Source organism: Hemitrygon akajei, chromosome 13 (genome assembly GCF_048418815.1).
Source record: "Hemitrygon akajei chromosome 13, sHemAka1.3, whole genome shotgun sequence".
NCBI lineage: Eukaryota > Metazoa > Chordata > Chondrichthyes > Myliobatiformes > Dasyatidae > Hemitrygon > Hemitrygon akajei.
Genome location: NC_133136.1, coordinates 105,790,499 through 106,943,931, shown reverse-complemented (window position 1 = coordinate 106,943,931; position 1,153,433 = coordinate 105,790,499). Strand labels below are relative to the sequence as shown.

Here is a 1,153,433-nt window from a genome sequence, read left to right as displayed (position 1 = left end):
TCCTAATTTTCTGAAGTCCACGCAGGAACATGTCGCTCACATCAGAGATATCCTAAAGAGGCTTTTTGATCATGGACTTTACGTCAAGCTGGAGAAGTTTGTGTAATTTGTGAATTCCACGTAACCACTATTCCTTTTTGGGCTTAATCTCTCATGGCAATCTCAAGATTGAGCCTAGTATAACACAGGCAGTCAGAGATTGGCCACCACTACCCAGCGTGAAGCAGATCCAACGATTATCAGAAACCTCAGGTCAGTGGCGGCTCTGCTGACAGCTCTAACCAAAAGATCCATGGGGCCTTTGGCTTGAACTACTGAGGTGGAGGCTGCTTTTGCAGAGCTCAAACAGCACTTCACAGTTGCTTCCATTTTGGATGCACCCAAATCGGGCCTTCCCTTCATTGTGGAAGTGGACACCTCAGGGATTGGAGTGAGTGCAGTGTCATCTGAACGGACAGCTTCGTAAAATAAACTGCACTTGTGTGTGTTCTTTTCCAGGTGACTATCCCAGCAGAGGTGAATTATGACATTGAGACAGAGAGCTGCTCGCGGTCAACTTGGCTCTGGAGGAATTGTGTCACTGGCTTGAGGGTGCCAAGAAATCTTTTATTGTATGGACGGACCACAAGGACCTGGCTTGTACTCATGAGGCCGAGAGGTCTTTTTTCTTTAACCGTTTTAAATTTTATCCTGGCCTGTCAACTGGGATCTAAGAACCAGAAGCCAGATGTCTTGTCCCATCAGTTTGACAAACTCGAATGAGAAAAGCAGCCTACCACCATTTTGCCCCAAGCCAAGATGATAGCACCTATTCATTGGGGGATAATCGCACTTGTTCACAAGGCCCAGTTGCAAGGGGAGATTCCTCAGAATGGCCCTCTAAGTCAGCTGCTCGCTCTTAATCCCATCTGGTCTCGGGTTCGTCAATGGGGACATGCATCGAGATTGATGTCTCACCCAGGGATTACCAGGGCCTAAGAGAAGGTATTGGTGGTTGGAAGGGTGAGGGAGCTCTGTCAATATATACTGGTATCAGGTGTGCAAAAAGAACAAGGAGCCATGCACCCAACCTCAAGAAGTTCTTCACCTTCTGCCTGTTCCGGAAAGACCAAGAACTCAGATCTCCATAGTATTCATCAGGGCCTTCCTCCTTCCAAGGGGAAGAGTGTTATTGAAATTGTGGATCGTTTTTCAAAGGCCTGCAAATTCATCACCTTGGACAGACTTCCACCTGCGATGGAGCTGCCTGAGATTGTTCTGCAGCAGGTCTTCAGGATCCACGGTTCTCCAGTGGACACTGTGTCGGATCGTGGTCCGCAATTCTCACCACGTTAATCAGGGGTGAGGGAGGTGTTTGCAAACTGAGACAACAGTGAGTCTTTCCTGAGTTTCACCAGCTGTCCAATCATCAGATGGAGTGGGTGAACCAAGATATAGAATGTATCCTCAGATGCCTGGCCTTTGAAAGTGGGGAGACCATTTGATGTAAGCAGCGGTCACTCAAACACCTTACGGCATTCAGCGTGCGGGATGTCTCGTTACAAATGCCAATTTGGGTTTTCTCCGCTCCTCTTCCCTGAGCAGGAGGCAGTGGATGGAGTTCTTGCAACTGAAGATCTCGTCTGCTGCTGCAAGGAAAGATGGACTAGGGCAAGGGAGATTTTGTAACTTCTACCCAGAAGGTTGAAGGCTAATCACAAGAGAAGACGGGGACCAGTTTTGCATCCTGGGTAACCAGTCCGACTGGCAACTCAGGGTTTGCCTCTGAGTGGAGTCCAGGAAATTGGTGCCCAAGTTCATTGGACCCTTCAGGATTCTCAGGAAAGTAAACCCGGTGGCCCACACCTTGCAGCTTCCCAAGACCCTCAAGATCAATCCCACTTTCCATGTTTAAAGCCTGTGAACACCAGCCCGCAGGGAAGCGGGTTTTCACTGTGAGGAGAATTTTGGACTCTTGTACTGTTCAAGGTGCTCGGCAATACCACACGGACTGGGAGGGATTCGGACTGAAGGAGAGGTGCTGGGTCCCTGAAAGAGACAACTTGGATCTGGCTCTCATCCATGACTACAAACATCGTTTCTCTGAGCAGCTAGGGCCATCAGGAGCCGGCCATGGGGGGGCGGGGAGGGGGTGTCCTGATACAACACACACCTATCGACGCCAGCTTCTGAGGTTTAGATGCTCAGGCTCTCCCGAGTACAGATAGTGGTGCTGCCTCTTTAAAGATTCCTGCTAATTGGGAATCAAGATTTAGGTGCCAAGAATTGAGTATTTAAGGAGCACTTGACCTGAGGCTCAGTCCTCAATCGTAAGTCTACTTGCAATTTTTGTCCAGTGTTTGTTTTGTACTCAGATTCTCAATCCAGTTTTATACCATGTCTTGATCCTTTCCTCGGATACTCCATCTTTTGGGTCCAAGCCATTCTCGTTGAGTACTCTCTATCAACCTCCACTTTAAATATACTCAATAACGTGACCTCCACAGACATCTGTGGTAATGAATTCCATAGATTCACTGTCCTCTGGCTAAAGAAATACCTCCTCATCTCTGTTCTAAAGGGATATCCCTCTATTCTGAGGTTGCCCTCTGATCCTAGACTCCCTCATTATAGGAAACATTCTCTGCACATCCACTCTATCTAGGCCTTTCAATATTCAATGTGTTTCAATTAGATTCCCCCCCCCCCACCCCAATTTTTTCTAAAGACTGGATAAAACTGGTAGATTTCTCCCCTTGAAGAACAGTAGGGCAAAAACTCCTGAGGTTCCGGCCATTTTGTGTTCCTTGGAAAGCTTCTTAACACAGATTATAAACACGAGAAAATCTGCAGGAGCTGGAAATCCAAAGACACACACAAAAATGCTGGAGGAACTCAGCTGGTCGTGCAGCAACTATAGAAGTGAATGGCTGTTTCAGGCCGATACCTTTCTTCTGAGGCAGAACGTTCTGTCCTCAGCAAGATCCTTTCCTTTGTCCCCCTTCGCCCACACTAGAGCGGGCGCTCAAGATGTGCGCGGCACAACTGGCAGGTGTGTTCTTAATCTCTCCCTCTCCCAGTGTAGAGTGCCCTGCTGCTTCAAAACATCTACCAATTGTTGCTGTACCCAAAAAGACCAAGGTAACGTGTCTGAATGCCTGGTGTCCTGTCCCACTCACCTCAATAATGAGCAAATGCTTTGAGAGGCTGGTCAAGGACTGCATCTGCAGCTTGCTGCCACCCACACTGGACCTGCTACAATTTGCCTACTGACGCAGCTGATCGACAGATGGCACAATAGCCACACCGTCCTTGCACATCTGGTGAAGGATGCTTGTGTGAGAATGCTGTTCTTGGACTGTAGTTCAGCATTCAACACCATAATTCCCCCCAGGCTCGACAAGAAGCTCAGAGACCTCGGCCTTGACCCTGCCTTGTGCAGCTGGATCCTAGACTTTGTCAGATTGCCGGCAGATGGTAAGAGTGGGCTCCCTCACCTATGTGCCTCTGACCTTCAACATAGGTGCCCCTCAGGGCTGTGTCCAAAGCCCCCTCCTTTACTCTCTGTATACCCATGACTGTGTCACCACCCACAACTCCAATCTGCTAATTAAATTTGCTGATGACACTAACTGATTGGCCTAATCTCAATTAATAATGAGGCAGCCTACAGAGAAGAAGTCATCACCCTGACACAGTGGTGTCAAGAAAACAACCTCTCCCTCAATGTCGCAAAAACAAAGGAGCTGGTTGTGGATTACAGGAGGAATGGAGACTGGCTAACCCCTATTGACATCAATGGAGCTGGGGCTGAGAGGGTGAACAGCTTTAAGTTCCTTGGCATACACATCACCGAGGATCTCACGTGATCTGTACATACCGCTGTGTGGTGAAAAAGGCACAACAATGCCTCTTTCACCTCAGGCAGTTGAAGAAGTTTGGTATGGGCTCCCAAATCCTTTCTATAGGGGTACGATTGAGCTCATCCTGATTGGCTGCATCACTGCCTGGTATGGGAACTGTACTTCCCTCAATCGCAGCACTCTGCAGAGAGTGGTGTGGACAGCCCAGCGCATCTGTAGATGTGAACTTCCCTCTATTCAGGACATTTACAGACAGGTGTGTAATAAGGGTCCAAAGGATCATTGGAGACTTGAGTCACCCCAGCCACAAAGTGTTCCAGCTGCTACCATCCGGGAAACAGTACAGCAGCATGGAACCCCGGGACCAACAGGCTCCAGGTCAGCTTCTTCCACCAGGCCATCAGACTGCTTAACTTGTGCTGACTCAACTGTATTTCTTTGTTATATTAACTATCCCGTTGTACATCCTACTTATTAAAAATTACACATTTAGAAGGAGATGTAACATAAAGACTTTTACTCCTCATGTATTTGAAGGATGAAAGTAATAAAGTCAATTCAATTCAATCCATGCCCACCATGGCCCAGCTCTTCTTCCATCTCCTCTGTCTCCAAGCCCACTTCTTTGGCAAGAATTCTGCACCCTGCACTGATGACTGCTTCTCCCGTCTCCAACCGTCCTCCCCTTCTTGGACACCCTGTTCTCGTTTCTGCCTGCTCTGGATCTTTTCGTCTTGATTTGCCAACAAGATATCAACCCTCTCAATTTCAGTACTCATCTCTGCTTCTGGAACCTGACCCCCTCTGAGCACACATCTCCTATCAGATTCCTTTTTCTCCAGTTCTTATCTTTCCAACCCACCTGGTATCCCCATCTCCTTCTAACAATGTTCCATCCCTATTCTCCCCCCCCCCATCTTTTTATTCTGACGTCTTCCCCCTTTTCTGTTCTGAAGAAGTGTGTTGGCCTGAAGTGTTGAATGTTTATTCATCTCCATTGATGCTGCCTGACTTGCTGAGTTCCTCCTGAATTTTGTGTGTTGCTTTCAAAACAGATTAGCTGGTTATTGCTACAGTGTTGATGGTGAGAGCTTTCAATGTGCAAATCTGGTAATTAATGTTCAGGAAATAATTCCTGAACGTTCCTAAATGTTCAGTCCTGACGAAGGGTCTCGGCCCAAAACGTCGACAGTGCCTCTCCTTATAGATGCTGCCTGGCCTGCTGTGTTCCACCAGCATTTTGTGTGTGTTGTTTGAATTTCCAGCATCTGCAGATTTCCTCGTGTTTGTTCAGGAAATAATTGTACACTGAAATGAAAGTCTGTAGACCTTTTCTCGATAGAATTAACCTCTCATTCAGCCAGATCTTGTAGAATGAGGTGCAGTTTTGCACAGGCTTCCCTTTCTCCGTTTAACATTATTTCACAAGAGCCTTCTACTCATTTGCAGAACAGAGAGAAACTGACAATGTGTTATTTACAGCAGCTCTGCGAGAGATGGTGCTGATTTCAGCAGTACTGATCTGATGTAGGTGACAGATTCACCTGTCAGAAGATGGGAATTGAAACACATGCTGCAGGTGTCACTCCAGCACAGTAGTAGGGATGTGTCATCTATTAGATAAGACAGCTTGTCTCTGGTGGCATAGACTCCAAACTCAGGTCCTGGAGATGTCACTAGATATGTGGCACCACCAGCTGCAGCTATCAAGTCATTCTGCATGATACTCATTTTCCTGGCTGAATTTTTCACATGCATTTATTCAAGGAGTTGGGTTGAGGCATAAAGGACATTAAAGAAAACCTTTAATATTCCATTGCCTGATTAAAAATAGATAGAACTCAACAGAGTCAAGGAAATCCATTATTTATCTACCCTTTCAACACTATTCATATGTGGGAAGAAAATGTATTGTCCTACTTTCTTGAAAGGAAAATAACTTAATGTAACCTTAAAGAGTATTATTGTATTTTTCTGAATCTTGCAGCAGACTTGGTGTTATTTCTTAGTCATGAGTCGAGTTTATTGTTATATACACCCGTACGTGTGTGCAATGAAAAACTTATTTTCAGCAACATCACAGGTACATAGCATCTGAGGCACAATATTACAACGCTTTAAATATAATTTCTTTTTGTAAAATTATACAAGTGAGAACAAATTTTGAGCAAGGAGAAAGTTATCATTTAGCTTGTAATAGTGAAATATATTTTTAAAAATTAATACGGATCAATGTTTCTTTTTGTTTGCCCATACTTCCATACTTTTCTTCTGAATGTTTACGTGAGATGTAGGCATCTCTGGCTCATTCTTAGTTGTGAACCACCACCTTGAACAATGGTTGTTCATCTGAGGCAAGTCTTTCTACATAAAAGCAGAGAGTTGAGATTGTTGATCCTATCAAAATGAAGGAACACTGAAAGATGTCAATGTCAGGAATGGGTTGGGGAGTTTTGTGTTCCCATTCAGAGCTAGCTTTGTCCTTCCAGATGATGAATTGGAAGATGCTGCAGTGTGTGAATTTTGATGGATATGTTCAGAGGTAGTAAACTAGTATTGGTGGACTTAAAACATGTCATCGACTTATAGCTCAGCATTTAATTCAGATTCAGATTCAGTTTATTGTCATTTAGAAACCACAAATACAATGCAGTTAAAAAATGAGACAACATTCTCCGGAATGATATCACAAAAAAAAAGCACACGACAAAACAGACCACACAAGAAAAACCACATAACGTTTGGTAATCCCCAGACCAGAGTCCAGAGAGGCTGCTACATATCAATATCGCGCTACCATCTTAGCACGTTCCCCAGAAAGGAACTCCAAATCCATCAGACAAAACAAGACTACCCAGACACACCAAGTCAAGAGACCAGCACTACCACCGAACAAACCAAAAACCTACACAAAACCACATATAGTTAACATTTAGTTGCAACAGTGCAGACAATACCATAATTGATAAAAGACTAACTAACAAAAACTGCATATTATAACATTTAGTTGCAACAGTACAGACAATACCATAATTGATAAAAGACTAACTGACAAAAACCGCATAATTTGACATATAGTTCCAACAGTGCAAAGCAATACCGTAACTTGATAAAGAGCAGACCATGACACGGTAAAAAAAAGTCTCAAAGTCCCGACAGCCCATCATCTCACGCAGACGATTCTGCCATGATCCTCCAGCGCCACAACCTTGCTGATACAGCCCCCTGGAAGCACCTGACCACAGCCAACTCTGAGCCCGTCTGAAAACTTCAAGCCTCTGACCAGCCCTCCGACACCGAGCACCGAGCTCCATCTCTGCCAAGCGCTTTGACCCCGGTCCTGGCCGCCAAGCAACAGACAAAGCTGAGGATTCGAGGCCTTCCTCCTGGAGATTTTTCGATCGCACAGTAGCAGTGGCAGCGAAACAGGCACGTCGGAAGTTTCACCAGATGTTCCTTTGTGCTTCACCCGTTCGTCTCCATCAAATCAGGATTGTACACGGCATCCTACTTGTCAGGTAACAGATATTCATCCTGAAGTGGCTGCTGCATGCTGCTGTGTCACGCCGCCATCTTATCTACTATTATTCCCACAAATCCTGATTGAGAAGTTGCAGAACCTGGGCCTCTGTACCTCCCTCTGCAATTGCATCCTCAACCTCCTAACCGGAAGACCACAGTCTGTGCAGATTGGTGATAACATCTCCTCCTTGCTGACAATCAACACTGGTGCACCTCAGGGGCATGTGCTTAGCCCACTGCTCTACTCTCTCTATACACATGTCTGTGTGGCTAGGCATAGCTCAAATATGATCTACAAATTTGCTGATGATACAACCATTGTTGATAGAATCTCAGGTGGTGACGAGAGGGCGTACAGGAGTGAGATATGCTAACTAGTGGAGTGGTGCTGCAGCAACAATCTGGCACTCAACATCAGTAAGACAAAAGAGCTGATTGTGGACTTCAGGAGGGAAGATGAAAGAATACATACCAATCCTCATAGAGGGATCAGAAATGGAGAGAGTGAGCAACTTCAAATTCCTGGGTGTCAAGATCTCTGAGGATCTAACCTGGTTCCAACATATTGATGTAATCATAAAGAAGGCAAGCCAATGGCTATACTTGATTAGGAGTTTGAAGAGATTTGCATGTCAACAAATACACTCAAAAACTTCTATATTTGTACCATGGAGAGCATTCTGAGAGACTGCATTACTGTCTGGTACGGAAGGACTACTGCACAGGACTGAAAGAAGCTGCAGAATGTTGTAAGCTCCATCTTGGGCACTGCCTACAAAGTACCCAGGACATCTTTAAGGAGTGGTGTCTCAGAAAGTCAGTGTCCATTATTAAGGACCTCCAGCACCCAGGGCATGCCCTTTTCTCACTGTTATCATCGGTCAGAGAGACAGAAGCCTGAAGGCACATACTCAATGATTCAGGAACAGCTTCTTCCCCTCTGCCATCCAATTCCTAAATGGACATTGAATGTTTGGACACTACCTCACTTTTTTTAATATATGGCATTTCTGTTTTTGCACATTAAAAAAAAATCTATTCAATATATGTAATTGATTTACTTGTTTATTTATTATTATGTTTTATTTATTATTATTATTATTCTTTTCTCTCCCTGCTAGATTATGTACTACATTGAACTGCTGCTGCTAAGTTTACAAATTTCACATGACATGCCGGTGATAATAAACCTGATTCTGATTCTGAAATAGTCTTGTAGTCATATCTTATGGTCTTGTAGTTGAAGGTTTGCATATCTTCATTAAACTTCTTGGCCATTGCTGACACTGTAGCTATCCAGATAATTGAATGCAGCAATTTTCTGAGGAATCAGTTGCGCAAAACAGCATGGCCTGCTCTAATAGCTTTGAACTTCACATTCTGATTTGCCACTTTCAAACCTATAATGAATGGATCTATTTCTTTTAGCGTAATGACTCCCTTTGGCACTAATGGACTGATAACTTACCCATGCACGATGATCTGTTGTTGACGCATGTGCATTAACCTGTTCTCTCTCTCTGTGTATCTCCCCGTGTCTCTCATGTGAATATACCAGTTAATGCCACCTCTGCATGTGTGCTTTTATTTAATTGATACATAGTTGTACAGACACAACAAAACCCTCAGCAAGTAAATCGATAAGTACTTTACTTAGTTTATCGTCACCAAACAATTGATACTAGAGCGTACAATCATCACAGTGATATTTGATTCTGCGCTTCGTGCTCCCTGAAGTACAAATTCTGGTAAATATAATTAAAAAATTAAATTATAAATCATAATTAGAAAATAGAAAAGGGAAAGTAAGGTAGTGCAAATCTGGTCCGGATATTTGGAAGGTTACGGCCCAGATCCGGGTCAGGATCTGTTCAGCAGTCTTATCACAGTTGGAAAGAAGCTGTTCCCAAATCTGGCCGTACAAATCTTCAAGCTCCTGAACCTTCTCCCGGAGGGAAGAGGGACAAAAAGTGTGTTGGCTGGGTGGGTTGTGTCCTTGATTATCCTGGCAGCACTGCTCCGACAGCGTGTGGTGTAAAGTGAGTCCAAGGATGGAAGTTTGGTTTGTGTGATGTGCTGGGCTATGTTCACGATCTTCTGCAGCTTCTTTCGGTCTTGGACAGGACAACTTCCATACCAGGTTGTGATGCACCCTAGAAGAATGCTTTCTATGGTGCATCTATACAAATTAGTGAGGGTTTTAGGGGACAGGCCAAATTTCTTCACCTTTCTCAGGAAGTAAAGGTGCTGGTGGGTCTTCTTGGCAGTGGACTCTGCTTGGTTAGACCAAATCAGGTCGTTTGTGATATTCACCCCGAGGAACTTAAAGCTTTTGACCTGTTCCACCTGCACACCACCGATGCACAAATGCAGGAAAACTGAAATAAAAACAGATATTGCTGGGAAGACCGGCAGCCTTGGTAACATATATGGCAAGAGAAACAGAGTGAACATTTTCAATTTCCTATTGAAGGGCATTCAAAAGTGACACCAGCATACCCCTCAGATTCCAGGTGGTCCCACTGCCAAACATTTAGCCTATGTTTGCCTCCATGGAGGCAAATGAGAGAGACTTTCTCCTATTCCTACTGACTTTGTTTGAGAGAGGATAGTGGACATGTGTTTCGAATATGGAAGGCTGAGCTATTTGAGCATGATGAAAAGGGTAGAAAAGGTTACGAGTAGGGAGTGGGTAACAGAGGATGTGTATAAATGGGTGCATACATGTGTGTATTTGTGTGCATATGTAAGTGGTTAAATGTGATTAAGTGAGAAAAATTTGAATAGTTATGGAGCTCATTTTTATATATTGTATGCAAGTGTGACTTGTTATTCTCCTTTGGCCAAGGTTTCTGATTGTGGTCACTCTGTACCACTTGTCAGCTTTTTCGTGCAAACAGAATTAATAGAAGCAGCAGTGGGCCACTTACGCCTGCTTCTTCTTAGCTCCCATTGAGGAGCTCCCATCTCCATCGTCAGAAATCAATGGTTGGGAGTTCAAAGTTTCTATAATCCATTGTATCCACTGTACAGGGAATTGACTTATGCAGCTTTACCAGAGCCCTGTTGGCCGGCTTTACCCATTTGCACCTCTCAAGATGGGGACGTAGAGTTGGACTTTGAGAGGCTCACAGCTGCTTCAGTATGCAATAAAGTAATGGTTGATCAATTATCCTGACGCTGCATTCCCGCACTAATTGAATGTCACTTAATCCTTCATTTTCAAGCATTTGTCGATGGAGGGTACCAACCTCAAGAGGACCATTCTCTGAACAATGTGATCACCCTCTACTCTCTCAATTTTTGTCTGAATGGAGATGGTGGGCATTGAATACCTCCCTCATTCTCCTTCCTTTGGAAGCTTGTGATGTGTATGAGAGGGTAGAATGTCAATGGTAGGTTCAAAATGGGTTGGGGGTGTATGAGAGAATGATTTCATAGGCCACAGCTGTACGTAACTATGTATTTTATGCACACCAATCTAAGATATTCTGGGGTTTCAATTATCCCATGCTTTCGGAGATCTCAGTTGAGTGAAAACGAAATGAATGCTGGCACGTTTTATTCACTGCTGTCCTTAAAAGTAAGTTACGTTGTCATGCTTTTCTTTACATATTTATTTTAGTACAGCAGCTCTCAGCAACAGTGATGGTTTGGAAGTAGCGTGGGGTACATGTTCGTGTAATCAAGTCTATTTAGAATGCAGAGACAATGTAAGAAGAGAGAGAAACCAAACATATCGCATATCCCATTAAATGCAAAGTAACTTCTCCAGAAAAGATTTTCGTGATTTATGTTTATAAGTGTATTCTAGTCACTGATGATCCCAAGGCTGAACTGACAGGGGATCCACTATCGTCTCCACTATAGTTAAGTATAATGTTTTTGCTTTATATAATTCCTCAGGCAGTGAACTAGTATCGGCACAGTAGTGTAGTGGTTAGCACAACTCTTCACAGTACAGGCAACCAGGTTTCAGTTCCTGTTGCTGTCTGGAAACAGCTTGTATGTTCTCCCTATGACTGTGTGGGTTTCCTCCCACAGACCAAAGACATACCAGTGGATAGGTTAATCGGTCATTGTAAATTGTCCTGTGATTAGGCTAGCATTAAATTGGGGGATTGCTGGATGGCTTAGCTTGAAAGGCCTATTCTGCTTTGTATCTCAATTAAATAAATAAAATGATAAAAGAGCTCTGCATGTTTCTTTAGCCGTTCTGTATCACAATTCCCTTTTAATTTTGCAATTTAAACAATGTTTCTGTTCTAAGATGAATCAATAAACATTACAACTACTTTTACTGTAATTATTGCAATTATAATAGGGTGGAAACAACAAAAGATGCAGAAACTATGTGACAACCTGAGCAGACAGCAAGGATTAAATATTGAATCCAAACATTTTAATAGTACAAATTTCTCTTGAGAGTGATAACTGGCTCTTAGGTTTTGAGATCTGTTTCACCAAGTGGCCATTGCTTTGGTATTGACGAAATGTTCACAATAATGGGTCAGATCACAGTGTGAGTGCACAGTATCATTGTAAATATTCTTAATTATTCACATTTCATTATTCCTGGCTTTTTGCACAACCTCTCTAAATATTTTTTGAAGCAATTGGCACTCATTAGCAGGTGAATGTTAGCACCAGCCAAGATTTTGCAGTGTGCTTACACCAAAGCTGCTGCTTAACCTTGCCGGGTCAGTGCTGACATCCATCAGCAGGTGTTTAGTTACCGACAGAATTAATTTGATTTAGTTCAGCGCCTGAGGAATTATCTTTGAGCAGCTGTGAAAGCACATAAAGGAACCTATACCTGCAATGAAAAGGCTAAACGTTAAAGAAAGTTAAGATGTGTGCTTCGGTTAGATCGCGACATGAACCTTCTCACACAGAAATGCTCAACAAACACACCCACACGTGAAGCGGCAGTCCATAAGGGACACGCCAGTTCTATTCAAGGACATCTGAGTCCAACATTCTAATATCCACGTCACTCAATAGTTCTGCACATTGGAATATGTTATTCAGGGATGCTTGTATATTAGTGCACAAGCTGTATGGTGAACTTGACATCTCCAAGTAGGAAAAGATCAAAGAAAAAGGGGTTCCTGGAATTTTCTTTTCATGATGGTAGCAGGCTGAGGTTTCCAGCTGGGCATTCCAAGTGTTACCCGCATCAAGAGGCAGAAACATTAGGGACTTTTGAGGTGGTAGAAGCAGAAACATTAAGGATTTTTAAGAGATGTTTAGATGGACGCAATAATATGAGGAAAATGGAAGATTATGGATATTGTGTAGGCAGAAGAGATTAGTTTAGTTAGCCAGTTGATTACTAATTTAATTGGCTTGGCACAACATTGTGGTCCAAAGGGTCTACTTCTGTGCTATTCTGTTCTATGCAAAGTGTCTTAGGAGTCTTTGTGCAGGATTGCCTAAAAGTTAAATTGTAGCGTAAGTTAGTGGTGAGGAAGGCAAATGCAATGTTAGCATTCATTTTGAGGTATAGAGTATAAAATCAAGGATGGAATGCTGAGGCTTTATAAGGCACTACTGAGGCCTTACTTGGAGTATTGAAAGCAGTTTATGAATAGATGTGCTGACATTGGAGAGGGTTCGGAGGTGGTGCACGGAAATGAGGGTCGGGACTGAGTGCAACAGCCTCTGGAATGTATCACAAATCCATTGTTTAAAAAGGAAACATAAGTGATATGACAAAAGCTAAGAGAATTATTGAACAGAAATGATGATACAATGAAGATAAAGAAATACAATTTCTGATTATAGGTACTAAATATGAATAAAGTATATTTTTCAGGGGAAAACAGACATTCTAGCGCTGATGATCTCAAGGCTGAACTGACAGGGGTTTCCCCAATCGTCTCCACTATAGTTAAGTATAATGTTTTTGCTTTATATAATTCCTCAGGCAGTGAACTAGTATCGGCACAGTAGTGTAGTGGTTAGCACAACTCTTTACAGTACAGGCAACCAGGTTTCAGTTCCTGTTGCTGTCTGGAAACAGCTTGTATGTTCTCCCTATGACTGTGTGGGTTTCCTGATATTCAGGCTGCTAGCTAACCTGAATATCAGACAGTTCAGATTCAGAGACAGTCCATGGAAAATTCTGTAGAATGAGACGCAGAGGGAAGAACATTTGGGGAAAAATTAACTGGAAGGACAAGAGAGAGAAATAGACAGGTGACTATTTTCGGGAGAAGTGCTGGGAAGGGAATGCACAGATGGTAAATCTGAGCAGAGAATGGGTGTGTTCAGCATTAATAAATATGGTTAACAGGTTTAATGTCTGGATCATTGGCTGCTAAATTGATGCAATTGTTGAGGATGAGGGATAGTCAGTGTGTACATAATGCAGTGCTTGGAAATTGTCCGTACATTTTTCATTTTATACCTTTGTCACAGGAGAGACCAATTCCATCTCTTTATGTTCTCATAGCACAGCAGCAGAGGTGGTAGAATGTCCGACTTTGTCTGTGGTCTCGTATTCCTTACACTGAATTTGATCTTTGCCATACTTACATGGCATGAAGAATCCAGAATCAACATTTGACATTTTGCTATGAACCCATTTGGGGAGCTGTCTGTATTTTGGGAATAATTATTCCAGATATCTTTCCTGAAATTGGAACCATAGCCTAATTTTACTGGTAACCTGTTACCCCTCACAAACTAGTGCACCAGACACTTCCAGGGCATTGAAGAGCAAGATTGGTTTAAGCACATGGGTCAAGTTTAACTAGCAGACATTGATGGCAAAGAAAACTCAAGGCTGTTCTGGTATAAACCGACTGCCTTAACTGCTGTGGCACTGCCCTACATTGTTCATGCCTCTTTTTAGACATTCTAGTAAGTTCTTTAAGTACAAAGTTGAATGAACTATTGGTTTGTGTATTCTCTGGATGCAATAAAGCTACTAAAACACCTGCGAGTAAAAGTTCAAAAGAGTTTAGGGTTTAGATCAGTTGTACAGGGTTATCTTTAGTTATCTGAGCCCTTGAAAACAGTCAAGACTTAGTGAGAAATAATTTATGAAGATGGAGTGTTCTGATGTGTACTGTGTACGGGTACTGTTATAGTAACCAAAGAATTATTTGTTTATCTTTTGAAATACTGGATGAATTGTGAAATATTCTGTAATCTCCTATAAATTTAGGCCTTGTGTTTATTACACAGTTGTAACTTCAAATGTTACAGATGGATTTACTTGCCATTTGTGTGCTCATGCAGCAGGTTACAAATCAACCATAGTCTGGTTCAGCGTTCTCACATGGCATATTCTTCACAAAAGTGATATCTACCTGAGTAACACTTCTTCAGAAACTTACTCTGTACTTTAAATAACTAAATCTCACTCAAAGATTCAATGAGTAAATAATTTGAAAATTTCCATAAAAGAAAATGAAAGAAACTGAGGTGGACAATTACTTTATTATTAAAAAAAGACGCTTTTCTAAAGCATATATTCTGCAATAAAGAGTTGGATGAAAAGAGGAAAGCCATGTGGAGCCTTTACATTCAAAGGGCCAGCCTGAAGATGTCTCTGAAAACTACCATCGACATGTCACCTGCAGAACCAGAGGAGCCAACATACTTGACTGCCACTGTCAAGAACAGTTACCATGCCATCCCATGCCTACACCTTGAAAAGTCAAATTACCTGCTGGCACTTCTAATCTCAGTGTATAGACAGAGACTAAATACCACAGCACCAGTATGAGCACCAAGAAGGTGTGGTCGAAGGAGGCAGAGGAGTGCTTACAGGACTGCTTTGAGTCAGTAGACTGGACAATATTCAGGTATTCATCTTCGTCTGAATGAATATGCTACAGATGTCACTGAATTAAAACTGTGTTTATGTGTGTGTGCCTTTGAGAATATACTGGACATACCCAAATCAAAAGCTATAGATGAACCAGGAGATTCATAGCCTGCTGAGGGCTAGATCTCTGGCATTCCAGAGCAGTGATTCAGAAAGATACAAGAAGTGAAGGTATGACATGTGGAAGGCTGTCTTAAGAGCGAAGGAACGATTCTGATTGAGTTTAGAGATGGAATCGAATGCACGTCAGCACTGGCAGGGGCTTGCAGGCCTTTGCTTTCTACAAAGGGAAACCTAATATCATGAATGGCAGTGATGCTTCACTCCCAGATGAACACAATGCTTTTTATGCACGCATTGAAAGGGAGAATATGACCATGTGAACCCCTGCAGCATCCAGTGACCCTGTGATCTATGTCTCTGAGGCCGATGTCAGAGCATTTTTCATGAGTGTGAACACTCATAAGGCACTGGGCACTGATGGTGTACCTAGTAGTGCTTTAAAACCTGTGCCAACCAATTGGTGGGAGAGTTTCAGGACATCTTCAATCTCTCACTGCTACAGTCAGAGGTTGTCACCTTCAAAAGGGCGACAATCGTACCAGTGCCCAAGAAGAAAAGAGTGAGTTGCCACAATGACTGTCGCCCAGTGACACTCATATCGACTGTGATGAAATGCTTTGAGAGGTTAGTCATGGCTAGAATCAGCTCCTGCCTAAGCAAAGACTTGGACCACTGCTGTTCACCTATTATCTCAGAAGGTCTGTAGTGGATGTAATTTCACTGGCTCTCCACTCAGTCTTGGATCACCTGGACAATAGTAATACTTGGCTACTGTTTATTGACTACAATCTTACCCTCAGTTTAACCAAATAGCTCCTAAACCTAGATTCCTGTATATCCCTCTGCAATTAGATCTTTGACTTCCTCAGTGGGAGGTCACAGTCTGAGCGAATCAGAAATAACATCTCCTCCTTGCTGACAATAAACACATTAATGATAAGTGCTTCACCCACTACTGTACTCTCTTTACACCCATAACTGTGTGGCTAGGCACAGCTCAAGCGCCATCTATAAACTTGCTAATGACACATCTATTGCTGTTGATGCAATTGCAAAGAAGGCACGACAGTGGCTATGTTGCATTAGGAGTTTGATGAGACTTGGCATTCCAAGAAAGACTCACACAAATATCTACAGATGTACAGAGCAGTGCATTCTAACTGGCTGTATCACGGTTTGGTGTGGAGGGGCCACTGCACAGGATCAGACAAAGCTGCAGAAAGTTATAAACTCAGCCAGCTCCATCATGGACACTAGCCTGCACAGCATCCAGGACACCTTCAAAAAAGCGATGCCTCAGGAACTGCATCCATCATTAAGGACCCCCATCAAGCAGGACATGCCCTCTTCTCATTGACTCCGTCAAAGAGGAGGTACAGGAGCCTGAAGACACACACGCGGCCTTTCAGGAACAGCTTCTTCCCCTCCATCATCTGAATGGACAATGAACCCATGAACACTTCCTCGATATCTTTATAGCTTTTATTACCGTGTATTGCAATGTACTGCTGCCACAAAGCAACAAATTTAACTTCATGACATATGCTGGAGATATTAAGCCTGCTTCTGATTCTAAATGAGATATCAAAGGGAAGGAGTTTAGTTGTTTTTAGGTTCATAGGGATGGTTTCTGGGACAGCTCAGGGACTGGGGGAGTTAGAGGTAAGGGGCAGCAAATGAAGAATCAAGGCAGGAGCCAGGGTTCTGGTTGGAGATGTACCTTGCTACACAGTCATGTGTAACGTGATTAGAGCAGAGGCTAAGTGTGCATCCCTGTGGTGCTCCTGTGCTGTGGAGAAGATGTTATTGCTTTTCCAAACTGACAGGACCCTGCAAAAGAGGAAGTCAATTGCACAAGGGGGTATTGAGGCCCAGGTCTTGGAGTTTACTGATTATTTCTGAGGGGGTGATGGCGTAATCAATAAAGAGCATCCTCATCTATGCATTTTGCTGCCCAGATGTTCCAGGTTTGCGAGAAGAGCCAACAAAATGGCATCTGCTATAGACCTGTTGCTTTGGTAGGCGAATAGGAGTGGATCCAAGGCACCACACAGAGAGGATCTGATCTGTTTCTACGCCAGCCTCTCAAAGCACTTCTTCACTGTGGATGTAAGTGCTGTTGGGCAATAGTCCTTTAGACAGGCTAGCTCACTCTTCTTGAGCACCAATATGATTGAAGCCTGCTTGAAGCAGGTGGTTCCCACACAATTCCAGACTGAGAGGTTACAGATATCCGTGAATACACCAGCCAAGTGTCTTCAGTACTCAGCCAGGTACTCCTTTCCTTGGATTCACTCTCTTGAAGGCAGCCTGCATAACATCTTCAGGTACTGAGACCAAAGAATCATCGAGAGACTTGGGGATGTGCACTGCCTCCTCCCTGTTCTGGTGGTCAAAGCCAGCACAGAAGGCATTGAGCTCAAATGGAAGTGAAAGGAATCTAATAGGGGAGGACAGCAGACTACAGGAGAAAGGGAAGGAGGACCCAGGGAGAGATGATCGGCAGGTGAGAAAAGGTAAGAGGCCAGAATGGAAATAGATGGGGGGGGGGGGGAGAGAATTTTATTTACTGGAAGGAGAAATCAATATTCATGTCATCAAGTTGGAGGCTACCCAGATGAAATTTAAGTTGTTGCTCCTCCACCCTTAGCACAAGAGGAGGCATTGGACCGACATGTCGGAATGAGAACGGGAATTAAAATGTTTGGCCATTGGGAAGTCCCACTTTTGGTGGATGGAGAGGAGGAGCTTAACAAACTGGTCCCCAATTTATGACGGGTTTCACCAATGTAGAGGAGGTTGCATCAGGAACACTGGACACAATAGACAACCTCAGCAGATTTGCAGGTGAAGTGTTTCCTTGTCTGGAAGGACTGTTCAGGGTCCTGAAAGGAGGAGAATGAGGAGGTGAATAAGGTGGAGGGGTGATAAGGAGGGAAGGTAAAGATATGTTAAGGTAAAGAGGAGGGTGGTAGGATCCCTTTAAAGATGGTGGAAGTTGTGGAGTATCACGTGTTGGATGTGGAGGCTCATTGGGTGGTAGGTAATGACAAGACAAACTCTATCACTGTTAAGGTAGCAGAGAGATGGGGTGAGCATGGATATTCAGGAAATGGATGTTCAGGCGTTGATGTGGATGAGGGCAGCATCAATGGTGGAAGAAACCCCATTCTTTGAAGAAGGAGGACATCTCTGATGTCTTGGAATGGAAAGCCCCATCCTGGGAAAAGATACAGTGGAGACAAAGGAACTGAGAAAAGGGCATACTGAATGCCAGAGGCATAATGATATCTTGTTCACATACTTTTACATGTAGCCTGTAATGAATTATTTAAACAAAAATGAATGCTTGATCAAACAATATATTTACAATATTGCCCAAATATTACTGAAATATCAAATACACAACACTCCTCCCTTCTTAGCTATGAACTCCAGCTCAATATAGAATGCAACTCAATGTAAACAGTATATATAGTAAATTATACTCGATATTACAATGACTATATAGACATCCACACCATAGTAAAATTAAATTCTGTAGTTGCTGTGGAGGATTTCTTACTCTTGTGGGATAATGTCTTTCCTGACAGAAGGGGTTGAGGTGTGGTCACTCTGTTTGGCAGCAGAGATCTGTGGCCGTGAAACAATCTCAGGGTCTGGGGCCTCCTCCATGGTGGTTGTAGGAGTTGACTCTGGGACTGCAGGAAGTGATTCTGTCAGCTCTGGACATCTTTCTTCTGGATGTGTTGGCATCTTTAACAGCACATGGCAAGCTGTTCGATCTCCTGATCTTTCTTAGGCCACCAGACAAAGCTTCAAGCCAACACTCTCATTTCAATCATGTCTAGATGACCAGCATGCAGATTCAACAATACTTTAGCTCTCAGCTTGGATGGCACAACATTTCTTAATCCCCACATAAGGTAACCCCCATAAAGGGCAAGTTCAAGGGCTGGTAAAAACAGGGGGACTAGGAATTCTGCGGCACGTTCCAGCCATTTTGGGTTGTCATGTAGTCCTGAGACAGTGTGGGTTCTTTTCTGGTTTTCCTTCAGAACATCCCTGCTGTAGTAAGGAGACCATCGATTTGCAGTTGCTTCATGAGAAGTGTCCTCTCATAAATTTTTCAGGTATTTCCTTTTCCAAATCGGACAATTGGGACAATCCATCAGCATTTCCATGATTAGTTGCCCTCTTAAATTCAATCTTGTAATTGTGTCCTTCAGGAAACAGAGCTCATCTCTGCATTTGTGCTTAGTGGAAAACCCTTCTGCAGATTAAAAATGCACACTAGTGATTGATGATCAGTAATGAGGGTAAACTCTCTCCCATACATGCCCTGGTTGAAACGTTTTACACCCTAAGCCTGATTCAAGGCTACTCTGTCAATCTGTGCGTAATTTTTCTCTGCAGTACTAAGGGAACATAATGCCATAATGCCATAATGCCATTCACCTCCATCACTCATAATATGTGACATGACTGCACCTATAACATAAGGAGAGGCATCACAGGCAAATTTCACTGGACAATGAGGATTATAACATGTAAATACAGTGTCTGACATTACCATTTCCATTGCCTTTTAGAAAGCCACCTCACACTGCTCTGTCCATTGCCATTTCTTCCCAATCTGTCGTAATGTCTGGATCTCCACACCTTAACCAGGTTTGGAAGGAACCTTGAAAAATCCTGAAAAGGACAGTAATTGTGACATGCCCTTAGACCTTGAGACATCCAACACTTTTTGAATTTTCTCAGCATTCTTGTGTAATGCTTATACATCAATGGTGTGAGTACAGTAGGTGATGCTTTATTTAAATAATTCACACTTGCGTCTTGCTCTGAGCCCATAATCTTCTAATCTGTATTGAAATTTTGCAGATGTTCCCTGTCATCCTCACTGGTAACAATGATGTCATCCAGGTAACACTGAGCGCCTGAGCTGCCTTGCAGCACCTGGCCCATGGCTTTCAGTTGCTACTCCAAAAATAAGCCTATTATAGTGATAAAGCCCTTTGTGAATGTTCATGTTGAGAAACAGTTTGAAGTCTTTTTCCATCTCCAACTGTAAATAGGCCTCAGCTGTCCACTGTGCTGCAGTGTTTTTCTCCCGAAGGGTTTGCAAAGTTATCCTCTCTCCTGGGCAGAGGGTTTTGATCTACTTTCTGTACTGGGTTGATGGTGACCTTACATCACCACAGATCCTGAAAGACCCATCCTTGGCCTCAGGATCTGTAATGTTGCCCAGGGGGTCCACTCAACATTGGAAAGAACTCCTTTAGCCTCTATGTGATCCAAGTCACTGGCTGCTTTGTCATGGATGGTATTAGGAACTGATAGGCTTGCAGAACTTGCCAGTGGCATTTTCATTTAACAGTATTTTATCCTTGATATGTTGGAGTTTTTCAATGCCATCATTGAACACAGCTGTGGCATCAACCAGTAGCTTTCTTAATTCACTTTCAGTTGGGTCTATTGCAGGGGATGCGGCATGTAAATGGTGGATGGATCTCCAATCAAGTTGTAGTTGTCTCAGCCAATCAAGGCTCCACAATGCAGGCCCTCCTGCTTTTACCACATACAAGCTCAATGTGGCTTGCTGGCTGTTGTATTTCACTGTTACAAATTTCATTCCCACAGGAGGGCCAGTACTAGTTCTTAGTTGTATATCTCCAGCCTTTTGTTCAGTATCTTTGAAATGCTGTTCAAACTCATTTTGTGGAATTGCAGTGTCCAATTCCATTTTAATTAGTTTGTTTTTCCACTTCTGATGAAAGGCATATTACTTGTCTGTTGTTAGTTTTCACATTGTAAAACTCAAGCCTATCCAGTCCTGTGTCACTCTTATCATTATCATAATTTTCATCAACAGCATGCAGATTAGTGCTCCTTTTGAAACTGTGACTTGACTTTTTATCTTTTTCTCTTCCCTGTGCAGTCCATTTATTTTTGTCTGTCTCACACACTCTTTGTATGTGTCTTTCTTTGTTGCACTTTCTGCAAGTTTCATCTTTAAACCTATATTAGTCTGGTGTATGTAAGCCCCTGCCAAAATGGTAAGACAATTTCTTCAGCCGGGCAGGATTCTGCTTAGACACTACAATTTTGTTCATGTTCACTTACATTCCTGACTGAAACTCAATTATGTCTCAGGCTGCAGCTTCCATTGATACAGTGATTTCAATTGCTTTTTTAAAATGTGAGTTGTGCTTTAGTTAGGAGCCTTTTTGAATGCTTTCTTGTAAGATAACACAAACTAAATGATCTCTTTGTCCATCATTAAGCTTATCACTGAACTGACAATGCTCAGACAATTTCTTCAAGTCAGCCACGAATGCAGAAATAGACTCTCCTTCCTTTTGATTCTGCTTATGAAACCGTAAGTGTTGAGCAATCAACAATAATTTTGTTTCTAAATGTTTCTGCATTGTGTTCATGATATCAGCAAAGCTCATTCTAGCTGGTTTGGTTGGACCATTTAAACTTCTAAGCAAACTGTATGCTTTAAGAGACTTATTCAAGCTGGAGGTCTGTAATTAAGGGTGTAGGGGTGTTCAGAAGGGATCTGTGTTAGGACCTTTGTTTGTGATATATATAAATGGCCTGGATGAAATGTAGATGGCCGGGTTAGTAAGTTTACAGTTGATACCAAGATTGGTGGGTAGAGTAGAAGACTGGCAAAGGATATAGCGTGATATAGATCAATTGCAGATATGGGCAGAGAAATGGCAGATGGAGTTTAACCCAGATAAATGTGAGTGTGTTGCATGGAGACAGTTGCTGAGCAGAGATATCTTGGGGTCTATGTTTATAGCTCCTTGTAAGTGGCTGCACAGGTCGATACGTTGCTTAAAAAGGCTTATGGAATGCTTGCTTTCATTAGTTGAGGCATTGAGCTCAAAAGTCAAGAAGTTATGTTGCAACTTTATAAACACTTTGGTCAGGCCACATCTGGAGTATTGCTTACAGTTCTGGTCACTGCACTATAGAAAGGATGTTGAGGATTTGGAAAGGTTTCAGAAGAGGCTTATCAGGATGCTGCCTGGTTTAGAGGGTATGAGAGGCTGGACAACTTGGGCTTTTTTTTTGAGTGGTGGAGGCTGAGGTTTATAAGATTATGAGAGGTATAAACAGAGTAGGCAGGGAGCATCTTTTTCCCAGAGTAAAAATGTTTAATACCAGAAGACATGAATTGAAGGTGAGAGGAGGTAGCTTCAAAAGGGATGTTTTGTGATCAGAGAATGGTGAATGCCTGAAATGGTGGTAGAGGCAAATACATTAGAGGCTTTTAAGAGATGTTTAGAAAGACACATGGATGTGAGGAGGATAGAAGGGTATGAACATTGTGTAGGTAGGAGGGAATAGTTTTTGGGGCTTTTGATTTACTTTTTAGCTAGTTTGGCACAACATTGTGGGCCGAAGGGCCTGTTGCAGAGCTGTACTGTTCTATGTTTTCTACCTATTGCACTCATTTCTCATAGACTATTCCATCTGCTTTAAGATACTGCTCAATTCTTTCATCACCAGTTATCTGCTGTTCTGTTGAACACCTTTATCTTTCCGCTGTAGCCAGCCACTTCCACTCTTTTTAAATTTATTTTTATCACCTGGTTCTCACTGTTTATGAACCCATGAACTTCATCCATCTTCTGTCGTTTTTTAAACTCAAATGTCTCTATCCCACTTCTGAAGAAAAAAACATGCAGAGCTTTTTATTAACTCGAACATCTCGCTACAATTAAACAACTTGGGTTTGTTTTAAAACTTCCTTATCACCAGTGTTATGGTTTGTAACTCCAAAGCAAAAAATTAATCATAAGAAAAACACTGGAGCCGGGGATATCTCATGTCCATTTAGTTTTTCTTTAGACAGGTGCGCACATATGACCTGGTGGTGTAATAACCTACACTTTAACATACACCTCTAATAATTATGTAAACAACAAAAATGCTTCACCAAACAATATATTTACAAGATTACTCAAATATTACTGAAATATTAAATACACAAATATTAAATATGAAGTATCAGCACCTGGGGAACTTATCTAATCCAATGCCCTTTAAGAAACCCAACGCTACCTCCACCTTTACTTAGAAATGCCCTAACATATCAATACACTCACCACTGATCTCCCTATCCTCCGTATCCTTCCCCTTGGTAAATATTGATGTAAAGTACTCATTAAGGGCTGTATCCACATCCTCTGCTTCCTGGTGAATGTTCCCCCCCCCCCCCCCGGTACCCTTGAGTAGTTCTACTCTCCAGCCAGCTATCCTTTTGCTCTTGATATATATACAGAATGTCTCTTTAATCCTTCTTGCCAAGGACTTTTCATGGCTCCTGCTGGATTTTCCAACTCCCTTCCTGAGTTGTTTTCTGGATTTTTTATAATCCTCAAGGTCTTTGTTTGTTTCTAGCTTCGTAAGTGTAAATTCTTTTTACACTTTTTCTTTTTCTTTTTGACTGCTTAAATTCATCACCTCTTTCGATACCCAAGATGTACAGCAGCAGTCCCTGTGGTCAATGACAAAGGCTGGTGATCTCCCAGGTTTGAAAATCCCACCAGGCTGGCAAGTCTGAAGATCAGAGGTCAGTGCAGGCAGGAGACACAAGGGTCAGTGAACCTGCAGGTCAGCAGGCCCCTGGGAGGAGCTCTAGGTGAGCCTGCAATTCAAATCCCCAAGATCAGTGAGTGCTGGGGTCAATAACGAAGGCTGAACATCAAAGGCTGAAGTTGGCAGGTCTGGAGGTCAAGGCCCAATGGTAAAAGTGCCTGGATCAGCATGTTTGAAAGTCGGAGGCATGACGTTTGCGAGTCTGCAAGTCTAAGCCAGGGACTGGAGGTTTTTGGCCCAGGGACAGCCTGGCCAGGTGACAGAGGCCTGTCTGTGGGGAGAAAAGGGAACTGTCTTGCTGTCGTTGATTTGTTTTGTTGCTGTTGTTGTGGCTCATGTTGTTCTGATGAACATTGTGGGCATGCTATGTTGCTCCAGAATGTGTGGCAACTCTTGCCGGCTGCCTCCAGCACACCCTTGGTTGTGATGGTTAACACAAACAACATATTTCATTGTTTGTTTTGAATATGTTACATCTGATAAAGAAATTAATCTGAATCTGATGGCTTCATGAAGCATGATCATGATCAGAATTCCCAAATGGGATTTCCGATTGGAATAGAACTAATTTTAGCTAGAAGAACATCTGAGATCATACAATGTGCCACGTAGTATTTCAGGCTAGTGTGGAGAAGTATCAGGCAATGCAACCTCAATGTATATTGATTAATGATTATTTTTGAGAATCCACACACACATGCCAACTATCAGAGCATCAATTCATTAAATAAGGATGGAATAGAATAGACTTGTTTACTCTATTGTGTAGAAGAATTAGAGATGAGCTCTCATTCATATGTATAATATTCTAGGAGTATTTCACAGGGAAAATGCTGAGAAGGTATTTTGCTTGGCTAGAAAATAACTAGAACTAATAGTCATAACGTCAGGAGAAGGGGTAAGGCACTTAGTACAAGGAAAGATAAAGCATCTACACTCTGAACTTTCCCTGGAGGGTGTAGTTATTAAATCACTGAGTACATTCAATGTTGTTCAGATACTAAAGAGAATCACTATTTGTGGGAAGCAAATGGGAAAATATAACTATGCAAAAATTCACCTATAGTCTCACTGACTCTTGGGGAGGATTGAATGATTTTTATGTTCCTTACTTGTCAAATATTGACATTTTTATAGGTGTTATGACTTTCATTTGTATTAAAATAATATGAAAATGCAAGCTTATTGTGAGGAGAGACCTAGGAGAGGATGGTTAGGACCCGAGTGTTGGAGTACATCGAGACCAAAACCAAGACAGGGTTTTAAACTTGATGTTAGACAAGAATCCAAATTAGAGCTAATGATTGTACACCAAACCTCAGTTCAGGTGTTCTTTAAATTCTGAAATCCTGGCACCAGAACATAGCCACTAATTAGCCTGAATATTTATAGCCAGGTCTCCATATTCTGGAGTGTTAAGGTGTCTATACCTCTAAGGGTGGCGTGGTTAGGTGTGTGTCATAACACCTCCATGGACCTTGAGAAGATTAGAATATCCTCCAAGTTGTTGAGGACATACTTATGGAGAACACATCATTTATGAAGGTCCGGAAAACTGCTGGAGCATTTGCGAGGCCAAAGGGCGTGACTATGTACTCATAGTGCCCTTGCTGAACACATCTTCCAAATCCTTGTAGAAGGGGTTTCAATCAGTTCGGGATTTGCACCTACCCCTGAACATCCCTATGAGGGTGGTTCCAAAGGCTTCCAGTGATTGCACCATGCAGTCATCCTCCCATCCTTCCTGTTCACAGATGGGTTATGCTGGGGCTGCCAAGGGTGCCTGAGGACCATGGGTATATGAGGAGACTCAATGATACAGAAATTAATGTCCTCCACATGATCCTCTGTCCTCATCTGCAGCACCAATATTTGCTGCCCGGAACCACACGGTCAGCCATCCAGGACAGTTGTGGGCATAGTCTGGCTCAACTCCTGCACTGGTATGTTCAGTTGTCGGGTGGCCCCCAAGTCCAGGAAATTACCAGTTGCCCCAGAATCCACAAAAGCATTCACCTCTCAGCAGATCTCTACCTTTAGCAGCACACCAGAATCCACTGGGTCGGGAGGAGTGGCTGTTACCATCACAACCTTCCCAACACCGGATGGTCTTAGCCGTCCTCCCGACGGCTGCAGCTGCAGACATTCCAGTAATAGCAGTGACTTCAACTCCGACACGGTGAAGCCAGTTTCCATGATGACAGGATCCTGAGCAGGAGATGGGCTGGTCATTGCCTGAGGTTGGGAAGTGGAACTGTGATGCCTTGAGGCTAGGATCGGGTTTGACCTCTTGAGGTAGTCTCTCTCTCTCTCTCTCTCTCCCTCCCCCCGGTGATTATTAAGGCAGATGGCCTGGTCGAGCAGAGCCTCCACGTCATCTATTGGGTCTCCCAAGGCAAGAGCATCCTTTTAGTTTGTCTTGGAGTCTGCGCCGGCACAGAGTGGCCAAGGCCTCCCTGCTCCAGTCATTCTCTTGGGCCAAAGTCTGACACTCAATAGCATAGTCAGCTGCTGACTGACTATCCTGACACATGATCTGAGGCTTGATTTGCTCCGTGGGATGATGGAAACCCTCCTCATAGCGACTATGAATTCCTCTGAATCTGAGCAAATCTCTGACCTTCACTCCCAATACGCGGTGGTCCGGGCCAGGGCTCTCCTAGTCAGGAGAGAGACCATGAAGGCCACCTTTCTGTGCTCAGTAAGGAACCGGGCTGACTGGAATTCGAACACCAATGAGCACTGAGTGAGGAATCTGCAGCAAGAGCCTGGGCCACTGCCAAATCTCTCTAGGGTCAGAAGATGGACTGGCTCCCCAGAGCAACTGACAGCCTCACTCGAGCAACTCTAGCTTCCTCCTTGTGATAGTTGGCGCACGGCAACCTGGAGGTCAAGTATCTCCAGGCTCGGTCGAGAAATTTTCTTCCTGTGGCTGGACACAGCTGACGAGAGCCTCTGATACTCCAATGGGTCCAGGTTAGGCTTGATTGTCTGACAAGAGGTCCAGGCGAGAATGATTAGGATCCAAGTGCTGGAGTATCTGAGGCTAGAATTGAGACTGAAATGAAGACAGGGTACTAGACCTGACACTAGACGAGAATCCAAAGTAGAGTTAATGACTGAGCACCTAACCTCAGTTCAGCTGCTCCTTAAATATTGAAATCCTGGTTCCAAAACATGGCCGCTAATTAGGGGGTCTGACTCTTTAAAGGGGCCATGCCGGCTCACCATATTCTGAAGAATTAGAGCGTCTGCACGCCAGAACCTGGTGTGGTTGGGTGCATGTCGTAACACATGTTATTAAGTAATTTTTAGTTTACACAGACATACCTGACGGAATCATTCTGTTTTCATGGGCCTTCACTCATTTCAAACCTCATGGTGAAAGCTGCATAGGTTCCATAAATGTTATCCTTAATCCGTTCTGTTTCCTAATTTCTACTTTAAAAAGCTGTTGAGTTATAGGAGCATTTCCATCCACTTATATAAAAAAATAAACAATAATGTTTCCTGTGATTTAATATTGTATTGCAAGTCAGATGATTCAAAGAAAAAGCCTGAATCCTTTCTGGATCAGCCCAGGAGACATTGTCACGTAACTGTCACATCGCTCAATCACCAGATTCCATTTGTCTGGGAGTTTGCACGCCAAAACAGAAACAATTTTAATCTATTTCTAAACATGCTGTTAAGAATCCAAAATGTCTTACACCTTTTATTTCTCTTTCATAGGAACAAATTAAAACGTGCTCATAGTATGTTTAAGCAGCTTCCACCTTTTCTCCTGTTCTTATTAGCTGAGTTAGCCGTATTCAATTTGCGAAATTGATTTACAGTAAGTACCTGTCAACAAAAATGCAAGAATGGATTTTGTATCCATCCATAGTGATGGACGGAAATCTGGAGACTTACTGCTTACAGTACCCTGGCCTGTGCCGCCCAAGAGTGCTTCTCCATACTTGCTTGCCCAATAAGCCTACCATTCAACAAAATCTATATTGATGCATTGCTTGTGTTTAAAGGACGGACATAGTTAGGAGGTTCGGCATCGGTAGCCTTCCAGTCTCCCTGAATAGATGCCAAGTCGTTAGCTCAGTTGAAAACTGACTTGTATTAGATTGTAGAAAATTAAACTCTGTCTTGGGAAATGTAACAAATGGAGCTCTACTGCGGCTTGTTCAGGGTCATCTGCTGTTTACACTATTCATTTATAACTAGTGGCTAGATGATCAGCGTAAAGACAATTTAAAGTATTGAAATAGGTATGAGCAAATTATGTACGAGAATTGCAAATTGCCTGTTAGACTTAAGTACAGGAAATGGAAATTAATGCATAAACAAGCAATACGAGGTATGAAATAAAAATTATGTGTCTGCTAATAGAAGTGAAATAAGGGGAAAAAAGATGTGATTACTGGAAGTATACAGTCAATGAGAGACTGTTTTCAAAAAGGAGAACTCAACCATCCACTGTGGGCAAAACATCACATGGAACAGTACCAAAATTAATTGGGTACTTTTCAGTATTTTAATGAATTCCTCACACACTTGTTTAAAGTATACTGCTGGGCAGGATAATCAAACTGTGGAATGAAATAAGGCCTCAAAATAACCTGATATCCTGTTGCCAGCTCAGCCAGCCCATCTGCATCTACCAGCATCATCAGAAAATCAACACCATCTCCATTGGGGTATCGAGGATAATTCAAGGACAAACGACCAGGACAACCTTATAGAGTTAACTCTCAGCTTTACACTCCCAGTGGTACTTCCAGTTGATGAGAATATATAGCAGAAACTTGGCAGTGCTACAATTAGTGTTGTTAAAATTAATAGTCAGAAAATTCTGTGCAGCAGCCAGCCAGATTTCCAGAACACACAGCTGGTTAACAAAGTCTCCCCACCAGTAATATCAAGCTGGAAAATTATTCTTAGAGCTTCTAACGCTAAGAAATTATTCTCTAGAATTTGATTTATTTTCAAAAAGGGAAACAAATTGGAGATAGATACAATATTTCTTATTTCTTGACTAAATGTGTTGAATAATACTGAGACATGGAAGCAATTTAAAAATCACCCTACTGTATCCTCATCACTTTGCTTGTCTCAGCACATATGCTGCTGAAAGTATGTCCGTGCTTTCGTTTCCCCCAGACTCCGCTAGTCCAAAGGCCTCCTAGCACCAATCCTATAAAATCTAACACAACCAGAATTTTGCAGCCTCTGTCCACCTCACACCAAATTCTTCACCAATAATCCCTGTGCAGGCAAACCGGCAGACTCGCCATTCAGCAAAGCCTCAAACTCTCATCAATTTGGATCTGATGCAAACATCATGTCTATAAGATAATATATAGGAACAGAATTAGGCCATTTCATCCATTGAGCCTGCTCCATGTTTCATCATGGCTGATACAATTTTCCTTTTAGCCCCAAACTTCTGTGTTCTCCTCATATCCTTTCACGTCCCAACTAATCAGACAGACATACTTTATTGATCCCGAGGGAAATTGGGTTTCGTTACATTGCACCAACCAAGGATAATGTAGAAATATAGCAATATAAAACCATAAATAATTAAGTAATAATAAGTAAATTATGTCAAGTCCAGGACCAGCCTATTGGCTCAGAGTTTCTGATACTCTGAGGGAGGAGTTGTAAAGTTTGATGGCCACGGGCAGGAATGACTTCCTATGACACTCAGTGTTGCATCTCGGTGGAATGAGTCTCTGGCTGAATGTACTCCTGTGCCTAACCAGTACATTATGGAGTGGATGGGAGACATTGTCCAAGATGGCATGTAACTTGGACAGCATCCTCTTTTCAGACACCACCGTCAGAGAGTCCAGTTCCACCCCCACAACATCACTGGCCTTACGAATGAGTTTGTTGATTCTGTTAGTGTCTGCTACCCTCAGCTTGCTGCCCCAGCACACAACAGCAAACATGATAGCACTGGCCACCACAGACTCATAGAACATCCTCAGCATCGTCCGGCAGATGTTAAAGAACCTTAGTCTCCTCAGGAAGTAGAGATGGTTCTGACCCTTCTTGTAGACAGCCTCAGTGTTCTTTGACCAGTCCAGTTTATTGTCCATTCATATCCCCAGGTATTTGTAATCCTCCACCATGTCCACACTGACCCCTTGGATGGAAACAGGGGTCACCTGTGCCTTAGCCCTCCTCAGGTCCACCACCAGGTCCTTAGTCTTTTTCACATTAAGCTGCAGATGATTCTGCTCACACCATGTGACAAAGTTTCCCAACGTAGCCCTGTACTCAGCCTCATCTCCCTTGCTGATGTATCCAACTATGGCAGAGTCATCAGAAAACTTCTGAAGATGGCAAGACTCTGTGCAGTAGTTGAAGTCCGAGGTATAGATGGTGATGAGAAAGGGAGACAAGACAGTACCCTGTGGAGCCTCAGTGCTGCTGACCACTCTGTCTGACACACAGTGTTGCAAGCGCACGTACTGTGGTCTGCCAGTCAGGTAATCAATAATCCATGACACCAGGGAAGCATCCACCTGCATCACTGTCAGCTTCTCACCCAGCAGAGCAGGACGGATGGTGTTGAACGCACTGGAGAAGTCAAAAAACATGACCCTCACAGTGCTCGCTGGCTTGTCCAGGTGGGCGTAGACACGGTTCAGCAGGTAGACGATGGCATCCTCAACTCCTAGTCGGGTCTGGTAGGCGAACTGGAGCGGGTCTAATTGTGGCCTAACCATAGGCCAGAGCTGGTCTAGAACAAGCCTCTCCAGCGTCTTCATGATGTGGGAGGTCATCAATGCTACCGGTCTGTAGTCATTGGAGCCACTGGGGCGCGGCGTCTTCAGTACAGGAACGAGGCAGGACCTCTTCCACAGCACAGGAACCCTCTGGAGACTCAGGCTCAGGTTGAAGACATGGTGAAGTACTCCACATAGCTGGGGGGCACAGGCTTTGAGCACCCTGGGGCTGACACCATCCGGGCCTGCAGCCTTGCTTGGGTGGAGACGTTTCAGCTGTCTTCTCACCTGTTCAGCTGTGAAGCCCAACGTGGTGGTTTCAGGTGAGGGAGGGGTTATTTATCAAGAATTTATCAGCCTCTGCCTTAAATATACATATAGACTTGGCCTCCGCAGTTGCCTGTGGCAAAGAATTCTGCAGATTCACCACTCTCTGGCTAAAGAAATTCTTTCTAATCTCCCTTCTAAAAGGCACTGTGGAAATTCCTCCTCAGCACCAACCTGATTTTCCCAATCTACCTGCATATTGAAGTCCCCCATGACTATTGTCCTGACGAAGGGTCTCGGCCCGAAAAGTCGACAGTGCTTCTCCTTATAGATGCTGCCTGGCCTGCTGTGTTCCACCAGCATTTTGTGTGTGTTGCTTGAATTTCCAGCATCTGCAGATTTCCTCATGATAACTATTGTAACATTGCCCTTTTACCGTGCATTTTCTACCCTGCATTTAAAATTAGTCGACCACATCCTTACTATTCTTCGGGGGTCTGTATACAACTCCCATCAGGGTCTTTTTACCTTTGCAATTTCTTAGATCTATCCACAATTTTTTAATACCTTCTGACACTGTGTCACTTCTTCCTAATGATTTGATTTTGATTTTTTACCAACGGACAATGCTGCCCCATCTGCCATCCTGCCAATCTTTTTGATACAATGTCTATCCTTTGACATTAAGCTCCCAGCTATAATCTTTCGGCCATGATTCTGTGATGCCTACAACATCATAACTGGCAATCTGCAACTGTGCTGCAAGTTCATCTATCTTATTCCATATACTGCAAACATTCAGGTAAAACATCTTCAGTCCTCTATTCACCCTTTCTGTTTTGATGCACCATGCTCAACCTTTTGATTCCTAACTTGGTCTGAGATCCTACCTGATGCACCATCAATAACTCTCTCTGAGACGTGAAGGCAAGATATCAGCTTTTATTGACTGGAAGAAAGAACAAGCAGTAGTTGACCACCATACTACATCCTGGAGACTGAGGGCCAGGCTCAGGCCTCAATCGCCTTTATACCGGGGTCTGTGGGAGGAGCCACAGGAGCAGTCAACAGGGGGTGTATCCAGACAGGTATATGTAGTTCACCACATTCACCCCCCCTTTGTTTTAAAAGAGAGTCCCCATGGGGCGAAGTTTCTTACAAGTATATTTACAGGTTAAGTCTATCAGGTGGTCGAATCTGTCGCTGTGATCTATGTAGCACCGGCTGTGATTGCACAGGTGCCTGTGGTTGTGCTGGTTCCGTCCTGACTGGAGGTGTCAGCCCACTAGGCGTCAGTGATCCCTCATGCGTGTACGAGACGCCCGGTGTAGGAGTGTCGTGAGGAGTCTGTGTAGGGCTCGGTGTGCGCGGTGTCACCTCGGGTACAGGGTTCATAGTTACGGTGGAGTGTTCGGGGTAGTGGTCTGCTGCTCCTGCGGGCGCCAGGTCGCAGATGGAGACCGTGTCCTCCCGCCCATCAGGTAAGACCACGTAAGCATACTGGGGGGTTCGCATGTAGAAGGTGAACTCTCTCGACCAGCGGGGAGTATTTATTGCTCCTCACATGTTTCCGGAGCAGCACTGACCCTGGGGATGTCAGCCAAGCTGGTAGGGTGGTCCCAGTGGCAGACTTCCTGGGAAAAGAGAATAGGCGTTCGTGAGGGGTGGCATTGGTGGACGTACATAACAGAGAGCGGATGAAGTGGAGTGCCTCGGGGAGGACCTCCTGCCAGCGAGAGACCGGCAATCCCTTTGACCTAAGGGCTAAGAGTGTGGCCTTCCACACTGTGGCATTCTCCCTCTCCACCTGTCCATTTCCCCGGGGATTATAGCTCGTGGTCCTACTAGTAGCAATGCCCCTAGCCAGCAGGTACTGGCGCAGCTCATCACTCATAAAGGAGGACCCTCTATCACTGTGGATATAGCAGGGATATCCGAACAGAGTGAAGAGCTGGCACAGGGCTTTTATGATGGATGTGGTAGTGGTGTCGGGGCAGGGGATGGCAAAGGGGAACCGCGAGTACTTGTCGATAATATTGAGAAAGTAGACATTGCGGTCGGTGGAGGGAAGGGGGCCCTTAAAGTCGACACTCAGTCGCTCAAAGGGGCGGGTGGCCTTGATAAGTTGCGCCTTTTCAGGACGGTAGAAGTGCGGTTTGCACTCAGCACAGACTTGGCAGTCCCTGGTCATCGTCCTGATGTCCTCCAGGGAGTACGGCAGGTTCTGGGCTGTAACGAAATGGTAAAATCGGGTGACCCCCGGATGGCAAAGATGTGCATGGAGGGCGTATAGCTGGTCGAGCTGCGCGCTGACACACGCTCCCTGGGTTAGGGCATCAGGGGGCTCATTGAGCCTTCCAGGCCGGTCGGTACAGGATATCATAGTTGTAGGTGGAGTGTTCTATTCTCCACCGCAAAATTTTATCATTTTTGATTTTGCCCTGCTGTTGGTTGCTAAACATGAATGCAACTGAGCGCTGGTTGGTCAGCAAGGTGAACCTTTTGCCGGCGAGATAGTGCCTCCAGTGCCTAATAGCTTCCATTATGGCCTGGGCTTCTTTCTCCACCGCGGAGTGCCGAATTTCAGAGCCTTGAAGGGTACGAGAGAAGAATGCTACTGGCCTGCCTGCCTGATTGAGGGTAGAAGCCAGCGCGAAATCGGAGGCGTCACTGTCTACTTGGAAGGGAATGGTCTCATCCACCACATGCATTGTTGCTTTGGCAATGTCCCCTTTAATGCAGCTGAAGACCGCACGGGCCTCAGCTGAGAGGGGAAATGCGGTGGACTTGACCAGGGGGCAGGCCTTGTCTGCGTAATGGGGGACCCATTGGGCGTAATAGGAAAAGAAGCCCAGGCACCGTCTGAGGGCTCTGAGGGTGGTGGGAAGAGGGAGCTCCAACAGGGGGTGCATACGGTCGGGGTCAGGGCCAATGACCCCGTTCTCCATGACATACCTAAGAATAGCAAGTTGGGTGGTTCCGAACACACACTTGTCCCTATTATAAGTAAGGTTCAGGGCTTTGGCCACTTGGAAAAATCATTGGAGGTTGGTGTTGTGATCCGGCCAGTCGTGACCGCAGATGGTGATATTATCCAGATAGGGAAATGTGGCCTTCAGTTGGTACTGGTCCACCATCCGGTCCATTTCTCTCCGGAAGACAGAGACACCATTTGTGACACCGAATGGGACGCGCAGGAAGTGATAGAGCCTGCCGCCCACCTCGAAGGCGGTGTAGGGGCGGTCCTCCGGGCGGATGGGGAGCTGATGGTAAGCGGATTTCAGATCTATGGTCGAGTACACCTTGTACTGAGCTATCTGGTTGACCATATCCGCCATGCGGGGTAGGGGGTATGCGTCAAGCTGCGTCAACCTATTGATGGTCTGGCTATAGTCCACGACCATCCTATTTTTCTGCCCGGTCCGAACAACAACCACCTGGGCCCTCCAAGGACTTGTGCTTGGCTCAATGATCCCTTCCCTGAGCAGCCGCTGCACCTCTGACTGAATGAAGGCCCTGTCCCCCGCGCTGTACCTCCTGATTTTAATTGCCACAGGTTTCCAGTTGGGGGTCAGGTTGGCGAACAGCGGTGGGGGAGGGATCTTGAAGATGGAGAGGCTGCAAGTGGTGTCAGTAGCGCAGCTGTCGGCATGGTGCTGGGTGGGATGTGTGGGTCGGTGTGTGTGTGTGGTCAGTAGCGGGGTACATGAGGAAGTCCCACAAAACTGAGGATTTCTGACAGTGAGTGGTGGGAGGGGCCCGTCATATGCCATAGTCACACTTTCGAGGTGGCTCTGGAAGTCCAGCCCCAATAGCACAGGTGCGCACAGTTGCGGCATGACCAGTAGCGCAAAGTCCCGATATTCTGTGCCCTGCACCACCAATGTCGCTACACAACCCACCCGGATGTCTGTGGAATGCGACCCAGAAGCCAAGGTGACCCTCTGGCTTACCGGCTGTGTCACAAGTCCACAGCGTTGCACTGTGTCCGGGTCAATAAAACTCTCAGTGCTGCCCGTGTCAAACAGGCAGCTAGTCCTGTGCCCCTCCACCAGGATGTCCATCATTGACCTTGCAAGCTGGTGTGGAGCGCTTTGGTCGAGGGTCACGGAGGCCAGAGTTGAACTGCCGTCTTGGTGCCCGGTAAGCACCGGTGGGTAGGGGGCGAGGCATGTTGGCGCCGACAAAGATGGCCGCCCCCATCCGGGCATGCAAGATGGCGGCCCCCATGCCTCGCACGAGGCGGGCAGGCAAGATGGCGGCCCCCATGCCTCACACGCAGCGCTGCCCGACCCCGCTCGTGGTTCAGACTTACAGACCTTGACGAAATGGCCCTTCTTCCCGCAGCTGGAGCAGGTCGCTTCTCGGGCCGGGCAGCGTTTTCGGGGGTGCTTTTTGAGTCCGCAGAAGTAACACTGCGCGGGCTTGCGACTGGCAGCAGCTGTGGTCGGGTTCGGGGAGTTCGTGGAATCGCGACTGGCAGCGGCGTTGGCAAATTCGCTCACGGGAACCGGCAGCGGCGGGGTCTGAGGTGTCCATGGAACTGGCGGGGGATCGCGCGGCTGGACAGCATCAGTGTTGTGCAGAGCAGCCTCCAGTGTGTCGGCCATCTCAATCGCCGAGCGTAAGGTAAGATCGGCATTTTCCAGCAGCCGCTGGCGCACATACACTGACCTGATTCCTGTAACAAAGGCGTCTCGTACGAGGAGCTCCGCATGCTGTTCCGCCGTGAGCGTTTTGCAGTCGCAAGTTCGCACGAGTGTCTGTAGGGCTTGGAGAAACTCGGCGCTCGACTCTCCAGGCCGCTGCCGCCGCGTAACTAAGCGATGTCTTGCATAGACGGTGTTCACCGGCCGCAGGTACTGTCTTTTGAGGGCGTCCAGTGCCCCTTGGTAGGTCGGCAGGCCTCTGATAAGTGAGTAAACTTTCGGGGTGACCCTCAAGAGGAGAATTCGGTGCATAACAGTGGGTTCAGTTGCACGAACCTCCTCCAAGTATGATTGGAAGCATGCAAGCCAGAGTTCAAAGGCAAGAGCTGCTTCAGGGGCTTGGGGGTCCAAATCCAATCTTTCCGGATGTAAAATGCTTTCCATGTTTTAAAACTTACAGTCAATAAAATTGATGCACCATCAATAACTCTCTCTGAGACGTGAAGGCGAGATATCGGCTTTTATTGACTGGAAGAAAGAACAAGCAGTAGTTGACCACCATACTACATCCTGGAGACTGAGGGCCGGGCTCAGGCCTCAATCGCCTTTATACCGGGGTCAGTGGGAGGAGCCACAGGAGCAGTCAGCAGGGGGCGTGTCCAGACAGGTATATGTAGTTCACCACATTACCAACATCTGCTTGCACAACCTCTCCACTAACTGCTCTGGTACTCTGGTTCCCATCCCCCTGGAACTCAGTTTAAACCCCACTGTGCAGCATTAACAAGCTTCCTGCTAGGAAATTACTCCCCCTCCAGTTCAGGTGCAAACTGTCCCTTCTGTTCAGGTCCCACCCTCCCTGGAGGAGAGCCCAGTGATGCAACAATCTTATGCCCTCCCTCCTACACCAACTCAGCCATGTATTAAACTGTGTAATCTTCCTATTTCTAGCCTCACTAGCTCTTGGTATGGGCAGCAATCCTGAGATCATAACCCTGGATGTCCTGCCCTTTAACTTAGCACCTAACTCCCTATACGGGACCTTGTCATTCGTCCTACTCATGTCATTGGTGCCTACATGAACCACGACTTCTGGCCTTTTACTCTTCCACTTGAGAATGCTGCAAACTCAGTCCAAGATATCCCAGACCCTGGCACCCAGGAGGCAACATACCATTCTCGCCCACAGAACCTCCCTAACTAATGAATCCCCTACCACCACAGCGTGCCTCTTCTTGATGTCATATTTATAGGAACATCTGGAGGGATGTGGGAAATTCTAAAACTTCCAGCATTAGCATAGCAACTTATAAGCATGACACATATTGCTATAAAGTGAGTGGCAGAAGGATAGATGATTGTTTAAAACATTTTCTTCATTATATCATAAGTTATGGTCATACTCACCAAGTCCTCACTGAACATCAAGCACCTACTTACACCAATTCCATGATGGCCCCATTTCATTCTCCCCACATCCCATCAACTCATCTCAGATTCCAGAAGCAATTTAGACTGCCAGATGACCTACTCAGCTGTACGCCTTTGGCATGCAGAGGAAACTGGAGCAGATGACCTACTCAGCTGTACGCATTTGACATGCAGAGGAAACTGGAGCAGATGACCTACTCAGCTGTACGCATTTGACATGCAGAGGAAACTGGAGCAGATGACCTACTCAGCTGTACGCCTTTGGCATGCAGAGGAAACTGGAGCAGATGGAATAAGTCCGCAAAGCACAGGGAGAACATGCAAGCACTGAACAGACTGCACTGGAGGACAGGATTGAAGCAGAGTAACTGTGAGGGAACAGCTCTGCTCCAATAGAGCAATATACTCCATGCATTGTTGATAGAGGAGCATTTTGTGGCTTACTGAATTCTAAAGCAGGGGTTCTCAATCTTTTTTATACCATGAACCAGTACCATTGAGCAAGTGGTCTGTGGACCCCAGGTTGGTCAAAAGGGACCCTTGCTTCTAACGTGAACTAGAGGCTAAGGTTCACAAAGATAATCATGATATGTATCTGTGCCGTTTTGTGGCTCGAGCAATAGGCTTACACATCTTCCTGCTTGCTCAGCCTCTCCACATTTTGTGGTCAAGGCTAATGTTGCTCTCAGTTTCCTGACCCAGGGATCGTTCCAGGTTCACAATAGCAGATACTGATGCAACAACTCACACAGCTCCACGCACCAACGTACCGAGGAGGCCACTCGAGGAGAAGCGAGCTCTTCTATTTTTCAGTAGGATAATGATTTTTACAAATCCAAAAGCTTGAAAAGCACATGAAAATTTTTGCCTAAGTTCTTCGTGGATCAGTGTTTGTATTTTTCACAGAAATGACTGTCAATAAGAGGAATTTATGTCAAGTAAAGTGACCATAAGGTACTGGGATGGTACGGTAGCATAGTGGTCAGCACAACACTTTACCGTACAGGCAACCTGGGTTCAATTCCTGGCACTGCCTCTAAGGAGTTCTCCCGGTGACCCTGTGGGTTTCCTCCCACACTCCAAAGGCATACCGATTGGTAGGTTAATTGGTCATTGCACGTTGTCTCATGATTAAGCATTGGGGGATTGCTGGGTGGCGTGGCTCTGAGGCTCTGCATAGTATCTCAATAAGTTAATAAATAACCAAATATAAATGATCTTTAAATGTAACTGCACAGCTGTCAGGGTATTATGTCTTAATAGGGCAACTGCAATAAGCAAATTGGCTCAAATGAGGGGTAAAGGGCACTAATTGGTCCTGTAAACATTTCTTTTCTTTTCTATGGAAGATCTAACATGTGGGTACATTTCACTTTCCTGCCCCTCTCTCCTGCATTCTGTTCTGAAGCCGGTCCACCTACGCACCAAAGATGTGAAGAAAATAACAGCTGCTGCAGCCTCAGCAGCCAAAGACAAACCCAGGAGGGATTTATGAGGCATAAAATTGTTTTTCAAAGCATCAGAGCTTTCCTTTGCTGTCGGAAGCATGGAAATATCCCATATAATTGCCTTTTGTGCCAAAGCTTTTTCTAGATACTAATTTTGCTTTGAAACGATTGCACTGCTTTTTCTTGTAATCAGCTTTAAGCTGTGATACATCTGATCAAAGATTAAATGTCACAACAGACCAAGCTACAGAGAACTTAAAAGGCTGGGAGGCTCCATTTTCAGAAGCATTGGAATTGCGTAAAATGTTCACTCAAAATTATTTATCTACCATTGCAGCACAATTGTAGCAAAGGAGCATTTATCAAACTGAAGCTCCATTGCAATGATTTTATATTCATCAGAAGCAATGGGAGAAATAGTTCCACATGATCCTGATGACTCAGGTCATTGCTTTCAAGCTATTATTTTTCTAAACTGTTCTTAAATTTATAGGAACGTACCTGATTGAATTGGTAAATTGAATTGAACAGGAGATCGACACTCATGAGACAAGTTTTATACAGTCTGGCCTTAATTGAGCAAATGTTTTTCGACTTGAAATCATATACTTAGCTGCATCTAGAAGAAAATGTTGCCAGCAAACTAGGTGACCAAGTTCAATGTCCTCCAGACAGCTCGTGAAACTAATCCTTTCACTTCTTTTATGCCTTCTTTCTCTTTCAAATGTGGTTCTGCTCCTGATGGAGCCTGTGATCTACATATCAATAGCATGTTTTTGGACTGATGTGATCTGGCGCTTTACTGTCTTTGAGTGGGTTCCGTGAGGCTTCGAGCAAAGTGTGTGGCCTCGAGACCAAGAGGCCTGGAGACGGGGCGCGAGCCCACAATCAACTCCATTTCTCACCGATCTCGCCGATTAAAATGTCGAGGAAGATTGAAAATCATCGAGGGCGAGAGCAGAAGGCGAGCGGGTGTTCAGCGCCATCCACCAGCCTCGCGTTTGCTGCTGCCAGAGGAAGGTGTATGTGTGTGACAGTCTCCCTCTCCCTCTCGCTCACTGCTCCTAGCCTCCCTCCTTCCTGGATGCTGTTGGAGATGGTGCCAGCGTTCTGGGTCTAATTGATTTGGTTTGTGGATTGAACTCTGTAGTTCATGTTATGATGTGGTTTCTGGTTTCTAGTCACTCCTTTTTTGTTGCTAGTTTGGGTGATTTAGAATTGGGGCGACCTGCAGATAATGAACACTAAGCTGAACTTGAATATGCCTGAACTCTTTTTCTCTTTCAATTTGTGTTTTATATCCTGTGTCTTTGCTCATTTATTTGTTGTTGTTTGCATGATTTGTTTTTCTTTGCATGTGGGGAGGGGGGTTGTCTGAGGTTTTTCTTTGAATGGGTTCTATGGTTTTCTTTGCTTTGTGGCTGTCTGTGGGAGGATGAACCTCAGAGTTGTATACTGCACCCATACTTGATAATAAATGGACTTTGAATCCTTGAATTGCCATACAATGTATTTATCGCTTCAGAAATAAATGGCCCTATACGTGGTTTCAAATGTTACCCATGAGATTTATCAAGAATTTTAACCAATTACTACACTGACAGTTTTTTCTGGGGATCCTGAATAACATCAGCAAACACAATTCAAAAGTAGTTAATTATCTATGAACTACTTAAGTATAAATGAGAGGGCAGAAATTCCATACGCCATGAATTTTGTGCCATTCAGAGCTCTTGTTCTTCAACTGCCTATTCTTTAATTGCCCAAAGGCTGTGCACATGAATTTAACATTAATGTCTGTGTTTCCATGAAGAAGAAGAAAACAGCCCACATTTTCCACAAAACCAGAGTGGTAGTAGGTCATCCTTGATTCTCAGTGACTGCCTCAGAAGAAGATGCAGAAAATAAGGTAAGAAAAAGGAGCAGGAGTAGGCGATCTGATAGTGAATTCGATGTGATCATGTGGATCATTCCACTCAGAATTACCTCCCTGCACTAAACACCATTTCTCTTCATTCTCTTAACACTAAACATCTATGAATTTCTACCCTGAATACATTCCACAGCTGAGATTATACAGTCCGCTTGAGCAGAACTTTACAAAGAAGCCTGAAGCCCCTAGCCACCAGGGTCAAGAACAGCTCTTGCTTTCAGCCGTTTGTTTCTTGAACGAAATGCGACATCCCTGATCACTATAATTTAGCGACATTATGACCACTATAATCACTTTACACTAAAATGGATGTTTTTTGTTCTAATTGTGTTCATTCACAGAAAAATTGTGTGTAATTTATGCTTATGTTTTTCTTGTGAATGGTACTTGCATGGTGCTATGTACCTGTGTTGCTGCTACAGGTAAGTTTCTCATTGGACCTGTACCTACACATACTTGAGCACATGACAATAAACTAGACTTTGATTTTGGGACAATCCGAGGATATGAAAGGTGCAATATAAATAGAAATCTCTAACAATTCTCATAGACAGAAAATAAACACATTTGGAAATACACAGCAAATCAGTCAAACTCTATCATTACTGTTTCAGATCAGAAATGGGAAAAGTTAAACATAATTTAGATTCAGAGAAAGAGGTGAGGTATGGACAGTTGAGGGTGAAAGGGCTATGAAAGAGTGCAGACCAGGACATTTTTAATGAGTACGTCTGGTGAAAGCTGACGATGGGAGAAGGAGAATGAAACTTAAAATATCATGTCCGTTCTGTTTAGATAGACTTTCATTTTGCCTTTTGGGTCTTTCATGGACTCAAGTGCACAATTCCCGTGACAATAGCATCAAAATTGCATACGTGATCCATCCTTTTGTCCCAGTGCATCAGGATGCTGAATTTCAAACATCCAAAGGGAATAGCACAATAAATGCATTATTAAGATTGCCCTGCAAAGGCAGTCATATACATATAGAGAACATGATGTACAACTGACAAGCAGTTAGTGATAATTTTACTGTAACACCAGCATAGAGAACAAAATTAATCTCTGAGTGGCTGCACTGATTCAGACTTCCATGGGAATATGGCCATTCCATGACAGCCCTAATGAACTATCCTCAAACCACAGCTGCAGTAAATGGAGCCGCAGTGTGGCTAAATCCAAAGAGCCATGAAGCAGGATAATGGAGAAGCTTGGCTCAGAGATTTTGGCTATTGTTAAAGTGAACAAAGCAGCTTGTAGATTTACGAATTGCTGAAGAACTGTAAGTGCTGGGTGTCACGTACACGGACCACTTACTGCAACTGATGATCACAATCACTGAAAAAAATCACTTGGAGTATGGAAGAGACTCATACGGACATGCCAGTATACTCACATAAACTGCTGGAAGAAAGGTGGGACTGATTTCTGTTGCTGGAGAACAGCTATTCAAAATGGATTGAGGTAACGCATATAGGACATGCACCACCACTAAACACTGGGGAAGAACAAAAATCACAAAACTGCAGATACTGGACATTGAAATAACGAACAGCTTATGCTGGAAACACTCAGCAAAACAGACAGCCTCTATGACAGGAAAAAGAATTAAATTTCAGGCAGTGGACTCTTCATTAGACTGTCATCGGTGCTGCCTTTGACTGGAAATTAATGTGATGGCTGACCTGCTGATTGGTTCCTGTACTTCTGTTTTTATCCATACTCTCTGTTTGGATAACTTGTGGGGTGGGGGTGGAGGGGGGGCAGGGGTTTGATATTCTTGTTGCCGTTTGCACAATTTGGTTTTTTTTTGCACATGGGGGGGTGTTGATGTTTTTCTTTGAACAGGTTCCATGGTTTTATTTCTTTCATGGCTGTCTCTGGAGAAGACAAATCTTAGGGTTGTATACTGCATACATACTTCGATAATAAATTTACTTTGAATGTTGAACTTTGAATGAAACAACTCCTTATCATTTAGCCTCAAGTTGAGGTGTGGATGGTGAAAGAGGCACGACGGTGGCAAGTTCAAAGATCAGGTCTCACTATAGAGCATTAACTCGACTATTCTCTTTTCCAGCTTGGTGGTTAACAGTGCACTCCATAGCAGGATGTGCAAAGATCAGCTGAATATGAAGGTGAAAAAAAACAGTTGAAACAAAACAAACCTCATTGTGTTTTTTCCATCTGCTCCTTGTTTATTGTCCTCCTAACCTGACTCCAACTTGTCCACCTGTTCCAACCCCTTCCCACATATCTTGTATGCTCTCCACCACTTCAACGACATTCCACTCCCTATTCCTGTCCATGGAGGTATATCCCTGTAAAATTCTGTCCCTCATCAGGAAGGCCTCAGGGTTCTTCATTTTGCTCTGGATAATAGAGATAACCAGTTCTCCATGCTCCTCCATCTGGTAGAACTTGCGGTTATCAACAAAAGCTTCTCTTTCCAGCCCTCCTGCTTAGTCGAAAGCAAAGATGCAGCCATGGGCACTCATGGGCATCCTAGTTATGCTTGCCTTTCCCCTCTCCACTTATTTACCTTAATTCCATTTTACATCATCCTCTCCTTTCAGATTACATCTGCATCAGCCCTTTGTCATTTCTACCTATCACCTCCCAGCTCCTCACATCATTCCCACTTAACCCCCTCCCTCATCTACTTATTAACTGCCCCCTTACCTGGATCAAATTATCACCCTCCAGCTCTTGCTCCCATCTTTTTTATACAGCCTGTCTCCCCTCTTTCTTTCCAGTCCTGATGACGGGTCTCAACCCAGAATGTCACAATCCATTCCCCCCTCCCCATAGAAGCTGCCTAACCCACTGACTTCCTCTAACACTTGTGTGTGTTACTCCAGATTTCCAGCACCTCCAGTCTCTGGTGTCTCAAAACATCATCACATGCAGAGCCACACACAAAATGCTGGAGGAACTCAGCAGATCAGGCAGCATCTATGGAAATGAATGGATAGTGGATTTTGGCCAAGTCCCTTCTTTGGGTTGAGAAGGACTGAGAAGGAAGGGGGGGCAGATGCCAGAATAAAAATGTGGGGAGAGGGAAAGGACGCCAGCTGGAAGTTGATAGATGAAGCCAGGTGGGTGAGAAAGGACAAGGGCTGGAGAGGAAGGAATCCTATTCATTTCCATAGATGCTGCCTGACTTGCTGAGTCCCTCCAGCATTTTGTGCGTGCTGCTTTGTATTCCAGCATCTGCAGACTTCCTTGTGTTGCTGCTTACATCCAGTCTGCCCTCGAGGATCAGGTTATGTGATGAACTTCATTTGCTGACTGTCTGATAGGTCAGAGATAAGAAACTGAGATATCAGAGCAATTGTGAAAATGTATGTTTCAAAAGATTAGCTCACAAATCACATAAGAGTAGATGAATGATTCAGAAAGGTTCACATAGATCATTTGAATTCAGTGCAAGGAGCTCAAGAAGAAAATTGAGTGTTTGAACATACTCCTGACATGAGTCTTAATAGAGCTGAAGAGTTGACACCAAACAGGAATGAAGAGAGTTATAAAGTGATTCCTGAACAGATGTTATCTCCACAATATTCTCTGAGTCTCCAAGGTCAACACAAGCAGCATTAGTGTTGCTCTGAAGATTAGGGGAAGGAGTTTTCCTTTGTTCTTTCCTTTTAGAGGGATGGAGTGGTGTAGTAAGTGAATAAGTGTAATGTCACTGTTTGACACATTTGTTCAAGTACAAACCGTGGTGCACATACGCACGATTTTTCCAAATGCCTGGCCTTAACATAACTTCGACGATTTTAATTATGATGGATATAATGTAACTGTAATTTTCTGTTTCATAGCTAGGGAATTTTGGAAAATCACAATCATCCCATTACCAATAGCACTAGCCATTTCATTTACACCTGTGGAGGACCCAGAGGTTGTTAGTTTGCAGTTTCTAAACTGTCTCCATACCTTGGCAATTATCAGCTTCTTGAGTTATCTCCTTTCCAATTCTCAGTTGACAGCTATATCTAAGATGGAACTTGGAATTTCTGTAGTGAAGTGTTTCATTCATTTGCCATCTTCTTATTGCAATTATCAATTCTCTAGACTCACTTCAATAGGACTAGCACATACCTGGTTAACTCTTTTTATATCTATATGAACTCTACTTGATTTTCTATTCCTAGCTTGCTTTGACTTTTACACCAATTTTACTACAGCCATCAGGACCTACGTTTGGGGCAAAGCTCTGTTCTTGTTTGGCTTGTATACAGCATTTTTAAGAATGTTTCTGAAAAACTCAAGTAACCTGCAGAAGGTATATTTTTAACCAAATTTTTGGTAGGCTTGTGTGGGCCATTATCCCTCACGTACAAGTGGGCAGTAGAGCAGTGTAGTGGTTAGCACAACGCTTTACAGTACAGGCAATCTGGGTTCAATTCCCACCACTGCCTGTAAGGAGTTTGTACTTTCTCCCCATGACTTGCTGAGTTTCTACTGGGTGCACCAATTCCCTCCCATATTCTAAAGACGTACCAGTTAGTAGGTTAATTGGTCATTGTAAATTGTCCTGTGATTAGGGGGATTGCTGGGCAGCCTGGTTCGAAGGGCCAGAAGGGCCTGTTGTGTGTTGTTTCTCAATAGATAAATAAAACACAGGCAGAGGCAGAACTAGTTGACTCTTTTATAGATCACCATGTTAGATACTTTGTTTGGGGAGGGTGGGTTGCCTTCAGACTTTGACAGAAACACTGTGAAACGTTCAAGCCTGTAAGTATGTTCCCCAGGGCTCAGGAAAGTGCAGTGAAATGGAAGGAGGAGCCACGGCTTCAGATGACGCTCACCTTCACCAGCATTTTCTGTGAGCCAAGAAGATCAGGGATGATTCCTTAATCCTACAAGGCAGTGATTGATCACACCTCTGCGGAATGCAGCATCTTTCTAAGCCTACAGATAATCAGATAGGCCATAGATCCTCTGGCCACTCCCTCTGTGAACACCCACACCACCTTGCTGATCTGTAACCTGGCTCAATGGCTCGGGACACTCCAGGCAGAAGGCCCATTTCTCCAATAGTACATTGGACTGTTTTTCTCAATGGTAATGAATGTAAAATGTCATCAGGTATTTGGGTGCTGAGGTTACTGAATCTCACAAGAATTTTTAGGAAAGAATGTTATCAGTAACAAATATTTATGTATTATTTATTCACTGAAGTCATGTTCAGTATTCAAAGTTTTTAATATATGGCTAGAAGCCATTACGGCACACAAATACACTGTGATCGGCAATAGGTAATGAAACAAGATCTCAGTTGCTAGATGAGGCCACCTTCAGGATGGAGGAGCAACACCTTATTTTCTATCTGGGTAGCCTCCAATATGATGGCATGAATATCGATTTCTCCTTCTGGTAAAAAAAATCCCTCCCCCACCCCTCTTATTCCATTCCCCGCTCTGGCCACTTGCCTCCCTCTTCTCACCTGCCTATCATCTTCTCCTGGGTTCCCTCCTCCTTCCGTTTCTCCTATGATCCACTCTCCTCTCTTATGAGATTCCTTCCTCTCCAGCCCTTTATCTTTCTCATCCATTTGGCTTCACCTATCACCTCCTAGCTATCCTCATTCCCCTCCCTTACCTTTCTATTCTGTCATCTTCCCCCATCCTTTCCAGTTCTGAAGAAAGGTCTTGGCGCGAAATGTCAATAGCTTATTCATTTCCATAGATGCTGCCTGACCTGCTGAGTTCCTCAAACATTCTGTGTGTGTTGCGAGAGGTACTGCTGTCAAGCTAACTTTCATTATGATGGTACAACAACGAATAATTTAACGTGCTCTGTTTTGGGTTTGATTTCTTGCACACTACTAGTTGTAGGAAAAAGAAGTCTCATTATATAATGCTTTCACTATAAAGGATCAAATTTCCATGAGCTACAGCAGGAAAAGTTTTAGCTGCAAAAGTTGATGCCTGTCGCAGCTTTCTCAAGCAAGCCAGTCAATCATTCTAATTTCCTTTCAAAGGGCACGTTATTATCACTCTAATAAGAGTACAGAGAACAACTTGTAACCTCTTGATATGAGCTGGAAGGAGCTAAATTCTGTCCTTGGCCCCAGACATGAAAAGATAGTATACTGATGGATATACAAGAGATTCTGCCAATGCTTGAAATCCAGAGCAACACATACAAAGTGCTAGAGGAATTCAGAATGTCAGGCAGCACCTATGGAAATGAATAAACAGTCATTGTTTGAGCTAAGACACAAAATCAAGAGAGGAAGGGAAGGGGAAAGATGCCCGAATAAAAAAGAAGGGGTAGAGGAAGGAGGACAAGTTAGAAGGTGATAGGTGGATGGGAAAGGTAAAGGGTTGGAAAGGAAGGAATCTGATAGGAGAGGAGAGTGGACCATAGGAGAAAGGGAAGGAGGAGGGGCATCGGGGGGAGATGATAGGTAGGTGAGGAGAAGAGGTAAGTGGCAAGAGAGAAGAATTGAAGAAGCGGGAATGGGGACAGGAAAAGAAAAAAAGAGGAAAAAAATACTGGAACTAGAAATTAATGTTCATGCTATCAGGTTGGAGCTGACCTAGATGGAATATGATGCATTGTTCCTCCAACCTGCGAATGGCCTCATCATGGCAGAAGAGGAGGCCACGAATGACATGTCGGAATGAAAATGGGGATAGGAATTAAAATGGTTGACCAGCAGAAAATTCTGCTTTTGGTGTTTGGAGCAGAGGTGCTCAACAAAGCGGTCACCAAATTTACATTGGGTCTCAGCAATGTAGAGGAGGTCACATCAGGAGCACTGGATACAATAGACAACTGCAACAGATTCACAGGTGAAGTGCTGCCTCACCTGGAAGGACTGGTTAGGGCCCTGAATGGAGGTGAGGGAGGGTACTTTATTTGAACATTACTAGCGGTTATTTAACAATAAAACCTATCATATTTATTTAGGTCCTGAAAACCGTTGTTCTAGTTTTTATGGAAGGTACTAAGGTTTTGATCAACCTACTTTTAAACTTAAACCATATATTGAGTTATTTGGAAATGTTGGTACCTTCCAGACCAATGAACATTAGAAATAGAAGCACAGGGATAGGTTGCATGGTTTTTCAATAGTGCTTAGCACTTAATAAAATCACAATTGATTTGATCTTTGTCCCTAAATCAACTTTCTTGTCTGATTCCTGCATCTTGATTCCATGTGGAGGATTTACTGGGATTATACCAGGGACGAGAGGCCTTAAAAGGAGCAGTTTAACAAACGGAATCTTTCTTTTAAAATAAAAAAAGGAGCCCATAGCAGATCCATGTTTAAATATAGAAGAAGATTTGGATTAATTTTAATAGAATGCAAAATGAAATGTTACTATTTTATAATTGGGGAGCATAAATCTGATGTCAGAAAAAGAATGCTGTTAGGAGATTGTAGACAAGAACTTTGATTATGTTGTCTCGCAGCAACACGAAGGTAGTGACTCATTTTGGTGTACAGTCTTTGGAAATTCTTGCTTGTAGCCAATTTTAAAAATTGTCATTTAGGACAATGACCATTACAGGCTGAGGATATCATTGCAATAGACTTTATTTGACATCTGATCTGTTTCTTTTGTGCTGTGGAAGCCAAAATAGTGGTTAATTTTTATTTTGTTCTTCCTGCCTATTAGAAGACTGGCAAACAATAGATCACACATTATATTACATTAAATGATAAGACAGTTGATAGGGAATGACAAATACCTAAAAAAATAAATACACATTCCTTAAGACAAGAAACTCACTATAAGATAGTGGTCCAACCATAAATTAAAGATTCCAAGATTCAAGTACACTTATTATCAAAGTATGTGTGCATTACACAACCCTGAGATTCATCTTCCCACGAAACAATGAAAACCATGGAACCCATTCAAAGAAAAACATCAACCCCCATCCCCCCATGTGCAAAAGAAACCAAAGCACACAAATGCCAACAAATAAAAGAAATGATCAAAAACATAGAATATAAAACACAGCATTGCAAGAATCCAGGCCTATTCATTCAGCTCGGTGCTCATTATCTGCAGGCTCCCACAATTCAAAGCTGCTCAAAATGCCAAAAGAAAAGGAACAACCAGAAGGCAGAAGCCCATCTTAACGTGAACTACGGAGTCCAATCCACGAGTATGTCCACTGAACCTTGCCCAAGGCCCAGAACTCCGGCACCATTTTCCGACAGGAGAGAGAACGAGAGAGAGAGAGAGCGCGTGCTTCCTTTGGGAGCAGTGGGCAAGGCTGGTTGATGGCGCTGAACACCTACCCACCCTCCGCACTTGCCTCGATGATTTCAGTCTTCCTCGAAATGGAGTCGATCATGAGTGATTAAGTGGTAAATCAAAGATAGCATTAAACCTAAAGAAACAATTTATAGAATTGCCAGAAAAAGCACTACACCTAGAGACTTCGAGTATTTTTGAATTTTTGAATTCAGCATTAGATAACCCAAAATTGATAAAGGAAAATAAGGGTGTGAATGGGAATTAATTTGAGCATTTATGATACGCAAAAATGCTTCACGGGGACACAGATAAGTTAAGGGAACAGATAATATGAGAAATAGAGTAGAATATGGAAAAAGCAGGAAAGTGTATTGTTTAAGCGGTGAGAGGTCATGAAGTCCTGATGTTCACAGGCAGCCAGTGTCTTCATAGAGGAATCATTTAGGAAAGCAAATGATATCCTGGCCTTTATTTGTAAAGGATTTAATACTAGAGTAAAGACGTGCTCCTATAATTATATAGGGCAAGACTAGGCATGAAGTCCTATGTACAATTTTGGCCTTCTTATATAAAAAGAACATACTTGGTGTTGAGAGAACACAGAAATACCAGATTGCAGTTCTTAAATACCAGGAGAGATCGAGTCAATTAGGCCTCTTCTCTCTGCTGTTTAGAAGAATAAGTTAGTTGAACACTTCTTTGAGTGTTTGACAGGGTGGATGCAGTGAAGACATTTCTGCTGCCTGGAGAGTCTGTAACTCAGAGCTGGAATCTCAAAGTGAGGGATAGGCCATTCAGGGATGAAATTAAGATACACTTCTTCACTTGGAGGTTGTTGAATCTTTGGAATTCTCTATTTTAGAGAGGTGTGGAGCCTCAATCAAGAAATCTATTCAATAGCATTCTTGAAATTAGGGGAATCAAGGGATGGGATAAGGCAGGTGAATAGTGCCGAGGTAGAAGACCAACGTTATTGAACGACAGAATACACTCCAGGTCAAGGAGCTTAGCCCTATTTGTATTTTTGTTGTCATTTGGTCACATTATTTTTGTGGTTTCTTTTGTATATTTCGGTAGTCATTTGATCACGTTACTACCCTGGTTCAGCTTGTATAGACTCTGCATGGCCTGATATTTATTGGTCTTTGATAACTGGTACCAGAGGAACATAAAAGGAGGGTGTATCATGGGGAAAAACAGGATCCTACAAAGACATCTTGACATCAGAAACTTATTTTTTAAGCTAACCCTAACTCTAAGCTTGTCATGGGGACATTTTATAATTTGATTGCTCATCTGAAGCCATACACATTTCTTGTTTCAGAATTATCCCACTCTCTCTATATACCTGATTAGTACAGTGTGTCAGGAGTTAATGTGATTTGCTATCCATTTTTTCTCGAGATTAGGCATTAACAAAGATGCAAAAAAATGTTGACCTTTTATTTCAATCCCTGTCAGCTGACCTTTAAAGTTGTGTAAGTTTTACTGACAAAAACATGTTTGCTAAGAGCAGCAGGAAAAATTCACATCTGATTTACTCCTTGGTTTATAAAGATAAGAACAGATGGCTTTCAGAACAGTAAGAATCCCAAATGATTGAAATGATAGTTATTATGCCAAATGTTGTGGTTGTCAAGAGATAAGGAAACGTTGAGTTTTTGGGACATATTTATTTCCCCATAGAATACCGATTATATCTACTAAGAAGAAAATAAGTGGAGATGAATGTGGCTATTTTATTGCCCGTGTTTAGTGAAAACCTCTTGTCTGATGATTTTTTGACAGGAAGAATCAAGTCGGAAATTATTGGTAGCATTAGCATTGACAAGAAGAACTAAAAATCTTGATCCCATCAACAGAAATGGGAATTTATTTTGGCAGAGTCACCATTTAATGTTTGCCTAATATATTAATAAACTATATAGAGTGCCCTCAAAGCAACCAAAATCACTTTCCAATCAGTATTGTATTTTTATTCTTTTTTATTGCGATAGATCGTGGAATAGGCCCTTCCGGCTCTTTGAGCCACGCCACCCAGCAAACCCCTGTTTTAATCCTAGCCTAATCATAGTGCAATTCACAATGATTAATTAACCTACCTACTGGTAGGTTTGGACTGTTGATGGAAACTGGAACACCTGGAGGAAATCCACGTGGTTACAGGGAGAATGTTCTAACTCCTTACAGGCAGCAATAGGAATCGAACCCAGGTCACCTGCATTGTAAAGCATTGTTCTAACCACGACATTACCATGTCACACACAGTCTAGTATAGTCCAGGCTAAATAGTAATATGGGAAATATGGCAGCTAATATATGCACAGCAAAATTTTACACGTAACATAAAGATGATGATCAAGTTTGGTGCTGTTGATCCAGGGCTATATATTGGCCAAAGCACCTTGGAGAAAATCAGAGCTCTTTTTTCAATAATGTAATGGGATCTTGCATGTCCATCTGAGAAGGATGTTAAACATTCTCAGCATATATCAGTTAGGCTTTGTGTATGAATGTGCGGCGTAGAGAATTGGTGATCAGATGACAATAATAAATATTGTCTAATCTACTGAGTGGAAGCTGTTGCTATACAGGAAATATGCACTACAGTAACACAAGAATGTATGCACTTGAGCAGGGGATCCCAAACTGTTTTATACCATGAACCAATATCACTAAGCAAAGTGTCCGTGGACACTGGGTTGGCAACTGCTATACCAAATGGCCCATTATCTAGGTCCTCCAAAAAGTCATGCATAGTCATAGACTCAACACCACCCATTGAATTTCCTTAAGTACAATTTTACATTCATGCTTCCTGACTCCTGAACATATCTCCATTCCAAAGGATGTACTGTTCAACGTTGGCTGACTGCCATCCACAGATGACATCTCATTGGCCCTGACAGCATAGTAATGTATATCATTTCTTTAGTCTATAATTATCACTAAAACATCCAATCTCACTTCCAAACAGGTATTTATCAAACATTATTTTCTGAAGAACTGTTGTTGCCAGGAATTTTTGTTACACATCAAGTGGTATTTAGGGGAAGAGGAAGATTCTTATTTCTAGTCTAGTTTTAATCTTGTTTATTTTAAACTCGTTTATCTTGTGTTGTGCACAAGTTTGAGTAAAGTGTTTTTTCTCTTTCTTAACCATTAGGTGGATAACAGTCAGGAGAGGGAAGGGCAGGAGGCTAGAGAGCACCCTGGTGGCTGTACCCCTTGACAATAAATATTCCTGCCTGAGTACTGTTGGGGGGGGACAGCCTACCTGGGGGAAGCGACAGTGGCCGTGCCTCTGGCACAGAGTCTGGCCCTGTGGCTCAGAAGGGTAGAGAAAGGAAGAGGAAGGCAGTGGTATTAGGGGACTCTATAGTTAGGGGATCAGACAGGCGATTCTGTGGATGCAGGAAAGAAGCACGGATGGTAGTTTGCCTCCCAGGTGCCAGGGTCCGGGATGTTTCTGATTGCATCCATGATATCCTGAAGAGGGAAAGAGAACAGCCAGAGGTCATGGTATAGGCAGGAAAAGGGAGGATGTCCTGAAAGCAGACTACAGGGAGTTAGGAAGGAAGTTGAGAAGCAGGACCACAAAGATAGTATTTTCAGGATTACTGCCTGTGCCACATGACAGTGAGAATAGGAATAGAATGAGATGGAGGATGAATGTGTGGCTGAGGGATTGGAGCAGGGGCAGGGATTCAGATTTCTGGATTATTGGGACCTCTTTTGGGGCAGGAGTGACCTGTACAAAAAGGACAAATTGCACTTGAATCCCAGGGGGACCAATATCCTGGCGGGGAGGTTTGCTAAGGCCATTGGGGAGAATTTGAACTAGGATTGCTGCGGGGTTGGGAACCAAATTGAAGAGACAGAGGAAGAGGTGGTTGGCTCACAAATAGAGAAAGCTAGGAGACAGTATGTGAGGGAGTATAGGTAGGTGATAGAGAAGGGATGCGCTCAGACCGATGGTTTGAGATGTGTCTATTTTAATGCAAGGAGTATTATGAACAAAGTGGATGAGTTTAGAGCGTGGATCAGTACTAGGAGCTATGATGTTGTGGCCATTACAGTGATTTGGATGGCTCAGGGGCAGGTTACTTCAAGTGCCAGTGTGGTAAACTATGTATACCTGTCTGGACACCCCCCACCCCTCTGCTGACTGCTCCTGTGGGTCCTCCCACAGACCCCTGGATAAAGGCGATTGGAGGCACTGCTCCTCCCTCAGTCTCGACATGGTTTTGGTCCCTTTTAGTCGCAATACCTCTAGCCAGCAGGTACTGGCGCAGCTCGTCACTCATAAAGGAGGACCCTCTATCACTGTGGATGTAGCAGGGATACCCGAACAGAGTGAAAAGCTGGTGCAGGGCCTTTATGATGGACGTGGCGGTGGTATCGGGGCAGGGGATGGCAAAGGGGAACCGCGAGTACTCGTCGATTATGTTGAGAAAGTAGACATTGCGGTCGGTGGAGGGAAGGGGGCCCTTAAAGTCGACACTCAGTTGCTCAAAGAGGTGGGTGGCCTTTAAAAGTTGCGCCTTTTCAGGACGGTAGAAGTGCGGTTTGCACTCTGCGCAGACTTGGCAGTCCCTGGTCATCGTCCTGATGTCCTCAAGGGAGTAAGGCAGGTTCCGGGCTTTCACGAAGTGGAAAAGCCGGGTGACCCCCGGGTGGCAAAGATCTGCATGGAGGGCGTATAGCCGGTCGACCTGCGCGCTGGCACATGTTCCCCGGGATAGGGCATCAGGGGGCTCATTGAGCCTTCCAGGCCGGAACAGGATGTCATAGTTGTAGGTGGAGAGTTCCATTCTCCACCGCAAAAGTTTATCATTTTTGATTTTGCCCCGCTGTTGGTTGCTAAACATGAACGCAACTGAGCGCTGGTCGGTCAGCAAGGTGAACCTTTTGCCGGCGAGATAGTGCCTCCAGTGCCTAATAGCTTCCACTATGGCCTGGGCTTCTTTCTCCACCGCGGAGTGCCGAATTTCAGGGCCTTGAAGGGTACGAGAAAAGAATGCTACTGGCCTGCCTGCCTGATTGAGGGTAGCAGCCAGCGTGAAGTCAGAGGCGTCACTCTCTACTTGGAAGGGAATGGTCTCGTCCACCGCATGCATTGCTGCTTTGGCAATGTCCCCTTTAATGCGGCTGAAGGCCGCGTGGGCCTCGGCTGAGAGGGGAAATGCGGTGGACTTGACCAGGGGGCGGGCCTTGTCTGCGTAATGGGGGACCCATTGGGCGTAATAGGAAAAGAAGCCCAGGCACCGTCTGAGGGTTCTGAGGATGGTGGAAAGAGGGAGCTCCAACAGGGGGCGCATACGGTCGGGATCAGGGCCAATGACCCCGTTCTCCACGACATGCCCAAGGATAGCAAGATGGATGGTTCCGAACACACGTTTGTCCCTGTTATAAGTAAGGTTCAGGGCTTTGGCTGCTTGGAAAAATTTTTGGAGGTTGTTGTCGTGATCCTGCCAGTCGTGACCGCAGATGGTGATGTTATCCAGATATGGGAACATGGCCTTCAGTTGGCACTGGTTTACCATCTGGTCCATTTCCCTCTGGAAGACAGAAACACCATTCGTGACACCGAATGGGATGCGCAGGAAGTGATAGAGCCTGCCGCCCGCCTCAAAGGCGGTGTAGGGGCGGTCCTCCAGGCGGATGGGGAGCTGATGGTAAGCGGATTTTAGGTCTATGGTCGAGTACACCTTGTACTGAGCTATCTGGTTGACCATATCCGCGATGCGGGGTAGGGGGTACGCGTCAAGCTGCGTGAACCTATTGATGGTCTGGCTATAGTCCACGACCATCCTATTTTTCTGCCCGGTCCGAACAACAACCACCTGGGCCCTCCAAGGACTTGTGCTTGGCTCACTGATCCCCTCCCTGAGCAGCCGCTGCACCTCCGACTTTATGAAGGCCCTGTCCCCCGCGCTGTACCTCCTGCTTTTAGTTGCCACAGGTTTACAGTCGGGGGTCAGGTTGGCGAACAGCGGTGGGGGAGGGATCTTGAAGATGGAGAGGCTGCAAGTGGTGTCAGTAGCGCAGCTGTCGGCATGGTACTGGGTGGGATGTGCGGATCGGTGTGTGTGTGTGGTCAGTAGCCAGGTATGTGACGAATTCCTACAAAACTGAGAATTTCTGACAGTGATTGGTGGGAGGAGCCCGTCATACTCCATTGTCACGCTTTTCAGATGGCTCTGGAAGTCCAGCCCCAATAGCACAGGGGCACACAGTTGAGGCATGACCAGTAATGTAAAGTCCTGATATTCTGTGTCCTGCACCACCAATGTCACTACACAACCCCCCCGGATGTCTGTTGTATGCAACCCAGAAGCATGGTGACCCTCTGGCTTACCAGCCGTGTCACGAGTCCGCAGCGTTGCACCGTGTCCGGGTGAATAAAACTCTCAGTGCTGCCCGTGTCAAACAGGCAGCTAGTCCTGTGCCCCTCCACCAGGATGTTTATCATTGACCTTGCGAGCTGGTGTGGAGTGCTTTGGTCGAGGGCCACGGAGGCCAGAGTTGCATCACCGTCTTGGTGCCCGGTAAGCACCGGTGGGTCGGAGGCGGGGCGAGGTGGCGCTGGCCAAGATGGCCGCCCCCATGCCTTGTACGCGGCGGGCAGGCAAGATGGCAGCGACCAAGATGGCGACCACGGTTTGGACGTACAGGCCTTGGCAAAGTGGCCCCTCTTTCCGCAGCTGGAGCAGGTCGCTTCTCGGGCCGGGCAGCGTTTTCATGGGTGCTTTTCAAGTCCGCAGAAGTAACACTGCGTGGACTTGCAACTGGCAGCAGCCGAGGTCGATTCGCCGGCGAGTTGTGGGGACTTCACGGACTCGCGACTGGCAGCAGCCGAGGTCGATTCGCCGGCGAGTTGAGGGGACTTCACGGACTCGTGACTGGCAGCAGCCAAGGTTGATTCGCCGGCGGGTGGCGGGGTCTGCAGCGTCCATGGGACCGGTGGGGGATCGCGTGACTGGACAGCGTCAGCATTGTGCAGAGCAGCCTCCAGTGTGTCGGCCAGCTCGATCGCCGACTGTAAGGTAAGATCGGCGTTTTCCAGCAGCCGCTGGCGCACATACACTGACCTGATCCCCGTAACAAAGGCGTCTCGTACCAGCAGCTCTGCATGCTGTTCGGCCGTCAGCACCCTGCAGTCGCAGGCCCGCACGAGTGTCTGTAGGGCTTGGACAAACTCAGCGCTCAACTCTCCGGCCCACTGCTGCCGCGTCACTAAGCGATGTCTTGCGTAGACGGTGTTCACCGGCCACAGGTACTGTCTTTTGAGGGCGTCCAGTGCCCCTTGGTAGGTCAGCAGGGAGTAGACCCGCGGACTGACCCTGGAGAGGAGAACTCCGTGCATCGTGGCAGCCTCGGTCACTTGAATCTCCTCCAGGTACGATTCGAAGCATACAAGCCAGAGTTCAAAAGCGATGCCGGCTTCCGGGGATTGAGGGTCAATATCCAATCTGTCGGGTCATAAAATTCGTTCCATGTTTTAAATTCGCTATTAATAAAATTGATGCACCATCAACAACTCTAGGAGACTGGAAGTGAACGATAGGCTTTTATTAACAGCGTAAAAGGGACCACGACCATGTCAAGACTGAGGGAGGAGCAGTGCCCCCAATCGCCTTTATCCAGGGGTCTGTGGGAGGAGCCACAGGAACAGTCATCAGAGGGGCGTGTCCAGACAGGTATACATAGTGTACCACAGCCAGGCATTAGATGTTCCAGAAAGGACAGGCAGGGAGGCAAAAGGGGTGGGGGTGTGGCACTGCCAATCAGAGATAGTGTCACGGCTGCAGAAAAGGAGGAAGACATGGAGGGATTGTTTACTGAGTCTCTGTGGGAGGAGCTTCTGGAAAGCATCAAGTTGGATACGTCACCAGGACCAGACGAGATGTACCCCAGGCTACTGTGGGAGGTGAGGGAGGAGATTGCTGAACCTATGGCAATGATCTTTGCATCATCAATGGGGATGGGATAGGTTCCAGAGGATTGGAGGGTTGCGGATGTTGTTCCTTTATTCAAGAAAGTGAGTAGAGATAGTCCAGGAAATTATAGACCAGTGAGTCTTACTTCAGTGGTTGGTAAGTTGATGGAGAAGATCCTGAGAGGCAGGATTTATGAACATTTATGAACATATGATTAGGAATAGTCGGCATGGCTTTGTCAAAGGCAAGTTGTGCCTTACGAGCCTGATTGAATTTTTTGAAGATGTGACTAAGCACATTGATGAAGACAGAGCAATAGATATAGTGTATTTGGATTTCAGGAAGGCATTTGACAAGGTATCCCATGCAAGGCTTATTGAGAAAGTGAGGAGACATGGAATCCAAGGGGACATTGCTTTGTGGATCCAGAACCGGCTTGCCCACAGAAGGCAAAGAGTGGTTGTAGACGGGTCATATTCTGCATGGAGGTTGGTGACCAGTGGTGTGCCTCAGGGATCTGTTGTGGGACCCCTACTCTTTGTGATTTTTATAAATGACCTGGATGAGGAAGTGGAGGGATGGGTTAGTAAATTTGCTGATGACACTAAGGTTGGAGGTGTTCTGAATAGTATGGAGGGCTGTCAGAGGTTACAGCGGGACATTAATAGGATGCAAAACTGGGCTGAGAAGTGTCAGATCCAGTTCAACCCAGAGAAGTGTGAGGTGATTCATTTGGTAGGTCAAATATGATGGCAGAATATAGTATTAATGGTAAGACTCTTGGCAGTGTGGAGGATCAGAGGGATCTTGGGGTTCGAGTCCATAGGACACTCATAGCTGCTGTGCAGGTTGACTCTGTGGTTAAGAAAGCATACGGCGCATTGGCTTTCATCAGTCGTGGGACTGAGCTTAGGAGCCGAGAGGTAATGTTGCAGCTAAATAGGACCCTGGTCAGACCCCACTTGGAGTACTGTGCTCAGCTTTGGTTGCCTCACTACAGGAGGGATGTGGAAACTATAGAAAGGGTGCAGAGGAGATTTACAAGGATGTGCCTGGATTGGGGACCATGCCTTATGAGAATAGGTTGAGTGAACTCGGCCTTTTTTTCTTGGAGCGATGGAGGATGAGAGGTGACCTGATAGAGGTGTATAAGATGATAAGAGGCATTGATCATGTGGATAGTCAGTGGCTTTTTCCGAGGGCTGAAATGGCTAACACAAAAGGGTACAATTTTAAGGTGCTTGGAAGTAGGTAGAGAGGAGATGTCAGAGTAAATTTTGTTACACAGAGAGTGGTGAGCTGACGGCGGTGGAGGCAGATACGATAGGGTCTTTTAAGAGACTCCTGGACAGATACATGGAGCTTAGAAAAATAGAGGGCTATGGGCAACCCTAGGTAATTTCTAAGGTAAGAACATGTTCGGCACAGCTTTGTGGGCTGAAGGGCCTGTATTGTGCTGTAGGTTTTCTATGTTCTATGTTTTTATTTAAGCCACATGATATTTTTAAAACTTGCTTTATCATTCCAAATAGAAATATTTTCCAATGGAAATGAATTCAGCTCGGCAAACTTCATTTCATGGAACTGGTTTTAATAATAATAATAATAATAATAATAATAATAATAATAATAAGCACTTTATTGATTCTGAGTGGGGAAGTCTTTCATTACAGCAGCAACATTTGAAATCACTCTGAGCAGTGTGGAGACTTAACTAATAATAAAGTACAGAATTATAATATACACAATAATAATTTACCCATTTGCAATAATAATGTACAAAATAATAAAAGAGAGACTATGTACTCTGATGCGTGTTCTCCTGTCACACAGAGATGACCTGCTGTATATGCTTATTGCATTTGGTAGAAAAGATTTTCTGTAACGATCCTTGTGACAGCAGTGTTGAATGATTCTGTTTGGAAGGGTCCTCCGCTGCTTATTCAGTAGATGATGGAGAGGATGTGCCAGATTGTCCATAATTGTTGTTAGAGATATTACTATGTTCTTTAACACCTGCAGCAAAAGAGCTTTGGAAGCTCTGGGTACAAGGTACCAGGGCTCTTACAACGCTTTGTTTCATAGTTATGATGGATTTGTGGTTAATTCATCTTCCATGCATCTGATCTGCATGTGAGGCTCATCCATAAGCATTCATCTTAACCCTCTGAAAAATAAAACCCCTTTAATTGTAGGATGTTTAACTGTATCTGGATGTAGTTCATAAGTGATGGATACCTCAAAATAAAAAGCTTGGACTACAGAGGTAAATACTTGTCTTCAACTTTCCCAGAATTGCTATTGCTGGAAAGTTGCCATTGGATGCATCAAGTTTGTAACAAAAAGAGCAATATTCCTAAAAAGGTCGTATCCTCATTGTCCAGCAAGTTCCTTCTTATCAGATATATATCTAGCTCTCTTTAAATGTTGTAAAATGAACCGTCCTTCATTATTATTGCATTCTGGACTCTATTGGTGATTGTCCATCATGACTGACAAAGACAGAAAACTTGTGCAGGAGAGCCTTTAAAGTAGAAAAATGATTGCAGTTCCACGCTCTCTTGACCTCGGAAGTCCAGAACCAGTGGTACGAATAAGAGTCGGAAACTAATGGCTTTCTTGGTTGCAGTGGATGTCCTCTGTGCCCTATCGGACCCTTTGCTTTCCATGAAGTGTTGCAAAACGGCGTTCCCGGCTGTTGGATCTCACCTTTGATCTCATCTGACTAATCCACTGGAGCTGAAGTTCACATGCTAGGACAGGCCTGAGGCCTGCTGTCTACCCTCATCTGGTTTAGTGCAGCAGGCAGTGAAGGTGAATGAGCAAGTGCAGCAGGCAGTGAAGAAGGCTAATGGAATGTTGGCCTTTATTACAAAGGGAATTGAGTACAAGAGCAAGGAAATCCTCTTGCATTTGTACAGAGCCCTGGTGAGACCACACCTGGAGTATTGTGTACAGTTTTGGTCTCCAGGGTTAAGGAAGGACATCCTGGCTGTAGAGGAAGTGCAGTGTAGATTCACGAGGTTAATTCCTAGGATGTCTGGACTGTCTTACGCAGAGAGGTTAGAGAGACTGGGCTTGTACACGCTGGAATTAAGGAGATTGAGAGGGGATCTGATTGAAACATATAAGATTATTAAGGGATTGGACAAGATAGAGGCAGGAAATATGTTCCAGATGCTGGGAGAGTCCAGTACCAGAGGGCATGGTTTGAGAATAAGGGGTAGGTCATTTAGGACAGAGTTAAGGAAAAACTTCTTCTCCCAGAGAGTTGTGGGGGTCTGGAATGCACTGTCTCAGAAGGCAGTGGAGGCCAATTCTCTGGATGCTTTCAAGAAGGAGCTAGATAGGTATCTTATGGATAGGGGAATCAAGGGATATGGGGACAAGGCAGGAACCGGGTATTGATAGTAGATGATCAGCCATGATCTCAGAATGGCGGTGCAGGCTCGAAGGGCCAAATGGTCTACTTCTGCACCCATTGTCTATTGTCTGTTGAAGCAGTGTACCGGAAAGTGGCCTGCTCTCACATGCAAACAGCTACTTGGAGCCACAGGTGAGAGCAGAGTGTCCAATAGGAACCAAAGGTGAGTGAGTTGCCATAGAATGGGCATGACAAGCCCCTTCACTAGAGGTGCTTCCCCTCCCTGAACACCCCATACACCCCCAACTATCCCTCATGTTAAAAGATGTTTTCATTACTGAGGAAACTGGTGTCACAGGAGTGCAAATTAGGGTTGCAGCCAATTTACAAGCCCACAGATTTAATGCTTTTATCTTTGGCATTGAGGAACAAAACCAACTGTTAGGATCCGATCCGGAGCCCGCCTTCTGGGTCTTGCTCCGGTCCGCGGACTCCGGACTCCGGGCCTTGCAGCTAGCCCTCCTGTCACCCAGAGCCATTGGATCATCTTGGCTTAAGGAGGTACACCTGTTGTCTATTAGGGGGCAGGTGTTTATAAGGGGCTCGGGGACTGAGCCTAGTTGGGGGTTGTCCTGTTCTGCCCAGGTTTGTTTTGGGTTCCTGCTTCTCCTGTCTGTGCTGTTCTGCTGTTGCACAGTCTGCTTGCTTCTCCCTATTTACTGGTGTATCACGGTTGTCCTGCTGCTCACCCTGGACCCAGCTCCCTTCTGTTCCCTTGCCTCTGTTGGGTAAGCCAGGTTGTTGCTGTTACCCTGTGGGTAGTTCTGTCCCTTCCTACCCCTCACCTCTGATGGGTTGTGTCCTGCACCTGCCCAGATGTCTGTGCCTTGCCCAGGCCTCTGTGTTTCCACCTGGGAGGTGGCCCTGCCTGGGATCCATGTGGCCTGCCCTGAGGACTCTGACCCTTCCCACCCCTTGCTCCCTATGGGTTGTGCCTACACCTGCCCAGGTGTTCTGTGTCTTGCCTGGGCCTCTGTTCCTGCCTGGGAGGTGGCCCTGCCTGAACTCTGGGATCCAGCCCCGCCTGCATTACCCCCTGCATGCCATGGCATCCCCATCCTGTCCTACCCCTAGTACTTCAGTGCCTGCGTCCTGTGTTTGGGTCCATTCCATGTCTGCTCCTGACACCAACTCCACGTTTATAATACATCCTGTCTAGGTCCAAAGGGAAACTATGAAGGAAAATTTATCCCGTAAGCCAACAGACTTGAAATTCTTTTGAGTAGTTAGTTATTGATGGCAGCTTTGTGTCACTTGGAAGCATTGAAAGGATAATCAATAATTAATCCTTTTGTATCTCAGCAAATGGAATTCCCTTCATTATGTTCACATGAGTCATGCTGAACTTTGAGTACCATGGAAATAAGATCCTGTATGGATGATACATTTTCAATAAATACCTTGAGAAAGTTTGGTAAATGTGTCATTTTATCTAGCCTTATGCTACCCCTAAAGAGTTCAAAGGTAGATTGTGTTCCCCTTTTCAGAACTGCTGTAGACTTTACTGATTCCTCATGTCAAGAAATAACTTCACAATGGGGTGAGACTTACAAAAAAAGAGATTCAAATTTTCTGTGCGGTTAAGACCTACAGTTCTGAGTTCACATTAGGCTCTTGCCCACTGTCAGCAGCTTCTACAACTGACTGAAGGAATCCTAATTCTGCCTTGGACTATATTTCCCTCATTTTGCACCAATGGCACTATGTTAACTTTTTGTTTATTTTGCTGTGTAAGTTGTGCATAATTTATGTTAATTTACGTTTATGCAATTTATATTTATAATGTTTGTAATATATTGTGCTGCTGCATAAAGCTAATTTTCATGGCCTCTACCATGGATATATATCCATGATAATAAACGACCTTGAATTTGATAGAGAAATCCAGCTTTTATTGGATAGGACAAATTTAGCATTGATCTTATAAAATCACTGCTCTCTTTTCCACAGGTTTTAATGAACTTGGTGGCCATTTCTTATCCATTCAAAATGCACAGTGATTTTAATGGTACCACACATTCTTGACTTGTTTGCAAGCTCCAACCCCCTCTCAACTCATTTTGGCAAGGACCTGACTTCAAAGGATGTAAAAACGGGAAAAGACACAGCAAGATGGCTGGGCAATAACTCCAGTTATATATCATTGCCCAATGTCAAAGGAACTCTACTACTTTAGAGAACTGTTTATCCTGGAATTGCATAAATTGGTCTAGTTATGGAGAACACATTTTATTTCTTGCAATATACTTTGTAAAAGATCAAATCAGTAAACTTTCCTTTTTCAGAAACTTTTGCTTTCACTGTATTTTATTTCTTGCTGAAAACACAATTTATATGTGCAATGATGACATCTTAGTAATTCAATGATGCTACTTTAAGGCAGAATATTCTACAGTATCAAAGTAATTCAATCAATTTTGATTAAGCAAATTTATTGAGAAATCAAAGAAACTCATTTTTATAATCACCATTTGATTAACTCAGATACCTGAGATCCAGTAATGTGCAGCTGTTGCCATTTTTAAGAATTAATGATTATCCTCAGCACTAGGGGTATATTGTACTGAAATAATTAATTTAAAAACTTACTATGATGGTTCAGGTGTGAATTTACTGCAGCATTTCAATGGTCAGCTTTTACTGGCAAGGTAATATATCTTTAAAACAGATCATGGGCAAGGAAGATATATTACATTTTGTCATTTGTATGCAGTCTAGATAGGATATTTACCCTTGACCTGTCCAGCAAAGGAAACGGGCTGACTTGCAGTTCTGCCGGAACTGAGGTTAGCCAGCTTCAGAAAAGGAATTTATCGATTATTAGTCAAGTGAATCATTAAACCAAACTCTACCTCATTCTTGTTTCAGATACCATATAACCTTAGACAATAAAATCCTTGTACTTTGAAGGTAACTTTATTAATTTTCAGTTATTATCTGCAAAAGAAAACTTGGCAGCATTTCCAAAATGAAGTTAGGTGTTCATAAGTATCAGTGCATTTTAGATGTTCATCACAAAACTATTGAAAGAGTCAAAAATAATTAAGACTGATTGAAATATGAATGTTACTTTATATATTTAATGAAAGCATCTAACAGTTCAACTATTGGGGCAATGTTTGGTAGCAGGTTGCTGGGATTCAGCATTTCCAATAAATAAAAAAAAATCAGGAATTTCATTTGTGATCTGAACACTACTGTAAGTAATTAGGAATACTGAAGTGGTTGATAGACATTCAGGATATATTCAAAATGTTTTAATTTTTCTTAATTATCAAACTATTAGAACCAGGAAAAAAAACTTTATTTGACTGAAGGTGGAATGTTTTGCAATGGATAATCTAGGGATAGGTTCATTCGTAGTTCAAATTTGGGATAGATTTTTATCTGTATCAGTTAGCATTGGATACGATTATTTAGATTAGTTCATAGATTGATTTATGCTGAAGAAACCTATATCTTAATAAACTCAATGATAAGACTTAAGTGCTCATTAGATGAAATTGTCCTTTAAGCTTTCATTGACCTGACTACGTGTTTGATGACAATCATTGCTGTACATTAGAGGCACATACAGTATTTGCTATCATCATTTCAAAGTTTAAAGTAAATTTTATTATCAAAGTAGATATATGATTCATTTTCTTGCGGACATACTCAAAAATCTATAGAATAATGTCCATAACAGAATCATTGAAAGACTAGGGCATTCAACCAGAACGCAGAAGACAACAAACTGTGCAAATACAAAAAGAAGAAACAGTGTTCAAGAGTCTGATGGTTGAGGGGTAGTAGCTGTTCCTGAACCTGGTAGTGTAAGTCCTGAGGGTCTTGAACCTTCCTGATAGCAGCAATGAGAAGAGAGCAGGTCCTGGGCGGTGCTGAACCCTGATGATGGATGTTGCTTTCCCATGACAGTGTTTCAAGTAGATGTGCTCAGTGGTTGGGAGGGCTTTACCCATGATGGGCTGGGCCATATTCATGACATTTTGTAGGCTCTTCCAGTTAAGGGTATTGGTGTTTCCATACCTGTCTGTGATGTAGCCAGCCAATGAACCCTCCACTACACATCCATAGATGTTAATCAAAGTTTTAGATGAGATGATGAATCTCAGAAAACTCCTAAGGTCTTTCTTTGTAATGGCACTTATGTACTGTGCCCAGGACAGGCCCTCTGAAATAATGACACATAGGAATTTAAAGTTGCTCACCCTCTCCACCTCTGATGAGGACTGACTCATTGGCCTCTGGTTTCCTTCTCCTGAAGTCTACAATTAGCTCTTTGGTTTTGCTGATATTGAGTAATAGGTTGTTGTTGACACCACTCAGACAGATTTTCACTCTCCCTCCTATATGCTGATTTATCAACGCCTTTGATTCGGTCTACGACAGCATTGGAGCTCCACAGTCATAAGTGTCAAGTGTGTAGAGCAGGGGGCTAAGAACACAAGCCTTTTGGTGTACCTGCGCAGATGGGGATGGTGGAGAAGATGTTGTTGCCAATCTGAACTGACTGGGATCTGCAAGTGACAAAATCAAAGATTCAATTGCGAAAGGAGGTATTGAGGCCAAGGTCTTGGAGCTTATTGATTAGTTTTGAGGGGATGTTGTTAATGAATGCTGAGCTGTAGTCAATGAACAGAATCCTGATGTATGTATCTTTGCAGTCCAGAAATTCCAGTGTTGAGTGAAGAGCCAATGAGATGGCATCTGCTGTGGACCTGCTACTCTGCTAGGTAAATTGGTGTGCATCTAAGTCACTTCTCAGGCAGGAGTTGATATTTTTCATCATCAACATCTCAAAACACTTCATCACTATGGATGTAAGTGCTACTGGGCGATAGTCATTAGGGCAGATCACCATGTTCTTCTTGGGTACCAGGATAATTGAAGCAGGTGGGTACCACACAGTGCCAAAGTGAGAGGTTACAGATCTCAGTGATCACACTGGCCAGTTGATCAACACAGGTCTTCTGTACTTGGCCAAGTATCCTACCTGGGCTGGATGCTTTCCATGGGTTCACCCTCCTGAAGGCTGCTTGCACATCGGCTTCAGAGACTAAAGTCACAGGATCACCGGGGGATGAGAGAGTTCTGAATATTCCTGTATGTTTTAATGGTCAAAGCAAGCACAGAAGGCATAGATCTCATCTGGAAGCAAGCCCTGCTGTCTCCTGCGTCGCTTTTATTTCAATTTATAAGAGGTGACAGTATTGTAACCCTGCCACAGCTGTCAATCATCCTTTGTTGATTCAAGTTTAGACCAGAACTGCCACTTTGCATGTGAGATGGCTTTCCAGAGATCGTACCTGGACCTCTTGGAGCTTTCTTGGTTCACCAGTCCTGAGTGTCTCGGACCTGGCTCTCTGCAGATTTCAGTTCTCATGGTTCTCCCAGGGCTTCTGGATGGGGAAGACTCTGAATGATTTTGTGGGGACACACGTATCTACAGCTGTTTCTATAAAGTCCATGACAACCATGGTATATTCATTCAGATCTACAGATGAGTCGCTGAACACCACCCAGTCCACTGACTTGAAGCAATCCTGTAGCCACTCCTCTGCCTCCCTCAGCCATTTCTTAGTTGTTGTAACCTTTGGAGCTTTGCTCTTTAGCTTCTTGCTGTATTCAGGTAGGAGAAGAACAGCCAAGTGATCAGGCTTCCCAAAATGTGGTCTGGACATAGAACGGTAGGCATTCTTTATCTTGGTATAACAGTGGTCTAGTGTGTTGGGACCTCTGGTGCTATATGTTACATGCCAATGGTTTCTTCAAACAAGCCTGCTTGAAGTCTACAACTATGGTTTGAAATGCATTGGGATGGATTGTTTCTTGTTTGGAGATAGCAACATGCAGTATCACGGGCACTGATTACAGTCGTCCGCTGGTGATATGTAAACTGCAGTCAGCATCACGGACGAGAAATTCCTAGGTAAATGGAACGGATGGCATTTTGACTGTTAGGTGTTTCAAGTTGAGGAAAGACTAATTCAACATAGCCACCATATCAGAGCAGCATCGAGACTTTATCATGAAACACACACCTCCTCCTTTTGCCCTCTCTGGATAAGCAGTTTAGTCCACTCTATATGGTGAAAAGCTTTTAGGTCTGATGCTGGGAGAAAGCCACGTCTTGGTCAAGCATAGAATAGAACAGGCTCTCATTTCTCTTTGATAGAGTAACCTCACCCTCAGGTCCTCAACACACACAAAATGCTGGAGCAACTCAGCAGACCAGGTAGTATCTGTGGAAAAGAGTAAACAGTCGACGTTTCTGACTGAGACCTCCATCAGGATTGGGAGAAAAAGGATGCAAGGTCAGAGGAAGAATATGGGAGGGGGGAAGAAATACAAGGTGGTAGGTATTAGATGGAGCTGGGATGGGGGGAGGGAGGGGTGTAGTAAGAGCTGGAAAGTTGATTGGTGAAAGAGATAAAGGCTGGAGAAGGGGGTATCTGATAGAAGAGGGTAGAAGACCATGGAAGAAAAGAAAAGGGGGAGAGAAGCAGAGGGAGGTGAAGGGTAGGTGAGGAGATCAGAGAGGGAAGCATGATTGAGGAATGGTGAGGGGGAGGCAATTACCGGAGCAATACTGATAAAGCCTCCTGGTATGGTATCCTGGATTTCAGTGAGAAGGAATATAGATTGGGAGACCACTTCATCAAGTACCTATGCTCTGCCACCAGAAAAAGCAGTGTCTCCCAGTGGCCACTGATTTCAATTCTGTTTCCCATTCCTATTCCAACATGTCAGTTCGTGGCCTCCTCTGTTGCCGCGATGAAGCCACACTCAGGTTGGAGGAGCGATACCTTATATTCCTTCTGTGTGCCTCCAACCTGATGGCATGAACATTGATTTATCAAACGCCCAGTAACTGGCTCCCCCTCACCATTCCCCCATTCCTGTTACCCTCTCCTCTTTTCTGTCCATCATCTCCCTCTGGTGTTCTTCCCGTTTCCCTTTCTTCCATGGTCTTCTACCCTTTCCTAACAGATTCCTCCTTCTCCAGCCCTTTATCTCTTTCCCCAATCAACTTTCCAGCTCTTAGTTCACCCGTCCCTCCCCCTCCTGAATTCATCTATTACCAACCACCTTATATTTCTTCCTCCCCCTCCTCTCTCCCCATCTTCTTGTTCTCATTTTTTATCTTCTTCCACTCCTAAAACATTGACTGTTTACTCTTTTCCATTGATGCTGCCTGACCTGCTGAGTTCCTCCAGCATTTTCTGTGCCTTGCTTGGATTTCCAGCGTCTGCAGATTTTCTCATGTTTCTGCCTCAAGGCCTCAACTTTGTTCTCTGGCGAGAGCACATTTGTCAGCAAGATGCTGAATAGAGGAGGCCTCATCACTTTGTGTTTCAGCCTGGCTTGTAAATTCCCCTCCTGCCTCATTTCAGGCCATGGCAATGAACCTTCGTCCTATTAAAGGTGTTGTACCTGCCTGCAGTTGTTAACGACTTCATTAAAACCTGCCTGGATGAGGGTGTGCCCATAAAGACTTACTGTTCATTCCCAAACCAAAAGCTGTGGATGAACCAAGAGGTATGTCATCTGTGGCATTCGAGTCTGGTGACCCAGGCCTGTACCAGAAAACCAGGTATGATTTGTGGAGGACTATTTCAAGGGTGAAGAGACAATTTCAAATAAGGTTGGAGGCAATATCAGATGCACAACAACTCTGGCAGGGTTTGCAGGACATTATCTTACAAAGTGAAACCCAATAGCATGAATGGCAGCGATGCTTCACTACCAGATGAACTCAATGCCTTCCATGCCCGCTTTGAAAGGGAAAACACAACTACAGCTGTGAAGATCCCTGCTACTCCTGATGATCCTGTGATCTCTGTCTCAGAGGCCGACGTTAGGCTGTCTTTAAAGAGAGCGAACTCTCGCAAGGAGGAAGGACCCAATGCAGTATCTGGTAAGGCTCTGAAAACCTGTGCCAACCAACTAGCTCGAGTATTCAAGGACATTTTCAACCTCTCACTGCTATGAGCGGAAGTTCCCACTTGCTTCAAAAAGGCAACAATTATACCAGTGCCGAAGAAGAATAATGTGGCCTGCCTTAATGACTATCGCCCAGTAGCACTCACATCGACAGTGATGAAATGCTTTGAGAGGTTGGTCATGACTAGACTGAACTCCTGCCTCAGCAAGGACCTGGACCCATTGCAATTTGCCTATTGCCACAATAGGTCAACGGCAGATGCAATCTCAATGGCTCTCCACGTGGCTTTAGAGCACCTGGACAACACAAACACCTACATCAGGATGCTGCTCATCGACTATAGCTCAGCATTCAATACCATCATTCCCACAATCCTGATTGAGAAGTTGAGAACCTGAGCCTCTGTACCTCCCTCTGTAATTGGATCCTCAACTTCCTAACCGGAAGACCACAATCTGTGCGGATTGGTGATAACATATCCTCCTTGCTGATGATCAACACTGGTGCACCTCTGGGGAGTGTGCTTAGCCCACTGCTCTACTCTCTGTATACACATGACTGTGTGGCTAGGCATAGCTCAAATACCACCTATAAATTTGCTGATGATACAACCATTCTTGGTAAAATCTCAGGTGGTGACGAGAGGGCATACAGGAGTGAGATATGCCAACTAGTGGAGAGATGACACAGCAACAACCTGGCAGTCAATGTCAGTAAGACAAAAGAGGTGATTGTAGACTTCAGGAAGGGTAAGACGAAGGAACACATACCTATCCTCATAGAGGGATCAGAAGTGGAGAGAGTGAGCAGCTTCAAGTTCTTGGGTGTCAAGATCTCTGAGGATCTAACCTGGTCCCAACATAGAGATGTAGTTATAAAGAAGGCAAGACGGAGGCAATACTTCATTAGGAGTTTGAAGAGATTTGGCATGTCAACAAATACACTCAAAAACTTCTATAGTTGTACCGTGGAGAGCATTCTGACAGGCTGCATCACTGTCTGGTATGGAGGGGCTACTGCACAGGACTGAAAGAAGCTACAGAAGGTTGTAAAACTAGTCAGATCCATCTTGGGTCCTAGCCCACAAAGTACTCAGGACATCTTCAGGGAGCAGTGTCTCAGAAAGGGAGCATCCATTAATAAGGACCTCCAGCACCCAGGGCATGCCCCTTTCTTTCTGTTACCATCAGGTAGGAGATACAGAAGCCTGAAGGCACACACTCAGTGATTCAGGAACAGCTTCTTCCCCTCTGCCATCCGATTCCTAAATTGACATTGAAACTTTGGACACTAACTCACTTTTTTTTAATGTACAGTATTTCTGTTTTGCACATTTTTAAAATCTATTCACTATATGTAATTGATTTACTTGTTTATTTGTTATTATTATATTTATTTTAATTATTTTTTTTCTGCTATATTATGTATTGCATTGAACTGTTGCTGCTAAGTTAACAAATTTCAGGTCACATGCAGGTGATAATAAACCTGATTCTGGTCCAGCTGAGTCCTTCAGACTATGGTGAGACCTGAAGAGCATTGAGTAGATTTAAAATTACATTGCTTAGAGGGAAGTTACATGCTGCAGACCACTCGAAAGAGGTCTATTTAAAAGAGTACTTGGAACTATTGTCTGCCGCCCACAGAGTGCCACCGGTAATCACTGGCGTCACTTTGATATCATTGATCTTCTATGCGCAATGGAGAGCAAAGGCAAAGAAACAGAGGAGCTTCCAAAATTTCCTGAAAAGCCAACTTATGGCCTTCCATAATTACTAAAAATGCAAGTACCTGACCCATAACACCAGCAGAGATCTTAAATCTGTATAAATGCGGTAATTAGTCTTTGCTTGACTCAGCATAGTCAGCACACTTAATATGCTTTTAGTGCTGCTTTTGTGACTAGGTTGAGGGTAATGAAAAATGGCTGGTGAAACATTTCATGTATATGCAGCTCTCCGGGGTAATCAAGGTGTGTGGAGATTGTCCTAAACCAATCTGGAACAGGTGCACAGTCACGTAGGGACCCATCTTTTTCTTCCTGTGACACTATCCTTATTCCAGAGCCAAAATTTGCAGACCAGAAAGTGGTTTTTTAGCCATGCTGTGCCTTTGCCAAAAAAAACTACAAAACAGATCCCACTCATGTATCTCTCCCAAAAAAGCTTTATTATTTTGTTTCAATATTTACCTACTCATCGTCAAAATTAGTCAGCGTTCTTCACCTAATTTATTTCCTTTGGCAAAATGTTCCTGGCTTCAGCAGCTGTGTATGAATTTTTCCCCCTAAAATTCTTTTTGTGCTTTCAATTCCTATTTCAAGTTAATTTTCCTTCGTTACAAACTGGTTATCCAGAAGAAAAGGGGTGGTAGGAAATTAGGTTTGAATATGTACTGAGTGGGTGACAGGTAAGTAAGTCCCCTGCATTCGACCACCACTGCCAATGACAACAAAGGTTTCAGCTTTGATGCCCTGGTTATTTTAAATCCAAGGCCTGATGTATATCCAGACAGAAGGCCCTCTTATCTTCCCAAAAACAATTTCTGCCAAGGAGAGAAGTTGAAATTCTCCCTGCAATTTTATCATATTCTTTAAAACATCTTCATGATTTTAAAATTTATTATAAAACATCAGAAACATTTCCAGTGCTCAATTTTCTCCTTGTAATAACTTTCCAATTGTGTTAAATGGTTATGTTTTCTTGGTCCTATGATGCACCATCAATAACTCTCGGAGACAGGAAGTGAACGATAGGCTTTTATTAGCAGCAAAAAGGGAGCACGACATCCTGGAGACTGAGGGCAGGACTCAGGCTCCAATCGCCTTTATACAGGGGTCTGTGGGAGGAGCCACAGGAGCAGTCAGCAGAGGGGTGTGTCCAGACAGGTATACATAGTTTACCACATCCTACTAAAACTAAAAGCTATGCTCTGATGTTATGCAAGCTTATCATTTTCTTTTTGTTCTCATACTGAATCATTACTTAAAGATAGTGTTGGTATTTTAGTGGCTTTGCATGGATTTGGAACACAAAAGGAACGTTAACCTCTCTGTTTCTCCATAGTTCTCAGCATCTTTTCTGAAATCTGAATATGAATTTCAACAACTCCATACTCATCTTTAGAAGTTAAAGATTTAATCTTTGCGCAAGTGGGATATGGCCATGGGACAGGACATGGGACAGGACATGGGATATGGCCATGGGACAGGACATGGGACTGGACATGGGACTGGACATGGGACTGAACATGGGACAGGACATGGGACTGGCCATGGGACTGGACATGGGACTGGACATGGGACAGGACATGGGACAGGACATGGGACTGGACATGGGACAGGACATGGGACTGGACATGGAATTGGCCATGGGACAGGACATGGGACTGGACATGGGACAGGACATGGGACAGGACATGGGACTGGACATGGGACAGGACATGGGACAGGACATGGGACAGGACATGGGACTGGACATGGGACTGGCCATGGGATTGGCCATGGGACAGGACATGGGACTGGACATCGGACTGGACATGGGACTGGACATGGGACTGGCCATGGGACAGGCAAAGGGACTGGACATGGGACAGGCCATGGGACTGGACATGGGACTGGACATGGGACAGGACATGGGACTGGCCATGGGACAGGACATGGGACTGGACATGGGACTGGCCATGGGACTGGCCATGGGACTGGGCATGGGTCTGGACATGGGACTGGCCATGGGACTGGACATGGGACTGGACATGGGACTGGCCATGGGACAGGACATGGGACTGGACATGGGACTGGCCATGGGACAGGACATGGGACTGGACATGGGACAGGACATGGGACTGGACATGGGACAGGACATGGGACTGGACATGGGACTGGACATGGGACTGGACATGGGACAGGACATGGGACTGGACATGGGACTGGACATGGGACAGGACATGGGACTGGACATGGGACTGGCCATGGGACAGGACATGGGACTGGACATGGGACAGGACATGGGACTGGCCATGGGACTGGCCATGGGACAGGACATGGGACTGGCCATGGGATTGGACATGGGACTGGACATGGGACTGGACATGGGACAGGACATGGGACTGGCCATGGGACTGGACATGGGACTGGCCATGGGACAGGACATGGGACTGGACATGGGACTGGACATGGAACAGGACATGGGACTGGACATGGGACTGGACGTGGGACAGGACGTGGGACTGGCCGTGGGACTGGACGTGGGACAGGACGTGGGACTGGACGTGGGACTGGACATGGGACTGGACATGGGACAGGACATGGGACTGGACATGGGACTGGACATGGGACTGGACATGAGACTGGCCATGGGACTGGACATGGGACAGGACATGGGACTGGACATGGGACAGGACATGGGACTGGACATGGGACTGGCCATGGGACAGGACATGGGACTGGACATGGGACTGGACATGGGACAGGACATGGGACTGGCCATGGGACAGGACATGGGACAGGACATGGGACTGGACATGGGACTGGACATGGGACAGGACATGGGACTGGACATGGGACTGGACATGGGATTGGCCATGGGACAGGACATGGGACTGGACATGGGACTGGCCATGGGACTGGACATGGGACTGGACATGGGACAGGACATGGGACTGGACATGGGACTGGACATGGGACAGGACATGGGACTGGCCATGGGACAGGACATGGGACAGGACATGGGACTGGACATGGGACTGGACATGGGACAGGACATGGGACTGGACATGGGACTGGACATGGGATTGGCCATGGGACAGGACATGGGACTGGACATGGGACTGGCCATGGGACTGGACATGGGACTGGACATGGGACAGGACATGGGACAGGACATGGGACTGGACATGGGACAGGACATGGGACAGGACATGGGACTGGACATGGGACTGGCCATGGGACAGGACATGGGACTGGCCATGGGACTGGACATGGGATTGGCCATGGGACAGGACATGGGACAGGACATGGGACTGGACATGGGACTGGACATGGGACAGGACATGGGACAGGACATGGGACTGGACATGGGACTGGACATGGGACAGGACATGGGACTGGACATGGGACTGGACATGGGACTGGACATGGGACTGGCCATGGGACTGGCCATGGGACAGGACATGGGACTGGCCATGGGACTGGACATGGGACAGGACGTGGGACTGGCCATGGGACTGGACGTGGGACAGGACATGGGACTGGACGTGGGACTGGACATGGGACTGGACGTGGGACTGGATATGGGACTGGACGTGGGACAGGATATGGGACCGGATGTGGGACAGGACATGGGACAGGACATGGGACAGGACATGGGACAGGACATGGGACTGGACATGGGACAGGACATGGAACAGGACATGGGACTGGACATGGGACAGGACATTGGACAGGACATGGGACTGGCCATGGGACAGGACATGGGACTGGACATGGGACTGGACATTGGACAGGACATGGGACTGGACATGGGACTGGACATGGGACTGGACATGGGACTGGACATGGGACTGGACATGGGACGGGACATGGGACTGGACATGGGACTGGACATGGGACAGGACATGGGACCGGACATGGGACAGGACATGGGACAGGACATGGGACTGGACATGGGACTGGCCATGGGACTGGACATGGGACTGGACATGGGACTGGCCATGGGATTGGAATGAATGTATATATTGGATGAGTGCTGCCTGATAGTTTGGATGTACAGGTGGCTTAGACTTGTTTTATTACATTTGGCATAGAGATTTATCACTTCATGGCTGCCATTGACTGCAAGAGCATATTTCACTGTTGTGTACATCAACTTTAATCTGTACAAGCATCAAAGGGATTATTCCCTCAGCCACCAGCTGCCCTGTAACCATTATGCATGAAGTAAATCATGCATGTCTGACTATATGACCATAAGATATCAGAGCAGAATTAGGCCATTTGGCCCATCGAGTCTGTTCTGCCATTTCATCATGGCCGATCCACATTCCCTCTCAGCCCAAATCTCCCTCCTTCTCCCCGTATCCCTTCATGTCCTGACTAATCAAGAATCTATCAACCTCTGACTTAAATATATCCAATGGCTCGGCCTCACAGTTGCCTGTGGCAAAGGATTCCACAGATTCACCACTCTCTGGCTAAACAAATTCCTGCTGATATCCATTCTAAAAGTGCACATCTCTATTCCGAATCTGTGTCCTCTGGCCTTAGACTCCCCCACCACAGGAAACAACCACTCCACATGCCCTCTATTGAGGCTTTCAAACATTCGATAGATTTCAGTGAGGTCATCCCACATTCTTCTGAATTCCAGTGAGTAGAGGCCCAGAGCTCCTCATATGACGAGACTTCACTGCTGTGTTTGACCATCCACTGCAAATCAAAGGGAGCTTATTTGAGAACCAAGTACTCAGCTGAGGTGTGGCTGCTGGCTCTGATCTGCGATCCAAGCTACAGTCCCATGATCAAATCTGTACTTCCACAAGAAATGAGGGAATGGTGATTGTTAACAGCTTAAGTGGAGAGAAATCGACTGTCAATATGGTAACTATGAAACATATCTTTATATAAAACACATCTGCTTAACTAATGCCTTACTAAGTATCTGGACTGTATGAGATTCCAGGCTTGCTTTTCCGAATTAGCAATATTGTTGATTCTTAAACTGTTCCTAGCAAGCTGTTTGTTTCATTAAAACTGCTACAGTATATTAAATAAAATGGCCTGCTTTCAAATGCAATGCTTTCACATGTCTGACAGCTACCTAAGCTGCCTAACTGACAGACAACAGCAAGGGCATTTACAGAGTGACAGGATGGAAGGATATATCTGGTTTTTTTGCAGGTGGATGACAACACATTTCTGCGGCACGGAGTGACTGCTGCTTCCCCAGGATGCTGATTCAGCAATCTCAATATTATTGTGCTCCACTGGGTTCTGAAACACTGGCTTTTGAATCTTGTTGATGTATTTGCCGATCACTTCTTGATTGAGAAAGATGGGATCCGTGTAAAACCAAGGAAAGACTGATGCCATCCTGCTTTCAAGTTCCACAACAAGCTATGGCAGGTTTCTCATTGGTGATTTTCTGTAGCCAGCGCCATTGATGTTCCTGCTGATTCCTCTATGACTGAACTTGAGCTACCTTCACCTCTCCTTTGCTGCAGGCCACTTCTACCTGGCATCACATCACATTCAGGTGCAGCTTCTGTTCCATCTTTTAACTGTGGCGTTGTCTGAAATGATAGCTGATTTCTTACTCCGCTTGCACTAACTGGAAAGTTTGTGCTTGTTGTGGACCCAAAATGAAAAAGCCACAGATGTAGAGCTGTGGTGTAGGGAAAGTATAAGTTGCTAACTTAGTAGATTGTGAATCGGTAGATTTCATAGCTGAGGAAGAAATGAACTGTAAGAAAACATATTGTTTGTTTGGGTATTGTTAGGTTTTACAGGGTCAGTACCAGCATTGGCCAGGGCCTCAATGGTATCTCAGGAATGGCCAGAACCATATCCTCTGTTGTGGTTAGAATATACAGGGCGGAGCCTTTCTCTGCTGGTTATATAGAAAAGCAGCATCATGGCCTGATGAACAGAAGGAACTGGACCTGACTGTCCTGAAACTTATTTGATGATGTGATTATCTTGGTTAAATGGTTGAGAGCGTATGCACGTGCACACCGTGAGAAACAGAGCCTGCGGCACACCTAACTGCGTATGCGCGTGCACACCGTGAGGAGCAGGGCCTGCGGCACACCTAACTGCGTATGCACGTGCACACTGTGAGGAGCAGGGCCTGCGGCACACCTAACTGCGTATGCACATGCACACCGTGAGAAACAGAGCCTGCGGCACACCTAACTGCGTATGCGCGTGCACACCGTGAGGAGCAGGGCCTGCGGCACACCTAACCACGTATGAGGGTAAAGGTAAAGATATGAATCCTGGTTGATGAAGACTTTTGTTGGGTGACTGATAACTGAGTACTGAACTGTAGTTCGTTGAGCAACTGGTGCAATTTCAGGATGTGTTCTTTCGGACTGGCCACTCCAGTTATGTAACTGAACTTCTGTGTACAACTTCATCCAGGTTCCTTGAGCTTGTTTCTTAGCAGTTAACCCCAGTGTTTTCCAACAGTGTCTCTGGAAGGGCTACTGTTCCCCTGTGGAATGCCACAGAATTCCTGTTTTCCCCATCTTTCAGGATCAGAATCTGAATCAGGTTTATTAACACTGACATATATCATGAAATTTGTTGTTTTACAGCAAGACATCAAAATTACTAGAAGTTACAATAAACAAACAAATAAATAGTACAAAATAGGAATAGTGAGGTAGTTCAAAGATTCAAATATTCTAAGCACATTTATTATCAAAGAATGTATAGATTATACACCTTAAACTTTGTCTGTTTACAGGCAGACACCAAGCAGGAAACCCAAATGACCCAGTTTTAGATAAGCCCAAAAGCCACTGCACAGAGAGAGAGAGAGAGAGAGAGAGAGAGAGAGAGAGAGAGAGAGAGAGAGAGAGAGAGAGAGAGAGAGTAACAGTAGAATACTGTACATCATGCAACCAATCGAGACAAGCCAACAGCATTCCGATCCGGACTGAGTCCCCACATCCGCTCCCGGAGCAGCCGGTGTAGGCCCAAGCCTCGGTCCCATTCCGTCACACCAGTGGGGCAAAAACGCACAGCAGCCAGATCAGTTCACAGTCTCAGGCCCACGGAGAAGGGAATGAACACTCGCAGGAGAGCAATCGAAATCAACCTGACCCTCGCCTCCGATTCCAACACTCCAGTCTGTCTGGGCTGACGCTTAAATTGTCCAAGCACCAAGTAGTGCCACGCTCTGGCACTGGGATCGCGGTGCCCTGATACACTTGGGCCGCCCAGCCCAAAACCGTTCTTGATGTCACTCAATCAGCTCGGCACTGGGAGTGGATGGGCATCAAATCTCTTCCATGCCGACTCCTCTCCAAAACGCTCACTCCATCTCTGGCAGCAATATGAGCTCCATCTGTGACCCCGGCTTGAACACGTTGCACCTCACAATGCCCCAGCATTGCTCATCTCCCGAACCTGCCTCCTCACTGTCTGCAGTGATAGTTCACCACTATCTACTTCAAAAAAGATGTTATAGATAATGTTTTTAGTCCAACCTCTTGCTTAAAGTCCACCAGTAAGCTGTCACACATCATTCGTAGCACCACCTTAAACGGAATAGTTCGCATGGGTTCATGGACCGATGGTGGAGGGGCAGAAGCATTTCCTAAAATTTTGAGTGTGGGTCTTCAGGCTCCTGTATCTCCTCCCCGATGGAAGTAATGAGAAGAGGACATATCCCAGATGGTGTGCTATCTCCAGTGTAGTATAATCAGATCATGTTGCTTGCAGTATTACAAGTTGTGTTTTTCTTCCACAGCCCAGGATTTCTTGGCAAATGTGGATGGCTCAGAGCTCGCTCAAAGTGTAAAACCCCTGAGCCAGCGAAATCTGGGCTAGTGCTCAACACCCATAGTATGCCTGCAGATAGTACTCTAGCCATTAGATACAAGCCCCATGAAAGGTGTAGCTTAGCTCCAAGCAGTGCAGGCTTACTTTAAATGAAGGTGGCCATTTGTAATGATTAATGATACATCCAACCAACCAAGTGCTGGTGAATGCTAACTATTAGCTGGAGGCTTCAAACAAAGAATAGATTTGTCAGGTTACGGCCCGAAACATTGACTACTGCTCATTTCAACGGATGCTGCCCGACCTGCTGAGTTCATCCAGCTTGTTTGTACGTGTTGATTTGACCCCAGCATCTGCAGTGTACTTTGTGTTTAAGAATAGATTTGTTTGCCAGTAGAATACAGCAGGCAGTGGTTGAAAGGGCTTATTCTAGCTGGAGATTAGTGGCGTTCCACAGGGATCTGTACTGGACCTCAGCTGTTTGTGATGTATATAACTGATCTGGATTAAAATGTAGATGGGTGGGTTAGTAAGTTTGCAGATGATATGAAGATTATGTCACGGTCCGGTCCATGGATTCCTCATTCTATTTCTTTCCTCTGCCCCATGTTCCGTTGGGCGCCTTGATTAAGACACCTGATCTTCATTTCGTACTGGGAACATAAAGGCTCCATGTTCCAGTGGAGATTTGCTGCACCGTCACCAGAAGCACATCACCAGAAACCAGTCCTCTCACCGTAGCTATTGCAGCTATGCTCATCCCAGGACCGCCGAGATTCGTGGACTCTAGTTGCCTCGGTGCCTGTGGCTGCTTAGCGAATTCAGTTGTTTTTGAGTCCAGATGAGTTGCTGGCTGTTTTGCCACTGTTCTGAGTAAGGTACGAATTCTGTCGTTTTCATGGCCGCCTGAGACTGGGTCGAGTCGAGAGCCTGTCGTCCGCTGTTCCTGGGTCGAGTCGAGAGCCTGTCGTCCGCTGTTCCTGGGTCAAGTCAAGTTCCGAGTCCGAGTCCAAGTCATAGTCCAGGTTTTACCGGTTTGTTGTCCAATGTATACGTCCATGTTGACATTTTGTCCTCGCTCCCTGGCCTTCCTAGTAACTCTCAATAAACTCAATTCTGTTTATACTACCTCTGTGTCTGTGTCCTGCACTTGTGTCCGCTCCCAATGCCCCTTGTAACAGATTAGTGGTGTTGATAGCATAGAAGACTGACATAGAAAAGCTTCAGATATGGGCCGAGAAATGGCAGATAGAGTTTAATCCGTCTAAATGTGAAGAGTTGCGCCTTGGTGGGGCAGGACCCTAAATAGTGCTGATGAGTGGTTCAGTAATTTTGATTATAGTGATTTATCCCCCTCTCTGATCTCAATCACTGGAGTCCTACACTCCTCTAAGGAAGCTCAATGCAAGTTCAAGGAATATTCTTCATCCTCTCATTAGTTTCATTACATTGTAGCTTTCCAGACTTAACACGCAGTTTAACTATTCTAGTTGTAGACATTTCTGGTTATTTTATTTCAGATTTCCAGCAATCCTCCGCATTCTTTGTATAGTTTCACAAAATCACTCTGCACTTACATTCCCCCTTGGCATTTGTTACGTCGAATATCACTCTTTTTACTATTTAATTTTCCCTGCATTCTACCCTGTTACAAAGCTGCTCTTAGTTTTTCTTCTCCTGACATTACTCAGCATCTTAAAACCTATTAATTTCCACTATCCTATCCTTATGAAAGGTTATCACTCTTTCTCCATGCATCCTGCCTGATCTGCTGGACATTTTCTTTTAGTATTTCATTATGATCTTGAGATGAAATCATAAAGAGCATCAGAGAGGTTTTATGTAGTGCACTGGGAGAGGTGATAATAAATCCTGAAGATGACAATTTTTCAAGAACTTTAATAACATAGAGGAAGTCGATGGCTAATTGGGAGATTTCACGTATAGACTATTTAAAGGCTTCTTGTGAAGGAAATGCCAGACTTGTAAGAGGGGTTTGGGAACCACTGTCATTGTAAATAAGCGGAAGGTCAGGCAGGGGTATAGGGTGACCAACAGTTGTGGAATATGGGTTAATAGGCCAAAAGATGAGTTTCTTGAAAGAAGGAATGGGAAAAAGGGGAAAACAAAGTGGTATTCAGAGATAGAATAGAGAGATCTTGGGTATAAATTGGGCCTGGTGGACAAGAGAAATAGTAGAGAATCTGTAGAGCTATCTGTACAGATGAACATTACCTTTATGACCAAGATGTCCTGAGCACCTTTGGATTGTTGGAGGTGAGGATTAAGGAGAGTTAATGGGTTTAAAGAGGTGAAGGGCAGTGGGGAAATGAACAAGTGGACTATCTCTGCTTTCCAGGATAAGGCACATGGTTCTCTAAAGGAGAGATTAATGCACTAAAGGCAAGCCTCACTCAGTGGGAACAGGCGTACTAAAATTTATGCTCGACAGATCAGGATAGGTGATATCACTATTATGTTGATTCCAATGTCTGATCAATATCCCTTGCAGCTTTGTTTTGACTGTGACTACCACTGTGGAATAAGCAAGTGAATTTCTGAGATATCATCATGGCAGTGAAGGCAGACACCATCTGTGGAAGTGAAATGTCCTCCTGATACTGTTTACTGGAGAAGCAGTTAGGGGCACAAGCAAACATAGGGTAACTTTCAGGGTTACTGGCTTCTCATTTTTGGTGTAAAGTATAATGTCACTTGTCACTGTGACCTGATATTTATTCATCAGTAAATTTAAATTTGTGAATGTCTCCTTGCCCAAATTCAAATTCCTCAGCAGATATAAAGGCATGCACTGAGAGGGCTGACTTCTTGACGACTGAACTATGTACAAAACAGCATTGATTTCCTCTGTGTGCTTCATTGGTTTCTATAGATCTTTATTTGCCTCAACTGGAAAGGTTAAAGATTGGGCACAACAATTTGCTTTTTGTTTTTGGTTTTCCAGCAACGAGATAGATGTAGACACTTGCCATTCAATTCTGTTATTATTATGCTATTATATTCCATACAATGTAATAGTATAAAGATATATAACAGATATTATAATGTACCACATATTGCAACTGTACAAGACATTGGTTAGATGTCACTTTGAGTCTTATGTATAGTTCCGGTCACTACACTAAGGAAGGATATGATAGCAACAGAGAGAGTGCAAAGTGATTTGCCGTGATGTTGCTTGGAATAGAGAACCGTTGCTATAAGCTGTAAAGTCAACTCTGTTAACATTGATGCTGCTTGGCCAGATCAGAATTTCACATATATTCTGTATATATTTCAGATTTCAATATCTGCAGTATTTTCACTTTGCCATACTTATTTCTCAAATCCCTGTCTTTCCAACACTGGCGAGTTATCATTGCTGTTCAGAATTTTTGGCTAGTAATGCACAGATAGAGAATTATTGTGTGTTTTATGTGGAGGATATGTATAGATGCCATTTGATGCGTACTTAGCTAAGTTATACCCTAAAAATGTATAATGTGCCTAAATTTATCATAGGTTTACTCTGACACTGTACCCTAATTTGTCTCCATTGTCACTTAGGATATTTGGTATTTATTAATCAATCTGTCAGATGTGCTCTTCCATTACCAAATATAAATGTTTTTGTGATTTTATTTCCCTCAAGTAATTATGCTGAATTGCTTGTGGGCATGATTCTGCCGGATTCCAACTGAATGTAGTCTGAGAGATTATTTGATCCTGAAGTGTAGAGTTAGTTCCATCATCTTTCTCCATTGCAATCTGACGTGGTCAAACCAAATGAACATTCTAATTGTCTTAACTAATTTCCCTTATTATATACACTGCCGCATAATCTGAAATAAAGTACCTTTCGAAGGGTTTATCTCTGGAATTATGGCTAGCCTCATTAGGCCTGCTATCCTTATAACATTTCTGAAGAAGACACAGGAATCACAATTCTCTACTCTAGCTGTGAGAGCAGCAAACTTCACTGCCCCACTGGGGTAATGATTATCATGATTATAATGAGAAATTTAATGGCTGTGTACCAAGCCTTGCCTTTCTAGTGATAGTATCATGCCCAATTTGCCTCCCTCCTTGCAGCAAGCTTCATAAGATTTATTTTTGCTTATAAATTATGTATCTGTTTAGATTTCTTCTAGTAGCATCAGCCTGAACAAACTTTGCCCTATGGCATCAGGAGCAGTTCTCTCTTGCCATTTGCATTCCAGTCGAGGCTGTCTGCAGCTAAAACAATGTAATATAAAATAGCTCCGAGGCAAACATACTGTAGATGACAAATTAGAAAATTAGCAAATTGGTGACAGCTTTCTAAAAACCAAAACATTGATAACTTAAGAATAGGCCTCTGATAACTACACAAAATATTATACATAGGTTTTGTGGTAACTATACTTATTTCTCACAAATGGGTGCAGCAAGTACAAATACTGGATGTGAAAAACTGCTGTGCTTCTGTAATAGCTGATGGGTGCATCACATGCTAGATCTTTCATTTGGCAGAAAGGAGAAACATAAGTAGTATTTGCATTTTCAACAGATCAACCAAAGCCACTGCCTCCCAAATTTACGTCATCTGTCACTTACCCTATATCCATTTAAAAAGGGCATCTGGAGGTCATCTTCTCCAGACTTAACGCAGAGAAACAAAGGTACTACTACACGATCTGTTCCTCAAATCCTTCATCTCTATCTCAAACAATCTGTTTGCTCATCAAAGCATTTTTATTATTTTTCCAATACAGATCATAAACTGAAGTTATTATATGGCATAAAACACCCAAGATGCTGGAGGAATTCAGCAGGTCAGGCAGCATCTATAGAAGAAATAAAGAGTTGCTGTTTTGGGCCAAGATCCTTCATGTTTGTGTTTATAATTGTACGGCACGGGATTCATTAGTTTTCAACTCAGCAAGCTGCACTCCCCTAGACATTCCCACAATCTCACTGAATATTTCCTCTTTTTAGTATGTATCAATTTTCCTTTTGAGAACTATAATTGAATAACTTCCTACCATTTTTTCAGGCATGCCTTGTCACAGAGTATCTAATATAATGACGAAGATGTCCTCATCACCCGTCTCATTCATTTGTCAATTATCCCTTAATCAGTGGCACCTGGTTACTGATCCTCCTATCCTCTCCCATCCCTCCATTATAAATAGGTTCTTCCGATCTGTGCTATCATTACTGATCTGAACAAAGCCTCCTCTGGGATCAATCCCACGTTCCAAGTTGCAATTTCTCCACCAGCATTTCAATACGAGTTGGCTTGCTTCATAGTTACTCCCTATGAGCTGATGCTTCCATTAATTTTTCCTCCTTAAGGTAAATTGCCACTTCAATATTTTGCTACTTTTCCTATCGTGTTCATCTTTTTGTTCCATCTGTTGCTTTCCCCTTAGTTTACTGATTCCCTGTTCATATTCATGATTCTTTGCTTCTACACATTCCCATATATTAAGCTTTCTTTAATCTTATCATACCATCAAGTTAAGCCTTTCACGCTGATGCACGTCCCGGGTGCTCTTCTTTGCATTGAAAAGAGCAAAGGTGACGTCAGCTAACAACAGGAATCCGTGTTACAGTTCCAGATTGCCTTGTTACTCATCTCATTTGTTTCCTGTGAAGAACTTTTGTATGAAATAATGACTACATTTTGTTTGTAAGAATATCGATTTATTTGCTCTTGCTGTTTTTTTTCTCATTTTCAGGAGACAATTTTCCTAGCACCCGCCATAATTGTTTTAATTAGGGATTCTTCTGCTCTAAATGAGGAGAGAAATCTGTGAAAATGTTCAGTCCCCATTTGCTTATAGCTGTATGTTTAATTCAGAAGATAAGTAAAAATATCTGAAGAATGAGTGACAGGTGAAAGCACATCTGACTTTACTGCCAGCTTTGAAATCTCTGAATATTTTGCCTTTGGCCCTCAAGTTACCTAGAAAACCTTGCTCTGATCTATGAAATGCTGACATAAATCAGTTATGAACTAAGTCCTTGTGAAGTGCGAGGCATTAAACCATGCCGAGAAGGTCAGTAATGTGGAAGGTCATCCCTCGACTTCTGTGACTTCACTGCGAGGGAGAGTTTGTTTCACACAGACCTTTGGACTTTTGTTGTGTTGTGGTGGAGGTGGATGTAATGTCTACGTTTCAATGAAATGACTAAAAACCCTGGAAAGGAATGCTTAGGTACTCACAATGAAAATTTCCTGAGGTAAAGCTATAGCTAATTCTCAGTAGAAGATGCCAGGGCTTCTTGAGTTTTGTGTTAAGCTGCTATGCTTTTCTGCATCTCTGTTTAAAGTTACATTTTTAAATTAAACATCCAAAACCCATTGGAAAGACTATTAGAAGCCATTTAAGTTCTTTTAAGGCCTTTAATAATCAGCAGTGATAATTAACCTAAAGGGAATTTTGGTACTTTTACCAAGCATAAATTAACACATACACTTTATTTTTACACTTGCTTTCCTTCAAACTTTTCTTCCATTTTCGACTCATTCCTTCAAAATGTTGTCCTCCACCTGACAGGTTAAAATAATCAGTTCGTCCCTTACGTCTGTAGCAGAATCCTGCAGAAAAGGTTTGAAATCCTATTCTGCTTCTTTGTGACAGAATAGCACTTTAAAATCCCATTTTTTCATTTCTTTTGTTGCCTTCACACAGAAACACTGAGCTCCCAGCTGTTTATTTGAAAAGAGAATTTTTAGTGGCATGAAATTATTTAGAGGTTTTGCTCCAAACAATAAAGTAATTGCTGGTAAAATCCAGGTATATCTGAACAAAAATGGTTCTGGTGCCAAATGCTTGCTCATATATTGAACTTTGAAGTTTGATGTGAAAAGTCACTGCCTAACTTTAAAGTGACTGTCTGTGTGCAGCTTTAAGTCTTAATGCTTATTCAAGTGTTGAGGAGAAGTGGCAGATGTCAGAGTAAATAGGAATCTGTCAATAGCTAAATTACTGGCTTTCACAGGATGATTTTCATGGTCTGTCAGGTGGGATTTGTACGCATGTCACGCAGATTGGCTAAAAAACGGGGATCAGCAAACTTAGTACAAAAACTGCAGGCTCACAGTAATGTTATTACTTGAGTTACAATTGGCTAAGTTTATTTGAGAAATGTTATTGTTGCTTTGCTTCAGACTTGTGTTAGGAAGACTGTCTGAGCAATAGCTGAAGGAAAATTGCACAGCCAATCAGTTAATATTGCTTTTACAAACACTACAAAGTGGCCTTTGAGGACGCAAATTACTTTACTAACAGCAGATCCAATGCTAGAGGCATTTAAACTGTAGAGATCACCATGGGGGTCACAATCATAAAATGCTTTCTCTTTTGTTTGTACTTTGCTCAAATTCAGTACAGCAATGTTAATGAATTTCTCCCACTCTTGCTTTAAGAGCAGCAAACTTTGGCTATCGATTTTTGTATCTATATTTTGATGGGTGTACAATATTATTGATTACTCAACTCTCTGCACACACCACAGGCCAGCCATTGAGTGAGCCCTGTGCATTAGCCATCAGAGGCGTAAAAGTGCTGAAAACATTATGCATTTAATTAACAACCATAAATCTCTATCAGTAACATTAGATTCAGCAATAAATAAACTGTGTGCGAAGTTCTTATTACATTATCCATGGAATTAATATTGTTCTCTTGGCCTTAGGTGAAACAAAAGGAAAAGTTTACACGTTTTCTGAAAATAAAACCCATTTTTTTCTTGTTTCCTTGCCCCAATGAACTTCACTCTGCTTGAAAGTCAGCTGCTTTAAGCGTTGTCATAGTCATTATGTTGCTTTCTGGCATTCTCACCCCTACTGAATTAATACAGAATTCCCACCACTCCTCTTTGTTGTGACTATATAACCTCCTATCCCAACCCCACACTTCTGTTTCGGAAACCTGCTTTCCCCATCCCAGCCAGAGCTTCACCCCATTATTTGTGGTCTGACTGCCCACAGACTGCTGCGCCCTCCCTCATCCTCTTCATCTTCATCAAACCTTCTCGATCAAAGACCTGACAGATCTTTTGCTAACAAGTCCACTCTTTAGCTATTAATTTATCCTACTCATTTTATATTTAAAACGCTTGTTTGATGCCGGGGTGTTCCTTCTTATTTGTGTGCTAATATTATTCCACCCGCACATAAAAAAACGGGTTTGCGCAGAGAAAATAGCAACCAATGAGGAACACTCCTTATCCTTGGAACTTACATTTTCCTCTTCTATTTTCCTCAAGCACAGGCAGCTAGAGCAGCCTGAAAGAGGAGTCGCAGCTGTATAAATGCAGTGACACCCGAGAGCCGACGAATGCCGGAGCAGTTGTGCTTCTGATTTGCACAAACGCTTACATACTTGAGGAGGCTGGCTTCTGATACTCCTGGGCTACTCGTTCCGTTCGAACGCCCGTTTGTCACTCAAGTGGGGAGCCCGGAGCGGCGCAAAAAAAAACTACAGAGGTCGCAGACTGCTGAGCTCCGTGAAGACGGGCTGGAGCGATTTGTGAAGCTGAAAGTGAAAGCTGCCGGTCTGAATTACGAGAAGACTCGAGCAAATGAAGGACTGTTTCGGAACTGGCTGTGCCTGCGAGAAATGAAACACTGGTCTTCTGCCTCATTTACTTGGGAGCCTTGAAATTTGGTTTCCGTAATATTCTTTATTAGTTGTAGCTGTGCACCTTCTGAAGGTATGTTTTCTCTTCCCGTGATTGAACCAAATAGGTTGCAACTTAACGTAGTCTCTGTTCAATTGATTTTTTCCTCTCTGTATTTCGTGTGTTGGTATGACTGCAGGCGGGATTTGCTTGGTTAAAATGATCACAAAGCTCTGTGTAGTGCGGGCTTACGGAGAGCAAGGCTAAGTGAGGCAAGGTAAAATTGATTGCAAGCTCCCCACCCCCCACCCCCCAAGCTTCTTGTTCAACGCTCGCATTATGGCAGATCGGGGGCAAGGGTATTGTTCAGCAACAGTTGCATCTTAACGCGCACTCCAGTGAAAGGATCAGCGCCTAGTTCAGACACATCTCGACCCTCACCACCACACACCCACTGCCCTCCTGGCCTCGTATTTTTTGCAGTTTTATCTTAGACCGACTCATATATGATGACATTAAGTTAGATTGTTTAATTGGAGTAGGTAGGAGGAGTTCGGAGCAAATAGCGCGAGGAAGAGAAGCGGAACCAGGGTGTACGTACAGCGGGGACTAAGATGTTAAATCTCCGCTAATTTAGATTATAAACAGGATACAACAAATAAGTATGGTTTATTATTTTGGGCACATTTTTTCCTCTCTCAGTTTTCTGTCAGTTTGGTTTAGCTGCTAGCACTTTTTGTGGATTCAGACCGATTCTGAATCTAGGCTATCACTCGAAATACTAAACTATTGCATTGTCACGGACGCTGCCCTTCCGAATCTGCATCGCATCGGAGCTGCGTGTATCTGCTGGGCATTAGAGAAGACACGGCTCTCTTTAAAATGAAGAGCTGCTATTTTTCCTGACATACAAGTAAATTACTTCTTACGCACGTGCAATCTAAAAAGGTTCTACTCATTCCTTTCTTCGACCTCATTGTAACATCGGACTGCACTTTCGAAGTATGTCATTGTCTATTTAACATTTTGCAATGTCTCTGACTGATGTGCTGGGACACAAATAGATAAGGGCATTAATTTTTTGAACAAAATGCAGCAAATGTGGAGACCAATATTTTAAGAGCTAATACGCTTATTGAATGGTTATTATAATGATAAAATATTGTGGTAGCAGTTCCCGCCACAAGAAACCAACAGGTAAAGCTTGTTAGTAATAACCTTTACAAACCTGCTAGGGCGGAACAATTGGAAGCAAGCAGGGATGAGTCCACAGCATATCCACAGTGAAACTGTAACATTTCCTATTGAGAGTAAGAACTTGATTTAATATTGAAACTTGAACGCCAGATACCTTGGGTGAAATAGGAAGCATGTGCGTTTTGACTTGCAGCTCAGGAAAGGTGGAAACCCATCAGGAGCGGTATTGTGTTCCAGAGAACCACCACTTGTATGGATTGCTGAAGTTTTCTGCCTAAAGTGATTGGCTTTCCTATTTATTTTCTGCTTACTAACATCACTTACTTCAGGCAGCAGTACCTTTTGTATCTTCAGATGTAAAGAATAAATTGCAGGAAGTCTCCATCCATTCATCTTTCCAGTTATGTTACCTATTTTAATATTCTCTTACATATCCTTAAATCAATATACAGTCATTTAAATTTGTGGTAATATGAACAACTTCATGTTTTAATACGGTGGTGTCTTGGGACATTTCCTTATGCCAAAGGCTTTAATCAAATACCAGCTGTTGTTACCAGTCTGTTTGAGTCCACAAATTAAGTGACATTTGATCTGAATGGTGATTTTCAAAAATGTTAATTTGAATTCTCAAGGCTAGTAGAAAGGGAAATGTTTATTGATACACTTTTAACACAGGTTTCTGGCACCATGCCAGAAGGTTAAAAACAAAAAAAAAATCTTCTTTATTCCAAGGAAAACTGATCCATCACAAACATTTAAAACTAATGAATTGCATAGGGAAATCCATCTGGCTGGCAAGATGTTACTTGATCTTTGGTTTGCCTCCATGGATTGTCTGTTTTTACATATTTACCATCATTTGTTTGAAGTGGTTAACTGTTATCTACCTTTTCTCATTTGAATATGGGCTTATGAGCCATAGTATTTGTATCTCCACCACCTTTATCAGCACGTTCCAGATAGCAACCATTCTACAATAATAACCTGCAGCTCAGATCCCGATTAAAACCTCTACCTCTCACTTTAAAACTACACCTCTTGTTTTCCTGATACCCCTACCATCAGAAACAGATTTGACTGTCTGCTGTATCTAAGCCACTTTTTATTTTATTAATGTCTGTAAGGGCACCCTTCCCTCTTCACTCTTGGGAAAACACACCCAGCCTGTTCACACTCTCCTCATAACTACTGTGCAGTTCTGGATATGTTTTCAGTGTTTGGTCTACCTCTTCCACTAAGCGTCTTACCTAATTGAATAGTATCTTCCCTGAACTCCTCAATAGACAAGACATGGTTCTTCAAAATCAAAACAAATGCAGGTACTGGAAATCTGAAATAAAAGAAGAGATGTTGGAAATTTCAAGCAGACCAGTTAGCATTTGCTGAAAGGTAGAGTTAACATTTCATTGACCTGTAACTTGGCTTTGCTCTCCACAGATGTTGCCTAACCTGATGAATATTTCAAATGCTTTCACTCTAACCCTAGGCTTTCTGTTCTTATAGTAGATGCTATGAGTTAGTTATATCAGTAACGTTGAACTTTTCTAAAATGGCATTCATGGTGGCTAGGATTATACACAGTATTCCAGATGTGTTTGAGCCGTGCATTATCGTTCAGGATTAAATATTCCTTTCCTGGTTCAAGCATTTTTATCAATCCTGCTGCAATTTATAAATATCAAGTTGATACTGTTTACTTACATACCTACTGGAGCTTAATTTGTGCAAAATGCTCTTTGCCTTATATTGACTCTCAAGATATCTCTGATTTTCACAATGGTTAGTGTGTCATTGCGAATGATCAGAATTTGTTATTTTCATAATTGATCAAGGTAGTGATATAGTTATTTTTTTTTGCTTTCTATGTTAAGTGATTTCTTAAACATTAGACCTGCGATATCATTGCTTTGTTGGGTGCCAAAACAAGGGTGTTTCTGATAACCTCCAAAATTGTCCCGCTTCTTTGACACAAAGCTGTTTAATTTCTAATAATAACATGGCAAAGGTCAAAGGTACATGAAACTATTATTAGAAATGAAAGGCATAAAAGTCCTGTCCAACATTTCATAGTTTAGCTGGATTAATATGCGTTTTTGTACCTTTGTCCTCCTGCCATAGCAAGCATGTACACCTGGAGGCAAGGGATGTTATCTTCCCCAGAGCAAATCGCATGGTCCATGTAAGGTAAAAACTATCAATTATACTGTTTTTGCAAAAAAAATGCTTAAGGTGCTGAAATCAATTGCTGGTCCCATAGCATTTCTTTGTCTTTTTGTTCTTGTAGAGATAAGTTTAGCTGCTGCTTTGCATTCCACCTCCCTGGTTGAAGCCATGAGTTCAATATCAAGGCAATTAAAGCTTTATCGTCAGTGCACTGCAGTATTCTCTACGAAAGACTTGGGTTAGAATTGTAGCATTGTAAGTTTTATTGCTTGTTCTAATATATGGGTTCCTATTTTATATGACAGGTAGGTTTGCATTGTGAATTGGACCGCAGCAATGGTTCAGAAGGTATAATCAGGCAACAGGATAACACTTGTCTGTTGTGAGTGAGTTGTTCATGAAAGGTATCCAGGCATTGTTTTGCTACATGGAAACTTCTCATTTCAAAATAATCAAATTGTAGAAAAAAACTACTTTTGAAGCAGTATTGACAGTCATTGTTTATTGGCTTTAATAACTCAGTTACTAATTCATGATTGAAATGATGTTGAGAAATACAGTCAGCCACACTTATGCAGACAGAATTTTAATTGTGGACAAATAGAGGTGACATGCATTGAATGTACTTCAAATTAACCATGAGATATATTCAGAAACATTAATGGGTATCACAGAAAATTTTAATTTTCAGTATCTTTATTTTTTGAATAAAAGATAATGCATAATAGTGTATCAAAAGTAATGGTGGAAGTTGTAATAGTGACGTTTGTGGTAAGTTGCATAAGTTCTCCCAATTTGGGGCATATCTCAGTGGATAGAATGGCAAATAAATAAAAAGATGTAGGCAAAAGTAGATAATTAAAGGCCAGTTAGCTTAACATTTGTAGTCAGCAAAAATGCTTGAAGCCATTGTTAAGGAAGAAATAGCAAGACATCTGGATAGAAAAAAATGTTTTTATCTGGCAGACTCAGCATGGATTTAGGAAGGTATTGTCCTGTTTGACAAACTTACTGGAGATCTTTGAGAATATAATAAGCACTCTGGATAGAAGCGAACATGTGAACTTGGATTACCAAAAGGTGTTTGATAAGGGGATATGTAAAGGACTTATCCATACGATAAGGATGCATGAAATTAGGAGTAATATATCAGCATGGATAGTGGATTGGTTAGCCAACAGAAGGCAGAGGGTTGGAGTAAATGGGTGTTTCTCTGATTGTCAGTCTGTGGTAAATGGGGAGCTGAAGAGGTCGGTGCTGGACTTGGAATTGTTCATGATGTACATTAACAATTTGGAAGAGGGGTCTGTGTGTAGTATCTCTAAGTTTGCTGATGATGCTAAATTGAGTGTAAAAACAGATTGTGGAGAATCTGCAAAGAGATATAGGTAGGTTAAATGAGCAGGCAAGGGCTGACAGATGGAATACAATGTAGATAAATGCAAGGTAATCATTTTTTGGAGGAATAATAGAGGTCAGGTTATTATTTATATGGCGAAAGAAGGCAAAGTGCTATAGTGCATGATTTGCAAAAATTTGGTGTATAGGTATAACAGTTCATCAAGAAGGCAAATGAAATGATGGCCTTCATTGCTAGAGTGATTGAAACTAAAAGCAGGGAGGTTCGGCTTCATTGTACCACCTACTGGTGTGGCCTCACCTGCAGTATTGCATTCAGTTCTGGTCTCCACACTTGAGAAAGGATGTACTGGCTTCAGAGGAATTGCAGAGGAGCTTCACCGTGCTGAATCCAGAGATGACAGAGGAGATGACAATGGGGGTGACAGAGGAGCTTCACCGTGCTGAATCCAGAGATGACAGAGGAGATGACAATGGGGTGACAGAGGAGTTTCACCGTGCTGAATCCAGAGATGACAGAGGAGATGACAATGGGGGTGACAGAGGAGTTTCACCGTGCTGAATCCAGAGATGACAGAGGAGATGACAATGGGGATGACAGAGGAGATGACAATGGGGGTGACAGAGGAGTTTCACCGTGCTGAATCCAGAGATGACAGAGGAGATGACAATGGGGGTGACAGAGGAGCTTCACCGTGCTGAATCCAGAGATGACAGAGGAGATGACAATGGGGGTGACAGAGGAGTTTCACCGTGCTGAATCCAGAGATGACAGAGGAGATGACAATGGGGATGACAGAGGAGATGACAATGGGGTGACAGAGGAGTTTCACCGTGCTGAATCCAGAGATGACAGAGGAGATGACAATGGGGGTGACAGAGGAGTTTCACCGTGCTGAATCCAGAGATGACAGAGGAGATGACAATGGGGGTGACAGAGGAGCTTCACCGTGCTGAATCCAGAGATGACAGAGGAGATGACAATGGGGGTGACAGAGGAGTTTCACCATGCTGAATCCAGAGATGACAGAGGAGATGACAATGGGGGTGACAGAGGAGCTTCACTGTGCTGAATCCAGAGATGACAATGGGGGTTAGACAATGAGTCGCCAGGGAGTGTACTCATCAGAAGAATGAGAGGGTATTTTATAGAAACATAACATTATGAAAGGCATAGATAAGATAGAGGCAGGAAAGTTATTTTGACTAGGAGATGAGATTAGAACTAAGGGACATAGCTTCAAGATTTGGGCGAGTAGATTTATGATGAGGTTGAGAAAGTATTGCTTTTTCCAGGATGTAGTGAATCTGGAATTCTCTGCCCAGGAAAAAGGAGAAGCTTCCTCATTAAATGCACTTAAGACACAATTAGAGGGGTGGGGGTTATGGAGAAAAGGCAAACACGAGAAAATCTGCAGATGCTGGAAATACAAGCAACACACAAGATGCTGGAGGAGCTCAGCAGGCCAGGCAGCATCGATGGAAAATAGAGTACAGTCGACATTTCCGTCCGAGACCCTTCAGGACTGGAGAAAAAAAGATGAGGAGTGAAAGTTAGAGAGTTAGAAAGTGGGAAGAGGGGAGGAAGAAACTCAAGGTGAGAGGTGAAACGGGGGGGGGGGGAGTGGTGGTGAAGTAAAGAGCTGGGAAGTTGATTGGTGAAAGAGATACAGGGCTGGAGAAGGAGGAATCTGATAGTGGAGGGCAAAAGACCATGGAAGAAAGAACAGCAGAGGGGCACCAGAGGGGCTCTGGAGAAAAGGCAAGTAGCTGGAGCTGTGAACATGGCCAGATCAGCCATGATCTCGATGTTAAAACAGGCTTGGTGGGCTAGATGACCTACTCCCACTGCTGTTTCATCCTTTCCTATATGGCACAATATTCAGCCATACTTCACACATTATGCTTTACAGTATATGCATTTACTTCACTTATTTCAGCTTTTCATAGTGACTGAAAATGAGTCTAAGTTGATTAACTTCTGATAATGGATTATAAGAGGCAAAGGTTCAGTTCACCTTTTTGTCTTACACAGTCTATAGTCATCTTCAATGCTGACGAACTGCTTCAGCAGCTTGCATTGTCCCCAGACAGAGTATCACAGAATGCTATTACAGGTACTTGTATGTGAGGGGGTAGGCTCACCATTAAAATTATATTGACCAAATGAATAACGGAGAATTACCAAGATTTTGCATAATGTGTTTAAAAGATGTGCATTAAGGTTTTTCACTCACTGCTGCTTCTGTTCATCCCAGATCCAGACGAGACTGACCCCAGATCCAGACGAGACTGACCCCGGATCCAGACGAGACTGACCCCGGATCCGGACGAGACTGACCCCGGATCTGGACGAGACTGACCCCGGATCTGGACGAGACTGACCCCAGATCTGGACGAGACTGACCCTGGATCCCAACGGGACTGACCCCGGATCCCGATGAGACTAACCCCATATCCAGACGAGTCTAACCCCTGCTGGTGGGTTCTGAGCTGTAAATGTGCTGTAGGTTCTTGCTTACAGCAAAATAAAAAATCCTTTTGTGGAAATGGAATAAATAAGTAACATTTTACAAAATGCTTTTGATTAAAGTGTTATATCCTGGCAAACAACTTGTAGACCTAATAATATTATTTAAAAGTAGCACAAATTTCCTTGTTTTCCAGAAAGACTGTTAATTAGTTCCACGTCATCACATACTACCTCAGAATAGATCCAACATAGTTACTTAAATCAGACTTGCCTTCTTTTTCCGATACTGGGATACAAATTGAAAGGAAACTAGAATATTTGGTAATTCTATTGTTAATTCATATGTTTATGAAATGAGACCATTAGTATAATTACTTTGAAGATTTCGTTATAGATATATATTCATTGAGAAGGTATTATGGAATCTAAACTTCATACAATAAACTACATTGCAAATAGTTCTGCAGCACAGAAACAGACTCTCAGCCCACTGTGTACGTGGCCTGTCTATGTCCATCTCATATTAGCTTGTTCAGTAGTCTTCTATGCCTTAATGTTTAATTGCATGGTGGCGTCAGCATGACTAGTGGTGATGTCCAGCAGACAGTTCACAAAACCACTTCTCCTTCTTTTAAATATACTTCTGCTGCTAACATGTATGTGACTGGAGCCTGTAACTTACATTTTGATGATGTGTTTTTGGGCCGACTGAGCGATCTGGCCCTCTTGCTGTCTCTGGGTGAACTCAGTGTGGTCGAGAACCGAGCTTGTAGCCCAATGGTGAAGTGTGAGTCCAGGATTGGCTCCAATTATTGATCAACTTGCCAATTAAACCATCGAGCAAAATTGAAATCATTGAGGATGGGAGTGGAAGGTGAGTGTGGGTGTTCACTGCTGTTTGCCTGCATTTGAATAGTGTCCCTCTCATCCTTCCTTGATGCTGCCGGAGGAAGGTGCAGGAACCTTGCGCAAGGTTGATTGGTGCAGTCCATGTGATGTTTCTGCTGTCTGGTTACTCCTCTTTTATTATTGCGCTTTTGATTAGGGCGGACTGGCTTTGCAGCCTGCAGTCGATGAACAATACCGTATGAATTGAACTGAACCAAACGGAGCATTCTTAGACTGTTATTTTCTTGGTTTTGCCCAGTTGCACGATTTGCTCTATTTTTGCGTGTTGTTTGAAGGGCTCCCTGGTACTTCTTTGTTTCATGGCTGTCTGCGGGAAGATGAATCCCAGAGTTGTATACTGCATGCATATGTCAATAATATGTACGCTTTGAACCTTTAGATGATTTCAATGTTATGAGAGTCTCCACTTCCACCACCTTCACAGGCGGTGTATTCTAGATTGCATTCACTCTCAGAGTATAAAAAGTCCTCAATTCCCCTCTAATGGTTATTCTTCACCATAACTGCTCTCTGGTTTGAAAGGTCTCTGCTATAGGAAGAAAAAGGTACTCAGTATTGAGCTTATTATGTCCATTTTAGCTTTAGATACTGTGCCTCTATCAGGTCCCTATCCACTCCAAGGAAAACAATACATTCCTCTTTATATCTGAGATGTTTTATTCCAGGTAACATCCTAATAAATGACTTCTGTACACTCTTCAGAGCAGTTCAGTGAGATTCTTTGCCATTATTCCAATTGTTCCACTGATCACCAGCTTTTCTCTTCCTGGGTTGGGTGTTGGCTGAGATTTTCTTTTTATTTGGTGTTCCTCTATGATTCTTATTGACCACGGGCTTTCTTTCAGCCGCTCCAGTTACTCAAGTATTTTGTTACTCAGGTATTTTGTAATTGGTATCTGAAGAAGCCGCCTTCTGCTATCAGTATACTTGTACTATTCCTCATTTGTCCTTCACTGTGCATTTTATGGAATCTTGTCCTCTGAGCTGACACATCCACTATCTAATTCTCCATGTTGACGACCACTTGCTTCTGGACTCTCCATCATTCAAAGTTCTTGCCTCTATCCTACTAAGCCTCTATCTGTTAAGTGAGCTGTTGGCTGAATGATGGGGCACCTGCATCAGTACAAGCTCTTTCTGTGCTGCCTACTCAAATATTGAGTCCATCTCTCGTGTCTCTTATGTCACCTTCTTTCCTCCATGACAGAACAGGCATAGAGTTCTCTGCTGGTTCTCGCCTTCTGTCCTATCAGCCTCTCAATTCAACAGATTATTCTCCGCAATTTCATCTTTACAGAAATTTCACCACCAAAAAATGTCTTCCCTTGACCTCTTGCAACATTTCACTGCGACATTTACCTTAATGGCTCCCTGATAAAGCTGAGAATGGTTTACAAACAGAGGCAGTTTACAGTGAGACTAATAGGAAGGAGAGGCGAATGTTTGGACAAAATTGCAGTCAATTTAAAAGGGGGACAAAATCAAAAAGGGTGACAATCAAAATGGGTGATGAATACAGGACTGAAGGTGTTATATTTGAAAGTATACAGTATATGGAGTAAGGTAGATGAACTTGTAGCACAGTTAGAGGTTGCAGATGTGATGTTGTGGGCATCACTGAATCATGGCTGAGAGATGATTATAGCTGGGAGCTTAATTAACATCCATAGATGCACATTGTATTGAAAGGGCTGCAGGTAGGCAGAGGGTATGCGGTGGCTTTGTTGGTAAAAAAAATGAAATCAGCTCCTTAGGAGGTGACAGGAATGGAAGGTGTAGAATCTGCAATGGTAAAAAGTCTCCGATGGGACTTGTATACAAGCCTCCCACATCTTTGTAGCCCAAAGATGTGGGCTACAAATTACAGAAGAAGATAGAAAGGGAATATCAAAAGTGTAATGTTATGACAGTTTTGGGGAATATTAATGTGCAGGTAGATTGGGAAAATCAGATTGGTACTGAATCCCATGATGGGTAATTTGTAGAATGCCTACAAGGTAGCATTTTAGTGCAGCTCATGTTTGAGCCTGGTAGGGGATCAGTTACTCAGGATTGGGTGTTGTGCAATGAGCTGGAATTGATTAGAGACCTTAAGCCCCCTTAAGCAGGGGGTAGTAACCATAATATTATAGAATTCATCCTGCACTTTGAGAGGGAGAAGCTGAAGTCAGATGTATCAATATTACAATAGAGTAAAGGGAATTTCAGAGGCATGAGAAAGGAATTGGCCTGAACTTATTGGAAAAGAACATTGGCAGGGATGACAGCAGAGCAGCAGTGCCCGAAATTTCTGGGAGCAATTCGGAAGGCGCAGGATGGATACATCCCAAAGAGGAAGAAGCATTCTAAAGGCAGGATGACACAACTGAGACTGATAAGGGAAGTCAAGCCCAACATAAAAGCCAAAGAGAAGACATAAAATAATAGCAAAATTTAGTGGGAAGTTAGAGGACTGGGAAGCTTTTAAAAACCATCAGAAGGCAACCAAAAGAGTTATAAAGAAGGAAAAGATAGAATACAAATGCAAACTAGCCAATAATATTAAAGAGGATACCAAAAGTTTCTTCATATTTATAAAGAGTAAGGTGAGAGTAGATATTGGACTGCTGGTAAATGATGCTGGAGAGGTGGTAATGGGGGACATGGAAATGACGGACAAACTGGATAAGTGCTTTGCATCAGTCTTCACTCTGGAGGACACAAGCAGAATGCTGGAAGTTCAGGTGTGTCAGGAGGCAGAAGTGAGTGAAGTTGCCATCACTAGGGAGAAGGGGGCTGGGAAACTGAAAGGTCTGAAGATAGATAAGTCACCTGGACCAGATGGTCTATACTCCAGGGTTCTGAAGGAGGCAACTGAAGAGACTATGGAGACATTAGTAATGATCTTTCAAGAATCAGTGGATTCTGGCATGGTTCCAGAGTACACAGCATCCACTGATTCTCCTTTGTCTAGCATGCTTGAATTCCAGTAGATTTGCCAGGCAACATTTTCCTAAAAGGAAACCATGCTGACTTTGATAAAAGAGGCTAAAGTCTGCCTGCCTTCCTATCCCTCTGATTCAACGTGTAACCTTGGACGTTCAGCTCCAACTGCAACCATCCTTCAGCCACGATTCAGTGATGGCCACAACATCATACCTGACATTCTGTGATAGCGCAACAAGATCATCCGCCTTATTTCTCATACTCTGTTCACTGAGATACAACACTTTGAGTGCTGGATTTGCTACCCTTTTTGACTCTGCATCCCTGATAACACTGATACTCATCCTGCTGGCTGCAGTTTTGTCCTATCATCTGCCTGCCCTTCCTGACAGTCTGGCTGCATGCTATCTTTGTCTTTTTACCATCCCATCATTCCGGTTCCCACTCTCACTGCTGAAGTAGTTTAAACTCTCCCCAACTGCTCTAACAAACCTGCCTGCAAAAAAATTGCAGGTGCATTGGAGGCTGCATACCAGGCTGTGATGCAACTCTGCTGTATAGAGCATCTGCAGTTACTGTAGAATTGTGGGTTGAGAAACATGAGGGTCCATCGCTGAACCATGAAGGAGGTCATTCTCCAATCCAGGGTTTGCTGATGACGAGGTCACCACAATCTTCTCAATGTGGCTTAGGTTTTGTAAGTGCTTTGACTGCACGGGTTAGTGACTGCAGGCTTGATTTAAGCTCCACCTTTCCTGAAGGAAAAGAAGGTTAACAATGAGTGCCAGTCAATGTATGTGGTGTAGTGTCTTTGGACAATGTGGTCTGCAAGCTGTGAATGTGATTCTGTGGTGGCGAACACATGCTGTGCCTTCATATATTCCACAGCTCGCTTATTTCTCTCCAATCCTTGCTGCCAGAACTTCAGCACAAAATAAAACGTATGTAAATTGTTTCTGTTATTTTAGTGGACTCACTGTTCATTCGGATGTAAATTTTATTGGCATTAAGAAAGGATTAACTAGGATTTCAAGAGACTGAAATGCACTCTCTTTTACTTCTCTATTATTCTTTCTCAGTAGGGATGTAATTTTCTGCTATTACCATTTACTTCCAAATCCCTGTGCTTTGTATTATCCTGAATACTACTATTGTATCACAGATTGCAAAATCTATCAATTTCACTCACCTGAAGAGTCCATCTGAAATCTTATAATTTATAAAAGCCTCCTTTAGAAGCCAGCTGCTGTTGGTGGTATTGATACAAATAGACTGATCGTCGTTACTGAAGCATTGTGTCTGAAGTGTTATTTGAAACACTAGTTTGTAAAGGTATATCTCTGAGGTAAAAATAAGCAGCATGTACACTGCTGTTGACATAGAGATGAGCTAAAAATTATTAATAAAAAGGAAGTAGTTGGGCTTGCAGCATGAATTGCGCCTTTTTTTTGGACAAAGTAACTCTGAGATTAGGCAGTATCTATGGAAGTGAATAAACAGTTGACATTTTGGGCTGAGACTCTTCTTCAGGACTGGAAAGGAAGGGGGAGGATGCCAGAATAAAAAGGTGGGGAGAGAGGAAGGAGGACTAGCTAGAAGATGATAGGTGAAGCCAGGGGATGCGAAAGGGAAAGGGTTGGAGAAGGAGTCTGATAGGAGACGAGAGTGGGCCATGGGAGAAAGGGAAGAAGGAGGGGCACCAAGGGAATGTGATAGGCAGGTGAGGAGAAGAGGTAAGAGGCCAGAGTGAGGAATAGAAGAGAGGAGGGGAAGGGTTAAAATAACAGAAGGAAAAATCAATGTTCATGCCATCGGGTTGAACATCATCGTGGCAAGGGAGGAGACCGTGGACCCACACGTTGGAATGGGGATAGAAGTTAAAATGGTTGGCCACCTGGAAATTCTGTTTTTAGTGGATGGAATGGAGGAGCTCAACAAAGTTTATGTCTGATCTCATCAATATAGAGGAGGCCACATCAGGAGCCCTGGATACAATAGATGACCCAATAGATGCACAGGGTAAGTATTGCCTCACTTGGAAGGAACAGTTTGGGGGCCCTGAGTGGAGGTGAGGGAGGAGGTGAATGGGCAGGTGTAGCATTTCAGGAATTTGAGTCAGGAGGGAGATTAGTGGGGAGGGGTGGATGAGGGAATCACAGAGGGAGCAATTCCTACGGAAAGCTGAGAATTAGGGGAGGTAAAGAGATGCTTGCTGTAAGGATCTGGCTGAAGATGGCAGAGGTTGCAGAGAATGATGTGTTCAATGTGGAGGCTCATGGGGTGGTAGGTGAGGAAAAGAAGAACTTGATTCCTATTAAGATGGTGGGAAGATGGGGTGAGTGTGGATGTCTGGGAAATGGAGGAGATGTGGGTCAGGGCAGCATCAATGGTGCAGGAAGGGAAGCCCTGTTTGAAGAAGGACATTTCTGATGTTCTGGCAAGGAAAGCTTCATCCTGGGAACAGCTGTGGCATAGATGAAGGAATAGCATTTTTACAGGAGTAAGTGTGGGAAGAGATAGCCATGGAAATCGGTAGGTTTATAAAAGATGTTGGTAGACATTTCTCTCCTATCAGATTCCTAGTTCTCCAGCCCTTTACCTTTCCCACCCAGCCTGCTTCACCTAGCTAGTCCTCCTTCCCCGTTCCACTTCTCAAGAAGTGTCTCAGCCCAAAATGTTGACTGTATTATTTCCATTGAAGCTGCCTGGCCTGGTGAGTTCCTCCAGCATTTTGTATGTGTTGCTCTGGATTTCCAGCATTTGTGGAATCTCTTGTGTTTATGATGCTTACAAAACATTTTTTGTTTTGATTCAGACATCAGTGCAAAATTCTCCTGAACCCCTACTGTTATGAAATGCTATAAAAGCTCTATTTACATTAGAATTATTTTTAACAGATTAATAAGAAGGAATGCTGAAGCGTAAACCATCAGATTAGTGACATGATTAGAAATATTTTTGGGTGACGTTAATTATTTATGGTAATTCTTTGATTTACAAAAGTGATGCTTTCCTAAAAAGTGAATAATTCAATGCAGAAATGCATTTTGGAGCTATGCTGCACTTCATTCATATGTGTAGTCATTTTGGTAAAAGCAAGAAACAGTTTTCTGAATTGCACATTATGAAGGGTATAGATAGGGTAAATGCAAACAGGCTTTTTCCACTGAGGTTGGGTGGGAATACATTTAGATGTCATGGGTTAAGGGTGATAGGTGTAAAGCTTAAGGGGAACATGAGGGGAAAGTTCACTCAGAGGTTGTGAGAGTGTGGAATGAGCTGCCAGTGGTGTATGGATACGTAAGTGGATGGTAGGGATATGGAGGGCTATGGTCCCAGTGCAGGTCATTGGGATTAGGCATCTTAAATGGTTCAGGTCAGTCTAGATGGGCTGAAGGGCCTGTTTCTGTGCTGTACTTTTCTGACTCTATGACTGTATCAATGACCAGATCAAGAAAATGAGTAAATTGAATACTCAAATCAATGAATGACTGAAAATGAAATGGAGTTGCCAAGATATTTCTCAGAGCTCCTTTCTCAAACACAAAGGAAGGGATGCATTTTGTTGGAATGAAATGAGCTGATTGCAGTTATCTTGGGAGTAGTGATCACAACATGGTACAGTATCTAAATCAAAAGAGGATAAACCTGCATGGCATGTTTGATTGGACGGAGTTCTGGGAAGTCCTTATAAGAAATGTGAATATCGTGATAATGAACATAGTTGAAGATGAATGTGAGAAAGTAAGACAAGAAAATAGAAGCAAAGGAAAAAAATGAAATTATGTAAGATGACATCAGGTGTGTTGAAGTCAATCCTAAGAGTGGGTTAAGAGCACAGAGGACTATTATCAAGATGATGATCAAAATAACAGGGGTATTTAATAATTTCTTCAGCTTGATGTTTGAGGAAAATATCAGAAAAGAGAAAAGAGATAGCAAGATGAATATTATTATTGATTGAAGAAGGATTTAGTTAGATACTGGGCCCTATATCATTATGCCCTATCCTGTTTGTGTTGATGGATGAATTTGCGGAGACTTATAGAAAGTGTATTTCAGGCATGTGTTCAGCATAGACGAGTCCCAAAGGGGAATCTAGATCCCATTTTTTAAAAATAAAGATGCCAAGCTCCACCTGTAATTTAAAATCCAGTTAGTTTAACTTTTATGATAGTGAAATAGCTTCACTTAAAGAGAACAAATTATTAGCTGGGTCTCACTGACTTTTTTGTACTTTTGAACTTTAATGCTGGTGGTTCAGAATAAAACTGCCAATGTTTTGTCATGTAAGTGGCAGTAATTCCTGGAGGCAGTACGTTGTCAAATATAGAAGTCCTGGATTCTCTGACAGATTGGGGATGCCAAAGCTGTCAAATTTGCTCCACACATGGTCTACTTATGCAGCTCACACCTTCTGCTTGACGCTGGGGACTCACCTCTCAAATCCTGTGCCAAGGAGGAGATAATTCCCTTGTTGTTTTTATTAGCCTGATGTGATAACTCTATATTTGCATATTTCTCAACATATTAACACTTACATTTTTTAAATATTTCTGATTGGCAAGCACAATTTTGATGATGACAGTTTTGGGTGGCGGAGGTTCAACCAGGACTTTGCCATGGTCGTTTAGTCTCTCTCGATCAAAATAAGCCTTTTCCAAGAAAGTTCTTATTCGTACATCTATGTAGAACAATGTGAAATTTTTATAATTACAATATTTAATTGGCTCCTAATCACTGACTAACTCCAGTAAATTTCAAGTATTAATCCTCTCTTGCTGGAAGCAGGACTTTCCAATAATGGTCTCAAGCTTGATCTTTACCACTGTAAACTTGTGACACAACTTGCGTCCTGAATAACTTGATTTATTTTCCAGGATTCGATTTGTCTACAGTGTTTTACATCTTCACAGGTTTTGTATGAACTGCTCTCCTTGGAGGGCTAAATCTGGAAATTCTCCTCTTTTTCCTTTCTCTTTATGAAGAAATATTTAGCTTTTTCTTCTCTGCTTCTTCCTAATATAGAAGAAATCAAAAACTTGTGGAGCTGGGGATTTTACCTGGATACTGTGTGACATCCATTGTTGTGACTGTTAAGTATGAAATTATAATGATACATTTAAACTAAAACCATGTTTATAAAATTAAGAGGATAGAAAAGAGTAATTAAGACGATTTTCAATTAATAGCTCATTTGACTTGCTTATTATTTTATTTACAAATAATTTAACAAGATGTCACTAAAAGTACCAAAAAAAGGTTCCCAGCATTCAGTTTGATGCACCATCAATAACTCTCTGAGACGGGAGACAAGATATTGGCTTTTATTGACTGGAAGAAAGAACAAGCAGTAATTGACCACCATGCTACTTCCTGGAGACTGAGGGCAGGGCTCAGTCCTCAATCACCTTTATACTGGGGTCTGTGGGAGGAGCCACTGTCAGTGGGAGGAGCCACAGGAGCAGTCAGTGGTGGAGGGGGGGGGCGTGTTCAGACAGGTATATGTAGTTCACCACACAGTTAAAACTTTTTCAATTGTACATTGTGTATTATAAACATGTCCGCAGCAACCCAATAACAACCAATAGCTTCTTCTTGCCACAGATTTTACTTGACCTGCTAAGTATTTCCAAAATTTTGTTTTTTTGATTTTTGTGTTAAAGCCAATGCATTATGTGATGTGTGGTGTTCAATAAAATTAATTTTATTTAAATATACTGTACTTCGTGCTGCAAGTCAACTCTCAGAAGATCATGAATTTACTAGCCTGACATTGGAGTGTTACACTACATGGCCAAAATGCTTGTAAGTAAACAGTAACAGAGAATATCGTGTGCTGGCCTTGGGGAACTGGTTGGGCCTTCATTAAGGGAGAAGTGACGGATTTAAGACTCTCTTGATGAAGATGTCTGTCTCTGGTGAAAATAAACCAGTTGGGATCAGGCAATTGGAAACTGTAAAAAATGACACTGCACACCAACTATTTTTTCTCTCCCTTAGTTATAACATAGTCCTGGACCTGAAATGTTAAGACTTATGGATTAGTAGATTAATTGGTCACATGGGTTTGATTGGACAGCACAGGCTCATTGGGCCAGTACGACCAGCTACTGTGCTGTATGTCTAAATAAATAAATATTTCTCTTTCCACAGATGTTACCTGACTTGCCAAGTGCTTTTAGCACTGTCTAAGTCCCAAGTAAATTTACTTATTTATAATTAGCTACAGTAGAGGTCACAGAGCTTTATTTAAAGAAGAACATGATTCATTGATAAGTATAGGGATGTAGTGTATAATTGATGGGATGTTGAGCAAGGGAATTAGCAAAGCAATGTGAGGGAATTTAGATGGATTTCACTCCACCTACGTGTTTGTAATACTGGCACAATATTTGTTAGAATTGAATAAATTTCAGTGCATTTGGGAAATTTCAACTGCTTCAAAACAATTTCACCCCCAAGAAGGGCAGTTGTCATTGTCATTGTCCTTCTGATGGTTCTGTGGCCACAAAGTGGATCTTCTGCTTTATATTTTATCCCCCAGTAACTGACCCAGTTGAGGGTTCACAATGAGCATGCAGAGCAATGTTATTATCAAGTCTTTTGTTGCCAACATCGAACCTATCGTTGCCCAGCCCTAGACACTGGGTGAGTCAGAGATGCAGCAAATAGGGAGACAGGAAGGATGTTGTTGGAAGAACCATTCATGACCAAGCCTAGCACACAGAATCTGGTAGTTAGCAACAGATTCTGCAACAATACTGAAAGGGAGTGATGATTAGACGGAGGAAGTTAAAGATGTTGCAAGGCAATACTTATCCTTGGATTGGTTTTGGTATCACTTTCACCTCACGCTGTGGATGCTAAAATCAGATGCAGTGGATTGGGAAGAAAAATTTGGACACAGGAAGTTACAGAAGTCTAGAATTCTAGTTGTAGTAAGTTGTAGTTTTATGTAATAATTTGAAATTTGTTGTTCTATGGTTATAAAGCCATGGCAGGGGGTGGAGTTAAGATACTGATCAGGCATAGATTTAGTAAATATTGGAGCAGGCTTGAGGAGTTAAGGAGCTTCCCCTCATTCTTAAGTTTCCAGGCCCGTGGACTTTGTTGCTAGAACAGAAAGTGGTAGTAACCAGCTAGACATGTCCGGGATGAGGCCGTCTCCTTCCAGTTCTCATGTGGTAGTGGACCAATGGAAAAATAAATCCTGATTGGAAAGGTGAGGTGATGCTAATGATCTGAAAATGTTGACCAGGCTTCAGAATGGTTTTAGCTGGACTATAGTTTCACTTATAAACAATTTACCATCTTGTTGAACTGATATATGGATCAGCTTCAGACACTTTCTTCTTAAATTACAGGAAACCATGCCACAAACACCAACATTTGCTGCCATGTTTAACAGCAGTGGTTACAGCCGACATCTGTACTCATCCCGAGAAGATAATTGTGGAGGGTTGTTCTACCAAGACAACAATCTTGTGTCAGGGTCTCTGGAGGCACTCATCCAGCACCTTGTGCCAACGGTAGACTACTATCCTGACGTATGTATAATTTAATTGTCTGCATTTGCCTCACAACAGATTTTTTGCATGAAGACAGCATGTTACTGTAAATCACAGAACAATTCATTTCGCTAAGCCTTCAACGGGACTCAATGACATGGAAAGAGTGTGGCCTCTGGCACTGATCAGAGTAGAGGATGTGCAGGTGCTAACTAACCATTAGTATTCTGATCTCTCTGAGAGCATTAAAAAAACCTGGCAATTCATAAAGGAGGGTTCTGTTTGCTGATTTAAAAGACAGGCCTTGGCACGTAACACTTCTACATATGTCAGTGTAAAATTAAGATAGATAAGCAAGAATGACATTCCTTACTCATGCCACATCACACTTTTTATTTTTAATAAAACAAAAGCAAGATGTATTGTGCTGGGAAATTGAGTTTTTCTTCAGGCAGGTATTGAAATTTTCTACCTGTTGGCTTGGTGTTTCTCTGGCATCTGATCAGAAACTTCATATAGAAACAAGTAGTTGTTTTGCTTTCAGAGCAGTCTAGTCAGTATGCTTTTTACCTGTTTTGGCTGCTGGGAGTTTTGGTGAGAAAGAAAAAATTAACAGGATTGTGTGGATGGGAAGGTGATTAAAATATCAGAGGGAAGCTGCTGAGAGCAAGGGGAAAACTGCATTCGTTCAAACTTCACCAGCACAGAATGAACACTGAGAGTTAGCAAGCTTGTTTTATTACAATATTAAGCACTGATGATTAATGCCAAAATTACACATGCACATTTCTAAGTTAGATTAGTATTCAGCTGTTGTTATGGTACTTTTTATCTGCATTTGTTAACAATTCATTATTTCTGAAATTGCACAATTTTATATGATGAATGACAACCTTAGGACGTATAGAATGAAAGGTCAGAAAAATACTGAAGAGTTATGGGGAATATTATATGTAACAGCATTATCATTTCTAATGTTTGTTCTTAGTTTGATTTACTGCTCTCCAAGTTTTATTAGTTTTGTGGTTTATGTTAACATTAAATAGGAGATTCTGGAGAAAATGCAACGATACAGAGGTAAAAGATGTAGCACAAATTTGTGAAGGCTCACGCTGTCTCTTACTGTAGACACTCAAGCCAATTCCTCTTAACATTCAGTGAGTGCATTGCAGTCTTCAAATGAGTCACAGTTCTGGGTGGATGATATGGGTTTTTGTGGAAGTTACAATTGACCAGAGACGATGCTAACACAGCATAAATTCTGTAACAACAAAAGCAAGATATAAGTTACTTTTCTGGGCCCCTTGAAGGCATTTTGCTACCTACAATTCAGGAGGAGGATGGATTACAGTGCAGTTACTTTAATGACTAAGCCCAAAATGCACTCAGTAAGCTCACTGTCTTCCAGGACCAAGGCAATTTTTTGATTGTCATCTCGTTTACCCCAGGGTGTTGTCTGTGGAGATTCACTCCCTCCTCCCCATGTGCATGTCTGCTTCTCACCAAGGTCACTGTAATAGCACCTCCCAACCCTGAGAGTACTGCCAAATAAAAAGGACCAAACGTAGCAGTCACATGAAAATACAGCCTCCTTAAAATTCAGTTTGAAGATGCACTTTCCTAGCTTGTGGAAATTTACCGCCATCATCTCTTCATCACTGGGCTAGTATCTTGGATGACACTGCCAACACTGTGGAAATATATTAATGCCATTATTTGCAGAGGTTAAAGAAGGCAGTACATGGACAAAATGACAAATGGAGACACCAACTTCACTAAAACAAAAGTTTGCTGCTTCAAAACTCCACAGAATGCAGAACGCTAAGCTTACATTGGAAATTCTACAAACAAAGAGTTACCAAGCCGATTGTTTGCAATCTATTTAATATTTCAGTAATATTTGAATAATACTGTAAATATATTGCTTGATTAAGCATTTTTCACGTTTACATGATCCATTGAGTTTTATGTAAAAAGTACATGAGTGGCATACGTCAATGTGCAACCATGTCGTGTGTGCTGCCTCACTGGAAAGAAACCATGTAGACAAGTTCATCCTGGTTCCTGTGTTTTTGTTTTGATCAGATTCTGCAGTTACAAAACATAACAATGATGATGAAATGGTTTTAAAATGAATCTGAGACGACTACCTATCTGCTGAAGTGCAGCGTGTTTTTTTAGGAGAGAGATAGACATTACATTTGGAAAAAAAAGCAGTAAACAGACAAAATTCATGGGTTCATAAACAGTGAGTGCTTGGTGATAACAATAATATATAAAAAGCTGGCTATATCGGAAAGGTCGATGTGTTTGATTGCACAATAGATAACTGGATGATGTACACTGAATGAATTGAGCAGTATTTTGAAGTAAATGAAATGGCCAAAGAAACGCGAGTGCCAGTGTTACTGAGTGCAATAGGTGGGAAGTCTTACAGTTTGTTTAGAAGTTTGACTGTTCCAGCCAAACCAGCCAGAATGAGGTATGCTGATAGCTTGAAAGTAATAGAGGAACAATTAGAACCCAAACCATTGTTGATTATAGAACACTTCAGGTTTCATAAGGGAAATCAAAAGGAAGGGAAGTCCATGTCAGCTTTCATGGCTGAATTGAAAGAATTGTCTGAGCATTGTCAGTTCAGTGATGGATTTAATGATACACTGTGAGGTCACTTCATTTGTGGAACCTTGCAAGAAAGCATTCAAAAACAGCTCCTAACTGAAGCACAACTCATATTTAAAACATCAGTTGAAATTGCTGTATCAATGGAAACAGCAGCTAGAGCCACAAAGGCAGGAACAAAAGTGAGCGTGAACAAAAATACCTGGCCAACATATTGTGTTACTGTTACGGCAGGAGCTCTCATACACCAGGCCAATACAGGTTTAAAGGTGTAACTTACAAAAATGGAACAAATTAGGATACATGCAAAGAGCATGTTGGGTAGAAAGAAATAGATGGACTGCACAGGGAAGAGAAAAGATAAAAAATCAAGTCGCACCTTCAAAAAGGACACTAATCTACATGTTGTTGATGAAAAATCTGATGATGATGAGAGGGACATAGAACTGAGTAACCTTGAGATTTACAATGTGAAAACTAACAATGGACAAGTAATATGGCTTATACCAGAGGTGAATGACAAATTAATTAAAATGGAATTGGACACTGGCTCAGTTGCTTCAGTCATTCCACAAGATGAGTTTGAATGGCATTTCAAAGATACTGAACTGCAGATACCCAACTAAGAACTTATACTGAAAAAAAAGTCTGGAAATAGCATTCATAACAGTGAAATAAAACAATCAACAGGTCACATTGGACATGTATGTGATAAAAATAGGAGGGTCACCTTTGTGGGGATGTGATTGACTGAGACAACTACAACTTGATTGGAGTTGCATCCACCTGTCACATCCCCTGCCATAGAGTCAACTGAGAGTGAATTAGGAACAGTTCAAAATGATGCCACAGCAGTGTTCAGGGATGACTTTGTAAAACAAAACATATTAAGAGTAAAATAGTGTTAAATGAAAATGGCACAACCAAGTTTTACAAAGTTCATCTGGTTCCTTATACTATCCGTGATAAAGTAGCCTATGAGCTAGATCGCATGCAGGCTGACAGAATTCATTCTAAGGTTGTGGAGCCCATGGGCAATGCCAGTGGTCCCTGTAGCCAAGAAACATGGGTCTGTCGGGATCTGTGGAGACGGTCAACACAGTACAGAAAGTAGATCAATGCCCTCTGCCCAGGAGACAGAGAATATCTTTCCATACTTTTCTGGAGGAAAATACTTCAGAAAAGTGGACTTAGCTGAGGCCTACCTACGGATGGAGATCGAAGTGTTTTCCACCATCATCTCTCTCAAAGTACTTTATTGCAATAATAGGCGTGTTTTTGGAGTAGCATCTGCACCTGCACCCTGGCAGAAAGCTATGAATCAGGTGCTGTAAGGCTGCCCAGGCCCTCAGTGTTATCTGGATGACATCATCATTACCGGTGAGGATGACAAGCAACATCTCCAAAATCACAAGAGAGTATTAAAAAGATTAGAAGATTATGGGTTCAGAACATGACATAACAAATGTAAATTCTTTAAATGAAGCATTACTTATTGTGGTCACACCATTGATGCACAAGAATTACACAGTGCGTTGAGAAAATTCAAGCATTGGTGGATGCCCTAAAGCCAGAGGATGTGTCACAGTTCTTTAGGATTTGTCGATTACTGGAACAGGCTCCTACTAAACCTGGACACTGTGCTCCACCCATTGAACTCATTACCACAGTTCGGGAAGAAATGGAAATGGACAGAGTGGTGTCAGGTGACTTTGCAAAGGGCAGAGAAAATGGCAATACCAGACATTACTCACACATGATAATCCACATTATCTAGTGAAGCATACCTGTGATGCAGTCATGTCACATGTTATGAGTGATGGAAGTGACTGCCCCATAACCTTTAAATCACATCCATTACTGCTACAGAGAAAAATATTGCACAGATTGACAGAGAGGCCATGAGTCTGGTTTGGGGTGTAAAACTTTTCAACCAGGACTAGAATGGGAGAATGTTTACCCTCACCACTGATCATCAACCACTAGTGTCTACTTCTGGTCCACAGACTGGTGTTCCACTAGCAGCAGCAGCACAAATGCAGAGATGGGCTCCATGCAGGATCGAAAGAGAAACCTGCGGAGGGGCAGACACAGTAGCATAGTGGCTAGCACAATGGTTTACAGTACAGGTCACCCGGTTTCAATTTCCGCTGCTGCCTCTATAGAGTTTGTATCTTCTCTCTGACCCCATGGGTTTCCTCCCACAGTCCAAGGGCATACCGGTCAGGAGGTTAACTTGTCTTTGTAAATTGTCCCCTGATTAGACTGGGGTTAGGATTACACTGGGGTTGCTGGGTGGTGGGCCTCGAATGCTCACAAAGGGCATTCTGTATCTTAATAAATAAATAAACATTAAAGAGGACAGCTGATCACGGAAATACTGTTGGATTGTCCCATCTGTTCTTCAGAAAGGAAATACCTGAAGAAGTTAAAACAGAGGACACTTCTCTTGATGCATTCTTCCTAAAGCAAATCAAAAGTATCTCCATTAGGGCAAAAATGACCTAGAGGGAAATCCAAAAAAAACCCATGCTGTCTCAGGTCTGCATAGCCACCCAAAATGTCTGGAATGTCCAGCAGAATTCCTTGTTCCCCCGTTTTTACCAGCACCGGTGTGAACTTGCCCCTGATAGGGGTTGCCTTATGTGGGGATTGAGAGTTGTTGTGATGTCCAAGCTGAGAGTTAGTGTTGGAGGAGCTACACTACATGCCAGTCAGCTATGTGTGGTCAAAGTGAAACTCTTTGTGTGAAACCATGCACTGTTTGGGTTGCCAACATGTCCAGAACATACCGAGAGCAGAGCCTCTCCTTCCCTGGGAATGGCTTGCATTGCTCTGGTAGAGGGTTCATGTGGATTTTGCCAGACACAAATCTTTTAGTCGTAGCGAATGTCGCTACAATGTGGCCTTCCCAATAGCCTCCTCTTCAGCCCTGCACCCTGCTGATGGGTTGAGCCGCCTCTTCTCAAGGACTGAAGTTCCACAGCACTTAGTGACCATAGACCACAGTCTGTTGCAGAACAGTTTCAGTCATTCCTGAAAATAAATGGAATAAGGCATATTACATCTGTACCGTACCACCCAGCTACGAACATTTTGGCAGTAAGGTTGGTCCAGAGTCTAAATAATTCACTGTGAGCATCATCAGCAGAACATTGAATCAGAAGCTTGCAAATTTCCCATACATATATATAATGAGTAAAGAGGAAAACATTAAATATTTGAGTTCTTTTGATTCTATATTACAAACGTAGTTGGAATTTATAGCTAAGCAGCATAAAGTGTAATATTTTTAATATTTCAGCAATATTTGAATAATACAGTAAATACATTGTTTGATTAATCATTCCTTGTTTGTTTTCATAATACATTATGGGTTTATGTAATAAGTACGTGAATGGCAGGTGTTATTACGTCACCACGTCATATACGTGTGCCTTACTAATAAGAAACCGAGTAGACAAATTCATCCTGGCTCTTTTGTTTTTCCTTTCACTACTTTCTGGAGTTACACATCATAACACTGTTGAATGGGACAGATTAATAGTAAAATGCTTCCCAATAAAATTCAATGGAAATACGGAAAGAGGCTTGGTATGTGGGAGTAGACATGCCCATCATTTCAGGTGAATATTGTAAAAAGACCAAAGAAGGAGATGGGAAGGAATGAAAATAAACAAAATTCCTTTAAAAATTGAGCATTTAGTTCTTCTGTTTTTTTTATCAGAATTTTTTATTCATATTATTTTTGTGAAAGAATATTTAGAGCAGCAAGCTCTGTGAATCAGAGTTTCTAAAAGAGACCAGTTATAGGTGCAAATATTTAAAAGTAATTTAGGTGACAATTTTTGTGAGGTCTTGTTTTTCTTTTACAGAGGACCTACATATTTACCTTTCTGCTAAGCTCCCGAATTTTCATTCGGCCTTATGAGCTTCTAGCAAAGGTTTGCCTTATATGCATTGAACAACAGAGATTGAACGAGACCATTTTAGATAAGGTAAGTTTGTTCTTGAGCCAAACGACTTTGCAGATATCAACAAAGGAACAATTTTTGAGGCGTTCATAATTAGAGCAACTGCAGCCTTGAGTTATGTAAAGCAACACACACGAAATGCTGGAAGAACTCAGCAGGTCAGGCAGCATCTATGGAAATGAATAGATAGTCGATGTTTCGGGCCGAAACCCTTCTTCAGGAAGGGGGAAGGCGCCTGAATAAAATGGTTGGGGGAGGGGAAGGAGGATAGCAAGAAGGTGATAGGTGGACTCAGGTGTGTGGGACAGGAGGAGGGCTGGAGACGAAGGAATCTGATAGGAAAGGAGAGGGGACCATAGAAGAAAGGGAAGGAGGAGGGGTCCCGGGGGAAGTAATAGGCAGGTGAGAAGAGGTAAAAGGTCAGGGTAGGGAAAAGGTGGGGGGAGGGGAGGAGAATTTGTTCACCAGAAGGAGAAATAGATATTCGTGTCATCAGGTTGGAGGCTACCCAAATGGAATATAATGTGTTGCTGCTCCGCGCTGAGGGTGGCCTCATTGTGGCACAAGGCGAATGCATGGACTGACGCATTGGAACAGCAGTGGGAATCAGAATTAAAATGTTTGGCCACTGGGAAGTCCTGTTTGTGACAGATGTTGCATTATTAACACAAACTGTTTTCTCTTGTGAATCTTAATTGGAAGAAGGACTGCTCAGATGTCTACATTCACATGGCCTCACATGTTGTACTTTAGGCTAAGTAGATGTTATATATTTTACTTCAGATCTATTACTACTGTAGTATTTGATAACTAATGCAATTTTCTGACTAATTGCAGGCCAAAATTGGGAAATTTGCAGCTAAAGTAGTACAGCTGTTGTCTGATTGGACTGAAACATTTCCCTATGATTTTCGAGATGAGCGGATGATGAGAAATTTAAATGATATGACCCACAAGATTGCGACAATGGATGAGGTCAGTTATTTTAAAACAGCAACTCTCTTAAGCTTATCTACTTAAAATTAATTAATATTGATTGAATAATACTTCTAGAGAGGGGTAAAAGAAAACTCATCCAAGGAATTAAAAAGAGACTTGAAATGGGAATTGAATCCAACTTGGATACAGTATTTTATCTCTTGTCCGATACAGAACATAGAATGGAACAGCACAGAAACAGGCCATTTGGCCCACAAAGTCTGTGCAGAACACAGAGTCAAATTAAACAAAATCTCTTTTGCCTGTAAGCAATGCATATCCCTCCAATCCCTGCATATTCATTGGCTTCTCTAAAGGCTCCTTAAGTGCCACAATTGTACACAATCTATTACAGATTCTGTAATTTGTTCACAAATGTAATTAGCTCCATTTGCAATTTTAATATGTGGCGTTAATTTGTATAAACATTAATGTATAACATAGAGAACAATTCCATTTTTTATTATTCAAAATTCTGAGAGTCACCATTTTGGGAAAAATATGTGTTGATATAATTTCTACAATGCAGATTTCAGATGTAACTTTTGTGCTTCCAACTTGATATGTTGACGGCATAGGTGCAGTCCATTGGCTCAGAGTTGTAGGTTGGAGGTGTTGAGGTGAGGATTATGGCATTATGATTGGAAAACTATAAAATCACTCAGAATTGAGGATATGATTCCACTTCATATAATTTGTGATGGAAATTATTATTACAAAGTTAATGTCTAATTACAAATATATGTATGCAAAGAAAAGCTTACTGTCAGCACCATCACAGGAGCAGAGCATCATATAAGCAGCAAGCACATGAAAAACCAATGCCATTCTCAAAAGAAAGAATACAATTACAATATTAAAAAAGTGCAAAATGGTCAAACTGGTCATAGTGTTACTTAATGATTAGGGTTTTGCCAGTTGGTTCAATGATTAAAGGGAAATAGCTGTTCTTGAACCTGGTAGTGTGAGCCTTCTGGTTTCTGTACCTCCTGCCTGATGGTAGCCGTGAGAAGATGGCTTGGCCCAGCTGGCAGGGTTCTTTGACGACACATATTGCCTTCTTGAGGCAGCACCAACTGTATATATTACAAGTGGTGGAAGAGACGTGTCCATGATATATTAAGACTGTAGGACATAGGAGCAGAATGAGGCCATCTGGCCCATTGAATCTGCCCTGCCATTCAATCATGGCTGATCATTTTTTCTATCTCCTCCTCAACCCCAGTTCCCCGTAACCTTTGATGCCATGTCTGCAGCTTTTAATGATTCTGCACATTTGAATTGCTGTACCAGGCAATGATGCAATCAGTCAGAATGCTTTCAACAGTACATCGGTAGATGTTTGTTCGAGTGTTCAGTGACAAACCGAACCTCCATAAACTCTAGAAGTAACAATTCTGATACCCTTTCCTTGTGATGTATCTATAGGATAGATCATCCAATGTCAATGCCCAGAAAATTAAAGGTGCTGACTCTCTCCACTGCTGATCTCCCAATGTAAACTGGCACATGTTTGCCCTAATGCCGCTTCCTGAAATCAACAAGCAGCTCTTTAGTTTTAATGATGTTGGGTGAGAGGTTGTTTTTGTGGCACTATACAATCATGTCTCTCCATCAACTTTGTCCAAACCCACTGTAGACTTGAATATTTTTATCAGATCTTTTTGGATCCTCCTCTGTGCCTGGAAGAACAAAAATAAACAACAATCTAATTCTTTAACCCTGACTGTGGCCACTTAAAATTACAGGATCCCACCTATCTTAAACAGAACAATGTTGTATCTTTCAGGGTTGAAGTTGGTTAGTCATTTGTGAGCAAGGTCAGATTTTTAAATATGTTTAAATCCCTCTCTCAAGGACCCCTACAACAAAATGCTGTAAGGTAAAGAGTAAGAGGTTAGAGGGGAACTGAGATAAAGAAGTGTTTTCACCCAGAGCGTAGTTGTAATCTAGAATGCACTGCCTGAGATGGTGTCAGAGGCAGGTACTTGCATAACATTTAACGAGTATCTAGATGAGCACTTGAATCAGTAGGGCATAGAGGGCTGTGGAACAAGTACTGCGAAGTGAGATTAGTATAAATGGCTACTTGATGTTATTGTAGACATGTTGTGCTAAAAAGGCCTGCTGTGTAGGATCCCATGACTCTAAAAATGGATTCTAATTATTAATACACTAAATTGGATCATTATAATAAATAATGACATATTCTGGTGATTAAAATCACCATTATTTTACAACTTGATGGGATAGGGCTTCTGCCTGCACTTGGCTTTTGGACATGACACCAGCTGATTCCATTGAGTTGTTGTCATTATAATTTTGGCTGATTTATAGGCACAGATTCTAGGTTAATTGCTTGGGCAGGGAAGAAGCAAGTGGTGAAACTTCAAAAAATGAATCTTTAAATCTTCTGCCTTACCTGGAGCAATTGGCTGTTCTTAGGCATGTTCCTGCAATATGAATTTTGCTATAATTTGTGCTGTATTGCAACCTGCCTGTTGACTTTTTGGCAGCCAAGAAATGTTGTCGAGTTCAAACAGAAACTAATGAAAGTGGAGCCCTGAAACGATGGAATAGTTTCATGAGCATTTTCTTTGACCCCCATCCTGCCCTGAAGTTTACAACTATTGTCCGTAATTCTCTGTCTGCTGATTTCTCTGGCACGACATGGGCTGATGAAAAGCAGACACACAGAGAAGAGACCTCAGGCTGGGTTGACTGCTCACATAATGCCTCAATTGTCCAGTTCAAAATGAACAAAAGGCAGGATCAGAATTAGAACAGATTTTTCCATCATAATTTCCAATAACTATTCTGTCTAAAGTAAATGGATTAAATAATTTGAGGCTGTGTTTCATAGAATTTTATTAATTTTGTTGGATATAAAATTTACAATGTATTCATTTTCGATGCATAAAGTTTCTTGGAGCACAAATTCCTAAACTGTATAACCAAACCGATGTGTTCAGAAATCAGACTATTAAAGATGTTCAAAAGAAAACTGGCTGTTCTTCAGTGACCTTGGCATCAACTGAAGTTTCATGCATCAATTGTTTTATTGAAAATACTCTTCTCACCTATTTTCCTCCTTATTTTCAAATTGCTGACACCAGTGAAAGTGTAGCCAGTAAATGAAGTGAAAGTGTAAACTGAAAACTGATGTAAGTTGCGATACAGAATGAAAGAGGTTGTAATGGATGATCCCTGGGTTCAACAGTAACGTTGGTATGTCATATCATTATTGTTCAGTTTTTTGTCCTTCTTAAAAAAAGCCATTTAGTGACTGAAACTCTCAATTATGCAGGGATGTAGAATGGATGAAATTAGATTGGCTTCCCATTGTATATCACATGCACCTACTCTCATCTGTTATGAACGTGTTAAGTCTTCCTGCAGTAGCTGAAAATTCTCCTGATTGTTTAGTCCAGTTTTTAAAAAAAATTCTGCTGCCACGAGAGGGGCAAAATTTGAATAGATTTAATTTTTTTTCTGGTCTTCACTTTGTGAATACCTCAACATCAAATTCAGATTAAATTAAGTTAAATTAGGCATTCTTTGAAGGATTTCTTCAACAATGCAAATTATGCTTCTACTTTTCTTCATGTAATTTGTTTTAATTTTATGCACTTGACATGCTATGAGTTCACTATTTCTCTAATAGTTCATACAAATGCCATGAGATCATCATGGTTAAGCATTCAGCAGTGGTGTACTGCTTCAAGAGTATTCCAACATTGGAGCAGCATTTTAATGGCACATCTTCGCCAACTCTCCCCACCTGTCACCCATGACACTTATAGCATCGGTTCTTGTTGGGTTATGGTGCAACGGAGCAAGACTTGAAATCCAAACGACTTGTGAGTCTGGACAATTGGTTGGTGGGACCAGTTCCTTTACAAAGACACTGTCCCATTCCAGCAGGGGTCACTAGATATTTATCAAAACGAAAGGAATCTGGCTTAGTCTCATAATATATTACTCCTTATGTCATTCTGAATAACCATAAGCAATACACTGCCTACTGAGTATCAGGTCTGAATTTTGATAAACTCTTATCACAGAGTTGTACCAAATAAATGGATGGATGATCACAGGGTTGACATCATTTAATTGTAAGGCTAACTGCCAATTAGATTATCCTGATTTTGAATCCAATCCAGAGAGCTGCTCCATGTTACTGATAGAATTGGGTTAATGTCAAGATTCCTTAATCAGTGAAATGTTCCAGCAAAGGAATTGGGCAATGCCAGTCGAACAGTGGGATTTGATCATCTCAGACTCTCTGTTAAATGTGTAATCCAGATTGAGATGGAAATTGGATCAAAAGTGAAGTCACAAGAAACTTATGTCACTTATTGATTATACATTGTATAAATAAAAAGCAGAACCTTAATACTTTGGAGAAAGCTGCACATGATGAATAATGGTACTACATTTTTAAAGCACAAATTACTTTATATTATTGTATGCACAGAATCCTTCAAAGTAATTAAAGTAACTCCATTGAACCAAATATTATTCCATTTGTTTTGAATATGGAATATTTCTTTACCCAAATGTTCATAAAATCCACCCTGAGGTAGCTGAAATGTAGTTTTATTTCATCTGAACTGGTTAGCCTCACCTTTTTCATCTTCCATACATTCTTACTCAGCTAAGGCTTTAAAATGCACACTTAAAACCAATAAATAAAATGGTCATAGTTAACTGTTAATGGTGAATTTATTTCTAAGGGAACAAGGAGTATTCACATCAATATTGCTCACATTAGAAGAACTGTTCAAATCTCTAGAAGAAACAAATGTAATTATTAACCACTGCTAAGAATTGGAATGAAGATATACTTTTCTTGTAGTGGAGGAGGCTGTGGAGGGACCTGAAAAAAATGCACAGAATTGTAGAAATGCACAGAGGTAGGAGCAGAATTAGGCCTTTCAACCCATTGTATCTGCTCTACCACTCCATCATGGTTGCTTTATTATCCTTGTCAACCCCATTTTCCTGCCTTCTCCCTGTAACCTTTGACACCTACTAATCAAGAACCCATCAACCCCCACTACAAATACACTCAGTGACTTGCCATCCTCAGCCATCTGTGGCAATAAATTCCACAGATTTTCTACCCTCTGGCTAAATAAATTCCTTCTATTCTCTGTTCTGTATGGATGGTCCTTCTGTTCTGAGGCAGTGCCCTCTGGTCCTAGACTCCCCCACTATGAGAATCATCCTCTCCACATCCACTCTATCTAGGCCTTTCAGTATTCAGTATTTTTCAATGAGATCCTTCCTCATTCTTCTAAGTTCCAGTGTGTACAGGCCCAGAGTTATCAAATTCTCCTTATATATTAACCCTTTCATTCCCAGAATCATTCTTGCAAACATCCTCCGGACCCTCTCCAATGCCAGCACATATTTTCTTAGATAAGGGGACCAAAACTGCTCACAATACTCCATGTGTGGCCTGTCTAATGCCTTATAAAGCCTCAGCATTACATCCTTGTCCCTATATTCTATTCCTCTTGAAACGAACACTAACATTACATTTGCCTTCCTGACCACCAACTTAACCTGCAAGTTAGCCTTTAGGGAATTCCATTCAAGGACTCCCAAGTCCCTTTCCACCTCTGTTTTTTTGAATTTTCTCCCTGTTTAGAAAATATTTTATGCCTTTATTCCTTCTACCAAAGTACATGACCATACACATCCCTACAATATTTTCCATCTTCCACTTTTTTACCCGTTCTCCCAAACTGTTTTCTAGAATCCCTCCTTCCTCAGCACTACCTGCCCACCCACCTATCTGAAAACTTGGCCACAAAGCTGTCAATTCCATAATGCAAATCGCTGACATATCACATGAAAAGAAGTGGAACCAACACAGAACCCTTTGGACTATCATTAGTCACTGGCAGCCAATGAGAAAAAACCCTTTATTCGGTGTCTTTGCCTCCTGCCAATCAGCCAATCTTCTATCTGTGCTAGCACCTTTCCTGCAATACCATGGGCTTTTATCTTGTTCAGTAGCCTGATGTGTGGCATCTTGTCAAAGGCCTTCTGAACATGCAAGTAAACAACATTCACTCTTTCTCCTTTGTCTATCCCGCCTCTTCTTTCTTTAAAGAATTCCAACAGATTTCTCAGACAAGGTTTACCTTTTGCAAAACCATGCTGACTTTAGCCTATTTTCTCCAAGTACCCCAAAGCCTCATCCTTAATAACAGGCTGCAGCATCTTCTCAACCACAGAGGTCAGGCTAACTTCAACTGCCTCCCCCCATTCTTAAGGCGTGGAGTGACTTTGCAGTTTTTCAGTCCTCTGGGACCATTCCAGAATCCAGTGATTCCTGAAAGATCATTACGAATGCCTCCACAATCTCTTCAGCTGCCTCTTTCAGAACCTTGGGGTGTAGTTCATCTAGTCCAGACTTATCAACCTTTGAACCTTTCAGCTTCCCAATTGTCTCCTCCCTAGTTACAGCAAGTACTCTCACTTCTGTCCCATGACACAATTTTCAACATTCTGCTAGTGTTCTCTACAGTGAAGACTGGCTCAAAATAAATATGTCTGTCATTTCTTTGTGCTCCATAACTTCCTCCCCAGTGCCAATTTCCAGCGCTTCAATTTCCACTCTCACCTTTCTCTTACTCTATATATCTGAAAAAATTTGGTATCCTCTTTTATATTATTGGCTAGCTAACCTCAATATTTCATCATTTCTTTCCTTATGGCTTTTTAGTTGCCATCTGTTGGTTTTGGAAAGCTTTCCAATTTTTTAACTGCCCACTAATTTGTGTTATAGTACTGTTTATGCCCTCTCTCCTCTTTTGATGCTGCCTTTAACTTCCCTTGTCAGCCATGGTTGCATCATCTTCTCTTTAGAACATTTCATCTTTAGGATGTATCTATCCTGCTTCTTCTGAATTGCCCTCAGAAACTCCAGCCATTGCTGTTTTGCCATCATGTCTGATGTATCCTGTTGGCCGACTCCTCTCTAATGCCTCTGTAATTCCCTTTACTCCACTGTAGAGTTGTAGAACGCTGCAGCACTGAAATAGGCCTTTCAGCCTATCCAGTCCATTTAAGCTGTCTATTTCCATTGACCTGCACCCGGACCATAGCCCTACCACCCATGTGCCTATCCCAACTTAAATGCTGAGATCAAAATCAGATCCACCACTTGTGCTGACAGTTTGCTTCTCACCCTCACCACTCTCTGAGTGAAGTTTTCCCTCGTGTTCACCTGTTGTTGCGTGACTGAAGTCACCGGAGAAAATTACTGATAGATCAAAGCAGCTTCGTTATTCAACAAAACCAGGTACAGCAGGCATCATACAGAGATGCTTTCGGTCGAACATCAAAGGACAATTCCATATTTACAATGTATCGACAATACTTTCTTTAAAACTATGTACAACCTTCATACCTCCTGATTTGCATCCATACCACAGACATCTAAATTAATTTTAATCAGCATTGTCTGGTCTGAAATTCACAGCTTTTAGGAACCCATTGTTCAGAGCTGCACTCCAAATTAAATGTACAATACATATTCAGATGTGAAGACTGGTAGCCAAAGTCATTTGCTAAATGTATATGTTCTAAACACAAAAATCACTCTAACTTCACCTTTTACACTTAACCCATAATCTCTGGTTGTAGTCTCGCCCAACCTTAGTGGGAAAAGCCTGCTTGCATTTACCCTATCTATACCCCTCATAATTTCATAGAACTGAATTTGTAATACAGAAACATCTGACTTTAGCTTCCCTCTCCCAAACTGCAGGGTGATTTCTATCATTTCTGCCTGTTTAAGGTGCATTTACCCTAAGCTCCCTGATCAAATCTAGTTCATTGAACAGCACCCAATTCAGAACTGCCTTTCTGCAAGTGGGTTCAAACACACACTCCTCAAAGTCCATCTCATAGGCATTCTACAAATTCCCTCTATTGGGATCAGGCACCAATCTACCTGCGTATTGAAATCCCACATGACTGACGTAACATTGCCCTTTTTACATGCCTTTTCCATCTCCCATTGTTTTCCACATCTTAGCTACTGTTCGGAGGCCTGATTGTAACTCCCATTAGGGTCTCTTACCCTTGCAGTTTCTTAACTACCCACTAAGATTCTACATCTTCTGATCTTACGTCTCTTTCTAAAGGATTTGATTTCACTTTTCACCAACATAGCTGCCCCAACTCCTCTGGCTACCCGCCTATTCTTTGGATACATTGTGTATCCTTGGATGTTAAGCTCCCAACAATGATCTTGCGACAACAATTCAGTGGTGCCCACAATATCATACCTGCAATCTCTAACTGCACTAAAATGTCATCTACCTTATTCCATAAACTGCATGCATTCTAATATAACACCTTCAGGCCTGTATTCATCACCCATTTCAATTTTGCCCTCACGTTACACTTCAACTCATCCCACTGACTACAATTTTACCCCATCATCTGCCTGTTTTTCCTCACAGTCTCTCTACACACTGCTTCTCCTTGTATATCAACTGCTCTGCCCTCAGCTGTGGTTCCCATCTCCCTGCCAAGTTAGCTTAAACTCTCCCCAATAGCTCTAGCAAACCTGCCTGCAGGGATATTGGCCCCCCTCAAGTTCAACCGTATCCCATTAATTTTGTATGGGTCATAACTTCCCCTGAAGAGATCCCAATGATCCAGAAATCTGAAACCCTGCCCCCTGCACCAATTCCTCAACCACATATTCATCTGCCTAATCATCATATTTTTATCTCAGAGGTGCGTGGCACAGGCAGCAGTCCAGAGATTACACACCTGGAGGTCCTGCATTTCAGCTTTCTACCTAACTTCCTATATTCTCTTTCCATGACGTCCTCCCTTTTCCTACCTATGTCATTGTGCCAATATGTTCCACAGCTTCTGGCTGCTCACTCTCCCCCTTGGAATGCCACGGACACGTTCTGAGACTTCCCTAATCCGGGCACCTTGGGAGACAAAATGCCATCCAGGTGCCTCTTCCATAGAATCTCCTGTCTGCTCCTCTGACTGTTGAATCCCCTGTCACTATTGGACACCTCTTCTCCACCCTTTCCTTCTGAGCCAGACTCAGTGTCACTGCGGCTTCTCCTGGTAGGTCGTTCCCCCTCCCCCCCCTCGATGGTATCTAACGTGGTATACTTATTACTGAGGGGAAACAACCATGGGGTACTCAGCATTGGCTACCTATTCCAAAGAGGGTTAGGGTTAGTGAGCTGATGGCATGCGATGTTGCTGTCAGAAGTGTGGTGACAGTTTTGCCCCCAGAACAATCTTTGCTGCTTTCATTTGACGCGAACAATACATTTTCACTGCAGGTTTCGATGTACTTCTGACAAACAAAGCTGATCTGTCATACTGGAGAACTATTCAATGGTCTCAGCAGGATAAAAACTATTCTTGAGCCTGTGAGACATCCATTCAAAGTTTTGTATCGTATTCCTGATGGGAGAGGGCTGTGGTTGGAAACTGAGGCTCTCTAGGGAAAAATCACGTGGTTACAGAATACACATAAACAGTCCACACAGAATTGAGGTCGGGCCACTGGAAGGGCTAAGTGTGCTACCCTTGAACTTTATACTGTATTGGCCGTATCTTGGGTAATGATGAGTCTGAGTACAGAGAGGAAATTAAGAACCTGGTGGTATGGTGCGAAGACAATAACCTATCCCTCAACATCAGCAAGATGAAGGAATTGGTTGTTGACTTCAGAAGGAGTAGCGGACCGCACAGCCCCATCTACACTGGTGGTGCGCAGGTGGAACAGGTCAAAAGTTTTAAGTTCCTCTGTGTGAATATCACAAATGACCTGACTTGGTCTAACCAAGCAGAGTCCACTGCCAAGAAGACCCACCAGCACCTTTACTTCCTGAGAAAGCTGAAGAAATTTGGCCTGTCACCTAAAACCCTCACTAATTTTTATTGGTGCACTGTAGAAAGCATTCTTCTAGGGTGCATCACAACCTGGTATGGAAGTTGTCCTGTCCAAGACCGAAAGAAGCTGCAGAAGATCGTGAACATAGCCCAGCACATCACACAAACCAATCTTCCATCCTTGGTCTCACTTTACACCACATGCTGTCGGAGCAGTGCTGCCAGGATAATCAAGGACACGACCCATCCAGCCAACATACTTTTTGTTCCTCTTCCCTCCGGGAGAAGGTTCAGGAACTTGAAGATTCATATGGCCAGATTTGGGAACAGCTTCTTTCCAACTGTGATAAGACTGCTGAACAGATCCTGACCCGGATCTGGGCCGTACCTTCCAAATATCCTGACCTGACTTGCACTACCTTACTTTCCCTTTTCTATTTTCTAATTATGATTTATAATTTAAATTTTTATTATATTTACTTTGATTTGTACTTCAGGGAGCATGAAGAGCAGAAACAAATATCACTGTGATGATTGTATGCTCTAGTATCAATTGTTTGGTGACAATAAAGTGAAGTACATGAGTATAAGTATAGTGTTGATGTTTGACTTGTATTATGATTTATCCATTTTGAATAAGTTTTGTTGCCTTATTCTCACCTCATCCTGCTTTGTAGACCTCTATTTCCTTTCGTACTGTGGGGTTTGACTGAATGATGACTGGCTCCTAACTCTTGTGCTTAGCAGTCAACTGAAGCAGCTGTTTCAGGTGCAGCACGCAGAAGTTAACAAAGCCCTTATCTCACAGGCAGTTTGATCACAGTGCAAAATTAGCCATGTGGTCCTTTTGGATACTGTTGATGAATTTGGAAAGCTATCCAGGAATAGAAATACTGATCTGTTTACTGTGTCAGCATTTCTGTGAGATTATCCTTATTATGAAAGCAATACATCTATAGCTTCAGTTCGCAATGAAACAAAAGTAAACAAGAGGCTCAGTTTTCTAAAGATACTGTTAGACTGTCAATGATTCTTTGTCTATAGGTACCACCATAGTTTGAGGTATTTTGAAAGACTTTAATGAGTAATAGCCTCACAAATGCTCCTGTACCTCGGAAGGGCATTAACTAATTGTACCGAGGGGCTTTGTCTGCTTTGTGCACAGCCCTGTCAGCAATATTTTGTTCTCCACATAGTCAAGACATTGTGAAGGAAGTAGCCTTGCTTTTACAAACACATACAAAGATCTTGTCTCAAAGTGATGTATTGGGTGGGAGAAGTTTGAAGACACACAAGTGCTGGATCTAATGATGGGGAGGGAATGGTAGTGATGTGCAGGGGGTGGCAAATTAAAGTGCGATCTAAGTGACAAGTGCAGCCAGGGTGATGTGTGAGTAAGATTTAGATAGGAGTGAACACAGTTTTAAAAAAGCTTGGAGCAAAACATAATTGACAGAAGATTCACTCCTTAGGCTCAGTGGTCTTCTCTGAGCAATGCAGAATCTGTCTTCTGCTCCTGTTTATATGTACGACCAGTGAATAACCAGAAAAATATTTAAGCAATCTTGGCAAGGCGACTGCAGTGTGGAAAAGGCAACTAGAAGCATTCGGTTATTCGTGTGCATCGACCAGAGGTATTCTGGGTAGCAATCTGCATTTGGTTTCTCCAGGGTGGAGAGGACCACATTGTGAGCACTGAATGCAGTACATTCCCCACCAGTGCATGTGAATCTGTGTCCCTCAAAGATGGGAAGATAAAAGCTAAACAGGCAGCTGCTGCATGTCCTGTGATTGCTTCCATTGTTGTCTATTCCACTCCCACTCTGACCTCTATGCCTTTGACATTTGCCCCCACAAAGCTCAATGCAAACTCAAGAAGCGTCATCACATAGTCTGACTAGGCATGTAACCACACAAGGGAATTCAACACTTTTAGGTGAGCAGGTTGTATCAGAGCAGTCTAGTTCTGTTGGCAGGCATCAGCTTTTAATGCTTTTAATGTGGTTTTCTCTCTCCCTCTATAAATGCTGCCTGGTCTGCCAAGTATTTCCAGAATTTTCTGTTTTATTTCTGATTTCTGGTATCAGTGTTTTGTGCTTCACATTTCCAGCACTGTATTCTCTTTCTTGTTCTGTTTTCAGTCAAATCATTTCTCTTCTATGTCTTCCAGAGATCAGCAATGATCAATAATCCTAATGACTGTCTCTCAGCTGGTACCACCAACACTAGTGTCTCTTGTCCCCCACTGTATTATGGATAGTTCCTTTGTTCTTCCCATCCCTTCCCCTTCTTTACAACTCAGAATGTGTATGGTTTTAACTTGTCGTAGTTCTCAGTTTTCATTAACCAGAAACATTAAGTCTGCCGCTTCCTTTGCATGTGTTTCCTGACCTGCTGAGTATCTTCAGCATTTTTTTGGTTTTGCGCCAGATTTCCAGTATTATAAGTTCCATTAATTTTCATGTAAACCAAACTTCAGCTATCTGTATAATGATTGGCCAATATGTTAATTGCTCCAAGTCAGAGTTGCCACTGCGTTGCTGACAGTGCAGATAGGATTCAACTTGTCTGTGGGCTTAACATCACAGTTTATGTGAATGACTATATATCTACATGCAGTCTGTACTTATTTACTTACTAGGGCCCTTGACTCCAGGTAGAGCATAGGCCGTTGATGACCTCCCACCTCCATTGCCCTCTGAAGTCCATGGTATGGTTGGAGTTCATCAATGCTTTTGCAATCCATTGCATCCACTGTACATGGGATTGGCTTATTCAATTCACTGGAGCCCTGTTAGATGGCTTTACCCGTTTCCACTCTCACGAAGGGCGGTAGGGTTGGACTTTGAGAGGCACGTGCAGCTTTTAAGTCTCTAAATTTGCTTCATTCTAATGTTTCATTCATCAAATTTTGTTAATTGCTCACTGTATGTACTGTAGTGATTAAATGCTGTAGTGAAAGCTCAATGCTTTATCTGAATGGTTATATGACAGTTACTAATTTTACAACATGTAGGATTATATAGTTGCAAGTTATTGTAAAACACCATCCAGTTTACAATACAGGTTGAAATATTAATCCCTGGCTCTTTTTGTGACCAATACATTGGCTTTTGTATTTGAAATCTTTCCTGAACAGCTCCTCAGAGATTTGTGCTAATAATTCGTCTTACTGTCTGCTGCATAGCAACGTGTGCTGTCATCTGGCTTTGGAGTTTACAGAACCTTCCATTCTCAGAAGTGGACAAATTGTAATTGACTGTTCACATATGGGCAGAAAACTCTTGAATTGAGTGGGCACATTTCCTGTAATTTAATTGACAGGAGTTCTGAAAGAGGTATTTGATACACATATCAGGATTTGTTCGGACATTATCTTTACATTTTCTTCCTCCTCTCTGACAGCTACATCAAAAACCCGTGCAGCAATTGACTCAGAAGTTGATCAGGAAGCTCGCTACTCTTAGCCAGTATGAAGAAGTTCTTACGAAATTAAATACATCAGTCAGCGACCGGTTGACTGTGCTAAGGACCAAACCACAATCCATCCAGAGGGACATAGTGACCATCTGCAATGACCCATATACTTTAGCTCAGCAACTAACACACATAGAACTGGTTAGTATCTTATATTTAGCATAACATTGATGGGTTATTTATAGCACTTCTGCTGCATTTTTTAATTTTATTATGGTGATGCTCTTTACAACTCACTCAATTTGCCAGGTACTCATTTCCCAAGTTTTAGAAGTTTATGTTTGGGAGTTCATGGTGCTGGTGTAACATTTATTGTTACCAGTTACATTGTATAAATCTCATGGCGTGGGAAAATGCTCATTATTGCTGAAACGCCATCCAGAGCAACTAGACTTGCAACCTCAGGAGTTAAGTTGGCTTTGGAGTGTGAGTGATAGAAGATAAGGAACTTTTGCAGATCACCACTGTGTTCAATCTAAAACAAATAATCCCGGATTCTCTCCACTTGATCAGCACCCAGGCGGTAGTCAATTTCCAACCTGTGGGATTGGCTGAAAGATGAATTTTGCCTGAATTTCAGGAGAAATCTTGACATTCAGCATTATGCATGGGATCATTTTTGGTATGTTAAATTAATTTCATCTGAATAGCAGCACCTCTGACAATTTCGCACTCTTTCATAATATTTGGAAGATCTGTTTAATTTACTTGCTCCAGACCAAAAATGTACTAGAAGAACGCAGTGTTTCTATGATACCTGTGAAACTTAGATGGACTGTTGAGATCTATCTAATCTGGTATTTTGCTCACAACAAAGGTGAATCAAGACAATCAGTATCCTGGTGCAGTGTCTGGTACATTTGCTAAGTTATCCTAAAGGCTTTCTGTACAAAGTTAACATTTGGTTTGTGAGAGCATGTGTATTGATTAGAAATATAATGTTATGTACAAAAAGAACATAAAGAATAGATTGGGCAATGCAGTGTTTTAACCCGGTGGCTGGTTCAGATGAAATTTGAACCAACCACTGCTTTCTTCAAAAGGTGCTGTCGAATAGATCAAATTCAAAATCAAATCAAATCGAATTCAAGTTCAATTATCATTCAATCATACATCAATACGTCCAAATGAACAGTTTTCCTCTGGGGTCAAGTTGCAAAACGTACACAACAGATTCAAAATATTGAGCAAAAAAACATAATCATGCAAATATTTCATATATATATCAAAAAAACATAGTCATGCAAATATTATATATAGCACAAGTCCCTGACTAACAAACTGATATGTCCTGCAAATTGCTGGTACAGTTCTCTGCAGTGCACAAACACGCACAATCCAGCCTGTCACTCCACCGATCGGACACTGGAGGGCAGCACCACTGGGAGAGGCCAGCCCCCAACCGAGCATGGACGCCACGCTACACCGCCTCTGGAATCTCTTGGCCTGGTTTGCAGCAGCAGGTCTAGTCCTCGCAAGAACCACATCCACACAGCTGTCTCACCACCTGTCGTGCCACCAAGCAAGCAACATTCCCACTCCTAATAACTTCTCAAATTAAATTTACAAAGGTCTCTCCAGTAAGCAATAGGGCTTGTAACTGATTTACTGAGTACTCTGTAATATTTTCTCTTCATTGAGATTACAGTTGAGTAGATACTTTTTGTAAGGTTTAGATTTTTTTCCTATCTAATGGCTGAGAAAACATTGAAAGTATGGTGGCTGGATTCACTCCAAGATACAATGGACAGGTACCAGGTATAAATTAAAAATGAATGATTATATTCACAAATTAGCAAACAATCATTTCACACAAAAAGTAATTATGAAAGCTGTTTTAGTGTTCTTCTACAAAGTTAGTACCTGAGGAGAGGTCCTTTAATAGTTTATTGGATGTTAGCATTACTAGCGTTGTCACATTTGCTATCTGTTCCTAATTACCCCTGTACATAAGAGTAATTCTTACGAGTTTTGTCAGCTGTGCTAACATTGCCTTGTTGTCATTTAAGATCTTCTCCAGTAGAAAGAGCAGATAATTCAAGGACACTTCAGTCCTTAAGAACTGCTGAACCATCAGGAATGTCGCTTTTCAGATAAGATTTGCCAACTCTGTTCATGTACATGCACATAATATTCAAAGCTATGATAGACTGAAGAGTAAATTACCTCCCTCAATGATAGTGCATTAAATATAAGTAGACTTATAAACTAAGTTTGACTTGTTCTTTTTTGTTTTCTGCAGGAACGGCTCAGTCATATTGGACCTGAAGAATTTGTTCAGACCTTTGTACACAAAGATCCTTTAGACAATAATAAGGTATGCTTTGTGCAAACATGAGGAAACTGCAGATGCTGGAAATTCAAACAACACACACAAAATGCTGGTGGAACACAGCAGGCCAGGCAGCATCTATAAGGAGAAGTACTGTCGACGTTTCGGGCCAAGACTAGTCCTGACGAAGGGTCTCAGCCCGAAATGTCAACAGTGCTTCTCCTTATAGATGCTGCCTGGCCTGCTGTGTTCCACCAGCATTTTGTGTGTGAGTTATGCTTTGTTTCCAGTTACACATTAATGTTGGTTTTAATATTTGTCACCTAAAATGCAGACTCTATTTTTAAAGTTTCTTTTGATTTTAACATTTCAACAATACTTCAATTCACACACATTAATAGACAAGGAAATCAGCCCTTGCCAGACAAACTTCAGCGCTTATTAACTTCAAAAGAGATGTGATAAAACAGAAATTTTGCATAAAATGCATCTACTGTTACCACAGTCTAATTGTCCTTGAGGTCAGGAATTTAAATCAACATTGTCACACAAGTGACAGACTTTGCTCAGAAAGGCAACTGCCTGAAGACAAGTTTTAAAATGTACTTGACCATCCTATTCCTTTTGTATAAACTATCACACTGAAATTCATCATTTTAACATAAAGTCTCAGGAGTCTATCCAACAATCAGAATCAGAATCAGGTTTAATATCACCAGAATTTTTGTGAAACTTGTTTTTGTGGCAGCAGTACATTGCAATGTATAATAATAAAAACTGAATTACAGTAACAATATGTGTGTGTGTGTGTGTGTGTGTGTGTGTGTGTAAAACAAGGAACAGAAGAAAGCAATAGTAATAGATTTGGCAAACCCCAGTGACAGTAACATCAGGAAGAAAGAATGTGAGAAGCTGGAGAAATACCAGGGCTTGAAAGAGCAGATAGAAAGAATGTGGAAGGTTAAAGCCAGACTAATCCTGGTGGTGATAGGAGCACTTGGAGCTGTGGTACCTGGACTGGGAGAGTGGCTCCAACAAATCCCAGGAGCAACATCGGTGAGTCCAGGAGAGTGCACTACTAGGAACATCAAGGATACTGCGGCAAACCCTCATGCTCCCAGGGCTCTGGTAGAAGATCCAAGATTGAGGGAAAAATACACACATATACCACCAATTGGGGGGGGGGGGGGAGAAAAGTATATATATAGATAGTGAAATTAGTGTGAAAAAAGTAGTGCAGTAATGTTCATGGGTTCAATGTCCATTTAGGAATTGGATGGCAGAGGGGAAGAAGTCGTTCCTGAGTCGTTGACATTTTGCCTCAAGGCTCTTGTACCTCCTTCCTGATAGTAGCAATGAGAAGAGGGCAACAAAAAAGGTGGTCAATTAAGAATTGCATTGTATTTCTTAAAAAGATAAAGACAGAGAAATTATGACAACAATTATAGTCAGTGTTCACCTTATTATAACCATATAACAATTACAGCATGGAAACAGGCCATCTCGGCCCTTCTAGTCCGTGCTGAAGCTCATTCCACACAGCTACCACTCTCTGAGTAAAGACGTTCCCCCTCATGTTACCCCTAAACTTTTGCCCCTTAACTCTCAACTCATGTCCTCTTGTTTGAATCTCCCCTACTCTCAATGGAAAAAGCCTATCCACGTCAACTCTATCTATCCCCTCATAATTTTAAATACCTCTATCAAGTCCCCCCTCAACCTTCTACGCTCCAAAGAATAAAGACCTAACTTGTTCAACCTTTCTCTGTAACTAAGATGCTGAAACCCAGGTAACATTCTAGCAAATCTCCTCTGTACTCTTTCTATTTTGTTGACATCTTTCCTATAATTTTTGTTATTGCTGGATGGTTTACATAATAAATGTTTTTGATATGGATGATGAAAAAAAACAAGCTGAAACTAAATGCAAAATCAAATATGTCAAATGTTCGATCCCTGTTGTTAATTGATCTTGGTACAAGGGATACTGTTTGTCCATAAGCTGGGGATGGAAAGAAATCAGCCTTGATTCTGACTCTAGCTTGTTATTCAGTAACATTTATTGACGATACATCTAGGTGGAGTATCGTGTGAAAGGATCTGAACTGCTGCAGGATACTTAATGGAAGCTCAAGTAATTGAAATGCCTTCTTTGGCAAGATGCCCGCCCACCTTTTATCATATTGGATGCTCTGGTTTTCATTGCCAGACATTTTGCCTTCATGGGAATATTCTTAAATTATATTCAAACCAGTCTCTCCTTATAGACTACCCATTGTTTAATTATAGCATTTTCTGCCAATTTTTGATTGCAATTTACTGTAGCCATATCCATTTTCAAAACACTGAAATTGATCCACTGCCAATTAAGCTTTTTTACTTTAAATTGTTCCTGTTTCTTTACCTTCATTAATATAAACCTTATGAGTACATGATCTCTGTTCCCTTAATGTTCTTGCACTGGTACCAACTCATCCAACACAACTGGATCCAGCAACGTTCCTCCCTCATTCCATGGACAGGAAGTGTAAGGGCCAAGACATTTCTTTGCATTAGAGATAGTTTCCTGTTTGCCCTTTGAAGTATTACTATGTACATTTTTATTTCATTAAGTTGTTATTGGAAAGTGGATATCATTTTAATTCTATCACTTGCTGTGTTGTCTCTCACAATGTCAGTGACCAGCAAACCCCACCCCACCCCATAAATTTCGCTACCACTTCAGTTCCTGCACACCCTGAGGTATCTATGTAGCTATGATTCTGATTGTACTTGACAGAGTACCCATGACCCTCACCCTTATCTGTGTTCAGAAAAGAATGTCAGGTTGGGTCTAAGATGCATTAGGGAAATTCCCACATCACCTTCTGGCTCTCCTTGTCACCCACCCTCTCTCCTACTGCATAGCATGGGACGATCTCTGCCCAAAATATAGGTTCTACTACTCCTTAACCTTCCAGAGCATGGGCCGTTGATATTTCCAGCAAATGAATGTCTTTGTCCAGGACACATGAGGATATGCATTTAACCTGACTGGGGTCTTATGCCTCGGTTTATCAAGCTTTCATCCAAAAATATCCTATTCTCTCGCATCTGAGTCCTCTTACCAATGTTAGGTGAATAGATGCACCTGAATGTAAACAAATAATCTTCACAACAACATGAGTGAATCTGCAGATGCTGGAAATAAATAAAAACACAAAATGCTAGCAGAACTCAGCAGGCCAGACATCATCTATGGGAGGAGGTAGTGACGACGTTTCGGGCCGAAACCCTTCATCAGGAGTGAAATAACATGGGATGGTCAAGGGGGGATAAGAGGTGGGGGGAGGGATGAAGTAGAGAGCTGGGAAGTGATAGGCTGGAGGGAAATGGGCTGGGGGAAGGTAGAGAATTATGAGAAATAAAAGAGAAAGAAAGGTAGGGCTGGGGGGAGATTATAGTGAGGGGGGAAAAAGAGAGAGAAAGAGAACCAGACTAAAATAATAGATAGGGATGGGGGTAAGGGGGGGGGGGGGGCAGAGGTATCAACGGAGGTCTGTGAGTTGGATGTTCATGCCGGCAGGTAGGAGGCTACCTAGGCAGGAGATAAGGTATTGCTCCATCGACCTGCGTGTGGCCTCATCTTGACGGTAGAGGAGGCCATGGACAGATATGTCAGAGTGGGAGTGGTCTGTGGAATTGAAGTGTGTGTCCACAGGGAGATCCCGCCACTACTGGAGGATTGAGCGCCGGTGTTCGGCGAAACGGTCTCCCAGTCTGCGGCGGGTCTCCCCAATGTATAAGTGGCCACATCGGGAGCACTGGATACAGTATATCACCCCAGTTGACTCGCAGGTGAAGTGGTGCCTCACCTGAAAGGACTGTCTGGGGCCTGGGATGGTGGTGAGGGAAGAAGTGTGGGGGCAGGTGTAGCACTTCTACCTGACGGCATGAACATTCAAGTCACAGACCTCCGTTGATACCCCTGCCCCCCCCTTACCCCCATCCCTATCTATAATTTTAGTCTAGTTCTCTTTCTCTCTCTGTTTTCCCCCTCACTATAATCTCCCCCCAGCCCTACCTTTCTTTCTCTTTTATTTCCCATAATTCTCCACCTATCCCCTAGCCCATTTCCCTCCAGCCTATCACTTCCCAGCTCTCTACTTTATCCCTCCCCCCACTTCTTACCCCCCTCGACCATCCCATGTTACTTCACTTCTGTTCGGAGTTGTATAGTGCGTGCAATAAACAGGTTGCTTTACTCTGGATGGCTTCCAGTTTCTCAGTTATTGTCAGAGTTGTACTTATCTGCTGACGAGAATGAGTTCTCCCCCCAGTATGAGATGTGAAAAGGCTGTGGAGGCTCCAGAAGTGGACCATTTGATAAAGATACTTTGTTTCCAATCTGTTCTTATAACAAACAATAGTATTTAAGTGGCTGGTCAGTGGTAACCAGTCCACCCCAGAATATCAATGGTGGGAGAGTCAATTATGTAACTCCAAGAAAAGGCAGCTAGATATTTTTATTAGTGATTGTCACTGCTTGGCATTTGTGACATGAATAATACCTAATTAACTATTGTTCAATTAAGTAACATATATCTGGTATTTGTGCATCTGTTTAAAGTGTCCTTCCAGTGTGGTCAGAGTTGAGTCATCAGCAAATATATACAGTTGGCCCTCCTTATCTGCAGGTTCCGCATGCGCGGAAGAAACCAACCGCGGATCGAGCAAACCCGGAAGTTCTCTCTCCGGTACTTGTTGTTCGAGCATGTACAGACTATTTTTTCTTGTCATTATTCCCTAAACAATACAGTATAACAACTATTTACATAGCATTTACATTGTATTAGGTATCATAAGTAATCTAGAGATGATTTAAAGTATACGGGAGGATGTGCATAGGTTACCGTGGATTGGGATCGAAAAAAAATGGAAGTTCTCTCTCCAGCACTCATTGAACAGGTACATCCGGTATTATTTAGTATCAGTTAGTCAAACGTTTGTCTTAGTATATAGTATATATTTCACTTTTCTATGCATATAGAACACTTAAGAAACATATGTATTTCAATAATTAAACCATTGTGTTGCTTAGTAATCATTGTAGCTTTCATCGGGGCAGGGCCTTTCACATGCTCCATTATTCTCACTTTATCATTTAAAATTGTTCCGATCATTGACCGACTGTAGCCTAACACTTTTCCAATGACTGATGGCATTTCACCTCTTTCTGAACGCTTTATTACTTCCACTTTATTTTCAGTCATGATCGTTTTCTGTCAATGGAACAGAAACACTGCAGGCAGTGGGTCCCAAGTTCCACCAGGTCCTAAAATTCTCCACACCGAGACAGGTTAAATAAGTTCCAGAGCTCCACCGGGTCCTAAAGTCCTCCACACCGAGACAGGTTAAATAAGGTCTGGAGCTCTGCTGGGTCCTAAAGTCCACCACACTGAGACAATTTAAATGGCTCCGGAGCTCCGCCAGGTCCTAAAGTCCACCACATTGTAACAGGTTAAATATCTTCGGAGCTCCACTGGGTCATAAAGTCCACCACACTGTGGCAGGTTAAATAAGGTCTGGAGCTCTGCCGGGTCCTAAAGTCCAGTACACGGAGACAATTTAAATGGCTTCAGAGCTCCGCCAGGTCCTAAAGTCCACCACATTGTGGCAGGTTAAATAGCTTCGGAGCTCCACTGGGTCATAAAGTCCACCACCCTGAGACAGGTTAAATAAGGGACTTGAGCATCCGCATTTTTTGGTATCCACGGGGGGGGGGGGGGGGGGTCCCAGAACCAATCCCTCACAGATAAGGAGGGTTAAATGTAGATGACATTACCGCTATGTCTAGCCACACAGTCATGGGTGTAGAGAGTAGAGCTGTGGGCTAAGCACACACCCTTGAGGTGCACCAGTGTTGACTGTAAGAGAGGTGGAGATGTTACTTCTGATCCACACTGACTATGGTCTCTCAGTGAGGAAGTCAAGGATCCAGTTGCAGAGGGAGGTACAGAGGCCCAGGTTTTGGAGCTTGTTGATTAATTGAGCATTTGGATCAGGTGACAGTGAAAGATCATTATACTTCCAAACCAGAAGGGTGCATGACTTCTAATGTGGTATCTAACGAGTCAAAAGCACTGAAGCTCTTTTACAGAGGGAATATGAGGGTAATTTATAGGACTGCTGAATATGGAACAGCACCCAGTATTGTTGTCAAGTCCCAAACAAAAGAAGGAAAGATAATGTACTCACTTGATGAAATTTGCAGTGTCATTTTCTGAAGCATTCTCTTCATTTTATGAAATATTTGAAGGTTTCAGTGCCATCCTGAGAGTTTCTCAAGGTCTTGCCCTATGAATGGGAGTTGCAGAAAATGTTCATACTCACATGCTGCTTCAGATTCCTGTACTTTCATTCTCTTCCTGTTAATTTTGAACTATAAGGGATCTTTCTCCATGCTTTTCACAGATGTGCCAGGATCAGTAGTCTGTTTAATTCATTTGTTTTTCAATTACTGTGACTGCTTCAGGGCCAGAGTTCTTTTCCTCAGGTGTGTCCTTATACTTTCTGGATTCTTGATTAGTTTTCTGGTCTTCTGACATTAGGTTGCCATGTTAATTTTCTTTGCAGAACAAAGCTCACCTGTTATGTAACATGAGATTACTTAATGATATGCAAACATTTGCTTTTTCAATAGAATGCTTAAGCCACTTAGTGCTTTTAACATGAAATTCGAAAGTGGTGTTTTCTTTAAAAAGTCTGCAACTGTTGAATAAATACGTCTCTGATCTACAGTTGTGCAATTTTTAGAACAGTTTTAGGAAAACTACCAAAGCAAATTTATAATTTTTATAGGTATTATAATGTAAAAATAATCAGAAAGCACTATAGATTTACTTTGGTGGTACAAGATAATGGCTAGCAAGCAGAGTTCACTAACTGTGTGGTGCTGGGTGGGGTTGCTGTATAAATGTAGTGCTGGCATTCAGTTTGATGACTCTCAAACAAAAAAGGAAATTGATGAAAAAAAGCAGTTGAAGAATCTTTAGGTTGATTTTTCTCAAACGACGTATTAAACCTTTACCTGTGGGGTCTTGATAGTGGCTACTTATTGCCACACCATTGCAGTGCTGAATGCTGGAAACAGTCAGACATTAGAGACCTTCATAGCAAACAGAATACACCAGTATCAATGATAATCATTTTGATGTGGAGGAATAGAGAGGTGGTTCAAAAGTTCAATAGCTCCATTTAATATCAGAGAATGTATACAATATACAGCCTAATGTTCTTACTCATCGCAGGCATCCTTGAAACAGAAGAAAAACCCCCAAAGAAAGTATGATAGAAAAAACCACAAGAACCCCAAAGCCCCCGCCCCCTACTCATGCGCAAGCAGCATAATTCCTCCCTCCTCCACCTCCCACAAATTATTTTAGCGTAGCGTAGCAGCATTCCCACCATGTGACCTCTTGTATGTCAGGCCACTCACATGTGATGGGCTGCCATGATTGCTGGCCCTGGCTGATACCATTCCCCTCTTTGAGTTGTGCTACAGGCCACTATGAGATAGGAGTACATTAAAGCCCCCATTTGACTATCTGAAGAGGCTGCTTCCCAGATATTTGTTGCACTTCAGCCCTGTGTTCCTGATTTATGGGCAGGCACTCAGTATGGAATGGGATTGGTTGCTCAGAGGATCTGTTGTCGAGCTAGTTCCTGAGCTGGGCCAGGATGGCTGTTCACGGGTCCAAGCGGCGGGCAGACAGCGGCTCTGCCTGGGCCAACTGCCTGCCCCGCTTTGGGGTATGCTTTTGTGCCCAGCTGTCCTTGTAGAGGGGGCATGCCATCACCACAGTGAGGGATTTCATGGAATGGTGGGCCCTCCCCAGGGAATTGACTGTTTTATAGACAGTAATAATATTTTATTTTGAATTTGTTTACTGTCTTGTAAATGTCGTTAGTATTTCGTGGATTTTTATGTGAATAAACTTCAGTAGTTTTGCAAAAAAAAAAAGAGCACATCAAAATGGGCCATTGATTGAAGCCTCTTTATTTTAGGTGCTTAATATGGAGGTTCGGTAGTCATTCCAAGTAATGTTTCTGGTTAACATTGGAGTAGAGAAAAATGAGTCTGTGCTTTGCTATGGGCAGAGCATTAATGTCCCAGTGGAAAACTTCCAGCTTTTGTCTCTTTGCCAACAGTGCAGAGTTTTAGAGTAGAGTCACAATAACCTGCAGATGCTGGAATTTGGAGCAACAAACAATATGCCAGATGGATTTAATGGATTGAGCAGAATATGGAAAGAAAAAGGAAATAAATTTTCAATGTTTCAAGTCAAAAACCTGCATCAGGACGAATGCGGGGTCTTGGTGCAAGGTTTCACTTTGAAAAGTTGACAATTCCTTCCCCCCCACAGATGCTGCATGAGTCGCTGAGATCTGCCAGGAGAGTTTTACCCAGGTAGTAGGTTATTATATCTGATGGCAAAGATGGAAATGATTGTGTGTCTTGTAACTCTTAAAACATAAAACTAATTGAAAGAAAAGCAAGGGAGTCTGGAATGCAAGTCTAATTTTCTTTTTACTTGAAGCAAGATGTGCCTTACTTTCACGATATTAGCAAAGCTTATTTGGGGTTTGGTGTTCTGTCGTGTTCTGTTAGTTTTTGTGCAGGGAAGGGCTTGTGTTTTTTTGGGGGGGTTGATGATCGGGGTGCTGTTCTTTTTGTACAGGGAGTGGTTTGATGTGGCTATCTGGAGAAGACAGATTTCGGAGTTGTATGGTTTGATAATGAACGAACCTTTGAAAGCTTTCACATTACAAATAGTTTCATACATATAACCATGATGAATTACATAAACAAACAAAAATGCTTTATCAAACAATATATTTACAATACTACTCAGATATTACTTTAATATTAAATACATAACAATGACCACCGTGCACTAGATGATGTTATTTGAAACACATGGGAAATATTTTATGAGGATTGAGCCCAGGCCACAATAAATCCACTTTCTAGACACACATGCTTTGCTTTCCTGCAGTTTAATTAAAAATAACCAACAGAGATTGCAGTGAAATATGGCATGGACAATCATATAATGTAAATGTCTCATTTTCTGTAAAGACCATAACCTAGCTTTGAATTGTCAGCCTTACGTTTTCAAACAAAACATCACATAATTGTGATGTTTTTATCTGTTATTTTTGGAATTCATTATTCTTGAAATGAGTTAGTATTTCATGGTGTATGTCCCATGTGAAAACCAGTTTGTTATTCCATTTTTCTTCTTTCAGACCTGCTTTAATGATATGAAGAAAACAAGCAACCTGGAAGCCTATGTAGAGTGGTTTAACAGGCTGAGCTATCTCGTAGCAACAGAGATCTGTATGGTGAGTCAGAACCTACCAGGTTCCGACACTGGAATCCTTTCATTATGTCTATCACAATAATTGTTTCTCATTATTATGCATTTCAACTGTCAGTTCCTTTTAGTGAAAGGCGCTGTTTCCACCTAAAGTCTAATTTTCTCACCTGTCATTCACAGCCAGTAAAGAAGAAACACAGAGCACGGGTAATAGAATATTTCATAGATGTTGCTCGTGAGTGCTTTAACATCGGCAACTTCAATTCCTTGATGGCAATTATTTGTGAGTATTGCTCATAAGACGAGATTTAATGAGATACAGGACAGATCAATCACTTTAGTAGCTTCTCATTAAATTCAAACAATATTGCTTGTAAAACATATCCATATTACCTTTAAATTTTATTCAGTCAGCAGCACTGGTCCCTGGACATGGCAATCCTATTTCCCAGTTGTAGATAAGCTATTGATTTAGGAGTTTAATATTCAGAAGATAAATGAAAAAAAACTTTGTGTAACCTTATTAGATTTAAGTTGTCACGTTGGTATTGCGAATGGTAAACAAAATGCCCCATTACCGTTTATGTCTTTTGAAAAATGTTAATATAATGTTATTAACAATGCTAACTATTTACTAGACTAACTCTCAAGGGCATTTGCGTATCAGTCAAAACAAATTATACTAAAATTTTAGAGATCATTGATTTAACCACAAATGAAACAACATTTGGAGATTGTTAGACCTTAACTTCAAAATGACATTGGTGCGTTGGAAACAGTCCAAAAAGTGAGTGGCAGGCATGATTGGGGCTTCAGGGGGTTCTGATATGAAGCCAGATTCAATGAACTGATTATTTTCATTGGAAAAATGATTTCATTGCAAAATAAAAAAATGCAGACTCAATCCAAGTTTCAAAACATTGAAATAAATGCCATTGTAGATATCTTGTTTTATTTATTTGTGGTTCAAGTTGCAAATTATAAAATGAACCATCTCAAAGGCAGTGAAATAAATTTTTCCCCGGCAGAAGAAATTTTGCATGAATTAGAAGACAAGTCTATACAAATTACTCTCTTGAATATCCATGAAAAGGCTGATAAAGTCATATCTGATTAGAACTGTGAATGAGGATTATAAATGTTATATTATTTAACATTATTGTTCTGGGACTGATAGGAGTACCTGTCCAACCAGGTCAGAGGTACAGTAAATAAAAATATTTCAGGATCACTATATCTGCCTTGTGCATAAACAGGAAAAAGCATTGAGAAGTTTTTTTAAGGCAATAAATAGAGATTAGGTTGATGTACGAATTGTAAAGAATCTGGAAAAGCAAGTGTTTTTGTCCTGTTTGGTGATTTCTTACTTAAAATGTTTCTGTAGTTTTGTCAAATGTCAAATGACAACGTGGAATTTTTATGATATATCACTTTTTAACTTGTCTTCTTACAATGCCTGGTTAAATATAAAGTAACCACACATCTTATTGCATGTTTTAAGTTGAAGCCTGTATGCCTGCATGAGCCCCTAAGCTTATTGTTAGCAATCAGGGTGCATTTAAATTCAAGCAACACACACAAAATGCTGGTGGAACACAGCAGGCCAGGCAGCATCTATAGGGAGAAGCACTGTCGACGTTTCAGGCTGAAACCCTTCGTCAGGACTAACTGAAAGAAAAGATAGTAAGAGATTTGAAAGTAGGAGGGGGGGAAATAAATAAATCAGGGATGGGGTAAGAAGGGGAAGAGGGGGATTAACGGAAGTTAGAGAAATCAATGTTCATGCTATCAGGTTGGAGGCTGCCCAGACGGAATATAAGGTGTTGTTCCTCCAACCTGAGTGTGGCTTCATCTTGACAGTAGAGGAGGCCATGGATAGACATATCAGAATGGGAATGGGACGTGGAATTAAAATGTGTGGCCCTGGGAGATCCTGCTTTCTCTGGCGGACACCCTCCCCTTTTTGTTCTCTCTCTGCCCTTCACTTTGCCTGTTCTCCACCTCTCTCTGGTGCTCCCCTCCCCCTTTCTTTCTCCCGAGGCCTCCTGTCCCATGATTCTTTCCCTTCTCCAGCTCTGTATCCCTTTTGCCAATCACCTTTCCAGCTCTTAGCTTCACCCCACTCCCTCTGGTCTTCTCCTATCATTTCACATTTCCCCCTCCCCCTCCTACTTTCAAATCTCTTACTATCTTTTCTTTTAGTTAGTCCTGACGAAGGGTCTCGGCCCGAAACATCGACAGCGCTTCTCCCTATAGATGCTGCCTGGCCTGCTGTGTTCCACCAGCATTTTGTGTGTGTTGCTTGAATTTCCAGCATCTGCAGATTTCCTCGTGTTTGCATTTAAATGATGTTTGATACAGACACAATCGCTGTTAGTAGACAAAAATCAAAGATGTGCTTATGGGCAATGCTATAAGAGATCTTGCAGTATGTGCACAACAGCAACATCTCTGGTTTCATATTCAATCTGCAAATGGTCAAAGAGAAATGTTCAGCAAACGTGCTGACAAATGGGTTTGCTGATGCAACCTAAATTCATTGAATCAAGCATAATTGTATTTATAACCATAAATCACTAGAGTAATATTGAGCAGCTTACAAGTTTGACTAAATTATCTTTTATTCTAAAAATAAATTTCTGAACAATAGTACATCATAACAGGTCTCTGTTCATGGCTCTATCCAACGTTGATAAATGTATCAATAATTTCTAATAGTCTAGTGTCATTTTGGATGTACAGCCACACACACAGTAACCCGTAGGATATACAGCATATGCCACAAGTGAAGCTGAAGCATTAGTTAGTCAAGGATCCCTGCAGCCAGGTTGCTTATTCTTATCAAAGGTCGTAGAAAAGCAGTAATGAGCATTTGTTTTAGATGTAAAAAGTATACAAAGAACCATGTACAATAATCTGTTTAAAAAATAAGCAGTTACAGTTTCTCTTCTCATATCCACACCATTACCTGAGAATCTGCCCTTCACAACTTCTTGCTACTTCTTGTCAGCATTGTTTGGCAAACCCTATTGACGGCTCGGCCAAGTTAATGGCCACCAGCTTGGCCAAGTTAATGGCCACCAGCTTGGCCAAGTTAATGGCCACCAGCTTGGCCAAGCCATTATTTCTTTTCCATGCCTGTGCGGTCTCTATGTTGATTGATTGCTTGTCTGATGCAATGTACTGGATAGGAAGAAATCCCCTCTAGACTGAATCTGTTGTCCTTTATCTCAGTCTCAATTTCCACTCCTTAATCATGACTCTTATTGGCAACAGACCAAGTATTTTATATTTAACCAGAAGTGAGCATCAGACTACATGTCTGCACCCTCAGTAAGACCATGTGTTCCCATATCTATAAATTCATGAGATTCTACTTTCTTCTCAGCTCATTTCATCCATGGCTCATCCATGAGTTCAAACAATACACTTGAACATCCCTGAAAATCCAAATCCTGTTCAATTACTGCCCTGGATTTTGCTTACCTGCATTGTCTTATGAATATATCATACCTTGCTTTAAAATTCCTGTTTTGTTTTCAAGTCCTTTCAAGGTCTTTCCTCAGCCTATCTCTAAACTCCTTCAAACTTATTAACCTCCAGATAACCGTCTCTGTTTATAATCTCTTCATCATTCCCAAATGTAATTGTTCTAACATTGATGGCTGTACATTTGGGTTTCCAAGGTCCTATGCTCTGAATTCTCTCCACCAATAGTTTTTGATTCACTTTTCTTCTGTAATAGATTTCTTAAAACTGACTTCATTGACTGAGATTGTGGTCTAATATGTAATTCATACTGATTTTTGTTTTGATAATTCTACATTGAATACTTTACTCTGTTGGAGGAACTGTATTCATATGGGTGTTGTTAAGCTTAGTAGTGTTGTCACTCATATTATTGTGCTAGCCTTTATCAGAAAAGTGTATCTCAATTATTTGTAGAACTACTTATTTATTCCTCCTTTCTCTTTCACAAGAGTCATGGGAAATATCACTGAAGAAGTTTGGTCTCTGCAGTAGAGCTCTACAGAGAATAATTTTGGTACAAACCAACCACCACAGTCTGACAATACTGAGACCCTTTGTTCCCATACCTGACTCAACCAGATCCAGAAGCATTTGTGGAAAATCTGTAGCAAAGAATTGCTATGCCAATCGTTCAAACAAGAGAATAATACCAAATAGAATTACTCTGATCTGGATAAAATACTGAGCTAGGTTGATCCAAACTGAACCTGAGTACTTATTCAAAACCCAGATCAACTTTGGCACTCATAGTTGGGGTTTCTAAGAGTTAGATTAGGTCACCATGCTTTACTCTGCAGTACATTACATAAACAGAGTCATCTCAATTTGTCTGTTTTTCAGCTGGCATGAACATGAGCCCGGTTTCCAGGCTAAAGAAAACCTGGGCCAAAATCAAAACAGCCAAATTTCATATCCTTGAGGTGAGTTCAACCAACACAAAATTTGTTATTGTGATTCAGCTACCTTGAGTCCTGATAATACTGAGTGTACTACAATGGGCAAGACCGTGGGGTATTCATTTTCGAAATAGAAATATCTTGTATTGGTTAATTATGCTTAAAAAGGAAATCTGATTATGGAGGAAGTAGACATGGTTGATCTGCTAGACTGAGGTACTTTGAGTTTTCACCAAGGACAGAGATGCTACTGGAGCCTAAGTAGAGAAAGATGTAATTGAGGACTTGGTTAGACTAGAGAAGGTCTAAAGAAGCTAGTTAGAGGCAATGAATCACTTGGTCTAGATGGAATGCATCCTAATTTGCTGAGGAAAGTAAATGAGGAAGTTGCTGAGATCATAGCTATGATTTCTCAGATAAATCTAGATATCTGATGATTGGAAATTGCAAATGTTGTTCACTTGTTTAAGTCAGTGTGTAAGGATAAATTGAGGAAGCCCAAATCAGGCAATTTAAATTAGGTAATGAGCGAAATTTTAAAAACAATCATCAGCACAGAAATGATAGTCTCTTAGAGAAATTAAATGTGGATTTATTAGGGGCAATTTCTGAGTGATTAACTCGATAGAGTTTTGTTTGTAAAGTAATGACGAGTTGATAAGGAAAAGTAGTCGACTTGGTGTACAAGAATTTCCATAGGGCATGAGGGTCAGTACTGCTTTACTTAACATTTATTAATACTTTAGACTTGGGTTAACAGAGATCCATTTCCAATTTTGCAAATAACCCAGAAGATGGAGGTGTTGTAATTGTAAGGAGATAATAGCCCTTAGGGAGGTATTGGCTGGTTTGTAGAATGGATAGATAGATATCAATAACACTTAATTTTGAGAAGAATGTAATGTGTTCCAATTTAGTTGGAATAGTGAGAAGAGATACTGTGGAGTACTGTGCTCAGTTCTGGTTGCCTCACAATAGGAAGGATGTGGGAACCATAGAAAGGGTGCAGAGGAGATTTACAAGGATTTTGCCTGGATTGGGGAGCATGTCTTCTGAGAATAGATTGAGTGAACTCGGCCTTTTTTCCTTGGAGCAACAGAGGATAAGAGGTGACCTGATAGAGGTGTATAAGATGATGAGAGGCATTGATAGAGTGGATAGTCAAAGGGTTTATCCCAGGGCGGAAATGGCTTGCATGAGAGGGCACAGTTTTAAGGTGCTTGGAAGTAGGTACAGAGGAGATATCATGGGTAAGTTTTTTACGCAGAGAGTGGTGAGTGCGTGGAATGGGCTGCCGGCAACGGTGGTGGAGGTGAATATGATAGACTCCTGGACAGGTACATGGAGCTTAGAAAAATAGAGGTCTATGGGTAACCCTAGGTAATTTCTAAGGTAAGGACATGTTCGGCACAGCTTTGTGGGCCGAAGGGCCTGTATTGTGCTGTAGGTTTTCTGTGTTTCAATGAGACAGTATAATTAGAGAACATAGTTCTAAAAGTGTTAATGGAACAGAGGGATCGTGTGCATACTATAATAAAAGTGACAGAGTAGGCTGAGAAAGTGATTAAAGCACACAGGATCCCGGACATTAGAGTGAAAGAGTCATGAAGTTGTGGTGAACCTTTATAAAAGATAGACTGGTTTGGTCACAACCAGAATAGGATCTCCAGTACTGGGGATGATACCATACATGCTGAGACATTATCTGGCATTAGTCAGACCAGATTTGGAGCATGGTGAGCAGTTTTAGACCCCATATCTAAGAAAGCATATGCTAGTATTAGAGAGGGTCCAGAGGAGGTTTATGAAAATTCTCCAGGGAATGAAAGGGTTAACATGAGGAGTGTTTTATTCAAGATTGTTTAATATCATTTCCAGTACACAAGTGTAAAGGAGAATGAATTGTTACTCCCCATCTGATACAGTACAAAAAATGCAAAATGAGATAACGAACACAATAATAAAACAACACAGTACATGTAAATATATGATAGCTTATAGACAGTATTGTTTATCTCTGGGCCTGTGCTCGTTGAATTTAGAAGGAAGCCTGAGACAGAGTGGACGTAGAGAGAATATTCCCATTAGTGGGAGAGTCCAGGACCAGAAGGCAGAGCATCAGAATATAAAGGGCTTCTCCTTAGAACAGAGGTGAAGGAGAATTCTTTAAGCCAGGGGTTCAGTAATCTGTGGAATTTATTACCTCAAGGAAGTCGTGGAGGCCAAGTCACTTTAAAGCAGAGATTGAGAAGTTCTGGATTAGTAAAGATATCAAAGATAACGAGAAGAGGTCAGGATAATAGGGTTGAGAGGGAAAATGAACCAACATAATGGGATGTCGGAGTAGACTGGATGGCCTGTTTGACCTAATTCTGTTCATATGTCTTGTGGTATTATAATCATACCTTAGGAAATACAATATATAAAAGTTTCAGAGAGGATGCGTAGAAGTTTTGCTGGAAGGGTTACAGGAAAAAAAGACCGTAGATATCTGAGAAGACTATAAGATGTGGTGCTATTCTCAATGGAACAAAGGCAATTCCTGACATGTCTGATATAGGTAAAGTCAGAAAGCACATTGAAATATGAGAGAGGGAGAGAGAGAAAACTTCCCATTTATGGTGCAGTCAGACAACAAGGGACATAGTATGACTGACAGAACAAAAATAATTTTACGAGGAAATATGGTCATATTTAAATGGAAGGATGCAGAGGGTCATAAAGAAAATATATGTTGTGAGTGGGAAGGGTCTGGGAGGTTGTGTCCAATGCTATAAATGTAAGTCTTACACTTTAGAAGGAAAAATTGAAGATAAAATTGTTACTTAAATGGCAGTAGGTGTTGTGCAGAGGAACTTGGGAGTGCTTGTGCTTGAATCATAGAAGTTTACAGGTGCAACAGGTTATCAAGAAGCAAATGGAATGCTGGCCTATTTCCAGAGGGATTGAATTTAGGAGCAAGGATGTTACTCTACCCAAGTAAGCAATAGATGCTACCTAAACATTAAAATATGTTTAAGCATAGTTAAATGAATCCTTGTATAATTGTGGAAAAGGCATTCAATTTCAGCAGCTTCTACAGGGTCAACCAGAGGTGTTATTGTCTTTTATAAACGTATGTGTTACGACTGCAAGACCCTGCAGGACATTAAGAACTTAAGGTACTGCAGGTCTACCCCATCAGCGAGTTGCTCGTTGACAGAGAAACTGAAGGAGTTGGGCTTGTTACAGATTGTGATGCTGCCTGCGTCAGAGAAGTGGCAGAGGAGTCAGTGTGCAGCTAACAGCGAGTGATGATCTTAGTCACTTTTCTTGTGATCGCAAGACCCTGTTGGACATTGTTAATGTGGAATGTTGGAAGTCTGATTCACTGATTTATTGACGGGATGTGGATCTAGCTGCATGGCATCGGTCGTAGTGAGGATCAGGCATCAAGCCGTGGCGATGCCTGTTTACAGTTGCCCAGAAGAGGGGCGTTGGAGTCGGTGTGTTCCACTGGAGTATCGAGGGCAGGGTGGCACGGCGTCCAAGCCAGAGTCAGTGCTGCCCCCCAGTGTTCGCTCGGCAGGAAGTCAAGCTGTATTATATTTGATTGCAGTCTGCTTAAACATTCATGGACTCAGGGCCTTGGACTACATACATTTTTGTGTGACTGTATTTTATTGGTATCTTGTATATGCTATCTTATACGTGCTTTGTGTCTGACTGTTGGTGTTATGTTTTGCACCTTGGCCCTGCAGTAATGCTGTTCCGTTTGGCTTTATTCATGGGTATTCATGTATGGTTGAACGATAATTATTCTTGAACTTAACCTTGAAGGCAGGTAGGGTGGAGCAGAGTTTTCAGCCGTGATCATATTGAATGGTGGAACACGTTCAACATGCCAGATGGTCTACTGTTCCTATTTTATGTTCTTATGAAGCTAAATACATACATGTCTGAAAGAGTAGTATTTACAGGACTCTAGGCAGTGGCCAAGGGAACGGACTATTTGGAAAGCTCTATCGCTGAGATGGTACAGCCTTGATGAGCCAAATAATTTAGAATAAATTATTGACATTATTATTTTTCAAATCTTTGCTCTTATATTTTGTAATGTGTAATATCAAATCATTTCATATTTTGATAGATTTGCTGGTACACAAAACACTTTATTTATTTCTGTTGATTGAACAGGTAAAATATCATATTGATTAATGACATTATTTTCAATTCTATTTCCTTGCTTGCCTTTGGCAGGATTCTCCTTCTTTGTTCGCTAGGGTATCATTTGGTAGCTTTGCTTTATGTTTCATGGTATATATTCAATCAACAAATCTAATTGAGATCAGGTTACTTTAAATCATAGTTAGGAAAAACAGAAAATCAATTCCACTGTGTTGTTAAATTAAGTATTAATAGAATTAAAATGTTCTTTGTTTTTCTATAAGATCTGAATTTTATTGAAATAAATATTATAGGAGTGTGATTAATAAGAGAAACTATTTTTTCAAGTTAGTCAATTAAATTCATATTGTAGAAAATAATTCTAACATGTACTTTTCAACTTTAAAATAATCATTGATTTTGCTTTCCTTTTAAGCACCAAATGGATCCTTCTAGTAATTTCTACAATTACAGGACGGCTTTGCGAGGAGCAGCCCAGAGATCAACAACAGCCCATAGCACCAGAGAAAAGGTAGGGTTTGATCATGCACAATAAAAGCATTTAAAAATCCTTGGTCATGTGACTTCTGATAAGTCTTAACATGAAAAAAAACTTAAATAAAATCGAGGCTTCTTCAGTTTGTTGTTTTGTATTTTGCTCTTACTGATGACTTATTAACAACTTCTCAAGGATTTGTTACATTCATCTCAGCTGAGGGTTCCCCGCAAAACCTTCCTTTCAAGCAAAATGAGATTTCTAGGCATCCACGAAGCAGGGAACAACACGATTGTGAGGCTCTTTGAGAAATTAGATTGAGACACGTAGATCCTATATCTACATGTTTCTCCTTTGTGGCATATTCAAAAGCAGCAATGGATGTGTTCATAGAATCACTGATGATACCCAGTTCTATCTCACCACCACCTTTCCCATTCTTTCAACCCAATACTTAGTATAACCTGTTATTTTTTTTCTCAATATAGAAAAATATACTGTATAACCAATTTCCAAAGTAGAACAATTGAGGTTAAAGGTTCAAAGTTCCAAGTAAATTTATTATTGGAGTACATATTTATCAACTTATACTACCCTGAGATTCATTTTCACAGGAGACCATAGAAATACAATATAATCAATGATAGATTGCACACGATTGACAAGAAACCAGTATGCAAAAGAAGATGCACTCTGCAATTACAACAATAATAATAAATCACACTGAGAATAGAATTTGTAGAGTCCTTGACAGTAAGTTCATAGGTTGTAATCAGTGATCAGTTCAGTGTTGTGCTGAGTGAAGTTATCCACACTGGTTCAGGAGCCTCCTGGATGAAAAGTAATAACTGTTCTTGAATCTGGTGATACGGGACCAAAGGCTCCTCGACCTCCTTACCGACAGTAACGGAGAAGGTGAGGATTCTTGATGATGGATGCTGCTTTCTTGTGGCAGCACACTTTGTGCTCAGTGGTGGGGAGGGCTTTTCCTGTGATGGACCGGGCTGTATACACCACGTTTTGTAGGTGGAACAGATTTTGAAAACAGCCATGACGGTCCATTTAGTAACCAGAACCAATTTTTATCTTTGAGCGACTTGTAAACATGCTGATTGGGTTTATTATTTATCCTGTCTTCATGTCCTAATTTAGAGATCCCTGATAGATAATGGCCCAGAATTTGTGATGACAATAATGAGAAGCCTTCCATTCCTGACAGCAACTTCCAGAGTGTACTCATACATAATCGCGTGTAGAAATCAAACCCGCCTTTCTTTCATATGATGTGCTGTCAAAGCCCTCATGAATAGAGTTGGCACTGAAATAACTACAAAGGCATGTTTAACCTCCTCGTTTCACATTACATATGGCTGAGGTGCATTCAGGAATGAGTGCTTAAGAAGCCGTGTGTTATGTTTTTAAATATGTTGCTGAGGAGCAGAAAATAGATAAAAACTCAGGGGAAAGTGAGTGTAAATCTTTGGGGAATGCCAGAGGTAATAATGAAGTGCATGGCTGTTGTAATTACCTGGTTGTAACTGGATTGACAAAAAACAAGTCAAATGAAAGCTGCCCAGCCTATTTGATAACAGAGGAAAGGCATCAGAGGAACGTCAACTCTCTTTAAGGCTAGGCAGATGATAAGTATTGTCATTGTCAAAATAATATTGACATTATTCAGATATAGTGCCTTGTCAAAGTATTCAGCCCACTACTGTTTGTTCACATAAATGAATATTACAAAGGGTTTTGATTAATTTCACTGAGAATTTTTATTTGTGAATTGCATGCTCCTGTTTTTTCACAGTAGAGCTCAAATAACTGGGAAAATTGTAAAGCATGAGAAACTAAAAGTTAAAAAACTGAGTTGGTGGTGATGAAGGCAAGTGTAATGCAAGCATTCATTTCGTGAGGGTTAGGATGTCAGCGTTCATTTCGTGAGGGTTAGGATGTTAGCATTCATTTTGTGAGGGTTAGGATGCTAGCGTTCATTTTGTGAGGGTTAGGATGTTAGCATTCATTTTGTGAGGGTTAGGATGTTAGCATTCATTTTGTGAGGGTTAGGATGCTAGCATTCATTTCGTGAGGGTTAGGATGTCAGCGTTCATTTCGTGAGGGTTAGGATGTCAGCGTTCATTTCGTGAGGGTTAGGATGTTAGTGTTCATTTCGTGAGGGTTAGGATGTCAGCGTTCATTTCGTGAGGGTTAGGATGTTAGCGTTCATTTCGTGAGGGTTAGGATGTTAGCGTTCATTTCGTGAGGGTTAGGATGTCAGCGTTCATTTCGTGAGGGTTAGGATGTTAGTGTTCATTTCGTGAGGGTTAGGATGTTAGCGTTCATTTTGTGAGGGTTAGGATGTCAGCGTTCATTTCGTGAGGGTTAGGATGTTAGCGTTCATTTCGTGAGGGTTAGGATGTTAGCGTTCATTTTGTGAGGGTTAGGATGTCAGCGTTCATTTCGTGAGGGTTAGGATGCTAGCGTTCATTTTGTGAGGGTTAGGATGTTAGCGTTCATTTTGTGAGGGTTAGGATGTTAAGGCTTTATAACACATTCACTTGGAGTATTGTGAACAGTTTTGAGCCCCATATCTTAGAAAGAATGTGCTGACACTGGAGTGGGTTCAAAGGAGGTTCAAGGAAATGATTCCGGGATTAGAAGGCTTGTCATATGAGGAGCGTTTGATGGTTTTGTGCCTGTACTCACTGGAATTCAGAAGAATGAAGGGGGGTCTCATTGAAACCTATCGAAAGTTGAAAGGCTCTGATAGGGTCGATTTGAAGAATATGTTTCCTGTGGTGGAGGAGTCTAAGGCAGAGGACACAACCCCAGAATAGAGGGATGCCCATTCAGAATGGAGATGAAGAGGAATTTCTTTAGCAAGGGAGTGGTGAATCTGTGGAATTCATTGCCACAGGCAGCTGTGGAGGACAAATCATTGGGTATATTTAAGGCAGAGGTTGATAGTTTCTTCATTAGTTAGGGCATGAAGGGATATGGGGAGAAGGCAGGAGACTGGGGCTGAGGGGGAAACAGATCAGCCATGATGAAATGGCGGAGCTGACTCAATGGGCCAAATGGCCTAATTCTGCTCCTATACCTTATAGTCTTTTGGAACGGAATATATTGCAGCTTCTACTAATTTAACTGAAATAACTTTGTCAGAAACTCTGTTCTATAATGATATGCTAAGCTCCATATTTTGTAAGATAATTATGAAATATGCAAGCTTGGTTGCTGATTTTTCTCAGGTATAAATATTTAGGGAAAATGCACGAGACTATAACTTTGAAATAATACTACATGAAGGTTAATGTCAAACCAGAGAAATTAAGACCATAAGACATAAGAACAGAATTAGACCATTCAGCCAATCAATTCTGTTCTGCTATTCCATCATGGCTGATCTCTGATCCCACTCAACCCCGTACACCTGCTTTCTCGCCATATCCTTTGATGCCCTGATAAATCAGGAATCTATCAACTTCTGCCTTAAGTATACCCACGGACTTGCCTCCACTGAGTCTGTGGCAGATCACTCCATAGATTCATCACTCTCTAGTGAAAAAAATTCTTCCTTACTTCTGTTCTAAAAGGTCACCCCTCAGTTTTGAGGCTGTTCCCTCTAGTTCTGGATACCCCCACTGGAGGGAACATCCTCTCCACATCCACCTTTTCTAGTCCTTTCAACGTTTGGTAGGTTTCAATGAGATTGCCCCACGTTCTTCTAAATTCCAGTGAGTACAGGCCCAAAGCTGCCAAACACTCGTCATATGTTTTAACTTTCCTAATATTCCTCTCCTTAGCGTAAGGGGTTTGGATGGAGTGGAGTTTGTTAGGTGTATTTAGGAAGGTTTGCTGAAGAAATATGTAGATAAGCCAACTAGAAGAGAGGCTGTACTTGATCTGGTACTGGGAAATGAACCTGGTCATGTGTCAGATCTCTTGGTGCGAGAGCATTTTGGCGGTAGTGACCACAAATCTATCTCCTTCAACATAGTGCTGGAGAGGGATAAGAGCAGACAATTTGGGAAAACATTTAATTGAGGTAGGGGGAAATATGATGCTATGAGGCAAGAGCTCAGGAGCAGATGCTCTCAGGGAAATGCATGGCAGAAATTTGGCAAATGTTCAGGGAACATTTGCATGGAGTTCTGCATAGGTATGTTCCATTGAGGCAGGGGAAGGATGGTAGAGTTAAAGAACCGTGGTGTACAAAGTATGTAGAAAATCTAGTTAAGAAGAAAAGAAAAGCTTACAAAAGGTTCAAGAAATGAGGTACTGGTAGAGCTCTAGAAAATTACAAGGTTGCTAGGAAGGAGCTTAAGAATGGAATTAGGAGAGCCAGAAGGAGCCATGAGAAGGCCTTAGTGAGCAGGATTAAAGAACACCCCAAGGTATTCTACAAGTATGTGAAGAGCGAGAGGATAGGATGTGAGAGAATAGGACCAATCAAGTGTGATGGTGGAAAAGTGTGTATGGAACCAGATGAGATAGTGGAAGTACTTAATGAATACTTTGCTTCAGTATTCACCAGGGAAAAAGACCTTGGCAATTGTGGGGATGACTTACAATGGACTGAAACACTTGTGACATTAAGACACAATGTCTTAATGACATTAAGACATTAAGGAAGAAGATGTGCTGGAGCTTTTGAAAAGCAGCAAGTTAGTTAAGTCTCCTGGACTGGATGAGATATACCCCCGCCTGCTGTGGGAGGTGAGGGAGTAGATTGCTGAACGTCTCACGATGAACTTTGCATCATCAATAGGGACAGGAGAGGTACCAGAGGATTGGGAGGTTGCAAATGTTGTTCGCTTGTTCAAGCAAGGGAGTAGAGATAACCCAGGAAATTATAGACCAGTGCGTCTGACTTCAGTGCCGGGCAAGTGTTGAAGAAGATCCGGAGAGGCAGGATTTATGAACATTTGGAGAGGCATAATATGATTAGGAATAGTCAGCATGGCTTTGTGAAAGGTAGGTCATGCCTTACGAGCCTGATTGAATTTTTTGAGGATGTGACTAAACACATTGATGAAGATAGAGCAGTAGATGTAGTGTATATGGATTTCAGCAAGGCTTTTGATAAGGTACCCCATGCAAGGCTTATTGTGAAAGTAAGGAGGCATGGGATCCAAGGGTACCTTGCTTTGTGGATCCAGAACTGGCTTGCCCACAGAAGGCAGAGTGGTTGTAGATGGGTCATATTCTGCATGGAGGTCAGACACCAGTGGTGTGCCTCAGGGATCTGTTTTGGGACCCCGCTCTTCGTGATTTTTATAAATGACCTGGATGAGGAAGTGGAGGGATGGGTTAGTTAATTTGCTGATGACACAAAGGTTGGGGTGTTGTGGATAGTGTGGAGGGTGGTCAGAGGTTACAGCAGGGCGTCAATAGGATGCAGATCTGGGCTGAGAAGTGGCAGATGGAGTTCATCCCAGATTGTGAAGTCGTTCATTTTGGTAGGTCCAATTTGAAGACAGAATATAATATAAATGGTAAGACTCTTGGCAGTGTGGAGGATCTGAGAGATCTTGGGATCTGCGTCAATAGGACACTCAAAGCTGCTGTGCAAGTTGACAGTGTTGCTAAGAAGACGTATGGTGTGTTGGCATTCATCAACCATGGGATTGAGTTCAAGAGCCATGAGGTAATGTTACAGCTATGTAAAACCTTGGTCAGATCCCACTTGGAGTATCTTGTTCATTTCTGGTCACCTCATTCATTACAGGAAGGATGTGGATACAATAGAGAGAGCACAGAGGAGATTTACAAGGATGTTGCCTGGATTGGAGGGCATACCTTATGAGAATAGGTTGTGTGTACTTTGCCTTTCCTCCTTGGAGTGATATAGGATGAGAGGTGACCTGATAGAGGTGTATAAAATGATGATGGCCATTGATTGTGTGGATAGCCAGGAGCTTTTTCCCAGGGCCGAAATGGCTAACACGAGGGGGGCATAGTGTTAAGGTGCTTGGAAATAGGTACTAAGGAGATGTCTTTTCACACAGAGAGTGGTAGGTGTGTGGAATGCACTGCTGGCAATAGGGGCTTTTAAGAGCCTCTTAAATAGCTACTTGGACCTTAGAAAAATAGAGAGCCATGCGCTAGGGAAATACCAAGCAGTTTCTAGAGTAGGCTACATGGTTGGCACAACATTGTGGGCCGAAGGACTTGCAATGTGCTATAAGTTTCTATGGTCTATGTATGTTAACCCCTTCATTCCCAGAATTATCCTTGTGGACCTCCTCTGGACTCTTAACAATGACAACATATCCTTTCTGAGATATGGGGCCCAAAACTGTTGACAATATTCCAAGTGCAGCCTGACAAGGGTCTTATAAAGCCTCAGCATTATCTCCTTGCTTTGATATTCTATTATTTATTCCCCTCAAAATAAATACCAGCATTGCATTTCCCTTCTTTACCACAGACTCAACCTGTAAATTAACCTTCTGGGAGTCTTGCATGAGGATTCCCAAATCCCTCTGCACCTTTGATGTTTGAACCTTCTCCCCATTTAGATAATATTCCACACTATTTTTCCTTTTACCAAAATACATTATCATACATTTCCCAACGCTGTATTCCATCTGACACTTCTTTGTGCATTCTTCCAATTTGACTAAGTTCTGCTGCAAACACATTGATTTCTCAGCACTACCTACCCCACACCTATCTTCGTATCATCCGCAAACTTTGCCACAAAACCATCGATTCCATTATCCCAATCACTGATAATGTGAAAAGTAGCAATCTCAATACCTGAGGAACACCACTAGTCACCGGCAGCCAACCAGAAAAGGCCCTCTTTATTCCCACTCACTGCTTCCTGCCTGTCAGCTATTCCTCTATGCATGCCAGTATATTTCCTGTAACACCATAGGGTTTTATACTGCTAAGCAGCCTCATGCATGGACCTAATCAAGTGTCTTCTGAAAATCCAAGTAAATGACATCCACTGACTCTCCTTTGTCCACCCTGCTTGTTACTTCCTCAAAGAATGCTAACAGATTTGTCAGGCAAGATTTCCCTAACAGAAAGCATGCTGACTTAGACTTAATTTATCATTAGTCTCCAAGTACCCTGAAATCACATTCTTAATAATAGATTCTAACACTTTCCCAACCAGTGAGGTTAGGCTAACTGGCCTATAATTTCCTTTTTTCACCTTCCTCCTTTTTTTAAACATGTCTAGCATCAAAGTCAAAGTATTCTGCTTAATATTATTGGCTAGTTTGCCCTTATATTTCATCTTTTCCCTTCTTATAGCTTTTCAGTTGCCTTTTGTTGGATTTTAAAAGCTTCCCAACCATCCAACTTCCCATTCACTTTTGCTACCTGATATGCCCTTTCCTTGGCTTTCCTGCAGTCCTTAACTTCCCTTGTCAGCCGTGGTTGCCTCACCCTGCCATTTGAGAACAACTTCTTTTGTAGGACATATCTATCCAGCGTCTTCCCAGAAACTTCAGCTATCTCTGCTTTGCTGTTCCTCTAATCCACCTGGACAAGCTCGTCTCTCATGCCTCTGTAATTCCCTCTATTCCATTGCGATACTGATACATGTGACTTACGCTTCTCCCTCTCATATTACAGTATGAATTCAGTCTTATTACGATAACTGCCTCCTAAGGGTTTCTTTACATTAAGCTCCCTAATGAAGCTCCTTATCAAAATTCCTCTACTAATGGAAGATGCAAACAGAATTTCACACAAGACATTAGAGTTGCTAATTAATAATTGCATGGTGTTAGAAGAAACCATTTTTTCTCAATTACATTGTAACCTGCTGCATCTTCAGTTAGACAAGGTTGTCCTTTAAGGCTTGTCAATATCTGTATTTAATACCATAATTAATTAAAAGAATTCTTTAGCTGAAGCTTACCATGTAAATTAAGTACTTAATTAACAGTATCCACTTACATTTTTGACAGATTGTGATTCCATTCTGCAGTTTATTGATCAAGGATATTTACTTTTTAAATGAGGGCTGTGCCAATCGTTTAATGAACGGTCACGTCAATTTTGAGGTAAGAAAATCTGATGCTCCCTTCCCATTTATAAAGCAGTCTTGCAAAAAAAAAAATCGAGGCAACTGCAAATAAAATATCGAAAGCAATCAAACATTTTGAAGAAAGGAATAGTTGCACATTAAGAGATTGCAATTAGTTGCCAGTTGATAACTACACCTATTCCTTTTAAGTAATCTATCCAATTTAACAAAAACACAAAACTTTCACTTTTGAAATACAAAATGATGTCAAAGAGAATGTAGCATTGTGTTAATGTTACTGGACAGAAGCCTGGACTAAAAATGTGGAAGTGGATTTGATGCATATTTTGTTGGTTGGACTCTGTAAATTCACTGAAATACGTAATTAAGCTTGAATTAAAAGGTTATTTTTAGTAATAGTGATGCATATCTGCCAGATCATTGTAAGAACCCACCTGGTCGATTAATCCCAAACACAAAAAAGTCTGCAGATGCTGGAAATCAAAGCAATAAACACAAAATGCTGGAGGAACTTAGCAGGTCAGGCAGCATCTATGGAAAAACGTAAACAGTCGACGTTTCAAGCAGAGGCACTTCATTGTGTGGTTGAGTAATGCCCTTCAGGGAAAGAAATCTGCTGCCCTTGCTCTGTTTGCCCTATAATACCACTCCCAAGTTCCTGACACCATAGTTGATATGGTTGATCCAGAACTGTCTTCCTGGTGGCCTCACAATCCACTCAGCTACATTAGACTATCATGTTACAATACAAAGGGGCACTAGGAAGGCAGTCCTGCTATCTCACAGCTTCCAGAACACAGGTTCAGTCTGTGGAGTTTGCACGTTCTACTTCTGCCTTTCACCAAATATTCAAATTTCCTTAAAAGGGGGAGTTGCTGGGCATGTGTAAAAGGATAGATTGCAGTGCTACAGGGAAATAAAGTGAGGGCTAAAGAGAGAAAAAAAAGAATTGAGCTGCTGAAATTTGCATTGTCAAGAGGGTCTGAAAGACCTTCTGAGCCGGAACAGATGTTCATCTAGCTTGTGTTGGCCATTCTAATCAGAAACATCAGGCACTAAATTCTATAAAATTTAGTCCAGGACTTACCAAGTAACAAATGGAATTTCATCCCTGGAGGATCACCTCTCAGGTCTTATGCCAAATAATTTTTATAATTATTTTAACTTTAGATATTTCTGTATGCATTAGCTATATTGTTTGTTACTTCAATGTCAGTATATTTTAAATGGCTCCAAATGTCAGAAGTATCTTAAGAAATGATAAAATCAGTGGTAACTTTGACGTGAGATGAAACCATAGCCCAACATTATCCTCCAGCAAATAATGTTAGGGGTATTCTGCAGGCAGCATCTCGGTGGTATACCATGTAATGCCCGGTCATTGCCATCTGACTTCACACAAGTGAAGGCCGTAAGTGTCAAGTAAAGGTAGTAGGCCATATACATGCCCATGATAAAGTCTCCAAACCATTAAAATTGGAATGACCACCACCATCTCAAAAGCAATTAGGGGTGGTTAATAAATGCCAATATCCTGAGAATTAATTATTTGTCTTGAAATTATCTCTGTGATATCATACATCCAATTTTCCCTCAGCTGATATCCTATTAAGGTCCTCTACCATTGTCTTCTACACCACTCTTACGTTTTCTGGTATTCAGGTTTTCTTTGATGTGTCTTTTTCAGTGGCTTTCTCCCGATATTTTAATTACATCTTGTCGTTCATTTTCGAATTACTACTTGAGTAGCTCCTCCTTCAGTCCATCCTTAGGCAGGGAAATCCTGTTCTCTTAATATCGATGTTTTTATCCTGTTGGGCAAGAGAATCGTGTGGTGTCCCTGCTTTACAACAATAAACATTCTTCAAGGCACGTTAAAAGCTCAACATAAATAATTAACCATGAGGTCTTGTAAATAAACCATCAGTACTTTTGAATAAACTTCATACGTCCTTCATTTAAATGCATTTTTGGTCATTACATTCTCCTTCCATTTCAGGTCATCAGTGACCTGTCACTCTCTGTCTGTCAGGTTTTCCCCAACAACAGCTCTTTATTTTATTATCAAAAGCTGGTGCATTTTCTTATTTGCTGAGCTTAGACATAGTCTGATCCACACATATTGAGACTTGATCAAAATGTTGCCCTATCACTGACAACAAGAGCTCCTAAATACATTTTATAAACACGAGAAAATCTGCAGAAATCGAAAGCAACACACACAAAATGCTGGAGGAAATCAGCAGGCCAGGCAGCATCTGTGGAAAAGAGTAAACAGTCAATGTTTCAGGCCAGGACCTTCATCAGGACTTGGATATATTTCATATCTTAGCATATTTTGGAAGGAAACTGTGGGTAAGATGCAGGAGTCACTTTAGAATGCAGATTAGAATCAGTAGTAGAAGATGAAGCAATAGGGGCATTGAGTGCCATCAGAGGTGAAGAAGTTGGAACAGGGCTCTGAAGGAACACAGCCTCAGCAGCTAAGATGAAAATGAAGCATTTCAATAAGAGTTTTGAAATATTAGTAAATGGTGATGCAGGATAGTTAAATTATGAAAATTTCAAATTTGAAAGCAATTTTATGGTAGGTCTGAAAATATGAGACAAATCAGAAAGTTCAAAAATTAAATATGGGAAAACCATCAGGAGAAATATTGAATAAAAGCAAAATGGAATTCAGTCTCATAACTACAAGTTATTTTACTAATTTTAGTAATTTAATAAAATTTGATAGGGAGTAAGTATAGTCTGACATTGCAGTATTTCAGTGGAGTAAGGGAAATGACAGCGGTATGAGAGAGGAGTTGGCCAAAGTAAATTGGAAGGAGATGCTGGCAGAGATGACAGCAGAGCAGCAATGGTGTGAGATTTTGGGAAAATGGGGAAGTGGCAGGATAGATATATTTCAAAAATGAAGAAATACTCAAATGGCAAAATAGTACAACCATGTGCCAGGTGTTGAAAGGTGTGAGGGAAGAGAAGTGAGTGCAATTACTATTACAAGGGAGAAGCTGCTCAAAAAGCTAAAAGGCGTAAGGGTACTTGCGTCAACCAGACCAGATGAACTGCAGCCTAGGGTTCTGAAAGAGTTTGTGGAAGCATTAGAAATAATCTTTCAAGAATCATTGGACTCTGTCATGGTGCTTAAGGACTTGAAATTTGCAAATGTCACTCCACTCTAATAAAGGAGGAAGGTAGCAGAAAGGAAATTATAGATCAGTTAAGCTGAAGATGTTGAAGTCAATTGTTAAGGATGAGGTTATGGAATACTTGGTGACAAAGGACAGGATAGGACAAAATCAGCACAGTTTCCTTAAGGGAAAATCTTGCCTGATGAACCTGTTGGAATTCTTTGAGGAGATTACAAGTAGACTAGATAGAGGGGATGCAGTGGATGTTGTATATTTGGACTTTCAGAAGGCCTTTGACAAGGTGCCACACATGAGGCTGCTTACTAAGTTAACTGCCCATGGTATTACAGGAAAGTTACTGACATGGTTAGAGCATTGGCTGACTGGTAGGAGGCAGTGAATGGGTCTAAAAGGATTATTTTCTATTTGGCTGCCAGTGACTAGTGGTGTTCCGCAGGGTCAGTTATGGAACCGCTTTTTATGCAGTATATCAATAACAGATGATGGAATAGTTGACTTTGTTGCCAAGTTTGCAGATGATACAAAGATTGGTGGAGATGCAGGGAGTGTTGAGGAAACAGGAAGGCTGAAGAAAGTCTTAGACAGATTAGGAGAATGGGCAAGAAGGTGGGAATTGAAATACAGTGTTGGAAAATGCATGGTCATGCACTTTGGTAGTAGAAATAAATGTGCAAACTATTTTTTAAATGGGGAGAAAATTCAAAAATCTGAGATGCAAAATTGGGGGTCCTTGTGCAGAACACCCTAAAGGTTACCTTTCAGGTTGAGTCAATGCTGAGGAAGGCAAATGTAATGTTAGCTTTCTTTTCAAGAGGTCTAGAATACAAGAGCAGGAATGTGATGCTGAGGCTATATAAACACTTGTCAGGTGCTCATCTAAGAAAAATTGTGCTGGCGTTGGAGAGGGTTCATAGGAGGTTCACAAGGGTGATTCCGTGAATGAAAGGGTTATCATGCGAAGAATGTTTGATGGCTCTGGGTCTGTACTCACTAGAATTTAGAAGGACGAGGGAAGCTCTCTTTGAAATCTTTTGAATGTTAAAAGACCTAGACAGAGTAGATGAGGAAAGGATGTTTCCCATGGTGTGGGCATCTAGGTCAAGATGGCACAGTCCCAGGATAGAGGGGCATTCATTTAAAACAGATGTGGAGAAATCTCTTCAGCCAGATCGTGGTGAATTTGTGGAATGTGTTACCACAAGCAGCTGCGGAGGCTTGTCCGTTGGGTGTATTTAAGGCAGAGCTTGATAGGTTCTTGATTGGACATGGCATCAAAGGTTACAGTGAGAAGGCTGGAGAGTGGGGCTGAGGAGGGGAGAAAAAGATGGGCCAAATGACCTATTTCTGCTCCTATGTCTTAGGGTCTTAATGAAGGACAGTGATTGGACTTTGGTGCATAATTTGGTGGAACCCTGGATCACTAGTAACATCAAAGGCCTCCTAAACCAGAAGAAGAGGGCCTTTAAAGATGGTGATCGGTTGGAGCTTAAAAGAGTACAGATAAGGGGGGCAAAGGAGCAGTATAGGAGGAAGCTAGAACAAAAGCTGCAGAAAAAAAGCATGAAGGAGGTGTGGGATGGGATGAAGATCATCACCGGATGCGGTGCAAAGCGGGGGGCGAACATAAGTGGAGATGTGGAGAAAGCGAACCAGCTGAACAACTTCTTCAACAGGTTTGACAGCACAATCTCATCCTCACCGCAGAAATCCACATCAGGCTTACTTCCCTCACAGGAAAATAGCCACTCACAGGAGACCTTGCCCACGCCCAGGATTACGGCTGCACAGGTGGAAGGTCAACTGAGGAAGATCTGTACCAGCAAGGCGGCTGGACCGGATGGAGTTTCCCCACGATTACTGAGGGCCTGTGCGACTGAGCTGGGAGAACCACTACAGCGCATCTTCACATGAGCCTAGAGCAGAGAAGAGTACCCAGACAGTGGAAAACATCCTGTATTGTCCCGGTACCGAAGAAACCACAACCAAAGGAGTTGAATGACTTCAGACCTGTTGCCTTGACGTCGCACGTGATGAAGACCATGGAGCGGCTGATAATACAGAATCTGAGGCCACAAACCAGGCACGCCCAGGATCCTCTTCAGTTTGCGTATAAGGAGAAGGTGGGAGTGGAGGATGCTATCACGTATCTGCTGCACAAATCACTCTCTCACCTAGATGGGGTCAGTTGTGCTGTGAGGATTGCATTCCTTGACTTCTCTAGTGCCTTTAACACCATCCAGCCCAAGATCTTAAGGCACAAACTAACGGAGATGGGAGTAGACTCTCACATGGTGGATTGGATAGTGGACTACTTGACAGATAGACCTCAGTATGTGCAGTTGGGAGACTGTAGGTCTGACACGGTGGTCAGCAGCACAGGAGCGCCGCAGGGAACCGTACTCTCTCCAGTCCTGTTCACCCTGTACACATCAGACTTCCAATATAACTCGGAGTCCTGCCATGTGCAGAAGTTCGCTGATGACACGGCCATAGTGGGGTGTGTCAGGAATGGACAGGAGGAGGAGTATAGGAAACTGATACAGGACTTTGTGATATGGTGCAACTCAAACTACCTGCATCTCAATATCACCAAGACCAAGGAGATGGTGGTGGACTTTAGGAGATCTAGGCCTCATATGGAGCCAGTGATCATTAATGGAGAATGTGTGGAGCAGGTTAAGACCTACAAGTATCTGGGAGTACAGTTAGACGAGAAGCTAGACTGGACTGCCAACACAGATGCCTTGTGCAGGAAGGCACAGAGTCGACTGTACTTCCTTAGAAGGTTGGCGTCATTCAATGTCTGTAGTGAGATGCTGAAGATGTTCTATAGGTCAGTTGTGGAGAGCGCCCTCTTCTTTGTGGTGGCGTGTTGGGGAGGAAGCATTAAGAAGAGGGACGCCTCACGTCTTAATAAGCTGGTAAGGAAGGCGGGCTCTGTCGAGGGCAAAGTACTGGAGAGTTTAACATCGGTAGCTGAGCGAAGGGCGCTGAGTAGGCTACGGTCAATTATGGATAACTCTGAACATCCTCTACATAGCACCATCCAGAGACAGAGAAGCAGTTTCAGTGACAGGTTACTATCGATGCAATGCTCCTCAGACAGGATGAAGAGGTCAATACTCCCCAATGCCATTAGGCTTTACAATTCAACCGCCAGGACTTAAGAACTTTTTAAAAGCTATTATTAATGCTTTTTGAGATAGTGATTTAGATGCATATCATATTTTTTACTGAGTTAAGTATTGTATGTAATTAGTTTTGCTACAACAAGTGTATGGGACATTGGAAAAAAAGTTGAATTTCCCCATGGGGATGAATAAAGTATCTATCTATCTATCTATCTATCTATCTATCTATCTATCTATCTATCTATCTATCTATCTATCTATCTATCTATCTAACATTGAAGACACAAACAAATTGATAGGAAGTGAGAATACTAAGCTGTAAAACCAAAAATTTAATTTATTAAACATTTATAGAAAATGCTAGAGTAAAAGGGCAAGGCTAAAATAAATACTTTAAAAGTGAAAATCAGGCCAATATGTGTAATTCCAAGAACGTGTGAACATGTCAGCTTTGAAAGTTCCACATCCAAGCAGAACAGGTGACATGAGAGATTTTTCTAAAATAGATGAGTTACGTGGCACATTTGATGAAAAAAGTACAAGATAAATAATGTGATGTTGTTTCCCTTGTAGAATAAGAAATTAAGACAGTAGTTAGATAAATGGAGATGCTTAGTATATCTATAGATAGCTCACAGAGCCAGATCTGTTATATTTGAGAGGTTGTTTGCATATTTTTCATGGTTCTCATTTGATGAGGATAAAAGGAATTAATATATGACAGAATTCATTTTGGGGTTGAGTTTTACTCTTTTAAAAAAGGTTACTTACTGGCATAAAAGATGCTGCTGGTGCTGCTTCACAAATAGCTTCTCAGGAAAGCTTCTGGCAAGACATTTGCTACCATTTGTGGGCTCATTTAACACATCTCCGGATTACTGGGTTTGTAAATGCCAATTCAGCAGATTCCACTCCTGTACAAGAGAGACTGAAAGTGTGTGAAGGAGTTACACCTTCTAGTAATAGGTCTGAATGAGCAGTTATTCGTAAATTTTATTTTGACTTTGAAGGAGGCCATTGGGCCCATCAATTTCATGCCTGTTTTCAGAACTATTTTACCAATCACATTCTCCCACTTGTTTTCTGGAACCTATTCTCTCTTACATGCCTATCAGCTCCACTCTGATGTCCTTAAGTCCACCTACCTTATGTCCATTAACATATCAACCACCATGTCATTTGGACTTCTTAAACTGAATCCCTTAAAGAAAGATTGTAAGATAGAAAATGCAATCAGTAATACCAAGATATGTGTATGCTCAGCTATAGGTAACTTACTCACACTGTTCTTTTGTTCGTGGTCCTGACCATTGGTATATTTTTGATCCAAATGCATCACTTTGGTGAATTATTTAATATTTATTGCCAACGAGCATGATTGATGTTCTTGAATCTCCTCCAAGATCATCGTCCCAACGTGGTTTAAAAGGTTTTGATTTAATGCTTCTGCTTCTTTTAGAAATTCTGGGAGCTGGCAAAGCAAGTCAGTGAGTTTATGACTTGGAAGCAGGTGGAATGTCCCTTTGAGCGTGATCGTAAAATCCTTCAGTATCTTCTCACAGCTCCTGTCTTCTCTGAAGATAGTAAGTCGTTAGATACATCTGAAAATGAATTGTGCTGCTAAGTTGATAAAATCCATACATTTTATTGAACACAATGAAAGAGAAAGAACTTCTGGCAAACAGAGATATATAATGAAAATAATTAATTTTCTGTAGGGTTTAGGCCAATCAAAAATATTTCTCTAATGATAATTTATCTACATATGTTATTATTACAACATGTAGATTTTGATGCTGCTTATAAATTTAATGTGTAAAATTCAAATAACATCATTATATAAGCAGCCTTACAATGATTGTAAGCTTATAGTTATATTCGTTCACACTTGAGCGGCTGGTTCTTTTTGCCCATTTCTGATTGTGCTCGAAGGTCAGCTGCCTTCTTGAGCCAGGAGAATGTAAAGGTGTCTTCTCATTATTGTTAGATGAGGAGCCTCAGTCTGATCCGGTGACTGAGAGGGAATGGAAATAATACAATCTGAGGTCATATGAGATAATGGAGGGGATGGATGGCCTGTATCCTTGCTCCCCTTGTCCTTTCAGCATTAAAGGTGCTGGACTTGGGAGGTGCTGTCAAAGGTGCATTTGTGAGTTGCTGAAAGATGACTTGGAATGTCTCACTGATAACCACTCTTGGAAAGGACGATCACAGTTTGATTGAGTTTCTCATGCAAATGGAGGGTACAATAGTTAGATCTAAAACCAGTGTACTATGCCTAAACAATGGACACTACAATGGGATGAGTGAGGATTTGGCTAGTGTAGACTGGGAAAACAGGCTATATGGTGGGATGGTTGAGGAACAGTGGAAGACTTTCAAAGAGATTTTTCATGGTGCTCAACAAAAGTATATTCCAGTTAAAAGCAATGACAGTAAGAGTGGGGAGAGCCCGCCTTGAATAGCTAAGCAAATAAAAGAAGGCATCAAACTAAAAGCTCGTGCATACAAAGTCGCCAAGAGTACTGGGAAACTGGAAGATTGGGAAAACTTTAAAAAGTAAGCAATGAAGAAAGGGAAGATAGATTATGAAAATAAACTAACACAAAATATTAAAAACAAATAGTAATTTTTTTTATAATTATATGAAGTGGAAAAGGGTGGCTAAAGTGAATCTAGGTCCCTGGAAGGATGAGAAGGGGAATTGATATTGGATAATGAGGAAATAGCAGACGCTTTGAATGACTATTTTGTGTCAGTCTTCATGGTGGAGGACATATCTAACATGATAAAGAGAAATGTTATGGACGCGGTGGGAGGTGAGGACCTTTAGCTATCACTAAAGAGGTAGAGTTGAGCAAATTTGTGGACTTGAAGATAGATAAGTCCCCTAGTCCTGATGGAATGCATCTCAGGGTACTGAAAGAAATGGCAGAAGTTATACTAGAGGTGTTTGTGATTACTTACTCTGGGCAAGTCCCAGCAGATTGGAAGACAACAATTGTCATGCCACTGTTTAAAAAATGATGTAGCCAAAAGGCAGATAACTATAGGCCAGTTATCTTAGCATCTCTAGTTGGGAAAATGGTTGAAGCTATCATTAAAGAAGAAATAGCGAGTCATCGATCGATCCATCAGGCAGATGCAGCATGAATTCAGCAAAGGCAGGTCCTGTTTGACAAACTTACTGAGAGTTCTTTGAGGATATAATGAGTGCAGTGGATAGAGGGGAACAGATGGCTATTATTAACTTGGAGTTCCAGAAGGCGTTTGATAAGGTGCCACATAAAAGACTTATCCATAAGATAAGGATGCATAGAGTTGGGAGTGATGTATTAGCATGGATAGAGGATTGGTTAACTAATAGAAAGCAGAGAGTTGGCACACATGGGTGTTACTCTGGTTGGCAATCAGTGGTGAGCAGTGTGCTGCAGGGGTTGGTCCTGGGCCCACAACTTCTCACAATATACATTAACTATCTGGAGGGGGGTACCGAGTGTAATGTATCTGAGTTTGCTGACGACACTAAATTGAGTGGAAAAGCAAATTGTGCAGAAGATACAGAGAGTCTGCAGAGAGATATAGATAGGTTAACTGAGTGGGCAAGGATCTGGCAGATGGAGTACAATGTTGGTAAATGTGAGGTCATCCACTTTGGAAGGAAAAATGGAAGATCAGGTTATTTAAATGGTTAAAAGTTGCAGCATGCTGCTGTGCAGAGGGACTTGGGAGTGCTTATGCATGAATCACTAAGGTTGGTTTTCAGGGGCAGCAGGCTGTCAATAAAGCAAAGGGAATGTTGGCCTTCATTGTGAGAGGAATTGAATTTAATAGCAGAGAGGTCATGCTGCAACTGTACAGGTACTGATGAGGCCGCACCTGGAGTACTACATGTAGTTCTGCTCTCCTTACGTGAGGAAGAAAATACTGGCTTTGGAAATGGTGCAGAGGAGGTTCACTAGGTTGATTCTAGAAATGAGCGGATTAGACTATGAGGAGAGATTGAGTCCCCTGGGATTGTACTCACTGGAATTCAGAAGAATGAGAGGAGATCTGATAGAAACATATAAAATTATGAAAGGGATAGATAAGATAGAGGCGGGAAAGTTGTTTCCACTGATAAGTGAAACTAGAACTAGAGGACATAGCCTCATATTCTGGGGGAGTAGATTTAGGATAGAGATGAGGAGGAATTTCTTTTCCCAGAGACTGGAGAATCTGTGGAATTCTTTGCCCAATGAAGCAGTGGAGGTTACCTAAGTAAATATATTTAAGATAAGGTTTGATAGATTTATGCATAGTAGGGTTAATTAAGGGTTATGGGGAAACGGCAGGTAGATGGAGATGAGTCCATGGTCAGATCAGCCATGATCTTATTGAATGGTGGAGCAGGCTCTACGGGCCAGGTGACCGACTCCTGCTCCTATTTCTTATGTCTGCTGTAACTACAGTGGGTGCTGTATGATACTGTGTTTGAATGTTGCTGTACCCATACTCCCATAAACAAATAGAGAACATTCAATCCATTAGACCATAAAACATAGGAGCAGAATTAGGCAGTTCAGCCCATTGAGTCTGCTGCACTATTCCATCATGGCTGATTTATCATCTCTCTCAACCCTATTCTCCTGCCTTCTCCCAGTAATATTTGACATCCTGACAAATCACGCACCTATTAGCCTCTGCTTTAAATATACCCAAATAACCTGGCCTCCACAGCTGTCTTTGTTAATGAATTCCACAGATTCACTACCCTCTGGCTGAAGAAATTCCTCCTCATCTCTGTTCTAAATGGACATCCTTCTATTCTCAGGCTGTGCCCTCTGGGCCTTGACTCAGCCACTGTAAGAAGCATCCTCTCCAGATCTGCTCCATCTAAGCCTTTATATGTTTGATAGATTTCAATAAGTTTCCTCCCTCATTCTTCTAAACTCCAGTGATTACAGGCCCAGAGCCATCAAGTGCTCTCACGTGTTAACCCTTCCATTCCTGGAATTCCTTAATTATTTATGCCTTTGAATGGTTGGAAGTTTAGTAACATATCATGTTACAGAGTACAAGACTACTTAAATGGTCTTGGATTTACTGTATCTATATGACTGCTGTCAGTAATTTTCCAGTCAGTGGTAATATCATCCCCCTGCATCCCTTCAAAAGCGTTAATAGTCATGAGTTAAATGACAGTAACTCCACTCAGTGCATTGGGGAAGATGGATTCTGTCTTGCTGAAGGTACGTTTTGCAGTTACATATTTCCCAAGCTTGAATATTGGCCCCAGATTTGCTTTGGATAAAACTGAAGAATGTGTGGTCCTCAACATTCTGTATTGAAGTGATGGAGAGAGGCCAGTTGATGAAGTTGCTGAGATGTTTGGATCTGGCACACTGCATTATGAAACTACGGTGATGTCCTGGTGCAGAGATTAACTTCCCACAATTGCAGCCAGTGGGAGCCTTTCCATCTATCCTTTACTCCATGTTACTTCAATTACTCAAGTGTTGCCTACGTGCCAGGGATTTTGCCTCTAGAAGTCAGAGTTTTTATCCATATTTGGGGCAAGTATTAAATACAATCTGGAGCTGAGTATCTCTGGTGGAATTGAAACTGAGATTTAATGAGTAGGAAGTTTGTGAGTTCATCACTTCCAATATTAGACTTCCATTTACTGTGTTGGGAATGGAGAATAGAGTTAGTTTATTATTGTCACATGTACCAAGATATAGTGAGAAGCTTGTCTTGCAAACTATTCAAACAGATCAATTCTTTACATAGTGCATTGAGGGGTCTTTGATTGTGTTGCCTGCTTTACTGAGGCAGTGAGAAATATAGACAGAGTCCATGGAGAGGACTTGCTGAGCTGTGTCACAAATCTGCAGTTTCTCGTGGTCACATCCAGAGCAGTTGCTATATCAAACCATTATAGACAATAGGTGCAGAAGTAGACCATTCGGCCCTTCGAGCCTGCACCGCCATTTTGAGATCATGGCTGATCAACTACTATCAATACCCAGTTCCTGCCTTGTCCCCATATCCCTTGATTCCCCTATCCATAAGATACCTATCTAGCTCCTTCTTGAAAGCATCCAGAGAATTGGCCTGCACTACCTTCCATGGCAGTGCATTCCAGACCCCCACAACTCTCTGGGAGAAGAAGTTTTTCCTTAACTCTGTCCTAAATGACCCACCCCTTATTCTCAAACCATGCCCTCTGGTACTGGACTCTCCCAGCATCTGGAACATATTTCCTGCCTCTATCTTGTCCAATCCCTTAATAATCTTATATGTTTCAATCAGATCCCCTCTCAATCTCCTTAATTCCAGCGTGTACAAGCCCAGTCTCTCTAACCTCTCTGCGTAAGACAGTCCAGACATCCCAGGAATTAACCTCTTGAATCTACGCTGCACTTACTCTACAGCCAAGATGTCCTTCCTTAACCCTGGAGACCAAAACTGTACACAATACTCCAGGTGTGGTCTCACCAGGGCTCTGTACAAATGCAAGAGGATTTCCTTGCTCTTGTACTCAATTCCCTTTGTAATAAAGGCAAACATTCCATTAGCCTTCTTCACTGCCTGCTGCACTTGCTCATTCACCTTCAGTGACTGATAAACAAGGACTCCTAAATCTCTTTGTGTTTCTCCCTTACCTAACTCTACACCGTTCAGATAATAATCTGCCTTCCTGTTCTTACTCCCAAAGTGGATAACCTCACACTTATTCACATTAAACGTCATCTGCCAAGTATCTGCCCACTCACCCAGCCTATCCAAGTCACCCTGAATTCTCCTAACATCATCATCACATGTCACACTGCCACCCAGCTTAGTATCATTAGCAAATTTGCTGATGTTATTTTCAATGCCTTCATCCAAATCGTTGACGTAAATTGTAAACAGCTGTGGTCCCAATACCGAGCCCTGTGGCACCCCACTAGTCACCACCTGCCATTCCGAGAAACACCCATTCACCACTACCCTTTGCTTTCTATCTGCCAACCAGTTTTTTATCCATGTCAATGTCTTCCCCCCGATGCCCTGAGCTTTGATTTTACCCACCAATCTCCTATGTGGGACCTTATCAAATGCCTTCTGAAAATCGAGGTACACTACATCCACTGGATCTCCCCCGTCTAACTTCCTGGTTACATCCTCGAAAAACTCCAACAGATTAGTCAAGCATGATTTACCCTTGGTAAATCCATGCTGGCTCGGCCCAATCCTATCACTGCTATCTAGATATGCCACTATTTCATCATTAATAATGGACTCTAGCATCTTCCCCACCACCGATGTCAGGCTGACAGGTCGATAGTTCTCTGTTTTCTCCCTCCCTCCTTTCTTAAAAAGTGGGATAACATTAGCCATTCTCCAATCCTCAGGAACTGATCCTGAATCTAAGGAACATTGGAAAATGATTACCAATGCATCCGCAATTTCCAGGGCCACCTCCTTTAGTACCCTAGGATGCAGACCATCTGGACCTGGGGATTTGTCAGCCTTCAGTCCCATCAGTCTTCTCATCACCATTTCCTTCCTAATGTCAATCTGTTTCATTTCCTCTGTTACCCTATGTCCTTGGCCCATCCATACATCTGGGAGATTGCTTGTGTCTTCCTTAGTGAAAACAGATCTAAAGTACTCATTAAATTCTTCTGCCATTTCTCTGTTTCCTATAACAATTTCACCCAATTCATTCTTCAAGGGCCCAACATTGTTCTTAACTATCTTCTTTCTCTTCACATACCTAAAAAAGCTTTTGCTATCTTCCTTTATATTCCTGGCTAGCTTGCGTTCGTACCTCATTTTTTCTCCCCGTATTGTCTTTTTAGTTAAGTTCTGTTGTTCCTTAAAAACTTCCCAATCATCTGTCCTCCCACTCACCTTAGCTCTGTCATACTTCCTTTCTTTTAATGCTATGCAATCTCTGACTTCCTTTGTCAACCACTGTGGCCCCTTTCCCCCCTTTGAATTCTTCCTTCTCTGAGGGATGAACTGATTTTGCACCTTGTGCATTATTCCCAAGAATACCTGCCATTGCTGTTCCACTGTCTTTTCTGCTAGGCTATCCGTCCAGTCAACTTTGGCCAGCCCCTCCCTCATGGCTCCATAGTTTCCCCTGTTCAACTGCAACACTGACACCTCCGAGCTGCCCTTATCCTTCTCAAGTTGCAGATAAAAACTTATCATATTATGATCACTACCTCCTAATGGCTCCCTTACTGCAAGATCGCTTATCAAATCCTGTTCATTACATAACACTAAATCCAGAATAGTCTTGTCCCTGGTCGGCTCTCGTACAAGCTGTTCCAAGAACGCATCCCGTAGGCACTCTACAAACTCCCTATCCTGTGGTCCAGCACCAACCTGATTCTCCCAGTTCACCTGCATGTTGAAATCCCCCATAACTACTGCGACATTACCTTTGCCACATGCCAATGTTAACTCCCTGATGCACCATCAATAACTCACTCTGAGACGTAAGAAGCGAGGTATCGGCTTTTATTGACTGGAAGAATGAACAACACTACGTCCTGGGGAATGAGGCTGGGCAACAGGCCTCAGTCGCCTTTATACAGGGGTCTGTGGGAGGAGCCACAGGAGCAGTCCAGACAGGTATATGTAGTTCACCACACTCCCTATTCAACTTGCACCCAATATCCATGCTACTGTTTGGTGGCCTGTAGACAACACCCATTTGCGTCCTTTTGCTCTTACTGTTCCTCAATTATGCATCCAGATAGGATGCTTTCTATGGTGCAATGATGAAAATTAAAAAATTGGAGATATGCCAAATTTCTTTAGCCTCCTAAAGAAGAGGAGGTGTTGTTGAGCGAGCTTTCTCGGCCTTGAGGTCTACATGCTTGGATCAGACAGGCTATTGATGTCCAAATGTTAACTTTCAACTTCACTAACTAAATAATTTTTGAACATATTTTATACGTGATTGCATTTTCAATAAAATTAAATCACATTGCCTTAGATTTCTTCATACCTTTTAACGCTACTCTGCCGCTCAGGTATTTTTATTATATGGCTGAGGGGTGGCACGGTAGCATAGTGGTTAGCAAAACACTTTGCACTACCAGCAACCCGGGTTCAATTCTCACCACCGTCAGAAAGCAGTTTGTGAGTTCTCCCTCTGCCTGTGTGGGTTTCCTCTGTATGCTCCAGTTTCCTCCCACAGACCAAAGGTGTACCAGTTGGTAGATAAATTGTCCTGTGAGTTGGCTAGGATTAAAGCAGGGGTTGTGGTTCGAAGGGCCAGAAGAGCCTATTCTGTGCTTTATATCAATAAATATATAAAAATTGTTCCCAGGCTTGGTAAGTAACTTCCTCTGATTAGTTTATGGCAATTTATTTTAGAAGTGTGTGGTATCCATCAATACTTCAATATGCCTATTAATAGTGTTTACTGGACTTGTCAAGGGACAGAGTTTAAAAAATGTAAGATTCTGCTATTCCATAGTGATGACTGAAATGGATAATGAGTTTATTCTAAGGATGGATATATTGTGAATTGTTCACACATTTATCTTTGAATTCCTTGAACAATGATAGACAGTTAATTTCTCACTGCAAGATACTTTAAAACACCAATATTGCATTTTGATTTCTTTTGGATTATATCATTGCACCTCTGCTCATGTTCAGCACTTTCGTTATATTTGAGGCGCAGATCATAAGCTGCACTGTGTGAGACATTACTCGCGGCAATGATGTAACTTGATTGAATTATAATTGCTCAGGAACAATAATTCTGACAAATTGCACTTAAATGTTTAGTTTCCTGAGGACCATCTATTAAGCATTCATTCTCGTCATGTTTTTGTTATGTTCTGTGCCTCCAGAAAATAATTGAAAGAAAAACAGAGGAGCCAGGATACTTGCCTGCTTAGTTTTTTCCCCTTTGTTAGGTGAAGCACTCGCAAATAAAGAATGTTTAATCAAACAGTTGAGATATACTATATTGCTCGAATTTTGCTGAAATAGTACACTCTTCCCTGCTTAGCTGTGAACTCCAATTCAAAATAGAATGCATCTCAACTCAAATATACGCATTGCTCTCCAGCCATCTTAGATATACAGTATACTACATATTATAATATACTACTATATAGACATCCAGAGCATAGTGCATTTCAAATCATCTGGGATAACATCTTTTCTGAAGGGGAGGTGGGGGTGGAGGTGGTCACTCTGCTTGCAGGTAAGACTTAGAAACATAGAAAACCTACAGCACTATACAGGCCCTTCAGCCCACAAAGCTGTGCTGAACATGTCCTTACCTTAGAAATTACCTAGGGTTGCCCATAGCCCTCTATTTTTCTAAGCTCCATGTACCTGTCCAGGAGTCTCTTAAAAGACCGTATGGTATCAGCCTCCACCGCCGTTGCCGGCAGCCCCTTCCACCACTCTGCGTAAAAAAACTTGCCCCTGACATCTCCTCTGTACCTACTTCCAAGCACCTTAAAACTGTGCCCTCTCATGCTAGCCATTTCAGCCCTGGGAAAAAGCCTCTGGCTATCCACACAATCAATGAATTCTGTATATGCACAGTCAGATGACAATAAACTTGAACTTCAAGTTGACCTAATCCAAGGTTTTTATCAGTTTCCTAAAACGAAAACACACAAACATACTAATATAATTGCTTTCCATAATTAAATATGATCATGTTACTCCCATTTTATAATAATGCTTTTGTCCCACTTGAACCAGTGGTATCAATAGCTTGCAATTAATTTGTGTTGTGCAGAAAACACAACTTGATAGTTAGGATTAATAAAATTAAAAATATATCTTTTATTTAGCATTTTTAGAAGTCATGAATATATTACACAAGGCAACACGAGTGAATCTGCAGATGCTGGAAATAAATAAAAACACAAAATGCTGGCAGAACTCAGCAGGCCAGACAGCATCTATGGGAGGTAGTGATCACTACCTCCTCCCATAGATGCTGTCTGGCCTGCTGAGTTCTGCCAGCATTTTGTGTGAATATATTACACAAATTGGAATAAGCTCCAGTTAGTTTAATTATCTGTTCATATCCTGAGCACAGAAATTAAGGCTGCCAATAGTGAGATTGTAACTTCTTAAATGCAATGATATGTTAAAATGAGAAAGCAATTCAGTGATATAGTACTAAGAATTTTCCCACTAAAAATATCAAGTAATAACTTCAAAAACAGAGGAATAATATTTAATTGGATTGGCTGGTAGTTGCTGGAAGTATCCTGATTTACATCTGTGAATGTCATAATGTTTAATCGTTTCCTAAATCAGATGATTTTTAAGCAATAAAACATGGTCCCTTTATTGGATTCTAAGAGGGAAGCTGAACCACAGCCGCAGCCTGAGTTGAGATATATCTCCTGCTGCCTTTGAATTTCAAATTGTAACAAAAGAGATTAAAAAGAGTAACTTTCTCAATTATACAAAACTGTCAGATTGAAACTGTATGTCTGCTGAACGTCTGTAACAAGGCTGGGCAAATAAGGCCATTGAGTGTTACCTGTTTTGTCTCCTTTTTATGATCAAAAATACCATGTTTCACGCAGCTGGATTCTCCCCTCCCCCGATTTGTCTTTGTTTTAACTGAGCAGTTACCTAGGAGTATATTGACCTAAGAGTTGTTGAGACGGAATCTTATCAAGATTAAGATTTCAAGCTCCAGATTTGGAAGCAATCTTCCAGGCTGACTTGAGTGTTTACTCAAGTGACTGACATAATATGACAAGTTATTGCTGGGATACAAGTCAAAAGGAGAAAGAACAGGCCCAAAGGAGAGACCGTTACGGAGGGGTAGGAAATGTTGAGGAAACAGGAAGGCTGCAGAAGGACTTAACAGATTAGGAGAATGGGCAAGAGAGTGGCAAGTGAAATACAATGTTGGAAAATGCATTGTCATGCACTTTGGCAGTAGAAATAAATGTGCAGACTATTTTCTAAATGGGGAGAAAATCCAAAAATCTGATGTGGCAAGGGGCTTGGGAGTCCTTGTGCAGAACACCCTAAAGGTTAACTTGCAGGTAGAGTCAGTGATAAGGACTCTAATGTTAGCATTCATTTCAAGAAGAGATTACAAGAGCAGGGATTTGATGCTGAGGCTTTATAAGGCACAAGTGAGGCCTCACCTTGAGTATTGTGAACAGTTTTGGGCTCCTCATCTAAGAAAAGATGTGCTGGCATTGAAGAGGGTTCAGGGGAGATTCACAAGGATGATTCCCGAAATGAAAGGTTATCATATGAGGAACGTTTGATGGCTCTGGGTCTGTACTTGCTGGAATTTAGAAGGATGAGGGGGGATCTCACTGAAACCCTTCAAATGTTGAAAGGCCTAGACAGAGTAGATGTGGGGGAGTCATGGACAAGAGGGCACAGCCTCAGGATAGAGGGACACCCATTTAAGACAGAGATGCGGAGAAATTTCTTTTACCAGAGGGTGGTGAATTTGTAGAATTTATTACCGCAGTTAGCTGTGGTGGCCGGGTCGTTGGCAGCGCTTGATAGGCTCTTGATTGGACATGGCATCAAAGGTTAAGAGGAGAAGGCCAGGGATTGGGGTTGAATAGCAAAAAAAAGGATCAGCCATGATTGAATGGCAGAGCAGACTCAATGGGCCAAATGGCCTAATTTTGCTAGTATGCCTTCTGGTCTTATTAATTGGCATTTAACAGTGAATCTATAACACTTTAAAATATAGGAACCGAGTAAGGCCATTCAGCCCATTCAGTCTATTTGCACAGCCATTCAATCATGGCTACCCATTTTACTGTCTTCTCTCGTAACCCTTAACCCCCTTACCATTTAAGAATCTATCAGTCTCTGTCTTGAATATGCCCAATGACTTGCCTCCACAGCACTCTGTGACAGCAAATCACAGATTTTCCACCTCCTCATCTCAGTTTTAAAGGAGTGTCCTATTTCGAGGCTGTGTGCTCATCCTAGACATTCCTACTAATAGAAACGTCCTCTCCACATCCATTCTAATGAGTCCTTTCAGTATCTGATAGGTTGCAATGAGATTCCCCTCATCCTTTTGGACTCCACTGAGTACAGACCCAGAGTTATCAAACACTACTCATACATCAAGCCTTTCTTTTCTCGGATCTATCTTGTGCCCTGCTCTAGACTATCCCAAGGGCCAGCACATCCTTCCTTAGATATGTGGCCCAATGTTGTCCACAGTGTTCCAAACACAGTCTGACCAACACCTAATGAAACCTCCGCAGTACATTTTTAAGTTCCAGTCCTCTTGACATTGCATTTCTCCTTCTGGTGAACAAATTTGCCCTCCCCACTTCCTGTATTCTGCACTCTGGCCTTTAACTTCTCACCTGCCTGTTACTTCCCCATGGGTCCCCTCACTCCTATAGTCCATTCTCCTCTCCTATCAGATTCTTTCTTCTCCAGCCCTGGAGTTTTCCTATGCTCCTGTCTTCACCTTCCAACTAGCTTCTTTCCCCTCCCCTCCCCACCTTTTTATTCTGGCATCTTCCCCTTTCTTTCTCAGACCTGAAGAAATGCCTTGGTGTGAAACATTGACTCTTCATTTCCATAGATGCTGCTGAGTTCCTCCAGCATCTTGTGTGTGTTGCTTTGGATTTCCAGCATCTGCAGAATTTCTCATGTCAGTGATTGACATTGCATTTGTCTTCTGTGCTGCTGTCTAAAATCCTCCCCGAATCGCACCTGGAATCAGTGCTTTGATGGGCTGTGAGCATCATCGCAAGTGTGGATCTGCACAGTAACAGCTGGCAGCTTGACAGCAAGTCTCCTTTCTTCAGACTGTGCTGTAGGGTGATGAAAGTCTATAAAATATTGTTCTTGTTTTCTAATCATCTCTTTCAATAGAGCTCACAGGGAGATCTATCCAGCCAAGAGCCCACAGAACCAGGTTTCTTAAATTAAAAGCTTGGAAGACCTTTCTGGAGATTTGTGATAGATTGATCTGTGGAAAGGTTGGATTAAATGAAATGGAAAAGAAGGGTTGCAGGTTGAAGAGTTGCACTGGCACAGATATCAGAGCCAAACGCACATCTTCTGCTGTTAGTCTGTTACAAGATACCCAGCATAGAGATGGTCCTTGTGCCCATCAGCTAAGCAGTATTTATTTACACCAATCCCAAAGTAATCCCATGTTGTTTTCCCGACATTCTTCAAAGCACAAAGTAAATTTTATTATCTACTTTATATGTCATCATATACAACCCTGAGATTTTTTTTTGTGGGCATACTCAACAAATCTATTGAATAGCAACTATAACAGGATCAATGAAAGATCAGAGTGCAAATGCAAATACAAATCGATAGCAATAAATAACAAGAGTATGAGATAAAGAGTCCTTGAAAGTGAGTCTGTAGGTTGAGGGAACATGTCAATGGTAGGGCAAATGAAATTGAGTGTAGTTATCCTCTGTTTGTTCAAGAGCCTGATGGTTGAGGGGTAGGAACTGTTCTTGAACCTGGTGGAATGAGCCCTGAGGCTCTTGTACAAAGTATTGGATTATGACAATCACAATAATATAATGCTGTGTCTTCTTCTTTTATTCCTTAGCACTTTACTTGGCATCCTATGAAAGTGAAAGCCCAGAGAATCATGTTGAAAAGGAGAGGTGGAAGACTCTGAGGTAAACATCAAAACTCTAATCCTCATGAGCAAGTTAATACACAGTAATCCATATACTTAAAACACTAAATAATTATATTTTTCATTTCATATGCTTTTGTTTGAGGATCAATGGGATAAGCATGGTTTGATCTATTAGTGACTGTAAGCTTTCATATTAATTCTCCATTGAACTTCTGCTAAACCATAACAGATGCTTGAGACTGGAAAAACAAAAGAAAGCAAAGGGAAATTCTGTAATTGCTTTAAAAATGGCATGAACCCACACTCATCCCTTTATAAAAAGTGGTGGGCAGTGGAACTTCTGTGAAGGATTCTTGCCCTGACCCATTTGAGGGCAGGTTCGCCTGCAAGACAGGTGGTGACAGGACTTCCTCAGGAGCACAGATATTAGGATTAATAATAGCACAAGTAGAGGTCTGATGATTGATTATTTAAATTAGCCTCATACCTATTCTGAAATTCACTGTGTGGTAAGTGTTTTAACATTAAAATAAATTTAGCTCGTACTTTGCAATTTCAAGATATGATATTTATCTAGCCTCTGAAGTGCATGACAACATAACTGACAAGCAATGGTGGGTTTTGAGGAGGATGGTGATTGAGAGTGGGGTGAAGGGAGGATAGCAGGGAAGCAGGTGCAGAATTTTGGAGGAAATATCATAGTATTGATCTTGGGAGGCAAAGGCTTAGCAAGCAAATTTGGAGCAAATACGTTATTAGATAGACAAGAGTCCAGAAATGGAGCAACGTCATTATACTGGATGAGATGGCAGATGGGGAGGAGCAAGATTCTGGATAAATATGGAAACCATGAGAACGGGAATTTAATTACCGGATAGTGCGAGAAGGACTGGGTAAAAGGGCATGAAATACAACTCAGAATTACGGATGATCTGAAGTTTGTGGGAAATGAGAGTTGAGAGACTGAGCAGGATTGCATGAATTGGCCAGCTTAATGCCTAGGAGGGCCATTGTAGTTTACATATGTTGGGCATTCAGTAATCAGTGGTTTGGAAGTAATTGAAGTAATAATTCAACCGAGAAAGGTCTTTGAATGATATGATTATTCTGCCATGATTTTTGTCATAAAACTTAAAATTGATAGTACTGGAAATAACTTGCAAAATGTGTAGCTTGGGTGGTTGATGGTTGGGTTGAGTTGCTTTCCAATCTTGGCAATTTACTCAGTCTGATTTTGATCCTTGATCATATTTGTAAGCCGATGCGATCAAAATTCTAGACAACAACACATGACGTTTGCCACACAGTCAATTGGCGATGAGATTTCCTTGCCGCATCACAACTGAGTTTAGAAATTATGTCGATTCAGCTGATTGAAAAGTATATAAAAGTCAAACATTTGGAGGACACACCACAATCAACAGCACATTGACAATGTCTCCTCGCTTGGTGATGAAACATTCGCAAGTAAATTGCCAAGAGCAGAGAACAACTTAAGCCAACCATAGTACTTTTTTCCATTTTCCTCTTTTACTAATTCGTTGCTTATGTATGCGCTTGAAGTAATGTATTTCTTTTCCTTTCAGATCAACACTTCTAACTAGGGTTTAGCCCAGACATAAAATACTTTATAATGGGCCACAAATGAACGATGCTTTGCAATAACTGACCTTCAAGAGCAAGAGACTTGGACATCAGTGGAGTAGAATTCATGCACTAAGAACAATGAATCTCAATGAGAGTAAAACATAAATAGACACCAGTTTCACTGGTCACTGAACTATATGTGAATGTGTGTTTTTGTTTTGGTCCTGCTTGATGCTGGCAAATTCATTGCCAGTTGAAGGTCATTTAACTTGTGTTGTGGATTGATCCTCGGCATTTGCAGCTGGTTATTCTCTGCTGTTTCAGATAGAACCTCAGAACTAGGTGCTGGTCTCCACCTGGCCTTATAAATATTGGGATTAAAATGAACTCTGAATGGCTGCTGGTCAGTATAATGGAAAAAATACTAATATAATAATGTTCATGACAATGTTCGCACATTTACGTTACTGGAATGCAATAGATTTGTATGATATGGCAAGCTAGTTAAATCCATGAGCAAATCATTTACATAGAACATAATGTAAATATTTTATGTTTAAGTGTGAGTTACTAGGTAGGTTTTAAGATACTCCAGAGATTTGAGGTAACATTGAGAATGGAAATGTTAGAATGTTATTTTCATATTTGTAAGAATTTTAAAAAAACATTTTAAGTCTTTTATAATATGTTTAGTAATCACCACATACTTAAATATTGACACAAAGACAACAACATTTTGTACAGGGATACTTGCAAATTCATTGATAAAACTGCAACCCATCACTTAACCTGCAGAATTCAACATTCTGTGAGTTGCATCAGCATTAGGATTGTAGAATATCCTACATTGGAAGACTATATCCTATATCCATGACTTGCTTGCAGTAACTGTAAGCATTTAGAAATATTTATTCTAGATCTATTACGAAAGACACATGAACTATTTAAAGGAAAACAGAAGAACATAGCTCCAAGAAGTTAAAGTGCCAGTGATTCACTAATGGAGCTGTCAATATAATATATTTGTTTCTATAAAGCATGTGAATGATGGCTGAATTTTGTAAGTTTCTTTTTCCTGCCATTAATTTTTTTTAAGAAGCAATCATAATATTGTGGTTAACTTATCTGTATATATCTTTTGTGTACATCATAATGTACTTTAAATGCTTAGAATGCTTAGAAGGGAATTTAAAAGAAATGTGGTGGAGATTTTGTAAATTATGGATCTTCTTTTACCATGCAAGATTAATTTCATACTAAGTTTTGGCATTGTTCAATCTTCAAATTACTGATGCATTAGAGATGAAATTCTAGTCATGCATTACCAGTTCAACAGTGTTATGCAGCAGATGTGTTATGTGTCAGCAAGTATTAGTGAATCTATCTATGCAAGTTCAATATTTCTGTGCATCACAATAGTGGAATCAAAGATCAAATGGCAGCATTACAACTATGTAGCAGGAATGATTACCATTCCACCCTTGGAAGTTTTCATGTTTTATTGTTTTACAACACTGAACCACAGTGGATTTAATTTGTTTCTTTCTGGACACTGATCAACAGAAAAAGTGAAAATAGATCTCCACAAAGTGACCTAAATTAATTACAAATATAAAACACAAAATAATTGATTGCTTAAGTATTCACCCCCTTCAAGTCAGTATTTAGTAGATGCATCTTTGGTAGCGATTACAGCCTTGAGTCTGTGCAGATAGGTTTCTATCAGCTTTGCACATCTGGACACTGCAATTTTTCCCCATTCTTCTTTACAAAACTGCTCAAGCTCTGGCAGATAGCATGAGGCTTGTGAGTGAACTTTCCTTTTCAAGGCCAGACACAAATTCTCAACCAGATTGAGGCCTGTACTCTGACTTGGCCACTCCAGGACATTATCTTTGTTGCTTTTAAGCCATTCCTCTGTAGCTCTATGCTTGGGGTCATTGTCTTGCTGGAAAACAAATCTTCTCCCAAGTTGCAGTTCTCTTGCAGACTGCATCAGGTTTTCCTTCAGGATTTCCCTGTATTTTGCTGCATTCATTTTACCGTCTACCTTCATAAGCCTTCCAGTGTTTGTTGCAGTGAAGCATCCCTACAGCGTGATGCATCCACCACCATACTTCATGGGTTTTTGATAATGCATGGTTTTTATGCCAAACATAGCATTTAGTCTGATGGCCAAAAAGCTCGATTTTGGTTTCATCAGACCATAGAACCTTCTTCCAGCTGATTTCAGAGTTCCCCTGTATGCCTTCGGGCAAACTCTAGCCTGGATTTCTTGTGGGTTTTTTCCAACAGTGACTTTCTCTTTGCCACTCTCCCATAAAGCTGTGACTGGTGAAGCACCTGGGAAATAGTTGTTGTTTGCAAAGTCTCTCCCATCTCAGCCACTGAAGCTTGTAACTCCTCCAGAGTTGTCATAGGTCGCTTGGTGGTCTCCCTCACTAGTCCCCTTCTTGTATGGTCACTCAGTTTTTGAGGATGCCCTGCTCTAGGCAAATTAATATTTCTTGATGATTGCCTTAACTGTACTCCAAGGGATTTTTGGTGACTTGGAAATGTTCTTGTATCCATCTCCTGACTTGTGCATTTCAATAACCCTTTTCCAGAGCTGTTTGAAGTGTTCCTTTGTCTTCATGGTGTAGTTTATGCCGGGGTGCTGATACACCAGCCATTGGACTTTACAGATACAGGTGTGTGTTTACTACAATCATCTGAAACACTTTGAATGCACACAGGTGATTTCCATTTAACTAATCATGTGATTTCTAAAACCAATTGGCTGCACCAGTGGCGATATAATGTGTTGTACTAAAGGAGGTGAATACTTGAGCAATCAATTATTTTGTGTTTTATATTCGTAATTAATTTAGATCACTTTGCACTTTTCACTTTGACATGAAAAAATCTTTTCTATTGATCAGTGTCAAAAAAAGCCAAATTAAATCCACTGTGATTCGATGTTGTAAAACAATAAAACATGAAAACTTATGCAGGGGTTGAATACTTTTTTTATAGATACTGTATAGGGATGAAACACTGCACCTTCAAACACACGAGATGGGAGAACCTCCACAGAGATTTGCTCAATGGTGTTGTTGATCTTTTGTGAGTAGTGCATAGAGAGAGATACTTACACTCTAATTACATTAGATAAATATGGTAAATATTTATAAATGTGTGGAAAATAATCTGAGTTTATGCTGAATTGATCACATATTATATTTACTGCAGGAGAAAACAGGTAATGCTGACACAAAATGCAAAACTGAATTAACTTGAACTGAAGTGATTTTGGGTTTAGCAGTGAATCCTCAAGTAAATTACGGTATACCATGTTCTGCGCTGAAATGTGTCAGTGTGAATCACAGTGCTTAGATGGAATTTTGCTTGTTTTTAAAAAAAATCATGATTCCTGAAGTGGAAAGAGCATATGAGGTAGCACGAGTTCAGTATCTACCCGCTATGATCCACTTAGTCTTGCTGGTTCAGAGTGTCTTGTTAGACTGGTAATAACAAAGAAGTGTGAATTTTGTTTACAGCTGGTATGTTTTTATTTGAAATGGTATTTACCCAAGCTTATACATTAGAGAATGGAGAACAAAGTAGCATATACAAGCTGGCCTGTGGTTGTTTGGTGAGATGGGATATATGCCTTTATGCCTGAATAATCCAAGGAAGAGGCTGAAAACCACCCATACAAAAAAAATTTGAATTATAAATTTATTCTTATTTCTCACCAAAGCCATCTGAGCCCTCCGTCAGTCAGAGTTGACCAGTCTAGATACACAAGCCTGGGCAGTACGATACGGAGAGCGTGCAGTTGTCCATATAGCAAACTCCCCCTCTTCAAGCCACTGATGAACCAAAGGGAACGGCAGAGGCCGATACAGTTTGGTACTAGCAGCGTGGCAGGAGTTGCCAGTCAGCATTGAACTCAGTGTAGGACTGCCTTAGGGACTCCAGCTCCCGTGGGGTTACTACGGAAGGGTTCCTCACGAGTGGGTATAGCCAAAAGGCAGCAGAGGTTTGAGATAAGTTTTTTCCTTCTCCTAGATGAGTTGCCAACCATGGCTGATGAGCCCCATCTGCCCGAAGCGACTGGTTTTAAGGCGCCTTTAACCCACCTTTACTCCTTCTCCTGTCAGTAGAAAAGGTTCCACTGGGCTTAGTAGCTAAGCCACATGTGAAGGCCAGGAGCTGGACTTGGTTGTCAAAGACTATTTGAGGTACACGCCACTGGGAGTATTTAATAGGTAGTGGGGGCTTGTCCCCATTACCACCCCCAGCTATAACAACCCTAAGGAACCACCAAAACTAGGGAAGCCACATTTAATTCTGAAGTGATTTTGGGAATGCAAATTTTGGATTTGCAGAAAGTAAAGATTGATGTGTTTGCGAGCATAATTTATGCACAGGTCAACCAGTGCTCCAAACTGGATTTTTTTTATTTCAAGAAGAGTTTTGAGATGCCCAGCTTTCAGAAATCAGTTTTAATAAAAGAAACTTACATGTTTGTTTTTGGGATCTATGGTTTGTTAGCACACTTTTCTTGACTATCACCAAATACCAACTCACTTCAAGAAGATTTTTCTATAAACTTAGCTACATATTAAAAATCCTGTAATGAATGTTCATTTGCTACTCATGCTGTTAATTGTCTAATTATGCAGAGATGTCTCACATGCAAGGATGCCCATGTTCTGCTTGGAGAGATGTTGAAAATAGAGGGAACAGCAGTATGTCTACAGGACATAGTTGTGAAAAAAATGAAATAAATAATTGATAGAATTTTACTCAGTTTTCATGGTCCTGCATGTTTTTTTGAAGCATAATACATCTGAACACAATGAGCTTGATGAACTGTTATTATTCAGCAGCTTCTGGCGGAGTCTTACTCCTTCACCAACTTTATGGAAACATTCCTTGTTGAGAGAATAGCTATAGAAGTGCGTGGAATAATGTATAATTCTTGTAGCCTCTTGATACACATCCACTAAATCTAGCAGAAAATATTATGGCTTATTCTGTCGATGGGAATTAAATATTTTTTGTTTTTGTTTAATTTATCTCTGAATCCATTCCTTACTTCCCACTTCAATTATTTCTGTACTTGATTTCCAATTGACTAGCTTATGCTAACTGAGCTTACCTGCTTTGCTTGCCTTATTAGGGTTAGTAGCAATGACAATGTATGATTGATCGAGATATATGGCTGCTTAGCCTGAGACAGCAGATAACAGGCTCTCCGTTGAGTCCACTTCGCCTATTGGCAGATTGGGACACCCAATGCCAAATCCCAAAGAGCAACTGCAAGCATATTGGACAGTTGTGCAATGAGAGAGAAAATCCAATTTGTTAATGGATTGAAAGCCCCAAATTTCCATCAAAAGCTAAAACTAGTATTAAGAAAATACTGCAGTACTATGGAAGACCAATTTTTTTTTCCGAAACCAAGAAATGAGGGGAAAGCCAGCCTTCATATTGTTGAGCATCACAAAGTTTAAGCAGGAGAGAAAGCAGGTGTAACAGGACTATAGGCAGAAACAAAAGAGGAGATGGGGTTGACTGGTCTTGAGAGTTTTAAAATTTATGAAGTAAAAAAGTGGCATGAAGAAAGTAATTATAGAGATGAAGCAGTAAGCATTTCTATTGAAATTAGAGCAGGAATTGATCAACGGATGTTAATAAATACCAGTGATAAAAATAAAGGATAGATAATTGTGAGGCAAGACTAATGCATAGGGTTAAATATTCAGATTCACTAGATGTGTTTAGACATCACTAGAGGAGGGAGCAAAGGAAAATTTGCTGTCTAGATTAAATACATGTTTCTACAAACTGATTTATATTAATTGAAAGTAACGGGAGAATTCTTGCCTATTCTCTAATGGATATCACGTTCTCTTCACAAGTTGTCCTACTTTATGCTTAATGAGTGCTTAGTACTAAAGACAATCACCCCAATGTCTATATCTAAGCAAGGAACACATTGCACACTGGTTGCTGGTCAACACTGTTGGGTGCAGTCATGTTGATTCGATTAGCGTTCTCAGATTTACTGAGTATGCCCAGAAGAAACGAAATCACAGGCTTGGATATGCTGGTACTTTGATAATAAATTTACTTTGAACTTTGCTTTTCATTACCACTCTTTAAAAAAGTGAGGAAGCTTGGAGTTAATATTCTGCTATGAGAAAGAACTGGAAGTAATTAATGTAGATAACATATTCTGAGAAGAACTGATACATCTAAAATAGAATCGTTTATAATAGATCATTCAGAATTGGTTAAGGAATAGATGAACTGAGTAGAAAAACAATAGATTAGGTAATAAATTCAACTCCTAGCAGTTAGGCCAAATTTAGGGAATACTTGGATGCTCAGACTTTCTAAATAATGATGTGCATTACAATAATAATAACTTACTTATACAGCACTTTTCGTATAAATTACGTAGTTTAAAGTGCTTTAAAATGACGTGCACACAAAAATAAAAAGCAAAAATGTAAGTTAAAAGCAAGGTTAAATGAATAGGTTTTGAGTTGGCATTTAAAAGTGCCTACTGAATCTGTACCCCTTGTAGTTTTAGATATTGAGTTCCACAGTGTAGGAGCATAGTTCAAAAAAAGCTGACATGCAATTTACCTTTTAAGGTAGGGGAGACTTCAAATTTAGGAAACTGGCAGAAGACCTGAGAGCTCAAGCAGAATTATAAAATAAATGAGCACTCCTGTCCCAGCCAATTGAGAACTTTAAAAACAAGTAATACCCTAAAATCAATTTTAAAAGATACAGGAAACCAATAAAGAATAGCTAGGACAGCAGTGAAGTGCTCCCTCATCCTGGTTTCAGTTAGGAGTCTAGCAACAACATTCTCAATGAGTTGAAGTTTGTCAATAGATTGCATTAGAAGATCAGTAAAAAGTGTATTGCAGTAATCTAGTCTCTGATATAAAGGCATAAATTAGCTTTTCAGCATCATGACAGAAACGGGCGTGCCTTTGCAATATTTCTTAAATGTAGAAATGCTTCTCTGGTCATTTTCTTTAAGTGGGATTTAAAATTCAAATCTGAATCAAAGGTAACACCCAGAATAGTTACGTACTTCTGATTGTACAAGGGGAGCCAAGTTTCCCAGTTTATCAAGAAGTTTATGTCTTTTGGCTTTCAGAGAAACCAATATATTTCAGTTTTATCTTTATTTAGTTTTAGGAAATTGTTGCTTATCCCTTTTTTAAGCTTAAGGTCACTGGCAATTTTGCTAAACTGAAATATCAGAGTCATAATCTCAGATGTGCTGTCAAATGCTGAGAACGAAAAAGTAAATTGTTTAAAGGGAAATCCAAGAGATGAAGTGAATGTAAACTAATACTGGAGAAAAAAATGCTTGCTTGTAAGTAAGAAGAAATAAAATAAATCAAAGAGCTACATCTTGAAAGTAATGAAAGAGGCTTCATCAGAACTAGCGGTTTTATTGGGTTGAAGAATGTGACTTTTGCCAGTCCTTGAAGATAATTTTAACTGTGCCATGTTCAATTATTTACTAATCTGAAGTCATGTTTTTTTCTATCCACAAAATTCTAAAACATCTCTCTTGATATGCATTAAACTTGGAGTTTCCCTGATCAACTTAAGGAGGTTGTAATTGTGTGCTTTGCCTTCAAATAAAGGCCATTAAACATTCTTATACTTTTGGGCTAGCTGTTAAGAATAAACATTTCTATTGAACATTTAAAGACACTCAGTGATAATACTACTAAAATTTCTTAGGAAACAATAAGTGAGAAACAAAAGAAGTTACTTCAATCTCATTGAGCTAAGATCTCCCACTCAAAGCTAACAACACTGTGAAGGGTGTTGGCACGTCCAGTGAACAGAGAGAAATTGCAAAGATGAAGACTAAAATGATGAAATGATTACTTAGACCCAGGTAAAATTTGGCAATTGTACATGCTGCAGAAGAGAAGGAGCAGCAATCGTTAACCATTTCCTTAAAGTTTCAAAGCATTGGATGTATTCTGACAAATAATTTCCAGTACGCACTCAAAGAAAATAATCAGTCCCATGTAAACATCTGAATGAAGACCCTTAAGGAGATGAAATCTTCCTGGGCAAGGACACTCCTTGCAGAAGATCCAAAACCTAGTTCCAGATTATGGTCAGCATTAATTTTTCTGTGATTAAATGTATTGGTGCGATAGATTTTTTTGCAGAGTGTTAATGTGATTGTTATATTGTGGAGAAATGTTTTATTGAACAGCAAAGGCAGTCAATACTGTCTTTTCCTTTTTACCAAACTAAATTCTTCACATGAATCAGAATCAGGTTTATTATCACCGGCGTGTGACGTGAAATTTGTTAACTTAGCAGCAGCAGTTCAATGCAATACATAATCCAGCAGAGAGAGAAAAAATAATAATAATAATATTTTTTAAAAAATGTACAAAAACAGAAATACTGTATATTAAAAAAGTGAGGCAGTGTCCAAAGTTTCAATGACCATTTAGGAATTGGATGGCAGGGAGAAGAAGCTGTTCCTGAATCGCTGAGTGTGTACCTTCAGGCTTCTGTATCTCCTACCTGATGGTAACAGTGAGAAAAGGGCATGCCCTGGGTGCTGGGGGGTCTTTAATAATAGATGCTGCCTTTCTCAGACACTGTGCCCTAAAGATGTCCTGGGTGCTTTGTAGGCTAATGCCCAAGATGGAGCTGACTAGATTTACAATCTTCTGCAGCTTCTTTTGGTCCTGTGCAGTAGCCCCTCCATACCAGACAATGATGCAGCCTGTTAGAATGCTCTCCATGGTACAACTACTGAAGTTTTTGAGTGTATTTGTTGACATGCAAACCTCTTCAAGCTCCAAATAAAGTATAGCCACTGTCTTGCCTTCTTTATAACTACATCAATATGTTGGGATCAGGTTAGATCCTCAGAGATCTTGACACCCAGGAACTTGAAGCTGCTCACTCTCTCCACTTCTGATTCTTCTACGAGGATTGGTATATGTTCCTTTGTCTTACCCTTCCCGAAGCCCACTATCATCTCTTTCATCTTACTGACATTGAGTGCCAGGTTGTTGCTGCGACACCATTCCACTGGTTGGCATATCTCACTCCTGTACGCCCTCTCGTCACCACCTGAGATTCTACCAAGAGTGGTTGTATCATTGGCAAATTTACAGATGGTATTTGAGCTATGCCTAGCCATGCAGTCATGTGTATATAGAGAGTAGAGCAGTGGGCTAAGCACACACCCCGTGAGGTGCACCAGTGTTGATTGTCAGTGAGGAGGAGATGTTATCACCAATCCACACAGACTGTGGTCTTCTGGTTAGGAAGCCGAGGATCCAATTGCAAAAGGAGGTACAGAGGCTCAGGTTCTGCAACTTCTAATCAGGATCTCACATTAGTATCCCGTTGCTGACTTTTTCCACTCACTTGACTTTTCAATGTCACTCTATATGCTTTTTGCATCCTTCTCATGGTTTATATTCCCACCTACTTCTTTGTCATCCATATATCTGAGTACAGTTCATTCACTTCCTTATTCTAAATAGTTAGTATGTATTAGAAACAACTGAAGTCTCAACACTAATCTTTGCATTGCAACTTAAAAATGTCTGCTAAATCCTTACTTGTTACTTTTTGGAAGCTAGCCAATCCTGAGTATATTTTAATATATTACATCCAATACCATAAACTCTTACCTTACAAAGCAACATTTCGTAGAGTTATAGAACACTACAACATAGAAAAAGACCCTTTATTTAGTCTGTGCCAAACTATTATCCTGTGTCCCATCGACCTGCACCTGGACTCTAGTCCTCCCTAACCCAACCATACATGTACTTACCTAAACTTCGCTTAAGTGTTGAAATCGAACCTGCATACACCACTCCTGCTGGCAGCTTGTCTCACACCCTCACCATCCTCTGAGTGAAGAAGTTCCCCCTCAAGTAACACACACAGAATATTGGAGGATCTCAGCAGGTCAGGCAACATCTGTGGAAAGGAATAAATAATTGATGTTTCAGGCTGAGAACCTTCCCCCTCATGTTCCCTTGAAACATTTCACCTTTCACACTTAACCCATGACCTCTAGTTCTGGTTTTACCCAATCTCAGCAGAAGAAGCCTGCTTTCATTTACCCTCAGAATTTTGTATACTTCTATCAAATGCCCCCTCATTTTCCTCTGCTCCAGAGAATGATCTCCTAACCAATTCACCGTTTCACTGTAATTCAGTTCCTCAAGTTTCAGCAACATCCTTGTAAACTTTCTCTATCATATTGCTATCTTTCCTGCAGATAGGTGATCAGAACTGCACACACTACTCCACATTAGATCTCACCAATGCCTTATACAAATTCAACATAGCATCTGTACTCAATACTATGATTTATGAAGGCCAATATGCCAAAAGCTCTCTTTATGACCCTATCTGCCTGTGACATACTTTGTCAAATATCTTTTGAAAACTCAAATGCACATCTACTGGTTTCCCTCCACCCACATTGCCTGATACTTTCTCAAAGAACTTTAATGAACTTGTGAGGCATAATTCCATCTACATTAAGTTCAATAGATTCAACTTGGTTTACAATTTCTGCTATTTACTCTTTAATAACTGATGGTAATATTTTCCTATTAGACATTCAGTTACCTGTGTGTCAGGTTCTATCGTTTTGAACAAGGTCATCACACTGACATTTTTTCAATCCTTTGGTAGCTCTCCAAGATCTAAGGTTTGATTTGGAAGTCTGCAACCAATGCATCTAAAATCTCTGCAGTCATTTCTTTGAAGATTGTAGGATGCAAATAGTTGGGTCCAGGCGATCTACTTTGCCAAGGCTTATGGTGCTTTCCCATATCAATTTCCAAGAATAATTCTTATTTTGTCCTTCCATTTGGGATTCAGTGAAATCTGTTATCACATTGCAGAGTTATACATATGGGAGGTGCATATAGGAGGGAGGTTGAAAATCTGGTTGAATGGTGAACAACAACCTCTCACTGAATGTCAGAAAAAACAGATAAGCTGATAATTGATTATAGGAGGGACAAACTGGCATCCCGTGAGCCAGTTCTCATAGGGAATTGAAGGTTCAGATGGTCAATAACTTCAGATTCCTTAGCTTTATCATTTAGAACCATTGAACCGTAGAACATTACAACACAGAAACAGGCCTTTTGGCCCTTCTTGGCTGTGCCGAACCATTTTTCTGCCTAGTCCCACTGACCTGCACCTGGGCCATATCCCTCCATACACCTCTCATCCATGTACCTGTCAAAGTCTTTATTAAATGTTAAAAGTGAGCCCGCATTTCAGAGTATCTTTCCCTGAAGTGCCATTACAAAAAAGGCACAGTAGTGCCTCCACTTACTTAGAAATTTGCGCTGATTTGGCATGCCATCTCAAACTTTTACAAACTTCTATAGATGCACAGCGGAAAGTATCCTGACTGATTACATCACAGCCTCCTTTGGATACAACATGCTCAAGAAAAGCCTACAAGAAGATAGCTGATACATCCATGTCAATGTCAGGAAAATTCCTCCCTTCCGTTGAGGAGTACTGCCACAAAAAAGCAGCAGACTTCATCAAGGACCCCCACTATCTAGACCATGCTCTCTTCTCAATGCTGTCATCAGGAAGGAAGTACAGGAGCCCTAGGTCCCACACCATCAGGTTCTGGCACATTTATCACCCTTCAACCATCAGACTCCTGAACCAGTGTGAATAAATTCACTCACCTCAACACTGAATGGATTCCGTAAGCTATGGACTCACTTTCAAGGATTCTACAACTTATGTTCTTAGTGGTATGTATTCACTTATTTATTATATTATTATTATTTGTATTTGCTGAGTTTTTCTTCTCTTGCACGTTGCTTGTTTGTCTCTCTTTATGTGTGGGTTTTAATTGATTTTATTGTAGTTCTTTGTTCAACTGTGAATGATTGCCAAGAAAATATATCTCAGAGTAGTATATTGTAACATATATGCACTTTAATAATAAATTTTACTGTGAATTTTGAGTTTAGGCAAAGCAAAATTTTCAAGATTTAATCCACTGAATTATTTTCTTGAATGAATATCTGAATGGATAGTTTTAAAGCAATGTGCCATAATTTTGTGACAGGCAGTTCCCTGTCCAAAATAGTTTTTGACATGTTGTCTCTGTTGGCCTGATCACTGTTCTCATAACAATAGCAATTGCTACCCAAGGTCCATGATACCATATAGAAGTTTATCTGATTGCATGCGTGCCTTCCTGTTATCTGAGAGGAGCTCCAGATATAAAGATTAATGTTGCTAAAATCTTTGGTGGCATCCATCTGTCTCAAAGGACAATGGAGTGTGCACTATGGGTGGCTCAAGCCCGGGTGGAAGGTATGGAGATCCTGGGGTGCCTAGTCATCAGGATCCCCCATTAAAAACTTTACATATGCAGATATTGTATAAATTCAGGGAACACTGAAGACAGGATTTTATAGTTAGTACTGCAAGAAAACTAGGTGTCAATCAGAAACAAGAAAATCACCTGAGAAAATATTCTCTTTTAATTTCTTTGCCACTATATATGTTCCATTCTGATAGGCATCAGGTATATTTTCCAAATATTTTGACCTAGAGTTTAATTGGATAAGGGCTCTAAATGTTCCAGAAAAATTCAACAAAAACAGTTTCCTTACTTTTGAAATTATTAATTATGGTTGACACTCTTCAAAAAAGGTTAAAATCAATTAATTATTCTTTGCTAATGGATACTTTGAGGAAAAAGTACTTTGAATAGGCTGAAATCACAATTGTGGGGCTCCCACTTATCTTGGCCAATACTTTAGAAAGCACATTGAGAACTTGATGCACTTTGAAATGTAAAAGTTGCCTTCTAATTTATTCAAAGCAGAGAATTTTTATTTTGCTATTCTATGCTGACTAGGATTCAATGTGTGTGTTCTATTAATGCCATTGCCATGTTGCTCATACAGATGGAGTGACATCTTTTAGGCACTCTGAAGCAGTCCTTGCAGAAAGTTACATTAAGGAACAGAACCAAGAAAGGTGAATTTGGTCTGAGTTAGAGATTAAAGACATGCCAGAGAAACCAGTTTTGTAGGATAGAGAAGAATATAAAGTAGTAAAAAAAAAGCAGAACATTGGAAAAAATATGATTGGAGAAAATAGATAATACAGTTGATTTCCAAACTTCACACAGCAATTCATTGAGCTTAATATGGGCGAATGATCGTCATAGTGGCTGTGTGTCCTTTATTCATCCGTGGTATCCCACAGAAGGTGTTAGGATATATAACTTTCTGAAGCTGAAATACAAATACACTTGAGCAGATACTGCACACAAATTTTGATAGCAAGGTAAAGACAAATCTTAAGCACTCCAGTCAACATGCTTTGAAATGATGATTGCTGTAAACTCAGATGAAAGTCTCAAGTAATATTCACATTTTCTGTCCTGACGAAGGGTCTCGGCCCGAAACGTCGACAGTGTTTCTCCCTATAGATGCTGCCTGGCCTGCTGTGTTCCACCAGCATTTTGTGTGTGTTGTTTGAATTTCCAGCATCTGCAGATTTCCTCGTGTTTCCTTTTTAATATTCACATTTTTATTTTTTTTATGGGATCTGGTGCCCACATGGGCCTGCTAGCAATCTCATTCCAGGACCACTTTCTCCTGCCTCTCATAGTGAGCCAAGTCTTTGACACTTCCAACGTGACTTTCATATTCATATGTTGAATCAATGTCCTGGCTAATAGCATCAATAATGTTTAGCTGGCTGCACTACGACTGCACATGTGATGAAAAATTCTTTCAGTTTAAATGTTAGTACTTAGTGGTATGGCAATGAAAGTCACCGCAATGTTGTGATCTTATACCCAAGCAAAATATACAGCTATACTCTCTGTATACAAACTTAATGCAGTGCAGTAAACACAAGAACAAACAAGTTTGATGCCCCAAGCTCAGAGAAAACAGCCATACTTTTATTGCCATTGTACCTGGTTGGATTTAGTGCAGAGAGTACTGACACAATTCCTGTATTCTGAGCATGGTTTTGGTGCAGCTTTGCTCTTACTCAGTAGCCCTGCAATACTCTTAAATTACACAGAACTTTATGCTTTTGGTTGTCAATTTATTATTTCTTATGCTGTTAGATGAAATTTTCAATAAAGTGACAATGGAACACATTTACATTAGCCAATCTCTATTCAATTCCTCACAATAGAGTTGCACTTGAAATAGCTCATGTACAAACATCGTTCCTCTCTACGAGCCATTACAAACATTGTTTCGGATTAGAAATAGAGCTACCAGTTCTTCAGAATTGTCCCATCATAATCATAGAATTTTCAGCCACAGGCTCATTAAGGTGGTATCCAATCAGTCCCATTCTCCTCATTCCCTGACCAAAACTGTCACGCATATTTATTTTCTTATCAATTCTCTTTTGAAATTTACTACAAAATCTGCTTTCTCCACCATTTCAAGGAGTTCATTTCCAATCATAACAAATGTGTCAAAATATGTTTCTTCATTTAATTGGCAGCATTATGACAAATTATTTTAAGAGAGTTCTCAAGTTCCGAACTATTCCCCAGTTGTGTCTGATATTGCAGAGCACACCAAGATGTCAGCTTGCAGAATATTCAACTGATTGTTTTTGGTAACACTGCTTGTACAGGAAGTGAACTCCTCCCACATGGGAGTGGCGAATTGAGTGACAAAGGAATAACACTAGCAGCACACCTTCTCTTGAAAAAAAACTATGTACGACTTGTCCATAGAACTGCATTGACATTATAGTCTGAAATTGAGCGAGTCAAATCACTTTACCCACAGCACTCAACTTATTCTCCTTACATAAACATCATGCAATGATTTCACATGATGTTCCTACAGAATGGCAACAAGGTGAAGGAAATCAATCGGGCCCTTGACAGGGCTGACAGAAAAACCAGGAAACCCAAAAATGAGGAGGAACCTGTCACCACTGCCTGTCTTCCTTATATTCCCATGGTTTCTCGAAGTATCTCCAGGACCCTGAAGAAATGCCAGATTAATACCATCCACAAACCTGTAAAGAACCTCAAATCACAGCTTATGCGGGTCAAAGATGACCTGGAACTCAGGCTGGCTGGCGCTTACAGGATTCCCTCTGAATGCAGAGCAGTGTCTATCAGTCAGACGCTGGAAACCCACATTAAGGAGCACAGCAGGTGTATCTGTTTGGGTTTCCTGGAGAAATTAGCGGTAGCTGAATATTGCATTTGCAATGGCTGTAGGATTGACTTCCGACTGACTGCACAAAACTTTTGGGACCGCCTGGTGAACAAAGCACTTGAAATAAAACTAGAGGAAAAGAATTTTAACAAAAATGACTTTCTCGCTCTAAGAAAGAACTGAAATTTGATTGCAACAAGGTGAGGGTGGAAACCTGATTGGATGAGGTCGAACCAATCAGAAGGAACATACTACAGGGGGTATAAATCCAATCGGACTAGACATGCCAAGCCTGTTTTTACAGCTGGTCTGCATCCTGCTGCAACCTCTAATGGTCTTCCTTGCTGACCATGACAACCCCAATCATGCTGTCAACTTGTTGATCCAGGTAAAAACACTATCATCAGGTCATTAATATAGATGAACATCGATCACTGTGGCATTCCACTTGTCGGCAAACAGGAGCGTGAACAGGAAAGCAGGAGGCAGGCAGAACTTATCCCGACACAGGCCGTTGCTGGCGCTGAACGGCAAACAGGAGACAGGCGACAGCCAAAACTTACCTTGGCACGGAGCGTAGAAAGGCAAGCGGTAGACAATACTTCTCTTGACATGGAGAGGTGGAGTTACACGGGTAAACCTCGGTACTGAAGTAAAATTGGAATATACAATCCTAAGCAGCCGGGAACGTTAATTACCACACTGGCTGAAACAATGATCTGGCAACGAGTGGATGCAAAGCTGCAGTTCTTATGCTGCAGGTCTTGGTGAGAACCAGGTGTGCCTCCATCAAAGGGAATTAGGAGAAAATGGGGAATTAACAGTTGGGACCGTGACAGTACTCCCCGCCCCCACCAATGGGAGCCTCCAGGCAAACTACCAGGCTTGTCCAGATTGTCGCGATAGAAATCTCGGATGAGGGAAGGGTCCAAGATGAAGGAGCGGGGGATCCAGGTTCACTCCTGAGGACCGTATCCCTCCCAAACGACCAGGTACTGGAGACCCCTGCCTTGGCGACACACTGGACGGTGTAAGCTGGGTAGTCGTCGATGACTCAGGCGGGTGGAGGAGGTTCAGCAGGAGGTTGACAGACACTCACAGACACAGACAAAGGGCTGACAGACACGGGTTTCAGTTGAGAGACATGGAACGTGGGATGAATGTGCATAGAACTAGGCAGTTTGAGTTTGACCACCGAGGGGTTGATGAGGCTTTTGATTTCGAATGGTCCGATGTAACGAGGGGTGAGTTTCTTGGATTCATTCTTGAGGGGGATATCTCTTGAAGAGAGCCAAACCTCCTGACCAGGCTGATAGTTGGGCACTGGAATTCGATGGCGACCGGTGATCCTTTAGCTGCGGTCAGCGGAGTGGAGCAGGGCCGCATGTGTTTCCTTCCAGACCTGCGGCTCTGGTGGAGATGGGCCTGAACCGAAGGCACAGCGATATTGTCTTCATGGGCAGGAAACAGAGGGGGTTGATAGCCGAGGGAGCATTCGAAAGGAGACATTCCGGTGGCAATGCTGACCAGGGAGTTGTGGGCATACTCCACCCAAGTGAGATGGTGCTCCAGGATGACGGGTTGTTGGCGGTCATGCAGCGCAGTGCTGCTTCCAACTCCTGATTTGCTGGCTCCGTTTGACCATTAGTCTGTGGATGGAAACCCGGATACAGACTACTAAAGCTCTGAGGACTTTACAGAAGGATTTCAAGACCTGGAAGATGAATTGGGGGCCCTAGTCAGAAACGATGTCAGAGGGAATTCCATGAAGGGGAAAGACGTATTGGACAAGGAGGTCGGCTGCTTCACGGAGTTTGGGAGTTTGGGAAGGCCTATGAAGTGCACAGCTTTGGAGAAACAGTCCACCACGGTGAGTACACCAGTGTTACCATGTGAAGGGGGTAGACCAGTGACGAAATCCAAAGCAATGTGCGACCAAGGGCGGCCAGGGACAAGTAGGGAATGAAGCAGCCCAGCAGGTGGCCAATGGGAGGCTTTTCCGTGGTCACACACAATACAGGCAGAGATCAAGGAGCGAGTGTCAGCATCTATGGTGGGCCACCAGAAACCTCGCTTCAGAAGGGACAGAGTTCAATCAATTCTAGGATGGCAGGCGAACCAGGAAGTACATCCCCACTGGAGAACCTGAGTGATGCACCATCAATAACTCTCGGAAACGGGAGGTGAATGATAGGCTTTTATTAGCTGCAAGAGACCACGATTAGCAGCAAGAGACCACCACACAACATCCTGGAGACTGAGGGAGGAGCAGTGCCTCCAATCGCCTTAATACAGGGGTCTGTGGGAGGAGCCACAGGAACAGTCAGCGGGAGGGGGGGGCGTGTCCAGACAGGTATATGTAGTTCACCACATTCACCCCCCCTTTGTTTTAAAAGAGAGTCCCCATGGGGACCCCACTCACGGGGTCTCAGGTGTCAATCAGGTTGAGATGATGTAACCCATCAAACCAGCCCACTCTGGTTGCCCCCTGAGGGGTTTCAATGAATAGAACAGTACTAAGTACACAATCCTTCTCCAAAAGACAATAGCAGTAATCAATGGTTCCGTTCCCCTTTTGTTAATAGGAGACATTCCACCTTAGCTGTGCCTCTCTCTCATTAACTTTTCATGAGCTGTTATCAATAACAACTGCCTTTGGCAGATTTCCTTTTGTCCCTTTCATTTCCTTGGTAGCAGCCTTGAAATAGTAGCGATTTTGCGATTTCTCCAAAGGGGGGGGGGCGACTTTGCACCCTTCTGCCCATCAGAGTTGTTCCTCATTCGTAACACAGGAGAGGTGAGCTGAGTAAGGGGTCGCTGCCACCCGGCTATAGTCCCTGATGAAGCGACGGTAGAAGTTTGCAAACCCCAGAAATCGCTGGGGTTGTTTGAGCGTCGTGGGTTTTGGCCACTCCGCCACTGCCCAGATCTTTTTGGGATCCGCCCTCACCTGCCAGCTCTTAATGATGTACCCCCGGAAACTGACAGAACAGGCATGGAGCTTGCATTTCTCTGCCTTTACAAATAGCTTGTTCTCCAAAAGCCGCTGAAGGACCTGACGGACATGATGGATGTGCTCCTGAAGATTACGGGAGAAGATTAAGATGTCATCCAAATAAACGAAAACAAAACGGTTAATAAAATCCCTGAGGATGTCATTTACCAGGGCTTGGAAGATGGCGGGGGCATTAGTGAGACCGAATGGCATGACCAGATATTCAAAATGACCGAGGAGGGTGTTAAAAGCTGTTTTCCATTCATCTCCCTCCCTTATCCTGACCAGGTGATTAGCATTCTGCAAGTCCAATTTAGAGAAAATTGTGGCTCTGTGAAGGGGCTTGAATGCTGAGTTGATAAGGGGCAGGGGATACTTATTCTTTATGGTGATAGTATTCAGGGCATGGTAGTTGATAAGGGGCAGGGGTACATGGTGATAGTATTCAGGGCATGGTAGTTGATAAGGGGCAGGGGTACTTATGGTGATAGTATTCAGGGTATGGTAGTTGATAAGGGGCAGGGGTACTTATGGTGATAGTATTCAGGGTATGGTAGTTGATAAGGGGCAGGGGTACTTATGGTGATAGTATTCAGGGTATGGTAGTTGATAAGGGGCAGGGATACTTATGGTGATAGTATTCAGGGCATGGTAGTTGATAAGGGGCAGGGATACTTATGGTGATAGTATTCAGGGCATGGTAGTTGATAAGGGGCAGGGGTACATGGTGATAGTATTCAGGGTATGGTAGTTGATAAGGGGCAGGGGTACATGGTGATAGTATTCAGGGCATGGTAGTTGATAAGGGGCAGGGATACTTATGGTGATAGTATTCAGGGCATGGTAGTTGATAAGGGGCAGGGGTACTTATGGTGATAGTATTTAGGGTATGGTAGTTGATAAGGGGCAGGGGTACATGGTGATAGTATTCAGGGTATGGTAGTTGATAAGGGGCAGGGATACTTATGGTGATAGTATTCAGGGCATGGTAGTTGATAAGGGGCAGGGGTACTTATGGTGATAGTATTCAGGGTATGGTAGTTGATAAGGGGCAGGGGTACATGGTGATAGTATTCAGGGTATGGTAGTTGATAAGGGGCAGGGATACTTATGGTGATAGTATTCAGGGCATGGTAGTTGATGCAGCGAGCCGTCTTTCTTTCCCACAAAGAAGAAACCTGTGCTTACAGGGGAAGATGAGGATCGGATAATACCCGCTGCGAGGAAGTCATTTAGGTAAGCCTCCATTGTTTCCCTTTCTGGTCAGGACAGTTTATACAGCCGACTGGTGGGTAGAGAGGCTCTGGGGAGAAGGTCAATTGTGCAATCGTAAGGGCGATATGGGGGCAGGGAAATAGCCCGTTGCCTGCTAAATACTTCTCCCAGATCGTGATACTCTACGGGAACCGTGGACAAGTCAGGGGGCTCAGAGGCGGACGAGGTCGCGGTGACCTCCACTGGGGGAAGGGCTGATTGCAGGCGAGAGGAATGACAGAACGAACTCCAGCTGACTATCTTGCCGGTGGACCAGTCAATGTGAGGGTTATGACAGCTTAACCAGGGGTGGCCAAGAAATATAGGGTCTTGAGGAGAGGAAATTAAGTTGAATTGTACCTGTACCTGATGGTTTCCAGAGAGAAGGAGAAGCATGGGTTCTGAGCAGTGTGTGACTGGGGTCAAGAGTCTACTGTCCAGTGCCCGGGCTTCCAGGTGGGTACACAATGGCTCACGAGGAATACAGGCTTGGAAGGCTAAGTTTTCATCCAAAAAGTTTCCCTGTGCGCTGGAGTCCACTAGTGCTAACAGAGGCAAGGACTGTTGGTTGTAACACGGAGTGGCAGAAGCTGCATCCGGGGTCGTTCAGTGGGGGAATGGCGGTTCCGTCCCAGCTGCATGATTTCCTCTCCCGGTGCGGTGGAAACGGCCGGGCTGGGAGGAGAGAGGCTGGTTCGGGTGGGAGGCGGTATTAAGTGCCATGGAGTGGCCAAAGGTGGTGGACGACCAGTTCTTTCTCTATGTCGTTCTCAGAGGTGATTACACAACCTGGTGGCCAGGGAGATCAAGGAGTTCAGGCTGTTGGTGTTGTCTCTTGCCGCCAACTCATCTTTCACCGTGTCGCTGAGACCATTCCAAAACACCCCTTGGAGTGACTCATCGTTCCACCCCGAGTCGGCCGCTAACGTCCAGAACTCCATGGAATATTTGGCAACGCTGCGTGAGCCCTGGCGGAGAATGAGTAGACGCTTGGCAGCATCTTTACCACAGATGGGGTGGTCAAAGATCTTTCTTGTTTCTGCGATAAAGGTGGCGAAAGAAGAGCAGATATCCGATTGGTTATCCCAAATTGCTGTGGCCCATGCTAATGCACTTCCCTGCAGCAACCCCATGATATAAGCAATCTTTGACTTATCCGTGGAGTGCGTGGACGACAGCTGTTCGAACACCAAGGAGCACTGAAGAAGGAAGGACCGGCACTTCCCCAAATCCCCAGCGTAGTGCTCCGGTTCAGGTATGTGAGAGCCTCTTGGCGAGGGTGTTGGTGACACATGGGGGCTTTTGCCACTACAGGCTGTCTGGGCTGGTTAGACTGGGTTCCAGGAGTGGGTTGAGTAAAATGAGTGAATACATGGTTACCAATATGCATGACGTGAGCGGACAGCGAATGGAGGTTCTCCATGACCTCCCAGAGAAGTTGGTCATGCTGTCCTAGTAGGGAACCCTGGCTGGCGAGGGCTTGTTGAAGGGTATTCGTGTCCACTGGGTCCAAGGTGGCCAGATCGTACTGTGCAAAGAATGGGGCAAACCCAAACGCAGGACACTGGCACGGAGATTGAGTTAGGATGAAGACGAGCGTGTGAGAGTGACTGGAGCTGAACGGCAAACAGGAGCGTGAACAGGAAAGCAGGAGGCAGGCAGAACTTATCTCGACACAGGCCGTTGCTGGCGCTGAACGGCAAACAGGAGACAGGCGACAGCCAAAACTTACCTTGGCACGGAGCGTAGAAAGGCAAGCGGTAGACAATACTTTTCTTGACATGGAGAGGTGGAGTTACACAGGTAAACCTCGGTACTGAAGTAAAATTGGAATACACAATCCTAAGCGGCCGAGAACGTTAATTACCACACTGACTGAAACAATGATCTGGCAACGAGTGGATGCAAAGCTGCAGTTCTTATGCTGCAGGTCTTGATGAGAACCAGGTGTGCCTCCATCAAAGGGAATTAGGAGAAAATGGGGAATGAACAGTCGGGACCGTGACAACAAGGACTTAAAAGATCCCTTGTACTTCCCATTTCTGAATTTTCTACCCATTTAACAAATAGTCTATGCCTTTATTCCTTCTATCAAAGTACATGACCATACACCTCCCTACACTGCATTCCATCTGCCAACTCTTTGTCCATTCCCCTAACCTGACTAAGTCCTTCTTACAGACTCACTTCTTCCTCCACCTATCATCCACAAACTTAGGCACAAAACCATCAATTCTGTAATGCAAGTCATTGATATTAAATGTGAAAATAAGCAGTTCCAACACTAATCCCTGTGGAACACCACTAGTCACTGGCAGGCAACTGGAAAAGGTCCTTTTTATTCCCAGGTTTTGATTTTTGCCAGTGAGCAAATTTTCTATTCATGCTCGTATTTTTCCTGTAAGAGTAGTATAGTTGTAATGCACCCATTTCTAGGCCTTGTGATGCTATAGTGTGGCGTTTAGAACTTGGAATACTTAAGAATTTTAAGAAGGCCACATTCCAGAACCTTACATGGTTACCTACTAAATTTATAAAATCCACAAAAGATTCTGACCATTCAATTCTACAAAAGTACATACTCCAAAAACATACTCTACATTTTTTGCCTGTGTAATGTGTCTATCTGGATCAAACAAATTAACATGATGAAATTATGTTGATATCACAGGGATATTTCAGGACAGTTTGTAGGAAAATGAAAATGTTACCATTAGCAATAATAGTGAGAATATATTTTAGACTATTTCCTGTGTGGATTCAATTGTAGGAGATAATATTGAGTTCTCTCATTCTACCAAGTGTTTACAAAGTACAGCAAAAATGCAAGTAAGTTCTAACCATTCAAGCAGGAATACACATATTTGAACTGATGCTAAATGTAGAATTTTACTGGCATTGGCCAACTATCTTAAATCATTGTTAGTGTTCCCCGCATGCCTGTTAGTTAGCAACTCTGAACATTAAGGCCTGCTTTACTGGCCCAAAGTGTCGGAGATTCCAACAACTTAAAAGCAAGTCCTGTCCCTAAAAGATTCTTGAAAGTTTTGACAGCAGGTCAAACCATCAGCCCCACCTTTGCCAATTGTTAAAGAAGGGGGTCATTCAATACTTTTGCAAAGTTACTAAAATTCAGCAGCAATTAAAAATTAAACATTTTTTAAAAATTTAGGTGTACAAAAATGTGTTAAAACTATAAATTCTGGTAAAGCATTTGAAAGCACACAAGTAATTAAAACTTTAAATTCAACCAAAATAATTTCAGAATTGTAATTCACTCATTCCTTACCTGTCTTTTCTACATCCATATTTTGGGGATTAGGATCCCGTTCCTGTCACAAAATCCAAGATAGATTCTCCTGCATAAATATTGGGTAACCTCAGCAAGTTGGAACTCTTTTTGCTGGACTCTATACATGTCATGAATTGATCATTCAGTGTTCCAAAATCTGTTAGTATTTGACTCAATACACATCCAAACAAATACTGGCATCTCTATCAGATGCTTGTGGTGTATAAACAAGAGACACAGGTGGATGTCTGTGCTTTATTATGGAGAATTGTATTTTATAACACTTTGTACAGTCTATATGATTGCAGATTCAAAGGTTATATTTTGAAATAGTTTGATCAGCAATAATGTCCTATATGTTACTCCAGACCCACAGAAATGTGGTTGACCCTTAAATGCCCTCTGAAAATGGCCTAGCAAGCCATTCAGTTGTATCCAACCGCTAAAAAAAACAATAAGGAATGAACCCGGATGGATAAGACCATAAGCCATAGGAGCAGAATTAGGCCATCTGCCCATCGAGTCTGCTCCACCATTGAATCATGGCCAATCCTTTTTTCATATCTCCTCTTCAACCCCAGTTCCTGGCCTTCTCCCCATAATCTTTGATGTCATTTCCAATCAAGAACCTATTAATCAAGTTGAACTCAGTTATATCGTGACTACTGGTTCTTAAGGGTTCTTTTACCTTACGCTCCCTAATCGCTTCTGGTTCATTACATAACACCCAATCCGGTATAGCTGATCCCCTGGTAGGCTCAATGACAACTTCTCTAAAAAACCATCTCTTAGGCATTCAACAAACTTATTCTCTTGAGATCCATTACCAACCTGATTTTCCCAATCAACCTGCATGTTAAAATCTCCCATTACTACCATGACATTGCCCTTTTGACTCGTCTTTTCTATTTCCTGTCGTAACCTGTGGTCCACCTTCCAGCCACTATTGGGAGGCCTGTATAAAACTGCCATCAACCCCTTTTACCCTTGCAGTTTCTTAACTCAACCCACAAGGATTCAACATCTGCCGATCCAATGTCACATCTTTCTACTGACTTGATGCCATTTTTTACCAGTAGAGTCACACCACCCCCTCTGCCTACCTTCCTATCCCTCCGATATAATGTCTAACCTTGGATATTCAGCTCCCAATTATGACCATCCTTCAGCCACGATTCAGTGATGGCCACAACATCATACCTGGCAATCTGTAATAGTGCAACAAGATTATCTACCTTCTTTCTTATACTCCGTGCATTGAGATATAACACCTTGAATACTGTATTTGTTATCCTTTCTGATTCTGAATCCCTAATGATTTGATACTCAACCTGTTGGCTGCAACTAAGTCCCATCACCTGCCTGCCCTTCCTGACAGTCTGACTGCACGCTATCTTTACTTTTTTACCATCCATCCTATCTTCAGTACCTTCACTCTGGTTCCCACCCCCCTGCCAAATTAGTTTAAACCCTCCCCAACAACTCTAACAAACCTGCCCACAAGAATATTGGTCCCGCTCGGATTCAGGTGCAACCCGTCCCTTTTGAACAGGGCATACTTCCCCCTGAAGAGATCCCAATGATCCAAGAACCTGAAGCCCTGCCCCCTGCACCAGCTTCTCAACCATGCATTTATCTGCCAAATCATCCTGTTTTTACCCTCACTGGTGTGTGGCACGGGCAGCAACTCAGAAATTACTACCCTGGAGATCCTGCTTATCAGCTTTCTACCTGGCTCTCTACATTCTTTTTTCAAGACCTCATTGTACCAATATGTACCAAGACATCTGGCTGCTCCCCCTCCCTCTACAAAATCTTGTGGACCCGATCTGAGACATCCCTGACCCTGGCACCTGGGAGGCAACATACCATCTGGGTGTCCTGTTCACCTCCACAGAATCTCCTGTCTGTTCCCCTCACTATCGAGCCCCCTATCACTACCGCTCCCCTCTTCCCTCTCTTTCCCTTCTGCACATGGACCCATGCTCGGTCCCGTGGCATTCTCCCAGGAGGTCGTCCACACAAAAGTATCATGCTTGTTTTTGAGGGGAATGGCCACAGGGTGCTCTGCTTTAACTGCTTATTTCCATTTCTCCTGACAGGCATCCAGCTGTGTCTTGCCTCCTGCAACTTTAGGGTGACTAGTTCCCTGTAACTTCGATCAATTATCTCCTCACTCTTCTGTTCAAGCCGAAGATCATCCAGTTGCTGCTCCAGATCCCTAACACGGTCTTCAAGGAGCTGCAGCCAGAGGCACTTCACGCAGAGGTAGTTCCCCGGGAGATTCTGAGTCTCCCAGTTCTCCAATATCCAGCAAGAAGAACATACTACAGCCATTTAAATGGCACAGTAAGAGAGGGACAAAAAGGAAACCTCGTCAGACGCTTTACATCACTGGATATGACAACGGCAAAACCAGGCCTGTCAACCCTGCAAAGTCCTCCTTACTAACATCTGGGAACGTGTGCCAAAGTTGGGGGAACAATCTCACAGACTAGTCGAGCAACAGCCTGACATAATTGTACTAACAGAATCATTCTGGACTCCATCATCACCATTCCCGGGTACGAACTGTCTCACTGGCAGGACAGACTGAGCAGAGGTGGAGGCACAGTAGTGTACAGTAGAGAGGGAGTTGCCCTGGCAACTCTCAACATCAACTCTGGTTTCCATGAAGTCTCATGGGTGGCACCAGGTTAAACACGGGCAAGGAAACCTCCTGCTGATTACCACATATCGTCCTCCCTCAGCTGATGAATCAGTACTTCTCCATGTTGAGCAGCACTTGGAGGAGGCATTGAGGGTGGCAAAGGTACAGAATGTACTCTGGGTGGGGACTTCAATGTCCATCACCAAGAGTGGCTCGGCAGTATCAACACAGACCGAGCTGGTCGGGTCCTACTGGGCATAGCTACTAAACTGGGACTACCGCAGGTGGTGAGGGAACCAGCAAGAGAGAAAAACATACTTGACCTTAGTCCTACCAACCTGCCTGCCACCGAAGATTCTGTCCATGACAGCACTGGTAGAAATGACCACCACACAGTATTTGTGGAGACTAAATCCCTTCTCCACATTGAAGAAACCCTCCACCGCGTTGTGTGGCACTACCACCCTGCTAAATGGGATAGACCAAACAGCTCTGGCAGCGCAAGACTGGGCATCTATGAGGCGCTGTGGGCCATATGGCCCGGCATATCCCCCACATTAACATTACCACCAGGCCAGGGGATTAACCCTGGTTCAATGAAGAGTGCAGAAGTGCATGACAAGAACACCACCAGGCAAACCTCAATATGAAGCGCCACCTTGGTGAAGCCACAATACAGGAGTACTTGCCTGCCAAACGCCATAAACAGCAAGCAGCTAGACAGAGCTAAGTGATTCCACAACCACCAGATCAGAGCAAAGCACTGCAGTCTTGTCACATCCAGCTGTGAATGTGATGAACGATCAAACAACTCACTGGAGAAGGAGGGTCCACAAATATCCTCATCCTCAACGATAGTGGAGCCCACCACACCTGTGCAAAGGATAAGCCCAAGGCATTTGCAACAACCTTCAGAAGTGCTGTGTAGATGATCCAGCTTGGCCTCCTCCAGAAGTCCCTAACATCCCAGATGTTAGTGTGCAGTCAATCCGATTCACTGCACGTGACGTGAAGGAATGGCTGAAAGTACCGGACACTGCGAAGACCATGGGCCCAGACAAACTCCCAGCAATAGGCCTGAAGACTTGTGCCCCAGAATTTGCTGCACCACAGCGACAACACTGGAATCTATCCAGCTATGTGGAAAATTGCCCAGGTATGTCCTGTACAGAAGAACCAGGATGTCCAACCCAGCCAACTACCGACCTATCACCCTACTCTCAATCATCAGCAAAGTAACCAAAGGGGTCATCAACAGTGCTATCATGCCGCACCTACTTGGCAATAACCTGCTGACGGATGCCCAGTTTGGGTTCAGTCAAGGCAACTCAGCTCCTGACATCATCACTTCCTTGGTCCAAACATGGACCAAAGAGCTAAATACCAGGGGTGAGGTGAGAATGATAGCCCTTGACATCAAGGCAGTCTTTGACCAAGTATGGCATCAAGCTGCCCTAGTTAAAATAGAGTCAATGGGTATTAGGGGGGAAATCCTCCACTGCTTGGAATCATACCTGACACAAAGGAAGATGGTTGTGATGGTTGGAGGTCAATCATCTCATCCTCAGGGAAGTGTCCTAGGACCAACCATCTTCAGTTGCTTCATCAATGACCTTCCTTCCATCGTAAGGACAGAAGTGGGGATGATCACAGATGACTGCACATTGTTCTGCACCATTTGTGACTCCTCAGATAGTGAAGCAGTTCATAGCCAAACGTAGCAGGACCTGGACAATATCTGGGCTTGGGCTGACAAGTGACAAGTAACATTCGAGCTATGCAAGTGCCAGGCAATGACCATCTCCAACAAGAGAAGCTTTAACCATCATCCCTTGACATTCAGTGGTATCTCCATCACTGAATCCCCTACTATCAATATCCTGGGGGGCTACCATTGACAGGAAACTGAACTGGTCTAGCCATATGAACACCATGGCTACCAGAGCAGGTCAAATCCTGTGACATATAATTCACCTCCTGACTCCCCAAAGACTGTCCACTATCCCCAAAGCTCAGGTCTGGAGTGTAATGGAATACTCGCCCCTCGCCTGGAGGAGTGCAGCTCCATCAACACTCAAAAAGATTGACACCATCCAGTACCAGGCAGCCCACTTGACTGGTACCCCTTCCACAAGCATCCGATCCCTCCACCAACAATAAACATTTGCAGCACTATGTACTATCTACAAGATGCACTTCAACAACACACCAAAGTTCCTAAGGCAGCTCTTTTCAGACCCACAACCACTACCATCGAGAAAGACAAGAACAGCAGATACCTGGGAGCACCACCACTTGGAAATCCCCCTTCAAGTCGCTCACCATCCTGACTTGGAAACATGTCGCCATCAATTCATTGTTGCTGGGTCAAGGTCATGGAATTCCTGGGCTGAGAAGTGGCAGGTATCTACATTAGTGCAGGTATCCACTAGCATGGGGAATTAAGTTTGCTAGCCTACTCGCCGTTAATCCTTCTAATGTCATTGTTCAGCTAGCTGGTATTCTACTACAGAGAGCAGCTCTAAACACTTTAACTTGGTTTGAAACACCAAAGTTTCTCAGCACAAGCAGATAAAGGCTTTAATCAGGCTTAGAAGTACATATCACACCCTATACCAACAAGGATTTAGTATTTTGTGAGCTGTGTTATGCCGAATGGCTTGAATATATTGCCTTGCATTTTGCATCACTTTCTCCTATGAGCTCCAAGGGTCACAAACCCTTTGAAATCTCATTAAACAGGACAACAACATGAAGCAGCTAAATAGTCTACACCTGTTTCTAAGAGCATTAGGTCAGTGGCCAAAGGCTTGTCAGGACCAAGCAATGCACAATGAATAAACAGGACTGATGAAGAGTCTCAGCACAAAACATTGACTGTTTATTCAAGTCCAATAGCAGATCACAAAGCTGCAACCTTGACCAATAAAGTCCTCAACAGCAGGTGCTTGGAAATGTCAGCACTTGCAGGTTCCTCTCTGTTACGTTTGTTTCTGATAAAAGACAAACTTGCGTGGGTAAAAAAACAACACATTTATATGGACACTCTAGACTCTAGTTTCATATTTTAGCACATGCTCATAGTTCACCAATGTCATGCCCAATGCTGGGTGAACCATCCACATTCCACACTGGGAACTGAAGTTCTTTATTATATACACACACAGCACATCTTCCCCCTTTAAAGCAAACAAACACAATACTATGCCTTCAGGGAAAAAAAAGCTTTGGCACCCGCCACCGAGCCCTCAAGTGTGAGCAAAGCAACAGCAAAGACACAGAATTGCAGTTACCACAGAGACTACTTGTTCACCCAGTATTCAACATACCACAGGCTCTCTCCCTCCCTAATAAGGGAGAAAGAAGTGTCTCCATTTCACAGTGAGAGGGGAGACATAACAAACAACTCACTAGCAAAAAAAAGCATTGGCACCCGCCACCAAGCACTTTTAACATTGTAAACTGGCATTCGCTCTTTGGGTTTTCATGGATGGTTGCAAAGTAAAAGCATTTCAGGATGTATATTGACTACATTTCTCTGACATTAAATGTACCTTTGAAACCTTTGATATTCTCTGCTGACTGTTGGTGCTGGTGAAACAGAATGTATCATTCCAGTGACTGTGAATGAGACAGTAACTGACACAGGAGCCCAGGTAAATCTGCTTTCTATGAATGATTACAAGATTTTCAAAGTAAAGATCTCGGGTCTCTGGGGTCATAGCCAGAGATCTTCTGACTTCAGTGACACACTGTTCTTCTGCAGAAGCACTGATCTCCCCCCCTCCCCCCCCCCCCCCCCCCCCCGGTCTCCAGAGCTACGAAATCTCAGTCCTCTGAAGGCAAGTGAAGGTCTTAGGCCAAGCCCTTGGCATGCCGAACAACGGCCATTCGTGAAACCCTAAGAGCGGGTCCCATTCCTGCAAAGAACTGTAGTCAGCGTGTAACTCCAGGTCAGGGTCTTCAAAAGAACCTTGAAAGGGAACATTATCGATGTTAAAGATGGAAATTGAGCTGTTTCCAAAGATGCAAGCAAAGGAATCGCCTTACAAAAGCTTTTTCCATTTCCTCAGAAACTATGTGCACCTTTCTCTTGGTAGCCCCAGCTTTGCAGCACTCTGCAAAATTATTCTTCTTCCCACAATTATTGCAGGACTTTCCATAAGCAGGACACATCGTTGGGATATACCTGTCTCCACATTTGCTGCTTTTTCTGCATGAGCCTAACTCTTTGCTCTACTGTTGCTCTGGGAAACTCCTTGTGCTCTGCCCCTCTGCTTTCACAGAATACGCTGTTGTTCCTGCTCTGTGCAGCTCTTTAGCTTGTGCTTGTGTAGTCTCTGTTGCCTTACATAGATTCAAAGGCTCGTTTAGTATCAAAGTACATAGCTTGAAATTCTTCTTCTCTGGATAGCCTTGAAACCAAGAAAGAAAAGAAAGGTAGCACAATCATCACCTCACCCCCAAATCCCACTTCCTCACAGAAAAAAAGAACAAAAACGGAACAGGCACATCAATCCCCAAATGCTCCTCCTCACATAAAAAAAGGAAAGACTGGGTGAAAAACACAGAATATAAAAAAAACTACAAGACCATAAGTCTATAGTCCAAGTTCACATCTAAAACGCAGAAAACCCAGGCAACATTCTCCAGGCCCAGCGGCAGGCTTGTCTCTCTCTGTGGCATAACCATCAAAATACAGGCAGCCGGCGCTCACCCTCAACACATCAGTCCCCCTCGTTGCTTTACTTGGCAAACAATGGAAGCTTGGGCGGCAAAATGGAATTGGACATTGGCTCTGCCTTCCAGAATCCTCTCAGACTCTGCAGCGCGCTGGAACACCCAAACGATCTCCAAAGAGCAAATCACAGGCTCCGACAGTACCAGAGTCAGTGAAAGACAAAAAAGAAGTGAAATATACGTTTCATGATCTGTCCAGGAGAGGGTGACTGAAAGAGAGTTGTATGCAGGCACCATCTTGACTGGAAGTCACAACCCTTTCCAGCATTACAACTCTTTCACGGAACAGGCTTTCTCCAAGTCGATTACTGGGATTCCACAGGCTATTCTATCTTTAACTAAGTAAGTCTCTCAAATCTCCAAACTCACAGGACTTACTCAGTGTGTGAAGTTCAGTTAAGTATTGGTCAAAGCTAGCACCTTGTTTCTGGTCATAGGGGAAAAATAAAACACATCTTACAAACCTGGCGTTTTTACTTGGGACAAAATACTCCTCAAATATTGTCATTAGAGTGTTCAATGTAAAATCTGAATTACTAATTTGAAAGCTGTTGTAGATGTCCAAATCATCTTCACCAACTATGAGTAGAAAGATAATACACTTTCAATTTTTCCTCCACCCCGCTGGCTCTGCTCGCCACTATATTGAATCACTGTTTGAAGTGTTTCCAATTATTAGCTAGATTGCCGGTAAACTACATAGCTGCGGGAGGACTTAGCTTGCCCACTGGGCGGATCTTTAGGCTCTCACCTCAATTTCTTGGTGAACTTCGAGACAGTGTGCACTCTTGCTGGCATCTGCTCTCCATCGGAACCTAGCGTCTCATTCTTAGTCGCTCGCAGTATTCAGTTACGCTTCATATTTAGCCCTCACGCCGACTCCTAACACCATGTTATGTTTGTTCTTGATAAAAGACAAACTTGCATGGGTGAAAAATGCTAACGTATTTATTCGGACACTAGGCATGATGGCTTTAAGCTCCACACTGTAGCACGCGCTCCCAGTTCCTCCAGTTTCACCTGTCCAACCCACTGGGAAACTGAAGTTCTTTATTATGTAGACACATAATAACATGCTCTCCAAGTCACACACCACCCTCACTTGGAAGAATACAATTGTTTTATTTCAATATTGATGCGCCTAGTTCCTCAGAAGGCGTAGTGCATGCCAAAGGGGAATACAATGGTTCAAGAAGGGAACTTGTTATCACCACCTGAATGCCATTTTTAGATGACCAGTATGTGAATAATAAATAAATTATAAAAGACAAGTAGAATTTTTAGTCAATAGTAGTTAGCACAAAAGGTGAAGCTGCTGTTAAACTTAACTACTACAAAAGAACAAATATTTCTGTGCATATTTGATTCTTGGATTCATATAGAATAACCCAAACCATAGATTCAAAACTATACTCAGACAAAGACCCAATTCTTTAAGGCCTAATAATTATAGAACCATAGAACATTACAGCACAGAAACAGGCCTTTTGGCCCTTCTTGGCTGCGCCAAACTATTTTTCTGCCTAGTCCCAATGACCTGCACCTGGGCCATATCCCTCCAAACCCTTCTCATCCATAACGTTTAAGTGTGAGGCCTAGTAACATGCACGATTCACCACTGACACTCTCCATATGCTGAACTTGCAGCTTACTGTTTGGCTAGGAAATTGCTGTCACTGTGAATATGGGATGAGCCTAGAATCCGGAGGAGATGGTAAATCTGTATAATCACTTACTTGATAACAGCTGTTGAAAATTTTGTTTCGATGCTATAGACAGCTTGACTCAGATTTTGCAACTTTGGTGCTGACACAGGTATTTGTAAGTCTGGAATTCTTTCCAGAACTCAACTGCCTAACAACCTTCTGCAGCGATGAGTTTGCGAACATTATGCATGCTGGTGCTTCTTCTTTACATGAGGAAATAAAACTCTGACTGTCTGCTTTTTTCTGGTTTAAAAGGACATCAGAAATTCTTTAGCACCATTCCAACATTTCCCCAACATTTGTACCTTCAGTTAACACATGCAAAAAAAAACTTCACTGTATAGAGGAGCGAACTACACTAGCTATTGGAAATCTGGCAGCAACCTGTGGAGAAGGAAATTGAATTTGCAGTTCAGGTTGATGACTGGCTGTGTGGAAAACGCTTGCCTTTTTGCTTTATTAGCAGTGGTGTACTTGGACTGTTACCATGATGCCATAAAGACTGCATGAATAACAACTTAAATGTATCTATCTATAACAGATAAAGAAATAAGATCACAGTTAATCATTTGGTGTTCAATTTGGCTTAATTCCAAACTTTAAATATAAAGGTAGTTATATTTATGAGAAGTGCTTTATACTCAACTCATAAGTTAGAAGAGAAAATGGAATTACCCAAGGGAGGAAGCACATGAAAATACCATTTCAGAGAACCATAAAGAATGCAAATAAGATTCTAAAAACCATCTGATTTATATTCCTGCAAATAGGTGTTGGTAAAATTATTCATCCTGCACATCATCACGAGGTTATATGATTATCATGACAGAAAATCAGAGAATTCTAGAAATACCCAGAATTGTTAGAAAAATGGAGGGCTATGTGGCAGGGTAATTCTAGGCAGCTTCTAGAGTAGGTTACATGGTTGGCACAACATTGTGGGCCGAAGGGCCTGTAATGTGCTGTAGTGTGTGCTATGTTTCTAAATACCCAAGGGTGAGGTAGCAGTAGTGGAGAGAGAAATGTTTCTGATTGATGGCACAATGCACGGGGGGCAATGTTTTTATTATTTGGATAGGTGATGTAAGTTTCTTGTTTGTACTCTAGCTTTAAGGTTCACTTGAAAATATCTGAATACAATACCTCCAGGATAACAAACTGGTATCCCTAAACAGTCAGTTAATTATTTTGTTTATTATTTCTGGCATCCTTACAGCCTGGTCACAACTTTGGCAAAGTATGCACTTGGGATGACTTGATTCTGTCTGCAACATTTCCTTTGGAGACCTGAAGGAAAGCTGGGTCTGCAGTGTCCTGGGGGCAGCTATTGTTGGGAACTCCTCCAACAATATGGTCTTACTTGCACAGTGGTGTATCTAGGCATCTACAGATAGATAAATTACTTAGCTGAATTCTTGTTTTGCTGAAAAACATGGAATCTCAAGGCAAAGACTCAAACCCTTCGAATTCCAGCTCTGTACCAATATGCTGACAGATTTAATTCCTATTCCAGTTTCTAATTCCTTGATGGTACAGGTAGTCACTCACTCAATCCCACACACCAGTCTTCATTCATGATCCAATAACTCTACAGCCTTCTACAACAAAATAAGTGTGAATGAATGCTCGTGTTGTTGAGTGAATTCCTGATTAAGAATTCTATGTAGTAACTTTATAAATACTTTGAATTCCAGTTAATTGGGACACATCAGGACCATTATATTCTGGCCTAATTAAATAGCCACCCCAATTAGCCAAAGTTCCATAGAAATCATTAAAAAGTTATAAAAAAAAAGCTAACTACCAGTTAATTGAGTAGTATATTTTGTATTAAATAAAACACAGAAGAAATGAGAACACTACAGTACCACAAAATTGAACTACAGAGGAACTTAGAGAGTGTATGCTGCCATATTATTTTGATTGACTGTAAATAAGTAAAACCAGTGCAGACATATTGTGCTGATAATTGCCTTCATACAATCCTTTTGACAGTTGCATCCTCCGAATCTTCAATTTCATCACACCATTCAAGATGATTGTCGATACCTTCGAATTCTTCATAGTTCCTGTTGTTATTATTAAGGGATCCCATTATTAAGGGATAGTGCAGAGCACACCAGGATGCCAGCATGCAGGATACTCAGCTGAACTTTATTGATAACCCTGCTTGTACAGTATGTGAACTCCTCCCATGTGGGAGTGACTAACTGAGTGGTAGAGGAGTAACACTATTAACTACCACTACACTTCCTCACTTGTTCAAATAGATTGCGGGGAAGAAGTCTAAACTGGAATGCAGAAAATGAAACTTTAGTGACATTGCACTTCATAGTTTTGTATGCTTGAAGTATGTTGTCAACCAGTTACACTAGTTAATTTATGTATCTACCTTTTGAGATACAGTTCAAAATAGTCCCTTCGAGCCATGTGGCACAGCAAAACCCCTGCTTAACCATGGCCTATTCACAGGATAATTTACAAACGTTTGTACAAACTAAGAAAGTGGAGAAAGAGCAATGAGTACAAGTTGTGCTATTAAAAACACCCAGAAGATTTATTGTCCCCTTCCTGTTTCTGACTTCAACCCACACTGACTGAGTAGGCAATCCCTCCATGACTTCCTCCCTTTCTGTAGCCAAGATACTATCCTGGATAAGCAATGCCACACCCCCATCTCTTTTGCCTCCCTCACTGTCCTTTATGAAACATCTAAAGCCCAGCACAGTCAGCAGCCATTCCTGCCGCTGCGACATCCAAGTCTCTGTAATGGCCACAGCATTATAGTTCCATGTATTGAACCACGCTTAAGTTCATCAGCCTTGTTTATGATACTCCATGCATTAAAATAGACACATTTTGAACCATCAGGCTGAGTTACATCTTTGAAATATGGGAGGAAACTGAAGCGCCCGGAGGAAACCCATGCATCCACGGAGAGAATGTACCAAGTCCTTGCAGGCAGCAGAGGGGGTCTGTAGTTGCCAAGAAAATATTCAACAACATCAATGAATGCCTTTCTCTGGTCTCACTAGAAGATCTTTGAATTGACTGTCACTAATGACATAATTGACTTGTGGACCAACAAAATGCCTTCCTTTATCTTGGCATCAGTTATTCTGACTTGAATTATGAATTGAAGTAACAAATATAGGTAATTTAAAACAATGGTGCATGATGGGGAAATTCCATGGTGATTTTCATGATCAGCTGCCCAAAATTCATAACATGCACCCAAAAGTATTCAGGAAGAAAAATTTTTTGTTGTCCAGTGATACAATATGTATTATATTCAATAGAACTACAACAACTTTTTTTCAGATTTGCTTTTAATTGTCATTGTTATTTGTACTTGTGATGTATTATAAAGAAAAAACTACCAAACAGACTTGTCTCTTAAATATCCTCTAGCTTTGTGCATCAGATGCACCCAGAAGCAAAATGGTGTGACTGGAGCTCTGGTTGAGAATATGGGTTACCTTGAAACCAGTTCCAGGGTTAGAAACATGAGGCATGTATAGCCAAGGTGGCAGTAAAGACCACGGACTAAGTGTATGGCTAGAGTTATATATGCTTGGTTTGAGGTGCAGAATATTTTCTAAATGGAGAGCAAATTCAGAAATCAGAGGTGCAAAGGAGTCCCAGTGCAGGATTCCCTAAAGGTTAACTTGCAGGTTCAAAAATTCGAAAGTTCAAAGTAAATTTATTATCAAAGTACATATATGTAGTTCCCAACAAGAAGCCTTGGTGTGCAGGAGCCCATGAGGTCATGAAGAGTCAGTCTCGACTTAACGACTGAACAACAAACATATGTGTCACCATATACAACCCAGAGATTCACTTCCTTGTGGGCATACTCAATAGACAATAGACAATAGACAATAGGTGCAGAAGTAGACCACTCAGCCCTTTGAGCCTGCACCGCCATCCTGAGATCATGGCTGATCAATTCCTTATCAATACCCGGTTCCTGCCTTGTCCCCATATCCCTTGATTCCCCTATCCATAAGATACCTATCTAGCTCCTTCTTGAAAGCATCCAGAGAATTGGCCTCCACTGCCTTCAGAGGCAGTGCATTCCAGACCCCACAACTCTCTGGGAGAAGAAGTTTTTCCTTAACTCTGTCCTAAATGACCTACCCCTTATTCTCAAACCATGCCCTCTGGTACTGGACTCTCCCAGCATCTGGAACATATTTCCTGCCTCTATCTTGTCCAATCCCTTAATAATCTTATATGTTTCAATCAGATCCCCTCTCAATCTCCTTAATTCCAGCGTGTACAAGCCCAGTCTCTCTAACCTCTCTGCGTAAGACAGTCCAGACATCCCAGGAATTAACCTCGTGAATCTATGCTGCACTTCCTCTACAGCCAGGATGTCCTTCCTTAACCCTGGAGACCAAAACTGTACACAATACTCCAGGTGTGGTCTCACCAGGGCTCTGTACAAATGCAAGAGGATTTCCTTGCTCTTGTACTCAATTCCCTTTGTAATAAAGGCCAACATTCCATTAGCCTTCTTCACTGCCTGCTGCACTTACTCATTCACCTTCAGTGACTGATGAACAAGTACTCCTAGATCTCTTTGTATTTCTCCCTTACCTAACTCTACACCATTCAGATAATAATCTGCCTTCCTGTTCTTACTCCCAAAGTGGATAACCTCACACTTATTCACATTAAACGTCATCTGCCCACTCACCCAGCCTATCCAAGTCACCCTGAATTCTCTTAACATCCTCATCACATGTCACACTGCCACCCAGCTTAGTATCATCAGCAAACTTGAAACATCAATAAATCCATAATAAAATAATAACCATAATAGAATCAATGGAAGACCTCACCATCTTGGGTGTTCAACCAGTCTGCAAAAGACACAAAATGTGCAAACACAAAAATTATTATTATTATTATTAATAATAATAATAATAATAATAATAATAATAATAATAATAATAATAATAATAATAATAATAATAATAATAATAATAATAATAATAATAATAAATAAGCGATAAATATGGAGAATATGAAAGGAAGAGTCCTTGAAAGTGAGTCCATAAGTTGTGGGAACATTTCTACCATAAAGTGAAATTGAGTGAAGTTATCTGCTTTGTTTCAGGAGTCTGGTGGTTGAGGGGTATTAACTATTCCTGAGGTAAGAGGTTAAATATCTCAGTCAATACTTCAGTAGATGATTAGCACAGTTTTTTAGTACTTGGCCAGGTACCCCCACTGGGCAGGATGCTTTTCATGGCTCCATCCTCTCGAAGGCTGTTCACATGTCAGCCTCAGAGTCTGAAATCATAGGATTATCGGGGGGCTGTGGGAGCTTGTGATAGTTCCTCCATGTTTTGCTGGTCACAGCGAGGATAGAAGGCATTGAGCTCATCTGGAAGCAAAGCCCTGTTGTCATCTATATCACTTGATTTAACATTATAAGGGTTGAAAGTATTCAATCGCTGCCATAACTATCGAGCAAACTTTGTTGATTCAAGTTTAGTCAGGAATTACAACTTCGCATGTGAGATGGCTTTCCAGAGCTTGTACCTGGACCTCTTGTAATTTTCTTGGTCACTAGGCTTGAATGCCTCTGATCTGGCCCTCAGCAAATTACGGATCTTGTGGTTCATCCTGAGTTTCTAGTTGGGGAAGTCGCTGAATGGTTTTGTGGGAATGCACTCGTCTACAACTATTTTAATAAAGTTCATGACAACCATGGTGTATTCACTTCAGATTCACAGATGAGTCCTTGAGCATGGCCCATTCCACTGACTCAGAGCAATCCTGTAGCCACTCCTCTGCCTTGAGTCAGTAGTATGGAAACCAAATGCAATTTTAGCATTCATTTTGAGACAACTAGAATATAACAGTAAAGATGCTAAGGCTTCATAAGGCCTTGGTCAGACTGAATTTGGAGTACTGTGAGCAGTTTTGTACAACTTTTCTAAGACAGGATGTGCTGACATTGGAAATGATACAGAGAATGATCCTGGGTTAATGTATAAGGCGCTTTTGATAGCTCTGGTCCTGTACTCACTGGAGTTTATAAGAATGCGGCGGGGTGGTTTCAATGAAATCTATCAAATGTTGAAAGTGGATGTTTCTGATTGTGGCAAGTCTAAGATCAGAGTGCAAGCTTCTGAATACAAGGTGAGGAGGAATAAAGCAGAGATGTGAAGGAATTTCTTTAGCCAGAGGATGGTAAATATGTGGAATTAATTGCCACAGATGGCTGTGAAAGCCAAGTTATTGGTATATTTAAAACAGATGTTCTTGATTAGTAAAGGCTCAAAGATTATGGGAGAAAGCAGAAGAATGGGATGAGAGGGATAGTAAACATGATAGAATGGCAAAGCAGACTCAATGGGCCAAATGGCCTATTTCTTCTTCTATGTCTTATGGTCTATGGTCACTGTTGATCCTCAAATCTAGACGGGTATGTTTGCCCTCCTTCCCCTTCCTAAATTCAACAGCCAGCTCCTCAGTTTTGCAGTTGTTAAGCCAGATGTTGCTGCCTCAGCAATCTACCAGGTGTTGTATCTCACTCTGGTAGGCTGACTCGTTGCCACCTGTGATTTGTTCAACAGCAATGGTGTCATCACAGAATTTGAAGATAGTACTGGAGCTGTGCTTAGCCACATAATCATGTACGTATAGAGAACTGAGTAGGGGGCTAAGCACACAGCCTTGAGGTTGATGATTACCAATGAAGAAATGTTATTACCAATTCTCACTGATTGAGGTCAGCCAATAAGGAAGTTGAGTATCCAATGCAGAGGGAAGCACAGACACCCATGTCTTGAGATTTGGTGATGAGTTTAGATGGGATGCCAAGTTGTAGTAGGTGAACATGGTCTGAAGTATGCATTCCTGTTATTCAGATGATCCAGGGTAGACTGAAGAGTAATAGAAATCACATCTTTTCTCGACCTTTTGTGACACCAGCCAGCTGGGCTGCACAGATCTTCAGTATCTGGCCCGGCATACCTTCTAGACCAGACAGATTTTGTGGGTTCACCCTATTGAAGGATGCCCAGATGCCAGCCCCAGAGTCTGATATTACAGGTTTGTCCAGAGATGTGGGTGCTCATGTGGGTGTGCTATAGCTCTTCCTATGAAATTGGACATAAAAGGCATTGAGCTCTTCTGGGAGTGATGGCTCATTACCACCAATTCTACCCAATCTCAGCTTGTTATATTGTGCAAACTCTGCCATAGCTGCTGAGTGCCCATCTGTCATGGAATACCAGACAAGTGTGAGGTGTTGCATTCTGGAAGGTCAACTATAAAGGGAAAGTACGCAGTAAATAGTAGGACCCATAGGAGCTTTGACTTACAGAGGGACCTTGAGGTATAAAGTCATAGCTCCCTGAAAGTGGCAACACGAGTAGATAGAATGGTTAAGAAGACAACATAGTATTTTCTTTATCAGGTGAGGCATTAAGTATGAAATATGTGAAGTCATGTTATAGCTGTATAAAACAAGGCCACATTTGGAGCATTCTATGCAGTCCTGGTCACTGCATTACAGTAAAGATCTGTAGGCTTTGGATACGGTGCAGAAGGTGTTCACAAGAAATTTCTTGGATTAAGATTACTAGGTGTAAGGACAGGCTGGACAACTTTAGAGACTGAGGAATGACCTGATAGAAGTATATGAAAGTATAAATGGTTTAGATAAGGTATCTAGTCAGATTCTTTGTCCCCAGATAGAAATGTCAAATACTAGAGGGCATAGGTTTGAGGTGAGAGAAGGAAAGTGTAAAGATTCAGAATCAGAATCAGGTGCAAGATCACTGGCATATATCATAAAATTTGTTGTTTGTGGCAGCAGTACATTGCAATACATAATAATTAACAACTATAAATTACATTAAGTACTTTACATTAAAATAATTAATTAAGTAGTGCAAAACAAGAGCAAAAAGTAGTAAAATAATGTTCATGTGTTCACTGTCCATTCAGAAACCTGATGGCAGAGGGGAAGAAGCTGTCCTTGAATCATTGAGTGTGTTGCTTCAGGCTCCTCATCGATGGTAGCATGTCCTGGGTGATTCATGAGGCAAGTTCTTCACACAGAAGGTTGTAGGTGAATGGAATGCTCTACCAGCTGAGGTGGTGGAAGCACATCAATAGTAACGTTCAAAGGAATGAACAAACATGGAATGAAGGGATATAGACAACGAGCAGGCAGATGGGAGCAGTGTGTTTCTGTCCTGTCCTATGTTCTGTGTTCCGTCTAATCCAAGAAGTGTGTTTAATGAGGCAGACATGAGGCATAGCTTTAAAATAGAAGTTTAAAGCACAGGAAAAAACAACAACAAATGTGCTGACATATTTCTTCATTTTTGTTCAGAGTTTATTGACAACAACAACATTAGTCTCATGTTCCAAAGTCCTGTCATCCTATTCACCTAAAATCAACTCACCAGAGCTCACAGGGATTGTTTCTCATTTGACTGATCTGTGAAACATTTTCATCTACAGACACAGAGATCTTGCTGTTGCCAACATTACAGAACAAATCATTAGAGTTGGTTAAAAGGTGAGGCCTTGAACTTACAAGTTGGGTCACTCAAGTAGGTTGAGTGAACTTGGCCTTTTCTGCTTGCAGTGACGGAGGACGAGAGGTGACCTGATGGAAGTGTATAAGATGATGAAGGGCTTGATCATGTGTATAGCCAGAGGCTTTTTCTCAGGGCTGGAATGGCTAGCATGAAGGGGGTATAGTTTTAAGGTGCTTGGAAATAGGTACCAAGGGTGTGTCAGGGGTAAGTCTTTCACACAGAGAGTGGTGGGTGCGTGGAATGCCCTGCTGGTGGTGGTGGAGGCAGATACAATTGGGTCTTTTAGGAGCCTCTTAAATAGGTACTTGAGCTTAGAAAAATAGAGGGCTATGCGGTAGGGAAATTCTAGGCAGGCTCTAGCGTAGGTTACATGGTCAGAACAACATGGTGGGCTGAAGGGCCTGTAATGTGCTGCAGATTTCTATGTTCTATGTTCTATTTTAAAATCTGAACTTGACCGCTTTCTGGATTGAACTCCATACAGTATATATAGAACTCAAATTCTGAAACAGATGTGGCATTGGAACGGTGTTATGCATACCTTCATCCCTGAATCAACATCACGTTGAAGGATATTACCAGAATTCCATTATGGTAGATAGAAAACATTGGTTCCCCTTTATTATCCCATTATTAAATTTACTGAATACGAATTCCCTTTCCATTAAACCATGTTGCCTCCGCTTGACAGTCTTCCGATTTCTAAACATTTTTCTATTGTCTCCTTTCGAAAAATTTTCAGCATATTGACAATAACAAATATGAGGCTAAATAGGCAAAAGGTTCCTGCTTTTTGTGTTCACCTTTTCCTGAATAGTGGTCTTATTTCTTGCAAGTTCATGAAATTTCTTTTTAGCATTTCCTCAATAAAATGAGTATTCTCACTCCTGAAGAGCATAACGAAAAGCAGTTGTTGTCAGAGTCTTTTTTTTTTTTGATGGCCTTATGGGTCTTCTGTCCTCTTCTGGCTCACAGTACCTTTATATTTTATAAAGTAGCTACAGTGGCTACAATGAGGAGCATGTCCTTAATGGCTGACATCTTCACGGAATGTTGCTAGCAATGTGAAGGCACCTCCATGGAATTCAGCTTTGTTCCATTGATCAAGTCAAGTTTTATCTCTTCTTTCTTGGTGTAAGCACCCAAGTGCTGTTGCACATTTGTTATTGCAAATGGTGTCAGTATTTTTTATTAGTAATATCACTAAATGTAGGAATGTTTTAACACAACAAGTTTGATTCCATCAATTTTAGGAGCACAAAGCAAACATAGAAGGGAATTCATTTAGCTTTTGGAACCCTGTGCCCCAAAGAGTTAACCTTGTATTGGGTTCACCACAAGTTATGTGCCTAAAAATCGGCCTCAACCAACTTCCAGGCCTCCATTCTGAGAATCCAGATGTCTACTACATTACATTTCTGCCTCATAAACTAGCTGTTTTAGCCCTTTTCTGAGGTGTGGTCTTCTTTCAGGGATATCTACTGTCTTTAGAGATAGCAATATATTTCCTGCCAGTTATCAGCCTTACATTCTGTCTGCCATCTCAAGCTGCCGATGAATCTTCAATTGTATCAAGATAGGAATTTGGTCCTGGTGCAGCTTGTATTGTCCATAACGGCTAAATAGAAGTAGAAGAAATATTTAATCCAATCATCTTGTACTAGCAATCTGTGCAGGGTGTCTGAAAACAACTAATGGTTGAAAAGTAACTGATCAACCTTGAGTTAATCTGATGTGAGATAATGGCCTACATTGAATTGCAATCATAGAACACTACAGCACAGTACAGGCCCTGTGGCCCACGACCTTTTAACCTACTCTAAGATCAATCTAACCTGTCCATCCACTTTTCCATCAACCATATGCTTCTCTAAGAGCTTCTTAAATGTCCCTAATGTATCTGCTACCATCCCCAGCAAGATATTCCATGCACTCATCACGCTGTGTGTAACAAACTTACCTCTGACAACCGCCCCCCCTCCCCCATACTCTCCTCCAATCACCTTAAAAATAAGGCCTCTGATTTAGGCACTTCCATCCTAGAAAAAAAAATCCCTTGCTATCCATTTGATCTATACCTCTTACTGTCGTGTACATGTCTATAAGGTCACCTCTTATCCTCCATCACTCCAAAGGAAAAAGCCCTAGGTCTGTCACAACCACGGATTTGGCGCTGCAGTATATACGGCAATTGTGCTTGTGAATATGTACATGTCAGCTAATTATTATTTCATTGTGATAGCACAGTATTTAATTCCATTCACTCCTTCATAGTATTTGTCGAGACTTGGACACAGCAACGCTTCGCTGCCTGTTTGCCTTCTGCCTTGCCTGAGAAATTGGACTGTCGAGTCACCTGACTCTGAAGACTAGCGGTATTCATTTTATTCTTAATTGTTCTTTTCAGTCGCAGTGTAGGCTTCGTTTTCCATTTGTGCGTTTTAGTTAATGGCCCTGTTTGGCCTAACGTTTATTGTTTTCTTTTCCCTTTAACATTGTTCGCATTAAAGTCTGGGAACTATTGACCTGCTTCAATGTCTCTCACTCCGCACTTGGGCCATGTCTGCACCTGGTGACAGCAAGTCTCGACCATGCAAAGATGGACCCAGCAGAGAGAGTGTAGCTGACCTTGGCCATGAGATTCACCGGTCAGAGTGATTCATCAAGGCAACAATGTTCCATTGGAATTGCTATGTATGAACTCCTGTTTCTCTCTCCATCATGACAGAAGGATCTTGCCAAGTAATGGACCCAGCGAAGTTTGAACAGTGATGTTTTGACATTGGTGACTTAAGGAGAGGGTGCCTTTATTCACAGTGCATGTCCTGAGTCTACATACCGAGCTTCTCTAGACTACATTCAGTTTCTCTGGTATCAATTCCAAGCTTTTAAGTCACAAGTACCCAGGTTCCCAGTTTTGTGGTCCCGTGACTCAGGTCTGCATAACAAATCAGTGCTTATCAATTGATTCAACAAATCGTCATTCAAGTCAATAGTGTAAATTCTGGAAGAGACCTACTCCAAAAGCTGATCCCTGGCTGGAGTGTGCAAATACACAGTAACCCTATCAAGTGTATTTTTAACCTCATGATGAAAGTCATGATACAGACTTTGAAAATTGAACTTTCATGCAGCAAATTGAACAGATCTACAGAGAACCAGCTGGCTTAGTGATGAAAGAAACCTGCCCATGCTGTCTTGATCTGTAAAACTGAGGATATATCTTAATTGCGTCTGGAAAAAATTGTGAAAGATAAACCACTGTGAGCAAGATTTGAAAAGATACCTCTCTAGGTTTCAAGGTTCATGTTTTCAAGGTTTTGCAAGGACTTTTTTCTATGCTCCCAAGGTTTCTATTTTTCCAGTTGTTCCCAAGGCTTGTTCAGTGTGTTTAGGGTTTCTCAATGTCCTCCCCATCTCACGGATGCCCAAGCCTCCCTCCTGGTCCTGCCTGAGGTTTCTTGATCTCAGTCTGTTGGGGTTCCCAGGCCCCTCAGGATTCCCCGGTCTCTCAGTCTGTCGGGGATCCCAGGTCTCTCTGTCTTCCCAAGTCTCCCTCTTAACTTCCCCAGGTCTCTCAAGTCATTCCTGGATCTCATGTTTTCAGGTCTTCCTGGGCCATCAGGTGCCAACTTTAGGGAGGGGGTTCCTGTAGTGACTAGTATAGGCCTGTGCAGCGCATCAAAAAGCATTGGGCTCTGAGCACCTGAATTGCTTAACTGTTGCTTAACAACAGTTATTAATAGTTTGAGTTCCTTGTGTTTTTCTCGAGCAACTCGCTGTTTGTAATGCGGTTTCCTGGTGATTTCTGTTTAAGTTTAAGTTTGCTTTGATAGGCTCAGGGATTCTGTGATAGTTTTATTGTTGAAGCAGATGCCTGATTAGCTCCAGTCGGAGGGTCCTCGTTTTGAGAATGATCCGTCTCACGGTGACACTTGGTCGAGCTACCTCTGTAAAATCTCTTGTTTCTGTCTCTACATGAAAGTCTTTGGTTCAGATATTGGTAGTGCACACCATGGCACTTATCTACCAGCATCACTGATGGACATCTTGGACATATCCCTCATCCGGGACTTCCAGCGGACTCATGTCTGTGGCGCCTTAGGGGCTATGCCTAGAGAGGAGGCCCTGTCACAACCACCGATTCGGAAGCGCAGTAGATACGGCAATTGTGCTCGTGAATATGCACACATCAGCTAATTATTTTTCATTGTGATAGTATTTAACTCCATTCATTCTGCCGTAGTGCTTGTCGAGACTTGGACACAGCAATGCTTCACTGCCTGTTCGCATTCTGCCTTGCCTGAGAAATTGGACTGTCGAGTCAACTGACTCTGAAGACTAGCGGTATTTGTTTTATTATTAGTTGTTCTTTTCAGCCGCAGTGTAGGCTTCATTTTCCATTTGTGCGTTTTAGTTAACGGCCCTGCTTGGCCTAGCATTTATTGTTTTCCTTTCCCTTTAACACTGTTTGCATTAAAGTCTGTGAACTATCGACCTGCGTCAGTGTCTATCACTTGGGCCATGTCTACAGCTGGTGACAAGGCCGCCCAACCTATCCTCATAAGATTTGTTCTCTAATACAGAGAGCATCCTGGTAAATATCCTCTGCAACTTCTCTGAAGTTTCTACATCATTCCTTTAATGAGGCAACTAGAAATGAACACAATGTTCCAAATGTGGTCTAACCAGACCTGCAACATTATCTTGTATATCTTGAACTCAGTCTCCTAACTAATGAAGTCCAGCACACCATATGCCTTCTTAACCACCTGTCAACTTGCATGGCAATTTTGAGGGATCTATGGACGTGAACCTCATGATCCCTCTGTTCCTCCAAGAATCATGCCATTAAGTCTGTATTTTGTTTTCAAATTTGACCTTCCAAACTGAATCACTTCACATTTCTCCAGGTTGAGAATCACTTCACACTTCTCCAGTCTGAGTGATCCATTGAGATTGCAAACTTGTATGTTGTTGATACAGGTAAAGACAGAAGTTACATTAAAAGTAGCCATGAAGCATCAAGCAGTATTATGGGCAGGTTATCTATTTCTACAAATCTCCAGACAGGACCTCCTGCTTTAAGTATTTCTTCTCTACTATAAAACACATAGACACTTACAGACCTGCATCACAGTCCGCAGACTCAGACAGAAATGTAGCCAAAGTCCACTGACATGAAACCTACTTTATGTTGCAGAGATCACCACTGAGATGACTCTTTCTGCCATTAAGCTGTGCTCTACCAACTTTTGCTGTCAGCATGAATTGGGAGCTCACACATGTAGGCTAATGGCCCAGGCAAAATTTTCCATCACTAATTGATTCCTTTGATAATATAATAGCAGCTTTGAATGGGAGAGCACATGATGTGGTCTGTCTTAATACAGCATATTAATTATTGCCCAAATAAGAAGTAGAAAGAAAACAAAATGTTTCCTCCCTATAATATGTATTGCATATACTTAGTTTGGATAAGGTAAATGTGATATATAAATTAAAAGTTAACAAGCTAAATTACTGGAAATGATTCTAAGTAAAACTTCTAGCTTCAAAATAGATTACATTATGGAATATCACACTTCTCATGCTTAACTACAATACTTTAATTATCTATCAGGCTTGCTACAGGATAAAAGTTTTTTATTGAAATATCACTTAAATATTGCATTAAGAAAATGATACAAGCGATCAGATAATTTGTAAGTAATTGTTCTTGCACGTTGAAGCTATCTTTTGAAATCAGCTCAGGTCATTCATCATCTTAGCAATGATCTTATTTCCCACGTCCAAATGATGTTATAACCCACAGCTCTAACATTAATATCCACTTATCGCTTAAACTGGGTGTTTGTATCTTATGCAATTTTGTTGAGGATGCCTCAGAAAATACCAGGGTGAATGAGTTCAGTATGAATCATAAAACAATATTATTTCACTGTAGTAAATATACAGTTAGATTCAGTCTCAGGTCAATCAGTACAACTTGATCATGCAAAATGAAACAAAACCACAGATGTATCATGTTCCGTCAACTCCTCCCCACAAAACTCGGAGGAGTAACTTGTCTTAACTATATTAATTCTAAGCTAATTTTCCAGTGTTTCCTGGTGAATCTGTTGGAAACTTGTGCTGGAAGCTTTCTGTTTAATAGTACTTGCTTCTGGTCTGGGATCCTAAGGAAAGGTTTGTGACTCAGCATTCCCAGTTCCCATCAATGTCCAGTCACTGCCAGTCATTTTTCCCATTGCTAGTTCTGGTAGACTAAAAATGCTGTCCTCATTTTGCATTTATTTCCAGGAAGCAGCTTTCAAATGTACATGGAACATAGAACAATACAGCACAAGGACAGGCCCTTTGTCCACGGTGTTGTGCCGAGCTAGCTAAAACGTAAATCAAGATACCTCAAAAATGAATCCCTCCTACCTACAGAATGTGCATATCCTCTGTCATCCTCACATTCATCAAAACAGCTCTTAAAAACCTCTAATGAAGGAGGTACAGGAGCCTGAAAAGACACACTCAGTGATTCAGAAAAGCTTCTTCCCCTCTGCCATCCAATATCTAAATGGACATTGAGCCCTTGAACACTACCTCACTACTTTTTTATTTCTGTTTTTTTTTTTGAAATACTTACTTTAACTTAACATATTAATTATATATATACACACTTAATGTAATTCAGTTTTTTCTCTATATTTGCTTATCATGTATTTCATTGTACTGCTGCTGTAAAGTTAACAAATTTCACAACATATGCCAGTGACGTTAACCCTGATTCTGATTCTGTATTTGCCTCTGCCACCATTCCAGGCATCCACCACTCTGAGTAAAAAACTTACCCTTCACATCTCCCTTGAACCTACCCCTTCTTGTCTTCAATGCCCTCTGGTATTAAACATTTCTACCCTGGGAAAAAGATACTCCCTGTCTACTCTATCTGCACCTCTCATAATTTTATTAGCCTCTATCAGATCTCCCCTCAGCCTCCACCACTCCAGAGAAAACAAGCCAAGCTTATCCAGCCTCTCATGATAGCACATGCCCTCTAAACCAGGCAGCGTCCTGGTAAACCTCTTCTGCACTCTCTCAATAGCGTCAACATCCTTCCTATAAGGGGACGACCAGAACTGTATGCAGTACTCCGGATGTGGTTCTATAAAGTTGCAACATAACCTCTTGCCTTTCGAACTCAATGCCTTGGCTAATGAAAGCAAGCATTCCATAAGCCTTCTTAACCACCCTATCGACTTCTCTATGAACTTGGACACCAAGATCTCTCTGATCAGTAACACTGTAAAGCATCTTGCTCTTATCAGTGCTCTATCTCCTTACAATATCTAATATTTAACTGTGTTAAACTCCATCTGCCATTTCCTTGCCCATATCTGCAACTAATCTATATTGTGTTTTATTCTTTCCCAGTCTTCTATGCTATTCACAGCTCTACTAATCTTGGTATCATCAGCAAATTTACTAACCCAAATAGCGGGGTCCCAGCAAAGATCCCTGCGGAACACCACTAGTTACGGATCTCCAGCTTGAATAACTCCTTTTGGCCAAGTACCTCTAACTTCTATGTGCAAGCCAGTTCTGAATCCAAGTAGCCAATTCGCCATGGATGCCATGTATATAATCTTCTGGATTAGCCTCCATGAGAGACACGATGTGCCCTACACATGTCTATGCTGGCTCTCCCTAATTAGGCCATGGGTTTCCAAATGTTCGTACATCCTATCCTATATAACCATATAACAATTACAGCACGGAAACAGGCCATCTCGGCCCTTCTAGTCTGTGCCGAACGCTTACTCTCAGCTAGTCCCACCGACCTGCACTCAGCTCATAACCCTCCATTCCTTTCCTGTCCATATACCTATCCAATTTTTTTAAAATGACAATATCAAAACTACCTCTACCACTTCTACTGGAAGCTCGTTCCACACAGCTACCACTCTCTGAGTAAAGAAATTCCCTCTCGTGTTACCCCTAAACTTTTGCCCCTTAACTCTCAACTCATGTCCTCTTGTTTGAATCTCCCCTACTCTCAATGGAAAAAGCCTATCCAGATCAACTCTATCTATCCCCCTCATTATTTTAAATACCTCTATCAAGTCCCCCCTCAACCTTTTATGCTCCAAAGAATAAAGGCCTAACTTGTTCAACCTTTCTCTGTAACTTAGGTGCTGAAACCCAGGTAACATTCTAGTAAATCTCCTCTGTACTCTCTCTATTTTGTTGACATCTTTCCTATAATTCGGTGACCAGAATTGTACACAATACTCCAAATTTGGCCTCACCAATGACTTGTACAATTTTAACATTACATCCCAACTCCTATACTCAATGCTCTGATTTATAAAGGCCAGCATACCAAAAGCTTTCTTCACCACCCTATCCACATGAGATTCCACCTTCAGGGAACTATGCACCATTATTCCTGGATCATTCTGTTCTACTGCATTCCTCAATGCCCTACCATTTACCATGTATGTCCTATTTGGATTATTCCTACCAAAATGTAGCACCTCACACTTAGCATTAAACTCCATCTGCCATCGTTCAGCCCACTCTTCTAACTGGCCTAAATCTCTCTGCAAGCTTTGAAAACCTACTTCATTATCCACAACGCCACCAATCTTAGCATCATCTGCATACTTACTAATCCAGTTTACCACCCCATCATCCAGATCATTAATGTATATCCTTAAGAATTTTCCCCAGTAATTTCCCTACAACTGATGTGAGACTCACTAGTTTATGGTTTCCAGGATCACATCAGGCCCTGGGGACTTATCCACCTTAGTACTCATTCGGCTGCCCAACATTTTCTCCTCCTTGACTTTTAAACGCCTTAACATATTTATGTACATAACCACTGATATCCTGGTCCTCCATGTTCTTTTATTTGGTAAATACTAAAGCAAAATATGCATTAAGTACCTCACTCACATTCTCCTTGTTCAAGCAAAATTTCCCCTCTTTATCCTTGAGTGATCCTTTGCTCTCCCTAGTTACCCTCCTTGATTGATCTGCGGAAGAATTGAGATAGTTTACACATGTAACTTTGAAAGTATTGTTAAATGGGTAAAGTCCACAATAAGCATTTGTAAAGCATTATATGAAGGAAGTCAGCTTGCTGGACATCTCTACAGGAGTAGATTGGATTGGAAATTGCTGAGACATCAAGATAACAACCACCTTCCCTCCTATGAATGCTTTCTGTTGGAAAATTTTAAGATCTTCAAGGAACTGAAAGGGATCATTTAATCTATTAGATCACTAACCCATAGTAGTGTTAAAATAGTGGTTGTTTCATGGGCCATTGAGTTATCTTATGGAGCTCATGTACTTAACTATAACTCAATGCAGTGAGTAATGAGACTGCGAGGAAGAACAGGATGATGATAGGGAAAAATTGCAGTCAGTGGGATGAATACAGTATGGCATAGGGACAAAATCTAACAGGGTGATGAATACAGGACTGAAGGTGTTATATTTGAATGCATGCAGAATATGAAATAAAGTAGATGATGTGGTAGCATGGTTAGAAATGAGCAGGTATGATGTTGTGGGCATCACTGAGTTGTGGTTGAAAGAAAATCATAGTTGGGAGGTTAACATCCAAAGATACACATTACATTAAAAGGACAGGGAGGTAGGCAGAGGGGGTGGGATGGCTTTGTTGGTAACAAATTAAATCAAATCCTTAGAAAGAGGTGACATAGGATTGGAAGATGTTGAATCCCTGTGAGTAGAGTTAAGAAACTGTAATGGTAAAAAGACTTTGATTGGAATTATATATACTGTTACGAACCCCGTAACTGGGTCACTTACCAGCAAAGATAGAGAGGTCCGTTGAAGTCTGATGATACGATTTTTAACAGTATTTATTAGTAAAATTGCACAAAACTAATATCAATGCAAATATACAGATAATATACGTCGTCAATACTAAATCTAAAAGTGCGGGTATAATAATAATCAATAAGAAATAAGCTCTATCGTTGTCTAGGGGATAATGTATTGTCCGATGGAAATATAAAGTTCACTCAGTTCATGCAGGCTGCAGCCTTTGGGGACCGCTGGGTTTGCAATGGTTGGAGAGAGAGAGAGTTTTGGGAGAAAAACTTGCTGGCTTTCCTTTTATGATTTTCGATCCGTCGGAGTCTCTTTGGTGTGGCTGTTCACTTGTGGCCTCTCCTTTAGCTAAAGCCGTTCTTCCGTGGTGAGCCCGCCAATCCCAGACAAGGGAAGGACACACACGAACCCCCCCCCCCCCCACCGGCTGTCGCTATTAAACGCTGTCACGGGATTTCTAGCATTTCTCCTGATGCGTCTAAAGGGGTTGTTCCCCAGACCCTCTTTTATCCTTACTCACGGAGTCTCAGATGTCAATCAGGTTGGGATGATGCAATCCCTCAACCAGCCCACTCTGGTCGTCCCCTGAGGGGCTTCAATGAATAGTACAGTACTCAATACACAATTCCGTCTCCAAGAGACAATAGCCGTTATCAGGGGTTTTTGTTTCACTGAGGCCAGGACACATTCCAAACCTTGTGGATTCTGCATGTCTCTCTCTCATTTCCTGGGTCCCAGACCCGAATTAATAGCAATCTTGTGATTCTCAAAAAGGAGGGGGCAACTTTGTACCCTTCGGCCCCTCAGAATTGCGGCACATTTATAACACCCCCTTCCTTCTAAGATTTTTACCATCGGTAAAAATGAATTAATACAGAGTCTTACAGGATTTCAGAATCTAACACAATACAAAAGAGTTTTTTTTTCACTACAGGGTAATACAGTTATACATTCAATTCAGCATCTAAACAGTTAGTGATTACATTGTCACTTCCTTTAATATCTTAACATCTTGTACCTTAATAAATTCTTGTAGCATCAGACTCCAATTTGATAACCACCTATTTTTATTCCTTTCCTTCAGCAAACAAAAACTAAAGAGTTGTGATCTTAGCTTACGTGTATACTGCAAAAGTTCATGCAAATACTAATCTTTATGTTACTTTCAAACTTAACAGTCAATCTTCCATGGGGGTTGTCTTTATTATTCACCTGCTTTGTCGAAATCCCTTAAAACCGGATCCTGTTATTTAAAATGGCATCCCGTCAACCCTCGCCCCTTTTCCAGTTAACTCCCACATGGTTAACTTGTATACTAGTGTGGAATAGGCTTTCGCATGCTCCTTTCATAGGAGTTATTTTATCAACAGTGTGTTCCAAACTTAGACCATTTTCCGAATTTCCACACAATTCTTTAATTTTAAGCAAGTCGTTAGTTTTATCTTCAGGACCCTTCATGCTATTAGTTTTCAGTTTAAACTCTGCAAGCGATCCCTTTTTGTCCAAACAGCATTTCAAATTCTGCCTCTTCACAGCACACCCTTGAATAACAATAGCGTGTGGGGCACCTTTACATTCCAAATCAACCTGTAATTGATTCGCAGGCACCGCGTTACCAAGCCATTGTCTCTGTAGCCTGGTTGCTGCTTCTGACATCAACCCAGACTTTAAATTTTCTTCATTCAATTTAGGAACTACACTTTTCCCTTTCCCTTCAATAATAATATTCACCTCACCACCTTTTATCTCCTCACTAACTTTTAACACACCTTCGAACACAAACAACTGGGAATTCTCACTTCCCACTAGTACCAAGGTTAACCCTTTCTTCACTGAACCAAGTCCATCTGACCCACAAGGACTGCATTTCTGTTCAACTGAATCAAATACCTCAGACTTTTTCTGAGTCCCATTACTAGGTTCAGTACCACGTGCATCCACATCTTGAACACACTCAAATGGGACATCTGCCTCTTCCAGGCTTTCAATACCCGTACCCTTTTCAAATTCTAAGTTCCCCTGATCCTCCCAGTTACTCTCTGGGCAACTCCCTTCCGGAGTAAACTCAACCCCGCGGGCTGAAACAACCTCATCTGCCAACCCAGCAGACTTCTTCAAGGTAATGGCATCCTTTTCATCTAGGACTGCCCTCATTTCATTATCGGGAACACATTTAAAATTTTCAACTTCTTCAAACAGTTCTTCCAAACCAGACAGATCATTCATGTCCAACCCTGGACCTTTTAACAGCCTTATCTGTTTCTCATCTTTACTCCGTGCCTCTATAAATTTCCTCCTGGCTAAGGGCAGGTCTACCTCCTCTCCCTTATTCTCTTTCACCTCCCTATTTTCCGTTTTACCACCCTCTAACTCCTCTTGGTACAGGGTCAGTAACAACGTCTCGGCCAAATCGATACTGGCCTGATTTAAACTGGTCTCTTTCTCAGCTGCCTTTCTCAACGTGCTGCGAGTGATCGCGCATGCGGGGTAGATCTTGGACTCTAGGGGCGGGTCCTCAACACTTACAGGCTGGCTCGTCAGCTCCATGGCCGACCAAACGTCACCACCAGTTAAATCGTTACCCAGAAGGATGTCTACGTCAGTTCCTGGAAATTCTGATCGCACCCCTATTTCAACTGGTCCAGATACCAGCTCACAATTTATAACGATCCTATGCAAAGGCACAGCTTCTGTCCCTTTTCCTATGCCTCTCAAAGCTACCTCTCCAGTCTGAGGACCAAAATCTAGCACTGTACTGTGAATCAATGACAGTTCAGCTCCCGTGTCTCTCCAGATCCACACTGGAACTGGTGTGTCTCCCTCTTTGACAGACACGGTTCCTTCTGCAATAAATTTCTCAGGCCCCTCTCATATTCTGTCTACCTGGGGCTTTCTTGTCAATTTACTGATCACCACAATACATCCTGTAGGGACTGCTGCTCTCCATTTTCCTGTCTCCTTCCTCGGAGCAAGGCACTTAGATGCAATATGATCCACTTTTCCACAATTAAAACAGGTCAAGCCAGGACCTCTCCTGCCCTCTTGCCTTTCCTCCTCCTTAATTTTACCACTAGCTCCCAGCAGGATCTCTACCTCAGCCGGCGGGCTTTCTCTACCGTTCCCATGGTCTCTCTGGTAACTCTTATTCGAGGAAAACTTTGTCTTGTGGGTTAGGGCATATTCATCTGCGAACCTAGCAAATTTGAAGATGGACTTATTCGGCTTCTCATTCAAATACATCCGGATATCATCCGAAACACAACCTTTAAATTCCTCGATCAGAATTAACTCCCTGAGACGCCAAAAATCCTCTTCTACCATTTCTACTGCACACCAGCGATCCAAGAGCACACCCTTCTCATAGGCAAACTCTGCATACGTCTGATTCCACCCTTTCTTTAAATTTCTGAACTTTTGTCTATATGCTTCAGGTACCAATTCATAGGTCTGAAGAATGGCCTCTTTTACTTTCTCATAATTCTCAGACTCCTCCTCCTCCATAGACAACGCCGCATATGCCCGTTGTGCCTTCCCTTTTAACACACTTTGTAACAACGCCACCCACTGCTCTTTGGACCATTTCTGACTCACTGCCACCTTTTCAAAATGCAAGAAATAACTATCAACATCCATCTCCTCGAACGGAGGTACTAACCTAAACTCCCAACTAACATTAAACCGCTCCTCTCGGTCTGACCCTTGCGCTCTTCGCTCTTGCCTTAACTTCTCCATGTCTAAGTCATGTTGCCTCTGTTTCTCCTTCTCCCTTTGGTTCTCAGCTCTTTCCCTCTCTTTTTCAGCTCTTTCCCTCTCTTTTTCAGCTCTTTCCTTCTCCTTTTCAGCTGCTTCCAGCTGTTTTAACAATTTCATGCTCCCTCTGCTTCTCAGCTCTTACCTGCTCTTTTTCCTTTTCGGCTCTTTCTTTTTCCTTTTTGGCCCTTTCCTTCTCTTTTTCAACTCTTCCTTTTTCCTTTTCAGCTGCTTCCAGCTGTTTTAACTTAATTTCATGCTCCCTCTGCTTCTCCGCTCTGTCCTGCTCTTTTTCCTTTTCGGCTTTTTCTTTTTCCTTTTCAGCTGCTTCCAGCTGTTTTAACTTAATTTCATGTTCCAACCTTAATTTCTCCAACTCTAACTGAGCCGTCCCACTAGCGGGTACCTTTTCAGGGATATTTTCCAATACCTCAGCTGAAAACACATTCTTCACAATATAATACTGAGTTATGGCCCTCCGCACCTCCCGCTTTTTCATCGACAACCTCACCTCTGCGAGGTTTAGTCCTTTCGCAATATTTATCAAGTCCGACTTTGTGGCAGCCTCTAGCGCCTCCAGAGTAGGGTTTTCTATAAATTTGTCAATGTCCATCTTTGCTGGTTTCCTGTCTGGTTACCCGCGCAACCAGACCCACGTTTGGACTTAAAAGCCCGATTCACTGGCCCTCCAATTTGGTATCAAATCTCGAGACGTGGCCCCCACTTTGTTACGAACCCCGTAACTGGGTCACTTACCAGCAAAGATAGAGAGGTCCGTTGAAGTCTGATGATACGATTTTTAACAGTATTTATTAGTAAAATTGCACAAAACTAATATCAATGCAAATATACAGATAATATACGTCGTCAATACTAAATCTAAAAGTGCGGGTATAATAATAATCAATAAGAAATAAGCTCTATCGTTGTCTAGGGGATAATGTATTGTCCGATGGAAATATAAAGTTCATTCAGTTCATGCAGGCTGCATCCTTTGGGGACTGCTGGGTTTGCAATGGTTGGAGAGAGAGAGAGTTTTGGGAGAAAAACTTGCCGGCTTTCCTTTTATGATTTTCGATCTGTCGGAGTCTCGTTGGTGTGGCTGTTCACTTGTGGCCTCTCCTTTAGCTAAAGCCGTTCTTCCGTGGCGATCCCGCCAATCCCAGGCAAGGGAAGGACGCACATGAGCCCCCACCGGCTGTCATTATTAAATGCTGTCATGGGATCCCTAGCGTTTCTCCTGGTGCGTCTAAAGGGGTTGTTCCCCAGACCCTCTTTTATCCTTACTCACGGGGTCTCAGATGTCAATCAGGTTGGGATGATGCAATCCCTCAACCAGCCCACTCTGGTCGTCCCCTGAGGGGCTTCAATGAATAGTACAGTACTCAATACACAATTCTGTCTCCAAGAGACAATAGCCGTTGTCAGGGGTTTTTGTTTCGCCAAGGCCAGGACACATTCCAAACCTTGTGGATTCTGCATGTCTCTCTCTCATTTCCTGGGTCCCAGACCCGAATTAACAGTGATCTTGCGATTCTCAAAAAGGAGGGGGTGACTTTGTACCCTTCGGCCCCTCAGAGTTGCGGCACATTCGTAACAATACATAGGCCTCCAAACAGAGGCCTCAATTTAGGTTACAAATTACAATGGGAAATAGGAGGTGCATGTCAAAAGGTCTATGTTGCAAAAGTCATGGGGGATTTAAAAATGCGCGTAGATTGAGAAGATCAGATTGGTGCTGAGAAAATTTGTAGAATGCCTACAATATGTCTTTTTAGAGCATTTCATGATTGAGCCTATTAGGCAATCAGTTATTCTGGACTGGCGTTGTGTAATGAACCAAATTTGATTAGGGAGCTTAAGGTAAAGGAAGCTTAGGAGGCAGTGATCATAATATGATTGAAGTCAACCTGCAGTTTGAGAGGGAAAAGCTAAAGTCAGATGTATCAGTATTACAGTGGAGTAAAGGGAATTATAGAAACATGAGAGAGGAGTTAGGTAAACTTGATTGGAAGGTGACACTAGCAAGGATGATGGCAGAACAACAGAGGATTTTCTTGGAGCAATTCAGAAGGTGCCAGATAGATACAACCCAAAGAAGAAGAAGTATTCTAAAGGCAGGATGACACAAATGTGGCTGACAAGGGAAGTCAAAAACAACATAAATGCAAAAGGCAGGGCAATATAATAGAGCAAAAATTAGTGCAAAGTTAGAAGATTAGGAAGCTTTTAAAAACCAACAGAAGGCAACTAAAAAAACATAGGGGGTGGGGGTGAATATGAAATATGAAGGTAAGTTAGCCAATGATATCAAAGAGGGTACCAAAAGTTTTTTTCAAATGTACAGAGAGTAAAAGAGAAGTGACGGTAGAGATTAGACCACTGGAAAATTACACTAGAGATGTATTAATTGGGGACAATGAATTAGCTGATGAATTAATTAAGTACATTGTGGAAGACACTAGCAGTACACCAGTTATTCCAGAGTGTCAAGCACAGAATTACTATCACTAGGGAGAAGGTGCTTTGGAGCTGAAAGGTCTGAAGGTGGGTAAGTCACCTGGACAAAATGGACTACAGCTCAAGGTTCTGAAAGAGGTGACTGGGGAGACTGGAGAGGTATTGGGGTCATGATCTTTCAGGAATCACTAGATTCTCGCATGGTTTAGGATGACTGGAAATTGCAAATGTGTCTCCGCTCTTCAAGAAGGGAGGGAGGCAGAGGAAAGGAAATTAAAGGCCAGTTAGCTTGACATCAGTGGTTGGGAAGTTGTAGCAACATTACTTAAGAAACTAACAGTGGATTACAGAATGGCCTTTTAAGGTAAAGAGACATGGCTTAAGAAAACACTTAAATAATATTCTCTTGGATAAATTGCGATGTATTAAAATTACAAGCAATTGCTAATTGGTCCCATTATTCACAATTAGTTCATCTTTTTACGGGACGACCGCACTCAGTATTCACACTATCACTGTCTTCTTCCCGACAGTCAGATATCACCGGTGGTCCCTGTGCTCGGGCTCATGGGCTCTTCCCCACTAATATAACTCACAAAGATGATCTCTGTCAAAACAGAAACATCCCCGCAATGTTCTACTGGAAAGCAGTAATAAAGGATGACGCGCGGTGTGCATCAGCTCTTTGCAATGGCTGGGCGCGCGTAGTGTTTCTGGTTTTCGTTCCGATCCTGAACTATGTTGCAGGAAGCAGCTGGTAAGGTTTGGGTTGACGAGAACGCCTCGATGGGTCTTTGTAACAGCTGACCGGAGTCACCGGCTCACGTTTGCTGTTCCCGATAGCGCTGACACTCGCTCTGTTCGGGTTTACAACGGGCCATTGAAAAAGCTTTGAACTCTGAGCTCCCGGCAGAGAATCCGGAAGAGTTGACAATCGGACTCTGCGGCGGCAGATGCGGCCCTTCAACCTTGCAGCGATTTCGTGTGGAGAACATATCTGTATCGGGTAAGAAATATTTGTCAATCCCCGAAAAAAAGCTCTTGTAATATAAACTTCATTCCTCTGTGAACTCGTTCAGATTGAAGAACATTCTTGAATCGGCACAATTAAATAAAAACTAAATCCTTTAATTTGGATAAGATTTTATCTTCAGGAAATTTATTCCATCTGGGGTACGACTCGTTTCAGATGAAACTTTTCTGCAAGTTGCAAACAAACGCCTGGTGTCTCCTTCATCTTCTTCACAGGATAGCTTCAGAACAACAGTGTTACGTAAGAAACCCTTCCATAGTCTACCGGCCCCAGTGTATTCACGATGTTCATCAGTAAAGGAATGCGGGGATGAGGAAATCCCACTTTTATGCATGCTGTATTTGGATACCTCCACATGCGGCTGTTTGGGACAAACATGACATGAATGTCACTTAAAAGAAAACTGGATAGACATTTAAAACAAATCTAAAAGCATATTTACAGAAATAAGTTCAGCTCTTTGTTCCTCTTCACTGTTAATTTGATATAAATTAATATAAATATAAATAAATTAATTTGATACTGGTGTTTGAGTTACTACACATTTTTCCAAAACAGGGAAACTAATGATATGTCCATTTCTGTTAGGATACTTGATTTTCTTTTGGTAACATTCTGAATAAAAATTCAACTAACAAATTAGTCTGGGCATAAAATTATATTTTAAATTTATTACCAATCTGGACTGCACAAATAGCAGACAAGTGCTCTTTGGCTAAAAATGTCCTTAGCTGAACCCCTGTCAACCCCTTAAGGAACTCCTGTAAAGCTAGATTTCTCTTCCTCGCTACGGTCCTTCTGTTGAGTGTTTCCAATGATCTATTAAATATATTCTTGGATGTTTTTTCCTCTGTTGTCTGGTTACCACTGTATCTATTTCAAACAATTCATTAGATATTTTGGTATCATTTGTCATCGAGGTACACGTCATTCAGAAGTTTCTGTGTCTCAGCTGCAGTTGTCCAAGGCTAGGATTTGGGTCTCTGTAACTAAGAGAGAAAGATAGAATTTACTGTAGCAAACACAAAAAGGCAATCTATTTTAAAATCGGGTCTCTTTCAGCTTTGATTTTAAAGAATACCTCCTGTGAACAAAGAGTCTGCTAAGTTCTGCAGTGTAGATGGTTCACTCGTCACTCATAGGGAGGCTCCGGAAAGTGAACCAAAGAATAATGACTCCTTGGAAAACTTGTCAAAGATCACAGACTTACAAACTGAGTTTAAGGGAAGGACAATGGTCATCCACCATGAAACTAGCACTAAGCTAGCTTCTTTCCTTTTTTCTACCATCCCCAATTCTGATGAAGTATCTTCAATCTGAAATATTAATAATTCCTCTTTCTGCAGGTGATTTCTGACTTCCTTAGTTTTTGAGTATATTTTGTTCTTATTTCAGAATTCTAGCATTTTCTGTTTTTTATTTCAAATTCCCAGTACAAGCAATTTTTCTTCATGTTTATTTACTCTTGACTTCACTATCAGTTCTCATCTGGAAGTGACAACCTTAAAAACTTTCCCTTCTGCTCTCCAACACTATTTCAGTGTATCCTTTTTGTCTCATTCACCTAAGTACCTTTCTCTTTTTTGATATGGTGTTGATCAAGACTCATCCATGACAACCTTATCCTCAAATATCAGAAATACAAGAATACAGATAGAAGAAGCATGAGTAGACTATTAGGCCCTTTAAGTCTGACCCTCCATTTAAAATTATAATGTCTGATCTTTGCTGGCCTCGTTTCCTCTTCTGTGCCATTTCTCCAAATCCTTCTATTCCTCATTCAATCAAATATGTATCCATCTTCACTTTAAATACACTTATAATCCAACTTCCACCACCAGTGGAGCAGAGAATTCCAGATAGACACCACCCTCTGTGAGATGAAATTTCTACATACCTCAGTTTTAAGTGAAGGCCGTCTTGTTCGTGACACTCCCATTAGTGAAAATACTCCGACATCTACCCTGTCAAGCCTTCTTATGGTCTTGTGTATTTAAATAAAGTCACTATCATTCTTTTGAGAGGCTCAAACTATTTAATCTCTATTGATAGGACAATCCTCTTATTCTAGCAATAGATACATTTCAAAAGTTACTAGGGCTGTTTATTTTGCTAAGAGGATCAAAAGTATCCCAGAGGAGGGTTTACCAACACCCTGTACAATTGCAACAAAACCACGCTATTTTTAAAGCCACCGGCTTTGGAATGAAGTCTGTAATGCATTTTGCCTTTGTAATGAACTTGTTGGACTTGACTGCAAGCTTCTTAGGATTCATGCACTAGAACCCATAGAACTCTCTGTACTTCACTCCATTAAAGTCTTTGTCCATTTAGATAATAATCCACCTTTCTGTTTCTCTTACCAATGAGCATGATTTCATATTCCCCTTCACAAATATCCTTTCAGCTGTATTTTGCCCAGTCACTCAATTTATCTAAATCCTGATGCAGACTCATCCTTATCACAACATGCCTTTCCGCCTACTTACATGCTATCAACGAATTAGGAAACCTTACACACTGTTCTTTTCTCCAGGGCATTGATGTTAATAGTGAATAATTTTGGGGCCAAGAACTGATCCCCATGGTACTCCAATACTTACCTCTTTGCAATATATAGGACCCATTTATCAAATGCCTACTGGAAATACACAACATCTACAGTTTCATTTCTATTAACTCAACTTGTTATCTTCTCAAAGGATTTGTCATTCCTGATTTACGTTTCATAAAATCATGTTGATTCAGTTTATATTCAGCTTTCCTAAATTATTAGCTGTTTCTTCTTCAATTACTAAAACTATTATTTTAATAATAAAAGCTGTTCCCTGCAGTTCCCTGTTTTGTTTTGTTTTTCGCTTTTCTTTTGGAAAAGGAAGTCACATTGAATGTTTACCAATATTCTGGTACCTTCAGCAAGGTCTGAAAATTTCCGTTTGATGGGTCCACTATTTCTTCGGCCACTTCCTTTAAAACCCAAGTCCACCATGTCTCAATAACATGTGTGATTTTTCAAAAAATACTTCATGCCTTGAAATCTCTGTAAGTTCTCTCATATTGTTTGGAATTAGCCTGCCTGATATTTTGTGGATATTAACAATGTTTTTGAACGATTTCTTCTCTTCTCTTTGGTATTCACTAAGGAGAAGGATATTGAATGGTGTAAGGTGTGGGAAACAAGTAAGGAAGTTATGGAACCTATGACAATTAAAGAGGTGGAAGTACTGGCGCTTTTAAGAAATTTAAAAGTGGATAAATCTCCGGGTCCTGACCGGATATTCCCCAGGACCTTGAGGGAAGTTTGTGTAGAGATAGCAGGAGCTTTGACGGAGATCTTTCAGATGTCATTAGAAACGGGGATTGTGCCGGAGGATTGGCGTATTGCTCATGTGGTTCCATTGTTTAAAAAGGGTTCTAGAAGTAAGCCTAGCAATTATAGACCTGTCAGTTTGACATCAGTGGTGGGTAAATTAATGGAAAGTATTCTTAGAGATAGTATTTATAATTATCTGGATAGACAGGATATGATTAGGAGTAGCCAGCATGGATTTGTGCGTGGAAGGTCATGTTTGACAAACCTTATTGAATTTTTTGAAGTAGTTACGAGGAATGTTGACGAGGGTAAGGCAGTGGATGTAGTCTATGTGGACTTCAGCAAGGCCTTTGACAAAGTTCCACATGGAAGGTTAGTTAAGAAGGTTCAGTCGTTAGGTATTAATGCTGGAGTAATAAAATGGATTCAACAGTGGCTAGATGGGAGATGCCAGAGAGTAGTGGTGGATAATTGTTTATCGGGATGGAGGCCGGTGACTAGCGGGATGCCTCAGGGATCTGTTTTGGGCCCAATGTTGTTTGTAATATACATAAATGATCTGGATGATGGGGTGGTAAATTGGATTAGTAAGTATGCTGATGATACTAAGGTAGGAGGTGTTGTGGATAATGAGGTGGGTTTTCAAAGCTTGCAGGGAGATTTATGCCGGTTAGAAGAATGGGCTGAACGTTGGCAGATGGAGTTTAATGCTGAGAAGTGTGAGGTTCTACATTTTGGCAGGAATAATCCAAATAGAACATACAGGGTAAATGGTAGGGCATTGAGGAATGCAGTGGAACAGAGAGATCTAGGAATAACAGTGCATAGTTCCCTGAAGGTGGAGTCTCATGTAGATAGGGTGGTGAAGAAGGCTTTTGGAACGCTGGCCTTTATAAATCAGAGCATTGAGTACAGAAGTTGGGATGTAATGTTAAAATTGTACAAGGCATTGGTAAGGCCAAATTTGGAATATTGTGTACAGTTCTGGTCACCGAATTATAGGAAAGATATCAATAAATTAGAGAGAGTGCAGAGACGATTTACTAGGATGTTACCTGGGTTTCAGCACTTAAGTTACAGAGAAAGGTTGAACAAGTTAGGTCTCTATTCATTGGAGCGTAGAAGGTTGAGGGGGGATTTGATTGAGGTATTTAAAATGTTGAGAGGGATAGATAGAGTTGACGTGAATAGGCTGTTTCCATTGAGAGTAGGGGAGATTCAAACGAGAGGACATGATTTGAGAGTTAGGGGGCAAAAGTTTAAGGGAAACACGAGGGGGTATTTCTTTACTCAGAGAGTGATAGCTGTGTGGAATGAGCTTCCTGTAGAAGTAGTAGAGGCCAGTTCAGTTGTGTCATTTAAGGTAAAATTGGATAGGTATATGGACAGGAAAGGAGTGGAGGGTTATGGGCTGAGTGCGGGTAGGTGGGACTAGGTGAGATTAAGAGTTCGGCACGGACTAGGAGGGCCAGAATGGCCTGTTTCCGTGCTGTGATTGTTATATGGTTATATGGTTATATGGTGAAGATTGATGCCAAAAATTTATTCAACATATCTGTTGTTTCTTTGTTTGCTGTTATTAATTAAATTGCCCTCATCTAATGTGTTATCCTGCTACCAAATGTTTCTATCGTATTAATTATATCCTGTAGTTCTTAATTGTTAAGGAGGGAAATAAGACTTATTTGGAAAGGAGTGTTGATTTACGTTTGCTCCTTCACAGCATAAGAGGCCACATCAAGATGCTGATTGGTCCTTAGTGAGCCATTGGCCTCTCATGGGTTAGTTCGCCTGTGACTTCCATACATGAGTAAGATGGAGGTAGGAAAAGAGCTGACATCAGACCTCCCGCTCTGCTGCTGGATTGCACTGCCGAGCCTGACAGCAGAACACTGATGTACCAAGAGGGGGTGGTTTGGCTGGATGCTCTTTTCATCCACTCCTTGCTTTTGCACCATATTGAGCTAGCAACCCCATTCAGGAGTTAAGTGTGTGCAAGTAGATTTTTTTTTTACTTTATTTTAATGTATTCAGTTATTTGTTTGAATTTTATAGTGTTTGATTTTTGTTCATATCTGTGTGAATAGTATTTTAAATGTGGCTAACATTCACAGATGTTTACTAATAATTCAAAAGTCACGGGTTATCAGGGTGTTCTAAGAGCTGATAGCCTACTTGAGGCCAATTTGTCTCTCGGATCCTAGTTTGCCTCATAGGATGCCTCTCAGGTATGGAAGGTCAGGCTGTTTGGCCTCTGCACCCAGAGGCACTGCACTGGGCTGCACCCCATGTGGCATTATACACATAGTCAAGGAGGTTAATTTCTGATGTGGCATTTTAGGGATCTTTAATCAATCTTGATGTTGATAATTGGTCATGAAAATCTGAATTAACTGATTAAAAACTGTATATTTTATAGTTCCTATAGAATAAAGAAGTTTAATTGGGACCCAGTTACAGTAAATATGGCAATATGAATTTACATGATAGGATGGTAATTAAATGCAATACTATCAAAACTGATAAGAGAACAGTGGATTTGATAATCATCAACTAAAAAAAAGAGCACAAGGAAGACAATTTGATACTTTGAACCCAACACCCTAAACATCTCTTCGATGGAGACCTGCTAATTGCTTCCTGTGGACTCAATGATTCCTGCTGAATGATTTTTTATTATATTTGATCTTCATAAATCATCCCATAGAAATATAATCCTTTACAATTCATTCAGGACTGGGTAATATTGTTGGCAAGGCCAAAATTTGTTACTCATCCATAATAACCTTTGAACTGCAAGGTCATATCACAAATTATTTTATAGCCACATTGCAATGATTTGGATTCGAATGTAGGCCAGATTGAGTAAGGTTGGCATGTTTATTTCTGGAAAGGTAGTAATGAATTAGAGGGGCTTTTATAATAGTAAGGTAATTTTATGTTACCATTACTAATGATAACAATGTATTCCTAATGTATTTAATCATCTAAAATTAAACAGCTGGCGTTGGTACCAGGATGTGAACTCATGGAAATATACTGAACAGAAACTGCCCACCTTGTCTGTGCCAACCATAATGCTTCTGTCATTTCATTTACCTGCATTAGACCTGTACATTTACAATCATGCTCTGTCCAAATACCTTCTAAGTATTGTGAATGTCTCTGCCACTGTCCTGTTCTCTGGCAGCACATTCCAAATACTCACCTCAGTGTGAAAAAAATCCACCCTCAGCTCACCTGAAAACTTATTCTCTCGCTCTGCTTAAATATGTGTTTCCTAGTTCTAGATACCCCTGCCCAGAAATAGAGATTCTGACTATCTGTATAGAGACCTTCATATTTTTATAAACCTCTTTTCAGTCTCCTACAGAGCAGTGAGAATAAACCCAGCATATCAAAGCTCTCCTTACAACTATAGTCCTATATTCCATGCCGAATCTCCTCCGCATTCTTTCTGTTGCTATCAAATCCTTTCTGTGGTGTGGCAATCAGAACTATACCCAATACTGTAAGTGCAATCTAGCTAATGTTTTGAACAATTGAATCATGATCTCCCAACTTCTACACTCAATGGCTCAGCTTATGAAGGCAAATATATTACTGTAAATGCCTTTTCATGACCTTAGCCAGATATGTCGCCACTTTAAGGAAATTATGCACAACCTTATCCTGTTGGGTCACCACTTTAAGGGAATCATGGGTTTGCTTCCCAAAGTCTTTTTGTACACCAACATTCCTAAGGTTTTTGTGGATTACTCTACAAGAGTTATTAGAATTTAACATTCAAACGTGCATCACATCACACTTTTCTGGTTAAAATTCTATCGGTCACTGTTCTGTCCAACTTTCAAGCCGGTCAAAATCCTGCTGTACATTTAGACAACCTCCTCTGCAATCTATGACTCCATCAATTTTTGTGCCTTCTGCAAACTTACTAATCATACCACTTCATGCTAATTGAAATCACTTATATGTTTTAGAAGACGATTCCAGCACCAATCTCTAATAAACATCTGCCAGCACACCCATTGCTTCCTATCGCCAAGCCAGTGTTGGATCCAATATGCCAACGTGTCTCCTCATGTCCCCAGATACTCATCACAACAATGATATTGTACCTCAATGTGCCAGAGAAGTCAGCTGCTGACAGACACATCAAACAATTACTGTAGCTATTGTTTGCAAGAGGAAGATATTTTGATATTTTTCTATGGATTCCAGCCAACAGTTTAACAGGACAGAGATCTTTCCTGGCAGGCAACTCTTGCAAGAATACTGAACACTTTTCACATACCCGTGTATTTATTAGTTGACTGTTTTGCCTGTATTCAACTTCATGCTATTCTCTATGGTGGGTTATCTGAAGTACCCGAAAATGGGCAGCTCTTCTCTATTCTACTTGATGCAGCAACATGTTCACTCTGAGGGCATACAGGAGTGAGATATACCAACTAGTGGAGTGGTGTCCCAACAACAATCTTGCACTCAACATCAGTAAGACAAAAGAGTTGATTGTGGATTTCAGGAAGGGTAAGACGAAGGAACACATACCAATCCTCATAGAGGGATCAGAAATGGAGAGAGTGAGCAGATTCAAGTTCCTGGGCGTCAAGATCTCTGAGGATCTAACTTGGTCTCAACATATCGATGCAGCTATAAAGAAGGCAAGAGAATGACTATACTTCATTAGGAGTTTAAAGAGATTTGGAATGTCAACAAAAATACTCAAAAACTTCTGTAGATGTACCATGGATAGCATTCTAACACTCTGCTTCACTGTCTGGTGGGGTGGGGTGGGGGGGTTTGGGCTACTGCACAGGAGCAAAAGAAACTGCAGGGGGTTGTAAATTTAGTCGGCTCCATCTTGGGTACTAGCCTACAAAATACCCAGGACATCTTCAAGGAGCAGTGTCTCAGAAAGGCAGTGTTCATTATTAAGGACCTCCAGCACCTAGGGCATGTCCTTTTCTCACTGTTACCATCAGGCAGGAGGTACAGAAGCCTGAAGGCACACACTCAGTAATTCAGGAACAGCTTCTTCCCCTCTGCCATTCGATTCCTCAATGGAATTGAACCCTTGAACACTACCTCACTTTTTAACATATATTATTTCTGATTTTGCACAATTTTTAATCTGTTCCATATGCATATATTGTAATTTATTTATTTTTACTTTTTTTCTTCTATATTATGTACTGCATTGAACTGCTGCTGCTAAGTTAACAAATTTCATGACACATGCTGGTGATAATAAACCTGATTCTGATTCTGATTAGATTAGAGTAAATTAGTTTAAGTTTTAGTTTTACATGACATATTACTGGGTTATGGTCACTATTACAGTCTGCATCTGGATATGAAATAGTTATTTAAAATATTACAGGAAACTCTAGATATATATTCGAAAGACCTCCGCCTAATCAGAAATCTGTACTGGGAACAAACTGCCGCTGTAAGAATAGATGGAGAAGTGAGTCAGTTTACAAAAATCAAGAGAGGCGTTAGACAAGGGTGTGTTTTTCCCCTGATTTGTTTAATGTGTACAGTGAAACTATACTACAAAAAGTGAGAGACATCTTGGGAATCAAAGTTGGCGGTGAAAACAGCAATAATTTCAGATATGTGGATGACACTATGTTAATTATGGAGGAAGAACTACAAAACAATTGATATAGTTGTTGAAGAAAGTGCAAAAATGGGTCTATCTATCAGTTGCAAAAAGACAATGAATGGTGATATCCAAAAGAAGCAGAAGCCTATCTGCAGGCTGAGAATAAATGGGGAAGACATAAAACAAGTACAGAAGTTTTGCTACTTAGGAAGCTGGGTGACATCAGATGGCAGGTGTGACATGGACATCAAATGAAGAATAGGGATGGCAAAAGACACCTTTACGAGAATGAAGAGTATACTGACCAATACTAAACTAGGCATGACAACCCGCCTCAGAGTACTGAAATGTTACGTTTATCCAGTTACATTATATGGCTCAGAATGTTGGACAATATCTAGTTACATGAGGAAATGAATTGAAGCAGCAGAGATGAGGTTTTTGAGGAGAATGCAAAGAATACCATGGACGAAATGAATATCTAATGAGGATGTCATGAACAGAGCAAGCACAAAAAGAGAAATAATGTATGAGATCATGAAAAGGCAACGTAACTTCACTGGACACGTGATTAGGAAAGAAGGGTTAGAATGCATGGTAATAATGGGGAAAACTGAAGGGAAGAAAGCAAGAGGAAGGCAAAGACAAATGACATTGGAGAAAGCAGCCAGAGAACTGGAAATGAATACCAATGAATTGATCCACTTGACCCGAAACAGGAGTGTGTGGGCCATGGCAGTCAAAGCTCAAACTGGGCACGGCACCTGATGATGATGATGATGATGAGATTAGTTTATTGTCATACACATCAAGGTGCAATAAATTCTTTGTAAAGCTCAGAGTAAATAGTACACATGGCAATGAAGAGAAAATTCAAGGCATTTATTGCATCGTTAGTTTCTTCTGTGGGTTTCATTTAACCTTTGCTGGAGTGTTTGAACTTCCACTGCTCTGTCATAGAGGGTCCATATAGAGGGTGCAGCTTTATTTGTCCACATTTCTAACCATTTACCAGAAAGATGGCAAATTACTTTAAATCTGATCAGCTGGTTCCATTTCTATTTGCTCTGATGCTGAGACAAGCCCTGACCATGCTGGGAGATAATGCTGGACTGCTTCACTCTGACGGCATGGAGACATTGAGTTTGCATTGCACTGAGCTGACTTTACTCTGTGAGGAGCTGGAGGGCTGGGTGAAAGCACCTGGCCGGTCAGGACTACCTGGCAAGTTCAAGGTGTGGATATACCAGCATGGAATCCCATCAAGGGTTCTTTGGCCACTGCTGGGATATGAAGTTCCAATCTCCATCATCGAGATCCCAGAGGAAAAGGTTGGCAGCATACTTGGGAGGGGGCTGGGATTGCCCAGCACTCTTAGCAGCTATGGAAAGAACACTGAGCTGTGGCTGCCCTTGAAATCCTTGGAGGAAGAGTTCAAGATGACAAAACCCAGAGAGGTGATGCAGTACAGGGAGTCCAGTGACCCAAAGATGGCCCAGGCAGGGATCATTGTGAGAACTGGGAGGAAGAGGAGAGTGAAAGTGGCCATGCAGTTGGCTGAAACTTGGCTGTGCCACAACGTCCTGGTGGGAGTGGTGATCGAGGAAGAACTAGCCTGAGAAGTTTTACTGTCCCCAGGCATGACATGGTTAAAGGGAGGGAGGAGCACAGGCTCATCCAGCCGTGGATGAAGGGAAATCCAGCAAAGCAGTGGGTATGAAGCAGCAGAGAGCTTGGACCGGGGGAGCAGGCCAGGGAAAGGAGAATGACATGGACTACTCTCTGATGAGCTGAGCCACACTGAACCAAGTTCCTTGTCCAGGTGGTGTATGACATCTTGCCCAGCCCATTCAACCTGTATAGCTGGGGGAAGGTTGATGCCCCTGACTGTCTGTTGTGCTCCAGGAGAGAAACCTTGGAGCACATCTTGAGCTGCTGCCCGAAAGCTCTTGGAGACGGCAATACCACATGACTAGGTACTGAAGACCATTGCAGAAGCAATTTTCTTAAAAATTAGTAATAGCAAACAAGCTCAACCCTGCAATCGAACCATCACCTTTGTGAAAGCTGGAGAGAAAGCAGAGGCAAGACTAATCCTCTCACAGGAATTCTGGCACCTGTTCATGACTGGCAGCTCATGACTCACCTGGAGAAAAACTGAAGTTCCCACAGCACATCGTCGTCCATCATGAGACCAGACATCCTCCTGGTCTCAGAGCAGCAAAGCACATCATCCTGCTGGGGCTGATGGTGCCCTGGGAGGAGTGTCCGGAGGAGGCCCGTGGGAGGAACTGGACAGCGACTGTCGGAGGCAGGGATGGAAGGCAAAGTGCATTCCCGTTGAAGTGGGCTGCCAGGGCTTCATTGGACAGTCTCTTCACAGAGCTCTCAGCACATTGGGTATCGCTGGTACGAGGAGGCAGAGAGCCAAGGGCAACATTACTGAGGCAGCAGAAAAAGCCTCTAGGTAGCTCTGGATGAAGAGAGCAAGTCCATGGGGGTCTGCAGCACATACTCCCTGAACACAAATCGTGGCTTCATCAACCACGGCTGGGTCGCCTGGGTGAGGGTGTCTGATGTTGAAAGACCCGAAACACCCACTGACCACTGATGATGTGGTCAGAGCATCGTGAGATGTATTCTTCAAATGATGGTACTGAGGGTGTAAACTCAAGGCTTAGGGGACCATCTGAAGAAATTTCAGTTAATTTACGCACAACAACTGATTGGGTTCACTTGATACAAAGCTGGAGCAAAATCAGGGATTTAGTGGTTTGAAAATCAGAATATATTTCAGAAGTATGTAACTGTTGAGGTTATCTTTTACATAATTTTTGAATAAAACTAGCTGTACCATATTTATGATAAACCTACAAGGAAAGAATGGAAGTTTTATTTTTTTGCCCTTCCAGTTGTGAAGGTACTTGAGCTGGTGATAGGACATAACTACAGCTTAATGTGAAATGCACGCAAGGCCATTACATAGAATTACAATTCTCCTTTAGCATTATGCAGGATTTATTTTAGTATTGACAACAATTGCATTTTGAGCTTGAGTTTCAATAAAGTAGAGAATCAGTACATATTTATGTGCCTGGTGGAAATACTGATGCATCAATGCCACATACATTAAGTTATTATCAAGTGACATGACCATTGTCAAGGGCAAAACAATAACATCAATATGAGTCAGATCCCATTCTCTATCCAAGTATTGGTTCAGGCACTGTGACTGTAATGATTCAGAGCTCATGACTGTGCATATGTTTGCAGATCTGAAACAAGATGGGAAATGGTTTAGTGAAACCCAAGCAGCTGAGAGAGCAGAGAAGTAACATCAACAACAGTACCATGAAGCTTTGGAGCAACTCTGGGACAAGGGTAAATGTTAAAACCACAGGAGATATCATCCAAGACCGATTACTGGAAGTTGAACTGGAGAATAAAAGAAAAGATGACCAACTACATCAGCAGCAGTGCAAGATTGAAGAACTGGAAATGCAGCTCAGCCAGCAGACCTGTATGATCGCTGAAATCACAGAGGAACTACAAGCCAAATGCATCCAAATGAACAAACTCCAGGATGTTGTTAAAACTCAGTGTGGGGTCCTTTTTCAGCCATCACCGCCACCACTGAGAACTGCTAATAAAGAGACTGCCAACAGGAGAGGAGCTAAGGAGGGCGTGTCAGCAGAACCTACCACCAGGACGTATGACTCCAGCAAACTGCCTGTGTTTTCCATGGAGGGAGCCAGGGTTCGAAAAGATTCAGGGTAATGACATGCACTTCCCTGGTTATGTGATTTATTTTAATTTGACAAATGCATATCAATGGCTTCTTTCATTATTATTTTCACCTTCCAACAAATATTTAAACTGGTAATCAGAGAACAGTTGCTGGTAGAAGGTGATTAGAGGTTACTTGAATTCCATGTTTCAGATCAGAATGTAGGTTCATGCATTTATTTTTGATCCTCATATTTTTGTAGTTAAAACACCACAGCAACCCAAGTTCTCATCATGATATGTTCAATCAATGGCACAATGTTGTTTTTTTCTTGTTAGGGGTGACTGTTTCAAAATGGTTGTCAATACTGATTTGGAAACTGACTGGACTTCACGCTAATGGATGGAATATTTACAGAAAGAGAATGCTGATTGTCACAATAGCAGCCTCTGTTAAAATTATTTAGTGCACACAATTTGAACAGCAGTATCGACCATCTACTCACAATATGAGCTAGGCAAATCTTATTTGCTGCTTGTATGTCATAATAACCAGCATTTCCACCACCTGCACCCCACCAATATTATAAAATGCAAATCTAAATCAGATTTCAGTTCTTGAGATAGATTTCCTCTTTTGCACATGAAATTAAAATCTCCTCTGAGTGGTATAGATGGAAATAGTGGAAAATTATTTAGGGGGACCTCGACATTCATTACAAAGCCGAACAGATTTTCTGCCCATTTAAATTACTCACACAAGAGAGGAATAATTGTCCCTGTTCTTACAAAAAGATGAAGAATCAAAGTATGTGACCCTGAGATTCACCTTCTCCATTGATAGCCACGAAACAAAGTAAATCATGGAACCTGCATAAAGAAAAATATCAACCACTCCCCCCCCACCCCCATGCCCCATGCAATGGCAAAAGAAAAATGAGTGAAAAGCACAATATTAAGCACGAATCCACAAAGTCATTGGAAGAGTCTAGGCATATTCAGTTCAGTCTAGATCAGTTTACCATTGCAAATGATAGTTTATGTGGCATCTGTCACAGGCTGCTATCCAGTGTCATATACAGTATTTGGGCAGCATTTATTGCCTCCCTGGGAGCTCTGACACCCTCTACCTCATTTTCCTGCCCTTTCCCCACATGCCCTGAGCTCTCCAATGTACTGAAGTCTATTGATCTTGGTGCTGCAATCTCTGTGGCAGTTTTATACTTGCTCTGCAAATTTGTTCATATTTAATTAACCAGATCATGTGAAGATGAGAGTTAAAGTATCACAATTACTTGATTTTTTTTCTTGCTGCTGTGCACTACCAGGTTTTGTTCGTTTTAAGATTTCTGTTTAACTAATTTAAATTTCCTCAACCAGCGACTGAAACATTTAGATTCACTTTCTTTTGAGCAACAATAGGCACCCTGAAATGGTTGATCATTCTGTGTTCCTTGCTGTCTAGTTCCGAAGGTATGCTAATACATTTTTTCCACAGTGTTATTTCACCTGACTCTGATTAGCATTATCAGGTCAATGTCAGTTTCCTGGGGAATATTCCATCAGTCCCATTCCATCTCCTCAGCTCACTGTAGCCCTGCAATTTAGTTTCTCCTTCGTATCCATCATCTCCATTTTGATCACTCACCTTCACTAAGAGGCATATTATAGTGGGTAATTAACCGACCAATTCCTATTTCAGACATGGGAGGAAACCTGTACTTGACAGAAATCTAAATGATCCGAAGGAGAACGTACAATTCCAGCAAGCACCCAAAGAGTTTGAGAGCATCTTCAGGCTGTGTGGCAAAATCTGGGCCCAGAGCGTGTCGCTGGGTGGCATGGTTTAGGCCCAAAGCCTTTCTCTGCAGTGGTGCCTGCTGGGTCCTAATGCGAGGTACTCTATGTTGTTTGGACAATTTAAATGCCAGCCGAGATAGACGGGAAAGACAGTTTGTTGGGATTTTGCTCGCTGGGGCCGAGGCTATAAAGACTGTTCTGGCTGTAAGCACCATGCCTGCTATTATGATGAGCTGATACCAAGGCTTTGGGCTGACTCTGAGCTGCTCTGGGATTTGGAAAAATGTATTTAATTTGGTTTCGAATGGTTACTCGCTTCTATTGTTTGTGCGATTTGTTTTTTTTTCCCTTTCTCTTGTACATTGGGTGCTGATCTGTATTTATTTATTTATTTATTTATTTTTAATTGGGTTCTTTTGGATTTCTTACTTTGTGGCTACTGTAAACAAACAAAGCTCAAGTTTGTATAATTTATCCAGTCTTTGATAATAAATGTACTTTGAACTTTGAAGTTAGGATCAAAGCAGTACCTCTGGCCCCATGAGGTGGTATGATATCTGCTGCATCATTGTGCCAACTCCATTGCTGTATGATGTCATTGATGTCATGATTTTAATCAACACAACCCCAATCCCAGCCCAGAAGGAGGTCTAGTGCATATCATTGCCACTATCTGTTTCTCAATCAATTTTTCCTTAGTGCCCCAACTTGCTTCTAACAAGCTTCCTCTGGAATTGAGGTAATCTTTAGGACAAGTTGGAAGCTTTTCAAACTATGATACTTTGGCTCTAGATGTTCATCAGGACTGGTGTAGTGAACCTGATGCACCATCAATAACTCTCGGAGACAGGAGGCGAACAATAGGCTTTTATTAGCAGCAAAAGTGACCACAACATCTCGGAGACTGAGGGAGGAGCAGTGCCTCCAATCACCTTTATCCAGGGGTCTGTGGGAGGAGCCACAGGAGCAGTCAGCAGAGGGACGTGTCCAGACAGATATACACATAGTTTACCACAGAACCGACCCAGAATGTTGACATGTATCTTTTGTCTCCATGGTAGCTGCTTGATCCACTGCATTCTTCCACCATACTGTTTTCATTTTGTTCTGAGAATGGAGACCTAATTACTTAATCACAGATGTATCTAAAAAAGTAGATGAGAGAAGAGCAATGGAACTTGTCCATCTGGACTCAAGGTAGGCCTTCAACAAGGTCTCATGTGATAGGTCGGTCCAAAGGAATCCAGGGAGAGCCTGTTAGGTGGATTCAAAATTGAGTTGGAGATAGGAAGCTGATGCTAGTGACGTAGTATGCTGTAGGGATCAGTGTTGGGATCCTTGTTATTCATTATTTATATAAATGAATTGGTTGCGAATGCACACGTCTTGATCAGCACAAAATTAGAAGGTGTAGTTAATAATGAAGAAAGTTACTGTAGATTACAGGGGAAGTGACAAGTAGATTTCAATGCATATAAATGTGCGGTGATGTATTTTGGAAAGTCAAACCAACAGAGGGTCTACACTATGAATGGTAGGACACCAGGGAATGTAATGGAACAGTGACCCAGGAGTACATGAGCATAGTTCATTGAAAGTGTGTCGCAGGTGAAGGCATTTAGCTTTCATCAGTCTGGGCACTGAATTTAGCAGCTGGGTTACTATGCTGAAGGTACGCATGGAAAACTCTACTGCTTTGTCACCCTGTTACAAGAAAGATGTGGTTAAACTGGAACAAGAGCAGAAAAGAGTTATGACGGTATTGCCAAGACTAAAGGCCTGAGTTATTGTTATGTTTTGTAACTCCGAAAACTAATTGAAAGAAAAACACAGGAGCTCAGGATAACTTGTCCACTTAGTTTTTCTTCAGTGAGGCAAACAGGAATGAGGAGGTGACACGAGGAAATCCGCAGATGCTGGAAGTTCAAACAACAGCACACATTCTGGTATTTCATACATATATCCAATAATGAATTATGTAAGCAAACAAAGAATGCTTAATCAAGCAATACATTTCCAATATTACTTGAATATTACTAAAATATTAAATACGCTATACTTACGGGGAGATGTTGGCCAGGCTGAGCCTTAGGAGAATCGAGGGGCGACCTTATAGAACTGTTCAAAATAATGAGAGGCTAGTTAAGGCAGACAGTATAGTCGGCCCTTCTTATCCGCGGGAGATTGGGTCCGAGACCCCCCGCGGATACCAAAAATCGCGGATGCTCAAGTCCCTTATTTAAGCAGAATCAGCGCTGTGGGCTTGAGGACCTAGCGGAACCCAGGACTTTATTTAACATGTTGAGACCGGTGGGCATTAGGACCCAGCGTAGCTCTGAATCCGCGGTGTTTCTGTTCACGAAAATAATCGCGATTGCGATTGAAAATAAAGTGGAAATAATAAAGTGATCGGAAAGAGGTGAAACGCAATCGGTCATTGGAAAAGCGTTAGGCTACAGTCGGTCAACGATCGGAACAATTTTAATGGAGCATGTGAAAGGCCCTGCCCCGATGAAAGCTACAATTATTAATAAGCCACGCAGTGGTTTAGTTATTGGCTTTTGGGTTTTTGATCCTCCACATCAACCCGGCATGGCGGAGAGCGCACTCGATTGCGGTCTGTCACCGGATCGAACTCGGGAAGAAGTTCCTGAGCCAGCGCTGATACACACGTTCTTAAGTGTTTTATATGCATAGAAAGGTAAAATGTATACTATATACGAATGCAAACGTTTGACTAACTGACGCTAAATAATACCGGATGTACCTGTTCCGACTTACTTAGTAAGAGAACTTCCGATTTTTTTGGATCCCGATCCACGATAACCCACGCACATCCTCCCGTATACTTTAAATCATCTCTAGATTACTTATAACAGCTAATACAAAGTAAATTATGTGTAAAATAGTTGTTATACTGCATTGTTTAGGGAATAATGACAAGAAAAAAAGTCTGTACGTGCTCGAACAACGAGTGCTGGATGAGTACTTCCGGGTTTTCGCGATTCGCGGTTCGTTGAGTTCGCGGATAAGGAGGGCCGACTGTAACTGTCTTCCTCAGGGTCGGGGAGTCTAAAACTAGGAGATATGGATTGAGGGTAGGAGAGGAAAGATTTAAAAGGGAACTGAAGGGAAATCTTTCATGCAGAGGGTGGTTGGTGTATGGAGCCAGCTGCAGGTACAAGAGAATCATTTAAGAAGCATGCAGGGGTGGGGCTTGAAGGATATGGGCAGGCACCATGATTGACATGAACTTGATTCTTAAATGGCTTCTATCCATACCATATTGGTCTGTGACTCTATATCTCTAATATGGAGGTGGCACAGAGAGACCTATCTATGATGCTGTTAGAAACACAATAAAGCACCTAAGAGATATTCTCAAAGCTAAAGAGAGGAAAAAAGAACAAGTGATACTATGAAATTTGACTTGCAGCTTTGTTGCAGTGTTCTGAAAATATATAATGCAATATATCTGGTCTACTTGAAGTAGACCTGAAATTCATTTGGTGTGAGGGAAACAAGCTGGGCAAGATCCTCACAGTAACCTTTAGCTACCAGACACATGAATCCCTCAGCTAGAAAATTGAAGACAGCGAATTTCACCACTAAATTTGTTCCTTCCCCTTCACTCGGGTTATTCAAAAGGTGTCCTTTCTAATTGTGAGCTGTATTTCAAGCTTTCTCTAGTACAGAGACAGCCTTGCGTCATCATCCTGGTTTCTTCACCATTCTTGATGACATATCTCTCTTAAACCGTCCCTGGTTTCTGGCGCTGAAGGACTGTGAATGCACTTTCTGCCATTACACGAGCCCAAGAAGGTGGTCTTTCCTGAAAGAGAAACATTCCTGAGAGGTTTCACAGATGCTGCCTGACACTTCTTTTAACCATGGAATTGTTGCAGAACGTGATACTCCACAGTTAATAGCAAGGTTATCTACACTTGCCAGTAATGCAGCTTTTCTCAATCAAATATTGTGAAAATCAAAACGTTATCTTCCACTTTACCCTGACCTCCAGCAGCTGCTGTATATCATTAGCTTACCCATTTTAATTATTTAAATAAAAAAAGAAAACACTGAAAACAATCAGTAGTCAGACAGCCTCTGTGAAATCTCCTAAGAGTTTTACAGAGGTAACCAAAAGGATCGATGAAGGTAGAGTAGTGGATGTTGTTTAGATGGACTTTAGCAAGGCCTTTGACAAGGACTCCATGGCAGGCTATTCTGCAAAGTTAGAATGCATGGGATCTAGGGAGAGATAGCTGATTGAATTCATAATTGGCTCAGTGCTAGGTAATGGAGACTGACAGTAGAAGACTGGTCATTGGCTAGAAGCCTGTGATGAGTGGTGTGCTACAGGAATCAATGTATAAACAACTTGAAGGTAAATGTACAAGGCAGGGTTGGTAAATTTGTGAATGACACTATAGTGAAAATGATTATAAAAAATTACAGAGGGATGTTGATCAACTGGATATATGGTCTGAGGTTTAGCAAATGGCTTTCAAGTCAGATAAGCGTGAAGTGTTGCATTTTGGTAAGCCAAACAGGGCAGGATGTAACCAGTGAATGGTAAGACCCTGGGAACTATTATGGAACAGAGGGACCCAATTTGCTGAAAGTAGCTTCACAAGCAGATAGGGTGTGACGAAGATGTCTGGCATGTGGGTCTTTATCAATCAGGGTACTGAGTATGCCAATTGGGACACTCTGTTGTGGTGGGACATAGAACAGTACAACATAGGAACAGGCACTTTGGTCCAAAATATTATACTGAACCAATTAAATAAGTATTCAAATGACCAGCTAATTTTTTCTGTCCACACAAAGTCCTTATTCTTCCATTTTCCTTACATCCATGTACCTGTATAACCAACTCTTAAAAGCCCCTACAATATCTGCCTCTACCACCATCACACGCAGAGCATTCCAGGCACCCATCATTCTCTGTATAAAAAACTTCCCCCTCACATCTCCTTTGAACTTACCTTAAATACACACCCTCTGGTATTAGACGTTGCCACCTTGGACATTAAGGATACTGTCTGTCTACTCTTCCTATGCCTCTCATAATCTTATAATCTTCCAGTCTTCTACTCAAGATGGCGCCTGCATACAATGCTCCTTCGGTTGACATCTTCTGGATAATCACAAAATCATATATTTCGCTTCTTTTGTGTTTTCTATGGTTGTTTTTCATCTTGACTGTGATTCTGGAACTGTTGGAGCCTATGATTTGCAGTTTGGAGATTGTTTGGGTGTTCCAGCGCTCTGCAGTCTCCGACAGGATTCCAAAATGCAGAGGCAGAGTGTGTGAACTTTGTCGTCAGAAGGTTACGTCGATGTTTGACTCCATTTCGTCAATTAAAGATTCCATTATTTGCCCATTAAAGCGACAATGGAGATTAAAGCATTGAGGCGAATGTTGTGGAGAGGGGAGACTGCCTTTTGATCACTGGTGGGATTGCACTGCTACTGGAGAGGGGAGACTGCCTTTTGATCGCTGGTGGGATTGCACTGCTACTGGAGAGGGGAGACTGCCTTTTGATCACTGGTGGGATTGCACTGCTACGGAGAGGGGAGACTGCCTTTTGATCGCTGGTGGGATTGCACTGCTACTGGAGAGGGGAGACTGCCTTTTGATCACTGGTGGGATTGCACTGCTACTGGAGAGGGGAGACTGCCTTTTGATCGCTGGTGGGATTGCACTGCTACTGGAGAGGGGAGACTGCCTTTTGATCACTGGTGGGATTGCACTGCTACTGACAGGGGAGACTGCCTTTTGATCGCTGGTGGGATTGCACTGCTACTGGAGAGGGGAGACTGCCTTTTGATCACTGGTGGGATTGCACTGCTACTGGAGAGGGGAGACTGCCTTTTGATCGCTGGTGGGATTGCACTGCTACTGACAGGGGAGACTGCCTTTTGATCGCTGGTGGGATTGCACTGCTACTGGAGAGGGGAGACTGCCTTTTGATCGCTGGTGGGATTGCACTGCTACTGGAGAGGGGAGACTGCCTTTTGATCACTGGTGGGATTGCACTGCTACTGGAGAGGGGAGACTGCCTTTTGATCACTGGTGGGATTGCACTGCTACTGGAGAGGGGAGACTGCCTTTTGATCGCTGGTGGGATTGCACTGCTACTGGAGAGGGGAGACTGCCTTTTGATCACTGGTGGGATTGCACTGCTACGGAGAGGGGAGACTGCCTTTTGATCGCTGGTGGGATTGCACTGCTACTGGAGAGGGGAGACTGCCTTTTGATCACTGGTGGGATTGCACTGCTACTGGAGAGGGGAGACTGCCTTTTGATCGCTGGTGGGATTGCACTGCTACTGGAGAGGGGAGACTGCCTTTTGATCACTGGTGGGATTGCACTGCTACGGAGAGGGGAGACTGCCTTTTGATCACTGGTGGGATTGCACTGCTACTGGAGAGGGGAGACTGCCTTTTGATCGCTGGTGGGATTGCACTGCTACTGGAGAGGGGAGACTGCCTTTTGATCGCTGGTGGGATTGCACTGCTACTGGAGAGGGGAGACTGCCTTTTGATCACTGGTGGGATTGCACTGCTACTGGAGAGGGGAGACTGCCTTTTGATCGCTGGTGGGATTGCACTGCTACTGGAGAGGGGAGACTGCCTTTTGATCGCTGGTGGGATTGCACTGCTACTGACAGGGGAGACTGCCTTTTGATCGCTGGTGGGATTGCACTGCTACTGACAGGGGAGACTGCCTTTTGATCACTGGTGGGATTGCACTGCTACTGGAGAGGGGAGACTGCCTTTTGATCGCTGGTGGGATTGCACTGCTACTGACAGGGGAGACTGCCTTTTGATCGCTGGTGGGATTGCACTGCTACGGAGAGGGGAGACTGCCTTTTGATCACTGGTGGGATTGCACTGCTACTGGAGAGGGGAGACTGCCTTTTGATCACTGGTGGGATTGCACTGCTACTGACAGGGGAGACTGCCTTTTGATCGCTGGTGGGATTGCACTGCTACTGGAGAGGGGAGACTGCCTTTTGATCACTGGTGGGATTGCACTGCTACTGGAGAGGGGAGACTGCCTTTTGATCGCTGGTGGGATTGCACTGCTACTGGAGAGGGGAGACTGCCTTTTGATCACTGGTGGGATTGCACTGCTACTGGAGAGGGGAGACTGCCTTTTGATCGCTGGTGGGATTGCACTGCTACTGGAGAGGGGAGACTGCCTTTTGATCGCTGGTGGGATTGCACTGCTACTGGAGAGGGGAGACTGCCTTTTGATCGCTGGTGGGATTGCACTGCTACTGGAGAGGGGAGACTGCCTTTTGATCACTGGTGGGATTGCACTGCTACTGGAGAGGGGAGACTGCCTTTTGATCGCTGGTGGGATTGCACTGCTACTGGAGAGGGGAGACTGCCTTTTGATCGCTGGTGGGATTGCACTGCTACTGGAGAGGGGAGACTGCCTTTTGATCGCTGGTGGGATTGCACTGCTACTGGAGAGGGGAGACTGCCTTTTGATCGCTGGTGGGATTGCACTGCTACTGGAGAGGGGAGACTGCCTTTTGATCACTGGTGGGATTGCACTGCTACGGAGAGGGGAGACTGCCTTTTGATCGCTGGTGGGATTGCACTGCTACTGGAGAGGGGAGACTGCCTTTTGATCACTGGTGGGATTGCACTGCTACGGAGAGGGGAGACTGCCTTTTGATCGCTGGTGGGATTGCACTGCTACTGGAGAGGGGAGACTGCCTTTTGATCACTGGTGGGATTGCACTGCTACTGGAGAGGGGAGACTGCCTTTTGATCGCTGGTGGGATTGCACTGCTACTGGAGAGGGGAGACTGCCTTTTGATCACTGGTGGGATTGCACTGCTACGGAGAGGGGAGACTGCCTTTTGATCGCTGGTGGGATTGCACTGCTACTGGAGAGGGGAGACTGCCTTTTGATCACTGGTGGGATTGCACTGCTACTGGAGAGGGGAGACTGCCTTTTGATCGCTGGTGGGATTGCACTGCTACTGGAGAGGGGAGACTGCCTTTTGATCACTGGTGGGATTGCACTGCTACTGACAGGGGAGACTGCCTTTTGATCGCTGGTGGGATTGCACTGCTACTGACAGGGGAGACTGCCTTTTGATCACTGGTGGGATTGCACTGCTACTGGAGAGGGGAGACTGCCTTTTGATCGCTGGTGGGATTGCACTGCTACTGACAGGGGAGACTGCCTTTTGATCGCTGGTGGGATTGCACTGCTACTGGAGAGGGGAGACTGCCTTTTGATCGCTGGTGGGATTGCACTGCTACTGGAGAGGGGAGACTGCCTTTTGATCACTGGTGGGATTGCACTGCTACGGAGAGGGGAGACTGCCTTTTGATCACTGGTGGGATTGCACTGCTACTGACAGGGGAGACTGCCTTTTGATCGCTGGTGGGATTGCACTGCTACGGAGAGGGGAGACTGCCTTTTGATCGCTGGTGGGATTGCACTGCTACTGACAGGGGAGACTGCCTTTTGATCGCTGGTGGGATTGCACTGCTATGGAGAGGGGAGACTGCCTTTTGATCGCTGGTGGGATTGCACTGCTACTGGAGAGGGGAGACTGCCTTTTGATCGCTGGTGGGATTGCACTGCTACTGGAGAGGGGAGACTGCCTTTTGATCGCTGGTGGGATTGCACTGCTACTGGAGAGGGGAGACTGCCTTTTGATCACTGGTGGGATTGCACTGCTACTGGAGAGGGGAGACTGCCTTTTGATCGCTGGTGGGATTGCACTGCTACTGGAGAGGGGAGACTGCTTTTTGATCGCTGGTGGGATTGCACTGCTACTGGAGAGGGGAGACTGCCTTTTGATCACTGGTGGGATTGCACTGCTACTGGAGAGGGGAGACTGCCTTTTGATCGCTGGTGGGATTGCACTGCTACTGGAGAGGGGAGACTGCCTTTTGATCGCTGGTGGGATTGCACTGCTACGGCGAGGGGAGACTGCTTTTTGATCGCTGGTGGGATTGCACTGCTACTGGAGAGGGGAGACTGCCTTTTGATCGCTGGTGGGATTGCACTGCTACTGGAGAGGGGAGACTGCCTTTTGATCGCTGGTGGGATTGCACTGCTACTGGAGAGGGGAGACTGCCTTTTGATCGCTGGTGGGATTGCACTGCTACTGGAGAGGGGAGACTGCCTTTTGATCGCTGGTGGGATTGCACTGCTACTGGAGAGGGGAGACTGCCTTTTGATCACTGGTGGGATTGCACTGCTACTGGAGAGGGGAGACTGCCTTTTGATCACTGGTGGGATTGCACTGCTACGGAGAGGGGAGACTGCCTTTTGATCACTGGTGGGATTGCACTGCTACTGGAGAGGGGAGACTGCCTTTTGATCGCTGGTGGGATTGCACTGCTACTGGAGAGGGGAGACTGCCTTTTGATCACTGGTGGGATTGCACTGCTACGGAGAGGGGAGACTGCCTTTTGATCACTGGTGGGATTGCACTGCTACTGGAGAGGGGAGACTGCCTTTTGATCGCTGGTGGGATTGCACTGCTACGGCGAGGGGAGACTGCCTTTTGATCGCTGGTGGGATTGCACTGCTACGGCGAGGGGAGACTGCCTTTTGATCGCTGGTGGGATTGCACTGCTACTGGAGAGGGGAGACTGCCTTTTGATCACTGGTGGGATTGCACTGCTACTGGAGAGGGGAGACTGCCTTTTGATCACTGGTGGGATTGCACTGCTACTGGAGAGGGGAGACTGCCTTTTGATCGCTGGTGGGATTGCACTGCTACGGCGAGGGGAGACTGCCTTTTGATCGCTGGTGGGATTGCAATGCTACTGGAGAGGGGAGACTGCCTTTTTTTTGCAGGGTGTTCGCTCTGTTGCCAGAGAGGTAAAAGCTTGCTGCTGTGAGCGGAGAATGTTACCCAGGTTTTCTGCATTTTTGATATGGACTTTGACTATAGACTCTTTTTCAGTCTTATCGTTTTTTTATATTCTGCGTTTTTCATCCTTTCTCGTTCTATTTGTGTGTGGAGGAGGGGGACTTGGGGGTTGGTGTGCCTGTTCTGTTTTGTTTCACTTTTTGTGTGGGGAGGAGGGATTTAGGTATTGATGATTGTGCTGCAATTCCTTTCTTTATTGGTTTCCTGGCTATCTGGAGAAGAAGAATTTCAGAGTTGTATATTTTGATAATATGCCTCTATCAGATTTCCCTTCAGCCTCTGACACTTCAGAGAAAACAACCAAATTTTGTCCACCCTTTCACTATAGCATGTGGCCTCTAATCTAGGCAGCATCCTGGTAAATCACTTCTGCACCCTCTCCAAAGGCTTGACATTTTATAATGGAGCAACCTGAACTGTATGCAACTCCAAATGTGGCCTAACTAGAGTTTTACAAAGCTACAACTTAACTTCCTGACCTTTGAACTCAATCCCTCAACAAATAAAGGTAAGCATGCCATATGACTTCTTAACCATGGTATCAACCTGTGTAGCCACTGTCAGGGAGTTATGAACTTGGACCCCAAGTTCCCTCTGCTCATTAACATTGTTAAGGGAGTTGCCCTTAACACTGTACTGTCTCTTTACATTTAACCTACCGAGGTGCAATGCTTCACATTTGGCTGGGTTAAACTCCACCTGCCTTTCTCTGCCCATACCTGCAGCTGATCTATCCTGTTGTATTCTTTGCCAGCTTTCTGAGCTATCCACAATGCCACCAATCTTCATATCAAATGTAAATTTACTAACCCATCCAACTAAATTTTCATCCAGGTCATTCATATACAGTACATCACAAACAGCAGAGGTCCAGTACAGTTCCCTGTGGAACACTACTAATCAGAGAACTCCAGACCACTGGAGACAGTGTGGATTTTTTCTGGTTTCCCTTTGGATCATCTCTACTGTAATAAGAAGACTTTTGTTTTGCATTAGGGAGAATACATCAACAGTGTCCTCTTTGTAAATACTTAAGTTATTTCTTCCATCAGCATTTCCACGATTAATTATCCTCTTGAATTTGATACTGTAATTTGATCCTCTGAGAAATAGAGCCCATTGCTGCATTCACACCCTTCTGCGAATTAAAAATGGATACCAGTTATTGATGATCTGTAATGAGGATAAACTCTCTCTCATACGTGTCCTGGTTGAAGTGTTTTACAGCCCAAGCCAGACCCAGTCTCTCTGTCAATCTGTGTGTAATTTTTCTCTGCAGTGATAAGAGAACATGATGCAAAGGCTATGAGGTGTTTACTTCAATCACTCATAACCTGTGACTTGACTGCACCAAAACTATAAAGCGAGGCATCAGAAGCAAGCTTCACTGGATGATGTGGATCATAATGTGAGTCTAGTGTCTGACATGTCCTTTGTCTTTTGGAAAGTCAGCTCACATTGCTTTGTCCATTGCCATTTCTTCCTGATCTATAGTAATGGGTTCAAGGGGTGGAGCACAGTAAAAGGTTTGGCAGGAACCCGTTGCAGTAATTGGCAAATTCTGAAAAGGACCACAACTATGACAATTCCTTTGGTCTTGGGGCATCTGGCACCAATTGACTTTTCTTAACATACATGCATAATACTTGTGTGCAATGATGTAAGCACACTAAGTGATGCTTGCTTTAAAGTATTCACACTTGTTGCATCATACTCTGAGCCCATAATCTAATCTTTTTAACACAGTCTGGAGATTTTGGAGATATTCCTTGTCACCGTCACCAGGAACAATGATGTCATCGAGATAACCCTGAGTGCATGGGCAGCTTTGAAACACCTGCTCCATAGATTTCTGACAGAGTGCAGGTGCAGATAATACTTCAATCAGCCTATTATGGCTATAAGCTCTTTGTGAGTATTTATGGTGAGAAATACTTAGTACTCGTCTTTCATCTCCATCTGCAGGTAGGCCTCAGCTAATTCCACTTTGCTGAAGTTTTCCCTCCAGAAACGTTTGAAAAATATCTTCTATCCCTGGCAGAGGGTATTGATCTACTTTCAGTACAGGGTTGATGGTGACCTTAAAATCCCCACAGATCCTGACAGCCTCATTTTTCTTGGCTACTGGAACCACTGGCGTTGCCCATGGGCTCCACTCAACCTTGGAAAGAATTCTTTCAACCTACGTGGATGGACTTTATAAAACTTGGGTTTGGCATTTTCATTTAGCACTATTTTATCATTGATATATTTGAGTTTTCCAATGCCATCCTTGAACACTACTGTGGATATCATCCAGTATCTACCTTAATTCACTTTCAGTTCACTCTATTGCAGGGGATGTGGCATGTAAATGTAGTTGCAGATCCAGTCAGGTTGTAGTGGTCTCAGCCAATCGTGGTCCAACAGTGTTGGTTCTTCTGTTTTTATCTCAAACAAATGCAATGTGTTGTATTTCACTGTTGTGAATGTCATTCCCACAGCAGTTATCTTTTCTCCAATATGAATTCTTATTTGGATATCTGCAGGTTTCAGTTCAGTATCTTTGAAATGTTGTAAAACAGCATGCAGGTTAGTACTCTTTTTGAAACTATAACTTCACTTTTTATCTTTTTCTCGTTCCTGTGCAGTCAATTTATGTGTCCTACTTTGTTGCATTTTCTCCACGTTTCACCATTAAACCAGCATTGGTCTGGTGCATGAGAGCTCCTTTCTCAAAGTAACACAGTTTGTTTGACCAAGTAGGTTTCTGTTTAGACATTAAAATTTTATTCACACTCAATTTCATTCCTGACTGCAGCTTTATTAAGTCTCTGGCTGTTTCCTTTGATACATTGATTTCAACTGCTTTTTTAAATGTGAGTTGTGCTTCAGTTGGGAGCTGTTCTTTAATATTTTCTTGTAAGATTCCACGAAGTAGACAATCTCTCAGTGCATCATTAAGCCCATTACTGAACTGACAATGCTCGGACAGTTTCTTCAATTCAGCAGCCTAGGCTTTTGCAACCTAATGCATTCTGCACTCAACAACGGTTTTGGTTCTAAATGTTCCTGCATTATGTTCACAATATCAGCAAAGCTCATTTTGGCTGGTTTGATTTGGAGCAGAGCAGTTAAACTTCTAAGCAAATGGTATGTTCTTCCACCAGTGTTCTACTCAGTGATGCTGGCACTTGTTTCTCATTGGCTGTTACGTTTACTTCAAAATATGACTCATTTTGCTCAGTATACATCGTCCAGTTATCTGTTCTGAAATTTATTTACCGTAGATTCCGGATTTTAAGCCGCTACTTTTTCCCCACATTTTGAACAGCTTTGAACTTTGCGGCCTTTAAAACGGAGCGGCTAATACATGATTTTTTTCATGCCGCCTCGTAAACATTTTGCCTCATAACAGTAGACCAATAAAATTGATGAGTAGTTCACAGAGGTCCAATGAAATTGTACGATAAATCAAGCGCACTTTCACAATTAAATTATTGTAAATCAGTCATTTGTACTCACCCTCATCAACATGGAAAACACTCGAAGAAAAGCATTGTGCTGCCTTTATGGCAGTTACTTAGTTTATAATATTTTCGCTTAGTAATTCATTTTCTAGTTAAAGTTAGAAGAGTTTTAACTATATTTGTTTTCTGTACTACATCGCGGGATGCTATGACGTCACACCCGGTTTCGCCGCGTCTTGTGGGAAAAATGCCGTTTGCGATAAAACGGGACGGAGGGAGGGAGCGCATTACGCGAGCGGCTTTGGATCTGAGCGAACACTGCTTTTAAGTTAAAGGCGATCAATAACTTTTCCTGGTAGGCTGCAGTATATATATTTTTTACCAGTCGTTAGGAGATATTGGAATGTTGTTCAGTAAAGAAGTATACGCAACGTATATTTAAAAGTAGCCGCGTTACGGGCACGGTTCGAAAAAAAGCATTTGCAATATGTATTTGTTTTTGTTACCATATGGATTTAATTAAAAGTTAAAAAATCCTCACGTGTAATATCTTTCTGTGTAAATATCTCATATTACAACGTGGGACACCTGCGGCCGAAAATCCGGTGCGGCCTAAAATCCGGTGCGGCCTTTACAATTAAAAAATTTATTTTATTTCTAAAATTAGAGCCAGCGGCTTTTAATCAGGTGCGCTCTGTAGTCCGGAATCTACGGTATTTATTATTATCATCTGGTACACATTGTTAATGAACCTCTGGATTTCATCCATTTTCTGCCTTTTTTAAAACTTGATGGTCTCTCTCCCCTTCCAAAGAAACAGGGGCTGTTATTTTTTTTAAACTCGTGTTTCTCTCTCCTTCCACAGGAAAAAGCATGCTGAGCTTCAACAGGTTGCTAGTCACTTTAAAACTACTGGTTCATTTTAAAAGCTAACCAAAAGAAAAACACTGTAGCCCGGGATAACTTTACTGCTCAGTTTTCCTTTAGTGACACAGACACATATGTCATGGTGACAGAATGAGTATGCCATTCATGTACATCATACACATAACCCATGATGAATTATATAAACCAGCAACGAATGCTTAATCAAACAATATATTTACAATATTACTGAAATTTTACTGATATATTGAATACATTATATGCAGTACAATCCCATCTGGATGATTGCACGCTTCCTATTTTTGAGTTCTATCCATATAGACTTAGTAGATGAACCCTTAATTATATCCTCGAGTGTAGCTGTGTTATTGTCCTCACCCTCTTTTACCTTCCTCAATATCTTTTCTAAAAAAAATCAAAACCCTGAGATGTTAAGCACATATTCCTGTTCCTCTCTCAAACAAATCTCTATAGAGGCTACAACATCATAGTTTCATGTACTAATCCATGCTCTTAAGTTTATCACCTTTGTCCATAATACTCTTAGCATTAAATGCACACACTTCAAACTATCCATCCCATCATATCTATTACTTTGCTCCTGCCTGCTTTTAATAATCCTGACATCTACCTTCTTCTCCATCCCTCCACTTTCTGACCTGGTGCTCTGGTTCCATCCCTCTGATTGATTATTTGCAACCTTCCCGAGTAGCACTGGCAAACCTCCCAGCCAGGACATTGGTTCCCCTCAGCTTATATGCAACCAGTCCTTTGTTGACAGGTCACCCCTCCCCCAGAAGAGGTTCTAATGATCCAATAATCTGAAACTCCGCCCCTGCACCAGTTTCTCAGTTACCCATTCAAATGGTTCAACCTGAAAATCGCACTCTTCACAATCATCCTATTTCTGTCCTGACTAGCACATGGCACCAAGAGCAATCCAGAGACTACTACCCTAGAGCTCCTGTTCTTCATCTTCTTTCCTAACTCCCTATATTCATTGTGCAAAACCTCATCCCTCTTTCTATCCATGTCCTTGGTGTCAATGGGCACCACAACCTCTGGTTCTCACACTTCCCCTTGAAGATATTAATCCAGTTATCTGAGACATTCTGGACCCTAGCACCAAGGAGGCAACACACAATCCTGGCATCGCCTTCATTGCCACAGAATTGCCTGTCCATCCTCCTACCTATCAAGTCTCCTATCTCCATTGCTCTGCCTGACTTTACCCTTCACTGCTGAGCTTTAGAGTTGTCTACAGTGCCACTGACCTGGCTGCCGCTGTTGTGTCCTGATAGGTCACCCCCTCCAAAGGGGTATCCTTATTGCTGATGGGATGGGAACACTGCACTGCCTGTTTACTCCTCTTACTTCTGCTGGTCACCCATCTACTATGTGAAGGCAGCATTCTGGGTGTGAGCATGTCAGTAAAAGTTTCATCTGTGAGGTTTTCAGCCTCCTGGATGATCCTGAATCCATCCAGTTCCAGCTCCAGTTCCTTGATCTTGTCAGTCAGGAGCTGAAGATCAGTGCTCTTCACTCAGGTGTAGTTAGGTACCCTGCAATCCCACATCTTACAGGGGGAGCTTTTCACTGTCTTAACTACCATCTGCCCGCACTGAAATGGGAATGAAGGATTTAAGTAAAACGACAAAAAGCTTACCTGTTCTTATCTGTGCCTTCTTTCTGAAACCTTCGAGTTTCATGCTCACTGAGGTCACTTACTCAGCCTGTTCTTGCTAAGCTTGATATACCTTTGGCTCTGACTTCTTAAGCTTATGTTCTACAATCAAATAAATGGTTCCAAATGACTCAGCACCTTTAGCCTCTGTCTGTTCATGTTGAAGCCTGTTGAGCCAAAGCCTCCCACTCTAACCCTGGTGCACTGCAACAATGGCCGTGCTGCTTACACCTCACTTCTTTTTATTGTCCCGTGCTAAGTTACTAATAACCCATGAAATCTCTCACTTTGCAGACAAGACCCAACAGGCTGTGCTCAATTTCTAAAAATGTCAGTTAGGCCACACTTGTAACAATGTGGAACATGGAGGTTTGGTTACCCGCTTAAAAGAAAGACACCATTAAACTAGAAATAGTGCAATGAAGATTTACAATAATGTTGGGAGGACTCAAGGAGCTGAGCTAAACGGGCAGGTTGGGTTGTCTAGGATTTTATTCTGTGGAGCATGTGACCTTATACAGGTTTCAGAATCACATGTGGTGTAGATAGGGTGAATGTACATAGACTTTATTCCAAGGAAGGGGAACTAAAAACTAGAAAGCATAGTGGAATTCAAATCTTTGAAGTAATATGGGAAATATTTATGAGGGTCCTAAGAGGCAAATTAATAATGTAGAGGGTGGTGAGTAAATGGAATGAGTTGCTTAAGGAAGTGGTTGAGGCAGGTACAATAACAACATTTAAAAGACAATAGCACAACTGCATAAATAGGTGGGTTTTTGAGTGATACAGGCCAAGTACAGGCAAATGGGACTAGCTTGTTAAGGACCATTGCAGGCACAGATGAGTTGGGCGGAAGGAACTGCTTCCATTCTGTTTTATTCGATGCCTCTAAGAGTGGAATTATATTATTGATGCATATAGTCTAGTGCATGCGCCAGTGGAAGTCTTCGTTCTCTACGAAGCCACCAGCCAGAGATGAATGCTCAGCACCACCACTGACTGAGGCCAAGGCTGCCCTTGTGTTGTCATGTCAGAAGTGTGTATAATACCATAAATGATATCCAACAAACATGACACGCAAAATGCTGGTGGAATGCAGCAAGCCAGGCAGGATCTATAGGAATGTCACGCAGGTGAGAAACTGCTAGAAAATTCAGCAGTCTAATGAACAAGGAGGCAATTAAAAGAGAGAGAGGACTCTGACTTGGTTTTGATAACACTTTTAATTGTGACCTTGAGAGAGAGAGAGTACAGCACCAGCTGAGACACGAGCTGGGAAGTCACCATGGTAACGGCTCAAAGCAGTTGAGCTAACGGACGGCTGGAATTTTGAATGGATTATAAAAAGTTGAGGCTTTTGGTCTGATAATGGCAGAGGAGACACGACACGGGAGAAGTGCGTAAGCTACCTGAGAAACCACTGGTGGAGTTTAAGACCACCACGAGGGTGGAGGCCACGGACCGATTAATTTCGACCCGTGATTACCAGTGCGGGTAAGAGCTTGCCTGTGGGGGTCTGCTGGTGGTGAACCCGTGCCGTGGGTTAGTAGACCATTCTCTAGAAGGGGCTTTGTCCGTCTGTGTGGGGTTCACACAAAGGAACTCTAAAGACTTTGGAAGCAAGAATAACTAAAGCTGCCAACGTAAACGTCAACTCAATTAACTCTCTCTCTCTCCATCAGTTCAACTCGATGCAGCACAAAGTGAACTGAACTGCTTAAACTTACCTGACACCATAAGACTGATATCCACCTCTGGGATTATTATCTTTGTATCCACACACATACACATTTACGGATATATATAGATATATATATATATATCTATATATATATAAAAATAGTTTATAACCTGTATCATATTATCCGGTTTTAATGATATTAATTCGTAGTAGTAATAAATATAGTCTTAATTTATAGTAAACCAGACTCCAGGTGTGTTCCATTTCTGCTGGTCCTTTTCAACTTGTCACAGGATTTGTGACAAAATTGAGGCCTGCGTCCGGGATCTGAACAAAATTTGGTTGGAGCCAATTTTCGAAATTGTGGGGGTTTGTCTTGATTGGGGAAATCCCTTGTAATTAATCTGTGTGTGGAAAACAGCAGAAATGGAGGCTGCTGAATTTATAGAGAACCCTACTCCTCTCCTTGAGGAGATCCAGAAAGGAGGTTCTATGTAACATTGCTAAAAAATGGAAACTTTCCGGAATACAGAAGAGTATGACAAAGGCAGAATTTCGGAGGAACATAGCTGAATATTGTGTTGGGAAAGAGTTATTTGAGGAGTCGCTACAGGAGTTTCCGATAGGTGATGAGGAGACACTGTTACGACTAGAACAATTAAGAATAGAGAGACTTAAGTTCGAGGTTGCAGAGGCAGAGAAACAGAGGGAGTTTGAGAGGGAGATGTGGTGTCAAGAGGGTCAAGTGTCAGGCTGTGGTGGTGAGAGGGGTGTATCAATTAATGTCAGACAGGAAATTAAGTTGGTACCTCCGTTTGCTGAAGGAGGCATTGATAGGTACTTCCTACATTTTGAGGAAGTGGCTCAGAACAGGAAGTTGCCGAGGGAGAACTGGGCAGTATTGCTGCAAAGTGTGTTAAAAGGGAAGGCACAGCAAGCATGTTCTGCCTTGTCTGTGACTGAGTCGACTAATTATGATGCTGAGAAGGAGGCTGTGCTTAAGGTCTATGAAATGGTGCCAGAAGCGTACCGACAGAAGTTTCGGGGTTTGAGGAAGTCTGGGAGCCAGACATATATAGAGTTTGCCTGTGAAAAGGAGAGGTACTTTGATTGGTGGTATGCCTCGAAAGAGGTAGATGAGGACAACCACAAAGTGAGACAGCTGATGCTGATCGAGGAATTTAAAGAGCGTGTCCCTAGTGAGATACGGACATACTTAGAAGAGAAAGAGGTTGAGACTCTTTCTGCAGCTGCTAGGTTAGCGGATGAGTTTGCCCTGACTCACAAGATTAAGTTTTTCCCGAGCAAGGGTTATCAGAAGAGTTACCGGGATAATCTGCCGAGTAACACAGGAAACAAGGCAGGAGCTAGTGACAGAGGTAAAGAGGAGGGGAAACCGACCAAAGATAAGTTTTCCAGTTTTACCTGTTACTACTGCAGGAAGCCTGGCCATGTGGTGTCTAACTGTCTTATTCGGAAGAAAGAAATGGGAAAGGAGAAGGGGAAAACCCCCGACACGTGTGCGCCGGTGGCTGAGACCACACAAAGGAAGGTGGGGTCTGGCCGAGTTCAGGAAGGGATTGAGTGGTTTATTATCAAGGGTTTTGTGTCTGTGAAGGAGGGGTCTCCCCTAGTTCCAGTGAGAATCTGGTACGATACTGGAGCCTTTCAGTCACTGATATTAAGTGATGTCTTAGAATTTGGTGACGAGACAAAAACGGACCGAGTGAATCTTCTGGAAGGTATTGGTAAGGGAACAGAGGTCGTGCCTTTGCACAAAATAATTTTGAAATGTGACTTAGTGTCTGGACCAGTTGAGATAGGGATATGACCTAAATTACCGATAGCTAATGTGGATGTCTTGTTGGGAAATGACCTGGCAGGCAAAGATGTATACCCAGGGTTACAGCTAACAAGACGGCCTGCTGTTAGTGAGACAAGCGCAGACAGTGAACTTTATCCCGCATGCGTGGTCACAAGAAGCATGACAATGAAGGCTGCAGAAGTGATGCGATCTGGATGGGAGGGGCCAGGTGCCCGCGATAGCAAAGACAGGGGAACGGATCCTACTGACTTATCTGAAACTTTTCTACCATCCGTGTTCGACCCGGACTCAGGTAGTGAGGCGGATAAGAGGGGTTTGTCATTGTCCAGGAGGAAGCTTATGGAACAGCAGGATAGGGATCCTGAGATTACAGTTTTAAAAGAGACAGCTCTTTCTAAGGATGAGATTCAGAGGGAGTCAGTGGGTTACTATCTGAAGGACAGGGTATTAATGAGGAAGTGGAGACCATCGACAGTACCTGCTGATGAGGATTGGGCCGTGGTGCACCAAGTGGTGGTTCCGAAGGGTTACTGTACAGAAATTTTAAATATGGCTCATACAATGCCTTTAGGGGGACATCTTGGAGTTAGAAAGACAGGGCACAAGATTATGAAAGAATTTCATTGGTCGGGTATAAGAAAGGATGTGGCAGTTTTTTGTAAAACCTGTCACACATGTCAAGTGGTAGGGAAACCGAATCAGACTATCCCAAAGGCACCACTTTGCCCCATGCCAGCTTTTGATGAATCTTTCTCCAGGGTCATTGTGGATTATGTTGGCCCACTGCCAAAGACTGCAGGTGGCCACCAATACTTGTTAACCATTATGTGCGCTTCCTCTTGGTTCCCAGAAGCAATACCCCTCTGGAACCAAAAGGCTAAAACAGTGGTGAAGGTACTTATTAAGTTCTTCATGTTAGTGGGTCTGCCCAAGGAGATACAATCGGATCAGGGCCATAATTTTACATTGGGTGTATTTCAACAGATAGTTACGGAACTGGGAGTGAAACAAATTTTGTCCACGGCATACCATCCCCAATCCTAGGGAGCGATAGAGAGGTTTCACTCTACCCTCAAAACCATGATTAAAACGGGCTGTATGGAAAATGAAAAGCATTGGGATGAGAGTATACCTTTATTCCTATTTGCAATAAGAGATTCGATCCAGGAATCGTTGGGGTTCAGTCCGTTTGAGCTTGTGTTCGGTCATAGGCCTTGAGGACCCTTGACCTTACTGAGAGAGCAATGGTCTCAAAAGGGCTCAGAAGAGCAGGGCTTGTGACCTTGTGAAACAAAATCTCCACGACTCCCAGGCTGATATGAAGCGCTGGTATGACAAACAGGCGAGGGGGCGAAGTTATGAGGTTGGAGATAAGGTTTTGGTTTTGTTTCCCTTGGAGACTAACCCTCTCCAGGCTCAATTTAGTGGACCTTATGAAATAATGAGGAAAATTGATGAGCTGAACTATGTTCTCAGGACACCTGCTAGAAGGAAGGCCACTCAATTAGTGCATGTGAACGTAATCAAACCTTATTTTGACTCTAAATCCGTATCAGTTGGGGTCACGACCAAACAAGACCCAGCTGCAAAGACTAGCCCAGAGATAACGGGGGAGTGTAATGAGCAGTGTCTGGTTTCAGCTTGACTCAAGAATGCTAGTGTTTTGGAGAACATAGACAGTAAAATTAACCACCTGGAACCGAAGCAACAACAACAGATAAAGGAGCTAATTGGCAAACATTCCGATCTATTCCCGGATACACCGAGGCAGTGTAGTATAGCTACACAAGATGTCATTGTGGGGCAGTCTGATCCAGTGAAACAGCACCCCTACAGCATGAACTTAGAATGTAGTAAAGTAGTGGAACAGGAAATCGAATATATGTTGGCCAATGGTATTATCAGGCCATCCACCTCTGCGTGGTCTTCCCCGTGTGTGATAGTTCCCAAGCCCGATGGGGCAATGAGATTTTGCACAGATTATAGAAAGGTCAATGCAGAATAGATGACTGCATCAATAGGGTGGGGAAGGCTAAGTACCTAACAAAAATTGACCTGCTAAAAGGGTACTGGTGTGTTCCCTTAACCGATAGGGCTTGAGTGATATTGGCATTTGTCACCCCCTCGAAGTTGTATGAGTATAATGTGATGCCTTTTAGGGATGAAAAATGCTCCTGGGACATTCCAACGTATGAGAAACTCTGTGATTCAAGGCTTGAAGAATACTGGGGCATATATTGACGATTTAGTAGTATGGAACGACACGTGGGAGGAACACATTGTAACAGTAGAGAAATTATTTGACCGGCTCTCTAAAGCTAATCTGACGGTGAACCTTACCAAGAGTGAGTTTGGTCATGCCAGGGTCACATATCTTGGTTACGTGGTGGGCCAGGGTCAACTGGCTCCTGTGAAAGGGAAAGTTCAGGCTATCGCTGATGTACCCATTCCAATGGGTAAGAGAGCCTTGAGAAGGTTTTTGGGTACGGTGGGGTATTATTGAAAATTTTGCAAGAACTTTGCGGATATTGCCCTTCCACTGACAAAACTGTTGAGAAAGAGTGAACGATTTGTGTGGGATGAGTGTTGCCAAAAGGCATTCGAATGGTTAAAGGGTATCTTGTGTCACCATCCAGTGCTAAAGGCACTGGACTTCAATAAGCCGTTCTCCCTAATGACAGACACTAGCGATGAAGCTACAAGAGCAGTGCTATTACAGAGGGGAGATGATGGTATTGAACATGCGGTGGCATACTTTTCCAGAAAGTTTAATGTGCACCAGAAAAATTACTCGATAATAGAAAGGAATTGCTGTCCCTCATTTTTGCATTACAACATTTCGAGGTTTATATCAGTGCCGCACAAAAGCCATTAGTGGTGTACACTGACCACAACCCTTTGGTGTTTTTAGATAAGATTAAAGATCGAAATTGGAGTTTATTAAACTGGAGCCTGTGTTTACAGCAGTTTGATATCGAGATAAGACACTTAAAGGATACGGACAATGTCATTGCGGATTGCCTATCCCGCTGTTAAAAAAATGCTGATGAACTGTGTAAATGCTAAATGTACACTTTGTGAAGTAGAATGTCGTGCTTGGTGTGTAGAATTTGTGTGAACAAAATTTTGCTCAAAGATCAAAATTTTCCCCAAAGGGGGAAGATGTCACGCAGGTGAGAAACTGCTAGAAAATTCAGCAGTCTAATGAACAAAGAGGCAATTAAAAGAGAGAAAGGACTCTGACTTGCTTTTGATAACACTTTTAATTGTGACCTTGAGAGAGAGAGTACGGTGCCAGCTGAGACACGAGCTGGGAAGTCACCATGGTAACAGCTCAGAGCGGTTGAGCTAACGGACAGCTGGAATTTTGAATGGATTATAAAAAGTTGAGGCTTTTGGTCTGATAACGGCAGAGGAGACACGACATGGGAGAATTGCGGAAGCTACCCTAGAAACCACTGGTGGAGTTTAAGACCACCACGAGGGTGGAGGCCACGGACCGATTAATTTCGACCCGTGATTACCAGTGCGGGTAAGAGCTTGCCTGTGGGGGTCTGCTGGTGGTGAACCCGTGCCGTGGGTTAGTAGACCGTTCCCTAGAAGGGGCTCTATCCATCTGAGACTGTGTGGGGTTCACACAAAGGGACTCTAAAGACTTCGGAAGCAAGAACAACTAAAGCTGCCAACGTAAACATCAACTCAATTAATTCTCTCTCTCTCCATCAATTCAACTCGACGCAACACAAAGTAAACTGAACTGCTTAAACTTACCTGACACGGTAAGATTGATATCCACCTCTGGGATTATTATCTTTGTATCCACACACACACACTTACGGGGAGATATATATATATAAAATAGTTTACAATCTGTATTGTATTATCCGGTTTTAATGATATTAATTCGTAGTAGTAATAAATATAGTCTTAATTTATAGTAAACCAGACTCCAGGTGTGTTCCATTTCTGCTGGTCCTTTTCAACTTGTCACAGGATTCGTGACAGGAAGAAGCACAGTTGATGTTTTGGGCCGAGACCCTTCATCCAAAGAGCATGAATGGCAGCATAATTTTACTGGCAATGGCTACAAGTTGCCTTCATCAAGAAATTCAGTCGGCAATCATTTCTTTGTGTAATGGCATTAAAATAATTTTTCTCAAAATTAAGTATGATATTAATAATGTGTTACATACCATTCTCAAAGTTTGGTTGATGCTGTTGAACTTGGGAAACACTGGCACCTAAATATGGTGTCCTCATCAGGGCCTTATGGAATACAATTAGTTCTCACATACTGCTCTCTTGGATCATTATGGGAAATTTGTACTAACTTTGCTGTGTGTGAGAAATCATTTCACTTCCAGATTCTATGCTGAACTGTGGCTCATTGTATAAACCATTATCTTTATTTGTTCTTATCCCATTCAAGACAGGACTGATGCCAACACTAGTCTCTGCCATTGTGCACCCAGATTTCTGATAATGTTATCCAGCTCACAAATCCATGATCTCCCTATCATCTGGGCCCTGACCATAGTGCCTTGGCTTTCCAAGCCTCCGACCACCCATCCCTGCATCTCTCTGAGGCCCACAGTAGTGATCTTGAACTCCAATATTCCCAAATCCCACAACTTAACCCACCATTTCTTCTAATATTGAGCTCAAGCCTGGTATTTTCTTTGTGTCCTTCCTCAAGAAATGGCCCAATTATTCTTCATTCCCAGCTGACCCAAGGCACATAGACTCTACTCACTCTCCCCTCACTCCTTACCTCAATGTGCAGGTTCTTCACTCTCTCTCTCCAGCCCCCACTCTTGAATTTCAACCCAATCTGATGAACTGTCAGGTTTATAGTTGCTCTCCAAACATTTCCTCATTTTTGACCATTAAGTGATAAACTTATACTGACATTAGGACTTACTGAAGTTTGCAAATGGGGCCGGAGTGGATTTATCCACAATCAGAATATGTATTGGTGCCCCACTAAAATACCTGTATTTTTGGATGGAAAGAATTTTTATGCATTTTTCTTGGGCGTTACTCAAGGTGAGGAAATGATGTAAAGTTGGCTGGATAGACGGTATAGACTGGATTGGGTGGCGAGCTGAACAGTGTTGACAATGGACTATATTTTAAGCCCAGACACAATCTGAACTATTCAGAGAAGAGGAGTAAATAACAAGAAGTAATACAGCCCCTTATAAATGGGAACACTCAGCTTCCATCTGACCCATAATACCTCTGGAATTGAGCAATCCTGCCCACACACCTGATTCACTGCCAACTGTTCAATCAATTCAGTCGATGTAGTACAGTATTGCCTTTTTTATATCAACTGGTAGCTTAATGTAAACCCTAAAACTTCCCTTTTCACATTTTTTGAAAATCTTATCTAAAGCTGACCAAAGAAAATATTGGATAAGTCTGGTTAGAGTCATAGGAAATTACAGCACAGAAACAGGCCAATCAGCTCATCTAGTCCATGCCGAACCATTTAAACTGCCTACTCTCATCAACCTGCACTGGAACCATAGCCCTCCATACCCCTACTATCCATGTAACTACCTAAATTTCACTTAAATGATGAAATTGAGCTCACATTCCACACTCTCATGACCCTCTAAGTGAAGAAGTTTCCCCTCATGCTCCCTTTAAACTTTTCACCTTTCCCCCTTAATCTCTGACCGCCACCTAACCTCAGTGGAAAAAGACTGATTGCACGTATCCTACTTATACCCTCATAATGGTGTATTCCTCTATCAAATCTCCTTTCAACCTTCTATGTTCCAAGGAATAAAGTCCTAACTTATTCAATCTTTCCTTATAACTCAAGTCCTCCAAACCAAGCAACATCCTTGTACATTCAAAAATAGGTAATGAAATAAATTCAATAGGTAATGATATAAATCTAGAAGATTAGCAGGAAGGAGTTTAAGAATGAAATTAGGAGAGCCAGAAGGGACCATGAGAAGGCCTTGGCAGACAGGATTAAGGAAAACCCCGAGGCATTCTACAAGTATGTGAAGAGCAGGAGGATAAGACATGAGAGAATAGGACCAATCAAGTGTGACAATGGAGAAGTGTGTATGGAACCGGAGGAAATAGCGGAGGTAATTAATGAATACTTTGCTTCAGTATTCACTATGGAAAAGGATCTTGGCGATTGTAGGAATGACTTGCAGTGGACTGAAAAGCTTGAGAATGTAGTTATTAAGAAAGAGGATGTACTGGAGCTTTTGGAAAGCATCAAGTTGGATAAGTCACCGGGACTGGAAGGGATGTACCCCAGGCTACTGTGGGAAGTGAGGGAGGAGACTGCTGAGCCTCTGGTGATGATCTCTGCATCATCAATGAGGACGGGAGAAGTTCCGGAGGATTGGAGGGTTGTGGATGTAGTTCTCTTATTCAAGAAAGGGAGTAGAGATAGCCCAAGAAGTTATGCAAAACTGGGCTGAGAAGTGGCAGATAGAGTTCAACCCAGCTAAGTGTGAAGTGGTTCATTTTGGTAGGTCAAATATGATGGCAGAATATAGTATTAATGGTAAGACTCTTGGCAGTGTGGAAGATCAGAGGGATCTTGGGGTCCGAGCTCATAGGACACTCAAAGCTGCTATGCAGGTTGACTCTGTGGTTAAGAAGGCATATGGTGCATTGGCCTTCATCAATCATGGGATTAAGTTTAAGAGCCGAGAGGTAATGTTGCAGCTATATAGGACCCTGGTCAGACCCCACTTGGAGCACTATCCTCACTGCAGGGAGGATGTGGAAACCATAGAAAGAGTGCAGAGAAAATTTACAAGGATGTTGCCTGGATTGGGGAGCATGCCTTGTGAGAATAGGTTGAGTGAACTCGGCCTTTTCTTCTTGGAGCAACGGAGGATGAGAGGTGACTTGATAGAGGTGTACAAGATAATGAGAGGCATTGATCGTATGGATAGTCAGAGGCTTTTCCCCAGGGCTGAAATGGCTAGCATGAGAGGGCATAGTTTTAAGGTGCTTTGAAGAAGGTACAGAGGAGATGTCAGGGGTAATTTTTTTACACAGAGAGTGGTGAGTGTGTGGAATGGGCTGCTGGTGACCATGGTGGAGGCGGATATGATAGGGTCTTTTAAGAGACTCCTGGACAGGTACATGGAACTTAGAAAAATAGAGGGCTATGGGAACCCTAGGTAATTTCTAAGGTAAGGACATGTTCGGCACAGCTTTGTGGGCCGAAGGGCCTGTATTGTGCTGTATGTTTTCGATGTTTCTATGTTTACATTCTCAACTTTATTTACATCCTTCCTGTGGGTAGGTAGCCAAAACTACATACAAAACTCCAAATTAGGCCTCACCAATGTCTTATACAACTTGGACATAACATCCTATCTCTTATCATACTTTGATTTATGAAGGCTGCTGTGCTAAAAGCTTTCGTTACTGTCCTATCTTCCTGTGACACCACTTTCAATGAATTTTGGACCTGTATTCCCAGATCTCTTAGTTCTTCCACAGTCCTGAGTTCCTTGCTGTTCAATGTGTAAGACCTGTCCTGGTTGGACCTACCAAATTGCAACACCTCACAATTGTCCACATTAAATTCCATCTGCTGTTTCTTAGCCCATTTTTCCAACTGGTCCAGGTCCTGCTGCAAGCCATGATTGTCTCCCTTGCTGTCCACGACACCCCCCCAAGCCTGGTGCCGTCTGCAAATTTGCTGATGTAGTAAGCCATATTATCATCCAGGTCATTGCTATGGATGACAAGCAACAGTGGTCCCAGCACCAATACTTGCGGCGTACCACTAGTCACAGGCCTCCAGTCAGCAAGGCAATGATCTGCTTCCACTCTTTGGCTTCTCCAATGTCTAAACCAATTTACTACCTCTTCTTGAAAGCCGAGCGCCTGAACCTTCTTAACCAACCTCCAATGCAGGATCTTTTAAATGCCATGTAGACAACATCCAGGGCCTTGCTTTCGTCAACTTTCCTGGTAACTTCCTCAAAAATCTCTGTAAGATTAGTTAGACACGACCTACCATGCATGAGGCCATGTTGACTATCCTTAATCAGTCCATATCTGTCCAAATACTCATATATCCAGTCCCCTAGAATACCTTCCGATACCTTTCTCACTGCTGATGTCAAGCTCACTGGCCTATAATTTCCTGGTTTATTTTAGAGATATTGTTAAACAGTAGGACAACATTGGCTATCCTCCAATCCTTATATTGAATCCAAAGTGATAGAAACTCATTATTGGTCACTTGCTGTAAACAGGTAGCGTCTATTTATTTTGATGGAGCTTAAATTTGTAAATAGAATGCTTCAGCAAATGGTAGTTTATATGTGCATTTAGCACAGGCAGCCAGGACAATTTTATAGGATATGCAGCATAAAGATAGGCATGCAGCCCAAAAGATGTTTATGTTTCAGATGAGTTCCCTCCAACCCTTTTTTGCCTAATCCCATCAAAATATATACTACTTTATCATGCATTTTACCTTAGATGCATCCATTTAGCTACGCTTTAGGGTAGCCCAACTGCATTTACCAACATTTATTAGCTCTGGCCTCTTACATAACTGAAGATATCTCCTCTACATCTAATCTTTTGCACTCTTTTATAATCTTAAAAACTTCTATTAATTTTGATTTTATGGGAGCAAATCTTCACTGGACTTACTTTTAAATTTGTAATGAAGTACTCTTAGTTTTCCAAGTGTGATCAACCCAAAGTTTTGTTTATAAACTTAACAAAACTTCTTTATCCTTCATGTTTTCCTTCAGTAGAGACAAGGAACCTTCAAAGATAGCTCATCTGCCTGTCTACAGTATCTCTCTCCTCTTTCTTAGTTGGTCTTTTTGTAGCTATCCATGCACACACACAGACACAGACTCAAACACATGGTCAAACGTATTACAAAACATGTACTATCGGTTCTCTAAAAAGCAGTGGACAAAAGAGTCAGGAGGCGAGACAATTCGAAATGGAAGTAGGTATGAATGGTAATTAGAAGTAACTGAAGTTGGTAATGGTGCAAGATAGTTGAAGCAAGGAAGTTAGTTGGAGTGGACAAAAGTTTAGGGAAAAAGTACAAATTGTGTTAGTAAAACCACAATTTTAGACTTGCATTAATTCAAATAATACCTTACCAAAAGCATTAAAAAAAAACAACCAATTCTAACAGTATCTTTCATTGTAATAGGCTATATTGTTTCCAATACAGGGTGAAGAGGCTCATAACTGCAGCCTTCAACAAGAACCAGTTTCTTAAACGATTGGAGATGCAGCATATCCGAGACATGGTAGAGTGTATGTATGAGAAAAACTACCAAGTTGGTGACTACGTTATTAAGCAAGGCGAACCTGGAAACCATCTTTTTGTACTGGCAGGTTTGGAAAATTTGTAAAGTTCATGATTTTAGTGTTGAAGTTAGATTGGGAGAAGAATTGATCTGCTCATTATCATAGTTGGGTTTAATTTATGGAAATCCCTATTTAAAAGGACTGTTGAGAGGCCCAGAACCTTCTAAAATGCAATTAAAGATAGAAATAGATGCTGGTTTTCCCAGTGATGACCAGAACCCAGAAAATAACTAATAAAAAGAAAAAATTTTCAGTAGTGTAGTGAGTGTGGTCTTAGGCTGACTTCTGATGGGAGACCTTTTCAAATGTGAGGCCCAGGTCTCATTTTCCTGTTGATCACAATAATAGGCATCTTGGGTTAAACTGGGGTAATGTTTGAGTGTTCCTGGGCAAGAGAAAAGACAAATGATCAAGGTTGTTTTTTCTGGATCCTGGGCATCACAAAGCTCCAAAATATCACAGAAAAACAACTTTGAGTTGATACTACATGCAATGTTGTCATAAATTGATAATCAGATTGCTATGTCACTGATAGAACCCTGATTTGCATCCTATAAGTACTCAAACTAATAGGTGCTTCATCTGCCAAGTCATCAAAAGGCCCAGGAATATGATCTGGCACCCACATTAATTGCAAGGATATACCACTGTTATTGACTGTCCCCATTTCTGTAAGGTGAATAGCCATAAACATACAACAATGTCCAAAAATAACATTCAAAGAAATGGTGAGATATTAGTAAGGCAGTACACCCAAAATGCTGAAATATCTCAGCAAGTCAGGCAGCATCTATGGAAGGGAATAGATAGTTGACGTTTCATATTGAGACCCTTCATCAGGACGCATTTCTTCAGCAGTTTGATCGCGGCACAACTGCGCAAGTGCATGGATGTCAGCCAATGAAAACAGCGAGAAAAGTTTAAAAGGAGACACCTTATAGAGTGGGCGATGGAGTAGAGGGAGATAGAGGAGAAAGGCTTTGGATGAATGGGGCTGCGGCGATAATGGGTCAAAGCGAGGTAGATTGCCTGTGTAGAATACAGACAAGAAAAATGTGTGTGAGGCCAGTGTTCTGTGCTCGGTGTCAGATGTGGGAAGTGCAGGAGACTCCCAGCCTTAGGGAGCTACAGCTCCTTAGGGAACATGTTAGGGAACCGGTGATGCAACTTGATGACCTTTGTCTGGTCAGGGAAAGTGAGGAGGTGATAGAGAGGAGCTATAGACAGTCACACCATGGCCTGGGGAGACAGATAACTGGGTAACAGTCAGGAGAGGGAAGGGCAGGAATCAGACGCTAGAGAGCACTCCCGTGGCTGTACCCCTTGACAATAAATACTCCTGCTTGAGTACTGTTGGGGGAGATGGCCTACCTGGGGGAAGCAACAGTGGCTGCACCTCCGGCTGAGTCCGGCCCTGTGGCTCAGAAGGGTAGGGAAAGGAAGAGGATGGCAGCAGTTATAGGGGACTCTATAGTTAGGGGGTCAGACAGGTGATTCTGTGGACGCAGGAAAGAAGCACAGATGGTAGTTTGCCTCCCAGGTGCCAGGGTCCGGGATGTTTCTGGTCACGTCCACAATATCCTGAATTGGGAAGGAGAACAGCTGGAGGTTGTGGTACATATTGGTACCAACGACATAGGCAGGAAAAAAGAAGGAGGTCCTGAAAGCAGACTACAGGGAGTTAGGAAGGAAGGTGAGAAGCAGGACAACAAAGGTAGTAATCTCGACATTACTGCATGTGGCACATGACGGTGAATATAGGAATAGAATGAGGTGGAGGATAAATACGTGGCTAAGGGATTGGAGCAGGGGGCAGCGATTCAGATTTCTGGATCATTGGGACCTCTTTTGGGGCAGGTGTGACCTGTACAAAAAGGATGGGTTGCACTTGAATCCTGGGGGGACCAATATCCTGGTGGGGAGGTTTGCTAAGGCTGTTGGGGAGAGTTTAAACTAGAATTGTTGTGGGGTGGGAACTGAACTGAAGAGACAGAGGAAGAGGTGGTTGGCTCAAAAATAGAGAAAGCTTAGAGACAGTGTGTGAGGGAGGATAAGCAGGTGATGGAGAAGGGAAGCACTCAGACTGATGGTTTGAGATGTGTCTATTTTAATGTGAGGAGTATTATGAACAAAACGGATGAGCTTAGAGCGTGGATCAGTACTCAGAGCTATAATGTTGTGGCCTTTACAGAGACTTGGATGGCTCAGGGGCAGGATGGCTAGCACGAGAGAGCACAGTTTTAAGTTGCTTGGAAGTAGGTACAGAGGAGATGTCAGGGGTAAGTTTTTTACGCAGAGAGTGGTGAGTGCGTGGAATGGGCTGCCAGTGACGGTGGTGGAGGCGGATATGATAGGGCCTTTTAAGAGACTCCTGGACAGGTACGTTGAGCTTAGAAAAATAGAGGGCTATGGGAACCCTAGGTAATTTCTAAGGTAAGGACATGTACGGTACAGCTTTGTGGGCCGAAGGGCCTGTATTGTGCTGTAGGGTTTCTATGTTTCTCTGCATCTACAGAATCTCTTGTTTTTATAAGATATTAGAAGATGTTCCTTAAGGGAGAAATATTCCCTCCTCTTTTTCTGGCAGTGTCTTTGAAACCTTTCTATTGACCTGAAAAGACAGCAATTCTAAGAGGACCAAACTCTCTTTGGGCACTTGAAATTTCTGCTCAAGTGCCTGGAGTGGAAATTGATCCCATAGCCCTCTATCACAAGTATTGAGAGCACTATCAACTGAGCCTGGGTTTTTATAATTAAATAGGGAATACATGTGGTTAACAAATCAATGACTAGGAGTATTTTTAATGTTAAAGCCAGATGATTGACTGTCTCCCAAATGACCATCTAGTAGATCTGAACTAATGCTTTCAAAAATTTGTTTACAAAAGGATGATCCGTATCCATATATAGCTAAAACTATTGCCAAAGAATGTTGTCTCTTGGATCTTAGTTTGTTCATATATATTCTAGTTTATGCTGTTCTTTACTTCGTCTTTTTGTAACAGAAGGCAATCTGGAGGTCCGCCAAAACAGCAAAATTCTAACACTGATCGGCATTTGGACTGCATTTGGTGAACTTGCGATTTTATATAACTGCACAAGGACAGCATCAGTGAAAGGTAGGGATCGTCCTTATCCAATGAGCAAATAAAAAATCTTCAGCAGTTAAGTTTTAAACATCATCAAGGGTGAATTTTAATGAGATTTTAAACCCCCAATTACTATTTCCTTCTAGTGTATTCCTCTTATTTTGCAAGTAATATCCATGGATCAATATTTTCACTTTGGACCAATATCATGGAGTGATAAACTTGTTGGTCTACTAACTCTTCAGGTTAAATATGAAGACAAATTACTTCAAAAAATAATTCCAAATCTATATTAGAAGTATAGTGTGTAGACAATGGCAAGTCGACCATTGAGTTGAAGGTGCAATATGTTTACATCTTTAGAGTCTATCACCCAGCATAAAAGGTAATTTTCTCAGGAAAGGGAAGCTAAGGCAAGAACATTTTTCAAGAAAATCCAACTTAGTGAAGAATGGTTATGTAAGTGCATAAAACCAGTCTCATCCAATTATTATAAACTTTATTGACTATGGAGAATTAATCATAAAATCTTAAGGCTAACAGTGTAACACCCGTGTAGCACCATCTTATCGTGTGTGACTAATCATTGCACTCTTTGAAAATCAAATTATACTGGGTGCTAGTAGGCCAGCAGAAGAATCCTGGTAGCGGAAGGATGCAGTGATTAGAAGCCATGCACTTCTGGAAATAAGGTTTTGTTTTTAAGAAAAAACAATATGTACAAAATATTTACATGAGCAGGATGACATGAAACTGGGCAGCGGTGTTAGCTGTGAGGAGGATGCTAAGAGGATGCAGAGTGATTTGCATAGGTTAGGTGAGTGGGCAAATTCATGACAGATGCAATTTAATGTGGATAAATGTGAGGTTATCCACTTTGGTTGCAAGAACAGGAAAACAGATTATTATCTGAACGGTGGCCGATTAGGAAAAGGGGAGGTGCAACGAGACCTGGGTGTCATTGTACACCAGTTATTGAAAGTGGGCATGCAGGTACAGCAGGCGATGGAAAAGGCAAATGGTATGTTGGCATTCATAGCAAAAGGATTCGAGTACAGGAGCAGGGAGATTCTACTGCAGTTGTACAAGGCCTTAGTGAGACCGCACCTAGAGTATTGTGTGCAGTTTTGGTCCCTTAATCTGAGGAAAGACATTCTTGCCATAGAGGGAGTACAAAGAAAGTTCACCAGATTGATTCCCGGGATGGCAGGACTTTCATATGAAGAAAGACTGGATCAACTAGGCTTATACTCACTGGAATTTAGAAGATTGAGGGGGGATCTTATTGAATCGTATAAAATTCTTAAGGGATTGGACAGGCTAGATGCAGGAAGATTGTTTCTGATGTTGGGGAAGTCCAAAACGAGGGGTCACAGTTTAAGGATAAAGGGGAAACCTTTTAGGACCGAGATGAGGAAAAACTTCTTCACACAGAGAGTGGTGAATCTGTGGAATTCTCTGCCACAGGAAACAGTTGAGGCCGGTTCATTGGCTATATTTAAGAGGAAGTTAGATATGGCCCTTGTGGCTAAAGGGATCAGGGGGTATGGAGAGAAAGCAGGTACAGGGTTCTGAGTTGGATGATCAGCCATGATCGTACTGAATGGCGGTGCAGGCTCAAAGGGCCGAATGGCCTACTCCTGCACCTATTTTCTATGTTTCTATGTTTCTAAGAACAATTCAAAATTTTATCATTCTGTTTAGGTTCCAAATCTTAGATATCAAACCACAACAAATTCTTTTTTTAATTAGAATCAGTGATATTTGTTAGAATAACCTTGCTTTATCTAATTAGATCTAGTGTTATTCCCTATTTAGAAGCTTACAGACTAAACTTTCCTTTTTACTTATCCCTAGTTGATTAGAAAACCAAATATAATTCCTATTCTCAAGTATTATAGTTAACTTCAGTTTCAGTTCCAGGCAGTATATCTATAAGTTTAAATTCAAATTCAAACATTATATATATATATATACAGAGTTTAACACCTTTCACGACAATTCTCCAACATCACAACTCTTAAACAAAGTAAATCTCATTCAGTAACTTATCAAAGTCTTTGTAAAAATAATAATTTCTTGCAGAAAATCAAATTTGGATTCTTCAAAAGAAAATAAACTTATATATACAACTGTATTAAATCCTCTCTGTCATTACACATTTTGTTCCTGCGCTGGTTCTTCATCTTGGGTGGCTCGCCATCTTGTTTCCTGGTGAATTGAAATGAAATAGTTTATCATCGTCAATTCACAAACTTGTACAAGAACTTGACCAAATGCCTTGATAGGATTTTACAGAAGTAATTCCCGACTACATGGTAGGGATTTTGGACACTGGTCTCTGCCGATATTGTCTCATTAAAGCTGCTACATGTTATAGCTGTAGCTTCAATAAATCTTTTATTGCTATTGTCTCTCCTCCAGGGGTTTCACCCTGGGGGTTTCAAGTTATTAGGGTAATGATACTCACTACTGTTTCTGCTGCAGGGGTTTCACCCTGGGGGTTTCAAGTTAGTAGGGTAATGATACTCACTACTGTTTCTGCTGTTAACAGTTCATGTCTTCAGCTTCTAATCGTTGCTGCGTTCCTCTCCTTGTCCGTCCTGTGTCCAGCCCACCCCACTCTCGAATAGTATATTTTTCCAATTCTCCTTTTTTTAAAATTGGTAAACCTTGTTTTCATCCTTCTGCAGGTAGAACTTTCTAACATTATATCTTTGGGTTTAATTAACCTGGGTTACAACAGACAGGAGCCTCTGAGCTCACTGAGTGATCAGGATTGAACCCGAATCACTGGAGCTGTAAAACAATAGCTCTCCTCACACTGTACTGTCCCCCTAGCAATAGCATTATTACATTTGCAGTCTATAATAAATCATAATTAAAACTTTTACTTGCATAACTGTCTCTTGAGGCAATTCATAATAGTTTTAAATATAGAATTTTGAATAATTAGGACTACAATAAACTGATTTAATCTGGGGCTCAGGTGATAAAATAAATCTTGACAACAATGCAAACCAATTTGTAGCTATTCTTGCTAAAATTAAGTAGGTATTGTGCCATTGCTGCCTGACATTTATTCTTCCTGTTTTAATTGCATTTGAACGATCACTGATAGTTTTATAACTTATGATGACATCAAGTAAATGTGCAGATTTCACAAATACTTTCGCTTCTATAATAGCATTAATAGTGCTGAATTAGAAGTTTTATAACATTGAAACATTCTATATTGTCTTATTACTTTTGATCTGGTTTTGTAGAGCTTTTTATTCCATTATCAGCTCTTTACATGACTGCGCAATTACCATTCATTTGTCAGATGCATTACACAAGGATTATTTGTTACATTTAGACCATAAGACTATAAGAAATAGGAGCAGAATTAGGCCATTTGGCCCATCGAGTCTGCTCCACCATTTCATCATGGCTGATCCATTTTCCCTCTCAGCCCCAATCTCCTGCTTTCTCTCCGTATCCCTCCAGGCCCTGACCAAACAAGAATCTATCAATCTCTGCCCTGAACATACATAAAGACTTGGCCTCCACAGCTATGGCAAAGAATTCCACAGGCTCACCACACTCTCTGGCTGAAGAACTTCTTCCTCATTTCCATTCTTAAAGAATGCCCCTCTATTCCTTTCAAAGGAGGAAGTTTCAAAAGTTGAGGCAAGTATTGGGTAGGTCATGGCAGCTGAGATCGGCCCCGTGGTTTGTTCATCCTGCAGCATGTGGGAAATCAGGGATACTTCCAGTGTCCCTGACGACTATGTGTGCAGGAAGTGTGTCCAACTGCAGCTTCTGGCAGACCGCATTGAGCGTCTGGAGCTGCGATTGGATTCATACTGGAGCATCCGCGATGCTGAGGAAGTCGTGAATAGCACGTTTAGTGAGTTGGCCACACCGCAGGTAAAGGCTACACAGGCAGAAAGGGAAGGGGTGGCCACTAGACAGCATAGCAGTAGGCAGGTAGTGCAGGAGTCCCCTGGGGTCATCTCCCTCCTAAACAGATATACTGTTTTGGGTACTGTTGGGGGAGATGTCTCATCAGGGGAAGGCAGCAGCAGCCGAGTTCATTGCACCATGGGTGGCTCTGCGGCACAGGAGGGAAGGAAAAGCAGTGGGAGACCTATTGTGATAGGGGATTCGATTGTAAAGGGAATAGATAGGCGTTTCTGCGGCCGCAAACGAGACTCCAGGATGGTATGTTGCCTCCCTGGTGCAAGGGTCAAGGATGTCTCTGAGTGGCTGCAGGACATTCTGGAATGGGAGGGTGAACAGCCAGTGGTCGTGGTGCACATAGGTACCAACGATATAGGTAAAAAATGGGATGAGGTCCTACAAGGTCAATTTAGGGAGTTAGGAGATAAACTAAAAAGTAGGACCACAAAGGTAATAATCTCTGGATTACTACCAGTGCCACGTGCTAGTCAGAGTAGAAATAGGAGGATATTTCAGATGGATATGTGGCTTGAAAAATGGTGCAAGGGGGAGGGATTCAAATTTCTGGGGCATTGGAACCAGTTCTGGGGGAGGTGGGACTGGTTTAAACAGGACGGTCTGCACCTGGGCTGAACTGGGACCAACGTCCTAGGGGGAGCGTTTGCTACTGCTGTTCAGGAGGCTTTAAACTAGTGTGGCAGGGGGATGGGAACAAGTGCAGAGAGACAGAGGGGTGTAAAATGAGGGTAGAAGCAAAAAGTAGTAAGGTGAAAAGTAAAAGTGGCAGGCAGGCAAATCCAGGACAAAAAGCAAAAAGAGCCACTTTTCAACATAATTGTATAAGGGCTAAGAGTGTTGTAAAAACAAGCCTGAAGGCTTTGTGTGTCAATGCGAGGAGCATTCATAACAAGGTGGATGAATTGAATGTGCAGATAGTTATTAATGAATATGATATAGTTGGGATCACAGAGACATGGCTCCAGGGTGACCAAGGATGGGAGCTCAACATCCAGGGATATTCAATATTCAGGAGGGATAGACAGGAAAGGAAAGGAGGTGGGGTAGCATTGCTGGTTAGAGAGGAGATTAACACAATAGAAAGGAAGGATATTAGCCTGGAGGATGTGGAATCGATGTGGGTAGAGCTGCATAACACTAAGGGGCAGAAAACGCTGGTGGGAGTTGTGTACAGGCCACCTAACAGTAGTAGTGAGGTTGGGGATGGCACTAAACAGAAAATTAGAAATGCGTGCAATAAAGGAACAGTAGTTATAATGGGTGACTTCAATCTACATGTAGATTGGGTGAACCAAATTGGTAAGGGTGCTGAGGAAGAGGATTTCTTGGAATGTATGCGGGATGATTTTCTGAACCAACATGTCGAGGAACCAACTAGAGAGCAGGCCATTCTAGATTGGGTATTGAGCAATGAGGAAGGGTTAGTTAGCAATCTTGTCGTGCGAGGCCCCTTGGGTAAGAGTGACCATAATATGGTGGAATTCTTCATTAAGATAGAGAGTGACATAGTTAATTCAGAAACAAAGGTTCTGAACTTAAAGAAGGGTAACTTTGAAGGTATGAGACGTGAATTAGCTAAGATAGACTGACAAATGATACTTAAAGGGTTGATGGTGGATATGCAATGGCAAGCATTTAAAGATCGCATGGATGAACTACAACAATTGCTCATCCCAGTTTGGCAAAAGAATAAACCAGGGAAGGTAGTGCACCCGTGGCTGACAAGGGAAATTAGGGATAGTATCAAGTCCAAAGAAGAAACATATAAATTAGCAAAAAAAAGCGGCACACCTGAGGACTGGGAGAAATTCAGAGACCAGCAGAGGAGGACAAAGGGCTTAATTAGGAAAGGGAAAAACGATTATGAGAGAAAGCTGGCAGGGAACATAAAAACTGACTGTAAAAGCTTTTATAGATATGTGAAAAGAAAAAGATTGGTCAAGACAAATGTAGGTCCTTTACAGTCAGCAACAGGTGAATTGATCATAGGGAACAAAGACATGGCAGACCAATTGAATAACTACTTTGGTTCTGTCTTCACTAAGGAGGACATAAATAATCTTCCGGAAATAGTAAGGGATCAAGGGTCTAGTGAGATGGAGGAACTGAGGGAAATACATGTTAGTAGGGAAGTGGTGTTAGGTAAATTGAAGGGATTAAAGGCAGATAAATCCCCAAGGCCAGATGGTCTGCATCCCAGAGTGCTTAAGGAAGTAGCCCAAGAAATAGTGGATGCATTAGTGATAATTTTTCAAAACTCCTTAGATCCTGGATTAGTTCCTGAGGATTGGAGGGTGGCTAATGTAACCCCACTTTCTTAAAAAAGGAGGGAGAGAGAAACCGGGGAATTATAGACCGGTTAGTCTGACATCGGTGGTGGGGAAAATGCTAGAGTCGGTTATCAAAGATGTGATAACAGCACATTTGGAAAGAGGTGAAATCATCGGACAAAGTCAGCATGGATTTGTCAAAGGAAAATCATGTCTGACGAATCTTAGAGAATTTTTTGAAGATGTAACTAGTAGAGTGGATAGGGGAGAGCCAGTGGATGTGGTATATTTAGATTTTCAAAAGGCTTTTGACAAGGTCCCACACAGGAGATTAGTGTGCAAACTTAAAGCACACGGTATTGGGGGTATGGTATTGATGTGGATAGAGAATTGGTTGGCAGACAGGAAGCAAAGAGTGGGAGTAAACAGGACCTTTTCAGAATGGTAGGCAGTGACTAGTGGGCTACCGCAAGGCTCAGTGCTGGGACCCCAGTTGTTTACAATATATATTAATGATTTAGACGAGGGAATTAAATGCAGCATCTCCAAGTTCGCGGATGACACGAAGCTGGGCGGCAGTGTTAGCTGTGAGGAGGATGCTAAGAGGATGCAGGGTGACTTGGATAGGTTAGGTGAGTGGGCAAATTCATGGCAGATGCAATTTAATGTGGATAAATGTGAGGTTATCCACTTTGGTTGCAAGAACAGGAAAACAAATTATTATCTGAATGGTGGCCGATTAGGAAAAGGGGAGATGCAACGAGACCTGGGTGTCATTGTACACCAGTCATTGAAGGTGGGCATGCAGGTACAGCAGGCGATGGAAAAGGCAAATGGTATGTTGGCATTCATAGCAAAAGGATTTGAGTACAGGAGCAGGGAGGTTCTACTGCAGTTGTACAAGGCGTTGGTGAGACCGCACCTAGAATATTGTGTGCAGTTTTGGTCCCCTAATCTGAGGAAAGACATTCTTGCCATAGAGGGAGTACAGAGAAGGTTCATCAGATTGATTCCTGGGATGGCAGGACTTTCATATGAAGAAAGACTGGATCAACTAGGCTTATACTCACTGGAATTTAGAAGATTGAGGGGGGATCTTATTGAAACGTATAAAATTCTAAAGGGATTGGACAGGCTAGATGCAGGAAGATTGTTTCCGATGTTGGGGAAGTCCAGAACGAGGGGTCACAGTTTAAGGATAAAGGGGAAGCCTTTTAGGACCGAGATGAGGAAAAACTTCTTCACACAGAGAGTGGTGAATCTGTGGAATTCTCTGCCATAGGAAACAGTTGAGGCCGGTTCATTGGCTATATTTAAGAAGAAGTTAGATATGGCCTTTGTGGCTAAAGGGATCAGGGGGTATGGAGAGAAAGCAGGTACAGGGTTCTGAGTTGGATGATCAGCCATGATCATACTGAATGGTGGTGCAGGCTTGAAGGGCCGAATGGCCCACTCCTGCACCTATTTTCTATGTTTCTATGTTTCTATTCTGGGGCTGTGTCCTCTGGTCACAGACTCTCCCACCATAGGAAACACTCTCTCCACATCCACTCTATTGAGGCCTTTCAGTATTGGATAGGTCTCTTCATATGACAAGCCGTTCAATCCTGGAATCATTTTCAAAACCTCCTTTGAACCTTTTCCAGGTTCAGCACATCTTTTCTAAGATAAGGAGCCCAAACCTGGTCACAATAAGGTTGTGAGGCCTCACCAGTGCTTTATCAAGTCTCAATATTACATCCTTGCTTTTATATTCTAGACCCCTTGAAATGAATGCTAACATTGCATTTGCCTCCTCACCACAGACTCAAACTGCAAAATAACCTTGGACTCCCAAATCCCTTCGTGCATCAGATTTTTCCACTTTCTCTCCATTTAGAAAATAGTCAAGCTTTTCATTTATGTTACCGAAGTGCATGACCATACACTTCCCAACACTGTATTCCATCTGCCACTTCTTTGCCCATTCTCCTCATTTGTCTAAGTCCTTCAATATCCCCCCATTTGCACAAAACTTCCTGCCACTCCACCCATCTTCGTATCGTCCACAAATTGTGCAACAGAGCCATCAATTCCACCATCTAAATCATTGACATATAATGTAAAAAGAATCAGTTCTCCATAAAGAGAAATGTTCGACTTAGATTAGTACAATATAATTTTTTACATCAATTATATATAACACCACAGAAAATAAATAGATTAAATTCAAATATGTCTGACCAATGTTTTCGATGTAATCAAGAAATTGGTACTTTTTTACATTCTACTTGGTCTTGTTTTAAAATCCAATCATTTTGGATAAATCTAAGACTTTTATTGGAACAAATTACTGGAGTACAACTCCCACATAGTCCAATATTATTTTTATTAGGAGACAATGAAGGGACAATACCGAAACTTAAACTGAATAAGTATCAGAAAAAATTTATAAAAATTGCATTGGCAGTAGCCAAAAAAGTTATCGCAGTTACTTGGAAATCTGATTTATATTTAACTATGGATCACTGGAATAATGAAATATATAGTTGTATTCCACTTGAAAAAATTACATACAATCTAAGAAATGAATATGATATATTTTCAAAAATTTGGCTCCCATACCTACAAAAGATAGGATTAAATACATTGGTCCTTTGAAGATAAAATTATAAAGTAATTGGGGAAAGTAAAAATAAAAATTAAAATTATTTTGAACTCCATGGAGCATGTGGGGATCCTCCGATATCCAGGCAATCTTTCTCTTCTTTCTGTTTTTTTCTTTAGACAAGGGTTAAGGGGGGGAGGGTTAAGGGGAGGGGGGGAGGGTTAATATTATTTTTTCTCTTTCTTACTATTTTATCATTACATTTATTCTTTGTAATTTTCTAAAAATTTAATAAATTTAAAAAAAAAGAATCAGTTCCAACACAGATCTCTGTGGAACACAACTAGTCACCAACAGCCAACCAGAAAAGGCTCCCTTCATTCCCAGTCTTTGCCTCCTGCCAATTAGCCACTGCTTTATCTGTGTTAGTATTTTTTCTGTAAAACCATGGGCTGTTAACTTGTCACGCAGTCTCATGTGGCACCTTGAAAGTCCAAGTACACAAGATCCATGGATTTTCCTTCATCTATCCTGTTTGTTGTTTCTTCAAGTCATTCCAACAGATTCATCAGGCAAGATTTTCCCTTGAGGAAATAACGCTGAATATGGCCTTTTTTTTATCATGTGCCTTCAATTACCCTGAAACCATGTCCTTAACAATCGACTCCAACATCTTCCAAATCACTGAGGTCAGACTAATTGGCCTATAGTCTCCTTCCTTCTGCCTCTCTCCCTTCTTGAAGAGTGGAGTGACATTTGCAGTTTTCCAGTCTTCTGGAACCATTCCAGAATCTAATGATCCTTGAAAAATTATTACTAATGTCTCTACAATCTCTTCAGCCACCTCTTTCAGAACGCTGGGTGTACACCATTTGATCTAGATGATGTATTTACTTTCAGACCTTTCAGTTTTCCAAGAAACTTCTCCCTAGTAAATACAACTTCACATACTTCAGACCCCTGATATTCCCAAACTTCCAGCACAGTGCTACTGTCTTTCACAGCAAAGGCTGATACAAAATACTTATTCAGTTCATCTGCCATTTCCTTGTCTTCCATTTCTATCTCTCCAGCATCATTTTCCAGCAGTTTGATATCCACTCTTGCTTTTTTCACACTTTATGTATCTGATGAAACTTTTTGTATCCTCCTTAATATTATTGGCTAGCTTACTTTCATATTCCATCTTTTTCTTCTTAATGATTTTTAGTTGCCTTCTGTTGGCTTTTAAAAGTTTCCCAGTCCTCTGATTTTCCACTAATTTTTGCTTTATTATATGCCCTTTCTTTGGCTTTTATGTTGGCTTTCACTTCTCTTGTCAGCCACCATTGTGTCATCTTGCCTTTAGAATACTTCTTCCTCTTTGGGATGTATATGTCCCGTGTCTTCTGAATTGCCTCCAAAAATTCCAGCCATTACTGCTCTGCTGCCATCCCTGCCAGTGTTTTTTTCCAATCAATTTTGGCCATCTCCTCTCTCATACCCCTCTAATTCCCTTTACTCCATTTGTAATACTGAGCTTCTCCTTTTCAAATTTCAGGGTGTGCCCACTTGCCCATAATGGTTCTTTTACTTTAAGTTCTCTAATCATTTCTGGTTCTTGGCAAAACATCATATCCAGAATAGCTGATCCCTAAGTGGGCTCAACCATGAGCTGCTCTAAAAAGCCATTTTGTAGCATTCTAGAAATTTCCTCCACTTGGGATCCAGCACTAACCTTATTTTCCCAATCTACCTGCATATTGAAATCTTGAAATCCCTCCTGCCGATTGTAACATTGCCCTTTTGGCATGCAATTTCTATCTCCCGTTGTAATTTGTAGGCCTCATCTTTACTAGTGTTTGTGGGTCTGTATATAACTCCCATCAGGTTTTTTTTTAAACCCTTGTAGTTTCTTAGCTCTATCCACAGCAATTCAATCCCTTTCGACTCTATGTCACCTCTTTTAATGACTTGATTTCAATTTTTTACCGACAGAGCCGCGCCTCTGCCCGTGCTTACCTGCTTGTCCTTTTGATACAATGTGTATTCTTGGACATTGAACTCCCAGCTATAATCTTCTTGCACCAGGATTCAATGATATCCGCAACATCATACCTGCCAATATGTAATTGTGCTTCCAGTTCATCTACCTTATTCCGTATACTGCATGCATTCAAATATAATACTTTCCGTCCTGTATTCTCTCTTTTCGACTTTGACCACCTTTTACATTGCAACTCATCCTGTTGACTGCAGTTTTGCCCAATCATAAGCCTCTCCTTGCTGGGAGTGTCGCTAAACATTGCCTCTGTTTGTAAACCAACTACCTCATCCTCAGCATTATCACTCTGGTTCCCATCTCCCTGCCAAATTAGTTTAAACCCTCCCGAATAACTCTAGCAATCCTACACTCAAGGATATTGGTCTCTCTCGGTTTAGGCGTAACGCATCCCTTTTGTACAGGTTGTACCTTCCCCAGAAGAGATCCCAATGAACCATAAATCTGAACCTGTGCTTCCTGCACCAGTTCCTCAGCCACGCATTCACCTGCCAAATCATCCTATTCTTACGCCCACTGGCACATGATACAAGCAACAAACCAGAAATTACTACTCTGGAAGTCCTGTTTTTCAGCTTTCTACCTAACTCCCTAAAATCTTTAGCTGTTTACCAATCCGTTTACTGGGGTTTTGCTGAAAATAGAAATCCATATTTGGAGCTTAGCTGGACATTAGTTACATTTGCCACTCCGTCCACTCAGCAATGAATCATAAGGTGTGCAGAAGCTTAGTTCAATTACATTATTAACACATAGTATGAGATCAGATTCCCTTGAGTAAAACTAGGTGTAGGTTTGAATCCTCTGTAGCTAAAAAATACTCTCATGAGGTCAGAAAATTGGGAAGTATGATCATCACCTATTTCTTTACATTTTTATCCTCTTTTTGTGTTAGGGTTTAATTTCCATTTGACTTGTGAACGTTAATAAGGGCAGCATTCTACCACTGGGGAAGTCACGAGCCAGGGACCTTCCAATCTAATGTTTATAAAGCACATCTGAAGCAACAACTCATTGGTTGGTGATCAGAAAGCCACAAAAATTAATTTGCTTCCAATCCAGATCACAATAGCTGATTGCAGCCAAGATCAGCAGCTCCAGTCATGAGCAGGAACAAATTGTGAGGCTTTCCAGGTTTAATGTGGACTGGCGCACAGAATTTGCTAACAAATCCACGGTCATCCAGATTGTTATGTATAAAAGAAAGCAGCTGGAAGTTGACGTGTCATAACTCATCCTGTGATTGTCCTCTTAAAGCTGTAACCTGTGTCAAAACCTGGGTTCTGGATCGAGAAGTCTTTCAGAATATTATGAGAAGAACAACTCAGGCGAGACATGAGCAATACAGAAACTTCCTCAGAAGGTAAATTTCAGTGTCATAATTCCCTGTGATAGCATGCACAGTACATGTAATATGTAAAGATCTCAAAAGCAAAGACAAACTTACAATTATATGGTGTCTTTTGTGACCTCAGGATGTCCCAAAGTACTTCTTTGAGCAGTGAACATTCGGTTACTGTACTATAACCAACTCCCACAATGTGCAATGTGATGTTAGCAGCTAACAAGTTTTCAGATTTTTGTTGAGCAATGAATGTGGCAAAGGAAACTGGAGGGAACATACTTGCTCTTGTGCTTGGTCTGGGTTTCAGGAACAGAGAGGAAGAGATTTAAAATAAAAGGAAGCATTGTTTTATTAAAAAGGTATGTGATAAATCAACCTTAATGGCCCAAATAATGCATTGGGATTCCTGTAGTTTGCTATTTAACTTTTGACACGTGATCAGGGTGCTGCCACCAGAATTTACAGACTGCATTTAAATTTGGAATGATGCTTTATGTAATACTTGGAACATTCAGCATGTGCACAACTTTGAGTCAGCGCATTTCTTATGATTTCAGATTAATATTCATTTAATACTCCCAACAAAAGCAGGATAATCTTAATTGTGCATGTTGTCACTTAAATGGAAACAGGACTATCACTCAATCTCCTTTTCAAAGTAAATTCAAGCATGTTCCTGCTTGGTTATCCATCCAGACACATTGTACTGTAACATTGTCTATTTTGCATTTGTTACAGAGTCTGTTTTGTGCTCGTAGTTCTCTGTATCTTTTATATGAAAGATCCTGAATATTAACACAGATTATGAAATGAAGCATTGGCTCTTTGCATGTCAAAATTTATACACCTAGAGTATTGTGTGCAGTTTTGGTCCCCTAATCTGAGGAAAGACATTCTTGCCATAGAGGGAGTACAAAGAAGGTTCACCAGATTGATTCCTGGGATGGCAGGACTTTCATATGAAGAACGACTGGATCAACTAGGCTTATACTCACTGGAATTTAGAAGATTGAGGGGGGATCTTATTGAAACGTATAAAATTCTAAAGGGATTGGACAGGCTAGATGCAGGAAGATTGTTTCCGATGTTGGGGAAGTCCAGAACAAGGGGTCACAGTTTAAGGATAAAGGGGAAGCCTTTTAGGACCGAGATGAGGAAAAACTTCTTCACACAGAGAGTGGTGAATCTGTGGAATTCTCTGCCACAGGAAACAGTTGAGGCTGGTTCATTGGCTATATTTAAGAGGAAGTTAGATATGGCCCTTGTGGCTAAAGGGATCAGGGGGTATGGAGAGAAAGCAGGTACAGGGTTCTGAGTTGGATGATCAGGCATGATCATACTGAATGGCGGTGCAGGTTCAAAGGGCTGAATGGCCTACTCCTGCACCAATTTTTTATGTTTCTATGTTTCTATACAGAATTATTTACCTTGCAAACTTACTGAAATCGGGTATGTTTATTAATACTTATATCCCATGTATTTTTCTAGTGTTTCTTTGCTTAAGAACTTACCAGAAGATAAACTTGTGAAAATAGTAGACTGCTTGGAAGTGGTAAGTTATTTACTGTAAAGGATATAACTGAGAATACATAATTTAGCCTCTTTATTTCATATCTCTATCACAAAGTATTGGGGAAGTGTTGTGTAATCTGCTGTACTCACACATCGAACAGAAATTTATTCAGTGAATTGTATTATGTTTAATTTTTAAAATAGGCATGTTTATCTAAAGCATATCATGAAAAAAGCATGCCAAAAAAGATTTAGTATTATTTCATTGCATCAAGAATGATTACCTTCTATTTTAATTGTGATAAAGTGACTATGATGTCATAGACCATGGGATATAATAGGTGGTGGTATAAAGCGGTTCAGTTTCTCTTTTAGACATATCTGACACTTCATTGTTAATGCACTTCCTTTTTGTCAGTTAAAAGCACTATAGCAGCATAGTGACAGTTGTTCTAACTAACTTAAATGTGATTTAGGAAGTACTAATTGTGGATGAATAGAGACAGTTCAGTATCATTTTAGTGATAGTCTGTTTTCCACTTAAAGGGCAAAGACACACTGATGTAGGTTGTGTGAAACCTGTATGAAAGTATATGAAATGTTATAAGTTTTCCAATATATTAATAGTGATTTTGCTTTAAAGAATCCAGAATATTACCTTCCTTCCCATTCTTCTTTCCTGCTCTTCCCGCGTAATAAATGTCAGTGTGCTAGAACAGTGGATATACTAGGATTGTGGGCAATTGAAATGTTTGCATGATTTTAGCTTTTCCAAGGAGTGTATTACAGTGCCTGAACAACTTTACCTTAACTTTGGGTAAGCAGAAATTTGATGATACAAGGATCAGTTAAGCTTCCTACAATACTGTGGTTTCATTGTATCTCATTCTAGTTAAAATTCCAGTTCAGTTTTTGTATGTTGAGATCGATATTTATTTCTACCCTGCCTGAATCTTCGTGGGTGCTGACGAGAAGTCCTGCAACACTTCAGTTGTTTGAATCCGAAAAAACATTTAATAAGCTGATCTTCCTCAGTTTGCTCAGTAAGAACTTTACAGTTTGAAGGGGATGAGAGGAGATTTATGGGAAAATCATAACTGTGGGAAGCGAGGGAGGAGACTGCTGAGCCTCTGACGATGACCCTTGCATCATCAATAGGGGTGGAAGAAATACCAGAGGATTGGAAAGTTGCAAACATTGTTCCCTTGTTCAAAAAAAGGAGTAGAGATAACCCAGGAAATTATAGACCAGTGAGTCTTATTTCAGTGGTGGGCAAGTTGTTGGAGAAGATCCTGAGAGGCAGGATTTATGAGCAATTGGAGAGACATAATCTGATTAGGGACAGTCAACATGGCTTTGTCAAGGGCAGGTCATGCCTTATGAACCTGATTGAATTATTTGACGATGTAACAAAACGCATTGCTGAAGGTAGAGCAGTGAATTGAATTGAATTGACTTTATTACTTACTTCCTTCATATACATGTGGAGTAAAAATCTTTATGTTACATCTGCATCTAAATGTGCAGTTTATAGTAATTTATAATAAATAGTATGTACAACAGGACAGTCAATATAACATAGAAATACAGTTCCGTCAGCATGAATTAATCAGTCTGATCGCCTGGTGGAAGAAGCTGTCCCGGAGCCTGTTGGTCCTGGCTTTTATGCTGTGGCACTGTTTCCCGGATGGTAGCAGCTGGAACAGTTTGTGGTTGGGGTGACTCGGGTCCCCAGTGATTTTTCGGGCCCTTTTTACAGACCTGTCTTTGTAAATGTACAGAATAGTGGATGTAGAGTTTATTGAATTCAGTAAGACATTTGATAAGTTTTCCCATGCCAGGCTCATTCAGAAAGTAATGAAGCATGGAATTCAAGGAGACCTGGCTTTGTGGATCCAGAACTGGCTTGCCCACAGAAGGCAAAGGGTAGTTGTTGATGGTTCGTATTCTGCATGGAGGCAGGTGACCAGTGGTGTTCTGCAGGGATCTGTTCTGGGACTCCTCCTCTTTGTGATTTTTATAAATAGCCTGGATGAGGAAGTAGAAGGGTGGGTTAGTAACTTTGCTGATGATACAAAAGTTGGGGTGTTGTGGATAGTCTGGAGGGTTGTCAGAGGGGTTACAGCGGGACATTGATAGGATGCAGAACTGGGCTGAAAAGTGGCAGATGGAGTTCACCCAGTTAAGTGTGAAAGTGGTTCATTTTGGTAGGTCAAATTTAAAGACAGAATATAATATTAATGGTAAGACTCTTGGCAGTGTGGAAGATCAGCAAGATCTTTGGGTCCATGTCCATAGGACACTCAAAGCTGCTGTGCAGGTTGACAGTGTTGTTAAGAAGGCATATGGTGCGTTGGCCTTCATCGACCATGGATTGAGTTCAAGAGCCGTGAGGTAAGGTTACAGCTATATAAGACTTTAGTTAGATCCCACTAAGAGTACTGTGTTCAGTTCTGGTCACTTCATGACAGGAAGGATGTAGATACTATAGACAGAGTGCAGAGGAGATTTATAAGGGTGTTGCTTGGATTGGAGAGCATACCTTACGAGAATAGGTTGAGTGAACTTGCCCTTTTCTCCTTGGAGTGATAGAGGATGAGAAGGGACCTGATGGGGGTGTATAAGATGATATGAGGGATTGATCGTGTAGATAGTCATAGGCTTTTTCCCAGGGCTGAAATGGATAACATGAGAGGGCATAGTTTTAAGGTGCTTGGAAGAAGGTATAGAGGGGATGTCAGAGGTAAGTTTTTCACACAGAGAGTGGTGGGTGCATGGAATGCACTGCCAACTATGGTAGAGGAGGCGGATACAATAGGGTCTTTCAAGAGATTCTTAGATAGGTACATCGAGCTTAGTAAAATAGAGGGCTATGTGGTAGGGAATTTCTAGGCAGCTTCTAGAGTAGATTACAAGGTCAGCAGAACATTGTGGGCCGAAGGGCCTGTAACATGCTGTAGATTTTCTATGTTCTTAATGGAGGAAAAATTGCCTTGCTATGTTTATTTTATCGGATGAAAGGCGTTGAGATCCCATATCTGTTGGCAGAAAGTAGGCCTTAAAGTGAAGGCCACATTGATTGGTCAAATTGCATTTTCAAATCATGCCTTAGACGTCAAGGCCAAAGGTCTTGTGGAATGCCCCATATACCTTAACATCCCACCTCACTCCTCTTCCACATATGTTCACAAAGCGGTGCCGTTATTGTGTCCCCAGAGCCATGAGCCAAACACACCCAATAATAAAGTTATCCTTTCCTTATACTTTAAGATGGTTCTTGCTGGCCAATGAAATGGCAGGAGAAAATTCCACTGTACTACACAAGCTTTCTTCACAGGGGAGAAATGTGAAATATTAGAGGACATGCATCTAGGGTGGGAGGGAGCAAGTTTCAAGATGTGTTGAGCAAGTGTTTTTTACACAGAGTGGTGGCTGCCTGGAATGAGCTGCCAGGGAGAGTGGTGGAAGCAGATACAATACTGGCATTTAAGAGGCTTTTAGATGGGCGCATGAATATACAGTCTGGTGGGATATAGATCACATGAATATACAGGGTGGTGGGATATAGATCACATGAATATACAGGGTGGTGGGATATAGATCACATGAATATACAGGGTGGTGGGATATAGATCACATGAATATACAGGGTGGTGGGATATAGATCACATGAATATACAGGGTGGTGGGATATAGATCGCATGAATATACAGGGTGGTGGGATATAGATCGCATGAATATACAGGGTGGTGGGATATAGATCGCATGAATATACAGGGTGGTGGGATATAGATCGCATGAATATACAGGGTGGTGGGATATAGATCGCATGAATATACAGGGTGGTGGGATATAGATCGCATGAATATACAGGGTGGTGGGATATAGATCGCATGAATATACAGGGTGGTGGGATATAGATCGCATGAATATACAGGGTGGTGGGATATAGATCACATGAATATACAGTGTGGTGGGATATAGATCACATGAATATACAGGGTGGTGGGATATAGATCGCATGAATATACAGGGTGGTGGGATATAGATCGCATGAATATACAGGGTGGTGGGATATAGATCGCATGAATATACAGGGTGGTGGGATATAGATCGCATGAATATACAGGGTGGTGGGATATAGATCGCATGAATATACAGGGTGGTGGGATATAGATCGCATGAATATACAGGGTGGTGGGATATAGATCGCATGAATATACAGGGTGGTGGGATATAGATCGCATGAATATTCAGGGTGGTGGGATATAGATCGCATGAATATACAGGGTGGTGGGATATAGATCGCATGAATATACAGGGTGGTGGGATATAGATCGCATGAATATACAGGGTGGTGGGATATAGATCGCATGAATATACAGTGTGGTGGGATATAGATCACATGAATATACAGGGTGGTGGGATATAGATCGCATGAATATACAGGGTGGTGGGATATAGATCGCATGAATATACAGGGTGGTGGGATATAGATCGCATGAATATACAGGGTGGTGGGATATAGATCGCATGAATATACAGGGTGGTGGGATATAGATCGCATGAATATACAGGGTGGAGGGATATAGATCGCATGAATATGCAGGTGGTGGGATATAGAACACATGAATATACAGGGTGGAGGGATATAGATCACATGAATATGCAGGGTGGAGGGATATAGATCGCAAGAATATGCAGGTGGTGGGATATAGATCGCAAGAATATACAGGGTGGTGGGAAATAGATCGCATGAATATACAGGGTGGTGGGATATAGATCGCATGAATATACAGGGTGGTGGGATATCGATCGCATGAATATACAGGGTGGTGGGATATAGATCGCATGAATATACAGGGTGGTGGGATATAGAACGCATGAATATACAGGGTGGTGGGATATAGAACGCATGAATATACAGGGTGGTGGGATATAGAATGCATGAATATACAGGGTGGTGGGATATAGATCGCATGAATATACAGGGTGGTGGGATATAGAACGCATGAATATACAGGGTGGTGGGATATAGATCGCATGAATATACAGGGTGGTGGGATATAGATCGCATGAATATACAGGGTGGTGGGATATAGATCACATGAATATACAGGGTGGAGGGATATAGATCGCATGAATATGCAGGTGGTGGGATATAGATCGCATGAATATGCAGGTGGTGGGATATAGATCGCATGAACATACAGGGTGGTGGGATATAGATCACATGAACATGCAGGGTGGTGGGATATAGATCACATGAATATACAGGGTGGTGGGATATAGATCGCATGAATATACAGGGTGGTGGGATATAGATCGCATGAATATACAGGGTGGTGGGATATAGATCGCATGAATATACAGGGTGGTGGGATATCGATCGCATGAATATACAGGGTGGTGGGATATAGATCGCATGAATATACAGGGTGGTGGGATATAGATCGCATGAATATACAGGGTGGTGGGATATAGATCGCATGAATATACAGGGTGGTGGGATATAGATCACATGAATATGCAGGTGGTGGGATATAGATCGCATGAATATGCAGGGAATGAGGGATATAGATCGCATGAATATACAGGGTGGTGGGATATAGATCACATGAATATACAGGGTGGTGGGATATAGATCACATGAATATACAGGGTGGTGGGATATAGATCACATGAATATACAGGGTGGGGGGATATAGATCGCATGAATATACAGGGTGGTGGGATATAGATCGCATGAATATACAGGGTGGTGGGATATAGATCACATGAATATGCAGGGTGCTGGGATATCGAACGCATGAATATACAGGGTGGTGGGATATAGATCGCATGAATATGCAGGGTGGTGGGATATAGATCGCATGAATATACAGGGTGGTGGGATATAGATCACATGAATATGCAGGTGGTGGGATATAGATCGCATGAATATGCAGGGAATGAGGGATATAGATCGCATGAATATACAGGGTGGTGGGATATAGATCACATGAATATACAGGGTGGTGGGATATAGATCACATGAATATACAGGGTGGTGGGATATAGATCGCATGAATATACAGGGTGGAGGGATATAGATCACATGAATATGCAGGGTGGAGGGATATAGATCGCATGAATATGCAGGTGGTGGGATATAGATCGCATGAATATACAGGGTGGTGGGATATAGATCGCATGAATATACAGGGTGGAGGGATATAGATCACATGAATATGCAGGATGGAGGGATATAGATCGCATGAATATGCAGGTGGTGGGATATAGATCGCATGAATATACAGGGTGGTGGGATATAGATCGCATGAATATGCAGGTGGTGGGATATAGATCGCATGAATATACAGGGTGGTGGGATATAGATCACATGAATATGCAGGGTGGTGGGATATAGATCACATGAATATACAGGGTGGTGGGATATAGATCACATGAATATACAGGGTGGTGGGATATAGATCGCATGAATATACAGGGTGCTGGGATATCGAACGCATGAATATACAGGGTGGTGGGATATAGATCGCATGAATATACAGGGTGGTGGGATATAGATCGCATGAATATACAGGGTGGTGGGATATAGATCACATGAATATACAGGGTGGTGGGATATAGATCACATGAATATACAGGGTGGTGGGATATAGATCGCATGAATATACAGGGTGCTGGGATATCGAACGCATGAATATACAGGGTGGTGGGATATAGATCGCATGAATATACAGGGTGCTGGGATATAGATCGCATGAATATACAGGGTGCTGGGATATAGATCGCATGAATATACAGGGTGGTGGGATATAGATCACATGAATATACAGGGTGGTGGGATATAGATCGCATGAATATACAGGGTGCTGGGATATCGAACGCATGAATATACAGGGTGGTGGGATATAGATCGCATGAATATACAGGGTGCTGGGATATAGATCGCATGAATATACAGGGTGGTGGGATATAGATCGCATGAATATACAGGGTGGTGGGATATAGATCACATGAATATACAGGGTGCTGGGATATAGATCGCATGAATATACAGGGTGGTGTGATATAGATCGCATAAATATACAGGGTGGTGGGATATCGATCGCATGAATATACAGGGTGGTGGGATATAGATCGCATGAATATGCAGGTGGTGGGATATAGATCGCATAAATATACAGGGTGGTGGGATATAGATCACATGAATATACAGGGTGGAGGGATATAGATCACATGAATATACAGGGTGGAGGGATATAGATCACATGAATATAAAGGGTGGTGGGATATAGATCACATGAATATACAGGGAGGTGGGATATAGATCACATGAATATACAGGGTGGAGGGATATAGATCACATGAATATAAAGGGTGGTGGGATATAGATCACATCAATATACAGGGTGGTGGGATATAGATCACATGAATATACAGGGTGGTGGGATATAGATCGCATGAATATACAGGGTGGTGGGATATAGATCACATGAATATTCAGGGTGGTGGGATATAGATCGCATGAATATACAGGGTGGTGGGATATAGATCGCATGAATATTCAGGGTGGTGGGATATAGATCGCATGAATATACAGGGTGGTGGGATATAGATCACATGAATATTCAGGGTGGTGGGATATAGATCGCATGAATATACAGGGTGGTGGGATATAGATCGCATGAATATTCAGGGTGGTGGGATATAGATCGCATGAATATACAGGGTGGTGGGATATAGATTGCATGAATATACAGGGTGGTGGGATATAGATCACATGAATATGCAGGGTGGTGGGATATAGATTGCACGAATATGCAGGGTGGTGGGATATAGATCACATGAATATTCAGTGTGGTGGGATATAGATCGCATGAATATACAGGGTGGGGGGATATAGATCGCATGAATATACAGGGTGGAGGGATATAGATCACATGAATATAAAGGGTGGTGGGATATAGATCGCATGAATATGCAGGGTGGTGGGATATAGATCGCATGAATATACAGGGTGGTGGGATATAGATCGCATGAATATACAGGGTGGTGGGATATAGATCACATGAATATACAGGGTGGTGGGATATAGATCACATGAATATACAGGGTGGTGGGATATAGATCGCATGAATATACAGGGTGGTGGGATATAGATCGCATGAATATACAGGGTGGTGGGATATAGATCGCATGAATATACAGGGTGGTGGGATAAAGATCACATGAATATACAGGGTGGTGGGATATAGATCGCATGAATATGCAGGGTAGTGGGATATAGATCGCATGAATATACAGGGTGGGGGGATATAGATCGCATGAATATAAAGGGTGGTGGGATATAGATCGCATGAATATACAGGGTGGGGGGATATAGATCGCATGAATATGCAGGGTGGTGTGATATAGATCACATGAATATACAGGGTGGTGGGATATAGATCACATGAATATACAGGGTGGTGGGATATAGATCACATGAATATGCAGGGTGGTGGGATATAGATCGCATGAATATGCAGGGTGGTGTGATATAGATCACATGAATATGCAGGGTGGTGGGATATAGATCGCATGAATATACAGGGTGGTGGGATGTAGATCACATGAATATACAGGGTGGTGGGATATAGATTGCATGAATATGCAGGGAATGAGGGATATAGATCGCATGAATATGCAGGGTGGTGAGATATAGATCACATGAATATGCAGGGTGGTGGGATATAGATCACATGAATATGCAGGTGGTGAGATATAGATCACATGAATATACAGGGTGGTGAGATATAGATCGCATGAATAGACAGGGTGGTGGGATATAGATCGCATGAATATGCAGGGTGGTGGGATATAGATCGCATGAATCTGCAGGGTGGTGGGATATAGATCTCATGAATATGCAGGGTGGTGGGATATAAATCGCATGAATATGCAGGGTGGTGGGATATAGATCGCATGAATATACAGGGTGGTGGGATATAGATCGCATGAATATACAGGGTGGTGGGATATAGATCACATGAATATACAGGGTGGTGAGATATAGATCACATGAATATGCAGGGTGGTGGGATATAGATCACATGAATATGCAGGGTGGTGGGATATAAATCGCATGAATATGCAGGGTGGTGGGATATAGATTGCATGAATATACAGGGTGGTGGGATATAGATCGCATGAATATACAGGGTGGTGGGATATAGATCACATGAATATGCAGGGTGGTGGGATATAGATCGCATGAATATGCAGGTGGTGAGATATAGATCACATGAATATGCAGGTGGTATGATATAGATCACATGAATATAAAGGGTGGTGGGATATAGATCGCATGAATATACAGGGTGGTGGGATATAGATCACATGAATATAAAGGGTGGTGGGATATAGATCGCATGAATATGCAGTGTGGTGAGTTATAGATCACATGAATATGCAGGGTGGTGAGATATAGATCACATGAATATACAGGGCGGTGGGATATAGATCACATGAATATACAGGGTGGTGGGATATAGATCGCATGAATATACAGGGTGGTGGGATATAGATCGCATGAATATACAGGGTGGTGGGATATAGATCGCATGAATATAAAGGGTGGTGGGATATAGTTCACATGAATATGCAGGGTGGTGGGATATAGATCGCATGAATATGCAGGGTGGTGGGATATAGATCGCATGAATATACAGGGTGGAGGGATATAGATCACATGAATATGCAGGGTGGTGGGATATAGATCGCATGAATATGCAGGGTGGTGGGATATAGATCGCATGAATATACAGGGTGGTGGGATATAGATCGCATGAATATACAGGGTGGTGGGATATAGATCACATGAATATGCAGGGTGGTGGGATATAGATCGCATGAATATACAGGGTGGTGGGATATAGATCGCATGAATATGCAGGTGGTGAGATATAGATCGCATGAATATGCAGGGTGGTGGGATATAGATCGCATGAATATGCAGGTGGTGGGATATAGATCTCATGAATATACAGGGTGGTGGGATATAGATCGCATGAATATGCAGGTGGTGGGATATAGATCTCATGAATATACAGGGTGGTGGGATATAGATCTCATGAATATACAGGGTGGTGGGATATAGATCGCATGAATATGCAGGGTGGTGGGATATAGATCGCATGAATATGCAGGTGGTGAGATATAGATCACATGAATATACAGGGTGGTGGGATATAGATCGCATGAATATGCAGGTGGTGGGATATAGATCTCATGAATATACAGGGTGGTGGGATATAGATCGCATGAATATGCAGGGTGGTGGGATATAGATCGCATGAATATGCAGGGAATGAGTGATATACATCGCATGCATATGCAGGTGATGGGATATAGATCACATGAATATGCAGGGAATGAGGGATATAGATCACATGAATATGCAGGGTGGTGGGATATAGATTGCATGAATATGCAGTGTGGTGAGATATAGGTCAGATGAATATGCAGGGTGGTGGGATATAGATCACATGAATATACAGGGTGGTGGGATATAGATTGCATGAATATGCAGGGTGGTGGGATATAGATCACATGAATATGCAGGGTGGTGGGATATAGATCGCATGAATATGCAGGGAATGAGGGATATAGATCACATGAATATACAGGGTGGTGGGATATAGATCACATGAATATACAGGGTGGTGGGATATAGATCGCATGAATATGCAGGGTGGTGGGATATAGATCACATGAATATGCAGGGAATGAGGGATATAGATCGCATGAATATACAGGGTGGTGGGATATAGATCACATGAATATACAGGGTGGTGGGATATAGATCGCATGAATATGCAGGGTGGTGGGATATAGATCACATGAATATAAAGGGTGGTGGGATATAGAACGCATGAATATACAGGGTGGTAGGATATAGATCACATGAATATACAGGGTGGTGGGATATAGATCACATGAATATACAGGGTGGTGGGATATAGATCGCATGAATATGCAGGGAATGAGGGATATAGATCACATGAATATGCAGGGTGGAGGGATATAGATCGCATGAATATGCAGGTGGTGGGATATAGATCGCATGAACATACAGGGTGGTGGGATATAGATCACATGAATATACAGGGTGGTGGGATATAGATCGCATGAATATACAGGGTGGTGGGATATAGATCGCATGAATATACAGGGTGGTGGGATATAGATCGCATGAATATGCAGGGAATGAGGGATATAGATCACATGAATATGCAGGGTGGAGGGATATAGATCGCATGAATATGCAGGTGGTGGGATATAGATCGCATGAACATACAGGGTGGTGGGATATAGATCGCATGAACATGCAGGGTGGTGGGATATAGATCGCATGAATATACAGGGTGGTGGGATATAGATCACATGAATATACAGGGTGGTGGGATATAGATCACATGAATATACAGGGTGGTGGGATATAGATCGCATGAACATACAGGGTGGTGGGATATAGATCACATGAACATGCAGGGTGGTGGGATATAGATCACATGAATATACAGGGTGGTGGGATATAGATCGCATGAATATACAGGGTGGTGGGATATAGATCGCATGAATATACAGGGTGGTGGGATATAGATCGCATGAATATACAGGGTGGTGGGATATCGATCGCATGAATATACAGGGTGGTGGGATATAGATCGCATGAATATACAGGGTGGTGGGATATAGATCGCATGAATATACAGGGTGGTGGGATATAGATCGCATGAATATACAGGGTGGTGGGATATAGATCACATGAATATGCAGGTGGTGGGATATAGATCGCATGAATATGCAGGGAATGAGGGATATAGATCGCATGAATATACAGGGTGGTGGGATATAGATCACATGAATATACAGGGTGGTGGGATATAGATCACATGAATATACAGGGTGGTGGGATATAGATCACATGAATATACAGGGTGGGGGGATATAGATCGCATGAATATACAGGGTGGTGGGATATAGATCGCATGAATATACAGGGTGGTGGGATATAGATCACATGAATATGCAGGGTGCTGGGATATCGAACGCATGAATATACAGGGTGGTGGGATATAGATCGCATGAATATGCAGGGTGGTGGGATATAGATCGCATGAATATACAGGGTGGTGGGATATAGATCACATGAATATGCAGGTGGTGGGATATAGATCGCATGAATATGCAGGGAATGAGGGATATAGATCGCATGAATATACAGGGTGGTGGGATATAGATCACATGAATATACAGGGTGGTGGGATATAGATCACATGAATATACAGGGTGGTGGGATATAGATCGCATGAATATACAGGGTGGAGGGATATAGATCACATGAATATGCAGGGTGGAGGGATATAGATCGCATGAATATGCAGGTGGTGGGATATAGATCGCATGAATATACAGGGTGGTGGGATATAGATCGCATGAATATACAGGGTGGAGGGATATAGATCACATGAATATGCAGGATGGAGGGATATAGATCGCATGAATATGCAGGTGGTGGGATATAGATCGCATGAATATACAGGGTGGTGGGATATAGATCGCATGAATATGCAGGTGGTGGGATATAGATCGCATGAATATACAGGGTGGTGGGATATAGATCACATGAATATGCAGGGTGGTGGGATATAGATCACATGAATATACAGGGTGGTGGGATATAGATCACATGAATATACAGGGTGGTGGGATATAGATCGCATGAATATACAGGGTGCTGGGATATCGAACGCATGAATATACAGGGTGGTGGGATATAGATCGCATGAATATACAGGGTGGTGGGATATAGATCGCATGAATATACAGGGTGGTGGGATATAGATCACATGAATATACAGGGTGGTGGGATATAGATCACATGAATATACAGGGTGGTGGGATATAGATCGCATGAATATACAGGGTGCTGGGATATCGAACGCATGAATATACAGGGTGGTGGGATATAGATCGCATGAATATACAGGGTGCTGGGATATAGATCGCATGAATATACAGGGTGCTGGGATATAGATCGCATGAATATACAGGGTGGTGGGATATAGATCACATGAATATACAGGGTGGTGGGATATAGATCGCATGAATATACAGGGTGCTGGGATATCGAACGCATGAATATACAGGGTGGTGGGATATAGATCGCATGAATATACAGGGTGCTGGGATATAGATCGCATGAATATACAGGGTGGTGGGATATAGATCGCATGAATATACAGGGTGGTGGGATATAGATCACATGAATATACAGGGTGCTGGGATATAGATCGCATGAATATACAGGGTGGTGTGATATAGATCGCATAAATATACAGGGTGGTGGGATATCGATCGCATGAATATACAGGGTGGTGGGATATAGATCGCATGAATATGCAGGTGGTGGGATATAGATCGCATAAATATACAGGGTGGTGGGATATAGATCACATGAATATACAGGGTGGAGGGATATAGATCACATGAATATACAGGGTGGAGGGATATAGATCACATGAATATAAAGGGTGGTGGGATATAGATCACATGAATATACAGGGAGGTGGGATATAGATCACATGAATATACAGGGTGGAGGGATATAGATCACATGAATATAAAGGGTGGTGGGATATAGATCACATCAATATACAGGGTGGTGGGATATAGATCACATGAATATACAGGGTGGTGGGATATAGATCGCATGAATATACAGGGTGGTGGGATATAGATCACATGAATATTCAGGGTGGTGGGATATAGATCGCATGAATATACAGGGTGGTGGGATATAGATCGCATGAATATTCAGGGTGGTGGGATATAGATCGCATGAATATACAGGGTGGTGGGATATAGATCACATGAATATTCAGGGTGGTGGGATATAGATCGCATGAATATACAGGGTGGTGGGATATAGATCGCATGAATATTCAGGGTGGTGGGATATAGATCGCATGAATATACAGGGTGGTGGGATATAGATTGCATGAATATACAGGGTGGTGGGATATAGATCACATGAATATGCAGGGTGGTGGGATATAGATTGCACGAATATGCAGGGTGGTGGGATATAGATCACATGAATATTCAGTGTGGTGGGATATAGATCGCATGAATATACAGGGTGGGGGGATATAGATCGCATGAATATACAGGGTGGAGGGATATAGATCACATGAATATAAAGGGTGGTGGGATATAGATCGCATGAATATGCAGGGTGGTGGGATATAGATCGCATGAATATACAGGGTGGTGGGATATAGATCGCATGAATATACAGGGTGGTGGGATATAGATCACATGAATATACAGGGTGGTGGGATATAGATCACATGAATATACAGGGTGGTGGGATATAGATCGCATGAATATACAGGGTGGTGGGATATAGATCGCATGAATATACAGGGTGGTGGGATATAGATCGCATGAATATACAGGGTGGTGGGATAAAGATCACATGAATATACAGGGTGGTGGGATATAGATCGCATGAATATGCAGGGTAGTGGGATATAGATCGCATGAATATACAGGGTGGGGGGATATAGATCGCATGAATATAAAGGGTGGTGGGATATAGATCGCATGAATATACAGGGTGGGGGGATATAGATCGCATGAATATGCAGGGTGGTGTGATATAGATCACATGAATATACAGGGTGGTGGGATATAGATCACATGAATATACAGGGTGGTGGGATATAGATCACATGAATATGCAGGGTGGTGGGATATAGATCGCATGAATATGCAGGGTGGTGTGATATAGATCACATGAATATGCAGGGTGGTGGGATATAGATCGCATGAATATACAGGGTGGTGGGATGTAGATCACATGAATATACAGGGTGGTGGGATATAGATTGCATGAATATGCAGGGAATGAGGGATATAGATCGCATGAATATGCAGGGTGGTGAGATATAGATCACATGAATATGCAGGGTGGTGGGATATAGATCACATGAATATGCAGGTGGTGAGATATAGATCACATGAATATACAGGGTGGTGAGATATAGATCGCATGAATAGACAGGGTGGTGGGATATAGATCGCATGAATATGCAGGGTGGTGGGATATAGATCGCATGAATCTGCAGGGTGGTGGGATATAGATCTCATGAATATGCAGGGTGGTGGGATATAAATCGCATGAATATGCAGGGTGGTGGGATATAGATCGCATGAATATACAGGGTGGTGGGATATAGATCGCATGAATATACAGGGTGGTGGGATATAGATCACATGAATATACAGGGTGGTGAGATATAGATCACATGAATATGCAGGGTGGTGGGATATAGATCACATGAATATGCAGGGTGGTGGGATATAAATCGCATGAATATGCAGGGTGGTGGGATATAGATTGCATGAATATACAGGGTGGTGGGATATAGATCGCATGAATATACAGGGTGGTGGGATATAGATCACATGAATATGCAGGGTGGTGGGATATAGATCGCATGAATATGCAGGTGGTGAGATATAGATCACATGAATATGCAGGTGGTATGATATAGATCACATGAATATAAAGGGTGGTGGGATATAGATCGCATGAATATACAGGGTGGTGGGATATAGATCACATGAATATAAAGGGTGGTGGGATATAGATCGCATGAATATGCAGTGTGGTGAGTTATAGATCACATGAATATGCAGGGTGGTGAGATATAGATCACATGAATATACAGGGCGGTGGGATATAGATCACATGAATATACAGGGTGGTGGGATATAGATCGCATGAATATACAGGGTGGTGGGATATAGATCGCATGAATACACAGGGTGGTGGGATATAGATCGCATGAATATAAAGGGTGGTGGGATATAGTTCACATGAATATGCAGGGTGGTGGGATATAGATCGCATGAATATGCAGGGTGGTGGGATATAGATCGCATGAATATACAGGGTGGAGGGATATAGATCACATGAATATGCAGGGTGGTGGGATATAGATCGCATGAATATGCAGGGTGGTGGGATATAGATCGCATGAATATACAGGGTGGTGGGATATAGATCGCATGAATATACAGGGTGGTGGGATATAGATCACATGAATATGCAGGGTGGTGGGATATAGATCGCATGAATATACAGGGTGGTGGGATATAGATCGCATGAATATGCAGGTGGTGAGATATAGATCGCATGAATATGCAGGGTGGTGGGATATAGATCGCATGAATATGCAGGTGGTGGGATATAGATCTCATGAATATACAGGGTGGTGGGATATAGATCGCATGAATATGCAGGTGGTGGGATATAGATCTCATGAATATACAGGGTGGTGGGATATAGATCTCATGAATATACAGGGTGGTGGGATATAGATCGCATGAATATGCAGGGTGGTGGGATATAGATCGCATGAATATGCAGGTGGTGAGATATAGATCACATGAATATACAGGGTGGTGGGATATAGATCGCATGAATATGCAGGTGGTGGGATATAGATCTCATGAATATACAGGGTGGTGGGATATAGATCGCATGAATATGCAGGGTGGTGGGATATAGATCGCATGAATATGCAGGGAATGAGTGATATACATCGCATGCATATGCAGGTGATGGGATATAGATCACATGAATATGCAGGGAATGAGGGATATAGATCACATGAATATGCAGGGTGGTGGGATATAGATTGCATGAATATGCAGTGTGGTGAGATATAGGTCAGATGAATATGCAGGGTGGTGGGATATAGATCACATGAATATACAGGGTGGTGGGATATAGATTGCATGAATATGCAGGGTGGTGGGATATAGATCACATGAATATGCAGGGTGGTGGGATATAGATCGCATGAATATGCAGGGAATGAGGGATATAGATCACATGAATATACAGGGTGGTGGGATATAGATCACATGAATATACAGGGTGGTGGGATATAGATCGCATGAATATGCAGGGTGGTGGGATATAGATCACATGAATATGCAGGGAATGAGGGATATAGATCGCATGAATATACAGGGTGGTGGGATATAGATCACATGAATATACAGGGTGGTGGGATATAGATCGCATGAATATGCAGGGTGGTGGGATATAGATCACATGAATATAAAGGGTGGTGGGATATAGAACGCATGAATATACAGGGTGGTAGGATATAGATCACATGAATATACAGGGTGGTGGGATATAGATCACATGAATATACAGGGTGGTGGGATATAGATCGCATGAATATGCAGGGAATGAGGGATATAGATCACATGAATATGCAGGGTGGAGGGATATAGATCGCATGAATATGCAGGTGGTGGGATATAGATCGCATGAACATACAGGGTGGTGGGATATAGATCACATGAATATACAGGGTGGTGGGATATAGATCGCATGAATATACAGGGTGGTGGGATATAGATCGCATGAATATACAGGGTGGTGGGATATAGATCGCATGAATATGCAGGGAATGAGGGATATAGATCACATGAATATGCAGGGTGGAGGGATATAGATCGCATGAATATGCAGGTGGTGGGATATAGATCGCATGAACATACAGGGTGGTGGGATATAGATCGCATGAACATGCAGGGTGGTGGGATATAGATCGCATGAATATACAGGGTGGTGGGATATAGATCACATGAATATACAGGGTGGTGGGATATAGATCACATGAATATACAGGGTGGTGGGATATAGATCGCATGAATATGCAGGGAATGAGGGATATAGATCACATGAATATGCAGGGTGGAGGGATATAGATCGCATGAATATGCAGGTGGTGGGATATAGATCGCATGAACATACAGGGTGGTGGGATATAGATCACATGAACATGCAGGGTCGTGGGATATAGATCGCATGAATATACAGGGTGGTGGGATATAGATCACATGAATATACAGGGTGGTGGGATATAGATTGCATGAATATACAGGGTGGTGGGATATAGATCACATGAATATACAGGGCGGTGGGATATAGATCACATGAATATACAGGGTGGTGGGATATAGATCACATGAATATACAGGGTGGTGGGATATAGATCGCATGAATATGCAGGGTGGTGGGATATAGATCACATGAATATAAAGGGTGGTGGGATATAGAACGCATGAATATACAGGGTGGTAGGATATAGATCACATGAATATACAGGGTGGTGGGATATAGATCACATGAATATACAGGGTGGTGGGATATAGATCACATGAATATACAGGGTGGTGGGATATAGATCGCATGAATATGCAGGGAATGAGGGATATAGATCACATGAATATGCAGGGTGGAGGGATATAGATCGCATGAATATGCAGGTGGTGGGATATAGATCGCATGAACATACAGGGTGCTGGGATATAGATCACATGAATATACAGGGTGGTGGGATATAGATCGCATGAATATACAGGGTGGTGGGATATAGATCGCATGAATATACAGGGTGGTGGGATATAGATCGCATGAATATGCAGGGAATGAGGGATATAGATCACATGAATATGCAGGGTGGAGGGATATAGATCGCATGAATATGCAGGTGGTGGGATATAGATCGCATGAACATACAGGGTGGTGGGATATAGATCACATGAACATGCAGGGTGGTGGGATATAGATCGCATGAATATACAGGGTGGTGGGATATAGATCACATGAATATACAGGGTGGTGGGATATAGATCGCATGAATATACAGGGTGGTGGGATATAGATCACATGAATATACAGGGTGGTGGGATATAGATCGCATGAATATACAGGGTGGTGGTATATAGATCGCATGAATATACAGGGTGGTGGGATATAGATCGCATGAATATAAAGGGTGGTGGGATATAGATCGCATGAATATGTAGGGAATGAGGGATATGGATCACAGGAATATACAGGGTGGTGGGATATAGATTGCATGAATCTGCAGGGAATGAGGGATATGGATCACAGGAATATACAGGGTGGTGGGATATAGATCGCATGAATATACTGGGTGGTGGGATATAGATCGCATGAATATGTAGGGAATGAGGGATATGGATCACAGGAATATACAGGGTGGTGGGATATAGATCGCATGAATATACAGGGTGGTGGGATATAGATCGCATGAATATACAGGGTGGTGGGATATAGATCGCATGAATATAAAGGGTGGTGGGATATAGATCGCATGAATATGTAGGGAATGAGGGATATGGATCACAGGAATATACAGGGTGGTGGGATATAGATTGCATGAATCTGCAGGGAATGAGGGATATGGATCACAGGAATATACAGGGTGGTGGGATATAGATCGCATGAATATACTGGGTGGTGGGATATAGATCGCATGAATATGTAGGGAATGAGGGATATGGATCACAGGAATATACAGGGTGGTGGGATATAGATCGCATGAATATACAGGGTGGTGGGATATAGATCGCATGAATATACAGGGTGGTGGGATATAGATCGGGAACTTCTCAAGATTGATTTTAGTATGGCATTTGCTCAAGATCTCTCATGGAAAGCACATCCAGATGATTAAGATCCCCGAGATGCAAAGTGTTGTGGTTTGAATTTGGAATTGGCCTGCCTTCAGCAGTCAGAGAGTAGTGCTCAGTGTGATTTATTCTGGCTGCAGATCTGCAACTATTCATATTCTACAAGGATCAATAAGTACCGAAGTCATTTGGGTTTAGCAACAACATCTCCACCATCTCCATCAGCATAGGTGAACCTCAAGGCTGTGTTCTTAGTCCCTTGCTCTACTTGCTTTACACTTATGACTTTGTAGCTAAGCATAGCTGCAACGCCATATTCCATTGTGCTGATAGCACCTCTGTTATAGGCTGAATCAAAGGTGGAGATGAATCGGCACATTGGAGGGAGATTGAAAATCTGGTTGAGTGCTGCCATGACAACAACCTTTCACTCAATGTCAGCAAGACCAAGGAGCTGATTATTGACTCCAATAATTATTCAGATTGCGACTCCAGCCTTGAACTCCAGGCTGGGTCTTCACATGCTGCGATTGTGACTCCCGTCTCCCCTTCCCCCACCACCACTCTGCCATCCCCTCTCCCTCAGATCCCATCGTCAGCTCCTGGGCCCTCAGAGGCTCCATCTTCCTCTCACCCCAACCCTCCCCTCTCCACTGACGCTTCCAGCCTCCCTCCCCCCTCTGATCCCTTCTCTCATCTGTGCCGGGTCTTTACCATTCCCTCCGACCTTCAACTCTCTGAGGCAGAGTGCTCTGTCCTCAGTAAGGGCCTCAGCTTTGTCCCCCTTCGCCCACACCTCAGTGAGTTCCGCGTTCTTCTTCCGCCGACTTCATCTCCGAGTTTACTTCTTTGGCAAGGACTCTCCCACCCCCACCGATGACCCCTTCTCCCGTCTTCAACCCTCCTCCTCTTCATGGACACCCCGCTCTGGTCTTCTGCCTGCTATGGATCTCTTTATTGCTAATTGCCGACGGAACATCAACCGTCTTGACTTCACCACACCATGTTCCAATTCCAACCTCACTCCTTCAGAACGCTCTGCTCTCCCCTCCCGCCGCACCAATCCCAACCTCACTATAAAACCTGCTGATAAGGGGAGAGCTGTTGTTGTCTGGCGTACTGACCTCTACCTGGCCGAGGCACAGCGACAACTCTCTGATACCTCCTCTTATTTACCCCTTGATCATGACCCCACTAAGGAGCACCAGGCCATTGTCTCCTATACCATCACCAACCTTATCAGCTCTGGGGATCTCCCATCCACTGCCACCAACCTCATAGTTCCCACACCCCGCACTTCCCGTTTCTACCTCCTACCCAAGATCCACAAACCTGCCTGTCCAGGTAGACCTATTGTCTCAGCTTGCTCCTGCCCCACCAAACTCATTTCTGCATACCTTGACACTGTCTTATCCCCCCTTATTCAATCTCTTCCCACCTATGTTTGTGTCACTTCTCACGCTTTGAATTTTTTCAATGATTTTAAGTTCCCTGGCCCCCACCGCCTTACTTTCACCATGGACGTCCAGTCCCTATATACCTCCATCCCCCACCCGGACAGTCTCAAAGCTCTTCGCTTCTTTTTGGATTCCAGACCTAACCAATTCCCCTCTACCACCACTCTCCTCCGTCTAGCGGAATTAGTTCTTACTCTCAATAATTTCTCCTTTGGCTCCTCCCACTTCCTCCAAACCAAGGGTGTAGCCATGGGCACCCGTATGGGTCCCAGTTATGCCTGCCTTTTTGTTGGCTTTGTGGAACAGTCCATGTTCCAAGTCTATACAGGTATCCATCCCCCTCTTTTCCTTCGCTACATCGACGACTGCATTGGCGCTGCCTCCTGCATGCATGCTGAGCTCGTCGACTTCATTAACCTTGCCTCCAACTTTCACCCTGCCCTCAAATTTACCTGGTCAATTTCCAACACCTCCCTCCCTTTTCTTGATCTTTCTGTCTCTATCTCTGGAGATGGCTTATCTACTGATATCTACTATAAGCCTACAGACTCTCACAGCTACCTGGACTATTCCTCTTCCCACCCTGTCTCTTGCAAAAAGGCTATCCCCTTCTCACAATTCCTCCGTCTCTGCCGCATCTGCATCTGCTTTTCATTCCAGGATAAAGGAGATGTCTTCCTTTTTTAAACAAAGGGGCTTCCCTTCTTCCACCATCAACTCTGTTCTCAAACGCATCTCTCCCAGTTCCCGCACATCTTCCCTCACCCCATCTGCCCGCCACCCCACTAGGGATAGGGTTCCCCTTGTCCTCATCTACCACCCCACCAGCCTCCAGGTTCAACATATAATTCTCCGTAACTTCCGCCACCTCCAACGGGATCCCATTACCAAGCACATCTTTCCCGCCCCCCCCCCTTTCTGCTTACCGCGGGGATTGCTCCCTACGCGACTCCCTTGTCCACTCGTCCCCCCAATCCCTTCCCACTGATCTCCCTCCTGGCACTTATCCTTGCAAGCAGAACAAGTGCTACACCTGCCCTTACACTTCCTCCCTCACCACCATTCAGGACCCCAGACAGTCCTTCCAGGTGAGGCGACTCTTCACCTGTGAGTCGGCTGGTGTGGTATACTGTGTCTGGTGCTCCCGGTGTGTCCTTTTATATATTGGTGAGACCCAATGCAGACTGGGAGACTGTTTCGCTGAACACCTACGCTCGGTCCGCCAGAGAAAGCAGGATCTGCCAGTGGCCACACATTTTAATTCCACGTCCCATTCCCATTCTGATATGTCTATCCATGGCCTCCTCTACTGTCAAAATGAATCCAAACTCAGGTTGGAGGAACAACGCCTTATATACCGGCTGGGTAGCCTCCAACCTGATGGCATGAACATTGACTTCTCTAACTTCCGTTAATGCCCCTCCTCCCCTTCTTACCCCACCCCTGACATATTTAGTTGTTTGTTTTTTTTCTCTCTCTGCCCATCACTCTGCTTGTTCTCCATCTCCCTCTGGTACTCCCCCTCCCCCTTTCTTTCACCCGAGGCCTTGCGTCTCATGATCCTTTCCCTTCTCCAGCTCTGTATCACTTCCACCAATCACCTTTCCAGCTCTTAGCTTCATCCCACCCCCTCTGGTCTTCTACTATCATTTTGCATTTCCCCCTCCCCCTACTACTTTCAAATCTCTTACTATCTCTCCTTTCAGTTAGTCCTGACGAAGGGTCTCGGCCCGAAACGTTGACACCGCTTCTCCCTATAGATGCTGCCTGGCCTGCTGTGTTCCACCAGCATTTTGTGTGTGTAGCTGATTATTGACTTTAGGAGGAAGAAACCAGAGGTCCATGAGCCAGTCCTCATCAGCGGATCAAAGCCGGAGAGGGTCAGCAATACGTTCCTCTGGGTTATTATTTCAGAGAACCTGTCCGGAGCCCAGCATGTAAATGGAATCATGAAGAAAGCATGGCAGTGCCTCTACTTCCTTAGGAGTTTGTGGAGATTCAGCATGACATCTAAAACTTTGACAAACTTCTATAGATGTGTAGTGGAGAATATATTGCCTGGCTGCATCACAGCCTGGTATACAAAAACCAATACCTTTGAACAGAAAAATCCTACAAAAAGTAATGGATATGGTCTAGTACATCTTAGGTAAAACTCTCCCCACCATTGAGCACATCTACATGGAGCGTTGTCACAGGAAAGCAATATTCATCATCAGGGACTCCCACCACCTAGGACATGTTCTCTTCTCATTGCTGCAATCAGAAAGAAGATACAGGAGCCTCAGGACACACACCACCAAGTTCAGAAACAGTTATTACCCCTTAGCCACCAGGAGATAACTTCACTCAGCTTCACTTGCCCCATCACTAAACTGTTTCTACAATGGATGGACTCACTTTCAAGGACTCTTCATCTCACTTTCTCAATATTTATCACTAATTTATTATTATTGTTGTCACTTTCTTTGTATTTGCACTATTTGTTGTCTTCTGCACTCTGGTTGAACACTCTAGTTGGAAGATCTTTCATTGATTCTGTTTTTGTTACTATTCTATAGATTTATTAAATATACCCCAAGAGAATGAATCTCAGGGTTGTATATGGTGATATCTATGTACTTTGATAATCAAATTTACTTTGAACTTTGATCCATACTGGGGCCTCATTTTTGTGATATATATAAATGAAGAAAGTGTCAATGTGTGGGTTAGTAAGCTTGAAGATGATATGAAGATTGGTAATATTATGGACAGTGAGGAAGTCTGGCAAAGGATACACTGGGATATACTGTAGATCATTGGAGATTTGGGCAGAAAAATGGCAGATGCAGTTTAACCTGGCCAAAGTGAAATGTAAAGGGTTAGTACACTGTTAATAGCAAGGCCCTTAATATTGTTAATGTGCCAAAGGATCTTGGGGTCCAAGTCTGTAGCTCCCTGAAAATAAATACACACACTCAGTGACCACTTTATTAAGTACCTCCTGTACCTAATAAAGTGGTCACAGTGCATGTTCTTGGACATCTGCTGCTGAAGCCCACCCTCTTCAAGGTTTGATGTGTTATGCATTCAAAGATGCTCTTTTGAACACCACTGTTGTAAAATGCGTCTAGTGAGTTACTATTGTTCTTCTGTCAGCTTGAATCAGTCTGGCCATTCTCTGATCTCTCTAATTAACAAGATACCCACAGAACCACCATATTTTTTTGGTTTTTGCACTATTCTCTGTATATTCGAGAGAGTGTTGTGCATGAAGCTCCCTGGAGATCAGCAGTTTCTGAGATAATCAAACCACCCTGTGTGGCATCAACAAACGTTCCATGGTCAAAATCACTTAGATCACATTTCTTCTCCATCCTGATGGTTGGTCCAAATAACAAGTGAACCTCTTGTCCTTACCTACCACCCCATGAACCTCTGCATCCAATGCAAAATTCTCCGGAACTTCCATCATCTTCAAAGGGAACCTACCACCAGGTATATCTTTATCTCACCCCCCCCCCCCCCATGCTTTCCACAGGGATCACTCCCTTTGCGATTCCCTTGTCGATTTGTCCCTCCTGGCGCTAATCCCAGCAAATGGCCTAAGTGCTACCTGCCCATTCACCTCCTCCCTCACCTCGATTCAGGCCCCAGGCAGTCTTTCCAGGAGAGCAACAATTCACCTTTGAATCTGGTGGGGTCATCCATTTGTGTCCAGTGTTCCCGATGTGGCCTCCAAAACATTAGTGAGATCCGTTGTAAATTGGGGGCCAATTCATCAAGCACCTCCTCACCATCTGCCACAAGTGGGACTTTCTGGTGGTCAAACGTTTTAGTTCTGATTCCCATTCCTGTTTCAGCATGACGACCCATGGCCTCCTCTTGTGCCAAGATGAGACCACCCTCAGGGTGGAGGAGCAATACCATAAGGCCATAAGACATAGAAGCAGAATTAGGCCATTTGGCCCATCCAATCTGCTCTGCTACTTAATCATGGCTGATCCTTTATTCCCCTCCTCAGCCTCACTCCTTTGCCTTCGGCTCAATCTTTGATGCCGCATCCGAACAAGAACCTATCAAGTTCTGCCTTAGGTATACCCAATGACTTGGCTTCCAGAGCTCCCCGAGGTAATAAATGCCACAAATTCACAACCCTCTGGCTAAAGAAATTTCTCTGCAACAATGTTTTAAGTGGACACCCCTCTATCCCGAGGCTCTATTCCCCACCATAGGAAACATCCTTTCCATATCTGCTCCACCTAGGCCCTTCAACATTCAAAAGGTTTCAATGAGATCCCACACCATCCTTCTAAATTTCAGCAAGTATAGACCCAGAGCCATCAATGCCTTGGATGATAAACTGTTTATTCCCACAATCATCCTTGTGAACCTCCTCTGAAAGCTCTCCAATGCCAGCACATCTTTTTTCAGATGAGGAACCCAAAACTGTTCACAATACACAAGGTGAGGCCTCACCAGTGCCTTATAAAGCCTCAGCATTACATCTCTGCTCTTGTATTCTAGAAATGAATGCTAACAATGCATTTGCCTTCCTCACCACCTACTCAACCTGCAAGTTAACCTGTAGGGTGTTCTGCACAAGGACTCCAAGTCCCTTTGCATCTCAGATGTTTGGATTTTTTCCTGTTTAGAAAATAGCCTGCACATTTATTTCTACTATCAAATTGCATGCAGTTTCCAAAATTGTATTTCATTTCCCACTTTCTTGCCTATTCTCCTAATCTGTCTAAGTCCTTCTGCAACCTACGTATTTCCTCAACACTCCCTGCCTCTCCACCAACCTTCGTATCATCTGCAAACTTGACAACAAAGCCATCTATTCCATCATCTAAATCATTGATATACAGCATAAAAAGAAGTGGTCCCAACACCGACCCCTGCAGAACACCACTAGTCACTGGCAGCCAGCCTTTTATTCCTACTCACTGCCCTCTACCAATCAGCCAATGCTCTAACCATGCCAGTTCCTTTCCTCTTTACCATGGGCTCTTAACTTGGTAAGCGGCCTCATGTGTGGCACTCTGTCAAAGGTCTTCTGAAAGTCCAAATATACAACATAGACTGCATCCTCTTTATCTATCCTTGTCATAAGGGGGGTGTTGGAGTGGACCCAAAAGCAAGACACAGACACTGAACTACCTGGAACAGGACTAGGCGTGAGAAGGAAGCAAGGGAAGTTGGGAAGAAAGGACACTGGACATGACACAGGCCCCGGACGAGACAAGGACTCCGAGCCTGGGCTAGAACCTGACTAGGATAGGGAACCAGGACATGGAACTGGGAATTAGGAGCCTGAGCTTGGACTCTGAGCCAGAGACTGGACAAGGACCCAGAATCTGGGTCTTGGCTTGGGCTCGGACCCCAGAACTAGGCAAGGACATGACGAGGTTACAGGATGAGGAGAGGCACAGGAAGGGACGAGAGACTCCTGGACTGGACAAGGGAACCTCAGCACAGGACGAGGGAATCCCAGCACCGAGCTGGGCAAGGTACTCCTGTGCTGGGCAAGGCACATGGACATGACGAGAACACAGAGCCAAGGGAGAGACAGGAACATGGAACACCGAGACAGGAACCCTCCTTGGGTACAGGATGTAGGGCCGGGACTCATAACACAGAACGCTGAACGCGACTAGACAGTTCCCAATGCTAGGTAGTGGCAAAATGGTCAGACCTACCTAGCGAAGGCGTGGACGCAGACAGTTCCCTACGCTAGGAACCGGCAAACAGCTGGACCTTCCTAGCTTTTTGAGTACCTTCTCTCTTATAACAGAAACTGCACCCACTTCTCTTCCTTTACACACTAAAACATGCCTCCACAATTTCTACTGCTACCTCTTTCAGAACTCTAAGGTGCAGTTCATCTGGCCCAGGTGACTTAGGTACCCTTAAGTCTTTCAGGTTTTTGAGCATCTTCTCCCTTGTAATAGTGACTCCACTCACTTCTCGTCCTTCACACACTTCAACATCTGGTACACTGGTAGTGTCTTCCACAGTGAAGACTGATACAAAATACTCATTTAGTTCATCTGCCATCACTTTGTCCCCTGTTATTATTTCTCCAACTTCATTTCCTAGCGGTCCTGTATCCACTCTCATCTCTCCTTTATTTATACATACTTGAACAAGTTTTACTGTCCACTTTGATAATGTTTGCTAGCTTGCTTTTATATTTCAACTTTTCCCTCTTAATGATTCTTTTAGTTGCTCTGCGTAAGTTTTTAAAAGCCTTCCAATCCTCTACCTTCCTGCTAACTTTTGTTTGTTGTATGCCCTCTCTTTTGCTTGTATAATAGCTTTGACTTCTCTTGTTAGTCATGGTTGTACTATTTTGCTATTTGAGTATTTCTTCATTTTTGGAATACATTTATCCTGCACCTTCCTCATTTTTCCCAGAAACTCACACTGTTGCTACTCTGCTGTCATCTCTGCCAGCATCTCTTTCTAATTTACTTTGGCCAACTCCTCTCTCTTACCACTGTAAGTTCCTGTACTCTACTGCTATGTCACACTTTCTGCCTATCAAATTTCAAGTTGACCTCAATCATATTGTGATCACTATCTCCTAAGAGTTCTTTTACCTTAAGCTCCCTAATCACCTCCAGTTCATTACATAACACCCAATCCAGTATAGCTGATCCTTTAGTAAGCTCAATGAAAAACTGCTCTTAAAAGCCACTTCATAGACATTGAACAAACTCACTGTCTTGAGATCCAGTTCCAAACTAATTTTCCCAATGGACCTGCATGTTAAAATCTCCCATGACTATCATAACATTGTCCTTTTGACACCTTTTCTATTTCCAATTGTGATCTGAGGTCCACATCTCTGCTTCTGTTGGGAGGCCTGTATATAATTGCTATCAGGGTTCTTTTACCCTTACAGTTCCTTAAATCAACCCACAAGGATTCAGCATCTTCCGATCCAATGTCACATCTTCCTACAGATTTGATGTCATTCTTTACCGGCAGAGTCACACCACCCCCTCTGCCTATCTTCTTATTTCTCCAATATAATGTGTAACCTTGGACATTCATCTCCCAAATACATGATTCAGTGATGGCCACAACATCATACCTGACAATCTGTGATAGCGCAACAAGATCATCCGCCTTATTTCTCATACTCTGTTCACTGAGATACAACACTTTGAGTGCTGGATTTGCTACCCGTTTTGATTCTGCATCCCTAATGCACTGAAACGCACCCTGCTGGCTGCAATTTTTTTCCTATCATCTGCCTGCCCTACCTGAAAGTCTGACTGTGCACTGTCTTTGCTTTTTCACTCTCCATCCTGACCTGAGTCCCTTCACTCTGGTACCCACCCCTCTGCCAACTTAGTATATTCTGGCTGGATATCCTCCACCCTGATGGCTTGAATATTGATTTCTTCTTCTGGTAACCATCCCCACACCTCCTCTATTCTCTACTCTGATATTTTATCTCTTCTCACTTGCCTATTACTTCCCTCTGGGTTCCCTCCTCCTTCCTTTTCTCCTGTTATCCACTCTCCTCTCCTATCATATCCCTTCTTCTCCAGCCCTTAGTCTTTCCCACCCACCTGGCTTCACCTATCACCTTTGAGCTAACCTCTTTCCCCTTCTCCCACCTTTTTATTCTGGCATCTTCCCCCTTCCTTCTCAGTCCTGAGGAAAGTTCTTGGCCTGAAACGTTGACTGTCTATTCATTTCCATAGCTACTGCCTGACCTGTTGAGTTCCTCCAACATTTTGCGTCAGTATTTTGTCTGAGGTTCTGTTGGTGGTGTGGAGGCAAATCCACCATTGTTAAAAGTTCTCATTTGAGATCCAAATGTAAAAGTCTCTAAGAAACCTTATTGTTTCATGCAGGAATACTATGACAAAGGAGACTACATCATCCAGCAAGGTGAGGAAGGAAGTACCTTTTTCATCCTGGCAAAGGGAAAGGTAAAGTATCCTATGTTGCTCAACATATTTATTGGAAATTATATCCTATTGCTGTATTTTAAACCTACTCTCCACAAGCTGCAGTATAATTTATCTGATAACCCCGTACTCTCTAATTACTGTTCTGTAGGTCATGGTTGGTAGGCAAAAATCAATGAGTGGAAAAAATTCATTCATTAAAACCAGGAAGGGAAAAGGATGTATTCATTAACAGATGGAATTAATAGCCAGGATTGCAAATCCCAAATTACCGAAATGCCATTCTGAAACATTCTACTGTATATTCTTGCACTTGAACAATTCACCTTAATGAATTAATCTGTGCTGATATGTGGTTCTTCCTTGAAATCTTAATCTGATTTTGAGGAATTAGCTGTATACATTTTCACATTTCAGTTTAAGCAACTGTAATGTAATTCTTACATAACCTCATGATTTTGTAGAAAAAAAACAAAGAATAAATATTATTATTTTGACAGATTTGATGTTATTAAATGGTTATATGTTTAAAATAAAATTCAAGTTGAATCATTTTTCCAGGCATTACAATTATTTAGAGCCTTTAATACACTTTAAAAACCTAATGGTTCAAATGCTGATTTTTCAGCATGCAATTAGGGAAAATATCCTTGTCAGAAGCATCCACTATAAATCTTTGCAGTGTGGGGACATGGTCACTACTTGCTAAGAAAGAGAATCCTTGGATGCTGTATTCTGTGACTCTAAACAAGAAATTTGTAATTACTTACAGATGACCACTGTTTGATGTAAGTAGTGATAAAATTCCATATTTTGCCTACTTCAAACTATTTCCCATGGGGAATATTGGCACATTGGCCTTCAATGGGTCGGACAAACAAACCATCAGAATTTTCAATCTCATCAAGTATAAAGTGACCTTTGTTCTCCACTGGCTTCAGTGCAGAGCAGGCTGCTGAGGCTGGCTGTTCTAATATAACCTTAGTAAATAATTCAACCGAAATGCTTACATTGCAGTAAGCTTACAAGCAATGTCACAGGAGATCCACCTGCAAATGCAAATGCTGCCCTGTGTGGGCTTGTTTGCAGGAGCAGAGCTTGTATGGGGAGTGTGGACCTACTGAAACTACTCAGCAACTGAGAAACCTAGTAGAAAATGGCCCTTCGAAAAAGGGCATTATTTCTTAAGGCAAGTCAATATTGTTCCATTCTTGTCCACACAGGTGCTCACCTTTGTAGAACAATGCACTGTCAATTGTTAGATGTGTAGGGTGGCTTTATGCATTTCATTTTGCCATCTGGGGGTAAATATGTGTCCCCCTGTAGAAGCTATTTTTTCTGCTTGTGGGAAATCACAGAGGTTTTGAAATTATTTTTTGGCCCAGTCTGCATTTTGTTTGTACTGTGTCTTGAAGTTGTTAATTGGAAAACACAAATAAACATATTATAAAAATTCTAGGCTATATATAATTAGCAATGGCCAATACCAGAAGACCTCAGTTTAAGGTGAATAGAGGAAAGTTTGGGGGAAATGCTTGAGGTAGTTAGGGGTTTTTTTTACACAGTGATAGTGTCTGAAATGTAAGCTGAGGCTGGTCTCGGAGGTTGAGATTTAAGTGACAGCCATATGTATTTTGAAAAATGGAGGGTTATGGGCTGTGTAGGAGGGAAGGGTTAGATAGATTGTGTAGTGGGTTTATATAGGGTGAAGTGCTCACACTGTGCTGTACTGTACCATTTTCTATGTTCTATGTTCTAGGGTAGATATTTTATAAAAAGTATTTAAATCAATATCTGAGCTCTGAGGCCTCCAATGGTCAGAGTTGACCATAGATGTCTAGATACACTAGCCTGGGCAGTATGATATGGAGAGCCCCTGTTGGCTCTGTAGCAAGCTCCCCCTCCTCACGTATCAGATGAACCCAAAAGAGCCCGAGAGACCAATGCAGTATGTTACCAGCAGTGTTATAGGAGTTGCCAGTCAGCATTGAACTCAATGTGTGGCTGCCTTTGCCTCCAGATTTTTCCTTTGGGGCTTACTCCCGAAGCCTCCCCCACGAGTGGGTATAGCTGCAAGGCAGCAGAAGTTTGAGATCAGAGTTTTCCTTTTCCTAGGTGAGCTGCCAAGCATGGCTGACAAGCCTCATCTACCCAAAGCGACTGGTTTTAAAGCACCAGTAACTCGCCTTTACCCCTTCTCCTGTCAGGAGGAACAGTTCTGCTGGGCTTAGTAGTTGAGCCACACGTGAAGGTGAGGGAAATAACAAAAGGATTGTTGCCAATACCACTGAGTATTTTTAGTATGATGGTGCATGGCCTTTGTAACTAAACAGAAGTTTGAAATAGTTGTTCTTTATTCCTAATGACAATATTAGTCAGAGTCATACAAAAACATTCTAAGCAATCTTAGAATATCCATTGATGGTAATTACTGTACCATCAAGAATTTTATCACGATGAGAATCCAAATCCTCCCAAAAAATGCAATGGACTTCCTACAACAAGCATTTGAAATTTCAAGTAATTCAACGGGGGAGAAAGTTCCATGCAGTGAATAATTTCCTGTTTTCCTAACCTTAAATATTGTGGTCTCATGGATACTAAATTGCTCTTTAAGTTATAATTGACAGCTGTTAGTACTCAGACAATATATAAGGCCTCTGCTACATAAGTTCTGTACCTGCTATTAAATTGACTTTGTGCAGCAATTCTTGGAGGAGATATAAGTCAGCAGCTGCGACTTCTGTTACAATTCACCATTCCCTTAATATGTCTCAAGTATTCTCCAATATAGCTAAACTGAAGACCTTCTTGAGGTATTGGACACAAAGTGTATCCTAACAAATATATCAAAATTGTTTTTCCATTATAGGGTAAATTGAGACCTAGCTTCAAAGTGTCTATAGCTATAGGCCACTTTTACCTTAAGGTGAATTGGATATCACAGATGGAAAGAAAGTTGAACATCAGATGATCAGGGTGTTTAAAGTAGGGAGCACTCCTGCTCCTCCAATTCACCCATATACAATGCACACCCTCCTAGATCTGGCTCCTCTCACCTCCGTTCTTCACCTTCCCACACAATCTGCAAATCTAGGCCCTTAATGTATTAAATTAAAAGTTGAATTGAACTGGAGGTCAGAAGGGTAACATATTTCTTACACACTGACCTACCTCTCTTAAATTGGCAGGTTGGAGATGTTTGTTTTTATCCCCTCACTTACATGGGGGTCTTTAAAATTATATGTCTCTGTAAAGTTGTTTAATTCTGATTTCATAAATGCAATGTACTTAATTTGCTAGATTTCATCACCATTCTTTTTGGTCCTAGGTTAAAGTCACTCAGAAAACAGAACCGCATCTGGAACCACGAACGATTAAAGTCCTGCAGAGAGGAGATTACTTTGGGGAAAAAGCTCTGGTTAGGTTAGTTCAATGCAAACAAAGCGGGCATGTTTGCCTGTTGTCACTAGCACTCGATGTGGGCAAGAATATCAGTCAATGGTCATACTCACTTCCACAGACTCGGGCATGTTGATTTCAGGAGGACCTAATGGACTACAGCCTACCGTCGTGTAAAGGCAAGCATCTCTTCCAAATATTTTAAATCCGAGAAAGTCCCTTGAGTAGATTTCAGCCTTATATTTTAGCAGCAAGGTGAAAGTCAATCCCACTATTTTCAACAAAAGCATGGTTTGAAGTAAGGTAATAGATAATAGAATGGTTTTGATGCTAACTTTGTATGAATTATTTGTATGGGTGTTTTAGACAGAAAAGATAAACCTTGCAATGCTAGGCAGCACAAAGAGTAGTATTTGGATTACTTCTTTCGTTATTGGGATTATTCTTTCTGCTTGCTGTAATCTTCACTATTTGGAACAAGTTCAGTCCCATCTGCCAGTTGAAACTAAACATATAAGTTAGACTAAAAAACTAAACATGTTTCATTGACCTGCTAGGGTGTTGCTGGAAATTAACTTAATGAGATTTCATTTGCTCAACTCAGCAAGAACATCTACTCAAAACTTGCTGGCATCTATTTGCCCATATCAGCTTGTCTTGTTTAAATGCTTTTCTCTATTTTCTTTGGTGCCTCAGTATCCTACACTGGGCACCAGAATTACTGGCACCCATTCTCAGATATACAATAGCTCCATATGACAATTCTGTTCCGTATACATTTTTAGTGAGCAATCAATGGTACAGTTTTTCACTCGTCTTTACTTACAGTAGGATCTAATAGTTAAAGTGACCTTCTGATGTACATTAGAGTTCACAATCCTCCCAGCCAGAATGGGCCTGGGTACAAATCAACTGCCATTTCCCTAGACTTGGGCATTTGTTGGTATACTAAATAGCTGTTGCATTTAACACCAATGCTGGATTAGAAAACAAAAATATAATTGTGTAATTGGGTCATTGTTTGTTTAGGAAATTGTTATTTAGTCATGATTTTATCACTTTAAGGGATATCCTTCATGTTTCATGACCATTTCTGTTTGCAATGCTTGTAATAACATAGACATTCGTGCACTGAGCCCAAGAAATGGGTCAGACATAAAGGGATCTTTCCGCAGCAGTTTAAAGCTGCAATTGGGCCAGTGGGTGACAGCAATGATCAGGCTAGGGGTCATCCTGGGGCTGAGATCAAACTGCACCTGACCGTTGGTGGTGATATTTTTAGTACAAAATTCTCAGAGAAACCAGTGGATGTTGGCTATATTTTCCCTTGAAATCCCAACTGATTTTCTATTTTCAGCACATGTACTCATATGTTCTGAGTAAATTACAGAAGTTGTAGGGATTGCCAGATGAAATCTGCATTAGGATGAAGTGCAGGGTACAATTCCCTGATGATGAATGGGTCCACCAGAAACAGGTGCAAATGCACTTTTTGTACACATTTGAAACTTAAACAGTTACAAATGGGTCCAAAGGCCTGAACAGATTAGATATGGCAAAGTTATTTCCCATGGTAGGGGAGTCTAGGACAAGAGGGCACGACTTCAGGATTGAAGGATGTCCTTTTAGAACTGAGATGCAGAGAAATTACTTTATTCAGAGGGTGGTAAATCTATGGAATTTGTTGCCATGAACAGCTGTAGAGGCCTAGTCATTGGGTGTATTTAAGGCAGAGATAGATAGGTTCTTGATTAGCCAGGGCATCAAGGGGTATGGGGTGAAAGCAGGGGTGTGGGGGTGACTGGAAGAATTGGATCAGCCCATGTTTGAATAGTGGAGCAGACTCAATGGGCCAAATGGCCTACTTCTGCTCCTATACCTGGTCTAATTTGCAAACTAACGAAGTTAGAACAGGATGGAAATGATTCAAAAGGATAAAAATTGTTGCAGAATAGTTGTCTGCTGGTTTTCTGCAGCGTAAAACTACAGATGCCCCACTCTCTTCAGGGAGCAGTGAGCATAGATCAGGAAAAACAAGAGCAGCATTGTCAGCTAATCTTCACCTGCAGTTCAAATGCTGCTCCCTGCAGAGAATATAACTGCTAAATTTACCCAGATCAATTCACCTATTCCTTTGTAATTCATACAGAGCACTAGGCAGAGGTGTTAATTAACTGCAGAGAACAAAAGCTGATTAACAAACCAGTAAAGTGGCTCAGGTGGGAAAGTCGATGTTTGCTCGAAGCATATATTATTCTGTTTGAAGGTACAGACTTGAGTTGTCAGAATCCAGAGCTCGGTTTATTTCAAAGCAGTCTTTGATGTATTTCTGAGATTTATTTTTGATCTTTTCTCTTTCACAGTGATGATGTCAGGTCAGCTAACATAATAGCTGATGAAAATGGCGTGGAATGTCTTGTCATAGACAGAGAGTAAGTTTTATGGCAGGTGGTAATCCCTAGTCTTTCCAGTTGAAGAATTGCAACCCAGGTAACAGCTCATTTATACGTTTAAATAAAGGTAGCAATGGACTTAGCTGTTCGAGAGGGCCTATCTTTGCTGACTTTGTAGGGGCAGCTAAAGATGGCAAATAATTCTACACAGGCCAATGTAATCCAAACCTTCAGAATGCATTTTTAACACTTCTTCCACTTCTCCACTGCACTGAGATTTCATACTGCAGACAGCAAGGAGGTAATACATGCAGTGTAAGTCATTCTCAAAAGGCAGTCATTAGAAGTACTGACAGTTAACTTGGACAAATGCATCATTGAGCCCACTCTGTACAATCCCCAGCCTCATAAAGAAAGAAACAGTAACTGGAGAGATGAAGGATTTCTACAGATGCTGTCTTGAAAGGGCTGTCAAAATTTTGTAACTTCAAAACATTAAAGTAATTCAAGGGAAGACACGGGATTCTGAAAAACAGATCTAACTTTGAATTCACTTTAAACAAGGCGCGCACGTGTCCCATGGTAGTGTAATGATGTATGCATTTCACATATTCATACATATAACTCATAATGAATTATTTAAACCAGAAAGAATGCTTAATCAATGAATATATAAACAGGAATATCTAAGTATTATTGAAATTTTAAATACACAACAAGAGGGCTTAAGATAGGTCTGTGAAAGCACACGGTATTGGGGGTATGGTATTGATGTGGATAGACAATTGGTTGGCAGACAGGAAGCAAAGAGTGGGAGTAAACAAGACCTTTTCAGAATGGCAGACAGTGACTAGTGGGGTACCGCAAGGCTCAGTGCTGGGACCCCAGTTGTTTACAATATATATTAATGATTTAGACGAGGGAATTAAATGCAGCATCTCCAAGTTTGCGGATGACACGAAGCTGGGCAGTGATGTTTGCTGTGAGGAGGATGCTAAGAGGATGCAGGGTGACTTGGATAGGTTAGGTGAGTGGGCAAATTCATGGCAGATGCAATTTAATGTGGATAAATGTGAGGTTATCCACTTCGGTTGCAAGAACAGGAAAACAGATTATTATCTGAATGGTGGCCGATTAGGAAAAGGGGAGGTGCAACGAGACCTGGGTGTCATTGTACACCAGTCATTGAAGGTGGGCAAGCAGGTGAAAAAGGCAAATGGTATGTTGGCATTCATAGCAAAAGGATTTGAGTACAGGAGCAGGGAGGTTCTACTGCAGTTGTACAAGGCCTTGGTGAGACCGCACCTAGAGTATTGTGTGCAGTTTTGGTCCCCTAATCTGAGGAAAGACATTCTTGCCATAGAGGGAGTACAGAGAAGGTTCACCAGATTGATTCCTGGGATGGCAGGACTTTCATATGAAGAAAGATTGGATCAACTAGGCTTATACTCACTAGAATTTAGAAGATTGAGGGGGGATCTTATTGAAACGTATAAAATTCTAAAGGGATTGGACAGGCTAGATGCAGGAAGATTGTTTCTGATGTTGAGGAAGTCCAGAACGAGGGGTCACAGTTTAAGGATAAAGGGGAAGCCTTTTAGGACCGAGATGAGGAAAAACTTCTTCACACAGAGAGTGGTGAATCTGTGGAATTCTCTGTCACAGGAAACAGTTGAGGCCGGTTCATTGGCTGTATTTAAGAGGAAGTTAGATATGGCCCTTGTGGCTAAAGGGATTGGGGGTATGGAGAGAAAGCAGGTACAGGGTTTTGAGTTGGATGATCATGATCATACTGAATGGTGGTGCAGGCTTAAAGGGCCGAATGGCCTACTCCTGTACCTATTTTCTATGTTTCTATGAAAACATAGAACAGTACGGCACTACATGGGGCTTTTGGCCCACAGTCTTGTGTTGACCTACAGTATATAAATGTAATCCCTAATCAATCTAACCCTCCCTCCTACACAGCCCATAACCTCCTATTTTCATTGTGCTTACCTAAGAATCTCTTAAATCAATGGTTGGATCAATTACAATGGTGTGATGCACGAGGCACGTTCCTGCCATAGAGAGGGGCTTCATTGTTTATCAGCGGGACGGGAAGTGTGTCTCCAAGGAGTTTGTACCTTCTCCTCGTGACCACGTGGGTTTCCTCCGGGTGCTCTGGTTTCCTCCCACAATTTAAAGGTGTACCATCTGGTAGGTTAATTGGTCATTGTAAGTTGTCCCATAGTTAGGCTGGGGTTAAATCAGGGGATTGATAGGTGGTTCGGCGTCAAGGCTGAAAGGGTATGTACTCAATAAATAAATTAATTCATTCATATCCCTCTCATCGTAAAGTCATGCCCTCTTGTTTGAGATAATATTTTATTAGATCAGACATATTTATTTTGAAATTACTGTATCTATTTAAATGTATTTCATATTGATGACAAATCCTGAGTGCTCTCTTCATCTCTCATTTTAACTCTGACAGTTCTACAGAACCACCCAAAATATTTCTGTACCAGTATTTATCATCAATCTTCTGAAACAAATCCAGTACAAAAATCATCACGGCTTTGAGAAGCAATAATATTTTATTTACTAATTTCATTTAAGTAAAATAATACATTATATCTTGCACTTGACAGGACATTCAATCAGACAGTGGGTACATTTGATGAACTCCAGAAATACCTTCAAGGCTATGTTGCAGAGTTAGCAAGAGATGATGCGGAGAGGCATGTCAAGTAAGTTAATCTTATCGTCAAAATCATTTATAAAGTAAATGTAAATATACCGACAATTAGCACTGTTATGTATTGGGCCAAACATATTTGCAAGTTTGCTCTACCTCCTGAGGCAGATAAATATAGGTCTGTGGAGCAAACTGCTAGAATCTTTTCTCACTTCGTGGCATAGTAGCATAGCAGAATAGCATGCAGGCACATGACCACTTGACCACAGCATCTGCAGTGTACTTTGTGTTTAGCATGCAGGCATAGAGGGCAGTGGTGGTGTAGTGGTTAGCTTACCACTATTACAGTGACATGGGTTCAATCCTGCCACTGCTTGTAAGTTTGCACATTCTCCCCATGACCATGTGGGTTCCCGCTGGGTGCTCTGGTTTCCTCCCACATTCCAAAGATGTCCAGGTTAGGGTTTGTGAGTTGTGCGCGTGCTAGGCTGGTGACCGTTATGCTTTCCCAGGCTGCTCCTCAGACTGTGTTGGTCATTGGTGCAGATGATTCATCTCATGTTTCAATGTACATGTGGCAAATCTTTATCTTTATTAATTCATGCCTGTCTATACTAGAGAAGGCTCAACTTCATATCACATTCTGAATAAAAGCTTCAAGTCAAAGACCTTACATCAAGTGAAGAATCATAGCTATGAAACCTTGCACTGAGTCTTTCTCTGCAGGCTCTTCCTGACCTGCTGAGAACGTTCATATTTTCTGTTTTTGTTTTACATTTCCATTAGCAGGAATATTTTGCTGTTGAATACTAATTCAAAAAGAAACCAACCTTAGTGCTTATTCAGAGGGTGCGCCTTTATGAGTCGTTGACACTAACTACTGTAAGTTGATGTTGTGCCTTCACCTCTTAAAGAGAAACACTTATCGTCTTCAATCTGTTGCTGGAAGTAACTTTAAAGGACTGTGGAGGTGGAAACATTGGCAGAATAGGGTAGGAAGTTCATTGTGACCACCCATTTTAATTTTGCCTCCTCTTCAACTGGCTTCACCTTTCACCTGCCAGCCTCTACACCTACCCCTCCACAACCCTCTTATTCTGGCTTCTTCCCCTTCCTTTCTGGAACTGTTCATTCCCCTCCATAGATGAAAGGTCTTGGCCCGAAACGTCAACTGTTCATTCCCCTCCACTGATGCTGCCTGACCTTTTGAGTACCTCCAGCATTTCGTGTGTTGCTCCGGATTTCCAGCATCTGCAGTCTCTTGTGTTTTCGGTGTGATTGTAGCTACTTTGCTCTGTGAGGTGACAAGGAAGATTATTATGTGCATTTTTCTGGTCTTGTATGAGGTAAAGCATAAGATAAATTTGTTGAGGTCAGTACCAGAAATGAGGCATTGCAGACATAGATCTGGTATATAAAAAGATATGGTAACAACCTCTTATATCTCATATGTTTATCTATTTATCTATCTATCGATCTATTTATTTATTTAGAGATACAGCGCGCAATAGGCCCTTTTGGCCCTTCAAGCCACACTGCTCAGCAAATCCTGGCTGTTATGTTTTGTCCTCCAGAAATTAATTGAAGGAAAAACACGGGGAAGCATGTGTGCTTTGTTTGTAACTTTACTGAGGCGCTCACTTATGACGTGATGGCACAGTGACATATGCCAGTCACGTACCTTAACATATAACCCACAATGAATTATGTAAACAACAAAGAATGCGTGGTCAAACGGTATATTTACAATATCACTGAAATATGAAATAGGGCCAGAAATCCTGATTTTAATCCTAATCTAATCACGGGACAATTTGCGATGATAAATTAACCTAGGTGATACGTCTCTAGACTGTGGGAAGAATGCAGGGGTCCTGGAGAAAACCAGGGCATTCCATGGGGAGAAAGTACAGAGACTTTTTACAGAGGATGGCGGGATTGAACTCTGAACTCTGACGTCCCAAGCTGTAATAGCGTCACTGTGCCCACGGTAATCCAACCATGAAACCAATCAAAACTACTGAAGTATTTAAAAGTTCTTCAGTAGTGGTTACATTATGGGACTATCATTCTAGAAGCCAGGACTCTGATCTGGAAATATGAATTAAAATCTCACCATATTTATATGACATCGCATTTATAAACAGGAGTAAGTCTCCAGATGCTGGAAATCCAAAGCAAAATGTTGAGGAACTCAGCAGGCCACATAGCGGCAAAGGAAATGAATAAACAGTCAACATTTCAGGCCAAGACACTTCTTCAGGACTGAAAAGGAAGGGGGAAGACACCAGAATAAAAATGTGGGGCAAGTGAAGGAGGCTAACCAGAAGGTGATCGGTGAAGCCATGTGGGTGGGAAAGGTAAAGGGCTGGAGAAGAAGAAATCTGATAGGAGAGGAGAGTGAACCATGGGAGAAAAAGGAAGAAGAAGGGACACATCGGGAAGTGATAAGCAGGTGAGAAGCAGTAAAAGGCCCAAGTGAGGAATAGAAGAAGAGGGGAGGAGGAGAAAAAAAGTCGTTTACTGGAAGGAGAAATCGGTATTCATGTTGGAAGTTACACAGATGGTATATAAGGTGTTGTTCTGCCACCCTGAGGGTTGCCTCTTCTTGGGACAAGCGGAGACCAAAGACCAAAATGTCGGAATGGGAATGGAAATCGGATTGAAAATGTTTGGCCACTGGGAAGTTCCACTTTGGCAGATGGAGTGGAGGTGCTTGACGAAGCAGTCCTCCAATTTATAACGGGTCTCATCAATGTAGAGGAGGCCACATCGGGAGCACCAGACACAATAACGAACCCAGTAGATTTGCAGGTGAAGTGTGGCCTCACCTGGAAGGACTGTTTGGGGTCTTGAGTGGAGGTGGAGGAGGAGGTGAATGGGCAGGTGTAGCACTTAGGCTGCTTGCAGGGGTAAGTATCAGGAGGAACAAATGGACAAGGGAATCGCGGAGGGAGCGATCCTTGTGGAAAGTGGAGTGGGGAAGGTAAAGATATGTTTAGTGGTAGGATCCCTTTAGAGATATTGGCAGTTGGAGGATAATGTATTGAATGTGGAGTCTCATTGGGTGGTAGGTGAGAACAAGGGGAACTCTATCACTGTTAAGGTGGCGGGTAGATAGGGTGAGCGCGGATGTTCGGGATATAGAGGAGATGCGAGTGAGGACAGCATCAATAGTGGAGGGAGGGAAACCCCATTCTTTGAAGAAGGAGTACATCTCTAACGTCCTGGAAAGGAAAACTGCATCCTGGGAACAGATGCAGCAGAGACAAAGGACCTGAGAAAAGGGAATAGCATTTTTACAGAAGACGTGGTGGGAAGAAGTATAGTTAAGATAACCATGGTCATCAGTAAGCTTACAAAAGATGTCAGTAGACAGTTTGTCTCCAGTGATGGAGACAAAGAGATAGAGAAATGGGAGGGAGGTGTCAGAGATGAACCAAGTGAATTTAAGGGTGAGGTGGAAGTTAGAGGCAATGCTGATGAAATTTACAAGCTCAACGTGGGTGCATGAAGCAGCACCATTGCAGTCATCAGTGTAGCTGAGGAAGAGTTGAGGAGTATTACCAGGAAAGGCTTTGAGCACAGATTGTTCTACATTTCCATCAAAGGGGCAAGTATATCTAGGGCCCATGTGGGTGTCCATGGCTACCCCTCAAGTCTGGAGAAAGTGGGAGGAGCTGATGGAAAAATTGTTGAGTGTGAGAACCAGTTCTGCCAGATGGAAAAAGATAGTTGTGGAGGGGAATTGGTTGGTTCTTTGTTAAGAAAGAAATGGAGAGCTTTGAGGTCTTCTTGATGGGGGAATAGAATTATATAGAGACTGAACATCCGAGGTGAAAATGAGGTTGTCAGGGCCATGGAGTTGAAAGCTACTGAGGAGATCAAGAGCGTGAGAAGTGTTGCGGATATAGATGGAAGGGACTGAATCAAGGAGGATAGAATGGAGTCGAGGTATGTGTCCACCAGTTCAGTGGGGCAGGAGCAGGTGAGACAATAGGCCTACCCAGACAATCAGATAAGAGATGGAAATGAGCAGTGTGGAGTACGGGAACGATAAGACTGGTGGCAATGGATGGGAGTTCTCCAGAGATGATAAGGTCAGTGATGGTGTCGGAAACAGTTTTCTGATAGTTCAGAGTGGGATCCTCTTCAGGGTAGGTATGAGGAGGAGCCTGAGAGTTGCCACCTAGCTTCAAGAAGGTAGAGGTCAGTGCTGCACACTACAACAGCACTCTGTTTGTCTGTGGGTGAGGAGAGAATAGAGGACAGTGCGTTCAGAGGGGATTAGGTTCGAGGAGGAGAGAACAGTACTGAAGTCGAGGCATTTGTGCCCCATCAGCAAATCGAGATGAAAAGATCCAGAGCAGGTAGGGAACCAGAGCAGAGTGTTTAAGAAGAGGAGGAGGGGTGAAGTTGGGAGACGAGGTCATCTGTGCCGTGTGTAGAATTCTTGCTAAAGAAATGGGCTTGAAAGAAGAGCTTGACATCATAGTGGGTGTGAAACTCACTGAGGTGTGGGTGAATGGGGACTTTAACTGAGGACTGAATGTTTTGCCTCAGAGAGGGGAAGGGAAGGTTGGAGGGAATGGTAAAGGCATGACAAGGATTAGAACTGGAATCAGAGGGGGAAAGAGAGTTGCTGGTGCCAGAGGAAAAAGGAGGGTGGGGTGTTCAGGGAAAATAGGCTGGGAGGAAGATGGAGGCTCTGAGGACCCAAGAGATGACAATGGAGCCTGAGAGAGACAGGGTTGCAGAGACATGCGGTTGGAGAAAGGGAGACAGGGGGTCCAGCGGCAGTGAGTAAACTCTTGCCCTGGAGTGCTGGTGGTCAAAGTCTAGATGGAACTGAAGCTAGAGGCTGTAGAATTTGCAGCCTGAATGCATCTGAGGCTGCAGGGATCTGCATTGGCAGAGGTGGAATCCAGGTTCTGGATCAGCTAGGGGTTGTTGAAACCAAAAATTGTGTCACGGGCGTGAATGTATTATGAGCCGTCAGAGTTGAGGATGGAGCCAGCGAGATCACTGGTCGGGGGGCATCCATTTGAATCAGGTCCAAGCGGGATGCAGCAGCGATGGCAGTCTGGGGGCGTCCAGGGCCATCGGAATTGATGACATTTTGTAACTTCAAAATATTAAGCTAATTCAAACGAAGATACAGGAGTCCAAAATGCAGGTCTAACTTTGAGTTTTCCTTAAGCGAGGTGCCGCGTATCATGTGGAGGCGTGATGATGTATGCAAACACGAGATTCTCAGATGCTGGAAATCCAAGCAACACATACAAAATGCTGGAGGAACTCAGCAGGTCAGGCAGCATCTATGGAAAAGAGTACAGTCAACATTCCGGATCGAGACTCTTCATCGGGATTGGAGAAAACAAAGATGAGGAATCAGAGTTAGAAGGTGGGGAGGGGGGAAGAAAGAAACAGAAGGTGATAGATGAAACTGAGAGGGGAGGAGTGAAGTAAAGAACTGGAAAGTTGATTGGTGAAAGAGATACAAGGCCAGAAAAGGGAGAATCTGATAGGAAAGGACAGAAGGCCATGGAAGAAAGAAAAGGGGTGAGGAGCACCAGAGGTAGGTGATGGGCAGGTGGGGAGATAAAGTGAGAGAAGGAAATGGGAATGGGGAATGGTGAAGGGTACAGGGTGAGGGCTTTACTGGAAATTCGAGAAATCAATATTCATGCCATCAGGTTGGAGGCTACCAAGACGGAATAGAGGGTGTTGTTCCTCCAACCTGAGTGTGGCCTCATTGCAACAGTCAAGGAGGCAACAGACTGACATGTTGGATGTGACAGTACAGGAGGCCATGGACTGACATGTTGGACGTGACAGAAGAGGAGGCCCTCACTACCATTCAGGGTCCCAAACAGTCCTTCCAGGTGAGGCAACACTTCATCAGGTGAGTCTGTCAGGGGTCATGTACTGTGTCCGATACTCCCGGTGTGGCCTCCTGTATATCAGTGAGACTTGACTTAGTTTGGGAGACCACTTTGCTGAGCACCTGCACTCCGGATGCCAGAAAGGCCACCCATTTTAATTCCACTTCCCATTCCCATTCCGACATGACAACGTATACAATTCACATTTTTATTAATATGCAATCTGTAATTACCAAATCTCATGGTTCTTTACATTTGGTTAATTAAAGAATGTGAATCCAATATCTTGAAACAGCATAAGTGACCATGAAATGACCAGATTGTTGTTAGGACCAGTCTATTTTGAATTTTTCCAATTTAGAGCAAGGTCTCAGTTTCTACAATGCCAGGTAGCTGAGTTTACTGTTCTGCAGTCTCCAACTGGTACAGCTATGACTCCATGTGCAGATCAGTAAAGGAGCTTTCAGTTTATTACAGCACCCCAGGAATTTGTCCTCCAACAGATTACTAAAATAACTGAAGTGGTGTTAGTGCTGCTATTCTATCCAGTCATATTTTATTACATGAAACTGCTTTCAGTATCGAACATAGGACCTAGAACAGAAAAGCATGTTCTCAAATCTAGGCAACATCCCAGTAACTCTTCGCTGTACCTTCTCATAAGCTTCCACATCCTTCCTATAATGAGGTGACCAGACTGAAGATAATACTCCAAGTGTGATCTATCCAGGGATTTATAGAGCTGCAACATTACCTCATGATGCTAGAACTTAATCCCAGATTAATAAAGACTTGCATACGTTGTGTCTTGTAACCTTCCTATCAACTTGTGTAGCAACTCTGAGGAATATATGAATATTATTGTTGCAAAATTAATGAATTTTTAGTATAAATGTGACAACTTGCCTTTTATGGAAATTAGTATTTGTGTGCTTCCACTCTCTTCCTGAATGCAATTCACTAATCCAATATGAATCAAAGCTCAAACCCATCCTCCATATTAGCTGCCATACCCCCTGTAGTTTGCCATTTGATGGAGTTCCTTTGCATAATCCAATGCTAATATAACAAGTGTGTTATTTTTAGTGCAAGGTAATATTTTACAGATTAATTCAATATTTAATGGTGCAAAGAGCAGATGATTATTAATATAGACGTACTTTTGCATATTCAAATCAGTATCTGCACTCTGGGTCATTTAAAGCACTTGAATAAATTCTTCTAAAGTAAGAGCAAACTATTTGAATATTTTGTTCCTATATGAAGTCTTTTCTTTGTTAATTTTCTCACTGCTTGCTTGGGGTAGGGTTTTGTTATATCTGGTGATTTATGGAGCATTTCATTTTAACGCGTGCATCTATACATTTTCTGCCTTTGCTCTTTGCGGCATCAATAATTTGTATATTGGACTCCAATTTCAGTCAGCGAAAGAGATTAGTGGCTCTGTGGCCATTATTTATGAAATGTCCTTGTATCTTCATCAAGGTTCATGCTATTCTGCTGAATTAGTCTAGATAGGGACTCTGTACTGTACACAGAACTATGCATTTCCTATCTTATAGTACTGCCCAGCTTTCTACAATATACAAGGTAACTTATTAACCCAAATATGCAACATCAGGACAGTAAATTGAAAACTTAAAATGCCTTTCCATAACAATGCAGTGTCCAGAAATAAGTTCCCATAGCACCACTCCTTGAGCTGATTACTTACTGGAAGAACTTTCAGATGGTGGTACTTAGTAAAGATCAGATGTATTTTCTTAAGATCTGTGAAAGCTGGATGTAGATCCTCACACATCATCTGGTGTCTATGTGGCTTAAAGCTAGAAAAATTCTGGAAGCTCTCATAAAGTGGAGGGCAGATGTTTTTTATAGTGGGTGAGTCTAGGACCACTAGAGGAACATCCATTTAAAACAGAGATGAGGAGGAATTTCTTTAGCCAGAGGGCAGTGAATCTGTGAAATTAATTGCCAGAGGCAGCTGTAGAGGTCAAGTTATTGCATATATTTAAAGCAGAGGCTGAAAGTTTCTTGATTAGTCAGGGTGTCAAATGGGGTTGAGAGGGAAAATAAATCAGCCATGATAGAATGGTGGAGTAGACTCAATGACCGAATGGCCTGATTCAACTCCTATATTTAATGGTCTTATGGTTTTATGGACATGATTGATGGGAAGAATCATTTATCTTTTTAATATACTTTTTGATCAAATATTTCAAATCTTATGGAAATAATATGGATGTTGGATTCTCAATATTTATTAAATTATTGTTTTTTTGCATAGAACATCCACTTCTGTACAAGAGGAAGAAATCTCTTTGGAAATGATCAAGCTGAAGGGGAAGGTAGCCAAGTTTTCTCCAACATCACCATTCAAAAACCTTGAGATTATTGCCACCTTGGGGGTAGGTGGATTTGGAAGAGTTGAGCTGGTAAGTTTTGTACTTATGTAAAATGCAATATGACATTTATTAATAGTCAGAAATATATGAAAGGATGAACTTTCTTTCCTGTGGGTATTAACAAAGTTGGACAGCATGTGGTGTGACATTGATTCACCATTGCTTACTTTGTTGTGTCATTTAAGAGAATCGTGTTCTTGCTTACAATGCAGTTTCTCTCACTCAGCAACATCGTAACAGACAATACTGAGCATATAAATGATGCCTCGCTCTCTTAGGGATATAGAACAAAATAGATAACCAGATAGATGTTTCATTATTGTATATTTTTAGAGATGACCTCATATTCTAATTCTCATGTTAAAATATGTTAATTTTAATGTTAAAGGAGACAGAGTGAGAAATTTCAAGGCAAGATCTTCTGTCTAGTATGCTATCTTTCCTAATGTAGCTTGGCAGATTAAATAATCCAGTTCTACCTAATTTGCTTTAATATCTACTGATTTCCATTTATGTCCTTAATTTCCCTCACTTATTACAAACTGAAGAAATGTGTTCATCTTACTACATAAACAAGCGAAAATATGCAGAAGCTGGAAATCCAAGCAACACACACAAAATGCTGGAGGAACTCAGCAGGTCAGGGAGCATCTATGGAAAAGAGTAAGTAGTTGACGTTTCAGCCAAAACCCTTCATCAAGACTGATGAATATTTACATGTTCTTGTTGAAGATTTATACTTTATGAGTCCTGATGAAGGGTCTTAGCCGAAAACATCTTCTGTTTACTCTTTTCCATAGATGATGCCTGACTAGCTGAGTTCCTCCAGCACTTTGTGTGTGTAGCTAATTTTACTACATAGTAGAAAAATGAATATACATCATTCTCGTAACAATATATTTTATTCTGTTGTAAATAGAAAGCTCACATGGAGGGTTATTCACTATGTAGGAGGGAAGGATTAGTTTGAATGTGGAATAGGATTAGGCTGGCAAAACACAGTGGGTTGAAGGGCTAATATTGTGCTGTACTTTTCTATCTTCTATTTTCCTCATCTTTTTCACTTTCACGTATAGTTATTGCATCATCTGTATATTTTGAAGAACATTGGATCATCAAATAGTGATGATCCACAGATAATCTGATTGTGTTAATTGTGATGCCTTATATGCCAATAGATATATATTTTACTTCAGATATTATACATCCCAAGAACACTTATAATTTCTTCCCCGCATTTTGCAAGCATCAAGGTTCGAAGTAAATTCATTATCAAAGTACAGATATGTCATCGTATGCTACCCTGAAATCCACTTCCTTGCAGGCATTCACAGTAAATAAAAAAACACAACAGAATAAGTGAAAATCTACACACAAGATGAATAACCAACCAAAGTGCAAAAGACATCAAACTGTGCAATATGAAAACAAACAATAACAAATAAATAAGAAATAAGTATCGAGAATGCGAGATGAAGATTCCCAAAAATTGAGTCTATAAGTTGTGGGAACAGTTCAGCATTGCAGTGAGTGAAGTTGAGTGAAGTTATCCTCCCTGGTTTAAGAGCCTGATGGTTGAGGTGCAGTAACTGTTTCTGAACCTGGTGGTATGGGACTTGTGGCTCCTGTACCTCCTTCCTGATGGCAGCAGCGAGAAGAGAGCACGGCCTGGATAGTGGGGATCCATGATGATGGATGCTGCTTTCCTGCGACAGCGCTCCATGTAGGTGTGTTCAGTGGTGGGGAGGGCTTTACCCATGATAGATAACCTGTCAGTATACTGTTATGCCGTTGGCCCCCTCCTTTGTGAAAATCGCAAGAACTCTAGTTAAGGGGGGGTCAACTGACCCAAGAGAGAGAGACGTGCGGAAGACCACGTTCTCCCAAGAAGCAGAATAAAGGGGACTTTGACTATTGTCTCATGGAGACCACGTGAAAGGCCCTCGGGCAGGGTGGGCTGGTTGAGAGAGAGATCGCAATACCTGCAACTTGATTGACACCTGCGATCCCGTGAAGAAGTATAAAGGAGTGTCTGAGGGGAGGACCCTCAGACGCACCCAGATGCACCAAGGAAACATACGAAGGAGAAACGCTAGAAATCCTGCGACAGCGTTTTAATAGCTACAGCCGGTGGTGGGGTTCGTGTGCGTCCTTCCCTTGCCTGGGATTGGCGACTTCACCACGGAAGACGACCTAGCTACAGGGGAAGCCACAGATGAGAGTCCATTCCCCCAACGAGACTTCTGACTACCTCCTACAGGTTGGAAAACCTGTCGGGTAAATGCTTCATGTTCTCTGTCTTTCTAACAAAAGTGCACCAACGCGACACTTCCTCCGGCAACTAAGTGAAACTGCCGTGATCTAAAAGACTTTTAGATATCCAGCGAACGATATAAAATCTACATTACCCCTAGACGACGATCGAGCTTGTGTTTTGAATGATTATTATTACACCGGTGTTTTAGATTGAGTTTTGACCATGTATATGATCTGAATGTTTTGTATTAACCATACGTTTGTGCCCCTTTTTGAATAAAACGTTTGAAAATAGTAGCATCCGACTCAGCTGATCCATCTATCTTTGCTGGTAAGTTACCTGGTTACGGGGTTTTCGTAACAATACTCTCCACCGCACATCTATACAAATTTGTCAATGTTTTAGATAACATGCTAAATCTTCACAAACTTCTCGGAAAGTTGAGGCGGTGCTGTGTTTTCTTTGTCATGGTGCTTACATGCTGGTCCCAGAACAAATCCTCCAAGATGATAATGCCAAGGAATTTAAAGTTGCTGACCCTCTCCAACTCTGATCCCCTCAAGAGGACTGGTTGAAGGACCTCTGGTTTCCTCCTCCTATAAACAATAATCATTGACCACAAGGTTTTGCTAACATTGGATGAGATGCTATTGTTGTGGCACCACTCAGCCAGATTTTCAATCTCCCTCCTATATGCTGATTCTCATCACCTTTGATTCAGCCAATAACTGTGGTGTCATCTGCAAAGTTAAAAAATGCACTAGAGCTGTACTTAGCCTCACAGTCATAAGTATAAAGTGAGTAGAGCAGGAGGCTAAGCACATAATTTTGTGATGCATCTGTGCTGAGGGAGATTGTGGAGGAGATGTTGTTGCCAATCCAAACTGACTGGGATCTGCAAGTGAGGAAATCCAGGATCCATTTGCACAGGGAGGTATTGAGGCCAAGGTCTAGAGGCCTCTTGATTAGTTTTGAGGGGACAATGGACTTAAATGTAGAGCTGTAGACAATGAGGAGCATCCTGATGTATGCATTTTCACTGTCCCGATGTTCCAGGGTTGAGTGAAGGGCCAATGAAATGGCATCTGCTGTTGACCTGTTGTGATGGTAGGCAAACTGGTGGAGATCCAAGTTGCTGCTCAGGCAGGAGTCGATATGTTTCATCACCAACCTCTCAAAACACTCCATCACAATGGACACAAGTGCTACTGGGTGATAGTCACTGGGGCAGGTTACCTTGCACTGGGCACCAGTATAATTGAAGCCTGCAAGTGGGTACCGTAGAATGACAAAGCGAGTGCTTAAAGTGAATACTGCTGCCAGTTGATCAGCACAGGTCTTCAGTACTTGACCAGCTACCTCGCCTGGCTTCCATGGGTTCACCCTCCTGAAGGGAGCTGTCACGTTGTCCTTAGAGACTGAATTCACAGGGTCGTCGGGGAGTTCATGAATGTGCTTCCATGTCTTGTCGGTCAAAGCAAGCATGAAAGGCAAAGAATTCATTTGGGAGTGAAACCTTGTTGTCACATATGTTGCTTGGTTTTACTTTGAGTGAGGTGATAGCCTTCAGGCCCTGCCACAGTTGGTGACCACCCTTCTGTGATTCAAGTTTGGTCCAGAATTGCCACTCGGCATGTGAAATGGCTTTCCGGAGGTCGTACCTAGACCTCATGTATTCTGCTTTGTTGCCAGACCGAACTCCACTGATCTAGCTCTCAACACATTGCAGATCTTTTGGTTGGAGAAAACTCTAAATAATTTTGTGAGGCACACTCATTCACAACTTACTTTATAAACTCCGTGACAACTGTGGTGTACTCGTTCAGATCCTTTGACGAATCCTTGAACGTGGCCTAATGCACTGACTCGAAGCGATCCTGTAGTCGCTCCTCCGCCTCCTGAAAGCATCGCTTCACTGTCCTTACCGCTGAAGCCTTGCTCTTTAGCCTCTGACAGTATACAGGTAGGAGGAGGTTTCCTGAAGTGAGGTCTAGAGATGGAATGGTCAGCATTCCTCATGGTACTGTAGCAGTGGTTGGATGTGTTGGGGCCCCTAGTGCTGCAGAGGTTCCGTTGATGATAATTGGATAGAGATTTCTTCAAGCAAGCTTGATTTAAGTCCCGGTGATGATTTGAAAAGTGTCGGGTAGGCTGTGTACTGTGGCTGTCAGTACCCTGAGTGCTTGCTCAAGGTCAGCAGATGGTAGTGTGTAAACTGCAGTCAGGATCATGGATAAGAACTCTCTCAGTAAGTAGAGTAGTCGGCACTTAAACAAGACTGCTATATCTGCGTACTAGGAAGAGTTTATCATGAAACACAGACCTCCACCTTTGAATCAGCTGTCCAGTCCATCTGGTGGATCGAGAAGCCCTTGGGCTTGATCGCTGTAGCTGGCATGCATGAGATAAGCAATGTCCCTGTGAAACAGAGAACATACGTAGCAATCCCTTATTCCCCTCCAATACAGCAATCCTTAGGTCCTCAGTCATTTTCTCCAGTGACTGAACATTTGCTAACATGACACTAGGTAGAGGAAGTTTTACAGCTCCACTCCCCCACCCCCTCTGTTTTGGTCTGGTTTGGAGTCCTCCCCTCCTTCCTCTCTTCTGGCCTTGGAGATATACTTCTGACTGCTTAAAGGTGTCTTACCTGCATTCCTAAAAGTTGAGTCTGCTGAGTCCTTCAGGATATTGTAGAATTGCTAGTTTGTTAAGATGATTTAAAAGGGAAATTGCCGGCTGCAGATTGCAGCAATAGTTGTTCAGAAGAAGTATATCTAGAAGTTTTGTGAGTAGCCCATAAAGAGTCGCTGTATATAGCCAACACCATCTTGAAAAATGCCATCAAAAGTCTTTTATTCTAAATCTTACCTTGCAAATTCTCTTCCATCTCTAAATGCTTATAACCCAGTATATGTTGCCTGCCTGTTTTAGAGCCTATTATCATTTGGTGTTCATGTAGGTGGTGAAAAGAAAATCTGTCTTTTTCTGCCCTTTTTCTCGGAACACATCTTTAGAATCATAAAAGCAAACATCGTTTTCTCTAGGTTAAAATGAAAAATGAAAATGTTGCATTTGCCATGAAGTGTATAAAGAAAAAACACATTGTTGATACAAGACAACAGGAGCACATCCATTCTGAGAAGAAGATTCTTGAAGAGGCTCGCTCTCCATTTATTGTAAGGTAAGTCCTTGACTGGAGAAATACTCTTAGATAGATTTACTCTAAGTACAGTAGTTCTATTTTGTGAGCTAGTTATGTGCAAACATTTCTATAACATTTTTAAAGTTATTTTACTTTGTTTGAGTCTACAACTAAACCTAATACTGTTCTGAGTATAATTCTCCATAGCATGGTTCACCATCAACAAACAGTAAAAATATATTATAAACTGCAATTTCTTTCCATCCCATTGCTCTCATGAGTTTGATTGGCAGATAGTACCTAAAATACTTTCTCTTCCACATTTTGGTTTGATCCGAGAAGTACTTTGAACTTATATCTCAGCTGCAATGACAATGTACAGTCTATCATGAAAAATCACATGCATGTAATTGATTTTCACAGATGAGAGAGCTTTTTATGGGCAAAGTTAAGGATTCAATGACAGAATGGAACAGTAAATAAGGCAATGTTGATCACATTGTTAGTTACAGTTTCCCAAGTATAAGTGAAACCACTTTTCGTAGGAAGTTTCGATATGGATATTTCAATAAGTACTAATCCTGATTATTGGTGATATTTTACTCAATTGATGAGATATGTGTAAGAAATTTGTCTTTATGAGATGAAGTAAAACAGGTAATAGCAAAATCAGTACTTATTTGTGTGCATGGACTTCACAAAACCAAAATAGATATTTCTATGTCTGAAACGAAATGGAGCAGATGAAGCTTCCTTCCCACACTGCTGAATTGTAATTACTAGATTGTTGAGAGCTCTACCTCTAATAATAATGTTAAAAATTATTTTTAACTTAATGAAAAAATAGCAATTGCCAGAATAAGGCAAGATATTTTTCTTGCTTAATTAGGGAACAGTAGACTAGTGGTTAAATTAATAAGCTCAAATTAAGCAGATTTGATAGTTTCTTACTGTTTATGAACCCAAAACGTACTGAGGCAGCTGAGGACTTTAAACTCAAGTAATTAGATAAACCTGAAATTAGAAGCTAGCAATATTAATTTGAAATCTAGCAACCTTACTTGGCTTGGGCTGTATGGACTTTAGGTCCACATCAATGTGAATTGCCCTTCTGAATGATATTGGCAGCAAAGTTCAGGAATGGACACTAAATACTGATCCAACCTACGAGGGTCTTTTCTTGTGACTGAAGAAATACAAATGTATCATTAAAATTGTGGTTACTCCTCTTCTCTTCTTTCCCAGCCTAATCTTTATCTTTTTTAAACTATAATGCTATATGTTAATTAAATAGGTAATGTTTTAATTTTAATGTTACAGATTAAAAGAAAAAATAACTAGCTTTCTTCAGTTTTATGTATAGAGTCATTTTAGACCTGCCTAGAATCTACCGTAGATTTCGCACTACAGAGTGCACCTGATTAAAAGCCGCTGGCTCTAATTTTAGAAATAAAATCAATTTTTTACTTGTACAGGCCGCACCGGATTTTAGGCCGCACCGGATTTTCGGCCGCACCGGATTTTCGGCCGCAGGTGTCCCACGTTGTAATATGAGATATTTACACAGAAAGATATTACACGTGAGGATTTTTTAACTTTTAATTAAATCCATATGGTAACATAAACAAATACATATTGCAAATGCTTTTTTTCGAACCGTGCCTGTAACGCGGCTACTTTTAAATATACGTTGCGTATACTTCTTTACTGAACAACATTCCAATATCTCCTAACGACTGGTAAAAAATATATATACTGCAGCCTACCAGGAAAAGTTATTGATCGCCTTTAACTTAAAAGCAGCGTTTTCGCTCCGCCGCTCCCCCCCGCCGTCCCGTTTATCGCAAACCGGTATCCCACAAGACACGGCGAAACCGGGTGTGATGTCATAGCATCCCGCGATGTAATACAGAAAACAAATATAGTTAAAACAGTTCTAACTTTAACTAACAAATGAATTACTAAGCGAAAATATTATAAACTAAATAACTGCCATAAAGGCAGCACAATGCTTTTCTTCGAGTGTTTTCCATGTTGATGAGGGTGAGTACAAATGACTGATTTACAATAATTTAATTGTGAAAGTGCGCTTGATTCATCGTACAATTTCATTGGACCTCTGTGAACTACTCATCAATTTTATTGGTCTACTGTTACGAGGCAAAATGTTTTTGGCGGCCATGAAAAAAATAATACATTAGCCGCACCGTATTAAAGGCCGCAGAGTTCAAAGCTGTTCAAAATGTGGGAAAAAAGTAGCGGCTTAAAATCCGGAATCTATGGTATATAAATTTAAATCTATCATTATTTTGTAGAAATCTGATCTTAGAGACCACAATACCACAATAATATTATCAAAAATCTAGAGCAGACTTAGAAGCATAGACTGGCTTCAATGGACAGACCCTCTTCACCCATGGCAGGGAAATTTATTTGAAGGTATTCAGAGCTAAAATTACTTCCTAATTTTATAAAATGTGGAGACTATTGCTGTTAACATGTTGAAGCCATGCTTTGGCTGTCTTTCACAAAGGCAGTTTGTCCATAACCATTGCCTTATTTAATAACTAACAGTTGGAGGTAACGTTGTTGGGATGAGTTCACAGAGAATGTTGCCTCTGATCATAAAGATCAAGGTCTTGGAATGAAAAGGAGTTAAGAGTAGTCGGAACTTGGAAATTGCTTCATTCATATTTAATCAAGAGCATAATATTTGAACTTTGGAAAACTTGGAAAATAAATATTAAATGGTTACTCTTAAGGGAATGAAAGCAATAAATAATGTCAGCCGTAGTTTCTTTGTTCACCATGAAATAAAATGATGCTGTTAATCAAAATTTTATTTCATGATTACTGCCAAACCTGAACTATTTAAACTAGATGAGTGGGGCTCCGCTGGATCCTGTTTCCTTTCCAAGGTGAAGCCACTGAAGAGGCCAATGCATTCTAAACATTCAATGTAAAATTGTAGATCTACATGAGCTGCTGTGACCTTAGTCTAAGAATATGACAAAAGATGAGGGGAAGGGAAGTTCTGTTTAATTACTCCTTCCAGCACAGCCAATAGCTGGCCTCATGCCAGTAGTATCAGAATTGGTGATGTTCTGGTAAGAGATAATGCGTTTGACCATTTTCTCAGCAATTCATCTTGCAATGAAGGACAAAATGGTTGAATTCCCTACTTGACGGTGATGGGTGACCGTAAGAAGGTCGAACTGTCATTGAGCTTCAAATTCCACGTTTCATCTGCTGGTAGATGACACGACAACAAGGAAAGGGAAGCACAGTCTGATAGAAATTAGCTGGGTCATTGATTTGCTGGCTGGTAGCATCAATGCTTTTACAATTGCTAGTTCACAATGTAATGGTTGCTTTATGCAATATAAACATGATTGCTTTGTAGTTTGGTCTGTCAATCCACAACAGCAAGGAGAACAACAATCAAAGTCAAATCTTGCTGGTTTGTCTAATTCTGGTCATCATCATAGAGTCAGCAGTCATTCTGCTGTCGCTTGATTTGCAGCAGAAAACCTGGACGCCTAGCTTGAAATAAACTCAGAGTAAAATTAGAATAAAACTAGGATTCAACATGTATTTGCACACATGTATTGGTTCAAATGGTTTGCAGTAAACTTAACAGTCACAATCCTCTTGAATGTAGTGGTTGTCATAATCCCAAATATGTTAAGCTTAAAATACTCCTCATTTATGTTTTAGTCTTGTTGGTACTTCTGACTCATTGAGTTTTGGTGAACCTAAGAATTTAGGAAATGGATATTTAACTTCTCATTACTAGCTGGTAATCATTAGAACGAATAGCTCTTTGTTAACATTAAAATCTCAACCCTATTCACACCATTGTTCTCTGTAAATTCTTAACCATTTTCAAACTATTACTTTAAGTATAAAAAGATACTTATCTTTATATTAATTCCAAACATAAATTGGGCAAGTTAATGTCGTGGCAGCAACTCTTTGCAATTAATTCTGTTTCCTATGTTGAATCCAAATATATAAACTCAATTGCATTTTCATTCCGATTCTGAGCGAGCTCTTTAAGCTGTATTGGTTTTCTCCCATTCTGCTGTTGTAGACTGTTTCGCAGCTTTAAAGATAACAAGTGTGTTTACATGCTGTTGGAGGCTTGCCTTGGAGGAGAGATCTGGAGCATCCTTAGGGATAGGTAAGCTAATCTGACATCTGCACAAAAAAATAGTCGACTTTGCTTTCTAAATTGACCTTTGTGAAGTCTTTCTTAGCTTGCATGTTTCACTGACCAAATATCTCAATGCATTCTTCCTTTGTCAGAGGCAGCTTTGATGAGCTTACATCAAAATTTTGTATTTCATGTGTGACGGAAGCTTTTGATTACCTACATCATATTGGAGTTGTCTACAGGGACCTGAAACCAGAGAATCTTATGCTTGATACTGAAGGATACATAAAGTTGGTAAGTATTAAATAACACTCTTGAGGATTACTTGGGCAAAGGTAGTGCTGCGCAAACTGTTCACAGGCGATGAATCCAATTTCCACAAAGGCACACTGGGACTTGAGTCATGTTGGTCTCATGAAGAAATCAAAAGCTGCAGAGGAGAGGGACAGAGCTCCCACATCCACTCAAAGGACCGTGCAAGTACGGGAAAACAAAATAGTTGCTAGCTGGATGTCTTGTGCACTTGAGAGGCCAGTGGATTGTAAGAAGAACCTGGTAGGACTTGTTTACAGTAGTCTTCTCTGGTTGTGACAATCCCCACACAGTGGAACAATGTGGAAAGACGTTTGATGAAATCGCAACATTTGTCAATGTGACCTGCACATCTCTGTTTATATCTGTAAAGTGAAGATTTTCAAGGAATATATATTTAAGAATTAATTTTAAATTCTTCAAATAAGTTCCTACCCAACAGAAATGTTCCAGCTAGCTATTTATGTACCTGGAACTGAGATTCTTTCATGGGTGAAGCTGAGGAAGAGGACTGGTAAGCAGATTGTGACAGACTGTTTTGGATCATCCAGGCTCCTATGACTCATTGCTGACTGATTGTCAGTGCTAGAAGTTGCACCAAATAAGCTGAACATCCATTTTCTCAACAACAATTCCTTCACATGTTCAGGACTGTCATAGCCCATTCCAGCAAAAACTTACAGTGGGATTTGGATACACTGAGTGTTAGCCTGATTTAGAAGATTCCATGATCCCTTGAAAAAATCAGAGCCTCCACTAGTTGCAAACAAGAGGAAATCTGCAGATGCTGGAAATCTGAGTAACACACAAAATGCTGGATGAACTCAGCCGGCCAGGCAGCATCTACGGAACGAAAGTACAGTTGATATTTCAGGCTGAGAGCCTTTGGCAGGGATTGAAGGGTCTCCGCCTGAAACGTTGACTGTACTTTTCTCCATAGATGCTGCCTGGCCTGCTGAATTCTTCTAGCTTTTTGTATGTGTTGCCTCTACTAGCCTCTTAGAACATCAAAGTTCAAAGTAAATTTATTATTGAAGTATGTATACCATATACAAGTTTGAGATTCATTTTCTTGTAGGCACCCACAGGAAGATAAAGAAATACAATAGGATCCACAGAAAACACAGATAATGCAGACTGACAAATATCCAATGTGCAAAAGAGGGCATATATGCAAATAATAACACAGATAATACTGAGAACATGAGCTACAGAGTCTGGAGAGTGAGCCCACGGGCCGGGGAGTCAGTCCAGCGCCGAGGTGAGTGAAGCCTGTCCAGGAACCCAGTGGCTACCAGGCAATAACTCTTCCCGACCTGAACCAAGCGGCGTGGGACCTGAGACTCCAGCACCTCCCTCCCACAGCGAGCGAGTCTGGTCAAACACAGACAGACTGGATCAGCTCAGGTGGGGGACCTTGGCTGGCACATAGTGGGGCTGAACACTGGTTCAGTTTCTGGTCTCCGGTCTCGATGCCTTAACCTGCTAGAAATCCACCTGGCCGCCTGCTCCCCACTCTCTTCTAGCCATGGCCAACCTTCGTCTACTTCAAGGGTCGGTACTTGCATTTCTGAGAGTCAAGTTCGCTGATTCCTTCAGGAGATCGTAAAATCATTAGTTTGTTTAGACAGTTGAAAGGTATGTTTCTCATATGGAAATTACATTCTGCAGATTGCAGCAATTGTAGTTGAAAAGAAGGATACCACTGGCACTGGAGGAGCAGAGTGAGGCACTCCCTACCTAGAGATTCCCCATATCACATGCCCTCAAGAAGGAACCAGGATGAGATTAGCAGCGCTATGTCAGTGAGGGCCAGGCTAGCAAGATTGCCTGGGAGTCCCTAAATGTTATCTCACAGGTTGAGTCGGTGGTAAGGAAGGCAAATGCAATGTTAGCATTCATTTTGAGAGGATTTGGTATAAGAGCAAGGATGAGCCTCTGTAAGCCATTGGTCAAATACCTTTTGGAGTATTGTGAGCAGGTTTGGGCCCCTTATCTAAGAAAAGATGTGCTAGAATTGGAGGGGGTCCAGAGGAAGTATACAAGAACGATTTTGGGGATGTTACCGTCTGAGGAGTGTTTGATGGCTTTGGGCATGTACTTGCTGGAGTTCAGAATAATGATAGGGATTCTCAAGGAACCTATTGAATACTGAAAGTTCTGGATAGGTTGGATGTAGGAACAATGTTTCCTATAGTAAGGGAGCCTAGGACCAGAGGGCACAGCCTCAGACTAGAGGGACATCCATTTAGAGCAGAGAAGAGGAGACATTTATTTAGCCAGAGGGTAGTAAATATGTGGAATTCATTGCCATAGGTGGCTGCAGAGACCAAGTTATTGATTATATTTAAAATAGAAGTTGATAAGTTCTTGGTTAATCAGGACATCAAAGATAATGAGGAGAAGGCAGGAGAATGGTGTTGAGAGGGATAATAAATCAGGCATGATGGAATAGCAGAGTAGACTCAATGGGCCAAATGGCTTAATTCTGCTCATGGCCTAGATCAGTTGTTATTGTTATATTAAATAAACTCCCACCGATGCCATAAAGTCTATCAAGGTCAGTATATGCCTTTGTCCATCCTGAACTGATCACATTTGCAAGTTTGTGTCCATTTACAGCCATTATATTGATTGAACAGATATTGCCAATAATTAGAAGAATACATTTTATTATCCTCTGCTTTCAGGTTGACTTTGGATTTGCTAAGAAGATTGGCAGAGGTCAGAAAACATGGACATTCTGTGGGACAGCTGAATACGTGGCCCCGGAGATTATCCTGAACAAAGGCCATGATTTTGGTGTGGATTTCTGGTCATTGGGAATACTTGTCTTTGAGCTACTTACTGGCAGGTAAATGTCTCCTTGTATCACCTGCATTATTAGACATGGAGCAAGATATGAATCGAAAACCAAGGAGCTAAACTTCTAAAAATTGCTTGATTTGCAAAGATGCCGGTGTTCTCAGGCACAGAAGCAGCATCCAACGGGACTCGCTCAGTCTGATCTATGGGTTCAGCAGACCAGGTATCAATACACCAGACAGAGCAATCACAATTTAAATAAAATAACATTTTGGAATATAGGATGGGTATTTTGAGATATTAAATAGTAGATGAAGCATGTTATAGCAAAAATAGTTGCCCCTGGATCTAAGTTCCTCAGGGTTCTCCAAACCTGGGATAGCTGTCTTGCTTTTTCTAAATTTCATGTCAGCAGTGTTAGTTAAATATCATTTTATCATTATATTGTGTGACTGATGCACCTTGGCCATTAACCTCTGGCAACATGCATTCTTCTACCTGGCTCTCCGAAGTAAGAAATATTGATCTCTCTTCAAGGACCCTTTATCTCATAATCTCACGTTTTCATTATGTATTGCGGTTTATTTTTATTTACAATTTGTTTCCTTCTGCACTCGGGTTGATCTTTCATTGATCCTGTTATACAGTCGGCCCTCCTTATCCACGAGGGATTGGTTCCAGGACCCCTCATGGATACCAAAATTCGCAGATGCTCAAGTCCCTTATTCAACTGGTCTCAATGCAGTGGACCTTAGGACCCAGCGGAACCCGATACCTTATTTAACATGTCTCAGTGCGGTGGACATTAGGACCCAGCGGAACCCGATACCTTATTTAACATGTCTCAGTGCGGTGGACATTAGGACCCCGCGTCGGAGCTCTGAATCCGCAGTGTTTCTGTTCATGGAAATAATCACGATTGAAAAGAAAGTAGAAATAATAAAGCGATCGGAAAGAGGTGAAATGATACCGATCATTGGAAAAGCGTTAGGCTACGTCGGTCAATGATCGGAACAATTTTAAAGGATAATGTGAGAAAGGCTCTGCCCCAATGAAAGCTACAATTATTACAGTGTTTAATTATTGGGTTTTGGGGTTTTGATCCTCCACATCAACCCGGCACGGCGGAGAGCGCACTCGGAAGTGGTCTGTCACTGGATCGAACCTGGGCCGTTCCCGAGCCCAGCGCTGAAATGTACGGTCTGAAGTGTTTTATATACATAGAAAGGTAAAACATATACTATATACTAAAACAAACGTTTGACTAACTGACGCTAAATAATACCGGATGTACCTGTTCTGACTTAATTAGTAAGAGAACTTCCGATTTTTTTTTGGATCCCGATCCACGATGACCCACGCACATCCTCCCGTATATTTTAAATCATCCCTAGATTACTTACAATACCTAATACAATGTAAATGCTATGTAAATAGTTGTTATACTGCATTGTTTAGGGAATAATGACAAGAAAAAAAGTCTGTACATGCTCAGACAACAAGTGCTGGAAAAGCACTTCTGGGTTTTCACGATTCGCGGTTGGTTGAATTCGCGCATGCAGAATTCGTGGATAATGAGGGCCGACTGTAGTACTATCCTATAGATTTGCTGAGTATGCCCGCAGGAAAATGAATCTCTGGGTTGTAAATGGTGACATATATGTACTTTGCTAACAAAATTTACTTCGAATTTTGAAATGGTTTAAAAAATTGAACTCAAAAAGCAACTGGCATGTTTAACAGTTTTTGGTCTGGAGGAGACAACACATGGTGGAGCTGCTTCAGCTGCATTAATAGAGGTAAAGGACAAGATGTTTATTTTCTGTGTTGTGTGATTCCATGGGAATTATTTTTGCGTCTGGAATATAGCATAGCAGTTAGAGCAATAGCTTCAGAGTGCCAGTGACCACCGATCAGCATTTGATTCTCTCAGCTATCTATAAAGAGTTTGAATGTGCTTTCCGTGACTGCATAGGTTTCCTCCAGGAGCTCTGGATTCCTCCCACAGTCCAAAGATGTACGGTTTGAGTTAGTAAGTTGTGGACATGCTATGCCGGCACGAGAAGTGTGGTAACGCTCGTGGCTGGTTTCACGTAAATGGCGCATTTCACGGCATGTTTCGATGTTTCATTGTACACATGACAAATAAAGCTAATCTTTAATACTCCAGGCTGATTTTGTCAGACTAGGAAATCACATGTAATTCGACTCTGGAAGATTGTGCCTATCTTCATGATAATACCTGGCTCGTGAGAGGAGTTTAAAGCTGATGGAAGCCTCAGCAATTTACTCAGAGGGAAAGGAAGGCCCCGGTACTGTTGTCGGCCCTCTGCTGGCTATCAAGTTTCCAAACTGCCTAATATCCTTAGCTTTACTAAGGTTTTGTTTTAAGTTAGTGAGGGTTGAGTGGGTTTGGGTTGAGGATTGGGCAGAACAGAGTTAATTTATAGGTTCATACATTTTCAAGTAACTTTAGGTCACTTCCTGCTGCTTCTCACAAATTTCTTTCAAGTTTCCGATTTGCTAACAGGCTCTCACGGGTATTTATTTATTTATTTATTTAGAGATACAGCACAGATTGGCCCTTATGGTCCTTTGAGCTGAAGTACCAGTAACCCGGCACTTCAACCCCAGCCTAAACATGGGACAATTCACAATAACCAATGAACCTACTAACAGGAGGCAACTGGAACGCCTGAAGGAAACCCGTGCATGCACAGAGAGGACGTGCAAACTCCATTCCGATAACGTCAGAATTGAACTCCAAACTCCTACATCCCGAGCTATAATACCTTTGCACTATTCTGTGTGTGTTCCTTCTGAATTTCCAACATCTGCAGAATCTCTTGTGTTCATCAATGCCAATAAACCCACTTCCTGCCTTCTCAGCAGAGCCTCACAATTTTATTTCCTTCCAAGTTCTTATCCAGTTCCTTTTTGAATATCATGACTGAATCAGCCTCTTCTGGCAGTACATTGCAGATGGCAAACACCTTCTGTGCAAAAATATTTTTATCACTGTATGATTTCTGGTTGTTTGCAACTTTTGAGCCCTTATCCTATTGTCTTATCAATAGGAAGAGCCTTTGCTCCATCTGTTATCTAAAGTAATAATGATTTTAAATGCTTCTATCAGATCCTCTCACAAGACCCTTTATTCAAAGTAGGATAACCTAAAGGCCCAGAATTCCTGGTCAGTAGTGACTTCTGTCAAATCCTTACCTGCTGTGATTCCTTGATTGGGAATTTGTTCATGGTGAGGTTCATGCCAAAAGTGGCGGTCTACATGTCAACAGGGTCTTCATTAGGGTGGTGGAGCTCTGTGTATGCAGGAGTCCATAAACAGGCCATGTCCACTGTTGAGGCTGAAAGAAACGCTTACACAGTCCGTACCCAGGTCAAACAGCAAGGTAATCAATCTTTCACCCGCTGGTCAGAGAGAGGCTGTATGTTCCCTCTCTGATGCAACAAGTTACAGCATTTTTATACATATTTGAAGCTGAGGTGCAACAATTCAGTCATTATCTGTAAACAAAGATAATGTACAATTATCCAATTCTATCCCTTGTGAACTTTGAAGACCCCTGACTCTGGTCAGTATCACATCATTGCAAACTTCCACCTGTGCTGTCCTGCTTGACATGACCTTGTGCTGACCTATTACCAATTGCAGGGCTGCTAGAATCCTGAAACTCCAGTAAAAAGAAGTTATCTTCAGGACGTATTCCCATGGGCTATTGTTTGCTTATTTTAAACTTTTCTGCAGGTGTGCTTGTTAGTTTGTTACGTGTTGTGTCATATGACATGGGTGGTCACTGTCTTTCCATGACCATGATTGTTCTTGCCTAATTTTTCGACAGAACTGGTTTGCATTGCCTTCTGCTGGACAGTGTCTTTACAAGATGGGTGACCCCAACCATTATCAATAGAGGTTGTCTGCCTGGTGGCAGTGGTCATATAACCAGGACTTGTGATATGCACTGGCTGCTCATATGACCATCCACCACCCGCTCTCGTGGCTTCACATGGCCATGATCAGGGGGCTATGCAGCTGTTACACCTTGCCCAAGGGTGATCTACAGGCTAGCGGAAGGAAGGAGTGCCTTACACCTCCTTTGGTAGAGGTGTATCTCCACTCCGCCTCTCGAGGTGTGTTAACCCAGCTAAACAAACCAGGCCTAACTCTGGTGAGGCAGAAATATACTTTCATGTTATGGCATGTTGTTACATTTCAATATGTATATACAGACTCTCTGCATGACACATCCCTTATCCAGAGGCTCCATTACCGTTCCCCACTTTGGCCTTTGGTAATGCATTCAAGAAAGCCATGACCATTTTTTAAACTATCCTGAAGTTCCTGCCCTGCTTTCGGTGGCCAGTATTGGGGTATTTCACCATTCTTATTGTCAGTTACTAACACTATTATAATCTGACATTTAATTCTTGCATTATTCTCTCCAGCTACCCAGATCCAAGCCATTCATCCTCTCCTTATTACCTGAAACATTTTCTCCCTTAGTTCCCTATGAATTTGTTTTGCCGGGAACTTACATTAGCAATAGGTAACAGTGTGCATTTAGCCTGCCATCTCATCCTTCGGATGTAAGAGGAAACAGGAGCACTCAGAGGAAACCGCCTGCCAGTCACGGAATGAATGTGTCAACTCCTTGTTGACAGCGCTGCAGGACAGAGGGAAAACTGGGTTACTAGAACACTTGTTCTGTCTGTACATGTGATTTCAAACCTATTGCATGGTGAACCTGGAATGGATATCTTTTGGGGTATATTATATTCATTCAGGACTAAAATCTCTCTTCAGGACCTCCTTGCCTTTCCTACCTATGTCACTGGTGGCCATATGTACTAAGTCTCCTGGCTACTCACCCTCCTTCTTTAGAATACCATGCCCTGATCCAAGACATCCCTGACCTTGGCACCAGGGAGGCAACATACCATCTGGGTGTCTCTATCACGTCCACAGAATCTTGTCTCTATCTCTCTGATGATGGAATCTCCTATCACTACTGCAGTCTTCTTCGTCTGTCTTCTCTTCAGAGCCACAGTGCCATTCCCAAGGTTATTACTACTCCTTTTCTTGAACAAAGGAATAACATTTGTCACCCGCCAATAATCTGGTCCTATTCCTGTCACCAGTGAGGACGCAAAGATCATCAGCAAAGGTGCTGCAGTCTCTTTCTCACTTCCCATAGTAACCTGGAGTATATCCTGTCTGACCCTGGGGACTATCTATCCTAATGTTTTCCAGAAGTTCTAGCACATCATCTGTCTTAACATCAACATGTTCAAGCATATCAGCCTGTTTTATGCTGCCCTCACAATCATCAAGGGATCTCTCACTGGTGAATACTGAACAACCTCTCCTACCTCTTCTGACTCCAGGAACACGTTTCCTCGACTACCCTTGTTTAGTCCTACCCTCACCCTGGTCATCCTCCTGCTCTTTATATGTGTGTAGAACACCTAAGGGTTTTTCTTAATCCTACTCACCAAGACCTTCCAATGCCCTCTTATAGCTCTCCTAAGTCCGTTCTTCAGTTCCTTCCTGCCTACCCTGTAATGCTGTTGAGTCCTGGTTGACCCTTGCTTCCTAAACCTGAAGTAAATTTCTTTCTTCCTCTTGACTAGATGTTCCACATCTCTTGTCAAACATACTTTAAATGTTGTAGTCAATGAGGTAGAACTCAATGCTTTGGAGCTTTCAGAGAAATATTGGTATTTTTACTATGTACTATCAGCAGCTTGTGGATCCATCTACAAACTCCCTTTGATGCCGTCAGGTGCTCACAGTTGCTCTTCATCTCCAAAGGTAGATTTTTAATTGCAGAAGTTTGAAAAGTGCCCAATCACTGAACGGGAGTGCAAGAACAAGAGGTGACTTCACAGAGACAGCAATTCAAGAATAGAAACGCAGTGCTCTGTGGCTGTTTTTGGAGCGTGTACTGTACCCAGTCTGTGAAAGGGAGCACAAGCGGAAGGAGAGGTGACTTCACACAGGTCCGCAATTGAAGTTTGAAAAACACAGCACTTTGTGGCAGCTTTCGGAGTTTGGAATGTGCCCAGTCAGTGAAAGGCAATCATTAGTGAAGGGGGAATAAAAATAAGGCAGGGGCAAGCAGAAGAGTCGTTATTGAGCAGCCATTGTGTGAGTGAGCCAGTGTTAGATTGGGGATGAGTAGGCTTTGGCTTATCAGGCTTAGACGAGATTAGGTTTTTTTTGTTTTTTTTTATTAGGTTTTTTATACATTTTCTACATCGCTACAGATTTTAAAAAAACCAGATCGAAATGAAGAACATTAATACAGTGCAAAAATAAACATACAATAATAATATAATACAAAAGAAGATAATTGAGAAAGCACCCAAATAGAAGACATGTAAAATTAGTATCCTCCCCAAGCCCCGCAACAAAAAAGAACTCCAGACCAACCACAACACAATCTAGAGAGTGTACATCAGGACATTCAAACCCCCAAAACTGTAAATACACTTAGCAACAGAAGATATTAATGCCTACTACCAACAAAAAAGGAGCTGAAAGCAAGGGACCGAAAAAAAAACTTTAGTTAAGAGGAAGGTTATGAAAATACTCAATAAAAGGTCCCCAGACCTTATGGAACTTTGTATCCGAATTAAGAACTGAATAATGAATTTTTTCAAGGTCTAAGCAGGACATAATATCATTAAGCCATTGAGAATGCGTGGGTGGGGCAACATCCCTCCATCTAAGGAGGATTAAACGTCTAGCCAGGAGAGAAGCAAAAGATAATATTCGACACTTAGTCGAACTCAGGCGTAAATCTGTCTCACCCAAAAAACCGAACAAAGCAATTAAAGGGTTAGGTTCTAGGTGGTGATTCAGAATACAAGATAACGTTATGAAGACATCTTTCCAAAATTTCTCCAAGCTAGGACAAAACCAGTACATATGAATGAGAGAGGCCTCACCCCTTTTGCATTTATCACAGAGAGGACTAATGTTAGGGTAAAATCGGGATAGTTTAGATTTAGACATATGGGCTCAATGAACAATCTTAAACTGTAAAAGGCAATGGCGAGCGCAAAGAGAGGTTGAATTAACTGATTTGAGAATCGAATCCCAAGTCTCATCAGATGAGGAGATATTTAAATCATGCTCCCAAGCCATTCTAATTTTATCCACAGGGGCACGCCGTAAGGATGCTAATTTATCAGGAATAAATGATATTAAACCTTTACCTAGTGGATTAATAGAAAGAAAGAAATCCATAACATTTTTCTCAGGCATTTCAGGGAAGTTAGGAATTAAAGGATTAATAAAGTGTCTAATTTGGAGATATCTAAAAAAAAATGAGCATTGGGCAGATTGAACTTAGCAGAGAGCTGTTGAAAAGATGCGAAGCGATTATCAATAAAAAGATCTTCAAAATGTCTAATGCCCTTCCTATACCAATCATGGAATGCTGAATCATATGTAGTAGGTAAAAAAAGGTGATTATGTAAGATAGGGCTAGAAAAGGAAAAACCATGGAAACCATAAAACTTCCTAAACTGAACCCATATACGCAAAGTGTGTCTAACAAGAGGATTAACAATTAATCTGGACAAACTACTAGGGAGTACAGAGCCAAGAAGTGCAGAGATAGATAAATCTTTAGTGGAGCTCAACTCCATTGCCACCCAATTAGGGCACTCGGGTTGGCCATGGAAAAAAGACCAAAAGGTAGCACAACGTATATTGGCTGCCCAATAATATAAACGAAAGTTAGGTAAAGCCATGCCACCCTCTTTTTTAGATTTTTGGAGATAAACTTTATTAATTCTAGAGTGCTTATTCTTCCACAGATATGACAAAATAATAGAGTCTAAAGAATCAAAAAAAGATTTAGGAATAAAAATTGGGATTGATTGAAATAAATATAAAAGTTTAGGGAGAACATACATTTTAACAACATTGATACGACCTACCAAAGACATAGATAGTGGTGACCATTGTAACAGACTCGGTTTTATAGTATATGAAAGATTGGCAAAATTTTCACGAAAGAGATCTTTAAACTTCCTTGTGACTGTAATCCCAAGATAAGTAAATTGATTGTGAACTACTTTAAAAGGGAGATCACGAAATGTTAGTTCTTGTGCTTCTTTATTAATTGGGAAAAGTTCGCTCTTATATAAATTAAGTTTATAGCCAGAGAACTGGCTAAACTGATCAAGAAGTGAAAACATTGGAGGTAAGGATGTAGACGGATTTGAAAGAAAAAGTAATAAGTCATCAGCATAAAGAGAAACTCTATGCTCAACACCCCCTCTCCAAAACCCGGTCAATCCAGGACAATTTCGAAATGCTATCGCCAAAGGTTCTATAGCCAAATCAAAGAGAAAGGGACTTAAAGGGCATCCCTGGCGGGTGCCACGTTTAAAGTTAAATAACTGGGATTTCTGAAAATTAGTCAAAACAGAGGCAGTAGGGCATGAATACAGCAATTTGATCCAAGAGATAAAACTTTGACCAAAGTCAAATTTTTCTAAAACTGCAAAAAGGTAGTTCCACTCTATACGATCAAATGCTTTATCCGCATCGAGGGAAATAACACATTCAGGAATCCCAGTTGAAGGTGAATATAAAATGTTAAATAAATGTCAAATGTTAATAAAAGGAAGACGATTTTTAATAAAACCAGTTTGATCATCAGAAATAATAGAGGGGATAACAGTTTCTAATCTATAAGCCAAAACTTTGGCCAAGATTTTAACATCAACATTGAGCAAAGAAATCGGCCTATATGAGGAACACTCTTTTGGGTCTTTACCCTTTTTTAATAAAAGAATAATAGATGCCTCATTAAAAGAGGGTGGCAATTTACCGTAATTAAACGAGTCAGATAATACTGAGAATAACTGAGGGGAAAGAAGTGAAGAGAATGATTTATAAAATTCTATGGGGAACCCATCAGGTCCAGGAGATTTCCCTGAAGACAATGCAGAGATTGCAAAAGATATTTCTTCTGATGAAATAGGCGCATTAAGTTTGGCTTTAAAATCAGACGAAAGCGAAGGAATATTCAGATTATTTAAAAAGTGATCAACAGAGATATTGTCATTCAAAGATTCAGAGGAATAAAGTCGAGAATAGAAATTTTTAAATGCGTCATTGATTTCTAAGTGATCCAATGTAAAGTCTCCATTCTCCTTCCGGATCTTTGTAATATGTTGTTTGGCTTTGGAACGTCTCAGCTGATTGGCTAGAAATTTACCAGATTTGTCACCATGAATATAGAAGCGACTCTTACTTTCAAGAAGTTGGCGTTCGACAGATTGAGTAGACAGAAGATTAAATTTAGTTTGAAGTTCTACACGCTTCTTGTATAATTCAGGATTCTTAGTTTGAGCATACAGTTGATCCAATTCTTTAATCTGATTAATGAGGTCTAATCGATCTGCACAGGACTTTCTATTAAGATTTGTTGTATAGGAGATTATTTGACCCCTCAAATATGCTTTCATGGCATCCCAGACAATCTGGGATGACATTTCAGATGATGTATTGGTGTTAAAATAAAAGGTTATCTGATCCTTAATAAATTTTAGAAAATCATCATCCGATAATAAAGTCGAGTCAAAACACCAGTGTTTATTCCTCTGAGGGAGACCAGGAAAATTTAAGGACAAAGTAATTGGGGCATGATCAGAAATCAGTATACTCTGATAGTCACAAGAATAGACAGATGGAATAAGTTGATTCTCGAGTAAAAAGTAGTCAATTCTAGTAAAGGTATGGTGAACATGTGAAAAAAAAGAGTAGTCTCTCTCAGTGGGATGAAGGAAACGCCATATATCACAGATACCATAATTAGAGAGAAAAGAGTGAATAGCTAATGCAGATTTAGTAAGTAGTCTAGTAACAGAGGACGATCGATCCAAATTAGGATCTAACCAACAATTGAAATCGCCACCCAGTATAAGGGAGTATGAGTTTAAATCTGGTACTGAGGAGAAAAAACATTCAAAAAAATTAACATCATCAAAATTGGGAGCATACAGGTTTGCTAGTACAACTTTAGTATTGTATAATTTACCAGAAACAATAATAAAACGGCCATTTGTATCAGATATCTTATTATGGAGTTCAACAGGAATATTTGAATTAATAAGGATGGAGACCCCCTCTAGTTTTGGCAGCAAAGGATGAATGAAAATGCTGACCCGCCCACTTTGACAGAAGCCAAGAATTATCAAAACTACGAATATGAGTTTCTTGAAGGAAAGCAATGTCAGCTTTGAGTTGTTTAATATGCGAGAAGACCTTCCTTCTTTTAACAGGGTGATTCAATCCCTTTACATTCCAGCTCACAAATTTAAGTGAATTAACCATTATCAATTGTTAGTGCATAGAAGGTAGCAGGCATATAAAAAGTCAAGCAGTACAATAACAGTCTGGGAGCAAAAATGTAAACATAGATCCATAGAATCAAAACAGAGACATGTCCTGAATAACAAAGGAAAACAAAAGAAACAGTGAGTAGTGTTGGAACTGGAGAACCCCCCCCCCACAACCCAAAATTAGACGGCTACCTAAAAAAGCAGCTAGCTCTACCAAAACAATTAACCCAAGTATGACTTACAGTTCTGTGTCGTTAACAAAAGTTCTGTATAAATAATATAGCAAATAATAACTAATTTATGCACTAGAAAACAGAATTATAAATAGGAACAACTTCAACAGAAGTATAAAACTTAATACAAAGAAAATCAGAAGAAAACTAAAACTAACCTACCCGCGAAAAGTTATAAAAGATTAAAAGAAAAAAAAAGGGGGGGAGAAAAGGGGGAAATTATAAAATTCAAAGAGAGTCCTTATCAACCATTTACAGAAAAAAAAGCAAAACTTAAACTATGTATCAACCAACAGGGAGGCCTTCAATAAAAACTCCAAACCTCCAAAACAAGTTAAAGACAATTGTAGTTCTCTATAGATAAGGTTATACAAAAATAAAATAGATTACACAGGTAAAATCTAAAAGTTCGCAGGGAAACATTAAACTTAAATTATCTATTTAGAAAAAATGCACCAAGTCCAGGGAGAGATTGACTACAGCCCTTAGAGTGTCAATAGATAATGACTGAATTATTCAAGTAAAGTCTGAGTTCGGAAAAAATAGTTTTACTTCGAGAAGTACTTATCAACCATTTTAGAAGGTCAGGCCGGTTCCGAAGAAGACGAGGTGGCTGGGAGATTTCCAACAAACGCCTCAGCCTCCTTCACTGATTTAAACCACTTATAATCTCCAGTAGTAAGCGTAATTCGAAGATCGGCTGGGTTTCGAAGAAAAGGTCTGAATCCGCGATCAAAAAGCACTTTCATTACACCTTTAAACTCAGCACGCATCTTCAGAACCTGGGGGGCAAAATCCTCCACAAAACGAATGACCGTATTTTGAAAGGCAAAAGTACCTCTGCGGCGTGCCTCCATCATCAAACAGTTTTTCACCTGGTATTGATGAAAGCATAAAATAATCGGCCGTGGACAGGAACCCAGAATTGCTCAAGGAACATAGATCCTGTGTGCCCTTTCAAGCTCAGGTGGAGTCGGAAAAAATTCTTTCCCGAAAATCTCACAGAGAAACTTGGAAAAAAATTCAACGGGAGAGTCCTTTTCGGTGGCCTCTGGCAAACCAAGAATTCATAGATTGCAACGTCTGCTCCGATTTTCAAGATCCACCATTTTGGAAAAAAGTTTACTATTCTTCTCCTCTAGGTTGGAGCAGAGAGTTTCAAGATATTGAACACGGCGTTTTAAATCTTCAGAAGTTACGTCAATGCGAGATAAATGTTCATCATGATCATCCAATCTAGCATTAATCTGATCCAGTTTGACATTCAGCTGGTTGAACGAAGTTCTAAATTCAGTTCTAAAATCCATTAAAGTATCTTGTCGATGTTGTTCCAGAACAGCGAGAATGTCAGCCGGCAAAGCCGTAGAAGTTTCCTTTTTCCCGGTTTTAGTACTTTTGGTAGCCATTATAAGATAGATGTGTTCGCAGGCAGGTAAAAGAGAACTAATAAAATACCTAACTAAGGTTTAAGAAGGGAGACACATAGTGCAAAGGTAAGAAGAATAACGGAGCAAAAGTTCAGAGCAACTAAGCAATCGCCATCTTACCGGAAGTCTCAGACGAGATTAGTTTTGGGTGAGGCAAGTATCTGGTAAGTTTCTTCTTCTTTATTCTTCATACTGGGAGACCTCCAGCCTCCCAGATAACCATATTTGCACCACATGGTGTCAAGCTGCAGCTCCTCAGCGAATCTGTTAAACAAGTGGAGCTGCAGCTCGATATCCTTCAGCTCATATGGGAGACTGAGGAAATGATAGGAGCTCCAGGCAGGTAGTCCCCCCTAAGTTGCAGGAAGCAGGTAACTGGGTGACTGTCAAGAGAAGAAAGAGAAATGGACAGCCAGTACAGAGTACCCCGTGACTGTTCCCCTCAGTAATAAGTATACTATTTTGGATACTGTTTAGGGGAACGACCTACCCAGGGGATCCACAGTGACCAGAGTCTCTGCCACTCACTCTGGCCAGAGTAAGGTAACCAGAACTGAGCACAATATCCTAAGTGTGGTATAACCTGTGAGTCTTACTTCAGTGCTGAGCAAATTATTGGAGAGGATTTTTTAGGGGCAGGATTTACAAGTATTTGGAGAAGCATAGTCTGATTAGGAGTAGTCTCCTTGGCTTTGTGAGGGCCAAGTCATGCCTCACAGGCCTGAATGAATTCTTTGAAAATATGACAATGTACATCAATGGAAGTACAGCAGATGGTGTGGTGTATATGGATTTTAGTAAGGCATTTGGTAACATTCCCCATGGTAAACTCATTACAAAAGACAGAAGGCATAGGATCCAGGGAAACTTAGCTCTGTGGATTTAGAATTGGCTTGCCCATAGAAGACACAGTATGGTGTAGGTGGAGAGTGACAGTGATAATTTGCAGGGATCTGTTTTGGGACCTCGGCTTGATTTGTATAAGATTGAGGAAGTGGAAAGGTGGGTTGGTAAGTTTTCAGATGATACGAAGGTTGGTGGAATTGTGGAGGTTTCTTGTAGGTTGCAATAGGACATTGACAGGATGCAGAGCTGTGCTGAGAAGTGGTAGATGGAATTCAGCCGGGAAAAGTGTGAAGTGATTCATTTTGGAAGTCAAGTTGGAAGATATAATGCAGGATCCTTAGCAGTGTTGAGGAACAGAGAGATGTTCGGGTCCATGTCCATAGTTCCCTGAAAGTTGCTGCACTAGTGGAGAGGGTTGTTAAGAAGACATATGTTTTGTTGGCCTGCCTTACTTGAGTGACTGTGTTCAAGAACCATGAGGTAATGTTGCAGCTCTATAAAGCACTGGTTATACCATACATAGAATATTGTGTTCAGGTCTGGTCACCTTGATATAGGAAGTAAGCTTTAGGGAGCATGCAGAGGAGATTTACTGGGATGCTGCCTGGACCAGACAGTACATCTTATGAAGAAAGGTCAAGTGAGTTAGTGCTATTCTCTTTGAAGCGAAGGAGGATGAGTGAGAGGTGACTTGATAGAGCTGTCAAGGTGATAAGAGGCACAGATAGAGATTTTGTATCCAAGTGTGGAAATGGCTACTACAAGGTGATTGGAGGAAAGTATAAGGCGGACATCAGAGGTAAGGTCTTTACACAGGAGAGTGATGGGTGCATGGAAGGCCCTGCCAGCAGTGGTGGTAGAGGCATTAGGGACATTTAAGAAAATCTTAGATAGACACATGGATGTTAGAAAAATGGGCAGTTTTTTAAGAGGGACGAATTAGATTGATCTTAGAGTAGGTTAAATGTTGACACAATATTGTGGGCCAAAGGGCCTGTACTGTGCTGTAATGTTCTATGTTCTAAAAGTACTCTGGCAAATTCTTCCACTTTAATATGTTTGGACTTTTTCTATTGAGGATTGTTTGAAAAGTTTGCATGTTTCTGAAAGTATTTGTGATATGTACTCAGCTTAGAGATTCCAGCATGACGCCCTAACGTTACTTTCTTCACTTGTTTAAAAGCCCACCATTTTCTGGCTATGATCAGATGATGACCTACAACTTAATTCTGAAAGGTGTGGAAAAGATGGATTTCCCCAAGAAAATAACAAGGCGACCTGAAGATATGATTCGTAGACTGTGCAAGTAAGAAGCTTAAAAAATGATAATGTGTGTATCATGAGTCTAACTTTGCCCTTTCTTTGAGTAGTGCATAAAAGAGCAACGAGGAAATTAACAATTCTGGAAGTACCATTTATCAACAAGAGTCATCGAGATTTCTACAGTATTAAAATATGCAGTCAGCGGAATTTTATTGTGACTAGGATTTTTTTTAAAGTATTTTAGTTAAACAATTATGAGAAAAAAAATTGCAGTTCTGTAGAGAAAGATTAAGCATCTTTAATGTGCTGTCACAAATCTAATGGGTTTAAAGATGTAAGCCTCCAGTATGAGGTCAAGACTTTTCAAAAATTAAGTCTTGTTGAACATGTTGGCTAGTCACCAGGCAGATGTAGAATTTTGGACAAATTGAGGCAAATGGTTGGAAATTTGAAGGGAGTATCTGAGGATAAGCAAAGTAAGGGCAAATATGTTGCAACAGGGAAGGCAGAAGATTTCTCCTGGACCAAAGAAGCAGTCTGGCTCTTTCTGCCTCACAGTGTGCATCTTAATATTTTTGAACTTTTCTGGTCTTGGACCCTCTACTGAAATGTTGGCTTTGTGGGGAGGTCATAGCAGCCCTATTGATAAGGTCATGGATTAAAACCTGCCAATATGTAGATTGATGAAATAGCCATGCAGCTTCCCTGTAAGCAATCTTCTGGTTAAAGTTAAAAGATGGTCAAAATTGCAGCCAGCAAATAAGTCAATAAATTCAAAGACAGGAAGTTATCACTGTTGTTTTAAATGCCAGCCCACTCAGATCCTGCTGGGCAAGTAGGGTTAAAATCAGCCCTCAAATACTTAGTTAAGCCTTATGCAAGTCAGTGTGATATTTGATACCAAGAGCCATTAGCATCTTCAGTGATAATCCCCACAGTGCTTAATAAAATTTCATTATATCACAAAAAGCAGTCACTATTTTCATCCACAACGGAAATCATTCCTCTGACATTGGTGTCATTAAATACAGGTTCATTTAGGGAGAAATTTGTACCTGATAGACAGACTTTTGGCAGTTAGCATCGACTCAGTTATCCCTGATGTCATTTTCTTCATGGGGTTGCTAATTAATTGTTCGACTCTTCGCAAGTATTAACAACTTTGAGAAACAACAAAGATCTGTATAGTTAGGTTATATGGAGGAAAATAACATCGACTTTATACACCTTAGGGGCAGGATCAAAAATTGTTCTTTGATCTGGATTAAAAAAAATGTCTATACTGAATTTTCCTTCAGGCTATTATGTAGTGTTATTTTTTGTCACAGGTGATCGGTTTTGTGAACCCAAATGGGCTTTTAATGACACTTGATTGTTTTTGTTATGGAATTGAATTAAATAACCAGATTTTCCATGGTAGTTGATGATCTTAAGTTTCAACTCCAGTTTTGTGATGACTAGTAAGCATGTTTAGATTGTGCTAGTGAATGACATAGATCAGGCTCTAATCACAGAACATCCATGAATCAAATGCAACAGAAATCATAGTTTCATGATCCATTTTACTAAAACACCCTTTTAATTAAAAATGATTTAATTAAATGCATTTAATTCCCCTGCAGCTATGGTGGAATTTGAACTTGTATCTCCAGGCTTTAGACTAACAGCACAACCAGTTTGTCCTCATTGAAACAGTAATTCCACGAGAGCAAGAAAAGAAAAACATGAGAAAGAGATTGTGAAAAAAATTAAATTTTCATTTTACTGTGTTATTCTTCAATGCAGGCAAAATCCATATGAACGCTTGGGAAATCTGAAGAATGGAATCAATGATATTAAGAAACACAGGTAGGATTCCTCGTACATTTGAAAAGGGATGGGCTTTGTAGGCCTATGTAAAGTATTAGATGGAATCGGTGACTATATTTGGCCGGAACACTGGAACCTGTATCCTTGCCAGCATTTTATATGTATGTTGCTTTAATCACAATGATAATATCATTTTCCTCTTTCCACATGTGGTCTTATTCCTCTGTTCCATATAATCTCCTGTATCATAATAATACTGTTTGCCCACAGGAACATTTCTATGTACAAAGGAACTATAATACTTCTGATGATCACAGGCAAATTCACCGCCTCTACTGCTTGTCATGGCTCCAGCTTCACCTATTTCCTGTAAACTTGTGCTAGGTTACTGATATACTACCCTGTCCAACAGAGTCATCCAAGTTCCTTGTTAGTCTGGAGACCAAGTTCTTTTGTAATTCTGTTCTCTAAACTATTAATGGAGCTAAAGCCACCAATTACACATACTTAATTGAAGGCAGTCAACATCCAACTAATATTGATGGCTGGAACAATAATGCCCACGCTGTCCACAAAAGCACTCACTTTTATATAAACTACAGGCATAGTTTGTCTTTAACCATTTTCCCGTCCAAGTGTTGGCCTGGTTGGCAGTACTGGCTTCCGTTCATGTGGCTGCAGTGGACAATAGCAACACAATTCATCAGTGCAGAGCAGGTAGTAGCATGCCTGCAGGTGCTGTGCAAGGCAATAAAATGCAAAATGAAGTGCTGTTTAAAGTTAAGGAAGATGGGATTTGCATAAAGCCTGGAGTTTTTCTTCTCTTTCTGTATCTGAAGTGATAATGCAAAACAATATGTCACATGCGCAGACTTGGCCAATGGTATTCATCATATAGCTAGACAGCAGTTTTCTATCATTTTCAAATGGAAATGTGCAACATCGCTTGATCACCGTCACCACCCCATTCCTGGACACAATTGAGTGCCTGCTGACAATGGAAAAACTTGTTGCAGAGCTGACCGTAGAGGAACTCAGCAAGGCCACCAGCTTGGCCTTAGGGAAGGCACCAACCAATGATAGGATTCCCCCAGACCTGGTTCAGCCCTGCGTATCTACACTACTGCACCCACTGCATGAAGTCCTCCATCAGTGTTGGTAGAAGGAGCTGTACCACACAATCAGGAAAACCAAGATCATTACCCTCTACAAAAACAAAGGTGAGAGAAGCAACTGCAAACTCCTCAAGGGTATCTCCCTCTGTGTGTTGGCAAAATCTTTGCCGAGTCTTTTTAGTTCATCTACAGAAGTTGGCTGAATGTGTCCACCCAGAGTGGCTTCTGTGCTGGAAGATCAACTGTGGACATGATTTTCTCTCTCTGCCAACTCCAAGAGAGCCCTTCTACATTGTGTATATTAATCTCACCAAGTTATTTGACTTGGTCGGCAAAGACGGGCTCTTTCAGATCCTCTCCAAGGATGGCTGCCTGGCAAGACTGCAGATCACGATCAAGTCCTTCCTCAAGAACATGAAGGGGACTGTGCAGTACAACGGCAGCTCTTCGGAGCCCTTTGATGTTACACAAGGCTGTGTTCTTGCCCCAATGCCCTTTGGAGTTTTCTTTGCCCTTCTGGCACTGCCACAGAGGGGATCGTCTCCACCCTAGATCAGATGGCAGGTTTTTTAACCTCTCCCGCCTAAGAGCCAAAGTGTGTGAGGCTCTGACTAGAAACACGCTGTTTACTGAGGGTGCAGCAAATACAACCCACACCCTGCAGCACCCCCACAGCTTGATGGATCACTTCTCACAGGTCTGCAAGGAATTTGGTCTGACTCCCAGCCTGAGAAGGATAGATGTATTGGGACAAGACATGAGCCACCACCAGTCATTATTATTGATAACTACGAACTGGATGTTGTTCGTCAGTTCACATACCTGGGGTCCATCATCAGTGACAATCCCTCCTTGGATGTAGAAATTAACAAGCACATCAGGAAGGTTGCAACAACTCTTAACTGCCTCACCACATGAGTCCGGATTAACTCCAAACTCTAAAACAAAGTAGGCTGAAAATGCTTGTGTCACTAGCACACTGCTATATGGCAATGAGACCTGGGCAACATATGCGAAGCAGGAGAGAAGGCTTAACACCTCCCACTTAAGGTGCCTTGGAAGCATCTCGGGCATCTCCTGGACAGACAGAGTCCTGCACGCTGAGGTTCTCTCCTGTGCTAGCCTCTCAGCATAGACCGCACTAGCTGGGCCACGTCCGCCACATACAGTAAGGCTGCATCCCAAAGGACAAACTCTACAGTGATGTGGCTTCAGATAAGGTAACTCCTGGCTGCCTGCAACTGCGATACAAGGATGTCTGCAAGCAGAACATGAAGATGCTGGATATCAACATTGAGTCGTGGGAGGAACTTGTAGCCGACCTTGCCAGGTGGAGAAGTATCCTGAAACAACACCTTAAACGTGGCGAACAAAAATTCTGCAAAGCAGTGGAAGACAAATTGACCCATGGAAAGATCGTGGGAAGGACTCATCGGACTAACTCTCTTTGAAACGGGTACGGCACCTTTAAGTGGACAATGGTTCGTCACCATGGCTTGAAGGGAGGCAGGAGAGGGGACTCCACACCAGGATGAAATACAGAGGAATGAGACCCTCTCTATCCAGCATCCAGGTAGCAAACGTACAGTCAGTGGAGAACTAAAATGAGGATCTGAGGACAAGATGGCTGTATCGCAGAGAAATGAGAGATTATAATGTTCTATGTGTAACCGAGACATGGCTCGCTCCCAGTACACCAGATATGGCGATCAGACCAGAAGGCTTCTCAGTTCGCAGGATGGACTGAACTGCTGATTTAGAAAAGGCAAATGGTGGAGGTGTGTTTTCATAATAAACTCTCAGTGATGCACCCAAGTGATGGTTTCATTGAACTCATGTCCCGCAATCTTGAACACCTAATCATCAAATGCCATCTATTCTACTTACATAGGAAGTTCTCCATCATAATCCTGACCGTAGTTTATATTCCACCAACAGCCAACTATAATCAAGTGCTGAAGGTATAATGCTATCTTCAAACAAGAAACATCACAGAAGCATCACAGCCTGGTATGGGAACACCAATGCCCTGGAATGGAAAATCATGTAAAAAGTAGGGGATACGGCCCAGTCCATCACAGGTAAAGCCGTCCCCAACGCTGAGCATATCTACACAGAGTGTTGCTGCAGGAAAGCAGCATCCATCATCAGGGAACCTATCACCCAGGTCATGCTTTCTTCTTGCTGCTGCCATCAGGAAGAAGGTACAGGAACTACAGGGCTCCCACCAGGACAGTCAGGAGCAGCTATTATTCCCCCCCAGCCATCAGGAATCTTATGTGGATAGGGTGGTGAAGAAAGCTTTTGGTATGTTGGCCTTTATAAATCAGAGCATTGAGTATAGGAGTTGGGATGTAATGTTAAAATTGTACAAGGCATTGGTGAGGCCGAATTTGGAGTATTGTGTACAGTTCTGGTCACCGAATTATAGGAAAGATGTCAACGAAATAGAGAGAGTACAGAGAAGATTTACTAGAATGTTACCAGGGTTTCAGCACCTAAGTTACAGAGAAAGGTTGAACAAGTTAGGTCTTTATTCTTTGGAGCGTAGAAGGTTGAGGGGGAACTTGATAGAGGTATTTAAAATTGAGGGGGATAGATAGAGTTGACGTGGATAGGCTTTTTCCATTGAGAGTAGGGGAGATTGAAATGAGGACATGAGTTGAGAGTTAGGGGGCAAAAGTTTAAGGGTAACACGAGGGGGAATTTCTTTACTCAGAGAGTGGTAGCTGGGTGGAACGAGCTTCCAGTAGAAGTGGTAGAGGCAGGTTCGGTATTGTCATTTAAAGTAAAATTGGATAGGTATCTGGACAAGAAAGGAATGGAGGGTTTTGGGCTGAGTGCGGGCCAGTGGGACTAGGTGAGAGTAAGTGTTTGGCACGGACTAGAAGGGCTGAGATGGCCTGTTTCCATGCTGTAATTGTTATATGGTTATATGCTTATATTGTACCAGAGGGGATAATTTCACTCAACTTTACTTGCCCCATCATTGAAATGTTCCCACAACCAATGGACCCACTTTCAGGAACTTTTTGTCTCATTTTCTTGATTTGTATTGTTTATTTATTTATTATTATTATTATTTATTTTGTATTTGCACAGTTTGTTGTCTTTTGCACACTGATTGAGCACCCAAATTGGAGTAGTCTTTCACTGATTCCACTATGGATCTATTGAATATGCCTGCAAGAAAATGAATCTCAGCATAATATATGGTGACATATATGTACTTTGATAATAAACTTACTTTAAACTTTGAACTTTGGATGGAGGATATTGAACTTCACAATTGATTTACAGGAAGAAGTAAACCAATGAAGTAGGGTAAGGTAGAGAACACAGTGAGAGAAAAACAGACGGTGATCTTGCTGATAATTAATGCAAATAGTAACTTCGTACTGCTCATTATGCCGCTGGTGTTTAAGGCTGCAATGAAGGTACTCCAGCTCTGTAGCACACAGATATAGAAGGATTTTTCATTGCTGTTTCTGTAGCAATTTTGTTTTACCAGTCAGGGTTGTTAGCCCTGAGCTGAACCCCTGAACCTGGAGGACTGGTGGACCATTCTTAGTCTGGCCTCGACCCTTTGATATGTTTGGCACGGGTGACCCTACCAAGAGTCAAAGCATAAGGCATTGACTCCAGCCAACATAGATCTCTGGATCATTGACCAGCTGAAACATCTCCACCCAAGCAAGGCTGCAGGCCCGGATGGTGTCAGCCCCAGGGTGCTCAAAGCCTGTGCCCCCCAGCTATGTGGAGTACTTCACCATGTCTTCAACCTGAGCCTGAGTCTCCAGAGGGTTCCTGTGCTGTGGAAGACGTCCTGCCTCGTTCCTGTACTGAAGACACCGCGCCCCAGTGGCTCCAATGACTACAGACCGGTGGCATTGACCTCCCACATCATGAAGACCCTGGAGAGACTTGTTCTAGAGCAGCTCCGGCCTATGGTTAGGCCACACTTAGACCCCCTCCAGTTCGCCTATCAGCCCCGACTAGGAGTTGAGGATGCCATCGTCTACCTGCTGAACCGTGTCTATGCCCAACTGGACAAGCCGGCGAGCACTGTGAGGGTCATGTTTTTTGACTTCTCCAGTGCGTTCAACACCATCCGCCCTGCTCTGCTGGGTGAGAAGCTGACAGTGATGCAGGTGGATGCTTCCCTGGTGTCATGGATTATTGATTACCTGACTGGCAGACCACAGTACGTGTGCTTGCAACACTGTGTGTCAGACAGAGTGGTCAGCAGCACTGGGGCTCCACAGGGAACTGTCCTGTCTCCCTTTCTCATCACCATTCTCAACTCGGACTTCAACTACTGCACAGAGTCTTGCCATCTTCAGAAGTTTTCTGATGACTCTGCCATTGTTGGATGCATCAGCAAGCGAGATGAGGCTGAGTACAGGGTGACGGTGGGAAACTTTGTCACATGGTGTGAGCAGAATCATCTGCAGCTTAATGTGAAAAAGACTAAGAAGCTGGTGGTGGACCTGAGGAGGGCTAAGGCACCGGTGACCCCTGTTTCCATCCAAGGGGTCAGTGTGGACATGGTGGAGGATTACAAATACCTGGGGATACGAATTGACAATAAAGCGGACTGGTCAAAGAACACTGAGGCTGTCTACAAGAAGGGTCAGAGCCGTCTCTATTTCTTGAGGAGACTGAAGTCCTTTAATATCTGCCGGATGATACTGAGGATGTTCTTCGAGGCTGTGGTGGCCAGTGATATCATGTTTGCTGTTGTGTGCTGGGGCAGCAGGCTGAGGGTAGCAGACACCAACAGAATCAACAAACTCATTCATAAGGCCAGTGATGTTGTGGGGATGGAACTGGACTCTCTGACGGTGGTGTCTGAAAAGAGGATGCTGTCCAAGTTGCATGCCATCTTGGACAATGTCTCCCATCCACTCCATAATGTACTGGTTATGCAGAGGAGTACATTCAGCAGAGACTCATTCCACTGAGATGCAACACTGAGTGTCATAGGAAGTCATTCCTGCCTGTGGCCATCAAACTTTACAACCCCTCCCTTGGAGTGTCAGACACCCTGAGCCAATAGGCTGGTCCTGGACTTATTTCCACTTGGCATAATTTACTTATTATTATTTAATTATTTATGGTTTTATATTGCTATATTTCTACACTATTCTTGGTTGGTGCAACTGTAACGAAACCCAATTTCCCTCGGGATCAATAAAGTATGCTGTCTGTCTGTCATTGAGGCATGAAAGCCTCCAAACCCTCAACAAGGTTCTGGTCCTCTTGGGGATGAACAATAACATTAGGAGGAAAGTTTGCTTGTTTATTTAACAAGTTAATAGACTAATTGCCAGCAGGGATATTGAATTGTAACAAACTCATTCGGCTGGTTCCATCCATTTTGCATGCGGGCTGTCATAATCAATATGATTGTAGTTGTCAGGTCTCTGACGTGTTTAAAAAAATTAATATAATTCAGAGACAAGTCATTACTACAAAGTACAGACATCATAGAAATTGCAGATGCTGGAAATTTAGGACAACATGCATAAATTGCTGGAGGAACTCAATGGGTCAGGCAGTATCTATAGAGGGAAAGGGAAAGTCGATATTTCAGACTGATTCCCAATGAAGGGCTTTGGCCAGATATGTTAACTCTTCATTTCTCTCCATCGATGCTGTCTGACCAATGAGTTGCTCCAGCATTTTGTGTGAGTTTTTGCAGCAAAGTACAGTGTGTATTTTGTATGGTTCAATTCTTTCTATAAACTCAGGTGGTGAGGTTATTGCAAATATCTAATCAGCCGATCATCTGGCAACAAATTAATACATAAAAAGCATGAAGACAAGGTACATAAGTTCAGTCGCTGTTTAGACCAAACATCAGAATGGGGAAGAAATGTGAATTACCCTGTTAATGAGAGAAGTCAGAGGAGAATGTCCAGACTGGATCAAGTGGACAGGAAGGCAACAGTAACACAAATAAACACATGCTACAACAGTGGTGTGCAGAAGATCATCTCTGAACATTCAACATGCCGAACCTTGATGTGGATGGACTACATTAGTAGAAGACCATGAACATACACTCTGTGGTTATTTGATTAGGTGCAGTAGGCATCTAATAATGCAGCCACTGGGTGTACTCCAAGTTGCGATGTAGAGAGAGCCTGCACGCAGCTGTGATCCCGTGAATTCTCTAGCATTTCTTACTTTGATAGTAAATTTACTCTGACTTTGATTTATTCTGCATTGTATTGAGCTACAGTTTTTAAGCTTTATTGGAGCTGCACTCAGCCAGCCAATAGAATACTATGACCTCTTAAATCACTTAAATCATAAGACCATAAAATATAGGAGCAGAATTAAGCCATTTCAGTCTGCTCTGCCAGTTCATCGTGGCTGATCCAATTTTCCTCTCAACCCCAATATCCTGCCTCCTCCCTGTATCTCTTCATGTCCTGACCAATGAAGAATCTGTCAAGCTCTGCCTTAAATATGCATAGTCCTGGCCTCCACAGCTGCCTGTGGATAAGAATTCCATAGATCCACCATGCTCTGGCGAAAGAAATTCCTTTTTAACTTCATTCTAAAAGAATGCCTCTCTGAGGCTGTGTCCTCTAGTCTTAGACTCTCCCACTATAGGAAACATTCTGTTCACATCCACACTATCAAGGCCTTTCACCATTCAATAGGTTTCAATGAGGTCATCCCTCATTCTTCTGAATTCTAGTAAATACAGGCCCAGGGCTATCAGAAGTTCTTCATATGACATGCTATGAAATCATTTTTGTGCACCTCCTTTGAACCCTCTCCGGTTTCAGCACATCCTTTCCAAGATAAGGGGCCCAAACTGCTCACAATACTCCAAGTGGGGCCTCACCAGTGCTTTATAAAGTCTCAACATTACATCCTTGCTTTATATTCTGGTCGTCTTGAAATGAATGCAAACCTTGCATTTGCCTTCCTCACCACAGACTCAACCTGCAAATTAACTTTTAGGGAAACCTGCACAAGGACTCTCAAGTCCCTTTGCACCCCAGTTTTTTTGTATTTTCTCTCCATTTAGAAAATAGTCATCCCCTTATTTCTTCTACCAAAGTGCATGACCATACACTTTCCAACATTGCCATTTCTTTGTCCATTCTCCTAATCTGTCTGTCCTTCTGTAGCCTTTCTACCTCCTCAAAACTACCTGCTCCTCCATCTACCTGTATATCATCTGCAAACTTTGTAACAAAGCCATCAATTCCATCATCTGAATTATTGAAATATAACGTAAAAAGAATCGGTCCCAATACAGAGCCTGTGAAACACCACTGATCACCGGCAGTCAGCCGGAAAAAGCTCCCTTTATTCCCACTCTTTGCCTCCTGCCAATCAACCACTACTTTATCCATGCTTGAATCTTTCCTGTAATAACATGAACTCGTAGCTTGTTGAGCCGCCTCATGTGTGGCACTTGTCAAAGGCCTTCTCAGAATCCAAGTGCAGAACATCAGCTGATTCTCCCTTGTCTATCTTGCCTATTACTTCTTCAAAGAATTCCAACTGATTTGTCAGGCAAGACTTTCCCTTGAGGAAGCCACACTGACTATGCCTATTTTATCATGTGCTTCCAAGTACCCTGAGACCTCATTCTTAATAATGTACTCCAAAATCTTCCCAACCATTGACGCCAGACTAACTAGTTTATAGTTTCCTTTCTTCTGCCCCTCTCCCTTCTTGAAGAGTGGAGTGACATTTACAATTTTCTAGCCTTTCGGAACAATTCCAGAATCTAGTGATTCATGGAAGATCATTACTAATGCCTCCACGATCTGTTCAGCCACTTCTTTCAGAACTCTAGGTTGTACACTGTCTGGTCCAGATAACTTCAGTTTCCCAAGAAATTTCTCTCTATTTATGGTAACTTCACACACTTCATACTCCTTGACACCTGGAACTTCTGCCATACTGCTAGTGTCTTCCACCATGAAGACTGATGCAAAATACTTATTTGGTTCATCCACTATTTTGTTGTCCCTCATTATCACCTCTCCAGCATCGTTTCCCAGTGGTCCAATATCCACTTTCATCTCTCTTTTACACTTTGTGTATCTAAAGAAACTTTTGGTATCCTCTTTAATATTATTGGCTACCTTAATTTTGTATTCCATCTTTACTTTCTTAATTACTTTTTTAGTTGCCTTCTGTTCTTTCTTAAAAATTCCCAGTCCTCTAACTTCCCACTAATCTTTGGTCTATTATATGTTCTCTCTTTAGCTTTTATGTTGGCTTTGACTTCTCTTGTTGGTCACGGTTGTGTCATCTTACCTTTAGAATTCTTCTTCCTTTTTGGGATGTATATGTCCTGTGTCTTCCAAATTGCTTCCAGAAATTCCAGCCATTGCTGCTCTGCCATCATTCTTGCCAGTGTTCTTTTCCAATTAATTCTGGCCAAATCCTCTCTCATGCCTCTCTAATTCCCTTACTCCACTGTAATAATGATACATTTGACTTTAGCTTGTCCTTCTGAAATTTGAGGGTGAATATGATCATTTTATGATCACTTGTCCCTATGGGGTTCTTTTACCTTAAGCTCTCTAATCAATTCTGGTTCATTGCACAACTCCCAATCTAGAATAGCTGATCCCCTCATGCTCTTAGACCATGAGCTGCTCTTAAAAAAAAATCTCATAGGTACTCTTAGAAATTTCCCCTTTGGTAATCCAGCACTGACCTAATTTTCCCAATCTACTTGTATATTGAAGTCCCCCATGACTATTGTAATATTTCCCTTTAGGCATGCTATTTCTATCTCCTGTTGTAATTTATAGGCCACATCCTTACTACCATTTGGGGTTCTGGAAACAACTTCCATCAGGGTCTTTTTACCCTTGCAGTTCCTTAGCTCTATCCACAATGATTCAACCTTCCAACCCTATGTCACCTCTTTCTAATGATTTGATTTCATTTTTTACTAACAGAGCAATGCCACAGGCTTTCCTGCCTGTCCTTTCAATACAATATGTATCTTTTGACATTAAGCTCCCAGCTATAATCTTTCAGCCATGGTTCTCTGATGCCTACGACATCATACCTGCCAATCTGCAACTGTGCTGCAAGTTCATCTACCTTATTCCATATACTGTGCACATTGAGATACAACAACTTCAGTCCTGTATTCTCCCTTTATAATTTTGGTGCACCATGCTCAATCTTTTGATTCCTAACTTTGTCAGCGGTATTACTAACATCTGCCTCCATAACCTCTCCACTATCTGTTCTGGCACTCTGGTTCCCATTATAGGAGCAGGAGTAGGCCATCTGGCCTATTGAGCCTGGTCTGCCATTCAATAAGATCATGGCTGATCTGACCATGGACTCATCTTCACCTACCTGCTTTCTCCCCATAACCCTTAATTCCCCTATTATGCAAAAATCTGTCCAACCTTGTCTTAAATACATTTACTAAGGTAGCCTCCACTGCTTCATTGTGCAGAGAATTCCAGATTCACCACTCTCTGGGAAAAGCAGTTCTTCCTCATCTTTGTCCTAAATCTACTCCCCCGAATCTTGAGGCTATGTCCCCTAGTTCTAGTCTCACCTACCAGTGGAACCAACTTTCCTGCCTCTATCTTATCCCTCTCATAATTTTATGTGTTTCTATAAGATCACCAAGAAACCATCCCTTCTGTACAGGTACCACCTTCCCTGGAAGAGAGCCCAATGATCCAAAAATCTTACGCCCTCCATCTTACACTTAGGCACATGATCTTCTTCGTTCTGTCCTCACTAGCACATGGCACAGGTAGCAATTCTGAGACCACAACCCTGGAGGTCCTGCCCTTTAACTTAGCACCTAACTCCCTGAACTCTCTATGCAGAAACTCGTCACTCATTCTACCCATGTCAATGGGAACTACATGGACCATGATTTCTGGGTATTCACTCTTCAGAATGATGAGGACTCGATCCAAGATATTCCGAATCCTGGCACCCGGGAGGCAACGTACCATCTGGGAATGTCGTTCTCTCCCACAGATCCTCCTGTTCATTCCCCTAACTAATGAATTCCCTTTCACCCCAGCTTCCCTTCTGAGTCACAGAGGCAGACTCAGTGCCAGAGACCCGACCACTGTGACTTTCCTTTGTTAGGTCATTTCCCACCCCCCCCCCCCCAACCCTGACAGTATCCAAAGTGATAAACCTGTCGTTGAGAGAGTTGGCTACAGGGGTACTCTGCACTGGCTTCTTAACCCCCTTTCCCCTTCCTGACTCACACCCAGTTTCCTGTGTCTTGCTCCTTGGTTTTAACTACCTCTCTATGTGTCTTATCTATCACCCCACCCCCAGCCTCCCAAATGATCCGGATTTCATCCAGTTCCAGCTCCAACTCCAACTCCTTAACGCAGCTTGTTAGGAGCTGCAGCTGGATGCACTTGTAGCGATCGGGGATACTGGAGACCTCTCTGCCTTCCTGCATCCCGCAAGAGGAACATTTTGCACTATCTTGCCTGTCATCTTTCCCTAGCTGAACAGATATAAAGAGGAAAAAACTTGAGCTTTTCTTTCATTTGTTTTCTCTGAGTCAAGCCTCTCTTCCCTGAAGCCTTGAAGAGCTAAAACCTTAAGACCACCACTGACTATGTCCACTCAAACTTGTGCTCATTAGATGGCTTTAGGGTACCAGGAGGCTTCACTCATTACAGGATTCAAGATTCATGTTAACTTATCAAGTGTAAATTCAAACGTAGGGTGAAATGAGTAACAACTAACACACCCGACGGTGTGTTGCGGCAGCCCACAAATGTTAGCACGTATTCTGGCAGCAACATAGCATGACCAATATTTTGCCTGCACTTGGAGTTATTGCATTCATGTGGCTGGTTCAATTCAGTGGTTCAAAGGTTCATTTATTATCAAAGGATACAACTCTGAACTTCTCCTTCTCCAGATAGCCACAAAACCAAGAAAGCAAACACAACAGGTGCACGATAATCAACCCTCAAATTCCTCCTCCCCACACAAGAAAACAAACAAAAATGAAACAGACACATCAACCCCCATATCTGCCTCTCCCGCACGTGAAAATTGAGGAAGATTGGGTGAAAAACACAGAATATGAAAAAAAACCATAAGAGTGAAAAATGGTGCACAGTCTAAGTCCACATACAAAATGCAAAAAAACCTGGGCAACATTCCTCATCTCCATAGCAGTGTTGTCTCACCAGTGATACAAAGGCAGTCTCCCCTCTTCAGCAGGAGAGCGATCCCCCAGTGATAAAAAGGCAGGCAGCTGGCATTTCAGTCTCTTTCATTGCTTAAATCGGCAAACAATGTAAGCTTTAATCAGTGAAATGGAGTCACGCATCAGCTCTGTGGTGACCTTAGTATGTTGATGATGAGGAATACAGCAGTAGTATACAAGACAGGTAATTGAATTCTCCTTTGTGGGAGATGAAGTTGAAGTGTTATTTGCCATATATCAAGCCATACCTGCATGTTATTTGGGACTTACAGCATGCAAGCATGTACAGCTTGCTCCATTTGCATAGAGTTACAAGTAGAAATAAACATGGTGTAATTGTAAATGAACATCCCACTTCTGACTCTAACATGTTATAAAGATCATTGACGAAACTGTGAATATGTGCAGTGGCTAAGACATGAGGAACCTCTGCAGCAGTGAGGTGGGTTGAGACAATTGATCTCTGCAAACCACGGTCATCTTATTTGCCCAGTCACTGGAACATTTTCCCTATGATTTTCTTAACTGCAGTTTTGTCAAGGCTTCTTCACGCACTATTACTATATTGAGACAGTCATGTCCACTTTCTCTGAGATTCAGTTCTTTGGTCCACACCTGGACCAACGTTGTGATGAAGTCTGGGGCTGTGTGATCCTGGCAAATCGAATTGGTCATGAGTGAGCATGTTGTGGGTGAGTAAATGTGGCTATGTTTTCCTCTGCTTTGTCTTTCCCCATACCTTGATTCCCATTATATCCAAAAATCTATAGCTCTTCGTATTGAATATACTTAGTGATTGAGCTAGTGGAGTGCTTTTGGGTAGAGAATTCAATGGATTTGTTACCCTTTGGTAAGAAATTTCTGAAAGGCCCTTTCTCACTTTGAACCCTGGTTCTTGACACCCCAACCAGGGGACATAGCATCCCAGTGAACAGTATATCCTTAAGGTTTTGTATCCTTCACTGTGATCACCTGCTATTCTTCTCAACTCAAAATCCAGTCAGATTTATCTCATTTCATCAGATTAGCATCTTGATCCCAGGAATCCCAGGCACCTCCTCTGTCTCAAATACTGTAAATACTTCTTTCATAGGGAGATGAGGACATTGTTTTCCAGGTGCAGTCTCACCAACCCTTCTGATACTAAACAAGCTAGCTTTACTCATTATTAAAATTGTCTTGTAATAAAGACTAATGTACCATTTGCCCTTATGATTACTTTCTATACCTGCATGTTCATTTTCAGTGATTTGTGTACAAGAAAACACAAGCCCTTCTGAATACCTATACCTTTTAAACTCTCAGTACTTGAAAATACTCCACTTTTTTCCAAAGTGCAGGACCTGTTTTTGTCCTTGTGGTATTCTAGCCCTCTGCTGACAGATATCTTTTTTACTGATGCAAATTTTCTTTTGCATCCTGAGCTGGAACTGATTTGACACAGGATGCACTGTGACTCAGAAGAGAAGTGAAGAGGACTGCATTATTGATAGGAGGTTACATAATCAGAGGATTACACATGAGATTCTGTGGATATGATAGAGACACCGGGTGGCATGTTGCCTCCCAGAAACCAGAGTCAGGGATGTTTCAGAGCAGAACCATGGCATTCTACAGGGGGAAGGTGAGCAGACAGAAGTTTCGGTACATATTGACAGAGCCAACTTGATGGGCCGAATAGCCTAATTCTGCTCCTATAACTTATGGTCTTCTGCTCAGTAAAATCAATATTGATTTATTATTGTCACATACAGTGAAAATTTTGTCTGCATACCGTTCATGCAGATCAAATCATTACACTGTGCATTGAGCCAGAAAAAGGTAAACCAGTAACGATGCAGACTGAAGTGTGAAAGCTACCAAAGAGGTGCTGTACAAGTAAATGATAAAGTGCAAAATCATAGCAATGTGGATTGTGAGGTCAAGAGTCTATCTTGTTATATCAGTGCTCCATTCCAGAGTTGGATAACACTGGAATAGAAGCTATTCTTGAGCCTGTTGCTATGTGCTTTCAGACTTTTATATCTTCTGCCTGATGGAGGAGGGAGAAGAGAGGATGTCTGGGGTGTGTGTGGTCTTTGATTATGCCAGCAGCAAGAAGCATAGACTAATGAGGGGAGACTTTTTCCAGTGCTGTGTTGGTGTGTCCATAACTCGCTGCAGTTTCTTGCTTTAAAAATTGTGCAAACTGATCCATTTAAAATGATGAATGTGTTTCAATAATATATGTAATTCTCTTCAACTACAGATGGTTCAGTGGTTTTAACTGGGAAGGATTAAAAGCCAGGACAACACCTTCACCTTTAAAAAGAGAGGTATTTGCTCCGCCTTTTCCTCCGAAACAAGTCTTTAATAATTTTGCAGTTCATTTTATTCTGGAAAACATCACAATTAATGGCTTTGGAGCTGCAAGATCAGTGCAGGACAGGATGTCAATCTATCATAATCAGTGATATTTTACTCTGTAAATAATTAAGGTATTTGAATATTAGTAGTATTGAATATTGGAAGTGATATTTTACTCTATACTCTGCATCTAGATGCAAAAATCTAACGCTTGGAGAACCTGAAACTGATATTTAGGAATTGATTTTACCATGTGGGCTGATAGCCACCATTTCCTCAGGGTCATCCTCCTGTATAAAGAACCGGAATTGATTAGGGAGCTTAAGATAAAAGAACCCTTAGGAAGCTTTGATCATAATATGATAGAATTCACTCTGTAGTTTGAGAGGGAGAAGCGAAAGTCACATGTATCAGTATTACAGTGGAATAAAGGGAATTAGAGGCACGAGAGAGGAGCTGGCCAAAGTTGTTTGGAATGGGAAAATTGCCGGGATAATGGCAGAGCAGCAATGGCTGGAATTTCTGGGAGCAATTTGGAAGGCACAGGATCGATTCCAAAGGCAGGATGATGCAACTGAGGCTGAGAAGGGAAATCAAAGCCAACATAAAAGCAAAAGAGAGGGCATAAAATAGAGCAAAAATTAGTGGGAATTTAGAGAATTGGGAAATTTTTCAAAACCAACAGAAGGCAACTGAAAAAAATCGTAAGGGGGAAAAGATGAAATATGAAGGCAAGCTGGTCAATAATATCAAATATACTACCAAAGGTTCTTTCAGATATATGTAATGCCCTAGTTAAAGTTTCTACTGCTCTGCTGTGAGGTAGGTTTTTCTACCAGTTTTCTGTAAAAGCAGTGTGTCTGCAACCTGATCAGCAACCTGATAATTAAGAGATTGCACTTTTGGTAGGAAAATGTTGAATAAGATATATTTTTTTTCTCAGCTTACAGGTCCAACAGATTATAGGTATTTTGACACCTATCCTCCAGATAAGGACGTTCCCCCAGATGAACTGTCAGGTTGGGACAAGGATTTCTAGATTGATGACAAATCATCTACAATTTATGGGAAAATGCTACTCTAACTGATGTTCATAAGGTGTATGGAGAATTTCCTCTTTATATGCATCTTCAGATATGTGGCTTTGTTACCAAGACAAACGACTGCTGAAGAGAGTGAAAGCTAAAGGATGAATGAATTAGAAGTCCAAAGTGTTTTAATAATACCTGAAATGACTGATGAACTCTTCTGAAGGTGCTCCTTGTGAAAATAATACTTTAGGCTGTAGAAAAGCAGTTGCACTGTGTGAGCAGGAGCTCATATGGGAATGTTATGATGTAAGCGAATCCAGCTATGAATGTGCAGTCAGCAGTAAGCGTTGTATTGCACAGATTTCTCCCAGGTACTTTGCTGCCTCTCTTGAGCAATGCATCAGGCTTGGCGCTGAATCAACTCCACAGTATTCCTGTGCGCTGCCCTGCTGCTTTATTATTTCTGTAGATTATGCTCATAATTTAGAAAAGTTTATTCATAAGCAGCCATTAAATCATTATACTGATCTAATTATATTTTCACAATTTAGCAATTCTATTCTTGGACAAACCTTTTAGCACCTCTCTTTCTATATTAACTTCTACTAATGTTACTTCTGAAATAGCTTCCTTTAGAATCAGGAAATATGACCAAAAATCAATCAACAAAGAGCTTAAAATTTCATCCAGAACCCGCAAGTTCTCAGATATCCATCATATTTAAAAGAACAAGGTAAATATACTGTAGATGACCTTGTACTATCTAACCAAATTATGCACCATCCCTTACCAAACAGTATTACCAGATCATATTTGAGTTTAATAAAAATAAGGAAGGATTCGGTTCTGCTAGTTTCAGAATTTCCATGCCAGCTTTATAAGAGGCAGCATCTTTGTCAAAATAGTTTCAAAGAATAACACAAGCATTCCTTAAGCCATCATTTCCAGATTTTCTCTCACACTTAAGTTCTGTAAGAAATAGGGCAAATTGGCCTCCTGGACTCAAGTGGGCGCTATCTAGCAAGATACAGTGCTGAGGAGTTATCCATGCAAGCAATACTAATGGTAAAAATGATTTTTTTTAAAGATTCCTATCAGCTACCAAAGGGAACATGGGAGAAGTCTCTGGTGCCCCTCCTCTCCTCATTCCCTTTCACCTATGGTCCATTCTCCTCAACTATCAGATTCCTTATTCTTCAGCCCTTTACCTTTCTTTACCTTTTCCACCTATCATCTCCTGGCTTGTAACTCCATCACACTTCCCCCCACCTTCTTATTGTGGCTTCTTCCCCCTTCCTTTCCAGTCCTGATGAAGGATCTTGGCCCAAAGCGCTGACTGTTTCTTCCTCTTCATAAATGCTACCTGACCTGCTGAGTTCCTCCAGCATTTTGTGTCTGTTCCTGTAAGGAATTATGAGTTTGCATTGAAGTCAATGGAGAGAAGATTCATAATGTTCATTTCTGGGGTGAAGGAGTTGACCTATGATCTTTGTCAGGACACCCACCATCAATTGATTTGTCTGATCAACTCCCATGCTAATGGTACCAATTCAATATGGCTGAGATGTGATCTGAGAAAAGTTGTTGTTAACATTGAAGGGAGGACACATAAATCATTTTATATAAGGATAACCACTGAGGCTGAAAGATGCTGAGTGTAGAACGTCAACAGGACAGTGCAGATGTTTAAGTAATTTAATAAAGTTCCTAATTTTTATGTGAATGAACAGCAAAGGTCCTAGCTTTCCATCATAAGTTCCAATTTCTTCCAATTTCAGCTGTAAAAGAAACATAACACCACACAACCTATAACTTAATTAAGTGAGTAACTGATGTTGGGAAAATATTGACTGCACTGGAGTGAATTGTGCACAACTGTGCCTCGAGCTAATTCTCAATGGCACAGTTCAGTCCGGACATGATAGCTGCCATGATTTGCTGTGTACAAAACATTTTTATGGGGAACCTGTGCATAAAGAAGTGAGGAAATTGGTTCAGATTCTAGGTGAATGCATTTATGTTATTTTCAAATTAAATTTGTCACAGAAATGCTTTTATTTAATAATAAATTACTAATAAAGTATGTCTGATCACATAAGTTCAAGATGGTGATTATAGATTCTAATAAAGTTAAATTGAGTCTTTTCCTCTTGTCAGTGTTAAGAAAATGATGCTTTTGTACTGGAATATTTGTTTTTATATTTTAATAAACTTTAGATACACAAAAGCAAAATTGCAATGGGATTTTATTAGGATTCATGCTGATTATTATCATATTTCAAAAATCCCACAAAATAATGAGCAGATGGTTCAGTATGCATTCAATCTTATTGGGACTAGCAGCAACCTTCAAGTCATCATATAAAGTTAAAACAGAATTTAGGGTGAAAATACAAGGTGTAATTTCATTATCTTTACCTCATGATTAATATTTCATTTATGCAATGGTAAATTGAACATTTAAGATATTTTAATAGGCACAGTATGTGAACAGTAGTCATTACCTGTGTGATGCTCTTACATACTCAGTGTTTGCATGATATTACCTTACTAGATGACATAAGCATCTTACAAGACATCCGTTTCATTCAGCGATTCCATCCTGGTTCTGTCTATTGGTTTGTACTCCCCTTCAGTCCTGCAACTCACTGGCCAAGCCACCTCACCTAACTCCGTTATTTACAGCCACCTTCATACACCTTGATGCAACTCTCCAGAATGCATCTTTCTCACCCTCTTCCTTTCAACCTCCTTCTTCAAAATAATAATTAAAGCAACTTCTTTCAACCAGTTTTTATAATTCAGCTTTTGTTGACAGCAGTATTTATTCTTCATACCTCTGTAAAATATCGTGGTAGGACAATGAATGGGAACTTGTCACTGGCTGAAGGTTGGACTGGCAGTTAAAAGTAATGATGAAATCCTGTCATAAAGCTTCACTTTATAGATCAGCTTTAATAGAGAGAAAGACAGGAGCCAAATGGAACAAAATTAACTCCATCACTCAAAAGGAGATATTAGGACAGATGACTGATGTAATGGGAGGTCTTTATAGAGTCATAGAGTACTAGAGCACAAAAACAGGCCCTTTGGCCCATCTAATCCATGTTGAACAATTAATCAGCCTAGCCCTATCGACCTTGGACCACAGCGTTCATACCCCTCCCATTCATGTACCTATGTTGGAATTGAACCTGCATTCGCCACTTCCACTGTCAGCTCTTTCCACCCTCCGAGTGAAGGTGCTCCCCCTCATGTTCCCTTAACCGTTTCACCTTTCACCCTTTACCATGGTTACAGCCGTAGCTCCCTGCTTGGTAGAGGTGGTGCTGCTGGGTGGACCTGCAATGGGTTGCAGGAGGGGGTGGACTATGTTGAAGAAGGTGTGCATAGCCGGGTATGGAAGTTGGGTAAGCAGGCAGGGAGTGGGGGATCCTGCATGTCCCATGAGGAAATGTTTCTAGTGCTGCTTAGGGCAGGTGGATGAGGTCCCCACTCTTGCTCTCTATGAAATGTGGAGGAATACTGCAAGGGATAGTCAGGCAAGGGAGGGAGTTCATTTTCTGTGCCCTCCTCGGTTAAGGGTTTGCCTAATCCCTCAACAGATTCAGACGCTTGAGATCAGTATTCCCTGGATGTGGCATTGGAGGCTCCACGGAGAACACTGGTGGAGCCCCAGTGGTATCCTCAGGCTTTCAGTACAAATCGGAGTCCTGTCACTTGCAGAAGTTCTCTGTGACTCTGCAGTGGTCGGCTGTATCAGAGACGGGCAGGAGTCGGAGTACAGGGGACTGGGGGACAAGTTTGTGGAGTGGTGTGGGAGGAATCACCTGCTCCTGAATGTGGCCAAAACCAGGGAGACGGTGATTCATTTTAGAAGGAAGAGGGCTGTGACGAGTCCAGTATACATTCTAGGAGAAGTTACGATGGTGGAGGAGTGTTAGCTCGATAAGCGAATTGACTGGAAAACCATCATCAAGGCTGTTTACAAGAAGGGGATGAACAGACTCTATTTTCTAAGGAAGCTGAGCTGAGATCCTTCAATGTGTGCGGCAGGATGTTGGAGAACTTTTACCAGTCTGTTGTGGCGAGTGCAGTCTTCTTTGCTGCTTTGGGGGAGTAGCATTGGTACTGGTGATACAAAAAGACTAAATAGACTCATCAAAAAGGCTGGTGAAGAAAGCTTTTGGTATGCTGGCCTTTATAAATCAGAGCATTGAGTATAGGAGTTGGGATGTAATGTTAAAATTGTACAAGGCATTGGTGAGGCCAAATTTGGAGTATTGTGTACAGTTCTGGTCACCAAATTATAGGAAAGATGTCAACAAAATAGAGAGAGTACAGAGGAGACTTACTAGAATGTTACCTGGGTTTCAGCACCTAAGTTACAGAGAAAGGTTGAACAAGTTAGGTCTTTATTCTTTGGAGCATAGAAGGTTGAGGGGGAACTTGATAGAGGTATTTAAAATTGAGGGGGATAGATAGAGTTGACGTGGATAGGCTTTTTCCATTGAGAGTAGGGGAGATTGAAACGAGGATATGAGTTGAGAGTTAGGGGGCAAAAGTTTAGTGGTAACACGAGGGGGAACTTCTTTACTCCGAGAGTGGTAGCTGTGTGGAATGAGCTTCCAGTAGAAGTGGTAGAGGCAGGTTCGATATTGTCATTTAAAAAAAAGAATAGGTATATGGACAGGAAAGGAATGGAGGGTTATGGGCTGAGTGCAGGTCAATGGGACTGGGTGAAAGTAAGTGTTCAGCACGGACTAGAAGGGCCGAGATGGCCTGTTTCTGTGCTGTAATTGTTATATGGTTGTATGGTTCTAGAATTGATTTCCAGCATCAATGAAGGAGCAATGATAAAATGCCAAGACAGAATGGTGTGCAACAAGGAGTGGAAGCTACCAGTCTGCTATTCTTGTGTGTCAGATGTGGACCAAGGCTGTAATGTGATAGGGAGTGAATTGATCCTGATGAAAGCCAATCTGGGTCTCGATGAATTCCTTTTTGGTGAGTTTGTGCCACTTGATAGGATTATTCATAACAGTTTCTGTCACTCTGCTGATGACTTAGGGTAGAATAATTGGCTAGTAATTCACTTGATAAGATTGATTCCTGGATGGGACTTATATGGGCAATTTTCCACGCTCTTAACTTGATACTGGGCGTGTCTGTTGGAGCAGCTTGGCTTGTGATGCAGCCAGTTCTGGGCATGAGTCATCATTATTACAGCTGGAATGTTCCCTGGTCCCATAGATGTTACAGTAACCGGCATTCTCATCTGTGATCTGTTATTGATTGATTGATTGATTGACTGACTGACATACAACGCGGAACAGGGTCTTCCGGCCCCTTGTGCTGCACCACTCAGCAACCCCCCGATCTAACCCTAGCCTAATCACGGGACATTTTACAATGACCAATTCCCCTACCAACTGGTACATCTTTGGACCGTGGGAGGAAACTGGAGCACCTGGAGGAAACCCACGTAGTCACGGGGAGAACGTACAAACTCCTTACAGACAGTGGTGGGAAATTAACCCGGGTCACTGGCGCTGAAAGGTGCTTTCCACCACGATACTGATGCTATCGTGCTTTCCTGCATCTGCAATGGCGAGGATCTCCACTAGGGGGCATGCTTTTAAGGCAGGTGGTGGGTAGTCTTAGAGATATTTGAGGTAAGTTTTTTACACTGAGAGTAGGTGCTTGGAACATACTGCTGGGGGGAGGGGTGATAGGAGCAGATAGGATAGTGGTGCTTAAGACATGAATATGCAAGGAATGGAGGGATATGGGTTATGTACAGGCAGAAGACAATTAGTTTATATTGACTTTGTGTCTGGGTCTAAGGGCTTGTTAATGTTCTGTACTGTTCCAAAATACCTCAGCAGAAAGGTGGTTCAACTATTTAGTATCTCTAGTTGAACATGGTTTCAAATGCTTCAGTCTTTTCTTTAACACTCAGATATTGGAGCCCACTGGAGGGGCATTCCTGGAGTGTCCTCCTCCAGTTACCTGTTTAATTGTCCACCACTACTGATGAGCAGATATGATGAGCCCCTGAATGTTAAAGAAAAGGCTGAATGAAGCATTTGAAACCCTGTTTAGCTAGAAGTACTAAATAGATTTACCAGCTTTCTTGTGAAGCTTTAAATGGGGCCATTGGTTGTGAAATCACTTGTCCTCCTGCAGCATACTTTTTTTTGTTCAGCAAGCAAATCATCCAGTATTGCAGCTTCACTAGACTGGCAAGTCAGTATTTTTATGTATGCTGAGCACTGCTCTGCCTTGCTCTTGTACACTCTTCCGTGAATTAGATTCGCTTCCCCAGGCTTGATTGTATTGGCAAAGTGAGCGATGTGCTGAATAGCAAGGCTACACATCGTGGTCATGGACTTCTACTGCTTTCTATAGTTGTAAGTACCTAACATTTGTCTGTTTTACACTCATTGCTGAAAGAGAGTATCCGGTGTCCAGCAACTAAGCACAGTCGGTAGATATTTGTTAAAATAATTGTTTGCAGCTTACAAGTTGCCCATTGGGCAGTTTTCATATTAACTGTGTGGTAGCAACATTAATCTTATTCTAGCATCAGTTCATGCTTGTTCAATCTTGTTCATCAGTCACTGAAGGTGAATGAGCAAGTGCAGCAGGCAGAGAAGAAGGCTAATGGAATGTTGGCCTTTATTACAAAGGGAATTGAGTACAAGAGCAAGGAAATCCTCTTGCATTTGTACAGAGCCCTGGTGAGACCACACCTGGAGTATTGTGTACAGTTTTGGTCTCCAGGGTTAAGGAAGGACATCCTGGCTGTAGAGGAAGTGCAGCGTAGATTCACGAGGTTAATTCCTGGGATGTCTGGACTGTCTTACGCAGAGAGGTTAGAGAGACTGGGCTTGTACACGCTGGAATTAAGGAGATTGAGAGGGGATCTGATTGAAACATATAAGATTATTAAGGGATTGGACAAGATAGAGGCAGGAAATATGATCCAGATGCTGGGAGAGTCCAGTACCAGAGTGCATGGTTTGAGAATAAGGGGTAGGTCATTTAGGACAGAGTTAAGGAAAAACTTCTTCTCCCAGAGAGTTGTGGGGGTCTGGAATGCACTGCCTCGGAAGGTAGTGGAGGCCAATTCTCTGGATGCTTTCAAGAAGGAGCTAGATAGGTATCTTATGGATAGGGGAATCAAGGGATATGGGGACAAGGCAGGAACCGGGTATTGATAGTGATTGATCAGCCATGATCTCAGAATGGTGGTGCAGGCTCGAAGGGCCGAATGGTCTACTTCTGCATCCATTGTCTATTGTCTATTTATCTACCTTGCAGTTTCTATATTGATCATTGCATAGTGTGAAGCCTTGCAGCAATTCAATCATGATAACATAGAAATTAAGAAACTGTTACCTTTCAATAACTAAATTATTACAAATCCTGTTTGTTTGCAGAGTGTAAGAGTTTTAATTAAAGTGAAATACCCTAAATTATCATGCAAATTTACTCCTCTTGATCATCACCCAGTGGATCTGATGTGATTGGAAGTATCTTACGAAACGAAAACCATTTATTTGGTCATGAAACAAGTCCTACTTCACCATAAACTCCAAAAAGGCTTATTCGATTTCACATACCTGAAAATCTGGAATTATTTACCTTTTGGACATAAATATAAAATTTATATTGTAAGTTAATTCCAATCAATTCATAATAACTAAATTATAAGATTGCTCCAAAGGTGACATTCCATATTAAATTTGAACAGTACTGTATTCTTCAATATCTGAATATTTCTGCACAGTGTCAGAAGAGAAATATATAGATTTTGATAGACAATTTCATTTATATGTGGATATTAATAACACATCCACTTGAAAGATATAGATATGAGCTCCTGGCACTGTAATGCCAGCAGAATGCATTGTTATTTGTCTCAGTGCTTCTGGGACAATCATTCAGCAATGTTATCTTTGTTCACAAAGGTAATTTGTAACTTTGAAGACATAACGCATAAACATTATGATTAGGTGTCAAATGCAGGAATATACAAATATTTGCATTTGTTATAACGTTCTTTAGCAATACTGGGCACATAGAAATGAGTGTTTCTGCCCATATGGGGCGGCACGGTAGCATAGTGGTCAGCACAATGCCTTACAGTACGATCAACTCGGGTTCAATTCCTGCCGCTGACTGTAAGGTGTTTGTACATTCTCCCTGTGACCGTGTCCGTTTCTTCCCACAGTCCGAAGATGTATCAGTTGATAGGCTAATTGGTCATTGTAAATTGTCCAGTGGTTAGACGAGAGTTAAATTGTAGGATTGCTGTGCAGTGTGGCTCGAAGGGCTGCAAGGTATCTCAATAAAACAAAAATAAATAATTTAATTACAGCCCATTCATTATTTTTGTCCTCTGAGAGATGAAGAACAGGGAGAATTTTGAGAGGAAGATCAGAATAACTTATAAAATGGCATAGGTATATTGCTACCCAAACAGAAGGCTTCATAAAGCTAATCAAAGCATCTTGACATTTTGAAGGAGACTTGGTGGGAGCACACTTTATAGGTTGTACTCTTAAACCTCTATGGCAGCAGAGAAGTTTCTTCAGTGGATGGAAGTTAAAAAAAATGTATGGTGACAGCTTTTGTACAGTCTGCAAGTCAATATATGATTACATTATCCAGCTAACTCGTCTAATGCCTTTGGAAGATATTTCCAGTTGTACATCCTAGCTTGCAGATACATTCTCCTAATAAATGGATTGTGCACGGAATGCCAAAAAGGAGCTAGACAATTTTGTAGTGACATGGCAGGAAGGAATGACAGACAATATTTCTGAGGTATTTTAAAGCTATTCCAAGGTACATGCTTTTATTTTCTTATCAGGTTGTTTTAAATGTGTTATCTTCTGATTCACCGATTCCCAGCTCTTGCAAGTGGTGGACAAATCTGTGGGCTGAGAGCATTTATTCCCATGAAGAATGCCCTGGCCATCAGCTGAGTTATTTCAGTCATTTGTTATGCAGGCTGAAGTCCTCTTCAATCTTCAGAGCATCTAGAATTGCTTCCCTACCCATAGATGCTAGTTCCACACTGGAATGAACTTGCCAGCTAGAAAAGGGTTTCCATGGCATGTACTGGAAGCAAGAGATTAAATCCTTCTAAAAGCAAATTCAGATCCAATGCCTCTCACGAGCCATTATGCAAAGCTGATCAAGCTGATATATAAACATACCCCTCTAAAAGGTCTTTCTGAAAGTGCTGAATAAAATGAAATATTCTCATTTGGAAAGATATAATCCAATAATATTTTGAAATGAAATAATATTTGGAAACTGAAGTCTGAATATTTGACATTTTCTCTAAGAAAGGCATACCTTTAATTTTCTGTTTGCTGGTGCTAAATAAGATGATCATGAATATATTTTTGTGCTAATCAAAAGTCAAGTTACTTTTAATATACAGGCAATGAAAAACAAACCTGACAGATTTATTTTAAGTTTGGTTATTATTAATACTGCAGGAGAGTAAGTTACTGGTGCCCTCTGGTGGTAGAGTGAGATAATTGAAGATGAGTGACTAAAGACAATATCTTGGGTCATGGTTGCCACAATGGGTACTATTGGTTCTATCCCCCCATAACTGCAAATACTTATTTTTGTAAAGTTCATCTCTACTCATGACATAATGTTCAAATGATTGAATAGATAGGATGGAGAAAAGATTTCAAAGGTAGGACACCTTTACACTTTTGACTGTGTGGCTAAACACAGCTCCGTTGCCATAGTCAACTTTGCTGACAACACTACTGTCGCTGGCTGTATCAAAGATGGTTATGAATTGGCATATAGGAGGGAGATTGAAAACCTGGCTGAGTGGTGTCACAACAGCAACCTTTTACTCAATGTCAGCAAGGAGCTGATTGTAGACCTGGAGAAGGAAAGCAGAAGTCCATGAGAGATTGGAGAGAGATCTTGGGTGTGTAGGTTGGAATGGGAAGTTTACAGCGTGTCATTACCCAGAAAAGACTTAACTGAAGAAAAATAGCATGATGAAGAAAATATCAGTTGTTGGTATTGATTGAAAAAATCCAAGCACATTTTCCACTTTGATTTTGTTTTGCTTGCATGTGTTTTGAATCACATATTTTAGTTAAGTTCTTTAATTCTTACTGTTGCTCCACTGGGGAAAAATGACTGACCTCAGAAATAAACATAGGAATTGTAATTCTGATAAGCCTGGAGCTCCCTGGATCCCTGCTGTCTTAAGTGATTGCTGTAAGCATCTAGCACTGTGGTAGCTGTGTGGAATGAGCTTCCAGTAGAAGTGGTAGAGGCAGGTTCGGTATTGTCATTTAACACAAAATTGGATAGGTATATGGACAGGAAAGGAATGGAGGGTTATGGGCTGAGTGCAGGTCAGTTGGGATTAGGTGAGAGTAAGCGTTCGGCACGGACTAGAAGGGCCGAGATGGCCTGTTTCTGTGCTGTAATTGTTATATGGCTATTAATGTTCAGGTTGTTCAGTGGCTGCATGCATCAGCTGGAGAGATGGTATCACAATGGATAGTGAGTGGTATTAAAGAGACCTATTGCCTCTTAAATTTGGGATCATTGTAGCTGTAAGAGATAGTAGTAGCTTTTCTTAAGTTGATTTGAGACTAGAAGAAGACATGTAGGTATTCTGGAATTATGGAATGGTGCTAATACTACTAATGTTATTGCAAATTGGCCAGTCCCCTGCTGGAGAAATTTTGTTTGTTTCTATTCCTTCCCGAGCAGTGTTTCTTTCTCCTTAGCTTTTTCCATTTCCTTCAGTTCCCTAATCCCTGTGTGATAGTGTCGAAGAAAGCCAGCCCCAAGTTTGTGCCGTATTCTACTGCAGATTGTAATCCTTGCTCAACTGATGATATTACAACTGCTTTACAATGGTCTAAACAGCTGAAATATTCAATTTCATAATATTTGAGTTCTTGTGACAAGCTGTGTCAATGGCTAGAGGAGCTGCTACACATCGCTCCTCAGGTTCGATCCTGAACTTCGACGCTGTCTGCACAAAACGTACACGTCTCTCTGTGGCTCTGTCTTCCTCTCACATCCCAAAGACATGCAGGTCTGTAGGTTAGTTGGCCTCTGTAAGTTGCTTCTAGAGTGTAAGTGAGCTAACATACCTGGGCCATGAGGAAAATAAAATGGAGTTAATATGAATGACTATTGATTGACAGCACAAACCCTATTGGCCAAAAGGTTTCTTGTAGATGACCCGCTTCACCTAGAGGTCAGTCTTTGGCTTGATGAGATGAGACAAATACATCTGGAAATACAGGGGGCTGGAAGAATGGCCAGGCTCTCATCACTGGTGTACTTTGGGATGTATGTGGGAATGCAGAGGAAGCGTGCAGTGGACCTGGGTCATATGGTTGGTACTCAGTATAATAAAGCCAGCTCTTGTATTTGGTATAGTTTAGTGATTATAGTTTCCATATAGCATTCAGAACGTCTATTACCACCCCAAAACTTTGTGAAACTAAAGTCAATAAAATGCTGTAGTTTTTGGCTAGCGCCAGACGATATCCCTGAAAGGAGCTGAATTCGTAGATAAACCCAGGTAAATTTGGATTCTTCAGAAAAGCGATCAATACATGGCCTGTTTACATGTGATTTCTGTGCCACACTTAATGAATAGAACATAGAAAACCTACAGCACAATACAAAGATGTGCCGAACATGTCCTTACCTTAGAACTATCTAGGCTTACCCATAACCCTCTATTTTTCTAAGCTCCATGTACCTGTCCAGGAGCCTCTTAAAAGACCCTATCGTTTCCACCTCCACCACAGCTGCCGGCAGCCCATTCCACGCACTCACCACTCTCAACGTAAAAAACTTAACCCTAACATCTCCCCTGTACCTACTCCCCAGCACCTTAAATCTGTGGCCTCTGGTGCTAGCCATTTCAACCCTGGGAAAATGCCTCTGACTATCCACATGATCAATGCCTCTCATTATCTTGTACACCTCTATCAGGTCACCTCTCATACTCAGTCACTCCAAGGAGAAAAAGCCAAGTTCACTCAACCTATTCTCATAAGGCATGCTCCCCAATCCAGGCAACATCCTTGTAAATCTCCTCTGCACCCTTTCAATGGTTTCCACATCCTTCCTATAGTGAGGCAACCAGAATTGAGCACAGTACTCTAAATGGGGTCTGATCAGGGTCCTATATAGCTGCAACATTACCTCTCGGCTCTTAAACTCAATCCCATGATTGATGAAGGACAATGCACTGTAAGACTTCTTAACCACAGAGTCAACCTATGTAGCAGCATTGAGTGTCCTATGGACTCAGACTCCAAAATCACTCTGATCCTCCACACTGTCAAGAGACTTACCATTAATGGGATTAATGGGATTAATGCTGCCATCATATTTGACCGACCAAAATCAACCACCTCACACTTCTCTGAGTTGAACTCCATCTGCCGCTTCTCAGCCCAGTTTTGCATCCTATCAATGTCCTGCTATAACATCTGACAGCCCTCCACACTATCCACAACACCTCCAATCTTTGTGTTATCAGCAAATTTACTAACCCATCCCTCCACTTCCTCATCCAGGTCACGAAGAGTAGGGGGTCCCAGAACAGATCCCTGAAGCACCTCACTGGTCACTGACCTCCATGCAGAATATGATCCATCTACAACCACACTTTGCCTTCTGTGGGCAAGTCAATTCTGGATCCACAAAGCAATGTCCCCTTGGATCCCATGCCTCCTTACTTTCTCAATAAGCCTTGCATGGGGTACCTTATCAAATGCCTTGCTAAAATCCATATGCACTACATCTAAGGCTCTACCTTCATCAATGTGTTTAGTCACATCCTCAAAAAATTCAATCAGGCTCGTAAGGCACGACCTGCCTTTGACAAAGCCATGCTGACTATTCCTAATCATATTATGCCTCTCCAAATGTTCATAAATCCTGCCTCTCAGGATCTTCTCCATCAACTTACCAACCACTGAAGTAAGACTCACTGGTCTATAATTTCCTGGGCTATCCCTACTCCCTTTCTTGAATAAGAGAATAACATCCGCAACCCTCCAATCCTCCAGAATCTCTCCCATCCTCATTGATAATGCAACAATCATCGCCATAGTCTCAGCAATATCTTCCCTCGCCTCCCACAGTAGCCTGGGGTACATACCGTCTGGTCCTGGTGACTTATCCAACTTGGTGCTTTCCAACAGCTCCAGCACATCCTCTTTCTTAGTATCTACATGCTCAAGCTTTTCAGTCATCCTTGCAATCGCCAAGATCCTTTTCCGTAGTGAATACTGAAGCAAAGTATTCATTAAATACCTCTGCTATCTTCTCCAGTTCCATACACACCTTTCCGCTGTCACACTTGATTGGACTTATTCTCTCACATCTTATCCTCCTGCTTTTCACATACTTGTAGAATGCCTTGGGGGTTTCCTTAATCCTGTCTGCCAAGGCCTTCTCGTGGTCCCTTCTGGCTCTCCTAATTTCATTCTTAAACTCTTTCCTGCTAGCTTTATAATCTTCTAGATCTCTATCATTGCCTAGATTTTTGAACTTTTTGTAAGCTCTTTTTTTCTTCTTGACTTGATTTATTACAGCCTTTGTACACCATGGTTCTTGTACCTTATCATCCTTTCCTGTCTCATTGGAATGTACCTGTACAGAAAGCCACACAAATATCCCTTGAACACTTGCCCCATTTCTTCCGTATGTTTCCCTGAGAACATCTATTTCCAATTTATGCTTCCAAGTTCCTGCCCGATAGCCTCATATTTCCCTTACTCCAATTAAACATTTCTCTAACTTGTCTGTTCCTATCCCTTTCCAATGCTATGGTAAAGGAGATAGAATTGTGATCACTATCTCCAAAATGCTCTCCCACTGAGAGACCTGACGCCTGACCAGGTTCATTTCCCAACACCAGATCAAGTACAGCCTCTCCTCTTGTCGGCTTATCTACACATTATGTCAAGAAACCTTCCTGAATACACCTAACAAACTCCACCCCATCTAAACCCCTCACTATAGGGAGATGCCAATCAATATTTGGGAAATTAAAATCCCCCAGCACAACAACCCTGTTATTATTACACCTTTCCAGAATCTCCCTATCTGCTCCTCAATGTCCCTGTTACTATTGGGTGGTCTATAAAAAAAACACCCAGTAGAGTTATTGACCCCTTCCTGTTCCTAACTTCCACCCACAGAGACTCCGTAGACAATTCCTCCGTGTCTTCCTCCTTTTCAGCAGCTGTGACACTATCTCTGATCAACAGTGCCACGCCCCCACCTCTTTTGCCTCCTGAAACATCTAAAGCCTGGCACTCAAAGTAGCCATTCCTGCCCCTGCACCATCCAAGTATCTGTAATGGCCACAACATCATAGCTCCAAGTGCTGTTCCACGCTCTAAGCTCATCTGCTTTGTTCATAATACTCCTTGCATTAAAATAGACACATCTCAAACCATCAGTCTGAGCATGTTCCTTCTCTATCACCTGCCTGTCCTCCCTTTTGCACTGTCTCCAAGTTTTCTTTATTTGTGAGCCAACCTCCCTTTCCTCCGTCACTTCAGTTTGGTTCCCACCCCCCAGCAATTCTAGTTTAACCTCTCCCCAATAGCCTTAGCAAACCTCCCCACCAGGATATTGGTCCCCTTTAGATTCTTGTGCAACACATCCTTTTTGTACAGGTCACACCTGCCCCTGAAGAGATCCGAATGACCCAGAAATCTGAATCCCTGCCCCCTGCTCCAATCCCTCAGCCATGCATTTATCCTCCACCTCATCCTATTCCTATACTCACTGTCGCCTGGCACAGGCAGTAATCTCATGGTCTCTGGATGACTAAAGATCAGGAACAAATACCATTATATCATCATTGCCTCCAGCCAGCAACTTTCTTTTAAAAGCATGAAGAACTAACTTTTGCTTTGAGTTTAAATCAATTTGAATACATACTCAAGGATCATTATTGATAAATACTTTCTTCTTTGAACATTAGAAGTAAATTTCGAACTTTGTAAATTTATTTGACTATTAACATAGATGACTTGAATTTAGTCAGGTTGAAATTTCTCTGTGTTCTTTACCTTCCCCTTTGAATTTGATCTCATCCATTTCAGTGCTACAACCTCCTGCAAAACAAGTCAGATGTTGACATAATTCTTCCTAGCCAATTGATTTACGATGTTAGAAATACCCTGTTTCGGATTAGCATGACGTCCTAAATCAGCAAAGTAACAGGAAAAATATTCTATTCAACATTTAGGCTAGTGATAGTAATGTGAGAGGTGTCCAAGATAGAGATGGGTTCTAGACTCCTGTTTACTCTGGAAGTCCAGCACTGAATAAAGGACAGAATTAAGTCTTTCCACTTTCTCCATCAATTATTTTTATATTTGGACTGGCAGTGGGTTTCATAAAATTCTGCTAATTTACATCTTTTTATTAAGATAGTCATAGCAATGATATAGGTATTATAGATATGATGTTACTTTTGAAAAATGCACCATCCACATAGCCTAAAGTCGTGATATCAAGGATGTTCAGATTTAACTTCCCAAATTGGGTTTGACCATCCAGTGAAATAGCAAGGCTGCACAGTTGGAAAGATGATTTCTAGTAGTGCTTCTGCTCTTGATATCATCTATTACTTATTGATCATGAATGGATCAATTATTCAATGCCCTTGCACCCTACCCCAGAGAATTCAAGGCAGGGTAACTATGGAGATGAAAATTACCTTTCAGATCAAATGGAAAAAAATATATATATACTTAATAAGGCTAAAAAATGAATCAATCCAAGGAAGGAAGAGTGGAAGGAAATGAACAAGCTTTTTAAATCACACCTGAATAATTAAAGTTCAGTTCCCAAGGAACATCAAAAAATAATGACTTCATTAATTTCATAACTAACTTTATTCTTTTTCAAAGATTGTGAGGAAGGTTGCCTTTAATATAATAAAACACTATGAAACAAGAAAGCTCAGATATCAGTAGTGATGTGCCCTTCACAGTTTCATTTCAGATGCTTTGTAGTGTTCAGGAAACTAACAACCATTATTACTCTCCCGCTCTCGCTCTTCAATAAACATTATTGCAACCAGAAATTGAAACTGTTTCCAAAAAAGGGGAAAGAACTCGCAGCCAAACATAAAATAAATTAAAAAAAGCTTTTCAACATGATTCTCTTTCATATACAAATATGTACTATTTTAAAACATATTGTACAATATTACATAGCAACTAAATGTTTACAGGAAATTCTTTACAATTGAATTACGTTTAGATTTTTAAAAAATCTGCTGCAGCCAAATCCAAAGGAACAGACTAACCATAATACAAGGAAATGGAAAATATATTGCAATATATGGTAAAGATATACAAATGCACTTAAGCTATGAGGCCATATGATTTTATCCATCATTAAATATCATTGTCTTATAGCCAAAGTTAACAATGGAAACTTTGTTACTTCTGATACATTTTAATAATAAAGGATTATGCCAATTAAAATTGAATTGCTTTTGATAAGTTGGTAAGTTTGCTCGAGCTTTTGTAAAGCAGAATAATAGAGGCAAACTGCTTCAGATGCCTTTGTAATAATTATCCATATTATATATATATATATATATATATACACACGCGCACACACACACACAGAGTTTCCAATTATAAGAGAAAAGCATGCAATTGGATTCATAATTATTCAAAATAATATAAACTAATAGCTAAATCTGATGGGAAGAACATGGAAAATATTTGATTAATTGTTCTTCAATGATCAATTGATTTTGACAATTTAACAAGTCTAAGTTTGTAGCAACTCCAAAACAGTAATATATACAAAACTGGTATTAAAGTTACTCAATGCATTCAAATATTATTTAAATAGTTAAAATATATTTGAATTTTGAAAAAACTGATGAGAAAATTACATGGTTGATTATTTGTTTTCTTACATGATTCCAAAATATTTTCCTCTACCAAAATGCTGATTATTTCGTACTTACATAGAGAAATGAAGTTATTTACTGATATAAAATAAAGTGGTAAAAATAGTTGACACCAGATCTCATCTTTGGAATCAATGTAGAAGTAAACTCACTGAATAAAGATATGCATATTAGCATAAATAATATTTAAGGTGATATATAATAGAAGACAGTAAGAGCCTCTATTGTAATGAACAGTAAGGGATAGACTATGTCTGTTGGAATATATTCCTGCTTATTTAGATATTGATGCTATGAGGCTCGCTCTTGGAGGTCAGTGCTTAATATCTGTAATTCTGCTTGTTTTTTGGTCTATGTAAAAGATTTCTACAAACCTCCAAAAATCGTGGTTTTTAAGGTCCTCCTTACTGTGTCAGCCCAGCTCTGAATAAGGCACAAAGTTAATTCTCTCCACTTATACCAACAGTTATTTTTATATTTGTTTGCACTGATAATTGAAATGCAGTAAGTTTCATAAAATTCTGATAATTTACAATTTTTTATTATTCCTTGAAGTTATCTTTATACTAAAGATGTAAATGGAATAGAACAGTGGTTTAAGACATAGCTGCAGACCAAATTGAGATTCATGCGGCAAATAAAACAAAACTATAGAATTTTTGCATCAATGCCAAGAGACAAATTGTCTGTGAAAGATAGACAATGCCCGTGTCAGGAAGTTACAAAATTTTGCGAAGGTAATCCTGTGTTGCAGGTTGTGCTTCTGAAGGGTAAGCATAGCTACCTTTATTGTAGTGCTCTGCAGCCAAGCTTAGCGCTTCATTCCTGACTTGAAATGTGTAGAAATTCCATCAATGGCAACATTTAAACCACACTTATTTCTTCAGCATTCTCATCTTTATCTTAAAGATGAAATAAACATTCCCTTTATTCTTTATAAGTATATTGATATGACATACCCACAAATGACTTCCTTACAGCAATATGTATAACTTTCAAATATAGCTGCTCAAAAAAGACAAGGTTGAAGACTATGTTCAGTATAATTAATGAAGGATATATATTGTCTTAGTTAAAAAAAATACAAATTGCTGAGAGGCTCAGCAGTTGAGCAGCATCCTTGGAGGTGAAAAGAACTGTTGGCATAGTGGATGAAAACCCAACATCAGGATTTAAGAGTTGAGAGGGATAGAGATGAGACAGGTGTTGGTATGTGGCAGGTGGACCAGGGAGGAATGAGGGGCCAGGTGGAGAAGAGGAAGGGTGGTGATGGAAGTTATTTGGAGGTGGGTGATAAGTGGAGACATAAAGACTACAAGTACTGGAATGTGATAAGTAAGAAAAGTAATAATGGTAATTATTTAATGGAGAGATGAAGGGCAGATGGGGGAGGGAGGCCAGTGGGTGATGTGTGTGAGTGGATGGTGGATGGAACCGAGAGAGAGGGACAGAGACAGAGACTCAGACTGAGAAAATGAGGAGCTGCTCTTATAGTTTGCAGTGGGCTTCACAGTGACAGTGGAGAGGGCTCCACATTATCGTGTGAATGGGAAGGGGAGTTGAGATGGTTTGCAGCTGGGAGTTCAGGGCAGTCTTTGCAGACAGAACACTGGTCACCTGGTCTAACCTTGGCGATGTTAGAGGCGGCCACAATGGGAGCACTGACTGCGTTAGCTGCAGATGGAGGAGGTGCCCATAAATCATTGCCTCACCTGGTGGGCCTGCATACATCTTTGGATTGTGGTAAAAGAGGAGATGTATGTTGTTTTAGTGGCACAACAAATTATCAGAGATTTAAACTCAATTAATCCAAAATGTTCTGATCTTCTGCTGCTGCCAAACTGGCAGATTTTCTGGATTGCCCACTGTTATTTCTATTAATGTTTCAATAAACTTTTAATTCACTGTTTACAAAAACATATGTTACACAGTAGTATTGTAAACCTTCCCCCAAAAAACCTGTAAATTTAATGAGAGTGCAGGAACCAGGGCCCTGGCGAACTTAAAGGGAATGCAGGAACTGCGAGTTAGCAACCTGCGTGTCAGACACTAAAACAGCAGGATTTCTGAACAAGCTCAGGATTACTGGGGTTTCATTGCTTTTATTCAAACATGAATTCTTGGTTAAAATAATATTAAATGTTGAATGAAAGAACCTCCTAGCAAATGGCAATTATTAACAGTTTTGATTTAATTGATGAGCTATGTTGGCCAATTACATCAACTACATTATTGTAACTTTATTGATGAGACAACTCGTTGAGTTAGAAGAGTGCAAGTTTTGTAGCTGCAGTGGTGATATCTCCCGTAGTTTTTATTGGATTAATATTAGGAGGGAATATTGAGGTGTCAAGAGAAATGTTGCATCCATTTCACTGACTGACCACGAATATTGGTAAGCTCGATGACATAATCCCTGGGAATTTAACATTTGTATTTCAAGTGGGTACCTCTGATCCACTGCAATTGCTACTGTTTCCTAATGATTTATCTGGCCAGTTATTGGCAGCTCCAGAAAACATCCTGCAACAAGTCCATCACCTCGGAGTACAGATTTTCCTTGTTTGTTTGAAAATGGCTGCTTGAATATCATGCAAGATCTTCAGCAAATTGCAATAAAAAGTGTTGACAATTAAAATTACATAAAACATTATGCACAGAATGTGTGAATTGTAAGGTAAATTAACAAATATGTTGGCTTTGCATTGCATTGATTCACATATCTGTTATATTTCAAATTACTTTGTTATCTAATAGCACAGATGTAAAATGCAAAGGATAATTCAAAATGTTCATCACACTTTGAGATTAGCAGAAGGTGGAACCAGTGGGAGCTGGCAGGTGGGGAAGTAGACTTAACTGTATGTCAGCCATCAGAGACCATCTGCTGAAGTGCAATGGCAATTTCTATCAATTTGTCTTTAAAACCTAAGAACAGATCTACAGTAAATAGAGCTCCATTTCAGTACCTGAATTCTAGACACAGGAGCTCTGGTACTTCCATGTGTTTTAACTTCATAAGATTGCATCTTTAATGCAGGTGTCGGGGTGTCTCTAGAAAATGATAAATTATCTTTCAGATCTTTTCATCCAAAGACACCATTGGGTTTTCATTTTTTTGGAAGACTTCCTTTCTTCATTCAAAATGAAAAAGAAAAGGAAAACAAAAATATCTGAAGTGCAAACCCAAAAATCAAACAACATCCTGACTGTGAAGTTATCTGCAAGCACATGATTCCACTGTCATGTTTGGGTAGACCTTCAGGACAATATTTTTGTTTGCATCAACAAATAAGATGCTTAATGATGACATCTTCTCAGGTACGCAGCATGGCTCTGGTATCCCTGGAACCACACCCACTGCCCGCACTATACTCTGAATCGTAGCATGGTTGGAGGGTTTCAATGACTGAAAGAAGAAAAGAGAAAAATATTTCACACAAAGTCTTCTGAATTTTTGTACATGTACTTTCATTCAGCCAATAAAGCACACCTAATGGAGCAGCACCTTAACTTCCAACATATTGATGAGTAAACCTGCAGGTTACTCAATCTCCTAATGAAAGGCAGAATGCGCCTGAAGATTCTTTGATTTCTGTGTTCCAATGAAATACCTCAGAGTTCACTGGCAATATGGATGGTAGTTTCTATTATTGGCGGCAATGAGGACCAAAATGGAGAATAAGTGTATATATGTGTGTTTAGTGTGCCAGAATTCCATTCTGATTGGCATTATTTATTGAAAAATGGCCTGGACACGTGAAGGCGGAAATCAGTATCAGCACTGATCTGAGACCACAATGCTACCATTTCAAAACTCAGTTCTCTAGCTAATGTCTTCCAATGAAGAAAGATTGCCAAACTCCTGTTTAGGAGCTGAATTGCTCCAGGTTCACACGATTTAAAGGAAGCACCACTTTCTTGCAGATGAATTGTTGGCTGATTTCTTTGTGCTTTTGCTTCAGTTCTCTGTATCTGTGGGGATTTATGCAGTTATTTCAAATTGATGGAATCTACAGAGAGGAATTGTTGGGTTCTGAAAAACTTTCATGCTAAATGGAAGATGGTTCTAATCTCTTTCTAGAAATGGATACATTAGGAGGCGTTCCTCTTGAATGCAGCTTAACTGGGAAATTGAGCAGAGGCTGTGAGCAAGTGGGCAGACTACTAGGGGGAAGAGGGGTTGTTCAGGGAGCAAACTGCCTTCCAGAGTCTCAGCAAGGAACAATGTGCAGGGTGGTTCTGCAATAAGGAGACGTTTACTGAAACCTGCCATAGGTGGCAAACAGGAGCATACCAGTGGAATAACATTGAACTTTTTTGACATCATTTGTGTAAAGGTGCCCCACTATTGTGTAAAGCTAATTACCAAAGCTGTCTATTCAAAGGTATTCAACTATCCAATTTCCTCTTTGGAGAAGCTTGCAGGTGGAGAAAGCAAATGCTTTTCTAGGGTCCCCTATGGTGATGGAGGGTATGTTTTGTGGACACTTTATTCAATATTTTCCCTAAACTGAAGTGGAAGAAGATTTTAACACTGGTTTCTAATTGGATGTAATGATGTAAATAGGATACTCAACAGCTTGCGGGCCATTTTGGGGATGTTATGTGGCAGCCCATTATGTCAGTTGTCAGCACACTACTGGGTTATCACTGGATATCAAGACTACCTGGCGATTCCAGTCTGCAACCCGAGCTTACTTACAATGAATGCAATGGTGCTTGTGGTGCAGACCACCAGCCTGCTGGGTTATCTTTTCCGCTGGCCGGATGGATGAAAGAGCCTTGCTACACAAGTTCACATTTTTAAAAAAACAACCAGCTGACTAGCGAGTGGCTGAGGAGCAAGAGAGAGCAGGATATGAGAAGGAGGGAAAGAAAATGCAATGGGGGCATCTTTTTAATAGGCCTGTGGTAAGTCAGGTTCCAGTAGCCACAAGCTAACTTGGCATCCAGCAACAGTCTTAGATGTAATCTTCCTGCTAACAAAATCCCATTGTGCCATATAAGCAATCCAGACTATCTTTATAAATATACTCCTGCATACAGTGCATAGGCCGCTCAGGTTTGTCCTTTCCCTTAGTCCTTACCTTTGCCTATCCTAATGTTGTACTTCCCAGAACTGCTGCATCGCTGGGGAGGGCTACTAATGGAGGAGACTGCAGAAGGGATTGAAGGACCACTTTGGGTCCTCTGTCCCCAGATGTGGACCACACCATTTCCCATGAGTGAGTGCAGAATGGGCCAGACAACAGCAAAGACACTGACAATAAGGCGAGAGGTTAGAAAAAGATTATCTCTTCCTGGGTGACAACAGCACCTCCTTGTCCCAGAGACCCACTGCCCTTGATAACCCCAGTGATCCTTTGGAGGGCAGGGTGCTGAACAGATGTGGTCTCCTGCACGTGGTGGAACAATCTGAGCTCACAGTTGAGCGCTCATGCTGCTTTGTGTGGTGTAGTGGAACCTACGCCATTACCACTGCATGCTGCCTTGTGTGGTGTAGTGGAACCTACGCCATTACCACTGCATGCTGCCTTGTGTGGTGCAGTGGAACCTACGCCATTACCACTGCATGCTGCCTTGTGTGGTGTAATGGAACCTACGCCATTACCACTGCATGCTGCCTTGTGTGGTGCAGTGGAACCTACGCCATTACCACTGCATGCTGCCTTGTGTGGTGCAGTGGAACCTACGCCATTACCACTGCATGCTGCCTTGTGTGGTGTAATGGAACCTACGCCATTACCACTGCATGCTGCTTTGCAAGTATGCAATGTCAGCTGACCATCACTTCTCTGGCAGATAAAGTAAAGGACGCAAGAGGACTTTTTTACCCCACTTGCATTTCATAACATGGGCTGGCAGTGACATTGAATGTCAAAAGCAGCAATAGGTAGCGGATTAGGTCAACTGAGTTTTCTCAGCTACGCTCTGACGCTCCAGCCTCAACAATGGGCATCTCAAAATGGCAAGCACCATCTACTCCACTGATTTAGGACATGCATGTATATCCACAACAGCCTGCTTGTGCAACTGCTGCTCTACCACCTTGTTGTGGAAAGGGAAGTGTTGTGCAATGCCTCTCAATGATGCAGTTAATGGTTTTGAAAAGCTGCCAATGTACACAAGCATAAAAGGGTGTGAGACTTTCGACTGTACTTAGTGTGTCAAAGTGCAGCTGAACAAATGAGTGTTGGTTATGAGTCCTGATTGAAAGAAATTGTTGGCAGCTGAGTCATAAGGATGGAGTCATTTGTGAGTGTCAGAAGCTAGTAGCACACTTGGTGAGAGAAAGCATTGAACACTCAGCTACTGATGCAGCCAAGGCACTGAACTTTCTGTAGCATTTTATCCCAGTGATTCCCTGAACCTGCTTAGATCACAATGCATATTCTGTTCAATGGTTTCAACTTAGTATTAAGCATGTAAGGGTGCATTTACTGTATTCAGCTGCTCACAACGGGAGCCTTCTGTTGAAGCATCCAAATAGGGCACAGCGTCGTTGGTACTGGCTGGACCCCTGGTCATCAGAATTACCGGGGTGCACAGAGGAGGCTCACTAGATGGATGCAGGTTAAAAGCGTCTTGGAATCCCCTCACGTAATTCCGACAACTACCGAATTGAGTCCACCGCATTTATTAAACTTATCATGATTTATAGATTGGACAATTTTGCAGTTTGCTGAAAACTGGCACAGCTTTGCCTAACAATGTTACCTCACAAATATGAGCTTATTCAGTTGAGTCTTCTCTCTACTCTGAAATAATTGAGATATTACTCAAAATAAACAGGTTAATTCCTTTATTACTGTAATATAGAACTGGTTAAATCAAATATATGATAAGCTTGAAGAACTGAAAAGGCTTCCTCAACTGTACAGTATATGGTTATTGAGGTGATTCCTATATACCCACTATTAGATGGCTGCATAAAAGCAGTGACGTGTACTGAGAGTTAGCTTCTTGCCAACTTGGTGAGGTCTAAAGATATCAAGAAGGAGTGAAATAATTCAAATATAGCAAAATAAACACGCACCTTTAGCATGGGGAACTGGCAAGCACCTGTACAATAGTAGGCATCAAAGGACTTAGGGGAGATTATCCACTCACTCCATCCAATATCTGCAAAATCCACTTTCAGGTAGCGGCGGGCACAGTTTCTGGGCTCATTCCATTGTCTCCGTCTGGCTTTTCTCAGCGTTTGCTTATCAAACTGTAGAGTTTGTGATTTCTGTCTGTTGCCCTTCCTTTGTTTACCCTTCTTCTGTTGGTCTGTTGGCCGAGGATGCAGCTTTTTATAAGGCTTCCTTGTGTCCCACGCATCAGCCTCGTTGTGCTGATACTCGGCTCCAGGTAGCTCATTGTTACGCAATGGCAGGAGTAAGTTAGTGGACCGTTTCTTCCTCATCTCAAATGTCCTGCTAACAGCACTGGTTCTGAAGTTCTGCGTCTTTGTAACAATTGATCCCTGCTGTCTCCGAAGGGTGCTCGCCACACTGTCTAGTTCTGAAATAGCAGAATCATTTGCGTACACCAGCATATAGGGTGGAAGCTTTGAAGACAACTGCTTCCAAAAGGTTGGACCAGATGACATCATTTCAATTCCAATCAACAGGCCATCATTTGACCTGGCGTTGTGAACAGCTGGTGTGATGTCTTTCCACTGCCAAGAGAGAAAATCTCGATAAAATGTAGATGTATTTATTATATAATGGCCCAGAATTCTGGTGTTATTGTTGTTAATGCCAAAAACCCAGATGGAAAGGTCAATGTTGACTTGTTTTCTGTGGAAGCGATGTTTGCAGCCATTTACGTAAGGGCACATCCTTGTGTTGTTTGCAAGCTTAAGCTCGCCTGCATAATAATGTAAAGTGGCAGACAAAATATCTTCTGATTTTGCTAGAGAGGTCAGATTAAATAACTGTATCTGTTTACCTCCAATCCATCCTATAATTACAACAGAACAATAAAAGTTCAAGTGTCTGGTAATATAAAATCACACACACCATGACATTACACAGTCTCATTAGTATTATTCAGATAGTTTTAACTGCCCACTTCACATCAAAGCATAGCTTCAAAGTACCTTACTGGACTCATCAATACAAGAGATTCTACAGATGCTGGAAATTCAAAGTAACGCAGACAAAATGCTGGAGGAACTCAGTAGGTCATGCAACATCCATGGAAAGGAATAAACAGGTGACCTTTTCAAGCTGAGACCCTTCATCAGAGCTGAAAAGGAAAAGGGAAGAAGCTGGCTTCTTTCCTTGCCAGTGCTGATAAGCGACCTCAGCCGAAGACATCAACTGTTTATTCATTTCTGTGGATGCTGCCTGACCTGCTGAGTTCCTCCAGCATTTTGTCTGCGTTTTCAATGTGAGTATTTAATAAATGTAAATTCATATTAGCATATTAGTTGACAATTAATCTTTGTACAATATTCCAATGATGATTAAAATCACTTGATACCATGATGAGGCATTATTTATACGTTTTTATGCTGCACTTGTCTGACCTTTACTCATTTGTACATCAAGGGTTCCTTATATCGTGATAATCAGAATGGCAAATTAGCTATGTCTTTGAACCATAGATTTTTCATCAGTATCTCCAAATCTTGACTCTTCAGTAATTGTCTTTGTTCAGATCAGTGTTTGTATCTCTTACTCAGAAAACTGATGGTTGAAGCCTCACTCCCGAATAAAGAAAACAGTTGACAACACTGCCGAAGTGACAGTGGGCCTGACTGATGTTATAGAAGTCTCTATTGTAGCTGACAGCCGGAGTACAGCCACCTATCTCACAAAGACCTAAACGTAAACCCAGAAAGGTCAGCTTGGCTTGGTAGGGGCAATAAGAGAATTTGATCAGGACATTGTGGAACATGGGCTCCACTCCTAGCCTCTCAGCAACTTATTTCAGAAAATAAAGTTATTTATTTATATGGAGACTTTTTGAGAGCCAATGACTTAATTCTGAAAGCATTCACATTTGAAATGCAGTGGCCACTTATACACAATTTACTTGCCCAAACAGGTATGAGCAGTTAACTAGTTTTCACAATGTTGTCTGAAGATACCAAAGAAGACTCACCTGTTTGTCTTCAGACTAATGTCAGTCTTTTTTAAAAATAAAAATCCAGCCTAAATTTATGGTAATATCTCACCCAATGGAACAATATTCTCTCAATCCTCCAATGAACTTTTGTACTCCAGAGTAGTCATGATTCTTAAATGGATGAGGTACACCTGTGCACCTGCTTGGTAATGCTAATATCTAATCATGTGTCAGCAACTCAATGCATAAAAGCACGCAGATGTGATCAAGAGGTTCCGTTATTGTTCAGAGCAAATATTAGAAAGAGGAAGAAATGTGATTGATTGACTTTGACTGTGGAATGATTGTTGGTGCTAGATGGGGTGGGTTAAATATCTCAAAGACTGCCGATCTCCTGGGATTTTCACATTCAACTGTCTTTAGAGTTTACAGAGAATGATGTGAAAAATAAAAACATCCAGTGAGCAGACAGCTTGTTATAGAGGGAGATCAGAGGAGACGGGGCAGACTGCTGCAAGCTGACAGGCAGGCGACAGTAATTCGGATTACCACATATTACAGGAGTGATGTGCAGAAGAGCATCACTGAATGCACAGCACATCGAACCTTGAAGTGGATCGCTACAGCAGCAGAACACCATAACTCAGTGGCCACGACATTGGTAGAGCAGGTACGTAATAAAGTGGCCACTGAGTGGACATCTTTCACGTAAACCTCCCTTTGTGATGTCAAGTTAATGAATTGCAATGGCTGCAAACAGTGTCATAGGAGAAAAGCTCTACTAAAGAATACTTAAACTGACTTAGGCCTACCATCAACATATGACAAAAGATTAGGATGAAACAAGTATAATAATTGTCAAAATATTTGCAAAATATCAACACTGGCACAAGACATTGTCATGCTAATGATACAATATACATCAGTTTTATTCCAGGTGTTCTAGTATATTTCAAATGCAATTTCAGTGTAGTGCAAAACCAAAAAAAGAACTTCAGATGAGGTATTAAACAGAGACTTCATCTTTTTAACTTGAGTGATCAGATGGAATATGAAGGAGTTGAGCCAGAATAAAACATGGTACACTGATTTTACAGCTTATTCTCCCTTCAATGTTAAAATTATTTCTGGCTTCTCTGCATTCCTTTCCGGTCGTGATCAATTGTCTTAGCCTGTTTATTGCTCTCTGTAAATGCTGCCTAACTCTTCTTCCAGCACTTTGTGTATGTTGCTCAGAATTTTATTCTTTTCTTGTTGTATTTACTGCCCTGAAATTCACAAACCGGTCACTTTGCTTGACCATAGTTTGAAGTGATTCACTGTAGATGATGTGCCATGAGTGTTTTCTGGGAAGTGCAGTGATGACTGGAACGAGGATTATTCCTCCTGCTCTACACAAGATGGTGCAATTGAGCTAATAACCATGAATTGCCGGCATGTCTCAAATTTGGTCAGGTGTGGATCTGACAACAACCAACAACAGTGAATTGTCTTCCAGGTGTATTTGTCCTGGAATTAAATATAAAAGGCTTAATTAGAGATATGTGCTAAAACATTAGAAAAGATTGACAGAGATAAACTATTTTAGGCTATTCAAAATTACGAAGTTCATGGAGGAATGCTGTACAAGACAGCCTTAAGATAAAACTATTCCCAGAGTCATTCATAATTAGAGTTGAAATGGCTGCTAGTTTTTAGTCACAACAGGGAAAGTATCTCAATAGATCATCTTGTGCAAAGAAAATTTCATCTTCATCAGAATTCATCACAACTTTTAGAAACACCTCAATGCATAAATAAATTACTTAGAAGTGCAGATAAGTAGCCTGCAAATATTTTGGTATTATATCACATTTGGGGCAGAGAGATGAAGGTTGAAGCCGGATCTCCTCCCCATTTTCTATTTATTAGAGCTTACACAGGATTTGGGCTTTCATCTGGATATCAGTCAAAGGGAGAGATGATTGAAAGAGCATCATGTCTACCCGAATTCCCACTAATCCCACCTCAGCCAGGGCTTTGAAATGGGTGCTTGTAAAGAGGCTCGGCAGTCAGCAGCAAGTGGCTCAACTCCCAACACCTCAGCTTTTGCAACATCCACAAGACTTCTATTAGGAATGTGATGGAATGCACTCTGCTTACATGGATGAATGCAACTCAAGTAGCTTGACATCATCCAGAACAAAGCAGTCCACTTGACAGGTACCCTACCTAGGGTCCCAGTTTAAATACATGTTTCCTCAGTCACCATAGCTGTAGAACGCACAATCTACAAAAACTAGAGAAGCAACAAATAGACAGTGTTGACCTTTGCACCTGCTGTACCATTCAGATTATAGCTGATCTTCTATCTCAATGCCACTATTCTGCACCAACTCTATATAATTTCTTGATACATTAAATATCCAAAAATCTATCGATCTTGAATATACTCAGTGACTGAGACTCCACAGCCCTCTTGGGTAGAGAATTCCCAATACCCAATATTCACAATTTTCCATATAGGGAAACCACTTCATTTCTCGGACCTAACTTCTTATTTTGAAACCGTGACCTCGAGTTCCAGCTATCTCTGTCAGAAAACGAATGCAGGCATGGGCTCTGTGGAGGGTTGATAGAGAAACCTGAGGTGGGGCGGCACAGTGGCCAAGTGGTTAGTATAACGTTTTACAGTACAGGCAACCCCAAGTTCAGTTCCAGCTGCTGCCTGTAAGAAGTTTCTGTGTTCTCCCTGTGACTCTGGGTGCTCAGTTTCCTCCCACTGGTTGGTAGATTAATAGTTCATTGTAAACTGTCCTGTGATTAGGCTCAGATTAAATCAGGGATTTCTGGGCCGCATGGCTCGAAGCCCAGAAGGTCCTATTCCACGCTGAATCTCCGTAAGTAAATTGAAATAAACAAATAAAGTAACTCTGCATTTACTCTGTAGGCCCGTTCAGAATTTCATATATTTTCATGAGATCGTCTCTGATTATCTAAAATTCCAGCGAATATCATTCAATCTGTGTAATCTCTCCACATCAGCCAAACATCCAACCCCAGTAATCAAAATGGTGAATCTTTGCTGCACTCCCTCTATCACAAATGTATCCTTCCTTCTGCAGAAGACAAGATCTAGACATGATACTCAAGACACTTCTTACCAAAATCCTAGTTACACTAAGACATTTTTACTTTTGTACTCAAATCCACTTGTGGTATCGACAAGCAGGCCATTTCCCTTCCTTTCATTTGTTAATATTCAGTGAGTGTTTATCCAAGCCCCTTTAAACACCAACACACATTCTTCTGCATTCTATTCAATCTGCCATGCCCTTGACCTTTCAGTTAGCTTGTTTACGTCTCCTCTCATTCTCCTTGCAACCCAGCTTTGTATCATGAGAGAACATGGATAAGTTATGTTTTGTACTCATCCACACAACTTGGACCTCAACACTGATCCCTGCAGCACCCCATTAATCACAGATTCTAAATCTAGCAATTGCCTATTTATTCCATCCCTTTGCCTGTGAGCTGCCTCTATGTTGCCCACTAGGCTATGAGCTCTGATTCTCTCTAATAATCTTGTGTGACACATTGAAGACCACCAGAATGTCCAGTACACATCCACTGGTTCCATCTATTGCAATTCTAGCAATTACAACCTCAAAAATCTAATAAACATCAAATATAACATCCCGTTCAAAAACTGTGTTGACAGCCCAAAATAAAACAGGAAGTGCTGGAAACAGTCAGCAGATTTAGGCAGCACACATGCAAAGAGAAGAAGTTGAATGCTCTGATGTGTTAACCATGTTTCTCTTTCTGGCATCTGTAGCTTTTGTATTTTCATTGACACAACTCAATTCAAAGTATTTTCTTTGGTGTCCTTTTACTACTTTGTTAATGATGGGTACTAGCATTATCCTATTAATAATGTGTGCTTTCCCATCTTCTCTCTTCACCACCTCCACCCACCTCACCTATTTCATTTGTTAAATACTAGATTTAGATGTCCTACCTTCCAATCTGTGAGAATATTTTATAATCTATGGAATTCTGAAGGATGCCATCCAATATATCTATTATCCCCATAGCCACGTCCTTCAAGACAAGGGATGTGTGTTCTAAGGTCTCAGTAATGTATTCATTTATTGACCCATTAATTTCTCCAATTTGAATTCTTAATTTACTATACACTAGTTTTTCCATAATTTTCCGTATTTCTTTCAATGAAGATAATCACAAGGTATTTCTTTAGATTCTTTGCCATTTCTTTACTCCACAATAACATTCTTTCTGTTTTGGTCTGTAATGAACAAACATAATTTGTCCTTTTGTTTCCTTTTCACACATCTATATAAGTTTTCAAAATCCATTTTTAAACATAAATGGAGCTACTTGTATTAGCTACTTTGATGTTGGTCACCTCTACCATCAAGTGGGATAATGGCTACAGGTGCACATGGCCACCATCTACCAATCATAGGTTCCTCTACCAATTATGCTCCACCCTGCATTGGAATTGTTTGAAACCCCTCATTCCAAAACATGTGCCTCTATCTACACCTGAACAAATGTAGTTGTTCCAGAAATTGTCTCATGCCTACTTTTTCAAAGACAGTTAGAGATGGAGACAAATGCTATCATTATGAATAAGCTGTTCTCAGGCTTCTAGCCGAGTACAGGTATTGATTATAACTGGCGCTTCAATGACAAACTCTGCCATCTTCATTTGGGATGGCAGAGTTTGTCATCGAAACGTTGGTTATAATTGATACCTGAACCTGGCTGAAAGCCCGAGAAGAGTTTATTCATCATGTATGCCAGGAAAGCATGAGATCCCTTTTCAAATGCTATCAGTGCTAGTGATAAATAGGTGCCCAAAAATGAATATTTTTCCTGGATCGGACACTGGCAGAAAGAATGTTGTTGTTATCTTAAAAGGTGTTGAGTCCTATCCACAGTGAAACCAAGGTGAGGCAGTTCCAGGAGACTCACTGTCAATGCTCTCCATCTCTGGTTTCTCTTGAGTTTCCAAATATTTGAGTTCAACTTATTTATACATTACCATGAAGGTACTTGCATAGTGCTCATTGACAACATCTTCACAAGAAGTGAACTTAATGTGGACTAACTATATATAAATAATTTACTACCTAATACCATTGAAGGAGTTTTCATTAATGACTAGTACACCACCAGAGTGCTTCCAAGATAGGTAAAGGAAAGCTGTCAACTATATTGGCTTTAATGTTCTTCAAAATAGAGAAAGTATCTAAAATCAATTTTATAGTCCAACTGCTTTCTTATATTGTATATTCAAAATGTTATCATGAAAGTTATGCTCCTTTAATTTAAGCTGTTGGTCCTGGTAAACATCCCATAGAGGGTCTCAGGATTAGTTAAGAGCAGCTTAGAACCATAGAACATTACAGCACAGAAACAGGCCTTTTGGCCCTTCTTGGCTGTGCCGAACCATTTTTCTGCCTAGTCCCACTGACCTGCACCTGGGCCATATCCCTCCATACACCTCTCATCCACGTACCCGTCCAAGTTTTTCTTAAATGTCAAAAGTGAGCCCGCATTCACCACTTCATCTGGCAGCTCATTCCACCCTCCCACCACTCTCTGCATGAAGAAGAGAGTTCTCTTTGAACTTTTCCCCCTTCACCCTTAACCCATGACCTCTGTGTTTTTTTTCTCCCCTGGCCTCAATGGAAAAGCTTGTTGCTTGGCACAATAAATGTGGTGTAATTATGTGAGCTTTTCTTTGAGCTTTCCAGCTTTACATTGCTCCTGGTGTGCAGCATCGCTGGAATGAAGCATAGGTGAATTACTTTATCAAAGGACAACTTTTACAATTCATCTATGCTGGCTCTTTGCCAGGAGAGGACTTTCTGCAGGAGTAATTTGATTGCCTTTTTGATTCTGTTCTTCATCAGCAGAGTTCATTTCTTCCTATCTTGACTCTATTATTTTCCCCTTGTTAGGTTTCTTACTAATTACCTCTGGTACATTTTTGAAGATTTCTGTTATATGAAGATCTCCATCATCTTCATAGCTTTCATTTTTCTGACCCCTGCTGTCTAACATCCACCACGAATCTACACCTCCCTGTCACTTAAGGATGCTCTGAGGATTGTTTTCCCTCTGGCTGATCTTATTCTCGCAGTTTGTGCACCTACTGTCCTTCAGCCTGGGAGTAAGGAAAACTCACTTTGTCCTATCCCATAAAATCACGTGTTCACAGATCATCTTTCTAATCTGTGAATTGAGCATTCCCTCCACAAAGCCCAGGTTCAGTCTTCTGTTTCTGCCAAGACCTCCTCACCTCATATTGTCTTTGCATGCAATTGCAAAACATGTAACCCCCATCCTTTTAACTTTGCCTTTTCCAGTATCCAGGTACACAAAATCCTTCTACTTATTCTAATTTAGCATCTGCTGTTCGTGATGTGGTCTTTTCCACATGAGAGAAACCAAATGTTAATAAATTGATAGCATGGCAGAATGTCTTGCTTTAGTTTGTTAATGTTTGAGCTTAAATTTTCCATACAACTCCAGTTCTGATCACTGACGTTGACCTCCAAAAAATGCTCCTTGGCTGATGCAGAGAGGCCATTTTATCATCCAGCAAAGAATATTACAACCCTAAAGGCTCAACTAGTTTAGGTTTTGCATCAGAACCTGCCAGAGATATTAGGTTTGCTTTTCTCTCTTCCCAACGATGATACCTGATCTGTGAAGTACTTCCACCATCTGGCTCGGATTCTTAAGCCAAGGTTCCACCACTTTTTTCCCCTCCTCATAAAAACATAGTAGTAGGTCATTTAGCTGTCAAGTCTATGCTGGCTCTTGGAGCAATTCCATCTATGCAGTTCCTTCACATTTCCCTGTAATCTATTCTCTCCCTTAAATCCCTATTGACTGCACACTGATTTTCCCTTCTCCCCCACTGCCAGATTTCACCAGCATATAATTAATGCAGCTATTTAACATCCCAACTCTCTAGTCCAGCATTTTGAGATCTGGCAAGTCTGTGTTGTCCAGAATGTTTTGAATCTGTCACACATATCTCTACTAATTAACTAATTCTAACTAAAATTTGACGAGACCTGTACTAATCTGTAGCTAATTAACCTACCAGTGGATATTTTGGTATTTCAGCCAACAGTGTTTTTGACCTGTTGAAACAGATAGTTCTTGGAACTCTTAAATACTTAGGAGAGTGTCTAAATTTTCTATTTACATTTCCTCCAGATAGATCAATAGCAATTAGTAAGACTTCATCACTGTTTATCAGCTCACACCAAAATTACTGTGTCATTCATTCTCTTATAGGCCCTATCACAAACATTCATTTTATAGAGTCATGGGAAAGTACAGCACACAAGCAAGCCCTGTGATTTACTCTGTGCTGAACCATGTAAGCTGTGCACTCCTATTGAACTGCACTGTGACCATAGCCCTCCATACCCCAGCCATCAATGCACCTATCCAAACTTCACTTAAATGTTGAACTCGAGCTTGCATGCACCACTTGTGTGGCAGCTTGTTCCACACTCTCACTCTCTGAGTGAAGTAGTTTCCCCTCATGTTCACTTTTCACCCTTAACCCATGACGTCTGGTTGTAGTCCCACCAAATCCTTCTCTTTTCCTTTCTTTTATTGCTGGCATTTCCTCATTCTGATGAAAGCTAATCATCCTGAAACATTAACTCCATTTCTCTATTTGAGGTGCTGATGGAATACTGAGGTACTCACAGCATTTTCTCTTTTCCTTTCAGATTTCCATCAAATGCAAAGCTCTTCTATTAGTTCAACAAGTGTTGTGTGATTGTGTTTGAGGATCTGAATTCTAGGTGCTAACACTTCATAGTCAAAAGTATAATCTATAACTTATGTACTAACTTGGTGTTGAAACTAATTATTAAAAGGCTGTGAAATGGTGAGTAAGAGGAACACCTATCAAAATGTTAGGTAATTTGTCAAGAAGCTCTAATCTTGATCTTCTGAATTGTTGACGAACATTTACAATTACAGTGAGTTCCAATACTGCAGTAAAGAATTGCTGCTCTGAAGCAACACTATTGACCCATTAAACCTGACGTGTTAAAGCTGCCATTATCATTCTCCATCCTTGCCTTTCACATTCATTCATGTTCTCCCTGCTTGTCAGACACTTAAATATATTTTCTTCTGTAAGCATTGCCTGTATGTTTATCTTGGAGTTGGGTTTATTTATTGTTTCTGCTTACTTTCCCCAAGCACTAAGACAGATGTACTGATCAGTCTCATCCTTTCTCTGTCACATTCCCTGTATTAGAGTGAGTAAGGTTTTCCTGCCTTTTATATGTAGGATTATAAATGCCTGACCTTGTATTTTGTTTATCAACTGGCCGCATTGTACTTATAGTTAAGGCACATTATATCTCAGTTCTTGATCTATTAACTACACTGCTGCAGACAGTTTATTGTCCCTGTGCATTTCAGGTTAATGATACATAATTTAAACCTGGTTTATAATGTCATTATCAGGCAATGTGTGAAGTATAAACATAGATATACTCAAGGAGACTGAAACCACTGTTATTAATCTCTGCATTATAAAAATTCTTTATGATTGTATGCCTAATTTTCTCAATCTGCACAGATATTTCCATCACAATCATTTCTGGCTATAGATGACTTCTTGAAAAGTTCTGATCTGCAGGATAGTAACAAAAGTACACTATTTTTTTGTGTTTGCAAGTTGTGTGAAAAGGGCTAACTTATAGACCAAAAAACATTGCTGATAGGGGGAGCTCGTTCCCCATTAAAATTAGCTTCCTAAAATCATGTTACAATTCTCTCGTGCTCTGAAATGGGAAAAGCTGTCTTCTGAACATGTCAGACCTGGTGGATTGGATGCAATGAAAGCATGAAGCCTAATACATTAATACATGATATGCTACCTCATGAAATTTGTCATTTACTTTCCAGTTGCTGTAAAATGGAAGAAAAAAGTTCTGTTATTTTAGGTGAGTCTTTGGTTGCAGAGAAATAAAATTCAGTTTGAGAATAGTTGTTTAGAAATGAAACTGGGTGAAAAGCAAATGTTATAATAATAAACCAGCAGAATTAAGACGGATTGGAATGACCATTTTTGTCTTTTATTCCTGTTTAAGGTAGCATTTAAACACAATTTTTATTACTCTCTGAGCACTTAAATTTCTGGTCAATGTGTGGCATGCAGCAGTGGAGTGCATTGACTATAAGATTATACACTACTTTATTATGCAAGGCAGTAGCTATTGTTGCATTCGCATGGGTATGGGTCACCTGTGGCTCATCCATTCATATGAATGTGTGCGTGACAGAGCTTAAAGAAAAGTTCTGTTATCTCTAAGTCATCAAGTACTAAATCTTGATTATGATGGCACACAGAAAAATTGTCCTCAGACCTTCACTGAGGCAGATATTTGTCAAATTAATGTTAATTGTATGGTTCTTTGAGTTTTCTTCTATTTTTGATGGTGTATCAAGATTATAAACTGTTTTACAGTCACTCTAGATCAGGGTTCCCAACCTTTTTTTATGCCATGGACCAATACCATTATACAAGAAGTCCGTGGGCCCCAGGTAGGGAGCATCAGCTCTAGGTTCAAAAGCCAAAACTTTGTGATGGACTCATACAGGGAAAACTGCAATTAATGACTAAATATGCAGTATCCTAAATGGTAGTCATCAATAATTGGTTTGAATGGTAGTGCAGTGTCTGAAGGAGTCCACCCATTTTAAGAGCAAAATGAAAGTTTTTCAGTTGAAATATTAACTCTGTCTGTCTCTCTCACTCTCTGTCTGTCTGTCTCTCTCTCTCCACAGATGCTGCTGACCTGCTAGGTATTTCCAGAATTTGCATTTTATTTTAATTAAAATCAGAATAACACAAGAAATTTTAGATCTTGAGAACTGCCAAACTAACTGCAATGATTTTTACTAGCCCTTTTCATCCTTGATTTGTGACTTTTGTTTTCAATAAATTCTTCCACAAATAATGTAATTGAGAGCCAACATTGAATTATAGCACAATTCTAATTACAGCTACAGATTCTACCATGCATGCTAACTAACAAAGCCCATGTATGCAGTTTCTGTATGAACTTTGATGAAATGGGAACGAGCTAGCTGATTATGGAATTGGCACTGTAATCAGAAATAAGAATGAGACAGACCAATCAGAGCCAAACCAACTTAGATAACAAAATACAGAAAAACCTACCTGGACGTAATCTCAAAACTCTAATCTAACCTTGATATTCAAATATTTACAATCTGCTTGAGCTTTGCTCCGTAGTTTATGATTCCATCTGAAATTTTATAGTCATTAAATCAAGTCTCCCTTATAATGTTAACATAACTATCTACTCAGTATGAAAATGAAGCTTCAGTGATTTTAAGTAGGACATTGGGCACTGCAGGGTTTAAAGCCATGTGAAAATGATCTTTTTATGTTCCCTCGAGAATAAACAACAGTTATGGATTTTATACTACTGAGGTTCAGGTCAGAAAACCCTCATTGCCCTTTGTTCTTTTTGATGAATTGCTGTTATCTGACGAGACAGTGGTGGCACTTCAATGCTTCTGAACTATCAAGAGAACAAAAATCTCCAGAGACCTTGCCCTGATCTGTATTTAGTAATAATTCGTGTTCAGCGCCTGTGTGGATGCCTGACTGGCACTCTTCTTCTCTGAGGGAAGAACTCACGTTGTCATCAGCATTCACTTATTCTGGCTCACATATTACACATAGTTATTTGATTGGAACAGTGTGTGACTGTTGAAGACCAGTGAACAAAGTCAATATAAACCTTTAGCACAGCAGAAGAGAAAATGAGAAGAATGCAGTCCTGCTACCCTTGACACCTTGGATGGACATAATACTGTTTCAATCAAATTGGAGTTTAACAAGTATCCTGACCACAGACGGTAAATTAAACTTGACTTAGTACTAAGTTATTAACATCTATGGGTCACTGCTACTGAAAAATTATTGGAAAATTAACAGCTGATGCTCCAAGGCTGGGAAGATGGAGGATATTTAACCCAGTATTTTATAGTGTTCTCTGATCAGACTGTCTGAAGAGAGTGGAATAGGTTGATTAAGCTCTAACACAGATGACCAAGTGCAAACTGAAGGTAGTGGGATTAAAGTAACATCTATACTCACATCATTCTATAGTTGTGCAGTCGACATCACAGCGTAGTGTGGAAGCTACACTGCAGCGGACAGGAATGGTCTACAACCGGTAGTCAAAACTGTTTGGACCATCAGTGACACCAGCCTACCCACCTTCAAAGACATATACACAGAAAGGTGCCAAAAAGGCCAGTATTATCAAGAACCTGCTCACCAACAATTTGTCCCATCCCCATCAGGGAAGTCGCTAAGTAGCATTGACACTAGGGCCACCAGACTCAAAAACAGTTACTTTCCCCAAAGAGTAAAGCTGATCAACACCTCCAACCACGAACCCTCTTGCACACACCCACAGCCCTCACCTCATGTACAGACCTAGCGTCACTTTATGAATATACAATCAATACAAGCTATCTTTTCTGTTTATAGTTATTGTGTTTTATTAGTATTATTGGGTGCTTTATCTTATTGTGTTGTTGTGGTGTTTCAGCCCCCGAGTAACAATTATTTCGCTCTCCTGTGTACTGGAAAAGACATTAAACAACCTTGAACTTAAACTTGACCATTGGTGTCACGGAATAGTCCATTCACATCACATTTACCAGAACCAGCGGACACGGGAACATTACTACCACAACTACTAGAGTCAAGAGCGGTTCCTAGTTTGACTCATTTATTGATTGATTACCAATAGCCGTTCATTTGCAGTCTTGGTGCGTTCCAGATTTGCTGGCTCCTTTGGGGAGTTCCTGACTAATGATTTAGACCAGGGTAAACCCCGCCGGTGGGCATTTAGGAGTTCTGTGAATGAGAACGTCCCTGTAGTGATGGCGTATTGCCCCCGTCTTACCCACGTGAAACCATCTCTCTCTACTTACCCAAGTTAGCTTTAAAACTACGGACTGTGTTTCCATCCTTAAACTGGTAGCTGGCTTTATTATACTTGTCATACAGCATCAGCATGTGCTCCGACAACGTGTCCTGGAGCAGGTCTGATTTCTTGGAGACGGCGCTGCTCTCCTTCCGGGAGGAAGCAGACTCTGTCGAATTCTCACCCAAGCCAGAAATCCCCCTCAGCCCGCGGATATGATCCTGCAGCAGATCCGAGAATGCCGCAGTTAAGCAGGTCCATCCGACGCACACAAACGCCAGCGCACGAAATCTGCCCATTCTCTTCTGAAACTGGGCAAGTCGGTTCGACAGTCAGTAAAGGAAGGATTTGCTTTTGTCACTTTCTGTCGGGAAGTTCCAAGGCTGTCCTGTTGAGCCTGGTGCTGCCCTGGAGCGGCTGCAGGTATCTGACACTGACGTTCCCCAGTGTGTGCGTGTGTTTATGCGTGCGACTCGCTTCGCACTGATGCCGGTAGGCTGTCGTCTCTGTCTCTTTCGGACTCGGCAGTTCTCTTCCTATCTGAGTGCAGACGCACTGTGTTATGTGTCCTAGCACAGGGCAGAGCTTCGGCCCGACCAATCACACTGCTTCACTCCTTTAAATGAAATCAGACTTCAGAAAGCCAACTGCATCTCAGATGTCGAGAGGTGATAGACGCGATTTTCAGATCCTACAGCTCATTGTCAAATAGACGGCGAAAGGTTGCATGCTACTATTTGACTGGTACGGGAACTTGTAAATCTGGCCTGAACGATTTGAAATTGCGCCCACATATCTCTGACTATTTAATATTAGTATCGCTGGACGGTGGGATGTGTAAACGGTGATTATTATTTTCGGCAAGTACTTCAGTTTTGATGTATCTGGTAGTTCAGAGTCCACCAGCCTCTTTTACACCAGTTTCTGCTGAAGGAGGTTCGAGGTGAGATTAATTACTCTGCCCACTTCCTGGATTCCTCGCCAACATACAATTCTAACCAATCAATACAATCTTTTTCTGTGTGTGAAGTATGGGGAGGATATGAGACATGTTATCAAAGTTTATCGGGAACAGCAAAGACCATTTTCCCACACTCTTCGTTTATGGTTGAATGTTCTATGCGAATTACGAAAGTTATTTTTGGCGATTTTTTATTCCCTAATTCTGCAAGAGGCAGGTAACTTGCACTCGCTGCCTCTCTAATCACGTCCCTGAGTTAAACGTGCTCAACGCTGACGCGGAGTGCAGACTTGTATCATTCACAAATAACGCGTTATGTTGACTGTCATTTCTCTTTAACAAAAGAAGCACCTCCACTGCTCCCCGTGAGATTATTGACCCTCTCTGACCCATCCTATAAATAATAGCGTAGATTAAGAACAAATATATCGACAAAGCTGATTCTGATACGCACGGAGAATGGCATAGCTTATTCCGGGCTTTGAGTGAGATCTGTTCAGCGTTAAGCGGACACATCCTGTAGAGCTCCCGAGACGGCCACAGTCCCTCACACACCAAATAAAGATAGGAAGAAGTCTTTAAACATCATCTTTCATGAGTACCTAATGATTTCCCGTAAGCATCGAATAGAAACATCTCTATAATGTTTATTTCATTAATCGAAATGAACGTCAGATTTGTTTTAAAATGGGAAATATTTCGTCCTTTGAATTTATTTATGACCAAAAAAACAATGCAAAGACTCTTTGTTGTGGAGTAACCAGTGTTTCCATGAACACCGCTAAGGCGCCGACAGAGAGGGTAGCTAAAACTCCGATTGGAGAGAGCATATCAGGACCAATTCGTAGTATTCAATGAGATATATCCACTTCAGCACAAGATGCATTCCGAGTGCCATTAAAGTCTGCACTCAAGTAGGAAAGAGCTGACATCGCGGAGGTCGAAGTTACACTGCACTAATCTTCTCAGTTTGTTCTAAATCCATTGCGGGACGCTTAGAAAGGTACAATGCTGCTTTGTGGCGATTTCCTGTATTTACTATTTAACTGATCTGCCATCAGATTTATGCTCTGCCAGTTTTCCCAGGACATTTCACAAAACTCCAAAAGAAGAATGCTAGCCAAGAATTGACAGCCTTAGTCTGACTTTACACTTAACCAGTTTTATATTTGTTATTTAAATGGCAACGTTACCTCTCCACTTGACCTACCTAACATATTTGCCTCTAAAATGACTTCGTTATAAACCGGTTCAAGGCTCTGATCCACACTTGACCGACGCTCCGGTTTCGCAATTGAGCTGAAGTAGTCGGATTTGCCGGACTGACTGGGCCATGATATCTTTTCACAGCTACCATTGGGCAGGACGTGCAGAAGCTGGTTCAAGAAGAGCTACTTCCCTCCACCCATTCGCTTCTTGAACCGACCTGACAATCAGAATCACTACCTCGGTGTAGCAAAACCATACAGCACACACAGCATACAAGAGGAACTCAGCAGGCCAGGCAGGGTATCGGGCCGAGACCCTATCAGCACTTTGGCCACTTGCACCACACGCATTTTGTATATTTTTTTAACGTTTTGATTGCGTTTTTCTTGTATTTTTTTTATTAATTTTTGTTTTTTTCTTGATGTTGTGTAACTGATTCTACGTGCGTGATACTTCTGTAAGTACATTTCACATTGCACCTGTACACACAAATACTTCTACATAGGACAATGAACTCGACTTTGACCCTTTCAGATTTCTGGTAAATAGCCATTGATTTCCATGGTCCTGAGTGAGGACTACATTCTGATTCTGTCGACCACACCTGTTTGACTCATCTTCAGCAGAAGGCGCTCATATCTAACGACAGAAAGAGCGACAAAATGAAGACTAATTAATCAGAAATTAGAGAGGCTAACGTTACTGATTCCAATAGCTCCTCAGTCTAACTCGAAGAAAAGGGTCTCCGAGCGCTCACCCTAGCCAGGGCAGTCTGACAACGCAGCTGCTGAAATGGTACGCTTTCTTTAAAACAATAGTTCCGTCGACCGGGGGTCCCTCTCAAACAACGGAGGGGTGTCACTCCGGGTCCGGGGGTCATAAGTTGCAATGGTGCTAACATTACAAGCTAAAGAATCAGCAATAGTGAACGCGTTGACTAAAGGACACGAACTCACATAAAGAGTTTTGCAGTGCGTACTTTTGTATGCTTTTCTTTATTATAAGTAAGGTTAATGCTTGAAATAAAAAAAATAGTTTGCATCATGAGAGTCAATGAACAATCTTAACTGCTTCAGAGCATGTTCTCTGGCATAAACTGATTAATAGGGCAGGGAGTTACTGCCCAGGCATTGGACAAGTGCCCAGCACACGCTGTTAAGTTGCAAGAAAAATCGGAAATCGAAGGAAATGCGTGACACGACTATTCGTATTTGAAGAGAAGGGTTGAAGCTCTGGGCGGCCATTGCATGAAGCTGAACAGGGTCTAGTCGGTCTGTAACGTTTCCAGTATCATCTGCCTTCATTCAAGGATTCTTTCAGCTATTTTATTTCAGCGCTGGGTTGCCTCCGCCAACCCGGTGCTGAAACTTAACACGAACGGTTCTGCTGCAGGACCAGCACACAACTAACCAGAATTTAGTTAGTGCTTTCTTTTTCAATCGTGGATGTCAACAGAACTGGGGGAAAAGAAGTTCGACCTGTTCCCTCCTAAAAGGTAGTTGGGAGAATTATTGATCTTGCAGCGAAAATCTCCACTTTTAAGGTGGGGGCAATTAAAAATATATTCCCTTGAAAACTGAAAGCTCGACGTCAGAAATGTAAGGTATCACTGACACCAACACGGGCTGAAAGGTATTTCAGACAAAGCACTGAAGTGGTCACCATTCTAGAGAACCCAGCTAACAACCGCCTGGATATGGTCAAATACGGCCCAACAAAGTATTTCACATTATTATTCCACTTAACGCATTCTCAGTGCCAAATATAAACTGCAAAGTCACCGGAATGGATCAATCAATGTTGTGTGATGACCGGTAGCTGTGGGCACGCACTGCTAATACCATGATACAAAAATACCACTGAGAAATAAAGCTGTTAGTAACAGCTTGTGAGATGGTCACATACCATAAATGACGTTAAATTTGCAAATTCTGGAGTGGGTGTTCTCATTAAAAAAACAATGTCAGTTAGGTTCAAAACGTGACAGAAAATTATTTTAGAGACTCAGCAACAAGATAAGGCAAAAAGAGAATAAGGTACGTCTTTTTTTTAAAGTTAAAGAAACGATGATGAGTCGAACTGTTACTGTTTAACTACGCGTCAGGGCGCTAGCTTTGCAGTCAGCACTGACACTGCCCTCTGCTGGATGCGAGCATTGCCTCACGAATGCAGCAGGTAAATGGACAAAAGTGGCCCAATTACACTCTAGACTGAATCCTCATGATCTCGTCATCAACCAATCGTGTCTGGAGAAGGTGTGGGCGTTCGGTGAGTACAGTGGTGGCGCTGTGGCTGTTATTGCAGAAAAGCCCCGCCCTTGTTATTTTAAATTGGGAACATGCTTAGTTTCCAAAAAAAATCACAAAACATTTTAGAAAATGTATTATGAATTGGTAAATTTAATTAGTAAATGAGCTTATTATTGTCAACGTACCAAAATACAGAAGAACACTTGTTTTTCATTTAGATCATTCTTTAGAGCAGTGCATTGAGATAGCACAAGGTAAAACAATACCAGAGTGCAGAGTATAGTACAAAGAAAGTGTAGTACTGGTAAATTGGTAATAGAGTAGATAGCCAGCGCCTCTTCCCCAGGGCACCACCGGGGACATGGGTACAAGAGGACATGGCTTTAAGGTAAGGGGAGGGAAGTTCAAGGGGAATATTAGAGGAAGGTTTTTCACTCAGAGAGTGGTTGGTGCATGGAATGCCCTGCCTGAGGCAGTGGTGGAGGCGGATACACTAGTGAAGCCATGGATGACCGCGGAGGTGTGTGCGCTGCTGAGGACCCACGACTCTGCCTTCAGAGCAGGCGACAAGGCAGCTCCAACAACAGCAAGGGCCAAACTGTCCAGAGCCATCAGAGGGGCAAAGCGTGCACATGCCCAGCTAATCCACAGCCACTTCCAGGACAGTGGTGACACGCGGCGCATGTGGAGGGGCATCCAGGACATCACCAATTACAGGACAACATCACCTGACTGTGCGGGTGATGCCTCCTTCCCAAATGACGCTGAATAACTTCTACGCCCGGTTTGAGGCGGAAAATGACGTGGCGGCAAGGAAGTCCACCCCTCCTACGAATGACCAGGTGCTGTGTCTCTCCGTGGCCGATGTGAGAAGAACCCTGTGCAGGGTCAACCCACGGAAGGCTGCTGGACCAGACAACATCCCTGGTAGAGTGCTCAGAGGATGTGCAGACCAGCTAGCAGATGTTCTCACTGACATCTTCAACATCTCCCTGAGCAGCGCCACCGTTCCAACGTGCTTCAAGGCCGCCACCATCGTCCCCGTGCCAAAGAAGTCTTCAGTGTCCTGCCTAAATGACCACCGTCCTTTTGCACTTACATTCATCATCATGAAGTGTTTCAAAAGGCTCGTCTTGAGGCATATCAAGACCCTGCTGCCCCCCTCACCGGACCCCCTGCAGTTTGCGTACCGTCCCAACCGCTCAACAGATGACGCCATTGCCATCACCCTCCACCTGGCCCTAACCCACCTGGACAAATAAGACACATACATTTGGATGCTGTCCATAGACTTCAGTTCAGCATTCAACACAATCATCCTTCAGAAACTGATTGGAAAGCTGAGCCTATTGAGCCTGAGCACCTCCTTCTGCAACTGGATCCTAGACTTCCTGACTGGGAGACCTCAGTCAGTCCAGATTGGGAGCAGCATCTCCAACACTATCACACTGAGCACAGGGGCCCCCCCAGGGCTGTGTGCTCAGTCCACTGCTGTTCACTCTGCTGACCCACGACTGTGCTGCAACACACAGCTCAAACCACATCATCAAGTTCGCCGATGACATGACCGTGGTGGGTCTCATCAGCAAGAATGACAAGTCAGCTTACAGAGAGGAGATGTAGCAGCTAACGGACTTGTGCAGAGCCAACCACCTGTCTCTTAATGTGAACAAAACAGAAGAGATGGTTGTTGACTTCAGGAGGGCACAGAGCGACCACTCCCCCCTGAACATCGACGGCTCCTCAGTAGAGATCATAAAGAGCACCAAATTTCTTGGTGTTCACCTAGTGGAGAATCTCACCTGGTCCCTCAACACCAACTCCATAGCAAAGAAAACCCAGCAGTGTCTCTACTTTCTGCGAAGGCTGAGGAAAGTCCATCTCGCACCCCGCATCCTCATCACATTCTACAGGGGTTGTATTGAGAGCGTCCTGAGCAGCTGCATCACTGCCTGGTTTGGAAATTTCACCATCTCCGATGGCAAGACCCTGCAGCGGATAGTGAGGTCAGCTAAGAAGATCATCGGGGTCTCTCTTCCCGTCATCACGGACATTTACACTACACGCTGCATCCGCAAAGGAAACAGCATTATGAAGGACCCCATGCACCCCTCATACAATCTCTTCTCCCTCCTGCTATCTGGGAAGAGGCTCTGAAGCATTCGGGCTCTCATGACCAGACTATGTAACAGTTTCTTCCCCCAAGCTATCAGACTCCTCAATACCCAAAGCCTGGACTGTCACCTTGCCCTATTGTCCTGTTTATTATTTATTGTAATGCCTGCACTGTTTTGTGCACTTTATATAGTCCTGTGTAGGTCTGTAGTCTAGTGTAGTCATTGTGTGTTTTTTTTTTCTCTGTGTTGTTTTTTACATAGTTCAGTCTGGTTTTTGTACTGTGTCATGTAACACCATGGTCCTGAAAAACATTGTCTCATTTTTACTATGTACTGTACCAGCAGTTATGGGTGAAATGACAATAAAAGTGACTTGACTTGAAGTTTAAGAGACTACTAGACAGGTATATGGAGGAATTTAAGGTGGGGTTTTATATGAGAGGCAGGGTTTGAGGGTCGGCACAACATTGTGGGCCGAAGGGCTGTACTGTTCTATGTTCTATGTTAAACTGGAAGGACAATGTCACAACAAGGTAGATTGGGAGGCCTGTCCTGGGGTTGGAGGATTGTGGGAGGGAGGGAAGGTCTTATTCTCCTGTTGTTCTGATTCATTGTGTTCTGCCAAGCAGTGTGGGCAAGCTCTGTTGGCAAAAATTGTGGGCTGCTCCTACCACGTGCTTACTTGGTTATTAATACACACAGTACATTTCACTGCATGTTTCAATGCACCAAATTTATAAAATAAATTAACCTGGGTCTGAGGGGTGCATCTTATTGTAGCAGGGAAACATCTCATAGTTTTATAACAGTGGGAGTGAAACTGTCTTTCAGCCTTGTGCTTTGTGTATTCAGGCTTTTGTATTTTCTGACCAAATCTGGGGGTGGGGGGAGATATTTGATCAGGCTGGCTGTTTTACTGAGGCAGTGAGAAGTATAGACAGAGTCCATGGAGGAGATGTGCTGAACTGTGTCCACAATGCCCCACAGTTGTCATGTACAGAACAGTTGAGTGTTAATGATTCAGCAATGAGCACGTTAGCCAAGTTAATGCGAGAGACTAAGATGCATCTTATATGCATTATTTTTATGTGACTACCCTTCAGTCATTGCACTTTCTGAGAAATTGCCTTGTTTTTATTGGGAGAGATTGCTGTGGTTTGTATCCTCACTGGCACCAGAGATTTGTTTTTGCTGTGTAAATTGACTCCACTTGGTGTACGATGGACAGTTGCTATGAGTCATCCACCCTGCCTCACCTCCAACTCACTGACACAGTGTTGCTAATAAATACTCCCGTTCACCAAACAAACCACACTGAATTTAGGAATAGCAACTCCCATGGAGAGGTTTAGGGTTGGAATACCGGAGGTTAGGATGATGACAGCTGCCTAAGGCGAGGCAATTAAATTGTTGAGCAAAGGCCAGCTCCGAGGAGTTCAGATACCTCGCAGGGTTTGTAGAATAGAAGAAGCTTAGAGAGGGGAAGCTAAGGGATTTGGAAAGAAGTTTCATAATTTTAAGGTATTGCCTCTGTTTAATTGTCTATTAGATAAACATGCATGGAGATTATAAGTGAGTGGAACTTGGTATAGGTCAGCACTTGGGCAACGGACACTTGTTTGAGTTTAGGTTTATTGAGAGCACATCAAAAGGCACAGGACAGGTGATTGTTAGGATGGTGAAGTCTGACAGCAAAAAGCAATGCACCAGGGCAGGGGATGCTGTTTGGGAGCTGCATCATTCTCAAAAATGCCATCACAGTGAGAGATACAATTAATGGAGGTAAATAATGCAGAATGCAGAATCCCAGAGCCTTTGAGAGTCACTAACAGAAACGTGGCTCACCAATGATAGCTTAGTTAACAGTGGTTATCAATATTAAAAAGAAAGGGGAACTTGGTGCCTGCCAAAGGAAAGTGTTTGCAAAAATTTGGTCAGTGATTGTCAGGTCTCCCAAAGCACTGGCATTCTAATTGACTTCCATTTTGATATGACAAAGACATGGATCAGGGTTTCAGCATCAGATTTGTTATTCAGGGGTGGAAGCAGATGATGTTACAGAAATGGGTGGCTCCTAACAGGATTCAAAGCTCATCTTCAGTTCAAACATGACAGTAAATGGGATTTTATGTGGTTGCCAGACACAGGGATAGAATTGGTAGCTGGAGAGCAGCGTCTATATATAAGGTTGAAACAATGGATTTGGTCTATGAGCTATGGGAGGAAGTTCTGTTAATATAGTATTAGATATCAGAAAATTAGTCAGAAGCTTTATAGTCAATGGTGGTGTTGATAGCCAGTGGCGGGAGGGATCAACAAAACACAAGTATTTTTCCTTGGGCACATTGTGTAGAGAATGAATAGGAGGGCATGGAAACTCCATAAATGAGGGATTCTTGAGGTAATGGTGTTACCGTGTGAGGTAAAACCATTGCTGCTGATTCTTGCACCCTGATAGAGAGAATACAATCAGGTGAGTGATGTCTCTCTAAGCAGGGTGAAGGTAAAGAAGGATTAGAGGAGGACGGTGTTGTTGTGGAAAGATCATGAAGACTGAGTCTTGCTGATGGCCATTGATGCCTTTGATTAGAACCTTTTTCTCACTGTGTATGTAGAGGAAGCTGGAGTTCTAGGAATGATTGGCATGGATTTGCAGAGTTGTTGAATATTCAAAGACTTTGGAAAAGTAGGCTGGTTCTGAGGGAGCCTGGATGGTTTTCTGGTGAGAAGCAGGTAGAAGAAAAGGAGGACAGGGTCTGGAGGAGAAGGAACATCTAGTAACAGAAGGACCTGGAAGGGAACTGGATTAGCAGCAGCTTAGCATTACAGGGTTAAGGGTCTTGAACAAGATGAGTTTGGACATGTACAAGGGGAGATTCTTTTCGATGACTCAGTTGCAAAGAGTGTGAGAGTCAGTGTCAGAGCCCCATGGAAGTCAAGCGAGAGAGCATAAAAAAGGAACAGATTCAGGCAAGCCAGTCTTTTGGGGCTGCGCAGGCACAGGAAGTGTTGGCGTCAGTGACCTACTGCAAATAGAAGGAGGGTAGGCTCAAGAGGAGCAGCCATTGTCAGAGTGTGCAAGTGACAGAGTGTGAAGGCTTTGGCTTAATAGGCTTGGGCGTAAACAGACAGAAGCGCAGTTAAGAGGAGATAGGCCTTTTGTTTTAAGCATAGACTAGTCAGGATTGAATGATTCTCTTCTCAGATGTTGGAATTGAGGATACCTGACTGTTTCCCTGATGCAGGAACTGCGCCTCAACTTCAGCACCTGACTGACGGGGTCAAGCAGTTGGAGCTGGAGTTGGATGTACTCAGGACCATTCAGGAGGCTGAAGATATTATAGATGAGACTTTTGAAGAGGTGGTCATACCCACAGTACAGGCTTCAGACAGTAGATGGGTGACTACTAGGAGAAGTTAGGGGATTAAGGTTTCATTGCAGGATTCCCCTGTGGCCATACCTCTCAGGAACAAGTGTACTCCTTTGGATACTGCTGGGGGTTGACCCACCAGATCACACCAGCAGCAGCAGCCAGGCTTGAGAGTTAGGGGGACAGAAAGGAGATTCTGTAGCCACAAAAGAGACACAAGGTCAGTGTGCTTGGGCCCATGATGTATCAGAGCGGCTGCAGGATGTTGTCAAGAGGGAGGGGGAACAGCTAGAGGTCATGGTGCATATTGGCACCATTGATGTAGTCAGAAAAGGGGAAAAGATCCTACAAACTGAGTATATTGAGATAGGAAAGAAGTTGATGAGAAGGACCTCCAAGGTTGTAATCTCCGGATTACACCCAGTGCCACAGGCTTGTGGAGGTAGGAATGGGTGATAGCATAGATGAATGAATGGCTGAGGAGATGGTGCAGGGGACAAGGTTTTTGGACCATTGGAATATTTCTGGGGAAGGGGTGATGTGTATAAGAACCCGAACTGAAGGGGAACCAATATCCTAGATGGGAAGTTTGCTGATGCTAATTGGGAGAGTTTAAAATAGTTTTGCAGAAAGCTGGGAACCAGAGCCCCAGGTCAGTAGGAGAAGGATCAGGCCAGAACATAGATATCAGGGAAAGTATTGAAAAGCAAGCTCAAAATTTCTGCTATGATGGACTCGATAGTTTGAAGTGTGTATATTTTAATACTAGGAGTATTATGGGTAAGGGTGATAAAATTAGAGCATGGATCAATACATGGAATTAAGATATTGTAGCCATTTCTGAAAATTAGTTGAGAGAGGGGCTGGAATGAGTGATTAAGATACCAGGTTTTTAAAGTTTTAGGAAAGATAAAGGACGAGGTTAAAGGGGAGGAGAGCGCCAGGAAAAATATCACAGCTGCTCTCGGGGAGACATGATGAAGGGGTCAGACACAGAGTCCATTTGGGTGGATCTCAATAGGAAGGGAGCAATCACACAGACCACCCCCCCCCCAATAGTAACCGGGACATTGAGGAACAAATATGTAATCTGATTAGGGAAATGAGTAAAAATAATAGGTTGATGTCATGGGATTTCAACTTCCCAAATATAGACTGGGACCTTCTCAGAGTAAGTGGTTTAGATGGGGCAGAATTTGTTAAGTGTATCTAGGAAGGTTTCTTAAATCAACATTTGAACCAACAAGAGAAGGGTCCATAATGGACATGGTGTTGGGTAATGAGCCTGGCCAGGTGACTGACTTTTCAGAGGCTGAACAGTTATGGAACGGTGACCACAACTCGTTAACATTCAGGATAGATATGGATAAGGATAGGTATGGTACTTGTGGGAGAGCTTTAAATTGGAGTACAGCAGTAAATTTGAGGGCATTAGGCAGGAACTAAGAGGAGTTAATTGGGAACATCTTTTCTCTGGCAAGTCCACATCAGACATGTGGAGGGACAATTTCACAGAGTACAGGAAAGGAAGGATGGGGATGGAAAGATAAGAGAACCTTGGGTGACCAGAGAGGTGATGAATTTAGATAAGAAGTAAAAAGAAAAGTATGCAAAGTTTTAGAAGTTAGGATCAAAGTACATGAGTATAAAGAAGCCAGAAAGGAACTAAGGAAGGGATTTAGGAAAGCAAAGACGGGCCAGGAAAAGTCCTTGGCAAATAGGAATGAGGTGAACCCCAAGGCACTCTGTACGTATATCTAGAGCAAGAGGATAATGAGGGAGAAGGTGGGACCACTCAAGGATCAAAGGGAACATTTGACTGGCTGTAGAGAAAGCGAAGAAGGTACTTAATGTGTACTTTGCTTCAGTATTTACCAAGGGAAATGATATAGAGGACCAGGAGATCAGTACTGAATGTATAAATATGTTAGGAGGTTCAGAGGTCAAAGAGGAGGTGGTGTTGGGTCTCCTAATGAGAATTAAGGTGGATGTCCCCAGGCCCCGATGGAATTTACCCCAGGTTATTGAAGGAGGCAAGAGCTGAGATTGCTGGGGCCTTGATCAGTACCTTTGTGTCACCTCCAGCCACAGGCAAGGTCCCAGAGAAGCAGTGTGTAGCTAATGTTGTGCCTCTATTTAAGAAGGAAACAAGGGAAAATCCTGAGAACTATAGACTGGTGAGTCTCATATCAGTTGTGGGGAAATTGCTGGAGAAACTTCTTAGTGACAGGACATATCAGCATTTGGAAACTCATGACCTAATTAGGGAGATTCAACATGGCTTTGTGCATGGCAGGTCTTGTTTTACCAACTTGATGAATTTTTTGACAGAGTGACAAGAGAGACTGATGAAAGTAGGGCAGTGGATGTTGTCTACATGGATTCGAGTAAGGTGTTTGACAGAGTCCCTCATGAGAGGCTAATCAAGAAGATCAAGATGCATGGGGTCTATGGCAAATTGGCTGTTTGGATTCAGAGCTGGTTTGTACATAGAAGACAGAAGTAGTGGTTGAATGGACTTTAGAGCTGGAGCTCTGTAATTAGTGGAGTTCTACAGGGATCTGTACTAGGATGTCTGCTGTTTGTGATGTATATAAGTGACCTGGATGAAAATGTAGATGAGTCGGTTAATAATTTTACAGATGAAACCTAGACTGGTGGAGTTCTGGATAGTATAGAAGACTGGCAAAGAATACACACAATATGGATCAATTGCAGATAATGGCTGAGAAATGGCAGATGGAGTTTAACCCAGATAAATGTGAGTTGTTGAACCTCAGTAGGGCAAATTTAAGGAGACAATACACAGTTAACAGTGTTGCTGAGCAACGAGATCTTGGGATCCAAGTTCATAGCTCCTTGAAAGTGGCTACACAGGTTGCTAAGGTGCTTAATAAATGCTAGTATTTACTAATCAAGACATTGAGTCCAAAAGTCAGGTTATGTTGCAACTTCATAAAATATTTTTCGGCCACATCTGGAGTATTGCGTACAAGTCTGGACACCTTACTATCGGAAGGTTGTTGAGGCTTTGTGAGGGTACAGAAGAGGTTTACCAGGATGCTGCCTGGTTTAGAGGGCATGTGCTATCATGAGAGGCTGGGTAAACTTGGCTTGTTTTCTGGGGAGCGTCGGAGGCTGAGCGGAGATCTGATAGAGGTTTACAAGATTATGAGAGGCATAGATAGAGTGGACAGAGAGTACCTGGTTGAAATGTCTAATACTAGAGGGCATGCATTGAAGGTGTGAGAGGGGTAGGTTCAAAGGGGATGTGAAGGGCAACTTTTTTTACTCAGAGTGATGGATGCCTTGAATGGTGGTAGAGGCAAATACATGAGAGGCTTTTAAGAGATGTTTGGATAGGCATATGGATGTAAGGAAGATGGAGAAATATGGACATGGTGTAGGTAGGAGAGATTAGTGTTTGGGTGTTTCTGATTTATTTTTTAGCTGGTTTAGCACAGCATTGTGGGCTGAAGGGCCTATTCCTGTGCTGTGCTGTTCTATGTTTTATGTATGCTCCCTTTCACTAATGTGAGATAATAATTGTCTCTTCCAATCAGATCTGGAAAGTAATGTACAAAATGCCAAACAAATAGGAAGGAAATGCAAACACCAACAAACACAAATTCTGCAGTGTTAAAAACATTTCAGAAAGAAAGTAATCAAACTCCTGGCAGCTGAGAAATGAATTATTATGAAATGTTACAAATTTGCTATTAGAAAAACATGGGAAACTAAATCAGTAGGTTCGATGAATCAATGATAGATTTCTGTGTCAAAATATTTTTTGGGTATTTTGGAAGTTTCACGCCATTAGTTGAGTTATATTTGAATGCAGACTTTCAAGAGTAGAATGAATCTTAAATTAATCAAAGGCTTTACATGTTTTCTCACTAATGGCCTCTATGGTCCAGAGAACAGGAATACTGGTGAAGTACGCATGGCTAATACTGTAATATAAACATATCACAGTGGAAAGGATTGTCCTCATTACAGCTGGTTCAGTCATTCTTTTCACTACAATATAGACTGAACTTGTTTGGGATTAGGGTTTTGAGTTTGCATGTATTTAAAGAGTGAAGGTATGACAATTGTATTACATCTGTTGAATTAATTTAGTACTTTTCTTTGCTAAACTTGTAAAATCACAAAATGGATCATTACATGGCAATTCACAACCACAGGAAGATTTGAGTATATTTTATATATTAACTTTGGGAAATGGCAGATTTCACAGCCATTAAATAAGAAACTATAAACCCCAGAGAGTTAAAAAAAAAAGTGAAAAATGCAGGCGCTGGAAACCTGAACATAAAGGGGAATGCTGGTAATACTCAGAAGATCGAGCAGTGTTTCTGGAGAGAGGGAAGAAACTGCCCTTGACAAAGCCATGTTGACTATTCCTAATCATATTATACCTCTCCAAATAAAACATAATTTCTCAGCACTACTTTCCTGTTCTGTCCACATGTCTTTCGATTGCCATAATATCCGGAAAATATTAATTTATAGTTTTAATGAACTGAATGTCTGAAATACAATGGATTTACAGGGCAAATAATTCAAAATATTCACCAACCTAGACCTCTGAATGAAGAAATTTCTCCTCATTCGGTCTTGTGAATCCATAATAATGATATAAAACTGTTGTTCCATTCTGCGCCTTGTGGCGCATCGTGCAACAATCTTGCCATTTCTTTAGCATTAGTCTGCTTTTTTTTAATGAGGCCGAGTTGCTAGCTCGAAGGTCAACCCAGCCGGGATGGAAAGTGTGTAAGGAGCCTGCCGGATTTGAACCCGGACCACTCGCCTTGAAGTTGGTGTGGATGCCAGTCCACCAGCAGTCGGCAAATGATGTAAAATAAATACAGTCATCTTTCAAACAACATAGAATGACATGCTATAGTTTCACCTTCACTCACTGTACTAGAAAATGAAAGGAATATTTCAGATATACATTTTATTCATAAATTTTTTGCTGTTAGATAAAAACTGTTTTCATTCATAGATGTTTGAAAGGCATCAATGCAGCCATTTTATTTACCATATTAGTTATCTTAAATATCTTGAAAACTTAAATTAAACCATCCTTAATCTTCTTAGCTCTAGCGAATACAACTTTAATTTCTGTAATCTCTCCTCATAATTACATATGTGGAACCCTTCTTATCCCTCTGGTAAATCTAAGTTGTATTTGTATTCTGTGCCTTTGTATCTTCCCAATTCATAGTGGTCCCAGTGTTCCAGGAATATTCTAACCTTTGTACATAACTTCTGTTGTTCTTCAGTCGTTAACATATATAGGCCAATATCCCTTTTAAATTATTGATTATTTTCTGAACTTTCCTATGACATTTTAATAATCGATTAACATGGCTCACTTTGGGGTACCTTATCAAATGCCTTGCTGAAATCCATATACACTATATCTCCTGCTCTTTCTAGCTGTACACCATTTAATTCTGCATTTGCTGTGGCTTAGCCAATTTATATTGATTTCTTTTTGCAATTTATAATGCTTCTCACAACGCAATTTATAATGCAACACATCTTTGCATCATTCACAAAATTAGATGACCAAACAGGAAGGTCATGTTTTTTTTAAATGTCATTTGAGAGTAGATGCAGACCTTTAATTTTTAATTAAGTACTTGAGTATCTGCTCATTACCTTCAACCTTTCTCTTCTGGTGGCACCACGTCCTGCTCTCAGATTGGGTGCAAGGCCTTTCCCTGAGCGAGGCGCTGGCTTTTGTTACAGAATGGCTTTGACAGCTGGCAATGTGCTGCCATATGCTCAACAGTTATCAAAAGTGTCACCAAAACTGAAGGGTTGTAAATGTCTTTGATGTGCTGGGAGCTGGGCTCTGAGTGTGGTCCAAAAGCACACACTACTGGCAATCATATGGTCTGCGACATTCAAAAAGCACCTGGGAACTATTAAAGCACAAGAAGAATATTTTTTAAAAAGAACAATTAAACACATTTAACAAACAGAATTAACACAAATGAAAGGTGCCCTGTTCTCTGGGCAGTACTTTTCCCCACTCCTTTCAATGGGGATGCTACTCTTGAGTCAGTTTTAACCTGGGACAGGCTCAGCAGGTAGATTTCTCAGCCTTCGACTTGGGAAAATGGCAGATGTCTGTACTGCCCATGACCTCCATGGGGAGCCAGGCAGCAAGGCATGGCTGGACAGCTTACATCAGTACATCCAAAAGGTCTGCCTTATCTCACCAATTCATGAAGTTCTCAGCTCTGGATACTCCAAAGTATTTTCACAATCCACAATGAATAAGTCGAGAGTGTAATGGAAAATTCTCCATTTGCCTGGATATGCTGTTCCAACAATACACATTATCAGGACATTTGGTTGCACCTTATCTACTGCACTGAACTTTCACTTCCTGTGCTACAATTTGCATATGTCTGCAATGTGTGCCTTCTACTAAATGCACCACACTTACTTTGGCAACTGTTATCACCTCGAAATCCTACAACACCAACAGAAGGACAAAGTCAGAAAGTGCTGAAGAATGTACCACTGCAGCTTCCCCGCCAAGTTAAACACCTTTCTTATCAGTAGATACTGTATATCACTATACTCTATTGTGTCTACATCCTGAACCTCATTACCTAACAGCATTAAGAAGTACCTTTGCCAAAGACTTTTTACCTTACAAGTCTTTGCTGACTACATTGTCCATCTAGCTAGTACTTGCATTTGGCCCATATCTATTCAGACCCCTCCTCTCCATGTGCATATTCAAGTTCTTTGTAAATGATACTATTGTATCTGCCTCAACTACTGCCATGGCAGTTCATTCCATTTACTCTTTGTGTGATGAAGTTGCCCTTCAGGTCCCTTTCAAACCTTTCCCCGTCACCCAAAATCTAGGCTCCCCTAGATTCCCTTATTCTAAGGAAAAGGCTGTTACCATCCAACTTATCCAAGCCGCTGTTCATTTTAAACATTTCTATGAGGTTGCCTCTCATTCTGTAATACTCCAGGGAATAATGACCAGCCTGTCCAACCAGAGACTGCAGTAGTTCAGGAATCATCTTCACCTTTATAAGGGCATTAGGGATGGGTATTAGTGCTTCTTCTGCTAGTACTGCCTACATCCTGAATAAAGAAAGTACTGTGCACAGGCCATTACAGGTTAGAGTTAATAGAAATGCAGATATTTTAATACGTCAGGTCCATGGTTTACTATGGTAGTACTAGAGGGTAAATATTACTGTGGCTCTTGTTATTTTACAACAGCTTTGTGCAGCAATAGCAAATTCCTCTTTTGACAACTTTAGTTAAGGCATTGATCTCTCTAAAATATGCTATTTAAAACCTTCAGTAAAACAATGACAAGGAAAGTTAATCAGGGGCTTGTTTCAAGGGAAGGCACAGATCCCACAAGAATTATCTGAAGAAATTGTACAAGAGATTATAGATGCATGCATACATTGGCCTCACAGCATTGAGGATACAAAAGTTTGTCCTTTCAGGACTTTTAAAATTTATGTTACTGTATATAACTAGATGAATTAGATTTATAGTAAATATCAAAAACATTCAGTTTTTTTCAACATTTATTACACATTCTATTGACAAAGTAGGGCTTATTTATTCAATGTTTTGCTTAGATAATTTTACAAATGTACCAAGAGAGTGTTTGCTGCGAATTCTCAAGTTGGAGAAACTTGAAATGAAGTGATACTGCAGACTGTAACATCAAAACAGTGAACTGTTGGTCTCCTCACTCATTATGGCAGGAGAGAGAGAGCCTGTCGGATGTTGAATTGTTGGGATTTTTTTAATGGACTCTCGATCATGGCCTCTTTGGGGGCTTCGATATTGCATGCATGGTGGGTGGTGGGGGGGTCTGATACTTTTGCTGAGGCAGGTGGGGGTTTAGGGGGAAGGGGAATAGTTGATGCTGCTTGTGTCTGGGGGGGCTTTGGGGTTCTAATGTTTTTCTATCATTCGTTCTTTGGGGGTTTCTGTTTCATGGATGTCTGCGAAGAGTAAGAATTTCAAGTTGTGCATTGTATACATTCTCTGATATTACATGGAACATTTACTACTGAATAATAAATTTGCTATAGTCTAGGCCAACTAGAATTATCTATTCTTCACTTTCTTTTCTATTTTACTTTGGTTAAGCAGGTTCTGTCACTTTCATATTCTTCTTTTGTTTTATCAGGAACCTGCAATCAGCACAGCAGGAAACTTAAATCACAGGAACAACCCAGCCAAACAAAAAACACATCATAAGCGAATGGCAGCGAAACAAAATATGTGTAATAAAGTAGACAATGTTAACCTGCTTACACAACAGAGGTAGTAACATCAATCAATGTTTTTTAAGCTTTCAAAAGGGAAAAAAAATATTCTAGGCTAAGTGGAGCTGAGAAGTTGGGTAAGGGGAAATAGGGAAGAGTTCCAGTAATGAATATCATTAAAAGTCTGAACGCCCTTAATTTGTTTATATAAACATAACAAGCATTTTAAACACTGCACAGTTCAGATTTCCAAGCAGGTTACTATTTCCTAACTATTCCTAAAGGGAATAAAACTAAATGTTCTATGTCATCCATTGGGATTATAAATAATCTTCAGCCAATGCAGTATAGAGTACAGAAGAACATTTAGCCAGCCCAGTTCAGCCTGAAAGTGCAGATACTCTCATACAGCCATATCAAAGTTATTAAGAACTAATTCAAGCATCAAAAGCAACAATCAAAGCTGCACAGTCACGCACATTTCCTGCAAATTATGAAGATGTTTTTAAAAGTATTTGCCCTCATTTATCAAAGTAAGAGAAAAAGAACAAAGCGCTATTTTTTGCTGTATTTCAGCTTAATTTTTGAACATTATTTAAAGATGTTGAATGCAATCAAACAACTATAACTCATATGTATGCTTAGTTTCACTCTGCTTCACAAAGGCATTGAGAAATGTTATTAGAGTTATAGAGCTATACAGAATGGAAGCAGGTGCGCCAGGCCAACTTGTCCATGCTAACCAATCTTTAAAGGACTTTAACAGCAGTAAGGCCACCTGAGGGACCAGAATTAAAATTAACAATTTCTTTATCATCAGCAATTGTAGTGGAAAAAAGCTTGAATCCCAGTTTTTAACTTCAGTCTTGAAAGGTCTAGCTGTGATTTCCGACGTTGTCAACATCCTCTTTTTCCCATAAAGCAGAATTAATTTCACTCCATCTTTCCTTTGAACATTTTGAAAACTTTTTTCAGATTGCCATCTAACCTTCTAATTTTCAGGAAAAATAACTCAGTTTGTGTAATCTTGCATCATAATTGAGCTGTTTGGAGTTCAGATAACATTCTGGTAAGTCTAAATTATTTTCCCTCTGCAGACAAGACATCCCTTTTAAGGTGTGATGCCAAGAATTGCTCAAAGCATTCCTGATGTGGTCTCAAGTCTCTGTTTATTTGCAACTTATTTCCAACCAATTTTACCCCTGATAATCTGGGATGAATGGGCATTTCATGAAGTTTCTTGATTTTTTTTGCCTATTCACATTAATGATCTAACAGTCCAAAACTCTTCCAACCATCTCAGCCTAGGCTTTTTTCCCTCATTGAGAAAGTACTCGATTCTTTTTGGTCTCAGGCTTACCTTTACCTACATTGAAATCTGTTGACTACTTTATTCTTGTACATTCATTCAGTTCTTTAACATTTCTCTATTGCCACCTCGCTCATTGTCATTGGAGAAGCTGCTCACTAGGCTTTTCATCCTAGCCATCTCATTCATTAATAAATATGTTATTAGAATGGCCTCTAAAACATCCCTGTGGTTAGCGACAAGATGCACCTGCCATTTCAGCATTTGTCAGACAAGGCCTTTATTCCTTACTCCCTCCCTATTGTTTGGTCAGTTCCAGGATAGATTCCCCTCAGTTCCTTTAGCTTTATTCTTTGTTCACAACCTCCTATGATGTTTTTATCAAGTGGCTTTCAGTAGGTATAAATAGCAACTGTAGGCACTGATTGCTTACTGTTTTCATTGCCTTTTTGGGTTCTTCAGTTGTTATAAGTGACTCTCCGATCAACTATTAATTATAGACTCTGGTAATTTCTAGACAGAAGATGCTAGATGAACTAATGTACAGTTAGTTCCTGGGTTTTCCTCCTCTTCATTTCTTAAATGGTGGGGCTTTATGTGTAATTTTCCAACTTAAAGGAATAGCTTCTGAATCAAAAGGATTTTGATTGATTATTGTTGGGTCATCTGCAGTATTTCCATCTACTGTATTTCCAAAGTACTGCCTTTGATCCGGGAGACAGAGATCTGACTCCTTTCAATGGTGTTATTTTCTTTATTGCTGCTAATTTGCTTACAATAATGGAGTTATTCAGTATGGTAAACAAGGACTTCCCACTTTGTTCTTTCCTGCATACCCATTAACTTCCTCAGATTCACTAGTAGCAATTTAAAGCAGTCCATTAACTTACCAACATGGAGGAAACTTTAGTGGTGATTGGTAGAATGCATAAAAACCAGTGCAGACCCCAGGTTTTTGGAGCAATGAGGAAGAAATTTAACCACACCAGTGTGCCTGTAATTATGCAGTGCTTTTGGCCTTGATTCAAGTGTAGTTCCTTTGGAGAGTCAGGATTTTAACTTTTATCTATCATGGAAAATGAGTACGTAGTGTGCTATTCATTATATTATCAATGATGGCTTTGGAAAAAGACACTTTACAAGCATCCCAATTGTCCTGATGTACTTAAAAGCCATGCTCTTTTCTCACTGCTGCCATCAGATAGAAACTGCAAGAGCCTCAGGACTTGCACCACCAGGTTCAAGAACAGTTACTACGCTTCAACCATCAGGCTCTTGAACAAAACATGATAACTACACTCACTTGCTCATCCATTGAGTTGTTTTCACAACTAATGATCTTATTTTATGGTCTCTTTATCTTGTTATCACATCGTCTATTTATTTATTGTTATTTATTTGTATTTCCATTTGCACAGCTTGTTATCTTCTGCACTCTGGTTGATCTTTCCTTGAGCCTGTTTCAGGAAAATGAATCTTAGGGATATGCATGATGACACATATGTACTTTGATAATAAATTTACTTTGAACTTTGAAATGTTTACTATGATACCTTCCTTCCATCTTTCCTTATATACTCAGTTCTCACAGAGCAACTTGTAGTATTGATTTTCCACATAGAGGAGTCCAAAAGTACAGTCGTCTCCAGGCGCTCAACTCTTGCAACAGAAAACCTGCTGACTGAGATCCAGTGGACCTATTGAAATCAATGGCAGGAAAAGGTTGTCCACAGAATGTAATGCAGAAGTTATTTTTTATACGACATAGCTTAGGTTTAGATTGATTTAGATTAATCGTTTTTAACAGTGTGCAAAAATTAGTAGATGTTTTGATTTTAATTGCTTTAATAATGCTTCAATTTCTCTGCAGAATATTTTTGGATGTTTCTCACAGTCAGACATTTGCAAATATTCATTTTAAATGGTAGCTTTTTGGAAGCCAGTGTAGCAGGAAACTACCAAAGCCATTACAGAGGCTCAACTTGATAATTAATTTTGCTAGCCTCAGCTACATTCTGCTGGGAACATTCAGTGAGAAAGAAGTTCATTTCAGGCAGGTGACCAAAGATCTCAGTTGCCAGTGGAAAATCCCTTAGACTCATTTCTCTACACATTGCTTTTCTAATTATCTACTCCGCAATCTGTCTTTTCTCATTTTTATATGTTTTAAGACCATATAATATAGGATCAGAATTAGGCCCATTGACTCTGCTGTGCTAATCCAATTCTCCTTGTAATTTCTCACATCCTGACTAATCAAGAATCTATAAACCTCTGCATTAAGTACACCCAGTGACCTGGCCTCTACAACCACCTGTGGCAACAAGTTCCACAGATTCACCACACTCTGGCTAAAGGAATTCTTCCCAACCTCTGCTCTAAATAAACATCTTTCTATTCTGAGGTTGTTCCCTCTGGTCCTAGACTCCCCCAATATAGGAAACATCCTCTCCACATCCACTCTATCTGTGCCCTCTGGACCTAGACACCCCACTATAGGAAATATCCTCTCCACATCCACTCTATCTGTGTCCTCTGGTCCTAGACTCCCCCACTATAGGAAACATTCTATCTAGGCCTTTCAACTTCCAATAGGTTTCAAAGAGATCTCCTCTCATTCTTCTAAATGCCAGCAAATACAGGCCCAGATCCATCAAACGCTCCTGATATGATAAGCCTTTTATTGCCAGAATCATTTTCATGAAGCTCATTTGATTCTCTCCAATGCCAGTACACCCTTTCTTAAATAAGGGGCCTAAAACACTTCACAATACTCCCAGTGAGGCCTCATCAATTTCTTATAAAGCCTTAGCATTATATCCTTGTTTTTATATTCTAGTCCTCTTGAAATGAATGCTAACATTGCATTTGCCTTCCTCACCACTGACTCAACCTGAAAGTTAACCTTTAGGGAATCCTCAATAAGAACTCCCAAGTCCCTTTGCACCTCAGAGTTTTGAATTTTATTTTACTTCTTCTACCAAAGTGCGCTTCCTGACACTGTATTCCATCTGCAACTTTTTTGCCCATTCTTCTATTTTGTCTATGACCTTCTGCAACCTCACTACATCCACAACACTGCCTACACCTCCACCTATCTTTGTATTATCCACAAACTTGGTCACAAAGCCATCAATTCTGTCATCAAAATCACAGAATTGATGTGACATAGAACGCAAAGAGAAGCAATCCCAACACTAACCCCTGTGTAACACCACTAGTCACTGGCAACCAACCAGAAATTGCTCCCTTAATTCCTACCCATCAGCCAATGCTTCATCCATGCTAGTATCTTTCCTGTAATTCCATGGGCTTTTATTTTGCTAAGCAGCTCCATATGCAGCACTTTGTCAAAGGCCTTCTGAAAATCCAGTTACACAGCATCTATCAATTCTCCTTGTCTATCCTGCTTGTTATTTCCTCAAAGAATTCTTACAGATTTGTCAGGCAAGATTTTCCCTTAAAGAAAGCACGCTGACCTTGGCCTGTCTTACCACGTGCCTCCAAGAACCCCGAAAACTCATGCTTAGCAACCACTGAGATTCGGCTAACAACCTATAATTTCCTTTTTTCTGCCCATTCCCTTCTTGAAGAGTGGAGGGATATTTGCAATTTTTCAGTCCTGTGTAACTATGCCAGAATCCAGTGATTCTTGAAAGATCATTACTAATGCGTCCACAATCTCTTTAGCTACTTCTCTCAAACACTGGGGTACAGTCCATCTGGTCCAGGTGACCTATCTAACTTCACACCTTTCAGTTTCCCAAGTATCTTCTCCCAGGTAATAGCAACTGCACTCACTTCTTTCCCCAACACTCTCGAACTTTGAATGCATTGCAAGAGCCTTCAACAGTGAAGACTAATGCAAAATATTGATTCAGTTCACCAGGTATTTCCTTGCCCCATTATTACCTCTCCAGTATAATTTTCCAGTGGTCTATTATCTACTCTCACCTCTCTTTTACTCTTTAAGTGTATGAAGAAAACCTTTGGTATCCTCTTTCATATTATTGCCTTGCTTACCTGCATATTTCATCATTTCCCTCCTCATGGCTTTTTAGGTGCCTTCTATTGGTTTTTAAAAACTTTCTAAACCTCTAAATTTTTTTAGTTTTTGCTCTATTATATGCCCTCTCTTTTGCTTTCTTTTCCTATCAGCTATGGTTGTGTCATCCTGGCTTTAGAATAATACTTCTTTGGGATGTATCTATCCTGCACATTTCAAATAGCTCCTAGAAACTCCAGCTATTTTTGCTCTGTCCTTATCCCTCCTAGTGACCCCTTTTAATCGACTGTGGTCAGCTCCTCTTTCACGCCTCTATAACTCCAACTGTAATACTGATGCTTTTGACTTAGCGTCTCCCTCTCAAATTGCAGGGTGAACTCTATCATGTTATAATCACTGTTTCCTAAGGGTTCCTTTACCTTAAGTTCCTTAATCAAATCTGGTTCATTACATTAATGGTTGATCCCCTAGCAGGCTCAAACACAAGCTGCTCTAAAAAGTTATCTTATAGGCATTCTATAAAATCTCTCTTTGGTGCCTTACAGTGGTTACTTACATTTTCATAATTGCTTCACCTACTCCCTAAGTCTGTATCCTACTAAATTATTTTTTTTACCTTCTCCCACTCATCGTTTTTTTCACACTATTTTACACACGGATTTTCCATGTGTAATATACACAATCTCTGCTTCAACTCATTGAGGTCATCCACACTAAGATGTAGACTCCTTGTTTACATGGACTCACTATTGACTCCCGGTTTGGGTGTGGTGGAGGGGGTTCTGTACTGTCCTGATCTGTGGTTCCCACAGCTAGCGCGACCCATTCATTTGAATGGATCACAAACCTAACAAGCTGATGGGATACTTGGATGGCCAACCACTTGAGGTATAGTTGCAGAGCTGAAGCTTCAAAGCGGTTGGGAGCAAGTGCAGAAGGGTGGGGAGAGTCACGGATTGGGTTGATATTATTATTAGATACATTTTGAAACAAAATCTGGCTGTTCATGAAATCTGACTTATTCATCAATATTGTATCTGAAATGGACCTTTGATATTCAGTGATGTGTTAAAGTCTTAGGCACATATGTATAGCTTAGGGGGCCTGCGTTTGTCAAAGCAGAGCAGGGATCGAGATTGTAAATCTTGTGGAAGTAAAGGATATTTGGAATGGCGAGGGTGGAACACCACTGGAGGGGTGTGGGACAGGAGGTAGAGAAGGAGTGCTTGGGCCAGGGTGTGGCACAACCAGCCCTGAGACACCAGGTATTTGATTCCAAACAATTGGTTTATTGATCATTAAAAGATGTCTCTCTTGTGCTTCCCACTCCCTTCCCTCTCCCTTCCCCTTCTCCCAACCATGCTTCCCCTCTCTTCCCCTTCCCACTCTTTCTACAGTAGAGTTCCATATCAGAATCATGTTTCTCACTCACTCAGGTCATGAAATTTGTTTTTTTTGTGGCAGCAGTACAGTTGAATACGTTCAAAAGTACGTACTGTGCAAAAAGCCTTAGGCACCCTAGCTATATCTATGTGTCTAAAACAATCATGAACACACTCAAAAAATCAGCACCTTTCTGATAGAATCTATTCTGTTTATCTGATTCTAAATTAATTATCATTTCTCATTAAACAATTTTGCAGTTACTATATGCTGATCTAATTTCTTAACTAGTGCACTCTGTTAGCTCACAGATCTCTAACATGGTGCCTGCCTTTAACTTAAGTGCAATTGGAAGGTTTAATTCCATCCATTGGGTTGAATTGTGCTGAGTCTGACCACAGCCCACAGCTGTCCTATGCAGTAGCCTCACAGCCACACTTCTTGCTTCTGTGCAGCTCCTGGGGGGTCATGTGGTCTGACTAAGCCTCGGGCAGTAGGAAGTAGGGCCCACCCATAGAACATAAATAAATTCGGAGATAAAGACAAGTAAATATTTTTTTTAAATGAACAGCCTTACCTTTTAATTCACCATTCAAATAGTTCTGGTATTATGGTTGGCATAAAAAAGAAAGGCCAGGTTTGTCTAGTTGGCTCAGCAACTGACAAAACACCACTGAATTCACTGGTGAGGCTGGAATGGAACAAGAGGTCAGACGCACCAACATCTGACCACCAGTGTGTTCTATCAATTTATTTCCTATATATCCTTTCCCTCTCAATAATATCAGCTCTCATATAGCTTATCATATGAGGAACTTTTGATGGCTCTGGGCCTGTACTCACCGGAATTCAGAAGAGTGAGAGGGATTTCATTGAAACCTATTGTATGCTGGAAGGCCTTGATAGAGCGCATGTTGGGGGAGTTTAAGCCCAGAGGGCACACAGATGAGGAGGAATTTATTTAGCCAGGGTGGTGAATCTGTGGAATTCATTACTATAGGTAGCTCTGGAGGCCAAGTCATTGAGTATATTTAAGGCAGATGTTGATAGATTCTTGATTAGTCAGGACATGATGGGATATGGGGAGAAGGCCTGGAGACTGGGGCTGAGAGGGAAATGGATCAGCCATGATGAAATGGTGGAGCTGATTCAATGGGCCAAATGGCCTAATTCTGCTCCTATATCTTATGGTCTAAGATATTCCAACTTTTTCATCAGTAATGGATTGAAAGCGGGCAGTACAGGTGAACAGAGTAGGCCAGTTAAACTTAATACAGGAGAGTGAGTGGTACATTTTGGCAGAATGAATGAGGAGAGTTAATAGAGACAGACTAACTGGCACTGTCCTAACAGGAACCAATGCACTCTTTTGCATGTATCCTGTAGTTTAAGGACACATTACTTGAGTGGTATGTAGAGCTCAGGAATTCTTAGATTCATAATTAGTAGACATTCCCTTTTAATAGCTTTCCCAATGGAAGCCCTATTGCTCCTATTTGGTAGTTTAAAGTTACCATGATAAAGTCTTTTGCAAGGACACTTATTGCATGCTATTTTTATTGGAACCTGGAACTATTCCACTGGCATAGTCCTTTCTGTTCAGCAATCATTTCCAGTGCCTACGGACTGGGAAATCTTTCCCAAATGACTCCTTCCAATGGTCAATACTGTCAACAAAGATGTCTTAATGTGTTTAAATGAACTAGCGCTGCTTAAGTTGTTAATGACTTCATTAAAAACTGTGTGGATGAGTGTGTGCCCACAAAGACTTACTATACTTCCCAAACCAAAAGCCATGGATGAACCAGGAGGTACGTCATCTGCTGAAGGCTAGATCTGTGGCTTTCAAGTCTGGCGACCCAGGCCTGTACCAGCAAACCAGGTATAATATGCGGAGGATTATTTCAAGGGTGAAGAGACAATTCGAATGAGGTTGGAGGTGACATCAGATGCACAACAACTCTGGCAGGGTCTGCAAGACATTACTTCCTACAGAGGAAACCCCAATAGTATGAATGGCAGTGATGCTTCAGTGAACCCAACGCCTTCTATGCACACTTTGAAAGGGAGAACACAACTACAGCTGTGAAGATCCCTGCTGCACCTGATGACCCTCTGATCTCTGTCTCAGAGGCCAACGTTAGGCTGTCTTTAAAGAGCGTGAACCCTCGCAAGGCGGAAGGTCCAGATGGAGTACCTGGTAATGCTCTGAAAACCTGTGTCAACCAACTAGCAGGAGTATTCAAGAACATTTCCAACCTCTCCCTGCTACAGGCAGAAGTTCACACTTGCTTCAAAAAGGCAACAATTATACCAGTGCCTAAGAAGAATAATGTGGCCTGCCTTAATGACTATCGCCCGGTAGCACTCACATTGAGAGTGATGAAATGCTTTGAGAGGTTGGTCATGACTAGACTGAACTCCTGCCTCAGCAAGGACCTGGACCCATTGCAATTTGCCGATCACCACAATAGGTCAACAGCAGATGCAATCTCAATGGCTCTTCACATGGCTTTAGACCACCTGGACAACACAAACACCTACGTCAAGATGCTGTTCATCGACTATAGCTCAGCATTTAATACCATCATTCCCACAATCCTGATTGAGAAGTTACAGAACCTGGGCCTCTGTACCTCCCTCTGCAACTGGATCCTCGACTTCCTAACTGGAAGACCACAATCTGTGCGGATTGGTGATAACATCTCCTCCTCGCTGACGATCAACATTGGTGCACCTCTGGGGAGTGTGCTTAGCCCACTGCTCTACTCTCTATATACACATATAGGCACAGCTCGAATACCATCTACAAATTTGCTGACGATACAACCATAGTTGGTAGAATCCCAGGCGGTGACAAGAGGGCGTACAGGAGTGAGATATGCCAACTAGTGGAGTGGTGCCGTAGCAACAACCTGGCATTCAACGTTAGTAAGAAGAACGAGCTGATTGTGGACTTCAGGAAGGGTAAGATGAAGGAACGCATACCAATCCTCAGAGGGATCAGAAGTGGAAAGAGTGAGCAGCTTCAATTTCCTCGGTGTCAAGATCTATGAGGATCTAACCTGGTCCCAACATATCGATGTAGTTATAAAGAAGGCAAGACAGCAGCTGTACTTTATTAAGAGTTTGAAGAGATTTGGCATGTCAACAAATACACTCAAAAACTTCTATAGTTGTACTGTGGAGAGCATTCTGACAGGCTGCATCACTGTCTGGTCTGGAGGGGCTACTGCATAGGACTGAAAGAAGCTACAGAAGGTTGTAAATCTAGTCATGATACTAGCCTATAAAGCACTCAGGACATCTTCAGGGAGCAGTGTCTGAGAAAGGCATTATTAAGGACCTCCAGCACCCAGGGCATGTCCTTTTCTCACTGTTACCATCAGGCAGGAGGTACAGAAGCCTGAAGGCACACAGTCAGCGATTCAGGAACAGCTTCTTACCCCCTGTCATCTAATTCCTAAATGGACATTGAATCTTTGGACACTACCTCACTTTTTTTAAAATGTACAGTATTTCTGTTTTTGCACTTTTTTAATCTATTCAATATATGTAATTGATTTACTTGTTTATTTATTATTTTTTTTTCTCTGCTAGATTATGCATTGCATTGAACTGCCGCTGCTAAGTTAACAAATTCCACGTCACATGCTGGTGATAATAAACCTGATTCTAATTCTGATGTGCTTAACTTCTGTTTGCTGTGCACCAGTTTACATATGATACAGTTAATGATCCAGAGTTTATAAAGTCTGAGGTCCTGATATGTCATACAAGGGTTTCAGGTATCTCACAAAAACTTCTATTTTTTTTACAAAACTATTGAACCAATGACGAACAGAGGAACTTACTATATCCTCTTATATCAATTACCTAAACCAGCTGGCCAATTATACAAAAGGTATTAATCTTTCCTAATGCCTTGCCACTCAGATGCATTCCAACACTTTCAAAAATATTTTAAAATTTGCCGAAAATTTTTTAAACATTTCTAAACATTGAATAAAATTAAAACAAATAAAACACTCAAAATGATTTATAATATTTAAGTAAACTGAATTGATCCAGATAAATAGCAAATGAGCTAATGCATTTGTCATTCACAAAATTCTGAATGTATATCCTGGAGATGAAATGCCAAATCTAAGTACAACCTCACTGGGGAGTCTAGTGTTGGCGTATCATTGGCAAAATGCCAGTAATTGTCAGCATGTTCAGGACTTCCATATTTGCACAGGATAGCATGAACTTAGTGGTGCTTACATGGAGAAATGCTGGCGATTTGCCCTGGAGCTCCCTGCTTTTCACAGCCTGAGATGTTCAAGGAGGGAATTCAAAGAGATAACATGCAGTTCCTGAAAAAACACATTAAATTACAAATGGTCATCCATGGATTATTTCAAAAATCTGTAGCAACATTAAGAATAAAACATCAGACATTGCCTTAAATGCGCAGCTGGGGATTTAAAAAGAATGCAATATTACATGATTATATTTGTTTTGATTGCTAGTCTATATTTCCTTACTACTTGTGTAAATATTTGATGTTTTCAGTTTTGAATATGATTTTTCTAAACAGGAGCACTTCTTGTTTGTTATAATCTAAGATTACAGAATAATTCTGAAACTGTTAATAAAGTGATTAACCCATATCTGTGATTATTCATGGTCTGAAGCTACGGCTTTGAAAGGGTCCAAATAAAAAACTACATTAGTTCCCAAATTTCCCACCACCTTCCTACTCTAACTTGAGCTGTGGTCAAGAATAGCATATTGGAAAATTGCAAGGAAACTTTAGTGTCTGAAAAAGGGTCTTGGCCCGAAATGTCGACTGGTTATTCATTTCCTTAGATGCTGCCTGATCTGCTGAGTTCCTCTAGCATTTAGTGTACTAAGGAAACAGTAATGCTGCATCCCACCTTACTTCAAGATTCACCTATTTACTGTTTAAAGGGAGTAATTTTCACCTGAAATTTTACAAGTTCTTTGACATTAGAGCTGCCTGAGAAATAGAGAACTGCTATGTTGGGAGGCCACATTTCCCAAATTGAATCCAGCAAAGAAGGAGAGGATATTTCATAAGACCACAAGATATAGGAGCAGAAGTCAGCTCATCAAGTCTGCTCCGCCATTCAATCATGGGCTGATCCAATTCTTCCAGTCATCCCCACTCCCCTGCCTTCTCCCCATACCCTTTGATGCCCTGGCTAATTAAGAACCTATCTATTTCAACTTTTCAGGTAGCGAGTGTTGCTGGGCCCTATTACTGGCAAGGCCAAACTCTGCACTTTGCCCGTCTGAACTTGCAAAATAAAATTGCTCAGAATTTGGTGAAAGGACATAAGCTGAGTACACAGTAATTTTTTTAAATATAGGTCTTGGCAGCATACATTCTGACCAAAATAAGGCAGACAGCACATTTTCAAAGGGGAATTTAAATTGTGCCTCCATGAGCACGAGTATTTTCTGGATGACATAGAAAGAACAAGATAATACCAATATTGCCATATGAGACTTCAAAGCATTTAAAATCATATGATGCCTCAAAGCAGTTTACAGACACCAAGTAGTTTTAAGGTACATGGATGAAAGAAAAAAATGTGGAGGTTCATGCGGGAAGGAAGCTTTAGATTGAGTTGGAAGAGGTTAAAAATTCGGCACACCATCATGGACTGAAAACGCTTCAGTGGGGACACAAGAGACTACAAATGCTGCCAAGCTGGATCTATGGGAGGAAAGATATTAGTGACGCTTTGGGGGAAAAATCCTGCGACAGGACCTAGTAAGTTGAAAATTTCTTTCCTCCTGCAGATGCTGCTCTCCCCACTGAGTTTCTCCAGAAGATTGTTTGATGCCACAGATCTGAAATAAAATCAGAAAATGCTGGAGTCACTCAACAGGGAAGGCAGAATGCATAGAATGAGAAACTGTAAGAGTTTCAGGTCTGGGGCCCTTCATCAGAACTAGGAAAGAGTGGAAACAAATTAGTATCAGTCACAGAGAAAGTAGGGTGATAATGGGTAGTATAAAGGGAAATCTTCTGATGTGGTGAGACCAGATAGTTAAATGCAGCAGTCATATAGCAGATTATGTTGCTATCTGTTTGTGTGGTGCTAATAGCAAGGGCAGGATTAGAAACAGGGAAAAAGAACAACTGACTCAAAATGATGACAGGTGGTAGTGGCCAATTCAGATAGAAAGAAGGGGAGTTTGGCCAAAGTTGAAGTATTCTATATTGAATCCAGAAGGCTGCAATGTGACCAGAGAGAAGCTGAGGCCTCAAGCAGAAAGGTCAAAGGTGCAAGTAGATTAAAGTAGAAGGCACTCTGAGCTCCACGGTCACTTCTGTGAACTGAATGCAGGTTCACCAAAGCATCACCCATCCCGCCCTTTTGCATTTGTACCACACCTGGAGTATTGTGTACAGTTTTGGTCTCCAGGGTTAAGGAAGGACATCCTGGCTGTAGAGTAAGTGCAGCGTAGATTCAAGAGGTTAATTCCTGGGATGTCTGGACTGTCTTACGCAGAGAGGTTAGAGAGACTGGGCTTGTACACGCTGGAATTAAGGAGATTGAGAGGGGATCTGATTGAAACATATAAGATTATTAAGGGATTGGACAAGATAGAGGCAGGAAATATGTTCCAGATGCTGGGAGAGTCCAGTACCAGAGGGCATGGTTTGAGAATAAGGGGTAGGTCATTTAGGACAGAGTTAAGGAAAAACTTCTTCTCCCAGAGAGTTGTGGGGGTCTGGAATGCACTGCCTCAGAAGGTAGTGGAGGCCAATTCTCTGGATGCTTTCAAGAAGGAGCTAGATAGGTATCTTATGGATAGGGGAATCAAGGGATATGGGGACAAGGCAGGAACCGGGTATTGATAGTAGATGATCAGCCATGATCTCAAAATGGCGGTGCAGGCTCGAAGGGCTGAATGGTCTACTTCTGCACCTATTGTCTATTATTGAGTGTCAGATGTGGGTAAGCGTGCCCGATGAGCGTCACCAGTCGAGAAAAAAAGATGGTATGCTTCCACAGCTTGTTAGTGCAAAGGGATTTTATTTAGTGCCAGGTGATAAAAAAATCAAAAGCTGCTCAAAGTTGTGAAGGAAAGTAGTATTTACAAACAGACAGATGAAAACAAACATGCATGTACAAAAATTTACAAATATACAGAGGTTTTCTCCACAACACACTTTGTCCTTAACTTTCCAATATAACTATTCACCAACTGTCAGATCCAACATTCACCCCTCTCCGGTAAAGCCAGACTGAGGGTTTAAATCTGTCTCCACCTGGCCGAGAATGACATGGAAATTCTACTGCGGGGGGGGGGGGGGGGGATAATCACGTGACCAGAACATAAGAATTATTTCACATGCAGAATTGGAACATTTTAAACAGGGATTCTAACATCCTACAGTTTCATTTCACAACAAATACTTTAGTTAAACCCACAGATCAGTGCCCACATGCTCAGATGAATATAAAAGAATAATGCCCCCCCCCCCCCGTGGTGTTGTCTGTGTAGGGTGTGGTTTTCCTGCTCCCACTAACACAGGCATTATTTTAGGACGCCCCAAACTGTCCCTTGGGTCTTTTGGGGCTGTCCTGCTGTCTACAAACTGATGTAAGAGGGAGAGTGAAAATAAATGAAACTGTTTGGAATGCTAATTTTTATGAGTTATAAACCAAGAGAGCACATTAGCTGATTAGTCAAACTAGTGATTGTTTTACTGTTGGGGTGTGTAAATGGTGAACTCCCAAGAACTACAGGACAGGAGGGCAAAGTGTGTGGACTACTGGAGAACCTAGACCAGGGACAGAACGAGGAAGAGTGACTAACTGGGCAAAGGGGCAAGGTTAGCGGGAGAATTATCATTGCCAACCTGTTCTGTCACATCATCCCCACACCTCATCTAGACTGCACAAGGTGGGCAATTTGGGAGAGATTGTCTGCCATTGCATTGTACTGTCCTGCCTTATGAGAGATGTTGAAATGGAACAGTTTTAGAGCCAGGTACCATTTCTTGATGTGTGCATTGTGGCCTTTCATGGAGTGGATCCAGGTGAATGCTTTGTAGTCAGTCTCTAGAATGAATTCTCTGCCCAGCAGGTAATACCAGAGGCTCTCCAAGGCCCATTTTACGGCTAGAGCTTCCTTCTTAGCAGTGGAATACCTTGTCTCCCGTGGTAGCAGCATTTGACTAAGGTATGATACCAGCTGTTCTACCTCTACCTGTTGGACCATCAAGGGAAGCTTCAAGCCCTCTCTTTCTTTCCACTCACTTGGCCGGTTGACACATGTCTGAGAAGCCTTTCCTTTTCCCGGATGGAGCACTTCATAGGTGACCAGACCTTGCTTCCTCAGGACTCCAAAAGGCCCCTGCCACTTGGCCAAGAGAGTCTTGGTGGAGGTGGGAAGTAGCAGAAATAGCTTCTGACCAGGGGTGAACTCACATTGCTATGCTTTATGGTCATACCCACTCTTCTGGTTCTGCTGGGCCCTCTCCAGATTGTACCGAGCCTCCTCTCTGTAGGCCTCCATGTGATCCCTCATTTATGAGACACAAGAGACAATGCCCTCACCTGTGCTGCCTTGGGGCTTGTCCTCCCTCGAGGGGTCCCGGACACCTCACCGCTGTTACCATCTGTCACACCTCACTATCAGGTATGGGTAAATCTGCCTCCAACTGGCCTAGAAGGACCAGGAAATTCTACTGTTGGTCTGGGAGGGTGGGGGGATAATCACTTGACCAGAATATAATAATTATTTCAGATGTAGAATTGCAACATTTTAAACAGGGATTTTAACATCCTACAGTTTTATTCCTTGACAAATGTCCTAGTTAAACCCACAGATCAGTGTCCACACACTCAGATGAATATAAAAGAATAATGCCCCCCCTCCCCCCCAGTGCTGTTGTCTGTGTAGGGTGTGGTCTGCCTGCTCCGACTAACACAGGCATTATTTTAGGATACCCCGAACTGTCCATTGGGTCTTTTGGGGCTGTCCTGCTGTCTACAAACTGACGTAACCGAAGTGAGTGAAAATAAATGAAACTGTTTGGAATGCCTGAGTCTAGAATCCTTATTTTTATCAGTTATAAACCAGTAGAGTATGTTAACTGAGGGGATTGTTTCGATTAGCTAAGCTAGTGATTGTTTTACTGTTGGGGTGTGTAGGTGGTGAACTCCCAAGAACTACAGGACAGGAGGGCAAAGTGTATGAACTACTGGGGAAACTAGACCAGGGACAGAACAAGGAAGAGTGACTAACCGGGCAAAGGGGCAAGGTTAGTGGGAGAATTAACATTCCCAACCTGTTCTGTCATACAACTCTGAAATTCTTCTTCTCTGGGTAGCCATGAAACAAAACAAAACAAAGGCAACACAATCATCAACCTACAAATCCCTCCTCCCACACAAAAAATCAACAAAAAGCAACAGGCACATTGACTCCCAAATCCCCCTCCCCGCACAAAAAATGAGAAAGATTGGGTGAAAAACACTGGATATTAAAAAAACCATAAAACTGGAAAAAAAAGCATATAGTCCAAGTCCACATCCAAAGTGCAGAAAACCTGGGCAACACTCTGCATGCAGTGGCAGGCTGTCAAATCTCCACAGCAGGGCGATCAAAAGACAGGCAGCCAGCGCTTACCCTCTGCATTCGCCTCAATGCTTCAATCTCCCTCATCACTTTAATCAGTGCACAATGGAAGCTTTAATTGGTGAAATGGCAAATTGTTCTCTCCAGTGTAGAGGAATCTACATCATGAACATTGAATGCAGTACACTAGACTGAATGACGTTCAGGTGAATTGTTGCTTCACCAAAGAAGACTGTTTTGTTCAGTAGGAAAGGCAGTGTTGAAAGGAGAAGTGTTGAAACTCCTAAAGTTGCTTAAGAATTGTCATTTGACATGGATTGGTAGATGGAGTGGAAAGAGTAGGAAAGGAAGTTATGAGGAAAATGATTCCTTCAGAATGTTGTAAGACCATAAGATATGGAAGCAGCATTAGGCCATCAAGCCTGCTCCACCATTTCATCGTGGCTGGTCTGATTTTTCTCTCAGCACCAATCTCCTGCCTTCTCCCCGTATCCCTTTATGCCTTGATCAATCAAGAATCTATCAACCTCTGCCTTTAAAGACAGGCCTCCACAGCTTCCTGTTGCAAAGAACTACACAGATTCACTGCTCTCTGGCTAAAGAAATTCATCCTCACCTCTGTTCTAAAAGGACGGCCCTTTATTCTGAGGCTGTGTCCTCTGGTCTTAGACTCTCCCACCACAGGAAACATCCACTCTATCAAGGCCATTCACCATTTGATTGGTTTCAATTAAGTCACTCCTTTGAATTCCAGAGAATACAGGCCTAGAATCATTCAATCCTGGAATCATTTTTGTGAAACTGCTTTGAACCCTCTCCAGTTTCAGCACATCCTTTCTAAGGGGTCCAAAACTGCTCACTATACTCCAACTGAGGCCTCACCAGTGCTTTATAAAGTCTTAACATTACATCCTTGTTTTTATAATCTAGTTCTCTTGAATAAATGCTAACATTGCATTTGTCTCCTCGCCACATTCTCAAGCTGCAAAGTAACCTTTAGGGAATCCTGCACAAGGATTTCCAAGTCACTTTGCACCTCAGATTTTTGTACTTTCTGTCCATTTAGAAAATAGTCAAACCTTTTATTTCTTCTACCTAAGTGCATGACCATATATTTCCTGACAATGTATTCCATCTGTCATTTCTTTGCCAATTCTTCTAATCTGCCGAAGTCCTTCGGTAGCCTCTCTGCTTCATCAAAACTAACTGCCCCTCCACGTATCTTAATATCATCTGCTAACTTTGCAACAAATCCATCAATTCTATCATCCAAATCATTGACATATAATGTAAAAAGAATCTGTCCCAACACAGGCCCCTGTCACAACCACCAGTCACCAGCAGCCTGACTGAAAAGGGTCCCTTTATTCCCACTCTTTGCCTCCTGCCAATCAGCTGCTGCTTTATCCATGCTAGAATCTTTCCTGTAATACCATGGGCTCATAGCATGTCATGTTAAGCAGCCTCATGTGTGACACCTTGTTAAAGGCCTTCTAAAAATTCAAGTACACAACATTAACTGATTCTCCTTTGTCCTCGTTATTCTTTCAAAGAATTCCAACAGGAAACCTTGAAAAAACCATGCTGACTGTGGCCTATTTTATCATTTGCCTCCAATTACCCTGAGATCTCATCCTTAATAATCAATATCAACATCTTCCGAACCACTGAGGTCAGACTAACTGGCTTATAGTTTCCTTTCTTCAGTCTCTCTCCCTTTTTGAACAGTGGAGTGTCATTTGCAATTTTCCAGTACCATTCCAGAATCTAATGATTCTTGAAAGATCATTACTAATGCCTCTGCAATCTCTTCAGCCACCTCTTTCAAAACACCAGGCTGTAGACATCTGGTCCAGGTGTCCGATCTACCTTCAGACCTCTCAGTTTCCCGAGAACTTTCTCTCTAGTTATGGTAACTTCACACACTTCATGCCCTCGACACCTGGAACTTCCACCATACTGCTAGTGTTTTCCACAGTGAAGACTGATGCAAAATACTTATTCAGTTTGTCCACTATTCTGTTGTCCCCATTGTTTTCCAGTGGTCCGATATTCACTCTTGCCTCTCTTTTACATTTCATGTGGGGAAGGGGTATATTTGGAGAAGAGGTATATGTATCTGGTGCTAGACTATCGATGGACCTAGCAGAAATTCATCCAATTTAAGTTCAGAGAATTCTTATTTAGGTAGAGGGAAGCTTGCTCTAAATGCAAATTGCCTGCCAGTTATTACGAATGTGATTAAAAAGTTTTTCTGCGATGCACCTACATTTTCATAATTTGTCTAAATTTCTAAATTGTATGGATATTTATCCATACAATATACAGATGGAGTTTAGTGCAGATAAGTGTGAGATGCTACATTTTGGTAGGAATAATCCAAATAGGACATACATGGTAAATGGTAGGGCATTGAAGAATGCAGTAGAACACAGTGATCTAGGAACAATGGTGCATAGTTCCCTGAAGGTGGAATCTCATGTGGATAGGGTGGTGAAGAAAGCTTTTGGTATGTTGGCCTTTATAAATCAGAGCATTGAGTATAGGAGTTGGGATGTAATGTTAAAATTGTACAAGGCATTGGTGAGGCCAAATTTGGAGTATTGTGTTCAGTTCTGGTCACCGAATTAGAGGAAAGATGTCAACAAAATAGAGAGAGTACAGAGGAGATTTACTAGAATGTTACCTGGGTTTCAGCACCTAAGTTACAGAGAAAGGTTGAACAAGTTAGGTCTTTATTCTTTGGAGCATAGAAGGTTGAGGGGGGACTTGATAGAGGTATTTAAAATAATGAGGGGGATAGATAGAGTTGACGTGGATAGGCTTTTTCCATTGAGAGTAGGGGAGATTCAAACAAGAGGACATGAGTTGAGAGTTGGGGGCAAAAGTTTAAGGGTAACACGAGGGGGAACTTCTTTACTCAGAGAGTGGTAGCTGTGTGGAACGAGCTTCCAGTAGAAGTGGTAGAAACAGGTTTGATGTTGTCATTTAAAGTAAAATTGGATAGGTATATGGACAGGAAAGGAATGGAGGGTTATGGGCTGAGTGCAGGTCGGTGGGACTATGTGAGAGTAAGCGTTCGGCACGGACTAGAAGGGCCGAGATGGTCTGTTTCCATGTTGTAATTGTTATATGGTTATATGTAAATTAAATTATCCAGACAATCATCATAGAAGTCAAAATTATCATAGTAAATAATTTACTTTTTGTGGATTTGACATTTATTGAAATTATTTTTGGAAATTTTCCTGTTGAAAACTTGCCCTTTCTCTGCAGACTGCTTTGTAAAGGAACTATAGGATTATAAGCTTACAAAAATCTTATTGACAAAAAGTTATTAATTTTGATATTAAGTAGGTTAACAATGGGTTCTATTTATCACAGGAAATTAATACTATCGTAATTACCATTGAAGGTCAGGGTGCATTATATATGTTTGACAGGAGTCTGTAGTACATAAATAGGGTTGTGGGGTTTAATTAATTTTCTTGAATGCTGCAACAATATATTGAACCATCTGGAAATCATCAAACAGCCTTTCAAAGTATCCCAAAGTTTGTGTAATAATCTACTTAGCGTAACATTGCAATAAAATCAGTTTCTTAAACACAGTAAGCATCTTTACAATGACTGATTTTATTAACATGACTCGTTCTGATTTTTATTAAGAGTCTATGGATAAAGCCATCCTTAACTGTCTCTTTAACATTCATAGAACCATGGAGTTGGACTGCATGGTTAAATTTAGGTGGGCTAAATGAGACAGAACCAGCTCTTTCAACAAGAAATCAAGTTAGTTACACACTCTTTATCTTTACCTAAATCCATGTATTTTATTCCTAAAGTTTTTACATAATCCCCTTGCAAAAGCTACTACTTAATGTCTGCATCCTTTCAACAAATGGTACATTGCAAAACCAACACTCTGTGTGATATAGTATTCCTCCTTCTGATTCTGTTGTCTGTCACTTCAGATCTGTTTCCTCTTGTTAATGACTCTTCATCCTCTTGAAGTTGCTTCTCTTCACTTCATCGACCTATCCAACAAGTTTGCCAAACACAAAATGATCCAAACTAATCCATGCTCTTTCATTTATCAGTACAGTCAAGGTGGCTGTTAATATTCTTCGACATTATTATTTCAACAAAAAGATTTCCACTGTAGCAGCTGTAATTTCCAGTGTCATTTTGTTTTCTTTATTTGAAAAATATTACAACATTTGCAAATATCCTTTCCTTTGGCCTATCGCAGTAAGAAGGGAGATTTGGATAATTGTAACTTCACCTTCCATTCTAACTTTGCTCAGCAATCTGTACTGAGTAATTTACTCATTTTACACACCTCCAATCTTTCTACTGTTCAAAATTCAACGTAAATTTATTATCAAAGTACATATATGTCACCCTGTGGATCATTTTCTTGTGAGCATTCAGAGTAAATGAATTATCCAGTAATGTACCGACTTAAAGTGATTTTAGAAAAGTCTGAAAAACTTTAAAAACCTGAAAAATAGTTCTCATTAATTTGGCTCCATCAGTTGATCATTGTATGTCCTTAATTGATCTATCACTTGCTTTACATTGTTGAAACTACTAATATGCTTGTTGAAAATCAGCCGCTGATCTATTGTCATGTTTGGTTTCATTTTATTTTCACTTTTCCTTTGCACAATTCATACCCAGCTTAAAACCTTATGTAAGACTGTGCAGACTTGTCATCTGCTCTAGTTTCTGTACATCCTACCATTTCCTGCTTTGTCTTTTGGATACCAGCTTGGTTACCCTCCCTTTATCTCTGGTACAAGTGTACTCTGGCTATCTCTTAAGAAGTTTTCATAGAGTATTCCAGATTGGAGGGAAGTGGATTCAGTCTTTTATTAATTCTACTGAATCCTCAACCTCAGTTGCATTGTTCAAAGTAGTTCCAAGTCAGGGTCTTGGAAATATGTGTGCAGGAAAAAGGATGAAAGGTCAGAGAATAACACACATGGAATGCTCGAGGAACTCAGCAGGTCAGGCAGCAACTATTGATTTGAATAAACAGTCGATGTCTTGGGTCGAGACCCTTCTTTTGGACTGGGAAGGAGGGGGAAGACACCAGAATAAAAAGGTGGGGGGCGGGGAAGGAATACTAGCTAGAAGGTGATAGGTGAAGCCAGGTGGTTGGGAAAGGTAAAGGTCTGGAGAAGAAGGAATCTGATAGGAGAGTGGACCATGGGACCATGGAAGAAAGATGATACAAGTGGGAGATGATAGGCAGGTGAGGAGAAGGGGTAAGAGGCCAGAGAGGGGAATAGATGAAGAGATAAAAGAGAGGGGGAAAAAAACAGAAAGAGAAATTGATGTTCATGCCATCAGGTTGGAGGCTACCTAGACAAAATATGAGGAGTTTCTCCTCAACCCTGAGAGTGGCCTCATTGTGGCAAGAGAGGAGGCCATGGACCAATATAGAACAGGAATGGGGATTAAAATGGGAAATTGCACTTTTGGTGGATGGAGTGGAGGTGCTCGCCAAAGCTGTCCCTAATCTACATTGAGTCTCAGCAATGCAGGGGAGGCCACTTTGGGAGCATTAGATATGATAGACAATCCAACCAATTTGCAGGTGAAGTGTTGCCTCACCTGGAAGGACTGTTTGGGGCCGTGAATGGAGGTAAGGGAGGAGGTGAATGGGCAGGTGTAGCATTTCTGTTGCTTGCATGGATATGTGCCAAAAGGAAGATTAGTGGGGAGAGATGAATGGACAAAGGAATCATGACAGAGTGATCCCTGTGGAAAGCAGAGTGTGGGGGAAACATAAAGATGTGCTTGGCGATAAGATACCATTGAAGATGGCAGAAGTTGTGGAGGATGATGGGTCAGAAGCGGGGACTCATGGCGGTAGTATGTTAAGACAAGAGAAATTCTATTACTGTTAATTTGGCGGGAAGATGGGGTGAGCACAGATGTCTGGTAAATGGAAGAGATGTGGGTGAGGGCAGTTTTAATGGTGGATGAATAGAAATGTCATTCCTTGAAGAAAGAGAACACCTCAGATGTCTGGAAAGGAATGCCACACCTGGGACCAGGACCTGAGATGCATATTTTTCAATGCAATCACAATTGTAGGAAAAGTGGGTCAGTTTAGGGCATAGATCAGCACATAGAATGCCTATGAGATGGCTCTTTAGAGCAGCTCATGGTTGTGCTCACTAAGGGATTAGCTACTCTGGATTGAGTGTTGTGCAATGAACTGGAATTGATTAGACAGCATAAGGTAGAGGAACCCTTAGGAGCTGGTAATCGTAATATGATATAATTCACCATACAATTTGAGAAGGAGAAGCTAAAGTCAATCATATCAGTATTACAGTAGAGTACAGGGAATTATAGAGGCATGAGAGAGGAGCTGCCCAAAACTGATTGGAAATGAACACTATCAGGGATGACAGTAGAGCAGCAATGGCTGGAATTTCTGAAAACAATTCAGAAGGTGTAGGATACATACATCCCAAAGAAGAAGAAGAAGAAGAAGAAGAAGAAGAAGAAGAAGAAGTATTCTAAAGGTAGGATGACACAAATTGGCCGACAATAGAAGTCAAAGCCAACATAAAAGCCAAAGTGAGGGCATAAAATGGAGCAACAATTAGTGGGAAGTTAGAGGATTGGGAAGCTTTTAAAAACTAGCAAGAGAACTAAAAAAGTCATAAGGAAAGAAAACATGGAATTTTAAGGTAAGCTCGCCTATAATATTAAAGAGGATACCAAAAGTTTCTTCAGATATATAAAGAATAAAAGACAGGTGAAGAGTAGCTATCAGACCGCTGGAAAATGATGCTGGAGAGGTAGTAATGGGGGACAAGGGAATATCAGATGAACTGAATAAGTATTTTGCATCAGTCTTCACTATGGAAGGCACAAACAGTATGCTGGAAATTTGAGAGTGTCAGGGGGCAGTAGTGTGTGAAGTTGCCATTACCCAGGAGAAGTCCTTGTGAAACTGGAAGATCTGAAGGTAGATAAGTCACCTAGATCAGATGATATATAGCCCAGTACTCAGAAAGAGGATGGTGAAGAGATTGTGGAGGCATTAGTAATTATCTTTGAAGAATAAATTGATTCTGGCACATTTCCAGAGGACTAGAAAATTGCAAATGTCACTCCACTCTTCGAAAAGGGAAAGAGGCAGAAGAAAGGAAGTATAGACCTTTTAGTCTGACCTTAGTGGTTGGGGTCAATTGTTAAGGATGTGGCTTTGGGATACTTGGAGGCACATGATTAAATAGGCTGTGGTCGGCATCATTTCCTTAAGGGGAAATCTTGCCTGACAAGTCGGTTGGAATTCTTTGAAGATATAACAAGCAGGACAGATGAAGGAGAACCAGTGGGTGTTGTGTACTTGGGTCAGAGGATGCAGCCTCGGATTAGAGGGACGTCCATTTAGAACGGTGATGAGGACGAATTTCTTTAACCAGAGTGTGGTGAATCTGTGGAATTTGTTGCCACAAGCTGCTGTGGAGGCCAATTCATTGGGTATAGTTTAGGCAGAGGTTGATAGATTCTTGATTCATCGGGGCATGAAGGGATGGTGACCAGGCAGGAGATTGGCCTGAGAGGGAAAATAGATCAGCCATGAAGAAATGGCGGAGAAAGATTCAATGGGCCAAATTGCTTACTTCTGCTCCTGTATCTTATGGTCTTGTGGTCTTATGGAATTATGTCATTGTAGCCATTAGTGAGACTTGGTTGCTGGAGGGGTTGGATGGCAGCTCAGTGTTCTGGGGTTCCGTTGTTTTAGACATGATAGAGCAGGAGGGATTAAAGGAGGAAGGGTGGCATGCTAGTTAGGGAAAATATCACGACAGTGCTCAGTCAGGACAAACTGGAGAACTCGTTTAGTGAGGCTTTATGGGTGTCACAGATTGACAGGGCTGTAAAGAAAGCTTTTGGCACATTGGCCTTTATAATTTAACGTATTATTGAGTGCAAGAGTTGGGATGTCATGATGAAATTGTATAAAACATTGGTGAGGTATAACTTGGAGTATTGTGTCCAATTTTGGTCAACTACCTGCAAGAAAGATGTAAATAAGTTTGAAAGACTGCAGAGAAAAGGATGGTCCAGGGTCTTGAGGACTAAGTTACAGGAAAGGTTGAATAAATTTGGACTTTATTCTTTAGAAAAATCATGAAGGATATAGATAGGTTAAATGCAAGCAGACTTTTTCATCTGAGGTTGGGTGAAATTACAATTAGACGCCCTGGGTTAAGGGTAACGGGTGAAACATTTAAGAGGATCTTTTTCACTCAGAGGGTGATGCGAGTGTGGAACAAGCTGCCAGCACAAGTGGTGGATGTGGGGTCGAATTTTACAGGTGCATGGATAAAAGGGGCTTGGGGGGACAGCTATGGTCTGGGTGCAGGTAGATAGGACTAGGCAGATTAATGGTTTGGCACAGACTAAATGGGCCAAATTGCCTGTTTCTATGCCCTAATATTCTGTGAATCTATGACTTTGTGCAGCAGATACAAAGGACCTGAGAAAAGGGAATAGTATTTTTACAGGAGACAGTATGGTAGGAAGTATAGGCAAGATAGCCTTGGGAATCGGTTGGTTTATAAAAGATGTCAGTGTACAGTTCATTCCGCCCCCCCCCCCCCTCCACCACAGATGGAAACAGAAGGATCAAGAAAGGGGAGAGAGTTGTCTGAAATGGATCAAGTGAATTTAAGGGCAAGGTCTCTCTGTCTCCATCTCTGGAGACAAACTGTCTTAACGCCATCTTTTATAAGCCTACCGATTCACACGACTATCTTCGTTATACCTCTTTCCACACTGCCTTGTGTGAATATACCACTCTCTTTTCTCAGTTCCTTCATCTTCGCCACATAACTTCCCAGGATGAGGCTCTTCTTTCAGTGCTCACCCCATCTTTCCATCGCCTTAACGGCGATAGTTTCTCTTATCCTCACCTACCACTCCATGAGCCTCCGCATCCAACACATCATTTTTCACAATTTACGCAATCTTCAACAGGATCCTACTACCACACGTCATTACCTTGCCCACCCTTTCTCTCTGCTTTCTGCAGGGATTGCTCTCTGTGTAAATCCCTTGTCCATTTGTCCCTTCCCACTATCTCCCTCCTGGCATATATCCCTGCAAGTGACAGAAACGCTACACCTGCCCATTCATCTCCTCCCTTACCTCCATTCAGGGCCCCAAACTGTCCTTCCAGGTGATGCAACACGTCCCCAGTGAATCTGTTGGGGTCATCTATTGTATCCATTGCTCCTGATGTGACCTCCTCTACATTGGTGAGACCTGATGTAAATTGAGGGACTGCTTTGTTGAGCACCTCTGCTCCATCAGCCAAAAGTGAAATTTCCCTGTGGCCAACCATTTTAAATCCTATCCTCATTCCCATTCTGACATGTTGTTTTATGTCTCCACTTTTGCCATGATAAGGCTACTCTCAAGGTACAAAAGCAACACCGCAAGTTCCGTTTAGGTATGAATGGCATGAACATCTGTTTCTCCGTCCAGTATTTTCTCCCTCCCCCTTCCCTCTTTTTCTATTCCTCACTCTGACCTCTTCCCTCTTCTCCTCACCTGCCTATCACCTCCCCCTGGTGCCCCTCCTTCTTATCATACTCCCATGGGCCACCATCCTCTCCTATCAGATACCTTCTTCTCCAGCCCTTTACCTTTCACCTTCTAGCTCTCCTCCATCCCCTCTTCCATATTTTTATTCTGGTATCTTCCCCCCTTGCTTCCCAGTCATAAAGAAGGGTCTCTGCCAGGAACATTGACTGTTTATTCTTTTCCATTAATGCCGACTGACCTGATGAGCTCCTCCAGCATTTTATGTGTTGCTCTGGATTTCCAGCATCTGCAGAATCTCTTGTGTTTTGGTCAGAGAATAGTCTATTTTTCTTTAACCTGGAATGATGGGGTAGAATTTTCCACAAACAACATTCATTTGGACAATAGCAAAGTGTAGCAAGCAAGAAATAATCTTATTTTGTTGAAAAATTACAACATCCTAGTACTCCCCAGTTGCTGCTAATTTTCATTCAATAAGGATAAAATAGCTCTACCTTTCTCCAGTAGGCTATGCCGATAAAGCAAAATAAACACATAATTAAATAATTAAAATAAGAGATACTTAAGATAGATGCGAATGACGTCTATGAAGTTTATTTCTTTTTCCCACAGCTTATACAATTGGTTAAACATCCCTTTGAGTGACAACAATTACATGTACACAAGGGATCATTCTTTCAGTTGTCAAAGATACTCAGGTTTTTCTTCTTGTGACATGGTCATAGATGACTACTTGAACATAAAGTTCTGTTTCAATTAAGTTTCGAGTGGTGTTATCCCCAGGAGTTCCCTGCCAAAAAAAAAGGGAAATACAGGTTAAAATGCATGGTTCCAGTTAATATTTTAAATATTAACTTGTCTTTGACGTAAAAGTCTTTTTATCAATGTGTTAAATGGAACTCAAGGTTGTATGCAGATTTCATAGAAAACTCTGCTTGCGTTAGTTCTGTCTTTATGCAGATAAATATTTACTAAATCAATTATGAACATAAAGCACTGGTTTTCATTCCAGTAATTGGTGTTCTACCTTTAGGCATATTTCTAGAACTGTCAAAACAAAATGTTACCCTGGCTTCAATAACCCTTCCCTTTTAACTCTGTGTCTTTCCCAAGTCATCCAACTGGAACAGAATGCTGCCTCAAGACAACAGATCAGAGGGAGTCAAAAATACTGCAGATGCTGGAAATGCACAGTGGATCAGGTTACATCTGTGGTAAGAGAAAAAGAGTTAATGTCTTGGGTTAAGACCCATCATCAGAACAGGTAAAGAGATAAAAGAAAGTCAGTAAGCTGCAGAGAGGGTGGATGTCTCTGAAAGGGTTAAACCAGGTTTGCCATATGGACAAGATGCAAACAAGGTTATTTGGTGAGTGAGTGAATGGAAGCAGTTAGGGAGTGAGTACATAGACAGAAGAATATACTGTAGACAAATAATGTAAGAGTTGTGAATGCAGAAGAAGAAGATAATCTCAACACTTCGGGCTGGGGACCTCATTCAGTTCCAGAGGAGAAAAAGAAAGAAAGAAAGGTAAAAACATAAATAAGCTAGGCCAATATCATAGATGTATCAGATGTATGTTCAAAACAGATAGAGAAATCAAGCTACTAGAAGATGTAGGATTCATTGTTGAGTCCAGAAAGCTGCAGTGTACAAGGACAGAAGATGAAGTGCTATTTCTTATGCTTGTATTGGGTCTCATTTTAATAGCATAGGCGTCCTTTCATCTCCCCCCCTTTTCACCACCCTAGCATCCAAACAGTCTTTCCAGGGGAAGCACTAATTCACTTGCACCTCTTCTGATCCAGTGTACTGCTCTTGGTGGTTACAATGTAGTATCCTCCACGTTAGATTGAATGACTGTTTTGAAGATCAACTCTACTCAGAGCAAAGAGGTGTACCTGAACTTTCCAGTGCTTGCAATTTTAATACTTCACCCCATTTCCACCTTTGACCTTTCTGTCTTTGGCCTTCTGCACAATGAAGCCCAATGCAAGCTCAAGGAACACCTTATCTTCTGGTTGGACATGGCATGGTCTTTGGGTCTCAATAGTGAATTATCTAACTTCGGGGTACTTGATTTCTCTGTCTGTATCAGTTGTCCATCTATGATATTGGCCTATCTTTATATCCTACTTTTTTTCTTCTTTTTTCCCTCTTTGGAAGTGGATGACATACCCAGACTGATCTGATGGGCATATCAATCTGCTCTGCAATCCACAGCTCCTACATTCGTCAGTCTACGCTCTCACTCCCTCACTGATCCCATTCACTCATTCATCAAATTACTTTATTCATGTTCTTCCCATGGTCATCCCAGTTTTACCCAATCAGAGCTAACCACCTCCAACATCCCCCCCACCCCCGGCAATATTATCTCTCATTCTCTTACCATAGATGTGGCCTTACTTGCTGTATCTTTCAGCATTTATTTTAAAATTATTCGATGTTTTAAATGCAGATTCTCACAATCAGTGTATCAAGTCAACTTAAAGGATGTACCATGTAGATCATAGTTCACCCAAATTTCAGATAAACTAACTTAACTAACTAATAAGCAACTCAGTTAACAACAGCAACTGATTTTTCATTCCTGATTATAGACATTAAAATGTCTTTTTTCTCTATGTTAGGACATATTCTGGAGGTAGGGAATAAAACAAATGGTAAATTCAGTAGCAGTCATTCTTCAGACATGAACATGGATTGTAGATTAAATTTAAAATGCAGCCCTGATCAATAGTTTCCTTAGAGCTGTGGACACCAGATGATTGAAAACCAAACAATGCTGATTAACATTGATTTTGGGTGGCTGGAGTGTGGGTGCAAAGAAGTGGGTGTATGAAAAATATATGTAATTCAGAGGACGCATTGTGAAAATTTGGCGCCCTTATTTACAAAAGATAGGATTAAATATATAGGTGCTCCGAAGATGAAATAATTGGTTACTTGGGGAAAGAAATAAATATATATACTAAAGTTATTACGAACTCCATGGAGCATGTGGGGATCTTCCAATATCCAGGCATTCCTTTTTTTCTTTCTTTCTTTCTTTCAATAGGGATGTTAGGGGGAGGGGTTAAGGGGAGGGGGGATGGGTAACACATATTTTCTTTTTCACACACTTTTATTCTGTAACTATTTGAAAACACAATTAAAAAAAAGTTTTTTTAAAAAAGAGGACGCAATGTAACTATAGAATTGTCCTGCTGTTACCGTTGATCTTCAGCATATAAAATGTCATTTAATATTGAGTTGAACAGACCTCTTCCTTCAATGGTGTCTCAATATGATGCCTGCTGCTCTTTTTTGTTGAATAAAACACTTCTGTATCCACTATCTTCAGAGTGTTTCTCTAGTGACTTTATTCATGTTACAACACTGACATGCATCTGCTACAACTACACTCAGGCTGAAAGTGTATAGCACCAGAACTTCCAATGGGCATTAATGCCAGCAATATCTCTGTCAGGGACTTTGTGAATTTAGTTCTCACTGAAAGATAATATTTTTCTCCTTCAAAGGGCTTAAGAATCTTAAATTGAGGGAGCTACAGCAGTAATAAATTTCTAATTATAGCATAGAACTGCTGTAAATTTGTCAACTCACTCTCAATGTCACTCCATTGCAAACAATACTTTGTCACAATTTGCTGTTACAAGCTGGACAAATAACAACAGCTTACCTTATACAAGGCAGGTTTTATTGGAGTTGAGATGCATCAAATTGTGAGTCATGCAAGTTAGGGGAGAGGCTGTATATATAAATTATTTTCAGTGGTGTATATCCAGCCAGAACTCAACTGGAAGTCTTTTCTAGTCTTTGCTGAAAAGCTGAATATTGCTGGTTATTGTTGAAAATACCTCAGGGACTGAGCATTCTTCATGTTTGTGTGCAGCAAACCATAACTACTGCCAAATAGTATGGACCATCACATAATGCAGCCAAAAGCAGCTGCTTTCAGAATGATAATTATAGAAGTAATTGGAAGAAAAAAATACATTGTCATTGTGAGATTCTTCTGAGGTTAGAGCTGTGGTACAATAAAGGAACACATTTTACTATGTGTAGGAAATCTACTGAAGAAGGACATGTTAAAATTCTGTTTCACATGGTAACCAAAACAAATTTCTCCCATGACTGAGACAGTGTACTGACAACTATTTTGTTTCAGGCTGCTCTGCATTTGATTATCATGTAGACAGTGCCCCCACTCTCCCCCACAAAACAGTGGTCTCACTCTCTATCACTGACATTCCTCATCTTGAGAATTACAAGAAATATATTTTTAAATATTCATAAATAATTGAAAAAAGAACTAAGCATGCTTCATGTTAACCCAAGATCTATGGAACCAGATCATTTTCAAGCTCAAAATATTTTGTTAAATAACTTTCATTTTGATGGAGAACATTTCTGTTTATTCTCATTCTTTACCTCGTCACCCTGTTGGCAGCATGTCTGGACATCAACCTTTACAGTTAGATATTAATACATGTTTGTGTAGCTGAATCATTACGTTGTCAGTAATTGCTGGAGCTAAAATTGTAATGAAGCTCCATGTCAACTCCCAAGTGTTCCCTTTCTTTTGGAACTCTCCTTGTCTCAACTAAATCAGAAAGCAAAAATAAACTCCTCATCCTTGAATTCTCAGTAAAAAAATCACAATCTTGTCTATTTCTTTCTTTGATGTAGATATGAGTGTTCAAGTGCTTTATGGTATTTTCAACCTCAGAATAGAAAAAAGGTCAAGGCAGGTGGGGGAGATCAGCAAGAAACAAAAAAACTGACTGACCTTTGGGTCCACATTTATTACTTTCCGATCTCTTTTGTTCTTGAAAAGGAGTCCAGAAGCATTGTCTGTGATCACCTGATAATATGGGCTGGAATTGGATGTGGAGTTCTGGGTGTCCCAGTTGTAGAAGCTGCCATAAAATAAATAGAAACAATTGTGTTGGGTTATTCATTCAAGTATGCTTTTCTAGCTATGTGGAATTTGGAGAGCAAACAGATTTCCTATTCAAGATTTTACTTAAACACAGGTGCTCTCCTCCATGCAGTCCAAGTAACCCCCAGAAGAGAAAATTAAAGAAAAAACTGCAGATACTAGAGATCCGAAATGAGATTTCTAGGAAAACTCAGTGTGTTAGGCAGCACCTGTGGATAAACAAACCAAATTTAGAGTTTAGGATATGGACCTTTTGTCAATGTTTACACGTTTTTGTTTCAGACTCACTGAACTCTCCATTTAACAATATGAAAGAAGAGAAAGAGAGTTAGTGGCCATGAAAACCACCCAGTTCTTTGTTACAGCTATTTCAAATACAAGATTTAAAGGCATAAGAGATCTTCTGTTCTAAGGATCAATTGCACTCTTGTCTAAGACAGTGATTTATACTTGTTGATTTAAATCTTATTTTGTGTTACTCTGCTCCAAAGCAGATGCAAATATGAAAAAAATATGTTGTACATTGTTAGGACAGCCTTGATTCCTGGGCATTTGTGAAAATAAAGTCAATTCTCTATCGATACCCTTGGTGCCATTGGATTTATAAATTATCACTCTTACTGTAGATTCCTGGATGGAACAGCTAGAATAAAATAAAATAAAGAAATGAAAATTGTAAACATCAAGAGAACAGGGAATAATGGAAAAGTTCATTATTATCTCAGTTACTTCACAATAAAGAAGGGGTATCAGTTCTTTTACATATGTTATGCAATAAGCTAGATTATGTATATTTTGGTTGTTCATAACTAAACAAAGCATTGTTGACTCCAGTCAACAACAAGATTCAAAGAAATTGCCTATTTCTTTGAGGCAATTGATGGGTTAACTGCAATGGCAGGTTAGCAGTATTCATCTTGACATTAAAAATTTACTTTTCAAGGAGATACTCAGCCAATATTGTAGTGTGTTTAATATTTCAGTAATATTTAAGTAATGTTGTAAATATATTGTGTGATTAAATATATTGTTTGCTTACCTAATTCATTATGGTTTCTTTGTAAGAAGTAGGAGAATGGCATACGCCATTTGGAATCACGTCATATTTGAGCACCTCACTGAAAGTCAAATGAAGTACTCAAGTATCCCTGGCCTCCGGTGTTTTCTCTTTCAGAAGGAAGGAGAATGTATGGGTTCATAAACAGTGATTACCAGGTGAGAACCATAATAAATGAAATAAACCTGAAATTACTGACTTCATTAGAAAAATAGACACAATTCATTGCACAACATATAACTGAGTGATGTATATTGAATGAACTGAACAGTATTTTGAAGTAAATGAAATAGACAATGAAAAGTGAATGCCAGTGGCACTGAATGTATTTGGTGGAAGAGCATACAGCTTGTTTTAGTGTTTTGACAGCTCCAATCAAACAGCTAAATTGAGCTTTGCTGATATCATGAACGTTTAGAATCAAAACCATTGTTGATTGCAGAATGCTTTAGGATTCATAAGCGGAATCAAAAGGAAGGGGAGTCCATTTCAGCTTATATGTCTAAATTGAAGAGATTGCCGAAGCATTATCAGTTGGGCTTAATGATGCACTGAGAGATCATTTCGTTTGTGGACTGTTACAAGAAATCATTCAAAAACTGTTCCGAACTGAAGCACAGCTCACATTTTTAAAAAAGCAGCTTGAATCGCTTATCAATGGAAACAGCAGTCAAAGATGCAATTGAGTTGCAATAGGAATGAAAGAGAGCATGAACAGAATTGAAACATCTAAACAGAAACCTGCTTGGCCAAACAAAATGTGTTACCATTATGGCAGAGGCTGACATACACCAGACCAACGCAGGTTTAAAGGTGAAACTTGCAGAAAATGCAACAAAGTAAGTCATATACCAATAACATGCCAGGCAGACAAAAATAAATGGTCTGCACAGGGAAGCGAAAATGCTAAAAAGTCAAGTTGCAGTTTCAAAAAGAGAACTAATCTACATGCTGTTGATGAAAAATCTGATAATGGTGAGAGTGACACAAGACTGTGTAGCCTTGAGATTTATAGTGTGAAAATTAGCAACAGGCATACATTATAGCTTACACCAGAAGTGAATGGCAAATTAATTAAAATGGAATTGGCCACTGACAATGCTGAGTCTGAATGACATTTTAAACATACTAAAATGAAGCCTGCAGATATCCAACTAAGAACTTATACTAGAGAAAGATAACTCCTGTGGGAATGCCATTCGTGACAGTGAAATACAACAATCAAAAAGCCACATTGAGCTTGTATGTGGTAAAAATAGAAGGGCTAGCATTATAGGGGTGTGATTGGCTGGGACAGCTACAATTTGATTGGCAATCCATCTACAAATTGCCAGCTACATCCCCATGTAATGAAGCCAACTGAAAGTAAATTAAGAATGGTACTAGGTGATGCCACAGCAGTTTTCAAGGATGGCATTGGAAAATTCAAATCTATCAAGGATAAAACAATATTAAAAGAAGATGCCATGCCTAAATTTTACAAAGCCTATCGGGTTCCAAATACCATCCATGATAAAGCAGCCTGTGAGCGAGATCACATGTAGGCTGAAGGAATTCCTTCCAAGGTTGAGTGGAGCGTAAAGGCAATGCCGGTGGTCCCAGTAGCCAAGACGAATGGGTCTGTCAGGATCTGTAGTGATTTTAAGGTCACCATCAACCCAGCACTGAAAGTAGATTAATACTCTCTGCCCAGGATAGAGAATATCTTTGTAATTTAAATATAATATAATATATAATGTAATGGCTCTGTCTGACTAAGTAGACAATGGATGTGCCCGGTTTAGGACTCAGTTGGGTGTGGAACAGCGTCGGCTGTGGCTGAATAAGCCAATTCTGGAGCGGCGGTCCTTGGCACAGCTGCTGCACACGAAGGCCGATGGCTGCGGTTGGGTAGTGACTGCCGCAGCTTTCCTTCTCTCTCTTCTGTCCGACCACAGTCGAGTTCATCTTTCCTCTGAATTGGTAATGCCTGTACGTACAGCCTGTCGCCAGGTGCAGCGATTTGCAGCTTTCTCTTCCCAGGTGTCCACCCTGATATCAGCAGACTTCAGGTCATGTTTACAAATGTTCTGTAATACAGCAGTGGGTGCCCTATGAGCCGGGATCCTGCGGTGAGTTCTCCATATAGGATGTCCTTGGGGATGCGCCCATCCTGCATGCCGCGGATGTGGCCAAGCCAGTGCAGTCGTCGCTGTGTGAGAAGGACATACATGCTTGGCATGCTGGCCTGGTCCAGGACATCCTTGTTTGGCACGCGGTCTTTCCAGGAAATGCCCAGGATCCGACGCAAGCACTGTAGATGGAAGCTGCTGAGGTGGTGCTCTCGGCGCGTGTAGGTTGTCCAACTCTGGCTGCAGTAGAGAAGAGTACTCAGTACGCAAGCTGTGTACACTGCAATCTTGGTGGCTGCGGTGAGCTTGTTGTTTTTCCCCACTCTCTTTGACAGCTTGGCCACAGCAGCGGTGGCTTTTCCTATTCACCTGTTGAGCTCTGGATCGAAGGACAGGTTGCCGGAGACGGTCGGTCCTAGGTAGGTGAATTCATCTACCGCTTGCGGGGTGTGGTCGTCGATGCTGATGCTGGGGGCTTCGCTGATGTCCTGGCCCATGATCTCTGTCTTCTTCAGACTGTTGATGAGGCCAAATTCTTGGCAAACATGTGCCAGGGAACTCACTAGCCTCTGGAGACCAGACTGTGTGTGTGACGTCAGGGTGGCATCATCAGCGAAGAGTATCTCCCGGATCAGGACCTGACGCACTTTGGTCTTTGCTCAGAGGCGTGCAAAGTTGAAGAGCTTGCCATTGGACCTAGTGTGATCAACTACAAAAGAGACTCATCAGGAAAGAATCTCACTGCACTGAAAATGGCAAGAAACAACGCTCAAAGGGCGGCTAGACGCTGCACAATCGACTACTGGCAGAACCTGTGCCAGAACATTCAGACCTGCGCCGACAGTGGCAACGTGTAAGGCATGTACGAGGGGAAGAAGAAAGCCTTCAGGCCCACCGCTAGCAAGGTTGCTCCGCTGAAGCCCAAGGACGGTGAAGTCATCAAAGACCGTGCCAAGCAAATGGAGAGGTGGGCCGAGCACTACCAGAACCTGTACTCCACTGAGAACATGGTCACTGAGTCAGCCCTTGCCTGTCATGAAAGAGCTGGACCTACCCCCAGCAGAGGAAGAACTCAGCAAGGCCATCGACTCACTTGCTCACAGCAGGGCACCAGGCAAAGACGGCATCCCTGCAGAAGTGATCCAGTGCGAGAAACCAGTGCTCCTAAACCATCTTCGTGAGCTGCTCTGCCAGTGCTGGGAGGAGGAATCTGTTCCCTAAGACGTGCGAGATGCAAACTTCATCACACTGTTCAAGAGTAAGGGAGACAGCAATGACTGTAATAATTACAGAGGCATATTCCTGCTCAACACCATTGGCAAGGCGTTTGCCCGAGTAGTTCTGAAGCGACTGCAGACACTGGCAGAATGCATCTACCCTGAGTCCCAGTGTGGCTTCAAAGTACAGAGATCCACCATCGACATGATCTTACTCAGGCAGCTGCAGGAAAAGAGCCGGGAACACAGACAGCCCTTGTACGTTGCCTTTATCGATCTGACCTGGTTAGCAGAAGAGGCCACTTCGCACTCCTGAAGAAGATTGGATACCAATCAAAGCTGCTGAATCTCATCGCCTCTTTCCATAACGCCATGCAGGAGACAGTGGAACATCCTCAGAGCCCTTCCCCATCCAAAGTGGAGTGAAGCAGGGTTGCCCCGACGCTCTTCGGGATCTTCTCTCTCGTACTGTTGTACGCTTTCAGGACATCTGATGACGGAGTGTACCTAATTTAAATATATAGAGGGAGGATTGTAGGGTATTTAATATTTGAGCAATATTGATTAAGTATTTTTTGTTTGTTTACATAATTCATTACAGTTTATAGGTAAGAAGCACATGTCATCACACCACTATGCCCCACAAAAAGTAAAACAAGTTTATGAATATCCCTAGACTCCCTTGTTTTCTTTCTATTAGTTTCTGGGGTTACAAAACATAACAAACTTTGATTGTTCTTTATCTCAAGCCTAATCAACAATTTCAGAGAAGCTGAAATTCTTCATCTTTAGCTGTGTGGAGAGGAATTCAGTTGCTCTTAAGGTCTTTGTTGTTGCATAGTGACATTGAACAGCTGCAATGGCAATAATATGGCAGTGAACTTGGATGAAGTTAGACAGGTTCTTTAATCCAAGTTCAGTGTCAGATGCTTTATGCTTTCTGCTTTTAACATGTTTATGTTTTGGTGCGAGACAATGCCTGGGGTATGTGACTAAAAATCTCACACCTAGGATTTGTGCATGTTGACAGCTCTGGCTCCAGGAAAAAATCGGTGGTCAGGTTCTTGACAAGTCTCATGGTTTAAAAATGAGTGGCCAAAGCTACTTTGAGAAGAAATTAATGCAGAATCTAGTTCGAGGTGTCGGCATCTTATTCAAATCTGTCCTCAAAATAACTCTTCCATTCTGTGCTTCACCAACAGCTTAAACTTACTGCTTATTTTGCTGAATGCTTATAGTTTGGGCTTTGGCCATAACAAATGTTTTTTTTGCCAATTGAGTAATGCACCCCCACCAGTTTTATAAAGATTTGGTTTTTATTGCCTAGAGGAAATATTAGATGAATTAAAAGTTTTTGGAACCAGCTATTTTATTATGCTCAAAGTCCAGCTGAATTCACAATCACATCTGGTGATGCAATATAGTGAGATGACACTGTTGTTCCCTCATATTGCTGTTCTTCTTTGCAGCAGTTACAATATATCAAAGACAACTTTCTGGACATGGATTATCATTCCATCTTGTTACACAAAAATTGCCTGTGACCTAAGTATATAATATAGCATATAGTTTAACAACTTGAAAAAGTGCTGGAATTTGTTTTATGAAATGGCCAACAGCATTGTGAGATTAATATCAAATCCCAAATGGTACACTAATGTGCTTTAGAAAAGAAAATCTTCCTTCATTATCCACCCTGACCTAGATATAACTAACTCTGTTCCCACATCAAGATGATGAACACATAATTATTTCAAAGGTGATAGGTATTTATACATAAGAGTACTACAAACATAATGTGACCTGATGTTAGTCAAGTAGGGGGCTCACTGCCCTTCATTTTGGTAACTGATGACAAATCGCAGTTATAATTCTGCTAATGAAGTCTGTAGTATGTGAATAACTCAAAAAATATAGGATCCTTATTGAGATAATCTCTTGCCTTGATGCATCGAATCGGTGAGCATATGAGGCATTTGATAATGAATGAGGAGAAAAACTGTTTCCACTAACTAGTCAGAGAAGCAGAGACAGATTTACAGCAATGTTCTGTATAATCCTTTTTTTTAAATCACAAGACTTCAGTGAGAACAGCAATGAGGCTATTAAACTTGCCTATAAAATAGAGGAAAATCTCACAGAAATTTATGGAAAACATAGAAACAATTAAATGCAGAAGTTCAGAAACTGTTTTTGGACATAGCTGACTTCTCCAGTGTTGCTCTTTTGCCGACCTTACAATTGAAATAACCACAAAAGCATTAACTTTCCAAAGCTAGTCAATAGTAAAGGATATGTGCAGCTTTTGAAGGGTTTCACAAGCACACTAGTACAAGTATAGTCATGCACCTTGCAGACTTTAATTTTCATTTTGTAGAGTACTTAAACATAACTTACATCTGGTGTGTTTGATTGAGGATACCTCAGACTGATTTGTTGAAGGCCCTCATTGACTGACACCCAATAGAGAGTGCATGATGAAATGGACAGATTCCCCACCACTGAGAAACTGCCAATGAAGAGAATGAAAAACATGGGCAGCTGAGAGAAATATTAAAGGCGTTGTATTGCTAAAGACAAACAGTGAAATAAAAACAGATATACACACAAGTGAAACTTACAGAATCATTTGAATTTGATCTTCTATCCCCATAGCTTTATTTAATTGTTATATTGAAATATTTCCATTTTAGATACTGAATGATGTGGTGTGAGTTTTTCAAATTTCCGTTTTGTCTTCTGTTTTGACAATAAATAAAATAGGTTACGAAAATATTTTAATTTGGAGACTAAGTGCAATTCCAGGCTAAACTTGAACAAACAAATATTACTCGACAGTTGTGGGAGGGCTTGAAAACGATCACCTCTTATAAAGTTCAATCAAGCGACATAGGCAACAACAGAGTTTTGCTTCCAGGTGAGCTTAATGCCTTTCCTGCTTGCTTTGACTGTCAAAACATAGAGGAACCAAAACTAATTTCTACAACCCCCGATGATGCTGTGATTACAGTCTCTGAGGCTGACATGCGAGTATCCTTCAGGAGGCTGAACCCACGAGAAGCATCTGCCCCAGACAGGGTATCTAAAGACCTGTGCTGATCAACTGGCTGGAGTGTTCACTGAGATCTTTAACTTCTGTCTTCGGCACTCTAAGGTACACATCTGATTCAAGCAGGCTTCATTTATAATGCTGCCTAAGAAGAACGTGGTAACCTGCCTCAATGACTATCATCCAGTAGCATTTACATCCACCTTGGTGAAGTGCTTTGAGAGGCTGGTGATGAAAAGTATCAACTAGTGCCTGAAAGTGACTTGAATCCGTTCCATTTTGCCTACCAGAGCAGATTTCATTTCATTGGCTCTTCACTCGACCCTGGACAGCAAAGGTGCATATATCAGGAATTTATTGACTACAGCTCAGCATTCAATACCAAAATTCACTAAAAGCTAATGAATAAGCCCCAAGACCTTGGCCTCAATACCTCCTTGTGCAATTGGATCCTCAATTTCCTCACTTACACACTCCAGTCAGTTTGGATTGGCAACAACATCTCCTCCACGATCTCTCAGTACCGCTGCATCACAAGGCTGTGTGCTTTGCCCCCTGCACTACTTGCTTTATACTTACAACAATGTGGCTAAGCACAGCTCCAATGCCATTTTCAAGTCTGCTGATGACACCACTGTCGGAGGTTCAGAGGTGGAGAGGGTCAGCAACTTTAAATTCCTTGGTGCTATTATCTTCGAGGACCTGTCCTGGGCCCAGTATGCAAGTACAATTATGAAGAAAGCATGGCAGCATCTCGACTTCCTTAGGAGTTTGTGAAGATTTGACAAACTTCTATAGATGTGTAGTGGAGAGTATATTTAATGACTGCATCACAAGCTGGTATGCAAACACCAATGGCCTTGAATGGAAATTCCTACAAAAAAGTAGTGGATACAGCCCAGCCCATCATGGGTAAAGCCCTCCCCACCATTGAGCACATCTACACATAATGCTGTTGCACAAAAACAACATCCATCATCAGGAACTTAACCACCCAGGTCATGCTCTCTTCTCACTGTTGCCATCAGGAAGAAGGTACAGGAGTCCCAGGACTCATACCACCAGCTTCACAAAGAGTTATAACTCCACAACCATTAGGCTGGAATTTAAAGGTGCTGACCCTCTCCAAAGGGAATAGTTTCACTCAGTTTCACTGGTCCCATCACTGAAATGTTTCCACAACCTATGTCTGTAATGAGTACGAATTTCAGGCTGTATTCTCTGTACATTCTCTGATATTAAATTGAACCATTGAACTCACTTTCAAGGATTCTTCATCTCATGCTCTCGATATTTATTTGTCATTTATTTATTATTATTTCTTTCTTTTTGTATATACACAGTTTGTTGTCTTTTGCACACTGGATGATCACCCAAGTTGGTGTAGTTTTTCATTGATCCTGTTATGGTCATTATTTTATGGATTTATTGAGTATGCCTGTGAGAAAATGAATCTCAGGGCTGTACATGGTGACATATAGTACACGTAGTTTGATAATAAATTTACTTTGAACTTTGAAAGTGGAACAACTAAAGATTCCTGTAGAATTGTGGCAGTACCATGATAATAAGAATGTTGTACATTGAAAACTTTAAAATTGCAGCATAGTTTTTGTTTGCATCTGACATTGGGATTGTGTAGGAGCAACACACACAAATACCTAATGGAACTCAGCAGGCCAGGCAGCAGCTATGGAAAAAAAGTTTCAGCCTAAAACATCGACTGTACTTTTTTTTCCATCGATGCTGCCTGGCCTGCTGAGTTCCTTCAGCATTTTGCGTGTGCTGCTCGGATTTCCAACATCTGCAGATGTTCTCTTGTTTGGGATTGTGTAGCAAGTAGTTGAATGCTGTAGACTTTTTGTGGATGAGAAGTGAAAGTACTTGAGAACACTTCTCAGGATGAAAGACGTTCAGCTATGACCTCTGGAAAGCAATCTGATGTGCAAAGTGACAACTCTGGGCCAAACTTGAACCACAGATGTGGTAGGGCTAGAATGTTATCACCTCCTACAAAGCCAAGCAGGATAAATGATACAAGGTTTCACTCTCATGTGAGAATAATGCATTTTGTGCTCACTTTGACTGAGAGAAAATGGAGGCACCTTCACGAACCCCAGCAGACCCTGAGGACCCTGTGATCTCTGTCTACGTGGCCAACATGAGAACAACCTTCAGGAGGATGAACCCATGAAAGCATCTGACCCAGACATACCTGGCTGAGTACTGAAGATGTGTGCTAATCAACTGGCAGGGAGTGTTTATTCACTTAGGCAGTCTGAGATACCTACCTGTTTCGATCATACTGCTGCCTAAGAAGAACATGATAACCTGCCTCAATGACTATCATTCACTACCACTTACATCCACTATGATGAAGTGCTTTGAGGGGTTGGTCTTGAAGCATATCAACTCCTGCCAGAGGAGTAACTTGGATATGTTCCATTTTGCCACCATCACAACAGGACAACAGAAGATGCCATTTCCTTGGCTCTTCACTCAGCTCTGGAAAACCTGGACAATGAAGATGCATTCATCAGGATGCCCTTTATTGACTACAGCACAACATTCAACACTATCATCTCCTAAAAACAAATCACGGAGCACCAAATCCTAGGCCTCGATACCACCCTGTGCAACTGGATCCTCAATTTTCTCACTTGAAGACACCAGTCTGTATGAATTGGCAACAACATCTCCTCCACAATCACATCAGCAGAGGTATACCACAAGGCTGTGTTGCTTAGCCCCTTACTCTACTCACTTTATATTTGTGCTTTTGTGGTTTAGCAAAACTCCAATGCCATATTTAAGTTCCCTGATGATACCACAGTTGTGCTTGGACTCAAATTAGAATATAGGAAGAAGATTGAAAATCTGGTTTAATGGTAACACCTCTCAGTCAGCATTAGCAAAACTAAAGGGCTGATTATTGACTATAGGAGGAAGAAGCCAGAGGTGCATGAGGCAGTCTTATTAGGGGATCGGAGGTGGAGAGATTCAGTTTAACTTCCTTGACGTTACCATAATCAGAGAGTCTGTCTTGGCACAAGCATGGAGGTACCATCACAAAGAAGGCATTACAGTGTCTCTAAATTGTTTGACATTTCTGTAGATCCACCATGTCATCTAAACCTCGGACAAACTTCTACAGAAACACAGTGGAGAGTATCCAGACCTCACATCACAGCCCATGAACAGGAAAGCCAACAAACTCTGGTGGATACAGCCCAGTCTATCACAAGCAAAGCCCTCACCATCATTGAACACATTTACATGGAAAGCTGACACAAGAAAGGAACCTTGCCTTGCAGACCATGCTCTCTTCTCACTACTACCACTGGGTAAGAGGTACAGGAGCCTTTAGGTCCCACACCACCATGTTCAGGGACAGTTATTACCCTACATCAGGCTCATGAATCACTTAACTCAACACTGAACAACTCCACAACCAATGGGCTCATTTTCAAGGAGTCTACAACTCTTGTTCTCAGTATTATTTATTTACTTTTTTATTATTTGCACAATTTGTCTTCTTTTGCACATTAGTTGTTTACCAGTCTCTGTTTATGTGAAGTTTTTCATAAATTGTATTGTATTTCTTTATTTTCCCGTAAATGCTTGCAAGAAAATGAATATCAAGGTAGTATATAGTGACACACCGTAAACCTATTTTAATAATAAATTTACTTTGACTTCCTTCTTTTTAATTTCTGATTCTCCAGTGGTGATATCCTTGCCTTTCACAGTGGCTCCTTTGTGTATTTGACGATATTGGGCAGGATTTTCCACTGTGGTGCTTGGAACAAAAACCGCTGTCTTCACAGAGCACACAGATAATAGGCCCACCCAATTTCCTGTTTAATTGTTTAAATAACCAGAAAGTTGTATGAGCTCCATGTTTGCATACTGTCCTCCCTGCCGTTTTTCTTCTGTACTCTGCCCGAACACCCAAGTTTCAGGAGGAGAATTCCCATGCCTAATACCCAGAGCAAAAGACAAACCGCTAGGGAAGCTCAGCAGGTCAAGCGCATCTGTGGGGGAGAGGAAGGGTAAACATTTTGGGTCAAGACCAAATACTTAGTGTTCCTAGCATGAATCAAATTTGTGTTTAATTAGTTTGCAATATGCTGACATTATTGGACTGCAGTCAAAGAAACTATAGTTGGCTTTTCATTTCCTAAGCCATTCACACTTAAATGGAGTAAGTTTGAGATCAACTAGCTCAGCATACAATCCAGGAAACCATCTCCATGTAACACAGTTCCACCACCTTCTTACACTTACTGTTCAGTGATTCCAGCTTTGAATAAAACAATTTCTTTCCACAGAAAATCTGGGATTTAATTAAAACATGTAAGAAACTTTCAGCAATTATTACAAACCTGGCTATAAATCAGAATGGATGGACAGAGACTTGAGCTTACTGTCACATTGGTCTGCGAGGCTCAAGGAATTTAATTACCTAATCTATTTGACTAATTGGAGGAAAGGTATTTGTTCAATCAGCCAATGGAGGAAGTGGTTAGTTCAATGGAATAAGTTGTGCAGTTCTTTTGAGAATGTTTAAACCTTCAGTATAACTGCTACTGAGACAAGAACATGATATTCTGATATTCTTACTTTTCAGACTGCCTTTGTCAAATTTGCCCTTGGTATTTGTGACTCTCCATGATACTGCCTGACCTACTATTTCAGCATTTTCTGCTTTTACTTCAGATTTCCAACATATACAATGCTTTGCTTTCTGTCACTGCTTGATACCTAGTTACAAGAGGGCTAAACTTGCCTTTACTCTTGCTTTCATAGCATATCTTACTGCAATCAAAAAATCCACATGGGGCTCTCAAACCAGTGGAACGAACATTTCAGTCATTTGGTTGGCATTTGCAGATGGCCATGAGTAAATCTGAGCCGGGAATTGGATGTGTGAAAGAGGACTCATTGCTTTGGGAATAAATGTGCAGCAGCATTTTCTGTTTTGGTTTGTAAACTCCAGGGTGCCATCAGCCAATGTGTAAGCTTTTGTTTATAAAGAAAAACTCCTGTGCACCAAATGATTACTATAAGCAAGAACGGATGATCTATGCAAATATGGACTGGCATGCTGTGTTAGGCACTGGAAAGTCTTTAGCAATGAAAGTAGAGGATCTTCAGAATTCGCTGTTGTAAACAGTCTGTGGCTTTGATGTCTGTCACATATATAGAACACTGCAAGGAACATTGGGCTAAAATAACACAATAACATATGTTTGCCATTGGCAGCTGTTTGCATCAAAGGTCCATTATTGACAAATTTTGAAACCATTAACACCACACTTCAGCAAAGTTGTAATGTGGTTTAAGGAAGTTTGGAGAATGAAATTGTTAAACTCCTGACATCATATTCCACATGTTGTCTCCAGGTGTAACCTTCTCTTTGAATAGTGATGGGGTCTAGTTCACATACTTGTGTGTGGTTTATTTTAACTCTCTCCCCACCCTGGAGTTCTGATCTCTCTGAAGACTTGATTTTTAATTTAAGTTTTGGAACATTGTAATTAAAAAAACAATGGTGAAAATTATCTGCATTGGTTACCAGAGGAGCAATTTTGACTCAAACAATCCTTTGGAGAGAGGTCTACATGTGGGTAGATGGAAATAGAGTTATAATCAAATCAACCATGATCTTTTAAATGGAGGAACAAGAGGCTGGATAACCTGCTCCAGATCCTAATGTATATAGTACGTGCTTGCGTTTTATAACCTTTTCCCCAATCTTCCATGAAAGTTTCATTTCATGCTATGGTTGGTTTACTCTTAAGTACCTTGTCCAGGTGTCTATTTTCTGTTTTCAAATTTTAAAATTTGTGTAATAGACTTATCTTGGGGAAAAGACATAACTGAATCTAATATTCACAGATATAAATGAACAAGGCTGTTACATAATCATCAGGACAGTTACCCTCTTACCTTACAATGACTTTACTATCCCTCTCCAAGAATAGGTGGCTTTGATTCAGTTACTAACAATTTTATCATTATTTCGTATGAAATCGGCAAACTTAAATGTATGAATCTCCTTTTCTGTGCTGGCTGCTTTATAAAATTTATCTTTTAGATGATTCATTGAGATAGGTTTTTATTGGCATATCCTTGAGAAAATGTAACAATTTCTTTCACCATGTATTCTACACGTGAAAAATATTTATAATATACATAAAATTACACTTAGTATTTGACCTTAAGTGGTTAAACATTTTACTCTAATGAGCTTAAGGAATTTCCATTATTTTCAATGGGAACTTGCCAGCCACTTTAGGCTTGGTATTTTGGATGAAAATTGATACATATCAAGAAGTGCATCCACATAGGACATATTTTTTAAAATAGCTTGTTCCAAGTATAGAATCCTATTGTACCATTCCTTCGCATCAGAGAAAGCTCCTGATTTGATTTAAGCAGAAAATTCATCTCAGTTCTTAATGTTTACACTGCTAACACACTGAATCTATCCTTTGTCTAATTATGGCTACTTAAAATAATCTGCCTTTTTAAGAAATTTTACTTGCTGGTGAAGTATCTGAAGGGAAATGATTTTTATAAAAAAGGGTTTGAAGCTCTTTAAGAACACACTGGTCAGTCTTAAACTGAGTTGCAAAAGACCCATAGGGAAGGTGAAGAAACAGGTTCTGCACAAAGGCAAATGTAATCAGCAATGCATTGCTAAAGAAGGTGCCAAGCACAATTCACTAATAATATTGATGAAAGAATTGTATGAACTCTTGAAAGGAAAATGTCCGTAGCCATGAAGAAAGAGTGGAAGAACATTGTACCTAAGAAAAACAAGATAATGTGTTGTAACATTGACTGCTCAGTGACTCTGACATTCACCATCATGAAGTCCTTTGAGAGGCTGGTCGTAGAATGAACTAACTTCTGCCTCTTAGCAAACTCAATCCACTACAATTTACCAACTGCCTGAACAGGTTTTTGGTAAAAGCCATCTCACTGGCCCTGTACTCATCTCTGGAGCATCCGGACAGTAGAAACTCATATGTTATTAAGAATTGATTAATTAACTGTTGAATACAATTACTTATTACTATAATTCCAAGCAAACTCATTACCTTGGTGTCAATAACCTCCCTCTGCAATTAGATCCTTGACTTGCTTTATCAAGAGACCACAATCAGTAAGAATGAGCAGCAAGGCATCCACCACGGTTGTTCTCCACGCTGGGGTTCCACAGTGTTGCATCCTCACCTCCCTACTTTACTCCCTGTACACTCATGACAGTATGGCCTGACTCTGCTCTAAACCCACCTACAGTTTACAGATGATACCACTGATGATATCTTAAGTAGCAATGAATCAGAAAACAGGAAGGAAATGGTGAGCTGAGCAATATAATATCATTACAGCAACCTTTCCCTCAGGGTCAGCGAAACTAAATTCAGGAAGTGGGCTGGTACACATGCCCCTGTCTACATGAACATGTTAAAGTTAAGAGGGTTGAGAACTTCAGGTTCCTAGGAGTGAACATCACCAATAGACTGTCCTGGTCCAAGCATGAAGATGCTATTGCCAAGATAGCTTGCCAGCACCTCAGGAGGGTAAAAAAAAATTGGCAAATTGCTGTTCAACCACATCAATTTCTATTGATGCTCCAAAGAAAGTATAATATATGGTTGCATCATAGTTTGGTATGGCAACTGTCTGCCATGACTGCAAGAAACTGCAGAGTTCTGGACACAGCTCATCACATCATGGAAACTAGCCTCCTCTCCATGGACACTATCCTAATTTCTCATTGTCTCAGGAAAGCAGCCAGCATAATCAAAGACCTCATTCAACCTGGACATTCTCTCTTGAACCAGAGGGGACAACTTCAATCAACTTCACTTGCCCAATCACTGAACTGTTTCCACAACCTTTGGACTCAACTTTCAAGGATTCTTCAACTTATGTTCTTGCCTTTAATTGCTATTTTTTCCTTTTGTATTTGCACATTTTGTTGTCCTTTACACATTGGTCATGTCTGTTCTGTTGGGTGTGGTCTTTTATTGATTCTATTGTGTTTTCTGTGTACTCCCACAAGAAAATGAATCTCAGGGTTGTATATGGTGACATATAGAAACATAGAAAACCTACAGCACAATACAGGCCCTTCGGCCCACAATGCTGTGCTGAACATGTACTTATTTAGAAATTACCTAGGGTTACCCATAGCCCTCTATTTTTCTAAACTCCATTTGCCTATCCAGGAGATTCTTAAAAGACCCTATCATATCCACCTCCACCACAGTCGCTGGCAGCCCATTCCACGCATTCACCACTCTCTGCATAAAAAACTTACCCCTGACATCTCCTCTGTACCTACTTCCAAGCACCTTAAAACTGTGTCTTCTCGTGCTAGCCATTTCAGCCCTGGGAAAAAACCTCTGACTATCCACACGATCAATGCCTCAAAGTATATGTACTTTGATAATAAATTTACTTTGGACTTTGAACTTTTCTCTTCTTCATTTGGGCAGAAGATACAAAAACTTGAAAGCATGTAGCACCAGGCTCAGGAACAGCTTCTACCTTGGTGTTGTAATGTGACTGAATGGTTCCCAAGAACAATAAAATTAACTCTTGACCTCACAATCTATCTCACTGTGACCTTGCACCTTATTGCTTATCTGCGCTTTACCATCTCTGTACCCGTTAATGTTCATTTTTCATCTTGTTATTGTTTTAACTTGTTCTACCTGAATGCTCTGTGTAATGATTTGACATGTATGAACAGTACGCAGGGAAAGCTTTTCACACTAACTCCGATTAAATATCTAAAGAGTGCCAGCAAAGACATGTTGCGACAAATGGCTTCGTGCTGTGCTGCATCATGTAATAGTCAGTGTTTGGAGTAGAAGTACAATATCTTGAGGATTTTAATTCAGGAGAATTCAGAATATACGTGAAAAAGACCCTCTGTCATGGATTGTGACTCAATCGCAATGTTTTGTTAATCCTTGAAGATTTGAAACCACAAAGATTAGATTAAGCACATCAACTCTATCTTATTTCAAACAGAATCTTAAGAATGTGCATGGCAGTCATGGATTTTCTCAGTATTTCATCCCAGTCAAGAGATTTCTAAGGCAATTCTCATTATAATACATGTGTAAAAGGAATAACCCGAAGATTTTTAAGATCAATGCCTGTATAGACCAAGCGGGTGCTTCCTTCAGGTTGCGCCAATTTTAAAGACATTTCTTAATATGACTTTCTCCATTGGTCAATTTTAATCCATTATGTTGAGGATGTGAATTTTAATCATTCACTTTCTTTGATTTATCTGGGTATCTACTATCCGAAAATCATTTTGTAATAACTGCATACAAAAGCCAGATTGAAATGTACACATGTACCACTTGCAAATCAAGACAAAAGGGAAGTGCAGATATGGGAATCAGGAGCAGAAACTACATTTCTGGAAGAACTTAGCGGGCCAAGCAGCATCTATGAGAGGACAGGAATTGTTAACCTTGGGATTGAGAGCAGAGAAGAAAGAGGAGTCAGAATGGAAGTGGAATGGAATCACTTTATACCTTCGTCACTCTCCACTAGTGTGGTCTGACCTGCTGGGCATTTCCTCTTTATTCTGGCTAGCTTTCCTCACCAATCTCAATCCTGATGCTGGATCTTGACTTGAAATATTGACAACTGTTTTACCTCTACTTGACGAAAACAATGAGTTGAGCGGTAGCTAGAAGGAGGAAAGGAATTGTTGAAGTTTCTTCAGTGGTTTAGGGAGAGAGGATTAGTGGTGATCATATTGAATGAAAAGGCAGGCTAAATTGCTTAGAAATTCACCCTTACTTGATGTACACAGTATATCTTATGCACTGCAGTGATTCTAAATTGACGGGAAAACAATGACATTGAGACATACTTGCTTTAAGAAATCATTATTATGGTTCTCTCCCATTTAAAAATGCTAAAATATAAGCCAGGTGTTTATAGCTGGCAGCTGACTTCACAGCTTATAGCTTCTTTTGACATTTATATGTTGACTGTTGTGAAGAAGGACTTTGGTGCTGAAGTACAGCCCTCTATGTGTTCTATTTTCCTTCCTTCATCTTTGTCTCCATCAAGAAACAAGGGGGAAAAGAACTATGTAAATGTTGCTGACTCTCTCATTCCATTTTCTGTCACTTTGGCAATAAAGGTTGCAGACTGAGGAAACGTAATGTGTGAAAAGTACCTTGGATGTATTTCTGGCTGAGGTGAGGTTTTTGATTCTCCTAGATTACATGCCAATCGATAGGTGGAAGCCTCCAAGGACCATTACACCTAATGAAAAAACTTGCCTCCTCCTGTCTTGTATTTAGGTACAGTATATTCACTTGCTCAAAGGATAGGACAAGATCTACCCAGACCACCCCAGTTATTACAAACAAGTACCAGTTTCCATGGACGATTCCCCAGTGATCTTTAAACATGCAAACCTTCTGGCCAATGCTGGAGAAGAGCAGCCAAATCTTTTGACCATGGCATTCATGGCTGATGCTGACACCTTCTTAGGTTTGCAATTGTGGCCAGACGTTCTGCCTCATTTCTGAGAACAGGGCTCTGCCAAAGGCCAAGCTGGCACTGGAACTGGGTGGGCAAATGTTACTTGATAAAGATTTGGCCAATCAAGTTTGTCTCTACTGAAGCCTGGAATAGCACAGCACATATTTTCATTAACTATAATTAAATACATCAGAGAGGAATGGAATCAAACACTCTAATTAAATAGTTATGAACCACTGATAGATGAGATCTGGTACAAATAATTCATGTGTTCCATTTCGTCAAGAATTTCCTAGCAAACAGTGCCAATTTAAAGTGGCTGCAATGCTGCTGTTATAAGCAGCCCAAACAAAAAAAAACGTATAATTAGTGAAGACCTGATGAAATTAAACACTTTATGATTCAGGGCAACCAGCAACATATTATGAATGTATATCTGTTAGATCTCCGTTTCAATATAGTACAGCCCTCAGTAGTCGATAAATTTGATTTAGGCATGCAAGTTGTTAAATAAATGCAAAAGTTCCCAGTTATGTTGGACTTCATTGTGATACCAAAACAAAACACAAACACAGATAACAGCATTTTGACAAACTCTGATCAAATTCTATTTTGCACATTGACTCTCTTGCTCTCCACACCAACCCCATCCAAACTATTTTCTATTCTTGATGATAAACAAATGTGCTGTCAGTTTACAACAACATCTAAAGAACGTGTGGAGCAGAAGAAGTGGTTATTGAGACTAGATGGAGGTTCACGGGAAAGTTTGAGATGAGCACAGTTCAAAGTACAGGGACAATCACTGAGACAGAGAGGGGTGTGAGAATTAGCTAGAACAGTCAGGATAGAAGTTGGTTAGCTTGTTATTCAATGCAATGTGGGCATTAGACATCAGGTGAAACTAAACTGGAAATTGCAGGTCAAGAGGGATGAGAGAAGCATTTCTGTTGTAATCTGGAAGGGTTTAAGTATTGGAAAAATTTGGCTTAGTATGCAAAAAGATACAAGGGCACAATCTGCAGAACCAACTGCCTTATGGGTACAGGTATTGTCAGAGAAGACTTAGCCATAGGTGAGGGAAAGGGAGAATGGAATCATATTCCTGAGCAGATAAGGCGTAAAGAGTGATCCCAGGTAACTGGGATTTGATGCATGTTTGATGGGGAGAGGGACTGCATCCAGAAGGATTGGATATAGTCAAGCCATAGAATTGATCAATGGCTTTACATAATAAGCACAAGTCTGTGACCCTAGAACTTAAAGGGAATGAAGATATGAAGCAAAAACATGTGAAATGGTTGTCAGGGTATATGTTTTAGTGTCAATGAATTCAACATTAAAATTCCATATCTTGGAAATTCAGGTTTCATTGTAACAGCTGTTTAAAGGTGAGGAACTCCTGCACCTCCCGTGATCAATAGTGGAATCATGACCAGAGGCTTTTATTTTGCTTTTAAACTTTGATTTCTGTTGGTTGCTGAAAAGCCATATCACCAACCCTTTTCAGGAAAATTTGAAGATGTGGGCCAGACCCTGATTAACAGTGTTCCAGCCAAGCCTCAGAGTGCACAAATGTAGAGCACAGCTTTTCCAACTCTGCTATGCAAATAAGCATGAAAGGATAAATACTATTCCAACGTAGGATGGTGGTGAATTTTGGTAGGTTGGGTTGAGGCATTTGATGTTGTGGTGTTTGCCAAGCATGACATACATTTTGTCAGCAGTCGAGGTGACATCCTCAGTGCCCAGTTGTTGTTGTTTCTCCCTGGGAGTGCTCACGTTAATATAGCCACCTATTTGCTTGCCTCGGTCCTGATTGGCTACCCCTTCATTTGACCTTTGAATTCTATTGGCTTGCATTTCTTTGGCTCTTAGGGGGTTCATAGATGGCATCTATTTCGATATGTTTTATTTATGGAGTTATTAGAAGATAACCACACTTCTAAAAATTCTCATTCCTGCTTTGTGTTTGCTTGCACCAGAACCTCTGTGGTGTCCCACTTAAAGTGGTGTCCCACTTAAAGTGGTGTCCTTCTTGCTCTTTCTGTACCGAGATCAGTGACAGTGGATCATGTCTAGTACCGCCAGATTATGTGTGGAAGATACCAGTAAAGACAACCAAAAAAAGCAGCATAGTGCACAGATCACCTGTGGAGACTGCAGCAAGAACTATGTAGGCCAAACAGGACGTAAACTCCCAACTCGTTTATGGGAGCGCAAACTGGTGGTATGGAGACATGATCCATTGTCATAGCACTGCAACATCGAACTATTTCAACTACCTCCTAGTGACTTGATAAAGGTGCATTGTACAAATCTGTTGAGAAGCTTTTTGATACCCTTTCACTGGCACCCTTCAACATTGGTCAGATAAACTTAAAACTTAATAAGGAACAAGTCTGGAAATCCATCAAACTCAGATTACTCTAAAGTGAATGGGGAAGAATGAGTGAGCTACCAATCCCTATCTGTGCTATTTACTTATTTTTCCACAAGTCTCCTGTCAAAGTTACAGCAGACAACTGGAAGAACAGGGGAAAATTTTCAGTACTTAATATAAACAGAACAGATCAAATTGTCAGTGAAGAACATGTCTTACACTCCAGAAATTTCATGGGTTTGCACTAGTTTTGGAGTAATTCAGCTTTTCCCCTTTTAACTGGGAATCCAAACCTCCAGTAGAAACAGAACAACCATATATTTATAAGTCCATAAGACCATAAGATATAGGAAAGAATTAGACCATTTGGCCCACCGAGTCTGCTCTGTCATTTCATCATGGCTGATCCATTTGCCTCTCAGCCTCATTTCCACCTTCTCCCCATATCTCTTCATTAATCAATAATCTATCAAACTCTGCCTTAAATATACCCAATGACTTGGCCTCCACAGCTGCTTGTGGCAATGAATTCCTCAGACTCCTCACTCTTTGGCTAAAGAAATTCCTCCTCATTTCCATTCTAAATGGATGTCCCTCTATTCTGAGGCCATGTCCTCATTCTTAGAATCCCCTGCCATCGGATTCATCTGCTCCATATCCACTCTATCTAAGCCTTTCATCATTTGATAGCTTTCAATGAGATCCCTCTCATTCTTCTGAATTCCAGTGAGTACAGGGCCAAAGCAATCAAACTCTCCTCATACGAGAAGCCATTCAATCCCAGAATAATTTTCATGAATCTCCCTTGAACCCTCTCCTTTCTTAGATAAGGAGCTCAGAGCTGTTCCAAGTGGGGCCTCACCAGTGCCTTATAAAGCCTCAACATTATATCCTTGCTTTTATATTTTGATTCTCTCTAAATGAATGCTAAAATTGCATTTGCCTTCCTCACCACCGACACAACCTGCAAATTAACCTTTGGGGAATCCTGCATGAGGACTCCCAAGACCCTTTGCATTTCAGATCTTTGAATTTTCTCTCCATTTAGAAATAGTCTACACTTAAATTTCTTTGACCAAGATGCATGACCATATACTTCCTGACACAGTATTCCATCTGCTACTTCTTTTGCCCATTTCCTAATCTGTCCAAGTCTTTCTGTAGCCTCTCTGCTTACTCAACACTACCTGCTCTCCACCTATCCTTATACTGTCTACAGACTTGGCCACAAAGCTTCAATTCCATCATCCAAATCATTGACATGTAACATAAAAAGAAGTGGTCCCAACACACACCCTTGTGAAACACTGCTAGTCACCGGCAGCCAACCTGAAAAAGCTCCCTTTATTCCCACTCTTTGCCTCCTGCCAACCAGCCACTGCTCTATTCGTGCTAGAATCTTTCCTGTAATACCATGTGCTCTTAACTTGTTAAGCAGCCTCATGTGTGGCACCTTGTCAAAGGCCTTCTGAAAATCCAAGTATGAAACATTCACTGATTTTCCTTTGTCTATCCTGCTTGTTACTTCTTCAAAGAATTCCAACAGATTTGTCAGGCAAGGTTTTCCCTTAAAGAAACCATGCTGAATTCAATCTATCTTATCATGTTTCTCCAAGTACCCCAAAACAGCAGCCTCAACGATTGACTCCAACATCTTCCCAACCACTCAGGTCAGACTAACTGGCTTATAATTTCCTTTCTTCTGCCTCTCTCCCTTCATGAAGAGTAGAGTGATATTTGCCAATCCACAGTCCTCTGGAACCACCTCTTTCAAAACCCTGCAGTGTAGACCAACTGATCCAGGTTATTTATCTACCTTCACAAACAAAAGAAAATCTGCAGATGCTGGAAATCTGAGCAACACACACAAAATGCTGGAGGAACTCAGCAGGCCAGACAGCATCAATGGAAAAAAGTACAGTTGACATTTCAACCGGAAACATCGGCTGTACTCTTTTTCCATAGATGCTGCCTGGCATGCTGAGTTCCTCCAGCATTTTGTGTGTGTTATCTACCTTCAGACCTTTTAGTTTCCCAAGCACCTTCTCCCTAGTAATAGCAGGTTCACTCTCTTCTGCCCTCTGACACTCTTGAACTTCTGGCATACTGCTAGTGTCTTCCACAGTGAAGACTGAAGAAAAATACTCACTGCATCATCAAGTGCAATCACATTGTTTTTTAATATTTTTCATTATTTTAAAAATGTAACAAGATGCATATTACAAATACAGTCTAAAATCACATTTAAGAACAATTGCCTAGCACTTCAATATGTTGTGAAGTGTATAGTTCAGAGGAACAACTGGGCAAAATGTAAGATTGGACTGGGTGTGGCTATCAGGAAGTGATGGTCAGTAAGTGACAAATGACCTGAGAGGTCAGAGGATGAACCGAATGCAAGAATATTTGGAGCTCTTATAGGGAGACCATACATTTGGAACAGTACTAAATTAGCCAGCACTGGTTCCTTATTCTGCTTCGGCTATGCTAATTTGGGATAATTCAAATGTCATTACTGGTTTTGTATTTCAGCGTTAGGGAGGAGAAATTTTGGTAGACTTTGATTGACTTGCTGGAAAATGCAAAAGGTAAGGTTGGATTAGGCTGTCAAACTTTCCACAAATAGATTGCTGATGCCCATTGTTTGTGTGCTTGAAGTAATGGGTGAAGTGCTGTTTCATTAGTGACTGTGGAAATATGCTCTAGCAACAGTAAAAACCTTCCAAAAAAATAACTTGAGAATTCTTTTTTTAAGGGAAGGCTATTTGAGTTCAGCAACAATAAAAATAATCTTATCAGAAATTCAGAATTCAAGGAATTTCTTAGCCATCACTCTTGTATTTTATAATGTTTACTTTATGAGATTATTTTCTACTAAACGCTCCCACCCTTCATTATTAGCTTTGTAACAGTTATTCACTTTAACCTTCCAACATGTTTTCTGAAGATCCAGCAGTTTGGTTATGATGTTGTAAAGTGCATTTTATGACCATAACTGGCTGAGTGTCATCACTTTGTGGAGAGATTCATCTAGTACCTTGACCTTCAAATCAAAGGTAAGAAATTAAAAGAACAGGATGATTTTAGTCTTCTTTTAAAATCATGATTGTGGTTCTGGTTTCAGGTCCATAGTTAAATCAAGCTGGATTTGGCCAATACCCACACAAACTTAGTGAGGCAGAAGACTGATCACTCTATCCACACAAGTTTATATACACTGTTTGGGTCTGCCACTGATGCACCTTTTTGCATGTCTACTAAAGTTCAAAGTAAATTTATTATCAAACTACATATATATCACCACGTACCACCCTGAGATTCATTTTCTTGTGTGGGTATTCACAACACACAAAGAAACACAATAGAATCAATGAAAAACTACACACAAAGACAGATAAACAACCAATATGCAAAAGACAACAAATCATGGAAATACAAAAGAAAAAAATTATAACAGATAAATAGGTAATATATAAATAATACTAAGAACAATAGTTGTAGTGTTCTTCGAAGTGAGGCATAAGTTGTGGAATCAGTTCAGTGTTGGGGTTAGTGAAGTTATCCGCTCTGGTTCAGGAGCCTGGTGGTTAAGGAATAATAACTGCTCCTGAACATGGTGGTGTGGGACCTAAGGCTCCTGTATACCCTTCCCAATGACAGCAGCAAGAAGGGGGCATGGTTCTTGGTGATGGTTGCTGCTTACTTGGGGCAGCATTGCTTGTAGATGGTGGGGAGGGCTTTACCTGTTAAATGCCATGCTGTATCCACTTAGGCCAAAGGCATTGGTGTTCCCATACTGGACCATGATGCAACCAGTCAGTGTACTCTCTACTGTACATCTATAGAAGTTTGTCACAGTTTTAGATGACATGAAGAATCTTCGCAAACTTCAGAGAAAGCAGATGCAGTGCTGTGCCTTTTTTGTAATGGCAATTACATGCTGGTCCCAGGACAGGTTCTTTGAAATGATAATGGCATAGAATTTTAAGTTACTGACATTCTCCAGCTCTGATTTCTGATGATGATGGAATCATTAACCTCTGGTTTCCTCCTCTTGTAGTCAATAATCAGTTCTTTGGTTTTGCTGAATGAGAAGTTGTTGATAATCAACCAGCCAGTTGAGAGTTTGTTGATAGCCAGGAGCTGATAGTCAGCTTTATCAGCCTCCTGTACTCTTCAAAGGCTAAGTATGGGAGGATGGTGAGCAGGAGCCGATAGGCTTTCAAGATATGTTTTTAAAGTAGGAAAAAGTGAAAAATGTAATGGAGCACAATATCGGTTGAGACAAGGAATTCCTGAAGTTAAAATTGAACAGTTGAAGTCAGTCATCAATAGAGGAGTAAATGAATTTGGTGTGATCATGCAGGTATCTTGAAGAGCTCTAGGGCTGGTGGGGATTACAGGGATCATGGTGGTGGATGTACCTGGAAAGGTTTGAAAACAAGACTGTGAATTGAGAATAGTTTGTCGTGGAGTCTACCTGGGATAGGTTAAGTGACTAGACCAAAACCAGGCAAATGGAGTTTAATATGGAGAATTGTGAGGTCATGCCCTTCAGTAAGAGGAATTGAGAGATATTACCAAGTGAAGAGAGAGAGTACATTCGAGAGAAGCACACAGTGATCTTGATGATCTCTGGGAATGAGAGTGTGCCTTCGAGAGCATAACAGTTACATCCGTGGATGAACCAGGAGATTTGTAGTCTGTTGAGGACTAGTTCTGTGGCACTCAAGACCAGTGATCCAGAGCTAAACAAGAAGTCCAGGCATGACCTATGCTAGGCTATTTTTAAAGTTAAAAAAAACTCCATTTGAAGTTAGAGATGGAAGTGGATGCACGTCAGCTCTGGCAGGATTCCTACAAGGTGAAACCTAACATAATGAATGACTGTAACTCTTCACTCCCAGATGACCTAAATGCTTTTCATGCACGCTTTGAAAGGGAGGATAAAATTACACCTGTATGTATCCCTCCAGCATCTGGCAACTCTGTGATCTTTGTCTCAGAGGCTGATGTCAGAACATCTTTCATGTGGGTGAATCCTTGCAAAGTATCAGACCTTGATGGTGTACCTGGTAGGACACCAAAACCTGTGCAAAGCAACGAGTGGCAGCATTCAAAGATATCTTAAAATTCTCACTGCTAGTTGGGGCTCCCATATGCTACAAAAGGACAGCAATCCGACCAGAATCCAAGAAGAGCAGGGTGAGCTGTCTCAGTGACTATCACCCTGCTACACCCACATCTACAGTGATAAAGTGCTTTGAGGGTTTGGTCATGGCCAGAATCAACACCTGCTTAAGCAATGACCTGCATCTACTCCAACTTGCCTATCACTACATTAGTTCTACACTGAATGCAATCAGCGAGCTCCAAAACCTGGACCTCTGTACCTCCCTCTGCAACACAGATTAGAAGTAACATCTCCTCCTCAACACTGGTGCACCTCAAGGATGCATGCTCAGCCTACTGTTCTACTCTCTCTACACCACGATTGTGTGGCTGGGTGCGGCTCAAACGCCATCTATAAATTTGCTGGTGACACAACTATTGTTGGCAGAATTTCAGATAGTGGCGAGGAGACGTACAGGAATAGGAACGATTTGATTGTTGAGTGATGTCGAAACAACCTTGCACTCAACGTCAGTAAGACGGAGGAATCGATTGTGGACTTCAGGAAGAGGAAGTCGAGGGAACACATGCCAATCCTCAACAGGAGGTACTGTGGAGAGCATTCTAACTGGTTGCATCACTGTCTGGCACAGGATCATAAAAAGCTGCAGAAATTTGGAAATTCAGCCAGCTCCATCATGGGCACTAACCTCCCAAGCATCAAGGACATCTTCCAAAAGCAATGCATCAAAAAGGTGGCACTCATCATTAAGGGCTCACATTTCCCAGGACATAAGATATAAGAGCAGAATTAAGCCATTCAGTTATCAAGCCTACTCCATCATGGCTGATTTATTATCTCTCTCATACCCATTCTCCTGCTTTCTCCCCATTACATATTATGCGTTGACTAATCAAGAACCTATCAACCTTTGCTTTTATTATACCTCATGACTTGAGCTCCACAGCCATCTGTGGCAATGAATTCCACAGATTCATTACCCTCTGGCTAAGGAGCTCCTTCTCACCTCTGTTCTAAATGGATGTCCCTCTATTCTGAGGCTGTGCCCTCTGGCCTTGACTCCCCCACTGTAGGACAGACTCTTCACATTCACTCTATCTAGGCCTCTCCATATTTGATAGGTTTCAATGAGATCTCCCCTCATTCTTCTAAACTCCAGGAAGTACAGACCCAGAGCCATCAAATGCTCCTCACACATTAACCCTTTTATTCCCAGAATCTTCCTGTGAATCTCCTTTGGACTCTCTCAAATGCCAGTACATCTTTTCTTATATAAGAGGCCCCAAAACTATTCACAATACTCAAATGTAGTCTGACCAATGCCTTATAAAACTTCAGCATTATATCCTTGCTTTTATATTCTAGTCCTCTTTAAATAAATGCCAACACTGCATTTGCCTTCCTTTCCAGACTCAGCCTACAATTTAACCTTAAGGGAATCCTACCTGAGCACTCCCAACTCCCTCTGCACCTCTGATTTTTGACTGGCATCTTCCTTCAGAAAGGATAAATGAATCAAATGGGTTTGAGAGCCATACAGTGATGCACCACAAAAATCTGACTATCCGGTTTGTGCTAACCATCAACACTAATACTTTTTATTTTCCAAATAAATTATTCAGAATAAACAGTTTTCTGTCATGGCTAGCATGACTGATTTTTAATCTAGAATATAAATAATTGAATTTAGACTTCTGCCATGATGGAATTTGACCTCTTATGATTGCATCAATAATCCAAGTTTTCAGAATATTAGTTTAGGGATATAACAACTGTATTACAGATCCCGATGACTTTGAAAAAATTATTTGTAGGGGTGCATATATTCTAACAAAGCTAAGGCCTATTTCCACATACTACACGATATATTTGTCCTTGGCAGTGGTAAATATCTTCCTGAAGTACTGCAATCAATATATTTGCAGACAAGCTCTTAAAAATTTCAAATGTTTTGAGTTTAAACTTTACTTAATTCATCTGGTGAGGGTTATTCTAGTCATAATGCATTTTGTAGTGGTTCTGGGATCATAGAACCATAGAACACTACAGCACAGTACAGGCCCTTCAGCTCTCCATGTTGTGCCAACCCATATAATCCTTAAAAAAAGTACTAAACCCACTCTACCCCATAACCCTCCATTTTTCTTTCATCCATGTGCCTGTCCAAGAGGCTCTTAAATACCCCTAATGTTTTAGCCTCCACCACCATCCCTGGCAAGTCATTCCAGGCCCTCACAACCTTCTGTGTAAAAAACTTACCCCTGATATCTCCCCTGAACTTCCCTCCCTTAATTTTGTACATATGCCCTCTGGTGTTTGCTATTGGTGCCCTGGGAAACAGGTACTGACTATCCACCTTATCTATGCCTCTTATAATCTTGTAGACCTCTATCAAGTCCCCTCTCATTCTTCTACGCTCCCATGAGAAAAGTCCCAGCTCTGCTAACCTTGCTTCATATGACTTGTTCTCCAAACCAGGCAACATCCTGGTAAATCTCCTCTGCACCCTCTCCATAGCTCCTACATCCTTCCTATAATGAGGTGACCAGAATACTCTAAGTGCGGTCTCAATTGGATAGAAAATGTATTTTTATTTTAAACTGATTCCTAAGCCTCTGTAGTTAATCAGCTCTTGATCATTTACATTTCATCACTCACTCACCAATTGGAGAATGCCAATGAAAAGGTGAAACAAGAAACAAACACTGAAGGACAATGGAGAAAAGTGAAAGATACTGAAAAATCAGAAGAGAATATTAAGCTTATAAAACCACAACACCCATTGGAAGGAATGACAAAGGAGAGTATAAATAAGACAGATTTATTGAATTTGAGCCTATTTTAACACTGTGAAAATCCAAATAACATTGTTACATTAATCACAGTTGAGGACTCTGAAGGCATCCACATAAAGCACAGTAAACTGCAAGAGACAGAACAAAGATTAATCAGATAGAAATTTAATTATTAAAGTGACATCAGCGCCGGACTCTAGAGCGAAGGTTCCCAAGTTCGAATCCAGTCGGGCCGTTACCGGACACACTTTCCAGCCATGCCGGGCTGAGTGTCAAGTTCGCAACTCGGCCTCGTAAAAAAAAACTGCACTGTGTGAAGGACATGGGGGACCACTGACAGAATCTTTCCTCCAAGACAACCACTTTGACAAAAGTGGTCACTGAGGCTCTGGCAGAGTAAGGCACACAAAAAAAATAATCATTGGTAAAATCATAAGAGATTGAATGCAATAAGTTTTAAGATACTTATACTTTTGATTTTATACTTCGAAGTGTGTTGTGTTCAAGAGGAAAGTGAGATATTTTCTGCTTCTGATGTTTCTAGTATTATTTAGTTGACAACTCATAAGATACATCACTAGTCATTCCAGAATGAGAATCTGATTTATTATCAGTGACATACGTCAAGAAAAATGCTGTTTTGTTGCGGCAGTACAGAGGCAGTACGGATATGACAAAAGAGGGATAGCGAAGTAGTGTTTAAGGGTTTATAAACCATTCAGAAATCTGATGGTGGATGGGAAGAAAATGTTCCTAAAAATTTGTTTTTTTTTCTTTTTTTTGTAATTTATTTTTTTACTGAAGTTCATCAAACAAACATTTCCATAAGATGTATTTCAGACATTGTACATATACATCATATAATCATATATATCACAAATCTCCACAAAGTATTTATCTGAGGTATACACTTATAGAAAAGAGTAGAAAGAAAAAACAAGCAAAAGGAAAGAACTATGTACAAGTAGGGAGTGATTTTTTTTTTACAACAGATTCATTGATTTGTGAGAATAAAATCAGGCCTATGAGGCATTATGTAGTTAAACCATTTTTCCCAGTATGAGTCAAATTGTTCCAGCTTATGATTAACAGATGCTGTTATCTTCTCCATTTTGTAAATGTCCATTGTAATTTCCATCCATGTATTTAAAGTTGGGCTCTCCTGTGATAACCATTTCCTGGTAAGAGTCATTAAATATTTATCTCTTTTCAACCATTCTTGAGGTATTTATCCAAAATATATGGTTTTACTCTCCAAGGGTATTTCACATTTAAAGATGTCTTGCAGGGCATTGTGCATCCCCCTCCAATAGTTTTTGATAACAGGGCAGTCCCAAATAATATGATAATGATTTGCATTTTGATTTCCACAATTTCTCCAGCAAACAGGGAGGTTACTATCATAATGGGATTTCTGAGAGGGTGCAATAAAATATCTTATCAAGTTTTTCCATCCAAACTCCCTCCATTTCTGTGAATTGGTACACTTCCATTGATATCTCCATATTGTTGTCCATTCGCCTCAGATATAATTATCCCTCCTTCCTTCTCCCATTTTGTTTTAATGTATGAAGTCAAATGTGTTTTAAGATTTGACAACCCCTTATACATCTTTGAAATGATTCTACTACCATTATCTGAATTATATGCTTTTCTAAATAGCTCTATCAAGCATGTATTTGCCTTGGTTACATTTTTAAGCGTCTTATTAACATAATGTCGCATCTGTAAATACCGATAAAAATCTTGTTTTTCTAATAAATGTTTCTCTTTAAGCATTTCAAAACTGAACAGTGTTCCTTCTTTCATTATGTTGCAAAGAACTGTTATTCCTTTAGCTGTCTAGTCCTTAAATCTAGCACCCAATTTATTTGGTGTAAAATCAGAGTCATATACACACCATTTAAAAATTGCAATATCTCCCTCTAGATTATATTCTTTTATAGTGGTTTTCCATATTTTAAGAGTCAATTTCACCCATGGGTGAATAGTATTTATGTTCCTTTGCAGGTTGTTATCAGCCAAAATTGCTTGTATGGGGATGCGAAGTATCTGCTCCTCAATGTTTTTCCATTGAGCGTCATATGATGGGTTGCACCAACATATCACAGCTCTCAACTGTGCTGCAAAATAACAATCTCTAAGAGAAGGCAAGCCCCTTCCCCCCTTTTCCTTTGCTAATTGCAAAGTTTTGAGACAAACTCCAGGCCTTTTACCCTGCCAAATATACCTTGATAGCATCTTGTTCCATTCATTGAATTGATTTTGATTAATCTCTATTGGTAGGGTCTGAAAGAGATATAACAGTCTGGGCAGTATATTCATTTTAATAGACTCAATCCTTGGACTGAGACTGAAAAAACGAATCAGGCTCCATCTTGCCACGTCTTCCTTAATTTTTTTATATAGAGGCTTATAATTACATTCTGATAATTTTGCCAAATCTTTTAGCATAATGATGCCCAAATATTTGAAAGACTCTGTGTGGCATGCCCAGGGGTATCGACTTTCAATTTCTCTTGGTGGGCTATAGTAATATGAAAGTAATTGGGTTTTATCTATGTTGATCTTGTATCCTGATAATTGACCATATTGTTCAAAGGACTGCATCAAATTAGGTAAAGAGTATGTTGGTTGCCCTAGATAGATCAAAATGTCATCCGCATAACAAGCCAATTTATGCTCTGTCCCTTTAATAGTAATTCCCCTGATATCTTCATTTTGTCTGATGTATTGAACTAATGGTTCCAGATATAGCACAAAGAGTAGTGGTGACCATGCACAACCCTGTCTCGTGCCCCTTTCTAGGGTAAGACTATTTGATAAATATCCATTGATTTTAATCCTAGCAGTAGGATTATCATATATTGTCTGTATAGTTTTAATAATTGTGTCTTGGAAACCAGATCTATGTAAAACTCTGTAAAGAAAATTCCAATTAACCGAATCAAATGCTCTTTCAGCGTCCATGCTTATCACTATTGCTTTGATTTTATTTTTTTGTATATGATCCATAATGTGAAGTGTCCTTCGAATATTGTCTTGAGTCTGGCATTGTCGTATAAAACCTATCTGATCATTACGTATCAGTATGGGTAGAAACTGTTCCTAAAAATTTGATTGTGGGTTTTCAAGCTTCTGTGCCTCCTCCCCAGTGATAGTAATAAGAAGAGGGCATGACTGGATGATAAGGGTCCTTAATAATGGATGCCATCTTCTGGAGGCACCGACTTTTGAAGATGTTCTGGATAGTGGGAGGGTTGTGCCTACAAAGGAGGGAGCTGAGTCTACAACCTGCTACAGCCCCTTTCGATCCTGCACAGTGGACCCTTCAGACCAGCCAATCAGAAAGCACTCCACTGTACATCTGTAGAAATCTGCTAGAGTCTTTGATGAAATGATAAATCTCCTCAAACTCCTAATGAAATATAACTGCTGGAGTGACCTCTTCGTGATTGCATCAACGTGGGTGCTGGACAGATCCTCCGAGATGTTGCTCCCGAAACCTGAAGCTGTTCACCCTTTCCAACGCTGAGTCATCAATGAGGCTTGGTGTGTGTTCTCCCAACTTCTACGTCCAGAAGTCCACAATCAATTCCTTGTTCCTGCTGAGGTCAAGTGCAAGATTGCTGTTGCGACATGACTTAATCAGCTGATCTGTCTCACTCCTCTTCTCCAACTGGCAGCCAACGGAAATTTTGACAATAGTGGTGTCATCACCTAGTTTATAGATGGCATCTGAGCTGTGCCTAACTATGCAGTCATGAGTGCATGGAGCGAGTAGAGCAGTGAGCTATACAAACATCTTTAAGGTACACCTTAGCTGATTGTCAGCAAAGGTGATTTACTGATTAACACCGACTATTGACTCCTGTTGCAGTTGCAGGTGGAAATTGAGAAGTTCATTGAGAACACTGAGGGAATAATGGTGTTGAACGCTAAGCTGTAATCAGAGTCACAGCAAAGAAACAGGCTCTTCAGCTCACCTAGTCCATGCCAAGCTGTTATTCTGCCTAGTCCCTCAACTCACAGCTGGTTCACAGCCCTTCATATCTTCCCATCCATATACATATCTAAACCTCTCTTACAGTAAATATCGCAATGGAGCTTGCATCTATCACTAATGTTGGCCGCTTGTTCCAAACTTGTACCACTGTTTAAGTGAACAAGTTCCCACTCAGTTTCCTTAAATAGTCACCTTTCATTCTTAACTTATGATGTCTATTTCAAGTTTCCTCGGTGGAAAAAGCCTGTTGGCCTAATCGCAACCCTCAATTTTATCTACCTCTGTCAAATCTCCTCTCATTCTCCTGTGCTAGTCCTAACCTATTCAACCTTCCACTATAACTCAGGTCCTCAAGTCCTGGCAACATCCTTGTAGATTTTCTCTATACTCTTTCAATCTTATTGATATCTTTCTTGTATGTAGGTGACCAAAACTAAGTGGGCTACACCAGGCTTGTGCTGGTGTGGGTGTGGATTACTTCAAATTAGTCCTCACCAGTCTTATCCAAATTTAACATCTCCTGTACTTAGTACCTTGATTTATGAAGGACAATGTACCAAAAGCTCTCTTTATGATCCTATCTACTCACTGACACCACTTTCAAGGAATTATGGATCTGTATTCCCAGATCCCTCTGTTCTACTGCACTGCTCAAGGCCCAATAGTTCACTGTGAAAGCCCTATCTGGTTTGTCCTCCCAAAGTGCAACACCTCATACTTGTCTGCATTAAACTCCATCTGCCATTTTTCAGCCCATTTCTCCAGTCGGTCCCATTAAACATCGATAAGCAGTAGCATGGCATATACTGTATATTATAGTTGTCCAGCTATTGCAAACTAAGCAGGGAGCCAATCAGATTGGGTCTGCAGTTAACCTGTTATGCCATTAGGCAAATTGCAGTGCGAGCAGATCCTTACTCAGGCACAGTAAAACCAAAATTCAAAGTTCAAAATAAAATTTATTATCAGATTACAAGCATGTCACCACATACAGCCCTGAGATTCTTTTTCCTGCATGCATACTCTGCAAATCCATAGAACAGTAAATGTAAACAGGATCAATGAAAGAGCAAGAGTATAGAAGTCCTGAGGCTCTTGTAACTTCTACCTCATAGCAACAGCCAGTAAAGAGCATGGCCTGGCTGGTGAGGATCTTAGATGATGGATGCTGCTTTTCTACAAGGGTGTTTCATGTAGATATGCTCAATGGTTGGGAATGCTTTACTGGTGGAATCCTGGGCCAAACCCATTACATTTTGTAGGATTTTGGAGGCCTTGGGGCTCTCATGTCAGTCCGTAATACAGCCACTCAATACGCTTTCCACTACACATTTATACAAGTTATCAAGATTCGTGATGACATGCTGAATCTCCATAGACTCCTAAGAAAGCAGAGGTGCTGTTGTGCTTTCTTTGCAATTACATTCATATGAGGGGTCCAGGACAGGTTCTCTGAGATAGAGACACCCAGGAATTTAAAGTTATGGACTCTCTCCAGCTCTGATGAATACTGGCTCATGGACCTCTAGTTTCCCTCTCATGAAGTCTACAATCAGTTCCTTGATCTTGCTGACACTGAGTGAGAGATGACACCACTCAACCAAATTTTCAATCTCCCTCCTGTATGCTGATTCATCACCACCTTTGACACAGCCCACAACAGTGGTGTCATCAGCAAACTTGAATATAAACAGAAGAATTAGCAGAATTAGGCTATATGGCCATTGAGTCCGTTTAGCCATTTCATATTGGCTGATCCATCTCCCTCTCAAACCCATTCTCCTGTCTTCTCCCCATAAACTTACATGCCCTGACAAATCAAGAACCTATCAACTTCTGCCTTAAATGCACCCAGTGACCTGGCATCCACAGCCACCTGTGGCAACGAATTCCACAGCTTCACCACACTCCAGCTGAAGAATTCCTCCTCATCTCCGTTTTAAATGGATGTCCTTCTATTTTGAGGCTGTGCCCTCTGGCCCTAGACATCCCCCACCAAAGGAAATATCCTTTTCACATCCACTCTATCTAGGCCTGCCAACATTCGATAGGTTTTATTGAGATCCCCCCCCCCACCCCATTCTTCTAAGTTCCAGTGAGTACAGGCCCAGAGCTTCCAATCGCTGTTCATATGATAACCCTTTAATTCCCAGAACCATTCTTGTAAAACTCCTCTGAACCCTCCCAAATCTCAGAATATTTTTTTCTTAAATACTAGGCCCAAAGCTGCTCACAAACTCCAAGTGAAGCCTCACCAGTGCCTTACACAGACTCAGCATTATGTAATTGCTTATATATTCCAATCCTCGTGAAAGGAATGCTAACCATTGATTCAACCTACAAACGAACCTTTAGGGAATCCTACACAAGGAATCCCAAATCCTTTCATACCTTGGTTTTTTGAATTGTCTCCCCATTTAGAAAATAGCCTACGCCTATTCCTTCTACCAAAGTGCATGACCATACACCCCTTGACACAGTCTGCCAGCTCTTCGCCCATTCTCTTATCTATCTAAGTCCTTCTGCAGCCTTCTTGTTTCCACAACACTATCTGCCTCTCCACCTTTCATTGTATTGTCTGTAAACCTGGTCACAAAGCCATCAATTTCATCATCCAAATCATTGACTCATAATGTAAAAAGATGCAGTCCCAACACAGACCCTTATAGAACATCACCAGTCAGTGCAGTCAATCCGAAAAGGCTCCTTTATTCTCACTGCTTACCTCCTGCCAATCAGGTAGTGCATTATCCATGTTAGCATCTGACTTGTAATACCCTAGTCTTTTATCTTGTTTTGCAGCCTCATGTGTGGCACCTTGTCAAAGGCCTTCTGAAAATCCAAGTATGAAACATTCACTGATTTTCCTTTGTCTATCCTGCTTGTTACTTCTTCAAAGAATTCCAACAGATTTGTCAGGCAAGATTTTCCCTTAAAAGAACCATGCTGACTTTGGCTTATTTTGTTATGTGCCTCCAAGTACCCCAAAGCCACATTCTTAACAATTGACTCCAACATCTTCCCAACCACTGAGACCAAATTAACTAGTCTACAATTCCCTTTCTTCTGCCTCCCTCCTTTCTTGGAGTGACATTTGCAATTTTCCAGTTCTCTGGAACCATGCCAAAATCTATTGATTCTTGAAAGATCATTGCTAATGCCTCCACAATCTCTTCAGCTACCTCTTTTAGAACCCTGGGCTGTAATAAATCAGGTCCAGGCATCTTTAGTTTCCCAAGCACCTTCTCCCTAGTAATAGCAACTGCACTCACTTCTGCCCCCTGACACTCTTGAATTTCTGGCATACTATTAATGTCTTCCACAGTGAAGACTAATGCAAAATATTTACTAGTTCATTCCCCATTTCCTTTACTATCTCTCCAGTGTCATTTTCTGGTAGTCCAAAATCTACTCTTGCCTCTGTTTTACTCTTTATCTATCTGGAAAAACTTATGGTATCATATTTGATATTATTGGCTAGCTCACCATCATCATATCATCTTTTCCCTCTCATGATTTTTTTAGTTGACTTCTGTTGACTTTTTAAAAACAATCAAATCCTCTATCTTCCCACAGTTTTTATCTGTATTATATACCCTCTCCTTTGCTTTTATGTTGGCTTTGACTTCCCTAGTCAGTCACAGTTTTATCATCCCATCTTTAGAATACCTGCTTTTTTTTGGATGTATCTGTCCTGCACCTTCAGAATTGCTCTCAGAAACTCCAGCCATTGCTTCTCTGCCATCATCCCTGCTAACGTGCCATTCCAATCAACTTTGAAAGCTCCTCTCTCATGCCTCTGTGATTCCTTTTACATTACTACAATACTGATATATCTGACTTTAGCTTCTCCCTCTCAAATTGCAGGGTGATTGCTATCATATCATGATCACTGTTTCCCAAGGTTTCCATTACCTTAAGCCCTCTAATCATATCCGGTTCATTAAGCAACATCGAGTTCAGAATTGCTGATCCCCGAATGGGCTCAACCACAAGCTGCTCCAAAAAGCCATCTGGGAGACGTTCCAGAAATTCTCTCTCTTGGGATCCAGCATCAACTTGATTTTCCAAATCTATCTGCATATTGAAATCCCCTATGATGAACATAACATTGCATTTTTGTCATGCTTTTTCTGTGTCTTGCTGTAATTTGTAGACCACATTCTGGCTACTGTTCGGAGGCCTGTAAATATCTCCTACTAGGATCTTCTTACCCTTGCTGCTTCTAAACTATACCCACAAAGCTTTACATCTTCCGAACCCACATGCTCAAAGCACATCATCGCAGTAGATGTGCGTGTTACTGGATGACAATTTGTGAGGCAGCTCGCCTTGCTCTTTCTGGGCACAAGTATACTTGATGCCTTTTTGAAGCAGGTAGGAACCTCCAACACAGAAGTGAGAGGTTAAAGATGTCCTTGAAAACTCCTGATAGTTGGTCAGCACAGTACCTACTATTAGGTTCATTATTTTTGTCAATATTATAAGAAAGGTCATATCTCCAACCAACCGAATTCTGGATATAACTCTATTCATAGAGCCAACCTTTATTCCCAAAATCTGTTGAAACAGTGTATAAATATACTAGACTCATTGAAAATACAACCAGAGTTATTTTTTCATAAGGCCACCGAGTCAGTGGAATTTAATATAAATCAAGAATTGTGAGTCTAGTGTTATTGGAAAATTTGAGAAAAGATTGGTTAAGAACTGTTAAAATGGACAAATTGCAAATTACATAAATGCTCATGGTCTCTTTTTGTATATTTTATCTTAAGCATAACACATTCAGAATTTTCTTCCGGTCCAAATTATATTTGATGATACTATCATTTGTCATATCATTTATTTTCAGTAAGTCACCCTGGTGAACCAAAGACCTCATTTCTGTGCTGTTGTGTCTCTATGACTCGATGTTCTCTTCTCAGTAATATTTCCTAAAAGAAAATAATTTACAGAATTTAAAATGGTGATATGGGTAAATGAGGTTAAAACTTCAAGCACCACCTTTAAGTTCTCTCTTCAGCTGCAGATTCATGTAGTGAACTGATCTCTCTCTCTCTCTCTCTCTCTACTTATTCCAGCCTTTTGCATTTGCTTCACTTTATCCTCATATGGAAAGCAAGCTCCAAACTATGATGAAAATAACTAATTCTGTATGAAACAGAGAATATACATCTTTTACAATGTAGGATGTAATGAAAATATATCCCATATAATAAAAGCACACAGACTACTCAGCTTGTAAGAAATGAAAATTTAAATTTGAATTTATAAAACTTATATTGGTCGCGAGGTGATATTTCAGCTATATAAGACCTTAGTTAGATTCCACTTGGAGTACTGTGTTCATTTCTGGTCACCTTACTGCAGGAAGGATGTAGATACTATAGAAAGAGTGCAGAGGACATTTACAAGGATGTTGCCTGGATTGGAGAGCATGCCTTATGAGAATAGATTGTGTGAACTTGGCCTTTTTTCCTTGGGGCGACAGAAGATGAGAGGTGACCTGATAGAGGTGTATAAGATGCTGAGAGGCATTGATCGTGTGGATAGTCAGAGGCTTTTTCCCAGAGCTGAAATGGCTAACACGAGGAGATGTAGTTTTAAGGTGCTTGGAGGAAGGTACAAGGGGGATTTCAGAGGTAAGTTTTTCACACAGAGTGGTGGATGTGTGGAATGCACTGCCAGTGACAGTGGTAGTGGTGGATACAATAGGGCCTTTTAAGAGATCCTTAGATAGGTACATGGAGCTTAGTAAAATAGAGGGTGATGCGGTAATGAAATTCTAGGCAGCTTCTAAACTAGGTTACACGGTCGGTACAACATTGTGGGCCGAAGGGCCTGTAATGTGCTATAGATTTCTAAGTTCTATGTGTTCTATATATGAAAGAACTATAAATCACCATAAGACCACAAGCTATAGAAACAGAATTAGGTTATTTGGCCTATTGAGACTGCTCTGCCATTCAGTCACAGCTGATTTTTTGTTACTTTTCTCAACCCCATTTTCCCACTTTCTACATTTAAACCCTAACCCTAATCGCACATCAGCAACATTCATAAAACACCTATATGTATATCACTTTTCCAAAAATCAAAATACTGAAGCTGTGAGAAATCTGAAACTATCAGCTGTTCAGGTAGTGACTATGGAAGTTGCAGGTTGAGCAGGATATTTCTGTTTCTTTTCAAGCAAATCAACTGCACTGGGAGAGGTACACAACAAGCTGATCAGGGTGTTACCAGGGATGGAACATGTCAGTTTTGAGGAAAGAATGAGTATGATGAATTTATTTTCCACAGAGCTGATGGGTCACAAAATTATAAAGGGGCATCGATAGGGGAGGTCATAAGAAGCTTTTCCCCGTAACAGGATGTTTAAAACTAGAGTTAAGTGGTAAGTGGTTATTTATTTATTTATTGAGATATAGCACAGAATAAGCCTTCCCGTCCTTCCCGTAGTACCGCCCAGCAACCTCTGATTTAACCCTAGCTTAACCCCAGGACAATTTTCATTGACCAATTAACCTGCTAACTGGTACATCTTTGGACTGCTGGAGGAAACTGGAGCACCTGGAGGAAACCTACACAGTCACAGAGACAAATTCCAAACTCCTTACAGACAGTAGTGGGAATTGAACCCGGGTCACTGGTACTAAAAAGCACTGTGCCAACCATTGTGCAACCATACGACCCCAATACTGGTGTAGAAGGGATCTGAAGAAATTAATTTTTCATTCAGCGGTTGGTTGGAATCTGGAATGTATTACTGAGGGTGAGGAGGAAGGAGAGCCTGAAAACATTTGAGAAATATCTAAATGTGCACAAAAATGATCAACCATAGAAAGCTTTGAGTCAAGTTCTGCAAAATGGGTTTGGTATAGAAGGGTACTTGGTAGTTGGCTAAAGGGCTATTTTTCTAGTTGTATGACCCTTCCTACCATGACTCTAAATTCTAGTTCTGTCCTTGCATAAAGTGTTGATAAACAAACTTCTTTCCTTCAATTTAACAAAATGAAAAAAAAACGCAGCAGCTGCTGGCTTCAAATGCTGAATTGTGGCACAAAAGCCATCATGATTTACAATTTTATTTTCTGAATTACAAAATTAGATAACTATGTTTATACTGCTACACAATGTTTATAAAAGTTCATGACTATACTTACAGAAAGGATTAGTATATAAAACATAGATTTACAAAGAATAAACAGCAATTTTTATTGATTATTCCATATAACTTCCTATTGGAATCTTTCCCATATTTGATCTTTGTAAAAGTTTGGTATGGTTGTAAGTAAGCACCAAGCTTAACCAAGTTATATTCCAATACTGGGCTATTTTCATTTGAGAAAAGAGCAGTATTAAATTAGGCATATTCGTTGGTCTTTTACTGTTTTATTAATAAACAACAGTAACATTCAAAGCCTTCTTTTGATACAATTAAACAAATTTTCTGTACTTTTTTAGACTGGAAATTTACAGATAACTATTTCATATGCAATGTTAATACTAATGACGTGATGTTAGAAATAGAATATGGTTTCGGATGGCTTCTTGCATCATGTGACATCTCTGTAAAAGTTAGGAAGCTTCCACCTGCCACTGGTTAAGTCATGAAAAGGGTTATTAATGCCATAATGATGTTGGGAAGCAAAAGAGAATGATTTTCAACAGTGTTATGGAGTAACATGTCAAGCTACTGAAATCCTTGCAAAATGACTGTTGCTAGCTGTGGACTTAGCCTGACTGACTGCCAAAGATGACACTTAAACAGTCCAGTCCTATTACTATGTTACCATCAATATACTGACACAGCACCAAGTACTGGCTGAAGATCACAACATTATGGAACAAGCTATACTTAACATTCTGAAGCCATGTTTCTGATGTGTCAACAGAATAAAAAAAGTATATTGTGATTAAAAACTCCTCTAGCTTTTTACCATTAGATTTCAGGAATCATGATTGTTTGCTTCATAGCTCTACTAAAACTATCTTAAAAATTCCTCAGAGTAGATCAAGAATAATAATCCTCAACCACACCAAATCAGGAATATTAATACTGAAACTACCAATTTAGTCCACTGACCAGTTTCTCAGCCACCAATGGAGATGCAATCTAATAAGTAATAATCTTAAGCGCCTCTATTTCTGTAATCCGTGTTGCGTATCTACAAACAAAATAGTTCATGATATATTCCACTGCTCAGTTTTCAGCCACTTCTATTCAGTTGTTGCTGAGCTTTCTCATTGCTTCTCATGGTAAAAGCTTTAAAAAACACAAAAAGTTCAAATCAAATGCGGTGCACTTCTTTAAACATTGGTGGCATCCGTTGCTCTCGAGAAACCATGGATCTGTGCCTGGAGTTTCCAGAGCACAGGCCTGGGCAGGGTTGTATGGGAGACCAGCAGTTGCCCAAGCTGCAGGCCTTCCCCTCTCCACGCCACCGATGTTGTCCAAGGGAAGGGCACTAGGACCCATGCAGCTTGGCACCGGTGACGTCACAGAGCAATGTGTTGTTAAGTGCCTTGCTCAAGGACACAAACACGCTGCCTCAGCTGAGGCTTGAACCAGTGACCTTCAGGTTACTAGCTTGAGCCTTGTCCACTAGGCCATGCGCCAACACACTTTAAACATTATGATGTGTAAATGTCATCAATCTGCAATGTCATGACACTGTTTTGTGGTTTGTTTTTGATGTGTGAAACTTAAACCAGCTACTGCTTGAAAATAATCCCCTCGTGGAAGGGGATCATCAATATATCTAATAGGCTGCTCCATAGATTACCCATGTCATGCTCATGCATTGGTATCTCCAATGCTACTTGCGTGGCATTAGATGGGCTCATGGACCTTTCCTTGAGAGACCAGTCAGACTCTTTGAAAGGACTTTTCCTTCGAATATGACTCCAGGGTTTGGCTAGAAATATTAGTTATAGCACCCCCAGCTATACTTCCATTTTTAATAGGGATGACAATACTATTTCAGTTGAACATTGTGTTCCATTGTTGCTGAAGATAAAAACAGTGAACTTATGCAGCAAATGCCTCAAAGTACTTATGAAGTGAGATTACTGTTGTAGTTCTGGGATGCACTAATCCCACCCCACTTTACGCAGCAGTGAAAACTGCGAGCAATTTCAAACTCCTGGGAGTGTACATCTTGCACAACCTCTCATGGTCCCAGAACGCATCCTACACAGTCAAGAAAGCCCACCAATACCTCTGCTTTCTGAGGAGGGTGAGGAGAGCTGGACGATGAACATCAATATTCATGACCTCCTACAGGTGTGCAGTAGAGAGCATCCTAACCTGCTGCATGACTGCACGGTACCGAACCTGCACGGGCTCTACAGCGGGTAGTCTAAAAGCTCAACACATCACTAGCAACAGCTTAACCACCTTTAGGGACATATATACAGAAAGATGCTAGCAATATACTAAAGGATCTGAATCACCCTGCTCATGAATTGCTTGTCCCACACTCATCATGGAGAAGGCTATGTGGCACAAGCACCAGGGCCGCCAGACTCAAATAAAGTTACCGGTACTTACCCCAAGCAGTACAGATGATCAGCACCTTCTTCCACTAACCCACCCCACCACCACGACTTTATCATTTCCTGTCCGAGTCACCTTATGTACAGACATTTCTGTCATTACTTCATGTACATATAATTTATCTACATATATAAGCTATTGTTGGCCAGAAAGAAGTCTATAGATTAGTGAATTCGGTTGAGTCAAGGACCGTGGAAGCAGACAGACCAATTGTCTACGTTCTTGCCATATGCTCGAAGGAGTTGGAGACTGCCATTTTGTGAAATAGTTGTGTCCTCTGTTTTGTGAGCTAAAGTTGCTTGGCTTATCAGTGTTTTAAAGTAGAAACAATGATGCTTCAGGTAATCTGCTGAACTAGAGATAACTTCCAAACAAGGTGTTATTTGTGAGGAGCTCTTTGATATAATATAAAATGCAGGTTTGTGAATGTAGGGATTTGTGCCTGTGTCTGAGTGATTCAAGTTGTTTACTGAAGAGAAGAGCCATAAATTACCAGTTGTTACTTGTGGAAGAAGGGCAATAAATGGATGCTAGCTTGGAGCAGAACAAATAAGAAGGTGTTAAAGGTCAGTCATGTTACCTGTCACAAATAACACTGAAATGGAACATTTGAATTTATAAGGAATGAATATAAAAGCAGATAATTTGAGTGTGCAGGCAGTGATAATTCTCTCTTGAGACCCACCATCGTGGATGTGAAGTGCCCCACAATGTGGAGATTCAAAATGGTATTATGGGGAATACATGGACAGCAAAGGCTCCTTTTCACTGGTATTATCTTTTCTTTTCTTTGATTGTTCATGGAAGCTCAGGAAAATTTAGTAGGCATGCACTCAGGTATTTGGTTGTGTAAACTCAGAAATCGTTCTTTGAGACAATAAAGATACTCGTTGGTAATTACTGGTTTTCTCTGTGCCTCCCTGATCATAACTATTAAGGGGTAGATGCTTGTAACACTAGGTTATGTATTTACATTTATTGTGTTTTTTTATTATTGTGTCCTTTATCTTATTGTGATTTTTATCTGTTTCATTGGATTTAGATTAACTATTATTTTGTTTGCCTCTACAGTTGTGTACTGGAAGTGATATTAAACAACCTTGAAACTTGAAAAGTCATGCCAACCATTGCACAGTACTATAGAACAAATTACTAACTCATCTGTGTCAGTGACATTGGTTAATAGATAACTTAATACCAGGTTACCATGTCCTTTGCCTTTCTTCTAATAATGCCTTGGGATATTTTCTGTCTGCTCGACAGAAGACAGGGCTTTTGACATGAGCATATTATTTTTCTGTGCTGATCTAATGCATTAGTTTTATTCATTTACACAAGTCCTAGAGCAGGGCTTGAACAAATGACATGCTGTCTCAGAGGCAATGCCACTGCAACTGAGAAAGACTGTGTACAGGCCAAGTTCAAGGTGAATTTATTATCAAAGTACATATATATCACCATATACAGACCTGAGATTCATTTTCTTTTGGGCATTCTCAATAAATCTATAGAATAATAACCATAACAGAATCAATGAAAAACCACCAACTTTGGCATTCAGTGAGAGTGCAGAAGATAACAAACTGTAAATACAAAAAGTAAGTAAGTAAGTAAATAAATAAATAAATAAATAAGCAAAGTACTATCGAAAACATGAGTTGAAGGGTCCTTGAAAGTGAGTCCGTAGTTTGTGGGAACATTTCAATGACAGACATCCCACCTCTCCCAGAAGTTCTGGGAATCTCCCGCATATTGATAGTGGCACCCTGATGCCCACAAATTATATACAATATCCCGGAAGTCGATCTTTTTGAGAGGGAGAGGAAGAGTGAGAGGGAGCTTCCTGATTAGTCTCTCTTCGTGCTAAGTAGACCTATCAGTTTTCTCTGTGGGCGGGCTTTACAGTCAACCTCAAAAATAATGATGGTGTTGCTCGCTGCACTGTTTGCTACAGTGACTTTTCTATTGCCCATGGTGGGTTAAATGACTGTAAAAGACATGTTGAGGTGAGTTTAACTGGTGTCATTCGTTCATTAGCATAGCTAACATTATTTGAACTAGCTGGCTAGCTGCTAAGGAGCTACTCTACTGATGTTCTACATGATGAGACCAAACTCCCTGTAGACTTGCTTAAAGTTGTAATAGAATATAAAAATGACTCCATGATAATATAATATGTACATATTTTAATGTTACATTTTCTGCATATACCCAACTTGGTTTACAGATTAGACAAAATCACTAAACAAAGTATTACATACACCCTTGGAGGTTGACCGGGGGGGGGGGGGGGGGGGGGAGGGGATATGGGGGGGTGTGCACTACCTCCCTGAAATGAGTTTTTGCAGGGTGGGATGTCTGCAATGATGGGACAAGTGAGGATGAATGAAGTTATCCCATTTGGTTCAAGAGCTTGATGGTTGAAGGGTAGTAACTGTTCCTGAACTTGGTGGTGCGAGTCCTAAGGCTCCTGTACCTTCTTCTTGATGGCAGCTGTGAAAAAAGAGCACATCCTGGGTGGTGGGGGTCCCTGATTATGGATGCTGCTTTTCTACAAAAGATATGGTCAATGGTCGGGAGGGCTTTACCTATGATGCACTTGGCCATATCCACTACCTTTATTGGATTTTCTGATCCAGTGCATTGGTGTTTCCGTACCAGGCAATCAATATACTCTTCACTACATGTCTATAGAGCTTGTGGAAGTTTTAGATGTCTTGCTGAATGGCTGCAAACTCCTAAGGAAGTAGAGCACTGTCGTGCTTTCTTTGTAATTGCACCTACTGGGCCCTGGACAGGTCCTCCAAAATGATAACATCAAAGAATTTAAAGTTGATGACCCTCTCCACCTCTGATTCCCCAATGCGAAATACCTCATGGACCTCTGGTTTCCTTCTCCTGAAATCAACAATCAGCTCCTTGGACATTAAGTAAGAGGTTGTTGCTATGGCATCACTCAGACAGATTTCCAATCTTCAATATGCTGATTCATCACCACCTTTGATTCAACCTACACAGTGGAGATATCAGCAAACTTGAATATAGCATTGGAGCAGTACTTAGCCACACAATCTTAAGTGTAAAGCAAGTACAGCAGGGGGCTAAGCACACAGACTGTGGTGTACCTGTGCCAACAGAGATCGAAGATAAGATGCTTTTGCCAATCTGAACTGAGTGGGGCCTGCAAGTGTGGAAATTGAGGATCCAATTGCACAAGGAGCCAACGTTGAAGCCAACGTCTTGGAGTTTATTGAGGGAATGATGGTACTGAATACTGAGGTGTAGTCAACAAAGAGTATCCTGATATATGCATCATTATGCATAATATATGTATTCATGATGATACATTATGCATAATTTATGATGATGTTTGCACTGCCAGGCATCTCTGGATGCCTTGCAATGTCCCTGGAATGCAACATCGCACAACATGAACATTTTGTAACTAACTCACATTTTTGCAGTTCTCCGCTTCCTGAGCCACTGATAATTAGTTCAGACTTTATTTTAAAACATGAATGGTTCTTCACACTTTCAGTCTACACTAGTATCAATTTATTTTGTTGGAAGATTATACATTATCTTGTCCTAAAGCAGAAGAACAGTGCAAAAGGCATATGAGTTGTAACAAGGTAGTAGAGCAGCATAATTTTATGACCATTCCCACTGAATTGCATATTCCTTTTGGAAAGCCCCTATTAGAGTTTATTCTCTGTTGTAAAGTCATGGTAATTTAACAACAATATACAACCTAAGCACCTTCATTTACATTAAAAATTCTTTGCTGGGGCTGTATCAGAGCAGAACTGAATATGTTTAAGCTTCTGATACAGTTCAGCAAGGATGAAAGGCTAAAAGAAGCAGCAACGGAAAATTCTTCCTTTAAGTGCTTGTGGCAGGTGCTTGTCATGCATAACCATCCTGTTGGCTTATCTTAGCAGATCTATTCAAACCAGACATATGCTTCCATGTATTGGCAATGCAGACAACAATACTGACACTTTCCACTGATGTACTGCACTGGGGTCTACTTTGGGTGCTGGATGCTAATGTGTACCATTATACGGCCTGCTCTCCTTCAATAAGCAAAGTTGACATGGCCTCATATGTGAATTTGGCATGCCTCTGTCAGGCATTCTTCAGCAAAATTATTGTGGTAACAGCTGGCTTACATTAATGCTATAACTTTAAGCACATCATCTTTGTATTTAACTAGTGATTCTCTATGTGTGTGTCAAAGCAAACTTTTAGTGCAACTACTAAAATCAGTCATTAGGTATCAATTAAGCATCTTTTTCAGTAGTCTGCAAAAACCTAAATTTATATTTCATTAACCCCTTGAAATCCAAATGTTTAAAGTTTATTTCAATTTAAATGCTAGATTAGTTAATAAAATTTAATGAAAGGATTGGGGTTTTCTGCATGTGTGCCGCAATGACTTTTGCGTGAACATCTAAGTTTACAACACAGCTGGAGGCTATCCATTCCCTTTCACATTCTGCCAGAATATTAAAAACCAATCCTAATCAAAACCAACCTTTCTGCCCACTCTCTCGCCACAGGCTCTATATTCTTCCACTTCAAGGATATTTCATATACCCACTAAGATAGAACATTCTGTTCTCTGCTTAAGTCCTCCTCCCCCCCTTGTTGTTGAATTCTAAAATGATAACTGTCCCATCTCAATGAAAGGAAATTAATTTTCCCTGTTCACCCCATTAAAACTCAATTTACAATTTCATTTTAAATATTAGCTTCATCTTCTCTCTCTGTAGTTCCAACAGCTTGTTTCACCTTATAAATATAGTTTTCCAACCCTGGTGCTTGCTGTGAACCTACAATGTTTTAAGTCTATTGTATACAGTTTTACCTTCACTGTATTTCAGTAATTTGTTGAAATAAATCCTCCTTGATGTTCTTTTTATGTATTTCTGTAGAGACCTCCAGCAAGTATGGGCTAATGTCTGGTGCAGGTAATTGGGAGTAGGCAGATTAAATGGCATGACATGGACTAGATGGGCTGAAGGGCCTGTTCCTGTGCTGTACTTCTCTATGACTCTAATTCCACTCAATAAAAAATACACGTGTCATACATTTCTTCTTGAATGTTGTGATTGGGGTTGAAACGGGTCAGGGTCTTACAGTGTGTGTTGTTTTGCAAGCTTTAAGTGTAGGTACTGTTTGCTATTTAAATTACTGCTCAACATTTACCTTAGACAAACAAAAGATATAGACATACACAAGCCCCACCAGATTTTAAGATGACAAGGTCCTGTTTTTCAGATGTCAATACTCAAAGACCAGATTGGAATAGAATCAGGCGTAATGCAGAATGGAAACAGGGTCTTCAGTCCAACTCATCAATGCAGACCAAGATGTCCAGTTAAGTTAGTCCCTTTTGTCCATGTTTGCACTTATCCCATCTAAATATTTCCAATCAATTTCCAAATATCTTATAAATATTACGATAGATACCTCAACCACTTCCTGAAGCAGCCTGTTACAGATCTGCACCACCCCCTGCATGAAGTTACCCCTCAAATCTCTTCTAATTCTTTCCCCCTCTCCTTAACCTCTGCACTCCAGTTTTTGATTCTGTTTTCCTGGAGAAAAGGCTGTGTGGATTCACCTGTTCTATTGTTCTCACAATTTTATATACCTTTGCAAGTTCATCCCTCAGTATCCTAAACTCCTTAGAATAAAATCCTAGATTGCACAACCTCTCCCCAATAATCAGGTCCATGAGTCCTTGTAGCATTCCAGTAAATTTGTTCTGCACCCTTTCCAGCATAATGATGTCTTTCCTACAACAAGTTAATCAAAGCTGTACATGATATTCCCAGTGTGGCCTCAAAAATGTCTCATACAACTGCAACATCATGTCTCAGTTATTATGCTCAGTGCCCTGACTGATGAAAGCCACCTTCTTCACCACCCTGTCTAGCTGAGACGCCACTTTTAGAAGTGATGTACTACACACCTATTTCCCTCTGTTCTACAACTCTCCCAGGGCTGACCTATTAACTGTGATAGTTCTTTCTTAGTTTGACTTCCCAAAATTCAGTTCCTCAGCCCACTTAATTAGTTGATCATGATCTCCCTATAATTTTTGATATCCTTTTTTTTCTGTCTATGATACCACCTATTTTAGTGTCAGTTGCAAATTTACTAACCGTGCCTTTACATTCTCATCTATATAATTTCTACAAATGATGAATAACAATGGGCCCAGGACCATGTGGCACACCATTAGTCACAGGCCAAACAAGCAGTCTGGCTTGGTTTTGCTGTACTCCTTAAATATAGATACAACGTCAGCCCCCTTCCACTCTTATGGAACTTCACCCATGGGTGAAGATAACACAGATATCTCTGCAAGGGCCTCCACAACTTCTCACAAGCTTCACTCAAATTCCGTGGATGTATCAGGTGATTTATCTACTTTACTGAGCTTTAAGACTGCTAAGATTACTCTTTGATTACTAAGATTACTCTTTGGTAATTGTATACGATCCGAGGCATAACTCATTTTCATCAGTTCTTCAGCCTTCATGATCCTCTACACTTTAAAAACTGTTAAGGAATATTCATTAAGAATCTCATCCATTTCCTGGGAAATCACCCATAGACGACCATGTTGATTTTTAAGGGGACCTCTTATTCTTTCCCTAGTCATCTCTTTACTTTTAATATACAGTACCGTGCACAAGTCTTAGGCACACACACATATATATAGCTAGGGAGCTTAAGACTTTTGCCCAGTACTGTATTTGTCAACGTGGAGCGGAGAGTGTGTTTGTATTTCTTTTGGGAGCAAAGGATGTTGGGAATGGCAAGTGTGGAGCTCATGGGAGGGGTGTGGAACAGGTGGCAGAGAAGGAGTGTCAGGGGTTGAGGGTGGCATGTGTGCAGACACACCCAGTCCTGAGTCACCAAGCAAGGTGATTTGATTCCAAATTGAACAATTGGTTTATTGATCATTACAGAATGTCAGTCTGGTGCTTCCTGCTCCCTCCCCCCTCCATTCCCCTGTTCCAACCATGATTCCCCCCCTCCCTACCCCCTTCCCACTCTCAGTCCACAACGGAGACCCTTATCAGTATCAGGTTTATCATCACACACATATGTCATGAAACTTGTTTTTTTGTAGTATAATACATAAAATTACAACAGTATTGTGCAAAAGGCTTAGGCACCCTTGCTCTTTATATATATATATATATATATATATGTGCCTAAGTCTTTTGCAGAGTCACATAGCTGTAAAATCTCTTAGGTTTTCCCGTTAACCTTGCCTGCCAAATTCACCTCAAGCCTTGTTTTTGTCTCCTGATTTCCCTCATACATGTACTCCTACTGATTCCTTAAGGTTGTTATAGTAATGGGGATAAGCTCCCACTACCTATTAAATGCACCCTATGGTGTGCACCTCAAATAGCCTCTGACAACCAAATCCAGCTCCTAGCCTTCATGAACATGAGAAAATCTGCAGATGCTGAAAATCCAAGCAACTCACACAAAATGCTGGAGGAACTCAGCAGGCCAGGCAACGTCAATGGATAAAAGATCTTGGGCCGAAACATCAGCTGTACTTTTTTCCACAGATGCCGCTTGACCTGCTGTGTTCTTCCAGCATTTTGTGTGTGTTGCCTGGCCTTCACATGCGGCTTAGCTACTAAGCCCAGTGGAATTGCTTCTATTGATGGGAGAAGGGGTAAAGACAGATTACTCACGTCTTAAACCAGTTGATTCAGGCAGATGGGACTCATCAGCCATGGTTGGCAGCTCGTCTAGGAGGAGGAAAACTCTGATCTCAAACCTTTGCTGCTTGCGGCTATACCCACTCATGGGGAAGGCTTCAGGAGTGAACCCCAAGAAAAAATCTGGAGTTGGAGTCCCTAAGGCAGTCCTACATTCATTTGAATGGTGACTGGCAACTCCTGCGATGCATGCTGGGCCAAATTGTACTGGTCTCTGCCGATCATTTGGGTTCATCAGATGTATGGAGAGGGGGAGCTTGCTACATGGGCAACAGCTTGCTCTCCATATTGTACTGCTCAGGTGTGCATATCTAGACAGCAAAGATACAACAACCATTGTTTGACCTTGACCATTGGAGGCCCATGTGTACTCCTATACATCTTATACTCATCGAGGGATTCACTTGATCTCAACTGCTTAAATCTGATATACACCTCTTTGTTTTTCTTGAAGAGAGACTGAGTTTCTCTTAATAACTTAAGTTCCCTAAAGTTTCCAGCCTTGCCTTTCGCCCTAACAAAAACATACTCACCCCTGAATTATTGACATTGCACTTCTAAAAGCCTCCCACTCATTAAGACTTCCCTTAACCTAAGACACCCAAACTGACTGCAGCAATTTCCAACCTAAAGCTTCCAAAATTGGCCCTGTCCTAAGTTAAGATCTTAAGTTGTGGACCAGTCCTATTTTTATCCCTAACTATTTTACAGCTTAAAGTATTATGGTCACTAGTTGCAAAGTGCTTCCACTGATACTTCAGTCAGTTGCCCTAGATCCTTTCCAAAGGAGAGCTCCAGTGTTGTGTCCTCTCTAGTGGGTGCTCTAAAAATTGATTAAGGAGACTTTCTTGGGCATAGCTGACAGATTCCATTCTGCCCAAGCCCTTTGCAATATGGATGACCCAGTCAGTATTATGCTACTACTAATGTTACCCTATTATTCCTATAAATACTTGCAAACTCCGTACACATCACCTCCTCTAATTCCCACTGGCTAATGGGTTCCTGTAGTACAGTGCGATCAAAATGATCATTTCTTTGTGTCTAAGTTCACTGAGCCGCAGTATACCCTCTCTAAGCATTGTTGTTATGTTCTCCCTCAAGAACCACAAGAAGTCCGGGCATCACCTCCAGGAGGTCATCTCACTTGCAAAGTGGCAATTCCAGACTAACAGATAATCACAGAGGGATGCACACAACTGTGGCAGGGCTGGAATGCTTTTACCCCATACAAAACAATGTAAATGGCAATGAAGTTTCACTCCCAGATGAGCTCAATGCCTTTTATGTTCATCTTGACTAACAGAACATGGGGGCACCTTCACAAAACCCGCACAGCGTCCGTGACCCTGTGATCTCAGTCTTTGAGGCCGATGTGAGAGCATGCTTCAGCAGGCATCTGGTCCGGGCCAAGTACTGAATATCTGTGCTGACTAACAGGCTAGAGAGTTTTTGGACATCTTTAAACTTTTGCTTCAACAGTCTGTGCTACCCACATGCTTCAAACAGGCATAAATCTTACTAGTTCCCACGGTAAACTTCTTCACTGATTATTGAACAATACACTCACATCCACCATGACGAAGTGCTTTGAGAGTTTGATCATAAAGCGTATCAACTCCTGCCTGAGGAGAGATCTGGATCCACTCTAATTTGCCCACTATCACAATAGATCAGCAGCAGATGGCAGATGTCATTTCATTGCTTCTTCGCTCAACTCTGAAACACCTGGAGAATGAGGATGCATATGTCATGATGCAGCAGCAGTCAACACCATCAGTCCCTTGAAACTCATCACTAAGTTCCTAGGCATGGGCCTTGGTACCTCTCTGTGCAACTGGACCCTCGATTTCCTAAATGGCAGACCCCAGTTAGTCTGAATTGGCAACATCTCCTCATTCAACATCAGCACAGGACTGTAGCTTAGCCCCCTGCTCTAATTATTTTATACATATGGATACAACCTGGTCCATCCCAGGCAAGGTCTTCCCCATGATTGAGTATTTTTATATGGAGTGCAGCCACTAGAAACCAGCATTTAAAGTTAAAGACCCCCATCATCCAGGCCATGCCCTCTTCTTGCTACTATCATTGGGCATGAGGTACAGGAACCTTCAGGTCCCACACCACCAGATGCAGGAACAGTTATTACCTGAGAGCCCATCAGGCTTCCGATCTGGCATGGATAGTTTTATTCACCATTACTCTGAAGGAATTCTACAACCTACTGACTCGATTTCAAGGACTCTTTGCACTCATGTTCTCAGTATTAACTTCTTCCTAGGCACTGAGTTTAACTGGAAATCATCATTTATGAGCATGTAACATTGATCTAGTGGTTCAACATCATCTTGCTATTGACATACTGCTATTTATAAAGATTTGAACTGCATGATCCAAATCCATTCAAGGTTCATCTGTGAAATAGGAAGAAACTTAAGGCTTCAGCTTGATGACCTTGCATCGCAATCTTAACTCTGCAGATGCTGCCTGCTGATTATTTCTGGAATTTTAAGCTTTTATTTTGGGTTTCTAACATCTGTAGTATTGTATGTTGCTTTTGGACCATTCCAGTTCAATATTCCATGAGTCTCAAAAGTTGCTGGGATTATATTGCAAAATGTGCACATCTAGTACCCCCATAGGGAACAGGAGCAAATGATCTGTTATTCACAACCTACCTTAGAACTCACTGATAACAGGGATTGATGAAAGTAGAGAAGATTACTGATTTCAAAGGAAAGTTGGAAAGATGTTTGAGTGAAATAAACTTGCTGGACTATAGAATAAGTGAACATAACTGATTGAATTGCTCTACAGCGAGTCAAAATGAACTGATGAGCTTTCCTGGGCTGTAGGACTCCATAATTCTCTCTTGAAAATGCGAGAACATTTATTATAGGCATCTACATAACCATTGTTCTGTTATAGTTCAAAGATCAGTGTAAAAGAGGTTTATAAATAGAAATGTTCAGCATTTCTTGCTGATAAGTGTATATGCATATTTTCTTTCCTCATTTTCCACTTTCCCCTTCCACCCAGAATCTGCAACTTACTGTCTGTCATGCCACTGACACTTCTCTGGCAGTGTTCAAGGCTTCCTCCATCATGTCTGTAACTTCCTCTCAGTTTTCACATCTTGTCAGTCATGTAAGTCCCAGGTGGAGACCAAGAAATATCATTGCGCTCAGATGTAGAAGGATTCTTCATTGCTGTTTCTGTAACAATTTTGGCTTACCAGCCCTGAACTAAACCCCTGAACCTTGAGGACTGATTATCCATTCTTAGTTTGGCCTCTACCCTTTGACCTGTTTGTCAAGGGTGACGCTACCGAGAGCCAAAGCTCTGACTGCAGCTAACAGAACTCTTCAAGTCACTGAACCATGCAAACCTCCAAACCATGACAAGGTTGTGGTCCTCTTGGAAGAGAGTCTGCAAGTTCTACTACATTCCTCTTGCCCTTTCTAGCATCTTCTTTTACTCTGATCCTAATGCTTCCTTACTCTTCTCATTCCCCTTTGCTCATTCCCTTTTTACTTTCTCCCCAATAAGCAGATGACAAACTAAAGTTTAAAAAAAGACTTAGGAATTACTTGCGTAAGTGTAGCGCATATAAATAGTAAAAACCACATAAGCCGCATGATAAAGACAAAAAACAGAGCAGCAGTGAAATGATCCAAATTAGAGAAATGGCTAACGTGTAATCCAAGCAAATTGGATCAATTTGCCCGTAACACCAGGATGAGTGAAATAACCTTGAATTTGAAATGACTATAAACAGCCATGAGGAAATAGTCATCAACTTGAAAAGAATCAAATAACCAGGAATGCTAAAACCATGAATTAAACAAGCTGAGTTGAATCATGACACAAACAAAAATAAACAGGGAATATTGTAGTGGGTCTGTATTGGAGTAGGTTTCCAGTGTGGTTCCTGGTCATAAATCTATCATTGTGAATCTGTCAACAATTGTAGAAATTTCCTGTAGTGGGTGGGAAGGGCAAATACACCTGATTACATTTTAAATGGCTGAATGGATCAGTGAACAGCAAATGGGGTTCAGCTAAAACAGAGGGAACAAACAGCTTTAAGCTGTCAAGACAGACAAAGAGGAGTTAATCACGGCTCCATGAATAGCAGTGGAAAGAAATATGATCATGGCAATGTTCTGATTCACAGTGAGATATTAATTCATATTAAAGCTCACAAGAATTGTCATGATGGATGCAGAAAATTATCTCAAACATTGTAAATAGGACTAAGTTAGGCAGTCTCTGTTAAAAGACACAGACACCGCAATGTCTGTTTCATTCACCACTATCGTTCCTTATTTAAGCCATATGATAGCTTTCTGATGCCTGATAATTAACATGATCACTCTTGAGAGGCTGTTTATGATTGTAGAGGACTCAGAAATGTGAGTGCCCGGCATCAGTGAAAGTCAAGTGGCACCATTTTAATCTAACATACGTCTTCTAAAGATGAGCTACTATGCATGCTCAAACTGCTGCCCATTTGTGTCTGGATATCAATGTTCCAAGTGGCTTAAAGGGTTTCAGCTGATCCAACTAATTATTAGAATAATGCACACAAAATGCTGCAGGAACTCAGCAGATCAGGCAGCATCTATGGAAGACAGACAATGTTTTGGGCCAAGATCCTCATCAGATTTGCTAAGGTGCTAGACTAAGAGAATGACAATATTTCTGTGAAATGTAGATCTACTATTGCCTCTGAAAGTAATGTTTCTGATTCTGCTACAGAGTGTCCACCAAAACTCTGGAGAGACGCGAGACTGCAGATGCTGGAATCTCATCAACAAGGGAGGTGATAAATGGAACCAGATAAGGTCGGAATGATTGGCAGATGGTACCAGATGTGGCAGGGAATAGGAAGTTTAGTACAACACACACAAAATGCTGGTGGAACACAGCAGGCCAGGCAGCATCTATAAGCAGAAGCACTGTCGACGTTTCGGGCCAAGACACTTCGTCAGGACTAACTGAAAAGGAAGTTTAGTAGGTAGTTTTGTGACAGTGGGGAGGGAAGCAAAACTGGGTGATTTGGGGGCTGGGAAGGGAGAGGAAATTGGCAAATTTGGTTGAGAGAGTCAGATTGGATCAGGAGAGAGAATGGAACACAAGGAGTGTGGGTTACCTGAAATTGGACAGCACAAGTGCAAATAATGTGCCTGTACTAATCAAACTCACTCCGAAGCTCAGTCCTCTAGACGGAGAGTTGCTCACTGTTGTTTTCAAGGGAATCTGCAATATCACCCAATGAAAGTCAATAGCCTTCCACCAGTTAAGCTAGGCTAGTACTATGCTGGCCAGTAACTCAGACAAGATACATAGATGACAAGCCATGAAGGTAATACAAGGATGATGAAATTATGCTTTTTATGCAATGTGGAATGCTGAGATATACATTTAGTGTGCAATAAACATTTATTGTAACCCAGCGATGCTGTGCTGGTCAGCAATTGAGGGAAGGTACTTTACAGGAGGGTTGGTGAATAGAGAAGAAACCTTGGGATTAGTAGTGTTGTGCGTGGATGAGATGTTCACAGGCAGCCCAATCAGAGAAGATGTCTATGTTTCCTCCTCTTTTCCTTCTCTTCATCCTGAGGATCACTGCTCCTCAGCAGAAGGTGGAGTAGGATGAAGAAAAGAAGCTGCTGTATCCAAGAGCTGTGAGGTTATGTAGGTTTCATGAATCTTAACACCCATGTACTGGCAAGCTCTGAGCAACCAAACTCATGCACAGTTGTTTGTGCAAGCAGCGTAGTTTTAGAGTGGCAGCTGAGCTTTTGCGAGGTGTCCATAGATGCTTCTCACGCCATTCGGGGATGCTTTGATGATGGCTGAAATGCACGTGTCGCAGCAGACAGGTACCGATGCACAGAACCTGGCACTGAGCTACATGATTTGCTGATTATACATGTTTTCCAGCTGAGGAAATGTAATCACCCTTGGTTATGGTAGCGAAAAGATGATATGCAATATAATCCAGATAATTGGGGCACATCAGGACCAATATATTTTGGCCCATTTAAGTAGCTGCCCCAATTAGCCAAAACTTCATGGAAATAGTTATAAAGGTATTAAAAAAGACAAACTACAATTTAACCGAGTTGTAAGTTATGCATTTAAATGAAATAGAGAACATACGGAACAAATTATAACACTACCAGTACTACTGATGGTTGTCCGTCATGTCAGATGATGACAAGAAACCTGTGCAGGGGAGTTTTTAAAAGTAGAAAAGCCATTGCACTGGGACAGTTCCACTCTTTTGACTTTGGAAATCTGGGTCCGGAGGTATGAGTGGACAGCACAGCTTGGGTCTTTCCTGGTCGCAGTGGGTGACCGTGACCTCTTCTGTGCCTTATCATGCCCCTCACTGTCCAAACAATGCTGTAGAACCACCTTCCAGGCTGTTGGATCTCCCTGTAGATCTCATCCATCCACTCAGTCTGTCAGAGCTGTCTTTTGCATGCTAGGACAAGTATGTCCCTACCTCATCAGAGTATGAGACCCACCGGCTACCCTCATGCAGCTTAGCCCATCTGTTGAAGCGGTGTACCGGGGTGTGGCTGCTGTCACATGCAAACTTGCAGCCACAGGTGAGAGCTGAGTGTTGGGTGGGAACCAAACCTAATATTCCAAGTGATTGTGGATACCTTCAATTTCTTCATAATTCCTAACTTGTTGAATTAGTGAAATCATTTTGTTTACATTCCTGGCTGTTTCTGGCATCTCCGTGTCTCAATGCTTGAAACTGCAGTGAGCTAAACAGTTCTGAATTGTCTTACTGCTTATTTTTCACAAACTAGCAGTGACATAGATCACTGCTTTTTGAGCACAAACACGTACAACTGATGCTCTTTTAAAAACTGTTCACTCTAAGCATGGTGTAGCATCTAACAACCACACAAGCGCGTGCATCTGACTCTGGTCGGAAACTGCTCGGCAGAACAGTCCCAATTAAGCAGCATAGTGACCCAAATAAACAAAGGGAATCCTGACTAGTTTCTTGATTTGCTTTGGTTCTTTAAAAGTTGTCCCAAATAACTGGCTGCCCTGATTAATTGATGGCCCAATTAACTGGAATCCACCAAATGTGCAATTAATGGTAGCCAGAAGGATTGGCAAAATGGAATAGTAATGTGTGTTTTTCATCCATTGTTCTCTGATTAAAAGAGACTTGACTGTAATCAGTTCTCTTTGAGAAGAGAGCTTTGGTGACTTCCCTTACATAGCATAGAAGAGATTGCACATATCACCAATTCCAGTCCATCTGACACATAAAGTTAAAAAGGTATAGTCACCAGCATTGGAGTCTTTGCTCTGCTTGAAAATTATATTTATGAGTGTACCAATGGCAGATTACAGCAGTGTCAGCCCTAGAAACTGCTCATTTCCCCCTCTTGTTCCATCCTTATTCCCTTTTACAACATGCTAAATTGATGAATTGGTTCAGTATTGTTATATGTTCTAATTCCAATGAAAAACCTAATTTGCATTCAGTCCATACAGATCAATCCATTGCAATGGTGCACAGAGGTAGTACAAGGTAAAAACAATACAAGGGTGCAGAATAAAGTGTTTGGCCCGGGAGAAAGGCAGAAGGTTGGGGCTGAGAAGAAAGTTTCAGCCATGATGAAATAGTGGAGCAGACTTGATGGGCAAAATGGCCTAATTCCGCTCCTATATCTTATGGCCTTAAAGCACAGAAAGAGCAGTGCAGATAGACATTAAGGTACAAATTCGTAATGAGGTAGATTATGAGGTCAAGAATCCATTTTATCATTCTAAGGATCAAAGTTGTCTTCAAGCCTAATAGTTTTTTTACAGGCTTTATGATTTTCAGCCTGATTGGAGGGGGCAAAGAGAGAATGGCCACAATGGATGAGAACTTTGATTGTGTTGGCTACTCTATCAAGGCAGTGAAAAGTGAAGACCAAATCCACGGAGGGGAGGCTGGTTTCTGTGATGTGCAGAGCTGTGTTCATCACCTTGATTAGGGGAATGACAAAGTTTAAGGGGAGTACTTCAATGTGCATTCATGACTGGTGTATGAAGTCTTGAAGCTATGTTAGATTTCTCAGCATCTGCCCTGCCACACTCTGTAGACTTAAGCAACTTTAAAGAACACTAGAAAGCACAGATATTAGTACAATCTTAAGCAACACCAGGCGGAAATCATGCAAAATTAATCTGCAGTTTTATAACTGTCCCTTTTGAGAGCAGAATGCTGAGCTCCAAAGTGGCAACACTGGCATCAAATCAGCAAATTGATGTCATGGTCAGCCTAGTGCGCTGATGAGTGTCAGCTGCACATATGCTAACACTTGTATAAGTATAATATCTGGCACGATTCACATCACAACTATGTGCACATGTTGAACATTTTTTTTACCCAAAATTGCACATGTGGGCTCAAAACTGTGCATGCTACAGAGCAGAGTTTAAAATTTTTTATTGGTATTCTTGTAGGATCTGTAGACCCGAGAGCCAACTTTCCTATCCAGGAGCAACTACATGGAATCATAGAATCAAAGAACGTTTAAGACAGAAGGAAGTCATATAGCCCATTACTTCTGCGCTAATCGATGAAGATTTACCCAGCTTAATCCTGCCAATTCAGTCCTTTGTCCTGCAGGGCACAGCTCTTCGACGACACATGTATTTCTGAACTGGGGAGGAGATACCCACATTATATGTTTTAAGAACAGCTTATTCCCCTCCGTCATCAGATTTATGAACACCACCTCATTATTCGTCTTTTGCACTATTTTTGTAACATAGCAATTTTTTCTTTGCAGTATACTGCTGCTGCAAAACAACAAATTCCATGCCACATGTGAGTGGTAATAAACCGGACTGTGATTCACATCTACCGTCCTGTCAGGCAGTGAGTTTCAGAGCCTTTCTATTAGATTTCATTGGATCCTGGGCAATTCTCAACTTTTGGTTTGCACATTGGTGCCAAGACTGACGTCAAGGATTGAGCTGCTCAACCCAGTGCAAGCTCATCAGGCAGGTCCACCCAAATGTATTGGAGCCAAACTCCATTGATTTAAATGCTCACTTAGCAGAAATAGTTAGGATAGTTGGAAATAGCAGCAATTGCTCTGAAAATAATGGCAAAATAGACTATTATGCTTTCCCAGCCTGGGACTCACCATTATATTGGGAAATATTTTAGTTTGCAAAATAGAAGGACAATAGGTTGAACCTTACCAACCACATACAGGACAGACTCTTTTCTATTGAAACAAGGGAAGTAACTGAATAAAGAACCATGCTCGCAAAAATGTGTTTTTCATTCTGTTAACACAACTAAAATTCACTTCATTTCCTCCTCAATGTGTTTTTGTTTTCCCTGTCATTGTTTGGATTTTATACATACAATGAAGTGTTGGCTCTTTTTGCTTAACTTGAAGAAGGTGCCCACAATGAGGAAATAAGGGGTTTGTCATGGAATAAAAAGAGAAAATGCTGGAAAAAACTCAATATGCCAGGCAGCATTTGTGGAATTGGATTTGGTTGAAGAAACCAGCTGATTTTCAGCAAAACAAGTTTTATTTTTGCTTTCATTTACAAAGTAATGGGGACGGGAGAGGTTTTGGGGATTGGAGGGTTGTAGATGTTGTTCCCTTATTCAAGAAAGGGAGTAGAGATAATCCAGGAAATTATAGACCAGTGAGTCTTACTTCAGTGGTTGGTAAGTTGATGGAGAAGATCCTGAGAGGCAGGATTAATGAACATTTGGAGGGACATAATATGACCGGGAAAAGTCAACATGGCTTTGTCAAAAGCAGGTCGTGCTTTATGAGTCTGATTGAATTTTTTGAGGATGTGACTAAACACATTGATGAACACCTTGCTTTGTGGATCTGGTACTGGCTTGCCCACAGAAGGCAAAGAATGGTTGTAGATGGGTCATATTCTGCATGGAGGTTGGTGACCAGTGGTGTGCCACAGGGATCTGTCCTGGGACCCCTTGTCTTCGTGATTTTTATAAATGACCTGGATGAGGAAGTGGAGGGATATGTTAGTAAATTTGCTGATGAAACAAAGGTTGAAGGTGTTGTGGATAGTGTGGAGGGCTGTCAGAGGTTACAGTGGGACATTGATAGGATGCAAAACTGGGCTGAGAAGTGGCAAATGGAGTTCAACCCAGGTAAGTGTGAGGTGATTCATTTTGGTAGGTCAAATATGATGGCAGAATATAGTATTAATGGTAAGACTCTTGGCAGTGTGGAGGATCTGGGAGTACTGTGCTCAATTCTGGTCGCCTCACTACAGGAAGGATGTGGAAACCATAGAAAGGGTGCAGAGGAGATTTACAAGGATGTTGCCTGGATTGGGGAGCATTCCTTACAAGAATAGGTTGAGTGAACTTGGCCTTTTCTCCTTGGAGTGATGGAGGATGAGAGGTGACCTGATGGAGTTGTATAAGATGATGAGAGGCATTGATTGTGTGGATAGTCAGAGGCTTTTTCCCAGGGCTGAAATGGCTAACATGAGAGGGCACTGATTTAAGGTGTTTGGAAGTAGGTATGGAGGGGATGTCAGGGGTAAGCTTTTTACGCAGAGTGGTGAGTGCGTGGAATGGGCTGCCGGCAACGGCGGTGGAGGCGGATACAATACGGTCTTTTAAGAGGCTCCTGGACAGGTACATGGAGCTTAGAAAAATAGAGGGCTATTGGTAAGCATAGATAATTTCTAAAGTAAGTACCTGTTCGGTACAGCATTGTGGGCTGAAGGGCCTGTATTGTGCTGTAGGTTTTCTATGTTTCTATATTTCTAAAGTGGAATTTCTCTTTTCTGAATTTGGTTTCTGTCAGGTTTTAATTCTGCAGGAGTTCTGGCATTTTGCAACAGAAATGGCTTGAAGCTTGTCATTGAAGAAAGGAGATAATTTTAATCCTTACCGGATTTTCCAATTCCTCATTCCCATCTCCAAATCCACCTGATTGCTGACTCCCCTGAATTTTTCAACTGGGGAAACTTCATTTGTCTTCATCCATGTTCATGGAATTTCCACGTCCTTTTTCAATGTTCAGCTATTTCTGAACCCAACAAATCCTTTATCCCAAATTCTCCACTGGTTCATCTCTTCCATTTTCCTAACTCTGACAATTTCTCATTAGAAGTTCTCTGTTTCTGACCCCACGAACCTTATCTTTGGCTGTCCGTGCAACTGCAGCCTTTAAGCACCATGACAATTTCTTTTCTTCACAGATTCGTCCCATCTCCAACTTTTAATTATAATCCACATGAAGGGTGTTAACCGACAGTCCATTTCCCTCCAAGACTGTTGTCTCACCCACTGAGTTTCTTTAGTAGTTTTTATTTGCTCCAAATCCAGCATTAGCAGCCTCATGTCTTCACATTCTCCCTTTCTGAAAACCTTGTGATCTCCAAGTCATCCCACAATCCTCAAGTTTACATATCACCCCTTCTTCATTAAATACTGATGCTACTATTAAATGCCTGTGACTTCCGACTGCGTGAAAGAAACATTGCAGTAACCAACAAGAAGGCAAGCTGCAAACCGGTTAAGAAATTCAATGTGAAAAAACATTGAACTTTTACAGGATGCCTGGTTTACCAGAAAGCTTCCCCTATTCTCGTCAAACACAAGAGATTCTGCAGATGCTGAAAATCTTGAGTGACACACACAAGATGCTGGAGGAAGTCAGCAAGTCAGGCAGCATCCATGGAAGGGAATTAAAAGTTTGGGCCGAAATCCTTCATCAGGACTGGAAAAAAAGGGGGATGAAGCCAGAATAACGGTGGGGGAGGAGAAGGAGAATAAGTAGGCAGCTGATAGGTAAAACCAGTTGAGAGGGAGTAAAGTAAGCTGCTAAGAGGTGAGAAGTGGAAAAAAATAAAGGGCTGAAGAAGGAATCTGAAAGGAGAGGACAGTGGACCGTGGAAAGGGGACAAGAAGGGGCACTAGAGGGATGTGATGGGCAGATGATAAGTAGAAAAGCAAGAAGGGAACTACAAACGTAGAATGGGCAATGGAAAAAGAGAGAAGGGGCAAAAATTACCTGAAGCTAAAGAAATCGAAGTTCATGTCATCAGGTTGGAGGCTACCCAGATGTAATATGAAGTGTTGCTCCCCCAACCTGAGTGTGACCTCACTGTAGTAGTACAGGAGACCATGGACTGACATGTCAGATTGGTGGGGAGGGATGAATGGACAAGGGACTCGTGCAAAAATTGATCCCTATGGAAAGTAGAGAGTGGGGGATGAGGAAAGATGCACTTCGTGGTAGGATCCTGTTCTTACTTCATGCCCACTCCCCCACTCACCCTCCTTCCCCCCACATCTGATTTCACTTATCATCTGCCAGTATGCACTCTTCCCCCTCTCCACACCTTCTTATTCTGGCTCCTGTTTCCTTCCTTTCCTGTCTTGATGAAGGGTTTAGGCCCAAAACGTCGACTGTTCATTTCCCTCTGAACCTGCTGAGCCTACTGGCATTTTCTTGTCTTTTTTTTCATATAATTAACCATCAATAAGTGATTTCCAATTGCAAACAAATTGAAGGGTTTTAGGGTTATTGCTACAAATGGGGGAAGACATGGTCACCTACACAAATTAGAAACCTAAAAAGACATACTTTGTGCAGAAAATTTCTTTGGAGTAACAGGTGAATCTTTACTCCTGTCTCTTATTATAATGATGAATGTCAGTACTATAACTAGAACATGTTGAGGACACCTATTCCCTTTAACCAAAAGTGAGACAAATATTCAGAATTAAAGAAAGCATTTTTACCAAAATATAGTCCCATTATATAGCCCCTTGAATTGAAAGCGAAGAACTAGATCAGAACAACAAATGTGCCAGAGTCACTTGATAGCATTGAATGTGGCACAATAAATCAGAATAGTTTATTTTCCCTTCACATGGACCCCTAAACTTTATGAACATCCTTTTGATAACCACTGCTATTTAAATACATGAAAACTTTTAACGTGAAATCATCTCCAAATAGCATTCATCTCTTCTGACCTTTCTACCTTCACAAACAAAATAATGTTGCCAGAGTATTTTTCATAGCAACAGTCCTCTTTCTTTATCAGAAAACTTGCCATCTGTCCATACTCAGACAATTAAGTTCTGCCTTTAGTTTCCATTGGCTTAAGTTGGTTTGAAGCTGGCTGATATGAAGAGGAAGTAAAACATCCTCATCTGGCAGACAGGTAGCAAATTAATTCCCAGGAGACTCATTAGTGGATTAGTGCTTGTCAGCATCTGCTTAATAAGAGATATATGACCTTAAAATGGTCTATCTTTACAATAGCTCGATTTATTTATATTCCAAAGTGGCAAAGTTGAAAAGAAGCAACACACACAAAATGCTGGAGGAACTCAGCAGGCTAGGCAGCTCCTACAGAAAAGACTAAACAGCCGACGTTTATGGCCGAGACCCTTCATTAGGACTGAAGAAAAACCATGAGAAGTTAGAGTTCTCTTGTTTTTGAAGTTAAAAAGTAACTGGAGCTTACATGACTTGTGTGTCCACAGACTTAGACGTGTTTTGGAAATAGGATGGGTGCAATCCCAAAATGGTGTAAGATGCCCAAATACCAAGTTCCCAGTCAAGGTGAGATCATCTCTATCTTCCCAAGGCCCACCGCTGACCAATATCACCGTACTGAGGAGTGGGTTCCATGGAGTGAACATCTGCAATAGTCAGTTTTAGTCCAACCTTGTCATTGGCACGACCAACAAAGTTCATCAGTACCGTTACTTCCTCGGGAGAAATTTGGCACGACACCTTTGACCCTCACCAATTGTTATAGATGCATCGTTGAAGGCATTCTATCCAGATACATCAAGGTTTGGTATGGGAAATGCTCTGCCCACAATCGCAAGAAACTGCAGAGTTGTGGACACATCTCAGTCCATCACAGAAACCAGACCTGCATCTTTGACCTTTGTTATTACTTCTCATTTCCTTGGTAATGCAGCCAGCATAATCAAAGATTATGCCCACCTACATTGTCTCTTTGTCAACCCCTCCCCACCCCATTGTTCAGAAAATAAAAAAGTCTGAAAGCATGTCCTATTAGGCTCAAGGTCAGTTTCTATGCCACTGTTATAAGGCTATTAAATTGCTCCCAAGTACAATAAGTGAGCACTTGACCTCAGAATCTATCGCATTGTGACCTTGCACCTTATTGTCCATCTGCACTACATTTTCTCCAACCATCAGTTTGCACTTTGTTATTTGTCTTACCCCAAAGAACTATTGTAATTAATTGATCTGTGTGAACACTACGTAAAACAAGTTTTGCACTGTACCTTGGTGCACGTGATAATACTAAGCCAACTTACTACATGTGGTGAGAGAAATGGAGTTACCATTTCATCAGAATGCAAAATTTTAAGATGTACTAGGAAGGACATAGAAGCAGATAGGGAGAAAGAATAAAAGTGTAGGTCTATGATACAAAGGCAGAAAGAATTAAACTAATGAATAAAAGGGATATTTTTATATGTTTGGGGAATTTAGTCATTCCTGGCAAGGACTGCATTTATTACCTATTTTAATGCCCTTGAACTGAATGGCACATTGTATATCTCAGGATAGAGGGGTCTCCATTCAAAACAGAGATGTGGAGAAATTTTGTTAGCCAGAGGGTGGTGAATTTGTGGAATTTATTACCACAGGCAGCTGTGGAGGCCAGGTCATTGGGTGTACTTACGGCAGAGCTGAGTAGGTTCCTGATTGGACACGGCACCAAAGGGTAATGGAACAAATGATCATCATACAGTAATGGAACATGCCAGCACACTTTCCATCACATATCTATAGGGGGTTGCCAAGGTTTTTGATGACATGCCGAATTTCTGCAGATTCCTGAAGAAATAAGCTGTCGTGCTTTCTTAGCAATTATATTTACATGATGGGTCCAGGATCGGTCTTCTGAGATAGTGGTACCCAGGAATTTAAAGTTACTGACCCTCCCCACCTCTGATCCTCTGATGATTACTGGCTCATGGACCTCTAGTTTCTCTCTCCTGAAGTCTACAATCAGTTCCTTGTTCTTACTGACATTGAGGGAGAGTTTGTTGCTATTACAAACACTCAACCAAGTTTTCAGTCTCCCTCTATATGCTGAAATGCAAGATCAGAGTGCAAGCTTAAATGGGGTGAGTAAGGGAAGCTCTTTTACAAAGAGAGTGGTGGGTGCCTGCGGTAGTGGTGGAGAAAATTAAGAGGCTCTTTGATAGGTGCACAAATATGCAGAAAATGGAAGGCTATCGACATTGTGTAGGCAGAAGTGGTTGTTTAATTGGGCATTTTATTACTAATTTAATTAATTTAGCACGACATTGTGGGCCAAAAGGCCTGGCAGTACTGACGTATTTTCTATGTTCTAATGACATAACTCAGGAGGCACAAGAAATTACAGATGCTGGAATATGGAGCAAAGCATAAAATGGTGGAGGAAATCAACAGGTAAGGCAGTATTTGTGGAGGGAGATGGGAAAGTTCATGTTTCAGTTGAGTCCTCTCACCAGTTTAGAACCTAAACTTTAGATGAAGGGTCTGAACCCAAAATGTCAATTGTCCATTTTCATTCCCAGATACTGTTTGGTCTATTGAGCATCCTGTTTTCTCTTTGGTTAGTTAAACCAAATCAATCTCAACCAAATGGTATGGATTTGGAGTCACTTCCATACCAGACTGGGTATTGGTGCAGATATCCTGCAGTCAGGTGGGTGGTTTTTGCAGTGAGCGTTACCAAGAAACTTTAATTTCCAAAATCTGGATAATTAGTTTTTAATTTTTAGTCCAGGCCTCTAGATTACTCATAACTTGAGTATTGATCCACAACTATGCCCATTATTATATTAAGTCACAGGGAAGATGTCACCTGCGTAAAACATTCCTTCAGTCAACGTCTTCTGAATAGGTCATGAAACCATATATTTCGCTTCTTTTGTGTCTTTTACGTTTGTTTTTTATCGTGGATCTGATTCTGGAACTGTTAGAGCCTGTGATTTGGTGTTTGGAGATCGTTTGAGTGTTCCAGCGCTCTGCAGAGTCTGAGAGGATTTTGGGAGACAGAGAGAGTGTGCTCGAACCTTGTCGTGAGCAAGCTGCCGGACAGGGTGCGAGTTAAAGTTTCCATTGTTGGTCGATCAAAGCGATGAGGGAGATTGAAACATAGAGGTGAATGCAGAAGGTCAGCGGTGGCTGCCTGCATTTTGATCTCTGTTACACGACTGGAGAGGGGAGTGCCTGCTGCTGTACCTAGAGTACATTACCCAGGATTTCTACATTTCCGGTATGGACTTGAACTATAGACTTTTTTCCTTGTTTTATAGTTTTATATTCTGTGCTTTTTGCCTGATCTTTCTTGTCTTTTTTGTGTAGGGAGGAGGGATTTGGGGGTTGATGTGCTTGTTACGTTTTTGTTCATTTTTTGTGTGGGGAGGGGGATTTGGGGCTTGATGATCATGCTGCCTTACTTTTCTTTTTTGGTTCCATGGCTACCCAGAGAAGAAGAATTTCAGAGTTGTATACTTTGATAATAAGTTAACCTTTGAACTTTTGTAAAAGTGAGAGGGAATTGGACAAATAAGAAATACAGAACATGACCAGAACATATGTGTCAGTGTAGCTATCTCAGTTTTACATCTGTCACAATATCTATCACAACGTTGGGAAATATTTTAGAAAGTCTCTCCTTCGTCAAATGGTAACGATGTACAATTTTAAACTGAATCAGTGAATGACTAGCACAGATCGAAGAAGAATTAACCAACTTCAGAATCCACATTCAATCCTCCCATATAAAAGTCAAATTGAGTTCCTTCTCCCAGTCCTGTCTAATCTTAAGTCAAGGACGCTTATCCCATTGTAATAATAAATTCTTCCAATAGAACCTTTCAATGAAGGGTTCATGTTCATAATAGTATCTAAGAAGTCAGCCTCCAATATGGAAGGAAAATTACTTAAATATTTTTGTAAAAAATGTCTAACTTGAAGATATTGTAAAAAGTGTGAATATGAGAGAGAATACTTATCGACTAATTGTTCAAAAGACATCAATATGCCTTCTTTAAATAAATCCAAAAAAGAATTAATATCTTTATTTTTCCAAAGTAAAAAAATTGAATCACTCCAAGAAGGTTTAAAAAAGTAATTACGATAAATTATACTACAAAGTTTAAATTTTTTAAGATTAAAAAAATTACGGAACTGGATCCAAATTTATAGAGTGCTTAACCACAGGATATAAGTTTAAATTAGCAACTTTAGCTAATTGTATAGGTAGAGCAACTCCTAATAACAAAATTAAATAAAACTGTTTCACAGCTCTCAGTCTACCTAAATTGGCAGATCATTCCTATCACCCCAATATAACCAAAAGGACATATACCGCAAATGAACAGCCCAAGAATACATTCTTAGATTAGGCAAAGCGAGACCTCCGTCCTTTTTCAAATTTTGCAAATGACATTTACCAATTCTTGAAGAAATACAGAAGAAAGGACAACAAGAGACAAATTGAAATAGCAGAATCAAAGATATAGCATGAAAGACTCCCCACTTTCTCTACATTTTAAACTCTCTCTGACCATGATGAGGTAATGAGAAGACTAACTACTCATTTCTTGGAGATTAAGATAGATTTGAGAATGATCTCTTTGGAATATATAAAACGCTCAAACATTTGACAGTGTGGATTCCAGGTGAATGTTCCTCCTAGCTGGGAAGTTCAGAACAGTTATAATCTCAGATTAAATAATCAGACATTTAGAAGGAGAGGTTAACTGCCATGGCATCAAGGCAATATAAATTAAGAGCGTAAGCCTCAGATCTGAAAACCAGGCATCAATGAGAATCAAGGGGAAAATTATGCACTAACAAGAGCTACAGTTTACAAATGATTGCAGGCCCTCATTGCAGAAGTTCTTCAGGACAGTGACCAAGGCCCAGGCATTTTCAGCTACTTCATCGATGGCCTTTACATCATAGTGTCATAGGCAGGATTGTACAATGTTCAGTTCCACAATAACATAGAAAATAAAGTATTCCATGCAACAAAGAATGAAGATACTCAGAATGGACTGAGAAGGGCTGTGTAGATTTTATACCATATGTACTATCCCCACCAAGGGAGCATCCTACCTTTGACTTCCAAAGAAAGCATCATTGTGAGTTCCTTAGCTTCAATACCAATGACCAAAAGCCTTAAATTACTAAACTCAGCGATGAAAAGTTATGAAGTACAGTATCTGAAGTGTATCAAGTTATGAGTACTTGGAAATTCAATTTCAATGGACAAAATATCAAGAAGTTGACTCTATCTATACCCCACATAATTTTCACATTAAACCGTATTACCCTTATTCTGAATTAAAGTAATTTCTATTCTATCTCACAATCTGGGACCAATAACATTCATTTTTGTTCATAGTCTTTTCCAAGAGACTTTCTGCAGATATAACCTGACCATTTCAATTCACTTTTTCTAGACTGAGACAGTATACAGTATAAATTTGAAGCTATGCGTGAATATTAAACCACAGAATCTCTTTAGGTATTCTATTTGAACAAAGAAGTGCTGGTTATCAGTGTTTGGCTGTTTGAGAAATTAGGTAAGATAATGGTGCTAAAATAGTAACTTAAATCTAACAATATAATAGAGATTCAAGCCAGGAAACAGATCATAAACTGATATTTAACAAAAGCATATGGACACACCACCCTGTTTTCGATATTATCCTGCACTAAAGTAATGCACTGTTCATAATAATATGTGCATGAAATGTTTCTGTTCATGATTTCAATCAAAACCTTAATTTGTTTATTTTAAATGGATTAAAGCATTACTTGACACAGTGGAGAGAGGACTTCCTTACAAAGGTATTTAAAATTTATATAGATTAACTATGATGGAGTAATAGTCTAAGTTTCTCCCCTGTCATCAGCAGTATTTACTCCGTCCATTTTAAAACTGCTTTAGCATGAAAAATGAAGTTTATGAGGGTTAGCATTGTAAAGGGTGAACAGCTTGAAGTTCCTGGTGTTAACATTTCAGAGGATTCATTTTGGGTCCAACACATTGGTGCAATTATGAAGAAGCCACATCGGCAGCGATGTCTCAATGGGAGCTTGAGGAAATTGGGTACGTCACTAAGACTCTAGCAAATTTGTACTGATGTACAATAGAGAGCATTCTGACTGGTTGCTTCATTGGTATACAGGCTACAATGAGCAGGATTGAAAGGGGTTGTAGACCCAGCCAGCACCATCATATGTAGAATTTTACGCACCAATAAGGATATTTTCAAAAGGTGGTGCTTCAAGAAGGTGGCTCCCATCATCAAAGACCTTCACCATCCAACCATGTCCTCTTCTGGGGAGGAGGTACGGGAGGCTGAATGTTTTAGGAACAGCTTCTTCCATCCCATAGATCTCTGAACTGTCATGAACACTAGCTCACTGTTCCACTTCTGCACTGTTTATTTACTGACTATATCTTAAAGCAAATTTTATGTCTTGTATTGTTCTGCTGCCACAATACATGAAATTTCACACACGTTAATAAACCTGACTCTCATTCTAACAACACATGGAACAAAAGCTGAAAATGCTAGTGAGATACTGCTTTATTTGTAGCAAGAACTGAGTTGTAAACATTTGGTGTGCAGGTTTATTAAAGATAGTGAAAATAGGATGAATTCAAATTCAAACACAATACAAACAGAAGGAAGGAAGAAAACAGAAATGAACATAAACACACGGGGATGCATCACTGGATAGACTAAATCTGTTTAAGAAATTAAAAGGCATGTTTAATATATTTCTCTTCTGCTTTCTTCTTTGCCTTTTCTATTTTGTTTCTCTCATTTTGATCTGGCTAATTTTATATAGTTGTCCTTTTTAATCTGTATTTTTTTCATTTCTGAGGAAGAGCTATATCCTGACATTACAATGTTTCCACCATTGATGCTGACTTGACCTACAGTATGTTCAACATTGTTATTTTTCTATATTAATGCTGCTGGAGATAAAAACACCATTGGCATCAGCTGTTCTGAAGAGAAATAGGTCTCAGAATCCTGTGTGCATTGTGGAGCAATGATTTAACAGCTGTATCCTTTTTTAAAATTAATCTCTTAATTTAATGAGGTTAATAAAGTCCAAGAGTCCAATTAACTTTTAAGGTTATTTATTTCAATTTTAATAGATGGTAAATATCTTAGATCAGAGATCTTTTAAAACCTTTAAGACCATTTACAGCTTTGACTGAAGACAAAGATCCATCTGTGAAGTTACCTTCTGTCAAAGACGCCAGGTCTGTTCCTACAGTCAGTCAACACTCATTTATGAGGCCAAGTCTAGCTGCCAGGAAGCAGAATCGGCCTCGGCACTTAGTTCCCGTAAGTGTGGGTGTGTAGAAACCATGGACAACAAATTCAGGCAGTGGGCCGCATCCAACAAGATTCACCCACTATGATTAGAACCTTCAATAATATTAATGAAATATTGAATCTTTGGTTGCAGGGGAACAAGCATGTGCCTGACTAAAGAAAGGAATGGCACAGTCCTTTAAGAAATTTAAGCACTGCAATTTTGTGGGCAGCAATACATGTACAATGATATTCTCCATTCATTTTGATATTTAACAAATTGAAATTATTGCATTTGCTAGAGAGACTGTCTTATGTTCATGCAAAGCTGTCATTGTTCGTTAAATGTGGACCTTTTTTACATTAAGAAAGCTTAATTCAATGGCCACTGATTCAACCATGTTTCTTACAAATATGAATCCATTGACTGTGCTAGAAAATGTCGGCTTGGAAAGTAGTCAGTTGCTTTTCTACCATTTGACACACATTGTTTTACTTCTTCAATGCCTTTACAGCTGTTCTTTGACTTCACAGAACCACTGTAGTATACACAGGTCTTCAATGCCACAATGCCACTCAGATTTCTGTACTGTAAACAGCAGTGCTTGCCTGAAGCAGCACGTAGTATCACAATCTCACTCACAGTCAATGATACAGTTAATAGATTTTGCAATGTTACAGCCAGTGCCTGCAGCAATCACAACAACTGTCATTACTGGAACTGCACCAGTTATCTCACAAGGACTTTAAACATGTCATGATTTTGACAGCTGTGTTGATCTCTAATAATCATTTTCTTAAAGGGCTGCATTGCCTTGCTAGTGTGGCAGTTTATTGACAAGAGTTGCACAGCTAAAGAATGCTTCTAGAATCTATAGCCAAAAGAGGAAGATGCAATGCGAATTCAAAAGTGTAATTAAAATTCCTTCAGACTCCTGAAGCTGTTAGTCGCAAAGTAAATGTTAATGAGAATAGCTAATCAAGAATTAAAGCTTTTCTTGGAAATGGCCAAAAATAAAGTAACAGTCAGTCTCACATTGCCATAAAGAAATTATTTTTACTCACTTATAGCTATTATTCAGTAATTTTATGTACCTTGGCATTACTTTGAAATAAGTTAATTTCTAAACCATCAAATATATTTTAATAAAGAAAGGATGATTCTGAAAGTGACCTATTTCAATTTTTTAAATGACTATTAATCTGAATAACATGCAAAACCTTTGTACCAATTATTAAAAGCTTATGACCATTTGTAACAATTTAAACGTATAATGTAGCTATAGAGGGTGCAATGAGCAGCTTAGCTGATTCCGTCATATGAACTCTCATGTTGATATTGGATATTTTATTCCTCTAAACCTGTATTCTAGGAAGAGATTTTAATCTTTCCTTCTTTAGAGAAACTGCTAGAATTTAACATTTCCACATTCAGTGGTGTATTTGGCTATGTATGTTTGCAGGATCGTAGTATAAATTAGCTTCTCAAAATCCATGTATAGTAATAGGCTCTGACTGCAAGTTTCATTTTGGTTTGAGAAGAGAAACTTTCTCACCAGTTGACTGCTAGAAGCATAGTCCTTATAAAAAGTATTCACCCCATTTGGAAGTTTTCATGATTTACTGTTTTACAACATTGAATCACAGTGGATTTAATTTGGCTTTTTTTAAAATCACTGATCAACAGAAGACTCTTTGTGTCAAAATGAAAACACATTTCAACAAATTGGTCTATAATTATCACAATTATTAAACACAAAATTATTGATTGCACAAGTATTCACCCCCTTCAAGTCAGTAATTAGTAGATGCACCTTTGGCAGCAATTACAGTCTTGAGTCTGTGTGGATAGGTCTCTATCAGCTTTGCACATCTGGACACTGAAAATTTTCCCCATTCTTCTTTACAAAACTGCTCAAGCTCTGTCAGATTGCATGGGGATTGTGAGTGAACAGCCCTGTTCAAGTCCAATCACTGATTCTCAATTGGATTGAGCTCTGGACTCTGAGTTGGCCAACCAGGACATTAACTTTGTTGTTTTTAAGCCATTCCTGTTTAGCTTTGGCTTTATGCTTGGGATCATTGTCTTGCTGGAAAACAGATCTGCTTCCAAGTTGTAGTTCCCTTGCAGACTGCATCAGTATTTCCTCCAGGATTTCCCTGCATCTTGCTGCATTCATTTTACCCTCTACCTTCACAAGCCTTCCCAGGCCTGCTGCAGTGAAGCATCCTCACAGCATGATGCAGTCATCGCCATGCTTCATGGTAGGGATGGTGCGTTTTTGATGATGTGCGGTGTTTGGCGTACACCAAACATAGTCCTGCCAAAGGGTTTCAGCATGAAATGTCGACTGCACTTTTTTCTGTAGATGCTGCCTGCAGCATTCTGTGTGTGTGTGTGTTGACCAAACAAATAGTTTAGTTTAATGGTCAAAAAGTTCAATTTTGGTTTCATCAGCCACCGCTGTGTTTTATGGTAGGGATTGTGTGGTCATGATGATGTGTAGCATTTTGCTTACGTCAAATATAGTGTTCAGTCAGATAGCCAAAAAGCTCAATTTTGGTTTCATCAGATCATAGGACCTCATTCCAGCTGATATTATCAACAAGCTTTTTAATCATAAACTGTGAATTTACATTTAAGTAATTGATATATATACCATGAGAAGCAATTATCATGGCATTAACCCTTACAGAGTCTTTCCCATCATTAAAATTCATGTTCAATATTACCCTTGGCCATCACCCACTGAAACCTGCTGAATACATCCATCTCCCTCTAAATGCTCCTCTCCATGTACCTGACCAAATGTCCTTTAAAAAATGTAATTGCACCAACCTCTACCACACAGCAGGTGGTGACTATATAGAATGAGCTTATTGCATATATCCACCACACCATGGAAGTCTTGCCTCTGAGGTCCCCTTTAAATCTTTCTCCTTTCACCTTGCACCCATGTCTTCTAGTTTTAGACTCCTCAGCTCTGTGAAAAGGCTGTGACCTTTCACTTTGTCTATACCCTTCAGGATTTTATAAACCTCTAGAACATCAGTGTTCCACTGCCGCTCCTGAGAAAGTCTCTGCTAGTTCAAGCCCTCTAGTCCCAGTCGGATCCATGTGAATCTTCTCTGCACCCTCTCGAGTGTAATCACATTTTTCTGACAGTACGGCAATCAGGACAGCAGACATTACTCCAAATAGGATCTCACCGGCATCTTGAATAACTGTAATATGACATCCTAAATCTCGTACTTAATGCATCTTGTACAGCTGTAATATCTTTTATTTTTATTTTATTTAGGTATAGAGTGTGGAACAGGTTCTTCTGGCCCAACAAGCTGCACCATCTGGCAACTCACCTATTTAACCCTATCTAAAATCAGGACAATGTACAACGACAGAGTAACCTAGCCACCGGTATGTCTTTGGAGTGTGGGAGAAACCATTGCACAGACACATTCATGGGGAGAATGTACAAATTCTTACAGATGGCATCGGAATATCATTGGAACTCTGAACTCCGATGCCTTGAGCTGTAACAGCATTCTGCTGAAAGCTACTGGATAACCTAGGATTGTTTTCCCATCCTAAATCTTGTACTTAGTGACCCAACCAATGAAGGCAAGCATGCCACATGCCTTCTTCACCACCTTGTCCAAAGCTTTTCAGTTTTTCCTTGTTGCTTTGTGTTCTCTCCCTCTGAATTCCCTCATTCTTCTATCAATCATCATTGCCATGGCAACCTTGGAGATATTCTCCACCTCTTCAGTAAATTAGAGACTTATTCATTTCTTTTTCCCAGTTCTGATGAAGGGTCTTCAACCTGACACACCATTTCTCTTTCCATAGATACTGTCTGGCCTGCTGAAGGATTTCAGAACTTTCTGCCTTTGTTAAAGATTTCTAGCATTTGTAGTTTTAGGATTTTCACTTATATGGTTGTGCTTTATTGTGCTTTACTGTTTGCAAAGCACCACTGATTAACAACTCTAGTGACCAGGATTTGATATTGACCGCTCCTGCTGAATGGAATTTGCACATTCTATCTGTGGCCACATATAAGCCCCTCTTTTACAGCCCAGAGACTATTTGGTGGTATGTTAATTACCCCAGTGCAGATGATTGGTAGGGGAATTAAGGGTGGAGTAGATGGGCATGAGAGAGAGAATGAGTAACAGAGAAATAAGTGGGGGGGGGATTGAGATTGGTGGGGTTGCTCTTAGAGCTGGCATATACTCAATGTGCCAAATAACCTCCTATATAATGAAAATAAACATTAAAATATTTGAACATAAATGGCCTGACACCATGAAAGGTAATTCATAATTGGAATTTTCATTTTTTATTTGTCTTGAAAAACTGTTGCATTTGAAAAACCAAGATCCTTTTCTATAAAAAGACAATTTCTTATGTTGGAACATAAGAGAACCAATTCCATTTGAAGCTATTCTGCATTTGCATCGAATAAAATTAAACAGCACTATATTCCTAACTACGTTTGCAATGGATTTGATGGACTTAAAAAAGCCAATAATCCAACTTGACTTACTTTTGGTAATGGAGAATCACAGTTTAATGCTTTTTTCAGCATCTTGGCACAGACAAAATGACTATTCAGTTGCCAGGCCAATAAATTAGCAATTGATGCTAACATCTTTTGCTATGGCTATTATCTGGAGGGCTTGGATCACAAAAGGTGGCACTGAGTCACTTAGTACTTTGGACTTATTGGACAAAAGAATGAACAATACATAATAGATTAAAAGAATATCCAGTATGGATCTCAATGGCCCGTGGGGTGTTATTTGCAGTTGATAAATGTTTTTGATTAATATTTCACTGAAGACTGGGATTGTGAAGCTGGCTCATGGGACTGTATATTGTTACATATAAAATTACAGTAATAAAATGTAGTTCCCTAAATTTAAAGATGAAGGATTTTGCAACACTGATACACTGTAGGTTAGCTCAGCTGAAAGGCTCAGTTGCACACCATATATTCTACCAAACACAAAGTGTTTTATTAAGTTTGCAGGCTTATGTGCAGCTCCCTTGATACAAACTCCACCAAAACACCACAGGCAGCAGAAGGTTTAAAGCAACAAAAGAATGATCTAATCCAAAAACATCCCAAGTGATGATCGAAAACTACCTGTATACTCCTTTTGACTGTCATCTTTATTGGATAGTAACTATTCATAATGAAATCTACTACAAGCTGCTTTTTGAGTAGATAGAGCTGAGGTGTTAAAGAACTACTTTTAGATCATTATGTTGAAATATCAATGCAGTTACCAACAGCCTGGTGGAACTTACTTCCTTTTCATGAAATAATTTTGAAATAAAATCCTAAAATTGCTGTAACTAATACATTTAAGTCAATTTATTGTTCAATTTTGCCAAGTTCATTTTCTGAAACATTGTCCTGAAAATTCCCTGGCAATGGGAATGGTGCAATAAATAGTCATGGTGTTCATTTGTGATGGTATTAGGTTTGTTGACGGTAAAGTTCTAAACTCAAACGAAGACCATAAGCCTTTTTGGATATAAATAACCATGAGTACTCTCACTAAATGGAGATTATACTGTATCTACTCAATATTAAAAGACTGGTATACTTCCCTGTTTATTCACTATGGTGAGATTAGCTCTCAATTCCCATTATATGAGCACTGGATCAAGAGAAGATATTTCCAGCTAATAACTTAAATAACTAAACACAGTTAATAACTAAACACTGTTCATTTACTTTCAGTGGTACACATTTAAATCAAAACAACACTCTTAAAGCACATTTAAAACTCAGAGGATTTATAAAACACATTCCTAAAACATAAAAGACAAAGGATTTCTGAAACGCAAAGGATTTTGAAAACACAGGTACAATTCCTATAAACTAAAAATACATACCAAAAATGCAGGTAATATATTGTCTGTCACAGAGATATGGATGTAATTGGCACAGTGAGAGAGATGAGAACTGATGGGGATGTATTGTTAGCCCTGGGCTGGCTCATAATCAGGGAACAGTTGTCCTGAGAATACCTTGTGCACACACCTTAGAACAACAAGACCTAATTTCCCAAGCAATGCTTTAAAAATATGTACAAGCCAGTTGTAAAGTTTTGTCGGTACTGTGTACAAGATGCATATACATTACTGATGTTTAAGTTTTTGCATTTGTGTTTACGAATGGAATAGAATGCCCTATTGTAATCACATTTTACTCTAGAACTGTTCAATCAGCATGCAGCTGAGAATTTCCAGGGCACTTTTAAACGGCGTGATGCATGAAAGCAACTAGAACTCACAAATGCCTTTTCTGAAGTAGTCCTTGTAATCTATTCACACGTAATGACTGAGCAAGAAGCATCAAGGACCAATAAATATTTAAGCAAACTGTTAGAAAGAAATAAATCTGAGTAAATCCAGTGGAATAAGTTCAATAATTATAAAGAATGGGAATTTAATAAAGGGATTTTATTAAAATCTTTTCAAGTTATTGATTCAACACATTAACAGAGATATTAAGTAGTAACTTACAGCATAGATAAGCTTAGAATTCTTATATCATTTTTCAATCTGACAATCCAAGTGAAAATTTGTTACAACATTAACTTTGCTGAAATTTGGCAACTGGATGGGAAATGGTTGCCAAGATCTGTTAGACTAAGTATTCAATGAGCAAGAAACAAACTGCTGGCAGAACTTGGTTGATGTTTTGGTTGTCCATTTGCATGGTTTGGAAACTGACTCAAAATGTCAACTGTCTCTTTGCCTCCGTAAATGCAGCATGACCCAACGAGTTCCTCCAGCAGTTTGTTACCTTTTTGCTGCAGATTGCATCAGTGCAGATGCCGTATTTATTTATTTACTGAGAAACAGCATGGAATGGGCACTTCTGGCCCTATGAGCCACGCCACCCTGATTTAATCCGAGCCTAATCATGGGATAATTTACTCTGACCAATTAGCTTAGCAACTAATAGGTCTTTGGAGCATGGGAGGAAACAGGAGCACCTGGAGGAAGCCCACACAGTCAAGGAGAGAACGTACAAACTCCTTACAAGCAGTGCCAGGAATTGAACCTGGGCCACCTATACTGTAAAACATTATGCTAACCACTGCACTATCATGCCACTCTGACTCAGAATGGCTCAGCTACAGCTAATGTCAGCAAAGCAATGACCAGAAAAATGAATTTAATCACTGAGTGAAATCATTGACAATGATTGAAAATAGAGGGGAATGCAACCACTATTAGGACTGAACCACCTCCTGCTTCATGGACCACTTAAAATCAAAAAATGAATCTTTTTATATAGTAGGACCCTATAAGGCATTTCTGGATTTAATTACTCTGATCTATTCTGAGTATCAATTGTGGACATCATCTAATGCTAACTGCTCAGAAGCTCTTGCAGTATTATACTTACAAGAGCTGGAAATATGTTCATGTTATATACATTTTTAAAGAATTCCTTTTATTTAAGCTGTTAAGTGTGAGGTGCTACATTTTGGTAGGACTAATCAAAATAGGACATACATGGTAAATGGTAGGGCATTAAGGAATGCAGTAGAACAGAGTGATCTAGGAATAATGGTGCATAGTTCCCTGAAGGTGGAATCTCATGTGGATAGGGTGGTGAAGAAAGCTTTTGGTATGTTGGCCTTTATAAATCAGAGCATTGAGTATAGGAGTTGGGATGTAATGTTAAAATTGTACAAGGCATTGGTGAGGCCAAATTTGGAGTATTGTGTACAGTTCTGGTCACCGAATTATAGGAAAGATGTCAACAAAATAGAGAGAGTACAGAGAAGATTTACTAGAATGTTACCTGGGTTTCAGCACCTAAGTTACAGAGAAAGATTGAACTAGTTAGGTCTTTATTCTTTGGAGCATAGAAGGTTGAGGGGGGATTTGAAAGAGGTATTTAAAATTATGAAGGGGATAGATAGAGTTGACGTGGATAGGCTTTTTCCATTGAGAGTAGGGGAGATTCAAACAAGAGGACAGGAGTTGAGAGTTAAGGGGCAAAAGTTTAGGGGTAACACAAGGGGGAACTTCTTTACTCAGAGAGTGGTAGCTGTGTGGAATGAGCTTCCAGTAGAAGTGGTAGAGGCAGGTTTGGTATTGTCATTTAAAGTAAAATTGGATAGGTATGTGGACAGGAAAGGAATGGAGGGTTATGGGCTGAGTGCAGGTCAGTGGGACTAGGTGAGAGTAAGCATTCAGCACGGACTAGAAGGGCCGAGATGGCCTGTTTCTGTGCTGTAATTGTTATATGGTTAAATATTGGAGATCTGGAGAAAGGTACGTGATCTGGTGAGTCCAAACTATTGAACATAGCCACTGAATGGGCTTGCAAGTCAGTACTTTCTTTTACTCCTCCTTTCTTCCAGACTGTGTCAATCTGTATAAAAACTGCAAACTAAATTTACAAAAGCATGTAACTTCTTCCAAGATGGCGGCGCGACACAGTTTGCAGCAGCCTCTCCGGAGTTGATATCTGTTATTTGTCAAGCGGGGTGCCGTGCACAACCCTAATCTGATGAAAAACAGACTTGGGAGCATGGAGGAACATCTGGAAATCTCCAGGAAGGCCTCTGCTCTCCAGGAAGCGTTGCTGTTGCTGTTGTGAGGTCTGGGTCTCTGCTGAGAAGAACAGGCCCCCAGTCCTTGGGGTCGCGTTGCTGGTGACCGGCTGCAGGGGCGTTGTAGTGCGCTCGGCAGAGGATGGTGCTCAGAGAGGCTGTGCCGGAGGGGATGGTCGGAGGCTCGGAGGTTCTACGGACTCGGAGTCCGCTGCGGTCAGGTCGCTTTCAGTGTGTGCTGCGTCTGCGAGGCTGGTTTTGACGGAGCTTTCATTGTGTTCTGCGTCTGCGAGGCTGAGTCGGGCGGCGCCGTGGAAGTCCATAGCGGGGTATTCCCTTCTGCCACCTGCGTGGGATGACGAGACTATCGGGACCCTGAGTACTTGTGGAAACTGTGTGGTGGTTTCTTTTGAACATATAGTCTTTTAACATCTTTGGACTATTTTTACTGTGCCCATGGTCTTTTTTTAATCAATTATGGTATTGTCTGCACTGTTGTAACTATATGTTAACTATAACTATATGTAACTATGTGGTTTTGTGTAGGTCTTGTAGCTTTAGTTTTTGGTTTGTTGGGTGGTAGAGTTGGTCTCCTGACTTGGTGTGTCTGGGTAGTCTTGTTTTGTCTGGTGGATTTGGAGCTCCTCTCCGGGGAACGCGCTAAGATGGTAGCGCCACATTAATACGCAGCAGCCTCTCCGGACTCTGGATTTGGGGATTACCAAACATTATGTGGATTTTCTGGTGTAGTCTGTGCTTTTGTGATATCATTCTGGAGGAACGTTTTCTCATTTTTTAACTGCATTGCATTTGTGGTTTCTAAATGACAATAAACCGAAATTCAATTCAATTTAATTGTTGTAAATTACTAGTACGTTCAAATCTAAGAGCAGGGGAATTTTCTTATGGGAGGAATCACAAATTAAAATGAAGAAATGAAACAAGTTATTCTAAACTTACATAGCAGTTTATCATGTTCTGTCAGTGGTATTTCATGATATGTCAGGGCTGAAGCAGAACCTATGAAACCAAATAATATCTGCAAGAATACTGCTGTGGGAGCTGTACACCAGAAGCGGAATTACTGACCGAACCAGAGTAAACTTAACTGCACAAGATGTTTCAGGCCGTGATCCTTCATCAGGATCTCTTTTCCATAGATGCTGCCTGGCCTGCTGAGTTCCTCCAGCACTGTGTATGTGTTGCTCTGGTTTTCCAGCATCTGCAGATCCTATCGTCTTTGTGACTGTACTAGATGTGTTACATTACTTGCACTATTCTTAAATACAGTGATTGTTATGTAAGCCAGTCGCAAAAGAAAGAAGAAAATGGGGAAAGTAAATTTCATTGCACTGAAAAATGATAAATTTTGTACTAGAAGTTATTAGAATTGTGGATAATCTATTCTTCCAAAAAAATGTTAATTTAAAACTACATGGAAGAATAGTCAGGTGAGATGTTCAGCTGCAAATTCTGCCCTTTTGTCAGAAAGGTCTTTGTGGAAATTTCATCAGATGGAAATGAACCATGACACTCATCACATAACATTTACAATTGTACTTATTTGTGAAACGGAGTCACAATTGATTCAATTCCTTTGCTCTTTGCTTTGCTCTCACAGCAGCCTGTGAGCAGATTACCAATAACCCTATGAAAAGGAAAATTGATGCTATAAATTACATTCCCCTTTAGTTTCCAGTCAGTCCATCATCAACTTCTGTTTTCAAAACCTATAGAAAGAAATAACAAGTGAATGCAAATGTAATATACTAAACTAAATACGAGGGGCGATTGATATGTTCGTGGCCTAAGGTAGCTAGCACATTTATTTTTCAACATAGTCCCCGCCTACATTTATAGACTTAATCCAGCGGTCGTGGAGCATACGGATCTTGGACCTCCAGAAAGTGTCCACAGCAGGGGTGATTGATAAGTTTGTGGCCTAAGGTAGAAGGAGATAAGTTATACAGCTCTCGTTACATGCACATACAGGTCAACTCTTTGAATGATTATGCAGAAAGTTTGAAGTTAATAACATCTCCTTCTACCTTAGGCCACGAACTTATCAATCACCCCGATGCGTTATTAACTGATGTTATTAACTTCAAACTTTCTGCATAATCTCTCAATAGTTTTCAACATTCGATTGTTTTAAAATACCTGTCAGTGATCAATTCAAAAGCCCATGAGCATTTAAATTTGTCAGCATGATCCAAGACTCAGGCCCATAAGCCTCTCAGTTCCCCCTCCGCCTAATTAATACCGTTCAGGTCCTCCAAATCTGGCAAACATAAGCCTATGTGGATGCGAAGTATGGGGAGTTCATTAGCCCAAGTCCAACATTATCTAATACCATTACTGGGACTCTATAACACGAAGATAAAAAAAACTGCAATGCTGGAAATCTGAAGGGCCTTTCACCCAAAATGTTAGCTTTATTTGTCTTTCTACAGAAGCTGCCTGACCTGCTAAATTTTTCCAAAAGATTCTGGTTTTATACCAATAACATGAATTGTTCTAAATATCACCACAAAAATACACTTCAGGGATGCAGATACCCCTTACCTCATAATATTCACATGATTCATGACAGCACTACTCATTACCCTTATTCGTTTGCCATCCCAAATATTTCTAGTAACTACCAAGAGAAGTAGCTATTACAAATCTTAACCATCCCCTGCAGCTCTATATAAGTAGGCCTGATGATCTTTAAGAGGACATAGCTTCTCCCTAGTTACCCTTTTACTGTTAATACCACTGAAATTATGTGAATGGAAATCGTATATAAATAGTAATGTGATCACATATTTGGAAAATCCTACAAAAGGTAATGGATTCAGCCCGGTACATCACAGGTAAACCCCTCCCAACTACTGAGAGCAACTACATGAAAGATTGTTGTATGAAAACAGCATCCATCACCACCCAGGCCCTCTTCTCCCTGATGCCATCAGGTAAAAGAGGCTCAGGACCTGTACTATCAGGTTCAAGAACAGTTCCTACCCCTCTTGAACAACAGTGATAACTACACTCACTTGCCCCATCATGAAATATTCCTACAACCAATAATCTCACCTTAGGGACTCTTTATCTCATTATCTTACATTCTCATTATTTATTGCTAATTATTTATATTTACATTTGCACCATTTGTTGTCTTCTGCACTGTGGTTGATTTTTCATTGACCGTGTCATTGTTAATATTCTATAGATTTGCTGAGTATGCCCGGAGGAAACCCAATCTCAGGGTTGTGTATTGTGACATGTCTGTACTTCGATAATAAAATTTACTTTGTAGTTTTGAGGAATACCTGCTCCCTGCTCTAGTTCTTCAGCCAAATTTGTCTGGCCTGCCTTTTTATTCCTGGACTCTCTAGCATTTGGCACCATGGATAATCAGAGCTCATTACCCTTGAGGTGCTGCATTTTAGTTTCTTACTCAGCTCCCTGCAGGACCTCATTCCCAGCTGTAGATATGTCATTTGTACCAATGCGGTCAATGACCTACAGCTGTTCCCATCGTCTTCGAGAATATTCTGCACCTGTTAAGAGACATCCTTAACCCTGGCACCCAGCAGGCAACATACCACCTTGGCATCTCCTGATGCCACAGGATCTCCAGTCTGTCCCTCTCACTATCGAGTTTCCTATCACAAACACCCTGCATGACTGCACTTTCCCTCTCAGTCTCAGAGACAGTGACAGTACCGGTGAAGTGACTGCTGCTGCTAGCCACTGAGAGGGCGTCCACATCAACAGTGTCCAGAGAGGTATGGCTATGAGGGGAAGAGCCACTGGGAAACATTGCATCGCTTGCCTACTCTTTTCACTTCTGACAGAAGCCTGTACCTTAGGACTCATCTATGATGCTTTCAGCTTCCCAGATGATCCTGAGTGCCTTCAGAGCCAACTTCATTTGTGTGTCAGGAGCTGCACCTGGGTCCACTTCCCACAGAAGTAGTCACCAGGAGCAGAATTAAGCCATTCAGGAAAATATAAGTTTGCTGCTGATGCACTGTCTCGAGCAGTCAACAAGAAAGAAAAATGTGACCAAGAGATTAATGCTGATATACAGGCCCATATTGGCATGATTGTCATCTCATTCTGGTATCTCCATTCCTGCCTTTCTTACTTCCTTCCAAACCTGCAGCTTCGTTTCTCTCACATTCTATTCCACTCCTTTCTGATTCTTTTTCCACCTACTTATTATAGGGTTAATTTACACAAGCCAAAATGCAATATTGTCTTGCCTTGAGGAAGGAAACTGGAGCACCCAAGGAAACCCAGACAGGTACAGTGAGAACATGAGATCAGAAACATAGAAACACTGCCGGCACAGTACAGGCCCTTCGTCCCACAATGTTGTGCCGAACATGTACTTACTTTAGAGATTACCCATAGCCCTCTATTTTTCTAAGCCCCATGTACCTATCCAGGAGTCTCTTAAAAGACCCTATTGTATCCACCTCCACCACCGCCGCTGGCAGCCCATTCCATGTACTCACCACACTCTGCGTAAAAAAAACTTACCTCTGACATCTCCTCTGTACCTACTTCCAAACACCTTAAAACTGTGCCCTCTCCTGTTAGCCATTTCAGCCCTGGGAAAAAGCCTCTGACTATCCACGTGATCGATGCCTCTCATCATCTTATACACTTCTTGCAGGTCATCTCTCATCCTCTGTCGCTCCAAGGAGAAAAGGCCAAGTTCACTCAACCTATTCTCATAAGGTGTGCTCCCCAATCCAGGCAACATCCTTGTAAATCTCCTCTGCACCCTTTCTATAGTTTCCACATCCTGCCTGTAATGAGGTGACCAGAACTGAGCACAGTACTCCAAGTGGGGTCTGACCAGGGTCCTATACAGCTGCAAACATTACCTCTCGGCACTTGAACTCAATCCCATGGTTGATGAAGGCCAATACACTATACGCCTTCTGAACCTCACAGTCAAATTGTGCAGCACCTTTAAGTGTCCTATGGCCTCAGACCCCAAGATCCCTCTGATCCTCCACACTGCCAAGAGTCTTACCATCAATACTATATTCTGCCATCATATTTGACCTAACAAAATGAACCACCTCACACTTACCTGGGTTGAACTCCATCTGCCACTTGTCAGCCCAGTTTTGCATCCTATTGATGTCCCGCTGTAACCTCTGACAGCTCTCCACATTATCCACAACACCCCCAACCTTTGTGTCATCAGCAAATTTACTAAATCATCCCTCCATTCCCCATCCAGGTCATTTATGAAAATCACAAAGAGAAGAGGACCCAGAATAGATCTCTGAGGCACACTACTGGTCACTGGCCTCCATGCAGAATATGACCCATCTACAACCACTCTTTGCCTTCTGTGAGCAAGCCACTTCTGGATCCATAAAGCTATGACCCTTGGATCCATGCTTCCTTACTTTCTCAATAAGCCTTGCATGGGGACCTTATCAAATGCCTTGCTGAAATCCATATACACTACACCTACTGCTCTTCCTTCATCAATGTGTTTAGTCTCCTCTCTCACCTCCCACGGCAGACTGGGGTATATCTCATCCGGTCCCAGTGACTCATCCAACTTGCTGCTTTCTAAAAGCTCCAGCACATCCTCTTTTTTAATGTCTATATCCTCAAGCTTTTCAGTCCGCTGTAGGTCATCCCTACACCAAGGTCCTTTTCCATAGTGAATACTGAAGCAAAATATTCATTAAGTACCTCCACTATCTCCTTCAGTTCCATACACACTTTTCCACTGTCACACTTGATTTGTCACCAGGTTCAGATATGGCCAAGTGAGGACTGAGAGACACTGAAGCGGGTTGATACTTCATAGACTTTAATGCGAACAGTGTTAAAGGGAAAAGAAAACAATAAACTCTTGGCCAAGCAGGACCGTTAACTAAAACGCTCAAATGGAAAACAAAGCCTACACTGCGGCTGAAAAGAACAACTAAGAATAAAATGAATACCGCTAGTCTTCAGAGGCAGTTGACTCGCCAGTCCAATTTCTCAGGCAAGGCGGAAGACAGGCAGCAAAGTGTTGCTGTGTCCATGTCCAAGTCTCGACAAATACTGAGACAGAATAAATGGAGTTAAATACTATCATAATGAAATAATAATTAGCTGACCTGTGCATATTCACAAGCACAATCGCCATATCTGCTGCGCTGCGAATATGTGGTTGTGACATGATTGGTCCTATTCTCTCACATCTTATCTGCTTGCTCTTCACATACTTGTAGAATGCCTTGGGGTTTTCATTAATCCTGTCCGCTAAGGCCTTCTCATGGCCCCTTCTTGCTCTCCTAATTTCATTCTTAAGCTCCTTCCTGCGAGCCTTATAATTTTCTAGATCTCTATCATTACCTAGTTTTTTGAACCTTTCTTCTCTTTTTGATTAGATTTTCAACAGCCTTTGTACACCACGGTTCCTGTACCCTACCATCCCTTCCCTGTCTCATTGGAACAGAGAGATTGACTGAAACCATGAGACAACACCATTAACTGTTGCACCACCATGTCCCCCAACTGCATCATGGTGATTATATGTAATGATATGCTTACAAATGAAAGGCACAAGACGAACAGTGTACATAGAACATAGTACAGGAACAGGCCCTTTAGCCCAAAATGTTGTGCCCAACCAGCTAAAATGCAAATTAACTCCCCTCCCAAAAACTAATCCCTCCTATCTACACACTATCATATCCCTCGATCTTCCTCATATTCATGTGCTTATCCAAAGATCTCTTAAAAGTCTCTAATGTATTTGACTGTAGGCAGTGCATTCCAGACACCAACCACTCTCTGAGTAAATATATTACCACTCACATCCCCTTTGAACGTACCCTTCTCATCTTCAATGCATGCCCCCTGTACTAGACATTTCTACCCTGGGAAAAATATACTCCTTGTCTACCTTATCTATGCCTCTCATAATCTTATAAACCTGTCAGATCTCCCCTCAACCTCCGTTGCTACCCAAGTTTGTCCAGCCTCTCATGTTACTGTAGCATACACCTTCTAAACCAGACAGCATCCTGGTAGATCTCTTCTTCACCCTGGCCAAAGTTCAACATCCTTCCTATAGTGGCGCAACCAGAACTGTACGCAATACTCCAGATGTGGCCCAACCAGAGTTCTATAAAGTTGCAACATAACCTCTTGACTGTTGAACTCAGTATGTCGACTAATAAAAGCAAGCATTACATAAGCCTTCTTAACCACCTTATTGACCTGTGTAGCCATTTTCTTGGAGCTATGAACTTGAACATCAAGATCTCTCTGCTCAGCAACACTGTTAGAGGTGTTATAGTTGTAGAAATATACAGCATAGAAATAGGATTTATATTCCACTGAGCCCATGTTGACCACAACCTCATCTTTCCCCTCAAACCCATTTTGTTCTGCCCACATTTCTGGTAACATTAATCACTATAAGTATATGATTGACATCCAAGATGCAATTTTCTAGCACATATAAACTTCAGAAGCTATGAAGGCCAATTCTTGGGCTTACTAAAGAACCCATCCCAATCCAAGCTGTTCTTGATGAAGTCAGGGAACCATAAAAAGTTCTGGAGTTTTCTAGAATGGTTCTCAACTGGTGGATGTGTTCAAAGATATTTTCAATCTCTCATTGCAACAGTCGGAAGGTCCCAGCTACTTCAAAAGGGCAACAATCATACCAGTACACAAGACGAGCAGAGAGAGCTACCTAAATGACTGTCACATAGTAGCCCTCATACCTATGTCGATAAAGTGTTTTGAGATGTTCGTTATGGCTAGAATTAACTCCTATCTCAGTAAAGGACCTCAACTCGCTACAATTTGCCTATCACAATAGGTCTACCTGCCGTGTCTGCCACACAATCTCATTGGCTCTCCATGCAACCTTGGATTACTTGGACAATACCAATCCCTTATGTCAGGATGCTGTTTATTGACTACAGTTCAGTGTTTAACGCAACCAGTCGTACAGTTCTGATTGAAAAACTTCAAAACCTGGGCCCCTGTACCTCCCTTAGCAACTGGACCCTTGACTTTCTGACTGGAAGACCACAATCTGTACAGATTGGAAATAACATCCTCACCTCACTGACAATCAACACTGGCACACCTCAGGGATGTGTGCTTAGTCCACTGCTCTACTCTACACCCATGACTGTGTGGCTAGGGACAGCTGAATGCCCTCTATAAATTTGCTGATGACACAGCTATTGTTGACATGATTTCAGATGGTGATGGGAAGGCGTACAGGATCAAGACATATCAGCTTGAGGAGCAACATGCACTCAACGTCATTAAGACTAAAGAACTGATTGTGGGCTTCAGAAAGAGTAAGACAGGGGAGCACACACCAGTCCTCATAGATTTGGAAAGAATGAGCAACTTCAAGTTCCTGGGTGCCAACATCTATCCTGAGCCCAACATATCGATGCAGATACAAAGAAGGCACAACAGTAACCACTTTTTATTGGGAATTTTAAGAGATTTTGAATGTCACCATAGGCATTTGGAAATTTCTACAGATGTACCATGGAGAGCATTCTAACTGGCTACAACATTGTCTGATATTGGAGGGGGAGTGGTGGCTACTGCACAGGATTGAAATATGCTGCAGAGAGTTGTAAAGTTAGTCACCTCCATCATCATGGCACTAGGTTCTGTAGTATCCAAGACAACTTCAAGAAATGATGCCTCAAAAAGGCAGCATCCATCATAAGGACCCCCATCACCCAGGGAATGTCCTGTTCTCATTGCTACCATCAGGATGAAGGTGCAGAAGCCTGAAGGCACACATTCAGTGATTTAGGAAAAGCTTCTTCCCCTCTACCATCCAATTTCTGAATGGACCATACTACTTCTTTTATTTTTGCATTACCTATTTAATTTTTTATATATGTATATATACACACATACATATATATGCATTTAAATTATATAATTTAACTTATATATAAATTTTCCCAGTCCAGGGTAGGCCTTTCTTTCTTGGTATAATCCTTCACTCAGGATACAGCTCCATTTGTAGAATGTCTCCACAGCTGTCAAAAAATGTGAGTGGGCTGTATCCATGAAGCATTTATCAGGAGTAAATTTAATTCCGATCAGCTCCACTAATTGGCTGATCCAGTTCACCAATTTAAACCTCCCTCTTGGTGAGAAAATAAGTTGCAAGACTCTAGTGTAAAAAGAATATATGGAATAGGGTGGATGAGGTCACTTTACAGAGAGCTAGCATGAATCTGATGGGTCAAGTGGTCTCCTCCAGTATTGGAATTAGTAACTAAATTTCCCATGCTGATTCTAGCACCTTGTTTTAGCACTTGGTTTTTATATGAAAATAAATCTATTACATAGTACGTCCAAACATTGCACTGAATTTCTAAATCTACCACACTTCTGGAAGCTTTCAGTTGGTCTCATAAAGTGCAAGGACAGCTCGGCTCAGTATGGGCATTTTGGTGAGCCTGTTGGCTTTGCAGCTAATACACAATATCTGATCGTAAGCCTGGAATGCATTCCACATTCTATGCATTAAAAATAGCTCCCCTGAGACAAGAAATTGGCATGGTTACTGTGGCATTGTTTTGATATGTTATTAAGCACAACAGAACATCTAGGGCATAGTTTGAGAGCTAAAGCTGAAGTTATTCTTATTTCCTGCAGTACTTTCGTATCTTTTTTTTGGCTAACTCAACCTTACCAGCTGCTGTCACGAACTCATCTGGAAGTCTTAGTGTCCTGCCTGACCTCTAACATGAGTTTTTCAGTGATGGATCCACCAACTAACATTCTACCTGCCACTGCTAAAACATAGGTTTCATCAAACTATGTCCTTTCTCAATCATCATCAATCCCTTCCAAGCTTGATTTTTAAAATATACTTATCCCTACCTCAGTCTTCAAAAATGTCTTCAACTCCCATGTTTTTTCCTGTCCTGATGATGGCTTGTTCTCTACTGTCAGTCCAATGTATGGTGAGCACTGGATTCCTTGCTCTCCAAGTAATCAAATAGAAGATCCATGTTTAAATTTATCTGAGGCTCTGTTTCCCCTCCCTTATACTTCCCTTCAGCCAAACTCAGCCCCTGCTTCTCAGAGAGCAGGTCTCAGCTTTTTCTTTCATTATAGATAGATAGATAGATACTTTATTCATCCCCATGGGGAAATTCAACTTTTTTTCCAATGTCCCATACACTTGTTGTAGCAAAACTAATTACATACAATACTTAACTCAGTAAAAAAATATGATATGCATCTAAATTACTACCTCAAAAAGCATTAATAATAGCTTTTAAAAAGTTCTTAAGTCCTGGCGGTTGAATTGTAAAGCCTAATGGCATTGGGGAGTATTATACTCTCTCCACTTCACCACTAGTGACTGTGCCTTCAAAATCCTTTATAAGTTCATACCACCTTAACACAGTTTTCAAAATAAAAGCAGAAGATGGAAATGGGAAATAATTTAATGTGAAAATATTCAGCAAGTCAGGCCGCATCTGTGAGGATGGAAGCAGAGTTATTGTTTCAGGTTAATGATAATTTAACAGAACTATGCAACACACTAACACACACACACACACACACACACAAATGCTAGAGGAACTCAGCAGGTCAGGCAGCATCAATGGAAATAGATACTTTCAGATGAGGCACCACTTCACTTGCGAATCTGTTAGGGTCGTCAACTGTGTCCGGTGCTCCCGATGCAGCCTCCTCTACATTGGTGAGACCCGTTGTAGATTAGTGGACCGCCTCACTGAGCATCTCTGCTTCGTCTGCCAAAAGTGGAAATTTCTGGTGGCCAAACATTTTAATTTCCATTCCCATTTGTGTTCCGACGTGCTGGTCCATGGCCTCCTCTTGTGCCAAGATGAGGCCACACTCAGGGTGGAGGAGCAACACCTTATATTCTGTCTGGGTACCTTCAACCTGATGGCATGAATATCGAGTTCTCCTTCTGGTAAAAGGATTTTTCTCTCCCCTTCCCCTCTTATTCTATTCCCCACTCTGGCCTTTTATCTCTTCTCACCTGCCTATCACTTTCCCCTGGGTCCCCTCCTGCTTCCTTTCCTCCTATGGCCCACTCTACTCTCCTATCAGATTCCTTCTTCTCCAGCCCTTTACCTTCTTCACTCACTTGGCTTCACCTCTCACTTTCTAGTTAGCCTGCTTCCCCTCTCCCCACCTTTTTATTCTGGTGTCTTCCCCTTCCTTTTAAGTCCTGAAGAAGAGTCTCAGCTGGAAACATCAACTGTTTATTCATTTTCATAGATGCCTCCTGATCTGCTGCGTTCCTCTACCATTTTGTGTGCGTTGCTCTGGATTTCCAGCATCTGCAGACTTTCTTGTGTTTATAATATGCAGCAGAGTATTTTAAATGAGGTGGCTATGGTGCTGTGGGAGGCATTGGTCGCCACTTATCAAGTTCTATATTCATTAGACCAGTTACCAAGATTGAATGTAGCAGGCATAGGAAAGTGAAAAGAAAGAATAGACTATCAGTTAATAGAAAGGAATCTTATAAACAAAGAGTTATCAGGTCAGTGGTTTTACTTTCTCCACAAACCACCTGATCCTTTCCAATAGTTTTTTGAGTTTGTGTTTCCAGCAACTGCTGAGATCTGTTGCTCCCAGTTACAGCATTGTTTTCCTTCCATTTTCCTTCACCTATGTCACTTCCAGGCAGATCTGCTGCAATTAGCAGCCCTTCACCACCCACACTCATCTTGCACCACCATCACATCCTTCATCTGATCCGCCTCGGTCTCTTCCCTGTAACAGACATTTAATCTTACTCTCACCTTGCTCCTTCAGTGCAACTTCAGAAAGATTTGATTTCTAACTCATTGTCATTCTCATTAAAGATCATCAGCATTTTAAATTTCTTCTCTTTTCTTTTTGCACATTTTTGTTAATAATAACTGACTGTTTACCTGATAGATCTTCACATACATGATTATAAGATGGAATTGTAATACACTGGTGACAATCTAATGATAACTTTTGTTTAATACAAAGTTCTCCAGAAATTCAATCGTGAAACTAATGTCTTTATACAATGATTGACTTCCACATTCATCATCGTTTGAATTTCTGACTTCTGTTCACGTGAAGCACCAATGCAAGGGAGTTGCATTTTGTGCCACTGTGATGTTGAACGATGAGCAGCATATTTAACATCACTTCTGTCCTGGAGTAGGCACATATGCTGAAGAGACCTCAACTACTTAAAACACTGACTTCCTAAAGAATGAGTGTTTCAGAAGCGCCTGCTTGGGGAAGAGATAGCACTTGTTAGCTTGTACTTGTCACGTGATACCTGAAATTGCGTGTGGCTGCTTTGCATGACTGTGCCAACATCTCAGGATTCATGATGCTTATGCACAACACCCTTTATAATTTATGTGCAAGGAAATATGTTCCCTTATGGTCCTGCAGGATACTGGCTCACACCCAATTCCAAAACAATTTAGCACATATTTCCACATGCTGCATATCTCATAACAATACATATATACATCAAAGGATAAAACACCAAAACGTATTGCCACGAGCAAAGAAATTAAATTTAAATACATTATAAACATAATTTAAGTAATCTATATCTTTGCAATTCTTAAAATAGTTATTTGTTCAGAAAAAATGTTTAATATCAATCATTATCATGAAGTACAAAGCAATCAAGTATATCATTCCTGTTTCCTCTTATTCAGTCCTGAGCTCTCTGATCTTTGGCTTTAAAGGGACAAGTTTCCTTTAATTAATCATAAATCACCATCTAAAGATTACCATCAAAGAGAAGCAATAAAGCTATTTGCTTTACTCCTGCAATTCAATACACACACAATTATAATTGCTGGTATTTTGTTACCAGATCATCCATTTATTTTAAGACCTGTCAAATAAAGCCCTGCTGATTTTTCACAGACTTAATGCAAAAGTTGTTGAATTTACAGATACCACAGATAAATAATGATCAGAAAGACAAATCTTCAGTGACAGGAAGATTTATTAGATTTTAAGTTGAAATATAATTGATCACTGAAAAGGATTATCATGATAATGTAATGCTCTAAGGGAGGTTATTTAGTCCATTGACCTAATTAAAAGTTCAAAGTAAATTTATTATCAAAGTACATATATATCACCATATACAGCCCTGAGATTCATTTTCTTGGGGGCATACTCAATAAATCTAATAACCATAATTGAATCAATGAAAGACCACAACAATAAGGTGGACAAACAGTGTTGAAAAGACAACAAACAGTGAAAATTGAAAAAGAAAAAGAAAAGAAAGAAATAATAATACAACTCTTAATAAATAAGTAATAAACATTGTGAACATGATATGGAGAACCCTTGAAAGTGAGTCCATAGGTTGTGGAAACAATTCAGAGATGGGGTAAGTGAAGCTGAGTGAGGTTATCCCTTCAAAAGCCTGAGGGTTGAGGGGTAATAACTGTTCCTGAACCTGGTGGTGTGGGTCCTGAGGCTGCGGTGCCATGCTGGTGACAGCATGTCCTGAGTGATGGGGATTCTTGATGGTGGATGCCGGTTTCCTGCGGCAACGCTCCGTGTAAATGTGCTCAGTGGTGGGGAAGGCTCTACCTGTGATAGACTGGATCACATCCACCACTTTTTGCATGATTTTCTGTTCAAGGGCATTGGTGTTTCCATACCAGGCAGTGATGCAACCAGTCAATATATTCTCCACCACACATCAACAGAAGGTTGACAAAGTTCTATGTATCAAGCCCAATCTTTGTAAACTGCTCAGGAAGTAGAGATGCTGCCGTGCTTTCTTCGTAATTGCACTGACATGCTGGGCCCAGGACAGGCCCTCTGAAGTGATAACACCGAGGAATTTAAAGTTGCTGACCCTCTCCATTTCTGAACTTCCAATGAGGACTGGCTTATGGACCTCTGGTTTCCTCCTCCTGCAGTCAATAACCAGCTCCTTGGTCTTGCTGACACTGACTGAGAGGGTGTTGTTGTGGCATTACTCAGCCAGCTTTACAATTTCCCTCCTAAATGCTGATTTGTCACCACAGTTGGTTCGGCCTAGGACAGTGGTGTCATCAGCATTGGGGCTGTGCTTAGCCATACATTCATAAGTGTAAAGTGAGTAGAGCAGGGGGCGTAGCACACAGCCTTGTGGTGTACCTGTGCTGATGGAGATGGTGGAAGAGATGATGTTGCCAATGTGAACTGACTGGGGTCTGCAAGTAAGGAAGTCAAGGATCCAATTGCACAAGGAGCTTTTGAGGCCTCCCAGAGCTGTTTTAACTGAAAGATTTACTTGTATATTTTGCAATTTGTGATGCCAACAATTTTAAAATCAGTTTTTGGATTATGCTATTTTTAGAAAACTAATTATTTCAATATTAATGCATTTGCAATGTTAGAAAACAATAAAATCAGTGTTTTAATCATTAATTCATAAAATATGCCTTTATCTCTCTCATATATGTTGAGTTTTTTTACTATGATGGAAATTTACACTGCTTTTACACAAAAACAGAAGTGATGAAAACAATCTCTGAGCTAAGTTCAGTTTGTATTTAGAATCTGCTTGACTGCCTTCAAAAACTAGAAAAAGTAATTTTGTAAAAAATGTTAAACTAATAGTAGAATGAAAATAAAACTATCACCGCTTTCTAGAACTAATTGCTGAGATGTACCAAAACCAAAGTTACCATGGTTATTTTAAAAGGAAATATTCATAAATTAAGAGGTTACCAGTAGTTTTACAAGGCCAATTGTTATTTGACATTATGATTAATTAGGGACAACAACTAAAGCTTGCATGATTACAATAGAAAATTGAGGAGGTTGTTTTGGTTTTATATAGTTACCCCTCCAAAGAAAAGTGTGGCCAGCCAAGAGATGTTAATGTTTGCATTGCCCTTTATGATTGTTGACACAGCATATAAGAAACATTTATTTGTTTATCAATACTGAACAAAAAAACACTCATTCATCCAGGCATTAAGGAGGATCCAATGAAACTTACCTTTTTAAAATTATTTTAAAGCATTTTATTGGGTTTTTATGAAACCAGGGATATCCACCACTGTAAATATCAATAATGCAAAATTTGAGTTGAGCTGTACATAAAATATATAAGTAATAATCATATCTAACTTCTTGCAAGTCAGATAATCAGGATTTGAGGTCTCTGGTTTGATGAAGAATCTATATTGGTAATAGGTGACCCTGGTTTGAAACATAATCAGTGAATCTATATTTCTGCAAATGGCTTTTATATCTGTACGGTCCATAATCTTTCAGTACTTAAGCTTCTATGCACCTCTGTCTAATTTTGATGATACTAGCTGGCTGCCACATCGACTTCCACCCAAAGGAGATGTGACATCACTGAACTGCTAACTAAACTAGCATTAGGACACCAGAACCATTCTTAGACTTGTTGCTCATTTATTGGGGGAGAAGATGCAAGTCCCAAAAGGGAGGTTTGTGGCAGATCACCAGTCATGGAAGGCTGTGAGATGAAATTGTTTCAAACCACTTCCACTGAGACATGGACTGGTGGTACCTGTAACAGTTGTTCCCAGTGGCCAAACTGACTTTACAGAGTTTGACGTGTGGGGAGGTGACAGAAAATTGACTGAATACATTCAGGTTTCTCCCTTGGCAATATAGAAGAGTACAGAACAGGAACAATGTTGTGCTCAACCAGCTAAAAAGGAAATTAAAAAAACAAAAACTAATTCCTCCTACCTATACAATGTGCATATCCCTCCATCTTCCTCATATTCATGTGCATATCTAAATGTCTCTTAAAAGCCTCTAATGTATTTGCCTCTGCCACCATACCAGGCACTGCATTCCAGGCATCCACCATTCTCTGAGTAAAAAACTTACACCTTACATGCCCTCTGGTATTAGACATTCCTATCCTGGGAAAATATACTCTCTGTCTACTCTAGAGAACTTAGAGGACAATGGATGTTGAGGGTCATAAATGATCCAGAATACATTCCAAAATACCTACTTACAGATCGAATGGGAACTAATGAAAAAATTCCTTATAGTCTGTTTCATGTGTATAACATACTACCATAGGAAATGATTGAAGATTTGATGCATTTGATAGGAAAGTGACAAGCACAAGAGAGAAAAGGTTGTAGAAAATCATGGTGAAAGAGAGAAATTACGTGCTGTAGATAGAATGGAAAGAGACTTACTTGTTCTATGTAATTCAAAGTTCAAAGTACACTTATTATCAAAGTATGTATATATTACACAGCCTTGAGTTTTCTTTCCTCCCAGGCAGCCACAAATCAGAGAAACACCAATAGAACTCAATAAAAAATCAGACTGTCAAACAAGCAACATGCAGAGAGAAAATAAAACACAAGTTGTGCAAACAATAAAAGTAAGCTAGCAGCACCCAGAAACGGAGTTTTACGAAAGACACAAAGACGGGGATCATGGCAGCTGAAGCAGGCCACAGCCTTAGTTCATCACAGAGCTGAGTGAACATTGCAGGGCTGAACGGGCCATCCCCAACACCCTGAACTTTTCAATCTGGCCCACCTCTTAAATCGCCTACACATCTGGTCGTTCCTCGCACTTTGGTGCGTGGACCCAGCCGTCATAGCTCGGCCTGAATCCAAACTTTCCAGTTCGACTCAGCACTTTAGTCACACAAACATTGGGACTTTATCCGTTCCCACCGCTGCTTGCCTCCAGCACGCCTTGCTTGGCTTCCGCCTCTGCTCGCCTCACCATTGTCATTATTAATAACTTCCTTGCATAAGATAGATAGATAGATAGATAGATAGATAGATACTTTATTCATCCCCATGGGGAAATTCAACTTTTTTCCAATGTCCCATACACTTGTTGTAGCAAAACTAATTACATACAATACTTAACTCAGTAAAAAATATGATATGCATCTAAATCACTATCTCAAAAAGCATTAATAATAGCTTTTAAAAAGTTCTTAAGTCCTGGCGGTAGAATTGTAAAGCCTAATGGCATTGGGGAGTATTGACCTCTTCATCCTGTCTGAGGAGCATTGCATCGATAGTAACCTGTCGCTGAAACTGCTTCTCTGTCTCTGGATGGTGCTATGTAGAGGATGTTCAGAGTTATCCATAATTGACCGTAGCCTACTCAGCGCCCTTCGCTCAGCTACCGATGTTAAACTCTCCAGTACTTTGCCCACGACAGAGCCCGCCTTCCTTACCAGCTTATTAAGACGTGAGGCGTCCCTCTTCTTAATGCTTCCTCCCCAACACGCCACCACAAAGAAGAGGGCGCTCTCCACAACTGACTTATAGAACATCTTCAGCATCTCACTACAGACATTGAATGACGCCAACCTTCTAAGGAAGTACAGTCGACTCTGTGCCTTCCTGCACAAGGCATCTGTGTTGGCAGTCCAGTCTAGCTTCTCGTCTAACTGTACTCCCAGATACTTGTAGGTCTTAACCTGCTCCACACATTCTCCATTAATGATCACTGGCTCCATATGAGGCCTAGATCTCCTAAACATTGCAGAAGCCCAGTACAGTCTGTATCTTGGAGAAGAAGCCATTGTGCATTATGACGGTGCTGCACTACTTATGTTATTGAACTAGTAATCAGGAGATTAGAACCAATAATCCAGAGATTTGAGTTCAAATGCCTCACAACAGTTGTTGAATTAAATTTCAGTAAAAAATCTTGAATCTGGAAAGCAAGAAGTTGTCCAAACTACTAGATTGTTGTAAATATGCAATAGTTTCCTAATTGCTTTTGGGGGGAATCAGTCCTCCTTACCTGTTCGGCCCTATACTTGACTCCATACCCAGCCCATGTTATTGACCCCTAAGGTAGACTAACAAACCACTCGGTTTCAGGGATGGGCAAAAATGAATTAATAGAACATTGAAGTCTGGCATAAGGCTCCTCAGGAAGGGTCTTGACTCGAAACATTGACGTTTACTCTTTTCCATAGATGCTGCCTGACCTGCTGAGTTCCTCCATGTTTTTTGTGTGTTGTTATAATTTCCATATTCTTTTTTTCTTGCTGAAGATAAATTTGGGAATCTCAGTAACCTGACAAACATCTAAATTAATTCTGCTGAAATTATAGAATTTAAGATCCAAGATTATTTAATGTCACTTCCAGTACACAAGTGTAAAGGAGAATGAAATAATTGTTATTCCAGACCCAATGCAGCATAAAAAAGACACATAGTAAGATAAGGAACACTGTAGCAACACAATAAATATAAATATGTACATCAGATGATACCACAATTGTAGGTCATATCTTGGGTAATGATGAGTCTGAGTACAGAGAGGAAATTAAGAACCTGGTGGCATGGTGTGAAGACAATAACCTATCCCTCAACGTCAGCAAGACGAAGGAATTGGTTGTTGACTTCAGAAGGAGTAGCAGACCACACAACCCTATCTACATCGGTGGTGTGCAGGTGGAACAGGTCAAAAGCTTTAATTCCTCAGGGTGAATATCACAAACGACCTGACTTGGTCTAACCAAGCAGAGTCCACTGCCAAGAAGGCCCACCAGCACCTTTGCTTCCTGAGAAAGCTGAAGAAATTTGGCCTGTCCCCTAAAACCCTCACTAATTTTTATAGGTGCAACGTAGAAAGCATTCTTCTCGGGTGCATCACAACCTGGTATGGAAGTTGTCCTGTCCAGGACTGGAAGAAGCTGCAGAAGATAGTGAACATAGCCCAGCACATCACACAAACCAATCTTCCATCCTTGGACTCACTTTACACCACACGCTGTCGGAGCAGTGCTGCCAGGATAATCAAGGACAAGACCCACCCAGCTAACACACTTTTTGTCTCTCTTCCCTCCGGGAGAAGGTTCAGGAGCTTGAGGATTTGTACGGCCAGCTTTGGGAACAGCTTCTTTCCAACTGTGACAAGACTGCTGAACAGATCCTAACCCGGATCTGGGCCGTACCTTCCAAATATTCGGACCTGACTTTCACTACCTTACTTTCCGTTTTCTATTTTCTAATTATGATTTATAATTTGAATTGTTATTATATTTACTTCGATTTGTACTTCTGGGAGCGCAAAGCGTAGAAACAAATATCACTGTGATGATTATATACTCTAGTACCAATTGTTTGGTGACAATAAAGTATAATGAGATAATGAGATAGCTTATATACATAGATATACATATGCCCATATAGGCACAGGAATATCTGTACATAAGGTAATCTGACAGGAAATGATAAAGTAGTGGCGCTGGGGGATGTGGAGGTTTAAATTAGTGGGTGGAGATGTTGATCAACCTTACTCTTGGAGAAAGTAACTGTTATTTAGTCTGGTTGTCCTGGAGTGAATACTCCTCCTTGATGGGAGTGGGGCACACAGTCCATGAGCAGGGTGGGTGAGATTCTTTGTGATGCTACTGGCCCTTTTCAGAACCTTTCTGAATATATGTCTTTGATGGGGAGTAGGCTAGTGCCTGTGATGTGTTGAGAAATTTTGACTACCTGTTGTAGAGCCTTCCTGTAGGCCACAGTGTGTTTTCTGTACCGTGCAGTGACTCAACTTGTTAAGATGCATTCTACTGCACATCTTTAGAATGATATGAGCATACATGTTCATAGTCCAGTTCTTCTCAGCGTCCTCGGAGAGGAGCAGTGCTGGAGAGCTTTCCACACTGCAGCATATGTTCTGGGATTATGAGAGTTGTACGAGATATACACTGCTGTGCTGACAATGTAAGGAGAGGGATGAGTGGAGTGAGTTCTCCTTTTACTTGTTGACATTGATGAAGAGGTTACTTTCCTGGCACTAGGTCTCAGGCTCGTCCACCTCCTCTCTGAAGGCTGTGCCATCATTGGTGATGAGCCCCACCACTCTTGTGTCATCGGTGAACTTGACCATGTGAGTAGAGTGTACAGCAATGGGTTCCAACACACGGCCCTGGGGGAGGGGGGACACGTGTTGAGGATGACGAGGAGGGAGGAGCGGTTGTGCATCCTGACTATCTGAGGTTTTTTGGTTAGAAAGTTCAACACGCAGTTGCATAATATTTTAGACCAAGGAGCAGGAATTTGTTCACCATGGTCTGTGGTTCAAAAGTGCTGAATGCCTACACATCATGTATCCTAGGGTAGCATTTATGTTATGATGACATGGCAATAAAATGATGTAAATTATTGTACAACTATTAGTTTGTTCACTAGTGTTTGCTGCTGAATTCCTCTTGCACTTTAGATTAATGCTGAGTTAAACTTAAAATGGTTCAAAGTGCACTTCTTGTATATGCTTCTGAATTCAAATGCAGCATAAATCCTTTAAAGAGAAATTAATGGTATTTTTCTACTTTCCCTAGTGCAAACAAGGTGAATTAATAGGAAATGACTGTTAAAAAGAAGTTTTTGGTATATGTATTTGAAAGATAAATGTTTCATAAATCTATGTGTTGCTACATGGAGAGGTATTGTAAATATTTCAATAATATCTTGCTGGAGGTAATTTCCCTTCATTGTTGGCAGTTATATTCAGAGTTCACATTGACAAATATTAGCTCCTCCACTGGCTATACTTCTCCACAAGTTATTCTTTGGGCCTAGATGTTGAATACTTCCTTTTTCTTGGTGGTTTTCTTAAGATTTCTTTGCTGTATACACAGCTCTGATCTGATGTTGATAATTGGCAAGAAGTTATTCAATTGCTGTCTGTTTCTACTCATGCCTTCATTCTGCTTGCAGAGAGCCAGAGGAATCATCATGGTATCTCCTAATTTCCCAACCTATGAGATCCAATTCCCATTCAGCAATGTTCGCCAAATATTATTTTTGATCAAGTGAGTTATTTTCTATGTAAAGTACCTCAAGTACAGTCTCATGGTGATTATAATTGGCCAACCAGTGGTTGTAAAGCTCTGCACAGCAGAAGGTAGAAAGAAGCCAGCCATATCTGTAAATGAGCAGTGTTTTAGGCATATTAAGTCTCTTTATGTTATCACTCCAAAGAACATTAGAGGTTGCAACTGCAGAAAATAATTAATTAAACTAGGAATGTTTAATTCTGAACAGAATACTTTGATAAACTACAGCTGATATCCGTTTCCTTCAGAAATCTAGATTGGAATCAGAGCAAAACAATAACTTTATGTCTAATTCAGTTGTTTAATCCAGTAATTTGGAAGCTAGTAGAATTTGATAAAAATGGCATTAAGATCCCAAGTTTCATATTTTCCATATGCTGAATTTTATTAGAGCAATATAAGTAAAAAATTTTGAAAAACTGTGAATATGGAGAGGGTTCAGCTGACCTCATTATCGACAGAAGAATTTGCATTTATACATGGCTGTGGTAACAGGACTGATATGGAATGCTGAAACTATTTTGTGGCCATTATTTCCACTGCTGGTTCAATATGATGTCCTATTCAGCTCTACTGTACTGGATGGAACCTCAAGAAGTTTACCAACTTCTTCAGTTGACAAGTCATCAAAATGTTGAACTTTCCAAAGTGAACTATTCTTTTATCAGATAAAGAATAAAAATAAACCACTGTTGTAATGGTAGAACACACACAATAAGAAAATTAACAAGAGTGACAGGATCTTTTCTTACTATTCACTTTTCTTGGTTTCTGTCTATTGTTGCCAATCAATTTGATACCTAACCTTAAATGCTCCTGGAGATGGTGGTGAGTCCTGTTGAAAGTATTAACACAATCCGTTTGAGAAAGAGCATCTACGGTTTAGACCCAGCAGCAATGAAGTATTGGCAATGTATTTTTAAGTCAGGATGATGAGTGACTTAGAACAGACCTTTGGGGTTGTGGTTATTTCCAGGAGTCTGAAACCACTGACCTTCATGATGGTGGAGGTTCTAGGTTCAGGATGTACTATCAGAGAAACCAAGGTGAGTAAATAGTGCATTTCGTAGATAGTGCAGAATCTAGCACTAGTTCAAGACAATGTATGGCTAGGTTAGAAGATGGGGAATGAACCAAATAGGTCACACTGTCCTGTATGATGTTAAGATTCTTGCTAGAATCTGTGTTATTAGAGCTGCACTCCACCATATTTTCTGATCAACTGTGGTCTTGATGATGCGGATTATGATGGAAAACCATTAAATATCAGAGTAAGTGGTTACACTCCCTCTTGTCGAAAATGTTCATTACTTGGCAATTTTGTCTCATGAGCATAACTTGCCACTTAGCAGCTCAGACTTGAATAATGTTTAGGTCTTAGAATATGCATTTCCTGTGAAGTTGGCAACATTGTGCAATTATCAATGATTGTCTCCATTTCTGATGTTATGATAAAGAAAATGTTATTGATGAAGCATCCAAAGCTGATTGTGCTTTAGGCTGTGCCCTAAGGAAATCCTGCAGTGCTGGTGCAATAGAACAATTAGATTTCAACAAGCCAGTGACTTTCTGTTGTGCAAGATATGATTTCAACCATTGGATTGTTCTTCTTTTGATACCCACTGACTTTAGCTTTTTCTGTGGTATCACACACATGCTCACACACACACACACACTCACACACACACACACACACACTCACACACTCTCTCACGCACACACTCACTCTCACACACACACACACTCTCACACACTCACTCACTCTCACACACACACACACTCTCTCACCCTCACATACACACACACTCACACACACACACTCACACACACACACGCACACACACACTCTCACTCTCACACACTCACACACACACACACTCTCTCACCCTCACATACACACACAGACAGTCACACACACACACACTCTCTCACACACACACAAACACACACACTCTCACACACACACTCACACGCACTCTCAAACGCTCTCACACGCACACTCACTCTCACACACATGCACACACACACTCACACACATGCACACACACTCTCACCCTCACATACACACACACTCACACACACACACTCTCACCCTCACACACACGCACTCTCACACACACACACTCACACGCACTCTCACACACACACTCTCACTCTCACACACTCACACACACACACTCTCTCACCCTCACATACACACACTCACACACTCTCTCACCCACACACAAACACACACACTCACACACTCTCTCACACACACACACAAACACACACTCACACACACACACACTCACACACACGCACACACACACTCTCACACACACAAACACACACTCTCTCACCCTCACATACACACACACACACTCACACGCACTCTCTCACACACTCACTCTCACACACACACACTCTCTCACCCTCACATACACACACACACACACACACCTGTGATGTCAAGGTAAACCACTCTCACCTCAGCTGTAGAAATCAGATCTTTAATGCAAAATTTCACTAAAGCTATTGTGAAGCCAGGAGCAAATCCAGGTCAAGTATTCTGAGCAAGATATTGTTAAACAAGTGCCACTTACAAGCACTGCCAACAAAACCTTACAATACTTTGTTGTTAATTAAGAGTAGACTTTTAGGATAGTAATTAGCTTAGTTATTATGTCTAATACTGAATCTATGTGGTTGTATCACATTAGTCTGGGCAAGATTAAGACTACGTTGAATATTAAGTATGTTGATCATATTTGGAGCTTTGAATATATGTCAGAGCATGTCATTACATGTTATGAGGATACAAAATGGCATGAAGTCAGCAAAACATTATGGGTGCAGAAACTGGACTCAGGTCTGCAGCTGATTATTATTCATGGATATGATTTTGTACTCTTAAAAGGAACAAAAATAGACTGAATGATTTTACTACAGACATTTCTCTACTATTTAACATCGTAGACAAACTCAAGATGATAGAAGCACACTCACAATAGAATCATTTGAAACTCTGATTAACTAACAAATATCTAAGTTATTTGTATGTTTAATGGACATTGGAGGTAATAGATTCATGGCTTATGTGTTGCATTTACAATTTTACTACAGAAATTTATCTTCTTGCCTCTCTCAACCTGAAAATATAAAGAACTGTTCTGGCTTATCTCATCCTACTGCATTTTGTAGGTGTGGAAATAAATGCAATTTATCACTGCCATATGACAGTTTCCAGACTCAAAACAAGCTTAGCCTAGTATCAAATTAAACCTTGTTACTTCAAAATCAAGGCAATGTAAATATTTTTAGCACCATATTATTCTAGCTAGTCAACCCTGCTTTGTCAAGTGGAAACATACTGATATGGTATTAGGAAACAAAATATTAGTGGTGACAGATACCATATGTAGTGAGATACAGAATCCACTTTTGTACATCCAATGGAGTCTTATTCCTTTTTTAAAACCCGACACTGGAAGAAACAAAAAACCTTAGGAAAAAATAACAAAATTGCAGCTTTCCTGCTGATTTAAGTTCAATCAGAGGATATTACTTTGAAGCAGGAAACTGGCTGTAACATCTTCATATATTATGTAAAAATTCACCAAAATGGAAAATGTTCTGTTGTCATAGCATGTAGTTATCGTAATACTTGTATGTTTAATCAGTCAAAGATTCCTCCGACAGGCTTTGACTTCCTTAATATGACTTAGGAATGAACTGGGAAAAATTGGTAACAGCGTGAAAGGATGGGAAGATGAAATACTTCCAAAGACAGAAGATTATCTATTAACGATTTCCATTTTAAAACAAATTTTATACTATATAGATTGATATTTCTGTATTATAAAGATTATTGCACTCAAAGCATGACATGTAAATGAGATCCTGTGAGTGTTTTCGTGGATGCTGAACACTCAGCTGCACAGCCTTTGCAAGCATCTTGAATATCTGTTATTAAAAATAGAACCTACACAATCATGCTAGATTGAATATTGAAGCAATTATATTGAAATGCTTTTGTGGCACGCAGCTGTGGCATGTTACAAATATCATTTAATAGGACATATGAAACTCATTGTGTTAATATGATGGGTGAAAATGAGATCTGGTAACAGAGCAGAAGTCAGTTGTTATCAAAACAAGAAAGCTTTTGCCAAAGTGTAAGAAAAGCTTTCTTTCTGACAAACACTGTGTCAACGTTTGTATAAATTCAAACATATTTTGATAGAGCTGTGATTATTTCTGACAGTTCATGTTTAGATTACATTGGAAAATAACATTTTGGCACTGAATTTGTTTAGTTGCTCATCCTGTTGTGTACTTTATGCTGTTTGATGAAGCTGTTTGCTGTCATTACAATATGTGTTTCTGAATCTTCTCCATATGTTACTAAACAGTGAAATGTCAGCCAAGTACTTTTTGTGTGTAAGGGTTTAGGCTTTATAAGTAAATATTATAACATGTTTTATGAATAGCCTCTCTTAATAAAGATACAAAACATGTCAACAAAAACATTCCCTCAACAACCAAACTGGGCTGTAAAGAAAATAGGGAACAGGAATGCCCATTCTTATCATGGATTTGAATGAAATTCTTACCTAAGTAGGCAACAGTTTAAAAAATGTCAGTACAAGAGTCAACATTAAAAATATTCAGCTACTCTCTTGACTATTCCAAATGAAACTGTTGTTACTTGACCACCTAATAATTGTACAGGATTCCTGAATCACATAGTAATAGTGCAATACGTCGAGTATGATGTTCTCCGAAGGGGTTGTCTACTGGTGGGTCCTCAGCTGGCCACTGCTGTTTAAGGTCTGGGGAAAGGAACAACTTCCTTGAGAGCTCAAGGATGCTCTAATAGTGACCATATTCAGGAAGGGAGACAAGGCAAATTGTGCTAATTACAGAGGCATCTCCCTCCTGTCAACCACAGGCCTATAACCTTGCTAAACAACTCATACCACTTTCTGAGGTACTCCCTGAATTGCAGTGTGTTTTCCTCCCATCCAGAGGTCCACAGACATGATCTTCACAGCATGCTAATTACAGGAAAATGCTGTGAACAAAGGCAACTATTGTACTTGGCATTCATAGATTTGACAATGCTATTTGATAGAGTAAATCACTGAGCTTCCGGGCGTACACTATCAAGACATGGCGTTCACATACATGATGGCGTGTCAGCCACAGTATTCGGCTATAGAGGCACTGAATCAGAACCCTTCACTGTTAAGACAGGAGTCAAACTGGCCTGCGTCATTGCACCCACCCTATTTGCCATCTTTATTGCTGCCATTCTTCACCTCATTGGCCAAGGCCTTGCACAGGGAATCCCAGTCGTGGAAAGAATGAACAGCACGCTTTTCAACCTCAACCAATTCAAGACAAGAACAAGGTCAACATCAATAGGGAACAAATTACAACATAATTTATCGCATGGAAACTTTGTATGCATTTCAATCTAAGTATGAGGCCTGACTTCAAACCCACGCTGCAGAAAAATCTATGGGCTTTGGATGATGTGACATTAGCAAGGTGTAAATTCTTTGAATAGGATTCACTTAGGTGTAAATACTGATTTGATTCAGATTGAGATCATCACGCAGGTTAATTTAAAAATTAAGATCGGTATTACAAATTATAATAATGAAGTTGAAGACTACATGTTCTGTTGTACTAAAGGATCTATCCTGGGCTAAATATATTGATGCAGTTACAAACAGTGGCTACATTTCATTAGGAATTTTAGGAGATTTGGTAAGTCACCAAAGGCACTCGCAAATTTCTACAGATGTACTGTGGAGAGCATTCTAACTAGCTGCATCACTGACTGGTATGGGAGGAGGGTGGGGACTAATGCACAGGATTGAAAAAAGCTGCAGAAAGCCATGAACTCAATCAGTTCTATCATGGGAAGAGACCTCTATAGCATCCAGGGCATCTTCATGCAGTGATGCCTCAAAAAGGCGACGTCCATCATTAAGGATCCCCACCACCCAGGACATCCCCTCTTCTTATTGCTACCATCAGGAAGGAAGTACTGAAGCCTGAAGGCACACTCTCACAGATTCAGGAATAGCTTCTTCCCCTCTGCCATCAGATTTCTGAATGGACATTGAACCATGAACACTACCTCACAACATCTGCCGGTGATATTAAACCTGATTCTGATTCTGAAAGCAGCAACAAACTGTAAATGCAGATACACAACAGGTTGCAAAGCAAAGACGTGGAAGTCTGTGAGGTCAAGAGTTTATCTTTATCATACAAGATGTTTGTACAATGTAAGAGTCTTATAACAATTGAATACAGGCTGTTCTTGAGTCAGCTGATGTGTTTTTTCAATATTTTTCAATTTTATTTAATTGTCTTCATAAGCCAATATTATCAAGTAGTAAGCCTATTTAAAACAACAGTTGGATCCTAGAATGTAGCTAAGACCTTAACTACTATTTTATATATAAAATGATTAGACCTAGCAGTGTTCATTCACCAACCAATGGCAGCCTGGCAGAAATAATCACAAATATACATTGAAAGCAAAAATATAAAAACTGCAGATGGCAGATATCTGAAATAAAAACACACAAAATACTACTGCAAATACACAGCAATCAGGAAGTATCTATGGAGAAAGGATCAGAGTTCATATCATCAACCTGGAACTTAAACTCTGTTTTTCTCTTCAGATCAATCTCACCAAATATTGTCCCCATCTCCTTGGGCAGGTCCTTGAAGATAGTTGAGGAGGAGGTGCAATCAACCTGCTCAAAATGGGAAAACAGCCTCAGAGATATGAGCAGAGGGTGGAGCTTAGGATCATGTTGTCTAACAGTCACTCCTTTGCTTGCATCTTCTAAGTTGAATATCTCTTTTTTTTCCCTTTCAGGGTTCTTTTGAAGACCCTGAGCTGGAGTTACACACTGACTACGGTTCTTTGCGGAAACGGGACCCGGTCTCAGGGCCTCGCGACCAGCCGCTTTTCGATATGCCAAGGACGCAGCCTGGAAGACTCGCGCACCTTCAATGTAGCAGATTTCTGTGGCTCTGGAGGTGGGCGGATTCAAGGCCAGTGCCACCGCCTGATGTGTCATGGGATACGCGGAAGATGGAAAGCAGCGAGCTGGCTGCTGGCTGTGTGCCCAGAGACCCAAAATCACAGCTCAGATAAGGCAATGCAACAGACTTTTAACCCTATAAAGCGATGAGTTGTTTGTTATGCCTCTCCTCTCGCTGCGAAATGGGGACTCCTCTTTTTCCCTTATTAGGGAGAGAGTGAGAGAGAGAGCCTGTGGTATGTCGAATTACTGGGTGAACGAGTAGTTTTTTGGGTACTGTGTCTTTACTGATGCTTTGCTGCATGCTTGAGTGCTCGGTGGAGGGTGCTGATGTGTTTTTGCTGGTGGGGGAGGGAGTCGTCACTTTGCTGCTGCTTGTGTGTGGGAGGGGGAGCTGGAGGGGTCTTTGGGGTTCTAACATTTAACTATCATTCATTCTGTTTTTGTGGATGTTTGCAAAGAAAAAAAATTTCAGGAGGTATATAGTATACATTTCTCTGACGTTAAATGTACCTTTGAAACCTATTGATGTAATTAATATCTACATTCTTCCACATAAAGCCCAAATTAGCTGAACAGAAGGCTTTTTATTTAATTTTCTTTTGAAGTGATCCTCAAGTTAACACTAAAGATGAAAGAGAATTCAAGAGCATCAGCTTCGAAATAAAACTTACTTAAATATAATCATAAAGAAATGTAAATTCAAACTGTTCTCAAAACCAGTGTTACCATGCTACTCTGAGGGTCTGTCTCTTCCTTTCCACCGTTCTACCAACTCCTATAGTTGCCTCTTTTTCTGCCTCTACAAGGGGGACATTAATATTAGCTTGCCCACAGTAAATCCCCTTTGAAACTTCTCAGCAAAGTCCTGAGGCATCCTTGCTGGAAATATGCCAGAATTCTGCCAGCTTCAGTGCTGAACTTCTAAGCTGTGGCTCTGAAGCACCATGGGGGATCACCAAAGGGGAACAAGAATTACACTTACTCCAAAACTTTCCTTTCAGATCACTTATCAGAAAATTAATACTCTTCTATCATAAACATCAGCAGGGAAACATCACTTAAATTCTGAGCAACACACAAAATGCTGGGGGATCTCGGTAGGCCAGGCAACATCTAGAGTACAGCCAACATTTTGTGCAGAATTTAACCCATTTTTCTCCTGGGTTCCTAGTAAGAATGCGTACAATTTCACTGGAAGGATAACGATTCAAGGGCTATGTGGGGAGGGAAGAATTACTGTGTCTCTGATATCCAATATCTCCAGTAGTCTAATGGTGAAGTACTTAAACAGTACTTGTCAGATATTGACAATCTGATCAGTTCTAAGAGAAAGGATTTACTTTGGTTCTCTATCAGTGCTGAAGATCATACACGATCACTTTGCCTTGTACTTCGATGATATTTGTTTCTTGGCAGTGTAAAGGGATTTAGGTATTAGGCTGCAGAATAACGTGAAAATGCATTACTTTGAATCTTTGTTTGCTGGGGCATGAGGACCTGAGTTATAAGGAGAGGTTGAATAGTTAGGACTTTTCTCACTGGAGTAGAAGTATATAAAATTATAAGGGGTTAGAAAGGATAAAAACAAACAGGATTTTTCCACTAAGATTGTGTGAGACAAAAACTAGAGATCACAGTTTACAGGTGAAAGGTGAAATATTTAAGCAAAAACCGAGGGCAAGTTTCTTCACTCATATGGTGGTGTGACTGTGGAAAGAGCTGCCAGCAGAAATGGTGGATGAGGTTTTAATTACACCATTAAAAAGAAGCTTGGGTAAGTACATGGACGGGAGGCATGTGGAGGACTGTGGTTCAGGCACGAGACAGAAAGGTTCAGTACGGTCTAGATGGGCAAAAGGCCTGTTTCTGTGCTGCAGTGATCTATGACTCTATAACTCTATTTCATCTGAATAAATCTGTCAGTGTGCTGATCGATCTTAAGATTATAACACAAGAAGTCCTGTTAACCACTATTGTTCTCTTTCATTAAAGATCAAATTTAATCTTATCTCAAAGACAATACATTTCTAAAGTATGTATCGCTTTTCACAGATACAGGTACAAACACATTTTATAGATAACGTTATCAAGCTAAAAATAACCTTAGAAGGATAAAAAATTTGCTACTACCTAGCAACTGTAGTGCAGCATCTTAAATTCCTGAAATACTGCTTGTTTACATACCAAAGTGTTTATCTTTTCCAGCTTCCAACTATATGATTTAGATCCTATTTCCTGTTGTCTAGAAACAGAAATGTTTTTGTCCAAAGTTTTTTTAATTACTTTTTCTCTGCAAGGTTCTAGTTCATCTACAGCAGTGTTTTCCAATCTTTTTTAGCCTAACACCCCCCCTAAAGGCACCTTCATACTTGGCAGCTCCCCTCTTAGGCACAATATACTTTCCGGCACCCCCATAGTGTCAAAACATGTCTACCATATGCTAACATGAGAAAATTATTCTGTTTTAAATTTTTATTTGCCTTTAAACCTAGCTTACACAGAACCTGAGCACTAAACAGTTGTTTTGATATCAATGTGAAGGATTTTAGCAAGAGCTGAAATATTTGGTTCAAATTGTGACAGCAAACGTCATGCGTAGCAATGTCCAAATGGTTTTTGTTTTTTGTGAGTATGTGGTTCACTGCATTAAGGTAGGAGGATGGAAGTGCAATGAAGACCAGTTTGTCTCTTCTCCAAAGACCAGGAAACTTCATATGACAGTGTAGCACATACCACAAAAGATGACATTTTTGAAAAGCATTTTTGCTTCCTGATCATTCTGAATTTCGATAATTTCTCATAGAAACATAGAATACTTACAGCACAATACAGGCCCTACGGTCCACAAAGTTGTGCCAAACATGTCACTACCTTAGAAATTACTAGGGTTACCCATAGCCCTCTATTTTTCTAAGCTCCAAGTACTTATCTAAAAGTCTCTTAAAAGACCCTATCGTATCCGCCTCCACCACCATTGCTGGCAGCCCATTCCACACACTCACCACTCTCTGCATAAAAAACTTACCCCTGACATCTCCTCTGTACCTACTCCCAAGCATCAGGTCACCACTCATCCTCTGTCGCTCCAAGGAGAAAAGGCCGAGTTCAATCAACCTATTCTCATAAGGCATGCTCCCCAGTCCAGGCAACATCCTTGTAAATCTCCTCTGCACCCTTTCTATGGTTTCCACGTCCTTCCTGTAGTGAGGCGACCAGAACTGAGCACAGGACTCCAAGTGGGATCTGACCAGGGTCCTACATAGCTGCAACATTACCTCTCGCCGCCTAAATTCAATCCCACGGTTGATGAAGGCCAATACACCGTACACCTTCTTAACCACAGAGTCAACCTGCGCAGCTGCTTTGAGTGTCCTATGGACTCGGACTCCAAGATTCCTCTGATCCTCCACACTGCCAAGAGTCTTACCATTAATACTATATTCTGCCATCATATTTGACCTGCCAAAATGAACTACCTCACACTTATGAACCACCTCACACTAATATACCTATTGTTGAGGGGGATGGCCATAGTGGTACTCTGCACTGGTTGCTTAACCCCTTCACCTGCCAGACTGTCACCCAGTTTTCTGTGTCCTGCTCCTTGGGTGTAACTACCTCTCTATATGTCCTGTCCATCACTTCCTCAGCCACCCAAATGATCCAGAGTTCATCCAGTTCCAGCTCCAACTCCTTAAAGCAGAGTGTTAGAAGCTGCAGCTGGATGCACTTCTTGCAGGTGAAGTTGAATCTTATTAGATCTTAAAGTTAATGTGAATCAATAACTCAACAAGAAAATAGAAGCTCATTTGATAAACCAAGAGTTCCTGGTTTTGATTTTTTTACTGTGTACAATTGAGAATCTTAATAAATCTGACCGCTCCCTCATCCAATTGTTGTTAGTAACACTAAGAAAACATATAAAGGTTAACATAATATATAGTATTTCAAACCTGCTTTTGAAATGCTTGAAATAATGTATTTGAAGATTCAAATTTGTAGCAGGAGAGACACGTGAGACTGTAAATGCTGGAATCAGAAGTAATATACAATCTGCGGAAAAAGACAGCAGGTCAAACAGCATCGCTTGGAGAAAAGGAATCTTCAACATTTCCGATCTAAACCCTGCAGTAGGACTGAGAGTACAGAAGGGAAATGGCTAGTTCTGAAGCAGTGTCTTACTAGAAACATCCTCTCCATGTCCACTCTATCCAGGCATTCTCCATAAAACCTATCCTTATTTCAGACAAAGTCATGTAAATTACATAAAAGAGAAAATCTGCAGATGCTGGAAATGTGAGCAACAGACACAAAGTGCTGGAGGAACTCAGCAAGCCAGGCAGCATCTATGGAAAGAGTACAGTCAATGTTTCAGGTCAAAACCCTTCATCAGGACTGGAGAAAAAAAGTCAGGCTCAGATTAAGAAAGTGGAGAAGGGGAGGAAGAAACATAAGGAGAGAGGTGAAATTGGTGGGGGAGGGGAGGAGAGTGAAGTAAAGAGCTAGGAATTTGATTGGTGAAAGAGATATGGGGATGGAGAAATGAGAATCTGATAGGAGAGGAAAGAAATCCATGGAAGAAAGAAAAGAGGGAGGAGCACCAGAGGGAGGTGATGGGCAGGTAAGGAGATGATGAGAGAGGGAAAGGGAAATAGGAACGGTGAATAGTGGAGGGGGGACATGACCAGAAGTTCCAGAAATTGATGTTCATGCCATCAGTTTGGAGGCTACCCAGACGGAAGATAAGGTGTTGCTCCTCCAGCCTGAGTGTGGCCTCATCACAACAGTAGAGGAAGCCAAGGACTGATGTGTCGGAATGGGAATGGGAATGGGAAATGGAATTAAAATGGGTGGTCCTTTGAGACTCTGCTTCTTCTGGCCGATGGAGAGTAGGTGCTTAGCAAAGTGTTCTCCCAATCTACGTTGTCTCACCAGAATACAGGAGGCCACACCAGGAGCACCAGATACAGTGTATGACCCCAACTGATTCTCAGGTGAAGTGTTGCCTCACCTGGAAGGACTGTTTAGGACCCTGAATGTTAGTGAAGAGAGGAGGTGTAGAGGCACTTGTTCTGCTTGTAAGGGTAAGAGCCAAGAGGGAGATCAGTGTGGGGGACGAATGGACAAGGGAGTTGTGTCGAGAGTGATCTCTGCCGAAAGCAGAAAGGGGGGAGGAAGATGTGTTTGATGGTGGGATCCCATTGGAGGTGCCGGAAGCAATGGAGACTGGTGGGGTGGTAGGTGAGGACAAGAGAAACACTGTCTCTGGTGGGGTTGTGGGAGGATGGGGTGTGGCAGAAATTTAAAAGATGCAGTTGAGGACAGGGAAGCCCCTTTCTTTGAAGAAGGAGGACATCTCCTTCATTCTGAATTGAAAAGCCTCATCCTAAGAGCAAATGCAGCAGAGACAGAGGAATTGATAGAAAGGGGGTGGCTTTTTTAGGGGTAACAGAGTGGGAAGAGGTATAGTCCAGGTAGCTGTGAGAGTCGGTGGGTTTATAATAGACATCAGTAGATAGGCAGTTTCCAGAGAGAGAAACAGAGAGATCAAGAAAGAGGAGGGAGGTATCTGAAATGGACCAGGTAAATTTGAGGACAGGGTGGAAGTTGGAGGCAAAGTTGATGAAGACGATGAGCTTCGCATGGGTGCAGGAAGCAGCACCAATGGAGTCATTAATGTAGCATAGGAAAAGTTGGGGGGTGACACCTGTGTAGATTTGGAATATAGACTTTTCCATGTAGCTGAGAAAAAGACAGGCGAAAAAAGACTGGGACCTATGCGAATGCCTGTTACTACGTCTTTTGTTTTAAGGAAGTGGGAGGAGCCGAATGAGAATCTATTGAGAGTGCGGACAAGTTCCACCAGATGGAGGAGAGTGGTGGTGGAGGGGAACTGGTTGGGTCTGGTGTCCAGAAAGAAACAGAGAGCTTTGAGGCCTTCCTAGTGGGGGATGGAGGTGTTGAGGACATCTATGATGAAATTAAGATGACTGGGTCCAGGGAACTACTGAAAAGAGCAGGAGCATATGAGGTGTCACGGATGTAGGTAGGAAGGGACTGAACCAGGGGGAGTAAAACAGAGCCGAGGTAGGCCGATATGAGTCCATTGGGGCAGGAACAAGCTGAAACAATGGGCCAACTTGGACAAGCGTGTTTGTGGATCTTGGGTAGGAGGTAGAAACGGGAGGTGTGGGATGAGGGAAATATGAGGTTGGTGGCAATGGATGGGAGATCCCCTGAGTCAATAAGTTCAGTGATGGAATAATTAATGTAAACTAGTTTCATTTTGTTTAGTCTTTCAAATCGATCTTCAGAAATGTCCAATAAATATTTCTCTTCAAAGGAGTAATGCTATAAAACGGAGAATGTGGATTTGAAATGAAATTGTAAATGGAAATAATTAAAGTAGGTTTAAGCACAGAAAAGATCAATTTTAATATTTCTTTCCAGAATTTAACTGTGTGAAAATTAATTGTTTTGGATGCATTCTCTAGTTTTGTTTGGAAGAAGGGGCTACAATAACTAAGAGAAGATAAGTTGAAATGAATTAAACATAGTATTGCAATAGATTTTCCTGCTCATTCACAAACTGATAGAAAGTTTAAAAAAAGTCATTTTGTAGTTGCAGACGGCTGCCATGGAATGTGTAAGAAGAAAATGAGACAGATTAATTGGATTGGAAAATGATGAAGATAAGATCTGAACAGAGAATTTGGGAAGGAAATGTTTTCCAAGGCCTCAGGGATCATCTCTCTGATGTGAAAAAAGAAATCAGAAAAATTAGAAACTAGCCTTCAATCATCAGATGCACAAGATCACAGATAATGAACTATATATGTTAACTGCATTTTGCAGGAGCACCATTGAGAGCGTGTTGGTAAGTTGCATCTCCATCTGGTATGGGAGCAGTCGAGCATCAGATTGGGAATCCCTACAAAGGACTGTGAGAACAGCTGAGAGGATCATAGGGGTCTCCCTACCATCCATTTCGGACATTTATCAGCAGCACTGCATACACAGAGCCCTTAGTATTATTAGGGATCCCACCCTTCCATCCAGCATCCTCTTTGACTTTCTACCATCAGGCAGGAGACTACGATGCATAAAAACAAGAACGGTCAGGATGAGAAACAATTTCTTCCCCCAGGTCATTACAACCGCTGAACTCCCAGCCACATCGTATTCAAAGTGTCACTGGTTAATCTGCTCCATACCTTACACGATTTAGTATTAATACACTTCAGTTTGTTATTTATGTGTGATTCATCTGTAGATATTTTCTTACCTTCATAAGTTATCATGTGATATATGCTTTACACCATGGTTTAAAGAAACATCTTGTTTCTGTACACATTATATATGTATTTTAGTTAAATAACAATACACTTCACTTCATATGGTGTGTTAAAGTAAAATCCATGTGAAGCAATCAACTGATGTAAGGCAAGGAATGACTCCAGAAAATATATGCAGACAAACTCGTTAGCAGAGGATGTCTGTCTGTGCATTCTGCTGACAGGCATATCAACCATGGACTTGCCTTTTGTGGATCTGTTTTGTTTTGGAAATTCCACCCTGATCTGTGTAATGCAACCTTAATCAGAGAGAACAAATTATGCCCACAAACCAACTGAAAGCATTTAACATTTGGCAAAGCCCCCAACTGTTAGGTATGGGATATGAACACTTGTGAATGCTTCTTCCATTCAAAACATTGAAAACTATTAGAAATCAAATTAAATCAATGAAATTAGCATTTACACATCTAAAAAAATCATATTTAACCTTATCCTCAGACTTTACTTTCACAACTATGACGATGGCATTGGCTCACTATAGCTGTAACCAGTCTAACCTTAGGCTACGTCCACACTACACCGGATAAATCTGTAACCAAAGCTTTTCAGCTTCGTTTTTACCCTCCGTCCACACTAAAACAGCATTTTACACACTAAAACAATCCCCCGAAACCAGAGATTTTCAGAAATGCTCTCCAGAGTGTGTAATTGTGAAAACACCGGATTGGCCGGAGCAGTGTGGACAGGGTAACCGGAGAAATCTAAAAACACTGTCATGATGTGCCGGAACAGATGGTGACAGCAGCGCGCCATTTCATTGTTTTCTTGAATGCAACCTAACAATTTCAGACAGACAGCAACGAGACTGAAGCCAGAAGAGTTGGAAATGTACTCACCAAATACTTTGACCCATAACTTACTGAATAAATAAGCATACTCACTTTGCCCTGTTTTCTGTCCTTGCTTGTATGAAGGTGGTTTACCTATTTATGCAAGAACTTCTCTGACAATAGATGTGTAACAGCCTAATGTAACATTGTATGGAAATACAAGATAACACTGATGCAGACATGTTTTATACATTTAACAAGGGGCTTTATTAATGCAACAGAGTTTGTCAGTTTTTCAATGTTCATCAAGGTCAGCAAGGTCATACTGTCGGTTGCCTCCATACACTCCAGTATTAGTTTTTTTTACTTTTAAGTCTTCCTGTGCGAGAGCCAACAGCTGTCCGTCGTTTAAGTTTTTCTAGTCTGTAACTGCACAAACGCGCACTTTCACTGCGAGATTTGACACCAAATATGTCACTTGTTTTCGGTAGATGTCCTGTGCATGCACAGTAAGGGGAGATTCGCCGAAATATTAGTTTTAATGTGGACAGAGATATTTTTAAAAACGCAGTGTGGACGCCTATCCTTACACGAAACCGGTGTTTTCAAAATTATCCGGTCTAGTGTGGACGTAGCCTTAGTGTGAGTGCAGTGCTTTGTATCCTTAGGCAACCCCATGGCATTGAAGAAGACTAATGCAGTTGCCTCACATAGCTCATAAGGTGCCTTATGGGACAGGCAAAAGCACTCCTGCAGCTTACACTGGTTTGTGTTTGCAAGAAATCAGGATTCCCAAATGCTCCTTCTCCACTTTTAGCGGTCATGGATTCCTAGAGTTAGAGGAGGCTTTTAGAACTTCACTGAATTTTTTCCTCTGTCCTACTCAACATCCTTGCTTATGACAGAACTAAGAACAGAATATCTGTTTTAGGAAACTTGGACAACATCGGTGACGTGGAGAGGGGAAGGCTTGCAGCTTGGGCAACTGCCGATATCCCATACAACCCTGCCCAGGCCTGCGCCCTGGAAACCTTCCAAGGCACAAATCCGTGGTCTCACGAGACTAACGGATGCCTATTTATGTTTAGGAATCTAGTGGTGGGCATGAGAAAGATATGGCCTATGCAATGTAATCAACTGAGTTTAACAGATCCGCAATGCTGGGGGTGTTGGCCAGGGAGAGGACATTGATGATCACTCTCAATTTCTCCAGTGAACTTGGAAGATTCTGTAGAGATGGCATTTCCTTAAGGTGGCTGCTCTAAGTAGTCCAGAAGGCGTCTGCATGTGAGAGTCTCTCTCTCTCTCTCTCTCCCTCCCTCTCATTTGCGACTCCCGAGGGAAGGTCCCTGCATTCGAATGGTCTCTCGTTCTCTCTCTCTCTCTCTCTCTCTCTTGATGCTGTCAGATGATGGTTCCGAAGTTCGGAGTCTGCAGTTTATGAACTGTACTAATGAACACTGAGCTGAACTCAGCATGGCCTCTTGCAATTTTATGTTTTTGCTCATTCTCTCTTGTTGCCATTTGCACGATCTGTTTTTTTGCTCATGGGGAGTGGTTGATGTTCTTGTTGCTGTTTATGTGATTTGTTTTTGGATGGGGGTTTGGTTTTTTTTCTGAATGGTTTCCATGTTTTTTTTTTGTTTCATGACTGCCTGTGGAGTAGATGAATCTCGGGGTTGCATTCTGATTGCTGGCTCTCTCCATTCTGATCCCCTGATCAGGACTGGCTCATGGACCTCCATTCTTCTTCTCCTGTGGTCAATAATCAGCTCTTTGGTCTTGCTGACATTGAGTGAAATGTTGTTGTTGTGGCACCACTCAGCCAGATTTTCAATCTCCTTCCTCCATGCTGATTCGTCACCACCTTTGATTCGGCCAACAAGATGGTGTCATCAGCAAACTTAAATATGGCGTTGGAGCTGTATTTAGCCTCACAGTCATAAGTATAAAGTGAGTAGAGCAGGGGAGTGGGGCTAAGCACACAGCCTTGCGGTGCACCTGTGCTGATGGTGATGTTATTGCCAATCGGAACAGATTGGGGTCTGCAAATTAGGAAACCCAGTTGCACAAGGAAGTAGTGAGGCCTAGGTCTTTGAACTTACTGACTTGCTTTGAGGGGATGACACTGTCGAATGCAGAGATGTAGTCAATGAAGCTTGTACTGATATAAGCTCTTTGTCAACTGGCCTAAACGATGTAACATCCCCTTTTCCAGCAGGCATGATTACCCGAAAGTGCAAAGTGCCAAAGATGAAGCATCGGACAGAAATTGATTGCAGCAGAAATGGAAGGTGAAACAAACATTGGGTCTATGGAAACAATATTCTCGGTTAATAACTGGGAAGAACCTGGTTATCAGTTACGATATGCTCTCGGGACTGCTGTATTTGTTCCAGGTATCACCCAGTCACTGCATCTTTCCCTCGGTAATCACCCAGGACATCTTCCAGTTCATCAGGGAGTGAAGATACAGTGAGTCTGATAGCTCATGATGCACAAGTCTTAAAGTGAATTCGGGCAAAAGTGTGTGCCATGTTGCCCTCATCCTGCTGTCCATCTTCATGTGGACCCAAACTACATAGGCACTAAATCCCACTACATGCTGAGCGTTCACTTACCTCTGCCATGCAATGTCCCACACTACCTGTCCCTTGTGAAGAGGTCTTCCAAGTAAACACCTTTGACCATAAGTCCATCAGGCAGTGGTCAACATGGAATACACTGCAGGAATGGGATTCCTTTGGCCACTGTAAACCCTTTTGGTCATCGTTCCATGAGTGAGCTGTCCAAATCATCCGGCAGAGCATCATTCCCAGAACTCACCTACAAGCCGTAAGACCTTGCTTGGGGGATGTAAGATGAGTCCTCACAGACAAAGCTTTTCTGTACAAACGGCAAATCATTCCCAAAGCAGGGTGTGCTTGGGTCAGTGGGCAAGAGCTAGTCACCCACCTCTTTGCAAGCTGTGGGTTTGCTAAGGGAGTGTGGAGAAGGATGCAAGGGTCACCTTCTCAGTTCATCTCCAACAAATGTGTAACAGAGGACTCTCTGATCTATGGGCTATTCCAGAGACACCTCAGAGACAGACATCAAATACTGCTGGACATCATCAACTCAGTGAAGATTGTCTCCTGGGTGCCTGTAATTTTTTGGCTTCCAGGACAGAGAGATGTCCATAAGGGAATGCTGACAATCAGCACAGTCCAGGCTGAGGGTTACACCAAAGCTTGGTGCAGCTAATGCAAAAACTTGGTGGGGAACAGCCACAGTCAAGATTGCTTCTGCTACCATGCACAGAGGAGCTGAGATGGATGGGGAAGTCCCTCAAACAATGAAAGGGGTATCACCACAGGGAGCCGCATACGTTGTAATGGTGCTATAGCTTTAAAAATACTGTAATTTATTAATTCCGAATATAAAAGATTTTCAGTTAATTCCTTTATATATACCTATTGTAATAAAGTTACATTTTGAAATATAATATGTTGCTGGACTCCATGAGGAATCCAACTTCAGAGTCAGACAGTGATTTACTTTACTTTTATTGTCACCAAACAATTGATACTAGAGCGTACAATCATCACAGCGATATTTGATTCTGCGCTTCGTGCTCCCTGAAGTACAAATCGAAGTAAATATAATAAAAATTTAAGTTATAAATCATGATTAGAAAATAGAAAAGGGAAAGTAAGGTAGTGCAAGTCAGGTCAGGATATTTGGAAGGTACGGCCCAGATCTGGGTCAGGATCCGTTCAGCAGTCTTATCACAGTTGGAAAGAAGCTGTTCCCAAATCTGGCCGTATGAATGCTCCTGAACCTTCTCCCGGAGGGAAGAGGGACAAAAAGTGTGTTGGCTGGGTGGGTCGTGTCCTTGATTATCCTGGCAGCACTGCTCCGACAGCGTGTGGTGTAAAGTGAGTCCAAGGATGGAAGATTAGTTTGTGTGATGTGCTGGGCTATGTTCACGATCTTCTGCCGCTTCTTCCGGTCTTAGACAGGACAACTTCCATACCAGGTTGTGATGCACCCTAGAAGAATGCTTTCTACGGTGCACCTATAAAAATTAGTGAGGGTTTTAGGGGACAGGCCAAATTTCTTCAGCTTTCTCAGGAAGTAAAGGTGCTGGTGGGTCTTCTTGGCAGTGGACTCTGCTTGGTTAGACCAAGTCAGGTCATTTGTGATATTCACCCCGAGGAACTTAAAGCTTTTGACCTGTTCCACCTGTGCACCACCGATGTAGATAGGGTTGTGTGGTCTGCTACTCCTTCTGAAGTCAACAACCAATTCCTTCGTCTTGCTGAGGTTGAGGGATAGGTTATTGTCTTCACACCATGCCGCCAGGTTCTTAATTTCCTCTCTGTACTCAGACTCATCATTACCCAAGATACGGCCTACAATTGTGGTGTCATCAGCAAACTTATATATTGAGTTTGATGGAAACTTGGCTACACAATCATGGGTGTACAGTGAGTACAGCAGGGGGCTGAGTACACAGCCTTGTGGGGCACCGGTGATCAGAGTGATTGTAGAGGAGAGCTTGTCCCCTATTTTTACAGCCTGGGTCCTGTCTGTGAGAAAGTTGAAGATCCAGCTGCAGATCTGAGTGCTAAGACCCAGGTTCCGGAGCTTAGGAATCAGTTTATTTGGAATGATGGTATTAAAGGCAGAGCTGTAGTCAATGAAAAGGAGCCTTACATATGCGTCTTTATTCTCCAGGTGTTCTAAGGAGGAATGTAGTTCCAGAGAGATGGCATCTGCCGTTGACCTGTTGCTCTGGTAGGCAAATTGCAAAGCGTCGAGGTTGACCGGTAGGTTATGGTTGATGTGTGCCGTAACCAATCGCTCAAAACACTTCATAGCAATTGATGTTAGAGCCACGGGTCGGTAGTCATTCAGGCATGCCACCTTGCTTTTCTTCGGCACCGGGATTATTGTTGCCTTCTTAAAACATGAGGGGATTTTAGACTGAAGCAGGGAGCAGCTGAAGATGTCAGCAAACGCTCCAGCTAGCTCGCTTGCATAGGCCCGGAGAACCCGTCTCGGGATGCCATCTGGGCTCGTCGCCTTCCTTGGATTTATCTTCAGCAAGGCTCTTCTAACATCTTCCTCAGTGATGATGAATCTTGATGTCACCAGGTCCGGTTCATCTGGAGGGGGTGGGACACTCCTCTTCTGTTCAAATCTTGCGTAGAATATATTAAGTTCGTCAGGAAGAGAAGTGCTACATTTATTGATATTCCCAGCCTTTTCTTTGCACCCAGTGATCTTATTTAGACCCTGCCATAGTCTACTGGCATCCCTCTGGTTAGCCTGGGCTTCCAACTTGGTTCGATATTGCCTCTTGGCACCCTTAATGGCTTTCCGGAGTTCACGCCTGGATTCCATGTAGTGACTGGTATCCCTGGACCTAAAAGCCACAGCTCTAGCCTTCAAAAGGGACTGGACCTCATAATTCATCCAAGGTTTCCGGTTAGGGAATACCCGGATCGTCTTGCGAGAGACACAGTCCTCTGTGCATTTCCAGATAAAGTCCGTGACAGCTGAGGCATACTCATCGAGGTTAGCTGCTGAGTGCTTGAATACTAACCAGTCCACCGATTCAAAGCAGACACAGAGGACCTCATCCGTTTCCTCTGTCCAACGCGACACCACCTTTGACACCGTGACCTCCTGCTTCAGTTTCTGTTTGTAAGCTGGGAGGAGGAATACGGCCTGATGGTCTGATTTTCCTAAGTGAGGTCGTTGGAAGGAACGGTAGGTATCCTTGACTGGGGTGCAGCAGTGGTCAAGTATACTCGGGCATCTAGTGGAGCAGGAGACATGTTGGTACAACTTTGGCAGCGCTTTTCTGAGGCTGGCCTGGTTGAAGTCCCCGGCTGTAATGAGCAAAGCTTCCGGTTCACTGATGCTGGCATACAGTGTATTCACAGCACACTCCACGTCCGCCTGGGGGGGTATGTAGACCGCTGTCAGTATCACCGAGGTGAATTCCCGTGGCAGATAATAGGGACGACACTTCACCGACAGATGTTCCAGGTCCGGACTGCAGGAGCTCGTCAGTGCCACTGTGTCTGAGCACCACGCAGTGTTGATCAGTAGGCAGACTCCACCTCCCTTTGTCTTGCCCAAAGACGCCGTGTGGTCCATCTGATGGATCGAAAATCCCTCTGGTCGGATGGCACAGTCAGGGGTGGCAGGGGAGAGCCAGATCTCTGTGAAACAGAATACACAGCAGTTCTGCATCTCCCTGCAGTAGGTGAGTCTCCCTTTAAGATCATCCACCTTGTTCTCTATGGCTTGCATATTAGCTAGTAGGATGATGGGCAGAGGGATCCTAAAGCCCCTCAGCTTCAATCTGACCAGCAGCCCAGCTGTTTTCCCACGCTTCCTCGGTAATTTGTGCATCTTTCCAGGTTTCCATCGATGCAGTGTGCTGTTGGCAGCTCTTTGAGGTTGGTGGATGCGTCCGGCGGGGATCGATTGGCGGGTCGCATCGTCGGGCGCTCCAGGTCGGGCCAAGTGACATTGACATTTTGGGACCTATATGATAGGTGAATTCCATGCTTTGTTACACTTGTTTTTTATGACCATGGCAGAGTCATATTCCCCACCTAGCTAAAAGTGAGCTCATTTGAGAAAAAGTTGAGCTAAGTACAACTTGGTAAAACTTTGAGAATTTGATCCTTATAGAGCACACTCACCTCACATCTACAGTGATGAAATGCTTAGAGAGGTTGGTCATAACTAGAATGAACTCCCGCTTTAGCACGGACCTGGACCCATTAGAATTTGCCTATCTCCACAATAGGTCAATGGCAGACATAATCTCAATGGCTCTCCACATGGCTTTAGACCACCTGGACAACACAGACGCTTACGCCAGGATGCAGTTCATTGACTACAGATTAGCATTTAATACCATCATTCCCACAATCCTGATTGAGAAGTTGCAGAACCTGGGCCTCTGTACCTCCCTCTGCAATTGGATCCTCAACTTCCTAACCAGAAGACCACAATCTGTGCAGATAACATATCCTCTTCGCTGACGATCAACACTGGTGCACCTCAGGGGTGTGTGCTTAGCCCACTGCTCTACTCTGTATATACACATGTCTGTGTGGCTAGGCATAGCTCAAATACCATCTATAAATTTGCAGACAATACAACCATTGTGGTGACGAGAGGGCGTACAGGAGTGAGATATGTCAACCAGCGGAGTGGTGCCATAGCAACAACCTGGTACTCAATGTCAGTAAGACTAAAGAGCTGATTGTGGACTTCAGGAGGGGTAAGATGAAAGAACCCATACTAATCCTCATAGAGGGATCAGAAGTGGAGAGAATGAGCAGCTTCAAGTTCCTGGGTGTCAAGAACTCTGAGGATCTAACCTGGTCCCAACAGATCAATGTAAATATAAAGAAGGCAAAATAGTGGCTATACTTTATTAGGAGTGTGAAGAGATTTGGCATGTCAACAAATACACTCAAAAACTTCTATAGTTTTACCATAGAGAGCATTCTGACAGGCTGCATCACTGTCTGGTATGGAGGGGCTACTGCACAGGACCAAAAAAAGCTGCAGAAGGTTGTAAATCTATTCAGATCCATCTTGGGTACTAGCCTACAAAGTACCCAGGACATCTTCAGGGAGCAGTGTCTCAGAAAGGCAGCGTCCATTATTAAGGATCTCCAGCACCCAGGGCATGTCCTTTTCTCGTTGTTACCATCAGGTACCAGGTGCAGAAGCCTGAAGGCACACACTCAGCAATTCAGGAACAGCTTCTTCCCCTCTGCCATCCGATTCCTAAATGGACATTGCATCTTTGGGCACTACTTCACTTATTTTTAATATACAGTATTTCTGTTTTTGCACATTTTAAATCTATTCAATATATGTAATTGATTTACTCACTATTATTATTATTTATTTTTATTTTATTTATTATTATTTTTCTCTAGATTATGTATTGCATTGAACTGCTGCTGCTAAGTTAACAAATTTCACATCACATGCCAGTGATAATAAACCTGATTCTGATTTTACAAGTTGTCATGGCATTAATAATGTTTGTTCAATCCCTCCAGGTTTTTCTGTGATTTAATTATTACTTGTATTGGATATTATGATATTTCATTCTACTGACTGTGAGTTGTCCAGGTTATTTCTGACTCGCATTTAAATTCACAGTTGAGTTCCCTTGCACAGCTAGCTTTATAACTGCTGCCTAAGCACAAATATGGTAATATTACTGGCTGACCATGAAAGAGGGAAGTGTTAATCCTAAATATAAAGATACATAGTCCTTTGATATGTTTTTTCAATCCACCTAAAGATTTTTGAATAGCTATGGACACTTCACACTAGCATTCAATGAAACCACAGTAGAACATGCAAATAAAGTCAATTTTACAACTCTATTGACATACTACTTAAGTTAATATACCTAAATATCTATTGATCTCACCTAGTGACAGGGCACTTCAGATATAGGAACTCCAAAGATTTAAATAGCTGACTCTTCATCCTGAGATTATGGCTGCTAGTTGTGGATTTTCTAGTGAAGGAGCAAGTCATTGAGCTGTGACTATTTCAGGCTCTTGGATTTCAGTGAAGTCAATCAGAATGTGGATCTATCTTTCTCAGTCTATTCCCGTGCAATAAATCTATTGTTCAAAGATCTGATTCTATGAACCTTTTTTGTAAGCCTCTTAAGCAAGCCAGAATGCGATATAATATCACCAGTGTATGTTGTGAAATTTGTTGTTTTGCAGAAGAAGTACATTGCAATACATAATAATAAAAAACTATAAGTTACATTAAAATATATATTTTTAAAAAATTAATTATATAAGTCGTGCAAAAAAAGAGAAAAATAGGGAGGTAGTGTACATGGGTTCATTGTCCATTCAGAAATTGGATGTTTTAAACTGTTCTTAAAACATTGAGTGTGTCTCTTCAGGCTCCAGTACCTCTTCCTTAATGGCAGCAATGAAAAGAGGGCAGGTCCTGTGTAAATGGGGTTCTTAATGATGGATGATGTCTTGTTGAGGCATTGCCTTTTGCAGATGTCCTCGATGCTGGGGAGGCTATTGTCCATAAAGGAGCTAGCTGACTTTATAACTTCCTGCAGATTTTTTTTTGATCATGTGCAGTTGCCCCTCCATACCAAACAGTGATGCAAACAGTTAGAATGCTCTCCATCTGTACGAATTTACAGGAGTCTTTTATGTCATACCAAGTCTCCTCAAACTCCAAATGAAATATACCTACTGTTGTGCTTCTTTGCAATTACATCAACATGTTGAGCCCAGGACAGATCTTCAGACACCTACTACCTTGAAACTGCTTGTTCTTTTCACCGCTGATTCCTCGATGAGGACTGGTGATCCCTCACCTTCCCTTTCCTGAAGTCCACAATTCAATTCTTGGTCTTACTGACATTGGGTGTAAGTTTGTTTTTGCGACACACTCAATCAGATGATCTATCTCACTCCTGTATGTCTCCTTGTCACTCTCTGAAATTCTGCCAACAATAGTTGTATCATCAGTAAATTTATAGCTAGTGTTTGAGCTGTGACTAGCCACACAGTCATGGGTGAAGATAGAGTACAGCAGAGGGCTAAGCATGCATTCTTGAGGTACGCCAGTGTTGATTGCCTGTGAGGAGGAGATAATATTTCTGATCTTCACTGCTGCAGATGGAGGTACAGAGGCCCAGGTTTTGGAGCTTGTTGATTAACACTGAGGCTATGATGGTGTTGAATGCTTAGCTGTAATCAACAAGCAGCAGCCTGACGTAGGTATTGCTATTGCCCAGGTGCTCCAAGGCCAGGTGGAGAGCCAGTGAGATTTCATCTGCTTTAGATCTATTGAGGTGAGAGGCAAACTGCGGCCGGTCCATCTCTTTGCTTAGGCAGGAGTTGATTCTGGCTATGACCTACCTCTCAAACCACTCCATCACAGTAGATGTGAGTGCAACTGGGCAACTCTAACTGAGGTTCTCACCCTGCTCTCCTTGTGCACTGGTACGATTGTCATCTTCTTGAAGCAGGTTGGAACCTCTGACTGCCAGGGTGAGAGATTGAAGATGTCCATGAACACACCTGCTGGTTGTTTGGCACGGTTGTCAATGGCCTACCAGGTACACCATTAAAGCCTGCCGACTTGCAAGGGTTCACCCCCTTAAAAGATGTTTAACCTACTTCAGTCTGATCACTTGCACTGAAAGTGCAATCTAGCAGGTGTTACTGCTTTAAACTGTGGCTGCTTCTTTGGCTCAGTGGAATGAGGTGCGGCTTTCAAATCAAACACATTTGTGCAAAGAGGGAATAAATAGTTTGGTGAACTAATATTATGGGCATGCCCTCATTTTCTGTAGGCAGCACTACCAGTAGCCGTAGACTCTTTAATGGGCACTGTCTGCTCCAAAGAGCCAACATGATTCAGCAGGCATGCAGTTCATTGCTGCTGGAAGTGTTTGATGGCATCTGATGAGAGGTACTGTATAATGAGTAATTCAACTCTCATGGCTCTATTGTTGGCAGTGTGTGGAGACTCTGAAATGTGATTGTGGGCGAAGTAGGACCAGGATGACTTGAAGCATAAGAATGTAATGTTCCAGCCCTGATAGAGATATTTGGGATATGAATAATGTGTGTTTATGACACTGATGGTCTGAGGCTGGTGGTGATGGTGTAGTTGATGGAAAATGTAAGTTGACGTAAGTGATAGTTTTTCAATTATTTTGCAGCAGGACAGTGGATTCACTTCCGCAGTTGTCTGCTATTACAGACGTTCTGGCCAGATGTCTGAGGACCTCCAGACCACCTGCTATTTTTTCCCCAAACCAAGGTCTCCAAGAAAGCAAACGTTTCTATTCTGGTTTGTGCTCTGTCAATAACTTCAATTTCTTCTGAATTGACTTACAAATCTTCCTGCCATCACATGCATCACTTAGTGACCCATGAAAGTTAACTGGAAGTTATGCTGGGCATCAATGAAAATGAGTCTCAGGTGAAACACTAAAGCAATCAACAGACTATAAACAGATGTGTGTTTATCATACTTCGTGATTTCCAGCTCTATCCAATTCATACTTCAATAAGTTTTAATACATCAAAATGGGCAAAGATAAAAGATAACCTGTAATAGGAACAGAAAATACTGGGAATGAATTAGCATTGTTTTGCAATCTCTCCACAGATGCTGCTTGATGTGCTCAATATTGCTGGCTTTTTGATGGTGTCATTCTCAGGGTTTTCTGAATTTTGGTGGCCAATGGCGATGTTCACTTCCTGTTTAATGCTTTATTGACAGGCCCAGTGGTTTTTCCTGGAAGATCTTTTTCAAAATTGCTTTCGTCCCTCCTGTAGCATTTGCAGTTTTCTCCTTCCTGATTCTCTTTGATAGGGTGGCTGGCAGAAGATCTTAAATGTCACTAAAGGGATAATGAAGGGATAATGACGTGGAATGGTGTTACGCGTATAAAGAAGCTAGAGGTGTTTTTCAAGAGGTGTAAAGGGAAAGAGTAAATTCTTGCCTGAAATTGTTGAATCTATCCCAAAAATAGTTATTTTCCTAATTGAAAGAGGTGCTAATCCTTGAACAAAATGAATAGAAGAGTAGTTGAGATCGATTAACTCCTTACCACAAAGACACAAGCAGAGAAGCTCAGAAAAGATAACAAATAGACATTAGCTGGACCATAATATGGTTTGCTGGGTGCATGGAATGATTCAGTAAACATTGCGTCTTGCAAAGAAAATAATGTGGAATTATTTGAAAGACAAGCAAGAGATAGATCAGCTTCAGATTATTTGGGCAAAGGGCCAACACAGACTCATTGGATTGAATGGTCATTATATCGGCCTTATTACTTAATGATACAAAATTATATCTCAACTTCTAATTAGATTTTTTGTAATAATGAAACAAATTCCATTTTATATCTCAAAAAAGGATGCATGGCATGTTTGGTCAGACAATGTTATGCATGTATAGAAGGAATGGGATTTGTGAGATTTTGGGAAAATTAAGCAAAGTGCATCTATCAAAGAATGATCATAATTTAAAGAGTTCCAAATGAAAAAAAGTTTTGTACTGGACTTACGTCTAATGCTATATTTATTTTCTTACATATTTCATATCACTCAATGGTTATTTGCATACTGCAGTGTTGGAATTTGGAATAAAGTTAATATTAGCTATATGTTTGTTTTAAATGTGATATGGTTGGTTTATCTCAGCGGTCTGTTGTAATGCAAAATCTATTTTTGTATTAGTTACTTATCTACTGGTATTTCTGAGAGTTATTATTACTAAATAGCTCAAAAGCAGAATTAGCAGATCCTTGGACAATTGAAAGAAAGCATAAATTTGTTAAAGGTGAGCCCAACCAAGTCCATGACTTTATGATAAAGTGAAAGACAGGGTCTCTTTCACTTCAACATGGAGAATATGAAATTTGAATGGCATTTGATACTGTGTTCATAATAGGTTTGCCTTCAAGAATGGAGGCCATGGGATAAAAGGGAAGTTGGTTAGGTAACAGAAAACAAACAGTAGAACTGCAAAATACTTCATGAGACAACAGAAAAGAGCACAATAGATTTCCACAGTAGTTGTTAGCATTACAATTCCCAATGTAAACTAAAGATCATGACTATCTAGGGCACCTTCCAAATTTGCAGATTACATAAATAAGGAATGGAGAAGATAGTTATGAATTTCAAGCAGATCTGAACAGTCTCAGAAATGGGTGTCAAGTGAAATTTAATGTAGAGAGATATGATGTGTTGCATTTTGTAAAAAGAATGAGAAGAGACAATTTAAACTAAAGGGAATGACTCTAAATGGCATACAAAAATAAAGAGATCTGCATTTATATATAGTTCACGAAAAGTGGTAGACAAGTTGAGAAAGTGATAGATATCATGATGAACATTTATAAAACACTGTTTAGTTACAACAGGAGTTTTGTGGCCAGTTTTGAGCACCACACTGTTGCAAAGGTAAGAAGAATTCAGGAAACATGCTGAAGAGATTTACCAGAATGATTCCAGGCTTGGTTGATTTCTGTAATGTTGATAGACTGGAGGAAAGGAAATTGTAAGGTGATTGAGAGTGCACAGAGAGATGATGAATGGAGAAATTCTGTCTTGCTGGTAGAGTGCAATGGAATATAGATGACTGGCGAAGGTGCACACACACACACACACACACACACACACACATAATTTATATATATATATATGTGTATGTATGTGTATATATATATATCTATATCTATCTATCTATCTATATATATATACACACACACATATAAATAAGAGATTAGAGTCCAGAAAACACTGCTATGGGTAGTGAAAAAGTTCAAAAGGTTCAAAGATTCAATTTTTTTTGAAGTATACAACTCTGAAACTCTTCTTCTCCAGATAGCCACAAAGCAAGAAAGATAAGAATGGCAGGACAATCATCAATCCCTAAATCTCCTGCCCCACAAAAAAAACAGAACAAAAATAGAACAGGCACAATGAACCCCCCTTACCAAGTCTTTCTCCTTTGCACACAAAGAAATATAAGAAAAATTGGCTGAAAAACACAGAATATAAAAATAACTATAAAACTAGAAAAAGGTCAATTTTGATTTGGCCAAATCTATATTCATATCCATATCAAAAATGCACAAAACCTGGGCAACATTTTCTGGGCACAGTGGCAACCTCTGCTCTCTCTGGCAGCACAGTGATCAACCGCTCCGGCAGCAGAGTGATCTCACCAGAGATCAAGTGGTAGGTACCTGATGCTCACCCTCCATGTTCCCCTTGGTGTGTCAGTGTTCCCCATCACTTTAGTCGGTGAACAATGGAAGCTGTAATCAGTGAAATGGAGTCAAATACTGGCTCACAGTCTCCTCGCCACAAGGTTCCCACATGCTGCCTTGCCTCCCGGAAACCTCTTGGAGACTGCAAAGTGCTGGAACACCCAAATGATCTCCAAACTGCTAACCACAGGCTCCAACAGATCCAGAATCACAATCAAGATGAAAAACAGATGTAAAAAAAAACATGAAAGAAGTGGAATAAGTGGTTTTATGGTCTCTTCAGAAGATGTCGACCAAAGGAGTGTTGTACACAGGTGCCATCTTGACCCAATTAGTGTAGACGTAGTCAAGGCAGATTCATTTGTAGCATCCAAAAATGAGATGCATAAGCACCCGACATGAAAGGATTTGCAGGACTATCGGGAGGAGGTGGAGGAGCAAGACTACCTGGATTTCTCATGCATAGAGTCATTGCAGATTTGATGGGATAGATGACCTTCTCACGTGTTATGTCCATTCTGTGTTTCTGTGAAGTTTACTTTCTTGTTGCTCCACATAAATTACATATTTATCAAAACACATCACCATTTGAAATGAAGTTTTATTGTCAGTGTAATATTTTTTGGAACATGAAGAGATTTATCAGCACATTGGCATAATTTTAAGATGATACAATAATGTTTCTTGAACTTGCTTCTTAAGCATATTCTTATTGTAGGCAATGAAAATGAGTTTTTAAACTAAAATGCACTAATGACAAATTTCTGTGAACAGCTTGTTGGAAATTTGATTTGTGAAAAAAATGTTCCATCAACTGGAGGCTTAATCAACATTTCGCATAAAAAAAATCATGATACCTTGACAAATATGAAAGCTGGAAAGTCAAATACTTATAATACAGGAAGAAAGTTAAGAAAGGGAAGAAAAGCAATTGGATTTCACTTAAACAGAAAGTGCTAATCCCTCATTGCATGTCAACCCATACTTGCTGCTGGTAAAGCCTTGACAAGATTCAAAGTCAAACCCATTGAAATGTCTCAGTGTATTTAGAGTGCCAGTGATTTTCCTTCAGCAGCTATCTGTACATGTCTGAGCAATGACTCCTGGAATTCCAAATACTTGTCGCCCAAAAAAGCACAGCCTTCAACCAGCCTCACCACTGTCAAAGTGGACACTCTCTATACAATTAGCAGGATGAGCAAGCATGGTTGGAAAACTTTTACAAGGGAAAAATATGAGGAAGATTAATGTCTTTGTATCGCCAGTAATCTTCACTTGTTATAATTGTTTTCACTGTATCATTTTTAAAAATATTTTCTTTAAATCATTCTACCTTCAGGACTTCAATGAGAAGAGTGAAAGGGGTGACTAAAAGACTTCTGAAAAATGCAACAATGTGTGTTACAATGGTGTTCATCTGTGTAACCTTTATCAATCATCTAATTTTTATTACGCTTGAAAGCAGACAAATTGTGGAGGAATATTTTGTTTCATTGTAAGCCAATCCCTGAAGCATTTTGGCATTCTCCTTCAGAAAGGAGATGAAACTGCTGCAGCTGCCACATGAGTAATCTGATACATGTATGAGAAGTCGGCAGGAAGTTTTTCCTCCATTTGCAGAACTTCCTCCTCCTGCTCACTCTCACCAGCATAGAAGCATGTCATCATAAACAATGTATGTCACAGAAGAATGCCACTCAGGCTATTAGCTGGTGAGCTACCCAAACTATTCCTACTTCCCAGCACCAGGTTCAGAGTCCTGCATGTAACAAACACTAAAAAATACAGATAATAGATCTCAAAAATAAAAACAGAAAATGCTGGGAACAGGCAGCATTTGCAGAACAAGAAAACCAGCAGACTTGCCAGCTCCAATGCAGTTACCCCAAAAGAAGCCAGCAAGTTCATGTTTTTTCACACCCAACACATGCATTTGTATTCATAGGTCAGTATTCTGTTTGATCTCTTGCCCAAGATGCCAAAAGCCATGCACCCCATCCTGTTAGTCACCCTTTAAACCAGTCTCCATGTGACAGACTCTTCAATTACACGGGTGTGGTTTAATGTGTGTAGGAGTGCAGAAATATTTCATAAAACCAATGCTTAAATTGCTGAAAGCACAAAAATATTTGAAAATAATCTATTAGTGGGTGTAATCAAAAATACTACAGAAGTCAGAAACCTGAATGAATTGGAGTATTCAAGCCACTGGCTCTAATGGACTAAGTGACATTTACTGTAACTTATTAAAAGTCTCGCATCAGTGAGCATTTTGTATGAAATTAAAATGGTTCTATTAGAAATTTTTAAGAATCCTGCCTGTCTTCATTTGTATTAACAAATATACAAGGTATACTTTCCCACTGGAAGGACGCAATAGGATACTAGTTAGAAAATGTTCTAAATATACGATGATGTGTTCAGTTTCTGTTATAAATGTGGAAATTTTCAATAGAAAATAAGAAATGATTAAGAATTAATAGATTAAGTTACAGATACTAGCTGAAATATGGAAAAATATTACTGTAATGATAACTTAGATATACGTAGTTCCAAAGGCAGCATATTATTAGGGAATGTTTCAGAAAGAATGTAAAGTTAAGAGATGCGAGGGGTTGTCAGTACTGCTGAAGGAGAATGTTATAATGCTGGAAGGGGAGATTGTCATTGAGGGGTAATGGATTGAATCTATTCAATTGAAGTGAAGGACAGAAAGCTGCAGATGAGCTCCACCAAATATTAGGAAATGAGACTGGGATTATGGGATTGTTGGCTATTCAAATCTGGCTCGGAGAGCAACAAAGTAAAAGAAAAAGAGATGAAGGAACTTCTCTGATCATTTTCTTGATTTGTGTGTCCCTGCACTTTGAGCAAGAGGCATTGATGCATCTGTTTCTAGGAATCTAAGTGTCAGTGGGGGTAGGGGGTACCTAGGGATTGCTAATTGCAATATCGTAAGGTTTAAATTAGTGTTGGAAAAGAACCATCAGCAATCTACAGAAACTTCTCAGCCGGGGCAGTCCAGCTTCAGTGGGCCAAGAGAAGATCTGGCCTGGTTTAATAGTGATTAAGGATTAGCTAGCAAAAAGGCAAGCCATTAAATGAGGGGATGATTTTGTATTGCCTTAAGGGTGAAAATAGAGCAAAGGCCATAACCTTCTGAATAATCAAAAAAATATAAAAGTAAGCAGGCACATAGTAGGTAATGAATTAATATTACCACTGAGAGTCAGACATATATACAAAAAATTCAAATGGGTATTTAAAGAGTTAGTCAGTAAAGATGGAGCATACAGTAAGGATATACTGCTAACTAACATAAAAGTAAACAAAACATTTTTTCATGAGCATGCAGATAATGAATGGATGGTAAGGAGAAGGAAATGACAGGCATAGGTGACTAATGCATGAAGGTAAAAGGCATAGCTGAAATACGTCAATGTCTATTAAAGGGAGAAAAGGCAAAGGAGATAATGAATGGGGAGAAAACTGATAAAGAGTCACATTTAAAAGTTGGCTAGTAATATAGAAGCCTCTGGAATAAAGAGGTCAGTGGCTTAGTTTGGCTTAGAAACAGAAATTTTGCAGATGTATTGTGGAGAGCATTCTGACTGGTAGAGGGGCTCCAATGCAGAGGATCACAGGAGACTGCAGAGGCTTGTAGATTCAGCCAGTCCCATCATGGACACAAGTCTCCCCACCATTGAGGACATCTTCAAAAGGTAGTGCCTCTGAAAGTGGCATCCATTATTAAAGACTGTCACTCTTTAAGACATGTTCTCTTCTCATTACCACCATCACTCAAGGCACAGATTCGTACCCTCCACCATCAGACTTCTGAACAGTCCATGAACCCATGAACACTATCTCACTATTCATTGTTGCATTCTTTTATTTTATATCATAACCTATAGTGATTTTTTTACCCTGCATTGTACTGCTGAGACAAAACAATGGATTTCATGACATATGTCAGTGATAACAAACCTGATTCTGAGAAACGGAAGTGTTGCTGCAAACAGTGGTACTTCAGACCAGCGGATGGTGGACAAGGCTGTTCCCCAAAGATCCATGCTGGGATGACTGCCAGTTTTGATATATTACTGACTCACACATAGTTTTTTGGAGTAAAATTTCAACAAAAGTATAATTTGTAGTCAAACATTTTCAAACTCTATACTATAGCTTTCTATGTTTACTTGTCATAATGTAACACTCTCCTGCCAGGAGTGACAGAGGCATCTCAGGTTTGCACTTTACATTGAAACCATAAACCATTCCAAGTACAAAACAGCAAGTGACAGCCACAAATTGGCAATGAGCAAGTACCACGAAACCAACCCGTTAAGCAACTGAGGTGCTTTTGAAACCTATCAGTTCTGGGCACAGCAAGAACTACAAGGTGGGTCAATCAAATGTTATGAAAACTATTCACAGACTGCATCATTAAATGTGCCTTTCTATACTTCATCTGGGTTCACCATGAAGAGCCAGAAGAAACATCAGCAAGGGAATCATAACCAAGAGCTACATTTTTCAGGGCACAAGGCAAAAAAAGGAATAACTCAGTAAAGAAAGCACAATGGCATATTGGATTCAGAATATTGCTCAGATAGGGAATCATCAAAGGTGAATCAAATCTTAATGGTTCTTGATGTACCAGAGGCCTTCCTCCTATCACTACACCAGGAATAAGAAATTCAGCATTTGACAAAATAAATGAAAACTTTGACAAGGGGTTTGTTTCTATAATATCCTCCATTTTGCTAGCAACAGAAGAAAGTTTCATCTCTTAAGTGCATCTCACAAAAGTGATAAACATTTAGTATCATAGAGTTTGTCTGAATACAATTAAATTGGCTCTTTTTTGAAAGTCTACCATAACAATTAAAAATAAAAAAGGATACTTTATATTCATTAGGGAAAGATTAATAGCTGCTATAATCCTATCCAAAGTCCCAAAACATTAAATTGGCAAAAGTTGATCATGATTAATTAATGATTTCATACTTCTGGATAGATGTTATGGCTGGAGTGTGGCTCTGTGGCAAAGATGTTACCAATTATTGTGCTATTTTATCTATGAAACTTACAATCCTGACTAGCTACTTATCAAATAACATGATACGTTTTTCATCTTGAAAAGATAAAGCAGTATTCTGGTGATACACTCTTTGTTCAAACAATTACAACTTCCTGATCAACTATGAACTAATTGCATATGTCTATCTATGATATTAACTATGAAAGTACCGATTACAGGATGTTTAGGGAAACTAGTCGACAACAAAAAGGCAAATAAACTAATTAAACTATTTAGTTCATAATATTTCATGAGATATTGGTAATAAACATACCTTCTTTCTTGTCTGGGTCCAAACTCTTGGAAAACTTCCTTGAATGTTCTCTTTGTCCTTGCCCTTAAAGCTGCACCTTCTTGACTAATTTTTTCATCACTTGAATAAATACCCACTTATGTGGATCATGTTAAACTTTTAGTTGATAAGAATTGTGAAGCTCCTTGAAACAGTTTGTTATATTAAAGGTGCAAATCAAAGAGAGTTCTGGTTTGAGTGAATGGTCCATGTGCTGGTGTAATTAACTCATCTTTTGTGCAAGAAGTTTTAGGACACATCTGAGCGAGCTTCGCGGCGATTTGCCCCACTAATATGATGAACTGAGACCAAGGCTTTGGGCCTACTCTGGCAGCTCCGCGGATTCAGATCTAAGGACTCAAATTTGGTTTGGAATGCTGTTGCTTGCTTCTACTGTTTGCATGATTTGTGTTTTTTCACTTTCTCTGCGCATTGGGGGTAAGTCTTTCTTTTTTTTTAATTGAGTTCTTTTGGGTTTCTTGCTTTGTGGCTGCCTATAAGCAGACACATCTCACGGCTGTATAATTTATACATACTTTGATAATAATTGTACTTTGAACTTTGAATTGATAGTACGTCGAACACATTTTAGGATTACTCCTGGTGTTCAATAAATCTCACCCCATATGATTTTTATTAAAAGAATTCAAGTGCAAGAGATATCTGAAATAGTGAGGTAATTTACAATAACTTCAGTCAATTTGTATGCTATGATCTGAAGAGTAACATCAGTTTTCATGTACTTTATAGGTTTTGTGGATGGTCCCTAATTATTAAGTCACAGTCAAGAAATATGAAGCACTGCTAACCAAAAGAGGTAAACTACAAAATGAGGCAACATTGGGAATTTATTATTTATGGAGGGGCATTATAGTTTGTTGATAACTGAACATAAATGAAAGCATAACTTCTACCAACATTGTTACTGCGTCACTGCTCAAGTATGTAAATGTACCTCAGATCTGTTGATCGTGGCAATAGTTTCTTCTTTCCACTGAAATATTCTTCAAAGTCTTCCAACCTGAGTCTGTGTGAATAATCAATATATCCAGAAATCTCTTGACTATGGGAGTTGAAGTCTCGGATAAAAATGATGGACTGTAAAATTAGAAAATGCATATTTATGTATTATAAGCTAATATGTCAAAGAAAACTGAGCATACTGAATTAATGATTAATTTGCTTCATTTAGCAATGACCTTGTCTTTATTGTTTAATTTATATTTAGAGTTTTGGGAAGTAGACTTGGAATACAAAGTAATATTTTTCTAAATTGCATATTTTGCAGTTATGTTCATATTACGTAATTAAAAGTTGAGTAGGTATTTGTAAGGATGGATGTCTTCATTTCTACAATGAATTATTGAAGCTCAATTGCTCTTGAAATAAACAGAGAGATCTCTTCCTAAACACAAGAAATTCTGCAGATGCTGGAAATTCAAAGCAACATACACACAATGCTAGATGAACTCAACAGGTCAGGCAGCATCTTTGGAAATGAATATACAATCAACGTTTTGAGCCGAGATCTTTCCTCAGGACTGAGAAGGAATGGGGATGACAATAGAATGAAAATGTGGGGGGAGAGGAAGGACGCTAGCTGGAAGGTGATAGGTAAAGCCAGACGGGTGTCCTCTCCAGTTTCTTTCTACTGCACATTAATCATTGTCTTTTCTGTTCAACCAAATAATTGACCACCTTTTCCAAGTTTTCACTGATCTGCAAGATAGTGATACAGTTCTCATGAAAGTCTGAACCGTGAATAATTTCACTGACATTATCTTATAGAACCTGCAGCTACTAATAATATCATTCAGTAAAGAGCATTCAGGAAGTTCAGTTGGGAGGGTTACCATTAATAAACACAAGACACAGGGATGATGTAAAACATATGAAATTAAAGTACATTGCTTGTTCATTCTATCACATGTAAGATTACAATTAATTTTGCCTGCCCATAACAAATATAACTTTTAAATCATTGACAGTATTCTCAGTTATGTAGATAGGATATTCTGAGGGGTGAGAGGTGGGAAATTAACTAGAAGTGATGGTTGCAGATAGATAATGGTTTAACTGATAGGCACAGACCAAAGCATAAAACTGACCTATTTACCGCAGATTCCGGATTTTAAGCCGCTACTTTTTTCCCACATTTTGAACAGCTTTGAACTTTGCGGCCTTTAATACGGAGCGGCTAATACATGATTTTTTTCATGCCGCCTCGTAAACATTTTGCCTCATAACAGTAGACCAATAAAATTGATGAGTAGTTCACAGAGGTCCAATGAAATTGTACGATAAATCAAGCGCACTTTCACAATTAAATTATTGTAAATCAGTCATTTGTACTCACCCTCATCAACATGGAAAACACTCGAAGCATTGTGCTGCCTTATGGCAGTTATTTAGTTTATAATATTTTCGCTTAGTAATTCATTTTCTAGTTAAAGTTAGAAGAGTTTTAACTATATTTGTTTTCTGTACTACATCGCGGGATGCTATGACGTCACACCCGGTTTCGCCGCGTCTTGTGGGAAAAATGCCGTTTGCGATAAAACGGGACGGAGGGAGGGAGCGCATTACGCGAGCGGCTTTGGATCTGAGCGAACGCTGCTTTTAAGTTAAAGGCGATCAATAACTTTTCCTGGTAGGCTGCAGTATATATATTTTTTACCAGTCATTAGGAGATATTGGAATGTTGTTCAGTAAAGAAGTATACGCAACGTATATTTAAAAGTAGCCGCGTTACGGGCACGGTTCGAAAAAAAGCATTTGCAATATGTATTTGTTTTTGTTACCATATGGATTTAATTAAAAGTTAAAAAATCCTCACGTGTAATATCTTTCTGTGTAAATATCTCATATTACAACGTGGGACACCTGCGGCCGAAAATCCGGTGCGGCCTAAAATCCGGTGCGGCCTTTACAATTAAAAAATTGATTTTATTTCTAAAATTAGAGCCAGCGGCTTTTAATCAGGTGCGCTCTGTAGTCTGGAATCTACGGTATATAAATCCATTTTTCTGCATATCATTAAAACATTCTGTCCTTCCTTATAAACATTAACCTATTTAATGTTTCTCATTAACCTATTCAGAATTTTTAATTTTATGCAGCAGTCAGATCTTTGTTACCATGAATAAAATTCCAGTCACTATCGTTATCTTCTGACATTCAAATCTGTTATGACACATGACTTTACTTTTTTAAATTAAGAGAAGAACAATGTTAGCAACATAAGACATAAACTGGTGGGGAAGGGGGAAGATAATAATGTTGATCCAATTAATGTGGACTCATTTACAGCATATATTGGAGCAAGGACCTTACTCTACTTAGGTACCATCTTTCTCTTCTATGTTTTCATTTAGTATTGCTTTCTGTTCTTTGATATACCTATGGGAACATTCACAGTGTGAATTCTAATTTAAAAAAAGGAAAAAGGTCAAGTCCTTTAGACTCAATTTGTGAATCGACCCTGCACTGTGGAAGTAAAGCCCGCTGACTCAAAATTTTCCAGGTGCAATCTCTGATCATAGTTTCAAAGTTCAAAGTAAATTTATTATCAAAGTACATATATGCCACCATATTCAATCCTGAGATTTATTTTCTTATGAGCATTTGCAGTAAATGCAAGATACACAATAGAATCAATGAAAGTCCACACACAAGAAGATGGGCTAACAACCATTCGTGCAAATAAGAAAGAATATATATATAAATAAGCAATAAATATCAAAAACACAAGATGAAAAGTCCTTGAAAGTGAGTCCATAGGTTGTGGGAACAGCTCAGTGATGGGGTGAGTGACATTGAGTGAAGTTATCCTCTCTGGTTCATGCTCTCTGATTGAGGGGTAATAACTGTTTCTAAACCTGGCACTGCAGATTCCTAGGCTCTTGTGCCTTCTTCCTGATGGCAGCAGCAAGAAGAGTGTATGGCCTGGATGGCGGGGTCCTTGATGATGGATGCTGCTTTCCTGTGACAGCGCTCTGTGTAGATGTGCTCAATGGTGGGGAGGGTTTACTTATGACGGACTGGACTGTATCCACTACTTTCTGGAGACTCTTCCATTCAAGAGCATTTGTGTGTTTCAATACCAGGACATGATGCAGCTAGTCAATATATCCCCCATTACACATCCATTGAAGTTCGTCAAAGTTATAGATTTCAGGACAAATCTTAGCAAACTCCCCAGGAAGTAGAAGCGCACATTTCTCTGCAGGGCTAACTGCAGAGAATTGTGAACATAACCCTGTCCATCAGGAAAACAAACCTTCCGACTGTTTACGCATCTCACTGCCTCAGTAACACATCCAACATAATTGAAGACCACACCCAACATGGGCATTCTTCCTTCTACACCATCCCATCGTGCAGAAGATAAAATGCCTGGACACACGTACCAGCATGCTCGACAGCTTCTGTCCTGCTCTTAAAAAAGTTATTGGATGGTTCCTTAATTTGATAAAAAGGATTTTTTTACCTTAACTTACTTGCTATGACTTTGCAGCTTATGGTCTACCTGCATTTCATTTTCTCTGTACAACACTTTATTGTGCATTCTATTATTCTTCTACCTTGTACTACCTTAATGCACCATTGTAATGAATTGATCTGCATGGACAGTAAATAAGACAAGTTTTTCACTGCACCTAGGTACATGTGACATAATAAACTAATTTACCAATTACCAAATAGTCATGAAAAATGTATTCAGGTGAGAGGGAATTCTGAAACTTACACAAAATATAACAGTACTAGGTATCAGTAAAAGTAATGATAACTAATATCGTAAGTCCTGCAGACCCCTGATATATACCATAGAGTGTTGGGCTTTAGCCTTTTCCAACACCTTTATTTACTAATTGGTGTCTTAACAAGAGTTGTTAAGCACTGGTGCTTTCTGTTTAATCTTGTCAAGTTAAATGTGACTGGATAGGCTTTCAGCATGCTACGATTATTTAAGGAACACTCTCAGTTAGGGCTTTGAGTGGAATCTTTGTGTTTCTGGAGAATGATATGTCTTGCAGTGTTGCTGGGTGTCTAACCTCTTGCTTCTGTCTCTTCATTGGAGTTTGTTGCTCCTTCACACCTGCACTGAGTCCTGCCTGTGACCACTGTGACAACTAGAGTGTTTCAATAAGTCACAGGGAGTGCATAATGCCTGGTTTAGCCTGAAATCTGCCATAGTAAGCAGATATTCAGAGATTGTTGACACTTGTAGTAGAAATCACAGGACCATTTGACGAGAATGACCAGGAGATCTAGGAACTAATTAATCACAAACACATGGTGTTCTTGAATTGGATGTTCCATCACACTTAAAGTGAACAAAGCTGATCTGGGACTAAACAGGAAACTCACTGTCTATAAGAACAGAATCTGGGTGGAAAAAGTATAGAAGACTCGGCATGTGCTAATAAATATAGTATGGTGTGCTGTCAATATTGTCGATAGCTTAAAAAAAAACCAGTGGAACACCTTGCTCAGAGTCAAGCAAAGAAGGCACCTTATCAAGAACAGACAGTCTGTGCTGTCTGGAAAGAGCATTCTGAAGAACTTAACTGAAGCTCAGTCTTTGATACAAGTCTCCTGGACTCCATCCCACATTCCACCTAGACCAGGATCACCACCACACCTGATTGACATGAGGTTGAGAATTCCATCTGTGAAACAACAAATCTTCAGGAGCAGACAAAATTCATCCTGAGCTATCAAGGCTTGAATAATAGGAGATACTGGGACAAACCCACAACCTTATCTCCTGCATCTGAGATAAGGAAATTCTGTAATTTTCACCAAGTCAAAAAAGGAGACAAATCAAATTACAGCATTACCCAGTCTCTCAGCAGTCGATCACAAGAACTCTTTACAAGGGTCCTCTTCAGCTACCTCTCTGTGGTCAGTGAGGAGCTTCTGAAATTGTATTGTGAATTCTGTCTAACAAACTATATTCTGGTCATATCTCAATTGCAACGATTCCCAAGAAGTATTTGGCGAGCAACATTAAGAATACATACAGTGCCTTGTAAAAGTATTCACCACCCCCCCTCAACCAGTTGTTCACATAAGTGAGTATTACAACCAGAGATTTTAATCAATTTAACTGAAAATTTGTATTTATAAATCGCATGCTCCTTTTTTCACAGTAGAGCCTCAAAATAGGGAAAACTGTAAACCATGAAAAACTAAAAATTAAAAAAACTGAAATGTTAACATTTCAAAAGTATTCAAGGCTCTTTGCTCAGTACTTAGTTGAACCACCTCTCACAGCTATTACAGCCAGTACTCTTTTTGGATAAGTCCCTAATTACTTTGTACAACGTGATGGAGCAAGATTTGCCCATTCCTCCTTGCAGAATTACTCAAGCTGTGCCAGGTTAGTTGGGGAGTAGCAGTGGACAGCAGTCCTGAGGGGTTGCCTGAGGTGTTTGATCAGGTCAGGTTAGGACTCTGACTGGGCTACCCAAGGACATCGATTTTCTTCATTTGAAGCTACTCCATGTTTGCTCTGGCAGTGTGCTTTGGGTTGCTATCCTGCTGAAGACAAACTTCCTCCCCAGTTTAAGCTTTCTGACAGAGGCAAGCAGATTTTTATCCAGGGTCACTCTATATTTAGCAGCATTCATGTTCCCATCAATCCTGACCAGATTTCCAGTCTCTGCTGCTGAAAAGCATCCCCATAGCATGATGCTACTTTCACCAAACTTTACAGTAGGGATGGTGTTACCTGGCTGATGTGCAGTATTAGATTTACACCACACATACTACTTAGTGTTGAGGCCAGTAAGTTCCATTTTAGTCTTATCTGACCACAAGATCTTCTTCTATATCTTTACAGAATCTTCTAAGTGGAGCTTTGCAAGGTCCTTCCAGGCAAGGATATGCTTTTTTTATCCAGCTAAAATAAATACTATTTTTGTGCAATGTGTAAGTTTAGAGTGGCAGCCTGAACTAGTCAGTGTGGCTGTGGTTTAACTCATTTTCACGATGGACTGCACTGAGCTCCGAGGTATGTCCAGTACCTTTGAGATGGTCTTGTACCTTTCCCCAGATTTGTGCTTCTCTGTTATCATTTCCCTGACTTGTCTTGAATGCTTTTTTGTCTTCATTTTGGTTTGGTCAGTTGAAAATCTAACATACTGTGGTATCTTACAGAGAGAGAGGGTATTTATTCTTATGAATTCATTGAAAAGAGGTGATCCTCCAATTTTCTACATCAGACTGGGTGAATTAGTAAGGTAATGTATTGCATCTGAGGAAATTTAGCATAGTAATTACAAAGGGGATGTATTCTTCTTCAGCCTTATAATTTAGGTTTATATTTTTTAATTCATTGTTTACAGGATTTGGAATTTTTCTTTTAATTTTGCATGGTGCACAATGTTTTGTAGATTAGCTCAAAAAATCCTACTTCAATATATTTGAAATTTTTAAAAATGAGACCATAAAATGTGAAAATAGTTGTGAGGGCTGAGTACTTATTCAATGCACTGAATTTTATTTTTATTTGCATTCTATTAACCTATAAAAACTTGTTAACCAAGAGACAATCTGCCTCAAATTTGGCTGCCCTAACAAATTTGTCTCTGATCTACTTCTGCCACACAGTGAAATGCAAACTGTAATTTTAAACATGAGGTCCAACACAGGCCCAACCACAGTATGCAGTTCTGGTCACCTAACTATAGGAAGGATATATTGTGTGCAGTTCTGGTCACCAACCTTTTGGAAGGATATCAGTAAGATTGAAAGAGTGCAGAGAAGATTTACTAGGATGTTGCCGGGTCTTCAGGAGTTGAGTTACAGGGAAAGATTGAACAGGTTAGGACTTTATTCCTTGGAGTGTAGAAGAATGAGGGGAGATTTGATAGAGGTTTACAAAATTATGAGGGGTATAGACAGAGTAAATGCGAGTAGGCTCCTTCCACTTAGATTAAGAGAGATAAATACAAGAGGACATGGCTTTAGGGTGAAAGGGGCAAGGTTTAGGGGGAACATTAGGGGGAACTTCTTCACTCAGAGAGTGGTGGGAGTGCAGAACGAGCTGCCATCTGACATGGTAAATGCAGGCTCACTCTTAGGTTTTAAGAATAAATTGGACAGATACATGAATGGGAGAGGTCTGAAGGGTTATGGACTGGGTGCAGGTCAATGGGACTAGCGGAATAAAGTTTTGGCACAGACTAGAAGGGCAGAATGGCCTGTTTTCTGTGCTGTAGTATTCTATGGTTCTATGGACTGAGGTTAGGCAAGGCTGTCTCAACTTTCATCTTCCTCACTGCAATACCTCACCTGACTTCCAACAAACTAGAGTGAAGCTGAACTACAGGATGAATAAACACCTTGCACTATATAAACATCAACACGTACACTAAACCAGAAGGGCCTCAGTGAGATATCGACATGCCTGCCCTAGTATGTGAAGTATCTCTGATGGTTCGGGTGAATGAGATCAACAAAAATCCAGTGGCCAGGAAGGCAGTTCTGCAATACTTTGTGGAGAACAAGGGGTATGATGAGGCATAGAAGAACTTATAGTCATCCACAGCTACCAAGGAAGACCCCTGTTGTGATATAAACTCGTACCACTGGACCCAGACTTGCAAGATTGAGAGAACAACATTGACAACCTTCTCACCACCTACATAAAGAAAGCAGTTGCATGCAGACAAGAAGTGTCACAAGGGAGACATTAATTGGGAGATAATAATCACCCTAAGCAGTTCGAAATAGTTCAAACATTCCTATATGTAGGTGCTATAGTGCCTACTGACCCTTCACTGCGTGAAGAGCTCAAAGTTCACAGTTCAAAGTAAATTTACTATCAATGTACATACAGTAAATGTGCTTTTCTTTAATGTATATATAAATTTATTACAAAGTACTGTTATGACTTGCTGAGTTTCTCCAGCGTTTTGTGTGTGTTGTTTTATATGTCATCATAAACAACCCTGAGGTTCATTTTCTTCTGGACATGCACAATAATTTCAATCACCGTAATAGAATCAATGAAAGACCGCACCAACTGGCATACAACCAATGTGCAAAAGACAACAAACTGTGCAAATACAAATAAAGAAGAAATAATATTAAATACTGTACATAAATAGATAAACATACACATGAACAATAAATATTGAGATCAGGGGATGAAGAGTCCTTGAAAGTGAATCCATAGGCTATGGGAACATTTCAGGGACAGGGCATGTGAAGTAAGTGAACTTACCACCCCTGGTTCAAGAGCCTGACGACTGAGAGGTAGTAACTGTTCTTGGACCTGGTGGCATGAGCCTGAGGGTCCTGTACCTTCTTCCTCATGGCAGCAGTGAGAAGAGAGCATAGACTTGATGGTGAGGGCCCCTGATGATGGATGCTGCTTTCCTGCAACAACACTCCATGTAGATATGGTCAATGGTGGGGAGGGGTTTACCTGTCATGGACTGGGCCATATCCACTACATTTTGTAGGATTTTCTGTTCAAGGGTATGGGTGTCTCCATACCAGGTGATGATGTAGCCATCTCCACCACAGATCTATAGAAGTTTGTCAAAGTATTAGATGGCATGCTAGATCTTTGCTAACTTCTAAGGAAGTAGAGGGGCTGTTGGAGAGACATAATCTGATAAGGGATAGTCAGCATAGCTTTGTCAGGAGCAGGTCGTGGCTTATGAGCCTGATTGAATTTTTTGAGTATGTAACAAAACTGAAGGTAGAGAAGGTAGATGAAGGTAGAGCAGTAGATGTAGTGTATATGGATTTCAGTAAGGCATTTGATAAGGTTCCCCATGCAAGGCTCCTTCAGAAAGTAGGAGGCATGGGATCCAAAGAGACCTTGCTTTGTGTATCCAGAATTGGCTTGCCTACAGAAGCCAAAGGGTGGTTGTAGATGGTTCGTATTCTGCATGGAGGTCAGTGACCAGTGGTGTTCCGCATGGATCTGTTCTGGGACCTCTTCTCTTTGTGATGTTTATAAATGACCTGGATGAAGAGGTAGAAGGGTGGGTTAGTGAATTTGCTGATGATACAAAGGTTGGGGGTGCTGTGGATAGTCTGGAGGGTTGTCAGAGGTTACAGCAGGACATAGGATGCAGAACTAGGCTGAGAAGTGGCAGGTGGACTTCAACCCAGATAGTGGTTCATTTTGGTAGGTTCAATTTGAAGGCAGAATATAATATAAATGGTAAGATTCTTGGCAGTGTGGAGGATCTGAAAGATCTTGGCGATAGGACACTCAATGCTGCTACGCAGGTTGACAGTGTTGCTAAGAAGACGTATGGTGTGTTGGTATTCATCAACCGTGGGACTGAGTTCAAGAGCCGTGAGGTAATGTTACAGACCCCACCTGGTGTACTGTGTTTAGATCTGGTCACCTCACTACAGGAAGGATGTGGATACTATAGAGAGAGTGCAGAGGAGATTTACAAGGATGTTGCCTGGATTGGAGGGCATACGTGATGAGAATAGGTTGAGTGAACTTGGCCTTTTCTCCTTGGAGCGACAGAGGATGAGAGGTGACCTGATAGAGGCATATAAGATGATGAGGGGCATTGATTGTGTGGATAGCCAGAGGCTTTTTCCCAGGGCTGAAATGTCTAACACGAGGGGGCATAGTTTTAAGGTGCTTGTAAGTAGGTACCGAGGGGATGTCAGGGGTGAGTTTTCCACACAGAGAGTGGTGGGTGCATGGACTGCACTGCTGGTGACGTCAATGGAAGCGGATACGATAGGGTCTTTAAAGAGCCACTTAGATAGGTACATGGAGCTTAGAAAAATAGAGGGCTATACACTAGGAAAATTCTAGGCAGTCTCTCGAGTAGGTTAAAATGGTCGGCACAACACTGTGGGCCGAAGGGCCTGTAATGTGCTGTAAATTTCTATGTTCTATGTTGTGCATTCTTCATAATTGCACTTATGTGCTAGGCCCAGGACAGGTCCTCTGAAATGATAACACTGAGGAATTAAAAATTGCTGATCCTCTCCACCTCTGGTCTTCTGATGAGCATTGGCTCATGGACCTCTGGTTTTCACCTCTTGAGGTCAAAAACCAGCTCTTTGGTCCTGCTGACATTGAGTAAGAGGTTGTTACTGTGGCACCACTCAGCCAGATTTTCAATCAAACTCCTATATGCTATTTCATCACCTCCTCTGATTCAGCCTTCGACTGTGGTGACATCAATAAACTTGAATATGGCATTGGAGCTGTGCTTGACCACACCTTCATAAGTGTAAAGCCTGTAGAGTAGGATCCAATTGCACAAGTAGACATTGAGGCCAGGGTCTTGAAGTGGATTGATTAATTTTGAGGGGATGATAGTATTGAATGCTGAGCTGTTGTGCTGCTACGCAAATTGAAGCGGATCCAAGTTCCTTTCTAGACAAGAGTTGATATGCTTCGACACCAACCTCACAAAACAGTTCATCAATGTGGATGTAAGTGCTATTGGACAATAGACACCGAGGCAGGTTACCATGCTCTGCTTACGCATTGGCGTACTTGAAGCAGGTGGGTACCTCAAATTGCAAAGCAAGAAGTTAAAGATCTCAGTGAACACTCCAGCCAGCTGATTAGCGCACATCTTTAGTAATTGGCCAAGTGCCCTGTCTGGGCTGGATGGGTTCACCCTCCTGAAGGATGCCCTCACATCAGCTACAGAGACAGAAATCACAGGATCATCAGGGGCTGTGGGGATTTTTGGTGGTTCCTGCATAATCTGATGGTCCTAGGGAGTACAGAAGACATTGAGCTCATCTGGAAGTGAAGCCCTGTTGTCACCTATGTCGCTCGATTTTACTTTACAAGAAATGATGGCATTCAAGCCCTGCCACAACTGTTGGGCATCCTTCATTGATTCAAGTTTAGTCTGAATTGCCACTTTGCCATGAGATGGCTTTCTGGAGATCATACCTGAATCTCTAGTAACTTACTTGGTCGCTAGACTTGAATGCCTCTGAAGTGGCCCTCAGCAGATTCTGGATCTCATGGTTCATTCAGGGCTTCTGGTTGGGGAAGACTCTGAATGATTTTGTGGGGACACATTGTTTTAATAAAGTCCATGACAACCATTCAGATCCACAGATGAATATGGCCCAGTCCACTAACTCGTTGCAATCCTATAACTGCTCCTCTGCCTCCTGCAACCACTTCTTTGAGAACTCAAACAACAACACACACAAAATGCTGGTGGAACACAGCAGGCCAGGCAGCATCTATAGGGAGAAGCACTGTCGACGTTTCGGGCTGAGACCTTTCGTCAGGACTAACCGAAAGGAAAGATAGTAAGAGATTTGAAAGTAGGAGGGGGAGGGGGAAATGCGAAATGATAGGAGACCGGAGGGGGTGGGATGAAGCTAAGAGCTGGAAAGGTGATTGGAGAAAGTGATACAGAGCTGGAGAAGGGAAAGGATCATGGGACGGGAGGGCTCGGGAGTAAGAAAGGGGGAGGGGGGAAGCACCAGAGGGAGATGGAGAACAGGGAAACAACTAAATATGTCAAGGATGGGGTAAGAAGGGGAGGAAGGGTAAGAAGGGGAGGAGGGGCATTAACGGAAGTTAGAGAAGTCAATGTTCATGCCATCAGGTTGGAGGCTACCCAGCCGGTATATAAGGTGTTGTTCCTCCAACCTGAGTTTGGATTCATTTTGACAGTAGAGGAGGCCATGGATAGACATATCAGAATGGGAATGGGACGTGGAATTAAAATGTGTGGCCAATGGGAGATCCTGCTTTTTCTGGCGGACCGAGCGTAGGTGTTCAGCGAAACAGTCTCCCAGTCTGCGCTGGGTTTCACCAATATATAAAAGGCCACACCGGGAGCACCGGACGCAGTATACCACAAAAGCCGACTCACAGGTGAAGTGTCGCCTCACCTGGAAGGACTGTCTGGGGCCCTGAATGGTGGTGAGGGAGGAAGTGTAAGGGCAGGTGTAGCACTTGTTCCGTTTACAAGGATAAGTGCCAGGAGGGAGATCAGTGGGAAGGGATGGGGGGAACGAGTGGACAAGGGAGTCGTGTAGGGAGCAATCCCTGCGGTAAGCAGAAAGAGCGGAGGAGGAAAAAATGTGCTTGGTAGTGGGATCCCGTTGGAGGTGGCGGAATTTACGGAGAATTATATGTTGAACCTGGAGGCTGGTGGGGTGGTAGGTAAGGACAAGGGGAACCCTATCCCGAGTGGGGTGGCGGGTGGATGGGGTGAGGGCAGATGTGCGGGAAATGGGAGAGATGCATTTGAGAGCAGAGTTGATGGTGGACGAAGGGAAGCCCCTTTGTTTAAAAGAGGAAGACATCTCCTTCGTCCTGGAATGAAAAGCCTCATCCTGAGAGCAGATGCGGCAGAGACGGAGGAGTTGTGAGAAGGGGATAGCCTTTTTGCAAGAGACAGGGTGGGAAGTGGAATAGTCTAGGTAGCTGTGTGAGAGTCTGTAGGCTTATAGTAGATATCAGTGGATAGGCCGTCTCCAGAGATGGAGACAGAAAGATCAAGAAAGGGGAGGGAGGTGTCGGAAATGGACCAGGTAAATTTGAGGGCAGGGTGAAAGTTGGAGGCAAAGTTAATGAAGTCAACGAGCTCAGCATGCGTGCAGGAGGCAGCGCCAATGCAGTCGTCGATGTAGCGAAGGAAAAGAGGGGAATAGATACCCGTATAGACTTGGAACATGGACTATTCCACAAAGCCAACAAAAAGGCAGGCATAACTGGGACCCATGCGGGTGCCCATGGCTACACCCTTGGTTTGGAGGAAGTGGGAGGAGCCAAAGGAGAAATTATTGAGATTAAGAACTAATTCCGCTAGACGGAGGAGAGTGGTGGTAGAGGGGAATTGATTAGGTCTGGAATCCAAAAAAAAAGCGAAGAGCTTCGAGCCCATCTCAGGGGGGGGGGGCGGGAATGGATCACCCCTCGAATGTCATTACCTTGAGTAATTAACCACCTTCCAATCCATCCAGATGATGAAACCCGAACAAATTTTTGTCTTGTTCGGTAAAATTGTTTTATGAAAATCTTTTGGCTTAATGACCCTCTCTAGCCATTTGATACTGAGGGAGCAGCACAGAATGAAGCTATATAGTGTTTGCTCTTTGAGAACTCAGTGTACACACTGAAAGAGCTGCCAACTCCTTCAGTGGACTAATTAAAAACACATGAAGATAAGCGCAGCTCAGCATCAGGACTGAATGAAGTGTGTCGGCGCAAAATATTAACTATTCGTTTCTTTCTGACCTGTGGAGTTCATCCCACGTTGTGGAGTGTGTGCTTTGATCAAGACTAAAATGCTAACAAACAAAGCCTATTTAGTTAGCATTTGCATGTTCAGTAGGAAAGCATGGACAACTTAAGAAAACTGAAAGGTAAGGTTAACTAGCTTCTTTCTGTGCTGCTCCCTCAGTATCAAATGGCTAGAGAGCGTCATTAAGCCAAAAGATTTTCATAAAACAATTTTACCGAACATGACAAAAATTTGTTCTGGTTTCATCATCTGGATGGATTGGAAGGTGATTAATTACTCAAGGTAATGACATACGAGTGGTGATTGATAGGTTCATGGCCTAAGGTAGAAGGAGTCAGTTTTAGAAAACCTAGCACATTTATTTTTCAACATAGTCCCCTCCTACATGTACACTTAGTCCAGCGGTCGTGGAGCATACGGATCTTGGACCTCCAGAAAGTGTCCACAGATGGGTGATTGATAAGTTCATGATCTAAGGTAGAAGGAGATGAGGTATTAACTTCAAACTTTCTGCGTTATCACTCAAAGAGTTGAACTGCATGTGCATGTAACAAGAGTGTCTTGTATCTCCAGGTGGTCTACCAGCAGGGGTGATTGATAAGTTTGTGGCCTAGGATTGAAGGAGATGAGTTATACAGCTCTCGTTACATGCACATGCAGTTCAACTCTTTGAGTGAAAATGCAGACAGTTTGAAGTTAACAGCTCATCTCCTTCTACCTTAGGCCACAAACTTATGAATCACCCCATGCTGTGGACCACTTCTGGAGGTCCAAGACGCTGACTTCTACAAAGAAGGGATCTGTATGCTCCACGACGCTGGATGAAGTGTGTAAATGTAGGAAAAATAAATGTGCTAGGTTTTCTAAAATTGATTCCTTCTACCTTAGGCCACGAATTTATCAATCACCCCTCGTATGTGGAAGTAACTGAAGGTTCAAGATCCACAGAATGTCTCAAATTATCTGTAAATTGAGATAGGAAGGCATTTTAAATAGATCCTGATCAAAGGGAAATCTGGCAGATGAGTGGAACAGTTGGCTCCAGTTTTTGATGCTTTGTTGGAGCCATTGAGGAAGAGCCACTCCCAATATTTGAACAGTAAAGAATCTATGAGAACTTTTCAATTACAGCATAGTCACTTATAGTCAAAACAATAGATGATGCAAATATCTAACTAAAATATTTAGTCATACGTATATTTTAGCCCTCAGCTGAAATATCCACCATACCCCAGAACAGAAAGATGCCAACATTTACACTCTAAATCACATATAGTCACTTGGGGAAATATCCATAGCACTTCATAATTCAAAACACATGAACACAATTAATATATTTATGTAGTCTGAAAGAAGTTAAATTAATGAAATTCATATAATTAGTTGACTATGCAGTTGTGTCATCTTTCTATAATCTTCAAAAGTGCAAACTAATTATAAAAACAAAGATGGAGGCAAAAATTTAATGAATTCTGCAAGTATTTCACAACTGTCAGTTAATTGAGTTTCAAACTCTTCATTTCATTCAGACCAAACTATATTTCTGACTGACAACATTTTTGGCTATCTCCTTCTATTAAGTCATGATAATATGGGGTTAAGTATCATCCAATCTGTTTCAGTCTGCTAAGCAATGGACCAGTGGGTGGTCACAGCATTAATTTGTGAGCTTGCAGAGCAACTTTGTGCGTGACCCCATGACAAGAGAGGGAATGGATAAAAGGGTCTTTCACATATTATTTTTCCTCTCCCTTGCTTTGCACCATGACATGGCTTGGCAGTCTTTCAGAACTACATAACGCGCTTCGGTGGTATCGTTTCAGGCAACATTAGTCTTCCAAGGAAGTGGAAATATTTCAGAATGATGGCTAACCAACTTCCTTTAAGACAAACAATTGTGTAGTGTAAATGATTCTGCAGGTGTCCTTGGGTCTCAGCTGGCTGTTGTTTATTATTAAGGTGTGCTGTGTGGAGGAGGCAGATGAGGTTGCCACTGACAGCTCTGCATAAATGTGGTGGGGAAATGGAAATATTACTCTAACAGGAACATTTGAGAACTGTGTTTTTGGTGTTTGTGACCTGATTTCACTACTTGAAAACTGCGACTTGTTCCAGAAGGAATAGGTTCCCACACAGTAAGCCCTGTGTAAAAGTATGCAATAGAGAAAGCAAGCATGTACACAGGTGGGCACTTCCCTTGCCGTCTGCTGTAAACTGAACGACCTAGAAGTCTTTCATAAAAATACAGCTCATTTCAGACTAATGTTTAGTTGATAACTGTTGTAATATATACAAAATAATAAATTCACTGCACTTTTTAGATTTGCAATGGAGAAATCAGGAGCAATAAAGGGAAGAAAAAGGCTTGATTATATGATTAACATTCGGTTTTAGGAGTAAGGGAAAAAAGGACAATGGGCAAAATTAAGTAAAATCAGAAAGCTAGAAATACTCAGAAGGTCAGGCAGCATTTTCAGAAAGAGAGCTAGAGGTAATACCCCATCAGAACCATGAAAGGATTTTGAAGAAGCTGGGCTTTTATATGAATGATTAGTTCAGATATGATACTGTTGAAATCAACTGAGTCCAATTAGGAACATTCAATCTATTGCTGGCTCCAGTCCTTATGGGAACTTTGGTGTTAATCTGAGACTTGGGGTATACAGGTGTTACACTTTGCATTTGATATTAACTATACAGGAAAATCCACATTATTTCAATCTCATCATCTTAGAACCAAGATACTTTTAAAATTCACTGCTCATTTGATTCAATATATAAATAATAACCTTGCTATTTTCCTGCCATTTGTCTTTGTGTTGCATGTAGTAATATATAGCTTTTAGCTTAGCTACAGAATTGGACCTCTTGTGTTCTTTGTTTTCAGCATTTTGGCTACCCCTGCTAATTCGGATGCAGTGATACAGTTCACTGACTTCACAAATCACTGCCCAAGATAGGACTGCTGATACTTTCAAAGGCAGAGGAAGTGGAGTATACTTTATGATCAACTCCTTATGGTGTACAAACTTGGCAGTGTTATCCCAGTCCTGCCCACCGAACCTGGAATATCTTACGATCAAGTGCCATCCACGTTTTCTGCTGTGGGAGTTTTCAGCTATCATCTTGTTAGTGATGTACATCCCACTTTTGGCCTGTGTCAAACAGGCTCTTGATGAACTGAGCAAAATAACCAACCAGAATGAAACAGTGTACCCTGATGCCTTCCCCATCACTCTGGGGGATTTTAACCAGGCCAGCTTGAAAAAGTCTCTGAACAATTTGTTATTACCAACATATCATTTGTGGAACCAGAGGAGCCAACACACTGGACCAGTGTGACAGCACCATCAAGAGAGCTTACTCTGCCATCCCACACCCACACTTTGGAAAGTCTGATCACCTGGCTGTACTTCTACTCCCTGAGTATAGGCAGAGACTGAAGACTGCAGCTCCAGTAGTAAGGACCAAGAAGGTATGGACAAGGGAAGCACAAGAGTGCTTACAGGACTGCTTTGAGTCAGTGAACTGGACTGCATTCAGGGATTCATCTTTGAGTCTGAATGAGTATGCTTCAGCTGTCACTGACTTCATTAAAACCTGTGTGGATGATTCTGTGCCCATGAGAACATACTGTACACAACAGAATGAAAAGCTGCAGATGAACCATAAGAGTTATAGTCTGCTGAAGACTAGATCTGTGGTATTCAAGTTCGGTGATCCAGGACTATACAAGAAGTCCGGGTATGACTTACAGAGGACAACCTCCAGAGCAAAAGGGCAATTCCAATTGAGGCCAGAGGTGGAATCAGATAACTGTCAACTCTGTCAGGGTTTGCTGGCCATTACTTTCTACAAAGCAAAACCCAACATGATGAATGGCAGTGACGGTTCATCCCCAGATGAGCTCAACACCTTTTATGCTCACTTTGAAAGGGAGAATAAAACTACAGCTAGGCAGATCCCTGCAGAACCTGGTAACCCTGTGATCTCTGTCTTGCAGGCTGACCTCAGGTCATCTTTCAAGAGGGTGAACCCTCACAACATTACAGGCCCTGATGGGGTACCTGGTAGGACTCTGAAAACCTGTGTCGTTGGCGGGTGTATTCAAAGACTTTTTCAATTTTGCACTGCTGCAGTTGGAAGATTCTGCCTGCTTCAAAAGGGCAACAATCATACCTGCTTCTGTACCTCTCTCTGCAACTGGATCCTCAACTTCCTCACCAAAAGACCACAGACTATGCGGATTGGAAGTAACATCTCTACCTTGCTGATAATCCACACTGACGCACCTCAAGGACATGTGCTTAGCCCACTGCTCTGCTCTCTCTACATTATGACTGTATGGATAGCACAGCTCAAAAGCCATCTATAAATATGCTGATGACAAACTATTGTTGGCGGAATCTCAGATGGAGAGGAGAGGGTGTACAAGAGCAAGATACGTATATCAGTTAGCTGAGTGGTGTCACAGAAACAACCTTGCACTCAATGTCAGTAAGACAAAGTATTGATGTGGACTTCAGAAAGGATAAGACAAGGAATCACACACCAGTCCTCATAGAGGGATCAGAAATAGAAAGAGTGAGCAATTTCAGGTTCCTGGGTGTCAGCATCTCTGAGTATCTATCCTGGGCCCAACATACAAAGAATACGTGACAGAGTTTCAACAGATTTGGTATGTCAACAAAGACACTTGCAAATTTCTACAGATGTACCATGGAGAGCATTCTAACTGGCTGCATCACCACCTGGTATGTGGGTGCTACTGCACAGGATTGAAATAAGCAGCAGAAAGTTGTAAATTCAGTTGCCTCCACCATGGGCACCATTCCTGTCCCCCCCCCCCCCCCCCAGCACCTAGGACATGCCATCTTCTCATTACTACCATCAGGGAGGAGGTACAGGAGCCTGTAGGTACACACTCAATGATTCAGGAACAGCTTCTTCCCCTCTGCCATCAGGGAGGAGGTACAGGAGCCTGTAGGTACACACTCAATGATTCAGGAACAGCTTCTTCCCCTCTGCCATCAGGGAGGAGGTACAGGAGCCTGTAGGTACACACTCAGTGATTCAGGAACAGCTTCTTCCTCTCTGCCATCAGGGAGGAGGTACAGGAGCCTGTAGGTACACACTCAGCGATTCAGGAACAGCTTCTTCCTCTCTGCCATCAGGGAGGAGGTACAGGAGCCTGTAGGTACACACTCAATGATTCAGGAACAGCTTCTTCCTCTCTGCCATCAGGGAGGAGGTACAGGAGCCTGTAGGTACACACTCAATGATTCAGGAACAGCTTCTTCCTCTACCGTCAGATTTCTGAGTGCACATTGAACCCATCAACTCTATCTCACTACTTTTTTGCACTACTTATTTAATTTTAACTTTTAAGATATATATATATATATATATATATATACATTTCTTATTGAAATTCACAGTTTTTGTTATTAGGTATTGCCACAAACAACAAATTTTACAACATGTGGCTGTGATATTAAACCTGATTCTAGTTCAGATTCTGAATAGGTAAGCCTCTGTTAATTGAGATGTGATTGTGGTATCTGTGCCAGAATGTTTGCATTAATGGACACAGAGAATCTAAGGTTAAATACTGGACATAAAGGATTGGAACCAGAATAAGAAGGATAATTTGATAACAAAGTCTTTTTGCAAATTGTATTGTCATTCAGTTAATTCATGAAGATCTGTGATACATTGAACATAAGAACATAAGAAATAGGAGCAGGAGTAGGCCATCCATCCCATCGAGCCTGCTCCACCATTCAATGAGATGATGGCTGATCTGTCCCTAACTCAGCTCCATCTACCTGCCTTTTCCCCATAACCCTTAATTCCCTTACTATGTAAAAACCTTTCTAACCGTTCCTTAATAAATTTAGTGAAGCAGCCTCAACTGCTTCCCTGGGCAGAGAATTTCACAGATTCACCACTCTCTGGGAGAAACAGTTTCTCCTCATCTCCGTCCTAAATCTTCTCCCGTGAATCTTGAGGCAATGTCACCCACCAATGGAAACAACTTTTCTACTTCTATCTTATCTATCCCTTTCAAAATTTTGTATGTTTCTATAAGGTCCCCTCTCATTCTTCTGACGCCAGAGAGTATAATCCCAGGCAACTCAATCTCTCCTCATAGGTTAACCCCTTCATCATTGGAATCAACCTGGTGAACCTCCAAAGCCCCCAAAGCCAGTATATCCTTCCTCAAGTATGGAGACCAGAACTGCACACAGTACTCCAGGTGCGGCCTCACCAGTACCCTGTATAGTTGCAGCATGACCTCCCTGCTCTTGAATTCAATCCCTCTAGCAATGAAGGCCAACATTCCGTTTGCCTTCTTAATAACCTGTTGTACCAGCAAGCCAACTTTTTTTGAGGTTATATACCAAGGCCACAATACCTCCTTGTGCCATTGAATTGTTGATTTCCTAATTTGCAGACCCCAGTATGCTCCGACTAGCAACAACATCTCCACAATTTCCATCAGCACGGGTGCACCACAGGGCTGTGTGCATAGCCTCGGCTCTAACTTGCTTTACACTCATTACTGTATGTCCAAGCACAGCTCCAATGCATGTTCAGGTTTGCTGACAACACCACTGTTGTTAGCAGAATCAAATGTGGTGATGGATCAGCATAAAGGAGGGAGACTGAAAATCTGGCTGAGTGGTGCCAAAACAACAATCTCTCACTCAATGTCAGCAAGACCAAGGAGCTGATGATTGACTTCAGAAAGGAGAAACTGGAGCTCCAAGAGCCAGTTCTCATCGAGGGGATCAGAAGTGGAGAGGGTCAACAACTTTAAATTCTTTGGTGTTATGATTTCAGAGGAATTGTTCTGGGCCCAGCACTTAAGTACTATTATGCAACAGCTCTACCCCCTTGGAAGTTTTCGAATATTTGGCATGTTATCTAAAACTGATGAACTTCAATAGATGTGTGGTGAAGAGTAAATTGACTGGTTGCATCATGACCTGGTATGCAAACAACAATGCCTTTGAATGGAAAATCCTACAAAAAATAGTGGAATCACAGACATGAGAAAATCTGCAGATGCTGGAAATCCAAAACAACACACACAAAATCCTGGAGGAACTCAGCAGGCCAGGCAGCAAATATGGAAAAGAGTAAACAGTCAATGTTTCAGGCCGAGACCCTTCTTCAGGAAAGTATTGGATACGGCCCAGTCCATCATGGGTAAAACCCTCGCCACTAGTGAGTATATCTACATGGAGCACTTACACAGGAAAGTAGCATCCACCATCAAGACCCCCACTAGCCAGGCCATTCTTTCTTCTCACTGCTATGATCAAGAAGAAGGTAGAGGAGCCTCAGGTCCCACACCATCAGGTTCCCTTAGTACCCCTCAACCATCAGGCTCTTGAGTCACTCACCCCATCACTGAACAGTTCCCACAACCATGACTTACTTTCAAAGACCATCCAATTCACATTCTCAATATTTGTTGCTTTTTTTTGTATTGGCATAGTTTGTTGCCTTTTGCTCATTGGTTGTTTGTCTGTCCTGGTGAGTGCAGTCTTTCAGAATCAAATTTATTATCACTGGCATCTGTTGTGAAATTTGTTAACTTTATGGCAGCAGTCAATGAAATGCATGATAAATAAATATAGAGTACAAAACTGAATTACATTATGTATATACATGTCTACTTAAAAGTTAAGTTCAATTAAGTAGTACAAAATAACAGAAATAAAAAAATAGTGAGGTTGTGTTTATGGATTGAATGTCCATTTAGGGATTGGATGGCAGGGGGGAAGAAGCTGTTTCTGAATCACTGAGTGTGGTCCTTCAGGCTACAACACTTCCCACCTGATGGTAACAATTTGAGGAGGGCATGCACCGAGTGGTGGGGATGTTGGGGATCTTTAATGATGGTGCCACCCTCCTAAGGCAGCGTTCCTTGAAGATATCTTGGATACTTCGGAGGCAACTTATTTCAATCTTGTGCAGTAGCTGCCCCCACTGCCACCCCCCAACTTCATACCAGGCGGTGAGGTAGCCAGTCCAATGACTTCATAGAGTTTCTTGGATTTACTCTGTATGCCCGCAAGAAAACTAATCTCAGAGTTGTATATCTTGACATGTATGTACTTAAATAATAAATTTACTTTGGACTTCAAATGTACATAGGTTCAATATTTGGAGTTCCAATGCCAAGACTTTAACACCATTAACTACTTCATGACCCTGGAAGTGGAGAACTAGAGCAATAGAAGTTTATATGATAAATTATGTTCTGTTTCGAGCAATAAAAAATGAGCTCTTAATCTGACTACATCCAGATACATAGCAGAAACAAATGCAGCTCCTTTTGGCTAAAGGTAGAAAGGTTAACTTTTGTGAGGAAATGATACACATCACTGTCAGTCTACAGTGACCAAGGACTACTTAATCTAGTTTAATATTGCACATAGTCTAGAGCACTGAAATATGGCCAATATTATAAGACCATAAGATATAGGAGCAGAAGTAGGCCATTTGGCCCATTGAGTCTGCTCCGCCATTCAATCATGGGCTGATCCAATTCTTCCAGTCATTCCCACTCCCCTGATTTCACTCCATATCCTTTGATACACTGGCTAATCAAGAATCTATCTCTGCCTTAAGTACACCCAATGACTTGGCCTCCACAGCCACTCGTGGCAACAAATTCTACAGATCTACCACCCTCTAACTAAAGTAATTTCTCCACATCTCAGTTCTAAAAGGATGTCCTTCAATCCTGAAGTCATGCCCTCTTGTCCTAGAATCCCTTACCATGGGAAATAACTTTGCCATATCTATTCTGTTCAGGTCTTTTAACATTCGGAATGTTTCTATGAGCTCCCCCCTCATTCTCCTGAACTCCAGGGAATACAGCCTAACAGCTGCCAGATGTTCCTCATGCAGTAACCCTTTCATTCCTGGAATCATTCTTGTGAATCTTCTCTGAAGCCTCTCCAATGTCAGTATATCCTTTCTAAAATAAGGAGTCCAAAACTGAACACAATACTCCAAGTGTGGTCTCACGAGTGCCTTATAGAGCCTCAACATCACATTCCTGCTCTTATATTCTATACCTCTAGAAACAAATGCCAACATTGCATTCGCCTTCTTCACAACCGACTCAACCTGGAGGTTAACCTTTAGGGTAGCTTACACAAGGACACCCAAGTCCCTTTGCATCTCTGCATTTTGAATTCTCTCTCCTTCTAAATAATAGTCTGCCCATTTATTTCTTCCACTAAATTGTATGACCATACTCTTTCCAACATTGTGTTTCATTTGCCACTTCTTTGCCCGTTCCTCTCAGCTATCTAAGTCTCTCTGCAGGCTCTCTGTTTCCTCAACACTACCCACTCCTCCACCTATCTTTGTATCATCAGCAAATTTAGCCACAAATCCATTAATACAGTAGTCCAAATCATTGACATACATTGTAAAAAGCAGTGATCCCAACACCGACCCCTGTGGAACTCCACTGGTAACCAGCAGCCAGCCAGAATAGGATCCTTTTATTCCCACTGTCTGTTTTCTGTTGACCAGCCAATGCTCCAACCACACTAGCAACTTCCTTGTAATTTCATGGGCTCTTATCTTGCTAAGAAGCCTCATAGAACCATAGAATATTACAGCACGGAAACAGGCCTTTTGGCCCTTCTTGGCTGTGCTGAACCATTTTTCTGCCTAGTCCCACTGACCTGCACCTGGACCATACCCCTCCATACACCTCTCATCCATGTACCTGTCAAAGTTTTTCTTCAATGTTAAAAGTGAGCCCGCATTCACCACTTCATCTGGCAGCTCATTCCACACTCCCACCACTCTCTGTGTGAAGAAGCCCCCCCCCCAATGTTCCCTTTAAACTTTTCCCCCTTCACCCTTAACCCATGTCCTCTGTTTTTTTTCTCCCCTAGCCTCAGTGGAAAAAGCCTGCTTGCATTCACTCTATCTATACCCATTATAATTTTATATACCCCTATCAAATCTCTCCTCATCCTTCTATGCTCCAGGGAATAAAGTCCTAACCTATTCAACCTTTCTCTGTAACTCAGTTTGTGCTGCACCTTGTCAAAGGCCTTCTGAAAATCCAAATACACCACATCTACTGCATCTCCTTTGTCTACCCTGCTTGTAAATTCCTCAAAGAATTGCAGTAGGTTTGTCAGGCAGGATTTTCCTTTCAAGAAACCATGCTGGCTTTGGCCTATCTTGTCATCTGCCTCCAGGTACTCCATAATCTCATCCCTAACAACTGATTCCAACTACTTCCCAACTACTGATGTCAGGCTAACAGGTCTATAGTTTCCTTTCTGCTGCCTCCCACTCTTCTTAAATAGTGAAGTAACATTTGCAATTTTCCAGTCATCCGGTACAATACCAGAATCTATCAATTCTTGAAAGATCATCGTTAATGCCTGCACAATCTCTCCAGCTACTTCCTTCAGAATCCGTGGGTGCATTCCATCAGGTCCAGGAGATTTATCCACCCTCAAACTTCCTGAGCACCTTCTCAGTTGTAATTTTCACTGTGCAAACTTCACTTCACTATATTGCAGACATCTTCCACTGTGAATACTGATGCAAAATACGCATTCATTTCCTCTGCCATCTCTGCATTTCTCATTACAATAGCTCCAGCATCATTTTGTATTGGTACGACTCTCTTTTACCCTTTATATACTTAAAAAAGCTTTTAGTATCCTCTTTGATATTAGTCACCAGCTTCCTCTCATAATTCATCTTTTCCTTCCGAATGACCTTCTTAGTTTTCTTCTGCAAGTTTTTTAAAGTTCTCCAAACCTCTATCTTTCTACTAGCTCTGGTTTCCTTGTATACCTGCTCTTTAATATTTAACTTTGGCTCTGACTTCACTTGTTAGCCACGGTAGTGCCCTTTTTCCCTTTGAAATTTTTTTCTTATTCGAAATTTATCTGCCTTGCACTTGCCTCATTTTTACAGAAACTCCAGCCATTGTTGCTCTGCTGTCTTTCCTGCAAATGTCCCTTTCCAGTCAACTTCGGCCAGTTCCCCTCTCATGCTATTGTAATTTCCTTTATTCCACTGAAATAATGACACATTGGATTTTAATTTTTCCCTCTCAAATTTCAATGTGAACTCGATCATATTGTGATCACTGTTCCCTAAGTTATTTTACTAGCTTAAGTGGCCTTTAGGCACCATAGACAGACAATGTTATTGTGTTCATATGAAAGGGGAATTTTCATCAGTGGATCTTGTTTGAAGATTATCAGACACTGAGAAAGATACAGTTAGCACTTATTAACCTGCCTATTAAGTAGGAGAGTCAATCAACCAAAGCTTTTCTTATTTTGGACGGGCTACATGTATAAAACGCTTATGTCGTCTTGCTCTATAATACCAGTGTAGATGCTGCCAATCTAACATCTAGTACTCTCCCGCTCTCATTGTAACCTCACCCATCCCACCATTAAGTATCCTTTATCTTTATCTCTATCTCTAGTCTCACAGGGTGCGCTACAGTTCCACTATCAGCATCCTAATACACCCAAACTAATGACCTCCTTGTGAATGCTCTGTTTGTTTCTGCACTTCAGTGGAATTGTACATTTAAGGTGCAAGGACATGTCCAAATGAACCTCCAGCTTAAATGTTCCATTAATGGTATTACTACAAAAGCAAAAATACTCAATAAAAATTGTATTTTCATTTACATACTATTTGGAAATTGAATTAGTTAGTAAATAATTCTTGACAGAAAACTTAACCCATAGAGAGTAAAACAGCTGAGACATAAAACAAACTGAATTATATTATTGAAGTCCAGCTGCTACAAATGCTTCATGAATTTTGAAAGTTAGTTTGCTCTATAACTTGTACTTTGCTGGTCATGAATCCTAGCAGCATATTGTTTTTATAAACATGCATATAAGCACACACATGCATGTTTACATTTTGTAAATATACTAACAAGCGTGAACTTTCACTTATTGCATGAAACTAAGATTTTATAACTACAATTTAGATTATAGAGGAAGTGTTTTTACTGCAGCTTTGGGGAACATAAATGATGTAATACACACTTTTTTATTACGCATCCTATGGGGAACTATGACTTTTACAGCAAAAGAAATACACTGTGTGTAACAGAGTGTTCTTCCCTTTATACAGCATAATATCTACTATCATTGTTTAAATGGATTATCAGCACACACACCAAACTGCTTCCTTGTGTGTTGTACTATCCAAGCTGATGTTATGTAGTTAATGGTGTCAATATTCAGTTTTTCATGAAACTGAAACAAGTAGAAATTAATGGCAACTGACAATGATGGAATGATTCCCTGTGAGTCTTTTCTTCTTGAGTCTACTTAGAAGTCCTGAAATACAAGACTGTATCAAGCAATCACAAATAGTAAAACAAAATTGGTAAGAAGGTAGAAACAAAAGAAGACTTGGAAAAAAATCATACAAAATGATTGCATGACAACAGAAAATTGCCCCTGCTGGTAACTGCCCCTGATGAGCAGCCAGAAGCTGTGGTACATATTGGTACCAATGACATAGGTAGATAAAGGGAGGAGGTCCTGAAGAAAGAATACAGGGGGTTGAAGCAGGACCTCAAGGGTAGTAATCTCTGGATTGCTGCCTGTGCCATGTGAAAACGAGGATAATAATAGAATGAGTTGGCAGATAAATGTCTGGCTTAAGAATTGGAGCAGGGGGCAGGGATTCAGATTTCTGGATAATTGGAACCTCTTCTGGGGCAGGAGGGTCTGTACAAAAGGGATGAGTTGCACTTGAATCCGAGGGGGACCAATATTCTTGCGGGCAGGTTTACTAGAGTTGTTAGGTGTGGATTAAGCAGGAGGTGGGAGCCAGTAATGATAGAGCTGAGAATGAGCTAGCAGGTTTAAAGTAGATGGTGGATGTAACATGAATGTAAGAAAGGACAAGTCAATGATTGGGTACATATTCAGACAGAGCAAAGAGTTAAATTGTACCACGGACGCAAAATTCAAAAGGGCGAAGAATGCAGGACTGAAGGTGCTATACTTAAATGCAATTAGTAGCCAAGATGTAGGGTTGAAATTGCAAAGGGAGCTGGAAAAGGCATGTGATAAGGGTAATGACACAATTGTAATGAGGGACTTCAATATGTAAGGGGATTGGGAAGATCAGGTTGGTGTCAGATTACAAGAGATTGAATTTTTTGAATGCCTATGAGATGGCGTTTTAGAGCAGTTTGTGCTTGAGCCTACTCAGGAAAAGGCTATTTTTGATTGGGTGTTGTGTAATAACCCAGATCTTATTAGAGAACTTAATGTAAAGGAACCCTTAGAAGGCACTGATGATAATATGATTGATTTCATACTGCAATAGGAGTGGGAGAAGCATAAGTCACATGTATCAGTATTGCAATGGAATAAAGGGAATTACAGAGGCATGAGAGAGGAGTTTGCCCAGGTGGATTGGAGGGGGATACTGGTGGGGATGATAGCAGAGCAGAGATGGTAGAAGTTTCTGGGAATAGTTCACAAGGTGCAGGATTGATATATCCCACAGAGGACAATGTTCTCAAATGGCAGGGGTAGGCAACTGCGGCTGACAGGGGAAGTTAAGGACTGCATAAAAGACAAGGAAAGGAAGGGCATATGAGATAGTAGAAGTTGGATTACTGGAAAGCTTTTAAAATCCAACAAAAGGCATCTAAAAAAGCTATAAGGGGGGAAAAGATGAAATATGAGGGCAAACTAGCCAATAATATAAAACAGGATACCAGATGTTTTTTCAGTTACTGTATATAAAAAGTAAAAGGGAGGTTAGAGTATATACTGGAACACTGGAAAATGAGGTAGAAATGGGGACAAAGAAATGGCAGATAAACAATCTGTGCTTTGCATCAGTCTTCACTGTGGAAGACGCTAGCAATGTGCCACAGGCCAAATGTCCATGAGTGGCAGGGAGCAGGAGTGAGTGCCAATTCCATTACAAAGGATAAAGTGCTAGGTAAACTCAAAGGTCTGAAGGTGGATAAGTCACCTGGACCAGATGGACTAATCCCAGAATCCTGAGAGAGGTTGCTGAAGAGATAACAGATGAATTGGTCATGACCTGTCAAGAATCACTTGATTCTGGCATGGTCCTGGAGGACTGCGAGATGTCTAAGAAGTGAGAAAGGCAAATCTCTGTGGTTAGGGAAGTGTTGGATTCTGTTATTAAAGATGAGATTTCAGGGTACTTGGAGACTAATGATAAAGTAAGTCAAAGACAGCATGGTTTTAGTAAAGGGAAATCTTGCCTGACAAATCTGTTAGAGTTATTTGAGGAAGTAACAAGCAGGATAGACAAAGGAGAGGGAGTGGATGTCATTTACTTGGATTTTCAGAAGGTATTTGATAAGGTGCCACTCATGAGGCTGCTTAACAAGATAAAATTTTATGGTGTTACAGAAAAGATACTAGAATGGATAGAGGAATGGCTGACAGGCAGGAGGCAGCGAGTGGGAATAAAGGAGGCCTTTTCTGGTTGGCTGCCAGTGACTAGTGGTGTTCCTCAGGGGTCAGTGTTGGGACCACTACTTTTCTCATTGTTTGTCAATGATTTAGATGGTGGAATTGATGGTTTTGTGGCAGAGTTTGCAGATGATACAAAGATAGGCGGAGGGGTAGGTAGTGCTGAGGAAGCAATGCGATTGCAGCAGGACCTAGACAAATTGGACAAATGGGCAAAAAAATGGCAGGTTATTATCTAAATGAGGAGAAAGTTCAAACATCGGATTATTATCTAAAGTACTATAATTTAAATGCAAAGAAGGTTCAAAGATCAGATTATTATCTAAAAGACTATTATTTAAATGGGGAGAAGGGTCAAACATTAGAGGTATAGAGGGACTTAGGCATCCTCATGCAAGACTCCCAGAAGGTTAGTTTACAGGTTGAGTCTGCGGTAAAGAAAGCAAATGCAATGTTGGCATTTATTTCAAGGGGAATATAATATAAATGCAAGGAGATAATGCTGAGCCTTTATAAGACACTAGTCAGGCCGCACTTGGAGCATTGTTAACAGTTTTGGGCCTCATATCTCAGAGAGGTTGTGTTGTCATTGCAGTGAGTCCAGAGGAGGTTCCCGGGGATGTTTCTGGGAATGAAGGGGTTAACATGTGAGGAGCGTTTGGTAGCTTTGGGCCTGTACTCACTGCAATTTAGAAGAATGTGTGGGGACTTTATTGAAACCTACCGAATGTTGAAAGGACTTGATAGGGTGGATGTGGAGAGGATGATTCCTATGACGGAGGTATCTAGAATTAGAGGGCACAGAGTCAAGATTGAGGGGTTACCTTTTAGAACAGAGGTAAGGAGGAAGTTTTTTAGCTAGAGAGTAGTGAATCTGTGGAATGCTCTGCAACAGCCTGCGGCGGAGGCCAATTCCATGGGTATATTTAAGACGAAAGTCGATCGTTTCCTGATCAGTCAGGGCATCAAAGGATATGGCGACAGGGCTGAGTGGGATCCGGGATCGGCCATGATGGAATGTTGGAGCAGACAATGAGCTGAATGGCCTAATTCTGTTCCTATGTTTTATGTTCTTATGGCTTTATGGTGGATCTGAGTATTTTTCAGTCATGTGAAATGGCAACGTTTACCAGCTGCATCAATTATATTGCCGATGGACTAATAGTCATAGAGTAAAAGAAAGGCACAGACAGAAACATGTAGTCCGTGCTGAACCATTTAATCTGCTCACTCCCATTGACTTGAACCCAGACCATAGCCTCCAAACCCTTCCAATCACGTACTATCTGCTTGTGTTGAGTGAAGAGGTTGCTCCTCATGCTCCCCTTAAACCTTTCACCTTTCACCCTCAACCATGACCTCTTGTTGTAGTCCTACCCAACCTCAGTGGAAAAAAACCTGCTTGCATTTACCTTATCTATATTCCTCATAATTTTCTATAACTCTATCAAATCTCCTCTCAATCTACTAACGAATAAAGTCCTAACCTATTCAATCCTTCCTTATAACTCAGGTCCTCTAGACCTAGCAACATCCTTGTAAATTTTCTCTGTACTCTTTCAAACATATTTATGTCTTTCTTGTAGGTAGGTGACCAAAGCTGCACACAATACTCCAAATTAGGCCTCATCAATGTCTTATACAAATTCAACATAACATCCCATCTCCTGTACTCAGTCCATGGATTTATGAAAACCAAAGTGCAAAAGCTTTTTTATTGACCCTATCTACCTGTGGCACCACTTTCAATGAATTAGGGACATGTATTCCTAATACTGACACACTGAATGGGGTGTTCAGCTGGTTTGGAAGAGGTCATACAGAATGTAAGAATTTGAAAATAAGAACAGAAGATATAAAAATTTAAATTTTTTAAATACTTCATGCTTTGAGTAATATAAACCAATAGATTTGCAGATTAATGCCAGGAGTCACACCATCAGGAGCTGGCTACAATATTGAAATAATTGAATTGACCTCTCTTGCATGGCCAGTGAGCACATCTGCAACCACCACATACTAACAAGCTCAGACACTGCTCAGTGTACTCTCTCTGCATTGCTTTGCCTTAAGCTTTCTCTATCATTCAGTAATCTTGTTGGAAGGGGAGAAAGATGCTTGCTGCTAATGGGATTGTTCTCAGACAGCTCCCTATATCTCTGCTCTAACCAGGAGCAAATCAGTTAAGAGTGAATTGCAGGAAATCGAAGATATGTGAATTAAAGGCTCAGTCAGTTTTGGTAGAGGGCAAGTCATGGTTCAGGAAAACAGGAAAACATCTCTGATGCACGTCTGTAGAACGTACAAGGGGGATGGAGTTCCCCCGATGCTCATCTTCCACCTCACTCAACAGTTTCTGCATTCAACAGATCGTAATTTCCATTACCTCATATGAGATTCTTCCATCAAATACATCTTCCTCTACTTTCAGTACATGGAGGGAGCCAGTCCTTTCACAACCGCCTGGCCCACACCCTGTCTCTACTATCACCTCTGTGCTTACAGCACTTTGTGATGCAATCACAGGTGGTGCAATACCTGTCCTTTTACTTTGTCTCTCCTGGCCTTCCAGGAACTCAAACAACCTCTTCAAGTAAAGCTGTGATTCGCCTGCACTTCTCCAATCTAGTATACCATATTATGATGATGTTACTTCTACACCAGGAATTCCCAGTCTTTCTATGCCATGGACCCCTACCATTAACCGAGGGGTCTGTGGACCCCGGGTTGAGAACCTCTGTTTCACATTGAAGAAGCCACATGTAGAGTGGGACATCACTTTGTAGATCACCTGAATTCAGTCCACAAGCACAAACCTGGCTTCCATTTGCCTGCTGTTTTATTTCTTCATCTCACTCATACTCTGTCTGAGCCCTCCTGCCCTGTCCTAACAAGACTGAATGTAGGCTTATCAATTGACTTCATTGGCCACATGAGACATTCTAGATTCAATAAAATAAATTTCTACAACAGTAGCCATTCAACTTATCTGTGTGAATTAAAGTTGGCCAATTCTTCTTCGGATTGCTCACTTGTAATATTGGCTCAGTTTTTCTCTCCCCTGGCCTATTGAGAATTATCTGCAGCTCAAAATTATAGAATTCTTAGGTTCCTTTGTTCATGATCTCATTATTTAAACTTTCCTCATTAACCTATCAAACGCATAATTCCATCCACAGTTTATATCCAAGACAATCCTGTTTCTCTATTCATAGATGCTGCCTGATTTGCAGAGCAGTTCCAATATTTTCAGATTATTTCAGATTTTTATCTCTTGCAATTGTTAAGAAAAATGTTTGAGCAGGTATCACCATTATGGACATGGAAACCACTGTTCAAAGAGCTATTGCCCAGTAGTAAACATGGATTCCTCAGCCTATACCAGTGAGAATGGATCAATGGTAATGTATGAACTGGAATTTAATTTGGTTCTGATTTAGAGTTGAAAATGATGTCTGGGTGATCAATACACCCTGCAACGTGAATTGGTTTGGGTTCCCAGCTGAATGTAGGGTCGCTCTCCCTGTTGCAATACATCAAAAACATTGCAACAGGCTATGGGGCAATACAAACATTTCCCATGCAGACTGTTATAACACGCTCGAATGAAAGTGATGGATTTTTGATCTCTAGGTCTACCACATCATGCACCTTATTTGTCTTACTCAAAGAGGAAGTAGGTATATTTTTGGGATGAAGCCTGAGCACATCAGCCTTGATCACATTGAATACTGGAGCAGGTTTGAGGTGCTGAATGGCCTGAATGTTCTCATGATTTGAAGACAGAAGACCCAATTCTCAGGTTCCCTCACCTTCTCCTTGCTGCCTCACTCACTGCGTCCTTTCATTGCCCTGAGGCTGGTTTCCTTTTCAATTATGTCTGACCCGTGCCGAGTAGTACTGCACCCAGAATTATACAGAGACACGTGGACTCTACTGTTATTATACCCAGACCTTTATGAGTTGTATAACAGCCTTTCCCAACTGAAGTCTGTCACAGTTCCAGCAAAATAGACCTGTGTCTGCTAGCACTATATCTCAGTGTTGTATAATGACAGATCTATGCTCGAAAGTACAGACCCTTGGTCACACAGTGAAGGATCTTTACCAGATTTCCATACTCTTGCGTCAAACCTGTCCCTGTTACTGTCCTTAGTGTTATAGACTGACAGACCCACAACTACAGCTATGTAAATATCATAGTGATTTCTACCTATCCAATGTTATACAGTAACGTATGTGCCTACCTATGTGTATGCCTGTTAAGATTGTGATCAGAACTGTAATATGGTGTTATATAATGAAAACATGCTCAGTAATGCTGTAACCATGTTATACAGTGAAAGACCTGTGTTTCCATTACTGCAACCAAGTGTTATACATTGATAAATCTGTACCAATAACTGTACAAGCTACCCAGTGAACTGTGCCCACAATAGACTCTACTATGATGTCAGATCTCTCCCCACTGGTTCTGTACTCTGGTGGTGTAAAGTGAATGGCCAGCAGTACTATAGCTAATGTTATGCAGTGACAGCTCTAAATGCAATGTTTTACAGCGACAAATTTGTGCCCACTCACACAGTTCACCTGGGAGTAGAGCTGAATTTGAATGTTTATCGGGACTCAATCCCAGAAGGTTACATACAATTTGGCCCCTGATTCCCTGGAATCTGCCTATCACATTTTTAGGTTCCTGCTCTGGTCATGTGATTGGCAATCAACTTTGGGTGTGCCCAAGAAACTGGAGTCTAGACATGATGTCAGGGGCACCAGCTGAAAGGGTTCTAGTGGGAAACATGATCTTAAAGTAATGTTGACACAAGAGATTGTAGATGTGTGATTCTGAACAAACAAGAAACAAACAACAATGTTCTGGAAGAGCTCAGCAGATCAGATGGCATCTGTGGAGAAGAATGGACAGTTGATGTATGGACAGTTGATGTTTTGAGTTGGGACTTCATCTGGGCTGAGGCCATATGAAGGGTCTCAGACGAAACATGAACTGTCCAAGTCCCTCTATAGATTCTGCCTTATTGCTGAGTTCCTCCTGCACCTTTTTTTAATGTAAATCACTCTGGGTTGGATCACTTTGGGCGCTGAGCAGATTTGGAGAATTCAAGAATGGTTTCAGGCTGGACGGTGAAATCTGAGCCCGAAGAGAGTTGCTGGCCAGCGAAATCCAGACACAGAGCAAGTCACTGGGTGATGTATTATAGGCCCTCAGTCTTTCACTGCAGCCGTGCCTGGGTCCTAGTGTGAGGTATGTTGTCCTGTTTGGACAACTTAAACGCCGGCCTAGATACATACTGGAAAGAAAAGGTGTTGGGATCAGAGGTGAGAGCCGATTTCACTCACTCTCCCTAGATGTTCATTCCTCCGTCCATGGCTCTAAGGCTATGAAGTCTGCCCCGGCTACTGTGCACGGTGACCTCTAATATGATGGACTGATACCAAGGCTCTGGGCCTACTCCGGGCTGCTCTGGGGTTGAGATCTAAGGACTCATTGTGGTTCAGATTGTTGTTGCATGATTTGTACTCTTCTTTCTCTTTCTCTGTGCATCAGGTGCTGGTCCTTATTTTATTTGTTTATTATTGGGTTCTTTTGGATTTCTTGCTTTGTGGCTGCCAGTAAGCAAACAAATCTCAAGGTGTTCTGATTTATACATTCTTTGCTAATAAATGTACTTTGAATCTTTGAAATCAACCTGCTAGGAGAGTACTCCGAATGTTGAAATTACTTTCATCTGCTTGACAGGAAACAAGGGAATTAACTGGAACACAAGTTTCAAAATAGCAGTGGTGCTGTAAAACTTCCCATTGCTATGGAACCATATTTTATGCTAATTTCCTGTAAGGTCTAATGATAATTGAATTGTTCATGTTAATTAACTCCACCGAGGTTATTTTTCTCCCTTTATTGTTCCTTTTTCTTACCAAGTCATTTAATATGCTTTTTATTACATTGACACATAATTCTTTCACTTCTCTGATTTTTTTTCCTTTTCAATCACCCATTTTGCTTTAATCATTATTGTTTATTTTTCCTTCAGCTTTTTCCCTTCTTTGTCAGATTTTTTAAACAATTAATTTTAAGGGTCATAAATAACGTCCAGATATTTCAGTGGTGCCTTTGTGTTTGCTTTCACTAGTATCCCACTCAATTATGTTCATCTAACATCAGAGCAAATCAGGCAATTTCCTTCTCTTCCTCCTTGTCCTCGAGATTATGAACTATAATGGTATAATTCTGTTTACTGTTTCAAATATTGAACCTTGATAGAAAGTGGAGGATATTAACTTCCAGTATCCATTACATTATTCCTAGAAGTGCTCTTCAAATAATTCAAAAATTCCAATGAATGAATAGCCAGTGCTAAACAGTCAGCAGCTAGCACTTTTGTGAGTGAACATGCTGGTTTGTATGTACCACTGATCACTCTGCAGTTCGAGAGGAAGAAGCTGAAGTCAGATGTATCAGCATTGCAGCTGAGTAAATGGAATTACAGAAGCATCTGAGAGGAGCTGGACAAAGCTGATTGGAAGGGGACACTCGTAGGAATGATGACAGAACAGCAATGGCGGGAGTTTCTGGGAGCAATTCAGAAGGTGAACAATAGATAAATCCCTAAGAAAAAGTATTCTAAATGGAGAATGGGGCAACCATGAATGACAAGGGAAGTCAAAGGAAGCATCAAAGCAAAAATTAGTGAAAGCTAAAGGATTGGTAAGTTTTTTTTAAAAACCAACAGAAGGCAACTGAAAAAGCAATGAGAAAAAAAGATGAAATATGAAGGTAAGCTAGCCAATAATATAAGATACCAAAAGTATTTTATAGAAATATAAAAAGTAATTGAGAGGCAAGAGTAGATTTTGGACCACTGGGAAATGATGCTGGAAAGTTGTAATGGGTTACAAAGAAATAGTGGAAAAACTTAATAAATATATTTCATCAGCTTCACTGTATGCCAGATAGTCAAGAGTGACAGGGGGCAGAAGTGTTATTACTAAGGAGAAGGTTCTTGGGTAGCTGAAAGGCCTGAAAATAGATAAGTCACCTGGACCAGATAGATTACATCCCAGGGTTTTGAAAGAGGTAGCTGAAGAGACCGTGGAAGCATTAAGCATTAGGAGCAATCTCTCAAGAATCATTAGATTCTGGAATGGTTTCAGGGGATGAGAAAATTGCAAATGTCACTCCACTCTTTAATAAGGGATGGAGGCAAAAGACAGGATATAATAGGCTAGAATAACACATATAAATGCTAGAGAAACTCAACATGTCAGGAAGCATCTATGGAAAGGAATAAATAGTTGAGGTTGTGGTCCAAGACCCTCCATTAGGACTGGAAAGGAAGGGGAAAGGAGCCAGAAATTGAAGGTATGGTGTGGGGGGGAGGAGTACAAGCTAGATAGATTGGGAATTGAGAAGCCAGGTGGGAGGAAGAAGGGGGATGAAGTTAGAAGTGGGAAGGTGATAGGTGGAAGTGGTGAAGGGCTGAAGAAAGAGGAATCTGACAGAGAGCAGAATGGACAATATAAGTGAGGAGGGCCACTTGGGGGATGTGTTAAGCAGGCAAGGATAAAAGAAAGGGTAAGAGGGGAACCAGTTCCTTCATCTCTGCTGTATCTGTTCCCAGGAGGGAGCCTAGAGGAGTCTAAGACCAAATAGTACAGCCTCAGAATCAAAGGAACTCCCTTTAGACCTGAGATGGGGAGGGGGTTCTATAGACAGTGGGTGGTGAATCTGTGGAATTCATTGCTGCAGATGGCTGTGGAGGATAAGTCGTTGGATATATTTAAAGGGACAGTTGATAGGTTCTTAACTGGCAAGGCTGTCAAAAGTTATGTAGAAAAGATGGAAGAATGGAGTGAGAAGGATAATAAATCAGCCATGAAGGAATGATGGAGCAGATTCAACGGCCCAATGGCCAAATTCTGCTCCTATGTCTTATGGACATGGTTTAGTTGTTGAGATGTTTTGGGAGGGGCTCATACTACGAAGTAGGGGGCTGGTCATTTAAAACTGAGGTGTGTAGAAGTTTCATCTGCAAGAAGGTAGTGAAACTCTGGAATTCTCTGTCCCAATGATGGTGGGAGCCTGACCATTAGATGTAGTTAAGACAAAGATAGATAAATAGTTTAAAGGTCAAGGAACTGGATGGAGGAGTTGTGACTAGAAGAGGTTAGCCATGAATTTCAGTAGCAGAGCAGGGTTGAAGAGCCATGTGGTGTGGTCCTGCTCATACTTTCTTGTGCTTTTAATGCTGTCCTCCTGAGAACTCATAGGTATTTATATCACACATTTAATTGTAGAATCAGAAATGAAGCAATTACAAATTGGAAGCAGGCGTGATATGGCCTCAGATTATCCTTCTCTAACACCACTCTGGGAAGGATAACTAACAATTATTTCAGACCCTGTGTTAAACTGAATTGCTTTGAATGGTCCCAAAGCACTTAAAGGACCAGTTTTATTCACACCACCCATCAAACTGCTTTCCTTATCCACCTCAGGACCCAGCTACTGCCCTCAGCTGGCCAGTCTCATTTTCTCTATGACCAAAGACCTACCTTTGAAGTTGCAAATGCTGCCTGCATTTTAGTTGACAAGAATAAATTAAGTTGAGAGTTGGCACGTTGATGTAATAGCTATCATTTTCAATCTCTAGGCCAAGAATGCCACTTACAGTATTACTGCAAAAACATAAACTATTGACTTCTAGAAGTTACTTGGCTTGAGTCAATTCACACCTATGAAAAGGCTCAAATGTTTTAGACTAATAAACTACTTCAGATTTTTTTCTGTCTGCTTAAGGTCTGTTTAACACACCCTGCAATCGTGGACATCCTGTGCAATACTAACATCATTCCTTATCTGGACGGTGTGAATGTATAATATTACAGTATTTCTTGCACTACCATCTTATCAGTGTGAACTTGGAAATTTAAAAAATCTTGTAATATTTGACTTGTAAATCTTGCACGTACATCTTATTTTTAAGGTAACTTATTTTTGTACTTTCTTACTTCTTTTCTAATATTTGTATATCTGTGCACTTGTAATGCCACTGAGACGCTGTAATTTCCTTTGGGATCAATGAAATGTCTACTTATCTATCTATCTATCTATCTATCATTTTAGGTGTCAGAAAACCTCTGGAAAATTAGGAGGTGAGTCACACACAGCATGATATTCAAAGTTCAAAGTTCAGAGTTCAGAGAAATATTTATTATCAAAGTACATATATGTCACCACCTATAACCCTGAGATTCATTTTCTTGTGAGCATTTACAGCAAATACTAGAAATACCCCTAGAATCAGTGAAATTCCAGCAGGATGAACAAACAGCCAATGTACAAAAGGCAACAAGCTGTGCAAATACAAAAAATAACAACAACAACAACAACAATAATAATAATAATAACAATAATAATAAAGAACATGAGATGAAGATTTCTTGAAAATGAGTTCATAGATTGTGGGAACAATTCTGTGATGGGTGGAGCGAAGTTGAGTGAAGTTATCTCCTCTGGTTCAAAAGCCTGATGGTTGAGGAGTAATAACTGTTCTTGAACCTGGTGGTGGGACCTGAGGCTCCTGTACTTTCCTCCTGATGGCAGCAGCAAGAAAAGAGCATGGCCTGGATGATGGGTGTCCTTGATGATAGATCAAAGTTCAAAGTTCAAAATAAAAGCATTATCGAAGTACATATATGTCATGATATACAACCCTGAGATTCATTTTCTTGTGGGCATACTCAATAAATTCAATAGCCATGATAGAATCAATGAAAGACTGTACCAACAGGCGGGCAGTGTGCAAAAGACAAAAAACTATGAAAGTACAAAAAATAAATAAATATTGAGAATGTCAGATGAAGAATACTTGAAAGTGAATCTATAGGTTGTGGGATCAGCTCAGTGATGGGGAAAGTGAAACTGAATGAAGTTCAGGAGCCTGATGGTTGTGGGGTAATCACTGTTCCAGAACCTGGTGGTGTGCGTCCTGGGGCTCCTGTACCTTCTTCCTGATGGAAGCAGCAAGAAGAGAGCATGTCCTAGGTAGTGGATATCCCCAATGATGGATCCTGCTTTCCTGTGATAATGCTCCGTATATATGTACTCAATGGTGGGGAGAGCTTTACCCATGATGGACTGGGTTACATCCATTACTTATTGCATGTTTTTCTGTTCAGTGGTATTGCTATTTCTGTACCAGGCTGTGATGCAGCCAGTCCACTACACATCAGAAGCTAGTTAAAGTTCTAGATGTCATGAAGAATCTTCGTGAACTCCTAAGGAAGTACAGGCACTGCTGTGCTTTCTTCATAATTGCACTTAAGTGCTGGGCCCAAGACGGGTCCTCTGAAATGATAACACCAAGGAATTTAAATGTTGCTCACCCTCTGAACCTCTGATCCCTTGATGAGGACCAGCTTATTGACCTTTGGTTTCCTCCCCCTTAAGTCAATAATCAACTCTTTGTTCTTGCTAACTCTAAGTAAGAGGTTATTGTTGTGGAACCACTCAGCCAGATTTTCTATCTCCCTTCTGTAAACTGACAGGGGAGTCATCCGCAAGCTTGAATATAGCACTGGAGCTGCTGTTAGCTACACAGTCTAAGTGGGAAGTGAGTAGACTGTGGTATACCTATGCTGATGGAGATCACGGAGGAGATGTTGTTACAAATCAGAACTGACTGGGGTTTGCAAGGGAGGCAATTGAGAATTGCATGAGAATGTATTGAGGCCAAGGTCTTGAAGGTTAATGATTAGTTTTGAGGGGATGATGGTATTGAATGCTGAGCTGTAGTTGACAAAGTGCATCCTGATGTATTACAGATATTCCAGGATTGAGTGAAGAGCCAATGAAATGGCATTTGCTGTGGACCTGTGGTGCCAGTGGGCAAATTGGAGCAGATCCAAAATACTTCATAGGCAGGATTTGATATATTACATCACCAACTTCTCAAAACACTTCATTACTGTAGATGTAAGTGCTACTGGATGATGGCCAGTAAGCAGGTTACAACGTTTTTCTCAGGCACCAGTGTAATAAAAAATGCTTAAAGCTGGTGGGTACCTCAGACTACCAAAGTGAGAGGCTAAGGATATCAGTGAATACTCCAGCCAGTTGATCAGCACAGTTCTTTAGCATTCGGCCCTGTAACCCCATCTAGGCTGGATATTCACCTTTCTGAAGAATGTTCTCATGGCCGCCTCAGAGACTGAATTCACAGGATCATCAGGAAATGTGGGAGTTCCTGGGGTTCTGACAGTCAAAGTGAGCATAGAAGACATTCTCATCTGGAAGTGAAGCCCTGTTGTCACCTACATCACTTGATTTCACTTTGTAAGAGGTGATCGCATTGAAGCCCTGCTACAGCTGTTGAGCATCCTTCATTGATTGAAGATTAGTTTGAATTTCCCACTTCACCCGTGAAATAGCTTTCTGGACCTCTTGTAACTCTCCTGGTCGCCAGACACGAATGCCTCTGCCCCTCAGCAGATTGTGGACTCCATGGTTCATCCAGGCAGAGCCAGATGAACCTAGTAGCAAAAATAGTAGCATATGCTACGGGCCCCACATTTTTGAGGGCCCTGGACTAAATGCTGGCAAGCTGCGGTCCGGTGAAATCAGCATCTCACCGTGTTCTCACGATGATCTGGCAACGCTGTTGTTTTCATGTCGGGGGAGCTGCATGCTGCATGGTGTGTGTGTGTGCAGGTGTGTGTTGGCTCCTTGCTGTGTCGTGGTGACCTTCGTGCTATCTCCCACGCTCCCAAGCCGCTGCAGCGTGCGCTGTTACGCTGCTGGAGGGTGCGCCACCGCGGTGAGCCTGTGACGAGGAATGTGCGACTCAACAGTTTTATGTGATCCAGTTCATGATTCCTCATTGTTTTCCTGATTTTAGGTCATCCGAAGCAGCTCAGGAACATACAAGATCAGATTAGACTGTGAGTTTCCTGTCACTAAACGTGTTGCTTCCCACCTTGTAAAAGAAATGGAGACTGAACAAAAGTATTGGCTCACACTTCCAGAGCAAATAATTGAAGTTGCAAAGTTTTTAGCAGAACGAGGCCTTTCATTTCGTGGTAGTGATGAAACTGTTGGCTCTCCACATAATGGAAGTTGCTTGGGTTGTTAGAATTGCTGGCCAAGTTTGACCCTTTTCTGGCAGAGCGTATAAATGCTCATGCAAACTAAGGAAGGGGACATAAATCATACCTATCTGAAACAACATGTGAGGAATTCATCAACCTGACTGGACCCAGCATACTAGATCACATTATTGGTGAAGTGAGGAAATACAAGTATTATTCTGTTTCATTGGATTCTACTCCAGATATATCTAATGTGGACCAGCTGACTTTGACTGTGCACTATGTTTTGCTGTCTGGACCAGTTGAAAGATTCATGAAGTTTTTGGATATGGAAGGTCATAGTGCTGAACAGCTCGTTCAAAGTTTACTTGACTTTTTAAAGGAAAATGACATTGATATAAGAGACTGCCGTGGTCAAAGTTATGATAATGCCAGCAACAGGAGTGGCAAGTATAGTGGCTTACAAGCACGAATTAAAGAGCTGAGAGTGTTTGTGGATTACATTCCATGTTTTGTACATTCACCAGATTTGGTTGGAAAATGTGCTGCTGAATGTTGTCAAGAAGCATTAATCTTCTTTCAATTTATAGAAAGCCTACACACATTTTTTCTGCTTCTACTTATCAGTGGGATCTCCTTTCTGCTTCATTATATGATGGTGGTGCTCATTTGCCCGTTGTGAAAAGAATGTCAGATACCAGGTGGTCAGCTCGTGTAGATGCAGCAAAAGCACTCTTACACAGCTTTTCTGCAATAAAACAAGCCTTGGATGACATTTCAAATAACAATGATCAGAAGGCAGAGTGTCGACAACAGGCTCGTGGACTACTTTCAACCACGACGAAGTTGGAAACAGGAATAATGGTCAAATTGTGGGATCAAGTATTACAGCATTTTCAAATGACCAGTGCTTCTTTGCAATCTTCTGTCCAAGACTTGAACACAGCTTGTGCACTCTATGAATCCTTGCATGGATATATTCAAGCTATGCAGTCTATGTTTTCAGATATTGAGCAAAGAGCCAAGGATCTGACTAAGTGTGAAGATTATCAACAGCAAACTCACAGAAAACACAAGCAAAATCGCGCGTATGATGATTTCAGTAGTTCCAGCACTCTTGATCCACTTGTTGAATCTCAAACACCTTCTCAGAAATTTAAAAGCCGAACATTTTTTACCATTATTGACAGCTTGCTTTCTGCCCTGTCAAAAAGGCAGAAAGCTTATCTAAAGGTGAATGGTGTTTTTGGATTCCTTCATCAGTTACAGTCATTTACAGCTGAAGAGATTGTAAAGAGGTCATCAAATCTTATTAATTCATATCCCTAAGATCTGGAAGAAAGTCTTGATGAAGAATTTGTGCAGTTTACTGAACTGTTGAAAACTGATCTTGCTTCTCATGTTGGCGCCAAACAAGAGCTTGTAGAGTTACAGATGTACCGTTTGATAACTGACAATTCTTTGGAGTCATGTTTTCCAAACGTAGAAAATGCCTTGCGCATCTATTTGTCACTCATGGTTACCAACTGCAGTGGAGAACGCTCATTTTCAAAACTGAAAAGGATTAAAAATGAACCAAGGAGCACCATGGGTCAAAACAGATTGAACAATCTCACTCTAATGAGCATTGAACATGAACTCTGCGTGAAATAGACATTTCCAGTATCATCAACAAATTTGCTTGTTTTAAATCTAGAAAAAGTAACTTTTAAATTGTAGTTTTGTTACTTTTGACATTTGAAATTGATACCTACATGTAAGTAATACTATTACTGAAGTGTCAGATATTTGTCATAATATCTGGCTGTATAGCAAATGAAAAAAATTGAATTACTTTACTATGCAAGTAAATAATTTATGTTTTAATACTTATGTGCATTTTTTAAATTTAGGGCCCCGTTATAACATATGCTACAGCTTTATATGCTTAATAACATATGCTATGCACTAGCTTAATCCAGCCCTGCACCCAGGGCTTCTGTTTGGGGAAGATTCTGAATGATTTTCTGGGGACACACTTGTCTACAACTGTTTTCATAAAGTCCATGACAACTGTGGTGTATTCATGCAGAATCACAGATGAGTCCTTGAACAAGGCCCAGTCCACTGACTTGAAGCAATCCTGTAGCCACTCCTCTGACCACCTCTTCGTTGTCCTGATCTCTGGAGCTTTGCTCTTTATCTTCTTCCAGTATGCAGATAGGAGATGGACAGCGAACTGTTCAGATTTCCCCAAGTATGATCTGGCAATGGAATAGGAGACATTCCTTATCTTAGCGTAACAGTGGTCCAATGTGTTGGGACCTCTACTGGTTATATGCATTGGATCGTTAGGTGTTGAAGGTGATATCCAGTTAAGACCTGCGTTTTCTTAACCACAGTAGTTTTCTAATACCAGTGATCATCAGTATGTAATGGTAGAGGACTGGTAATTGTGTTACTGCTGAATATCATTGGAGACAGCGGCTGTGCAGCAGGGATATTGCTTGTGTTTGTCAGCTAAAACACACATTACCCACACTTTCCCACATCCAAGCTCATGGCCATTCCATTATCTGAGGATCTGCAAATAGTACTAGGCACTGCAATTACTGCTACTGTACTCTCAAGATGAGAGAACAAAATTGAAAAAAAAAACACAGCTAAGTATTGGTTGAGCAAGGATCTGCCTTGATTCCTGTAACAAAACTAGAGGAAAAGTAAACATTAAAAAAAACTGATAATGCAGTGAATCAGTTCAACAATAGACTCAGTTTTACAGAATGTTGGTATACAACAGTCACACAGAAAACTTATCAAATAGCCTTGCATGTAGCATTTATATCAGTGTGCCAGACAATGCACATTCTGTAAAACTGTGACACTCTAGAAGACTGATGCCAAACTTCCTAGTTAACTTAATCTTTCTTCCTGAAATAGTTACCTTGTATCCAGTTTTTAGAAAGGTAGCAAAATCTGAAATATTTATAAAAATCATTTTCCTTCAACAGTAGGTTTGTGTTGCAAAAATCCCAACAATCCATGTGTAAATGAATTACAGATTATAAAAAGGTTTCCTTATTTAGATAGTGATTATTCGAGTAACACCACATTAGTTCCTGTAAAATAACCCAGTTCTTTCAAAGAGCAGAAGATTTTATAACTACAACGATAAATAAATTGTTGCTATAAGCAATTTCCACAAGGTGCATCAATTTACTTAATCTTAAAATAGATAAAATTCAGATTCTGCATGTATTTTTAATTGAACATTATTTTTAAACCCCACATTTTGGGTGCTGCATGTCTATTGTCAAATTACATGAATTTGAATTTTTTTTAATTCACTAAACTTCCTTTTCCATGTATTTTAAGGAAAGAGGACGGATGTCTATAACAACTATTATTTTTGCATTATTGTGTAAGAATCTTGAGAAAGATTATTCTCAGTGTTGCAATACTCCATAATTTTCTGAGCTTAATCTTCTAGTAGTAATCAAGATAATCACAATAGAAATCATAAATTTAAATTAGCATGCTGATGATGCAAGATTTAGCGTATCATTTTACCTGTGATATTTTAGAGGGAAGTTGGGATAGCATTGGTGCAGATAAGTAGTTATTTTTTTATTAAAACATTAATGCTTGCTGATTGTTTCTCTGTTGCAATTTTGCATTTTTTCTTAGCAACACAGTATATAAAACCCTGAAAGCTTGCAAAATTGGAAAGAATAGGGCATGCTCTTTTCAACTGTTGTAAAGTTTAATTGCATAGCAAGGAAAGCTCGGTTAGGGTTAAAGTTTTCAATTAAAGCATGTGAGATAATAAAAACCTACTCTATTGCCTGGGATTTTATTTTCATTTTACAGGAAAACATTTTAAGGAATTAACAGTTTTAAATCAAGTGAAAGGAAGTCCACTGAAATAATTGGAACTGAAACAAAGAATGGAAAGATGGAAGTGGTCTGGAGTATAATTTTTCAAAAGGCAGGTTGCAAGATTGAAATGTTGGTGCAGACAGTTCCACAGAACAATCAGTTCATGCAACACTCATGTCAGGCAGTATTCAGCAAAACAAAATATTTTTGCTGTCAGTGAATGTAAAACTAAAGAAAACAATCTTCATTTTAATAATGGCACATATAAATAACTGAATATTCTCTATTGAATCTAGCACTACATGTTAACGTCTGTGAAGAAAAGCTGGATAGTAAAGTTACTATCAGATGTTTATTTTGAAGACGTTTCATTTGATGGAATGTGATTATTTGATAGGGCATGACAAAACCTGTTCCTGTAGAGCAGATATAGTCTGCTCCAGGTTCTGGATGCATGACAAAAAGAAAATCATAGAACTATGAAGTCAGTGCCATAGCAATTACAGAAGCTAACAACTTTATAAGGAACAGTAGCTGCCTTTGCATTCCACTAAGCTTCATTCAGTTGTAAACACATGCTTCAGGAATTGTCTCCTTACAATATATAACTCACCCCTCATGCTCTTTAAAGTAACCACATTAAAGAAAATAAAACTGAAACAAAATCCTCAGAAATCTTCAACAAAAGAAATCTATCTGAAAGTAAATGAAAAACTTACTAAATTTAGTTTTATCCACACTGCAGAGATTATTACATTTGATAAAACTGTATCTAAAATGAAGGGATTAATTCTGCAGAAAGTTTATTTCTAAATGGGTTGTTCCATGAAGAATAAATATTAGACATCATGGAATAGATTCTCCCTGGAACAGAATTGAGGCAACTTTGGAAATTCAACAATGTGGACTAAACCCCTACCTCATTTTGATGGCTGGCTCTTCCGTTTATTCCCTTAACAGATGCCCAGTTCCAAGAGCTTATCACAAGGCAAAACAGTTTAGATTAAAAGCCACAGTGAAGAACGATAGAACCACAGAACACTACAGCACAGTACAGGCCCTTCAGCCCTCCATGTTGTGCCGACCCATATAATCCTTAGAAAAAGTACTAAACCCACACTACCCCATAACCCTCCATTTTTCTTTCATCCATGTGCCTGTCCAAGAGGCTCTTAAATACCCCTAATGTTTTAGCTTCCACCACCATCCCTGGCAAGTCATTCCAGGCACTCACAACCCTCTGTGTAAAAAACTTACCCCTGATGTCTCCCCTAAACTTCCCTCCCTTAATTTTGTACATATGCCCTCTGGTGTTTGCTATTGGTGCCCGAGGAAACAGGAACTGACTATCCACCCTATCTATGCCTCTCATAATCTTGTAGACCTCTATCAAGTCCCTCTCATTCTTCTACGCTCCAAAGAGAAAAGTACCAGCTCTGCTAACCTTCCTTCATATGACTTGTTCTCCAATCCAGGCAACATCCTGGTAAATCTCCTCTGCACCCTCTCCATAGCTTCCACATCCTTCCTATAATGAGGAGACCAGAATTGAACACAACACTCTAAGTGCAGTCTCACCAGAGATTTGTAGAGTTGCCACATGACCTCTCTACTCTTGAACTCAATCCTCCTGTTAATGAAGCCTAGCATCCCATAGGCCTTCTTAACTACCCTATCAACCTGCGCAGCGACCTTGAGGGATGTATGGATTTGAACCCCAAGGTCCCTTTGTCCATCCACAATTTTAAGTAACTGACCATTAATCCTGTACTCAGTCTTCTGGTTTGTCCTTCCAAAATGCATCACCTCACACTTGTCCAGATTGAACTCCATCTGCCATTTTTCTGCCCAACTCTGCAGCCTGTCTACATCCTCTTGTAACCTTCGCCAACCTGCAGCTCCATCCACAACTCCTCCAATCTTCGTGTCATCCGCAAACTTACTCACCCATTCTTCCGCCTCTACATCCAGGTCATTTATAATAATCACAAATAGCAGGGGTCCCAGGACAGATCCCTGTGGCACTCCACTAGTCACTGATACACAGAACTTCGTCTCAATATCTGCTTTAACTTCAGGTGGAGTACATATAGATAGGATTCCATATCTACTTATCAGCTAAGTAATTGGTATCATCTATAGCTGGTTTTATTTTAATCTGTCCTTGCTTTTCGTAGATATGCCAGTAAAATCCACCTCACTTATTTTGACTCAAAAGGACAATGATGCAAAAGATATTGAATGTGTCTTCTACTTCCATTGGTTCTGAGTGTTTAAACGTCCTGCTTTCTACCAAGAGAATCTTCACCTATATAGCTTCTTGGTGAAAATCTGACAACTATGACACAAATGTGGCTAACAAGAAAAGTTAAGGCTAAAATAAAAGCAAAAGAGGCAGCATAAAAGGAAGCAAAAATTAGTGGGAAAACTGAGGACTGGATGAATTTTAAAAATTTACATAAGGAAACTAAGAAAGTCATTAAGAAAGAAAAGATGAATTATGAAAGGAAATTGGCAATTAACATAAAAAAGGACACTAAGAGTTTTTTTAAATATATGAAGGGTAAAAGAGTGACACGGGTAGATATAGGACCTATTGAAAAGGATACTAGAGAAATTATAATGGGTAACAAAGAGATGGCAGAAGAACTAAATGAGTATTTTGCATCAGTCTTCACAGTGGAAGACATTAGCAACATATCTGACAGCCAGAGGTCTCAGGGAATAGAATTAGGTACAGTCAAGATTTCTAGAGAGAAAGTGCTTGAGAAGCTAAATGGACTAAGGATAGGTAAGTCTCCCGGAATGGATGAAGTGCATCCGCAGGTTCTGAAGGAGGTGGCTTTGGAGAGTGTGGAGGCATTGGAAATGATCTTCCAGGAATCAGCAGACTCTGGCATGGTTCCGGAGGACTGGAAGGTTACAAATGTAGTTCCGTTGTTTAAGAAAGGCAGGAGGCAGCAAAAAGAAAATTATAGGCCTATTAGTCTGACATCGGTAGTTGGAAAGTTATTGGAGTCGATCCTCAAGGATAAGATTATGAATTACCTTGAGGTGCATGACAAAATAGGCCCAAGCCAGCATGGTTTCATGAAGGGAAGATCTTGCCTCACCAACCTATTGGAATTTTTTGAGGTAATTTCAAATAAGATTGACAAGGGAGAGGCTGTGGATGTTGTGTATTTGGATTTTCAAAAGGCCTTTGATGAGGTGCCGCATAAAAGGCTGCTTAATAAGGTGAGGGCCCATGGAATTACAGGAAGGATATTGGAATGGGTGGAGCATTGGCTGATAGGCAGAAAGCAAAGGGTGGGAATACAAGGATCCTATTCTGGTTGGTTGCTGGTTACTAGTGGTGTTCCGCAGGAGTCGGTGTTGGGGCCTCTTCCTTTTACACTGTATATCGATGATATAGATTATGGATTAAATGGATTTGTGGCCAAGTTTGCGGATGACACCAAGATAGGTGGAGGAGCAGCAAGTGTTGAAGAAATGGAAAGGTTGCAGAGAGACTTGGTCAGTTTAGGAGAGTGGGCAAAGACATGGCAGATGAGATACAATGTTGAGAAATGTATGGTTGTACATTTTGGAAGAAGAAACAATCAGGCAGATTATTATTTAGATGGGGAGAAAATTCAAAAATCGGAAGTGCAAAGGGACTTGGGGGTCCTAGTGCAGGATACCCTAAAGGTTAACCACCAGGTTGGATCGGCAGTAAGGAAAGCAAATGCTATGTTGGCATTCATTTCAAGAGGAATAGTGTATAAGAGTAAGGAGGTGTTGATGAGGCTCTATGGGGCACTGGTGAGACCTCATTTGGAATACTGTGTGCTGTTTTGGGCCCCCTATCTTAGAAAGGATGTGCTGATGTTGGAGAGAGTTCAGAGAGGATTCACTAAGATGATTCCTGGAATGCAGGGACTAACATATGAGGAGCGTTTGTCGGCTCTAGGATTGTATTCTTTAGAGTATAGAAGAATGAGAGGGGATCTCATAGAAACATTTTGAATGTTGAAAGGGTTGGACAGAGTAGACGTGGAAAGGCTGTTTCCGTTGGTGGGTGAGTCCAGGACAAGAGGTCACAGTCTTAGAATTAGAGGGTACCCATTTAAAACAGAGATGAGGAGAAATTTCTTTTAGCCAGAGGGTCGTGGATTTATGGAATTCGTTGCCACATACAGCTGTGAAGGCCCAATCATTGAGAGTTTTTAAGGAGGAGATTGACAGGTATCTAATTAGTCAGGGTATCAAGGGATATGGGAAAAAAGCCGGAAATTAGAACAAGACGGGAGAATAGTTTAGCTCATGGTGGAGTGGCAGAGCAGACTCGATGGGCTGAATGGCCTACTTCTACTCCTTTGTCTTGTGATCTTGTGAACTGATTTTGTATCTTCAGACTTACAAATGTAAGTCACCTGTCACCTGATCAACAAGCAAATTGAATAATGCAGTTCAAATATTCTCTCCCTGTTCCTCCTCGTGCTCCCTTCCACCACCCTTGTCTCGTTCTCTTTCCTTTTTCTTCCTACAATCGGGTTGCTAGACTCATTCCTATTCCTCCTTTCCTGATTCAACTTCCCTAAAGGCAAAATAATTAATTGTGCTGATTATCGCTACAAAGCTTTGTGGTGATAACTGGCATTTCTCACATTGCAAACCTATCCAAATCTTGGCAATCTCGTGAACAAACGAGATCAGAAAGATTTGAAAACTTTGATGCAGAGAAGATTTTTTTAAAAACTAGTCACTCTTTTAGATTGCCTCATTTTTCTAGCATAAACTTGGCAGGGCCATGTTACAGTAGCAAGCTCAATGTGAAAAAAAAGTTTCTTCTGATAGATGCAGGTCCCACATTTTAATCAAATAGCCTATAGCTACCAGCATAACAGTGCATTCAACAAAAAGAATCTTGGCCAAAGAAAACGCACATGAATTAATTACAAGTATGAAGAAAACAGTTCAACATATGGTAGAGGTTACATTCTGAGATATACAGCAGTTTTAATGAAGTTAGATAAAGACAGGTTGTCAATACTGAATTAGAAAGGTATTGTGTCAGGGAGAGAAAAGGGAGAATAAGAAAGAGAGAGCAAGAAAAATAGAGAAATATGGAGAACAGAGAAACAAAATTGAAATTGTTCAACAGGAAATAGTATTTTATAAAAGTTTATTCAACTATGCATCATCATCGGTATCAGCTATGGTGGCTCATGGAAAGTAATTGGAATAACAGGGCACATTCCTAGACCGACCACGTGACTCAGTCATCAGAATCAGATTATAATGCATATTACAAAAGTAATACTCGATGAGAAATACAGTGTTGTAATTCATTATTTGATTGATGTGGTGTAAGATTCATCACTGAGCACAATTGCCACTTCCTAGCACATAGTGAAAGTTAAACGGTGTGCTTCTCTCTGTATAATAGGTCCACGCATGACAGTCACAGTACCATACAAAAGTGACATACATCAGCATATAACTTACTTTTGACCTTGTTATTGCAACAGTAGAATGCACACATCCGATTAGAAAAATATGGGCCTTTACCAGAAAAACTGAAATTCAGAAGAGAAAGAAAGCCTGTTCCTATAATCCTTAAAAGCACAGATCTTACCTAAACTGTCATTGGGAATGCTGTCACTGAAAGTGATCACAGATTTTAGCCTGGTGCACCAATGGGCTAAATGAAGGCAAATGCTTCAGCTAAGGTTTTCCATTTCCCTTGTGAGCAAATTGATCTCAATTATTTTGAACTTTGCCTGATTATGCATCAGAGAAGTAATGTACCATCCCATACCTGTTCCTGCCACTCCTACCATTACAGGTCTATACCCAACAAGATATTTACAGCAGCATTTACTGTGTCACACCACTACTTTAAATCAATCCTCATGCCGGCATATAGTGCAGACAGATGACATCTGAAACCATGTGTGATTTTTTTGTATAAGACCAGAGAAATTGTTCTGTTTGAATATATATTGCACTGTATGATAGGCGACCAATAAAGTGACTTTCTAAAGCTCCAGAGAAAAAAAATGCAGTGGGAAAATGACCACCGCACATCATTTTTGTGAGCCTTTCTATGCATTATGCAACTGGGGAGAAGAATAAAATTGTGCCACTCAAGATGTTTCTTCCAGCTGTTAATCTATCAACCACCCCATTTACCTTCTCCTTCCTAGCTTATCCTTAAGGTCTGAAAGTTGTTCACCTCAATTATTCATTTTAGTTGTAGAATAATAATGATGGACAACACAAATCAATGAAAAGAGTAACAGAGATTAAAAAGGCACTCTCAAAGGGATGAAAATGAAAAGCAGAGAAGATATGTTCAACCTTAATTACTGCACTGGGAGTACAGTGCATATAATTAAAAATGCATAATCTGTAAAAACAGATCAAGAAGAATAATATCAGAACCAAGAGATTATACATACCAGAATAAAGTGAAAGGCTATATGGTACGAGATCCAGGAGAGCTAGCTAATTGGATACATAATTGGCTTGAAGGTAAGAAACAGACAGTGATCATGGGAAGTTGTTTTATGGACTGGAAGCCTCTGATTAGTGACATAACTCCAGGATCAATGCTGGAACCATTGTTATTTATCTGCATGAGAGTGTACAAGGCATTGTTAGCAAGTTTGCAGATTACACTAAATAAATGACATAGACAATGAAAAAGGATGTCAGAGTGATTATCGGGTTTAGGTTATTTACATTTAGCAAATTGTCTTGCTCCTTAGTAATGTGTTGTGGATTCAGTTTGGGACAATGCATTCCGAAAAGCTGTGGATCCCAGTCCAGACGCTGCTGGCATCTATGGGATGGATGCAAATCAGAAGGTGTGAAGTTTGTAGGCAGTTTCAAAAGAAAGCATTGTCTATACTTTGTAAATAGGGAATTGTCCTATGTGTTTAGCAAATAAATATTGAGTCCCATGTTGGGCCAGCAGACCTCTCCACCAAAATCATCTCCATATGATGCCTGCTGTACCTTGTTTTATTGAATAAAGAAGCTGCTTTGTATCTACCAGTAATTTTCTCCAGCAATCTCATTCACACAACAACAAAGGATATCAAAATTTACAAGGGACATTCTTTAATGGGTAAATTAGTGGGTGGGGGAATGGCAAATGGTGTTCAAGTCAGATAGGTATGAGCTGTATTTTGAGATGTCAAATCGGGGTAGGGGTTTGACAATGAACAGTAGAGCCATGAGGATATTGGAGAACAGGGGGACAAAGGGCTACACGCATATAGTTCCCAAAAGAAGCATCACAGATAGACAGGGTGGTAAAAAAAAGTATTGGCACACTCATTTTCAACAGACAAGAAATTGAATATCGTAATCTAGACTTTACATTGCAGTTGTTGGTAAATCCACACTTGCAGTATTGTTCACAGTTTTGCCTACCCTATGAAAAGGCAATACTGTATGCCTTTAAGCTGGAAACAGTGCAAAGTAAATGTTTTAGGACCCAAGGACCAATTTACAGAGAGAAAATGGACAGGCTTGGGCTTTATTTCATAGAGCACAGGAGATTAAGGATGACCTTGTAGAGACATATAGGGGCATAGATAAGGTGAACGCACAGTCCTTTTTCCAGTGAAAGGAAATCAAAAACAAAAGGGAAGAATTTCAAAGTGAGAAAGAGAGAGGGGGGGTAGAGGGAGAGAGAGAGAGAGAGAGAGGGAAAGGGGAGAGAAAGAAAGGGAGAGGGAGAAAGGGAGAGGGAAAGGGAGGGAGACAGGGAGAGAGAGAGAGAGAGAGAGAGAGATGGTGAGGGAAAGGGAGAGAGAGAGAAAAAAAAAAGAGAAAGAAAGAGAAGCTTTAAAATGGACTGGCAGGACAACTTTTTCAAACAGATGGTGGTCCGTATATGAAACAAGCTGTCTTTGAAAGTGGTTGAGGCAGGTGCAATTAGAATATTTAAAGACACTTCAATGGGTACTTGGATAGTAACAGTTAGAGGGATACAGGCCAATGCAGGAAAGTAGGACTAGCTTTGATGGGCATCATGGACGAGTTGGGCAAAGGGGCTGTTTTCATGCTGTGATTCTCTGGCTCTACTGACCAAGCTTGGAAAGGGGAAGTTTGATGAGTGGCCTGCTGTAATCAAAGTCTTCAAGATAATGTGTATTACAAGATGTCTTCAAGATGGGGTAGGTGTGGGATATTAACTTTCCCTCTTTGTACTTGGCAAGTATTTATCAAAACATCTGTAACAAAATCTATATAATACATAGAGGTTTGTTAGCAATAGAAATCTTATGGCAAGTACACCTTGATCATATATCTTACAAAATCGATTTTAAAGACCTGACTCAGTTCATGAAATGTTCCTACGACTATACTAATTCTAATTATACAAGGGTGGAACATTGGTGACACTAGAATGATTACTCCAAACCTCCCACTCTAATTAACAGTCCTTTTTCTGAATGGCACTGAGTCTTAACATGTTTTTCTTAAACTCCCTCAGTTAGCCTCATTCATATTGCTGCCAACATTGCCAGGTGGTCTAGCACCAGGGAAGCTGTATTGATAGAGATCCAATTTTGAATGTTTATGGGATTAAGTTCCAACTGTGATGTGTGCAGCAATTGAAAAAAAGCCAGCCATTGTCCTTCAAACACAAAGTACAGACTAGAGTGCTTATCTTTGTTTTCAATCTAATATGTTGATTATATGAATTCTTCTCTTCTTTGATCCAAACACAAAGTTATTTTGAATGATGGTTTGTGTCAATTTAAATATACAGGTGCTGACTGCATCCAAGTGTTAAGGAGTTAAAAGTATAATGCAGAGACTTCACTTGGCTCATAGAAATGCTGGTGGGTCGGTCTGTGACATAATAGTTCTTAACTCCTTCAAGTATTGATTTATTTAGAAGCTACTTGTGGATTCAGCGAGCACTATTCCTGATGTGGCTCATCCAATAGCACTCAAAGCCAGCTTTGGAACAAGTGAACTGTTGTTGATATAACTATGAACTTTATTCTAGTATTGATGTACTAAACTTGTTGTTTATGCATAGGTGCTGGACACAGGTGCAGAATTATATTCTTTCATCATTCTTATCTATCACAACGTTTGAAATAAGGAGACCTCTGAATTGATGCTTATCTCAGAGATTCTAAAAACAACATTGCACAAAGTGGCGCAGTACTAGGAGCAACCCTGAAAGTGCTGTAGTGAGTTGCCATTAATACTATGGTTATCTGGTGAATGAGAGAAAGAACAGATTAAATATTTGTTGACACTTGTGCCAGTCCTTCTATCATTACCAGTCAAATTTAAGGAAGTACAATCACAACCCGTTTATTGTGTTCAAGAAGCATATAAGATTATTCTTTCATCAACATTCTCCCACTGTTTCTTGATTCCGACTGTAAAAGGCCATTAAAAAAAGATGTTTTTTACTCACTTTCCGCTCAGTAAGGGAAAGTTACAGCTCATGTCGGCTGTCAGGGTAGCATAATGGTTAGCACGACACCTTAGAGTGCTAGCAATCAGCAGTCAGGGGTCAATTCCTGCCACTTCCGTGAGGAGTCTGTACATTCTCCCCGTGACGGCATAGGTTTTGTCCGGGTGCTCTGTTACCCTCCCATCTTCCAAAGATGTGCAGGTTAGGTTTAGTGCTCGTAAGCTAAGTTACCACTGGAAGCATGTTGTCACCTGTGGGCTGCCACCAGCACATCCTCATACTGTGTTGGTCACTGACATTTCACTGTATGTTTTTATGTTTTGATGTACACATGGCAAATAAAGCTAATCTTTATATTTTCCAGCTATAATATGTTGAGGCTCCAGACTTGTATTTAAAAATGTTGACCTGGATCCGTATATGTCAGACTCCAATAGATTTGTCGCCTATGAATGAATTGGAGAGTTCTGACTCCTTAATCTATCAGGAAAGTAAGTTCAAGGAAAAGCAGGTTCTTCTGGAAGCTACAAATTTGTTGCCCCTATCTCACCTCTCCCAGCAACACCTTCCACTCTAAAAAGACATGTAAATACTGGAATAAGCCTCTACTGAGGTTACTTCTAATGTCATCAGATGACAGTTTTTGTGGTTCTCTGTTAGGCAGCTGTCACTTTCCACCAGAAATGGATAAGTGGCAGACTATTATAATTCCTGAAAGATGACTTGGTTGACTTTTGACAGGTCACTATCTCACTTCCTCATGTGCACTTGATGTTCATTCCCACTAGTTTCCCAGCAGGGGTCACATCCCACCCATAAGTTCCTCAACTTTCTCCCATTGCAGAAGATCAAGCAGTAGAATGTTTCAGTACTTCAGTCATGTGTTACAGCCCACCTAAGCAATGTCGCATGAGAGGGCATTGCTTAAATGAGCTTTAACAGACGTTAAAATACAGTCAGCCCTCCTTAACTGCGAGGGATTGGTTCCTCTTGCGGATACCAAAAAACATGGATGCTCAAGTCCCTTATTCAACCTGTCTCAATGCAGTGGAACTTAGGACCCAGCAGAACCCCAGACCTTATTTAACCTGTCTCAGTGCGATGGACATTAGGACCCGGCGACGGAGCTCTGAATCCGCAGTGTTTCTGTTCACGAAAATAATCATGATCACGATTGAAAATAAAATGGAAATAATAAAGTGACCGGAAAGAGGTGAAATGCCATCGGTCATTGGAAAAACGTTAGGCTACAGTCGGTCAACGATCGGAACGATTTTAAAGGATAAAGTGAGAAAGGCCCTGCTCCGATGAAAGCTACAATCATTAATAAGCAACGCAATGGTTTAATTATTGGGTTTTGGGGTTTTGGGCTTTTGATCCTCCACATCAACCCAGCACGGATGGAGAGCGCATTCAGAAGCGGTCTGTCACTGGATCGAACTGGGGAACTTCCCGAGCCCGGCGCTGAAACATACGTTCTTAAGTGTTTTATATGCACAGAAAGGTAAAATATATACTATTTACTAAGACAAACGTTTGACTAACTGACGCTAAATAATACCGGATGTACCTGTTCCGTCCGACTTACTTAGTAAGAGAACTTCAGTTTTTTTTTATCCTACGCACATCCTCCCGTTTACTTTAAATTATCTCTGGATTACTCATAATATCTAATACAATGTACATTCTATGTAAAATAGTTGTTATACTGCATTGTTTAGGGAATAGTGACAAGAAAAAAAAGTCTGTACATGCTCGAACAACAAGCGCTGGAAGAGCACTTCCGGGTTTTCTTAATTCACAGTCGGTTGAATTCGCGGATGTGGAACTCGTGGATAAGGAGGGCCGACTGTACTATTTTAAAGTCAAATTTAGATCTCAAAGGATTAAATCCTGCAAGACATTCATTTCACGAGGTTTTGAATACAAGAGTGATGCTGAGGCTTTATAAGGCTCTGGCGAGGCCTCACCTTGAGTATTGTGAACAGTTTTGGGCTCCTCATCTAAGAAACGATGTGCTGGCATTGAAGAGGGTCCAGAGGAGGTTCACAAGGATGATTCTGGGAATGAATGGGTTATCCTAAGAGCAATGTTTGATGGCTCTGGGTCTGTACACACTGGAATTTAGAAGGATCAGGGGGGATCTCATTGAAACCTTTTGAATGTTGAAAGGCCTAGACAGAGTAGATGTGGAAAGGATGTTTCCCATGGTGGGAGAGTTCAGGACAAGAGGGCACAGCCTCAGGATAGAGGGGCGTCCATTCAAAACAGAGATGCAGAGAAATTTCTTTAATCAGAGGTGACTTTGTAGAATTTGTTACCACAGGCAGAAGTGGAGGCTAGGACGTTGGGTGTATTTATGGCAGAGCTTGATAGGTTCTTGATTGGACACTGCATCAAAGGCTATGGGGAGAAGGCGGGGAAGTGAGGCTGAGGAGGGAATAAAAGGATCAGCCATGATTGAATGGTGGAGCAGACTCGATGGACCAGATGGTCTAATTCTGCTCCGATGTCTGATCATCTTATGGTGTTAAGACAGAAAAGCTGTTAAGTCTATATTTACTTAAGAGTCATTTTAACCTACCCAATAAGACTGAAACTAAACCTAAACCAGGAGCAAGGTTGGGTCGATCGAAGTGCCAAGCTGATTGGGAAAGGTCGTGTACGGCCACAGGCTGGGCAGAAGGGTACAGGCTTAAAGGGTATTACTGTGGTGGGGCCTGGGTCTTAGCTGGGGGGATGATCTGGTGCTTAGATGATTTAAATGCCAGACCAGATAGACTGATAAAGCAGGGTTTCAGGACCAGAGGTTTGGTTCGGACCGATTCTGCTTGCTCTTCTGCAATGTTTATTCCGCTCCCTGCGGCACTGAGGCTGTGTGATTGCTCCGCCTGCTACTCGCTTTGTGTCTGTGAGCCTGTGATGAACTGAGGCAGAGGCTATGGGCCTCTACTCTGGCTGCTCCAGGTCTAAGGCCTCAATCTGGTTCTGAATGCTGTTGCTTACTTTTATTGTTTGAATGATTTGTGCTTTTTATTTCCCTCTCTGCGCATTGGGTGTTGGTCTTTATCTTAAATTGGGTTCTCTCGTGCTTCTTGCTTTGTGGCTGCCTGTAAGCAGACAAATCTCAAGGTTATATAATTTATACATACTTTGATAATAAACGTAGTTTGAACTTCGAACAAAACTTTGTTTTTCACCCTGCCCAGTTTAAGTTGAGTGTGAAACCGATGGCTGATCCAATTCTGTTAGATTTTCCATTGAGTAGCTTTGTTCAAAGCTCCCCCAGAGGGCTCAGGAGGGATGGCCAGACATGTGTCCTACAGACAGTAAAAGATAGCTTGAAATTCTAGTGACTGTACACATTCATTGCAGCTGCAAAGTCTCTACTGATTTGAACTCAATGGGGACTATTGCCAAGTTAGATTCAATCCTTTTCTAAGCTGACACAAAAGTCAGTCTTTTGAAGAAAGAGAGGATGTGAAAGCGTGAGGCAGTCAGGCAGCAAACAACAAGAGGTGAAGAAACATGAGATTGCAAGGAGAGAAATCTTTGCTGTGGGCAGGAATACTTGCTGTTGAGTAATTATTTGTTGTTGGCTGTTGAAGTTCCTGCCTGTTTCAGAGAATTGGCCTTTTAAAATCAGCAAACTTGGGTCCTGTGGCATACATCAGAACGTGATTTATGCTTATTAGTTCAAACCATGCACAGATAAATCGCACAAATTAAATTAACTAAATTTATTCTTCATAGATGTTTTCTAATGTGTTTTCAACTTTCAGTGAAATAAATTAGTTCATTTTCTCATATTAAACCTTAGAAGTGAAATTTAGCACACACATGAAGACATTAAAGAAATATACGGTTGCCCCAAGTATCCATCTCCTTCATGTAGATCTGGGTCACAAGGGTATGCAACTGATTATTAAAAATCTTTCAGAAGATAATTTGAGAGGAAGTGAAAGATATGGAAGGAGAACAGAAAAGTGGGGTTAGCCTGGAAGAATTCATTACACCTACTTTTACAAAATAAATGGATAATAGTATTTAAAACGGCTGCTGTTGAAATTAACATCGTCGTCATTCCACATTGCACCGAGTGCCATTTTGAAAGGAACCTGCCACATGGCTGTGGTGGTTCCTACAAGTTTCAGTCCGCTATCTTATTTAAGTGAGCAGATCAGGCTCTGGTGAAATATATCAGGACAGTATGATGGGAAAGTGTGCCATGATGATGCAATCAGTCAAGATAAGCATAAAGTTTCCACTCAGACCCTCAGAATATAATAATCAGATGATGTCATCCTGAAATCCAGCCCCCAGCTCCAGACCGCCAACCACTAATAGCCTAATCTGCCCAATATTAACCAACCACAACGAAGCCACCTGCTTGGTTCCCAGATCAATGTAGATATTCTGCTGGGACTGTGGGCTCCATTACTGAGCTGCCTGAATGTTCTTTTGTGTTACTGTTCACTAAAGTAAGTAAAAATGATAAAGCTACCAACAAAACATCCTTTATTGAATGTAATCAACACTCACCTAACAGTAGATGCTGGTATAATCATGTATGAAAAGTAATACTGCATGGTACACACAGTTCTTAAAAGCATGTTTACATACTGCCCTGTCCAAAATGCTAAAGTAGTGAATGACAATGTCTTAAATATTACAGACAACAATAAGGCTATATTTCATTCCAGTTGGACTCCAGCAACACCCCTGGTTTGGCAGGGACTGTCATAGACAAAACCAAAGAACTGCAGAAAGAAATGCAGGAGGATTATTGGAAATAACTGGCACCAAGAATCCACAGGCTACAATGAAAGTTTTTATTCCAAGATCAGATCCACTGCTGCCTGCCAGAATTGATGTTGATGAATCCTGTGCATTCAAGCAGAGACTAACATTTTGCAGAGGATCACAGGTACTAAGTGGTACATCACTGGCAGCTCCCTAGAATAAAGAGACAGAATTCAACATCTCTTCGAGGAGGGTTGTTAACGTAGCTGGGGAGGATTTAAACTAATTTGGCAGTGGACCAGAAAATGGTCGGAGTATGGGAGGGTGTGAGGAACAGTAAAGTGTACAGAGCTTTGAAAAAGTATTCAGCCCACACAACTATTTTCACATTTTACTCTCATTTTCTAATTTTAAAATATATTTAAGTAGGAGTTTCTTGAGCTAATTTTACAAAACATTGCGCATCATGTCAAATTAAAAGAAAAATTCCAAAACCTGTCAACAATTAAAAACAAAATTTTGTGAGGCTGGAAAAGTATTCATTCCCTTTGTAATTATTACACTAACTTTCCTCAGAAGCAATATACAGTTTTATCTTACCAACTCACCCAATTTGTTGATGCAAAAGATTGGAGGATCACATGTTTTCAATGAATTCATAGAAAAAATACCCCTTCTCTCTGTAACAGCCAACAGTATGATAGATATTCAACAAACCAAACCAAAATGAGGACAAAAGAGGGACAAAAGAGCATTCAAGACAAATTAGGGAAATGATAATAGAGAAGCACAAAACTGGAGAAAGGTACAAGACCATCCCCAAGGCACTGAAAGCACCTTGGATCTCAGTGCAGTCCATCATGAAACCTCAGCCACAGAGCCTAGGTCTAACCAACCCTCTAAGCATTGGAGGAGAATGGCACTTGTAAGAGAGGCTACTGTGATGCCAACAGTCACTCTGAGTGAGCTGCAGAAGTCAATGGCTGCAACTGGAGTTGAAGTTCATGGCTCCACAATCTCCAAAGCTTTGCACAGAAGGGTACAGTAATTATGGAGGAGTGGCAAGGAAGAATCCCTGGCTATAAAAAAAAATGCCTATCCTTGCCCATAAGGATTTCGCAAAGCGTTACTTAAAAGATACTATAAGGTGTGGAAGATGGTCTTGTTGTTGAATGAGACTAAAATGGAACATTTTGATCTCAACACTAAGCAGTATGTGTGGCATAAATCTAATACTGAATATCAGCCAGGTAACACCATCCCAAATGTAAAGTATGGTGGCGGTAGCATTATGCTAAGGGGACGCTTTTCAGCAGCAGGGACTGGAAATCTGGTCAGGATTGATGTGGACATGAATGCTGCTAAATATAGAGTGATCCTGGATAAAAACCTGCTAGCCTCTGTCAGAAAGCTTAAACTGAGGAGCAAGTTTGTCTTTCAGCAGGGTAACAACCCAAAGCACACTGCCAGAGCAACCATGGAGTGGCTTCAAATGAAGAAAATTGATGTCTTTGAGTGGCCCAGTCAGTCCTGACCTTAATCCAATCGAACATCTTTGGCAATACCTCAAAATTGTTCTCCACCGCCACTCCGTAACTAGCCTGGCACAGCTGGAGCAATTTTGCAAGGGGAGGAATGGGGAAATCTAGCTCCATCGTGTTGTGCCAGCAAAACCTCCATCCAAAAGACTACTGGTTGTAATAGGTGAGAGATAGTTCAACTAAGTACTGAGCAAAGGGGGATGAATACTTTTGAACTGCTGACACTTCCATTTTTTTTATTTTAGTTTTTATGCTTTATACTCTTCCCTGCTTTTTGGGCTCTACTGTGAAGAAAAGAGCATGTGATTCACAAATAAAAATTCTCAGTTAAATTGAATTGTGCACAAAGGAGTTGGAGCTGAATACTTTTACAAGGCACTGTATATCAAGGGGAAGAAGGAACTAGGGAAAGAGTAGACCCATGTCCACAGCCCAGATTCTTAAAATATTCTCACTTGTTTTCCTTGTTTTCAGTAAATATGGCCATATACTTTCCCATACTGAACTCTATCTTCACAAACCTTTGGACAAATTTATTCCAAACCCCTTTGAGGCTTTATACTATCATTTTGTAATGAAACCAGTTAGGGGTCCTACCCACTAGTTCCTTCCAAAGTGGAAAGTGAGTAGATATGCCTCAGCAGAAACAAGCAGATGAGTCCCAAGCATGAAAACTCATCGTACTTACTCATGCTGCCAAGTTTGAGAATTTGGGATCAGAGAAGATTAGATTTCTGTATGCATCAGTCATTATAAAACTCCACATTTAAAACAGGGTTCGTGTGCAGATTAATACAAACAATTTTAGAATCAGATTTCATTTGGTCAAAAATTTGGAATTTCTTCCTTTTGACAATAGCATTATACATATGCAAAAGGTGATTTTTCAAATTTCCATGACTTGCAGATTGCCTTATGTGCTGAGGAAGCATGTTGGAGACTCCATTGTGCATTGACCATTACTGCTGAGTACACTGGAAATTCTAAAGTACTCAGACTGATGTTCTGATCATTAGGGATTGCACTTCACTGGAATTTGTGAAATATGTTTTCTGTGGCTAAGGTTTCCCGCCAGCAGTATAAAGTTGGAAAATTACCCCAGCAAGAAAAACAACCAAAATACAAGAATTTAATCTGTAGGAAAGCTTATGCAGAATAAAGAGACATGGTTCATTCTAAACCTCTGACATAATGCAGATTTTTTTTTTGCCTATTATCAACATTAATTTCAAGCTAGTTTGACCACGAGCAATATACAGATGTGCAGAAATAATTTATAGGATTGAAATAATCAATGACCTTGTGACTCTATTTGATCTGAAAGTTTTGAATGAATATTGGAAAATAAGATGAAAACACATGACTATTAAGTAAATAAGTTTCTTTCCACTTGAACTAAAGGAGGGAAATCAACTAGATTCCTTTACTCTCCTGACTCTCCTGCTAACTCTCCCAACATTCCAGTATTTACACTGCAGCCAGATGACTGAGGCCACACTTGGTAAAATATCTTCTTTATGGTGGCTCTTCCTCAATGTCTATTTCATTTCATGTGATACTAAAACATATACGTTCTGTAATTAAATCCAACTTGCTCTAACCTCATGAATAATTTTTCTTATCATCATAATTATATTGGCCTAGAAGTGGTTGTGTAGCAAAGTAATATTGTGTGAGGGGCACTAATGACAATTCTGATCTTGGATCTGCTGCTCAAGATGGTGAGGCATTGAATGGGAAACGTGGTGTTCAACCTGCGTCTAAACGGTTCAGGGTAGGGAAGAAGGGATTAATGACTCTTTGTGAAGAAGATGAGTGATTAGGTTCTTGCCAGAAAATTAAGGTTTCAGAGACTGAACATTTTAGAATTAGAATGCCAACAGAGGGGATCGGATCTGATCCATTTGGTGGCAATGTAATTTCTGGGTTAAATGGGGCTATCTAGGTGTAAGGTTTTGATGGGGAATGGCAGGTTTTTTGGTACAGGTAAGATAAATAATGGGTCAACCCTAAATGGGATCCTAGCCCTTATTGTGCTCCATAAAAGCACAATTATCCTGGGAGGGTTTTCTTGGAATTTTGTGAACTAATTTGCTTGGTTATGCTCCAAAAAGAGTGAAGTACAGGGGACGGTATCATTTGATAAACATCTGATGCGTAAATCATGCCAGATATGCTAAAGCAAATCTTCACTGGAAGTGCCGGAGATGTGTGATTTGATATGGCAGTGGCTGCTGTTGCTTTCTGCTCCAAGAAAAAAAAACAATTTTCAGATGGGTGTCTCTGAAAAAAAAGTATCTGGATTTCAGGTCAATATGCACAGAAAAAAGCAATGAAATCTGAAGTGCTTTGAAAAGTATCAAAAAGTGACAGTTCCCCAAATGTTGTAAGGAAATATTCCAACTTTCTTTAATATGTTTCCATATAAAACCCAACTTTCCCGAAGCATAACGTATGTTAATAAAATTACACCTTACAGTTTATGGCTTTCATGAACAACAGCTTACATTCTGTAATGTAATGCCGCCCATGTGGTTTCCTCATTTATACAATAGCGTTTCCTGTTCTTGAGAAATAACATTTTGAAGTACACACATTATGATCCATGATTATCAGAGTTCATGAATCTTGTAAAGCCCCCCACTCCTCACTGCTGTGTGTCCCGCCATTACCTTTTGGAAATGTATATGTTGGATTAATTATTACACATTTGTTTTATTTGCATTAATAATTTAGCTTTGTTCACTGAACTCTCGATTTATTCTCTGATACTGCAGTCGGTGCTTCTTCTGTAGCAGAACATTTTCAGTTCAGAAATGTTTTACCATAAGTTGCTGACAATTGAGTTGATAACAGTGAGGAAAGAGGAGACATTGGGAGTGTGAACTGAGCACAGGCTCAGAAAGAGGATAATTTAAATGGAAGGAAGGAAAATAGAATGGTTTTCAAGGGACAAAAGGCAGAAAGGACAGGTTAAGAAAATTACAATTTACAGTTACAATTGAAAAACAGAAAGATAGGGAACATTTCAATTCCAGAGCTGTTGATTGCCATAATTAACTAATACCATGTTTCTAAGAAGGAACGTTAATCACCTGTTTCTAGGCATCAATATGTACAAGTGGCTTAAGTTTGAATCGATGACATAGTTCACTCAACCTATTCTCATAAGGCATGCTCCCCAAAACAGGCAACATCCTTGTAAATCCCCTCTGCACCCTTTCTATGCTTCCCATATCCTTTCCTCATCATTCTGGTGAGGCGACCAGAATCGAGCACAGTACTCCGAGTGCGGTCTGACCAGGGTCCTACATAGCTGCAACATTACCTCTCGGCTCTTAAACTTAATCACATGATTGATGAAGGCCAGTGCACCGTATGCTTTCTTAACCACACAGTCAACCTGTGCAGCAGCTTTGAATGTCCTGTGGACTTGGACCCCAAGATCCCTCTGATCCTCTACACTGCCACGAGTCTTATCATTAATACTATAATCTGCCATCATATTTGACCTACCAAAATGAACCACCTCACACTTATCTGGGTTGAACTCCATCTGCTACATCTCAGCCCAGTTTTGCATCTTATCAATGTCTCACGGTAAGTTCTGACAGCCCTCCACATTATCGACAACACCTCCAACCTTTGTGTCATCAGCAAATTTACTAACCCATCCCTCCACTTCCTCATTTATAAAAATCACAAAGAGTAGGGGTCCCACAACAGATCCCTGAGGCACACCACTGGTCACCGACCTCCATGCAGAATATGACCCGTCTACAACCACTCTTCGCCTTCTGTGGGCAAGCCAGTTCTGAATCCACAAAGCAATGTCCCCTTGGATCCCATGCCTCCTCACTTCCTCAATAAGCCTGGCGTGGGGTACCTTGTCAAATGTCTTGCTGAAATCCATGTACGCTACATCTACTGCTCTTCTTTCATCAATCTGTTTTGTCACATCCTGAAAAAATTCAATCAGACTCGTAAGGCACGACCTGCCTTTCACAAAGCCATGCTGACTATTCCTACCCATATTATGCCTCTCCAAATGTTCATAAATCCTGCCTCTCAGGATCTTCTCCATCAACTTACCAACCACTGAAGTAAGACTCACTGGTCTATAATTTCCTGGGTTTTCTCTACTCCCTTTCTTGAATAAGGAAACAACATCCGCAACCCTCCAATCTTCTAGAACCTCTCTGGTCCTCATTGATGATGCAAGGATCATACCAGAGGCTCGGCAATCTCTTCCCTTGCCCCCCACACTAGTCTGGGGTACATCTCATCTGGTCCCAGTGACTTATCCCACTTGATGCTTTTCAAAAGTTCCAGCACATCCTCTTCCTTAATATCTACGTGCTCAAGTTTTTCAGTCCGCTGTGAGTCATCCCTACAATCACCAAGATCCTTTTCCGTAGTGAATACTGAAGCAAAACATTCATTAAGTACCTCTGCTATCTTCTGCGGTTCCATACACACTTTTCACACTTTACAGTACACTATTTTCTAAAATGCATGGATTATTTTACCAATGGGGTCTAAATTCATAAATGAGAAGTGCAAAGGGACTTTGAAGTCCTCGTGCAAGATTTTCTGAAGGTTAACTTGCAGGTTGAGTCAGTGGTAAGGAATGCAAATGTAATGTTAGCATTTATTTCAAGAGGACTAGAGTATAAAAAGAAGGATGTAATGCTGAGGCTCAATAAGACATTGGTAAGACCACGCTTGGAGTATTGTTGAGCAGTTTTCAGTCCCTTTCCTAAAAAAGGATGTGCTGGCATTACAGAGGGTCCAAAGGAGATTCACAAGAATGATTCAGGAAATTAAATAGCTCATGCATGAAAAGCGTTTGCTGGCTCTGGGTCTGTACCTGTTGGAGTTTAGTAGAATGAGGGGAGATCTCATTGAGACCTGTTGAATATTGAAAGGCCTAAATAGAGTGGACATGGAGAGGAGATTTTCTATAGTGGGGGAGTCTAGGACCAGAGGGCACTACCACAGAATACAAAGACATCCCTTTAAAACAGAAAAGAGGGGAATTTCTTAAGCCAGAGATAGGTGTATCTGTGGAATTCATTGCAAAAGAAGTCCATGGAGGACTAGTTATTGGGTATATTTAAAAAGGAGGTTGATAGGTTCTTGATTGATTGGGGCACCAAAGATTAAAGACAGATGACAGCAGATGCACTTTGTGATCTGTCTTTTGATTTCCCTGCGCATTTGATGTGCTGATGCACAGTGGAGACCAGGATGCATGGTAATTGGACAAAATTATGTTTTGTAACTCTAAAGCATAAAACTAATTGTAAGAAAAACAGGGAGCTGGTGGGTAACTCGTGTTTGTTTAATTTAATGGGTCTGCACTGATGACGTGGTGGTGTAATGATGTACACCATTCACGTACTTTTACATATAATCCATAAGGAATTGTGTAAACAACAAAGAACGCAATGACCTAATGATCATGACAGTCACATGAGTCTAACTGTGATGTAAATTATGGGCAATTGGTTACATCATCAAAGTGAAACACTTAATTGAACATTAAAAATTAGTGATATATCAAGTGGCAATTGTATGAATTATGTAAAATCAAGTCAGAAAATCCTATAAGAGTTAAAAATTTAATAAACCTTTCACCAGAATTTATGAAATGTCAATGACCTGAAAATTTATTTCTATCTTTGTTCAATACATCATGGACACATCCATCGCCACCACTGTTTGCATCTACAGGAGGTGATGCCTCGAGGAAGCAGCACATATGATCGAAAATCCCCATCTTCTGGGCCATGCCATCATGTTGCAGTTATCATCAGGCAGGAGGAACAGAAACAGTAGTCCCACACCAGCTACTTCCCTTCAACCATTTGGTTCTTGAACTGACTGGCAAAATCCTAAGATTTAGCAACACTCTGACCACTTTGATAACTTTGCACTTAAATAGACTTTTTTGTTCTAATTATTTTCTTTCTTGTAAAATATATCTATAATTTGTGTTTAATTTATGCTTTTCTGTTTAATGTTATGTCTCTAATGCTATATGCCTGTTATGCTGCTGCAAGCAAGTTTACTTTTCATCTGTGCATACATGTCCTTGTGTATATGACAATAAACTTGACAGACTTTTGACTTATTTATAGATACTGTCAGGCCTAATAAGTATTTACAGTATATTAATTTCTGTTTTATTTCAGTTTTCCAGCATCTACAATACTTTACCATTGAATGGATTAAACAGCAATATAAATAATTTACAAGCATGAACAACTGGATGAAAGATCGTTGATCTGAAAAGTTAACTCTGCTTCTCTCTGTACAGATGCTGGCTGATATGCTTTGTATGTCCGGCAATTTCTGCTCTTATTTAAGGTAAGCCTTTGTTTTAGTGCATAGATGAAGCAGTGCTGGGATTTTTTCAGTCCTTTTCCCATTGAATGGAGTTTGGTAGGGCAAGAATGAGAAGACTGAATAAGCACCCAGAGAAATCAATATAATATTGGGTCAAGCACCACACATGGAGATGAGCAGACCAGGCAGCATCTATGGAAAAGAGTACAGTCGGCTCCTCCTTGTCCGTGAGGGATTGGTTCCTCTTGCGGATACCAAAAAACATGGATGCTCAAGTCCCTTATTCAACCTGTCTCAATGCGGTGGAACTTAGGACCCAGTGGAGCTCTGAATCCACAGTGTTTCTGTTCACGAAAATAATCACAAACACGATTGAAAATAAAGTGGAAATAATAAAGCGATCCGAAAGAGGTGAAACACCATTGGTCATTGGAAAAACATTAGGCTAGGTCGGTCAAAGTTCGGAACAATTTTAAAGGAGAAAGTGAGAAAGGCCCTGCCCCGATGAAAGCTACAATTATTAATAAGCAATGCAATGGTTTAATTATTGGCTTTTGGGGTTTTGGGTTTTTGATCCTCCACATCAACCCAGCACGGATGGAGAGCACATTCGGAAGTGGCGCTGAAACATATGTTCTTAAGCGTTTTATATGCATAGAAAGACAAAATATATACTATATATTAAGACAAACGTTTGAATGACACTAAATAAGACCGGATGTACCTGTTACGACTTACTTAGAAAGAGAACTTACAATTTTTTTGGATCCTGATCCACGATAACCCATGCACATCCTCCCATATACTTTAAATCATCTATAGATTACTTATAATACCTAATACAATGTAAATACTATGTAAAATAGTTGTTATACTGCATTGTTTAGGGAATAGTGACAAGAAAAAAAAGTCTGTACATGTTCGAACAACAAGTGCTGGAAGAGCACTTCTGGGTTTTCTCGATTCACAGTCGGTTGAATTCGCGCATGTGGAACTCGCAGATAAGGAAGGCCGACTGTACAGTCAATATTCTGGGCCGAGGCCCTTCATCAGTTCTTTTCATGTGTTCCTCCAGTATTTTGTGTGTATGGCTTGGATTTCCAGCATCTGCAGATCTTCTCTTGTTTAATATTGGGCCAATATCACTTTAAGGACTACAGCATTTCGCCAGCTATTTTGTTATTCTGTTGATATATTTATCAATATTCAGAGAGAAGTTTCTAGAAAGTCTCTCCCTTTGTAAAGAGGTTACCTACTTATTTCAGGGAAGAGTGCACAGAAAATGACACACTTGCCTTGTTTCTGAATTCCTTTGCCAAATAAACTGCTTTGTTAGATAACTTATTGGCTCTTCTCCAGTATCTTAGAAAGTGATGCTGATCTAAAAGTCAGAATTGCTCATTTATGTAACCAAGAAAGTTGGACTCTGTCGAAAAATAAGATAACATGTGGATGTGCACTGACACACAGTGTAGCAGCATGATTCAAGTCAAATATTGGTTTTGGTTTATTATTGTCAAATGCACCAAGATACAGCGGAAAACTTTTGTTCTGCATGCCATCCAGACAACCATTCCATACATAGTTTAGTTGAGGATGTAAAGACAAAACAGAATAGTGGTGCAGTTACAGAGAAAATGCAGACAAATGAAGTGCAAAAACCATGGGCAGCAAGGTAGATTGGGAGGTTGAGAGTTCAAAAGTTCACCTTTTAGTCTGTTCAAGAGTATAATAATAGTGGGATAGAATTCTGGTGATTCGTGCAATCAGCCTTTTGTATCTTCTGCCCCACAAGAGAGGTGAGAAGAGAGAAGAACCCCTCTCACGGTGGGAAGGATCCTTGATGACATTAGCTGCTTTCCTGAAGCAGCAGAAAATGTAGAAGAAATCAACAGAAGAAGATTGGCTTGCATGAAGCACTAGGCTGCGTTCACAACTCTGATTTCTTGCTGTGTTGGACAGCAAATGATCATTCCAAGCTGTGGTGCATCTGGATAGTGTGCTTTCTATGACAAATCTGTAAAAAGTGATCTGTCATCGGGGACATGCTATATTTTCTTATCCTTTTGAGGAAGTTAAGACTTTGATATGATTTCTTGTCTTAGCATCCATGTGGCTGGACTAGGTCAAATTGTTGATGGCATTTGCATTGAGGAACTTTCAACATTTCCATCTCAGCACCCTTGTTACAGACAGGAGTAGGTATTCCACCCGACTTCCCTAACTCAACGATAGCTCCTGTGTATTCCAGACATCAAGGAAGAAGTTACTGTCCTGATACCATGGCACCAGACTCCTGCTTTGCTGCACTCTGTCACCATACCCCACCTCATTGTTTCTAGACCATGTCTGCACCGTGAAGCCAAAAAAGGTATCTGTCACAAGATTTTGAAGCAGGTAAGCTATCTGTGACAGTAAGAATGACTGGAAGGTGTATACTTTGTACTGAGCTAATCATGCAAGATGGACTAAGGAGCTGTTGTATTTCACTGACCACAAGGGCAGAAAGTGCCCTCCAACAAAACCCCATGATGTGACACATAGCAACCCCACTTCCAGATCAACATGAACCTCTACTGTTTTTGCTTCATAATCAGTATCAGGGCAAGTCCTTTGATACTTCATTAATGAAGATAAGACTCTTGGCAGATTCCACTGATCTGGGAATCAACACATCAGAGTTAATTCTAGAAAAGTGAATAATATGGAGTTAACCAACACCAGGTTAGAGATGCTGAATGCATAACAACAGAAATATATACGATGAACTTTGAGGCAGAACAGGCCAGCCAAGGCAGCTCAGGTGTTGCAAGTAGCATTGGTGGTAGTGTGATCCCACAAGTCAAGTTCGAAGTTCTCCTAAGAGGTTTCTGGGAGACTAGGGTTGATTCATTTGCGTGACGTTGTTTAGTGTGGGGCTGCTGATTCACGGACAGCCTTTACACCGTCCTTGACAGATCAGGGACAGGGTCCAGTGGCACGGAATGCAAGGTGACTGGCGTGGTGATGTGATCATCTTCTGCCAGCTCCACTGTCCAGGTCTAGGTTGGATTACTCTTTGTCTAGTTACTTCCTCTTGACCTTACGATCACGAGTGACCGTGGCAGCAGCTAAGCTCCAGAAGACATCGCTCTCATGGCCTCTGGCAGTCACAAGCCACTCTACCATGACCAGGTAACAATCCTTGGAGAAGTGTTGCATGAATGACAAAAAACAAAGGGACTACACTGATATGGATAGACGTATTTCCAATATGCATTTGGACACATTTTTGCAATTAATACTTGATGAAGAGGGCTTTGGAATTGTGTGAAGTCGATGAGGTGAGCAGTGTAGGGATAGAAACAGCATCAGATTCAAAGTACCAGCTGATAACAATGCACCTGGTATCAAACATGTTCAATTCCACGGAAGGAACACCCATTAAAAGCATAGATGCAGGGTGTTGGTGCAAGTACACAATTAGTATCTTTTGAGCATAACACAGCATGTAATGTGCACCTGAAGAGTCAACAAAGCTATGATGTGCATTTCATTGTAGCAGAGCAATGAGATGTCACAACTAGACAACTTAACAGGTGGTACTGATAAAGATATCTCATGACAGGTTCTCAAAGGCGATATAAGCACCAACACATACTCCAATCAACCAATCACAGATTCATCTGCAGGTGTTTTTCATTGAGCATGGAAACCAGAAGGAAAAAACATCTACACAGCTCTACATACCATCCTTACACATCTGGAGAGGAGTGATGCTTTTGTGAGAATGCTGTTCTTGGACTACAGTTCAGTATTCCACACCATAATTCCCTCTAGCTTGACAAGAAGCTCAGAGACCTCGGCCTTCACCCTGCCTTGTGCAGCTGGATCCTGGACTTCCTGTCAGATCGCCGGCAGGTGGTAAGAGTGGGCTCCCTCACCTCCACCCCTCTGACCCTCAACACAGGAACTTCTCAGGGCTGTGTACTAAGCCCCCTCCTTTACTCTCTGTGCACCCATGACTGGGTCGCCACCCACAGCTCCAATCTGTTAATTAAATTTGCAGATGATACAACATTGATTGGCCTAATCTCAAATAATAATGAGGCAGCCTACAGAGAACAAATCATCACTCTGACACAGTGGTGTCAAGAAAACAACTTCTCCCTCAATCTTGCAATAACAGAGGAGCTGATTGTGGATTACAGGAGGAATGGAAACAGACTCATCCCTACTGACATCAGGGGTTGAGATAGCGAACAACTTCAGGTTCCTTGGTATATACATCACTGAGGATCTGTACATACCAGCTGTGTGGTGAAAAAAGCACAACAGTGCCTCTTTCACCTCAGACAGTTGAAGAAGTTCAGCATGAGTCCCCAAATCCTAAGGACTTTCTATAGGGGCACAATTGAGAGCATCCTGACTGGCTATATCAATGCCTGGTATGGGAACTGTACTTCCCTCAATCGCAGGGCTCTGCAGAGAGTGGTGCCGACATCTGTGGATGTGAACTTCCCTCTATTCAGGACATTTACAGTGGCAGGTGCGTAAAAAGGGCCTGAAGGATCATTGGGGATCCGAGTCACCCCAACCACAAACTGTTCCGGCTGCTACCATCTGGGAAACGGTACCACAGCATAAAAGCCAGGACCAACAGGCTCCGGGACAGCTTCTTCCACCAGGCCGTCAGACTGCTTAATTCACGTTGATACAACTGTATTTCTAAGCTATATTGACTGTCCTGTTGGATTTCTTACCGTATATATACTACTTATTACAAAGTACTATAATTTACACATTGCCCTTTCAGACGGAGATGTAACGTAAAGATCTTTACTCCTCACGTATGTGAAGGGTGTAAGAAATAAAGTCAACTCAATTGAAATCTTGTCCCAGATGAATGGAAATAGCAGGTAACACACTCAGCAACCAACACATATGTACATGGAGAACATAAGTGCAGTGATCAGAATCCACTTGAGAACATTGATATTTAGCCACTTCTTGGAGCACTAAGGATACTAAGGAGAATGCTTGTGAGAATAGACATAAGTATATGCCTCTATAACATTCATTCAAACATATTCATTCCTGACAAAAAAATGGATAGCAGAGAGAAATTAGAAACTATTCTGTTGGGAATTTAGTGGAACAAAATAACAAGCCTCAGCAATTTATCATTCATACAATAATTATACCAAAAATTTTAGGATGAATTGCCAGATAAAAAAAAGATATGATTGAATTTATCTATATTGTTTATTAGTATTTAACATCTGATAGGTTAAGAAAAAATATGCCACCATCTGTGCTATTTAAGTTCGCAAAACCTAAGTTTTTTGTCTGCTTGAAGGAAAAGACAGTGCATAAAAGACACAGCATAGGAAAACCAGAGGAAGGTTCAGTTACTGGAGTCCCTGACATCAATTGTGAATATTACAGTATCATCAAGACAATGGGAAGAAATGGAAGTTGAAGGTCCACATGCCTACCTTCGTTCACAACCCCACCCATTCCTTTTTCTCTCCATCCACAACCTCACTTCAGGCTCAGCTCCAGAACCATCATAATCTGTTTTCAGTAACCGCCTTTCAGTTACTTTGATGCATAAAATTCAGTTGAATGCAAAACAATTTACTGGGAACAAGTGTTCCTTTGAGTTAGTGTGCTGTTGTTTCTACTTAATATCTTTGCAGAACTTGAAGGTATCACAACAATAAGTGACCCTGAACAAACCAACAGCTTTGCTTATGCCACTTTGCCAACATTATTTAAATAAGATCATCCATTTGCACAAGAAGATTTTGAGAATATAGATGGTGATTGTCTCAAGCAAGTCACAGATTTTAATTCTACCTCCCCACCCTACTCCAATATTATTTGCATTTTTACCAGATTCTTGAAACTTAATTAGTGATGTAACGAGTTTTGGAAAACCAAATAAAAAACAAAGCTTGGATTCCAACCCATAATGGGTAGTGTATGTTTTGAAAAAGAGGTAAAAGTGCACCAGGATTGTATCTACAGCTCCATTTCCTTCTCAGATCCTGCTGGTGCCACCATGAAATCAAACTATAAATGTAAGGAACATGTTCTTGAACCAACATACAAAACCTGCATTGTAAACCCTACTTTAGTAATGGACAAGTACCTCTTACACTACCATCAATTATCTTTTTCTTTGCACTAAGGTCTTGTTTCCACAGTCTTCTTTTTTTCTGTTTATTGTCTAGTATAATTTATGTGTAATTTACATTGTGGATGTTGTCTGTATCTACATGGTTGTGACACTACCGTAAGCCAGCCATCTCACCATACTTGTGGATATATACTTAACCCCAAATTCACACATGGAGCAATGAACTTCACAAACATCTAGACTGAGGAGGAAACCCTATCAGTATTTTCCTTCAACTCTGTTTGAGCTACAAGACTGAATAAAAAAAAGTAAATTCTTCTAGACTTTTTACCCGTTTCTTCATCAATGGCATTCCCACACCAGTGTTATCCCAGTTCTTCTCTTAGGATCTGGCAACCTTCTTCCACTGGAATCATTCCTGAAGATTTATTGCCTGGAGCCTGGCAGAACTCAAAGATGTGAGGTGAGGTCCCATGCTACTGACACATAGATAATCTAGCCTATGCTTTCTGTGTGCTTAACATACAATAATAACATATTGGCAGATCACTAGTTTTGACAAAGGATCACTGAGGGGTTGTAATCTTACTGTTAAAATGGCTCACAACTACAATTGAGAACTAAACAATTGTCACCTAAACCTTACAAATCCTTGGGCATTAACAGAAATAGAACAAAAACAAGTGAATAAATAGCACGGCCAAGATTGGTTTAGATTTTCTAGCCGATGTGCATGCATAATTTGTTATGATTAGTATGATATCCTTAAAATTTAGTTTTTATAAGGCGTTTTATTAATGCCAGATCATAGTGAGGTCTGCCTGACCCTGAAGCATTTTCTGGCATATTTGTTTGGCCATATGGATTGCTTGGGTACAGTCCACATATACCGCCTGCACGTTAAGGATATTTTCCACAGTATGGAGAAGTAGCTGAATGGTATTTTTAAAAATGTTTTTATGTTCTCAGATTTAAGGGCTTTGGTTTGCTGATGAACCATTGGTTGCCAAATGTAATTAACTGAAGTGCAATATCACAGCTGTTATGATTTTGACATGGAAACATACTAGCAGGCATCATGAAGCAGTGAGTTCATCCAAACCGCACAAAGGAGAAAGAAATGCAAAATGCAATGCATCTTCACAATGGTTTTTGGGATTCGCAGTGGCATAACATTTCTTAGCAATTTATTAATCGAAGTAATTTCTTGTCTAAATCAGAAACATAGGTTTTCCTCAATTATCTAGCATGTTAAGCAAGCTTCTGTATATTCAAAATACCTTGGTGAACACAATAATGTCTGGAAATTGTGTAAACTTGCAGGTTAACACATGGTATCTCCATCTGCCAGCTGGATTTTAAGCTAAACTAAACAGAATGAAAGTTATGAATGTTTTCTATACACTGAGTGTAACTTTTTTTTATAAACAGAGGAAAGTCTGCAGATGCTGGAAATTGAAAGCAACACACGCAAATTTCTGCAGGAACTCAGCAGGTCAGGCGGCATCTATGGAAGTGAATAGATAGTCAATGTTTCAGGCTGCAACACTTCTTCAGCACTGAGAAGGGAGGGGAAGATGCCAGAATAAGAAGGTGTGGGGAGGGGAAGGAGGCTAGCAGGAAGGTGACAGGTGAAGCCAGGTGGGTGTGAAAGGTCAAGGGCTGGAGAAGAAAGAATCTGATAGGAGAGGAGAGTGGACCATTGGAGAAAGGGAAGGAGGAGGGGACCCAAGTGGAAGTAATAAGCAGGTCAGAAGAGGTAAAATGTCAGAGTGGGGAATAGAAGTGGCGGGGGGAGGGAGATATTTGTTTACCGGAAGGAGAAATCAATATTCATGCCATCATGTTGGAGACTTCTCAGACAGAATATAAAGTGTTGATCCTCCTCTGTGAGGGTGGCCTCAACTTGGCACAAGAGGAGGCCAAGGGTCAACATGTTTGAATAGGAATGGGAATCACAATCAAAATGCTTGGCCACTGGGAGGTCTTGCTTGTGGCAGATGGTGTGGTGGTGCTTGATGAAGTGGTCCCCTGTTTACAATGGGTCTCACCAATGTAGAGGAGGCCGCCTCAGGAGCACCAGACCTTTTTTCATTGATTATCCACATGTCATAAAGCAAAACTGCCCCAATTTAATTGTAAACCGGCTCTCAAAGATACTTGAAAGTTGACTTTCCCAGTCCCCCCCCCCCCCAGACATTAACACAGAACTTTCTATGAAGGTAATCTGTATACAGCACATATTACTGAGACAATGAAAGGGTATATATAGTCTACCACCATGCTGCATCAAATGGTGATGAATTCAAGGGCTGATTTCATTAATGGATGCAGCTGGTCAGCAGTGCCATTTTATAAACTCTTCTACTGTTATTACAAGGGCGGGGGGGGGGGGGGTGCTGTGCTTCATCCCTACCATTAACATCCCTTATCTGATGGACAAAATATTTTAAAAAAACAAATTTTATCCTTAACAAGTATGGAACTAATTAAGAAGTTATCACACTTTAAGATTTTAACTTTAAGCAGGTTATTTTATATACCTTTGTTTACAAGTGAACTTACTAACTCTTAACTTCTGCCACTGTGGTAACACAGAATGCTGACAATGATTTTCTGATATTGGATCAGATTAAGCTTCATTGTGGGTGGCTGTACTGTAGGGAATTATACCCCCATGTTCACCCTCTGTTATTCAGTGATCCAAACTCAGAGCCTGCGACATGAAAGCAGGAGATGCAAGGAAGTCTCAGACTACTCCTCGAGCTTCAACTACAACACAGAGTCTTGCCATCTTCAAAAGTTTTCTGATGACTCTGCCATAGTTGGATGCATCAGCAAGGGAGATGAGGCTGAGTACAGGGCTATGGTGGGAAACTTTGTCACATGGTGTGAGCAGAATCATTTGCAGCTTAATGTGAAAAAGACTAATGAGCTGGTGGTGGACCTGAGGAGGGCTAAGGCACCACTGACCCCTGTTTCCATCCAAGGGGTCAGTGTGGACATGGTGGAGGATTACAAATACCTGGGGATACGAATCGACAATAAACTGGACTGGTTAAAGAAGACTGAGGCTGTCTACAAAAAGGGTCAGAGCCGTCTCTACTTCCTGAGGAGACTGAGGTCCTTTAACATCTGCCGGACGATGCTGAGGATGTTCTACAAGTCTGTGATGGCGAGTGCTATCATGTTTGCTGTTGTGTGCTGAGGGTAGCAGACCCCAACAGAATCAACAAACTCATTGGTAAGGCCAGTGATGTTGTGGGGGTGGAACTGAACTCTCTGACGGTGATGTCTGAAAAGAGGATGCTGTCCAAGTTGCAAGCCATCTTGGACAATGTCTCCCATCCACTCCATAATGTACTGGTTAGGCACAGGAGTACATTCAGCCAGAGACTCATTCCACCGAGATGCAACACCGAGCATCATAGGAAGTCATTCCTGCCCGTGGCCATCAAACTTTACAACTCCTCCCTCGGACTGTCAGACACCCTGTGCCAATAGGCTGGTGCTGGACTTATTTCCACTTGGTATAATTTACTTATTATTATTTAATTATTTATGGTTTAATATTGCTATATTTCTACACTATTCTTGGTTGGTGCGACTGTAATGAAACTCAGTTTCCCTTGGGATCAATAAAGTATGTCTGTCTGTCTGTCTGATCAGACAGCAACTGACCTCCTGCTCTGGTGTTAGAACACTGCTGAGTGCCTATGGAATAAACTGAGCTGGGAAATGGATGCTCTACAAGCAGAAAGTCCTGACATTTGAAGGGGCCAACATTTATTTATAAAAGCTTTTGTTTATATTCATCACTTGAAAGACGAAGTAAGCTTAAATAGCTGAGAGGTCTACTCTTATTTCTAAATGGTATGCATTTTTGTTCCTCCATATTCAGTCCTTCCCTAAAAGAGGAGTATATGAGTATATCCCTATAAGAGGTATATTTAGATTTTCAAAAGGCTTTTGACAAGGTCCCACACAGGAGATTAGTGTGCAAACTTAAAGCACATGGTATTGGGGGTATGGTATTGATGTGGATAGACAATTGGTTGGCAGACAGGAAGCAAAGAGTGGGAGTAAATGGGACCTTTTCAGAATGGCAGGCAGTGACTAGTGGGGTACCGCAAGGCTCAGTGCTGGGACCCCAGTTGTTTACAATATATATTAATGATTTATATTAATGAGGGAATTAAATGCAGCATCTCCAAGTTGGCGGATGACACGAAGCTGGGCGGTGGTGTTAGCTGTGAGGAGGATGCTAAGAGGATGCAGGGTGACTTGGATAGGTTAGGTGAATGGGCAAATTCATGGCAGATGCAATTTAATGTGGATAAATGTAAGGTTATCCACTTTGGTTGCAAGAACAGGAAAACAGATTATTATCTGAACGGTGGCCGATTAGGAAAAGGGGAGGTGCAACGAGACCTGGGTCTCATTGTACACCAGTCATTGAAGGTGGGCATGCAGGTACAGCAGGTGGTGAAAAAGGCAAATGGTATGTTGGCATTCACAGCAAAAGGATTTGAGTACAGGAGCAGGGAGGTTCTACTGCAGTTGTACAAGGCCTTGGTGAGACCGCACCTAGAATATTGTGTGCAGTTTTGGTCCCCTAATCTGAGGAAAGACATTCTTGCCATAGAGGGAGTACAGAGAAGGTTCATCAGATTGATTCCTGGGATGGCAGGACTTTCATATGAAGAAAGACTGGATCGACTAGGCTTATACTCACTGGAATTTAGAAGATAGAGGGGGGATCTTATTGAAACGTATAAAATTCTAAAGGGATTGGACAGGCTAGATGCAGAAAGATTGTTTCCGATGTTGGGGAAGTCCAGAATGAGGGGTCACAGTTTAAGGATAAAGGGGAAGCCTTTTAGGACCGAGATGAGGAAAAACTTCTTCACACAGAAAGTGGTGAATCTGTGGAATTCTCTGCCACAGGAAACAGTTGAGGCCAGTTCATTGGCTATATTTAAGAGGGAGTTAGATATGGCCTTTGTGGCTAAAGGGATCGGGGATATGGAGAGAAAGCAGGTACAGGGTTCTGAGTTGGATGATCAGCCATGATCCTACTGAATGGCAGTGCAGGCTTGAAGGGCCGAATGGCCTACTCCTGCACCTATTTTCTATGTTTCTATGTTTTAATATATTCTATAGTTCATTTATTCTATGTATTTTAATTTACTGCTGGTTAATATATTTCAACTGAATTTATTATTTTTCTGTTAAATATTTAAAATAGTTCAAGATGATTTTGATTGCATTGAATTGCCGTAAGCTGACTGGAGATCCGGGTGTGGGGTTTTTAGGTCCATCATTACTTGCAGCTGACTCCATTTTATAGAAGGGTTGAAGTATACAGGAACATCGAAGCATATTGAATAGAAAGAAGAGTAGGTCACTCATCCATTTATGCTTACTTCACCATTCAACAAGATCATAGCTGATCTTTTGTCAGCACCATATTGCTCCATTAAGCCCATAGCTGTTATTTTCCTTAAATTCCAAAAAGCCAGTGATCTTTGTCTGGAATATATCTAGCTTTAGAACCTCAGCAGCTTTTTTGGGTAGAAAATTCCAGAGACTCATATGAAGATATTTCTGCTCATCTCAATCCTGAATGGCCAACATCTTATTTTTTGAGACTGTGACTCCCAATTAGGGAAAAAAACATCACTTCTACATTGACTCTGTTTAATGCCATAGGGAAGTTGTATATCTAAATGCCATCATTATCATTCTATCGGCCTATTGCTGTAATTTTATTCTGCTATCCACTCCTCCCATTTAATAACTTGAATTACTTCTCCATTTGAATTGCTTTTCTTTAAAAGCATATCAATGATAATGTAACTGAATCCTCTGAATCCAGACTCCAGCAGAATCATCTGCTGACTTTGATCCACTACATTATCCACCAGAAGCTGATGACACGAGTTGAAATTCAGGCGATCCTCACAATACCGAAGGATTGCCTTTCTACAAACATATTTTCTCCTTTTCCTGTTATGTTTATGTTATGGGGAGATTAATTCACCTGGAATTTTTTCCCCTCATATTATGCCATTTTTATTGACAATAACAAAGATAATGTTCTTCATTAGCTTGACAGATAATCAATTGCTGAATTATACTTCAGTTAGTCATAACTCCATTAGAGTTTGAATTTAAACCAGTCACCAGCTAGGCCACTCATTATGCAAGTTGCTTGACTGTCATTTTGCTAAACAGATGCGCATTCTATTCCTGCAACTGACCTCTTCCTAATTCCATTCACATCTTCTTGCAAAACAATTCACTTCAGACACCAAATTGAGCTGCAACAAAACAGCTGTGTGGCATTTATCAAATCCAGACATAGGTAATACTTTTAAGCAGTAGGCATACTGAGTAATAGAAGTAATTATCCTACTCTCTCTTTAGCTATTCTTTCAATCTTGTTTCTGTAAACTGTTAAGGAAAACTCATTAAGTCAGTATTCTAACATATACTTCCTGCTAGTTCAACATGACACGACAAGTGCTACTGTGAACATGAAAATGTCATGCTACTTTCAAAACAGCCTTTAAGATTGCAGGTGCCTGGTCTAATGTACAAGGCCTCTGTCCTCAGGCTCATTGGCTGTCAAAGCAGTAGCATTTGATTCAAATGCAGGGCCTCGCTGATGCAAAGGCCTTCTGCACACCAAACCCAGTTCCAAACTTACAGTTTGTTTGTTATTTAATTGGATAACTAATTGTACAAAGGATATTAATGAAGGAAATGGTTGTTTGTGTTTTATGTCTTGTAGTTCTGCCAGAAGTTTTTGCAATGTGTTTGGACAGAAGAAGCACACAGAGACGTTTGTGGAACTTTTAAAAAATGCAACAGCTTGAAATTATATTCTGATTTATTACTATAATCTGAGCTTGACTTCAGGACTGAGCTTCAATGCAAGCTGAATCCAAAAAAACTTCTTTCTTTCAAGGGAAGTATTATTTAAATTCATGAGCAAACCTCATAACACCAAAATGATGAGTAATCTTTGCAAAAGCATTAAGATAAACCTTTTTTGAGCTTGGTAGCTTGATAAACAGTTCTGGGAGTCGTTATGCAGCATCTGGGTTTGCATTCCCAAAACGATTATTACCCATGGCTTGTGATGACAAGTGAGAAGCACGAGATTCCCTGCTAGAAGTAATGTTTCCATCATCATCTCCCCTGATACATTCCACTGAGGAAAGGTCAGTCTCCAGTTGATATTCATCTCAGCTGTGGAACCAGAGGAGCCAACACACTTGACCACTGTTATACCATGATCAAGAAGGGTCACCATACCACCCCACAGCCACACATTTTTGGAAGTCCTATCACCTGGCTGAATTTCTACTCACAGACTAAAGGCTGCAGAACAGTGGTGAGAACCAAGAAGGTATGGTCAAAGGAGTCAGAGGAACACTTACAAGACTGTTTAGAGTAGATGGACTGGACAATATTCAGGGATTCATCTTCAATTCAGAATGAATATGTTACAGTTGTCACTGACTTCATCAAGACCTGTGTGAATGAGTGTGTGCCTTTGAGAATATACCGGACACACACGAACCAAAATGTGTGGATGAACTTCTGCTGAGGGCTAAATCTGTGGCATTCAAGTCTATACCACAAGTCCAGGTATGACCTACAGAAGGCTACTTTAAGAACAAAAAAAACCTCCAAAGTAAGTGTTGAAATTGGATACACATCGGCTCTGGCAGGGCTTACTGGCCATTACTTCCTACAAAGTGGAACCTAACATTATGTATGTCTGTGCTTCTTCAGCCCCAAATCAGTTCAATACCTTTTATGCACGCTTTGAAAAGGTGAATAAAACTACTATTCCTTGCAGAACCTAGTGATACTGTGATCCTTGTCTCGTAGGCTGACATCAGAACATCTTTCAAGAGGCTAGGTCCTCACAAGGCATCAGCCCTGATGTCTACCTGATAGGGCATTGAAAACCTGTGCCAACCAACAAGCAGGAGTGGTCAAGGGCTTGTTCTGTCTCTCTCTGCTGTAGTCATAGTTCCCCACTAGCTTCAAAAGTGTGACAATCAGACCAGTGCCCAAGAAGAGCAGGGTGAGCTGCCTTGATGACTATTGCCCAGTGGCACTAAAATCCACTGTGATGAAGTACTTTGAGAGTTTGTTCATAGTCAGAGTTGAATACTACTTAAACAAGGACTTGGAACCATTATAATTTTCCTATCTTCACAATAAGTACAGCAGATGTAACCTCAATAGCTCTCCACTTGGCCTTGGATCACCTGGACAACAGCAATACTTACGTCAGACTGATGTTTATCGATTACAGCTCAGTGTTCAACAGAATCACATCCTGAGTTCTAAATAACAAGCTCTAAAACCTGGGCCTCTGGAACTGGATTCTTGACTTCCACACCGCGAGACCACAGTCAGTGCAGATCAGAAATAGCATCTGCTTCTCGCTGTCCAACACTAGTGCACATCCAGGACACATGCTTAGCCCATGGATCTACTCTCTCCACACCCGCAACTGTGTGTCTAGGCACAGCTCAAATACAATCCATAAATTTGCCCAGGATACAACTATTGTTGGCAGAATTTCGGTTGGTAATAAGGATGCCCATAGGAGTGAAATTGTTCAGTTGGTTGGGTGGTGTTCAACAACAACCCTGCACTCAGCATCATGGCTATTTATATCCAGTAGGGCTTATAGGGCATAAAGTCTTTGAGTTTAGAGCTTCATGGCCAGCAGATCCAATGCCATTATACTATAACAACTTTGCATTCAACACCAGTAAGACCAAGGAGTTCATTGTAGATTTCAGGAAGGGGAAGATGAGGACACATTAGTCCTCGTCGAGGGATCAGCAGTGGAAAGGGTGAGCATTTTCAAGTTCCGGTATTTCTAGATCTCAGAACAGATTTTGTTATTTCTTCAGCGGTTTGACTAGGGCACGACTGTGCAAGCACGTGGAGGTCAGACAGTGAGAACAGTGAGAAGAGTTTAAAAACGAGAAGAGTTTAAAAGCGAGGAGAGTTTAAAAGCGAGGAGAGTTTAAAAGCGAGGAGAGTTTAAAAGGTGATGGTTATTTCTTCAGCGGTTTGAACGGGGCACGACTGTGCAAGCGTGTGGAAGTCAGACAGTGAGAACAGCGAGAAGAGTTAAAAAAGAAGACAACTTTACAGAGCGGGCAAGAGGTAATGCTGCAACTATATATGACCCAGGTCAGACCCCACTTGGAGTACTGTGCTCAATTCTGGTCACCTCACTACAGGAAGGATGTGCAGAGGAGAAACATAGAAAATGTGCAGAGGAGATTTACAAGGATGTTGCCTGGATTGGGGATCATGCCTTATGAGAATAGGTTGAGTGAACTTGGCCTTTTCTCCATGGAGTGATGGAGGATGAGAGGTGACCTGATAGAGGTGTACAAGATGATGAGAGGCATTGATTATGTGGATAGCCAGAGGCTTTTTCCCAGGGCTGAAATGGCTAGCACAAGAGGGCAGAGTTTTAAGGTGCTTGGAAGTAGGTACAGAGGAGATATCAGGGGTAAGTTTTTTATGCAGAGAGTGGTGAGTGCGTGGAATGGGCTGCCGGTAGTGGTGGTGGAGGCAGAGACGATTGGATCTTTTAAGAGACTCCTGGATAGGTACATGGAGCTCAGAAAAATAGAGGGTTATGGGTAACCCTAGGTAATTTCTAAGGTAGGGACATGTTCAGCACAGCTTTGTGAGCCGAAGGGCCTGTATTGTGCTGTAGGTTTTCTATGTTTCTATGTTTCTATGTTTCTAAGATCTAGGTCCAACATATTGATGCAATTACAAAGAAGGTATAATAGCGGCTATACTTCATTGGGAGCTTGAGGAAATTTGGTGTTTCACTAAAGAGTCTTGCAAATTTCTACAGATGTACCAGGGAGAGCATTCTAACTGGCTGCATTACCATTTGGTGCGGCAAGACACTACAGAGATTTGAACATGCTGCAGACAGTTGTTATCTCAGCCAGTTGTAGCTTCCCCAGCATCAAGGACACCTTCAAAAGGCAATGCCTCAAAAAGGTGTCATCCATCATTAAGGACCCCCTTTAACCTGGATATGCCCTCTTCTCATTGCTACTGTCAGGAAGGAGGTACAGGAGCCTGAAGACACACACCCAACATTTCAGGAACAGCTTCTTGTCCTCCATCAGATTTCTGAATGGACAATAAACCCACAAACTCTATCTCATTCTTTTCTTATCATATTTTTGCTCTCTTTTTGTACTCTATATTTAATTGTTTTAATATATATTTCTTATTGCATTTATAGTTTTTTTATTAATATGTATTGCATTGTATTACTGCCACAAAACAATGAATATCATGACATATGCCAGTGACGATAAACCTGATTCAGATTCTAATTCCGATTGATCAGTGAGTCCTATTGCAGTATTTTCTGTTAGGATGCTGTTCGGAATGGCCCTATTAGAACTAAACAATCTTGATTACTTTAACTGCCTGCTCACCCAGAGAAGATATGCTTCATCATGATTAGGTCAAATTAATGTGGCATTATGACTGGGAAATTATATCTGGCAAATTTAATAGAGTTTATTGAGGATAGATAAGGAGTGGCATATATTTGAACTTACAAAAGGAATTTGATATGTTGCCAAGAAAAGCTGTGAAAGCAAATCCGAGCTCAAAAGAGTTAAGAGCAATGGATTAACAGGAACTGACTGACAGAGGCAAAAACGGAACATAGTGTTAATTTGTTCATTTTTAGGTGGACTGTGTTACTTACAAGGCTTTGCAATGATTGTGAGGGGAACTTATATTAATGATTGTATTCACAACTTAGATTAATGATTTTGATGTGAGAATGGAGTGTAATATGATTTCAAATTTTGGAACCAGAATGTGAAGTCTCTGGAAAAGTAATAGTGACGCGAGGTGAGAGCAAATACTTTCAATGTTTAGAAAAATTTAAAATTATTTTATATGATGATAGCCCCAAGGAAAGTGGAAGCGAAACATGAAACCAAACTCTCAGAAGTGAACACTGCATTTTGTACATTATGACACCCCGTCATAAGGCTGCAAAGGATCTTTTGTAACAGGTATTGATGGTTTAAGTCAATACTGTATGTGAACTTTGCAGTACTAAGAGAACCAGCACATTATTACCTCATAGCATGTAAGGAGCCACATAATGAGATATTTGTTTAATATATCATTTACTCAAACTTGCACAGGACACACATTCAGATGAGAATTTGGCAAATTCATGTCCTCTAATATACTTATACATCAAACTTTGCTCAACATGTTGGCACCCAGGATACCTGGGGCTAATTTGATAAGCTTATAACTTGGAGAATATATCTGATGAGTCAGACTGATTACAGAGCATGCCTCGTATCATAACTTTTTGATAAGACATGTATGTGAATTGCATTGATATTGTATTGACCACTAACAATGCTGTCTTAATGTTGCAAAGTGGTGTAAACAGTCATGCTGCACAGATGGTACAACTGAACTCCAGCAAATAATTTGGAAATTTAAAACAATAGGGTTAGTAAATGTGACTGGATTATCATAAAATGCCCACCTGTTTCACTACTGTCGTTTAGCCTAATGTGACTCCAGACCCACATTATGTATGCTCACAATCTGTATCACTTAACCACGAATCTGATCCAAGTCAAACGCTGCCAAGCTCATAAATTTCTGCACTGATTAGGTCACCTTTTTTGTGATAGTCTGAATAGACTTTGCAGACATTTCATACATTTAGTGCATACTGTGGTTTCTGACACCTGCAGTTTTTGGTTTCCACTATTGTTTTTGGCTCCCACTGACATTTCCACCACCTGCTGTGGCTTCCACCTTCTACTGTGATTTTTCCTGCTACTTATCTGCCTCAGGCTATATTTCTTCTTACAGCACTGCTCCCCTGTACTGTTTGCTTTCGGACCACTGTTATTTCTCTTGTCTCTGACTACTGAAAGATAGTATATGGAATAAGACAGATGAATTTGTAGCACAGTCAGAGATTGGCAGGTATGATGTTGTGGGCTTCACCTGGTCGTTGCTGAAAGAAGATCATAGTTGGGAGCTTAAAGTCCAAGGATACGCCTTGTATCAAAGAACAGGCAGATAGGCAGAGGGGGTGCCGTAATTCTGTTGGTAAAAATAAATGAAATCAGATCTGTAGAAAGAGGTGATATAGGATCATAAGATGTTGAATTGTTCTAGGTAGAGTTAGGAAACAGCAAGAGTAAAGAGAACCTGATGGGAACTACATACAGGCCCAGTAGGATGTGGATACTAATTTCATAGAACATACAGAATATAGAACAGTACAGCACAGTACAGGCCCTTCAGCCCACAATGTTGTGCCGACCCTTAAACCCTGCCTCCCATATAACCCTCCACCTTAAATTCCTCCATATACCTGTCTAGTAGTCTCTTAAACTTCACTAGTGTATCTGCCTCCACCACAGACTCAGGCAGTGCATTCCACGTACCAACCACTCTCTGAGTGAAAAACCTTCCTCTAATATCCCCCTTGAACTTCCCACCCCTTACCTTAAAGCCATGTCCTCTTGTATTGAGTAGTGGTGCCCTGGGGAAGAGGCACTGGCTGTCCACTCTATCTATTCCTCTTAATATCTTGTATACCTCTATCATGTCTCCTCTCATCCTCCTTCTCTCCAAAGAGTAAAGCCCTAGCTCCCTTAATTTCAACAGGAAGTAAAAAGCACCAATACTAAGGACAACGTTATGATGGTCATAGAGGATTTCAATATGCAGGTAGATTGGGAAAATCGGATTACCCAAGAGAAGGAAGCCTACGAGATGACTTGTGGTTAAGCCCACTAGGGGAAAGGCAATTCTGGATTGGGTGTTGCATAATGAACCAGATTTGATTAGAGAATTTAAGGTAAAGAAACCCTTAGGAGGCAGTGATCATAATATAATAGAATTCATCCTGCAGTGCAAGGGAGAAGATAAAGTCAGGTGTATAAGGATTACAGTGGAGTAAAGGCATGAGAGAAGAAAAGGTGGATGAATTTAGTAAGTATTTTGCGTCAGCCTTCTCTGTGGAAGACACAGAAATTTATGACTGTCAGTGAGCAGATGTGAATATAATTGCTATTAATAAGTGGAAGGTTCTTGGGAAAATGTAAGGTCTGAAGGGAGATCAGTCAACTGGACAAGATGAACTGCAGCACAGGGTTCTAAAATAGGTAGCTGAAGAGATTGTGGAAGCAATATTAATGATCTTTCAAGAAGCATTGGATTCGGGAATGGTTCTGGAGCAAAAGAAAATTGCATTTGTCACTTTACTATTGCTTTGTTCATGCTTGAGTGCTGGTAGCAGGTGCGCTTTATTTTTGCCGGTGGGGGGAGGAGGTTATAGACAATAGACAATGGGTGCAGAAGTAGAACATTCGGCCCTTCGAGCCTGCACCGCCATTCTGAGATCATGGCTGATCATCTACTATCAATACCCAGTTCCTGCCTTGTCCCCATATCCCTTGATTCCCCTATCCATAAGATACCTATCTAGCTCCTTCTTGAAAGCATCCAGAGAATTGGCCTCCACTGCCTTCCGAGGCAGTGCATTCCAGACCCCCACAACTCTCTGGGAGAAGAAGTTTTTCCTTAACTCTGTCCTAAATGACCTACCCCTTATTCTCAAACCATGCCCTCTGGTACTGGACTCTCCCAGCATCTGGAACATATTTCCTGCCTCTATCTTGTCCAATCCCTTAATAATCTTATATGTTGCAATCAGATCCCCTCTCAATCTCCTTAATTCCAGCGTGTACAAGCCCAGTCTCTCTAACCTCTCTGCGTAAGACAGTCCGGACATCCCAGGAATTAACCTTGTGAATCTACGCTGCACTTCCTCTACAGCCAGGATGTCCTTCCTTAAGGTTGTTGCTCACTACCGCTTACGCACAGGAGGGAAGGGAGTTGGGGGGACTTTGGGGCTCTAACATTTAACTGTTGTTCATTTTTGGGGCACTCCTCTGTTTTTGTGGGTGGTTGCAAAGGAAAAGCATTTCAGAATGTATATTGTATACATTTGTCTGACATTAAATTGTACCTTTGAACCTTTGAAGGGAGGTATAAGAAAGGAATTTATAAGTCAGTTAGCCTGATTTCTGTGGTTGGGAAGATATTGGAATCTATTATTAAGGATGAGAAATCAGGGTACCTGGAGGTGCATGATAAAGTAGGCCAAAGTCAGCATGGGTTTCCTAAATGGAGAATCTTGCCTGACAAATCTGTTGGAATTCTGTGAAGAAATAACAAGCAAGATAGTCAAAAGATTGTCAGTAGATGTCAAAAGAAAAGAGCCCACAGTATTACAAGAAAGATTCCAGCATGGATAGAAGATTGGCTGACTGGCAGGAGGAAAAGTGTGTCAATAAAGGGGGCCTTGTCTAGTGGCTGTCAGTGACTCCTGGTGGGTCAGTATTTGGAATAATTCTTTTCCCGTTACAGGTCAAAGATCTGGCTGACGGAATTGATGGCTTTGTGACCAAGTTTGCAGACAATGAAAAGATAGGTGGATGGGCAGGTAGTGCTGAGAAAGCAGGGAGTCCACAGAATGGCTTGGACAAATTGGGAGAACAGGCAAAGAAGTCGCAGATGAAATATAGTGTAGGGAAGTGTATGGTCATGGTCTTTGGTAGAAGGTATCACGGCATTGACTATTTTTTAAATGGAGAGAAAATTCAAAAATCAGAGGAGCAAAGGGACTTAGGAATCCTTGTGCAGGATTCCCAAAACATAAACTTGCAGGTTGAGTCAGTGGTAAGGAAGGCAAATGAAAGGTTGGTATTCAAGAGGAAGGATGTATTGCTGAGGCTTTATAAGGCTTTGGTCAGACCACACTTGGAACATTGTGAGCAATTTTGGGCCCCTTATCTAAGAAAAGATGTGTTGGCTTGGAGAGGGTTCAGAGAAGGTTCACGAGAATAATTCTGGGAATGAAAGGGTTAACATACGAGAAGTGTTTGATGCCTTTGGGCCTGTAATCACTGAGTTCAGAAGTATGAAGGAAGGTTTCATTGAAATCTATCAAATAGTGAGAGGCCTAGATAGAGTGGACGTGGATAGGATATTTTCTATAGTAGCAGAGTCTAGGACCAGAGGAAACTGCTTCAGAACAGAGATTAAGAAGGATTTCTTTATCCAGAGAGCAGTGAATCTATGGAATTCAATGCATGGACAGCTGTGGAGGTCAACCATTGGGTATATTTAAAGTGGAGGCTGATAGGTTCTTGATTAGTCAGAGCATCAAAGGTTAGGGTGACAAGGCAGGAGAATGGGGTTAAGTGGGATAATAAATCAGCCATGATGTCATAGCAGAGTAGACTCAATGCGCTGAGTGGAATAATTGTACTGCTATGTCTTATGGGCTTATGAAATGGCAACAGGTGCCTGCACTGATAGTGGGTCCCAGAAACCACCAGAGAGTTAGAAGCAAGTCAGAAGGGATTGATCTGAGAATGCTTCACTGATTTTGACAATCATTGGCTTTCATTTGCATTAAGACTAATCATTTAAAGTGATTGATTGTAGGACTGGATCTCCAATAAGGTACTGAGTGCCCTGACTGATGAAGGCCAGCAGGATTAACACCAAAGAGCTGACTATTGAATACCAGAGGAAGAAACCAGATGTCCATGACTCAGTCTTTATAAGGAGATTGAAGGTACAGAGAGATAGTAGCTTTAAATTCCTTGGTGCTTCTGTGCATTTCAGAAGCACAGCAGCACCACTACTATTTATGAAGTCTGCACAAACTTGGCACGCCATCTAAAACTTTGCCAAACTTCTATAGGTACACAGTGGACAGCATCCTGACTGGCTGTGTCACAGCCTGCTATGGAAAAGCCAATGATTAAGGACAGAAAATCCTACAGAAAGTGCTGTATACAGCCCAGTCCATCTCAGGAAATGCCCTTCCTGTCAGTCAGCACATCTGCAAGGAGCACTGCCTGAAAAAAAGCAGCACTACTACTACTCAGGCCTTCTCAGTGTGGACATGGTGGAGGATTACAAATACTTGGGGATACGAATCGACAATAAACTGGACTGGTCAAAGAACACTGAGGTTGTCTACAAGAAGGGTCAGAGCTGTCTTTACTTCCTGAGGAGACTGAGGTCCTTTAACATCTGCCGGACAATGCTGAGGATGTTCTACAAGTCTGTGGTGGCCAGTGCTATCATGTTTGCTGTTGTGTGCTGGGGCAGCAGGCTGAGGGTAGCAGACACCAACAGAATCAACAAACTCATTGGTAAGGCCAGTGATGTTGTGGGGGTGGAACTGAACTCTCTGACGGTGATGTCTGAAAAGAGAATGCTGTCCAAGTTGCATGCCATCTTGGACAATGTCTCCCATCCACTCCATAATGTACTGGTTAGGCACAGGAGTACATTCAGCCAGAGACTCATTCCACCGAGATGCAACACTGAGCGTCATAGGAAGTCATTCCTGCCCGTGGCCATCAAACTTTACAACTCCTCCCTCAGAGTATCAGACACCCTGAGCCAATAGGCTGATGCTGGACTTATTTCCACGGCATAATTTACTTATTATTATTTAATTATTTAAGGTTTTATATTGCTATATTTCTTCACTATTCTTGGTTGAGAAATTTCCCTCGGGATTAATAAAGTATGTCTGTCTGTCTGTCTGCCTGTCAGTGTTGCCACTGGAAAGGAGGTACAGGAACCTTAGATCCCACATCAACAGATTCAGGTACAGAGATTACCCTCCAACCATCAGGATCCTGAACCGGCGTGGATAACTTCACTCACTTCAACATTGAACAATCACTGAACCAAACCTATGGACTCACTTTCAGGGAGTCTACAACTCATGTTCTCAGTATTATTTCTGTTTTTGTATTTGCACAGTTTGACCTCTTTTGTAACTCTGTTGCTTGAGTGTAGTTATTCAGTGATTCTATTGTATTTATTTGTTCTACTGTGAATGCCTGCAAGAAAACTAGTTCCCTCGTATTACATGATGACAGGTATATATTTTGATAATAAGCTTACTTTGAACTTTGTCACTACTTGCACGACCAGCTTGGTACTCCCGGGTCTCTCTGTTCCACAATACTCCTCAGTTCCCTGCCATTCACTGCCTGTACTAAGTCCTACTTTGGTTCGATTGTCCAAAATGCACCAGCTCACACTTATCTAAGCTAAAATCCATTTGCCATACCTCGACCCTCAGCCCTAACTGGTTGAGATCTATTTGAAATTTGTTGTAAACTGTTTCACTGTCAACAAGTTCCCCTAATCTTCAGCAGACTTGCTAATCATGCCATGTACATCCATATCCAAATTATTTGCATACATTATAAATAGAAAAAGGACCCAACACTGAGCTTTTGGGTACCCCGCTATCCGCAGCCCACCGGTCCAGCAATCGACCTTTAACTATCTCCCTCAGCTTCATATCATTGAGCTGATTCTGAATCCACCACACTAGCTCCTGCTGAACTCTGCACAACTGACCTGCAGGGACATGTCAAAGGCCTTACTAAAATCCACACAGACAACATCCACCACCCAATCTTCATGTTTCCCTTAGTTACTCTTCAAAAAACTCCAAAAGTTTTGTCAAAACATGAATTTCCACATACAAAACTTTGCTGACTATTCTGCAAAACCAAGCTGACTGCTGAAGAGTAAGACCCACCTTCGCTTGAATAATCAAGGCCTTGATTATCCAAGTGATGGTAGATCTTATCCCTCAGAGTTCTTTCCAGTAGCATCCCTACAACTGAAGTTAGGCTCACCAGTCTGTAGTTCCTGGGTAGGTCCTTGCTGGGCAAAGAAGTGGCAGATGGAATACAGTGTTGGGAAGTGTATGGTCATGCACTTTGGTAGAAGAAATAAAAGGGAAGACTGCTTTCTAAATGGAGAGAAAATTAAAAAATTTGAGGTGCAGAGGGATTTGGGAGTCCTCGTGCAGGATTCCCTAAAGGTTAATTTGTAGGTTGAGTCAGTGGTGAGGAAGGCAAATGCAATGTTTGGATTCATTTCAAGAGGACTAGAATATAAAAGCAAGGATGTAATATTGAGGCTTTATAAGGCACTGGTGAGGCTCACTTGGAGTACTGTGAACAGTTTTGGGCCCCTAATCTAAGATAGGATGTGCTGAGACTGAAGAGAGTACAAAGGAGGTTCACAAGAATGATTCTGGGATTGAAAGGCATATTATATGAGGAGCATTTGATGGCTCTGGGCCTGTACTCACTGGAATTCAGAAGAGTGAAGGGGGATCTTATTGAAACCTACTGAATGTTTAAAGGCATCAATAGAGTGGATGTGGAGAGGATGTTTCTTACCATGGGGGAGTTTGAGACCAGAGATCACAGCCCCAGAATAGATGGATGTTCATTTAGAACGGAGATGAGGAGGAATTTCTTTAGCCAGAGGGTGGTGAATCTGTGGAATTCATTGCCACAGGTAGCTCTGGAGACCAAGTCATTGGGTATATTTAAGGCAGATGTTGATAGTTCTTGTTTAATCGAGGCATGAGAGTTATGGTGAGGAGGCGGGAGATTAGGGATGAGAGTGAAATAGATCAGCCATGATGAAATGGCGGAGCAGACTCAATGGGCTAAATAGCTTAATTCTGCTCCTATATCTCATGGTCTTTTGGTCTTACTACTCTTCTTGAACAATGGAACACATTAGCCATACTCCAATCTTTTAGAAACTTCACCAGTAGATAATGACGAAGCAAATATCACTACAAGGGCCTCTGCAGTTTTCTTCTGTGGCCTAACATGTAGACAATAGACTATAGGATCGGGAGTAGGCCACTCGGCCCTTCAAGCCAGCCGCCATTCACTGTGATCATGGCTGATCATCCACAATCACTACCCCGTTCCTCCCTTCTACCCATCTCCCTTGACTCCGCTATCTTTAAGAGCTCTACCTAACTCTTTCTTGAAAGCATCCAGAGAATTGGCCTCCACTGCCTTCTGAAGCAGAGCATTCCATAGATCCACAACTCTCTGGGTGAAAAAGTTTTTCCTCAACTCCGTTCTAAATGACCTACCCCTTATTCTTAAACTCTGCATTCTGTATTGTACTCTGGGGGTGGACTTGATCTTTGACTAAGATGGTGGCATGATGCTGCAGCGCGCAGCGGCCACGTCGAAATGAATATCTGTAATCTGTCAAGTAAGATGCCGTGTACAATCCTGATTTGATGGAGACGGACGGGTGAAGCACGGAGGAACACCTGGTGAAACTTTTGAAATGCCTGTTTCGCTGCCGCTGCTACAGTGCGATCGGAGAAATCTCCGGGAGGAAGGCCCCGAATCCTCAGCTTTGCCTGTTGCTTGGCGCCCGGGGCCGGGGTCGAAGCGCTCAGCAGAGATGGTGTTCGGTGCTCGGTGTCGGAGGCTCGAAGTTTTCAGACGGGCTCAGAGTTGGCTGTGGTCGGGTGCTTCCGGGGGGCTGTATCAGTAAGGTTGCGGCACTAGAGGATCATGGCAGGAAGAGTTTTTCTTCCTTCTACCGTCTGCGTGAGATGATGGGCTGTCGGGACTTTGAGACTATTTTTTACCGTGCCATGGTCTGCTCTTTATCAGATTACGGTATTGCTTTGCACTGTTGGAACTATATGTCAAATTATGTGGTTTTTGTCAGTTAGTCTTTTATCAATTATGGTATTGTCTGCACTGTTGTAACTAAATGTTAACTATATGTGGTTTTGTGTAGATTTTTGGTTTGTTGGGTGGTAGTGCTGGTCTCTTGACTTGGTGTGTCTGGGTAATCTTGTTTTGTCTGATGGATTTGGAGTTCCTTTCCAGGAAAAGTGCTAAGATGGTAGCACGATATCGATACGCAGTAGCCTCTCCGGACTCTGGATTGGGGATTACCAAATGTTATGTGGTTTTTCTTGTGTGGTCTGTTTTGTCGTGTGCTTTTTTTGTGATATCATTCTGGAGGAACGTTGTCTCATTTTTTAACTACATTGCATTTGTGGTTTCTAAATGACAATAAACTGAATCTGAATCTGAATCAGGCCTTGGGGATTTGCTCAATGTGCCTCAAGACTGCAAATGTCTCCTTCTTTGTAATATGCATACGATCCAAGACCTCACTGCTTATTGGCCTCATTTCTTTGGCATCCATAATATTTTCCTTCATAAATATCAAGGAGAAATAGACATTAAAAACCTCAGCCACCTACTGAGGCTCCACACATAGGTGGGCCTGGTGGTCTTTAACAGGACCTAGTCTCTCCTAGTCACCCTTTAAATATTAGTATAACTAAAGAACATCCTGGGATTATCTTTAAAGCTGTCTGCCAAACCCATCTCATACACTTTTTTGCCCTGCTGATTTAATTCTTATGCTTATTCTTAAACTTCTATATTTTTGAGGTATTTACTTGTTTCCAGCTGCCCAAACAAGTATGTAAGAAGATTGTTATGAAAGGACACATATCACTTCAGCCGAGCAATGTCAGAATTCCAACCATCACCTGCTGCTTCAGTGATGATCTACTGTCCAGCTGAAGGGTAGAAATGTTCTTACTAGCCAATAATTTGGCATTGTTCAATCTACAGTATGTGTAACTACACAAGAACATAAGAAATAGGAGCAGGAGTAGGCCATCCGGCCCATCGAGCCTGCCCTGCCATTCAATAAGATCATGGCTGATCTGTCCGTAAACTCAGCTCCATCTGCCTGCCTTTTCCCCATAACCCTTAATTCCTTTACTATGTAAAAACCTATCTAACTGTTTCTTAAATATATTTAGTGAGGAAGCCTCAACTGCTTCCCTGGGCAGAGAATTTCACAGATTCACCACTCTCTGGGAAAAACAGTTTCTCCTTATCTCCATCCTAAATCTTCTCCCCTGAATCTTGAGGCAATGTCTCAAGCATTGAGACAGCGGTTTCCTGGTATTCGGAACAGCCAGGAGAAAAGAATAAATTAGGCTTAATAGATGAATAGTGAGTACTATATGTATGCCAGGTATATTTACGGCCAATGAGACAGAGACTAAACCAACATTGTAAAAGCTGCAGAAGAAAGACTAGGCTATTGGTTGAGGAGTCTACAGTAAGCAATTCCACAAATTTATGCACCATTTACAAGACACAACTCAAACGTGTAATGGACTATTCTACAGTTATTTTCTCAGCACAACTCCAAATTCCAACTAGATGCTTGAAACCACACAGGAAAGAAATAACTCACTCTCTTGGTGTCCCTTTAGGAAAGCTAATTAGTATTACATAAATTCCAGCAAGTATATAAGGTTTGAGTTTGCTGACAGATTGCATTTGTCGAATTGGCCAGTAAGCTCTACCTTCAGCCTATAATTGCAGAGTATGATGCCCACAGCATTTCAACTGCAGAATCTGCTATTGGGCCCTGGGCCAGTTCATTAATCGTTTTAAAGTGTTGAAAGTGTTTCAAAGTTCAAAGTACATTTATTATTGAAGTATGTATGTATTATACAGCCTTGAGATTTGTCTCTTTACAGACAGCCAAAAAACGAAAAAAATCTCAAAGGAACCCATTAAAAAAGATGTCAAACACCCAGTATGCAGAGAGAGAAAAAAACAAATCATGCAAACAATAAAAATAAGAAAATAGCTTCAGAACTGAAGTTTTATGAAAGACATGAAGCCAAGTATCACTGCAGCCAGAGCAGGCCACAGCCTCCGTTCATCACAAAGCTGAGTAAATGTTGTGGGACCACAGACTCCAACCCAGGCATCATTGCAGCCAGAGCAGGCCGCAGCCTCCGTTCATCGCAAAGCTGATTAAATGTTGTGGGACCACAGACTCCAACTCAGGCATCACTGCAGCCAGAGCAGGCCGCAGCCTCCGTTCATCACAAAGCTGAGTAAATGTTGTGGGATCACAGACTCCAACCCAGGCATCACTGCAGCCAGAGCAGGCCGCAGCCTCCGTTCATCGCAAAGCTGATTAAATGTTGTGGGACCACAGACTCCAACCCAGGCATCACTGCAGCCAAAGCAGGCCGCAGCCTCTGTTCATCACAAAGCTGAGTAAATGTTGTGGGACCACAGACTCCAAGCCAGGCATCACTGCAGCCAGAGCAGGCCGCAGCCTCTGTTCATCACAAAGCTGAGTAAATGTTGTGGGATCACAGACTCCAACCCAGGCATCACTGCAGCCAGAGCAGGCCACAGCCTCCGTTCATCGCAAAGTTGAGTAAATGTTGTGGGACCACAGACTCCAACCCAGGCATCACTGCAGCCAGAGCAGGCCGCAGCCTCCGTTCATCGCAAAGCTGAGTAAATGTTGTGGGACCACAGACTCCAAGCCAGGCATCACTGCAGCCAGAGCAGGCCGCAGCCTCCGTTCATCGCAAAGCTGAGTAAATGTTGTGGGACCACAGACTCCAAGCCAGGCATCACTGCAGCCAGAGCAGGCCGCAGCCTCCGTTCATCGCAAAGCTGAGTAAATGTTGTGGAGCAGCAAGCCCACTATTTGGCTTGTACCCCTTTTCCAATTCAGCCCAGCGATTAAATTGATCAGACATCGGGACTTTCCTTGCTCTTGGGGACACTACAACTCTGTCTTGACTCTGCTTCGACCCCACCTCCACCTTCACTTGCCTTTTTCCATGCCTTCCCTGCACCACTGCCTCTGCCAACGCTGTCCTCAACTATTTCTCGCCTGTGCCTCTGCTAGCCTCACCATTGTTAGCATTGGTCGTTATTAATAAATTGTTAATCAATAAGGTATTTAGTAGTTTTCTTTGCTTTACTTTTTGCCACTGATTAGCCACTTGGCATCTTAAGCCGGAAGTTTCTAGGTGGATTTATTTTCTTAGATTTCTGCATTAGGGTTTAACATATTTAACAGCTGGAAAGACTAGGGGTGTGTCTTTGTAGTCAAAGGATCCTCACTTGTGGACAGGACTTATCCTGGCCCAGCCATGAGACCATAATCCATCCTGTAGTTCTTGCGATGGACATGTTCTTCCAATAAGTCAAAGCTGTGACCAAAGACCATTCCTGTTCACAAGACTATTGTACTAATTTTGTATTTGTTTTATGTTGTTATTTACTGCTATGTTATACATAAGAATCTAGTCCACTTTCAGATTATTCTGCTACATTAATGTAGGAGCAGCACATCATCTGCCTTCATGATATAGAGCTAATGTTACTATGGTAATTCAAATACAATACCAGATTAGGCCTAAATCTCCAAAAATAATCATACGGCTTTTAAAGTATTTCCAGGAAAATAACTCCAGTGAAGCACACAAGAGCTGATACTCACTGAGCTGTAGAAATATTCTCAGTAAAAGAACTAACAATATGGCCAAATGCTCCTCAGAAAGTTAAATATCTGTTAAAGAATGCGACCGATGGCTTTAAGGATGGAACCATATGATCAAATACACAGTAGAATGCTTTTTTATGCTTTTGTTACTGCAGGTAATTAATTTGTGCAACATTAGCTAGAGCTGAATAATGTAACTTAAAAAGTTAGACTCCTGGGGGCTGTCACATGTATGAAATGTGCATTCTGCTTCTGTAATTGGGTTCCATTTAAGGCAAAATACCCACATTTTCAGTGAACTATTGTGTACAGTATCATGCGTTCAAGTTACATTCCTAAGGGTGAATTATCCTGTGTGAGCTCCAGGATAATGATAAACATAATTGAAATTTATCTCCTTGTAAGATAGCCAGCTTATAAGATTGTTCAGTTTTGATCTGTGGATGATAAAATTACACGATTAGATCAAAACCCAAACCCAGTCAATGCTTAACACATGTTCTGTTACGTGGAACCATTATTAGAGAAAGGATAAAGGAAAAGATTTTATTATTAAGACATATATTTGATGAGTACAGATATGTTTAACTTCTGAACTTGCTTTTGGATATATACGTGACATTCGGCACATCGGTTCATGTATGTTCACAGTACAATCCCATTTTCCCACTACTTCCTGCTAACATATTCTCCCCATATTCCCATCAACTTCTTACAGAATTTAACACTACTTGGACACTAGCAACAGTTCAGTATGGCCATGCAACTCCCTAGCCTGACAACACACTCAAAATGTATGTTGTGTGTGTTGCCTTGGATTTCCAGCATCTGTAGATTTTCTCATGTTTGTAACTCCCCAGCCCATAGTTCCCGGGATGTTGGGAGAAAATGGAGCAAACAAGAGAACCCACACGGCCATACTCGAAAACGGGAGACCCAAGAGTCTGCCATAAACCCAGATTGTTTGTATGTTGAGGCAGGATCTCTTTAAGCTGTGCCAGTGTGCTGCCCATACACTGTTTCAAGCAGCATCTGATCTATCACTAATTTTGCTGGATTTAAGGCAGAAATGATGTGAATACTCATTAATAGAATTTTGATTACACTTTGGGAATAAAAGCAAAGAAATTCCAAGTTGTCATCATAAAGGGCTTTTGCATTTCATGCCAAAGGCCATTGTACACATTTGTCTATTATAGTAACACTTCAGAAAGAACCCCAGTACATTATATTAATATCAATACCATCAAAAAATCAGATCAAAGAATATATATACAAATCTGAGCCATATGAATAATTGCTCACAAAACAGAACCAGATCATGCAATTGTGGACTCATCTTTAACACAAAAGGACCAAATTTTGATACAACATTATATTTCAGTTTAACAGAACCTTTATTAATCATATCATTAAGGATTTTGTTTTAAGGATTTTTCCTTATTTTTAGTTTGGATTTCACAAATGGATAAACAAAATCTTCAAATCATTCATTTGTAGAGAAATGGAAATTTGAAAACTGCCACCTAATTTTAAAAGTTATTAAATTCATTAACTTAAATGCAAGAGATGTAATTGATTCAGGACAACATAGTGGACTGAAGACCCTTCTTCCCATACTGTACTGTCCTATTTTCTATGAACTATTGATGGAGAAAGGCAAAATAAAAATTACATTTATTGATTGTGGCAAAAGCAGTTTGCAGTGAAGACCAGAATTGTGAAATAAGTATCAATAATGTGCTGCCTGACCTGATGAATTCTTCCAGTGTTTCGTGTATGTTGCTTTAGATAATGTCAGACATATTTCAGTATATTGTAGATAGTAAAGTGCGCTTACTGTCGCTTGACTTGATAAACCACGACACTTCAAGCAAGGATGAAAAGGCTGGCGATGCAACTAATACGGCAGATGTTTTTGCTGGCATTAGACTCCTAATGGCAAATGCACAAGTTATTGTTCTGAAGTAACAGCTGAACACTGAACATTTAGGTCTTGAGCTGCCCTCTAGATTGAAGCATCCAATATCATCTGATTAATTGGACTAAGTCAGCTTTCCACTTCTCACCCGAGTTATTTGTTATTCGCATTTCACTCTCAAGGGGTGGGAATCTAGAGCAATAACCTTTTTAAAGTTACTGTCACTGTAGCAGTCTTTAGATGTAGTCTTGGAGATTAAAATTCTACGGAAAGCTTTGCTGCTAGTCAAGGTATTCATAAACCACTGACTTTTGTCAGTGTCATTCAAGGTCTGTGGAACTTTATTGTTGACATGAACAGACATGCTAAAGTCTACTTTTAGCTCCCTAATTTAAACAAGCAATCCAAATCCGCATGGATAGTGAAGCAATGGCCATGGAAGGAAGATCATTTAAAAAAGCCTAAGAAATAAATGCCAGTGTGGTTTCAAGGCAAAATACCAGTGTCCACTGGATTTCATGTAGGATCAGAAAACATTCCTGAGCAAATATTGGTACGATTAACTCTTACTTCATCAGTATGCTAACCACACATAATGAATAATTTTATTGAAATTAGTACAGCTAGAAAAATTGAACTTTTAACAATATATCTCCAGGCATTGAGAAATATAACATATATACTATGAATGCAAACCAGGAAACTCTGCATTATCTTTTGTTATCATTAACTTTGAACAGGTCAAAATCAAATCCAACACCATTTTAATCATTCTGATCTTATTCTAATCATCATTGTCTTCTTTCATGATCTACTTCTATTATTAGTACTGACACAGGCCAAGAAGAGAGGTGATCACTGTCCTGCTGTGCAGTCTCAGCAGAGACATGGACTGTTTACTTTTCTCCATAGATGCTGCCTGGCCTGCTGAGTTAAAATGGGTATTTAATATTAGGTATGGGCCTAAGACCATAAGATATAGGAGCGGAATAGGCCTCTCAGCCCATCAAGTCTGCTGCCTATTCAATCATGGGCTGACTCGACTCTTCCAGTCAGCCCCACTCACCTGCCTTCACCCCAAACCCTTGATAACCTGGTTAATCAAGAACCTATCTATCTCTGCCTTAAACACACCCAATGACTTGGCCTCTACAGCTGCTTGTAGCAACAAATTCCACAAATTTATCATCCTCTGACTAAAGTAATTTCTCTGCATCTCAGTTCTAAATGGACGTCCTTCAATCCTGAAGTCATGCCCTCTTGTCCTAGACTCCCCTACCATGGGAAATAACTTTACCATATCTAATTTGTTCAGGCCTTTGAACATTCAGAATGTATCTATGAGATTCCCCCCTCATTCTCCTGAACTCCGGGGAATACAGCCCAAGAGCTGCCAGACTTTCCCCATATGGTAACCCTTTCATTCCTGGAATCATTCTTGTGAATCTTCTCTGAACCCTCTCCAATGTCAGTACATCCTTTCTAAAATAAGGAGCCCAAAATTGTACACAGTACTCCAAGTGTGGTCTCATGAGTGCCCTATAGAGCCTCACTTTTTTCCTTGTTTACTCACTTTTCTCCTTATCAGCAAATCATATAATTTCACTCCTGGAAATACATACTAAGTGTTGGGCGCCTTCTGCTCAACTTGTTTCTCTTGCTAACAATAAGAGCCTGTACTTTATATACTTTATAAAAAACATAAAACATGGAACAGGAAAAATCTTTCAGACAACTAAGCTTACTATATTTAGTTTTGCCCCTAATATAAATTCAACCTTAGACAGTTCCTAGGAAGGGAGGTAAAATTTCAACCTAGCCTCTGGGAAGACTTGAGAAATGTATGAAACATTTGGGGCAGCATGGTAGCGCAGTGGTTAGCACAATGCTTTACAGTAGAGGCGACCTGGGTTCAATTCCCACTGCTGCCTATAAGGAGCTAGTATGTTGTCCCCATGACTGCATGGGTTTCCTCTGGGTGCTCCGGTTTCCTCCCACAGTCTAAGGACGTACCAATGGTAGGTTGATTCGTCATTGTAAATTGTCCTGTGATAAGGTTAGCATTAAATTGGGGGTTGCTAGGTGATGTGGCTCAAAGGGCCAGAAAGGGCCTGTTCTACACGGTACCTCAATAATAAATAAATAATAGCCAGCAGGTCATGAATTATTGCATTCCAAACCATGCTGTTTATGACTAACATCACAACTTCTGCATGTTAATAAATAGATACAAATATTTATTTCTCACTTTTCAGAGGCATCTCAGTATCTGATATCAAGAGTCAAATAGGGAGCCATCCATATGAACCATGTGAGTGGAGAAAGAGATGGCCAGCCTAATCCCAGCTTTCATCACTGGGCCATCACTTCGCTTGGTCATAAATGTTCAAGTACACATCCGAGAACTGTTTAAAAGTTCTTCCTCCACATCCATTTAGCTTATGAAACTTAAACTGGAACAGTTTTATTATTTTGTTCTTTAAATATAAACCTACACTATTGCTCTTGCCTGTTCAAGTCCCTCATTCCCAAAAGTTGATATTCCTGTGAGACAGCAGTCAGTGCACCAATGGATGCTGGAGGAAAATGTTCAGTGTTTTAGCGCGCGTGCACACACACACACACACACACACACACACACACACACACACACACACACACACACACACACACACACACACACACTCATATTCACAAGTTCGGACTCAGTGAACTTTGTACAGTATGTCACATTTTGTTTCGATTGTCAAGCAACATCTACTCATATTTACTATTGCATGGAGCTGAAGGGATCCACTGGAGTCTAAAACTCCCAGGACATACTTGAATTTCTATTTACCTACCGTGGAGACTTCAACATCCATGAAACTTGTTTTGCATATCTTGGTTGGAATCTGGTCTGATTCAACAGTACATAGATTCCTGCCTTAATGAAAGAGAATTCTTTGTATGATGCATTTTCCTAATTTATATTATATTGTGATTTAGTCTCTCTTCCCACATATGACTAGGCTTATTACGTTGACATCTTCAAATCTGGGTCAGCTGACTTTGTGTTCAGTGCACTGTATTTTAGTCCTGTTGTTAACCACTATAACAATATAAATTCATATATTTACCATATTTTCTTTTTTGTAAGGCGGGGGGGGGGGAATCTCCTGAAATTCCTGAATTTCCAAGGGCTGAGGAGGCCCAACGTCTTACACCATCACTAGACCTGAGAGCAAGCATAGGAACTAAAAGTGTTGCATCTTGCAATCAAATTCTTGTGATTGTTTACTTCACCTACCAGAGAATTCTTAATCTTATTTTTAATTTAGGTCCTGTATTTCTGCAATTAAATTCCCAGGTTACATGGCTGCAGATGCATAGTTCCAGTATGCTTCAAGTTACAAATAGTCAATATAGCAATTTACAAAATACGACAATGCATTGAGTCTCTGCACAGGCAATTACATTTGTAATTCATTTTTGCTGTAATTAATAGCTTGTTATTCTTCACTTTTTGGAATTCATCATACAAAAATATCCATAGGACATTTCACTCAGTATTTTTGATTTATGAAATTTCAAGACAAAATGTTTTTCCAGGAATGCATCACTTACATAAAACAAAGAAGATCTGTGCTTTAAATTGTCTTTCAGCAAAATGGGAAATCTCTAATAAATTTTAACAACACACACAAAATGCTGGAGGAACTCAGCAGGTCAGGCAGCATCTATGGAGGGAAATGATCAGTCAATGTTTGGGCCCTTCATAGATGCTATCTGACCTGTTCAGTTTCTCCAACATCTTGTGTTCATTGCATCTGCAGAATCTCTTATGCCAATGTTATTTTTAATCCCTTTTTAAATCTGTTTCTTCAATCCAAGAAATTTAGTGATGTAATAAGGTTGTTTGTAAAGCAATGCCACATATTCCTCAAAATGTTTATGTAAACATTGAAATAGATTAAATAATGACAGACATATTTTTGAGCTGCATGAACCTTAATAGCATTTTGTAAAATATTTTTCAAGTATTTTCTCTAATATTCTTATCAACTGGTCTATGTTATTTTTGAATATTGACAAAACATCCTCTTCCCTAGATATTATTTCATTTCGGAATTGGAGTGCTATTCTGGCACACGCTCACTGATTCACCCCAGGTCATGGTTTCAAACTGAAATCTCCATATAATAATGCAAGTATATTCTTTTTGAATGTATGAACATATTGGACAAATAATACAGGCTGTTACGATTAACTGAGTGTTTTAGTCAGCTTCTGACAATTTGCATTGCTAAGTCATGCTAAGGCTCCTTGCATTAAATGGTGATTCTAAGTAGCAATCTCTACAAAGCATATTGCACTGTTGTAGGTGCTGTGTGCTGTTGAGTCTCATGACGAAATTGCCGAGAAGGCAGCAGGACAAAGGGGGAGTATGCCCTGAACCCCAACCACCATTTTTTCTGACCTTGATGTCAACATTTTTAGAAGGATAGGGTATATCGAAGGAACTTGTTTATTTGTTGCAGAAGATGTAGGAAGCCATCCAAGGATACAGCAAAGAATAATTAGCAGGAAATGATCACATAGTTGCCATTTTGCAGTGATATCCCCTGCATTATAGAGCCACATCAATAGAAATATCATAACCTCACAAGGCACAGTATACGTGCTGTCCCTAGCAGTAACATTCAGATTTCTTACGGCTGCAACTATACACGTTGGCACACTGTGACACTTAGGCTCACAAATATACATGCATGCATACTCATTCTCTCTCACTCACACTTCCACACATAAACACACACATACAGTCAAAGAGAGAGACAGACACTTAAAATCATGTAAGCCAATCATTGCTATATTTGAAATAATATTTTCCCTTTGCCTTCTTGGCTGAAGTTAGAACAAACATCTGTCTGTGCCGGGTGCTTAACCAAATAAGGTCCACCTTTTGTTGGCATGGGAAGAACCAAGGCCAGTGCAAGTGGTAATACAGAGGAAGTCTTGAATCTTCCTGGAATGTAAATATAGCAAATCTTTATCTATCCCATCCACATGAATGTTTTGTCTGTATGTCAATGTATATGTGCCAATTACACAAACATTCATATACATTCCATGTAGCCATCACCAAGCCCCCATAAGATTCCTGTAAAAAATGATTCACCTTGTGTTACAAGTGAGTATCCAAAAGGTGCGAAGCAGCACGGTGATCAAACACTTCCTGCTTTACTATATGAGAGAAACTCCAACACCAATGGAGAAACTCAAATGTAAACTAGCCAAATAGATTGGCTCCCTATCCACTATCCTAAACATTCCTCCTCGACACCACCCACAGACCATGTCTGCAGTCTGTACCAGCTATAAAATTCACAGCAATTACTCAAGCAGGCAACTCTGACAGCACCTTAGAAAAACCGCAGCATTGACAACCAAGAACAAAAAGGGCAGGAGTTGCCACCACCATATTGAAATCACCACCATCCTGAACATTGAATGGGCATTGAACCCATGAACACTACCTCACTACTTCTTTGATTTATTTAAGTTTTTTGCACTACTTATTTTAATTTATTAATATACATATATGTACTTACTATAATTCAGTTTTGCCGCAAAGTTAACAAATTTCGGATATATTAAACATGATTCTAATTCTGATTGTGACTAAAAATATATCATTGCTACTTCATTGTTGCTATGTCTAAACTCTGGAACATTCTATTCAATGGCATTTTAGGAATGGCATCATTCAGGAATAGGGTCAGGAATTGCTACATCCATACCGGTCTTTTTGAACTCTAATCCTGTAATTAACGGAGCATTATGGGTGAGCTCTTGCACTAATATGAACTTGTCTCTGATTGTATTTATCTTTTGCATAATCTCTTGTTCTTCACCGTCTTGTGTAACTTTTATAATCTGTTCTGTGCGTTGCCTGTGATGCTGCTTTAAGGATATTTGTTCATTGTATCTGGACCTCATTGTACTGCGTACCTGAAAGTAAACTGAACTTGACTTCATGAAGATAGCTCATCGTTACATTCCAAAAGTCAGTTAGGAATAGGCAATAGATCTGGTATTGCCAAAAGACTCACTTCTTGAAAATTTATTCTTTTAAAACACATTAGTTTCTGAGCCTTCATTATTTGAGGCGACCTTCATTCCAACCCCTTGGGACAAACTGTAGCAAAGAGGAGATTAAGAGGAAGAAGGACCATGAATTAGAGGGAACACCATGAATTGCAGACTGCGTAATTGTGGCTGATGCTGCTAAGCACTGGGATGGTGAGCTGATAAAGTTTATGCACAATAGAAATTCTTGGCAACTATCTGCCACTCAGCAGGTCTATTCCCTGTGAGCTAACCTTGAATTTTGCATGTTTGACAATTTATGAACAAGCAAAAACAGATGTTTCCATTAATAAACATGATCTATTAGTACAACTCATATGATGCATTAAATTTAAATATGGATCTATTACATTAGTCCAACGGCATCATAGTCTTGTCAGACTGCTGCCAAAAAGCTTGGATCTGTAAACCAAACAAGTAATATTAATCTGGAGGCACAAGAGACTGCAGATGTTGGAATCTGGAGCAACAAACAATTTGTTGGAGGAACTCAGTGGGTCGTGAAGTATTGTGGGGGAAAAGAATTGTTGATATTTTGGACTGAAAGCCCACATCTGGACTGATAATATGTGGCTGAGGCAAGGGGATAAAAATTGATTCAATTTGATTCAACGTTTGTTGATCTTAATGAAGCAGTACCACATCAATTATTTTTGGGAATCCTTGGATGGAAATAGAAAAGAAACACCATGAATCCCAACTGATGAGTTTCTGGTGCTTAAACTGAATAAAAGCATGCACATGCAGACACTGCATGGGGAGAAAATTAATTTGTTTGCAATGTTTCTGTGGTTGAATATTCTCTTGGGTCATATTCACTGTTTTGGCTTCATGGTGGGTGACTACTGTGCAAATACCCCCAAACCATTTCCAACAAAGGAGAAAATATTCATCAAAGGGGGTAAAAACAGTGTCATAAAATCCCAAAGAACTTTGCTATCAAGTTAAGTTAGTTTCTAAATATCAGTAATCTTCAACCTGGCTCACAGGGAGCTTAGCCTACAGAAATTGCAGTAATATTAGTTTTACTTCCTGTGAAGCACTAGCATGAAAGAAAATTAAGGAAACTATTGAGCAGGGTTTAAAATCCATTCTGTATGTTCTCCAAGGACTGTCACCTTGTCGTGGTGGGGAGGCCTGTTAGTACCTATGATTGCAAAAGCAATGTTTTCTGAAGTTTAGCTCCTGGTAAGGTTCCCCATGGTAGTAAGGTCAAGGGGAAGGTTCCAGACAAAGAGCAATCTAACCAAGACCATAACGGTGGGGCTGGCAGAAGACGATGACATATCGCAATGTCAGTGAGGGCGGAGGAAGGCTGCAGCAGGGAGGGGCCCCAGGCATTTTGCATTCCATGCCACTGGACCCTGACCCCAGTCTTCCAAGGATAGTGTGGTGACTGCCCAGGCATCAGCTTCCCCTTGTTAAAAAAAGTCACACACAAACATTTCCCCATTAAGGTAATCCACCCTAACATCCTGGATTAAGCCCCGTGGTGAAGGGGGTAGGATTGTGAGGTCTGGAAGCCCCCAGCCATGAGCTGGCACATTGGGCAGTGGGTGTTTGATTCAGTCACTGGGTTCTTGCAGTGAGGAAGAAAGATCCTTTCGTCAGCTGCATCAGCAACTGAACAGTCCCATTTAGGGTTCACTCTCCTCTCCCAACTCAGGGAAGGGGCTGGAAAAGGTGCCCTAAAAATAGCCTGCCTCAAACCTTCCGGACTGGATTATCATGTCCAGACAGGATCACCATATGTAGTCAGAAACATAGAGACATGACCTTTGGAGCCTGGAATGTGCCCACTCTGATAGATCGTGCAACCAGTGATCAACTAGAGAGGATCTCCAATCATCGCCAGAGAATGGAGAAGATGCCAGATTGTCCTAGGTGCTCTTTCTGAAACATATCTGGCAACTGAGGGAGGAGAAGGGTGGTTTCAGCCAGTTCTGGAAAGGAAAGGCAGCTGACAAGCACAGGATTCCTGGTGTTGGGTTTGCAATAAAGAACCAGCTTGTCAGTCAACTCTCAAAACACCCTGTGGGTATTAGTGGATGTCACATGAAGATCTGTTTGGTGCTTGCTAAAAACCAGATGTTGTGAGTGTTTATGCACCAACTGTGGACTCACACAAGTATGAAAAAGAGGTCTTTTATGCTTGCCTAGATGGGACACTGTCAAGCATCCCCAAGCAGGATAATTCTCTTAAGAGACTTCAATGGCTGGGTCAGTCAGTACTTCAGACTTTGGAAGAGTACCACAGGAAAGACAGGCATTGGCAATATCAACTCAAATTGAGTACTTATCATCACAAACACTCTCTTCCACCAGAAAAAAAACTATCAGCACCTCTGATCTAAACAGTGGCATCTCATTGACAATGTCATTGTCTGATCTAGTGACCACCATGATGTGAATATCACAAGGATCTTGATTGGCACAGATAACTGATGGACAGATCATCACCTCCATCATGTCCATCAGACTCAGGAAAAAGAGAAGGGTTCATAAGAAGCAGAGCAGTCTAAGACTGAAACTTGAGAGACTGCCTGACACTACCAGCCAACAAACAGCACCTTTAGGCCTTATTTGAGGAAACTCTCCAGCAGGAATATTTCAAGGATATTAAAGAACACTGGGGTCTGCTTATAACTACCATCCTCGATACATGCAAAAACATCCTTGGGTACAAGTCCATAAAATATCAGGATTGGTTTGATGATAACGACATGAAGATAGAACAACTTATCTCAAAGGCCTCTTTATGCCACGCAGAATTACATTGCCAACAAGGCCAAAAGGGAAGCTTACTCTGGAGCCAAGGCAAATGTTCAGCTCAGGGCGAGGGAGCTCAAAAAATCATGGTGGACTGAGAAAGCCCTGGAAGTCCAGAAACTAGCAGACTTTGGTGACATGAAAGGGTTCTTCAGTGCCACCAAAGCAGTCTATGGTCCAAATTACTTTGGCTTTGCTCTGCAGATTAAATCCCATGGATGGGAAGAACTTTCTAAAGGATCAGAAGGATATCAACAATCAATGGAGAAAGCACTTTAGAGAATTCCTATTCATGGCGATACTGCTGAGCCAGACATTACCAACCACATTCTCCAGCGATCTGTGAGAGAAGACATGGTGGATCTTCCCAGTGAAAAGAGATCCATGATGCCATTAGGTGCCTGAAAAGCAATGAAACTTTTGCTTTGATCTGAAAAAAAATTGTTCTGAGACAATCCCAGCAGAGATCCTTACAGAGGTGGACCATCACTGCTGCATTACATGCATACATGCCTTACTCCTGAAACCCGTACATACTGTTCAGGTCAAATTTGACATGTTTTAACATTTGACAGCAGTAAAAACACCCTAAATGCCAATTTTTTTAGTCAAAATTTGATGACTTTTCCTAAAGTGACCCATATACACCAAAATGAAAATATTTAAAAATTTTATACTTTTGTACAGGTGCTACAAATGCTTGTACATTGAGGCTGTCTTGGATCAAATTTGACCCATATCTATTGAAATAGATTTTCAATAGATACGGGTCCCAGTGTGGGTCAAATCAAGAAAAATGGTGGTTTTAGGGTATCTTGAAACTGTGAAATTGTATATGCCATGCCTGTGTATATTTTTTATGGGACAGTCGTGACAGAGTTCATGGGGCACCTTGACACTGTCACAAGAACTGCCTGTCATGAGGTACCTGAGTTGCCATTTCAGTGACTGAGGTTATGGCAGCAAGATTTACTGTCCAACAGGTCATTGATGAGGTCTTCCAAGATGAGCAGCAGACAGTGATTTGGAGGAGGAAGTGTCAGAGCAGGAGGACAACATGGAGGAAATCTCTGATTACAGCCTCTCAGATGAAGATGACTCTGAGAGAGAAGAGCAGGCAGCAAGGGAGACATTTATGTGCAAGGATAACACAATCAATCGTCCTCACTTCCATATCAGGATGCAGGCAGGATGGCAGTGGAAAATGTCATTCAAATAACTCCAGGACCCACAAGACTGGCTACTTCCCATGCATCTGGCATTCTATCAACTTTCCAGCTCTTCCTCCCTCCAGCCATTGAAAAGATTGTCATTGAAATGACAAACATGGAGGGGCTTAAACAGTACCGTCAAAAATGGAAGACCATGGACGTGACTGACCTACATGCCTACATGGGGCTTCTAATACTGCCTGGTGTGTATAGGTCCCGAGGTGAGGCTGCTTCTAGTCTTTGGAATGCTGAGATGGGAAGACCAATTCTTCATGCCACCATGTCCCTGGAAATGTTCCGTACCTTATCGGCAGAGCTCAGATTTGACAACCGTGAGACAAGACCTGCGCGGGTGTCACTGACAAACTGGCAGCAATCAGGGATGTCTGGGACAAGTGGGTGGAACGGCTGCCTCTCATGTACAACCCTGGTCCTGAAGTCACAGTGTGTGAAAGACTGGTTCCATTCAGAGGTAATAAATGCCTGCCCTCTTATTGTTAGATTGCTTCAACATACACATGCTATTGGTTGTGATAGCAAGTGATTTTTCCCCTTTTTGTGTTTTTGCAGGTTGCTGTCCTTTCCACCAGTACATGCCTAGCAAGCCAGGACAATATGGAATAAAGTTATGGGCAACCTGTGATGCACGTTCCAGTTATGCTTGGAATATGCAAGTATATACTGGGGAGGCAGCTGGGGGAGTCCCGGAGAGAAAGCAAGGCATGCGCGTCATGTTAGAGATGACAAAAGGGCTAAGAGGACACAAGGTGACCCGTGACAACCTCTTCACATCTCATGAACTTGGTCAGGTGCTCCTGAAGAAGAAGATCACAATGGTGGGCACTGTGAGGCGGAACAAGCCTGAGCTGCCACCTGCAACAAGGGGGAGAGACGTCTTGTCTTTTAAGTTTCCTTTCACCCATGACGCCACAGCTGTCTTGTATGCAAGGACAGAAAACCAACCATCATCCTTGACTACAATGCCAACAAAGGAGGAGTGGACAACTTTGACAAAGTAACAGGCACATACAGCTGCAAGAGGAGAACAGCCTGCTGGCCTCTCGCCATATTCCATAACATCACTGACATATCGACCAAGAATGCTTTTGTCCTATGGAGTGAGCTGAACCCTACCTGGAGGGCAAGCAAGAGGAACTGGAGGCGCTTGAAAAGGCCCTTGTGACTCCTTTTAAACAAAGGCAACACCACCTTCCCCGCACAGCAGCCTCAGCAGCACTGGTAAGGGCAGAGCAGCGATCTGAACCTGGCCCTGATCAACAACAAGTCCCACAAGAAGCCAACACAAGGGGACAGAAGAGAAGGAGATGCAACTTCTGCTCTGCAAAAAAGGACTGCAAAACAGGGACAACTTGCTGCAAATGTGGGAAACACATATGCAAGGGTCACACACGCAAGGTTTTCTAACACTGCTTTGGATGCGAAGACTAGTTTGCAAATAACAATTTTTTTTTGTTCTGTTTGTTGGTTAAATGTTAGTTAATGTTGAATGAATAGTTAATAGTTATAATTAGATAGTAGTTATGAGGATTTTTTATGATATAGCAGTGAGGACAGTGTTTGATGGTTGTAATGGTTATAAATGGTTACATAATAAACCCCACAGTTCCAGAATGTTCTTGCCATTTTCAGTTTCAATAAAATATATTTAAACCATTATGGCTGTTATGTTTTCATGTCTTAGGTATAATAGGACATGATATTGTGTGATAGCAGATGTTTTTTCTCCATTAACGAGTGGTGTAAAACCTAAAAAATACACTCTCGCTGCTCTCTGAAACATTAACTAAGGATTAATCACCCATTTATTAACACCAGATAGGTTATTTATACATTCTAAATAGATCTGTGGTTCAAAATTTGGTATAGACACTTGTTATGAGGAGATTCTTGGGCCGGGTCAAAATTGACCCGGACCATACCATGAAGTATGTAAGGGGTGAGAGAAGACATGGGGGAGCTTCCCAGTGTGAAAGAGATCCATGATGCCATTAGGTCCCTGAAAAGCAATGAAACTTCTGTTTTGGTCTGAAAAAAAATTTGTTCTGAGACAATCCCAGCAGAGATCCTTACAGAGATGGACCATCACTGCTGCATTACATGCATACATGCCTTGCTCCTGAAGGTCCAGGAAAAGGAACAGCTGCCTTCAGAGCTCAGAGTGCTCTCATTGCGACCATATTCAAAAAGAGAGATAAGGCAGATTGTGGTAATTACAGAGGCACCTCCCTCCAGTCAACAACAGCAAAGTACTTGAACGTACCCTTGTCAGCCATCTTCTTCTGCTATCTGAAGATGTCCTCCCTGAATCACAGTCTGGTATCTCTCAATCTAGAGGTACCGCAGACATGATCTTCACAGCATGCCAATTACAGGAAAGGTGCCATTATCAAGGGCGATCTCATACCTGATTTCGTAGATTTGACAAGGGCATTTGATGCAGCAGACTGCCTAGTTCTCTGGTGTATACTACCAAGAGCTGACTGTCCTGACAAGTACTTATGAATACTGAGGCTACTGCTAGTCACAGTACTCACCAATAGTGACACTGAATCAGGAAGACCCTTCACTTTTAGGACAGGAATCAATCAGGACTCTATCATTGCATGCACCCAATTTGCCATCTCTGTTGATGCCATTCTTCATCTTATTGGCTAAGATCTGTCACAGAGAATCTCAATCGTGTATAGAATGGACAGCAAGCTTTTAAATCACAATCAGTTCAACACCAAAAATAAAGCTAGCACCACCACTATCAAGGAGCTTCAGTATATAGATGACAATGCCATTGGAGCATGCTCTGAAGAAGACCTCCAATGTATCCTGAATGCCTTTGCCAAGGCATGTATATATAACAAAGACACCCCCGATATCAGCCACCACCTAACCAGACAGTTATTCATCCATCCATAAAAGTTAACAGTATCACCCTTGAAAATGTAGATCACTTTCCCTACCTTGGCAGCATTCTCTCCTCAAAACTAGACATTGACTCAGAGATCACCCACTGCCTGAGCAGTGTTAGTGAAGCCTATGCAAGATTAAGGAAAAGAGTCTTTGAAGACCACAACCTACAGGTCCAAACAAAACTGTTTGTCTAGAGCAGTCATTCTTCCTAAATGACTGTATGGAGCTGAATCATGGACCACCTACAGTCGACACCTGAAAGCCCTGCAGCAATACCACCGAAGAGCCTGATGAAAGATTTTCAGGATTAGCTACAAGGACAAACACACTAGTGTACTGGAAGAACCCAACATGTACAGCATTTCCATCACCAACGCTGATGGACAGGCCATGTCATTCATATGCCTAACTCACCTCTCCCCAAACTGATCCATTACTCCCAGTTGAAGGAAAGTCAGTGAGCCCCTGATGGGCAAAGGAAATGCTTCAAAGATAAATCAAAATCAGCCTGAAGAAGTTCAACAGTACATATAAAAACCCAGAAGACATTACACTCCATAGATGCACATGGAGGAATTCTGACCAAGAGGGAGCTGTACGACATGAAAGCGAACTCCGCTGTGGCACAGAGAACAAGTGGCAGCTGCAAAAGGAGAAATTGAACAACCAGAAGACCCAGCCATTAACCAGACTGCACAGATATGCAGCTCCCGGAGCTGCCTGTACAGCCCCCTGAGCACTCACCAACAGGCGTTCCTTAGGAGAACATCTTACTCGACTTGAGTGATCGCATTGTCATCTGACATAATCCCATGAATCTCCTTCCTGCTGAGTTAGGTTACTATTACCCATAATGTAACTAGAGTGTTCAGAATATAATCAGAATCTGAATCAGGTTTAACATCACTGGCGTATATTGTGAGATCTGTTGTTTTGCGATAGCAGTACATTGTGATACATATAATTTAAAAAATACATTACGAGTATATGTAAATTTACTTAAACAAAGAGTGAAAAAAGAGGGGGGGAAGTGAAGTAGTGTTCAGGGATTTACTGTCCATCCAGAAATCTGATGATGGAGGGGAAGAAGCTGTTCCTGAAACATTGAGTCTTTGTCTTCAGTCTCCTGTACCCCTTTCTTGATAGTAGCAATGAGAAAAGGTTATGTCCTGGGTGATGGGGATCCTAAATTATGAATGTAGCCTTTTAGAGGCATTGTCTTTAGAAGATGTCCTTGATCCTGGGGAGGCTAGTGCCCATGATGAAGCTAGTTGAGTTTGCAACATTCTGTAGGTTTTTCTGATCCTGTGCCGTGGCCCCTCTATACCAGACGGTGATGCAACCAGTAAGAATGCACTCCATGGTACATCTGTACAAATTTGTGAGCGTCTTTGCTGACATACCAGGTCTCTTCAAACACCAAAGAAGTATAGCTGCTGCTGTGTCTTCTTTGTAATTGCATCAATAAGTTGGTCCCAGGATAGATCTTCAGAGATGTTGATACTCAGGAACTTGAAACTGCTCATCCTTCCTACTGCAGATCCCTTGGTGAGGACTGGTGTGTGTTCCCTCAAATTCTCCTTCCTCAACTCCACAATCAATTCCTCATTCCTACTGACATTAACTGCAATGTTGTTAATGCAACACCACTCAACCAGCTGATCTACCTCACTCCTGTGTGCTTCCTCATCACTATCTGAAATTCTGCCAAAAATAGTTGTCATCAGCAAATTTATTGATGGTGTCTCAGCTGTATCTAAAGAAACGGTTGTGGGTGTTAAGAAAATAGAGCGGCAGGCTAAGCACATCTCCTTGAAGTGTGCCATTGTTAGAAACATAGAGACTTAGAAAACCTGCCCTACAATACAGACCCTTCGGCCCACAATGCTGTGCCGAACATGTACTTATTTTAGAAGTTACCTCAGGTTACCCATAGCCCACTATTATTCTAAGTCCCATGTACCTATCTAAAAGCCTCTTAAAAGACCCTATTGTATCCACCTCCACCACCGTCACTGGCAGCCCATTCCACGCAGTCACCCCTCTCTGTGTAAAAACCTAACCCTGACATCTCCTCTGTACCTACTTCCAAGCACCTTAAATCTGTGTCCTCTCGTGTTAGCCATTGTTGATTGTCAGCAGGAAAGAGATGTTAGTTCTGATCCACACAGACTGTTGTCGCCCAGTGAGGAAGTTAAGAATCCATTTGTGAGAGGAGATACTGAAGCCCCGATTTTGGAGCTTGTCGATTAGAACTAGAACTTAACATAAGAACTTGAGAAATAGGAGCAGGAGTAGGCCATCTAGCCCATCGAGCCTGCTCTGCTATTCAATAAGTTCATGGCTGATCTGGCCATGGGCTCATCTCTAGCTACCTGTCTTTTCCCCATAACCCTTGATTCCCCTATAATGCAACAAGCTATCCAACCTTGTCTTACTTATATTTTCTGAGGTAGCCTCCACTGCTTCATTGGGCAGAGAATTCCACAGATTCACCAGTCTCTGGGAAAAGCGGTTCCTCCTCATCTCCATCTTAAGTCTACTCCCCTGAATCCTGAGGCTATGTTCCCGAGTTCTAGTCTCACCTACCAGTGGAAACAACTTTCTTGCCTCTATCTTATCTATCCATTTCATAATTTTGTATGCTTCTATAAGATCTCCTCTCATTCTTCTGAATTCTGAACTGAGGGTATGATTGTGTTGAACACTGAGTGTAAACAATAAACAGCAGTGTGATGTAGGCATTACTATTGTCCAGGTGATCCAAGGCTGAGTGGAGAGCCAGTGAGATTGCAGCAGGTTAGACAGGAGTTGATTCTAGCCATGGCCAACCTCTCAAAGCAGTAGTAATTGGGTGATAGTGGTTGAGGCAGCTCACCCTCCTTTTCTTGGGCACTGGTACGACCATTGCCCTTTTGAAGCAGGAGCGAACCTCTGACTGCAGCAGTGAGATATTAAAGATGTTCTTGAATACTCTTACCAGTTGTTGGCACTGGCTTTCAAAGCCCCACCAGGTACTCCATCAGGGCCTGAAGCCTTGCGAGGGTTCAACCTCTTGAAAGATGTTCTGACGTTGGCCTCAGAGACAGAGATCACCGGGTCACCAGATGCTGTAGGAATTTGCACAGGGGTAGTTTTATTTTCCCTTTCAAAGTGTGCCTAAAAAGAGTGTTACATCACAGCCATTAATGACATTATGTTTCATTTTGTAAGAAGTAATTGCCGGCAAACTCTACCAGAGCTGGCCTGCATCTGCTTCCATCTCTAACCTCAATTGCAATTGTTTCTTCATTCCAAAAACAGCGTTCTACAGATCGTACCTCTACTTGTATATCCAGATCACCAGCCTTGAACGACACAGATCTAGCCCTCAGCAGACCAAATATCCACAGCTTTTTGTTTGGGAATGTCTGGCATGTTCTCCAAGGCACACACTCACCCACATGGGTCTTGGTGAGGTTGGTGACAACTATGGTGCATTCATTCAGATTCGAAGATGAATCCTGAATATTGTCTAGTCCACCTACTCAAAGCAGTAAGTGTTTCAACGGCTTGCTTCATCATACCACATGTCTCTGCATACATGGGGAGTAGAAGTACAGCCAGGTGATTGGACATTCCAAATTATGGGGGTAGGATGGCATGGTAACCATTCTTGATGGTGGTATAACAGTGTTCAAGTGTGTTGGTTCCTTTGGTTCCACAGGTGATATGTTGTTGGTACTTGTTCAGAGACTTTTTCAAGTCGACCTGGTTGAAGTCCCTTGCAACGATAGGGAAGGCATCATGGGGTGCAGGTTTGTGCCCGCTGATTACATTGCTCAGCTCCCTCAGTGACTGCCTGCCATGGGACTGAGGTGGGATTTACACCGCTACCCAGATGATGTCATAAAACTTCCTCAGCAGATAAAATTGCTGACATTTGACCACTGGATGTTCAAGGTTGGATTTGTAGAACTGAGACAGAACCACCGTGTTGTGCACCATGATGAGTTAATCATAAAGCATACTCCACCTCCTCTGCCTTTATCTGCTGCATCTGAAGTAGGGGTGACAGCCATGTTTTCATGAAGCACAGTACACAGCAGACCCTGATGTCTTGCTGGTACAGCAAACATGCTGATGTCTTCAATTTTAATTTCCAGCAACTGTACATTTGCCAGCAGGACAGTTGGGAGCGGGGGTCTAAAGCCTCTGTGTTTCAATTGTACGTGTAGAGTAGTGTGCATGCCTGCTTCCATTTTCTCAAAGGGGAACTGTTCTCAGGATCTGAGTCTGTCATCTGAGGTTCATTGATGGATTTTTAAAATGCCTAAAAACAATGTTGCTTACTAGAGTACCCATGGCTGTGACTGTAGATTTCAACTGTAGTAGTCCGCAGTGGGAATATTTGATGATTCCCATTGGAGCTGCATGCAAAGAGTTGCCATTTATCAGCGCCGTCTTATTGGAAAAGATCTCTACACAAGAATTTATTGGCTATTTTCTATATTTGACAGTATTGTTTAGTGCTTAGATAGATAGATTTTCATGATAAATATTATAGGTTATTTCTATTTATGTTTTTCAGGTATGGTTCAGATAACAAATTTAAATGTTTACTAAATTCAGATAAACAAACTGCTGTTTAATTTGCTTAGCTGTTCCGCAACTTTATTTCAACAATATTTTGTCAATGGAGATCGTGTAAAAGGGTGAAGTTGTAGTGCTCACTCACTGGAAGTAGTGCATTGCATTAAAGTCTGTGGGCCAATTGTACGTCAGAACTAGAGAGAGGATATTATCATCTTTTCTCTTAATGTAGAATAAGTCAAAAACATTCAAGATTGCTCTGAGGGTTAAATTCTGATTATTCTCCACACCTTACCACCTCCTTATTTCTCCTTTATAACATTCATAATGATCTATTTCTGAGTAAAGAAAGGGAGGGATGTATTTTAGTAGTCAGTTGAATTTAATAGAAATACCTGATTAATACATTTGAGTCCTCTGACCAGAAACAGGCCGCTAGATGGCAAAGCTTTTGACTCTAGGATACGGTAGAGAGGAGGACCCAAATAAAGTTGCTTTCCCTCTTCTACGTAAGTAACTGAAATATTTGACAGTATAACTTAATGTGTAAATTGCTTACAAGGCAGTTTGTTGAAACAAGCATGCAATAAAATGTGTTCAGATAATAAAAAGCAACACACACAAAACTCTGGAAGAACTCAGCAGGTCAGGCAGTATCTATGGAGGAAAATCAACGGTTGATGTTTTGAGCCAAGACCCTTCAATGGGTAATTATAAATACAAGAGATTCTGCAGATTCTGGAAAGCTTGAGCAATAGGCACAAAATGCTAGAGGAACTCGAGTCAGGCAACATCTATGGAAGGGAATAAACAGTCAATGATTTTGGCCAAGACCTTTCATTAGGACTGAAAATGAAGGTGAAAGAAGCCAGAATAAGAAGATGAGGCTGGGGAAGAAAAACAAGCTGGCAGGTGATAGGTGAAACCAGGTGGGGTGGTGGTGGGAGGGGGAGGTGGGTGGGGGTAGGGGAATAAAGAAGCTGGGAGGAAAGGTGGATTCATCTTCAGACCTTTATCTCCTCTGGACTGAAAAATCAGTATATAAGCTTCTGATTTCCATATGAGTTCCATGCAAGTAAACAGAGAAAATTACTGTTCTTGTTAGCTTACAGAAATAACTCAGAACACTGAAAAATTTACAGGACTGGTGAAATTGCCAGGCATTCATTCACTATGTTTTTTTTCCATTTCAGTCTAAAGTACAACTGTTAAACATTGGAAATGCAGTACTCCCAATACATTTGGACAAGGTAGAATCTACAGCAATCTATCCTTGTTTAATTATTGGTATATCTCCAGAAACAGACATTCAAATTTAGGTAAATGTTTACATATTCATGTTAAGTTACTTTGCGCATCAATTGTGTCAAGATAGTGAGTGATAGTGAATATTAGCAATTTCTAGGATCATGCGTGGTTAATTTCTAATTTTTCTCCAATTTTTGCCACTTCCTTAAATTTATGACACTTATGATCATCTATTTCTGAGCAAGTTTTACCTTATGTCCTAAATTATGATACAAATTAGTGTTAACATTTTCTTGAAAATGCCCCTATAAAGCGGAAATGTTTTGGTATATTAAGGATGCAACCAACCCCACGTTCTCTCCCAACACACACTCACATACACAAGCCTTCCACCTCCAACTGTACTATAATTTTGTCAAAGAAAGCTAAAACTCCACAGCAATGCATTCTCTCTGTCTTCAAATGAACAATTTCTTTGTAAGACTTTTCAGCAATTAACTTGTGCTAGATTTCCTTCAGATTCATGATGCTATCTGTTTACTTATACCCATTTCCAGAAATCTGCTCTACTATGTGAAAAAAATCCCATTGTCAGTCAGTCATATTAACACTTCTATGTCTGGGATTTCTGATTCTCCCCTGCCAATGTAAATTCATAAATGTGTTTGCCACATAGCAGTGCTTTCCACTTCTAAAAAGACCCAGGAGGCTACGGAGAAAAGTCCAATAGATGAAAAGTAGGCTCCACAGGTTTTGAATGCTGCATTGCAGGAGATGAAAGGTGAGATAACATGTATTAGGGGGTGAAGTGGAGTCACGCTGTAGTTTCCTCATAATCCAAGCTGACCTCATCTAACACCTGAGTATTGGAATGGATCTTCAGATTATGGAACCTTACTGTTATTCAGACAGGAGCTGCTCTAACTTTGAACTCTGATATGTAAGGGGGTTTGGGAGTTTGGGGTAGGGTCTCACAGTTTTCCAAATTCTGTCCTCCAACAAATTGTTAGGATGGTTGAAGTGTCACCCTGGAGAGTGGCAGTCATTTCTGAGGGTACAAGTCAATATTTCTCCATAGACATGACAATAGTTTATCCTTTGTCTACTGACACATTGTCTGGATTGGATGCTATACCACTTGTTCACACCCTCTAGGCCTTACTAGCATTCCAGAAGCATGCTGTAGCTTATGATTTTCAGTGGAGGAGAATGGTATAGATCCTAAGAATTACTTAAGACTAGTAGTTGATATTTGTATAGGTAGAATGATTTAATTCACTCAATCCGAACATTTCTGATTGATGTACTCCATAAAAGAAATGACATCTATACAGTGCTATGGTACTAAGATATTTTTTCCATGTGGGACTTAGATTACGATTATACACAGCTAATAATATGATAATTGTGTATGCCTGTGTGAAATGCATTTATCATGTTAGTGCTTCTCTCCTTGTTTTGACTGGTAGCCCACTGCAACAACTGTGGTGTGGACCAATACCCATATACAGTACTATACTTCAGTGGAAATACCCCACTCATTTTTGGAATGTGTGTTTTACCAATGGAGCCAAAAGATAATTGTAAGGCAGCTTGAGCACAGGATCTCTTAGTTCTGAATTTTCTGAAAAAGAGTGGGCTCTACATGTATTGTGATATTAGTTTCAAACTTGTCATTGTTATACTACAATATTTTTGCATTAATACTGAACTATAATAGTTTATACCAAAATACTCAAGGCAGTTACGTTTTTGTCCAAGTCAGCAATACAAAAGAGCTGTTCATTGACTTCAGGAAGTGGGACAGAGAAGACCCCACTGTATGAAAGACTGGTGCTGAGATAAACATAGTTGAGAGCTTCATGTCCCTTGGTGTAAATATCACCAACCATGTGTCCTGGTACAGCAGCTCGGATGCTATGGCCAAGAAAATGCACAGTACCTTTTAATCCTCAGAAGACTGAGGAAATTTTGCAAAATTCTTACTAAGTTTTACAGATGTACCACAGAAAAAACTCTATTCACACTGATAGCTGTAGTGCCCAAGACTGTAAGAAACAATTGTGAACACAGCCCAATCCACCATGCAGATATACCTCCACTCCAATGACTCTGCCTGCACTTCCTGCTGCCTTGAACGTCCAGCCAACCTAATGAAGGACCCCTCCCAGCCTGGTCATTCTCTCCTCTCCCCTCAGCCTGAAAGCATGAGCCAGGTTCAAAGACAGCTTCTAATACAATGTCATAAGATTACTGAATGGACCTTTTACATGCTAAGGATGAACTCGATCTCTACTTCTTCGTGGACCTTGCACTTTATTTATTGACCTGCACTGTACTTTTTCTGTACCTCTAACACTATGTTCTGCATTCTATTTTCCATCCCTTTTTATTACCTCAATGTACTTCATGTATAGAATGATCCATTTGGATGGCATGCAAACAAAGGGTTTTTACTGTTTGTCAGTATGTGTGACAATAATAAACCAATTACTAGTTCTAATATGGGGGGACGGGAAATGCACAAGGCTGTATCATTTCACTATAAACTTTGTTACATAGTCCAGGTTTCATAAACAGTACTACAAGCCACTGTTCAAAACACCCACATATTTCTCACCAAAAAATGATACTTGCATTCTATAATTTGAATGAGGACAAAATCAAACAAGTTAAAATGTTTCTTAGCATCATCATTCCCTTCTTAATCTTAATCTTTTCCATATAATGTGCAATTTATGATAAAGGCAGCAATGATGGGTATGCAATACTGAGGTTTAAGTGCAGTTTATATAGATGTCTACTGCTGCGATGCTTCTTTAAACTTTTGCCCCATGTATTAATTTTAGTTACAGTGGAAAACTCCCTACTGGATAAAATTAAAGACTTGAAAGATTTTGTGCCCAACCCTTGTAATAATAGTTTTCAGACTACAATATAATTTTACAAATTAAGGCAAAGTTAAATAATGCTTCTTTCCCCCTGGACTTAAAGTACTTACCAAAGATCAAATGAAATGTATAAGCCTTTTAAACATTTACTGTGTTTTAATATAGCAATGTTGATGAATGTGTACTTCTGAAAGAATACTTATATATAAACAAAATGGTTTGGCTCAATTATGTATGCAAATATAGTTCTGGCAAATAATTTACATTTTTAAGACAAATGCATAACTAATCTTTAATGAAGTAAGAATTTACACGCTGCTGAACCCTGAAGAGGATTTAAATGTATTTGCCAATTTAAGATTACCCTCACAATGAGAACCTCCAATATGACTGACAACACACAAAAGCCACGTTATAAATGTCACCTCTTTTTAAAGTTACCCTTTTCTGTATGAGAAACAGGAGTGACAATTTCCACATCATCTAACTCTGGTTTCTTTGGTTTGGGGAGGCTTTGGTATAATAATGCTTTGAAACTAGTTATTCTTGAAGCTCAATGAACTTTCCTGAGGATTAAGTAAGAATTCTGCTGTCCATAACAAGACAAATTGATTTTGAGAGGAAGAAAGAAGCGGTTTTGATCTTCAGGAACTAGTTTTTTCCCCCTGTATTACCTAATGTCAGTTATATGACTGACCTTGCCCCAACTCTGTATACGAGTCATTGACTCTAGAGAGTCTTTCAAACTAAACCAGACTAATCATAACTTTGACATGTGACTCTGGGGTGAGCTGAGATCCATATCACCCTATTGCAAAATCTACCTACTGCACCTTCAGTGACAAACAATTCCTCTTCCCCACATTCATTACCAGTAGGACACATCTAATTTTCTTCAGTGTATTCACATTTGACTTGTTCAATATCTTCTTGGTGAGTGACACCATGACCTAGGCTCCAACATACCAAAGATGAAAACTTTGGTCAGGCTTGATTGAGGTAAAGCTTGAAAAAAGGTTAACAATTGCATAATTCATAGACTTTGAAAAGAATGAATTGTATTAATATTTCTTTTACAAATATAGCAAACAAGGATTATAAAATATAACAGAACTCTAACTTCTGCCTGGGACTCTCACAGAGACATTCCTTGTATATGAGCCAAGATGGTTCTGCAGAATGTGTCAAAAGATAAAGCAGCAAAAGACATCCATAGGTCGTTTACTTCAATCATGAATCTTGCAGCCCACACAAAATATTGCTAATTTCTAACTGAACAGCTGGAAAATAGCCGAAAATGAGTTAGCTTGCAGCTTCATGCTGAACTTTATCACAGGTCATGAATGTTTCCCTAATGTTACTGCTTGTCTGATGCAGACAGAATACATAAACAATTACAACTGCTTCCTGCTGGGTTACAGTTGCCTTGTTGATATCAACTGTCCTACATATCTTGAATCACACAAACTGAATTAATTAGCAATGAAAATTCCAAAATAAACATCAGCTACTTATAGTCCTATACTTCTGAAATTGTGGTATTAGTTTGTTGTCACTGAAAACATCCAAACTATAGTTTAACAAAACAACCTTTCCACAATAATTTCAATTGTTAAGTTAGAAACTGCTCCACGAGAACTGCAGATTGATAAAAACAATCACATGTTCCTCTGTAATTTCATAGCAATTAGGTAAAAAAATGGAAACACAATTACTCAGATCGTCAACCGTTTGAGACTTTGAGTTGTAACACTGCAATGTTAGAACACAGCAGGCTAAGTGGCACCAATGGAGTCAAAGAGATGAGCTTGTGATCCTTAGATACCGTTTAACCCACTAAGTTCCTCCAGCAGTTATTTTTCTTTTGCTAAAGTTATATTAATATATATTCCCCATTCAGATCATTTTAACTTGGTGCATTTTCAATTTTAAATGCATCTTAGTACCTGTGTATTAAATATTTCAATCAACCTTTGAGTCTGTGTTGGTTCTGAGTAGGTCAATCCACCAGTCCCATTACCCTTCTCTTTCCCTGTAGTCATACAAATGAGTCTCTTTCTAGTGCTTAACTACACTCTCTTGAAAACCTTGCATGATTTTGATTTCATCTATAGAGCAAGGGGGATTCCAATCATAATTCCCTACTACATTTTCAAAACTGTCCACACACTTACTTTTCACCAGCCCCTATATTTTTGCAACATTTAAAATCTATGCCTTGATCCTTAATCTGTTTGCTAATAAGGATGGTTCTCTCAAGTTACCAGATCCAAACTAAGCATCATTTTGCATACCTCTAGCAAAACTCTGCTCAACCTTCTCTACTCCAAAGGAAACAACAACAGCTGATAAAAGTCAGCTTTGTTAGGCATGTGTTTCATTGAAAACTCATTCTTCCGTCTGCAGTATCTCCTTTTCCTGCTAGTGCCACAGCAATGCATATTTTCAATTTTAAAGGTGCTTCTCAATATGAGACACAACAGCTGCTGTTTTATGGTTGGAGCATATCACATTGTGATTAAAGAGTTTGGCCACAACTTATCAGTACATTGCATGAAGTACTTTCTGACTTTTGCACTCACTATTCTTCTGAAAATTTTAACCATTTCATTTTCAGCAGTGGTTTATTTGCAGCTCAGATTGTTGCGCTTGCCTTTGAGACAAGCATTCACATCTCTCCCTTAAGATGTGAGCACAGAAACTCAGGCTGATGTCCTGTGCTGAACTGGGGCATCCAGCACTGCTACATTGTTCAGACAAGATATTAATGGATCTCTGAGATTAATGTTAAAAAACATCCACAGACCTATTTGAAAGAAGAATAAGGAACCCATTTCTGGTGATTTGGCCAATGTCTACTCATAATCAATATTACTTAAACAAGTTACAGTAAACCTCAACTCAGCACAGTTAGAACGCTGGTGCTGCTAGAGTGGTAGATTTTCTGGATTGTGGGAAATAGTTCCCTATTATTCACTCAACATGGTTTTAATTCACTTTATTAGATGTAACACAGTGTATAATAAATTTTCTGATGAACCTCATTAGTCTCATGGTCATATGGGAGCTGGCAACCTGGTAAGTTTCAAGGGACTGCAGCAAATGAGATTCAAGTGATTTTGTTGGAAGCGTTGGAATCAAGACCCTGGTGAGTTTCAAGGGAATACAGGAAACACTACCTGTGAGCCTGATGCCAAAGCACTGGAATTTCCAAATAGCTGGACAGGGAACTGTCAGAGCTTCTTTGTACTTCTTTATAGCACCTTGGCAGGAGATTCTACAGGGAATGAAAATCCTATGTCTGTGATGGCCCAAAGTCTAGGAAAACCTGCAGTGCTGGTACATCTCTAATTCTAGTTGTCCTGATCCTGTGGACTGAAGGAAAAGTAGATGGTCTTGTCTCCTCAATATTCTTCCCTAAGCAGCAATGTGCAGAGATATGTTTGATTTGGTGTATATTAAGAGCAGAGGCCAGGTATGTTCCAGAGCCTTCAGTGTTGAGAGTGAGCAGACATGGCACACATACTCAAGCACCTATTGAGGTCATAGTAGTCACAGTTATGAAGGAGGACCGTCTTGTTGAAGACAGATCTGTGTAGGCGTTGCTCCTTAGAGAAGTCTTTAATATACACTAATTCTGGGGGAGAAAAGTTTTGGATGATGAGCCATTTTAGGTCATATCCCACATAGTACCTTTGGCTTTTTTTGGTGCCTTCAGTGATACGTCGTCACAGAAGAGGAGTATTGGGTTTAGAAGAACATGCATTGGATCTAAGTTCTGAGTGTAGGAATGTAATTGAACATACTTAATAATATATTAAGATCTTCATTATAGAATTTCTAGTGCTGACAAACATTCCAATGCAAAGTCAAATGTGAAAAAGACTGGAATCAGTTACAAATTTGCATAACTCTGAGCTGTGCAAAATTCTAACTGCTCACAACAGCACAACACTACTCAGTGTGTTCTGAATGGATTTATAGTTTAAAGGTTACCTGTTGTTAAGGACTGTAAATCAACTTTAATTTATGTTTGTGGGTGGCATTTGGTAATAGCAAGAAGATTCAGTCTTCAACCTGTTTAAATAGAATTACAAGGCATGTACCTTTTTGAGTTCTCCACCATTGTAAATCATATAGTCATAGAGCTCTTCAAAACAGAAACACACCCTTCAGCCAATTTAGTTTGATCCAGCCTGATCTTCTGACTAGTCACATCTACCTGCATTTGGACCACAGTCCAACATACCTCTCTCATCCATGTCCTATCCAAATCTCTCTTGAATCTTATAACTGACTTTGTATCTACCGCTTCCAATGGCAGCTTGTTTCACACTCACAGCACCCTCTGAGTGAAGAGGTTTCCCCTCAGATTCCCCTGAAATAATTCACTCTTTATCCTAAACCTCTGATCTCAAGTTCTACAAGGAACCCGTAGATAAACATCTATGTTAATTGGATCACATTTTGAGATCAGAGAGGGGTCCAGACTAGCTATGTTGCCATTCAATACATGGTCACACCAGGGGTGCTTGTGTACCAAGGCTTCTTTTACAGTGGTAATAGAAGCATTGAGATATCTGGAATTCCTAACAGGCTGTTAGAATATTCAGAGATCTCTTGTTAGTTGAGATGTGCTGCCATTGTAAATATGAACTTCTTATCTGCTCCCAGAAATATTGAAGTAAACCAAGTAATTGTGACTATTGAAACTATAAACTACAGGTATCTTTGTGCTTATAAAGTATAAAGCCTAGATGTACTGTTATTGAGAGAGATTGGTCTGCCAGATTCTCCCACCATGTCTTGTTTGCACTGAATAGAGACGTGCTATATCTGTAGCTCTAATCTCCATGGTGCTCATTCAAACTCAACTTCTGCAAAATTTTCTGAGACTATAATAGCCAAAATCTTTTTTTTTAGTTTGAGCATCATGAAGATACCAAGAGAGATGGCTGGAGTGTCCAAAAACTTGAATGATCTGCGTGGAATTGTCAGATGCAGTTGTCACTGAAGAATTCATGAAATTTGTTTAAACATGTGCTTTACAAAACATTTGGAATGCAGTTTACTTCTTCATATGAATGTTTTGCTTTCTTTGCAATAAGCATTCAGCCACTTACAACACTTGTTTAACCGAATAAGAGGTCCACAAATCCCTGGGAATTTTTGAATCCAGTCATGGTGAGCCAGCAGTGGGGTCTCCAGCTGTTTATACTGTTAAACCATGTCCTGAGCACATTGATATTGACTTGGATTTTCCTTCATTCTTTTTTTTCCCATATCGTTTGTTAACTTCTGGGGAACACTATGGGGAGACATTATTCTTGTAACTTTGTACAAGAAAACCCAATCATTTCTGCGAAGGATTATTTGGCTTACAACTTTGCTTTGATTTGATCAAAAGCACTTTGATCTTGGTTAAAACATAAAGGGGAAGACTTTTTAAAAAATCTGTTTCTAATTCAGTTTGTGCTAAAAGGGGCACCAGCTATTGGCTGCCCACTGCCCACTTGCAAATTATAAGAAAAATATATTTTAAGTAAAGAAATAAAACAATAACCTTCCTTATTCAAATGTAATTAAATTACAACAAACATAAAGGTGAAAATTAATGTTCAAAAGGCTCTTTGGATGACCATGGCGATACTTAAAGTGACACCTTTTCTTTCAGAAACACAAGAGATTCTGCAGATTCTGGAAATCCAGAGCAACACACACAAACTGCTGGAGAAACTGAGCAGGTCAGGCAGCATCTACAGAAAGTAAAAAACACTATATGTTTCAGGTTGATGAAGTGTATTTAATATTTCAGTAATATTTGAATAATATTGTAAACATATTGTTTTATTAAGCATTGTTTGTTCACATAATTCATTAGGGGTTATATGTAAGAAGTGCGTGAATTGAGCACTTTCTACATATAACCACCACCCCCCCCCCCCCATTGAACTATATCATATCAAAAGGGAGCCACATCATATGGGAGCATCTCACTAAAAGAAAAACTAAGTAGACACTTTTTCCTGGCTTCCATGCTTTTCTTTTGAATAGTTTCTGAAGTTACAAAACATAACAAAGGTGACAAGTAAGTTTTTAAATGAACCCGAGACAACACTAACCTGTTGCAGCACAGCATTTTTTTTCTTCTAAAGGTGAGAGACATGTTCAAATTAAAAACAAAGGCAGAAAACAGATGAAAATCATGTGTTCATAAACAGTGAGTACCAGGTGATAATGATAATAATAAATAAATAAATAAAGCATAACTGACTGAGTATATTAGAAAGATAGATGCAGTCAATTACACAGCAGATAACTGGATGATGCAGACTGAATGAACTGAGCAGTATTTTAAAGCAAATGAAATAGCCAATGAAAAGCAAGTGCCAGTGTCAGTCAGTATAATAGGTGGAAAGGCATACAGTTTGCTTAGAAGTTTAAGTGCTCCAACCAAGCCAGCCAAAATGAGATTTGCTGCTACCATGATCATAATGCAGAAACATTTAGAACTAAAACTATTTTTGACTGTAGAACACTTTCGCTTTCATAAGTGGAATCAAAATGAAGGGGAGTCCATTTCAGCATATGTGGCTGGGTTAAAGAAATTCTTCAAGCATTGTCAGTTCAATGATGGGCTTGATGATGCACTGAGATATCGGTTAGTTTGTGGAATCTTACAAGAAAACATTCAAAAACAGCTCGTAAATGAAGCACAACTCACATTTAAAAGAGCAGTTGAAATTGCTGAATCAATGGAAATAGTAGCCAGAGACACGATTGAGTTGCAGTCAGGAATGAAAATGAATGTGAACAAAACTATCTACATAGAAAACCTCCCTGGCCGAACAAGTTGTGTTACCATTCTAGAAGGGGTTCAAATACACAGGACTAATGCAGGTTTAAAGAGAAACTTGCAGAAAATGCAACAAAGTAGGATACATGTTGTATGTCAGGCAAAAATAAATGGACTGCACAGCATAAAGGAAAAGATAATAAGTCAAGTTGCAATTTCAAAAAGAGCACTGATCTACATGCTCTTGATGAAAAATATGATAATGATGAGAGTGATGCAGAACTGAATAACCTTGGGATTTACAATGTGAAAATTAACAACAGGAAGCAATATGGCTTATATCATAAGGAAATGGCAAATTAATTAAAATGGATTTGGACACTGGCTCAGATGTTTCTGCCATTCCATAAAATGAGTTTGAATGACATTTCAAAGATACTGAACTGAAGCCTGCAAATATCCAACTAAAAACTTATATTGGAGAAAAGATAACTCCTGTGGGAATGTGGGAATGACATTTTAACAACGAAATACAAAAACCATCAAGCTTCATTGCTTTGGACTTTTCTTCCATCTCCATCTGTAGGTAGGTCTCAGCTAAGTCCACTTAGCTAAATTTTTTTCCTCAACAAAGGTTTGCAAAGATATCCTTTACCATGTGCAGAGGGTATTGGTCTACATTGAGCACTGGATTGATGGTGACCTTAAAATCACCACACTGTTTCTCACCTTAAACAATCACAATGAGCTTTATTGCCATAATAAGCTTATTTTTGGAGTAGCATCTACACCTGCACTCTGGCAGAAAGCTGTGGATCAGGAGCTGCAAGGCTGCCCAGGCTCTCAGTGTTATCTGGATGACAAGCAACATCTCCAAAGTCTCAAGTCAATGTTAAAAATATTAGAAGATTATAGGCTGGGAGCAGGACACAACAAGTGTGAATTCTTTAAACCAAACGTCACTTACCGTGGTCACACCAAGAGTTACACGTGTGCTGAGAAAAATCAATCAGTGATGGAAGCCCCAAGCCAAGGGACGTATCACAGTTACAGTCCTTTTCAGGATTTGTCTATTACTGTAACAGGTTCCTGCCACACCTGACTACGGTGCTCTACCCCTTAAACACATTGCTACAGTTCAAGAAGAAATGGCAGTAGACAAAGCAATGTGTCGTGGCTTTCCAAAAGGCAAAGAAAATGGTGGCATTAGACACCGTACTCACACATTACAATCCACGTTGTCCACTGATGCTTTCCTATAGTGTCTCACCTTATGGTGCAGGTGCAATCATGTCACATGTTATAAGTGATGGAAGTGAACATCCCATAAGATTTGCATCACATTCCCTTACAGTGCAGTGAAAAATTACACACATATTAACAGAGAGGCCTTGGATCTGGTTCAGGGTGCAAAACATTTCAACCAATACCTGGGAGCAACTTTACCCTTATTTCTGATCATCAACCACTACTGTCCACTTTCAATGCACAGAAGTGTGTTCCACTAACAGCAGCAGCATGAATGCAGAGATGGACTCTGTTTCTTAGAGGATACAATTAGAGGATCGATTTCAAGAGGAAAACTAGTCATGGAAATGCTGATGGGTTGTCCTATTTATCCTTGGAAATGGAAACACCTGAAAAAAATTACAAAAGAGGGCACTCCTCTTAATGGATTCTTCCGACTGCAAATCATAAGTCTCACTATCAGGGCAGAGATAATCCAAAGGGAAACCAGAGAAGATCCCACACTGTCTCAGGTCTACATGACCATCCAAAATGGCTGGAATGTGCAGCAGAAATCCTAGATCACCACCCCCCCCCCCCCGCCCCATTTTTACCGGCACTGGGATGAACTTGCCATTGATGGATGTTGCCTTATGTGGGGATTGAGAGTATTTGTACCATCCAAGTTGAGAGCTTAAGTTTTGAAGGACCTACTTGCTGGTCATCTAGGCATGGTCACAATGAAAGCATTGGCTTGAAGCTTTGTCTGATGGTATGAGAAAGAGCAGCAGATCGAGCAGCTTGCCTTGCAATGTTTGGGATGCCAAAACATCCAGAAGTTGCCAGAAGCAGCGCCTCTCCATTTCTGGGAATGGGTCGCATGTGGATTCATGTGGACTTTGTCAGACAAATTTCTTGGTAGTAGTGGATGCAGCTACAAAGTGGCCAGAAGTGTTCCCGATAGCCTCCATTACAGCCTCACACACTGTTAATGTGTTGAAAGGCCTCTTCTCAAGGACTGGTGTTCCAGAACACTTAGTCAGTGACAATGGAACAGAGTTTGTGACAGAGCAGTTTCAGGCATTCCTGAAAGTTAATGGAATAAGACATATCACCCAGCTACAAATAGCCTGGTGGAAAATGTTTGTCCAGAGTCTAAACACACTGCAAAAAATGTAAACAGAACACACTACACTAACCCTGAGTCAGAAGCTCACCAACTTCCTCCTTGCGTATCGCAAAGCAGCACGCTCCACGACCAACAACTCACCAGCTAGATTGTCCCTTGCAGTCACACTTGGATCTTCTCAAATCCCATCTCTGCAGGAGCATGCAGGACAAATATCTGACACAAAATGAGGGTTCCTCCTCAAGGAGGTTCAATATTTCACTCAAGGGACTATAAAAGTAATCAAAATTTTGTACTTAGAAAGAATAAGGAGAGAACTAGACCACTCTCTTACACAGTAAAAACTGCATCTGATGTCATCTGCGGATGATACATCAATCAATTGAGGAAGGCAGAGTTGATTGTTGGAGAAGAAAGGTGTCCAAAGCTGTCAGAACCATTTCCTACAGTCTCAGAGTCAACCCCTACCATCACCACAGAGGAAGCCCCAGAACCTGAGATTATTTCATAGCCACAAGTCTTCAGGTTAGAGTTAGAGTTATTGAGTTAGAGTTTAGAACTAAGTAGGGAGGAGTGGAATGTATTTAATATTTCAGTAATATTATGTTTGATTAAGCATTTTTTGTTTGCTTACATGTCTCAGTAGGGGTTATATGTAAGAAGTACGTGAATTGCATATGTCTTTATGCCACCACCTCAAATGGGAATGCCTCATTAAAAGAAAAACTATGTAGACACGACTTCCCAGTTCCCTTCTATCCTTCTTTCAATTTCTAGAGTTACAAAACATAACAGTTGAGCCCCTTTATCAGGACTGGAAAGGAAGGGGTAAAAGCTAGAATAAGAAGGCATTGGGGGAGGAGAAATAGGGGAGGGGGAGAAGGGGAGAGAGTACAAACTTGAAGGTGATAGCTGAAGCCAGCTGGGTGGGCAAGGAGGGATTAAGTAAGAAACTTGGAGATGATAGGTGTAAAAGTTAAAGGGCTGAAGAAGAAAGAATCTGATAGGAGAGAAGAGTGGGCCATGGGAGAGAGGAAGGAGGAGTTTTTATTTTCTTTTCTATCAGGTTCAATACCGAATGACTTTGTAGGTATTACAGTAGGTATTACACTGTAAGCATTACAGTAGGTATTACACTGTAGTTGTTACAGTAGTTATTACACTGTAGGTGTTACAGTAGGTATTACACTGTAGGTGTTACAGTAGGTATTACACTGTAGGTATTACAGTGTCAATGTGATACATTTCTGTTGATGTGTGGTGTTATGGAATGCACAATTCAAGTATATAGATTTTGCTGATGCACAGAATACAATTTGAAAAAATGCAAGCGTCTGAATAGTCTAATTGAGACTATGCTGTAATTGACACAGCCGAACGGATGGAAAACTATTTCTACAAATTTGGATAATATTCAGACTTACAGCATTGAAAGGGGCCATTCTGCATCCATGGGTACTCCCTGAAATGCTATGAGGCTACTTCCACTTTCCAGATGCTGTTCTATACTCTGGTTGCTTACAGCAGCTGGTCATCATTGACTGGGCTCCATATCAGGAGCAAAATAACTACCGTATGGGATTCTTTCCTACGTCCACAGAATCACCTGTTTGACCCCCTAACTATAGAGTCCTCTATTACTGCTGCCTTCTTCCTTTCCCTACCCTCATGAGCCACAGAGCTAGACTCTGTGCTTCCTCCAGGAGGGCCATTCCCACCAACAGTTCTCAAACAGGAGAACATTGTTAAGGGGGACAGCCAGAGGGGTACTCTGTAGTATCTGCCTCTTGCCCTTCCCTCTCCTGACTGTTACCCACTTATCTGTTTCCCGAGGCCCCAGTGTGATTACTTGCCTATAGCTCCTCTCTATCACCTCCTCACTCTCCCTGACCAGATGAAGGTCATTGAGCTGCATCTCCATTTCCCTAACCCAGTTCCTAAAGAGCTGCAACTCGACGCACCTGGCACAGATGTGGCCGTCTGGGAGTCTGGGAGTCTTCATGACTTCCCACATGTGACACCGAGCACAGAACACTGACCTCACACACATGCACCTGTCTGTATACCACACAGGCAACATACCTTGCCTTGACCTGTTATCGCCAAAGTCCTGTTGAACCAAAGCCCTCCTGCTTTCTGCCCACTCTATAAAGTTGTCTCCTTTTAAACTTTTCTCACTGTTCAAACTGGCTGACGTTCACACGCTTGCGCAGTCGTGCCTCAATCAAACCACTGAAGAAATAATCGTCTCCTTTTAAACTCCCCTATCAGATTCCTTCTTCTCCAGTCCTTTACCATTCCCACCCACGTGGCTTCACCTATCATCTTCTAACAATCCTCTTCCCCCTCCCCTCCCTCCCCTCCCTCCCTCCACCAGTTTATTTTGGTGTCTTCCCTCTTCCTTTCAAGTTCCAAGGAAAGGTTGTGGCCTGAAATATCGACTGTTCAGTTCCATGGATGTCGCCTGACCTGCTGGGTTCCTCCAGCATTGTGTGTGTGTTGCATTGGATTTCCAGCATCTGCAGAATCTGTTGTGTCTGGAATTTCCTGGTTTGGGAACACATTAGCAGTAGTACTGGATGTGCTTCTATTTAACTGAATAAACACAGACATATCCATTTGGAATCATTTGCTTTTATCAGCAAAATCTGGGCCAGTGTGTTTTTTGCAGCTCTTGTGATAAGCATTCAATAATAAGTAGGAAAAGATAATGTGCCCTCTGATAACTGTCATTTGGTTTTGATCAGAGTGAAATCAGGGCCTGTTACTGACAAATTGGACTCTGATAAGTCAACACATAGGAAAAAAACAGAAAACCTTCAGGCAGTAATGAGCACTTCAACTAGTATTACCATAATAAAGTAATTGCAACTGCGCCACACACCACAACCATTACGATGAAAAAACAAAATAGCCATGACTCTACAACTTAAAAGTTATTTTAAAATTTATTACTATAACCTTCACCTTGTATTATTTTACTGCCAATTTATGAAGCAAAATCCCTAAGGAATTTACTTATGCCTCATTAGTTATCTTAAGGATATGTGTCTTCAGCTTGCTCTTGTTCACAGCATGGAAAATCTTTTTCTTTGCTTCTTTCAGCACCTGCCTTTCACATTTAACTAGGTGGCTGTTTTTTGAGCAGCATGATCAAGGTAAATTGTCCAAGTAAAACAGTGTTCTCCAAAACGCCTACACACATAATTTGCTCCACGTCTATGCTGCAGCTATCCACCCAGCTGCAAGGTCAAGTTTAAAATGATAATGGCTGCTAATAAAAAATGTAAGAAATTAAATTTTTTTTTACTTTTCCCTGTGAGGAAAGAGAAAAAGCACACATCTTAACCACAAAATACTCTTCCTCACTCCAGATTTTATTCAAATTTCCATAAATTTATCGTTATCTGCTTTCACTAATCACCCAAATGACAATGTGTATGCAAGATCGAAGCAGAGTGACTGATGCTAGTCTATGACGTCCTTCAACAACATTCAGTCCTGAGGAAAATATAATGATTTTCCTCTGAAAAATACAAAAACTGTAGTACAATATTAAAGATGTGTTAAATGGACAATGTGCCAGGATGCATGGAACTTGCACTATTTAACCAGTAATGGTCTTTTCCTTTGTGAATTGCAATACATTTAAAAAAAGTCACTGTTTGGTGTTAAAGCTGTGTCTAAGATAAGAGGTTCTTTTGGGAGTATTGGCCAATCAACAATATAAATATCACAGCTACATGATTACTTATCAGAAAGATTATCAGGAACTCATTGCAATAAAACCGTGCAAGGTATGCATTATTAGTCAATGAAGCCACTGACTATTCATTTTCACTACGATTCCTGAAAGAAATAAATCATAGCAAGTCCTAGAATCAGGAATCAATCTCATTTATATTATGTTTTAAGACAGTAAAATATCACAAGAATACAATCAAACAAATGTTGGTACTTAATCATGTACAGAGAAGCAAAAGACTACAGCATAGAAGTCTGTCATGTTAAATGTACAAAATGTAAAATGCTGTTTCTGGAATTTGGTTTCCTTGAATCCAACATATGGTACATTTAATACATACAACCAAGTAGGGCTTCTTCTAGAAAATCAATGAGACCCATGGTGATCTATAATTATAACTACTACCAAAGCATCTTATAACCAGCAATACAAAATTGCAGAAGTTTTAAATAAATACAATCATTTGGCATGCATAAGTTAAATAACAAAAATAATATCAAGATAACTTGGTGGCTTAGTGTGATTTCCTCACGCTGCAGGGAACCAGATCTGACTGGAGTTTGCATATTCTCTCCTTAACTGTCTTAGTTTTCTTCGGGTGCCCTGGATTTGCATATCTCAAAGGTGCACTGATAGATTAACTGGCTAGAAAGAAATAACCCTTTACTCCAGGTTGATAGCAAAAAGAATCAATTAAGGGCAATCATGAGAGAAAATCAATTTCAGGGGTAAAGGGAAATGAGTTGGAGGTGGGACAAATGAAACTTGGGATTGCTCCACTGGGAGCTGGAGTGGGCCCAATGAGCCAAATGGTTCCATTTTGTGTCATAATCTGTATAAATATATGACTCAAAAGGTACAATCAGTAACATTAAATGAAAAGCTCTGTTTTACAACTTGCAGCCAAATAATAATTGTGATTTTTAGAATTAAGATTTCATGCGCAGTTATTTATTTGAATTACTAATCCTTGGAAACTCTTTCTCAAGCAATAATTATGGAATTGGGAATATCAATAGGAAATGCCAGTGTTTGAAATCTGGAATCGGATTGCTATTTCTGCATTTTGGTCAAACTTCAAGTGGCTTTCCATAATTTTAAAGCTAACTCTGAATACCACCCACAGGAAAAATGTTACAGCTTCATTGAAGACAATGATAAAAACATAAAGATTTTAAGGTAAAAATGCTCTCCTTCAAAGAAACATGGTGATAATTTTTGGCTTTGGTTTTCTGTTTTACTCCCAAGTGCTTTGTTGAAAGCATTCCCAGCTGCTACTGAGTTTTGACTTGTATCTAAGCACTGTGATCAATCCAGCAACAGGAATAATGCCAGTGGCTGTTCCACTTGACAGCAGCCAGCCAGAGGTGCACACAGCACGTCTCATCAGCACGTTAGCTGACTAGCTTTCCAAAGTCTATGTTAGTCAGGTTACATTTTGACTTAAAATATCAGAAATTAGAGTCTCTATTTATCAGTACATAAATCCATACTGTTGTAATAGCATTTTTTATTTTCATGAAATAAATGAGTGCAGTTAATGGAGTTTCTAATAGACGAGTTGTCGATGATCTGCCTCTCCTGATTTTTAACTATGTTATATTGTATCATAAATTCATATGGTCTTGACTTATCATCTCACCAAAACCATATCTTCTACACTATGTTTGGGAGAGTTCCAAGATGCCTTTAAAAATGATTTCAAAACCCAGTTTGTTGGAAAATAAATGTATCCTCCAACAGTGCATTTAGTACCTATTAGGAGTAAGGCAGGATTTACAATCTTAGCCATAATATAAGATCGATAAAGAATAAACTGATCTTCTGCAATTACATTATTTTGGATGTATTTACAAAGCAAAGGCACCGAATTTGTAATGTTACATTAATTACTATAACATTTATGAATAAGCAACAACGTAACTGCTTATGTGTCTGTGTATATTGTAAAATGTGAAATTTTATCTCACCACATATGCCAAAAGACAGAATAATGGCTATTTCAGACCTCCTTCCATGAAATAAATTGCCAAATCAATTGTGGCTAAACCAATGATCTTTACGAGGATCCCTGAAGTCCACATTCAAGAACTTTATGGGAAATACTAGGCTGAATGTGAAGCCAGAAGCAACAGGAGTGCAGCAGCCAGTTTAAAAGTGGTCTTTAAGAACATTTCCAGCCACATTAACAGTCTCTTCTAAACACTGGTCAGGCTGCACTTGAAGTACTGTGCATTGTTCTGGTCTCCACACTACAGGACAGATGTGACTGTGCTGGAGAGAATACGGATGAGATTCACCAGGATGTTGCTTGAATTGGAGGAGATTATGGGAAGAGATTGGAATGTCTGGGTTTACCTTCCCTAGATGGAAGGAGGCTGACAGATGATCAATATACAGTACGTAGATACAGTATAAAAGATTATGAGAGGCATAGAGAGGGAAGAACAACCTAAGCCTGAACATGGAGAAGACAAAGGAAGTCATCGTGGACTTCAGGAAGGTGCAGACCTTCTGGAAATATATAGCTCCCCCATAGAGAGTGTTAAGCACACCAAGTTCCTGGGAGTACACATCATGGATGACCCCCACCTGGTCCCTTAATATCATCTCCCTAAACAAGTACGCACAGCAGCACCTCCACTTCTTAAGAAGATTGAGGCAAGCAAGGCTTTCAACCCCATCTTAACTGTTTTACAGGAGCACCAGTGAGAGCATCTTGAATGGTTGCATCTCCATCTGGTGTGGGAGCTGCTACAAGCCCAAGAACCATCAGAAAAAGTGTCACACCATTTTCTCTTGAGACGTACGGATGCCAACGCCACCGATAAGTTTACATACGTTATATATACGTGAATGGAGTTAAATGACATTAAACCACTTGACTTGACTTGATAATCAAAACATTTTTTCCCAAGATAGACAAGAAGACATAGCTTTAGGGGAAGAAACAGGAGCATGAAAGGGAATCTGATAAGTTATATTTTAAACAGAGAATGGTCGATCTCTGGAATATGTTGTTCTTTGTAACTCTAAAAGATAAAAACCTAATTGAAAGGAAAACAAGGGAGCCAGGAATGTGTTTCTAACAACACACACAAAATACTGGTGGAACACAGCAGGCCAGGCAGCATCTATACGGAGAAGCACTGTCGACGTTTTGGGCCGAGACCCTTCATCAGGACGAACCTTCATCTTCTCCTTATAGATGCTGCCTGGCCTGCTGTGTTCCACCAGCATTTTGTGTGTGTTGTTTGAATTTCCAGCATCTGCAGATTTCCTTGTGTTTGCTCCAATATGTTTCTAACCTTGTTTTTACTTTCAAGCAAGGCATGCACATATGATGTGGTGCGGTAATGGCATACGTCATTTACAAAATTCTACATAATACTCACAATGCATTATGTAAACCACAAAGAATGCTTAATCAAACAATATACTTACTATATTACTAAAATATTACTGAAATATTAAATACACAACACTTTCCCCTGCTTAGCTATAAACTCAAATTCAATATCAAATGCATCTCAACTTATATACAGTACATATTTAAGATACACAATATACTATGTAATGCAACTACTCTATGGACATCCATAGCATTGTAAATTTTAAATTCTTCCATTCCAGCCTAAAGATTTCAAAGTTCAAAGTTCAAAGATAATTTATTATCAGAGTAGTCAATGTCAAAGTGCATTTTTTATCAAAGTATGTATACTCTATACAACCTTGAGATTCATCTTCTTGCAGGATGTTATCAAACAAAGAAACCGATAGACCCCATTAAAACAAAAGAAGACCATCAAACACCCGATAAGCAGAAGAAAACAATGTGCAGACAACAGAAGTGAAGCAAACAGCATTCAGAACTGAAGTTAATGAAAGTGCCTTCACACTGTGATTGCTGCAGGCCACAGCCACATTTCGGTACTGAGATGAGTAAACCTCACGCAGTAACGACTTGGAGTTCAGCACAGAGACTCACAGCAATTTGAACCAGCCTTGCCTCCAGCCCTGACACCGTCCTTTACAATCCAGCCTGGTGCTTGCTCTCAAACTTGGAACCTGCCACTTCGATAAGCTCTCGGAGGGCAGTGCCCTGCCACCTCAACTCAGACCGTACGCAACTTTTTCAATTCGACTTGGTGCTCCAATCGATCAAACATCCGGTCTCTCAGGCCCAGGTCTGAGCCCAAGCACCTCAACTCTGCATCACCTCTGCTCGCTCCATCTCAGTTCTGCCAAATCAAATTGCCTCCAAGTTCACTCCAGGTTTGGCTTAAAATTGGCTCATTCTCTGTTCTCCAACCCAAACCATACTGCCCTGCTTCAGCCCGTACACCCCATGCCACAACCATCCTGTACCTTCGAGACTTCAGTTCCCCTGCAAAAATGCCAAGTAGTTCAAAAGCTTAACTCCAACAGGGAAGTTACAGTCTACTGTTTGCAATGGTTGTTTAGCAGCCATCACTAAGCTGCACCAGTGTCATTTTAAACCGGAAGGCATACATGTCACCATATATGTGCCTTCACCTTTATACACCTGAAGACTGGAAACCAGTCGCAGGTATTGTAGCACGTTTCCTGGGGCAGGAAACAGGTGCCACAGGGCACAAGAGCTAACCAATGGCAAGGTGGATACATACCTTGAGCCATCATTAACGAGAATGGCAAAAGCAACTTTCAGAACAACATTCAATCAACACTTAAGTTAAACTTCCACATTACAGTTGCACACATTATTTAAAATGTTCGTAACTCTACACATAGAGACAGGTGTCCTTTAACAATGTGATTGGTAGTTATGAGTACAGACTTTCTTATCATCAAATAATCTCTTTCAACAAACAAAACCACAGGCAATACAGTTAATGGAGAATGCCCCACAGTCAATGCATCTAATGTGTTAATTCATATTAATTGAACTGTTTCTCTATCTGCCAACTCATTAATACTTCTTTCCTCACAGAAATATCTATCAAAATGTATCAGTGAACATTTGCCAACCTTGGACATTTTTTTTCTCTTTGGCTCAGATGAACAAGATTAGAAGGAGTGGTAAAATGTCTGGTTAGGTAGGCCACAGATGCATGGATTCACAAGTGTTTCTGTCCCTGTGTCTTCAAAACTAAATTGCACTGTTATTTCTTGGATTTGCCCTTCCCTTGAAGGGACAATTTCAGCCAAGATAGGAACTGTTTCAGTAAGCACGGCACTGCATAGGCAGCACGGTCTCCCTAAGAAATGTCAGAAAATACAGAATTCAAAGTTCAAAGTAAAATTTATTATCAGAGTATATGAATGTCACCACATACAATCAAGATTCTTTTTCTGCGGGCATAATTAGCAGATCTATAGAACAGTAACTGTAAACTGTAAACAAACTGAGCAAATGCAGATATAAATAAATAGCAATAAATAACGAGCATGAAATAACAATATAACAGGGTCCTTAAATGAATGTAGCTATCCCTATTTGTTCAAGCATCTGATGGTTGAGAGGTAGTAACTGCTCTTGAACCTGGTGGTGGGAGTTCTGAGGCATCTGTACCTTCTACCTGATGGCAGCATCCAGAAAAGAGCACAGCCTGGTTGGTGAGGATCTTTGATGAGGGATGCTGCTTTTCTATGGCAACATTTTGTGTAGATGTGCTCAGTGACTGGCAGGGTTTTACTGGGCCGAATCCACTACCTTTTGTAGAATTTTTCAATCAAAAGCATCAGTGTTCCCATACCAGGCTGTAATGCAGCCAGTCAGCACACTTTCCACCACACTTCTATAGATCTTATTGCTGTGGAAGATTTCTTACTCGTGTGCGATGATACCTTTCCTGACAAGGGCATCACTTTGCTTGGCAGGTGAGACTTGTGGCTGTGAAACAATCTCAGTTCTGGGGCCTCCTCTGTGTTGGTTCGATTTTGTCATTTAAGAAAAATTGGATAGGTATTTGGACAGGAAAGGAATGGAGGGTTATGGGCTGAGTGCAGGTGGGTGGGACTAGGTGAGAGTAAGCATTCGGCACGGACTAGAAGGGCCGAGATGGCCTGTTTCCGTGCTGTAATTGTTATATGGTTGTAGGAATTGACTCTCGGACTGTAGGAAGCAGTTCTGAGAGCTTTGGATACCTTTCTGCTGGACAATGAGGTTCATATCGTGTGAGTACAGTATCTGATGTCACCATATCCTTTACCTTTTTGTCATTGCCGGTTCTTCCCGATCTTCGTAATGCGTTCAAGGGGTGGAGGACAGTTGCCTAGCTTGGCAGGCAATTTAGGTAATTGACGTATCCTAAAAGGATCACAACTGTGGCATGTCCTTTGGCCTTGGGGCATCCACCACTGTTTGAAAGTTCCCACTACAACTGCGTAATCCTTATACGTTGATGGTGTGGCCACAGTAAGTTTAAAGAATTCATATTTCGTAAGTACATGTTCAACACAGCATTGTGGACTGGAGGGTCTGTATTGGGCTGTAGGTTTTTTATGTTTCTATGTTTCTATTTGTTGCTTTGTGCTCTGAGCCCATAATCTTCTAATCTCTTTAACACTGTTTTAAGATTTTGGAGGCATTCCATCTTGTCATCTTTACTGGTAACAATGTCTTCCAGGTACCACTGAGGGCTTGGGCAGCCTTGCAGCTCCTGTTTCATAGCTGTCTGCCAGAGTGCAGGAGCAGATGCTACTACAAAAATAAGGCTGTTATTGTGATAACGCCCTTGGTGAGTGTTAATGTTAAGAACTCTTAGGACTCTTCTTCCATCTTCATCTGTGGGTAGGGCTCAGCTCAGTACACTTTACTGAAGTGTTTCCTTCCAGAAAGGCTTGTAAAAATATCCTCCATGGTGCACAGAGGGCATAGATCTTCTTTCAGTAGTGGGTTGATAGTGACCTTACAATCATTACAGAGCCAGGCAGACCCATTCTACTGGCTTTTGGCACCACTGGCATTGCCCACGGCCTCCAGTCAACCTTGGAACGAATTCCTTCAGTCTGCATGCGATCTAACTCATTGGTTACTTTATCACAAATGGTATAAGGAAACAGGTCATTGCAAAACTTGGGTGTGACTTTTTCATTTAACACTATTTTACCTTTGGTATATTTGAGTTTTTCAATGCCATCCTTGAACACTGCTGTGACACCATCCAGTACCTTTCATAAATCACTTTTAGTTGACTTATTGCAGGGCATGTGGCATGAAAATTGTGGATAGATCACCTCTAAAGTTGGAGTTGTCTAGCCAATCGTGACTCATGATGCTGACCCTTCTGCATTTACCACATACAAGCCCAGTGTGACTTGTTGGTTGTTGTATTTCACTGTTACAAATGTCATTCCCACAGGAGTTATTTTTTTCTCCGGTATAAGTTCTTAATTGGATATCTGCAGGCTTCAGTTCAGTATCTTTGAAATGCTGTTCAAACACACTTTGTGGAATGACTGTAACAGGTGAGCTAGTGTCCTATTCCATTTTAATTAATTTGCTATTCCATTCTGATGTAAGCAATATTTATTGTCTATTGTTGTTTTTTCATATTGTAAATCTCAAGGCTACCACTCCTGTATCATTATCAGATTTTTCATCAACAGTATGCAGATTGGACTCTTTTTGAAAATGCAACTTGACTTTTTATCTTTTTCTCCTCCCTGTGCAATCCATTTATTTTTGTCTGCCTGACATGCACTTTGTAAGTGTCCTACTTTGTTGCATTTTCTGCAAGTTTTGCCTTTAAATCTGCTTTGGTCTGGTGTATGTGCACACTAGCCACGGTGGTAACATTATTTGTTCTGCCTGACAGATTTTTGTTTAGAGGTTGCAATTCTGTTCACCCACATTTGCTTGTCCACATCCCTGACTGCAACTCAATTGTGTTTCTGCCTGCTGTTTCCATTAACACAGTTATTTCAACTACTCTTTTATATGTAACTTGTGGTTCAGTTTGGAGCCACTCTTGAATGCTTTCTTGTAAGATTCCACAAACTAAATGATCTCTCAGTATTTAATTAAACACATCACTGAACAAATAATGCTCAGACACATTCAATTCAGCCACTTCAGCTGAAATGGACTCCCCTTATTTTTGATTCTGCTTATGAAACCTAAAATACTCTGCAATCAATACTAGTTTCGGTTCTTAAGTTTTCCTGCATTATATTCATCATATCAGCAAAGCTTGGTTTGGCTGGTTTGGTTGGAGCAGTCAAACTTCTAAGCACCTTTACACCCAATGCACTCAGCAAAATTGGCATTCTCTTCTCATTGGCTACTCTATTAAAAAAAAACTAATCAATCCACTCAACATACAATACCCAGTTATTTCATGTGCAATCGAGCACATCTATTGTTTCAATGTAGAAAGTCATTTCTACTTTTTTTTAAAGTTTATGATTATCACCCGGTACTCACTGTTTATGAACCTGTGGATTTGTCCATTTTTTGCCTTTCTTTAACTCAACCATGTGCTCTCTCTCCCTTCTGAAGTGATAAGTGCTATGCTGCTTTTTTAACTCAAACATTTTGCCGTGCTTCAACAGGTAGGTAGTCATCTAGGGTTTGGTTTAAAAATACATTGTCACCCCTGTTACGTTTTGTAACTTGAAAACATAAAAACTAATTCAAAGGAAAACAAGGGAGCTGGGAATGTGAGTCTGACTCCATTTTTACTTTTAAGAGTGGCACACACTTATGACGTAGCTTTATATATAAGCCATAATGCATTATGTAAAGAGCAAAAAATACTTAATCAAACAATATATGTACAATATACTCAAATATTACTGAAATATCAAATAACACAACTAAATGTGCTGCATAATGGGTAAAACCCTCCCAACCATTAAGTACATCTACATGAAACGTTGCTGTGGAAAAGCAGCATCCATCATCAAAGATCCTCACCACCTACGCCAGGCTCTTTTCTCACTGCTGCCATCAAGTAGAAGGTACAGGTGCCTCAGGACATGCACCATCAGATTCAAGAACAGTTACTACCCCTCAAGTGTCAGGCTTTTGAACAAAAGGGGGATAACTACACTAATCCTGTTTCTAGTTTTCTCACAGCCAATGATCTCACTTCAAGGACTCTTCATTACGCTATTTCATGCTCTCATTATTTATTGCTATTTATTTAGATTTGCATTTGCACAGTTTGTTGTCCATTGATCCTGCTTCTAGTTAATTGCTCTATAGATTTGCTAAATATGCTCACAGAAAAAGAATCTCAGGGTTGTATCTGGTAAGATGTATGTGCTGATAATAAATATTGCTTTGAACTTTGAATTTATTTAATGCTTCTTCTATTTATTTTAGACATGGTTAAATAATTGTGGATTTCATCTCATGCTGTCATTACCACTTGGCCTACTTTCCTTGTAAATACTCGCATCGTTATTTAACATTTCTATACTCAATGACTCTTGATTTTATCTTGAACCAAGAAGTGATATTTTCTCTGATATTCATACAATCCATTGTATTTACAGTATTTCGGAACGTAAGATCCATCAATGACAAACACAACTAGGTGGCATCTTAAAATGTGGTATTTTGAATTGTATTAAAAAATAATATTCCTCATACGAACTCTGTCCAAAAAATACAAATGAAGATTGAATTAAGATGAAAAAGAAATTCACAGTGTTTACTGTAACATCTATTAAATAGCTTTTTTTTAAAAAAAAAGTATATATACATACAACCATTTATGGAAATACAGAAAAAGGTGATGAAGAGTAGATGTAAGCCATTCAGTCCCTTGAGCTGCTCCTCCATTTAAATTGGCTGGTCATCCAAATGAGATCACTGGTTACGAAGCTCAACAAATAATGATAATTGGCATAATATCCCAATTGGGATTAATGAAAATTATGGGGATGACAACATTGGTACACAAATCCAGCTTTGCTATTATTTTATTTTAATTTATGCAAGAAGCATTGAAACTCAATTCGCAATGAATCTATATTGTACAATTGTTATTACTGCTTTGACTAAATTTGGGAGAATCGTACTGGGAAAAAATAACAATACATCCATTTGAAATATCCTGATCCAGATAACCTGTTTTTTGTAGTTAAGAGACAAAAGAAATTCTGGACAACAGGAAATTTCATCTAGTTTGTATGTAGCATCACGGTATTTTTTATATTGATCAGTTTGCCAGAAACTGGTCTTCAATTCCATTGCAGCCGTCTTCAGCTGCATATCTAACATGCAGAAATAATTATGGGATGGGAGACCATGGTACCCCATCACTGCAATCCTCTGGAATTATTTTTAAGTAAAGAAACAGCTAGGGATTAAGGTACAGGATTAGGCTACCTGCCCTATCAGAACTGTTCCAAGAGAGGTTTATTGTCTTCAGGAACTTTGGAGGACGCTGTCAAAATCATTTTCTAATTTAACTTCTCCAAAGTGATTGAAATTTTTGTGGTGGATACAGGAATATGGGAAATGTTACGTTCTGATGAGCCATTCCAGGATGCAGCAGCCTTTATGGGCCAAATGATTTTTACTGTTTCTTGTATTTTCATAAAACAAATCACAAGCTTACAAATATTTGGAATTTTGAAAATTATGGAATAAATAATATTAAAATAAAAATTAAGTTTAAAATTACTGGCATATATTGTGAAATATGTTGTTTTGCAGTAACAATACATTGCAATACATAATTTTTTTTAAATTACAGATTACAATAGAAATATACATATATATCTAGATCTCTCTCTCTATATGTGTGTGTGTGTGTGGATGGACACACACATATATGTTAAATTAAACAAGTAGTGCAAAAAGAGATCAAATAAATAAAAATATAGGGTGATGGTGCACGAGTTCATTGTCCATTCATAAATCTGATGACCGTGGGGAAGAAACTGTTCCTAAAACTTTGAGTGTGTGTTCACAGACTCCTGTACCTTCTTCTTGATGGCAACAATGAGAAGAGAACATGTCCTAGGTGACGGGGTCCTTAATAATGGATGCCGTTTTTTTGAGGCATCGCCTTTTGAAGATGCCCACAATGCTGTAGAGACTAGTGCCCATGATGGAGCTGACTGAGTTGCAAATTTCTGCAGTTTTTTCTGATACTGTGCAGTGGCCCTTCATTCCAAACAGTGATATCATCATCGTGCTCTCCACGGTACATCTAGAAATTTATGAGAGTCTTTATGAATTTGAAGTCCCTCAAACTCCTCGTGAAAAATAGCCACTAATGTGCCTTCTTTCTAATTACATCAATATGTTGAGTCCAGAATAGATCTTCAGAGATGGTGACACCCAGGAACTTGAAACTGCTCACCCTTACCGCTGCTGGTTCCTTGATGAGGACTGGTGTGTACTCTCAACTTCTTAAAGTCCACAATTAATTCCTTGGTCTTACTGGCATTGAGTGCAAGGGCATTGTTTTGGTACCACTCAACGAACAGATCGATCTCACTCCTGTACGCCTCCTTGTCACCATCTTAAATTTTGCCAACATTAGTTGCGTCATCAGCAAATTTATACATGGTGGTTGAACTAGCCACACTATCCTGGGTGTAGAGTGAGTACAACAGTGAGCTGTGCACATACAGTCCCTATGAGGTACGCCAGTATTGACTATCAGCAAGGAGGAGATGTTATTTCTGACCTGAACTGCTGTGGTCTCCCAGTGTGGAAGTCAAGATTCCGGTTACAGAAAGAGGTACGGAGGCCCAAGTTTTCATGGCATTATGTAGAACTGACAGGACTAAAACAGCCTATTCTTTATTTTTAGGTATGCCATTGTTTGTGACATCTAGAAATAACATAAATAATTTGGAATTCTAAGTGGAATGAGTGGTAACAGAGTGTTAAAATATTGAAATACAGTTAAACTAAATAATTTCAAATGAAGTTACAACATCAGGTAGAATTATTAGCTTAATGCAAAACCAAACAGGCATTAAAATTAATTCTGATAAGGAGGCTGAATAGGATTGTGATTCATCAGCAAATACCCACCTCAGGACCTCTTGTTATTCAAAATAATTTCTGTCTACCATAACATCAATAGAAGTAAGTGGAAATATAATATAAAAGATATTCCTTCCCTTTTCCATGATGTATGCATTAAGATGTAGCAGGTGAATTGGAATATGTCTCTGTCAGATTTGGATATCATGCTTATGCATGATTAATTTAATAACTTCAACTTAACAATAATTAGACAATTTATGTATTCACATCCTATCTCTCTAAAATTATACAATAGTGTTAAATGATTCACCTTTCAGCAGCAGTGTTAATTTTGTGGATTGGTAATTGAACCAGCAAGAATGCAAGGGGGTGTCGGGGGGGGGGGGCGCGGGAAGTACATTTTGCATCTGAACTGTGTTGATAACACGAACAAGTTTAATTTTGGCTATGCAGTGCAAGTTGAGTATTTTGGGGCTGAAATTCCATGCCATATTCCAGCTAAACTCACAGAAGGAATACCCAACAAAATATGTGTCCACAAACCTCAGTTTAATCAGTACAACGCCTTCTTTTAATTTGCCCTCAGAGAGAGATAAATACATTAGAAATAATCAGACAAAAGGTTGTGCATCAAAATATTTTAGTTCTACATGTCTGGCCTATGTTATTGGTTTCAAATCTTTGCAATATATTGTGATTATAGCCTTCAGTGAATTCACCTAAAAGGAAAGTGTGATCTGACAAGAAATATTGAACAGTATCCCATTATTAAAAGCTCATAAAATAGATTCATAATGTTTTTTTAATCTGCAACTAATTGTAATAATAAATCAGATTACCTTATTAAACAGAAGCTGTAAAACTTGCTAAGGAATCCATGACCCTTTAAAATAGGAAGTTTTGAACTTCTTGATGAAGGGCCACAGCCTGAAATGTTGACTGTTTATTCATTTCCATAGATGCTGCCTGACCTGCTGAGTTCCTCCAGTATTTTGTGTGTTTTGCCTTGGATTTTCAGCATCTGCAGATATTTTCATGTTTGAATTTGGTACTTAATACTGTCTTAAATTGTAAGATAACTACTGTCAATTATTTACCACAAAGTTCAAAATTTGAATAAACAGGAGCTGGTAAAATTTCAGTAATTTCTTATAATAAGTCAACTTGAATTGAAATATATAATCAAGATAAATAGAGGGCTTCTCTTCCCACTGATGCTGAGTTCTTCCAGTGAGTTTGTTTTTGTGAAATTGGGATTTTTAGTTGTTTCAATTAACCACAGGAATACAACTGTCTCAGTCAAATCACGTCCAAGCAAGTTTAACAGAAAATGACTTAAAATTTAAATGAGGATTTGTGAAGGGGAACTACAGAAAATTAAATAAAGGAACCAGTCATTTAGCCTGGTGAGTTATGCAAGTGTCTGTGGTCATGTGACCTTCTTTACATGGGTTTCACTTGTCTTACTAACCATATTCTTATATTCCTTCCTCTGTCATACACAGTGAATCCTGGTTAATCGGGACACACCCAGACCAGTACATTTTTGCCTAATTAAGATGCTGCTCCAATTAGGTGAAGTTTCATGGAAATAGTTATAAAGGTATAAAAAAGCAAACTGAGTAACAAATTATGCATTACTACGGTTACCTCATAAGGTATCTGGAAAATGCACCCTAACAGGTGTATGCAACAAGCAGAACAAATTAGAACACCCCCAGTTCTATTGTAGTACTATAAAACTATGTATTAGTTCCTAATACTTATCGATGGAGGAATTCATCCGCATTGTGTTCTTTTGAGCTAAAGTGAACAAAATCAGTGCAGACATCTAGTGCAGATATTGAACTGCCTTTATTCAATGCTGTCAATGATTGCATCCTCTAAATCTCCATTTTCTTTGTAACATTCAATATGACTGTTGATAACTTAAAACTCTCCATAGTTTCCAACTTTTGAAGTAGAGAAATCATTTAATTTTCACTCCAAGCCATTTCTTGCATCTCCAAGTCTAAATGTTTGAAACTACAGTGAACAAAACGGTTCTGAACTGTCTTACTGCTTATTTCTCGCCAACTATCAGTGATAAAGGTCACTGCTTTTTGAACTCAAACGAACACAATGGATGCTATTTAAACACTGTTTGCTTAAAGCACAGAGTTTTGTCTAACGACTACACTAGTGCATGTGACTGATGCTAGTCAGAAACTGTTTAGTAACAGATTCCTGCCCCAATTAAACAGCAGTGTTCCCCAATAAACTAAGTGATTCCAAGTATTTTCTCAATTCATTTTTGTTTTGTAAGAGTTGTCCCAAATAAATGGCTGCCCTAATTTACTGATGGGGCCCAATTAATTGGAATCCACTGTACTTATTATCAAAGAGAGAAGTGAATCGGCAATGGATGAGGCAGGCAGAACACACCTATTTCTCTGCTGTACAATTTTATAAAATACATCAGGAGACCAGGGTTTTCTAAGTCTGAGGTGACAAGGCTCCAATCCTATATTTGTGTCTACTCTGCTCAGCCTGTACAGTTGAAGACCACTAGTATGAATTTCATTGCCACCAGACCAGTCCAGGTGATGATGAAGTATGCCATGCCTCCCAATTTGCAGCATGAGAGATTTCAGGAGTGTTCTCAAACTCTCAGATAATTTAATTATTCCTTGACCATCAAGTAGGAGGGCAATGTAGACAAGTGATTTTTCCAGATGGAAGGTTTCTATAAGGTTGAAGTAATGATCAGCACCCAAATAGAGCTCAAATATTTCTTTATTAGATCTAAACTCTTTATCAATTGTAAAGACTATCACTCTCTAAATCATAAACTCTGAAGTCATTCAGCAAGGGAACAGTCCCTTCCATCCAACTGGTCCATGTTGATCAAGATACACATGCAAGCTAGTCCTGTTTGCCCTCAAATAACCCATAACCTTCTAAACATTTCCTGTATATGCAACTATCCAACTGTATTTGAAAAGCTCATGCACCTGACTCAACCATTTCATCTTACAGCATCTTCTATGTACTGTACATAAAACCACAACACTTAGGAGCAGAATTAGGCCATTCAGCCCATCACATCTGCTTCGGCATTCCAACAAAGCTGATTTATTATCCTTCTCGATCCCATTCTCCTGCTTTCTCTCTGTCACCTTTAACACCCTTAATAATTCAGAACCTATCAGCCACCGTTTTAAATATATCTTATGACTTGGCTTCCACAGCTGTCAGTGGCAATGAATTCCACAGATTCACTACCTTCTGCTAAAGAAATTCCTCCTCATCTCTGTTCTAAAGGGATATCCTTGAATTCTGAAACTGTATTTTCTGGTTCTAGATTTTCTAGATTTCTAGGTATTTTCTAGATTCTCCCAATCACTTTGCTTATTTGAAACATCCTCTCCATGTCCATTACATCTAGTACTTTCAATATTCAATAGGTTTCAATGAGGTATCCCACCATTCTTGTAATCTCCAGTGAGTACAGCCTAGAGTCATCAAATGTTCCTCATATGTTAACCTTTTCATTCCTGGGATCATTCTCGTAAACTTCCTCTGGATGGTCTCCAATGCAAGAACATCTTTTATTAGATATGGGGCCCAAAATTATCTACAATACGCCAAATGTGGCCTGACTTGTGATCATAAAGCCTCAGCATTACATCCTTGATTTTATATTCTAATCCCCTCCAAATGTATGCTAATATTGTATTTGCCTTCCTTACAACTGATTTCACCTGCAATTTAACTTTTAGGGAATCCTGTCCTAGGACTCCTAAGTCCCTTTGCACCTTTGATTTCTGAATTTTCTAGCTATTTAGAAACAGTCTACGTCTTTATTCCTTCTACCAAAGTGCATGACCACACACTTTGCAACACTATATTCCATCTGCCAGTTCTGTGTCCATTATCCTAATCTATCCAACTCCTTCTGCAGATACTCTGCTTCCTCAACACTACCTGCCCCTTCAACAATTGTATCACTATGAATCTGGCCACAAAGCTATCAATTCCATCATCCAAACCATCAACATATTTCATGAAAAGCAATGGATCTAACACCAGCCCCCTGAGAACACCAGCAGCCAACCAGAAAAGACCCTCTATATTTCTCAGTTCTCAAATCAGTTAACTCAACCTCTCTTTGTGCTCGCCATTGCCTTTTACAGTTTAAGATTGTTCATAGAGCCCATATGTCTAAATCTAAACTATCTCGATTCTACCCTGGCATTAGTCCGCTCTGTGATAAATGCAAGAGGGGCGTGGCCTCTCTCATCCATATGTATTGGCTCTGTCCTAGCTTGGAGAAATTCTGGAAAGATGTCTTCACTACATTATCGGGTATTCTGAATCAGCACCTAGAACCAAACCCCTTAATTGCTCTGTTCGGTTTTTGGGGCGAGACAGATCTATGTCTGGGTCCGACCAAATGCCGAATACTATCCTTTGCCTCTCTCCTGGCTAGACGCTTGATCCTCCTTAGATGGAGAGATGTTGCCCCGCCCATTCATGCGCAATGGCTTAACGACATTATGGCCTGCTTGGACCTCGAAAAAATTTATTATTCAGTTCTTAATTCGGATCTAAAGTTCCATAAGGTCTGGGGACCTTTTATCGAGTACTTTCACAACCTTCCTCTTGACTAGGGTTTTTTTTTCTTCTTTTCAGTCCCTTGCTTTCAGCTTCCTTTTTTTTCTGGTAGTAGGCATTATTATCCTCTGTTGCTAATTGTATTCACAGTCTGGTAGTTTGACTGTCCTGACCTATACTCTTTATATTGTGTTGTGGTCGGTCTGGAGTTGTTGTTTTTTTTCTTGTGTTGTGGGGCTTGGAGAGGACACTAAGCTTACTTGTCTTTAATTTAGGTGCTTTTTTGTTAAATTCTCTTCCTTTGTAGCATATTGTTATTGTATGCTTAATTTTGCACTGTATTAATGCTCCTCATTGGGATTTGGGGTTTTTAATTTGTAAAATGTTTTGAAAAACTAATAAAAAAATTATTTAAAAAAAAGATTTCAGAATTTTGTGATTCTTGAAAGATCACTACTAATCTTCTCTATACACTACAACATGATCACCTCAGCCTCTCGTGCTTCAAGGAACAAAGCCTTAACTTAGTCTTAATACCTATCCAGGAATAAATGTTTAGGTTAGGTGAGGCTACAAGCAGAACATATTTCTTGCACCCACTGTACAAAAGGAGAAATGTACCTGCTTGCTGTTGGAGGTACGCACCATATTTCCCACTATACAAAATAGCAGATTAATCTGTTCCCTGAACCTTTGGCTTGGTAGTGCTGGTTGTGCTCAATAGTGGAATAACAGCAGTCAATGAACAACACAACAGCAGCAAAAAGGTTTCTATATGGTTCTCAAGAGACTGCCCAGTTGTTTGGAGTCAACAGGGATACCTTACTAAAGACGATGCCTAATGCTTTGACACTGAATACTGCACGTTATACAACAATGCAACCCTTTCCCATGGCACAGAAGCCAGTGAGAAGAGGAAGAGGTGATGGAAGGTCAAAGATAGATTGGAGTTGTATTCCTTTATGCTGTTGGACATTTTGTGCGTATTAGAATGCTGGTCAATGCACCTCATATCTCCACATGTATAATCATCAGTAGATTGGTTTGACTTCTCTGATTTCATAAAAAAAAGAGGTAGGAACATAATGGGTTTTTCTATGACATCTCATTTATTGGTTACCATTGATCCCTTGGCAGGTGAGTTCATGACTGGATACACATCCTCCTCCAGACATCTGACCCTGGAGGCATAGAAAGCTCTGTAGTAGGTCTATTTCTGCAGTAGGTAAACTATTGTAACCTTCTTCCGCAGGACAGGCTGATGAGTGATAATGTGCTGCAGTAATAAGCCAGATGGTTTGGGCAGGTGGATGTGAATGAGAGTGTCTGGGTGCAGTAGCATTGAGGCCACGACTAGATGGGTAAGTTACTGTTTCCATTAAACCTGTCCAGATGTTTAAGATTGCCACTGATACTTCAGATCAAGCCTAAGTGACTTTATGTGTTCCCAAGAATACAGAATATCTTTTTGACTGCTCTCTGCAACTAGGGGGCTGAGGTCAGAATCAGCAACATAGGGTGCTCTTTTTAATGACTGTATCACCGATTTTCTTTTCAATATTCTCCAAGTGCGTGGTAATTTACAGTAGTGCAACAATTGAGCGTCTGCCTGCCTTTTCAGACTTGCAGGTGTGATGTGAATTAATCCAGGTTAGTTTCAGACTGTGCACAGAACTCCTGAAATTATTCACAGTTAACTTGCACTAATGAGGAAAATATCATAATTTGCACAATTTGCCTATCCCAAGTGCACTATAAAAATCATTGCAGGTTCTCTGCTCTGCATGCTTTCATTGGCATTTCACAAACAAACAGAAATGCAGTTAATCTAAGGATGAGTCCATATCAACACACTGTAAAAGACTGGAAAAGTAATGCTAATATTTTTAAGTACAACGAATATTTCATTTATGAATATAGTCTTTTTGTTCCTTTGTGGATAGTTCCAGGCTGATCTTTTCATTTCAGGAGTGCTTGGCCTAGAAGTTGAACCACACCATTGAAGGTGCAGCATGCGATAGTTCTGCAGGATGTCAATAACCCTTTCGATCATGAATTCATTGCTGAAATCTTCATTAGCACCTGATGTTTTGAACAGTATTGAATAAGTGTTGCCCATTTTTACCTTCACACATTGTTTGAGAACTGAATCAGGATCTTGCATCTTGGGAGGCGATGGCATCACAGAAGGTACAGGTGTTGGTACCACAGGAAATAAAGGATTCAAATATTGGACTTATCGGACTTATCTCATTAACATCCAATCCAACATAACGTAATGAAAGGGTTGTTCTAGATATGCCAATGATGCTCCTTTGACAATGTGAATTAATTTCCTTGGCAACATCACAAAATGATCTTTCATGAGATATATCCAGTAACACATATAAATCCCAAACTCATTCTATCACACATACCGTTTTCTTCACCGCTTCCCTTCTTTTTGGCTTAAAACACATTTTTTTCTGTCACCTTTCCAGTCCTGACTTAAAATTATTGACTAAAAGTATTGTGGGAAGCATTCGGCCCATGATGAGAAAAGCTCATTTAACTCAACAGCCGTTTTTATTGCAAAAAGCACCACAGCAGACCAGGCACTATGACCCAAGGTGAGAACACACGCTGTCACATTCAGTTGGGGGAGGTGATTATTACACACCCCAGTTACACTCAGGTTGATCCACAAACACACAGGTGAATAACTATATAACCCAAGCTAACACATAAAAATGAACTTGAACATCTCACCATAAGCTCCCAAATGCATTTTAAAACAAGAACAGTAAAGAGTGGTGGCCACTAGGAATGCTGGGGCAGGCTGTCGACCACACCCTGTAGCGCCACCGTATCTTAACTGTTTCTCTCTCAACAGTGGCTGAATGGCCTGTTGAGAATTTCCAACATTTTATGTTTCAATTTAAGATTTCCAGTATTTACCTTCTTTTTAGCTTCTAGACCCCTGACAGAGTTTTGCAATGGAAATAATGATATTTGACATATCTGGATGCAAACAGTACATCAGATATAAAGGTAGTACTCAGGCTAGTGTGAATTTCTGCACAAATTTTAAATGAAAGTCATTATTATTGGATTTCAGTCCATACAAAGTGTAGTTTCAATCCCATAGCCAATATATTTTTTGACATTTGGCCCAGTCACTTGGCTTTCATGATATAAGTTTTTTTCTACACCTCACTGAAGACTGAACCTCTATCAGCAAATGTATACCATACAATACACGAGAGAAAATGCATGCAAAGACTTGAAGACTATTAAAAAATGCAATAGTCATTGACATAATAAAATCAAAAGTAGTTTTCATTTAATTTAAAGGACAGTAAGTAATGAAGTTGTTTAAAATTAAGAGTTATTGCTTAAAGATGCTGGCATTCATACACTGGATCACAAAGTGTGTTTAAGCTAAGACATTATCAAAGATAGGAGACCTGCTAATAGACTTAATTTGTTTGAATCTTATATTTCCATAATTGTCGATAGAATTGTATTGACAAGGGCAAGAATGAAAAACCCTGCACTACCTTAGACTGTCCTGGATTACTTAAGAATCAGAAACAGACATCATTTTGCAGTTTTTGTGGACCCAGAGAAAGCTTCTGGTATTCACCTTGCTCTACACCTAATGGAATGGAAACCTACCCCCCCATCCTCCATTCTCCACACATCACAATCAATTTTAATGAATATCACAGAAATTCTGACAGATTTACTGCTCACTTCAGTCGACGAGATAGCTAAACTGAAACGTAATACAGAGCAGGATTGAGCAGCTTGTTCTGTATTGTGCTGTATGAGAGTAAAACACTTTCAAACTGAGGTTTTGCTGTTGAGAACATGAGGCAGATTTTTAGCTGGTATGCTAAGCTTCTGAAAACATCAACAACTTCATTCTGAGTTTGAAAGGTGTTCCACTGGGGGAAATTATAGCAATTCAATACTTGCTGATTACTGATCAAATATTAATGAGGAGCAGCTCTCAAAATGAGTCTAGCTAGAAAATGGATAGAAATTGGATATGGAGCACACATGGGAAGTTTCTGGGCATTTAAAAAGAGCGCTGGAGCAAGGCTTGAAGAGTTTAAATACCACCATGGTGCTATCTCCTTCAGGGAAACGTGAAATTAAAACCAATCCCCATGTGGTACTGACTTTTCAAATATTTGGAGGTCTTATTTAGCATTTGAGTCATTCTTGCTGGCTTGGTGCCCTTTTCTGGAAATTATGCTGATGAAAGTAAAGTTAATCAAACTCTCCTGGTCTGTATTTGCTTCAATAGAGAGTAGAGGGGCTATTAATCCTTCTCACTTTTGATTACTTTATAATCTCTACAAATTATGAACATCCTGTTACGGATTATCCTTTGGTAGTTAAAAAAGAAAAATAAGTTGGTGTCCTAAATTGAATTTGGTGTGAAGTTAATGGAAAGCTAGAGAGAAAAAATTCTGATTTATCTATTCTGCAATGTGATGAGGAAATTACAGTAGTAGTATGTGCTCCTTTGAATTACACTGATGAATAATAACACTAACAGTGCTGGTTTTATACATCTGAGCATGTTATATTACTAACACGCTTGACTATTGCAAAGATTAGTATGTTTAGTTTTGAGCCTGATATTTCTCAGGATGTAAAAGTCAATTATAGGATTGAAATTCCAGTTTGGATTGGGAAGAGTACAGAACTTCTGAAGCCAGTCTCATCAATATCATGATCTACATCTTGCTAAAAGTCAATTTTCATGCACACACTTGTGAAAAGTTTTCAGTGCCACCTGTCCAAGTTTCTACATATTTTTCATTGAAGCGCCGCACAGAAATCCCCAAAGTGGTTCAATCCTCTCTCTACTCAGTTCCACAGTTGATGAAAGATTTGCAAAGCACAGAGTGAAGGTTTAACTCTTTAATTGTGAATCATGAAATTTATATATATGTAACCAGGTGACCATTGAATATCATTTTTTTATTGTTAGAGTGTACTTATGAATTCACCTTGATAAAGCTGCCTGTACCTTCAAGAGAAAATGGTGATGTCATTTTGCATGGGTAGAGTAGAATGGAGAGTTGCCATGTTCTAAAAAGGACGACGTTCGAATGCTTTTCCCAGGTTTGGTGAGGAAAGATATTCACAAGTAACATTGATTGGTGCTGGAATAGCGTGTTGTGAAGTTCCTTAATTGGCCTACTAGCGTGTGTGATGAAACTCATTTCAAAGTCTAGCCTATATGTGTTTGGAAGTTAAGCACATATGTGCCAAATGTGAGTATATCTCTTAGTTAAGATGAGATGTATTTATTCATATTTTCAATGTTTCGTATAAGGTTGGTGGGATTCTAACATTGTTCGTATTTTTTTTTAGAATTGCCACTACCGTATTGGTTTTGTACATTTTGTTTTGTTATTTTCGTACTGCATACGTAACAAGAGCGTGGACTGAAGTTAAGATGAGATTATAATAGCATGAACTGCTTTTTAAAATTTATTTTGTCATTTTTATTTTGATACTCTGTTTCTGCAATAGAACATCTAAAACTGTTAAAGGATTTTGAGACCTGAGAAAGTATTTGTATTTTTTCCCAGGCTACATACATATGAAACACATTGATGATTTCAGTTTAAGGTTAAGCATTATGGCTGAATTATTGCCTTCAGGGCATGCCAAAAATGCACCTGCACTATGCTCAATTTTTATTTAGCAAAACAACATGGTAACAGACCCATCCACCCCACTGAACCCTGGTGTCCAATGACAGATGTGACCAATTAACCTACTATCCATAAATCCATTGAATGTGGGAGGAAACCCACGTGATTACAGGGAGAACAAACTCCTTACAGACAGCAGCACAATTAAACCAGGGTTACTGATACCATAAGAGCATTGTACTGCTACAGTTTCTAATCTGGTCGAGGAGCAAAAAGCTTTCTGTTGATTACATTGTTCATTGCAATAAAGAGCTCTTACATTAATGAAATGTATCTACATTTTGTGTCATTGGTTTCTAGAGAAAAGTGCTAGAGCTTAGAATTTCTCCCTGAAATTTTGATAAAAATAACCAAAATCCTAAGGACCAGGACTGTATAAGGAATTAAGCAACAGAAAGGATTGTAAATCATCCATTAAAAAAAAGCAGAGATTTGCTGGAATATAGTGTGAAATTCTTTGTTTTGCAGTAGCAGTACAGTGCAAAGACATAAAATTGCTATAAATTACAAAATAAATAAATACTACTAAAGTAGAATTGGATATGCAGAGTTAAAAGATTAGTGGTTCAGTCTCACAGAGAACTAGAGATACACAAAAACTAGTGTTTGGATCCCTTGTTAATTATTTATGTAAATAATTTGGACATGATAATTAAAAGTGCAATGTCAAAATCTGCAGATTCCATTTGAGGTATTGGTACCAAAATACAAGGCATCAGCAGATTTGTGCCGAGTCAGCTATGGCTCATTTTACTCTGAGAAGACTGAGTACTCACTACTGAATACAAGATTCTGTATCATACTGACAGCATGCAACATTATCAGAGCTGTCATTTTTTTGGATGAGTTGTTAAAATGTGACTCCTTTCTAACTTCTCAAATGGACATTAAAGATCCTGAACCATTATTTTGTAGCTCACCAGACTATCATTCCGATTGGCCTGGCTAACATTAATCGCTTTATCATTATCACTGAAAAATATCATCCGGTCTTTATTACTTTGCACAAAAGCATACAAATGTTCAGATCCATCTATAAATTTGCTGATGATACAACCATTGTTGGTAGAATCTCAGATGGTGACAAGAGGGCGTACAGGAGTGGGATATGCCAACCAGTGGAATGGTGCCGCAGCAACAACCTGGCACTCAACGTCAGTAAGATGAAAGAGCTGATTGTGGACTTCAGGAAGGGTAAGACGAAGGAACACATAACAATCCTCATAGAGGGATCAGAAGTGGAGAGAGTGAGCAGCTTCAAGTTCCTGGGTGTCAAGATCTTTGAGGATTTAACCTGGTCCCAACATATCGATGTAGTTATAAAGAAGGCAAGACAGCGGCTATACTTTATTAGGAGTTTGAAGAGATTTGGTATGTCAATAAATACACTCAAGAACTTTTATAGTTGTACCGTGGAGAGCATTCTGACAGGCTGCATCACTGTCTGGTATGGAGGGGCTACTGCACAGGACCAAAAGAAGCTGCAGAGGGTTGTAAATCTAGTCAGCTCCATCTTGGGCTTTAGCCTACAAAGTACCAGGACATCTTTAGGGAGCGGTGTCTCAGGAAAGTAAGCCCTTTTCTCACTGTTACTATCAGGCAGGAGGTACAGAGCCTGAAGGTACACACTCAGCAATTCAGAACAGCTTCTTCCCCTCTGCCATCTGATTCTAAAATGGACATTGAAGCTTTGAACATTACCTCACTTTTTTAAATATACAGTATTTCTGTTTTTGCACATTTTTAAATATATTCAATATATGTAATTGACTTACTTGTTTATTTATTATTATTGTTTTATTTTATTTATTATTATTATTTATTTTTTCTCTGTCTCTGCTAGATTATGTATTGCATTGAACTGCTGCTGCTAAATTAACAAATCTCATGTCACGTACCAGTGATAATAAACCTGATTCTGATTCTGATTCTGATTCAGAGAAGTATCAAAGATTTATAAAAGCTAAAGGCCACTGGTTGTTTTTAGAATAGTCAAACTGAAGATCAGATAAATTATTTGAAACCTATTTCCCAAGTTGTTGTACCAGTGTTCCATGCTTGAAAAACAACAATAATGAGAAAATGAGACCGAACAAGTTGAAACTCTTTTCTCAGAAAGAAACTTGTGAGATAACAGTGATCAATGAAAGCTGCATATATGCACATGATATTAGCAAATAAGGAAATCCATAACCGAGTAAGGGAATTGATAAATATGACATAACTGTTACCATAGCGACGGAACCAAATCCAAAACAGTTGCCCCTGCCGGCGACCCTATGGATTTGATATACGTACTTGCATGAAACACCACCACCACCCCACTACACCTTCCCCATTCCCCCCCCCCCCACCCCGGTTCCGACACAAATTGTTCCAAAAGTTGAATCCTTTATTAGCAATTGGCAAATATACAATCTTGAAGTGATGAAACTTAAGTGTATCCAAGTGTAAGCTGTGTAATTGAGTGATATTGCGCATTTAGCTAAAGGTATAACATTCGTTGGTCCCCAGCCACTACAATCTGCCAAAGACAAAGCATGGAGATGTAACTTATTCCCTTTGCATTTAACCACACCCACATTTATGTGACTAGTTACCAAAATAAACATAACAATTGAATTGACGTTATTACTTACAACCTTCACATACTTGAGGAGTAAAAATCTTTACGTTACGTCTCAGTCTAAATGTGCGAAGTGCAGTAGTATGTACCACAGGACAGTCAATATAGTATGGAAATACAATTGTATCAGCGTGAATTAATCAGTCTGATGGCCTGGTGGAAGAAGCTGTCCTGGAACCTGTTGGTCCTGGCTTTTGTGCTGCAGTATCGTTTCCCAGATGGTAGTAGCTGGAACAGTTTGTGGTTGGGGTGATTCGGGTCCCCAATGATCCCTCGGACCCTTTTTACACACCTGTCTTTGTAAATGTCCTGAACAGTGGGAATTTCACATCTACAGATATGCTAGGCTGTCCGCACCACTCTCTGCAGAGTCCTGCAATTGAGGGAAGTACAGTTCCCATACCAGGCAGTGATACAGCCAGTCAGGATGCTCTCAATTGTGCCCCTTTAGAAACTCCTTAGGATTTGGGGACCCATACCAAACTTCCTCGACCATCTGAGGTGAAAGAGGTGCTGTTGTGCTTTTTTCACCTCACAGCCAGTATGTACAGACCATGTGAGATCCTTGGTGATGTGTATGCGGAGGAACTCTCAAAACCAGATCCATTGATGTCATTGATGTCAATAGGATCCTGTCTCTATTCCTCCTGTAATCCACAACCAGCTCCTTTGTTTTTGCGACATTGAGGGAGAGGTTGTTTTTTTGACATCACTGTGTCAGGGTGATGACTTCTTCTCTGTAGGCTATTATTTGAGATAAGGCCAATCAATGTTGTATCATCTGCAAATTTAATTAGCAGATTGGAGCTGTGGGTTGCGACACAGTCATGAGTAAAAGAGGGAGCTCAGGACACAACCCTGAGAGGCACCTGTGTTAAGGGTCAGAGGGGTAGAGGTAAGGGAGCCCACTGTTAACACCTGCCAGCAATCTGACAGCAAGTCCAGGATCCAGCTGCACAAGGTTCAATACTAAATGCCCAACAAAGTTCAAATGTCGAAATTTTGAACTTTGAACTTAAAAGCTAGGTAATTATATACTAAGGCGTGCAGATAGGGTGAAACTGAGTTAGACAGGAAAAATCTCTTGTGGAACAGAATCCTTGTGACTTGCTTCTGGAATGTAAATTTTGATGTAATTCTATGGAAGAAAGTGTTACTTTGAACAATCAGAATAATGGAACAGGAAGAAAAATTATATGGGGTGGAATTGTCAAAACAAAAAGAAATTTTGAGTGCACATCTACCTTTTCAATAGGGAATTAAAGCGAAGTGCTTTTCACCCATTCAAATTTCACCACTACCAGAAGAATGAACCAAAGAACATGATAATAATTTATCCTTTTGATGATATATTTATGAAGAAATGGGTCAAAAAGCTGCGTATACACAGCATCTTTAACTAAGCAAACCAACCCAGGCTGTTTTAAAATAACTTAAAATATGCAAGTAATTTCAGAAATTGGGGAAAAATGTGAAACATCTGTGTATATTCAGAATATATTGAACTATGTTCTCCAAACTCCAATACTCCCCTAATATTGTTAATGCAGAAAAATTATTTCCCTTCCTAAGGAGAAATTATTTTACTTACTGCGGACTTGAAAAGCCACTTAATGGGAGGCAAAGCTGCAGAAATACCTTAGCTAATTTAGTTGTTGTACGATTTTCATTAAAGCATGTACATACTACAATGTGTGCTGGTTCAATTGACCCTGTGATGAAAGCAATAGTAGGGAGCAATCCAAATGAATGTACTAACTAAGCAGTAAACTAGTCTGGTCAAAGTTGTTCAGCGAGTGTTTGACTTATGACAGGGTACTGTCAAACAGGTTGTGGTTTAAGGACTATGTCAGCTAGTGACATGCATGCGACTGATAAAAAATGATGCACTTAACATTGCCACAACATTTCTAAATTCCATTTTAGCAATACGACAGGACTACCAAGTTAAGGAGATGTGGTAGGGAAGTGGAGGTGGGGTTGAGCCTCAAGTCATAAATAATTTGCATGGTGCTTGGAAAAGAAATGGCTAGTCTTAAATATAAAAACACATTATGAAATAAATTTCACTTCTTTGAGCTTCCATGATCTCTGGGTCAAAGCTCCAACTATCACCACATCTGTTAATGTTACCATCTGATAGGTCAAAGTGAAAACAGCCTTTACTTTTGATTTATAAGTGGACTTCGAAGGCGGGAAAATAGTGTTGACAAGATGAATAAATCTAGCACTGCATTTTTTCTTAGATAACAATAAAACAGTGTAAAATCACTTTAAATAATATAAAACCTGGTAGGAAAACAGTTTGTAATTCCCAAAATGTTCATCCCAGACATCTGAAATGTTAGACTGTGAAACAGTTCCAACAGTGTTCTTTAAAATGAGAGGGAGCATGGTGAATACTTCCTTTACCATTATTTATTTTATACTGGGAAAATTTGTTCCAGCATTTTCCTGCAACTTAGATTTTGTATTTGAATCAATTCCTTGAAAATTTACATAGAGATAAGGGTACACTATTCAATGATAAATCTTAATATCATTGAATAAATATCTTAATTCAATGATACTTGTTGAAGTAGACAATGGGAAAAAATTCCAAATTTCTGCAAATGTATCTATTTTAATTAAAGTTATTTTCCTATTTAACTAAAGAAAAGCTATATCACAAAACTGTCCAAATTCATGACACTTATATATGATTGTTTAAAAATAATTGTCACTAATGAAAACTCATGTTGCAGCCACTTTTGGAGTATGTTGTGTAGTTCATGTCTCCATGCTACAGAAATGATTGGAAGGTTCGTAAAGGATGCAGAAGAGGTTTACCACGATGTTACCTGGATTGGACTGGTTTGCTCGAAGAAGAGTTTGGACAAACATGGACTGTTTCCTCTGGAACATCAGGGTCTGAATGACCTACTAGAAATATACAGAACTATGACAGGTATAGATAGGATTGATGGAGTATTTTCCCAGGGTCAAAAGATCAAATCTTGGGAATAGATTTAAAGTGAGAGGGGCAAAGTTTAAAGGAGATTTGCAAGGCAAGTGATGTGGTAGGTGACTGGAACAATCTATCAGGGTAGACTGTAGAAGCAGATATGATAGCAATATTTAAGAGGCAGTCAAACACATAAACAGGCAGGAAATAGAGAGATATTGTGGTATTTACTCACCAATAGCTACTGACAATACCTGAAGATAAAACAAAGCTAGACGTGAAATAACACTTTATTCAGTAAAACTATGGAAGTACAAAAATCTCAAAGCACAAAACTCAACAGTTTGTCCCAAATCATGACAATTTAAATGGTTTAACCAAGAACATTCAAGATGTTGATAGGAACAATGACCAATCGATGAAAATCTGCCTGGGATTGGTAGTCAGCTGACCAATAGGCATTGATTGTTTTGACTCACCATAACACCTCTCTCCAGAAGATGATTACCTGTAGGATTTGAGACAAGGACTGGCTTGGATTTGAAAAATCAGCTTATGCTGGTGATCCCCAGTTCTTAGTGGTTGCAGGCTGTCACTTTCTTGTCGCGATGTTGTTTGCATTTAACCATATAACAATTACAGCACAGAAACAGGCCATCTCAGCCCTTCTAGTCTGTGCTGAACGCTTACTCTCACCTAGTCCCACCGATCTGCACTCAGCCCACAAATATACCCATATAACCATATAACAATTACAGCACGGAAACAGGCCATCTCGGCCCTTCTAGTCTGTGCTGAACGCTTACTCTCACCTAGTCCCACCGACCTGCACTCAGGCCACAAATATACCCATACAACCATATAATAATTACAATTGTCCGTGCTGGCTCTGCTGGTTTGGTCGGAGTAAATCGAACCCTTTCAGGAGAAGATGATGGACCAGCTCTGTATTTGATGATCTGCCAAACAAACTTGTTGTGCCTTCGGGAGCACATGGCCGCAACTGGTTGACATTGCAAAACCAGCGATGTCCATCTAAGATAATTTCGTAGAGCACCCCCCAATTCATTTGACAACCTGACCTGATACACAGGGGTCTTGCCTATTGTGATACTGTCTGGCTCACGTTGTAGCTCTGGGCTTGAACGTCTTCACCCATTGTCCAAGATCTCCGTGGCTGCCATTGTGCACCTGACCATTTGCTGTCTCAGATGTTGGATGTTGTGGCATCATTGCTTCCAACACTATGTGCAGTTTTCTTCGAAAGACACTTCAGCTGGCAACTTCCCCGCAAGGCCTGGATGCAGTGTAATTTTATACATCAGCAGAAATGTGTTGAGAGCCTTGGCCGATGCTCCTTCCCCTCTTGATTTCATGTGAAAGCTTGAAGGTATCCACAAACCTCCCTGCTTGGCCATTGGACTGTGAGCAGATGTGGATAATTCCACTGTTCTGGTGCAATGGAGCAAACTGCTGTGAACTGAATTGCGTGTCTTTGTCAGAAACAAGGATTTCTAGCATCCCAAAACTGCTGAAGATCTGCAGCAGCTGTTGAACGGTAGCCTTTGTTGTTGTTGACTTCATAGGTAATATTTCTGGCCATATTTCTGGCATATTCCAAGGACAAAGTAGGTAGACCAGTGAAGTCAATATGTAGTTGACTCCAAGATCTGGCAGCCTGAGGCCATGGTTGCTCTATCTTTGCTGCCGTAGAGGATTGAGTACACTGCTCGCATATGAATGCAATATCTTTGTCTATGCCTGGCCAGTACAGAAAGCTTCTTGCCAAGGTTTTCACTTGATCGATGCCTGGGTGACCACGATGGAATTGGCCAAATTAGTACTTTTGGTCAAAGTGTTCATGGAATTACTATTCTGACTCCAAAATTAGGCAGGAGTCCACAGTTGAGAGTGATGTATGAAGTTGGTAGAAGGGTACGACATCTTCCTAAACCTTGACTAGTCATCCGTCAATGAGGTATCTGGAGATACCTTGCCCACCTTTGTAGATGGTTAACTGTATACACCAGGATGCCTTTCTTAGACCTGAAGATGGACAACAGTGGTTTGTGATCAGTAAGGACAGTGAAGCATCTGTCATAAAGCATCTTGTGGAATTTCTGCACAGCAAAGATGATTTCCAAAGCTTCCTTCATGATTTGTCCTTAGTTCCTTTCTGCTGCAGTCAGTGATCTGGCTGCATGCGTGACAACTTTTTTGGAAGCACCAGGGAAAATATCACATATAACAGCACCCATCATGCAATGACATTTGGCAACTCTAGTTTGCAAAGTGTCGAGAGAAGGTCAGATGATAGCATGTTCTTCACCTGATAAAAAGCCTCTTGGCATTGTCTGAACCACTTCCATGTGGCAGCCTTGTTTAGCAGGGCCTTGAGTGGCTCGCTCAGCTGGACAAAATGGTAAATGATGATTAATCATGACCAAAAATGATCATACACTGCTGACATCTGATGGTGGAAGCATCTTTAAACAGCAGTACACACACAAAATGTTGCGGAAGCTCCGCAGGCCAGGCAGCACCTTAGGAAAGAGTATAGTCAACATTTCAGGCGGAGACATCTGATGCCTAATCGCATGAACATCGATTTCCAGTAATGCCTCTGTCCCCTCTCCTTCACCATTCCCCATTCCTATTTCCCTCTCACCTTATCTCCTTACCAGCCTATCACCTCTCTTCCTCTGGTGCTCCTCCCCCTTTCTTTCTTCCATTGCCTTCTGTCTTCTCCCATCACGTTCTTCCTTCTCCAGATCTGTATCTCTTTCACCAGTCAATATCCCAGCTCTTTACTTCACTCCTCCTGCCCCTCCCAGTTTCACCTATCATCTTGTGGTTCTTCCTCCCATCTCCCTCTTTCTTACTGTGACTCCTCATCTTTTCTACTCCAGTCCTGCGGAAGGGTCTTGGACCAAAACATTAACTGTACTCTTTTCCATAGATGCTGCCTGGCCTGCTGAGTTCAACCAGCATTTTGTGTGTGTTGCTTGGATTTCCAGCATCTGCAGGTTTTCTCCTGTTTGTGTTTAAACAGCAGTGATGTTTAGCAAATTTAGGCAACAACCATGTTCAACTATGATGAATCCCGAATACTTGATTGAAGACATCGGAAGGCTACATTTTTCGGCCTGAAGACACAGTCCAAAGTCTTTTCAAAACAGGGTCCAGGCATTAGCATAGTTCTGTCTGAGCTGTGTCCATCACAACAATGTTGTTGAGGTAGGCAACACCATCAATACCACTCAGCATGCTGTCAATAAGTTGTTGAATAATTGAAGGAGTCACCATTACCCCAAAAGGCAGGTGGAGGAAGGAAAACAACCTTTATGTGTCGTAATGTGAGAAGCTCCTGTAAATCTTCCATCACTTCTATCTGGAGTTCAGTTTCAGCCAAGTCCAACTTCATTAAGTAGCAGGCACCTTTCAATTTTGCAAAGAAATCTGCCGATATCAGTAATGAATACTGGGATGTCTCCAGAGCCAGGTTGAGACCAGTTGACAAGTCTGCACACAACCTCACTGTACCATTGTCTTTCTTGATAATGACTATTGCAGCTGCCCAACATAAGTAGTTGACAGTTTCAATTAATTCAGCTTCTTGCAGGCGATCTAGCTCTTGGTAAGCCAGTGTATGGTACCGGTCTTTTGCAACAGAGGATTGACATCGGCAGGTCCCTGAAGTCTGCAAATAAAAATCAGACATTACAACTGTGATTCAGTCACGTCACCCAGCTTGAACTTCTCGCACTTGCGATTGACAACACCAGCATATGTGACAAAGTCATCGGCATCATGATTAATGTGTTCTAGCAGTGGTTCACACTGAAGAGAGATGACTGTCCTCCAAAAATATTTGTTAGCTATCGGACGGTTCTGTCAAGTGATAGGTCACACTGCTTCTTAGGCAAAATGAAGTTGAAATACCACTCACGTTCAGCAGTACCTAATTTTTGGAGAAAAGTGTGCGTCTTCCACAAGTTGTCTCAACATGGAATATATCTTTGTAACATTTGAACCATGATTCAAACATAACTCCTGAAGTGGCGTGGAATTGGAAGACGGTAATGGATGCAATGACTTACTCACATGTGTTTTATTCACTGTTTGACACCGACATCATTGGACTCACTGATAACTTGCTGGTCAAGGTTTGGATTAATTTCAGGTTGGCTGCCTCAGACTGAGCTTTCTGCTGAAGTTGCCAGGTGAGTATAACAAAGCACCTCTTCACCAAGTTGTTGTGTTTGCTTGCCGCAAACCACTGATGAGACCTGAAGCCAGGAGACACAGCGAAGATGGAACACAAAATAACTCTTCATTCAAGCAACCACAAACATCTCAGAACTCATCTGTACACCCCAACGCACAACTAATTAAATGGTTTATCCAAAGAACATTCTGGACATTGCATGGAACAATGATCAATTAGTGAAAGTCAGCCTGGGATTGGTTGTCAGCTGACCAATAGGCATTGGTTACTTCAGCCTGCCATAACAGATATAGACAATACACACATGATTGACTGGAAATAGATTTGAATCTACATTCTAGAGGACTGACATGAGACATAGGAGCATAATGCTAGTCTACTAAAGTTATAATTTTAAATGTTTACAAAGCAAATGAGTTATTAATTTCATATATGCACTGTACAGGTGTAAGAATAATAGGGCTGTATTAGAGGGAAATTTTAATTTTCCCGATATTGTCTGGACTATCCAGAGTGTTAAGGGCGTGTATGGATTTGTGAAACACATCCAGAAAAGTTTTCTGCATCAGAATAAGGAGGATACTACTTCGGAGAATGCAATCACAAGCAAGAGGAAATCTGCAGATGCTGGAAATCGAAGCAACACGCACAAAATGCTGGAGGAACTCCGTAGGCCAGGCAGCAACCATGGAAAAGAATAAACAGTCAACGTCTTGGGCCAAGATCCTTCATCAGCACTGGAGAAAAAATGCTGAGAAGTCAGATTAAGAAGGTGGGGGGAGGGGAGGAAGGCGATAGGTGAAGTCAGGAGAGAGGGATGGATGAAGTAACGAGCTGGGAAATAGATTGGTGAAAGAGATACAGTGCTGGAGAAGTGGGAATCTGATAGGAAGGCCATGGAAGAAAGAAAAGGGGGAGGAAGACCAGAGGGAGGTGATGGGTGGACAAGAAAATAAGGTGACAGAGAAATGGGAGTAGGGAATGGTGAAGGAGAGGGGTAAAGGATATTACTGGAAGTTTGAGAAATCAATGTTCATGCCATCAAGTTGGAGGCTACCCAGATGGAATATAAGCTCTTCCAACCTGAGTGTGGCTTCAACACAACAGTTGAGGAGGCCATGGACTGATATGTCGGAATGGGAATGGGCAGTGGAATTAAAATGGATGGCCCTGGGAGATCCCACTTTTTCAGGCGGATGGAGTGTAGGAGTTCAGTGAAGCAGTCTCCCACCTCACCTGGAAGGACTGTTTGGGGCCCTGAACAGTAGTGGGGGAGGAGGTGTAGGGTTAGGTGTAGCACTTGCTCTGCTTGCAAGGATAAATGCCAGGAGAGAGATCAGTGAGGAGGAACAAATAGATAAGGAAGTTGCATAGGGAGCAATCCCGTGGAAAGCATAAAGTGGGGCAAGATGTGCATGGTGGTGGGATCACACTGGAGATGGCATAAGTTACTGAGAATTATGTGCTTATCTGGAGGCTGGTGGGGTAGAGGAACCCTATCCCTGGTAGGGTGGTGGGATCACATTGGAGATGGCATAAGTTACTGAGAATTATGTGCTGGATGTGGAGGCTGGTGGGGTAGAGGAACCCTATCCCTGGTAGGGTGGTGGGATCACATTGGAGATGGCATAAGTTACTGAGAATTATGTGCTGGATGTGGAGGCTGGTGGGGTAGAGGAACCCTATCCCTGGTAGGATGGTGGGATCACATTGGAGATGGCATAAGTTACTGAGAATTATGTGCTGGATGTGGAGGCTGGTGGGGTAGAGGAACCCTATCCCTGGTAGGGTGGTGGGATAAGGGGGGTAAGAGCAGACGTGTGCAAAATGGAAGAGATGTGGTTGAGGGCAGCGTTGATGGTGGAGGAAAGGAAGACCCTTTATTTGAAGGAGGACTCCTCCTTAATTCTGGAATGAAAAGCCTGAGATGTGGCGGAGACAAAGGAATTGAGAGAAGGTGATGCCATTTTTACAAGTAACAGGTACTGTATAGACCAGGTAGCTGTGAGAGTCAGTGGGCTTATAATAGACATCAATAGATAAGCTGTCTCCAGAGACAGATGCAGAGAGATCAAGAAAGAAGAAGGAGATGTTGGAAAGGGAACAGGTAACTTTGAGGGTGGGATGCAAGTTGGAGGCAAAGTTGATGAAGTTGATGAGCTCTGCATGGGTGCAGGAAGTTGCACCAATACAGCTGACGATGTAGTGTAGGAAAAGTTGGGGAGTGATACCAGTGTAGGCTTGGAACATAGACTGTTCTACATAGCTGACAAAAAGGCAGGCATGGCTGGGGCCCATGCGAGTGCTCATGGCTTTTATTTGAAGGAAGTGAGAGGAGCTGAAGGAGAAATTATTGAGAGTGAGGATAAGTTCCGCCAGATGGAGGAGAGTGGTGGTGAAGGCGAACTGGTGGGGTCTGATGTCCAGAAACGGATAGCATTGAGGCTTTCCTGGTGGGGGATGGAGGTGTATAGGGACTTGACATCCGTAGTGAAAATAAGATGATCGGGCCAGGGAACTTGAAATCACTGAAAAGATCAAGAGCATGTGAGGTGTCACCGATGTAGTTAGGAAGGGACTGAACTTGAGGGGATAAAACTGAGTTGAGCTATGCAGATACAAGTTCAGTGGGGCAGGAACAAGCAGAAACAATGTGTCTACATGGACAGGCAGGTTTATGGATCTTGGGTACAAGGTAGAAATGGGAGGTGTGGGGTAAGGGATCTACGAGGTTGGAGGCAGTGGATGGGAGATCCCCAGAATTAATAAGGTCGGTGATGGTGTGAGAGACAATTGCCTGGCGCTCCTTGGTGAGGTCCTGTTCGAGGGTTAAATAAGAAGCTTTTAAGAGGGTGATACTGTATCCACAAACAGCATGTTTCTGTTAGAGTAAAGGGTAATGCAGGCAAGTTTAGGGAACACGAGGAAATCTGCAGATGCTGGAAATTCAAACAACACACACAAAATGCTGGTGGAACACAGCAGGCCAGGCAGCATCTATAGGGAGAAGCACAGTTGACGTTTCGGGCTGAGACCCTTCATCAGGACTCAGTTTAGGGAAAGTTTAGGAAATCTTGGCTGATGAGAGAAATTCAACCTCTGGTCAAGAAAAAGAAAGAAGCACGCAATGAGTTTAGCAAGTCAAAGATGAGTGATTCCCTTGATGACTATAAAATCAGATTCAGGTTTATTATCACCGGCACGTGACATGAAATTTGTTAATTTAGCAGCAGCAGTTCAATGCAACACATATCTAGCAGAGAGAGAAAAAAAGTAATAAATAAAATAAAACATAACAAGTAAACAAGTAAATCAACTACATATATTGAATAGATTTTTTAAAATGTGCAAAAGCAGAAATAATGTATATTAAAAAAAGTGAGGTAGTGTCCAAAGTTTCAATGTCCATTTAGGAATCGGATGGCAGAGGGGAAGAAGCTGTTCCTGAATCACTGAGTGTGTGCCTTCAGGCTTCTGTATCTCCTACCTGATGGTAACAGTGAGAAAAGGGCATGCCCTGGGTGCTGGAGGTCCTTAATAATGGGCGCTGCCTTTCTGAGACACCACTCCCTAAAGATGTCCTGGGTACTTTGTAGGCTAATGCCCAAGATAGAGCTGATTAGATTTACAACCTTCTGCAGCTTGTTTTGGTCCTGTGCAGTAACCCCTCCATACCAGACAGTGATGCAGCCTCTCAGAATGCTCTCCACGGTACAACTATAGAAATTTTTGAGTGTATTTGTATTAAGAACATTCTCAGCATAGCAAAAACAGGGTAGATGGTGGATCTGACAGGTAAGGTTAAGGTAAATCCCAAGAGGTTCTATAAGCTATATTAAGAGTAAGAGGGTGGCTGGGAAGACAGAGAGTCCTTTGGCAATCAGCAGGGCTGCCTATATATTGAGCCATAGGAGATTGGTGGGATTCTTAATGAAAATTTCTCCTTGGGGTTTGTAAAGAAGAAAAACATGAGATAAGGGAAAGAAGTGGAGATGTTTTGGGAGGAGGTACTTGCAGAAATACAGTTCACTAACATGGATAAATTTCCAGGGTCTGACTGTCAGGAGCGGACATGGAATGGACCCAAATGCAGGACACAGACACTGAAGTACTAGGGGTAGGACAGGATCGGGATGTCATGGCATGCGAGGGGTAATGCAGGCGGGGCTGGATCCCGGAGGTCAGGTGGGGCTGGATCCCGGAAGTCAGGTGAGGCAGAGCAGAGTAGGCAGGCAGAGCAGGATTCCAGTGTTCAGGTGAGGCAGAGCAGGATTCCAGTGTTCAGGTGAGGCAGGAGGATTCCAGTGTTCAGGCAGGCAGAAGAGCCCCCTGGGGCGGGCGCATAACTCTTGGGCTGAGCCGCCTCCCAGGCAGAAGCACGGAGGCCTGGGCAAGGCACAGACACCTGGGCAGGTGCGGGGCACAACCCATGGGAAACGAGGGGAGGAAAGGGTAGGAGTCCTCAGGGCAGGCCGCATCCTGGGCAGGGCCGCCTCCCAGGCAGAAGCACGTGGGCCTGGGCAAGGCGCGGACCCCTGGGCAGGTGCGGAGCACAACCCTTCAGAAACGAGGGGAGGAAAGGGACAGGAAGGGACAGAACCACCTGAGGGGTAACGGCGACAGCCTGGCTTACCCGATGGAGGCAAGGGGCAGGAAGGGACAGAACCACCCAAGGGGTAATGGCAACAGCCTGGCTTACCCGACAGAGGCAAGGGGCAGGAAGGGACAGAACCACCCAAGGGGTAACGGCAATGGCCTGGCTTACCCGATGGAGGCAAGGGGCAGGAGGGGACAGAACCACCCAAGGGGTAATGGCAACAGCCTGGCTTACCCGACGGAGGCAAGGGGCAGGAAGGGACAGAACCACCCAAGGGGTAACGGCAATGGCCTGGCTTACCCGATGGAGGCGAAGGAACAGAAGGGAGCTGGGTCCAGGGTGAGCAGCAGGACTACCGTGATACACCGGTAAATTGGGAAAGGCAACCGACAGCATGGCAGCACGGGCAAAGTGAATAAGGTGGAACAGCAGGAGCAGCGCACACGAGAGAAGCAGGAGATCAAGACCAACCGGACAAAACAGATACAGAGCAGGCCGGCGGACCGGGCACGGAGCAAGTTAAACCAGCTTCAGAGCAGGACAACCCCCCAACTAGGCTCAGTCCCTGAGCCCCTTATAAACACCTGCCCCTAATAGGCGACAGGTGTACCTCCTTAAACCAAGATGATCCAACGGCTCTGGGTGACAGGAGGGCTGGCTGCAAGTCCCGGAGTCCAGAGTCTGCGGACCGGAGCAAGACCCAGAAGGCGGGCTCCGGACCGGACCCTGACACTGACCAAGTGCATCCTGGGCCATTGTGAGGCACTAGATGAAAAACTGTAAAGGCTTTTGTAAATATATTTGCTTTATTGTTAGGCACTGATGAAGTTCCTGAAGACTGGAAGATGGTAAATGTTGTTGCATTGTTTAGGAAGGGTTGCAAGGAAAAGCCAAAAATATATAGTCTGACATCAGTGGTTGAGAAGTTACTGGAGGGCATTCTGAGGAACAGGACATACCAACATTTGCAAAATAAATCTGATTAGTGTGCCTTTGTGCATGCGATGCTGTGCTTGACTAATCTTTTAAGAGTTTTTGAAAAGGTAACCAAGAGAGGCTAAGGCAGTGGATGCTATCAATCTGTAGTTTTTCCCAAGGTTCAGTGTGGCAGTCTAGTCTTAAAGATTTTGTCCATGGAAACGAGGGAGAGCTATTTAGGTCAATTCAAAATTGGTTTAGAGGAGGAAGCAGAGGATGATGGTCAGATTTTGTTTTTCACAATGCTGGCCTGCGATTAGTGATCTGCCCCAGGAGCTGGAGCTTCGACCCTTGCTATCTATCCTTTAAATAAATTATTAGGATGTGAATGCATAAGGCTTGATCAATACGGTTGTGGATGGCATGAAGTTAGGACATGTTGTTGATATTGAAGAAGATTATCATAGATCACAGGGGAGGTGAGGAATGGAAAATGGATTTTGTTACAGGTAAGTGTGAGGTGATGCATTTTGAAAGTCAAACCAGCGTAGGATTTATATTTTGAATAACAGGGCACAAGGGAGTATAATGGAACAGAAGGAGGACAAGTACATAGTTTGTTGAAAATGCATCCTAGTGGACAGAGTAGTTAAAAAGGTAGTTTGGCGTGCTGGCCTTCGTCAGTCAGAGCACTGAGCACAGGATTTGGAACGTTATGTTGCAGTTGTATAAGTAATCCTTGGGCGACACTTGGGAGTACCATGTACAGTTTTGGTCAGCCTGTTATGGGAAACGTGGTTAAGCTGGAAGGAGTGCAGGAAAGATTTACGAGGATGTTGCCTCCCTTCTTTCCAATTATATACGTACCCTTTCCCCTTCTCATAACAAAGCTACAGTCTCTGAGAAGCAGCCAGATTGTGCAGAAGCCTTGGAATCAAGACAAACTCCTTTTTTGTCAAAACCACAAGCTCTGTTGCAGAGTCCACATGTCCCTGCAGGTGGGCTGCACAAGATTTGACAATTGTACTCATTAATATGCACATTTCAGCTAATTACTTTTTCATTATGGTAGTATATAACTCATCTCTTTTTGTTCTAGTCTTGTTGACACTTGACCAAAAGCACAGCAATGTTTATACTCCTTGCTTACCCTTGTAATGAGGACTACCATTTCAACTGATGCTGTGAAAGTGTGGTATTCATTTAGTACAGTCGGCCCTCCTTATCCGTGGGGGATTGGTTCTCAGACCCCCCGCGGAACCAAAAAAACACGGATGCTCAAGTCCCTTATTTAACCTGTCCCAGTGCAGTGGTCTTTAGGACCCAGCGAAACCCCAGACTGTATTTAACATGTTTCAGGGCGGTGGACATTAGGACCCAGCGAAACCCCAGACTGTATTTAACATGTTTCAGTGCAGTGGTCTTTAGGACCCAGCGAAACCCCAGACTGTATTTAACATGTTTCAGGGCGGTGGACATTAGGACCCAGCGAAACCCCAGACTGTATTTAACATGTTTCAGGGCGGTGGACATTAGGACCTGGCAGCGCAGCTCTGAATCCACAGTGTTTCTGTTCACGAAAATAATCACGATCACGATTGAAAATAAGGTGGAAATAATAAAGCGATTGGAAAGAGGTGAAACGCCATCAGTCATTGGAAAAGCATTAGGCTACAGTCGGTCAACGATAGGAACAATTTTAATGGAGAATGTGAAAGGCCCTGCCCCGATAAAAGCTGCAATTATTAATAAGCAATGCAGTAGTTTAATTATTGAAATACATACATTTCTTAAGTGTTTTATATGCATAGAAAGGTAAAATATGTACTTTATACTAAGAAAAACATTTGACTAACTGACGCTAAATAATACTGGATGTACCTGTTCCGACTTCAAATCCGATTTAAAGATGGACTCAGGAACGGAACTCATTCATAACCCGGGGACTGCCTGTACTTTTAAGTCATTTCTAGATTACTTAAAATACCTAATACAATGTAAATAGTTGTTATACTGTATTGTTTAGGGAATAACGACAAGAAATAATAGTCTGTACATGCTCAAACAACGAGTGCCCGAAAGAGATCTTCCGGGTTTTCCCGATCTGCAGTTGGGTGAATCCACACATGCGGAATCCGGGGATAAGGAGGGCTGACTGTACTTAGTTATTGCTTCCAGACACAGCGTTGGCATTTAACTTTCAGTTTGAGAGTTTTAGCTAATGGCCCTATTGGCCAAGGGTTTATTGATTTTGTTTAAATTTCACAACAGTTCTCATTAAAGTCAGTGAACTGTCAACTTGCTTCAGTGTCTCTCTCTCTACACTTGGGCTATATCCAAATATTTCTGACCTTCTCTGCCTATTACACCGTCTTGTTGATTGTAACGGCATTTATATAAGTGAGGGTTAATTCAAAGTTCAAAAGTTCAAAGTAAATTTATTATCAAAGTGCATATATGTCATCATATGCAACCCTGAGATTCATTTTCTAGTAGCATTCACAATAAGTACAAAGAAACACAACAGAATCAATAAAAGTCTGTACACAAAATGGACAAACAACCAAGGTGCAAAAGACAACAAACTGTGCGAATACAAAAACAACAAAGAAGAATAACAATAATAAATAAATAAGCAGTAAGTATTGAGAACACGAGGTAAAGAACCCTTGAAAGTGAGTCATAGGCTCTATTCAGTTCAGTGTTGGGGTGAGTGAAGTTATTCACTCAGGTTCAAGAGCCTGATTATTGAGGGGTAATAACTGTTCCTAAAGCTGCTGGTGTGGGATCTGAGGCTTCTGTATCTCCTTCTTGACAGCTGCAGTGAGTAAAGAGCAAGGTTTGGATGGTGAGGGTCCTTGATGATGGATGCTGCTTTCCTGCAAAAGTGCTCCATGTAGATGTGCTCAATGGTGGAGGGGGTGGGGCTTTACCCGTAATGGACTGGGCCATATTCATCTCTCTTTGTAAGCTTTTCTGTTCATACCAGGCCGTGATTCAATTAGCCATGTACTCTCCACTGCACATCTATAGAAATCTGTTAAAGTTTTAGATGCCATACCAAATCTACACAAACTTCTAAGAAAGTAGAGATGCTACCATGCTTTCTTTGTAATAGCACCAGTGTGCTTGGGCCCAAGACAGAGATGATCCTCTAAGATGATAACGTTGAGGAATTTAAAGTAATTGACTTTCTTCATCTCTGATCCCTTGATTAAAACTAGCTCATGGACCTCTAGTTTCCTCTTCGTACAGTCAAGAATCAGCTCCTTGGTCTTGCTTACATTTGAGTGAGATGTTGTTGTAGTACCACTCAGCCAGATTTTCAGCCTCATCCCTATATGCTGATTCATCACCTTTGATTCAGCCTACGACAGTAGTGTCATCAGTAAACTTAACTATGGCATTGGAGCTGTGCTTGGCCTCATAGTCATATGTAGAAAGCGAGCAGAGGGCTAAGCACACAGCATTGTGGTGCACCTGTTGTGATAGCGACTGCACTTGCACCACAGTTATTCATATGCACATCTATCAATATGTTGAAACAATCTTGGCACCAATAGCACACAAACAACAGGTGCCAAGGATCTCAATTTTGCAATCATTTGATTTTGTGTTTATCATAAATGTTGTGTCCTTTATACGTACCGTGGGTTTCTAATAATGAAACATATTCTGGAAGAACATAACTAAAACTTTTACTTAACAGCAAACATCAACCACTTTTTAGCATACAAGCTCGATCATTCTGTCTTTTCTGTGCATGCTCCGAACTCTGTCCAATCACGTTCTTACACGTGACACGTGATATCTCCACATCTTCCTTTCCCTAAAAAGAAAAACAATTAGCAACGTTGACTATAACAAATGCATAATTTAACATGTCTCTCTGTCTTTCTGGGGGTTTATGAACACGAATTGACCTTCTAAGTGGTTCACAGTTCTTGTGTTTTGTTGTTATTTCCATGTTTTGTCTGGTCTGCATCAGTTAACTGAAACTCTTGTTATGATACCAGCCCCCTCCTTTGTGAGAATTGCAAGAGCCCTAGTGAAAGGGGGGTCAATGACCCAAGAGAGAGAGAGAGACAGGCTGAATGGACACAGGAAATGGAAAGACATTCCACTGGGACAAAAGCTGGTGACTGTGGCATTGTTCTCAGGAGACACCTGGGAACTGCAGACGTGCCAACTCGCAGGAACATTGTAAAGCCCTCGGGCAAAGTGGGCTGGTTGAGAGAGAGATTGCATCACCTGCAACCTGATTGACACCTGAGATCCCGTGAGGCAGTATAAAGAAGGGTCTGAAAGAGGACGACCCTCAGACGCACCAAGGAGACACCAAGAAGCACGATAACGCTTCCCGTGGGAACGGGAAGCCATTTTGAAATAAGCCACGTGCGTTAAATTCCGAATGCGGGGTTTGTGGCTGGAACCAACGGAAGATCGCTTTTTAACTAACAACGGGGAAGATCGCTCCCCTGATTCCACGGATGTTTTGGGCAAGTTTTTCCGTTTTATCTCTCTCTCTCTCCAACACGTGAAACCAAAAAGGGAAAAGCCTGCAGACTTCAGAGTGACTCTTTATATTTCCAATTGGACTCAGTATTATACCCTAGACAACGAAAGAGCTTATTTCTGAGTGATTATTAATGTACCTGCGTTTTAGATTGAGTATTGACGCATGTTATCTGAATGTTTGTATTAACCTTAATTTTTGTGCCCCTTTATTAATAAAACTTTTGAAAATAGTACCATTGGACTCCAACTGACATATCTATCTTTGCTGGTAAGTGAAACCAGTTACTGGGTTCATAACAAGTGGGGTTCTCGTCTCGGGATTTGACACCAAAAAGGGGGAGGTCAGTCAATCGGGATTGTAAGTCAAAAAAAAAATAATTTGGATCTGGTACGCAGGTAGCCAGACAGAAAAACCAGCAAAGATGGACGTGTGTGAATTTATGAGCACCAAATCAGACTTGTTAAATTTGGCGAAGGGGTTAGAGGTGGAAAACGAGCAGGATCAAGCTGAGAGGCAAAGACAGCATGAAATTCGGATCAGAGAGTTAGCAGCAGCCGAGAGAGCGGCAGCGGGGAGAGAAAGAGAGAGGGAGGAGCTAAGGAGAGAGCGGTTTAATGTTAGTCGGGAGCTGAGAGTAGTACCTCCGTTCGAGGAGACGGATGTTGATAGTTATTTCTTGCTTTTTGAAAAGGTGGCAGTGAACCAGAAGTGGCCACAAGAGCAGTGGGTCGCGTTGTTACAAAGTGTGTTAGCAGGAGGGAGGATTTGGGCAGCCATGATGCCGACCCGCAGACTGGCGAGTGCGGTGGCCCCGCCCCTAGAGTACCAAAGCTATCGCGCATGCGCGGTCACACGCAGCCTGTCCAGAAAAGCAGTGAGCAGTTTAAATCGGGCCAGCAGTAATCTGGCCAAGATGTTTTTACCGACCCTGTACCATGAGGGTTCCGAGGGTGGTAAAACAGAAAGCAGTAAAGTAAAAGGGGGTAAGGGAGAGGAAATAGCCCTGCCCTTAGTGAAGAGAAAGGTCCTAGAGGTAGGAACTAAAGTTGAGAAACGGATAAAGTTGTTAAAATGTCCAGAGTTGGACATGGTTAATCTGTCTGGTTTGGCAGAATTGTTTGAAGAAGTTCAGAGTTCTAAAGGTGTTCTCGATGGTCCCGAGAGTGAAATGAGGGCAGTCTTAGAGAGGAAGGGTATCCTTGCTGTGGAGAAGTCAGCTGAAATGGCCAAGGAGGTTGTTTCAGCTCGCAGGGTTGCGCCTTCCCCAACGGGGGGCTGCCTAGAGAGTAGCTGGAAGGATCGGGGGACGTTAGAATTTGAAAAAGGTACGGGTATTGAAAGCCTGGAAGGGGCCAATGTCCCGTTTGAGTGTGTCCAAGATGGGGGCGCACGTGGTGCTGAACCTGGTGACAGAGCTCAGGGGAAGTCTGAGGTGTTTGATTCAGGGGGACGGGGCGGCCGTCTTTGTGGATCAGATAGGGTTGGTTCAGTAGGAAAAGGGTTAACCTTGGTAACCGTGGGAAGTGTGAGTTCCACGGTGTTTGTATTCGAGAGTGGGGCCAAGGTTAATGCCGAATTTAAGGGGGGAATGAGGATTGTTATTGAAGGAAACGGAAAGTCTGTAGTTCCCAAGTCGAAGGAAGAAATTTTAAACCTGGCAGATCGCTCACAGAGTGAGTCGGGAAATAGCGGGGCCCCCCACTCTATTGTTACGCCAGGGTGGGGTGTGAAGAGGTTGCATTCGAAATGCTACCTGAAAGAGGAGTTGGAATTAACAAATAGCCTGAAGGGTCTTGACAGTTTGGGGCATGGTGTTGAAAAAATAGCCCCGATGAACGAGGCGGGCGGGAGTTCACCACGCCAAATTACTCAAAGTCCCAACGGGGGGACTCGCCAGAAAAGAGGTGACGGTTAATGGGGATGCCATTTTTTTTAAACAGCAAAGCAGGTTTTACGGGTTGCGCCAAAGCCTGTGAATAATAAAGACAGACCTTTGGAGACCTGCCGGCGAAGTAAACCGACCGAAACGATTAGTATTCGCATAAACTTTTGTAGATGCACCTAAGCTAAGATCACACCTCCGCAGTTTTGTTGCTGAAAACAATAAATAAATAGGTGGTTATTGAATTGAAGTCTGATGTTACCAGACTTTAGTACGGTACGCAATGTTAAGATATTAATTAAAGGGACACTGTATTTGTTAACTGTTTAGATGCTGACTTGAATGTATAACTGTATTACTCTGTAGTGAAAAGAAAAGCTTCTGTATTGTATTAGATTCAAAATTTCTGTAAGACTGTACCACTCTGGGTTTTAACCGCTGGCAAAAACCTTTTTAAGAGGGGAGGTGTTATGATACCAGCCCCCTCCTTTGTGAGAATTGCAAGAGCCCTAGTGAAAGGGGGGTCAATGACCCAAGAGAGAGAGAGAGACAGGCTGAATGGACACAGGAAATGGAAAGACATTCCACTGGGACAAAAGCTGGTGACTGTGGCATTGTTCTCAGGAGACACCTGGGAACTGCAGACGTGCCAACTCGCAGGGACATTGTAAAGCCCTCGGGCAAAGTGGGCTGGTTGAGAGAGAGATTGCATCACCTGCAACCTGATTGACACCTGAGATCCCGTGAGGCAGTATAAAGAAGGGTCTGAAAGAGGACGACCCTCAGACGCACCAAGGAGACACCAAGAAGCACGATAACGCTTCCCGTGGGAACGGGAAGCCATTTTGAAATAAGCCACGTGCGTTAAATTCCGAATGCGGGGTTTGTGGCTGGAACCAACGGAAGATCGCTTTTTAACTAACAACGGGGAAGATCGCTCCCCTGATTCCACGGATGTTTTGGGCAAGTTTTTCCGTTTTATCTCTCTCTCTCTCCAACACGTGAAACCAAAAAGGGAAAAGCCTGCAGACTTCAGAGTGACTCTTTATATTTCCAATTGGACTCAGTATTATACCCTAGACAACGAAAGAGCTTATTTCTGAGTGATTATTAATGTACCTGCGTTTTAGATTGAGTATTGACGCATGTTATCTGAATGTTTGTATTAACCTTAATTTTTGTGCCCCTTTATTAATAAAACTTTTGAAAATAGTACCATTGGACTTCAACTGACATATCTATCTTTGCTGGTAAGTGAAACCAGTTACTGGTTTCATAACACTCTGAAGCTGGCTCATTCTTGAGGTCTTTGCGATTTCTTCTTAACACTGCTCCTTCTTCTGTTTGGACCATGTATGATCTGGGCTGTACTTCTTCAAGTACTGTAGCTTTCTGTGTCCACGTGTTCATTTTGTCTTGTATCCTTACTTCATCTCCTTGGTGCAGTTCAGGTAATGGACGAGAACATCTGTCAAAGTATGTTTTCTGCTTTGCTTTGTGTTCATCTTTCCATTTTCTCACTTGTTCACCTCCCTCTGTTCTCAGAAGGCTCTCATCTATTGGCAGATTGGATCTCAAACAGTGTCCCATCAAGAGCTGAGCAGGTGAAAATCCACATTCAAGTGGGGTACTGTGATTGGCTAACAAAGCTTTATAAAAATCACCTCCACTATCTTTTGCTTTGTGCATCAGTTTCTTGATAATTCCTACCGACTTCTCAACCAATCCATTGGACTGAGGGGAAAATGTTGTATGAACAAATCCCCATTCATAAGCAAAATGTCTCATACATTCACCATTATATTGTGGACCATTGTCTGTGAAAACTTCATCAGGAATACCGTGTCTGGAAAAAACTAATTACGTTCTCTGCAGTTGTTCTACTCAGACCACACACTTCAGGATACAATGAGTAGTAATCTGTTATTAATAGATAATCTTTGTTGTCAGTTACAAAAAGATCAATGCCTACCTTCTGATAAGGTCTCTGAGGACTAGGATGTGGATGCAGTGGCTCTTTAGGGTTGCTAGGTTGGTATTTAAAGCATATTCATCAAGAAGACACCAATTTTGCAATTTCTTGATTAATCCTGGACCAAAACATCACTTCCCGCGCCCTTCTCTTACACTTTTCAATACCTAGGTGGCCTTCATGAATTTTCCCAAGCATTTCTTTTTGGAGACTTTTAGGAATTACAATTCTACTACTTTTGTACAATATCCCATCCACAACAGACAGTTATGATCTGTGGTTCCAATATTCTTGTACTACTGAGGTACAGTCATGCCTATTATCTGGCCATCCATCCATCACCACTTGTATTACTTGACTGAGAATTTTGTCTTTCTCTGTCTCAAGACGCAGCAGTTCCAACTTTTTGGGAGCAACAGGTACAGTCTCTATGATCACATCAACAAATGCCTGAACATCAACAGCGTCCCTGTGACTGTCTTTTGTTGTTGGATCCACAGCTCTGGAAAGTGTGTCAGCCGTGTACATGAATTTTCCAGGTGTGTATGACACATTCAATGCATATCTTTGCAATTTGATCATCATTTGCTGAATTCGCAAAGGACAGTCACTTTAAGGTTTGTTAATCAATGCAAGGCTTATGATCAGTTTCAACATCAATAGATTGCCCTGACACAAACTGATGAAATCTCTCGCAAGCAAACATAATGCTGAGCAATTCTTTTTCAATTTGGGCATACCTTGTTTCTGGATCGGATAATGCACAAGATGCATATGCCACTGGTAGCCATTCCTTATCATGTTTCTGGAGTAAAACTGCCCCCAAGCCTGCCTGAGATGCATCACATGGGATTTTGACGGGTCTTGCAGCATCATAGAATTTCAACACAGGTTCTTTGGTGAGCACTTTCTTGAGATTTTGCCATGCCTTCTCCTGATCATGATTTCAGCTCCATTCATTTTTCTTTTCATCCATGGAAGTATCCATACCCTCAATGTGCTCATATAGCATGTGAGTAGTTTTATGGTACACTTCAGGAGCTGATGCAATTCCAAATGGAAGCCTAGGAAAACGGTATCTAGCAAAAGGAATATTAAAGGTACACAACTTTGAACTAGGTTCATCTAGTTTAAGTTGCCAGAATCTAGAGGGTGCATCTAATTTACTAAAGTACTTTGCATTAGCAAACAGTGACATAATTTCTTCACGAGTAGGCAATTTGAAATGCTCTCTTTTAATGGCTCGATTCAAGATTTATCTTGATGGATTCAAGATGGATCTAAGCAAATCCTCAGGTTTCCATTTTTCTTATCAACAAAAATAAGCAAATTGACCCATTCAGTTGGTTCATCAATTTTTTTTATGACTCCTAACCATTCCATTCTGTCAAGTTCTGTTTTCAGTTGATGACGTAATGCAAAAGGCACTTTTCTACATGGATGTACTACGGGTGGCACTGTGTTGTCAATTTTAATCGTGTGTTCTCCTGGAAGACAACCAAACCCTTTGAACAAGTCCTCATACTCTTTCATCAAGTCACTGTATTCTGACGCTCTGTCACTGTCCAGAACTAATACTCTTTTCAGCAAATTCAGTCTCTCACGGGCAGATGAACCAAGTATTGACTGTACATTTTTTGGCATGACTACAAATGAAAGCGTGCGCACCATATTTTTGTGTGATACTTTCTCCACACATGTTCCTTTAACTGGAGTGTCTGCACCTGAATACCCAGTCACTTTTATATTTGTCTGATGTAACTTAGGTCTTGGCTTTAATGCATTAAACTCAGATTCTGCAAGAACATTTAAACAGAATATTGTTTTGGTTCACTTGTAATGGCATAGTCCAGTCATTCTTACTTTGTTTATTTTCACAAAGCACATCTATATAAAACACCTCACGTTCATCTTCAAGCACTGCATTTACGTGTTTTATTTCCTTTCTACTTCTGCAAGAGTGTGAAAAATGATTACTCTCACCGCAGTCATTGCACATTTTTCCATATGCTGGACACTTTTTAGGTCGGTGCTCCCACCCACAGTGATCACAAAATTTCTTTTCTTTCAGATGACATCTTGCTCTCTGTCAGTTTCGTTGCCGTTTTATTATTTTTTCTAACATGTCCGTGGTTATTCATGTGTACACTGCAGTTCTCAATAAAAAGATCTTTAGCCTGCAATTTTATGGATTCTGAAACTTAGCAGAGAATCAAAGACTCTTAAGACACTTTCTTTCAGAGCATTATCCAGAATGCCACTATCAGTTCTGTCTTTAATGAAAGAGTCTGTCAGTTCTGCAAACTCACATATTTTACTGTGGTCTCTCAATTCCGTAACAAATTCATCAATCACTTGACCGGCTTTCTGTTTGCATGTAAAGAATTTGTACCATTCATACATCACATTGCACTTCGGTATACGAAATGCTTCAAACTTGTTGATTATTGCTTTTAGATTCAAACTATCTCCATTCTCAAAAGTAAAGTGGTTATATACCTCAACTGCATCGTCCCCTATTATATGGAGTAGGATCACTGCTTTTGTTTTTTTCTGATTTATTTCCTGCTCTGATCGCTGCTAAATAAATTTCAAATTGCTGTTTAAATCTTCTCCAGTTTTCAGCAAAGTTTCCAGTCAGCTGAAGCGTCGATGGAGGTTGCAAAACTTCCATTTTTAAAGCTGTTAGAACACCCAAAACAGTTCACACTCTTTTTTTCTGATTATCTTTGTTTCTCTCGTGCTAGCGAAACGTATTATTCTTCCAGATCGACTTCTGACACCATGTTGTATTCTTTATACATACCATGGGCTTCTAATAACGAAACATATTTTGGAAGAACATAACTAGAACTTTTATTTAACAGCAAACAGCAACCATGTTTTAACATACAAGCTTCTTAATCATTGTCATTTCTCCACGTGCTCCGAACTCTGTCCAATCACGTTCTTACACGTGACACATGATATCACCACAATAAAATAATTCAGGACACTTGATCCAACACATAAGCTAATTCAGTACTGCCACTTCAGGGTCATCTGGAGTGACATTCAAAATTCTTCTGTCAAAGTACTTTTTTCACACCGGGAATGACTGATGTGTTGTAATAAAACCACCTACATATTCTGATTTCTTTAGGTATCAGACACTAAATATAAATATCCACATTAGTAAGTCTATATTCAATATCTAAGCTGCATGAACAAAGAAAGAATTAACACTTTCTTCACAAAGAACGATTCAGGTGAGACATGATTACTGCATTTTCAATACAAAAATTACATAGTAGATCTAACATGGGAGCACAAGTACTCCCAAATCTACCTATTTAAGACTACAAATAAAATTCTTGTTACTTAATTACAAGTAAATCAATTTTCATCAATAATTTTAGAGCATATATTAGTAGTTCAATTATTCACTACTCCATTGCTTTTCCAACTTTCAGTGACATGGATGGGCTGGGAAAAGTGATATCAGCTTCTCAACATAAGGTTGTCTGTCACTCAGAAGGAGTCTCAGATCCCCATGATCAGTAATTTGCAGTCTATTTCGTTGTTTTTAAAGAAGGTGGGTGACTGCACTGCAAGCACACTCTACTAAATATGATGTTGTAAAGGCAATAAAGAACATCTTGACCTTTTTGCACAGTACAGGGTAGCATTCAGAGATTTCTTTCTGCAACCAAAAGTCTTGATATGATTTTTGAACCTCAGCTTCAACTCAAAGTAATTTTGTAATGAGATCAGTTCTTTCACCATCCTTCCTGTTAATTCCTCATTGTGAGTGTACAGGAATGGATTAATTGTCCAATTTGGAATTAGAATCGAGAAAAGATCCAGAAATCTCTCCGACATGTCTTTATGCAGCTCACCCAGATGGGCACTGTATACTTGAAGATCACCATCTGATATTCTTTCTTTCTCTTCCAACTCAAGAGAGCCTTGGAAATTGGAAAAGGTTGCGATGGCCAACATTGCACTTAAATAAGCTTAACTTGGATAGAAATGTGAAGACGATTGATTTGACTTTTATAAGATTCATTTCCTTGCAATTGAAGACAGATTTCATTAAACTTTGTGAATAATTCTGACAAATAAGCAATGCCATGCCTAATATTCTTGAGCTGATTATTGAATGAAGCATTCAAGTCTTCAAAGAATTTTATCACAGTTTCAAGAAATGCGTAGAAGCGTCTCAGGTAGTTTCCTTTTAAGAACCAGCTGACTTCTGTGTGCAACAGCAAGTGTTCAAACTGGTCATCATTCTCAATGCAAAGCTCTCAAATAGTCAAGAACTGAGAGCATGGGATTTAATTTTATTTCCCGCTGTGATAACAGTATTTAATTTTTTGAGCAGCTGATCACCGGGGTTTTTTGCAATGTGATATTGTCCTGTGAATTACACAGTGAAAAGTAAATATGTTAGGTGTAGCTTTTTTCAAGAAAGTATAACCCCACGGTGGCATTTGCTTTGATGGTGTCCTATCTGTTGCACATGCAAGAATGTTGGTGAGTGGAATGTCCTGCTCTTTGAAAAGTTGCTCAATGCCCTGAAATATTGACTCCTCCTTTATATCTTCTTTAGTCCCCATGTAAATAACAACTCTTGAGCCATGCTTTCATCTTTTATGGAGTAAAGATTCATTGCCTGGTAAAGTTGGCTCATCCAACTGCAGAACAAATTCTGTTGTCCTAAGTATTTTGCACAATATGTCTTTACACATTCTCAGACATTTCATCTAATTGTCTTTGAACAGAGCTGTCACTGAGTGGAATCACTTTAATTGTTTGATCTGGTGAATTATGCAAAACCATACTTAGAACCTCCTTTACTGCTGGCAGAAACAGTTCTTCTCCAGTTGTATGGGGCTTTCCAAATTTAGCAATGAGCAATGAAATATTGTATCAATCATGCAAACCATCACTATATTGTTGTGAAGTGCTGGCAAACATGTTTTGAAGTGTTTTTCATTTCTGAAAGCATTCAAGAAGTGACTGAAAATAAGCCAAGTTCTCATTTGCTTTATTACAGTCTATTCTCTTCAAATGTTCAAGGAGTCTCATTGCCTCGTTAAAAAAAACTTTTTTCATACAACAGATACACTGCTGTTGGCTACTTGGTGCTGCTACAAATCCATTATTTCAGATACTCCACACTATACTGTCTATACTTCTTTTTCAGTTGGTCTGTTTCTGCCATTTTCATTATGGATTAATGACCACTGTCAGTCATTTATTGCTCAAGTCGAACCTCAACCACTGTGATCAATAAAGGGGAAAGTTATTGGTATCATCATAGCCTAGGCAAAATCTGACTCTCTGCTTAAAGATGCATAAAGTGGGGCAACAATATCTCAGTTGGGCTGTGAGCTGGAGAAATGCAGTCAAGACCATTCAAAAGGGAAGATTTTAAAACTTTGCCCCACTGAACTCCATACCCTCATTCAGAGGAATTGAGTCATTGCATGATTAAGTATAGGAATCATGAATAAACTCTTCTTGGGCTTCCAGCAAAGATGAAGGTCTCGCTCTAAGTTCTTTGTGGGACAAGCCAGAGGGTGGCAGTAAATGGTTGCCTCTCTGACTAGTGGTGTGCCGCAGGGATCAGTGCCAAGTATGTCGTTGATTGTCATCTATACTAATGATCTGGTTGATAATGTGGTGAACTGAATCAGCAAATTTGCAGATGACATCAGGAATGGCGGCCTAGTGGACAGCGAGAAAGGCTATCAAAGCTTGCAGTGGGATCTGGACCACCTGGAGAAATGGGCTGAAAAATAGCAGATGGAGTTTAATACAGACAAGTGAGAGGTGTTGCATTGGGAGCACAAACCAGGGAAAGATTTACACATTGAACGGTAGGGAACTGAGGAGTGTGGTAGAGCAAGGGGATCTGGGAATACATATCCATAATTCCTTGAAAGTGCCAACACAGGTAGATAGGGTCATAAAAGAGCTTTTGGCACATTGGCTTTCATAATGCAATTTATATTGATTACCCCCTTTATTTTAATCTTTATAAGCACCAACTCTAATTGGATATTGGAAGTCTACATTATATGACCATGGAATCTATTCATTCAATGGCTGAAATATCACTGTATCCCTAAAGCCTTCTATTCCTTCAATGGAAATAGCAACTGTTAAAAAAAATAATTGGCTGGTCAGAGAGTATCTGCGGAAAGAGAGATGAGAGAAAAACAGATTTTAAAATGCAGAAGAGACAGAGCAAATGGGAATACCTGTCAAAAGAGTGAGATGTAGAGGAGATTAAAGAACTAAAGGGGATATAAGAGCAATTTAAAATGGTTAGCAATGAAGCAAGTAAAGAAAAATCAGGCTCCAGAAGGGAATAGTCTCCTGTGAGCCCCACCTCTCCCATGCTGTCCTTTCTACCACTGTACAGGATGTTTGTGTTGTAATCAATGTCACTTCAACATAGGATCAATGTTGTCTTTTAGGTCTCATTCAGCTCCAAAGTATAAAACACGATGTTGGTAAGTCTAAGGAGCTGAAAGTGAATAATAGTTTTCAAACAGCGTGGTATACAAAAATTGCCTCCAAAGTTTCCTAAGAGGACTGATAGAAGTTCTATCAGGCAACTTAGAGTGAGTGGACAAAAAAAAAATTCACTTATTGCCAGACTTATCCTGCAGTTCGGCAGCCTCAGATAAAACCAGTATACTCAAATCATTCTAGGAAAATTCTGAAATGCATGCCATTGCACTAAATTTCAAAACCACTGAGGAAAGTGCTGTTCTTGGAAATTAGCATGCTTAAGTATTGCACTGTACTGCTGCCACACAAAAAAAAACAAATTTCATGACATATGTGAGTGACAATATGTGAGTGAAGGTCCCCATTGTGGACTGAGAGTGGGAAGGGTGAATCACGGGTAGGAAAAAAGGGAAGGAAGAGGGTAGGGAGGTGGAAGCAACAAAGAGACATTCTGTGATGATTAATAAACCAGTTATTTGGAACCCATTAACTTTGCCTGGTGTCTCAGGGCCAGGCGTGTCTGCATCCATGCCATCCCTTAACCCTGGCCCTCCTTCTCTTCCACACCCTCCCGCTGCACTCTACCCTTGCCATTGCCCACATCCTTTGCTCCTGCCAGGCTTATAAATATGCTCTCTGCTCCACATTGATAAGTATAGTACTGTGCAGAAGTCTTAGATACCTGAGCTATATATGTGCTTAAGGCTTTACACATTATTATGCCTCTCCCAATATGGCTTCTAGATGCAAGCTAGTACACTTGACTTAAATACAGGAACTTGTGCAACCAATTTTTCTATGGATTAAGTCCTCGGCCAGTTCCAAACCCTAACTTCCTATCAGGACAGAAGTTTAATACTTCCTTACTATCAACCAATTTCCAGCATCAGTTTTACCCTAATGACCTTATGGAAATAAACTTAATACATCCTGTTTGTGTTCTATTCCCACCTACCATTCTTTTAAAAGAGCCCTGATTTATATGCCTGAGGCATCCAGTGGATATGTGAAATCCTTCTTCCTATCTGAAAATCAGGATCACTTTGTAAATTATTATTTGTTCTTTGAGTATGGGCAATTCCATTAAGGCCAGCATTCATTTCCCATCTCTCTTTGCATTTAGAAGGCTGTGAAATAGTTTAGTAGCTCCCTGGAGGCACAAAAGACTGCAGATGTTAAAATCCAGAGCAAAGACGCAAACTGCGGGAGGAATTTAGCAGATTGAGTAGCATCTATGGAGGAAATAAATTGTTGATGTTTGAGCCACTGCATTAGGTTTGAGAATGAAATGCAGCGTGATACCAATAAGATGAACTAAGGTGGGGTGAAGGATGATAGCCCACAATGTGCAAAGCAGGGGAGAAGGAAGACAGTGGGTGATCAGTGGAAGATGGCAAAATAAAACAACAGACAGAGCTGGCTGGTGGGGAAAAGGGATGGTGCAAACAAAGGCTCCAGGGTGGTAAACTGGAAGACAATGGCTACAAGTACTGGAATCTGCTAAATAAAAAAGGTTATAATGGAAACCATTAAGAGGGAGATGGTCAGATGGAACTAGATGAGCGAGCGGATATGGTGAAATATTTTAGTGAACCAGGAGGTGAATGAAAAGGGGTAATGGGGAGGAGCTGAGGAGGATTATGGGAAAGTGGACAAAAATAGAAGGATAAGAGATGGGTCAAAAAGAGAGGGGAACACAGGATATAAAGGTTAACTGAAAATGGAAAATTCGATGATTATACCAGTTTGTTGCAGATTACCTGGGCAAAATATAAAGCATTGTCACACTAATTTGTATTGGGTCTCATCTGATACCGGAGAAGGCCAAGGACAGACAGGTCATTGTGGGAATGGGAAGGGAAGTAGAAGTGGCATGTAGCAGGAGTTGTTAATCCGTGGTTATTTATGTGTTCTAAATCATTAGTTCCTAAGAACCAATTCTACCAACAATATTACAGTTTAGATCACTTCAGGAGAATGCAGAAATTGTACAAAATCATTTACAGTCAACTATTCTACATCTTTTTCACAGTCATGAGGAAATCTGCAGATGCTAGAAATTCAAGCAACACACACAAAACGCTGGTGGAATGCAGCAGGCCAGGCAGCATGTATAGGGACAAGTACAGTCGACATTTCGGGCCGAGACCCTTCTTCAGGACTAACTGAAAGATAGTAAGAGATTTGAAAGTAAGAGGGGGAGGGGGAAATCCAAAATGATAGGAGAAGACAGAAGGGGGTGGGGTTAAGCAATTTACAATGTCTGTACCCTTGTACCTGCAATTTACCCCCATTAGAGTTTTTGGTTTTATATATGAAATAGTTACATATACAGATCGATAATTGTGTTGCAGATCTAAATCAATAATGGATGTAAATAGAAAAACTGATGGAAGATTACACATTTGAAAAAATTAGTGGGGATGAAAATATTAAAAGGAAAACACATTGCAATACTGAGAACTATTGAAAATCTTCCCAAATGATTTCTTAATTATGATTGAAAACAGACATTTTAAGCTTTTAGACATACAGTCACATCTAAAACTGAAATGAATTATTTTAGTACACTGTGCTTTCAGTCTTATGTTATGATCAACTTGCTCACAAAGTATCAATAACATATATTTCTCTTTCGACTAGCAGCTTCTTTCCCCCATTCCAGACCTCAAGGCTGGCAACCAAACTGTACACCTGTTATTATGCATTACGATGCGATTAAAATATTTGGAGAATTTGGCAAGTTACAGACATGAAACTATGCTGGAAGTTATAATTGTGAGTAGGAGTATGGGTACTGGCTTACTCCTTTCCTTCAGTTGATTCTGTATACAGACCTACTGGTGGTCAGCAGCTGGGCTCTCAGGGTTGGAATCAAAAACACACATTTCTTGATATCCGGTCAGATGGCACGAGTGCCTAGACATTGTTATTTTGTCAGGGGAAAATACAGAAGAATGCCTGGCAAAGCTCATGTACTGCCTGAAATTGGTGAAATGTGCTGCAGTATTTGTTCAGGTGCAATAATACAAATTTGCCATTGTCTGGCTGAAAGTGATAAAACAGAACATTGTAAAAAATGCGTCCCATGTGTTACTTTGAATAGTCTGTTTCAAATGCATTTCCAATATTAAGTAACACGCAGAGATAAAAGAAGTTTTCATATGGTCTGACAAAGTATGTAAGTTATATTCTCAAGATGCACAATAATTACTTGTAACAATGCAGAGTAGAATATGACATCTTTTAAGACTTAAAATTGCAGTGCTGTTAAAGTTGATTAACAGGGATTCAGTGTAAATGGTAATTTTATTTATTCCTTGATTGATGGTAATTATAAATGGAAATTGGATTGAATTAATTCTTTATATAGACATTTTTTCTTTTTTAATTTTTTTTTGCTCAGCGTAACAAACTTTCAATTTCCAGATACATTCGCATTTACATTTTTTCCCCTCACAGATATCAGCTATCAAAACACTTCCATCAAAATATAGACATCACCACCACATCCTATACAAAAGCCCTTATTAGTATAGCAGACAGGTGTACATCTATATACTGCAGAAAATATGCCATGTTTTATGAAAACTATTTGTTTTTGAGTGTACCATACATGTCAAAAAGTCCAAAGGAATGTATTCCATGATTAATTTACGCCAACCAAAAGTCCAGGGGCCTAATCGGATATCCAACAAAGTAAAATGTTCTTCCTCGCACAAAAAGTCAGGATGTTAAGAAGATTTTTCTGATGTGCATTAATAATACGACTGCTAGGCAAGCCTAAGAGAAAAGACACTGGGTCCAGTTCAATCTCCATCTTCAGAATCTTTTCCATTTCACCCAAAATATCACTCCAGTATGGCTGAAGTTTGGGACGTCCAAAAACAGTGGGTGAAATATATAGACATTTTAAAGGTTTAAGTTGAGATAGTTATTTAGTACTTCATTGTCATTTGAATGACAACAATAATTTCCAAAACAGCACCTCAAACACAATTAAGCATTTAAGGCAATGAATAAATATGCTGCCATAACACAAATATTGACAAGATTTGAACCTGAGCCACAGAAAAATATGGGATAAGTAACAAAAAATCTTGGTTACAAAGCCATGTATTAAGGAAAATATTAAATGTGTTAAGTGGGGGGGGGTGGAAGTTAATGGAAGAGAGCTCATGAACTTAGCAGTTGAAAACATGGATGACAATAACGACCTGCTTTAAAGGTGCAGTGAAGATACATTCATTGAAAGAGATTTTGCAGGGAAACGGCAGTGACTTTTTTTCTGTGACTGGCCTATATTGCTATATGTCAACAACTTTGGTAATTTTTGCATGAATGTGAAAATCACAAACTGTGTTTAGGTATTTACAATTGTATTTCCTAATATGCTCCGATGCCAGTCTCCTGTGTGGCAAGGCAGCACACAGCTAAGGCAATTCCCCACTCGCTCTGGTGACCTGGTGAAGGTCTCCTTCTTGTTGAGTTCAATGAAAGAAAATAACTGTGAAAGACTTAAGTATTAATTTAGGTAGATTGTTTAATGTTGCTCAATGCATTTGACTGCTTTTAATATTTTTTATGTTTTTTAATTTTGCAAATGTTAATAACTATTAATAACTATATGTGAATGACAGAAGCATCATACTTTCTCACAGCATTGAAAAACAGGTATGATTGGCAATATATAGTGTGTTTGGGTTTGTACTGCTATTCTCCAATGCTCCCTTTTGACATGATCCTATTATACTGTGGAACACCAGTCAACAGACAGCATCTCATATAAAGAGTTCGAGTTTGGTCTGTTCTGTAAATTTCCACCAGGGAGAATCCTGCTATTAAATCCAAACTTCATTCCAAGAAAAGCTGTCAATGCAGCCAGTTCATTCTGACTGCAAGATCTGGATCAGTGTGTTCTTTTTTTAACTTTATTTTTATTGTTTTGCCAATAACAGAACAAACAGGATAAAAACAGACAGGGTCATCATAGGTAAAGTAACATCCATATACTATAATAGAAAAAATGAATAGCAAAATGGGTTACATTGCTGTGTCTAGGTTAACCAAACTCTTATGTCCATAATTGTCCTTCAAGGTCTCGGGGGACCTTGAGATCCATAACTCTAAAGTCCATTCTGCAGGTTCCCTCATAAGAAGAAATAGAACAAAGTTCTTCAAATCAAATAAATGTCCAGTGAAGAAGTCATTTCAGGCTCAAATGAAATGTCCAATTTTCTGAGTATCTTTCAAAATTTTTAGTGATACGTCTCAGAGAGAAAGTCAATCATTCAAGAACATAAATTTCTTGAAATATTTCTATCCATTCCAGGACTATAGGAGACTCTTTGCTTAGCCATTTCCTGGTAATCGTGTTCTTACTGGCTTGGATCAGTGTGTTTTACAACGAAGAAGCCAGCCTACATTAAAACATTCCATACTGTGCAGTATGAATAAGATTTTTAATATGTGACACCAGATGATTGGCAAACATTTATCTACCATACACTGGCTGCTTAGACAAAGAATAGCTTTCATTCATATTGGACATTGAATGCCCTTTTAGCACAATGCAATACATTTTACAGCCAACCGGGTAATTTGATTGAGTGTATATGTTACCACTGAGTGTAAATGTTACCCAAAACTTTAATAGTTATAGGGTACTTTGGGTACTGTTGCAAAATAGGATGGTTGCAACAAAGGGTCACAAAGCAAGCACCCACAGAAGACAATGTAATAACTAGCAAATCATCTGCATTTAAGACCAGATCAAGCATATGTCTTCTTTTCACAATATAGAAAGAGATTTTGATCATGCATCACACCATTTCCTCACTGAAAGCAGAAACTTAAAACAATTAGTAATGGAATAAAAGTTGAGGTTTGGAATAGATTTTGCACAAAGTTTTAAAGTCATGGAATTCACTAACACAAACCATGATGTAGCAGAAGGTATAACAGTTTTTAATGTGGGTGTGGAAAAATACAGTCAGTGGCCACCTTATTAATTACACTTATACACCTGCTTGTTAATACAAATATCTAATCAGCCAATCATGTGACAGCATCTCAATGCATAAAAGCATACAGATAATGTCAAGCGATTCAGTTATTGTTCAGACAAAACATCAGAATGGGGAAGAAATGTATTCAAAGTCACTGTGACCATGGCATGAATGTTGGTATCAGACATGTCAGAAACTGCAGACCTCCTGGGATTTCCATGCAGGATTTACAGACAATGGTTCAAAACACAAAACCGAAACAAAAAGATCCAGTGAGTGGCAGTCCTGTGGGTGAAAACTCCTTGTTAATGAGAGAGGTCAGAGGAGAATGACCAGACAGTTCAAGCTCACAGTAAAACAAATGTAATTGAAAAAAACATGCATTACCACAGTGATGTGCAGAACAGCATCTCTGAATGCACAACATGTCGAATCTAGAGTTCATAGGCTTCAGCAGCAGAAGACCACACCGTCTTCCACTCCTAATAACAAAGCGGCCACCGAGTGTATATGTTACAAGAAACTTTAATGGTTATGGGGAAATAGCCAGTGCCAACTTCTACGCTGTAAAACAGCATACTTACTTCCAGATAAGTTGTTGATACACATCTACTGTAATTCTTGTGGGTATATGCCACAAAATCCAGCAGGAGGAACTCTATACACCAAGAACTAGATCAAGGCTTCTATAAGATTCACAGTGAATCCTCTCTATGCCACTTATGATGTCAGTGATTTGAAGAAATTATCAAAAACTCACAACAAAACAGTATCTATCTGATTAGTTTTCACCAATATTAACTAGACTTCATTTTGTTGTAGAATGTACAGACTCAGAAGGCCAAAGGGACTTGTATCTGTGCTGCATATCTCTCTGATTTTATGACTGTTATTGATGGAACTAGGCTACAGGAGCAGTCTTTCTACCCCATAGGCATGTTGCACCATTCATTTAGATTAACCGTCATCCACATCTCCTCTATTTCCTGCACACCTGCCCTCACCCCATCCTCCAGCCATTGATAGGCTTCCCTTTGTCCTCACCTACCATCCCATTAGCCTCCATATCCAAAACATTATTTCCATAACTTCTACCAACTCCAATGGGATCGTACCACCAAGTATACATATCTCTCACTTTCTGTAGGGATCACTCTCTACGTGACCGGACTGCCCACTCATCTCTCCCCACTGACCTTCCTACTGGTACTTACCCCTGCAAGCAGGGCAAGTGCTACACCTGCTCATTCACCTCCCCCCTCACCACCATTCAGGGCTCCAAACAGACCTTCCAGGTGAGGTGACACTTCACCCACGAGTCTGTTGAGTCATCTGTTGCACCCAGTACTCCCACTGTGGCCTCCTCTATATCAGTGAGACCCAATGCAGATGGGGGGAGGGATACTGCAGGGATCAGTGCTGGGTGCATTGTTGTTTCTCATTTATATCAATTATCTGGTTGCAAATGTACAAGTAGTTAACTGAATCAGCAAATTTGTGGATGACACCAAGATTGGAGGTGTAGAGGACAGTGAGTCATGGCTTGGTATAGGATCTGGACCAGATGGAAAAATGGGCAGTAAAATTGCAGATGGAATTTCATGCAGACATGTCAGAGGTGTTGCACTTCAGAAGGACCAGTTAGGGTTGGTCTTACACAGTGAACAGTAGTGCACTGAGGGGTGTAGTAGAACAAAGGGATCTAGGAATACAGGTCATTGAAAGTGGCTCATAGGTAGATAGGGCTAGTAAGAGAGCTTTTGGCACATTGACCTTCATTTAAGTCAAGTCAAATCAAGTCAAGTCACTTTTATTGTCATTTCGACCATAACTGCTGGTACAGTACATAGTAAAAATGAGACAATGTTTTTCAGGACCATGGTGTAACATGATACAGTACAAAAACTAGACTGAATTACATTAAAAAAAAACAGAGAAAGCTACACTAGACTACAGACCTACACAGGACTGCGTAAAGTACACAAAAACAGTGCAGGCATTACAATAAATAATAAACAGGACAATAGGGCAAGGTGTCAGTCCAGGCTTTGGGTATTGAGGAGTCTGATAGCTTGGGGGAAGAATCTGTTACGTAGTCTGGTTGTGAGAGCCTGAATGCTTCGGAGCCTTTTCCCAGACGGCAGGAGGGAGAGGAGATTGTATGAGGGGTGCATGGGTCCTTCATAATGCTGTTTCCTTTGCGGATGCAGCATGTAGTGTAAATTTCCGTGATGGCGGGAAGAGAGACCCCGATGATCTTCTCAGCTGACCTCACTATCCGCTGCAGGGTCTTGCAATCTGAAATGGTGCAATTTCCGAACCAGGCAGTGATGCAGCTGCTCAGGATGCTCTTAATACAACCCCTGTAGAATGTGATGAGGATGGGGGTGGGAGTTGGACTTTCCTCAGCCTTTGCAGAAAGTAGAGATGCTGCTGGGCTTTCTTTGCTATGGAGCTGGTGTTAAGGGACCAGGTGAGATTCTCCGCCAGGTGAACACCAAGAAATTTCGTGCTCTGTATAATCTCTGCCAAGGAGCCGTCGATGTTCAGCGGGGAGTGGTCGCTCCGTGCCTTCCTGAAGTTAACAACCATCTCTTTTGTTTTGTTATACAAACTTACTTAGATATAGATAGGGTAAATGCAAGCAGGTTTTCCACTGAAGTTTGGTGGGACTACAACGAGAGGTCATGGGTTAAAGGTGAAAGGTAAAAAGTTGAAGGGGAACATGAGGGGAAACTTCTGCAGTCATAGGGTCGTGTGAGTGTGAAATGAGCTGCCATCACAAGTGATGCATGCAAACTCAATTTCAACATTTAAGAGAAATTTGGATAGATACATGGAGGGTTATTGACCCGGCGAAGTTTGATGGGAGTAGACAATTTAAATGGTTCAGCATGGACTAGATAGGCTGAAGAGCCTGTTTCTGTGCTGTACTTTTCAAAGACTCTCTGTATCTGCTGGTATTCCATCCCCACCCCCACCTTCTTATTTGGTTCCTGTCGCCTTCATTTCAGTCCAGATGAATTTTCTTGGTCTGTAACATCCAACATGTGACTTCTCCAATTAAGAAGGTCAAGATTATAGCTGTAAGGGGTGACCACTATCTGCAGGTTTCCTGCTCTGTTGTACACTATCCTAACATGAACTGTATGCTAGTTCTACATCTTTGTTTGGTCTCAATCCTTACTACTTTGGGAGCACCTTCACTAGAGACTGCAACTGTTCAAGAAAACAGTTTATCACTACTTTCTTACAGGATGTTAAAGACAGTCAATAAGTGCTGGCTTTGTCAGCTATGCTCAGAACCTGAAAATAGATATATAAACGCAAGTAAATGGGAGTTTACTAGTAAGGGAATGGACCACTTATTTTATTCATATCTTAAGTGGACAAAGTGGATAAATAATGAGGTACATCTCCAGTGAATTGTGCTTGTCTGATTTCCAGCTAAAGAGGATTAAGTGGGAAATTGTCCATATTCTCTTTCCTGAAAATGAATTCTGGCATCAGATAACCACATTTAGATTGGACATATTTCATTTACAGTACTGTGCAGTTCCGGTAACAAAACCTGAAATTAGGGATGTTAGATTCATATTCTCTCATGGCTTGCATTAGGTATTTGTGTATTCAGCATGCACTTCTTCAATCTTTCTGAAGATGGACAGTGCAATCATTTGATTTGATTAAACAGATTAATCTGCTCATATTTAAATGTGAATGTACAGAACAACCATTATAATCAGCTTCACTTGATACAAATAGAGAAAGTTATTTTAATGCAAAAAGTGTAAAAGGAAACTGGACATCCCAAAGAAACCCACACAGTCATGGGGAGAATGTATAAACTCCTTACAGACTGTTGTGGGAATTGATCCTGCATCGCCGGAACTGTAAAGCATAATGCTAATGTGGTAAACTATGTATACCTGTCTGGACCTGTCTGACACGCCCCTCTGCTGACGGCTCCTGTGGCTCCTCCCACAGACCCCTGTATGAAGGTGATTGGGGCACTGTTCCTCCCTCAGTCTTCGAGATGTCATGCTCCCTTTTGCTGTTAATAAAAGCCTATCGTTCACTTCCAGTCTCTGAGAGTTATTGATGGTGCATCAGCTAGTCGCTATGCTAACATGTCACCCCACAGATTCTGCAAATACCTTTCATCCTGTTACCTTTCTTTTGTATCTTGCAGAAATTCACATTTAAAAAATTCAAAACTTAAAAGCATTCTTTTTATTAACCTACACGCACAAGATGCTGCCTGGCCTGCTGTGTTCCACCAACATTTTGTGTGTGTTGCTTGAATTTCCAGCATCTGCAGATTTCCTCGAGTTTGCTTTTTATTAACCTAATGCCTTTGTTTGAAATATGCACATTAAATTCCAAAACATGATACATGGTCCCCGACAGATTTTTTTTCTTTCACAAATGATCCACACAGAAGTTCCCATTAGGCTAACAGAAATATTTGTTCCTGATCATGCATCACCAAATAGGCTAACAGGAAAGTTCATTCTAAATATATGTCCAGTGCACTTGCAGTATGAAGATTCCACTGATCTATGTTTCTCATAAAAGTATAAATGCATCTCTTATGATTTTAATATTGATTGGAATTACTATGCATGAATGTATACATAATCTTGTTGCATGTAATCAACTGCCCAGAGGGTTGTGCAATGCAAAAATAATCACAAACAACCATAAACAACAAATTCAATCACACATAATGTCCACAGTGAAAAAGTGTAACTGACAGTAAGTTAACTTCTATTTTCAATCCTGTCTACATCAAGAATAGAATACTTCAGTGGTTAAATAATATTAGCGTGACTCAATGCTCAGTTCTTTGTCACACATAGACAACATCTATGAAGGGAAATATACAGTTGTTTTTTTGGGCAAAGGTCCTTCATTTGGACTTGCTGATGAAAGAGGAGATGATGAAGGGTTGCTGAGGAAAGGTCTGTTCCATCTGGAACTTGGTTATTATGTGTATCTATATGTCTGTCTATACACATGGTATATGTATGTATGTGTATATAAACCGATCTAACTATCTATGCATTGATTGAAAATATAAATTCTAATATTAGGAATTAATGGAATTCCACTCCTTGACTCTGTGACTACATGCATAAAACTCTTGGATTTAGGTCAGTTAAACATTTCCCCCTCCCTCCCCACCCCACCCCCCGGCACTACCACAATGATTCCCATGTTTTGTTGAGGGCTTGTTACAATGCTGCGTCTCTAAACAAAATAAATAAACGTTGAAACTGAACTCGTATATAAACAAATAATGGAAATGCTCAGCAAGTTAGGAAGCATGCATGGAATAGAAGAAAATTAGCTCTTCAGTCAAAGAACTTTCATCAAAATTGCTTAAAGAAAAAGAGCTAGTTTAAAGTTGTGGAGAAGATGGGACAGGATTAAGCAAATATCTGTGATAGGGTGAGTTCAGTGTTGTGGCGGAGTTAATTATTGCTGTTCATTGAGTTGATGTGGGCTGCAGAAAGCTGCAACTGCCCAGACTGAAAATGAGATATTGTTCCTCAAAGCTAAACCGAAACTCCTTCTAACAGTGCAAGGGTCACAGACATAGATCAAAGTGAGACTGAGAGTGAGAGTGAGAATTAAAGTAGTGGATAACAGAGCGTTCAGGATTGCCTTTGCCAACTGAAACAGGTATTCCACAAAACAGTCACCAAATCTACACTGGATTCACCCAGTGTAGAGGAGACCACATTGTTAATGCCAGTTTCACCATTTTAGTAGATGTGCTTCACCTGTACAGATTATTTGAGTCTCTAGATCAACGGTTCACAACCTGGGGTCCATGGACCTGTTGCCTAACGGTATGTATAGGTCTATGGCATAAAAATAGTTAGGAACACCTGCTGTACATGGTGAGATGAGAAGCAATGAAAGAAGGTTTATTATCACTGACTTATGTTGTGAAATTTGTTGGTTTGCAGCAGCAGTAGAATACAAAGCATAACAATTTCCATAAGTTACAAATAAATAAAGAAGCAGTACAAAAGAAAAACAATGAGGTAGGATTCATGAATCGTTCAGAAATCTGATAGCTGAGGGGAAGAAGTTGTTCCTAAAATGTTAAGATGTTGGCTGTAGGTCTTTAGGCTCCAGTACCTCTTCCTTGATGGTAAAGTTGAGAACAGAGAGGGTCCTTAATGATGGATGCCACTTTCTTGAGGAATTCTCTCTTGAAAATTACCTCAAAGCTGGGAGTGTTGTGTCCATGTGACTGCTGGCAAACACTGTGTCTCTTGCTTGAAAAAATTATGTAAGGAAAGGAGTGTTCCGTGGAGACTGAATAACAAACCAAAGAATCTCAAAGGGAGTTGACCCTTCAAGCATTGAAAGAGGAGGTGGGAGAAAAAGGTGATGCACAGTAGAATCTTGTTGAATGTGGTGAGAATTTCAAAGGACAATCTATTGAACATGCAGGCCTGGTGGATGGAAGATGGGTTTGAAGAGAATTCTGCCAGTGTTCCATCCAGGAAAAAGGTTTGTGAAGTACAGGTGCAAGAAATAGATGAGGTGTGGTCAAGGATTTTGATCATTAGTGTAGAGTAAACCCACACACAGTTCAGACAGAGAGAAGGGGCAAGGCACCTATGTGGGAAGTCTTATCACTGAGGTAAATACAATACCGATGGATATCTGGGAGGGAGTGGTTGCTGATTTCTCATGCTTTGTGGTATTAATCAATGATCTAGATTTAAATGTAAGGGCCATAATTGAGAAATTTCCAGATGAAGCCAAAATGTCTGTGTGGCTTCTAGGAGGGACAAAAAGTCCACCTGCAGGAAGATAGCAAAGGATTGGCCAAGTAGGTAAACAAATGCCAAGTGAATTCAGTCTTCATAAAGATAGATAAAGGTCAATGACTGCATAATCCAATGATATTTTTTACTAGTTGCATGACTAGTCTCAATCATTACTCTATGCACTTCACCTCCATTACTCATCTATCAATTAGCCAGGGTATGGACCTAACATTCATATGCTCCACCACAATCCCACATATTTACCACCACAGAGATCTCCTGGCTTCTGAAAGGTTGCAAACACAGTGAAGCATTGACAGGCACGTGACTAAAATATATTGAGAGACACTCACTATCATGTTTATCTCCATCTGCAGAAGACAGCACAAAACCGATGTCAGCATAACGAACTGATAGAGTATTTATGCGGCTGCACCCCTGCCAGCAATTCCTCTCCCTCTGAACATCCGGGAAAAGGAAAGTACTCATCTTTTATAAAATACCCATTACAGTAGCTGTGCTCGGCAGCAGCTCTGTGAAAATTTAACATAAGAAACAGAAACAGAAGTTGGGTCAGTTAGCTCTGTAAGCATGCTCTAGTATTCAGTCACATCACGGCAAATCCAAGCTTGGATCATTAGAGTCTGCAACCTATTCCACGTATTTGTGTAGTCAAATTATTTCAAACTATTCAAGTAAAGATCAAAGCATGAGATGTAAACCTGTCTTAAGTGCAGCATCATTGTAATCCAGAGGTGGAAGATGTGCTGAAAATGGCAGCATCAGCCTGCACAAAGTCCAACTACTATCCAACCAGCATTCAAACTGCCTGACTGTAATGGTGCAATGAGACTTACAACCTGCCAATTTATGAATTAAAATTTAGTCCCAGAAACGTACATCTACAGTTTATTAGAGAGATCAGTTCACATGTAATAAGTCAACCAGAAAAATAAAGTCAAATTTTACTATTCAGGAAAAAAAACCAGTTAATTAATTATTTATCACTTAAAGATGAAACTATCAGTTTGACTGCTTATTTGGTCCATATACCTACTGATATATTCTGGTATTCAACGTGCTATAACAAATTTGAAAATATTCAGATACATTATAACACTGGTTATAGTAATATCCCTCATTCTTCTTTTGGTTTGGGTTAGAATGGGGTGGGGAGAAGTGAACAGGTTTCCAATAATCATGCAGTTTTAACTTCACCACAGTCACAATTGTCCCATCTGGCTTTCTCATCAGTAGGCAGAATGGTTGCCTACTGGTCAACAGATATTGCAGATGAGGCCATGGTAAAGAAGCATGTGCAAACCTGCTGCTGGAACAGAGAATGGTGGGTACAAGCATCATCTATGTAGGCCATGCTCCCTTCTTGCTGCTGTCATAAGGAAGGAGGAACAGGAGCCTTGGGTTCCGCACCACCAAGTTCAGGAACAGTTATTACCTTTGAACCATCAGGCTCCTGAACCTGGACTCTAGAATACATGTTTTTAGTGTTATGATCCCAGCCCCCTCCCTTGTGAGAATCGCAAGAGCCCTAGTGAAAGGGGGGGGGGTCAATGACCCAAGAGAGAGACGTGCGGAAGTTCGTGTTTCCATAGGGATGAAAAAAAAAGGCGACATTGACTATTGTCTCATGGAGACCACGTGAAAAGCCCTCGGGCAAAGTGGGCTGGTTGAGAGAGGGATCGCATCACCTGCAACCTGATTGACACCTGTGATCCCGTGAAGAAGTATAAAGGAGGGTCTGAGGGGGGGACAACCCTCAGACGCACCAAGGAAGCACGATACCGATTCCCATGGGAGCGGGAAGCCATTTTGAAGGAAGCCACGTGCGTTAGATTCCGAATTTTGAATCTGTGGCTGGAACCAACGGAAGACCGCTTTTAACTAACAACGGGGAAGCCTGCTCCCCTGATTCCAAGGATTTGCTCCGTAAAGACAACGGGCAAGTGTTTATCCTTTCTCAACCATCTCTCTCTCTCCACAACGTGAAACCCCAGCGGTTCCCAAAAGGGAAAAGCCTGCAAACTTCTGAGTGACTCTTTATATTTCAATTGGACTCAGTATTACCCCTAGACAACGATAGAGCTTATTTCTGATTGATTATTACTATACCTGTGCTGTAGATTGAGTAGTGATGACTTATATTAGCTGAATGTTTGTATTAACCTTACTTTTGTGCCCCTTTATAAATAAAAACGTTTAAAAATAGTACCATCAGACTTCAGCAGACATATCTATCTTTGCTGGTAAGTGACTCAGTTACAGAGTTCGTAACATTAGTATTATTTGAATGTGTGTTTGCTTGTTTGTTTCTCTTAGTTTATTGCTTTATTTGTATTTGCACAGTTTGTCTTCTTATGCACATTGATTATCAGCGTCTGTGCATAGTCTTTTATTGATTCTATTGTATTTATTTGTTGTACTGTGAATGCCTGTAAGAAAATTGTCTCAGGGTAGTATGTGGTGACATATACATACTTGGATAATAAATTTATTTTGAAGCAATAACAAGATGTGCTGATTTCCTGCCTCTAATGCCAGTCAATTGTCACTGGCAATAAGATAGGAATTTTGATAGGAAGGTAGGGTGCTCTTTGGAGATGAATCATATTGAAAGAATTAGGGATCTAAGGGTCCATAATTCAATGGAATGATAACGTCAGTGAGCTTGAGGAGGAGATTCATGATTTCTGGATTAGGGAATTATTAGCAAATGCCTTAACACAGAACAATGACAAAGTCAAAGATGCATAGCAGTAAGGCTGGTATAATAAATGAGAAGGGGGATAAAATTAGCTTTACAAGTCAAGTCAAGTCAAGTCAAGTCACTTTTTATTGTCATTTTGACCATAACTGCTGATACAGTACACAGTAAAAACAAGACGTTTTTCAGGACCATGGTGCTACATGAAACAGTACAAAAACTAGACTGAACTATGTGAAAAACAACACGGAGTAAAAAAACTACACTAGACTACAGACCTACCCAGGACCGCATAAAGTGCACAAAACTGTGCAGGCATTACAATAAATAATAAACAGGACAATAGGCACAGTAGAGGACAGAAAGTTGGTGTCAGTCCAGTCTCTGGGTATTGAGGAGTCTGATAGCTTGGGGGAAGAAACTGTTACATAGTCTGGTCGTGAGAGCCCGAATGCTCCGGTGCCTTTTCCCAAATGGCAGGAGGGAGAAGAGTTTGTATGAGGGGTGCGTGGGGTCCTCCATAATGCTGTTTGGCTTGCGGATGCAGCGCGTAGTGTAAATTTCTGTGATGGCGGGAAGAGAGATCCCGATGATCTTCTCAGCTGACCTCACTATCCGTTGCAGGGTCTTGCGATCCGAGATGGTGCAATTTCCAAACCAGGCAGTGATGCAGCTGCTTGGGATGCTCCCAATACAACCCCTGTAGAACGTAGTTGTACTTCTCCCATTTATAAAGCATTGGACAGCTAGAGTTAAAGCTGGAAGAGAGAAAAAAGTCTCCAAGATATGTAACTTCTTGAAAATATTTTTATGAATAATGCTAACTGGGTATCCATGTTCTCATCACAAATACACCCTAAATGCTTTGATCATGGCATCGAAACTCAGTCTGGTGTGGGACCTTTTGAAACACTGGACTCAATCAGGTAACACACACAGAAGATTGCTGTGGATTCCCTCTTCATTGTCCTGAATTTACCTCAGCTCCATGCAGGCTTCTTTCTAAGCATTCATTCGCTCTCATGGGGAGAGGTCCTTCAAGGTTTCAAGGTCATTGCAGTGATCAGCGCAGCACAGATAGAGCAGCTGGGAGCTTTTTACGCAGCTCCTTTTAGGATTGATGCCAATCCCGCTTTAGCTAGCATTTTGAGTATAAACTACCATATCAACTGTATTAAAACTTCAGGTTTAATAGATGGTTGAATTTCAGTTTATTAATATAATTTTTTTCCAACCCACTCATTTAATTTATTTTTGGAGGGTAACATTTTAACATTTGGAACTTGGATTTCACCATATTTGGGCAAAGAAAACATATGTTCCATATAGTACTAACACCCAGTGGATATCCCACAAAAAGTCATGAAACTAGCCAAAAAATATATTAAAAATAATACTTAAATGTGTTGGAGTCCCATGCAGTGAATCCAACAAGCCTACAGTTGTAGTATGCAGCTCCTATGTGTACAGTAAATAACATAAATACTTTTGTAATTATTTGATTAATGAAGTGATAGAACAACTGGTGATGAACTTTCAAGTATACAGAAAACTCAAAATAAAGGCTTGCTGACGGATCCATACCAGAACTGAGACCATTTGACCCATGTTATGCACCCTGAGTTTTTGACAGCATTCAAACTCTCCAATTTATATCAAGAAGTGATGAAGAGAGCGTTCTGCAATTTATGACATCATCATGTGCAGAAATGATGTTGGGATAATGTCAAATTCACAAACATAAAAAGTACCTGGTCCAATTTCCTAATGAACACAATTTCACTTTGAAATGATCACTTCCACAAACTACACCGGATTAAGACCATAATACCATAAGATATAGGAGCAGAATTTGGCCATTTGGCCCATCAATTCTGCTGTGCCATTTCATCATGGTTGACACATTTTCTTTCTCAGTTCCAGTCTTCTGTCTTCTTTCTGCATCACTTCATGCCCTGAATAATTGAGGATCCATCAGCCTCTGCCTTAAATATACCCAATGACCTGGCCTCCACAGCCACCTTTCGCATCGAATTCCACAGATTCACCACTCCCTGGCTAAAAAAAATTCCTCCCCATCTCTATTTTAAAAAGATGCCCATCTGTTCTGAGGGTGTGTCCTCTCACCTTAGATTAATGTGCTTTTGTGCGTGATTGATCCAATCTCCAGTTTCTTTGTTGTAAAATTTGTGTTGCCTTTTGCAAGGAGAGAGATCTTAAAATAAGACCTCTGTAGTGCAATAATTACACATTTGCAGACTATTAATTTTCTATGTGTATCTTGAGCAACTATATATCTCATTTTCAATTTTGTTAAAGATTTCCATTCTTGTATCTATAAACAGTTGATAAAAAAGTCCCAAAATTTGCAAAGCCACAAACTACAGATGCTGGAAATTTGAAAGAAAGCTGGGAGTGCTGGGTAAACTCAAAAGATCAAATAGCATCTGTGGTCATTTAAATTTTAGGTCAATGATCAATAATCAAGGACAGTTTTTAACAGAGTCTTGCTGTTTTTATTATAAAGTTTGCAAGGTAGTTTCTAAAAACCTGTGGCTCAGTCTTGATTGCAGATATACTGCTGCCACTGAGAAACTGTTTTCTTAGTTTAATTTTCTGGTTAGCTGTGCATTAATATTCAATTCATTGTAATCAAACTGCCACCACTTTCACATTAAACAAAGAATTATTTTGAGAATAAATTAATTTGTTTCACTAATTAATAACTTAAAGAAATACTAGCTGCTTCCATTGCTGCTCATTACATGATATGGAATTGGTGATTGTAAACATTCAACACAAGGTCCAGAAATTGGAGCCTCACAGGTGTTCCATGAATAATACTGCCCATTCTTTGTACAGTTCATAACTTTTGATTAGACAAAAGATCTTTTTTTTACATAGGTTTAGTACAATATTGTCTTTATGATTGAAAACTGATACCGAGTATTTCCTTCATATATCTTTCCTTTGACATCTATATTATCTAAATCATGGGGATCTGTAAAAGCTCTGCTGGCTCTTTTCCAATAAATGGTATTTATTACAAAATCCATTCTGTCTCATTTGACAGGGAAAGAAACACGGTTGACCAGATAAACTCACAGTCATGCAAGTCTTCAGTGAATGGAACTTCCTCATATTTAGTTGATGTTGGTATCAGCACACTATATACAACCACATTATTTTACCAGTATAATAATCATCAGTCTCTTTGTCACTTATCCATGTCAGAAAGTCATGTCACCATAACTAGAAAATATCTCTCCAATTTGATAGACTTCCCCCTAGTCTTGTTTTTTGCTGGCATTAACAGGCAAGGATTCTATGATTGCAGAAATAAAAAATGAAACACTGAAAATCAGAAGACGAACTGCAGCTGGCTATTTTGGACCTTCTGAGCTTGCCTAGCATGTCATTCAGTCCTAGCGTGGCTGACTATCTATTTCAATACTCCCTCTTTCTGCTGCAGCTGAACCCTGGCATCAAGAATAACTTGATTTCCCTCCAGTTTCACAGGTTCAAAGATGGCTAATGAGACCACTGTCGGAATTGAAGACTCTTCTACAGATGTAGGAGGTGGGAGAGTATGTAGCTTATAAGGCAGTGCACTCTTCCTGTTATTGAAGTAGTGTTTCTGTGAGCTCGTGGTACTTGGCCTTGAGATAGAAACATAGAAAACTTACAGCACAATTCAGGTCCTTCGTCCCACAAAGCCGAACCTGTGCCAAACATGTTCTTACTTAGAAATTACCTAATGTTACCCATAGCCCTCTAGTTTTTTGAGCTCCATGTATCTATTCAGTAGTCTCTTAAAAGACCCTATCATATCCGCCTCCACCACCATCACCAGCAGCCCATTCCACACACTCACCACTCTGCGTAAAATACTTAACTCTGACATCCGCTCTGTACCTACTTCCAGCACCTTAAAACTGTGTCCACTCACATTAGCCATTTGAGCCCTGGAAAAAGCTCCTGACTATCCACACAATCAATGACTTTCATCATCTTATACACCTCTATCAGGTCACCTTTCTTCCTCCGCCGCTCTGAGGAGAAAAGGCCGAGTTCACTCAACCTATTCTCATTAGGCATTCTCCCCAATCCAGGCAACATCCTTGTAAATCTCCTCTGCACCCTTTCTATGGTCTCCACATTCTTCCTGTAGTGAGGTGCCCAGAAATGAGCACAGTACTCCAAGTGGGGTCTGACCAGGGTCTAACATAGCTGTATCATTACCTCTCAGCTCTTAAACTCAATCCTATGGTTGATGAAAGCCAATGCACTGTATGCCTTCTTAACCCCAGAGACATCCTGCCCAGCAGCTTTGAGTATCCTATTGACTCAGACCCTAAGATCCCTCTGATCCTCCACACTGCCAAGAGTCTTTCCATTAATACTACATTCTGCCATCATATTTGACCTACCAAAATGAACCACCTCACACTTATCTGGGTGGAACTCCACCTGCCACTTCTCAGCACAGTTTTGCATCCTACTGATGCCCCACTGTAACCTTTGACAGCCCTCCACACTATCCACAACACCCCCAAAACTTTGCGTTATCAGCAGATTTACTAACCTGCCCCTCCACTTCCTCATCCAGGTCATTTATAAAAAGCACGAAGAGAAGGAGTTCCAGAACAGATCCCTGAGGCACACCACTGGTCACCAAACTCCATGCAGAATATGACCCATCTATAACCGCTCTTTGCCTTCTGTGAGCAAGCCAATTCTGGATCCACAAAGCAAGGTCCCTTTGGATCCCATGCCTCCTGACTTTCTCATTAAATGCCTTGCTGAAATCCGTGTACACTAAATATAAGCTCTATCTTTATCAATGTCTTTAGTCACATCCTCAAAAAATTCAATCAGGCTCGTAAGGTACAACCTGTCTTTGACAAAGCCATGCTGTCTATTCCTAATCATATTATGCCACTCCAAATGTTCATAAAGTCTGCTCTCAGGATCTTCTCCATCAGCTTACTAAACACTGAAGCAAGACTCACTGGTCTATACTTTCCCGGGCTATCTCTACTCCCTTTCTTGAATAAGGGAACAACATCTGCAACCCTCCAATCCTCCATAACCTCTTCCATCCCCATTGATGATGTAAAGATCATTGCCATAGGCTTAGCAATCTCCTCACTTACCTTCCACAGTAGCCTGGGGCACACCTCATCCAGTCCTGGAGACTTCTCCAACTTGATGCTTTCCAAAAGTTCCAGCACATCCTCTTTCTTAATGTCTATATGCTCAAGATTTTCAGTCTACTCTGTCATCCCTATAATCACCAAGATCCTTCTCTGTAGTGAATACTGAAGCAAAGTATTCATTTTGTGTCTCTGCTATCTCCTCCGGTTCTATACACACTTTTCCACTGTCACACTTGGTAAGTCCTATTCTCTCATGTCTTATGCTCTTGCTCTTCACATATTTGTAGAATGCCTTGAGGTTTTCCTGATTCCTGTCCACCAAGGCCTTCTCATGGCCCCTTCTGCTCTCCTAATTTCATTCTTAAGCTCCTTTCTGCTAGCCTTATAATCTTCTAGATCTCTATCATTACTTAGTTTTTTGAGCCTTTCATAAGCTTTTCTTCTTGACTAGATCTTCAACAGCCTTTGTACACCATGGTTCCTGTACCCTACCACCCTTTCCCCATCTCATTGGAACGTACCTATGCAGAAATCCACACAAATATTTCCCACATTTCTGCCAAACATTTCCCTGAGAACATCTGTTCCCAATTTATGTTTCCAAGTTCCTGCCTGATAGCTTCAACTTCCCCCTTACTCCAATTAAACACTTCCCTAACTTGTCTGTTCCTATCCCTCTCCAATGCTATGGTAAAGGAGATAGAATTGTGATCACTATCTCCAAAATGCTCTCCCACTGAGAGACCTGACATCCGACCAGGTTCATTTCCCAATACCAGATCAAGTACAGCCTCTCCTCCTGTAAATGTATCTACATATTGTGTCAAGAAACCTTCCTGAACACATAGAAACATAGAAAATAGGTGCAGGAGTAGGCCATTTGGCCCTTCGAGCCTGCACCACCATTCAGTATGATCATGGCTGATTATCCAACTCAGAACCCTGTACCTGCTTTCTCTCCATACTCTCTGATCCCTTTAGCCACAAAGGCCATATCTAACTCCCTCTTAAATATAGCCAATGAACTGGCCTCAATTGTTTCCTGTTGCAGAGAATTCCACAGATTCACCACTCTCTGTGTGAAGAAGTTTTTCCTCATCTCGGTCCTAAAAGGCTTCCCCTTTATCCTTAAACTGTGACCCCTCGTTCTGGACCTCCCCAATATCGGAAACCATCTTCCTGCATCTAGCCTGTCCAATCCCTTTAGAATTTTATATGTTTCAATAAGATCCCCCCTCAATCTTCTAAATTCCAGTGAGTATAAGCCTAGTCGATCCAGTCTTTCTTCATATGAAAGTCCTGCCATCCCAGGAATCAATCTGGTGAACCTTCTCTGTACTCCCTCTATGGCAAGAATGTCTTTCCTCAGATTAGGGGACCAAAACTGCACACAATATTCTAGGTGCGGTCTCACCAAGGCCTTGTACAGCTGCAGTAGAACTTCCCTGCTCCTGTACTCAAATCCTTTTGCTATGAATGCCAACATACCATTTGACTTTTTCACCGCCTGCTGTACCTGCATGCCCACCTTCAATGACTGGTGTACAATGACACCCAGGTCTCGTTGCACCTCCCCTTTTCCTAATCGGCCACCGTTCAGATAATAATCTGTTTTCCTGTTCTTGCAACCAAAGTGGATAACGTCACATTTATCCACATTAAATTGCATCTGCCATGAATTTTCCCACTCACCTAACCTATCCAAGTCACCCTGCATCCTCTTAGCATCCTCCTCACAGCTAACACCGCCGCCCAGCTTCGTGTCATCTGCAAATTTGGAGATGCTGCATTTAATTCCCTCGTCTAAATCATTAATATATATTGTAAACAACTGGGGTCCCAGCACTGAGCCTTGCGGTACCCCACTAGTCACTGCCTGCCATTCTGAAAAGGTCCCGTTCACTCCCACTCTTTGCTTCCTGTCTGCCAACCAATTCTCTATCCACATCAATATCATATCCCCAATACCATGTGCTTTAAGTTTGCACACTAATCTCCTGTGTGGGACCTTGTCAAAAGCCTTTTGAAAACCTAAATATACCACATCCACTGGCTCTCCCCCATCAACTCTACTAGTTACATCTTCAAAAAATTCTATAAAATTTGTCAGACATGATTTTCCTTTCACAAATCCATGCTGACTTTGTCCGATGATTTCACCTCTTTCCAAATGTGCTGTTATCACATCTTTGATAACCAACTTTAGCAATTTCCCCACCACCGATGTCAGACTAACCGGTCTATAATTCTCCGGTTTTTCTCTTCCTCCTTCTTTTAAAAAGTGGGGTTACATTAGCCACCCTCCAATCCTCAGGAACTAATCCAGAATCTAAGGAGTTTTGAAAAATTATCACTAATGCATCCACTATTTCTTGGGCTACTTCCTTAAGCACTCTGGGATGCAGACCATCTGGCCCTGGGGATTTATCTGCCTTTAATCCCTTCAATTTACCTAACACCACTTCCCTACTAACATGTATTTCCCTCAGTTCCTCCATCTCACTAGACCCTCGGTCCCCTACTATTTCTGGAAGATTATTTATGTCCTCCTTAGTGAAGACAGAACCAAAGTAGTTAATCAATTGGTCTGCCATGTCCTTGTTCCCTATGATCAATTCACCTGTTTCTGACTGTAAGGGACCTACATTTGTCTTAACCAATCTTCTTCATTTCACATATCTATAAAAGCTTTTACAGTCAGTTTTTATGTTCCCTGCCAGCTTTCTCTCATAATCTTTTTTCCCTTTCCTAATTAAGCCCTTTGTCCTCCTCTGCTGGACTCTGAATTTCTCCCAGTCCTCAGGTGTGCTGCTTTTTCTGGCTAATTTATATGTTTCTTCTTTGGACTTGATACTATCCATAATTTCCCTTGTCAGCCACGGGTGCACTACCTTCCCTGGTTTATTCTTTTGCCAAACTGGGATGAACAACTGTTGTAGTTCATCCATGCGATCTTTAAATGTTTGCCATTGCATATCCACCATCAACCCTTTAAGTATCATTTGCCAGTCTATCTTAGCTAATTCACGTCTCATACCTTCAAAGTTACCCTTCTTTAAGTTCAGAACCATTGTTTCTGAATTAACTATGTCACTCTCCATCTTAATGAAGAATTCCACCATATTATGGTCACTCTTACCCAAGGGGCCTCGCACGACAAGATTGCTAACTAACCCTTCCTCATTGCTCAATACCCAATCTAGAATGGCCACACCTAACAAACTCCACCCCATCTAAACCCCTTGGTCTAGGGAAATGTCAATCAATATTTGGGAAATTAAAATCTCCCACCGTGACAACCCTGTTTTTATTACATCTTTCCAGAATCTGTCTCCCTCTCTGCTCCTCTATGTCCCTGTTACTATTGGGTGGTCTATAAAAACACCCAGTAGAGTTATTGACCCCTTTCTGTTTCTAACTTCCACCCACAGAGATTCAGCAGACAATCCCTCCTTTTCTGCAGCCATGACACTATCTCTAATCAGCAGTGCCATGCCCCACCTCTTTTGCCTCCCTCACTGTTCTTTCTGAAACATCTATAGCCTGGCACTCTAAGTAACCATTCCTGCTCCTGAGCCATCCAAGTCTCCATAATGGGCACAACATCATAGCTCCAAGTACTGATCCACACTCTGTTCATGATGCTTCTTGTATTGAAATAGACACATTTCAAACCATCAGTCTGAGTGCATCCCTTGTCTATCACCTGCTTATCCTCCCTCTCGCACTGTCTCTAAACTTTCTCTATTTATCTTAAAATTATCCCTATATTCTTTCTCCACACTGAACAGTTGTGTGTCTGACATCCCAGGAATTAGTAGGGATACTGCCCATCTTAATTTAATGATCTTCATTCCACAGATGTTCTCTGGCCTGATGAACATTTCCAATATTTCTAGTATTTATTTCAGAATGACAGTATCTGCAGCTTTCTTGTTCTCAGTACCTAGTTCAGGCATTTGGTCTTCATTCCCTGATAGGTAATTCCTAGTGAAGAAATATCTCAACATCATAGTTCTAAGGGCCTTGTGTCATATCCTATAAGACAATAACACCATAAGACTTAAGAGTAGAATTAGGCCATTCAGTCCACTGAGTCCACCCCGCTGACTTATTATCCCTCTCAACCCCATTCTCATGCCTTCTCTCCGTAACTTTTGATACCTTGACTAATCAAGAACCTATCAACCTCCGCTTTAAATAAACACAGTGACCTGGCCTCCATAATCACCTGTGGCAATGAATTCTCCAGATTCACTGCCCTCTGGCTAAGAAATTGCTCCTAATCCTTTTTCTAAAGGGACATCCCTCTATTCTGAAGGTGTGTCCTCTGGTCCTAGACTCACCCACTATAGAGAACATCCTCTCCATTTCCACTCTATCTAGGCACTTCAGTATTCAATAGATTTCAATGACATCCCTTTCCCCTCATTCTTCTAAACTACAGCAAGTAAAGACCCAGAGCTATCACATGTTCCTCATAAACTAACCTTTTTATTCTCAGAACTCTTGTGAATCGCCTCTGGACCTTCTCAAACCTGGCCCAAAACTGCTCACAGTATTCCAGCTGTGGTCCAAACAATGTCCTATAAAGCTTCAATATTACATGTTTGCTTTTTATTTCACTTTCCTTACCATCAACGCAATCTGCAAGTTAAGTTTTAGGGAATCCTGCAAGAGGACTCCCAAGTCACTTTGCAGCTCTGATATCTGAATTTTCTCCCATTTAGAAAATAGTCTAAACCTTTATTCCTTCTACCAAAGTGCATGACTATTCACTTCCCTACACTTTGCCCGTTCTGCTGTCTAAGTCCTTCTGCAGACATCCTGCTTCCTCAACATTATTTGCCCCACACCTATATTTGTATCATCCTCAATCTTCACCTCAAAGCCATCAATTCTGTCATCCAAATCATTGACATAGAAGGTGGAAAGAAGCAGTCTCAAAGCTGACCCCAGCAGAATACCAGTAGTCACTGGTAGCTAAGCAGAAAAGGCTCTCCTTATTCCCACTCATTGCCTCCTGCCAGTCAGCTAAGATTATATCCATGCTAGGATATTTCCAAAGGAAGTATTGCCTTATTCCATGGGAAACCTCACCCTCTCCACATGCAGTTTGTTAAGCCTTGTCAGAATGTTGCATGTTTCAATGAAATCCCCTTTAATTCTTCTAAATTCTTATGAATAGAGGCTGAGTCAGTCCAATCATTCTTTATACAGTGCACCAACCATTGTAGCGATGTACTACATACAGAGCTAGAAACGACGACATACAGTCAGTAAGTCGTTTTGAGACTAGTTTATTCAAACTTCGCGGTGCTGGCTTTTAATCCCTAGTTCCCGCCTCTCCAGGCAGAAATGACGTCAGAGGTGCATTACCAAAGTCTCTCCCCACGCACGGGCTATTTGTGAGCTGGTTCGCCTGTGCAGAAAGTGGGTCGCCACATAACCCCCCTCCCCAGAACCGGCGATACACCCCCCAATGTCCACAGTCTGGATCAGACTCTGTTTGACCATCTGCCTCTGTGACGCGGTGCCTGAACCTCGACCGGCTGCGCCAAGTCCACATGGGCTGGTTTGAGACGATCCACCGTGAAAACCTCCTCTTTCCCCCCAATGTCCAGAACGTATGTGGACCCGTTGTTGTTGATCACCTTGAACAGCCCCTCGTATGGCCGCTGTAACGGTGCCCGGTGTCCGCCCCTTCGTACAAACACAAACTTACAGTTCTGCAGGTCTTTGGGTACATGGGTCGGGGTCTGTCCGTGCTGTGAAGTCGGTACGGGGGCCAGGTTGCCGAGCCTTTTGCGTAGTCTGTCCAGGACTGCTGCGGGTTCTTCCTCTTGCCCCCTTGGGGCTGGTATGAACTCTCCTGGGACGACCAGGGGTGCGCCGTACACCAACTCCGCCGACGAGGCGTGCAAATCCTCTTTGGGCACTGTGCGAATTCCAAGCAGGACCCAGGGAAGCTCGTCCACCCAGTTAGGTCCTCTCAGGCGGGCCATAAGAGCCGACTTCAAGTGACGGTGGAAGCGTTCCACTAGTCTGTTCGACTGTGGGTGGTAGGCAGTAGTGTGGTGTAGCTGCGTTCCCAACAGGCTGGCCACAGCCGACCACAGGCTGGAGGTGAACTGGGCGCCTCTGTCGGAGGTAATGTGGGCCGGTACCCCGAAGCGTGCTACCCAGGTTGCAATCAGTGCCCGGGCGCAGGAATCGGCAGATGTGTCGGTGAGCAGGAACGCCTCTGGCCACCTCGTGAACCGGTCTACCATAGTTAGGTGGTACCGCACTCCTCGTGACACTGGTAGGGGCCCACGATAGCCACATGAATGTGGTCAAACCTCCGGCAAGTGGTTTTGAACTGCTGCGGTGGGGCTTTAGTGTGCTGCTGCACCTTGGCTGTTTCACACTGCGCGCACGTTCTGGCCCATTCGCTGACCTGTTTGTGAAGTCCGTGCCACGTGAACTTGCAGGAGACCAGCCGGACAGTTGTCCTGATAGATGGGTGCGCCAAACCGTGTATGGAGTTGAAAACTCGCCGCCGCCAGGACGATGGAGCGAGGTTGGCCGGTAGACACGTCGCACAGGAGGGTCTTCTCACCTGGGCCTACGAGGAAGTCTTGCAGCTGCAAACCCGAGACTGCGGTCCTGTAGCTGGGCATCTCGTTGTCTGCCTGCTGCGCCTCTGCCAGTGCTGCATAGTCCACCCCCAGGGACAGGGCCTGGATAGCTGATCTGGATAGTGCGTCCGCCACGACGTTGTCCTTTCCCAAGACATGCTGGATGTCCGTCGTGTAATCGGAGATGTAGGACAGATGTCGCTGCTGGCGAGCCGACCAGGGATCGGACACCTTCATGAACGCGAAGGTCAACGGTTTGTGGCCCGTGAATGCGGTGAAAGGCCTGCCTTCTAAGAAGTACCTGAAATGCTGGATTGCCAGATACAGTGCCAACAGCTCCCGGTCGAAAGCACTGTACGAGTTCGGGTGGTCGTAGGTGCTTGCTGAAGAACGCCAGGGGTTGCCAGCGCCCCTCGATGAGTTGCTCCAGCACCCCACCGACTGCTGTGTCGGATGCATCCACTGTGAGGGCGGTCGGAACATCCGTTCTGGGGTGCACCAGCATCATGGCATCTGCCAAGGCTTCCTTGACTTTAACAAAAGCGGCCCCGGCCTCCTCGTCCCAAGTAATGTCCTTGCCTTTACCCGACATCAGGGTGTACAAAGGGCACATGATATGGGCTGCTGAGGGGAGGAAACGGTGGTAGAAGTTCACCATACCAACAAACTCCTGCAGGCCTTTGACTGTGTTGGACCAGGCAAAGTGGCAGATCGCATCTACCTTGGCGGGCAGAGGTGTTGCCCCGTCTTTGGTAATCCTGTGGCCCAGGAAGTCGGTGGTATCGAGACCGAACTGGCATTTGGCCGGGTTGATCGTGAGGCCGAAGTCACTCAGGCGGGAGTAGAGCTGGCGGAGGTGGGACAGATGCTCCTGACCACTACTGCTGGCTATAAGGATGTCATCCAAATAGATGAAAGCGAAGTCCAGGTCACGTCCCACCACATCTATTAGCCACTGGAACATCTGTGCGGCATTCTTCAGGCCGAACGGCATTCGGAGGAATTCGAACAGGCTAAACAGGGTGATGAGAGCTGTTTTGGGGATGTCTTCAGGGTGTACCAGGATTTGATGGTATCACCGGGTCTACCTTGGAAAATATTCTTGCCCCGTGCAGGTTTGCTGCAAAGTCCTGTATGTGCGGCACGGGGTAGCGGTCTGGAGTTGTAGCCTCGTTCAGTCTGCGGTAGTCGCCGCATGGTCTCCAACCCCCGGCTGCTTTGGGCACCACGTGCGGGGGGGAGGCCCATGGGCTGTCAGACCTCCGTATGATCCCCAATTCTTCCATCCTCTTGAACTCCTCCTTCGCCAGGCGGAGCTTTTCCGGGGGGAAGCCTTCGTGTGCGGGCGTGGAGGGGTGGTCCCTGGGTCGGAATGTGGTGCTGTACCCTGTGTCTGGGCATGGCTGCCGTGAACTGCGGTGCCAGAATCGATGGGAAGTCCGCCAGGATTCTGGTGAATTCGTTGTTGGACAGCGTGATGGAGACCAGGTGTGGGGCCGGCAACTTGGCTTCACCCAGGGAGAATGTCTGGAAAGTCTCAGCATGTACCAGTCTTTTCCCTTGCAAGTCGACCAGCAGGCTGTGAGCTCGCAAGAAGTCCACCCCCAGGAGTGGTTGGGCCATGGCGGCCAGTGTGAAGTCCCACGTGAACCGGCTGGCGCCGAACTGCAGCTGCACTGTGCGGGTGCCGTAGGTCCATATCGTGCTGCTGTTTGCAGCCCTCAGGGTGGGTCCCGGCTTCCTGTCACAGGTGTCGTACCCCAAGACGCTGATTTCCACTCCGGTGTCAACCAAGAAGCAGCATCCCGACTGCTTGTCCTAGATGTACAAGAGGCTGTCCTGGTGGCCAGCCGCCATAGCCATTAGTGGCAGCTGGCCCTGGCCCTTACAGGGCGGGTGACAATGGCGGGCTTCTGTGCCCCACTGCTGGTGGCAGAAATAACACTGTTCACTGGCCTCCTCACTCCTGCCTCTGTGCTGTGCGCGCCCCCTTGCCAGGCCTGGTCTGGTCTGCTGTTGGGCACGTGGCCTGGCAATCTGACCAAGCTCTCCCTCTTGGCTTTCCACAGCACGTCTGCCCGGGCTGCCACCTTCCGGGGGTCACTGAAATCTGCGTCGGCCAGCAGTAGATGAATGTCCTCGGGCAGTTACTCTAGGAACGCTTGTTCGAACATGAGGCAGGGCTTGTGTCCGTCAGCCAGGGCTAGCATCTCGTTCATTAATGCTGACGGCGGCCTGTCTCCCAAACCATCCAGGTGAAGCAGGCGGGCACCCCGCTCACGCCGTGAGAGGCCGAAGGTCCCAATGAGCAGCACTTTGAATGCTTCATATTTGCCTTCTTCCGGGGGTGACCGTATGAAATCCGCAACCTGGGCGGCCGTCTCCTGGTCCAGGGCGCTCACCACATGGTAGTAACGCGTGGAATCAGAGGATATCTGCCAAATCTGGAACTGGGCTTCTGCTTGGCTAAACCACACACGTGGTCGCAGTGTCCAGAAAGTCGGCAGTTCTAGCAAAACTGCGTAAACAGATGAAGAGTCAGTCATCTTTGGTCCAAATCCCGTTTGGACCGTCGGGGTCACCAATGTAGCGATGTACTACATACAGAGCTAGAGACAACGACACGCAGTCGGTAAGTCGTTTCGAGACTAGTTTATTCAAACTTCATGGCGTTGGCTTTTAATCCCTAGTTCCTGCCCTCTTCAGGCGGCAATGACGTCAGAGGTGCATTACCAAAGTTTCTCCCCACGCACGGGATATTTGTGAGCTGGTCCGCCTGTGTAGAAAGTGGGTCGCCACACCATCCCATGAATCAGCCTATTGAACCTTTGTTGCACTTCCTCGTTCACTGATAGATTAGTTCGTAGGTAACGAACACATCTGCACACAATATTCCAGGTCTGCTCATACCAAGAACTTGCATAAATGAAACAAAACACTGTTGCTTATGTACTCAAAATATCTTGCAATGGAGGCCAAAATTCTATATGTCAGTAGTAGGTGTACAAGGACATCCTAATCCTTTCCAATATCAACATTTCCCAGTCTATCACTGTGTATCAAATACCTAGACTTCCTGTTTTTCCTACCAAAGCAGATAACTTCAAATATACTCATATTATACTGCATCTGTCATGTATTTTTCTACTCGATCAACTAAACTAAATCACTTAACTGTCTTGCTCCTAACTCAAGTTATTAGAAAATTTGGAAATATTACATTTGGGTGTCTTATATAAATCACTGAAATATGTTTTAGGTAGCCAGGACCCAAGTATTAGATCTCTCTGGTGCTCCATCGCTCACCACTTCCCACTTCAAAGAAAAAACATTTATTCCTACTTTCTGGTTTCTATCTACCAAACATTTTTTTAGTTCACATCACTATGTTGCCCCAAAACCCACGTGCTTTTATTTCGCCTACTAACATCTTATCAAGGACTTTATAACATGCCAAAACAAGTTGTGTCTTGTCACAGTCACCTCAATAATAAGCAATTGCTTTGAGAGGCTGGTCAAGGATTACACTGGCAGCATGCTGTCACCCAAACTGGACCTACTGACACAACCGATCGACAGGTGACGCAATAGTCACTGCTCTACGTACCATCCTTACACATCTGGAGAAGAAGGATGCTTATGTGAGAATGCTGTTCTTGGACTACATTTCAGCATCCACCACCATAGTTCCATCCAGGCTCAACAAGAAGCTCAGTGACCTCGGTCTTGACCCTGCCTTGTGCAGCTGGATCCTGGACTTCCTGTAATATCACCAGCAGATTGTAAGAGTGAGCTCCCTCACCTCCACCCCTCTGACACTCAATACAGAAGCCCCTCAGGGCTGTGTACTGAGTCCCCTCCTTTACTCCCTGTATACCCATGACTGTATCACCACCCACAGCTCTAATCTGCTAATTAACTTTGCCAAAGACACTACATTGATTGGCATTATCTCAGCCAATAACGAAGTGGCCTACGGGGAAGAAGCCATTTCTCTGACACTGTGGTGTCAAGAAAACATCCTCTCCCTCAATGTCGCAAAAACAAAGGAGCTGGTTGTGGATTACAGGAGGAGTGGAGATGGGCTAACCCCTATTGACATCAACGGATCTGGGATTGAGAGGGTAAACAGCTTCAAGTTCCTCGGCATCCATATCACCGAGGATTTCATGTGGTCTGTATGCAACAGCTGTGTGGTGAAAAAAGCACAATGATGCCTCTTTCACCTCAGACAGTTGAGGAAGTTTGGTATGGGCCTCCAAATCCTAAGGAGTTTGTACAGGGGGACAGTTGAGAGCATCCTGACTGGCTGCATCACTGCCTGGTATGGGAACTGTACCTCCCTTAATCGCAGGACTCTGCAGAGAGTGGTGTGGACAACTCAGTGCATCTGTAGTTGTGAACTTCCCATGACTCAGGACATTTACAAAGACAGGTGTGTCAAAAGGGCCCGTAGGATCATTGGGAACCCAAGCCATCCCAACTACAATCTATCCAGCTGCTACCATCTGGGAAGCAGTACCGCAGCATAAAAGCCAGGACCAACAGACTTCAGGATAGCTTTTTCCATCAGACTGATGAACTCACGCTGATTTGAGTATACTCTATATTATATTGACTGTTCTATTTATTATAAATTACTCTGATTGCACATTGCACATTTAGATCGATACGTAACGTAAAGACTTTTACTCCTCGTGTATGTGAAGGATATAAGAAATAAAGTCAATTTAATTCAATTCAATTCAATACTGAAAATCCAAATACTGTCTGGTTCTTTCTTCTTTCAATTCTATTTTATGTTCAAATCCAGACATTGGAATTTTGAAGAAGAGGGGATTTCAATCAGGTCCATTGCCCGAAGATGAAAGGCAGGAGCAGGGTGTGGCAGCGTAATAGGGTTTTGACCAGTGGCCATTCGGTGTGTAGGATTGATTAGTAAAAGCAAATTAAAAGCAGACAGGGGTATCGTTGCTGCAGCCATCATTGCCGTGGCCAGCATCTGAGAGAACATGGTCAGAATGGTGATCTTAAGGCTTTAGTTCTTCAAAGCTTCAACGAAGTGACACTTCACTCAGAGAAAGCAAAGGAAAGAAAAGTTTTTCTTCTTTATATCTGCTCTGCTAGGACAGTAGAGATGTCAGGCAGGATAGTGCAATATAAGATAAGACATGCGAAGAGGCAGTTACACCCAAGGTACAGGACACAGGAAGCTGGGTGACAGTCAGGAAGGGGAAAGGGGTTAAGGAGCCAGTGCAGAGTACCCCTGTGGCCATCCCCCTCAACAACAGGTTTATCACTTTGGATACTGCTGTGGGCTGGGGGAGGGAATGACCTAACAGAGGAGAATCACAGAAGTCTGGTCCCTGGCAATGAGTCTGCCTCTGTGACTTAGAAGGTTCATGTAGTTACCAATGACATGGGTAGGATAAGTGCGAGGTTCTGCATTAGGAGTTCAGGGAGTTGGGTGCTAAGTTAAAAGGCAGGACCTTCAGGGTTTTGATCTCAGGGTTGCTACCTGTGCCACATGCCAGTGAGGATAGAATGGGAAGATTATACAATTTAATACATGGCTAAGGCATAGGTGTAGGAGGGAGGCATAAGATTTTTGGATCATTGAGGTCTCTTCCAGGAAAGGTGAGACCTCTACAGAAGGGATGGTTTTAACCTGAACTGGAGAGGGACTAATACCCCAGTGGGTCATGCACTTCGGTAGTAGAAATAAATGTGTGGACTATTTTCTAAACGGGGAGAAAATCCAGTAATCTGAGATGCAGATGGACTTGAGAGTCCTTGTGAAGAACACCCTGAAGGCTAACTTATGTAATTAGTTTTGCTACAATAAGTGTATGGGACATTGGAAAAAATGTTGAATTTCCCCATGGGGATGAATAAGGTATCCATCTATCTATCTAACTTGCAAGTTGAGTCAGTGTTGAGGAAGACTAATGCCATGTTAGCATTCATTTCAAGAGGTCTAGAATACAAGAGCTGGGATATGATGCTGAGTCTTTATAAGGCACTGGTGAGGCCTCACCTTGAGTATTGTGAACAGTTTTGAAAAGATATGCTGGCATTGGAGAGGGTCCAGAGGAAGTTCACAAGGATGATTTCGGGACTGAAAGGGTTATTATAAGAGGAATGTTTGATAGCTCTGGGTCTGTACTCGCTGGAGTTCAGAAGGATGAGGGGGGATCTCATTGAAACCTTTCAATTGTTGTAAGGCCTAGACAGAGTAGATGTGGAAAGGATCTTTCCCATGGTGGGAGAGTCTAGGACAAGACAGCATACCCTCAGGATAGAGGGGCACCCTTTCAAAGCAGAGATACGGAGAAATTTCTTTAGCCAGATGGTGGTGAATTTGTGGAATTCGTTGCCACATGCAGCTGTGGAGACCAGGTCGTTGGGTGCATTCAAGGTAGAAATTGACATGTTCTTGATTGGACAAGACATCAAAGGTTATGGGAGAAGACTGGGAACTGGGGTTGAGGAAGAGGTAAAACAAGGGTCAGCCATGATTGAATGATAGAGCAGACGTGATGGGCCAGATGATCTAATTCTGCTCCTATGTTTTATGGTCTTATGGGAAGGTTTGTTAATGCTGCACTGTGGAGTTTAAACTAAAGTTTAGGGGGACTGGAACTAGAGTGCCAGAACTATTAGTGGAGAGGTTATGGAGGGAGATGTTGGTAACACCTCAGAAAAAGTTAGGAGTCAAAAGGTTGAGAATGGTGAGACAAAATTGAAAACTGTGAATACAGGACTGAGGTGTTATATCTGATTGCATATAGTATACAGAACAAAATAGATGAACCTGCAGCATAGTTGCAATTTGGCAGGCATGATGTTGGAGGCCTCGTTGAATCATGGATGAAAGATTATAGCAGGGAGCTTAATGTCCAAGGATACATGTTGAAAGGATAGGCAGGAAGGCAGAGGGGCGGCATTGCTCTTGTTGGTAAAAAATGAAATCAAATCATTAGAAAGAGGTGACATAGGGCTGGAAGGTGTTGAATCATTGTAGATAGAGCTAAAGGATTGCAAGGCTAAAAAGACACTGATGGGAGTTGCATGCATATCCCCAAACAGTACTAAAGATGTAGCCTACAAATTACAATGGGAGATAGAAAATGCATGCAAAAAGGATAATGTTACAATAGTTATGGGGACTTCAATATGCAAGTAGACTGGGAAAATCAGGTTGGTGCTGCTGGATTCCAGGAGGGGGAATTTCTAGAGTGTCTAGGTGATGGCTTTTTAGAATATCTCGTGGTTGAGCTCACTAGAGGATCAGCTATTCTGGATTGGGTGTTGTGCCACAAACCAGAATTGATTAGACAGTTTAAAGTAAAAAAAACCCTTAGAGGCAAGTGATTATAATATGATCAAATTCACCCTGAAAGGAGAAGCTAAAGTCAGAGGTATCAGTATTACAGTAGAGTAATGGAAATTACAGAGGCATGAGAGAGGAGTTGGCCACAATTGATTGGAAAAGAAAACTGGCAGGGATAACAGAAGGGCAGCAATGGCTGGAACATCTGGAAGCAATTCGGAAGGCATAGGATATATTCATCCCAAAGATGACTAAGTATTCTAAAGGAATGACAGAACCATGGCTAACAAGAAAAGCCAAAGTCATCATAAAAGCCAAAGGGAGGGCATTTAATAGAGCAAAAATTAGCGGGATGTTAGAGGATTGGGAAGCTTTTAAAAACCAGCAAAAGGCAACTAAAAAAGTCATTAAGAAGGAAAAGATGGAATACAAAAGTAAGCTAGCCAATAATATTAAAGAGGGCAGCAAAAGTTTCTTTAGATACATAAAGTGTAAAAGGGAGGTGAGAGTGGGTATTGAACTGCTGGAAAATGATGCTGGAGAGGTAATAATGGGCGAGAATGAAATGATGGATGAACCAAATAAGGATTTTGCATCAGTCTTCTCAATGGAAGACAGTAGCAGTACAGTGGAAGTTCAAGGTGTCAGATGGCATCAAGTCTCTGAAGTTACCATAACTAAAGAGAAGGCTCTTGAGAAACTGAAAGGTCTCAATGTGGATAAGTAACCTGGACCAGATGGTGTACAATTTAGAGTTCTGAAAAAGGCGACTGAAGAGGTCGTGGAGGCATTAGTAAAGATCTTTCAAGTATGACTAGATTCTGTAATGGTTTCGAAAGACTGTAAGATTGCAGATGTCATTCCACTCTTGAAAAAGGGAGGAAGGCAAAAGAAAGGGAACTATAGGCCAGTTAGTCTGACCTCGGTGGCTGGGAAGATGTTGATGAAGTCTCAGGAGGTACCTGATAAAATAGGCCAGAGTCAGCATGGTTTTCTCAACAGACAATCTAGCCTGATAAATCTGTTGGAATTCTTTGAAAAAATAACAAGCAGGATTGACAAAGGAAAATCGATTGATGTCGTATACTTTGATTTTCAGAGGGCTTTTGACTAGATGCCTCAGAAGAGCTGCTTAACAAGCGATGAGCCCATGGCATTACAGGAAAGATTTCAGCATGGATAACATGGTGGCTGATTGCAGGAGGCAAAGGGTGGGAAAAAAGGGAGCCTTTTCTGGCTGGTTGCTGGTGACTAGTGGTGTTTCATAGGGACCGATGCTATGTATTCTATGTTGGGACCGATTTTGTTTACATTATTTGCCAATGATTTGCATGGTGGAATTGATGGTTTTATTGCAAAGTTGATATGAAGATAGGTAGAGTGGCAGGTAATTTTGATGAAGTTGAGAGGCTACAGAAGGACTTAGATTAGGAGAATGGGTAAAGAAATGGCAGATGGAAAACAGTGTTGGGAAATGTATGGTCATGAATTTTGGTGGAAGAAATGAAAGGGTTGACTATGTTTTTAAATGAAGAGAAAATACATAAGATTGAGGTGCAAAGGGACTTGGGAGTCTTTGTGCAGGATTCCCTAAAGGTTAATTTGCAGGTTGAGTTTGTGGTGAGGAAGGCAACCGCAATGTTGGCACTCATTTCAAGGGGACTAGAATATGAAATCAAGAATGTGATGTTGAGACTTTATAAAGCACTGGTGAGGACTCACTTGGAATATTGTGAGCAGTTTTGGGCCTCTTATCTTAGAAAGAATGTGCTGAAATCGGAAAGGGTTGAAAGGAAATTCAGAAAAATTATTCCAGGATCGAATTGCTAGTCATATGAAGAGGTTTTGATGGCTCTGGGCCTGTATTCACTAGAATTCAGAAGAATGAGGGGTGACCTCATTGAAGCCTCTCGAATGGTGAAAGGCCTTGATACAGTGCATGTGAAGAGAATGTTTCTTGTGGTTGGAGGATGTAAGATCAGAGTACACTGCCTCAGAATAGAGGGGTGTCCTTTTAGAACGGAGATGAGGAGCAATTTCTTTTGCCAGAGAATGGTGAATCTGTGGAATTCTTTGAGACAGGCAGTTTTGGAGGCCAAGTCTTTATGTATATTCAAGGCAGAGGTTGATATATTCTTGTTTGGTCAGAGCATGAAGGGATACGGGGAGAAAGCAGGAGATTGGGGCTCCTTTCAATAATACTTGCTAACTTTTTCTTTTTTTTTGTATTTTATTTTTTTATTGAAGTTCATCAAACAAACATTTCCATAAGATGTATTTCAGACATTGTACATATATATCATATAATCATATATATCACAAATCTTCACAAAGTATTTATCTGAGGTAGACACTTATAGAGAAGAGTGGAAAGAAAAAAACAAGCAAAAGAAAAGAACTATGTACAAGTAGAGAGTGATTTTTTTTTACAACAGATTCATTGATTTGTGAGAATAAAATCAGGCCTATGAGGCATTATGTAGTTAAACCATGTTTCCCAGTATGAATCATATTGTTCCAGCTTATGATTAACAGATGCTGTTAACTTCTCCATTTTGTAAATGTCCACTGTAATTTCCATCCATGTATTTAAAGTTGGGCTCTCCTGTGATAACCATTTCTTAGTAAGAATCTTTTTACCAACCACCAACAGTATATTCATTAAATATTTATCTCTTTTCAACCATTCTTGAGGTATATATCCAAAATATATGGTCTTACTCTCTAAGGGTATTTCACATTTAAAGATGTCTTGTAGGGCATTGTGTATCCCCCTCCAATAGTTTTTGATAACAGGGCAGTCCCAAAAATTATGACAATGATTTGCATTTTGATTTCCACAATTTCTCCAGCAAACAGGGAGGTTACTATCATAATGGGATTTCTGAGAGGGTGTAATAAAATATCTTATCAAGTTTTTCCATCCAAACTCCCTCCATTTCTGTGAACTGGTACACTTCCATTGATACCTCCATATTGTTGTCCATTCTTTCTGAGATATAATTATCCCTCCTTCCTTCTCCCATTTTGTTTTAATGTATGAAGTCGAATGTGTTTTAAGATTTGACAACCCCTTATACATGCTTGAAATGATTCTACTACCATTATCTGAATTATATGCTTTTCTAAAGAGCTCTATCAAGCATGTATTTGCCATGGTTACATTTTTAAGTGTCTTATTAACATATTGTCGCATCTGTAAATACCGATAAAAATCTTGTTTTTCTAATAAGTGTTTCTCTTTAAGCATTTCAAAACTGAACAGTGTTCCTTCTTTCATTATCTTGCAAAGAACTGATATTCCTTTAGCTGTCAATTTATTTGGTGTAAAATCCGAGTCATATGCATACCATTTAAGAATTGCAATATCTCCCTCTAGATTATATTCTTTTTATAGTAGTTTTCCAAACTTTAAGAGTCAATTTCACCCATGGGTTATCAATAGTATTTATGTACCTTTGCAGGTTGTTATCAGCCAAAATTGCTTGTATGGGGATGGGAAGTACCCGCTCCTCAATGTTTTTCCATTGAGTGTCATATGATGGGTTGCACCAACATATCACAGCTCTCAACTGTGCTGCAAAATAATAATCTCTAAGAGAAGGTAGGCCCCATCAAAAAAAAGTTTTGAGACGAACACTAGGCCTTTTACCCTGCCAAATATACCTTGATAGCATCTTGCTCCATTCATTGAATTGATTTTGATTAATCTCTATTTGTAGGGTCTGAAAGAGAAATAACAGTCTGGGCAGTATATTCATTTTAATAGACTCAATCCTTGAACTGAGACTGAAAAAAGGAATCAGGCTCCATCTTGCCACATCTTCCTTAATTTTTTTATATAAAGGCTGATAATTACATTCTGATAATTTTGCCAAATCTTTTGGCATGCCCAAATATTTGGAAGACTCTGTGTGCCATGCCCAGGGTTATCGACTTTCAATTTCTCTTGGTGGGCTATAGTAATATGAAAGTAATTGGGTTTTATCTATGTTGATCTTGTATCCTGATAATTGACCATATTGTTCAAAGGATTGCATCAATTTAGGTAAAGAGTATGTTGGTTGCCCTAGATAGATCAAAATGTCATCCACATAACAAGCCAATTTATGCTCTGTCCCTTTAATAGTAATTCCCCTGATATCTTCATTTTGTCTGATGTATTGAGCTAATGGTTCCAGATATAACACGAAGAGTAGTGGTGACCATGCACAACCCTGCCTCGTGCCCCTTTCTAGGGTAAGACTATTTGATAAATATCTATTAAATATCCATTGGCTCTAAAAAAGGCACAAATGCCACCCAGTTGGAAGGAAGCGATAATCTCAACTATACCGAAAGAAGGCAAAATGGAATGCGGGTCATTTAGACCAATATCTGTTCTTAAGATAGGTTATAGGTTATTTATGTCCATCATGGTCAAACGATTAGAGGAGTTTCTACCTATACTGATACGTAACGATCAGACAGGTTTTATACGACATTGCTAACTTTTTCTAATCCCATTTATTAATGTCCTATTATCACATTCCTACTCAAACATTTTTGCTATCTCTTGTGTTAAATAAGTGCTCTGTAATCACATAGTTTTGCTCTCCCTCCTTTTTAAACTCAGAAGATTGCATTTCTCACCTTCCAATCAACAGGAACCGTCCCATGATCCATAGAATTTTAAGCTAGGAGTCACGGTCTTTGAAACAAGGTTATGGCAATTAGATTATTAGATTGAGATGCAGAGAATATTCCTCTTGCAGTGCATGTTGAATCTTTGGAATTCTTTACCCCAGATGAATAGAATCAAAAACTCAGAAAACAATGAATAACAACTTCAAAAAAATTTAAAAATGCATTCTTGGACAGCTTCTTAATCACTGGGAAGTGTGGGTGAATCAAGAATTCAGTACTGAAGCAGAACAAAAGCTAAATATAACCAGACATTTGATGAAATTTTTCCATAGGGACACCATTAATCTGCATCAAGACATAATTTGTCTCTGCATTAATACATACACTTCCCACTATAAAATAAAAACAAAATAATCACCTGTTATTTTCCATGCCTTGTTAACTTTCATGCAGCAGTTTGACAACTGGTCCTCTAGAAATTAGGAGTTAGATGTGATCCAGAAAATGTTGTACTGACAAATAAAACCTATCCAAAGTAGGTAGCTTTTAATGTGAATATCTACGGCCAATTCTAATTGCAGGCTTTTACTTCCACAAAACAACAACTTCTGACTGAGACACAACTGGCTACAATTGACTTTAAAATCATGTCTATTTAGATAACTTAAAATGGTCTATTTTATCACTATTTTGCTTCATTTCTTAATTTTTCATCTGTCTGAGTTTCTAAAGGTTTTTATGCCTTCAGCCACGTTATACTTCTCATTCCCTTTTAGGATGTTACTTTAGATCAATCGATGTAGTCTGCTAAATTAGAATCAGCAGTACAATATGGTTCTCATATACTGAACAAATTAATTTCAGACAGAAAAGTATAAAAATAAATTTGACCTACATTGGTCAGGGACCATTTGTGATTAACTTTGAAGAACAATCCAAAATGTTAACTCTGCTTCTCTCTGCCTGATGCTGCCTGACTTGCTGAATATTTCCAGCATTCTCTGATCCTGATTTTCAATTCCACAACATTGCCAATGGCACTAAAATTCACTCTTGCTAACAGCTGAAAATATTTTTCCTTCACAAGATGTGTGCATCAGCAGAAAGGCCAGCATTTAATGCAAATCTCTAATTGCCTCTGACAAAGTGTCAGCAACAATGAAGCAGAAATCAATATCCAAGGCAAACTGATCTGTAACTAGAGACCAGTATCTGGGTGTTGATACTCCCACGGGTTTGATGCTCAAATGTCCTCTGAACTGGCCTAAAGATCATTCAGGACCTTTGCATTTAAATAGGGAGGAATAAAACTTTAGAGGACTTACAAATACCTAAGCAAACATATTGCCAGGCTAAGGACAGCTTCTTTCCTGCTATTATCAGAACTCTTGTACAGACCTCTCACACACTAAAAGATGAATACTTGATCAGCTAATCAGATGCTGTGCATGATATTTCTCTATCTGCAATCATGCCCTTCATCTGCAACACGATATTCTGCAATTTGTTTTCCTTTTACTACTTCAGTGTTCTTATCAATGGCATGGTCTGCCTGGATGGCACTCAAACAATAGCTTTTCATTGTGCAAACACGAGGAAATCTGCAGATGCTGGAAATTCAAACAACAACACACACCAAATGCTGCAGGAAGACTGGGTGAGCTAAGTTAAGTGAAAAGCTTTTAAGAGGGTGATACTGTATCCACAAACAGCATGTTTCTGTTAGAGTAAAGGGTAATGCAGGCAAGTTTAGGGAACACGAGGAAATCTGCAGATGCTGGAAATTCAAACAACACACACAAAATGCTGGTGGAACACAGCAGGCCAGGCAGCATCTATAAGGAGAAGCACTGTCGACATTTCGGGCCGAGACCCTTCATCAGGACTAACCGAAAGGAAAGATAGTAAGAGATTTGAAAGTAGTGGGGGGAGGGGGAAAAGTGAAATGATAGGAGAAGACCAGAGGGGGTGGGATGAAGCTAAGAGCCGGAAAGGTGATTGGCGAAAGTGATACAGAGCTGGAAAAGGGAAAGGATCATGGGATGGGAGGCCTCAGAAGAGAGGGGGAGAACCAGAGGGAGATGGAGAACAGGCAAACAACTAAATATGTCAGGGATGGGGTAAGAAGGGGAGGAGGGGCATTAACGGAAGTTAGAGAAGTCAATGTTCATTCCATCAGGTTGGAGGCTACCCAGCCGGTATATAAGGTGTTGTTCCTCCAACCTGAGTTTGGATTCATTTTGACAGTAGAAGAGGCCATGGATAGACATATCAGAATGGGAATGGGACGTGGAATTAAAATGTGTGGCCACTGGAAGATCCTGCTTTCTCTGGCGGACCGAGCGTAAGTGTTCAGTGAAAAGGTCTCCCAGTCTGCGTCGGGTCTCACAAATATAGAAAAGGCCACACCAGGAGCAGCGGACACAGTATACAACACCAGCCGACTCACAGGTGAAGTGTCGCCTCACCTGGAAGGACTGTCTGGGGCCCTGAATGGTGGTGAGGGATGAAGTGTAAGGGCAGGTGTAGCACTTGTTCCGCTTACAAGGATAAGTGCCAGGTTGGAGATCGGTGGGAAGGGGTCGGGGGGGAACGAGTGGACAAGGGAGTCGTGTAGGGAGTTATCCCTGTGGAAAGCAGAAAGTGGGGGGAGGGAAAGATGTGCTTGGTAGTGGGATCCTGTTGGAGGTGGCAGAAGTTACGGAAAATTATACATTGGACCTGGAGGCTGGTGGGGTGGTAGGTGAGGACAAGGGAAACCCTATCCTGAGTGGTGTGGCGGGCAGATGGGGTGAGGGCAGATGTGCGGGAAATGGGAGAGATACGTTTGAAAGCAGAGTTGATGGTGGAAGAAGGGAAGCCCCTTTGTTTAAAAAAGGAAGACATCTCCTTCGTCCTGGAATGAAAAGCCTCATCCTGAGAGCAGATGCGACGGAGAAAGTGGAATTGTGAGAAGGCGATAGCATTTTTGCAAGAGACAGGGTGGGAAGAGGAATAGTCCAGGTAGCTGTGAGAGTCTGTAGGCTTAAAGTAGATATCAGTAGATAAGCCATCTCCAGAGATGGAGGCAGAAAGATCAAGAAAGGGGAGGGAGGTGTCAGAAATGGACCAGGTAAATTTGAGGGCAGGGTGAAAGTTGGAGGCTAAGTTAATGAAGTCAACGAGCTCAGCATGCGTGCAGGAGGCAGCGCTAATGCAGTCGTCAATGTAGCAAAGGAAAAGAGGGGTATGGATACCCATATAGAGTTGGAACATAGACTGTTCCACAAAGCCAACAAAAAGGCAGGCATAACTGGGACCCATGCGGGTGCCCATGGCTACACCCTTGGTTTGGAGGAAGTGGGAGGAGCCAAAGGAGAAATTATTAAACATAGAAAAATAGAAAATAGGTGCAGGAGTAGGCCATTCGGCCCTTTGAGCCTGCATTGCCATTCAGTATGATCATGGCTGATCATCCAACTCAGAACCCTGTACCTGCTTTCTCTCCATACCCCCTGATCCCTTTAGCCACAAGGGCCATATCTAACTCCCTCTTAAATATAGCCAATGAACCGGCCTCAACTGTTTCCTGTGGCAGAGAATTCCACAGATTCACCACTCTCTGTGTGAAGAAGTTTTCCCTCACCTCGGTCCTAAAAGGCTTCCCCTTTATCCTTAAACTGTGACCCCTCGTTCTGGACTTCCCCAACATCGGAAACAATCTTTCTGCATCTAGCCCGTCCAATCCCTTTAGAATTTTATACTCTTAATTTTATTAAGAGTAAGAACTAATTCCGCTAGACGGAGGAGAGTGGTGGCAGAGGGGAATTGGTTAGGTCTGGATCCAAAAAGAAGCGAAAAGCTTCGAGACCATCTCGGTGGGGGATGGAAGTATATAGGGACTGGACGTCCATGGTGAAAATAAGACGGTGGGGGCCAGGGAACTTAAAATCATTGAAAAAATTCAAAGCCTGAGAAGTGTCACGAACATAGGTGGGAAGAGATTGAACAAGGGGGGATAAGACAGTGTCAAGGTATGCAGAAATTAGTTCAGTGGGGCAGGAGCAAGCTGAGACAATGGGTCTACCTGGACAGGCAGGTTTGTGGATCTTGGGTAGGAGGTAGAAACGGGAAGTACGGGGTGTGGGAACTATGAGGTTGGTGGCAGTGGATGGGAGATCCCCAGAGCTGATAAGGTTGGTGATGGTATAGGAGACAATGGCCTGGTGCTCCTTGGTGGGGTCATGATCAAGGGGTAAATAAGAGGAGGTATCAGAGAGTTGTTGCTGTGCCTCAGCCAGGTAGAGGTCAGTACACCAGACTACAACAGCTCCCCCCTTATCAGCGGGTTTTATAGTGAGGTTGGGATTGGTGCGGAGGGAGCGGAGAGCAGAGCGTTCGGAAGGAGTGAGGTTGGAATTGGAACAGGGTGCAGTGAAGTCAAAACGGTTGATGTCCCGTCGCCAATTAGCAATAAAGAGATCCAGAGCAGGCAGAAGACCAGAGCAGGGTGTCCATGAAGAGGAGGAGGGTTGAAGACGGGAGAAGGGGTGATCGGTGGGGGTAGGAGAGTCCTTGTCAAAGAAGTAAGCTCGGAGACGGAGCCGGCGGAAGAAGAGTTCAGCGTCATGGCGTACGCAGAACTCACTGAGGAGTGGGCGAAGGGGGACAAAGGTGAGGCCCTTACTGAGGACAGAGCGCTCTGCCTCAGAGAGTTGAAGGTCGGAGGGAATGGTAAAGACCCGGCAGGAATGAGAGATGGGATCAGAGGGGGGAGGGAGGCTGGTAGTGTCAATGGAGAGGGAAGGGTTGGGGTGAGAGGAAGATGGAGCCTCTGAGGGCCCAGGAGCTGACGATGGGATCTGAGGGAGAGGGGATTGCAGAGTGGGAGACGGGAGTCACAATGCAGCATGTGAAGACCCGGCCTGGAGTTCAAGGCTGGAGTCGCAGTTGGTGGTTGCGCAATCGCTTTGAAGCTGTCCATGGCCGTTGGAACACGCGGTGATGGCGCTGGAGTCCGGGTTTTCAATATGCCCTGGGTTGCTGGGGCAGCCGAGATCAACGGCTGAGGCCAATCCATGGTCGTTGGAACACGCGGTGATGGTGCTGGAGTCCGGGTTTTGAATATGACCTGGATTGCTGGGGCAGCCGAGATCGACGGCCGAGGCCAATCCATGGTGGTTGGAACACGCGGTGAGTCCGGGTTTTCAATATGACCTGGATTGCTGGGGCAGCCGAGATCGACGGCCGAGGCCAATCCATGGCCGTTGGAACACGCGGTGATGGTGCTGGAGTCCGGGTTTCGAATATGACCTGGATTGCTGGGGCAGCTGAGATCGACGGCCGAGGCCAATCCATGGCCGTTGGAACATGCGGTGATGGTGCTGGAGTCTGGATTTTGAATATGACCTGGATTGCTGGGGCAGCCGAGATCGACGGCCAAGGCCAATCCATGGCCGTTGGAACACGCGGTGATGGTGCTGGAGTCCGGGTTTTGAATATGCCCTGGGTTGTTGGGGCAGCCAAGATCGACCGCCGAGGCCAATCCATGGTGGTTGGAACACGCGGTGAGTCCGGGTTTTCAATATGACCTGGATTGCTGGGGCAGCCGAGATCGACGGCCGAGGCCAATCCATGGCCGTTGGAACACGCGGTGATGGTGCTGGAGTCCGGGTTTTCAATATGACCTGGGTTGCTGGGGCAGCTGAGATCGACGGCCGAGGCCAATCCATGGCCGTTGGAACACGCGGTGATGGTGCTGGAGTCCGGGTTTTGAATATGCCCTGGGTTGTTGGGGCAGCCAAGATCGACCGCCGAGGCCAATCCATGGTGGTTGGAACACGCGGTGATGGTGCTGGGATCTGGGTTTTGAATATGACCTGGATTGTTGGGGCAGCCGAGATCGACGGCCGAGGCCAATCCATGGCCGTTGGAACACGCGGTGATGGTGCTGGAGTCTGGATTTTGAATATGACCTGGGTTGCTTTTCATTGTCTCTGTTTGCATTTGATGATAATAAACTAATACCAATGCCAACTGGATGGATCACTTGGCATCAGTTGGGGACTAATTTACAGGCATGGTTGGACTAAGTTGCTCCTAGCACAGTCTACCTTGCAAAGTCCTCCTCTTACTGCGGTGCGGGTACCACGATAGCATAGTGGCTAGCATGATGCTATTACAGCTTGGGCATTGGAGTCAAAGTTCAATCCCAGCAAGCTCTGTAAAATGTCTGTATGACATCCCTGTGGAATGGTTTGTTTTCCCCAAGTGCTCCAGTTTCTTCCCACAGTCCGAGGACGTAGCAGGTATGTTAACTGGTCATTGTAAACTGCCCCATGATCAGGTTAGGATTAAATCGTGGTTGTTGGGTGTTGCTGGGCGGTGATGCACTGTTATTGCTAAATACAAAAGTACACATCTGTGAACCAGCATTTAAATTAGAACAGGCAATTCCTGCAGCAACCTGACATCCCTGGTAGAGTGCTCAGAGGATGTGCAGACCAGCTAGCAGATGTTCTCAACGACATCTTCAACATCTCCCTGAGCAGTGCCACGGTTCCAATGTGTTTCAAGGCTGCCATCATCGTCCCCGTGCCGAAGAAGTCTTCAGTGTCCTGCCTGAATGACTACTGTCCTGTTGCACTTATATCCATTGTCATGAAGTGTTTCGAGAGGCTCATCATGAGGCATATCAAGACCCTGCTGCCTCCCTCACTGGACCCCCTGCAGTTCGCGTACCATCCCAAACGTTCAGCAGATGATTGCATTGCCATCACCCTCCACCTGGCCCTAACCCACCTGGACAAAAAAGACACATACGTTTGAATGCTGTTCATAGACTTCAGTTCAGCATTCAACACAATCATCCCTCAGAAACTGATTGGAAAGCTGAGCCTACTGGGTCTGAACACCTCCCTCTGCAACTGGATCCTAGACTTCCTGACTGGGTGACCTCAGTCAGTCCGGATCGGGAGCAGCATCTCCAACACCATCACACTGAGCACGGGGGCCCCCCAGGGCTGTGTGCTCAGTCCACTGCTGTTCACTCTGCTGACCCATGACTGTGCTGCAACACACAGCATGAATCACATCATCAAGCTCGCTGATGACACCACCGTGGTGGGTCTCATCAGCAGGAATGACGAGTCAGCTTACAGAGAGTAGGTGCAGTGGCTAACAGACTGGTGCAGAGCCAACAACCTGTCTCTGAATGTGAACGAAACAAAAGAGATGGTTGTTGACTTCAGGAGGGCACAGAGCGACCACTCCCTGCTGAACATTGACGGCTTCTCGGTAGAGATCGTTAAGAGCACCAAATTTCTTGGTGTTCTCCTAGCGGAGAATCTCACCTGGTCCCTCAACACCAACTCCATAGCAAAGAAAGCCCAGCAGTGTCTCTACTTTCTGCGAAGGCTGAGGAAAGTCCATCTCCCACCCCCCCCATCCTCATCACATTCTACATTCTACTATGTAACAGCTGCATCACTGCCTGGTTTGGAAATTGCACAATCTCGGATTGCAAGACCCTGCAGCAGATAGTGAGGTCAGCTGAGAAGATCATCAGGGTCTCTCTTCCCACCATTATGGATATTTGCACTACACGCTGCATCCGCAAAGCAAACAGCATTATGAAGGACCCCACGCACCCCTTATACAAACTCTTCTCCTTCCTGCCGTCTGGGAAAAGGCACCATAGTATTCGGGCTGTCACGACCAGACTATGTAACAGTTTCTTCCCCCAAGCCCATCAGACTCCTCAATACCCAGAGCCTGGACTGACACCTTACATGCCCTATTGTCCTGTTTATTATTTATTGTAATGCCTGCTGGTATAGTACACAGTAAAATGAGACAATGTTTTGTCAGGACCATGGTGTTACATGCCACAGTACAAAAACTAGTTCTTTTTTGTGTATCGGCACTCTGTTCATGCAACGACAAATCAAGTACCTGCAATGTTGCTCATGAATAGGAATCTGAGATCTTGCATAGACCTCCTGAAACCAGATCTAGGTAGTGAAGTGCAGAATAAATAGTTCAGCCAGTTGCCAACTGAAGCAGCAAGGAGCTTCAAGATTGGACTGGAAGTCCTAGTACATGATTAGTGAGAGGACAATTGGACACCCAGTAGGATAGCTGCAGGAACTGGACCACTGATGCACAGTGAATGTTGGAGATCAGATATGGAGATGTTACGTAGACCGATACCTGATGCTCAACCGAAGAACTCACCTGTGTAGATTGCATCCAACAAGACGAAGAAATTACAGTCACTCAACTTACCTCTAGTGATGATGTCACCAACAGCAACATGTCTGTGGAAACTCAGAACATTGTCTTAGACAAGACACCTACCAAACCTGATGCCACTCCACAGGTCCAGAAGTACTGTCTTGAAAGAAACTGAGTGCCACCCAAATAACTGAACCTTCAGAACTGTAAAGCTAGTTATGGACTGTTATTGTGAAAACATGTTTATTTAGAATATGGGTTTATGAAAGGGAAATCAAATGTTTTACACCTATACCACTTAATGTTGCATTAATCTAAAGGGGGAGAAAGTATAGTGCATGGATCTATTTCTTTTAGAGCAATAACCTCCCCCCCTTAGCACAACACAGACTTGTTGTCTATGCTTACACATTGTTCTCTTGCTCTCGCTGCAATGTGAATACACTTGTTAAAGCCATCTCTCGTGTGCGTGATTTTATTCTATATAAATATTTTAAAATATATATATATATGTAGTTGCGCACAGACATGACAGTTTTAGTTAAGGTTAGTAATATTTTCTCCTTTACTCGGAGTCAATTTTTGGCTGATTACATTTCCACAAAATACCTTGAAACATTTTTCTATGCTTATGTGCAATGGATATGCAAGTTAGTATTGATGTTAATGCTGTTAGTTAGTTTGGAATATGTCATGGGAATTAGATAAAACACTGGAATTAGCATGCCTTTGCTTATGTTTAGTCTTAAATATGAATTGGAAGTTTTAGTTTCAGCTAACCAAATATAAGCAGACTGGTGTTTTTCATTAGTCAGGGAGATCAAGACTTTGGAATTTAATACTTTACTATTTGTTGTGCATACCATAAAGTAAGAAAGGCTAATTTTCAGTTGGAGGGCAACATCTGAGTGACTTTATGCATAAGGTTAAGTTTTGGCTTTTAGGAAGCCCATGATTGTTGCTGGAAAAGGTAAAAGGGATGGTAGATTCCATTAGTTGGTAGTCATGTATAGCCTCAGGACCCACACCATCAGGTTCAGGAACAGTTATTTACCTCTCATCCATCAGGCTATTGAACCAGAGGGGATAACACCACTCAACTTCACTCACCCCAGTAATGAACTGAACACAATATATGGACTCACTTTCAAGAATTCTTCATCTCATATTCTATATTTATTGCTTATTTATTTATTATTATTTGCAATTTACTGTCTTTTGCACATTGGTGGCTTGGTAGTTTGTCTACCTTGTTGGGTGCAGTGTTTCATTGACTCAATTTTTCCATCAGCTCCTGTTACACAGAGCATAGTCACAGGACAGCAGCATCCACAAAAAGGATACCTATCATCCAGGTCATGCCTTCTGCTTGCTGCTACCACCAGGAAGAAGGTACAAAAGCTTCAGGACAAACACCACCAGGTTCAGGGACAGTTATTACTTCTCAACCATCAGGCTCTTGAACCTGTGGGATATCTTCATTCAACTTCACTTGCCCCTTCACTAAACAGTTCCCATAACCTACGGACTTGCTTTCAAGGATCCTTAAGGTCATTTTCTTGGTATTTATTGCTTATTTATTTATGATGATTATTATTATTATCATCATCTCATTTTTTATATTTGCACAGTTTGGTCTCTTTTGCACATTGGCTGTTTGTCCATCCTGTTGGGTGCAGTCTTTCATTGATTCTAGTATGGTTCTTTGATTTACTGAGTATGCCCGCAAGGAAATGTATCTCAGAGTTGTATATGGTGACTTATATGTACTTTGATAATAAATTTGCTTTGAACTTGAACTTTAATGTGACAGAATAATTTATCACTAAAACTTTTGAACAAGCACCAAAACCTTGCCTGACTGGAGGTGAGACTTGGTAGATTCTTTGCATATAATCAGTAACAACATGCAGTACACACATGATAACTACACTGGGAAATCAACTATTGTTACCTCCTTCTAGAGCAGGGGTTTCAAACTCTTTTTATACAATAGACCCTAGCCATTAATCAAGGGATCTGTGGACCTAAAGGTTGGGAACCCCTGTTCTAGAGCAATCATTTGCCAAGAAAGTCTGTGATGACCTGGGATGAGATGCATAGATACTTGCCTGAGCCACTTCCATGAATAATGAACCATCAACTTGGTTAAGATATCTTCTGGTTAACATGGAACTCATTGATTTTCCAGTGAAAGATGTTTCCCTAAATGAGCACTACTGCAAACATGCTAAGATCCAAAAGTATGTGCTGATGGACGGGCTGAGGCAAGGTTAAAAAACCCCACTGAAAAATTTATGAACTGCTGCTGGAAGATTATCATTTCAGAGAAATAAGCCCTCTGCTATGACTGAAACTTGCAGACTTCCAGTGCAAGATGTCCATGACTGAATGTTGCAAATGGCTACATTTGAAAATCCAGGACAACAAGTTGAGGCATACAGTGAAGCTGGATACAGTCATTGCAGAGACACTATGTGGAAAGACTGCAACTTAAGGCCTGCCTGCTACAAAACGGAGAATATAAATCTTTGAATGTTTGCGCTAATATTTGTTAAGAAAAAACAAATGAATGCTTTGCATTATATAATGCCACTTCCTTGAATGAAGAATATTTTTAAAAGTGAAATCAAAACAATTATTCCTGTATTGAGCATATAGCATATAGCATATTGAAGATCTAGCAAATAAAATATAACATTTGGATAAGTGAGATTTTTAGAAATGATATTGTAGAATGTGTGTGTGTATATATATATATAAAATATATATAATATAATATAAAAATATGTATTGTGTGTGTATATATGGGAGATATAAGGAGAACTGAGATGGTGGGAAATCAAGGGTGAGGATCTATGGTCAGAAAGTAAAATTGGTGGTCTGAGGTACAGTTCTTGACCTGCTATTTGCAACACATCACAGTTCTTTTTCTATTAGTATTTCCATTACTATTCTTTTATGATTGCTTGTTCTGAATTCTGGCAATCCTTACCCAACCACACTTTGATTGTACCTTCACCAGGAAGACTGCAACAGTTCAGGATGTTTCATTACCATTTTCTAAAAGAAGATTTAGAAATGGTCTATTAATGCTGATTGTGCTCGTGATGTCCACATCTCCAAACAAAAAGATGAATGAATTTAATGTGGGCATTTTAAAGTAGTTAACATAGAAACATAAAAACATAGAAAACCTACAGCACAATACAGGCCCTTCGGCACACAAAGCTGTGCCGAACATGTCCTTACCTTAGAAATTACCTAGGGTTACCCATAGACGTCTATTTTTCTAAGCTCCATGTACCTGTCCAGGAGTCTCTTAAAAGGCCCTATCATATCTGCCTCCACCAACATCACCAGCAACCCATTCCACACACTCACCACTCTCTGCATAAAAAACTTACTCCGACATCTCCTTTGTACCTGTTTCCAAGCACCTTAAAACTGTGCCCTCGTGTGCTAGCCATTTCAGCTCTAGTTGCAGCCCATAGCTGGCTTACCACCCACATAGTGAAGGAGAAAATACTGGAGCAAAATTATTGGAATGTTTATGCGAGGATTCCCTTTTCCTGTTGCAGTGTACATTTGTTTGATGTGTATGGCCATATTGGACATATTAAGTCTACTTATAATGGCCTAAACCTTTTGGAAACCTGCCAGCTTACATCTCCACTGGGAAGGTGATACTGACAAGGAGTCAATTCATTGTTTTGTATAGGAATGAGTAGCAAACTGGTTTTCTAGCAAATGCCCTACAATGCTCTTGAACCATCTTGATACATACAAGCTTACCTCACCACTGACTTTGATAGGTGCAAAATGAGCTACTTCATTCCTTAAATTGTGTTAAACCCAACCTTCAGTACACAGCAGGTCTAGACCAGTGCCTTTGTATTGAGGTTGATACATAAAAATGTGACTTAACTAGTAGAGAGTGGCACAGCTGGTAATCTTTGGCTAAACCCACAATAATAACAGCATTATATTGTGCAGTGATTAAGTATTGCAGTACTGTTAAAATGGCCCATTCTCCGACTTTCATTTACTGCATGACTCCAAAAAAATGTCCTTCAGCAGACTGAAATCTTCAACAAAATGACTCAATTTGAAGAAAATCAAACATATAAGACATTCAAAGTACAAACATATACACACACACATGCACACACATACTGTATAGGCAAACTGCAACTTTGCTTAAAGAATTGAGACTTAATTTTCTCTATTTATTAATTTTAAATGAGTCAATTTCAGGTTGATGACATTTACCCAAAACGCAGGATTGAGACCAATGTACAACTCTGCAGTTTAGTAAAGCTCTGAAAAATTGTGGCTTCAAAATAGCTAAGTCAATTGAGATTCATGGAGATAAAGAAATACCTTAATTACATTATGTAAAATTAATAATACTTAATTATTGACATAGAAACATAGAAAATAGGTGCAGGAGTAGGTCCTTCGGCCCTTCGAGCCTGCACCGCCATTCAGTATGATCATGGCTGATCATCCAACTCAGAACCCTGTACGTGCTTTCTCTCCATACCACCTGATCCCTTTAGCCACAAGGGCCATATCTAACTTCCTCTTCAATATAGCCAATGAACTGGCCTCAACTGTTTCCTGTGGCAGAGAATTCCACAGATTCAACACTCACTGTGTGAAGAAGTTTTTCCTCATCTCGTTTATCTCTTGATCTACATGGACAACAGAGGTCAATTTCAGCATATACCTTAAACATTACTGCTGTTATTCAGACTTGTGCATAAGTTTACCATGTGTTTTTATAGCTATAATAAAACACTGATAGCAGTTATACAACTGTGCTCTCTGGAGAAAGCTTTCTGTATAGAACTTGACGGTGCAACAGTAAAAAACTTAGATACTTTTCTATGCTTCTGCAAACACATATTTTGTCAAATCGACAGCTTTCAAATCTCCACTTCCTTGATCTTGGTTATTTTGGACATAATGTTAATATATTTTGTTTTAGGTTTGATGAAAGAAGTGTCCCTGGACAATGATTATAAAATCTGAAAACAGGATTGAATGCATCAAATACTTAGATATATCAAAAGATACCAACAGTGGAACAGAACAGTATAAAACAATACCATACCTAGAAGCAGGTTTGATGCTACATCAGAGGAAAAACCTGACTTGAGGCATGGTACTGATGAAGGGAGGGAAAAAGAACATAAATTGGCCACATTGTTAGTTCTCACATAGAATATACAGAAGTAATGAGGTATTGAGAAAAAAACTCTTATGTTACACCTTATTAATTTGCCATCATAATATGCAATGAAGAAAATTTCATTTCATGACTAATATTTAAGTTTGATAACTTGAAACTGTACAATAAAACTCATCTTGTTGTAAGTTTTGGCAATGTCCACAATTTAGCAAAACCCAGATCAATTGAAAGCTGAGTAACTTATTTAAGGATTACCAATTCCTATGTTGTAACTAACATTAATTTTGAATGAGTGTATGATTTGTAGACTTAACTATATGATAAAAATACATGTTAAAAATCCTGGTAGATAATTCCTCAGGTTTTTTTTTGATTAACTATTAATCATCATTCTGGCTTTGGAAATCTCCAAGGTTTAATAAATTCTAATCTAAGTTACTCTATTTAACGTTCATAATCTCTTTCAGCATGATATTAATCCAAAAATAAATGTCTTCATCCACCATCCAATCTTTCTGAATGTAGATATGAAAATATTGAGTGGGATGATCACGAAAATAAATTACTAAACTGTAATCCATTTATCCAATTATTAGTTTAATGTTCCTGAATGTAAATTAGCAGTTGGTAAACAAAAGGAAAGGTCAATTACTATCGAGACAAGAAAGTGATTCCTAGGAGTCAGTAGGTAAACAGGATCCAGGTAAACAAAATACATCTACTTGGCAATGAAATACAAGTTCCAAATCAACTAAATGAGATGTATAAGTAAGCAAATGTGTTGTTAGGTACAAAGTACATTTGTTATTAATTACACATTCAATAGTTTCTTATGTTTTCTGTTAAATATACTCTTCATTGCATTAACATTTATTCTCCAATGTTTAAATAACACCGTTGAACTTAATACTTTTCCATATTAACCATTACAGAGATAATTTGCCTTTGATGCTGAAGTGCATAGATAATAAAACAAAAGCACTTTGTGTATGAATTTAGACAGGCATTTCTGCTGCTTATTTTCTGCCTAGGTTTCTCTAATAGTTACCAAAATTACACCATATATACACTATTAAACTACACTATAATATGAACAATCTTATACAGTGCTTCCACTGTTTCTGATCTTCAGAGTAAAATGTTGATAGCCATACAGTGTGATTAATGTGCTTTCCAAAGTTCCATGCTTCATAAAGGAGGCACCCATCACCCAGGTCATGCCTTGTTCTCATTGTTACCATCAGGAAGAAGGCACAGAAGCTGGAAAACACACACTCTATGATTCAGGAACAGCTTCTTACCATCCTCTGCCATCCGATTTCTGAATGGACATTGAACCCATGAACCCTAATGTTACTTCTATTTTTGCACTACTTATTTAATTTATCTTATATGTGTATATATATATTTACTGTAATTCACATTTTTTCTATTATTATGTATTGCATTGTACTGCTGCTGCAAAGACAACAAATTTCACAACATATGCTGGTGATATTAAACCTGATTCTGATTCTGAACACTCTTCGCTGCAACTTTCAGATCACCTTTATGCAAGAGACTGGTAATCAATTTTTTCTTATTTCAAAACAAACAAAATCATTAAACTATATTACAGTGCGAGACTAAATTGAAGCAATTCAGTGTCTACTGTGATGCATTCATCCAACAGCCAGATAACAATATCCAGATGATTCATATGTAGAAAGTGTCAATCTGAAAAAAAGTTTCTTCTGCATTTATTTAAAGAATGTCTGAAACACTGAAGTAAAAACAGTAAGAGAGATTTGATTAAGTATATCCTTTTTCATCTCTTCTGAACATCAGCCAGTACATACTGTAAATGTTGCTGCATAAATTCTCGCAGCTGTTCATTGGGGCTGGAATGGTGATGGTGCTGGAGTAAAGGAAATCATTTATAAAAGGCACTTCTAGCCGCTTCACTTCAATGCTGAAATAGATGAAACAAGTGGCGTGGAGCTCAGGCCATTGCATGCCAGTATGAACTTGCCAGGCGTTTTAAATATAAATCAGTGTCTGTGTGTAAAGTGAGTTGACAACTTTCCAGCCTATCCTCCTGAGTCCAACTGTTTACAATTCCAGTAGCTAGAATTTACATAATTGTAATTACACATCAAGAATAATTTTAGATGACTTCCCTGCTTGATGTGCCCAGCAGCTGTTATCCCAGATGAAGGCAGTGATAATTATTTCAAACATTTACAAAGAAAAAATCCAAACCATATTTGATCCCACAATTTTGTAGCATTTCACATGGTTCCGGAAGAACAGCAAAATAATATTTTTGGTCTTTGATTTTTCTTTCTTTAAACCTTCAGAAGTTGTGCAAGTTATCTTGGCACAGACTACAGTTGTATGGTTTGGGTCAGAATTATCTACCTAAAAGTCTTAGAGGAAAACGAGTTTAATTTCCTATAATTTATAACTCTTTAAGCAATTTAAATGCATTGCTCTCTATAATATTGATAATTTCATTCAGTTATATATAAGGCTGGTGGCGGATTGGTTTCGATTGGCTCCTACAATTAAGTCAAATTCCGATACTGGAGTGAATCTGCTGGAGCTAATGAGTGTTAGTGACTGGCAACCTCTCATCTTGGAGGATGTTAAACCTGGTAGGTCAGAAAATGAAATAAGCCTGCAACAGTCTTACTAAGGTGAAAAAAAGCTGGAAAATAAGATCAGTGGAAAAATAAATGTTATAAAAACATCCTTAGTTCTCTAAACCTAGGGATATTTTTAGAAGTTTAAATTCCAGAAACAAAAAAGAAAATGTAACATCCATTTCTGCCTCCGAACTTATCCGAATACAGTTTTGGAACCCTTTGGGGTGCACACGCTGTCTGAAATTCAGGGCTGGAAAAGGAGAGGAAAATTATAGTTATGAAGAAGACTCAATAGGCTGCTTTTGTTATCACACATCCAAAGTCATTGAAGGGGACTTTAGTAAGGCATGTAATTATGCACTGCCTAGATAGATTGAATATGGAGGATGCATTGTTTTTGGCAGGGGGTAAAATTCAGGGCTAGAGATACAAATGATTTTATTTTTATTTTATTTAGCAATACAGCATGGAATAAGCCCTTCTGGCCCTCTGAGCCACACTGCCCCAACAATCCCACAACCCTGATTAACCCCAACCTAGTATCTGGATAATTTACCATGACAAATTAACCTACTCGGCATGTCTTTGGACTGTGGGAGGAAACAATACCACCCAGAGAAAGCCAATGCACTCCATGGGGAGGACGTACTCATAGAATGGCGCCAGAATTGAACTCTGAACTCCAGAATGCTTGGTAGAGGGATGAGAGGAGCTTGGAATTCATTGTCTTCAAGGGTGGTAGAGGCAGAAACCCTCAAAACATGTATTTAAAAAAAAAATAGAATGTTGGGTTAGACTAGTTCTTTTTCTGTATGTTGTGAATAGAATGACATGCTTTGTAAATTTTCTGTGAGTCTCAGAAGCTCCATAGGACAGGGACAACTAAGGCTGTCTAGAAACGCAAGCTTGGCAGTACAATATGAAGAGCAAACTGTAGCAAGCATGGCCATGTAGCAAGCTCCCCCTCTCCAAGTATACGATGAACCCAAAGGAACGGCAGAGAGTGATACAGTTTGGTACCAGCAGCGCCACAGGAATTGCCAGTCAGTTTTGAACTCAACGTAGGACTGCCTTAGAGACTCTAACTCCGGATTTTTCCCTTGGGATATACTCCGAAAGTCTTCCCCATGAGTGAGTATAGCAAAAAGGCAGCAGAGGTTTGAGAGCAGAGATTTCCTGCTCCTAGAAGAGCTGCCAATAATGGGTGACTAGCCCCATCTGCTCGAAGGGACTGGTTTTAAGGTGCCAGTAACCTGCCCTTATCCACCTTTGTCCCTTCTCCTGTCAGTAGAAATGGTTCTGACGGGCTTAGTAGCTAAGTCACACATGGAGACCAGGAGCTGGACTTGGTTGTCAGAGGCTATTTGAGGCAGCATTTAATAGGTACCTTCCATTTTTGTACCTTTCAGCCATTGGCTTATAGCTTTAAAGATAACTTGAAATGTAGGTTTCCAATGTTCAACCTACATTTCTTCATCATTTCAGAGTTATTGAGGTCATTGCTCAAATGTTCAACAGTCATTATCTGATATTACTTTTGCCTAGGTATATTAAGCTCATTCCCTGGCTGTCCTGCACTGCAGATCAGCTTCTTATGAATATTATCCCTATCATAACAGTTAATCTATCAATACAACTGAATACAAAAGACAAAGTTCATGGCAGAAAGGCCCTATTGTTTCCAAGAAATTTCATGAAACAGAAGTTCTGGCTTTGGTTTCTTTCTTCCAAAATTTAAGTAGTTAAGTGTCAAGCCTGTACAAGCAAGCATCTCCCAGTCTGCACCCCCCCCCCACCCCCAGCTTATAGGAGTTACCTGCTACTCAGCACCTGCAGCCTATTTAAACCTAGTTCTCAGCCACAGTCTGAGTTTTCACTGATCAAACCACCAGCGTCTACCAGTTGCTCCTAGCCTTCAGTTACTTTGTTGCCTTGTTGCGTTAAGTATCTTTTCTCTCTTGCTTTGTGGCCCCTCGTGGCTTGTTACTTTGCAGTTTATTAGTAGAATATTGTTCACTGCTAAATCATCTCCACTGCTCTGCTTTTGGATCAAGCCTCCTCTACCAATGATGCTTACCTAAATTAAGTCATCTGTCAGCAGGAGTCCATGATCCCTAAACAGCAGGAAATGAATGACAACTCTCAACCAACTCTACATCTCAATGCAGCAACCCAGTCGATCACCTCCCTCACAGCCCAGGATTCTGGTGTCAGATTCCCAACCCGATGCCATAATTTCTGGTCCCAGGGTATCTTACACTGAGCTCCAGTCATCTCCATATTCTACAGACTGAGCCTTTTGTCACCTCTCGCCTAATGGGGCAAGCACTCAACTGTGCTGATGTTAACTGGGACAATAATATCACCATTTGCAATAAATATGAGGAATTCACCGCTGAGATGTGTTGGGTTTTTGACCATCTGAGAAGTGGAAGGGGTCAGTGGATCGAATACTACTGCATCAAGGCTCACGGTTGATGCTAGATTACACTATGGAATACAGGATCCTCACAGCAGAGTACAGCTGGAATGCAGAAACATTGCTGGCCCATTACCATCACTGCCTCTCAGAGTATTTGAATCGCAAGCTATCTACCTAGGATTTGTCCACCAACCTCCAAAGACTCATCACTCTAGCTTTCCAAATTGAGAAGTGTCTCATGGAATGACCCTCTAAATCATCAACTAGTAGCCCAGTTCCATTCCCAGAACCATTTCAGGCTGCAGGACCCTCATCATCAACGGCTCCAGAACCCATGTAGGTAGGGAGAGCTCCCTTAACCTCCCAAGAACATGGGAGAAACAATGTGTGTTTACTGTGGAGCCACTGATCACCCACAATGAAATGCCCACTCTGTTCAGGAAAACAGCACCACTAGATAGAGACGAGGGGCCTTCTGTCTGGTAAGCTCCCCCAGCCTCTTCTTCCAGCACCAGAGCCCAACTCACTCTGTCTGTCCTCTATGGACACAGGAGGCTCTGGCGGATTCTGATGCAGCAGGAAACTTTCTGGAGTAGACTCTATGTGTGCAGCTTGGACTCCCTACTGAGACTATCACTCACCCTTTCTGCATCACAGCCATTGAGAGATGTCCCTTGGGGTCTGGGATGGTCAGAGTACACATATGGCCTGTTAACATGAGCACCAGCGAGCACCACACGTCTGATCATCTCGGCCTCACACAGCAGGTTCAGGAGCAGTTACTACTCCTCAAGCATCGTGTGGACTTGTGGGTTAACTTCACTCAACCTATCACTAAACTGTTCTCACAACCTGTGGACTCACTTTCAAGGACTCTTCATTTCACATTCCTGATATTTATTGCTTGTTTGTTTATCTATTTATTTATTTATTTATTTATTTATTTATTTTATAGTTCCACGGTTGGTTGTCTTTTCCACATTGGCTGCTTGTCCATCCTGTTGGGTGCAATCTTTGATTGATTCGATTATGGTTCTTGGATTCACAAGTATGCCTTTAAGAAAATGAAACTCAGGGTTGTATACCGTAAAATATGTGTACTTTGATAATAAATTAACTTGTACTTCTAAAGCTAAACCTGTGCGTGACTATGCTCTTCGTATTTTAGTAAACCAGTACTAAGCTATAATATCCTCTGCCTTGGCTGTAGGCAATAGTTGGCAAGCAGATCCCATTTCTAAGATATCCTCTAAATGACCCAAAGTGTTAGTATCTGAAATGATGTACCTTCCTCATTCCTGTGCTGCCTTCTTCTTCTTGCATTATTTGGCTCGTTTCAAGTTTTTTATGTGTATGCAGTTTTTTTTTAAAAATGACAAGAGTGCAGTTGTGGTGCAGGACAAGGTGGAGTAAAGAGAAATAAATTCATGTCAAATTTGTGACAGCATGAGTTGTTATGTCAGGTGAATGTCAAAAGAAGTATCAGATACATGATCATAATCTTCAATTATCTCAACCTCCTTTTGAGATAGGTATTAATGGCCCCTATGATAGCCACAGAGCATGGAGATGGCAATGCTGCTCCATTTAGATGGGTGGCATCTTGTGTTGTAAAAGCCAGGGAATATACATAGAATATTCTGCAGTTTGGGTAATATGGCTTTCTTGAATGACTATCTGGCAACTAATGCAAGCTGGGAGATACAGGTATGAGATCTGTGGTTATATTAAAGGTGTAAGGATGCAGTGGAGCTTAGGTATCTCAAGGGTTTAAACAGTTTTGACAAAGGGGGGAGTGGGAACCAGAGTGAAGGGACTCAGGATAGGATGATGGTAAAAAAGCAAAAATAGCATGCAGTCAGACTGTCAGGAAGGGCAGGCAGATGACAGGACAAAACTGCATCAGTGCATCAGGGATGCAGAGTCAAAAAGGGTAGCCAATACAGCACTCAAAGTGTTATATCACAATGCACAGACTATAAGAAATAAGGCGGATGATCTTGTTGCACTATTACAGAATGTCAGGTATGATGTTGTGGCCATCACTGAATCATGGCTGAAGGCTGGTTATAGTTGGGAACTGAATGTCCGAGGTTACATGCTGCATCGGAGGGATAGGAAGGTAGGCAGAGGGAGCAGCGTGGCTCTGCTGGTAAAGAATGGCATCAAATCAGTAGAAAGGTGTGACATAGGATCAGGGATGTTGAATCCTTGTGTGTTGAGTTAAGACACTGCAAGGGTAAAAGGACCCTGATGGAAGTTATATACAGGCCTCTTGCCAGTCACTGGTATGTGGACCACAGATTACAATGGGAAATAGAAAAGGCGTGTCAAAAGGGCAATGTTATGATCATCATGGAGGTTGATTAGGAAAATGAGGTTTTTAATGGATCTCAAGAGAGTGAATTTATTGAATGATGGCTTGTGAGATGGCTTTTTAGAGCAATTTGTCGTGAGCCTACTAGGGTGGTCAGTTTACTGATTGGGTGTTATGTAAAATTCGGAGGTGATTAGGAGATCAAGAAATCCAAAAATCAGAATCTGGAAACAGACAAAGTCAAAAACCAGAACAATCAAGATAAACAGACGAAATCAGGGTCAGCAAACAGGCAGGGTCAATACTCAGAAGGACAGAGTTTAGATGTGAATGCTGGACAGGCTCAGGAAGAAAACTCACTGGCACACTCTGGCAAAACACAGGACTGAAATACACTGAGCAATAGACAGAGAGGCAGATGATAGGTGGAGCACAACGAGACACAGGTGGCAGCAATACAGGTAATAATGGGAAACAGGAGAGGGACAGAATAATCAGTGATACAGGGGCCAGAGCAGAGCTGGAGCAGGAGCACATGGGGCATGAAAACAAATAAGAGCATGTGGCAATACAAAAACAGGATGAAGGCTATGAGGAAAACACACAAAAAGACATAATTCAAATGGAGGTACTGACAGTACCACTCCCCTCTAAGGACGCCTCTTGGCGTCATGGTAGGTGGAACTGGGTGCTGGCGACGAAAATCCCTGATGAGAGAGGGGTCCAGGATGTTACAGGAAGGTGGGATGAATGCGGCAGAGAGTGGAGGGGAGCTTGAGACGAACGGCAGCAGGGCTGATGACTTCAGCAAAGGGAAAGGGGCCAATGAAGTGAGGGAAGGGTCGCATTTGTGTAAGGGGGTTTCTTCTTTTGTGGGGGTTTTTGTGTAAGGGGGTTCTTTTGTTACTGCATATGTTAATCAAAATGGCTTCTTTGTTTTGTTAGAAGTAGGAATGCTTCTTTGTTATGATAAATGCTTTCTCTCGCAGCTTTGTTTGGGTTAAAATTACTGATAACGAGAATTATATTCATTTGTCAACCAATTGGGATTAATGTTGTTCTTCTGAGTCTGTAAGCTATTGTTGTCGGGCTTTTGGGGAGATCGGCGTGAGGGGGTGAGAGAGAGAGGACGCGATGCTGTAAGTTGGGCGACGGAACGGACCCCGAGTGGGGGTCCGAGGCCAGGAGCTTCGGCGAGGAGAGGAGACGAAGACAGAGGTGCTTGGTTGATCACTTTGGGTGGTCCTCAGCTGCGAGTCGAGGAGTTCGGAGGGGATTGAACGGTGGTCAGAAGACTTCGTTAAATGAGCTCCAACGGTTGTGCACTAAGTGGTTTGGACTTTGATAAGTTTTGGCGCCTTTTCATTATTTTCTTTTCCTTCATATATACTGTATTGTTATTAATCACTTAGTTTAGTAATCTCTATAAAGTGTAATCAGTTAATCGCATATGGTGTACTGTCTGTCATTTGGCGAGGTGGGGACATCACACAGCATCCACACAAGCTGATCATGCAGTTTGGAAGGGCCGAAGGCTGCTTCCCCTAGACGGAAGCGAGCTGAGCGAGCCTGAGGCTAGCCAGGGGGCTATATTTGTGGGAATCCACCTTGAGGGGCAGGTCTTGGGTTGAAAGCCACACACGCTGTCTCTGGCGGTAATGTGGGACCTTGAAGCGATGGCAGTCAGCTTGATGCTTGATCCTAGCTGAGGCACAGAGAAGAGCAGAGCAAGTGCGCCTCCACGTCCGCTGACAACGGCGGATGAATGCCTTGGCAGATGGAAAGCCAACCCCCTCCTCCTGGGCAGGAAACAGTGGAGGTTGGTAGCCAAGGCAGCACTCGAAGGGGGACAGACCAGTGGATGAGGACGGATGAGAGTTTATGGCGTACTCAGCCCAGAGTAGCTACTGACTCCATGCGGAGTGGTTCTGGGAGACCAGATATCGCAATACTGTCTCTAGCTGTTGGTCGGCCCACTCAGTCTGGCCATTGGCCTGTGGGTGGAATCCTGAAGACAGACTCACCGACGCACCCAGAAGATTACAGAATGCCTCCAGAAGTTGGATGTGAATTGAGAGCCCCTGTTTGACCCAACATCTACAGGTAAACCATGTAATTTAAAAACAAGCAGTTTTAGAAATTTGGCTGTTTCTTTGGCAGAGGAGAGTTTAGGTAAAGGAATGAAGTGTACAGACTTGGAGAAATGATCAACTACAGTGATAATGGTGCTGTTACCATCTGATGGGGGAAGACCAGTGACAAAATCCAGGGCAATGTGGGACCAGGGTCTCTTGGGGACAGACAGGGGCTGTAACAGACCAGCGGGTGACTGGTTAGAGTTCTTGCCTTGAGCACAGACGAACAGGCTGAGACAAAGTTGCGAATGTCACCTCCCATGGAGGGCCACCAGAACCGCCGACTGATGAAAACCTGAGTACACTTGTTTCAAGGGTGACCAGGAAGATTGATCCCACTGTAATACTTGTGAGTGGACAGAGCTGGGAACATAAACATGGTTAGTGGGGCATTGACTTAGGGGCTGCCCTGCTCTGTTTGAGCAGCATGCACAATGGATTCAATGTCCCCCTGCGCTGCACCCACGAGACAGTGAGCAGGGAGGGTGACGACGGGTACCTCCGGGGTCTCAGAGGAGGGAAATCTTCAGGAGAGGGCATCAGGTTTTCCATTCTTGGAACTGGGGCAGAAGGAAAGAGTAATATTGAATCTTGAGAAAAATAGGGACCAACGAGCTTGATGGAGTGGAGACACTTGGCTGTACAGATATATTCCAGATTCTTGTGATCACTCCCAGACTAAGAATGGCACCTTGGCTCCCCCCAGCCAATGTCTCCACTCCTCCAGAGCTAGCTTCACAGCCAGCAGCTCCCAGTTTCAGATATCATAATTCTGCTCCGTGGGAGTGAGGTGGTGAGAGAAAGCGCAGGGGTGTACCTTCTCATCCCTGGCCGAGCACTAAGAGAGAACAACTCCTACACCTCCACACTGAACTGCCGGTCGGTGTTGGGTTGAATCAGGATGGGGGCAGAGGTGAAACGTTCCTTCAGGTCAGAGAATGCTCTTTCAGCAGCAGGGGACCAGGAGAATCTGACAGCCGATGAGGTAAGAGCAGCGAGTGAGGCGGTCATGTACTGTAATTTCCGATGCAGCGGCGACAGAAGTTAGCAAAGCCCAAGAAGCATTGCAACTCCCAATGAGTCGAAGGTTGGGGCCATTTGACCACCACCTAGACCTTTTGTTGGTTCATCTGAATTGAACTGCCTCAAATTACATACCCCAGGAAGGAGACTCTATTGTGATGGAACTCACATTTCTTAGCCTTCACAAAGAGCTGGTTCTCCAGAAGGCACTGGAGAACTCTGCGGACATGATCTGTGTGTTCAGCAAGAGACTTAGAAAAAAAAATCAAAATGTTGTTGAGATACACAAAAACAAATTGGTTCAGCATGTCCCTGAGAATGTCATTTACCAGGGCTTGCAAGAAGATGGGAACATTGGTGAGACTGAATGGTGAGACCAGATACTCTTAATGGCCTGAGGTGGTGTTGAAGGCCGTCTTCCATTCATCCTTTTCGTGGATGCAGACAAGATGTAGGTATTATAGAGATCAAGCTTGGTGAAAACTGAGGCTCTTTGTGGTAGTTCAAATGCAGAGGTCATGAGCGGAAGAGGGTAACGGTTCTCAACAGTGACTTCATTCAGTCCCCGGTAATCAATGCATGGACACAAGGAGCTGTCCTTCTTTCCAAAAAAGAAAAAAACTGGCACCAGCAGGAGAGGAAGAAGGCCGGATGATGCCTGCAGCCGGAGACTCTTGAATGTACTTACTCATGGCTTCTGTTTCAGGTACGGACAGGGAGTACAGGCGGCCCCTTCGGTGAGATACGCCAGGCAAGAGGTCGATGGCACAGAGAAAATGGGTGATAAGGCAGCAGGGAAGTGACCCTGAGGTCCAGGTTTTCAGGAAGGATGACACTAAGGTCCGGAAATTCCTCAGGGGGATCTGGGCGTTGAGACGAGGGGATCTGAGCATGGCGGAGGCAGTGGGAGTGACAGACTAGGCTCCAGCCTACAATCTTGCAACTGAGCCAGTCAATGTGGGGGTTGTGTTTAACTAACCAGGGATGGCCCAGGACAATGGGAGCTTGAGGAGAGTCAATAACATAAAGGGTTAACTGTTCATGATGGTTGCTGGATAAACTGAGACTCACTGGGTCATGACATGGGTGATGTTAGCCAGTCTCTGACTGTTCAAGGCACTGGCCGTCAATGGTGACTGGAGAGTAGACGTGGGTAGCCAAGCCGGAATCGATAATACTCCCCTCTGCACCAGAATCGACCAAATTGGACATCCCATTCCAGAGAAGCAGGTATGAGAGTGAGTGGTGTCGAAGAGGGCCAGACAGGGGTCACGCTCACCAGTACTCCTCGTCCTACTGGTGAGCGCTTGACTTTTACTAGGCAGGTGGCAATGAAGTGGCTTGGTTGGCCACAGTGCAGACAGGAACGGGTCCTTCAGTCGGCGTCAGGCGGGTGCAGTCAATCTGCATAGCTTCAGGCTCTGGAATAAGAATTAAAGATGGGGGCAATCAGCAGGGCAATGTAGACTGAGGAGGAGCTTAGAACTCACTCAGTGCCCCCAGGGACCCTCTGGAACCCCTCCCTCTGCGGCACTGCTGAAGGCAAACATCAATACGGATGGCCAAATCCACCAGGGCTTCAAAAGGTGGCAGGAAGGTCCTGGGTGACCAGCTCATCTTTGATGTCTTCGGAGAGGCCGTTCAGGAAGGTGTCGTACTGTGCCTCCGAGTTCCAGTCACTGGGGGTGGCTAGGGTTCGGAACTCTATGGAGTAATCTGACACAGATCTGTGCCCCTGGTGCATGTGCAGCATTTCACAGGCAGCCTCTCTCCCATGTTTGGAGCGATCAAACATTTTCTCATCTCCTCAGAAAATAACTGAAAACTGATGCAGAAAGGTGAGCCTGCCTCCCAGACGGCTGTTCCCCATTCTCTCACCAGACCGGACAGTTGGGTGATGGCGTAGGCTACCTGCACTGCACTGCTTACTATTATACAATAACAGCAGAGGCCAGTCAGCATTAACCATGTTCAAGTCTTCAGCCACAGCCAATGTTGTCATTTTGCACTCCACCCTGAGTGGAAATACACTGTTGCTGGAGAAATCACAAGCAAAGATTTTGCTGCTGAGGGAAGCTTGGAGTGGTGGGCAAGCAATGGATGGATGGTAAATTGAATGCCTCAGGGTTCTCATCATATCCCCAAAATCCCCTCTCAATGATTCTAATGCCTTATATAGCTGAAAAATAAATATCACTGACATTATACCAGGACACTCCTTCATTCAAAGAATAAAATATTACAAGCAGCAGGTCAAACAAGCAATCTTGTCACCAATCCCTAGTAATAATGTTTATCCAGAATGTTTAAAAATGTTCACTGAAAACAGTGATTATCTTGAGACCAGCCAGTATACTACAGACAATCTCCATGGCTCAGATAACAGAAATTCCCTTTTACGGAATTCAGAAATTACTATCCAAAAATTTGAGATCTGGAATAAAATTTATTCTAACAAAACTTATGTGAAAAAGAAATAAACAGAAAATATACTTTTTCAACTCATGTCTTGATGCATACACAGTTGAAGGAACCTTGCACTATCAAAAATCATGACATGGACCAGTTTCCTGAAGAACAATTCCCGCCACCTCCATAACATAGGGGTCACCCGTATTTATAAGAAGGCTGTTATGGTAGGTGTATTGTGTGCTGTTTTCAACCGTAAGCAAAATTAGATACAAAGACATTTGCTATCATAAGGTGCACGGGTCATCATTTGCTGTCTCACTTATATCTTCCATAGTAATTCCAAATGATGGATCATTTATCATTTAATTTCTGCAGTCATCCTTCCTAGAACACTGTACTGGAAAGCACCGACACCCATCTCAATTGTTTGGGTATCTTCTGTCGACTAAAAGTGAGTGCAAGATGCAGAATGATTTATTTTTGAATGTGTTCAACTGATCTCTCTGAAAGTGCAGTGCACATATTACATACTTTTGTCCAGGTCTTTGGAAACAACGGCACGTTCCTTACATAAAATAAACATACATATTTGATTTTGGTGCAGTCAGATAATGTATCTATTTTATGAGGTGGTAGGTCACCATCCTGCAATTAAGCCCTCACTCCTTCCTACAATGACAGAACTTCCATGGTATCATTTCTACAATTGCAGTTTTGTACTCTATTCTATTACAATATAGCAATTCCTTTTCAAAAGATGAAAGGTGGCATAGATAGAGTGGACAGCCAGACACTTTTCCCAGGGCAGAAATGCCTAATACGAAGGGGCACAATTTTAAGGAGTTTGTTCAAACATATAAGGACGTCAGAGGGAGGCATTACACAGAGAATAGTGGCTGCATGGATTGTGCACTCAGGGGTGGTGGCAGAGACAGTTACATTAGGGATATTTAAGAAACTCTTACATAGGTACATGGATGAAAGAAAAATGGCAGGTGATATGGGAAGGAAAGGTTTGATTGATCGACGAATTTCTTAAAAGATCAGGACAACATTGTGTTTAGAAGGACCTGTACAGTTCTATGTTCTAAAAGATGTTAGATTCTACTTCCCTACTTGGAGCCTAACATTTTTCAAACCTCACTTCCTGTAAATGTTTTCCACAGTTCTGAGCCAATTCAAATAAGGGGACGGCAAAAATGAATAAATATTATTAGGCTTGGCCAGACCTGCATGCAGACCCCCACCAGACCTCACTTCTTATGGACACATGTTCACATCAAACACAAGTAGTTCTAACTTTGTTGACCATGTAAAATCAGGGCTGGTACAGCTGATCTGTTACATACACTTAACTCAGAAAAAAAAGATGAAGCTTACTGGACCTCTATTTGTCACATGACATGGAAACATTGAAGGATACAGTAAACTATGTCGCTTACATCAGTGACCAACACAGTCTGAGGATTGTGCTGGGGGCGGCCTACAAGTGTCGCCATGCTTCTGGCATCAACATAGCGTGCCCATGTCTTATTAACCCTAACCCGCACTTCTTTGGAATGTGGGAGGAAACCGGAGCATCTTAAGTAAAATCTCATGTGGTCACAGGGAGGACATATAAAGTCCTTACTGTAAGGGATTTAACCCTAGTTGATGGTACTGTAAAACAATGCACTAACTGCTATGCTATCATGCTGTCCTAATCATACATCTGTGAATAAAAAAGAGCATGCGAGTGCTTGAGTATCTGCCGCTCTTCATCTTAATGAAATACTAGTCTCATGATCTCTAACTTTGGAATATAAGGGAATACTATAGTCATGGAAATCTTTAAATAGGGAAAGCACTAAATTTTACAGTAGGACATTATCTGTCAACATTTAATTACATAATGCTCATACAAGGAAAATATGGAAAAATATGGTAATCTGTAAACTCTCAGAATCTGAGAAATAAAAATAGCCTATCTGCCTAAATCTCTTCCACAGAAATATTTCTTTCATTAGTGCCTCAGATAAAGCATTCTACTTGAAAGTTTCACATGATCACAGCAAAATTAGATTCTGAAAACTGCCACCAATATCCAAACTTCATTTGTCGGAAGGAGAAATTGTCCTGCTGATGCAGGAAAACACAAATTACTGTAAATCCTTCAATCTCAAGAACTACCGTAAACCTCCAATATCATCATCACCAGCATTATGTGTCGTATGACGTGGGCGATCATGGTCTTTCCATAACCATGATTGCTCTTGACAATTTTTTCTACAGAAGTGGTTTGCCACTGCCTACTTTTGGGCAGTGTCTTTACAAGGCAGGTGACACTGGCAATTATCAACACTCTTCAGAGATTGTCTGTTTGTCTTTAGTGGTCACATAACCAAGATGTGTGAACCAGGTGCTCCCAAGGTTTGTTTTGACCCTGATCGGGGGGGGGGGGGGGGTTAAGTGTGTGTTACACCTTGCCCAAGGGTGACCTGCGGGTTAGCGAAGGTAAGGAGCGCCTTACACCTCCTTTGATAGAGACACATCTGTACTCTGCCACCCAAATGCCCCAATATACTATACCATTTTATGATGTACATCATAAACTTTTCTATTTGCTGCTTGACTTTATGACTTGGTAAAGTGGATTCAAGTTTCTTGATTTTGAAGTAATCTGTAATGATTAGTTATGTGGTAACTATGCATTTTGAACTTTTTTCTTGAAATCGGCATGCATTTTTTAGCATTATTTGTATGAAAATTGTATATTTCCATGTCAGACCATTATTGTGACTATTTCCAGAAATTCAACTGGTTACAGTACTTTTGAAATGATGACACATTTTTACATCATTTCTGTTACTCTCCCTCAGTAGGCTGTTTGGTATTTAATACTACATTACATTTCTAAGTGTGTAGACATATGTGGTTTGTTGTACGAAAGCTACATTTTGTCTATTTAATAAAAATGTAACAATGACACCGATAAGAAAAAAAGTCAATAGCTTGGGTCTGAATACACAACGTAATTAGGAAGTTAAATGAAAATAAATTACTCTATGCTTCACTACAATCACCAGTAGGCAATGAGAATAGGATCAAAGGCAATTGTTGGCATATATTGATGACACTTAATTGGCAAGTTCTAGGTGATTTTTAATAGTGCTTTCTTGTGACTACTGAATAGGATCGTGTTTGTCCAAGGCTTCCTATGTACAAATAAAATTGCAATAGCACAGTGATTTACAGTGGCTGGAGACGGTGATGTTGACGTCACCGGACTACTATTGCATGCACAAAGGTACACAGAGTCACTGTTCAATAGGAGTGGCCGAAATATAATGTAAGTTAATAACACACTACAAAGCAAGTGAAGATGGAGGTAAACTTCAGTAACCCATCAAAATTGAGGAGATTGTTCTATAGTTCCTCCAAAATGATGTAGCCAAAAATTTTAGAACAGAACATAGACATCTACAGCACATTACAGGCCCTTCAGCCCACAATGCTGTACTGACCATGTAACCTACTCTAGAAACTGCCTAGAATTACCCTACTGCATAGCCCTCTAGTTTTCTAAGCTCCATGTACCTACCCAAGAGTCACTTAAAAGACCCTATTGTATCTGTCTCTACCACCTTCGTGGCAGTGTATTCCGTGCACCCACCACATTCTGTGTAAAAAACTTACCCATGACATCCCCTCTGTACCTACTTCCAAGTGCCTTAAAACTATGCCCCCTTGTGTTAGCCATTTTAGCCCTTGGAAGAAGCCTCTGGATATCCACATGATCAATGCCTCGAATCTTTGGCAAGATTTTATAAAGGCTAAATACAGCTTCATGCATTCTTCTCGGAATTGTCATGATGTTAAGATCACTGTGTCTCTAGATGGTTGGACTCCACACTGTGATTCAGAGAGCAGCCCCTTTGGCCACAGGGTGGAAGCTGTTAAGACGAATCCTGGTAATGGCTTTCCCTATAGTGGTCCCCTTTCTAGTTACCAAGTCAGATGTCTCCTTTCTTGAAGAGAGTGATGATAACATTTTTGAGGTCATCTGGAACATCCTCTTCTTACCAGATGTGAAGAATGATGCTGTGTATTTGTAACTGAAGCTGCTCATCACAGACATTTAGAACTTCAGTGAAGTTAATGTCTGCTCCTAAATACTTGTTATCTTTTTGTTAAGTCTTTTTGGCTAAGAAGTGGTGGAAAGGTTCAAGAATGGTGGTAAGACTAGCCGAGATAGACTGCTGTGAAAAGGAGTCAAGCATACTGACATCGAAGATAGTCATGGTTGAAGAGGCCTTCAGAATGTTCCTTTCAATGAGTATTGACTCACTCTTGGTCATCCACTGGTTTCAATTTTTTTTCTGTCAGTGAGTGTAGCGTTGAGTGTTGGGATTGCAGATGGCTTTTAATGGTGATGATAAACCTTCGTTGGTCATGCATGTTGGCAATGTACTAGGCTTCCTGCACTCTACGCTTCAAATCACAGAATTTCTTCTGAACATTTGCCATCAGGTCCCAGTAAAGGTGTTTATTTTCTCTCAAGGAAAACTGAGTTTCCAATCTAGAAATTCCTAGTTAATTAGCTCCAGATCTTACAGTTACTCTGACCTATCAATGTGTTTTTTCTTGCTAGAGAAGCATTGACAAGGCTTTCAACAAAGCCTTCAAAATGATGGACCAAATATCAGTGTCCTCTCCTAAGCTAAAGTGCCCTGTATTGAGACTCAGTCCATTACATTGGGTAGGCAATATTATTCAATGCCAGACACACAAAACAGACATTATTCTCCTTGCGTAGTTACAGGGAAAAATAGCAGCAGAAAACAAGAGATTCAACAATGCACTCAAACCCTTCTGGAAGAAATGCAAATCCACTGACTCCTGTAACTCTCTGTTGAAGTGGAGAAGAAGCATTCAAGATGGTAGTGAGAAATCCAAGGGCACACAAAGTCTATGCTTAAGTGGTATAAGGGGTACACTACTACCTCTATAACCCATCCAATTAGGCCAACTAAGGACTTGGCACTTTCTACATTGGCCACATTAGCTAACTCAAGGTCCACAAAATCATAATTGAAGCAAGTCATCCCCAATCCCAAGAGACCGCTTAAAAGAGGAAAGGCTATGCAAATATAAAAAAATGCTCATTAAGAATACTTATAAATTTTTAGTGGTATGTGGCAGGATGCTGCCTTTTTTAAAGATATTATGCAGCAACAGGAAGATCACTTTAACCCAAAGTCATTATAAATAGGTGAAAGTTTAGGGCAAGGAACAAGAAGTAAGATGAGAAAAGGTGTCATTAAAAAACATTGCAGCTTTGATGCTCTTTCTAGTCTTACCTCACACAGAGTCTGATGAATAAATTCATTCGCAATTACTGTGGTTCAGAAGTTGGCATTAAAACTTGCAACCAAAATTGCTGTGTGATTGTAAATGGCATAGAAGTATATAGAGAATTTCATCTACCAAAAGCAACTGGATTACTAGATCTACAGTGTGCAGTCAGAAAGTAATAACCATGCCCAAGATTGCAAAACACAGTGCAGTGAGTTCAGTCAGCTGCTATATTTGCAGTGGCCATCATTCATCCCCAGCACTGTCAGCTTGGAAAAGCCGTGTGTTTCAGCTGGCAAAAGAAAGGTGAAATTTCAACAGCCTGTATGTCTGAGCCAATGACAAACAACAGAATCAATTTCCATGGCAATTCAAAACAATAACAGTAAAGAGGATTTCAGTGTTTAGAAGTTCATTCATCCCTGTTCTGCACAGATCTTTTCCACAACAGTAAAGGCAGTAAATAGACAGAAGTTTGGGGGAAATGATAATATGTAAATTGATTCCACCACAGATTGTTCAAAAATGAATCAAGGCATTGAGCCATACATCTTTTCAGAAATCAGGAATAAACTGTAAACCTACCCTGTTAAGGTTTTGTAGATGTAAGTGCAAATGGATTGCACATTGCATCACAAAGGACAAAAAGTACAACTACCCTATATAACAAACTGTGAAAACAGCCAACTTTAATAGGAGAGTGGCTGAGATGAGTCAAATTGGATTGACAGATGGCTTTTAAGGCTTCAAAGGCATACTTTGGCACATTTTTGGAAATGTGTAAAACTGCACAGGTATGCAGCATGCATTATATGCACTTTCATTGGATAAGATGTAAAAATGGACTAACGTAACTTGGATCAGTATTGTAAGTTCAAAAACATTGAATTGAAAAGCAACCAATGAACTGTACTTGTAAAAGTTAACTTGAGTGAATAGACCACATACTGCTGTGCCAAGCCACACTATTAGCCACACTTGTGTGAAGGTCGTAAGACATAGAAGCAGCATTAGGCCTTTTGGTCCATTGAGTCTGTTCAGCTATTCTATCTTGGCAGATTTATTATCCCTCTCAATCCCATTCTCCTGCCTTCTTCCTGCAACCTTTGGTGCCCTGACTAACCAAGAATCTGTCAAACTTTGCTTTAAATATACGCAATGACTTGACCTCCACAGGCATCCGTGGTAATGAATTCCACAGAATCACCACCCTCTGGCTAAAAAAGTTCTTCCTCATCTCTGTTCTCAGGGGACATCCTGGTCCTACACTGTCCCACTTCTGGAAACATTCTCTTCATGTCCACTCTTTCTAGGCTTTTCAATATTCAATAAGATTCAATGACATGTCCCCTCAGCTTTCTAAACTCCTGCAAGTACAACCAAGGGCCATCAAATGCTCCTCATCTGTTAATCCTTTTGTGCCTGGAATTATTCTTGTGAACTTCCACTAAAGTCTCTTCAATGCTGGTACATCCTTTCTTAAATAAGGGACCCAAAACTGCTCAAATATTCCAAGTGCTGTATGACTAATGCCTTACAAAAGCCTCAGCATTACATCCTTGCCTTTATATTCTAGTCCTCTCGAAATGAATGCTAATATTGCATTTGCCTTCCTTATTACTGACTCAACCTGTAAGTTAAACTTTAGGGAATCCTGCACATCCTGAAGAATATAGTCACAGGAATCAAGCCAATGGTGATAAATAATATCCACTGTTTACTTCACAAAATCTGTACATAGCATTAGAATTTTATCTCATCCATAACAATGTGTACAGTTTTATTCTGACATAATCTGATCATCAACATGCACAAAGGATTTCATGAATTAATTTCCAGTCCAAGATTCACCAGGCTCCATCAGCTACATCTTTTTTTGTATGGAGTAGATCATTGCCTGTCCAACCAAGATGATCTGTGAGCATAGAGGAAGAAAATTTTCTGATTTTGAAGTGAGCATAATGTGTAATTGATGCATAGCCAATACACATTATTGAAAAAGTAGTACAGTATTCAGTTGAAAGCTAATAGTGAAAGTCTAACAAGGACAGAATCCAGTTGTGAATACACTAAAGTTTAAAACAGAGCTAAATTAATTTCTCAGAATGGAACAGTATAACACATAATTCCTTCCAGATTTTGCACTACTGCTCACATATGTAAGAGTGCTTTAATTGTTGTAACAGGACATGGAGTTAGAAGAGTAACACAGACATGATGAATTCATCAGAAGTTTAGTAACTGAAACTATGATAAGATATGCAAACTGGAGTGGGATTATGGAGTGGCAACACCAATTCCAGATAAAGATTTTTGCAGATATCCACATTGTGCACACAGAAATACTCAGGATGAAAGGATGTGCAAGAAGTCTGTCTTTACTGCCCTGTTTAGACATTGACTTTGCAACATGAGTATTTACCAAAGTTTTAGAAACAATCAACCAGAAATTCTTCACAGATATGCAATGGCTGTAGACAGTAAATCTTAACTTTGCTGAAAGAGGGAATGACAATTTTCTTTACTGACCAATTGTCACCCAAAGTATTCTTGTGAACCACTGATTCATACCTATACCACTGCTATAGATGAGCAGAGATCTACATATGCTTTTCATAGCTTATTAGAGTAAATCACTTATATCAAAAAATGTTATCATCTATGGTTTCACAATTGTTCTGAAATTGGATGGTATCAGACATGTATTAATTCCTTCAATTTAGCTGATTTCAAATGGAGCAGCCAAGAAATTAGTCAGAACAGTTAAAAATCTTTTCATGAAGCAAAAGTTGTAGAGATACTTAAAATTCAGCTTGACTCACCATTTGGCTACTTTCATGCTGAACTATAGAACAACTGCAGACATTACCATATGGCGTGCACTTGTAGAGCTCTTTATGAAGATTCAGATAATAATTTCACATTTTCAAACTTAAACAGAAGCAGATAAGTCAAAATTGTCACTTTGACTCAAACAGCAGGAACAAAGTTTTAAGAAAAATAAGTGTGTTGAAGTACTCCCAAGCCACTCAAGCTCACGGACAGATAAAGGTAAGATCTGAAGGCAGCTCGTGAGAATACAGAGTAAATAAAATGAGATTAGTGTACATGGGTACCAGAGGGTCAGCGTGACTTGATGGGTCATAGGGTCTGTTTTCATGTTCGCTGAATCTATGATTTCCTATGTGGGAGGTAAAAGCAATGCAGATCTGCAAGAGATAGATGGTGAACTTTTTAATTATAACATTGTGTCTGAGTTGGATTAAGTGAGACTTCATTAAGTAAAGTATCAAAACGAAGAAAACCCGTTAAAGAACAGAAACCCTTTCTGAGTTTAAACCCACAACTCAATAGTCTTGAAAATTGATTCATAGCTATAAATCTTATCCAGTAATCAATTTTTATATAACAAGATTAGGAATATTTTAAAAACTGGATACTAGTTATATTGTTTTTCAATGAACAGAGTAAAATAGTAATGAATGTGTGAAATATAGATTGCATGTTTATATGCAAAAACATTTCACTGTAAAAAATGAACAGTATAGACATTGATGCGTGGACATTGGTATTTACATAGGTCTATCAAGTTTTCTACCATATGATTAATCACTACATACAGAATACTGAAGGAACTCAGCAGGCCAGACAGCATCTAATGGAAAAGAGTACAGAGTACACTTCAGCTCGAAACCTCGACTGTACGCTTTTCCATAAATGCTGCCTGGCCTGCTGAGTTCCTCCAGCGTTTTGTATGTGTTGTTTGGATTTCCAGCATCTGCAGATTTTCTATTGTTAGTGATTAGATAAAACACTATTTCTTTTCATGATCCATATGGCACTTTAGAACATCAATGCCATAAGTGCTATCTGATTGGGTTCCCCTGAATGGTTTAGCTCGTCCTCTTTACAACTTTCATTCAAATATACTCAAGAAAACATAATGATATTAAAGGAACATTAGATGGAGTGCAATGTCAAGAATTGAAAGTAATAGGAATTAGAGGGAAAATTACTCTTGGATGAAATCATTACTAAAATAAAAGGGAGGGTGGGTGCAGACTGAAGACGAACACTCTCAGTTGTGGGCATCATGAAAAGAGTTCCTCTCCAGAGCTAACTATCTCAATTGCATCATCCTTAACTTTCCCTCATCATATCACACTAGGTTTGCTCTCTGATAATTGTATTGAATTCCTTTTTGTTCACAATACTCAAAAAATGAATTAATCTGTAGCTGCATGCTTAAAAAATCCATTGAACATTTAGTGCAAAAGAAAATCTTGTCAAACAAAAGTCAGGTAAGACAGAGAGTTCCCAGTACATCTTTTTCCTTTGAGACAGAGGATGACCTAACTGAACTCTGGGTTCTGAGATTGCATAGAAACTGCAAACTTGTCCACAGATGGAGCAGGTGGTGATTGATTGGTAGGAAAGATGTATTTAATTTGCAACTGCAGTTAAGTTCATTTTTGATTGCTTTGTATTTGCATTGAAGCATCTCATTGAAAATGTGTGTACTTTCAATTGTTACAGCAAATCTATGTCTTGCACTTTTATACAAGTTGCTCTGATGTCTGCCAGACTGAATTAAATTGAATTGGCTTTATTACTTACATCCTTCATATACATGAGGAGTAAAAATTTTTATGTTATATTTCCATCTAAATGTGCAATGTGCAATTTATAGTAATTTATAATAAATACTATGTGCAACAAGATAGTCAATATAACATAGAAATACAATTGTATTAGCATGAATTAATCAGTCTGCTGGCCTGGTGGAAGAAGCTGTCCCGGAGTCTGTTCGTCCTGGCTTTTATGCTGTGATACTGTTTCCCGGATGGTAGCAGCTGGAATAGATTGTGGTTGGGATGACTAGGGTCCCTAATATTCCTTCGGGCCCTTTTTACACACCTGTCTTTGTAAATGTCCTGAATAGTGGCAAGTTCACATCTACAGATGTGCTGGGCTGTCCGCATGACTCTCTATAAAGTCCTGCGATTAAGGGAGGTACAGTTCCCATACCAGGCAATGATACAGCCAGTCAGGATGCTCTCAATTGTTCCCCTTTAGATATTGTGCCACAGGTGCATGGGGCTGCTCATGAAATGAGACTTAAAGTGGGCGGTGAATCATATGGAGTTCCCATTTGCCCTGGATTTAGCTTTCTACTTCCCCTGCCTTTCCTGATATCAGTCTTTTCTGCAGCTGTTCTGTGGGCCCATGGAGAAAGGTTCTCTAAAGTCTGATATCCTTGCCAATGGGAATTCCACAATGATATGCCAGCACAGAACACTTCATGTTGCACCCTAGAAAAACCACACAGTCCCTGTTTTACTGCCTGAATCTATGCACATAATGCTAAAGCACTACTCATGAAAAATGTGACAGATTCCAGCCCTAAGTATTCTACAGAAATGCCGACATTTCGTATAAAATAATTGTTCTCTTCCTTTTCTAAAGATGGGGGTGGCATGGTGCATAGTGGTTAGCACAATAGTTTACAGTAGAGGCTTCATGGGTTCAATTCCTGCCACTACCTTTAAGGAGTTTGTATGTTTTCCCTGTGACAGCGTGAGTTTCATCCAGGTACCCTGGTTTGCTCCCATAGTCCAAAGATGTAAGTTAATTGATCATTGTAAATTGTCAGTGATTAGACTAAGATTATTGCGCATTGAATTTATTTAAATCTTACATCCATCCCACAACGTGAGTTAAAATCTTTGCATTATGACTCCGCCGCAATGTACAGACATGTGAACTTGTAAGTCTAATGGCTTGTAGAAAGAAGCTGTCCCTTAGCCTGTTGGTCATGGCTTTCATGCTGTGGTACCATTTGCCAGATGGAAGCAGTTGAAACAGTTTATGGTTGGGGTGACTGGTGTCCCCAGTGACCTTCCAGGCTTTCTTTACGCACCTGTTGCTGTAAACGTCCTCAGTGGAGGGCAGTTCCCATCCACAGATGTGCTGGGCTGTCCATACCACTGTCTGCTGTGCCCACTGATCAAGGTTGATGCAGTTCCCTTACCAGGCAGAGATACACCCAGTCAGGATGCTCTCAATAGTGCCCCTGTAGAAGGTCTTGAGGATTTGCAGGCTCAAGCCTAACTTTTTCAGTCGCCTGAGGTGGAAGAGATGCTGTTGTGCTTTTTTTGCCACATAGCCAGTGTGTACAGTTCAGCTGAAGTCTTCGGTGATGTGTACACCAAGGATTTTGAAACTACTTACCCTCTCAACTGCAGACCCATTGATCGAGGCAAGACGGACTCCATTCTTCCTGTAATCCACAATTAACTCTTTTGTTAAATTGAGGGATTGTTGGGCAGTGTTGCTCAAAGGGCTGGAAGGTTCTGTCCTGTGTGGCATCCCAATAAATAAACAAATAAGATAGCCACAAGAGTATAAGTATTTATCAACTATGGTTAATTTTTTTCTGTAAATTATAAGGCTATTACTCTCAAAAATACAGAGTATTCCTAACACATTGCCATTGTGAATTGTATCATGCACCACACAGACTGTAATGGTTCAAGAAGAGCCATCTTTACTTTCTATAGCAAATACGAAGGAGCAATAAATGGCAGTGACTCCCAAAAACAAGTAAATTACAGACACAGAGGATAAGTAAGTACATTCACATAGATATTGTTTCAAGCTGAAAGATACCAAAGAAAAGTTGTATTTAATAACGAAAGTTACAAGAAAACAGTGGGTGATCTATATGCACCATAGTGCAAAGTGCAGTAATATTAAATACAAGTGACCCAGACATCCACACTCATTGACGTGTATTACCCTTAAAGACAAGCAATGAACTTCTTTACAAATTTAATGTAAAAGTCTCTGCCTTTGACTCATCCTTAATATAATGCATCTTGATCAAGAGCTGCACTGCTGTATTAAGTTCGATAAAGTGATGTGAACCATATATAATTCTTTAATTTGACAGGGCTTCTCTTTAGTTAAAATACATTGAACAGCAACATTCCAACCTTGTCATGGTATCTGACAGGTTTGACATGTTCTCTCTGTGTCAATAGATCAGAGGACCTCCCAACAATTAAAGTTTGCAAATCAACTTTGGGTTTTTATTGCTTCACTGCCCATGACAAGGACATTGGGTTGAGCTGTATATCAACCTTTACAGGGACTGAAATGCAATAGTTCTGGGAATTTGACTTTAATTTTGACTTTAAACTTGATCTTTTTGTTGCATCATTGACCACCTTATTACCTATATAGCCCTGGTCTCCTAAAAGAGAATATCCTAGGTCCAGAGACCAAAAACAAACACAGCTATTGTGTGCATGAGCAACTCCTGTCAAGCCAATACACAGATACCTGACAACCAAAACTATCTATTCAAGAGAGTTAATGAAAAGCAGTACTTGTCTATCAATTTTGTATTTTGCATGACACATTTACCCACAGCCAAGAGAGGCAATGATTAGCTGGACATAAATCTGTTGAATGCTTGTGAAATCTTGCGAAACAATTGATGATGTAATGATGTGGTAGCCCACATGCACTGTATGTTTCTCATTGTCTCCTATCTTTTTACCCTGTTCATGTTTCTTCTAAATTGCATTGTCCACTCTTCAGACTAAATTATTTTTCCACTGCTTCTTCCTAAAATAATAATGATTACAGCACAGAGTATTCAAATTTGCTCTCTCAAAGACCTTTCAGATTCCACTTCATTATATTGTCATGTGTGTTTTACATCAGCATTTCTGGCATTTTTACGTTGTTGTTCTAATTTTTGTTTAATATAACTCAGTGGAAAATCAGATGATATTTGTTCCCCACAGCAACAATGAAAAGTGATCATCGCAGCAGCAAGAGCAAGACAACGGACACACCTGTGAATAATGATATTAACAGGAATTTATTCTACCAATGGGAATTTATGGTATGCTGCTGGGAAACAAAATGTTACCTCTACCTTCCAATTACTGTGGAAACATAATACTTCTGGAAACCAGTTAGATTAATCAATTGACTATTTTTGGAAATATCTGGCTTACTTGTGATATTATGCCTAAATACACAAATGGACTTAACAAACATCATTAAATTTAACCCTATTAATTAGTTTAGGCTGTATGATTGCAGGAGGGCTTTGTGCAGTTTTAAACTCATTGCACATGAGTCATATCTCAGCTTCATACAGTAACAAAACTAATTTAGAAATGGGTTATATTACAAATGCAGTTTTCAGAAAGACAGGTGCTTAAGGAGTATTTCAGTTATTTTTTGTTACTAATTATTTAACCTACATAAAAATTCACCCATGATCAATTTTGAAATGACTTATGGGTCTCAGAAAATTAATAATGAATAAAGAAGAAAGAGGTTATTAAAGAAGGAAGGAGGTTAACCTTTTGTTGCACAAAATTTACAATATTTTACATTGCTCTGCTTAAATAAACATAAGTTAGATTAAAACAACATGGAATTGAGAGACCTTGAGATGAAGTTCCATAGTTCCCCAAAAGAGAAAGCACAGGTGGATAAGGTAGTGAGGAAGATATTTGGATGTCTTTATAATATGAGGGATTAAGTATAAGAGTTGGACAAAATGTTACAGAACTTGGGGTTCTGGCTGTTACACTATGGGAAGGATATCCCAGCAATAGAGAGAATGCAGCAAATATTCACCAAGATATTGCCTTGAATGGAGGGCTACAGTATGAGGAGAGATTGCATCAGGTGGATTGATTCTCTCACAGATGTTGCAGGCTCAGTGGTGACCTTACAGAAGTTTACAAAATTATGAAAGGCATAGATTGGCTAGAGAATCCGAATTTATTTTTGCCCCAGGACAGGGGAAGGGAGAAAATTAAAGGAGATCTGAAGGGTAGCATTTTTCCCTACAGATGGTGGTGAGTATTTTGAATGAGCTCCCTGTAGGCAGATCATGTTACATTTAAAAGGTACTTGGACAGGAAGGAAGTAGAGGAATATGAGCCTCATTTGGGCAAATAACATCAAGACGGTTAGCCATCGTGGTTGGCTTGCACAAGATAGATCATAAGGGCTCACTCTGTACTGTACCTTTCTATGAATCATTAAGTCTATAATTCTAACTTGTAAAAATTTCATTTTGCTTATATTTTTGGCAAAGAGTCAGTCAAACACATCTCCAAATTTAATCGGTCCATCGTAACCAGAAAGCTTCTAATATCCTTGACCACAAGATGCAATAATTTCTAAAACCACTCTTTAGGCCTGGGGACTGATGCAATTAAAAGTGTCTCAGTACTGATTAATTCATCCTAGAGAAAATGCAAATATGAATAGTAGTAACCTTTTGCAGTGAAATAGTTAGAAAACCAATACATAAGATCTTGGAAATTCATATTCCACAATGTAAACCACACTTAAAAATCCACAATCTATTGATGTGATTACATTATTTTGGTGGAATTACTGAAAGAAAGTACAATTAAATGTCAATCTCTTGGACAATACTTTAGATACAATTGGTTACAACTGCATTTTGAGAAACGCATGTTAAATTATAAACACTTCAGCCTAAAAATTGTTTGGACTTTATAAGTGTGCACAACTGACCTGGCTTTGTACAGAAAATGCTGAAAAAGGATTTCTTTGCAAGCTCCATCATTGCTGAGGAACAAAGGAGAATTTCATCAAAGCCATAGCTTGCAGTGAAAGAGGGGCTGTGGTTCAGAGAGACCTCAGTCAGTCCGGATCGGCATCTCCAACACCATCGCACCGAGCATCGGGGCCCCCCAGGGCTGTGTGCTCAGTCCACTGCTGTTCACTCTGCTGACCCACGACTGTGCTGCAACACACAGCTCGAACCATATCATCAACTTCGCCGATGACACGACCATGGTGGGTCTCATCAGCAAGAATGACGAGTCCGCTTACAGAGAGGAGGTGCAACGGCTAATGCACTGGTGCAGAGCCAACAACCTGTCTCTGAATGTGAACAAAACAAAAGAGATGGTTGTTGACTTCAGGAGGGCACGGAGCGACCACTCCCCGCTGAACATCTGGGCTCCTCGGTAGAGATCGTTAAGAGCACCAAATTTCTTGGTGTTCACCTGGCGGAGAATCTCACCTAGTCCCTCAACACCAGCTCCATAGCAAAGAAAGCCCAGCAGCATCTCTACTTTCTGCGAAGGCTGAGGAAAGTCCATCTCCCAACCCCCATCCTCATCACATTCTACAGGGGTTGTATTGAGAGCATCCTGAGCAGCTGCATCACTGCCTGGTTTGGAAATTGCACCATCTCGGATTGCAAGACCTTGCAGCAAATAGTGAGGTCAGCCGAGAAGATCATCGGGATCTCTCCTCCCGCAATCACAAACATTTACACTACACGCTGCATCCGCAAAGCAAACAGCATTATGAAGGACCCCATGCACCCCTCATACAATCTCTTCTCCCTCCTGCCGTCTGGGAAAAGGCTCTGAAGCATTCAGGCTGTCGCGACCAGACTATGTAACAGTTTCTTCCCCCAAGCTATCAGACTCCTCAATACCCAGAGACTGGACTGACATTTTGCCCTATTGTCCTATTTATTATTTATTGTAATGCCTGCACTGTTTTATGCACTTTATGCAGTCCTGGGTAGGTCTGTAGTCTAGTGTAGTTGTTGTGTGTTTTTTTCTCTCTGTGTTGTTTTTTACATAGTTCAGTCTAGTTTTTGTACTGTTTCATGTAACACCATGGTCCTGAAAAACGTTATCTCATTTTTACTATGTACTGTACCAGCAGTTATGGTCGAAATGACAATAAAAGTGACGACTTGCTCTGAAGAAAAGGTTGGTACTGCGGAAAGGAAGGTTGAGATATGAAGAAGTCAGAGTTTTGGTTACTGGGCTCATAATGAGGTTAGGGTCAGGGCGATGAGAGATCCATGAAACATCTAGAGTGATGTAGTTGTTGAAGATAGACATAGTACAAACTTTAAAACAAATTATCTCAAGAGGTCCTATGCCACCACTGGCAAACTCAGGCTGGTTCACACATATGCATCCCATTGCTGTCTTTGGGAAGTCTGTGTCTGTATGAATGGCTTGTGCCATTTGCAGGCCCCAAATGAGAAATGACTTTTAGGCAAATGACTGCAAAACATGCATGGCATAGCATAGTGTTGTGCTTGTCCATTGCTTCAGTACTTAAAAACATTATACACATAGAGAAACTGGAATAAATTTTGTGTACTTCAAGAAATACAAGATGATCCAAGATGGCGGCACGACGCAGCTTGCAGCAGCCACTCCAGAACTGATTATCTGTTATTTGTGAAGTGGGGTGCCGTGCGCAATCATAATCGATTGAAAATGGATGTGGGAGCACGGAGGAACATCTGGAAATCTCCAGGAAGACCTTCTTCGTTGCTGCTGTTGCTGTGAGGTCCGGGACTCTGCTGGGAAGAACAGCCCCCAGTCCTCGGGGTCGCGTTGCCGATGGCCATTGGCGGGGCCGTCTTAATATGCTCGGCAGAGGATGGTGCTCGGAGAAGCTGTGCAGGAGGGGATGGTCGTCGGCTCGGAGGTTCAACGGACTCGGAGTCCTTTCGACGGACTCAGGTCACTTTCGGTGTGTGCTGCGTCTGAGAGGCTGGTTTCAACAGAGCTTCCGTTGTGTGCTGCATCTGCAAGGCTGAGTCGGGCAGCGCCTTGGAAGTCCTTAGCGGGGGTACACCCTACTGCCACCGGCGTGGGATGGCGAGTCTGTCAGGACCAGGGGACTTGTGGAAACTGTGGTGATTTCTTTTGAACTTACAGTCCTTTAACTTCTTGGACTATTTTTACTGTGCCCATAGTCTGTTTTTTTTTAATCAATTATGCTATTGTTTGCACTGTTGTAACTATATGTTGTAATTATGTGGTTTTGTGCAGGTCTTGTAGCTTTAGTTTTTGATCTTGTTTTTGTCTGGTGGATTTGGAGCTCCTTTCCGGGGAAAACGCTAGACGGTAGCGCAATATTAATATGCAGCAGCCTCTCCGGACTCTGGATTGGGGATTGCCAAAGGTTACGTGGATTTTCTGGTGTAGTCTGTTCTGTCATATGCTTTTGTGATATCATTCTGGGGGAAAGTTGTCTCATTTTTTAACTGCATTACATTTGTGGTTTCTAAATGCAATAAACTGAATCTGAATCTGAATCTGAAATAGGATTGCCTTTGTGTAACAGAGGGAGAAGAAATTGTTGACATGCATCCAGGAGAGCTTTTTCACACAGTTTGTAGATGGACCAGTGAGGGAACTGAACAACTGAACCTTACCTTGAGAAATGTTGTTTGTCAGACCAAGGCAATGTCAGCTCAGCTGTCTCAGTCATTCCACAAAATGCACTTAAACAGCATTCCAAAGATACTGAGCTGAAACCAGCAGATATCCAACTAAGAACCTTCAGTGGAGAAAGGATAACTCCTGTGGGAATGACATTCCTAACAGTGAAACACAATAACCAGCAAGTCACACTGGGCTTGTACATAGTAAAAGCAGGAAGGTCAGCATTATGAGGTTGTGCATGGCTGAGGCAATTACAACTTGATTGGGGATCATCCACCATTTGCATCCATACCTTTGCAACAGAGTCAACTGAAAGCAAATTAAGAAAGGTACTGGATGGTGCCATGGCAGTGTTCAAGGATGGCATTGGAAAACTCAAATATATCAAGGGTAAAATAGTGTTAAATGAAAATGCCACAGCCAAGTTTTACAAAGCCTTTTCGGTTCCTTACACCGTACCATTGTGATAAAGTAGCCAGTGAGCCAGATAGCATGCAGACTGAAGGAGTTCTTTCTAAGACTGAATGAAGCTCATGGCCAAACCAGTGGTCCCAGTAGTCGAGATCTGTGGTGATTTTAAGATCACCATCAACCCAGTACTGAAAGCAGATCAGCATTCTTTGGCCAGGATAGAGGACATCTTTGCAAATCTTTCTGGAGGGAAACACTTCAGCAAAGTGGACATGGTTGAGGCCTACCTACAGATGGAGATAGACGAAGAGTCCAAAGTGTTTCTCACCATAAACACTCACTAAGGGCTTTATCACTATGATAGGCTTATTTTTGGAGTAGCGTGTGCACCTGCACTCTACCAGAAAGCTATGGGCCAGGTGTTGCAATGCTCTCAAGCTACTTAGTGTTACGTGGATGAACTCAAAGTTTTGTCTGGTATAAATCAATAGACTGAGCAGTTCGCCAAGCACTGATAGGGATGCCAACATGTCCAGAAGAAAGGTGTCTAGAGCTTTTAGAACCACTTCTGTAGTCAGAGTTAACTCCTACAACTTGCATGGAGGAGGCACCAGATCCTCAGATTGTTTCAAATCCACGAGTCTCTCCTGCCAAGCAAAATGGTGTGTGTGTGTGTGTGTGTGTGTGTGTGTGTGTGTGTGTGTGTGTGTGTGTGTGTGTGTGTGTGTGTGTGTGTGTGTGTGTGTGTGTGTGTGTGTGTGTGTGTGTGTGTGTGTGTGTGTGTTTGTTTGTTTGTAGCCTTAGGCTACAGGGGAATATTAATGTGTTGGTCAAATGGCCTGAGAAGTATCAGATGGAGTTTAATCGAGATAAATTTGATGTGTTGCATTTTGGGAGTACAAATGACGCTATGACATATACCATGAGTGGCAAAGGCCTAGATAGTACTAAGGAACAGATAGACCATTGCATAAACATCTAAAGCCAGACAAGAAAGGTAGATAATGTGACTAAGGAGACATAGTGGATACACGCACTCATTAATCAGATCACTGAATACAAGAACAGGGAGATTATGCTGCAACCTTATCAGACAATGGTCAGATCTTAACTAGAGTACTGCATACATTTGTAGTCACCAGATTATTGGATGGATATGTCAGTACTGGAGATAATGTGGAGGAGATTCACCAGGATGTTGCCTGGGATGGAGCAGTTCAGTTTTGAGGTGAGACTAAGTTTGTGTTTCCTGGAGAAGAGGAGGCTAAGAAGGGATATGACTGATATATATAAAACTACGAGGAATATAAATTTGAGGTGAATAAAACAGGAGAAAATAGCTTTAAGATGAGGCATAGAAAATTTAGAGGGGGACTAAGAACGACTATTTTCACCCAGAGAATGCTGAGTACTTGGAATACACTGGTGGAGAAAATGGTGGATGCAAAGTTGCTACCAGCATTTAAAAAACGTCTTAATGAGTACTTAATCTCCTTGGCATAGAATACCAAGTGCTGATAGATGAGATTAATATAAATACATGCTCACTGGTTGGTGGGAACATGATGGGTAGAATGGCCTATATTCACGTTGCAAGAGATTATGATTCAATGATGGACTGTGTGTGTACCCATTCTCATTTAACAATTAGGTTTCGGATTAAATTGTCTTCATATAGTGTGCATAAATATTGCATCATGCAAATGTATTACTGTTCCTAATTTTCTGCAAAAACATCCTCTGTAATAATCGTAAAATTATCATGATTAAGATTATTAATATAAACATGTTAAATTAACAAAGCCAGACAATCAGCAAGTGTGAAGAGAAAAATGCTGATGTATGCACTAATTCACCCTCATGTTCCAATTGTGTTGCTTAATGTAAACAATTTGAATTTACAGATAGGGCCTGCAGCTGTTAATTTTACTGGAAGCCAGGTATAGTTATTAGTTTCAGTACAGTAAGGTTTTACTTAGGTGTACATACAGAATGGTTGTTCAGTTTTCAAAGAAACTAGAGGTTTAGAGTGTAACACATAAGACAATTTTTTTTATCTCTGATACTAGAACTACAAGATACAGAACTTTAAAAATAAATGGGAAACTCAAACTAATTCTTCTTCAGTCTGCTTTGTTTTTAATACACAGGCATTTGTGGTGGCAGTGCTGCAATCTCATCCAAGGATCTTATTAGGATTCTTTCACAGGTGTGACCTGGATTCAATAATACATTAACTTTTCCCTAAGTAACTACAGTGGAAGCAGCCCAGGTGCGCCTGTTGTTTTTGTGGTATACTTGGCATCCAAAACCAGAATGAAATCATGAAAAATGGTGTATACTGTAGAGGACTTTTTGAAGGATGATGTGTCATAAAATGATGAATCAAGGTGAATTAATTAGAAAAATCATAATCTAGCCTATGGGCCGGGGTGATCAAATAGAGGTGAAGCTGCCTGGGTATTATTTTATACATAATCATTAAGGTGTGTGCCCTTTTTCTATGATAGAAAGACAGTTAAGTTTAATACATATTCTAGCTCTGGGTTTTATAAACAGGAAAACAATTGTGCTAAGCATAGAAGATAAAGTGAGAGTTTATTCAAATCATTGAGTGACATTAGCTTCAATAATTCATTTGAATGGGACAACAGAAAAATAAGTGCAGTTAAAGCTCTAGTGTTGACAGGTATAATTTCAAATTACTTGATTGTTAAAAGATTTTTTTAAAAATGAGAGACAAGAACTAATGCTTCCATTGACATAGAACAATTCAGAACATTACAGTAGCATTACATGGATCATTGATGCCATTGATCCAAAATATGTATAGTAAGGATATGAAAATCATGTTTTTTGTGCCTCTCTAAACTAACAAAGCAGTTGCAGAATTGCAATGAAACAGGAGTTCTTTCATTTGGACTGCCTAGTGCAGTATTCACATTTAGAAAACATTGAGATCACCATGTTCAAATTGGAAGGCCAGAAATGTACTTATTAATGGCGGTGCATTGGTTTTGCTCAAAAAACTGGAGCTAAGCAGTGTAGCCAGAGCCGAGATTAAGGAGAACTTTAGAGCAAAAAATATTTATACCTGAAAAAGGATACCAGTAAATATGGAAAAAGGGTGCTATTGGTTTAATTTTTCAGATAAAATATATTTTCTCTAATATAGATATCTTGTGCACTGTCTCAGACTTTCCTTATAGCAGAACATTTTATCATATTTTGTAACTGCATTTTCACATTGATATAAATTTTGCAGTAAGTATATAAAATGCTTTAATTTCCACAAAGGTGCCATTCTGAACAAGCCTTAAGCACATCAGTGTTTATTAGTTACCATTCACGTAAATTGGTATAGATAAAAAGTACTGGAATGTCTGTTGTCCAGAAAATGGATTACACAACTTCCAACACATTGAAAATACTTGGAGGGAATTTGCAAAAATGTGAGAAATCTTTGAGAATCATGCAGTTTGGGAAATTCTATCAGATACTTTTGGTTCAAATGAACACATAGAATGCACAGTAATTCAGACCATTTCTTGTGTAGAATTTATTTTGAATATTGTTAGGAGAAAATGAGTCACATGTTACCACTTCAAGCAATTCTATGCCCACTTACAGGAAAACATGTAAGGTGGTACCTCTCTAATGGTACTGGATTCACTGTCTGCAAAACCCTAAACTCAAGAAGAGATTTTAAACCCTATCTATTAAAGGTATCTATGGGTACTCTCACTATATGAAGGTTATACTGTATCAACCTACTCTTTAAATAGCTTGCTTCCTTGTCTAGTCCATGCAACAAGGTCTAGCTGTCAATACCCACTTTTTGAATGATGGTCCCTCATCCCAATCAAGGACAAAATACTTTGAGTTAACAAAATAGTTTAAACACAATTTATTTCATTTTTAATGTTGCACATTTAATTTTGGTCAAACAGTTCTTAACACACATTTAGCACTCACAAAAGATTTCTGATTTATATAAGATTTCCAAATTAGAAAAGGTTTACACTCTACAAAGTATTTCTAAACACAGGTACAATTCTGATAAACTAATAGAACATACCAATGAATTGCAGTTGATAGAGTCGCCTGTGGCAGAAACTGAAGGTTGAGGTCTGAATTCTAGTTCTTATTTCTGTCACCTCATCTTTCTGTCATTCTCATTGTCATTCTTAACAATCCCTGATTTATATAACACTTATACTGTTTTGCTACTAGTTGACATTATCTGCCTGTGGTATTTTTCAGACACTTCTGCTGGGACAAAATAATTCAAAGAGATGCTCTAATAGCTTCTGGAGACAGAGAACCCAGACACCCAAAATTAATGCTGTTTTGTCTGACTCTCTAAGTACACAAATATCCCAACTATTGATTGATCAACTATACTTGTGATCATGATTAATGTTTTAAGTAACAAAATCTTCCTTGAACTCAGTCACGATGATGCAATAGTTAGCCAGTATTGTCTGATTTGATACAAGCCAATTAACATGACACCATCGTTTTACAATAATTATACATGGGCCTACTTGACCTCATTCTTTACTTGTTTACAACAAGGAGCTGAGAAAGTAATATTTGTTAGGAGTTTAACTTTGTCCCAAACAACTCTAACCCTTTAGGAAGGTCATACTGCTGTGCTAGACAACTGAGATTTGCAATGAGCCTCTTGGTCCCTTGAGAATGAACATCCATCACACCTCAAGAAGGAGGCATCCATTAAGGACCCTCACCATCTAGGATATACACTCTTCTCATTAATATCATCAGGGAGGAGGTACAGAAGCCTGAAGATGCACACGCATTTTAGAGACAGCTTCTTCGCCACTATTTTCTTCATATTTCTTAAACCTTCATGAACCAATGAACACTACCTCAGTATTTTGCTCTTTTATGCACTATTTTTATATATTTTATTGTAACATAGTAATTTTATGTATTGCACTGTACTGCTGCTGCAAAACAACAAATTTCATGACATGTGTCTATCATAATAAACCTAATTCTGATTTTGATTCTGATCCTGAAACCTTGGAAAGTTTACCTTGCCAGATGAAGCATTATTCCAAGCATGAAATGGACATACATCTGCATCTGAGAAATGAAATGCAGCACTGTAGCTCAGCAAGAGTAATTTGAAGTAGTTCACGTTATTACAAGGTAAAAGTTTGGAGATAAAACCAACTAAAGTAGTGGCTTAATCAATTAAATCAGCTTATCCCTGATTTAAGATATTTACAGTGATTCCACTGTAACCTACATAATGAAGAGTTAACATATCACTGGGCAGATAATGTCAATATCTGTCAATAGATTAGGAGCAAAGTTAATTTCCTCACCGGCTAAATGCTTATATTATGTACAGTTCTTATGGATGCCTGCCTAATCTCCAAAATGTCTCCACCCTAGTCTCCACACCATTCATGCATGCAGCCTGAAGAAATTCGACACGTAAAGAATGAAGGGCAGGAGGAAATTTCACAGCCTTGGGATAACTAATAATTAGAGTAATTGACAGTGATATAACTTCCAGACACGGATCATTATTCACAATACTAGATGACTCATCCAGCAACAGGTGCATAACAGTGATGAAAGGGAATAGCAAGGTCCTTAAAATCTGTCTCCTATTAAAATAACAAATTATGACATGTTTGGCTTCAACCATATTCAACAAGTAATTGAAGAGTGGATACTAGGCAAAAGAAGACCATCAAGGCATGCATTGCTTCAACATTCAGATTCTTCCAAAGTGAACTCGCAATTTTCATGAAATCCTGATGCTAGAATATCTTACGTAAGGGTACTTTGATGAAAATTTATGACAAAAATAATGAAGAAAATATCTAATAAATAAATTATTAATAATTTGTCATTTTTCCCATTAGGTCTCTCTTTCTAGGCTGTGATCCAATGTTTTTATTGTGACTGCAGTCTGGTTGATAGACATCTGCTTATTTTTGGGAGGACTGCAGATTATGGTGACTGACATAAAAACATTAAATTAATACTGTAAGTCATTGAGTCCCTTGAGTTTTCTCTGTCATTCAACAGCATCATGCCTGATCTTCTACTTGAAATTTTTCTCTGTCCCTAAATTCTTTGATTCCATCAATATCCAGGAATCCAGTGCTCTCTGTTCCAAGTACAATCGGTGATGTAGCTCCTACAACCTGCCAATGTAGAGAATTCCACACATTCACAACCTTATGAGTGAAGAAACTCATAAATGACCTGTTCCTTATATTAAGACTGTCATTCCTTGTTTGAGAAGCCTTAGTCAGGTCTTCATTCCTTTGGTATCTACACTATCAAGCCTACAACAAACTTTGAATGTTTTAGTACAGTCATACGATATTATTCGAAGCTCTAAATAGAGGTCTAACCTATTCAACCTTTCCTCATCTGGCAGACCTAACAACTCGGAAACCAGTCAGGTGAATCACTGTTGCATTTCATAGCAGGTATATCCAACTTTTAGACTAAAATAGTACATACTGCTGCAGGCCTTGGTCGTAGCAAGGACCATTTTTAAAAGACATGGCTGCATACAATTACAGAGGAATAAGAACAAATTGTGTCAATCAAGAATATCTCAGAATAATTAATTAGCTTGACACCATTGATCTTCAAAAGACTTAGTGCCTTAACCTGTTATGATGATGCAGCTTCCAAAAAAGATGAAAAGAGGGTCACCTCTAAGTGCACAGAAAGATCAGGTACATTAATCAGGAAGAAAGAATGAGGTCACAGTCCACTAAGTCCATGCTTGTATTTAACAAAGAAAAACTAATTTCCATTCCTCCTTTCATTTTTTTCTCCTGTAAATTGCAATTAGCTTTCTTTCAAATGCCATCAGCTCCCCTTTAATTCTTTTTCCACTTACGTATATACGTGTTGAAGTATACCTGTTCAAGTACACTGCATGTACAATTCAATCGGCATTGGCTGAAAAGCAATAGGACTAACTTGATGTCTGATTAGGGCCAGATAGTCCTTGGATTCAGGGTCCGTGGATTCGCACCCCACAGGATACCAGTGAAGAGTGTTCAAATGTAAAAAAAAGTACTGTCTTGTTCTGTCTCTTCATAGGTTCTAACTTAATACCGTTACTCAATGCATGACAGCCTTGACCTCTAATTCTTCTGATTACCATCTTGACAAATGATTGCCAAAAATGATGCATTTTTAGTTTTAAATTAGCCAGAGTTTTGGGTATTAGTGGATGTATCTATTGAATCATGTGATAGAGTGACATTGTTGCATTGCAGTTCCTAATACCACTGACAGATGTGCTATCAGAATGGAGTTTGCACATTCTCTTTATAACTACATGGGCTTTTGCTAGTTACTCTAGTTTCTTCCACATCTCAAGGATGTTCTGGCAGGTTAGTTTGCTAATGTATGTTTCCCCCATTGTGTAGGTAAGTAGAAAAAGGATCATAGTGGAGCTGATGGAAATTGGAGAGAAAATAAATGACATTATACTGGAGAAACAAATGAAGAAGGGACTAGGACTGATGGGATTCCTTTGATGAATGCCAGATATGGATTCAGTCAGCTGAATCCCCTTCTGTTCTGCAACAAATACAGTACGTAGGAGGTACATGAGCCTTCTTGGCTTCCTGCTTTTGCTGTAAAACCTGATGACCCCATCCATTAGTAAGAGTGCTAAGCTTTCTGCTTCTCTGACCATAGCAAACTGTCTAAAGGAAAGGTCAGTTTGATTTTAGAAGAAATTTCTTGATAGATTGGGTAGCTTTCTTTGTTGTGGGCCTTATTAGTTGAGCCTATAAGGGCCCATGCAGAGACCAGCAAGACAAAACTATTTTAGGATCAAAGTTTTTAGCCTCATGAGCAGTAAATCCCCATGTCAAGATCTCCCACCCTGTAGACAGGGACTCCTCACAAAACATCGAGGAAATTCATGAAATTATAGGAAGAACTTTCAGAAACCTTGAGGAATTTCAGGTGGATCTCAATTTATTCCCCATATAATATAACATTTGAACCTTAATTTGCCTCTGGGAGAATATGAAACATGCTGAGCATGAAATTCCTTCAGTTTATGCCAGTATTATGCTATAACTTCACTTTAGGTGCATTACGTACAGAATTCCTACCCATTTCTGTGAAGCCATGGTAACATAGCACAGAGGGCTTGAGGGAGATGTGTGATTATCAGTTACAATGCAGTAATATTTGGCTGCATAGGTAATAAACTTAATACTATATATATTAATAATGATAATTTTGATCTCCAATGTATTATAATAATTGTTTATAATTTCACAGTTAACAATTATGCACAAGAGTAAATACAAAATTGTACTTTAAAATATTAGAGAAAAAAAGTTATCAATCTTCTTATTACAAATACAGTTTCCTTTATATCCTTGCCAAATGTAACTTCCCTGCTCATGGCCCCATCAACATACTACACACCATCTGAAAAAATGTTGCATTTATAGATCATTTGGGTGCTGTATATGACATTGACCTTATTTTCCTTAATCTGTCAAAGTTGCTGAATCTGTTGCTTAATGCAGAATGAATCTTGCTGCATTAGCTCATTAAACATCTACTTCAATACAGCTGGAAAATAGGTTGCTCTCTCCCTCCAGAGAAATAAAGATTTGAGAAATTCATTCATAGTTAATAAATTACCCCGTCAATATACCAACAAAATTGGCCAGAAGTCGCAAAGGATAATTTTCCACCTTTACATTTTCAGCAGTGAGTTTTACTTGCCAAGAATATTTAATGAAAATCCGGACCTGCATTTTGTACAATCTTCTGATTATTATTTTAAATGATTGGGGAAGGAGCAGACAATATGGACCCACAAATTTCTATTTTGTGCTTACACTGTGCTAGAAATATAACAATAGAGAATGATACTCATAAATTTATCCTGTGAATAGAAACACAACGTTTGCTTGTTCCTCTACCATTAATTGCTTCTTTACTTTTAAAGCTAATGGCCTAAATTACTGGAATGAGAGTGACACAGAATCTCCTGAAAGAACTCAATGGATCAAGCAGCATCAGTGCGAGGAAAGAAATTGTCAGTTCTTCATGTCAAAACCCTGCATCAGGACTGAAAGTGGAGAAGCAAGATACCTCTCAATATCTGCTCCATCAATATACCTCAATTAAACCAGATATTACACAACTAAACTTTAAGGTTTTTAAAAAAAAGCTTCAATATCTCTCCTCACAGTTAGAGTCATAGAGGCAAAGAACACTACAGCACTGAATCAGACCATTCAGCCCATCCAGTCTGTGCCAAGCCATTAATCTCCATAGTCTCATTGAGCTGCACCCTGACCATAGCAGTCTATTTCCCTCCCATCCACACACCTATCCAAGTTTTTCTTAAATGCTGAAATCACACCCATCCACCACTTGCACTGGTGGCTTGTTCTACACTCTCACCACCCACTAAGTGAAGAAGTTCTCTCTCATTTTCACCTTATCACCTTTTACCCTTAACCCATGACCTGTAGTTGTAGTCTCACCCAACCTCAATGGAAAAAAACCTTCTTGTATTTGCCTTAATTCCCCCCTAATAATTTTGTATACCTCTATCAAATCTCCCCTCAATCGTCTATGCTCTAGGGAATAAAGTCCTATCCTATTCAACCTTTCCCTATAACTGTTCCCAGCAACATCCTTGAACATTTTCTTTGTACTCTTTCAAAATTATTTACGTCTTTCCTGAAACTGTACAGAGTATTCCAAATTAGGCCTCACCAATGCCTCGTATAATTTCAACCTAACATTCCATCTCCTGTACCCAATACATTGATATATGCAGCTCAATGTGCCAAAAGATTTCTTTATGACCCTACCAACCTCTGATGTTACATTCAAAGAATTATAAATCTGTATTCCCAGATCCCTTTGTTCTACCACACTCCTTAGGGCCCTACCTCTAATTGAGTAAGCCTACCTCGATTGGTCATCCCCAAGTGAAATACCTCATACTTCTCAATTTATCTGCCATTTTTCAGCCCATTAGTCCAGCTGGTCCATATCCCACTGCAAGCTCTGATAGCTTTCCTCACTGTCCACGACATCCCCTACTGATCCAGTTTACCACATTATCATCCAGATCAATGATGTAGATGACAAACAACAACAGACTTAGCATCGATCCCTGTGGCACACAACTACTCACAGGCTCCAGTCAGAGAGGTAACCATCTACAAACATTATCTGCCTTCTTCTGCAGGTCAATGACTAATCGAATTTATTACCTCACTTTGAATGCCAAGTGACTGAACCTCCATGACCAACTTCCCATGTGCGATCCAGTCCACACATAGATTACAACTCTGATCTTCCAGAGGACCAATTTTGTCCCTTGTTATCCTTTTGTTCTTAATACCACTGTAGAAGCTCTTAGGACTCTATCTGCTACAGCAACCTCATGTCTTCTTTTAGCCCTCTTGATTTTCTTCTAAGTGTTCTCTAGCATTTTTTTATACTCCTCAAGTACCTTATTTATTCCTGCCTACCTAAACCTGCTATGCACCTCCTCCTTCTTCCTTAAACTTGTTATCCTTGCCTTTTATTCTGACAGGAACATACAAACTCTGTGCACCTTTGCCAGAAAGAAAGTGTCCCAGTCCACAGTTTAATTCCTGGAATGGCGGGACTGTCATATGTTGAAAGATTGGAGCGACTGGGCTTGTATACACTGGAATTTAGAAGGATGAGAGGGGATCTGATTGAAACATATAAGATTATTAAGGGATTGGACACGCTGGAGGCAGGAAGCATGTTCCCGCTGATGGGTGAGTCCAGAACTAGAGGCCACAGTTTAAGAATAAGGGGTAGGCCATTTAGAACAGAGATGCAGAAAAACTTTTTCACCCAGAGAGTGGTGGATATGTGGAATGCTCTGCCCCAGAAGGCAGTGGAGGCCAAGTCTCTGGATGCATTCAAGAGAGAGTTAGATAGAGCTCTTATAGATAGTGGTGTCAAGGGATATGGGGAGAGGGCAGGAACGGGGTACTAATTGTGTATGATCAGCCATGATCATAGTGAATGGCAGTGCTGGCTAGAAGGGCCGAATGGCCTACTCCTGCACCTACTGTCTATTGTCTATTGCCAGATCGTTTCTGACACCATCAGAGTAGGCCTTTCTCTGATTTAGAATCTGAACTCGATGAGCAGACCTATCCTTTTCCATAATTACCTTGAAACTAATGGTGTTATGATTATTAGATGCAAAGTAATCCCCTACACAAACTTCTGCCATCTGCAATGTCTCTTTCTCTAATAAGAGATCTGTATCACACTCTCACTAGTTGGGACTTCTACAAACGTTTGTATGTACCGATTAAGGAAACTTATTATGAACTCTTTCCCACCCAGCCCTTTTACAGTTTGGGAGTCCCAGTTAATATGTGGAAAGTTAAAATCACCTACTATAACAAATTTATGTTTCCTGCAACAGGCTGTGATCTCTCCACAAATTTTCTCCTCTAAATCCCACAGACTGTTGGGTGGTCTATAATATAATTTCATTAACTTGAATTTCATTAACTTGGTCATACCTTTCTTATTCCTCAGTTGTACCTATAAAGCCTTACTAGATGAGCTCTCCAGTCTGTTCTGACTGAGCACTGCTGTGACATTTTTTCTAACTAGTAATGCCACCCCTCCCTCTTTAATCCCTCCCACTATATCAAGTCTAAAATGACATTCAGCTGCCAGTCCAGCAACAACGTCTCACTAATGGCTACAATGTCATAATGCCATGTGCTGTTCCTTGTTATAAGCTAATATGACTTTCTTACAATACTTCTTGCATTGAAATATATGCAGCTCAGAGCATTAGTCCCACCATGCTCAACCTTTTGGTTCCTGACTTTATTTGGCTTAAAACATCTTTCTCCACAATCACCACACCATCTTTTCTGGCATTCTGGTCCCCTTTCTCCTGCAACTCTAGTTTATACTCCTCCATCCAGCACTAGCAAACCTTCCCACTAGGATATTAGTCCCTTTTGTGCAGGTCCTACTTTCCCTGGAAGAGAGCCCAATGATCGAAAAGTCCGAAGCATCCAGCCTGCAGCAGCTCCTTAAGCCATGTGTTACACTGTATGATCATCCCTTTTTCTTCTGACCTCACTAGTATGTGGCATGCATAGCAATCCTGAGGTCACAGCTCTGGTGGTCTTGTCATTTAACTTTGCCTGAACCCACTTTGCAGGACTTTGTCATCCATCTTACCCCTGACATTGGTACCGATGTGGACCATGACCTCTGGCTGCTCACCCTCTCACTTAAGAATACTGTGTACTTGATCTGAGATAGCCCTGAAGCTGGCACCTGGGAGAGAACAAACCATCCGGCAATCTCATTCTTATCCACAGAGCCTCCTTTCTCTTCACCTAACCAACAAATCCCCTATCACTGCAGCTTGCCTCTTCTCCTTCCCTTTTAAGCCACAGAGCGAGACTCAGTGCCAGAGAGTTGACCTCTTTGGCTTTCCTGTGCTAGGTCACTCCACCCACCCCAACATTATCCAAAGCGGTTGTTGTGGGGAACAGCCACAGGAGTAATCTGCCTTATCAGGTCAGGAGACTCATTGAGGAATATGAATGTTATATAAAGCTAATGCGAAGGACTATTTTCTAATATCCAGTGCTACATGGGGATGCTGTTGAAGGCTCTTTTTTGTCTACTGCTCTTTCCATTGCATAGTAGAAACATTCTTTCTGAATGCTGTTCTAAACTACTATACAGAGGTTGCTTCTGATTAGTATTTTTAGCAATTCTAAATCTAAGATTTTAACACAATCAAAGAAATAGAAACATTTGGGCCCTCAGGCCTATCTGTCACTCAATAAGATGATAGCTGGTTCTTTTATTCAAATCCACATTTGTCTGAAAACATTTGCCCAGTGAAATGAAAAATGTATTACTTTTTTCAGTTTCAGCTACTAGCATCAACTTGATCCATGATGCTCCTTTGTACCAAACTAACAAGATTCTTCTCCAAAAGATTAAAGAAGTGTATATAGTTTTAATTGGTTCACCACCCATAATTGCAGCTGTGTGCTTAAGCTTTCAGTTAATAAACACTTGCACTTAAATCACAACCAAAGCAGAACAAAATGGTCCATAATAATACAACAGTAAAATCATTGTGGAATTCTAGTGCCAAGCTTCAAGAGCATTCAAAGGGAGGGGGAAGCAGAAAGGTATAGAGAGTTAAATGGGGTTTTTTTTTACAGCTCAGAGCCAAGGCAATGAATAACCACCAACACTGGAGTTAGTAAAATAATGTAGGCACAAGTAAGCAGAAATAATTCACTGCAGAGAGCTTAAAGGCTTGTTGTGAATCATGTGGACAACACTTCTCACTGGATGCACGCTAGATTCATGATAAAACTGAGCAGGGATGACAGAGTCTTGCATTGCACTTAGGCTAATTGTGAATACATTTTTGTCAGGTGTTGGGATGTGGGGAGTAGTATTTAATTTAACTTCCATCATGTTTTGGGTTTTGATAAAGAATAATTTGAGGAGAACAGTGTAACAAACTAAATACTGAAATAAATATTTCAATTCTAATTTAAATCTAGCAAAGAAGAGGGAGAACTACTAATTAAGGAAAGTTTCAAAAGAAGTAAGTTCTAAAATTAATCTTCAATTTATTAGATTTGGATTTTTTCCTCAGTAAATGTTATTTAATGCCTTTTAACCCTTTCCATAAAGATTTATATTTAAAATATGCCTTTCAATGCCTGTTGCTTGAGATGGAATAATACCAGGAATGATGCTTTTAAATTGATTCAACCATTATTTGGAACCAATCTACTCTGGAATTAAATATTACCTATAAGGCAAAAATCCCAAGAAGCAAGGTTTATATGTTTACATCTGGATTTTTCTTGCATGAATGGGATGTCCCTTCCAACCATTGTGAACTTGATCCAATTTCCAGGAATGGGATTTATTTCCCATATACAGCAGACACCTGGTGGAATCCCATCAGAAAGTGGAAGGCACCGTTGTTATTTCACAAAATTCTGATCTTGGCTGCTGGCATATTTAAAAGGTAAAAGGTTCTTCAAGGTACTGTAGAGGTGTACAATAAATGAATGGAAAAATATTGCAGAGGTATGGGACATTGGTTTTCTTTTGTACAGAGTACACACTGGCTTACTCCAGGCTGTAATCTTTTGGTGATTCTGGGTCAGCTATAAGTTCATTTCTTAGGCTAACAGGAAGGGAAAATTGTCCATTTCAGAGCAACACACACAAAATGCTGGAGGAACTCAGCAGGTCAGGCAGCAACTATGGAAATAAATGAACAGTCAATGTTTCAAGCCAAGGCCCTTCACCAGGACTGGAAAGGAAGGGAGAAGAAGCCAGAATACGAAGGCACGGGGAGGGGAAGGAGAACAAACTAGAATATGATAGGTGAAGGGTGGGGGGGGATAAATTATGAAGCTGGGTTACCACCCCCTCCCCACCTTCCTTTCTGAGCCACAGCACCAGACCTAGTGCCAGAGACCCAGTCATTCCCGCGAATAGTACCCAGAATACTTATTATTGAGGGGAATGGCCACAGGGTAGACTGCATTGGTACCATTTCTTTTCCCTCTTCTGACAGTCACCTAGGTATCTGCATCCTGCAACCCAGGGGTGACTACTTCCCTGTAGCTCCAATTCCTTAACATGTTCTCTGAGGAGCTGCAGCTCAGTGCATCTGGTGCAGATGTGGCTTTCCAGGAGGACGAAAGTCTTCCACTATTCTCACATATCACACAAAGAACACAATACAGCCCTTGGAGCTATTCTTGCTGTGCTAACTATGCACTAACAGACAAAGAATGATGAAGAAGAAACTTGCCAGAAACTCACCTCACCCAAGCCTGTTTAGTCATCTAAACAGAAACATTAAATGCACTAATGTGTAATATCCTGACACGTTCTCATGGATATTGGCTGAAAGATCAATGACTTGAATGATCGTTTCAGGATCCCACCCGTCCATCTACCATTCAACCCGAAACAGAAGTGGAACAGGGAGTTACAGCAGGTTGAACAAATTATGCACTGTTGAAAACTGTGGGAACATAGCTTATGGTGTGCTCCAAGTGGCAATGTAAGATCATGGAATGAATCACTACTTTCAAACTGAAAAGTTCAAGAATAGTTCACAACATTATTCAACCAGAGCAAATAGAAACAAATAGCAAATCTCGGACATGAGTACTTACTCACATTTGTACCTGTCAGGCTGATGTTTGCAATAACAAAATAATTATTCATTTGGAATTTTTATCAGCCTTTACACCTCCTCTCATGTAAATATTGATTATGTAATTAGCAAATGATATCATAAGAAAATGATTGAAAAGAATTGCAAAAAGCAACCTTATTTAGAATTGTAATTTACTGTAACTTTCTGTTAATCCCGCTATGACTTTTCCAAGATTCACACATTTGAAACTACTTTATCTGGTTAGAAAACAGAATTGTCCACTATGGAACTCTTCTTTAAGCCAACAAAAATCAAATGAGTAGATTGTAGTTTGGAGTACATTCAGCATTTGTCTCTTGTAAAATATATTTAAGGTAGAATTTTGTGAGGTGGTGTAAAGGTGATGATAGCTTAAATGACCATCACTTTTATTGATTTCCATTTTCATTTGTCCCCAACAAATCTTTATAATTTCATAGTTTCATCAAAGCAAATTTATAACAAGAATGTTAGATTATTCATGTGATATATCCGTGTGTCATTTCAACTGAATTATTAAACCATTTACTTAGTATTAAAGCATAGTAAAAAGGTCAAATAGAATGCTGCAGTCAGTCAGTGTATATATACCCCAGTTGTCAGTCCAGAATAAAATGCAGTGAAATGAAGCAAACCAGAGTTGAATAACATGAAACAAACTTAACTAATTTTCTCCAATGCTTTTTTCTTTCAATATATTGCCTTCAAAGTAGTAAGATTGGTCAAATATTCATTAAGAAGCTGTAAGCATCCATTCGAAGACAATTACTTATTGTCTACTCAAGTCAAATTCACGTACACAAATACTGTGAGGTACTGCTACAATGAAGAAAACTTGCTTAAAGCAGCATCACAAGTATAGATAACTAACATAATATAAATTACATAGAATTTCTAGAAGACTGTGAAGAGAGGGAGAAGTTCCTCACTGTTTTCAATTGCATAGTGTTTTCTTATATAGTAAGCAGTTTGTTAGTCCACATCAAAAGACAATTAGCAATCAATACCTTGGATGTCAGACTGCCCTTTTATTCTGGTCAGATAGGATGGGGAAGGCTGACTTTCTTTCACAACACAAAGGCATTTTCCGTGAAAATTCAATCACTTTACAGTCACCATTATCTATAACTCCAGATTTAGTTAACAGAATTTAAACTCCACAGCTGCCATGATGGGATTTGAGCTCAGATCCCCAGACTATTAGTAAGTAATATAACATCTTTCCAACCTTGTACTAATATGAATTACTTTATTCCAAACAATTAAGGATTACTAAAATGAGCTTTCACTGGCATCTGCAAATGGCCTGGGGAAAATGAGAAATGGTCATTAGTCATTGACCTGGTCCCATCAAAATTCTGTGAATTAAAAGTTGCAACATTTGGGCTGAAAATGTTGCCATCTGGCCTTTCTTATCTGAATCAGCTCTCAGTACATTATTCCATTGTTGAGTTGAGGAGTCCTTGGAATCAGGACTATTTGGCTCCCTACAGAGACTCTAGCACTTTAAGCTTTCTTGTCTGGATGGGCATGGGAAAGGGAAGGTTTTGGGCTAGCACTTTGGTGAAGAAGGAGTGAGGAAGCTTGATAAGAGGCAAATACTTTACTACCTTGAGGTAGGGGATGCAGTTTGGAAAGGGTAAAAAGCGTCTCCTCGAAATCAGTAAGCACTATGGAATAGAGCAGGAATCAGGTAACTTTTCACGTAGGTCATCAGCACAGTAGAGAAATCCATTTGTTTTAATAATATCTAAGAATGGATGCTCCTATGACAATATAGACCAAACTAGTCCAAAGTGCTCAAAAACATTCACTGCACTGAGAATGGCACCATCCCATATACTCCTGACAGTAATTATCCAGAGGTGCTCATTATTGTGCTTCGGTTATGGAAAAAGTGATAATCAGTTGTATAACACTGAAAAAAAATAATGCAATTGGTTGGCGGCCATATCTTCAGTTATTTGTACTTGTTTTCCTCAAAATAAAGTTGCAAGAGAAATTCTCCAAATAAATTCAAGAGAATCAGATGGATTTTAAAAAAATTACCTTTATTTAAAGCAAGAAAAAATTGAAAAGCAATTATTCACGCAATTCATTAACACTGGACTGAATTTGTCACTTCAATGAGTGCCGACTTGAGGACTTCACCCAAATTGTTTCAATGACAGAAAATCATAGACTTGAGAGGTTCATCAAGTAAGATTTGCAAAACTACATTTACAGGAAACACTACTAGTGTTTTCATTTAACCACCAATTTTGCTAAATAATAGGAAGTATGTAAGAGCTTAAAATAGAAAGTCTGTCACATTACCAAATGTCTGACCAGTTTTGATGTTCATCTAGTCACTATTTATTGTTAGCTCAGTTTTAAAATCACAGAAAGTCAAAATAAGTAGCCAGTATCTACTTTTAAACACATCAGGGTTTAATTCTCATTGGTTAAAGCTGCTTTGTGCTAGGTGGCTATTCCTTTACTTAAAGTTGATATTCTCTTGCAGTCAAAATTCTTTCTTGCACTCAGCATCTGTCATCTTCTTCCTATTTCTGAAAGAAGTTAAAATCTCTAGCAGAGGGCACACCTGTACTATTATTTTCTTGTTTATTCATTTATAGCTATAGCATGGAAACAGGTCCATCCAACCCAATTGAGACCTGGCTGCTCAATTACACCCTTGTGATCAATTAACCTACTGCTCTGTAAATCTTTGGAACGTGGGAGGAAACTGGAGCACCAAGAGAAAACCCGCGCGGTCATGGGGAGAACATAGAAAGTTCTTACAGACAGCAGCAGGTCACTGGCACTGTACAGCCTTGTGCTAATCACTTTGCTACCATGCCACCCCATTTGATTTCTATGCATTAGGACTGAGGACTAACCGGCTGATTGCTACTGCTGTTTTGTAATGTGTACCACAGCTATGCTAAATCCACCAGACCAACACTATACTGAATTGTGCACAACCCATAAATACACTTAACAAATATACAACATTTTAAAATTGATCTTTGTAGTTGCATTTTTTTCTGCACTGCTTACAAAGCTGAGAAAGTAACTTGAATAGAGGAGTTTATTCAGAATTCGTTTCTTCATGGTAAAATGCCTACCAGGCATTAGAGGAGTATAAAATTCAAAGTTCAGAGTAAATTTAAATAAGAAATCAACTGATTACAATATCCACAGAAAAACCTACAAAAGTTCTACACTTATTTTCATAAACCATATCTTGTCTTATATCACAAGACAATTATTAAGCAGTGAATAATTTGCTCTCTGCTGTTTCATTAAAATTTCAATAAAATTTTTCTACAAAGTGTCAGTGACAACTGATTGAATTAACTTCTTTGCACTTATATACTCAGATTATTAACAGGAATAGCTACTCCATTACTTGAGGATACATTTTCTGTTACTGGAAACTGGCAGTTTAACAGCTTAGGCAATTACATTAATATTTTATTTGTTGTTTATCATAGAACCTCAAATATAGACAATTTTTATTTAATATGAATCTTAGCTTTGCCAAGTATTATAAACCAATGTCAAAAATGATCTATTTCTTGTCTTTGCAAATATATCCCATATGTTTTCACAAATACACCTACAGGACCACACATGCAAATAGGCCTGGTGTTATTTCCAGCTGTGCTCACAACATGCACTGTGACTGTGTCAATTTAATATCATTAATTTACTGTCATCATACTGTCATGAATCATGAATGCCACTTGTTCACTGTGGCACGTATGTTCAGTAAGTAAAGGAATGTTCTTCAGTGACATTAATTTTGTTTTGTCATAGATTGCTTAATAAATTGTCAGAAGCTTCAGTGCTCTAGCCTTGCTTTTAGCATCTGTGAAATCCGTTTTGCTTCAAATATAATTTGGTCCCAACTGTGCATTATTAATTCCTCGGCATATTCAAATCAGAGCTGTGCCTTGCAAAACAAAATGGCACAGGAAATAAACTCTTTCTGGTTTGATCCTCAAGTTAATGGCCTCTTGCTCCCATACAATACATAAATCTCTGCCAAAATACATGGATACAAGGAAATAGAAGTACAGTGAGATATATAACCTTTCGGCAGATTTATCTTTTTATTCCATCAAGTCAAATTTTAATGGAATGTAAAACAGCACCTTTGAGCAAAGTAGTATTTCTGCAATTTTGTAGTAATTCTTTTACATGAAAATTAGAACTTTGAGTTCTAAGTACTATAGTTAAAGTTTACTTTAATGTAAAGAGCCTTTATCAGTGTGATCTGCATCCAAAATACATGCAGTGCAAAATGTATTATAATAGGCAATAATTGCTGAATATTTTGCAAATGCTTGGCCACACGAATTTTAAAACAGTTATTGGCAATTTTCTTCAACATTTTTTACAGTATAAACACAAGTTTTAAATCATGTATATCATGATGGGTTTATATATAAGCTATTAATCAAACAAGCAAGATAATTGTGTGCTCTGCCCATAAAGAAAACACAGGTGGCACCAAAGTATTTTTGTGTACTACATCTAATTTGAAATAGCTCCATAAATAAACACATTGAAAGAGACTAGGCAGGGAACTGTAACAAGCCTTTGGTGGTGGTGTGTGCTGTTCACCAGTTTTCAGTAAAGCCCTCATGCTGAGATATTCCATTGTACAAGAAACCAACTGAGGTAGAATAGGCTTTGCATAGAACATTTGAACAAATAATTATTATTTTTTAATATGTACCTCCATTCAAACAATAGAAGTCATGAAGAAAATGAATAGTGAGTAGATTGAGGTGGGAGGGGAGAGAGTACCATAAGAGAGGGCCATAAGAAGCTAATTTCTGGAAGTACATTGCAAATGCACATGAACAGAGATTCTTTTATAAAAGATCCTACAATTTAGTAATTAAATACATATCCCTGAACAAAGGAATTCAAAGGAAGTCTTGAAAGTTACTAGTTCTACTCGTAACAAACGCAAGAAAATTTGAAAATTGTAAATTTTGAAGCATTTTGATGCTCTTTCTTACTTCTCATATTCTTTTCTGACATAGAAGAAAGTAATTCAGAGTAATCTAGCCCATTGAGGCTACACAGACTCTCACAGTATTGTCAGCCTCATTGCTCCACCTGTATCCTGTAACTTTTGTGGATGTATTCTCTTTCAAATGCTCGCCACCCACCCCCGCCACACACACACACACACACACACACACACACACACACACACACACACACACACACACACACACACACACACACACACACACACACACACACACACACACACACACACACACACACACACACACACACACACACACACACACACACACTATTCTCTCCCACTCAGCTGAATCTCTTAACAACATGAATTTTGGGATATGGAAGAAAGCCAGTGAAAACTCAAAAGCCATGGTGAGAACGTGCCAACTCCATACAGCCACATAGGCAACATCAAACATTTGATTATTTGCACTGTGTTAATATTAAGAACCTTTTAATAAATACATTAGATATCCCAACTTGGTTTCAGTCAAAAGAAATCTAACTGATATGGGGCCTGGCCTGTGTGGGAAATACAGTTTTTAGAAGCCATGACATTCTACGTGCAAGAAATCATCTGTTACTGCAAAACAATGACTCTGGATTGATCAGATGTGAGCAAGCCTCATCAAAAAAATGCCAAAAAGGTGTAATAATATAGCAATTACTGGAAATTTACAGATATTTACTGTTCAGCAGCAATAAGAGACAGTATGAGATTAATAAACCCAGCAGGCCTAACAGTTAACGATATTTCCTAAAAATGCTAGATGCTGTTCTTCAGGATGCAGTTTTACAACCTCTGATCTTATTCCAATAGAATAATTTGTTGCATAATTTTGGCAGGCCAAATTTCAGCAAACCACAACATGCTTTACAGTCTCCGGCACAAGCTGTTTCCAAATTCGATGCTTCTCCAGCAAAATTTACAAAACACCATATGTTCACATATTTTTGTATACTTTGTTACTAAAACAACTAATTGAAAAATAAATAATTTTAACCTATTTATCTGCAGAGCCAAGTATCCAAATGATCTTTGAGTGATTCAAGCAGCAGAAGAAAGAAATATTGAGAAATTGTTTATTACCTTCGATGCTTAAGCCACTAAAAAAGCTTCTAAAAAATAAAGGGCTAAGCTTGATAACCTCAAATATAGCAATGTAGATATTTGTTCATTGTCATGTCAGCAGCATACAAATTTTATAGTTAGCCAACATATCAAAAAGCAGTTAGTACAGTGCTGGTCATTTTCTATGTGAATCCACTGTACTGTATAAATAGTGGGTTGGAGGTTTATCAAAGGGTGCTGAGAGCAGATAGCCTTGGAAGTCAAACATTAAGAACCTGGGTGCATTTAACATCAATATTTCAGAAATATTTGCATGGCTCTTGGGAATATTGCTCTGATTGTTACCTCAACTCTACTTTCCTACTTGATGCAAATTAAGATTAATAAGGAAGGGACAGTTAGAGTTAAGTTCTAATTAGCTATAATTGTAAAAACATATGCTAAAATTCTCCATAAGTATTTAACATAAGAGTTAACAAATTGAACACTGGTCCAGTCCAAAGCAAGGAGATGGCAGATCAATTCAATGGGTATCTATCTCATCTTGGATATAAGCAACATCTCAGAAATAGCTGGAAATCTCAGAATTGGACTTGGTAATATTCTAATTATTGTCAACAAGATGTGGAGCAAATTGTTGAATCTGCAGTCTGGCAAGTCTCTGGGTTTTCATATATCTCTGCCTAACATTAGAGGAGATGTCATTGAAGAACTCACGTAACTTGTATAAGCTAAAGCTAAAATGGGTTTCAACTGCAAATGTACCGGAGGACATTTCCAAATCAAACATTATCCAACAACCAAATTGTAGGGTATCTTTCACAATGAGCAACCCATCTGATCAATTGTGCTGATTCCTTAAAAGGACAGGTGGTGGAATCATTAAAGTCCCTTGACAGTGGATTCTTTATGTAGTCTTCAAATAGCACCATGGCTTGAATTATCATTGTCAAAAGTGGCAGTAGTCATATCAAATCACTAATACAGAGGACTGATGTAAGAATCAGCCTCTTCCTCTACCTACAAAGTAACACTTAACAATTTAGTGGAAGAACCAGGAAGTAACCATGCTTTAGCATTAAGAGTACAGAAAGTAGTGAATAAGATTATTTCAATGTATTAGAAAGTTTACATTTATTAACTACCAGGAAAGCAGTCTCTCAATAAACCAGATAATAGTACCAAGTGAGGTTTTAGAATTGAAGCTACTGTTTAAAAGATCATTTATATAAGTATCAAAATATCTACAATGATATTTCATAATATTTACATTCTTTACCACGAGAATCACAAAATATTGCTTGAAATACCTGCTCCTGTCATTTTGAGTGAGAAAAGAAGTGGAAAGCTTTGCAGAAAATAGAACTACTAAATGTCACATGAAAGTGTTTCCACTGCTGTTGCTGGCTGATGATTTCAAAGGCAAACACATCAACCTTAAAGAGGCACAGTGGAGTACACCTAGTTTTGGTGGGTGGTCTTGGGCATTCTTATTGAAAAAACATTAATCTTAGTTATGTCAAGTTTAAGAAATAGCTTGAATGAAAATATATTGACAGTTTATAGCACAAACATCCTTTACGTTCATTGAAATACTGAAACATCTGTGCTATTTACATTCCATTCCTCTTTCTCTCCATGCCAATTGATCCATCCCAAACACTAATACTTTCTTGAATGAAGTAATTACATTGATTATAAAAAGTTAATAATTTTACTTGCAATCATTGTTAAATAATTCCTTTACCCTAATAATAAAAGAATGAATTTCCATTGTTAAGAACAGCATTATAAACATATGCACAACCACTGTACATAAATCGGAAAGTATTAGTACAGAATTCTTTCTTTTTGCCTCTTGATAATATAATGCATTCTCTTCTAATTAATTCTCTCATCCTATTCTGATTATTTTTGTCTTTATCATTACATTGAACTTGTCACTTTCTTGCCAACAATTTGATTAAGTGAACTGTCAATTTAAATAAACTTTCATACCCAACCCTTTTATTTCCATTTAAATCAGAGAAAAGAAAGTAACCAGGAGCTACAAAGCAGTAAATGACACAGTCCTGTAACAACTATGAAAATAATAGCATATTTTCCCCTCATTTGGATTTTTAAATCATAAAGCCCTTTCTGTGCTTCAATCAAGTCCTCATCAAAATCAAGTGCTAAGCAGATTTATTGGAGTTCAGCTGTTGGCTTCTGGGTGTCAATGTGATCAATACTTGTCCAAAAAACTGCTGGTATTAAATGAATTGTGCAGTTTCTTCTTTTGGGGGAAGAGTATCGTACATGAAGGCATCACTGCAGCTCATTAGACTTGTTTGCTGATGATGATTGAGAGTGACTTTTTGGACACTTGTAGTTTCAATGATGTTGCATTCAGGGTCCAGCTGCCAAAATTAGATTTTCACATTTCTCATCAATTAGTTACTAATAAAAATTGGCCAGTTCAATCTTGGATCACTACCCTTACATAATTTAACTTAGTCATCTCATTGAGGGATCTCCTGACAGTCTGCAATAACTTTACCAACTGGTTGGCAGACAGGTGAAGAGCAGATAATTTTATCCTAATTTGGGCAGACAATTGAGCAACTGCAACAAAAATTCTATCCCTTATAGAGTTTAATGGATTATTAGCCACTTCAAAGGGATCATTACTTTGAGGGCTCTGTTACCTGTATTGTTCTTGTAGCCTTTCACTGATCTTAACCCTTAACTGGTGGTTGGTGTCATATTAAGAGATACATAATTCCAAAACTTTTATTACTCTAAAATATCTGAGCTGACTCCAAACAGATATCACAATTCTTTAACACAGTTCAAGATGAGGATGGGAACATGATGAAGTGCTTGCATCTCAAAGCACAGAGTGGTCAGGCACAAGTTACCTCAGTTGATCTGCATCCTGCCATCTGTAGGAATCATTCAGCCAAGGCCATACACTTTCCTACAGGAAGGGGAAAATAAATGAGACGACGAATCATCCAAAAATGTTCTACTAGATGATATAAAGAGACAAAAACTGCAGGATGAGAAGAGACCATCTGCCCACCCTCTGAACAGTCTGAACAGTGCAGGGCCCTGGGAGAAGAGGGGAAGCAATAAGGGAAAAACACTTAACGAAAGACAACATTGAAATGTGGGTGTTATAAAATGTATGCACACACCTTTGATAAAAAGAATTCAGGCCTCCTTGAATTATTCATTCTCTTTTCTTTGGTTAGCCCTTTGAGGACTAGGATTGTGTTAAACAGATGTTTTCATCACGTATTTCTGTCATACCAATAATTTTCCACATGAACACAAGTGCTTAAGATTGAATAATGAAATGAAAACTCAAGGAATGCAATTAAGAGCATGGCTTGGATTGTCATTTGCTTTCATGAGGCAAGGTGACCCATCTTTGAATCCCCAACTTCTCCGCTGATGACATGTATTGCCTTCCCTCCCCTTAGGAGCAATGCAGCTGAGTAGAGCATTCCTTCCTTCCCACATCAGGAATATAGAAAATCAGGCCTATTGAGCAGAGAGCATGTCAATGATGTAAATAATGGCACTGATGAATAGGACATTTTTGGTTCATTTACCTCCTTTGTTTTTATCCCAAGAATTATCTAATTAGGAGCCAGCATAAGGTAAAGTGTCATCATCGTCTGAACCCTTAGTGCCTAGGTGGCACATGGGGCCTCATAAGGTAAGCAGTAAAGGCAAATTAGTCTTTCGAAGAGAATGGGCCTAGGAGTGGTTAAAGATGGGAAAGAAATGAAAAGATTAGAAAACGGTTAATGGGAGTGTTTTACCAATAGAGAGAAAAGAAGCAACATTAGGGAGTAAGGAAATAGTAGTGAAAATAAACAAATCTTGATTTTCTTTTTTTCACAGAAGGCAGAGAAATTTCTGGATATAATGGAGGACTACATATAAATGAGGAACTCAGTAAAATCAGCATTTCTTAAAAAATAGTATTGGATACATTGATGGAACTGCAAAGTAATAAATCTCCTGTACCCAATGATCCACATCCCAATTTTTTTTTTGAAGAGGTGACTATGGCCATAGAGATAATGGATGTGCTGTTTTTCAAAAACTTCAGAGATTGGGACTCATGGAGTTCTGCAGCAATTTGTACTGAGAGACCAACTTTTCACAGATTGTACCAATGATTTAGATGAAGAGATCTAGTGTGATGCATCCATATTCACCAGCAATACAAAGCTGAATGTCACTGTGACTATGAGGCCAGGTGGATGGCTAAATGAATAGGCAGATGATTACAATGTGGAAAAATGTGACACTGCTCACTCTGTCTAAAACAAAGAAAGACAGAGCATTTTTAAATTGTCAGAGATTGAAAGACACTGGTATTCAGAGAGTTCTAGGTGTCTGTACACAGTATGTGAATCTTAAAAACATACAGTATATGCAGATTAGTCAAGAAATATGCTGGGCTTTATTTCAAAAGGATTTGAGCACAAGATTAATGACATATTGCTACAATTATACAGAGGCTTTGTAAAGCAGTATCTAAAATACAGAGTTATGGTCTAATTCCCCTATCTAAGGATAGATGTACGTGGGATTGAACAAAGATTCATTACGTTCATTCCTGTAATGGCAGGTCTGTGGTCTGAAGAAGTTCAGATGATTGGACCTAAACTCCCTTGAATTTTGAAAGAATGAGAGATAGTGCATGACAGGGTAGATGAAGATAGGATTTCCCCTACTGAAGTGCTTAGAATCAAACGGGCAGAAATTACTTTACTCAGTGTGCTGAATTTTTAGGGTCACTATCCAAAAGAAAAATTATGGCAACTCAGTTAAGGGGGTAATGCTGAAGACCTTATCGATGATAAAGGAATGGAAAATTGGGTTAGTGAGTGGCCTGAGAGTGACCTTGTGGAACAAACTGTCTGGTTTTACTGCAATATTCTGGGAGAAAAATAGTTAGTCTCCACCCCACTAACACTTCCCTGAGGTGTGGCAGTAGGCTCTGTGTGCGGCTGTATTCAACCCAGAGAAATGAGATTCACCTCAGGATATAGACTGAGAATAAGGTCTGGGTCATGGTGGTGCCAATTAAATTGAACTCAAAATTCTTCTTTGGTGTTAAACCCATTCCAAGGAAACAAGTAATTAAAATGCATAAGAACATGTATATGCAAAACACTGATTGTATTTTCAGGGGATTCTTAAAGCTTAATAAATGGAAATGTCAAGGAAATATAAAGTGCTGCTCATACTTGATTAATGCTTTTACTTCATCACCGACAAGTTTATTCAGTGAATTTTTGCACTTACCCAGATGAGGAATCTCAATGCTAAGTAAAGGAAGCAGAAGAATTGGACACCATCTATTTCTGTTGTACTAAATGAATGCTTCAAATAGGACAAATACTGCTTTACAAAGAATACAAAGTAATTTAGTGGGAGTACTGCACACTTTCCACACACTGCACTACACTAGACCTACAAGGACACATTTCCAAACAAGCACAAACAGCAGCAACACACATGAAGGCTGTAATACTCAACAGAGAGGCTGCAGTGGAGAGGAAAATAGCTCTTCAATTCACTTTGTGAAACTTACAAGCCAGTATCAATTAAATGAAAGAAGAAGAGAAATCCTGTGCAGCAGGGTCATTGAGATTTTCTAACACATTATTGGGAGACATGAAGGACAGGTGGATGAGAAAACACAAAATCAACCATCATCAACCCCTTTCAGAAATCAAACTCTCATGCAGAGCACTACACACCTCACATTCCCATTCACATTGCAGCTCCACAACTCTCGCTCAGAGGTCAGGCATTAAAATGGAACCATGTATCTAGTCTTCAGTGTACTCCATTGCCCCTAATTCAGCCAAAGTTGCCAGGAACAAGAAGGATGGTTCACACAGGGAGGCAATTTGCTGAACAGGAATTAACAAGATTGAGAGTAATTAGCAATCTGGGTACATTTAATTGGGAGAACAAAAACTGCCACATATGTGCTCTAATAATTCATTCAGATAACAATATCCAAATTAGTTTCCCTGATAGTACACAGCCTTGCAGACACCAGTGGTATCACATTCACATATTTGTAAGAAAATATGTGTTTAACTAAACTTTAGTTTGTCTTTACAGTGAATGGACCTGTGTTCATCTGGAAAAGGGAGAATGAATAGAGTAAGGGGGACTGTACTGAATGTTTCAAGGAGGAGATGAGCAAAATGGGTCACTGAAGGAGTGGATGAACATGGCATCCTTATTAAATAGAGTACTTATTAGATAGAGGGAATTAAAAGCTACCATACAAAGACATTGTGCCTGGTCCATAGAACTCTATTGTTAAGCACATTATTCTCAGCTCCTGGGGTTGTTCTGCTCTGTATCAGGCTCATATTTTGGCAAACAAGTCAAAGGGCTCAAAAGATAAATATTACACATGCAGAAAGGCACAGAGGCAAACAGTTGTTTATTTTTATTCCTGGAGGATGTTACATCATCTAATAGTTTTCAGTATGAAAATGTACTTACTTGTAGTAACAAAATGTAATCTGTATTATACCAGAGTGTTTTGCGGATAGTGTTCGTCCAACATGATGCCATTGGAACCTGAGCCCTTGACAAACTGTGGGCCCACAATTACTGGAAGAATGCCCAAAACACTGGATAAGCAGGTGAGCAGAATGCACCCGGTCCCTGAACTTGTGCATAAAGGTAATGCTACAGTCTATTGAGTGGATCAGTTTCTCTCTCCGCAACTGACGCTTTCGGCATGGTGACCAGTAATAGTTGGAATGGTAAGAGTGGCATCAGGGTGCACCAAATTGAATGGTAGAAGTGTCAGCGACACCTGACATCTGGCATCAGGGACATACCGGTAAAAACAGTAAGAGTGGGATTTGTGGAAACATAATTTTAATCCCTACAAGACACTGAAATGAACAAAAGAATGAGAAAATATGATAAGCAGGGTGAAAAAGAGAGACTAGAAATTGGTAATAACGCAACAAGTGGAGTCCTTCCCTGTTCCAAATAAGGGGACACCAGGACGGTACATGTTTAATAATTATGGGAAGTATCGGTGAAAAAATTACAGATGGGAAATCAAGGGATGTACATCAACCTTGGACAGCAGAATTACAGGCCATAAAAGAATAACAACTCGATCCAGAGACAATTTGGGGAAAAAGAACTATTCAGAAACTTAAAACTATTGTTTTGTGTCAGGAATGTGGTAATGTGGATTTGGAAATATTAATGACGACAAGGTTAGGCCCCAAAAGTGAATTTTATGATGTTAATTTTCATGGTTTTCAAGAACATGCCAAATGAAGATTTTTATAAAAATATATATGATGCATTATGTACTGACTTTCCTAATAAGACTAATTGGTCTAAGATTATGGAGACACAAGGTAGAGGTGAGTCTGTGAAGAAAATATACAGAGGACAGTACAGAAAGTGGAACAATATTCAGGACTGTGGAAAGAGCAGGCTATGGGACTTATAATTAGTACTATTGCAAATGATCTTTGGCCCAAATTGCATTCTGTCATTCCGAAATAGAGGACAGATTATTAACGTTCCAAAATCAGACCTGGTAGAGGTTAGCATAAACTACATTCTCTGGATTTACATAGAAGAGATTGATCGTGTAAATGCGAGCTACTATTTCCTGCACTCCTGAGGGACTTAATGTCTGTATACTAGAGAACCACTGAAATAGTGATTTCAGTAGTAGTTAACCTACTTTGTATAAGTGACAGTTACTCTTTACCCACTTAAAAAGGAGTTTGGAACATTTTTATGAGAGTGCCTTAAAAGCTTCTGAACATCTCTCTAGATTCTGTTTAGACCCACAACTTGGTAAGTAGCACTCTTATCTCCACTGCACAGCTTATTATGAAAACAACAGTCACAGAGAGAATGGGAAAATTCCACGCAGACAGCAGCAGAGGTCAGGGCTGAATCCAGGTCTTTAGCACTGTCAGCTGCTGTACCATATTTACATGCATTGATTGTCTGAGAGGTGTAGATAAAAATCAGTATTTCAGATGTCTCCCTGGGAATAGAAGATTCACTGATAGGCTTGCGTGTCTCTCCTGAGATAAGGCCCCCAATTTATTCCTCATAGTGAACTATACTGATTCATCCAGTAATAGGTAATATCCATCCATGGCCTCCTCTACTGTCGGGATAAGACCACACTTAGGTTGGAGGAACAACACCTTACATCCCATTTGGGTAGCCTCCAACTTGATGGCATGAACATCGATCTCTCAAACTTTCAGTAATGCCTCCACCTCCCTCCCTTCACCATTTCCCATCCCCTTGTTCTTCTTGATGTTACCTCCTTTCCCGACCATTGCCTCCCTTTGGTGCTCCTCTCCTCCCCCCCTTCTTCTTTCTTCCATGGCCTTCTGTCTCTTTCACCAATCAACTTCCTAGCTCTTTGCTTCATCTCTTCCCCTCCAGATTTCACCTATCACCTGGTGTTCCTCTCTCACTTCCCAGCTTTCATATCTACTCCTCAGCTTTTTTTCTCCACTCCTGCTGAAGGGTTTTGGCCCAGAACGGTGACTGTACTTTTTTCCATAGGTGCTGCCTGGCCCGCTGAATTCCTCCAGTATTTTGTGTGTGTTGCTTGGATTTCCAGCATCTGCACATTTTCTCATTTGTCAGTAAACAGCAAATCCTTTTTGCTGAATAAATAATACATGCATCAAAACATCTATCAAGAAATCCCATCTATTGTCTTGGAACCCAGTAACCTCTCATAGATCTACTATGGAATCACCACCATTAAAGCTCTATTGTAACATGGGATGAAAGTTAGATGGGCAAGGCTAAAGAATATAGAGATCTATCTGGTCTTATTACATGCATTTCTGAAGCTAGAGCGTAAAATGTGGAACAGGGGTGTCATGCATTAAAAGCACAGGATGATTAACACACCTTTATTCCGCTTTCCATTTTGCCATCTTACTATTGTAGACACAGCATTTACAAAATGTCATTGCTTAATATTGGCTATTAATGATCAGGCAGATACCAGAGCTAGGATATTTGTCTTGTAGGCTCTATGTATTACTAAGAACTGCAGCATTGCATTGCTGCGTAATTGACACATATATACCATTCACCAGCTGCATTTGCCTACATAGTAATCATAGATACAATTTAAATTACAAGTCTGTGAAATGCAATCTTACAGTCTGAAAATATGAACATGAGAACATGAGGAAACGCTCAAGCTTCAAAGATAAATTAATAAAGTAACAGTAAACATTGTCAGACAAAAGTCAGCCCAACATACAATTATTCCAGTTACGGATGGCATGCATGTAAAAGGCAAATATGTAATGTAATCAGAAAATCAGGTTTGTACCTATAATCTCAAGCAATTTCTGTTTTCCTTGAGTACAAAATAATATGTTAGTTTCAGTAAAATCCAACTCCAGTTTTATGAATCCAGGATTGTACTGCTTAAAATATTTACTTTCACAATGGCATTTATTTCCTCCAGTACCTTACTTTAGCAAATAAAATAAAGGGATGGCGAGTATTTCCAACAACCTCTTCCTGATCACTGTCACCAAAGGAGATTTCTGCCTGCAGTGTTGAATAATGATTTGCTAATAACAGCAAAAACATAGAGCTGAACATCTGCACAGTAATGGAAATGCTCCCACACACACAGCCTTTGTTGCCATACAGCTAGAACTTTCTTTTATATAAACAATACAATTTTGAAATATTACCAATATAATTTCAAAATCTATGTTAATAAAATTGTGAAATACCCTCTAATTAATTACGTGTTAATGAATGTAATCCATCAATTTTCTAAATAATATATGAACCACAACTTTTACGTTGAAACATTTTAGAGCTTCAACGTACTTACATCGTCTGTGTTTCAAGTTACAACATTGTTACAAATTGTAACAATGAACACAGAATGGAAGTTTGTAGCACATTGCTAATAAACTACTGAATTTATGTTTTTCATCACATGATTTTTTATTTATAATTCCAAAACATGCTGTATTTTTTCACTTTGGAGTTGTTTTGACTGCCTGACATCTTGTTTATTTGTGTTGTAAGGTGTGGTTTGTGTTTGTTTGATATACAAATGACATAAAAAAACATTTAAAATGCCACACAGTTTTCAGACCATGTAAACATTTAGTGCTCAGAGCAATGGTTGGTCCACACAGCTGTAATTAAATTAGAAGGAACATTGCTCACAATAGTTAGCTATTTATTGAGATACAGAATGGAATAGGCCCTTCTGGCTCTTAGCAATTCCCCAAGTTAATCAGAGGACAATTCACAATGACCATTTAACGTACTAACTGGTACATCTTTGGACTGTGGGAGGAAACCAAAGCACTTGGAGGAAACCCAATTGGTCAGGGGGGAATGTAAAACTCCTCACAGGCGGCAGCAGGAATTGAACCAGGGTCGCTGGTGCTGTAAAGCATTATGCTAACCACTATGCTACTCTGCTGTGATTCTGTCACTAATGCTGTTGAATTCCTGGATTATAGATGCACTTCGGGCATGCATTGTTGTTATTCTATTCTATTTATTTATTTATTATTAGATATAGCATGGAACAGGCCCTTCTGGACTTTCGAGTCACTCCAGCCTTCAACCCCCAACAACATTGATTTAACCCTAACATAATCATGGAACACTTTATAAGGACCATTAACCTACACCGTACATCTTTGGACTCCGGGTGGAAATGGGAAGAAATCAGAGGACCTGGAGAAAACCCACACATTCCATGGAGTTCACACAGACTCCTTACAGAGGACGCTGCAAATGAACTCCAAATTCCAACATGTCAAGCTGTAATAGCATCACGCTAACCACTATGCTAGTCTATTATCAAAGTACATATACACTCTGTGGCTACTTTGTTAGTTATACCTGTACAATTGCTTGTTAATTGCAAATATCGAATCAGGCAGTTGTGGCAGCAATTTAATGTATAAAAGCATGCAGACATGGTAACAAGGTTCAGTTGTTGTTGTTGTTCAGACCAAATGATAGAAATGGAAAGAAATGTGAACTACGTGGCTTTGATCATGGAACGATTGGTGGCACCAGTCGGGGTGATTTGAGTATTTCAGAAACTGTTGATCTATTGGTCTTTTCATGCACAATGGTATCTAGAATTTACAGAGAATGATGCAAAAAGCAAAAGAAACATTCATTGAGTGAAGTTCTGTGAATGAAAACACCTTGCTAATAGGAGAGGTCAGAGGAGAACAGCTAGAATGGTTCAAGTTGACAGGAAGGCGACAGTAACTCAAATAACAATGCATTACAACAGTGGTGTGCAAAAGAACCTCTCTGAATGCACAATACATTAGACCTTGAAGAGGATGGGCTACAGCAGAAGACCATCCCAGGTTCCACTCCTGTAGCTAATAAAATGGCCACTGAGTGTATGTCACTATATACTACCTGGAGATTATCTTGTGGGCATTCACAGTAGAACAAAGAAAAACAATAGAATCAATGAAAAACTACACACAAAGACTGACAAGCAACCAAATGTGTAAAGGAAGACAAATTGTGCACATACAAAATAAAATAAATATTAATAATGAATGAATTAGTAAATATATACTGGTGAGAACATGAGTTGTAGAGTCCTTGAAAATAAGTCCGTAGGTTGTGTTCAGTGATCAATTCAGTGCTGATGTGAGTGAAGTTATCCACACAGGTTCTGGAGCCTGATGGGTGAAGGGTACAGCGTTCCTGACCCTGGTGGTGTGGGATCTAAGGCTCCTGTAGCTCCTTGCCAAGATGCAGCAGCGAGAAGAGAGCCTGGCTCAGATGGTGGGGATTCTGGTTGGTGGATGCTGCTTTCTTGTGGCAGCGCTCCTTGTAGTAGATGTGCTCAATGGAGGAGAGTGCATTTCCTCTGATGGACTGGGCTGTATCCACCACTTCTTTCATGCTTTTCCATTATTGGGCACTGATGTTTTCATACCAGGCCATCATGCAAACAGTCAAAATACACTCCATTGTATAACTATAGGAGTTTGTCAAAGTTTTAGGTAATGTGCCAAATCTCTGCAAACCTCTAAGAAAGTAGGGGCACTGCCATGCCTTCTTTGTAATGGCACTTACGTGCTGGTCCTAGGGTAGATCCTTGGAAATCATAACACCAAGGAATTTAAAGTTTCTGATCCTCTTCACCTCCAATCCTTAAAGAGGACTGATACTTAGTCCTGTAGTCAGTAATCATCTTTTTGCTTTGCTGACATTGAGTGAGATGTTGTTATTGTTGTATCACCATTCAACCAGATTTTCAATCCCTTCCAATATACTGATTTGTCACCACCATTCATTTAGCCAAGAACAGTCAAAAACAACATTTCTGTGTCACATATCAGAGCCCATATTATTAAAGCAATTAATGTACTCTCCCATAATGCAAAGTGACAAATATCAGCACTGCCATTTTGTAATACAACATTCCAGATAGCATTCTTTCTTAACCTTGTAGACTTGAATTTGTCTTCAGTAAAGAAACTGTCACCAGCTTGGATACTAACTGATAGTTACTACCAGGTGCTATGATGCTTAAAAATATACTGTACTTCTTGGTGTTCTTTAAACTTGCTGAAGTCAATGAGGAATAGTAAGAGAGATGCTAAAGGGTTTTGCCTTTACTTCAAGGTTTCTAGAATGATCTATCAACTTAAGACCTGTGTATATTAGTAAATGTTCCTTCAAGGTCAAAGCATGCTGAGCAAAAGGTGGGAAGGACACATGAAGCAAGGAAAGCTGTTAGGAAGAGGATGGAGAACTATAAGGAACATTCCGAGCATAACACTGTACCAACCTTAAACTCAACAAAGGTCCATATCTTGCCAGTTGCCATTGATTTGGCCATTAATTTCTGTTAATGAGTTCTTAAGGCTGAGGTTCGAAATGTTTGAAATTTGGTCTTCTCTGTTAAATAGGGAAAGACATTGATGCTCTCCATTTCAAGACAGCTGACATTCTTAATTCTCACTTCACAGAAAACTGTTGAAGTGAACACAATGAAGGGTACTACTGACTAAAGATATTGGGTGCTGTTTTTGATATTTTGCAAATGAAAGTGATTTCATTTTCTCAATATTCAATGGGTTTCTGGCTATAGGAACCACACTGCTTAATATAATGAAGAAACTAATGATCTTATTATTTTTGCAGCAGTTCCTTATGCCACCTAGATTTGAGCTATCTTTAAATGAATGAAAATTAAAGAAGCAGAATTTCTGAGGATTCTACCTGATAGTGCGGAAGATATTTTGAACTTAGGGAGACAGTCAGAAGACCACTGTGAAATTCAAAGGGAGAAATCATAATAGGTGTGTCATGAAAATGCAGACAGATTTAGAAGCAAGCAGCTTCTCATTTTAAACACAAAAGATTGCACAGGCAATACAATAAATATAACACTAAACAGATGTGATATAATGTAAGATCTGAAAATTATCAGTGGAATATATTTACAAGCAGGCACAGAAAATACCTACAAGATGCTACATCCTAAGCTAGTAATAACTTGTAGACATTAGCAGAAATATTCACTTCTTTAAAAAGCAGATGCAAAATCATAAAATAATTATTTTAAGTGAAATTGTCATAATTTATGTCTTGAATTATTATCAATTGATACCTTTGTCTACCTTGCTTGTAATTTCCTCAAAAAAATTGCAGTAGGTTAGTCAGGCAGGGTTTTCCTTTCAGGAAACCATGCTGGCTTTGGCCTATCTTGTCATCTGCCTTATAGGCTAGAAACTGAATATTACAGGTACTTAGCTTTGAAATAATAGACAAAATGTAAAAGTTGGCAGAGAAGCTCTGAAAATGAAGCATGCCATTAGGACAGCAACAATAAATGATTTTCTTTCAGAAAAATCTGGAATTGCAAACAATTTGAATGAAGTTAAGAAATAACAAGGCAATAAAGTTATCCATGGATGTACTCTACAGGGTTCCTGACAATGGTTATAAGGTTGGTCAGAATATAAATCAAGAAATATAGGTGAAATTATAACACATGTAAAGCAATAATCATGAGTGACTAATTCCTGGAATAAGTCCCTAGAAATCCACACATCTAGTCAGGTTCAATGAGACAATGCAAACTTATTGTAAAGATATATTTGGGGAAAGAGTTAAACTTGGGTCTGAAGCTTGAGATTTTATCTAAAATAAAGTGAACTATATGTATAAGAAAAGTACAGATGAATTGAACTGAAAAGTTAACCATCCTTCGTATCCCAATGGAATAAAGAGAAAGGATATAGTGCATAAAGGGAGAAAATACAATAGCAAACCAGCAAGGAATGTAAAAAGTAATACCGAGCTTCTACAAAGTATAATTAAAGAAAGTACCAAAAATGTATTCTCGGTCCTTGGGCAATTGAAACAGAGCATTATTAACAGAGGGTGAAGAAATGGCAGGGATGTCAAACAAACATTTTGTTTCAGTCTTCACAGCTGAAGATACTGAAAGCAAACAAAATAAACTGTGGACAATGATCACTAGAGAAAATTACAAAAGTCAACTAGCGGGACTCAAATCAGTTAACCTTGCTGGAATATGTGTTTGAATTTCCACGGTACCACTTACTACATGTTACTACATGTTTAAAAGATTGGTAACTAATAGAAAACAGAGTTAAATGGGCCATTTTCAGATTGACAGGAATCAGTGATGAGATCTCACCTATCTAAAGTCTATAATATTGACTTAGTTGAAAGAGCTCAGTAAGCTACCTCTAAGATTGCTGATCATGTAATGGGTGGGGAAAATATGGACAGGTTGGGTTAGTGGATAAAATGTAAGCAGACAGAGTATAAAGAATCATGAGACTGTCCACTTTGGTATGAAAAATAGTAAAACAGAATTAAATAGTGTGACTCCAATGAATATTGGCTGCAATGTGATCTGTGTGTCCTCATCTATCACAGAGCATAATCTGGAAAGCAAATGAAATGAAAATCTAAGTTCCCAATAAGATGGAGTGCAAAAGTAGGTAAGTTGTATCAGGCAGTCCTATAGGGCATTACTATTAAAGATAAAGATAATGATTAGTTTTATTTGTCACATGTGCATTGAAACATAGAGTAAAATGTTTTGTTTATGTCATGAGGATGTGCTGGGGGCAGCCCGCAAATATCCCACACTTCCAGCATCAATATATCATGCTCACAACTTACTAACCCTAACCCTAAAGCGCACGTCTTTGGAAAATAGGAAGAAACTGGAGCACCCGGAGGAAACCTACACAGTGATGAGGAGAATGTACAAATTCCTTGCAGGTAGCAGCGGGTGCTGAGCTCCGATTGAGATCACTGGTGCTATAGAGCATTGCATTAACTGTTGCGTTACCATATCATACTGAGAGCACACCTGGAGTTTTACAAACAATTTTGACTCTGTATTTATCAAATGTTCTTTGAAGCAATGCAGTAAAAGCTCATTTGATTGATTCCTTGGATACTTGAATAGATTGTGTCCTTTCTTATTCAAGTTGAGAAGAATGAGAACTGATTTTCTTAAAACATATAACATTCTGGGGGATCCTGGCAGAAACAAGTGGGGATATTTCTCCTCATATGGAAATTGAGAATTATGAGGCATAGTATTCACATAAAGGATCACCCAAAAATGAGGAAGAATAGCTTCAGAGAATAATGAATCTTTGATTCTTTTTTAATTCAAAGAGCAATTTCCCTTCCTACTTTTCTTGTTCTTATGTACTTATCCTCATGAGGCTGTTAGTAGATGAGTATCATATTATCCTTCCTGACCAAAATCACATTTCTGATATGACTGAACAGAAATTTAAAGGAATCATTTGTATGTTAATATGTCACAAAACAGAAAATTTGAATTAAAATAGTAAGCCACAAACATAGACAATAAACTTCTGTAAACCTGTCAGTGTAGAATTAAGCACAGAGTACTCCTTGAGATACAGTCTTTGCCCATGTAAATATAGTTTGATATACTTTGTAGAGTTTGGACAAAATGAGAATTGTCAAACATTTAGCTGAAATTACCTGCATGACTCATAATTTTTCCAGCAGTAGGTTTATTAAATGGGGGCAAATTTGGGTTAATTGAAAATGAAATAAACATTCCTACAATCAGCCTTTTTTCATCAAAGGAAACACTTCAGAGGACTTGGAAAATAGTGAAGGAAAGAAAGGAGTGTGTCAGCACAATATTGTTAGTCATATGCTCTGCCATATTTTCTTCCTTGGGTTTTAAACACAGGAAGAGGTACATTAGAAGCTGCTTAATTCACTGTTTTCTAAGTCAACTACAGTGGTTTCTTTGAATAGTCTTGAAAAAGAACAAGTTGTAACCAGTTCCTTTATACCAACTTCAATAACATAAGTTTAAAAGCTAGAATGCCTTTTGCATGAAACTGTTTACATAGTCAATATTCATTGGGAAAATATGTGTCCACAGATTCCAATATCCCTTCTTCAGTCTGTGTTTGATCTTTTAATTACAAATCCCATAAGTCCAGCTTTAGGAAGGGCATCGCGTTTTTGGTTGTTTGTTTTTCCAATCAGAATTGATTTTGTTTTAAAATGAAGTTCTATTTCAAACCTTCTCAGCATCTATGTTTCTGTATAACTTGCAGCAGTGAAATAAAATTTTCCAATCATTTACACCTTTTTCCCTTTTCAAATCTTTTGTATCTATATGTTTGAAATTAAAATTAGCTGAGGCCAAACAAAAAATGTGATTACAATTAATGTAATTTAGAGAGGAATGAGTGAGTGAAAAGTTTTCTCTAGTGATAATCTCATTGATTATAACAGTGAATTTGTAGAAACAAAAATCAACTCAAAATGGTAAAATTAACCTGTGTCTTAATTTACCTTCAGGACAATAGGTTGCATTTGATTTCCCAATTAAAATCATACCATATTATATCTTTGTGCAAACCTTTGAACAAAAAAAAGACCAAGTCAAAAGCACTGCAGAAAATATTAGTTTTCAATTACAGGAATAAAAGAGCAAAGAAAATACATTGAAGGCAACAACCAACGAGATGGAAGAACTCAGTGCACTATGTTCCATCTGTGTGAGGATCAAAACTGTTGATGTTTTGGCTTGAAACCCTGCATCGGTGCTGAATAAATTCATACCTTTTTTAATGCTGCTACTGCTGCAGTATTGCATACAGAGTGTTAACTTCTCAGGGCTTCTCCCATTCCAATACCATAAACAGGTTTTCTAATGAACTGCTGCTATAGGAGCAGGTAAAGTTCCAAGAGCTACTCATTAGACACAGTTGAAAGCTGCAGGTGAAGTTGCTAGCAAAGTGGTGTATAATTCCAAGATCTATAGTTAACGGCAAATCAATTAATGGATAAAAATGTTCTTTGGTAGTAGTGCAAAACAAACAATGACAAATTTGTACTTTATTTTACTTTCAAGCTTTTTTTTACAATGAACGTTAGTGCGTAATAGCAAAGACCCATTTAATTGTATTCACTGTAAATGCATGATAATAGATAGGTAGGGAAAGTAAGTTGTGAAGAAGCAATAAAGAGGCTACAAAAGAATGTATTGAAAAGAATTAATTGAAAAGATCTGGTAAATGTGTGAGAATGCAAACTAGTCTGCTTTGCCATAAAAACAAAGAAGAAGCATATTACATAAATAGCGAAAGATTGCAGAAACTTAACATTAATTGCAAAATGTTTATGCAGGTATTCTAAGCAATTGGGAAAATTGACACAACATCATTATTTAATGCTGGGGTGATGAATGCAAAAGTAGTGAGGTTGTGTTTTAGTTGCATGGGGTATTAGTGTGAACATGTTTGATAAACTGTTAGAGTGTTGGACTATGTGCACACTAGACTGGATAATTTTGAAAACGCCGGTTTCGCGTAAAAACGATAGGCGTCCACACTATGCTTTTTAAAAAATATTTCTGTCCACATTAAAACCGATATTTCGGCAAATCTCCTCCTACTGGCCATGCACAGGACACATCTACCGAAAACAAGCAACATGTTTGGTGTTGAATCTCGCAGTGAAAGTGCGAGTTCGTGCAGTTACAGACTAGAAAAACTTAATCGACGGACAGCCGTTGGCTCTCGCGCAGGAGAACTTAAAAGTAAAAAAAAACAAATACTAGAGCGTATCGAGGCAACCGTCAGGGAGTTCTGTCTGACAGGCTGACTGACAAGGAACATTGAAAAACTGATGAACTCTGTTGCATTAATAAAGCCCCTTGTTAAATGTATAAAACATGTCTGCATCAGTGTTATCTTGTATTTCCATACAATGTTACATTAGGCTGTTACACATCTATTGTCAGAGAAGTACTTGCATAAATAGGTAAACCACCTTCATATGAGCAAGGACAGAAAACAGGGCAAAGTGATTATACTTATTTATTCAGTAAGTTATGGGTCAAAGTATTTGGTGAGTACATTTCTAACTCTTCTCGCTTCAGTCTTGTTGCCGTCTGTTCTGAAATTGTTAAGTTGCATTTAAGAAAACAATGAAATAGCGCGCTGCCGTCTGACAGCGTTTTCAGATTTCTCCGGTTACCCCATCCACACTGCTCCGGCCAATCCAGCATTTTCAAAATTACACACTCTGGAGAGTGTTTCTGAAAAGCTCCGGTTTCGGCAGACGAAAACGCCGTTTTAGTGTGGATGGAGGGTAAAAACAAAGAGAAAAAGCTTTGGTTACGGATTTATCCAGCGTAGTGTGGACGTAGCCTTGTTTAAAGAAGAATGCTAATGCACTTGAAGCATTTCAGAAAAGGCTTAGAGTCATAGAGGAATCACAAACAAGAGAAAATCTGTTAGAAATCAAAGCAATAGACACAAAATGCTGGAGGAACTCAGCAGGCTAGGCAGCATCTATGGAAAAGAGAAAACAGTCAACATTTTGGGCTGAGACCCTTCATAGAGGAAATCAGCATAGAAACAGACCCTGAGGCCCACGAATCTGCATCCAAATTATATTGCTCATTTACACTTTCAGACACTTTACAGTGGCCAATTTGCAAGTTATTCCAATCTATTTATTTTCAGAATGCGGGAGGAAACAGAGACATTCAGAGTAACCCATGCACTCACAGCAAGAATATACAATTTGCACACAGACAGCACTAGAGGTCAAGATCAAACCTTGACTACAGGAGCTGTGAAGCAGCAACTTTAGAAGCTGCACCATTGTCCATTCAATGGCAGTTGGAATGGAGAGATTTTCTTATGAAGAAAGATTTAGCAGGCTCGGCTTGCTTCTGATGTAACTCAGAAGAGTAAGAGGCGATTTGATTGAAACATATTTGGTCCTAATTGGTCTTGACAGCAATTTAGTCCCCTTCATGTGGAGAGGATGTTCTCTCTTGTGTGAGAACAGAAAATAAATATCAGGGTTTATCGTAACATATAGGTACGTTGATAATAAATTTTCTTTGAACTTTGAACTTAGTATTAAGTATTACATATTAAGAATATATGATTAATCATTTAAGACAGGATTGAAGCAAACCTTTTTCTTAGAGTACAGTGAGACTGGAAATCTCTTCTTCAAAGGATGAGGGAAGCAGAGTAGTCAGTGATAAATAGATACTTGATAAGAGTACTAAAGGCATTTTGGGATAGATCTGAAGGAAGAATCACTGTAGTCACATCATCTACCCCTTCTCCTAATTCATATTTGAATACAAGCCAAATCTAGTACTTTTTCCAACAGAAATAGAAATTATATGCAAGCTGAGCCCTTGATTGTGAACTTACACTCATTTTCCCACTGCGGTTGTCTTCTTCACGCTCTGCCAGTGCCAACAAGAAGTTATCTTTCAGCTCTTTTCCAGGACTTGCCAATGCTCTGCAAGAATAAAGTAAGATAAATTGAATTTTATAAACATTTGCTTTAAAGAGTCAGGTCAATCCACTCCTATGAAACTAATGGAAAAGGGTTTAATTGTCAATATAGGACATGGTGGGAACATGCAGTACTCTAAGTCCAAGTTTATGTGGAAACTGTCACTAATTTGATTCATGACATTTTTTTTCCAAATGGTTTCAGTAAAATGATTATTCCATGTCCTTTTGAAAATGCTACAATAAATGAATTTACCCATGAATGATTTTCATCCATTTGAAACACCTAATACCTCTGATAAGGATATCATAAATATGCTAAGAGAGAATAGAATGATAGAAACTAGACTCAAGCACTGTTTTAATGTTTTATCAAGTGCAAATTCATCCTTGAAATGTTAAAATAAAGTACCACGCAAGACATTTCGCCAAAGAAAGGTCAATCTGGGCATTTTGACAACTTTAAGTAACATCTGGTTATTGAAGGGAAGAGTAGTTTTAAACCACTATTTTACAAATATGTTGCACAAGATAGCTTTTTAATCAGGTAAATTTATTATGTACAATGCAAACATAGCTATTACAAGTAAATAGTAAGAACTGGCTAAATCCACCAAAAAGCATCAATGAATAATCTGTTCCCAACCTAATGTGGAGATTATGAAAAGGTTAATTGCTTAAAGCTCTCTTGAAAGCTTGCAAAGGAAATTTCAATTATCATACTATTAGCTAAAATTAACATTATTATAATGGTGACTGTTAATATCTATTAATGTGTCATAAACATAAACAGAAAGGGATTTAGGAATTTAAAGAAATTGGGTAATTTAAAGTTAGTGCATTAATCAGTGAACAAAGTAGCTCAAACGAGGAACACTACAATTACTGTGACATCTTGGGGTAGCACCATATTAACAATGAGAATATCCTAAAATGCTTTATAAAAATTACTAAATGGAAATGAGGGCATCATATAGATGTAGAAGAGTGTCAAATGGCAAGGAACAATCAAATGGGTGTTTAAAGGGGCATTTGAAAGCATAAAAATACATGGGAAAATAATGCAACTAAATGATTTGATCTGTCTGTAATTCCCACCATCTGAGTAAATCAGCAAACATAATCAAACACCTTACCCACCCCTCTCCCATCAAGCAGAAAGTACAAAAGCTGAAAAGCACCAGGTTCAAGGACAGCTTCTACCCCACTGTTATAAGATGGTGATAATGGCTCCCTAGCAAGATAGAATGAACTCTAAACTTCACATCTACCTTGTTGTGATCTTGTACATTAGTCTTTACCTGCATTGTACTTTCACTGTAGCTGTTAGTTTGTTCTGAATTGCCTTCTTTTTAACCTTGCTCTACCTCAATGATTTGATTTGTATGAACAGTGTGCAAGACCAATTTTTAACTACATCTCAGTACATGTGACATTAATAAACCAATTTGAATAATTCAAAGAACATGAATATAGTGACAGAAAGACTAATCTCTAATGCAACATATGAAAGGTAAGGAGAAAGCAGTAAATAGAAATGGGAGGAGCTGATTTGCAGATGTATTGCCAGACAGAACTATTCACAGGATGAAGTGAAGAATTAGAAGACAATTGAATGGGAAGGCAGTTGAAATTAAACATAGCAATTAAACATGGCAAAATATGATAAGAATTGGGGGCTAATTTACCAATGGGTAGCTAACACAATAATTTACATTTCATCCGAACATTTTACACTCCACCTGAATTTATATTCTATTGAGCTCAGTGGAAATTAAAATTAGAAGGTTTGTAAAGCTGGCAACCCACCTGATAAAAATAGTTTCTCTTTGAGTACATTCCTTCCACAGTTGAATGAGAGAGAATATGGAAGGGATAAATAATGAAGCAAAACTCAGCCGGGAGGCTGTGACTGAAGTCATTGAAATTGTTTTCAAGTTTTGTGTCTCACAGGAGTCTTACCCTTTTCATTACTCCACCTACTTGCAGACATCAGTTAGTTCAGATTAGCAACTACCTCCATCAGCACAGATGCTCCACAAGGCTGTGTGCTTAGCCCCCCCTGTTCTACCTGCATTACCATTTATGACTTAGTGGCTAAGAACAGCTGAATGATGTCACAACAATAAAGTCTCATTCAATCTCAGCAAGACAAAATGCTGATTATTAACTTCGGGAGGAGGAAACCAGAGGTCCATCAACCAGTCTGTCTTCCTCAGAGGATCAGAGGTGGAGAGGGTCAGCAACTTTAAATTCTTCAGTGTTACCATTTCAGAGGACTTGTACTGGGCCCAGCACGTCAGCACAATTACAAAGAAAGCATGGCAGGGCCTCTACTTCCTTAGCAGTTAGTGAAGTTTTGATGCAACATCTAATAAATGTGTGCTGGAGAGTATATTGTCTGGCTACATCACAGCCTGGTATGGAAATACCAATATCCTTGAACAGAAAATCCTACAAAAAGTAGTGGTTATGGCCTGGCCCATAACAGGTAAAGCCCTCCCCACAATTGGGCACATCTACATGAAGCGTTGTTGCAGGAAAGCAATATCCATCATCAGGGAACCAGACCACCCAAGACATGCTCTGTTCTTGCTGCTGCCATCAGGAAGGTACAGGAGACTCAGGGCTCATACCACTAGGTTCAGGAACAGTTATCACCCCTGTACTATTGGGCTCTTGAACCAAAGGGGATAACTTCACTCAAGATCACTCACCCCATTATTGAAAAGTTCCCACAACCTATGAACTCACTTTCAAGGACACTTCATCTCATGTTCTCGATATTTATTCATTATTATTTTTTCTCTCTTTTTGTATTTGCAGTTTGTTGCATGACGAATCAATGACGAACATTGGTTGAACATTCGGTGTGGTCTTTCATTGAAAATAAATCTCAGGGTTGTATGTGGTGATATACATGCACTTTGATAATAAATTTACTTTGAACTTTTTTGAACTTTACTTACATCAATGATCTAAGCCTGTTTATCCAAACACAATACAAAAAACACACATTATCTGTATAGGTAGAAGAGTAGAAATTATCTCTTTTTTAGCCATTTTTAAGCTTAAATGTATTATCAGAAGATTTATTATTCCATCTGCAACTAAAATTTAGGTGGACTTCCCCAAATATTCTATACATTAAATTTGATTTACAGTCAAAACTTTCCTGTTCTGATGTAACAAAAGTTACGGTTTATCACAAAATCAGTTTTGAAATAAACCATGCAGTCTCCAAGTCAAAGGCCGATTCAAAATGTTCCATTTTACTGTTCTTTGTCCAGAGTCATGTAAATAGAATTTGTTACTAAGAGCTCAGATTTTTTAATATATTGGGTGTAACTCCTAATCTCTCTTATATGCTCTCATAACATAATGTTCTAAACCAAAACAAAATTGAAACTTCATCCTTTCAGGAAACTTATCATTACTTCCTTAGAGGTAAAAGTGCTGAGTATATGATTTCACTTCTGGTAAGATCTCAGCAACCATATTCCTTGAACAATCTTGATTTGCTTTTGTCAACCTAAAGCAGATAAATGCTTGAATCAATTTCCCTATAGCAATCATAATACTGATGGAAGATTAGCTCAGCTCCCAGAGAAGGGAATGTTAATAATCAAAGTTCAAAGTAAATGTATTATCAAAGTACAGATCTTACTATATACAACCCTGAGATGTCATGCAGGCAATCACAGTAAATACAAGAAAAACAATAGAATCAATGAAGGGCCACACCCAACAGGAGGTGCCAAAAACAAACTTTGCAAATACAAAAGAGAGAAAAAATGAATTACAATAATAAATATATAAATAAACAATGGTACATGAGATGAAGAGTCCTTGAAAGTGAGTCCAGTTCAGTGGGAACAGTTCACTGATACTAATTCTGGCGGATTTCTGCCAGACCTACGGCTGAAATTCAGGCAAATCAATCACATTTTCCTCTACGATAAGTAAACTCAATGTCAGGATTGTAAAACTGGACACAGTGCAATCAATGGAACGCATTTAACTGAATTCCTGAAGCACAGCAGAGTAAGATTAAATATCCACATAGCATAGCATAATTTATTAATTAAATGCACCATGAGATGGGTTTAGATTCTGATGTATCTTGTCTTCTGATTACATAATTTAATTGTAATAATTAACAAATGAACACAAAAATTTATAAGCATGGAAAAAAGAAACAGGAGAGGGCCATTCAACACTCTGAGCCTGTTTTGTCATTCAATACTACCATGACAGATTATCTAGATACAGTACCTGATCCAGCTTTATCTTTAACTATATCCCTTGATCCCTCTAGCCACACCCCCCCAAAATAAAAATCCAACTCCTTTTTGAGCAATCTTCTCTAATGATCTGGAATTGGTGGGAAAGAAATGGGGCAGGGGGAATCTGACGAGCCTTGTGATAATTTGTGAGGTGGTATGCAGTTTCAGCTGCTTACATACAGTTCCTATGAGGTTCTAATGCATGGACTCAAGATTCCCAATAATAGCCCAAATGCTACTTTGAGCGATCATGGTTAGAAATTCCCAGGAATTGGTGGGCATTTTACATTTCTTTGAGGAGTCCGGGTTATAGAGCACTACAATAGAGAAACAGGCCCTTCAGCCCATCTCATGCATGCCAAGCAATTATTCTACCTGGTCCCATCAACCTGTACCAGAGCCCTCCATGCCTCTCCCATCCATGTATTTATCCACACTCTTCTTAAATGTTGGAATCTACCACTTCTGCTGGTAGCTCGTTCCACACTCCCACCATCCTCTGAGTGAAGAAGCTCCCTCTCTCTCAGTACCTCGTTCTTAAATATTTTACCTTTCACCCTTAATTTATGACCCTTACTTTCACCTCACCCGAACTTGCCAGAAAAATCTTGCTTACATATACCCTATCTATACCCCTCATACCCCTATCTATAACCACTCGTCAAATCACCTCTCACTTTCCAACACGCTAGGGAAAAAGAGTCCTAACCTATTCAACCTTTCCCTATAATTCAGGTCCTCAAGTCCTGGCAACATCCTTGTAAATTTTCTTTGCACTCTTTCAATCTTATTGATTATCTTCACTGTAGTTGGGTGGCCAGAGCTGCAAGTAATACTCCAAATTTGGCCTCATCAATGTTCTGTAGAACTTCAACATAACATCCCAACTCCTGTACTCAGTACCCTGCTTTATAAAGGCCAATGTGCCAAAAGCTCCCTTTACAACCTTATTTACTTGTGACACAACTTTCAAGGAATTATGGGTCCGTATTCCCAGATCATGTTTTCTACAACGGTCCTCAGTACCCTACTGTTTACTGTGTATATTCTACACTGGTTTGTTCCCCCAAAGTGCCTGCTGTAAAAAATCCAAGTATTGGAGAGTAGAGATCATTTATGCCCGGTAAAATATGCAATTAATACTGGGTTTGGGGTCTTAATCTTCAAAAATCCTTTTCCTCAAATCAACCAAAGGCATTGCTACTGCAAGGAAGATGATGTTGAATTTCCTCAGTAACACCTACCTTTATTAAGAGGCTGCTAACATGATATGAGTATTGGTCTTATCTTTCAAAATCTTTACATTGAATTGGAGTTCAGTGATGTAGAGCAAAGCCAGATACAAGGCTGCTTTCCCATTTGCATCAATGAACAAATGAAAGATGTCTTGGACTCCAGCCTCTAAAAGATGGCTGGATTCCAAACCATGCAGGTACAAGCACCGCCTGCAAGCTGCCACTTGATTGCTCTGGTTTGTGTGTCCTTGGCTCTACAGCTGTAGACTTGTACCTAGGTTGTACAGTTTAGCATTTGTTTTGAATATTTGTTTCTATGGGAAGTTTGTTGAAGTTCAGATGCAGCATTGTAACAAAAAAGATAACAGGACAAACTTGGGGCCTTGTCTGAGACTGCGAATGCTGGAAATCTGGAACACAGAACATGCTGGAGGAACACAGAAGGTCAGGCTGCACCTATGGAGGGAAATGAATAATCAACATTTCAGCTTGAGCCCCTTGATGCACCATCAATAACTCTCGGAGACATGAGTCGAGATAGGCTTTTATTAGCTGGAAGAAGGCACCGTCAGCAGCAAGAGACCACCACACAACATCCTGGAGACTGAGGGAGGAGCAGTGCCTCCACTCGCCTTTATACAGGGGTCTGTGGGAGGAGCCACAGGAGCAGTCAGCAGGGGGGGCATGTCCAGACAGGTATATGTAGTTCACCACACCCCTTCATCAGAACTGTCTGATACTGCTCTTCACTGAGAATAACGCTGTTGTAAACTTGGTGGTTAGAATCATGACTTGATTTCACTAGGAAAAAAAAGATGGAGACTATTTATGAACAATTGAATTTGTGGAGACGTGTGTTCTCTCATGGTTGATGTGCCAAAGCCTTTAGTAAGGGGTCGAAAATATCTATGTATAATGGTTGGTGCTGCTTTCTGAATTTCTTCTGGAGCAGCTGTGCTACTCTGCTTCAAAGTGAACGGCATCCCTCCCTGCAAATTGGGAAGCAGCTCTTCAATAACTATTTTGGTGAGACAAAGGATCACAAGGCACTCACTAATTCTGCCTTTCGTCTGACTAAGACAGTCCTGACGAAGGGTTTCAGCCCCAAAAGTCAACTGTACTTTTTTTCCATAGATGCTGCCTGGCCGGCTGAGTTCCTCCAGCATTTTGTGTGTGTTGCTTAGATTTCCAGCATCTGCAGATTTTCTCTTATTTTAGACAGAGGATTAACTTATTCTTGATGGTAATGTTCACTGCATTAAGACAATATTGCCCTCCAGAATAAAGTTTACTCACTGCTTGTTCTTTATATTGGTTTTTTTTCCTACCAGTCCTATTTTACTCACATCTGCAACTTTAATATCTAGGCATCAGAGCTCATGAGATATGGTACCAGAATTCTGTGCAGGCCCATAATGGAAGTGTTATGTGTATGGTTTCTTTCATGAAGGGGTAGCCTTAAAATCTTGGCCTGGCAGCAAAGGGCACATAGACAACTGCAGACTACAGGGATATTAATGTTTATGCATTAGTGGATGCATACATAGGTAGGTACATACATGCATTCATGAGGGCCTAGGCACAGGAATCCAGGCCCACTACTTACCACCAGCCTCTAAGTCCTAATCCTGGTTGCTTACTTCTACACAACTGGCCCAGATTACCAGCCCCAGCTGCAGTTACGTACCTAAACTCCCCTGACTAATGTAACTAGTAGAACTTATCATAGATCCTACATAAGGCAACTGTACCTCTGGAGTTTAGCAGGGCTGCAACTGTTATCCAGTGCTTTGACCCAAAAAAAACAGATTCCAGCAATATTACTTTATAATAGATGTCCATCCTGTAGTCTGTTAAATTCAGTGTTCCTACCCAGAGAGTTTGCATGCAAAGGCACTGCCACTTCCAAAATAGAGCCTGAGACTAGAATATACCCAGAAATATGGTCAGCTAAATCAAAAATCATGCTCTTAATTACTCAGTATACTCTTCGGAGACTTCTTCCTGAAAGATACCTGTAAGGAAGTCTTGATTGATTAAGGTTGAATGGCTTAAGTTTCTCACCACCTCTACACCTGCAGGACCTATCTTACCTTATAATGGAGAGCCCATGAATACTGAAACTCCAGCATAAGATGAGCACAAGAACAGTCCACTCTCACTTCAGCTTATTATACTGCTCAGTGAAAACAGTTGGTAACCTGTGGATTCCATTCTATTCTAACTACTACCCAGCAACCAGGGTGATATGGTGATATTGAATCACTTTCACTATTTCTGGGACTGTTCATAGATTAACAAGAACCCTTCCTAGAATATCAGTGATGGGCTGGGGCAAGCATTGTACAACGGGCTTAGAAATATACAATTTGTTAAGTGCATCCAGGATTTTTTTTTCTGGCTCCTGTAGTGATGGGCCTGTACTTGACCTTACCTTAGGAAATGAAATTACTTGCAGCAAGCATTGCGCTGAAATTTTTTTTTAACAAATTATTAACTAATTTAAATTCCTTTTAGACTTTAGAAAAAAATAAAATTTTGCTGACAAAAAATAAAAGTTATGATCACGAATGAACTATAAATCTTTTGCATAATACAATCTTTATAATATTGTTGGATAAAACAACCAAAACATTATGGATATAGCAGATTTCCTTGAGCTAGTGCTTGAATAGTGTGGTTATACAGCCTTGACCCTACCATGAGGCACTTGCACCTGACAAAACAACAGTACAAATGTTCTGAATAGCTACTAGCAGATTTACAGTGAATACCTCTCTATTGCTCCTCCAAAATTTATTGGGATAATCTTCTATCACCACTCACCGAATTAGCGATTAACTACAACAATAAATAAAAGTCATCAAAAATTATGAAATAGGAAAACTGAATGTGTCTAGAAGTCATCCTAAACTACATACACTTGAAGTGGGTTCAAAAAAAGTGGCATTCTTTTCCACTTTCAAAGGGAGTGGATCACTTGATTGAAAGCAACTAAGCAAAAAACTGGCATCATAAAAATAATGAACCAATCTAGTAATTAACCTACAAATTACTGGTTACACAACATCTAGCTCTTGTAAATTATTATGCATCAATTTGTTACTTCAGTGTGTAAGACTGCAAAACGAAAAATGCACCAATGTAGATACACAATGAAAGAAAATTGTACACCGTGTTCAAGAATATCCCAGTCATCTGCAGCTAACCTGTGGTTTTATTTCCTGATATGAATTAGTTAAACTGGAAAATATTTAAATCTAAGCATATTAAAATTAAATTCAAATGCATTTCCCAAATTATGGACTTCTCCTGTTTAAATTGGTTATACTTCAAATTTGATTATTTTACCATTTTGTTTTCTATGTGACAACTCAAATAAGCTAATTGAGTTTACTGAAATATCCTCTTGATACAATTTCTGTTCATGAAGATATAAAAATGTTATTGCTATGAAAACTAGGTGAACAGAAATTACACAGAATCTGTTTGTTGTATCTGAAGAAAATATTTCAGTTCCAATAACAGACTATAAAGCAAAGGGAATTGACAGATGTCTTACTTATAACAAAGGAAATTGAGTAAACGACATTCTAAGATGTGTGATAAATTATGTCATAAAGAACAACTTGCATTTGAAAAAAGTTGCAACTTCATTATTTTTCCTAACAAACATGAGGAAGAAGAAATGACTCTTGTTTGATGAAAAGCTGTAATTCTAAAACTGCCACAATGATTGAATGTCTTACTCATGATTAAACTTCATTCAGCATTTCTGGCTCATAGGACAACACATTCCTTCAGATCTCACAAAGTTACTGCTATTGGCCAAAGCATATGTTATTTAGACAGTAAATGGCCATTTATGGAGCTCACTTAACTAACCTTTCCATTATTGGCAGCATTACCTATCTCCATTTTGCCAATTTAGCTGTTTGAAATAAATAGACTCTTATCCATTTAAATTAAGTGTTCTATACAGCTTTAGCCAACTTTTCATTTTTTAACTATTAGACAGAAGTAACATAACTATAAATGGGATGGAAATAAATTGAATATAGATAGAAATTATGTTGTAAACATTCAACCTGAGTTTAAGTACTGTTGAATGACCACAAAATCATAAAATCAAGTTCAAAGAGAGTTATTCCACAGAAGGATGTCATTTGTCTGTCCTATCCTTGCAGGCCAAAGGAAAATTATTCAAACTAATCCCACTTTACAGCAAGTTTGCACTTCTAATGCACGCACAAATGCTTTATAAATGCTTTGAAACTTTCTTCCTCTACTGACATTTCAGAGAGTGGATTCCAAATCTTGTTATAGTGATATTTTTCTTTAAGTCGTCTACCAAATTCATCTGTCAATTACCTTATTTCTGTAAATTTGATTATTTGCCTCATTTGTAATTTAAATCAGTTCAAGGTATTGTCATGGACCAAGACCTGTCATTCTAATTATTATTCCATTGCTTAATCATTCATCTTCAAATTAATGTAATCCCATCGACTTCCAGAAATATGAGAAATGAGAAATAATTCAAAGCTAGCTGTTGTGCAGAACACATTAGGCCAATAAAATTTTAAAACAAAGCTTGAATGTTCAAAAACAAACAAAAAAAAACTGTGGTCCAAACCTTGTTGTACCTGTTCAGCTAATTGGAATCATCACACTCTGAACAGAACAATCGACACAAAGTCACTCTGCTTTCCTACTCTGAACAGAACAATCGACACAAAGTCAATAACAAAGAGGTTAGCACCTAAATACTTAGCAATGTGACATGAAAAGACAAGCAGCTCTTTCCTCCAAACTACTAGTATTTACTCCTACAATTAATAGGTTGCCACCACAACAATCAATCCAACCCACTAACAGATTCACTTCAAGACAAGATGACAAGAACTCCTTCTACTCCTTCGACGTCTTCTGTTTCCTTATGATGTCCTCTTGTGTCCATGACATTGATCGAAATAATTTCCATACGTTGAATGTCTCCTGGGTAGAGCTACAAATGACACAAGTTTTCACTGTATCCATCTTCAAAGTTCTACAAATCAGCAGGTTTTTACCTTAAAAAGCAAGATACATGTTGTAATGCGAGTATTATTAAAAGTAAGTTAATAGTACTGGGGTTGGCGGGGTCTTTACTTCTGCTCTTTTTACTCCCAGTATGCATTGTATATAGTTCCTCCACCCATGCCACACGAGGTACCTGGAAGCCTCTGTATTGTAAATATCGTTTGCTGTCCCAGATAAAGATGCTCTTTTGGCCATCAAGTTGTCGAGTGGTCTTTTTGTAAAGTAAAAGTTACCACATATTTTTGGCGACGAGGTAAACTGGTTTTGTGGATGGGTCGGCCCCGTTTTTGATCAGAAGATGTGAGCGGGCGAGGAGCCTCGTGTTCGGATGGCTTCGTTCGGAACGGTCGGTGTGTTCGACGAGCAAATCGAGGAGTGGCCGGAGTACAAGGAAAGGTTGGGCTACTTTTTCTGTGCTAATGGAATTACTGAGGAGGCTAAGAAGCGCTCTATTCTCCTGAGTGTGTGTGGGGCAAAGACGTACAAGCTGATACGGAACTTTGCTACACCGCAGAAACCGGGAGAAATTCCATACGACGAACTGGCCAAGCTCGTGGGGAACCACCACAATCCGAAGCCTTCGGTGATAGTTCAATGGTTCAAGTTTCACAGCCATGTCCGAAAGCCAGGTCAGTCTGTGGGTGATTTTGTGGCCGAGCTTCGGCAGCTATCGGAGCATTGCGATTTCGGGGCAGGGTTGGATGACCTGCTCCGTGATAGATTAGTATGCGGCATTAATAATGACGCCATACAACGCCGCTTGTTGGGGGAAACCCCACCGTAGACTTTCAAGACAGCCCTAGAGATTGCTCAAGGCTTGGAAATGGCTGCTGATAATGCCAAGGAAATACAGAAAGGATATGGGGGGTCGCAGTCGGCAGCAGTGCTCCAAGTCAGGAGGGAGACTGGGAGACAGGAAAAGCGGGTGGAATGTTTTCAGTGTGGAGGAACGCACTATGCAAATGTTTGTAAATTCAAAGATCCTGTCTGCCATGCTTGTAGCAAGAAGGGACATACAGTTAAAAAGTGCAGGAGCATAAAGGGTAAGGTTAAGCCTGGGCAGGGGAAAGCTCAACAGACTCAGGCAGCCACACACCACCTAGGAGAAGCAGACGGAGAGGCGGCGTGTGCCTACAACATGTTTGGGGTGGAAACGGATGAGGGACCACCAGAACCATATTATGCCACAGTCACTGTCAAGGGAAAGGACATTAAGTTCAAGATCGATTCAGGGGCTACAGCATTGGTCATTAGTGAAGAGACCTACAGGAGGACATGGGGGTCCAACCTGCCTCCCATCAGACCGTCTAAGCTCAAACTCAGGACCTATACAGGGCAGCCCATACCTCATTTAGGGGTGTTATATGTGGATATTTCAACTGGGGGTCAGAAAGCTGAAGCCAGGCTGGTGATAGCTAAGGGCAGTGGGCCCAGTCTTTTGGGCTGTGATTGGCTTTGCAAAATCCGGCTCAACTGGCATGAAGTATGCACACACAACGGAGGACATTCTGCAGCAGTATAGTGACGTTTTCATGGACGAGCTGGGCACACTGAAGGGCGTGACCGTGAAACTCCATGTCGACCCTGAGGCCACACCACATTTTTTTAAGCCCAAGTCAGTGCCCTATGCCATGAAAGGCTTAGCCAAGTGGAGCAGGTACGTTTACAGGGGCTGGGCATCATTGAATCCGTCCAGTTTTCAAGGTGGGCTGCTCCTATTGTTCCAGTTTTGAAGGCGGAAAAAACAATGAGGATATGTGGGGACTACAAGCTTACGGTGAATCAGGTCTCTAAGCTGGAGTACCCATTGCCATGGGTGGATGACCTGTTTGCGACCCTGTCAGGGGGTAAGCTGTTCACAAAGCTAGACATGAGCCACGCCTACCAACAGCTGCTGCTCGACGAGGATTCAAAGGCGTATATCACCATCAATATGCACAAGGGATCATTCAAAAACAATCGCCTGGTGTTTGGAGTGGCGTCTAGCCCCGCCATTTTCCAAGGACAATGGACTCTTTGCTGCAGGGGATTCCGCACGTAGCACTGTAACTTAATGATATTTTGATCACGGAAGCCACAGAGGGGAAGCATCTGGCTAATTTAGAACAGATGCTGAAGAGACTCTCAGATGCAGGGCTGCGGTTGAAATGCGGAAAATGTGTGTTCCTGGCTCCGAGTGTGACCTACCTGGGACAAAAGATTACAGCTGAGGGGCTTTGCCCAGTGGAGGAAAAAGTGAGAGCTATCAAGGAGGCCCCAAGCCCCAAGAGTGTCACTGAACTCAGATCATTTTTGGGCATTGTGAATTATTATGGCAAGTTTCTTCTGGACCTCTCAAAGGTTTTGGCCCCACTGTATAAGCTGCTTCACAATGACACTAAGTGGCGGTGGGGTGAAGAGCAGGAGGAAGCTTTCAAGTAAGTGAAAGAGCTCCTGCACTCAGCGAAGCTGCTTGTTCACTATGACCCAGACAAGGCGATCACCCTTTCATGTGACGCTTCATCCTATGGAGTCAGGGCAGTTCTCGCACACGTAATGGAGGACCATTCAGAGAAGCCTATTGGTTTTGCTTCACATACTGTAGTGTTCTTGAACAGGTGTAAAAACTCTGAACTAAATACCAAGTATAAACCGGAGTCAATGAGGCACGATCCCAGTAAGATTAACCGCTTACTGTTCACTCTTCCACATTAACGTATGGTAAAAAGGTGTTGGTTCTATGATGTTTCTTAGTGCGTAGAAAGAAACTTTTCTCGCACTGATCCTGCACACACAAGCCCCCTCCTTCCCGTTTCTCCAAACCGGTATTTTCCCACAAGCCGCAGCAAAACCAGGTGTGACGTCATCACATGCCGCGATACATCACAGACAACGAATTTACTTTCAACAGCCTTAACTTTAACTAGAAAATAATTACAAACGAATTACTAAAGCGAAAATGTAATAAAGCTAAACAAATGCCTTAAGGGCCTGACCTTCGTAAGGTCACTATGAACATAATACAAAACTTCAGTCTCTAAATCAGTCCTTAGGTAGAAGTGGAACGACTTCTGCAACTGGCCTTTGGTAAGTTTTCACATCACCTTGGTCAGAAGTTTTCAACTCAACCTTCTTGACATGTCCATCCCTACCAGGGAATGTGGCAGTGATTCTGGCCATTGGCCAGCAGTTGCGGGCGATTTGCTTGGAGGACTAAATCTCCAACTTGAAGATTCCTGTGAGGTTCTGTCCACTTTGTCTGTGTTGCAATAAAGATAGATATTCATGTCTCAAACGGGACCAGAACCGATTTGCAAGAGCCTGAACCTGTCTCCATTGCTTTGTGTACAAATCCTTATTGGAAAAGTCCCCAGGTGGAGAGGGAGCTCCTGCCTTCTGCATAAGAAGCGTTGATGGCGAGAGTATGAAGGGGTTTTCCGGGTCAGAAGACACAGGTAGGAGTGGTCGTGCATTTATAATGGCTGTGACCTCTGCCATTAGTGTGCACAGTACCTCGCGGGTCAGTCAGGTGCATTGCGGAAGAAACATTGAATCAAGACTTCTTCTGGCGATACCAATCATCCGCTCCCATGTGCCTCCCATGTGAGAGCGTGTGGTGTGTTGAACTCCCAGTTGCATCCCTGCTCACTGAGGTACCTTTTCACCGTTCTGTCCATCCCGAGCTCCTTGGACGCTCGAACAAAGTTCATGCCGCAATCAGACCTTAATTGTTTTGCAGGGCCTCTTAGTGCAAAGAAGTGCCTGAGAGCGTTAATGCAGCTGGATGTATCCAAAGATTCGATGACCTCACTGTGTACCGCTCTTGAACTCATGCAGCTGAATATGATGGCCCACCATTTGCTCTCTGCTTGTCCTCCTCTAGTGCATCTAGTGGTGATAGTCCAGGGACCAAATACATCGAGCCCCACATACGTAAAAGGAGGGCAGGCTTCAAGGCGTTCTGGTGGGAGGTCCGCCAGACGTTGAGCTTCCATCTTCCCTTGCAATTTCCTGCAGGTTACACATGTGTGGAGTACTAAATTGATCAGTGTTTTGACTCCCAAGATCCACAGTCCCGCTGCCCTGATTGCTCCTTCCGTCAGGTGATGGCCCTGATGCCTTACCTGTTCGTGGTGATGGCGTATGAGCAGTAAGGACACGTGGTTGTCTTTGGGCAGGATTACTGGGCTCTTTCCTGCAGCTGAACGGTGAGAATGTATTAACCGGCCTCCAATGCAAATGAGATCGTTCTTCAGAATCGGGTTGAGTTTCCTCAAAGGGCTGTCCTTTGGTATTGGTTTACTAGCTTGGAGGGCCGAAAACTCCCTAGCAAAAGCTGCTCTTTGAGTTGCTTTAAGGATGACGTCCTTTGCCTGGACCAATTCGTCCGCAGTGCGAGGTAAGTTACATTTGTGCCATCCCTTGCATTTACTATTTCGGGATGAGTGTCTGTGGGATCTGGCCATGTGAATAAGGAACACAAGTCCTCTCACTAAAGAATTCGAAGTGGAGAACCGCTGAAAGCGTTCGGTGGTACGTATTGATTCTTCGAGGTAGGTGACTCCTGTTTGTATTTGCAGCCGAATTTCCGAGTCTCTTTCGATCAGCTCAAATGTCTCACTCATTTGAGTTTTTTCTGTTGGTGGCTGATACAGGAAGGGGGTTCCGGTGAACCAGGATGTCTGAGCCAGGCGGGATGCAGGTAAGGATCTCGATGCATGGTCTGCAGGGTTATCCTCGGTACATACATAATGCCATTGTTCGGGCTTTGATGACAGGTGGATACGTTGAACTCTATTATGAACGTACACGTAGAAACGTTTTGATTCATTATAAATATAACCAAGCACTACTTTGCTGTCCATGTAGAACTTGGTGTCATCCAGCTCTAGGTCTAGCTCGTCCTGGATAAGATCTGCCATTTCCACAGCCAGGACAGCTGCGCACAGTTCAAGCCTTGGAATTGTCGGCTCGGACTGATGAGCGAGCTTCGCTTTACCAGTTACAAATCCTACTTCAACTTGACCATCCTTCCCGACTACTTTCAAGTAAGCTCTTTGCAGCCCATAGATGGCCACGGCAGGTGATGGACTATTGCCGGAAACATGGACTTTTATCCGGTACTCAGTGATTTCCTTGTTAATGTCATTGTCCTTGTGCCATAAGAAACGGAGGAAATTACGATGGTCTTCCTGTACTAAGAAGCAATGGAACATCTGCTGGATGTCCGCTAGGATTGCGACCTTCTCCTTCCGGAAGCGCAGCAGGACCCCGAGAAGGGTATTGTTTGAGTCGGGGCCTGTGAGTAGCACGTCATTAAGGGAGATACCAGCGCACTGAACACTGGAGTCAAAGACCACCCTGATCTGATTGGGCTTTTGTGGGCGGTAAACCCCAAATGTTGGGAGGTACCAGCACTCCTCACCTTCTCTCAGTGGCAGTGCTACTTCAGCATGTCCATTAGCGAAGATCTTCTCCATGAATGCTAAGTATTGTTGCTGCATCTCAGGTTTCCTTTTCAGGGTTTTTTGCAAAGACATGAACCGCTTGACTGCCTGCTCTTTGTTGTTTGGCAAGCGCTGGCGTGGTTCTCTGAAAGGTAGTGGGGCGACCCAGTTATTTGCTTCGTCTCTGAAGACCTTGGTGTCCATTATTTTTAAGAAGATGGCGTCTTGTGCTGATGGAGCAAGTTTATTATCATGCTCAGTTTGAGCGAAGACTGACTGTCCCAGTGTCTTGTCAGTTACTTTAGTACACTTGTTGAAGCCTTGTCGTGCTTCCTTGTTACACATGAAGCTTGTGCAGGGTTGAAAAATTGAATGGCGGCCACTCTCTAGCACATTGGTCTTGAGTGTGTTAACTGTCGGTTTGTGTACATTGCCAAGGCACACCTCTCCTGTCACCACCCAGCCCAGATCCAGACGTTGGGCAAAGGGGGCGTTGTGTGGTCCATTGACCTGCTGCCTGACCTTGTGTACCTGGAGAACGTCTCTTCCTAGTAGCAGGAGTATTTCTGCTTTTGGGTCCAGTTCTGGGATGTGCTTGGCGATGTGGTGAAGATGCGGCTGGTGTTGCACAGTGTTTGGCGTCGGGATCTCGGTGCGGTTATTCAAAATTTCATTACACTCTAAGAGCAGAGGGAGACAGATGACAACCTTACTATCCAGCGACTCGAGCTGGAAGCCTTCTGCCTTCCTTCCATATCTTTCTACGCTGCCTGAGCAAGTTCTAAGGTACTATGGGAACTGATTACTCTCAATATTGAATAAGTCAAAGAACTCTGGTCTGACTAGTGAGCGATTGCTCTGGTCATCCAGAATAACATAGGCTTTGATGGCCTTGTCTTTGGCTCCCTTAGGGTACACCTTAGTGAGGCAGATCTTTGAACAAGAATGGCTTGACTGACCTTGACCACAAACTTCTGTGCAGCTCGAGCTGACAACAGTTGTCTTGGAGTGACCCTCTCCCTCCCCGCCGTCCTCTTGTAAGGGTGAAAGAGCTTTGTCAGTTTGCGGTAACGGGCCGGAGTGCATGGCCCCATCGTGATTAGTGCTATTACATTCCGAGCACCTCAAGGGGATCGTACACTCTCTAGCAAGGTGAGAGGTAGAGGAACAGCATTTAAAACATTTTTTTTCCTTGAGAAGAGCCATTCTCTCGTCAAAGGATTTTTTCCAAAACATTCTGCATTTTTTGAGGGGGTGAGGTTTGTTGTGCAATGGACAATTCTTGCTAGGGTCATTGTTAGGTGTAGAGACTTCAGTTTTACACACTGAGACAGGTTTATTAATGTTAAAATTATTCAAAGGGGATTTGACTGGCTTGGTGTGAATTGTACTGCTACCTTGACTCATAAAGCTAGGGTCGTTTCGCTTCTTTGCCTCCTTGCACACAAACCTAGTGAAATACTTAAAGGGAGGAAATCGACCACTGTTCTCTTCCTTATACTCTGAGCCAACAGACACCCACCTCTCCTGCAGCCCAAATGGAAGTTTGTACACGATTGGTCTAATTAAGTACTAAGTATCTAGGTATGACAGGCCAGTTAAATAGCCATCTTCTTTAGCGCCTTCAATCTCCATGAGTAGATCTCCGAGCTCTCTTAGCTAAGTGTGGTCCTTGGTTGACACCTTAGGAAAATTTTCCAGACATCGAAATAGTGCCGTTTCAATAATTTCAGGGGCCGCATAGCCCTCCCAAAGTCTCTCCCATGCTTTGCGTAAGGCTAGCTTGGGGTTGTTGATGTACACTGAACGTATGCGTCTCACCTGTTCACATGATTCTTTTCCCAGCCATTTAGTCATAAGATCCAACTCTTGGGTTGCTCCGAGCTGGACTCCGTGGATAGCATTGGCAAATGAGGGGTACCATGCATGGTAATTTTCAGGCTTATCATCAAACTGGTATAGTCCTGAAGTGATGAGATCTCATTGTGTTAAATACTGTGCCATGGGTTCAACTGCAAGTGGCATGCTGGCTGGGGGAAATATGTTGGCGGGTATATGATTGAGGGTGTACATTTGTTATGGGATTTGCTGTTCTGAATTCTGCCTTTGCCTCTCCTCTCGCCAAATCTGGTAAGTTTGGTGTCGAGAAGTATTTGTCATCAGCCCTTTCATTCTTGAATTCGTCGCAAAGTTGCAAGGGTAAATTGTCTTCCTCAGATGGATGTGATGCAATTGGACTTCTCTTTGACTCCTCATGAAATGGAACGTTAGCATATAAGTATGGAGAGGAAGAACGACTCTTCAAGTCCATTTGAGATCGGACGTAGTCGCTAGTGCGTTCCAATCTGGTCATTTCTGAAGTAGATTTTACGTCATCCAGAACATGCTTTTCTTCAGCATTTTCTAATATCTCTGCTTCCATCCTGGCAGCTTCGGCTTCTCGGTGTAGCATCAGCACTTCTAACTCTGCTTCTATCCTTACCCTTTCCAACTGGTATTCGGCTTCTCTGGCAGCCGCTTCCTTTTGGTTTTTGGCTTCTCTGGCAGTCTTTTCCATTTTCAGTTTTGCTTCTTGTTCAGTGTATGATGCTCGCATCTTAGCGGTTTCTGCTTTAGCTCTTGCGTAGGCAGTCTTACTTGTTGATGCCCTACTGCTCCTGGCACTGGATGGCAACGACTTGACGCTGGATCGCGATACCATCGTAGCACTTGAAACACCTGGTAACACCTTCCACTGTGGTGTTCTTGCACAGGTGTAAAAACTCTGAACTAAACACCAAGTATAAACCGGAGTCAATGAGGCACAATCCCAGTAAGATTAACCGTTTACTGTTCACTCTTCCACATAAACGTATGGTGAAAAGGCGTTACTTCTATGATGTTTCTTAGTGCGTAGAAAGGAACTTTTCTTGCACTGATCCTGCACACACAAGTCCCCTCCTCCCCATTTCTCCAAACCAGTATTTTCCCACAGGACGCAGCGAAACCGGGTGAGACATCATCGCATGCCGTGATACATCACAGACAATGAATTTACTTTCAACAGCCTTACCTTTAACTAGAAAATAATTACAAATGAATTACTAAAGCGAAAATGTAATAAAGCTAAACAAATGCCTTAAGGGCAACACACATACCCTGACGGCTGCTGAGAAGGGATATTCATAGCTAGACAAAGAAGGTCTGGCCATTGTTTTTGTGGTCAAACGTTTTCATTAGTACCTCTATGGACGTGCACTCAAAATTTATACGGACCATAAACCACTGATGAGCCTTTTAGGGAGAGCAGATGTATCCCACCGCTAGCCTCAGCCAGGATACAGTGTTGGGCTCTCACATTGCCAGCCTACCAGTATACTATCGTGCGGGTGGGGGTAATGCAAACGCTGATGTGCTGAGTCGACTCCCTTTACCTGAGACACCTGTTACTACATATGTGCCTCCAGAGACCGTGTTTTCATTGGAGAGGCTGTCAGAGACACCTGTAAAGGTGACCCAGATCAAGCAATGGACAGAGAGAGACCCAGTCCTGTCTCAAGTCAAGACTTTTCTTTTACAAGTTTGGCCCAGAGTTGTGGAAGGAGAGGAACTGAGATCGTATGCCAAACGCAAGACCGAACTGAGTCTGCAGAATGGTTGCATTTTCTGGGGAGCGAGGGTCATCATGCCTCCCCCTGGCCATTCACAGATTGTGGAGGAAATTCATGAGACACACCCAGGGGTGTCTCCAATGAAAAGCCTTGCAAGATCCTACATCTGGTGACCAAGAATGGATCAGGATCTGGAGAACAAGGTAAAATCATGCATGCAATGTCAGACCAATCAGAACATGCTACCACCAGCTCCTTTGCACCCATGGGAGTGGCCAGTCTACCCCTGGTCTAGGCTACATTTGGACTTTGCTGGCCCCTTTATGGGACAGATGTAATGGTAGATACGCATTCCAAATGGATCGAAGCTCACATCATGAGCAACATCACAGCCCCCTCAACCATAGACAAACTCAGGCAAGTGCTTGCAGTCCACGGGTTGTCTGACACTCTGGTCACTGATAATGGCCCAATGTTCACCAGTGAGCTGTTCCGTGAGTTCATGCAGCAGAATGGCGTTCGTCACATTTGGACGGCCCCTTTCCACCCAGCCTCAAATGGTTTGGCTGAGCAGGCTGTTCAGACAGTGAAGGAAGGCCTGAAGCGGATGACTTGGGACTCTCTTAGTATCCGACGACTTTCACGTTTCCTGTTTAAATACCGCCTCACGCCACAGACTACAACTGCATGCACTCTAGCAGAGATGTTGATGGGGCATAGGCCTAAGTTAAGATTGGACCTGCTGTGCCTGGACATGAAGGCAAAAGTGGAGAGAAAGTAGGAAAAACAGAAGGAGGGCCAAGATCAACACGCATGAGAGAGACAGTTAGAACCAGATGACAATGTCTATGTGAGAAACAATCAGCAATGGCTACCTGGTGTTATTCTTAAGCAGAGTGGTCCAGTCTCCTATGTTGTTAAGCTGACTGATGGGTGGTTTTCCACAGACATCAGGACCATGTGCAGCTGCATCATGATTCCGGCTCAGAGGTAGACAGTTCCATGGAGTTTCCAATGGTGAGACAGACTACTGGGGAAGCATGTCCACCAGTGACTTTGCTAGAGGGAGACGCACTGGCAGAGGGGGCAGAGTCCCCTGAAGAGGATGGACACACAGACCCCTCTTGTGTCCCCAACACTAGATCCACCCAAAACATCCTCACTAGCAGTGCGTGCTGGGTCTCCGGGGGTAGTGCGTAGATCGCAGCGCCCTCGCAAATCTCCTGACAGACTGAATCTTTGATTGGATAGTTTCTTTTGTTGTTAGATTGAATGTTGAATTTGCCATATTTTTTTTGAGTGTTTTTGTATTGGTAACCTGTTGCTAACGATACCACTGTTTTTCTTTCCTAGTTCTTCTATATTTGGGGAATGTAGGATTTTAAAGGGGGAGAAGTGTGAGTATTATTAAATGTAAATTAATACTACCGGGGTTGGCGGGGACTTTACTTCCACTCTTTTTACTCCCAGTATGCATTGTATATAGTTCCTCCACCCATGCCGCACGAGGTACCTGGAAGCCTCTGTATTGTAAATATCGTTTGCCGTCCCAGATAAAGATGCTCTTTTGGCCATCAAGTTGTTGAGTGGTCTTTTTGTAAAATAGAAGTTACCACAACACATAATACCCAAAATAAGAAAAACACTGTTGGTTATATTACTTCTGTAAAAGTTCCTTACAGGTTTAAATTTACTCTGAGATGAAAATTTTTACACCAGTTTACAGGGATATTAAAATAAATGGAGATTATTTAGTAAAATCAATTCAAATAATCTGAAGATTAAATTAAATAATCATCATTAACTACACAATTTAAGAAATTGCAATACATTTCTGATTGAATAGATTGTCATAGAAGTTCAGCTGTGTGGTGAAAAAGGCACAACAGCACCTCTTTCACTTCAAATGGTTGAGAAAGTTTGGTATGGGCCCCCACATCCTAAGAACTTTCTACAGGGGCACAATTGAGAGCATCCTGACTGCCTGCATCACTGCCTGGTATAGAAATTGTACCAGCATTCTGCAGAGAGTGGTGTGCACAGCCCAGTGCATCTGTAGTTGTGAACTTCCCATGATTCAGGACATTTACAAAGACAGGTGTGTAAAAAGGGCTCAAAGGATCATTGGGAACCTGAGTCACCCCGATCACAATCTATTCCAGCTGCTACCATCCGAAAAACTGTACCGCAGCATAAAAGCCAGGACCAACAGGCTCTGGGACAGCTTCTTCCACTAGGCCTTCAGACTGATTAATTCACTCTGATTTGAGTCGCCTGGCAGCATTAAAAGCTACAATTAACTATTTGTTATTATTCAAATAAGGTTGAAGCCAGAAGACCTGCATATATACTTGCTGTTGAATTTAATATTTCTAATCTTCCCGACTGCACATTCTAAGTTGGACAAATGTACAGGGAAGGTCATCTCAGGTAACAGCTAGGCATGTAAATAACTTTATATGTACACCCAAAACTCATTAAGAACTACAATACAATATTGCCCACTTCCATACAATATTGGACGGAATATGAGGTGCTGCTCATCCACCTGGGAGCAAAGATGCTTCCAATGTGGCCTTCTCTATGTTGGTGAGACCTGACATAAATTAGTGGGCCGCTTTGTTGAGCACCTCCACTCCATCTGCCAAAAATGGAACTTCCTGGTGGCCAACCATTTTACTACAATCCCAATTCTTGTTCCAACATATCAGCGTATGACCTCTTCTTTTGACACGATGAGACAACTCTCAGAGTGGAGGAGCAGTACCTCATAATCTGTCTAGATAGCCTCCAAACTGTTGGCATGAACGTCTATTTTTCCTTCTGGTAATTTTTTTCTTGAATTTTCTTTTTTCCTCTTCTAATCTCCACTCTGGCCTCTTACCTCTTCTCCTCACCTGCCTATCACTTCCCACTGATGCCCCTCCTTCTTTCCATACTCCCATGGCCCAATCTCCCCTCCTATCAAATTCCTTCTTCTCCAGCCCCTTTACCTTCACTGGCTTCACCTATCACCTTCAAAGTTCAAAGTAGATTTACTATCGAAGTATATATGCATTATACAACCTTGAGATCTGTCTCCTTACAGGCAGCCGCAAGACAAAGAACCCATTGAGAAAGAACTTACAAACACCCAATGTGCAGAGAGAGGGAGAAAAAAAGCAATAAAAGCAAGCAAATAACATTCAGAATGAAAGTGAGTCCACAGACACAAACCCCGGAACAGCCGGAGCAAGCCCAAAGCTTCAGCCTGGGCTCTGCACCTAAATGTTGCAGAACCCACAAATACCTACTAGCTTGTCCTCCCATCACCTCTATTCTGGCGTCTTCCCCCTTCCTTTTCAATCCTGATGAAAGGTCTCAGCCCAAAACATCGATCGCTTATTCATTCTCATAGATGCTGCCTGACCTGCTGAGTCCCTCCAGTATTTTGTGTGTGCCAACGTTTTTACATGATAGCCATTTTTTTGAGAATGGATAACATTCACTATCTTACAGGTATATTTTTCATGATAAACCACCATCTGAAGGGATTCCTATTCACTTAATCTGCCATTTTCCCTGTAGTGGAATCAAAGAAGTAGTGTTTGGGGAACAGCATGGCTGGCAAGATGCAGATCATATTTAAAACTCTGCAAAAGAAAATTTTCCAATCTGAGCCACCTGTTGGAGAAGCACCAAACAGGAGAATGATGGGCCTTCATAGGAATGGAAACAAAAATTGGCAGCCAAGTCCTGTAAGGCAGGTCCTTGTAGGTTGTTACAGAGAGGTTCTGGCAAAGGACTTGAGGCAAGCTGGCTGTCTGTTATTGCAGCTGGTGATTCATACCTGAAATTAAGATAAAATGATTTCAAATTTGAAAAGAAAAAGAAAGGGATAGAGAAATAACTTTTGAAGTGCACTAATTGTGCATTATGTAACAGCAAACAATTGCATTTCATTAGCATCTGTAAGACAATAAAACACCCTAAGGCGATTAGGAGGAAAGTAATAAAAATTTGAAAAAAAACATTGGTCACCAAGTTACAGAAGGAAATATCAGAGTAGAGGCAGGATTAAAGAAACGACTGAAAGAAGAGAGCTGAAGAGTAGCTGAGAATCTTCTCTTGAGCTGAGGACCAGGACAGCTGAAAATGTTGCTACCAATGGTGCAGTAAGTAAAATCATGAATCCTGCAAGAGGCCAGAAGTGGAACGCCACAGCAATCTCAATGGCTTGTAGCACTGTGTCAGGACGTTGCAATGGTGTACAGACAAAATATTTTTTTACATAGTATTTTATAATCCAGGAAAGAGGGTGAGGAAGTAACTTTATTCTGGGATGCGATCACCCTTTGATATGATGCTGGACAAGCAACAGTTGAGGTCTGCAGAATATCAAACTTCCAGGCCTTTCATTTAATACCTAGTCTGCAAATCCTGACTAACCTTAGTAAAAACTACTGCAGGAGGTGGCACATCAGAGGAACTGACCCCAGCAGTTGAGTGACAGTGGTTTGGTGATTGAATGGGGGATGCAGTGCTTTGTAGGGTTATAACAACAGTCAGCAGTGGGGCGGAAGATTTGACATTTGTGTCCATTTCACCCCACAAGAGAACTTTTACAGCAACTATCTGATAGTCTTCTGTTCTTCACTCCATTAACTTTGAGCCAACATTAGTGTTTCCTGTTAAAGCAGCTCATCAGATCCTAACTGCATTGAGATAATAAAGTCCTTACCAGCTTGGATAGTGAGATTTGAAAAGAAAAGGTGCAGAACGGATACAAATACTTCAATGAGGGAAACTACTTGTTGAAAACGAGGGCCCCACAGCAGATAATTGAGTTTCCGATATTTTACCATTCTAAAGACCCAGAGCTTTGTTCTTTGCCCAAATTGGTTCCTGCAACTGTGCCAAACAACGTGGCGGTAGGAAGATGGTTTCGGGGGAATAAGATTTTAAGGAAAGTTGTGAGAGAAAGGGGTTGTCAGGTTTGGGGGAGACAAGCAGAAGCAAGTGAAGAAAGGATTGTAACCTGAGAAGATAATTGACTGATAGCCTGTTTGTACCATTGGACCCAGACTTCTGAGGTTGAGAGAGTGGAACTGCCCTAGTGCAATGACTTTTCCACTTTAAAAACTCTCCTGCACAGGATGGACAACCAACAAAAACTGAAGAGATTAATAAGATGGTGGGTGAGAGTATTAGAAGTGATCATTATCAATGTAACTCCATTATTCGCAAAGTGAGATTGAAAGCAAGAAACTGCATCTGGTTGGTTTGTTTAACATCTACAATGTGGAGAATTAAGAAAATAAAGTCACTGTCGTTTTGTGAATGGGAAATAGTTTTTGATCTATGTATTGGAATTTTTAGCAGAGTTGGCATGTACTGTGCATAAAGGGGAACTGTAAATGTACTATTGCATAAGATTTTGATCAAGTATTTAATTAGATGAAACAAAAAGGATCTAGTGTTTTCCCAGTGCAAATGATGAATAAACTCTTCTTGAGCTTCTAGCTGGGTATAAATGTCTATCATAACTGATGTTTCGATGACAATCTTCTTATTTATTTAGATATTGGTTGTGAGGTTATTACACAAAGTAATAAGTCACATTACTGGAGGTAATAATAGGGGGTGTGAATAAAATATTGGCTACCAAAAAATAAAAAAGGAGAAAAACATAAATGTATTTTTTCTGATTAGAAAGATGTTATGAATGATGTGCCAACAAGATCATCATTGGGCTCTCAACTTTTTATAATTAATATAATGACTTGGTTTAAGGTACTGAAGCCATGGCTCTGAATTTGCTGATGACACAAAATGGAAAAGATGTGAAAAAGACAAAGGGAGTCTTCAGAAGCTTATAGATAGATCAATTGAATAGGCAGAGAGCTGGCAAATGAAGTAATGAGATAAAATGTGAAAATGTTCCAATTTTGGCCAGAAAAGTAAAACAACATTATATAAATAGTGATATCTCAGAGTTATTAGAAGCAGAGGGATCTGAGCAAGTAATTAGGAAAGTCAACTGACTATTTTGAATACAAACATGGAAAGGTTATACTTTAAGTATTATAGGGCTTTTGTGAGCAGATATGAAGTACATCTGTACACTATTGATCTCTCCATTTATGGAAGATTATTATTGTGTAGGACGCAGTTCAGAAAAGCTTTAAATTTGTATCTGGAATGAGCAGGTGGCGTATCAGAAAAAATCTGACAATCAAGGCTTGCATCTTCTGGAGTCTGCTACAGCTGAGAACTACAACTACATCTAACGTCTGTACAGTCAGTAACTTTGTTTAAATGCTATTTAAAAAATCTATCACTACTGAAAATTGACGGAACTTGAACAGACTCTGGTCACTGGCATGGTTCACCTTCGAGACAGCTGAAGACAGGATGCCGGACGGGTTCAAATGTTTGTCTAAGGAAGTGTGGCTTTTGACCCTCAATACTTGCTGGCAAGCGGACAGTCTCTGGCAAATAAAGTGGAAGATTTCAGAGCTGGAGTGCTGTACCAGAGGGATATAAGGACCAGTTGCATTTCTTTTGTTTCACGGAATCTTGGTTAACCCCTTCCATTCCAGACACAGCGATTCAGATTGATGGGTTCGCAATACACTCCTAAGATAACACTGTTAAGTCCTTCAAAGGCAGAGGAGGTGAAATATACCTCATGATCAACTCCTTGTGGTGTACAAGCATGACAGTGGTGTCTCAGTCCTGCTCATCTTGACCTCGCAATCGTCCATTTTAACTGCCATGGGAGATTTCAGCCACCATTTTGATAACAGCACAATATAATCAACAGGCAGGAAACAGCACAATCTGATGCCTTTCACATCATTATGGGGGATTTTAACCAAGCCAGCTTGAACAAGTCTCTAAATAATTATTACCACATATCACCTGTCATGCCAGAGGAATCAACTCTCTGGCACCACCATCACGAGCACTTACTGTGCAACCCCACTCCCACACTTTGGAACGCCTGAACACCTGGCCATATTTCTACTCCCTGAATGTAGGCAGAGACTAGTAGTGAGGACCAAGAAGGTATGGACAAGGGAGGTGCAGGAGCACTTACAGGATTGCTTTGAATCGGTGGACTGGACTGTATTCAGGGAAACATCCTCAAGTCTGAATAAGTAAGCCACAGCTGTCACTGACTTCTTTAAACTTGTCTAGATGAGTCTCTGCTGATGAGAACTTATTGTACCAAATCAAAAGCTGTGGATAAACCAGGAGATTCATAGTCTGCTGAGGGCTAGATTTGTGTCATTTAAGTTTGACAACTCAGGACTGTAGGAGAAAACCAGGTATGACTTGTGGTGGGCTATTTCAAGAGCTAAGGAACAATTCTGAATGAGGTTGGAGGCAAAATCAGATGCATTTCAACTCTAGCAGGGTTTGCAGACCATTACTTCCTACAAACAGATACCTAACATCATGAATGGCTGTGATGCTTCACTCCTAGATACGCTCAAAGTGATGCTTGCTTTGAAAAGGAGAATAAAATTACAGCTATGTGGATTTCTGCAGCACCCGGTGACCCTGTGATCTCTGTCTCAGAGGCCAACATCAGGCTGGCTTAAAGGCACCAGTGGAGTACATGGTAGGGCTTTGAAAACCTGTGCCAATCAACTGGCAGAGATGTTCAAAGTCATTTTCAATCTCTCAAGCTTCAATTATACCATTACCCAAGAAGAGCAGAGTCAGCTGCCTTAATGACTATCGTCCAGAGGCACTTGTATCTACAGTGATGAAGTGCTTTGAGAGGTTGGTTATGGCTAGAATTAACTCCTATCTCAGCAAGAACCTGAACCCACTGCAATTTGCTTATCGCTAAAATAAGTCTACGGTGGACGGAATCTCATTGGCTCTTCACATGGCCTTCGATCACCTGGACAATACATACACCTATGTTAAATGTAACCATTTTATATATATATGTAACACTTACCCAACAGGCTGGTATATGTCTAGGGAAAAAGGAGATCCAGCCACACACCAACCCCACCTCCCGTACACCCAGGTGCTGTGAGAATCAAGTTTATGCCGCGCGCACACACACCATATCAAACTCACACCAGATACCGTTATGGAATACACTTTAAAGATTTTACTAAAACTAAAAACAGTACAATGCAATACAATATATATGAAGGAAAAGAAAATAAAGTAAAAGGCGCCAACTTATCAAAGTTCAGTCAGTTTAGTGCACATCGTTGGAGCTCAACCATCGAACCATGCGACCCCTCGTCACTTTCCTCCGACCTCCACGTCCTTGCACCTGGGACCACCCGGGTGGTCGACCGAGCAGTGCAGCGCACGTCCACCTTCCTCGGCGTCTTCTTCCTGACTCCCCTGAAAAGACCGTGAAAACCCCCAAGCTCCCAGCCCCACAAGACAAAATAACATTCCCCATTGGTCAACAAATGAATACAATCCCGATATCAGCAAGTCCAAAGCTAAACAGCTGTGAGAGAAAGCACTTATCATACAAAGAAGTATTCCTACTCTTAACAGAACAAAGAAGCCATTTTGATTAACATACACAGTACATTGTACATATATATATATACACACACACACAGACACACACTGTAATTCTGCAATCCACAGTTTTTTTCCTCTATTATTATGTATTGCATTGTACAGCTGCCACAAAGACAACAAATTTCCCAACATACGCCGATAATATTAAACCTGATTCTGATTTTCTGATTAGATGTGTGAAGGAATTCAACAGGATGGATGTGGTGGACAGGATATTTTATCCTGGGGGAGAATTTTGAACTAAGGGTCATTTTCAAAGAAGGGATCATCCATTTTAGAAGAGACGAAGCAATATTCTTCCTCTCAGAGATTGCAAGTCTTTGGACCTCTCTCAAAGAGCAATAGAAACAAAGACTTTAAAAGAAGATGTAGACAAATATTTGAAAAGAAATGTAGGTAATGGCTACAGGTAGAAGGGAAAAATAGAGATAAAGCTACAACCTGATAAGTTAAATAGTCAAGTGTGATTGAGGGACTGAGTGATTACTCATTTTGTAAGTTTGCTTTTCATTTGTATGAAAAATAAGAAGAAAGGGTACTTCCTTTAAAAAGACTGCCAGCTTGGCAAGAACCATGATATAGTTGGCTCTCGTAACTAATATTGGAGCAGGCCTCAACATAGGTTACAAGAGCCAATTATATATGGCTGAAACTTGTTTTTGTATTTGAGGCTTTGCAAGCTTGATATGCAATGGAGAATTTTATGCAAGTCACATTGCAAGCAGCCTGCATGTATATACATTAAATATAGATTTGAATATCCAGAAGTGTGCTACGTGCACAAGTACCTGATTACGTTACTGGGGGTGGGGAAGGGGGTTGCTAAAATGTCATTGCATAGTTTGCAAAACAATATATTGCACAAAATAGTTTATAAAATTATTTACAAACTGTCCCTCACACCCTACTCCTGTGTAAAAATATGATGTTTTCAGAAAATAGTTGTGAAAACAATCCTCTGTATTAATGTGATTTCTGAGCACAGTACAGCATAACAATTCCTAGAAAAAAGTCACATTATACATTCACAATACAAGGCAGAATTACTAATAAAATGACTGTGCATTTGAGTTTGTTGAATTTCGCTATGTGCTAGAGGACACTTACTCAAATGCCCAGCAGGTACATTGGACTTGTTGAAGTACTCTAGTAATCCCATGAGGCAAGTTTACAAAAGTTACCTACAGGTCACCAGAAAGTGCAACAAATTCAATGCTCAAGTATATGAGCTGTTCCACAGAATGTAACTTAAGTGCAATACAGCATGTACAACATTCACAAGTAAGTCACTAGTGTCCAGCTGGGGTCACTGCATTAACAAAAATACACAAAGGATGGTGGAAATGATCCAGACTTAACACAATTATCAATATACAAAAGTATGCCAATTTTTTTGAATCAGAGGTGGGGAAAGATCAAAAAGTTAAGTTTTATTTCATTAAAACAAATCAAAAAATTTGAGTAAGAAATGAAGAGGAGGAATATGATCTGACATTTTTAAAAAGATACTGGTAAACACGGTGCAAGAAGAACGTGGGGATATCAGCACTTCGTGTCCTGGGAGTTAGGGGGAATTGGATTTTGAATTTGCAATAATAGTTTACTGGACGAAGGTCTGCAAATCAAGCCTGACATTTTTAATTGGGGGTGGATTTTGAGGTCATAGGGCACAGAAGGGTGGGTGTGGTACTGATGCAGTGCAGGCAAAGGGACCTGAGTAATTTACTTACCCACATGAACTCTACCTCAACTCCATGTAGCCCACTAATAGGTGCCCCTAGAAAACTTGGTTCAAGATCCCATATAATACTGTTAAAGCTGCTTTGAATGAGGAATGCCATCATTACATATGTCCTTGATATGGAGATAGCAATGATGATCAATCAGACCTAAGAAGGCCAGCAAAACATTTTTTATTGCTGTTCCCCTGCAAAATGCAGCCTTATTCAACAGAATTTCTGCAAAGTTTAACTGATTTAAGCTTTGCTCATGACTTGATCTGAAGACAAGAAATGTGGCAATATACAGTAATGGAAAAAAAGACTGCAGTCTAACCAGTAAGTTGTAATGTAAATATTTTATCTTACACCTTTTTCCTCAGAACAGTCAGTGAATATTTCCTTCATGTATTTATTTCTGACTATTTGTAGGCTCAGTAAATCAGAGCTAACAGCCTCCTTTGATAATTTACATTTACTTTCACCACTCACTGCATAATCCATTGAAATTTCACTTCCTTGGTCAATTTTCAAGGCAATGCACGAAAGAATTTGACTCTGCTAAATATACTGATCTTGGTATCAGCAATTGACATGAATAAAGTACTGTTCCACTTGGTTTTCTACCCACTCCAGAGACTTATGCTCAAGACCCAGGCTGACAATCCAGTGCAGGACTCTCCTTAAACTATGTGAGAACTCCTTCTAGTTTTATTGTTTTAAGCATCAGAGGAACCTTCAAGATTCAAGATTCAGATTTATTTATCACATGTATATCAAAACATATGAACTGCGTAAACAAGTATACCCAAGGATGTGCTGGGGCACTGCCACACATTCTGATGGAATAACACAGCATAAAACAACAGTAGCAAAACAATCCCCTCTCCTCCCTCCTGCCCAACCACTCACCAACACACACACATACATAGTACTCCAATCCCAGGACCAGCCATTTCAACCTCCAGCTTTTAATGGATTCAGATTCACAGACATTGGCTTTTGACCTCCTCAGCAGACTCACAAAGATTCCAACAATCAGGCCTCAACTCTGGACTTCCAATCAACCCTCGGGGCTTGATCCAGGGCATCGATCCCAGGACCCACCAATCACCCAACACTAGGCCTCAAACTTAACTCACTGATGATGGCATCTCAAACACTGGACCTCGAAAACCAGACTTACTAATTAGTGTACCCAGGGGGTCATCCGTCCTCATTCCTACTGCCCATATGGAATTCCAACTCTAAAACCCGCTGACAACTCGCTGATTGAAGGGGTCCACCAGCCCAAGACCACGTTGGCCAGCCAACATCTGACCACTGGTATCCCACGTCTGCATTACTGGTCTATGAATCCAGAGCAGAGGCTTAAAGCCTGGCCTGTTCTGTAAATTCTCCTACCTCCTCCACATTTTAAACCCTAACCTGACTCTTAACTCCCCTTTTGGTCCTTAAAACTACTCCTCTGATCCAAATAAAAATAACCTCACTGCTCAACACCACCTCGAATAATTCAGTATTAAATTATAGTAGATTGATAGTTCGAGACATGCTTGATTTACTGCAGCGCATTATAGCGTCCCTCTTTCTTCTTCAATCTCATAGCTAAGTTAAGGTATTGTGACAGACAGCAGAACACAAAAGGTAGGGAAACACATTCCCCTGATGAAGGGGGCAGATGGTTCTATCTGGATACAGTAGAGAGCAGACTAGAACACTTTGTCCCTTGCTAAAAGACGAAATCCATGTACAGTATAGTTAATTGCTGTCATGCTCTGATTGAAAGGTGAACTAAACACACATTGATATATTCCAATCAGTGATACTCTGTCTGGAATTGGGGAATTATCTATAAGTTTAGGTGACTAATTTCCTACCCCTGGCACAACCAATAGGGCTCAAGTAAAAGTAAGACATAGGCTTAGCAATCTGTTCCACTATTAAGTAAGATCATGGCTAATAATCTGTCTAAATTTAACTTCCTATTCTCATAACCCTTTATTCACTTGGTGTCTCAAATATACCAAACTCACTCTTCAAATATAATGGCTGAACACCCCCAGTCGTTTGAGGGCGGAGACAGGGGGCAGACAGAATGCCAATGATTCACAACCATCAAAGGAAAATTTTCCTCATCCCAAATGGCATCCTGGGGAAAAAACACCTAACTCTTATCTTTCCAGACATACAAAAACAGAAGTTATGAGTAAAGTTGACCCAAACCATGTAGATCCCAATCTCTGCACAACTTTATCCAAGAATAACAGAATAAATGAACTGCTGCAATGCATAAAGCCAGTTTGCTCCAATATATAAGCAACATGATAGTGATAAACTTTGAAGAACAATAATCCTTTTGAAAGAATTATTCAATCATAACATTCATACATTTTACTAAATATGAAAAAATGAATGTTTAGAAACATTGGAACTGTCGCATGTCATGAAATATATTGCTATGTGGCAGCAGTACAGTGTAATATGTAAAATATTACTATCTAAGAAATATTAAAACATAGTGCAAAAAGAAAACAAAATAGCAAGATAGTGTTCATGAGTTCATGGACTGTTCAGAAATATAATGGCAGAGGGGAAAAAGCTGTCCCTAAAATGTTAAGTATGTGTCTTCAAGTTGTTGTACCACTCCCTGATGGTAATAATGAGAAGGGGGCATGTTGCAGATGGTGAGGGTTCTTAATGATGGACGCTGCTTTCTCAAGGCACTGCCTTTTATTGTGTGCATGATGGTGGGAGGCTGGTGTCCATAATGAAACTGGCTGAGTCTACATCCCTCTGTAACTTTTTTCAATCTTGTGCATGGGAGCCTCCATACTAGGCAGTGATGCAACCAGTCAGAATGCTTTCCACAGTACATTTTTAGAAATTTGGTATAGTCTTTGGTGACATACCAAATCTCCTCAAACTCCTAATCAAGTATAGCCACTGGTGTGCCTTCTTTGTGCTTGGACCCAGGATAGATTCACTGTGATTTTGGCACCTAGGAACTTGAAACTATTCACCCCTTCCACTGCTGATCCTTAATAAAAAGGGTCAACAGTGTTCTTCTGACTTCCCCTTCCAGATGTCCACAATTTGTTCCTTGGTCTTGCTGATGTTGAGTGCAAGGTTGTTGTTGCGGCACCATTCAACTAACTGACCCATAGCCTTCTTGTACACCTTCTTGTCACCATCTGAGATTCTGCCAACAGCAATTGTGTCATTGGCAAATTTATAGATGGCGTTTGAGCTGTGCCTAGCCACGTAGTCATGAGCATGGAGAGTACAGCAGTAGGCTAAGCATGCACCCTTGAGGTACATGTGTGTTGATTGTCAGCAAGGAGGAGATGTTATTTCTGAATCTGCACTGACTGTGGTCTCCCAATGAGGAAGTCAAGGATCCAGTTGCAGAGGGAGGTACAGAGGCTCAGGTTTTGATGTGTATTGATTAGTCCTGAGGGGATGATGGTGCTGAATGCTGAGAAGTAATTAATAAACAGCAGCCTGACTTAGGTATTGCTGTTGTCCTGGCCGGGTCGAAACTTATTGATATTGGATCCGCCTGTTGCTGCAAATTCCAGCGGATCCAGGTCCTTACTGAGGGTGGAATTAATTCTAGTCATAACCAACCTTGAAGAAGGAAGAAGGTGGAAACTAGAGAGTGCAGAGGTAATTTCTCAAGAAACTTCCTAGATTGGAGAGCATGTCTTATGAGCAAAGGCTGAGCAAGCTACAGTCTTTCTCTTTGAAGTGAAGGAAAAAGGGAGGTGATTTGATTAAGAAGAACAAGATGATAAGAGGCATAGATCAAGTAGACAGCCAGGGTGGAAAAGGCTAATACAAAGGGCATAATTTTAAGATGTTTAGAGGAAAGTATAGGGATTCAGAGGTAGGTACTTACACAGAGATTAATGGGTTACAGAATGCACTCCTAGGCATAGTGGTAGATTAGGGATATTAAAGAGACTCTTAGATAGACACATGGATGAAAGAGAAATAGAGGACTTTGTGGGAGGGAAGGGTTAAGTTGATCTTAAAGGTCGGCACAACATCACGGGCAAAAGGGCCTCTACTATTCTATGTTCTGTAATAGTCCTAGGTGATAGTTGTTGAGCCAGTTCATCCTGTGCTTCTAGGGTGCCCATATGATTGCTGCCCTTTTGAAGCAGCTGGGAAATTCCAACTGGAACAGTGAATGGTTGACGATGTCCTTGAATACTCCAGCCAGTGCTCTGTGCTCAATGCTCTGCCAGATACACAACTGGGGACTGAGTTTTCATCCTTTTGATAAATGCTCTCACACTGGCCTCCGAGACAGATAACACAAGGTCACTAAGGATTCGCACAGGTATAGTTATATTCTCCCTTTCAAAGTGTGAAAATGTGAATGCATATGTAAGCGTAATGGCCTCACAAAAATGATTTATGTTTAAACATTATTTTAAAAGGTATTATTGCAAGATTATTAACTGTTTACACATTCATGTTAAAAAATGCACAAAGATTGATCACATTTGTTGGGTACATCTGATTATTCAATCTATTAATCCCTGTTAAACAACACACACAAAATGCTGATGGAACACAGCAGACCAGGCAGCATCTATAAGGAGAAGCACTATCGATGTTTCGGGCCGAGACCCTTCGTCAGGACTAACTGAAAGGAAAGATAGTAAGAGGTTTGAAAGTAGTGGGGGGAGGGGTAAATGCGAAATGATAGGAGAAGACCGGAGGGAGTGGGATGAAGCTAAGACCTGGAAAGGTAATTGGTTAAAGTGATACCGAGCTGGAGAAGGGAAAGGATCATGGGACAGGAGGCCTCGGGAGAAAGAAGGGTGGGGGGAGCACCAGAGGGAGATGGAGAACAGGCAAGCAACTATATATGTCAGGGATGGGGTAAGAAGAGGAGGAGGGGCATTAACGGGGCTTCTCCCTATAGATGCTGCCTGGCCTGCTGTGTTCCACCAGCATTTTGTGTGTGTTGTTGTCTGAATCTCCAGCATCTGCAGATTTCCTCGTGTTTGCTCTTTAAAATCCCTGTTAAAGTTTATTTGCTAATAATTTTATGAATCCCAAAAAATATTAAAAATAAATGCTAAGTAACATGCTCATTGCAGAGCTAAATTCAAATATAATTTAAATCTACTGCTTGAAAGAGTTTACCATAAGAAATAAATCAAAATGATTTATAAACTTCTAGGCATATATTTTTAAAAAATGAAATTCAATCACAGTTTAACAGGTTTTATATGTCAAAATAGATACAACAATATTTCACATGAATGTCCTGACTCACATTAACTAAATACAAATTGGACCCTGAGGACTAGATGTTCAGTTTAAAAAGATCAAAATGTCTGCTGGATACATACAATTTAACGCTTGGCAGCCTAAAGCAAACTCTTGATGCAAAGACTGCGTTAAAGACAACAGTGAGTTTAACAGCAATCACTGTTGAGAACAAGTAAATAAGATACCATTATTAGTTACCCACATGCGTACTGGAACACAAATCAAGATGTTCATATCTGACTCCCAGCAGGAGAACTGCTATTGAAATACAAGGAACTGTATGAATTTGTACTTACATGGTAGTTTAACTACAGAAAATATGAGTGAATTCCTATTTCAGTGTAAATAAATAGTTAATGAAGTGAAAAAAATACCATTAATTAATACTCTGGTACTATAAAATAACTATTTCACATATTGTTTAATTCCTTAGATTTAACACTGTTGAAGAAATAAATACTATAATTGTTTTTTAAACTTTTTTATTTCTAATACTAATCTCTTTTCTTTCATTATTTTACACTTACCTCAGTATGTCTTGATATTGATTTATTCTATCTTAAAACACCTGATTCAGACCTTGTAGCCTATAAAATTGATTAAAAAGTTCCCATTTTTTTACAAATAAGTTGAGCGTGTTTGAAGTATTCACACTCATTTGCACCAGCAACTCTTTGTCATGGTTCACCTTACACATGGTATAATTTCCCCACTATGTTTAGTGTTTTTGATGATATCAAGCAAGTGTACAGGATACACTTCTGATTTGTTGACAGAATCAGTTTAAAACATGATTTGTGCACTCACAGTAAAACAATAAGTACATTATACAGGATGTTGGGAAACAAATGTTTCTGCTGGGATATCATTTCATCTTTACTGACTGCCCTAGTTATGTTTACTGCAGCACCACTGCACAAGATAATACCTCCAGCCCTAATGATCCCAATGGCATCTGCCCAAAGATGCACAGGATCTACTTGAACTGTTTCATAGAGTACCAGGCCAGCATTATACCACTGAACCATTTTCCCCCACCTATATGACCCCTTCTGCCTCATTTTTCCCTACCTCTCTCTTCAACCACCACCCACCCCCAGTTCCTTTCCATTTTTCTCCCTGCTGCTCCATTACCAAAACTCTGTTTACCCTGTTTGTCAATGAATAGCAAGTCATATGGAGAACTCTTTAACAAAGCTGACCACTTTCCTGTGGACAACATGCAAATAAGATGCCATTTATAAGCATGCACATCCGCTTCTATTGCTTTTAATTGGAAGAAAATAATGACAGAAATTTAATAAAGTTAGGATATACCAGTTAAGAATTCTTTTTTTAATACCGAGATTTAGAATTAGGGTAATACAATGCCCATTTTGTGTCCTAAAAACATCCAGTTTCTAGGCTTGAGTCCCTCATCAAAGACTATTCAATTTAATTGAAGAAGATACAATTGTGGCTTTCCCATCCGTTCAGATTTCACATCTGATGGGGAGGGTATGGGATTTGTAATGAAGGGAAAAGATGCACCAATATGGATTTTGAATCACCTGAGTAACAGAGTTGCTGCTACTGCTTGGTTGTTTCCTTAGCATGGCTGATTTGGAATTGCAATTCCTGTTTAAGATTTGTCAATTTAGTACTCTTGAGGAGAGGGAATGTAGGTCCAAAATGTCATGAATAAATTTACCTCATGAATTAATTGCTATTACGTGTCACATAATTTCATTTATGTTGCCACAATGAGATTCTGCACAACTTATTTAATATGCATATTTTTGCATCAAATGACAGCAGCAGTCATGTCTGTGTGGGATCTGATTTAGGACCTTTGGTACTTTATGTAGCAGGTCAAAACCCAAGGGCTTTACTGTCAGGCTGAAGATTAAATGTTTATTCCAGATGGTAATTTGTTCCATGTTTTCATCTATATTGCTGAACTGTCATGTCCTACTATGGCTTGTATCCATGAAATAAATGACGAGTTCGGCAATATTAAAGGATGGGAAAGTCTGAGTGTCTTTCATCCAGACAACCGCTATGCAAATAGCTTTACAATGCGGAATGCTCCATCCTGGTGATTTCCAACCAAATCATCATAGAAAGTCTGGCAAATGTAAGTATAAAAGATGTGAGACAGTATTTTCCCACCGCCAATCTATAATCTAAGGCAGCTCTGCTTCGGAATTCATTAGCTCCACACACATTAGGAGTCAGCATTTTAGAATGTGATTTGTGTGCCCTCCTTTTGCTGCAAAGTCAATTCAATGATACCTCAGTGTTAGATTTCCTGTACAGTAAATCTAATTGCAGAGTGCCATCTTCCTTCAGATTCCTGTCAGTTGATTGTATGCTAAGCACATCATTCATTTCAGTGAATGGCATAGCCTCCAAAGAGATGGACATATTACAGTTGTTCAAGCCTCCAGAGGCACAGTTCATTTTGTAAGAACATTACTTCCTGTACATAAGCTCTTTTTTATATCATTTTCCTGTGCAGGTTAGTTGATTCAATACAAAGCACATGGTGGAAAGGCATACATCTTTATCCTCTCTTTATTTGCCCTTGAAACAGCAATATATTTTCACAAGTAAGAATGCTTATTAAAAACCCTGAAGAAGCTTCTGTCTTGGGTCATTTTTAAGAAAGTGTTTAACACATCACTTAGCTTTGCATATAAGCACAGCAAGAGCAAAAGGCAAGTCATTTACAAGCAGGAATTTCCAAACTGCTTTCCAAAATGCTCCTCCACTGGGCTCCATCTACCTTTCTCATCTGGTTCCACAACCCCTCCAGCCTGTTTTTCCACATCCCTCCTTCCCTCCATCCCGCACACCTTGCTGCCCCCTGTCTCATCTCTTCTTATCATCTCTTTGTACTGGCAATCTTCCCTCTACACTCTCAGTCCTGATTAGTGATATGACCAGAAACGTCAACCATTCCTTTCCCTCCACAGATGCTGCTTCACACATTGAATTCTTACCCAATGCTTTTTTTTGTTCTGGATTCCTGTATCAATAGTCTGTTATGACTGCATCTGGGGACTCTTCTGGTGAACATTCATAAGCATATGATTCCTCGCATTGTGGAGAATTAAACTGTACATAATATTCTAGATGTTGTAATACCAAGGTTTTGTATATTTGGAATACAATGCAAAATATATGACTTCCAGATTCAATATGGAACTTCCAGCGAGTTGTGCACTTGGGCACCATGGTCTCTCTGAATACCAACTCCAGTTATTCATTCATACTCTATTCTTTTTTTACATATTGAAATGGATAACCACATGTTTTTTCTTTTTTTTCTATCGGCTACATTCATGTTCATGCATTCAGATTGTCTACATCTCAGAAGTCTTTCCACATCCTCCTCACTGCCCAAATTGCATCAAACTTTATATCACCAACAAAATTGGATCAATCCTCGATCCTCTCATCCTGTAGAGGGTAAATGGTTTTCAACTGGAGGCCAGCACTGATCTCTGTAATAGTTAATTGGTCACAGCCTTCCAATTTGAAAATGATCACTTTATTCCGTTCTCCCTTTCTATTGATTAGCCGTTCCATGATCCACAGCAACATATTCCTCAAATACCACACAGTTTAATTTTGTTTCACAGTGTCCTGTGTGCCACCACTTTACAAATCTTCTGCAAGTTGAAGCAGACCACATGAACTGAATTGCTCTTATCTATTCAACTAATAACACTCAACTAAAACCATTGCCATCATCATGCAGGGCAGACAGGTCAAGTATAAAAATGCTTGTGCTTGTACCTTCTAGGTATCAGGCTGAACACAAGCATTGTAAATGTTCAACCCCACCCCCCTTATAGAACAGAATGAAATCTGCAGCATCATACCAAATTGATATAGAGTTTACAGTAATTAAGTTTTGAGAATTTGGCATGAAAAGATGTCCAGTGAAAACGTATTTTGATATATGCAGCTAAAACATTAGAAGCTATTACATTTCCAGGAAATAGACAGTAAGCGTTAGTTTTTCATAGGGTACAGACTGCAATTGTTAAAACCATGGGCTTTCAGCAAACTGTAAAGTTAGACACTTCCTAAAACCCTTTTGCTTTTCTACCATCTCCCTTATCTTTACAGAGCTCCAAACCCATTTCTTGGTTGCACCTTTAATCACTAGTATCACACAGGAATATTGCTACTCCTTTATAAACCATTTTGAGATCATGTTCATCTTAAAGGGATTAGCCAGAACTAGTTTCCTTAGCTGTTTTTATTAGATTGAAAAAAATAACAATGTAACACATTATGCAGTGGAAAGTGCACACATTCAAGAAATTAAAGAAGAAATGTTAAGCACCTGCTCGAGAAGCAGAAACCCTATTTCAAACAAAAATGAGGCCAACATTTCAGAATTAAGGTTTGTGGTTGTCAGTTTTTGACAAGATGCTGAAACAATGTATCAATTGTCATTTCAGACACTGTAGATGGAAAATAGCCTACTGCATTATTTTATAGAAAGGCAGAGTTTTGGTCAATAATTACTTTCAATTAACATCATAAAAAACTATTAATTTGGTCATCATTATAATACTGCTTTTGGCAGCATGTATTTTTTAAATATTTTGTGGGCTTTGAAACTCATTACAGCATCCAGAGGTTATGAAAGATCGAATATAAATTTAAGTATAACAGAATATAATTTTTCTGCTTTGTTTTGCATGACAAGAGCCATTGCTTATTGTGAAAATGGGAGATTTGAAAGGTGAAGTCTGTCAGGATTCTCTGCTTGGTTGTAAATTGATTGGGTAATTAGGTGCTTGGCAAGGGCCAACATAATGATGGTTTCAGCGAAGCAGCCATTGTCTGAGTTGACAAGGTTTGAGTAGGGAACTAAGGTTTTGGCTCAACAGACTTTGGCCGAGACTTTGACTTGGACCGAGAGCGGAAGAAATGAGTAGAGATTTCTAGTCATGGCAGCTGAACTCAGCCCCGTGTCATGTTCGTCCTGTGTAACGTAGCAACTCAGGGAGGCTGTCAAGAGTCCCTGATGTCTGTGTGCAGAAAGTGTGTACAGCTGCAGCTCCTGACAGACTACATGATGGCTCTGGAACTCTCACAGGCATTCACTATGAAGCAGCCGCGAAGCTGGGATCTTTGTGGATAACACATACAGAGAGCTGGTCACATGGCAGTATAAGGGCCTAGGGAAAGACAGGCAATGGGAGACCAAGAAATAGAATAGAAGCAGGAGGGTAGTGCGGGAGACCCCCGCAGTCATCTCCCTGCAAAACAGATATACCACTTTTGACAATGTTGGGAGGAGATGGCTCATCGGGGGAAGAAAGCAGAGGCCAGGATCATGGCACCATGAGTGGCTCTGCTGCACAGGGGGGCAGGAAAGAGTAGTAGAGCTTTGTGGGTAGGGATTCCATTGCGAGGAGTATGGGGGCCGCCAGTGTTCATGGTGATGCAGGTTCCAATGATATAGGAAAAAAAGCAGGAGGAAGCCCCTACAAGCCAAACTTAGGGAGCTAGGAGATAAAATTAAAAAGTAGGACCTCAAAGGTGATAACCTCAGCAATGCAGCCTGTGTCACATGCTGGTCAGAGTAGACACAGTAGCATAGTTAGGAGGATGAAGGGCGGCAAGGTAATGTAGTGGTTACCATAATGCTTGATGGTACCAGTGACCCAAATTCAATTCCAGTCACTGCCTTTAAGAAGTTTGTACGCTCTCCCTGTCTCTGCATGGGTTTCCTCTGGGTGCTCTGGCCTCCTCCTAAGTCCAAAGACATACCGGTTGGTAGGCGAATTGGTCATTATAAATAATTCCATGATTAGATGATTAGGCTAGGATTAAACTGGGGCATCACTGGGCAGTGTGGCTCAGAGGGCCAGAAGGCCTATTCCGCACTGTATCTCAATAAGTAAAAGAAATAAACAAATATGTGGCTTGGGCAGAGTCACATGAGGGAGGATTTCAGAATCCTCAAACAATAACAAGGTGGCCTACAGGGAAGAAGTCATCTCTCTGACACAGTGGTGTCAAGAAAACAACCTCTCCCTCAATGTCACAAAAACAAAGGAGCTGGTTGTGGATTACAGGAGGAGTGGAGATGGGCTAACCCCTATTGACATCAATGGATCTGGGGTTGAGAGGGTAAGCAGCTTCAAGTTCCTCAGCATCCACATCATCGAGGATTTCATGTGGTCTGTACACACCAGCTGTGTGGTGAAAAAGGCAGAACAGTGTCTTTTTCACCTCAGATGGTTGAGGAAGTTTGGCGTGGGCCCCCAGATCCTAAGAAGTTTATACAGGGGCACAATTGAGAGCATCCTGACTGGCTACATCATTGCCTGCTATGGAAACTGTACCTGCTTTAATCGCAGAACTCTGCAGAGAGTGGTGCAGACAGCCCAACACATCTGTAGATGTGAACATCCCATTATTCAGAACATTTACAAGGACAGGTACCATAGGATCACTGGGGACCCAAGTCATCCCAATCACAATCCATTCCAACTTCTACCATCCAGGAAGTGGTACCACAGCATAAAAGTCAGGACCAACTGGCTCTGGGAGAGCTTCTTCCACCAGGCCACCAGACTGATGAACTCACGCTGATCTGAGTGAACTAAATTACATTGACTGTTCTATTTATTATAAATTACTATGATTGCACATTGCACATTTAGATGGAGACAGAACGTAAAGATTTTTACTCCTAATATATGTGAAGGATGTAAAAAATAAAAGTCAATTTAATTCAATCCTGCAGCATTGGAACCGATTGTGCGGGAGGTGGAACCAGGACAAAATGGACAGTCTACACCCAGGCAGGATTGAGGTCAATATTCTAGGAAGGTGGTTTGCTTTTTCTGGTGTGGAGGAAATATGCCAAGGGGATTGAGAATCCAAGCAGAAAGACAAGGGAAGATAGATTATGAAAGTAAACTGTAACAAATTATGAAATCAGATTGTGATTGATTTTATAATTACATAAACCAGACAAAGATAGCTAAAGTGAGTGAACATAGGTCACTTGGAAAATAAGAAGAAGGAATTAATATTTGGTAATATGGAAATAGTCAAGGCCCTGAACAATTATTTTGCGTTGGTCTTCAAAAAATAAACAGTGAAATTAACACATTTTGCCTCTTGAATGTTAAGTCTATTTTTTTCTGGAGGTAAATATTTCTTATGACATAGGACACCATTAGACCTGTCACATACATAATGATTCTCACAGCAATCCCTTCCTGGTTCTCCCTTAGAAGTGTCACTCATTCTTCTTTTTCACCCTGTACTTTTTCATCTTGTTTTCACTCAGAATCCGGAGTCAACAACAAAGCAATAATGCATGTTGCTCAACCTGAAGAAAGCTCCCCATCAGGTGTTTTGGATAGTGTAGAAAGTTGTTGTAGGTTACAAGTAGACATTGAAAGACTGCAGAGTTGGACACGTGAAATGTGATACACTTTTGAAGAATGAGGTTAAGGAAGACTACAAGGTTAATGGCAGGATTCTTAGCAGTGTAGAGGAACAGAAAGATCAAGTCCACAGATCCCTCAAAGTTGCAACACAAGTTGATAAGGTGTTAAAGAAGACGCATGGCGCACAAATTGTGAGTTGGAGAGCTTCGAGACAGGAGGCAGCGCACAGGTCCAGGAGCAAAGTTTAAAAGGGGAAAGCTTCGAGGGAACTTGTCTATACCCGGAGCACCAATCATGTGTTGGAGAACAAGGAAGGTTCAGGCATAAATGGAAGACACTGCCTAGTAGAGCGAACATCAAAAGAGTGGTCTGAGTCAGAGTGATAGGGCTTTGGCTCATTTGAGCTTCAGTAACGTAAGTGGATAAGTAGACTTCATTTTTTCCTTGCATTGTTTGAGGAATAGAGAGCATGTCTGTAGAATTAGTGCTTTGCTCTGGGTGTCAGATGTGGGAGTCCTGGGAATCTCCTAGTCTCTCAGATGGCCACATCTGTGCCAGGTGCACCGAGATGCAGCTCCTGAGAGAGCGTGTTAGGGATCTGGAGCTGAGGCTTGTTGATCAACAGCTTATTAGGGAAAGTGAGCAGGAGATAGATAGGAGCTACAGGGAGTTAGTCATCCTAAGGTTGCAGGATATAAGACAAGTGGGTGACTGTCAGGAAAGGGAAGAGCTCGGATAGTAGAGAGTACCCCTGTGGTCATCCCCTTCAGTAATCGTTATCTCATTTTGGATGCTGTTGGGGGGGGGGGGGGGGGTGACCTGACAGAGGATGACCACAGCGATTGGGTCTCTAGCACTGAGCCTGGTTCCATGGTGCAGAACGGAGAGAAGAAGATGAGGAATGCGGTAGTCATTGGGGAACATAGTGAGGGGAACAGACAGAAGGTTCGATCAGCCTGATAGAGACACCCACGTGGTGTGTTGCCTCCCAGGTACCAGGGTACGGGACATCTCGGATCAAGTGCAGTGTACCTCTAGGGTACTCTAGGGTAGTAATCTGCCTGTGCCACATGCAAGCAAATGCAAGAATAGCATGATCAGGCATATTAATGCGTGGCTGAGAGACTGGTGCAGGGGGCAGGGCTTCAGGTTCTTGGATCACTGGGGCCTCTTCTGAGGGAGGTATGACCTGTGCAAAAAGGACAGGCTACATGTGAACCCACAGGGGTCCAATATCCTAGCAGGCAGGTTTAATAGAGCTATTAGATAGGGTTTAAACTAATTTGGTAGGGAGATGGGAACCGGAGTGATAGAGCTGAGGAAGGAGGAAACAGAAATAAATCAAAGATGGTATGTAACAGAGATGATAGAAAGGACAGGCAGGAGATGAGGCATCATCACAGCCAGTGGGATGATTTACAGGGCAATAGAAGTGTGGTGCAGTTAAAACAGAAAGCAACAAATACTGGACTGAAAGCGTTATATTTGAATGCACGCAGCATAAGAAATAAAATGGATGATCTTAAAATTCAGCTACAGATTGGCAAGTATGATGTTGTGGCCATCTCTGAAACTTGGCTAAAGGATAGCTGCCATTGGGACCTGTACGTCCAAGGACAGATACGTTAGTAAGCAGAAGGAGTGGTGTGGCCTCGTGTATAAGAAATAATATTAAATCATTAGAAAGGGATGACATAGGATGGGAAGGTATAGAGTCTCTATGCATTGAGTTAAGAAATGTAAAGGGTAAAAGGACCCTAATGGCAGTTGTACACAGGCCTCAAACAGCAGCCGGGATGTGGATTACAAATTACAGCAGGAGGTAGAAAAGGCATGTCAGAAGGGCAATGTCATGATAATTTTTGGGGATTTTAACATTAAAGTGGATTGGAAAAACCAGGCCAGTACTGGACCTCAACAGAGCGAATTTGTAGAATGTTTAGGGGATGGCTTTTTAGAACAGCCTGTTGTTGAGCCCACTAGGGGATTGGCTGTGCTGGATTGGGTATTGTGCAATGATCCGGAGGTGATAAGAGAGCTTAAGGTTAAGGAACCCTTAGAGAACAGTGATCACAACATGATTGAGTTCTCTTTCAAATTTGAGAAGGAGAAACTAAATTCCAATATGTCAGTATTTCAGTGGAATAGAGGAAATTACAATGGCATGAGAGGGGAACTGGCCCCAGCTGACTGGAAAGGGACACTAGCAGGAAGGGCAGCAGAGCAGCAATGACTGGAATTTCTGTGAAAAATGAGGGAAGTGCAAGATTGATATACTCCAAAGAAGAAGAAATCTTCAAATGGAAGAAGGACACTACTGCGGCTGAAAAGTGAAGTCAGAGCCAAAGTAAAAGCAAAAGAGAGGGCATACCAGGAAGCCAAAGTTAGTGAGAAGATAGAGTATTGGAAAGCTTATAAAAACTTGCAGAAGGAAACTAAAAAGATCATTAGGAAGGAAAAGATGAATTATGAAAGGAAACTGGTGACTAATATCAAAGAGGATACTAAAAGCTTTTTTAAGTATATAAAGGGTAAAAGAGAGTCGAGGGTAGATAATATGATCAATAGAAAATGACGCAGGAGCTATTGTAATGTGAGACGCAGAGATGGCAGAGAAACTGAATGCATATTTTGCATCAGCCTTCGCAGTGGAAGACATCTGCAGTTTGCTGGACATTCAAGAGTGTCAGGGAAGTGAAGTATGTGCAATGAAAATTACAACTGAGAAAGTGCTCAGGAAGTTTAATGGTCTGAGGGTGGATAAATCTCTTGGACCTGATGGAATGCAGCCTTGGGTTCTGAAGGAAGTAGCTGGAGAGATTGTGGAGGCATTAACGATGATCTTTCAAGAATTGATAGATTCTGGCATTGTACAGGGTGACTGGAAATTTGCAAATGTTACTCCACTATTTAAGAAGGGTGGGAGGCAGCAGAAAGGAAACTATAGATCTGTTGGCCTGACATCAGTGGTTGGGAAGTTGTTGGAATTGATTGTTAGGGATGAGATTATGGTGTACCTGGAAGCACATGACAAGATAGGCCAAAGCGAACATGGTTTCCTGAAAGGAAAATCCTGCCCGACAAACCTACTGCAATTCTTTGAGGAAATTACAAGCAGGGTAGACAAAGGAGATGTAGTAGATGTAGTGTACTTGGATTTTCAGAAGGCCTTTAACAAGGTGCCACACATGAGGCTGCTTAGCAAGATAAATGCCCATGAAATTACAGGGAAGTTACTAGAATGGGTGGAACACTGGCTGATCAGCAAAAAACAGAATGGGAATAAAGGGATCCTATTCTGGCTGGCTGCTGGATACCAGTGGAGTTCCACAAGGGTGGGTGTTGGAATAGCTGCTTTTTACAATGTATGTCAATGATTTGGACCATGGGATTAATGGATTTGTGGCTAAATTTGCCAATGATACAAAGATAGTTGGAGGAGCCGGTAGGGCTGAGGAAACAGAAAAACTGCAGAGAGATTTAGACAGTTTAGGGGAATGGGCAAAGGAGTGGCAAATGAAATACAATGTTGTAAAGTGTATGTTCGTGCATTTTGGTGGAAGAAATAAAAGGGCAGACTATTAATTAGATGGGAAGAGAACTCAAAATGCAAGGATGTAAAGGGACTTGGGAGTCCTTGTGCAGGATACCCTAAAGGTTAATCTCCAAGTTAAGTTGGTGGTGCAGAAGGCGAATGTAATGTTGGCATTCATTTCTAGAGGTATAGAATATAAGAGCAGGGATGTGATGTTGAGGCTCTATAAGGCACTCATGAGACCACACGGAGTATTGTGTGCAGTTTTGGGCTCTATATTTTAGAAAGGATATAGTGATATTGGAGAGGGTTCAGAGAAGATTCGTGAGAATGATTCCAGGAATGAAAGGGTTACCATATGAGGAACATCTGGTAGGTCTTGAGCTGTATTCTGTAGAGTTCATGAGAATGAGGGGAGATCTCATTGAAACATTCCGTATGTTAAAAGGCCTGAACAGATGAGATATGGCAAAGTTATTTCCTATGGTATGACAAGGGGACATGACTTCAGGATTGAAGGACATCCATTTAGAACAGAGATGCGGAGAAATTACTTTAGTCAGAGGTTGGTAAATCTGTGGGATTTCTTGCCATGAGCGGCTGTGAAGGCCAAGTCATTGGATACATTTAAGGCAGAGATAGATAGGTTCTTGATTAGCCAGGGTATGAAAGGGTATGGGGAGAAGGCAGGGGTGGGGATGATTGGAAGAATTGGATCAGCCCGTAATTGATCTTATGTTGTTATGGTCTTATGAGAGAGGGGGGGGGAGAGACATTGAGTTTCAGTTAGACCACATTTGGAGTACTGTGTTCAATTCTGGTTGCTTCATTATACAAAGGATATGGAAGCTTTAAAGAGAATCCAGAGAAGATTTCCCAGACGCAGCCTGGATGCAACACGTCTTATGAGAAAACAGCTAGGTCTTTTCTCTTTGGAGCAAAGAAGATGACAGGTTACTTCATAAGATTATGAGAGGCACACACAGAGTGGATATTGAGCACTATTTTTGCAGGATGTCAATGGCCATTACCAGAGGGTATTCAAGGTGAGTGGGGGAGCACTTAGAGGAGATATCAGAGCTTTTATACAAAGAGTGGCAGATGCCTGGAGTGTACCTCCAGGGATAGCCACAAATACTGATATAAGAGGGACATTTAAGAGACTCAAAACACATGTATGGAAGAAAAAAGGTTATGGGCTGTGTAAGAGGGAGGGTTAGCTTGATTGTGGAGTGGGATTATATAGGTTGGCACAACTTTGTGGGCTCGTTCTGTGTTATACCATTCTACGTTCCACATTCCACAAAGTTAAAGTGATATCTGAGCCAGAAAAGTTGACTTTTCTAGAATTTATTGCAATTGAGAATCAGTTTCATAGTCCTGGCATTTAGCCGCTTTTTTAAACTGGGGTGTAGTCAATCATATCAGAGAATACTTTGAGATAGCATGCCCAGAAGTAACTTTTAGTTAACTTATTAAAAGAATACAGATCATTAAAGATAAGATCGTGCATGATTAAATTCAAAGTTGAAGGACAATAGTAGATCTTGAATAGTAGTACAGAATAAAAACACCCTTCTATTTAGAAATCTTTACTAATTACAGCTTTTTACACCATCAATAACTTATTTAGACTTCAAGTGAGGAAGCATAAGATTTCAGAATCTTGTTTAAAAAGGAAATAATCTGTAGGTATCTTAAATTCATATTGATTTATCCAGTTTCCCTTGACTGTAGTATGAAGGGCAATACACACTGTGGCATATACATAGTTATTCATCAATTACTGGACGCAACATTAGCAATTCTGCATAAATACTGCATGCACACAGACAGAGTACACACAAAATGCATTTTGTAGGCCAGGCAGCAGGTTCTATGGAAGGGAACAAAGAGTCCATGGATTTGATCCTGATGAAAGGTCTCAGTCCAAACCGTAAACTGGTTGTTCCTCTCCATAGATACTGCCTGGCCTGCTGAGTTCCTCCAGCATTTTGTGTGTCAGTCTGGATTTCTAGCATCTGTAGAATCTTCAGTGTTTATGAGAAAGAAGTGCTACGGCAAGATCTAAGCCATTACTACTTATTTTGATGTAGCTTTGTTTGGGAAAATTGTACAGGAACAATGTACTACAATACTTGTAGAGCAATCATAGGCCATTAACAACCATACTTTAATATCTGAAAACAGCATGATTGATTTGGATCCTGGTGATCCTGTGGCTTGGATTACACCTGCACAAAATGTTGAGGAATAGCTGAGTGCCTTGGGATAAAAGCGTGATAGCTTCTTAAGAACCCTGAATAAACCTTTATTATTTTCCTGCTGTGCCTGAAGAAAAATGTACATTAATTGAGTGGTAGTGATACAGGTTAAGAAACATGACTCATTAGTGATTCGGGAATCACGATCTTGGATCGAGTCACCTGACAGGGTGTTAAGAGAGTTAAAACTTAACACCTGACAGGGTGTTAAAACTTGTTGAGTTTTTCTCTGATCTTGGCAATCCATTTGCAAACATTTGTCACCACACAAGGAGACATCATCAGTGTGCTGTTCATTTGTGGTGTGTCCTCCAAATGCTTGGCCTTTGTATATATACTTATCAATCAGCTGATTGGTCGCCACTACGGAAACTCAATTGTCACATAGAGACGAGATCTCATCGCTGATTGGTCGTGTGGTGAACTCTGTGCGTTGTGGCTTGGAATTTTGCTCACATTGGCTTATCTCTTGTACAGGAAGGAAACCAGGTACTTTTGAAAATTCTTAATCTCTCTCCTGTTGATGTTGTACATCTATGGAAGATTGATGTACATTGTAGCATGGTGATCAGTGTATCGATAATATTGGTAATGCAACTCTGCATTTTACACTGGGAAATTTGTATGACATCTTCTACACCAGGCTGCAAAGAATTAGTGTGAAAAAGTTAAAAATTGACAGTAGCTGACAAAGCAAACCGATTTGCTTCAGTAAACAGCAATATTATCATGGGCCTGCAAAAATCCATCTGGAAATGTAAATCCTGTTGATCCTTAGTTCTTCAGGCAAATCCAGAAGAGTGGCTCCCACATGATGGTGCAGTCTCCTACAGCTCTGTCTGCAAATGAGGCAAAAGTGCCTTACAGTTTCTGCAAAGGGTGGTACTGCTTTTTCCATTGATGCATCCCTGTTAAATTGCTAACTGTTACATTTAAGATAAGCAGATGGAGCTTTATACAAGTAAATAGAACAAAATACCTTTGAAATCAGCTATCTAAAAACTATATTGTCTTGGCAAGACAAAGAGAATGGCTCACGGTTGCTGAGATCAAATTACTGTACTTGTTTCTTTAAATAAAAACCAACACATCTAAAAGATTAATACTTCTTAAGTTTTACCGGTGGTTTGAGAGTTGAAAGGGACTTTCATGATTTATTTACAAACTGTTTGTAGCTAAAATTGCTGCACTGAAGTCCTAAGAAGTTCATCAGATCCTGATATCCATCTGTTCATAAGGCCAACAACTATCTCTGGAATAGGTATTAGGAATTTAAAAGGTTGCGGGGAAAACTGTGTATTTAGAAAGCACTGCAAAATTGCGACAGTGATTTGAACCCCCTCCTCCTTCCTTGGATTCATAAACTGAAAAATCACTTTGATTTGAAAACATATCAAATATTTAGAGAAAATTAAGATTCAGTCTATTCAAAGGCTTTGAATGATTGCCATATGTCCTAAGGGATACTGTGACAATAGCTTTAATCTTAATAGCTAATTATCCAGTCTACAATAAACGGTGTACATAGTGCATTTTCATATGGGTTGTTAAAAGTAATTAATATTCTATTAATATCCTGAGGGAGTTGAAAATTCAATATTCTATATCAACAACACCTGTTTCCTGTAGCAAACTGTATAAATGTTCCATTAGAAATCTGGTTTAAATTTTGTTTCAAGGAGCCATATGTTTTATTTGGCATTGTAAATACAGTAGATGAATTGCTGATATTGTAATCATAACTGTTGATACATTACAGATATAGTCTCAAGCAGGTACTCCAATGCAAAATGCACTAAGAAGACCCAGACTATGTTGCCAGCAAAGTGTCAAACTCAGCAAAGGAAAAATGAGTATCTTGTGGCAAGGATAATAGTTAAATTCTAATGTCATGAGAAAGTTTATGGAAATATCAAATTTTTGTGAACATCAAAAATATATGAGGCAATTATGTAATCCAGTAAAGAAACTGTTCATGAAGGTAGCAAAAGTCAAGTTGAATATTCTAGAATTTATCTTTTATATTAAATGTTAATAAATTTATCGACAGTCTATTCGATTGCCTGAGACATCTCTTTCCTCACTCTTTGCAAGATCCTGCAGTGATACTGTAGATAATGAAATCCAAGTGGTATAACAATACCTCAGGATCACTGCACACAAGATATTCTTATATCACTTGTATGTCAAACTACTCAACATTCTTATGCTTGGAACCTAGATCAACAATAACTCTTTAAGTTGTATTGTTACAAGCTAAGAGCTTTCATATCCATATGTAGCGAGAAGCACAGTAAATTGGCAGAATGTATGAATTTAGTTTTAAGTTTAAAAATCAATAAAATTCCTGTTAATCAAGTAAAGCCACCTGTTAAAAATGTGAAGGAATTGAGCACATATCAATTTTCCATTTTCAGTACACCTACTACATTTTTGTATGCAGTTATGTATACATGTTCTCTCTGGAGGCCCAGAATCCTGATGAGATGTTAGAATTATCCCATCAAATTAAACTTAAGTAAATTTACATTCTTGTTTTTATTGCCTAAACTGCACAAACCACCCCAAATGTCAGTTAAAAGTAAGGAAGACCTTCTGGATTATTTCCCTAACAGAAATGTAGAAGACAAAAACCACTGAACTCATCATAGTAAGTGCGTATTAAATGATTCATATACGAATTAATTTTCCATTCTTTAATCAAAATTCTTTTGGATGTGTTAATGAAATCGGAGCTATAGGTGCAGATACATATTTAAAAAGTAAGATGGAAACTCATGAAATTTGATCAAAATGCACACGGTGCTTGGTGAAATCTTTCTCATCAGCTTTTGCATTCAAACAATGTAAAAAAAATCAGGAAAGATTGATTTTAAGGAACTACTCTTTAACAGCATTTGATACCATCTAAAATTGTTACATGTACAGTTTAAAGAAAAATCAGCCATGTTTGCAACAAGGCAATAAAACAATTTCCCATCTCTACATGCACTTTATTATCACACATGACTCTGGTTCATCTACGTAAACAAATCAGTCACAGGAAACAAGGAGAAATCAGGTAGAAATCTCACCACAACAAATTGTCACCACCATACTTCCATACAGAGTGATTTCACTAGATGACAGCACATTTATTCTAATATTGTATTCAAGTATTATTGTTACACCTAACCCCCACCTCTCTCCTCCCCCCCATCGTACTCAATGTTATCAATTCTAAAACTTAAGAAATTCCTTCAGTCCTGCTCTCCTTTCTATCATCCTACATCCCTTTCTGCTGGATCAGATTAAATAAACCACAAGCTACAGCTCTGTTGCCTAGTTTTTCCTCTATACAAGCCCATCCAATTACTCATAAACCTCTCATCTCATTTAGCCAAATTTAATAACAATAACACAGATCCATCAGTGTTCTATTCATATTTGTAAAAATTGGTTGTAACGGTGGTAAACTTTTGACCTAGGGTTATGGAAGTTCCTGCAGAAGTGTGCCATGACATCCAAATTCAAAAGCTGACTGTATTACTGTATATTTAATATCCTTTGAGTAATCTGATTACTCTATGTTATAGTAAAATTCTAAACGTAACTTTAATATTTCTCATATGACTATTTTTAAAAGTGATAAATATATTTATCTACTTTGAACAAGTTGCTATCGAACTTTAACTGCCACTCACAATTAAACTCTGTCCTATCATCCTAAACACCGGTCATTGAAAACATTCATCATCTGGCATTAATCATGCATCAATAAATTTGTGTTCAGCTTAACAGAAATCCTATCTACCATTACACAAACTTAGAATATGAAAGGTGATAAAAAAGCAATAAAAATATCAAAACAGAGCAAGTGAATCTGGAATTAAATTAAGAGTACAGTAAAGCTCAGGCAATCAAAAAACAATATTTGCATTGATGCATATTAATATTGATATACATTAATGTATTTTACTTTAAGGAAGCACATTAACACCAGAATCTATCCATAGAAGCTCTCTGTTTGGCTACCTTTACTATTTCTTCAGCTGTAATATGAATAATACAGATTTGGAGGATTAGATGGTGTATGAGGTTAGCAAAATGTTTTTTCAACACTGGAACTAAATTCCACTTCTATATCTGCCATCTGCTTCATGATTTAAAGCACCTCTGCCTGTGGACTGCAGAAACAATTCATGTGCACAGCAACCTTGGATACAGGATGGCTCCACAGAAGCTGAGCAATGTAATATCTGTATGCAATCGAAAGAAGATGGAGCAGATAGAAATAAAGATTGCAATGCTACGTAGCAAATTAAATCCTCAATAACCTTTGACATCCAGAGCTCCATGAACTTGTTACTCCTGGTTTTTACACTTCCTGGTATGCAGATATGGACTTGCCTGTGAAGTAAATGCTCCCAGTCAGCCTTAGCCTATTCTAATGAAATTGGCTTCCCTCAATTTAAAAATCTTATTTCCTGTCCATTCCTATTTTCCTCCATAACTACTTAAAAATATATGGGGTTATGGTTAATATTCCTAAAATCACTTGTACCTCCAAAAACTTTTAAAGTTACAATCCTAATTAATATTCAGGCAATTAAAATGCCCTATTTTTAATTACCATGCTGATATCTGTCTCTTCTTTGACTCTTGCTGACTTTTGAGAGGTCTATAATACACCCCAGCAAAGTGACAATACCCTTTTTGTTCCTAATCACTACCCATACGGTCTCGTTGATGAGTCTTTCAGGATATCCTCTCCCAATCCTTGATATCCACTCCATTTTGAGGCATAGATAGAGTGGATAGCCAGAGACTTATCCTGGGGCAAAAATACAAGGGGTATAATTTTAAGGTGTTTGGAGGAAAGTTTAGGAGGTAGGTTTTTTTACACAGGGAACGTTAGATCCAAGGAATACATTGCCAGGGGTGGTGGTACAGGTGCATACATTTGAGATATTTAAGAGAATCTTAGATTGGTACATGAATGAAAGAACAGATTTCAGGGGTTCCCTACCTGGGTTAATGGTAGGGTCTGTGGCATTAAAAAAAGGTTGGGAACCCTAGCTAAGATTGACCTTAGACTAGGTTAAAGGATCGGCACAACATCATGGATGAAAGGGCCTGTACTATTTTATGTTCTAATCCTGAATAAATGCAGTAACTGAGAAACAGTGCAATGCCACCTTTTTACTTCCTCTTCCATCTCATTTGACTATTTTTATATCCAGGAATCTGAACTACAATTCCCATTTCCTCTTTTACCATGTCTCAGTGATAGCAATAATATCGTACTTTCTCATGTATATCACAACCTTTAAGTTCATCTGCCTTACTATTTATCCTCTTGGTGGCTGTACCTCTCTATCCAACAAGAGCTGCTCTGAGCCATATTTCCCTGCCATATTAATGTAAACCTACTGCAATGGTGCTACTGTAACTCCCTGTGGGATGTTCATACCATTCTGGTTTAAGTGTAGATATACGGGGGAGTCGGTGTCCAATGGATCTTTAACTTACCTGTTATTCCCAACTTTCTGTGTAAATTGTTTCTTATTTAGAATAAATACTGTAGATCTTGAACTTTTGATTCAATTGTTGTTGGTGAGTCAGAACTTCATGCCCACATATTGATGATATTATCACATGTGCAAGATGATGGGGGAACGTCACCAGCATTAGAGTGAATGATGACAATACATTCTAAGAGGCATTTTTTCTTTGATCTAGGCTACATCCACACTAGACCGGATAATTTTGAAGACACCGGCTTCGCGTAAATACGATAGGCGTCCACATTATGCATTTTTTAAAATATCTCCGTCCACATTGAAACAGAGATTTCAGCAAATCTCCTCTTACTGCACATGCGCAGGATACATCTACTGAACACAAGCGACATGTTCGGTATCGAATCTCGCTGTGAAAATGCACGTTTGTGCAGTTACAGACTAGAAAAACTTAAAACAATGGGCACCTGTTGGCTCTCACGCAGGATGACTTAAAAGTTAAAAAAACAAATACTGCAGCGTATGGAGGCAACTGACAGGGAGTTCACGGACAGTATGAACTGGCTGACGATGAACATTGAAAAACTGACTAACTCTGTTGCATTAATAAAGCCCCTTGTTAAATGTGCAAAACATGTCTGCATCAGTGTTATCTTGTATTTCCATACAATGTTACATTAGGCTGTTACACATCTATTGTCAGAGAAGTACTTGCATAAATAGGTAAACCACCTTCATACAAGCAAGGACAGAAAACAGGGCAAAGTGAGTATACTTATTTATTCAGTAAGTTATGGGTCAAAGTATTTGGTGAGTACATTTCTAACTCTCTGGCTTCAGTCTCGTTGCCGTCTGTTCTGAAATTGTTCAGTTGTGTTCAAGAAAACAATGAAATGGTGCGCTGCCATCTAACAGCATTTTCAGATTTCTCCAGTTACCCCGTCCACACAGATCTGTCCAAGCGGCGTTTTCAAAATTATACACCTTGGACAGCATTTCTGAAAAGCTCCGGTTTCAGGGGACGAAAATGCTATTTTAGTGTGAACAAAGGGTAAAAACGAAGAAAAAAAGCTTCAGTTATGGATTTATCTGGTGTAGTGTGGACGTAGCCCTAGTTTCTAGGGGCATAAATTTTCCTACATCCACTTAACCTGAATATTTTGGGATTCAGGTAAATTTACTTCTCCTGATGCAAAGTGGGTGACTGTGATGATTCTTCGGCCTTAGCAGATATTTGAACTGATGAAAGAATTAGTGAGAAGCTGGACAGGAGGGACAAGCCCGGGGACTTCTCAATCCACTGGACAGACTGAACTGCTGATTTGAAGAAGGCAAAAGGTGGGCATCTGTATTTCATGACAAACTCTTCATGGTGCTCAGACATAGTTATCTTACAGCACTGTCATTCTCCCAACCCAAAACATTTAAAAATTGAATGCCATCCATTCTACTTACCGAGAGGTCTCTCCTCCATCATCCTCACCATGATTTACATACAGCCACAGGCTGGTGTCAAACAAGGACTCGATGTATTCAAAGCCACAATGAGCAACAAGAAACAGCCTACACCAATGCCTTTCAAATCATTGCTAGGGACTTTAATCAAGCTTGTTTGAAGAAATCTCTGCTCAATTATCATCAACATATGAGTAGGGGTCCACACACTATCATCAGGCATACCTACCATTCTATAACTAGACCGTATTTCAGGAAAGTTGATCATCTGGTTGCCCTTCTCCGAACTGCATACAGGTAGAATCTAAAGAGTCTACAGAGGTAAGGACAACAAAGAGGTGGTTGCAGGAGGCAGAGGAGTGGTCACAGGATTGTCCAAGTTCAAGGACTCAGAGGATCTGAACAAAAACACCATGGTTGTCACAAACTTTATAAAGTCAGTCATGTACAAGTGTGTCCTCTCAGAGTCAGTCAGAGTCTTCTCCAACCCGAAGCCCTTGATGAACCAAGAGATCCGCAACCTGATGAGGGCCAGATCAGTGGGGTTCAGGTCTGGCAACCAAGTAAAATACAAGAGATCCGGGTATGACCTTTGGAAAGGTACCTCCCTCACATGCAAGGTGGCAATTCCAGATCAAACCTGAATCGCAGAAGGATGATCAACAGCTATGGCAGGGCTTGAAGGCTATCACCTCCTACAAAGTAAAACCAAGCAACATATGTGACAATAAGTTACATTCTCCTGAGTTTAGAACAATAAGAGGAAATACTCAATGAGAGACAACCAATGGCCTCTATCTTTTATGTTTTGGCTCTGCTTCTGTTGTTTGCATTCCCATCCAGTATGTCTTTAGTTATATCAGTTAAATAAAGCTCAGAAAAAAGTTTGTACCTTGACAGGCATAAAATGGTGGTTTAAACCTGTTTGAATTGATTAACACTTACTGATGCACCATCAATAACTCTCTCTGAGACGTAAAGGCGAGATATCGGCTTTTATTGACTGGAAGAAAGAACAAGCAGTAGTTGACCACCATACTACATCCTGGAGGATGAGGGCCGGGCTCAGGCCTCAATCGCCTTTATACCGGGGTCTATGGGAGGAGCCACAGGAGCAGTCAGCAGGGGGCGTGTCCAGACAGGTATATGTAGTTCACCACACCTATCCATTTAGACAAACTGACACCGCTACCACCTTCCAGCACCCTGATATTTTTAATGGCATTTTGTTTGAAAGGATGGTCACTGTACTTCCAAAGTTTGGTTTAAAGTAATATTTGCATATATAAGCAGTTCTTCGAGTATTCATCTGGTGTAGGAAATAAAGCAATATAGAGATTTGTTATCCCTATTTTGAGATCTGTAACTATCAATAACAGAATGTGGCCCAGACAGAAAAGGCAAAAAATCATCTGAAATAGTGCCTCAGGTCAACAATGTTAATAATTTAAAGGATTGGCTGCTGCTTGTTATAACACAAGAGGGAGCTCACCTATTCCCAACTGAATAATTTTGGTATGTATCTGTGTCTTAATGACAGTGTCATTTAGGTAAAATCAGTGACTGATAAGAAGGATGTTGGAAGGATTTGCTGATCTTTGAATGCCAGTGGTCCTTGGGAGTTCTGTAGAATTGATAGAAGTACTTAAAAATATACACACAGCCTATCAACTTCTATCACAGAATATAGAAAAACTCTATAGAAAAGGAACAAAAAATCTTAGAAAAAAAATAAAAGTAATTAAATTGCCTCAGTTCAATGATGAAAATACATCAAAGTTGAACCAACCGCACATTGAACAATTTGTTCTAAATTCAGCTCATCGATCACTCTTTGTCCTTGTGTGCATATTTCCCCTTTGTTTCTCAATAATCATGATGTTCAAATCCCTCTATAATCTACTTTCTACTTCTCTAATACTTTTTAGTCTTTCATATTTTTTCATGATCAAAGATTTTATGGTTTTAAATTGTTACACTCACCTTCCTTAATCTCCATAGAATATGAAAGAGTTATCAGTTACTTTCTCCCATTTCCTGGAAGTCTCTCATTATTTTTTGTGAGTGTAAAATGAAAAATAATATTACAGCCAAGCTTTTACTCACCCTCCAAAGGTATTCATCTTCAGAACCTGAAACTGCTGTAAACCTCGACCATGTTTTTTTTTTCACACTGAGCTGCTATTTCAGTGAGATTTTCTGTTAATCATGTTTAGGGTTTTTGCTGCTGATATACTGCAACATGAATGATGACATCATTACATTGCACGCCAGGGGTCGGAAACCAACTCCCATCATTTTAAGAGCTGAACACAAGTTAGTATTTAGGTTGGACTATGACTATAGAGCTACAGGACACAGGTGCAAAATTAACAAGCCTCAAGCGAAACTGGAGGTTTTAAGGAACCTTTCTCCCTTTTGCAGAATGGTAGTTATGTGAAACAGATTTTCAACATTGTTAATATTATGCTGATTAACTCTTTCAAAAAAGAAGCCTATTGATAGCAGGTTAAATAAAAGAGTTTGCAGATTTCCCACAAATTATTTTTAATTTACAATGAAATATATAAATTAATATAAATATGAAATTACCTTCGCTTATCCCATGGTAGCATTAGCAAAGCTGTATGTTTAGCTGAGTAATGTATTCAAAACAGTTACAGTTTCCAAATTTCACTCTATATGAACTGTTCCAGATATGTAAATATTATCCCACATAAGTTATCCAAACTTCCAAAAGGCTATGTTAATCACTCAAAAAATACAATAGCAGAATTGCAAAAAGAAAAAGAAAATTACAAAGAAAAAATGTCAGTATAAACAAATTTGTATTAAGTTATCAAGCATTCAAAAATCTGGATATGCCATGAACTTTTTTGTTTTTAAATCGTTTACAAAAGTGTGCTATGTAGAAACATAAATGTCAGTGCAGATGGAAGTATTTGATCCATTAAGCTTCTGTTGGTGATGCCAGCTCATTTAATAACATGAATTATCTCTCTCTCTCTGCTTTTTTTCCCTCACATCTATTAGTATTTTTGTCTGTATGTCTTTTATCTAATTTCTTCAGAAATCCTTTGATTAACTTGGCTTTGAAAACTTTTTGTGTTAAACCTTTCAACACAAATAATATTTTAATTGAAAAAATAGACTCAGGCATCCCTTTATACTTTTAGATTCAGTCCTATTTTCTGTCCCCAACTGTTAATCACCCAGGTAGCATAAATAATGTTTTCACTTCTTTCTCTCCATTAGATTCTTCCTTAACTTCTCTGCTCATGTAAAGTCTCGGTTTTCAGTTATGATCTTCTCTCATCAGATCCATTGATGCTGCTCCTGCCAGATTATCAATAAAAACTGAGTGCAAGGCACCAATGAAGAGTGGCTACTGAGGCCTTTCTACTAAACTCTAGATAATGAGGCTCTCAGAAAGGGGGACCCTGTACTGTGGAAGAAAGCTAGGTAAAGCTCTGTAAAGCTATCAGGTCTGTCAAGAGAACACTAGAACAAGCTGGAGGCTTAATACAATTAGACAAGTGCTAGGTGACAGTGACAAGACTGTAACATCATTAGTCATAAGCCAAAATTGAAGGCGATCTCTAGTGACATGCGATCTCTATTGGATGACTCAATGCCTTCTATGCCTATTTGCTGGTTAAGCAGTATTATAGGGTAGATCAACAACAATGATGAAACAGAGTACAACAAAGTGCTCATAAACCTTATGTTGGTGTGTCAGAACAACAGTCAATCACTTAATGCCAGGAAATGAAATAGCTGGTTGTGGCCTAAGGAAATGAGAGAATTAACCATAACCCTGCCCTCATCAAATCTGTTGGTCAACAGCTTCACATTCATAGACATCCATATCACAACAACCTCTCCTAGCCCTTCAAAACTGATGTGGTGATCAAGAAAAAAATATCTATGTGTGTAATTTCTTGGGCATCTGAGGCAATTTGGTTTGTCCATGCAGATTATCTCAAACTTCTACAGATGCAGTATAGAAAGTATCCTGATGAGTTACACCTCAGCCTGATATGCAACTGCTCTGCTCTGGACCAAAGGAAACTATAGAGAGTGCTGAACATTGCCCAGTCCATCATAGGCTCAGCATCTCCTTCTATTCAGTTCATTTTCACTGTGTGTTGCATCTGGAAGGTTAATAGTATCATTAAGCATGACTGCTACCTTGGCCCTTGACTTTTCTCCCCCTTGACCAGGGGGAGAGATACAGGAGTTGAAAGCCTGCATGAACAGAATCAGAAACAGCTTCGTCCCCATAACTATCAGACTTCTGAACCAATCACCTCTTTCACATGGTGCAGCTACATTCTCAAACTTTTAATTCTACACCTTTTGTTATTGTCACTTATTTCTTCTCACTACTTCAGTTTGCGCTAACTCTGCCATGGATAGTCCCAAGCCCGGCTGCGAAAGGAAGGAGGATAGGGCTTAGGGCAGCAAATCAATCCTGAAAAAACCTAGAGCTACAGAAACAGGAAAATTTGAAAGACTGGCCAGGACAAAGGACTCTGGTCATCTGCTGTCAGTGACCAATGCCCCCATAGGGGTGATGGCCTTAGGTAAAGTCAGTCATCAACACTATAGTTTGCACCATTCCATTGTTTTGTTCTCCCCGCTAGATTTATTTTATGCATTTATTATTACCACATGTATTCTCTACTCTATGAGCTTAACATAAGCAAGGAATTTCATTGCACTCTGGTGTATATGACAACAAATTAAACCGAATCTAAATCTGAATACCAGGTCCCATTCCTATAAATCTATTTCACACCTTTTGAAAAATTACAGTAGCCAAAAATGACACCCAGAACTCCAAATGGTAAAATTAAACTAACTACTCTCCATAATCTAATATGAGGATCAATTTAGGAGACTGTGAGTTCAATACAGAATCTGAAAAAAAAATAAACTGCTATTCCTTTCAGGTAAATGTTTTAGTAATACTGTATTTTCTCCCTCATGTGTATGTTACAGATTCTGTGGTGCAACTTCATTGCACAGCAGGGTAATGATCTCCAGTGACATTTTCAATATTTGCCCCCGATGAAAAATTATTACAATGAATTATCTCGTCATCAGAGAGCTCCAAGGGTAGTCATAGCCGAAGGGTGGCAGTGGGGACGAGCTCCCACTGCTAAACAAATGCTCTTCATGGCGTGTGTCTCAAACAGCCTCTGACAACCAAGTCCAACTCCTGGCCTTTATGTGTGGCATAGTTCTTATGCCCGGCGGAGCTGTTCTCACTGACAGGAGAAGGGGCAAAGGCGGACCACTGCCACCTTAAAACCAGTTGCTCCGGGCAGATGGGACTCGTTAACCACGGATGGTAGCTCATCTAGGAGAGGGAAAACTCCGATTTCAAACCTCCGCTACCTTGGGAGTAAACCCCGAGGAAAAGTCCGGAGTCGGAGTCCCAGAGGCAGCAACTGCTGTACCCAGCACTGGCACAGCAACTCCTACGATGCTGCTGGCACCAAACTGTATCAACTTTCGTTGTTCCTCTGGACCTGTCATCAGCATGGGGGGGGGGGGGGTCCCACTGCATGGGCAACAGACAGATCTCCACACCCAGTGACTACCAGAGGCACAGGACCCATTGTCGACCATGACACTGATGGAGGTCACACACACACACACACACACACACACACGAAAATATATTTGACTGAGATTGAAGAGGAGAAATGGACAAATACTTTATAGAGTGATGTTACAAGATTACCTGAAGGTGCCAGGCGTGTTTACGAACACATAAGAATGACATGATTAATAATGCCCACTGGAAACCCAGGGAAGAGATTATAAGTTTGAAGTGTCATGTACTGAGAATAAACAAGGAAAGCTTATTCCATTTACCTTGGTATTTTAAGGTTTTAGGAGAGTTTGCAGTTATGAAAGAGGATAGAATTTTCTCTAAAGTCTCAGTGACCAGAACATAATAGCAGCAGGACTACATCCATCAGTCCATTTACAGAAATAGAACACAGAACAGAGCACGGAGTACAGGAACAGGCCCTTCAGCCACAATGTAAGGGACAACCACAAAAACAATTTCAACTAATGCCATCTGCTTACACACGGTTCATAGACCTAGCACATTTCATAGTTCTCCCCATTAAAGTGTGCATGGAAGACATTGATCTTATCTGGAAGAGATGGGTCATTGCTACTTAACACTACCCAATTTCATCTTGTAGAGAATTATATTGTGTGAGCCTTACCACAGATACCAAACACCCATTATGATTCCAGTTTAGTCCAATATTGCCTCTCAGTGTTCATAATGTCTTCTAGATGCCATACCTAGGCCACTTATATAACTCTGGGTTGACAGCCCTAAACGCCACAGGTCTAGCCCTCAGAATGGAAAGAAAACAGAACCACTGGGTTTATCCAAAGCTTCTGGATGGGGAAGACTCGTAATGTTTCTTAGAGGAATACATTCATCCACACATATCCTTATGGCATTGGTAATGACTGTGGCATATTCATTTAAGTCTGCTACTAATTCTGTGAACACGTTCTAGTGCAGCAACCTAAAGCAATCCCAAATTCGCTCCTCTGCTTCTGCCTTTGGGCTCTTCATATCCCTCTTCACTGATGCGTCACTCTTCAGGCTCTGTCTGTACACAGGCAAAAGAAGCACAGCTAGGTTGTCTGACTTACCAAAGTGTTGATAATAATCAGGTAGAGACTTCCTCAAACGAGACTGATTAAAGTCTCACACCACAATGTGATACATGTCAGTGTATGTTGTTACATTCTTGAGGAAATATTGACTTCTATTGATTTTATTTTATTTCTTGCATCCTTCACATACATGAGGAGTAAAAACCTTTACATTATATCTCTGTTGAAATGTGCAATATGCAATCATGGTAATTTATAATAAATAGAACAGTCAATGTAACATAGAAATATACTCAAATCAGCATGAGTTAATCAGTCTGATGGCCTGGTGGAAGAAACTGTCCCGGAGCCTTTTGGTCCTGGCTTTTATGCTGTGGTACCATTTCCTAGAATGTAGCAGCTGGAATAGATTGTGGTTGGGGTGACCTTTGGGCCCTTTTCTAACACCTGTCTTTGTAAATGTCCTAAATCATGGGAAGTTCACAACTACAGATGTGCTGGGCTGTCCACACCACTCTCTGCAGAGTCCTGTGATTAAGGGAGGCACAGTTCACATACCAGGCAGTGATGCAGCCAGTCAGGATGCTCTCAATTGTGCCCCTGTAGAAAGTTCTTAGGATTTGGGGGCCAAACACCAAACTTCCTCAACCGTTTTTCACCACACAGCTGGTGTATACAGACCAGCTGAGGTCCTCGGTGATGTGGATGCCGAGGAACTTGAAGCTGTTTACTTTTTGAACCCCAGATGCATTGATGCAATAGGGATTAGACCGTCTCCATTCTTCCTGTAATCCACAACCAGCTTTTTTGTTTTTGCAACTGAGGGAGAGGTTGTTTTCTTGACACCACTGTATCAAAGAGCTGGCTTCTTCCCTATAAACCACCTCATTATTGTTTGAGATTAGGCCAATCAATGTACCGTCATCAGCAAATTTAATTAGCAGACAATCATAGGTATACAGGGAGTAAAGGAGGGGACTTAGTACATGGCCCTGAGGGGCTCCTGTGTTGAGAAATACATAGTGTGATGAAAAAGTGCTAGCTTGATATCTGCTCAAGATGAGATCTAACCTGCAGTCAGGTTGACAGTAAAGAACTCCTGAGTAATGTGGAATGGTCGACACTTCACTGCCAGGTGTTCCAAGTCAGGGGGCAGGAATGGTACAAGACCACCACATCGGTGCACCAAGATATGTTTATCATAAAGAAGACCCCGTTACCTTTTCCCTTACTCAACGCTGCCATCTGGTCCATAGCATAAACTGTAGAACCCTTGAGCCAGAACACTGCGCCAGGAGAATTAGATTTAGAAGTGAGCCAATTCTATGAAACAGAATATAGGACAGATCCTCATATCACTCTGTTAATGAAATCTTGTTCTGAGGTCCTTAATCTTGTTTTCTAATGATGACACATTAGCCAGGAACTAACTATCATCCTAGCCTTTCCATTTGTGTTGCCAGTTATAAGAAGCAATGGACTTGTGCACTCAGATTTCTCTTTACAGTCTCCTGACGGTCTGGGTGACTGTCAGGTGAGGGAAAGGGAATGGGCAGCCAGTGCAGAGTACCCCTGCAGCCATTCCCTCAATAATAAGTATACTGCTTTGGAAACCGTTGGGGGGTGACGTGGGCAGCAGATCTACCAGGGAGAAGCCAGAGCAAGCAGGTGTCCAGCACTGAGTCTGGCTCTGTGGCTCAGAAGGGAAGGGGAGAGAAGAATACTGTAGTAGTGACAGGGGATTCCATAGTTCGTGGAGCAGACAGGAGATTCTCTGGACACAAAAGCGACACTTAGATGCTATTTTGCCTCCCAGGTGCCAAGGTCAGGGATATCTCGGATAAAGAGGAAGGGTGAGTCACCAGAGGTTGTGGCAAACATTGGTACCAACACCATAGGTAGGAAATGGGAGCAGGTTCTGAAGAGAAAATATAGGGAGTTAGGTAGAAAGCTAAAAAGGAGCATCTCCAGTGTAGTGATCTTTGGACTGCTGCCTATGCCATGCAAGAGTGAGGGTAAGAATAGAGTTACTTGGTTGATGAATCTGTGGCTGAGCAATCGGTGCAGGGAGCAGGATTTTAGATTCCTGGATCATTGGAATCGCTTCTGGAGATGGCATGATCTGTACATAAGGAACAGGTCACAGCTGAAGGGGAACAATATCCTAGTGGGCAGGTTTCCTTGAGTTGTTGAGAAGGGTTTAAACTAATGTGGCAGGAGGATGGGAACTGGAGTGATAGGGCTGAGCATTGGCAGTTGGTATACAAGTAGATGCAGTGTATAGTCACCTGGACCAGATGGACTACATCCCTGAGTTCTGAGAGAGGTTGCTGAAGAGATAGCAAATTCATTGGTTATGATCTTTCAAGAATCACTTTATTCTGGCATGGTTCCAGAAGACTTGCCAATGTCACTCTACGAGAGGCAGACATGTGGGAATAAAGGGGGCCTTTTCTGGTTACTAGTGGTGTTCCTCGGGGAACAGAATAGGGACTACTATTTTTCACATTGTTTGTAAATGATTTAGATAATGGAATTGATGGTTTTATGGCAAAGTTTGCAGGGGATAGTAAAATAGGTGTAGGGGTAGGTTGTGCTGAGAAAGCAATGTAATTACAGCAGGACATCGGAAGAATGAGTGAAAATTTGGCAGATGGAATATAGTGTTGGGAAATGTATGATAATGCATTTTGGTAAAAGGAACAAAAATGCAAATTATCTAAATGAGGAGAAAATTCAATATCAGAGGTGCAAAGGGCCTTAGGAGTCCTCGTACAAGACTCCCAGAAGGTTAGTTTACAGATTGAGTCTGTAGTAAAGAAGGCAAATGCAATGTTGGCATTCATTTCAGGGGGAATAGAATATAGAAGCAAGGAGATAATGCCGAAGCTGTATAAGACACTAGTCAGGCCATACTGGAGTATTGTCAACAGTTTTGGGTCCCATATCTCAAAAATGATGTGTTGTCATTGGAGAGAGTCCAGAGGAGGTTCATGAGGATGATTAAAGGGGATGAAGGGGTTAATATATGAGGAGTGTTTGGCAGATTTGGGCCCAAAATCACTGGAATTTAGAACAATGCGGGGGGATCTCACTGAAACCTACTGAATATTGAAAGGACTAGTTAAGGTAGATGTGGAGAGGATGTTTCCTATGGTGGGAGCATCCAGAACTAGTGGGCACAGCCTCAAAATTGAGGGGTGACCCTTTAGAATAGAGGTAGAAAAGATTTTTTTGCAGCCAGAGCGTAGTGAATCTGTGGAATGCTCTGCCACAGACAGCTGTGGAGCCCAAGACCATGGGTATATTTAATGCAAGAATTAATAGTTTCATGATTGGTCAGCGCTTAAAAGGTTATGGCAAGAAGGTAGGTGTATGATGTTGAGTGGGATCCAGGATCAGACATAATGGAATGGTGGAGCACTTAATAGGCTGAATGGCCTAATTCTGCTCCTATGTCTTATGGTCTTATAATATGACAGAATTCACACTGCAGTTTGAGAGGGAGAAAATAAAGTCATATATACTGGTATTAGAGTGGAGTAAAGGAAATTACAGAAGCATGAGAGTGGAGTTAGACAAAATTGATTGGAAAGAGACACTAGCAGGGATGACGGTAGAACAACAGTGGCCAGAGTTTCTGGGGGCAATTCAGAAGGTGCATCCCAAAGATGAAGAAGTATTCTAAAGGGAGGATGAGGCAACTGAGGCTGACCAGGGAAGCCAAAGACAGCATAAAAGCTGAAGAGAGGGCATATAATATAGCAAAAATTGTAAAGCTTTTCAAAACCAACAAAAGGCAACTAAAAAACCCATGAGGACAAAAAAGATGAAGCATAAAAGTAAGCTAGCCAATAATACAGAAGAGGAAACGGAAAAACTTCTTTCAAATGTATAAAGAGTAAAAGAGAGGTGAGAGTGCCTCTGGAAAACGACGCTGGGGAAGTAGTAATGAAGGACAAAGAAATGGCAGACAAACTTATTAAGTACAAACGAGAAAATCTGCAGATGCTGGAAATCCAAGCAACACACACAAAATTCTGGAGGAACGCAGCAGGCCAGGCAGCATCTATGGAAAAGAGTAAACAGTTGACATTTTGGGCCATGACCCTTCATTGGGACTGAAAAAAAAAGATGAGGAATCAGAATAAGATGGTGGACGGGAGAAGAGGAAGAACTACAAGGTAGTAGGTGATAGGTGAAACCGGGAGAGGGGGAGGGGTGAAGTAAAGAGCCGGGAAGTCAATTCCTGAAAGAGACAAAGGGCAGGAGAAGACAGGATCTGACAGGAGAGGACTGAAGGCTATGGAAGAAAGGGAAGGGGAAGAAGTTTGAGAAGTCAACGTCCATGCCATGAGGTTGGAGGCTACCCAGACAGAATATAAGGTTTTGCTCCTCCAAATTGAGTGTAGCCTCATTGCAGCAGTAGAGGAGGCCATGGACTGACAGGTGAAAGTGGGAATGGGAAGTAGAATTAAAACGTGTGGCCACTGGGAGATCCTGCTGTATTTCTAATGAAGGGGCTCAGTCCAAAACCATCGACTGCTTACTTTTTCCATAGATGCTGTCTGGCCTGTTGAGTTCCTCCAGTATTTTGTGTGCATTGCCACAAATAACCTTGTAGTTTTAGTTATCTATAAATCTCTCTGCTTTCTTAAAAGAAATAGTCCCAGCCTCTCCTATCTGTCCTGGTAACTGTGGAGCCTCACCCCAGGAACTATTCTCAAATCTTTTCAGGATTCTCTCTAAACTTTTAGCAATCTTCTGACAATGAGGTGACCTGAATTAAACATAACACTCCAAATAAGGCCAAACCAGATTTCTTTAAGCATTGAGACTTTTATTTTCCACGATAAAGCCTAAAACTGCATATGCCTGATTAACTTTTCTCAATCTGTGCTACCACATTCACCCAGCTAGAAATCAACTAAAAGAGGAAAACTCTTGTCCTGTGACTAACAGGCAATGCACAGAGAACATTGCCAATGAAAGTGATATATGCCTCCAATAGATATGCATACTCCTATAGAAATGCATCAACGGCATTTCATAACTAAATGCTCAAATTAAGAAGAGCAAAAATTAGGTGTTACTATGTCGTGAATGAGTAGCTACTTTCACTGTTCCATTTCAGATCAGTACATGGAAATTAACTTTCAAGAACCACAATGGGATTGACACACTTTAACATAATCCAGTCAATGTTGGTCATGAGGCAAAGGCAGAATAATACCAAATTGTAATATTTTTGATCAACACCTGAGATGAGTTAAATACGGAGTAGGCGCAAAATTGTAATTTTGTGTTTGTTATCTGACTAGAATTGACAAACCAGCTGTGATAGAAATACCAAGAAGGAAAGTTTTTAAAAATATAGATCATTATTTGAGAGATAGCTCTTACATGTCACTGGTATGTCAGTCAGGAAAGGTGAAAAGGGAAAGGCTAATTTCCAGGAGCTTGGCTTGGCAATGCACTTAGTACTACATCCCAATGTATAGGAGTTTCTACCTCATCCAACCATGACATACAGGAACATATACAGGATCTAATTTTCATTTACTGATAATGTTATTCTCACTGTTTGCTATGTAAAATCTCTAAATTTATTGGAAATTTTTATGAAAATTGCCAATGTTAGCAACTTGAGTTTGCTGTTAGCCTGCACAAATGGATTGATTTACAGATTAAAATCAAGTGGCTTAGTGCAGATGTATCCACACTTAGTTAACCAGGGAATGTACAAGGGTTTGCTTGTATATTAGATTAGAAATGTCAGTAATAGGATCAAGGGTTTATTCATTCATGTTATAATCAGCGTAAATGAGTCTGCACAGCAAAATGTGTGGGTAACCCACACAAAATGCTGGCAGAACTCAGCAAGACAGGCAGCATCTATGGAAATGGTACCTATGGTATTTCAGGCTGAGACCCTTCATCAGGACTGGAAAGGAAGGGTGAAGAAGCCATAAGAAACTGGCGAGGCGGGGAGGAGGGCAAGCTAGAAGGTGAAGACAGCTGGGTAGTGGGGTGGGGGGGATGAAGTAAAAACCTGGGAAGTGATAATTGGAAAAGGCAAAGGGCAGGAGAAGAAGAAATCTGATAGGAGAGGAGAAAGGATATGTGGGTGTCTCGCGACAGAAAACATTAAAACAAATACCTGATCCTATTACATAAATGCCTTGCATCTACTAATATGTCACCTTGATGAAACATTATATCTTATGCACTAAGTGCACATTCCTACAAATAGCTCTACTCCACAGGTTTACTCATTGAAAGGCTGAAATGTTGCTCAACATCAGTGATGGCGAGTTCATATTCCAGTCATTGTAATTAACACTAATACACATCATAACATGCCATCTTAGCTCTCCCTAATAACTATTGACTAAAAAGGCAGCTGTTCAAGTGAGCATCAGTTAGTTGGCAAAGGGGAATATGATGTACTAGGCTGCTGATGAAAAAATCTGTACATGAGTTATCCACGACAGAACATGTGGCCAATGCCTTCGTTCCTCATTCAGCTGGGACATCCTACTCAGTCCCTTTGTTGTCATCCTCCTTTTCTTGCTCCTGAACCAATTCAAATATGACAAAATATTTGAAGGTCTACTAGCAGATAGTCACATAATTCCATGATGACTGCCTTAGAAAACCTGAACCTGCAAAGACATTCATTGCTCATGAGACACAAACAGGCAGAATACATCCAGCCTCACTGAAAACTTTGTTGGAATAGACACCACAAAGGTGAATGTGCCTCTGTGTGAAGTTTGTAAAACTTTCCTGGTAAACCTATCCCCGAGCCTCTACCAATTAAGTGGTGTCACCAATGAGGCATCCACTCAATGAATACCTCAGCAGCTAGAAAATAGACTTCTTTTAGTTTCAGTTCACTAGGTGGATTTGCAAAGCTGCTTCAATAAACTGTAGGCAGTTCTGAAGCTGTACAGTTAGGTCTTCATACATCCAGCAGGATTCACTTCTAAGTAGTGAAAATCAAGAAGTTTGTGTGACATGTTACTAAATATCATATTCCATAATGTTTTTGTGGAGATTTAAACTAGTCAATTTGTGCATAAACATGCACATGGAATAATTGCATCATTTGTTGCACATCTGATGCCAGGAAAAGATTAGTTGTGCCAATGAGAATTGTAATTTGGAGTCCCTGGATTGAGTTCATGATTGGCACAGTTTCAACCAGAAATTATCAATATTAATATTTATTAGGATAAAATCAATTTTAGATTGGGTAGTACTTAAAAAAATAGTACATGACCTAGTATCTAGGCTTATATGTTTATTTGTAATATTTCCTTCTACATGTGTTTTGCACAGTTCAAAAGTGATACATAACAGTTCATATATCAAGAAAAAATTTGGAATTGTTAAAAAATCAATTCACCTCAATCTGGAAAAGAAACAAACAAGCCAAAATTTTAAGGAAATATATGATGGCATTTTTCCAATGTAAACTACAGTATTCTGCTGTCAGGGATTTTATTATATGCATTTTAGTCTTCATCATAAATCTTATTTCAGTTCTCTTTTTCTTAATTATTACAACAGGTCAGATAGAAGTTAACAACCAGTATATAGAATTACAGCTTGAAATTAACTGAACATGTTTTTAGAGTATCAGGTAAGCAAATGTTTCAAAAGTTCAAGATCTTCGCCCTTGAAAAATTTTACAAGTTTGCATATCCTGTAAGGTTCACTTTAGGAATTACCTGAGGAAATGCAGAGACAATTTAGTGAGGAATCTATACTTAGAACATACAAAAGTATAAATTTATGTCAAGAGTTTAACAGCTATATAATTTGACTTCCCAAAGTTGAAATTTGTGTATTACCAGGTGCAGCATTTAATATGCATAGCCATATCAATTTTTTCATCATAGCCTTTATACCCAGTCAGGCAGTAATTTTTTTCCCCTTAAAAACATATCCCACTTGTCATTATTGTTAAATTCTGATATCCAGCAACTGTTGCACTAGAGGTCCAATTTCTATTTTAGCAAATTATTATTGAGAGAAAATGAGATGAGCTTCAATAAATTTTGGTTAAACTGAATCTGATGTTGCATTAACTATTGTCTTTAGTTAATTGAAGAACATTTATAGGTCATAAAAATGCCCAAAAGATCAATTGTTGTAACATCAAATTTAACTTAGAATGATAAATGATCTTGTGCCTCATATGAATGTGTTGGAAGGCATCATGAGCTCGGTGCTCCGGTGCATTCCAAGTATCAGGGAAAGTATTGTGGAGGGAGTGGATATGCAGTACAAGCAAATGGATGGATTTCTTTGTCATGGATAAAGTGCATGTTCTGGAATGTTGTTACAGCTGTACTCATCCAGGCAAATGAGAATATTTAATTCTTTGCATCTTATGTGTGTTTGGAGAGGTTTTCCAAAGTCAGGAAACTTTTCACCATACTTGAATAACCTCTGCCTTGCTTTGGCAAATATTCAAATGAACTCAATTCTAGTAGACATTGAACACCTTAAGATGTTGATTCTGAACATAAGTATACCTTTAAGTCCATCTGAAGAAAAGCGTAAAAAAATGATACACATGTTCATTGACAGACTACTGAAAATATGTGCTTTGTTACCTCAGCAACTCATTCTGCTATGGGCCAAGCATGGGAAATCATATCTATAAATTTTACTGAGTTTCTTTAAGAGGTGATCAAGAAGATTTATGAGGGTGGATGGTAGGTGTTGTTTACATGGACTTTAGCAAGGCTTTTGACATGGTTGCACATGGTAAACTAAAGTGGAAAGTGAGATCATCTGGGATCCAGGATTAATTAGCCTGTGAATTCAAAATTGGATTGGCTTAAATAATCGGAGTGCAAGCGTGGACAGACTTTTTTCTCAACAGTGGTATCCCATTAGGATTTGTGCTGGGTTCCCTGCAGTTTTACATTTACTTCAGTGATTTGGATGAGAATACTGATGTCATGATGAGTATGTCTGCAGATAGTACCAAAATTAGTAATGTGGTTGACAGTGAAGAAGGTTGTCCAAGCTTACAATAGGATCTAGACAAACAAGGGAAGTGGACAAAGAAGTGGCAGATGGAATTAAATTCTGTTAACTGTGAAGTGATGCATTTTGAGAAGTTAAAGCAGAACAGTACTTAAAGGAACTGGCAATGTCCTGGGGAGTGTTATAGAACAGGGAGACCAAGAGGTACGTACATAGTTTTCTGAAAGTAGTGACATGATTACAGCTTCCTGACCAACAGAAGTTAGCAGGTAAGGATGGGACAGGTCACCTCAGATATTCGAATCACCAACACCGGCGCCCCCCGGGGTGTGTCCTCTCTCCACTGCTGTTCTCCCTCTACACCAATGACTGCAACTCCTCCAACCCCTATGTGAAGCTTTTGAAGTTTGCAGACGACACTACCGTCATCGGACTCATCCAGAATAGTGATGAGTCTGCATATCGACAGCAGGTGGACCAACTGGCGCTCTGGTGCAGTCGGAACAATCTGGAGCTGAACACGCTCAAGACAAAGGAGATGATAGTGGATTTCAGGAGACATCCCTCCGCTATGTCTCCCCTCACAGTCCTCAGCAGTCCTGTGTCCACCGTGGAGAACTTCAGGTTCCTGGGAACCACCATCTCTCAGGATCTGAAGTGGGAGCAGAACATCAGCTCCATCCTGAAGAAGGCCCAGCAGTGGATGTATTTCCAGCGGCTCTTGAAGAAATACAGTCTGCCTCAGGAATTGCTGCTGCAGTTCTACACTGCAGTCATTGAGTCTGTCCTGTGCACCTCCATCATTGTGTGGTTTGGAGCCACCACCAAGCAGGATAAAACCAGACTACAGCGCACAGTGAGGACTGCCGAGCGCATCATTGGAGCCTCCCTGCCCTCTATTGTGGACCTGTACTCTTCCAGGTTGAAGAAGAGGGCGGGAAACATCATAAAGGACTCCTCCCATCCTGCGCACGGACTGTTTGATCTGCTTCCGTCTGGTAGGTGCTTCAGATCCCTCCAGACTAAGACTAATAGGCACTGGAGAAGTTTTTTCCCTACTGCGGTCACTTTGCTGAACAGTTAACTGCCGGTTAACTGTCGGCTAACTATTACTTGGATTGCACTACCTGTATGTATAATCTATATTTTCATTTATATTTATCATTATTATTGTTATGAGCAGAGAGACAACATCTGCCGGAAGTAAATTCCTTGTATGTGCATAAGTACTTGGTGATTAAAGTCTGATTCTGATGATTAGATACAGTAATGAAGATACACTATATGGCACATATACCTTCATTGAATGGGGAGTAACTACCAGAGTTGGAACATCATGTTGCAACTGCGTAAGATATTGGTGAGACTGCAAATGAAAAACAAGCTCCAGGACAGCTTCTATCCCACATTTATAAGACTATTGAATGGTATGCTAATACATAAAGATAGATTCTTGACCGTGTATGACCTTGTACCTTATTGTCTATCTGCATTGCATTTTTTCTGTAACTGTAGCACTTCATTCTGCACTCTTATTACTTTACCTTGCACTACCTCAATGCACCATTGTAATGAACTGAACTGTCAGAACAGTATGCAAGATAAACGTTTTTTTACATTGTTAATTGATACATGTGACAATTATAAACCGATTTACCAATGTTGTCTTCAGTTCTGGTCACCATACTACAGGAAGGGTGTGATTATCCCAGAGAGAATGTAGAAAAGTCGCACACATACGTTGCCATAACTGGAGGGCCTGAGTTAACATTGAACAGTTCAGCACAGGAACAGCCCCTTTGGCCCATTGAGTCTGTGCCGACCATGATGCCGACCAAATTCATCCCGTTTGCCTGCATAGGTTGGGACTCTTTACAATGGAGTGAAGTAGGATGAGGGGTGCCCTTATAAAGGTATATAAAATCATGAGGGACATAGATACAGTGGATAGTCACAATCTTTTTCTCAGGGTAATTGTATAACTTCATATCTGCAAATTGTTCACTGATGGTATAATTTAACATAGTGGTCGCCAACCCATCAATCGCGATCGACTAGTTGATCTTTGAGACTTTCCCAGTTGATCCCCAAAAAAATGAAAAATACACAAAGACTGCTGAGAGATTGTTTCCAGGTTGCGGGGTTTTAGTTCCGTTCTTTCTGTCCAGTGTGCATGCGTGTAGCTCCCCCGCACTACACAGTGTAATTCAGTGGCCCCCAACCACCGGGCCGCGAGGAAACAATATGAGTCAGCTGCACCTTTCCTCATTCCCTGTCACGCCCACTGTTGAACTTGTAAGCGCGCAAGGTCATTACCCAAGCGCGTCAGGGATCACTGGTTGGCCTCGGGTAACCGGCCGGCGGGAAGTGCCGCTGCTACTGGCCTGGAGCCTGGACAGATGGGTGCCGCCTCTGAACCTGTTTAGCACACTGAATGTTCGTGGGGAACCCCATGCTAAAATATTCACAGACCTCATTCGGGCTCAGGGTTTCATAAGCAGCTGCGATCTACTGAAACAAACTTTTGTTGGCCAATAGATCCTACAAGGAGGGCAGGCGGGCGCCCTGTCGCACTCCTCACTCGGTCGGTTGCTCTCTCTGGACTGCCACCGCCATGGCCCCGAAACGGGAACCTCCGCACCTGGCCAAGGTGGCGGGCAGAAAGCTAGAGCTCGGGCCCGGAGGCTGTCTAATGAGGCAATGAAGCCCTCAAAACTGCTTCAGTACCTTGACTCCAAGCAACCTGCACTTAAAGACAAACCCTTGAGTATTTTTCCAGTGGAAAAAACGTAAACAAGCGGGACAGCAGCTGACAGCCATGTAAACTAAATTGCAGAATAGACTGGACATAAGGAACCTGCTTCAAGTATCATTGTATTCTGGTCATGTCTAACACCGCCCCCACCCCGTTGGCCGGTCCGTAAGAATACTGTCAAGATTAAACCAGTCCGCGGTGCAATAAAAAGGGCGGTGACCCCTGATGTGCATACATTATTTCTGCTTCCAGGTTGCAGGTTTACTTCCGGTCTTCTCTGCTCCGGTGCGCATGCATGTAACTAATCGATTTGGAGTCGATCTTGCCTTTCACTAAGGCTGAGGTAGGGTATCTTGGGCTTAAAAAGGTTGGTGACCACTAATTTAACATATATAGGCAACTAATGACTTGCAAGGAATTACCTTGATACATTCTTGTACCAGACAATGTTCTAAAGTTTGAGAATGGTTTCCTTCTATTTAGAATGTTCTTTTGTAAGCTTTGTCTAGTTTGAGTAGTGGTGTATGAAACTACATGAAATAAACCCATAAGGATTATACAGGGTGAATCAACAATATTCCTGATCTTCTCCAAGGATCATCACTTTGCCATGTGGAGAGTTTTGTGAGTTCCTGAGATTCCAAGAGCAATGCTGTCTGGAGTTTAGCTCCTGGTAAGGTCACCCACGGTAGTAAGGAGGAGATACAGGACAAAAGGGGATCCAACCAAAACCTCAACAGTGAAGCTAGCAGAATTTGATGACACATCACAACAGCAGTGAAGACAGAGAAATGGTGCAGCCGTGAAGGGTCCCCTGTCATCTTGTATTCTATGCCACTGTCCCTGACACCAATCTATCAAGCGCAGTGTGGTGACTGCCTATGCATCAGCCTCCCCACATTAAACACAGTTCTCCATTAAGGGAATAACTACTTAGGAGAACATCATACTCAAGTGATTGCATTACTACTAATGCTCCTAATTAACAGGGATAACTGGATATGTTTTCTTTGGTTGGAAACTACAACTCCTGACACTTGTATGATATAATTGTTAACCAACATGCATTATATCCATTTAAATGCTGTCCAGGTCTTGCTACGTAAAGTCATCTGACTGCAAGTCCCTGCAAAGGATTGCGGGAACAGCTTTCAGAGCCTTTTCCAACTTTGTACATCTCCACAGTTCTTCTTCTAGGATCCTCTGAAAGTTGTTTTGATCAAGGCATGGTGTGCATAAACAGACCTTTCTTGAGAAGAGCAGGCTCTGTCAGCAACCTGACTTTGTGTGTTTTTTTTACATAGGGCCAGACACTTCGACAACCCATACCTCCGATCTCATCTCATCGATTGGAACACCTAATTTCAAATAGATTTTGTAGAAGGCATTACCCAAGACATTCACATACTCTTTCGAATCAAGACTGTGATTGTTTAAATGTTGTATTCAGTATTTATGAGTACAATTGTTTGTGTGTTATTAGTTTAGGCTGATTGTGTCCATCTATTATTTCGACTTAGATGATGATCAGACCACATTTTATGAATAATTAATGCAAAAAAACAAGCTATTGCAAAGTGTTCACAAACTTTTTCTTGCAAATGCATATTATCAAAAGTTATATTTCTTATTATTCATTTTATTACCTAGCTATCTTCTCTAAATTTTTCTCTAAAAGCAACAGAATCAACCCAAATGATCTTCAAAACAAGCTGTTTGAGATTTCAATATTAAGAGCAGAACAGATTACTGTATTATAAACTGTGGGCAAAAACTCTTGGTACTATATTAGATTTATTCAGAGAAAAGTGCTAAAAAGTTAGAAAATGGAGGCTTCACAATACTTAGGAACCTTAAAATAACCCAAGAACACCAAAATCACTGTGTTCTTCATCATAGTGGCAGCATTCTTACATTTCAGTATCTGGAAGTTAAAAGTAACCTTTCATAGCCATAATCAAATTGTGACAACATTGTCAGTATTCTGAATCAACCATGCATTAGGTTAAATGGCAGTTTGATTGGTAACTTAAATTGCACTCTAATGGCAAACCCTGCAAATTCTTTCAGAATGCTACTTTGACCACTATTGAAAGGAAAGTACTATAAGGGACAAGTTTAAGAATAGGTAGCCAAAGAAAAATAATGAATTATGCAACAAAGTTTTCTAATTTAAATGATATCTAATTCTTGGATTTAACAACAGAATTCATTTCAGATCATCAACCATGAGACATTTCTGAAATCAAAGGCAGCCAAAATTACTGTTTCAAGACACATTAATTACTGTTCTACAAAGAATCACCTGCATTCATGTGAAGCCTTTTATAATTTCAGGATACTTCGAAGTACTTTACAACTATTTAGCTTTTTCTAAGTATAATTACTAAGTATAATAGGAAATAGAACATTCTGTCTGGGCATGGAAAAACTCCATCACATCAAAAAAAAAGGTACTTATTATCCTAAAAGTGAGCCAAGGCTCTTCGGCACGCTTCACTTAAACATAGAAACAGTGCCATGAATTGCCATAAAGTGGCAACAAACATTCTCACAGCAAAAGTGTGAGAAAGTGGGTGGCGCTAAAGTAAAAGATCAACTGTGATCTTATAAAATAATGAAACAGGCATAGAGTTCTAATTGGCTTTTTCCTGCTTCTACTTAATCTGTATTTATACATTTCAGAATATGATAGCGCATGTTCAACAATTAATGTTTTTAACCATACTAAAGAGGTAGATAGATACCGGTACTTTATTGATCCAAAAGGAAATTACAGTGTCATAGTAGCATTACAAGTGCATATATATATATTAGAAAAGAAGTAGAAAGAATAAAAAATGTTACCACAAACAGTTTAATAAGGGGGGGGGGGGGGGCATCACTTCCTTGACTATAGGTTAACTCATTATCGAGCCTAATGGCCGAGGGTAAGAATGACCTCACATAGCACTCTTTGTAGCAGCACAGTTGTCACACTCTATTACTAAAAGTGCTCCTCTGTTCAGCCAGAGGGTGAGAAACATTTTCCAGAATTGCCAGGCTTTTCCAGAGGGTCTTTTGTTCTACCAGTGTCTCCAGTGTGTCCAGTTTGACTCCTATAACAGGGCCAGCCTTTCTAATCAGTTTATTGAGCTCGTTGACATCACCCGTGTGGATCCCATTGCCCCAGCACACCACCGCATAGAAGATTGTATTGGCAACAACAGACTGATAGAACATGTGAAGGAGAGGCCTGCATACTCCAAAGGTTCAGTCTCCTCAGGAAGTAGAGGCAACTCTGGCCCTTCCTGTACACAGCCTCTGTGTTGGTGCTTCACTCAAGTCTGTCATCCAGCTGCACCTCCAGGAACCTGTGAGTCCTCACCACTTCTACGTCCTCACCATCAATAGTAACAGGGAGCAATGCAAGCTTAAACTTCCTAACGTCCATCACCATCTCCTTTGTCTTACTATGTTGAGCTGCAGATGATTCAGTCATGATGTGCACATCCATGACTTGAGTATTATTTCTAGTTCAAAACTTACTCTTAATAATTGGTACAATTTTCACTTTCAGACAACCTGTGGATTCATCTGCATTTATTGAGCCACATCTTGCTGAGTTATACTAGCAGATTTGATTATCACCACAGGAGTTTAACCTTTGAAACACTTGTAACTCCATATAAACTTTATAAAATTGAAGCCTAAATATGCCAGTCCATTTTTCCCACACAGTTCCCATGAAGATTAGGTGTAGAGCAAGGCCTAGCAGAAATTGCCTGCTATTATGTTGGTAAAATAGTCATTTGGACCTGTGGTAAATGATATCTGGCATTGGATCTGAGACCCTATTAATAAAGCAGGATTGTGGAGCAAAGAGTTAAGAGGCAAAAACAATAAAACATATTCTTTAATTTTATATTTTAATATATATAGATGTTTCTATGTGTTTTTATTTAACTTAATGAAATATTTTATTACTTATATTGTTGATTTCATGGAACAGTATAAATACAATATTTAAACTTTCTGGAAGTTAATGATATTTAAAGATATTAATCACACAACAGATATTACATCAACTCCCACCTGTGAAAAAAAAATGTCATTGGCATTCAAGGGGTGGGATTGGTCCCTTTCACAATCTGGATCTTATTGCTAGTTTGCAGGTTGCGGAGGGTCAGTTGGCATTCAAGGGGTGGGATGGGTCCTTTTCACAATCCAGATCTTATTGCTAGTTTGCAGGTTGCGGACGGTCAGTAAGATGGTTTTAAGTGCTGTTGCACTTAACAGCAAACCAAAACTGCTGAGAGACTAAGTATGGGACTTGACACTGTAGGATGTGCTTCCAAAATAACTAAATTCCAAGTAAAAAAAATATTTGATCCTTTATTACAAAATCAACAGCAATAGCACTAACGAAACTAAATTAGTGATATAATGAAATAAACATTTCAATTAGCAAAATTAATGAAGTTAATAGTCAACAAAAAAGTCATCACTGGCTCACCCAGTGAAAGTTGAGAGTAATAACTTAGAAACTTCCAATTCTAAACTCGATAAAGGATCTAGTGCTTTCGGGAGTATATAACAAATAAACTCTTCTCAGGCTTCCAGCTGATTACAAGTATCAATTTTAACGATATTTTGATGACAAACTCTACCACCTTCATCAGGGATGATGCCTGGGCATATCGTATTTATACCCCTGTCATTCATGAGGATTGATCAGTCTTCATCCAATCAGGTTTCCACTGTCCCACCTTGTTTACAATTGAATTCCAGTTCTTACTTAGAGTGAGACATTTGTCTTTGCTAAAATTCTTTTCCTCTAGTTTTATTTCAATGGTTTCCTTCATTGCGTGGTCCCAAAATCTATTGGTGTGGCAGAGTAGTTTTGTGCTAGAGGGCAGACAGCACTTCAGAGGAAACCAACATCAAGGAGCATAGGAGGTATATCTGGGTTACCTGGAGAAATTGACGGTAGCAGAACATTGCAGTCGCATGGCCATAAGATTGACTTTGACAATAGAAAAGATTTTATTATCAATACTTGCTTAGCTTCTTACCACTCAGCTGCTAAATCTCCTTCAGAACCATTGCATTAATTATAAAACAAGCACTGCACAACATGCTTTTGACTTTTAATGCATTTACCACAATGCTTTGCATTATCTGTGGAGGTGGTTCCATCCTTTACTACAGATAATCAAGATTTAAATAGACTTTTAATAGGGCCTTGCTGTACATAGATTTACTAACACAAGGAAGATTAATGCAACACTAAACTAAAGCTTTAAAATCAAAGATCAATGTTGTCCACTATTCCAATAGAAAAAATGGTAGGATTGAATTTGGAATGGGTTTGCCATTATAAAGGTTGAGTTGGGCAAGGTCTTTGCAAAATACTCTCTCTACTTATGGATTTACATTTTCTAAGTACATTTATTATCAATGTACGTGTACACTATACAACCTTGAGATTTGTCTCCTAACAGCCACCACGAAACAAAAAACCCAAAAGAACCCATTGAAAAAATGGCAAACACCCCAATGTGCGGAGAAAAGAAAAAAAGCAAATCAAATCATGCAAACAATAACCACAAGTAAATAACATTCTGAATTGAATTTCACAAAGAGAGACCGAGACCCATAGTTCAGCGCCAGAATCAAGTAAACGCACAAAGCAGCAAGCTGAACTGGCCTATCCCCTGCCTCAGCTCACCCTGACCTTTTCAGTCTTGCCCAGTGCCTAAATCATTGTCTAAATTTCATGTTCAGTCACTTCGATACACTGTGGTGCTTGGGACCCCACCGCCTCGATTCGGCCTGTACCTGACCCTTCCAATTCAGCATGGTGTTTAAATCAGCATCTACTTTAATCCCAACAGAGTTGCATCCCAGGAACAGTCTTAAATGAAGAACATGCTGAGCAACCCAAGTGGTCTCGCACTACCAAAATCTGGAAATATACTGCAGTACCCTGGGACATCACTGACTTTTACCATACTTAAATATATTTCTTGTTCCAAAGAAGAAATGCAGCTTAATGCCATTCTGCAAAGAAATTAAATACTGCTCACTCATCTACTCTTTGGAATAAACCCTGAATCCAGACTTGTAAGCATGCTATATATTTGCTCTTACAGATCATCAGCCTGGTAAAATCCTTTCTCTACCTAATACAATTGAAATTAACTGAATGGGTTGATTGGTTATATCAGTCAACCAGATTAGGTCTAGAAGCACATGGAAACTAGACCTGTTATAGATGCCAGGTTTCATCTCTTGAAAGGAACTGCAGAATTCTATAATCTCCTTCAACAATGACAGTTTTTAATTTATTCCAAATTATTTAATTAAACAAATATATACAGTATTCCTCATGGTGGAATTTGACCATCTCTTGCAGATCTTCTACTTTTACCTGATGAATTAGCATTCCTTTATGCTAAACACTTGGAAGAAGTACTGAGACCACAAAGATAGCAGAGTGCACTCCATTAGTTTGTTGTGCTGGGGGTTGGGAGAGGAATTTATACTGTCAATATTGTAACTTCATTACCACTGACTAAACTGGCTAAAAACTAAAAGACAGATCTTTGAAATAAGGTCTGCCACAGATGGTTAATGAATCAACATGAATAATTAATCTATTTAACTGGTCCTCAGAATTTATCAGTTACTGGTGCATAAATTGAATATTATCCTTGTGGTGACAAAATCCATTTTTACACTGAAGACACCTTACCACTATGATAAATGGAAAATACAGGACAAATCTGGCAACTCAAATCTGGTACTATGGCCAACTGCAGCAGATTTGTACTCCACTATAATCTGTAATCCCATGGCCCAGCATACCACCATTAGAAAAAAGTCTGGTCTCAACCTGGGTTCAGTGAGGAATGTACAGGGAACACAGAAAATAACTGCTCTTGTGAAGGGTTTCGGCCTGAAATCTCTCTCTCTACTGCCCATTATGCTGCTGGCATTTACGGCAGCAACAAAGGTCCTCCATCTCTGGTGGCATTCAGGGCTTCCTTATTGCTTTAGTAGCTTGTTTTTCAGTAAGTTCCGGGTGGAAACTCAGGAATACCATCACACTCAGAAGTAGCAGGATTTTCCATTGCTGTTTCTGTAACAATTTCTGTATGCTCTTCCAGTCGGGGTTGTTAGCTCTGAGCTGAACCCCTGAACCCAGAGGACTGGGGGACCAATCTTAGTCTGGTCTCTACCCTTCGAACAGTTTGGTTTAGGTGACACTACCAAGAGCCAAAGCATAAAGCCCTAACTCCAGCCAACATAGCCCTCTGGGTTATTGAGGCATGCAAGCCTCCAGACCACAACGAAGTTGTGGTCCTCTTGGAGATTCCGCCTGAAACGTTTATTCCTGTTCATAAATGCTGCCCGACCTACTGAGTTCTTACAGCATATTGTGTGTGTTGCTCAAGAATTCCAACATCTGAAGAATCTCTTGTGTTTACCTAAAAATAACCTATTGAAACTGTAGCACAGCACTATATGCATGCTGAACAGCAGAAAAAGTACGCAATAGACAGAGCTAAACCATCCATAACCAATGGATCAAACTACAAACTATTTCAGCTGATAATGAATTGTGGTGAACAGTTACATAAATAATCTGCAGAGACAAATCAACCTGAAATTATGAGTGTATGATCCAAACCAACCTCCACCTGAGGCTGTCACTCCCACAATTGTAGAAGCCAGGTGATAGGAAGAAACACCTTGAGCTAACTAAGACTTTTGGTCCATGGCCTCCTCTACTGGCACAATGAGACCACACTCAGAGTGGAGAAGGTTCATTTCATATTCCGTCTAGGTAGCCCCCAACCTGATGGCATGAACATTGACTTCTCTAACTTCTGGTAATTTCTCCTCTCACCCCCTTCTCTCTTTTTTCTATTGCCTATTCTGGTTCCCCTCTCATAACTTTTCCTCCACACCTGTTCAAAACTTCAGTCTGGTGCACCTTCTCCTTCCCTGTCTTCCATGGTGCACTGTCCTCTGCTTTCAAATTCCTTCTTCAGCCTTCTACCTCTTACACAAATCAGCTGCCACCTTGTACCAACTTTCCTCAAGGCACCTTCTTATTTTGGCTTCTTTTCCCTTCATTTCCAGCCCTGATGAATGGTCTCAGCCCAAAACTATTTGTTCTCCTCCATAAATGCTGCCTGACTTGCTGAGTTCCTCCATCACTTGTGTGTGTTGCTCAAGATTTCCAGTATCTGCAGAATTTCTTATGTTTATGAAGAATGCAGCTGTATTCTTACTGAGGACTTGCTGATTATAATTTGCAGTTGCCAGCTACTATTTTTCATAGCATTGGCCCAAGCGAGGATGAAAGGGCTGAATTCCAGAGGTGAATAGAGCATAAATGTCTTTAACATCAAGGCAACACTTGACCAAGGGATCAACAAGGGCCCAAGTAAAACTTTGGTCACTGAGTATCCAAAGAAGAAAACATCCATGAGAGTCATCCCCAAATCGAAAAGGATGGTGACTTGGTTGCTAGAGGTCAACATATTTGGGTTGAGATGTAACAAGTAACTTTTATGCCAAAACTTGCTAGAGAGATTCTAACTACCTACCACTGATATTCAATTACAAGTACTCAAAATCATCCTTGACCAAAAGCTGAAATGGACTCATCACATAGATACTGTAACTGTAACAAAGGTTGGAATTATCTACTCTGCAGTGAGTCACTCCCATCTTGATACTTCCAAAGCTTTCAATGAACTATTAGATACAAATCAACAGTTTGACCAAGTATTCACCACTGGCCTAGATAAAATAACTAGTATAGTTGGTACCTCCCACCACCTTTCCCCTCACCTGGCTTCAACTATCACCTGCCAGCTTGTATTCCTTTCCCTTCCCAACTTTCTTATTCTGGTTTCTTCCTCCTTCCTTTCCAATCCAAATGAAGGGTCTCAGAAAGATCAATTGTTTATTCTCTTCCAAGATGCTGTCTGACCTGCTGAATTCCTCCAGTATTTTGTGTGTTGCTCTGGATTTCCAAAGTCTGCAGAATTTCTTGTGTGTTTAATTGGTACTTCATCCACCACCCTAAATATTAATCCTTCATCATCAGCACACTGTGACTACAATGTGTTAACATCTACCAACAGATGGAGTAATTCATCTCGCCTCCACCAACAGCACCTCCTAAATTTGCAGCTTTTACATCAAGGAAGACAATGATTTCAGACACATTGCAATGTCATCGCATTCAGGTTCATTCCAAATCACACACCCTCTTGACTTAGAAGTGCATTGTCATTTCTTTATTGGGTGCCAAGACTAATTCCAGCAACACCCTACATCTTCTCAAGCTCAACATAGGATGTGCAATAAATGCTTGCTTTGCCAATAATATCCACTTTCAAAAAAAAGCTCTCTTGGTCCTCTGTTCATTCCAGTTTTCATCATCGTAATGTTGGCAGCTATATCTTCAGCTGCCTAAGCCTATAGTTTTGGAAGTACCTTGGTAAATCTCTTTGGCTTCCTACTACTCAGTCCTCAAAGGTTTTAGGCAATGTCTTATCTCTTTAGCTAAGCCTTTGATTATCTGCCTTAATTTTCTATTATATGGCACAATTTCAAATGTTATTTGAGAACCCTCCAATAAAGCAGCTTAGAATGCTTTAGCACACTTAAGGCACAATATTAAAGTAAGTTTTACTGTCCTAGTATACAGAACCAATGGAATATAAAGATTGTACTAAAGCACAAGTTTTCAGGAAATCTCCACTTAATATTGGAATGGCAATGATATCTTTCCCAGGATTAGATGCCTTTTCACCTTTCCTTCTGTTGACCATGTTTGCAACATTAGCCAACCTGTAAAAACCCAAATTAAATGATTCTCAATTTAACTAATTATGGATATCTGTTCATGTATAAAACTCTGCTGAAACTTTTCTATTATAACTTTATAACAGTCTGTCAATAAACATTAAAAAATTACCATGCATGATCGTTGGGTGTAGAAACAACTCTTCAGCATTTTGAAAGCTTATTAGTGTTAACAGCTAAGGCTATTTTTCTCAAGAGCTATTTGCAATAAGGATTAAACCATCTGTGTTAAGTTAATTGGATATATAGCTCTATGTGCCTAACCCAAGATTGTATATTGTGACATATATGTACTTCGATAATAAATTTACTTTGAACTTTTAAGAGTTTCTTAAATGCCCACCACTCCCAGTAGGGTGTTCCTTGCTCTTACCACTCTGTGTAAAAAACCTACCTCTATATTTTAATACAGTCACCTTAAAAATTTATTCCTCTTGTATTAGTTATTGCCTCCATGGGAAAAAGGTGATGACTGTACACTCTTTCTTTTTATCACCTTATCCTCCTTCACTCCAAAAACAAAAGCCCCAGCTCATTCATTCTTTCCTCATAAAACAGAGTCATAGAGAAGTACAGCACAGAAACAGGCCCTTCAAACCAGCTAGTCTATGCCAAAACAATTTAAACTGCCTATTCCCAATGACCTGCATGGAGACCGGAACCCTCCATATCCCTACTATCCATGTACCTATCCAAACATCTCTTAAATGTTGAAATTGAACTCGCATTGACCACTTGTTCTGGCAGCTCATTTCATACTCTCACAACTCTCTGAGTGATGAAGTTTCCTCTCATGTTCCCTTTAAAATTCTCACCTTTCACCCTTAAGCCACGTCCTTTGGTTATAGTCCCACCCATCCTCAATGGAATAGCCTCTTGGCATTTTCCCTATCTATACCATTCATAATTTTGTATACCTCTATCAAATGTCCTCTCAATCTTCTACGTTCTAAAGAATATAGCCCTAACTTATTCAATATTTCCTTATAACTCAAGTCCTCCAAACCAATTTCTTGCAGCCAAAGGCAGAGCAGTTGTCATACCATACTAAGATGCATCAAGATCAGATGCCTTTTTCAGTCTGGTACATGGATTTAGTTATACTATCAATGGACACTATGATAATGGAGATTGTGGCAAATAAACTTAAAATTAGGAATGTCAACAAGGACAAATACTGTAGGATTTGCACAAAAATGTTTTCATGAAATCATTGGTGTTACCTTTTCAATTCTTTGAAGTTGCTGTAAATGTCCTTGTCTGTACAAGAGGGTAGGGGTATAACTACTGCTCTGTAAACCATTAACAATGTGCTGGGTTTGAGGTCTTGATCTTCAATACTTTTTTAAAATGTCAGATAGCTAAAGGCTGCACAATAATAATTATGAATTTCATTAGTTTGGTTGAGAGAAGATGATCCATGATTTCTAGCATCTCAATTTAGACCTGGCTGTTAGGAAGCAGATGTGTATATCAGGGCAGGTTGTTGTGTGATTAAAGTAAAGGGCTAAGTCTCTCATATGGTTCAATGAATGAGATGATGATGACTAGGTGTGATGGCATTGAGTTTGCTGACTGCGAAGTTCTAACTCAAATGAAGACCTTAAGCGCTAAACAGATATAAATAACCACAAGTATTCTCACTAAAGTAGATTGTAACTACTCAATCTTCAAAGTGGCAGGTCTCCTTCCCTGTTTCTTCTCCATGGTGAACTTAGCTGCCAATACCCACTATTCAAGCAGTGGGTCTCATATTCCTACCAAAGGGAAGATATTTCCTGTTAACAAAGTCGTTTAAAACACAGTTCATTGATATTTAGTGATATACGTTTAAATCCAAATAACACTCTTAAAATATATTTAAAACTCACAGAAGATTTCTATCTTAAACATTTCCAAAACACAAACCACTTCTAAGACACATGGGATTTTCAAGACACAGCTACAATTCCTAAAAACTAAAAAGGCATACCAAAGTGTTCAAATTTGATGAACAAATTGTCTGTCACGGAAATCGAAGGCAGCGGAATGGATTCTGATTCGCCCCATGTTTCTTGGTATTCTTTATCCCATTCCTAATAAGCCTGAACAGCTCTCTACATTTATACCCTTCCCCCCACCCCCCCCCCCCCCCAATTAGGTGACTTCACATGCATATGCTATTTCCTCAAGATACCTTTTTAACACAAACAGCCTAAAAGAATCTTGGAGACACAGACCTCAGGTAATGCCATGAAGCTAACTTCCTGAGTATATAAAACTCCGAACTACAAACATATTAATTATTAATATGCTAAGTTATTTGGTTCAATCCGTTCTGTAAACTTCCTTGAACTCAGCAACTTGGTCAGTTTGTCTATTTTGAAATAAGTCAAATTAAACAACCCACTGTCTTATACTATACTTCAAGCAGCAATAAAGCAGGTGCAGTGACTTTGTACACACTGAGCATCTTAAAAGCAGCTCTATAGACAATACTTTATTCTAAATTCAAAGTGGTTACTGCTTTCTATTTACATTTTAAGAACTGAAGATTGACTTCCATTTATGACCAAGTTAAACAAAACATATTAGTTGGAAGTTCACTTATGACTGTCTTGATCTTAAAAATGGCAGCCAAGGGGCTCTCTGGCTGAGGACGATGAATACCTATCACATTAGAGTTCAGTATCCAAATGTATGTTATGTAACCATCTCTGCTTACCGCTACTCAATAAGTGGAGATAGGTTGACCTGGATTAAGGATTGAAGTTGATGTAGATTGAACAGTTTCCCATGTGTTTTGAAGAAAGGATGCTTGTTGGAGGTGAGGAAGTGCATTGTGCTGAAAAAAGTTGTGAACGCTGTTGGAGCTTTGATGCATCTTTCCTTCACATTGAGTCAGCACTAAGACTGGACTGGACTGTTGTCGCCATATTGGTTAAAAATTACAGCTTGCTTTCCATCATGAATCAATTATAACATGGATATAAATTTGTATGAATCTCTAAAAGAATCCAAATTTAAAAAGGTGTGCCATAATCCCCCTTGGTTGACTAAGTCAAATACTTCTTTTTGAGGTTCAAGCTGGTCAAGTATAGGGGGCTAGGGCTGCTTCCTACATTTTTCTTGGATTGGTACACAGTGCAGATTGTATCCACTGTACTCCTAAATCTATAAAGTTTTGTAGGCGCAGATCTTCAGTAACAGAAAGATAGTGGTTCAGGAGCTCCTTGAAGATCTTCCCTGTGTCACTCAGGAGGAATGCCTCTGTATTGTTACAGCAATCAGATTTAACTCTTTTTTTAAATAGCCACAAATACAGCATTTCTAATGTGGTCTGACATATTCTCCTCTTTCCAGATAGGTCAATTTAGGGCACATAACAAAAATTGTAAAAATACACAGAAATCCACTTTAGAAACCTTATTTTAACATTAAAATAAAAGAAACAAAAGTTAGCAGCAGAAATACAAGCAAAATTAATGATACAATCAACATTTTCATTAAAAACTTGCTATGGTTCTTGGTGTTAATATTTTCCATATGCTAACATCTCCCATATGTCAATGATGGTTTTAATATAACTAATATCCTCAGTCAGTTGTTGTTCATAATTGTGTTCTGGTACAAGATGTTAAACGTGGTGAAAAGTTTCCATGCTCTGAAGTAGGGTGGAAGCATTCTCTGGTCTGTGTTATGGATTAGAGAATATTTTTGGGACCAGTAAAACAAAAGTAAGAGTATGCATATAGTGTGTGTGTGATATCTGTAGAGAACAAGAATTTTGATGGCAAAACCTTGCAAAATTGTAATCTTTCTGTTAATTTCATATTGTAATTAGCAATAGTGTGCCCTCTGCCAGTGAGACCACAAGAGAGGTTGGATAACCTCATAATTTATCAATTGTTAAGAGGTAAATAATTTTATGAAAAAAGCATAACAATAAAACAATTGAGCAAATTCATGTTGTGATTCTGCATAGGCCACTGTTTGATGGTGAGTTATTGAAAAGGGTATTCATTTTTGACTAATCAGACCAATGGTGACTGATATTCAGTACTCTGAAAAAAAGTAGAAAAGTAGCTAGGGTGTCTAAGGCCATAGTGCTGTATTTGTCATTGTGGAGCAGAGAACGAGTTGATAAATATGATATACGCAAGGGATACTGGAAATGATGAGGGTGGTGTGCCCGGGAGGGGCATGGAACAGGTTGCAAAGGAGGAGTGCCAGGGAAGGGAGGGTGGTGTAGCAAACACACCCAGTCCTGAGACATCAGACAAAGTCTTTTGATTCCAAACAATTGGTGTATTGATCATTACAGAATATCACTCTGGTGCTTCCCACTCCCTCCTCTTTCCCTTCCCTTTTACTCAACCATGATTTATCTCTCTCTGCCCCCTTCCCACTCTCAATCCACAATAGAGGCCCATAACAAAATCAGATCTCTCATTACTCACATATGTCATGAAATCTTTTTTTCAGGCAGCAGTAGTACAGTGCAATATGTAAAATTACTACAGTACTATCCAGAAGTCTTAGGCACGCTAGCTATACATTGTATATGTGCCTAGGACTTTTGCACAGTGCAGTATATTTCCTGTACCACCTTCTTAGAAAAGGAATTATTATTTTACTTAAACACTTACTTTATGCCAGAGGTATCATCTGCAATAACTTCTAATTAAAATTTTGTTGGTTATCTTGGAAATTATTTACAAGAGATTCAAGTTGGAGATTAGTGAGGACAACAATTGCAGGAGCCATAGCTTTGAATTTTGTGATATGCTAAGATGTAAGAAGCTATATTGGATATGATAGACATGATCACTAGAAATGCAATGGTACCTAAACCCTCATTAATCTAACCCCATGAAAGGTCTATACAAAATTAACAATTAAAAATCAAATTAAATAATTTAAAAAAGAATTTAAAATGAACATCGTCATTAATATTAATTTATCAATCACTTTTAGCTTCAAACATTCTGCCGCTGGCCTTAATTTTTGAACGAACTTTGTAAATCGCTAGCACAACTCAAATAAGGAAGTGATGATTTAAGAGTAGATGAATTGTTCTACTCTTCATGGTAAAGATCCTTCTACATACATGGCAGGACTTGGGCAAGTCCAAGAAGCAAGTTGTTTTTTTTATCTCCATTATAGGTCTAGAATCCATTGTAAATAAAGCAGAGGAGCCCTTGGGAGACACAATGAAGCAGAAACTGGAGAAAGTAACAACTGAGTTGAAGTTGAACAAGCAAACTCAGACCAAGAGCTGCAAGTAATTTAATGACATCATAAGCAGTTAAGGTTTATGAGTGCATTATCGAATTATATCTCCTGCCATATACTTCAGAAGCCTCACCCAAAATAAGACACTGCATCCTCGTCACATATCTAATAAAATTCCTCAGCAGCACAGGTTGCAATTAGTACTCAAGACATGAGAATTGGTGGTGGTGGGTGGGAAGATAGTTTGCGCATGTGTTACAAACTTAGGGGAACTGGAAACTGTTCCAAGTGCGATTAGGACCAAATGCAATGACTAAGGAAATTACTCAACGGGGACTTGCTGTTTTGAATTCCAAATGCTGGCTTTGGACCTGCTCAGGGACATATTTATCATTCTACCACGCTTTACAAAAGTTGGTTTCTCAGGTATGCTGAAAGCTTGCTGCCATATGAGTAGTCTGTGGGGATCCAAATGTACATCACTAAAACCAAGAAAATGCCATCCAGATGTATGTTACATGTCATTATTCATATTCAGAGTTCTCCATGCATTACGTAAATGCTTAGCATGCCACAGAAGAAAAAGTCACAAACTTTGCAATTTATACTCTAAACCAATGATTTCTATTATTGTTTTATTTTACACAGAGATTGTGTTCTATAGCACACAAAATCATAATGCTGCTTCTTTTAATCATTTAGTGTTTGTTTTTTAGCTTTATAGCCTGCTGATCAATGCCACAGTGTCTGTTCAATTCTATTAATAATCATTCAATGATTTATTGGATAAAATATTAAGTACCAGTCAGGAAAATATCATGGATAGATAATCAATAAATGAATTGTTGAGGTGAACCCCTTTCTTCAATATTAGTCCCAGCTGGCGAGATCAGATTGCAAAATCACTTTCTTTACTATTACCACTTTTTCATTTTTTGATTAAGAACTATAGACCAATTTCTATAGTTCATGAAGGTATTCAATTAAAATCATGGATGCCATGATTTTAATAAAACACTGGCTCATATTATGGAGATAAGTACAACGTACTCTGAAGCATTCTCTTACATTTTCTCAATGGAGTTTGAACAAAATAAAGTATTTAATGAAAGACTGTTACATAATTTCAAATAATCAATAAAAAACATGATTTCCAAAACTGTGTTCCATGTGAGCATCACCTTCCAACGTGAATTTTGTTCTTTAATTCCAGTAAAATGAGCTCTCTATTTCTTGACTTAAACCAGATTCTTCAAGAAACTAGCAGAGATGACCCTTTATAAATGCCCTTAGCATTTTTAATCTATTCAATATACATAATTGATCTACTTGTTTATTTAGTATTATTATTTTTTCTCTTCTATATTATGTTTTGCATTCAACTGCTGCTGCTAAATTAACAAATTTCATGTCACATGCCGGTGATAATAAACCTGATTCTGATTCTGAAAATGGATGCAGACAATTAGGATCTTCACTGAATGTCAAGTTTTACAAAGTTAATCAATCATTTTATTTGTTGAATTTAGAGTGTGTGATTCACTTAGAAGGATTCTGGATTTCATCTGCTAAGCTGGGTATTTGAAGGAAGATCCAACCTTCCTGTTCTAGTATTCCTGTGTAGTTTCATCGCTTTTTGTGTGTGTTGCACTTAATTTCTTTGTAGAGTAAAGAGTACCAGATTATGATGATCTTAAACCTCTGTTTCTTTCCGTTTCCAATCTTCAATTTCACCAATAGGATTGCCTAAGAGTAAAAATCTAACAGTGAACTGGCAGACTGTTTCCTTCAACATATTTCCCATGAAAGTAAAGCAATAGTTGAATAGGATGCAGGCTCCAGTAACTATCAGAATTTTCTCTTGTGTAAAAAGAGGTGCTTGTCAGCATCAGGGTTCTTTTTACAAGTTGAGAAAGTGATTAGACAGGGTTCTGATAGACAGAGCCTTTTGCATGAATATGCTTGTTGGACGAATTCAACTAAAAGATTACTGAGCATTATACACGAGTATTAATTGCATGCATAAATCTAAAAACTTATGCTGTCATCTTCCTGCCCTTTCAACTAATGTTTTACAGCAGATTTCTGTATTTTAAACTAAACAATATTAATGTAAAGTATAGCAAATTTATTCAAAAAGGATTTGTGTACTACTAGCCTACAACTGCACTGTCTTCCTATAAACTAAATATCTTTACATGCTTATTTTGCATACAACTTGAAATAAAATTCACTGTTTCAGTTTATCAAGGGAGCTTAGAAATTTTTGCCAGTCATATGAGAGTTCCATGCACAGATTCTGGATAAATTATAGTCAACTGTATATGAAGTTACATTAAATGCATCATTTACATTTTGCCTTCATAATGAATGAGTACATAATGTACTGTTCTTTTTCAGGACAAGAAAAATGGGGTGGGTTGACTGTTAGGCATTTACTCTATCTGTTGGTTTTGAAAATTTATCTCTAAAGAGCATAGAGTATATTGGTCTGGCTACTGCAGAATGGCAATACCCATTTGCCAGTTCCATTTCTTTTTACTTGCCACTTCTTTTATTTCTCCTTTATTGCAATTCCTGCAGTGCACCATCAATTCTTGAAGGATGCAGTGATGCCAATATGCTCCAACATCATTGCTGCAAAAAGTTAATCCATTTTACTGACATCACAATACTCACCCATTTTAAAGTGATTTTGGGAGCTTAAAGAACTGCAGTGTTAGTAGATGATTTAGTTATTAGCTAATGTCACTACAAGCTAAACAATCTGGAAAAGGCTTTCCTCTGTTAACTATTCAAGAAGCAAGCTTTATATAACTAAATTAACATGATATACTATCTGAACAATAGGCACTAACATTTAATAAAACAAAAAAATAGGCAACTGAGTTTCAGCAGTTTTTAACAATCATATAATAATGTTTATAAGACTGAACATAATGGGAAAAAATCCCCATTATATCTTAAAAAATGATACTTATTTTTACGTGAATTTTTCCATAAGACGTAGAAAAATTGGACTTTTCAGCTCATTGGGACTGCTCCATCATGGATAATTTATTTCCCATCTCAATTATTTATTTATTGAGATACAGCACGGAATAGGCCATTACAGCCCTTCCAGCTGTGCCTCCCAGCAACCCCCAATTTAGCCTAATCAGGGAACAATTTACAATGACCAATTAACCTACTGCTTCTCAAAGTCCAACCCTACATCTCTGTCTTGAGAGGTGGAAACGGGTAAAATTGGCCAGTAGAGCTCTGGTGAAGCTAAACAGGCCAATCTCCTGTACAGCGAATACAATGCATTACAGAAACATTGATGAACTCTAACCATATCGTCAGCTTTGGACAATGGAGGCAGGAAGCCATCAATGTCCAATGCTCCACTGGGAGCTAAGGCCCAAAGAAGAAGAAAAGAATTAACCTACAAACTGGTATGTATTTGGACTGTGGGAGGAAACCCACGCGGTTCCAGGGAGAACGTATAGACTCCTTACAGACACTGTGCCACCCATCTTAAACCCCATTTTCCTGTCTTCTCCTCATAATCTTTGACACCCTTACTTATTAATTAACTATCAGCTTCTGATTTAAGTATACCTAATGCTTGGCCTCCACAGCTATTTGTGTCAATGAATTCCACAGATTTACCACCCTCTGGCTGAAGAAATTCCTCCTCACCTCTGCTCCGTCTAAAGGGACATCTTTTTATTCTGAAGTTGTGCTCTCAAGCTCTAGACTTTCCTGCTACTGGAACCATCCTCTGCTCATCCACTGTATCTAGGCCTTTCAATATTCGGTAGGATTCAATGAGATTTCCTCTCATTCTTCTAAACTTCAATGAGTACAGGCACAGAACTAACAAATATTCCTCAAATGTTACCCCTTTCATTCCCGGGATCATCTTGTAACCCTCCTGTGGGCCCTCCCCAATGTCAACAAATGCTTTCTTAGATATGGGACCCAATTTTCCATTCCATTAATTTATGTTATCAATCAGATAAGAACAATACAATAATGTTTGGCAGCTATCATTTAAGTATGGATTTTGCCAATTAAACTCATTAAAGGAATTACTGATTAAAGCGAAACATGCAAAACTATATCCACATAAATAAAACATAAAGACAAGAAGTAAAATTATAATCAAACCTTTTATCTAATGTATCATGTAGTATGCAAATTGATTTTAAAAATATTCAAAGTAGAATGATCCTGGTGAGACTAGAAGAACTTCTGATAACTATATTTGGGTAGCAGAAAATGGAAAGCCACATAACTGAGATCATGTTTACTGAGAGGGTGTTAGTATTAAGTGGAATGTTACTATCATTTAACCCAAAAAGGTGGGTTTGCTCTTTGCAAACACAGATAGATTGATCTCAGGTCAAAGTATACCAAATGGAATGTAAGAAAGTACTTTAGATTTTCTTCCACACAAATGGTGTACTTTCACCGGTTGGAGTATGAAAGTGGAAATGGAGTTTTGGCAAGCTATTTGACCAGTTTCAAAGCTTGGTCAGCACCTGGAAAAACCCCAAAATTAAATTAATGCATTTTACAGCAGGTATAATTAGACATTAATTAAGATTCAGGATTCAAGATTGTTGTGGGATCAAGATTTTACTGGCCCTTTTCTGTGTGTGTGTATATATATGTATGTGTATTCGATGCCTATAAAATGTATTCCAAACCCTTGGAAGTTTTCATGTTTTATTGTTTTACAACATTGAATCACAGTGGATTTAACTGGGCTTTTTTGACACTGATCAGAAAAGACTCTTTCATGTCAAATTGAAAACAAATTTCTACAAATTGGTTTAAATTTATTACAAATATAAAACACAAAATAATTGATTGCATAAGTATTCACCCCCTTCAAGTCAGTATTTAGATCAGCTGCACACATCTGGACTCTGTAATTTTACCCCATACTTCTTTACAAAACTGCTTGAGCTCTGTCAGATGGCATGGGGATCATGAGTGAACAGCTCTTTTCAAGTACAGCCACAAATTCTCAATTAGATTGCGGTCTGGAGTCTGACTTGGCCACTCCAGGACATTAACTTTGTTGTGTTTAAGCCTTTCCTGTGTAGCTTTGGCTTTATGCTTGGGATCATTGGGACTTCCCTGTATTTTACTACATTCATTTTGCACTCTACATTCACAAGCCTTCCGGAGCCTGCTGCAGTGAAGTATCCCCACAGCATGATGCAGCCACCACCCTGCTCCACTGTAGCGATGTTGTGTAGTGTTTGGCCTGGCTTACACTTTCGCCAAACATAGTATTTGGTTTGATGGCTAAAAAGCTCACTTTTGGTTTCATCAGACCATTGAACCTTCTTCCTGCTGACTTCAGAGTCTCCCACTTGCTTTCTGGCGAAGTAGCTGAGATTTTATGTTCTCTACTCTCCGCTCCCTCTGCACCAATCCCAACCTCACTATAAAACCCGCTGATAAGGGGGGAGCTGTTGTAGTTTGGTGTACTGACCTCTACCTGGCCGAGACACAGTGACAACTCTCTGATACCTCCTCTTATTTACCCCTTGATCATGACCCCACTAAGGAGCGCCAGGCCACTGTCTCCTATACTATCACCAACCTTATCAGCTCTGGGGATCTCCCATCCACTGCCACCAACCTCATAGTTCCCACACCCTGCACTTCCAGGAAGGTCTCAAAGCTCTCCGCTTCTTTTTGGATTCCAGACTTAACCAATTCCCCTCTACCACCACTCTCCTCCGTCTAGCGGAATTAGTTCTTACTCTCAATAATTTCTCCTTTGGCTCCTCCCACTTCCTCCAAACCAAGGGTGTAGCCATGGGCACCTGTATGGGTCGCAGTTATGCCTGCCTTTTTGTTGGCTTTGTGGAACAGTCCATGTTCCAAGTCTATACCGGTATCCTTTCCCCTCTTTTCCTTTGCTACATCGACGACTGCATTGGCGCTGCCTCCTGCACGCATGCTGAGCTCGTTGACTTCATTAACTTTGCCTCCAACTTTCACCCTGCCCTCAAATTTACCTGGTCCATTTCCGACACCTCCCTCCCCTTTCTTGAGCTTTCTGTCTCCATCTCTGGAGACGGCTTATCTACTGATATCTACTTTAAGCCTACAGATTCTCATGACTATTCCTCTTCCCACCCTGTCTCTTGCAAAAATGCTATCCCCTTCTCACAATTCCTCCGTCTCCGCCACATCTGCTCTCAGGATGAGGCTTTTCATTCCAGGATGAAGGAGATGTCTTCCTTTTTTAAACAAAGGGGTTTCCATTCTTCCACCATCAACTCTGCTCTCAAACGCATCTCTCACATTTCCCACACATCTGCCCTCACCCCATCCACCCACCACCCCACTCGAGATAGGGTCCCCCTTGTCCTCACCTACCAACACACCAGCCTCCGGATCCAACATATAATTCTCCGTAACTTCCGCCACCTCCAACGGGATCCCACTACCAAGCACATCTTTCCCTCCCCACCCACTTTCTGCCTTCCGCAGGGATCACTCCCAACGCAACTCCCTTGTCCATTCATCCCCCCCATCCTTTCCCACTGATCTCCCTCCTGGCACTTATGCTTGCAAGCAGAACAAGTGCTACACCTGCCCTTACACTTCCGCCCTCACCACCATTCAAGGCCCCAGGCACTCCTTCCAGGTGAGGCGACACTTCACCTGTGAGTTGGCAGGTGTGGTATACTGTGTCTGGTGCTCCTGGTGTGGCCTTTTATATATCGGTGAGACCCAACGCAGACTGGGAGACCATTTCGCTGAACATCTACGCTCTGTCCGCCAGAGAAAGCAGGATCTCCCAGTGGCCACGCATTTTAATTCCATATCCCATTCCCATTCTGAGATGTCTATTCATGGCCTCCTCTATTGTCAAAATGAATCCAAACTCAGGTTGGAGAAACAACACCTTATATACCGGCTGGGTAGCCTCCAACCTGATGGCATGAACATTGACTTCTCTAACTTCCGTTAATGCCCCTCCTCCCCTTCTTACCCCATCCCTGATATATTTAGTTTTTTTTCCCCTCCTTTTTTTTTCTTTCTCTCTCTGCCCATCACTCTGCCTGGTCTCCATCTCCCTCTGGTGCTCCCCTCCCCCTTTCTTTCTCCCTAGGCCTCCCGTCCCATGATCCTTTCCCTTCTCTAGCTCTGTATCCTTTTTGCCAATCACCTTTCTGGCTCTCAGCTTCACCCCACCCCCTCTGGTCTTCTCCTATCATTTTGCATTTTCCCCTCCCCCTCCTACTTTCAAATCTCTTACTATCTTTCCTTTCAGTTAGTCCTGACGAAGGGTCTCGGAACAAAATGTTGACAGCGCTTCTCCCTATAGATGCTGCCTGGCCTGCTGCGTTCCACCAGCATTTTGTGTGTGTTGCTTGAGATTTTATGTGAGATTTTTTTCAACAGTGGCTTTCTCTTTACCACTCTCTTATAAAGCTGTGACTGGTAAAGCACCTGTGATATAGTTGTTATATGCGCAGTCTCTCCCATCTCAGCTACTGAAGCTTGTAACTCCTCCAGGTCTCTTGGTGGCCTCCCTCACTAGTCCCCTTCTTGCATGGTCACTCAGTTTTTGAGGACGGCCTGCTCTAGGCAGATTTACAGCTGTGCCATTCTCTTTCCATTTCTTGATGATTGACTTAACTGTACTCCAAGGGATATTCAGTGTCTTGAAACTTTTCTTGTATCCATCTGCAGACTTGTGCTTTTCAATAACCTCTCCTCAGAGTTGGTTGGAGTGCTCTTTTGTCTTCATGGTGTAGTTTTTGCCAGGATCCTGACTCATCAGCAGTTGGACCTTCCAGATACAGGTGTATTTTTACTAAAATCAATAGAAACACCTTGATTCTCCATTTGAAGATATGGAGGTGATCTCTATTTAACTAATTAAGTGGCTTAAAAACCAATTGGCTTAACCAGTGATGATTTGGTGCGTCATATTGAAGGAGGTGAATACATATGCATCTATTATTTTGTGTTTTATATCTGTAATTAATTTAGATCACTTTGTAGAGACCTGTTTTCACTTGGACACTAAAGTCTTTTTCTGTTGATTATATAGAGCCATCGTTTGTTGGTGGTAGGCTGGTGCAGGTGATGCGTTGGACAGATTTGACTCCCAGCTTTAGAGCCTTCCTGTCCGTTGCAGTACAGCATGTTAGGATGCTCTGTACCATGCACCTGTAGAAGAACATGAGTATAAATGTGCATAGTCCAACTTTCTTTAGCCTCCTCAGAAAGTAGAGGCTTTGGTGAGCTTTCCTGATTGATTCTGGGACCATGAGAGGTTGTGCGAGATGTGCGCTCCAGGAGTTTGAAACTGCTAGCAGTTTCCACTACTTTGCTACCTATATAAAGAGGGGTGTGAGTTGTGGGTGGTTAAAATTGTCTGTCTGTCTTCCTCAGCAACACTACCACCCCAACTGCACCACCAGCTTTTACTTTTTTCTCTATCTCAGTAACATTAAAGGAAATTGCAGCAACATTTCCTTTCTCTCCCAGTACCTGAAACCAGCTGAGGAATGAGGCAAATCTGAAAATAATGTCAACATTTTGTGTTTATACTGTTCTCTTAACAGAGTAAAATAAATGCTTTAGCAGAATGCAGTCTCATAATGTTTGACACCGAGCCAAATAACATAAACAGAGGATTGGTCAAGAAAGTAAATATAAGGATCATTTTGAATGAGATGGTAGAGATAGCAAGATTTAGGAAGAAACTTACAGAACTGGAGTTTTGTTGATGATATGACAACCAAAGACAAAGAATGAAAGTGAAGGAGGTTAAAATTAGATTAATGCAGATATTTTAAAGGTCTAGAGAAGATCCTAGAGGTCAAGGGGAATTAACCCATAGAAAGATGCAGGAAGATGGGAATAAGTGAGAATTTAAATATCAGGACTTTGCCAAACCAAGAGGCAGCGTAGGTCGGCATTCATTTATGGAAGGTTAACAATGAGAGATATAATCTTAGCCTTGAGTGCTTTGAAACAAGCAAGCTAAGGGATAACAGAGACATGGAGAAGAGTTTTTTTTAGCAGATTTGAATACTGATATAAAATTGTTTTTATCAGACTGAACATAATAGAAAGACTATCATCCCTTACCAAATATACATTGCAGTGTTAAACATCTAAAATATAATATTTTTTTCTGGAATTTTTCTTTCTATTGACTTTATATTACCATTCATACAATGCTGAATAATATCATAACTCCTGGCAGTTATACTTAAGTATGGATTACATCAATTAAACTCATTAAGGGAGCACTGATATAAGAGAAACATGTAAAACTGTCTGTACATAAAATTAAAAACCAAAGGCCATGAATGAAATTATATTACAAGTCTTTTGTAGACTCAAAAACTCAGATGACTATAAACAGCTCAAGTTAACAATATTTCATGATTTAGAATGCCAACCAAACCCAAGGGTGTAAAGACTTATAACATATTATTAGTCATTACTTATTCCAAACGTAAGATTTTGAACATCTGTTATTCTCCCTGTTAAGTTCAAATTCCTGCACAATTAGACATAAAAATTAGAAAAATCTGTTACTGTTTAAAGGTCTTCGAATGAAATAATGTGGCAACAGCATTTTGGGCATTTTAAGCTGGGGAAGATTATGTTATTACGCCCATGTCCACTAAAAACAGTTATTAAACAGAACAGGTCAAAATTTCTCAAATTCTCAGTCTGCAAGTAAAACAATTCAAACAATTAATTATCAATCCTTTAATAAACAAAGAAGGATTCAGATTTCACACAGATGTTCCTTAATCAAATCTTGATCAATTGTACTTTTTTTTAGTGGTTCAGCTTTCACCAGCAAGCCTGCAAGATTAATAATATCAATCAAAAGAATGATGCATGTGTTTTCGAATGAAATACACAAAAATCAAGCTTCATCATCTTGTATATTGAAAGAGGATAAAATTACTCTAATCTTCCAGCTTTTAGTTTTCTATACTTTTTGAAATTTTGCTGAACTAGAATGTAAAGTATGTCCAACCTATTGTCAAATTTAAGTTTTCAGCTTATTGGGAAACTTTACTGACATTATGTCAATAAGACTGAATATTTCAATATTACTATTTTATGTTCAATTTAAGTTGAATAAATCATAACCACCACTTATTTTCTTTGAACGACATTAGTAATGATTTTACCATAGCCAGTAACACATTCCTCTAGCCTCATTCACTCTTTTCTAGTTTTGGCAACTATTTATTCATTTCCATAGATGCTGCCTGACCTGCTGAGTTCCTCAACATTTTGTGTAACAGTTTGGATTTCCAGCATCTGCAGATTATCTCATGTTCACCATTTCCTTTTGCCTTACTTGTTTATCTCTTCCACTCTATTATGAAAACTCTTGTAACCCTCTATTTGCCATACCATTTGCCATATCTAATGGAAAGTCACCAAGATGAAATATTAACTTTGTTCTTCACCCATAGATATTCTCCGACTTACTGTTTTCAGTGTTTTCTTTTTTTGCTCCAAATAATTTGTTCAACTATTTCTTTCTTTCAGATGTCAAGTAGTATAAAGATTCATAAGTTCAAATAGCTAGTCCTCAGCATAAACCCATGTTTAATTCAGCTAATCCTCATGTTAATGAATTTCAAGCTCAGCACAATCGTCTATCATTTTTTCTTCCATGCTAATTTCTGTAGCTGAGCGTTAGACAAACGTTGTTGTAGACACCTTCAGACAACCTTTTATCCTGACCAGAATTTCCTATTATTTGAACACTTCTCCCAGCCCTCTTATCCAGAGCTGGTCAGACAATTCCCTGACCAGGCTGTTTCCATTAGTCTACTCTCCTCAACGACTGCAACGTATTTGTTTTGGAGCCTTTGTTCTCTCAAGTAAAACCCCAAAATTGTTATTAAATCTTCCAATGAGAGTGGGATTACTATTGTTTTGCAAACGTATCTCTAAATTTCCAAAGTTTTAATGTTAATTCTCTTGGCACTCCCTCTTCCCTTCTCTTGCAAGGAAATCCTCTTGTAGATCTTTAAAAGAGGAGAAAGGGTGAGAGTGATATTGTCAGAAATGAGATGTCTGTTGATGAGGTTTGAACAAATGTGACAGAAACAAAACTATTAGGAGAGGAATCAAATTCTTTCATCAATATTGGTGAATTGAAGTGCAGAAGGTAACAACAGACCCTGCAACTCTAAAAATTTGAAACTAGTCAGCTCATCAATATCTCCATCCCATACTGAAATTCAATGTAGGAAAGTGTCATGGCTGAGGCAAGAACCTTAAGGAATCTGTTGTAGATTTATGAATTAGATGAGTGAAGGAAAAGTATTGATGGAGGTTATAGTTACCATTATACAAAACAAATTTAGGATAATAACTCAGAAGGGATTTGCATAATGAAGAGAAGTAAAAGAAAGAAAGTCAAGTTTCTATATGTTAGCTTCTGACAAAGTCTGGACTGGTGAGCTGCTTCAGAGGCCCAAGGTATAAGGGGTCCAATGCATGTTGACAAACTGGATCCAAAATTGACTTGATGATAGGCAGCATAGAGCAGTGGTGGATGGGTGTTTTTCTGATTTAAAGTCCATAAGAAGTGGTGTACCATAGAGATCAGAGCTGTAACCTTTGTTGTCTGTAATATGAATGAGAATGCAGTAAATTTCATTATTAAGTTTGTAGACAGCATAAAACCTGGTGAAATCCTAATGGTAATGAAGGTTGTCTAAGCCTACAATGAGACAGAAATCAGCTAGAAAACTGGGTAGAGCAGTATCTAAAGGAATTTATTCCAAACAAGTGTGAGGTAATACACTTTCAGGTCAAATTCTGGTGATACATATAAAGTAAATGACGGACCTGAGGAACACTGATGCAAAGAAAGTGCAAGTCCATAGCTTCCCAAACGTGGTGACATGGGTGGACAGGTTAGCGAAAAAAGATATTTGACACGCTTGGCTTCTTAGGCTGAGACAGTGAGTATAAGAACTTCGATGTCATGTTTCTGCTATACAAAACATTGGTTAGACCACTCCTGGAGTATTATGTACAGTTTTGATCTCACACTACAAGAAAAACATGGCAGCAATAGAAAGTGTGCCAAAGAGATTCACCAGGGTGTTACTTGGAATAAAATGCCTGGAATGTTATGGTTATAAGGAGAAAATTTATAGGCAGGAATGTAATAGGCTGAGGGTTAACTGCATAAAGGTTTCAAAAATTATATATGGTATAGAAGGAATAGATAAATTAGAGTGTTTACTGAGAGTTAGGGGAATATAGAACTCAAAGGCACAGGTTTAAGGTGAAAGAAGTAAAACTTAAACAACATCTAATTTTTCACATAGAAGTTAATGGTTATCTGGAATGAGCTGCCAGAAGAGGTGGGTATAACTACAAGGTTTAAAAGATATTTGCACAGGTACGTGGATAGGATGGGCCTATCAGAAGGCCTTTGACAAGGTGCTACACATGAGGCTGCTAAACAAGATAAGAGACCATGGTATTACAAGCAAATAAATAGTAGCATGGATAGAAGATTAGCTGACTGGCAGGAGGCAAAGAGTGGAAACAAAGGGGGCCTTTACAAGTTGACTGCCAGTAACTAGTGGTGTTCCACATGGGTTGGTATTGAAACCATTTCTTTTCAGGGTATATATCAATGATTTGGATGACAGAATTCTTGGCTTCGTGGCCACATTTGTAGATGATATGAAGATAGCTGGAGGGGCAGGTAGTGTTGAAGAAGCAGAGTTTGCAGAAGGACTCAGACAGATTAGGAGAATGGACAAATAAGTGGCAGATGGAATATAGCGTAGGGAAGTGTATGGTCATGCAATTTGATAGAAGGAATAAAGGCATATATTATTTTATAAATGAGAAGAAAATTATTAAATCAGATGTAGAAACAGACTTGGTAGGCCTCATCCAGGATTCCCTGAAGGTTAACTTGCAGGTTACTCTCCGGAGTAAATTCAGACATAAAAAATCTACTTAAGATCTTACTCATCTCTTTCAACTCCATGCATAGATAAACACTCTGATCTTCAAGAGATCCAATTTTGTCCCTTCCTATCCTTTTGCACTTGATATGAGCTTTTGGGATTCTCCTTCACCTTGTCTGCTAGAACAACCACATCTTCTTTTAGCCCTTCTGGAGTGTTTCAGTATCCTGCCTGGCACTCCCACTTCTCTAACTATGCTATAGAAAGAAACAAAGAAAGAACGTTACCCAAAATCTACCTACAGTCTCTGCCTCTCCTCATCGAAGCCTCTTACAACCAAAGCCTCAGCTCCCCACTTTTAACACCGACCCACTCACATAATGGCCGCTCTGCTTTAACCTAATGTGTTTTTATTGGCCCTTGCCAAGTGACTAATTATCCCACAATTGTGGCGTGCAGAACATCCCATAGCCCCCACTCATGTTAATTTTTCAAATCTCACTCAGACTTCAATTCTTTAACAAATTAAGGAATTGAAAAAACACATTCATATTGATGGTTGTATTGTTTACAAAAATATGACAGATGGTTAAGGTGAATTGTGACATAAGTTGTATTAACCAGTTTCCCTCTGCATAAATTTGGAACAGCATGATGGCATAGCAGTTTGAGTAACACATAGAGCCCGCGACACAGGTTCAATTCTGCTGCTGCCTGTAAGAAATTTGTAGGTTTTCCACATGACTGTATGAGTTTCTTCCAGGTGCTCTGGTTTCCTCTAACATTCCAAAGATATACAGGTTAATTGGTCACATGGGTCTAATTGGACAACGTTGGCTCGTTGAGCCGGAAGGGTCTGTTACTGTGCTGTATCTCTAATAAAAATAATAAAATTTCCCACATAAATACCTGACAAAAATGGGTCCAATTTCTGAGCATCTGGATCAAAAACACAACAGTGGATGATTGTCTTGCCTGCTATTCATACTGATCAAATCATTGTACTGTGCATTCAGACAGTACAAGGTAAAACAATAGCAGATCAGCTACAGAGAAAATATACTGCAGCTGGACAATGAGGTACAAAGTCAAAATGTGGTAAATCGTGAGGTGAAAAGTCCATTTCATCGCACTAAAGAACCACTCAATAATCTTACAATTGAGGATAAAGCTGACCTTGAGTTTAGCGGTAAGTACATTTAGGCTTTTGTATCTTCTGCCCAATGGCAGAAGGAAGAAGAGAGAATGTCCAGAGTGGGTGAGATCTTTTGATTATGTTGGCTGCCTTACTGAAGCAACAAGTATAGACAGAATCCATTCAGGGAAGAGTGGTTTCTGAAATGTTCTGAGCTGTGTCCATAACTCCCTTCCGTTTTTCGCAGCCACTGACAGAACCATTGCCATATCAAGCTGTGACGCATTAGGATAGATGTTTTTCATGGTGCATCGATAAAACTTGGTTAAGGGTCGATGGGAGCATGTCAAAATTCTTCAGCCTCCTGAAAAAGTAGAGACATTATAAATACTTGGGTACACCAGGATAGTCTACTGGTGACATTGTGGTATGGTGGTTGCCATAGCACTATGTTACTAAGTTCTCTGACTCCTTCCTCTACTCAGACATTGTTATTTGAGATACAGACACTGAGATATAGTGGTACCATCTGCTGAACACAGACCCAGATTAACAATCTAAAGACAAGATCCAAATCTAGATGTGGCAGTTTTTATATTTTAAACAATTTAAATAAAAACTAATTATTTGGAATGATGACCATAAAATTTAGAAGTATTCTAAAGGGAGGATGAAGCAACCATGGCTGACAAGAGAAGTCACAGACATCATAAAAGCAAAAGAGAGGGAATATAATATAACAAAAAATAGTGGGACAGCAGAGGATTGTGAAGCTTTTAAAAACCAACAGAAGGCAACTAAAAAGCCATAAAGAGAGAAAATATGACATGTGAAGGTAGGCTGGCCGATAATATAAAATAAGGCACCAAAGGTTTTTTTCCAGATATATGAAGAGTAAAAGAAAGGCAGCGGTGCACATAGAACCACTGGAATATGACACTGAAGAGGTAGTAGTCGGAAAGAAAGGAAATAGCAGATGGATTGAATAAGTTTTGCATCAGGCTACACTGTGGGAAAGAGCAGTGATATGCCAGAGATTCAAGAGTTTCTGGGAGCAGAAGTGAGTGTAGACACTATTATTAAGGAGAAATTGCTCTGAAGGTAGATATGTCACATGGACCAGTTGGACTACACCCCAGCATTCTAAAAGAGGTAGCAGAAGAGATTGTGGAGGTATTAGTAACAACCAGGGTGTCAAATATTAAGGAGAAAAGGCAGGAGAATGGTTATGAGAGCGATAATAAATCAACCATGATGTAATGCCGGAGCAGACTCAATGAGCCAAATGGCCTAATTCTGCTCTTGTGGGTCTTATGGTCTAAAATTAGTGGATTGTTATAAACACCCATCTAGTCAACAAACCCCTTCAGGGAAAAAAACTGCTATTCTTACATGGTCTTCATGTGACCCCCCAGATCTACCAATCTGATTGACTCTGAAATGGTCTGTTAAACCACTCAGTTGTACTTCTACTGCAAAAGTGAAACAAAGAAAGATCAAAGCTCAACAGCACTGACCTTAAGTACTAGATCTAGAGACAACAGACATTTCTGGCCCAGTCAATTTTGCAGAATCCTTCTTGCAAACATCAGTTGGACTATTGCTTCAGTAATTGCATGCTATTTACCTAACAGAGAGGATCAGATCAAAGATCTTTACATCAGCTATATCTGGTCATGATTGGTGAAGAGACTGATCCTCAAGAATGCTGAAGTGCAGCATGTGAGTGACAAAAACAAGACAAATATTTATAAGAAGTGATAACTGGGTAATTCATCTCAACTTTTTCCTGTGATGTCCATCATCAATTAGGTTTCAACCAAACTAATTCACTCCTCATGTCAAGATATAGCTGAGAGCATTGGACCTGCTACATAATTACTCTGGCTACACAGGCAAATCAGAGGCCGGTTAAATAAATTATCTTCTGATGCCACAATCCCATTCCAAAATCTCCAAGTTCAAAGTTAACTTTATTCTCAAGGGGTGACCTCATTAAAACCTATCAAATGTTAAAAGGCCTCAAGACTGGATGTGGAGAGGATGTTTCATATGGTTGCAAGTCTATGACCAAAGAGACACAGCGTCGGAACAGAGGAGTGTCTTTTTAGAACGGAGGTGAGGTGGAATTCCTTTTACCAGAGAGTGGTGAATCTGTGTAATTCATTAACACAGGCAGCTGTGGAGGCCAAGTCATTGGGTATATTTAAGACAGAGGTTTATAGATTCTTGATTAGTCATGACATGAAGGGATACGGGGATAAGGCAGGAGATTGGGGATGAGAGGGAAAATGGATCAGCCACGAAGAAATGGTGCAGCAGACTCAATGGGCTAAATAATCTATTTCTGCTCCAATATCTTATGGTCTTATGGTAATGCCACAGAAAGTTGCCCTGCCTTTGCTTCCTAATACTGTTGTAGAAGGTTTCATAGTTTGGCTTCTAACATCAGCATTCATGGCTTATAATCTGTTACTAGAGTAAAGAAACTTTCTGGTAAAACTACCTGATGGCAGCAGCAAAAGAAAGAGCATGGCCTGGATGGTGGGGATCTCTGATGATGGATGCTGTTTTCCTACGACAGCATTTGATGTAGATTTGCTCAATGATTAGGCTGAATTTACGCATGATGTACTGGGCTGAATTCACTACTTTTTTGCAGGATTTTCCATTCAAAAGCATTGGTGTTTCCATCCCAGGCCATGATATAGACAGTCAGTACATTCTTCACAATAGAAGTTTGTCTAAGTTTTAGATGTTACACCGAATCTCCGCAGACTTCTAAGAAAGTCGAGGTGCTGCCATGTTTCCTTCACAATTGTACTTGCATGCTGGGTCTAGGACAGATCCTCTGAAATACTAACACCAAGGAACTTAAAGTTCCTAACCCTCACCACCTCTGATCACCTGATGAACTGGCTCACAATCTATGATCCAGTGATACAGTCATAGAAAAGTACAGCACAAGGCAAGCCCTTTTGCCCATCTGGTGCATGCTAAGATCATTTCAACTGCCTGCTTCCATAGACAATCCATGTACTTATCCAAACTTTGCTTATACATTGAAATCGAGCTCACACGCACCACTGAGAGAGTGGCTGCTCTTTCCACTCTCTCAGAAAACTCTAAATAAAGAAATTTCCACTCATGTTCCCATTAAACTTTTCACCTTTCACCCTTAACCCATGATCTCTAGTTGTAGTCCCACCCAACCAGTTCTTTGGTCTCGCTGACATTGAGTGAGAAGCTGTTGTCATGGCACCACATAGCTAAATTTTCGAACTCCTTCCTATACGCTGATTCATCACTGCCTTTGATTTGGCTCACAACAGTGGTGTCATCAGCAAACTTGAATGTGGTATTGGAGCTGTGCTCAGCAACACAGTCATAATTATAAAGCTACTAGAGCAGGAGGCTAAGCACACAACTCTGTGGTGCACCTGTGCTGATGGAGATCGCGGAGGAGAAGTTGTTGCCATCCGAACTGACTGGAGTCTACAAGTGAGGAAATCCAAGATCCAACTGCACAAGGAGGTCTTGGAGCTTATTGATTAATTTGAAGGGGATGATGAGCTGCAATCAATAAAGAGCATCCTGATGTATGCATCTTTGCTGTCCAGATGTTCCAGGATTGAGTGAAGAGCCAATGAGATAATGGTATCTGCTGTGAATGTGTTGCTCTGCTAGGCAAATGAGAGCAGATCCAAGTCACCTGTCAGGCAGGTGCTGAAATGTTCACAATGAAAACAGTAACAGGATATTCTACACTTGCCTGGATGAGACAAGCTACAGTACTCAAGAAGCTTGATGCCATGCAGGACAAAGACTGGTACCGCTTTCACTACACTACACATTTACTCCCTCAACCACTGGCACAGAATGGTTAGATTGTGTACCATTTGGAAAATGCACTGCAATTACTTGTGAAATCTTCTCTGACACACCTCCCAAACCTGCACTGCCAAGCAGAATGAGGGTTCATGGAGTCTCTCCTATTTTCATGTCCTCCTCTAAATCACATATCACCCTAACTCAGGAATATGTCATTATACCATCGTCACTGTTAGGAATAAATTCTGAAAATCCTTCCCCTGTAGCTTTGCGGGAGCAGCTTCCTAGTAGGACTGGGAAGTTTCAAGAAGACAGCTCACTACTGTTTTCTCAAAAAGCAATTAAAAACCAGTAATAAATGCTCTCCTTGCAAATCATGTCCGGACACTGAAAATTAATAAATTTACAAAACAATTTTTACAATATGTACTTATTTTAGGTAAGGTAACCATGTTTCTATAAGCTATTAAAATGGCAGAACAGTTTCTGTAAATACCCCAAAAGTACATCTTTTAATAATTTATCACAGGGAGATCACTTTCTGTCTCCCAACATTTTGGCATTAACAGAATAAAAACAATGGTAGGTTAATGGATGGAACAAGTTAAAGCAAAGAGTGTGGCTCTTTATTATCAGTTTAGAATGATGTGATTGCATTCATTAGAACATTTTTTCATTCCTGTAAGTTATTAGAGAAACTCAAACTAGAATATATAGATATATATTGTATTTATCTGTATCTATTTGAATCGTTTTAAAATTTATCTTATTATCACAAACATTTAAAAACAGATCAAAAGCTTTGAACTGTGCTGAAGCCACCTCAGCTCTCCTAGCCTATTCCAGCTTGAGGGCATTCCTCAATGTCTGCAAAATGTCACTTTAGAAACTGCTGTGAACTGTTGTACTACTAGGTATTTGGTGTACAATGTCACAGAAAATAGGCCAATGTTTGAAATTTGTTTTAAGTAAATTTGGTCAGTAATTTTGCATTATAGTGAATTATTTGTTTTCATAAGACCATAATATATAGGAGCAGACGTAGGCCATTCGGCCCATCGAGTCTACTCCACCATTCAATCATGGACTGATCCAATTCTTCCAGTCATTCCCACTCCACTGCCTTCTCCCCATACCCTTTGATGCCCTGGCTAATCAAGAACTTATCTATCTCTGCCTTAAATACACCCAATAACTTGGCCTCCACAGCCGCTCATGGCAACAAATTCCACAGATTTACCACCCTCTGACTAAAGTAATTGCTCCACATCTCTGTTCTAAATGGATGTCCTTCAATCCTGAAGACCTGCCCTCTTGTCCTACACTCCCCTACCATGGGAAATAACTTTTCCATATCTAAACCGTCAGGCCTTTTAACATTCGGAATGTTTCTATGAGATCCCCCCTCATTTTCCTGAACTCCAGGGAATACAGAGCAAAAGCTGCCAGACGTTCCTCATATGGTCACCCTTTCATTCCTGGAATCATTCTCATGAATCTTCTCTGAACCCTCTCCAATGTCAGTATATCCTTTCTAAAATAAGGAGCCCGAAACTGCACACAATACACCAAGTGTGATCTCACAAGTGCCTTACAGAGCCTCAACATCATGTCCCTACTCATATATTCTACACCACTAGAAATGAATGCCAACATTGCAATCCCCTTCTTCACCACCAACTCAACCTGGAGGTTAACCTTTAGGGTATCCTGCACAAGGACTCCCAAAACCCTTTGCATCTCTGCATTTTGAATTCTCTCCCCATCTAAATAATAGTCTGCCCATTTATTTCTTCCACCAAAGTGCGTGACCATACACTTACCAACATTGCATTTCATTTGCCACTTCTTTGCCCATTCCCCTAAACTATCTAAGTCTCTCTGCAGTCTCTCTGTTCCCTGAACACTACCCGCTCCTCCATCTATCTTTGTATCTTCAGCAAATTTAGCCACAAATCCATAAATCCCATTGTCCAAATCATTGACATTACCTATTACCGATATATACATACATACACACACATCTTATTGTAATTTATAGTTTTTATTAATACTTACTGCAATACAAAACTAATTTCACAGCAAATGCCAATGATATTATGTGCATTATGATCAGAGATTAAGGGAGCTAGGGCTTTACTCTCTGGAGAGAAGGAATATGAGAGGAGACATGATAGAGGTATAACAAGATATTAAGAGGAATAGACAGAGTGGACAGCCAGTGCCTCTTCCCCAGGGCACCATTGCTCAATACAAGAGGACATGGCTTTAAGCTAAAGGGAGGAAAGTTCATGGAGAATATTAGAGGAAGGTTTTTTTACTCACAGAGTGGTTGGTGTGTGGAATGCACTGCCTGAGTCAGTGGTGGAGACATATACATTAGTGAAGTTTAAGAGACTACTAGGCAGGTATATAGAGGAATTTAAGGTTGGAGGGCTATATGGGAGGCAGGGTTTAAGGGTCGGCACAACATTGTAGGCCGAAGGGCCTGTACTGTGCTATATTGTTCTATGTTCTATGTTATATCCAACTTGATTCTGATTTTGATATATAAAAAACAATTTTTTTCTATCAAAATGAATTATTTTTCTGCATTATATTACATCAGCTGTTCACTCTCTTAACCAACCTGTATCAGCCACATAGACCTTTGCATCATTCTCACACCACAAATTGCCACTCAAGTCTGCACCACCAGCAAACCTGTGCATATTGCACATGGTCTGCTTCATCCATTTACAACAAAGATTTTGTTTCCCGAATACCTTTAGGTGTATCTTATGAATTTTGGGCTACTGTTCATGCACACCACCATGAAATTTTCCTATCATGCATGATTTTTTGAAATCACTTAAGTTTATTATATTAATTCCTAATTCAAGTCAATTAAAATGTTGCCTACAATGCAAGCTGGAAAGTTTCCTATGCTTGGGCATGCTTAGGTGGTGCAGCTGCTGCATGGCAGGACAGGTATTAGTAATAATTATTGGGTTCAGGACTGTAAGGATGGAATTTGCTATCACCAGTCACAAAAATTTCTATGAAGGATTTTGATATTTAAGACAGATGCTTCCCAGAATAACTGACGCCAGGATTAAGGAAAGCACTTTTGTTTGTCCACAAATCAAACAGGTCATCAACGACAGGCAATTTGAAGAATTTCTAGTGGGACCGGAGAAAATCACATGGAAAGCATTCAAGGAAGTTGTTGAAATTTTTCTCGGCATCTACAGAACACCAAACTACATGCAGCTGGTTGAAAGCATGCTTCAAGCATATAAAACCATGAAATGCAACATGTCACTAAAGATTAATTTTCTGCATTCCCATTTAGACTTCTTCCCTGCAAATCTTGGTGCTGTTAGTGACGAGCATGGTGGGTTTCACCAGGACATTGCGGTCATGGAGAAAATCACTAACATCAGTAGTGGGGAAGATGCTAGAGCCCATTATTAAAGATGAAATAGTGGCTTATCTAGATAGCAGTGATAGGATTGGGCCAAGCCAGCATGGATTTACCAAGGGTAAATCATGCTTGACTATTCTATTGGAGTTTTTTGAGGATGCAACCAGGAAGTTAGACAAGGGAGATTCAGTGGATGTAGTGTACCTTGATTTTCAGAAGGTATTTGATAAGGTCCCACATAGGAGATTGGTGGGTAAAATCAAAGCTCATGGCATTGGGGGGAAGACATTGACATGGATAGAAAACTGGTTGGCAGATAGAAAGCAAAGGGTAGCAGTGAATGGGTGTTTCTCGGAATGGCAGGTGGTGATGAGTGGGGTGCCACAGGGCTCGGTATTGGGACCTCAGCTGTTTACAATTTATATCAACGATTTAGATGAAGGCATTGAGAATAACGTCAGCAAATTTGCTGATGATAGTAAGCTGGGTGGCAGTGTGACATGTGATGAGGATGTTAGGAGAATTCAGGGTGACTTGGATAGGCTGGGTGAGTGGGCAGATACTTGGCAGATGACGTTTAATATGAATAAGTGTGAGGTTATCCACTTTGGGAGTAAGAACAGGAAGGCAGATTATTATCTGAATGGTGTAAAGTTAGGTAAGGGAGAAATACAAAGAGATCTAGGAGTCCTTGTTCATTAGTCACTGAAGGTGAATGAGCAAGTGCAGCAGGCAGTGAAGAAGGCTAATGGAATGCTGGCCTTTATTACAAAGGGAATTGAGTACAAGAGCAAGGAAATCCTCTTGCATTTATACAGGGCCCTGGTGAGACCACACCTGGAGTATTGTTTACAGTTTTGGTCTCCAGGGTTAAGGAAGGACATCCTGGCTGTAGAGGAAGTACAGCGTAGATTCACAAGGTTAATTCCTGGGATGTCCAGACGATCTTACGCAGAGAGGTTAGAGAGACTGGGCTTGTACACGCTGGAATTAAGGAGATTGAGAGGGGATCTGATTGCAACATATTAGATTATTAAGGGATTGGACAAGATAGAGGCAGGAAATATGTTCCAGATGCTGGGGGAGTCCAGTACCAGAGGGCATGGTTTGAGAATAAGAGGTAGGTCATTTAGGACAGAGTTAAGGAAAAACTTCTTCTCCCAGAGAGTTGTGGGGGTCTGGAATGCACTGCCTCGGAAGGCAGTGGAGGCCAATTCTCTGGATGCTTTCAAGAAGGAGCTAGATAGGTATCTTATGGATAGGGGAATCAAGGGATATGGGGACAAGGCAGGAACTGGGTATTGATAGTAGATGGTCAGCCATGATCTCAGAATGGCGGTGCAGGCTCGAAGGGCCGAATGGTCTACTTCTGCACCTATTGTCTAAAAGATACCAGGGCAACTGGAATCCATCAATGCTGGCAAATTATTGTTGGACACTTAAGCAAGAAGCCTCAGACATTGAGTACAAATGAAAATCATTAACTAAATATTTTTAACTTAGTTGAATATTGCAAAGCATCGGCACCATTATGCAATTAAACACATTATATTCAATAAAAGTTAATTTGTTGTTTCAACAAATTCCTATGTAATACAAGTAGTCTGAAATTATATTTCTGTTCATCTTCAAGCAGTCTATCATAAACAAAAAAAAATTCTGAGGAAGCAACACTTTTGAAAAAAAATTGTTGTCCAGTGTTATTGATCTATAGGGTATAGCTTTGGTTCCAACATCAATCCTAATGATTTAGAGCCTTCAAATTCAAAAACCACTATTGGCACCTATTCTCTGTTTTCATCTCTTTTGGCATAGAAAAGAATGAATAAACAATATAGATTGACTAATATTGACATCAGGACTTCACAAAGCTCAATGCAGCTAATTAAATACTAATAAATTCAATTACTTAAATGTAATCTAATCTTCCTGAAGTGACTGTCTAATGCAAATGATATTTTAGTTATTCTTTTCAATCAATTGATATTTTTTGTTTCACATTTCAGAAGCCAACACAAGTGAAGCTATTGGCAGCATCAAAGTCTAAAAAAAACATTAAAACAATACACCAAAAGGAAAATGTAATAGATGCTGAAATTCGTCAGAAGCAGAAAGCACTGAAAAGACAGCAGTTCCAGGAACATCAAATAAGAATTTATGAACAAGAATCATTCTTCAGAACTGAAACACAGTATTTAAATTTACTTGAAGAATTACTTGTAATGGAATACAGTTCCATGGATACACACTGCTTTCAAATTCTTTGACTAGGAAGTTGTATGCATGTATAGACAAATCTAAACAGCTTCTTCACTGGGGAAGTATAACAGTTAAACTCTATCTTTAATCAAACCTGAACAGTTCCTGCATATACTATTTCAACTTGTGGATTTGTTTTATATAAGTGACAAGCCATTTCCTTTGATATCATGTCAAGTGTTCCTAAGAACATGATAGCAGTCACAGACTAAAATATAAATTTTAATTAAAATATATTAGTATTACAAATGTTTTAATATGTTAAAATAAAGACTAAAATATTAAAATGCTTACTTTTGTAAGCATAAATTACATCTGATAACTATGGCAATATTCACAGATACCAGCATAATCCACAAGCATTACTATTCAGTACTAAAAGTGTAAGATAATTGTGAAGAAGGCAGGTGAACAGATCAGGTCCTGCAATCAAGCATTTAAACAGTAAAAAACAAGAAAGGCAGCTGGAGTAAGTGTGTATTGTGGTACAGAATGTCTGCAAACAGGAAATAAAATCCCAGATGGATCATTCATCAGAACTATTAAAACTAGATTTTCAGTACCAGATAAATTGAGAATGTCATCAATAAATTGAGTATAAAGCAAAATGATAACAAAATTGAGGACACGTACACCCTTCTGCCATACCATCAAACCGATCAGCACAGATAAAGTCCAAAAATGAGAGTAATGTTGACACAGAGGCGTTCTGCTCAAAAGTAACAAATAACATGATCCATGGAAGATATCCACTACAAAATTTTATCCTCAATTATACAGTAATATAATAGCTTAATTTGTTACATCCACTCAGAAACTGAAATATATATCATTAATTTGAGTTAGAATAATATTGAATTCATTATCGGTGTCTGTGTGGCCAAAATGGACAAATGTAAGACCAAACAAATGAACATTCCAAAGATATTTCTGCATTCGGTCAAGACAAAAACAGAGGAGAAATGTCAATGAATCATCTCTGCAAACTTCTTCTATGTCTACTCTATGTTTCCATGCTCTGACGGTGTGCGTCTCTAATGGGTACAAGTCACCCATTTGCATTGGAAAAAAGCAGCAGAAAGCCCAAAAAATAAAGCAGCTTGTGGCCCTGAAAATAGAGATGCATTAGTAAGTACACTGCAGTAAGTCTATATGGAGTTCCTATCAGATCCAAGTACCAAGCTGTGTGAAAGTGTGACCTGGAGTGGTTGTTAAAGTGGTTGGGTTGAGTTGTTCTCCCACCTCAGGAATTCACTTGCAAACATTTCAGCACTATGCAATAGAGACATTGTCAGTTTGTATACTGTGAGGCATATAAATGTGCATAAAACACCCTGAATGATAGAGATAATGGTATTGGTTTATTATCGCACATATACCAAGATGCAGTGAAAATTTGTCTTGTTTACAGTTCATTTAGATCAAATTATTACACAGTGCATTAAGGTAGAATACGGTAAAACAAATACAATGTCACGGTCCGGTCCATGAAGTTCGCATTCCGGTTCGCAGTCAGGTTCGTGGATTCCGTACTCTGATTATTCCATTTTTTCCTTGTTCCGTTGGGTGCCTTAATTGATGCACCTGATTTTTGTTTCGGGCTGGCAACATAAATAGCTCTGGGGACCAGTGATTCCTTGCTGGACTGTCCCCGTCAGAACCCCGTCAGTAATCCCATCTGTAGCCTCGTCAGAACCCCATCAGGAATCTGTCAGAAACTCACTCCAAGAGCTTGGCATCAGGAACTCAACAGAAACTCACTCCAAGAAGCTCAGCAACAGAAACTCACTCCTAGAAGGAGTCCCGGTGTCAAGCCCAAGAGCCAAGCCAAGCCGAGCCAAGCCCCGTCCAAGTCCAGAGTCAAGCCCACGCCAGGTCCGAGTTCTAGTCAAGAGCTAAGTCTAGATCCAGATACTGAGTCCACGCCAAGACCCAAAATTCTGAGTCGTGACCTGAGTTCCCTGTCCAGTTCAAGTCCCAAGTCTAAGTCTAGGTTTTCCAGTTAGTCACTCTACATCTACGTTCATGTTATCATTTCATCCTCGCTCCTTGGTTTCCCTAGCATTCTTAATAAACATAAGTCCAGTTCCTAGTACCCCAGTGTCTGTGTCTTGCATTTGGGTCCGCTCCCATCGCCCCCTTGCAACATACAATGTAGAATAAAGTGTAAAGTCTACAGAGAAAGTAAGTGCAGGTAAATAATAAAGAGTAAAATCATAGTGAGGTAGATTGTGAAGTCCAGAGTCCATCTTATCGTTCAAGTGGTCAATTCAAGTCTGATAATCACAGGGTAGAAGCTGTCCTTAAACCTGGTGGTATGCTTTCTGGATTTTCTATCTTCTGCCTGATGGAAGAGGGGAAAAGAGAGAATGTCCAGAATTGATTACGCTTGCAGCTTTACTGAGGCAGCGAGAAGTACAGACAGTGACCATAGAGGCAAGGCTGGCTTCGGTACAGTGCTGAGCATTCACGGCTCTCTGCAGTTTCTTGTGGTCACATACAAAGCAATTGCTATACAAACCATTATGCATTCAAAATAGTATGTTTTCTATGGGTGTATCAATTCAAAAAAAGGTAAAGGTCAATGGGGACATGCCAAATTTCATGCCAAATCGATACAGTTTGGTAAGGGTCAAAGGGGACATGCCATATTTGAGGTTGTTGTTAAACAAAATTCCCTGAAATTTAGCACAGCACTTGTTACACTCTACATATAAGAAAATCAACATTTCCAGTTCTGCGATTATTTGCACGACTTCGTACATCCAACTAGATATTTCCTGGCACAAACCATGCTTCCCACATGAAGAAATCACATAACTTTCAGTCAAAATGCGCAGTGTACATTTGGTCACATTAAGTATTCATGGTCCAAGCAAATGTGAACTGTGCAGTTTGCTACACAGCCATGTGATTTTCAAGGAATTTTCATGAGCAGTCCCAGACCTGCATAGGGAACATTACTTACTCTTTACTTAAGAACTTTCCTTTGACCCGCTTAACCACACTTCACTCACGAATTCTGTCTCATGATAGTCACCCGACCCCAAGTCATCAATCATCAAACCCTCCCACATTCCTCATCAACTGCTTGCACTTTTGCCAACACATCACCAAAACACCCCATCCACCAATCAAGCCATCATGTGGGAGTCTCACACTCACCCACCCTCAAATACAAAATATATGCAGACCCAACCACTAATCTCATGTGTGACAGCCATCTCAGACTCCCGAATGACACCACATGACCAGAGATCACAGGACCTCATCTCGCCAGACGTTACCCAGTCACCAAATGTAGCTATTGATGCCTGTTGCAATACAAAATCCTCCCCCCAACTCCACCTCTTCCTCCCTCGTGCAGTATTCTATACTGCAACTTCAGCAGCATACCACCTTAAATTATTCTCTTTTTGGAGCCAGCTCCACCTTGTGGGATATTTCTCCAATGTAGTTGGTCAGCTCATTCAGCCCTCTGCATCAGAAAGCTTACTTAAAACATAAGACACCTTCTCCTTCTCAGGCAATAGCTCACATTTATTTTTAGCAATTGATATGACCTAAAGATGATGTATCAAAACATAAAGTAGGAAAATGACTTGTATTTAGAGGTGTTAATTACTAAACTTCATCTTCATTATTTTTAGCTCGTTCAACATGTAAATCTAAGGTTCTTTCATTCTGTTTCCAGAAGTAAAAAGGATTTATAGAATAACCATTAACAAAGTTACTGTTATCAAAAATGTATGCACACTTACTCAAGACCTTCACACATGATTCACCTCATTGCCATCTGACAAAACACATGCAATGGTTCCATGAATAAGTGAGTAAAGAAAAGAATTATGTTGTTTTGCGTGAGAAGGCACAATCAGCCCTTTTTCGTTGTGGATTCAAATGATAAGTCTTACCAAAGTACCGCATCAATAATAGCCTGCTTAAGCAGTAAAATACTGTAACAATGCAACATCTGATTAAGTTTCAGTAAACTATCACTCTCCTTTGGTGTTTTATTACCACAGGTGCACAGTACAAAATGATCATATGCACATTACTACTGAGGTCAGTTAATTGAAGACAGCTTTATTTATTCACCTGCATGTACTAAATGCATTGAATGTAAGTGGCATGCCGAAACAAACAGAGGGCAGAAAAACAGCAGGGTGGTGATTAAGGACTGTTTCATTGTAAGTATTTGATCTTGGGCCAGAAGGGACAGAACCTTAAAGTCAATTTTCCTCTCATTGTACGAGAAGAATTGTTTCTTTAATTGCAGTTGTTTACATGCTATAACAGGATATTTTAAAACTAGATCTCCACAGAGGTCAGAGAAAAGCCTCAATGTTTTTTTTCATTTCTCCAAACAAACTAAATTTCCTATTTAAAACTAAATTTGGGGGTTGAAATGGATGGAATAGGGGTAGAAATGATGCATATCATTTTATTTCATATGGGTCCACATCGAAAGCTAACACGCTTAGGGAATTGCCAAGAATTATAGGGTCTTAGAGGCAGACAGTAATACTGTACATCATAATGAATGTATTTAAATATTTGACCAGTTTGCCAGAAAGCAGTCATTGATGAATATCATCTATATAGAATTTTAAAATACATGTCCAAATTTGAAAATAAAATATTAAAATATACATCAGTAGAGAAACCTGTCCTTACATATGCTGCATTTAATGGAATAGATGCAATGATTACTTTTAGCATTGCTTAAATTGAACAGTGATTTCACTGAGTTGGCCAAAAATAGAAAAAAAAATCATTGTAATACCCTGCAGCATCAAATAACCCAGGCTTGAGAGAGATCCCTTAGTTTTCTCTAGGCATGAGCAGGCCTTGGTGAGTAGGATAAAGGAAAACCCCAAGGCATTCTTCAATTATGTGAAGAACAAAAGGATGACAGGAGTGAAGGTAGGACCGATTAGAGATAAAGGTGGGAAGATGTGTCTGGAGCCTGTGAGAGTGAGTGAGGTCCTCAATGAATACTTCTCATCTGTATTCACCAATGAGAGGGAACTTGATGACAGTGAGGACAACATGAGTGAGGTTGAAGTTCTGGAGCATGTTGATATTAAGGGAGAGGAGGTGTTGGAGTTGTTAAAATACATTAGGATGGATAAGTCCCTGGGATATTCCCCAGGCTGCTCTACAAGGCAAGGGAAGAGATTACTGAGCCTTTAGCTAGGATCTTTATGTCCTCGTTGTCCACGGGAATGGTACCGGAAGATTGGAAGGAGGCGAATGTTGTCCCCTTGTTCAAAAAAGGTAGTAGGGATAGTCCGGGTAATTATAGACCAGTGAGCCTTATGTATGTGGTGGGAAAGCTGTTGGAAAAGATTCTTAGAGATAGGATCTATGGGCATTTAGAGAATCATGGTCTGATCAGGGACAGTCAGCATGGCTTTGTGAAGGGCAGATCATGTCTAACAAGCCTGTTAGAGTTCTTTGAGGAGGTGACCAGGCATATAGATGAAGGTAGTGCAATGAATGTGATCTACATGGATTTTAGTAAGGTACTTGATAAGGTTCCACATGGTAGGCTTATTCAAAAAGTCAGAAGGCATGGGATCCAGGGATGTTTGGCCAGGTGGATTCAGAATTGACTTGCCTGCAGAAAGCAGAGGGTTGTGGTGGAGAGAGTACATTCGGATTGGAGGATTGTGTCTAGTGGTGTCCCACAAAGATCGGTTCTGGGACCCCTACTTTTCGTGATTTTTATTAATGACCTGGATGTGGGGGTAGAAGAGTGGGTTGGCAAGTTTGCAGACGACACAAAGGTTGGCGGTGTTGTGGATAGTGTAGAGAATTGTCGAAGATTGCAGAGCGACATTGATAGGATGCAGGAGTGGGCTGAGAAGTGGCAGATGGAATTCAACCTGGACAAGTGTGAGGTGGTACACTTTGGAAGGACAAACTCCAAGGCAGAGTACAAAGTAAATGGAAAGATACTTGGTAGTGTGGAAGAGCAGAGGGATCTGGGGGTACATGTACACAGATCCCTGAAAGTTTCCTCACAGGTAGATAGGGTAGTTAAGAAAGCTTATGGGGTGTTTGCATTCATAAGTCGAGGGACAGAGTTCAAGAGTCGCGAGGTAATGATGCAGTTCTATAAAACTCTGGTTAGGTCACAATTGGAATACTGTGTCCAGTTCCGGTCGCCTCACTATAGGAAGGATGTAGAAGCATTGGAAAGGGTACAGAGGAGATTTACCAGGATGCTACCTGGTTTAGAGAGCATGCATCATCCACTTCATTCCAGTGGATGAAGATGAAATTACTTCACCAAGCACAGAAGATATGGTTTTTTCAACCACTGATACACAAGCCACAGTGCTTCACTCTGGATAGTCATCATACTCCAGGTCAGACGAGAGATAACCCAGGTCAGGTTGCAGACTACAGTGCCCAGGTAGATCCTTCGCATGATGGTGGTGGTGAGGTGGTAGAGAAGAAGAGGAAGGTCAAGTGGCCAGCAATGGCAGATGAGAAGGCTTGGCGTGTGTTTGATGAGGATATCAGTATGATGTTAGAGAACACTCTCAGGGGAACATCAAAGAGAAAGTTGGAAGTGATGGGCAATATGATTTATGATGTTAGAAAGTACAGGTTTGGCTAGTTGAGTTGAAGAACACAAAGCCTACACAGCAACCAAGCAGGCACCAGAAGGAGATTAGTAGGGTGAGGAGAGAGCTTAGATCGTTGAGACAGAGGTGGAAGGTAGCAAGTGAGGGTGACAAGCCAGGGCTTGCTGATCTCCGAGAGCAGTTTCGAATAAAGTTAGCATCACTCTGTTGTGCAGAGTCACAACGTAAAAAGAGAAAGAAGAGAGAGAAGGCAAGAAAGGTGTTCTTTGAGAACCCTCACCAGTTCACAAAGAGATTGTTTGAACAAAGTAAGAGCGGGCAGCTTAACATCTCTCAACAAGAACTTGAGGATCACCTGGCAAGCACTTACCCTAACGAACAGTGGGAGGCTCCTTTGCCTGACATTTCTGGGCTTGTGAAGCCTACCGAGCCAGGAGTGAAGTTCGATCTGTCAGAACCCGAACTGGCAGATGTCAAGCGGTTCATCAGAAAGGCAAGATCAGGTTCAGTGCCAGGACCTAATGGAGTGCCATATAAGGTGTTCAAGAAGTGTGAAGAGCTGAGGAAATACTTGTGGAGATTGTTAAAGGTGGTGTGGAGACAAGGTCTTGTTCCTTTGTCATGGAGTGAGGCTGAAGGAGTACACATCCCGAAGGAAGAGATTTCTCCTGCATTGAATCAGTTCCGACCAATTTCACTCCTGAATGTAGAGGGGAAGATTATGTTTGGCATTCTAGCAGAAAGAATATCTTCATTTGTGATAGAGAATGGATTGGTAAATACATCTGTGCAGAAGGCAGGAATACCAGGCTTCCCGGGATGCCTTGAACATACCGGTATGACCATGCAGGGGTCGAAAAGGTTGAGAAGAAATCTGGCTGTAGTTTGGCCTGATCTTGCAAATGCATATGGTTCCATTCCCCATGTCTTGACTGAGTTTGCGATGGAATTCCTGTGGATTCCTGCTAAGGTGAGGAACTTCGTTATGCAATACTACAACGATTTCCGGATGAGGTTTTCCACTCAGCAGTTTACAACTAGGTGGCAGAGCTTGGACGTTGGTATCCCAATGGGATGTGTGATATCACCCATCCTTTTTGTGTTAGCCATGGAGGTCATTGTGAGGGCAGTAGAATCAGTGGGACCAGGCGTCACACTTGATGGCGGAGGGGAATTGCCACCAATACGAGCGTTCATGGACGATCTCATCCTTTTGGGTCCTAGCACAGAGGCAGTTGAAAGTGTACTATCTAGACTCGAGGAGCTAATGGATTGGGGAAGAATGAAGTTCAAGACCAAGATATCAAGGAGCTTTGTCCTTAGGAAAGGAAAGCTGGTTGACTTTCATTTCACCCTTTGTGGAGAGCAGATTCCATCCATTCAGGACCAACCTCGGGCGATAGTACACAGAGGAGCTGAGAGACACCAAGAGGACAGGAGAACAGATTAGCAGAGGTCTGATGTCTGTTAACAAGTGTGGCTTGCCTGGCAAGTTGAAGTTGTGGTGCTTGCAGTACAGACTGATGCCACGCATAATGTGGCCACCAACTGTCTATGAGGTGGCAATGTCCCATCTTGAGGCAATGGAATGGAAGATCAACAAGTATGTGAAGAAGTGGCTTGGTGTACCGAGCAGCCTCACTAATATTGCAATCCACAGTAGCCAGACAAAGCTTGCCATCCCAGTGCAATCCCTTGTTGAAGGGGTCAAGGTAGCCAAGGTAGGATCATTCTTGATGCTTTGAGACTCAAAAGACCCTGTCATCAAGAACATCCAGCTGGATGTGAGATCAGGCAGGAAGTGGTCAGCCTGGGCAGCAGTTGATGAGGCAGAGTCTAGATTGAAGCACAAGGAGATGGTTGGGGCTACCCAGCTAGGCCACCAGGGACTTGGATGGACAACCTACAAGTGGTGGTCATCTTCTACAAGTAAGGAGCGCCGTGAGCTTGTAATGCAAGAAATACGAGAGGTAGAAGAGGAGAACAGGTTAGCTAAAGCAGCTGGCCTGACCAAACAAGGGGCTTGGATCTGGTGGGAAAGTGTTGAACAATGACATCTATCTTGGAATGTTCTGTGGCAGATGGAACTGCTCCGCATTTCTTTTCAATATAGAGCAGTGTATGACCTGCTCCCAACACCTGCCAACCTCAGCACCTGGTATGAAGACAGACAGGTGTGCTGCTTGTGGCGATAAGGAAACACTTCAGCATATTTTGAATGCATGCAGAGTCAATCTTTCCAACGGCATGTACACTTGGAGACATAACGACGTTCTCAAAGTTGTAATGGAAGCGGCTGAACAGAGAGTTCTGCAGCACAACTTATCTCATGCCCCATGCTGCACAGAATATCACATATCATTTGTGAAAGAAGGCTCCAAGTCAAGGGTGTACAGCGCAGGTCCACGATTAAGCATACTTTCTTCAGCCAATGATTGGTGTGTCAAGGCTGACCTGGATGGAAAAGGCAGTTTCCTGGAGCAAATAGCTTTCACTACATTGCGTCCAGATATAATCGTCTGGTGTGACACCAGTAGAGAAGTGGTTACTGGTGAGTTCACAGTCCCCTGGGAAGACAATATCGATGAAGCTCATGAGCGCAAGTTAACCAAGTATGCAGAATTAAGATCAGAGTGCAGAGACAGTGGGTGGAAGGTCTCATGCTATCCATTCGAAGTAGGGTGCCGTGGCTTTAGTGCGTTCACTTTCCAGAAGTGGCTGCATGACCTTGGCTTTACTAGAAGAGAGATCAAGTCAACCAGCAGGGCTGTAGCTGAGGCAGCAGAGATAGGATCATCATGGGTGTGGACTAAGTACGTCCAGAAGGGCAGATAGTTGGACAGTGTATCCTTCTTTTGTAAACTCTTCAGTAGCTGCGTAGATACCTGAAGAGTAGACTATCTGTTGGATGGAAGCGACCAACAACTCTGATAGAGGCAGATGCCGAGTTTTTAAGCTCATCAGTGGGAGGTGGTGCTTTAGCACTGCTGGCCCACCACCTCGAGGGAGTCTTGATCATAAGGGAGCCGAAACTCCTGAAGACAGGTGGCAGATCAACTGATGATCCTACTAATGACAGCACAAGACAGTTAACATCTTAGTCCACGTGTATGTTCAATTCTGATCAGAGATTAAGGGAGCTAGGGCTTTACTCTTTGGAGAGGAGGATGAGAGGAGACATGATAGAGGTATACAAGATATTAAGAGGAACAGATAGAGTGGACAGCCAACGCCTCTTCCCCAGGGCACCACTGCTCAATACAAGAGGACATGGCTTTAAGGTAAGGAATGGGAAGTTCAAGGGGGATATTAGAGGAAGGTTTTTTACTCAGAGTGGCTGGTGTGTGGAATGCACTGCCTGAGTCAGTGGTGGAGGCAGATACACTAGTGAAATTTAAGAGACTACTAGACAGGTATATGAAGGAATTTAAAGTGGGGGTTTATATGGGAGGCAGGGTTTAAGTGTCAGCACAACATTGTGCGCCGAAGGGCCTGCACTGTGCTGTACTATTCTATGTTCTAAATCTTAGTTGTGATGAAAGAATTCCACCCAAGTCATTAGCTTGCCTTCTGATTCAGATACTGATATACCTGTTGTCCCATTTCAATATATTCTGTACAAAAGGTGAAAATAATCATCTATTACTGAGATTATTCATGGCTGTTTTGATGCAGTTTCCTTAAAACATATTTTGAGTTTTAGAAACAGAAGGAAAAGCAACAAATTAAAAGAAATGCAAATAAGGATAATATATATCATGAAAAGATTGAAAGAAGTAGCAACATCTGTTTAGAACTCAGACATTTCTTGAATCAGAAATGAAGCCTGTAATAACTGCCCACTGACTAGTGTTATAAGAATCCAAATCAAATGGTTCTCAGGTTGGGCTCCATGATCAATTAAAATAAAAAAATAATGCATTGAATAGAGCCTCAAATGTTGTTCCATAAGCATTTCAGAATCAGAATCAGATTTAATATCACCAGCATAGGTCATGAAATTTGTTAACTTAGTGGCAGCAGTACAATGCAAAACATGATCAATATAGAAAAATGAACAAAATAAATGAATTACAGCAATATATATTTTTAAATAGTTAACTTGAAAATAGTAATGCAAAAACAGAAATAATAAAAAAGTGAGGTAGTGTTCATGGGTAAAGCATCCATTCAGAAATCAGATGGCAGAGAGGAAGAAGCTATTCCTGAATTGCTGAGTGTATGCCTTTCGGTTTCTGTACCTCCTTCCTGACGGTAACAATGAGAAGAGGGCACATCCTGGGTGATGGGGGTCCTTAATAATGGTTGCCACCTTTCTGAGGCACTATTCCTTGAAGATGACTTGGACACTACAGAGGCTAGTACCCATGATGGAGCTGACGTAATAATTTTACAACTTTCTGCAGCTTCTTTTGATCCCGCGCAGTAATCCCCCTATACTAGATGGTGATGCAGCCTGTCAGAAAGCTCTCCATGGTGCATCTATAGAAGTTTTTGAGTGTTTTAGGTGACAAACCAAATCTCCTCAAAGTCCTATTGAAATATAGCCACTGTTTTGCCTTCTTTATAGCAGCATCGATATATTAGGACCAGGTTAGATCCTTAGAGATCCTGACGTCCATAAATGTAAGTGGTGTTACCATGCAGCTCCAACAACAGTTTCAGTCCTGGCCTTTGTGAAATTTCCCCATTCATCCTGTGATTATATGGGTACGCTCTAATGCTCCAGTTTCCATCCACATCCCACCAATGTGCTGAAAGTATAACTGAAAAACTGTATATTGCCAATAGACTTAAGGTGAGTTATGCACACATGAGAGGGACAATATTACAGAGAAATTGAACTAATGGTAATGCTCTGAGAGCTGGAATAGACTCGAGGGAAAGAACTGCCTCCTTCAGTGTCACAAAAAAAAGATAAAATTCTGCAGAATAATGTAATAGCTAATTCCTTGCAATAATCCTCAAACATAAATAAGAGATTGTAAACAAATTGTTATATAACTATGCAGCATTTTTCCAACTTAACAACTCACAAATTATGAAGTCAGTAAACTCAGCTTCAAATATATCAGATAACACTAAGGTAGTTGTTATGCTGCACATAACTTGATTTTCGCTGAGACGTTTCTTGCTGAGAATCAAGAGGTAACCGGAGAAAATGTTTACAATCCATGATTTGATTCTTCAATCCGTATCTTTATTTGAGAAACAAAAAGTAGGACCAATACCCATCAAGATGTGCTACAGATAGAGAAAGACCATTACCTTCTGGAAAACAGAAAATTATGGCATGTTATAACTTGACACTTTGACATTAGATTTGGCTTGGTCAGAAGAATGAACTACTTGACTTCAATTCCAGTATCTAATGAGCTCTTCCTTTGAGAGAACTTTAAGGAATTGGGAATGGGAACAGAAGTAATACATTTAAAAATAATTGTGGATGGTCCAAACCTACTTCTCACTTCAATCATTTCTCCCTTTATATATTGCAGTATCTGAAGAAGAGACAACAAAAATATCTTTCTCTTTAGTGGGAGGAAAAAACAAGCTGATACCACTAAGCAGTAAGGCTGACAATAATCCAGGGGATCAACAGCAAGAGTGCATGTCACACATGTGAATTTCTTTTAATGATCTGACATGGTCAAGAAAGGCAAGTACAGTTGCTTATTCAGTTATATCCTCAAAGTGAAAGTAAATTTATTATCAATGTACGTATATGTCACCATATATACCTTGAGATTCTTTTTTCTTGCAGACATTTGCAGAAAAATAAATACAATGGAATTTATGAAAAACTATACATAAAGAATGACAAGCAACCAAAAGATGTATAATCAAGCCTGCTGGCCTTGCTTTTAACAACTCATTACACAAAGAGGCTTAACATTTTTCTAACTGCAACTCTAACTGCCTCTAGTAATCTACTTGGACTCACTTATCAGGAATACTCCCCCCCCCCCCACCCCCTGCCACCTTTCCAGCATGGTCTTTGGTTTATTATTCTCTAATTACCGTCATTAATCTATTAACTGTATAGCTCCAAAAGCACAGTGTCACATGGACAACCCTAATATCTACCCAATCATAGACATTCCTCTTTTTTAACCCACACCATCCCTACCACCCTCTCAGTAAGAAGGTGTTGGAAGGGTTATTAATCTGAAACATTAACTCGGTTTCTCTCAAATACAGAATGCTGCTCAACCTGATGAGCATTTTCAGCATTTTTTGTACTTATTTCAGATTTCTAATATCTGCAACTTCTTGCTTTTCAAATACTTTGGTTAAGGTTGTGAGTAGTCTAATGCAATAATAAAAGGCCAGCTGGATTAATTTCCGCTTTCTGCGTATATCTAGGAAATATTCCATTTGGTTATATAGATGTCATTGTTATAGCTGTATTGAACAGTTAAGAGGCACAGGTGAAATTAATTTCCTTAATTGAGAAACCCTCAGAGAAAGAACAAGATTGATGATTCTCTAAGCAATACTGGTTAAAGATGGTTGAAAATGTCGGGGAATCCATTATCCATGTAAATATTGTACTTGAAATTGTGTATCACTTCATTTCTCCAACCACTGCCACTCACACTCACACCTATCAGTCTATGATCGCATGCACCTTTTTAAGGAGGTCCAAGCTACAAGAAAAACACCTAACAGAACAGAAGGACTTAGGATTACAGGAGCATAGCTTGTTGAAAGCAGCATCACAGACAGATAGCGTTTGAAAGAGGCATTCAGCATGCTGTATTTCATCTGCAGTTGAGAGGAACAGAGTTAATGTTTCAGGTTAATAACCCCTCCAGATCTCATGTTGGATTGAGTACAAGAATTGAGACGTTATGCTATGGGTGTGAAAATTGCTGTTGAGGCTGCATTTGGAGTACAGAGTACAATGTAGTTTTGATTGCCCTATTATAGAAAAGGTGTGATAAACTGGAACAAGCACAGAGAAAAATTGAGGGAGTTACCAGGACTAGAGCATCGGAGTAATAGAAAGAGATCGGGCAAGCTAGGTCTTTACTCCTTGGTACCCAGGGGAATGAGGGAAAACTTAAATAAATTTTAAAATTACGTGGCATAGACAAGGTGATTGGGAACATTCTTTTCCCCAGGGTAGGGGAGTCTACATCTAGGAAGCATATATTTAGGGTGAGAAGGAAGAGATTTAAAAGGGTTATTGTGGCAACTTTTTCAATGCAGAAAGTGGTGATAATATGGAATGAGCTGCTAGAGGAAGTGGTTGAGGCAGGTACAATAGTATCATTTATGAAGCAGTTGGATAGGTACATGAAGGGCAGAGCTTGGAGGACCAAACACAGGAAATTGGGACTTTCTGAGTGGGAATTGTGGATTCATTAGGCTGATAGGCCTGTATCCATCCTGCATTATTCTATGACTCGTCTTCCATCTTGGAACATGAGAGCTTTTTGGACTCAATAACGTAATCACAAACTTCAGATAATTGAGTTTCTCCAGCTACATCACTGTCTGATCTGCTGGGTATTTCCTACAGGTCTGACCTGCATTTACATGTCATATGTCACTTGCTTCCAGCAATTTATTTTTAACACTCTGTGATCAGTTTTTTTTTTAGGTACCTCCTGCACTGAGTGCGCTGAAGTACCTCCTGGACTAAAGTGGCCACTGAGTGTATGCTCGGGGTCTTCTGCTGCTATTGTCTATCCACTTCAAGGTTCAACATGTTACACATACAGGAATACTCATTCACACAACACTACTGTAATGTGTGCTAATATGAATTACTGTCACCTTCCTTTCACCTTGAACCAGTCTGGCCATTCTCCTCTGACCTTTCTCATTAAATAGGTATTTTTGCCCACAGAACTGCCACTCATTTAATGTTATTTTTGTTTTTTGCATCATTCTCTGTAAACTCTAGACTGCTGTGCATGAAAATCCCAGGAGACCAGCAGCGTCCGAGATACTGAACCCACCCTGCTCGCACCAACAATTATTCCACAGTCAAAGTCACTTAGAACGTATTTCTTCCCCATTCTGATGTTTGTTCTGAACAACAATTGAATCTCTTGAACATGTCTGCATATTTTTACATATTTAGTTGCTGCCATGTGATTGACTGATTAGATATTTACATTAATGAGCAGGTTTACCCAATAAAGTTCCCACTGAATGTGTACATCAGCACTTTTGGCATCATTGAATCCAATACAATGTTCAATTCCAAGTAGTTCTGGTTGTTTGTTGGCTTGCTAGCCTACATCAAAGGGTAATTCAGAGTCAACCATGTTGCTAGTGGTTTGGAGTTCTATATAGACTAGATTAGACAAAGATGGCAATTTTCATTTCTTGAAAAATTTCAGTGAACCACTTAGGATAAGAATTCAACAGCTTCAATATTCCAGACGATACTGTATATCCATAGCTGATTTTATATCCTCCTGCTTCCAGGATGTGACTTGGACAGCGATTTCCGAATCAGTAGTCCAGCATTTGAGATTTGTTAGTCTTGTATATTAACCATTATTCCATCACTTCAAGTAAGTTTAAAAATAGTGTGAGGATTAGTGGAACAGCAGCTCCACCCTTCCCCTTCCAAATCTATGTAGTATAGAGTAAGCAGAAATAGCTATATCCTTTTGTATGAATGAGAAGACCTATTTTGCTGAGCATTATTTAAAACAGATGTCTCCCTCTTTCTTACCCTATCTCAGTAAGTGTGGTAAATGTAATGAGTGAAACTCAATAAGTCATAACATTCAACCTGCTCTCAATGGCTCATTCAGAAAGGTATGAGGACAGCATCAGAAGTTTTTGCAGTTCATTAGAATTAGGAAAAATACCAGAAGATTGTAAGTTAACTAATATTATGGCAACTTTTAAAATAGGTCAGAAATATCATCCTGGGGTTCATTGGTATGCCAGCTTAACATCCATTATGGGAAAAACATTGCCACCTATGAAAAGAGGAACCCATTCAAGCACATTTATAAATCATAAAAGCAAAGTGTTATGGTGCCATATAGCATGGAAACTGACCCTCTGGCCAACCAAAACAATGGTTCCAAGCCAAAATCATGACCAATACAGACAGGTCATGCCTAACAAATTTCTTGCTATTCTTTTGTCAGTATAGTGGACCCCATTTATGTGCATTTCCAAAAGTATTTGATATGCTTCCTCTTAGGAAAACTGATGTTAACAGAATGGAAGTAATTAAGTGTGTATTCAAAAGGATCGATAGTGAGAAGCAAATAAATCAAGGATAGAAGCTTTTGTAGAGAAGTTTAATTAAAACAAAATATCTGGGCAAGGCATTATGTTTAACACAATTTAAGTTGTTTTCATGCTGTTTGGAAGTATAATAATAGCATTTGCAAGTTAATTTTTTAACCAGACATTTTGGAAATACTCACATTGCAGGACAGTGTCTAATAGACCCAATGTAATTTTGTAGTATCCAAAACATACAATGGTGCAACCAGTCTAGCTGTCTCACCCACCAATATCAACCCAGTTCGATGCAGACTTTCGATGCTGTGTGAAGGAAGCGCATTCTCCCAGTGACCACTATGTTACCTTTGTGATGTCTAGTTCCCTCCCACATCCCAAAGGCTGGCAAGTTAACTGACTGCTATAAATTCACCTGAGGTGTAGGAGAATTGATGACCTGTTGGGAGATTAAAATAGAATTAGTGTCTTATCTGCATTATTGACTCAGTTGGCCGAAGGGTCATTTTTCATGTTTTATGGCACCATATCTCAGAGGTCTTATATACAACATTAATTATACTATTTAACTCCACCATGGAAGGTCCCAAGCCCAAATGCAGAAGAAAGAGACTTGGACTTGGGGCTAGCAACCCCATTCTGTAAAAACCCAGAATTTCAGAAATGCCAACAGAGGCTCCAATGATCTCATCTCTGGCAGAGGAAGGATCGTCACTGAGAAGACATAACATGGGACAACCTGAAAGACTGACTCAGAACAGAAAACTCCAGCAAGCTGCTGTCGGCAGCCTGTACCCCAGCAGGGGTAATGGGCTTAAGAAGAAGAATGATATTATTTGCACAGTTCTGTATATTGATGAATCAGCACAGACCTGTTGTCATATTTATTGAAAATTTTTAAAAGCAGTTTAGTTTTCTGGTTATTAAGTAATGAAGAGGAAATAAATTCTGCATTCAATAAAAAAACAATTTATGCCGAAAATGAAAGAACATTGGGAACATTGGTAAAAAGCTTCTGTATAAAGCAGTAGATTGAGTTGATGCAGGAGGATAACTTGAGTACCTGTACAGCATGTTGGCAAATTGAAAAGAAATACAATCTAAATGAAGCCCCAGAAACTTGGCTTCAAAAAATGTGAATGGGATATTCTGAAGAAACTTAAATTGTACTTACTCCTTGATTGTGCCATACTTAATACAAACAATTGAGATAAGATGTGGAAAACTATTCCATTTTAAACGTTATTCCAACTAAGCATTAAGAGAAAAAATGTTGGACATATAGAGAAGATCAGGCAGCATTTGAAAATATAACAGAATTAACATTTCAGTTTAATGACCTTTCATAATAGGGAAAGGTTAATATCAAATGTGTTTTAAAATTATAGAGAAGGACAAGTGATAAAGAGAAGAAAGAGAATGTCTTGGAGTCCAAGTAAGTCTAAATCACAGAGGTAAAGGCTCTTTAAATACAACTGATCTGTCTGGAGGAGTTAGAAATAGAAAGAATGAATGAGAATAATGGCTGGAACCACAATATAATGAATCTGGATGTTGGAAAACTAAAACAAAGCAGAATACTGGAAAATGCCTAGCAGATCAGGCATCATCAATAGAGATAAGCAAAATTACCATTACAGGTTGATAACCTTTTAACCAAAATTGGTCAATTCTGATAAAAAATGAAAAGTCTGGTTTTGCTAAATTGTTGAATTCATTGTTGAGCCTCAAGTCTGTAATGCACTAAGGAGAAGAATTAGATGCTGCTTCTCTAATTTAAATAGCGTTATTGAAACAGTGTAAGAAGCCAAGGGCACAGATCAAATGGAGGAGGGATGGATAATTAAAATGACAGGCAGCTGTAAATAATATATTTTGTTTTGAATATCACAGTTTCATCTCTGTACTTTCTAAACCAATCCGTCTCTGCAACTTGAAACATTCTAACTTCCCCTAATTCTGATGAAGTCATTAACCCATAACCTGGTTAACTTGGTTTCTCTTTCTAACCACTCAATACTTCCACTATTTCTGTTTTATTTCATATTTTCAGGTGTATTTTTGTTTTATTCCAAACACAGATGTCTATAAAAGTAATTGAGAGACTACTCCTCAATTACTTCTCCTAAAAACTAGATTTCACTGGTTTGAGATTTTATCTATTCATATCTTGCACTACTTGTCAGCAAATAATGTTGGACTTATGAAATGAGGTTTGTCAGCATTTGTAATGGGTACAGAAAAGTTGCGTTCATAAAGGTGGGGCATTGAGTAGGTTCAGGAAGGTGGAGTGATACTTCAAGCATGCATTTTCTTCCCAAAGCAGAGCTAGTGGGCAGAGGTTGGCTTTTTGTTTTGGAATATGTTTTCAATTTAAAGATCCTCAAATCTTACTTTTGTATATATAAATGAAAATATAGATTTTGCTTGTGCTTTTTTTTTACAAACTTTATTGTTTGCACACATTTTTGCTCTAGTGCAGGAGTTCCCAACCTGAGGTCCACAGACCCCTTGGTTAATGGAAAGGGTCCATGGCAAAAAAAGGATGGGAACTCCTGTTCTAGTGGCTTTTTGATATCACATAAATGACCTTTCATACCACTTAATGACATTTGTAGGACGTTAAAACCATTTACTCTCTACTTGGTAACTAGGGTATCCATCTACCTGCTGTGTGTACTCCTTCCCTTACCACTTCTCTTTTAAATTTAGTTATTAAGATGGATGACAGGCAGTAAAAACAAAAATCTAACCAATAATTTTCTACGGCAGTTTACCTAAAAACAGAATAAGGTGCAGGTATTGTCATTAGCCAAATTATTATCCAGGAAGCAAAGACAGGAATTCATTTGCTGATTTCAATCTATGGATTTTACTCAAATAAAAATGTTAATTTGATGTCATAATTGCAGGATAGGTGTTTGAGCTGCTTGTATTTGTACAACAACTATAATTGTGTCGTTATGGCAAAATAATTAGTAAATATGTATTCTAAACTTCAGGATATGTGGCAGAACTTTCCCAGGTTTGAGACTCAGGTGCTAAATATTTGTTTCAAAGTACAGTACTGTAATGTGTACACTGATAATGATGTTAAAGTCAAATCAGAACACAGCTGCAACATGAATAATGTTATCACTATCAGGAGTGACATATTCATATTACAATTTACTTTAGTCAGAGATAACAGAAAAAATGTCAACTGTACATTCATTTTATTTGTTTTTTATAAGTTTATAACACACATAACAATGTTGTAAATACTGCAATATAAAAGCAGAGAAACAAAAATTACAACATTCTGATTTTTACCCCAAATGCAATTTATCATTTCACAAAGATTATTCCATTATATAAGCAAGATGTTTCACATTTTTATGCTTTACCATCAATAAAATCTCTCCTAAGGTTCATGAGTTTGGTCGCATTCATCTAGATGCAGATACTACTGCACAGGTTTCAGACTTTTAAGAAATTTTCAGGTTCAAAGCAATTATTTTTAGATTATCCTTTCTACTTCGAAATACAGTTGATTATTCACTTTGCATAAGTTTACTTGAACAGTAGCCCAGCAAGTAGAATCAAAGCTCACAATTAACTCTTAATTCAATAAATATAACAAACAATACCCCAGATAATAAACTGAACTACCCATTTGTCCACAATCTCTGAGTGTGAATGCTACAATTACACCAGGGAGGAATAGGATTAAAATGATTAGTTAAGTTTGTTCTTGTAGTTGAAAATAGATTGGTTTAAGAAAGTTTTGGTATGTCAATTGTGCCAATTTGACAATCAGGATATAAGGAAGGCAAAAAAAAGCAAATGATTTTACATAATGTAAAATGCGATCCCCAAATGCTTTCATTGTTTCCCATACGTAAGGTGAACCACAAGAGCATCCAGATAATTAATAAATTAAGTACCAGTGAACTTGAACAGCACCAGAAATCCACCGCCATTATAATAAAAATCTTCCAAAAAAATGAAAAACAACTCCATTGTAATCCTGGCTTGTAGACTGCAAAAAGAATTTGGAAATCATTCACCACAGCACATATATCCACCCTTAAATCCACTTTTCCGCTACAGCTTTTTCATGACTGATCCATTTGGTCAATGGCAACACCATGGTGTTAATAATTGTTCACTGAATTCATTGAAAATTCAGGGCAAATGATTTCACTTTCTTTTATTGGAGATGATTATTGTCTGTCACTATTTACTTCTCACTTACTAGCTCATTACGGAATATTGTCTAATTCTTGCTTCATGTAGACATGAAGTTGTTTAATCTCAACATAGAGGACCTTCACCATTATTATTAATGATCCATAATGCTAGCTTTTAATACATCATCCATCTGATCTATCGCAATGCTCTCTGGTTACCAAAGCGATACAGCTTTGTTCAGTATCATTTGTCACTCTCTTGTCACAGTTCCTCTTCACCAATAATAAAAGAACCACCTTTTTTTGACTGCTGACCGCTGACAAAAAGTCTGCTGACTGAAAATGTTCTCTGCATGGTATAAAAGGCACACAGTATCTAACAAAGAGGGTCTTGTTTCCGACACATGAGGTAGTCAATTATGCACTGGAGTACAATTCTCCTTCAATGAATCTTTTCTATTGAAAGAACATAAATCAGCAACAAGATTGATTATACAAACTGCATTGGCAGGGAAAGTGTTTCTTATCCCAGAAGCCCAATGACATACAAAAAACCAAATTTATAATCTATCAGTTTGTAATTGCACAAATAAATGCACGCAGAAAAATTGTCTTTGATCATCCAGGATACAGAAACTGCATTATTTGCTGCAGATTCACAATTTCTGACCAGCTTATGTAGCCATGGTACTTATCTGGCTGGTCCAAATGGAAAATATTATTTAACTTATCGTCCCAAGCTTGAATGTTGTCTGCACTTTACTGAACGCAAACATGAGCAACTTTAATATATCGCGAATTGGAATGACATTAAACATTATGTACTTATCAAGCAAACATCCCCATTCTGACTTTAGCTTGGAGGAAAAGTCAATAATAGAACAACTGAAGATGACCTGAGAGAATGAACTGATTAAAATCTGCAATAATGTTCTGCAGCAAAGGTGATTGACCTTCAATAACCTTCATAATGTTACTTTGTAACTGTATAATTATTGCACAGTAACTGTATAACTGTGTCAGCAGGACCAGGAGCAGGTTAATGACTTCAGCAGGAGGAAACCGTAGTCCGCGAGTCAGTCCTCAGCGCAGGATCAGAGTGGAGAGAGTCAGCAATTTGAAATTCCTTAGTGTTATCATTTCAAAGGATCTATCTGAGTCCAGCATGTAAGTGCCATCATGAAGAAAGCGAGGCAGCACCTCTACTTTCTTAAAAATTTGCAAAGATTCGGCACGTCATCCAAAACTTTGATAAACTTCTATAGATGTGTGCTGGAGAGTATATTAACAGGCTGCATAGCCTGATATGAAAACATCAACACTCTTGAATGGGAAAGCCTACAAAAGGTAGTGGATGCGACCCAGTCCATCGCGGGTAAGTCTCTCCCCACCATCCAAGCCATGCTCTCTTCTCACTGCTACCATCAGGAAGGTACAGGAGCCTCAGGACTTACACCACCAAGTTCAGGAACAGTTATTACCCCCAACCATCAGGTTCCTGAACCAGAGGGGATAACTTCACTCATCCCATTCCTGAACCGTTCCCATAATTAAGGACTCACTTTCAAGATCTCTTCATCTCACATTCTCGATATTTATTGTTTATTTAATTTTTTTCTTTCTTTTTGTATTTTCACATTGGGTGTTTGTCCGTCCTGCAGGGTGCAGTCTTTCATTGATTCAACTGTGTTTCTGTATGTACCGTGATTGCCCATAAGAGAATGAATCTCCAGGTTGTATATGGTGACATACATATACTTCAATAATAACTGTGCTTTGATTACTTTGGCTTGATAGCAGCCCAACTAATTTTTGTCTGTGAGCCTGAGGACCCTTCTTGTACCAAAACTTCCATTTCTGATTCCACCCTAATGAGTGCCTAAGCACAAGTCTTTCAACAATTCATTCAGATAACTGCTTTAACCAGGAAAAGATCATTGATAAATTAGTCCTCTGCCACTTGCAGTCCGGAACCAGCAATAGCAATGATTTATCAATTCTCTCAGTCTTCTCCTTACGTCTCCTCTCTAGGTGGTCTGTTTATGCTATTCAGCGAACAGCTATTCATGCTAGTGGGTGAAAGTTGAGTGATTGGGATATCATTTCAAAATGAATTGAGATGACACCACCAGGGATGAAGAAGAGACTCTCAGTATTCAACAGCAGGATTAGAAATCTATTGTATGGATAAAAGTTGTAGAGTCTTGACCACTGGGAAAAGATGTAAGGAATATTGCAGCTTTCATAATTTATTTAACCCACAACCTGGAAGCATCAGTTTTACAAACCTAGAATTAGAATTACCTCTACATTTATGCCAGGAATCAGGCCATGGACTTTAAAATTTTCAATGTGCTTAAGATGAACTTGGGTTTGGAGTTACACTAAAGGATAGTAGAGCATGTATTAATCTCATGGCCTTTTATACTAAACCTGCTCTTCTGATTTTATTACTTATGATCAGTGCAAACTGCTCTTAGTGCTTAGGTTGTTCTGTTTATAATTTAAACACTTATGGTGGATTGATATGATTGCACTGTGGAATGTAAAATTATAAAATATAAAAATCTAACAAATACAATCATGAATTGTCACCTTATTTGTTGCAAAGCAACAGAATTTAACAAATATTCTACCATTATGTTTACAGCAGGAGGAAAATTAGCTTGTTATAATATTCACAAGTGTACAAAAAATGCCTTAATACTATTTTTAAACTTTTACTTCTTTGATAATGCTTTGGTAATGCTCGCAAAGGAACATAATAGGATTCATTTTGTTATATTTTTATTGACTTGGTATACACTTCTTTCCAAATGAAGCAGATGAGAAAACCACTTTCAAACCAGACTGTCTTCCATTCTATCACCCTGATGACAGATGTCCATTAACATATAAAATAACATGTATGCTGCTTCTCTCCTATAAGAAGAAAATTGTGAAATATTTTCCAATACTAAGGAACTGGAATGTACTCACTTTTTTTGGCTTTTTTTAGCAATTCTTGCAGCCTCAGCAGTTGCCTTCCTCTTTTCAAACTCTTCTCTTTTCAGCACCTCTCCACTTCCCCTATATCCCAATTCCACCAGCTGTCGAGCCAACTCTTCATCCTATGGGATTTATGAAGATAATTTATCAAGGCAGAGCCAAAATTCATTCACTGGTGTACTGCCTCATATGATGTTACAGTAATGCTGTAGACTTCTGACTGGTCAGAAAGCATGTGCAAATAAAGAAAACAAAATCTTGCAACTTTTGTGTAAACTGAAGACTTCATCTCAGCTAAGTGTAAGGGCAAATAATTTTTCAACAAGATGCTTGTTTTAGCATTGTCTCGGAAGAATTATCAACCATCTGAAGAGTACTTCCTACTGAAGTGTAGACTGGTTTTCAAAAATCTAAAAGGTTACTCATTGAAGATGATTAAAACTTCAGCATTACAAATGCCAAACAAATAATGGTAAGTGTTCTAAACAAACAGAAACATCCACATAATTACACTATAGAAAGATGGAAATACAGAGAGATCATGGAGTATCACTGCAGATTCCTGAAAATAGCAGGACAAATGTTCAGCTGACAAATTTTAAACTTACCTTTTCTGGCCAAAACACAGAAGAATAGGGAGGTCATGCTGATACTGCATAAAATATTAGTTAAACCACAACTCAAGTACTATGTACAGTTCATAATCACAGGATTGCAAGGAGTACATGATAGCTACAAAACAGAGGAAATGTTGCCAGGACTGGAGAATTCTAATTATGGAGTCTCATTAATCTCAAGTTACATTCTTTTGGATGAAGAAGGCAGAAAGGAAACTTAATTGAGATGCACAAAATCTTAAATAATTGAGTTTTTAATTAAACTGCATTTTATTCATATTTCCTTATAAGATAGAAACAATTAATACTATTAAATGTAACAACTGATGTGCTGTTGTTTTATCTTTCCAACCAAACCAAGGAGCTCAAAAATCATTATACATTAAGCTTCGGAGAAATGAACAGTAATGTTTAGGGAATATAAATCCTGGAAAAAATGTATACATGGATTATTTATCAGCCTTACATATTGAGCAAGTGCCTGCCCTTTCCATATTCCGCTCCCAAAACACTCCTTTCAGTGAAGTTATTTTAAATCCTTTCCCCTCAATCCCATTCAGAAAGTGAGTGTTTATGAAGCACTGTAAAAGTGATTAAGAGTCAACTAAAGGCAAAAGTGCAGGTGATATAATCACTGTGGAATATTATACAATCATTTCAACAATATGCACCCCAAACTATCAGGGTCTGCTTGTATTGGTTTCGCTTTATTATTGTCACATACACCAATATATAGTGAAGAGGTTTTCTTTTGCATGCCATCCGGACAGATCATGCTCTACACAATTGCATCATGATAATAAAAACAGAATGCAGAACATACTGTTGCAGTTACACAGAAAATGCACTGTAGGTAGATAAGTAAACAAGGATGGCAATTAGTTAGATTGAGAGATTGCTTCCATCTTTTAGTATATGTGGGGTCCATTTGAGAGTCTCGTAACAGTGGTAATGGAAGCTGGTGGTCCCTGCTCAGGCTTTTTTATCATTTGCTCAGTGGGAGAGAGAAGAGAGAATAATTGGGGTGGAAGGGGTTGTCGGTTATGTAAGCACTTCACTGAGACAGCAGGAAAAGTAGACAGGTTCAATGGAGGAGAGGTTGGTTTGCATGATGGACTGGGCTACGTTCCTAACTCTCTAATTTCTTGAAGTCCAGGGCACACCAAGCTGTGATGCATTCAAATACGAAATTTTCTACGATATAGAAAATAGATTTCTATAGAGATCTAGGTGTTCTTGTACATCAGTCAATGAAAGCAAGCATGTAGGTACAGCAGGCAGTGAAGAAAGCTAATGGCATGCTGGCCTTTATAACAAGAGGAATTGAGTATAGGAGTAAAGAGGTCCTTCTGCAGCTGTACAGGGCCCTGGTGAGACCCCACCTGGAGTACTGTGTGCAGTTTTGGTCTCCAAATTTGAGGAAGGACATTCTTGCTATTGAGGGAGTGCAGCATAGGTTCACAAGGTTAATTCCCGGAATGGCGGGACTGTCATATGTTGAAAGATTGGAGCGACTGGGCTTGTATACACTGGAATTTAGAAGGATAGGAGGGGATCTGATTGAAGCATATAAGATTATTAAGGGATTGGACACACTGGAGGCAGGAAGCATGTTCCTGCTGATGGGTGAGTCCAGAACTAGAGGCCACAGTTTAAGAATAAGGGGTAGGCCATTTAGAACAGAGATGCGGAAAAACTTTTTCACCCAGAGAGTGGTGGATATGTGGAATGCTCTGCCCCAGAAGGCAGTGGAGGTCAAGTCTCTGGATGTATTCAAGAGAGAGTTAGATAGAGCTCTTATAGATAGCGGGGTCAAGGGATATGGGGAGAGGGCAGGAACGGAGTACTGATTGTGTATGATCAGCTATGATCACAGTGAATGGTGGTGCTGGCTAGAAGGGCCGAATGGCCTACTCCTGCACCTACTGTCTCTTGTCTATTGTCTACAGCTATAAAATTTGGTAAGAGTCAAATGGGACGTACCAAATTTCCTTAGCCTTTCAGGTAAGTAGAGGCATCAGTGTACTTTCTTGGTAATACTGTCCATGTGGGTGGACCAGAGCAAATTGTTGGTGATACTTACACCAAACAACTTGAATCTCTCAACCATCTCCACCTCAGCACTATTGATGCTGATGGGTGTGCACACCACCAGGCCCTCTGAAATCAATGACCAGTGTCTTCATGTTGCTAATGTCTTTACACCAAGCCACTAGACTCATCATGTCCTTCCTGTACTGTAATAGTGTATTTAACAGCAAGAAATTCTGTCACAAACTGCAGAAGGGTTTTGGCCCAAAATGTCCACTGTTCTCAGCCATGCCTGCTGAGTTCCTCCAGCATTTTGTGTGCGTTGCTCGGATTTCCAGCATCTGCAGATTTTCTCATCTGTCACAAAATATGCCTCCTCTGTTAAAACACTATTTTGTCTCAAATTAGAGTTAGAAACATAGAAAACCTATAGAACAATAGAGGCCATTTAGCCCACAAACATGCCAAACATGTCCTTACCTTAGAAATTACCTAGGGTTACACATAGCCCTCTGTTTTTCGAAGCTCCATGTACCTATCTGGGAGTCTCTTAAAAGACCCTATCATTTCCGCCTCCACCACCACCGCCAGCAGCCCATTCCACACACTCACCACTCTCTGTGTAAAAAACCTACCCCTGGCATCTCCTCTATTCCTACTTCCAAGCACCTTAAAACTATGCCTTCTCATGCTAGCCACTTCAGACCTGGGGAAAAGTCTCTGACTATGCACACTATCAATGCCTCTCATCATCTTATATACCTCTATCAGGTCACCTCTTACCGTCCTTCTCTCCAAGGAGAAAAGCCGAGTTCACTCAACCTATTCTCATAAAGCATGCTCCACAATCCAGGCAACATCCTGGTAAATCTCCTCTGCACCCTTTCTATGGTTTCCACATCCTTCCTGTAGTGAGGCGACCAGAATTGAGCACAGTACACCAAGTGGGGTCTGACCAGGGTCCTACATAACTGCAATATTACCTCTCTGCTCCTAAACATATTTTAGTGCAAAGGAACGTCAGATACTCTGTGGATAGGTGAATAAAATGTTTTCATTATAGTGAAGATTTTACAGTATATTGTAATGTCATTGTTGTAACAGCTATTTTTAAGTAATGTTGTGATCAAGTGCTGCCACCTTGTGTATGATCACAAGCTCTTGTTAACAGTTTGAAACAGGCAAGTCTAAACTTTGGATTATACAAAACTGATAACAGGCACTGCATAATTCATTTCCAGCTCCAGCTTTATCCAAAGAAGATTATGTATAAGATCATTTAGGGGTGGGATCATGCTAAATTTGGCTACTCACATTAGCAAGCCTGATATCATGTTTATTTTTAAAATAGCATGTCTGTTTTTTTTCCTGTCATAATTGTTTGTGATAGGCATGTTTCCACCAGTATAATTTCCAAGATAAATTGGACACAAATCTCTGTACTGGAATTACTGTAGCATATGCCTAGCAACAGGAACACATCACATCAATTTGCTGTTTTTATTACCATTGAAAGGAATACTCTGCTCAAATACCTTCCAAAATCCACAGTTTGTACTGAATATAATACTGAATGTTTTGGAGCACACCTTACTTCTAAATTCTCACAACTAAAATCAATTGAGTTTAGAAACATCACTATTACTGGAAGTGCTCTTATCATAGCTGGCTATTCAACGTAGAAGGAAGTCTTTGCAGCATTCAATGAAGACCCAACACTTAAAGTTTTCAAAGGCATCTTACCTTTCTGATGAGCAATGTCTGTTTTGTGGCAATGAATTCCACAGATTTACCCATCTAACCCAGGTGGTCTATGTCCTAAGGTTCTGAAAGAGGTAGCTGAAGAGATAGTGCAGGAATTAGTAGTGATCTTTCAATAATCACTAGATTCAAGCAAGGTACCTGGGGACTGGCAAATTGCAAATTTTAAGAGGGGGAGGCAAAAGACAGGAAATTATAAACTAGTTAGCCTGACTTCAGAGGTTGGCAAGATGTCCATTACTGAGAATTAGGTTTCGGGGTACGTGGAGACATATGATTAAATAGGTCAAAATCTACCCTGGTCTCCTTAAGGAGAAATCTTGTCTGAAAAATTTGTTGGAATTATTTGAAGACATAACAGACAGAATAGACAAAGGAGGGTCAGTGGATGTTGTTCACTTCAATTTTCAGAAAGCCTTTGACAAGGTGCTACACGAGACTGCTGAAGATAAGAGCCCATAGGAAAGATGCGAGCATGGACATAAGATTGGCTGACTGGCAAAAGGGAAAGAGTGGGAATAAAGGGGCCTATTCTGGTTGGCTGCCGGTGAGTAGTATATTCCACAGGGATTGGTGTGGAGTCTCCTACTTTTCAGATTATATGTCAATTATCTGGATGATGGAATTGATAGCTCTGTGGCCATGTTTGTGGATGATACAAAGATAAATGGAGGGGTAGGTAGTTTTGAGGAAGCATGGTGTCTACAGAGGACTATGACAAGTCAGGAGTATGGGCAAAGAAGTGGCAGATGGAATATGGTGTAGTGAAATGTGTGGCCATGCACTTTGGTAGAAAGAATAAAGGCACAGATAATTTTCAAAATGGAGCAAATTCTGAAACTGGAGGTGCAAAGGGACTTGGGAGGCCTAGTTCAGGATTCCCTAAAGGTCAACTTACAGGCTGAGTCGGTCGCAAGGAAGGCAAACACTATGTTAGCATTGAGTTCTAGAGGTCCTGAACGCAAGAGCAAGGATGTAATGCTGAGGCTTTAGAAGGCAAAGGTCAGATCACATTTGGAGTATTGTGAGCAATTTTGAAATCATATCTAAGAAAGTATGTGCTTGCATTGGAGGGGTTCCATGGGTTTATTCCCAGGAGAAAGATCCCAGGAATATAAAAGCTAACATATGATGACTCTGTGCCTGTATTCCTTGGAGTTTAGAAAAATAAAGGGAGATCTCACTGAAACCTACCAAATACCAACAGGTCTAGGTAGAAGGGTCTTGAAGAGGATGATTCCAAGGAGTGACTGGGATGAGAGGGCACAGCCTCAGAGTAGGACATCCCTTACAAATGAGATGAGGAGGAATTGCTTTAGCCAGAGGTCGGTTAATCTGTGGAATTCATTGCTACAAATGGCCGTGGAGGCCAACTCATTGGGTATATTTAAAGCTGAGCTTGATGCATTCTCGATTAATCATGGCATCAAAGGTTATGGAGAGAAGGTGGGAGAATAGGGTTGAGAGGGAAATAAATCAGCCACGATGGAACAGCAGAGCAGACTCAATGGCCTAATTCTCCTTCTATGTCACATGGTCATATATTTGCAGTCCTATCTTGTCCAAAGCTCTTATGGCATAAAAAAGGCTGGAAACCACTGCTCTAAGGGTACATGCCTGTATGTGCGGAAACCACCATTGCCTGTTACATGTTACCCAACATTGTCAATTGACAACAGCAGCAGCTGCCAGATAAGCAGAGAAACAAGCCTGGAGTGTAGACCATAGGGGCCAGTAGACAGATTTAACAGCACAAGCAGCAAGAGGAACAGGGAAGTGGTGACAATTAGACTCGGCATCCACATTTTCTCATCCAGCTAAGCAAGGAAGGTAGGCATTGCTTTGTTAACACAGTCTCTGGGTGACATCTGTTATGCAGTAAATTGGAAGAAATGGCAGAGATCTACAGTGGCCACTTGGAAAAAGCGATGAATTTGAGAGTCAATATAACCTTGACCTTCATGAAGAGAAAATTTTCTTCAAGGCCCTAGAAAGAAGAACTCCAATCAAATGAGCCTCTCCGCATTGCAATCCTTAACACCAGCACTTTGCACCAATAATCAGCTAGGAGAGCAGATATAATAGGTGGATCATTATGAAATGACTTACAAGAACATGAAATTTCTTTCAGTACTGCACTGTGTGGAAATCCTCACTCCTGCAAGAGTCTACTGTAACTGTCTCCTCTCAAGCTCTTGTCACAACAGGTCTGATGGTTTCCTGCATGTCATCCCACATTATTCCCTTCACATTTGGACCTTCTTTCTGATTTATATATTGTTGATTTGCACCTCTGTCTATTTACATCTGTGGAAGCCAGTTCCCTTTCACTGTAGCATCCACTTTTTCACACCCAACGTGTGTGGTGCTGCTAAGTAGCTGCCACGGGTAGAGTGCACTTCAAGGGTTGGATGCCATTCTCTGAAAGCTGTATAGCTAGGTGTCAGGAGATGTGCAAATCTGGATGGTTCTATTAGAAATTGTATGGTTCACTTCTAGAAAGTGTGCCTATATGTTAACCACCATAATGTTGTTTAAATTGGAGTTGGGTCAAATTTATCATTTTTTGATTTTAAACAAGGCAGCCAAATAGATTTTCGAACTAAAATCACATTTTACTGAACCAAAAAAAGCATGCAAACTTCATGGGTATAGAGTGGTGGAAGTGTGGAATCCTCTAGGTATAAGCTGTTACTGTTTTCTTCTTTTTCCTTGAGATGTGGGCATTGCTGACAAGATTAATATTTAATGCATGACAAATTATCCTTGAGAAAATGCTGATCAGCCACATTCTTGAACCATTAGAGCCTTTACAATGTTGATATTTTCACAACGGTGTTTTGCAGATAGTTCCAGGTTTTAGATTGAATGGCACTGAGAATATTATTATATTTATAAGTCTGGATGGTATTCTTCTTGGAGGCAAACTTCCAGATAGCAGAGTAATTTTAAATCTGTGATTAAATCTTGTGTGAAAGACTCAAAGGATTAAATATGCCACAATGATATAGCAGTTAGTACCACCTCTTCACAGCTTTAAGGATCTGGGTTCAATCATCTCATGTGCTGTCTGTGCAGAATTTGCACATCCTCTGGGTGGTCTGGCTTATTCCCACATCCCTAACACGTGCTGGTTGGTAAACTGGCTACTACAAAATTACCCCTTAATCACAGTTAATGGCAAAAAAACATTACAGAGAAACACAAGAAATTATAGGGTTGCAATGTGAAACAACAATATGTTGGATGAATTCAGCAGATTGAGCAGCATTTATGGGAGGAAAGGAAATGTCAACATTTTGGGTTGAAACCCTGAATCAGGACTAAGTGGAGAGGCAAAATGGCCAGTATATTTTAATGCTAGAAGCATTACGGGTAAAGGTGATGAACAGAGCATGGATCACTACATGGAACTACAATGTTGTCTTCATAACAGAAACTTAGTTGTGAGAGGGGCAGGAATGGGTGAATGGGTACCAGGTTTTCAAAGTTTTGGAAGGATAGAGGAAGTGGTAAAAGAGAAAAGGTGCACTACTGATCAGCAACGATATCACAGCTGCACTCAGGGGAGACATAATGGAAGGTTCAGACAATGAGTCAGCTTGGGTAGAGATCAGAAAGGGTGCAATCACTATTCCAGATTCCCAATAGCCACCAGGACATTGAAGAACAGGTATATAATCAGATTAAGGAAATGTGTAAAGATAATAGGATTGTTCAACTTCCCTAATATAGACTGGGACCTTCTTAGTGCAAGGGGTTTAGATGGGGCAGAATTTGTTAAATATATCCGGGAAGGTTTATAAAATCAATGTGTGGATAGTCCAACGAGAGGAGGGGCTATGCTAGACCTGGTGTTGGGTAATGAGCCTGACCAGGTGACTGACCTTTCAGTGAGTAAGCAGTTAGGGAACAGTGACCACAACTCCTTAACTTTCAGGATAGCTATAGATAAGAATAGGCAAGGTCCTTGCAGGGGAGCTTTAAATTGGAATAGGGCAAATTACAAGGGTATTAGGCAGAAACTAAGAAGAGCTAATTGGGAGCACCTTTTTTCTGGCAAGTCTACAGTAGACATATGGAGGGTGTTTAAAGATCAATTGCACAGAATACAGAAAAGGTATAAGACCATAAGCCACAGGAACAGAATTAGGCCATTCAGCCCATCAAGTCTGCTCCGCCATTCCATCATGGCTGATCCTGGATCTCACTCAACCCCATGCACCTGCCTTCTCGTTGTATCTGTTGATACCCTGACCAATCAGGAATCTATCCACCTCTGCCTTAAATATACCCATGGAATTGGCCTCCACTGCAGTCTGTGGCAGAGCATTCTACAGATTCACTACTCTCTGGCTAAAGAAATTTCCCCTTACCTCTGTTCTAAAAGGTCGCCCCTCACTTTTAAGGCTGTGCCCTCAGGTTCTGGATAGTCCCACCATAGGAAACGTCCTCTCCACATCCACCCTATCTAGTCCTTTCAACATCTGATAGGTTTCGAAGAGATTCCCCAACACTCACCTAAATTCCAGTGAGTACAGGCCCAAAGCTGCCAACTGCTCCTCATATGTTAACCCCTTCACTCCCAGAATCCTCACGAACCTCCTCTGGACTCTCTCCAATGACAACACATCCTTTCTGAGATACGGGGCCCAAAACTATTGAAAGTACTCCAAGTGCGGCCTGACTAGTGTCTTATAAAGCCTCAAAATTATTTCCTTGCTTTTATACTCTATTCCCCTTGAAATAAATGCCAACATTGCATTTGCCTTCTTTAGCACAGACTCAACTTGTAAATTAAGCTTCTGGGAGTCTTGCACGAGGAATCCTAAGTCCCTCTGAACCTTCTCCCCATTTAGATAATAGTCTGCACTATTGTTCCTTTTACCAAAGTGCATTATCGTACATTTCCTAACACTGTATTCCATCTGGCATTTTTTTTTGCCCATTCTTCCAATTTCTCTATGTCCAGCTGCAATCACATTGCTTCCTCAGCACTCACTGCTCCTCCACCTCTCTTCACATCATCCACAAACTTTGCCACAAAGCCATTAATTGCATTGTACCAAATCTTTGATAAACAATGTGAAAAGTAGCAGTCCCAATACTGACCCCTGAAGAACACTAGTCACTGGCCGCCAACCAGAAAAGCCCCTTTTATTCCCTTTTGCTGCCTCCTGCCTGTCAGCCATTCTTCTATTCATTCTAGTATCTTTCCTGGAATGCCATAGGATTTTATCCTGTAAAGCAGCCTCATGTGTGGCACCTTATCAAATGCCTTCTGAAAATCTAAGTAAATGACAGCCACTGCCTCTCCTTTGTCCACCCTGCTTGTAACTTCCTTGAAAAACTCTAACAGATTTGTCAAGCAAGATTTCCCTTGACAGAAACCATGCTGACTTTGACTTAGTTTATCACTAGTCTCCAAGTACCCCAAAACCTCGTCCTTAATAATAGACTCCAACACTTTCCTAACCACTGAGGTTAGGCTAACTGGTCTATCTTCCTTTCTTTTTGCCTTCCTCCCTTCTTAAAGAGTGGAGTGATGGGTTTCCAGTGATGTCATCGTCGAGAATGGCAGCTTAAGTCACTAGCTCCTCCAGAAAAACACGTGTTAAGCCCCGTTAACCCATCAAATATAGTATTTTTCAAAAAATATTTGAATTGAAAAGAGGGGCAAGAATGAGGCAAAATAATGGAAATTAAAAAAACAACACTGCGGAGCCTGCGGCTGAGAGGAGTGCAGCGAGCGGCTCTCCTACCCAACCGCGTGCTAGCGAGGCGGACGCTGGGCCTCGTTCAGGCAAAGTGGCGAATATGATCGAAATCCTGAAAGAGATAAGGGAGTTTCAGAAAGAAATAAAGCAGCAGCTACATGATATTAAGTCACAGCTCGCCAACGTCTATCAAAACATAGGCAGAGACTCAAATTGAGAAGGTGGAAGATCGCGTTCAAAACATTGAACAAATACTGAGTAAGACGATAAAAATATTATATCACCAAGAAGGTAAACTGCTTGACCTGGAGGGAAGATCACGGCGGAAAAATATCAGAATCTACAACGTTCCCAAAGGAGTGGAGGGCTCGTCTATGACGGAGTTTGTCAGAAAGTTGCTGCGGGACACGCTGGAGCTTCCCTCAACTATGGAGATGGAAATCGAGAGAACGCGTCGCGCATTAGTCCCGAAGTCTACCCAAGATAAGCCACGTTCAATAATAATTAAATTCCTTCGGTACAGCACCAAGGCAGAGATTCTACAAAGGGCCTGGGGTAAGAAGAAAGTGTTTTTAGACGATAAAGTAATATATTTTGACCAAGATTACACCCCCACCCCGCGGTCCTGCAGAAACATAAAGAATACCCTGAAGTAAAGCGAGTACTAAAGCAAAAAAAATTAGATTTCAAACTCCGTACCCTGCTAAACTTCGAGTGTTTTATGAAGATGGTCGTGGTTGTACCAGACAGTGGAAGAGGTGACTACAGATATGAAGGCCAGAGGGTTGCCCGTCAGCGTGACCAAACAGAGGGAAAGCCTGGCTGAGGAATTATCCCACTCTGCTTGGGAAATAGTGCGAGAATCGAGAAGGCAGGAGACGGGAGGAGGCCGAGAGAAGTCTATCAGGAAGAGACCGGGAGTTTTCCAAAGACAGTCCTCATCCCCTTCAGAAGAGCCATAAGGTTTGGCTAATTTTAAAAATGTTGAGAAGCTAAACGGAAGCAAAAGTAGACAGTGATATACCTATCTCGAGAAATACTTATTATAATGTGGATTTTATATTACTTAGTTGTTATTCTTTATTCGCTCACTTACTCCTTTTTCCCCACCAAAATGAGAATACATATACAAATGTTTGTATATGTGTGCATATATGTGTATGTATGTAATATATATGTATATATGTGTGTGTGTGTGTGTGTGTGTGTGTGTGTGTGTGTGTGTGTGTGTGTGTGTGTGTGTGTGTCTGTGTGTGTGTATGTGTCTGTGTATGTGTCTGTGTATGTGTCTGTGTGTGTGGAGTGTGTGTATATATATAGGAGCACACAGGGAAATCTTTTCTGTGTAATGAATTTGTTCACTGACTTTTATGAATACTGCAATGGGTGCCCTCAACTCACAAGTAGGAGGGGTTATCCCCCACAGCTAGACATTTCCTCTAGCTCAACGCAGGGTCATCTACCAGAGACCTAAGCCTTGGAATCACACGTTCGTTGCCATTGGTGTTATTATTTGCATTTCTTGGTTCTTATTTGTTCAGGGAGTAGATCGATTAAGTTTTATTCTAGTTTGTAATTTCAATGATACATTGACAGATAAATACAGATGGCTAAGGACAAGGTAAAATTCATTTCTTTTAATGTCAATGGGCTATTAAATCCAATCAAACGCAATAGAATTTTAACCAAAATGAAAAAAGAACAAGCCCATGTAGTATATTTACAGGAAACTCATTTAAGTGATAATGAGCATAGAAAACTAAAGAGAATGGGCTTCACTAATTTGTTTTTCTCCTCATATAAATCAGGACATAGGAGAGGAGTTGCTATTCTTATCTCAAGTAAGCTAGATTTTGAAAAAGTATTCAAAATGGGAGATAAAGAGGGCAATATATTCTGGTAAGGGGGAATGTACACGGAAATTCAGTTACTCTATTGAGTATATACGCACCCCCAGGAAGTGATATTGGTATCTTTCAGAAAATTACTGATAGTATGGTAACAGAAACAGAATGTCTCCTGATATGTAGGGGAGACATAAATTTACAATTACAACCAAACTTAGACTCTTCCAATAGAAAAACCTATGAAACAAAATCTTTACATAAGAAAGTTAATACACTTTTTGAGGATGTTGGTTTAATTGATATATAGAGGGACCTTTTCCCCGACAGAAGGGATTACACTCATTATTCTGCTCCCCATTCTGTATATACAAGAATAGACTATTTCATAACATTTGGAAAAGAAAAAGACAAAATAAACACATGTGGAATTGGGACAATAGATGTAAGTGACCATGCACCTATGTATTTATCTGTTGATTTTGACCTACAACCAAAGAATACTATTTGGAAACTAAATTCAAGTCTACTCAATGATCCATGCTTTAACAAACAAATTTAAAAAGAACACACAGTACACTGCAGATGCTGTGGGGAAGGGTCTCAGCCCGAAACATTGACTGCTCCTTTCAACGGATGCTGCCCGACCTGTTGAGTTCATCCAGCCTTTTTGTACGTCTTAAATTAAAAAAGAAATTGGTCTCTACTTAGAATTTAATGATAATGGAGAGGTTTCATCTCCCATTTTATGGGATACTCTGAAGGCAGTCTTAAGAGGGAAAATTATAGCGACATCTTCATATAAGAAAAAAATAAGGAATAAAACATTAGAGGAATTACAAAATAGGCTGAAAGAACTAGAGAAAAAACACAAATTGAATTTGGTACAGGATACATTAGGGGAAATCAAAAGAATTAGGAATGAAATTAATAGTTTGGCTCCGCAAGATATCAGGAAAAAATTAATGTTTCTGAAACGGAGATATTACGAAAGTGGATCGAAATCTATGAAAATACTGGTGTGGAAACTGGAAAAAAAGATAGCAGAAAATACAATTCATAGAATTAGGGACCCAAGAACGAAAATGATTAAAAAAAAGCTAAGTGAAATTCAAGAAGCTTTTGAAGTGTTTTACAAAACTCTATATTCCAAAGTTCCAGGGGGAAGCATAATCCAAATTGACACCTTCTTGAATTCTCTAGAGTTACCCACTTTAAGCGAAGAACAAAATAGAACGATGACTGCTGACATAACTGAAGTTGAATTAAAAGCTGCAATTAGTAGGCTTAAGTTAAGCCAGTCACCAGGATCAGATGGGTGTACGGCCGAGTGGTACAAAGAATTTAAAAATGAGTTAATTCCTGTTTTACTCCCCACACTGAACTGGACTCTAAAAAAGGCACAAATGCCACCCAGTTGGAAGGAAGCGATAATCTCAGCTATACCGAAAGAAGGCAAGGATAAAATGGAATGCAGGTCATTTAGACCAATATCTGTTCTTAATGTAGATTATAGATTATTTACCTCCATCATGGCTAAACGATTACAGGAGTTTCTACCCATACTGATACATAACGATCAGACAGGTTTTATACGACAACGCCAGACACAAGACAATATACGAAGGACACTTCACATTATGGATCATATACAAAAAAATAAAATCAAAGCAATAGTGATAAGCGTGGACACTGAAAAAGCATTTGATTCGGTTAATTGGAATTTTCTTTACAGAGTTTTACATAGATCTGGTTTCCAAGACACAATTATTAAAAATATACAGACACTATATGACAATCCTACTGCTAGAATTAAAATCAATGGATATTTATCAAATAGCCTTACCCTAGACAGGGGCATGAGACAGGGTTGTGCATGGTCACCACTACTCTTTGCGTTATATCTGGAACCATTAGCTCAATACATCAGACAAAATGAAGATATCAGGGGAATTACTAGTAAAGGAACAGAGCATAAATTGGCTTGTTATGTGGATGACATTTTGATCTATCTAGGGCAACCAACATACTCTTTACCTAAATTGATGCAATCCTTTGAACAATATGGTCAATTATCAGGATACAAAATCAACATAGATAAAACCCAATTACTTTCATATTACTATAGCGCACCAAGAGAAATTGAAAGTTGATACCCCTGGGCATGCCACACAAAGTCTTTCAAATATTTGGGCAGCATTATGCCAAAAGATTTGGCAAAATTATCAGAATGTAATTATCAGCCTTTATATAAAAAAATTAAGGAAGATGTAGCAAGATGGAACCTGATTCCTTTTTTCAGTCTCAGTTCAAGGATTGAGTCTATTAAAATGAATATACTGCCCAGACTGTTATACCTCTTACAGACCCTACCAATAGAGATTAATCAAAATCAATTCAATGAATGGAACAAGATGTTATCAAGGTATATTTGGCAGGGTAAAAGGCCTAGAGTTCGTCTTAAAACTTTGCAATTAGCAAAGGAAAAGGGGGGATGGGGCCTACCTTCTCTTAGAGATTATTATTTTGCAGCACAGTTGAGAGCTGTGACATGTTGGTGCAACCCATCATATGACGCTCAATGGAAAAACATTGAGGAGCAGGTACTTCCCATCCCCATACAAGCAATTTTGGCTGATAACAACCTGCAAAGGTACATAAATACTATTGATAACCCATGGGTGAAACTGATTCTTAAAATATGGAAAACTACTATAAAAGAATATAATCTAGAGGGAGATATTACAATTCTTAAATGGTGTGCATATGACTCGGATTTTACACCAAATAAATTGGATGCTAGATTTAAGGACTGGACAGCTAAAGGAATAACAGTTCTTTGCAACATAATGAAAGAAGGAACACTGTTCAGTTTTGAAATGCTTAAAGAGAAACACTTATTAGAAAAACAAGATTTTTAAAGGTATTTACAGATGTGCCAATATGTTAATAAGACGCTTAAAAATGTAACCAAGGCAAGTAAATGCTTGATAGAGCTCTTTAGAAAAGCATATAATTCAGATAATGGTAGTAGAATCATTTCAAGCATGTATAAGGGGTTGTCAAATCTTAAAACACATTCGACTTCATACATTAAAACAAAATGGGAGAAGGAAGGAGGGATAATTATATCTCAGAAAGAATGGACAACAATATGGAGGTATCAATGGAAGTGTACCAGTTCACAGAAATGGAGGGAGTTTGGATGGAAAAACTTGATAAGATATTTTATTACACCCTCTCAGAAATCCCATTATGATAGTAACCTCCCTGTTTGCTGGAGAAATTGTGGAAATCAAAATGCAAATCATTGTCATAATTTTTGGGACTGCCCTGTTATCAAAAACTATTGGAGGGGGATACACAATGCCCTACAAGACATCTTTAAATGTGAAATACCCTTAGAGAGTAAGACCATATATTTTGGATAGATACCTCAAGAATGGTTAAAAAGAGATAAATATTTAATAAATATACTGTTGGTGGCTAGTAAAAAGACTCTTTCTAGGAAATGGTTATCACAGGAGAGCCGGACTTTAAATGCATGGATGGAAATTACAGTGGACATTTACAAAATGGAGAAGATAACAGCATCTGTTAATCATAAGCTGGAACAATTTGATTCATACTGGGAAAAATGGTTTAACTATATAATGCCTCATAGGCCTGATTTTATTCTCACAAATCAATGAATCTGTTGTAAAAAAAAAGATCACTCCCTACTTGTACTTTGTTCTTTCGTTTTGCTTGTTTTTTCTCTCCACTCTTTTCTATAAGTGTCTACCTCAGATAAATACTTTGTGGAGATTTGTGATATATATGATTATATGATATATATGTACAATGTCTGAAATACATCTTATGGAAATGTTTGATGATGAATTTCAATTTTAAAAAAATTACAAAAAAAAAAGTGGTGTGACATTTGCTATTTTCCATTCCTCTTGGACCATGCCAGAATCAAGTGATTCTTGAATGATCAGGACCAATGCATCCGTTTTCTCCTGAGCAACCTCTCTCAGAACTCTAGGATGTAGTCCATCTGGTCCAGGTGACTTACCTACCTCAAGACCTTTGAAACTGCCTAGCACTGTAATAGCACTAGCACTCACTCCTGCTCCCTGACACTCACGGACCTCAGGCACACTGCTCCAGTCTTCCACTGTGAAGCCTGATGCAAAGACACCATTAAGTTCATCTGCCATTTCTTTGTCCCCCATACATAGACAGACTCTGACAGGAAATGATAAAGTAGTGGTGGTGGGGTGGGTTAGTGGGTGGATGTGTTGATCAGCCTTGCTGCTTGTTGAGATCAACTGTTTTGGGTCACTCACTGACAGGAGTGGAACAAACAGTCCTTGAGCAAAGTTGGTGGGATACTTCATGATATCACTGGCCTCTTTCTGCATATAATGTCCTTGATGGGAGATAGGCTGGATCTGATGATGCACTGGGCAATTTTGACTACCTGTTGAAGAGAACTCCTGTCGCTGTAGTGCAGTTTTTGTACCATGCAGTGATGCAGCGCATTACTACACATCTGTACAATAATATGAGTATTAATGTGCATGGTCTACCTCACTTTAGCGTCCTCAGAAAGTAGAGGTGATGGTGAGTTTACCTGATCAGGTAGGATATGTTCTAGACTCATGTTCCCAGAATAAATTCCAGGAAGTGTTCCGGGATATGTTCTTGTCAGCTTGTACTCCTTCCCCTCTCCCCCCCCCCCCCACCTCCTTATTCTGGCTTCTCACCCCTTCCTTTCCAGTCTTAATGAAGAGTCTCAGCCCAAATCATTGACTGTTTATTCCTCTCCAGATGTGTTGCCTGATCTGTTGAGCTCCCCTAGCATTTTATGCTTGTTGCACAATATTAAAATTGGCCATATCACAGCATGATATGGACATGCCAATCACTTTGAATGGAAAATCCCACAAAAGGTAGTGGATTCAGCCCAGTACATCATGGATAAAGCCCTCCCAATCATTGAGCACATCTACAGTGCCTATAAAAAGTATTCACCCCTTTGTAAGTTTTCATGTTTTATTGTTTTACAACATTGAATCATAGTGGATTTAGTTTGGCTTTTTTGACACCGATCAACAGAAAAACTCTTTTATGTCAAAGTGAAAACAGATCTCTATAAAGTGAGATAAAATAATTGATTGTATAATTTCTCACCCCCTTTAATCACACACCAATCATAACTGGTGCAGTACATGGGTTTTAGAAGTCACCTAACTAGTTAAATGAAGATCGGTTTTTGGAGACTTGTGAGAAGTCAAGGTGTTTCAATTGACCCCTCATACAAACTCTTCTCCATCCTGCCATCTGGGAAAAGGCACTCTCATGACCACACTATGTAACAGTTTCTTCCCCCAAGCTATCAGACTCCTCAATACCCAGAGCCTGGACTGACACCTTACTGCCCTATTGTCCTGTTCATTATTTATTGTAATGCCTGCTCTGTTTTGTGGACTTTATGCAGTCCTGGGTAGGTCTGTAGTCTAGAGTAGTTCTTTTTTTTCTCTCTGTTTTTTTTTATGTAGCTCAGTCGTTTTTGTACTGTGTCATACAACACCAAGGTCCTGAAAAATGTTGTCTCATTCTTACTACGTACTGTACATAGCAGTTATGGTCGAAATGACAATGGAAGTGACTTGACTTGACTTGAATACACCTGTATCTGAAAGGTCCAACTGTTCGAGTCAGTATCTTGGCAAAAACTACACCATGAAGACAAAAGAACACTTCAAGCAACTCTGCAAAAAGGTTTATTGAAAAGCACAAGTCAGGAGGTGGATCCAAGAAAATTTCCAAGACACTGAATATGCCTTGGAGTAGTTGTCAATCAAGGAAATGGAAAGAATATGGCACAGCTGTAAATCTGCTTTGAGCAAGCCGTCCTCAAAAAAGAGTGACCATGCAAGAAGGAGACTAGGGAGGGAAGCCACCAAGACAACTTTAACAACTCTGGAGGAGTTACAAGCTTCAGTGGCTGAGATGGAAGAGACTGCGCATACAACTGTTGCCCAGGTGCTTCACCAGCATAGCTTTATGCGGGAGTTGCTAAGTGAAAGCCACTGTTGAAAGAAAAACCCACAGAAAATCATGCCAGAAGGCATATGGGAAACTCTGAAGTCAGCTGGAAGAAGGTTCTATAGTCTGATGAATCCAACATTGAGCTTCTCGGTCATCAGACTAAATGTGATGCTTGGCATTAGCCAAGCACCACACATCACCAAAAGCATACCATCCTACCGTGAAGCATGCTGGTGGATATATCATCCTGTGGGGCTGCAGCAAGCCCTGCAAGGCTTGTCAAGGTAGAGGATAAAATGAATGCAGCAAAATATAGGGAAATCCGGCAGGAAAACCTAATGCAGTCTGCAAGATAACTGTGACCTGGGAGAAAACTTTTTCCAGCCAGACAATGACCCCAAGCATAAAGCCAAAGTAATGGCTTATAAACAATGAAGTTAATGTCTTGGAGTGGCTAAGTCCACACCTCAATCCTATTGAGAATCTGTGACAGGACTTGAAAAGGGCTCTTCACTGACAACCCTCATGCAATCTGGCAGAGCTTGAGCAGTTTCGTAAAGAAGAATGGGGATAAATTGCAGTGTCCAGATGTGCAAAGCTGAACGTGACCTTTCCACACTGCTGCCAGAGGTACATCTACTGAAAACTGACATGAAGTGGCTGAAAACTTATGCAATCAATTATGTTTTGTTTTATATTTGTACTTAATTTAGATCACTTTGTGGAGATCTGTTTTAACCTTGACAAGAACGCATCTTTTTCTGTGGATCAGTGTCAAAAAAGCCAAATTAAATCCACTGTGATTCAAAGTTGTAAAACAATAGAACATGAAAACTTCCAACGTGTATGAATACATTTTTGGGCACTGTACATGAAAAGCTGTCATAGGAAAGCAGCATCCAACCTCAGAGATGCTCACCACCTTGGTCATGCTCTCTTCTCAATGCTGCAATCAGGTAGATGGTACAAGAGCCTCAGGACTCGTACCACCAGGTTCAAAAACAGTATTATCCCTCAACAATCAGGCTCTTGAATAAAATCAGATAACTGCACTCAATTGCCCCATCATTGAAATGTTCCTACAACCAATTATCTAATGTTAAGGACTCTCTATCTCATGTTCTTGTTATTTATTGCTATTTATTTATATTTGTATTTGCACAGTTTGATGTCTTCCGCACTCTGGTTGATCTTTCATTGATTACTATTCTATAGATTTGCAGAGTATGCCCATAGGAAAATGAATCTCAGGGTTGTATATGGGGACAAATACGTACTTTGAAATAAAATTAACTTTGAACTTTTGAAGTTTAAAATTGTTTAAAGAATAGAGAGTAGAGATAACAAAACACAGTGTTCATTCTGTTGGAGCTGATTCTCATGGATCTTTGTCTCAATGATATTATCCTTGGAAAAACATAGCTGCAATGATCTCCACTATTACTGCAGTTAACTTTCTCAGAGTACTGTTGACGGTACCTCTCTCCAGGTTCCGCTGGCAAGACTGATTTAAAACAAACACACAAGTTTCAAATCCATAGTACATTACAATTAGTAACAAATTGTACACTTGGATCATTGTATAATTTCATAACTCATAGTAAGAAAAGGTGTCCCATGGAAGTTTCCCTGGAGGAGACACAATACCTGATCCTCTGCTGAATATCATTAAAAGTTTACTCCTAAAAAAAGGCTACAAAATAAGCAAAATGTCCAATTATCTCCAGAGTCTGCCTTTCATTAGAGCTCTGTGGAGGATGGAATTTCATTTGCAAAATTTAATGTAACCCAATAAAGTACCTTGGGCCTTAAAGTGCGAGTCCCAGGTTTGGGGAAGCTTCTGTAAAGAGATATACCACACTGAAATGAATCAGTCCCTGAGAGAAGATTTGGCACTATTGTTGTGTTGGCTACAGGTATATTGCTTTTCTCCTATTGTTCCTTCTCATCATCCTGGGCACCTGCTTCACAAGTCTACTCACATTATCATAAAATATGCCAGGCATCTTGTGCCTCTTATGCTGAGGTCAGGCACAACATTTTCAAAATGTTCTAGTCCTACTTCTAGGCTTCTTCACTAATATAATCAACAATATTTAAACTGAGTATCCATTGACCCTAAGCAGATATGTGCTAATTTTGCTTTGAGTTGCAAAAACATCAAAGAGTTGGGCAATCATTTTAAAATGCACTGGACAGTCCATTTAACTGTGGGTTTCAGCGAGAAGCTGTAATTTGCTTTTGTTTCTTCTCTCATATCAAATCTAATTAAGCCAAATAAATTTAGAATGTTAATCTTATTTATTTGAGGCCACATGAAAGGTGTTCTGTGTTGAGTTTAATTTTAAGAAAATCATTTTGATAAACAGTTACTTTATCAAAGTATTTAAGGATTCAACGGTGGCTGGATGGGAGATGCCAGAGAGTAGTGGTGGATAACTGTTTGTCAGGTTGGAGGCCGGTGATTAGTGGTGTGCCTCAGGGATCTGTATTGTGTCCAATGTTGTTTGTCATATACATTAATGATCTGGATGATGGGGTGGTAAATTGGATTAGTAAATGTGCAGATGATACTAAGGTAGGTGGCATTGTGGATAATGAAGTAGGTTTTCAAAGCTTGCAGAGAGATTTAGGCCAGTTAGAAGAGTGGGCTGAACAATGGCAGATGGAGCTTAATGCTGTTAAGTGTGAGGTGCTACATTTTGGTAGGAATAATCCAAATAGGACATACATCGTAAATGGTAGGGCATTGAAGAATGCAGTAGAATAGAGTGATCTAGGAATAATGGTGCATAGTTCCCTGAAGGTGGAATCTCATGTGGATAGGGTGGTGAAGAAAGCTTTTGGTATGCTGGCCTTTATAAATCAGAGCGTTGAGTATAGGAGTTGGGATGTAATGTTAAAATTGTACAAGGCATTGGTAAGGCTGAATTTGGAGTATTGTGTACAGTTCTGGTCACCGAATTAGAGGAAAGATGTCAACAAAATAGAGTACAGAGAAGATTTACTAGAATGTTACCTGGGTTTCAGCACCTAAGTTACAGGGAAAGGCTGAACAAGTTAGGTCTTTATTCTTTGGAGCATAGAAGGTTGAGTGAGGACTTGATAGAGGTATTTAAAATAATGAGGGGTATAGATTGAGTTGACGTGGATAGGCTTTTTCCATTGAGAGTAGGGGAGATTCAAACAAAAGGACATGATATGAGAGTTAGGATGCAAAAGTTTAAGGAGTAAATGGTAACACGAGGGGGAATTTCTTTACTTAGAGAGTGGTAGCTGTGTGGAATGAGTTTCCAGTAGAAGTGGTAGAGGCAGGTTCGGTATTGTCACTTAGAGTAAAATTGGATAGGTATATGGACAGGAAAGGAATGGAAGGTTATGGGCTGAGTGCAGGCCAGTGGGACTAGGTGAGTGCAAGTGTCGGCACGGACTAGAAGGGCCGAGATGGCCTGTTTCCGTGCTGTAATTGTTATATGGTTACTCATAATATTTGTGAACTAATTCAACTATTTTAATCTGCCAAAACAAGTAAGAATTTGTATCAGCCATTCTATAGTCAAAATGTGGACAAGTGTTACAAATGAGGAGCAACTCTGATGGGCAGAAGGGTGCAAAGTCGCCCCCCCCGCCCCCTTTTTGAGAATCGCAAAATCGCTATTATTTCGGGTCTGATACCCAGGAAATGAGGGAGATAAACAGCTCATGTCAGCAATGAGAGAGAGACAACGCAGGGATACACAAAGGTGGAATGTCTCCTCCTAACAAAAGCGGAACGTAACCACTGATTACTGCTATTGTCTCTTGGATACTTGGTATTGAGTACTGTTCTATTCATTGAAACCCCTCAGGGGGCAACCAGAGTGGTCTGGTTGAGGGATTGCATCATCCCAACCTGATTGACACCTGAGACCCCGTGAGTGGGGATAAAAGTAGGGTCTGGGGAACACCCCTCAGACGCACCAGGAGAGATGCTACGAGACCGGTGGGGGCTTGTGTGTGTGTCCACCCTTGCCTGGGTGACGAGTCCTCCACGGAACGGTCTAGCTCAAGGACGGAGGGGTCATACGTGAATGGCCACAACAGTAACGCATCGAGGGATCAAGATCGTAAAAGGAAAGTCAGCAACTCAATAGCTGTTACTCTCTCTCTCTCTCTCCAACAATTGCAACACAGTAATCAACAACTACCGCAGCCTGCATGAACTGAACTGAACTTTATATTTCCATCGGACTATTCATTATCCCCTAGACAACGATAGAGCTTATTTCTTATTGATTATTATTATACCCGCACTTTTAGGTTTAGTATTGATGACGTATATTATCTGTATATTTGCATTGATATTATTTTTGTGTATTTTTACTAATAAATACTGTTAAAAATAGTATCATCAGACTTCAACGGATACTCCTATCTTTGCTGGTAAGATACCCAGTTACGGGGTTCATAACACAAGGAAGAAAGAGGTTGGTTGCAACCTGTCATCTATCCTAGTCTCAAGGCTGGGTTTAACTTTTAAGCTTTTGGCAGATCTTGAGACCTCACACCCAAAGGACTCTAACAAACATTAGAGTTTCTGCAGATGCTGGAAATCCAGAGCAAAGCACAACTCAGCAGATCAGATAGCTGAGATGTCTTCCTTCTTTAAAGAAAAGGGTTTCCCTTCATCTGCCATCAATGCTGCCCTCACTCTCATTCCCTCCATTTCCTGAACATCTGATCTCACCCCATTTTCCTATCACTATAAAAGGTATAGAGTTCCCCTTGTCCTTACCATAAGACATAGCAGCAGAATTGGGCTATTTGCCCACTGAATCTGCTCCCCATTTCATTGTGGCTGATCCAATTGCCTCTCAGCCCCATTCTCCTGCCTTCTCCCCATAACCTTCAAAGCCCTGACTAATCAAGAACCTAACAATCTCCGACTTAAATACACCGAATGACCAAGCCTTCACAGCTGCCTGTAGCAATGAATTCCACAGATTCACCTCCCTCTGGCTAAAGAAATTCCTCCTCATCTTCATTTTAAATGGAGCCCCTTCTATTTTGAGGCAGTGCTTTCTGTTCCTGGACTCCCCTACCATAGGCCATATCCTCTCCACATCCACTCTATCTAGGCCTTTCAACATTCAATAGGTTTCAATGAGATCGCCCTCTCAATCTTGTAAATTCCAGTGAGTAAAAGGCTCAGAGCCATCAATTGCTCCTGTACCATATGCCTTTCATTCCTGGAATCATTCTCGTGAACCCTCTCTATTATCAGCACATCCTTTCTTAGATAAGCAGCCCAAAACTGTTCACAATAGTCCAAGTGAGGCTTCAACAGGGCCTAATAGTCTCAGCATTACATTCTTGCTTTTTTCTCTGTTCCTCTCAAAATGAATGCTGACACTGCATGTGCCTTCCTCACCACCTGACTCAACCTGCAAACTAATCTTCAGGGAATCCTGCACAAAGACTCCCAAGTCCCTTTGCACCTTCGATTTTTTTAAAATTTTCTCCTCATTTGGAAAATAGTCTATGCTTTTACTCCTTCTACCAAATTGCATTAACACACATTTCACTACACTGTATTCCATCTGCCACTTCTTTGCACACTCTCCTAACCTATCTAAGACATTTTATAGCCTCCCTGCTTCTTTAACACCACCTACCCCTCCACCTATTTCCAAAAGTCCCCAAACTTAGCCACAATCCCATCATTTCCATCACCCAAATTATTGACATACAATGTAAAAAGAAACGGTCCCAACACTGATCCCTGTGGAACACCACTAGTCACTGGCAGCCAATCAGAAAATGTTCTCTTTATTCCCAATCTTTACCTCCTGTCAAACAATCAATGCTCTATCCATACTAGTACATTTCCTGTAATACCAGGGGCTCTCAACCTGTTGAACAGTTTCATGTACGGCACCTTGTTAAAGGCCTTCTGAAAATCCAGGGACACCACATCCACTGATTTTCCTTTGGCTATCATGCTTGTTATTTCCTCAAAAAATTCCAACAGATTTGTCACGCAACATTTTCCCTCAATGGAACCATGCTGACTTTGGCCTATTTTATCATGTACCTCCAAAACCACATCCTTAACAACCAACTAAACAGGTGGAATTTCCCAGTGACAACTGATCTTAGTTCTACTTCCCATTCCCATATGTCAGACCATGGCCTCCTCTACTGCCGTGATGTGGCCACTCTCAAGTTGATGGAGCAACACCTCATGTTCTGCCTGGATGGCCACCAACTTGACGACATGAACATTGATGTCTTTAAGTTACAGTAATTTCTCCCACCTTCCCCTACTTTCTTTTGCAGTTCCCCATTTTGGCTCCCCTCTTATACCTTCCCTTTTCATCACCTGTCATCAACTCCCTCTGATGCCCCTCTTCCTTGGTCCACTGTCCTCTCTTATCAGACTCCTCATTTTTCAGCCTTTTCCATCTATCGACTTCAAGCCTCTCACTATATCTCACCTCCACCACCCACCTTCTCCCTTACCTATCACCTGCCAACTTCTACTCTTACTCTTCTCCCACCTTCTTATTCTGGCCTCTTCCCTTTCCTTTTCTTTCTAGTCCTGATGATGGGTCTCAGACCAAAAAGTTGACTGTTTTTTCTCCTCCATAGATACTGCCTGACTTGCTGAGATCCTCCAGCATGTTGTATGTGTTCCTTTCTCCACATCAGTTCTGTTGTAGGTTATACATGGGTAGTTTATTTTCTTTTTTTGAAACTAATGCTGGACATTTCCTACATTTCTGCAATTTACAGTTTATATGTTTCTTTGTTAGTATTCTCTCTCTCTCTCTCTCTACACCAGGGCAACGTTGATGGTGGAGGAGGGGTTTCTCGATCTCACTGTCTTTATCTCAGGAGACAACTTATCCACTGATGTCTATTATAAACCCATGAACTCTCACAGCTTTCTGAACTATACCTTGTCCCACCCTGCTACTTGTCTCTGCCGCATCTGCTCTTGGGATGAGGCTTTTCATTTTAGAACAAAGGAGATGTCCTCCTTTTACCAAAGAAAGGAGCTTTCCTTCCTCCACTATCAGCACTGCTCTCAACCGCATCACTTCCATTTCACACACATCTGCTCTTATCTCATCCTCCTGCCATCCTACCAGGGATAGGTTTCCTCATGTCCTCACCTGCTACCCTACTAGCCTCCGTGTCCACACATAATTCTCCAAAACTTCCACCACCAACAGGATCCCACCACCAAGCACATCTTTCCCTCCCTCCCCACTTACTGCTTTCCGCATGGATGACTCCCTTGTCCATTCTTCCCTCCCTACTGATCTTCCTCCTGGCACTTATACTTGCAAGCAGAATAAGTGCTACACCTGCCCCTACACCTTCTCCCTCACTACCATTCAGGGCTCTAAACAGTCCTTCTAATTGAGGTGACACTTCACCTGTGAATCTGTTGCGGTCATGTACCGTGGTCAGTGCTTCTGGTATGACCTCCTGTATATTGGTGAGACTCCATGTAGATTGGCAGACCACTTCGCCGAGCACTGGCACTCTGTCCACCAGAGGAATTGAGATCTCCCAGTGGCTGCCCATCTTAATTCCATGTCCCATCCCCATATGTCCATCCATGGTCTCCTCACTGTCATGATGGGGCCACACTCAGATTGGAGGAGCAACACCTTATATTCCATTTTGGTAGCCTCCAATGTGATGGCATGAACATTGATTTCTCGAACTTCCAGTAATGTCCCCACAACCCACCCCTTCCACCTTTTCATAAATCCCCCTTTTCTCTCTCTCACCTTATCTCCTTGCCTACCCATCACCTCCCTCTGGTGCTCCTCTCCCTTTTTCTTTCTTCCATGGCCTCCTGTCTCTTTCACCAATCAACTTCCCAGCTCTTTATTTCATCCTTCCTCCTCCAGGTTTCACCTATCACCTAGTGCTTCGCTCTTTACTCCCTCCACCTTTTAAATCTACTGCCACTCAGCATTTTTCTCCAATCCTGCCAAAGGGCTTTGGCCCGAACTATCGACTGTACTCTTTTACAAGATGCTGCCTGGCCTGCTGAGTACCTCCAGCATTTTCTGTGTGTGTCTTGCTCAGATTTCCAGCATCTGCAGATTTTCTCTGGTTTGTGAATGCCAGCTATACTTGATCTGAAGTTGAGGGGCCTAATACAAATGGTCTGTCAGCTCAAGAAGTTTGTGCCCTGCCTCTGGAATCAACACTAGGTCCAGCAGCTAGATCACCTCCAACGTGGCCAATGTAATGTGCAATGGTGGATCTCACAAACTCATGGTAAACTGCAGCTAGACAGTTACTTGCTATTCAGCCTAAATGACCTTCGACAGCATACATTCCCCATCTGTAGCACCAGTGAAAGTTCACAACTGTGTAGTAGGCACACTTTTACTTGGGCTGGTTAATCACTGCACATTTTCCAAGCAGAAAGTCCGCCTGGTTTACTACATATCAAAATGCAATACTTCGCAGCCAAATAACATTATATTTAAGTTTCATATTTATAATCAACTCTAGTTTCCAATAATGCACAGTTGAAATTACGGTTGAATTTGGATTACGGCGTGGAGTTAATAAGGATGATGTTTAGTAGCAGGACTGCACGTGGGTATCTTGACTGGAAACAGCAACCAGTATAGTTCAGTGTCGGGAGTTACAATTTATGAAATTACTGTAGAAATAACAGTCTTGTGCTGGATAAGCAAGACTTGGCACACAGCCAGTTACCAACTGAGAGACTTCTCTCGAGGCCGGGCCAGGCTGATCTGTGCCGTCTCACAGCTCCCGCGGGCGGGAGCAGTCCTGGCCAGGCCAGGCCAGGCCGAGTCCGTTCTCTTCAAACGGCGGAGTTGGTTCGTACCTCCAGGTAGTACATATCCAGCGAAGTGATCTGCGAGTCCAGGAAGCTCTCGTAGGTCTCGAATTCGTTGACAATGTTATCAACTGCCGCGCCTCCCTGCTCCTCATCGTCCATGTTGTTTATCCCGGGCCGACGCTATCGCCCAGCAACAGCGACTTCCGGCGGCCAGCCGGCCCAGAACTCGGCTCCTCAGTGGCAGGGACAGGAGGCACTGAAACTGAAGAGTGGGTGGCGGTGGTCAGCGCGCATTCCAGCGGGCAGAGCAGCACCTGAATTCCAGAAAATAAACGGGACAACCTGGAAGTATTGGGAACTGGAGAATGTTGCAGATATTCTGGATCATACTTCGTCTGTGCAGGAGGCGAAGCACCTTTCAGCAGAACAGTATGGATTGTTGGGGAAAGGTGTGGCCTGTTATTTTACATCATGGACCTGATAGGCAGAATAACTGTTCGTGCTGTAAACATATGCCATTTCAAGATTTCCTTTTTATTCGGTATTCTGTGTGACGAACGGCAGTTTACCCATCAGCAACGCCTAGAGGTCTGTTGCTGAGCATTTCGAGAGCAGGATAGGCTGACGGCAGAAGTTTGGTTGCAGTTGGAATAAACGGTGAAACTTGCGAAGAGACAATTTTGAACGAGGTTGGAGGTGACATCGGATGTACGACAACTCTGGCAAGACATTACTTTCTACAATGCGAAACACAATAGCATGAATGGCAGTGATGCTTCACTATCAGATGAACTTAACGCCTCTATGACCGCTTTGAAAGGGAGAACACAACTACAGCTGTCCCAGATCTCCGTCCCAGAGGCCAACGTTAGGCTGTCTTTAAAGATAGTGAACCCTCGCAGGGCGGAAGGTCCCGATGGAGTACCTGGTAAGGCTCTGAAAACCTGTGCCAACCAACTAGCGGGAGTATTCAAGGACAACAACCCGGCAGTCAACATCAGTAAGAGCTAAGAGCTGATTGTGGACTTCAGGAAGGGTAAGACGAAGGAACACATACCAATCCTCACAATGGTTCAGAAGTGGAGAGAGTGAGCAGTTTCAAGTTCCTGGGTGTCAAGAGCCCTTAGGACCTAACCTGGTCCCAACATATCGATGCAGTTATAAAGAAGGCAAGACAGCATCTATTAGGAGTTTGAAGAGATTAGGTATGTAAACAAATACACTCAAAAACTTATATAGTTGTACCGTGGAGAGCATTCTGACAGGCTGCACTACTTGTCTAGTATGGGGGGGGGGGGGGGGGGGGCTACTGCACAGGACCGAAAGAAGCTACAGAAGGTTGTAAATCTAGTCACCTCCACCTTGGGCACTAGCCTACAAAGTACCCGGGACATCTCCAAGGAGTGGTGTCTCAGAAAGGCAGCGTCCATTATTATGGATCTCCAGCACCCAGGGCATGCCCTTTTCTTACTGCTACCATCAGGTAGAAGGTACACACTCAGTGATTCAGGAACAGCTTCTTCCCCTCTGCCATCTGATTCCTAAATGGGCATTGAACCCTTGGACACTACCTCACTTTTTTAAAATATATTGTATTTCTGTTTTTTGCCTGATTTTTAATCTATTCAATATACGTATACTGTATAAAGTATACGAAATAAGAATTATTTATTATTATTACTATTACTATTTCACATTTTTCTTCTAAATTTTATATTGCATTGAACTGCAAAAGTTAACAAATCTGCTGCTAAGTTAACAAATTTTTCGACACATGCCGGTGATAATAAACCTGATTCAGATTCTGTACTTTCAATTTCTGCCATCTGAGATAAAATTGCTAATTCCCAATGAATGGAGAGATAAACGCAAACACAAGAAAATCTGCAGATGCTGGAAATTCAAGCAACACACACAAAATGTTGGTGGAACACAACAGGCCAGGCAGCATCTATAGGAAGAAGTACAGTCGATGTTTCGGGTTGAGACCCTTCATCAGGACTAACTGGAAGAAAAGATAGTAAGAGATTTGAGGGGGGGGAATCTGAAATGATAGGAGAAGACAGGAGGGGGAGGGATCAAGCTAAGAGCTGGAAAGTTGATTGGCAAAAGGGATTCACAGCTGGAGAAGAGAAAGGATTACGGGATGGGAGGCCTAGGCAGAAAGAAAGGAAGAGGGGAGCACAAAGGGAGATGGAGAGCAGGCAAGGAGTGATTGTGAGAGGGGCAGAGAGAGGAAAAAAAGGAGAGGAAAAAAAGGGGAATAATAAATAAATAAAGGATGGAGTAGGAAGGGCAGGGGGGTATTACTGGAAGTTTGAGATATCAATGTTCATGCCATCAGGTTGGAGGCTACCTAGACGGAATATAAGGTGGTGTTCCTCTGTCCACCAGAGAAAGTAAGATCTCCCAGTGGCCACACATATTCCACGTCCCATTCCCATTCTGATATGTCTATCGATGGCCTCCTCTACTGTCAAGATGAAGCCACACTCAGGTTGGAGGAACAACACCTTATATACCGTCTGATGGCATGAACATTGATTTCTCTAACTTCAGTTAATGCCCCTCCTCCCCTTCTTACCCCATCCCTTATTTATTTATTTATCTATCTATCTATCTATCTATTTATTTATTCATTCATTCATTCATTCCCACCTTTTTTCCTCTTTTTTCTCTCTCTGTCCCTCTCACAATCACTCCTTGCCTGTTCTCCATCTCCCTCTGGTGCTCCCCTCCCCCTTTCTTTCTCCCTAGGCCTCCAGTCCCATGATCCTTTCCCTTCTCCAGCTCTGTATCCCTTTGGCCAATCAACTTTCCAGCTCTGAGCTTCACCCCTCCCCCTCCTGCCATCTCCTATCATTTCGGATTTCCCCCTCTCCCTCCCACTTTCAAATCTCTTACTATCTTTTCTTTCAGTCAGCCTGAAACGTCAACTGTACTTCTTTCTATAGATGCTGCCTGGCCTGCCGCATTCCACCAGCATTTTGTGTGTGTTGCGTGGAGAGGTAGACTGGTTTAGTTAAGAAGCTATGAAGAGAAAACACGATAGAACCATGAGTCAACTTAAATGCATTGAGTTTGCATCATAGAAACACAGAGGAGTTTATAACACGAGAAGGCTGCATGACCTATCATAGCAATAATCGCTGAAAAAGAACTACCCAAACTGATCTTGCCACCCATCCCTAAACCTAGTGCTTAAGATAGCAACACTTGAGGTACACGTCCAAGAACTTATGAAATGTGATGGCATTTTACTACCTCTCCAGGCAGAGTTCCAGACACTTTCTATCATTCTTCAGCTCCACTGTAAATTTACTATCAAAAGCCTATGCCCCTGTCTATTTTTAAATAGTCTGCTAGAGATATACAAGGACCTTCCTATTTACTCTGTCATGGTGTCTTATAATTTAACACATCAGTTTAAGTCTTTCTTTAAACCCCACTTTGCCAGACAAATATTTTCCGCTTCCTGTAAACCTCCTTCATCCGCTTTGATGCACTCGCATCTTTCCTGTCAGCGGTGACCAGAGAATACAGTGTTCTCACGTTGTGCTCCAATTTGAGATGAGAACATTTGAAGTAGGAACAGGAGCAGGCTGCTTGTAAAGCTCTGCCATTCAACAAGATCATGACTGAACTTACACCCTCAACAACACTTCCCTGCTCCATACCCTCCCTCATCTGATTCCTTCATTATACAGAAAGCTTCAATTTTGAATGCCGTTAGTGGCTGAGCCTCCAAATTGCCATCCGGAATAGAGAACTGAAATAAGGCACTGGGGTAGAATAAAGATCAGGAAATTTAGATCGGCTTAACAAAGAAGAAAATGCAGAAAATATTTAAAAAATTGTAAATCTCCAGTATGAAAATAGGAATATGAAACTGAAAATCTGCATATAATTGGGACTGGAGCATATAGTGCTTATTACCCCTTTGCTTCAAGAGTCTGATGGCTGCGGGGTAATAACTGTTCCTGAACCTGGTGGTGTGAGCTCTAAGGCTCCTGTAACATCTTCCTGATGGCAGCAGTGAGAAGAGAGTATGTCCTGGGTGTTGTGGGGACCTGATGATGGATGTTACTTTCCTATGACAACACTTCGTGTAGGTATTTTAAAGGTGGGGAGGGCTTTACCCATGATGGGCTGGGTCATATAACCATATAACAATCACAGCATGTAAACAGGCCACCTTGGCCCTTCTAGTCCGTGCCGAACACTTACTCTCACAAAGAGGAAAAATGTTCACTACTTTTTGTAGGATTTTCCATTCATGGGCGTTGGTGTTTGCATAACAGGCTGTGATGCAGCCAATCAATATACTCTCCATTGCTCATCTATAAAAGTTTGTCAAAATTTTAGATGTTATGCCAAATCTTTGCAAGTTCCTAAGGAAGTAGAAGCAGTGCTGTGCTTTCTTCATGATTGCTCCAAACTACTAACACCGAGGAATTTGAATTTGTTGACCCTCTGCACCTCCGATCCTCTGATGAGGATAGGCTCATGGACCTCTTGTTTACTCCTCCTGAAGACAACAATCAGTTCATTGGTCTTGCTGATATTGAGTAAGAGGAAGTTGTTATTACAACGCTCAGCCAGATATCTAGCAAGAGATACAAAAGGGTGATATGCTGGAAATACTATTCTGATTTACACTTGTAAGGAAAGATCTTGTCACTATTCAAAGCATTTCACTAACTCAATTAAGATCAAGATGTTATGTGATAGAAGAAAGCAAATTCATGTTATGTTTACCTTTATACAGAAGATTTATGCCTATGATCTTGTGGCTAAGTACAACTCTAATGCTGATGACATAGTGATGAATCAGCAAGTACAGTGTCTTGTAAAAATATTCAGCCCCCAAACCTTTGTTCACATAAATGAGTATTACAAGAAGGGATTTTGATCAACTTTACTGAGAAATTTATTTGTGAATCACATGCTCCTTTTTTCATTGTAGAGCCCAAAAAAAGGAAAATTGTAAAGATTGAAAAACTAAAAATTCAAAAACTGAAATGTCAGTAGTTCAGAAGTAGTCATCCCCCTTTACTCATTACTTAGTTGAACAACCTCTCACAGCTATTACAGCCAGTTGTCTTTTTGGATAAGTCTCTATTAGCTTTGCACACTGTGATGGAGCACAATTTGCCCATTCCTCCCTGCAAGATTACTCAAGAAATGCCAGGTTAGTTGGGGAGCGGCGGTCGAGAGCAATCTTGAGCTCTTGCCAGAGATGTTCGATGGGGTTAAGGTTAAGACTCTGACTGAAACATTCAAGAACATCAATTTTCTTCACTGTTTGCTTTGGCAGTGTGCTTTGGGTCATTGTCCCACTGAAAGTAAAACTTCCTCCACAGTTTCATCTTTCTGGCAGAGGCTAGCAGATTTTTATCCAGGATCACTCTGTATTTAGCAGCATTCACCTTCCCATCAAGCAGATTTTCAGTCACTGCTGCCAAAAAGCATCCCCATAATATGATGCTACCTCCACGATACTCTACAGTAGGGATGGTGTTACCTGGCTGATGTGCAGAATTAGACTTAGGCCACACATACCACTTATTCTGAAGTCAAAAAGTTCCACCTTAGTCTCATCTGACCACCAGATATTTTTCCACTTCTTTACAGGATTTTCTATGTCCTTCTAAACAAGGGTATACTTTTTTAAGCCGGGTTGTTTTCCTTACCACCCTTCCATTAATACCCATTTTGTACAGGGCCTTAGAGATTGTAAATGAATGAAATTCATCTCCAGTTGCAGCCACTGACTGGCTTCTGCAGTTCGCTCAGAGTGACTGTTAGTGACACAGTAACCTCTCTTATAAGCACCATTCTTCTCCAGTGACTATGTTTAGAGGAGTATACTGACCTAGGCAATGGGGCTGTGGTTTCACATTCTTTCCACATTTCACGATAGACTGCTCTGAGCTCCGAGGTATGTTCAGTATCTTTGAGATGGTCTTCTCTTACCCAGATTTGTGCTTCTCTGTTATCGTTTCCCTGACATGCCTTGAATGCTCATTTGTCTTCAGTTTGGTTTGGCCTCTTGAGACTGTACCAAACCGTTGGACCTTACATAGGGAGGGGGTATTAATTCTTATGAATTCATTGAGATAGGTGATTCTCCTATTTTCTACATCTACAAATTGAGTGAGTTGGTAAGGTAATATACAGTATTGCACCTAAGGAAAGTCAGCCTAGTAAATACAAAGGGGATGAATACAGGTCTTGGAATTTGTCTTTTGGTTTGACATAATTTTTATTTTTAGTTATTGGGAAACAGTGCGGAATAGGCCTTTATGGGTCTTCGAACTATGCCACCCAGCACTCCCCCAACTTAATCCTATCGTAATCATGGGACAATCTACAATGACTAATTAACCTACTAACCAGTATGTCTTTGGACTGTAGGTGGAAACTGAGCACCCAGAGGAAACCCACATGCTCACAGGGAGAACATACAAATTCCTTAGAGGCAGTGACAGGAATTGAACCCAGGTCGGCTGTATTGAAAGCACTGTGCTAACCACTACGCTACCAAACCACCCCATGGTGCACAAAGTTTTGTACTTTAGCCCATTCAGTAACTAAATGGGAAATTGTTTTTGTACCGGTGTATTTTTTTACCTTCAAATGACATAATAAATTCACGGCATGGATTCAAAACAGCATAAATGATCTTCAAACTTCACATCTTCACACTTATATGATCCAGTATTTGCATATTTTCATATGTGGGGAATTTTAAAAATAGTTTGTTATTTATTAAAAAGTTTTAAATATTTGAAATATACATGACTAAGCAGGAAATAAACCATATCACTAACATCACAATACTGCTTCATTGTAAAACTGCTCGCAAGAAGAAAATGGTCACTATTTATTTATCTATTTTCAGAAAATGTTCTGTATTTCTGCAGAACTATGACAGATTTTATATCCAGAAAATGATTGTTAACTCTGTATATTTCATTTTTAGGCCAAAGTGAGGAGTTAAAGTAATATATTTTGTTATTCTTATATTTTGATACCTCAGAATCAGAATTAAGTTTATCATCAAAGACATATCTCATGAAATTTGTTGCTTTGGCAGCAATATCATACAAGATATAAAAATGATTATAAGTTACAACAAATAAGTAATAAAATAATACAAAAGAGGAATAACAAAGTGGTGTTCATGGACCATTCAGAAATCTGATGGGAGAGGGGAAAAAGTTGTTACTAACACATTGAATGTGGGTCTTCAGGTTCCAGTACCTCGTCCCTAATATAATAATAAGAAGAGGGCATGTCTCAGACGGTGAGAGTCCTTAATGCTGGATGCTACCCTCTTGAGGTACCACCTTGTAAAGATGTTCTTGATGGTGGGGTGGGCTGTGTCCATCACGGAGCTGGCTGAGTCTACCATTCTTGCAGCACCTTTTGATCCTGCACATTACACCTTCCATACCACACTGTGATGCAACCAAATCTCCTCAAACTCCCAAAGAAGTAAAGCTGCCAGCTTGCCTTTTTCTTGATTGCATCAATGTGTTGGGCCCAGGATAGATCCTCTGGGATGTTGACACCCAGGGATTTGAATCTGCACACCTTTTCCACCATTAACTCCTCTATATGATGACTGGTTTGTGTTCTTCAGCTGAGTATGAGGTTTTTATTGTGATACCAATCAACCAGCTGATCGACTTACTCCTGTACACTCCCTGGTTGCCATCTGAAGTTCTGCCTTTCACAGTGCTTCTATCAGCAAATTTATAGATAGCTTTTGAGCAGTGTCTAGCCACACAGCCATAAGTACAGAAGGAATAGAGCAGCGGATTCTTGAGGCGCACTTCTGTTGATTTGTAGCAAGGAGAAGTAGTTAGTGTCATATACACCCTTATGTATCTGAACTCATCTTCCCATAATTAGACGAATGAACTTGTGGGCATACATTAACTGGTAATTGATTTGATAGTTTCTTTTGTCACCAGGTTCGGATATGGCCCAGTTGACTAGTTGACTCGACAGTCCAATTTCTCAGGGAAGGCCGAAAGCAAACAGGCAGTGAAGCATTCCTGTGCTCTGTCCAAGTCTCGACAAGCACTACGACGACAAGTATGGAGTTAAATACCATCACAATTAAATAATAATTAGCTGACACATGCTTATTCACAAACGCAACTGCCTTATCTACTGTGCTGCCGAATCCGTGGCTGTGACATCTTTGCCATAAAAGCTGACAGTATAGCAGAAAAAAGTAGCATTGGGAAGAAGAAATAGTTAGCTTAATACCTGAACCAAGTGTAATGGACAGCTGAAAGAATCCACCCATTAAGGTATTTCTAGAAAAAGAGAGGAAGAGGTATTATGTTTTGTAACTCAAAACATTAAACTAATTGAAAGGGAGTCTAAAATGTGAATCTAACTTCATGTTTACTTTAAACATGTATCACATGGTAGTGTCATGACTTAAGCAATGCACATTATTTTTACATATAATCTACAATAAATTATTTAAACAAATGAGAATGTTTAATCAAACAATATATTTACAATATTACTCAAATAATACTGAATATTAAATACACCCCTGGGAGGACTGACCCAACAGATCTATTGTTTGACCCTGATTTTGCCCTACTGAACTTACTTCTTTTTATTTTGACCCTTCCCAATTGCATCCACGGCACATCTGATGCCCTCCACCATTTTAACACTCTCTGATTTGCTAATCCCAAGCAGCTCATTTTCACATTCTTGTTCTATCCCTTTAAAACCCCACCCCCATGTCAAGAAAGACACAGGCTTTGTCAAATGGAAGCCCAATCTATGCACTCATTCTACTGGTGGGAGTTATCATCATGCTCAACAGCCTCTCCTTTTATTCCACTCACTTTCTTCTGATTAAAAGCAATGGGACCTCAATTAGCTCTGGCTACACATGGATGCATTGACCAATCCTGGTTTGAGGCTTGTTTCGGATAACACCTCCAATGTTCCTCGATATGCTGATGATTACATTGGTACCATATGCTTCAGCCATACAGAACCTCATCATTTTATAACGAAATGTCAATTTCCACCCTGTTCTCACATCTACATGACCCATCTTACATGTTGTTTCCCTTTCTGTAACTCCCTGACTCTGTCTCAGGAAATAGACTAGTCATTCACATCTATTGACTTTATATCCTCTCACCCTGCCTCCAGTAATGATGCCACTCCTTTCTTTGTTCTGTCACATTCATTCCATTAGCAAGTCCTTGCATGCTGATGCCTCAAAACATCATCCTGAACTCTCTGTTGCATTTGCTCCATTTCCCACACATCTGCTCTTGTCTTCTCTTCCCAGTACAGGATAGAGATAGATTTCCCATTATTAAATCTTCTGCTATTGTCAGGGTCTACATAGTTTCTTCAAAGGATATTTACACTCTATTAAATGCTGAAGAATCTCAGGAAGTCAGGCAGCATTTATAGAGAGGAATAATCATTTGACAATTCGGGCCAAGACCCTTCCCATGTCCTGACTAAGGGTCTTGGCCCAAAATGTCAACTGTTTATTCCTCTCCATAGATGCTGCCTGACTTACTGAGCTCCTCTAGTATTTTGTGTGTGTTATTCTGGATTTCCAGCATCTGCAGAATCTCGTGTTCACACTCCATTGATACAATAGCATCAGCTAGGCACAGCTCAACGGTTAATGAATACCCATGGCTGTCCATGCATAAGTAATTCATCCACACAGAAAACAGAGAATCAATTTAAGATAATGTCGACTGTAAGTTATGGTTAATTTTATACTATACTCCATACTGTCACACATGAAAAGCATGCTCAACTTCTAAAAGTTTATCTCACTCATTTTCCCATCATCTGGTACTTCTAAGGTTCTTCGAACTGACTAAAGTGTACAAGAAATTATATATTAGGTTATAGTATTTCTCTTGTTGGCGCGTGGCCTAGTGGGCAAGGCTTCAGACTAGTAACCTGAAGGTCACTGGTTCGAGCCTCAGCTGAGGCAGCCTGTTTGTGTCCTTGAGCAAGGCACTTAACAACACATTGCTCTGCGACATCACCGGTGCCAAGCTGCATGGGTCCTAGTGCCCTTCCCTTGGACAACATCGGTGGCATGGAGAGGGGAAGGCCTGCAGCTTGGGCAACTGCCGGTCTCCCATACAACCCTGCCCAGGCCTGCGCCCTGGAAACTCCAGGCGCAGATCCATGGTCTCTCGAGACCAATGGATGCCACCATTCATTTCTCTTAATTGCAGGGCTTTTATAAAATTGGGTTTCTTCCAGGCATGAGTGCATATACAGAATTTTTTATGCCTAAAAATGCATTTAAAAGAGCATATGGTTGTATGCTGTAGTTCAAAGATTCAGAATTCAAAATACATGTATTATCAAAGTATGTGTGTAGTATATAACCCTGACATTCATCTTCCCATAGACAACCACGTTGTTCAAAGAAAACATCGAATACCCAATGCACAAAAAAAAGAACCAATCATGCAAACAGCAAAAATAAGCAGAAAAAGGAAACAGAATATAAAACTTCAAACCACAAAGTCATTGAAACAGTCTAGCAATGTCAGTTTAGTTCAGTTCAGTCTAGTTTAGCAACGTATCTTCTGTTGACTGCAGGCTGACTATCATTACAAATCAACCTCTTTGTTAAAGTTGAGGGTAGAAAAAACAGAGGGGTTAAAATGTGCACAGGAAAGTAAACACAAATGTAATGTGTTTAATATTTAAAGCATCCTTATGAAACATCTCACACCAGCTGAGTTGGTAACCGAAGAAATAAAGAAGGATTTGCACTGATCAAGAACTTCCCAAGGCACCTTACAGCCATCACTTTTGAAATTTAATATATTCTATGAAGTAGGAAATAGAGTTGCCAATTTAGGCATTACACTTCACACATAATCACCAATGAGGTATTAATAAAATAATCTATTTTGGTGATGCTGAATAAGGGATTGACCAGGATTCAAAACGTTATCTGCTTCAAACAATAAAGAATCATTTGTCTACTCCAAATTCAGATTAAATATCTGAAAATATAAAAATTTAACTTAAAATATTGGTGGTAATCTGGAATATTTCTAAAATAATTTATTTTTCAGTCACATGAAGATAGAGTAACAAAATATGTGGAGATACAATATTAACATGATTAAATGATGGAGCAGGTACAAGGAGCCAAATAGCTTAATGCCACTTCTATTGTAAATTTCTTTAGTTTTCAGTTTCACTTACAAGACATTAATTTTGTTAATGGATATAGATTTTTTGTAGAGCCTTTCTGTCTTATTCATCACTATTGATCTGCATGTCTCTAATTTTCTTCTGATAAAATTATACAAGCTAAGCATTTATTTTGGGTCTCATGTTTTACTTAGAACTGTAATTGAGCCTAAAGCAAGTGTCAGCCATTTGGATCCAGATATTTGAGAAAAGACTTGTGGTTTAACCCACAGCACACACTTATATTATGAACGACATTTTTCTATCTGTAGCTGGCCAGCAGTAATTTAAGATCCTACCTAATTTTAAGGTTCACTTAATAGTTCTAAGTAGATATCACTATTTAACCAATAAAACAATAATCCTATTCGGTGCCTTTACAGTATCAAGTTAAGGAATCTGTCCACTTTAAAAATAAGATTTAATCTCCTCCTGCAGAATTAGTTAAAACAAAATGTGTAATTTGTAAGTGTTAATTTATTGCAGAGGTTTCTGCTTCACCTTATCTTTTGGATGCAGGCTGGACACAATGGAGATGAATATTGTACATTATTTTTTAGATAACTGCAGCATTTAATCTTTATTGAGTTACATTAATAAGTCTGTCATATATTCATATTTGAAAGCAAACAAACAACAATCCAAAATAAAATTCCCAAAGGTCAGAAGAAGATCTCAGCTAATATATTTGAAACATTATCTCCTTTTACCAGATTTAATGTATGCATTAAAAATTGAGTGACTGGCTAGTTTTAAACAGTCCAGGTTATCAACAACACACTCCTATATATACCTCTCCATTACTGAGAGACTTTTGCATGTTTATATTTTAACACCTAGCTTGTGACTATAATGGAAGGAAGGCAGGTGGACCACAATATTGGGATATATTTTCTGTGGCCCAAAAATTGATGAGTCTTTGCCCTGGGCAATAATATTAATTCCAGAGTAGCCCCCAGCTCAGTCATCAACAAAAAGCCTGAGAGCCAGTAGCCACAAAATTATAGCTTTATCTATGTAGTCAGACAGCTGCTGTCATTGAATTGGCTCCACCTCCAGGCTTCCTGGCTGTCAAGTGTGTTGGTGAAAAATCAAAATAACTGCAGGCACTGTAACTCGGAAATAAAAATAGAAAATACTCCAAAAGCTCAGGTTGGGTGCATCTGTGGGAGGACAGACAGTTAACATTTCAGGTCTGCTCTTCACCAGAATTGAGTGATAAGGTGAGGTTGTTTAGGAAGCCCAGAATGTGGGGGAAGGCAAAGAATGGAACAAAGGGAATTGCCCTGTTCACGTGAAATAATGTAGTTGTTAAGACAATGATAATCTCCTTTGTCTGCATAATATATTTCTAATGCTGTAAAGTTTGAGTAGCTTTGCATTGTCTGGTCTGTATGGACATATCTGATTATACAAATGAAAGAAAAATGAATGATGGCATACAAAACTGACCTGCCCTGCAGCAAACAGAAGATAGAGAGAGTCATGCAAAAGTGGAGAATTTAATACTGGATGCTCAGCTTGCAATGCGCCCAATGAAAAATAAAATGTTGTTCCTAGAACTTGTGTTGGACCTCAGTGTAATAGTACAGGAGGTTGTTAGGCATTGTTAGACATTTTTCAAAATTATGTCATTAGCAATCACTAATACAAACAAAGACCAGTCTTCCAGGCAACGACTCATATGCAAACTCCAAGGAGTATTCAAGTTTTGACATTAAAAGGAACAATTTAGTAAACAAAAAGGGAGGTCTCCTGTTGAGGGCTACAGGCGCACAGTAAAAGGGTGCTCAAGAGTTGTGGTTTGTTAACCGACATGACCATGAGACTTCCTTGTATACATCTGGCAAACTTACAGACAACGGGCCATGTTAATTGGCCTACATCAAGCTTACTTCAGCAATAGGGAATATTTGTGTATCTTGGGGCTCAAGCTTAACGATACTAATTCTGAGTGACTGTGGCCTGTGTACTCAGACTGTCCATGTGAGCCACTATAACAAATGTGTTTCAATGGAGGACAAGAGACTGAAATCTGAAGCAACAAACAACCTGCTGGAGAAACTCAGTGGGTTGAGCAGCATCTCTGTGATGAAAGGAAATGCTGACATTTTAGATTCCAATCCTACACCAGGACTTGGCTTTTCAATGTTCATCAAAGGTGCTTCAATATTCACGGATTCCTTGTCTGAGATGTGATGACGGAAGAGTTGCTTAACGAAGGATAGATTCAGCCAGTCAAATATGTGTGTTGGTGGAGAAGAACTGGTTAGGTGCCTGCTTGAGAAAGAAGCAGGCGGTCATCAAATTCTTCTGATGGTGAATGACGGTATAGAGGGATTGTACAACCATGGTGCAGATAAACTGATTGGGACTAGGGAAGTAGAAATTGTTAAAATGGGGGAGGGTGTCTGAAGTATCACAGTGGGAAAGAACTGAATCAGGGGAGAAAGGATAGAGCAAAAGGAGATATTTTTAATATTGGTGCAGCATGAGCAGGCTGAAAAAATGTCTGTGACAGGGCAGTGACTATCCTCCACTACAATACCAGTGCCAATTTTGGCACATATTATGTATTCCATTAGCAGATATACAATAATTTCTAAATATTCACTCTCAGTTACAGTGAACCTCCTTGTGTGGGGAGAATAGCATGTGACATGCCTTCCTTATTGGCTGATAAGCATTTATGTGAATGTAGTTAACGATGCTTATGCTGCACAAGGCCAAACCCAAGTCTGTGATGGGTTCCACAAACAATCTGCTGGAGGAATTCAGCAGGCCAAGCAGCATCTGTGGGGCCTGGGGGAAGAAAGGAATTGTCGGTGTTTCAGGTCAAAACCCTGTATTAGAATGGAGTTACGCTGGGTCACAAGTGGGGAAAATAAGCTAGATACAGGCACCCAGAGGTTATTGATCTATCTCAATGATTACATCATGTCAAATGTGTTGTAGAACTGGGAATAAAAGAAAGTAAGGAAGGATGGAAAAAAGGAGGAAAGCAGAGTGGTTCCCACATCTAAGCCTTTAATATGGATTGCAAGCAGTGGAAGACAATTCAGCACTCAGCTAATTTCATGTATTTGTTTCTGCTCTGTTGTCTGTCTATCATCCAGTTCTCAGCCCACACACACCAATATATACTGATCAAAGTCCCATCCCCAAATTCTGAGTATCAACCTACTGTTCAGCATCATATATTAAATGTCTTCATTAAATCCAAATACAGTACATCAGCTGCTTCTTCCCCTTTCTACCTTCAGTGCTTCACTCCCAAAATCCTCAAATAGATTTTTCAAACACAATTTCCTTTTTATGTTAACTCTTCAAATTCCATAACTATATTATCTAATATTTTATCTATGAATGCTGTCAGACCAAATAGCTATTAGTTCCTTATTTTACTCTTTCCCTCTTACGAGCACCAGCTTTACATTTTATGCCTCTGATATGTTAGTACCTTTCTAGAATCTAGGAGTGTGTGGAAAATCCAGGTAAATGCATTCATTTGTTTTCTATTTATCTCTTCAAAAAAGTCATGTGAGGACATCAGACCCAAGGGACTTGGTGAGTTTTAGTCTCATCGTTGTTTTTCTTTAGCATGTTGCAACAGACAGTTAGCCGTTCTTGTCTGGTGCGTGGTGTCACGATTGGTCTCCTTTCGGATTAACTGGGTCATGGTATGAACGTTCCTGACTCGACCCTTGTTTTTTTCACGAGGCCGAGTAGCTAGCTTGGTGCTCAACCTGGCACAGATGTAAAGCGTGCTCAGAAGTGGCTCGACTTGGATTCGGAATTGGGAGCCTTCGCTCCGGAGTCCGGCACTGGTGCCATTGCGCCACCAGCCGGCTGTCTCATCATTGAGAGGACATCAGACACAAGGGACTTGGTGAGTATCTGTCCCTTCAAATTCCTAATTAATTTTTACTAACACAAATTACTTTCAATTTCTCATTCTTCATTTCCCATAATTAGTGATTTAGTTTTTTTACATATCAAATATGAAATATTCATGTTTAATCTCTATCATTTGTTTATTTCCCGTTATACATTCTCCTATCCTGGCCTCTAAGAAGTCCATATTTATTTTTGCTAATATCTTACTTTTATCATCTTTATGTGCTGTGCCATATGAGATAGGTGATCATTGTCATCACTATGGTTGTTCTTGGCAGTGTCTTTACATGACGGGCAACCCCACTCACAGATTGTCTGCCTGGTGACAGTGGTTGCATAACCAGGACTTGTGATATGAACCAGCTACTAATACAACCATCCACCATTTGCTCCCATGGCTTCAAGTGACCCTGATCAGGTTTGGGGGGTGGGGGGCCTAGGCAGGTGCTACACTTTCCCGAGGGTGACCTGCAGACTAGCAGAGGGAAGAGGTGCCTTACACCTCCTTTGGTGGAGACATAGCTCCACCCCAGCACTCTCCCACTTTTAATCATATGTAAACAAAAACTTAGAACCATAGAATACTACAGCACAGTACAGGCCCTTCAGCCCTCCATGTAGTGCCGACCCATATAATCCTTAAAAAAAAGTACTAAACCCACACTACCCCATAACCCTCCATTTTTCTTTCATCCATGTGCCTGTCCAAGAGGCTCTTAAATACCCCTAATGTTTTAGCCTCCACCACCATCTCTGGCAAGTTATTCCAGGCACTCACAACCCTCTGTGTAAAAAACTTACCCCTGATGTCTCCCCTAAACTTCCCTCCCTTAATTTTGTACATATGCCCTCTGGTGTTTGCTATTGGTGCCCTGGAAAACAGATACTGACTAGCCACCCTATCTATGCCTCTCATAATATTGTAGACCTCTATCATGTCCCCTCTCATTCTTCTACACTCCAAAGAGAAAAGTCCCAGCTCTGCTAACCTTCCTTCATATGACTTGTTCTCCAATCCAGGCAACATCCTGGTAAATCTCCTCTGCACCCTCTCCATAGCTTCCACATCCTTCCTATAATGAGGTGACCAGAATTGAACACAATACTCTAAGTGCAGTCTCACCAGAGATTTGTAGAGTTGCAACATGACCTCTCTATTCTTGAACTCAATCCCCCTGTTAATGAAGCCTGCATCCCATAGGCCTTCTTAACTGTGCAGCGACCTTGAAGGATGTATGGATTTGAACCCCAAGGTCCCTTTGTTCATCCACACTCTTAAGTAACTGACCATTAATCCTGTACTCAGTCTTCTGGTTTGTCCTTCCAAAATGCATCATATGAACTTATATGAATTGTTTATTTCTATTATAACTTTTATGCTCTATTTTCTATTCTGTCTTGTATTTCACTATTTCTCATTACAACAGAGTCACAGTCAGTGGAGCTGTTGCCTGTTGTTATTGTAGTTGCAGTCACCGAAGTTCAATCCTCTCTGCCCATCTTGTCTGCATGTGGATTTCCCGAGCTTCAGCTGCTCTGGCTCCTTCATGCAGGTTCGTATATTAATTGGCCACTCTGGATTTCCCCTAGGGTGTAGGTGATTTGTAGAATCTGGAGACGGTTGCTGAGAATAAGAGAAGAATGCTTTACTGAGAAGATAAATGGGGGGATGGCATTGGCCTGAGAGTTGACATAGACTTCATGGGACAAGTGGCCTCTGACTGGGCATGGACACATGGAAATTACTATTGCTGATATTATACAAGATACTAAAAGGTACAGGTATACAAGGTATACAAGATATTAAGAAGAATAGATAGAGTGGACAGCCAGCGCCTCTTCCCCAGGACACCACTGCTCAGTACAAGAGGACATGGCTTTAAGGCAAGGGGTGGGAAGTTCAAGGGGAAATTAGAGGAAAGTTTTTTACTTAGAGAGTGGTTGGTGCGTGGAATGCACTGCCTGAGTCTGTCGTGGAGGCAGATGCACTAGTGAAATTTAAGAGACTGCTAGACAGGTATATGGAGGAATTTAAGATGGGAGTGTGGTAAACCATGTATATCTGTCTGGACACGCCCCTCTGCTGACTGTCCCTGTGGCTCCTCCCTCAGACCCCTGGATAAAGGTGATTGTGTCACTGCTCCTCCCACAGTCCAGGGCAGTCACCCGGCATGGACGTGCTCCGTTTTACTGCTAATAAAAGCCTTTCAGTATTTAAGCTACTTCCAGTCTTTTGGAGTTATTGATAGTTCATCAGGGAGGCAGGGTTTAAGGGTCGGCACAACATTGTGGGCCGAAGGGCCTGTACAGTGCTGTACTGTTCTGTATTCTATATTCTATGATTTAAAAACTGCCCAATCCCCTGCTACTTGAAACTGTTGACTAATATCATAAGCTTCATTTTCAAATGCAATGCTAACATTAAAATTTTCTAGACAGGAATGCCTATATTATTTTTACAGTGGAATTTTATTCAAAGGAACTAATATTTTTGAAAATTATGTTTTTAAAATGCTTTTCATTTCGAGACAGACTTATCTACTCCCATATGTATGATAACAATTTTCCTAACAACCAGCTATTTCATACCAAAGATATATGTAATTGACTTTGGATAAATATTAAGTCCAACATTTCATATGTAACTATATTGCTCTGAAATTTTAATTGAAATTCTGTTATATTATGATTATCATAATCACTTACTTTAGCATTAATAATTCACCCAATACTGGACAGCATGCTGCTGGGGTACACACATTTGCACATTTGCTGACACAGCTTGCGGGACATGGGTTTAAAAATGGCCTCAGGATTCCTATGCATAATTTATATATTCTTTCCAGAACTATCGGGTTCCTCGTGAAACTTTGGTTTCCTCCTACATCGCAAATGTATACTGGAATGTTAGTTGGATGTTGTAATTACCATTTTGTGTAGGCTAATGAAAAATTGAAGAAGTATTTATGTGCATATATGAAAGGGAATAAGTTGCAGGGGTACAGCAAAACCAGAAGGGAAATGGGACTAAAGGTGTCTGCATAGATCTGATAGGTGAATTGGCCACATTCTGCTTTATAAGATCCAAGTATTCCAGGCTCTCGGGCTGATTTATCCATATTCTGTCATGAAATTATTAATTCATCTGGGCATGCTCCTTACTTTAAACACTTGAGCTGACTAATTGGAGTAGGATTTATAGGTGCTTGATTATCAAAATTGCAATTCCCTTTATTTCTCATAAGCTCATTACAATAAATTCTATGTTGTAGCTCTGAATGGTGTACAGAAACAAAAGGGACCTGGACATTTACGTGCCTAAACCAGAGGAGGTCACAGGACATGTGGGCACATGGGATCCCAGGTTTCATAAATGAGCAGAAAGATTAAGTTATGCAGTTATAAAAGATTCATGTGAGCCCCAAGCAGGGTATTGGTTTCAATCCTGATCAAGACATTTAAGGAAGGATTTGAAATCCCCAGTGTGAGAAAAACAATTGAATGCTTCCTGGAATAAATAGATTTCAGCAACAAATTTAGATAGGAAAAGATGGGATTATGTTTTGTGGAACAAAACAGGCTGAGAGAAGGTCAGGTAAAGCAATACATGATCAAGGCAGGCTTCAATCAGCAATTAGAGAAAAGCTCCTTCCCTCAGGAGGTGGTTCAAAAATGCAGATTTAAAATATTTGGTAAAAAGAACAAACAATATTTTCCTCACATTTCATTCTGGATAGAGAAGTTGTGGTCAGGAAATCACTCCCTGTGGAGTGATTTAATTAATGATGTAATTTAAGATTTACCAATTACTTACTACATGCAATACAGAGTCAAATTCAAGGCTCAGCTTTGAGATGATAGGTCACTAGGTGAATGTTCCTGTTAGGTCCAATGTGATACTTCACTGCACTATCATTTGTCCCGTTCAGGTCCAGTAGATTAAACTATAAACATACAGAATTACTCAAAATTTCCGAAAGATAAAAAGAAAGAGAATGGGCTTTTTAATTGGTATTCTCAAAACAGCATCCAATGGAAATAAAATCTGATTCTTCAAGATTTTTTAATAAACATTCATTAATCAATTTCTGCACATAGACACTAGTGCTCTTTTTTTTTACAGAATATTGCCCGTAAAATCAAGCAGGCAAAGAGAAAATATACATTCCAGTTTTACATATCTTAATAACCATCTGGATATCATTCAGCAAGACAACCTCCTTAATTAGATTATCTGAACCTAGAGACAACAATCAAATTCCTGGATGTAAACAAAGTTAATACATTACATATGTTGAATACCTTTGTCAAAGAATACCTCAAGATATTTGAAGGCGTGTAATAAAGAGTGCATGCACGTTAAATAAATGAATGTTCCTCGATGCTTATTATCGGGAAGGACAGCAGTCACCGATTCCCAAGTGAAGTTCAAGCATGTAAACTCTCAGAATAACGTGTCCTCGTATCCAATAAGGCATTTGTTTTAATGCAATGTCTACCACAGGAACCGTTACCTTCCGGATACGAGTCCCAGGAGAGGTTTTTGCCAAATGAGCGTTTCTGATGACAGTGTGTAATAATGGTCCGTGACGTTGATGCCTGCCACTCGATACACCTGTAGACAGACGCAGACTCCCAAAGCGTGTGTGTTTTTTCTTTATCAAGTCCTTTCAGGTCTGTACACAGTGGAATGCTAGGATCATGACAGGGGTATTTTAAACATCCGAACTCCAAAGTGATAGTTTAATTGACTGTCTTCAGTTCATCCTTCCACCTGTTCAGTCGGGAAGGCGGTCTCAGGGGTCGTGTGCCTGGAGTTTAACCATTGCTCCAGCCTCCCAAACAGGAGTCTGTGTAAATTATACCGTGCCAGTGATGTCCATCGTAGAGATGGGACGCATAAACAGCAAGAACTGCAAGTCTCTGGGAAAGGAGATACACTATACATCTTTAAGCATTTCATAGCTTTCAAACCCTTTTCAATGCCACGGGTAACCCTTTGCGTTTTCTGTTAAAACGAACACATCTTCCTAGAAGAAACACACCAACTGAAAACATTTTCCCAATTAAAATTAATGCATATTTCCAGCGTGTTTTCCCCACTAAGGTTTGAATACAAACCGGGAAATATTCTTCCACAAAAAAACAGTTTTTCCATTGTCCCCGTTGAGTTTCCCGTCTCCAGTGCTGATACAGCATCTACTTACAACAATGAAAGACCTTTATTTCACGCTGCCGGTACTGGGCGCGATCTTTGGGTTTCGCGGATGGCTTGCCTCACTGGGGAGTATGGTCATCCTGCCTGCTTCACGTCTGCTTCCCACCAAAGTCACTGGCTCCCGAAGAGAATAAGAAGAGTGAAGTCCACCCACTGCTATCCAAAACGGAATTTTGGCCTGTATTTGATAACATTCACATACTTCCTGCTGGCCTTTACAGGAGGAGGAGATTTCGGAGCTTTGGGTGGCGCTTTCTTCTCGGGAATCTTTCCAGTAATTTTGAAAGTCTTTTCTTTTTCAGACTGCTTGAACCTTGGAAGGAAATGTGTCGAAATGTGTTGAGGTTTCACCCGAGGACTATTCCCCTTTTTAACTTTGCCACACTTATTCAAAGCCACGTACCACTCGCGGCTACCGTTCTCGCTTTTATACGTGGCCGAGGCATAAGTGTTGTAGCTGTTCTCCTGATATCGCTCCTTGAAATTGCAATCCTCTGTAAACTTCGTCTATAAAAGCAAAAGCGAAAACAAAATTAGCCTTTGTTTTTATGAAAATATCTCAATAACTTACAAAACATATAAGTACCCCACAGATGTGAGCCTTTGAGTTTCTAGAGTCTATGCCGTTACTTATGCTCCATGCAGTAATCTCACCTCGCTTTACCACTTTATCTTTCGATTCCTTTCTCACTAACGTGTTTAACCAGCTTGTCCGCAAATGTATATTTAAGGGCAAACTGACCTGCCGTAAATTGTTACGCTAACAATTAAAAATAAAACTGCTGGAAATACTCGATAAGCGAGTCAGCACCTGTGGACAGAGAAACACGTTGAACGTTCGAGCAGACGCAACAGCAATTAGCTAATGACAATCGACTGCCTTGTAATGTGTCTGTCAAAAGGTTATGAAGGACAAGAGCTTCGAACACACGCCGATTACGGGAAAATGATAACAGGGATTCGGAAGTTGAAAACCTTCATAGATGGAAAATGAAGTCGTGGCAACCTCATATTTTTCAAGATATACAAGTCTTTAAGAGTATTTAATGTAGATATGGTTTTGATCAAATGTCACAGATGTGAAAATATACATCTGGCAGTAGCCTTAGAAAACTGACTCAGTAGCGGTAGCTTTGCCTTTTTGTAACCTTAGAACAATTTAATAGATATCAGAAATTGTATCTTTGAGTTCCTCGTGCACCTGTCCCAGTCTTCTTTAGAAGCTCTTTGTAATAATATGACAGAAGTCAATTTCCAGAAGCTAATAGATGTCAATTAATGACAACTATTGTCTGCCTATTTCCAGTGGTGGCATTCAATTTGAAAAATACCTATTTTTTTGGAATTTTGATGGAAAAATAGCAGTTTAGTTTTAAGCTTGTAGGTCAAAATCAGAAAGGGAAGTTATCTTAAACTTCTATATGAAATTATTATTCCGTGATACGTTCCATTTCCACGCCCGAGGCAGTCAAAAATGCAATTAATGCAGAGTGAATATTACAGCGTTTCAAAATGTGCCAAATCCTCCAGAGGAATTAAAAGAAAATCTCTTCTCTGTGGCGGTTGATAATTGCTAGGACACGTAAATGCTGGAATACAATATCCCAGGAACCCACTTACCGATTTAATTACGTTGCCATCTGTATTTTGCAAAAAAAAAGGGACATGTCAGACGACCAGTCAAGATAAGGGAGCGAAGAACTGGAGCAGCGTTACAACTTCATATGCGAATCGGTTTAGCGGGATTGCAGAATTAGTTGTATCATTGACTTTTATCTCGTTTCAGCTGAAAGTGGGCCGATTGAGTTCTACAAAGACCCAGGATGACTGACGGGCGAAACATTAACACTGTTCTTGCAAAACTTATTAAGCAATCACAAAACTTCACCCAAGCATGACCAGTAAGCAGTCGCGAGTCATTTACTATTGATTGCATTAGTAGCACCAACAGAAGGCAATTTAGGTCAAATGTCAAGTTGCATGCTTAGAATCCGCGACAGATTCGAATGGTTTAATTTCGTTAGGAGCCCTGACAATGTTGTACAAACTAGTAAATACATTGGATTATTATCTAGATAACACTCTGCAAAGTGACCCAAAGCTATATGAAAATAAATCTCTCGTAATTTAAATTCAAGGCTTAATCTACGCGCGGCAATGGAAAAAAGTTGGTAAAATATGTACAACAAATCCTATTTATGTTGTATAACTCGGAAGCGACCCATCAGATCTGTGAATGTACAATACAATTTCATCCAGTGCCTTTCAACACAGTTGAGATTAAAATGCAATGTGGACAAAGAATTGTTGAAATTACTTGGTAATATTTTGAAAGACGGTAGTGCGGTGGCAGGACAATTTCACGATTTAAATAGAATTTAACTGCAAGCTTGTTCGAGAGGATTTTATATATGCAAGCTTTGCTTTCAAACTGAATATTTCCTGATGCCTAATGCAATCAGATATTTTTCTCTGTTTCTACAGTGACCGAATCTCTCTGCTTCTCCTACGTATGGAGAAAACTAGTCAGTCTTTAACGAATTAGATTTGAGCTTTAGCATCGAGTTGATCACAGTACCAGAAAGAAAACTTAACAGTTGGTGTGGAAGCACTGGGGGAAGTTCATGCTTTCAGAAGCTTTCGTGCATCTTTAACATCAGATCTTGGTCTTACAACAGAGTAATATATAACAATATGGAATACAACAGTAACCAGGGAATGATTTGGGAGCGGTCAGCAGAGATATTCTCAATTTAGTTCTTACGTTTGATTTATCATGGTCTGCACGAAACTTTGTGGAAGTAATGGGCATCAAAGAGATCCTTCTCAGCTGCGGGTGTTCAGTCAGTTTCTCGACATAACCTAAGTTTCATTTTAAGCAACTCATTTAAAAGAGAGCGGCTGCAGGCATTTCACGGGTTTGTAAAATTCATATCCGACATGTACACTCGCACAGTGCACTGGAATTTGAGGCATAATCTATTTTCAAGCCCAGTGCAAATTTAAATGGTTGCGACCTCATTTAATACTCACCGTTGCGTGGAGTTTCCCTTTCTTACTCATCGCTAAAAAACGGTTGCTAAAAATCCCACGGATTCCCACTATTCCCTGAGACACGGCGAATATTTCCAAAATACCTGGAAGTGAAATATTCACAGGAAAGATATTTTAATGCCGGGTTTCTAAAACTTACTTACCGGCTGCTGCTGGAAGACTAACAGCAATCTTCCTCTGTTTAAAGCTCTTTTCAACGCTCACCTACTGATGACGGGAAGCCCGTTACAACTAGCAGGTCTGTAACCATTTGATCTTGTAAAATACGAAAATCGCGCTGTATAACATGCTGCCTTTTTATTTCTTACACGGATTATACTGTGGCTTTGATATGGTGACACTGCAGATCACAGAGCCTCGCAGCCTTTAAAATGCAGAGCTCTCTTGTGCAGAAAGTTCTGAACAATTACGACTGTCCTATGATTTCTGCTTCTTGACGTTTTCAAGTGTTCATAAATTCTGATTTGTATTATTTCCAGGTATTAACTGGTCAAATCGACCACACCAAGTTCTAACGCAATCTCTCCAAGCACTCAATTCCCTTTAGCCTGCACCTGTTAACAACATACTTAGCGGCTTAACATGACCACGGCGAATCGCGAGCCAGACAACCTGTCCCCGGAACTACTAATCACAAAATCGATCTTTATAACAAAAATAGCTTTTCAAACATGCACCATTTCCAGTTAGGTGGAGATAGAATAATAGCAATAGAGTTACTTTCTTTGTACGTTGCATATATTTCCTTAACCTTTCACTGTTAAAACAAACAAAATTGTGTCGACGTTTATTTAATACATAAGTCATACAGGCAAACAAGTTGGTGGAGATTAAAATATTTAGCTGCCTATTACTTTACATAAACAAGTGTATCAACTCTTACATTTATACACCCTATCGTGACCTCCAAAACGCGCAGTATTTTAGTGGTCGAAACAATTTACTTGCAATACGAGCAATCATGCAAAGAGATTGGCAGCGAGAAGTTATTGTGAAACACGATGCACATGCGTAATTTCTATGAGATTTCCTCATAGAAAATTGCAATCCATAGAGCATATTGCGTTATTTATGATTGTAGGTAATAGGGTCTGCTATTGTCACGTGAGCTTATTTAGAACAAACACTTACTGAACAGATTGGCTTCATGCGAGCCACTGACTTTGCCATCAGGCTGAATCTGTAAATGAAAACCAATTCCAACTCTACAATAGAGTCTTCCAGTGCGCGGCCCAGACCTATTCCATTGGTACACGTTCCTTAGTGACCTGCGGCTCTGCATGGCTGAAGAGCTCCGGTTTGCAGTGCCCTGGAGTGATTCTGCGGACACTACCTGCTCGACGTGGCCCGAGGCGAAGCGGACAGCATGATTCACAAAGAGGAGGAGGAAGTGAAGGCGCATTCTTCCAGTAGATTTCTCCGAGTGCTCTCTGCTAGGACAATGCCCGCATTTTGCTGATCCCTTGCTCCACGCACTGCCGCCGGTTTGTGGCGTGTTCGCCAGGCATTTCCATGCAAAAGCTACTGCTGGCACGGGGATATTTATAACACAAATGATCTCACTGCGAGATGCCTGCCTGTGATCTGAACGACGGGTTCTCATCCTGCAGCGTCCGGAGAATGGGCATGGTCGCGTCTAATACAAAATGTAGAGAGTACTCGTTAAGAGAAAAGTGCCATCAATAATATCAAAAATGCCAGGACACCATCTGCACAGACTTCACGCACGACGAGGCTAATTTTAATCGTGAGAGAAACCTACAAATAATTCATACCAACCAGCAAAGTGTCCCAAAGGGGACACCCGAATGAGTCACTTCATGCCGAAACTCCGGGCTACAACGAACTAATGGTTCTTAACCAAGGACCGCAATGATCTTTCATGACCCAGTCGCTCCCCAGAGACTTCAGCCTGATTTATAAATGGCCACAGAGCGCAGTATGAAATAAAAAGTCAACTTTACTCAGTGGATCGATATCGACAAGTTTGCTATACGCAGGTTTGTATCACATAACCGAATAGCTTAAATAAAGCAGTTACAGGTTAACAAAAAGTTTAGTTTGGGTTTAAATACTCGACATTGTAACCCCTGTGACAAGTAAAATGTAAGGATAACGTTACAGTCAGTTCATTTGATATATAGTTATTATGCAGTATCTGTGAAATCGGTTGACATTTTATAATAAAATATTCTTTACATTTTCCAGTGTTTGCAAGATTATTAACAGTAATGTGAAATCGATCACATTCGGCCTACTAAAGTGAACATGCGGACTCTTAAGAGCACACCTAGATTCGATCGTGGGAACATTACAATTTCTTTAGCGGGTGAATAAGATTTGGTTCCAACTCGAATCAAAAGAGCTTTAGGCGTGTCCTTAAAAATCTTTGGCCTTTATTACCTTCCTGGAAACAGATCGATCGGCTCAACTTTGTGCCTAAATCTGTTTGGAGAAGTCCTAGCAGTAAGCTGGATTTGGCTTTACACTAAAATCAAAACCGACAAGCCATCTCAACTAGGACTTAAGGTTGTAGGTACGAGTGGGGGAGTGGGGTGGATGTGAGAACACCCGCATACTCAAAGAACATATGCACACAAGCGGAGAACCAAAGCCTGCGGTTGGGCTGTGAATGACTACACGAACAACGGTGCATAAAATGAGAAGGTGCAGCGTTTACTTAAAAAAAAATTAGTTGATACTACACTCAAATTAACTTTTCTTTAGTAATCCGAGTGATCTACGCGCCATCACTTGGCCCAAGGTGTACATGTGCATCCCGGTTCAGTGATATTCCCAAGAAACATCATGCAATGATCTACAAGTACCTCAGATGATTAGAAAAAATCACTGCCCATCGTGACTTTTATTGAATGTTTTTGCTCTGATTGTAAATTTTTGGACCGTTCGCTTTAACATTTTGTCAGAAATGTAACTTAAGGTTTCTGCTTACTTCAGAGACAGTTTAACATCCGATCTAAAAAAAATCAAAGAGAACGATTAATGAAACACAACATTCATCAAGTAACCCAAGAAAGCAACATTTCCTATGTTGTCTTTTTTTCCCCAGTTTAACCACATATCTTCCCCGCCTTCTTGTGTCTTTAAAATCTTATTTAAAACTAACCCTGATCAACTTTTCATTAACAACAAAATGGAATCATTTGGATAAAGTATGTCCCATTTGTCCTGGATTTTAACTAGACGTTATGTGTTAATTTAAATAAGCCACATAGACTGCTAAAAAATATAAATACTGTTCATTCACAATATTTCATTGAAAAAAGATTCAACATGTTATTTAAAATGCATATGCAAACTGGATTGGATTTTAAAGGAGTGTTTTAATACAGAATATTGAATAACTTTCAATTTTTGACCTGTTGAAATACATAAAACAATGAGGTCATTGCAACCCAGATAATATTAAAGGAAAATTAGGACAAATTTAGCTTTTTTTGTTGAATGGAGCCCATACAGATCAGAAAAAAAGCAACTACCTTGAAAAATATTTTCATCTCTTCATGCAAAGATTGTGCCCAACATGTTGCTATGGTTTTCACTTCTCATTCAATTTGATATTGTCTGAATATGTGTAACTATAGATACATATTCCAAAAAGACTGCCTAATTCATCAAGTTAAAACAACACTTTTGTACGCCTGACCATTATTGCCAATGGAAACCAAAATGATCAGTTAAAGTCCTTTGTCTTCTGCCTGAGTTATGAAGCTCAAGCACTTCCACCCAGTAACAAGTATGAGCTAAATGCAAAGCGGACCATTTCTAGCACAAAGGCAACAGTCTTGTTTAAAGTAACATAAAAACGGTGAGTGTGGTGGGTGTGCAAAGCACATGGGCCTTGCAATATTTCAAATAACTTCAAAGGACCAATAGAATTTGAAGAGTTTCAAAATTATGGGCATCTCCTTTTATATCAACAAATATATTAGAAAAAAGGCTGCATCTGAAAAAGGTGAGAGGATGCTTTGTGGCTAGTTGTGTTGCTTATTCACCAAAACATTTGAGTGTAATCACCAATGCTCCCTCTATTTTTTTTACAGTTGCAGGGACCAGCCATTTCTCTGAGTAGGAATTACATGGCCTGAAAAATGTTTTATTTTGTAATATGTATACTATGAATATTTAGAATGACAACTTAAAATCCCATTTTATTTATTAATTGAAGGGTAAAATGAAATCGATACAACAAAGAAAATCTTTTACGTTTCATAAACTTTTTCTAGCTGCATCTAATTCCAGCTACATGCCGTAAAGGCTATGTGTGAATATGTGCGGGAGCATTTCAGTTACTGTGCAGCAGTGAGACAGTAGTAATCACTATTTCATCTTTAGATTCATGTTTCTTTTGTTAGTGGCTACTGTTAAAGAAAGAAAGAATTTGTCTCTTTGTGCTGATTACAGGCCATTTTACTGCCAATTAATTATTTTTGATGTCTCAAATTGGGAGATGATAGTAACAGAATACAAATGATAGGTTTTGAATTGCCCCCAACTCACACAGAGAGACATCTGTGCATGTGTGCCTTTCACAGAGCATTCTTGAAATCTAGTTTCATACCACACTGGACAGAGAGATCAGATGTATCAAATTAGGAGAATGCTCCACCAAATAACCGAGGGATCTCTCACCATTTAATTCCACTGGATTCCAGACTCACATTGGCTTTCAGCTTAGATTTATTCACTTTTGTATTGCTTTACTGTCAAAGTCTCAGTCAAAAAGTGGCATAGTAATTGCATAGCAAACCCATATCTTTCAGTAGTAAAGCGTTTATTTTCAGCTCATTGGGTCTGGATGGCAAAATTGTCAAATCATGATATGGAACATCATTCTTCTGTCTCACCCTTCTAGGTGTTGTCATAGTGCTTAGTTATTCTCATCAAGAAAAGGTGCTAAGAGAAATGCTGGTCAGTGGCTACTTTCACTCTACTTAATATTGGACCATGTCATACTGCACCATCCCAGAGTGAATTAGTTTCAATAATAGTTATTCATACTTCATTTTCTACCAAATGTTTCTTTCCTTTAGAGACTTAAAAAAAAGTTGGCAATCCTTAGTTAAATTCAGAAAATTCTACTTTCCCAACTTTCATATCCATTGAATAAACAACTGGGTATCAGCTCTGTCAGCCCTCCAAACATTACACTTTGTGAATCATTTCCATTTAGGAAACATTATCTATTCACCTTTTTGTGTTTCCAAAACATTAGTCACTGCCTATTACCTTAAAGCCAGCTGCAAAATTCTCTAGGGCTATTGACAGGTTAGCTAACTGCACCTGTTGTCTGATTATTGACTTACACATGTCCATCAAAATATTGACTGGTGACACAATGATGTCAATATATAAATCCCAAAGGATGTCTTATCAGTAATTCAAATGATCAAACACCTGCTCGGTGATGATGACATACAAATGGCAGGGTATTGACTTCTGAAGTAAGATGTCCAGCAGAAAACCCTAGGGTCCTTGCTACTGACAGATGCTTAAAGAACATCTGTTAGTAGATGATTGACTGCCCAAACTTATAAAAATATAAAGTATCAGATCTGCTCAATAACTTGTCTTTGTCATGTAATTGATTTAATAAATCAACCCTGCATTTTTATGGAAGTTTGTTCAGTTCAGAATATGGGAAACTGATAACTGATGAAAGATAAATAAAAAGCATCATTAACTCCATTTATGAAAATACAAATAATATTGCATCAGTTTGAGAGTATTAAGGGAAATCAATCACCAAAGACAACTTGTGCATCATTTTAAACTCTCAATATCTTAATCATGTGAAATATGAACCTGAAACAAGGATAATAGAAGTTCAATTGGACAGCTCAAATAAAACAAAACATCAAATAAAAACAAAAGTATTGATCTTATTATCTGATAGCTGTATTAAATTCATTCACAAATATTATTTTACCTACTACTAAAAATAGCAGATGTTAAAGAACTTGTGATTATCATTTTGAATTATTTAAATTGACTGTAGAAATTAATTCTGTGGAAGATTAATAACATTGCTTAAGAACAAAATTTTTTAAAAAATCATGAAATAAAATGAAAGTTATTTATAGCATTATATGCTAAAGTATTTTGAGGTAAATAGATTCCGTAAAATGGTAATTTTGATGACATGCCTTACTGGGAGTCAGAAACTAAATAACAAGTAAATTGGATATCAAGTATGGCCCACATGTGCACATAATGATCATGCCAGTCAAATACATGTATGGCAAATTAATATTTGACAAGATTGACAAAGGTGAGTGAATTATGGGAACAGAGGTGGACCTTTCAATCCCTTGTATGATTTCTGCAATTCAATTAGAACATGATTAATGTGCATTTTTGTTTAAGTTATCTGCTTTTCAAACTCTGTAGCATTTGATACTCTGCCTATTAAAAAAAATCAACCAGTTTTTAAGTCATTAATTGGCTTTTCTTCTTATTCCATTTTCTTCTTTGAAGGAATCTTTTCCAACTTCATGTTCAAGCAGCCAAGTCAATTTTATGCCCCAGTCCTTTGTTTTGAATAACACTAGGAAATAATTTCCCTCCAACTCTCTTTCAGTTTTTTTAATTGACTTGTTCGTTGAACTTCTAAACTCAAAGGTACACAAGCCCAGTCTGTACAGACTTTCCTCACTGTTCAACCCTTTTAGCTCATGAATTGATTTGGTTAATCTCAGTTTGCACTGAGTACAAAAACAACATAACTCCTAAAGCCCAGTTAGCAGAAATAGCAGGTAACAAGAACTCTGATATATTTGTACCATAACTGATTTTTTTGATGGAGATATCAGCATGTTCTGACATAATTGTTGACATTATCCTGACCTACCTCAGGGTTTCTGTATCACTATAAAGGTCCAGAAGTGAAAACATAATAGATTGCAGATGCTGGAGTCTGGAACAACAAACAATCTGCTGCAGAACTCAATGGGTTGTGCAGCATCTGTGGGGGGAAGTACAAAGTGTAGATCTTCTCCAGCCCTTGACCTTTCCCACCCACGTGGCTTCACCTATCACCTTCCAGCTAGCCTCCTTCCCCTTCCCCCTACGTTTTTATTCGGGCATCTCCCCCCTTCCTGAAGAAGGGTCTCAGCACAAAATGTTGACTATTCATTTCCATAGATGCTGCCTTACCTGCTGAGTTCCTCCAGCATTTTTTATGTGTTGCTTTAGATGTGTCATTGTTTTGGTTCAAGCAAGTTTTTAACCCAAAATTCCTTTCCCTTCCTTTGACAATTCCTTTCCCTTCACAGATGCTGTTTGACCCACTGAACTCCTCTGGCAGATGGTTTGTTGCTCAAAACTATTGCTGAGAAATTCCTGACTTAACTCTGTCAATAACTTACAATGCTTTACAGTTTATGTGACCCTGGTTGATTTCCCGGTGCTGCTTGCAAGAAGTTTGTACGTTCTCCCACGACCACATAGGCTTTTGATTGGACCACATAGGATTCCTCCTGGAGCTCCGGCTTTCTCCCACACTCCAAAGAGATTCCGGTTGGTAGGCTGACCTGTGATTAGGCGAGGTTTAAAATGGGGTGTTGCTGGCAGCACAGCTTGAGGGGCCAGAAGGTAATTGTCTAATCTTCTTCATTTTGGTCCACAATTTTGGATGTAACCCTCACGTACATTGGTAAATCAGCTTGTAAATTCTGAACAGATGTACCTCAACTAACCATATGCCAGATTCCAATTAATGTAGGAATCTAGCAACAGAGCTATGTCATTCATCCTCTTCTGCATTTCAGAAGGTCATGGCTGACCTGTGACCCATTTCCATTTATCCATCCCTTTGCCATATCTCTTAACAGATGCAATTAACTGAAATCTATGCTCAGACTTAAAGTGAGCAATTGTCCAAGCATTATTTGGCATTTATGAAAGACAGCTTCAAATTTCTAATAGATTTTTTCTTGACTTCATTCCTGAAAGTCCTGTTTCTCATTTTTATTTCATCCCCCAATTCCAGAATCACTGAACTGATGTAACAGTTAGACGAGAAGCTAGACTGGACTGCCAACACAGATGCCTTGTGCAGGAAGGCACAGAGGCGACTGTACTTCCTAAGAAGGTTGGCGTCATTCAATGTCTGTAGTGAGATGCTGAAGATGTTCTATAGGTCAGTTGTGGAGAGCGCCCTCTTCTTTGTGGTGGCGTGTTGGGGAGGAAGCATTAAGAAGAGGGACGCCTCACGTCTTAATAAGCTGGTAAGGAAGGCAGGCTCTGTCGTGGGCAAAGTACTGGAGAGTTTAACATCGGTAGCTGAGCGAAGGGCGCTGAGTAGGCTACGGTCAATTATGGATAACTCTGAACATCCTCTACATAGCACCATCCAGAGACAGAGAAGCAGTTTCAGCGACAGGTTACTATCGATGCAATGCTCCTCAGACAGGATGAAGAGGTCAATACTCCCCAATGCCATTAGGCTTTACAATTCTACCGCCAGGACTTAAGAACTTTTTAAAAGCTATTATTAATGCTTTTTGAGATAGTGATTTAGATGCATATCATATTTTTTTACTGAGTTAAGTATTGTATGTAATTAGTTTTGCTACAACAAGTGTATGGGACATTGGAAAAAAGTTGAATTTCCCCATGGGGATGAATAAAGTATCTATCTATCTATCTATCTATCTAATAGCTTCTTACTCTAGACATTCCTTTAACTATTACAAAAACAGCAATCAAATCACATTTCAAACTGTTAGGAAATGCTATGGTAATTTGAACAATTATATTTCACAATTTAATTCATGGAGTCGGGTTTCATTTCAGCAAATATACATTGTCCTCTTTGCAGAGAAAATACGTACTTTGAAAAGGTGCACCTTCCAGATCTGCTCATGATACTCTATGCGTGTTAATAGCATAATGGGGAGGCACGGTAGTGTAGTGGTTAGCACAACGTTTTACAGTACAGATGACCCATGTTCAATTCCCGTCGCTGCCAGTTTCATGAGTTTCATCTTTAATTGAAAGTTATACCAAATGAAAAGATGAAGTGATATCATCCAGTAATGGATAGAATATATATTTCCTGAGAGTTAAGTTATCTGGTCTGAACGTGTGTTTCCTCCAGGTGCTCCGGTTTCCTCCCACAGTCCAAAGACATGCTGGTTGGTCACTGAAAATTGTCCTGTGATTAGACTAGGATTGAATTGGGGGATTGTTGGGCGGTGTGGCTCAAAGGGCCGTAAGGGCAATTCTGCTCTGTATCGCAATAAGACGTAGGAGTAGAAGTAGTCCATTTGGTGCATTAAGCCTGCTCCACCATTCAATAATGTCATGACTGCACTCAACTCCACCTCCATAATCCTTAAATTCCCTACTATGTAAACATTTATTTAAATGTATCTTGCATATATTTAATGAGGAAACCTCTACTGCTTCCCTTGACTGATAACTACAGATTTTCCAAACTCTGAGAAATGCAATTCCTCCTTATTGTAGTCCTAACTCAACTCCCCAAATCTTAAGGCAACATCTCCTAGCTTCCTCTACTCTCACCTACAAGTGGAAGCAACTTTTCTGCCTCTATCTTATCTATCCCTTTTATAAACTTATATATTTCTATAAGATTCCTTCATTCTTCTGAATTACAGCTAACTCATTCTCTCCTCATGGGCTAATCCCCCTTGTCTCCAGAATCAGCCAGATGAAACTCCTCTGCATCACCTCCAAAACCTTTTCTCAAATGAGACTAGAAATGCACACAGTACTTCAGGTGCAGCCTCACCAATCCCCTATACAGTTGCAGCATGTCCTTCCTGCTCTTAAATTCAGTTCCTCTAACAATGAAGGCCAATTCCATCTGCCTTCTTGATAACCTGTTGCACACGGAATCTTTTGCAGTTCATGAACAATGATTCCCAAGTCTGTCTGCACAATAGCATGCTATAATCTTTTACCTTTTAAATAATAATCTGATCTTCTATTTCTGCTTCCAAAGAAGATGATCTCACATTTACCAATGTTGTACTCCATCTTCCAGATACTTGCAAATTGCTTATCTCTGAATCCTCTGCACAATTTGCTTTTCCACTTAATTTAGTGTCATCGGCATACTGTTCCAAATCGTTAATGTATGTCATGACCAGATACAGACCCAGCACTGACCCCTTTGGCACTCTGCTAGGCACCGATTGCCAACCAGAGACACACCCATTTATCCCATGTCTCTTATTAACATATACGGACTGAATGCCGACTCTCCTGGCATTCAGCTTACAACTGGTTGCCAACCAGAGAAACAAACACTTATTCCACTTCTCTGCATCTATTGATTAGCCAGTTCTCATTTTCATTTCTAGAACCTTTTTATTGGTACGTTATCTTCAACAGCTTTAAAATGATACAAAACTTCAACAGATTAATATGTTTACAATTAATAAAGCTGAGGGGAAAAAACTGATTGTAAAATATAAAAATGGAAAAAAATTATATATATATATATATATATAAGAACCCCATCTAACTAGGGAAAAAAACCCACTAACTACAAAAAAACCCCATTAGGAATTAACCCCCTGGAGCAATACGTTTGACCATCATCTAAATATATAAAACAAAAGAGTTATCAACTGCCATTTCATATTTATATATAAAAAAATAAAATTGGAAGGAAACCATATAACTTAATTCAAATTAAATGATAATATTTGGCATAAGAACCCCATCTTCTCTCAAAATCAAATTGAGGATCAAAAGTTCTATTTCTAATTTTTTCCAAACTAAGACATAACATCACTTGAGAAAACCATTCAATTAATGTAGGGGAAGAAATATCTTTCCATTTTAATAAAATAGCCCTTCTTGCCCAGTAGTGTAACAAATGCAATTACATATTGATCTGAAGATGAGATATCCTGAATATGATGAAGAACTATTCAAAATAGAACAGTCAATTTATTAGGTTGTAAATTAATTTTCAAAGCTTTAGAGATTGTAGAAAATAAAGATTTCCAAAACGATTTTAATGAAAAACATGACCAGAACATATGTGACAAAGTAGCTACTTCAGTTTTACATCTATCGCAATAGTTATCTATACTAGGAAGTATTTTAGATAGTCTCTACTTTGTTAAGTAATAACGGTGTACAATTTTAAATTGAATTAAACAATGGTTGGCACATACAGAAGAACAATTTACGTTTTTCAAAACTCGAAGCCAGTCTTCATTAACAAAGGTCATATTAAGTTCTCTCTCCCAATCTTGTTTAATCTTTAGTGATAGGTACTCTTTTTGTAACAAAAATAAATAATAAATTCTGCTAATGGAACCTTTCACTAAGGGATTCAATTTCAAAACGGTATCCAACAAATCAGATTCTTGTAAATATGGAAACTTAGGTAAATATTGTTGTAAAAAATGTCTAACCTAAAAATATTGCAAAAAATGTGTATGAGGGAGAGAAAATTTATTAATTAACTCCTCAAAAGTCATCAATCGACCATCACAAAATAAGTCTGTAAATGAATGGATTCCTTTATTTTTCCATAGAAGAAAAATGGGGTCAGTTGTTGAAGGTTTAAATGAAAAGTTTCGATATAAAAAACTAGACAAATTGTTTAAAATTTTTAAAATTACAAAACTGAACCCAAATCCGTAGGGATTGTTTAATAACCGGACAGAGATTTAAATTTGGAATTTTAGAGAGCTGTAAAGGTAATGGAGCTCCTAAAATTGAAGTTAAATGAAATTGTTTAACAGCTTTTGATTCCAAATCAACCCATAATGGTCATTGTTTCTTATCAAGCCAATATAACCAAAAACATAATTGTCTAATATTCATAGCCCAATAATACAGTCTTAAATTAGGAAGTGCAAGTCCACCATCTTTTTTAAATTTTTGTAAATGATACTTATTAATTCTTGGTCTCTTACTGTTCCAAATAAAAGAGGAAATAAGAGAATCAATTTGATCGAAAAATTTTTTAGTTAAGAAGATAAGTATATTTTGGAAAATATATAAAAATCTAGGTAAAATCATCATTTTCACAGCATGAATACGACCTATTAAAGAAAAAGTAAGTGGATTCCATCTAGAAAATAGTTGTTTCATGGAGTCCATTAAAGGAACTATATTCGCTTTATAAAGATCTTTATATTTTTAGTAATTATAATACCTAAATATTTAAATGTATTAACAATTCTAAAAGGAATATCATTATATATACTAACATGGACATTTAATGGAAACAATTCACTTTTATTCAAGTTAAGTTTATATCCTGAAAATTTACCAAAATCTTTAAGTGTTTCCAAAAGATTAGGAATTGATTCCTCACGATTTGAAATAAAAACTAAAAGGTTATCTGCATAAAGAGAAATCTTATGTACAGTTTCATTCATAGAGATACCATGAATATTTTTAGCTTCATGTAGTGTTATAGCTAAAGGCTCCAATACAAGATTAAATAATAAAGGACTTAAAGGACATCCCTGTCTAGTGCCATGAGAAGGTGAGAAAAAAGAAGACCTGCAGTTATTAGTAATGACCATGACAATAGGGTTCTTATAAATCATTTGAATCCATCTATTGAAATTATTACCAAAACCAAATTTTTCTAATACTTTAAACAAATATGGCCACTCAGCTCTATCAAATGCCTTTTCTGCATCGAGAGAGATAACATAATGAGGTTGCTTAGATACTGATGAATATATAATGTTCATCAATCTCTGAATGTTTGAGAAAGGATAACGGCCTTTAATAAAGCCCGTTTGATCCATAGAAATGATTTTATTTTTAAAACTTTCCAAGTGATTAGCCATTATTTTAGAGAGAATTTTTGCATCCACATTTAATAGTGAAATAGGTCTATATGATGAACATTCAACAGGATCTTTATCTTTTTTAAGAATTAAGGAAATAGATGCTTCATAAAAAGAAGGTAAATTACCCTTCTCAAAGGATTCATGAAATATTTCCAAAAGATACGGAGGAAGTACTCTTTCAAATTTTTTGTAAAATCCCACTGAATAGCCATCAAGTCCAGGAGCTTTGTCTCATTGCATTGATAAAATAGCTTTCTGGATTTCATGCTCGGTAATTGGAGCATCAAGCATCTGTTGATCTTCAAGAGAAATTCGTGGAAATTTAATCTTATGTAAAAAAGCCTTCATTTTAGAGGAATCTGCAGGAAATTGAGATCTAAAAAGATCAGAGTAAAAATCTTGAAAAGTATTATTAATGTTTTCATGATTACTTACTATCCATTATTTTTACGAATCTTTAAGATTTGTCTTTTAGCTCTATCTGCTCTTAATTCAGAAGCTAAGAGCTTATTAGTTTTATCCCCAAAGATATAAAATTGACTTTTTAATTTAAGCAAATATCCTTCAATAGGACATGTTAGTAATAAATTATACTGTGATTATAATTCTACTCTTCTTTTAAATGAAACAACATTTGGAGAGATTGCATTGATGTTATCTAATTCTTTAATTTGTTTAGAGATTTTATCTATTTCCATTCTTGTTTGTTTCTTCAGTTTAGCTATATACGAAATAATTTGACTGTGTAGATAAGCTTTTAATGTATCTCAAATTACTAACTTAGAGACGTTTCCTATATTATTAAAGAGCAAAAACTCTTTTATCTGAGCTTCGATAAACTCAACAAATTCTGAAATTTGTAATAAATGTTCTGGAAAATGCCAAAATGGTCTGGAAGAAACAACATCTTTTAGTTCAAATATTAAGTTTAAAGGAGGATGATCAGAAATAGCGATCGCATCATACTCACATTTCTGAACATTGAATAAAAGTTGAGGGTCAACTATAAAATAGTCGATTCTTGAATATTTGTTATGAACATGTGAGAAAAAAGAGTATTCTCTATCACTAGGGTGCATATGCCTCCAGATCTCAATTAAACTGTACCAATTAAAAAGGAATTAATAAGTAATGCAGAACAATTAGGGAGTTGATATTTGGACAATGACTTATCCATTAAAGGATTTAAACAAGTATTAAGATCACCACCCATTATTAACATATATTCATTTAAATCAGGAAATAGAGCAAAAACAGTTTTAAAAAATGAGGGATCATCAACATTTGGTCCATAAATATTAACCAAAACCATTTTCCTATTACAAATTATTCCTTAAAAATCTACCATTAATATCAACTATAATATCCTCCTGATTAAAAGGAATAATGGAATCAATAAAAATAGAGACACCTCTAATTTTACTCTGGGAATTTGCGTGAAACTGAGGACCCTTCCAGAATTTAAAAAATTGATTTTTATCACATAATCTGATATGCCTCTCTGGAGCAAAGATTATATCAGGCTGGAATCGGTAATAACTTTAAATGTTTTCTTACGCTTAATAGGATGATTCCAACTGTGAACATTCCAAGTTAAAACATTTAGCTGTTTAGATATCATCATGGAACTTTGTATCTAAAAACAATAGTTAGACACATGTCAGGATAGAGTAGTCGAAAATGGCAGAGATGAACAACAATAAAAATAATTGGCATATGCTCCAGGATTCCATAATGGGGAACAAAAAGAAAAAAATCCCACCCAAACTACAAAGCCCAGAAACAAGTCGATATCAATTGATACAAGCCCCAAGAAAAGCATACATGCAAATACAAACTCCGCCTACCTAAGTAAAAAAGAGAAAGAAAAAAAAATCTGTCTCCCTCTACCGAACATAAAACTCATTACAGTCGACATATATCTCAATATAATTAACTTAGAAGGAAAGTGTTTTTCTTGTAAAAGAAAACGACCTTCAATTGTAACCTTCATAACATTAGATAAGGGAAGAAAAACACATCCAAAACAATTCTTGAAATATTTGCATAGAAGAAAAACAATCGCCATCTTTAAATTGTCCAGTCTATCTTTAAAACATAAAATCCAAATAATTACTTAAAAAAAACTTTACAAAGGCATACAAAACAAAAAAGAACAACTAATTCATTTAAATGCTGCAGAAAAAAAATTCTAAATTTTTCAAACTTATTACAGTCTATCAACAATTCTCCCTGTATGTTTTCTGAAATTGAAGCCATCCAAACCAGCCTTTTTCAGAGATAAAAATGTATTTTAAGGTAAAGACTTCTGTAACCATCAGATCTTTCAATCTCATCATTCTTTATACCGCGAAACAATCAAGTCGTTATAAATCATTCAAGCTTCAGATTTGTCATTGGATGCGTTGGTTAAAGAATTAATAAAACTCAATGCTTCGATTAGCCAATTTTACATTGTGCTAACACATTACCCCTAACTCCACACATCCTTATCTTTTGGATAGACTTCCATGCAACACCTTATCAAATGTCTTCTTAGAAATCCAACTATACAGCATCCACCTGTTCCCCTTTATCCACTGTGCTTGTTATATCCTCAAAGTTTGTCAAACCGGACCTGTTCTTCTTGAATCCATGCTGTGTCTACCTGAAAAAAAAACAGTTCTGTCCAGATGCCGTGTTATTTCTTTGACAATGATAGCTTCAAGCATTTTCAAGCTACAGAAGATAAGCTAACTGGCCTATAGTTGCCTGCCTTTGTTTTAAGCAGTGGAGTGACATTTGCTATCTTCCAATCCCCTTGGCCCAGAAAACTTTGATAAGTTATCACAGGCACATCTACTATAAATTCCGCTATTCCTTTCAGTGGCTTTGGAAGCATTCCATCAGGACCAGGGTACTTGTCTACCGGTAAGCCCACAAATTTGCTCAGTGTTGTCTCCTTACAGATGTCTTCACTTCCCATCACTTCCATAACATCTCTGACATTTTAGACATGCCATGTCCTCCACTGTGAAAACCAACACAAAATACTTGTTTAAAGCCTTGGCCATTTCCACATTACCCAATATTAATTCCTTCTTATCTTCAAAGGGACCTATGTTCATTCATTTTATCCACCTTTCTTTAGAACATTGAATATATTACAGGATAGCACAGTACAGGTCATTTAACCCACAATGTGATGACTTTTTTTAACCTACTTGAAAATGAATCTAACTCTTCCCTACCAAATGGCCCTCCATTTTTCTTTCATTCATGTGCCTGTCTAAGAGTTTCTTAACTGTCCCTAATGCATCTGCCTCTATCTACCACGATCTCTGACAGCATGTTCCACTTATACACCACTCTAAGAAAGCTACCTCTGACATCCCCTATACTTTCTTCTAATCACCTTAAAATAACGCCCTCTCATATTAGCCATTTCCACCCTGGGGAGAATGTGCTGGCTGTCCACTCTATCTATGCATCTTGTTGTCTTGTACACCTCTATCGAGTCACCTCTCATCCTCCTTTGCTCCAAGGAGAAAAGCTTTAGCTTACTCAATCTGTCATCATAAGACATGCTCTCTAATCCAGGAAGCACCCTGTTAAATCTCCTGTGCACCGTCTCTAAAGCTTGTATGTCCTTTCTAGAATCAGGTGACAAGAATTGAACAATAGCGTTCCATGTATAATCTAACCAGAGTTTTATAAAGCTGCAACATTACTTCATGGCTCTTGAATTCATTCCTTCAACTAATGAAGGCCAAAACACCTTACACCTTCCTAACCACCATGTCATCTTGTGAAGCAGCTTTAAGAAATTTATGAATATAGATCTCAAGACTTCTCTGATCATCCACACTGCTCTAAATCCTGCCGCTAACACTGTTCCCAGCATTCAAGTTCGACTTCCAAAATGTATCACTTCACACTTTTTCAGATTGAAATCCATCTGCCACTTCTCAACCCAGCTCTCTTACTGATCAATGTCCTGGTGTAACCTACAGCAGCTGTTTACACTATCCACAACACCGCCAACCTTTCTATCATCCGCAAACTTACTAACCCACACCTCCACACCAAGAGCAGAGGTCTCAGAAGAGATTCCTGTGGAACACCACTGATCACCGACCTCCAGGCTGAATACCTTTTATCTACCCTCTGCCCCTGGGGGCAAGTCAATTCTGAGTTTCCCTGGATCCCACACATTCTGACTTTATGAATGAGCAATCCAAGGAGAACCTTGTCAAAACTAAAATTCATATACACCACATCCACTGCTCTATCTTCAATTTGTTCTGTCACTTCATTGAAGACATGACCTTCCCCTTAACAAAGATATGGTGTATATTCCTAATTAGACTATGCTTCTCCAAATGCTCAGAAATTCTGTCTCCAATAGTTTGCTCACCTCTGATGTAAGTCTCACTGGTGTGTAATTCCCAGGATTATCTCTATTACCTTTCTTGAACAAAGGAATAACATTTAATACCCTCTAATCTTCTGGTACAATACCTATGGCCAGTGAGGATGCAAAGATCATCACTGGAGGCACAGCAATCTCCTGTCTTGCTTCCTGTGATAACCTGGGTCTATCCCATCCAGTCCTGGGGACGTCTCTATCCAAATGTTTTTTTAAATTACAGCATATCTTGTTTCTTAACATAAATATGTTTCATCATATTAGCCTGTTTTATGCTGTCAGGGTCCCTCTGAATGGTGAATGCAAAGTATTCATTGAGGACCTCCCCTATCTCCTCCAACTCCAGGCACATTTCTTTTTATCCCTCACTATAATCATTCTCCTGTTCTTCACATGTGTGTGGAATGCCTTGGGCATTTCCTAAATCCTACTCACCACAGCCTTCTCATGTCCCCGCTAGCTCCCCTAATTCCCCTGTTAAGCTTCTTCCAGGCTACCTTATAGTTCTCAACAAGCCTGTCTGATTCTTGCTTCCTAAAAGTTAAGTATGCTTCTTTCTTCCTCTTGACTAGATGTTCCAGATCTGACGTCAGCCATGGTTTCTTCACCCTACCATCGTTTGTCTGTCTCAGTGGGACAGATCGATCTAGAACCCCATACAAGTGCTTACTAAACAACCTCCACATTTCCACTGTGCATTTCCCTGAGTACATCCATTCCAATACACGCTCCCAATATCATGCCTCCTAGCATCATAATTCATGTTCCCTCAATAAATGCCTTTCCTTACTGTCTGCTTCAATCCCTATCCCTATCAAATGTCAGGAAGCTACAGTCACTGAAATTCTCATCCACCAAGAGATCTTCACCAGATCTAATTCATTCCCTAGTCCTAGGTATGGTATGACGTCACGTCTAGTCAGCTTCTCCACAAGTTGTGTCAGAAATCCTTCAAGGACACATCTGACAAATTCTGCCCCATCTAAACCTTTTGCACTAAGGAGGTGCCATCAATATTAGGGAGGTTGAAGTCACTCATGACAACAGCTGTTTTTCTTTTTGCAGCTTTCAAAATCTGCTCACCGATCTGCTCCTCAGTGTCTCTGTTACTTATGGTGAGTCTATAGAATTCTCCCAATAGAGTGATTGTTCCCTTCCTGTTTCTGACTTCAACCCACAATGAATCAAGAGACAATATCTCCATGATATCCTCACTTTTGGCAGCTGTGATACTACCTCTGATTAGCAATGCCACTACCCCATCTCTTTTACCTCTCTCTTTGTCCCTTTAGAAACATATAAACCCTGAACATTTGCAACTATTCCTGTCCTCGTAACAGCCAAGTCTCTGTGATGGCTACAACATTGTAGTTCCATATACTGATCTACACTCTATGTTCACCACTCTTGTTCCTGATAATTCTCACATTAAAGTAGAAACATTTCAACCCATCCAACTGATTGAAATTATGCCCTACCCACTACCTATCCTTCTTCATTGTTCCTCTATTCATTGCATCTACATTTACACCGACAGCTCCATCCTCTGATCTATCACTCTGTTTCTGATCTCCCTGCCAAAGTATTTAAACCCTCTCCAACTGCTCTAGCAAATCTGCCCACAAGGATATTGGTCCCCTCAAGTTCAGGTGTAACCTATCCCTTTTGAGCAAATCACACCTTCTTCAGAAGAGTTCCCAAAGTTTCACAAATCTGAAAACCCTCCCACTGCACCAATTCTTCAGCTACGCATTCATCAGATGTAATACCTACTCTTACCCTCACTGGCACATTGCAAAGGCAGCAATCTAGAAGTTACTGCCCTTAATGAAGGTCCTACTTTTCAGCTTCCTACTTAGCTCCCAATATTCACCCTTCCGAACTGCATTGCTTTTGCTAGCATTGTTTTTGGTAGCAAAGTGTATCACAACATCTGGCTACTAACCCTTCTCCTTAAGAATGCTTTGGACCAGATCTGACATGTTCTGACCTGGGAGGCAACATACCATCCAGAAGTTTTTTTCACATGCCCAGAACCTCCTGTCCGCTTCCTTAACTACTGAATCCCCTAACACCATCGCTTTCCTCTTCTCCCTCTTTTCCCTTCTGAGCCACTGAACCAGATTTTGCGCCAGAGATGTGGTCGCTGTAGGTTTCCACAGGTAGGTCTTTTCCATAAACCCCACCCAGCCAACAGTATCCAAAGTGGTATACTTGTTATTGAGGGAAATGGCCACAGAGGTACTCTGCACTGGCTGCCTATCCATTTCCCTCTCCTGACTGTCACACAACTACTTGCCTGTTGTGTAATTAGTATTTCAAAACTATCTGAGTAGTCGTATTTACACAGCATATTGTTTGATTAAGCATTCTTGTTCATTTAAATAAATGATTATGGGTGATATATATACATCTATGAGTACGTGAATTGCATATGTCATCACACTACCATGAGATATGAGCACACCTCGCTTGAAGCAAGCTCAAAGTTAGACCCACATTTCAGACTCCTGTGATTTCCTTTGACTTAGTTCAATGGTTTGAAGTTTGGAAAAAAAAATCATTGGCGATGAGTTATTTTAAAAATGAACCTGAGACAGCTACCAACCAGTTGAAGCGCAGTGAGACGTTTGAACTTAAAAAACACGTTGAGGAACGTTGAGTTTAGAAAATAGCAGCACAACACATGTTCTTTGGAAGGGTGTTTTTAAAAAGATCAGGTGTTTAAGAAAGACAGTAAATGGAGGAATTCACAGGTTTATAATGATTGAGTACTGGGCGCCATTAAAAAAGGAGAAATGGCTATGTCAGAAAAATATGCAGGTTCGATTACACAAAATGTAACTGGAACTGAGCTAATTCAGCAGTACTTTGAAGCAAATGAAATATTCATTGAGGAATAAGTACCAATTTTCTAAGTGCATTGTGTTTAAAGGCATAGTTTGCTTTGGAGTTTGACTGCTCCAACCAAATCAGCAGAAATGAGCTTTGCTGATATTGTCAAAGTAACGCAGGAACATTTAGAACTGAAGTTATTGTTGATTGCAGAATGCTTCAGGTTTCATAAGTGGAATGAAGAAGAAGGGGAGACAATTTCAGCATACATGGCTGAATTGAAGTGACTGAGCATTGTCAGTTTGGTAAAGGACTTAATGATACACTAGGAGATCGCCTAGTTTGAGAAATCTTACAATAAATTATTCAAGAACAGTTACAAATTGAAACACAACTTACATTTACAAGAGCAGCTGAAATCGCTGTTTCAAAGGAATTGCATGAGAGCATACCACTACCCTATGGTGTAATCTCACTACTCTAGCTTAGCACTAATAAAGAAAGAAAGAAATATTTGACTGAAACCTCAACTTAACTGCCACCTCTCTTGCTGAAGCCGTTTAAGCCAAAACTTTAGTTCCCCACTCTAACTCTGTTCACTCCAACAATGACCGCTCCACTTAAGCCTGATTTCTTTTTTGTTGCCCCATTGCCATATACCTAATTACACAAGCAATCTCAAGCTTTGCAGAAGTCCTGACAGGACCCATTTGCTTTTCAAATCTGGTGCTACTCACCTCAAGTAATTGGACCATGAATTCAAGCTCTGACTTTTTGGTTTTACAGGTTATAACAACTTCTTCTATCTGGTTTTACAGATTGTGCTAGTTTATTTTCATAATCTATCTCCTCTTTCCTTATTGTTTGCTTTGTGGCTCTTTGTTGCTTTTTAAAGTTTCCTAATCTTCCATTTTTCTCGACACTTAGTGACTTTTATGCATAAGCTTTGAATCTGATGCCTTTATTTCCTTAGTCATCCAAGACTGGCTCTCCCTACCTTTACTGTCCTTGCTTTTAACAGGAATCTGCTTTTGTTGGCCACTGAAAAATCTCTTTAAAAGTCTTTTACTGTTCTGTATATGTCCCACCCACCATGTTTCCAGTCTACACTGACCAACTCCTCACTCAATTGTATTCTCCCTTGTTTAGGCAGAATACACTGGGTTTAGATCAAACTGTTGCACAATCCATTTGTATGAGAAATTCAAACATACTGTGATCACTCTTTCCAAGAGGATCCCTAACTACAAGATCATTCATTTTACCTGTCTCATTGCACCAGACCAGAATAAGATACCATATTCCCTCATAAGTACAATAACAAGAGAAAACCTTAAAACCAGTCACTTCGGGTAGATGGGGCTCATTAGCCATGGTTGGCAGCTCATCTAGGAGAAAGTAAATTCTGACCTCAAGCCTCTGCTGCCTTGCAGCTATACCCACTCATGGGGAAGCCTTCTGTAGTAAACCCAGAGGGAAAAATTTGGAACTGAAGTCCCTAAGGCAGTCCTATATTGAGCTGAATGCTGACTGGTAACTCCTGTGATGCTGCTGGTACCAAATTGTCTTGGTCTCTGCCATTCCTTTGGGTTCACCAGATGCTTGAAGAGGGGGAGCTTGCTACATGGGCAACAGCACGCTCTGCACATTGTACTGCCCAAGTTTATGTATCTAGATAGCTAGGATGCAATTCTGACTGACAGAGGCCCTCACCTCGCCTCACAGTGACAAGGAAACTATCATGGATGTATTCCATGATGTCATCCTCAGGACCACTGTGTCCAAATTAATTTGCTCAATTTATGTGCAGTTTAAAGTCCCCCATGGCAAATGCAGTTCCATTCTTACACACATCAGATATTTCTTATTTTATTGCCTGTGCCAATGAAATATTATTAGTTGGTAGTCTATAGTTAATACCTGCCAGTGAGTTTTTTCATTTTGAACTATTCCTAATCTCTACCCAGATGAATTCAACATTCTGCTCCTAATATCTTATCTCATCTCTCACTATTGCTCTGACTTTATCCTTAAAGAAGAGCACTACCCACCTCCCTTACCTTCTTGCGTATCCTTCCATATTACCTGATGCCCTTGGATATTAAATTCCCAACTATCTCCACCCAATGGTTATGTTTCTGTAGTGGCCACTAAATCATACCCCTTTGTACTGATTAGTGCCACAAATTTACTAACTTTCAATAGTCAATGGTTCAATGGTTCAGAGAATGTATACAGTATACAACCTGAAAGCCTTACTCTTTGCAGACATCCATGAAACAGAAAAAAATCCAAAGAATGAATGACAGAAAATGTTAGAACCCCAAAGAACCCTCCCCCTCCTCTCCCACACACAAGCAGCAGCAAAAGGATCAACACCCCCCCCCCCCCCCACCACCACCCACCATGCAAGCAATTGCAAAAGCCTCACAGACCATGATCTGGAGTCGATCAAACACTACCTACCCATCCCAACACCTTGACATCTCAGCCAGTCTCCCTCCCTCTCCCCCCCCCCACTCTCTCTCTTTCTCTCTCCCTCCCTCCCCTGCAACAAAGAAAAGGGGAAACCATCAGCTCAGCTGTTTTGGGGGGGGGAGGAGAGAGGGAGAGGAGAGGGAGGGGGGGGAGAGAGAGAGAGAGAGAGAGAGAGAGAGAGAGAGAGAGAGAGAGAGAGAGAGAGAGAGAGAGAGAGAGAGAGAGATTGTCCAAGTGCAGGGGCCTTCTTTTAACTATAGTGTTAACTGCTGCCTTGATGTTTTTAATTTCCCGTGATGCTTCAGTTAGCCACATCGGCAAGGAATCAAGTGGTCCACAAGGCTGCACTCCAAAGTCACATGTGTTCCAGGCCACACTGGGAGAGATCAGAATGCCAGGCTACTTGGTGAGTTCTGAGAGCAAGAACCCAGCACTGTGAAGAAATGTAGTTTGTCTGCAGCTGTAGATCACAGACTCCGACAGAACCCCAGCCACCCTGAAAAAGAAAGAAAGGAACATGAGAAGAGTAGAAGTTCAACTGTTTTGCGGATGAACTGGAAGACGTCAGCCAGGTCTGGAAAAACCTCTGGCACCATCTTTAGTTCCTCCATCGCACCAGAAGTTTGCACATTGGTTGCTTGTCAGTCTTTGTTTGTGTGTAGCATTTCATTACTTCTATTGTATTTCTTTGAAGGCCTGCAAGAAAATGAATCTTAGGGTAGTATTTAGTGTCATACTGTTATGTACTTTGAAATAAGGTCTGTTCCTTCGTTTTGTACCATGACAAATGACATGGTGATTATGGTCTTTCTATGACCATCACTGTTCTTGGCAAATTTTTCTACGGAAGTGGTTTCTCATTGCCTTCTTTTGGGTTGTGTCTTTAAAAGATGGATAACCACAGCCATTATCAATACTCTTTAGAAATTGTCTGCCTGTTATCAGTGGTCACATAACCAGAATTATGATATGCACCAGCTGCTCATACGACTATTCACAACCTACTCCCATGGCCTCCTGTGACCCTAATCAGGGTGCTACACCTTGCCCAAGGGTGACCTGCAGGCTAGCAAAGGGAAGAAGTGCCTTACACCTCCTTTGGTAGAAACATATCTCCATCCTGCCACAAAGAATAAGATACCTGTGCTTTTACCTAATAATATCCAGTAATTCCTGCCCCTCATCATGTCTCTGAATCCTCAATTCCAATGAGCATCAACCTTCATCAGCAGTTTTTTGCTTATATTTCAAAGTCTTCGGCTAATTCTTGAATTTTTATTATCCCATAGATTTCAAAATGGCTATTATCAGTTACATTTATTTATTGACAAATCAGAATATCTTAAACATTCAGTAACATTGACTTGAGATATATAAAGGAAAAGATGATTTTATTTTTTTAAGGCGAAAGGAAGAGGTGGAGCAAGAGCTGGAAGATGATAGGCAGATCCAGTGGGGGTGTGGTGGTTGGCAGATGGTTGAGGAAATAGGGCCATTAGCTGGGTGGTGGTATGACAAACAGCTGAGACATAGTGATGTGGACTAGGTAAATGACTGAAAAGTTGGTGGAATCTGATGGGAGAAGAAGCTAGATCATGAAAGGCGGGAGTGAGGGCACTTGGGAGTAGTGGATGAGGGGAACCAGTGGGAGGGCTGTGCATGTGATGGGCAGATGGACAGGGTGGAGGAAGGAAAAGAGACACAGTCATGTGGAATATGTAGATCAGGAAATGAGAAAAAGGACAGTGGGGGAGTCGTTTACCAGAAGTTGGAAAATTCAATGCACATGCTGCCAGGTTCTTGTCGACTCAGGTGGAATATGAGATGTTTCATTAATTTGCACATAACCTCATCTTGGTAATAGGGAGGGGGTTGGGGTGCTGTGAACAGTTATGTCGGTGTTGAAAAGGGGAGGAGAATTAAAATGGCTAACAACCAGGAGGTCCAGGTTGCTTCTGTTCTCCCTTGTAAGGACATCAATGCTGTCTCTCTAAACTCCTTCCATTGCACTGTAGGATGCATGAACCAATATCAATATTCTCTCCTAACATTCCCAGTTTTTGAGACCTACTGAAACTCTGCTGGCTGCTTTGAGTACCTCACAGTCTATTCCAGAAGTGGGCACTGTACTCTAAGATTTGTTATTGGAAAAGTATACCAGACAGATAGAGGAAATAGCTTTCAAGCCTGAAAAAAACACCACCACATTCAATGATCTGCCCTTCATTGGATTAACCAAATGCAGAGTAGAAGACTGCTTTGAAGAACAAAGCAATAGGACCTGCACAGACAGGACGGTTTGCACCTGAACTGGAAGGGGACTAATATCCCTGCACATAGGTTTGCTGATATTGCATTGGGGGGATTTAAACTAGAGTTGTAGAGTGATAGGAACCAGAGTGCCAGGGCAGACAGTGGAGAAGTTGTTGGGAAAGTTGTTCCTAAGCCTATTTATAAAGACAGGAATCAAAAGGTTGTGTTTGGTGGGAATATAAATAAGGAGCATGCAATGGATGTGACGTTTTTAGGTTTTAGGTTTTAGTACAGATAAGCCAAATGAGTGAGCAAGAACTCGGCAGGAGAAGAGTGGTGATAAAAAAATGAGTTCATGCACACATGCATACGACAGAAAACGTTGGAAGACAAAGGTTTTGCTTTCTGAGTACTTTTGAGTGTATCTTATGGAACTTGGGCTGCTAATCATGAAAATCACCATGAAATTTCCCTTTCACGCACCATTATTTTAAAAAAAATTACCTATATTTGTTTCTTCAATTCAAAATTCAAGTAAATTAAAATGTTACCAACAATGTAAGCTGAAAGGTATTCTATCTTGTCCAGTCATGTCTAGTCATGCTTAGGCAGGGTGGATGCTGCATGGCAGGACAGGTTTTAGAAAGGCTAAACATTTCTGTGAAGGATTTTTGATATTTGTGTCAGATGTTTCCCTGAATATCTAATGTTAATATTAAGAAAAGCATTTTTGTTGGTCCACAAATCAAACAGATCATCACTGACAAGCAAATCGAAGAAATTCTAGTGAGTCTGGAGAAAATCATATGGAAGGCTTTCAGTGATGTTGTTGAAAATTTTCTTGGCAACTACAGAGCACCAAACTATGTGCAGTTGGTTGACACATTGCTTAAGCATACAAAATCATGAAGTGCAACATGTTGCTAAAGATTTATTTCCTGCATTCCCATTTAGACTTCTTCCCTGCAAGTCTTGACACTGTCAGTGACAAGCACAGTGAAAGGTTTCACCAGGACATTGTGGTCATGGAGAAATGGTATCAGGGCAAATGGATTCCATCAATGCTGGCTGATTACCATTGGACACTTAAGCGAGAAGCCTGAGATACTGAGTACAAATGAAAATAGTCAACAAAACATTTTTAGCTTAGTTCAACTATTGCAAAGCGTCAGCATCATTATGAAATTAAATGCATTATAGTCAATAAAAATTAATTTCTTCTTTCTCCAAATTCCTACATGATACAAGTAGTCTGAAATAATACTTGTGTTCCCCTTCAAGCGCTCAAAAAAATTTCTGAGGGAGCAACATTTTCCACCTCCAAGAGGAACCACAACTTTGTTGTGATTTGGAGGCATGTGTCTCAGTGACCTGGAGAGTTATGCTGGCTGGAGTCAGGGCTTTGTACTTTGGGTGTTGGTCAGGTTACCCATGTCAAACAGGTCAAAGGGTAGAGGCCAGACTAAGAGTGGTCCACCAATCCTCCAGGTTCGGGTGTTCTGTTCGGGGTTAACAACATTGACTGGTTAATAAAACTGCTATGGATAAAGCAATGAAAAATCCTTCTCCATCTGGGTATAATGGTTTGGACAGATAGAGGTGAAGGCCATTCATTGCTGCCCTAAATGACAATGGGGTAACCAGCAGGAAATAAAGACATTCAGAAAAAATGTGTTGTCTAGTGAAATAGAAGAATTCTTTAAAACAGTCGAGATTGTATAGTGCTGATATACAAGGGGATATCACAAGTCAGAGAAAGTTTATATGCATGTACAGCAAGTGATTAAGAGATAAAACTGGTATGATTGCCTGCATTAGAGAGGATTTGAACACAGCAGCAAGGTATTGTCATTACAGTTGTACAGGTCCTTGGTGAGACCTCATCAATGGAATTTTTACCATTCTATAGACCCTTGGTAAGAACCATAGCAAGACAATTGTATAGTCTTTTTACCATTGTATAGGTTCTTGGTGAGACCACAGCAAGGGAATTGTATGCAACCCTTATTGCCGAAGAAAGCATGCCATAGAAGATAAGCAGCACAAATTCACTTGGTTGTTTCTGGGGATGGTGAGATTGCTAAAAGAAAAGGAACTGTATTTATATATTTTATTTCGAGATACAGCCTTTTTGGCCCAGTGCAGCCTAATTACATCCATATGGCCAATTGACCCACAACTTTGGAATGTGGGAGGATCCAGAGCACATGGAGGAAAACCACACGGCCGCTATTGTAGGTACATTCTCCTTAGAGATCCGGCAGCATCGAATCCAGCTCACTGGCACATGCAAACTGTGTTATGCTAACTGCTGTGCACCTGCCTATCCTCTGGAATTTGGAAGGATGAAAGGAGATCTTATGAAAACTTATAATGTTTTCAAGGGACACAATAGACTCGATAGAGGGAGGATGTTTTCCTCTGATGAGGAGTCTAGAACTAGGGGGTCACAATTCAGAATCAAAGATGGGTGGTTTAGAACTGAGATGACGAGAAATCCTTGTCATACCGAGAGTCAAGACTTCTTAAAGGGCTGTGGGACGTGGGAGTCCAGTCTTTGAGTTCAATCAAATCAGAGATTTTTAAAAAATGCAAGAAAATATATTTTGACCTTAATGAATAATGGAGTAGATGGCCTACACCTGCTTTTCTGCAAAAAGATAGGTCTGGTCCGCAGGTTGAGATTTTAAGTTGGAGAAAGGCCACTTTTGATGGTATCAGAAATTATCTGGCAAATGTGGCTTGGAACAAGCTGTTTTCTGGCAAAAGAGTAGAGTATTTGGTACGGGGGAAGCCTTCAAAAGTGAAATTTTAAGAGTACAATGTTTGTATGTGCCTGTTAAAATAAAAGGTAAAGATAACAAGTATAGGGAATCTTGGTTCTCAAGAAATATTGAGGCCCTGATGAAAGAAAAAAGGAGGTGCATAGCAGGTAGAGGCAGGTTGGAATAAAAGAAGTTCTTCAGGAGAAAAATAACACTTAAGAAAGAAATCAGGAAGGCTGAAAGAAGGCATGAAGTTGTCCAGCAGACAAGGTGAAGGAGAATACTAAGGGATTCTACAGATTGCAAGGAACAAATTGATTCTCTAGATGATCAGAATGGTAATCCATGTGTGCAGCCAAAGAAGATGGGGAGATGTTAAATTTTTATTGCAACTGAATGTACTCATGAGGCAGACAGAGAGTCTATGGAACTGAGACAAAGCGGCACCAGCTTCGAGGACCCAGGGTAGGGCTTACACAGTGAAGAGTGTGGGAGAACAAAGGGATCTGGGAATACAGGTCCACAATTCTCTGAAAATGGCATTGCACTTAGATAGGGTTGGAAAGAAAGCTTTTGCCACATTGGTCTTCATAAATCAAAGTATTGAGTACAGGAGATGGGATGTTTTGTTGAAGTTGTACAAGATGTTAGTGAGGCCTAATTTGGAGCATTGTATGCATTTTTGGTCACCTACCTACAAGAAAGATGTAAATCAGGTTGAAAGAGTACAAACAAAATTTACAAGGATGTTGGGTCTGGAGGACCTGAGTTATAAGGAGAGATTGAATAGGTTATAACTTTATTCCTTAGAACATAAAATATTGAGAGGAGATTTGACAGAGATATACAAAATTATGAGGCATCTAGATAGGGTAAATGCAAGCAGACTTTTTTCACTGAGGTTGGGTGAGACTACAACTAGAGATCATGGGTTAAGGGTGAAAGGTGAAAAGTTTAAAGGGAACATGAGTGGAAACTTCTTCATTCAGAGGATCATGACAGTGTGGAACAAGCTTCCAGCACAAGTGGTGCTTAATTTCAATGCTTAAGCAGAGTTTGGATTGGTACATGGATGGTAGGCGTACTGAGGGCTATGTTCCTGGTGCAAGTTGATGAAAGTCGGCAGTTTAAATGGTTTTGCCATGAAGTAGATGGTGCAAAGGTTCTGTTTTCTCTTCTGTACATTTCTTTAACTCGAAGGTTGCTGGAAAGATAAATAGAGATATAAACCAAGGTAGATGGGGGAAAGGAGGGGGGCACATGAAGAAGGGATGTGTGACAGAAGAAACAGGAAAGGGAGAAGGGCCTAAAAGAATATCAGGGTGTCATAGAAGAGAGTCAGAGGAAAGATAGTTACACAAGAGCTGAATTAAAAGGTAGAAGTCTAGGAAAGAGGCAAATGAGAGGAAAATAAAAAGGTCAGAAGAGAAGTTTACATAAACTAAAGGGATATGGAAAAAGGAATAAAAGAATGGTCAAGGGCAGAAGGGTTGGGAGATAAAGGCAGGAGAGATGAATATACATCATACAGAAGAGAGGTTCAGGGAGGAGGACGCATAAGAGAGAAGAAAGCAGAAGATAGAAGTTCATTGGAGAGTGATACAGGAGAGAGAGAGCCACAGGAGGAGAGAGCTTGGGAGAGGAGAATGCAGAAGAGAAAGAATGCATGAATCAATTCCCTGTCTGAAAGTCCAAGATGCAGAAAGTAGTTCTCGACATTAGTTTCTCTCTCTTCCGACTGTGCACCCCAATTTGACATGTTCTTCCCTTTGCACACGTCTCCTGTGCCTCATTCCTTATGTTCTTCCCCTGGTATGCCTCCATCCTCTGCACTTCCCTCTTCAGAATAGTGATACAGAGGTTTACCAGGCTAGCAAGAATGAGCTGGGCAGATGTTCTAGCTTTGACCTAGACATGGTTACAGCTACTTTACTCTCAGCCCAGTAAACTTGCAGAGCTTTTAAACTGACTAGTCAAGCAGCAAGTTAGATATAGTCATTCCTGCAGCCAACATGCCAAACATCAATGATTTGGTACTTCTTACCTGCATCCACAGAGATGCTATGGATAGGAGGGAGTAGCCCTGAGAATAGTTAACTTTGATTCCGGATTCAAACTTCACCAGATCAAGTCAAATAGGTGGAAGGAATACTCTTCTGATTACTTCCTATCCCTGTCTCTCAGCTCATGGGTCTTTGGTCCTCCCCAACGAACAAGGGAAAGCAGCTGAAATTAGATTGGAAAATCCTACAAAAAGTGGAGATAGAAACCAGTTCACCACAGGCGAGTCCCTCCCCACACACGGAGCACATCCATCCAGGCTATGCTCTCTTCTTGCTGTTGCCATCACAACGGAAGTGCAGGAGTCTTAGGTCATACGCCATATTGTTTAGGAACAAGTATTACCCTTCAACCATCAGGTTCCTGGAACAGTGTGGATAACTTCACTCACCTCAACACTGACAAATTCCACAACCTATGGACTCACTTTCAAGGACTTTTCAACTCATCGTTTCAGTATTGTTTATTGGTTTGTTTGTGTGTTTGTTTAAATTTGCACTATTTCTCTTCTGCACAGTGGTTGTTTGCCTTTCTTTCTTTGTGTGTGGTTTTTTCACTGATCCTTCTATTTCTTTGTTCTACTGCAAATACATATATCTGCTTTGATAATAAATTTTCTTGGAACTTTGGACTTTTAACTGCTTGAATGCAGTGTACAATCTGTTACAGCAGGCAAAGTGGAAGCTTGGCCTCCATGAAGCATCGCCTCATTTAATGTGACAGAGCAAGCTGGACGAGTTGGTAGGATCTGGTTACGGTCTGAGTAAAGAGTGATGAATGTACCAACCACCTGCAACAATTGTATCCATCCATTTGCTGGTAAGATAAGATTTTAATATTAGCTGAACATTAACTTTATTTGTCACGTGCACTTGAAAACATTGAAGCATACAGTGGAATGCTTCATCTGCATCAAATCGAATCAGTGAGGACTGTGCTGGGGGCAGCCTGGAGATGTTGCCATTCTTCCGGCATTGACATAGCATGCCCACAACTTACTAACCCTAGCTAACACATATGTCTTTAAAATGTAGGAGGGACCCAGAGTACATGGAGCAAACCCACACGGTCACGAGGGAAACATACAAAATCCTTATCGACAGCAGCTGGAACTGAAGCACGATCGGTGATCGGTGATGCGGTAAAGTATTTGTGCACAATCATTGCAGAGTCTTTGTGGAGACAAAGTCCCATGTTAACATCGAGGAAATCCCTCCATTGTGTTGTGTGGCGCTGGAAATGTGGTCTCAGAACAGATCTGACAGTGCAACCATAGACACCAATGAGTAGCGGCAGCAGAAATGTAGACCAACACGATCTGTGATCCCATAGCTCAAGATGCGTTTCACATTATTACAGCATTACTACTACTAAGCTGCGGATTGACACTGGTTCAGTGAGGAATGCACAAGGCATCAAATGAGGTGCCAGCCTCATGAAGTCACAAAAATAACTACCTGTGAGTAAAACAGTAATAACCACATGCCGTCAGCAGAGCTGAACAAACTCATGAGTAAGAGATCCAACCAAAGCTCTGTAATTCCATCAAATCTAATCATGAATAGTAGTGGATTAAAATAACATTGAAGCATTGATATCAATGTTCAGCCAGATTTGCTGAGGAGATGATCCATCTTTCAGCCTGAGGTCCTCACCATCAAGTAGGCCAGTCTTCATCCAATTTGAAGGATTCTGTGTGATATGAAGAAAGAGTTAAGAACACCAGGTACAGTTCTGTAGGTCTGTACAGTCACAACTAACTGAGGCTTTAGCCAAGCGCAATGCCATTGCAATGATGGTATCAGCCATTCAGTGTGGGAAATTGTGCAGTAATGTCACAAATTTTAAAAAACAGGACAGATCCAATCCAGCTAACTTCTGGCAAATCAGCTTACTCTGAGTCATCAGCAAAATGATGGAAGCGATCGTCAATAGTGTTATCAAGTGACACTTACTTAGCAATAACCTGTATACTGATGTTCAGTTTGGATTTCACTAGGATCGCTTGGCTCCAGGCAGCATTACAATCTTAATCTAAACATGATTCAAAAAGCTGAATTCCAGAGATTGATACACATCCTGTATCAAAGTGACATTTCAGAAACATAGAAACATAGAAAATCCATAGCACAGTACAGGCCCTTCAGCCCACAATGTTGTGCCGACCCTTAAACCCTGCCTCCCATATATTCCCCCACCTTAAATTCCTCCATATACCTGTCTAGTAATCTCTAAAAATTTCACTAGTGTATCTGCCTCCACCACAGAATCAGGCAGTGCATTCCACACACAAAATACTCTCTGAGTAAAAAACCTTCCTCTAATATCCCCCTTGAACTTCCCTCCCCTTACCTTAAAGCCATGTCCTCTTGTATTGAGTAGTGGTGCCCTGGGGAGTGCTGGCTGTCCACTCCATCTATTCCTTTTAATATCTTGTATGCCTCTATCATGTCTCCTCTCATCCTCCTTCTCTCCAAAGAGTAAAGCCCTAGCTCCCTTAATCTCTGATCATAGTGCATACTCTCTAAACCAGGCAGCATCGTGGTAAATCTCCTCTGTACCCTTTCCAATGCTTCCACATCCTTCCTATAGTGAGGCGACCAGAACTGAACTGAACAAGTGTGGCCTAACCAGAGCTTTATAGAGCTGCATCATTTCCTCGCGACTCTTAATCTCTATCCCTCGACTTATGAAAGCTAACATCCCATAAGCTTTCTTAACTACCCTATCTACCTGTGAGGCAACTTTCAGGGATCTGTGGACATGTACCACCAGATCCCTCTGCTCCTCCACACTACCAAGTATCCTGCCACTTACTTTGTACTCTGCCTTGGAGTTTGTCCTTCTAAAGTGTACCACGTTACACTTCTCTGGGTTGAACTCCATCTGCCACTTCTCAGCCCACTCTGCATCCCATCAATGTCTTCCCACAATCTTTGACAATCATCTACACTATCCACAACACCACCAACCTTTGTGTCATCTGCACACTTGCCAACACACCCTTCTACCCCCACATCCAGGTCGTTAATAAAAATCACGAAAAGTAGGGGTCCCAGAACCGATCCTTGAGGGACACCATTAGTCACAACCCTCCAATCCAAATGTACTCCCTCCACCATGACACTCTGCTTTCTACTGGTAAACCAATTCTGAATCCACCTGGCCAAACTTCCCTGGATCCCATGCCTTCTGACTTTCTGAATAAGCCTACCTTGTGGAACCTTGTCAAATGCCTTACTAAAATCCATGTTAATCACATCCACTGCACTACCCTCATCTATATGCCTGGTCACCTCCTCAAAGAACTCTATCAGGCTTGTTAGACACAATCTGCCCTTCACAAAGCCATGCTGACTGTCCCTGATCAGATCATGATTCTCTAAATGCCCATAGATCCTATCTCTAAGAATCTTTTCCAACAACTTTCCCACCACAGACGTAAGGGTCACTGGTCTATAATTACCCAGACTATCCCTACTATCTTCTTTGAACAAGGTGACAACATTCACCTCCCTCCAATCCTCCAGTACCATTCCCGTGGACAATGAGGACATAAAGATCCTAGCCAGAGGCTCAGCAATCTCTTCCCTTGCCTCGTAGACAAGCCTGGGGAATATTCCGTCAGGCCCCGGGGACTTATCCATCCTAATGTATTTTAACAACTCCAACACCTCCTCTCCCTTACTATCAAATGCTCCAGAACATCAACCTCATTCATATTGTCCTCACTGTCATCAAGTTCCCTCTCAGTGGTGAATACCGAAGAGAAATATTCATTGAGGACCTCGCTCACTTCCACAGCTCCAGGCACATTTTCCGACCTTTATTTCTAATCGGTCCTACCTTCACTCCTGTCATCCATTTGTTCTTCACATAACTGAAGAATGCCTTGGGGTTTTCCTTTACCCTACTCGCCAAGGCCTTCTCATGCCCCCTTCTTGCTCTCCTCAGCCACTTCTTAAGCTCCTTTCTTGCTACCCTGTATTCCTTAATAAACCCGTATGATCCTTGCTTCCTAAACCTCAAGTATGCTGCCACCTGACTAGATTTTCCACCTCACTTGTCAACCATGGTTCCTTCACCCTACCATTCTTTATCTTCCTCACCAGGACAAATTTATCCCTAACATCTTGCAAGAGATCCCTAAACATCGGCCACATGTCCATAGTACATTTCCTTGCAAAAACATAATCCCAATTCACACCCGCAAGTTCTAGCCTTATAGCCTCATACTTTGCCCTTTCCCAATTAAAAATTTTCCTGTCCTCTCTGATTCTATCCTTTTCCATGATAATGCTAAAGGTCAGGGAGCAGTGATCACTGTCCCCCAGATGCTCACCCACTGAGAGATCTGTGACTTGACCCGGTTTGTTACCTGTTAACATACAGTGACAGGATTCCATCCTGGACACACTTAACAGACTCTGCCCCATCTAAGCCATTGGAACTAATCAAGTGCCAAACAATATTAGGGAAGTTAAAGTCACCCATGATAACAACCCTGTTATTTTTCACCTTTCCAAAATCTGCCTCCCAATCTGCTCCTCGGTATCTCTGCTGCTACCAGGGGGCCTATAGAATACCCCCAACAGAGTAACTGCTCCCTTCCTGTTCCTGACTTCCACCCATACTGACTCAAAAGAGGATCCTGCTACATTACCCACCCTTTCTGTAGCTATAATAGTATCCCTGACCAGTAATGTCATCCCTCCTCCGCTTTTCCTCCTTCTCTATCTCTTTTAAAACACTGAAATCCAAGAATATTGAGAATCCATTCCTGCCCTGGTGCCAGTCAAGTCTCTGTAATGGCCACTATATCATAATTTTATGTATGTATCCAAGCCCTCAGTTCATCACCTCTGTCCATGACATTCCTTGCATTGAAGTACACGCACTTTAGCCTTTGTCTTTACCTTACCTACCGCCTCCACCACCGTCACCAGCAGCAGCTTCCATGCACTCATCACTCTCTGTGTAAAAAAACTTACCCCTGACATCTCCTCTGTACCTGCTTCCAAGCACCTTAGAACTGTGCCCTCTCATGCTAGCCATTTCAGCCCTGGGAAAAAGCCTCTGACTATCTGCATGATCGATGCCTCTCATCATCTTGTGCACCTCTATCAGGTCACCCCACATCTTCAGCTGCTCAAAGGAGAAAAGGCCGAGATCACTCAACCTTTTCTCATAAGGCATGTTCCCTAATCTAGGCAACATCCTTGTAAATCTCCTCTGTACCCTTTCTATGGTTCCCACATCCTTCCTGTAGTGAGGTGACCAGAATTGAGCACAATACTCCAAGTGAGGTCTGACCAGGGTCCTAAATAACTGCAACATTACCTCTTGGCTCTTAAACTCAATCCCACGATTGATGAAGGCCAATACACCGTATGCCTTCTTAACCACACAGTCAACCTGCGCAGCAGCTTTGAGTGTCCTATGGACTCAGACCCCAAGATCCCTCTAATCCTCCACACTGCCAAGAGTCTTACCATTAATACTATATTCTGCCATCATATTTGACCTACCAAAATGAACCACTTCACACTTATTTGGGTTGAACTCCATCTGCCACTTCTCAGCACAGTTTTGCATCCTATCAATGTCCCGCTGTAAACTCTGACACTCCTCCACACTATCCACAACACCTCCAATCCTGGTGTTATCTGCAAATTTAGTAACCTATCCCTCCACTTCCTCATCCAGATCATTTATAAAAATTACAAAGAGTAGGGGTTCCAGAACTGATCACTGAGCATATCACTGGTGACCAACCTCCATGCAGAATATGACCCATCTACAACCACTCTTCGCCTTCTGTGGGCAAGCCAGTTATGGATCCACAAAGCAATGTCCCCTTGGATCCCATGCCTCCTTACTTTCTCAATAAGCCTTGCATGGGGTACCTTATCAAATGCCTTGCTGAAATCCATATACACTACATCTACTGCTCAACCTTCATCAATGTGTTTAGTCACATCCTCAAAAAATCCAATCAGGCTCGTAAGGCACTACCTGCCCTTGCTGACTATTCCTAATCATATTACACCTCTCCAAATGTTCACAAATCCTGCCTCTCAGGATCTTCTCCATCAACTTGCCAACCACTGAAGTAAAACTCACTGGTCTATAATTTCCTGGGCTATGCCTACTCCCTTTCTTGAATAATCGAGCAATATCTGCAACCCTCTAATCCTCCAGAACCTCTCCCGTCCTCATTGATGAGGCTTGGCAATCTCCTCCCTTGCCTCCCACAATAGCTTGGGGCACATCTCATCCAGTCCCAGTGACTTATCCAACTTGATGCTTTGCAAAAGCTCCAGTACACCCTTTTTCTTAATATCTACATGCTCAGGCTTTTCAGTCCACTGTAAATCATCCCTACAATCACCAAGATCCTTTTCCGCAGTGAATACTGAAGCAAAGCGCTCATTAAGTACTTCTGCTATCTCCTGCAGTTCCATACACATTTTTCCACTGTCACTCTTGATTAGTCCTATTCTCTCATGTCATTCTCTTGCTCTTCACATACTTGTAGAATGCCTTGGGGTTTTCCTTAATCCTGTTCGCTAAGGCCTTCTCATAGCCCCTTCTGGCTCTCCTAATTTCATTCTTAAGCTGCTTCCTGCTAGCCTTATAATCTTTTAGATCTCTATCATTACCTAGTTTTTTGAACCTTTTGTAAGCTCTTCTTTTCTTCTTGACTAGATTTACAACAGCCTTTGTACACCACGGTTCCTGTACCTTACCATCCTTTCCTATTGGAACGTACCTATGCACAACTCCATGCAAATATCCCATGAACATTTGCCACATTTCTTCAGTACGTTTTCCTGAGAACATCTGTTTCCAATTTATGCTTCCAAGTTCTTGCCTGATAGCCTTATATTTCCCCTTACTCCAATTAAACAATTCCTTAACTTGCCTGTTCCTATCCCTCTCCAATGTAAAGGAGATAGAACTGTGATCACTATCTCCAAAATGCTCTCCCACTGAGAGATCCGATACCTGACCAGGTTCATTTCCCAATACCAGATCAAGTCCAGCCTCTCTTCTTGCAGGCTTATCTACATACTGTGTCAGGAAACCTTCCTGAACACACTGAACAAACTCTACCCCATCTAAACCCTTTGCTCTAAGGAGATGACAATCAATATTTGGGAAATTAAAATCTCCCATCACAACAACCCTGTTATTATTACACCTTTGCAGAATCTGTCTCCCTATCTGCTCCTCGATGTCCCTGTTACTATTGGGTGGTCTATAAAAAACGCCCAGTAGAGTTATTGACCCCTTCCTATTCCGAACATCCACCCACAGAGACACTGTAGACAATCCCTCCATGACTTCCTCCTTTTCTGCAGCCGTGACACTATTTCTGATAAACAGTGCAACGCCCCCACCTCTTTTCCATCCCTCCTTTTCCTTTCTGAAACATCTAAAGCTTAGCACTCGAAGTAACCATTCCTGCCCCGCACCATCCAAGTCTTTGTAATGGCCACAACATCATAGCTCCAAGTGCTGTTCCACGCTCTAAGCTCATCCACTTTGTTCATAATACTCCTCGCATTAAAATAGACACATCTCAAACCTTCAGTCTGAGTGCATCCCTTTTCCTTTCTTTTTCAATCTTTTTATTATTATTATTAATATCAACAAAATAAAATTGATACATAGATAATGGGATTACAAACATACACATTTCAACTGAACATGAAAGAATACATAAGCAATGATTACAGTATAAATGAGTATTCCCAAATCATGGACGATACAATATACAAATAAACAAGGCAAACCTAGGTATATCATAATATATTTAAAAAAAGAAAAAAGAAAAAGAAAAAAAAATTATGCAAAAAAAACTAATCTAATAATCTAATAACTAATAAGAAAAAAAAACAAAAAAAGAAAAAAGAGAAAAAAATGGAAAAAAAGGGCTGTTTATAATATCTCACAAAAATACAAAATCATCAGTGTCGTCAACTCCGATCCTCTCAACATATATAAAATTGAAACTGGAAAAACAAATAGGCTTGAAACAGGGTCATATTACATCATATGAAAATATTGAATAAATGGTCTCCATATCTTTACAAATTTAGTAGAAGTGTCAAATACACCACTTCTAATTTTTTCTAAATTTAGACATAACATAGTTTGAGAAAACCAATGAAATATGGTAGGAGGGTTAATTTCTTTCCAATTCAACAAAATAGACCTTCTAGCCATTAATGTAAGAAATGCAATCATTCGACAAGCGGAAGAGGATAAATGGAGTGAGTCCATCATTGGTAAACCAAAAATTGCAGTAATAGGATGAGGTTGTAAATCAATGTTCAATACCGCAGAAATAATATCAAAAATGTCTTTCCAATATTTTTTCAAAAGCGGACACGACCAGAACATACGAGTTAAAGATGCTATCTCAGAATGACATCTGTGACAAATAGGATTTATATAAGAATAAAAATGAGCCAATTTATCCTTGGACATATGAACCCTATGCACAACCTTAAACTGTATTAATGAATGTTTAGCACATACAGATGATGTATTAACTAATTGAAGAATTTTATCCCAATTCTCAATAGGGATAGTAAGGTTAAGTTCTCTTTCCCAATCATTTTTAGTCTTATAGAAGGGCTCTGAACGTATCTTCATAATTATATTGTAAAGTTTTGATATTACCCCTTTCTGAGAAGGATTTAGTTCAAACAAATTCTCCAAAATACCTGAAGACACAAAATTTGGAAAATTAGGAAGTACAGTATTTAAGAAATTCCTAATCTGTAAATATCTAAAAAAATGAAATCTAGGCAAATTATATTTATTAGATAATTGCTCAAAAGACATAAAACAATTATCCAAAAATAAATCGGAATATCGTAGTAATCCTTTAGTCTTCCAAGCTGAATAAGCTTGGTCTATAATAGAAGGATTAAAAAAGCAATTGGATACAATAGGAATATTTAAAACAAACTGAGTCAACCCAAAAATTTTCCGAAATTGAAACCATATACGTAAAGTATGTTTAACTATTGGGTTGTCAATTCATTTCAGCAATTTAGAAAGAGCAAAGGGAAGAGAAGTCCCTAAAATAGAACCCAATGCAAATCCCTTGTACAGATTTAATTTCCAGGTTCACCCAATGAGGGCTAAAAGATATATCCCAATCCTTTAACCAACATATCAAATATCGGATATTAACTGCCCAATAATAAAATCTAAAATTAGGCAATGCCAATCCACCTTCCTTCCTTGCCTTCTGTAAATATATTTTACCTAACCTAGGATTTTTATTCTGCCATATGTATGAGGAAATTTTTGAATCAACATTAGCAAAAAAAGATTTCGGAATAAAAATTGGTACCCGCTTGAAATATATATAAAAACTTGGGTAAAATAACCATCTTAATAGCATTAATCCGACCTATCAGAGATAAAGATAGTGGTGACCACTTAGTAAACAAACATTTAATCTGATCAATTAAGAGTAAAAAATTAACCTTAAATAAGTCTTTATAGTTTTTTGTGATTTTAATCCCTAAGTAAATAAAAGAGTCATTAACTAATTTAAAAGGTAAATTTCCATAAATTGGAACCTGTCTATTTAAAGGAAACAATTCACTCTTATTAAGATTTAATTTATACCCGGAAAAATCACTAAATTGAGCCAACAATGATAAAACTGCAGGAATGGATTTCACAGGATCAGAAATAAATAATAATAAATCATCTGCATATAATGATAACTTATGTATATCTGTCCCACGATTAATGCCAAAAATGTTCTGTGATTCTCTGATAGCAATTGCCAAGGGTTCTAAAGCAATATCAAATAATAATGGACTGAGAGAACAGCCTTGTCTAGTACCCCGAAATAAATGAAAAAAGGGAGATCTTTGATTGTTAGTAAGCACCGAGGCTACTGGAGTATGATATATCAGTTTAATCCAGGAAATGAATGTCGGACTAAAATTAAACTTCTCAAGCACATTAATTAAGTATGGCCATTCAACTCTATCAAATGCTTTCTCCGCATCTAATGAAATGACACATTCTGAAGTGCTATGTGAAGAAGTATAAACAACATTCAATAATCTCCTAGCATTGAAAAAAGAATAGCGATTTTTAATAAAACCAATTTGATCTTCCGAAATAATTTGGGGTAATACCTTCTCCAGCCTGGATGCCAGTAACTTGGAAAAGATCTTGGAATCTACATTCAATAAAGATATTGGTCTATAGGATGCACAGTCAGTAGGGTCTTTATCTTTCTTCAATATTAAAGAAATGGAAGCTCTATAAAAAGATTGTGGCAGATTGCCCAATCTAATTGCTTCTTCAAAAACCCTGCATAACCAAGGAGAAAGAGTAGCAGAAAAACACTTAAAAAATTCTACTGTATACCCATCTGGACCTGGTGCTTTCCCAGAATTCATAGAGGAAATAACCCCTTTAATTTCTGCATCCATAATAGGAGTTTCTAATATTGAAAGATCATCTGATGATAATTTTGGAAAATTCAATTTCCCAAGAAAATCACACATGGTATTACGATCATGAGGGAATTCGGAATGATACAGGGAAGTATAAAAATCTTGAAATGATTTGTTTATCTCATCATGATTAACTGTCAGATCCCCATTCTGCTGACGGATCTTAGTAATTTGACGTTTAACCAAAGCATTCTTCAATTGACTAGCTAACAGTTTACCTGATTTATCACTATGTATATAAAAATCAGATCTGGTTTTCATTAATTGATTTTCAATCGAAAATGTAAGTAATAAACTATGTTCCATTTGAAGTTCAATCCTTTGTTTGTAAAGCTCCTTACTAGGAGTAATCGAATATTTCTTGTCAATCTCTTTAATTTTATCAACCAATAAAAGAGTTTCCTTCTTAATGTGTTTTCTCAGACCAACAGAGTAGGAGATAATCTGTCCACGTATATATGCTTTAAAAGTGTCCCAAAGTGTTCCGCAAGAAATATCATCCGTGGAATTAGTTGAAAGAAGAAATCGTTCTGTTCCTTCATAAATTTAATAAAATCCGGATCTTGCAGTAAGGTAGAATCAAATCGCCATTGTCTAGCACTAGAAGCTGTATCCGTAAATTTAATAGAAAGTTTTAATGGAGCATGGTCAGAGATGGCTATAATATCATAATTACAACCAATTACTGATGGAATAAAATAAGAGTCAATAAAAAAAATCAATTCTCGAGTAGGAATGATAAACATGTGAGAAAAATGAAAATTCTTTGTCCTTAGAATGCCGAAATCTCCAAATATCAAAAATTCCATTATCAGTCAAAAAAGAGTTAATACAAGTGGCCGACTAATTAGGTAAAGTCTGAGTAGATATAGATTTGTCCATCAAAGGATTTAAACAACAATTAAAGTCACCACCCATTATTAACTTATATTCATTTAGATTAGGTAGAGAAGTAAATAAGGACTTAAAAAAATCTGGACAATCCACATTTGGAGCATAAACATTAACCATAGCAACCTTTTTGTTAAAAAGTAAGCCAGTAATTAACAAAAATCTACCATTCAGATCCGAAAAGATATCATGTTGGACAAGTGCAATAGAGGAGTCAATAAAAATTGAAACTCCCTTTACTTTGGCATTCGAATTCGAATGGTGCTGTTGACCCCTCCAAAACCTAAAAAAGCGATAATTATCCTCTTTCCTCACATGAGTTTCTTGTGCAAAAATAATATGAGCATTAAGTCTTTGGAATACTTTGAAAATCTTTTTCCGTTTAATCGGATGGTTTAGGCCATTAGTATTCCAAGAGACAAAATTAATGGTCTGAGCCATATTTCTGAAATCAACCCTTTGGTATATAAAGAGTTAACCAAATTATGAACTCATGCACCCGGAAAAGGAACAAAAATAAGGGGCGGACCCGGAAGTGACAACATCGCGGACATTTTAGTAGTTTAAAATCAGCCCAAATGAAAAAACTAAAAAAAACTGATGTAAGAAACATAAGATTTAGAAAAAGACCTCCCACCCCCCACCCAAGAGGAAAAAAGACCATCCTAGCCAGGAATAGGCTGGGAAAAAGGAAAGATGAAACTAAATCCACCCCCATATCAGCAGAAGACAACTCCATACATAAAGGATAAAAAAAAAGATCCACCCAAACTCTAAAGAAATAATAATCACTATACTAAAACCAAACTTCTTAATATAATTGGTAGTAAAAAAAAAGAATATAATCACTAGTAACTTATAAATCGGGTTAAAACCCAAACAAACCAAAAAAAATTTAAACTGTGATAAGAAATGCATTATAGGAAGAAGACAAGAGAAAAAAAAGGCAAAATAAAAAAAAACCAAAAATATTTTAGAGAAGAAACCGCCATCTTAGTAAAAAAAAATTCACCTTCGAAGGATTAATAATAATGACCAAAGATAAAGTACAGTGGTTGAAGTAAGTAAAATAAAATGATTAGTATGTCGAAAAAAAAACTTTAACTAGAGTATAAAATATAGAGTAAACCTACACCAATAGCCAGAAACAAAATCTGGTTTTGGAAATAAAAACCATCTTGCACGATCAAAATCACTCATTTATTAGAAATGAGTATCCGTAGCAGTAGGGAAGTTCTCATTCAGAAAGCTTCTCGCTTCAGAAGTAGAAAGAAAAACACGCCTTGGTGCATTTGGAGGCGAGATTCTGAGCTTTGCAGGGTATAAGAGCGCAGGTTTTAGATTCTTCTCATAACATTCGGACATCAGAGGTTTAAAAAGAAGCCTTGCCTTCATTACTTCTGGACTAAAATCCTCCACTAATCGATAATTGTGATCTTGTAATTTTATCATCCCTACACGCCGAGCCACACAAATAAGTTGCTCTTTAACATGCACATAGTGAAATCGGACAATTACAACCGGTGGTTTAGCTGAAGCACTTGGTGATCGACGCATAATTCTGTGAGCGCGATCGAGTAACGGAGGACTGTCTGGGAATACAGAAGGGAACGCATCCTTCAAAAGTTGAGCAAAGTACTTTGAGGGGTCGCCTTGTTCAATACCTTCCGGGAGACCAAGTATGCGTAGGTTCTGTCTTCTGGACTGATTCTCAAAGTCGACACTCTTGGCTTTAAGTGTTTCCACCTGTTTAATCATCGAAAGTAAGTTCTGCTCCAGTTTTTCAATTATCAAGTCTCGCTTCCGAGCGTCCTCTTGAAGAGTTGCAATTAGAACTTGCTGCTGGTTAACTACTGAATCCGTCTTATCCATGTAATCTTGAAAAGCCTTTATATCTTGTTTAAAAATTTGTCGTTGTTCTTCAAATTTTTGATTTAAAACCTCCAATAACATTTCATAAGTCAATTCAGTGTGCTTCTTCTTCTTCCCGTTCCCGTTAGGATCCTTCCCAGGTTCTCGCCCTTTAGATCTAAGAGCCATTTCTGTATTCATTTCTTCAAAAATTCACAATAAACTCTTAAAGATAAGTCCAAAAAAGTAGCAAGAATCTTTTGGTGTAGGTAAAAATAAGTTAAATAAGGGTGATCATAGGTTAAAAAAAGTAAAGGTTATGGAGCGAATCTGAAACAGTGCTCACTCCATGAGCGTCTCCTGCTAACCTCGCATCCCTTTTCCATCACCTGTCTATCCTCCCTCTCACACTGTCTACAAGCTTTCTCTATTTGTGAGCCAACTGCCTCTTCCTCTGTCTCTTCAGTTTGGTTCCCACCACCCAGCAATTCTAGTTTAAACTCTCCCCAACAGCCTTTGCAAACCTCTCCACCAAGATATTGGTCCCCCTGGGACTCAAGTGCAACCCATCTTTTTTGTATAAGTCACGCCTGCCCCAAAAGAGGTCTCAATGATCCAGAAATCTGAATCCCTGCCCTCTGCTCCAATCTCTCATCCACACATTTATCCTCCACCTCATTCTATTCCTATACTTTCTGTCACGTGGCACAGGCAGTAATCCCGATGTTAGTACCTTTGAGGTCCTGCTTCTCAACTTCCTTCCTAACTCCCTATAGTCTGTTTTCAGGACCTCCTCCCTTTTCCTGTCTATGTCGTTGGTACCATTTTATTGAATATCACATCAAGTAGCCCTGGTAAAAGTAGTCAATGAGATTAAAGGGAATCTCTTCCCATCTTCCAGTGCTTTATTGATATCCTTACCTGTGCTCAGTCCAGTCCTTAGAACTCCCTGACAATATTGTGGGAGTGTATTATTGAGGAGAACTTCAATTAGTGAAGAAGATTGCTTACTGGTGAGTTTTTAGAGAATGTTAGGTCGGGGCAATAAATGCTGACCTTGTGAGTGATGCCTGCATCCCAAATAAATGTCTGATAGGATAAAATCAGCTATTTCAGGCCCTATTGAAATACTACACCACAATGCAATCAGCCATTCTTTCCTCTACTTGCCTTCACTTTTTTTCCAGCTTGAGTGAAGTACAGTGGCCCACAGTCAGAAGTAGACATAAGGTCTTTGCAAGGTCATTGGAACTTGCTCTCTGAGAGGATGGTGGAGGTTGACATTTAGAAAGTGTTTTGATGAGCATTTGAGGAATGAAGCTATGGACCGAGTGTTGAGAAGTAGCAAGGACATTATGTCTACTTCTGCCTGTCAATGGCATGATGGATAAAGTAGTTTCCTCGGTTATGATTTTGTCAATGATAACTTCTTAAAGGTTATACTTTTTTCTCACCATTGTACAGCCAATTTTTGTACCACCTGCCATTTCTTGATTCTGCTTCCTAAATTTCAAAACCAAGGGATTTGAAAATGAGTATTGTTGACCCCAAATTTGGACAGCTTTCCAGTCACTAAAATCGTTACTAAGAACTATTGTTTGCTTTCCACTTCTGAGCCAATTTTCCATCCAATTTACCTTGGATGTTGAAAAAATGTTGAATTTCCCCATGGGGATGAATAAAGTATCTATCTATCTATCTATCTTATAAACTGGTCTCTTTCCTGCAAGTAAACTGATTAGTTCTTCAAAATAACTTATCAGTGTTTTTTTCAGTTAAAGTTCTTTTTCATCTCTAGGTGATTCATGTAAGTTTGTGGTACAGTAGCACTAGTAGGTCTGCTTCTTCATAACTCTGGGACACAACATAATAAATAATAACACTGATATATTCAACAAACAATGACAGTCAAAATTCTAACCTTTCTTGTTGTCTACATGGAGTTTGCATTATCACCCCATGATTGTGTCAGTTTCTCCAGCATGCTTCATATCCCCAAAACATGCAGTTTGCTGGGTGAATTAGCCACAGTACATTGCCCCTGGTGTGTAAGTGAGTGGGAGAAACTCAGAAGAATGTGGAAGAATAAAAAATGGGATTACTGTAGTATTGATGTAAGTGGATGGTTGATGATTGGTGTGGACTCGGTGAGGTGAAGGTTGTTTCTGTGTTGTATCTCTCAATGGCTCTATGATGATAAATAGTATGAGTATTGTGTACCAGAAACAGGATGCACAACATAATTACTAAACACTGATGGATTCTACAAATAATGATAATCATAATTTACCAGCCCTCACCTCCATTAGACTTTTGATTGTAGGAGAGGTGTGCTGGGTTGCTATGAAGGCTTGGAGAAGAGGAGTGTGATGTAAATGCTACAGGGCCGATATTGTGATAATTGGAGTGACACTCCTGATTTTGCAATGCCCAGATTGAGACTCGACTTTATTAGTCGACTTCTCGACCCAGATTAGATCCGTCTCGAGACCAACGGATGCCACCACCACTTTTGAAATCATTCCTAAACACAGTGTGAAAAATATCAGGCTTTTTGGGCTATTATGATCTATCAGTTGGAATTGGAGATAAATTTGGCGATACAGTAAAGTAAACTGAAATTGAAGTCTTCAAGGTTCAAGTCTTGAACTTTAGAGGTTGTAATTTAGTTTATAAACCTATTGGATCCACCTTGTGACTCAATTATATTCCACTGTGCATAAGTGTTTTGCTGATAGTGAAAGTCAAACCAGCATAGGGCTTAATTTATCAATAAAAGAGCACTAGGGAGTGTGATGAAACAGAGGACCTTGTAATCTATACAAGTGCATAGATTATTGAAACTGAGCTGAGCTGAATATTCCTGGACTCTTCGATGACTTTGTGATTTGGTGTTTTGTATTCTGCATTTCTCACTTTTTTTTTGCTGTTTTGTTCTTTTCTTCTGCACATATGGGGGTTTGATATTTTTCTTTGAACAGTTTCTGTGGTTTTCTTTGTTTCGTGGCTGTCTATGGGAAAATGAATCTCAGGGTTGTATACTGCACACATACTTTGATAATAAATATACTTTGAATCTTTGAAAGCAGTGTCACAGGGAGGAGGTGAAAACTTGATACGTTCCCCAGTAACCGGGTAATTTTCCAGCAAAGATAGATGGAGCCACCGAAGCCTGATGCTACTATTTTCAAACGTTTTTATTTATAAAGGGGCACAAACGTATGGTTAATACAAAACATTCAGATCATATACGTCGTCACAACTCAATCTAAAGCACAGGTATAGTAATAATCAATCAGAAATAAGCTCTATCGTTGTCTAGGGGTAATGTAGATATATATTGTTTACTGGATATTTAAAAGTCTTTTTGCGGTCACTGCAGTTCCACCCGCTGCCGTTGTTGTGGTGTCGCGTTGGTGCACTTTTGTTAGAAAGAGAGAGAGAGAATGAAACATTTACCCGACAGGTTTTCCAACCTGTAGGAGGTAGTCGGAAGTATCGTTGGGGGAATGGACTCTCATCTGTGGCTTCCCCTGTAGCTAGGCCGTTCTTCCGTGGTGAGGTCGCCAATCCCAGGCAAGGAAAAGATGCACACGAACCCCACCACCGGCTGTCGCTCTCAAAACGCGGTCGCAGGAATTCTCGTGTATCTTCTGGTGCATCTGGCGCCCCGCCTCGGCAGCCCACCTTTTATCTGGACTGGCAGGGTTGTAGATGGTGCGAATCCGTACAACCAGCGTTGCTGTTTAAAAATGGCATTTCTATTACCCATCGCCTTTTCCCGGTGAGTCCCCCCGTGGGGAACGTGAGTAATTTGGCGAGGTACTCTCCCGCCTTTCCTTCCCACAAGGGTTATTCTCTTAACTCCCCGTCCCCAACCTAGTCCATCAGGGGAATTTCTACCCACGTCTTTGAGGCCACCCAGGTAGTTAACCCTTTTTCCAAGACCATACAGGCTGATGTGTTTCAGTGCGAACCTTTTCCTCCGGCCGCATTTAAATTTCGGCTTCCTCGCGGCGCTTTCTTGAATAACAATAGCGTGTGAGGCACCTTTACATTCCAAATCAGCCTGTACTCGATGCGCAGGCATCAATCTAGACTTTAACCTTTTTTCATTCGAGTTGGGAACTACAGATTTACCGTTCTCCCCCACAACAACAGTTATCACCCCATTCGTAAACTCCACATTAACTCTGATCACTCCCCTCAGCACAACCCTCTGGGAACTCGCACTCCCCAAGGTTAACCCTTTCTTTCCCGAACCAAGTCTATCTGCTCCAAAAGGACGGCCGTCTCATCCAGCCGAGTCAAATACCTCAGACTTTTCCTGAGCTCCGTGACTAGGTTCAGGACTACATGCATCCCCATCTTAGACACACTCAAACGGGGCATTGGCCTCTTCCAGGCTTTCAATACCCGTACCCTTTTCAAATTCTAAATTCCCCTGATCCTCCCAGTTACTCTCTGGGCAACTCACTTCCGGAGTAAACTTAACCCCGCGAGCTGAAACAACCCCATCTGCCAACCCAGCAGACTTCTTCAAGGTAATGGCATCCTTTTCATCTAGGACTGCCCTCATTTCATTATCGGGAACACCTTTAGAATTTTCAACTTCTTCAAACAGTCCTGCCAAACCAGACAGATCATCCATGTCCAACCCTGTACCTTTTAACAGCTTTATCTGTTTCTCATCTTTATTTCCTACCTCTAGGACCTTTTTCTTCGCTAAGGGAAGATCTACCTTCTCTCCCTTACCCCCTCTTACGTTACTATTCCTCGTTTTACCACCCTCGTGGCACAGGGTCGGTAAAGACGTCTGGGCCAAATCAAAACTGGCCAATTTTAAACTGCTCCCGTTCTCAGCTGCCGCCCTCGACAGGCTGCGAGTGTCCGCGCATGCGGGATAGCTCGGGGACTCTATGGGCGGGGCCTCAACACGCACTGGTCGGCGGGTCATAGTCATAGCCGACCAAACTTTTCCTCCTGCTAAATCGTTCCCAAGGAGGACATCCACGTCAGTTCTCGGGAATTCTGATGGCACCCCCATTTCAACTGATCCATACACCAGCTCACAATCCAAAATGACCCTACGCAAAGACACCCTTTCTGTTCCTTTTCCTATTCCTCTCAGGGCTACCTCACCCGTCGGAGGTCCGAATTGTAATACGTTATGGCTAATTAATGATAGCTCCGCCCCCGTGTCTCTCCAAATCCGTACGGGAATTGGCGGGTCCCCCTTCCTCACAGACACAGTTCCGTGTGACATATAAATCTCCGACCCCTCGTGCTCTCTGCTCCCCTGGGACCCTCTTGCCGATTTTCTGATTACCACTGCACACCCGATAGGGATCGCTGCTTTCCCTCTCTCTGGCTCCTTTCTTGGAGCAAAGCATTTAGATGCAATATGGCCCACCTTTCCACAATTAAAACAGGTCACGCCAGGACCTCTCCTGCCGTCTTGCCTCTTCTCCTCAATTTTACCACTAGCTCCCAGCGGGATCTCCGCCTCAGCCAGCGGACTTTCTCTACCATTCCCACGGTCTCTCTGGTAACTTTTTGGCGAGGAAAACTTTGTCTTGTGGGTTAGGGCATATTCATCTGCGAACCTAGCCATCTCTGAGATGGACTGATTCGTATTCTCATTTAAATACATTCGGATCTCTTCCGGAACACAACCTTTAAATTCCTCAATCAAAAATAACTCCCTGAGACGCCCATAATTCTTGGCCACCTTTTCCGCGGTGCACCAACGATCCAAGAGCACACCCTTCTCGTGGGCTAGCTCGGTATACGTTTGATTCCACCCTTTCCTTAAATTTCGGAACGTTTGTCTATATGCCTCAGGTACTAACTCGTAACCTCAGAGAATGGCCTCCTTTACTTGATCATAATTCCCTTCCCCTTCTGGGGGCAATGCGGCATATGCCCGCTGTGCTTTCCCTCGTAACACGCTTTGTAACAACGCCACCCACTGCTCTCTGGGCCACTTCTGATTCACTGCCACCTTCTCAAAAAGCAAGAAATAACTATCAACATCCATCTCCTCGAACGGGGGGACCAACCTCAACGCCCGACTAACATCAAACCCCTCCTCTCTCTCTTGCCCTTGAGCTCTTCGCTCTTGCTTTCGCCTGTCCAGCTCCAATTCATGGCTCCTTTGTTTCTCTTTCTCTTCTGCTTCTGTTTCTGCTTCTAGCTGCTTTAGCTGGAGCTCATGACCCCGTTTCATCTCTAATTCCTTTAGTTTGAACACCTGCTCCCTTTCCTTTTCCTTTGCAGCTCGTTCCTCAGCCTTTTCCTTTGCAGCTGCTTCACTTTAAGATCATGGTCCAAACTTACTTTCTCCAACTCTACCTGATCTGTCCCACTCGCTAATCTCTTTTCGGGGATATTTTCCAAATCCTCAGCTGCAAACACCTCCTTCCCAATGTAAACTGATTTATGACCCCTCGCACTTCCTGCTTTTTCATTGATGACCTCACCTCTGCGAGGCCTAACCCCTTTGCCAGATTTACCAAGTCTGATTTGGTAGCCGTCCCTAGCGCCTCTACAGTTGGATTTCTCATAAATTCACCCACATCCATCTTTGCTGGTTTCCTGTCTGGCTACCTGCGTAACCAGATTTAAGTTTGGACTTACAGCCCGATTCACTGCCCCTCCCCTTTGGTTTCAAATCCCAGACGAGCAACCCACTTGTTACGTTCCCCAGTAACCGGGTAATTTTCCAGCAAAGATAGATGGAGCCACCGAAGCCTGATGCTACTATTTTCAAACGTTTTTATTTATAAAGGGGCACAAACGTATGGTTAATACAAAACATTCAGATCATATACGTCGTCACAACTCAATCTAAAGCACAGGTATAGTAATAATCAATCAGAAATAAGCTCTACAGTTGTCTAGGGGTAATGTAGATATATATTGTTTACTGGATATTTAAAAGTCTTTTTGCGATCACTGCAGTTCCACCAGCCGCCGTCGGTTGTGGTGTCGCGTTGGTGCACTTTTGTTAGAAAGAGAGAGAGAGAGATGTCATTAAACAGCTTCACCTGCCCGGGTCCCTACGGAGCACCGCCATGGAATCAGAAGAGCAGGCTTCCCAGTTGTTAGTTAAAAGCGATTGTCCGTGATTCCATCCACAGACTCCCGATCCGGAGTCTAACGCACGTGGCTTCCTTCAGAATGGCGTCCTGCTCCGACGGGAAGCATTATCGTGTCTTCTTCGTGTGTCTCCTTGGTGCGTCTGAGGCCCCGCCTCGTCAGCCCATCTTTTTATCTGGACTGGCAGGGTTGTAGATGTCAATCGGGGGGGGGGGGGGGGGGGGTTGAGGTCATAACAGTAAGTCATTGATGAGGTTGCACTTGGAGGACAGTAATACAGTTTTGGTCACCTTGTTATACAAAGAACTAGTTAAATTGGAAAGTGTCCTGAAAAGGTTTATGAGGATGCTAGTAGGACTAGAAAACTTGAGTTACAGGGAGAAGCTAGCCAAGCTGAGTCTTTATTCCTCAGAACATAAGGGAATGAGGAGAAACCGAATAGAAATGTTTAAAATTATAAGGGGCATAGATTGTAACAGTCTTTTCCCCAGCGTAGGAGAGTCCAAAATGAGGGACATAGGCTTAGAGTGAGAGAGGAAAGATTTAAATGGATGTGAAGGGTAATGCTTTCATGCAGAGGGTGCTGAGTATACATAACGAGCTATCGGTGGAAGTGGATACAAAAGTACCATTTAAGGAGCACTTGGATAGGTTCATAGAGGGAAGAGGGTCAAGGGGATATTGGCCAAACACAGGAAATTTGGATGAGCTGGCTGGGCAAGGACGGGTCGGGCTGAGGGGCCTGTACCTGTGGGGTATTACTCTACGACTCTGAAACCCCCAGCTTAGAATTTCTATGTCTCTGACCGGGTACACGACATCCTGGTACGAGAGGGAAAGCAACCAGAAGTCGTGATATATGTTGGTACCAACGACATAGGCAGGAAGAGGGATGAGGTCCTGAAGTGTGAGTTTTGGGAACTAGGCAGAAGGCTGAAGAACAGGACCTCAAGGGTGGCGTTCTCAGGATTGCTGCCAGTGCTACGTGATAGTGATGGTAAGAATTGGAGGAAATGGCAGTTGAATGCGTGGCTGAGGAGTTGGTGCAGGGGGCAGGGTTTTAGATTTTTGGATCATTGCGATCTCTTCTGGGGAAGGTGGGACCTGTACAGATTGGATGGGTAGCACCTGAACTTGAGGGGGAGCAATATCCTTGCTGGTAGGTTTGCTAGCATGGTTCAGGAGGGTTTAAACTAATTTGCAAGGGGGATGGGACCCGGAGCGATAGAGCAGGGAAAGAAGTGCATGGAGTACAGCCAGATCTAACATATAGAGAGGCTTTGAGGAAAGAGAAGCAGAATAAAGGGTATAAAGGTAGTAAGGTAGAAGGGCTAAAGTGTGTGTACTTCAATGCAAGAAGCATCAGGAACAAAGGTGATGAACTGAGAGCTTGGATACGGAATTATGTTGTAGTGACCATTACAGAGACTTGGCTGGCACCAGGGCAGGAATGGATTCTCAATATTCCTGGTTTTCAGTGTTTTAAAAGGGATAGAGGGGTGGGGGGGAAAGGGGAGGAGGGGTCGTATTACTGGTCAGGGATACTATTACAGCTGCAAAAAGGGTGGGTAACGGATCCTCTTTTGAGTCAGTATGGGTAGAAGTCAGGAACAGGAAGGGAGCAGTTACTCTACTGGGGGTATTCTATAGGCCCCCTGGTAACAGCAGAGATACCGAGGAGCAGATTGGGAGGCAGATTTTGGAAAGGTGCAAGAATAACAGGGTTGTTATCATGGGTGACTTTAACTTCCCTAATATTGATTGGCACCTGATTAGTTCCAAGGGTTTGGATGGGGCAGAGTTTGTTAAGTGTGTCCAGGATGGATTCCTGTCACAGTATGTTAACAGGCCGACTAGGGGGAATGCCATTCTAGATCTAATATTAGGTAACGAACCGGGTCAGGTCATAGATCTCTCAGTGGGTGAGCATCTGGGAGACAGTGACCACCACTCCCTGGCCTTTAGCATTGTCATTGAAAAGGATAGAATCAGAGAGGACAGGACAATTTTTAATTGGGGAAGGGCAAAGTATGAGGCTATAAGGCTAGAACTTGCGGGTGTGAATTGGGATGATATTTTTGCAGGGAAATGTGGTCGATGTTTAGGGATCTCTTGCAGGATGTTAGGGATAAATTTGTCCTGGTAGTGCAGTGGATGTGATCAACATGGATTTTAGTAAGGCATTTGACAAGGTTCCACACGGGAGGCTTATTCAGAAAGTCAGAAGGCATGGGATCCAGGGAAGTT

General features: G+C 40.9%; 5 protein-coding genes and 1 long non-coding RNA gene across 15 annotated transcripts; 3 read left to right on the top strand and 3 right to left on the bottom strand.

Moving 5' to 3' along the window:
* Window positions 1–85,382: 85,382 nt before the first annotated feature.
* rasgef1ba (RasGEF domain family, member 1Ba) lies at window positions 85,383–181,480 on the top strand. 6 transcript variants are annotated; one of them, XM_073065232.1, is made up of 15 exons: window positions 85,385–86,105; window positions 93,015–93,215; window positions 104,409–104,591; window positions 111,050–111,172; window positions 111,986–112,123; window positions 125,429–125,641; window positions 127,743–127,817; window positions 137,064–137,159; window positions 137,315–137,417; window positions 141,506–141,585; window positions 146,144–146,239; window positions 154,135–154,230; window positions 161,960–162,083; window positions 175,061–175,133; window positions 176,683–181,480. In XM_073065232.1, exons 3-15 carry the CDS (start codon window positions 104,415–104,417, stop codon window positions 176,705–176,707), a joined length of 1,419 nt encoding a protein of 472 aa, XP_072921333.1. In that variant the 5' UTR covers window positions 85,385–86,105; window positions 93,015–93,215; window positions 104,409–104,414; the 3' UTR covers window positions 176,708–181,480. The 6 variants fall into 6 exon arrangements, with proteins under 6 accessions (XP_072921336.1, XP_072921335.1, XP_072921333.1 ...); XM_073065231.1 differs by having other exon boundaries at window positions 92,993–93,215; XM_073065230.1 differs by lacking the exon at window positions 93,015–93,215 and having other exon boundaries at window positions 85,386–86,105.
* A 64,971-nt stretch (window positions 181,481–246,451) lies between these two features.
* On the top strand, window positions 246,452–386,535 carry prkg2 (protein kinase cGMP-dependent 2). Of its 4 annotated transcripts, none has more exons than XM_073065226.1 (20): window positions 246,511–246,939; window positions 277,354–277,520; window positions 280,499–280,612; window positions 292,701–292,806; window positions 294,277–294,340; window positions 323,201–323,278; window positions 326,589–326,683; window positions 329,023–329,091; window positions 331,686–331,779; window positions 335,088–335,110; window positions 339,572–339,578; window positions 339,927–340,052; window positions 345,327–345,463; window positions 349,518–349,607; window positions 349,733–349,874; window positions 352,583–352,746; window positions 366,770–366,892; window positions 368,635–368,697; window positions 383,234–383,300; window positions 384,275–386,535. In XM_073065226.1, the coding sequence occupies exons 1-20, from the start codon at window positions 246,518–246,520 to the stop codon at window positions 384,368–384,370; spliced, it is 2,247 nt and encodes a 748-aa protein (XP_072921327.1). In that variant the 5' UTR covers window positions 246,511–246,517; the 3' UTR covers window positions 384,371–386,535. The 4 variants fall into 4 exon arrangements, with proteins under 4 accessions (XP_072921323.1, XP_072921327.1, XP_072921325.1 ...); XM_073065224.1 differs by lacking the exons at window positions 335,088–335,110; window positions 339,572–339,578 and adding exons at window positions 332,387–332,411; window positions 335,143–335,175 and having other exon boundaries at window positions 331,686–331,784; window positions 339,954–340,052; XM_073065223.1 differs by lacking the exons at window positions 335,088–335,110; window positions 339,572–339,578 and adding an exon at window positions 335,942–335,978 and having other exon boundaries at window positions 331,686–331,775.
* A 13,764-nt stretch (window positions 386,536–400,299) lies between these two features.
* On the bottom strand, window positions 400,300–423,535 carry bmp3 (bone morphogenetic protein 3). Its single transcript, XM_073065227.1, has 3 exons — window positions 422,458–423,535; window positions 408,395–409,305; window positions 400,300–404,764 (listed from the first exon to the last, which is right to left on the bottom strand). The coding sequence occupies exons 1-3, from the start codon at window positions 422,747–422,749 to the stop codon at window positions 404,573–404,575; spliced, it is 1,395 nt and encodes a 464-aa protein (XP_072921328.1). The 5' UTR covers window positions 422,750–423,535; the 3' UTR covers window positions 400,300–404,572.
* A 43,577-nt stretch (window positions 423,536–467,112) lies between these two features.
* cfap299 (cilia and flagella associated protein 299) lies at window positions 467,113–1,078,238 on the bottom strand. 2 transcript variants are annotated; one of them, XM_073065229.1, is made up of 6 exons: window positions 1,077,853–1,078,238; window positions 1,050,966–1,051,096; window positions 915,460–915,550; window positions 898,540–898,598; window positions 471,329–471,458; window positions 467,113–467,324 (listed from the first exon to the last, which is right to left on the bottom strand). In XM_073065229.1, the coding sequence occupies exons 1-6, from the start codon at window positions 1,077,964–1,077,966 to the stop codon at window positions 467,229–467,231; spliced, it is 621 nt and encodes a 206-aa protein (XP_072921330.1). In that variant the 5' UTR covers window positions 1,077,967–1,078,238; the 3' UTR covers window positions 467,113–467,228. The 2 variants fall into 2 exon arrangements, with proteins under 2 accessions (XP_072921330.1, XP_072921329.1); XM_073065228.1 differs by lacking the exon at window positions 898,540–898,598 and adding an exon at window positions 606,304–606,446 and having other exon boundaries at window positions 1,077,853–1,078,233.
* On the top strand, window positions 467,594–545,691 carry LOC140738110 (uncharacterized). The gene is made up of 3 exons (XR_012101311.1): window positions 467,594–467,748; window positions 525,865–525,950; window positions 544,810–545,691. It is a non-coding gene; the product is annotated as an uncharacterized lncRNA (long non-coding RNA).
* An 18,767-nt stretch (window positions 1,078,239–1,097,005) lies between the features above and the next one.
* Window positions 1,097,006–1,102,622, bottom strand: fgf5 (fibroblast growth factor 5). Its single transcript, XM_073063990.1, has 3 exons — window positions 1,102,352–1,102,622; window positions 1,101,200–1,101,303; window positions 1,097,006–1,098,673 (listed from the first exon to the last, which is right to left on the bottom strand). Exons 1-3 carry the CDS (start codon window positions 1,102,620–1,102,622, stop codon window positions 1,098,323–1,098,325), a joined length of 726 nt encoding a protein of 241 aa, XP_072920091.1. The 3' UTR covers window positions 1,097,006–1,098,322.
* Window positions 1,102,623–1,153,433: the final 50,811 nt, after the last annotated feature.

Bases quoted from the DNA above. Each gene is read 5' to 3' on its own strand.
- rasgef1ba (XM_073065232.1), top strand. From the start codon at position 104,415: ATGCCACAAACACCAACATTTGCTGCCATGTTTAACAGCAGTGGTTAC. The intron at 104,592-111,049 runs GTATGTATAATT...TTTCTTTTACAG, and splicing joins CGGTAGACTACTATCCTGAC to AGGACCTACATATTTACCTT. The intron at 146,240-154,134 runs GTAGGGTTTGAT...CATTTTTGACAG, and splicing joins CCCATAGCACCAGAGAAAAG to ATTGTGATTCCATTCTGCAG.
- prkg2 (XM_073065222.1), top strand. From the start codon at position 246,452: ATGGGAAATGGTTTAGTGAAACCCAAGCAGCTGAGAGAGCAGAGAAGT. The intron at 277,521-280,498 runs GTTTGGAAAATT...TTTTTGTAACAG, and splicing joins CCATCTTTTTGTACTGGCAG to AAGGCAATCTGGAGGTCCGC. The intron at 280,613-292,700 runs GTAGGGATCGTC...GTCCTCTTAAAG, and splicing joins AAGGACAGCATCAGTGAAAG to CTGTAACCTGTGTCAAAACC.
- bmp3 (XM_073065227.1), bottom strand. From the start codon at position 422,749: ATGGGCAGATTTCGTGCGCTGGCGTTTGTGTGCGTCGGATGGACCTGC. The intron at 409,306-422,457 runs GTAAGTAGAGAG...TTGTAATTATAG, and splicing joins TAGTTTTAAAGCTAACTTGG to GATGGATTGGAGGTAAACAG. The intron at 404,765-408,394 runs GTGCGTGTTTAT...TTCTTCTTTCAG, and splicing joins GCCAGTTCCCCATGCTAAAG to TCATTGAAACCCTCCAACCA.
- cfap299 (XM_073065228.1), bottom strand. From the start codon at position 1,077,966: ATGGACGATGAGGAGCAGGGAGGCGCGGCAGTTGATAACATTGTCAAC. The intron at 1,051,097-1,077,852 runs GTACGAACCAAC...TAAATCCCATAG, and splicing joins TGGATATGTACTACCTGGAG to GATGAAGAGTTGGCTCGACA. The intron at 915,551-1,050,965 runs GTGAGTACATTC...TTATTCTTGCAG, and splicing joins GCTAAAAAAAGCCAAAAAAA to AGCATTGGCAAGTCCTGGAA.
- fgf5 (XM_073063990.1), bottom strand. From the start codon at position 1,102,622: ATGCGCCTTCACTTCCTCCTCCTCTTTGTGAATCATGCTGTCCGCTTC. The intron at 1,101,304-1,102,351 runs GTAAGTGTTTGT...TTTCACTTCCAG, and splicing joins GCATGAAGCCAATCTGTTCA to GTATTTTGGAAATATTCGCC. The intron at 1,098,674-1,101,199 runs GTGAGTATTAAA...TTGCTTTTATAG, and splicing joins AAGGGAAACTCCACGCAACG to ACGAAGTTTACAGAGGATTG.